The 1,051,436-nt window shown below is 36.7% G+C and overlaps 2 protein-coding genes across 3 annotated transcripts; both read left to right on the top strand.

Annotated features, from left to right (window-relative positions):
* The first annotated feature begins 31,155 nt into the window (after positions 1 to 31,155).
* On the top strand, positions 31,156 to 84,886 carry wapl (WAPL cohesin release factor). Its single transcript, XM_002937557.5, has 19 exons — positions 31,156 to 31,465; positions 40,942 to 41,465; positions 45,852 to 46,859; positions 51,102 to 51,211; positions 52,284 to 52,379; positions 53,272 to 53,421; positions 57,627 to 57,763; positions 58,218 to 58,329; positions 60,209 to 60,433; positions 61,207 to 61,318; positions 62,838 to 62,935; positions 63,707 to 63,783; positions 64,117 to 64,292; positions 67,497 to 67,612; positions 69,224 to 69,382; positions 73,912 to 74,119; positions 75,714 to 75,802; positions 75,982 to 76,077; positions 76,504 to 84,886. Exons 2-19 carry the CDS (start codon positions 40,964 to 40,966, stop codon positions 76,567 to 76,569), a joined length of 3,537 nt encoding a protein of 1,178 aa, XP_002937603.2. The 5' UTR covers positions 31,156 to 31,465; positions 40,942 to 40,963; the 3' UTR covers positions 76,570 to 84,886.
* Positions 84,887 to 201,587: 116,701 nt separating this feature from the next.
* On the top strand, positions 201,588 to 684,424 carry grid1 (glutamate receptor, ionotropic, delta 1). 2 transcript variants are annotated; one of them, NM_001103000.1, is given in 16 exon segments: positions 201,588 to 201,871; positions 204,802 to 204,957; positions 402,321 to 402,605; positions 487,923 to 488,128; positions 587,709 to 587,762; positions 598,782 to 598,955; positions 606,722 to 606,883; positions 610,224 to 610,343; positions 637,558 to 637,659; positions 638,343 to 638,540; positions 641,460 to 641,784; positions 643,174 to 643,312; positions 655,294 to 655,489; positions 666,558 to 666,724; positions 670,137 to 670,377; positions 683,795 to 684,424. In NM_001103000.1, coding segments are annotated over 16 exon segments (3,030 nt in total). In that variant the 5' UTR covers positions 201,588 to 201,792; the 3' UTR covers positions 684,221 to 684,424.
* Positions 684,425 to 1,051,436: the final 367,012 nt, after the last annotated feature.

Raw genomic sequence — 1,051,436 nt, 5'->3', positions numbered from 1 at the left:
ACACAGTGTCAGTCTTCTTTTGTCTACAATAATGTACAGAGAGAGAAAAAAAACTCATGCAGGCAAGGTTATAGGTAATCAATGTACAAAAAGACGTATTCTTCTGCCTACTCAATAAATAACTGATGGTTCTCCACGCATATTCTTGCCTTACTGAGTCACCTACAATGATTTTGAGATCAAGGTTTTTCTATAGGCTGTTATTTTCACCTAGACAAGAAACTACTGTGTCGCTGTAAAAAAGAGCTGGAATGTTCTATACAATAATTACATGAGCAGAGGCATTAGTCATGTATTATACATCTGTGACATAACAACGATAGTTTCCATTTTTAATTGACATTGGTTTATATATGTATAGCACAGATCTCGCTTTTTCCATTTTCTCTTCATTAAATCAAATGGGATATCAACAAATCCAAACAGGGAAATTCTGGGCAGGACACATGGTGCACCATGGGGATTCAAACAAATTAGCCTATATACCCTTGTATATTAAACAATGAAGCGCAACAATTTCTAAAATAATTTGTTTACATGACATAAAAACTTACTACAGGTATGGGACCTGTTATCCAGAATGACCCAGAAGACCTTGGATCTTTCAGATAATAGGTCTTTCTGTAATTTGGGTCTTCGTACTAAAAAAATATTTAAAGATTAAATAAACCCAATAGGATTGTTTTGCCTCCAATAAGGATTAATTGTATCTTAGTTGGGATCAAGTTCAAACTATTAAATCCCATAAATCAGAGTTTCTGGAGAAGGAGTTTCCGGATACTTGCACTACCAACATTAATATATGAAGTTTCGAGGACTTCTCTTGGTTTTAATTTTCTTGATTCTTATTTTTTTGATGTAGTAAATGGATCTCCAAAAGGAACAGATCAATCAAAAGTCAAATGTACTGGTATGGGATCCCTTATCTGGAAACCTATTATCCAAAAACAACAAATTATGAGAACATTTAAGCACATAAGCATGGTTAAATGTTTTTTGTATGGAGATCCAAATTAGGGAAACATTTCATATATGGAAAACCCCAGGTCCCAAGCATTCCAATAACAGATGCTATATCTGTATAATCTTTTGGTGGCAAAAAAAAGAAAGTAATAGACAAAGGAGCTGGATGTCCTAAACCTAGGGTTAAGAAAAAATCATGGAGGTGCTAAAATTGCTGCTGGTACATTGTTGGGGGAGAACGCATATCTATTTCTTCTTTTACTGAGATGAGTAATTATAGTCATTAAACTGTCATGTGGATCTCAGTAGATTAAATAAATGTAGAATAAATGTTGCCTTATATTTCCCTTAAAAGGTTAAAGGAGAGGGAAAGGCTAATAAAGAGTTAATCTCAAGCTGCAGGCATACCTTCAGTTCTCTTAATAGTGCCCTTAAGTCTCCCCATATTTCTCCTGTTCAGATGATCAGAAGCCAAACAGGAAGAAAAAACGCTGAGCTGTGTAAAGAAAGTTCCCATAATGCCTCACTCCTGAGACAGAGACCGAGTGTACATGCTCAGTTTGTAAGAATATGGGGGAGATTTATTAAGACATGAACGCTCGGAGCTTTCATTCAAACGATCCGAGCATAGTTTCGCCGATTTTTTCGCACTTGCGCAACTCTTTCGTACGCTTGCGCGAAAAAATCGGAAAGGTTTTCCTGCTGTATACAATCGTTCGGTATGAAAATTTCATGACTTTCGGATCGCCAATACGATATTATCGTGACTAATACGATTTTTTCGTAAGCATTTTCGTGATATTGGGATCTTCAGAAATTTTCATATCCAATCCGTATTTGTCCCATTCGGGATTCGAACTTGCGTTTTCATGAATGTGCCCCTATGAGTCAGCTTCCTGCTGATTGGCTCAGATCCACATTCCTAAGGGGGGGAGTGAGTTCTTAGCATTCTTGAGAGAGGGGGGAGCAGGAGAGAGGAAAGAGCAAAGAGCTGCGTGTCTCTGGCACAGGAATTACAGACACAAGAAATCTTTTGACAGAGAAATCAGTGCAGCGTTTCTGTGAGTGCTTATGGCTGTATTTACATAGACCTTTCTGATAAAACTTACTTAGTTTTAACTTTCCTTCTCCTTTAACAATTGTTTCATACCACCACTCTATTGGTAAGTCCCTTTTATATGGCCCATTGAAAACTGCAAAATGCATTGTACTGTATCTACAGTTTAACAGCATATATTGTGCACACGTGACAGCATATCTTAAAGTGGTTTAGAGGCTCACTGGAGTTGATATGGGTCACCCAACTAAATAACTTCTTTGACATGAAACAATTGTGAGCAAATCTTGACAGTGAGGCAAAGGAGACTTAACGTCTACCCTTTATTCTTTGGAGTGATCTAGAAACCACTGATTTGGGTTTTGTTTTTTGTTTTTTTAAATGTATATTTCTTTAGATCACACACAATCAATTGTGTGAAATCCTACTTTTCAGTGACAGCATTTGCAAAGTATAAGAAAATACCCAAACATGATGTTCAGCTATCTTGCAACTGAAAAGGTGTACAGAGTGCATTACCCCTAGGTGTGGGCTATTTGATGCTCACACATACCAGTTTACTGAACCCTGGGGTAAAACACAGCTTGTGCCCCAGACTTAAAGGTAAAGTTTAGCCAGACCACTAGAACCCCCTAAGGTAAGTTGGCATTGAACATGGCAGTGTTGTTAAATCATAGTTCACCTATTGCCATTATGAGTTATTAGTTTAACGTATTGTCAAGTTAGATAAGTAAAACTCTTACTTGTGACTGAAGAATTGCTGGGAAGTTACAATTAGTTGTTGAGGTGCAAAGTGAAAAAACAGACACAAATCTTCATAAAACAATAAAAGGCACTAAATGTTCCCCTGAGTGTAACCCATAGCAACCAATTACATGGTTGCTTTTCAACATTAGACCAGTAAATGCTACCTGCTGATTGACTGCTATAGAGAATACACAGTGTCAGGCAGCGGCATAACTACAAAGGAAGCAAACCCCTTGGCTGCAGTGGGCACATGTTCTGCTCCATTTGTAGGGGCCATGTGATGCACGTGAAATCACTGGTCACTCACAATTTTTCTGCACGCCACAGGTAAACCGTGTCACAAGTAAAGGTCCCCATACACCTTAAGATCTGCTTGCTTGGCTTGGCCAAGCGAGTGGATCTTCTCCCAATATCCCCCACCTACGGATGGGCGATATCGGGAGAATCCAGGGTAATTTGATCGTTTGGCTCTGGAGCCAAACGATCAAATTATAACGACGGGTATAGGCAAAGTCAGTCTGGAGACCGCATCAACAAGCCAATGCGGTCCCCGATCCGACTAGATTTTTAAACCTGCCCAATCGAGATCTGGACGATTTCAGGCCAGATATCGGATGGGCAGTTCCGTCAGTAGTGCCCATACACGGGCCGATTAGCTGCCGAATCGGTCTAAGGTACCGATATCGGCAGATAGAATCGGCCCGTGTATGGGGACCTTAACCCACAATTTACTCTTGGAGGCCTAGAAAAAAGTTTGCAGCGGACCTAGGCCCCCTCAGGTACGCTACCGATAGCAGGAGTTAAGTTCAAGGCTTCCTTGTATTTTTCAGCAGTGCTCCCTGCCCTTTTACATTACATTTTTAATCCAGATGTAGAGCATAGCTAATGCATCTATGGTAAATAGGCAAATAAACCCTAGATTCTCTTAAGGCATAACAATTCAAATGTGCAATACAGCTACAGTATATTACATAAAGTATGTATACACTTATTGGCTTTTTCATTTGTCTTTGGAATAATTTTTCTCTCCAAAAATGAGCCTTTTAGAACAACAACTTTGGATAGTTTCCCTTTTACACTCAATACTATTCTGTTATACTGTAATTGTTATATACTGAAAGCCATTGTAGAGGTAGGCTGCAGATGGCAGTAGTGCTTCATAAGATACTTAAGGGTTACTCTTTCCATCTCGCTAGATGACTGGCCCTTACATCTGTCTCAGTAGCAGGGGGTTTATACTAATGGTCTCTGTAACTTGCAGCTGATGAAGGAACTAAGATTCTAGACACGTTTTAATAATTAAAGGTTAATCAATGAAAGGTAATGCTGAACACATATAGTTTCTGTTTGCATATTGCCTACGCAAATAAAACCAGAGAAGAAAAGAGCTTAGATTATATCAGCATTCCATGGCTCAAAAATAAAAGGAAGCCACTGTAACTGAAGGTCTCATCAGAACAGCATACCAATTGCTAAAATCTGAAGAAATAAGAGTAATGAAAATTAATGATGTAAAATAGGTTCCAAGAAGAAAATAATTTTAGTACAATTAATACTGCAAATCGGCCCGCAGTAATATATATGATAAATCCTGAGATAGCTTCATGCACATAGAGGAAATCAAGATAGGGACACTGGAGCTGCAGTTTTTGCAGTACTGGTGAACTGAATTCTGAATATGTTTTGAAAGAATGCTGGTGTACCAAATAGAGGCAGCCTCAATCCACATGTCATAGATTACCATCTTAATCCTTTGTTCACATTCCAATAAAACCAATGGTATTTGTGAATGATATGTTCAGAGGCTTATTGGTGTGAATAGTCATAGTCTCCTTGGATGACATCTTGGTTTATATCGAATTTCTCTGACCATCGTGTCTGTAAAGCACTTTGTGGACTAAAGGTCCCTATACACCATAAGATCCGCTTGCTTGGCGATGTCGGCAAGTGAGCGGATCTTCTCCCAATATCCCCCACCTACGGGTGGGCGATATCGGAAGAAACAATCGAATTATAATGACGGGCATAGGTAAAGTCGGTCCGGGGACCGCATCAATGAGCCGATGCGGTCCCCGATCCGACTAGATTCTCTAACCTGCCCGATCGAGATGTGGCCAATTTCAGGTGTGTGTTATATAATTTCAAAAGAAAGTTTTGAGATGGTCCCTCTGCTATCCAAAATTCTCTGCTATCCAAAACCAATTCCTCCCCACGAATACAAAGGCTATCCAGACATTCACTGACTTTTTTTTTACTAATTACTATAAACAATGTGTCAAGGGGTTTCTACTACAAACTTTGGAAGCCTTTAAATCTTAAAGTAGATCTTCACCCCTGCATCCTGATTTTACTCAGTATTACATCACTAAGGCTGATGCTTTGGATATTGGTGCAAGGCTCTATCCAAGAATCTGGTGGAAAAGCACACCCTTGTATCTTCATCAGAATTATTATACTGGCAACCGGCAATAGAGACCATCAAGCTATCTCTTGAAAATGTTGTCATTCTGGAAGGGGTACATTTACCCTTTACCATATTAGAGTTCCATCTTTTAAACTGGGTCCTAAATGTATTGGTCACTGAGGAGAGGGGGTATTGTTACAAGTACCAGGACCTCCAGAGCTGACCCACATCTTGGTGCCAAACTGAAAATGAAAAAAGATGAAAGAACCAAGTTCAATGTCCAATTGTTGGTCTTAGTTCTTTCTGTTTCAGAGTGTGCTTATATTGTTAATGTTGCTAATTATCCTAAAAACCGCTAAAATTCACCAAACAAAAAGTTGCAACTTTTCCAAGATTTACTATGCCACCAAGCTGCAACAATTCTTCAAAGAATTTTTGTACTCTTACAAATGAAAAAAACTCTAAAAATTAAATAAAGACTGTTACAATTTGCCTAGGACAGCTCACACTGACTTCTACTGGACATCAACAGCTTTTAGATGGGCTCCGGTGGCTCAGACCCAATCACCACAAGGTGCTCTCCCTCCCCCAACACGCTGAAGGTAAGTTTAATTTATGCGCACTCAGGAGAGGGTGTCAGATGGGTGGTGGGGGCCCCTGTGGGGGGTGAAGGCTGCGAAGGGGGCCCATTGGGGGGGGTGTAGGGGCCCCTGAGGCAGTAGCCCCAGTGGACCCTGCACCCCACTATTCCAACCCTGGCCATGTCTCTTGTGTCTGAAATCTCTGCATGGCATCTTTTTTTTCCTTCGGTATCAACTGTTCCCAATAATAGTTAGAACTGAAAACCAGATTCTGAGAAAGTTAATATAGACTCCCTGTACAAATCACACCAATCAGATTCTGTTTACCAACTCTGTCAGCTGCAATTAACCCAAAGTCACCAGTGGTACAAACACCATATACCAAACTTCCTTAGGACAGGCGTTTTTCCCCTATTAGTCCCTTATGACCTTTTAGGATGTATTCAGTACATACTTTACCTGTATATTAGAAACAATAAAATTCCCTTTATAATAGTGTTCTGAGCTAATTGTTTTTGGAATAAGCACACCACATTATAGGCAAGGTGTAAAAGGTGTATATATGGTGTAAGTGTATGTGTTCTCTAATTTAAACATTTAATTAACATGTTTAAAGGTGCACTCACAAAGGGACACTGCACTCACAAAAATGTTTTCATATTGGTGGTTGCGAATGGATTATCTTTTTTTTAATAGTTTTTCACTAATAATTATTAGTCTGCATCAGAAGATTACTTGTTCAGAATATAACTTCTTGTCCTGAAATGTTAATTTTTTTTCTCTCTTTTGCTGTATTTTTGGCTATTATTGCTAATGTGAACATCTCTCCCCTCCCACGCATCCTTCTGTATTCCCTCCCCTTTTTGCTTGAAAATAAAATTAAAGAATTTACAAAAAAATATTTAAGTCAATGACATCTTTGCCAACATATATATGATGCAATATGCGTAGCTCTAGAAACCTACCAGTGCCTAATAAAAGCAATTCAAATTATAACATAATCGGACAAATATTATATAAGCCATGAAACAGTTTGCTTATAAAAATCTATCTATATGACACAGATACATAATGTACATGAACCTCTTCAGTGCACAAAAGAAAATCAATGTGGAGCTGCCATGGAACAGATTCTAGAACTAGGTCTGTTTACAGCTAAGTATCTTTGTGCTTGGTGTTGTGCTATTTATATTTAATACAACCAAATCAATCAGTTGCATGTGTAATGACCTCTCAGATTGTACAGTAAATGTCCTTTTTTACATAGTCATTTTTCATTGATCCTATGGAACATGTATTCAATATAAAGATTACAGAAAATAAATTAAAGTTCTAAAGTTCATCATGTTCAGCACATAAAGTTGCCCTTCCAACAGTTAAATAAAATATTTGTGGGGAAAATAACAAATCTGGATCAGGTCAGGTAACAGGTAGTATTTACCTGCCAGCTGTTTGAAAGCAAATATCTGATGGGGTAGACCTTCTGAAAATTTTAGAAATTTTAACAATTTATTTTCTGAGTTGGAATGATTATATTCAGGGTAGAAAATATTTGTCAGAATAATTAATAACAGTTTGCAATTTGTATGCGGAGGGGTTCAGCGCTCCTGCTAAGCATTAATATCGTGCTGAACAGAATGGTGTTTCAATGCTCAGGTCAAAAATTTTCTCACAATCTAAATCATTCATCTCCTTCAAAAAATGTGTCAATTTGTTATATAAATTTCTGACTTTCAGAAAATTTTCCTTATGGTCAATGAAAATGTTTTATAACTATAATAAAATATATAACTGCTGGGGCCAAAGGATAGTGTGCAACAAGGTTTAAGAACTTAAACCTGTCATTAACACAAGGACTTACGTCACAACCATGATTCACTATGTGGACTGTGTCTGTTCAATTATGTTTTGCAACAATCTAACACAAATGTAAGGTTTTCATATGGGTGCAAGTTTTTACCTGTATTAGCACATCCATCAGGTCACACATTGTAAGGATGCTGGACTTCTAGGAAACATGCTGCATTAAAACTATGGGAAAACTTGCTAACTTTTGCACTGTGCATTTTGTCTGCTCTTAGTGTTTGAGGCCACACAGCTTCATTTGTATATGGATAATTTTTAACAGAGTAAATTTAAACCTGTTAATTCTTCAGCTGATTAGGAGCTATGGCTAGAGATCATGACTTTATGATATTAGATTAAAATAAGGAGGATGAGTTAGAGATCCTAGTTTGATTCCCCGTGGCAACTCCTTGTTGCCTTATATATATCACTTAGTCTTCTGGTTTTCTGGCACACTTAGTGGGCCTATCATGGCTGCCTTCATTACTGTAAAGTGCTATGAATCCAATGGGAGAAAAGCATTATATAAATAATCCCATTTTACAGACATGGCTTCCTCTCAAGGCACCTGCAATAGATAAAAAGGGCCTCTTGGCTGCCTTCACATTTCAAACTGAATTAATAAATGGTTAATTGAATGTACCACTTTGGTAATATTACAGTTATCTTTTACATGCTTAGCAATTTTAGTGTACATTTTCACAATGATGCCATTCCTTAAGTCTAAGTGAATCTATAAAAGAGAATACATTGCTAGTTACTCTTTTTAACTGACCTAAACCTGAATGTGCTTATAGATCAAAGTGGTGTGTTCATTTATTTGGAGCCGCAAAATTTACAAATAATTATGATTGTTGTAAACATCGATTTATACACAGCCACAACTCAAATGATTAGATGTAATTAATTTTCAATCAGAACTACTGAACTCACCTCAAGCCTAGTATCTTTTCTGCCACTCTGCTGCCATAATTGCAAATATAGCCTTTAGGGAAAAAAGCACATTTTCCCTCTATAAAATGCTTTACATTATTGCTATATGATACGCATATTCTTTAATTTTCCCTCTGAGAAGGCTTTATTTACTTCAGATTTCTGCACTTTAGGTTGCATGCTCCATCGGATGGTGAAATAAAATCTATATTTAAGATGATAGTTGAACATACAAAATCTATAAACTGCTTCTATCAACATGAATATTTTAGGTAGTAATGTGAGTCTCTTTGGGTACTTTAGGATCCAGTGCATGGAAGCAATGGGACAATGGAAACAATATGTGCTGTTAAAATATAGAGATGTAGATAGATGGTACCCTTGTTTCAGATACTTCTACTTCCTTACTAAATGATTTAAGATTATATGATCTTTTGTAATGCACCTCTTTGCTGGGCTGCAGCACATATATCTACCTCTACCTGGATGTCTATAGATTATAATTAACAAATATTCTATCTCCAACTGCTTAAAAAACTTCCAGTTTAAACTTAAAATTGGACCATTTTGGATAGAAATGTGTAATATCTCTAGTTGGGCAGAGATTCCGGCCAGGATACCAGGTACTGGCATTACCCGATGGCAGATATATTCATATGTTATCCCTGACTTGCGAAGAGATATAGTTGAAAGGTAATTCTCTAGCTCTGATGGCAATGGCTTTGAAATTAGGGTGGCTGGCTGTTGCACATCACTGGGTATTTGGAATCTCTGTTATATAGGATAATAACCCCTATATGTAATAATGTATGTAATAAAATAAGGGCAAGTTTGCAAGTAACCAATAGCAACCAATAAGATGTTTGCTTTTAAACAGGTGACCAGTAAATTAAGCCTTTTGATTGGTTGCTATGGGTTACTGCTCCTGGGCAAACATAGTGCCTTTTATTACATAACCCCCTAATGTAATAAAAGGTACAAAAGTTATAAAAGTTTGCCCAGGAGCAGTAACTTATAGCAACCAATCAGTAGGTAGTATTTATTGGTCACTTTTTATTACATATGGGAGTGAGAAGAGAGAAAGTTAGGAGAAAAAAATTAAAGCTGGAGCTGAGTTTGTATGGGAACAAGCAAAGCCATCTTTTCACTGGCTGCTAGACTGGAGTTCACTGGCTGCTAGACTGGAGTTCACTGGCTGCTAGACTGGAGGGCGTGTTTAGAACAACTGAGCATGCCCACAAGCCATCAGCCAAAGCAAATTCCTGAGGGATGGGGCTGAGTGGGTTACAGGAGGAGAAGGAGATCTAAGAGATTTAGGGGATGCTGCAGCCTTACTATTAACCTCTGGACAACCAGAGTGGCAGGTATTGAAAGATTTCAAAGAGGATGTTCACTAATTAAATTTTTGTGTGTGGGGTTTACATATGCTTTAAGCCACCCACATAAATCCACACCAGGAGTCAAAATGCAAAATGCATGTTTCACCCTGTAACCTTAAGTTACAGAGATCCAAATTATGGAAACATCCCTTATCTGGAAAACCCATTCTGGATAAGAGGTCCTATACCTGTAATAGTATGTGTTCTTTAGCATCTTAGGGCAGTGGCACACAGAGAGATTAGTTGCCTCCTGTTAAATCTTGGTTACCACGAGTTACTAATCTCCTGGAAATGCCTTCCCACTGACAATAAAATGAATTTCTGAAAATGGCAAACACGGCGCTTCATTTTCCTAAGGTGCCAGAAGTTTCCTAAAACCTGGCCAAAATTTCACTTATCACTATTACTAAGGCCTGGTCTTTTCGCACAAATCCCTCCACATTATTCAGAGTGCTGCAGCACGATCAATTTTGATTACATGGTTCCCCATGCAGTGCGGAACGCAGCTTGCAAGCAATGCTACTAAAAACAATTGTCATAGTTGATCATTTTGTCCATTATTTTTGTCTTACAGAGCCCTATATTACTTTTCAAGTCTTATTCTGATTCTATTACCATCTCTCTTTTCTAGTGGATACAACTGAAAGTCTTTTCCCTCTTTCTGCTTGTGTCTCTCCCTTTCTAAAATCTGAAACCACAGGTATTGAGACATTTTTCTTAGTCTCTGTGTATTCAGAATTTTGCTACTTTTTGCCACAGTGAGCTAATTTCTCAGTTGATACTGCATATTTGGCATTATTAAACTTTTTATAGTTGACTTCACTTAAGAAAGTAGAAAATGAAGCGAATAATTCTCCTTCATGTTAGACACATTTAATTTAAATAAAGGCTTTCTTTGTCAGCTACACAAAGCAGTCACCTTTATCTGTGCACATGTAGAACAATCTGTTAAAAACCTGTTAAAAAATATAGTTCTATTAATCAAGCAAATAGGCAGATCAACCAATATTTACTTTGTACAATATCTAATGCCAAATTTCACTTTGTTTTTCTCATAATTTTAACCTGCCAAGAGCAATCCACTGCTTTCTGTAATTTCTCAGTTTCCATGGAAATAAAAAATCAGATTAAAAATGTTCGTGAGCTCTTAAAGGCCAATACAATGTGCAGTGTACAAATAATGATAAACTTAAACATTTTATTTTTAAAGTAATTATGCCTGAATTTCTGAACTAAGACAGTTTTCAAAATGTTTCCTTTGACACTGAATGAAAAAATATTTATCCGCAAGTGAACCATATATGATGTCATTCAAGGCTGCCATGCAACCAAATGTAATACCAAGCTGCTAATAGTCCAAATATCAGCATCTAATAGCCCCTGCAAAATCCATGTAAACTGGAATTCTTACAATAATTAAATATTGAACATTACGAACATTAGTTTGTTGCCTACATTGTAACAGTTAAATAATTGCAATAACAAAGAAGCAGCTATCACATCACATGGTTGGTTTATGTACACAAAAGTTGCTTTAACAAGTAAAATGTAATAAAATGTTTGAGAAAGTCCTGGATAAAAACATCCATCTTCTGCAAACATGATCCTATAAGCTCAGCAAGTTTTACCTACCCTCTCCATCTGCCAACAGCACCACTCCTCATATTTCAGGTGAGAATGAGCCAAAGGACCCAGGCTCAAGTCACAACTAAATTTGGGTGGGTGATGCAGTAATTTACAGTTCAATGGACTCAAGCATATTTACAATATTTATTAGCCTGCACCTACCACGGGGGAAACATTTTTACTATGAAATAAAGAAATAATAATACTTCAAAGACCTTCAAAGTCTTCTCCTACTAAAACACTAAAGTTTTGGACAAAAATGATACAGTACAAGGGAGTGCAAGGTATTGCAATAAGCTGCATTATCAGGAGAAAAAAACAGTATGCAACAAAAATGTAACAAAAGTTAAAGAGAATGTCTATGTTTTCTGTTGCTTTAAAATGGAAAAAGTCATAGACGGTTTATTACTAAATTATTATTGTTTCTTTTTCTCAGTGCTTTAAGTTACCACCCATTATTACATTTCTCAAGTAAAATCTGTTGGTTCAGTGAAAGCAAATCATCATTATTAAAGCCATGGAAGAATATCTCTCACTGGGGCACTGCCTAAACCATGGCTGCTGATAAACAGCTACTTGTAGCCAGATTTAGAGAATGGGATAAGTGAAAAAGGAACAGAATTAGCAGTTGTACCTGTTAATTGTTCTGGACTGACTATTGAGAGATAAGAAAACTTGACTAGAAATTACTTGTAACCTTCATCATTTGCACAGTCTTCAATCATTTGCACAGTGGCTTAAAAGCAATGTGGTAGAATCTTTAGGTTGTTGTCTCTTGACTAAGATTTTTATTAAGTGCAGCAAAGTGGAGCACAGAGACATGTGCCATTCCATTCATTCCGCAAGTAAATGCAGACTGTGCATGTTTTTGCACCTTGCACCCTGTCTTCCAGTTAGTAAATGACCGCTCAGGTCTGTAACCACAATATGTCAGGGCTTGCTCTCTTGTTTTTATAAGTGTAAAATGCTTCACTTTTAAGTTCAATGCAACTAGGAGCTATAATTTTTACTTTCTCATACTATGGTATGCATAGTGCATTTTTACATTATTTTGTAGCATTAGTTTCAAGGAAATTGCCTCAATATTTCAGTATTTTAACTGTCAAGGAAAAGCAATACCCTATTTTTTGCTAATTGGCTACCTGTATTATAAAGTCAGAAAAGGTCAGTGAATGGGCTGTTACTGGGACTTCACATTCTGTATTAGGTTAGAAAAAACACTCTAGGGTGTCTGTTAGACCTTATTGGAGGGCATTTGAGGTATTTTGATCTCCCTGCAATCCTCGCAGGGAGAACAGTGGGCTCAAAATGCCTGAAATCACAGACAGGCCCTTCTCATTCTATTATTATCATGCTTTATTTATACAGTGCTGACAGATTAATGCATGTCTCCTAAAAATATTTAGGAGATGACTGTAACTGTAACATGTTCCATTGTCTTAATTTGCAATGCTGTTTTGGACTGTTTTTATTGGAGAAGCAATTTCAGGGACATAACAGATTTTTTGGTTCACAGTTTTAATATGTAACTGGAGGCTGTAGCCCTGAATTTTGGCACTGGGTGAAGTTACAGTCCATATTCTTGATCTGTTCTCTAAGAGCTGTAGCTACACAGCACTAAAGATAAAGCATGCTGTAAATGAAGGTACTTTTTTCCATCTTAAACTGCTGCAATTAGAAGCTAGGGAGGCAAATTCACAGTTCAGCTGAAGAATTTCTGACTGCATATTCACTAGGGAAAAAACATAACCATTTGAATATTGAAATGCATCAATTTACATCATGTTTATACTGCTAAAAATATTTTCTACTGGCAAATCTAAAAAATATATAGTGATGGAATTAAAGTGATACTAAAACAGTTGAAAAGCAATAGGAACATGCCAGTGAAAGAAAGACCAGGATCCATACAGGATCCAGCCCGGTGGTACTTTCAGTCACAATCAGGAACAATTTGCTGCTTTCGTTGGTCGCATTGAGGTGAAGGAGTTGTAATTCTCCCAAAAGTACAATAGTAAACAGCATGCCAGTCTACTAAAGGACTGCACCAGCTCTAACCCAGCATGGGTGACAACCAGCTTTCTACTTCAAGGCACCAAGCTATGTTGGATAGGAAAAGTTGTTAAGTAGCTTTGTATTAGTTTTGAATAGAATCAGTTAACATGTGCTTACACAGTGAAAATAGCTTCTTGCAGCCCCAGGTGCACGCTGTACCCACTGCCCGGACAGATAAATTCAAAAATGAAGAAAACAGCAGCACTCCGGTTGTTTTGAAAAATGTGAATCTTTACTAAGTGCCAAAGGCAACGTTTCGGGCTTCACTCCAGCCCTTTATCAAGCGTGGCTTGGAGTGAAGCCCGAAACGTTGCCTTTGGCACTTAGTAAAGATTCACATTTTTCAAAACAACCGGAGTGCTGCTGTTTTCTTCATTTTTGTATTAGTTTTGTGCACTCTTTCCAAGTAATACTAACACATTCTAATTGATTTTCATATAAATGCTGTCAGTGCTACTTGATAGGCCAGCAACAGAAAAATCAATAACATTTTGGCATAGCTTTTCTCATGGAACCGAATCTTGCCCAAAATTCTCATAGACTGTATCAGTATTCCATAGCAACCACTGACAATGAATGTCTGTTCTAGTTGCTGTTAAGCTAATGCACATATCTTATCTTGCACTAGAGGCAACAGGTACAAATTTACATCTCTTTTTGTAAATAAACCTTATTGACTGCAAAGATCTAGTTTTAAAGGAGCCACTTATCAATAATGTTTTACAGGCAATAGGCATACTGACAAATAGTGCTCTTCTGGTATCCACCAAACCTATATTTACCCATCAGAATGCCAGATTTAAAGGTCTATTTATCTTGCTGTGTAAAAAACGGTGAAAAATACACCACACATCACCAGGCATCACTGTGTAAAAAAATGGTGTACTAATCAACCTGTGCTATGCTTTTCAACGTACATCTGTGTACATCTGTGTTAAAATCTGGTGTAAACGGAAACAGCAGTTTGAAAATGGTATAGAAAATAGACGTCATTTATCCATTGCGTTTTTTCTGCATTTCTTTTTTTTTTTTCAAGAACTTACTTGGTGCTTGAATTCGTTCCCATTCACTTTAATGGATTACGCTAGGTCTGATGTAGTGTAAAATAAATAAAATAACAGGGTCAAATTCGGCATTTGGACAGCGTAAAATAAAACACACACACTGATAAATTCACCATTTATTTTAAGTCCACTTCATCCTAACCGTTCTTGTTTTGCTGATTGCTCTCGAAATTCTACTAGTGATGAGCGAATTTTTTGGTCAGGCATGAATTTGCTGCAAATTTCCACATTTCTCTGCTGGCAAGTTTTTCCGTGAGACTGCTGCAAAAATTAACCACAACAATAATTCGCAGAGTAAGGGAAGAGTAGCTGCATGTCGCAAATTTTTTCATGAAACGAAACAGGACAGATTCGCTAGTCACTAATTTCTACTCTCAGATGTCATGCTGCAATACCTTGTACTAATGATATCTAACAAGACAGGTTTACAAGTTTAGATTTATTTCTCTAAATGATAAGACTATTTCTGTGCTATTGTACCAGTATTCCCAAATCTGTAGTTGTTCACAATGATATAGAAGAAAAATGTGCTTAGTTAGGTTTATTTTTGGTTTTAAGACAATGTAATGTGTATAGTCTGAGGCAGCTTTTCATTTTTACTATACTCTACAAATAATGCAATGCCCTTGTGCTCATGTCACAAAAGCAGGCCCAATATGAAAAAACTTTCAATACACTTACATTCAAATGTTAAATTGTACAATATTGCACGATTTAACATTTTGAATGTATTAAAAATAATTTATTGGATAATAAATAATAATAACACGTTTGATGTAAATCTTTTTCTAGACTACACAGTATTTAATGAATGCACAAACACTGATTGTTATGCTTGATAAAGGTCCTAATAAGCAATGAAACATTGGACATCCGCCATTTATAATTAATAAAGCTTGAGTTTTTTAACACATGAGTGTGCTGGTCCCATTGAAAGCTGTTAAAACTGCTACTGACCATGCACTTACTTAAAGTGCGACTTAAAGCTAAAGAAGAGTGAGGGCGCTCTTGTATATATTTATTATTATTATAAATATAGCACTTTTGTTTACTGTATCGCTTTACGGAGGGATGCAAATACAGGACCAAACGGTTAAGATATTTATACAGACAGAACAACCCACAGTTATAACTGGATATTGCTATGAGAAAAAAGGGGGAGTTCCCTGCTTGCGACAGAAGAGGAAGAGAGGCATACATGTGTATATGTATATATACTTTATTCTTGCTTTCCAGTGGGGACCTGTGATGCAGGGGATCCAAAGCAAGCTTGTTTTCTTGCCCACCTTAAAATAGAAGGAAAGGTAAAAACTAAGTAAGCTTTATCAGAAAGATTTATGTAAATACAACCACAAGCACTCACAGAAACGCTGCACTGGGTCCTTTATCAAAAGTAACACAGGATTTATTTTTTGGGAACATGTTCTTCAGTATCAGACTTCCTCTCTTTTAGGGCTTATTTGTCACGATCAGTATCCCAAAACCCAGAACAGACTCCAAGGACCCGGTCTCGGCTCACGCTTCTGCCTATAACCGCCGCCTTTCACGTCGGGAGGAGCCCTTTACTACTCGGATGCCGCCAGGACTTGTTGTGAGAGACCCGAGGAGAGAGTTCTGAGCAGGCACGGGAACTAATTGTATGACAGGAAGGTGGGGGAACACAAGCGTAGTCAGGACGGGCCGGGGTCAGCAACAATCGGGCAAAGCGGTACAAAGTCAGGATCCAGTAGAATAGTCGGTCAGGCAAAGGTCGGTCCAGGCAGCAGGCAAGAATAATCAGGAACAGGCAAGGTCAATACAGGCAGCAAACAAGAGAAGGTCGGGTACAGGCTAAGGTCAAACACAGCAGGAACACCAGAGAAACACACCCAGGAACTTACAGGAAGCAGAACCTACGTTAGGCAATGATTTCAAGCTAGAAGCACCTTAAATATTTGAATTTGGCGCCATCGTGACGTCATATGCGCGCGCCGAGCGTAGACGTGCGTGCGCATGCGTAGAGGCGCCGGACGCGAGCGCGCATGCGCACAAGGCAGAAGCCTTAAAGGGCCGCACGTCGCGCGCGCCCGCGCCTAGGGAGAATCGGCGGGCGTCCCCGCAACGGAGGAGGCGGCGGGCGTCCCCGCCGCCCCACTAGACCACCAGGTACCCTTACATTACCCCCCCCTCCAGAGGGGGCCACCGGACCCCTTGGTTTATTTGGAAACCTAGCATGGAATTGCCGTACCAGACAATCTGCCCGAACGTCAGAAGCTGGAACCCAAGACCTCTCTTCGGGACCATAACCTTTCCAATGCACCAAGTATTGTAGCTTACCCCTAGAGAGGCGAGAGTCAACTATCCTTTGAATCACATATTCGGATTGTCCTTCAATAGAAACAGGAGGAGGAGGAGATCTCTGCCGAACCACTCTAGCGGGTTTCAACAAAGAAACATGAAAAGAATTAGTAATCTTGAGTTCGGGAGGAAGTTTTAGTCGGACCGTGTTAGGGTTTATAATTTCAGAAATCACATAAGGACCAATAAACTTGGGCGCAAACTTGGAAGAGGGAACCTTCAGAGGAACATTCTTGGAAGAAAGCCAAACCCTTTCACCAACCTGATAAGTGGGTGATGTTTTGTGACGCTTATCAAAGGCTTTCTTCTGAACAGCTACTGCAGAAGACAATGCACTATGAACCTTTTGCCAAATGTTAGAGAAATTATCAACTATAGAATTGACTGCAGGTACCTCCGAAGGAACAGTGGAAAATGAAAAAACTCTGGGATGAATGCCAAAAACAACAAAAAACGGTGACTCCCCAGTGGATGCGTGAGTGGAATTATTGAAAGCAAACTCAGCCCACGGAAGAAAATCAGCCCAAAGGGATTGATTACTGGCAACATAGCATCTAAGGTACTGTTCCAAAGACTGGTTTGTCCTCTCCGTCTGCCCATTGGTCTGAGGATGATATGCTGAGGAGAAGGACAACTCAGTACCCATCAATAAACAGAAAGCCCGCCAAAACCTAGAAACGAACTGGACTCCCCTGTCGGAGACTATATTCAGCGGAGCCCCATGGAGTCTAAAAATATTCACCATGAAATGTTCTGCTAGGGATTTCGCGGAAGGGAGGGCGGGAAGGGGGATAAAATGGGACATCTTACTAAAGCGGTCCACAACCACCCATATAACAGTATACCCTTTGGAAGGAGGTAAATCTACAATGAAATCCATGGAGATGTGAGTCCATGGCCTTTCAGGAATCGGAAGGGACTGTAGTAGACCCTGAGGCAAGGACCTGGACGGCTTGGAACGTTGACAAGTTGAACACGAGTCAACATAATTATTAACATCTTGTCTTAATGTTGGCCACCAAAGGGTACGAGACATGAGAGAACAGGTCTTACTGCGACCAGGGTGCCCAGCTACCTTAGCATCATGAGCCTCTAAAAAAACTGCCTCACGGAGGTTTTCTGGAACAAACAATTTCCCTGGGGGCACATTGGGAGGAGAGTCAACCTGAGCTTCCGTCAGGGAAGTAAGCAGATCTGGATTCAGAGCAGCTATAATCAACTCCTTAGGGACAATAGGGTCAGGTGGAGATCTCTCCAGAGGGTTGGGGTCAAAACTCCTAGACAGGGCATCTGCTTTGACGTTCTTTTCACCAGGTCTATAAGTTATAATGAAATTAAAACGGGAAAAGAATAATGCCCATCTGGCCTGTCTAGGATTCAAACGCTTAGCAGATTCAATGTACAAGAGATTTTTATGATCAGTGATTACTGTTACTACATGTTTGGCACCTTCTAAGAGGTGTCTCCATTCAGTAAATGCCAATTTTATGGCCAGTAACTCCCTATTACCAATATCGTAATTTATCTCCGTAGGAGAAAACTTCTTAGAAAAGAAACCACAAGGGTGAATCTTATTCGTTACAGGATGCCGTTGAGACAGGACTGCCCCTGCTCCAATTTCAGAAGCATCTACCTCCAGTAGGAAAGGTAGAGCCGAGTCAGGGTGCAGGAGTACATGAGCGGAAACAAAAGCCTCCTTTAATAGTTTAAAGGCTGTTAAGGCCTCTATTGGCCAAATGCTTGGATCAGCACCCTTCTTAGTGAGAGCGGTAATTGGAGCCACTAATGTAGAAAAGTTCTTAATAAATTGTCTGTAATAGTTGGCGAAACCCAGAAATCTCTGTATCGCCCGTAGAGACAAAGGTTGTACCCAATTTACAATGGCCTGAACCTTGACTGGATCCATTTCTAGACCTTTATGGGAAATAATATAGCCCAGGAAGTGAACTGAAGAAACTTCGAAGATACACTTCTCAATTTTTGCATACAAGTGATGCTGCCTTAATCTAGATAAGACCTCCTGAACATGGGCACGATGATCAGAGAGACTATTAGAATAAATCAAAATATCGTCTAAGTACACCACTACAGAGCGACCTAGAAGATCACGGAATATGTAATTCACTAATTCTTGAAAAACCGCAGGGGCGTTACATAACCCAAAGGGCATTACCAGATATTCATAATGCCCATCGCGGGTGTTAAAGGCAGTTTTCCATTCATCCCCCTCCCGAATTCGTATTAGATTGTAAGCGCCTCTAAGATCGAGCTTAGAAAAAATGGTGGCACCCTTGACTCTATCAAAGAGTTCGGAAATCAAGGGAAGAGGATAACGGTTCTTAACCGTGATTTTGTTTAAACCCCTGTAGTCAATACATGGTCTGAGACCCCCATCTTTCTTTTCTACAAAAAAGAACCCTGCTCCTGCTGGGGAGCAAGAGGGCCTTATAAACCCCCTCTCCAAATTCTCTTTTATATACTCTTCCATAGCCTGGGTCTCGGGTAGTGATAAGGGGTAAATTCTACCCTTAGGAGGAGAGGAACCAGAGATTAAATCAATGGCACAGTCATAAGGCCTGTGTGGGGGAAGAGTTTCGGCAGCTTTTTTAGAAAAGACGTCTGCAAAAGGGAAGTAAGGAGCAGGTAGCCCCTGTAAAGAGGTTGCGGCCAGAGCCTGGACGGGTTTCATACATAAGGTCTGACAATCTGTTCCCCATTGGAGTATACTACTAGTTAACTAGTTAACTAGTTAACCAATCAATCTGACCTTATGGACATGGAACAACTTACGGACTTAGAGGAAATAAGCCCACGACCCAGAGATGTACCATCAATGGCAACTAGCTTGATGGGAGGGAATAAAGGAAGTGTGGTTATTCCGTGCCTGCAAGCAAAATTAGAATCTAGGAAATTCCCTTCTGCCCCAGAATCAATGAATGCCAAGCTTTCCACACTACTCGTCTCCCATCCCAAAAGGACCGGAACCATGACTTTGGATAAACTAGGTTGGGGAGTCGAAACGACATTGCCCAAGCAGAACTCCCCAGATCTGCTTAGGCTCTGTCGTTTCCCGGCCTTTTGGGACAAGTACTACGAAAATGACCTTTATCCCCACAGTACAAACACAACCCATTAGCCCGTCTGCGATCCTTTTCCTCAGAGGATAAACGGGTAGAACCCAGCTGCATAGGTTCTTCTGAGGGCTTAGAGAAGGCAACCTCAGGTCTAGGTATAAACTCTGTATGAGAGGGTTGTGGAGAAGCTACGGAAACTTTTTCCTGACGTCTCTCCCTGTGCCTCCTATCAATTTGAATAGCCAGATACATTAGGGAATCTAGGGAGGATGAGGCGGGAAAATTGATCAGGCTGTCTTTCACAGCGTCAGATAGCCCGATTCTAAACTGACTACGTAAGGCAATGTCATTCCACCCCGTTTCTACTGCCCAACGGCGGAATTCAGTACAGTAATCCTCAACCCGTCGTTTACCCTGCCTAAGGTTACGAATAGCGGAATCAGCAGAGGCAGAACGATCAGGATCATCATAGATTATCGCCATGGCTTTAAAAAAGGAATCGAGGGATGTACGGGCAGGATCGGAGGGTGGTAAGGAAAACGCCCATAATTGAGGATCCCCAAGCAGTAGGGTCATAACAAAATTAACCTTCAGCTCCTCCGTGGGAAAAGAACGAGGGAGGAAGCTAAGGTACAACTTACATGCTTCCTGGAAAGCAAAAAATTTACTACGCTCCCCAGAAAACTTTTCAGGGAACGGGACCTTAGGCTCAAATACATACGTTGCTGAAGCTGTGTGTGGTGAACCGCCTCCTGGGAGAGAAGCGGGAGTAGGAGCGGCAGGCTGTTGCTGGAGCGCATCCAACCTTTCAGATAGTCTCTGGAGCCACTGGATAATCTGGTCCTGCTGGGCTTCTTGTTCCCTAAGACGCTGGAGGAGATTTGCTCGAATCACTTCAGGGGATGGAGGTGACGCAGCAGCCCCTTCAGGGTCCATGTTTAAGGGCCCAACGTAATGTCACAATCAGTATCCCAAAACCCAGAACAGACTCCAAGGACCCGGTCTCGGCTCACGCTTCTGCCTATAACCGCCGCCTTTCACGTCGGGAGGAGCCCTTCGCTACTCGGATGCCGCCAGGAGAGACCCGAGGAGAGAGTTCTGAGCAGGCACGGGAACTAATTGTATGACAGGAAGGTGGGGGAACACAAGCGTAGTCAGGACGGGCCGGGGTCAGCAACAATCGGGCAAAGCGGTACAAAGTCAGGATCCAGTAGAATAGTCGGTCAGGCAAAGGTCGGTCCAGGCAGCAGGCAAGAATAATCAGGAACAGGCAAGGTCAATACAGGCAGCAAACAAGAGAAGGTCGGGTACAGGCTAAGGTCAAACACAGCAGGAACACCAGAGAAACACACCCAGGAACTTACAGGAAGCAGAACCTACGTTGGGCAATGATTTCAAGCTAGAAGCACCTTAAATATTTGAATTTGGCGCCATCGTGACGTCATATGCGCGCGCCGAGCGTAGACGCGCGTGCGCATGCGTAGAGGCGCCGGACGCGAGCGCGCATGCGCACAAGGCAGAAGCCTTAAAGGCCCGCACGTCGCGCGCGCCCGCGCCTAGGGAGAATCGGCGGGCGTCCCCGCAACGGAGGAGGCGGCGGGCGTCCCCGCCGCCCCACTAGACCACCAGGTACCCTTACATTATTCAGGTTTGGGGCATGAGTCTGCTCAGTTCTCTCCCCTCTCCCCCTCCCTTCTCCTGCTCCCCCTTCCCAAAAGAATGCATAAGAACTCACTTCCCCCACCCTTAGGAATGTGTGATCTGAGCTTCCAAGGGCTATAACTGCAACAGGAAGCTACCAAGACTAAGCTAAAATGGCAGCTGCTATTGGAGGGAGCTTCTAGGGCTTTTTACTCAGGTATAGTAAAGCCTTCGCTGAATAAATATAGCGTTCTAGGTGGCACTAATGTGGCTAAGCTATTGGCAGTAAAATGCCAAAATGACTTTCCTTCTTTAATACCAATCCTGGCTCTAGTTTTGCCTGATTCCTCAGTGGCTCAGTATATGATGATTAAGTTAATATGATGCATCCTAAATTACAAGTTAACTATTGTACTTTATAACCATGTGATATTAATTTTAAACAAGCATATATATTTAATTTATGACTGTAGGATTTTAATTTAAAAAATCATAGAAGAGTTGCTTTCTTGTTAATCCAGTACACCACAAGGTGTCACTGTGGTCTATACAGTGGAAAACCTTACTTCACCTAAAATTTCTCATTTTTGTTTACTTTAAACAACACCATTTCTCAACGGGAAACAACGTGCATAATCATAGCCAAATTGTTTCATTTAAAATAATGTACTCAGCTGTGAATCAGAAATCGCAAACCTCTAGTAAAATGCGATATTACACTTGATGGCTGCACAGCAAAACCGCTTAAGGAAAAGAAAGAAAATTAAACTTAAGGATCTGGTTTTGTATAAAACAGGGAAAGAAATCAGACAAAGAAACAAAGACTTGGGAGGGGGGATAAAACTGAATTGCAGTAAACAGTATACTGTTGTTTCTCTATGCACAGTGAATACTAACAGCTCTTCATAATGTTCCCTAATTAAAAAAAACTTTAAATGAAGGCGCCTTTTTTACAATACTGCACATGCAGCCATCAGGATTCTTTTTTGTGCATCTTGTCTCCTTGTTTTGTTTGTCTATGCTATTATCTTACTTTGGTTTTGTTCTGCCACCTATAATATAACATGTCAGTCCTGATTTGAATTTGCATTACTTAACTAGATATCTTTCACTAGATATCTGCTCCGCTGTTACTTCATTCTTGGCATCTAGTTCCCTCACCTGCCAGATATAGAGTGTATACAGAGGCTCACAGTCAAGAAATATCTGACACTGAGGGCCTTCTGTCACAATTACATAATAGGTGTCATATAGACCTGTGAGAATTGCCCTGGAATGGAAGGTGCACTGGCTGGCCAGCCCAACCCTGTGCTTATTTTGGTAGAACAGCCATTGGAATTTAGCCTGCCTTGATGTCACAAGTTACAGCAGTGTCAGGCTAGGTTGCTGAGGGCTCACTATTTTGTCTGAGATAAAGGGTGAAATCATCAAAACATTTTTGCTTCCAATATCCGCTCATTCCACTTTCTGCATTGTCTGCTCTCACTTTCGGTCATCTGTATCTATACAACTTCCTACTTCATACTTTCGCTCTCAGTCCTCTAGTTTTTACAGAGGTTGTGATATTCCAGTCTTCCCTTGTGTTTTCTCTGTTCCCTTCATATCCTAACTACATTTTTCATTTTAGATCCTATACAACCCCCATAATGCTGACCAAACCATGCCAGATTCCCTGACAGCCAACCAACTGGCCATTACTATGGTAAAGTACAGGAAAGTTTGACTTAGGATGACCCTGTATGCAATTTTGTATATTGTAAGATTGTACAGCGCTGCGTACCCTTGTGGCGCTTTATAAATAAAGTTATACATACATACATACCCAATACACCAGCCAAATTTGGTCAGTCCGCTTTCACTTTTTTTTTTGTACAAAATATATACCAGTATATTTGTTAGTACTTGTATATGGCCAGTATTATTCCTCACATGTTAATGATCCTGCACACCCCTGGTCCATAAACAGATTTCTGGTATGTGATTTTGTACATAAATTTTATTTTATAACAAAAGACATAGAAAATATTATTGTGTGCAGTGGGTTGTGCCAAGAGCTACCCCATAAAGCAAATTAAATTGTTTTTATTTTATTTATGACTTTGCTCTTTTTTGTATATACAATTTATGCTAACAGAAACCTCAATACAGTCACACATGGAAATTATGAAAAAAGTTAAAAGATATACATAGTTACAAAGGGATGAAAAAAGACCAGAGTCCACCAAGTTAACCCAGCCCACACAAACCTATACTGACCTATCTATACATAAACCATTTATACCCGATATTATCCAAGGCTATTATTGCAAGCCCCTCTTAAAGGCAGCAACAGAATCTGCCATTACAACATCACTAGGAAGGGCATTCCACAACCTCAATGCCCTCAGTGTGAAAACCACCTACGCTGCTTCAAATGAAAGTTCCGTACATATAATCTAAAGGGGTGGCCTCTGGTGTGCTGATACTTTTTATGGGACGATAATCCACTCTAATGTACCTGTACAGAGTAATCATGTCCCCTCACAAGCACCTTTTTTCCAGAGAAAACAACCCGAACCTTGACAGTCCAACCTCAGTTTAAATCTTCCACTTCTTTACCAGTTTAGTTGCACATCTCTGCACTCTCTCCAGCTCATTAATATCCTTCTTAAGGACTGGAGCTCAAAACTGCTCTGCATACTCAAGGTGAGGCCATACCCCAGACAGCACTTTATTTGCTTTAGTAGCCATTGAATGACATTGCCTGGAATTAGATAACTTGTTATCTACAAAAAATATTCTCAATTAAGGATCCCCAAAACACTGAATTTCGTGTGAGACTTGAATTTATATTATTTTTACCAAAGTGCATAAATTTGCACTTTTCAACATTGAACCTCATTTTCCATTTTGCTGCCCAGTTTTCCAATTTTGTCAAATAGAAACAGTACTTTCTATGCCCACCTCCAGGTCATTAATAAACAAGTTAAAAAGCAAAGGACCAAGGACTGACCCCTGTGGTACTCCAATAACAAAACTGGTCCAATTAGACAATGTTCCATTTACTACCACTCTTTGTAATCTATCCTTCAGCCAGTTCTCTATTCAATTATAAATATTATGTTCCAGGCCAATATTTCTAAATTTTCTCATCAACTTTCTGTGCGGCACTGTAGCAAATGCTTTAGCAAAGTCCAAGTAGATGACATCCACTGCCATTCCAGCATCAAGGTTCCTGCTCACTTCCTCATAAAAGGCAATTAAATTAGTCTGGCATACTGAAATGTCTTTAAATACAATCTGTAGACTCTACTAAAAAAAGCAAACAGCATTCTATTACTTTAGGTAACTAAAATATGAACAGGACAGACTTAGTAGATGTACTCAAATAAGGACTGTGGAGTGAGCTAATGGAGTAGAAGGCAGTGACAAAGAGCCCTTGCATAAAAAGGATTATCGATGCATAAGAATGATAATATCCTTCTATAAATAGCAAGGGAGCAACTAACCCCAGTCTTCCTTTCTAAACAGTAAGTTGCTTATAAAAATATTGCAGCCAATTAACTGATTTCAACAGGGAACAATGCAAGAGGGAATAATGAAAATGTGCCAAAATGGAGGCACCCTCTGAATAGACCATCAACAGTAACTTTAGTTTAGTTATTTCACAGTATAGACAAATCTCATTTATTTAATTTTTCTGTAAGGTACATTCTCATTTAGTGGAGAAAGGGATAGGATGCAGATATGTAGCCATTTGATAGTACTGAACTATTCAAGTTAATGAATTTCTACCATGATGTATTTCAGCAAAGTTAAATGAGTCTGAAGACATTCCATGTAAGAATAATGAAAGTGAGCCCAAAGATGACACTAGAATAAATTCATTTTTCTGCAATTTTATATAGAAATATCTCTTCCTATGACACCGCAATTAAAAAAAAGCAGAAAGTAGAAAAATGCTGAAATTGATTTATGTTTAACCGCATAGTACTAATGAACTTCTTGATTGATATTTTTTTATTTGCCTCTAATATGCATACGCATTGAAATATAAATGCTTATTTGCTTTTTACAGTTTACAGGAACAACCATCAGCAAATGTAGTGAACACTGTTGCAAACAAGAATGAAAATCATTAACTTTTACAAAGGGAATAATGCTTGATGATTGCTTAAAAAATATATATATAAATATATAACAGTGCACCAGTGTTTGTTTCACATTGTCTTTGAGAAAGGCTGTGGATGCAGCCGAAACGTTAGATGTTGATTTGAATAAACACCTCTACATTTTCTGTAAGACCTGTGAGTGCGGACTCTCTCTACAGCTACTATAAATATATAATACAGTATATATATATATATATATGATTCAGCATTTTTGTATAAGTCAATTGTTTTAATTATTTTATTCTCTGTCTGTGTAATCAAGGGATTTTTAAGTGAGTGCTACACCGGTAACTGGAAGATGAGTCAGAATCATAACCAACACCATGAAGACAAAGAAACACATCAACAAACTATGTAAAAAGGTGATTGAAGAATTGAAGAAGTCAGGAGAGGGAGGTCTCTGTGTGGGGTTGCCACCTTCTGGCAGTGCGTAGTCTGGCCAGGGGGGTGATCGGTGATGTCGGGGGGGAGGTGATGACACCACAAGGCAGAACATGTGATGTTGTGGGTGGAGCTTGTGATGTCTGAGTTCTTACGAGTGCTCTTAGAGGTGACTATACACATTCAGTTTTTATTTGTTGTGCAGCACACGTTCAAATTTCGATCGTAATTTTACATGCAACAATCTAAAATCATATTTAAATTGCAGGATTTAAGTGGGAAAAATAACAAATTGGATGATGTTCTGGCCATTAATTGACAGACAACAATCATATGAAAGTTATGCCCCAGAAATAGTAGTGACATATGGAAACTTTTACTCCAGAAATTACATTCTTGTTTACACATATAGTATGTGGTTATACAGAGGATTGAACGATGGATCATGTGCTCAATGCTTCGTCAGTTTCTAATTTGTAAAGCAGACTTTGTTTTTCATTTTAACATGAGTCCAGTATACATGAGTCCAGTATATACTTGCAATAGTATTGGCAACAGCACATCAAGAAAAGAAGAGAAAGCATTCTTGTTGGAGTAAGCAATGGCTTATAAAGTGTGAAACTTCGTCTCATATGGGACTTTTGAGGGAGTTACAAGCTCATAACCCTGATGATTTTAAAAGTTGTCTAAGGATGTTTGAATCATGCTTCAGGTCCCTACTTTAAATGGTAATATTATTATTTGATATAAGCATTAAGGTTTACATATTTAATCACATCAACATACTGTACATGCAGAAGTTGAGGCATCAGTATTTAAATATAGAGTGCAATCAACACTACGTGGAGCTGAGAATGGAGGGATACAATCCTATGGGGAACAAGTTTAGCTACTGCACCTCCAGCTATGTCTTGTTACTGATATATTATTATTATTATTATTATTAACATTTATTTATAAAGGGACAACATATTTCACAGCGCTGTACAATAAGTGGGTTTCATACATTGGACATACAGAGTAACATATAAAGCAATCAATAACCGATACAAGAGGTGAAGAGAGCCCTGCCCAAAAGAGCTTACAATCTACAAGGAGAAAGGGTTGAGACACAAGGTGTGGGAATGGGCATGACCAGAGTTTGTGAGAGGTGTGGCACAGGGTATTGCTTTTAGCAGCACACTGAGGTTATGTTAAACTAGATTAGGGTAAGCTTCTCTAAATAAATGCTTTTTAGAGATCTCTTGAAGGCAGAGAGTTTGGGAGAAAACTTTTTTGTATTGAGCGCTCGTAAACTGCGGGCAAAACTTTCAGACTTTGCATGATTTTGGAAGCCTCCCATAGGACTCAATGGCACTCTGCAGCTCCAACCTGGCCCAAGAAAAGTCACGATACTGAAGCTTGAATGAATCCGAAACTTTCGTACTCGGCACGAAGGCTATGAAAAAGTCCCGACAATTCGCGCAAGTCGTAATGGCTACGAAAAAGTCGCGACAATTTACGAAAAAAATCGCAAAATACCAATCATTACGAAAAAAATGCATTCGGACGCCTTCGGACCGTTTGTGGATTAGTAAATCAGCCCCTTAGTGTGGCTTCAAAGGAAAAAAAGTTGGCTGAGCTTTGTTTGGAACACTGCCCGTGACCCTTCAGTGTTAATGAATGATTTTTCATACTACAAAACCCTGCATTTTCAGTATGAAAAAATACTGATTACAAAACCGCACTTACCTGTATTCAAGTGTGTATATTTAAACATACAGGTGAGCAGAAGCTAAAAAAACTCTCTGCGACCACTTCCATACAATCACATGATAGTATTTCATTTACATTTGATGTCACATGGTTTTTGGTGCCAGTTTACTATCATCCTTATAGAGCAAGATAGAAGGGGGGCTACTACAATGACCGATGGTCTACAATGGTGCAGGTTATGGAGAAACATGACTATGACTGCAGAATAGCTGTATACCTTAATGCTAATAGCGAAAAAGGTGACATCCTAACTAAGGTTGTTAAAGGTCTCCACAGAAAATTTGGGGTGCTATGATCAAAAACTGAAAAAGTGCTGGTCAGACCAAGAACTGAGGGAGGAAGACCGATTAAGTAATATTCACCAGACTATAAAGAAAAGTAATATCCAATCATTCCACATTCTCACTGGGTTTGCTGTCATTGTCTTTATTTATCTTTACTTAGAACAAAACAAAAAGCAAGAATTCTTTCTATAAAAAGAAAATGAGTATAACCAACCAACCAGACTTTAAGGAGAACTATACCCCTGGGCTATAAAAGCTTTCTTAACTAGCACTGCCTTGACCCCCCTCACCTCTCCCTCATAAGCAGCTGCGATAATATCATTTGAAGAGCAAATAAAAAAAAATGTAAAAAAGAAATTAAAAAAGAAAAAGAATAATGCTTATATAGTTATGTAAATAAAACATTTTTGTCATTTGGTAAAGATCATAATAATCCAAAATAGTTTTCTTGTAAATGTAAACATTTTTGTGCATTTGCAATCAATAAGGACAGAAAATATCAAAATCTGAGAGCTACAATCTGAGAAATAAAAACATTTTTACTTTTGCTCTAAAAAATTGCCATGTTTTTCTTCCAAGTTTATTTACTATATTATCCTATACTAGACTATAATTAGACTCTGTCTAATTTGTGATATATTCCATATTTTCACATTTATAACATATAGCATGAGGAGGTTGTCAAAAATATAAGCATCTATATAGATGCCGCATTATTAAGTATCCTGTATAGATGATTTTTAAATGCCATAACTTCATTCCATTTTAAACTGTTGATATAGTATAAAAGTTTGTAGCCCCGAACAGCCAAACATACAGAAAGTCCCTTTGTGTGTGAATTTTGTTTAAATGTCAGGTCGACCATATGTCATGGGTCACCCACGGATATTGTCAGACAAACATGCAAAGATATTGTCATCCGACAGAAATTTTCTAACCTGTCTGATCGACTGATGGTACGAAAACTATTAGGATGATAATTCAGTGCCCACACATGGTCTGATCATTTTGTTGTGAGTATGGCCATCTTACGTTTTACTTTTTCACATTTTATCTATTGAGGCAGTACCCGGGCTTTTGCTTTTTAAATTTGGAGCGCATCCCTATACAGGTAGGGAATACGTTGTCCAGAAATCTGTTATCCAGAAAGCTCTGAATTCCGGAAGGCCCTCTCACATAGATTCCATTTTAAGAGAAAATGTTATTATTTTTAAAAATGATTTTCTCTGTAATTATAAAACATTAGCTAACAAAGATATAATTAATCTTTATTGGAGGCAAAACAATCTACAGGGTTTATTTAAAGGAGAAGGAAACTCAAAACCTATTAAGCACACTATTAAATAGTACTACTATTGCTGTGTAAAAACGCTATATTTCTGGCTTGCCTAGAGAAAGATTTACAGAGATACTACATACTTGTTTCAGTGAACGGCACCGCCATCTTGTCCAGCATGTCTGTATGGGCTGAAAAGCACAAGCCAGCCCCCCCTCCGCTCCCCGCTCCTGCCACAAAGCCTCCGCCGATCCCCGCTCCTGCCACAAACCCCCCCAAGCTCCCCGCTCCTGCCACAAACCCCCCCCGCTCCTGCCACAAACTCTCCGCCGAGTGATGCATTATGGGAATCTTTGCTACACTGTTCAGCGGTTTTTTTTCCTGTTTGGCTTCTGATCTTCTGAACAGGTGAAGTATGGAGAGACTTAAGGGCACTATTGAGACAACTGAAGGTATGCCTGCAGCTTGCTTCCGTTTATGCGACAAAAAGTCACAATTTTAAGGATTTGAATTTGGTTTGGGCAGGGGCATGAATCCTGCTGAAAAAGGCAGAATCTTGAACCAAATCCTGGATTCGGTGCATCCCTAATTTCTAGAAAAGATGCACAATTTTGTGGATTTTCAATCTCCTTTAATTTCCTGGTTTTATAAAGTCAGAGGGTGATAAAGGCATGACAAGTTGCTATATTTTTATGCTTGGGGAGCAGGGCCGTAACTAATCGTAGACAGAGGAGGTATGTGCATAGGATGAAACAGAGAGGGGCATTGGGCACATTTCTCTTTAGCCTGCATTATTCTAGTTTGCCAATCCAGTGCAGGGGCTTACATTGAACATCCCTTTTGAATTTAAACCACATAGGCATGGTGATCTTTTTTTGCACCCATGTGTTTGTAGCTTAAACATCAGACAGGACCTAACTATTCCAATTTAGGACTCAATGCATGTGTAAGTGTTCAAAGGGACCTTACCCACAGTTTTCCTGCAATTCTCTGAGGAACTTTGATTCTCAATCCAATATACTGCCAGATCCAATAGCCATATACTGCCAGAACTGTGTATGATTTTATTTTACTTGATTATTCCTAATGTTTTCTTGGGGTGATATAATGATTGATCCACACCCATGATTGTTTATCCTTATAATTACTTCTTTACGCACAGCCCATTTTTTTTATAGCCTGCCTTATATTCAAGTTCACCTGGTAGTTCTATCACAAATTTCCTGCTTGAGAGGACCCGACAACGAAATCTCTGCCCCGGCATCACTAGTACGTAAAATCGTCTCAGCCTCATGCTATATTTTAAATATAGTGACAAAATGTATGCACACTGTGCCTGTCATAAAGTTTAACATATCTTAATTATTTAATATTGTACAGTAGGTGGTAATGGATCAGCAGTTTTCAGCTTTAAGACCATCCTTATAGGACTAGCTAACAGAATATGCAATATTAAAATGAAAATAGATTTAGGCAGCAAACCTGAACTATCACGGTTTGACTACCCAAGACTACAATTCCCGCAATGCTACGCGACTTCCGGGTTCTAAACCACTCCCACTACCCTCGCTCGTCACAAACGACAGCCCACTCCCAGTCACACATGCGCAAATTCTTTTCCATACGGAGGGTTCAGTAAGCCTTTCTGCTATTGGTTAACTGGGTGGTGTGTAAGCGTAGTGACGGAAGGGGGGCAAATGGCGGAGGGATGTTCCCCGGCCCTGTTTAAATAATAACAGCCGGAGGCCGCCCGGGGGATTTGCGGATACCTTTCGTTTTCGTCCAGAAAGCTGTTTGAGCCAGAGGCCCCGGGGAGAAGAGCGAGAGAAAGCTATTTGGTTTTACTGGAACGTCAGCCGCTGAGGAGGGAAAAGTAGAGGCCGTGCTTTGGGAAGTCGAGGGATAAGACCGTGTGAGTTTCATTAGGGTTGGGGACGTACAATGTTTTGAGCAGGGCGGCTCGCTGCAGCGCTGTAGCTGCAGACATTATCTAAACATCTGTGCAGCTTTGGGCTCACTTGCGGCCTGTCTTGCTCGTCTCAGCCCTGTTGAGTTTGTGGGAAGTTTGGCTCAGTGGAACTAGGCCTACTCAGTAGGGAAAAGAAACTCAACTGCGGTGTTGGTGCAAATTAGGCTTCGCAGATCAAACTCGCACGGCAGTGTTCTGGATTTGCGTCTTGCTATGCATTTGTGGTCACCATGTTTGAGGCTGATGGCTTTACTGTGTTTCGAGTGGCTGTCAACTTGTATTCACGTTTAGAAACAGATCGTACATAACATATCCTGCTCTCTCTTGTGAACATATCATTTTTCTGTGATGGTGATTTAAGAGATGAACTTTCCATTTTGAGCAGTGCTGCTAAACTTTATTTTTTACCCCCGAGAGTCTTAATGTCATCTCTGTTGTTTCAGCAAGTATATATTGTCACATTAATATTGCCTAGCACTCTGTCTCTGTACTTAGCTGGCCTTTCACCTATGCTGATAGGGAGGGCTTCTTTCAGTTGACAGTTTATAATCACATTTAGCTAAAATTGGGAGAATTGATTATATTTAGTGATAGATGTTTCCAATATAGATGCAGGTTGATGTTTTGTTTTCAAATGTTTATGGTTATGTATTTTAAATATAAGGCTAGATCATCTTTAAATAAATAAACTTTTAGTAGATGTAGATAGTTATTCTGATGCAGCTTGCATTTCTTGTTTTTTATGTTTTATGAATTAGATTTTCTTTTCAGCAACTATCAAGAAATTGAAGTAGCTATCTGGTTGCTAGTGTCCCATTTGCCATAGGAACTAGGCAGAGGTTTTAATGAGAGACTGAGGGATGAATAGGATAAGACGTTAATAGAAAGTAATAAAATAATTAGCAATAAACCTTGGAGCAATTGATTTTGGTTGCAGGGACCAGTGACCCTGTCTGAAAGCTAGAAAGAGGCAGGCAAATCATTCAAAATCTAAATTAATGAAGACCAATTGGGAAGTTGGCAAGAACAGGACATACTAAACGCTTAAAAAGTTACTTGAAAGAGGGAGGACCCCATAACAAATTGTTAAGGACTCTGGTACACGGGGAGATAAGTCGCCCTCGGCAAAACTCCCTGGTCGCGGGCGACTAATCTCCCCGAGTTGCCTTCCCCCTGCCATCCCACCGGCGAACATGTAAGTCGCCGGCGGGATTGCAGACGCGGTGGGGCGATTTCAGGAAATCGCCGAAAAAGACTCGCGAGTGACACATTCTTTTTTGTAACTTTTAAACTAATATTTTTAAGAAGACATTAATTTTGAATTCTTAAGATTTGTTTCTTGCATAAAACTTATTCTTGCTGTTAATGGTAAATAATTATCCTTTGTGAAAGTGCTAGGTTTACACAGTTAAATGATTGCCAAAATGTGAACACTTACTGTTTATTATGGCCTCCACTATTCGGACATTAAAATAAATGGCACATTTTCTGTTAAAAAAGATCTCTTCGTTAAGGGATCAATGTTTACAATTGCATGGACACCTGTTTGAGGTTACATTTATTTGGGTTAACGCCAATTTGAACTGGAAGGAAGTGAAGAGAGGCGTTTGCTGCTTCTTCACATGAGCTTATACACTATGTCTTGGCCAACATGGGGTTCATTTGTGGATGACATTTCAGATCTTTTAATTTATTTTTGCATATATAGCCAGCTTAGACCTAATGCTCCAGGGGTGTTTTGGTCTTGCTTGTGCCTAGGGAAACAATACCGGCTGTCGAGACAACTATTTCACTTTTCATTGCTTCTATCTTCAGGGTAACTGGGTAAATATGCTTTTTAAAGCAGATGTGGAGCAGAGCTGTCCAGCTTTGAGGCCCATGGGTCATATGTTGACACAAAAGATTTTTTTTGGCCGGCAGACTAAAGGCTCCATCAACTTAACTGAGAAATAATTGCCACTGGTCTAAAGTTTGGCCAACTTTTTTGACCCATCAACACACTATCTAATCAGTTGGTCTGTGTATCTCTGCATTATTTTTTGTTCAGGCCAATGTTCCAAGCTATTGTATATGACAGGAAGAAAGGAGTAGAGACTTCTCTCACTTCTTCAAATTATGTGTCAAAACCGACTGCAATCTGATGGAATCACAGGATATTTGTTGAAACTGGCCCCCAATGTGATTTGCAGAGAATTGAGCTGTATGGTTAAAATAGGTTACACCTCTCAAACAAATCTGGTCATTTATAGCCATCTTCAAAAAACCTTTTGACGAAGTTGAGGATAACATAATGCAAATGCATTAATGGGGAAAAGGTACAAAAATAGTTTCCAAGCTTTTGGATTTTCCTGGGCCCAAATTTGACTGTTTTCAGGGAGAGGAAGCTATATCAAACCAACCTAATGCTAAAAAGAAAAGGTCTTCACAATCAAAGGAGGCTTGTGAGAGTGCACCACTCTACGCAAGTTCTCTGCATCACAGGCCTGTATTGGAGAGTGGAAAGTAAATTTTAGGTTTGCCAAAACATTACGGATTTTGTGGTCAGATAAGACTAAGGCAGAAGTTTTTGTGCCAAAGTTCAAAGCGTGGTAACATACATCTAACCAGACCCTTTGTATACTGTACCTATATCTGCTCTTTGTCAGCAGGAACTGCGCATGTTGTCAAATTAGAACAATGGCTGAGGCAAGTACAGGGAAGAAACTGGAAGAGAACATGTTTGCTAAAAAAAGAAGCTAGGGCTTTAAGTGTAGAAAGAGTTATTAAGCAATATTAGACAGTTGGTCGAGACTATGAACAAAATATCTCTAGCCTTACTTAAAGGAATAGGAAAGGCAAAGTCACTTGGGGGTGCCAAAATGTTAGGCACCCCCAAGTGACTTGAATCGCTTACCTTTTACCCCGGACTGGTGCCCCTGTTAGGAGAAAACAGCACCAGCCCGGGGTACCTGAAGCGCTTCCTCCTTCCTGTATTGCTCTCGCGCGCATGCGCAGTAGAGTGAAAAGCCGAACTTTAACAGAGAAGTCGTCTCTTCACTCTACTGCGCATGCCCCTATTGTGTTAGTCTTAGCGAAACGAAGGAGGAAGCGCATCGCTCCAGGTACTCCGGGCTGGTGCTGTTTTCTCCTAACAGGGGCACTAGCCCGGGGTACAAGGTAAGCGATTAGAGCCTAATCTGTAGTTCCTTCTCCTTTACTACCAGAAAAAAAAAATACTGGATACTGAAGATTGTAGGAATAGAGGCAGGATCAATGGAAGATCTTTGTTCCTTGAAGAAGCGTGTTTATTGTGCCATTTTATTCATGACCCCTTTGTCAAGTGAGACCAAACATTTTTGCAAGGCACTGCAAAAGACAAGTATTAAATATATTTTCATAAACCAAAGGTAATGAAATACAAGATAATCAACTTAGCTAAAAAAGAAACTCAAGTCTCTCAGTTATCTGTTCCAAAAACAATTATGAAAATGTGTTCCTTGGTTGACCTGAAATCATTATTATTCCGCAGTTTTTTTCCTTTAAAGGAGACATATTGAATAAATGGGAAAAACGCTAATTTGTAGGCAATTATGAATAATATACGGTGCTGGTTACACTTTGTGCTAAAAATTAATCCTCTCTGTAAAAATGGCCCCTTTATTGGAGCTCCCTATAGATCGTATCACTTTTCCGTCTAGTGTGAAATGAAGAGTGGGCGTGTCCTAACGGTCCCTGCCAGAAGCACAGTAGGAGGGGGAGAGCCAATCACAGCCCTGCACTCACACAAGCAAAGAGAGGCTTTACTTCCCTATCAGGTCAGCCTAGCTAGCAGGAAGTGGAACAGGTGGGTGGGGCTAGTGGGGTTTTTGTGGAATTTTTCAATAAATCAGTCAGAAACACAACTTTTTAAAACACAATCCTTCTATATCTAGAGGAGTATAATTCACTGGTACATTCATAATTTTTATAGGATATGTCTCCTTTAAATATTTGTATTAGCTGTTTGTGTGGAGATTGCAGCTGCATATCTCTAATATTGCAACAACCAATCTCACTGAGATATCTAAGATATTTAAGCAGATATGAACACACTGTTGTAAGTAATTTCTATCTTTTATAAAATAAAATTATTTAGAAACATAGATGTAAGTGCTACTCTTGTGTCTGGTACTGTTTGACTTCCATACAGTTAGTTAGATTGCTCTGCAGATCTATTGTTATATGGCTTACAATTGTGGCTTACATCCTGTTATGATGAAAATCCAGTCCACCAGGCTGCAGTGAAAAATATTGGCATGTGACTGAATAGATATGTAAGGGTATTTATTGATTGGATCACCTTTTTTGATATTACACATTTTTTAAAACGTGTGTGTGCATATATGTATTTGCACAGCAGTACAAATAATAGTGTCTCCCAGATATAACTGTAGTTTTCCTAACCTCCTCAGAGCTCTCTCCTAGACACTGGACTACCACAAGCTTAACACAGTGTTGAGGTGGCCATACACAGTCGGGTTTAACTGCCGATTTGGGTCCTTTGACTCCTTACATTTTAATACTTTAGACTTATCACTACTAGAAAATGCAGGCGGGGAAAGGCGATCATCAGCGCACACATACTCTAGTCGATGGGCATATTTCTCACATGGTGAAATGGTGAATATGTCACTATAAATACAATTAAAAGTGAAGAAATTTCACTCTCTGATTAATACGGCCCATAATGAAACTTAAAGGAGAAGGAAAGGCTAAGTCACTTGGGGGTGCCAAAATGTTAGGCACCCCCAAGTTACTTATTGCTTACCTTGTACCCCGAGGTCGTGCCCCTGTTCGGAGAAAACCGCCCCAGTCCGGGGTACCTGCAGCAAGCGCTTCCTCCTTCCGTGTTCGTTCTGCCGGCAAAATCCCTGGGCCGATGCATACGCAGTATAGTGAAAAGCCGACTTTTTTTTGTTAAAAAACAAGGGAGAGGAAGCGCTCGCTGCAGGTACCCCAGGCAGGTGGGGTTTTCTCCTAAAGGGTTACCTAACAAGGTAAGCGATTAAAGTCACTTGGGGGTGCCTAACATTTTGGCATCTCCAAGTGACTTAGCCTTTCCTTCTCCTTTAAAATAAAAGAACCAAGTAAAGGACATGTTAACCCCAAGAATAATTTTTTGCCTAATAAAGAACACGGAATTCTAAGCAATTTTGCAATATACATTCTTTACATATTTGTAATTTTTTAGTTATTTGTATATATAATTAATTACTTTTATATATAACTGCTATTAAAAGCAGTGTCTGCTGTCCTTTTTATTCTCTGCCCTGGTGGCTTGAAACAATGTAACAAACGCCAGAAGATTTTACAGACCTGACTTGCTGCAGGAGCCTGGCTCTTGCAGCGTTGTTTAAAAAATAACAATCAGGAGTTCAGCAAATGCTGCTTCCATAGCAATTACATTTAAAAATAACTTTTAAAGCATTAATAATTTTTAATAAATTGATATTGGAAAGTTGCTTAGAATTAACTTTTCTATTATTAGGCAGAAAATTATTTTTAGCGTTGACATGTCCTTTAAAGAATCTTAGCAAACTGATATACCATTAAATACTTTTTAATATTTTTTTTTAATCATAAAATCCCTTTGTTTGCAAGAGAAAAGTCTTAAAGGAGACATGCAACTAAAACCCCTCTAATCTTGTAGGCAATAATGAATACATGGTGTTGGTTTTACTTTGTACCAAAAATTATTATTTTTTAAAAAAAGACCACTTTATTGAAGCGCCCTAAAGATCCTTCCTGGTCCCTGTCCATGTTTCAAATAAGGTGTGGCCATGTCCTAACAGAAGCACAGTAGGAGGGTAACAGCCAATCACAGCCCTGAAGTCACACAGGCTTAAGTTGCCTATCAGGTAAACTTAGCCTACAGTATAGTGTGTCGCTGGCACCCCTGTTTAGCCTGGGAAAGTAGGCCGTAGTAAGTGGGAAAAGATGGAAGGGGCGAATAGGATTTTGGAAGAAAATTTCAATAAATGAACATTCTTAATTTTCTCCTTTAAAGGACAAGCATATCTTCACATTTTAAAGCATAGTCTTATTTAGTACTGGAAGAAAACTAGCTGGAAAAGACCGAAAATAATTTTTGGAGTTTTAAAATATAAGGGCAAGGTCACACAGAGCGCAGAGCCACTTCTCTCAGCACTGCATTTTTCCGTCAGGCTGAGAGAAGCAGATCCGCTTCCCCCACTACAGTATCCACTTAAGTGCAGATACACGCAGTGAAGTAGAAGCTGGCCCTTAAGCTGTAGTTTTCAGTGCAGACACACAGCAGCGTAGGTAAGTGGATCCCCTTCTCTCAGCCTGACTAAAAAACGCAGGGCTTAGAGAATCAGGTCTACATTCCATGTGACCGTGCCCTAAGGTTTCCAGATCATTTTCTTTAAAACAAGCACATATAAAATATTCATGTTGCATGGGTGGAATAGGCTGCATTACACATAGCTGCAAATGCATCGACAATGCACCTAGAAAGCTCGGGCATGACCCAACCCCTTCCAAATGGTGTACCAAATCTCTACTGTCAAATCCAGCATTGATGAGTCCTTCTTCCACTTTTACTGGATATCAAAAAAGCAATGGAAAGGAAAAAAAAGCTTGAGGATCCTTTTCTCAAAAGAACTTGCGCAGTTTTTTATGGGCCAAGTAAACCTTTTTTTACTAATGCCTATGTATTTGCCTAAGGGAAATAAGCTTAGTGGTTATTTACTTTCCCTTTGATCCATTTTACCACAAGCATCTATAAAAGCACTAGCCAGGAGTTAGCATTGTCTGCTGGTCACAGGTGGGTTGCAGCCAAAAAAATTTCCTACAACCATGTTTCTGATAAATGCATACAGCCTTAGGGCTCTGGTACACGGGGAGATTAGTCGCCCGCGACAAATCTCCCCGATATGACATCCCACCGGGATGGCATACGCGGCGGCGCGATTTGCGGAAATCGCAGAAGTTGCCTCGAGAGGCAACTTCTGAGGTTGCGCCGGTGGGACATTTTCGTGTACCAGAGTCCTTACTGGAAAGCTGGGAACAAGCTTATTACCCATGACAGGTTTTTTATCATGTTTATAACTCTGTTACAAAGATCCAGCGGTGCATGGTTTGAGAGGCAGTACTGCATTGTGTGATGTTACTTGGTAAACAGCACATTTTACAGCAGGGATAACTCCATCCAGTTTGTCATAGACTGTACAGAGAAAGACCGTAATTCTGCAACAGCACAGATAAAACCCTGTACAATACACAGCATAGCAAAAATATGTGAAGGCCTAGTGGGCCATGAGAGATGAAGGAAGAAACTAATACAGAGATAATATGCGGTTGATCAATCCTTCTAATGTATAGGTAGTTTATGTCCTGAAAATGACAAAAATAACTAGTGTGTGGGATTGTGCAGTGATTCATTACAGGCAGTAATAGAGAAGGCTGTACCTTATGAAATTTACATATGATTATTGCAGAAGTGCCACAATAGAGTACTATGCAGATTATTGCAAAGAGATTAGAGAAAGAGCCTAAAATGCAGTACTTATTCACTGTTGTCAAACTGATGGTCCTCCAAGAGATTTGTCAAATGTTAAACTGCACTGGAGTAAGTCAGACCTAAGGGCAGAGTGAGGCTCTGTCCACTAGCATAACATAATAAGCAACTAATTGCTGTTCACTGCTGAAACTGTAAAGTCTCTTAACCCACACCAAAAATTACATATATATTGTGACTTTGCACAATATGGGCTGCAGAGGTTTGTCTAATAGTAAAATTGATCATTTTTTTTCCACTCAACCAAGTAATGCAGAGAAGAGCTGCCTAGAGTATAAAGAGTATGGGTCCATACCTGGTGTGTGTGGCTCCTCTGTGTGTGTGTGTATGGGGGCATGAGGGTGTCAAGGAGCCTAAAATTGAGAGAATAAGAAAACGTTGCCTCTCTAGGTAACTTCGGCACCGCGTATGCCATCCCACCGGCGATTTACATTCTAGCCGGTGGGATGGCATTTTGGGGAGATTAGTCGCCCGCGGCAAGGGAGATTTTGTTGTGGGCGACTAATCTGCCCATCTGTCACGGCCCTAACAGAGCAAGAGATGAGCTGATTTCTAATGGTAAACAGTGAGTAAAGGTGGCCACAGTGGAGCAAATCTTCCCCCCGAATGCAGTTGTTGCATTACAATGAAGGAGATACGAGAAGCCGGAGTGAGGGCCACATCGTTCAGCTGATGCAGTTCTCAATCCTACAGAAAAAAAATCAAGCCTTCCCAATCGTCCAATTTTTGGCCAGATTTCAGTCGGAGGTTATCTGAAAGCAGTTCTAATGTGTGGCGCTGGCACCTTCTGAAAGCTCAAACTGCCACAATGCACCAATATCACAACCAACAACATTTGTCGGTTCAATAATATAATTTTAAATGGTAGAGGGAATTATTTGCTATGTAAACAGTGTAATTTAGAAATTAAAAAGTGTACTATAAAAATCATGACAGTATCCCTTTAATATCCCAGGATCTGCTTTGAAGGAAAAGGCAACTAGTTACATTGATGGGGAAATTTGATTTTAACTTGGCAGTGCCACACGGTGGCAGGTCCATCCTGATAGTGATAAAAACAAATATATAACTAAGCTTTATGAAAAAATGAAAAAACTTGTATCAAAATAAAGTGAAAAAATAGTGTGGGCTAGCAATTCATGTATACAACTGTTGCTTATACAAGTGTCGGATCCATTATCCAGATACATAACCAGAAATAACCAGTGTGCTGCTGTCTTCATTATTTCGTATTACTTTACCCAGGCTGGTCGGTTCAGCGTTCACCTGGGGCTACACGGAGCTGGTTTTCAATTGTGTAGCACACCCTAACTGATTATTCAGATACCCGTTATCCAGAAAGCTCCGAATTATGATACAGGTATAGGGTCCCTTATCCGGAAACCTTTGTAATAATAAAACAGTACATTGTACTTGGTCCCAAATTAGATATATTAACCCTTATTGGAGGCCGAACAAGCCTATTGGGTTTATTTAGTATTTAAGTGATTTTTAGAAGACTTAAATTGTGGAGATCCAAATTACAGAAAGATCCCATATCCGGAAAACCCCATGTCCTGAGCATTCTGGATAACAGGTCCCATACATGTACAGCCATCTTCCATAGACTCCATTTTAATCAAATTCATTTTTGTTTAATGATCCCAACTAAGACATAAATCATTGCTTAGTGGAGGTAAAACAATCATATATTCTTAAATTATTTTTTTAGTAGACTTAAGGTATGGAGATCCAAATCATAGAAAAAACATCCCTTATCTGGAACACCACAGGTCTAGAATATTCCGAATTACAGGTCTCTAACTTTATTTTGCATTTTGTTTTTTTTCTGTTTAATAAAAATTAACTTTCTCTTTTGCAGAGAATATGAAACAGGCTTCAAAATGACATCAAGATTTGGGAAAACATATAGCCGCAAAGCTGGAAATAGCAACTCCAAGTTTGATGAAGTATTTTCTAATAAACGAACCACTCTTAGTACAAAATGGGGAGAGACCACCTTTATGGCAAAGCTTGGGCAGAAGAGACCAAACCATAAGCAGGATGTTAAAGATACTCCTAAGAAACCCAAAGTTGATGATGATCTCACAGAAGATCCATTTGGATTTGATAGTGATGAGGATTCAATCCCAGTATCATCAAAAAATGTCCCACAGCCCAAGAACAGCATTCAACAGCCTTTGGAGCATCTTGCAAGTTCAGACAACTTTACATCCATAATAGAAGAAAATAATAAAGCTAATCAGCCAATCACTGCAGAAACCACAGTGTCATGCAAATTCATTTCTTTTGATAGTGCATTGCATGGACTCAGAGAAAAGAATACAAATAAAATAGAGGATGGGAAGAGAAAACACAGTTCTCCTAAGAAAAAAAACATTACAGGTAATTCTAAGGATTTTGCTGGGATGACCTTAATCTTTCAAGTGTAATGGTATTGGTTTATTAGAAGTGCAAATTTTAAAGTAAACACAAATGTAAGAAATCCATTTCAGCCTGCAATTCACACTGATAATATATAGCTTGTATTTAAGATTTTATATGTTAAGTAAGAACTGTGCCTTAGTTTTAGCATAAAGATTTTCTTGGGAAAGTAACAAAAGGGCTATAAGCAGTCTCCCTGCGAACACAAAATGTGTTTTGTGTTTATCAGTTTGAATTTTCATAGTTAGTAAATAAAATTAAGTTTAAGTGATTTGGATGATTTCTTGAACAAGCATAATATCCAAGGCTATTGCGATACTAAAATTCTACAATGATGTTGGTATATATAGTTTATGTATGTGAGTGTATAGATAGGTCAGTATTGGGTCTATGTGTGTTCGTGTGCTAGGGTTTGCTTGAAAGGGTTGAACTTGATGGACTTTTGGCTTTTTTTTTTTACTTTAACCCAACTTAACTATGTAAATATGAAAGAAAACTAAATCAAAGAAAAATTGTACATGGAAATTTCTGCTAGTCATTTTGGTTCAGTTTATCTATATAGGTATACCACTTAAATGGTAGTAAAATGTAGAAAATTATTTTCAGTGACAATTTGCAATTAGTCTTTTTCTGTGGTTTTTTAATTATGTATGAGAAGAATGCATCATTGCATAGGAAAATCATTTTGCCAATGTGTCGTAAGAAGCATTCAACCTTAGTAAAAATATTTAAAGGCTACATTTTCCTACATTGTATATAAGTTGGGCACATGTACCCCACCCAAATGACATCATTTATACTGCATATATCCCCTCCATTTGCCAGCACCATCGCATTTTACTACAACAAATTACAGGTTTCACTCAGCAGCCATTTTCTTCAGTGACTTTTTTTTTTTTTAATTTTTATTAGGTTTTATATTCAATCCAACATTGCACTGAATATGACAATAAGTAACTTTTCAAAGAAAATAACATTCGTAATAGGCATAGTGAGGTAGATTTGAGAAGCTTTTTGTAGCTCCTACCGCCTTTTACATAAAAATGCAGAAAGGAAAGAAAAAACAAAAGAGAAAACATAGGAAAGCTGTCCGTTGTCAGGGCTGCTTATAATTGTTGGATTGGGTAATTATGTCGGGGGATGATGGGAAGAGGGGGTTCTAGACGGAAGATTGTCTGATAGGAGAGAGAAAGAAAAACATCAAAAAACACAATTTGTATTATATTCAAAACCTATCTAACATTTGTTCCAACGTTAAATAGTTCCTTAGCCCTTAGGATTGTTTTACGGACGCGGTCCGGCAGAGTCAACCCTCGTAACAGCATTAGATAAATTTGTTTTCCATACATCCAAGTATGCTTGCCATAGTCGCCATGTGGCCCTGTGGTTTTGTGTGGCCTTGTATGAATCTGTATGTAAGTCCTCAAATTTGCTCTTCAGTGACGTTCAGTGAAGTTTATGCAATGAAGAAAGCAGTATTACAAAGGCAGAACTTAATTTAAAAAAAAAAAGTCCTGCTTGGACTGAGCACTGTATTGTTAAGGACAGAAGGTTAGGTGAGAACAGCTCAGTATCTATGTAAACCCACAGTGCCATCTCTTCATTGGCTGCTAGACTTGAGGGTGTGTTTGGAAACCTGAGATGAGAAGAACTGAGCATGATCAGTAAGCCAAGAGCTAAAGTCAATTCCTAAAGGAGGGGGCGAGTAAGTTACAGGAGGAGAAGGAATCCCAAGTGATTAAAGGGATGATGTAGCCTTACTAATGACCTTCAAGCAAACGGAGTGGCTGGTATTTATAGATTTCTAAGAGGCTGTATACTGACTACATTTTTGTGTGGGGGGTTTACATGTACTTTAAGGAGTCTCAACATCAATCTAGCATTTTTTTTTTCTTGTTCTTTATTCTACTTCCCTCTCTGAATCTTTTCAGTAGTCAAAGTGTTAATTTATATGTGTTATAAGTGTTTGGATACTTAGATTACTATATAAAAAGACTAGTTGGTGAGTGATTATTTATAGAGTTTTTGGTCAGTTCAGATTTGCATTTCACACAAAAAAATGTAAGATTGGAGTTATTTTTAAAGAAAATTATAAACCAGCATTTATAAGGACTATTATACAATTGCAATGATTAACAGAAGATTTTATGATTTTTATGTAAAACTTGGCATGCTATTATATGAAAAAAACGTTGATGCTAGTCTCTCACAGTCTGTATACAGGCATTGTACTACTGATATAGCGTATCTACAAAACATTTTGTACACTGTATCTTTATTATCTCCAAAATCCCAACAGTACAGAAAAATGTTATAGTAAAAAAGCCATGACTTTTTACACTCTAAAGTGTAAGGCAGTGACAGTGACACAAGGAGAGTTTAATTGCCCATGGTTAAATCTCCTTCTGTGACTAATCTCCCTGATATTCCTTTCCACCAGCAATAAACTGAATTGCTAGTGGAAAGGCCTATGTGTTTTCTGAAGTCGCCCGAAGTTTCCTGCTTTTTTTTTTTCTTTAAGCAAGAAAACATTCATTAGAAAACCATTTGTCACTATCATTGCTCTAATTGTAAGCTGGTAGCTTTTAGCTCAAATGAGTTTAATTTAATTCTAAGCAGCTTTTCATTATACATAAATTAAAAATGTGATGTAATTCCAATTTAGTTAATCCATTGCCTTCTGCTACATTGTTTCATGAGTCAGAACTGGCAGTTTTGAGAATATACACAGGCCAGTAGATATTGCTTTAACATTGCATTTATATTTATAAATAAACAATCACTGAAAAAAATGTTTTACTTGTATATTAGAACATTGCTGAAAGGGGCGGTATATACCCTTTTTAGCATGAGCTCAGTAAATCAGGCTTGTACCAAACATACTTTTTTTTTCTTAATATTTTAATTTGGAGATATGTTTTTATTATTACTTGCATTATATAGGAAAATTAAAACTTTCACTATCTTCATGCAGTATTAAATCTTCAGGATAAAATTTTTCAGAATTATATATCTGTTGGTTCCCACAATGTTACAGGTTTTGGGCTGTCTATACATACAAAGTGACATTTGTAAAAAAAAATTAAAATGCATCATTCGTATTTTATAATCTCCTTAAGCCACATAGTTTAGGTAATTATATGCAGCATCAAATATTTCTGTGGGCATGCATAATGTATAATGATTTGTCTTCTGTTGTAGCACATATAGAAGGTAAGATGCAGCAAAGTGCCAGTTTTGAGTCAGTTATGTTAAAGGAGAAGGAAAGGCTAAGTCATTTGGGGGTGCCAAAATGTTAGGCACCCCCAAGTGACTTAATCGCTTACCTTGTACCCCGGGCTGGTGCCCCTGTACGGAGAGAACAGCACCAGCCCGGGGTAGCAGCGAGCACTTCCCTCTTCCTGCTTCATTTTGCGGGACCCCACGACCGGCGCATGCGCATTAGAGTGAAAAGCTGTCTTTGTTGTTAAATTTCGGCTTTTCACTCTACTGCGCATGCGCAAGCGTACGAAACAGGAGGAAGGAAACGCTCACAGCTACACCGGGCTGGCGCTGTTCTCTCCTAACAGGGGCACCAGCCCGGGGTACAAGGTATTGTGCTTTCACACATATAAAAAGATGTTTCTCTATATTTTGCGAATACATGTATATTTACAATGCTTAAGTTGCCCTGAAAAACACAGTATATATATTTCAATTTAAAATTAGTTTTTTTTTTGTTTGTTTGTTTTTTTACCCGCTGTCCTATAATAAAGTAAGTGAGGAAACTGTTAGGGCAGTGGCAGAAGGGGAGATTTTTTGCCCCGTGACAAATCTTTGTTGTCGCGGACGACTAATCTCCCCGCAATTGCCATCCCACCAGCAAGAATGTAAATCGCCAGTGGGATGGCATACACGTTGCTACGATTTCCTGAAGTTGCCTTGAGAGGAAACTTCGGACGACTTCGGGAAATCGTAGCGACACGTATGCCATCCCACCAGCGATTTACATTCTTGCTGGTGGGATGCCATTGTGGGAAGATTAGTCGCCCGCAGCAACGAAGATTTGTTAAGATTAAGGGTGCCCTCAGACATTCAATAACAGAAATCAGTAATTATGTAGTTAGACTTGTTAGAAATGAAACTGGCCATACTTGGTGAGATCCACTCATCTTGCAGAGTCGCCAAACAAGTGGATCTCTGCCCTATTTGGACATTCACATGCTAGGCCAGTGCATATTTGCTGGACAGGAACTGCATCAGTGTGCCCAATGTGATTTCAGTCAGCTTACAGTCAGGCTTCAAAAACTGAATATAACCTGTCCATTACAGCTCACTTTTAATATGTAAATTTGTTCTTTTAACTAGGAAATGTGCAGAATTTTGCTGAAGACAGTTACAGTTTTCCAAAGAGATCCAATAATGGTGACAAGAAACCTGTAGAAGAAACATTTACAGACACTTTGTGGGACTTGGGAAATGAATCGGGATCAAATTCGCCATCAAAATCCGAACAGATAAAAGAGACCTCAACAGCGATACTTTACGAGTGGGAAGAACTAAATCAAGAAAATACAGACATTTCTGAGCTAGAATTGAATTCTGATGTAAATAGTCTTTTAGAAACCAAGGATGATGATAGTCCCAGCAATAAGGAAATAAATGATAACGTAGAGGAACATATAAGTGGAGAGACAGTTCAAAGTGGACTTAAGCTTAGTAATTGCAGGACATACTGTCGGTCTAACAAGGCAAAGCAGTCACAGGGGTCATCCAATTTTGATAAGCTTTTAGATGGCACAAGCCAACCAGCAACAAAATCCAGTTATGCATCAGAAAAAGAAAGGTCACACCCTGTGGATAAAAGTTTTAGCACTGGGTCTAGATCTACAGTTCGGACTAGAGACTATACTGTTCTTCACCCATCTTGTTTATCTGTTTGTAATGTTACCATACAAGATAGCATGGAGCGTGGCGTAGATGAGTTTACTGCCACACCAACCACAGATCTAGGAGAAGCAGGGCGCCTCCGAAAGAAAGCAGATCTGGCAACAACAAAAACAACAACAAGATTCCGTCCTGGAAATCCTAAATCAAAAAAAGATGCCAAATTGGAGTTTTTTGGCTTTGATGACCAAGATGAAGGAGGCTCTGAGGAAGGTGGCTCAAAATCTTTGGGGCAGTCAAACTATAGAATCAAATATTTTGGCTTTGATGACTTAAGTGAAAGTGAAGAGGAAGATGATGATTGCTGGCATCAAAAGGAAAAAAAAGTTAAAAATAAAACAAAAAGTGCAGTGGTCCCATCAGCAACTAATTCTCCCAGCTCAGGTGTCACTGAAAACTTAAAGGACAATCAGTCCAGTAATATTTCAGGTAAGCATCTGTTATATAGATAATTTTTTTTTAAGAATCAGCCATTTTGATGTTTTAGTTGGTTTTCCTAAGGGCTTAAAATGTTCTAAACATGAATTACAAATTTATAATGGGTTTTGAGTTCTTTGTATATATAACTGCTATTAAAAACATTGTTTGTCAGTCCTTTTCTATTCTCTGCCCTGGTGGCTCTGACTCCAGAGTTAGTATCCCTTTAAAAACACCTGGCCTAGTTAACATGTGATGTGCTCATTAAACTGGCAGGATGTACAAGCACCTCTGAAATATCAGGTAGACTGTTTGGCTCTGTCAATTCAACTAGTAGGAACGGTAAGACATTTCCAGGGTAATGTACTTATTTTTTTTTTTTTTTTTTTTTTTTGCAAGTAGACATAAATACAAAACATAAAAAGAAACATAGTAAACTAGACATAATGAACCTGAGTTCTGCTGGTTTCGGTTGTCTTAAAGCGGTAATAATTACTGTCCTTGTTATGTATGTCCTCATTCTCCTTGTATGAGTGAGCAAAGTTCCCATTTAGACCAGACTTTTAGGTATTCCGGGGTCTTGTTGTGAAGGTGGGCAATCCTAGACTCAAACAATCCAAAAGGTTGGCGAGTTTCTGTTGTGATCTAGTGAGTCTGGTTATGGGTTGCCCAGTAAAAATGGGACTATGTTTTGGATTGTTTGGTGCATATTACCTTAAAGGGGAGGTTCACCTTTGTTAACTTTTAGTACATTATAGAATGTCCTTTTGCTAGCAACTTTGCAATAGGTCTTCATTTTTTATAGTTTTTGAATAATTTGCCTTCCTCTTCTATATCTTTTTTTGAATTGTATTTTCCTCCATTCCTTATCTTTCTGTTTTGTCCCTCTCATATTCATAGTTCAGTCTTATTTAGGGCTCTGGTACACGGGGAGATTAGTCGCCCGCGGCAAAACTCCCTGCTCGCGGGCGACTAATCTCCCCGTGTACCAGAGCCCTTAAACCACTGCCTGTTTGCTAAGGTAAACAAGACCTTAGCAACCAGAAAGCTGCTGAAAAAAAGCTGAAAAAACATACAAAATTAAAATAGACAAGAGGTTCTCTGCAATCACCCATGATCAATATATAAGGACATTAAGACATAAACAAATTTTTGTTTGCCTGTTATTGTGTTACTACTTAATGCCAAAGTCTGCTGTCTTTAGTAAACAATAGCAGCCAGTCAGCAGCTGGCATTTACTTGACCAATGTGGCTGCCATAATAAAAGCAAACATCTTATTCTCTTGGTATGATTGACTGTACCTGCACACAAAATTGCCTCTAAAACTACAATACCGCCTTAGTGAGTAAACATATGACTGTTTTTCAGTATGTGTAGTTGTTAATTTTAATATGTATAGTTCACCAAAATAGAACAAAATATCCATAACTACTTGCATTTACAATGCATTTAGGTTTTCTTACAGTTTAGTGTAGTGCATCAGTACAGACACCACAAGACGTACTGCTATATACAGTTTGCCATGGCTGGTGATTTATACAGGTATTGTATCTAATATCCAGAATGTTTGTGACGTTGGTTTTTCCATTATTAGGATCACCATACATTAAGTCTACTGCAAATCATGAAATAAACTTAAACTAAATAGATTTTTTGCCGCCAGTATACATTGGATCAATAAATAAGGCTGAACATGTTTTTGCAGATTGTTTTAATTATTATGTAAGCTATTTTATTTCTTGCACAAAACAGGACACATGGTTACATTATACTTCTTAGGGCTCTGGCACACGGGGAGATTAGTCGCCCGCGACAAATCTCCCTGTTCGTAGGCGACTAATCTCCCCGAAATTCCATCCCACTGGCGAAAATGTAAATCGCCGGTGGGATGGCATACGCGGCGGCGCGATTTCAGTGAGGCAACTTCCGCGATTTAACTGAAATCGTGCCGCCGCGTATGCCATCCCACCGGCGATTTATATTTTTGCCGGTGGGATGGCATTTCGGGGAGATTAGTCGCGGGCGACTAATCTCCCCGTGTGCCAGAGCCCTTAGGAGAAGAGTAAAAAATTAGCAGTCCACGGAAAAGCCATTAAAAACAAAACCCTCCCCAGCTTGTTATGCTTTTAGATAAGAAACTGCTCATTGTACAGAGGCTTCTCACTGATTGCTGATTTGTTTTAACTCCCATTGTCGTAAAGTAGAATTTTAGAGTTTGCCCTGTTTAGATCAGGACAAGCCATAGACATTGAACACTTTAACATTAATGTTAAAATAGGGGGTATACTGAAACAGATCAGTGGTACTAAGTGTTTTGGGAAAACTTTCTGTTAAGTAGCTAGTCTTTTAAAATAATAAAACTTGACACAATATGTCTACCTTAAAGGAACAGTAACACCAAAAAATGAAAGTGTATAAAAGTAACTAAAATTTAATGTGCTGCTGCCCTGCACTGGTAAAAGTTGTGTGTTTACTTCAGAAAGTCTACTATAATTTATATAAATAAGCTGCTGTGTAGCCATGGAGGCAGCCATTCAAAGGAGAAAAGGCACAGGCACATAGCAGATAACAGATAAAACACTATTGTATTCTACAGAACTTATCTGTTATCTGCTATGTAACCTGTGCCTTTTTTCCAGATTGAATGGCTGCCCCCATGGCTACACAGCAGCTTATTATATCAATTATAGTAGTGTTACTGTAGCAAACACACCAATTTTACCAGTGCAGGGCAACAGTGCATTATATTTTTATTACTTTAAAGCTCTTTCATTTTTTAGTATTACTGTTCCTTTAAAGCATCATTCATTTTTTTCAATCCTTAAATTGTCTCTCTTAAATTTTTTTTCTATATCTGCTAAAAATTAGAAATACTACAAACTGAATGTATGATGTCCTTTTAGTAGTGTTTTTCTTTCCTTTCAATGTCATAGTGGGTTTATTAAACATTCGAATCACTGTGTAGGTTGGCAGGGATCTTCCTTTATCACCAGCCAGAGCCTTCTAGACTAGAGTATTACCTTTCTACAAGAGAACATTGTTATGTAGTGTAATGGCCCAAGGGACTTGGTTAGTCAAAAGTGAATACTGATGTAATCTTCCAGACATAGAATTAGCATTTGTAAAACACAAATATGTTTTGACAGCTATGCAGTACAAAAGTGTTTGATAAAAAAAACATACAAATGCTGATTGATTCCGATCAATAGGCTCAATAGGGCATACTATCTTAGAGAAGAGGGCTTTGAGTATTGCACTTAGCAGGAGTCTGTGGCATATATTTTAGTCTACCAATATTAGGTTAGATAAGGTAAAGAGAGGTTAGGGCTCTGGCACAAGGGGAGATTAGTTGCCCGCGACAAATCTCCCTGTTCGCGGGCGACTAATCTCCCCGAGTTGCCATCCCATCCCACCGGCGACTTACATGGCACACGCGGCAACGCGATTTCGGCAAGTCGCCGAAAATGCCTCGTGAGACAACGTCGCCGATTTGCCGAAATCGCCTGCGCAGCGTGTGCCATCCCACCGGCGACTTACATTGTCGCCGGTGGGATGGCAATTCGGGGAGATTAGTTGCCCGCGAACAGGGAGATTTGTCGCCGGTGACTAATCTCCCCGTGTGCCAGAGCCCTTAAAGAAGCTTATTGAAAGAAATGTGCTTTGAGTGTAAAGGCAGAGAGATTAGGAGAAAGTCAGATGGATCCTAAAAGAATTGCTGAGCAGGGAAGAAGTTCTAATGAGTTAATGAGTGAGATGTTTTATAAGTAGATTGCTTGAATAGAGCCATGAGTCCAGTTTGGGGTAGCAATAGTTTTTTTTTTTGTTTTTGTTTTTTTTTAAAGAAAATAGCCCCCTACAGCTTTAGGCTGCTGCACCAGCATGCAGTTCTATTAGCCCACACCTCTGGTGGTGGGAGCAATTTCATGGTGGCAGGTGCCCTATAAGAGAAGTTCAGGGATGTGATGCACAATTGTAAGTGGCTTCGAATGTCAGGGCCAGTAATTTGAATTTTATAGTAAAATGTAGCTACTGTAGAACTGGCACAGTGTTCATGGCAGAGGAAGAGCAGTTGGTAAGGTATATGAGCCTGGCACCTGCAATTGTTATGGAATAGAGCGACAAAAGACTGTTGGTGAAGGCAATAGTGTATAGAAGGCAACTGTGTATAGTGGCACTAAATTAGCTTTACAAAATATTAGCCTGTATATCTGTTACAAATGCTTGATTATGAATTCTGTGTTGTGTACATATAGAGTTTTCAGAAGATCAGCATGCTGTGCCTGAAGTCTTCAGAAAGCCTCCAAGTAAACAAACGGATAAAAGCAAAGATGGTGCACGAAAGATTTTCAGTGGACCTAAAAGGGTATGTTTTTTTTTTTTTTTTAATAAAATGTATCAGTTTCCTTAAACTTGTATTTAACATTAAAATAATATTATCAAAATATAAAGCATTTACTTGTACTTGGAACACACAACTCATCTTTTAAACAGTGTAGTTTTTGGTGAAATAGTTTTACTTACCTATGACTGAATAAATGCTTGCTTAGTTGAATGTAGAATTTCAGAATATAGAAAATAATGATAATGGTATTGTAGTGATAAGCCATTCATGTATAAAATAATAGGCAAATTGAACGCTACTGGTTAGTGCTAGTTAAGGCTGAATATTCTTTATGTACTGCAGGTGTATTCATACAGTGCTTTGAATGTAACTGAAATAAGCAGTCTTTTAACATCACACACACTGGGGTCAAATTCAAGTAAAGCTCGCCTGTTTGTTGTGCAAGAGTATTCAGAGGAAACCCAAAAAGTTTCTGGTACAGTGTACTCTCCCATCTCCCATCCAGTGTTCATTACCTTATTAAATTGTGCTGGGATTCAGGGGCTTCACATGTGGTTCGAACATTGTTTTTTAAGTTGGTCATAATGCAGTACCATAACTTTTTATTGAACAAGCTATACCTTTCATTGGATTGCCCATTCAAGTATCTGTCTTTCCATTTATTTCTTTTAAATTCCTTTGTGTATGTACAAAGCAGCTGCTCAGATGAATGGTCTAGCCAAGAAACTTAATACTACATAGTTAAAACCTTTTTTGTATTTGTATATATATATACATACAGAAAAAAATGCAGTGCAAGAAGCAAACACTTGGGGTCTGCAAGCTGAGGAGAGTCATAAGGCACCCAGGCTATCTCTTAGGCATCACTGATCTAATTCTTCTAGAAACTTTCCTAAACATGCAATTACCATTATTAAGACAAATTTATAAAGCACACATTTCACAATGCTGTAGAATACATGGCAGAATAAGTACAAATAGTGACCAGTAGAAGTGGTAATATATATATATATATATATATATATATATATATATATATATATATATATATATATATATATATATATTTATTTATTTTTATCTTCTTTCCCAGTCTCCAACAAAAGCCGTGTATAATGCAAGACACTGGAATCAACCAGAGTCAGAGGAGCTTCCAGCTGTTCCAGCTTTCAAAACTCAGACTGCACCTGTAAGTCAACTTTTATAACTTATGTTAATTGCTTTGTACCTATGTACCTAAATATTCTGGAAACTTTTTTTTTGTATTAATGACTGTTTCCTACTAATGTACTGCAGCTGTGGATAGTATAGTGGATGTCCTACCTTAAGGCTAATGCCACACCATGCATATGCGTGTATTTTTGGCAAGCATTTTTTGGCTTGTTGAAAATATACGCCATACGCATGGTGTGGCATTACTTTTCACTTTGAAACTTTTTGCGTAAATCATTTGATTTTTATGAAAAAAATCTTGAATGAGTGGACAGGATATCCCTGTCTCATTGTAAGCTTTTGGGGGTAATGCTTATTTGCTGTTCTCTGCAAAAATTAGGAGGGGCTGATTTGGAAGTGGTTCTGTATATATGTTTTGACAGTTTTGAATGCAAAAGAATAACTATTAAAGCACCTCCTTAAAATAGTCCAATTTAAATGTCAAAAAAGCTGAATTTACAGTGGAATGCTAATATTTTGGGCATTTTTCTGGTTAATTTAGTCACTAAAATTATATCTCAGGTTGGCACTTATGTGGAAGCACCACCTCCATCTTTTACTCACCAAACTTACACTTGCAGTGGCAGTACTGTGCAGTGGCCTCATTTTTTGATTTTGGTGTACCTGTGTGCACAGCGAGAACTTCCTTATTGAATTTACAGGGAGGTTCCTAATATATTTAAAGTGGACAGAAAATTCAGCTATGTTGTCCTAATAAGCTTGTATTTTTGTTTTCTTTAGAAAGGTGTTGATGGAAACCTTTTTAGCAGCATGATACGTGATTGTATGTCTGTAGTCCTCTGTACATTTTGTTCTTGGGCTTTATTATGCAATTTACAGTGATGTTTGCCCTATTTATCTGTTTTTAGGCAAAGCCATCAGATGCACCATGCGCAAAAGATGACGGGGTATTTAAGGCTCCAGCACCTCCTCCTAAAGTGATAAAAACTGTTACAATTCCCACACAACCATATCAGGATATTGTGACAGCACTAAAATGCAGAAAGGAGCACAAGGAAGTGAGTGCTTGTATTTTTTTCTCCCATTTTCTTTTCAAATGTTTTTAGAGTAGTTTGTACATTGCTTAATTTGTTTTGACCTTTTAGGCCTACGACATAGACTGTGTCTTTGCCAATACGAAAAGCATTAATGGTTAGAATGCCCCTTTTTGCCTTTCACCGCTTTCCATAAATTTTCCTCTCTCATTACTAGGCCTGATGTAGGCAAGGCATTTCCCAAGCACCTCTAAGGGGAACCATTTCTTTTAACCATGTCTAAAATTTAATGTGGCCCTTCAAGTAATTTTATGGCCTACTTTATGCCCAAGATCTCCACCTAGGCAAAAATAAAATATTTTGTCAGTGTTATTATAATCCATCCATGCAAAATAGCTGACAGTTATCCCATTGCATTGAAAAACCTTGGACAGTACTGCCTTAATGGAGTGACATAACATTAACATTAGATCTGACATACCATCGTTGTATACATTTATTTGTGTTACACTTCTCATGCCAGTGCAGCAGTGCTCTAGTATTGCATGGGTTAAACTACTTTCTTTTAGCTGGAGAGACACTTAAGGTGGCAATACACGCTAAGAATCTTCTCCCGATAACCCCGCCTAAGGTCGGGTGATATCTGGCTAATTCGGTCTTTTGGCCCTGGGCCAAACTATCAAATTAGAATGGCAGGTATAGGCACCGTTGGTTCAGGACCCGCATCAACTAGCCGATGTGGTACCTGATCCAACGGAAAAATCATCTGCCCTATAGAGATCTGACTGATTTCAGGCCTTCTGCACTCACCATTCTAGGGTGATTTTCTTTGGGACATAAATCAGACACGCCCTCATGTGTGATAACATTCTGATATAATTCTGAAACACAGTATGCCCATATTATTCCAATGATATGTTGGTATCATATGCCAGTAACTGGGTAGCTGCTGAACAAAAAGTGAAATAATTCAAAAAACACAAAAGTAATCAGATTCTCGGAATCATTGTCTGCATCATAATAAATGTTAATATAAAAGCAAACTACACTTGTAAAGGGCATGTAAAGCCTACATTTACAATGTGTATAAGATGGGCACATCTCCCTCACCCAAATGTACTGCATATATCCCCTCCATTTTCCAGCGCCATCACACCCAGTGGCTATTTTTCCTCTGAAGCACCATAAGTGCATTACATCTGCACAAAAGCACAGGTGCACTATAAAGTACACGCAGTGAAGAATGCGTGCTTCTGCAGGCAAAACTTACTGTGATCCTGCTTGGATTGAAATGGTTAAGCTGATTTCAGGAGAGGAGGTTAGGAGAAAAAATAGGTGCAGACAGCTAGAACAGAGTTTCTATGGAAACCAGCAATGCGAAGAGCAGAGCTGAGCACGCTTAGTAGCCAACAGCCAAAGTAAATTCCTGAGAGAGCGCTGAGTAGGTTAGAGGAGGACAAGGAAGAAAGGGTAAGTAATTAAGGGGATGATGCATCCTCACTATTAACCTTTGAACAACTGGAGCAACAGATTTTTAAAGATTTCAGGGAGGTTTACATGTCCTAAAAGAAAACCGTACCCCTGAACATTGGGGGCAGTCCGCTCTTTGGTGTGCTCAGAAACTAAAGGCACACATACATGCTGGTCTATATGAGCCAATGAATGGACAGAGCTCTGTCATCTACTCTCACACATTATTTCCTGTCAGGTGATCTCTGAAGGACCTACACTAAATAGTGGCTCAAGGGAAAAGATGTACCGTATATACTCGAGTATAAGCCTCGAGTATAACCCTCTGCTTATACTCGAGACCCTCCTGACCCCCTGCTGGTGATTCCCGCTGCCCCCGCCAACACGACAGCCTACCCTCAACCAACTCTAAAGCCCCACACGCACACACACTGCACGGACAAAAACTCCTGCAAAACTAAGTCGCAGTTTTACATACCGGCACTTGCGACTTAAAGTTCCCTCAGTCCCGCTCTCTGCTTATGCCAGCTTCCCAGAACCGCCATCCTCCTAACTGTGCACTCCTCTGCTCTGCTGTGCGCGCTTCTGTTCTGCTGGGCGCCGCAGTCGCACCAGTGACGTCACGCACCCCCTTCAGTTACCTATACCTTCTAAGATGAGGCCATGAGTAACTGAAGGGGGCGCATGACGTCACTGGTGCGACTGCGGCGCCCAGCAGAACAGAAGCGCGCACAGCAGAAGAGCACACAGTTAGGAGGATGACGGTTCTGGGAAGCTGGTTTTGGCTACACTGCCTGACCACCTTGGAATGTATGGAAAGTTGGCTTTACAACAGATAATAATGTGATCCCGTTGATAGAGGTTTTATCTGTCATGATGGAAATTTTTCATCGGTTTGTAATGGAACTGCCCATAACTGGTAGATCCTCAATAAGAAAAAGGGGACTAGGAAGGCCTTTACTGCAAGAAGAAGGTATGTAGCAAGTCAATGTGAGGAACCAAGGCAGAATTTATTGAGAGCTTCTCACAGTTGTAGCAGATACTGGTTTCTGGCTCCCCTATATCTCGGTCATGATCAGCATGCAGTGCATAAGCCTCTGAGCTGTCACTATGGCTCCACTAGGTTCCCAATAGTCTAATCCTAAACACTCTAGTTCCCTGGCACTCAACTGCCTTGGGTCTCTTCTCCAAATAATCCCTCTTCGATGGGACAAACTGTCCTTATACCCTGGCTATCTTGCACTCCTAGAGAGACATAACATAAATCTCCTAACCCACTTCCTAGAACTAACATGGTACTGCCTGCCACCTGGTCTGGCTCTGTGGTCGTTTTGCTTGACGTTCCTAGGCCAAACAGGAAGTCTCTAGCTACTGAACTTTCTTATATACATGTAAGTTCCTGTAGAGGAATTCCCCCACAGGCCAACTTGTTACACTCTTGTCTAACTATTGCCTATTATACACTCTTGCATCTCTATTTAAGTGTGGACTTACTCGGGTATATAGGCAGGAGCAATAGGTTAATGTCAGTATGCTTTCTGCTGAGAATGGGGTGATCTGTGTCAGTTATCTATTATCAGTTCTCAAGCAATATCGTGTAACAAGATTATCCTGCTGTGCTTCGTGTGCTGGCTCGCTCGCACCAGCCCTACTGGTGACACCCTAGGCTTATACTCGAGTCAATAGGTTTTTCCAGTTTTCTTAGGTAAAATTAGGTACCTCGGCTTATATTCGGATCGGCTTATACTCGAGTATATATGGTAAATGGAAAATATTTTCTGATATACATGATTTGTTGATTAAGTATTCATTCCGTATAACTTCAGTACAGCGAGTGGGAAGGAGATTCACAGACCAAAAATGTTTGTCCTTTTAAAAAGATAGAAAACCTCACAGGAATGAAATGTAAGTGGCCAACCTAAGAATATTTACTCAGGTGTAAGAAAGGAAATGGGAAGGAAGTATCATTTAAAGGAGAAGGAAAGCTAAAAACTAAGCTTTATCAGAAAGGTCTATGTAAATACAGCCATAAGCACTCGCAGAAATGCTGCACTGAATTCTCTGCAAGAGAAACAGGATTTGTTGTCTTTGTTTTCCTGTACCGGAGACACGCAGCTCTCTCCTCTCTCCTGCTCCCGCCCCTCCCTCAAAAATGCTAAGAACCCCCCCCCCCCTTAGGAATATGTGATCTGAGCCAATCAGCAGGAAGCTTCCTCATAGTCTTACAAACTGCACATACACACCGGTCTTGGTGCAGTGCAGTGTGTGAGGAATTATGGGAACTTTCTTTACAGAGCTCAGCGTTTTTTTTCCTTTGAGACTTCTGATCAACTGAACGGGAGAAATATGGGGGGGACTTAAGGGCACTATTGAGACAACTGAAGGTATGCCTGCAGCTTGAGATATTAACTCTTTGTTAGCCTTTCCTTCTCCTTTAAATAACAGTAAAAAACAAAACTGGAATAGATTGCTTCTATTTCAAAGACTAAAGCTGGTCATACATATACTCATTTTGATTACAGTGGGTAAAAGTGCAAGTCCATTAAAAGAATAATAACAATACACTGCAGAGCTCCTTTTTCATATTTATCTAATGGGTATATGGCCATGTGAATAAAATTTTAGGTTTGTGCATCTTCTGCTAAGGTGCAACTGATTTGGCCTGTTATCTGCATGTGGTAACTTGCCCCTAAAAAGAAAGGTCTATTTTATGTATACTTTGTTTAATCTGCTGGTAACATACCTTTATTTTGTTCTAGTTATATACTGTAGTTCAGCATGTAAAGCACTTCAACGATGTTGTAGAATTTGGAGAGAATCAAGAATTCACTGATGATATTGAATATCTGCTAAGTGGGCTTAAAAGCAGTCAGCCCATAAACACACGTTGCCTTAGGTAAGAGATATATGCCTTCCTAGGCAGTGCCAACAGTCTCTGCATATATCTGCATGCATGCTTTTGGTTTTATGCCTTAAACAGATTCACTGACCTAACTGTGACAGAGGTAGTAAACTAGTCTTGTCACTGTCTTCCCCTTATTAATGTTGCAAATTATCACAAGTGGCTGATTCGGAGTTGCATATGTGATATGCTGACCACTGGCCTTTTTAAGCTGATTTCTTTGGAGGATTGGGATGACTGCTTGTACGGCTGGAATTTTTAATAAGTTATTACAAATCTATTTTAAAGAAGACTACAATTTAACTATATTTCTTATCCTGAAATCATGTCATAGGACATTTTTTTATTTTGCATCTTGATTTTTAAGAAATTATATATTTTTTTGTATAGTTCTCTCTGTTAAGATTTGTAAATTTTGTAAACTGATATATGCGTCTCCTCGTTACAGTGTAATAAGCCTGGCGACAAAATGTGCCATGCCAAGTTTCCGAATGCATCTGAGAGCGCATGGAATGGTAGCCATGGTCTTCAAAACACTGGATGATAGTCAGCAACACCAGGTATTTTCAAACCGTCAACTCAAGACTTGCTTTCATTGCACCATTAGGACTATTATAATAAAGATCATTATAATAAAAAATAACAATAATAGCCTCAGAATTTTTTAGGTCGCTGGTAACAGTAAAGCAGAAACAAATTAAAAAAAAGTGTGTGTGTATAATATATATAATTTTTTTTTTTAAGGATAAGTAAGCCTTTATCATAAAAGCCCCTCATGTCGATTCTGTGTCACAAGCAGCTAATTTCTTAGCTACTTCCTAGTCTAAAATGAAGCTCCACCGCTTTTTCTTTGCTGAGTTCTCCTTTTGATAGACATGAATGGTACTGTACTGCATGATTAGTAATGAATGTCAGTAGCACTTTGATGTGATACATCTGCTGCTAAATCATCACATCATTAGGGACAGGGATTCTGTCATGATTTTTATGGTGTCATTTTTATTTCTAAATTATGCTGTTTACATAGTAAATTATTCACTCTAACATTTTAAAATGGTAATTCTTGAACCAACAAATATATATATATTTTTTTAGTTTGTAATATTGGTGTGTAGACAGCCATCTCAGTGCATTGTGCCTGAGCTTTTAAAAAGAGCCAGCACTACACATTAGAACTGCTTTCAGATAACCTATTGTTTTTCCTGCCTCCATGTAACTGGAGGAGTCTTAGGGCTCTGGCACACAGGGAGATTAGTCGCCTGTGACAAATCTCCCTGTTCGCGGGCGACTAATCTCCCCGAAATGCCATTCCATCAGCGAAAATGTAAATCGCCGGTGGGATGGCATACGCGGTGGCGCGATTCCAGTGAAATCGCAGAAGTTTCCTCTCGAGGCAACTTCCGCGATGTCACTGAAATCGCGCCGCCGCGTATGCCATCTCACCGGCGATTTACATTTTCGCCGATAGGATGGCATTTCGGGGAGATTAGTCGCCCGCTAACAGGGAGATTTGTCACGGGCGACTAATCTCCCCATGTGCCAGAGCCCTTAAAGAAACAGTAACATCAAAAACTTAAATTGTTTTAAAGTAATTAAAATATAATGTGCTATTGCTCTGCAAAAAAACTGGTGTTTTTGCTTCAGAAAAGCTACTATATAAATAAGCTGCTGTGTAGCCATGGGGGCAGCCATTCAAGCTGGAAAAAAGGAGAAAAGGCACAGGTTACATAGCAGAAAACTAGTAGATAAGCCCCATATAATGGGGGTTTGTCTGTTATCTGCTATGTAACCTGTGCCTTTTCTCCTTTGAATGGCTGCCCCGATGGCTACACAGCAGCTTACTTATATAAACTATAGTAGTCTTTCTGAGGCAAACACACCAGTTGTACCAGTGCAGGGCAACAGTACATTATATTGTAATTACTTTTATACACTTTCATTTTTTGGTGTTACTGTTCCTTTAAGTGGGGCTTGGATTTCTTACTATTGAGTGCTATTCTGCTATCTACTGGGAGCTGCTATCTTGCTGCCTTCCCATTGTTCTGCTGATCGGCTATAACTGAAGTTTATCAGAGCTCAGGTCACATGGCTGTGGCACCCTGGGAAATGAAGAACATGGTTAACCCCATGTGAAATTTTTTGATTTTTGAAAAACAGATTTCAATGCAGGATTCTGCTCAAGAAGCTCTATTAAATGCATTTTGAAAAAAAAAACTTGTTTTGCCATGACAGTATGCCATACCCTATATTTTTTTAAAGTTGAGTGGTGCTAAGAGTTCAACAGGGCAGAACATAATCTGTCTGTTATTCATTGGCAGCTAAGCTTGACAAGGATATTTTTTCCTGAATTATCTTATTAGTTCAAAATAAGTAATGGTACATTGTTTTCATGAGCATTTATCTGTTTGTTTATATCTGGTTTTGTTTTTTCATTATTAGAATCTAGCACTTTGCACTGCTGCACTGATGTATATACTGAGCAGGGATCGCTTAAACATGGACCTAGATAGGGCGAGCTTGGATCTTATGATCCGACTTTTAGAAATGGAACAAGACCCCTCAGCCAGACAAATGAATGAGAAAGAAATGAACAAAATCAAAGAGAAGATACGCAAACTGTGTGAAACTGTCCACAACAAACATTTAGATTTGGAAAACATTACGGTACGTCCCTATCAGGGTTGTTCATTCCTTTGTAACAATTTTAAAGTAACTTATATGGCTTCTCAACAGGTTTTATGTGGCATTTAGATTTTTTATTTTTCATGATTCCTTTTTTTTTTATTTTATAGCAAATCGCAACTTTCCATAGGAAAGACCGTTTTTCTTACATGTATGGCCACATTCAGTTAAAGCTAAAGACACAAGTTACAAAATAGTCTCCCGCTTGTTGCTAGCCAAAATGCATTCCTTATAGCATAATTTGGAATGGGAAAACATTAAAGCTATGGTATTGGCAGTTAAAGGAACAGTAGCACCAAAAAATGAAAGTGTATAAAAGTAACTACGATATAATGTACTGTTGCCCTGCACTGGTGCAGCTGGTGTGTTTTGCCACTGAAAGACTACTATAGTTTATACAACCAAAGCTGCTGTGTAGCTATTCAAAGGAGCAGATAACAGTTAAAACCCAGTTATTCTACAGAGATTATCTGATATCTGCTGTGTTACCTGTGCCTTTTTTCTCATTTTTCCATCTTAAATTGCTGCCCCATAGCTACACAGCACATTATTTATATAAACTGTTGTAGTGTTTCTGTAGCAAATACACCGGTTATACCAATGCAGGGCAACAGTACATTATATTTTAATTACTTTAAAAACACTTAAATTTGTTCTATTGCAGACAAGCAGTTATTAATCCGGAAAACATTCCTACATGTGGTTGGTGTGTTTTTCTATTTATCTGTTCATTTGGCTTTTTGTCCTCAACACAGACTGGACACTTGGCAATGGAAACATTACTATCTCTTACGTCAAAACGAGCAGGAGACTGGTTTAAAGAGGAGTTAAGACTTCTAGGTGGTCTTGATCATATTGTGGATAAAGGTATGTTCTGTTGCTTTAATTATACATACAGTCCTACACCTTTAGCACTTCTGTTACACTATCCTAACTTATTTTACAGCGCTGCAGAATATGTTGGTGCTTTATAAATAAATGTTGATAATAATAATAGGAGGATAATTATGATTATAGCAATTAAATGTACACATAACTTTTTATAATATTTTATAATAAAATTGGCAATTGCCACAATTACTATTTTTTGTGTTTCTGTGTTTTAAAGTCTGTGAAATAAAATTTAACTGCCATAGCATTTGCAAATGTCTTGTATTTTAAACACACATATACCTGTATTAGATATTTCCTACTTTTTCACTTACAGTATTAACAAAATTTAGCAAGGGGTGCTCAAAGTTTAGCAGTCCTTTTCCTGGTGTACAGGCTTATTTGGTGAGGCCCAGTTGGCAGCTAAACTTGGCCCATATATGGCCACCTTTAGGTCTGATGTAATAGAGCTTATGTTGCAAGGGATGTTTTAATCACTACTACTTGATTTTTGTTATGAATTCACCATATCCACTATTTTGGGATTCAGCCCTACCCAGAATCCTTCACAAAAGATTTAGACATATGCAAATGGAGCTAAGGGGGGGGGGGGTTGACGGAAGAATTTTCATATATAATATATCACGGCTACAGTTCATTTCTTTGCATTTACCTATACTACCTTCCCCTTGCTGCAACTTAAAGATAATGAGCTCTGTACAAGTGAGCAGGTTTTTTTTTTCCCTTGCTGCAACTTGAGGAGTTGCTCATTATACAGGGATTTATTTGGGGACTGGAAATTTTATAAACTACAGTGTGTTTTGGTGTGTAAGGGATTACAAGGGCTTGTTATAAAACTGTTCTATCATGCAACATTGTTTAGTTGTTTTAAAGTTGAACTCTGGCTTCCGAATCAAGATTTGTTAAACAGCCCCACACAAAACCCTAATATACATATCGCTGTAATCTGTTCCTTCAAAAAGTATGAATAAAGACCTTTTTTTTGCAGCTGGATTTCAGCATATAAATATGATATGTTTCTGCATTATTTAAAATCCTGGCAGGGGAGAAGGGACTAAAACATTGATGTTTTCACAGACAGCATGCATGTTGTGTCTCAGTGAAGTTTCCCTTTAACAGAAACGTATAGGGTACATTATAACTGTACAATTTCAGTGTTATAATACGAACATTTTTAACTTTAATATTGGTGTTTTTTTTTTAAGATATCAGCAGTTCTGACTGTGCTAAGTTTATGGAATGTACTCTGAGTGACCTCTACTGTTCAGCCTAGGCAACAGCTGGTCAGAACAGCAAAATATAATTTTCCCTCTGCAGGATATGCCCGTTCAGTTTTATTTGATTAAGCCTAGAGAGCACTAGACCCAATCCTGAAGTATTAAAAAAGGCTTGCTGCAGCATGCTCTGACTCTAAGCAATTTTATATTTTTATTATGTGCCCTTTATGTCCCGTATTTGTTTTCCTTGTGTTTAACAATTTTTTCCCCCCTCATAGTTAAAGAATGTGCTAATCACCTTGACCGTGATGAAAGTGAAGAAAAATTAGTTGCTTCTTTGTGGGGAGCAGAACGATGTTTACGGGTCTTAGAGAGCGTGAGTGTCCTAAGTTTGCTTATTTCTTCAGCATAAAGCTGTAATAACATGATTAAACAAATTACATTTTATCTTAAATGGATTCTAGTTTGTAGAACCATTGCCATCCTTTCAGCTTAAAGTTACATGGAGATTTGTACCTTCCGAGTACAGTTAGTTACATATTTCTTTTAATGCCTGCAGGGGGACATGTTTGTGTACTATCTTTGTCATCTTCCTTATATATTTATATAGTTTAAACCCAAGCCATATAAATATTCATATTTGTTAGCATATTCTGTAGCTAAAAATTTCTGCCAAAAACCTTTGAAAGTGGAATTGTTACAAAGGCTTCAGATGTCAACGAGACTAGTCTACTCACTTTTCAGTACATTTCCTCATTTTTATCTAAGTGTGACTTCATGGATGCAGAAAACTGCAGAGGAGGGCTATCTGGTACATTTACCTACGGGTTACTGCTAAGGCAAGCCCATGCCCCTTTGGCAAAAAAACAACTTTTAGGGATATTTCAGTTTGGCATTTTCACCTCTGTGATGGGTTCAGCAAGGACCACAGTTTTCAACTCATTCGACTATCTACCAACACTTTTAACTGAAATTAGTAAAACAAAAAAATGTTTGCTGATGCCTGGGAATGCCACAATTAATTGAAGGCATTATGAGCACACTCTTTCTCTCTGTGAAGTGTTTTAGTCAAAATACCATGTAAAGCACTTAAATTCAGGTCCTACTCTTATGGCTAAGAATCTGGTCTGTTTATATTTTTTTCCAGGTAACTGTGCATAACCCAGAGAATCAGAGTTATTTAATAGCTTACAAAGATTCACAACTCATTGTGTCTTCAGCAAAGTAAGTTCATTTTACTTCTTGTGAATTCCTGAACTTCATCATAGTAAAATTGTTTTCCCCATGTTTAGAATCAGTAGAGGAGTCCTCTGATCTTGTCAAACACTTGTGTGTAATAAACAAGCTGGGAATATTGCTCATTAATTAGCATTTTTTTCCAGCTGTAGTGCAGGCTCTTTTAGCTAGTACCTCTGGTGGGGAAAACAAGTTTGCAATGATAGGTGCTTTAATGTCTTTATTTTCAATTTAGTTTTACGTTGCTTCTTAAAACAATATTTCTGATTGCTTTATAAAACTTAAGCTCAAATTACATTCATTGTTTTGATCACCACTCAGAGCACTGCGTCACTGTGAGGAGTTGATTCAGCGTTACAACCGAGCTGAAGACAGCATCTGCATTCCCTACAGCAAATCTCTCCCTCACCATAATGTGTCTAGTCATGTAGGCAAAGCTGTGGAGGACTGCATGAGGTCAATTATTGGAGTCTTGCTTAATTTAACTAATGATAATGGTATGTGCCTTTTAAATTTTACATATTTATTTTTGAATTTTGGAATAGATATTTCACTGCACATGTTATGGCAATTCCGCCAATTTATTTTATTTAATTACATGTAAACAGAAACATTTTCTTGCTTTGTGGCATGGCATTTTAGATATACACTTTACACTCAGGATCAGAGCCACTGTCCTAAAAGTCAAAGCAGGATTAGTTTACTGTTTCCTCCAAACTATGCATTAGCAACAATAGACAGATTAGTTCAATTTATAAACTATATGTAACATAGTAAGTTAGGTTGAAAAAAGAATTACATCCAGCACGTTCAACCTTAATGCCTTTGTATAACCTGCCTAACTGCTAGTTGATCCAGAAGATGGCAAGGAAGCCCTTCTGAAGCCTCTCTAATATGCCTATATGTGAAATCTAAACATTAAATAGAACACTATTTAGAAATATATTAAGAATTAAATAATACAGGGTGGGCCATTTATATGGATACACCTTAATAAAATGGGAATGATTGGTGATATTAACTTCCTGTTTGTGGCACATTAGTATATGCGAGGGGGGAAACTTTTCAAGATGGGTGGTGACCATGGTGGCCATTTTGAAGTTGGCCATTTTGGATCCAACTTTTGTTTTTTCAATAGGAAGAGGGTCATGTGACACATCAAACTGATTGGAAATTTCACAAGAAAAACAATGGTGTGCTTGTTTTTAATGTAACTTTATTATTTCATGAGTTATTTACACGTTTCTGACCACTTATAACATGTGTTCAATGTGCTACCCATTGTGTTGGATTGTCAATGCAACCCTCTTCTCCCACTCCCATCTCCCATGCTACATTTAGCAAACTGCTTGCTAAGTTTCGTGAAACTGGTTCAGTGTTGGATTTGCAAAAATGTGGACACATGAAAACTGTCACTAATGAAGAAACATCAGTGGCTGTCCTAGCTTCATTCAGCAAGAGTGGCATTAGTCGAACATCCCTTTGGCGGATGTAAGCTACTCACAAATGGCACCCTTACAAACACCAGCTACTGCAGCATCTCAACGAGGATGACCCAGATCGGCGCACTGAATTTGCAGAATGGGCAAAACAAAAATTGGAACAGGACCCTCAGTTTACGCAGAAGATTTTGTTCAGTGATGAGGCAAACTTTTATGTGAATGGTGAAGTTAACAAACAAAACCACCGCTATTGGTCTGACACTAACCCACATTGGATAGATCCCTCCAAGACTGTTGGAAGAAAAAAATTGATTGTATGGTGTGGTATATGGGGTACAAAGATAGTGGGGCCATTCTTCATCAATGGAAACCTGAAGGCCACTGGATATGCGAAATTGCTACATGATGATGTGTTTCCCTCTTTATGCACTGAAGCTGGCACGTTCCCTGTGTTTTTTCAGCAAGATGGTGCACCATCACATTATGGGTGTCAGGTCAGAGCATTCCTAGATGAACAGTTTCCTGGAAAGTAGATTGGTCGTCGTGGGCCAGTTGAATGGCCCCCAAGGTCTCCCGATCTGACCCCCTTAGACTTTTATCTTTGGGGTCATCTGAAGGCAATTGTCTATGCTGTGAAGATACGAGATGTGCAGCACCTGAAACTATGGATACTAGAAGCCTGTGCTAGCATTTCTCCTGCGGTGTTGCTATCAGTGTGTGAAGTGGGAGAAGAGGGTTGCATTGACAATCCAACACAATGGGCAGCACATTGAACACATTTTATAAGTGGTCAGAAACTTGTAAATAACTCATGAAAGAATAAAGTTACGTTAAAAACAAGCACACCATTGTTTTTCTTGTGAAATTTCCAATCAGTTTGATGTGTCACATGACCCTCTTCCTATTGAAAAAACAAAAGTTGGATCCAAAATGGCCAACTTCAAAATGGCCAACTTCAAAATGGCCACCACAGTCACCACCCATCTTGAAAAGTTCCCCCCCTCACATATACTAATGTGCCACGAACAGGAAGTTAATATCACCAACCATTCCCATTTTATTAAGGTGTATCCATATAAATGGCCCACCCTGTATAATAAGAGGGTCAGTATGTTGTATTATCTTTTGAAATGGGTAGTTTATTTTAAAGTTAACTTTTGTAAAATATCCTGTTCATAGCGACTTTAATAGATCTTCATTAATAATAGGTTTTTGAAATATTTGTCTCTCGCCACTTTTTTGATTTATGCCGGCAGCCAAAACCATTATTGTTTTGTAAGGCAAAAATGTTGCTGCTGCTTTTACTTTATTATGTATCTTTCTGTTCATGTGCTTATTTGTTCATTATGTCAGGCTCTCATTTGAACCACTCATTCAAAGTACAGTGAACTTAGTACCTACTAAATAGTTGCTAAAATTCCAAATTGAAAAGTGGCTTAACAAAAATCTGCATGATTCAAAAGCCATAAAAAATTAAGACCACTTAGACTAGTATCCAAGGCCAGTTCACAGAGCCTTAGGTTAGTGATTATATTCAATTGGGGTGCCAAAATCACTGGTAACCCCCAGTGAATATCACTTTACTTGTCCTACCCTTTTAACATCAATCTACTGGTGTATATTGGGTTGTTCAGGTGGTTAGTTTGAGGAAGACTGCAAAAGTACTGTCAAAGATGTTCTGTTGAAAGTAAGCTGCTGCATGCATCTTGGAATATTTCTTATGACTTTCTGTCGTGGCTCTGCTAGTACACTATAAAGCCTACTGGAATAGTTTCACAGGAATAATAATTTAATATACCTAATAGGATTGTTAGTGCAGATTAGTTATCATCAAGCATCAGCTACTGTTTTATTAGAGAAAATAATTTTAAAGAAGTAGTACTTTATTCCATAAATTTCACCAATGTTACGACTCCTGCTTTGGGCCTTTTTCGGCAGGAGACAAAACATTGGTAACATTTATGGAATAAAGAACTTTCGTTGTATGTATTACACATGTTTTTGTTCTGGGCACCCATTTTTAAGCGAGTGCAGCTTTCATATTATATATTTACAAATATGGTGCAAAAATATCCCATTAATAAAGTATATATACTTTACTAATGGGATATTTTTGCACCATATTTGCCCCACCACTAAATTTAAAATAAAATATACGTACAGAATAGATATACTTTAGTTCCACAGTGCACCATGATGAGTTAGTGTTCCCAGATTTATTAAATGCAAAAACATAAATTCTTCCTTTTTTATCATCAGAATGGGGCAGCACAAAAACTGGTGAACAAGACAATCTGATAAGCACTGCACTAAACTGTGTTCTTCAGGTTCCAAAGTTTCTACCTCAAGAACAGCGATTTGATATTCGTGTTTTGGTAAGTTCTTAAGATAGTAATAAAAAACACTGAGGCATAGACATTGACACTTGGCAATGTTAAATTGTTAAAATATCTGCACAGTGTTTATGCAAAAGCATTGGCAAAGTATGACCTGGTCCTTTAAGGCCTATGGGCCACAGGTTGTGGTTTTTTTTGTTTTTTTATTGCGGAGCTTAAATGCCCGATATCAACCAAGATTGAAACATGAAAAGTTTGTCATCCTGTTTTCTGCATGTAGGGTAGTGAAAGCTAACAACCGAGTAGTTGTTTGACTTACGGGACTTGGACAAACGAGGATGCATGAGTTAATGAAGCTTTTCCAGCAGAATCCTTCGTTAAAATCAATTTTTCAAAAACGCAAACAGATTTTTTTATATTTAATTTTCACATGGGGCTATCCATATTCTATATATTTCTTAGGGTGCTACAGTCATGTGACTCATGTGACTTGTGCTCTGATAAACTTTGGTCACACTTAACTGCAGCACTGGAATTTGGTATAATATCACCTCCCCTCCCTCTTCCCCCCCAGCAGCCGGTCAGCAGAACAATGGGAAGGGAGCATGATAGCAGCTCCCGATATATATGAGAATAGCACTTAATAGTAAGAAATCCAAGTCCAGCTCATTCAGTTACATGGAGTAGGGGAAACATTAGTGGCTCCTTCTGAGAGCTTAGACTCGGACACAATGTATTGAGATGGCTGCCTACACACCAGTATTACAACCGAAACAATACATTTGTCAGTTCAGTAATACAATTTTAAATGGTAGAGTGAATTATTTGCTATGTAAACCGTGTAGTGTAAAAATAAAACGTACATTATAATCCCTTTAAACTGTTAAAGGAGAACAAAATCCGTTTTGGCATTTTACTGCCAATAGATTAGCCATATTAGTGCCACCTAGAACACTATATTTATTCTGCAGAACGCATTACCATACCTAAAGAGCCCTAGAAAGCTCCCTCTGTTTGTTTAAGGTAGCAGCTGCCATTTTAGCTTAGTCTCCATAGTATCCTGCTGCTGATAGCATAGATCAAGCATTCTGATGGGAGGGGAAGTGCATCCTTATTGGAGGGGGAGCAGGAGAGAGGAGAGAGCTGGCATACGCAGGCCCCTGGAAAGAAGGATTATTCTGAGAGAGGAAGTCTGATACCGAAGTACAGGTGTACTCAAAAAAAAAAAAAAAAAAGACAAGAAATCCTGTGTTTCTTTTAATAGAGGACTCTGTGCAGCTTTTCTGTGAGTGCTTATGGCTGTATTTACATAGACTTTTCTGATAAAGCTTACTCAATTTTTTAGCTTTTGTTCTACTTTAACCCTCCACTGCCTTGGTCTGTTTCTAAAGCATAAATGTCCATTACCATTATGTCTTACTGTATGCCTCAGGTTTGCAGATAGCAATATGAGCTGGCTTAGTAAAATTTCAAAATATTGCATATAAAGTAAAATGTAATTATTTTGTGTGTAAAAAAAAAATATGTACAGCTTTTTTTGCTTTTACCTTCTCATTTACTCTTATTATAACTTTGCTTTGTTAGAGGTGTATTTTGGCAGTAGATCTCTATGGTTTATACCTGTTAATTTCTTATTTTTTTAATTATCAGGGCTTAGGTCTGCTGATTAATCTAGTAGAGTACAGTGCTCGTAATAGGCACTGTCTTGTCAACATGCAAACAACTCCGTCTTATGATTCCTTTTGTGGAGAAGGGGAGGAGCCTGTAAGAATTCCAGGGCAAGTTGATGCTGTCCAAGCCATGGTGCTGGTAAGCAAGTTTTGATAGATATGTATAATGTTCCTTTCATTTAACATTTGCTCTGTGGTCCATTGATATTTTCTTTTACCATACAGTTGCAGTATCTTGCCTCTTCTTTATACACTAATTGTCAGTATCATCTCCCCATAGCCTTCTTTTTGTCATTCAGGCACTGGTTTTAACTAGTTTCCATGGTAATGGCCTTTTAATCACCCTTATGCTTTCTTTATTTCCTTTGCATAATGGAAATAAAGGGGCAGTCCACCTTTAACTTTTAGTATGATATAAATTTACCTGGCCTTATTAACTATAATTACTTTTTTTTATAACTTTTTAAATTATTTGCCATCCTATTGTCTCTCTAGCTCACACAAAATATGCTACATAATTGGCATGCTGTCAAGGTAGCAAATATGTTATTGGCTGACAGTGATTCTGACACCAGAAAACTATTCTTCAAAATAATAATGTACATTAAAAGTTACCTATAGGTGATGTTGACCATTATTCACTGATAGGGCTGCTTTTCTAAGTAATTGTTACCTGAAGTTCCTAAACTTTTCTATTCACCAACCTCAACACTCCTTGAATAGGAAACATGTCTAGGGGTTCTTGGATATCAGTCACTGCCTTGTAGGGTACTACACATAGGGGGCAGCATTTTTAGGGAGGGGCAGCTGAATTATGCAGCATTTTATAATGGGGCTGTATCTAAAGGAATTGGTGGGACAGTTGTCATTTTTCAGTGCTTTGCTAAAGAATTCACCCCCTTGGCATTTTTCATGTTTTGTTACATTCCGACCTGTAATTTAAATGTTTCTTAATCTTATTTTATGTGATGGATCTGCAAAAAAAAGTTGGTGAAGTGAAATGAGAAAAACATATAAACATAAAAAAGAACTTAAAAAAAAATAAATAAATAAAGAACTGAAAATTGTCATGTGCATATGTATTCACCCCCTTTGCCATGAAGCCCCTAAAAAGTCCTGGTGCAACCAATTACCTTCACATAATTAGTAAAATGAAGTCCACCTGTGCGCAGTCTAAGTGTCACATGATCTGTTGGTTTAAACTCGCTATTTCTGAAATGCTCCAGAGGCTTCAACACCACTAAGCAAGAGGCACATATGACAAAGAGCAAGGAGCTCTCCAAAGAAGTCAGGGACAAAGTTGTTGTGATTACAAGTCAGGGTTGGGTTATACAGTGGCTTGCAAAAGTATTCGGCCCCCTTGAACTTTTCCACATTTTGTCACATTACAGCCACAAAGATGAATCAGTTTTATTGGAATTCCACGTGAAAGACCAATACAAAGTGGTGTACACGTGAGAAGGGGAACGAAAATCATCCATGATTCCAAACATTTTTTACAAATAACTGCAAAGTTGGGGTGTGCGTAATTATTCAGCCCCCTTTGGTCTGAGTTCAGTCAGTTGCCCATAGACATTGCCATTGCTAATGACTAAATAGAGTGCACCTGTGTGTAATCTAATGTCAGTACAAATACAGCTGCTCTGTGACGGCCTCAGAGGTTTTCTAAGAGAATATTGGGAGCAACAACACCATGAAGTCCAAAGAACACACCAGACAGGTCAGGGATAAAGTTATTGAGAAATTTAAAGCAGGCTTAGGCTACAAAAAGATTTCCAAAGCCTTGAACATCCCACGGAGCACTGTTCAAGCGATCATTCAGAAATGGAAGTATGGCACAACTGTAAACCTACCAAGACAAGGCCGTCCACCTAAACCCACAGGCCAAACAAGGAGAGCGCTGATCAGAAATGCAGCCAAGAGGCCCGCTGCACATCACTCTGAACACACCATCCCCACTGTCAAATATGGTGGTGGCAGCATCATGCTCTGGGGGTGCTTCTCTTCAGCAGGGACAGGGAAGCTGGTCAGAGTTGATGGGAAGATGGATGGAGCCAAATACAGGGCAATCTTGGAAGGAAACCTCTTGGAGTCTGCAAAAGACTTGAGACTGGGGCGGAGGTTCACCTTCCAGCAGGACAGCAACCCTAAACATAAAGCCAGGGCAACAATGGAATGGTTTAAAACAAAACATATCCATGTGTTAGTATGGCCCAGTCAAAGTCCAGATCTAAATCCAATCGAGAATCTGTGGCAAGATCTAAAAACTGCTGTTCACAAACTCTGTCCATCTAATCTGACTGAGCTGGAGCTGTTTTGCAAAGAAGAATGGGCAAGGATTTCAGTCTCTAGATGTGCAAAGCTGGTAGAGACATACCCTAAAAGCCTGGCAGCTGTAATTGCAGCAAAAGGTGGTTCTACAAAGTGTTGACTCAGGGGGCTGAATAATTACGCACAACCCACTTTGCAGTTATTTATTTGTAAAAAAATTTTGGAATCTTGTATGATTTTCGTTCCACTTCTCACGTGTACACCACTTTGTATTGGTCTTTCACGTGGAATTCCAATAAAATTGATTCATGTTTGTGGCTGTAATGTGACAAAATGTGGAAAAGTTCAAGGGGGCCGAATACTTTTGCAAGCCACTGTATATAAAAAAAAAAATATCCAAATCTTTGTGGATCCCCCGGAGCACCACCAAATCAATCATCTTCAAATGGAAAGAACATGGTATCACAACAAACCTGCCAAGAGAGGGCCGCCCACCAAAACTCACAGAGGGCATTAATCAGAGAAGCAGCACAGAGACCAAAGGGTAACCCTGAAGGAGTTGCAGAGTTCCAAAGCAGAGACTGGAGTATCTGTCCATAGGACCACAATAAGCAATACACTCAATTGAGCTAGGCTTTATGGAAGAGTGGCCAGAAAAAAGCCATTACTTAACATTAAAAATAAGAAGGCACGTCTTGAGTTTGCCAAAAGGCATGTGGGCCGCTCCCCAAATTGCAAGATGTGCCAAGCTCCATACAGACTTACTTCATTTATTTAGAGTAACCTTGCTGCTTGAAAAGTATTTGTTGGTATGCTGAAGAATTCATTAATATGCTGAAGTAGGCATAGATGCTGGTACACAGCTGGCTAGAGAATGCATTTGTACTTATAACCTAGTGTGCCTTTTAGTTCCCAAGCTAACCTCATTTGTGTTTATCAGCAATTTTATCTTCTGCGCCTGGAACCTTAACCTTTGTATTTGCTGTCTAACCACTTTCTTAAAGGGGAACACCACTCAAACACAATTTAAACTTGAACTTAGAAAATATAACATTACAAACAACTTAGAAATATAAATCAGTTAAAAAATATGCAGTTTTTTCGTATTTTTTAATGTAATAATATGGTTTGGAACAGTTAAGCCCTAGTCCCTTGTTCTCCTGCTGATCTGGCTGACTATGTTGACCCTCAAAAAAATTAAAATGTAGTATTCATACTGAAGGAACAAATTACAGTGATTAGGGGTTTCTGTGTTGTGTGGGGGTCTCTAGCAAATTCTAGTTTGGAAGCTGAAGTTTCCCTTTAAGAGTTATTTTCAAAATAGTCGTATGATGAATGATTATTTCCATTTGCCTTTGTCTCTCAGGAATTCTTTTGCCAATTCCATAAAGGAAAGATATCCCTTTGATTTATGTTGCGTTAAAGGAACAGTTACATCTAGAAAAAGAAATTGTTTTCATGGAATGGCAATATAATGTACTGTTGCCCAGCATTGGAATAACTGGTGCCTTTGCTTCAGAAACACTACTGTTGTTTATATAAACCAGCTACCCTGTAGCCGTTCAAGCACAGGATAAACAAATAAGATGTGCAGATTCCCATTGTATTCTATAGACTTTATCTGTTATCTGCGTGTAACCTGTGCCTTTTCTCCTTTTTCAAGCTGCAATGCCCCCATTGCTACACAGCAGCTTTATTTATATAAACTAAAGTAAAGTTTCTGAAGCAAAGGCAGCGGTTTTACCAGTGCAAGGCAACAGTAGATTTTATTTTAATTACTTTAGAATACTTTCATTTTTTTGGTGTTACTCTTCCTTTAACCTATATTGTTTGCTTGGGTAGAAGAACTCATAAACCTTTTAACTGACTTTTTTTTTTATTAAAGTATTGACAGTTGCACTCTTAAATAATCACTTACAGATCAGGACATTCTTTTTTTTTTGAGGTATGCTAATCTTAACCGAAAAATGCAGTAAAGCAATGTCAAATGCTCTTCAGTTTGAAATATAAACTGCAATTTATTTGTTTTTAGCCAGGCAGTTATTAGAAAATGTGGGACCACGTTATTTTATAATTACATGTTAATCAGGCGCATGTAATTAAAATTGCATTAGTAAGTCTTTTTGGGGGGTCACCATGTAGTTTTTAAGCTTATGTTATAAAACCTTGGCTATTTAAATCAGGTTATAATTGTATTTATTCATAGTGAAGGAACAAATTATAGTGATGGGTATATTAAGGGTTTTTGTGTTCTGTGTGGTGGTCACAACCCAGAAACCCCTGTAGTTTCTAAGCTTTAAAAATATAAGCTTGGATGGTGACCCCCAGAAAAATCGTTCTAATGCGATTTTTACAGGTAAGCTTGTTTTTTCACTGTGCTGCTATCTGCCGTTTTAGCTTTTCTTGGAGCGTGAGCGGGCAGCCCAATTAGCAGAAAGTCAGACAGATGAGTTGATCAAAGAAGTTCCAACAGCACAACATGACAAGAGTGGAGAATGGCAGGAAACTGGAGGGGAGATCCAGTGGGTTTCTGCAGAGAAGAGCCCAAATTCAGAAGAACCAGAAAAGAAAGAAGAGGAGGATGAGGAACTTGATCTTAATAAAGGTAGTGTATTTTTTTTTCTTCTTAAAGGGATGTAATAAATAGGACTTGTGTCAAAATACATTCTCCCATTTTAATTTTGAAATTTATATTTTCCTATTTTTTTGCTGTTATAAAGCACTTATTTAAATTTTTTTTACATTAAAGAAAGTTTCACTTATCTTACCCTCTCAAAATATTCAGTGCTCCTCCCTATATCTACCTTTGAACAAACAAACCTTTTCCTTATCTAAGAAGCAGCCTTTGAGTAGCTGATTATAAGTGGCTTTTTAGTGGACAGGTAACATTTTATTAGCTTCTTTAAAGGAACAGTAACGCCAAAAAATGAAAGTAATTAGAATATAATGTACTGCTGCCCTGCACTGGTACAACTGGGGTGTTATCCCCAGAAACTTATATAAATAAAGTTGCTCTGTAGCAATGGGGGCAGCCATTCAAAGGAGAAAAGGCACAGGCACATAGCAGATAACAGATAAAACACTATTGTATTCTCGAAAGGTTAACTTATCTGCTATGTAACCTGTGCCTTTTCTCCATTTTTCCAGCTTGAATGGCTGCCCCCATGGCCACAAACCAGCTTATTTATATAAACTATATTAGCGTTACTGTAGCAAAAACACAACTTTTAGCAGTGCAGGGCAACAGTACATTATATTTTAATTGATTTAAAAAAACTTTCATTTTTGGTGTTACTGTTCCTTTAAAGTTTATTAGGATCAGGAAGTGAAACTGGATTCATATTCTTGTTTAGTGCCAGTAATAACAAATAGATATTTCTTAATTATATAATAGGTGACAAGTATATGAAGCACAAGCCCTGTTCATTGAGCTGATGAAGGGGTGTATACATTTTTTCAATATTTGTTACATTACCAAAGGAAACAGGAGTGACAAAGATGAACTTACCTTACAAAACATGCAGCTTACTGTGATGGACTTCACCTCATGAAAACACAAAACTCTTGATAAGAAACGTGCCAGTTCCTTATTGAGATTATTCCCATTCTTTTCAAGCTGCAAGACGTTTTGACCTCTATAATCGTTCTACTGTATGCCACTTTTAACTGGTTAGCATTACATGGTTACATTTTAATGGCAATCACTGGTGCCCATGAAATTAATGGAGGGTGTTTTTTTTTTTAATTTATGTTGCCGGGAGGTGACAACTCCAAGTGTCAACCCCTGCTGTACTGCCATAAAATAATTTGGAACTCCTGAAACAAACAGAGGTGGGAATTCACAAATCAATAGTTGCTATTAGTAATTGATAGCCCCTAGCAACCACTCAGGATTTTGCTTTTATAAGCCTTGCTGCAGTTGAATGGCCACCTAATAACTTTTTGCTTTGTGATTTCCTCCCCACAATGTTTACAAGCGGAGGGCTAATATGCACTAAACTTTAATGCATTGAAATATAGTTGTTTGGAATTGCTAACATAGTTAGAAGAAATAATGTTTATTATAGAAGTTTTTCAGACACAAAACATGCATTTGTAAATGTATATAGTTGAATTCTTAATAATAAATTCTATATTCTATAATAATAATATCTGGTGGTTATTAGTAATTTTGCATTTTTTGCCCTCTTTATTTGCAGCTCTTCAGCATGCAGGGAAGCACATGGAAGATTGTATTGTCGCTTCTTATACGGCTTTACTTCTGGGATGTCTTTGTCAGGAGAGCCCGGTTAGTGCTCATAGGTTACAAAGGCTTTTTGCCAGGGCTGGCATTATTTGCACAATAGCCAACCACATCGGTCAGTTTTATGTTCAAATAAACAGAAGCCTGTAAAATGTTCAGCTTCTTTGCCATGGGTAACCAATTCTATGCCAGTCTTAATACTATGTCTTAAATCTGTCTTTCAGATCAATGTGACTACTGTACGGGATAATTTACCTGATGGAGACTTTTCAATAATGACAGAAATGCTAAAGAAGTTTCTTAGTTTTATGAATCTTACAGTAAGTAGAAGGCATGGGCAAATCTCGGTGAAGAATACTGTATGTGGGTCTCTCTGTTTATGAATATTGTTTGTGGCCTTTGGAGTGTTCTTTGAACTCCATGCACATTTGGCAGACTTAAACTCTTAGATTTCCAGGGAAAGGTTCCTTTATTCAGTATATTGTTACATATACTTTGTAATGTTATATTTATTGTATCATTATTATAGCTATTTTAATAATCCTAACCATAAATTTATATCTGCTACATAAACCAGTCAGTTGTTTTTATGTAAAATGATGTGCATGATAACACTGTTGTACCTTATACCCAAATATTTGTTTAGCTGTAGGGGGAAATGCAAGTAGCTTTCTTGGGCAAATAATACCAATAACATTGTATATGTCTGTTAACCGTTATCTTTTTTTTTTTTTTGTCTCTATTAGTGTGCTGTTGGAACAACGGGGCAGAAGTCTATCTCTAGAGTTATTGAGTATTTGGAGCACTGCTAAGTGTCGTAACTTCCAACTGCAAGCCCATGTTTATGCTGGATTTATCCCTCTAAAAAGGAAGAAGTCATGAAACAAGTCCCTAAAGATGCACTGATATTATTAATCTGTGCTACTTTATCTTAAAGACTGACATGACTCCACACCTATTTCTCATACTGACCTGCTGACTGCTGTAACTCTCAGAATGAAGAACAGAGGTGCTGCAGAGAGTTCATTAGAAATCAGGCAGTTTGTGCATTGCAGTATTTGGTTTGTTTTGAGTACAGTAACAGGGTTCATTATTTCTTTGGGAAGGGTTGAGTCAGGGCCAGTTAAGAAAAATAGAAAAATGCCGATTAAAAAAAAAAAATGCTGCTGATAGTGCAACTGCTGATTACTGTTGAAATACTGCATTCTATTACCAGCCAGGTACAAAAGCCACTCAGCTGGTATGAGTCCAAATAGTTGTGTCGCATAGTACTGGACAGCTACCTGCTTTTGTTTTTGGTCTTAATTTCTGTCTTTGGAGTAGCTTTCATTAAGGAATTCTTCCAAAATCCTGTAAAAACAAACACAATGTTTAGGTTTGTTTGCTTTAAGATATTAGGCTGTTTTTTACTAGTAGCTTCCAATCATAACTAAACTTGCTGTTTTCCTCTTTTATGTCTATTCTGTACATGCATTATTTTTCTATAATTTAAGATTTTTTTTGTGTTGATGGCTCTAACTGATGTAATTATGTTGTTAATCTTTCTGCACCGTGCTGAATAACCTTAAATGGCCAGAAATACCATCTTCCAAGTATAAAATCATTAGGACATGTCTGTTTACAACAAAAGCTCAATTGTAAATTACCTACCCAGTTAGTTAATAAGGATCTATTTTTATATTTTTCAGTAGTCCATCTCAGGTGTCATCTTGGACTTCCTTAAATAAGTAGGGAGATGCCAATACTATAATCAGACTTTTTAAGTCAGTTTTCCTCTTGTGTGGGATTGGCACTATTTGCAGTACTTCTCTTTCAAGCAGCAAAAATATTGTGTGTTTGTCCCTGGCAGAACTGGAAAATTGTTGCAGTACAAAGCAGATCTGATAAAGTAGGGGATGGCTGGTTAGTGCTTAAAAAATTGCAGTTTTTAAATTACAGTGAGGTCCAGATTTGGGACTGTCTACGTGATGAACTTCAATGTTAAACATTTAGAGTTGGTTTTTCCTCCACCTCACTGTCTAGGGTCTATTTTAAGAGAAACCAGTATTTTAATAGACATTTGGGACTAATACCCAAATTTGAAAGAATATTTTAGCAAAAGCTTAAGGTTATTTTTTTCTCTTTATATTTCTTCCTTTGTGCACCAGAAACATGACAGTTAGCGTGTGGCTATTTAAAGTTAAAGCAAAGTAATTTAAAAGCCATATAAAGGCAGGAGAAACAGTTTGATTCTCTGCTTAAATTAAGAGGTTTTAGTGGGTAAATAAAGTCCAAGTACCCCTTTCATATAGGCTTTATCGTGTAAAAATAGTTCAGATGTTCTTAGCAATATTTATATGAAAATTGTTAATAAAGGATATACACTTTTAAGAATCATTTTTAGACCAACTAACCTTGTTTTTGCACTCGGACCCATAATTGTAATCGTTACAATTTTGGCGCATAGGAGACGTTTATGAGGGTTGTGTACATTCTTCACTGGGTGAATATGAGAAAGTACAATTAATTTTTTCCAAAGAGTGGCTATATCTGTATGTCACAAACTTATTTTGTACATAACTTTGTTGAACATTAAATTTAGCATTTTGTTTATCCTTGATCAGGATTTTTAATTGGATTCAATTATAAGGCTGGTAGGTAGTTAATACATTTTCCGTTACCAGTGACTGAACCATCAGGTTGACCATTTAAAGTTAAAACAATTGAGACCAATGGTACCTCTTTAAAACCTTATGCTGGTGTTGCGATAATTTAAACATTTAGTTTTAAAGACACAATTTAAGGCACAGCTGTTTTACTTATTTTATGTAGTCCTACGGATTTTTCAAGTAGAATTGATATGCCTGTAGTATTTCTAACATTTTGTCATTAGTCAATACCGAAGGCAGTACATCCCAGTGTACAATATTCTTCTGTAATCACAGGCCATTAAAGCTGAAGGTATTGCACCTATCTTAAACAAGGAAAAACTAAATAAAAATGCTTTCCTTTTTGTAGTTAACAATTTCCTTATTATTTTAAGGGTGTGGGTTGCATTGTATTTTGCCTCTTGGATTATAAATATGCTGTTACTGGCTATATAGTTGGATCATCCCACATGCAACAAGAGAACTCTTTAATGCTTAAGGGTATTCTTTATGCTAAAATTGTAGGTTTTCTTGTTGGGAACGTAATTGTTTTTCAGTCCTGACTTGTTAACAAACACAGTCTATTTATTGGCTCACTAAGATGCAAAACCCTTAAAATAAACTTTGCCTTTAAGAAAACTTTTAGTATGGCTTAGACCTATCTTAAGCTTCTTTTTAATTAATCTTCATTTTTGCATATTATTAGCCTTATTCAAGTCTGCAACTGAAAATGGCGTTGGGGGTCATTGATCTTAATTATCAAAGTATAGGCCAATAGTAAGGCTTCAGTATTATCTTTATTCATATTTTATTATTTATTTTGGCCTACTACTATTCATATTCCATTATGACTTCCTCCCTGCTGCTTGTTTACTGGGGTAAATGAATGCTTACAATCATATAACACTTAAAGGCGATTGCATGTACTGCTTGTAAACCGAAAAAGAAGCATATTTGCAATATACTTCAACTAGAAATTTTGTACCGTTACATTAAAATAACAGATTCTGTGCAGCTGAATTTACTGTTCGTATCCTCTCCCTCCTGAAGCTGTTCACGGCCGCCGGCCTGAAACGAACAGTGCTGTTCTGCATTCCGAAGGGCAGGGAAGCACAGCAGGGTTGTTTCATTAGTTTATTTATCGTTGAGGCTAATCTCAGTGAGAAACAACCCTGCTGTGCTTCCCTGCCCGCAGAGCAACGCTGTTCGTTTCTGGCCGGCCGTGAACAACTTCAGAAGTAAGAGAAGATGAATAGGGAATTCAGCTGCACAGAATTGGTTATTTTAAAGCAACTGAACAGAATTTCTAATTGAAGTACTTTGCAAATATGCTTCTTTTTAGGTATACAAGCAGTATATGCAATATTGTTTTTTTTGCCATCCCCATTAAAGTTACAAGCCCAACAACTTTGCAATAAATACATACTTTAAAAAAAAAAAAAAAAAAAAAAAGACCTAATGAGAATTTTCTTAAAATACCACTGTCTACATAAAACTAAAAGTTAATTTAAAGGTGAATTACTCTTTCAATGCAACCTAAAACTATTGCCTAGGTACCTAAACAATTGATTTTTATTATACTGCATCTTGTTAGATACTGTTTAAGCCTAGACTAAAAGGAAGCATGTCATGTGCCATCTACATGTTGCAAAAAGTATAAATGCTTGCCAGCATTAAGATTCTTGTTATCAGTGCAATAGTTTGTATCCCAACACACTTTTTTTATTGCTTTCTTAAAGGTGGTTGTCAATATCCCTTTTTAATTATAGCCAGGTGCACTTTCCACGATGTCAGCTATGTTGCATGGGTTCTCTGTGTACATGCCCTCCAGCCCTTTTGACTAAATCAAGCTGGGTAACTTTGCCGCAATACAGTGTAACGTAGCTAATTACTTACCGGCTCCAACAATTAGACAGGGACATTCTAGGCAATACTTTTGGCCATTCAGAAGAATCTAAAATTGTAAGGCTTAATGTGGACTAATAGTGACAGTTTTGTCATTTGTTTTTCTCTTTCAAGTATAAATATCCATTATCCTGTTTCTTTAATATTTTCTTTTTGTACTTGTAATTTAATACTAAACCCAAATATTTAAAGTGCATGATCAAATCTACCCAGCTAATAGCAGTTCAACCTTAGAGAATTTTTATTTATCTAATATTTAGCATTTCCCAAAATCATTCTGTGATTGTTAGTGTACAATTATCCTCTTGACAGGGGCCACTTTCAAAAGTTATTGGTGGCATGGAGAAAACCAAAGGGACTGAAAATATGCATTCTACACCTACTTAAATTCAAGTAATGGGTGACAAGTTCCCACATTTTTGGATTTGGTGAAGTGCAAAATCCACCACAAAGATTTTGACAAAAAAACATATCTTGGTTCTAATGTAGTAATTTTAGCATGTTTTTCTATATGATCCAAAGTTAATTTTTAATCAGAAATATGAATTTCCTTTATTCAGTGCTTTAGTATTCAAGGGTTTGACCAAAATGCTTAACAAAAATATTCAGAAATGAGCCAAGCACCAAAAATAAATTTATATGAAATAAATTGCTTTCATCCTGGGGTTCTCAGTTATGACTTTATGTACTCTTTTTAATTGGTTAGTACTAAAGTATACTCAAACTGAATCCTGGTTTCAGAGCAGCCCTCTTAGAATTAAAAAAGACAAAAAACCCTTGCCATACACCCTGCTACACTGTTATTGTGTGCATATATTTTGCTAAATCTACAGGCAAGGGTTAATTTTGGCAGGAAACATTCCTTCTCTGCAAATCTGCATTTATACCTATGATTGGGGAGTCATATTGCATGGCTTATTGGCCCTAAATCCTCCACAGACAGTACCTTGTCCATCCTTAGCATTTCATACTTCTACAAAACTTTCCTTGAAACAGACTGATGCAGTGTGGCAGCTCTAACACATATGTATAAATACAAGGATGCAGATAGCTGGTATTCAGTGCACGCTATTAGTTTTGCCCTTGTGCTTCACTGAGGGAAGGTAATTGGTAATAAAACTTGTGTGTAGATATATATTAGCAAGTTTTTATTTTTAATAAACAAACCAGGGCAGTACAGTAGTGCCCTTTTAAGAAAACTTTGAGTTGCCAATTCATACACTCTTTGCTAAAGTGGTGGCCAACTTGCTCTTGCATGTCCTCTACAATTCCCTTTCCTATTGTTAACTGGTGGCGAAATGCTCTTATAACTGCTGGGCTGAGTGGAAAATCCAGGTGGTCAAGGGCCCTAGGCAAACTGTACAGGCAGTTTCCATCTGTTCTGCAGGGAACCCTGTGTGATCCAATAGTTTGTTCAAGGGCAAAGGTAAAAAAAAAAAGATAAAATCAACTTTATTTGGCCTGCCAACTTTATTATGGCCAATCCTATAAAATAAAAGTATATCATTTTTTTTATTTATTTGGTTTGCCCCAATAGTGATTCATAAGTGCAACTGGGGTATCAAAACCATATTTTCCTGAAATATTAGGTGACATAATAAAGTACATATGTAAAACATGTAGTGAACAAAGAAGGTTCTGATACTAAAGCAGTTCTCAGTTTTCTGAATTGCTTTGATAATTAAAAGAATAGTGAGGCTGTTGAGGACCAATATGTATAAATACTCCTATTTAGATTTGAAATGCTAGTTGTCAATGTAAGGTGTTCCTCTGCAACTGCAGCTTTATTTCACTATAGGATTCCAAAATTTTACTCAAAATATTTGTTTCATAGACAATGGTAAATTCTGTACGTAAGATATCAATTTTTTTTTTATTATTCTTCTGCAACCTAGGCAAACAGGAAGAGAATTCAACCCCCCGCACTTTTTAGGACAGTGGGTGGAGATATGATTAAAATTTCTGTAATTGGCACCCTGAGTAGCTGGAAACTTACTGCACTGGTGTTAAGCAGTTCTTCATATGCATTACACCAGTTTCAACGCTTGGTTCTTAGTGATGCCTTCTGGCATGTAATTTTCCCATTTTGGCTGTAAAATTATAGTAGCGTTTGTTATTCTAAGATTAGTTTTTCTGGGAGAAAAAAAACAAGCTTCCCTTAATTCTAAATTTCAGTTTAAAATATCTTGATACTAATTGTGATGTAACTAAACAAAATCTGACCACATAGAGGTTAACCAGGTCTCACTGTTTGGTCACTTTGACCATATTTGTACATCGCCAATCTGGATTTGAGGTGAAAAGGCCAAAAATATGCATTTCTTAAGGGAATTTTTATCGTAGGGTGAAAAGGCAAAACAGTTTGTCAAGATGCATGGCTGTATTCAACCCTTTTGTTAAATTTGTGGTGAACTGTCTACCCCTTTATAAACATGCGTCCAACTGGCTAGACTCTTGCTTAATGAAGCTGTTCTTTTACGTGGTATTATGGTCCATTTACCCCACAGACTAACAGTAATATCATGCTGACCATATGTGTGGCAAAATTGATCAGTAAATGGTAAATTAGTTACAGCGAAATCAACCTCCATTAGATTTTAATCTATATATTTAATATTAACAGGGGTCTATTCATGAAAATATTTAGTGGCTAATTTCTATAGATATTTAAAGATCCATATCTATTTTCTTATCAGATACTTATGGCCCCAGGGGTGTTTTTACTTACCTCTTTTGATGGCCGCAAAACTTCCTTACCCACCTGTCACCACTTCCTATAGACGTATATGGGAAACACTGCCTGTGGCAAACCTTACAGACCCCCTCCGCTCAGAATTGCTGACGCGTCTTTCCATATGGTAGTTGTTGGGTCTAATATAGACAGCATTTCCTGCACATCTATAGGGAGACAAGTGGATAAAGGTGTTTTGAGCCCAACCATTTAAAGTCTGAGCACAGTGACGGTCAATGTGGCCCATGTGTCATCACTATAATATACCCCAGTGTCAGTGATTTGAGTTCTAGCAAACACCAATATGATACATGTTCTTTTGCTGTGAACATCAGTAAAAGCACCTTCACATCTTTTATCCTACTGACTTGTATCTTTCCCTGTTATTTTGCCATCTTTTTTCTATGATTTTGTTGATATTTGTATTTTTGGGTAACTCTTTAAAGGGGATGTTCACCTTTATATTATCTCTTGCTATTTTTTAAACTTTTAAGCATATTCTCAGTTGGTCTATTTTGTATGGTTTTTGAACTGTTGGCATTCCTATACTATCTGTTTTCAGCCTGTAATTGAAAACCTGGTATATTCAGGGTTACTGACCCCCAGCAACCAAAAAAAAAAAAAGCCAAATCAACTTTGAGGGTACATGTTATATTGTCATTCTTTATATTTAATTGTTCCTTTTCTTACTCGAATTGTTACCCAGTTAAAACTACTTCTGGATTACTGTGCTCTTTAAAGCACTGGGAAACAATGGGGCTATCAATATACTAGTCTATTTAAGGGTAATGGCACATATGGTGTTTTCCCTGCCAGTGTAAAAATGCTAACTTGGGAAACCCTAATCTGCCCCATTGTGCATAAGCATTGACAGGCATAGCATCCACCTGGCAGTGCAAACATGAGGTGGATTAGAAAGTGAAAATGCGAAACTGCTGATGCCATACCTGTCAGTGCTTCTGCAAAATGGCGAGAAACGTGTTTTTCTCTGCTTGCATTTATTACACAGGTGGAGTAAAGGCTTTATGTGCCATTGCCCTAAACACTCACAATCAGGTGGCAATTGATATTAATGCTGTTATTGACTGCAAATAATGAGAATAACAAATTTCAAAAATACGAACAATTACAATTTGTCTTAGAATTCTTCTATTCATGAAGTAAAAGTTGAACAACCCCTTTATTGGAGAACTAAAGTAGAACCACTGGGAGGGTGCCAACTTGTTATGCAACCGCCAGTGATACTTGCCATATACTTCCTACCCCCAAGTGCACATGCATGGTATTTGCCAGAGTCGCAGCAACAGGTTTTACACTGTTAGGAATTAATAGCGTATGGTAAATTGAATGTTTTCAAATTTGACTAAAGTACTGCAAATTGGGACCTTTTGTAGTTTGTGTGCTTGTTGGTACCTAGTAACCTTAACTGTCTTTTTTTTGGTTGCTGCCGCCTGCATTCTGCTTTTCAGTTCAGGATCTGTAGGTTGCTTCTTTAGCACCTCTGATGCAGTCTTTACAGAATGATTCTTTCAGTCATTTTATCTGTAGCACATTCATCTGTTGAAATCCTTTATCAACAACTTTGCTTTAAGGGTACTTGAAGCCTACTTGCAAGTTAACTAAGAAAACAAAAACTTTTTTCCATTGTAAATATTTCTGTAAATACAAGCAATTGGAAATTAGAATGGTATAGTACTTTTCTGAATCCAATCCTATTTTTATTTTATACAGTATTTCTCAGCTGTGATCTTTGGAGCAAAAGCCAACGGCAGGAAAAAAAAAATCAAGTTTGTACCAGTTTCATGAAATATGTCTGGGTTTTTTTTGTAAATAATTTTAACTCAAATAAAATTGCTACTTTCAGTAGTCTATTTGTCTTTATTTTCATGTTCATGTGGCCTTGTTTATACTACTATTGTACTAATATATACTACTGCTCAAATTCAGAATGGAATAATTTCTCCCCAGCAAATCCAGTTTGTAACTAACATTTTACTATTCTGGTTATGCATGGCCGTAAGTGAGAGACTTGGAGTACTTTATTCATGTTCTTCTGTGTATGTCTATTTTATAAATTTGCAGGATGCAATCTAAATCCTGCATAAATGCTTAGTTTATGCCCTGGCTACCCATTACAGTTATAGATGTAAATGTCATAAAATATGCTAGCAGTAGCTAGAGGCTTATATTGAGTAATCCTATACCTTTTTAAAGCAATCTGAGAAACTGCTAATGCACTGAACCTTTACGGACATTTCATAACAATGTAATTTTAATTAATTGATATTACGATATAGGGCCTCTGCTATTACTTCCCACAAGCCTGCCTGCAGTAGCTTACAGAAAGTTGTGTCAGACTCAGGTGCTACTTTCTTAAATGGCTTGAATGTCTAACTAAATGGCCATGGGGTAAATATCTTCCGAGATATAATGGGCTGCCTAATAGATTTTTAACAACTGGATTCAATATATTCAGTCTCTAATTAGTATACCCATAACTGGACTGTGCCATAAGTGGAATTAAAATAACAATAAAATAATAATAATGTGTTTTAGAACAGGCTTTTTTATGGTGGATATATATCCAACCACAACCTTTCACTATCCCTGCAGTTTCTATTGAGGATCAGGTTGCCTGTTTTCCATAGCCTTGATAATGTTATAACTTAATAAGAACCAAAAAAGAGTGTGTCTTAGTCATAAGTATTAGTCATATTTATAATTTTAAAGGCATGATTTTTAGGTTCCTGTCTTAAAAAGGAGGATTTCTCTAATATATCTAGATCAGGTATGGGGTCCATTATCCAGAAAGCCTGTCTCCCATAGACTCTATTTTAATTAAATAATTCAGATTATTAAAACATATTTCCTTTTTCTATGTAATAATAAAGCAGGACCATGTATTTGACCCCAATTAAGATATAATTAATCCTTATTGGATGCAAAGATGTCCTGTTGGGTTTAATTAGTGTTTTATTGTTTTTATGCTAGACATAAGGAATGGAGACCCAAATCATGGAAAGACCCCTTATCCAGAATACCCTTGGTCCCAAGCATTCTGGATAATGCATACTATACCTGTATAAGTAAATCTACAGCAACTTAATGCAAAGAAAAAAGTGTTTATTGAAAAAAATCCAACGTTTCGAGCACAGTCTGTGCTTTTTTCCTCAGGGACAGACAAAAAAAAATCTATTCCTGTTAAATACCCCTGTTCTTCATACTTGTGACTGCTGCATGCTCAATTCTTTAGATGGCTGTCGGCTGTGATACATGGAATCTATGTCCCCTCCAATATCTTGAAGGGCAGAAGCAGCGTGCAGGGTTGGCATGTGATCCGCCACAGAAATCCTTACAAAACAAAAGTATATAGTATAGTAGTAGTAGTAGTAGTAGTACAGAACTCAGTCCTTAATCTCAAACATTTTAGGGATTAAGATGCCAAAAGAAAATTAAAAAAAATGAACTTTTTACAATGCAAGTAAAAGCCTTTTAAAAATAGAAAGCATTCATATGCCCCGTGCTGCACTCACAGCACTGCCTTAAACCAAAAATAAATAAAATGCCCTGACCTTTAATTATGACATTATACTTAAAGTTTCTGTGGCCAATTATACATCCAGAGCCACTGGTTTAATAGCACAGATATCACCTTAAAATTCAGAGTTATATATGCAGACAGCCTGTTTCAACCTTGTTACGTCTTATTAGTGCAAGGGGGAGAAGGTGGGTACAAGGTGCCACAATTAAACCAACTCCACCTGTTCTCTGTAACACAACAGTGGAAACAAAAGCAAAACTATTCAAAGTAAATATAAACACTAGCCTTGAAGTATCTTACATATTCCATTCATAGTTTTTAAATAATTTGCCTTTTTCTTTAGACTCTTCTAGCTTTCTAATGGGGGTCACTGACACCAGCAGCCAGAAGACTATTGCTCTGTAAGGCTACAGTTATATTATAACTTTTTAGAAGTCATCTTTCTATTCAGGCCCTCTCCTATTCATTTCCCAGTCTTTCATTTAAACCACTCCCTGGTTGCTAGGGTAATTTTACATCACTGCTAGTGCTTCTGTAATTGAAATAAATGCAGAGTAATCTATCTCCTCAGATCCATTATTTCACACTCTCTTGGCCTTGTTTCACCCAATCCTCAGACTATTTTGCCCTAGGCAGCACCTTTCCTTGTCCCTCACAGGCATATAAGACTGAAAAAGTTTTTGGGGGTACATTTTTTGAAATTGTTGTGAAGGCAAAAAAAAGTATCCTTTTTTTTAAACTTCCTCCATCACTTCGCTTATTACCGGGATGATACTGTGAAATGTTGAAAAACCACAATAAATGAAAGCATCTTGGGTATATCATTTGAGTCCCATCCATTTTGAATTACACTAGTGCAGTTGTCCATAGCACCCACTTGAATCCCATCCATCATGGATTACCCAAGTGCAGTTGTCATCAAGCAATCAGGTCTTTGCTTTTGGTTTTCAACTTGTAGTAGACTAATTGGTTTCTACTGTCAACGTCACTTGTGCACTTGATGCACCAATGATTGTAATTCAAACCTTGAGTTTTAACCCTGCTAAGTAATTGAGTACTTGTGACTGACACACAAACACAATAAAGCGTTCAGGTATAGACTCTCAATTTCTCTCAACATTCATCAAGTGAATGTTGATGTGTTTGAACCCACTAAATGCTAATGTGCATACAATATATATTTCTCTGTTAGATAGGCTTGCTCAGTTCACCAGGTTGAGGCTGACTTTAGTTAATATTCCCCCGTGTCTGTATTTAGCAGAAAACATAACCCCAACCTTACACAAGCACAAATAGAATTATACAAGGGATTAACATGTTTTATTATATAGCAATACTGGGCACGTAATACCAATGTGGGCTCAATGGGTATTCCAGTTGTTCTTTTTCTGGAAAGCAAAGAGATGGCATTCTGTGGGGACCAAATGGAACTTATCTTACAGAGAAATGATCATAGATCATTGGCATCAATGATCCTTCTGTGAACCTTGTACTTTAAATGCACAACCTGCCACAACAGACAATATGCAAACCTACAGATATCTACAGCGTCTACAAATATGATCCTTTGTCAGATTTGCAGCTGGCACCGTATACATGATGAGAAAGTCCAATATAAGACATCAGGGCTGAGCTCAGGATAGGCTTATGGTTAAAGCTGTAATAATAGTCAAATGTTACGGGTCTAACAGGTATAGAAACTGCAATGGAGTATTCCCAATCTTTAATGTGGTGCACAAGACACAAAGCAGAGTCTGTACAATTTTTGGACCATGTGTGGGCTCAGAATTATCGTTATGAGTCATTTAGCTGATCGGAAGAGTTAGAAAATCAGACGATATTCATGGGTGACCTACAATGTATTTCCAGTATTTTCATATTATTGTTGTCGGACACTTATCCAACGGCCAAAACATTGTCAGATTTGTTATTTTTAGAACTTTATCCAACAATTTCAGTCAGAGTGTTCGTTTTAGATCATTATATTCAAATACACAATCAATACCTGAACATTTATCGTACAACAATGAAAATCTGCATGTGCATGGCCAGTTTGAGATCTATAAAGATATCTTAGTCTTCATCCATAAAGAAAATGAGATTCGGACATGTTGGAAAAAAACTTTTGAAGCCATTTATTGAAAGAGATGTGCCAAATCCAGGATCCCGTATTTGGCCAGGATTTGTCCAAACCGATTTAGAAGAGTTACATTTTTTGCAGCACATGCATATGCTAATTCGGATTGGATTCATTATTCGGGCGAATCCCATGAGATGGATTCAGGTGTTCGGTGCATCCCTACTTAAGTCTAAGAAAAGCAAACCTAGATCCGCCTTAGTTGAGCTAATGTAGATATGCATGTTGACTGACTTGTGGTAGCACCAAATGTTTTATGTAATTCTTAACTGACATAACTTTATTCAAAAGTATAATTTTTACAAAGACGTGATGATCTTTCACTGTATTTGTTTAACAATAAGCCGAGTATTGCTTCAAAAGTGCTTCAATGGATGCTTTAGAAAACATGCCCTAAAGATTTCGAGCTTCAGTGATCAAATGTATCACCATGCACACTGACAAAACTATGAAGCATCATAATCTGGATATCTTTTCCACAAACTTACTTTTCAGACTGATTGAATTTAAATGTCACTGTCATATGCTTCTAATGCTTTTCTTTTAAGTACTTCAGGAAACAACATGATTGTGTCGGTCATAAGACTTTTGGCTCTCCGATTACTTATCTAATTGCACTAAAGATTATTGGATTAATGTCTGTATAATTCCTGTTGTCAGCCATCATGAAGGCACTGAAGGGGATCAAATCCATGTTGAATGAACTTATTTAATAGACTTTCTTTTCTTTCTACATTCTCTACGCTTTACTCTTTGCTCCTTTTTTATTTTGCTACTTTATTAATCTTTTTGATTATCCTTTTCTCCACATGTTCCTTCATTATCAGTTGCACATTTGGATGCATTTCTTGGTCAGGTTGCCAAAAATAACAGCACAAAAGAACATATTTTTCTGCTTCAACAAACTAGCATGCCATAAAAAGCAGGCTACATAAAAGATACATGGAGGAAGGCAGACAGAGAGGGAGACAGATCCAAGCTGAAATGGAAACCAACTCATTAACTCTTTTGAATGAATCAAGTATACTTCCACCAAGCCAAGGAGACAACTGGATATGCATTCAAATTAGAGAGAAGAATCCTATTTTTTCATCTGTAAATGCAAAGATTTCAGAATATAAGAAATACGAACAGTCAAAGAAGGATATACCATACATAAGGCCAACTAGTTTCACAAAGGACTGCCGGAATGGGTTATTTGTCAATCCTTTAGATCTTGGCTACATTACACAAACTAAGCAACCCATGGGTTTGCAGTTAGTGACTCCTTGCAGGATTTCTCATCTTTCGCTTTCTCACAGAAAAAGTCATGATATTATAGGATATTCCCAAAACATTTGTGCATTACGACGGAGCAAGAAAAGTTGTCGACTGGCAGCTAATGCTAGAGAGAGGAAAAGGATGCTATCTCTCAACCTAGCATTTGATCGACTCAGGAGTGTCATCCCAACTACACAGAATAAAAAAAAACTGTCTAAATCTGAGACTTTGCAGATGGCAAAGATCTACATTTTAATGCTCAGCACAGAGCTTCAGAAAGGAACCAACAGCAGCCTAAAATGGGACCCAAACATGGCATGTTGTGCCACAAAACTCACAAACCCCTGAAATCATGAAGAAAGTATATTCTTGTGGGGAAAACATGGCACTATGCTCCTATAGCTATGTGCCTCAACTTGCCTCTACCATGTTCTTTGTACTTAAATGGCATAAGTTGTTTGTTGTCAGGTTGTGAAAGTAGTCTCAGCTGCCATCAGCAAGTCTCTTCCTTGGGTTCAGCATGAAGGTGCAGTGACCAGAATTTGGAAGGGAAAGACAAACATTCTCTACATAATATTAATATGTATTGGTTATCCACCTTTCTATATATGTTCTATTTTCCATGGGTAGTTACTTAATAAGAATTTTTGTTTTGTAAAATGTAAAATGAGGGAATTGGATTCTGCATTATTTTTTGGTGGGACCACAAAAACAACGTAAAATCAGGGGATGTAAAAGTGAGGTTTTACTGTACGTATAATTACAGTAATATATGTTAAAGTGACACATGGTAAACTTTTTGTGTATTATACCATTTCACAACAACTGTTTCGGTATACATTTCTGTTTTCCACAGTGTCTAAAAATTATACAGTATCCGTTTTGCCATTGTGCTTAGGAGTAGATATTATTTTAATATTAAGATGAATGTAACATTTATCACAGCAATGCTATTGAGAAATATACACATATATATATATATATATATTTGTAGTTAAATATTTAAATGTAAACTGTTTTACTATGAATGCTACTTCAAAGAAAGTACAGGTATTGGGCCTGTTATCTTGAATGCTTGGGACCTGGGGTTTCTTGGATAAGGGATCTTTCTGTAATTTGGGTCTCCATACCTTAAGCCTGCTAAAAATCATTTAAGCATTAAATTTGATTGTTTTGTCTCCATTAAGGATTATTTTGCCACCAGTAATGATTACTTTTTTTTTTTTTATCTTAGTTGGGATCAAGTACCAGGTACTGTTTTATTATTACAGGGAAAAAGGATATCATTTTTAACACTTTCAACTATTGGTTATAATGGAGATTATGGCAGATAGCTTTCCAGTAATTCTGAGCTTTCTGGATAAGGGGTTTCCGGATAATGGATCTCATACCTGTATTTAAAATAAAAAACGCAGATTGCTCTGTTGTATTCTGTATTAGTTCTGTTTAGAAGGAGAAAGAATTGAATGTTTGTGCTTGGCTGGTGAGAGCAAGCTATATAAATATTTTATTGCAAATACTGCTAAAGGTTGTTGAAGGGGGTCTGGGAAATCTGGGGGCATATATAAATAAAAAAAAGAGTTCACCACAGTAGTACACCTTATGGAAACCTTATGGAAAGTGTATACTTATTTAAGGCTAATGCCAGACGAGGCATAGGGCGGATATTTTCGGCAAGCGGAAAAGTGCTTGCTGAAAATTCCGCCTTACGCCTCCTACATGTGCCTGCACCCGAATGAATGAGATACGCTCGGGTGCAGGCACATGTAGCTGATATACACATGAAAACGCGAGATAATGCAGTCTCACATTTTTATGCGTATATCGGCTACATGTGCCTGCACCCAAGCGTATCTCATTCATTCTGGTGCAGGCACATGTAGGAGGCGTAGGGCGGAATTTTCAGCAAGCGATTTTCCGATTGCCGAAAATATCCGCCCTACGCCTCGTCTGGCATCAGCCTAAAGGGAATCTATTACCCAGTCCTTTTCAAATTAAATATGAAACCCAAAATCTTTTTGTTTATTAAAACATCCATAACTGTTATAAACTCATTTACAATTGTTAACTGTCAATCATACTTTGCCTTCCCCACCTCTAAAAGAAATAATTATAATAAAAATTAACAGCATCTGTGTAGGCACAGGCCAAGTTCTCTTTTACAGCCAGTGAGTTCAAAGGAACAGTTTTGCTAAGGGTCATTATCCATAGTTTGTATATTAGAAGATTTCCCATTTCACATATGACATTTGTGTAGGGATTGTGGCATGCTGACTTCCTGCACCCGTACTTTTTTGGGGGAAATTAGCTATGGCAGGCAGAGGATCTGGAGCATAGAGACAGGGACACCACTTCTTCAGGCAAAAACAAGGTTTATTAAGGACAAATTCTTCCCAACATAAAGCTCACAGAAACACAGTTCATCAACAGTTTGGCAAACTCTCTGTGACTCTCACCTTTCGGGGTAACTTCCACACTCTGGAACTTTTTTGGGGTCTCTCACATTCACGGTGACTCTCACACCGGTGAACATTTGGGCTTCACCTTAAGCCTTGCTGACTCTTCTCAGCTATCACACACCTGGTCACAGCACCCTCTGCTCCTGACAGTGGCAGGAGGCACCCCCAGCCCCTCGGGAGTTCCAAACACAGGCAGCCAGCCTTCCTGCCCTGTGCCCTACTCCGAGAGTGGACACTTTCCTGAGTGACTCCTTCACACTGAGCAGCCCCCCAGGTGTGGGAGCACACACCTTTTTACCTGTCCAGGCAGCTCCTTTCTCAGCTGCCTCTTAATTAGCCAACTGGGAGGAATTATTAACCCTGTCTGCACAAGGAATCCCCCTGCAGTCTACATCACACACCTCAAATGTATACTTTCTCTTGCACTTTTAGGAAAGACTGCTGTGTTTCCTAACCACACTGTCACAGGATGTATAGGGAACAATTATTTTTTTAGAAACATTTTCATTTTTGTCACCCCTTGAATTATCCTCAAAGAGTCAAACAAAAACAAGAGTGCACACACAGCAAACCCAAACCTTTTTTAAAATGGCACCAAACAAGCACATTGTGGCAACAAGTGCCAGCAGCCCCAGTGTAGAAAATACTGAAATCAGTCATGATTGTAGCTAAACATTTTGAAAGAATAAAATGAATGACCCAGATGTATGACATTTCAAAGGGTCTAGCATTTATATTTATATATATATATATATATATATATATATATATATATATACAGTGGTGTGAAAAACTATTTGCCCCCTTCCTGATTTCTTATTCTTTTGCATGTTTGTCACACAAAATGTTTCTGATCATCAAACACATTTAACTATTAGTCAAAGATAACACAAGTAAACACAAAATGCAGTTTTTAAATGAGGGTTTTTATTATTTAGGGAGAAAAAAAATCCAAACCTACATGGCCCTGTGTGAAAAAGTAATTGCCCCCTGAACCTAATAACTGGTTGGGCCACCCTTAGCAGCAATAACTGCAATCAAGCATTTGCGATAACTTGCAACGAGTCTTTTACAGCGCTCTGGAGGAATTTTGGCCCACTCATCTTTGCAGAATTGTTGTAATTCAGATTTATTTGAGGGTTTTCTAGCATGAACCGCCTTTTTAAGGTCATGCCACAACATCTCAATAGGATTCAGGTCAGGACTGTGACTAGGCCACTCCAAAGTCTTCATTTTGTTTTTCTTCAGCCATTCAGAGGTGGATTTGCTGGTGTGTTTTGGGTCATTGTCCTGCTGCAGCACCCAAGATCGCTTCAGCTTGAGTTGACGAACAGATGGCCGGACATTCTCCTTCAGGATTTTTTGGTAGACAGTAGAATTCATGGTTCCATCTATCACAGCAAGCCTTCCAGGTCCTGAAGCAGCAAAACAACCCCAGACCATCACACTACCACCACCATATTTTACTGTTGGTATGATGTTCTTTTTCTGAAATGCTGTGTTACTTTTACGCCAGATGTAACAGGACATGCACCTTCCAAAAAGTTCAACTTTTGTCTCGTCGGTCCACAAGGTATTTTCTCAAAAGTCTTGGCAATCATTGAGATGTTTTTTAGCAAAATTGAGACAAGCCTTAATGTTCTTTTTGCTTAAAAGTGGTTTGCGCCTTGGAAATCTGCCATGCAGGCTGTTTTTGCCCAGTCTCTTTCTTATGGTGGAGTCGTGAATACTGACCTTAATTGAGGCAAGTGAGGCCTGCAGTTCTTTAGATGTTGTCCTGGGGTCTTTTGTGGCCTCTCGGATGAGTTGTCTCTGCGCTCTTGGGGTAATTTTGGTCGGCCGGCCACTCCTGGGAAGGTTCACCACTGTTCCATGTTTTTGCCATTTGTGGATAATGGCTCTCACTGTGGTTCGCTGGAGTCCCAAAGCTTTAGAAATGGCTTTATAACCTTTACCAGACTGATAGATCTCAATTACTTTTGTTCTCATTTGTTCCTGAATTTCTTTGGATCTTGGCATGATGTCTAGCTTTTGAGGTGCTTTTGGTCTACTTCTCTGTGTCAGGTAGCTCCTATTTAAGTGATTTCTTGATTGAAACAGGTGTGGCAGTAATCAGGCCTGGGGGTGACTACAGAAATTGATATTGAAATTGAAAATTGAAATTGATAAACCACAGTTAAGTTATTTTTTAACAAGGGGGGCAATAACTTTTTCACACAGGGCCATGTAGATTTGGAGTTTTTTTTCTCCCTTAATAACGTAAACCTTCATTTTAAAACTGCATTTTGTGTTCAATTATGTTATCTTTGACTAATAGTTAATGGTTTTTGATGAGCAGAAACATTTAAGTGTGACAAACATGCAAAAGAATAAGAAATCAGGAAGGGGGCAAATAGTTTTTCACACCACTGTATATATATATATATATATATATATATATATATATATATATATATATATATATATAATATAAGAGTGAAATGAAATACAAAGTAAAACCTAAACAATATAACAGCACACACTGTGCAAACAAATATATTATAGACTAGACCTATGTGGTATAGTGTTTAAAGGATAAGTAGTGAAATCCCCTTTGGCCCTCACTGAAGTCAGAGCAACATCTATATAAATATATTTTAAAAAATGCCTAGTGTGGCATAACCCCTATGTAACAATGCTTATATTTTATTTCCTCTGCATGTGTAAAGCATTAGTAATAAGTGGAGGCCTATTTATCAAAATTTGTATTTGTGCAATTTTATAAAATCCATATGTAACCTTATTTATAAAAATTGTAAAAACTTTAAAATGTTGAATTTGTAATTTACTCATCATTTTTAATGAGTCAACAAGATAAAAAAACCTTCAAATTGAATAGTTTTGCCTAGTACAGCTCCCATTGACTTTTTTCATGACCTTGCAGGCTTTCAGATACTATAGTTTTGCATTCAAGTTTCTCACAATTTTATTTAATAAATATTGAAAATAAGTATATCTTATGCTTTTATACAAATACATGATTTTTAGCAAACAAAAAAACTTGAATCATGGAAACTAAAATACAAATGTCGATAACCCCCTTAGTTTTTGTTGATGTTTTTTTTCCCTCAAAACAGCATTCCTGATATATCTATATAAAAAAGTACAACTCTTGAAAAATGTAAGGGAATGGTTATTTGTTAATGCTATGACTATGACTTTTCACTAGCTTAACATCTGCAGCCTTCAAATTAATCTTGTTAGACTCACTCCAGGAGTAAAAGAAACAGACAACAAGCATCCGCTGTGATGATTGGATTCAATCGTGAAAGAAGCTGCATCCTAGCTGGGTAGGGCTCTGAAGTGGAAAATAGCTGGAGAGGGGGTGGTTGATGATTTTGATGGTGGTCTTGACAGGTTGGCATGCTTTACATAACCAGTCAGCCAAAGATGGAGAACTCTGTAGATCAAACAGGGACAATCAATAAGCACATAGAGATCCCTGTTGAGATCAGGGATTGAAGTGGAACAAAGTGGCGCCAGGCAGCATCGAAATCATTTCATGTGTGCCTAGACTTGTTATTTTACTGACCAGAAACATGCAATGTATATGAATTACTTTGTATGACAGGCTTATAAGGTTTGCCCATTGTTTATATTTCTCTTAAAGTATATCTGTTGATATTGTTTATACATCAGACAGGACATGAAAGGAACTTCTGGCCCTGTAAGGGTTCTTATACGTTATCTCCTGTCTCCTGATGTATTGTACTAGGTTCTGTGCTGATGATTTTAGTAAGTAGAGAAGGAAAGGCTAATACATTTAATTGTAAGGTAATTTGCACATAAAATCTGCTTGTGGCCCTCTTCTATGTCTGTCCGCCTTCTGGCAAACCCAGTATGGTTCTGACTTCTGCCCGAGAACAAACCTGGATCTCATCAAAGGTGGAACCAAACCATCATTTTTGTGCTCTGTTATACAGACTTTCAGATGCTTTTCCTAATAGTTTATCTGGTCTACAGCATTGGGAATGTACACTGCTCAAAAAAATAGAGGGAACACAAAAATAAGACATCCTAGATCTGAATGAATGAAATATTCTTATTAAATACTTCTTTACATAGTTGAATGTGCTGACAACAAAATCACACAAAAATTATCAATGGAAATCAAATTTATTAATCCATGGAGGTCTGGATTTGGAGTCACACTCAAAATTAAAGTGGAAAAAAACACTACAGGCTGATCCAACTTTGATGTAATGTCCTTAAAACAAGTCAAAATGAGGCGCAGTAGTGTGTGGCCTCCACATGCCAGTCACTGTCAGTCACTGAGACACAGTCACGGCTCAGAACAGGCTCCAAGGGTCCGGTCACGGCTCACGCTTCTGCCCCTAACAGCCGCCTTTCACGTTGGGAGGAGCCCTTCGCTACTTGGATTCCGCCAGATCTTATAGTGAGAGACCCAAGGAGAGAGTTCTGAGCAGGCACGGGAACCACAACCGTGGGGCTGGAAGAAGGGGAACGAGTAATTGTTGTCAGAGGTCAGGCCGAAATCAGCAGCGTTCGGACAGTGCAGTACCAAAACGGAGTCCAAAAGAGTAGTCAGAGGTCAGGCCGAGGTCAACAACAATCAGACAGCACGGTACCAAACAGAATCCAGAAGAGTAGTCAATTTCAGGCAAAGGTCGGTTCAGGCAGCAGTACAGGATAGGTCAAGAACAGGCAAGGGTCAAAACAGATCAGAATCATATGAATAACGCACCCAGGAACTAACAGGAGGTAGACCTACATTGGGCAATGAATATCCTACAGAATATGCTTTAAATATTAAAATTTCGCGCCAGAATGACGTCGCACGCAGCGCAGGACGATGATCGCGAGTGCGCATGCGCGTACAACTAGGGAGAAGAACGCGCATGCGCGCGCGTCAAAAGGACGGGGAACGCCTGCATGCGCGCATGGAGGAGGCAGCTGGCAGACACCCAGTGACTGACTCAAAGCTGTAAGATTGGCATCAGTTTCAATTTTCCCATAAAAGTCAATGGATAAAATTTGATTGGCTGTTGTTGGCCCCTCCCACTTTACAAATTTTTTTTTTTAAAAACTTGAATGCGTAGTCACCCAGTGACTGACTGTGCAAAGTTTGGAAACTCTGGCATCAAACCAATAAAATTCAATAGATGAAATCTGATTGGCTGTTGATGGCTCCGCCCACTTTTTCAAAACTAAAATTGTAGTCCCCTAGCGACCAACTGTGGAAAGTTTGGGGACCATGGTGTTATTACTGTGAGAATGGCAGCAGGTTGAATTTCCGCCAAGTCAATAGGTAAAATCTGATTGGCTGTTCACAGCTCTGCCCACTTTTGGACATCCAACAATCATCGTATTTTCATTCAGGCTGACCTCATGACTATGTAAATCAAGTTTGGGGAGTGCAGCCACAAGGCTGATTGGCAACAGTTTCAATTTCCTCATTAAAGTCAATGTGTAAAATTTGATTGGCTGTTGTTGGCCCCTCCCACTTTGGGTCATCCAACAAATGTTGCTGTTTCATTTGGGGTGACCCCATTATTATGTTGTTCAAGTTTGGGCGGTGTAGCTTCAAAGCTGTAAGAGTGGCAGCAGTTTGAATATCTTCCCTGTCAAAGTCAATGGGAAAATTGGGGTGTTCAGAGCGGCGCCACAAAAAAACGGGGGGCGGGGTCGCTTAGAAAAGCACAAGCAACCTGCAAAGAAGTGTGGAGAGATTGGGTGTTGTACCCCTAAAACTGTAGGAGGAGTAGCGTTTAGAAAATGGGGGGTGCTAAGAATTATAATAATAAAAAGCGGAAGAATGAGCTGAAGTCGAAGAACAGTATGTTGGGGTTTTCAGCCCTACATAATTATGATAATATCTTCATATTTGAGCCTTATATCAAGAAGAGCAAGAAAAGAAAAATTCCAGTGCTCAAATCAATCAAATCCATGGAAATAGATTTTCTAAAATTACGGTAATTTGCATTCCAAATTTCAATAATCTACACAGGCACTGTACAAATAACTAATTTGGATGAATGCTAGGATCCCAGCTGTAATTAACAGAGCAATGATAACAATCAAAAAGGCAATTTCAAAATCCATGCAGTTAAAGGGAGGTTTTGTAGTTTGGCACAGAGTCTTGGAGGGAGAACTTAATTGCTTTAGACATAATAGAATCCACCTAACAGATGTGGGAAATTATGCATTTCATTTTGAAATTAAAGAAGATGTTGGAATTGCCTTGTTAATGCAGAGGATCGCATATTTTTAAGATTTATAATTTCCATGCAAATTGCTGGTCCCTGGCAATGATGACAAATTTTGATCCTTAAAATTCATTGGTCCTCAAAATGATTGATTACATGTTTAACTTCTACAGATCATAAGTCACAGTTTCTAACATCTGCAGCTCTTGGAGCCAAAGGTTCCACTACTACATCAAACCCCCTGCCCCTAATGGTCAAAGGGACAAGTGGGCCATGGGGTGCGAGGGACCCACGGCAACAGACACCATTCTGTTGTCTCTATTACCTTATCCCTTTATGCACCTCCCTTACCACCCTGGCCCACAAGACAGCCCTCCTTCACATGCCTCCTGCAGCCCTGCAGCCCTTCAGCCCTGCTGCCTGCCTGCCTGCCCACAGGTGTCACATGCACACTTTTTGCACTTGCACTTTGCCAGTCCTCCTCTACAGCAGGGATCCCCAACCTGTGACTCAGGGGCAACATGTTGCTCCCAAACCCCTTGGATGTTGCTCTCAGTGCCACCAAACCAGGTAGCTATTTTTGAATTTCTGACTTGGGGGCAAGTTTTGGTGAAATGAAAACAAGATTTACTACAAAGTAGAGCTTCTTTAAACTGATAGTGAGCATAGAGGCTGCCTAATAGCCAATCTTAGCCCTTATTTGGCACCTCCATGAACTTTTATGATGCTTGTGTTGTTCTCCAAGTCTTCTTACATTTGACTGTGGCTCACGAGTAAAATAAGGTTGGGGACCCCTGATGTACAGTAACAAACCCTTGACCTATGCACTTGTTCCCTACCTTTTTGTCACATCTTCCTAAGATATTGTAAATTCTTCTGGATAGGGGCCTCATCCCAACTGTGTATTGCAACACAAGCATAGATTTTTTTATTCTCTAACTGTACCTGTTTTGTTTATGCCTTACTATGTACTGTACATTTCTGGTAAGCTTTAAAGGCACCTATGATCCAAAAATTGCTTTTCCTGCCAGTCGGTGTGAGCTAATAAAGCCTGCACTCCAGTTGGGGCGGGTATGTCGCATCCACTGCTCCTACATCACATGCATAGACAAGGGGGAGCCTCACTCATTATGCACATGCGCTCTAAATAACATGGCCGTATGCACCAGGAGCTCCCTCTTGGGGTGGGTGGCCTAGCAAAAAACAAAAAAAAACTGTTGTTACCCCCAACCAGAGTGCAGGGTCTATTAGCCAAAACCTCAGGTGGGGGAAGCAATTTCACTGTGATAGGTGCACTTTTACCTTGCCATTTTAACCACACATAAACAGGCAGTCTGGTGTTTAAATAGGTGAAGTATATGATATGCTTTTTTTATGCACGGTATAAAAAAGGTATATTTTGTCTCTACATGCCACATTGTTGTGTAACCCTATTTATATTGGAAATTAAACCGTTCGTAAATCCCTGGGATTATATTTAGGATGTATTTTCTTGGTGGGGGTAGATGGGATAAGCATTGATGTGATTTTCAGAAATTTCACAAAAACAGCTACCCAGTTTGCATTTTCAGAATGCATACTTTGCAAAAATACATAGTTTTCATGGTTAAATGTACTTTTTGATGATATTACTGTTGTGTTTTTGTAATGCCGAGAAACGGACACACAAGTAGCTGCTGGAGTAATTGCTGTAATGCTTAACAGGAAGGAAGATAAAGTAGCAGAGAAAACAGAACAGCAGATTCAGCATAAAGCTTCATACAGCAGGCTCTAGTATACTAGTATACACAGTGATGGAATTGGGGAGGGATGCTATTTCTCCACTTTTTTTGTAAAATAATTTAGAATCCTGGAACTTCTTTATTGTAAAACCCTAGCTTTCTTTTGTTACGTTGCTCTTCTGCATGCTTTGGAGAGCGCTGAAAAGCATAATGAATGCGCAGAGGGACTGGGGAGCTAGCAGTATGCAAAACTAGAAAGGGAAGTTTGAGAAAAAACTTCATGTTGGGTTTTTCTAACCTTGAACCACAGTTATATAGTAAAAACCACTGTGCAAAGTTTGGGGACCCTGGTTTTAATAGTGTCTGAATGGCAGCAACTTTAATTTCCCCACCGAAAGTCAACGAGTGACATCTTATGGCGGTTGGTGGCTCCACCCCCCTTTTCTAACCTGGAACTGCAGTTACCCAGTGACTAACTCTGCAAAGTTTAGGGACCCTAGGATTAATAGTTAAAGAACAGCAGCAGTTTAAATTTAAACCAATAAAAGTCAATAGGTGAATTGTGATTGGTGGTTGGTGGGTGTGCCCACTTTTTCTAACCTTGAGTCGAAGTCACCCAGTGACAGTGGGCACTCTGGCATAAATAGTGTCAGAAGGGCAGCATTTTAAATTTAAACCAATAAAATTAAATGGATGAAATCTGATTGGCTGTTAGTGGCCCAACCCACTTTTCCTATTTTTGAACTGCAGTCCCCCAGTGACCAACTTTGCAAGTTTTGGTGATAAAAATTGTGAGACTGACAGCATTTTACACTTCACCATTGAAAGTAAATACGTGAAATGTTATTGGCTGTTGGTGGCTCCACCCACTTTTTTCTAACTTGGAATGGCAAATACCCAGTGACTAACTCTGGAAACTTTAACAACCCTGGAATTAATATTTAAATAATGGCATCAGTTTAAATATAAACCAATGAAATCTAATGGATGGAAATGGATTTGCTGTTGTTGGCTCCTCCCACTTGTTCTAACTCTGAATACGTAGTCATCCAGTGACTGACTGTGCAAAGTTTGGGAACCCTGACATAAATAGTGTGAGAAAAGCAGAATTTTAAATTTAAACCAAAAAAATCAATAGGTGAAGTCTGATTGGCTGTCGGTGGCTCCACCCACTTTTAAAAACCTAAAAATGCAGTTCCCTAGTGACCCTGGTGTTAATACTGTGAGAATGGCAGCAGGTTGAATTTCCCCATTGAAAATCAATAGTTAAAATCTGATTGGCTGTTGGTGGCTCCACCCACTTTTTCTAACTGCAGTTACCAGGTGACTAGCTCTGCAAAGTTTGGAGACCTTAGTATTAATATTTAAAGAATGGCAGCAGTTTAAATTTAAACAAAGTCTATAGGTGGAACATAGTCACCCAGTGACAAACTGTGCAAAGTTTGGGGACTCTGACATTAAACATGTGAGAATGGCAGCAGTTAAAATTTCCCCACTGAAAACAATGAAAGAAATGCGATTGGATTTTGACGGCCCCGCACACTTTTTCTAACCTTGAGTATGAAGTCACCCAGTGACTGACTGTGCAAAGTTTGCGAACCTTGGCATCAAACCAATAAAATTCAATAGGTGAAATCTGATTGGCTGTTTTTCAAAGCTAAAACTGCAGTCCTCTAGTGACCAACTGTGAAAAGTTTGGGGACCCTGGTGTTAATACTGTGAGAATGGCAGCAGGTTGAATTTCCTCATTTAAAGTCAATAGTTAAAATCTGATTGGCTGTTGATGGCTCCACCCACTTATAAAAATACAAAAAACCTTAAATGTGTAGTCACCCAGTGTCTGACTTTGCAAAGTTTGGGAACCCTGGCAACAAACCAATAAAAATCAATAGGTGAAATCTGATTGGTTATTGGTGGCTCCACCCATCACTTTTCAAAACTAAAACTGCAGTCCCCTAGTGACCAACTGTGAAAAGTTTGAGGACCCTGGTGTTAATTCTGTGAAAATGGCAGCAGATTGAATTTCCCCATTTAAAGTCAATAAGTAAACTCTGATTGGCTGCTGGTGGCTCTGCCCACTTTTTCTTACCTTGAACCACAGTTACCTGGTACCTAACCCTGCAAAGTTTGGGGACCCTGGTGTTATTACTGTGAGAATGGCAGCAGGTTGGATTTCCACCAAGTCAATAGGTAAAATCTGATCCGCCCACTTTTGGGCATCCAACAATCATCATATTTTCATTCAGTCTGCGTGAAATTTGATTGGCTGTTGTTGGCCCCTCCCACTTTGGGGTCATCCAACAAATGTCGCTGTTTCGTTCGGGGTGACCCCATGATTATGTTGTTCAAGTTTGGGGGGTGTAGCTTCAAAGCTGTAATTGTGGCAGCAGTTTGAAAATCTTCACTGTCAAAGTCAATGGAAAAATTGGGGTGTTCAGAGCGGCGCCACAAAAAGACGGGGGAGCGGGACCGCTTAGAAAAGCACAAGCAACCTGCTCCGCTATAGGGCGAAGAAGTGTGGCTAGTTTGGGTGTTGTACCCCTAAAACTGTAGGAGGAGTAGCGTTTAGAAAATGGGGGGCGCTAAGAATAATAAGAAGCAGAAGAAGAAGCGGAATAATAAGCTAAATTCGAAGAACAGTTTTTTGGGGTTTTCAACCCAACGTAATAACCTCCACACGTGAGAGGGTTAACTTACCCGATCCCTTTCCCATGCGTAGCAGTGTATAGTGAAGGGTCTCCCTGTGCTTCTTGCTCACCCCTCCTCTTCCGTCTGGCTTCTCCCTGCTGCACTCCCTCTCCTCCACTTCTGTGACTGAATCTGCAGTGCTGTAATTTTCTAACTTTCTATAGCTTCAAAGTGTAAGTCCTGGTACAGCCACACCGGAATTGGATAGGCTGGAGAGTGACCTTTGAACCTCCCTCCAGTCTATCTAAGGCTAATACCAGACGAGACGTAGGGCGGATATTTTCGGCAAGCGTAAAAAAAAGCGCTTGACGAAAATTCCGCCCTACGCCTCCTACTTGTGGCTGCACCCGAATGAATAGAATACACTCTGGTGCAGGCACATGTAGCGGAAATACGCATAAACATGCAAGGCTTTCAAAATCTCGCGTTTTTATGCATATTTTGGCTACATGTGCCTGCACCCGAGCGTATTCCATTTATTCGGGTGCAGGCACATGTTGGAGGAGTAGGGCGGAATTCTTGGCAAACGCTTTTCCGCTTGCCGAATATATCCGCCCTACGCCCCATCTGGCATTAGCCTTATCCCCATCTGGCTGTACTGTGACTTATACAGGAAAAAAAGAGCGCTAAACTGTTGAAAGTTAGAAAATGGCACCACTGCAGGTTATGCCTGAATTAGAGACTAAATTAGGAAAAGAAAAAAAGGGAGGAAATGAGAATATAACACTGAAAGAAGAATTGGTAAATACAGATAAGAGAAATTGGATAGCAGGATAAAAATGGTGGAGAAGAGTTACAAAGGGAAAAAGTAAAACATTGAGGTTAAAAAGCACAAGAAATGGGAACATATAGAAGATAAAGGGGGGAGAGATTGTTGGAAGGGAAATAGAGAAGAGATTGAGAAGGGTTATAAAGATGAGGAAGCTGGAGACATTAGAGAGGTATATAGTCAACGAGAGAGAAGAAGAAAATTGGAGAAACGTTAAGAGAAAACGAATGTAGAAAACACTAAAAGGTGAAAAGGAGAAAGGTGGGTTGGGTAGAAGATTGAGGAATGGTTAGGAGATACATTTAAAATAATGGGGTGGTAATATAGAATATTCTGGGACCGTGCTAGGCAGGCAGTGTGCTTTGTTTGTGGAAGCTGAATTGGCAGCTGAGAAAATTCAAATGCACTATTTTCATTTAAGGGTTCCTCAGGCCTCGTAATCTTTGCATACTGGGCATCAAACTGTTTTGAAGATTGAAATAACAAAATGGAAATAGCAAAATTACTTTTTTAAAGTGGGCAGTGGATAAGGCTTATTATAAAAAAAGGCTTTTTTTGGCACAAAGAGTGCTGCCTACAAAACCCCTACACTTTTTACGCCCCAATTCAAGCACCTTTGTATACATATTGGAACCTGTTAAGAAGCATTTATATTTAGAATGTTTTTTATTGGAACCTAATGATATGTGCCAGATGCAGCAAACTGCAAATTAGACTTTCCAGATATTTTTGTAAAATAACAATAACTTAAGCAGTTTGCATTTAAAAAACATATACAGTATACCCATGTATGCATGCCCTTGGTTTGCATGTGAGTACAGAGCCTCATATTAACCAGAGGGTGAAGTTTAGGGCAAAGGCACGCATAGGGGATTGTCCGATTTCCTTCACCTGCGTTTTGTACACAGGCAGAGGAAAGCGGACCTGCCGTTGCATCAGCCCTAGTGCAGGCACACGCAGCAGATTTCGGCTCCAAAATGCATAATTGTGCGTTTCTGTGTAGAAATCCCCTCTGTGTGCTTGCATCCAAGCCAACACCATGGCTCCGGGGCAGGCACAGGAAGGGGCTGAGGCCAATGTAGGGGCTAATTCTCATTCTGAGCTTATCCATAGGCTGAGAATTAGCTTTATCTGGCATTAGCCTTAAGCTCGCCATACACGCTCCGATAATATCGTACAAAGCCTTGTTTTGTACGATATTCGGTGCGTGTATGGCAACTCGGCAAGGCAACCGATATCGCAGAAGTCCGCCCTATCAGACGACTCGCCGATCAGGCGGGTTAGAAGATTTTGATCAGGCGCCATTGAAAGTGCCGAGCAAAATCTATGTTCAGGGCTGAATCGGTAGAAATCCTATTGTTTCTACCTCCATATCTGACGATTCAGCCCTCAACATCAATGGAGGGTTTTGCACGAAAGATCAAAAATCGCCACGCATGGCCAGCTTTAGGGGGTATAGTTTCCCTTTACCTCTATTATGTTGGATTGCATTGTATTGCATATTTCTAAAAGAACGCCTCCATGTTGCCATTATGGTGGTGACGCACAAATGAATGTGTCACAAAAACATAGCTTGAGTGTAACGAGAAACATTTTTTGCATTTTGTTTTTTTACATTTTCTCTTTACTGTAAATCTCCTCCACGCAGCTCACTATTTATTTACTTGCCTGTCATGTGGCCTGTGATAGATTTATCTTGCAAGTGCCTGTGTGTTTGCTTCTTGTAGCCATAGAAACATAGTTCAGATGTGGCCATGTCTTCCCAATACTTCCCTAGACACTTATAAAAAGGCAATCTGCAGTGTAGCCATAAAAACTACTGCCACTCTGTACTCTGCCTTTTTGATAAGTATTCAGAGGCTCATTTATGAAACAGCATTTCAGACTCCGAACAAAGCAAGGTGCAAGCGAAAATGAATCCCAAGAGAGTAAGCCTCAGAATGGATTTCCAAATCACATACAGCATGAAATAATAAATAAAATCTGTGGAGCATACCTTGTTTAAATATGCATATGGTGCCATTATACCAAGTGAATTTATAATACGTAATTTTTTGTATCTTTTTGGCCCAAAATAGTGTTTAAGCTTCTCAGGAAGCAGAGCACAGTTACAATATAACCCTCTCTCCCATCCATTAGTGTGTGGAGGAAGGGAGCAGTGTTGTTGAACAATATCTCCCTTGCTGCAATTAGAGTAACGGACCCCAGAGGTTCTTAACCATAAACACAGGTTAACACACAGGGGTAGTAGTCAGGCAGTACAATGTTGGCATATAGGTATATGGGTTGCAGCAATAATCGTTCACAAACAGAACACACTGACGCCGCTTGGAGTCAGACTTTGCAGCTTCCCAGTTCATCTATCTGAGATACCCTTTAGTGGTCCACATCCCCTCTAGCACAAACCATCAGGAGACACTTCTCTGACACTGAGTCTCTTTTCAAAATGATCTTTTTACTTTGAGTAATTCATTTTTCCCTTTGGGAACCCCAGTCAGAGTGTCATTTTCCTCCCAACCACCCCAATCAGGATCTGCCATGATGATAAGTACAGTGCTGCAAATGTTCATACAGAAACAAATAACACATCGCAAATAAACTTGCAATGTTTTCAACAAATTGCAAAATGTAAAGCTATAAATTTTGCTTCTATGTTTTGTCTTTTTGTCCTAGAGAAAGTAGGAGATAATGTGCTGCAACTACAAATTTTAAGTTAGTTTATGGGGTAACAATGGTTTTCGACACAGAAATGCTGATAGTGTATGCTTTTGTAATAAAACTGTAATGCATTATTTACGTTAAGGGGCCTCTAGAAACCATATCTGTAGGTTTGGTACTCTAGTTTTATGTGGTGTTTATATTCAGGAGATGTTATTTATAGCTATTAAGAAAATATTATCTTTGTGCCCAAGGGCTATTAGGACAAAGATAAAAAAAAATGCAGCAACCTCTGAATCAGTCTCTGAAAATGTAAAAAAATAAAAAAAAAACACCTAATGAAACATTTGTAGTTTGGCTTACAAAGGCAAATATACATTTTGAATTCAAAATCTGAAGAACATATTTTGTGAGGTTACATTAATATTTGAGATGCTGATGATAGAGATTGATGGGGGGGGGGGGGTACAAATGTACAAATGTCAAAAACCAAAATACTAATCTACAGTTTATATTTTGCAGTCTCTAAAAGCTACACCACAAATGTCAGTTTTCCATTTACTCAAGAAAGATATGAAATTCATATTTAGAACATTCTGTTTAGTCACCAATATTTACTATGAGAAAAGTTTATGTCATGTGCTAGTTCTCTATTGAATTTTGTTAAAATTCACAAGTTTAGTAGAGATTTACAGTTGCCTAGGTTTGTGTGCAAAGGCATATTTAACCATATAGATTCCAGTGGCTGTCACTTTCCAATCGTATGTGCCAATGTCGACTGACCATACAGTTAGAGGAATGTGTAGTAATAATGGATCACTGTGTTTAGTTTGCCATAAAAATCATATGGTTTGGGATCTGTAAGGCCTGCACTTAGTCCCCTGAGCCCCGGTTATAAATAGAGAAAGGATACTGGGAAACTGGGATTAACAGTGCAGTGCCTCCACCTAGTGGACACTGAGGAGCACACCTCAGGGGAAATTCCACTAGGAAACAATTACACACACTTAGGGGCATATTTATTATGAGGTATAAAAAACGGCGAGAAAATTCGCCACACATTGCCAGCGTAAAATTGGAGTAATTTTTTACATGTTTTTTCTTCCACCGGAACTCATGGAAAATAACGGCGTAATATCCGGCGTTCAGACGGTGAACTTTTCCATTTATTTTACACAGCTTTTTACTCCGTTTTTTCAGCGAATTAGTTTTACACAGCATAATAAATACGCCCCTAAGTAGCAAGGATAACTTTTTATAACAGTGGAAATAAAGTAAAGAACAACTATATGGATAACTGATAATCCTGCCCTGGGGAACCTTTGCAGTTTATCCATTCCTGGCACAGTCCCACACTTTGATCTGGATAGGCAAGAGTTTCTCCAAGAGCTCTTAAGTCCCTCCCAGGTAGAGCTACCTGCCCCAGAGTACCTTCCCTTATGGAAAGGCAGCTGCTCCCACATAGCAAGCAATCAAGCAATACCTGTCCTCACCAGGGGACACATACGGAGACTGACACGGAGGAATTAGTAATCACCAGCAGCCAGCAGACTTCAATGTTTTTAGTTTGAACACAACAGTAAGTGACTGGCTACTCACTCCGGATCTCTTTTTTAATTTCTGGCAAAGCAACAGGGGCTCCCTTTAGAAACTGCTGGACCCGCTCCTGATTTTGGGCTCTAAACTTTGGCACATCTCCTCTCTCCCAACTGTGCACTGGGGCATCCAGCCATTCAGGTTTCTCCCCAGTCTGTAGCCGGGCTGGATGATGTCACAGACAGAAAAACAGGGGAAAGAGTTCTCTATTATGTAACCATTGTTTGCTATATCATTTTAAGATCCATGATAGTTAGAAATTAATGTAAAGTACTGTATGACTTGCTGACGTTATCATTTATCTATCCATCATCTATCTATCTATATTATAATTGTGATGAAAGTCTCATCTCTCTGTTTTCCCTTAAACTACTAAAAACAAACAACAAACAAACAACTTCCAGTGTTTGGCCCCAGATAGGTATTAAACTCTTACAAGATGTCCCTTAATTGATTGCTTAACTTTAGATTTACACCGATAACCAGCTTTGTGAACCATTTACACCTTCATTAGAAAATGTTGTATTATGTAAGAAATATTATTAAGCAATATCATGTGCATTTGTACAACTCTATTGTTGATGAACTCCCTGACAATAGATGTTCAATCAATGCATGAAAATGATAGGCACATACTGCTCTGCTGGGTGAGAATATTAAGCCTTTGGCCAGAACTAATTCCATTTTTGTTTTTGAGTTAAAGTAAAGGAGGTGGCTCGTAAGGCTTTTATTCCCCTGAATAAAGAAAAAAACTAGTTTATTAAAGTTCCAAAAGTAAGGGGAACTTGGTTACAGTCACAGTAAATATGTATCATGTCTTCCTGTATAATTGCTCATAGCCATGCCCTCCAAGGTGTTCATGATGCTTACAGAAAAGCTTTAATGTAGTCATTAACTTTTAAAGGGGGTCTGAAGTCTAATTTTTAAATTCTGAATATAGATTCACAAGCCAGCGGCTGCATTACTTGAATGGGCATGGTAGTAAATATGACTACAAATACTATGTTATGGATACATCGTCTCTCTAAACACTGGCACTTATGTATTAATAAATGGCAGTAAATTACGCTTCATGTTTGACCAAGGCAATAGAACTCCCCTTGTGGCTAAATTCATTTTATAGCAGAAACACAGTAGTACTGAACGTTATCTTCAGCTTCATTGCTATTGATTCAGCATACAATAAAGGAACACAGGATTAACAACTGATTTTTCATCTTATTATATAATAAAGAGATTTGAGAGCACAGTGAAACATGAAACTGACAGCATTTGAATTCTAATGTAAGATATTGCCTCCAATTTGCATGTAATGTAACCTTTAAGGTTACATAGTTACATAGGGTTGAAAAAAGACCAGAGTCCATCAATTCAACCCATCCAAGCAAACCCAGCACCCACAACCCACACCTACCAATCTATACACTCACATACATAAACTATAAATGCAACCACTAATACTAACTGTAGACATTAGTATCATAATAGCCTTGGATATAATGCTTGTTCAAAAACGAATCCAGGCCCCTCCTAAAGGCATTAACAGAATTTGCCATTACCACATCTCTAGGAAGGGCATTCCACAGCCTCACTGCCCTCACCGTGAAAAAACGTGGTTAATTTGACTTGTATAACTAGCAGAACAGAACTGAACATAGACATTGAAACCAATGGGGCCAGGGGGGCTCTCTTTGCCAAGTTGCTGTGGCCAAAAAGTTTAGCGGTTCACAACGCATGCAGCAAATCTTCCCTTCCCTGACCCCCCCAGCCAAAAACATCTTGTGCTGCTCCTGGAACTGAACATATGTGCCTGTTATATATGTTATCGACCTTATCTATTGACACCCCTTTTAGGCTGTAATAAGACAAGACCAGCTAGAAAGTCTATAGAGCATGGGGTACACTGGACTGGCCTTTGGCTACGTGGAAAGATCAAGGGGGATGTAGTGCAACAACAACTCTCTTAGGCTGTGTGCAAAGTAAATGAATAAGTTGATGCCAAAAGGTTCTTGCAGCAAAGCAGAACTGAACTTGTTTATTGCCCAAGGCAATGAGCCACAGGGTTATGCAATACTCATAAATGCAGATGTAGCAATGGATTGGCAGGTTCAATGCAGAGCAAGTAGAAAGGTATAGCATCCACCAGTTTATCCCCACTCAACAGAGCGTGGGCAGGGTAAAGACAGCTAAACAGCATGGCACCAGCATGGATAGTAATTCTTTTATACTTAGGGTTTCTACCTAAATGGTTCGGATCCCCTACATGGATCAGGGAAAACAAGCTACACCTGATACCCTTGTCAGAACTGCGGTCCCTTCACTAAGGCAGCAGAGCCTATATACTCCCCTCTATCTCTCCTCGTTGGAGCCATAAAGCTGCTCTTTCTAACTAAAGCTGACTATCTCACTTTCCTAGAAAGTGCTATAACAAATATTATCCTGCACTTACTAATCCTAGTTCACAGGTCCCTGCTCCCCAACTTCAGAGTTAGATGGCTTCTCTAGGGCAGATGGCTTTACTGGGGCCTTGTAGATCCCAGGCTTAGTGGAACTTCCACCTGAGTCAACAGACACAGGCCAAAGAGGAAGAGCTACCTCTTTTCTAAACACTATGTTAGAGTGTGAAAGAGAGTGGTCTACATATGAGCCAATAATATAGAACATTTCCTTTAGTAAAATAGTTACATAGGTCTTAGCCCAGTAACAAGGAATAAGGAAATTGTAGGGTTTAAAGTCATAGAGCAAATTAACCCTATGGGTCCTTACACAAACCTTTTATCAACCAATATATTTCCAATGTGATAGCTCATGCAATTGACCCTGTCATCTCCAGTTTACATCCTAAATATACAGGATTATGGTTCCTCCTGCTGTGTACTGTTGGTGAAGATTGCATTTTCTGAATAACTGGATTAACTGGCTATATTAATTATCAGTGCTATAGTTTATTGTTATATCATCTCCACCCTGCGTGTCTTGCTTGCCTTTAAAGAGATACTGTCTTGATTTTTATGGTGTACTTTTTATTTTGAAAGTACACTGTTTACATAGCAAATAACTCACTCTATCATTTAAAATTTTACTTTGAACTAACAGATGTATTTTTTTTAGTTGTAATATTGGTGTGTAGGCAGCCATTTCAGTGCATTGTACCTGAGTCTGAGCTTTCAGAAAGAGCCAGCGCTACACATTAGAACTGCTTTCAGGCAACCTATTGTTTATCCTACTCCCATGTAACTGGAGGAGTCCCAAGACAGACTTCTTACCATTGAGTGCTATTCTGATACCTACTGGGAGATTCTATCTTGCTACCTTCCCATTGTTCTATTGATCAGCTGCTGGGAGAGGGTGATATCGCTCCAACTTGCAGCTCAGCAGTACCCTGGGAAATGAAGAATATGGCTAGCCCCATGTGAAATTTCAAAATTAAATATAAAAAAAATCTGTTTGCATTTTTGAAAAATGGATTTCAATGCAGGATTCTGCTGGAGAAGCTCTATTAACTGATATGTTTTGAAAAAAAACATTTTCCCATTACAGTATTCCTTAATCTTGTTATTTTTGTTTTGTGATTTAATTATACTTCACTTTGCACCTGAAACCAGGGAGTGTCCCTAAAATCTTGTGTTTCTGCATTGAATTTGTGGCAAATTTCCGCATTTTGCCATTGGCCAATTGTTTCGCGAAACGGATGGAAAAATTAGCAGCGCGTACAAAAATTGTCACCCGCGTCAATAGTTGCGCGTCAAAAAAGAATAGCCGCGGGCGACGCAAGAATAGCCGCGCGTCGAAAGAATAGCCGCAGGTGATGAAAGAATAGTTGTGGGCGACAAAATAATAGCCGCAGCGTCAATTTTTTTTGACGCGAGACATTTTCGCTGTTTCACTAATTTTTCGCAGTTTTGCAAATCTTCCAAAAGATTTTTATGGCGAAGTGAAATGGGACAGATTCGCTCATCACTACTGTCGATATAAAAAGTATGCATAAAGCCCTCATTTGTACCCATTTCTGTCTGTATTATAGTCATTTGCTCAAGTGGGCTTGTCTGTTTGGTATCGCATATGAGCTAAGATACTTAAGTGTGCAAAGAATTTTGGATTTTTAACCTCAAACATGACAGACCCTCTGTCCCACAATGTAAACATATATTAAGGGGACCTGTCACCCTAAGAAATTATTCCAAATTGTTTTCTATCACGTTAGCTGAGTAACATAAACTTAACACTATCTAAATTACTTACATTTAGTTTCCTTCAGTCATGGAATTCACAATCTCATCAAGCAGGCACATTCCATTTTGTGGGCACAGTTATTAAATCAACCTTTGTATCACACCCAAAATCTTTCACCAGAATGGGGGACCTAAGGGCCATGCACTAGCTACACAATTATAGACAATGAAAAAAAATGTGAGAAGTGCTGAATGGAAAGTGAAAGAAACCACCTGCCCCCCCACTATGCCTGAGGTAAAATATAAAATATGACAGCTGAGATTTTTACATACAACTTTAGCAGGTATGGATGTTATAATAAAAAAAACAACAATTTGATTTTAAAAAACACATTATATTAACACACATCACCTTAAAGGAACAGTAACACCAAAAAAATAAAGTGTATAAAAGTAACTAAAATATAATGTGCTGCTGCCCTGCACTGGTAAAAGTTGTGTGTTTACTTCAGAAAGTCTACTATAATTTATATAAATAAGCTGCTATGTAGCCATGGAGGCAGCCATTCAAAGGAGAACAGGCACATAGCAGATAACAGATAAAACACTATTGTATTCTACAGAACTTATCTGTTATCTGCTATGTAACCTGTGCCTTTTCTCCTTTTTTCCAGCTTGAATGGCTGCCCCCGTGACTACACAGCACCTTATTATATACATTATAGTAGTGTTACTGTAGCAAACACACCAGTTTTACCAGTGCATTATATTTTTATTACTTGAAAGCTCTTTCATTTTTTGGTGTTACTGTTCCTTTAAGATAACAATGCCTTTTTTGATAACTGTAAGTACACATACGTGACTTCTCTTACAGTCCCACTGGTTTAATAAAGCAATATCCTTGTTGCTAACTTTACATCATTAAAGCCTACTCCTGAAGTACTGCCAAGGTACAATGCACTCTTACAGGGTGGCTTCTAATAGGTGTGGACCAGCAGTGACATACTGTCAGAGTACTAGGGAAAGATAGCGACAGTAAGGCTTATATTGCTGTTGACCAAATCATGGACCTTTATTAGTTGTTGAAGCAGGCCCGGATTGGTGGAAAGGCACAAATTTGGGGGCAGCATGCCAGCCCGCCACACGAAAGTGTTAAACTTTTTCTCCCATACGGAGCAATAGGGACCTCTTCCCCCCGATCATGCGCGGATGGGGGGGGGGGGGACAGACAGGGGGCGGCCTTGGGGTGCCTTGGTAAATGCCGAGCGAGCATAATTGTGTACTGTAAAACAAAGTTGTTTCTAGTACAACAATGGAGATATCTGCATAAATGCACCAATCTTCTACATAAATATGTATAACTGCTGGAAATACCCTCACCTTGGAATTCTGCACTGTAGCTACAGTTTTCCTTAGTCATTTTGAGGGCCACCCCCAAATGCCTTCCCAGCTCATCTATGGAGATAACTCATTTAATCCTTCTTGTGTCATCCAAGCCGATTAAACTCTCTGTCAATTCACTTAAAATTAAAATAGGAACAAGAGGCGGACATGGATTCATAGTCGACCATCTGGCATCGCTCCTGCATTTTAACAGCTTACTATACTAAGATATACGAATGTGCTCTAAACCTTTAATCCCACCATATTCGTGTCAGATATGAAGAAAAGTGTTTTCCTTTTGCTGACAGAATCAAAATAACTTTTCCTGTGTGTTTTACTTAGGGTGCAGGGGAATCTAATTGTGAGTCAGACTGACGTAAATGAGGATGGGATTATTTTTGTAAAAGCCTGCACTGTATAACTTATGATGTCTTTATTGAATTTGGTACTAGCTTTAATTTTAGTATAAACTACAAGCAGTTTCCGGCAGGAAACTTTATAGCTGCTTAGCTGCTAAAATAAGATGAGTCTATTTTGTGTTTTGCTTCCCTCACATTCTAATCTTTTAATGGCCATTCTAAAAGCTAATTAAAACATAAAAAACAACATGTTTATATATCCATTATAAGTTGGTATGGGAAATGATTGGACCTAGTATTACACATTATGTTTGCTTCCTGGGGCAAATCTTCTGGGTAACATTCAGTCTGAAGGACTGTTTTTGTTTGTTTAGGATATTTGTCTGGATAGGGTAGCACAGATTTTCAGTGGGTGACAATTCTTCCTGTGTTTCATCACCCTTAAAGCATAGGACCCCTGCAGAGACCACCTTTCCAAGTGCACCATCCAGACTCCCCACACCCAGCCCCTACTTTTATATTTGATTGAAAAATGCAGAGCTGCGCAGCGTGGTTGGTGGCCATGTCGCTTGCAGTCCCTGGTGCTGATTACCCTGCAGGGGTGCAGCCAGACTTTGCAGCTACCAACCTGCTGTTCATCTCTACCTTTTCCTATTAGGTACGGGGGGGGGGGCAGGGCTGTCCTGTGTAGTCTAAAGCTGGCTATACACGCACTGACAATATAATACGATATTTGGTGCGTGTATGGCTAGTCGGCGAGTCGACCGGTATCGCAGGAGGCTGCTGATATCGGTCGACTCGCTGATCGGCCAGGTCAAAAGATTTTGAACGGGCGCCATAGAAGGCACCTGAGCAAAATCTGCCATCAGGGCTGAATCGGCAGAAGGAGGTAGAAATCCTATTGTTTCTACCTCCTTATCTGCCGTTTCAGCCCTGAAGATTAGTGGTGGGTCTGACGATCTTTCGTGGACGATCGCCACGTGTGTGGCCACCTTAAGGGTGGTAGCCTAATTGTGAGTGATTTGCATCCAAAAGCAAAGTCTTTTGATGCACCGGATGCAATTGCGTCTGGTGCATCTCCCCCTTTTGGTTTGCACACTGCACTTTGCCCACTCTGCTTATTAACGGTCCCTCTGGTGTCACATTCTGCATGCAAACATAACAAGTGTCTAATGGGCTGATGAATTAGGTTGATGCAATGTAGGCATGTATGCCCAAAACCAATATGCATATGATATACTGTATATGACATATATCTTATCTAGTAAGCAAAGCCCAAGAACAATCAAAAGTCACTGACACAATCAGCTAAAATACCAACATTCATTTTATATGTTGAATAATTTAATACTCATTCAGAGCACTTTCATTTCGTATGGTTTGCTTATTACCCTGAATATTCTATTCTGCAAGGTCATCACCCTTTTTATCATGCTTTAAACAGGATATTTTCTGAGTATGAATGTGTTGTTTTAAAGGGCAACCCAATGTATTTACTTAGCAAAGCGATAGCTTCCTGTGGTTAGCATTATAAAATGATGCAGCACGAGGAAATGGCAAAATAAAGCAAGCATTATCTGGTCTGATAAAATTTGACATTCTAGTGACAAAGAGTTATGCAGATAAATTGATGTTGACCCCGTCTCAGTACGGTGATCTATCCTTCTTTTCTGAAAATAGGCGAATATAATTTCTCTTTCAAGAAAGATTTATGGTGATGAGTACCAAAAAGCTGAGTGAATGTGCACTGGCTCAACTTTATTTATTCCCTCATCATTTTCAATCTTTAAGATGCTTCATTCTGGTAAAAGAACCGGTTTCTCAGGTAACAGTTGACAGCAAATGTTTTCTATTGCTCATTCTCTCCTGTTTGTAGGGAATGTAGAAAGCCTCCTGAAGCCTCTATCCTTCTGAAACCCATTTTCCATAAAGGTCTATTTAATAGGGATGCACTTTTTTGGATTCGGCCGAACCCTTTGTAAATGAATTGACCGAATATGAAACAAAATCCGAACCTTATTTAGCATATGCTAATTAGGTTTTGGAAGGGTTAAACTTATGTGTTTAAATGCCACAAAGTCATGTGATTTTTAGTATTCGGATTCGGTTTGGCCAGGAGCATGAATTCGACTGAATCCTGCCGAAAAAGGCAGAATCTTGGCCGAATCCCAAACCAAATCCTGGATTTGGTGCATCCCTACTATTTAAGCAAGTATTTATTTGTACTTAGGAGTAACAAAGCTAGCATAAATCCATGTTGGTGGCAAAACAACTATTTTTTCAATATTTACATTTACAAGACCCTTTATCTGTAGAAACTCTCCCCTTAAATTTTTGGTGCCTCAAAATGGAAAATGTACTGTATGGTCTGTGGCAAAAAGGCTATATTTGCCACAGACTGCAGATTCTACTTTGTTTAGCAACCAGGTTCAGAAGCTTCTTTGCTAGTGTTTAAAGCCAGCAAGCCATTCCCTTTAGTTTAGATGCCCTTAGGCATCAAGCAGAGCAGGAGTTATAGGTGGTGATGGAGTGTCTGCTGTTGCCACTTCACCTCCAGCCCGCAGTCCCCTAGTTTTTTGCTGCTCAGTGGAAGCTATTGAATGTACGGTAGATTGTGCCTGTATAACCTTCAAGTGAGGATCAGGCATTTCAACCACATTTAATGATTACATTTTTTTTTAAAAATGTCAAATTTTATGGGGATACCTACCATATGATCATACAATGTGAAACAAACATGATGGCGGAAGTAAGGATTTAGGGCACTTTCAGGGGAAACTTTCAATGTACCTGCTGTGAGACCAGGAATACTTTATGATTATGATACTCTGACATATCATAATGACTATAACAGCTGCTTTATAATTGAGCCTAGGGTGCTCTGTCAGAGGGACATCATTGATAAAATGTACAGTAATTTATGTAAAGGACACCCATTCTGTCCCTCTGCAATCAACAATGTGCTGTGGGTCAATGTTCACTTGCGTCAAGAGGTACATTTGTGCAATTTATCAGAACAGACAGGGGGGTACAATGGTGCTTCATGCAAATATGCATGTGAAGTGTGAAAAGCATATTCAGGCGCAAGAACCTTTAATGGGTGAGGCCAATATATGCAGTGATTGTACCCACTGATTGCAGTTTTGGCTGTAGTTGCAAATGAGCCCTATTGTTTTATTAACCAAGTGGATAGAAAATGATCTTATATTATCTTCCCAGTGCAGCACAAAAAAGAGAAAAAATGAATGATTTGCAGAAGATAGCTATAGCATAAAGTGATTTTAAGCATCATTAGGCAAATATAACAAAGCAAACCTAGCATACCAAGGCTTTTTCTCTAAGTGCATTACTGCAGCAATAATGCCAGATACAGGGTGCTATTGTTTCACTCTTTATTATCTTCTGTCAAGACTAAAGACATTAGTTACAAAAATGGTTACACAATGATTGCAGTGTTTCATGTATGTAAGGTAGTGCATTACATTCTGAGAAAAACACCACCTTTCTTTTTAGTTTTCTATAAGATATTTTGTGTTTGAAAAGAAGATATCCAGACCCACAGCAAAAAGAAGGGATAGGGAAATCGGGTAATTTCTCCTTATAAGCAGGATTGGACTGGATCACCAGGGTACTGGCAGAAAACATGGTGGGCCCTGGTTGGAGCTGAATTGCTGTTGGCCAGTAATCAGTGGAAGAAAAATGCTGATAACATTTACAAATAACAATCTGAAATGAATGTATATTTCATGCATTCATTCATGTATATTTATATATGTATGTAAATGTATGAAAATGAATACAAATCTTTAATTTTTTTTTCTACTAGCATTTTGCTTGCTGTGGGTGCTGTTCTATATTTAGGACAGGCAAGACAATTACATGTGGAAAACGTGTTGCTAAATGTGTGCAGAATTCTCTTTTCATTGATATATCTACAGAATAAAGCTATAGGGGTGTTTGGGTTATTCTCTGAGGCTTGCTAGTTAAACTATTTTGTTTACCTACTATAGGCCTCCTTTTACAAGAAGCTATTAGGGAACAGGAACATGACCCAGTGGCCCAAATGGTTTCACCATAACATAATGATTGTTGCAGCATCCAGGCATTTAGCTCTTGCAAACACCTTTTCCAAACTGTGTAGCCCCCACCCCTGTTTCCCCAATAGCACACTAAAACATGACAAGATGGACTTGATAGGCCCCTCTCATTTATTTAATATATTTTGATTAGCAAACAGCAATAAAATAGACTTTCCAAAGGAATGTTTGTCCCTCATCAAAACCAAATATACCACACTGCTATAACTGTAAACCTTTTGGCCACCTGCAATGGCAGCCACCCCTACTTATCTTTCTGCAAGGGTGGGCACATGATAGCAGGTTAGCCTGTATCTCTGCGAGAGGGACCCCATGCCCAACAAGCCACCAATCCATCCTTAGTTCTCCCCAAGAATGTTCCATCACCCGACAAGCATTCTGTTCTGCTGCTGCGACAACTACAACAACTGTAGCCTCATCAATCTTATAAGAAAGTAAACTGAACAAACAAAATAAATGGAAGGTAGGATGGGAATCTGTGATTCCCATAAACACTTGTTTATAAAACAAAAAAGGTAGTTGGGGTATCAGCCAGTCTCCTGCCTTGACCCACCCATCTAACACTTAACCTACTGGCAAAACATAACCTATTTCTACCCTTTTATACACAAACACAAACACATTTTCTTAGATTTTCTTGCTCAACTTTCTTTTTTTTATATTTAGACCCTCCTCGCCTGCATAAATATGGAACTTCTGAAAAACGTTATCTAAAAAGGACAACATATAAAAGTCTTTATTTAATGTAATAAGTATTTATTATTAACTTTAATACTGTTTTATATGTCTATTTTTTATCTTACTTTTTTTTATTTTACTAGTTTTTTGTATTTAGTTCTGTATTCCCTTGTACATGATTTTTGGATATCAAAAATATAACGCAGGTGTAATGTGTGAATAAAGCTGTATTTTATGTCTGGTAGGCAGGTGTAAAGTGCAAGGCTCCCCTGTGGTGCTCCATGCTTCACCTTGTGTCCCACACACATCAATGCACATTGAAGTTAGATGCAAGAAATTCCAGGCATAGCCATTTACTGAGTTCATTCATATTGTCAAGGGAAACAGGTCCCTTCAGTCATTAAAACATTAACCTAATAGAGAGGGTCATAAAAGATTTCAACATACTGTACAGCTGTACTTCTTTTCAAGTACATTAAATATAAATGAGACTTTTTTTTACAATAACAAGATCCTTACTAGTGAAAGATAAACACAACTGGAGGGAGTATCCAGTTAACTGATGCCACTGTAATATTGTTTTAAAAGGCATGTGTTACAACTACAAATTGACATACTTTGAGGGCCGATAACCGTGTATCCATTCTTCTTACTGTGCCAGGATGGAAACCTCTACTTACACATGACATAGAGATTTTCTGTGTTTACTCTATTTGTTATTTTATTTCATAACTGTTTTTTATAGTGACTTTTTTGTCCAAAAATTTACAAAAAGAAGGTGAATTCTACCTCCACCTGACAATTTAGCCCTAAACCCCTCAATGGGGCACCTAAGCGATATCGGTTGTCTTTTTGATCCACCATACACACACCAAATATTGTACAAAACTGGGCTTTGTAGTGTAAGAAATCGTTTATCTTAGGTGCCATTATTTGTGTTATATATATGTGTTTGTGTCTCTATACATATTTTTTGTGTTATACACTGTGTATGGGGGAGTTCTACTGACTACTATAAACCAGTTATTCAAGTTACACCCGAACCATATCAAAGGGTTTTTCTGTGGATGGTGGTGGGACAGTACGTCTGCGAGAAGCCATAAAACTCAACAGTTGCTGAACAATGGGCAAGGTGTGGTTTTTATCAACCCCATCTGATCAGTTGGTATGCGGAGGGCAGTGGCTGAAAGGTGTATAAATGTGGGCTGGACAGTGGTCAAGGGAAGAACCTGCGGGAGAAGAACCTGGGAGGAGCACCTGGGGAGAGCATCAGAAGTGACTGGGCAGGATGTGAGGGCTACAGACCAGAGAAAGCCATGCCATGATCATCTAGTTAGAGAAGAGGAACCAGACCACCGTGTTCTGTATTTGCCGGTAGCTATGATGATGCAGACTTTGTGATTAATCTGTATATGTAAATAATGTAAATATATTATTTTGTGTTAACTAATCCTTTAATTGTAACAATCCATTGATTTGCTATTCAATAGATTCATTTTAATATACACTTATTGGTGTGGGTTATTTGTCGGCTTCTCAAAAGAACCGGAACCCTAGTAAGAGGGGTTATTATAGTATTATATTATTATATATAGTCAAAAATCTTACCAATAATAATATTGGTATATGTATGATCTCTGTTAATTAGGATAATTAGGAGATCTCTGTCTTCCGTCTGCCAGCAAGATACCTTTTGAATATGTTGAACTTCTATCGTTAACCCTTACATGGCCTGTGTCTTTACACTGGACTTTACTTTATCCCCAACTGACTTGTTTCTTTGGGGTCTCTTAAAATAGTGGAGATTAAATTATGGATAAAGGTTAAATACCTAGATTTGTTTTAGTCCCAAGTGTAAATCAATCAAGATGTAAATCAATGTAGATGTTTTGGGTATGCAATACAACTTGTTAAAATTCCTTTGTACTGTGTATGGATTATTTTAAATACTTACCTTTCTGTCTCTTTAAGTTTAATATGAGCATTTATTCAGTTGAAAGCAAAGGAATATATTAGAGATAATGGATTCTGTATGTACACAGCATTGTACTTGCTGCAATTATATGGAGCGATAGATACAGTTTTCCTAGCCTCATGGGTAATATTTATTAATACAGTAAAATTGATTGCAAAAATAATTAAGACTTTAATATTTGTATTAACATAAGTTGAATGAGGCAGTATTGCCCCAGTAGAGCCAACCATAAATAACTACTGACACGTAGCAATGCAAGGTGTTAGTAGTTAATCAGGCATGCATATGGCCACTGGTCTCATACTAAGGGCTGTCCCAGTTGGTTAGTTCTAGAATTAAATATAATGTGGAAGCAATTATTTTTCCAGCCTGCTTGTTTGTGTATTCTCTGTGCTTTTATTGCCTCACAGCTAAACTTTGCTTCTTTGATCACAAGTGGATCATCAATGAAACATTAGCATGCATAGCAGAAGAAAAGAGAGAGGAATATATTCATCAGCCAATAATTCTGTGGCATTCTATAATTAATTGCTATTGATTGATGTGTTATATACCTTTTCTGTCCTTAGATTTTTTTGTAAATTTCTTATTTGAATTTTCAATGAATTTGGGAGGGGTTAACAGAAAGCAAGGGTCGGGGAGGTTGGGGGGAAATAGCAATTGTTGAACACAAAATTTTGTAAAAGTACATTTCATTAGCATTTTGAATTGAATAGCACCGTACATAAAGAGGTATTGTGGGGGAGGAGAGTAACTTGGAGGCCAGTAGGGAAAGGGGTAATAGAGATTTGCATGGGTTTACACAATGTTTGGCCATATAAATAACTTACTTTGATTGCCTTATGCTGGAATTTTGTATATGGTACTCAAAGCGAGATTTTTGTTGTAGGTTATCAATGGATCTTATATAAATCTAAATTTCTGAAATGAGTCTTGTCTCAGTGTTCTAATTTCTTCAAATGTCTTATTATCCCTTTCTCTTCTTTTATATATAAAACAAAATGTAAAATGAAAATGTAAAACATATACAAGATATATATGGGTTGAGAATTGGTTGAACACAAATGAATGCTTTTCCAGTTTATTATTAGTCCAGAAACTGTAGTTGCATCAATGTTTTCTGAAAATGGTCCCCATGAGAGAGATCTTGGTGGGGCCCTTAATTTATCTTGTTTAGCTAAAGACTCTGGTGGTGTCCCGCAGACAACAACGCACTGTTATCAGGGTTTGCAAAAAAACAAGTTGCACTGTTAAAAAGCAAAATAGTAGTGAACTGCCACTGTTGGTTTCCGGATCCCTAAATCAACCCTGATCCTGGTCTTCTGAGGTTATAGCAGGCTGCTTAAAATGTACAGGACTTACAGTAATGTACAATTGTTAATATTTGAGGTTTGTCAGACGGAAATGTGATTGATTTTTGTACGTTAGGTAAAAACAAAATGTTTCTGTTTTAGGAAACCATTTATACAAAGAGTCAGATTTGCTTTTTAGAAATATATGTGGGTTGCTATGGTATTCTGCCATAAACCTTTTATATTATTTAATTGGTTTATTTGGCAATTCAGTGTATTTATGAATTTGCACAGATATCCTGTCAGCTTTTGCACCCATTGTCTGCCATAACTGGAGCATATATACTGTGTGACTATATACCTGGTTTAAGATCAAATGGAGAACCAAGCAAACTTTGATGGGATTTTACCAAATTAATCAAATTATCCTTTCAGTTTGATCCCTGGATCAGTTTGATCAGTAAGTAAAACTCTCTACCATTCATTGCCCATAGCTTTCAGAGATTTAGTACCTTAGAACCCTAAAATGATTGGTCTGAGGTATAGGGGGGCATTTACTAACTTTGGCTAAAACTTGATTTTTTTGTGTAAAAACCACAAGGAACTAAACTACCTCAATTGCTTGCCAGTTGGTAATTTCCTTATAGAGAAAGACAACATTGCTATAGCTGTGGAACACTCGGTTTTCTATTGCCTGATGTGTTCTTTAAGGCAGGCATTTGGGAGGTCAATAGTGACGTTAACATGGGAATACTTGCTTTACCCACAGTGTTATGTGCTTAATCTCGTTACCTGACAGATTCCAATGCAAAGAATCACAGTCTTGGTCTGGTTTTCAGATTAAAGCATTATGGGAAACTGTGATGGGACGAGTCAGCGCTATTTTGGCAAGGATGCCAGTACTGCATAAAAATAGACATGATTTCAGATAAATCAAGAGCACTTCAGAAGGTAATGTAGCTAGTGCTTTCATATAAAACTGCATGCTTAGTGGGCTTTTAAATAACCCCAGCAGGATTATTTGGCTCCCTAAATATTCATTATTGTTGGGATCAAGTACAAGGTACTATTTCATTATTACAGAGAAAAGGGAAATATGTTTTAAAATTATGAATTGACATTTGATTAAAATGAAGTGTATGGGGGATGACTTAGCTGTAATTTGGAGCTTTCTGGATAATGGGTTTCCAGATAACAAATCCCATACCTGCCATACCTAACTACAGTTTGACTAGATGACCAACTTTTCCTTACTAACTCATGCAATCCTTATTGTAACTAATGGACAGATCTGGTTGCTCTTGAGTTTAACTCCACTGGAATTCAGGTCATGGGTTTAGTGCTTGTTGTACTTTAACATTTGCCACTCTTGTAAACATTTCTTCCTCTGGCAACCAAGAATTTCAGTTTTTTTAAGTAATATATTTCAAAGAATACAACTGAATAGAAGAAAAATAATTTTTAAGTCACATGTGACAAGCCACCATTGTCAGATATTCTATTTCAACTGAAACATCCTTATGAAACATCTTCTTCCCATCAATACACAACGTTTTGCATTCCCCCAGATAATGATAATGTACAGCGAACAGTATATATCTGTATTCCACTAGAGGCCAGTACGATGCCATACATGAAGACACGGCTGACTAAACTTCCTGCAAAGAGATTTTATTGAATACAGCATTAAACCAGTCTGTCATTCATTCATTGTTCTTCAGCTTCAAAGAACAGGGAGAGTTATTTTTTTCAGTTTTTTATTTAACCCCTTTATATCTACAAGTTTCTACAGTGTAAGCTCATTATTTATCCTGTCCTCTCACCCTATTGTGATTTAATGTAGTAATACAGAAAAAAATATGTCATTCGCAATGTTTTAACTAGTTATGGTTTCAAGGCATTAAAGTGGACCTGTCAGCCAGGCATAAAAAACTGTATAATAAAAGCCCATTTCAAATTAAAAAGGAAACCCAAACTCATTTTTTATTAACACATCCAAATCCATTATAAAAGCATTTAAAAATCCCAGATGACAATCATATATTGCCTGCCCCTCCACTTTCAATTCAGAACTTCATAGATGTTGCTGCTCTCCTCACATTCCCCCTCTCTCCTCACCATGTAATTTTGTAACCAGTGCATGGACATGGGCATCAGATCCCCCCATACTGCCACAGAAATAAGATTTTAGCAGGATGCAAAGTTTGCCTTAATAACACTGTCCACAAAGTGGTGCCGGCCTGCTTGCTGCAACTGTGAATTCCAAGACTGAAGAAAATAAGATTAAAATAATTTATACAGTGTAAGCAAGTTTATTTTGCTTGACAAACACAATAGAAAACAATCTGGAATTATTTAAAGGTGACAGGTCCCCTTTAAATTCTCTCTCTCTATAACTTACTATGTGTATTACAAACCAGTGTGTCTGCAATTGTCTTTGCTCCTCTAGTGAGTATATGTTGCAGCATACAGCCGGTAAAAAACCTGAACTTTTACACTTGTTAAATACCAGTTGTCTGTTGGGCCATTAATGCAGTATCTGCAAGCAAATAGCATTTTGAAGCAGCCAATCAGCAATATAATTGACTGCTTTAATGTTAGAAAGCAATTATCAGATTGGTTGTATGAGTTACTGTGCTGTAAATTTGCACCATGGTTTTAAATAAGCCAGAAGTTCTCTCAGAGTTTTACTGGCTGCAGTCTACCATACTATAATTAATGAACTTATGCAGAAGGTAAGTGAAATAGAACCAGTATTATGTTTCTAGTACAGAGTGCTTCTGGCTGTAGCTATTCTGTAACTGTGCTGGATGATTTGCAGAATGCATCTATTTAAAAATATACCATTCTTACTTTAGCTAACCTCCAATCAAGCTTTTATTAGTCACTTTGACTGCATTATGCTCGCTGCCATTCTCTTAGCTCAGGTCAAATTAGACTTCATATGCCCAATACATCATGACTGCATCCAGGGCTTCAACCCACTGGCCCACACATAATTTTTCCCTTACAGCAGTTCCTAGGTGGGCCTGCTACTTGCCCGCTTTGATTTACTTTAGGGTCTCTTGTTCAGTTGCTGCAGCTTTCTGCCCACTGGCACTTGGGTTCTTTCTTTTGAAATAATGTATCTGCTTATGATTTTCAAATAAACAAAAAATGTAATGTGCTGTAGTCTTCATTTTGACATTTCTGCTTTTTTCTTTGAATTTGCACTAATAACAGGAGTTCTTTTTATGCACCAGTGGCAAAATCATTTGGAAAAAAATTATTTACGTGACTATTTTTGTCCTTCAGTATCACATTAAAGGAGGGGTTACCACCCCCTCTTCCAGTACTCTTATACAGAGATCAGTAGCTGTTTTGCAAGCAAGAAATTGAACTGCTGAGTCTCAAGTACTAAGTCATATGCCCTGCCTTTCTTGCTCATTGCATAGTATTAATCATATTGCAAGATTAAAAAATATTATATGCTATGTGATGAGTTTGGAAGAGATGGGGTATGCAGAGTAATAGATGCTTGAAATTCCTGTGCTGTCTTTAACTCAAATTAGCAATTTTTAAAAACTTGCCCTAGTACTTAGTTAGTTATTCGGCCAATAAGGACAGAAATGGGTGTACAAAAAAGTTACTATTTATTACACTTGTTATATCAAGGGGCTGATTTACTAAGACACAATTTCGAATCCGAATTGGAAAAATTCCGATTGGAAACAAACATTTTGCGACTTTTTCGTATTTTTTGCGACTTTTTCGTATTTTTTGAGATTTTTTCGGCGTCTTTACGATTTTTGCGAAAAAACGCGAGTTTTTCGTAGCCATTACGAAAGTTGCGCAAAGTCACGATTTTTTCGTAGCGTTAACACTTGCGCGCAAAGTCGCGCCTTTTTCGTAGCGTTAAAACTTAAAAGGCGCGACGTTTCGCGCAAGTTTTAACGCTACGAAAAAATCGCGACTTTGCAGATCAGACTTGTGTGCCACAAACAAAACCAAGAGCAAAGTGACGTTTGTTTGATCACCTGCTTATTGTGTCAATGTGTGACTTCAATTAAAGGGGACTCGTATCTGTATTTATAAAACTGAACTGTAATATTTATATCTCAGTTTATGCACATTCATTTTGGCAAAATCACATTTTAAAAAAAAAAATCAAAAATCATCTGTAGCAATCTCCAGTTTACCCTCCTGGTTTAAAAATAGACATCTAGATCAATACTATATGCACTGGTGTAACTATAGAGCAAGCAGACCCAGCAGTTGCAGGGGACTCAGGGGTTAGGGGGGCTGCTTTCTCTATAGTTATAAAGAACCCCCCCTCCCCAGCTGCTCTCCTACCTGTGGGTGGCCGAGAAGTGGTTGGACAGGAGACCAGGTAGGATTCATTGTGTGCCAGGACCCTTTGAAGGTTTTTTTCGTGGGGGGGGCACCACCATTTAGTTATGCCACTTGACTACACATTAAAATCAGTAACCTCTCACATGCTAAACAGGCATCCAACCCATTCTTGAATCGAGTGGTGTGTTTATAGCTTGTGCTTCCCTAATGGAAAATGTGCTCTGTAGCTTTTCCCCACCCCTTGTAGCTTTACAGGCATCTCCCTTTCTATCCCTCTCTGAATCATCAACCTTGCAAGATTAATGAAAAAATATTATTTCACCTATTAAAAAGACTTCCACAACTTAACGAAGTTAAGTTGCGCAAAGTCACGAAAAAATCGCGACTTTGCGCAACTTTCGTAATGGCTACGAAAAACTCGCGTTTTTTCGCAAAAATCGTAAAGACGCCGAAAAAATCGCAAAAATACGAAAAAATCTATTTTTGTGTATCATAAAGATGTGGATTTAAGAAAAAGCTTTTATACCGTGATGCTTTTTTGTCAAATATAGCAAGTGTAAATTATGAAACAGAAACACTTCCTTATATCATTACAAGTATATAACATATACTATAGTTTTCATTATATTTGAACTGTAGGCTTTATCCGGTACAATCTTTGTGTGATCAGGTTCCAAAACTCCCAGTCGTTTTTTGTATCCATATAATTATCAGTAGTATGTATAGTATTCCATGTATACATTTGTTTTTTGCTTTGAATTCCATTTTGACAAGACTATTGACTAGACTGGTGCTTCGATTTTCTGTGCATGGTCAAAAGTCATTTCCTGTATGTGAAGTGGAAAAAAATCTTTGACCTATGTCATTAAGTCAAAGCAAGTCATCTAGAAATGAAATGTGCACAATTTAGTATGTGGGAGCTTTTTTTAAGACGGAAGTCCACATTATAAAGAGATAGAGTCAATGTCATGATTTCACGCCTTTCTTTTATTTAGTTACAGCCAGAGACTGAATATAAATACCCTTTCATATATAAAGATGTAAGTATGTGGTTCTTCTTGAGGAACTGATCAAGCAATTATCTTAGAGCATTATGTGCTTTGTGAACATAGGAATAAACACAAAACCGGATAAAGCTTTGAATTGCAAGGCAATTCTGGAGCTCTCAGTTCAATTTTCCTTCTCTGACAGCAATTGTACAGATGATCACCCTTATTTTGTGGAGAGGAAAAATAGTTCTAAAGAATACTTGTAAGATATGTCCATGTTTCCCCGGAATTGCGACTCATGCATGTAATTTTTCAAATTAATGACAAGACGTGGACAGAGTGTATATGTTTGGAACAAAAACATCTTGTTTAAAAGCACTGTGTTAGGACAGCTCACAGAATGGAGAGATTAAATCTCTAGCTGAGTCTTTATGGAGCTTGATTGATGAGGAATCTATGTGGTAGTTTCCATTGTTTATTAAATGCTGCTTGGCCAGAGGCACAAATACTTTCAGAATGCAAAATTAAAATCTATTTTTTTTTATTTAAGCTGATTACATTTTGATCCTTTGGTGTCACTGAAAGGTGACATTGCCTACTGGATATGGTCTTTATACATGGAATGAAGGCCTTTATCAAGCGTAATTCAGGGTTTTTTCAGTACATAAATGACAGATGTAGAAGGGGCAGGGTGGGTGAGAAATTTTACATTTCATCAATGTTGAATCCCATATGTATAATTCAATATCCTGTAGCAAGCATGCTTTCCTATTATAATTGAATTAAAAGCATGCGTCCTGGGGTACACCTGGAGAACACCACATATTCACACCTAGAAATGTCAGAGTCACAGATCTCCAGTTCTGAGCTCCGGAATGTATAAGAGCTGCCATTTTAACACCCATCTTGAACACTGGTAAACTAAAAAGCTGACATAATAAATGGAATAGCCTCAGATTTTATCATTAGCAAACCTAAGCATGCCAACATTCTAAAATAGATTTTTTTTAAACATAAATTGATTAAATTTACTGACAACAAAGTCATGGGCAACCTCAACTTTTATTGCAACTCACTGTAATTCAGCATCACAAAGGGCACATTTTTCAGGAAAATGCAAGTTGTATATAGCACTACAGTTAATACATACACAAGAGGTAGTTGCTCAAAAGGTAGTCTGCTCCTGCAAGGTGACTGGGGGCTGCTGGGAGAATGGAGTATTATGGTTTGGGTATAGAGGGAGTAATCTAGAGATACCTGTTATGTAATAAGGGGAGTGTTCAGAATGCATGCTGTTTGCAGAGATTACATTTCTGTTACTGTGTTAAAGGAAAACTACACCTTCACAATGAATTCTTACCCAACAGATATCATATTAATATTATATTAAGTGGCCTATTAAGGAATCTTACCAAAATGGATTATATATATCAGTAAATATTACCCTTTTGCACCATTCCCTTAAGTCACCATTTAGTGATGGGTTATGTGCTCCCTCAAAGATCACATGATCAAAAATAAAGCAGCTCTAACTGTAACAGAATGAAGTGTGGGTGTAATATACAGAACATTGTCCATAACTTGGCTGATGTGACCTAAAATGTGTGTGTCTTTGGTTTGTTTGTGTGCAACGTGAATAGTATGATCTATGTTTAGGATTACCCATTGTCACATACAACTAAACAAACCAAGTATATTTTTATAAAAATGGTTTATTTAGATGAAGCAGGGTTTTACATAGAAACCGTTTTATGTTACATATATATATATATATATAGCAAACCCAGGGTGGCACTCTGCTTCAGCTCTTAGCTCGGGTGCAAGGTAAATGATTTAAATATCCAAAAAAGACCAGCAACACCGAGCTATATTCCAAAAACAGTCAATTGTGTATTAAAAACGCATGAACAGCCAACGTATATATATATGTATATATATTTATTATATATATATATTTATTTTTTTTATAGAGACCTAAATTGTCCATAATTGTCCTAATAGTCCGTATAGTTTTCCTTTAATAATGCATTGGGTATTAAAAGATTTATGACATTTTAATGTTATTTATAGTAATGTTATTGCTACTAATCTTTCAAATATCCTTGTGGTCCTGGTGATTTCATGCTACTTTCTACTATGTTGGGGAGGTTCAGTGGGATAAAGGCGGTTCAGCAGAAGGGCACATGTGTCCTGGGCTTTGGTCATTTAACCTATTTAATTCTAGCATGTTCTGGTTACCAGGGTCGGACTGGGCCGCCGGGACACCGGGAAAAATCCCGGTGGGCCCCGGCCCTAGTGGGCCCCAGCGGCCCAGTCCGACCTTTGCCGGCGCTCCCCGCTACTGACTGTTCCTCCCCGACGTGTTCAATTTATACGCGCTCGGGGAGGACATCAGGCGGGGGCCCTTCGGGGGGGTTAGGGGGGCCCCTGGGGGGGTTAGGGGACGCGGCTGGGGCACCTGCAGGGCCCCTGGGGCGGGAGCCCCGGTGGGCCCTGCACCCCCCAGTCCGACCCTGCTGGTTACAAATACTAAAGGAACAATGTAGTAATATGGCTAGATGTTATCTTAATATCCCATAGGAACCAGACTATTTGCTATCACCTCTGCGTTACATAGTTACACAGTAGATGAGAGTGAACAAAAAAATAGATCATCAGATTGATCAAAACTGATTACTGTTTGGTTTTTATATCCTACTCTACTGTCATTACCTACTTTGCTCATACTTAGGTACAAGGCACGCAACACAGTAAAGAAAACAAAAGATATTTATAGCAGAAACATACATGATCAAAAGCAATGAGTCAAATTTATATTGCATAGAAGCCACAATTTAAACGCAGATAATCTGAAGCTACAGTACATCTTTTCTAGCAATGATGTGTACATCACCATGGATACAGAACACTAGATGTCAGAGAAAAAAAAAATGAAAGACAGTAATGACTGAGGGACCCAGTCATCTAGGAACTAGCCTAGAAGTTTTGGCCTATGAAAAGGTCATTTCTCCAGACACAGAGTAGTAAAGGAGGGGTTGTGAGATCTTCTATGCCCCTTTAACAAAATTAGGTTCAGATGTGCTCATTCAACAGCAAATTTATAATCCAGCCAGTCAGGAATTCTTTCAGCTGCTTAAAATAAACTCTGCCCTCAAAGGGGACTTGTCACCCACACATAAAAAGCTGTATAATAAAAGTCAGAGGTGGGACAGGCAATTACTTTCAGTTTCCATTCTATACTTACTAGATGTCACTACTTTCCTCATATTCCCCCTCCTGCCCCAATTTAGGCATAGAGGCAGAGCAGACAATTACAATTACTTTCAATTTCAACACTAACTTTTCCTCTCCCATCTCACCATCTAATTGCTAATTCCCTTTCTAGCAACATACACAAGATCTTGTGGTTATACAAAGCTTGCCTCAGTAACAGTGCCCACAAAATGGTGCCTGCCTGCTTGCTGTGATTGTGTCATTCCAAGACTTAAAGAAACAAGATTTATATTATTTATATCCTGTAAGTGAATTTATTGTGCTTGAGAAGCACAACAGAAAAGAATTTGGAATTATTTCTTAGGGTGACAGGTTCCCTTTAAATTACATTGTTCACAAAATGGCACAAGCCTGCTTGCTGTGACTGTGATTGACCATGACCTAAGATTATTTAATATGTATGATAAACCTATTAGGTGGGAAACTTTCAGTGTCATTCAAAATAACAACCATTCCTTTTTGTATTATTCCCAGAACTGTTTTGTCACCTTCTAACTTTGCTAATCGGTTTTCTATTATATGAGACTGTAATATCAGTGATGGCAAAATGTGATTGGCTAAAGAAATCTGTTGAAAAGCATCAGTGCTGATGCTTTTTAACATTATTAGATAGGGCAGAGAGTGATTTCATATGTTGTGCTGTGCACCAAAACATGTGGTGGGCAGTTTTGCTTGATGACATCCTAGTCTTTTCCAAATCGGTGGCAGAGCATCGAGTCCATATGGAAAAGATATTCTCTCGGCTAGCAGAGAAAAGGTAATTGTCCTTCTGGGGTAAGATGTCTTTACTGGGGTCTTGTTGATCCCAGGCTCAGTGGAACATCCACCTGTGTAAGGCAGAGATAATATTAATGTAATTACCTTTTCTTTGAAATTGTACAAAAAATACCATTTTCATTATTCCTTGAGAAAAATAGGGCAAACAGAGTGAAATACCTGGTTCTTGAAAGTCAGTAAATCTGTTTTTTAGTGCATAGCAAACTCAGCGCTCCATTTCTGTCTAATGATTATAAAATAAACAGAAAATTATTAAAATTAGAATCACATCTTTTTAGAATAGGTTCCTCATTGTGCTCATGTTCTGTGGTCTATATAGGTGTGTGCACTGCCCTTTTAATAGGTTCCATTGCTAAAAGGCAGTTATCTCCAAAATAAAAAAACACCTGACTAGAGCATTCACATTTCTGTAAAAATAGAAAGTATGAGCTGTTTTCCATCAGGAAGTGCGCATTATTTTATCCAGATGTAAGAAATACCAATCGATGCAGAGGGCGCAGAAATTATACTCACATCCCCAAAGCAACAGTATTGATTCCTTTAGTGTTCACTGTTCCATGTGCTTTCATGCAATGCAAAAGAGCATGTATTTTAGCAAATGTGCTTCATTTAAATGACTTAGTATCCTAGGTAATGAGCAGCTATTTTTGGAATACTGGCTTATGTATTTATTTGCAGTTCAGGTTATTACCTAAGTACATTTAATATGCTGATAGAGAACATCAGACTTATCCATGCAGCTATTACATATGCTGCAGAGAAATGTTAAGATACAACGTATAACATCCTTACTGAGTGCATATATTAATGTTCCACTTTGCCTTTCAAAGAAGAAACTCGGAGACATATTACCATATAAACAGCTGCGCATTCTTCTTGTACCCCAGTTCTGAAGCTGTTCCAGCTGCATTGGCATTGTAACTCTGGTACTTAGAAACTTCCTTTAGCATTTGCTGATGGAAGTGTGTTTAGCAATTCAGTAGTCTGATCAGCACGATTTTTATCAGGATGTAAAACTACTTAGCAGAAGGTGAGCTCTTATGTGACAGTTTAAATGCTACAGATGTACATGAATTGCTTAAGTAGCTAGGAGAAAATCAAAGCTGTCATTGCAGATGAGACGAGTTGCAGTAATAACTGTGGAAGGAAATTTGCCGTTTCAAACCCCACCATTAAAAACTGGCACAGTGTTTCTAGTCTGTTGCATACCAGTACAAGGGGAAAATATATATATATATAACTTTGAGATAGAATGATGGCAGCTGAAGACTCTACTAGAGAAACAGAATATCATGTTTTGTTTTTTTCTGATCTTGATTAAGTCAGGAGCAGTTACTTTGCTACCTGCATATAGCTTGCTATGGGATGCTGCACCTGGGCAAACTAATGGGGGAATCCAATAAAAGTCAGTAGCAGAAAAAATATTCGCAGTGCAAAAATGTATGTCTGTGTGCAAACAAATATGCCTTTGAACAAATTTTATATCGCTTTTGCGATCTATAGAAAAAAAATCTAGGTTGTGTGAAAGCAATCTTTTTATAGTGTTCTCACGATAAAAACCATAACTTTGTCTTTTTAAAACTCTAATAAGGCATCACTGTGAGCGTGCAGTTGAGTTTTTGGCTCAAATATATGAAAGGAAATTGAATCATTATAAAGAAATATGTTAATTAAATTAATAAAGGGTTTGGCAGCTTTTTGATATGGAGATTTGAAGTTTGGTTGTTTAATAACCACGTGATGGAAGAGGTATAAAAAGAAGTCTTAGTGCCCCTTGCAATTAGATTTTAATTATATATACAGAAATGGTACTTTAGAGTTAGAACAGAACAGGTGCAAAATATACTTGTGGAAGTTGTATTGGCATATAAAAATAAAGGTGTTCACCTGTACTGCAGGGTTTTTAATACAGGGATTGACTTAACTGACTTGTTTGAGCAATTAATGTAACAGTGTAAAACCCTTTTCAACATGAGCTCAATGAATATGGTTTATGCTAAACATACTTTCAGCCAATTGTTTTAATTAAGAAATATCTATGGTTTCTGTTATTTCTGGCACTAAACAAGAATATGAAGCCAGTTTCACTTTAGTACTTCCTTCCTAATCTCTGTTCAGTCAAAACTTTCAAATGATTGCTTTATAATGGAAAAAATAAAAGCAAAATATATAAAATACTTTTACTGAACAGAGCATATTCAAAAATTGAAATTAAAGGCAGTCTCTAATTTCTATCCTTTCCACTTAGAAGCACTCTATATAAACAAACCCCTACCTTCATTAAAGTGAAGACTTTGTTAGGCTTTGAGATAAGGAGCAACTGATTATACAGAAGGCTTCTCAGCAGTGTTAATTCCGTTTTAAATCAGGTGCTGCAACCTATCAATGAAGCGGAACCCTGGAGTTAGCTCCACGTACTGACCTGGCAGTAGCTCCAGGGTTCCCTCAGAGCCCTGTATCAATAAGTGCAGCACACTAGCACAGAAAGAATATGGTGCACATGTCACTTTCATGCCAAACACCTGAAATGACCCCAGGCAGACACAGAAAGTATTTGGTACAACTGCTCCCAATCTGCAACAAAGCACATGCGCAGTAACATTCATTTTGGTAAATCAGACACAACAGTGGTAAATGCAGTGCAATTGTATCAAGAAAATTGCTGGCACTGTGCTCGAAATTGCACTTTGCACACTGTGTCTATAGGTAAGGCAATACGCCCTATACTGTCCAACTCCTTATATTACTTTAAATTAGCAGGAACAAATATTGAACCCATTAGAGCATCTTGTTTCTTTAAGTACCTCCTTAAGAAGATTTAAGACATAACATTGTGAAGCTGCTCTTATCTTTAGAGCTTCGAAGCCGAAGATTAAATTGCCCTTATGTGGCACAAAGTGCTTGTTTTGTACATCCATTCAGCAGATGTGGTATCGTCTGGACTGAGCATGAGGAACACCAGAAAAATAAATGTTCCTCTCCAGAAAACAGACAGCACAAAGAATGTAATGTTTATAGAACAATAGAAGCAGGCTGAGAGAGAGACAAAGAGATTATTTAATGAGGTCCTGTGCTCAAAAGCCAAATGACAGATATTCATGCCTTCCCAAAGCTCTTGTAGCATAAGCATGTTTCTTGCAGCTTCTCTGCACGGACACTGTATCTAAAAAGATAAAAATGAAGCATGGGGGAAGAAAGAGACAGTTTTCCTATCACTACTTTGCTATTTTGGTACGTTTGCATTTGTTTGCTCTACTGTATTCGATAAAACAACAGACAAAAGCAAATAATATTTTTTTATCAGGAAAAATGTTATAATCTTCTTGAAACTGGTTTAATGGGACAAACTAAAAATGTCATAACAGCTACGTTTCCTGCTGTGGATGAAAGCGAAAGTCTGTCTTATGTCTGTTGTATGAGGAATGTACAATGCTCTGTAATAACACACAACCACATTTCTCGTACCTGTGTAGGAAGGTTACATGCAGGTCTAAATGCTGGAAAGGAAAAAAAATAGGATACCATCATCCCATGATCCCAAATAGAAGCAAATCAGGTCTTCTACTTTCAATCCCATGTGGCATCAGCTACACAGGGTTAAAGACTGATGCCCCTATGCTACCACCAGCCTTCTACTTTGCCTGCTCCTGGAACCATTGTGTTGGCCCAGGTACAGGCACATGTGGTGATTATTATCGGCAAAAAAAGTGCAAGAGTTTGCATTTCAAAGTCCATATCTACCACGTGTAGCTGCACCCAGGCTGACACGGTGGTTCCCAGGGATGGCAAAGAAAGAGACTGATGCCAGTGTAGGGACTGATTCTTTGCCTGCGTATTTCTGCTGGCTGAAAATCAGCCATGTGTGGCAGCAGCCTGATACTGAAGCACAAGAATTAACCTGTTTGGTAGATGTACACATCTTGGGGTCATTTATTGTTTTAGTCTACAATCAATGTAGAGTTCAGTGCTCAGTGAAATGTGCCGTCTCCAGCACAGGGGAATTGGGCTACTCCACAATAATTACTGTATATCTGCATTTTTCCCATTCCTCTATTGATAACAGTAATTTAAAAAGTGATATTCCATGAAACACAGAACATTGCAATTTTGAAAAAAACTTAAAAAAACATACTACATTTAAAGGGATCTGTTATCCAGAAACCTGGTATTCAGAAAGATCTGAATTACAGGAAGGCTATCTCCCATAGATTCCATTTTAATCAAATAATTCCAATTTTTATATATGATTTCCTTTTTCTCTGTATTTGAGAAATGAATATAATGAATTCTCACTGGAGACAAAATCCTATTGGATTTGTTTAACCTCTAAATGATTTTTTTGTAGATTTAGTATGAAGATCCCTTATTCAGAAACCCCAGGTCCCGAGAATTCTGGATAACAAGTCTTATACCTGTACAATCAAACACATATGATTATTTCCTGGCCTGGAAAGAGATCTACTGTCTAGTTTCAGAAAAAAACGGAGTATCATTATCTATAGTATCTTAGGGGATAAGTCTAAAACAACTGATCTTTCCGAGTAAACTTAAAAACATTTCATCTGTTGCGGCTTTTATAGAAGAGGTTTGAATTAGTGGTAAAATGTTTTCAAACTTTCCACTCTAGTTCAGTTGTTTTAGATTTATCACTGTTATAGATTAGGGCTCATTTGCCCCACACTGTGTGTATAGCAATTTGACCACTGCGTGGGGTGTTGTGCGAATAGTTGCAGTTCTCTGTGGGAAGGGGGAGGCGCCTAGGTGTTCCAATGGCAGACAGTAAGGACAAGGTGGAGCCTGCCTTACACCCTAGGCAGGTGCCTCTTCTGCCTACCCCTAGTTCCGGCCCTGCCAGAGCTACAAGTTTCCCCTGCTTGTGGTGGTGGCTCGAAGGTTTCCCTGTGCATCAATAGGTGCAACTTAGCAGAATTTGGAACAGGAGGCAGGAAGCTGCTCAGAGTGCAACTATACAAAGAGCGCATGTTGATGCAAGTACCTTCATTACATGGAACTTTTCATGCTACAGACTGCAGCCAATTTTGCAGACCTTCAACTAATGAAATTAGGGCAGAGTGACACATGACCAAGGAGGTATGGGAGTGTCAGTACTGGCCAATGGGAAGCTTGCACGGGAAAAATTGAAGCTAAAGGCTACTGAGCAGGTAAAGGAGGAGGCATTTTGAAGTAGCGCAGACACAGGAAAGAACCTCCCACCCACCCTTAATTAGGGAACTATTATGTCACAGCATATTTGCAGATTTATTTAGTCATTCATCTTTGGCAGTAAGGCATGATATTTTGGAAGCTATTTCACAACTATGAGACATATTTTGGATAGACAACCGGCAGTTGAGGAACTTTAATTGATGTAAAGGTGATTACTTACCTGATGCAATGGGATTCCTGTTTTGGAGAACTGTTGTCCCTGTGATGTTAATGATTTATTGGATTTATACAGGATCCACTGCGTGCACACCGTTTCAGTTGCGGCTGGTGCAGGGTACTGGTTCTGTAGAGGTAACATTGGAAAATTTGTATTACATGTTTATACGAAACTTCATGTGTTGGTTATTAATGTTACAATGTTATATGCTAATATGCTGGGATTAAATGGAAATGATATGTTTAATAAATGCTGTGGCCAGTTCAATCCCATGCCTTGTGTTGGTGTGTTATTTTATTAACTATAATGAGTCAGGCCATTCCTTGGTCATGTAAATGACCCCTTACTTTCCAACTGATTAATTATACAGGCTTTATGTATTAATAGGAGTAAAATACAGCTTTAGGCACTTTGTGGCTTTTAGTACATAAACCCCTTATTGCCTTTTATACTCTCTTCTGGGTAAGTCTCCAGTATCTGAGTTTTTAATCTTTTATGGTTAATATATGAAATAGGCAGATGGAAGTTAATAGTTACAGTGAAGACCAGCACTATAAGGTAAAGTGGAACACATTTATTAGATATGTGCTTAAAATGGCTTAGTGTTGAATACCTGGACTGCACACTTGAATGTGTATTATTGTTAAGAGACAACTTTCAAATCAGATAAAATGTTCATGTAATGACTGGCTCAGCGTGAGATATAGCTGCCAGCGGAATGAATCTGGCTACAATTTAGCATAGTGCTTGCTGTAGATACTTCTTCAGATAATAGGTTTCATACAATAATGGCAGTTCCTCATGTTCAAAAACTCCCTGAATTATATGCGTAAACTAAGAAAAGACTGTCTTATTAAATTTAGGTTTTGGGGAGTTGTCAAGTATTCCTGCAAAATTAGCTTTGATGATAAATAAACTGTTTTAGTTTGGTTTGCATCTGTACAACAAAGGCCAAATTTGGATTTTTTTTTAAAGAAAGAAATATAGAATATAATGCTATTATTAAGAAAGACTATAATGCTGTGGCTGTTAACTGCACCTGAGTATGGTGGATCCATCAGTGCTAGTATGGGTCAACGAGGAAATAAAAAAATAAAAATGCTCATTTCATGGGTGCAAGTGCAAGGGAAGTAAAATTGACCCTAATACTCATTTAAAAAACACTTGCACCCTGGATCTGGAAATTTGCCCTGAAGGGCAGGAGGTTAGTACAGGGCCTACCCCTGCTGAACCTTGTTGATACAACACTACAGAATGCAGGCAATGCTATAACTGGGGAGGAATGCAGACCACAGATACAGTATAACAGTTTGTTGGATTGTAACATGGTGGATTGCATCCATTATTTGCACTTTGCATGCTGCTGCATTTTTCACTTGACTTCAATGAGTTGTGCCAGGTTTAGAATGGAGGGACAGCATGGTGTAATTTCAGGCATTAGTTTGTTGTAAAAAAAATACACACCTTTAGGAATACAACTGTTACTGTAAGTAGTATATAATTATGATGCATAAAATGAATTCTTGTATAAGGACTACAATGTAGATGTAATTACACCAATTTTTTTGGGACTACGTCTTTTATAAATATGCCCCCATCATACACAGTAAAAACACTAATATTACAAAAGATCATTTGTAACTTTTTATCTCACAAGAACAGAAAGGCAGAAATCTCAGCATTTATCTTTAAGAGGGGGATTATTGAATAGCTGCAAACATTATTTCTATATTGAGCTAACACTTATAAATATAGTTGAAACCCTACAAGGCCAAAAGGTTGGACCTTACAAATGAACGACTTAAATATCTCAGCACATCTCTATTAAGGTAGCAAAGCTATATTCCAAGAGGTGAGAACAGGCTGCACTTACGAATGCTAACACCAAATTAGCAATATGAATTTCAGCAGTTGTGAGAATGAATGTATTCATTTTTTTTTTCGTTTTCATATAGTGCCAACATATTCAGAAGAGTTTTACAGAGATTATATATCATTCACATCAGTCCCTAATCCAGTGGAGTTTACAGCCCAAGTTCCTCTGATATTTACACAGAGCTACTCAATTTAATAAGGAGCCAATTATCCTGCCCGTATGTTTTTGGAGTGTGGGACGAAACAGGAGAACCCAGTTGAAACCCATGCAAACAGAGAGAACATACAAATATCCTAGCAGATAATGTCCTGGCTGGAATCTAATCCAGGACCCCAGCAGACATATGTTGACATTAACCTTTCAGATCAAATCTTGAAATTATTTTGTACTTGACAAAATACTTCCAATATTGACAAAAAAAGTAAAAAAAAAAAAAAGTTAGTGAATGGCCTATTTGTAAAGAACACATTTGCAGTAATTTGCAGATCTGGCTACATCTTGTTTGGGCTACAAAAACAGACATACTTTTTTTGCAAAATTGATTGGGTGAAGTCACCTAAAATACCTCAGAAATCAAACTTTTTGTTAAACAGGAGATGCTCTTTCTCCATATCTGTTTCAAATATAAAGATTCTTTCTAAACAAGATATTGAGCAAGGCCAAGTCTCACCGTGTCTCATTTATGTGTCAGGATTAAAAACCTTGTTAAAGAGGATTTATTATGGATCGGTTGGCAAGATATCCTTGAGGAGAATAAATCTTCTTCAGACATTCTCGAATGTGGGACCTTAGGGAGGCTAAATGAAGAAAGCTGAAGGGATACCCAGGTAAACAGCTACGTCTTGCAATGGATTTATTACAGAGACTAAAAATAAATTAAAAGGGATTAATTTCTTCTTTCAAGAAATATTCAAATTTATTCTGGGGAATACGCACCCTTCCCTGCTCTGTATATTTACCAGACAATGCTCTCTGATCTGCCAGCCTACTAGCATTAACAAAATAAAAGTAGCACGTTCACCACAATCAGAATATCCAAGGCTATTGTGATACTAATATCTACAGTTAGTATTAGTGGTTATATATATAGTTTATGTATGTGAGTGTATAGATTGGTAGGTGTGGGTTGTGTGTGCTGGGTTTACTTGGATGGGTTGAACTTGGTCTTTTTTCAACCCTATGTAACTATGTAACTATTGAACAAATACAAAACTGCATCTTTAAGCTAGTAAAGATATTCTATATTACAGGTATGGTATCTGTTATCCAGTAACCTGTTATACAGAAAGCTCTGAATTATGGGAAGGCCATCTCTCATACACTCCATTTTCATCAAATAATTCATATTTTTAAAAATGATTGTCTTTTTCTCTGTAATTATACAGGGAATACAGTTAAGATATAATTAAGCCAAATACAGTAGAAGGCAAAATAATCCTATTGGGTTTATTTAATGTTTAAATGATTTTTTATAGACTTAAAGCATGGAGATCCAAATTACTGAAAGATGCCTTACCAGGAAAACCCCAGATCCCAAGCATTCTGGATAACAGGTCCCGGACTTGTACTTGGCCAGTATTTGTGGTTGAGTATTTGTGTGATGACAATACTACTATTAATCTATAGTGATTTTCTGGTTTCCCTGATTCTTTTTCTAGACACTTTAGTGGCTGATTCTGTATTGCCTATAGATAGCCAGTATATTCTATCTAGCACATGCATTCTCATGTTCTAGGCACAATACAGCGAAGGACATTTCTGCTGCACTCTGTCTTTTGTAGTTCATCCAATCTTTGGTACAAAGATCTTAAATGCTAAAACATTTGTAGCTAGTGGCTAGTAATGAGCGGGCGTGTCAAAAAAATGAAGCGCGGCAAAAAAATTGTCACATGCGTCTCAATAATTTTTTGCCGTTTCACTAATTTTTTTAACGATTTGTGAATTTTTCGCTGAAGAGAAACAGGACAGATTCGCACATTGCTATTTATAGCCATTGCAAGCAGTGTTAGCGATTAAATGGTACCACTGAAAAAAAGCCTGATTATCCCTTTAGTAACTAAGGAAAGAAAGGCAGCCACACATGGAAACCTGATATAAGAAGGTGAATTACCACGACCACAAAAAAATGTGGTAGTGGGAAGACACCTTATCTTTATTTATCCACCTTCAGAGTTTGTAGCTTTAGTCATGCTTCATAGAAAAGTTTCATTTGATTGCTCAAAGGATCATTAAAAACAAAACAAAAAAAGCAATTAAGTATGGCTCATTGGCTTGTTTCCACAAAAATCTATGCAAAAATGAGGCTTTGAAACACATAATCCAAGAGATTTGGCAACAATCTCTCTCCATGTGCTAAAGGTCATGTTTAGAGGAGATTGACACAATATATCATGCATATAAATTACCTTCCTTGAATTTTCGGCCATGGGACTCTGTACACTACCTATTTGTGTCTTTTTCGCAGCTTGTGCCCACTATATAAAGAGTGGCAGCCCATGGAGATGGTAAAAAAAAATGCCTGTTGCGTACAGTGTGAAATGGGAAAAGGATGCAGTAATCTGTTTTTATTTTTATTTGCTTTATCAAGGTATATACAACAGGAGAGTGTTTTTACGCTAAATCTTTACTTTATAAACCTGCTTTAAAAACCTATGCTGTCAAGCAAATTTTTATATTTTATAATTTGAAGGAGAGATATTTTAGATTTTTTTGGTTTTATAAACATTCTAATGCATTTAAATGTATTTCATAGAAAATGATACCTATGGATTTGCATTACTCCTTTTTTATGTTCTGAAAATAATGTCCTTTTTGCACAGTCTTAATGAAAAAGAATATTTATGCATACTTGTCTTTGCCAAATGTGTGGCCTTAAAGGATAAGTAAGCCCTTTATTTTAAAATCGACTAAAATTACTCTGTACAGCCCACAGAATAACATACCTTTTTCCCTGCATCCAGATTTATTTTGTTTCTCTATTACAAGAAGCTGAACTGCGGCTCTTTTACTGACTTCCTTGTCTAGTGTGAGGCCCCACCCCCCCTTAGCTTTCTGAGCACTCTTTCTCTCTCTGACTATAAAGACCTCTCTACTAGATATGCTTACTACCTCTGCTCTAATTAAAATCAATCAGGCATGCACTGTATGCACAAATGGACTGGCTGTAATAGAGAAACAAAATAAATTTGGATGCAGGGAGAAAGGTATGCTATTCTGGGCACTGTACCAAGTAATTTTATTAAGTTTATAAGTTTACTAATTATATCCGCAGTTATGTACTCCCTTTCAGAGAGCCAATTATATCTACCTCTAAGTTTATAATGATCAATAGATATTATATACCATATGTTAAACAGAGTATTTCAGCTTCATTCTAGATTAAAGGATGGATATTCTTATCCAAAAATATTACAATTATTTACCAATAGTAGCATAAACGTGAATTATCACAACCCTAAAAGGTTTGGAATATATAATTCTCTTTGTTCATAGCAAATGTTTATAGGTAGAAGTCTTACAAAATGGGCAATTACTATATTTGCTTGGTTGGTTAAACAGAATTACATTAATTAATCTTAGCATTTGCCTGCAGTAAACTCTATGTTGCTAAAGGTCACTATATTATATGTGGCTTTATGCACCTGAAAACATGTACAGTGCCTTTTTAATCCATTTTCAAGCAGGCGTGTGATAGATCTTATCATATGATCTTTATTTCAAACAGGCCTCATAAATCATAAAAAAGTAGACAGTTTTGCCTGCTTGCCTAGCTGGATCTAACTATACCAGATGGGGCCACACTTGATTTTATTGCCACCTGTTTTGCCCTCCATCTTAAAGTGGAGTTTTGGTCATGCTACTTGTTGCCATCAAGCATTACCACTTGATCAGAAGGCCCTTATAGAGAAACAAGGTACCCCATGTTTGTGATTGTTGCTCAAAACCTTTCAGGCCCCATTTTTGAGCATTTAGGGTAATTTTCAGTGCTTCCCATGACATGTATATGGGAAGCCACCCACTGCAGGCAGGTATAGTTAGATTGCCACCATGAGTGTGTCATAGCCATAACAAAGCATAGCATGAAATGAACATTAGTGTCATAATAACCCACTGAACTTAAAAGGAAACCCTAGGACCCCTCCAGAGGCTTCTCTTCCAAATTGCAAGAGTGGGGACTACTGATGAACGAATTTCCGCATTTCACCATTAACAAATTCTTTCTTGAAACTTCCGTAAAAATTCCAGCGCAGAAAAATTTGTTGCATGTCAACAAAAGTCGTGCGTCAAATGTGTTTCGCAAAATTGCTTGCTTGCTTATGGCGAAACGGGACAGATTCGCTCATCATTAGTGCAGACACCAATACTTTTTCTGTTACCTACAAAAGGAAACTAGCGCACTGTGGAGGTAGCTATCTTGTGCCACTTGATGTCCTCATTGCAGTATTTTTTATGCCAGGAGCATGCATAGTTGCACTTAATACAGACGCAATACAGACCTGGCTTTAGCTGTGCACACACCTGGTTGCCAGTTGCAGAAACAAGGACATCCGGCATGAGACCTGTTACAGCCAACAGGGCAGTATAGTATGTCCCCAGTGGTGTTGTTTGGGAAAGGGAAAGAGCTTTTTGAAGGCACTAGGGTTTAAAGGAACAGTAACACCAAAAAATGAAAGTGTATAAAAATAATTACTATATTATGTACTATTGCCCTGCACTGGTAAAAGTTGCGTGTTTGCTCAATAAACACTACTACAGTTTATATAAATACCCTGCTGTGTAGCCATGGGGGCAGCCATTTAAATTGAAAAAAGGAGAATAGGCACAGGTTACTAAGCAGATAACAGATAAGTAGCATAGATTCCCATTGTATTCTACACAGTTATCTGTTATCTTCTTATGTAACCTGTGCCTTTTCTCCTTTTTTCAATTTAAATGGCTGCCCCCATGGCTACACAGCAGCTATTTCTATTAACTACTGTTGTCTTTCTGAAGCAAACACACAACTTTTACCAGTGCAGGGCAACAGTACATTATATTTTAATTATTTTAAAACATTTTTATTTTTTAGTGTTACTGTTCCTTTAAGCAAGGCTTAGTTCTCCTTTCATTATATCCTTGAGTCCTTGAAAGCTTTCACAGAGAACTTTGTTATCAATCAAAGATTAAAGTATATATCCCACATTTTCACTATTTGCATGATTTTTATTACACAGATATCATTAATAAGCTGTTCAAGGATGTCCTTTCTTTATGTACCATTCATGTAACAACTATATTATAGGCAACACAATAGATTAATCCTCACTTATTTGTGTGGCACTAAGAAAGATTGACATTGTGGTGTGATTATTAAAAAACAATTACTGTGCTTCATTTAAAAAAAATGCCCCAAAGATCCATTATGTAAATGGCTGTCTTTTTGAATGCCTTGTTGTTCTCTGACAGAACCATGACCCAAAGGCTGAGCAAAAGTTCAGTCACTTTAGTGCAAACTATGACCGCCTTAGGATAGTTGGTGGCATTTTATCGAGCCCCTCTGGACACTTGCATTTTCTAGGAGACACTCCATGCAGAAATGTAATTCCTGGAAGAATAACCTTTTTTTTGAAACTGCTTAGTCTGAAACAATCCTTTCCTTCTGTTTATCTGCATTAATGCTGGGTTAATAAAAAAAAAAAAAGCTAGAACTTTAATAACCGCTTTCTCTTTGTGATGTGCACATTTCTATTACTTTAGACGGCAAGCAAAGAAATGTCTTTCTAGTACTGTACTTATAATTTGCCCTTCACAGTGTGACTTTTGCAGTTGCAGTAAATGAGTCACAGCACAATGCGTGGTCTGGGTTTTGACAAAATAAAACTGCTTCACAAGAATGCACAAGTGCTGTAACATTGAAACTTTATATCTACTTTTATTTGGTGTCATCTTCACAGATATATTCCTTTGTCTGTCCTCTGTCTTTTCTTGATATTGAGATGTTATGTTGCTTTTTTTAACTCAAATATTGTTGTTAAATATTTTTTAAACAAATTATTGGTTTAGCATTCTTGGGGTTGTGGTAAGGTCATTAAATCCCAACACAATATGCCTTTACATCGTAATTTACAATTTACATTGTAAACATCCTTTGTTTCTGTATGACAACATAGGATAGGATAGGCTGGCAAGGTCCTATATATTTAATAAATCTGAATAAATGGTGTGGCTATTTAACCCCGTTTCTGGCTCCTGGTATTTTTCTTATGATATGTAACAATGAGGTTAATTGGGACAGCTCAAAGTTTCAAGTTTATTGTCATATAGAAATAACAATGAAGCATAATTAAATTTTTTTGACCCCTGTTCCTCCCAACTTTACATAGACATATTACATATTAAATATAATAAAAGTGAGCAATAAAGGTACAAGTATTTACAAAATACTTGAAGTGAAGAGTCAGTTGAGGAGTCCCCTTGTCATCGTGTTCTGTTTTGCTGTAGCCAGGCAGGACTCAGGCCCTAAAAGGTTACATTACATGTGCCCCAACCAACAAATACCTGAAACATACCAATGAGGTATATTACCCAAATCTAGTCATAATGAACAGGCAATTTTCTACATGGTTTGACTTTTGAGTCATGTCAATAGGGAACTGGACATCAACAGTTTGATCAAAGCTTATAGTCAGTGGTACAGGGAGTTTTTAAAAAAATGCATGGTTATTAAGTAAAGCTCTGTTTATTTATATAGGAGCAGTGCACAGCCAAACATTCTGTGGCTTATCTGTACAACTTTCTGTTCAACTGTTCCTTTCTATTCCATTGTTTAACAGTTAATGCAACACACTGTCAGTACTGCATGGGAAAGCTGAGGCTTGCTGCTGATACGCTATCCTTCACTTGATACTAGAATATGAACTTCAAGATTTTGTTCTATTTAATACATGCAGATAGATTTTCTTAATCTTGAGTGGGTAGTTCAGTGAAACTGTTATCAACCATAACGCACTAGACTACTTCATAAGGACATGTTGTTGTGCATCAGAATCCATTAATAGATCCTGTATTAAGAAGGGCATTCAAAAGTGCTGCTAAAAACAACAGTATTTCCTGAATTATTCATTGTCATTAGTTGGTAATAGTATGGTAAGAGAACAGCTTTGAACTTGATACACTGACTGTTATAATAACTGCTTTACCAACATTTACATACTGCTTAGTCCTTCTTTATATCCTATTTTATCAAAGATATGCAGAGAGGATAGATATTTGCATATATTTCTAAATCTGTTTGCTAGGTTTTCCCATGTTGTGATTATTTTCTGTCCTGAGCAGAATAAAGCATCTGTATTTATTCACATTTTAACGACAGGTTCCTGCGCTCCCTAACGAATTTGTTTATGAAGTGAATGACATTTCCAATTTGCCACTGTTCAGAGGTTGTTTTGATGGCATTATAAGGGGTGGTTTACCTTGAAGGTAACATTTAGTATGTTATAGAATGGCCTATTCCTTGCAACTTTGCAATTGGTATTCATTATTTTTTTAATAGTTTTTGCATTATTTATCTTCTGCCTCTTTCCAGCTTTCAAATGGGGGCCACTAACCCTTGCAGCCAAAACATGAACGCTCCATGAGGCTTTCTTCCTATTTACTCCCTCACCAGTTCATATTTGTCTCTTTTTTAAATACTGCATAGTTGCTAGGGTAGCTAAGATCCTAGCAACCAGATGGCTGCTGAAATACCAAGCTGGCGAGCTGCTGAACAGAAAACGAAATAACTGGAAAAGCCCAAAAACCAAAAATGATGGGTTATTGCAAATCGTTTCAGAATATTAATGTCTACATTATACTAAAAATTAATTCAAAAGTAAGCAACCCCTTTAGTCTACTACTCCTGGAGGTGACAGGATTTCAGAATTGTCCAAGGGGGTGTCAGGCATATTTTCCAATAGGATGCACCTATGCCAACCTGTACCCAGAGCACAGGGTATGCTCCATGAGGCTTTCTTCCTATTTACTCCCTCACCAGTTCATATTGGTCTCTTTTTTAAATACTGCATAGTTTCTAGGGTAGCTAAGACCCTAGCAACCAGATGGCTGTTGAAATACCAAGCTGGCGAGCTGCTGAACAGAAAACGAAATAACTGGAAAAGCACAAAAACCAAAAATGATGGGTTATTGCAAATCGTTTCAGAATATTAATGACTACATTATACTAAAAGTTAATTCAAAAGTAAGCAACCCCTTTAGTCTACTACTCCTGGAGGTGACAGGATTTCAAAATTGTCCAAGGGGGTGTCAGGCATATTATCCAATAGGATGCACATATGCCAACCTGTACCCAGAGCACAGGGTATGATCGGTACCAACAGGATTCAGGCAAATCGTCCTTCAGATTGCCTTAAGGAGCTGCTCTGGGATGCTGTGATCCATTTCATAAGCATAACGCAAGCCTTAGACAACATGGTGTCTGGTGTCACAGGTGCCAGCAGTGGGCAGAAAATCATCCAATATTGCCCCAATACTAGCCTTAAATGCTGGCGTCCATTTAAGAAGCATAATCCAAGCTTCATACTCTAGTCAAGCACACAGAGCCAGGGCACTCAAAAATAAAACACATTTTGGTATAAAAAACAATCTGTGACTTGGTGCTTAAGTATTTTTATAAATACATAGCAAGGTTTCATTAGGTAGCACGTACATTTAAATAATACATTACCAGAACAGATAGAATAGACAATACAATAATGGAGCATGAATAAATAAAATACAATAACATTAAAGCTTAAATGCTCAGTGTTAAGGGATTAAAATGCCTGCAAAGTTTACAATCTAATTACAAGAATTTTAATAGAAGTTTCTTTTTAGACAAATGCTGAGCAGCAAATTGACCCATCATTTGGTTTAGTAGTTAATCTTTTGAGTGTCTCCCAGCGCAAGCGATAATAATGCATCCTTCATATGGGTGTTTAGGGCAGAGGAAGAGGCTGCACCATAACTGAAGTGAATGAGGTGAAGGTTTAGCAGCCAAAGTATCAACAAAGCTTGTTGCTGTGCTGTTGAATGACAATGTTACTGAATGGCAGGTCACAGCCAATTAAATTTAATAAGAGACTAGTATAACTTCAGCTTGCAAATCACAACTCAAACAGCCTTATTTTCAAAAATTAATTAAGACAGAGAAGACAGAGTTAGTATATGAAATGCCTGTATAGGTCCACAATGCAGCAAACTGATGCTACTGGAAACCTTCTATAATCTCACGCATGCTGATACTGTTAGCTTAAGAAATTACAGAGCACTGCTGTATGAATCTTATCTATTGACTGAAACACATAAATCAGCGTTCTAGTCTGAACAATTAAAAAAAAATTGAACATTCTACTTAATTTTGGTAGACTGTATATATCATTATTGACATAGAGCAATGTCAGATGCTAATAACAGACTTTGAAACCTCACAACAATGTAATTCTACCCAGGAATCAATATATTTTCAGTTGCTGCCCATCACATAATTCAGATGTTACCCTGAAAATGAAGTGTTGACAAAAATGCCGGTAGTAACATATGAGCATTCATGCAGAGTAATGTCAGGTTTGCTCTTATATTAACTGAGTGGATTACAGGTGATGCACATCTAATTACAGAGCTGTGCTATCCACATAAATATAGATTTCTGATATGGTCTTACAGAATTTTAAGATGAACTGAGATTGTCACATATCTCCAGCTTGTGGCCAGTAGGTGGCACTGTCAGCTAAAGAATTCTGTAACGATGACCGCCTTCTCGTCATTTAGCCAATTTATAATGAATCATTATTATTCATCACATCTCTAATTTATTTTGGATACTCAGAGCAAAGATAACCGGTAACAAAAACAAATAGAAAAGTATATGGAAAGCGTAGTTTGTCAAGGGAAAAGATTATAAAGCACATGCACAGTATGCATGTAGCTAGAAATGGAAGGTGTCTGGCTATATTTCTGTAAGACAGAGATAATGTAATGAAAAATACCTTATGTGCAAGACCGCTAATCTAGTGATTTTTTTTTTTGGCCTAAATGTGTTACTGAACGGTTAGGGCCATGGCATGCTAGGTGTATTGGTTGCTGCAGGCTCTCCCACTTGACTGCAAAAGGATTGCTCTATATAATGAACGGCAAGTGTGCTAAAGCCCATAAGAAACACAGAAATCATGGACTAGTATCTGTTTCTTGTGACTACCCATTAATAAAGAATAAAGGCAGCATAGACCATAAGTACAAAGCCTTTTAATAAGTTCGTTTTTTATTGGTCTTAATTTTTTTATAGTTATTGAATCATTTGTCTGATTTCCTTGTCTCTTTCAGGCTTTCAAATGGGGATTAAAGACCCAGGCAGCCAATAAACAATTTTATTGCTATTGTTACTTTTTATTATGTATCTTTCTATTCAGGTCCTCTCCTACTCATCCTATAGCCAAATCAATTTAATCCTCCCCTATTATTAAATTATAATGTAATCCTATCCAACTAAATTAGTCTGGCAAGATCTGTTATGGATAAAACCATGCTGGCACAAACTTATAGAATTGTGATTTTAAATACCCTATCCCTTATAACCCCTTCCTACCACTGATGTCAGACTAACAGGCCTATACTTTCCAGTCTGAGAATGGGAAAATAAAGTGAAGAAGTTTAGCAATTTACAGCTCTAAGCTTGTTTAATACCCTGGGATGAATCCCATCCGGTCCTGGACCTTTGTTTAACTTTACATTTTCAAGTCTCTCTTGAATTTCCTCCTGAGTGACCCATGCATCCATAGTTATATTACTAGAATTAGGTCTATTAAAATTCTTGATTAAATGAAAAATAAGAGTTCAAAATATCTGCCTTTCCCCTGTTCTCATCTACCAACTTACCCCCCTGTGATAATAAGGGTCCCTATGTGTATAGTTGCATAGCTTAATTGGTCACAAATGCCCCAGAAATGTTGTTGCCATGATCCTATGAGTCATTATGAACGTATTAAACAGTTCCTCTCAAATTTTGAGTTTTGACCTTTCAATTCAATTCAAGCGTAAGAATCTTTACTGAGTTTCAAACATGCAAGTACAATTTTAAAAATAGTGTTTTTCTTTTCTTGCCGTTAGATCACATTTTCAAGAATTGTTTCAAAATACTTTTTAGGTTTTTTTAGAGTGTCTTTTTAAGACTTAACCTTAGAGAGTTATTAAAAGCTGAGCTGAGATGAATCATTTTAGACATTTTTTTTTCTTTTATATTACATTTGCAGGAGCAGGAACCAGCAGTGCGACCCCTGTTCCCAGGTTGGCGAGGGTTGGAGGCAGGAGCAGGAACCAGCGGCGGGACCCCCGTTACCAGGTTGGTGGCGGGAGCAGGCACCAGCAGCGGGACCCCCATTCCCAGGTTGGTGGCGGGAGCAGGAACCAGTAGCGGGACCCCCATTCCCAGGTTGGTGGCGGGAGCAGGAACCAGTAGCGGGACCCCCATTCCCAGGTTGGTGGCGGGAGCAGGAACCAGCAGCGGGCCCCCCATTCCCAGGTTGGTGGCGGGAGCAGGAACCAGTAGCGGGACCCCCATTCCCAGGTTGGTGGCGGGAGCAGGGACCAGCAGCGGGACCCCCATTCCCAGGAGAGAAACGGACTAGGGGTAGGGGATGGGTTTTGCACAGAGCAGCTGGCTTCTTTCAGCGAAGAGAACCAGCCACTTTGTGTGTCCTAAAATCCTTGTATTGCACCCGACTCAAGTATAAGCCGAGGGCTTTTTCAGCACATTTTGGGTGCTGAAAAACTCGACCCGTTGGATTTTTTTTCCAGTTTGCAAAAAATCAGAATCCGACAATCAGCCAAGTCAATGGCAGATCTTGCTTGACTTTCCTGAAAGATCCCTCTTTTGCCTCGAAACTTTTATGCAACAATTCTAAAAATTTGAGTTTTCGGGCCAGTTATGGCCAATTAGTTTTAGTAGATCTGCCCCTAAATGATCAAAGAGAAGACAAAGTTTGTTGTAATTTATAGGGAGGCAAAATGTTTTATACCAGAAAATGGAATCACCTTGAGAACATTTAGCTCGTTTTTATTTTATTTTGACAAAGAATCAGAATTCTGATTAGAATGTACTGAGCTTAGAGTTGTTGAGGGCAACTGAAAAATGATATTATCAATAATTTCATGCAGTTATGAGACCTGTTAATGCTTAGGGCCTAGGGTTTTGCAGATTAGGGAACTTTCTGTAGTTTGGATCACTATACCTGACGTCTACTAAAATATAATTTAAACATTAAATAAACCCAATAGGATTTTTGAAAATTCTTAGTTGGAATTAAGTACTAGATATTGACTTATTACAGAGAAAAGGAAATCATTTTTAAAATGCTGATTTATATGATTAAAATTGAGTCAACGGACGATGGCCTTTCTGTAATTCAAAGCTTTCTGGAAAACGGGTTTCCAGATAACTGATCCTACACCTGTAGTTTAAATACATTTTCACAGAAATTCCATGCAAATGCTTTATCGTGTTTTTAAATAGTTCAGTATCGTTTATAAACAGGATTTTTTGAGCTCTTACCATTTGGGACCACTCCCAGGAATACATCAGTCACACAGCCTTCCATTGCTGGTGGAAAAGAATGTTCCCTTAGAAATCATATTTCGCTGTTTGAATTTACAGTCAAGACGTCCCAGGCCGCTGAGGTAGCATAAGAAGGTTTAATTTTTCGCTTATGCCATGATGGAACTCCTCCTTACTGGATTCTGTTTTCCATTTCTTATCATTTTAAAATAAGGTTTCCTTATCAAATTTCTTTGTTTTCTTTTTGCAAGGAAACTATTCTATTGCATGTGGGCCTTTTGCCAATCAATCATCTCATGTTTGCCTCCACACTTGAATAAAGAAAATGAACATTAATAAATGAGCCTTCTGTTGTGTTTTGTACTTTTAACATACATTTCGAGTTGTAATTAATGTTAACTTTTCTTCTGTGTAATTGTTCTGACTGCATACTAATCATACCATCTGGAGTATTATATAATGTAACAAATGGGGCAAAGGAGTAATTGGGATATTTGCAGTAAGCTGCTGAGAATCAGTGAGCTCCTAGCAGTAGCCTCCTGCCATTTTAATTTAGAATAAATTGTTGGTAATTTGTATTCACTAGATATGAAGTGATATATATTCCATATATAGTAATGGCATGATTTACCTCTCTTTTTTTGAGGGGAATACAGAAAATTATAATTCAGAGTGTTATGTTTCAAAAACAACAGTACATACAGTTTTGTAAAGAACCATAAGGAAATGAATCTATGGTGGTTATATACTGAATAATGTACCCCTATTGTAAAATATAAGGATATTATAGAGGAGTCGCATGACCACATAAAGGCACAAGGCTGAAGGCCAAGTGCTTTTTTACAGGTCATGGAACTCCAAGGTGAATTTTACTATCCACATATTCTACAACAGGGCATACATTTATTATAATACACATATAATACATATAATAGTGTTTAGCGAGTTGTGACAGAATTCACATCTCTAAGCACCATTTATAACAGATGACATCACTAAGCACTGTTTTCTAAGTATCTAATTGACAGGATATTTATGGCTCTTGTGTATTATATATTGATTTCACAGCTATATTGATGACAAATCATCTGACTCTTGACCAGTTTACAGATTATAAGTGGCAATTTGGTATGAATGTCTGGAAATTTTTTATAAAACAAAGTGCCAAAAACTGTAGGAAGTGGTCCAAGCATTGAAAATATATATTAAAATATAGTAAAATGTATTAAAATGTCGCTTTATGGCAGTCCTATGGCAATCAACCTGACAAAAGTAGTCTGGAATATAAGAAATAGTGAACTGCCTATTACCAAGGGGTGGATGCCATTTTGGCCATCCATATAAGCAATATTAAACCTGGTTAGTTATTTCTATAACCTCCCTGGACAGCTGCCTTTAATGTAAATGCTGTTATCACAGATTAACAGTACACATTACTTGAGTGGTTGCATGTTAATGGTAGGCTGTTGCTTTGAAATGCCTTATTTTAAAAGTAAAAACATAAAAGTGCCATTAAAACTACATCCCGCAGTTTTAGTCGTCAATATTTCATTTGTATACTTATCATAATAGGACTTTGTTAATTCTTCCTTCTCCTCAATAGATCTCTTTAGGCTTTCTGGCTGCTATGGCTACATTTACATAATGACTGTTATTTACAGCAGGCCTTGTATCAGATCCTACTGAGTATTTTTTTCGTTCCAGTTGCTGTATAAATATGACTGGAGCACATTACACTTCTCTATCTAGCGACGGAGAAAATGAAAGAAGCAGAGAGAAGTGAGGTTAACGATGAGCTGTTTTTCGATCACTGAAGGTTTATCATATGAGCGTTAACTTTGCAGATCAGAACAATTTCTTGTTTCCTAAAATATCTGCTGCAAGAAATATATATCGGCATTGTCTTTAACAGCAAGATCTGCAGCACAGCCAAACTTCAAGAGAACCTCATGCTTCCCGATGTAACAAAAATACTGTTGATATGCAGTTTTAGAAACGTGAATAATACATTTTTGCATTAAAGGAGAATGTATTAGTAGAGTCTATGCAATCTGAACTGTTATATATATACTGTAATATATATATATTAGGCTGTTCATGCATTTTTAATACACAATTGATTGTTTTTGGAATATAACTCGGTGTTGCTGGTGTTTTTTGGATATTTTAATCATTTACCTTGCACCCGAGCTAAGAGCTGAAGCGCTGAGTGCTGAGTGCTGAGCTGAGTGCCACCCTAGGTTCGCTGTAATATATATATATATATACACACACAGTATATACTGTATGTATATATGTTGTATATATATATATTATTAGGCCCCCCCAGCTACGCTTCTTACTTGCTATAGAAAAAATAAAGATAGCTGTGCGTTCCAAAATTGAACGTACAACCATATTTATTTTTTCATGATAAGTAAGCAGTGGCAGGGGGCAGAGTGAGGGGAGGCAGTGGGCCCTGAGTACCCCATTCTGACATGCCAATAAGAGGTTTTTTTTCATTTTTTGAATAAAAATCTTTAATGTAATTGTCCTGTTTAATTGTGAGCCAATGAAGAATTGAAGGGAAAAAAGAAACACACTGGTGATAAGACGGTGATAAAATAGCTCAGAACATAACAAAGATGTACCAATCTTAGGCAGTGCAAATAAAGAGTATACATTCCTTTTTGAAAATAATTACTTTCATTTAACAGAATTCTTGGACTAAGCCCATACACAAGGTAAAGATGAGGTTATCTGACTGACACTAGGTCAGCTGTTGTCCGATTTGGCTATTAACTTTTATCAAGGCAGCACTGATCTACTCATTTAGCTCATCCCCTAAAATAATGGATCTGAATAGAAATGGTAGGGAGTAGTGATGAGCTGAAACCACAAACAAAATCCATTGAAGTCACTGAGCTTGCAGAATTACAGTGCAGGTAAGGCTTTTTGTTGGGCTCTGGATGTGCTGGGTTTTGTAAAGTTTTCCTTTAGCCAGACTGACACTTATGCAGACAGCAATGTAATACCTCTTGTGCATCAGTTGTGATACAGGGATCTGTCAACTAATGCAGCGATGTCAGACATACCAGTCTTGACACAGGGATATCAAATGTGTCAGTCTTTTTTGCACAGCAGCCTGGGTAAACAGACTACATTTTTTCCCAGAAAAAAAAAGACCGCATGGTGAAATTCTAGTAGATTTGCAGAAAAATAATCACTGTACTGGGCCAAAAAGTTTGCTTTTGCATATATATCCCTAGTTTAGAACTAAGGACCTTGTGTTTACTGGTAGCTGCTCCTTAACGTTAAGCCATAGAAAGCATTGTGGGTTTGAACTGGCAGTTAATGACTTTCCCCCTGATTCTGCTTGGCTGATGCTATAAACTGTTGGAATCCAACTGCAGGTAATTGTGCCATTGTGGTACATTGTCCATTATGTGCTGGAACATTAAGCTTTCTGCTGTGACTCCTGTTCCTAGTTCTTGAGTTCCTAGTTCCTGAGGACCTGCATTCCTGTTTCTTTAAATCCTGTAAGATTGTTCCTGCCCTATCGTTGCCCCCCCCCCCCCTATATTCTGACTCCCTGGTTTTGACCCTTGTTATCCAGATTTCCACTTGTCTGCCCCTTACCCTGACCTTCTGCCTATTTTGCGGACTATGTTTGCCTGCTGCCTGCTCCTTTTACTTTCTTGCTGGCTTCTTGTTTTTCAGGTTTATTAAATCTCTTGTTTAAATAAGCAGTTTATGTCAAACCTTAGTAACACACTTAAAGCAAAAGTGACAACCTCAGTCTGGAAGCAATAATCTTTTTTTTGTTTAAATCTTAGTAAGTTTGGAAGGGGTTACACAGCACGGTCTCCAATTGGCTACTTTAGCTAGCACCCCTGACAGACTGTGACCTGGAGGGAGCTGTCCAAACTGAGGCCAATAGATGCACCAACATTTGAACAATAAGGCTACTATTAGCAATACATTCAGCCTATAAACAACTTTCATTGAGAATCTTGTGCTTTCTGTTCCTGATAACTGAAGTCACAAATTGGCTTTTTTTTTCTTTAAAAAAAAGTGTTTTTATCTCGTTCACTACTTATGTCATTACTGGCCAGAAGCTGTACAATATTTTTTTTGTGTTAAAAAGCGTAGCCCATTTCAGTGATTATACGGTTTGTCTTCACCCGGATCAAAACCTTTTGGCTCTATGCACATCATTTTTTACATGAAAAAGACATTAACAAAGTAATGAAAAAGGCTTTGTTTTTAAAAAATTTAGAGTGTTATTAACGATATCAGTTCTGAAGTTAGATCTCATTTTAGACCCAAGCCATTAAACTAAACGTATAATTATCCAAGCACTTATTTAAGAAAGAACTTTTATTTCAAATTATGCATAATTGATCTTATAATATGTTTTTGCTGTCAGTCTTGTCTAATGCAAAAGGTGGGCTGGATAATTATAAAAATGTGTTTGAGCAGAAAAAAAAACATAAAAGGCAATTAAAAAAGGGAATGTACTAATAGTGGTTTTACTTATTACTGGAAAAGTATGTGAATTTAATTTGACAGCACAAAAATGCATAAAATGTATTTACTGTTAATAAAGAATTTCCTATTAAGCAATATGTATTAGCATTCTGTCAGTCTGTATACAAACATATGTACATTGTAGGCATTACAGTTATAGCCATGAAAGGGCATCGGAAGTAAAATACTCATTCACCAAGAAAAACGTACAACACTTTTTTTCATATTTCATAGAATGCTGTTTTCATGAGACTAACAATAATCATTTTTCTTCAAAACCAGAATTTACCCAAGAGTGACTAGGCTTTCCTGCTGATTGAATGTAATTCATTTAGCACTTGTAGGCTAGGAAATACTTCACCAAAGTCAATATATTTTTTTTTGAGCTGTGATTCTTTAGCCTAATAGAAATGCTAGGGCATGAAATGGATTCCTTCTTTTTTGTCTCAAACAAATCGGATAAGTATGTTGGTTGCAACAGGAGTAGGTTGTTAAGTGGAAGATTCATGAGTCTAATGCTGTAGAGCACCTGTGTAATTTTTAGCTACTGCCAATTGTGCCATGCTGGCAGAGTCTTGGCTGTGCAAATGAATACACTTTTTAGAATAAAAGAATAAAAAAAAAATGTAAGTAATTTTATGAAAAGAAAAAAAACGTGGAACTTCTTTTGCAGCTAATTGCAAATTTGGTATTACGTATAATTTACCTTTATATGTGGTCTTTGTATATTAATACTATTTAGAATATATATACAGTATCCATACAGTATACAGTATATATACTGTATATATACTGTATACATGTATACATGTAATGTATATATACACAAAAAAGTTGCGGTCATGGCAGAATAGGCGCGGTCACGTCAAAAAAGGGCGCAGTCGTGTAAAAATGGGCACGGGCTACAAAAATTTGCGAGACAAGCACATTCTCGATTTTCGTTTTGCAAATTTTGTTTTGCGGGACAGATTCGCTCATCACTATTAGCTAGAGGGGGAGTTACAGGGGGGCTTTGTTTGGTAGTAAATCTTGTTTTTATTCAACCAAAACTTGCCACAAAGCCAGGAATTCAGCGAAACAATTTTCCAATGCCGAAATGTGGAAATACACCGCAAATCCACGCCTGCTGAAAAAATTCGCTCATCGCTAACTGGGAGCAATATCCAAAAGGTAGGTGACAACATGCTCAGAAGCAACTGGTTGGGGATCACTGCTCTATGCTATTCAGGCAAGCTAGAGGTTGTGCCTTTCTCTGCATTAAAGCCAACCTATCGCAATCGGTGTCCATGGTTCAACCAATTATTCCCAGCTGCTTTGTATTAATTATCAGCTTCAGCTCATTCTTTTGACACCTCACAGCAAAGGTTGCCTATATGTACCCTGTCATTGCATTTGCCAGTTCGTAGGTCTACTTCACTTCTGGTCTCTGTGCCTGTGGTAGGCACTCCAGGTCATGGTGTTGACCTTTGCCTGTCTGAACCTTTCTGTCTTTAACCTTTGCCTGGACTTTAACTCCCCATGCTTTACCTTGGACTTTACCTTCTCAGTATGCCTGCTAATCTGCCGGTTAACTCTGCAGTACCAGCACCTACCTTCTTCCTTGCCTTCCTTGTTTTGTTAGGATAAGGATAAGAGAGAGGATGTTTATATGCCTCCCCCTAATGCAGACTGTGCTCTATTCAATAAGTGTTCAATGAATGCAGAGAGTCTACAGCAAGTTACAGTGAATGTTCCCTTTAATCAATCAATTAATCAGTATCTGTGTTGTTTTACTTAACATGAAAGTCTGTGACAATCAGACTTGTCAATAAGGTTGTAGTATTTATTGCAAAAATGTAAAGAGATAGTGGGAGCTTCCATAAATGTAATTAATAATTAAGAACTAGTAGTCATGTCAATAAATTGTACAGGCACATCAGAGCCTTTAGGCTGGGAAGATTTTATGAGAATAGTGTGAGGATGGAACTGCAGAATAATACAATGCCCAGTCTCAAAACAGGCTATACATTTGTACAGGTACAGGTACATTTGTGCTAATTATGCTCCAAATGATTTCACAAACCTGCCGTGTAAATGGGACACCCAATCAAGCAATAGAACAACCCCACAAAAGAAGACTTGGTTGGCATTAAATTGCATTTTATATCATACATGCTTTTCACATACCAGTTACAAGAATGACTTGCCTATTGATTTGGAACATTGGAAGTTGTAAATGTAAAAAGTCAACTTAAAGAGCTAATATTTGCATTTCACAAATTTTGTGTTAAAAAATATGCATTTGCAATCTTCAGTGTAATAAGTCTATAAGACCTGTTTAAACATAGGCATTTGCACTACAATTACATTGCTCACTGGAGCAAATTATACATTTTGCAATCTTGTTCTTTCTATTGGTGCATTAGACATTCTTGGTCTCACCAAAGCCATATTATAAATGATAAATTACGGTATATAATAATTTCATATAATATTTAATTATTACATATAATATTTCCCTTTGCCCATATTTGTTTGGTTAATTACTTACATTTACCATATTGCTTTCAAATGTCCCGATTGAGGGCATTAATTTTAGTAGATTCATATGCACACTTCCAGTCAGGTTAATTAGCAATTAAGGATTAAGTTAACAAGCTGAAAATCTTGCCTGGTTGCAATTTTGCGGGCTGAACATCAGTTTGATATTTCAATGGAAATATCTTTTATAATAAAATATAGTTAATACAATTATCTACTATAAACAATGTATATTAGGACTAGTTGAGCTGGATAGTTAATAATTTATTTTTTTAACATTTTATACCAGAAATTAGAAAAATAAAAATGAAATTGAAAGGTAAGCCATTTGTATTACTACTTATTATTTATTTTGTTACTATAGATACAGAGATATAAATTCACAGCAAACTTTTTGCATACATACAGTATTTATTATTATATATACTGTATATTGTTCTTACAATCCACATACAGTGCTTACCTTGACCCCATTACATCATTTAGCTCAAACTGATTTGCTTTATGTAAACATAATTTATGTATGCGAGTGTATAGATAGGTCAGTATGGGTCTGTATGTGAGTGTATAGATAGGTCAGTATGGGTCTGTATGTGAGTGTATAGATAGGTCAGTATGGGTCTGTATGTGAGTGGATAGATAGGTCAGTATGGGTCTGTATGTGAGTGTATAGATAGGTCAGTATGGGTCTGTATGTGAGTGGATAGATAGGTCAGTATGGGTCTGTATGTGAGTGTATAGATAGGTCAGTATGGGTCTGTATGTGAGTGTATAGATAGGTCAGTATGGGTCTGTATGTGAGTGTATAGATAGGTCAGTATGGGTCTGTATGTGAGTGTATAGATAGGTCAGTATGGGTCTGTATGTGAGTGTATAGATAGGTCAGTATGGGTCTGTATGTGAGTGTATAGATAGGTCAGTATGGGTCTGTATGTGAGTGTATAGATAGGTCAGTATGGGTCTGTATGTGAGTGTATAGATAGGTCAGTATGGGTCTGTATGTGAGTGGATAGATAGGTCAGTATGGGTCTGTATGTGAGTGTATAGATAGGTCAGTATGGGTCTGTATGTGAGTGTATAGATAGGTCAGTATGGGTCTGTATGTGAGTGGATAGATAGGTCAGTATGGGTCTGTATGTGAGTGGATAGATAGGTCAGTGTGGGTCTGTATGTGAGTGGATAGATAGGTCAGTATGGGTCTGTATGTGAGTGTATAGATAGGTCAGTGTGGGTCTGTATGTGAGTGTATAGATAGGTCAGTATGGGTCTGTATGTGAGTGTATAGATAGGTCAGTATGGGTCTGTATGTGAGTGTATAGATAGGTCAGTATGGGTCTGTATGTGAGTGTATAGATAGGTCAGTATGGGTCTGTATGTGAGTGGATAGATAGGTCAGTGTGGGTCTGTATGTGAGTGGATAGATAGGTCAGTGTGGGTCTGTATGTGAGTGTATAGATAGGTCAGTATGGGTCTGTATGTGAGTGTATAGATAGGTCAGTGTGGGTCTGTATGTGAGTGGATAGATAGGTCAGTGTGGGTCTGTATGTGAGTGGATAGATAGGTCAGTATGAGTCTGTATGTGAGTGGATAGATAGGTCAGTATGGGTCTGTATGTGAGTGTATAGATAGGTCAGTGTGGGTCTGTATGTGAGTGGATAGATAGGTCAGTATGGGTCTGTATGTGAGTGGATAGATAGGTCAGTATGGGTCTGTATGTGAGTGTATAGATAGGTCAGTATGGGTCTGTATGTGAGTGGATAGATAGATCAGTATGGGTCTGTATGTGAGTATATAGATAGGTCAGTATGGGTCTGTATGTGAGTGGATAGATAGGTCAGTATGGGTCTGTATGTGAGTGGATAGATAGGTCAGTATGGGTCTGTATGTGAGTGTATAGATAGGTCAGTATGGGTCTGTATGTGAGTGTATAGATAGGTCAGTATGGGTCTGTATGTGAGTGTATAGATAGGTCAGTATGGGTCTGTATGTGAGTGTATAGATAGGTCAGTATGGGTTTATGTATGTGAGTATATAGATAGGTCAGTATGGGTCTGTATGTGAGTGTATAGATAGGTCAGTATGGGTCTGTATGTGAGTGTATAGATAGGTCAGTATGGGTTTATGTATGTGAGTATATAGATAGGTCAGTATGGGTCTGTATGTGAGTGTATAGATAGGTCAGTATGGGTCTGTATGTGAGTGGATAGATAGGTCAGTATGGGTCTGTATGTGAGTGGATAGATAGGTCAGTATGGGTCTGTATGTGAGTGTATAGATAGGTCAGCATGGGTCTGTATGTGAGTGGATAGATAGGTCAGTATGGGTCTGTATGTGAGTGTATAGATAGGTCAGTGTGGGTCTGTATGTGAGTGGATAGATAGGTCAGTATGGGTCTGTATGTGAGTGTATAGATAGGTCAGTATGGGTCTGTATGTGAGTGTATAGATAGGTCAGTATGGGTCTGTATGTGAGTGTATAGATAGGTCAGTATGGGTTTGTGTGTGTGTGCTGGGGCTAAAGCTAGTGTGCCCCAACATATGCAATAAATAAATTGTTTATTCATTTTCTCTAATTTCAGTATTGCTCTTAATTGAAGAGTTGTTGTAAAACCAGAATAATATACACATGTTGTGGGATTTACTCCACCCATGTATATCCCAAAAATGTGGTAAATCCTACATACAACAACGGTGACCTTATTGGCATTCTTTTTTTTTTTTTTCTATTAATTGGACCAAAGATGGAAACCCATGGGGAAGTATATACTGCAGTATAGACAATTAGGGGCACATAAATTTAATTAAATTCAAATTAAAGTCGATCATTGCTATATTTATAAAATGTCCCGATAATGCTTGAATCGTTTGTATAAAAATTTCAAGTTTACATTCGAAAATCCCTAATTTTTTTAATTGAAAGTACGCGAAAAATTTGAGTTTAAATGGATGTTTGTTTTCATGAACCCTATTTAATTTTCCCAAACAGGAATTGCTCCAAAAGCCATTTTAGGAGCATTGGCACTCATTCTTGGAAAACAATAATGTGTTTAAGTTTCACTTGAAAACATGTGAAATAGAAAACAATGAGGGGATTAACTTCTCCTTGAAGCTGAGTGAAACTGAAAACAATGAGGGGATTAACTTCTCATTGAACGTTCAAGGACAGGATATCACTGACTATTCTATTCCTCTGCTATTCTAAGCCTCCATAGGACTCAATTGTACTTGACAGGTCAAACTTTTGCTTAGTAAATGTGCCCCATAATTTGTAGAACTAAGCTATGTTTAAGTGAAAAGCAACAAGGCTTTACATTTTGTTCTGTAATTACTGTGAGCCAAAACATTCAGATTAATCTGCAGTTGGTTTAAACAAAAGCATTGTTTTCTTTTGAATCTTCCCTGTACCTTGCTATATGATAAACTAATAGGAAACTCAATGTTCTTTTTCTACTTTTAGTATAGTTACAATAAACACCATTAAAGAGGAAGTGGACTCTTTCTGGTGTAAATTTAAAACTCTGCCATCAGGTGTCAAATGTCATGAGTTCAATCAATATCGTGGCTCTTTCAAACAATATTGTGCAATGCTAATGGCTTAGTATACCTTTAAAGAATCATCCCTTTCAGTGAAGCACAATGACTTGTATTGTCTCCTTGGTTACACCTTGATGTTAGCCATGGTTGAGTACCATTTATTGAGGACATTTTCTTGTGGGATGTGTCTTAAGATTGATTTCTGAAATGGAGTACTTTCTCCTGGGACAATCACTAAAGAATGCTAAGTAAGGAGATACACAAAGAAATCTTTAGAACATTTATTTTTTACATTTGAACTGCTAAGAAAAACTTTAGTTTCTAACAAAGCACATATATGGATATAAAGCTGTTAAATGAAATTCTGCAGAGTTATGGATTTTTATTATTTGAGCAGTATATATAATGCGGCTAATAAGACAACATGGTTAATTTGAGAATGCAAATTCATCTCTTTTTAATAGGTCTACAATTAATAACAACACAATGAACCTAAAGGAAGCAAAGCTGCAAATGAGTGTAAACTAATAACATATCATAGGATATGATTGAAGCTTGAGGTTTTCAGCATAATGGATCTTGTTGTAATTTGAATAATGTCTGCTAAACCCAAAAGGGTTGTTTTGCCCCCAATATGAAGTACAATGTATTGTTTTATTATTTCATGTTTTATGAAATTGATCTACTTTTTTTTGCCTCCAATAAGGATTAATTATATTTTACTTAGGGTAAAGTAAAAGGTGGTGCTTTATTATTACAGACAAAAAGGAAATCAAATTTAAAAATGTACATTTTATTTCTTAAAATTGCCTTCTTATAATTTTGAACTTGGGATAAGGGATCTGATACCTGTGTTACATTGATTTATAGCTTATGATTTGCTTACATTTTCAGATTTATAAACCTGACTATATTCTGATACATATTTATATAACAGTATTACTGAATTTTAGCAAAGCATGACATATTGTATATATCATTTTCTGTGTTTTGGCGAAACAGTGAATGACTGGCATATATTTCAATCCAGTAATACAACCTTTTAGGTTTTAGGTCCTCAGCATATACAAAAAACTTGCGGGTTCTGACACTTGGTAGTGACCCACAAAGGAGTTTTTCAATCATCTAGTAGTGCCATTCATACTGTGAGACAGACAATGATGAACATTATCATTAGTAGCACAGTGGGTAGAAGCTACATAGATAAAGAGGTAGGAGAGTGCTTGAGATTTCTATAAAGGATATATAATGAGTAGCATTTATTGCTCTAGCTGAGTCCAATGATTCTTTGTAAACTTATTTAAGAAAAAAATTCTTACCCCCCTCATTCCACACTTTTTTCTAAACCATAGGGAGTGTTTTCATGTCATTTAAGAATAATACATTGTGCTGATCACTGGCTTGAATTGACTGTGAAATGGCTTATCGATTCGCTTCTTAGAAAATATGGTTCCAGATTTACATTTAGGTGATTGTATCTACTTAGTACTTCTTAGAAAATATGGCTCCAGAATCAGACTCAGCTGTCTCTTAGATCCTAACAATGACCCTTAAACCTTGATCCTTTTGTTCTCAGTACAATAGGGATGAGAGGTGGGTAAAAATTCCAGACTGTCTCACAATAAAATGAAGCAATAAAATTGGATACCAATGGAATAGTGGTGAATTACCTTTAGAATATGATTGTGAGCCATAACAGAGGTGAAATGGAGCTATATGCCTAGCTGTATACAATACATTTTATTTAACAACATGTATGTTAAACTAGGACTTATGATGTAGCAGGAGATGAATTTGTGGGTATTGAAGCGAGAAACCTCATCAGGCAAAAGTAGAAGCCACTGATATGTCAGTATAACTAAAGACAGTGGGGCCATACATACAAATAGATCACTACAACAATACTTTAAAGGTGCTGCCATCAGAATACAAACTATCATATAAAGCAGTTTCATTATAGCAAACATGTCTTATTGAGTCCCTTTTTCTTCTGTCCAGGGGAAGTCAGGGTACTTGTGTCTATTTTTGTACTTTCTGGCCATAAAACAGCAGACTTGTGTTGGTTTACAACAGGGGTTTATTCAGGATGACAGTAAATTTCTGACAAGACAAAGAGCACAATCAATTTCAATTTATCTTAAAGCTTTATTTACATTTGCTACACTGCCCGGGGAGGTCCTCATCTGATTTAGACATGAGGCCCATGGCAAATGGGGTATTTGCTGCAATCAGGTGGACAATAATGGCTGTCAACACACTTCTGTCTGCCTGTCACCACTTCCACTTTGGTGTTTTTGAGCACCGGTCTGCATTTCATTCTCTGTAGTCTTCCTGTACATGCAAAAGGAAGCTTACGCAGGCTGTGATGACAGTGTGCTGCAATAATATTACTAGTGTAGTATATTAGAAAGTCTGTCATTTTAACAATAAGTCAAGTATCAAAAATTCATTTAATCCATTTATTGCACTGAAATATTGAATTATATTTCTGCTTGGTTGCTAAGGTTTGCTTTAGCAAAATGACTCCAGTTTTTATTAAATAAGACCCAACATTTGGGAAGGTGATAAAGGGCACTATACCTTCTATACCCTTCTTATTTTTTCTTTTTTAGTAACTTTTTAATGGTTTTCCTTAATGTATGTGAGGGGGATGTACTGACTTGAAGTTACATTACCTTGTACAAAATTGTCCCTGGAACAAGGCAGTTCGCTGGCCACTCTACAATCAGATACATATACAGATATGGGACCTGTTATCAACAATGCTCAGGACCTGGGGTTTTTGGAATAAGGATCTTTCCGTAATTTGGGTCTCCATACCTTAAGTCTACTAAACACTCATGTAAACATTAATTAATGCCAATAGGATTGTTTTGCCTCCAGTAAGGACTAATTATTAGTGATGATCAAATTTTTTCACCAGGCATGCAGCGTATTTTTGCATTTTGCCTTTGGCAAATTGTTTTGTGAAACTTCTGTGAAAATTTGCAGAAAAAAAAAAAATCCACCGTTATGCAAATTTTCCGCCAAGGTGAAAAGTGACAGATTCGTTCATTACTATTAATTATATCTTAGCTGGGATCAGTTACAACGTACTGTCTTATTATTACAGAGAAAAAGGAAATCATTTATAAGTATTTGGTTTAAATGGAGTCTGTGGGAGATGGCCTTCCCATAATTCGGAGCTTCTGGATAACTGGTTTCCAGATAACAGATCCCATACCTGTACTGAACAATAAGAATACTACTAGCTGCCCAGATATACACAGCTGCAGTACAAATGTGTTTCAAATTCTATTTAATGCTCACGGACCTTCACACAGCACAGATGGTACAAGCATTTTGCAGTGATCATGGAATGCTTAAAGACCGATGTACTAATATTGGGTCTTCAGAATAAAGTAATGGGGATCCAGCATATTTACTTAAAGTCTTTCACAGCTAAAAGGTTTAAATTTACAGGTTGTTTCAGTTTTTGCAGTCCAATCTGCCAATGATTGTAGGTAAATCAAAACAAAAATGGAGTACTGATGCAACCTCTTAACATTTGCAAAAGCCAGTGTGCAGTCTCAAGTGACATAGACCAGCTCTGGCTATTTTTATTCCTGCTTCTCTCTTTTACACACACACCTGTGCAGAAAAAGCAGTGTATCATATCACCATTGCCCTAAGGAGATGAATCCCTCAAATCCAAGCTGTAAACCCTTGGTGAGCTGGGTTAAATATGCATCTATACAACTAGTAATTTCAAGCTGTATGTGGCAGAACAGCTGCAGAATACAAATGACTAGTAATGTGGCATTTAAAGAGGGTTTTAAAGAAGCACAAAGAAAAGCCAAATGTTAAAGCAAGGAAGAAATTACAGATACAGATATAGCATCCGTTATCTGGAAACTCCTTATCCAGAAAGCTCCAAAGGACATCTCCCATAGACTCAATTTTAATCGAATAATTAAAAATATAATCTCTACAATTATCTCTAATAATAAAACAGTACCTTGTACTTGATCCCAACTAAGATAAAATGAATCCTTAGGGCTCTGGTACACGGGGAGATTTATCACCTGCGACAAATCTCCCGTGTTGTGGCCGACTAATCTACCATGTCGCGGGCGACTAATCTCCCTGAAATGCCATCCCACCTGCGAGAATGTAAATCGCCGTTGGGATGGCATACGCAGTGCTGTGATTTCCCCTCTCAAGGAGTTTAGTCGCCCGCGACACGGGAGATTTGTCGCGGGCGACTAATCTCCCCGTGTACTAGAGCCCTTATTGGTAGCAAAACCATTCTATTGGGTTTATTTAATGTTTAATTATTTCATGATTTTTTAGTAGACGAAGGGGGTTATTTACTAACCGTTGTGTTTTTTTTTCTGATTCGGATTTTTAGTGCTAAAAGTTGTGGGGGGAAAAAGTTGCGACTAGTAATGAGTGGGTTTTTTTCCGCCAGTCATGAATTTGCAGCAAATTTCCACATTTCTCCATTGGCAAAGTGTTTCGCAAAACTTTCGCAGAAAAATTTGCCATGCGATAAAAAAAAAGACGCGGACGACAAAAAAGTCACACGACGAATGCGTTTAGGATTTTTCAGGACAGATTCATTCATCGCTAGTTTTGCAACTTCTTTGAGATTTACTATGCGTCCGAACAGCTAAAAATGGAAGGTTCAAACATTTGTGGGAATGAGTTTAGTTGTAAAGTAAAAATAAATATATGAGATGTTCCAGTTTTAGTAAATCTGCCTCCAAACAATTTATGGCATCTCTCTGTAAAAGTTTTGATCGAATGTAGGGATTGTTCTTATTCTCTGTGTGGAGCATTCAACTACTGGCCCCTATTATATATTTTGCAGCTCTATATGGTGCTTTATAAATCTGCCATAACACAAGACAAGACTTCACCTTTACAGCATCTTTTAGTATTCAATAGAATGGTCATTTCTTAACAAATTTCCACATGGTGTAATTTTCTATTTTGTATAGTTTTTTATGTATTTACCTTTTCCAGCTTTGAAATGGGAGGAGGGGGCACTACAGCTAGGCAAGGCAACTGCTATATGTAATGATAATAATTAATAAAACTGTTTGTTGCATTTAGTTATTAGTCTCGTTTGCAGAAGTGTCTGAGATACACCTATGCAGATGGATTTAATTAAAGAACTACACACATTCACAAGCATTTTAAGGCATATACACAAACAGATGTGATCTGCATGAGTGTATTTGTGTGTGTGTGTGTGTGTATGTTGGTAAAACAGAGAAGGTGGAACACAATTAAATTTCCATATATTGATTTGCATCTGCTAGATTTCAGCAACCTTTTAATGGAAAGCATAATGATGATTAGATTTCCATTACTGAATCACCTTGGATAGGGAATGTTCAAGAAATATTGCTATCTTGAATACTGTATTCCCAAAAGGCTTTCTTAAACTGATCATGTAACACAAAGCTAATCTACAGTTGTTCAGAAGTCACAGGGCTAAACTTGTTTTGCATTTCAAGGACAAATAATGCTGTTTGACTCCATACTATTCTTTTTATGTGTTTGGCACAAACAGACCATTTGCAATTCTGCCCCTCAAAACGGCTCTATATTATGTTGCAATAGTATTAGTAACCAGCAGTAAATAAAAATTAGTAAAGTACAAGTCTTGTAACCTATAGCAACCAACAGATGTGTTACCGTTATCTGCTGTTTAGCTGGCATGGGTAATCAGCCCTGATGCAAAGTTGGCAGCTTTTATTGCCACAATAGTTTCCCCACTCTATGAAGTAACTGATTATAGATGATGACACTGGTGGTTTCCACCCCAGATTAATATTTACAGTGAAATAATTTATCAATTTAGATGCAATGTAGAAATAGAAAGAAAATAAAATAAAAACACCACTTTTGCCCCCAACTGGGTTGTGCAGTAGATGCATCAGAATAGTCTGTACTACCCACGATAGGTACTGAGTATATAGCACAAAAGAAGCTCAGGTACTTTGTATGTCATTATTTAAACCATTTTCTAGTTTAACTATAACCTCAATATACACTTTGCAACTAGGGAAATTCTTGAAAAATAATCAAAACGTTAAGCCTCTGATTTATTTCTGAGATTACTGTCAAAATGTAGAAAACACAGAAAGGTCATTTGTGATTAAGTATGTTCTACTGTTTTATTTTCATCTTGAAAATATCAAGTTATCTGCCCATTTATCTCTTCAGCTGTTTATTATATTCAGCAGGTATATGTTTTATTGGACATAGAAGGTCGCAAGGCTTTAAAAATGTTCTCGACTATAGCTTTGGTAAAAAATAGCAGTTAGGTATGTAAATTTTCCATCATGATTTAACCATGAATTATTCATTCATTTGGCATGAATAACATTAAGTATAATACAGAGGAGTGCTGTTGAATGCCCTATTAGTTCACTACTCTGTTCTTGGCTTCATGAACTAATGGATATCTCAGATGCAAAATGGCTCTGATTGTGAAGATGCAGATTACAACATTGCTGTAAGGATATATCCCCGTATTCCCTGTGGTTCAATTCTACTTAACATAAAGAAAAGCCCATATTTTACTCTCATTGGTTATTTTTGTATGTCTGTGCTTTAAAAGGTGGGTGTGGACCTGGGAATAATTTGTTTTAATGTAAAAGTTGCATTGTTTTGAACCCCCATGTTCCTTTTCTTTTTCATTCAGGCATGCTTTAAGTCCTGTAATAACAACCTGCCATTAAGGTACTGATTACAGTACTCTATTTTTCCTAGCAGTCCTCTGCCTTACTTTATAGCATTATTACACAACCTACATCATACAGAAATTTAACATTCTTTGAGGTTGCTATACTGTTTTATTTTCAAGGTTATATAAAGGTTTAATGGCTGTATTGCATGTGCTGTTACTAAAGTTGACTACAAATATGTTTCCAGCATGCCAAACCTTGCAAAACTTAATAACTTACAAACTTTTGGCCTATTAAAAAGTAGCTGTTACTATTTTTAAGGTGTGACATTGACCCATGCCTGTTGGTCTATGTAAGTTCAGACATTTCTTAGGATTTTAGATTTAAAGTGGTGGGTTGGAAACCAGAGTAACTCTTATATAGAAGGGGTTTATTTGGTAAATTCTGAAGATGTTTTTAAGTTCAGTACTTCTGTTGTATGTGTTGGCAACTGTTACAAAAAGGCAATTGAGGTTGGCCAAGAGTCTATGCTTAGTGGGATTAAACAGAAGGCCTCCATGTCATCCTCAGCAATTCTTTAAATTGGCAATTGAAGCAAAGATACAATCCACATGGTTCAGTTCCTTTGAGTTTTTAACAGCCCATTGAAATCAATTCTGTGGGCAGCAAAGACATAAAGCATTGTTGCAACACTTTTGTGTATGTCCCTAGTTAAGTTCTTAGACTGTAAGCTCTACGGGGCAGGGACCTCCTTCCTACTGTGTCTCATACCACATGGCACCTATTCCCTGTGCATTTATATATATGTATTGTATTTATTTATTATAACACTTGTTCTCCCTGTGTGTAATTTTGTATTTTGTAAGATTGTACAGCGCTGCGTACCCTTGTGGCGCTTTATAAATAAAGTTATACATACATACATACATACATACAAGTTAAGTCCTGGTCATGTTTCCTAAACTACAAAGTAAAGGTGGCCATACACGGACCGATTTTTTACTTACAAACGACCGATTCCCGAACGATCCGATGCTATCGTTAAGTTATCGTATAGTTGGTGGTGTACGAACGATCGTCGTCCCACTAAACGAGCCGACATTATCGTCCCCAAAATCGATCGGCCAGGTTTAAAAATTTTGGTCGTTTAACGATAAAATCTGCCAGTTGGTGTGAGTGTCAGACATTTGTCTTTCAACGATTGTTCTCTGCGCATGTCACGATTGCCAGCAGCGGAAGTCAACGACATTCGATCGTACGTAGATGTACGATCGTACGTATTTTACGATAATGATGCGACGAAATCTTTCCCGAATTATCGTTGCTCGTGGATGGCATATCGTATGGGAACTCGATCGCCATACGATCGTTTGTCGATATAATCGTTCATCGCACAACGAGCGAAATCGCCTCGTGTATGGCCACCTTTAGATTGCAATCCAATTAGGTAAGGGATTAAATGTTGTTTTTTCTTTAACTAAGCATTTTCAGCGCTTCAATGTGGCTTTTGAGTAAGTCCAATGTGCCCCATGCTCTAACCTATCACTAGCTGGACTTACATACCACAACATGATGATGGCTACAAGAGCATGCACATGAGCACCAAGGAAAAGAAAAGAATCCCCACTAGCGCAACCAAAAAAAGAAGAAAGCAGACCAGACTGGGTAAGATTCTTACACTTTTAAAACAATCCTTTCATACCAGAAACACAAAATCTATGTGATACACAGCAAACAAGCAAATAATGTTAGCACCACTGCTTGGTTTTAAAACAAACCTTTTTACCTCCCCCTTTTAATACAAGACATATTAAATCCAGATCCTGTCTAGCTATGTTGTATTTGCTTGTATTCTGCATAGTACACTGATTTTTCTATAACCATGCCTGACACATCTAAACTGATAATTGGCCATTTAGAAACCATTTCTGTCTGCAACATTATGTGCTGTTCACTGAGTAGCTATGCAACATTTTAACTGCCGCCAATGTAAAATATTAAATACAAAATTGCACCTTGTATGGACTAGGGTCTACTAGTATTGCACAACAGATAAGTAAATTGTGTACAGACATTGGTTGTCAATGGTGCATTCTTTAATTGCACTAGTAAAATACTGCATGGTCTTATGCTGGGGACATTTTTTTAAATTATACAGCAAAAGATGAAAAGTTTTAAATGTCAGATCAGATTTTAATTCTTTGGTCAAGGTCAGTTGGTACAGATAGGGACCTATTTATCATACTGTGTAAAACAAAATTCACCAAACAAATATTATAAAAAAAATATAAATGTTAACCAAACCCCAGATTTTACGCCATTATTTCTGACGGAAGTCATACACAGTGAAGCCTGTTGTCCCTATTTTTTACACAGTATAATAAATCTGCCCCATAATGTGAAAAATCAATTTCATAAGATCTAGAGCAGCAAATACATATCCACCCTAAATACTACTCTAACTTTTAGGTTTACAAGAAAGGAGGTTCTGTTTGAATATTCAGAAAGAGTTTTTTTTACAGTTAGCTGCGATGTTCTGGAATTCTGTCCCTGAAGTCATATTGGCTGATACCTTAGATAGCTTCAAGAAGGGGTTGGATGACTTTTTAGCAAGAGAGGGAATATAGGGTTATGGAAGGTAGCACATACTGTCAATTGATCCAGGGACTGGTCCGATTGCCATATTGGAGTTGGAGGCTTCAGAAGAGATTTTTTTTGTCTTCCTCTGGCTCAATTAGCAGTTAGGCAGGTTATATATAGACATAAAAGGTTGAGTTTGAGGGACTTGAGTCTTTTTTTCAACCTAACTTAGTAAGTTACTACTGCACGTGCAATAAATTATTTAGTTGTCCACATCTTCTAAAGTATAGCGGTGAATATATTTTGGAGAGGCTGTGGAATTGTACTGGTTAAGAGCTATCTATGAAGTATTTTTGTAGCACTGCAGATGGCTGTGCATCTTCTGGCACCCAATAATATTGGGGCTATATCTTGCCATTGTTTTAGGGTGGTAGATTCCCATTTGATCATGCTGGAATATTCTAGGCCTGGAGGGTTTAGCAACATTCTGAGGGTATTCCTTTTATTTCCCATCCAGTAGTGCAAAGGTATCCCATCTGAGTCTGTTGGACATAGTTTTATTGTGTAAACTTATTAAGGTTTATGTGAAAGTCTCAAATAGGTATATCTGTTGCTGTGAGTTGAAATTTCTTTTATGAACATTAATTAAAGGGGAACAATCATGCAACTGAAATCTACAGTCTGAAAATCTCATATAGAATGAGGCATTTTCCTAAATATGTTGCTTTATTTTATTTTTTTGCCACCATTTGAGTGATATTATATTAGTTTTGCTGCTTCCAATCCCCTCCTACCATGCTTCTGCAGCTTGCTAAATTCTACTTCAAGATGTAACTTCAAGATGCAAGAGACTTTTGCCTGAGCCAATAGAGGAACTGCTTTAAAGGACCAATCACTGTTCTTCTAACTTGGTCCTGACATCATAGCCCAGCACTACATGTCTATAGCTATCCATGCCTCTTTACATTGTTCGTCATCCGTGCTCAATCGCGTGTGGTTGTAAGTACATGCATTACCACAAGTGCACGCACGTGGAAATCCCAATTGTCTCCCTGGTTTTAGTTACTGGCTGCATGTAAGGAGATAAAATAAAGAATTTATTTTATTAATATAAATAGTTAGCTATGTGCAAGGACAGCCAGAAGGTGACACTAACTCCACCTGCAAAGCCTATATACATGCATTAGCTGTGTCACTTTTGGCCTTATACTGTAAGTAAAAATAGAGAGATAGAAGGCAGTAATTAGCTCTTGTCAGGAATGTGAGCTAGACAGGTTAGCTAGTATAGACAGCTTGGCTCCCCACGAGAAGTTAATATTTGTGTTAAACCACCAGAGGTAATTGTACATCAGAAAGTAATTGTGAGTGGGCAGGATTAGGGTAGTGGCCTTGGAGGAGAGCTGTACAGAGACAGCTGCGTGATATCTATTATGTATTGCTTGTAAAATCTTTGCAGCAATGTTAAGTTTCTTGCCTGCCAAAATCAAAGAATTGATCTAAGCTTGAAAAAAAATGTATTTAATTAACAATCTACTGACAATACTGTATTTTTTCATATCAAATAAATGTTGTACTTATCACACTTTATACTGATCAAAGAAACCTCCATTTGCAGCAATTCCAAATTTGCAAACCTTCTGCATTTTAGCTCAGTTTTTTTCCCTACTGTAAATTGCAGGCCATATCTTCCCAGAGGTGGATCTTTACTTAGGGACATTTTTCTGGTCTTACTATAAAACCTTCCCTACAACAGTTCTGTGGCTTCCTATATTTTCCTCAATTAGAAATATGCTTTGGATCATTGCCCTTTTGCATGATAAAAGTTGCACCAGCAAAGCACTGACCACAGGACATGGCATGATGTTGTCCAATCTTTTGGATGCAAGTGTATGCTGTAAAAATTATATATGTATTTAATTTTTCCTTTTTACCTAGTGCTGCTTGGGAGCATTAATTGAGTAGGAGAGCAGGGGCCTTTTTGCTAATCACAAAGATATATCTTTGTCTAATAAGAATTATAAAGGCCTATCCTCTTTCTGAAACAGTCATTTGAAGGACTTATTGTAAAACAACATTGATTGTGGTTTGTGAAAAAATCCTAACAGGTATTTAGTAATTTGTAAATGAGCATTTGGATGTTAGCCATTAGGATTTAAGGATTTAGGACTGTTTAGGATTTTCTAATAGGATTCACTAATCAATAATCACTTTTGTAGAGAAACTTGTACTTATGTAGCCAATTCAATATGCATGAAATCATTATTGGAGGTCCCATCCCTTCATTGGGATTAGCTTTGTTTTCATTTAATATATTGTATGCACAGTACTTTTCTACTCTGTGAGGCATTCTCCACATTTTCTTGTTTTGCCCATAGTTCTATTTTCAAAGCTCCTCTTATCTCCTCTCAAAATACTGGAAAGTTAGCAATCTAGCCTTAGGGGCTGATTCATCAAAGTATGAGTTTGAATCCCGAAATGGGAAAAATTTGGATTAAATAAAATAATTTCTGATGATCGCAAATATCACAAAAATGCTTACGAAAAAATCATATTAGTCACTATAATGTCGTATTGGCAATCCGAAAGTCACAGAATTTTCGTATCCGAACAATCGCGGGAAAACCTTTCTGACTTTGATCCTTCTGTGCATGATTTTGGAAGCCTCCCATAGGACTCAATGGGACTCTGCAGCTCCAACCTGGCCCAAGGAAAGTAATGATACCGAAGCTTGAATGAATCCGAAACTTCCGTACTCGGTGCGCCAACACGATTTTGTTGCAAAGTATGAAAAAGTTGCGCAAATATACGGAAAAGTCGCAGAAAATACTCACAGTATGAACATGTTGTACTTTAATAAATCAGTCCCTTAGAATTAAACTGCAGGGACCAGCTGGTTGGAACAATCCATTAGGCTAGTGGTCCATCCCTGGTGGGCCACTGGTGGGAAAACATTTTGGGGAGATTTGTCACCCGCAGTAGCCCTGATTTTACCTTAACTGTGTTAATCTACAGAATTGTATATATAACATTTGTTTTTACCCCTCTATAAGATGTAACACAACTCCATTGTTTCCCAATAGTGATAAGCAAATATGTCCCATTTCACTTTGCCATAAAATTCTCAAAATGACAAAAAAATTCGCAAAACGGAGGAATCGATGAAACGCATTTGACGTATGACTTTTTTGTCACCTGCATATATTTTTGTCGCCTGTGTCTTATTTTTGTTGCCTCCGCCAATTATGACGTAACCATGGCCATTTTTGACGCGACCGTGCCAGCAAATTATTCCACGCCAAATTTTCACTGAAGTTTCGCAAAACAATTTGTCAATGCCGAAATCCAGAAATTCGCTTCAAATCCATGCCTGGCAAAATAATTTGCTCATCACTATTTCCCAAGTCTGAGAGAAATTATGCCAGCACAGATATTTTGCCTCAGCTATGCACAACTGTGCAAAAAATATTTACGTCTGGATGTAATTCTGCCCCTAGACCTTAACATCGGCATTTGTATTTACACCTCTTTTTGGGTATTTTACCAAGTGTACTGGGCCTTAACCTATACTTCATACTCTTGGCAGTCAACTAAACACATTGTGGATCATAAAACTCAGCATATATGAAGGGGTGCAGTGAAACGCAATAGAATGTCACCACATAGGAACACAGGTAAGAAGTGAGTAAGAGGGTGACTCCTGAAAAATGTGTGTTTTACTGTAAAGTTAGTGTCCAGAGGGCAGGATTTATTTTTATAACTTATATTGTTTGCTGAATTGCTGTTTGTCAATAAGCTGCCACAAACTGAAAAAAGTTCTCTGTTGTGGTTCCCACAAGTTTATACAATCTATGTTTGCAGTCTGCCCTTCTGGTTTTTGGAATTGTTGCAGTGTTTTAAAGTGCATAATACTATTTCTGCAACATTACTAATAGTATAGGCATGAATTCATGGTGACATTCTCTGCAACAACAAAAATCGGAGCAAAAACGCCCATTGGGGCCGACTCACTAAAGGTAGAAAAAACGAGTGTTATTTTTAGCATGCACTAAAAATATTATCACTTCTTATACACCATCGATTCACAAAAAAGGACAGCAATTTTATTATCGTTATTTATCTTGTGATGACATATTTTTTATGCGTTATTTCGTAGCACACGATATTAGCACACGCTATTATGCACATATCCAAGGCAACCAGAAAATGTGGGCTGTGACACTCCACCATATACCCCTCCAACTTTCTGAAAACTTCCTGTCCCAAAAAAATTAAGGAAGCACAGAAGTTTGACAGTGCCAGGAACAGCATGGCTTCTGTGTGTTAGTGGCCGCAGATAAGGCTCCAGTAACTCATACAGGCCATACATTGCTGCTCTATTTAACCTGTAGCGCCTCACTATTTCCTCCTCTGATAATCCTTCTAGAGTTGATCTTTCCCTGAAAACTGGAGGATGCATCACTCTAGGACAATCACATACTTGATCCTCTTCTTCACAATCCAACAAAAATCTGACTGCAAACTCCATGTTGCCTTCACAAACGCTCACAAACTGCAATGTTTTTTGTGAGTAACACCTACTCCAAGTAAGTGTTAATATTAGCACTGATTATCACCATATTTCATGCTTTTAATGCTTCAAATATGTCTTTATGTGAATTATGTGTTAGTATTATTCTATTAGATTATTATCGCAATGCGATGGACCTAACGCTTTGCAATAATTGAGCTTTTTGCGCATGTGATATGAGTAGGAACACATGCGAAATTACTTCAATGAATCGTTCCTTAATTAACGAACACCTTTTAACGCATAAAACTATGCATTAAGTGTTAATGACATTTGTGGCCCCATTGAATGTTCTTGGAGTGAGAAAGATGTTGTAATGAGTGTAATTTTCAGCAGTTTCGTGAATTTTCCTGTGTAACGGGACAGATTCAATGATCACTACTGGGTAGGCTACTAAGAAGTAGTTCCTGGGTCTCAAATATTTTGCACCATACTTTACTTTAATAGGGGTAATTCACTAATGCACTTGTAAGTGTGGGTGCTTTAAAATTAACTCAATGCAGAATGCATATTAATGCAATTCATTAAGGTACTTAAGTCAATATAAGCTTTTTCCTACATATTGTATTTTAAAAATTTTTATAGCTGCGGTGTGTCACTTCTGGAGCATGAATGCAAAGCAGTGTTTAGATCTAATTCATTTAAGGCAAGTCTGGTGTTCCTGTTGAGGCAAACCATTGTGGGTACCCTGGAGCTAACCGCCAGGTCTAGGGTGGCTGAAATTATGCAAAGTGAAAACCTAGCCTCAGATGGCAGTTTGCAAAAGGCAGGTAACATTCAGAGCCAAATTTGTTAAAACTGTAATTCTCCCCTAGCAATGCCACTCCCTCTTGCCAAGGTCCATTGCAAGAGAGCCAAGTGCTTGGGTTTTATCGGGAATACTGCCTCAATAGAAAGAGAGCCAGAATCGGCCTTCTGTAGGCAGCAGAATTCCAAGATAAATTGCATTTGGTTTAATTTTTTTTTATTTGTGGTTTTCATAAAATTGGGGCCTCACAGTTAATCTGTGTTTTGGTTACCTAGATCAGTGACCCCTAAACAACCACACAGCAAAAGTTCCACCTGTTTCCACCTGGAAGTCACTTCTTTTTGTGAGCTGTATACATATTTACACATTTTACTTAAAGGGACACTGACACCTGCCTTATGTCAATTCTTATTAGGAGCTGCTATATTGCCAGTTGCTAAAATAAAGCATGCTGGGAATTATTCATGCAACTTCAGAGAAGGTGCACAAGGGATTATACCAGTTAGACAAAAGGGGAGGACCAAAGCTTTATAGTAGTGCTTTATTTTACAGGATTGTAATTGGTTAGCCAATATTCTTGATAAGTGGTAAGAAGGCTGAGTAGTAAGGAAATTGTAATCATCATAGAACAAACACTAAGCTAAATCACGGTAATGCTTTCTTCTATATCTTGCAATGAGCTAAACTGTGTTTTCCTATCCCTCTCACCACGTTATCCTGAATCCAGTGGTGCATCCCATAAATACAGGAAAGAAAACCATGCATGTAAGATAAGCTATTAAGATATATTCAAACACTATCTTTATATTTAAACATTATGATACAATAGTCAAATGTTTGTAAAAATCTTTAACCTCCACTTCACAAACAATTCAGAAACAAACTAACAAATTTTCTAAATAACCTAAAGAATTCTTAGATTATTATTACTCTACAAACAATATGTTTCAAAACGTGAATAATTATAGGTAATTAATTATACTAAATTATGAAACACATGCATCCTCACTAGGCTACAATAGGCACAGCCCATTAACAATAGTGAGAGCACAAACTCTGAACTTAGGGGCTGATTTACTAAGACACGAATTCGAATCCGAATTGGAAAAATTCCGATTGGAAAACGAACATTTTGCGACTTTTTCGTATTTTTTGCGATTTTTTTCGTCGCCATTACGACTTTTCGTAAATTGACGCAACTTTTTCGTAACCATTACGACTTGCGCGAAAAGTTGCAACTTTTTCGTAGCCGTTACGATATGTTCGTATCTTGTCGCAACTTTTTCGTATTGAGCGCTCGTAAACTGCGGGCAAAACTTTCAGACTTTGCATGATTTTGGAAGCCTCCCATAGGACTCAATGGCACTCTGCAGCTCCAACCTGGCCCAAGAAAAGTCACCATACTGAAGCTTGAATTAATCCGAATCTTTCGTACTCGGCGCGAAAGCTGCGAAAAAGTCGCAACTTTTCGCGCAAGTCGTAACGCTATGAAAAAGTCGAAACATTTTGTGAAACAGTCGTAACGGCTACGAAAAAGTCGCGACAATTTTCCGAAAAATCGCAAAATACCGATCATTACGAAAAAAAACGCATTCGGACGCATAAATGTGCCCCTAAGTGTCAGTCACTTAGCATATGCAAATCAGCATGTCCAGGAAAGTGTTTGTGTACAGTTTGTCCTCTGCCCATGTCTACAGGGCTGTGCATATATCCATGTGCAACTAGCCTCCGATAATTTGCTATTTGTAGACAAACGGGTTTTATTTTTTGAAATGCAAATTTCTACTAAGGATCCTGAAGGTAATATTTTGCCATGTCTGTTTGAAAATATCTGTTGTTTTGATATTTCTCACAATTGATGGTACTGATATTTTAAAACCTTATGGTTTGGCAGGCTTTTCTGCTACAAAAGGCTTATCTAAAGCTTAATGTATATATGTTGCGTTCCTTTTTTAATTGGTTAATTGTCTCTTTTATACAGGATCTATTTTTTCTAAACTCCGTAACTTAATGATTTATTAAATACAAACACATCTCCTGTATTGGTCTTTTCCTTACTTTACTAAATGGCATCTAACCAAAGTGTTCTCCAAGTGCCTATATAATGTTTGAATGATAATCCATAATACCATGCAGCTGCAGCAGCTGGTGCCCAAACTACAATTCCCAGAATGCCTTTGATTAGCGGTTTGGAAAGTGTCAGCGTGTCAGATAGGAGTTCCATAGGCAGGTGTCAGTATTCCGTTTTTAAGCAGCACTACTACTTACAGAATTATAGAAACTGTGGATTGCTTGCTGGGTTTTACAAAGCCAATTAATTCCCTACATATAACCCTCAATTAGTAATCTAGTAATTGTATACAGGCTTTTGATGTATTCCCATTAAGTAAATTAGTACTAAAACCTCATGACAGACCATGCTTAGATATGGAATCTATGGCCCATTATCTGTTGAACCTAATGTTACATTTTCTTTTCTACTGTGCTTGGCTGCAGAATCTCAGAGTACAGTTTCAGGGTTCAACAACCATGCACGATTGAAGTGTATCAGTGTATGAGACAAGCAGTAAACTTAAGAACTTATTCTTTGGCAGCAGACACATAATTACGATTTGATCATGTTCTGAACAGAGTGTGTAGCTTAGGAACAAGTCTTAAAGCCTCAGTTACTCAGGATTAACCCATGGAAGTTCATCTTTAAAGGGGCAGTATACCCTCCCCTTTTTTAACATTAATTTAATGAACTCATCTCTAACATTTGTGAGGATGAGCATTTAGGGACCAGTGATCACAACATGGTCTCCTTTGATATAATGCTGCAGATACAGCTCTATAAGGGATTAACTAAAACGCTTAATTGTAGACATGCAGACTTTGCCAGTATAAGGGCATCTCTGCAATGTGTCAACTGGGAAAGGCTTTTCATGGGGTTAGACACAGAAGGAAAATGGAACATCTTTAAAACATTGCTTTGCAGGTATACACAACAGTATATTCCCTTGTAAGCAAGGAGAGGTATTGGAAAGTAAAACCTTTATGACTGAATAAAAGTGTTAGTGTCGAGGTTGGTAAGAAAAAACGTGCCTTTAAAGCATTCACATTAGCTGGGACAGCAGAAACTTTCATCAGGTACAAGGAAGCAAATAAAGCATGCAAAAAAGCTATCAGGCAAGCTAAAATAGAGATGGAAAGGGATATTGCAGCTAGGAGTAAAAAGAATCTAAAATTATTTTTTAATTATGTGAATAGTAAAAAAATGAAGCAAGAAGGGGTGGGAACTTTATTATCATGGGGGGGTAAGTTGGTTGATGAGAACAGGGAAAAGGCAGACATTTTGAACTCTTATTTTTCATCTGTCTATACATCTGAGGAGCCAGCTAATGAAGGCTTCCCTTTTAATATACCCAGTGCTAGTAATTTAGCTACTGACGCATGGGTCACTCAGGAGGCTCACTCAAGAGACTTGAACAGTTTACAATACTATAAGTTTGTACCAGCATGGTTTTATGTGTAACAGATCTTGCCAGACTAATTTAGTCGCCTTTTATGAGGAGGTGAGCAGGAACCTCGATGCTGGAATGGCAGTGGATGTCATCTACTTGGACTTTGCTAAAGCGTTTGATACAGTACCTCACAGAAGGTTAATAATCAAATTAAAGAATATTGGCCTAGAACATAATATTTGTAATTGGATAGAGAACTGGCTGAAGGATAGATTACAAAGAGTGGTGGTAAATGGAACATTTTCTAATTGGACCAGTGTGGTTAGTGGAGTACCGCAGGGGTCAGTCCTTGGTCCCTTGCTTTTTAACTTATTTTATTAATGACCTGGAGGTGGGCATAGACAGTACTGTTTCTATTTTTTGCTGACAACACTAAATTGTGCAAAACTATAAGTTCCATGCAGGATGCTGCTGCTTTGCAGAGTGATTTGACAAAATTGGAAAACTGGGCAGCAAACTGTAGGTGTAGGTGAATGCCCTTCCTAGTGATGTTGTAATGGCAGATTATGTTAATGCCTTTAAGAGGGGCCTGGATGAGTTCTTGAACAAGCATAGTATCCAAGGCTATTGTGATACTAATATCTACAGTTAGTATTAATGTTTGTATATATAATTTGTGCAAGTGAGTGTATAGATTGGTAAGTATAGGTTTACTTGGGGTTGAACTTGATGGACTGTGGTCATTTTTTCAACCCTATGTAGCTATGTAACTATGAACAGGGCTTTTGTTGAACATACTTTTTGCCCTTTGTATTAATTAAGGGATAGGCATGTTTTTTGTTTTCCTGCACTAAACTGGTATGCTTGCCTCTGTCAATTAACTTTTTATGAAGACAATGACATTCTTAGACAATGAAATAGCTCTCCATTTTGAAAATTCAGCAGCTATCTGGTTTCTAGGTTTGATTTACCCCATTAACTAGTCAGTGGTTTGAATGAGACAGTGAAATATAAATAGGAGTCTAATTAGAAAGATAAGTAATAAAAAGTAACAAGAATATGGGTGTAAGAATACTGACTGTTGTTGCTCCAATTCTGCACGTTGTTGTCACAGTCTCACTGGTTTGTCATTGTGCGCGTGTACATGTTTAGTTGACCGATCCTGGCGCACAACGTTCCATCACATTGCATTGCATCATTTGTGGAGCCAAATTTGACACTATTTAAGGAATTTTAACATTCTGTTCTGTGTCTGGTTATCTGGGATTGGTTCACTTGACCTTCTGCCTGCCTTCTGACTACAAGTCTTTGCTGCCTGATTCCTGACTACTGAATGTACACTGCCTGCTTCTGACCCAAATCTGTTGGACTTCATTTTCTGCCTCCTCATGTGGGATTGTGTTGTGTGATCTAGTCGTCACCTTCAGCTTGATGGACTCCTTCTCCGCTGGAATTCCGGTAAGCCTGACAAGTTTAACTTGCCGATCAGTAGTTTTTAGGCTACAAGTGCTAGTGACACCTATTTTAAAGCTGGAAAGAGGTAAGAGAAGTCAAATAATTCAAATTTAGAAAGTAAAAAAAAGCAAACCTTTGAAAAGAACTGCAAAACTGAGAAAAATTTGTAAACCGGCAAAAATGAAGTGCAGCAAGAAAAGAAAAAATGTTGCATGTCAAAAAAATTGTGTGCCAATGGTGAAACGCAGAGATTCACTGCCAATCCATTCCTGCTGAAATACCACTATATACAGTTCTAAATTCTAAACAATGTTCCAATATATGTTCATTAAATATAATCAAAGGTTTTAATGTTATTTATAAATGTAATAGAAATAAAAAGCAGTGTTAGTTTATTACTTTCTGTTCTATGCTTCTTTGACTCTTTGTCAGGTCGCCCCAAGGTCTTTTAATCAGCTTTTATCAGCTGGCTTGCAACATTGTTTTAGGAATTAGAGCCTGGGGAATGTAAGAAATAGAGAGAGATGAGAGAGGGAGAGATAGATGAGAGAGGGAGAGATAGATGAGAAAGAGAGAGAGATAAATGAGAGATAGATGATAGAGAGATAAAAAGTGATAAATCCCAAAGGAAGTTACGTCAGCTTTACAACAATGTATTAAAAATAATTACAACTCAACAATCTGACCTGATCAGTGCAAACAATGCTGCTGATAAAAATGATTTCCTGTAATGTTTTATAGTACACCTAGGTGGTTTTAACTTATAGCTAAAAGTACTTCAATAGTGTTTCATGTAAGGGATCAGAATCATTATCCAAAAGGCTCATTGATTTAGGCAGCATCCTCCTCTCTGACACCTCTAAGGTCTCCAATTTCATTCCCAATACAGAGCCTGCTTTCTTAATTAACTTATGTCTATTTACATTAGCTGCCTTCAAACTACTACCGTAGTACACTACACCATAAAAAATAACACTATCCACCACCAAATGATAAAACATCAGGACATTGTGTTACAAACATTAAAGGATCTCAATCTTTTCAGAATAGCCAGTTTATACCTTTTAAATAAAACATCTAAGTATTTCAGTTCAATCCATCAATTTGTTAGTAAACACACCCAGATATTAATATTCCTCAGCAATATCCACTTTGGTCCCTCTGATACAGACCAGTTCTAAACCTGTTCACATCTTTCTAAAATGGTAACTTCTTCGTTTTAGCCACATTCAGTTAATGTAAATCATTTTTCTCACAACACTCTACAAAACTATCTCTCACTCTCCTATATTCTACGTGCTGTCCCCTTCTGATACCAGCCGCATTCATTATCTGAGAACTTTTGTAGATGGTACAGTTGTGGGCAGTATCTAAAATCAGAGGTAAAAAGTGGAGACATAACATTCCCCTGTGGTATTCCAATATTGCAGGCTGCAGTATCCAACACAACACCCTGCAGTCCAAGCAAGTAACAAAGTGTCAACTTGCATACATAAAAGTTTTGGCCAAGAAAATTAGGGTGTAAAAAAAAACAATAGTTTCCTCCACTCCAATTATGAGCTGATAAGCAAATGATAAGGAATAAATGAATGACTCAACTACCGGCCAAAGTTGATTGAAAACCAATTGTTCCAATGCTTTCATAATATGTGAAGTCAATACTATAGGTCTGCAATCATTAAGGTTAGTAGGGTGGTTAGTCTTTGGAAAAGGAACAAGACACAATGGGCCTGATTCACTAAAGTGCGATAAAAATTATCGCACCCTTTTTTGCGTTAAAAAAACGCAAAATAATTTGCGCGCGATTCACCATAGTATTATCGCGTGCGAAAAATCGCCATTTTCGCATGGGTTATTTCTCGCACTAGTTTTACCGCATGCGTTAATTTCCGCGCTGAAAAGAATACGATCGCATGATTCACTATAACTTTTGCGCGCTAAATATCGCATCCGGCTATGCGAAAATTAACACCTACTACAGGCAGGCGAAAAATTATACAAAAGTACAGTAAATGATTTTTTGCAATAAAATATGGACTTACAGTGTTACTTATTCAAGTATGTGTTTCCCCTAGAGTGTCGCAGCCGCCAGTTTGCAGCGAAATGTTCATTTTTAATACAGTAATTTTCTGCAAGTATTGGCGTGTATGGCTAACATGGCGTGCATTCATTTGTGCGACTATTTATATTTGGCTATAAGTGATGAAATGTTTCGCCAGGCATGGATTCGCAGCAAATTTTTGGACGTGCGTTGAATTTTTTCGCGGCGGATTTTTTCATGCGTTTCGCAAAACAATCCGCCAATGGCAAAACGCATGAAAAAATTCGCCACGCAACATTCACGGGCAACAATTTTTTTGCCCGCACAACATTTTTGCCATTTCGTGGATCTTTCGAAAGATTTGCTAATTTTTCACTAAAGATAACCAGAACACATTTGCTCATCACTAGTGGCTACTATTTATAAGCATCTACTATTTATATGATACCATTTATATGCTACCATTTATATGTGGCTAATATTTATATACACCATTTATATGCGGCAACAATTTTTATACACTATTTCTAAGCTACCATTCATATGTAATTTAGCACATGTACCAGCAAATACCGCATTGAAATAGTCTTCGCAAGTTAAATAATGCATGCAATATCGCGCGTAAAAAAGCGCAAGTATGCTTATAGTGAATCGTGCGAAAAATCGCCAAAATTAAGCCGCGGTAAAAATTTTAGCGCACGTTTTATCGCTCTTTAGTGAATCAGGCCCAATGTTTTCCAGAGCACAGGTACAATCATAGTAATCAGACTTAAGTTAAAAATAAAGTTAAAAAACTTACTCAGTTAAATAGCACAATCCTTAAAGGACAAGGAAAGGTTAATATAAATTAAAAGTAAGACTAACGGCATTCTTTTTAAGTACTTACTGCATATCTAAATTCCCAGATCCCTGCTTGCTTCTCTGAGATATGGTGCTGGCAGCCTACAGCAGTGTGAAGCCTACAGTAACATCACTGAAATCTCTCTCCCCTTCCTGTAGGCTGCCAGCGGCAGCCATCAGTAGAAATGCACATGTGCGTTACTTGATCCTGTCTCCTGTTCTGAGCTACACATGCCCACCAGCCAATCAGAAGCGGATCTGCCAGAGGGGGGGAGGGGGCAGAGGGAATGAAACACAGGTGCAGTATGAAGCAAGGAAGGAAAGGAAGGCAGAATACCTTTTTAAAGATGGCTGCCTGTTCAAGAAAACAGATAGAAAATGTGAGTAAGTGTGACTGAGTAAATATTTGATTAGGTGAGCCAAAAGTGTGGCGTTTTTACTAAACAATAGGAGGACTATTGGGCAGTATGCTTTTTAAATTTTGACTTGCATTCTCCTTTAAACATCCTAGAACTTATAAGGTCCCATAGACTTGCCTGGGCAAATGCTAGGGAATTCCCTCCAAACATTCTCTCTTCTTATAATTTAAATTGTATCCCCAGAAGAACTGTCCATTCCCAATAGGGGAAAGTTCCGAGATGAAAGATAATTGGTGAAGGACATAGTAAATACATAACAGGAGTTGGTTACAACAACAAGATGTTGATAAAAATGTGATAAAAACTAATTTAACACATTTACCTTATCAAGACTACCCTCCAGCATCTGACCAATTTTGTGGCCAGTAATGGTACTCATACCTCTTCAAACTTCCTTTATGTTCTTATGCAAGTTTCAACTCAAGATTTTTCCTATGAATCTCCTTCCCTTCCTTAATCTTTACTGTCATTTTTTTTCTGCACATTTCTCTTCTATTCCATATCACCACTCCTAAAGGCCACCTTTTTCCTATTCATTAACACCTTAATATCCTTGGTAACCCAAGGGGGACTCTGGGGCGTATTTATTATGCTGTGTAAAACGAATTCACCAAAAAAATGGAGTAAGAAGCTGTGTAAAATAAATGGAAAAGATCGCCGTCTGAACGCTGGATATTACGCCGTTATTTTCCATAAGTTCTGGTGGAAGAAAAAACGTGTAAAAAATTGCGCCCTTTTATGCCGATCTTACACCGGTTTTATGCTGTTTTTACGCCGTTTTTACACGGTAAAGCCTGGCAATGTGTGACGAATTTTCTCGCCGTTTTTTACACAGCATCATAAATATGCCCCTTTTCTCAGGAGATATTTGGTAGCTATTCATTGGTTATAGGCATTACAGACAGATTTTATGATTAAGCTACAGACTCCTGTCATGTCTGTGTTCAGTGAGCTACCATACTTGCTAGATCTGGCCCTATTCTGATGTATATTTTTGATCTGCCAACATATATCTTACTGTATTTGGTTAAAGCACTTATTTTTTTATCAGAATGCATATTAGTATTATGAATATGTAGTAATTATTCACACATCACTTTTAAATTATTAACCAGTAATCCTGCTTTAATCGCTGTTCATATTGTAGTTATGTGGGAATATCTGGAAGTTACGCATAAACATGGGGAGTCCTAGTCTAGGTGTGAAAAGCTTTTGTCATGTATTTTATAAGTTAATAATTGAAGTATATCATCATTCTACAACTGGATCAATCAATGCACTGCCATTCTGACACATCCTTCTGTGCAAATGAACTGGTTCCATGAGAATAAGCTTTGAATCATTTACTACTGGTGCCTCTTGAGGACTGGCTTTGTAAGTCAGTGACAGCAGCAGCCTTCAGAAACCAAACAGTGCATGTTTTTACAGTTACAGTTTACAGTATTCTCACAAGGGTGCAGGGGAAATCATTAGCACAAATGTAGAATAAAAGTAATGAATAAACAGAGGAATTCTTGTGGCATTGTATTGGAAACTTAACCATGCTGTAAGGCAATAGAATTGACTTTAAAACTTCAGAGATGTTCAAACTGTTGCAAATACTCCATTTATTCATATATATATACAAATACTGTAATATGTTGTAAAGCCCCTCAATACTGGGAAATGCATTGTTCAAAAGTTCACTTATAAAGTGCTCCAGGGGACTGGTGCGTGCTCTGACCTCTCGGCGCACTAGTCCCCTGCCTTCCTTGCACATGGGTACTTTGGCGCTAATCCTTGAAAGGCACAAGTCTGGAGGGCAGATTTGAAATTTAAGGCCCAGTATTTCCCAAGCTGGTTTTGTATATACAGTTCCTGCCCTTGTTATAGTTCTGATCCTCTGGTTTTTGACTCTCTGTCTGACTTCTGACCTTGAAAGCACTCAGCCTGATGTGACTTCTTGCCTGTCTTTGACTACAATTTTGTTTAACCATTGCCTGTACCACGATTTTGTGCGCTGCAGTGTTCAGGTTCTCCTTGTCGACCCTCAGCAGAAAGTTCTTGTGCCCCCAAAGGGCATCGGTGAAGACCGGTTCTGGCAGGGCTCTCCTGCTTACTAAAAGGGGTATGATCTCCCAAGAAGCCTCAGGGTTCCTGCCTCACATATTAGCATATATTATACATGTGATAAATGTATCTGTGCAGTTTTTTCTAACAAAAAAAAATGTACTATATTTCCTGGGAAAGTGTACCTTCGAACAATCTGTGCTTTAAATACTGAGGTAATTATTTGATGAAAAGGATGGAGGATCCCTCTGAATGTCAAATTGTTAGAGTTTGGTGATGTGTGGGCATTTGGAGCATGGTTTGCAGGACTATGGAGGCTATAGAGACTATGGAGGCTTATAGCACTCAAATTACAAGCTTTTAGCCAGTGTATATGGTAAATACATGTATGTATGTACAGTGAAGCGTGAAAAAGTTGCATTATCTACAATGGGAAATCAGCCTTTGGCACTGTTTAACCTGAGGAATGTGTAGAACATCAAAACAAAAAAAAAGTGCAGCATGTATTCTATTAATTTCAACTGTAGAACTTCTTTGAATGAAATATACACATTAAAACATAACACACATACCCATACAGAGTTATCTATACACGTGTATGTCATATATATATGACAATACATAGACTAAATTTAATGTAGACCTAAAGATTCCAATTGCCTTGGATATTAAGTCATCCAAGCCACTCTCAGAGGCATTAATAGAATCTGCCTTTACAATATCACCCGGCAAGGGATTCTAACCCTCCCAGCCCTCACCTTGAAGACCACCTTTTTTGCTTTTCATCAATATTCAGTTCCTCAATTCTAAAGGGTTGCCTCTGGTTCTTTGATCTTTTCTATAGGAAAAAAAGATCACTAGCTATCAGTCCATAATGTTCTCTAATGTACGTAGAGTAATCATGTCCCCTTGCAAGCTCCTTTTCTCCAGTCTTCCCTTATAGTTTGAGTGTTTTATCCCTTTTCACTAATTTAGTTGTATATGTCTGCACTTTTTCAGCTCATTAATATCCTTCTTGAAGACTCGGGCACAAAATTGCCTTGCATACTCAAGGTGAGGCCTTACCAGGGATTTATAAAGAGGCAAAACTATGTTTTCGTCCCTTGAGTAATAAAGTAAGTTAGTACTTACAATGCCAACCTCAAGGTCATTTATGAACAAAATGAAAAGCAAAGAACTAATGACAGACCTTGTGGTACTCCACTAACAACACTGATCTAATTAGAAAATGTTTCTTTTACCACCACTCGTTGTAATTAATCCTTCAGCCATTTCTCTATACAAACACAAATATTATGCCCCAGGTCAATTTTCCCATAATTTATTCAGTAAAATTCTGTGTGGTACTGTATAAAATGCCATAGCAAAATCTAAGTAGATCACATCCTCTGCCACCCCAGTGTTTAGGCTTCTGCTCACCTTGCACACCTTGTAAAGTCAATTAAATTTGTCTGCCAAGATCTATAACGCATAAAGCAATGGATGTGCTGGTTGCACAATGTACACAGCTGTGAAATTCAAATATTGTATCCTTTATTACCCTTCCTAATAGCACTACATTAACAATTTGTCTCTCTGTGCAATGCCAGACATCAAAGAATCCTGGCAATTAAATATGGAGGTTTGGCAATAGCTGAGCTTAGCTCTAGTAGCTTTGTATAATTACCATCCAGTTATGAATCTTTGTTGCATGCTCTATTCTCTTTTGAATTTCCTGCAGAAAACTGTATAGGCTCTTAAGAAACCACATAAGTCACCAAAAATTCATGGACGGGCACATCAAAAAAGGCCATGGTCATGTAAAAAAAAAGTGTAGTTGCATCAAAAAAGTCCCACAGTAACCATATTTCACAATTTTTTCTCTACTTTGCAAATTTTTCCACAGTTTAGTGAATTTTTTGGTGAATCAAAGCAGGACAGATTCGCTCTCACTACTGATGGGTATCTAAGGGTTACTGCAGGAGCACTATGGTTTGGAACAGTTACCTATGCCTAGCTCCCATACTCCTGCTGATTTGGCTGACTACTTTGAGCCAAACACAAGAAGAAGTAACAGTAAGCTACTGTCCTCAGCCTCCAAACCCCACAATTAACTGCACGCATCATGTCAATAAGGAAAGTAACGTAACAGGGCAATGCATTGTGGGTTATGTAGTTCCTGCATGCTGTCTGTAAGCTGTTACAATTTGTAACATCAATGTTTGAGTCCCTCCTCCTCTGCCAGGATTTCAAATAATGTAGAAAGAAAAGAACTGTTTTACAGTTGGATTTCAGTATGTAAAAATGGTATTTATACATACTTTTTGAAAGAACAGATTACAGTGATAGATATTTTAGGGATTTCTGTGTTATGTGGGACTCATTCACACATTTTGGTTTAGAAGTTCCCTTTTAACTATTTAATTTCAGTCACAGTAAAACAAGGAATATGAGCAACTTTGTGTGTTGACAAAATGTTTATTGAGACAATGTGTATGTTGGTGTATTCACACAGATTTTCAAATGAGCATGGGGCTTTATGCAGCTACACTCAGCTTTAAAGGCTTAAAAGATTGACAGGGATAGTAAGCTGTTGTAATTATACATTTTTAACATATATTTATAATCACTGATGCATATTCAACCCAGCATGTTAAAATGCAAAGCCATATTTGCACAGTAACATTGCAATGCAACTCCACTCTTCTGCAAATCTGGCATTACCTGCCGTACTGTAACCTTCAAGGTATTATACATTATGAGAAGCCAGGAAGAGAGCTTTACAGCTGATCAGCAAACTCAGTTCAGACATTTTTACAGCATGAAATATTTACAAGATTCAGTAACCCCTCTTCTTTGATTACTGGGGAGTTATATGCATGGAACCAAAGAATGCAGATATAGGTTGTGGGCAAATGGTTTATCTTAAAGAGATACATTCTTTTTCTTGCCCGATTTGCTTTTCCGAAGCACAAATTGCCTGCTCTAATTTTACTAACAAGAGATATCATAGCGAAGAGCTAATTATGAAACAGTGATTATGGTTTTTGATGTTCATGAAGCAAGGACCTTATCTCACTCACGTGTATTGCTGAAAATATTGAAGCCAGGTTGCTCTTTTTGTTTGAATATACACAAGAAATTAGTTCATTACAAAATGCAAAATAGATCTGGAATATCAAGCAAAACAAACATCCATTTGACATTAATTTAAACCAATACATATCATGCAGATAAAGCACTCTATAAACCAATAATCTCGTCAAGCAGTTTAATGAGTCCCAGATTTCAAACAACACAGCTCTGTGCTCCCTAGATATGTGTAGCAGTTTTTAATTGAGATTCAGTGTTGGGCAATTTGGGATTCCTCGAAGATCTGCATATTTAAAGGCTTCTCACGTCCGAATGCTTGTGCAGCCACTGATTCGTTTGTTTTAATGAAAGAATTAGTCTTCACAGCCACGGCAGGTTCCTAAGGAAGTGTGCGTTTGATTTCAGTGTAGCTATGCACTTGTGAAATGCGCTGTCACCAGATGAAAGCAGAGCAGCTTGGCATTTAAGGAAATTAACCAAATGATAAAGGGTGTTGCAAACACAAGAATGTCTTTTTACATCTGCAACCTTAAGTAGTGCTTTCTTCTATGCACAAACTCTGGGATGGTGTCCAAGGTCTCCCAGGTGCAAACTGTAAGATTGTACCAAAAATCTTTGTTTCCAAATTCTAGTGTTGTTTTCAAAACAATCCTAATGTGAACCTAACTGTCCACAGTGACAGGTGCAACGTCTGCAAGACAGATCTCTGGTACCTCAAACGTTGCTACCTCTGAATCCTGCACAACAGTGGGGTTCTGATCCACCTAACAAATCCATATGGTCAAATAAACTGTCTTCAGCGTCCTTGCTTATCAGTGCTATTCACCCCAGGATAGGGCTAAAGGCTATAGGATTCATAGAACATTCCAAAGTTTTAAACAGTATTTTCTGCTAATAATGTCCACTCTGAAAGAGCAATGCAGCTGCAGCCTGTGAATCTTGAAAGTTGTGCCTTCCAGAATAAAGTAACTCCTCTCCTCCTGAGTTGCCAGTGGAGAGCGGTGCAGAGCAAGAGCTATGCCTCTCTGGTTTGGTGTGTTCTAATGAAGGGCTTTGTACACATCACACGCAATGGTTTAACATCACTCCCTTAGTGCTTAGTCAAATCTCCCCTTGTAATCCATATAATAAATCCAGATTCTGCTTATCTTCTTTCTCCATTCATTCAGATGCCAAGTTGTGTTCCTTTATCAGCCTTGCCCTATTTGAATTGAGAGCTGGTAGTTGCCTAGACCAGTTTGCATTCCAAGTCTGTCCTCCCTTACTGGTCACCCCTATCTAGACTATGTGTGGAGAATCCCTGGAAGCCTTCTTCCACATCTTCACAAAGCTTTTTGTTAGGGACTACTGTGAAACTGAGCTTCTCTGTTTCCCATTAGAGCTCATCTCTCAATCTCTCAGTGTTTTCCCCAAGACTATATTGAGTGGTGAGTCTCTGCAATCACGTGGTAGAAGAGAAGGGAGGGAGGGGGGGGTCCTCTGCAGTTTGCTGTTTGTTGGGTTTCAGACACACACAGAGTGTTAGATAGCTGAAAGTCTATGCTTTTCACTGGCTAAGATACTCTAATACATACTGCAAAATACAGGATTTATCTTGTGTTCATCTTGTTATTTCATCTCTATTGTTTGCTATCACTGGAGAGATTTTTCATCTTCTGTACCTCTGTACCACTAACAAATCCGAGCTGATGTGCTGTCTGCAAGGCTGGAAATGGAAATGTTGATGCTCTGTCTTTTCCCCTGGATATTTCAGTGCCTTTCAGTGCGAGCGGACTCCATCATTCACATTGGTAAGAAAGGACCGGGTGAATGGAATAATAATGCTCACTAAGGGAACAGGGGTAGGATATTGAGCTCCTTATAAAAACTACATGGAGGTGGCAGATGCTTGAACTCCTGCTAGGATACAATGTAGCCATTTACTGTAGCAGTGTGTGATGTTAAGTTAATTGTATGGGGCAAGAAGAGAATATTTTACTGGTAGTTACACTGATACACAAGGTCAGTCTGAAATTCATTTTTTAATGTGCACTGCTGTTGAGATTAGGATAAACTTGTATGTCAATAGTTAAATATGATACAATTTCTTGTTAGTATAAAATATCGAATACAGAACTGGAACTGTATGCTGTGGTCTAGGCAATAGGGAAATTTGGGAAAGACAAGGCAGGGAGCAGTGAGTGGCTATAAAAACTTTTTTAGTGTCTTATTAGTATGCTTTAGTGGCAAGAAAGGATAGGCTGGTTGTACTTAGGAACATGCTGTTCCGCCATAAAAATGTCACCTGAAATAACGATATATTGCAGTACTCTCTGTAACTGTTGCTTCACAGGTAGTACAATGAAATCTGTAGGACAGAAACAAAGCTAGGTGCCAACCCAGCTCTGGTTCAAATTTTGTTCATGGGGCCCCTCTCTTTTAATCTACCTTCCTAAAGCCCCCCTCAAGTTATACATAGGAGCAGCTCTTTAGCCTGAGCAACTCTCTGCCTCCCTTTCTCTGTTTCCATCCATATTTAACCAACAAGTGCTTCTTCCATTCACATTGAGCCTCTTTCTCTCTTAGTATTGCCTTGAGATGTGACTGGGCAGCAGCACCAGGTTTATAAGAACAATCTGAACGTAAGTCCAAGGGTCACCAATATGTATGGTTTTCTATCACTTTTGGCCCCCAAAAGAAGTACAAGGTTATATAATGAAAGACCATACTGCATCCTGCTTGTGGGGCAGAGATACACTTGGTGGCAATCCATCACTGCTTGTCGGGCAGATATGTTGTAGACAGGGGTCACAGTGCTGTGGCAGTGCTTGTTTCTAGGATAAAAAGCAACAAATGCCACAGAAATATAACCTATTTCTGTAAAAGCATAGGCCTTCTGCTGTAAGTCCCACAGTGTGGCACAGTGACCCCACTATGGCATGGAGCGTTAAGTGCAGCTTATTACAGCACAACAGCTGAACACATTGTAGTCCAATGCCCTGCAACCTGAATATATACCTATATATATATACTGTATATATTGGTATAGTAATGCCCAGTATATAATGATACAATAATTCTACTATGTAATGTCAGTGATCCGCAGTTTAAGATAGCACTGTAATTCCATTGAATAATAGCACAATGGTCTCCCCAACTTTAAATTGTATACTGATTCCCAATATGCATGCAACTTTAAAAAAATTCTCACTGCTTCTCAACATTTATTAATGCCACAGCTTTGGTTTTAAAAACTGTTATTTTATGTTCCGTCATCAGATGTCCTCAGTGAGCTGAGTTCCTACACATTCTCTAGCTTATCTCTCCTGTGCTCAAAAATGCTGCAAACCATTTTTTGTAACCCAGTCTTGTTAATAATCAAACAACTGCAATCAGAGGATGTTAGAATATGGTATCACAGCTATTACGTTTGGACTAGATTAAATATATAGACTGGCTGAAATATATTTTAATATATTTTACAAGGTATTTAATACTGCTTAGACTACAAACACACGAGTGCTTACTAAAGCTTTTAATATACGTTAAAATTGCGCAGCATTCATGCGTGCCTTGGCTAAGTGTCAGTAGGAGACTTATTTTAAATAAGGAGTACAGAGTTTAAACACATTATAAATACTCTACCTGCATCAGATAAACATTAACATTGTAATGTTTAAGAGACTTTGGCAGAGCATTTTGACTTTTAATAAACAGGCCCCCTGATGTGCAACCATACAATGTATGTTTGAATACAGCATATATTAAATTTATTGTGCTCATGTGTCTGTATTTCAGAGGCTGTATCGCTCACAGCGTTGTTAAAGTCTCTACTTATGGTAGAGGGCAAAACACTGCCACCCATCTTGGTCTACTTCCCCTCTGCTTGAGCAGAGTGTATTATGGGTTTCCCACCACCGGTAACAGGATAGTGGTATTGCTGTTTCAGTCACCGTAATATGGTGATCAAGGTTCCATTGTTGTATTAGCCTTTAATCTCCAATCACAACCTTAACAGAGCTTCTCCTTATTGAGAAAACCCTGGTATCCTGATATTCATTGTTGAATGTAACTGATTAATATAGCTTAGAAGGCATTATTCCCACTATATGCCAGTTCACTGATGTCTATCGGAAACATTTTGTTTATAGAGATATCACAGCAACCGAAGTGGCTGCTTCCAAAAAGTTGCATTCAGGACAAATTCTATGTGGGCAGCTGTGCTCTCCTGTGTGTTGCTTGTTGCATTACTGCTAGTGCAAGCTGTGTATAAGCATAGAGCAATACAGTGGGTACAGACAGACTGAAACAGAGAGCACAGACAGGCACACAGGCGGCAGAACATCTCTATCCCCTTGTTATTTAAAGAATCTATTAGCTGCTGGTCTCCCATTTACAATGTATAATTCCTTTCAGAGAAACTTCTGCCCTATATAATTAACAGCCTCCCAGGATTCTCCTGCTGATCTGTGGCAATAAATTTGCCTCATTCATTTCCCTTACCCCATCACAGATTCCTAACCTAACTCTTTCCTATTTTTCTCACTGCTGGGAATACATAAAACACAAGCAGAACCTAGAGAAGGTAGAGAAGAGTTACTGCTCTGGAAAAGGACAAAGGGCCCACTAAGGTCAGGGCAGGGTCATACTGGGGGGTGAAGGGCCCACTGGTGCTCCTGTCCCAGGGGCCCTGCAGGTGTCCCCTAAGCCCCCCAGGGGCCCCCCTAACCCCCTTTGCAGTCCCCCCCACCCAACGTCCTACCCCAAGCGTGTAAATGTAACGCGTCAGGGGAGGAGCGGTCAGGCAGGTGGAGCGCTGCAAGAGTCGGGTCTGGGCCGCCGGGATCCACTGGGATTTTTCCCGGTGTCCTGGCGGCCCAGTCCAACCCTGGGTCAGAGCCTGCCAGGAAAAAGGCCCGGTTCCCTGGCAGTGCAGTCTGACACTGGCTTTGGTCATGAACATATATGAACATACACAAATACATTGTTAACCCTTGCTGTCAGTATTTCTTGCTAAAAAGTACTAAACAGAAGAAAATGAAGATGTAACTAATAAATCTTTAGTTTTATCTAAAGGTTATATCATTCTGTTCTGGTAGGGAGGTACACTGGGTTTAATGAGTCTCCAAACCTTGTACAAACCTAGAAATTTAAAGTGATCCTTTAACAATAAAGATGCTTACATTTAAACCTAAGCACAAGACATATACAATTCATTTTTAACAATTCACTAGTGATGAGTGAATTTTTTCGGCAGGCATAGATTCGCAGAGAATTTCGCTGATTTTTCACCGTTTCGCGAATCTTGCTGTCGTTTCACAAATGTTTCGACGAAGCATAATGGACAGATTCGCTCATCACTACAATTCACAATTGGTTCTTACTGTAAGATTTCATTTTACTTCCTTCCCTTTAGAGCGTATCGCAGAGCAGTCTATAACTACATAAACTTGCTAATTCTCTCTATACATTATATCTACACATCTCATGTTACATTGTATTTTACAGGCTTACAGTTCTTATTAGTCCCACAGGTTTGAAATGAGGTCAAGTTTCTGCACAGGCCAATCAAGTTCCTCCACTTACCTAAACAAACCCATTCTGTATGGAAATCCCTTTGTTCCCAGGGTTATTATTGTACAGAAATACTTATGGGCCGTCCCCAAACTGCTTTCACAAAGTAGAAGTGTGGTATAGGTATGGGATCCCTTATCCGGAAACCCATTATCCAGAAAGTTCCGAATTACGGAAATCCCATCTCCCATAGACTCCATTAAAAGCAAATAATTCTAATTTTTAAAAATAATTTCCTTTTTCTCTGTAATAATAAAACTGTACCTTGTACCCAACTAAGATATAATTAATCCTTATTGGAGGTAAAACAATCCTATTGGGTTTATTTAATATTTAAATGATATTTAGCAGACTTAAGTTATGGAGATCCAAATTACGGTCCCGAGCATTCTGGATAATAGGTCCCATACCTGTATTGTCAAGAATGTCATTGCATGCAGTAGTCCATGTAAAACAGCCCCTGACTATTATTCCTAACCACACCTTACCTTTGTCATTTTGCATTCAGACAGGTAGTGTTCTCCTGGCATCTGCCAAAGCCACATTTCTGTCAGACTGCCAGATGGTGAAATTCCATTTATCACTCCAGAGGAGCATTTCCACTGCTTCAGACAGTGACCTTTGTAGCACTGCAGATAATTCTTGGCATTGCTTATAGTGATGTTAAGTTTTGTTTGCCTCTAATCACCAATAAAACCCCCATGCTCCCTTTAAATAGTTCTTGTGCAGATGTTGTTTCCAGAAACAGTTTGGAGCTCAGCAGCGAGTGTTACAACTGAGAATATGTCCAGATACTTTTAGCTGAAAATGTGTCCAGATGCTTTTGGTTGAACATAATACAGTTGTGTTTAAACGTTTGGCCACCCCTGGTACAAATACACATTTTATTGAAAATAAGTTAGCACAACTTCTGTTTGGGAATCCTGTCAGTCAGTACTTTGTAACAACACTGATGTTAGCAATCATAGCCTCCAAATATTTATTTTAGCCAAATAACTTCCATTAATTGAATTAATTCATTTTTCCCTCTAATGCCTCTAATGTTTAAGTCTGAGGACTGTAAAGGCCATACAAAAACCTTAAACTTCAATTTCTTAAAGTAGTATTAATATCAATTCTCTAATAATCCACAGGTAATGTACTGGCTGTGGGAATTAAATGTATTATTTAGTAGACTGCATGGTGATACAAATGACAGAAAGACCTCTTATACAGAAAACCCTAGGCCCCAAGCATTCTGGATTACAGAATGTTCTATACCAGTATAGGATGTCATAATTGATTTTATCTTAGGTAGTATAAATCATTTTGCTTGAAAAATATACCTACTGGATTTTTTAATGTGGGACCCAGTTGGACCCAAGCATTGCGGATAATGTGTCACATGTTTCAGAATCCTTCTCAGATCTCTCAGTAGAAAACTCTTCCCTTATGGGGAAGTTGAATTGGGGTACTGACATCTTCCTAGCAGTATTAACCCTTTCTTCTGCTTAGATTTTCTTTTTTTTATCAAAGCATTTCCTCTCACTGAATTTTGTCCAAAATTGAGCAGCTCTAAATTCTATCATTTAATCAATTCACAGACAAATCTTCCCATTGCATTAATTTCAACATGATGCAAGTGAGTGCAGTAACATCCTTAACTGCTTGGGAAAATAACACTACCAGTGTTAAATCTGTCACTCGTATAAAGCTCTTTCCTCTGCGCCATCAGGTAAATTAGAGAAGCTATTTCTCCTAATTTAAAAACAATGATTATTTGTAATACCCATTAGAAGTCATTGTTGTCAGGGGATGCTGGAAGTGGTACTGTTGCTATGAAGCTTTGGGACTGGTTTAATCTAAGACTGTGAATCTGTATCCCTTTAACTGTCCTCAACATACAATGAACTTTACAGAGTGGCAGCAATATAGAGTCTATGTTTTTGTATTGTATTGAAATCAAATCAAATCAAATCACTTTTATTGTCACATCATATTACTGGTACACTGGTACAGTACATGTGAGTGAAATTCTTGTGTGCAAGCTTCACATGCAGCAGTAAAGTACAAAATATAGAATAAATATGCACGAGTAGGCATGTATAAGAATATAAGAATGAGTGCACATCAATAGTGTCGTAGTGTTGCTGAAGTGTCTATGAAATGTTAGTGGTCAGTGTTCAGCAGTCTGATGGCCTGATGGAAAAAGCGGTCCCTCAGCCTGCTGGTTCGGGACCGGATGCTACTTTATCTCCTGCCTGACGGAAGTAGTTTGAACAGTCCGTGGCTAGGGTGACTGGAGTCTTTGATGATCCTCTCCGCTTTCCTCAGGCACCGCTTCCTATAGATGTCCTGGAGGGAGGGAAGCTCACCTCCAATTATCTTTTCAGACCACCACACCACTCTCTGCAGAGCTTTGCGGTTGTAGGCAGTGCTGTTGCCAGTGATGCATCCAGGGAGGACACTCTCAATGGCACAGCGGTAGAAGGTCCTGAGGATGCAGGGGCTCATGCAGAATCTCTTTAGCCTCCTGAGAAAGAAGAGGTGCTGTTGCGCTTTCTTCACTGTTTTGTCCATGTTAACTGACCATGTGAGATCCTCCGCTAAATGCACATCCATGAAACGGAAGCTACTCACTCTTTCCACAGCAGTTCCACTGATGGTGATGGGGGAATGTACTCCTCCACACCTCCGGCAATGTCCACTATCATCTCTTTGGTCTTTGTAACATTGAGGGTGAGATGGTTCTCCTGGCACCAATGTGACAGGGCACTGACCTCCTCCCTATATGCAGTCCCATCACCATTGGTGATAAGACCCACCACTGTTGTGTCGTCCGCAAACTTCACAATGATGTTGGAGCTGCTAGTGGCCGTGCAGTCGTAGGTGTAGAGTGAGTACAGGAGAGTGCTCAGTACACACCCCTGTGGAGCACCAGTGGTCATAATGATGAAGGATGAAGTGGTGCTGACCATCTGGTGTCTGTCTGACAGAAGGTTAAGGATCCAGCTACAGAGAGAGCTGCTCAATCCTAGATCCTGTAGTTTCCTGTCCAGCTTCGAGGGAACGATGGTGTTGAATGCTGAGCTGTAATCTACAAACAGCATTCTCACATACGTGTCTCTCTTCTCCAGGTGCAAGAGAGCAGTGTGTAATGTCAGGGCTATGGCATTTTATTATCCACGCCACGGGTGGGTGATATCGAGCTAATTTGGTTGTTTGGCCACGGGGCCAAACGATCGAATTAGAACCATGGGAATAGGCTTCTGTCGGTTTGAGATCAGGCAGATCTCAGTTGAACAGGTTTGAAATTTAATCGGATTGGGGACCGCATCGGCTCGTCGTTAGTGCCCATATACTGGCCGATAAGCTGCCGTATCAGTCTAAGGGCCCAATATTGGCAGCTAGAATCAGCCCATGTATGACCACCTTTAGGTGTATGGTGCCTCTGTTAGGATGCTTTTCATAAGATAAGGAAACACCTTATGTCATTAGCAAAATGGAACAGTAATACAAAAATATTTAAATACCTTATAAGTAACAAAACATCTCTAATATTAGGTCTAGCCTTTCCCCCTTGCCTTTTTTAAATGCTTCATGTAGAATTTTAGTGACAAACTGCTCCATAGCAGCACGGCGAAAAGGCGACGGGTGCTTTAATTCCTGGGTACACTTACCCGGAAGTTGTCTTCGTGTCAGAGGACCTTCGGCACTTAAGCTTTTTATCAGCTTATGTAGTTTAAATTTATGATCGCAACATTACCCCCCAAACTGTCTGAAGAAACAGAAACATAAATTTAAACTGCATAAGCTGATAAAAAGTTTAAGTGCCGAAGGCCCTCCCACACGAAGACAACTTCCGGGTCAGTGCACACAGGAATTCAAGCACCCGTCGCCTTTTCGCCGTGCTGCTATGGAGCAGTTCGTCACTAAAATTCTACATGAAGCATTTAAAAAAGGCAAGGGGGAAAGGCTAGACCTAATATTAGAGATGTTTTGTTACTTATAAGGTATTTAAATATTTTTGTGTTACTGTTTCTTTAAAGAAATATTAAATAAAGTACAACCAAATGAACTGACAACTAGGAATTGTATCTAAACACTACTTGCAGCTCAGTAACCTCTGAATATATACAGGTGTCACTGTCAGGAAACAGTATATGTATATAGTTACATAAGTAGCAGGTTATTAATCTCAGGCCTTCCATCCAGATTATATCCCTGATGTGTCTTGTTTAGGTTTGGAAAAATATTTGAAAAGATTTTCAGCCAGACACAATCAGTCTTAACATTACGTTAGATCAGTACTGCCCAAACTCTGCCATAATGTTGGCCAAGACATGCTTAAAGACCAAAATATTATATAATAATGATGCCATTTATAAAAATGTATCTTGCGTTTGAGTTGGCCATCTGTTAATAATTATTCACAGTATGTTTAATTATATTTAGAGACATTGGGGCTCATTTATAAACACTGGGCCAATTTGCACATGGGCAGTAACCCATAGCAACCAATCACTGGTTGGCTTTTTTCAAGTCAGCTGGAGGATGACAATTAAAACAAAAATGTGATCATGTGCAAATTGGCCCAGTATTTATAAATGAGCCATAAGGTAAGTAAAACTGGGTGCATCTGTATAATGGTGATTTAATCTCCACTATAAAAGTAAAGTGACCTTTAACAAATAACAGCACACTGGTCACAATCATACCACCATTACAGCACAGTAACTTAAAGCTTAGGTATGTGGTAGAGTGTGCCATTCTAAAACAATTTGCAAATGGTCTTTTTGTTTAATTACAGTATATGTGGTTATAAATTATGTAGCTTTTTATTCAGCAATTCTTCAGTTTAGAATTTTAGCAGCTATATGGTTGCTAGGGTGCAAATTACTCTAACAACCAGGCAGTGGTTTGAATAAGAAACTGCAATATGAATAGGAATGGTTTTGAATAGAAAGATTAGTAATAAAAAGTAACAAAACAATTGTAGCCTTAAAGAGCAGTAGTTTTCTGGCTGCTGGGGTCAGTGACCCCTATTTGAAAGCTGGAAAGAGTCAGAGGAAAGGAAATCATTCAAAAATGATAAAACATAAAAAAAGATCAATTATAAAGTTGCTAAGAACTGGCCATGCTATAACATATTATAACAAATTATAAAATGACATAGGGACCCCAACTATATAAACAGTAATAATCCCAGGAACATTTAGGGGCATATATATTATTCTGTAAAAAACGAATTTGCAGGAAAAAAGGCATAAAAAGCTGTGAAAAAGAAACGTAGAAAATTGCAGCTGAATGCCAGATTTTACACCTTTATTTTACATCAATTCTGGCAAAAGAAAAAAACCATGTAAATAATGAAGTTGATTTTTACATGGTGAAGCCTAGTGATGTGTGGCGAATTTTCTCGCCGTTTTTTACACAGCATAATAAATATGCCTCCTTACCCCTCTCTCTCTTTATCCCACTCAAAATGTGAGTTTAAAGCTCAATACGTAAAAACTCACCCATGCTCTATTCATTCCAATGGGATTTTTAGAAGTGAATTTATCAATGGGTGAACGTTACAAATCACCAATTGATAAATAGACTTCTTAAAATTCCTTAGGATTGAATAGAATGTGGGTGAGTTTTTACTTATAAAGCTCTTAACTCACATTTTGACAAATCTGCCCCTAACAGTATGTTTCTGCCACAAGCAGTGTTAATGGCTCTAGCAGTATGCCTTCCTGTCCTCTTGTGTAGGACAAAGTGCAGAAGGGCCATGCATTTTGCTTAAATAGCAAACTGAAAGAGCAATACAGCTGTAGCCTGTGAATCTGAAAACTGCTTCTTTCGAGAATAAAATAATTCCATTCACCCTTTTTTCTCCAGTGATGACAGCAGAGCTCGACCTAAGCCTGCATGTTCTGGTGAGACTTAATGAAAGATATTACTTGCAATGGTTGCCATTAACCTTCCTGCCTGTGCGCTTTAATCAAATATCTCCTTGTAATACATACATTAAATCCCACATATACTCTCTTTTTATCCCCTTTTAATTTATATCCTCATCTGCCAAGTTGTGGCATTTCACATAGACTTTCCCTGTTTGGATTAAGAGATAATGGTTTCCTACTTGCAGTTTCAAATACTTCCTCCTATCGCCTTACTTCTGTTAGTTTATGTGTGGAAAACCCCTGGTAGTCTTCCTCCTCATCACCACAAACCATTTTGTTAGAGGCTCATGTGAAACTGAGCTTCTCTGTTTCTCATCTGAGCTCATCTCTCCATCTCTCAGTGTTTTCCCCAAGACTATATTGAGTGGTGAGTCTCTGCAATCACGTGGTAGGAGAGGATGAGGGAGGGGGGGATCCTCCGCAGTTTGCTGTTTGTTGGGTCTGAGACACACACAGTGTTGGAGAGAGCTGCAAGTCTATGCTTTTCCCTGGCTATAATAATTTAATACATTCTGCAACATACAGGATTTACCTTGTGTTCCACTTATTATTTTATCTCTATTGTTTGCTATCACTGGAGAGATTTTTCATCTTTTATACCTCTGTGCTACTAACAAATCCGAGCTGATGTGCTGTCTGCAAGGCTGGAAATGGAAATGTTGATGCTCTGTCTATTCCCCTGGATATTTCAGTGCCTTTCAGTGCGAGCGGACTCCATCATTCACATTGGTAAGAAAGGACCGGGTGAATGGAATAATACTGTTCATAAAAGGAAAGGGAGCAGAGTACCTAGCTTCTAAAAAAACTACATGGAGGTGGCAAAGGGTTGAACTCCTGCTAAGATACAATGTAGCCATTTACTGTGGCAGTGTGTGATGTAAAGTTGTAAGGCAACGAGAGAAAATTCTATTGCTAATTGTATTGATGCAGAAGGACAGTCTGAAATCCATGGACATTCATGGTTGCTAGTTTTGTGTGGGGTTATTGTAAACTTATTGGTGGGGTTATTGTAAACTTGTTTGCTTGTAACAAGGGACCCACAAAACAACAGTGTGGATGGTGCTGGACAGCATCAAAAAGCATGAATTAGTTTAGTAGTAGTAAATCGACTTGACATGTGCCCTCATTATTGGTGAGAAGTCTCATTTAAATGGCTGTCTTATAACAGGGCTGGAACTCAGCTCTCTGCTGTGTTTTGGATATTATTGAGAAAGACAAGGCATAGAGCAGTGAGTGGACCTAAAACTTTTCATTACTTATATAGTATGTTTTAGCAGCATGGAAATGACAGGCTTCCCCTGGTTAGTAACTTGCTGTTTTGTATAAAACTGTATACATTGCATGAGGGTATCTTGTATCACTGTTGCTTACTGGGTAATACAGGTCTATTGAGGACAGGGGAGTAGCTACAGGGCCATGGGTTCTGGTTCATATTTTGGGCCTTGACCTCCCTCCTTCATTGTGCACCTGTATCAGTCTTCCCCCACTTTACATATGCTTCCTTGCCCCCAGCTGTCTGTCTCCCTCCCTTACTTCTATCAATATCTCACCAGAAAATGCTTCTTCATCTCATATTAAGCAGCTCGCACTTTTATCTCTCTACAGCACCCTACCATGATTGAGCAGGGCCAGAAGATTCATTAGGCCCTGCTACACCTCCTTCTATGTTTAGATAGTGTGCAGGAGGGCCATGCATATTGCTTGAAAAATATTTATTGTTGCTGGGGACACTTACAGTCAAACAAGTAGCAAGTGCCTCTAACAGCATGCCTTTCAAGCACTGCAGTTTTTCCTACTGTTGACATTTTTGACAATTTTGTTGGTTCAAAGTACAGAAGGGCAATACATATGATTTAAAAGTCATTGCTGTCTGTGTCACTGAAACTTTGCACACAAGCAGAAAACAATGCCAAAGCCATGTATGTCATGTTAAAGGTATGGCCCTCTTTGTCCCACTTTGTCTGCTGTAATTCAAGGGCTCAGTCCAGGTTTGATTGGCTTGGAGAGTAAAGGTAACACGGGTCCCCTGATGGGAGATAAAGCAGATGGAAGATCTAATCTGGGAGGGAGGGGTTGAGAGACAGAGCGAGATAAGCAGCCACAGATAAAAAGCATGTATCTATGGAAAGGGATGAAAAGGATGATGCATTTGTGATTCTGCGTCCGGAGAATCCGCTCTGAGAGACAGGGATGAGCTATGCTTTAGGCTGAGAGTATGATACTAGACATTGCTTATGGCTTCATCTATATGAGTAGGTGTAGTGAGCAAGCCCAGGCAGACAGCATTGCGGATCTATTAAAATTAGACAGGGACAACTTTGTCCGCTGTGCTCCATAAGCATGATCACTTAAAGCAGTAAATTGGGATGTTGCTCCATGTGGCTATAGTTGTCTTCTGTCCTATGCTACTTTTGCTATAATACAATTCTGCCTAATGTACAAACCTGTAATATCCTCAGTGTTTGTAGCAAGCTTTCTCACGTCACAAGGGTATAGGGAAGGATAGAATCTGCTAATATAATGATAACTTGAATCTGTTCATAGCCATTTTATTAACATTGTTTAATGAGGTAGGTTGGGTCTTCTTAAGATTTAATTAACGTGCTATATCCCTGAGTAACAGAGAATCACTGGGATGAGAGGCAAATAAATAGAGAATATATAAAGGGAACTTTATATTAATGAGCACTGTCTGCATATGAGTTTACAAGGGGACTGAATCAGAGAAACGCTCCCTTTTTTCTAGCCTTAATGTATGATTTACTGATGGAGAGTGAAGACGCAGTGCTAAATAAATGGCAGATCTGAGGCCACACTCCAATAAAGTGACTGTTCCCAAGGGAGGTATTATACAGCCATTAATAAAGTAAGCTGCCTCCACAGTACTTTTAATGAAATACATATCTGAAGTCTCCCAAGTTGATTGCATAGATATCTAGGTGCTTAAGCAGAGAACCTGGTACAACTGTTTTTTTTTTTTTTTAATTAATGTTGTCCTTATTTACAGTAGAAATAAAAAAGATCAATAGTGCATATACATTGTGGTTATTCTAAATTGTAATGTCCATTACTGTTATATTTAAATCAATTTATAATGGCTACCATGTCTTTCCACTAAATGAAAAGGGTTTAACCGACCAGATAGTGGTTTCCTTTCTTGAAATCTTAACTCTGGTGGCTTGAAATGTTGTAGTAGCAGAACCGGATTATCTCAAAAGTGGAACTGGAAAACCAAAACTGAAACTCCAGAAATGATATACAAATGTGTAATGCAGTGGAACCTTGTGCAGTGTGAATGGTCGCTGTCCATGGTAGCCATCACAGCTATCACAATAGAAAGGGCAGGATTATTAAGAATTGCAGGAGACATGAATACATTGCAGGAAACATCCATTAACCATATAAGTACTAAGAAGGAACATTAACTACATAAATGCATTAGGGCAATGCTATGGGAGAAATGTCATCAATCAACCATCTAAACATAGTATTTTTGGACTACAAAAGAGAGAATAAATTCAGTACATCAGAAGAGAGCGTTTCACTCATCATAATACAGAATGGCAGAAGCATAGATATGGTGGCATCAGAAGTGGCAGAGGCCACACAAGTACAAAGCCAATGCTATTGTTTTACTGTAAAAAAATGTGTCTCAACAGGTGCAATATTTGAAGAAAATGCTGTCAAGGACGATGAAGTTTTCCAGCTGGCAGTGTCAGATTTAAGCCTGAATGACGACATATTACAGAGTGAAAAGATTACCTACTCCATCAAGTTTATAGAAGCCAATAACCCCTTCCAAGCAGTTCAAGAAGGTAGGACAGGTCTGAGCAACCTGTGGCACCAAGTGCACAACTCACAGAATGTCTGTCATTGATGCTTGAGATTAAGCCTTGACCTCTGATCTACCCTCACTCCCACTGCTGGTCTATTTCAGTGCAGTCACATTGCAAGTTATTGAAAGTCTCAGATTCTTTACATTGTTTAAAAATAGTTTTTCATTCAATTTTTTTCTTATTGATTTGACCTATGAGAGGTCACTTGCAAATAAATCACTAGCATGTTTTATATGGTGCCAGCATGTAAAATTCTAGACACACTGTGCCACAGTAAAATCTGTCTGTTGCAGGATAAGGAGTTTCATTGCATTGTATATCTGTTTAATGGCTGCGAACAGAAGTATATTGACAAGTGTAGATGATGCTTTTATGTGGGTTCGGTTAGTTCATCTAAGGAGGTCAGCACAGCTGCAAATTTGCAGCATAGAGACAGAGAGGAAATCCCAAATAAGGAAAGAACTGGAGTGTGCAATACAGAGACGGCATTGTATAGCTCTTTCATTTGGCTGACAGCTTGAGGTTGAAAGGCTTTTGTTCTGCCAAAGGTAGGCGCTGTGTTACAAGAAAAGACACAGCTCTGTCTAAAAAGATGACCCTGCACTCCCCACTGAAACTTGTTTCTTTTCTCTCCAACCAATAGTTTGCCTTTTTTTTAATTTATCACTTGAAGGAAAGGGTTAAAGAGTTTTGACAGCAGAGAGACGTACGCCTTTCCTAGTTTCAGTGCAGTATAACTTAATGAATTACACAAAAAAAGCCTATAAAATCGATTATACCTTTTTGTGCCTCGTTATTGGAGACTTGTGCAATGAGCAAACAGAGAATGATAAATCATGGAGAGATCCTTCATTGTTTCAGAGTGGAGAAGAAAAGGCAGGAAATGCTTGCCAAGCTGTTTCTGTTCAAAAGGTAGAAAAGAGTGGTTCAAGGTCGTCTATTCAAGTACTGCATTTAGCCTAATCCTGCCAATTGTCTGGCATCCCTGGACTAAAATATTTCTCCATTGTCTCAGTTTCTCCTGGTTCATATTACATAACATAAGAAATTGGAAAGGGTGAATGAACTTTAAATCAAAGGTAGACAGGAATTTGTTTCTTTAAGAGCAAATTACAATATTGAATATCTACAGTAAACTTTGTTTCCAAAAGCTAATGATAATAAATTTGAATATGGCTTTATATTACTTTCATAGTATGAAGTGTTAAACCTTCATCATACACCTATCTCACATGACCTGCAATCAATAGCAATGGGTATTTATAACCTGCGTATAAATAAGGAGCTATTACTCAGTTTTAATGAATGATAGCTTAGCATGCTGTGTGCTGATTTGTGCATTATACATGTGAGCTGAAACTGCCATATTACTTGGCTTTGCAGTGGATATTTTTATAGAATTATACAAAATATTCTCTTATAAACATATAGAAGAGCTGCTGCAAGCAATATGGCGATTGAGTTTGGTTTTCTTTACATGAATCCCACTCACATGGGTGTATGTGGTACTTGCTCTTTCCTTATATTTATTACCATGGAATTTTCAGACACAAAATTGCACTTAAACTTGATGCTTCTCAGAGTGACAGCGCCTATTTTCTCTTACAGCAATTGGTTTGATGGTACCTTTTACAGTGAGCAGTGTCATAGGCAGAGGGTTAAGCTAAGACAGACCCCCTTTGCAAGGAGAGGATTACTAACCCATGATATCTGATAGTGAGTGCTTTCATTCAGGAAAACCAAGGAGGAGGAGGATGCTATTTTCATTGATTGGACACTATGTCCTGTCAGCACTAAGGTACTTTTGGAGTTCGTGAGACAGATGGGCATCATTTCTGCTGATTTTGCAGTGCACTAGAAAACAGCAGACAATACCATAGATAAGATTAAGGCAGAAATGTGGATTCTTACGAAAGCAAAGGATAATGACTCATGCCTACAACCATAAAATTGTACTTTCATTCAGCCCTTAAAACCATTATGTAACCACATAAAGTGATTTAATGTGTGTCATGCAAGAGTCCAGCATCCAGAACAGGGACCCTTTTAGGGAAATACAGCTGACATACTTTACCTGAACTGTATACCACTGCCCTTGCCTAATGAGGCCTGGCCTGCAGCTCCCTCATAGTGAATAGCTGTACCCAGTGTATAGAACTGCTTGCATTCTGATGTGCTGTATATTGATTGCTTACGTCTTTAATTTATAGTTCTCCAGCCTTTCTGCTTTAACTGTGATGTCCAACCTATGGGCTTCCAGCAGTTGCTGAACTACAAATCATTTTCTGAGGAATGGGTATTGTGTTTTAGCAGCAGAAGTATGCCTGCAGCTTGGGCATACTAATGTTATGGCCATTACTTTTCCTCCAGGAACTGAAAGGCAAATGATACACACAAATGCACTCTATCTGCATATTCAAGTTTTCCAGGAATTTTTTTTTTTTCTGCTTTTATCCAGCAATGTGCCGTATTCGATTTTTATTCTTTAGACAGATTTTCTTCAGTTTTTGGTGGAAAAAAATAGGTAGTTGTAGAGGGGTTGTTAGTACCAGAAACATCATACTCTTCCAGCCGGAAGCTAATATCTGCTTCCATGTGTCCCAGATTTGCACTGGAGACAGCCAAATCTGTAGCCTAACACTTCACAAGATAATCCTTTGAAAATCTGACAGAATTCTACATGAGGATAAAAAGCAGATTTGACAGTGTTTTTTTCTATTGTACATATTGTTGTCATTTTAATTGGAAAGAGCTGGCCAATTTCCTCAGTTAAAAGGTCAGCAGTTTTTAAACACACCTAGCTTGAATATTTAAGTGCACATAAAGGTAACAGAATGTAACACAGGCTTCAACATGTGTTTTTAAGCAATATTTCATTTGTAATTAAGGGAGGATTCACAAAGTTTATGGACTGATCAATTTGGAATAATCCATAACAATGTAAGCATGTCACTTGCACAAAATTTGATTTTTATCTAGAAAGTAGTTTATTTGCACTGAGAGCTATTTGTGCTACTGATCCTGCCCCGTCCAAGTACAGGAGGAGAGTGAGTGAGTGGGGGTAAGGGTGGCATGTCCAGGTGCCCAACTGGCCATAGGCTTTCCTCTACAAATGCAATAACTGTGTCATACACACACACACATACACATGAGATCATTTCCTCCATGATGCCCTTTTTTGAATCCCAAAGTTTCACAGAATACAAAGTGCATCTTTGACGTGTCGGTAATAACATTTTAGAAATAGAAATGAATGGCTGCAGTTTTGGGAGGAGCAGAGTTGCTTACATGGTGTCATAAACATAATGAAGATGAAGTAAATATCTCCTTCAAATCCTGCCTTTCAACAGCATGAATAATTATTGTCAGACAGGATGCACATAGTATAACATCTTTGACATTGTATATTAAATTAGCCCCACGCCAGATTTTGTCCATATTTAGAATCTACAAGTAAATTGCTAAGAAGTTTTTCATATTTAAGCACATAGCAACTGGAATTCACAAAACTATAATATAAGGTCATTGATTTTAATAAAGAAGACCTCCTTTTGCCACCATCAAGCAAATACTCTATTTTTCTTTTATATAAAAGATATATGTCCAAAATCCATTTTTTTTTCTGTAAAACCAAGAAATAGCAAATGCAATACAAGCTTTTGAGCTTTTGAATTGAGGTAGGAATAAAAACGATATAATTGGTAGAAAGGCCACTAAAGGTTATTATTGATGTCCTGGTGAATTCTGGAGACCTGGTCATGTAATTATTGCAAAAAAAGTTGACTTATATGACTGACCTTTAAAATATATAAATTATGCTCAGAAAACATTTAATTTGTCTTTAAAGTTAGACTTTCATTCAGTTATTTCAGTTACTTTCATTCAGTTTTTTGGTCTAACATTAAAACAAGGACCTTAATAGCCATCTGAAGTTAAAAGATGTTGGGGTGTGGAGTTCAGAAACACCTGCATATCTGTATAAATGTGATCTTTCTTGTGTAGAACTCCTTAGCCATGTCAGATAGGGAAGTCTACTGGAAAATTGGATAAAGAGATTTTTTTAACTGTATTCTTGTAATATAAACCAATGATGGCAGAGAAGCATGTAGAAGGGATGGGTGTTCATTTCATTTATACATGGTCAGTGGCTTATGGTGGCATAAAGGGTAAATCTGACTCTATGCTTTTTACTCAAAGAATAATCCATAGTAGAGTAGTCTTGACTTAAGGTGGTGTTGTTTGATTTATATATTAGCTTTGTGTAGTGTTTATGCCTCAGACAACAAATATTCATTGTAAGCTTTAGGCTGCAAGAATTCCTTCCGCCAGAAGAATTCTGTTTACAGTGTTACATATAATTAAAAGCAATCTATAATAATTCACAGGTGCTTGTAACTGACTGATGCTATTTTATTTATGTTCTGTGCTGGGTAAATCTCTTCAGATGCCCTACTTTTTGTGCTTTAGCATGTAAATAAAATCATACCAAAGTTTAATTGCCTGGATATAAATGAATATGTGTGGAATAGTGCAGGGAATCTAAAAATGTTGACGCCTATCACTGCTATCAAATGTTGTTTGTTTCTACCAGCCAGGTGGCACATTAGAGCCTTATAGCCAGCACAATAAATTAGGTGCTTCTGTTTCATGTATCACCTTTCTGCATTTCTGAAAATGGTACTAGATCAAATTGTGGCATTTCTCCTTCATGCCATGGAATTTTAGGCTGAACCACCTTGATAAATAATCTTGAAAATATTTTAACAGAACTTGATTCTCACTGCTTTAGAAGATTTCAGTGCATGCAATAATCTTTTTATGTTGGTACATTTTTATGTTGGCAAGTAATTCTGACCCTTAGTACCCACAAAACAATCACTGCTACATGTAATATTCCATCTGTAATTACCTTTTTGCATTGCCACAAGGTACAATAATAAAGTGTAATGCCTTAAGACGCTCTGCCCAGTAAACACTGTATTCTTTTTGCATTGTGGACAGATTGTGTTCTACTTAATATCAATATATATCAAAGTGTATAGATGTGATTTTTATGCAGTCAGTATGGCTCTGAATATGGAGTGGGATTTAGTTGTTTAAATGAGGAATGGATTAACTGTGGCTATCCAGCTGTTGCTGTGCTTCATCTCCCTGCATGGCATAGAAAAACATTTCATATACTTCAAACTTCAATAAAGATGGCAATATTGTTCAGTGGATAAACTAGAACTATAAGCGGGGGGGGGGGGGGTGATGAAAAAAATACTTCTATTAGTTATGAAAATTCCTAACTGACACAGAAGCTACAGAAAAGCTTGTTTTTGCCCACTTAATATACATGTGTCAAAAAAGATGATGCTCTTTGAGTGGAAATATGTAGTAGGAAAGATGTTTTATGAGTCCAATACATTGCATCAATATTGAATTCATAATCCACAAACCCATTATCCACAAACCCGTTTTAATTATTTTTATCAGACTACACATCACAGGCATAGGCGAATAAAAAAAAAAATAGCGCACTTATCAAACTGTTTCAGTGATCGCAAACCTCTGTATAAAAACTTTAATGCAGGTCTGAAGTGGAATAAAATGAAACATGCACCTTGATAAATTCACTATTTATTTCACAGAACAATAATATATTCACAGTATAATAAATAGGCCCCATAATGTATAATTTTTTCTATTGCTTTCTCTATGAAAGGGTTTGAGATCAATCAATTGGTTCCATTCTACAGAGCATTAGAAGCATGGCCAGTGTATGGGTTGATTCTAACTACAGCTTTAAGATTTTATTTTTATTAGAGATAATTGTTCTACAGACATTCTTACGGGTACATTTAAAGGCAACTGGTAGATACCAATAGTGTCATCAAAAATTTACATTCTGAATAGGAAAAGCAGCATGCCTGAAAGGGTGTTGTTTTGTTTTTATTTACCTCTTGTGCTTTTAAACACGTCTACTGTACAGCACTGCGTACATAAGTAGTGCTTTCTATACATACATACATACATACTTCCTTCTCAATATTGCTCACATTTGACATATACAAAAACAGGGACATGTTGTCACCTTTCAAACAAATGCTATATAAGTTCGGTGGTGTGTATGCTGCGTGCTGTACAAAATAGGAAAGGATTATCTTAATGACTACTTATTCTGATATGTTAACTAACATTGATTTCTAAGTTGTAAAGGGTTTAAGAGGTTGTAATCTTTTTATACTAGCTCATAATAAATCCCTAGTAAAGATGTTTAATGCATGCATAATAGATATAATAGGTGAATAAACACGCTGAGAATGAAAAATGTAAATTAAGTTAATATGAACCCATTGGCTCTAGGATATAATTACATCTTAAATGCCCATAGAAGTGTGTGACACTTGACATGACTGTAATAAACTTCTGTTAAGTGTGTTCTACCTAAAATATTGCATATATATTCTGTTGACTGATTAGTTATTAGGAAAAATGTAATAGTTTGTAAAAGAGCAACAAGTTCAGCAAAAAGAATATATTTTGAGCCAAAATTGAAAAGTAACACTTTTTTTATTTTATTTTACCATATTTACATAAAATATCAATTACCTTGTCAGCATTTTGTTAACTAGAATTTTGCTGCCAGTCAGTCTGGTATACGGTACATATGGTTATGTGTACAAGTATAAGTATATATATGTACCATTCACACCATCAACATATTGTTCTCAAAACCTCCCTTGTCCTTGTCAAGTAGAGTGTCATTGGCTCCCAGTTTAATGACTACATTTGAGCAAAACCTTGATTTAGTGTGAATCTCAGGGATATATGTGTGATTTTCATTATATAATGAAGTATGAGATTTGGATTGATGTGAACTTAGCTATGAAATGAATCTCACCAATATGTACACCTTGTCTAAAACCTCATTTACCTTTCCCACCCATGCTGCTGCACAGATTCAAACGATCTGAAATTTTTGACTGGCTTTCAGTGTTCCCAAAACCATGCCTGCAAGCTAACAAACCAACAGCATTTTGACAGCAGCAATTGTTTCATAGCACATTTAACTGAAATGGGTTAGAGTTGGGCTGAAAAAGAGCGTGCAGTCATGCATTCTATTAGTTGACATTATCTTAGCTGTAGTAAATATAGCATGCTTGCAGTAGTTATGAGCGCGACAAGCTCTTTATCTCACTTTTCAGATACTTGATCATAGTTATTATTGATTACTACAAGAACGTGTTGCTCTAGGAAAACCTTTAGACAGTGTCAGGAAGAAGGTCATGCAGTGTGTTTACTAATTTATTGATTTTCTTTCATTGTTTAGGTTTGCAGTAATTTATAGTAAATTGGAAGTTTAAACTAAGGTGTTAACACTGCTTTAGGATGGCTGTTAAATAGTTGCCATGTATTTATATGTCTGGCAAAAAAGTTATTATATATATATATATATAGCCTTCTTCTTTTATTTTAGAACATGTAGCTGTTTGCTCACAGTTAATTTCTGATTGCCCATTGGTTGCTAACGGTATTTGTACTGATACTTAAATCCTCAGTGGTAAGGCATCATCCTCTCACATGCAGACAAGCACAATCTCTAAATGTCATAAAGGGAAGTTGGTGTTTTTTTTTCAATTGACAAGCCACATTGGACAGTATAGAGTTTTAGAGATCAGGTTCGCTTCAATATTATGTGGCTGTAGGAGCTGATAGGATCTGTAAGCTTTTCATGGAGAATCACTAGAATTCCTTGAGTGGCTTCTTCCTTTATCTAAGAAAGTGCTGGAAGTATTACCTTGTCCTCTCAACTAAAATAATTGACATCACTAAAATCCTAGTAGCATATAATTCTCAAATGGTGGTGAATGTTCATAGAAAACTACCAACAAAAGTGTATTTAAAAAACACTGGCATATATTATGTGACATTGCTTCTCATATGCTTCTGTATACACTGGAATATTTTACATTCAACATACAGGTTAATTCTTTTACATTAATATGCAGTAACTGATTGCTGGATCTGGGAAATATATGCATATTTTAAAGAAGCCTATACTCAAGGATAGAAGAATTGTTGAATAAAACATATCCTTAAAGTGACAAAGATGTAAAACATTGGTCTTCTGAGAAAGGGCATGACTTAGCATTCACATGCATGCAAGTATACACAGGAAAGCTTATTACTTTTTCATACAAACGATAACATACTTCATTAAAACTTAAGGTGTTATGTAATAACAGGGGCAGATGTCCATTAAACCGTAGCAGACAACCAGAGCATAATATATACTGTTTACTTGGAAGTAAATTCGAGTTAGTTGCTATGGGTTCTCGGACCCTGAAAAAATTTACTAAATAAATACTTTAGTAGATTACTTAGAATTTAAGATCTTCATGACAGGGACCTATTTTTTTATTGTGCCTTTTACCACATGCCACTTAATCTTTGTTTATGTATACTTATGTTTACGTTTTATATATTGCTCAGCCACCCTGTATGTTCTACTGTGCAAATATATCATTTTTCTATCAATGACTACCTAAAGCTGACTACAGTTTCCCTTATGGGCAATGACACACCAGGAGATTGTCACCTGTGTTAAAAATTTGCTACCGTGGGCAACAAATCTCCCCAGAAATGCCTTACCTTTCACTAACACTGTAAGTACACTGCAAGAACATTTTATTACTCGCAGCGATTCGGCTTAATAATGGGAAAATGCAACAACGGGCATTTCCCTGTTATTAATCTGAATCGCCACAAGTAATATCATTTACTTACAACAATTACAGTGTTAGCAAAGGGCAAGGCATATTTTGGGGAGACTTTTCGCCTGTGGTAGCGAATTATTAACGTGGGTGGCAAAGCCCTCCATATCTCATTGCCCTAAATGTTGAGTTGTTAAGGGATGAAGCTAGTTATTCAAGATTCCTCAGATTCATATGGACTTGTAAGCATTTTCTTAGATGCTGGAGTTAACAGCATTCCCTTTAAACATACATAAAAAGAGCCATTTTCAAACAAAGGTCCTGTCCCTTTGCCCCATCTATTGCTCATTCATCTGGATCTTCCGCTTTGCCATCTAAGAAGTGGTATAACATGATTTAGCTCAAGATATTGATGTGTGAGTTAAAGGCTTCTAGAAGGAGAGGCAGCTGGGCATGTAAAAGGATTAAGTTCTATAATGGTTTTGATATGTTTTGTTAATAGTGATATTAATGTAAACGTGGGCATTAACATGGACATGCAGCATGTCCCTTGCCCTCAAGGGAATGTTTTTTTCAATGCCTCACCATACTAATGGGCTTATTTTCGAGTTTCTCTCAAGCTTTTAAATGGTGAATTTTTACATTTGAATTTTCTGGGGGTTTGCACTTTATAGATACCAGTTTTCGAAACATAATTCAATTTTTTTAGTTAAAAAAAACTCAAATCGTGGAAAAAAAACAAACACAAACATTGATAAATTTCCCACTAATCTTATTATTTCCCCTTGGAAACAAATGCTTCAACAAACGTTTTAATGTGTCCCCAATGGTGTGGTGCTTTATAAAGAAGCCACTATCTTGAAGGGGTTAAATGTTAGCTACATTTCAACTATTTTATGGTGCTTGACACCTAGTATCCATTTACTGAGTTCCGACATCACGGATTTATCGAAAACTTGTTTGTAGTTTAGAAACTATCCTTAAACATGGAACACTCGCAGTAGAAGTTTGTTCTCAAAACATTTGCTTACTGGCTGTGTACAGCATGACTCCGGTAGTCAAGGGATCACCTGTAAGTGCAGATTTTCTCACTAGCTTACTGTTGTTAAAAGCTTTTACCCAGTGGGGTAAGATCGCTAACAATATACCTCCCTGTGCCTTGTTAAATGAAACCAGGAGTTATGTGGGATTGGCAGTGAGAGACAAACAGCATGGCTGGAAATTCTATGTTTCAATCTCCTCTACTTTTAAACATATGTTGTAAAAAACCCCTATCAGTCAATAACAATGGAATGGGTTTTCTACATTACAAGTATCCAGTATTCTTTACACTCGTATAGAAAAGTATTAAGCTGCATTTATATAAATAGGCGAGTACAGCATATAACCGTTTTTACTGTTACCTAAACACTAATCAAACACATGAGGCAATGTGCCAAAAATTTTCACCAAAGACTGGAAGTGATGTCATATGTGAGTGCACACCTCTGGAAGTGACATCACATGCAAGTCAAAAAATTGCTAACCACACATGTGCAGTTGCCTAAGATGACATCACTGTGCACACATGCCCAGAATTTGTGCAGAACTTTGGGAGTTTAGAAAAATCATGAGAATGCTATGGGGTAACAGGAGACCGGGGGAGGTGCCAAAACTGGGCAACTCTCGAATATATAGGGGGGTTGACAACTCTGGTACCATGTCTTAATAGCAAAATATTCTCACTTCTATCATTTGAAAATGTTTTAGTCTATGCATGCAGCAGATTGCAGCTGAGCAGTTAGAATGAGAAGCCTAAAACCGAAATCAAATCAAAAACCGAATCAGAGAAAAACTTAATAAAAAACTGCTTACATTATTCCCAGGACAACTCCCATTCTGTATAAATTTGCAGAAGAATTAGATGAATTTAAAAATTCAAATGTTGATAAACCACCCCCTGTATTGTTTACAGTTTTACATAAGCCCAACTTAAAACATTCATGTCAAAAAAGGGGGTACAAGTATGGGACCCATTATCCAGAATGCTTGGGACCTGGGGTTTTCTGGATAAGGGGTCTTTCCGTAATTCAGATCTCCTACATTAAGGGGCTGATTTACTAACCCACGAATCCGACCCGAATTGGAAAAGTTCCGACTTGAAAACGAATATTTTGCGACTTTTTCGTATGTTTTGCGATTTTTTCGGATTCTGTACGAATTTTTCGGATCCAATACGATTTTTGCGTAAAAACGCGAGTTTTTCGTATCCATTACGAAAGTTGCGTAAAAAGTTGCGCATTTTGCGTAGCGTTAAAACTTACACGAAAAGTTGCGCATTTTTCGCGTAAGTTTTAACGCTACGCAAATTGCGCAACTTTTTACGCAACTTTCGTAATGGATAGGAAAACTCGCGTTTTTACGCAAAAATCGTATTGGATCCGAAAAATTCGTAAAGAATCCGAAAAAATCGCAAAACATACGAAAAAATCGCAAAGTACCGATCATTACGAAAAAAACGCAATCGGACTCCATTCGACCCGTTCGTGGGTAAGTAAATCAGCCCCTAAGTCTACAAAAAAAAAAAATTTAAACAGTAATTAAACTCAATAGAATTGTTTTGGCTCCAATAAGGATTCATTATATCTTAGTTTGGATCAAGTACAAGGTACTGTTTTATTATTATTATTATTATTATAGAGAAAAAGGGAACCATTTTAAAAAATGTGAATTATTTGATTAAAATGGAGTCTATGGAAGATGGCCTTTCTGTAATTCAGAAATTTCTGGATAATGGGTTTCCGGATAAGGGGTCCGATACCAGTACTGCATCTTTTCCATTTAACAATCCACCACAGTTTGGGTACATATTTATATCAATGACAGTTCCCCCTTAAACTTCAAGTAGATTTCAAGAATTACTTTTCAGTCCTATATAGGCCATTATAAGGATCTCTTTAAATGCTCTGAACACCAAGATTGTAGTCTTTTTTCTAGTTTGCCTTCTCCAATGAACATTGGTTTTTTAAGCAAACAGTAGGGGGCACAAATTAGCAAACAATGAAAAGCTGAAATTGTGTTGTTTCTGCTCACACATATCTTTTTAAATGATTTCAATGGACAGTTTAATAAACTAAAAAAGAAAGTCTTAAAAAAGCAGCTTGTTTCAATCTTTTTCTACTTATTCATAACCTAGCCATCGATATCAGAGAAAAATTCTGGCATCAACTTGAATAGTGTCAGTAGCCCCTATGTTATAGCTTAAAGGTTAAATTCAAACACTGCATGCTTAAAAGAATGGTTACCATAACTACAGACTAAGTGGATGCAGGGACCAATCCAACAGAGTTCTTGGCTGTGTGAATTCCAGCTAGTTGTGATGGCGGTGAGATATTGCGTTCTCTTCTATTTGTATCACTGCATCTATATACGCCTACATGCTGTTTCTTTTCTGGGCAAGATATTTATATAAATGTATAATGTATAGCACACAAAAATGAATAAATATAAAAGGAATGTTACTTCATGACTGAAATGAAAGCATATCAACTTTTGTTCTTTTAGAATATAAAACTTAATACAATCCGAGCTTTACATATCCAGTCTGCTGCACCTGACTTAAAACCCACTATGTTTTACTGGTGTTTCTGTGTAAGAATATTAATATGGTCTGCAGAGAAGAATCTGACATTTCTTATATGCTAAGAAGGAGGAATGTATTACACTGTGTAGTAACACATGCATTTGCCCCCTCTGGCATCAGAGAATAGGATTCCCTACACTTGTTATATCAAGTTTCTCAACCCTTATTAATTTAGCACTTCCGTCAGTTTCCAGCTATGACGAGTCCCCCCAAGACATTGATTTCATGATGGAAATTTTTCAGTTCAGCCGGGAGAACCATGAAATAAACTCTTTCCTGTTTTATTTAGAAAATAAGAGAACAAATACATCCAGTGTAATGGCAATGCCAGTATTACACTTTAAAGACTGGATTCTCAAAAAATATTATAATTATTCTATTTCTACAAAGCACCAATATATAATGAAGTGTTTTACAGAGAATATATAACGATCCATCAGTGCCTGCCCTAGTAGAGCTTACAATCTAATATCCCTACCCCAGGCACCACAGGTATCCTGATTGGAAACAAATCCAGGACCAGAGTGGTGCAAAGCAGCATTGCTACTTACAATGGAAATATCCTGCCCGATGCTTTTTGTGTGGGGATATGCTAAAACTTATGGAACTAGATAGATTATAAAACATTAAATAATAGAGTAAGATGCCATCTAGTACTTTAACGCTAAGGTCCTGAATATACAATCATACACTACACAACTAGTCATGACCAACCATTGGTCGCACGTCCACTGACGTTCAGGGTTGAATTGTCAGATATGGAGGTAGAAAAAATAGAAATTCTACCTCTACCTGGCGATTCAGCCCTGAACTCTTAAACTCCTAAAATCTTTTAAACTGGCAGATTGACGAGTCAACCGATATCTGCAGCCTTCTGAGATATCGGTCTCCTCTGTGAGCCACCAAACATGCACCGAATATCGTACAAAACAAGGTTTCGTACAATAATATTGGTGTGTGTATGGCCAGTTTTAGCCATAAAACATTGTTCATTACGAAATCAGTTCATTAAACATACTATACCAAACAACATAAGGGTGCATCCCAGTGCCACATGGTCCCCATGCTCCACCCCTTACGCGTTTGTGCTTCATCAGAGGAGGTAGCATGGGGACCATGGGGCACTGGGATGCACATTTATGTCATTTGGTATAGTATGTTTAATTTCTGATTTTGTAATTAACTATAACCATTAAATGTTTACACAACAAGTTAGCAGTGAAATGTGCAGTGTATAACAAGATAGATTAGATAGAATTCAGAGGGTTGCCCCTTTACTTGGAAATGTAATAATACATGTACCCTGCTTTTAAGAATACTGTCCAGGACTATTACACTTAATTCATCTTCTTTTCCATAAAAAGCCTGACAGAGCTGTGTGTGATGAATTTAATATGAAAATGTTGAAACCATAAAAATGTGAATTAGCTGTGGGACATAGCACATACTGTGAGTGTGCATTATTTATGATGTATTCTCTTCAGTGCTATAATTTTCTTGTTAAAAAAATAGGCAAACTGTCTCTTCTATATACTTTCTTTGTTTTCTGATGCATGAAAAGGGTATTTGATTGTAGAATATAACCAAGAAAATGTGTAGAAATGTGTTTCTTTTTTAAGAAATGTGCATGTTTAGTGATTTAATATATAATATGTAAATTAAATGAAATTAATTTTCCTCAGAATTGTATGTTTTTCTTTGTTTACTATATAATGGGATTCATTAAATGGCCACTTGCTCAATTTTAAATTTGATACTTTTGTATACCACCTTATATGTATTTTTTTCAGTAGAACAAAGTGAGCCTGGTGACAATCAAATGCTGCTTTCAAAGCAGCAAATAGCAGAACCATTAACTGAAGACTATCTGTGTTTAACTGAATAATCAATATTATATTCTATAATGCATCCTTAATAAATTGTTGTCATCATTATCATCATTGTTAATCATATATCAATTTGAACCTTCATTATACGTTTATCATCAATTAGACTTGAGGTCATAATTGTTCTGTGTTATAATTAGTAAGACTACTTCTACTGTTATTGTTTCCAAATATTTTGAATCTACTAATGTAATTATGTGTCTGTGTTATGAGATGCAACTGCTCTGTATACATTTGCTTTGTTAAACATGAGCCCCCACAGTAGGGCTATGCTTTTTTTCATGTAGTTGTGCATTGTATGTGTATTTATTTTATTGTTGTATTATTTATTGTCATTATACTACATGTTATACTTATATTATATATTAGGTTATATTATGCACATTTATTATTAATTTTATTATTATTATTAGTAGTAGTAGTGCAGGTATGGGATCCCTTATCCGCAAACCCATTATCCAGAAAGCCTGTCTCCTATAGACTCCCATAGACTCCATTTTGATCAACCAATTCAGATTTTTAATATTGTTTTCCTTTTTCTATGTAATAATAAAACAGTACCTTGTACTTGATCTCAACTAAGATATAATTAATCCTTATTGGGGGCAAAACAAACCTATTGGGTTTATTCAATATTTCAATGATTTTTAGTAGACTTGGGTATGGAGATCCAAATTACAGAAAGACCCCTTATCCGGAATACCCTTGCATTCTGGATAATGGGTCCTATACCTGTAGTAGTAGCAGTATTATTTATTATTAGTAGTAGTAGCTGCAATATTTTAAAATGCATTTTTACAGGTATGGGTCCTGTTATTCAGAGATCTGGTGTTTTTCTGATAAAGGATCTTTCCGTAATTTAGATCTCCATAACTAAAGTCTACTAAAAAATAATTAAAACAACAATTAAACCCAATGGGATTGTTCTGAATCCAATAAGGATTAATTATATCTTAGTTGGCATAAAGTACAAGGTTCTGTTTTATTATTACAGAGAAAAAGGAAATCATTTGAAAAAAAAAATATTTTTAAATTGAAATGGAGTCTATGGAAGATGGCCTTCCAGTAATTCAGAACTTTCTGGATAATGGGTTTCTGAACAACAGATCCCAAACCTGTATTTATTTGAAATATTTGTATTGTACTGTATTTATTGTATCGGTTATGTTTTTGTAACATCCATAATAAGGAGCAGGGTGAAAGAAGTTTGTTTTTTAAAGAATACATTAAAAAAAATTAAAATCATATCAAAGTAACCAGTCTGTTAACATATCCATACTAGTTCACACACAACAAATATACCGAGTTTAGTTTAGCCAAAAAGATAAAAGGGGTTATTTACAATGGGGAAAGCAGGTTGCAAAGTGCAAAAAATAAAATAAACAAAGCAGGTTCAGTCCACCATGTTTTTGCACATTGCACCCTGTTTTCCACACCAAAATGAATCCCCACAAGTCTCTGTTCTCTGAAATGGGGTAGCCACCCATAGGGATATCCAGGAAATCATGCAGGCAGGCAAGGCAGGGCTGCCTTGCACCTGCCAACCCTGCACCTGATTTTTTTTATATGTTGCAAGGTATAGAGTACAGCCAGACCGTTAATTAGCACTAAGGGACATGCTCTTGCCATTCTGTCAAGGACTTTTGTAAATGAACCACAAAAAATCTGTAGATAACAGTATCTTTTATAACAGTTCAGTTCTGTTTCAGTTTCTATAGAAATAAATAAGCCAATAAGGGTAAGGTGAGGTGTTCTGCCACCTGTATATGGCCTTTGGCACACAATAATTTACAGATACAAGTATAGGACCTGTTATCCAGAATGCTCGGGAGCAAGGGTATTCTGAAAAAGGGGTCTTTCTGTAATTTGAATCTCCATACCTTAAGTCTACTAAAAAATAAAAAAAAGAGTAATTAAACCCTATAGGTTTGTTTTGCATCCAATAAGGATTATTTATATCTTAGTTGGGATCAATTACAAGGTACTGTTTTATTACTACAGAGAAAAAAGAAATCAGTTTTAAATTTCTTAATTATTTGATTAAAATGGAGTCTATAGGAAACGGGCATAAGAGATCCCATACCTGTACAATGTTATTATTTTTACTTCTTTTACTTATATAACATCAGCAGTGTTATACATAAGGCTCCATAACAAATGCTATACCAAAACATATATGACAAACTAATACAGTACATAACAAGAGCCCTTCTTTCAGGGTCTGACAATCTGTAGGCATAAATAGACACCAACTATTAAATTATTGTATAGGGAATAGTTACAGTATGAGCAAATCTGTCCTGTTTCCGTTTGCCAAACTTTTAAAAGGTTTGCGAAATGGCAAAATAATTTGCAAAACGGCGAAAATGATACATGTCCATTTTCTTTGATATGCGTCATTTTTGTCACATGGCAAATTTTTCCACAGAATTTTTGCTTCCATTTCGCAAATAAATCCGCCAGTGGCGAAACATGAACATTCGCTGCGATTCCATACCTGCCAAATAATTTCACTCATCACTAATAGGGAAGCATATGTTGGAGAAATACCAGGTTGGCTATTCAGTTCATGGCTCTTAATAAGACACAGGTAGTATTTTATGGATTTATAGCGTACAAAAGCTATTCATTTCCATGCAATACAAAACACATTAGATATTATTATATATTAGCAGAATAACATTTTTAATGTAGAAGCAACATCTGAGTGTCACGGTCGGCACCCAATATCAGAACAAGTGCCAAGCACCATGGTCTCGGCTCGTGCTTCACCAGTAGCGTGACCGCCTTTGGCTTTGGGAGGAGCCCTCAGCTACTCGGATGCCACCTGGACTTATACGAGGGGTGCAGAGCAGGAGTTCTGGCTAGCAATGGGGCACGACGGTAGAAAGTCTTAAGGCCAATGGTCACGGTACAGATAGGAGTAGGCAAATACGTGGTCAGACAGGCTGGGTCGAGGCGGGCAGATAACTAGGATCGTCAGGCAGGCAATGGGTCAAACCGGATAATCAAACAGAAGGATGAGGTGGAAACAGTAGTCAGGGACAGGCACGGATCAGGATACAGAAATCAGAGTCGTCAAAGCCAGGCAGGGTCAAAACAGGAGCAACAGGACGCATAAAGCACAAAACAGGCACCAGGAGTAAAAACCTATCACGGGCAATGAGTCAGATGCAAAGGGCCTTTTAAATAGTTTAAATTTCGCGCCTTTGCGCGCTGACGCCTTTAAAAATGCGGAAGTGCGCGCACGCGCGCACTAAGAGGAGACCGGCGCATTGGACGGACGGCGCGGCGGGCGTCCCCGCTGATGGCGGCGCGGCGGGCGTCCCCGCCGAGCCGGTAAGGCCCTTACACTGAGACATTATTTATACTTTGCCTTATGGAAGCTTCATGCGATTTTTGGATTGTTTTATTCAAAATCAAGCACACTTTACTCTGCGCTGCAGTACAGCCATGCAAAAACCACTTGTAACCTTTTATCTTTATTGATCCCAGCTGAGTCATACCTGAAAAAGTACTCTATGATTAGGAATTAGTATTTCAGTATCAACCCATTATGAATTAGTGTTTCATTATCAATCCATTAGATAACTAAAAAAAACCAGGTCATGACTAATTAGGACATGGGTGGAACGAAAGAGGCTGCAGTCTGTTCTTACTTTTGTCAGTTTTACATTGGAAGAAAGATGTAGATAAGGAGACTAATTATCCATGTACAGGGATCTGTTAACAACCTTTTATTGGACTGATGTAGAATAAATACGACAATGTCATGTGGTGAACAAGCTTCCAACACTACTGTTCTGTCTTCATCAGATGTAATATGAAGCTTATTTTACATAGCATTTTTATTGTATGCAGCAGGGCTGCATCTTTTTCATTTCATTTAAATTCTAAATACATATTATTCTAAATACTAAAAATTAGGACGAAGGAGGCATGTAGCTCTTTAATATAACAGTTTAGAGCTTCATTTAATATCAACATTCTAAATACTTGGATTAAAAATGCAAATCAGTGTAAATGGTTTAACCATTTGCTGTATTTAGCATAGAAAGGTGTTTTTAATTAATCTTAACTTTGTACAAAAGATCTGAAAGCATTCTAAATATGCTGTTAGTTAGTATGTAGACATTCCCACTGAACAAATCACAAACCATTGCTGATTAGACAAATAAGAAAACTGGAGTGGCCAGTGACCCAAATTCATCATAAGGGATCATTGACCATTCCAGAAATTTATGGAATTGTAGCAATCAAGGGCCCATAATTTGATTGTCTAAATACTGTATCTGCGTGCTTGGTTTATTCTTACATATTAAGAACTATAATGTGTGGGGTAGCCAAAGGGCGTTGCTTTCAAATAAATAGACACAAGCATTTTGCAACTGCATTGGCAAAAACTTTTTGGATTACATTCAGTAGATATATTTTTCTCCTAATGGTCCTTTCTTGCTTGACACTGAATACTGCTCCATTGAGTAAACCTGTATGATTTTAAAGAAATACTGTCATGTATATTGTCATGTGTTTTTTTTTCCAAAACAAATCAATTAATAGAGCTTCTCTAACAGAATCCTGCATTGAAACCCATTTTTTAAAAGCACATATATTATATTAGCCTCAGCACTGAGATGGCTGCCTGCACACCAATATTACAACTAAAAAAAAACACATACAAATTTTAAATGGTAGAGTGAATGATTTGCTATGTAAACAGAGTAATTTAGAAATAATAAGTACACCATAAAAATCATGATAGAATCCCTTTAATTTCAAACAGAAAAGACTTGCCACAAGGATTCAATTGAAATAGACATAAAAAGACTATTCCATGCTGAAGTAATGGTTTATTCAAGCTTTCTACCATCTCCTGAGTTAAAAGGGCACACTTTAATAGAGTTTTGTATAATACTACTACCACTTGCTTAAAATACACAGGGGTTCTGTTCAAAATAAACAGTTCCAATATGCTTTGCCAAACATATGGAGCAAATTAAAGCGGATGCAATCCTGATTTACATAAAGGCTATAATTTTCCTATATTTTATAATGTTGCATTGGTGATTTTTTCGCAAAATATTTAGCATGAAAGTTAATTTCAGTGATGGAATATGTATCAGTGCATCAAAATTAGACATTGGATTTTATAATGAGAGCATATACATCATATATCCTATCTGACCAGGTCATTTGCTCAAAGCAGTTTTATGCTTAGTGTTTGGCATTGGAAACAATGCAATGAATAAAATTTAAATTTATCACAGCAATTCAAACACTATGCAAGCTAGCCATAACAGATTTTTGTAATCATATTGTATTTTATAGTTATTTTTCTGCTGTTCTGTATTTCTTCTGCATCGATGCAAGGGACAAATACATTGCATATAACCTAACAGTCTGTGACAAGTGCATGTGCAAACATAAAAAATAGATGCCTAATAAGAACTGCTTAGTCTTTCAGGCCAGTGCATTTTTCAATTTCCAGGGAATTCTTCTGATCCAATTAGGTCTTTAGTTCTCATCTATAGGAATAGTTATGCAATGCGACAGATTGCTACAATTTAGAGACAGAATGTCACCAGTCACCTTGGGAAGTGTTGCAGTTTTCACAGTTCCTGAGCATTCTGAATAAGAGACAAAGTTCTGTTGTTTTTTGCCTGTTTTTTCCTCTGCCGTTACCCAGCTCAGGAATTTAAAACATGATTTGTAACATTCAATTCAATAATTGCAAAGCACCCAACAGATGCTGTGTAAATATCAGCACCAGAATAAAGTCTTTCTTCATTATTATCCTTGACATAGAGCGACACATCACCATTTAATTTGCTGCTGCTGCTGGATGTTTAAGCAAAAGATTACCAGTTGAAAATTGGCAAAGGCTGCCGCTGCATGCTGACGAGGGCTAATCTACAATCTACAGTACTTTAAAGCTGTAACTCAATTCGTCTTAAAACCAGAAATGAAACTGAAATTATTTTGTTATAAGGTAAGGGATAAAGGAAAGCCCTGGGGCTATAAGCGCAGGGGCTGCATGACAAGGGATCTGAATAACCAGCAGCCAGATTACACTGGTTTATGTTTAGAGATTGGCAGAACTAGGTTCAACTGTGATTAGGTGAGAAGGAAAGAGTTAAGGCAGGAGAAAGCCGGCCTGGGGGGCGGAGAAAATGAGAGGGATGTGATGTCAGAAAAAGAGGGCACTCACTTCCATATCTTCTGAGTAGGTAGAAACATCCCACCTACCCTCCCCTTTTTTCATATTTTGCAAAATGTCAGGAATTTCTCTTCTTTTTGTTTACATAATATCTATTAATAACTGAATGTGGATGTTTATCTGAATGCATTGTTATATTGTGCTTTCTGTATCTTGATACGGTATAAACTTAAGAGTCAGCATTGTATTTAATTTATGTTAACTACGATTGCTTGATCCAGGGAATGTTTCGGATCGCCAAGGGGGTCAGGAAGGAATTTTTTCCCTCTTGAAGCATAATTGGCACTAGCTTCGGGTTGGGTTTTTTTTGGGTTTTTTTTTACACACGCTACTACTGCTTATGCTAGGTGACAGCCTGCTTGGATTTCCTATCATCGAGACACTGCCAATCCAGGACCGGCAGCAGGGCTGCTGAACTTCTTTCATGGTTGGTAACGCAGCTCCTGCTGGTAGCAGAGTTTGGGGCCATCCTCTCTGTAGGTAGAGGCAGCCTAATACTCATTCAAGTCTTCAGCAAGGAACGGCAGAGCATAGTAGCGACCTCTTATGGAATTATGGCTTTAGAATATTGCCTTGGGTTAGGCTGGCAAGGTCCTATTTATTTGATAAAATGTGAATAAATGCTGTGGCCATTTTCTCCACCTCTGTCTCCTGGTGTTTCATTAAGATATGTAACAAGGGGGTTCAGTGGGGTACCTCAAGGCTCAATTGAGGAGTCCCCTTGTCATGACTAATTCCTATGTTATGCAGCATTTCGATCACAGCTATACAAATACAATACCATTAGCTTCATCAGTATTAAGTGTAAGGTCTTTCCTGCAGCGTGAAGTCACTGCTTGTCTGTTCTCCCTAGGGCTGCTATAAAAAAAAACCTCTAAAGAGTCTATAAGGGGGAAAGACTGAGAGGATGAGGAGTTAGGTTTGATCTAAAGGAGAGGCTTGTGTCTACTGTTGGCATAATATCAAACATTACTATTTTATTCACTTGCCACTAGAGTTACAAAACCTTACCCAGCAGTAAAAGTCTCACCTTTACTTTCACGAGAGACCTTGGCACTCGACTCGGTTGTGCTACTCTAACTTCAGTGGGGATCTGATATAAACTAAGATACAAGGTAAAATTGCATGGCTATAAACATTTCAATAATCCCTTCTTTCCAATAACAAAATTGCTTTTGGAATATATCTGCAGTTTTATCAGACTAATTTCAAACAGTAATTCTTGCCAAGCATTATGGCTTGTGCCAAGGAGCATTGTTTATGGCAAGGTGAACACATTCATGCTTTGTTATCTCTATAATAACGCCTCCCAATACGGCTGCCTGTAATATTCCAACACTGCTTATCCCTTCTTTGTACTGGCTATAAATCTCCTATAAAAATACTCTAGCTGGCGAATTGCTCAAATAATCAGGAAACTATCCCATTCACTTGAGTCACTGAAACATTTTCTATATACCGTATTTGTGCGACTGTCATAACTTGTATATCTTTTTCCACCACATCAGTTGTTTTGAATAATGCAGCAATATTGCCTTAAGCAAGCAACTCAGACTGTTTATTGATAGCAAACAGAGTTGGGCTGGCACAGAGCATCTTGTGATATTGACTGCTTACGGCTTCTATTAAATATATATACTACATAGATAAAAAGGCAATACTATGTGACCTTTCAAACATTCTGCGGCAGATGCTATTAAATAAAGTAATCAAGATTCTTAATATGTCTGAGTGACAGAAGAGTTGAGTTGGGAACTGTTAAAACTTGCAGTATCTTTTAGAAAACACTCTTTTTCTACCAAAAAACCCAAAGCATAGATTTCCCAACCTGCTGCTTTTCTCCCACCAGATCTCATTACCTGCTGTAAGTACTAAGGATTCTGAGTTACTTGTTTCTTGGCAAACCATCTAATTAGTGATGGAATACAGCAGTGCACATGGCCTTCAGCCATTAAACTAACATTTTCTTCATAGGTATACATCTATTCAATGTATATTTGTGTCTGTTTGTCTGTCTACACATTCAGATATGCTGGGCAATACAGTTTAACTACAAAAGCATCTCTCCCTCCATTTCAAAAGGTCAGTAACACAAGGAAAGGAAATTACTCAAAATGTATTTTCTCATAAAGGCCACGGAAACATAAGTTTCTGGGCATCCCTTGTCATGCAACCCCTGCACCAGGGCTTTCCTTTCTTCAAGAAGATGACCCCAGGGCTTCCTTGCACTGGTGTCACCTTGTGCAAAATTGCATGCAATTCACCAAAGCAAACTGAACTAGCACATTGGATCTGGGTGCAAGGTATAAGATGTACGTGTACAAGTACCTTTATATATATCCTTTAAGCATGAAAGATTTTGAGCACACTCTGTGGTCATAATTGAGTCTTGTAGTATTAACTTTGTCTTTACCTTATACTGTATATCACTTCTAGAAATAATTATATATTTAATTACATTAATACTTCCCCTGCCATTCCAAACAATAGACCACATAAAAATCCCTTAAATATTCATAACTGTAAGAGTACCTGGTAGTCTAGTGGGGCAGCAGTGGGGATGCCGCAGCCTCCTTGTGCCCAACAAACTCGTGCACGCTTCTCCCTCTCTACAGCGCACCGATGCACCTGTAAATAATATGCAGGCGCAGAAATTCAAATATTTATGCAACAAAAATTTTTTTTTTGAAAGATAAGTAGTAGAAACTAACAACCATAATAATAATAATACAAACATAATAATACAAACATAGCCTTACAGAGCATTTGTTTTTGGCTGCTAGGGTCAGTGACCCCCCCATTTCAAAGCTGGAAAGTGGGAGAAGAGAAAGACAAACAATTCAAAAACTATATCAAATAAATAATGAAAATCAATTGTAAAGTTGCTAGGAATAGGGCATTCTACAACATACTAAACTTTATGTAAAGGTGAACCACCTAATTTATTAGTGTCTGCTGTATGGGAAAAATTCTTACAGCAAATGTATATCCCTGGAAATGTTTTTACAGGTATAGGTTATTAGATATGCTCGGGACCTGGGGTTTTCCGGATAAGGGGTCAAGTACAATGCACTGTTTTATTATTACAAAGAAAAAGGAAAACCTCTTTAAAAATTAGAAAAATGGCATTTCCGTAATTCGGAACTTCCTGGATAACGGGGTTCCGTATAACAGTCTCATAACCGTGTAAGGAATGCCACAAGAAAATCATCAGACAAGATGTACTGTGTATATTTACAATATGACTTTGAAAAATATGTTCCCTATCAAAGCACATTTGTTCATGTGTTTAAAGGTTACTTTAAAGTTATGACTGTTACTTTAAAGTTATCCCTGTCATTCTGCATTAAAACAGTGGTTGGAGTCCTATACATTAATGATGAAAAAGCATGTTCTTTTATAAGTGATGGCATTTACAGGTGCTAAAATAATTTTCAGGCACCACTAGGCTTTAGAATATATGAGCTAAAATGGCACAAAAAGCACAGAAATGCTTAAATGCAAGTGGCTATACTGTGAAAAGCACATCTGTACATTGTCATGCATAGCAAATGTAAAAGGTTTTTCCTTGCCCTATTCACTTCAGCCTATGTCATGGTCACTAGGAAGTGAGCTGTAACAATAAAGCCTCATTAAAATAGAAATGATTTGCTATCATTCTTTACACACACAGCATTACTCGCAAATCTAAAGAAAAATGCCTTGGTTCTTGTTTGTCTCCGTGGCTAACGAAGCATCTAGTTTGTGTTAATAGTATAGATGGAGCTATTTTAGACTAGTCTATCCATCTTGCTGGATCTCATGCAAGACATAGAACAATGGCTGAAGTGTGGATCTCGGACCTTAATTGAATCAGTGGCATAATTAAAACAATGCAGTTCAAGCACACCCTTTAATTATTTCAGTACCATGAAATGCTCATACATTATGTTCTACCTGTAGGCTAGCTGATTAACACAATGCTTGCCCAGAGGCTGAGTTTACTTATCCAACCATTAATACACTACTTAGTCACAAAATACCTCTAGCCAGCCTTAAGTCATTTTTTGTAAGCATTTTATAACCTTAAAGGAACAGTAACACCAAAAAATGAAAGTGTATAAAAATAATTAATATATTATATACTATTGCCCTGCACTGTTAAAAGTTGTGTGTTTTCTTCATAAACATTACTGCAGTTTATATAAATACCCTGCTGTGTAGCCATGGGGGCAGCCATTTAAATTGAAAAAAGGAGAAAAGGCACAGGTTACTAAGCAGATAACAGATAAGTAGCAGATTCCCATTGTATTCTACACAGTTTATCTGGTATCTTCTTATGTAACCTGTGCCTTTTCTCCTTTTTTCAATTTAAATGGCTGCCCCCATGGCTACACAGCAGCTATTTCTATTAACTATAGTAGTCTTTCTGAAGCAAACGCGCAACTTTTACCAGTGCAGGGCAACAGTACATTATATTTTAATTATTTTAAAACATTTTTATTTTTTAGTGTTACTGTTCCTTTAAGATATCACTTTGTCAGCTGTTGTTCAGAAAAGACACTGACAAGTTCCTGTTATGTGTATGACTACCTTTCTATTAGAGTTGTCTCACCGACTGCAATTTAAAGTTGAAAAACGCAATGGCAGCCACTGCTATTTTATTTTGGTTGCTGGCTTACATCCCAAAGAAGTGCACTAGTGCACTAAATAAGATTATGCCAGCTTTTTAAATTATAGAGACCCATAGGTTAAGTTTCAGTCTTGGTATAGTGCTTACTTTAGTTGTTGAATTGTTTTCCTTGTATTCTATATGATTTTGACACAGAAAGTTCTCCAAATATGAGTTCCTGTAATGACTGTAATCCCACCCTGTTATAGTTATGACCCCCACCCTTAAACAATACCCCCAAACAATGTAGGTCTTTATAAAATATATTGCATAATCAAGCTCATATGTAAAACCCTGCTTCGTCTAAATAAACCATTTTCATAAAAGGACAGCCTCCTGGGATCATAGGATTCACAGTGCACACAAACAAGCCAAGGCACACTAACATGCTAGGTCACACCAGCCAATTAATGGACAAAGTTTTGCCTTTTGCTTCCACACTTCTTCCTGTTACAGAGCTGCATTATTTCCAGTCAGGTGATCTCTGAGAGAGCTCACAGCCCATCACTAAATGGTACATCAAGGGAAAGGATGTAAAAGGGCAATATTTACTTATATATATATATATACATATATAGTCCAGTTTGGCGGGATTATTCAATAGGTCACTTAACATAATATAAACTATATGTTGGGTTTGTATTCATTCTGGGGGTATAGTTTTCCTTTAAATAAAGCAATCAGTATGGTGAGTGTGATATGGACTTAATTGTAAAATAAATACATTTAAAGCCTTGTTAAGGTTGGTTTGAGGTCATGCATTATTGTACAGAACATTCCTTATTTATATGATTGCATGAATGCGTGTAAGAGGGTTCTGCACCATGTTCTGACTAAGACATAGACCCTTTTGCCAGCCACTGAACAGGATTTATTACAACTGGTACAGGTATGCGACCTGATGCTTTGGACCTGAGCCTTTCCGGATAAGAGATCTATCTTTAAATTTTTTTTATTACAGAAAAAAAGGAAAATGTAAATTATTTGATTAAAATGGAGTTTCTAGTAGATGGTCTTCCTGTAGTTCTAAGCTTTCTGGGTAATGGATCCCATACTCGTATACAGTAGAGTTGGTAATAATGCCACTGAAGGAAGTTTATGAATAGGAATATGGCAACATGCAATTATTTAAAAAAGTGAATGTACTTTCTGTGTATACAAGGATACCTTATCCTTTATAGCCTATTTAATAGGAAATAAAAGGAATGTGCAGAAATAGCCTACTCACAATTTAATTTACTATCTGAATACATATACTCTACTGATCGTGCCAAGAAGGAACTTGCCAAAAATTTTTTTTTCATATTTTCATTGATTTTCCCACCTGTTGGTAACAATTAAGCATTTTTATATGCAATATATGCTGTGAGGTAAAATACATTTACTATATTGAATCCCTTAAAGGTTTTATCTAGTGAGAGTCTTATGTTTAGGCTTTCCTTGTGGTTATATGCAGCAAGCATGAAGGAAATATTCAGCTATAATGGGAAAAATATGCTGAAATGTAACGCAGCTGAACTGTGACATTGCCTATAGTAACTGAATGATTGAAAGAATTTTGTCATCCATCCGTTCTGTTCCGAGTTTATTTCTAGGCTTTACCATTTATTCAATGTATGCTTGGATATGGTGGCTTATGCTTCTTCTTTCTTCTTCTCACATTCTACAATGGGTCTATATAAAATCTAATTAATCCAGTGTGTCAGTCATATATAAATGATCCCGCAACAGCAAATAATAATTCAAGTATTTTATTCTCAGGACAGGCTACAGCAATTACAGCAGTTCTCACAGGGTATACACAAGTTGTATACAAATGGAAAATTCTGTTCTACTGACAGAAAACGCCAAATAATGTATATGACCTCGAGAGGTTTATTATATGCTTGAAATAGAAAAAGTAACAACAACAACAACAATTTTCCAGAAAGTGGGCATACTTAAAGTGGACCTGTCATCCAGACATAAAAAGCTGTGTAATAAAAGCCCTTTTCAAATTAAACATGAAACCCAAAATCATTTTTTTATTACCACATCCATACCCATTATAAAAGCATTTGAAAATCCCAGCTGTCAGTCATATATTGCCTGCCCCGCCTCTATGCCTTAGGCATAGGGGTGGGGCAGGCAGTTACTTTCACTTTCAATTCAGAACTTCTTAGATGTTGCTGCACTGCTCACATTCCCCCTCCCTCCTCACCATGCAATTTTGTAACCAGTGCATGGACATGGGCATTAGGTTCCCCCATAATGGCACAGAAACAAGATATTGGCAGAATGCAATGCCTGCTTTGACAACAGTGTCCACAAAATGGCCCCTGTCTGCTTGCTGCAATTGTGAATTCCAAGGCTGAAGAAACTAAGATTAAAATAATTTATATAGTGTAAGTAAAGTTTATTTTGCTTGACAACAACAATAGAAAACAATTTGGAATTATTTCTTAAGGTGACAGGTCCGCTTTAAAAAAAATGTGTGTGTATATATATATATATATATGTGTGTGTGTTAATTTACTCTCAACCTTTGGTTACAATACAGTTATAGTTCAATGTAAACAGAAACACAAAACTATAAATTAGAGGTACATGAAAATGTATTATATTTCTAGAAATTCAGCATTTATTTTTACATTCAGCCATTTACCATAAGAAAGCACCAGTTCTTTCCTTGCTATACATGTTTAGCATTTCTGCAAGTCAGCTCATTTATAAAGCACAAGCAAATTTCTTAATAAAAAAAAAAAAAATATACAAGATGAGCATTGGTTGAAATGATCAGTTGGGTTACACTCATAACTGTATTTATTTTATATCCCTTAACTCTTTAGATTTGTGCAGTTACTGGTGCGCTTATAATCAGCATTACATTAGTGCTTCTCTATGTTAGTACCGTATCTTTTGTGATAACAATACAAAGTTTAATATAGTGGAGCATATACTCATCTTTATGGTTTATATGCGTGAGTAAAAAATTCACAAATTTCCCAAAGCAGCCTCATTTCCATTCGTATTGTCAATTGACTGCTTTGGTTATAATCAGGCTAGCCTGGCAAATGTCCTCCATGTTGAAGCATTGCCTGTATCCAGAGGGCTCTACATGGATAAGGAAGTGAGCTTGTTATTGGTGGTATCATTGTTTGGGGTGGAAGGGAAGGGCCCTTCAGCAAATTTTGCACAAGCATATTTTACAGCCGGCATCTGTGTCTCTTGCTTTATACAGAGTTTGGGCACACTTCCAGGGTCTTCACTTAACATTTATTTATCTAAACACGTTGCGTCATACTTTTTTATCTTAGAACATATCTTAACACCAATAGATTCTTTAAAAGTCATGTTTTGTGGTCCCCTATTAACTTTTTCCCTATTGATTTGCTTGCATTAGAGGAAATAGTGCACCCAATGTGTTCTTAACATTTAAACATAACATTTAAGTTCTTGCTGACCATATAATACCCAGAACCATTCAATATACGGTCTGAGCTTCATTACAAATGACACTTTTCTCAGTCATTTTCTTTACTTATAGTCTTATATGAATCATGTCAAAGAAGGTCTTCTTGATTTTTGAAAATATACTAATAATTGTATATTGTGCTATTTAGGTACATGCTACTTGTTGAGTAGTTTTTTCTTTTAATTCCCAAAACAATTTATCTTTGTGTTGCAGCCATGCTGCTCATCAGCATGTCCCTCAATACTGTTTCCCAAAAGACTGCTAATTAAGGATTTGCTTTTCTTAACGCTCAAATGGTTATGAGTTTGGAAACTGAACAAATTTCAACCAGCCATTTAAAATCTACCACTTGTGGATTTACAGTGCATACTCCATCTTCAGTGGAAATATGGGCCAACAAAGCATTTTTATGGATAAGTCACTGCCAATAAAGTCAGAATATATCCTAAATTATGATATATCGTAATATAAGAGATTATCAGCATAGCGGCTACTCCATGATATGAATATAAACACTTATGTAATAAATACTATGTGAGAAATTATGTTCCAGTATACAAACTGGGGACTATTCTATTTAAAGAAATGCCCTTGTCTGACAGTTTTCTTATATGTTGCTCAAGGCAGGATACAAGTTTCAGTGTCAATGGTTTCAACTCAGGACATTTTATAAGTATGCATTATCCAAAGGTAAGCAAATTTTCAGAAAAAAAATATTTTGAAACACAGTATAAAGAGAATGGACAGACCCAGAGTATCCCTTGGCAATATTGCTATACTGAATATGCATTATATGTTTACAATAGCCAGTAGAAGTGCTAGAGGCAATAGTAGGAAATCAAATAAGAGAGACATAAGGGAGTCTAGTGGATAAAATACAGAAACACAATATACATAGATAAAAAGGAACTGTTTTAGAAACTCGGACTGCTAATTCTCACTTTCATTTTATACTCAGTAGATATTCTAGTTATATAATAGATCTCCCCTATGATATTTGGGACTACCAATGCCCTGGATGCACCCCATCCATAAGATTTTATGTTCCTAAACCACCCAGAGCTGCCTACTGATTTTTATATGCTATTTATAACTGGCCTGAAACATTTGGTGATAAGAGTCAGTCAGCTCAGTGCATAGCTTGTAGAGCTCTGTGATACATCATCACTTCGTAATCTAACACCTGTTCAGTAAATCATCCCTTTTCAATAATGTCCCTAAATCTTTCACCTTCTAGTTTTATAGGATACCATCTGCTCTCAATTTGTAATGAAAAATGCATCCTTCTTAAATTTAGCAATATCAAGCATACAGCATTCCACCACTCCACTACCAATTGTGTAGCTCTGCTCTAATAAAGAGCATTCCACCTCTTCACTACTGATTGTGTAGCTCTGCTTAAATAAAGATCATTCCCCCTCTTCACTATCGACTGTCTAGCTCTGCTCTAAAATGAGCATTCCATCTCTTCACTATCGACTGTCTAGCTCTGCTCTAAAATGAGCATTCCATCTCTTCACGACTAATTGTGAAGCACCCTCCAAAAACTGTTGCTGGCTGTATCTGAAAGAAACTGATACATAACCAAGGTGCACCTCCAATTAAAAGCAGGTGGTAGAAAGACAGGATGACATTTAACCTTTAATTGATTGTTTGTACTGCAGTTTAGGAAAAATCTAGTAACATGAATATACCAAAACCAAAGGTCCCCAACCTTTTTTACTTGTGAGCAACATTTAAATATAAAAAAATGTGTTGGGGAGCAACACAAGCATGAAAAATGTTCCTAGGGGGTGCCCAAAAAGGGCTGTGATTGGTTATTTGGTAAGCAATGTGAGCTGGCAGACGGGAGGCTCTGTTTGGCAGTACACATGGTTTTATGCCACCAAAATGTGCCTCCAAACCAGAAATTCAAAAATAAGCACCTGCTTTGAGGACACTGGGATCAACATCCAAGGGAATGGTGAGCAACATGTTGGTGGTGATCACTGCTAAAACAATACTCTGAAAGGAGGATGTTTAACACATATGTCTGCAAAACTGTAAACACAAGTACATATTGGCATGGGTAATATATATCTTTTTAAATAACTTTATCAGTCAATCACATGACCGAAGTATGCCAGATGAAGCATCATGCAAAAGCAAGTGCCAACCATGACTTATGGCAATGGACACAGCTATCTGATTATTTTTAGTGATGAGCAAATCTGTCCCGTTTCGCTTTGCCATAAAATTTGTGAAATGGCGAAAAAAAAAATTGTCGCACCCATTTCGGCGCAACCACGCCCATTCCGTGCCCAATTCCATGCGACAAATTTTTCACAGCAGTTTTGCGAAACAATTCGCCAATGGTGAAATGCGGAAATTCGCTGCGAATCCATGCCCAACACGATCATCACTAATTATTTTGTTTGTAAGCCACATCGTTAAATCAAGCAGATTAATACTAACCTGTTTTATTAACCACCCAATCACAGTCTGCTAGATCGGACATCTGTTGTAGCCCTAGCTACTAAATGGGATTATTTTGTTGCAGGTGGGGTAGGGACTACAGTATTTTCTGGGGATTCATAAAAAGGTGATGTACCGTGTTAGCCAGTAGAGATGTAGCGAACTGTTCGCCGGAGAACTAATTCGCACGAAAATCGGGTGTTCGCAAATTCGCAAGTTCGCGAACTTTTAGCGATGTTCGCAATTTTGGGTTCGCCTTAGCTGGAGCCAAATTTTGACCTCTCACCCCAGAGCCAGCAGATACATGGCAGCCAATCAGGCAGCTCTCCCTCCTGGACCACCCCCAGACCACTCCCTTCCATATATAAACCGAAGCCCAGCAGCCATTTTACATTCTGCCTGTGTGTGCTTGATGAGTTAGCATAGGGAGAGAGCTGTGCAGGGGTTTGAGGGACAGTTTAGGTAGCTTTGCTGACTAGTAATCTACTTTCTACTGCTCTGTATGTAGCTGCTGTGGGCAGCTGTCCTGCTGATCTCATCTGCTGTAACCCAATAGTCCTTGTAAGGACTGCTTTTATTTTCTGATTACTGTTACTCTTCTTTTCATTGTGTACTGCAGCTCCGTCTGTGTGTGTTGGAGAAAGGCGTGCTGCTCATAGTAGTTTTATATTTGGTCACAAAACAGTAGATTTGGCGCATCCCTAGTATAAAATATATGCAAATTTAACTAGGGAAATGTAATATCAGTCAAACTTTTAATTGTGAAGTAGTGTCCATCACATTTTGTACCAAAGTAGATCATTTAAGAGAAACTTTCCATTCAAAAGATGTTTTCTTTTTACATCATCATTTAAGATTTAATTTAAGGAGAGAAAACGTTACTCCTAAAATTTTCTAGGGATGCACAGAACCCCAATCCATGTTAAGAGATTTGGCTGAATACCGAACCGAATCCTAATTATAGGCTAATTAGGATTCAGATTCGGTTCAGCCAAGACCGTGGATTTGACCGAACCCTGCCGAAAAAAGCCGAATCCTGGCCGAATACCGAACTGAATCCTGGATTTGGTGTATCCCTAATTTTTTTTAACTAATTAGGAGTAAAGCTTTTGAATTAGTTAGGAGTAAAGTTTTCTCTCCTCAAGTGAATCTGGCCCTATAGGCGATACTCCCTGTTTTGTTTGTTTTCTTGTTGATTTATTCAGCCACCAGCCTGTTAGAAATATTACATCTAAATGCATATAGGTATACATTATTTAATTCCTTCTGTTGTCAGTCTGTGCAAATTATTGACTCTGCATTTAGTTATTTTGATTTTATTTTTGATTCAGAATAACTATCTTAAAAGTGAATTAAACACTAGACTAATGCTAGTATTAGTACTATTCCTTATTTTTAGGTCATTTGTATTCATTTAAAAAACTTTTTACACATCTAAACTAAATTTAGAATACATATTCCAATAGGAAACAGACGTGAGATAATGCCAAAGGCTGATTTGCAAAAGTTCTCTCTGCCAGCCAAAATGTACAGTAACATAACAAAGCAACATACAGAGACAAAAGGCATCCATAGATTTGGACTGTGGAGTAGAAAGATGTGTGTGTGTGGGGGGGGGGATTTGTGTTTGTGTTTTCAGCATTAATGTATTCACTTGAGAATACAATATGTTACTAATATGACTGAGCAGGTAGCTCTTTAGAGAGTCTTAGAGGCTGTGAATAGCTGTGGGGTATTTATCCACCTCATTAAACTTAAGAGCTTATCAGCATTTTTTTTACTTCTAAAGTTTAACATCAAACTGCTTGGGCAAAGAGGGGATTGAGGTCTGACTGGTACCTGATATGGTGGATGCATTTAATATGCCAGTTAATGATAGCGAACCCCATGGCATGCATTTTTAATATGTGCTTGAGATAAGCTTGCTAAATATAGAGTGCATACTCTAATGTATTTTCATCTCTTTATATAGCAGGGTAAATTCTTTATTTGTTAGTGATATGTAGTACTCTTTACATTGATGATTATGCAGGCTAGCAGAGCTGGGCCAAGCTGGCTGGGTGCCCTAGGTAACCTGGGGGGCCATCCAGTGCCGCTTCAGTGCATGCTCAACCCACCCCCCTGCAGCATCACCGCATGTGGACAAGCTCTTTTAGTACATGCTCAGTGACACTGGCCCTGCTTGCAAGACAAAAGCCAAGTAGAAATATTGATTGTGTGTTACTGGCACTATGAGGATATTAATGTAAAAAAATTATTTTGCTGTGCATATATTCATTTATCTGGGTGTGAAAAATTGCAATTCTGCAGACATGAATACAACAGTATCATGTACTGGAAAAAATACAATAGCACTATAGTTTGCTGCCATAAATATGGGAAGCACTACAGCTGCCCCCTGTTTATATAAATACTGTACATGCATATAAGGCATGAACTATCATTGTAAGCCACATTGCGAAATAAAGTAAATATACATATACTTCTAATAAATTACTATCTACTTAAGAGCAAATAAAAGGATTGTAAGAATGTGTAGGAACACATTCCCCATAAAACACACACTCCAGTTGCTTATAATTAGCTGATAGAAACTGCCTCGCATCTTTGTTTCCATTCAATAATGAAACCTAAAATGGCTTATTGCAGCATGTTTTATGCAAGCTATACATTGATATTTCAATAACATTGTTACTTGCTATAATGCTTTGGGGATTTTTTTATTCTACAGATAACAGCTGGAGTTCAGTATATTGCATTTTTATGTTTATTAAGATCTTTACATATTAATTCTAGTGCTCAGTACTGCTCAGTTCAAGTGTTAAACAGGCTGTAATTGGAATTGTTAGTATACTTTATTTTAAAAAAATATTGTTTAATAATACAGGTATGGGGCACATTATCCAGAATACTCGGGACCTGGGGTTTTCCGGATAAGGGATCTGTCCATATTTGGATCTAAACTAAAAGATTATTTAAACATTAATTAAAATAGGATTGTTTTGCTTCCAATAAGGATTAATTATATCTTAGTTTGGATCAAGTACAGGGTACTGTTTTATTATTACAGAGATAAAGGAAATCATTTTTATAATCATTCTTATTGCTATAATTATTGTTATATAAAAAATCTCAGTTGACCCCAACCCTGTTGGGCCCTTCCACCTGCCTGTAAACCAGTTGCCCTCAGCCACCACCGTTACCCGCTGAGAAAGCATGGGCACCTTTTAACAGGAAAGTAAGTAGCACAGTGGAGTTTCTAATTCATCCAGGTCATGATATACAGTACCCAACATGAAAGCATATGAAAGTATATGGTCTATGTTGTCCAGTGTAGTGAAGAGTACTAAGACTTATACATTGGGGAGACAAAACAACCTCTCTGTAAGCAAATGGCCCAACATAAAAGGGTTATTTCTCAGAACAAGACTCAGCAGTTTATCTACATCTTAAGGAAAAGGGATGCTTCTTTGAAGACAGTAACATGCTTATTTGGGACCAAGAAGGTAGGTTAGAAAGAGGCCATTTATGCCAGACTAGAAAAACCATCCGTGACAGACTGCTTGTCGGCAACATACTATGCCACTTTGACATCCTTACTCCAGCAGTTGTACAACAATTCACATTTGCAATCATGTACTTTGAAAGATTAACACCTGCCTAAATGAGAATCATGGTACCATTGTGACTCATTATATCTTAGTTGGGATCAAGTACAAGGTACTGTTTTATTACTACAGAGAAAAAGAAAATCATTTTTTAAAATTAGAATTATATTCTTATAGTGGAGTCTATGGGAGATGGCCTTTCCGTAATTCGGAATTTTCTGGATAACGGGGTTTCTGGATACCAGTGCTACCCTCAAGGCTTTAAATGCCAGAGAATTTCCTACCACTCATTTGAACTGAAGAAGCCACTCAGATGGTGAAACATTTTCAGAACTCAGATAAGTCCAGTGGTTTTAGACTCAATCCTACTACATAAATACTTCAACTAGTTTATTGGACTGTCAACCTATAACGTCAGTCTATACCGTCAGCCTACAGGTTTGCAATTTTAAAACATAATTCTCTACATTAGATGAAAGGGTAATAACCATTTACCCTACTTAATTTATCACTTTAAAACTTCAATTAAGAACACTTTTCTATATTTACCAGCTCAAATTTGTTTAGTGGAAGGTTAAAGGAACAGTAACATTAAAAAATTCAAGTGTATAAAAGAAATTCCAATATAATGTACTGTTGCCCTGCATTGCTACAACTGGTGTGTTTGCCTAAGAAACACTACTATAGTTTATATAAACAAAGCTGCTGTGTAGCCATGGGGGCAGCCATTCCAAGGAGAAAAGGCACAGGTTACATAGCAGATAACAGATTAAACACTATTGTATTATACAGAACTTATCTGTTATCTGCTATGTAACCTGTGCCTTTTCTCCTTTTTTCTAGCTTGAATTGCTGCCCCCGTGGCTACACAGCAGGGTATTTAAATAAGCTATAGTAGTGTTTCTGTAGCAAACACACCAGTTTTACCAGTGCAGGGCAACAGTATATTATATTTCATTTACTTTATAAAGTTTTCATTTTTTGGTGTTACTGTTCCTTTAACTAGACCTTGACAAAGCATTAGATTAAAAATTACAGATAAAACCTTAATTCCTGAATTTTTTGCCTTTCTTCCTAATCTCCACTTGTTTTTTTAATTCTCAGAGCATGTTGATCACGTGTAATACCTTAGGCACCAAGGATGTAGGGATGTCCAAGATTACAAAACATTAGAGCTTTTTCAGGTTTAGTTGCCTATCAATACAGTAGCTATCCTTTAATCTCAGTATAATCCTTCCCTTTAAAATGGTCCTAGACATGCTATAATCTAGGGGATCACTGAGATCCATACTACCATTCAAGAATGAAAAATGAAAAATACTGTAGAAATGATTGAACAATCTGATGAGCTAATCCTGCCGAGTTAAGTGTGCAGATGATAACACAGATGTAACAGATATTAAATTACTTGTCTGTTATACCTGATTGTATTAGAGCAGTTCATTTACATTACATCAGCTGCTTGTCACAAGTCACTAGTCAGTTTTAGACATGATAACCTATTCAAGTTCAGCTTAGCACTTCACATAATTAAAAAATAAAAGTGAAAATGAATAATGAATATTTTAAGTTGATTACCCACAGGCTTATGCAAATAAAATATGATCAATCGAGACGGATACATTTTAAAACTGCCATGACTGAAACTAAATTAAAGGCTACAGATCACAGTCTCTGGGAGGAATAGGTTTTTTAATGCTTGTGAGAATATATATATATATTTTTAATTGTGAATATTCCTGTAATAATCTCTAATAGCTTTGTAGTATTTTGGCAATATGGTATATATATCAGAACTACACAGAGATTTTTGTCAAAGGAAATTTTGTGTATTAAAATACTCTTACATGGGTAGTGTCTACTCAAACAAATCTAAAAAAATGTCTTTGTTATCACTGGTAAAGCAATGTCCCTCTAAAAATGGACTTCAAAGTCATTGGGGGTCATTTATCAACACTGGGCAAATTTGCCCTGTGACAGTAACCCATAGAAACTACTCAAATTGTTGCATTCATTGTTCTACCTGCAGCTGGCCAAAGAATGCCAGTCTGATTGGTTGCTATGGGTTACTGCCCACAGGCAAATTTGCCCAGTGTTGGTAAATCCAATTCCAATTGACTATAATACTGGTCATATAAAGGTTAAATCCTTTGCTCTCAACTAGTTGTACAGCTGGGAGAATAAAGTAGTGGTTTTCAAAAGAGGCGGGGGGGGGGGGGTAACATGACCACACCATTACTTCAGGATTGGCCAGTGATCTACTGCTAAAATAAAGCACTGGCAGGCTAGATTTCTTTGTTTTGACAGACCTGTATATAGAATGCCAGTCAGAACTGTCTTCTGAAAGGTTTCCCCACATCAGCAATTTAGCCAGAAATTCTGCCAATACTGCTATGTGCATGGCCACCTTAGCAAAGATTGAAACACATGATTATTATGTTGACATTACAAAAGCCAAATGGCTATAAGGTATACAAGGGGATTTTCTTAGCACACCCTTCAGTCATTCAAATTCTAGAACTCATTGTAGGCAACAGAACAGGGATGCTGCCGGGGAGGCTGACTGCAATATGTACAGCTTAGGTTGATTTTTTAAAATCAGACTACTTCTTCCCATTTGGCCCTCAGGAGTCACTGCTTATCTGTAAATGCACATGTCATTGTCAAATTTAGTGCCTGTAGTAGTTAACTGTGGCAGGTTGAGCAAAGGTCAATGCATAACATGAGGGTGCTGGGTTAAAGGCATCTTGAGAACATAGGGAGTGCCTTGTCACAACACAAAGAAAAAGCTATAAAAGTATAACAGGAAGACAAAATGAAAATAATAACACTATGGGGCAGACTTATTAAAATGTGAGATTAGAGCTCACCACAGATAAATTTGATATTTGCTTCTAAAAATCCCATAGGAATCCATAGGAATAATTAGAAAGTGGGTGAATTTTTCTGCGGTGAGCTCTAATCTCACATTTTGATAATGTAAATCTACCTCTAAAACATCAACTGATTCAGAAAGGAGTAAAAGTATAATTTAACCAGCTGGTGTTATGTGCCAAATAAGTCTTACCTAGCAGAGGATCACTCACACATACAATGAACAAATTTACCAATGTTTTGCAATCACTATGTAATTCTACAACCTTATTGCAAATTAAATGTAGGTAACAATAGTGCAATTGATAAAACACGTTTTAAGCAGAAATCAAGTACAGGTATAGGACCCATTATCCAGAATACTCGGGACCAAGGGTATTCCGGATAAGGGGTTTTTACGTAATTTGGATCTCCATACGTTAAGTCTATTAAAAAATCAATAAAACATTGATTAAACCCAATAGGATTGTTTTGCATCCAATAAGGATTAATTATATCTTAGTTTGGATCAATTACAAGGTTCTGTTTTATTATTACAGAGAAAAAGGAAATCAGTTTTAAAATTTTTAATTATTTGATTAAAATGGAGTCTATGGGAGATGGGCTTTCCATAATTCTGAGCTTTCTGAATAACGGGTTTCCAGATAAGGGATCCCATATACCTGTACAATCTTATAAAAAGTGAAAAAAAAATTTCCACGTGGTCATGGATGCTATAGATATGGTAGTCTTTCATCAGAGACCTTCCTGCCAGTGCAGACATTTTGTGATGTATCTCTTCGGGTGCCTGTTAGTATTGTTATACTTACATTATTTTGACTATTATTTTTTTGCATAAAGATTGTATATCATCTTGATAGGTCTCATTAACACTCCACACATTCAGGCAATTTTAGTTAGGTTCTTGCAGTCAGTTTGACACGTCAGATGAAAGTTTTCTTCATTAATTTGAAATTTCTGAAAATGTGTCAGTTTTTGGCTCTGTTAAGTTGCAATAAATAGGCTGTTCTATCTTTATGTCTTCTTGATGTCTCTTTCTGTCATCACTATTTGAGCTCCCCTGCTGTTTGTGGATGTTAATACTATTTCTCTGTGTGTTAGTAGTTGGAGCATTTGCCAGTTTAAACTGTGATTTAGCAGACTTAGCAGGATTGTTTATGAATTTCATTAAGGGGCATCAAGCTTTAGAAAAATGAAGTTCAATAACAGTTGAAGGGTCACATTTTGGACGTGTTTATTAATCTCTTTGGGCATCATCTTTTAGCATTGCCATTGCCGCCATAAATCAATTTCTGGTTTCAAAGGTATTGTCCCTTGGAGCCACCCCAGGGTACCAGTTTTTATGTCACAGGGTCTCCTCTCTCACACACATCCACCTCACCCAGAGCATCCAAATGCTGTGCTAAATTTAATAGGCCAACACAAGTCAAAGTAATAAACCATATCATATACAGTTGAGCTCCAAACATCTCCGGACACGACATGCTGCTAAAACCAGGTCTTTATTGTTCCATCTAAAAACTAGACGCCTGACATGTTTCGTGCGCGAACGCACTTACTCATAGGCAAGTAATAAACCATGTTGTTTTGTCTTTACCAGACTGTTAATCTTTACAAACAAGACAAATTAAACATTCATTTCATTTACAAATAAACTCATAAACAGAAAAGGCAATGAACAATCTATGTAATGAGTAAGGGTAGAATGAAAATAAATACTTACATTTTTTCCAGGTGTAAATAAGATATCTCTTCCTTTTTCCTTTCATTTTCTGCCACTCTGGCAATTCTCTCATATTGCTGATAAGCCATAAGATTTATGATGTATATGAATTGTGGATGACATTTGAAAGTGCAGCAGTGTCCTTACTGCAGGCCGTCATTGCACCAAAATGATGGTGTTTCAGTACTATGCACTGTGTAATTGGTTTCGCTTTTATTGTAAATTGTTTTAAATTGGTATATCACCTTCATTCATAGAAACAAATCACAGGTCTTCCTGTAAAAAAAAAAAAAAAAGCAGATTATTCCAAACCTGCCATATGCCTCATAGTAGAGCAATGCAAATGGCTAAATGATGGGTTTGAGCTAATCTTACTTTGATGGGTGCTGTTACTTGGGCATGCGAAGCCAAGATATAGAGCAGTGATAAAGGCAGAAAAAAGTACATTAAGAGATTAAGGCATAGCAAGTCAGATGAGGACCTCATTTATGTATGTGAAATAAGATGCCTTCTTTAACTTTACACCACGCCATATATGTATCATACTCCGTGCTTATTCATTTGTGTGCCTTTGTGTTTGTGTGCCTATGTCTCTGTTTTGTACTTTTGTAACTTTTATGACATGGATGGATGGGTGAATAGTATAGTGATAGTATATTTAATTTTATGCTGGTATGGGATCCCTTATCTGGAAACCCATTTTCCAGAAAGCTCCAAATTATGGGAAGGCCATCTCCTATAGACACCATTATAATAAAATGACTCTAATTTAAAAAACGATTCCTTTTTTCTCTGTAATAGTCAAACAGGACATGTTACAAAGCTGCATGAATCCATATTTGAGGCAAAACAATTCTGTTTGGTTTATTTAATGTTTAAATCGTTTTTTAGCAGAATAGAGGTATAGTGACCCAAATTATGGAAAGATTCCTTATCAGGAAATCATCAAGCATTCTTGATCCTATATCTCTATTATATTTAAATCTGGAAACAAGAGCAATCTTATTTTCTCATGGTTTAATTGTTCCATTCAAAAAGCTCATTCACAGCTGCAACATCATTTATAGCAAACCAATTATTCATGTAAACATTAGCCTTGATGGTGTTGCTTCTCACAATGGCTTGATATAAAAACTTGTGTCAATGAAGTCTATGAACTGAGTGTTGTTAGCCAAGCTTCATGGGGGATATTTGGCAGACTTAAATGTGAGTTTTGCTGTTTTTTGTATTGCTAATATTTTCTTGCTATTGGAAATTATTTTACCATATTGTGTGGTTTCTATATGGGATCCTGAACATGAATTTTGGCCAGTCTAGTGTGACAAACTATAGCAGCTAAAAAGAAAAATGACAAATAGAGCCAAGTGATAACCCCTTTCAGCATCTGATCAGTTGGTTATCTTCTAAATCAGGAGATGTGTCCCATGCTTAAGGCATACCACTGTAAGGGTTTAAGAAACAACCCACCCCCAACTCACACTCGGAATACAAAAGCATTGTATTTCAGTATGAGTTTAAATTATAGCAAATCTTAATAAGACCTGTTTATTAAATCTACAGTATGTGCAAAATGCTGCATTGTACATGATTGCTACATTGTTACCGGCACTGTTTGCCTCTGTTCAGAATGCAACTCTATATACGCTATAATATGATGCTGAATATCCTTAGCGGTGATGTCATCTACATGGCACAATTCCAAGACTGTCATGAAGGTTGTAATTCTACAAAATGAAAGCTAAACTGGAAATGCAGCTATTTAGTCATTATAGCATAGATACATAATAGCTTTTAGCCTTGCAGAATAACAGCAGACAACAGAATAATGGTGTGATTTTCTTATCACCCATAGATGATGATTCTGAATGTGAATACAGAGTATTGCCATCACACATTAATTCAAGAGATTCCCAAAAGAAAATAAATGAACTAGTGAACCCCCATCTAAAGAAGTGAGCAGTGGATACAGTCTACAGCTTCTTGCAATTATTCTTTATTATTGTGCTACTTATTAAATATTCATTGACAAGTTTGGATGAAGTATAGGGGCCTTACCTGTATTATTCATGAGTGTGCACGTTCAAGCACTTTCTAAACAAAAAAATAAGTATGAAATAAGAATTTGAAAAAAGAGCAATAAGTGCTTCATATTAATATTTATTTTTAAAACTAACATATAAGCTAATGAAACATCTCAGTTTGCCTTTTTTGTGCAAGAAATGAAATAGGATTAACAATCCCTATTTATGTAAATGTTTATGGATGCTATTCCCCTAAATGCTAGGCAAAAGCCTTTGTATCTAAGTTATCCTCTTGACATATCTTTGGTATTGGTGTAATATACTGTAGTAATTGGAAAGGGGTAGTTTTTCCTCTTTGGCCTCCATCTCTTAATCCAGGTAGATGTGTCTGGGGATCCTGGTGTCAACAAGACCTAGTAAAGAGTTCTACCCTAGAGGGACAACTCTTTTAGTGAAAGTTAAGGGTACAGGAACCCAGTGAATGAGGTTTAGTCATTTATTACTGGCCTAAACTGAAGGGCCCACAGTTCTGAATAGGGACTCAGGCTTAGCATATTACTCCCTGAACCATTTCTACTTCAGGGATCTGGACCATTAGCTGGTAGCCTTAAAGGGATGTTCTCACAGTTGCTTCTGGGCTCTCTCAAGGACATTATCGTCCAGACCAACAGTTACCTGCTTAGCATCTTCACAGTGGTGTCACATTGCTCAGCTCTATCTGTTACTGTATGTGATGATATATAACTACCTCAGTCAATACTGTCAGTAAAAACATAAAAAAATAACGTAAATGGAAAGACTATATGTTGTATAATTGTGCAGAGTTTTTTTGTTTCTAACACAACATAAGAAAATAAATCAACTTTTTGCTATTTATCACCAACAAATAATTGAGTAGGATTTATTGAAAGGAAAAGGAAAATCAGTGCTACTAAATGTAAATATGTTTCTCAAACATTTAGCTATTCAGCATTTTTATATGTATTTCTTGTTTGGCTCTCCCCATGAGGATGGCCTTTAATAAATGGGAATCACCATTAAACAGGATGAACAGTGGTCCCAAAAGTGTGGGTCATTTTACGAACCTCAGACAAGGTAAGAGTTTAGGTATAGCCTAAAGTCAAATTATTAAAAGTAGATTTTGTCTTGTTAAATAAAGTTTCATTAGAAATGGCATGAGAATAATTCTCTAATTTTTTTTTTGGTAGCTTAGGGTTTAGTTACCTTTCCACCTTGATTTATTGGGATGTATGCCCCTCCCCCCACCTAGTGGTAGCTCTATGGTGCAGGACAACAATACCGGCTCATCTGGTAGGATCCAAAAATACATTTTGTTGCCAAGTGTCCCGTAGGCTTTTCGCTTTCTTGTAAGGGAGGAATCGTTTTTTTGAAAATGTGATGGCTTCATACGTGCCCAAGTGCTAATAATCAGCTAGACACGTCATTAGTTCTAAGATGATCATAACAGCAAATGTTAAAAAGAATTCAAAAAGCTTTTAGGACATTAGGAGGGGGATAGCCAACCATAGCCCTGAAGTGACACATGCAAAGACAGGCTTCAGTTCCCTATCAAGTCAGCCTAAATGCTGATTGGTTCCTATCCTACAGTGTAGTGTGCTGAGTGCCACAGGCCCTTGCACAGCCTGGGAAGGAAGGCAGCAGGAAGTAGCACAGATGGGTGGGACTAGTTGGGTTTTTGGAGAAATTTTTAATAAACCAGCCAAGACACTACTTTTTAAAGCACATTCTTTCTATGTTTAGATTAGCAAAACTCATTAGAACAATATTGTTTTTCACAAAATGTCCTCTTTAAATATGTCCTAAATACAAAGCGATGTTTACACTGGATTACTGTGATACAAAAGTTTTACATGTAGAAGTATTTTAGGAAAACCATGACCTGCATGCACACAAACACCCACCAGTATAGGATAATCTACTGATACTGCCATTTTTTACCTTAATCCCTTCCTAGAGCCAAGCTACTAGACAAATCCTGACATGCAGCACACCATGCAGTGTAGTTTCCAGGAATAAACACTTGTTCATTCTTGGAAAAGCCTTATTTCTTTATATATAATCTATAAATGTTTCTTTTCTAAAGACAGAATAGTTTTAATTGTAAAACAGTAACCCTATTGCACTGTGATTAATAGATGTACTGTCACCTGGTACTTGGCAAAAGGACAACAAGATGCACATTGTTGCTAATATAAGCAGTTTTGCTGCTTTTTATACTTTTCTACCAGTGAAGACATTCTGCTTACACATACGCAGTCTGATATCTCTGCATCTTCATAGCCACTCTGTAGCAGCTCTATTAAACTCTTAACCATCCATAAACATCTGCTTGTGGATGTTGCTGCATTATTAAGTGTGTTAGTCATCCTTTAACCATATTAAATATTAATCTGCCCCTAGTGCCTGGAAATCACTATGTTTGTGTCTTGCATCAGTTTAACCATACCCAGTACCCAGTAGTGGATTTGTGTGTACTTAGTACAGCATTGTGTTGTTATTGCCCAGACAAAGGGGCTTTAAATAAGGATTATTTTCAGTTCCACAAGGTTACTGTTTAGGCATAGATCTTGGGGCTTCTGAGATGAACAAAAGAACTGTGACAGAGAACACACCAAGAGCTTCCAGGGAAACTCACAAATATAAAGGTCCAGACTGATACATGGCACTAATAATCTTTCGCAAACTGAGGATATGCTGGCATAGATTTTGCTGAGTGACCAAATAAATTCTGGTTACTTTATTACTTACTTTATTTGTATAAAATTACTACAAGTATACACTATTAAGCACATGATCCCTCAAAAGGCAAATGTAGGGTGCCATAGGGGGTCACTGCAGGGCACACACAGACCAACAATTAAGCTCTGAAATAACCACACAGGCCTGTTCATTGGTAGCTTAAGCGCTTTGATCTGCTCCGTGTGATGTCTTTTTTTTTTCTTTTATGAGACATTAATAGGTGACAAATTAGGTATATTCAACCATAAATCTTTAACACATCAGGTCAGGTAGTATGTGTTCACTAATGTACATGCTATATATTATAAGGGATTTTACATGAATAGACCACTACAGTTGACAAAAAGTAAGCAATCTATTTTTAGAGGACTATATAAGAAGATCAATGTGTATTTTTATCAAATCATAGCAAAAAAAACATATCTGTACATCCTACTTGCTGTATGTGATGACTGACCAAGGCTGAGGCTGAAAGCTTTAAAAATCTGTCATGATTTTTATGGTGTACTTTTTATTTGTAAATTACACTGCAAATAATTCACTCTGCCATTTGGAATTGTATTCTTGAACCAACAAATGTATTTTTTTTTTAGTTTTAATATTGTGGTGTGGGCAGCCATCTCATTTCCTTGTGCCTGAGTCTAGAACTGCTTTCAGATAAATTATTGTTTATTCTACTCCCACGTAACTGGAGGAGTCCCAAGGCACGCTTGGATTTCTTACTATTGAGTGCTATTCTGAAATCTACTGGGATCTGCTATCTTGCTCCCTTCCCATTGTTCTGCTGATTGGCTGCTGGGGGGGAGAGGGAGGGGGGTGATATCACTCCAACATGCAGCTCAGCAGTAAAGTGTGGCTGAAGTTTACCAGAGTACAGGTCACATGGCTGTGGCACCCTGGTAAATAAAGAATATGGCTAGCCCCAAGTGAAATTTTGAAATTAAATATATAAAAAAAAAAACTGTTTGCATTTTTGGAAAATGGATTTCAATGCAGGATTATGCTGAAGAAGCTCTGTTAACTGATGCAACATGTTTTCCCATGACAATATTCCTTTAAATATTGTTTGGCATTTCTAAATTATGAGCAGATGGCCAAATAGCTGGCTTTAAACTTCTGAAATAATTTACACAGTGGAATGTAGATACCGAGGGTTCATAAATATTGAAACACTGCATTTACAACTCTGATAGGAGGTAGTTTACCTTCATCTGTTAAAGGAAAACTATACCCCCAGAATGAATTATTAACCATCATATATATATCTGTTTATCTGTATATCAGGTTTATATCATATAGTGACCTATTAAAGAAACTTACCAAACTTGAATATATATCAGTAAATCTTGCCCTTTTAAATCTTTTTACCTTGAACCACCATTTTGTGATGGTCTTTGTGCTCTCCGAGATCACCTGACAGGAAACAATGCAGCTCTAACTGTAACAGGAAGAAGTGTGGGAGTAAAATACAAAACTCTGTCTTTTAATTGGCTGATTTGATCTAATATGTATGTGTACCCTTAGTTTGTTTGTGGGCACTGTGAATCCTATGACCCCAAGGGGTGCATACTATTACAAAATTATATTTTTTTGGAAATGGATTATTTAGATAAAGCAGAGTTTTACATATGAGCTGTGCAATATAATTTTAGAGACCTACATTGTTTGGAAGTATAGTTTGTATACTATACTTCTATATAGTCTATATAGTATAGACTGTATACTAGATGTTCCTGAGAAACAGCAATGAAATTAAACATGATTGGTGTGTTAAAATAAACTTCTATTTACATCACTTATGTTATAAAGGTGGTAGCAGGCTTTACTCTCTGCTATTTGATCATATGGATTTTGCCTTTTGGGAATGGAAATCAAACAAACATTTTGGCAAATTTGATACAGTTAAGGAATATTCTAGTAATATTTTGCAAAGAACTGTTTTTAGGGCTAAAACATAGGTTTTTATCATGTTCTTTGGTTAAAATGTAATCAAGTAACAAAAAGGTTAAGTATTGGGTAGGTTACATTATCGTTCATTATCACCTACAGAAATAGTGATCAAAAGATACTGTAAATGGCTTCATATTTTCTCTTTTTAGGTTGTGCTACTGGGTACATAAAGTTAGGTTGGAATAATTCTGAAACAGAAAAGTGCCTTCAAAGCAAATATCCTGTAATATGAATTTGATTTTACTGTAGGTTATTATTCAGCTGACTCCCTCTGCACTTCAGCATACTGCTAAAACAATTTTATGTGACACTTGTGAGATCACTTATGTATTCTGCTGTTTTTATTCTACAACCTCCAGCTTCCTCCAATGTCCAAAGAGTGATTGTGTGTATGGGAAAAGAGGATGGGTGTTATTGATTTTTTTAAATTAAATTTGCTTTTCAAAAATGATTTTCAAGATACTGGCCTGGAAGAAAAAATGTATATATGTTATATGTGTGTTTTGAAAACAATGCAGTTGTAAAAAAAAAAAGGGGTCTCAAAATTGTGTATTATGGGCCAAAAGAAAAAGACCAGTACGTCAAACAAGTAAATTGTCTTACAGAGACCACATCATTAATGTGAATAAGTTCTATATTTCACCCTTTTTTTAAGTGCATGTCTTGCATTGGATCTATTTTAAATATCTATACAAATGTAATTTGCAAATGTTGTATAGCACTATGGTCTAAAATATCAAACTTTTTAAGTAATTAGTCTTTGAGACCTGGTTTTGTTACTTGATGTACAGATATGGTACCTGTTAGCTAGAATGCTCAGGACCTGGGGTTTTCCAGGTAAAGGGTCTTTTTGTAATTTGAATTGCCTTAAGTACCTTAAGTTTACTAAGAAATCATTTAAACCATAATTAAACCCCAAAGGATTGTTTTGCCTCCAATAAGGATTCATTATATCTTTAGTTGAGCTCAAGTACAAAGTACTGTTTTATTATTACAGAGAAAAAGGCAATATTTTTTTAAATTTTTTGCTTATAATGGAGTCTATGGGAGATGGCCTTCCCATAATTTGGAACTGCAACTGGGGGACCAAAGGAGTCATCCCTAATTAATAACGTATGCAGTACAATGTATATATGTTCCTACATACATACAAGTATATATTTTATAGGCACAGATTTTCCTTTCCAAAAAAAGACACGTTGAATATGCTGTTTTTCAGTATTACTGCAGTGTGCCATTTCGTGATGCCTCTTGGCTGGATTGTGTCAGATTCTATCTACTGCACTGCTAATATTAGATAAAATATACTGTCTGAATCAATCAGACACCTCTACAACTCTGTAAGTTATGATTAGATAATGCAAGCTTGTTTAATGCTGCCATACTTGATGGATTGTACCTGTGTATTTGTACAGTGTATAAAATGTATTTTAGCACAAAACTTGTTGTTAGGATGAGTTGCCAAAGCATGCAAACTAATATAATCATGGCATTTATGTAATGCTTACCACCAAAATAAAAATGATTAAAAAAAAAAACACTTTAAGACTAATAACAAGACTTTTTATCTTTTAGATAACATGATGCATAATTTAGATGTAAAGTGATTTATAGGATTTGCCAGCAGAAGTGTTATGTTGCATGCTGAGCATATTTGTTTAGAGACCCAACACATTGCACAGAGGTAGACTTCAGATTCATAAACACAAATAACTTACAACTGTCAAATTAAAAAATAGTCTGCTGGGATCTCAATTGGAGATAATGCAAATGCTAGATATGAAGTAAAATGCACTGTTTATTCTCCTTTGCTTGAAGCTCTAGACAGTTTTTAAAGGCTATCTTCATTGTATTTATAGGCATGGGATCCATTATTAGGAAGCCCATTATCTAGAAAGCTTTAAAATACAGGAAGGTCATCTCCTGTAGACTCCATTTTTAGAAGTGAATTTACATTTTTAAAAACTGATTTCCTTTTTCTCTGTAATTATAAAACAGTACCTTGTACTTGATCCCAAGATATAACTAATCCTTATTAAAACAAAGCTACTGGGTTTATTTAATAGTTTTTAGTAGACGTAATAAAGTATGGTGATCCAAGTTCTGAAAATAACCCTTTTCCATAAAGCCCCAGGCCCTGTACATAGCACATCAGTGACACCTTATCATTGCCAGTGAATAAAGAGTATACCTAAAATGAAAATAGAATCCTGACATCTTGGCAAATTTTAGAGCTTGAAATCAATACTTGGACACTATCCCTGGAGTTTTTCATTTTTGTCTAAATCTGTCTCTTTCACTGCCTGCTTTCCTTATAAAGAATCTGTGCTGGTAGCCTGCAAACTCTTCTACTTGAAGCACCCCCTACATGAAGCACCCCAGGCTAGCCAATACCCATATTAGATTGTAAGCTCTATGGTGCAGGGACTTCTTCCTCCTGTGTCTCTTAGGTTATGTGTACACTGAGCCTTGGCTCCACTGCTCTCGGTCTGCGTTTTTTCTGCAGGCTGAGAGACTGTTCCCTTCTACAGTTCCCTGTATCTGCACTGAAAAGTACAGCTTTCACTTTAGTGCTGTACTTTCAAATATTTTTAATGGAAATAACTTTTGCATAGTTCTCTAATTCCACCATGATTTCTAGGTCATACTAGAGAGAATGAGCTTTGTTTGACATTTGGAATTGGCAGGGTAGGAATGGTAAGATTTTTGGGGGTGGCAGAACACAGACATAAACTATATTTAGTCACTGAGTGGAAGATACTGTAATAAAATCTTGTGACAACCCTTTCTCATAACCCCTGTAGCAAAATTTAAAGAAAGGAGTTAGATATATCACCTCTATTTCTCAATATTTTGAATAGCTGTGTAAAGGTGTAAGTGTTTATTTGTGTATTTGTAAATATGAGCAAGTTTAGCTCATTAATTAGCTCATTGAGTTTTGAATAATAGCTGTGTATGTCTGTCATGTCTAATATTCAGAGCTTTCTCTGTGTGGTATTGCTAATGGAATGCATTCTCTGTGGGTCTATTTCATTGCTATAAACATGCTTTATTTATAGTTTATAACAGTGTATTTAATAACCTCATGTAAAATTAAAATTACAACTGCCTCAAATATGTAAGTTGTTTTAACTGTATTTCGGTTGGCATATTGCTGTCAGACTAAGGAAATAAGGCTCACGGACACTTACAGTATGACACCATCTGTGCAGCATTCCTTCATCAGGCTGGTGCAGAGTCATATATTTGTGCTAACAATCAGCTTACTATTTAATTTAATAACTACGCTAGGATTCTAAACATATCCCTCCCTTAATACATTTTCAGCACTACAGTGACATTTAGGCGAACAGCAGATAAAGTGTTCATGTGAATAAAAACAAAAGAGGACACATGGATTGTGCTGGATTTGAACTACACTACCTTGTATTGCATACAAATGTGTAGAATAGTGCACAAGTGGATGTTAATCCATAACATATTGGACAGTTCTTAAAAGGACAAAGGTAGACGAGACAATTTTATAAATACAGATATGGGATCTGTTGTTCAGAAAGCTCCAAATTTTGCCTGTTTGGCAGCCTATTTGGCAGCTTATTTGCTCATGTATGGGGCCTTCAGATGGACCTGCTGAAAATCATCCAGATGCCGATTGGGCAAGTTTAAAAATCTTGTCTGGACACAGACTACATCAACATGTTGATGCAGTCCTTGCCCCGACGACCTGCATACTGTCATTTTGAAAGAAGCAAACTGAATTGCTATTGTGCATGCAAGGGGCATTTCTTTTTATTGTAGCACTATGCTATTTCTTCTCAGGGCCCACCTCCTGGGGGGTGAAGGTGACCAGTGTCACCAGCTAATAAATGGGCCCCTTTTGGGGGGAGGGCTCTTTAACAGTAATATGAAGCACCATAATTACTAGTAGCAGCCCTGACCTGAGTACCAGAAGTAACACTCTGAAAATGTGTAGCTGCATCTGATTTGCTACCGCATGTTATGGGACAAAATTCATTATGGGTAAAAAATATGAAGATTTGAATCCAATATTATGCTTAGCGCATTGCACTTGTGGTTGTAAATTACCCTTTAAAAGTAGCAGAATCATGTCAGCATAATTCATACAAGATGGTCTAATGTTATGTATCCCTTATCCCTCCAGGTAACATTAAGTGGAGTAATTCCCATTTGCCAAAAACTGATAAACATAAGTATAGACTTTTAGGTTCTCTGTCAGTGTGTATGCTGTCAACCATTTTAGAACATAAATGATGATATTCTTGCAGTGTCTCTCTCCAGTAACTGTAGTTTTCCAGTGAATGATATAATTAATCACTGCCTTGTTTCTCTTCTTCCACCTCATCATAGGACACATTATAGTGTATTATTGCAGAACCATAAAATTAATCATAGAGGATTATAATTAGTTATGCACAAACCATGAATGTTTGTTTCATATACTTTTTTGCAACCAGATATCTTTTCACATAAATACTGAGTCTATAACTCATTTTTATAGTATACCATAGATGCACTGGTAATAATCATGTGTCAAGTCTGAAAAAATGTTTGGAACCTAACCCTACTGTGCATGCACACTATCCCAGACCACAAAGGAAAAAGGAAAAACCCATAGGTGTGGTGCAGCACTTTTAAGACTATATCCAAGGAGGAGGACTAAAATGGGGTTCAGAAGTCTTTTCCTTGTCCTAGGACAAGTTTATAAAATAGGCAATTATGTAGCTATGGGGGAGCCAACAATTTTCCGACAGCGCTGTAAATGCCACAACTGAATAGCACATATCAGTTAAACTCTTAAATACTTTTAATATGCACATGAAGATAAATAGGGATCAAATGACTCACTTCACTCCTGTGGGATGGAAAACTTTAACTACAAATAATGATATAATAATTATTGGCCCTTTAAAACACTGGACTTCTATTTATAAAGTGAAAATATATTTCACAATGCTGTACAATAGAAGGTTGCATGTCTTCTGTTAGCCAGAATCACATTATGCAGAATTATGCAGATTAAGCTTAATCCATACTGGTGTCAAAACAATCCTATTTGATATACAGTATTTAATGTTTAAATGATTTTAGGCAGACTTAAGATATGGTGATCCAAATTACAGAAATTCCCCTCATCTGGAATACCACGGGTATCAAGTATTCTGGATTGGGGCTCTTGGTGTTCCTTTTTGTCTTTATTTTATACAAATTCTGGATAACAGGTCCCATACAGGTCCCCTGTAATCCTGGTGAAAGGATGTGAATAACATAACGATAAATACGTGAATTAAAATGGATACAAAATTACGGAACAGATTTTTTTGTTCTGCAGCTTCTAACACTAGGGATACTGCTAACTAGAAGTGTAGGCGGGGAAAGAATTAAGCCAGACTAAGCAGTAGAGGCATGTGGCTAGGGTGCAAAGGTAGAGGGGTGCTGGGTACATAGCTCTTCTGTCGCCAAACTATGAAAAAATCCCTTATCTGTAAAAAGCCGGGGTCCCAAGAATTCAGGATAATAGATTCCATACCTAAACTGAACCATATATGAGTTAAAGAAGATCATAATATCTAGAGCTTATAATCTAAAAAGAAAAGGGGTATGAGAGAAGGTGTGGGGCTAAACAAGATCAGAAGTCAGCAACAAAAACACACACAAGGATTATGATTTTTTACTTTACGTCTCCTTTAAAGTTTGAAAGATTTTTAGAAAGTCTAATGGAATGTAAAAATGTACAAAGGAATACCTGTTAGATACTGAGGAACAGATCACTTTTAGAATGTGATTAATGAATAATAAGAATTTAATTAATGAATAACTAGCAAAACAGTAAGTTCAGATTATATAAGGTGACTATAATATATTTGTCTGTGCAAAAAGTCTCTAACTTTTTTAAGGGATATCACTGTACATCATATACTTCTTTATATGATTGATGAGTTCATATTGATTGTAGATGAGCTGCATCGTGTGCTAATTTTCCTTACAAAGTAACCTTCCATTAATTAACTAGGAGAATAAATTACAGACCTGTACCAGTTGATCTAACTTCAAATCACTCACTCACTTGGGTGGTAATTAGGTGCAGAAGAAGTGGCTTTTGGATATTAGGATGCAGGTCTAACTCATAGCCCCTGGGCCTTGACTGCTGTGTGATGTCTGTACCTTAATGTAAGATATTGAGCTGACTATAATTATAGTCAAATTAAGCAGTTCTTTCCCTTGTGGTTCAGTTTCAATAAGAAATACAAGCTTTTTATGTGTGGTTGAATTGAAGACTGATGTTTTCCCTTGAATGCACCTTGCAGCTCAGGATTTCAAGATATCTCTTCTTAAGCACAGATAAGCCAAACAATAAACAGTTTGCTTAAACCTAGGCCTGACAGGTGCCTTTAATAACAAAACTGGAAATCAATGTTCTTAAAACACGCTATACATCAGGGATACCAAAAATGTATTGCAGTGGCTGTTGTAGCTATTTAATTACAACTCCTAGTCAGCATTGACAATTAATGGTACATTTAATCTTCACAATGATAGATATACTGTATATAGTATAATCTTCTACATATTAAAATAACTCTTAATAAATGTAAGGGGCCACATTCACCACTTTACACTGAAAATTCAACAAACGTAGTGTTTGTAGTTTCCTAATGAAGATGTTTAAAATCCATTTAATTCATACATTTTATTCTGTAAGTAATAGAGTGCAGATTATTGCTTGGCAACAATAGATTATTAATATAGCTATTAATGAAACATCTTTGGAATATTATCTTTTTTATGTGCTTTTCTGTAGCAGGTACTTTTACATTTACATTTTTTGTTTAACAAAACTTTTTTTTATTTTTTTTAGTGCGAACTGCAGAGTTCCTTTATTTACTTCTATCTTGTAGCACTCTACCAATAAGGCAATAACTGTTTTAAGGACTGTAAAATGTAGCTTCAGTGTATTCACCTGGGAAATAATGTGCTGCATAGCAATTAAATGTTCTGAGTATGTGTTCTTAAAAACAATTGGAGAAATAAAAAAAAAGATAAAATGCTATGAAGATATTCCAGTGGGTTTAAAAGAAACTTGTTGGAGCTGCATATATACAATTATATGTATCTTATTTGTATTGTATTTAAAAAATGAATGATACACACCTAATGCATACTGTCTTTTTTGGAATGAATACATGAAGGCAAATCATTTTGTAAATATGCCATATGCTTGGGTCGCACTACATATTAACATGACTGTATTTGATGTAGTTTGTGCTACTAAGAAACAAGCTAATGTATATTTGCAGATTTAATGAGAGATGGAGTGTGTTGGCAGGTAACACCTATAGTGTCATTGATTATGTTAGAGGACCCCTCAATTTTATTTTATTACTCAAACTTAAATATTTTTATTGGAGATTCTACACCCTTGGGGCATGACAAAGGGACTCCTCAATTAATAAAACTTAAAATGCATTATCATAAAAAAAAAAACCCAACAAAAAAAAAAAAAACCCAACAAAAAGGCCAGTGCCAATAATGCCTCAAGAGGGAAAAAAATTATTCCTGACCCCCATGGCGATTAGAAACATTCCATGGATCAAGCAATCGTAGTTAACATGGATTAATACAATGCTGACTCTCAAGTTTATACCATATAAAGATACAGAAACCACAATATAACAGTGCATACAGGAACATATTTACATTGGTATTAATAGATAATATGAGAACATAAAGAAAACTCTTGACATTTTTGCAAAATATGTGAACAGGGAGAAGGTTTGTGGGGCCTTTCTACTTGCTCAGAAGATAAGGAACTGACTGCTTCTTTTTCTGACATCACATCCCTCTCTTTCTCCACCCCCAGCCCAGCTTTCTCCTGCCTTAACTCTTTCCTTCTCACATAATCACAGCTACATCAGATTCTGTCAATCTCTAAACATAAACCAGTGTAATCTGGCTGCTGGACATTTGGATTACTTGTCATGCAGCCCCTACACATAGTTCCAGGGCTTTCCTTTCCTCAGTAGAGCTATACCTTCAGCATTAAAATATCCAGTTAAGAACTGCTACACCCATTTGGATACATACAAATATGTATTTTAAAAATGAAAAATAAATTTGAAAAACACATTCCTGGAGCTTAGAAGGATTTGGAAGTATTTTGTTTCTATGACTTTTCAGGAGAAGCTTTAGTTTTATCTGTTTATTAAAAATGCTGTTAAGTTATTTTAAGTGATGGCTTTAGGAACCTAGATGCTAGCCTTGCTCCTCTGCATTTCTTGTAATTCATAATCATGACAAGTACAACCTCCTTTACTGCCAAGGGAGGCCTGGGTTGTATATGTTATTACTTTGAGAGGTCATAAACTCGTTGTTTGATTCTCTCTTGTTAGCATAAGATCCCAAGAGAAAACTCCTATGTGTATATATGCATTGTATTATTCTAGGAAAATGTTTATATGATGTAGAATAAACTAAAATGAAAAAAGAAACATGTTTGGGGTTTGACAAAATAATTAAGCACAGAATTTATATATTTTTTTTTTTGTGAATGAACATGATATTCTTAGTACTCAATGTTTCCTTTTACATAGCTGTTTTGATCACATGATCGACATGTTTATAAAAAGAACAGCATATTGGGCTGATGCACTTACATATTATGACAGCAACACTGGCGGAAAGTGACAGAAGCAGGCAAGTCAAATCACTGTCACATGTGTTTCAACAAATATTGGCATGTGAACTTATTTTGAAATATTTGTTCATACATTGGCAAAGTATTACATCAAGTATAAATGTGCATTCAAATACAAGAAGAACTGTAATTAAAGGAAAAATATACTTCCTTTTTTGACATGAGCTCATTCAGTTGGGCTGATGTAGAAAAGGTACATAATCACTATCTGAAAAATAAATATAAACAATTTATTTTACCTAATTCCATGGACTTGGACCAGTACCCCACCTCCTCTTAGGCTTGCAAAGTAACACAACCCCACACCTACCTTGTTCCAGTGTCAGACTGGGACCCCAGGGGCCCACCAGAAAACCTTAGACGCTAGGCCCGCTTTCCAAACTATTTTTCCTCCTTTTCTCACTCAACCTCTTTATTCTCCTAGTCTCTTTTATTTACATGCTAGCATCTATTCTTCCATCTATTTTTCCTTTTTCTTCCCATTCAAAAATAGGAAATGACTATGAAACAGGCCAAATTGTCAGGAGCAAGAGGGCCCACTTACACCTGGGCCCACCGGGAGTTTTCCTGGTATTCTGATGGGCCAGTCTGACACTACCTTGTTCCATTGTGAAATGATGGGTTCTGGGAGTTTAAGTTCCTCAACTTTTAATAGCGGGTAGTGCACAAATTAGCTGGAAAGTCCCAGAATCCATCAATTGTGACGATGACGCTATGAGTGGTCCCAGGCTATCATGGTTTCCTGTGGAATCAGGTATGTCTGTATTGAAATAATATATATATATACTGTGTATAAATATATGTGTGTGTGTATATATATATATATATATATATATATATAAAATCAAAGAATGAACCAGCACTCCAATATTGTACTCCAATGTGCTTTTGACATTAAGTCAAAAGCACAATAAAGTCAAAAGCACAATAAAGTCAAAAGCACATTGTTGCATAATATTGGAGTGCTGGTTCATTCTTTGATTACATATAAACCAGTTGACCGTGCACCCAAGGAGTTAAGCAAGTCAGAGTGCGGACTCTTTTTTTCACTATGGTATATATATATCATAGTAATGGAAGGGCACTCTCCTAAAAACAAAAAATTGCCTGGGTGCCCAGGGTGGATATGGAAATATAAACAACGAAAGGATACAGGACTCCCAGGGTTTAGAAGAAAAATAAAAATCCTTTATTTAGTGCAAACAAAAATCGACATTTCGGTCACAACTCCTAGACCTTTCCAGGAGAAGAAATGTTGATTTTTGTTTGCACTAAATAAAGAATTTTTTATTTTTCTTCTAAGCCCTGCGAGTGCTGTGTCCTTTCGATGTTTATATATACAGTATAGTCACCTATCATCCAGTAGGTAGCGCTTACATACTGATTAACTGTCTGACAAATGATTGTTTGCTAGGCTACTAAACTTTTTGAGTTTTTTATTATATCCCCCATTACTGTTCAATTGACAGAGACAAGTAAACAACAGGGTTCATTTACGTTTGTGGAGGTAGTGTGCAAACTCCAACAAATGGGTGCAATCCACCATTATTTTCCACACTCTTTTCCTTGCTTCTTGGATTGCCGCGGGTCTGTGTTGTCTTTTTGAAACACAGAGCACCACTGCCTCCTTTTGGCAATGATGTATTTATAAGGGGAGGTAGAAGGAAGGCACATAGGTACTTTCCTACCTGAGAGACGGGGATTTATATGAAACATTAGTGGAAACAGATCTCACAGTCCTCTAATGTTATGAGATGATTTGGCTAAATCATTGGTAGAGCATTTTTCATGTGGCCAAATACTAATATTGTGGACCGGTGGAATTTGTAGAAAATATCTCACAAGAAAGTAAGCTATTTAAACCACACAAATGTATTTCCCATGTTTCACACCTTATTTTCTTCAGAATACCTAGAGGGATACAGCAAACTTTGGTGCACAACACTTGAAAAACAAAGTTTACAGGGCTGCATTACCCTTGAGAGGAAGACAAAACAGCCTGAAAATATACAATAATGGCATCCAAACAGGAAAAGATGAAAAACTAAAAATGAGTCACTGAACATAAAGGCAGGAGAAGTATAACATATTTCTAAATTCTATGACAAATCATCCTGTCAACAAACTAAAATAACTTGGCCCTCCAAAGGGGCAAGTATCCATGGAGACAGAATATCACATTATGAGGAGATACTTCATTTCTTCCGACCTTCTATTCATATGTCACCAAAGCAATAGGACCACATTTTTCTTAATAGGTAAATGCTGAAGTGGTAAATGAGATAGCAAAGCAAGGTAAAAAAAAAACACACAAAGAAGACAAAGAGAAAATAGTTTTCCTTCTGGCCTGCTGCAAAATACAGAATGTATCTGTTCAGTGTTGTGTTATTATATACAGTATATATATATATATATATATATATATATATATATATATATATATATTGTAAACTAGCGGGATCCAGGACAGACACTTTCTTGGCTTTAAGGCAGTTTATTTACACAGTGTGTACCTTCACACATTAGATTAGTTCCCTCACTAACCTGGGTCCCTTGTGGACTACCAGTGGGAAAACACAAATGTTGGGGTCACCCCTGTACTCACAACACTGGGGGGGATTAGCTCAGCCTCCTGGTTTTTCTTTTAGCTCCTTAGATCCTCAGTCTCTTGGCAGCTTTCTCAAGTCTGGGCTCTCTCTGCTTCTGGCAGTGGCAGGCAGAACCCCCAGCCCCTCTGGGAGTTCCAACAGAGGTATCCTTCCTGCTCTGTGCCCTGCTCTGAGAGACCCTCTCACACCTGCCTATACAATTATATACCTTTCCACAGGACAGCCTTCCTGTGAAAAGTAAGCTCCAATAGCTGAGCTGGACTACTGGAATGGATCGCCTGATCCGCTTGTTCTATCCAGAACCCTATAGCTTCCAGGGCCATTCTACCACAATATATATATATATATATATATATATATATATATATATATATATATACTTATATAATACTGTCACCGCACTCATCCATAATGTGAACCCCGGTGCTCCGCAACTTCAGGACGCCGCTACGTCCCTCCACCATACAAAATTTGAAAAAGATGCAGCACACGGGTTACTTGCAAAAAAAAGTGTATTAAAAAGAATCACATCACATATGCGACGTTTCGGACAAAATACATGCCCTTTATCAAGCCTGTAATAACGTGATCCATCCAGTGAATCACATTTAAAGGGATATACAGGAAATGACATCATACATTGAGCGTTACCATAGCGATACATTTCAAGTCATAGCAAATATTTTACATATGCAGCATATTATCAGTCAAGTAGCAGCATTACATAGAGGAAAACTGTATAATTGCATACAGATATTTACAAAAAAAGAAACAAATCATAATCCCTATTCAATCCAGTCGGAGAAAGCGATTGTAATTTATTAATCCACCACACCTCCCTTTGTTTCAGCTTAAGTTCCCTATCCCCTCCTCTTTTTAGAGGCGGTATAGATTCCAATACCATGAACCTGAGCTGTTCTGCAGTGTGGCCTTTTTCACAAAAATGCTTAGACACCGGTAATGTAGTATTTCCAAGATTAATAGCTGATCTATGTTGTGATATACGGGATTTTACCATCTGTGTGGTCTCACCCACATAGATGAGACCACACGGACAGATCAACACATAAATTGCATATTTGGTGACACATGTAAAGTGTCCCCGTAATTGTATCCTTTGGCCTGTTTTTGGATGCACAAACTGGCTCCCTTTTGAAACATATGAACATTGCGTACAATTTAGGCATGGATACATGCCCTTAGTTTTTGCTCCTAAAAAGGTATAACCTAGTTTGTTTTTTGTTCTCAGTGTAGTAGAAGTAACCGAAGCACCAATAGTTCTCCCTCTGCGATATGAAATCATAGGAGGTGCCTCAAATTCTTGTATCAACGGATAAGCCCTTCTAAGGATATACCAATGTTTACGCAACGTTTGAGCAACAATTTCACTATAGTCTGAATACTGTGTAACAAAAGGTATACGCCCACCTCCCTGTTTTCTCCTTCCAGTAGAATGCTGTACTCTATATTGTGCCTTGTTAATCACCTTCTCAGGATATCCCCTATCTCGGAATTTCTGACACATCCTATTCTCCTGTATTTCTCTTTCTCCTGTCTCACTTACCAATCTCTTGACTCTAGAAAGTTGACTCACAGGAATTGAGCTTTTTGTATGTGGTGGATGTTGACTTTTACAATGTAAAATCTGGTTTCGATCTGTTGGTTTGGTAAAAAGAGAGGTGCACAAACGGCCTTCAATATTTCTATATATTCGGACATCCACAAAGTGAATTTGTTGGAGATCATGAGTAAGTGTCAAAGTGATAGAGGGATGTATATCATTCAGTTTACTGTGGAACCGTTTCAGGGAGCCAACGTCACCCCGCCATAGTACAAACACATCATCGATGTATCGCCACCAAGCCAAGCAATGCTCTGTGAAGTCTACATCGTGATAAATGTACTGATCTTCTAATTTGGCCATGAAGGCATTAGCATATGACGGAGCGACGTTGGATCCCATCGCGGTTCCACGCAACTGTAGATAAAACTGATCCTTAAAAGTGAAATAGTTACATCTCAGTATAATCTCCAAAGCTTGGATAAAAAAGGAAATCTGCCCATTGGAATAATGTGCCAGTTTCCTAAGTATCCATTCACATGCCTGAATTCCATCTTGGTGTGGGATAGAGGTATACAAACTAGCCACATCTAGTGTGGCCAGAATTATATTCCCCCCTCCCAGACCCTCCTGTGAATCCAGGCGTTGTAAATATGAAGGAACCATTTGTATCAAAGGACTTAAGACCTTGTCCAACATAGTAGCTAAAGGGCAGAATACTGAGTCTACTCCTGAGACTATGGGACGTCCCGGTGGTCGAATTAGATCTTTATGTATTTTAGGCAAAGTATATAACATTGGTGTTCGTGGATTCTTAACTGTCAAAAATTCACACAGTTTCTCAGTAATAATACCATCATTGTACATCTCATTAAGTAAGCATCTAATCTTTCGCATAATTCCCAAGATGGGATCCCCCATCAATGGTTTATATACCTCCTGATCAGAAAGTTGACTCTCAATTTCTTCTACATAATAGGATGTGTCCATAATAACAATTGATCCGCCTTTATCAGAGGGCTTAATTGTAATATCAGTTCTCTGAGATAAAGACTTAAGGGCTTCCCTCTGCGCCAATGACAAATTATGTGTTGCTCTAAGAGAATCCTTCTCCCTCTGACATATGCCCTTAATGTCAGTACGAATATTGTTAATGTATGTTTCTACTGCAGCATAGGTAGTAGGTGGCGTGAAAGAACTTTTGTGATATAGGTTTTAACATCTAATATATCATCCCCCTCTACCATCACATTATTATCATATGGGCGTTGATTAAAGTGTACCTTAAGTCTAAGCAAACGAAAAAAACGATATAAATCGATATCAAGTTGAAAGGTATCCAAAGTCTGTCCCGGACAAAAATTCAAACCCAAGGACAACACTGACTTCTCCGTATCAGTCAAGGATTTAGATGATATATTGTAAATTACTTGTTTATTGTCCTTTTCTGGCATCCCCTCAGTGGTCGCCTGGAAGTGCCGCCTGAATCGGGAGCCTCCTCTACGTATTGGCTTCCCCTTGTTCCTTCTGTATCTCTGGCCAAAAAATCAGGTGTATTAGTAGCATCCCGGTTAACATCAATCTTTCTGCCCGTCTGGTTAACACGTTTACCTTCATGTTGAGTATATGGCTGTCTGTCCCTTTTACCACTCATCCAGGGATAAGTAAAACCTTTTTGATAATCTGCAGCATCTCTATCAAATTTTGAACGTTTTTGGCGCTCTCCTTCCTTCCGATAACGCTCAATTTTAGTGTTAAGCTATTCCTGCACTTGGGATAATTCGTCAGCCATGCTGCAGTGTTGCAGTTCAGCCTCAGCTTTAGTAATATCTTGCTGAACTTGCTGCAACTCCCTGTCAATAAATTCCAAAGTAAGCATCATGATGTCCATAGAACATCTATCTATCACTTGTTTAAACTGCGCACAATAAATGTCATTATTAGCAAAAAGCGTAGGACGTAAACTCGTGTCCCCGTGGTATCCAGGCACGTCTATGATATTCTGCCAAGGTAACACCATGGAGCTCCAGGTCCACCGCCCTTTTGCGCAGAGTTTCCAGTTTCCAATTGGTATTCGTAACCGTCGGGACATGTAAGAACTCCGCCGCTTCTGAGAAATGTGAAAGAATACACGTCATTTCCGCTTCCGTATACCCTCCGGCTCCATGATGCGTTCCAGCGTGGTTGTCCATGGCGTCCAGAACAACAATAAGCGCCCAAATAAAGCGGAGGTGCAGGTGTACAACGGTTAATATAAACTTATATAATACTGTCACCGCACTCATCCATAATGTGAACCCCGGTGCTCCGCAACTTCAGGACGCCGCTACGTCCCTCCACCATACAAAATTTGAAAAAGATGCAGCACATGGGTTACTTGCAAAAAGTATGTATATATATACATAAACACATGGAAAGTGGTAAGAAGAGGATAGAAGAAACAATTATCAGATCGTACTTACCTTTTTATTACAGAATAGCTTGCAATTTGTGTCCTGTTTAAAATTATTTATAAGCGCAATCATCCTAAATTATAAGACAAAAGTGATGGTACCTAGTTAACATAATAGGCTCTGAACTAAAACGCTTAATAGATTAATGAACTGCACATAATGAGGTGGGTGGAGAATGGGAGAAGACAGCAGGAATAACTATGATATTTGGATAGCTCTTTTGACTTTGAAATAGATGTTGAAATGTCAGATTAAGAATTAAAAACATTAAGATATTTCCTGGGAATAAACAGGAGTTAACTTTCGATGAGGAAGTTAATTTACTAGCTCAAGCGCAATGTATGGACACAAAATTGAGAGTTCATTAATAATATTAGTATTTGAACCCACACACACTCTTGAGTTCAGCCTGCAAGCAATTGTGGCGATAGACACTTCAGAACCCCTGACCTACTGGCAGTCTGGACTTGGTGGTATTTTCAGGATTTTCATACATCAAACACAATTGACTTGAGCCAAGAAAACCAGACAGTAGTTCTGTTGCTATTGGTGGCACATGCTGAAAGTGATGACATCTTCATTCTGAAAACGTGTTTCAAAAATTGCATGCTAATCATTCAAAGCAGGCACTAATTTGTTTCCATATGTGCATATTAAGCACAAACTGTGGCTGACTACTCAGTGGATTACCACAATTATGCTTGAATTTTAGGTAAAAAGCTGCATCTTGGGGAAAAAAGCAGGGGGACTTTCATCTGAATTTTGCATTTGTGATATGTGATTACAGTTTCTAAATTCATTTAATTACTAGACATTACAGGTTATATGGAGTATAAGTTTTTTATTTAACCTTCTTGTGCCCTATTGTCCAAATTCTTTCTATGCTCGATTTGAAATATGTATCTTTTGCTGTTGCTTTCTCCAATGCTGCATAATAATGCGTCTATGACCTGTCATTGTGGGAAGAGTTGTTTGTTTCAATCACTTTGCAATGAGGATTCTATCAAAATAAAGATATAAGTGACATTGAAATTTGGAAACTTGTTTGGTTACTCTAGGAACATACTTTATGTTATAAGGCAAGTGAATAAAAAGTCTCTAAAATTCTGGAAACTTCTGAGATCCTCTACGCATTTCACGAGATATGCCATGCTTCCTCAGAAGGTATAAAATCTCCTATACCACATGGCTATAAAAATGCATTTATGTCTCCTCCTTTCAATGATTCAAAGTATCAGACTAATTCCGCATTGGTGCCCCAACTGAATCATCACTGTAGCCTCTCCTGTCCAATAACTTGTTCCTGTGTGTCAAGCCTCACTTTCTCCTATCCAATATCACTTGTTCCTACTGTTCCATGCTATTGCATTTCTGGTGAATAACAGGTGCAGGAGGAACACTTTGCATTACAAATGTTTGGTATTAAAATTGTCTGGCAAGAAACATGACTAGCCAGGCAGATAAAATATGCTACTGGTAGACACTTTCTATTGTTCAGTGTTATGCATCATTTGTTCTGCACCAAGTTTTAATCTATAATAAGCATTGACCCTGTACCTGCCATATGACAGGTCAGCAGCAACTCATGTCTTTTTTTTGGAATCAACTCCAAAAACCTCAGTCAGTACAATAATTTTGATATAATCTAAATTACATTTAACTAGTGAATGCAAGTGCAAGACTGGAAACAGTTCACATGCAGTACCAAAAAAATTAAACATGATGATTTTGATTGCTCTAGTTTACCTAATAGTAAAACTTCCCCAGATGGTGTTAAGTTGCACAGTGGATGCACTGGAGTGTGTATGGAGTATGAAGGAGTATTGATCTTGCTATTAGTCCTGTGACCATAAACCTTGGTTTTCTTTTAAAGTTGTCTAGAGTGCAAGGCTCAGAGCATGAGGAATCTGCTCTGTTTTGAGAGTAAGGAGGCAAAGAAATACACTACAAGGAAAGTATGTGTAGGAGTTTACCAAAAATGGGCCCTTAGGACAGGAACCCCTAAGACAGGCCACAGGGTGGTGATAGTTAACAGGGACACTGGGATGACTGGGTTCTAAATAGTTAACAGGGTGTATACCTGTAGTTCGGGTTATGGCCACAGGGTGGTGCATAGGCCCATATAAGGGAAGCAGCCATGTGCTGTGAGTCAGACATTTTGGGGACTGCTCCTGTAAGGAGTACCCCAGTCACAGTTAAGATAGTAGTTCTGTAAGAGATCATTCTAGGAGTGATTTGTAGGTCACCAAGCTAGAATGGGCGGATATTGCCCCTTCAGGAGTGGTAGTGAGGTTAAGACCTCCCAGCATTACATCTGCTGGAGTGCAGGGCCACAAGTGGCTAGGTAGGTAGTCCAGGAGGCCGGATCTGAGGGGGCTTAGGCGTGAGTACCGGAGTGGATTGCCTGTGGTGAGGCTGCCTAGCGTGAGTACTGGGGAGGGCTCCAAGAGGGGGTCCCTCCTGGCGCGAGTACCGGGGAGATCACCTAGAAGGGAACACTTGGCGGGAGTACCGTGAGTTGCCCAACAGGAAAAGGTTCTCAATGAGTAGTAAGGAGATAAAGCCCTGCATGCTGTATGATATGATATGTGCCACTCCTGGAGAGGTCCTGCCTGAATAAAGCACTTATCTGATTCATCATATAAACTGTGTAACTGGATCTTTCCTGCACCAAGGATCACCTACCTGACGGTAAGCAACTACCCCAGGGAGGGGCAAGGTACCGGGGGCTGTGTGTGGATCCCAAGCAGAGGTACCACTGAAACGTTAAGTTCCCAGGGGGTGGATTATAGTTCCACAAGATCATCCCTGGGTGGAGGCACGCCTTTAAGGGGAGAAATCCCTGTAAACCCCCATAGTAAGCGGGGGCTCAGGACTCCTGTAGCGCCAAAGTAAAGTAATCAGCAGGTAGCAGCACAGAATAACTAAAAGTGGGCTACATATGAGACAGATTTCTCAAATTTTTCTGCATTACATATTCTTTAAAGTACAAATAAAATATTATTCTGATAAAGGTATGTCTTTAATGACATTTTGATTTAACATATATGGGACAATTGGCATATTTAAAAAAAAAAAGTCTAGCTGATTTTTTAAGTAATATAAAGGGTGTAGACACACAGAGCTACTAGTAGCAGCTACTTGTGACGGCTACTAAGGGCTCTGGCACACGGGGGAGATTAGTCACCCGCGACAAAACTCCCTGTTCGCGGGCGACTAATCTCCCCGAGTTGCCATGACCCGCCATCCCGCCGGCGAACATGTAATCTCCCCCGTGTGCCAGAGCCCTTAATAGACAATGTTGATCGTTTACTGATAATCATGTCTATGTGTGTTTTAGCAGGGGCAAATCTCAGTATTGTCTATGGCAGGGTATTTTTTTGGTATTTAGTAGCCTTGACAAGTAGCTGCTGCTAAGTATCCCCTTGTGTCTTTACCCTTAAAACAACATAAGAACTTGAGACATTATGTAAAGTCAAAACAAGTGTGAACTGCACAATTTTCTCCTGACAATTCAGCATGTCTGCTGCAGTTTAGATCTGTTAGACTTAAAAAGCCATAGATGGCAGGTAGAAAGCAGCAGCATATCAAAGATGCATCTACAGAAGGAGATTGGCATGTTTTTAAGTTTTATGTGTGCACCACAAGCCCAATACACAAGAGGTTACAGCAGCCCTAAAATTAGGGTTTATTACAGACATGGTATGTGGAGCTTCCCACAATATCATATCATATATATGTTTTATATAATTTCATATCAAAGCTTTTAGTTACATTGCAATGTCACCTTCTGTTTAGCAGCCTTAGTAGTACTATATTAGTGCATGGCTATTAATTAGTGACGTTGTTAATAGGTTTCTTCATATCACTGTCCTGTAATTGATTTAAAAGCAGCAAAGTGAAATAAGGATTTGGGTGTATTATCTCATACTCGTAATGAGTGAACAAAGAGCATGCCAATATTCTGCTGTTCATTTAATTCATTTCATGAGCTTGGCACTAGACCACACACAAACCTCTGAGAGAGATAGCTGATCATAGAAAAGCTAATTCACATGCCTTTATTTTCTTTCTTGAATGAAAGAAAAAAAGAAAAAAAGCACCACCACATCTTTTCAATTGGACAAAGAGGGATTATCCACTCTAAATCAGGATTAACTACTGTGCACAGTTTTGATTTGTTTCTTAACCACTTCTGGGCACAGGGATGTTTTCCACTAAAGGGATAATGGCCATACATTATATTCTTTACAATCTGATCCCATGAATAGGGGGCCATCAATGTAAAGTTTAAAGACCATTTCTGATATACTATTTTAATTTACATTTGAACTACTTTTATACCAATATGAAAGCACATATGATTTAGATGCAACCTGGTAGTAAGGAACTTGGTAAAATTTGTATGGCTATTGGTATACCATGTAAAGATATTTATATTATATTAAACGCCAAACTGGTGGTAACGTGAGAAACACATAGGGGTATATTTATCATGCTGTGTAAAAAGTTGAGTAAAACATTACGCTGTTGAAATCTAATTGCTGATTGGTTGCCCTGGGCAACATCACCAGTAATGCTTCACTCCACTTGTTACACAGCTTGATAAATATACCCCATAATGTGCCAAAAAAAATGTTGCGCAAAAAAAAAAAATTGTTGAGTGTGGCAATATGCGCTACAATTCTTTTAATGAGAGAGACAAATCTTTTTGGTACGAGACAATCTTTTTGGTACAAGACAATTCTTTGCGACACGAGAAACAATACTTTTTGACACGTGGCAATACATTTAATGCTCGCGACAATAAATTTAACACACGGGACAATACGTTTGATACTCGTGACAATTTTTGGACACACGCTGAAGTTTTCCATGGCCAATGTTGTCGCTCGCTTTGTAAAAAAATCCACCAATGACGAAATGTGGAAATTTGTGCGAATCCTTGCCTGGCGATTTTTTTCGCCCATCAATAATTATAGCTTCATCTCATTCATTGAGCACAACTCAAAGGTAATTTTTAAAGTAATCTGTCCCTTTAGATACAAAGTACATGTATAACCAAGAATGAAACGAGAACTAAGAACAAACTTTAAAAATCAAGATTGATTGGTTAGGGCTTCATATTAGAGTCTCTGTGTGTTTTTGTGGCAACTTGTTTTCACGTAAAATACCTTGGGATCTGTAGGTTTTTTGTTGCCTAAACTTTCATCCTATTGTTCATGGCAAAAATTTATGAAATTATACACCTTTAACAAAAATGCATAATTTTGCTGCAAATACATTTCTGGAAAAATAATTCGCTTATCACTATTATTGAATAAAAATTGTTCAAATCCTCTACACATACAGTACAATCAATATTGGAGAGTCAGGATTCAGCTGTGTACTGAGCAGCACTGATCATCCCACCATAGTTAAATTTGATGTTCAGTTCAGGGGTGCTTCTACCATGAGGCAAGTTGAGAAACTCACCTCAGACGGCAGCACCGCTAAAGTTACCAGGGGTGGCAAAAAGCAGCTCCTGGTAACTTTAAGAGCAGAATTTCCATTTTTAAAAAAGGTGGGCCGGAGGGGCTCGGGCTGCTCAGGGTCCAAAAATGCCCCTGGTTCAGCTGCTCACAGCAGTTAACCATGTTTTGGCACAGATTTGAAATCTTGGGCAAATGTTTCCGACAATTAAAAAAGTTTTAGGAAATGTAAAAAATATCAAACTGCTGTGAATCCTTACAGGGAAGATGGCTGAAACATTTGCTGATGTGTTATTGTACCTCATAATAAATAGAGGGTAATCCCATTTGGGTTGCCCTGTATTTCCACATATTGAATGCCAAGGACAGCTGAAAATCACTTTTCTCAAAAGTGAAGAATAAGTGCATGTAAAGACCAAGTTCTGTCCCACCCACCTATCCTTGTTACTTTTGGTATTATCTCATTGTTTTTTATTATTTGGGGGGCCATTTAATAACTGTTTTTTTTTATTTTTTCCCCATTTGAATTTTTAGCACTAAAAGTCGTGGAACAAAAAGTTTAGACTTTTTTCAAGATTTACTATGCGTCCAAATAGCTAAAAATAACAATCTGACAACTTGCCTGATAAAACCTGCTGAAATCATGTGGAAGTCTTTACCCTTAAAACAACAAATTCAAGACTTATTCCATAATAAAGACAACATTGTTAAGGTATCTTTCTTGTTTTAAAAACAGACACCCATGTTATAGTTTTCTTTTCCTTTAGACATTATGAGTAAGTTGCACAGTTTGTTTATGATTAACAATCAGATTCTGTCTGATTCTTCAGTCAGTCATTCAGTTTGCTCCATAAGATTCAATATATTCCCAACAGGATCATCTGTCTGCTTGAGCAGTGGCCCTATATAGAATATGCCTTCATCTGGAAATGAACTCAAGTGAATTAGATCTGAACTAGTGAAACAGAATGCAGACATTTTTATAATCCTGTCAAGCCTCATAACAGTAGCATGACTTCAATATTGGAAAATGTAAGCCAATTCTTAGACAGTAATGTACATTTCTAATGCTGAATGGGCATTTAAGTTACAAATTAAAAAAATCTTCCCAGCATAATGTTTAATAGCTCCAAGTGTTCTGAAGCATGCATACATATAGGGATATAGGGATAGGGATGTTTCACTGAAAACATCCCTATTGATTTAATACTGGATGCTCTGATGATCTTAACAGAACATTGACTAAGAATGCAACTAGAGATTTGATAAGTGATAAGTGACCCAAGAGAATGTACATTGTATTCCTAGCCAAGAAAACACACAAAGCTTCTATGAACCTAAAGCATCAAGCTTATGGTTGAATAAGAACAAAAGAACAAAAGGGAATACAGGTAATATTGGAACAATACTTTTTATAGTTTAGAGCATTTCAGGAAAAACTTTGCATTAAAAAAATATAAATCATTTCATTATCTCAAAGTAGTTATAAACCTAATGTGATGTAAATAATGGAATGTAGAATGGCAGAAAGCAGAAAAATGAAGAAGCTGTTTATTCTGACTGCTAACTCCTAATCTGTGGATTGAGCCAATACAAAAATATTAAAAGAGAGTCTATGAGAGATGGCCTTCCTGTAATTCAGAGCTTTCTGGATAGCGGGATTCTGGATAACGGATCCCATACCTGTATTGCAAAACTGAAAGAAGGTTAACGTAAGAAAAGGAGCAAAGATTGCAACGGGTCCAGTTACCCATAGCAAGCAGTCAGTAGGTAGTATGTACTTCAGTACCTGTTCAAAAGCATACAGACTTTTCTTACCTCAGCCTTTGAAGGCCCAGATTTATAAGGCCAGCGCCCCTAGGTCAGACAGCCTTATCACTGCTCCTGCGTCCCCGCTTCCCCCTCATTTTTTCCCCGTGTACAGGTTTCTAGTTGTCGGGTTCTTCTACCCCAGATAACAGATTTCAAACCTTCTATATATACATATATAATGTGATTATTAATTTAAAAGAAATAATATAGCTTGGAACGTACTGTACAAATGCAATCCCAGTTGGTTATATATAACTTTAAGTGAATAATATTTCTCAATAATATGTCTCATCAGGTTTAAGAGTCCTATCAGGTAATATGCTGACAAAATAAGCATTACCCAGCTTTTCATTTAATTGCAAAAGTCTGTAACTGACAGGGATTAAAACACTTGAAATTCTAAAAACTTCTTCAAATAGAAATTAGTGTAAAAATATTTTTGTAGTCTTAACAGCTCTGAAAAGTATCAGGTGTCATTTTATGTTTTTAAAGCAGTTATCAGTTTTAGCTTCTTTCTCCTCAGGACACAGCCAGGTGGCCTTTAACTCGCAAAGATGTTAATATAGATGATTATATGTTCAGAAATGTCTGTGCTCTTATTTAATCCAACAATCCAGATTTCAAAGACAATAACTAAGAATTCAAATGGGGATCCATTATCTGGAAACCCTGTTATCCAGAAAGCTCCAAATTACGGAAAGCCTATATCCCATAGACTCCATTTTAATCAAATAATTCAGATTTTTAAAATTGATTTCCTTTTTCTCTGTAAAAATAAAACAGTACCTTGTATTTGATCCCAGCTAAGATATAATTAATCCTTATTGGAGGTAGAACAATCCTATTGGGTTTAATTAATGTTTTATTGTTTTTTTAGTAGACTATGGGGCTGATTCATCAAAGTACGAGTTTGAATCCTGAAATGGGTAAAATTCGGATTGGATATGATAATTTCTGATGATCGCAAATATCATGAAAATGCTTACAAAAAAATCGTATTAGTCAAGATAATATTGTATTGGCGATTTGAAATTCACTAAATTTTCGTATCCAAACGATCGTAAACGGCAGGGAAACCTTTCTGACTTTGATCCTTCTGTGCTGTGCATGATTTTGGTGCTCAGTGCTCAGTACTTTAGTAAATCTGTCCCATAAGGTATGAAGATCCAAATTACGGAAAGACCCCTTAACCCGGAATACTCTCGGCCCAGAGCATTCTGGATAATGGGTCCCATAAATGTATATATATATACATAATGAACAAAACATGAATCGCATCACTCAGGACTTATAACAAAGTTTGTTGTTTATTCCGTGTTGTTCTACACGGAATAAACAACAAACTTTGTTATAAGTCCTGAGTGATGCGATTCATGTTTTGTTCATTATCTACTCTGAAGCGGACTGCACCCAGGCACCTGAGATTTACCTGTATCGTGAGTGCTGTTTATTATGAACTTTTATGTATATATATATATATATATATACACATATATATAAATATATTATATAAAAATATATATACATGTGCTCATATATATATATATATACATCCTTGAGAAAGGTCCTAATAAGGACCGAAACGTTGGTTTTAACAATATATCTACAATAAAAATTTTTTGGATGAAACATTGAAGGGTGTGCTGGCCACAGATGATTATTTTCTATACAGACATAATTTTGGCTAGCACCCCGCAGAATATTGAGCCTTGGAGTGCGGACACCATTTGGATTGATATATATATATATATATATATATACACACACAGGAACAAACGGAGCACACCCTATTAAAGTTCAAATGCCCAGGGTGCTAGCAAAAAAATATACAGCATATATACAGCATATATATATAGCAAGACAGTGAGCCGCACACACCAGGACTTTGCAGAAAAATAACAAGTTTATTTTAAGAAAAAATATCCAACGTTTCGAGCACTAACTGTGCTCTTCCTCAGGGAAAAAAACGAGGAAGAGCACAGTTAGTGCTCAAAATGTTGGATATTTTTTCTTAAAATAAACTTGTTATTTTTCTGCAAAGTCCTGGTGTGTGCGGCTCACTGTCTTGATATATATATATATATATATATATATATATATGATTTATTAGATTTGTATAAATACGTTTGTCTATAATATACACAGAATTAATATTTAAGTAATGACAGAACAAAACGGTCTTGGTTATTATCAAGTTTGCTGGAGGACTTTTCAAAGACATTGGCACAATTTCATTTTCTTTTTGGACTAGGAGAATTGTAATTAACCTTTCTAGCTCTGTATTTACAGTATAAGTGTTGGTGAAGCCATCTCCCTGTAATACTTACAGATTACTATTAGTAAAGTGCTTTAATGGAAGCAGCTTAATTTTAAAAAATTAATGCAGAAAGAATCTAGCTTAAATTTTGACTATGATTTCACCTTCCCCAAACAACATTCTATTGTATGTTAAAAACATTAAGTAAATAAATGATAAAAAACCCAATTTATATCGGCATGTTTCAAGAAGGCTGAATAATACGCTCACTGTAAGGTGATATCTTTGTATATCACTTTTCGATTTTAGCGCTTCCCAGGATAACAAGGTTGAACTACATCTTAAAAGCCACCTGTGAATGTCACTTGCTGCCATAACAACAAGTTCTGCACTGCATACATGTGGGGTGAAGTAGTTTATTTTGTACTTTGCACTGTAGATGACAATATTTTTAAAATAGCAATTAAATAAGGCTTAGTATCTCCAAAGTGCAGATCCAGCTACATAGCAAATCAGATATGCAAAATAGGTTAAGGTTAATATAAACATTTCTAACTTTAGAGTAACAAATTTGGGAAGATAGGCCATTCTGAGCAGAAGACAAGAAACATTAAAAGAAAAAAAAAAAAAACAGTGGGAAAGAAGAGAATCCTATAACATGCATTTTCAGCTTTTTCACAGATTGCTAGATGGGCGTGCCAAAGCTTGATGGGTTGTCACTAATCCATTTATCCTTCAAGCTCATGTTAATGCATAGAGATAGATTTTTAATTGCAGCATTAAAGTGCTATGTTGAGTGATGTTTATTAATAGAAGTTGCAAGGTTTGTCAAGGATAACACTTAATTTTCCATGGCAGCAATTGAGAAACTCTTCTTTTTAGTACAAAATAGACCTAAAACAGTTATATTTTTGTTAAATATACTTTAGTATAATTATAGCAGTGTGTGGTCGGAAAATGTTGTCTCCTTTAGATGTGTTTTCTTAAAATGATCTTTAATATTTAGCTTCTAATACATATTGTCATTGGTTCTGATTATTTTACAAATATAGAAGAGCTAACAACAATCCAGATAACTGAGCCAAACTAACCTTATCATATGGGTAATAGAACATCATCACAGGCCTAAATGTACAAACTTTGCTTTGTGCCTTTATTACATCTTAATGCCTAATAATAAAGAAAAATTTCTGATCGGAATAAACTCTAAAACTTAAGTCAAATGGTTGTTTATTTATTTAAAAAACTTGAACATACAAAAACTTGCAAACCCTCATTATTTTCAATGGTTCTATAAACTCTAAAAAAATTCCAAGGGGCAGATTTATTAAAATGTGAGTTTAGAGCCTAAAATTCACCCACGTTCTATTCATTCCTATGGAATTTTTAGAAGCATATTTATCAAATGATGAGTTCTAACTTTCACTCATTGATAAATATGGTTTTAAAAATGCCAAAGGAATGAATAGAATGTGGGTGAGGAGCTTTTATAGATTAAGCTCCAAACTCACAAACTCTGCCCTTAAAAGTTTGAAAATAACTAATTGAAAAAACCTCTTACACCTTGCTAGGATAACTCCTATTGGCTTCTACATGAACTCAAATTACTAAACTATCCTAAACAAAATAGTACAGAGGTGGCTGAATAAATGCCTTGGAATAAACTGGGAGCTCTCAAGAAACTACCAACATCTGTCCCTGGCAGCTGATTATAGCTTCAAGAGTCACTGTACTCTAGCTTCTAGGAAGATGCTAGTGACCCATCTTGCTTGAGTTTATTTTTAACAGCTTGCAGGGCACATTTTTTATTATCACCTCCTTGTATGTTATAATTCTTTTTAAGAAGCCAGTAGGGTTTATCCTAAAGACCCATCACATTTGTGTTGTTGTTTCTGGGTCTATGGCTAGCTGATTTTTTCCTGTAATGGGAGAACATGATTTGCTCATAACCTGTAAGGACATATACCATGAAACTATGCTAGCATAGGCATTAGACCTAAAAGCTTGCAGTATAGCAGTCCAGTGCAAGATACAAAAAACATCTTTATCAAATAATAATAAGAATCAGAAAATAGCTAGGTGGTGCTGCAGTTTGTATACAAAGTATATTGTGGGTATACATTGCATGGTAACCTTAAATATTAATATTACAAGATACTTCACTAAGCAAACTCCTTTTGGGGGTCAGGGGTGCAATTTGTTCTCTTTGATCTAATATGTTGTTAAACTTGTGAGTTGTAGCATTAGTGATAGAATACTTGGTTGGGGCAATTTCACTGGCATACAGTTAGCCTTTACAGTGATGAGAAAAGAACTCCAACTCATTTCAAGTACAAACAGCTTTCTTGCTCTGAATAGCCAATTTTGTTATAATAATAAAATAAAATGAATATCAGTTATACTGCTATATACAAAAGAGGGACATCTAGGGTCCTACTAACACCTTACTGTCCATGTCCCTCCACTGGTTTATCCCAGTAATTCACAAAAAATATGCTTTCTGTTGCTTTTGTATTTTGTAATGTGGCAGATATTCAGGCAATGTCCAGCTGGATGGTGCAGAGCAAGGGCACACATGAAGAATGCACTTGATAGATGTTGTACAACTACAACTCTCTACTGCCATAGGTAGTAGTGATAATAATAGGATGCCAGAGGTTCTTTGCAAATAACTGGAACTGATTTATTTTTCAAGACAATGCAAATTGTGCAGGATAAATACTCACAGCAGAAGAGGTAGTACAGCAGAACATCAGGTGTATTCAAAATAAATGCAGAGTGTTGTAGCACCACTGTGGAGACTGATGTTGGAAAGTAGACTGAAGTCCCAAGGGTGTCCACCCTAAATGGCCTGGATCCCTACAACCAACTTGAATCAGTGAGCAGAGCTATACCTGAATTCCCTGTCCCTATTGCGGTCCCTTCACTAAGGCAGCAGAGCCTTGGGAGAACTAAACCAACTAATTCCTACTAGATGGAGCACACAACTTCTCTTTCTAAATAAGCCTGAACTAACTCATACTCCTAGAACTTCCTCTTACAAATGTATAACTTGCAAACTGACCTACTCTCATTGACAGGGTCCCTGCTCCCCAACTTATAACTAGAGCTATGACTTTCCAGCAGGGCTCAAGGCTTCTAGGCCTAGTTGTCCAGGCTTCCTGCAACACAACCTTCTGCTGTTGAATACCTAGTCCTTCAGATGTTCTTTATCTGAAGGCAAAAGCAGTTATAAATAGGACCTTAGTGTTATAATGTATACCACTATAATGTACTATTTATTATATATCACAGTGTTCCAATAGCATTGAAAGAAAGTAAAAAGGCTTGTGATCTTGAATTAATCTTGTTAATTTACATTTGAAGATCACAGGCCTTTTTATTTTCTTTCAATGCTACTGGAACACTGTGATATATAATAAATAGTTAGTATATATTTTTTCTTGGCTAGCAAGCTTGGAAAACATTCTGTATTATCATTTGATTGTTTGCTGGTCTAGTGCAGTTAGAATAATGAAACATTGTTAGGGTTTGACTCAAAAAGCCCGGAAAGAGATTTGCAGAGCAACACCACTATTGTAAGATGTTTATTTTCTAGATTTCCATTTCTGCTTTTTTACATCTTGTTCTGATAGTGCTCTTCTAAATACATACAGAACAATATACAAGATCTTTCCAGTGGGAGTGGACAGAGCCAGTTGATGCCTGGCACCAGTGGAACAGAAGGATTAAGTGACTTACTGAAGGACACAAAGAGCTCACATACATGTTAAGAGTGATATCAGTGTCTTCATAGATTTACACAAAGCCAATGCATCTTCAATATGTTTTTTCCTCAGCCAATTAAGAAAGTTGATAAAGACTATTTCTTAAATTATTGTCTTCATTAAATAAACAAGAAAAGGGTTGAGGTTGCCAACATATAATACCAATACTTATTTAATTGGTCACAGGTTGAGGTATCAGTTAAATGTACCAATATTTGTGGTCTACAGAAAGAATTATAAAATCATATTTAGAATAAACATGCTACTGAGATGTCTGACAATACTAGTATATGCATTTATGGCTTATATATCTCTTTCGCATTCTTGCTGCATAATAACTACTTTCATAACATAAACAATATATACATATTTACTTAGATCTTAAAGAAAGGCACAAAGAAATGTTTCTTCATATATTTGATTCTCAAGTGTTAGATTTGTATTATCATGTTTGGTTCTAGAGCCAGAGGTCAGGACATGTGTTTGATGAGTTTGATGAGTTGATGATATAATATATGCACACAGCTTGGTTTAATCTTTTCTATTAAAGGGAATTGTAACAGTGCATATACTGCAATGTTAAAGTAGTCTTTAAGGGATTTTAATAAACCACACTTAATTATAATTAGCCAATTCACATTATGCATGTATGCTAAAACCAACTTTCTCAAAAGAATTCAGTATCTGTGTCACTTCATGCATACTAAAAATCCTTTCATTCAACTGAATAAACTATGTAAATCATACAAGCTACATGGTCATAAGATTGTGAGATAAAACAAACATCTTGTATACATTTGCAAGAGACTTGTACTACACAAGGGGAATATAATAATTTGGAGTACACAACTTATATTTTTTTATATAAAATAGTTTTAAAATCAATTACCTGGCATTTAGATCTAAAATGGGACAAAGGTGTTAGTACAGGTATGGGACCTGTTATCCAGAATGCTCCGGATAAGGGATCTTTCCATAATTTTGATCTCCATAACTTAAATCTGCTAAAAATCATTTAAATATTGAATAAACCCAATAGGCTTGTTTTGCCTCCTATAAGGATTAATTATATCTTAGTTGGGATCAAGTAAAAGGTTCTATTTTATAATTACAGAGAAGAGGGAAATCATTTTATAAAATTAAAATTATTTAGTTATAAGGGAGTCTATGGGAGATGGCCTTTCCGTAATTCTGAACTTTTTGGATAACGGGTTTCCGGAAAAGGGATCCCAAACCTGTAGTGAGTTTCAGCAAATAACTTTTTGAACAGTTGTGAAGGTGGTTGATGTTGCTTCAAGAAAGCACTGCTTAAAGCAGGGTTGGGCAAACTATGGCCTGCGGGTCATGTCCGGCCCGTTGGTCTTTTTAATCCGGCCAGCAGAGGATTGGTGTGTCTCACTTTGTCCTGACTCCACAAGTCTCATGACATTAGACTTGACGTCAAGACTGCATTTAAGCGTTGGCTCAGCCCGTCTGTCAAATTTTAAAAGTCAATGTGGCCCCTGAGCCTAAAACCCTGGCTTAAAGGTTAAAACTATGGTGACTACACAGTGTCAGGAACTACATTTTGTTGTTAAAAAGGTCTAATTTGACCTTGGCTACACAAGGAACTCTACATGAGCTGAGGCTGCGATACTGAGCTCAAGGCGATTGAAGAATATTTGCAAGGAACTAGCATTGTATATTCTGTTCTAGAATTAGAAGCTGATACACTAACCAGTAAAATATCTCCAACATGACTGTTGGTTAGGTGACCTTGTTAATAATCATTTAGAATATAAGTTCTAGTGTATTTATGTTCCTTTGGAGAAAGCAATATTCTTAAATTGGCAAATTGGTTCTATAAAAAGAATTTATGTCTTTAAAAATAACCTCCCAACCCACAAGTATTACCGCCTATATAAAATATAAAACCTACATATTAAAACAACATAAACTCAAAAAAAAATGGAGAACAATGAAGTGATGTCACTTTTATAATAAACACATAAATTAAGTTAGCTTGGCCTGATGCCATATTCATAAACATGACATATCACAACTCTTATTAACAGCATCTGTTGACAAATATTTATGCAGTGTAGTTTTAAATGCTGTGTATCATATTTATTAATATGGCTTTAGGATATACATACAGTATATATCCCCACTTTATTGCTCTCATTTGTCCAGATTCCTGTGGTTTTACCATCATTATATAATGCTGTGTTTATGGAAGTAATTCATTCAGGTTGGAAGGCTATTTGTGCAATAATAATTAATGATTTTGTTAGATATATGCTCCAAATGTAACTGAGAGTATATGTGGAGTATAATGTATGCTTAATTATTGTGTTCTGTTATCGCAAGTTTTGCTTTACCTGCATGGCTCTGTTCATTTTTTGCAGTAGGAACCAAATGATATGTATATTTAACATGGTAAAAAATAGCCCAAATTATATTCATGTAGCAAATAATATTGTTACTATTATCCCAGTGTGGGCTATTTAGTAGCTGTGTCTTCTAATGTAGGCTTGTGTAAATCCCTGCAGGGCCATACAAAGAGATACCATATTAATTTTGCCAGTAGGAAGAAAAAAGTACTGGAATCCATCACTTTACAATGAAACAAGGTGAGGGAGGGGTTACATTACAGTGAGACTGCAGAAAGGATGGATGACTGGCAAATATCTTTCCTATCTGTTTCGGCAAATAGTTACAGAATGCATTAAAAGTCAATAGGCATTTTTTTGCCACAACTTTCTTCATACCGTGTGACTTTTTTGTGACCATGGAAATCTATGGGTGTTTTTTGCTCATTACTACTGGAAAATACACAGACAGATAGACAGTTAGGAACTGGGAAATACATAGACACAATATCATGATTTTTTTTTAAATCTGTGGAATCAGGTATATCCTTGTAAACTTAAAATACATTATAAATATGTTCATTTCTGACAGTTTATGCACCTTTTCAGTGCAACTGAATGAGCTCATGTGAAAATGGGGGTATTTTTCATTTCAAGAAAATGACATAGTAGCGCAAGTCTTCAAAATTAAGAAATTGACAGCAAAATTTATACTAAACAACTTGATAGAAAGCTTGCTATTGGCCTTTCAGAAAAATCACTTGAAAAATCCTAAACACAGTTCGTGTAAATTTCCTAACGTAGGCATTCCTACTACAATTACTATGTAATATATCCCTATACATGCTATAATCATGCTGATGTTTGCTGTATCACTTATATAATTCTTTAATTGCTTTTAAGATTATACTTTTAAAATGATTTAGTTTCCCATGGCTTTAGTTTACACATCAAAAAATAGAAAACATTTTTTTAAAGGACCAAAGAAAATATACAGCTTATCTCGACTCCATGAGCATTAAATGGCACAGGTCCCACTGGGATAAGTGTGCTGTGTTCAGAAAGCTGTTACGTACTCAAGCAAAAGGATTTAGAGGTAAATTATAAGGTGGAGCATTATACAGAACCAAATGAGCTTTCAACAGATGTTTTCCCACTGTAATAGCAGGACTAAAAATGTGTGTGCCCAAAATTTTATTTTATCTGTAGGGCCAGAGTGGCATGCCCATCATCATGATTTTTTTCCTACACTATTTTATTCCTTCTAGTTATTAATCATGTCTTAGGTATGCAAAGTGCAGGAGACTTATTTGTAGTGCATACTAATTAATTTACATTTCTTAAGCTACACCTCAATACAAAGGAGGTAGTTTCTTCAATACATACGGTGATGCACCTTTATAATGATCAAATGAATTGGCTAAACCAATTCCTTGTGCCCCTTGCCTGCATCTTCTATTCACTTCCTTAAGAGAAGTCAGAAATAACAGTATGGTGCACAACATCTTTCAAAAAAACACACCACTGCTCTTAAAGTGGACCTGTCACCCAGACATGAAAATCTGTATAATAAAAGTCCTGTGCAAATTAAACATGAAACCCAAATTCATTTTTATATTAACACATCCAAACCCATTATAAAGACATTTAAAAATCACAGCTGTCAATCATATATTGCTTGCCCCGCCTCTATGCCTTAGGCATAGAGGCGGGGCAGACAATAACTTTAGCTTTCCATTCAGCACTTCCTAGATGTCACTGCACATCTCACTTTCCCCTCCCTCCTCATCATCTAATTGTGTAGCCAGTGCATGGACCTGGGCATCTGTTCCCCCATTCTGGCACATAAACAAGATTTTGGCATGATACAAAGCTTGCCTTAATAACAGTGTCCACAAAATGGTGCCTGCCTGCTTGCTTTGATTGAGTAATTCCAAGACGGAAGGAAACAAGGTTTATATTATTTTATAGAGTAAGTAAAGTTTATTTTGCTCAACTAACAATATAGAAAATAATTTGGACTTATTTCTTAGGGTGACAGGTCCGCTTTAAGGTGAAATCCTTTAACCAGCATAATAGATCTGGTGATTACATATAGTGAGAATGCTTTTGACAGCCTTCATACAAAGTGGCTAGTGGAGGAATTGATACCTGAAATGAGCAACCATCCTGGAATATTTATCTGGCAGTATGGATTACTTGGAGATTGCAATTGCTTTTCATTAATGCCATCCAGCTTTATTTGTCCCCTTCTTTTTATGTATCTTATAAAATATATATATAAAATTCTATACATCATATATTATGTTTTAGTAATCATACTTTCAATATATCTTGTACACTAAAAAAGTGAAGCTGTTGCTTGGAAACAAATGTAAAAAAAGGTTTAAGAAATACCATCTAGCTGGATCACTAGGGTTGCTTTAGCAATAAGAGATTATGTCCTGTCTTAGTAAGGAATTATTCAGATGCCTAACAAATACAGGAATTAAAATTGCAAGACCAGTTGTGTTTATATGTTTCATGTATATGTTATGAACACGTTTGAATGCTTGCACACTTTCCACACAAGTATGGTTATCAGTAGTGATGAGCAAATTTTTCGCCAACCATAGATTTGTAGCGAATTTCTGCATTTTGCGGAGCTTTCGAATCTTCCATGAAAATTGACAGTGGAAAAAATCATCACGTGGAATTTTTTTTGTTGTGCGCCAAAAAGGGTGTGGTTGCGGCAAATTGGGTGCGGTAGCATAAAAAAGGGCGCGGTCTCGTCAAAATTGGGTGCGGTTGCTTGCAAACAAATGTAAAAAAAGGTTTAAGAAATACCATCTAGCCTCCCACATGTATTTAGTTAGGCACTTACACGCTCTATTCCAAAGAAAGTGTTTCAGTATCCAAAACCTAGCTAGAGATAGTGCTACTAAGGTTTCCTAGCTGACTTGCATGGTAGCTGGATCACTAGGGTTGTTTTAGCAATAAGAGATTATTATTATTAAAAAATACAGGAATTAAAATTGCAAGACCAGTTATGTTTTTATGTTTCATGTATATGTTATGAACACGTTTAAATGCTTGAGCGACTAATTTTTTTCTGTGCGCCAAAAAGGGTGTGGTTGCGGCAAATTGGGTGCGGTAGGATGAAAAAAGGCGCGGTCTCGTCAAAATTGGACGCGGTTGCGTAAAAAAGGTCACTCATGGGTGACAAAAAAAAGACACAGGTGACCAAAAAAGGTGCGGGCATCAAAAAAAATCGTGACAAATGCATTTTGCGAATTTTATGGCGAAATGGGACAGATTCAATCATCACTAGTTATCAGATTATGTACAAAATTGGGGGCAATTTAAGGAAGTCTAGCTAGAAGGACTACACTGTTTGCACCTAATTTAAAGGAGAAGGAAAGGCTAGTAAAGAGTTAATCTCAAGCTGCAGGCATACCTTCAGTTGTCTCAATAGTGCCCTTAAGTCTCCCCATATTTCACCTGTTCAGAGGATCAGAAGCCAAACAGGAAAAAAAAACGCTGAGCTGGGCAGAGAAGATTCCCTTAATGCAACACTCCTGCACAGACACTGCGACCAGATCCTTAGCTTGCACATGTGCACACAACAGGAGCGCCTGGTTGTCATGGCAACGCAGCCGTCAGGAGAGCAAGGAACGGTGAGCGTGCGCGGGGGGGGGGGGTGCTGCTGGGATCCCTGCTTATGTAATGTGCTCTTTAACCCCTTCCTGTGCCACTTGCAGACAGCAGATGTGGGGATCAGAGCGGGGGGGGAGGGGGTTGTGTGAGCCGGCAGCTGAGGCGATCGGAGGGGGGGGTCGGGGGGGTTTGTGAGCCGACTGGCTTGTGCTTTTCAGCCCATACAAACTTGCTGGACAAGATGGCGGTGCCATTTACTGAAACAAGTATGTACTTTCTAGTATGTGTATCTCTGTAAATCATTAGGCAAGACAGAAATATAGCATTTTTTACACAGCAATAGTAGTACTATTTAATAGTGTGCTTAATAGGTTTTGACTTTCCTTCTCCTTTAAATGCATTGTTTGTATGTGATACATGCGGCCCAGAGGTGTCCTTGTTGTTTCACATGATCTGTTAAGTTTAAGTTTAAAATTACACATTTAAGCAGCTCAACCTTCAAAGCACACAGCAGATATATGGCGATTAACATGTTAACAGTACAGGTATGGGACCTGTTATTCAGAATGCTCAGGACCCAGGGATCTTTCCCTAATTTGGATCTTGATAACTTAAGTCTGCTAAAAATCATTTAAATATTGAATAAACCCAATAGGAGTGTTTTGGCTCCAATAAGGATTAATTATATCTTAGTTGGGATCAAGTACAAGGTACTGTTTTATATTTACAATGAAAAAGGAAATCATTTTTAAAGATTAGAAATATTTGCTTAGAATGGAGTCTATGGGAGTTGGCCATTCCTTAATTCTGAACTTTCTAGATAATGGGTTTCTGGATAAGGGATCCCATACCTGTATAACATATATCCCTATGTAGGTATATATTTATGTGAATGAACATATGAGTATTTGATTTGAAGCTTACGTGTTTGCTTTTAGTCTGTAAATATCTTATGTTATGAATATGTTTTCCTTATTGGTGTTTATTATTACTTGCTCTTAAAGAACAAGCATTTGATTTTTTTATTGTTGAGATTTTAATAACATATATATATATATATATATATATATATATGTATAATTACATATATTGGGTTGAAATACATTTATTATTTGGAATCATATGGCAGTGTAAATCTATGCAATGGTAACTGTGCCTCTATTCTGGTAAATGTTTGTACATGTAAGTTGTTTGCTATTTGTATTTGTATCCCTTACTCTGTAAATCAGCAATGTTTACAAACAAGAGCTGCATGTAACCTTATATTAATTGTTGCAATGTACAAGCAATATACATGTCTCTCTAGTACCTCTTTAGATTATTATAGCATTCCCCTTGCCACACTTCTGCACACCATTTTTGCTCTTCTCCTTCACTGAACTAATTCTATTACCCTTCAATCCACATTGACTGCAACATTATAATTAACCCACTCACATAACTAAACCATTTTGTACATTCAATGCAATTAATATTGGAAAATCAATTAACTCTTGGATTCTCACATTACATAAATTCCATGTTCCACATTCACCCAACTTTACAATGAATTCTCTCCCCCAGTAAAAAGCTATTGAGTACTTGTGAGGGTAAAACACTATGTAGACAGATCTTGAAACATAATTAGGTCGATATAGGCAACGCAATGTTTATTTTTTTATGTTTCACTATATTAGACCATAGACCATAGACATTTTATTACATTAGCCCACAATCAACCATATATCTCTTCCTCTATACAAACAAGTTTCAAACCAGCATTCTACTGCTGTCTGTTCCATCACTTTCATTATCTCTTGTTATGTCTGTACCTGAAATGAATGATGTTTAAAACTTGCGCTGTGTAAAAACATGCAAAATCATTATAATGCGATTTGGTTTTCGGAACTAAACTATCCCTCAAAAGTATATACAGAGCAGTTATCTGGAAGCCAATTATCCAGAAAGCTCTGAATTATGGGAAGGCAATGTCTTATAGATGAGGTAAGATACAGATAATCCTTTTTGAAGGCAAAGCAATTCTATTGGCTTTAATTATTTATTTAGGGTACAGAGATTCAAATTATGGAAAGACTTCTATCCAGAAACCCCAGGTTCCAAACATTCTGGATAACAGGTCCCATACCTGTATTTCTTTCTTTACCTGCCACATTATATCAAACTTTATTCCTACATCCCTGACTCTGGCAGCCTAATGGTTAATAGTTTAAACTATTACTTTCAATAAAAGTAGGTTCCATGTGCTGGTAGTATTTAGGACCTAATGTTGATGGATCTCTTTGATCTCTATGAGTATCTCGATGAAACTGTCATTTTCACCTCTGAAATCACCATTTTGGTTTCCTTTTTCTTCTTTTGCCGTGATGCACAGCCTCATTCTCTCTCAGTTTAGAAAGTGGAGCTTTTGGAGGACCATGAGGACAGAAATGAATGTCAGAATTGTTCCAAATTGCATCCTTTAAATCAATAAACCCTTTTACCTTAGTCTGGAGGTAGAACAATTTGCCTTTTCTGCCTTAGGCTTGAAAGCTGAAAAGGCAGCAGGTTACATAAGTTGAATGTAAGGTGAACTTTTAAAATACTTATAAAATGCACTCGTCCAAATTAGCTTGTAATTATAACTAGATGGATTTAAGATTGTGTAGCAGGATCATATTCAATTTTGTTTAGGGATGCTGGGCAAAAGGTTATTTTATGTAGACACTTTTTGGTACTTAACCCATCACCCAGCATGTATTTAGCTGTTCCTCATCCTCATCTTCACTCATCCTACTGCTCCTGCAAGTGCCTCTTTGCATTTTGTAATGCGCTTTCCTTTGTCACGTATCTACTGTACAAGCGTTTTTACATTTATACCTTTTTTTAAATGTCTTTTAAAAGCATTCATAAAAAATTTCCTGCTGCTGAATGAACATAAAGCCTGCTTGTAAAATGCTTGTGGGTGCATTTTAAACAAGTGAAAGCTAAGGTATACCATAGTACTCTATATACAAATTGAAAAACATTCTATAGATAAGAAAGGACAACCAATAAGTTCACATATGGCTTCACATTTTTGTTAAGTGACAATTATTACATTGGTTTTGTAGATTTTAACTGAAGGCATTTTGGGCTATGATACACATATGGGGAATACAGCTATAGGTAAAGTTTCTTCTCCCTCATCTGATCAAAACAGCACACACAACACACTATTCCACTGAATTAGAAAAGGTTCTGGCAGTGTATTCCAGAAGTCAAACTAAAATGTGCTTCAGTCAACATGCAGTGTTATATTGGGTATACTGTGGCTTATGTGAGGGATGAGCACATTTTTTACCTGAACCAGTTTGACAGCGAAATTCTGGTTTTTGCAAGCTGTGAAATTTTGGTGAATCTACAGTACAATTTTGCCATCCACTTTGTTCGGCTGGAAAAAAAAAGTTGTTTTTTTGCTCAAAGAAAAAAACATGAGAAAGAACACAAGAAAATGCACCCATTGACTCCAATGCATTTGGCACAAGAAAAAACAATGACTTCAATGGCATTTGCCAAAATTTTGGCAAAGCTATGTGAATTTTTCTGCCCTTTCTGAAATCTTTTTGCCAAACGAAAATGAGCAGTTTTGCTCATCAAGTGATCCCAGGGTCCCAATTTATAAATATCTAAGTTTTTTTCACAATTCGAGAAATCGCAGTGAAAAAACATGAATGCAACTACACTCAGGAATATTCTTAAGAACCACAATTAGGTATTACTTAAAGAAAAAAATCCTTGAAAAGACGCCAGAAAAAACTCGGCAAGTAAAAGCTAGTGAGGATCAATAGAAGTCAATGAGAATTGTCTCTAACAACTTTATTTATTTTATAAACTAGTGATAACTAGTGATGGGAGAATTTTTTAGACCGGCATGGATTCACATTAGAATTCTGCATTTTGAGAAACTATGGCAAAATTTTGCTAAGAAAACCACTTATTGACTCCAATGCATTTTGGTGCAAGACAAAAGTCCATTGACTTCAATATGTTTTGCGAAAGTTCACTGTTTTGGAACAGTTCATTCATCGCTAATGTTAACAGTTAAAGGGAACTGTTCCAAAAATCAGTGACAACATTTAAATAAAGCTAAGGTACCATCCTCCTTCCTGCCATGCTTTTATGCTTATAATAAAAAAATTCAGTGAAAATATACACTTCATACAGTTTTTATCTACCGTATATTAATAGCCTTTAAGAAAAAGCACACTTCTCCTTACATTGTTCTAACTTTACAACTTTAATTAACATCTCCTCTGAGATTTTCCTATAAAATAGGTGTTTGCTTTCTAAATGCCAAGCAAATTAGTACTAAGCAGCAATAAACAACTCCGAGTCACTAAAAAATAATTGACCTCCCTCTTGCCTTATAAAAATAAACTGCAATTGCTAATATGAATAACAGTAGTGAGGGGAGGAAGGGTTGGAAATGAATGTAAATTACTGTAATATGATTCAGGATGTAAAACTCATTATCAACGGCCCAAAGGAGAATTATACACCTTTATATAATATTAACTGTGTTGAGGAACACAATTCAGTTATGGAAGTGGCTCAAGTGCTAAGCTGAAAGCCAGCGGGAAGGGGGGGCTGCAGAGACTAAACCCATGATATGGGCTCCCATGTATAGTAGGTTATAGAAATAACACTATTCAATACAGACATTAAGTTAGAGAGCCCTATAGGTAAGCGACTATATATTAAAAATGAAATATTGGCAGGAACATTCAACCATGATAGATTATTCAATTATAATTCCATAGAGTGAATATTGTGAATATCATACATATAGACAAATTAATGCAAGATTCGAACCGTAGTTACAATAGTGAATCAGCTGTACTTACATACCATAAATAAACTAATTTGGATCTTAATAATGTAGTGACCTTTGGATCTCCTCATATGCTTAGTAGACATCTGGTTGAATTAAACAAAGGGGGCTCTACCCTTTCACTAGGGTAATGTATCCAGTTTGTTTCTTGATAGGCAGATCCCTATTGATTTCCAGTGCACATAGAACATGGGGTGAGAGACAGTGAATTGACTTTTTCACTGCTTGTGCTGCTATGCAGGCAGAGAAAATGCTGAGTGTGCTACTGACCTTGATTTTCTTCATATCATTTGTCATTTAAAATATATATTCATATATTTAATTGTTCTGTTACCTTTTGTTTATACAATCAATACGTGGTAAGAAATGTGCATGACTTACTACTAAATTGGAAAAATGCAAAAGATAAAACAATAAATCAAGTTTACTATTTAATGGTGGATTATAAATTTACTAATTTATCCCCAAATTATTGATTTTATTTCCTATGGGTTAATCTTAATTTTAAGTACATTCCACATTGCTAGAAAAAAAAATGTCTTATTCTACATAATAGAAAGCTTGTAGAAATTGGTCAGTTTAATGTAGATGTCTTGGGAATTGCAGAAATGAACATACTTTATCTGCAATCTCCAATGAGCGTTTAAATATCAATACATAACACTTTGAAGGAACTGGCCTTTGGAGCATTTTTTTGAAAAAATGAAGTCATTTTGTAGAGAATTTATTTCCCAAGCAGCTTTCTCCTAATGCTAAAATGCTTGTGAAACTAGTTAAAAGAGCTAGCAGCTAATCACATAGGGATAATGTTCTGGGAATAGTGGTAAAAATAGAATGCAACATTTTATTTCTCAGGAGGAGGAGGAGGAACTGTGACCAGGCAGAAGTACTAACTCGCTGAAAGATTTCCTCACCCACTCCTAGCTGCCTAATAATACTGATAAAAGATCTAATAATACCATGGCATAAAATGGATATAAATGACTCTTTCTCTGGGTAATCAATGTATCTTGTGTCACAATCCTCATTGTAGTTTGATTACTGTTTAACAGGGAGATGAACCTTCCTGGAACACGACTGGTTAAAAATAATTCACTTTTCTGGGATAGAATTTTATATAGACTATTTGCATTGTACTGTCCATCATCTGAAGAACATAAATACACAGTATAATGCAAAAGTAGTGGCATTGTGGGATAACGTTGTATGGCATTGGTTAATATCTCAAAGTAACTATCTGGTTCTCTGCACAACTATTGAAAGGTAAGAACTATCTACTGTACATACTGTAGAATAAAATGCACTTCAATGGAAAATCGAGTGTATTGAATAAGGATAAACATTTCTGTCTCATCGGAGATCCTTTCAAGCAAAAGGTCTCTGCTGAGGCAGAAATGTCATTAGTTCCTCGATTCAATTGATCTTTTCTGTGGTGCACATTTGTTTATTTCACCAGGTATATTTATTATAATAATGTTTTCTTTAAACATGGTAATTTTAGGAGCTCTTCTATCTATCTATCTTGAGAATGGTGGTCTGGTACACATGCTCTGGTCCTGTCCAATTGTTATACTATACTGGAAATGATTCTAAAATAAATTAACACTATTCTTCCAAAATGTCCAAAATTAACCCCTCACTGCTCAAATTTCCTCCAGTCTTAGATCTATGTCACCCAATCTACCTAAATGGGAACACTTAATATAATATACTTGTTGTCTAGAGAAACAAATGTATACTCACAGAGCATATATACAATCATACCATATGGTATGGGATCCATAATTCAGGGTATACCCTAAAGGGCAGATTTATCAAAACACGAGTTTAGGACTTAATACATAAAACTCACTTAGGTTCTATTCGCTTCTTTGGGATTTTTAGAGGCATAGTTATGAAATAGTGAGTTCTAATGTTCACCTAGGAACTTTACTATATGAATGAATAGCATGTGGGTGAGTTTTAGGGGGTGATTTATGAACTGTTGAGTTCGGTTTTCTTCTCCATTTAAGCTTTTTTTGGTGCTTAAAAACTTGAATTCGCGTTATAGTCAGAAAACTCAAATGTCTGATATTTATTAAGTGCAAAAAAACCAAAAACTCAAATGTAAAAATTTGCCATCTAAAAGCTTGCAAGTTTTTGTAGAAGTCAATGGGAGTTGTCCTAAACAAAGTCAAGCCATATGGTCAATTCGAGTTAACAAGTTTGTTTCGAGTTTAAATAAGTGAGTATTCGCTATGCAAGTTTAATAGATTTAGAAAGACAAACTCGAATTCACAAATTCGAAAATTGATAAATAACGACTAAACTCACTTTTTGATCAATCTGCCCATAAAAATAGCCATGACATATCTGCTTACACTTTTGTGTAGTAGGATGGAATAATCCATACATGTTGGATGATCATAATTTATATGCACACTTTATTTTAATCTGTACTAGCACCATCAGGTTATCTCTATTTAAGTCAATATGAAGGTTTTGGGCACTTCTAAGGAAACTTAACTACTCAAGTGCAGAATCTACCCAATGTACTATTCATAAGGGATAAGTCACACTGTTAAGGAAATCAGTTTTGGTTCCTTTCCTCATTCCAAGGTAACATACTTTGAATATGTTTAATAGCATATATACAAGTCAACTTTAAATTCCAATTTTGGTATAGATGCACTTCTGTGAGATAAACCTTTGCACTCTCTCTGTTGCTTTATATAAATCTTTTTTTATCTTAATTTTTATAATCACAGGTACATTATCTTATGTAATGCACTTACATTATGCTTTTTAACTATAAATATCTTACTGTATATATAGAGGTTTTCATATAGAGAGAGATATAAATTGTGTATGTAATTATCCTCTCTAAGATTCCTCTATAGAGGAATCTAAGATGTATCTGCTACAATTTTATCTCAGCTACTATTCAGTGTGATGTATATCACGTCTACAGATTATTGCTTTGTTCATGCTTAATTCTGAACTCACCTTGGTAATATTTCAGAGCTATTATTATTCATAGGACAATTATGTCAATATTGTGGCAGAAATCCTGGAAAGCATTATGTTTTAATAGCTTTTTGCTTTTCTGCTATGTGCTAATGACTGTCAGCCTTAATATTGTCCCCTGCAGGATTTGTTTTCAATGTTCTTATTTGCTCATTTGTTAGCAAGATAAAGTTGATTCTGGATGTGTCTAAAAGAACCATTAGATGCTGCTTTCTGGATTGGTAAGGATGTATTGTAGAGTATATTTATTAACAAAACACTATTTGTACTATTTTGCACTGTACTCACACAAACACCATGTTCAGACATAACACACATGTACAGACATATGCAAAAAATAATTTCAGCCATATACACAATGGGGTTTTTTCTGAGTTAAAGGAGAAGGAAAAGTAAAAACTAAGTAAGCTTTATCAGAAAGGTCTATGTAAATACAGCCATAAGCAATCACAGAAATCCTCTATCAAAAGTAACACAGGATTTCTTGTCTCCTTTTTTGGAAACATGTTCTTCAGTATTAGACTTCCTGTCTTTCCTTCAGGTTTGGGGCTTGAGTCTACTCGCTTCTCTCCTCTCTCCCTCTCCCCCTCCCTTTTCCTGCTCCCCCCTTCCATAAGAATGCATAAGAACTCACTCCCCCTCTCCCTTAGGAATGTGTGATCTGAGCTTTCAACAACTATAACTGCAGCAGGAAGCTACCAAGACCAAACTAAAATGGCAGCTGCTATCAGAGGGAGCTTCTAGGGCTTTTTACTCAGGTACAGTAATGCATTCTGCAGAATAAATATAGCGTTCTAGGTGGCACTATTGTGGCGAATCTATTGGCAGTAAAATGCCAAAATGACTTTCATCTTCTTTAAGTCAAAACAAAATAGAGATGACAATTTTTGCATCAAAATCCCTGAACATATGATCTAATATCAGAATCCCCGTTCTCTGTTCTACTATACTTCAAATCTGTTTAACTTCTCTACAATGTAATATAGCCATTAACAAAGTAGGGGAATACATAAGTGCTCTTTTTATGTATTTGGTCCCCTCTTTTAAAATTTCTGTTTATCGAAAGTTGTTTCCTAGATGTGGAGACATCCCTATCATAAGCTATTTTAAATTGAATTAAAATCATAACCTCTGGTCTTTTTCCTACACCATAATCACCCGTTATGTGCCCCATTATATATATATATATATATAGATATACAAAACACTGAATGGAGAGCACACTCAGGCCCGGATTTTGGGAGAGGCCCCCAAGGCCCGGGCCTAGGGCGGCAAGATGTTAGGGGCGGCAAACAGACGCCCCTAACATCAACTGGGTGCTCTGCCTGTTCTTTATTTGTGGTGGGCGGCAGGCAGCGGCGCATAAAATAGTTAAATAACATCTTGCCTGGCCGCCCCAACTCCGAAAACTGCTGTGCGCATCTACTTCCTGGTATGTGACGTCATCACGCCATGCACACGCGTCATTATGTCACTCTGTATATTTTAGCCTGGTTATCTGATTATTGTTGAATCAGTAAGGTGTGTGTTTGATGCATGACTCCACATAAAAAGACTGTAAAAAGACAAAGGTACATATACATTGCTATGGTTCAATAGGTCTAAATTTATACTGGTGATATGTTCAGTAAAAGAAGATCTACCCAAATGGTGTTCTGCTTTTCACCATTAAATCAACAGTAAAATATAAGGCTTTAGCTTATATGTGCCAAATGGTTTCCTTCTCTCCATGTTTTCATACATTGTCCACTTAAAAGGGGGCTAGTTCAGTAGAGGCAATAACTGCACTAACAGCAATACCTACAGTGGTTCTACTGTACCTGCTTTCACTTTTGCCATTTTTGTTTATGAATAATATATATTATAATAAAGGCAATGTCTGATGTGTGATGGCACTGTCTACTCATACATAAATGCAGGATGGGAAACTATGTTCATATAGTTTATCTATGTAAGGGGGAAAAAATTCTCTATCAAACGCTAAATCAGCATAAAATGTAAAGCTTCAAGCACTAGATTGATTTTAACCTTAGTGTCCCTTACCTTATTAAAGTTCATTTTTGTAAGGTTGCATATAAATTTGTAGTCAGTCTAAGCACCAAAAGACACAGGGACTGCAATGCCTCGCCTTTCCTTTCTCTCTGATTCTGTTACAATGCATTAAGGTAATTGCAGAGTTGAACAGTCAATGAGAAGCAAGTGAAACACTTAAATCAAAGCATTAACTTGCAACCTCTGCTTGTGCATTTATAACAGTATCAAAGGAAAACAAAAAATAATAATGATTAACTTTTAAAAAATAGTGGACCTCTATCAAGAAACTGGTGCAAAATAAATGTGATGTTAAATAAATGGCATATTTGTAAAGCTGTCTATTTCTATTTATGTGGGATTTTTTGACGTTCATTGTAATCCCTGAAATTATCCAGCACTAGTCTCAGTACACCACTGTCTCCAAAGTATTATCATTAAACCCACTATCTTTCTATAAAAGAATACATCTTTTCAGTAAAGAAGCTCTTATCATTAATGGGTCGACAAGTTCAAAAGTTCAAATAGTTGAAATTTTACCTAGGACAGCTCCCTACATTACCTTGCAAGTTTTACATTCCAGTTTTTTGGCTTTTATTTTCACTTAATAAATAACACAAATTCACGTTTTTTTAACTGTTATTTAAATTGATAATTTTTAGACAAAAAACTTAACTTATAGCATAAAAAATAGTGTAAAATGGTTTACCAAACAGTGCTGGAAATTGTCAGCACAAGGGGTTACTGTTTTTTTACACAAGAATGTTAATCTGACAAATGTGCCAGATATTACACCATTGATCCTCAACCAGTGGCTTGGGAGCAACAATATTGCTCACTAACCCCTTTGAAGTTGCTTCCGATGGCCTCAAAGCAGATGCTTATTTAGTAATTCCTGCCTCCCTAACTCCTTTTACATTTGTGGCTCACAGACAAACAAAATTTTGGGGACCCCTGTATTACACCATGGATCTGCCATTCAGATAGCAATGTTTGGTGTATTTGCTTTGATACATAGACCCCTAAATCCAGAGAACAACAACTGTTTTTGAGATTAGTAAATCAAAATTGTGGAAACTTAACAAAATAAGAAAGTTCTGTATAAATAATGAAAAAATAGCGTTAAACCTTGTGGCAATACATTTCGTAAAAAGACGTGAACAGTGTACAGATTCTATAAAAAGCAGGGACTTCAAATATAAGAGTACATCACTTCAACATGTTACTGAGTAGGGGAAGGGTTGACTCATAAGGTGCCAGAATGGTCCATTCAAAGCAGAGGCACATCATCATTGTTTTCTCACTAGCAGAGAAATCCTCTGTTATGTAAAGCAATTTATATAAACTTTTTGGCAGTTCATTTTTTTTTACCTAAGCCAAAAAGGGGGTATTTTTCCCTTTAAGGCCCAACTATATATAACAAAATATGGCTCAGATTGCTTGCACTGTACTGAGTGACACAGTGAAGTCTAAAATGTGTAATGAACTGCGAATTAGCACCAATGTCTCAGCAATAGTGATGAGCAAATCTGTCCCCAAAATTCCCGAAACAGCAAAAAATTTGCGTCTATTTTTTGTCACCCGCACTTGTTGATGTGACCGCACCTATTTTGCCGCAACCGTGTCCAATTTGATGTGCAACAAAAAAATTTCCATGTGAAAATTTTTACACCGCGAGTTTTCACTGAACTTTCGCAAAACAATTCGCCAATAGCGAAATGCGGAAATTCAATGCAAATCCATGCCTGCCAAAAAAATTCACTCATCACTACTCAGCAGCAAACACCTTGCTCTCTTTTCCTTCTCCCCCAACCTTTAGCCTTTCCCTAGTCCTTTACTATAGATGCCAAGGAGTGCATCTACTGGCCAAATAGTAACTTCAATAATTATGGAATACTAAGTTTTTGTAATGTTTATTACTATAATAAAGAAAAATAATTCTAAGCTATATCCTTTATATCCTATTAAAAAAAAGGCTTCAACAGGCTTCACTATTTATACTAACTCCAGAAGAAGTGGATTTAGGGATTTATCGAAACACTAACACAGTCCTTATAACCTTATACTGATTATGCAGGTTCAAAGAGTGAGGACATATCACAGAACGCTTAGAAATGGCATATTGTGTCATTTAACAAAAATGCTAACATAAAATATGACCTTCTTGTAATTGCATCTTAGTGAATAAAATTATTTTAGGGAAGTTATGAGTCTTTTTAAAAGTAGTTACATATTGGCAGAGATACATAATAAAACTAAAATGGCTTTTAGTAGGGATCGAAGTCCTGCTGAATGATGAAATTCATGCCATTGTGAGGCACCAACAAATTGTCAAAATGGAACCACAAGTCATTTTACATTTACAGCACTTTTTTGCATCAAATATTTACTTATTTTACAAAGATTCTAAAGCCATATGTTAAACACATGCAGTTTCAAATATACATGTTAATATTCTTGTAATGGCACTGACATATTTTTAGCGCTGACCAAGAGTGTCATTTGTCAGTTTTTTATTTTTCAATTTACTTGGTGCGCTGAAAATAACTTGCTCCTTAATACCAGTGAAACTAAGGAGCTCCTTGTGGACTTTAGGAAGAAGAAGGGAGATATACATGAACCCATTTATATTAATGGCATGGCTGTTGAACGTGTGCCCAGTTTTAAGTTTCTGGGATTAACATCTCTGAGAACCTGTCATGGACGAATAACACCTCCTGCCTTGTTAAGAAGGCCCACCAGCGACTCTTCTTTTTGAGAAAATTGAAGAAGAATCATCTGTCTGTTGACATTCTGCGATTGAGAGCATCCTAACCAACTGTATTACAGTTTGGTATGGGAATTGCTCTGTTTCCGATTGTTAGGCATTGCAGAGGGTGGTGAAATCTTCTCAACGCAGAAAAAAATCCTATACTGTGTATCAGATAACTATTAATTATCACTGCTCACTACAAAAGATATGAATATGTAAGATGTTTCTGAAAGTAATATGGAAATCCCCCATAATAACATTGTCTGACAATTATTTTACTTTTACAGCTCTCACATTGAAGACCCATTTATGTTGCAGACAGTCAAACGTCTTGCCTTTAAAGTTATGGGTGACCCTCATGTTCTTTTCATATTTAAATGAGTGAAAAGATCCCCAGAGATTCCATTGCATTAACCTTGAACATATTTCATGATACTACCTTATCATCTTCCAAGCACTTCCTCTACAGCAAGAACAAACGCAGTAGGAATGCTTTTATGTGTAATAAAATTATTACAATTCCTATACAAACAAAAATGTTGAGGGAGCTAGAAATGTAAAAAGATATTTACATATTCAGATTGTATGGAAAAGTATTGCTTTTAGTAGTTATACGATGGTATCTAATTACTTTATTTGCCAGGGGGAGGGCGAGTTAAGTTAGGAAAGGTCAGGCCTAGCAGTGTTGCTATAAAGATGCAAGCGGGTTCATAAAATGATCCCTACAGCTGCAAACATGATACTTAAATCCTTAGCACTGAGTGAGTTATTTTGTAATAATATGTCTCTTAATTACTGCCGCTGTTCTGTCCAACAAATGTGTAACTGTTAGGGACTCGCAATTTGCTAATGACTTTACAGATGACAGCACTTTTGTGATTTTACACTTTAACATTTTTTGATGGAAATCTAAGATCGACACAAAGCAAAAGCTTTATTTTAGCTACAGAATTGAATATGTTGCAACCAAAATTCAAGTTTATTTGCAGTAAAATCACATAGTCCAAAAGATAATAGGATGTTCACTTCAACAGGTACTGGGCGAGAGAAAGACATTAAAATAAATATTTGCTCTGAAATATTTTTTGTTAGTCATTAACTGAATAGTTCAAGGTTAACTCTGCAGCACAGGAAAATTACTCGCTGTATTAGACATGACAAATGCAGTTATATAACCAGTGTCTGTCTGTTCATGGTTTGATTAGTAAGCAATAATGTCCCCATTCTTTTGATGCCATGTTTCTAAGCAACTATGACTATTTTCAGAATAGATGTGTACTCATTTATAATGTATTCAATGGCTGCCTTAAAACAGTAGAATTAAAAGTGAGTCCTCCAAAAAGACAAATATTTAAGAGGATTAGGGATTTTAGCAATTTACAGTATCAGGAAATACATAAAATGCAGTGACTAGTTTAACTGATGCACTTCAGCAAAAGACCAAAAAAGCAATTCACACAAAGCTCTGTTTTTATCCATTTTTTACCAATAGCTTTTTGATCTAATCATGTTCTGTGTTTCCAGTGAACATGTTGCAAAACATAGGTTAAATAAAAACCTGGAAACGATGTATTTTGCATGGTGGTACTTCTGCCGGTACTATAGATTCCATGGCGAGTTACAAATAAAGATGCAGGGTCAGTTGGCAGGATACATTTTCTACACACAAATATTAATGACATTTGAAGTTAAGCTTTCTACTGATAGACAAAGAACTAGTTATGAGCAAGTCTGTCTGGTTTTGCTTTGCTGAAAAATTGGCAAAATGGTAAAAAATTCATGAAATGCGGCTACTTGATTTGTTTGACGCGGCGTGACTTTTTTTTGAAGTGAGAGTGATATATGTGATGTTGCTTGCAACTTTTTCTTCACTTGCTAAATTTTTGCAGCAGTTTCATAAAACAAATTTGCCAATGGTGAAATGTGGAATTTCGCAGAAAATCCATGCCTTGTGAAAAAATGTGCTTATCACTACTAAAACTATTATCTCATTCTAGATATTGGGCACTCAGTCATTGCTTCTAGACAGTTCTTTGGTGGGATTAAAAAAAAAAAGCATAACACATTAACTGGCTACCATTCTTGATTTGGTTCTTCACCAAAACCCACTGCTCTTGGCAGCACATCCCCTGACTTCCTGGGATATAGAGATGGATCAAACATTTGTGGAATCACACATCTCAAACATGGCACAATATGTCATATCCTTCATTCTATTAAAATAAAAGTTTGATCTGCTTTAAAGAAGTGACATGGTGGGACATTATCTCAAGTACATGTAAGGGCATTATGTTCAGTGCATTGTGATAAATGTCAATTTTTTGTCATTCCTTGGCAGATGACAGGGAAATAGTTAGAAATGTTTTGATATATTCTAAATTATATTTTGAAACATTGTCAATTTAAAGCTAGCAATGGAGTACCTACCTTTTTTATATTTATTTATTTAGGAATGCAGATGAGCTGTTGCTATAGAAGGAGTGATAAATTAAGTTTAGTGCAATTCTACACAAGCCAATTTGTCTGCATTGTCACTGTCACTGATATTTTCCTACTGTTACAATAACAACTGCTCAGTTGGGCACATCTGGTTGGAACTTACTAACATATCAACTGCCTTTATGTACAATGGATTTTGATAATAGCTCCTTGTGTTTTGTCATTGAAGCTTCCCCATTGGTATTTTATGAGATTTTGTGTAATTTCTAGCCCCTTAAAAGGGAATTATTGCAGAAATGAAAATGTAATAAGCTTTATCATAATAAAAAAAGGAAATTTCTAAATATAATCAATTAAAATATATGTACAGTTTATGAAATAATCAATTTACCCTTCACTATCTCCCTCCCAACAATCTGTACCTCTTCATTCACTCTCCATGCAGGCTCTTGTTTCTGTCTTGTTTCTCTACAACCAGCATTTGTGCCAGAGTCAGTTATTTTGTTAGCTTTTGTTTGTGCTGGAGTCAGTTATTTGAGTTAGCTTTAAAGGAACAGTAACACCAAAAAATGAAAGTGTATAAGAGTAACTAAAATATAATGTGCTGCTGCCCTGCACTGGTAAAAGTTGTGTGTTTACTTCAGAAAGTCTACTATCATTTATATAAATAAGCTGCTATGTAGCCATGGAGGCAGCCATTCAAAGGAGAAAAGGCACAGGCACATAGCAGATAACAGATAAGTTCTGTAGAATACAATAGTGTTTTATCTGTTATCTGCTATGTAACCTGTGCCTTTTCTCCTTTTTTCCAGCTTGAATGGCTGCCTCCGTGGCTACACAGCAGCTTATTATATAAATTATAGTAGTGTTACTGTAGCAAACACACCAGTTTTACCAGTGCAGGGCAACAGTGCATTATATTTTTATTACTTTAAAGCTCTTTCATTTTTTGGTGTTACTGTTCCTTTAATACATCTGCTAGAAAAGGAATCCCTCCGCCTGTCAATCAAAATCTTTCTTCTGCATGAAGAGACACATATTGCTGAGAAGTGAGATAGTAAAGACTAACTTGAATATTTTCAGTACAGAATTTTTCAAGGATTACATTTAGAAAGTTTTGTATTTCCATGAGATAACTCTAAGATTACATTTTCATTTTTGAAAATGTACCATCATGTGCATATGTGATTTTTAAAGCTGGAATTGCAAAATGCATGGAGTCTGGCCCAAAATCATCAGTGGATTACTGTGTTTTGTTTTTATTTTCCTTTGCTTTACTTAATGGTTAAACAAAATCAGAGTGTTTTAATTACCATGGTCCTCTCAAGCAGAAAGCGAGCATGCAAAACCTTTCTTGGCAGCATTCACTTCCCACTTTGCTGATTGGGAAACACGATGCCTAGTACGGCACACTGTAGTATTATTAAACAAGTTTCATTAAAGATTATTGGCTTAATGATCATTAATGGTATCAGTAGTGCACCATTGCAGTAAACGTTTCCCATTTGATGGACTAATATTCAGCTGACAGTTAGTACAGATATTTTTATCACAGTTTGACCAAAAAGAACTGTGGTGATTGAAGCAGATTCTGTGTCATTAACCTAAGGGTTTTAAAGGGTATAGGGCCTGATTCACTAAAGTGCGATTAAAATTATCGCACGCTTTTTTGCGGTAAAAAAGACGCGATAATTTGCGTGCGATTCACCATAGTATTATCGCGTGCGATAAATCGCCATTTTTGCATGCAGTATTTCTTGCGCTAGTTTTACCGCATGCGTTAATTTCCGCTCTGAAAAGTATACGATCGCATGATTCACTATAACTTTTGCACGCTAAATATCGCATTCGGCTATGCGAAAATTAACACCTACTACAGGCAGGCGAAAAATTATAGAAAAGTACAGTAAATGAGTTTTTTGCAATAAAATATAGACTTACAGTGTTATTTATTGAAGTCTGTGTTTCCCCTAGAGTGACGCAGCCGCCAGTTTGCAGCGAAATGTTCATTTTTAATACAGTAATTTTCCGCAAGTATTGGCGTGTATGGCTAACATGGCGTGCGTTCATTTGAGCGATTATTTATATTTGGCTACAAGTGATGAAATGTTTCGCCAGGCATGGATTCGCTGCGAATTTTTGGACGTGCATTGAATTTTTTTGCGGCGGATCTTTTCATGCGTTTCGCAAAACAATCCGCCAATGGCAAAACGCATGAAAAAATTTGCCACACAAAAATTTACTGCACATCCAAAAATTTATACAAGCGTCAAAAAATAATAGTCACGGGCAACAATTTTTTTGCCTGCACAACATTTTTGCCGTTTCGTGGATCTTTCGAAAGACTTGCTAATTTTTCACTAAAGATAACCAGAACACATTTGCTCATCACTAGTGGCTACTATTTATAAGCATCTACTATTTATATGATACCATTTATATGCTACCATTTATATGTGGCTAATATTTATATACACCATTTATATGCGGCGACAATTTTTATACACTATTTCTATGCTACCATTCATATGCGGTGACTATTGACGTGCGTAATTTAGCGCATGTACTGGCAAATACCGCATTGAAATAGTCTTCGCGAGTTAAATAACGCATGCAATTTCGCGAAAAATCGCCAAAATTAAGAAGCGGTAAAAGTTATAGCGCACACTAAAAATAGCGCACATTTTATCGCACTTTAGTGAATCAGGCCCGTAGTCTTGTAAATAATGGATTCAGATAGGATCTGTAATATCTTTGACTGATTGGTCTGTTATAAAGATCAACAGGATCTTAGCCATAAATACAGGCAAGAGGCACAGGAAATAGATATACTCCATTCAAGCAAAGAAAGCAACTCTTCAAATGTAATACTCATTAGGTTCTACTTTACTAAACATGATACTGTTTCAGCAGGAATTCATATGTAGTGATTGCCGATATAATTCGGCAGGCATGGATTTGTGGCAAATTTCTGTTTTTTCACCATTCGCAGTGCATCAAAAAATTGTCGCCCACGTCAAAAAATGTCACCCCCATTAAAAAATTGTCACCTGCAGCAAAAAAAATTATCCCACACAGCAAAAAAAAAAGTCATGCGTGTCAAAAAAGTGTTGCAACATTTTCTGTGTTTCACGATTTTTTCACCATTTCACGCATCTTTTTTGCAAAATAAATTTTGTGAATTTGTGAATTTATTGGCCAAGCAAAATGGGACAGATTCACTCATAACTATTCATATGTTATAATAACATTATATTGTTTCTTTAATATTTTACTAGCTCCAAGAGTTCTAGTACTTTGTTTAGCTTTAAAAAGTGTGTCCAACTCTTTATAATACCAGAATGAGCCTGCTTCAAAAAGCAGAATGCCTTGTTACTTGGTATTGTGCAAACCTAAATTTGTTAAAATATACTTGGTAGTACTTGGTACAGCGCCTATGTGATGGGGTTAGTACCATGTTTTCCTACCATGTAAAAAGGTTGGAAACATCTAAGTGATTAAGGGGATGCTGCAGTCTTACTATTAACATGACTATGAAGATTTTCATTCATCCAGGTCATGGTATATCTAGTATAAATAAATCTAAAGCAACTAGACTTTTTAAGTAATCATTGAAGACGTTTCACTACTCATCCGAGCAGCTTCTTCAGTTCAACTGACTGGAATCCTCAGCATATATACTCTTCCACTAATCCAATCACGATGGCACTTTGTAACTCTTCAGAAAGGTGACATCTAAAACTCACAGAGGTGTGAATGCTGTGGAGTTACTTTAAAAGGATACCAAAGTATCATGCAACTCATTGAAACAGGTGTTACTTGCTAGAGTTGCATGAATGGATGTGTGAAGAGTTCTAAAACTGCGGGGGTACAGTTGTTAGAACAGCATTGTATGTAGCAGACAGATGGTGTTGAAGGCCCCCGCCTCTGTTTAGGGATGGTTTTTCCACTTTAACATGAATGGCCTCTTTTACACCTCTTTCAAACCAGCGGTCTTCTTTGTCCAAAATTTGGACGTTGCTATTTTCAAAGGAGTGTCCCTTGTCTTTTTGGTGTAGAAATACATCAGAGTCCTGGCCTGTAGTGTTCGCCCTCCTATGCTGAGCCATTCGCCTGGAGAGCAGTTGCTTTGTCTCCCCAATATAAAGGTCTGTGTACTCCTCACTACACTGGACTGCGTATACAACATTGCTTTGTTTTTCCTTTGGTGTTGGATCCTTTGGGTGTACATTTTTTGTCTCATTGTGTTGCTAGGTTTGAAAAACAAGTCTAGTTGCTTTAGATTTATTTATACTAGACTTTCTAGTAACCTTTATCCAACCGGAGTGACAGATATTTAAATATTTCAAATAGGCTGTTCTCGTTACATTTTTGTCCTTTAAGCAGTACTCTGTCCACTACTCACTATAATATATAATATTATTAAAATAAACCTTAACCAACAATATAAATAAACAGCAGCACAGAATATCAATACTTCATATTTAATTAATTTTGCCTTTCAAGTTAATTTTTATTTTCACCAAATACAAAAAGATGAATTATGATCTAGAATTCTTTCTCAAAAGGAAAATCATAATCCACACAGTCTTTACCATATTGTGCTCTTCCAGATACTATTAACCATACAATACAAATAAAATACCCCTAAATTCTAATAGCCATATTTTTAAAAATGAATATTTATAAGCATATAAGTGGAAAGCAACAAGCATATGCTCCAACCAGCAGATTTATCAAAAAAGTGCTTTCGCAGTCTTTAGGACTTATTTACTACAATACTGCAAAATCAGTTGTGCATGTCTCAACTGGCACAAAATCCCCTATAGGGGCAAAAATGCAAAGAGAGCCCTGTAGTTATGTCACAGTGATGTGCACCCCATACAACCTGGACCCTACATCATATTCACCAAAGATAGAGTCTATAAGATTAGATTTGAATGTATAGGATTAATCAACCCTAGAACTCCTCCTTGGTCCATCTACAGCAAGTGGGAGGCAATTTACCTGCTTGTACTTTCTCCCTCAAAGCCATTAGTTGGTGGCATTCTAGGTAGAAGTAGCACTTAGCTATAATGCATGGTACATTATAGAAATGTTCAAAATGAGCACCAGTATCTCCATAATAATTTTGAAATCTCTGTAATCTTGCTTTTCTTGTAGGATCTTAAAAATGATCTAGCTAGTTGACTGCTAATTCTATAACCCTCTCTTGGTGAATTCATTTGTATTGGACTAATACATTGTACATCTTAGTATTACCTAATTATATGACGATGCATCAGCAGCTATTTTTCTATCCTAGTAAACGGCACAAGGCATTGTACAATATATTATTACTATTATAGTTTATTGGCTACAAAAACTTTTTTTTAGCTGGTAACACATTGAGACTAAAAATATTCCACCTCGGGTACTTTCTGCACAGAAAGCTATGCTTCTAAGAGTTAATTGTAAGAAAATGTGTGTCTATATATACACAAGCATTAGTAGACTAACATTGCTTGAGTTAAATAGGAAAATGTGTCATGTAATTTATGAATCTTTCATTAGGACCTGTGCATAATCATTTTCACAGACAAAAATTCATATTAGATGTTTCACAATATGTTCACCAACTCAACTAAATAAATGCTAAGGTGTTAGTAACATTTTCGTTTTGCTGCTTTTCCTTTCTTTGTTCTGTGCAAGCATAAAAAGAAATCTGCAGTGTGTAGTCATGGCGTTTACCTTGCCTAGTATGCGTAATGGCAATTAGAGATAATAGTTGAAAACATGAAAGAACAATAATGTAGGGTAATTGGGGTTTGACCTGCTTTATTATATTGAAAAATAAAGGAAGCATTTTTTTTTCTAAAAGCTTTGAGTATTGTAAATATGATTAAAGTAGCACTGTGATTTGTGCTTACTCCAACATTTTAATGGAAGTTCAGAAGGAGAACATATCTTTAATAGAAAGGAGTGAATCTGAATATGAAATGATGATAGTGGCCAACTCATATATAAGTATACAGCACAATTTACTGACAAAGGGTTTATTTTTTAGATAAAGTACATTTTTATGATTAAAAGCTATTGTAATGAATAATAACATTATAATAATTGGAAATTTTCTACATCCTATGTTGGACTCATAACCATACAGCACCCTGTGATGGTAGAATATTTTTATTGTTGGGCTAAAATTGTTTTGTGGATGCATTTAAAATTAGTGTCTATAATATAACTGGAAAACTAGAATTATCACATTTTTGATGTGGGTTATAACAAATGATAATAAAGTGGAAGACTGGATCATTTCCAAGCTCATTGGTATTACAGCACTATATCAAAACACTATATCAAAATACTATATATACAACATATTTATATATCTGTACAGGGATCCACTAGGCTCATATTATTCCATTGTAGCCTCTTTTAAGTTTCATGTATTACACTGTTGCACTAGTGAGAGCATCCTATTGGTGTTCCAAGGAAGTGGTGCTCACTGAAGCTACCTATAATCCGAATTTTAAAGTAGACCAATGTCCCTAGAATTGTTAGAAGTGAGTTTTTGTAGCTGGTGGTTATTCAATGTGAAAATGTTTGATTTAGCAACCCTAAACCCCCTTAAAGTAGTTAAGTAAGTAGTGGAGTAAAAGCCCTTGGGACTTATAAAATACATACCAAAAATAGATCTTACACAGGTCGCAACACACATACTTACATATAGTTTAATATTATGTTAAAGGACATAGCTAGCAATAAACAATGTACAAAAGAAGTGCACATGTAAAGAAACACAAATTATAACATATATATCATTTGAAAAGTCACAGAATTCTTTATTAATTATCCATGTTAGGTAGTTAAAAGAGAAATCATCGCTAATAGTGTATCTGGAGTGTTCAAATGCCTATCCAATAATGGAATCTGAAGTCATTAGAGTTTCTGTTTGTATTGAACTGGTCAGTCACTTTGAAATATATATTGAGAAAAATATTTGACATCAATAAAGACTTAAGAGCTTAGCTGATCCAATCAAATTCCATTGCAACAGTATCATATGAAGGGCAGCGATCTTGCTGACCTCAGTGCAGACTTGTACAGCTTCATTTGTTATTGGCCTCTAGCAACAATGTCTGTTCCATGCCTTTGGACTTTTCAGAACATCAGGGGAATAATTTGGTAGTTGTGGAGGTTGTGTTATTATTCCAAGGTAGTGGTAAGGAAAATTAAATGGAGCTTAGTGCTATAAAATGTATCTCTTTAATTTAGGCTAGTGATATATGTAGTGTGTTTAACAACCATGATAACATGGACACAGCTGATCACACTGCTATTCCTTTATTAGAATAGTTGCCATTAAATAAAAATTGCATATTGTATATTACCACAGCTTTATTCAGAGGCAAAATTACATTCTCCATTCAAGTGCCTTACTTCATAATACAAGATATGATAAAACCAGCCCTTTTTTCTTTGGTCTGGAATGGCAAGTACCTCTAGGGACTTTTTCGTTTAGTGTATAATGGTATAAGTAGTTTGCATGAGTCTTTGACCCAAAAATATTTTCCATAGTTAAAGAAATTAATTTTAAGCAACTTTACAATTTAAATCAATTGCAAATGTTCAATGATTTCAAAGATTACAAATGTAAATGTAATTAAATGCAGTATGTCTCTGTTTACATTCCCTGCACGTCTGGCTTTGTCCTAACAGACAGAATTCATCTGTCGGTGCAGATAATGACCGAATTGTTGTCTTTTTGCTACATTTCTGATACTGTCACACCATACCCCTTTGACACTCTTTTTGTGATAAAGGATTATCATACAGACAGGAGGCCTTTTGGGAAGGAACAAAGCAGAATTGCAGCTACCAAAGCTAGGAAAATCATTCAATTAAATATAATTATACATTTGTCATCTAATATTTCCATTAGCTAAATAGAAGAATAGAAGTGAAAGATAAAAAATATGGACGGAAGGCCCTTAAAAATTGAAAACATTGTAGTAATAGTTCCACTATTTCTGTACTTAGGCTTTTGCTGCACAGAGAGATGTCTCTTTTATGATTTTGACAAAACATATCAACAAACACTGAAAACGAGCCTTTGAAAAGGAATCTTTCCTAGAGAAGAGAAAAGAGCCAACTGGGAGCACAGTGCAGCATTTACAGGGGAATTTGTTTACTGTATATCGGCATTCCTCCGAATCCAAATATACAGCACTTTAACTAAAAATTGGAGCTTCTTGCAAGACTAAGGCATTTTCTATTTTTTGTAATAACAACAGCACTTGTTAGTTATCAATGCTGTCTATAGGAATAACTCTAAAGTCATGGCAGTTCCTGCTTATATTTCTAAGTGCGTATAAAATATGAATGGTAGGAATACAATACATTGCTGAGCCATCTGCAAGCCTCCTATAATATCATAAGAGGGTACAGTTCCCTATATACATTTTAAACTGCCAAAATTCAATCTAGTAAATCCATTTAGCAAAATATGCAAAAGCTGAAGTGCTACTTTGCCTTTGCCTCTTCATCAAGCTACATTAGGATTCATGTTCATGAGCATTTTGTTGCCTAAATGTATTCTTTACTCAGATAAGGAAAATTAATTAGAAATCTCATTCATATAAGCACCTATTCAGTTCAACACTATAAGCATTATATGCAAATTCTCATTTTACATCAGTAAATACACAGTGGAGGAGTGGAGCTAAAATATGTTTCAATTTCTGGGGTTATAAAACAAAACATTTTTCTTTATTATTCCACAGTTGACTGGAATGAAACAATTTTTCTAAGTGACTTCCTGAAAATGCACCTCTTTCATAAGCCATTTTTCTCCTAATCTTGTTATTGTATCACTGTAAATTGAATGCTGATTAAACTACACATACAAAAATAAATTGCTTGCAAGCTTGAGTGACCCGTGATATAAAACGGTAGAGTATATATTTTTTTCTCTGCCTTGGAAATATTTATGATAAACTATTTAATAAGAAAAATAAAATGGGGCATTTTTGTCTCACATCAGTAAATAGGGATGTCAAACTTTTGACCCTCTAGTTGGGAACTATGTGTCCATACAAGGGATGCTGGGAGATGTAGTTTAAAATAGCCATACAGACATAAGTTTGACCTCATTCTCATTGTTACATATGTTATTATGAACAGCTGTCAATAAACTATTCAGAATCTAATAGTGCTCGGGGGTAGGAATATTTGCTTATATTGCAACATTACCCTGTGGTACTATATTTACTTTATTTACAGTGAGATCATAGAATGTTTCTTTTATTCATAATGGCATTTACTGTATCATTAGCATTATTACATCATTATAATTCTTCACGAATATAATCCATGTGTTCAGAAACTAAAAAAATATAAAATTAAGCTTGTTTTCAGTGTTTTAAAAAGTGATGCTGAATATCACACAGTAGCCTGGAGAATTGAATTCACAGTGCATCACATAGAACATAGGTCTTCACTTTTACTCAAAGCTTCCAAATGTTATAATTGTAATTGGAGGAGAAGAAATAGCTGTGGCTGAAAAAGGTACACCTCTAGCAGTGCAGAAGTTATGCTTTCATTTGATAACTGTACAGCAGACACACAATAGGTCATAGCCATTCAAGCAGTTTACAGCCTGGGGTTTGAAAAACAGAAAACTAGTTGCCAAGCCAAACTGAAATAAATTCTATTGGTCTGCTTTAATTACGTTTTTTAAAATTGATTTTTGCCTAAAGGATCCTAACATGCTACCCTAGAAAGGTTAATTTGATAACACAGAGAATAAGTGTGTAATAAAGCAAACCATTCTTCAAATGCAAAATTTCAGCCATGTTAAAGCGGACCTGTCACCCTAAGAAATAAGTCCAAATTATTTTCTATATTGTTAGTTGAGCAAAATAAACTTTACTTACTCTATATAAATAATATAAATCTTGTTTCCTTCCGTCTTGGAATTACTCAATCAAAGCAAGCAGGCAGGCGCCATTTTGTGGGCACTGTTATTAAGGCAAGCTTTGTATCATGTCAAAATCTTGTTTATGTGATAGAATGGGGGGCCTGATGCCCCGGCCCATGCACTGGCTACACAGTTAGATAAGGAGGAGGGAGGGGAGAAGTGAGATGTGCAGTGACATCTAGGAAGTGCTGAATGGAAAGCTAAAGTTACTGTCTGCCCCACCTCTATGCCTAAGGCATAGAGGCGGGGCAAGCAATATATGATTGACAGCTGTGATTTTTAAATGCCTTTATAATGGGTTTGGATGTGTTAATATAAAAATGAATTTGGGTTTCATGTTTAATTTGAACAGGACTTTTATTATACAGATTTTCATGTCTGGGTGACAGGTCCACTTTAAATGAAAGCATGTCAATTTTAACACAGAAAATGTAACGGTTCAGACCTGGGATACATGTACATTTTCAGGTAAATGCAAATTGATGTTTGCTAAACAAATATTGGCATATTAGTGAATAAAACACATACAGTATTTTACAATAAATAAAAGATACACATATTTTGGATGATATAAAATTAGCGATGAGCGAATTTTTTCACCAGGCATGGATTCACAGCGAATTTCCAAATTTCGCATTAGCGCATTGTTTCACAACAAGTCAGAAAAAATTTGCAGAGAAAAGAAAAGTGGCGGTCGCATCAAAATGGCCACAGTCGTGTAGAAACTGGCGCGGTTGTGAGCATCAGCCCGTCAATTCATTTTTCGCCGTTTTGTTTTTTTTGTGTCTTCTTATACCTTGCTTCTAAGATAAAAAAGCACAAAATGTAGAAATATCAGAACATCTCAAATACAGAAATCTCTATATACCATTTGTGTATGCACAGTTCTTTTTTGTCTGATATATTACAATTTATAACATTTGCTTATTTATCAAAGTTTGAGCTTGGGAATTTTATGGTTTTGAAGCAACTCTTACCAAACTCAAATGTGTGATTAAAAGGGTGGGTCACCTTTAAGTTAACTTGAGTAGTATTTTATAGAATGGCCAATTCTAATAAACTTTTCAACTGGTCTTCATTATTTATTGTTTGTATTGTAACCAGATAACTGCTGACATTTCTGGGGAGATGCTGAGAAAAATTTTAAATAATTAAAAATCTACAAATAATAAAAAATGAAGACCAATTGCATATTGTTAAAGGTGAACAACCTCTTTCATTATTAAAAAACTTGAATCTCGAGAACTCTATCAATTAAAAATGTGAAAAAAAACTTGAGCACAGCACAATCTCATTCTATGACATTTGCTAGGACAACCCCCATTGATGTTTTTTTTTTCTAAATAAAAAAACATGAACCATGAAAACAATAAATTCCAATGCTAATAAATTTGCCCCTTAGTCTTCTCAAGGAATGCTTCCTTATCTGCCTATGCTGAAAGCCATGCATACTGGATAATAATATTGTGTTGTTTTTTAAAAATACATTGCCAGTGCCATTGGTGTTTGTATTGGTTGGATAAATGACAGTACAACCCCATTCTTTTCATTGGTCAACTGAATTCTTAACGGTGGCAATGTTCTTTGTTTTAGTAATAACATACCCAATGTCTCTTCCTGTCCTACCTCAATCTGTTAAAGGAACAGTAACACCAAAAAATGAAAGAGCTTTAAAGTAATAAAACTATAATGCACTGTTGCCCTGCACTGGTAAAACTGGTGTGTTTGCTACAGTAACACTACTATAATTTATATAATAAGCTGCTGTGTACCCACGGGGGCAGCCATTCAAGCTGGAAAAAAGGAGAAAAGGCACAGGTTACATAGCAGATAACTGTAGTTCTGTAGAATACAATAGTGTTTAATCTGTTATCTGCTATGTGCCTTTTCTCCTTTGAATGGCTGCCTCCATGGCTACATAGCAGCTTATTTATATAAATTATAGTAGACTTTCTGAAGTAAACACACAACTTTTACCAGTGCAGGGCAGCAGCACATTACATTTTAGTTACTTTTATACACTTTCATTTTTTGGTGTTACTGTTCCTTTAACACTGATTAGAATTCCAGATAAAGTGACTATTATCTTGCCCTGCACGATCTGTTATAAAACTTTGGTTACTCTATTATAAAACATGCAGATTACAGGAAGTGTAATAAAAAGATCACTCCCCGTGACAGATGAAAATATATACAATGAAAATGGATTAAAAAAAATTAACAAGGCTGTATATTAGCTTTCAAGTAAACATATATTGAGCGTACTGTGATAAAAAGGTAACGGAATGTCTTACAAGTGGATTTTCAATTCCCATATTACAGTAAATTAAATCCTTCTCATGTGATGACAGAAATGTGCTGCCTATTAATGAAACTGAGATCACGGAATATGCCTTCTCTGATTACCTATAAAGTACATTAATCACTCAGTACTATAACTGCTTGGTGTTCATTTGTATATAGTGTCTGACACAAGCAAATAATAAACATTATTTTAGCTTTGTAGGTAAACTGGTGTTCTTCACTGACAAAAAACAAGAGAATATCATATCTTTATGTCCACACCGTGGCAGTGATTGGATGTGCTCATCCTATGGCAATATTGGAGCACCCATTTATTAATACAAATATGCATAAAATGGATATTTTGTCCAGAATGCTGTGCTATCATACTGCAAGTAACATATTTTCTTGTAACCTTATTAGATGAAAACACTGTAGCTCCTGTGAGGAACACACTATACCTGTATTTCATTTTTCTGTATACAGGAAGCAGGTTGTATATACAGAAGGCCAGGCAAGCCTACCAATTTACAATACTGCTAATACTTTATATTAAGGCAGCCAATTGCTTGAGTCATATTTTACACGGTGCCATGGCATTAAGGTATTGAGGTAAGTATGTATTTTCAGATATAGAAAAGTTTTATATGGCATTTGTCAGAGAGGTCAGTCACATACAACTGAAAATGCATAGACCTCAGCATCCAAACCTTCAAAACACTTGTAATTAGTGATGAGCGAATCTGTCCCATTTCGCTTCGCCATTAAATTTGCGAAATGGCAAACTTTGCGAATTTGCGAAATGCATTTGTTGAGCAATTTTTTTTTTCACCCGCGTCTATTTTTTTTTGTCGCCTGCATTTTTGTCGCGACTGCACCTTTTTTTACGCCTCCGCCCCCAATTTGCAGTGATCATTACCTTGTGTGACGCAATCGTGCCCAATTTGACGCAAACGCGCCCTTTTTTTTTCACACGACCGTGCCCAATTTGACGTGCAACAAAAATAAATTCCGCGTGACAAATTTTTCCACTGCGAGTTTTCACGGAAGTTTTGTGAAACAATTCACCAATGGCGAAATTCGGAAATTCGCTGCGAATCCATGCCTGGCAAAAAAATTAGCTCATCACAACTTGTAATCTAAATTTTATAACTATAGTTTTTTTCTTGCACATTCTAATAATATTCATATATAACTGCAATAGAAATATATATATATATATATATATACTGTATGTACTGTTTCATAAATAAAAATTATTTTTTGTTTTACTTCTATATGCAGTTGGTGCTTTTTGTAGTTTTCTATTAATTTAATGTGATGTGCACCCAGGCATTTTTCCTGAATGTGAGTGCAGCTATCTAACCATATCTCTCTCTTTTTCCTGTATTTGTACACCACAGTATTATTTCCATGAACTGTTTATGGAAACTGTCTTGTTGCAGCTTGTTTTAGAACCCTGGACTAGCTTTGACAATAACTTAAATTATATTATTACTTTAAAAAAATGGAAAAGCTGTAATTCACATAAGTCACGTAATCTTTACTGTTAACAACATGGGATGTCTTTATAAAGCCGGCGTGCATAATTTAAGCCTTAAAAATATTTTTGCTTTCTGCTTTACCATCATGATAAATAATTCCAGAGGTTTATAAATATGAAGTGTTTTGCTGTGTACAATGCACCAATAAAACTGTATTTTGCCGTATTTATGTAGCATATTTTTACATTTCTCACTGCAAATACAATTTGGGGTGGGATCATTTTTTTAGGTAACCTCTAAAGTACATGTCAACCTTTTCCATCTTTACAGGAAATGTCCTGTGCAGTAATTTAACGCTCATAATTGTCAGATGTATTTAGTTTACAAAAATTTCATGTGAGCATCAAGCACTGCTTGAAGACTGGAAGACAATACAACTTTAAATTCATTTATTATAGATTATAATCTTTGTCATTTCTCAAGTAGCTGGGAACCTTCAAATACACCACTTAAAAGAAAAACTGCTCACGGGTGTACTAGTACTCCTCTATTAATCAAGATTTGCTTTAATGCGAACACAGGAAAAGCAAGAGAACGGTCAAGCGAAAAGGCAAACATTTTAGATCTGTTAAGGAAAAGAAAGCATTGACAGTTTTCCAAATGTGCAAACAAGCATAATTTATGTGAAGGTCTGGCCTAGATTCAACACAATGCTCTTTAGACAGTAAATGCCATTTGCTTTTTTTCCTTCCTGCATGCAGGCTAAAAGTGTGAGCAGCAGGCACGCCACTGATATTAGTCAACAGCAGTCAACATTGGACTTGTTTTCTCATATCAACAAGGACGCTAACCTTCTCGCTTTGTACAAGACAATGTGATTTTCAAGCTGTGCTCCTTGGCCTGAAACCATTTCAAGAACAATGTGAAAGTTTTGATCAAGAAAAACAGTTACTTTTTTATTTCTAACAACGAAACAATGCTGCAAAGTATTTTACCAATGGAGGTTTTCTTTATAAAAAAATATTTATGATTGAAATAACATACTATATATATATATATATAGTATGTTATTTCATGTATGGGACCTGTAATACAGAATGCTTGGGACCTTGGGTTTTCCAGATAAGGGATCTTTTCATAATTTGGATCTCCATAACTTGTCTGCTAAAAATCATTTAAATATTGAACAAACCCAAAAGGCTTGTTTTGTCTCTAATAAGGATTAATTAGATCTAAGTTGGGATTAAGTACAAGGTACTGTTTTATAATTACAGTGAAAAAAGGAAATAATTTTTAAAATTTAGAATTATTTGCTTATAATGGAGTCTATGGGAGATGGCCTTTCCGTAATTTGGACTTTTCTGGATAACGGGTTTCCAGATAAGGGATTCCATAGCTGTACCTTGTAATTGATCCTACTTAAGATATAATTAATCAATATTGGTGGCAACATAATCCTATTAGGTTTATTTAATGTTTAAATTATTTTTTGTAGACTTAAGGTATGGTGACCTTAATTACGGAAAGACCCCTTATTCGGAAAACCCCATGTCCTGAGCATTCTAGATAGCAGGTTCCATACCTGTATAATATTGTGTAGTAAAGCACTGTATCTTTTGTTGGTCAAATTGATGGCAAAAACACAAACTGCATAACCCCACTTACAAAGCTGCATAACCTTAATGTTAGAAGATCGAGCATGTAACGGTATCTGCACCCACTGTGTCCTAATGACTACAAAGCACTAGCTGTAATTAGTCTAATTGAAAGCCATAATGCAAATACTATCTTGAACTGTGGGCATCTACTGTGAATTGAAGCTTTGTTCTACGCCTGACTGCTACTGTAAGCATTGTATTACGTTGCTTTAATTTTGTGTGATTTCTAGGTTCACATGACAGTCAGTAACTAATACATTTCTCAGTCCAAATGACCTTTTGCAGAGTATAAAGCAATATATTTTTCACTCTGCCTGCCCTTTGGGAAGCAGTTGTAGAATAAGCTACGTGCAGTTGTCGATGATTAGCCTGCAGTATATTTAACCTCATCACAGGGCCCTTGCAGGTTGCAGCTCCAGGGGTTAACTCCAGTGCTGCTGGACATGGTTTGCAAATCATTCCACCGTCTTTCATTTTGCAGAAGAAACCAGCATTGATTAAAAGTCACTGTACCATCCACTTAATACTTTCAATCATCCTGTCTTGTGTTTCTTATATCCTGGGAGACTTGCAATTTAATTTGTATTTCTTCACAGGAGACGTGTCCATTAAAGTGGTGGCCTTTTCCTTGACAATTGCCAATTTCTTTCTGATTCTTGTAATTGGGTACCTGGAAATAGTCCTAAGCCCTTTCTCTTCTGGATATTTAGAATTTGTCACTCTTCCAAGTATCATGTCCTCCTTGAGCCTGGTGTCATAGGTCCTTGTATTCTGCCTTTCTAAAAGAGGTTTGAATAAAGATCTATACCAGCTATACCAGCTAAACCTTGTTTTATAAAATGTTCAACAAAACTCAGGAGAAACTTGTCATTTTATGAAAATCTCTGTTGGAAACTATACTGACATGTATAAAAGGGTTACCGACTGCATAAAGACTTTTTCTTCTCTTTCTCTCTCTCTGCTTAGGATAGAGATGTATTAAGACATAACACAACAAAAAGAATAGAAAAGAAATTGATTTTCCCAGCTTGCTGCAGAACATATATATATATATCTGTGCATGGGGCTTCTCATGACACTGACTATTGACTGAATATGTGTTGTGATAAGGAAGTCACAAGTGTAATCTCCTCTGAGGAATCGCCTGATCAAAATAATTAACTTCAGTGTAAAGAACTAAGCAGTATGTTGGTACAATATAAGTATTCTCTGTCTCTCTCTCTAATATGAGAGATTTTGTCAAGAGTCTGAACACTGCTGCAAGGGATGGCATATTAATGAAGTAACTGGCTGTTCTGATGAGTCTAGCAACCCTCTGTTTATATGTACAAGGGAAAATATGCACATAAATAAGTCTCCCTTGGCAATTTGTAAGATGCTTATAAATGGATTTACTATGAAAATTCTTATAGACGAAAACAGAATATTTTGGAAATAAACTCATTCTCATTTTATAAACTCCTAAAATACAGAAGTAGTAGAAAATGAAACCAGCCAGGTTCATTAATTGACCAGTAAAACTTATGACAAATGGCTATTTGCACATCATGTGTGCAAACAACTAAGCATTTCAATGTTGTAGCATATCAAATTGCACATAAGGAAAGACACATTCATGTTACAGGCTCCAAAAAAACATGCAACAAGGTTAAAATATTTATTACATGAATATAAAATAATCGTAACATATTCATTGAGTCCCAAAATATATCTGACAAAATGCTTTGTACTAGATGCACCCTTAATAATATAAGTATAGCCATGGTACATCTGACTTCCAAAAAGCACCAGATTTATTTGTTTATTTACTAAAGAACTTATATCTAACCTTATTGGGTCTTTCTATGGGAACTAACAACATAAAATCAGTTTTTAAATGCATTTTATAATAATAATAATGCTACACCTGCAAAAGTCTAGCATTCATTTGACAATGTTTCAGTGAAGCCAATATCACAAGATGCACAAGGGATTTATAGGGAAAGAAGTAATACAAATCAATACTTTACATACATAGGAAAGTCTTTTATTTACTGCATCACCAATAATCATCTGCTTTATGGTCATTAAATGATAAAGAGTCCTCATGCCTTTACTCTTCCCACAATGCCCTTTACATGCCTCTGATTGGATTAGCAAGCTTTCCATAGACTGAACCTAGATAATTTAAAAGTGATTTGCTATTCTTGCCCTCAATGGAAATACTTTTGTTGAGTTTCTGAATGATAATGCAAAGGACTTAGAGAAGTTGAGTGGCAACTTTCTGTATTTGTGATTTGGTTACAGCTTAGAGATCCATGCCTCATTACCTCTTTTCTAGCAGACGCACATTCTTTCATTTTCCTCTAAATAATGCCCTGGTGAATAAAACTCAGTAAAAGCACTTTAGTGTTGTATTCTTCAAGCACGATCTCTATTATAGAAATGATACTTCTGCTTTCTCATTGTAGAGAAATGGGCACTGCTTTTAAAATGAAGAAAGACGAAGCATGTATAGAATGGGAAGAAAATGTCTGAAGCTGAGATGATAGATAGAAAGCTAATCTTGATCATTTAATTCCCAATCAGTAAACCAGAAAATCATGGTCTGAAATCTGGCAAACGAATTTCATGGGGCATAATACATAATAGTGCAGAGTAACTAGTATAACCTAATTATAACAAATAATGCGTTGCTGATGTGTCTGGAATACTGTACAATAAACTGTACTGGAGGTCATACATTTAGAAGGACACATCTTAAATTCTGATAAAGTACAACAAAAATGTTAAAATGGGGGTTTCTTTGTTATGTATTTCAGTTGGAATTAATTCCTTTGCATATCACTGGAACAAGAGCTTTAACAGTTACCTTTGTTATATAGTACTATTGTACTTTTTTTTACATTAGTGCAGAATTGTCATGGTGGCTTAAGTTATATGACTAACGTAGCTATGGCATGAAATTCCCTTCTGTCTTTGTAAGGGATGCACCGAACCCTTGAACCACCCTGATGGATTCTGCCGAATCCTGGACCAAATCCGAATCCTAGTTAGCATATGCTAATTAGGATTGGGAAGGGTTAAAAGTTGCCGTGGGCGCAGCGCACAATGTAAAAATCCCCCCCTAAAATTTACGAGAGACGGCTATACATGTTTATTCTTTCTGAAATCATCCATATTGAATGTTATAGCCAGTGAGTCATACCTGGCCCTCTTGAGGAATGTTCCATATATTTAGCACATAGCCACAGCAATCAACATCATGTGCAGCCAAAATGATGCCTCACTATATCAAAGTGATCATTAGCCGGTACTTATTCTTGTTGCATGAATAGTGTCATACAGGTTTCACATTTCTACTGCTAACCTTGACAATCTTAGAAGCCTTTTATTATCAGAGCTGGAAGAGGCACAAATATGTAGGCAGAAACTGAATCACTTCCTGAAATTTCGCACAGAGTAGGATACTTCTAAATGTGAGAACAGGAAAAAGAATATTATCCCAATGTATAAAAATTAACTAGAGATGCAGCATAAAAAAAGATTCATTTTGGACTTGGGAACTTTTGAATTGAAGCTAAATAAATGTATAAAGATACAATGCATTCAAATGTACTTTTGGTTACTTATGTTTAGTACAAAAGGATACACATTCAGCATGCACTCTGCATGAGATAAGAACACAGATATAAATCTAAGGTCATGCGTTAGGGGGCATTTTTATGTGTAGTAGAGTGACTTCACAGTGATGTGTATGACTTCTGAAAAATACAAAATTATTAGATTGTGTCCATGTAAACTTGATTCCCTCCACTTTTTTCAATACAATATTTTATACAGTATATACAGGTATAGGACCCGTTATCCATAATGCTTGGGACCAAGGGTATTCCGGATAAGGGGCTATCCGTAATTTGGAACTCCATACCTTAAGTCTACTAAAAAATCAATAAAACATTAATTAAACCCAATAAGATTGTTTTGCATCCAATAAGGATTAATTATATCTTAGTTGGGATCAATTACAAGCTACTTTTTTATTTCTACAGAGAAAAAGGAAATCAGTTTTAAAATTCTGAATTATTTGATTAAAATGGAGTCTATGCGAGACAGGCTTTCCATAATTCGGAGCTTTCTGGATAACAGGTTTCCAGAAAAGGGATTCCATACCTGACCAAGGGTATTCCGGATAAGGGGCTATCTGTAATTTGGAACTCCATACCTTAAGTCTACTAAAAAATCAATAAAACATTAATTAAACCCAATAGGATTGTTTTGCATCCAATAAGGATTATTTATATCTTAGTTGGGATCAATTACAAGGTACTTTTTTATTTCTACAGAGAAAAAGGAAATCAGTTTTAAAATTCTGAATTATTTGATTAAAATGGAGTCTATGCGAGACAGGCTTTCCGTAATTCGGAAGTTTCTGGATAACAGGTTTCCAGAAAAGGGATTCCATACCTGTACTACATTAAATTTATAAGGATTTGTTTATAGATGTATATGCTTAAGAATATATGCGACTTTCTTCATTATATTATATCCTTTTTGGAAAACACAGTAATTTAGGAGACATGTTAGTATTAGTGGTTGTATAGTTTATGTATGTGAGTGTATAGATTGGTAGGTGTGGGTTGTGTGTGCTGGGCTTACTTGGAAGGGTTGAACTTGGTCTTTTTTCAACCCTATGTAACTATGTAACTAATCTAAATTTGTGATATCTGATAGAACAGACTCATATTCAATACAACAGTATTATAATTTATGCAGAAGGACTAACTAAATACATTTTCTGAAACTCACTTATTATACAACCTATTTTAATACATGGTTTGCAATTGTAGATATTGGCCTTTATTCTCAAATGTAAATAACAGTATATTAGATGTGATAAAAAGTTCTGGGATCATGTATATCTCTTCTATGAAGGAACACATCATTGTTTTGAATTGTGCAACAAAATAAAAAACACTCCACAACTGCCAACCAACTTGTAGGTTAATGCCTTAAGCATTAAATTGTTGCGTTACTTCCCTGGTTCTACATTTCACCACAGGGGCTGGGAAATTATCCATTGCACAGCAAATTGACTGTGGCAAACATCAAAGAGATTACTCCAAATAAAGCGTATTTCCATTCCCCAAGGCCTGTAACAATAAGTTGTCCTACCAAATAAAAGAAGCAATAAACATGGAAACAGATAAGATGCAAGAAGGCACATAGCTTTTTAAGCTTTGTAGGGAATGCAAACAGCCAGTAAAAAGTGAAAGAATAATGTAATTTCAATTGAATTCATATTTTAATCTACCACTGTTTCAATTCTCTTCTGAAAAAGCAGGCTTCCTGTTTAAACAACCTCTGCTGCACCAAGAAAAACTAGTATTACTAAATAAGGAAGCATTAGCTGGAAAGTTGGGTTTCCAAGCTAGCTAGTATGTTGTTGTAAGAAAAATTCACCTTTAAGGTAACTTTTAGGGGGGAATGTAATTAATGTCAGTAATGGAAAAAATATTCACAAAGATATATGCCTCTGTGCTAACAAATTTGCCTTTGTGCAAATTTTATATGGGCTTTGCAAATGCTGTTTAGTGACCACTTCTGGCAGTGGAAAGAAGTTTGTAAATTTTGTTTCATAGTAAGCGGTGTATGTAATAAAGCTTCAATAAAAAAGTTGTTAAGTTTGCTCCAAAAGGTTACGCTACCTTCTAGCATGCCTTAAAAGTGCAATTAAAATTTAACAGTCTAATGAACAATATTACATTGTGAAATGCAAATTTTTATTCTTATTTGTGTGCATTTTTCCTTTTATGACTTTTACTACATTACCCCATCAGTGCTGATTCTGGGGCTGCTATTGCCCCTTCTCTCCCACTCCACACTTAGAACTTTAGAGTCAGAGTGCGTGCAGAGGGGACCATATTGTGCCCTTTCTGCACTAGCAGAGACGAATTTACTTTTTAAAAATGAAAATTCCACTATTAAAGTTACCAGAGGCAGCTTTTTGTCATCCCTGGTAACTGGCCGCTCACTGCCACCTGAGGCAAGGTTCTCACCTTGCCTTAAGGCAGGAGCGGCCCTGTCCCCCATTAGTGTGTTATAGAATGGCCATTTCTAAGCAACTTTTTAATGTGTCTTCAAATTAGTGGATAGCTCCTCTCCACACTTAGTTTTTTGTGTCAAGGGGCCCGCATCGCTATTGTGATCTAGAGGAGCCAAAATTTTGATTTAGAATTATGAATTTTCTAGTCTTTAAAGGGGACCTGTCACCCTAAGAAATAATCCCAAATGTATTTTTATCATGTTGGTTGAGAAAAATAAACTTCACTTTCACTATATAAGCTGTATAAATATTGTTTCCTTCAGTTTTGGAACTGCTCAATCACAGCAAGCAGGCAGGTGTCATTTTTGTGGACACTATTAGTAAAGCAAACTTTCCATCATGCCAATCTTTTTTATTTGATAAAATGGAGGACCAGGTGCGCATGACCATGCACTGGCTACACAGTTAGATGGTGAGGAGGGAGGGGAAAAGTGAGAAGTGCAGTGACATCTAGGAAGTGTTGAATGGAAAGTTAAAGTTATTTTCTGCCCAGCCTCTATGCCTAAGGCATAGAGGTGGGGCAGGCAATATATGATTGACAGCTGGGATTTTTAAATGCCTTTATAATGGGCATGGATGTGTTAATAAAAAATCAATTTGGGGTTCAACTTCAGGGGAACTGCTGTCTGAGGTGAGTTTCTCAGCTTGCGTCATTGCAGCGGCACTCCTGACACCCCCTTTAAGTGTTTGAATGTTCTGGTGTCTCTAATACAATGCAATGCCTGTATCTCCAACTTTTTTCTTTATGCTTAATAATGATGACCAGATTTTGAAAAATCAGTATAAAAAATTAGAGAATGCAGAGGAAGTCTGTAATCATTCTACCCATATATAGTGAGAAGGAAGTCTTTTTTTGTGGCAAATTTTTGCGAATGTTTCACTAAAAAAGAACACCAAAGGCGAAATGCAGAATTTCGACACAAAGCCATGTCTGGTGAAAAATTTCGCTCATCACTACCCATCTGTGCTCACTAATAATATTCTTTCTCTTACACAATAAATTTCATGATTCCTACTGAGTAAGATATGAAGTCCCTGTGATCAGTTCTAGAAGCATAGGGTGCCAATGATTTCTTGTAATTTATCTGCTTACCTTTTATGGTTGAGATTAATAAGGGGTTTTTGAGATTATGAAATTAAGATAGAATAGCAGAATATATAAGCATGGATATTACTACTTTGATATTAGTATTTTTAAAACATAAATACAAAGTGTTCCTGTTATGTACATCTTCTTATTTTCATGCAATTAGTTCTATTTAAGAAAATGGTATTTTTTTACTTGCCCTTCTTGAACTGGCATGCTTTCACCGTGTAATAAGGGTTCCTCTACCCCCAGGGTTCAAACAAAAATTGTTAAGAAAGACATGGCTCTGTAATTATACTCCGCAGGACTGAGCAGTGGAAGAGAAAGTTCATTTTAATCAATTCAAAGGAGCAGCAAAGAGTCACTTGAAATCACTGTGTAATTGTTGTATACGTGCTTAGCAACTGTTTAACAAATGGTGTTCTCATTTTTAGCACATGACATTTTCTGTTTCTGGGTGAGATGATTTTGAATTAAGTCCTACAACTATTTTTCAAAAGAGCTTGTTTTTACATCCACTATTGTTAACGGCATAAGTGGTCAAAGATGTTAAGTGTGCTCAGTCGAGAAATCCAGTCATCTATGGACACTATGTCAGAACTGACTGTAGGTCAGTACAGGATACTGAATACAAAAAACAAACCTTCAACAAGAGATGCAAAAGTCTTTTCATTTAGAGCGATGGTTGTGAAATTTTTTGCCAGGCATGGATTCGTGACAAATTGACACTTTTCGCCATTGATGGATTTTTTCCATGGAATTTTTAACTATTGTAACTCTGTCTGTGTGAAGTACTTCAAAGGAAGTACTTGGTGCCATGGCCCTAAACTGTTATTTACAGCCAGGCTGTTTGCCCTTGAGTTCAATGCCAACACCATTTTAGCAACTGGAAAACATGAGTAATTTGGGCAATCTATGTCATAAAGGCTCTTGCAAAAAATGCTCTACTAACTATTCCTCTTTAAGTCAGGGCAGTCTACTCCTTTGCCAGTTCAAAAATATATTGCCCATAATTGGATCTTAACTGCTTAATTTACCCAGCAAACACAACTGTGTGGAAGAAACTCCCTTAATAGATCTTTTCTTCATACCCTCGCAATTTATTTATTTTAATAAATGTTTCCATTGTCATGTTTTTTCTAAATAGCTTAGATTCAAAGATTGTAGCAATATTAAAGTAAATTAAAATTATTTTGACTTCTTTCTATTTTATTGTGCTGGTAAAACGAAAACAGGAAACCTATGGACCTTATAGGAATATGTTATTTAAGGTCTGTGTGGCTGATATCAGACTGATAAGGAGCAATGCAGGAGTGCTGCTGCAATAAGACAAGCTGAAAACTCGCCTCAGGCAGCAGAGCTCCTGAAGTTACCATGGGAAGGCAAATAGCCATTCCTGGTAACTTAAAGAGCTGAAATTCTAATTTCAAAATGTTGGATCCTCTAGTCATGATAGTGCTATTGTGGTCTCCACACTAGTGATGTGCCCCCGGGGAGGGGCGAGGGGTCGGTATCCCGTAGGCCAACTTTGGGTGGAACAAGAGGCCGAACGCCCCTAAAACCATGCCATGTAGGGAGAGTCTATATTCTATGCAAAGTGCACAAATTACTGCCACCCCAGCCATAAGCCTATAAACTGCAAAGCAGATAGTGGTGCCAGTATCATTGGGAAAGGACTTTATTCTGAGGACTGCTTGTTTAATTCTGATGCTATAATCCCACAATAAACAGATTTATTACAATGCAGATTTACATTAGCTCTGAAAATCTATGTATCTTTATTTTTGAGACCGGATAATTATACCATCATTTGTAATGCTGTGTAACTATGTTACATAGTTTTTTTGTTTCCATAACAACAGTGGGTCATTTTCAAACATTGCTTTTGCAAATATCTTTGTGGCCTTTCACAGCTAAGCATTTACAGAAAACTCATTTTGTATTTTAACATGTTATGGCATTTTCCTCTTACAGAAGTTCCTATTCATCACTGAAACATCTGCACACAGCCTTAGGTCCTTTCTGTAAATAAATTACAAAATGTTACAACTTATGGTTGAAACATGCATGCCTTTAGATAGATTACTCCCAAATGTTACTGCTCACTGAGTACTCTAACAAACTTAACATGAAGTCTAAAAAAAGTATTTTGTTTATTTTTGCTTTTAACTAAAGTGTCCTTACATACCGCAATATTATGTACGAAATTCAGTTAAGGAATGGAAACTCTGGTACTGAAACAAATGCAACCTAGGTGGGAAAAGGACTATGAAAGCAATATAGCTGGTTAAAAAGAAAAAAGAAAACCTAAAAGATTTGCCTGATGTACACCTTCATATTTACAGTATATCAAGCACTTTTAATTTATATAGATTAATGTTTTTATGCTAGATTCATACCAAATTCACATGCTTCATGTTTAGTCACCAAAAAATATGTTGTTGTCAAACTATACTAGTTTCTATTCTTAATAGTATTTAATTCCAATAACTCTGCTGGCTTGGCTGCTAAGTACATTATCATTACATATATTTTCAGGTTTTGAGATAACTTTGCCTGGATGGTTCATTCGTAGTGCTGTCCTTGGCTGTCTGGTACCTCTGAGACCTATGGGATCTCAGTGGGTCCAGACACACAGATATGATTCAGAATATAGGTAAATGGGCATTTTGGATACCAGGTGGTCACATAGTCCCATTTTGGGGCAACTAAAGGAGCTTCAGCACCATCTGTGGGTCAAAGGACCTAGGACCTTGTAGCTGCATTGTTGTCTGTGACAAAGATCTGGTTAGTCTAGGCCTCTGTATTATTAGCCTGGAATTATCAGTATTTTTATCATTACATTACCCTTTTTACTTTTTGCTCACTTATTGCACCTGTGGTTTAGTGTGCCTAGGATGGGGGGGGGGGGCAAGCTACAGGGTCTGTTTTCTCTATAGAAATTCCCCTTCCCACCCACTCTTACCTACATTGGCACAAGGGGATGGGGATTAGGGGATGCGATTGGGCAGGATAGAGGTCTGAGTAGGAGATTATGACCATGTCGGACCCCTACCAATATTTTTGGCAAGGGAGGTGTGTATTTGTTACATTACTGTATACTAGTATCCATTCAAGAAAATGTAAATGCATTCATACAGCATATAGATTTGATGTGTATCTCATATTAGGGATATATATGGGATGGGTACAGATTCATAGTGACTTAGGTCAATTGAAACCTGATTTTCTGTAAAAGCAATGTATAAAAATGCCTGCATGGAATGGCCTAAATAGTACTTAATACAGTTTATATATGTGAGTGTATAAACATGTGCCTAGGCTAAACTTGGACATTTGACTTTATCAACCAAAATTAACTATGCAACTAATGTATGTACATTTTTAGTTATCAAAGTTCATTAACAAGACACCAATCTGGACTATGCTGAAATTCCTTCACTAAATTCTCAAGCTTGGAGTCTGAAGTTGTGTAATAACCTGTGCAGACCTGTATTAAGCCTATTTCTTAAATATAACTAATCCATTGACATGTAATACATTATGCACAGCTTTATCGACTCCAGCAGCATATCGGTTCTGATCTCTAAGCCTTATGCAAAAATACTAGCATTTCACTAAAAGGGTTATGTTAAAATATATCATGCTACACAAGTCGTACAGTTTAAAAAAGAGGTAAAGTGCAAATAGCTAGTGCAAACATAATCCTGCTTTCCTTTTACAGACCTGGCACAATCTTTCAGTATAGTTTTGAATGCAATTCCTTTGGACTGGTTTGGTAATTGTGCAGTAGTTGAGGAAATAGGTGAAATCACTTTAAAAAGACAAAGGCATAATTTGGTGGATCTCAGCAGAAACAGAAAATTGACCATCTATCGTATTGCTTGCAGAAATTTACCTCCACTGAAAGCATTGCTTCCAAACATAAAAATAAAATCTCTTTTAGATTTTGAATCCTATTTCACTGTGTATTAAGAAGTGTTGGGGAAGTAAAGATTTTTCAGATACCCGGATTATTATTAATAACATGTATATAGAAAGCCTCAACATATTCCGCATCACTGTACAATAAGTGGGTTTATACACTCGACATACAGAATTATACACAAAGCAACTGATAACTGATACAAGAGGTGAAAAGTGCCCTGCCCAAAAGAGCTTACAATCTATAGGGGGTTGAGACACAAGGTATGGTAATGAGCAAGATCAGAGTTTAGCAATGTAAGAAGGACAGTATTGCTTTTAGCATCACACTGAGGTTGTGCTAAACTTAATAAGGGTACGCTTCTCTAAATAAATGTGTTTTTAGAGATCTTTTGCAGGCAGAAAAATTGAGAGAAAGTCAGACAGATTGTGGGAGCTGTGGGAGATTGTGAGGGTCATAAGTTTGAATTTTATTCTGGATTGTAGCAGAAGCCAGTGCAAGGATTGGAGAGGTGACAGTCTCTGGAGATAAAGTCAAATGAATAGAGAAATACGTAGTTGGCATGATATGATGAGAGAGTGAATAAGAATTTTGGCAGCATCTTGGGTGATAAATAATTGATGAAAGAGACATAATTTGATAACTGACTGGATATGAGGAGTGAAGGACAGGGCAGGTTTGAGGATAACCTTAAGGCATTGGGCCTGGGAAGATGGGGTAACAGTAGACTGTGATAGATGCCTCAGGGACATTATGGGTGTTGGATGGGAGAGAGAGAAATAATTCTGTCTTTATTCTGTCTCTATTCTTAATTCTGTTTCATTTAAGGTAACATTGGGACTGGCAGGAAGAGTTAGGAGTTTTGGGTTGATAGGAGCAGAAAGATAGAGCTGTGTATTGTCAGCATAGAGGTGGTATTGGAAATCATATGAATTAATTAGATTGCCAAGAGAAGAAGTGTAGAGAGAAAATAATAAGGGGCAGAGGACAGAGCCCAACAGAAAGGGAGAATATGATGCTCTATTGTAAAAAACAATGAAGGAGCAATCTGAGAGATAAGATGAAAACCAGCACAGGGCAGTGTCATGAAGGCCAAAAGAGTGGAGGGACTGAAGAAGAAGAGGGTGCTAAGAGATTAAGTAGTATTAGTAGTGAGTAGTTAGTAGTGAATGGTTTTTGCTTTTAGGCGATAAGAGGTCATTAGTTAGCCGGGTTAGAGTAGTTACTGTGAGTATTAATGTCTAAAACCAGATTGTAGAGGATCCAGCAGGTTATTGTTGGAGAGGAATAGTGGCAGTCAGTTGTAAACTAGGTGGTCAAGTAGTTTAGAGATGAAAAAGAGCAGATCAGATTTGTAGCTGCAGAATACCTGTATTATTATATTACTATTTAAATTACTATTTAATGGCTTGGATATTATTTTAAAAGATATAAAAAAAAGTCTTCTATAAATAACAAATATGCAATCATATTCTACATGATGTTGCTGTGTAAACATCATGTAGAATACGTAACATTCCATGTTAAAGCAATTATAATGGTTTGATTTCTACATTTAATTTTTACAATCTTTGTACATTTTTACAAACAATACCTATTTCCAATCTGACCATCAATAATAGTAAGACCAGTTAGATTAATATTTATAAACAAAAAGGCAATACTCCAATAATTCAATTGTATATATACATTGCATATACATACTGTAATCACTGTTTTAATGCCCGTGGTCTAGATGCAATATGTACAGTTTTAGCTGGAAGGTACATCTACAGTCAGAGCATAAAATAGGGGAGACAACCTAGGAACAACATCCCTCGCAACTCTAACACTTTGCTGTCTCTTTTGTCACTTTATCATTTATCAGGAAATATGCTTCTCCAATGTTAGAACCACAATTCATTTTCTAGGTGGTATAAGAGGTTGCTTCACTGAGCACTTTTGCATTTTACATTCTTTTGGGGGGGGGGGATGTAATAAAAGCGAGGTCAGAGGTCGTCGGCTTGCCAGGTTTTAAAGTGGATGGGTTGCTATGGGAGCTGGTGGGTGGTTTGTTTGAGGCTGGCCTAGGGGCACCCATTTTAGAAATCTGGCCCTGCATGTATGCCTCTGCATGAACAAATTTGCCTTTGTCCGATTTTCATATAATTTTTGTGAAGGTGAAAACTGTTTAGTGACCACTTCTGGCAGTGGAAGAAAGTTTGCGCTAGTGTACAGTGTTTGTATTAAAACTTCTTAATGAAATGGTTATGTTTGCTCTAAAATATTATGCAAAATTCAAGCATTTAAGCAGTTTAGCAGTAAAATTTGCAATGCAATATCAGTCTAATGAATAGTATTACATTGCAAAATGTGAAATGTTATTCTTATTTGTGCAAATTTTTTTCTGTTTACAACTTTTTTACATTCCCTCATTGGCCTTCAAAAAGCTGTTGAGCTGAAGCCTGTGTAGTATAAAACTGTGTAAAACTATGCTAGTATATCAGGAACTTAAAATTGAAAATAAACATAAATCATAAAAGTGCTTTAACCGTTTTACTGCAAACGACATTTGGGATACGTCGTGGCAGAAAAGGGTTTAACTGCCAGCGACGTGTCTCATACATCTTCAGCAGATAAAGGATTCTCTCTGCAGTGGCAGCATGTGTTCCTGCTTCCTCCTTCCCCCCCAGCGCCGGCCCACTGACTTCCTGGTACTGGACTGCAGCATGGAGGACAGAGCAGCGATTTAATCTTCAGGACAGGTAAGGCTGATTTTTTTTGCACTTACACACTTACACACACACTTACATACATTTATACACACTTACATACATTTATACACACTTACAGCACACAATTTAGCAGGTTTAATTTTTTTTTTTTTTTTTCATTTTACCACTTTGTTTTTGTTTCTTTTCCATAAAAACTGTTTATTTTGACAACGTGACTATTGGATCAGATATTCTGACCACTAATTACACTGTTGTGTGAGTTATTTTGTTGTTTCACTAATTTGCACAATTTTTGTGGTTTTATCGCATTTTTATTCCTGTATAAGTGTTCCTAATCTGTTTTTAGCATAGCTTTGCCATGTGTAACTTTGGTGTACAAAAATAACTTTACCTATTTTGAATTAATCAGAATGTGTACTTTCCAAAAATATATGGTTTTCTGGGGGTTTCTGTGCAAAAGCTGAGTTGGCAGGCGCGAAATCCTTATGCAATATTTTCATTTTGGGTTCAGTACATACCACAGACTTTGGTATATCTATGAATATTGGGCATCAAACTGTTCAGTAGACCTTAGGTGTTCCTATTTGGGGTGATTTGCCTTTGTATGCAAGAAATTGTGTGAGATAAATGCGGCAAACTGCAACATTTTTAGGCGATTTTTTGAAACGTCATAAAAATCTGCAAACTTCGGAAAGCTTTACGGCTTGGTACTTTGGAGCAAAAAGAAATGTTTGCCCATTATAGATTTGGGGGAATGTGTACTTTCCAAAAATATATGACTGTCTGGGGTGAGTGTACTTTTTTGTAGCTTTATCCCACATAAAAGATGTAAATGGATCTGAAATAACAGAAAAGATAGATCATATGGGGGGTATGTTCACATTGGGCCCCTACATGCAACATACTTAGGTAAAACTATACATATTGGGCATCAAACTGTTCAGTGGACCTCTGGCATTCAAATTAAGGGTGTTTTATCTTGGTACCTAATGATACGTAGGAGATAAGATGCCGCAAAGTGGAAGCTTTGAGGGGATTTTTGGAAATGTTATTAAAATTGCCAAATTTAGGAATGCTTTACAGCTTGGTACTTTGGAATAAAAAGACACGTGTACCCATTTTAGATTCGGGGGAATGTGTACTTTTCAAAAATATATGACTTTCTCGGGTGAGTGTACTTTTTACTAGCTTTATTCCACATAAAATGATGTAAATGTGTTGATTTTGCTGGAGCTGAAATAACAGAAATGATCATATGTGGGTATGTTCACATTGGGGCCCCTACATGCCACATACTTAGGTAAACCTATACATATTGGGCATCAAACTATTCAGTGGACCCCTGGAGTTTATATTTTGGGTGTTTGATTTGGTTACTTTATGACCTGTAGGAGATATGGTACTATAGACTGGAAGCTTTGAAGCAATTTTTTAAAAATTTCACAAATTTTGATAAAAACCAATAAATTTAGGGAAGCATTGCGACTTGATAGTTTGGAGTAGACAGACAGTTGTGCCTATTCTGGATTCCCCAGAATCTGTTCTTTCCAAAAATGTACAATTTTCTGGGATAAACCTTCTGTTAGTGGAATTTTCATCCTTGAAATCTAAAGTATGCTGCTTTCTGAAGCAGTGCTTTGGAAATTTGCTGGGAGTTTTTGACCTATACAAGTGAGAAATCTCCATAAAACTATATATATATTTGGTATTGGCACATTCAGGAGACATGGGACTTTCCAAATCAGTTGTATATTCGTGCATAAAATAATTTTTATTTCTAGTATGTGTGTTTATATTATGGAAAAGTTTTTTTTTTTCCCCCATTTTTAGACATTTAGAAGCCTATATCTTGTTACAGAATTGGAATTCTGCCATATTTTGAAAGCTTAGGTTGTCCTGAAAAAAACAATATATTGTTTTCCTGGGTAAACTAAAAGTACCCCTGAGGAAAGGCCCCTAAAGTGAAACATTGCAAAATGTTCAAAAACTGTCTGGCAAGACATGTTCCGCTTTGACCAAAAAGGCTGGCAGTAAAAAGGTTAAGAAGCATCCAGACTAAGTTTACATTAATTCATTTTTGGGTCCTGTTTAAGCCACACTGCTCTCCTGCTTGGTTACATGATTGCTCCTTTGCTGTCTCAATTCACTTCTTGTTGACATGGTAAGGCCCCCTTTTTCTCTACATTGCATTTCAACTCACTTATTAAAACTCTGCATTGAAATGATCTTAAACTATACACCACTGGAGTTAATTTTACTTGCCCCTTCTCATGGTGCTCTTAGTTATTGTACATAATGAATACGGAGTATTTGCATAAATACATTTTATATTTAATACTTTAAGTCAGAACAAAGTAAAAAAGCTACTGTTGTTCATAAGACACATGAAATTGTCATTTTGACAATTAAACACATAAAGCCTATATTTATCAAATATTTATTTAGCTGTAAATAAAAGGTTTTTAAACACTTCTTTATTCTAAGGACCTGCTCTATTAATGGTGATTGTGTTTTTATTGATACATTTTGCAAGGGCTTATTTACAAATACAAGTGTAAGTGTGCAATTTCTGATGCAATTTGCATGTGTTTTCTTCACTATTCCAGTATAGTTGTGACTGGAAGTGAATCTGTATTTGCTGCAATTGTGTCTAATGAGATAAAACCCATTCAACTGAGAGTGCACCTTTTGATAAATCATATGCAATGGTGCTGAAAACTTTGGGGATTGTATAATTTCTGGTGGTCAGTGTGAAAATCATGTCTGTGTGTGATTCTTTAGGTGTGAGTCTGCTGCACCTCTTGACGCAGGCCAATAACATGCAAATCATCCCAACAGATTAGATAGTCACAATGGCAATTGTGGGGAGTATGTTTAGGTGCAAGTAACTTTATTAAATATCATCAATTTGTGTGTGATCTCATCTGCTACTGCAATTTAAAATGAGCCCTATAGTCTATGCTGAAAAAACAACTTTATTTTGCTGCCTTTGTCTTGTTATATTATACATACATGATTTATATCGGCCTTTTGTAGCATGATTTATTTAATAGATTTACACAAAGCGGACAATACAGCAGTAGATTTTTCAAACATTTTCCTTTCAAATTTGAATCATAGCTCTGGTTACAGATAACTGCACTGAGAGTTAATTTCCCCAAAATCAGAAAAATAGCTTTGCTGCCTTAAATTATATTTAAAACAACATCAACTAAAATGATCTCTCTAGCAAGTAGTGGAGTCTTTGTCCTGTTGGGTGCCCCTAAACAACTGACATAAATATATTTCTGCAGCTGTTTTATATGTTTCCAGGTAAAGAAGCAAAACTGCTTTATAAACTACTTAATAAGGAAGATATTCTCACAGTTTGGCCTAGTTCTGCCCCTCTCCGAATGTATACATTAAGGGGCCCATTCATGAAATCACGATTTTTTGGTGGTTAAAATCACGATTGTAGAAAATTCGGAATAGCCATGATAATTTCTGATGTTTGAAAATGTGACAAAAATTATTTTATCGGCCTTACGAAAATATTGTGGTTGAGTTCCAAAAGTCAAGAAATTTTCATTCATTAACATTCATAAACGGCACAAAAACCTTTCTGGCTTTGAAACTTCAATGTATGATTTTGGAAGCCCTCCATAGGACTCAATGGCACTCTACAGATCCAACCTGGCCAAAAGATAGTCACAATACCATAGCTTGAAGGAATTCCGAAATGGTCATCATAGTCTTTGTGAAAAATACGACTTTTTTTGTGGAAGTTAACGAAAACCACGAAAAAGTCTTGGAATTTTAACGAAATTATCGTGAACATTACGAAAAGTTCTATAACTTAAAATACGTTTTTAAAAAAAAAAATAAAAAAAAATCGAGGTTTAATGAATGGGCCCCTAAATGTGCCAGTTAGGAACATATTAATATCAGAGAGAGAAGGGTTACATTTGGATTTTGTTACAAAGGATTCAAATGCAATACAACTTTTTAGTGCTGAACAGCATTAGAAAATTTGGCTTTACATATTTGTCCTGCAACATCTTGCCTTGAAACTGCATGCAACAACATGATATTTTATGGGATACTGCAAAATTTGGTCTTTTGTGCTGTAATGTAAAATCTGATCAATAAAAGTCAATGGATTCTTGTTTTCATGCAGCTGATACAAATGGAATGGAAATGCAGCATTCTGTGTTCCTTCCACAAGTTGCGCCATGTAGGATTGTAATCTTTTGTGTAGTTTCCAAATCAGATTTTAATATCAGTAACATTATTTATAAACCTGTGTAACTACATCCTGCTTCTTGTTTTCCTGCACCTATATTTATCAGTCGTATTTTGGCGATAAACAAAAGTCTGCCTGACATTATCTAGACATCTTTCACGTAGTTTGCATATTAGATTTTGATATCACTTTCATTGTTTTACAATGTGCACCTACATCTGACTTGTAGGATAGGATGCAATCTTTTGATGTGAAGGTATCTAACAAAAGTTCCTGTGCAGTTCAGCTTTAATACTTCCGCTTGATGAAACATTGCAGACCATAGAAGCTCTTGCCTTGTTTTATATCTGACCTTATCCATATAACATGCCTGGCCTACAGTTTTTGACAACAAAATGTATGTCTTAAGAATAAACCCCTTTATGAACACAGGAAATGTTATTATAACTTTCGTAAGACATAATTATTATTATAATTATATGTAATTAACTTTTGGTCCATAATTATTAATACTGAGTGGGTAGGGTGAATACAAGTAGTTTATTACATCAGAGATCTTGATAATAGGTGGGAAGTTGCATTAACAATCTTTTACAGAAATTGAAACAATATAAAATATCTTATGCAAGCTAAACTGTTTCATTAACAATGACCAGGGAGGGAGGACTTCAATATATCCTTCATTTGTATTTTGTAGTTAGAAAGTTGCAATTGTTACTAGCTGGTATCATTTCTTTAGAGTAGCATAATGTTTTAACTTGAGTGTCCTGTATACTCTTGGAGTCTGGTCACTTTTGTTTTCTATGGAAGAAGTCCTTGCCCATTAGTATATATTGTGTTGTAGAGCAAATACTGGTTAATATATCTAAAATTCCCCTGAGGCTTTAAAGATACGTGCAAATTAAAATGGATTTTATTCTATTTAGGTTCTTCTCGTAAGCTGTTTTAGATCTATTTTTTGTTCTCAAAGATCTTGAAGAAGAAAGATTACAATTCTGCCAACCAGTGGTTTATGCATGCTTTATGCTTTACTTGAGTATGGAATTCCTCATGTTTTCATTGTAATGTAAAGTGAACATTATTAAAATACAGTAATTTAAATCTAAAGACTGTTTAGAATACAGTGTAAGGTAGGAACCAAGATTTAGAACTCTAACCATTAAGATTGTCACCTTCATCCCTCTAGCAAGACAAGATTCAATTAGATTTCAGTGATCTTGCTTGCATACACTGTTGGGCACAAGCCCCTTGGTAGTATAACCTGCATCTACCCACCTACAGCATTTGGTGCTTATGGTAGAGATCAAAAGCATGTAAATCATTCAAAACATGGAGAGAAACATCACTGGCAGCAATAAATGCCACCATGGCAACCAAGCAGGCAATTGCATTTTACTCATCAAAAGAAATATTATAAATACTTTTAGTACTTTAAATAAATGTATTCATTTCTATTTTCATAAGCTGCAGTTCTAGTATATAGCTGGTGTTTTACTTTGCATTAGGATAGGCCACTGGTATGTTTGTGGCCCCCTATGAGCATTTAAAACCTCACTGAGTAATGGCTCATTTTGGGTATTAAAAATAGACGTGCAATATGGGGAGCAAGCTGTACAATCTGGCATAACTTAATGTGCATGAAGCATATTAAACGTATTCTGCAAAACATCTTTAATAAATGAAAGAAAAACCTAAAAATCATTAAAACACCTTTTTTACTATGGTAATTTTAAGTACTCTTATGCCACATGGAATACAGCACCTCCTGTCCAGTGCTGCTTTGAAATGGTGGGACCCTGAGCTCATTTTCAGCAAGGGCACTATTTGCAAGGAGTTTGCATGTTTTCCCTGTGCCTGGGTTTTCTCCAAGTGTGAATGTGATGAGGACCTTAGGGACCTTAGTTTGTAAGCTCCACTGTAGCAGGGGCTGATGTGAATAATGCAGAAATGTGGGCACTATGTGGGCACGATATAAATATTTGAAAACAAAGAACTCATTTTTGTAGTTCAACCAAAATAAATGGTCATTTATGGACAGTGTGTGTGTAAAGAGGAATTTTCAGATCCAAATAGACATTGCATTTTTCCACAGCATAATTGTACTGGGAATCAAAACAAACACAACTCTTGTTGGTAATTTTAACCGACCAGAACCTTATTATACAACAAGACCCTGAGACAAGGTTCTCAGTATATCAAATTATTTCTTTATTAATCAAGCAAACACAGTCTTGTGGAAGCTTTCAGCAACACAGAACAGCAACTGAAATGTGTCACTAACAGCTTCCAATGAGACCCTGAAAGTCTTAGCCTTTTATAGAGGATGATATACCTTATCTAAAAAGTATATGATACCCCTTTTACAACTGTCTGTGTGCTCTGTGGTTACAGCTGTACAAATAGCAAAGTGCATGTAGGGTCTTAACTAGTCAGCACTATCATGTCTGACCCTTGTGATTTTATAAGATGGTATATTTTACTTTTATATTCTTTCTTATACCTTGCATGCAACTTTAAATGGCATTGTTTTGCAATTCTTTTGCTGCATCTATTGACACAACCCACGGTGGAAAATCTGGAATTACCATCATTTTAAAGGTAGGCCCCCCCTAAGTCACTATTTGCACTTGCCAACTAATTAGTAGAATAGGCATGATGGGTGCAGTTGCTTAATTCAACTATAAGTGCTATGAGAGTGTTTGGAAGTTGGTCAATGAATGGCATCAGTAACTGACTGCACTTGAATTTGCTGATGACCCGTATGATCTGCTTCATCAGTTCTTTAGGTCCTTGTGCACTGTGAACATTTAGTGCCCTGCTGCTCCCATCAAAACATGGTACATAAAATAATTTTTCCAGGAAGATTACTTTATGAAATAAAATAGAATCAAGAAAAAAATGTCTGCACGGGGTGGCTGTGGGCCAAGGCTTATGTAGCACAGGGTTGGGAAACAGCTTAGCAACCACACGCTATTAAAAGTAAAAATGTTTATTGCAAAGTCAAGTAAATACTAATATTTGATATATTTATATGGTTAATTCAATTTAGCTAAATGAAAAGCTCATTTTTACAGTCTTTGCAATATAGATGCAAAATGTCCAGTTGGGCTGCAGTGATAAAATTAAATATACTCCTTTGTGCCAAAACAACTGCCTATTAAAGTATAAAATATGGACCTATTCTAATTGAAGAGGTGATCCTGTTTATCTCGAGGCAAAACATCTGGAAAATGACCCTTCACATAAAAGAAATTAAGTTTTGTCTTATGCATGGCTGGGATATGATGGTTTCAAGGTAACAAGCTGATCATTACCATCTCAATGGAAAAAAAGGGGCCGTGTCTAAGAAGAAAATATGCAAAGCAATCACCTAGAAAGACATGCATGGAAGGCTAAAAAGGAATTGAATGAATAAGCACAGTATATTTGAAAAATTAAATATGAAAGATATCAATTAAAACAGTGTGACCGCATGTTTCTTGATTGAAAACTTCTTAGTACTGAGGATGCAATAAAAATGTAAATAAAACACATAAACTGTAAGTAGATGCTTGAATACCTTATAAGAGCAAGTGGCCCTATCTAGTATAGTTTGCTCTTGTGAAAAAGCAGAGAAAAGTAGATTAGGCTCAGCATATGAGTGGCTGTTCTTTATAGTGTGTACTGCTAATGCAGTTAACATAGCAGAACTTATTTCCAACTAAATTGTCCTCTTAAAACACTGCATGCTTTTACATAAACTCTGCAAAAGAGGGAAAATTTGAACATTGATGAACATTCCAGGGTTGATTTATAAATGCAGTCACATTTACAATTGCACAAAATTGATATAATATAAAAATACGTTGCACTTACTGATATCATCAATTAAACATTCTTGCATCTAAACAAATTCCTTACACTTGTCTTCTCTAATGAATTTGCCTATTAAGGGCAAAAATCTCTGCCACCCTGAACATGGCGGTAATTCCTAGTGTCTATTTCATATAGATGCGTCCATGCTATTGCATGTATTTTATCATATTGGGCAAAGTTGCGGTGAGCGCAAAGCTGTGTGTTACCAGATAAATGATTGTTCTTAAGGCTCCCATACACAAGCCGATAGAAGCTGCCGGTATCGGTCCATTGGACCGACTCGGCAGCTTATCTGCCCGTGTAGGGGCAGAAACGAGCGGGCTGGCCGACCGATATCTGGCCTGGAAATGACCAGATATCGATCGGCCAGGTTAGAAAATCCAGTCGGAACCGACTGCCCCATTGTCGCCTACATAATCCGGTCGTTTGGCCCCAGCGAGCGGATCTTACCATGTATGGGGACCTTAAGTCTTGGCCATAGAATCCCCATGTGAACTCTTAGGACTACATTCGTCAAATCATGAGTTTGAATCCCGAATGGGAAAAATTCGGATTGGATACAATAATTTCTGAAGATCGCAAAAATCACGAAAATGCTTACAAAAAAATCGTATTAGTCACGATAATATCGTATTGGTGATCCGAAATTTTTGGACCGAATGATTGTAAACAGCAGGAAAACCTTTCTGACTTTGATCCTTCTGTGCATGATTTTGGAAGCCTCCCATAGGAATCAGCGGCACTCTGTAGCTCCAACCTGGCCCAAGGAAAGTCACGATAACGAAGCTTGAATGAATCCGAAACTTTCGTACTCGGTGCGACAATACACAAATTTTGTCGCAAGGTATGAAATTGTCGCGCAAAATACGCTCAGAGCGTTCGTGCCTTAATAAATGTCCCCCTTAGTGAAAGGGCCGATTTTTCAAAATGGGAGATTAGAGCTCACCACAAAAAATTCACTTACTTTTTATTCATTCATATGCTATTTTTTAATCAATTGGTGGGCGTTTTTAAAATATGCTTTTACGAAAGTCAGCAATTTTTTCTAAGCTCACATTTTGATAAATTTGCTCTTAAATGTCTTAGTTTCTTCATCATCCTTTTTTTTTATTTAAGGTTTGTTGCCCTAGTTTCTTTATCCTATTTTTATTTATGGGTTGCAGACCAAGTGTTGATGTGCAATGAATACTCTTTACCCTGGTGTAGAGCACTTTGCTCCAGTCAGGAATCTGTAGGACAGGGATAACTGCAGAAAAATCACATTACAAATAAAAATATTTGCCTGTTGGGTATCTCTTGCCCTTAAAAGAAAAACTGACTTGGGGATAGTAGTAAAAAATGACAACAGACAATAGAGACTGTAATAAAAGTCAGTTCAGAAAGAGACAATATTTTCTTTTAAATCCTTTTCTGTACAGTACAAATTTCCCACTTGCAATGACTTGCACATGTCTCTTTTGTTTCTTTTTTAAATCAATTCTCTTGCAAAACAGTCAGTTCTATTTGAAATGAATGGAGTGAGTAACTGTTGGGTTCTATGCTTTTATAGCAGTGCATTATATTTCATCTAACTAATTATACACAACAAGAATCATGACTGTATACCATTTAACTATAACCATAACTACACAAAGAAAAAACAACATTAAAAGTTATAAATACAAATGTTCAGTTGCCTTAAGGTCCTGCTACACGGAAAACGGATTTGAATAGATGCTGCATATATTTAGACTGAATATTCAGATGTAATTTACTTTCCATGATGTATGAATAATTCACTTCACTATTAGTTGTATTAAGTTAAAATAGAACATTCCTTAAAGCTCTTAAAATGTTATTGAGCTGTGTATAGATTGCCCCAGTTAGCAGACCCTAAAGTAGTGTTGCTTATGGAATAAGGTTTGGGGACAGATTATGCTTGAGACTAGGGATGTAGCGAACCTAAAAAAAAAAGTTTGCAAACGCGTTCGCGAACTTACGCCAAAAAGCGCGAATATTCGCGAACTTTGCGAACCCCATAGACTTCAATGGGAAGGCGAACTTTAAAACCTAGAAAAGCCATTTCTGGCCAGAAAACTGATTTTAAATTTGTTTAAAGGGTGCCACGACCTGGACAGGGGCATGCAGGAGGGGGATCAAGGGCAAAAATTTCTCTAAAAAATACTTTGTTGAAAAAGCGTTGCGTAAAAACGGGCAGCCCTAGCGGAAATACGCGGCGTTTTTTGCTATTTCGCGCTATTGGCACCATGGAAACGGGATTTGCTTACACCAGTACTAGGCTGAAAAACGCCATGTGTGGTTGTGCGGCGTTTTTCCAGGCTGAGAAAAACGCAACGAAAAAACGCAGCGAAAAAAAACGCGGCGAACCCAAATTGCGAACATACGCGGAAAGTTCGTGAACTTGCGCATTCGCGAACACCCGATGTTCGCGCGAATTAGTTCGCCTGTGAACAGTTCGCTACTTGAGACTGGGCTTAATGGTACAAGGCTGATGGGGATCACATATCCCTTTGGCCGAGTAATTTGGGTTTTAATACCAGGAATGATTTGTAAGGATATTATGGCACTTGAGGTTTTTTTTTTTTAAAATGTGTATGCATGTTTAAATAAGGTATGCAAGGTTTTAAATGTGTATAGTAAGAATTAGGCTTTATTCACAACAGGCAATGATCAGGATAGTCAAGAACAGATTTAGTAGCTGGATAGAAGGAAATACAGCAAGTGATTGCACACCTAGGAGCTTAGAGAACTAAAATCTTCTGGGGCTCATTTGTAAACTTTACGCATAAACTTGCATGTTTATAAAGCAGGACAGGATTGGTGTATTTAACATGCAAGCATAAATGCAAATTTATACAAAGAGTTTTTTAATTTGCTAAACATTTTTTGCAAATTTCTATGTGCAAAATTACCAGCGGTGCTATATTAAAACACAACAACTACACACGGTGGCCATGTTCATGCAAAAATCCATATATTCTGCAAGTCATTTGGGAATATTTCTGAGCACTGCACATCTCACAGTATGTCGTAAAATAAAGAAAGGGGGGCACAGAAGTGCAATATTTAAGCGTTTAGGGGTATGCATGTGCAAAACAACCATACGTGAATAAATATGGGTTTATGCAAAGTTTATTAATGACCCCTACTACTGGGTACAAAACCTAGCTCTTTTTTTTTTTTTTTTTTTTTAATTTCAAGCTGAAGAGTGATAACTTGTGACATCAACATCACGTTATGCAATGAAGGGGGGATAAAAAGTTAGTACATTGGTATTACTTTGTTATATTCTTAGTTAAAATATAAAAAACAAATACTGTATTGATCCTATTATGTTATTTTTAACTCTCGCCACAGTTGACTAAGGTGTTTCAGACTTCTCACTTCCAAAATTAACAACCCCCAGGGCAGTAATATCAAAAATCTTTCAGTGGTTATTCTTAAGGTTTCAAACTGGAGCTTATATCTTATTCATAGTTCAATAACAAGAATACCACATTCAACTTGTTGTTTCCCTTCTAATTTCCTGGTTATAAAATCTCCATGTTACACCCACACATCACTAATTCCCTTTGGCACAATAGTAATAAGTCAGAAGCATAAATTCTAATGATCTAGTCTTAGATTTTGATTGCCTTGGAGATATATGTTATTGCTTTACATATTTCTGTTATGTATTGCTTTGTTTTCATTCACATAGTATTAAAATGCATTATTATATCAACAAATAATATGTGTGATTCATACATACAGTATATCTGTATATCTTTGAAAAATGCAGTAGCTGGTCATGTGACATAAAACTGCTTAGCAACTAACAATTGTGCAGCTAAGCCCTATGTTTGGTTCTGCAGTAAAATGCTTTTATCAATGGCTGGGCTAAAGGTTGACTTCAAATAATCAGAATGTGCTGCAACTGAAATGTACAAAGGACAATGTTTATAGATCATGCGAAGCAAATCTGAAAAAGAGACTATATTCAAGCAATAAAAGAACTGTGTGTTCTTTAAGTGGGGATCTCCAAGTGGAGTTAAAACATCAGTGTTTGAGGCAAGGATTTAAACAGTGCAAAGTGTTATAACGTATTCTAGTTTTGACTTGGATAATGAGTGCTAGCAAGTTTGACTCAAGTTCAGTCAATGCACAGTTTGTTGTATCTATGCATATTTAAAAGAGACGTGGTTACCCCTGTGGTGGATATGAGCAAAAATTGCAACATTAAGGTCATTTGACAATCTTGAAATAAATCTCTTGCACAATAAGCAACTCCTAGCTGGGGCAGATAGTTTGGGGAAAGCTACTGTAGATAATAAAGCCATAAAAGGTGGTTTCTGTTTAGACTGATCATACACTATCTCATCTGTTATTTTGGCAATGTCACCAAATGAGGTGATCTGGCCCTAATTTGTCCAGCCATATGCTAAGGACAAACAAATTTAATTGCCCTTTATTGTCAACCTAGTGGCTTAAAGGTTGGAGTTGGGACCAAGGAGGAACTAGTGTACAGACTAGGCAGAAAATAAGCCAGTTTGTGGTAATTAGGGGGTTAAGAGAGTTTGTGGTAATTTTCAGGCAAAAGATCAGGACAGAAGGCTGTCTGGTCAGAAGTCAAATCAGGAAGGTCAAGAGTAAGAATTCAGTCAGGAATAAGAGCACACCAAGAACCACACAGGAGTTGAACCTACAGTCGGGCATTCCGGGGTCGTCAGCATGGCTTTATTTTAAATGACATCTTTTACCTGTGGGCTAATGTCACTCTGCTGGTGCCACAACCCACATTTTTTATTTGGCCCCAGAGAACAGAGGCGCAGGAACCACACACAAAGTTACTGATTAAATTAAGGAATATTGAACTGATACTGCCTGAATGATAGAATACATTAGTTAATTGTTTCAGTGTGAATCTTGAGCTAAGTACTGCCTATATTTGCTGATACCTGTACTAAATTTTGCAGAACTGTAAGTTCCATGCAGGAAGTTGCCACTTTACAAAGAGATATGACTAAATAAAAGAGTTGGGCAGCAACTTGGCAAATGTGCTTCAGTGATAAATGCAAGGTTATGAATTTCAGTAGAAATAACATAAATGCTGGTTATACACTAAATGGTAGTGTGCTGGGGGCCTTATTAGTTAAGAAGAATTTGGGGATGTGGATAAGCTCTAGGCAGTGCCAATTTGTGGCAATTAAAAACTGTCTTACATAAAAAAGACATTAAAACAAGGGATGAAAGCATCATTTTCATCTTTACAGAAAGATGAATATTAATGCATTGGAAAGGTTGCATACCCATACAACTTAACTGGTAAAAAGAATAGTATTATGAGGAAAGACTATCAAGGTTATAATATGCAGGTGGGTCATTTTTTTCCAGACAGAAAATGAGAACCAGACACCACACCTTTAATGTAGCAAATATGGTTCTTCATGGTGAGGTCAGTGAGGTCATAGAATATCCTGCCAGGTGATGCTGCGAAGGCAAATTCTATTGATTCTTTTAAGAGAGGCTTGGATGATTTTTTGGATAAGCATAATACCCAAGGCTACAGTGATCTCAAGATCTACAGTTACTTTAGTATAATTACGTAAAACATGATCACTATAACCTTGAATGTTATGCTTGTCCAAGAATTTATCTGAGTCACTAATATTTCTATATATGAGATCATGTTGATAGCTTTGTATAGGTAAGTGTATATATCTCTATGCCTTGGGGGTCATTTGGAGTGCTTGAACTTTGTGGAAATTTGTCTTTTTTGAAACTAAACTATGTAACTTAACTAACTACAGTATGTAATTTATAACTATCATGGAAAAATAAAAATCACAAAATATGAGTGATTGGTATTATAAAAGATCATATTGGTAAATCTTCTGTATAGAATAGAATCTTCTCGATAGAGAGGCTTCATTTATGTGTTCATTTTTTTTTTTACAATATATATGTAAGTATATTTGAAATCTGCTATATTGCTTGGCCAAGGAATTTCTCCAGAGACTATAATAGCAATACTACAGCTTCCAACCTTTTAATGTCATTTGGGAATGCTTCTACCAAGGCCAATTATTACTTTAATTATGCAAGAAATAAATACAAATTTATGCAAATGTATATTTGCAGTGGAGCTAGAGTGTTCTGTATTAAAATAAAGGTATCTCATCTGACTTACTGTCTATTGAAGGCTTGCATTTTAAGGGGAAATAAATGTTATTAGGTAAATTCTACTTTAAAAAAATATACTACATAGTGATGAGCAAATTTTTTTTACCAGGCATGGATTCATGGCGAATTTCCTCTTTTCGCCATTAGCAGATTGTTTTGGAAAATGGGTGCAAAAATTTACCAAAAAAAAAAAAGTTGTGCGTGTCAAAAAAATGGCGTATTTCAACAAAATTTGTAATTTTTTGCCATTTCACATACATTTTTTTTTAAGTTTCACAAATTTTTCGGAAAAGTGAAATGGGGCAGATTCGCTCATCACTAATACTAAAACTATAACTTTCATAGCAAAGTCTAAACTTGTAGTACATAAAATTGGACATTTTTGGCAGTAAGATATAATTAAAACTACATTTATGGAATATAAAAGTGAATGTGTTAGAGTAAAATGCATGCATTGATTTTTGGGATTAAAAAGAGTCTTATCTTAAAGGAGAAGGAAAGGCTAAGTAACTTGGGGGGGGGGGTGCCAAATGTTAGCCCCGAGTAGCTACAGCGTATCCTCTTCCTTTTTTTGTCCTCGCACTGTTTGCGCATGCGCAGTAACTAACTAACAGGAGAACCAGCCAGGGTATAAGGTAAGCGAGTATAATCACTGGGGGTGCCTATCATTTTGTCACCCCCCAGTGATTTTACCTTTCCTTCTCAATTAAAATGCATGTAAAACTGGGCATTATGATAGATTTTCCCATTTGTTAATGTCTAAGCAGAAAATAAACTGGGACTATAAGGTTTCTCATGTTAAAAAACATTTCACATTATACTTCCAAATTACTTATTGACTTAGGAATAAGGACATTCCATGGGTTCTCAACTAAAGAATTAGCCCCACAAATACATCAGGAGCAACATCCCCCTGAACTGACTGATACTAAATTATGGGTTAATGCTGCATCGTGGGTAAAAATCATGGCAATCTAATCTGAAATTGCACTTTGCGCACTGCATTTGTGGTCATAAATAGGGATGAGTGATTTTTTTCACCAGGCATGGATTCACAGTGAATTTCTGCATTTCGTCATTGGAGAATTGTTCCGCCAAACTTCTGTGAAAATTTGCCATGCCTAAAAAAATTTAATGGCGCGTCAAAAAAGGACGGGCAACAAAAAAACGTGGGCATCCAAAAAAGACGTGGGTGACAAAAAATGTTTTCGCCGTCGCAGATTCGCTCATCACAAGTCATAAATGACCCCTTCTGTCTCCACATACCTATTTCCCCAAAATGTCTGTTAGTGTAACTAGTGTTTTAAGATTCCAAATGGTAGTTCTGTTTGCCTTATTCATTAATAACTGCATTAACAGAAAGAAGAAATAGTGCTGGCATAAAATGGAACACCTACATATTAGCTAATTTTCATCACATGTCTAAATTACAATATAAGGTCTGGCAATCATGACAGTTTCCCATCAAACCTGCTGATTTACCAGTTTACATCTGTTTCCATATATAAAGATATGCCTTAAAAGTCAACATATGTGCATAGTTATTAAAGGGTGATTTGCATTGTCAAGAATGGGAACATTTTAGAATTATCATGTAACATTGTAAATGTTAAAGCACAGCCAGACAGAAAGACATAACACACATCTATTATGTGTTATAAAAAGGAAAAACAATCCAGAAATACATTATATTGGTCTTCAAATATTATACCTAAAACATGTATTTTAAACTTGGGATCACGATGGATCAATATTGTGCATGTCAGAAAAAGAATAGCAGACAACTCAACGTATAATTTAACAGCATGTAAACTAAAAACAGCAGATTCCTTTAGCTTGTATGCTGGCTCTATTCAGTCAATGTAACTTCTACTATTTCTGCGTGAATACCTCTAGCAAATCCAATTGCTGTGTCACCATGACTATGATAGAAATCTAAAAAAACTACCAAACAGCATGTAACTGTAAATTTGTTCCAATTACATACCCAAGAAATAGTTTATAAAGTGCAATGACATGCATTATTAACACTTCCCTCCGAATGTCTACATTCTTGCATTTAAATTTTAGAGATAGTATACTAAACTTCTCAGTTTACTTGCTAATCATGTATTAAAATGTCAATAATATAAGAATCTTAAGTTTAATAGCTAGAAAAGATTGTCTAAATAAACAACTACTGTACTACTGACTACTGTATTTAGTACCTATATAAATCTACATGAATTACAGAACAAAACTGGACTGAGATTCAGGTATTAGTTAGGAAGGCCATAGTTTTTGCTCTATACAAGTGTCAGTAAGCTTCCATCTCAGTCACAAGTAGCCAAATAGTTAGTCAAATGTCTGTAACATTTTTCAAGATGGCACCAGTAAGTGAATTAGTATTTGGTCTTGTAAAATGTTGCTAATTTTAATTGATTATTCAGGGTTTTGGTAGGGATGTTGCAGCGTGTATTTAAGGTCACGAAATTTACTCCATTATACCTCCATATTCTGCAATTACTTGGTTTATAATAACTATAATACCAAAGATGAATAAATCAAATGAGTTATTATGTTATCACTTTTTTTTCATAGTAAAACAATGAAATAGATTAAGGAACTGACTATAGTTATGAAGAAAAGCTATCAGTATTGAATTTTTGTAATAATTTAGAAATCTTTCATCAAAACAAATGTCATGAGCCATCAACATTTTAAAAGAAAAATATATTACACTTGGGGGCACATATACTAAAATTATTTTTTTTCTGGCCTTGAAAGTCATATAAACTCGGCATGGTATAAATTAGAAATAAACTCACTCATTGCTGTATTTTTAAAATGTCATGCGAAAATTCCGAATTCTTTGAGTTGAAAACATTGTTAAAACTTGAATTTGAGTTTAAACGGGCATTCTTTTCCACGAATCCTCTTTATTTTTGCAAAACAGGAATTCCTCCAGCTGCCATTTTAGGAGCATTGGCACTCTTGAAAACAATGATGGGTTTAAGTTTTACTTGAAACTGGGTGAAACTGAAAACAATGATGGGATTAACTTCCCCTTGAAAAGTGTAAAATAGAAAATAATGAGGGGATTCAGTTCTCCCTGAAGCTGGGTGAAACTGAAAATGTTGAGGTGGATAACTTGTCCTTGAAAATGGCTGTCACTGACTTTTCTATTTCTCTACTATTCTAAGCTTCCATAGGACTCAATGGTACATGACAGATCAAACCTGTCAATTTTTTTTACAAAGACGTTAACTAAACTTTAATAAATCACAAATTATGTGAGTTATTTTCAAAAAAACTGAAATTTTTCGGGGAACAATAACGAAAAAATCGAGTTCTGGCAAAAACCCATTTATAAATCGTGAAATTATCTAGAAGTAAGAAAAAATCCGACTTTATGTCAAAATTGCTCACTAAATATGTAAGAAAAAGTTATTTATTGAAGCTTTTTGTAATAGGCCCATAACATTCCCAAGCAGTGTGAATGGCCCCCACAGCTCAGTAAGGCTCCAATGTTATTGTAATTGTTAACTATTATTACTTATCTTTCTATTCAGACCCACCCACATATATATCTCTCTCTCTCTCTCTTTCTCTCTTCATATTTGATGGTGAAATCTGGTTTAGCAATCAGATATTGAAATTTTGACAATATTATTGCTAAACCTTTCTGTATCACTTTTCTTTTTCAAGTGAGACCTTAACAATGACTACTGTATTTAGAACACAGGATATCAAATTGCTATATTTAGTAGAATATAGGAATTTTGAAGTACTCACCAAATTATGGCTATCATCATCATACTGTTTAATTATGATGCTTAACAGCACAAATATATTTTTAAAAAATATGATAGGGACCTTAAACTAATCATTACTATTTCTCTATTTCTGCATTTGAATGGACAAAAGAGCATAAAAAAAATCTCTCAACACTTTTGCCTTGTCTTTGCCCCTAAGCCAGCTTATGGCTTTAATTATTCATTTTCAAGAGTTTTTTTCTAATTCGACAAAAATTATAAGGCTTGCTTATTTATTAATATGGAACACTTACTCAAATAAAAAAATAAATATCTCAAATTTGTGAGTTTTCAAATGTGAAATAAATTGAAAATATGGCTTGACTTTGCCTAGGACAACTCCCACTGGCTTCTATAAAAACTCGCAAACTTTTAGATATCAAAGTTTTACATTCAAGTTTTAGATTTTTGTACTTAATAAATATCAGACATTCAAGTTTTTGAACCATAATTCGAATTTTGTGAGTTTTAGTGCAAAAAAACTCGAATTAAAAAAAAAATCAAATTCGAACATTGATAAATCCCCCCCTTAGGGGCACATTTACTAAGACACGAATCTGAACCGAATTGGAAAAATTCCGATTTGAAAACGAACATTTTGCGACTTTTTCGTATTTTTTGCGATTTTTTCGGCGTCTTTACGACTTTTTCGTTACCAATACGATTTGCGCGAAAAAACGCAAGTTTTTCGTAGCCATTCTGAAAGTTGCGCAAAATCTGCCGATTTTTTCGTAGCGTTAAAACTTGCGCGAAAAGTTGTGCCTTTTTCGTAGCGTTAAAACTTAAAAGGTGCGACGTTTCGCGCAAGTTTTAACGCTACGAAAAAAGCGCAACTTTTTGCGCAAGTTTTAACGCTACGGAAAATCGCCAGATTTTGCGCAACTTTCGGAATGGCTACAAAAAACGTGCATTTTTTCGCACAAATCGTATTAGTAACGGAAAAGTCGCGACATTTTTCAGAAAAAATCGCAAAATACCAATCATTACGAAAAAAACGCAATCGGACGCATTCGGCCCGTTCGTGGCTTAGTAAATGTGCCCCTTAGTGTCAGTGGTAACCGTATGCCTCTTGAATAGATTTAACCACCCCAGCAAAAAAAGTATTGCAAATACAGTAACATGACAAAAGCACTGATGCCTATAGGCAGCACTTAAGCTTTCCAGATTCTCTGCTGGCCCTGCAATTGGAGCTTACTACTAAATGGAGTTTGTTAAATTATAAAGGGCATCTTCAAAGAATAATTTGCCATTGTGGCCCTTATCTAATAAATCTAGATAAGGATATATTACAGATAAAGAAATACCTTAGCAATAACCAAGTAGAAAATATTGTTTTGAATAAGAGACATACAGCTTTGGTCTTATTTTTACTATGTTTAAATATTTATGAAACCTTTGTTGTGCAGATGGGAGTGATCTATTATGAATTAAGAGACTCAAGATATACAGTTGCACTGAAATGCAAAAAGTAAAAGTTCAATTTGCTTTTTGTTAATCAAAAGTGCACTGTAATGCATTATGACAATTAATTGGTTAGAATTTTAACCTACAAAGAATGCTCTTTTCCATTAGAAGCACTATTTTAAGAACCGACCTCTATATAAATTACAAGGTTTAAAAGAAAAAGTAAAATTCCATTAATATGTATGTTTTACAACCTTACCAAGCACTTGTTTGCCAATTTTCTTTTTTTCAATTCTTAACCATCTACAAGAATGACACAGAGTTTTCTCATTTTAATGCATCAAAACCTTCAACAAGTCAGAGCTCTGTAGAAAATCATAGTCAGTTTTAACATATATATTTAAATGTATTGCTTTTTTGTCATCTAACTCACAGCAAAAGACACAGGGCATCTAAGGTAAAGGAGAAACAAAAATGTACAGTAAGAAAAAATGAATTGTTAGCTTCTAAAGTGCATAAATATGTGGAACCATAGTCAGGGCTCAAAAACAACTAATGTTAAGTATGATATTTAGTGAAAGGACTGCTGTGCGTTTTTTAGTTTACCCTTTGTATATGATATACATGAGAAGCATGTATGATTTTTTTTGTTTTGTTTGTTTCCCCTAGTCTCAGATTGTAATTGTCACTGTTATAAAAATTATAAAAAAAATCAACTGTTGTGGAAGTACTCTATACATTTGCCCGTGTCAAAATGGGCACGGTTGGGGCAAAAAAAAGATGTTCGCAACAAAAAAAAGACACGTGAAACAAAAATTCATGCAACAAACGCGTTTCACAGATTTTTCGTTATTTCGCGAATGTTACTGTCGTTTTGCAAATTTTTCGGCGAAACAGGACAGATTCACTCATCACTACTGATCAGTCAAAAATAGTGAAATTTAATAAAGTTAGGCTGCATCAGTAATAGTTTTATTTATGTTTGCCTAGAGTTTTCAAGATAGATATTCCCTTGTTATTATCACAATTTACATGGAAACGCAACCAGTTTAAACAGTATGAAACACAACAACAAATCTTTTTCAAATTAAAAGAAAGTTCTAAATATTTGCGTACAGTAACACCATATAATGCACAGAACACAAAAGTACTGTTCTACTAAACTCTTTCAATTGTCTGTCTTTCTATAATTCTATGTATTTCTATTATGTCCAAAGACACTCTATGTCAAAAGGTTTTGTCTAACCTACATAAAATAAGGTTACCAGATTTTAGAAATTGGAATTAAGTAAAGAGAGCACAGCATGGATTTATATTATTATTCTGTGAGAGGTCCAGTGCCCAAGAAGAGAATTCTGTCTTGAACAGCTGCTCTGTATCGTTTAATAAAGTTCAATCAAATTGGTAAATTATGGTGGCATTTTATAGGTGGATTTGGAAACTGATTTTTAGATTAAACCCCACAAAGTCCCACAATTACAGCAGAAATGTTGGTTCTGACTTTTATGCACTAATGTAATCAATTTTGCATCTTTTGAAATGGTTCTATGTTGTGCTAAATTTTGTGCTGCTGTTACTTTGTGCACCCAGGCATTTGCAATATTTTGAAAGTTAGATGTAGACCCATTATTTATTCTTCTTGTCTCAATTGTTTAGTGCAAATATTTTTAACGTCACTTACAATATAACCAGAAAAAGACACCTGCAGTCTAGACAACTAGAAATAAATGTTGCACTTAAAGGGAATTACACATAGTGAAGCCATTAGCCATTTTAGAATAAGTAACAAGTTTTATAAATCACAGACTCAGGCTTTAAACATGATGACCTTTAATGAGAAAATAAACAGAGTACTCTCTTTTCTTTTCAGATCCATGCTGATTATAAAGAAAGATGTTTGCATGTACAATGCACAATAAACAGCATATGTAATTGTCTACCAGTGGCAGGGAACCATAAGTACTTCATGACGTTGTCTAAGAAGCACTCAAATGTGTTATATGTTAAAGTGCATTACAATATGTGTATGAACTTATAGCATTTTAATATATAGCAGAAGGCATATTCTAAATCCAACAAGCTACAATTACAGTGCCATTTTCTAAACTTCTGATTCTGATTTTTTTTGCGGGAAAAAAAAGTGGCAACTATTTCAAGATTTACTATGCATCCAAATGCCTAAAAATCTGAATCCAACAATTCACCAGCTAAAACTTGAGATCATGTAGAAGTCCATGGCAGATGTCTCTTCCCTTTCCTAAAAGTTCCTTTTTTTGCCTTGATTTTTGGCGCCGGTTTTTGTGCGACAATTCTAAAAATGAGAGTTTACTAGGCGACAATTTGAAAAAAACACAGTTTCTTAAATGTCAGACATATTTCAGATGTAACTTTAGATTTAAAAAAATCAATAATTCAGTTCAATACAACAAAAGCCATTTAGGCCAAAAACATGTTTTTTGTTCCTTTCTTTTACCACCTGCCTGGAGCTTCTTAAAATGCTCCATATAAGCTACTGACACTATACCAAGCATTTTTGCTTCTGCCAAAGAGTAGCACTGATCAAAGATGGATATGCGCAGCATAGCCTTTATTTTGTCCAGGCAATTTTACCAACACTGTGTAGTATTATGCATTCAGGAATTTATTCACAACTGGATATCAATGTGATATGCACATACTGTATCACACATTTTCATGACCTCACACTTGGTGATGGAGGTCATCTGGCAATCTGGGTTTTTTTGTTTTTAATAATCTAGTGTGATTGCTTCAGGGAGCCACAGACACTGTGTAAAAGTGACTACATTAGCTGAGTGAAGCAATGCTTTACTTAATATTTAAATATGCAAAGATACTATGTATAAAATCAAATAGAATTTTTAACTTCTTCAATGCTGGCTTTGGCAGATCCAGAGATATCCCTGAGTTATGCATAATGTGATATGCTTGAGCAACACTCATTTTAGCAAGCAAGTTCAACAGTCTGATAAGTAAGGCAGGCTAAAATGACTCTGAAATTACTTTTATCCAAGATTTCTTTGTTTCTTTTCTTATGACCAAACATCCGGCAGATATATCTTTTGTATTTGAAGCTTTACATAGTTTCATGTTTTTTCCTCAGAAGATTCAAATTTAAATGCAATTTCCTTCTCATTTACTTTTTTAATGCAAATTTGTACTGCTCATAAGATTTTTAAGTATAACACTTCTCTTTCATCTCATGCGTTATCTATGATTTTTTCCAACCCCTATTTATTCTCTGTTTATTTCCTGTATCGAATTTAGTTCTGCTAGTTATATCCAGGCAGCTCCTTGTAACCAATGTAAGGCTAGCAATGGATTCTGCATCTGGTGCCTTTGCTATTTCCTGGCCAGCTGGCATAGGCTACCTAGACATGCTTTGAATAACCCTGTCCTCCAGAGATTCAATGTGCTTGGTACATCTGCAAAGTCAGTAAACAAAGAGTTCAGTGTAACTTGTCTATTTGATGGTATTCCTTTGACCTATTCAATTAAGTCTCCAGTATTTTCACACATTAATTTATTTTCTTTGTTTTACCTTCGTAATATGTATATGTATGTGTAGATAGGTGTGTTAATGTGTTCACTGGCAAGGCTGTATTGTATGTAGTTTTGCCAGCGAACACATTAACACACCTATCTACACATGCATATACATATTGCGCTGTGTTATTGCTTCTTTTATGAATGCAAACTGAACTGCTACAGACTTAAAAATTGTGCAAATCACACAGCCTAATACTTACATTTGTGTAATCATGTACCTATTGTATGTTGAAGCATTGCTATGATTTGACCAATTAATTGCTATTCTAAAGTTAGGGAACATTATAACATACAGTCCTTCCATGTAGTAAACCAAGGGTAAAAATGGATATGTACTCCAGAATCATTAATACACATTAATATAGACACACAAATACGTATTACATATGTACATATAGAAACATAAATATTTCAATTACTATTTGTGCATTTACCTCATTCTTTATACAGGTATGGGACCTGTTATCCAGAATGCTTGGGACCTGGGGTTTTCATTTAAGCATTAAATAAACCCAATAGGATTGTTTGGCTTCCAGTACGGAATAATTATATCTTAGTTGGGATCAAGTACAAGGTACTGTTTTATTATTACAGAGAAAAGGGAAATCATTTTCAAAAATTAGAATTATTTGCTTATAATAGAGTCTATGGGAGACAGGCTATCTGTAATTTGGAACTTTCTGGATAATGGGTTTCTGGATAACGTATCCCATACCTGTATCCCCTTTGAACGTCTTTAAATAAGTTATTTTTGTGTTAATTTGTTTACTAACAGATATTCTAAATATTTTTAAATTGCTGTCACGTGCCCTCTACTTAAAGTAGGTATTTGACAGGAAAATGTATCTTCCCACAGATACAGTACATGTCTCATGCTATTAAAGATAATAAACCAACAACAAAGATTCTAATATCTGAAATAAAACCTGGGATGTTTGTCATCTGGGGAATGTAGATGGCATTTTATGGCATTTTATATACTGCATATATATATATATATATATATATATATATACAGTATGAGAGACAGAGTTTCAATTGTTCAGTACTTTAATCAGACTGAAATTTGTCATTGTTAGAGACACTGACAAAGGTATTCTAGAATATTTTGTTTCTAAAAGGCTGTAACCATAAGTGTCTAACTGTAAGAAAAGAACAGAACAAAACAAAAAAAACAAATGGTACATTGTTGAAACAAGGACACTGCAGATGGTTTGCTATATTACTAACTTTGCATGTGTTTTTACCATTGAAATTACCATGAAGGGTGGAACAAACATATTGATGAGCTCTGCACAATACAGCTCTATATTAAGCAATCCATCTTGTACTGTACCAATGCTTCTCAAGTGGAAGTTTGTATGTTCGATTTTTTTTTAGAATAAGATGTATGTGTAAAGATTATTTAGAGTTGAAGAAATATTGAAGACCTTGTGCTTTTGCTGTTTTCCCTGTTTCTATTTTGTCTCATTGGCACCTGTTATAGTTCAGTTGCATGCAATTCTCTTATTAAGGGCATATACTGTATAATCCTTCCACTTCCTCTAGCCCAGTGCTGAGTCATTGAGCTTTTTGCTGTGACCAAGCTTTCTGTTCTTGACTATCCTAAGACCCTATAGGGTTGATTCACTAAAGGTCGATATTTCGAGCGCTATTTATAGCATGCGTTAAAAATGTTATCTCATCTCATCTTAACGCACGATTCACTAAAAGTATATTTGCGTTAATTTAGACGCGATGCTGCTTGCATTATTTTAGTTGTGCGTTATTTGTTTCGTGCGGTATTCGCCGCAACGCGCGCCAATGCAGTGCGCTACTTGTCGCGCGCGCTAATTAACGCACATGCGCTACTTATCGTGCGCATGCCATATTAGCCATACACACCATTATGTTCGTAAAAGTACTTTTTTTTTTAAATGACCATTTCCCTGCAAACTGGCGGCTGCATCACTCTAGGGCCAACACAGACTTGAATAAATCACACTGCAAAGTCCATATTGTGTTGCCAAAACCTCATGAACTGTACTTTTCTATAACTACTGCCTGCCCCAAGTAGGTGTTCATTTTCGCATAGTGTAATGCTAAGTGTTTGTGAATCATGTGTTAGTATTACTTCTGCGCGCTAATTAATGCAATGCGGTAAAATTAACGCATGCAGTTGCGTGCTAATTAACACACGTGATAATACTTTAGCGAATTGCCCGTTTTTTTCATGTCAATTTTAATGCAAAAAAGCATGCAATATGTGTTATCGCACTTTAGTGAATCAACCCTTATATATCTGTAGCCACTTGTTTTCCAATATTTTGATGACCAGGTTTTGACAGACTTTGCCTGTTTTGGGAGTTTATTTGTTTTCTTTGCCTGACTCCTGTCCCGACCATTTCCTTATAATACAGACTTCCTTTTTGCTACTTCTTGTGCTTTAGATTAGCATTGTCACTGCTTTTTTTATTATTTCATCATAATGTTTTCAACTTCTCATTGCCTCTACTATTAAAACCATTGCTAAGTTCACTCAAGGTTACATTAAACAAAAGCTCCTTTCAACCAGTTCAGCCAGCATAAAGTACTTAGGACTGGTGATGGACAAAATAATTCGCCATGCATGCATTTGCTGCAAATTTCCGCGATGTGCCATTCATGTATTTTTCACGAACTGGGCGACAAAATTGTCGCTGCGTCAAAAAAATGTCTCCCACATTTGTTGCACGTGTAAAAAAAAAAGTCGCACTCAACAATAATTGACACATGCCTTAAAAGAAAATGGCATGCGTAACAATTTTTTTTAACGCGCACCATTTTCAGAGATTCGCTCCTTTTTCGCCATTTTGCAAATATTTTAAAAAGGGACAGATTCGCTCATCACTACTTAGGACCTCAGTAAAGGCCATATTACTGAAATTTATGATACAATCTAATCAGACCGAAGAAGTGTGCATAATGCCATTTGAGTATGCATTGAAAGAATGCCTGGTATTTACAATCAGCTATTATTTAGATAGAAAATTTATGCAACATTTTCTAAAATAGAAAAAAGATATATTCTGCACTTAAATAACTAAAGCATTTTGTTACAGCATAACTATATTGATTTAACTTTATCCCCAACTGTACTTCTACAACCATGGTTACATTTGGTAAGGTGAAAATGATTCTTTCTTAGTTTAGAAGAAGACCGTGGATGCTGGTCAAATAGAACATCACTGTTAGCATTGAAAGTAATGTCACTAGTAATGGGTCACTGAGATGCAGTAACAAAAGCTTAAATAACTGTTTGACTTGCAGCTTGATTGCACACAGCATAAGAGCTTTTCTCATCTTTTGACATTTACTGTAGTCTGAATATTTCATGTACTATTCTCAGGAATTTTGTCTCTGTGACAAAAATCATTCCGCATGCAACTTATTCATCACTGTTAGTGGACTGGGACATTGATGCCAAATTACATTTTTTGAGAGAGAGTACCGTTTTGTGGCTTGAATGCTCAGCGGTGCACTTCTTGTCTCATATAGAGGTGCTGACATCTTTGAAATCTTCCAGAAATAGAAGTATTAGTATCTAAAGGAGTTAATATTCTTCCTTATGAAAACAATTGCAATGTATGAAAATGGTGGGGGAAAGTAATGTGAATACCAACTTTGTAAAATAAATGATGTTTCCTTTGCTTTCAAAACCTTTTCTAGCCTAATGGGGAGCCTAATTAGAGTCAATGAAAAAATGTTCAAGCAATGAAGCACTTCCATGCTGTTCAGTATTATGGAAACAACTCCATTAGTCCTCATGGCAGCAGTCTAAGTTCCAGAACGCAGTAGTGGCTTTGTGTTAATCTTTCTTCAACCTCCAGGCTCGTTTTTTTTCTTTTTTAAGCCACATGTTAAACAGCCTCTTTGTAAGTGTGTAATGAATGCTTCTTAATATTTAAAATGTTTTCCATGCAATGAGCTTTGGGCATATGTAACAAGACGACACTATAACACTCTATCATAGATAAATGTGTGGAATTCAGTTAACAGTTTTCCAATGTGCTCAGTACAATTTATGAATAATACGACTATAGTTTTTTCCTCTTCTTCACTTAATTAATTGCACTGTGATGGCAGGATGTTAATTACCAGCAAATGGTGCAGAAGGGAGTGGCTCGTGCAGATGTCTGTTTTTTCCCCAAGAGCAGTAATTAGAAGTCATGTTTAGTAGATAAAGAACAAATTATTAATCTTGTTTCCAAAGCAAGCCTCATTTAATGTATTTTATGTAACGATCCAAAAATATATATCTGCATGTATATATTTTAAGACTGATGGAAGGCAAAGCCTTTATTCACAATTATATGCTCAATTATAAAGTCTGTACAGCGCAAAATTTTTAAAAATGGCATAATCGCAAATTGAGAATATTTATGCACACACTCTGAATCTTAATTGTGCCATAACTTTGGTGGCATAAAAAATATTTATGCAAATGGTTTTGCAAATTGTGAATTTTTATTTGCAAAGTGAAAATTGGTGCTATGTTCACGCATAACAAACAGGCACAGTGGCCATGCTCACGTAAACCTCAACCTCGTTTGTGAGCCATTTGCAAATTTTTTTACAAAATGTGCGTTTCTCAAATAAAGGAAAGAGGAGCAAAGCAGTGCAAAATGTAACCGTTTAGTGGAAACATGCGCAAAACAACCGTATGAAAATAAAATATGCGCTACACACACTTTATAAATGACCCCATTATGTCATGAATCGTTGTCTAAAAGTTGCACAGTAAGGGGAAAAGCACAGCAAACTATTGAATTTGCTTCATGACACCCTTTTGGGAATTTGAATCCCCTTTTGCTCACTGTCACTTTTGACAAGCTAAAATCAGAATGACCAGAAGGCTATATTTTTACTACTTTTCACTACCCACCAAAAGTATATTTGACAGCGCAGGATATTTTTAGGGTATATGAGGTGCTGATCTAAAGCATTGCAGCTATTGCAGCTACTTCCATTGTCAGTTGTCTCTTATGCTTACAGAATCTCTTCATCAGTTTCTCTTGATGCAGGGGTGGTGGTGGGAAAGCATTCGAAAGAGATTAGTCTGGAGCATAAATGTCAAACACAAGGCCCGGGGGCCAAATCCGGCCCACCTGGCTTTTTTATGTGCCCCTTGCTGAGTGTGGCTGACCATACAGCCTGATCAATTTCCATTTTCCTCACATAGTAACTAAGAATAAGGGGTATATTTATCATGCAGTGTAAAAAGTGGAGTGAAGCATTACCAGTAATGTTGCCCAAGGCAACCAATCAGTAATCAGATTTCAACAGTAGCAAAGCATCTATTGGCTGCTATGAGCAACATCACCGGTAATGTTTTACTCCACTTTTTACACATTGTGATAAATATACCCCTTAGTATCTTACTAAGTATATTAATAAAAAATTTGGCCCACGACTTAGCCTGTGTTTTAGATTTGGGCCCCCTTATGTGATTGAGTTTGACACCCCTGGTCTAGAGCAGGGTGACTAGGGGACTAGTCTCTTCATGTGTCAGTGGCCTTAGGCAAATTAGGTACCTATGTAAATGGTACATGCACATTTTATCCTGCACCTTACATATCTTTTGCAAATTCAGGCACAATAACCATGTTTTTTCCCCCGAATTCCAGCATTATTGTTGTTGCAGTTGTTGTTGCGCAACTATACAGAAGTGCAAAGAGTATCTTTTTTTTTTAATTTTTAAATTTTTATTGGGTTTTCTTACAATCCAACAATTGCATTAGTATTATAGCAAAACAGAATTTGCAAAAATTAAACAATCGTATTATACATTGTTACAATTGTTTTCACAGTGCTCCATATCTGACGTAGCATTAAACATACCATTATAGAGAGAAATAATGTAGTAAGTATAGAGAACTGTCCGTTGTCAGAGTGCTTTCAGTTATTGGATTGTGTTTCTATAATCGGGGGGGGGGGGGGGGAAGAGAAGAGAAGGAATCCAGGTGGAGGGGTTGTCTGGAATTAGGTAGCGACATGGTGGTCAATGACCCACAATTTATTATAGTTACTGTATGAGAAAAGCTCAGTTGTCTATGTGTCAACATGGTTATTCTTTTGGCCTTCTAAACTTGTGATCAAAACATGGTTCGGCAAAGTCCACACCCCCACAGTTATTAACCAACATAATCAGCATGGTCAAGCAAAAAGTATCTTTAATGGAAGGGGTTTATTGAGCAACTCACTGCAGGGAACAGTGCAGGAGCACAACTGTATTGTAGATATAATAAGCCCTTATACATCTGTTTGCTGTGATATAAAAGTTTGCAGTATGCAAGAAAGGAGCAACTATATACATTCATAAAATGACAATGCCAGCTAACAGAAATTAACTTTTTTTTTAAGCATAAGCTTTTGTTACATTGTCAGTCTCTGTTCTCATAAAGAGCAAATTTGCATCGTAAAATCAGTTGTACCCAGGCAACAGCAATAAAAGATATCACAAAAACTGCAGACATTGCAGTATCATGTATGTATGTAGTGCAAGAATCATTACCCAGTTCCATGCTGGGGATAATGTGGTTTCCTGTAGTATATGGAGTACATGTTGAACCAATTGCCATCTTTGCTATAATCAAGCCCTTTAAAAATCAGCTTCTCTTTTGTTGTCTACAGTCAATTCTTTAACTTTTCATCATGCCCTATTTTAATTCTCCATTTTAGTTATGATGTACATTGTTGTTCACTTAAACATATTTATTATTTCTGGCAAAAGGATCAAAATGACTTGGAGTGTTGCCTTTTTAACATATGAGTTTCATGTTTATGGCACATGGGCTAGTTTGGATCAGTTTCTGTAGCAAAGATACAAAATTGTTTCTGATCACTTCCTACCTGCAAGAGTAGGTATCATTATGACTAGTATTTGGCCCAACTTTGTGGCCTTTTAAGTCACATATTAATATATGTTAATATATATAGCAATATGATACAAAATTATGGCCAGACAATTTAAAGCGAGAGATTCACGTTCTAACTGGGAAATAAACAAAATCTGGGTCATGGGTTGCATGTCTATATTTTTTCATCAGAAATTATATGTCTTTGGCAATGATTCAGTTGGGAAACTGTTATCTGGCTATTTTGGCTAGAGATGTAGCGAACTGTTCGCTGGCGAACTAATTCGCGTGAACATCGGGTGTTCGCGAGTTCGCGAACTTTTCGCGGATGTTCGCAATTTGGGTTTGCGTGGCGTTTTTCCGCTGCGTTTTTTTCTCTGCCTAAAAACGCCGCACAAGCCACACATGGCGTTTTTCAGCAAATCCCGTTTCCATGGTGCTAATAGCGCAAAATAGCAAAAAAAAACTTTTGCCCTTGATCCCCCTCCTGCATGCCACTGTCCAGGTCGTGGCACCCTTTAAACAACTTTAAAATCAGTTTTCTGGCCACAAATGGCTTTTCTAGGTTTTAAAGTTCGCCTTCCCATTGAAGTCTATGGGGTTCGCAAAGTTCGCGAATATTCACACTTTTTGGCGTAAGTTCGCAAACTTTTTTGTGAGGTTCGCTACATCCCTAATTTTGCCTATTTTGTCTCAACAACTTTTCCTGATGTGCATTAATTTTTTTATTTAATTTATGATTTACCTTGATAGCAGATATAGATAATATACATAATAAATGAAAAGTGCCTAAAATGTAGTAAAGTTTCAGTGGTTTTTATGTTTTATATAGATTTTCCATGACATTTGCATTTGATTTTTGTAATCTTTCTTTGTCCCTTGGCAGAAGAATGTGTTTCTGGTTTTAAGTGTAGTGTTCTATTTTTAAACCATACATTTATGAAAGAGTCACTGGTACTAAAGGTCGGAAACCAGCCTTGTGTACCACATACACTGATTTTTAAAGTGCTAATTAATAATTCACTGCCATTTAGATAGCAGTTATACCTTGAATTTAATTTCATTTGCCACTAGAAGTTTATTCACAACTAGATTTATCACTAAGGTGCAAATCATGCTACAGTAATTAGCAAAGTGAATGCCTGACCTTTCTGGGATATTGGTGACCCTTATTATCTACCTGTCACCCAGGATTTGTCAAGCAATAGAAACTCCTTTAATAAGTAAAGATAGAACGAACACACTGTTTTGAATGCAAAACACATACTTGCCATTGTTGTTATCAGCATTAATTTATGGATCATATGTGTTTTTTTATTGCTGCTAATTGTAAGATACTTTTGTTACTATTTGAAATTAGAGCAGCAAATGCACCTGTAGAGAAGTACTGGTTATTACTTTTAAAACAGAATAACAAAAATGTTATGGGGGGGGGGGAGTGGAAAGAAAATGGCTGAGCACCTTCACAGTTGTCTTCTGTAGAAACAAAGCCTTGACTTATGCATTTGTTCCCCACCCCTTTTTGTTCCTATCTGTCGTCTCTTTCTAGTTGAATGTAAGCTCATCGGGGCAGGGACCTCATCCCAACTGTGTATTACCAAGCACTTAATCATATATGTATTTTAACTGTCTAGTTTACATTCAATTCACCTGTAATTAGTAGTAATGAGCAAATCTGTCCCGTTTTGCTTCACTGAAAATTAAAAATTTCCAAAATGCCAAAAAATTTGTGAAACGCAACTTTTTTTATGCAACAGCAAATTTTATTGATGTGGGCGTGACCTTTTTTGATGTGACCACACCTTTTTTTTATGCGGCCATGGCAAAATGCAGAATTTTACTGCAAATCCTTGCCCATTTAATATTATCAGCATTTAGCTGTCCTGACCGCTCATGGACAAAATGCCACTGTATGCCACAACACTAATGGAAACCTTAGAACAGGTAGTTGTTGAAAATGCTCTAATGGGTATTTTTGGTAGAAAAACTTCCTGTACTTGCTGTTCTCTTTCAACTAAAATAAATCCCTTCATTTGAGAAAAGTACAGTAGTTCCTCTCCTTTAAGAGGGTTTGAAATCTCAATGGGCTTCACAACTCATTCTACCTCCCCCAAAAACTACCCAGTCACTCACAATCCACTTAGAAAATACTCCCTAAAGAATCTACTGCCTTTCATAACCCTCGTCTCAGAAAGAGGATGTAAGCTTTCTGGGTTGTAGGTGGGATGGACAGTATGGACAGGAAACACACATATTGAAAGGGGTTAGGTTCAACAGACAGAATGGCACCAGTGCCTCTAAGGGCTATAACAAGATTACTATCCAAATAACAGAATAATTTTACCCTGTATATCCTGTAACACATGGCACTAAATCACCCACTGTAAATTATGTTATAAGTACAAAATAAATGATGATAGCATAAAAGCCAATGACTCTGAGGGTATTGACACCCCAAATACATGAAACACAGTGAGAGGCAGCCCTAAATACTGTTCATTATATACAGTGAGAGGCATGACTAAATGCCCTTGGAAGACAGGAAACTCATAAGGCTATTTCTTCTTATTATTTTGAAATATGTAAAATAAACTAGACTTTATTTTAAACAATTAGCTGCTTGAAGTTCTCTACTTATTTGGGTCTGGACTAGAGCTTATGCTGAAGGTCTGGGGCATGTGAACCTTTTGTAAGCTTATACTCTCTCCTTGTTATACCAGACTACTTTTTGATATGTCTCTGCACTCTCTCTAGCTCATTAATATCCTTATGCTTATAAAGAAGCAAAATTATGTTTTGTTTCTCCAATTAATACCCTTTTTATGCAAGAAAGTACTTTATTCACTTTAGTAGATTATGACTGACACTGCCTAAAGTTGCATAGCTTGTTATCCACAAAATTCTCCACTTCCTTCTCAATTAAGGTGATTTGTGATATAGTTAGCCCTGTAGTGGTACTAGATGTAAAAAGGAGACATGAAAATATGGTCTGTAAGGCCTTCACTCTTCATGAAATTTTTGGTTCAGTTTCTTCACACATGATAGATAAGAGGTCAGATAAAGAAACATTTCATAGACAGTCACTGGGGCTACAAAATATTTAAATGCATGGACTTGTTAATAATGGACTCTAAATATATGCACTTTTTCTTAGGAATTGATGTTAAATTAATGTCAGTTATTTATCATAAATATCCATATAGTGTTTCAAGGGTTATTGTACAAATAGATTCTTAATATTTTGCACTTTTTTACTAGAATTGCTGTTAAATCGGTGTTGTTGAACTCACACTATATCTACACTGTTTATTACAGCAACACTGTATTCCAATGGGCATTGTAATAATGGATTTTAAATATGATGTACTTTTCCAAAGGTATCGCAGTTAATTTGGTGTTGTTGATCTACAAACCACTAATACCATATAAATATTGTTTATTATAAAGGTAAGTAGCTGTGCAGTATTTCAGTGGACATTGAAATAATGAGATCTAAGTACGATGCATGTTGTCATTGGAGCTGCGGTTAAATTGTTGTTGTTGGACTACAAATCTCTAATACTATAACTAAAGGTTGGCTATAAACAGCTGCACAGGATTCCAACTGATATTGCACCAATGAACTTTATATATGATGCATTTTTTCATTGGAATTGCTGCTATAATGATATTTTTGGACTACAGGCTACCTTGATTATTTTAGTATTAACACATGTACAGCATTCCTATGGACTGAGTAATATTGGATTTTATGTTTGATGTATGTTGTATTAAAATCAGTGGGGAAAAGGATGCTGTTGAATTACAAACTAAATCTAAATAGTTTGAGACCTTATTAAAGATACTCAGTAATTAATTGCTGCACACCTGACGAAGGGGCATGTCCTGAAACATTTGTTTCCTTTTTGGACTAATAATCCACAGGGGAACATCTCCAAGCAAGTGCTTCTTTGTGCTGCTTCTGAATGGACATTGGGGAGGGTGCTGTTCTTACCCAGTACTACAGCACCGGCTAGCCGTGACAGGGTGTGCCTGCGGTCATTTCATATTGAGAAATATTTAAACCAAAGACACAATTAATTAGTAGAAGTAGAGAAGACAAGTAATATTTTATATGGTAATTATACTGTAATTTCCCAGTGTGGTTTGTCTGCTGCTGACTGTATTGCCTAGAAATCACCCTTTTTGCACATATGAGGAAAATTAATTTGCCAACAATGTGCAAGTCCATTCGTCATGTCAAACAAAAGAAATACAGAAATGGCATCCAATAAATTTTAAAAATGAATCTATGCTTTTAATACTTTGCTATTTGTCTTCTAATACCAGAGTGAATGCTAAATTCTAATATGGAAGACAGAGAGAATAGACCATAGGTGGTAGGGCAAGCTAGAAGATGGTCGTATATTGCTATTTGACTGGATTTTATTTATTGCTTTATAGTTTCATAAGAATGCACACAATAAACTGCATCTGTTAAAACAGGTCAACTATGTAACTAATAGCTTGTTCATTAATAATAATCTATGAAACAGACTGTAGCATATGTAGAACAGTAGCTGTGAATAATCTCAAGGGAATGTGTATTTCTGCCATAATCCTTTTATGAGACAGAGCAAATATGATGCTTATCACCTGTGAAAGAAGAGGAGGGTCTGTGAGTGAGTTGTCTTTTCAAGAAGTAGGAAGTGAAGGACAAGGTCAGAAGGTACACTGTTCATTGGACATTATTTACCAGATTTAATTCAATAAATTATACTTATTTCCTAATCCAGTTCCAGTTTTTTTCATAGAGCCAGACCCAATTCAGTAAGAAAAATATATTTATCCCATTAAAAAGTTTTTCTTCTCAAATTGAACTGTGTCCATTAGTTTTCATATGATAAACCATAAAATAATGTTTTCTTGTGGAGTTGAATCTGGCCCTATGTGAGATAACGTTCAGAATCACAATATCTAGATGTTCTATTTACGCTTTACTATTTAATGTACCTTGGCCTCCCAGATTGACCGTCCACCACATGCTCCATATTTTGTCTAATTTTTTGCGGGTTCCCCTGGCCATAAACGTAAGAATAATGAGGGGTAGGGTTTAAAAACATTATCCAGTTCTGTTCTTTTAGGGACCTGGCTCACATCTACTGCATGTCATTGCAAAAGTGTTCTTTGCATAGAATAATAATGTCCTGTTTTAAGTGAAGCCTAGACACATTTAAACTTTTTTATATTTTATGACAGAGTTGATAAGAAAAAATATTATTGATTGTTGTAAATACAACCCTGCATTATGTATTAAACTAAATTCAAACAAAAACTCCTTCTGCTAATCGGTCACGTAATAGACTCACATAGGGGCACATTTACTAATTCACGAACGTCCGAAAAGCATCCGAATGCATTTTTTTCATAATGATCAGTATTTTGCGATTTTTTTTGTAAATTGCCGCGACTTTTTCATAGCCGTTACGACTTTTTCGTAAATTGTCGCAAGTTTTTCGTACCATTACGACTTGCGCGAATTGTCGCAACTTTTTCGTAGCCTACGAAAAAGTCACGCCGAGTACGAAAGTTTCGGATTCATTCAAGCTTCTGTATCGTGACTTTCCTTGGGCCAGGTTGGAGCTGCAGAGTGCCATTGAGCCCTATGAGAGGCTTCCAAAATCATGCAAAATCTGAAAGTTTTGCCGGCCGTTTACGAGCGCTCAATACGAAAAAGTCGCGACAATATACGAGCAAGTCGTAACGGCTACTAAAAAGTCACGACAATTTACGAAAAAGTCGTAACCGCTACTAAAAAGTCGCAACAATTTACGAAAAAGTCGTAACGGCGACAGAAAAAACGCAAAACTACGAAAAAGTCGCAAAATGGTCGTCCGAATTCAATCTGAATTATTCCCATTCGGATTCGTGGATTAGTAAATCAGCCCCATAGTATTATCTTTGTGACATGATTCGGGACATAGACATTCCAAAAGGAAACAGGCAAAATTATCAGCAAAAGAATGAAGAGATTACAGTTTAAAGCATCGTTAGACACTAGGGGGCACATGTACTAATCCACGAATCCGAATCACGAATGGGAAAAAATCGTATTGGAAACGAAAATTTTGGAAGATCGCAAATATCACGAAAATGCTTACAAAAAAATCGTATTAGTCACGATAATATCGTATTGGCGATCCGAAAGTCACGAAATTTTCGTACCGAACAATTGTAAACAGCGGTAAAACCTTTCCGATTTTTTCGTGCAAACGTCCGAAAAAGTCATGCGCTGTACGAAAAAGTCGTGCGCCGTACGGAAAAGTCGTGCGGACGCCCGAAAAATTTGGCAAAAATACGCTCGGAGCGTTCGCATGAACGCTCGAGCGTTCGTGCCTTTGTAAATGTGCCCCTAGGGCTCATTTACAACACATGTAATAGGGTGCAAAGTGTGAAAAACCAGCACAAAATACTGTATTCATGAGAAATGAGCACATCAAAGCCCTATATAATAACCCCTAATGTCATTTAGACAGCCAACTTCCAATTGCAGTTGGTAAATAATTGGCTGCTTTGTTTTGGATTTAGCTAACCCTTAGTGAAGTTTAACCATGTAACTAGCCACTTATATGCCCTCTGCTGATGTTCCATGTAAATTGTAAGCATGTATTTTCAGCTCCCGTATTTAAACTACCTTATTTAAACTACCTTTAGACCTTTGTTTAATGAAACCTGTGAACAGATTTAGTAATACCAAAAGACAAGAAAAAAATAGCAAAAAGCCTACACCTATCAACCCCATTAATGTTTTCACCTTTCAGAAAGAGGGGCATTTTTCCTCATTCAGGATAACATATTGCAGGGAAAAGACACACTGCTTTTGCTAAGACAGATTTGGTAGATATTACAATATCTGACTGAAGCACTATCCATCTTCTTGACTGATCCTGTATGCTGCAGCACCAGTAACATCTGTGTGGACATCATTACACAAATCTTCCTTTCTGTCGGGTTGTAGAGCATGATATTTATTTTGTTCAGATTCATTTGAATTCCAGAGATTTAACTTTCATAAGCTGTAAAGCGTGTAGGTCAGCCATATTCATTCAAACATGTTTATTTGTGAATCTGGAATACTGCAATGCACATTTTTGTTTGCATTTTTTTATTACAGCTTTTGCACTAGGAACACATTGTGAGATAATATCCAACCATGAAATTGAGTGAGTGTTTGTTATAAAATGCTGCTTTGCTAAATCCAGCAATGGCAATAAATTCAAGTTACTAGCACTAAAGAATTAATGCCTTTGTGTGTATTGTTTCAGGCTATAATGTGCAGTTATCTTTATTTACTATAGTCAAAACTCAACATTTTGTGAGATTAACTCGTCTCACATTTGCATCTGAATATTTGGAAATGCAAATATTACAAAAAATATAAACACAAACTACAGAAAGTATAAAATGCTAAATATTCCAAAATGATATGCTCTGCTCCACTGGACTAGACATGGCCAGAAAACAGGCTTAAAAGTTTACTCCTACAGTGAACAGCACTCTAGTGCTTGCCACTACCATGATTAGGGTGACATCCTGGCAACCTTGAATGCCTTTTATCAGCTTGTCAGCCTTGCTCCTGTTTAAAGTTTCAAAGTACAGTTGTAGGTGCAAGGTACAGGTACTCAGTGAATGTCTGTAGCATGCTGCTTACCCTGCCTGAATTAGAAGCAGTGACCTACAGTTTGCTATGCAGTCTGCAATACCATTACTCTATTAAGGAGACAGCTAGGCTCCTCTTTTAATATTGTGTTATTCTTTAGTTTCCAAGTAGCCATTATCGTTCAAGCTTTTGTTAATCCCCATCTCTGAGTGCGCTCACTGCCTGTTGTGTCAGTCAAGTTACAGTATCTTGTTCCTGGGTGCTCTGAATCCTGATTCCTGCTCCCCTGGTACTGCTTCTTGTGTTGACTCCTTTTTTTTTTTTTTACCACAGCTTGTTCCTTTTTAGAAGTGTTCTGAACTGGCCATGTCTGACGATGTTTGGTTCTGTCCTGATTGCTTCATGGTGTTTATGTTTGACTCCATCGCTTGCCTCTGTAGGAGTCTCTGCATTCTTCTGCAGTGAGGACCAAAGTGTCTTTGGAATGCAGTGATCCCCTTTACTTTTGGCTTATGTGACAATGGCGCCATGCATCAATCTGAAAATAACAACATACCCCTCTGTTTACTATGATATCCTATTTTGTTTCTGGATAAATATGCTATGTAGTCATGCTGTTATATTATTTTAAAGGCACGGAACTTATCTATCTAATTTTGTTGGTTTGTCTGGGCACATATTACCAAAGTTCATCTGCCCCCTAATGAATACATGTACAGGTATGGGATCCATTATCCAGAAACCAGGATCCAGAAAGCTCCAAATTACAGAAAGCCTGTCTCCCATAGACTCCATTTTAATCAAATAATTCAGATTCTTAAAACTGATTTACTTTTTCTCTGTAAAAATAAAACAGTACCTTGTATTTGAACCCAACTTAGATATATCTAGTATAAATAAATTTAAAGCAACTGGACTTGTTTGGTAATCATTGAAGACGTTTTACTACTCATCCGAGCAGCTTCTTCAGTTCAGTTGAACTGAAGAAGCTGCTCGGATGAGTAGTGAAACGTCTTCAATGATTACCAAACAAGTCCAGTTGCTTTAAATTTATTTATACTAGATATACCATGACCTGGATGAATGAATATCTTCATAGACAACTTAGATATAATTAATCCTTATTTGAAGCAAAACAATCCTATTGGGTTTAATTAATGTTTTATTGTTTTTTTTAGTAGACTTAAGATATGGAGATCGAAATTATGGAAAGACCCCTTATCCAGAATACCCTTGGTCCCGAGCATTCTGGATAATTGGTCCTATACCTGTATAAGATTTACTTTCTTGTTCTGCTCAAAAAAGTGTATAGCCATACCCCCAAATGTACAGTATTAAAAGGTACTAAGTTTGCCTAGGAGCAGTAATCAAAAAATAATTGAAACATTTAAACTCAGTCAGGATTAATTATATCTGAGATTGGATCAAGTCCATGGTACTGTACTGTAATATTACAAAGAAAAAGGAAATCAGTTTTTAAAATGTTATGGAAATGTACCTTTTATTACATAAACCTATTTAAAGTCTATTTTAGACAAAATATATACAGTAAATGGAGTCATATTGGTTGAGCAAAAAGTACTTTGTGTCATTTAAACAACTCAAAAACCCCTGCCAAGCAACACCAAACTGTGCTCTAGACAGGATTTTCTTTCTTCTTGGATAAGCTATGTTACCAGCAAAATTGTGAATGTTCCAACAGCAGCAACACTGTCAAAATCTGTGTGGGCTGTGAATTTAAAAATGGGAATATGTTCACTGAATAGTTCACTTTGGTATTAAATACACATATGGGGAGATCCAAAATATACTGTTCTCTGATAATATTAATACAACACTTTTTAGCTGTGCATATGCATGCCTCCCACTGTCAAGTTTATGTAATTAAACATCTCCGCCTTTGTTTTAGATTTTAGGTGAGGTATGCAAATAGAAAAACCCACACTGTTTCGTATATGTATGAAAAGATTGTGCATGAGAATTCCAAAAATGTAAACTGTACAGGAGCTTTGCTCTTTTGGGGTTAATTTTACAAGTATGTGAGGAAGGTCTTTATAACCAATGAGCCATAACACAGTATATTTATTAGGCTGGGGGTATGATTTTCTAGTAAATTTTAGTAGCAAGCAATTAGCACACTATGTTAGTTCCATTTTAAGACATATATTAATAATAGCTAGTGCTACCAACTATCATACCTAGCGTATTACATAGATAATCTGTGTGTTGCCAAGCCACAGATAGGCTGGTATACTGCAGGTCTTAATATTATTGTTTCTCCAGGTTGCACAAATCCAGTAGGTCTGCAGGTTCCATACATGGCTAAAGAACCTTGATGAGAGCTTTGGGAGAAATGGTGGTGTCTGGGCCATTAGTGGAATATGGTTCCTTTCTCTTAGGGTGGACTAAAGTTCCAATAATAGGTTGAAAAGTGAGGAAAAAGCTACAGTTGAGTAGAAAAAAGTTGCGGGCGTGTCAAATAAGTTGCGGTTGCACAAAGTTCTTTGCATGGTAACTGCATTTCATGTTTTGAGGCATTTTTTGCTTTTCTACAAAATTTTCAGCAAAGCAGAACATGACAGATTTACTCATCACTAGGTTGAACCCCTTATGCCAGGTGGTTCCTGTACCACTGGCTCCTAAGACGACCCACACCTCTCCCGGAGCATACTCCCGAACTCATCCTTGTATTTCATACCCATACACACAGGAAAAGGATACTGTTTAATTAGTGATGATTGAGTTTTTTCACCAGGCATGGATTAGCCGTGAATTTCTACATTTCGCCATTGGTGAATTGTTTTGTGAAACCTCCGCAAAATTTTGTTGCATTCATGTCAAAAAAAGGTGCCGTCACATCAAAAAAGGTTGTGGCTGATTAAAAAAGGTTGTGAAAGCTTCAAAAAAGTTGCGAGGTACCCACATTTTGTGAATTTTTCACTGTTTTACAAATTTGTGTCACATTTCTGGAATCTTTCAGTGAAGTGAAACGGGACAGATTTGCTTATTACTATATTTAATCCCTTTGTCTAACCATTCTGGACTGTAGGGGGCTGATTTACTAACCCACGAATCCGACCCGAATTGGAAAAGTTCCGACTTGAAAACGAATATTTTGCGACTTTTTCGTATGTTTTGCGATTTTTTCGGATTCTGTACGAATTTTTCGGATCCAATACGATTTTTGCGTAAAAACGCGAGTTTTTCGTATCCATTACGAAAGTTGCGTAAAAAGTTGCGCATTTTGCGTAGCGTTAAAACTTACGCGAAAAGTTGCGCATTTTTCGCGTAAGTTTTAACGCTACGCAAAATGCGCAACTTTTTACGCAACTTTCGTAATGGATAGGAAAACTCGCGTTTTTACGCAAAAATCGTATTGGATCCGAAAAATTCGTAAAGAATCCGAAAAAATCGCAAAACATACGAAAAAATCGCAAAGTACCGATCATTACGAAAAAAACGCAATCGGACTCCATTCGACCCGTTCGTGGGTAAGTAAATCAGCCCCTAGGTGTAGAGAAGTAAAAAAGATATGGCAGAGAATACCATCAGCAGGGAATAGTGCACCCATGCTGAAAGACTTTTCAACAGCCAGAATGGCACAAGTGCTTCTAAGGGTTGTAGTATACTTATCTACAAATCACAGAATAATGTAATCCTTTTAACCTTGTAAGACATAGCATTCATTCACCCACAAAAAATAAAGTCATATTGTTAATTTGAATTTCATAAATCTTTACTGTCACGTGCACTCACTGTAACAAATAAAGCCTATTGAACATTTAGGACACTCCAGCCAATCCACTCACTCGATGTGCTTACAACTTTTGGTTGAGGAAGGGAGAATTTCCAAATTTAGTGGTTCATGATCAAATCAAGCTGCACATCCAAAATTAAAATAAAAAATATAACTCTATACAGGATCATGTTACACTACATGACTGCAAGATACCCTGTATTAAGTCATGCTTTATGATTGGGACAAGCACTTTTTAATGTTGTCCACCTCCACACCATACATTTTATTTCCATTTTTCTATATGTTTTTATGTTATACATCTGTATTGTAAATAGTGATGAGTGAAATAGATTTGCTTTGAAATTCTGCACTTTGCCATTGGCAATTTTTTTTTTTGCGAAATGGCCACAAAATATTGCTGCAAAAAAAATTAGCAGACTGAGGAAAAAACACGGTTCATCAAAAATTGTGGTCACATAAAAAAAAGCCACGTTTCACAAATTTTTCAGCAGTTTCACAATTTTTTTTTGCCAAAGTGAAATGGGACATATTTGCTCATCACTAACTGTAAATATTAGTGAGATTAGTTAATTGTTTAACTGTTAATTGATGTTATTTTATTTTCTGTAACTTTAGTAAACTCAGATATGAACTCTACTTGTGACTTTGCTCTTGCCATATGAAAGGTTATTTATATGGCAAGACCAAATCACAAGCATTGTTATAAACTCACATTTTGATAAAGTTTACTGTGTTAAGCAATACACACTGAATCAGGGGTAGAAAACTGTGAAGGCATCTTACAGGGTAAATATCAAGCATACAAACATACTGTATATAAACATATAAGAATACATGGTAGTCAAATATATGTACGTTAAATATTAGATGCAGAAAAACTTTTTGTTTTGCACATTTGTCTGATTTTAAAAGATATCACAAAGTATTTATTGTTATACTGTGTGCATTTCTATGCATTTCAATTACTGGTCATCATACTTTTTGATATTATGTTCACAGAGTCTTTATAATGCATCCTTCATCTTGCCAAAGGTGTGCAATTACTGAAACCTTGATAATTATTTACACTGTAGATTTTGTAAATGAATACATAAACCCCAAGGGGCCAAGGTAATTATATGAATCCAGCAATGGATAATCAACGTTTTTGATAAATAGTATTACCTTTAGCCTAACAATTGGGCTCAGTTGCTCTCAGGAGTACTTAGTCTAACTCTAGGCATAATGCCAGCTGTGGTTCTTCTTTGTAGGCATGATTTTTCTTTTCCTAGATCTCCTGTAGGGGACTCGGTTTTTGTTCAAAATCTGTCTCAAGAATAAGTATATCTGGACACAGAGGAAAAGAAAATTGTAATTATGACTTTAAGTTAAGGTTTTTAGCCCATTTCTGAATTCCAGGAAGGCTGTCTCCCATAGACACTCTTATAAGTAAAAAAAAAACCTCTAATTTTTACAAGTGATTTCCTTTTTCTCTGTAATAATAAAACAATACCTTGTACTTGATCCCAGCTAAGATATAATTAATCCTTATTGGAATCATTACAATCAAATTTGGTTAAATTAATATTTAAATTATTTTTTTAGTAGACCTAAGGTATGGAGATCCAAATTATGGAGACCCCAGGTCCTGGGAATTTTGGATAACAGGTTCTATACTTGTATTATTCACTAAGCAAATATAATTAACAAAAATGCATAGAATAACATACATTTTGTTCATTCTGGTCTCCCATATGTACCTGAAGGGAAATATGTGCAACAACAGTATGACATGAGACTACATGATATGTTACATTGTATTTAGTAGATAATGAATATTGAAGCAAACCATTTCTTTTGAAGCAAATACTAGAATGTCCAGTATACCATAATGTGGTTAGAACATATGCCTTATTTTGGAAGTGCTGACAATATAGTGCAGAGGTAACAATAGTCAGTGCTTCCACTTGTAAGTTATCTCAGCAGCAAATAGACCTTGACTTGAGACCAGTAACATTAAAAATGTGTATGGCAGGGATCCCCAACCTTTTATACCCATGAGCCACATTCAAATGGAAAATGTGTTGGGGAGCAACACAAGCATGGAAAAAGTTCCTGGGGGTGAAAATAAGAGCTATAATTGGCTATTTGGTAGCCCCTATGTGGGCTGGCAGCCTACAGGAGGCTCTGTTTGGATTTACACTGGGTTTTTATGCAACCAAAACTTGGTCCAAGCCAGAAATTCAAAAATAAGCACCTACTTTGAGGCCCCTGGGAGCAACATCCAAGGGTTTGGGGAGCAACGTGTTGCTTACGAGCCACTGGTTGGGGATCACTGGTGTATGGCATGTAGATTTAGTTGTTAACCTTCCATTATATTGAGAATATTTTATAATTATTTTCATCTTGTTGGTATTTAGACAGCTGCCTATAACCTTTACTAAATTTTTGAAAATAAAAATCGTAAAACTTGTGACAAATAGGGATGAACGAACAAAACTTTTTTTTTTTTACGTGACCTGTTTTTTTTTAATGCGTCCGTGACTTTTTTGACGTGAGTGTCTTTTTATGTGACCACAACTTTTCTATATCAAATTTCCCATACAATTACATGTTTTTTATAATCTGCCCCCATTCAGTTCCAGACAGGGTCCATATTACCTTCTGTCTTGATCCTTAGTAAGTTAGTTGCCATTCATTATCCTTATGTTTAACTCGGTGAAATATGGTGGTGTTCTATAAATATATATAATAGTACAAATTCTGCTGATATTTGCTGTGCAAACTGCAATGTAATGCTTACAGCAACAATAGAGGTAATCTGCATTGCAAATTATGGCAACATTATTTGTAAACAAATGTATATTCTTCACGTTTTTATGTAATGATAGGGTAACTAGCACACTGTTACAAGCAATTTACAGCAGAACCCCAATTTTACATGTTTCAGGGGTCCAGAAAAAAATCAGGGAAAGGTAAAACCAGGGAATTGTAATTATGCATAATATGCTGGTATGCAGGATTAGATAAAAGTGGTGTAAAATGCAGAAAAACTTAAATCGGGGAATGCAAAATTGAAGATTCACTGTATTTTGTTTAACAAGTATCATCTCTTGGCTGAAATCTGAAACATGTTCTATGCAGCCAATTCATGCAGCCAGTTGAAGGTCCCCACAACTCTTAAAAGTATCACCTTAAAGTAATCACAGTTCAAGTTCACCTTTACTGTTTTCCTACCATTTATATTTCATCTTCTGAAGTTAAAGAGTTTGAAAAAAAGATTAAACTGGATGCTTACATGCAGTTATTAAATTGTGACACTTTCATAGTAAATATTATCAGTGTGCAGTAACTACCTCATGACACCAATATATCACCTACTGCATCTGAAACAGATGCCATCAAAGCATCTTAAGTTTATCTTAAGCATTTTGGCAAGTGGAAAATTACTTTTTTTCCCACATGAAAATGTGACAATTGCAGCTGCTGAAATGAATTCAAAATGCAACTTTGCACACTTGAGGTTAATCCATTTATGATTTTTCATATAAGTGCACAAATTTGGAAAAGTAGTAACGTAGAATAGTAGCTATAATGCATGGATATTTATTTTATAAATGTGCCCCTAAGAAAATGATTAATACATTTAATGGCATGCTTCCCTAGTAGCCTTAATATATAATGATTAAAAATACATCTACATCACTTATACATAAAACTAGGTCCCAAGCATTCTCTGAACAATTTCTATGTTTTTTATACAGCATCTTTAAAAAGTTAATAAATGAAATTAATAATCAGCAAGCAAGCCTGTTACAGCAAGGTGATTTAGAGGGGCTGTGTTCTGTTTCTGCAGCTGTCTCTAAGTTTCTCAGGAGATGAGCAAAGCCCAAAACTTGTTCAGATGCTTAATGGATGGGAGTTAATTTCCATCTGTTATGTGTATGGTAAGCAAAGATGTCCCATCTGAAAACCTAAAGGCTCTTGCTCCCACAATAGTTACTGATAGAAAAATGTTCAATACATTTCTAAAACAGAAGAAAGATGTCCAATATAACACCTTTGGAAATGTAAAGTATGTTGAACATTTTTTTTATTTTTCTCACTGGATTAATTTCAGCTGAATTCCACCTTTTAAACTTGTTTTATTCTTCTTCTCTGGAATTGCTGTGTGTTTTCTCTCAGGTCCTTGTGGAACACCTCCCAGCCCTGAATTTAAGAATAAATCTGCCTAATATAAGTAAGTTAATCACTGAATGATTGATTGCCATGCCATTATTTTACCCAAGTTTAAGACAGACATTCTTAAATACTGGCCTGTTAAGTGTCCCCTGAGGTCTTGTCTGAGAAACACTTTTTAATACCAGGGAAAGTAAAACATTTCTTGTTCATTTTTAGTAAAAGTTATGTGAAGGATTGGTATACTGTAGGATCTGTTATCCAGAAGGCTCCAAATTACTGGAAGGCCATCTCCCATAGACTCCATTAAAACCAAATACTTTTAAATTTTACAAATGATTTCCCTTTTCTCTGATATAAATAATAATTATATCAATGATATAAATAATAATCCATATTGGAGGCAAAACAATCCTATTGGGTGTATTTAATGATGAAATTATTTTTTAATAGACTTAAAGCATGACAATCCAAATTATGAAAAGACCCCTTATCTGAAAAACTCCGGATCCCGAGCATAAGGGCTGTGGCACACGCTGAGATTATTCATCCGCGACAAACCTCCCTTGTCGCGGGCGACTAATCTCCCTGATATGACATCCCATTGACGAGAATATAAATCGCCGGTGGGATGGCTACTAAAATAGACAATGCTGATTATTTACTGATAATTGTTTCTGCGTGTTTTTTAGCAAAGGCAATTCTCAGTATTGTCTAATGCAGGGTATTTTCTGGAGTCTATTAAAGCTGTGAAAAAGTAGCTGCTACTAGTAGCTCAGTATGTCTTCACCATAATGGATAACAGGTAAAATACAGAATCTTTGTTCTACAATTGTATTTGCATTAATTTTATTATATTATTAATATAAAAAATAACATGTAATTAAAGGAAAACTAAAGTTTAACTAAAGAAATAGGCTAGAAATATTGTACACATGTACAGTGTTTTGGGCTTTTGTACCATCCCAAGGCAACCGCAGCCCTTTAGCAGTGAAAATCTGTGCCTCCAAAGATACCCCCAGTAACTCCCCATCACAATATACTGTATATATAGAATCAAATGTAACAGAATAAGGCTGATCAGTAATTTATTCCGATTCACATAACATGGCAGCTCTGAAACCAGTGCAATTAGCATGGGAATGTAAATTTTTTGGACAGTTGGCAGATGGGGGCAAATGGGACAAATTCACTCATCACTAATACTGATGTTCATACTGGTCTTCTTTGCAAAATCAACACTGCACCCTCATCCATGGAGTTTTCTGGAAAAGGGATTTTTCTGTAATTTGGATCACCCGACTGTAAACATTTAATAAAACTAATAGGATTGTTTTGCCACCAATATGGATTCATGTAGATCAGTTACGATCAGGTACAAATTTCTTTTTTATTTCAAAGTAGAATTATCTGCTTATAATGGAGGTGGCCTTCCTGTAATTCAGATGCTTTCTGGATAATGGGTTTCTGGAAAATGGTTCATATACTTGGATTCAGTTTTATTTTGCAACGACAAACCAACACACTGATAAGTGGAAATTGCATACAATTTTGCTAGGGCATAAATAAAAAAATAAACATGTTACTAAATCTTCCAAACTTTAAAGGAGAAGGAAAGGCTAGTAATGAGTTAATCTCAAGCTGCAGGCATACCTTCAGTTGTCTCAATAGTGCCCTTAAGTCTCCCCATATTTCTCCTGTTCAGATGATCAGAAGCCAAACAGGAAGAAAAAACACTGAGCTGTGTAAAGAAAGTTCCCATAATACCTCACTCCTGCACCGAGACCGAGACCAAGTGTACATGCTCAGTTTGTAAGACTATGGGGCACATTTACTAAGACACGAATCTGAACCGAATTGGAAAAATTCCGACTTGAAAACGAACATTTTGCGACTTTTTCGTATTTTTTGTGATTTTTTCGGCGTCTTTGCGACTTTTTGTAAATTGTCGCGACTTTTTCGTTACCAATACGATTTGCGCGAAAAAACACGAGTTTTTCGTAGCCATTCCAAAAGTTGCGCAAAATCGCCCGATTTTTTCGTAGCGTTAAAACTTGCGCGAAAAGTTACTTAAAAGGTGCGACGTTTCGCGCAAGTTTTAATGCTACGAAAAATCGCCAGATTTTGCGCAACTTTCGGAATGGCTACGAAAAACTCACATTTTTTCGCACAAATCGTATTAGTAACGAAAAAGTCGCGACATTTTTCCAAAAAAATCGCAACATACCGATCATTACGAAAAAAACGCAATCAGACGCATTCGGCCCGTTCGTGGCTTAGTAAATGTGCCCCTATGAGTCAGCTTCCTGCTGATTGGCTCAGATCCACATTCCTAAGGGGGGGAGTGAGTTCTTAGCATTCTTGAGGGAGGGGGGAGCAGGAGAGGGGAGAAAGCAGAGAGCTGCGTGTTTCTGGCACATGAATTACAGACACAACAAATCTTTTGACAGAGAAGTGCAGCGTTTCTGTGAGTGCTTATGGCTGTATTTACATAGACCTTTCTGATAAAGCTTACTTAGTTTTTACCTTTCTTTCTCCTTTAAGGAATATATTGGCAAGTTAGATATAAGATCTCTATTATTTAGCCTTTACAATGATAACACATGTACAATACATGTAATCAACATGAAATATAACTCTATTTTATACATTTTTAACCATTTATAAACATCTGGCATATTACACATAAGCACCATCCCCTTGCAAGTACAAAAGAGCCTTTTCTGCCTTTTGCAGGCAATAAAGATTTTCAGAAAGGACAAAGTGACCTACCATTTACAACATGGAGAAACTAGAGCATTTATCACATTAAAAATATCCCTTAAAGGAAGAAAAAAAATGTTCTCCAATAACAAACTGCTTAAAAAATATTCCCAGTCTTACAGCAACATATATTTGATTCCTTTCAGACACATCATTATGTCAGGCATGTACTTCTAACTTCCTCCTAAGAGAACCAAGACAAAGTATTATGGTTTGTTATCCAACTAGATGGTATACAGTGTGTACTATTTCTAATATACTTTTCTGACTATAAGGAACAGTTGCAGCAGAGTAGAATGAGGTAGGGCAATGAATATGCTATTGCAGGGCTGAAAACTCCTAAAGGAATACAATACCTGCACAATTAATACTTAACCATTAGATAGTTTATATCATATTACTTGGCCTGTTAAAAAATCTTACCCAACTGGAATATATATCAGTAAATATTGCCCTCGTACATCTTTTCCCTTGAGTCACAATTTTGTGTTGGGTTGTGTGCTCCCTTAGAGATCACCTGACCAGAAATAATGCAGCTCTAACTGGAACAGGAAGTAGTGTGGGAATAAAAGACAGAGGACATTAATTGGCTTATGTGACCTTGTTTGTTTGTGTGCATCATGAATCTTATGATCTCAAGGGGCGACCCTTAGTACTTAAAATGGCAATTTTCAATTTTTTTCTCATGATACAGGTATGGGATCCCTTATCCGGAAACCTGTTAAACAGAAAGCTCCGAATTACAGAAAGCCTGTCTCCCATAGACTCCATTTTAATCAATAATTCAGAATTTTAAAACTGATTTCCTTTTTCTCTTTAGTAATAAAACAGTACCTTGTAATTGATCACAACTAAGGTATAAGTAATCCTTATTGGATGCAAAACAGTTGATTGATTTTTTAGAAGACTTAAGGTATGGAGATCCAAATAACAGAAAGACCCCTTATCCGGAATACCCTTGGTCCCGAGCATTCTGGATAACGGGTCCTATACCTGTACATACTACTAAAAAAGTATATCTTTATGAAAATAATTTATTTAGATAAAACAGGATTTTACACATGTGCTGTTTTATGTAATATATTTTTATAAAGCTGTACAGGGGTATAGTTTTCCTTTAACTGCAATGTAATTTTGCCTTCCCATTAAATCCAATGATTTTGTTGAAATTTTACAGTTTTATTTATTTTTCAGTTAAGGAAAATGAATTTGCAGTATAAACAATGAATGAGATTTATAAACCAGTTGCATGTGGAATCAGCTTCTCACAAGCAATATTAACAAATTGATCATCCATTCATCTAGTTCAGATAATTCCACCCAAACAGATGACCATTAGTTGACATATACGGTTGGAACTTCAAACAAGCAATGGTAGCAAATTTTCATGCAATTACAGCATAGCTTACTCATAAATAAGGAGCCATTGATCTCTGTAGGCAAATCTATGGGGGTTATGAGCTAACACAGATGGGTGTGAGCCAGTTAATTGTGCCTCAGGTGGATGGGTTGCATCGCCAGAAGATTAGTGTGTGGGGCCTTAAAATAGTCCCCTAGGCAGAAAACACCTTTTAATTATATGTGCCTTGTAGTAGTTATAATACAAAGGATAGATAATCAACAAAAATATAGTTCAAATGGTAAATGTGTGTATCATTTGCAAAGCAGAAACATTTTTTATACTGGTATTTTCTACCATTAGCGCTCCATAGCAAGTTCTTCAAATAGAGCAGGTTGCACATAGCTAAAAATTAGTATTGCCTAGGAAATAATATAAGGGATGTAGTATTCCCTGCTGTGCCTAATAATGGTATTGCAAGTCACCTAGGAGATGTGAGGCTATAGAAGTAAAGATATCATCAAGATAATACACTTATTTTGCCTAGTGGGTGATTCTTTATATTTTACAGTACTTAGAAAACATTCAATAGGCAGCAAAGCTTAACTTTTTTTTATTAGATTTTATTGTATCTGGAGATGATGTGAAAATATTATGTAATTTACAAAGGGGTCGATCATTTAGCATTCAATATTGTTAAGGAGGAAAAATACTTATAATATATATTTTATGAAGCATTGTCAGTGAATGAAGCTTCAGAATTATAGTCAGGTTTATTAATTGCTAAAGACTTACTGCCACAGCATGTGTAAACTGCTACGGAAATGTCAGACCCCTGTTAGAGCCTCTGATTTAATTGGTAAGGTCTGGAAAACACAATGGTAAACTCAGTTGGAAATTTTTAATCTGTGCTTGTAAAACACAATGGTCAAAATGGCAAAGATTCCATATGGAAACACATAGTATACCATAGCACACTGTGTCTTAAATTGTAAGGTTAAGCTCACTTGAGGCTTGCAAGTGAGACCTAAGAAAATTCCTTGCTTTTATTAATGATATATTCATTGGGTTAAGATTGGGGGCTAATTATGATAAGACAGGGAAACCTAATGAAACAGGCTTCCTGCCTTATTAGTATGTAAGTGTACGTTTCCTTTTCCTTAAGTATTTATTAAACATATTCATATAGGCTATTGTGCCTAGAGGGATGTATTTATCTGCATATTTGTGTTAATTCTAATGAGTGGGAACAACAATGATTTCTCTGACATGTATACCTCATTCGCAGGTTCAGGAATAATCTCTTGTGGCCAAATTATCATGAAAAATTGGAAAATGTTTGCTTGGTTTGGAATACTGATCATACTTAAATGCATTATGTCTCAGACATTATGAGATTTGTCTTATTCATTAAAAAAATTTAAGCAAAACATGTTGCCAAGCAACTTGCTATCCCACATTGAATTAGCCTGAACCAAGAGAGCTAAACCTATGACTCCGGCAGTCAGGCAACATAGAGTTAAAGGATCTGCTGCAGGCAGGTACAGTATTATATACAGTACATTACACAATTGTATGTAAAGAGAGTGAGGAACATTGTTTTAGTTGCAGATAGAGAAAAAATAAAAACTTACAGCTGTAATTGCTTAATTATTTTATATTTTATTATAATCTTCTGTGTTATTTACTTATAAAATAATTAAGCAATTACAGCTGTAATTGCTTAATTATTTTATATTTTATTATAATCTTCTGTGTTATTTACTCATATGTTCTAGGCATTCATACTACTTTCACATAGGGAGAGATTGAGTCTGCATTCATATCAGACAGATATTATGAAGTAAATTCTATAATGGGTGATAAGAGATATTTTCACAAAGGCCAATTATGCAGTTTAATTATTGTCTGGGAATTATTTAGGGTCCAAATGCTATTTTGCTCTTCCATGTTGGACAAGGAGTTATTCTCAATCACACTCATGACTAAAAAAACACCTGTCTTGGACCTCTTAGATATTTTTTAAAGGTCTCTGTCTATGGTCAAGTGACACTATCTCTTTTCTTTAGCTGACATTTTGTCTTTGGATAAGGAGCATCATAAGCTCTTCTCCATTTAACAGATCATCATCTATTTCCAGACCTAATTTCTAATTAACCATCCAAATTACAGTTCTGATTTACTCACCACCCTACTGCTTACATTGCTTACTGTAACTACAGTTTGTGTGTTCTCTGGCACAACTGTTTTCCTCTATTGAACTGATTTATTAATGCTTAAATCTCCTGGCTTGAGCCATTGGTTACTGTAACCGTTCAAGAGTTCCTGAACTCTTGCATGGTTTCTGTATCTGATTACCTTGGTTTGCTGCCAATCTGTGTGTTTTTGAAAATAAGAAGCTCAGCAGGTGCCTCGTGAGGAAACTTCAGGTGAAAAAATTAAAACTGGCAATTTACATTATTGCAGATGGGAAAGCCTTTTCAGAAGATTCGTCTTCATAGTAGAGCAGATTTATCGCAGGTGTGACTAATCTCAACATGTGATATAGCCTTTAGGGCTTTAGCCCTTCCTTCTGGGGCATTGGTTAAACATCCCCATTGTTTCTTATTATGTTACCAATAGCCTTTAAATAAAAATAAAAGTTGTCAAGTATTTTATTGCACAAGTACTGCACAGCAAATGCATTTTCTTTAAGTTTCACATGCTATTATATTGGCCAACACCTTTGAATTGAACCTTTTTCACTGACAATTGCTTTCTCTGCTCAAGTTCCTTTTGCTATATTCTTTTTTGCCTTTATTATCATCTGTTTGTTTGTTCCATTCCATTACACCTTAACCTCTTAACTTTGTGCCAGTGTCTAGAGCATCTAATGCAACAACCTAAATGAGATGGAGAAATGCTGCTAAGTGAAATCATTTGCTTTATCTGTAAATAATCCAAACTGCCCAGACATTTCAGGGACTGAATAAAATGTTTAGACAGAATGATACGTGGGTGGATTTCACATTGTCTGGCAGAAAGTTTTTGTTCTCTCCCCTGCTGACGGAATGACTACGTATAGACTTTGAACAAATAGGCCGCCATCTATTTCGGTAACATCAAAAGGTTTTCTTCTCTGTTACAGGATCTGAAGTATTATTATCCAACATGTTTATCAAATGTTTTACAGACCTTCATCATTCACGTCAGTCTCAGTGATGCTTACTATCTAAGGTCACTAAATATACTATATATCACTATACAGCATTCAGTTTTATGAGGAGCTTTGTACCCGGCCTATATGCTTTTTTGGGAGAAAACACAAGAAGACACAGGTAGAACATGCAAACCACATGCAGGTATTGCTCTCTACAAACTTAGGACCCCTAAACAAATAGAGCTAAAGCTGCATTCTGCTACTCCATGATCCATTTTGTCTTCTTACTATTAATTTTGTAATAATTATGTGATCTTCTGTTTTAAACATAGGCCTGTGTAGGGTTAAAACTATAAAATAACTAATTTGGAAAATAAAACACACACAAAAAATTAGTCACCAGTAAAGTAGCTGCACCCTACACCTACTTAAGTGGATTTGTCATTTCTATCTTGTGGGGTGCTATAACTGTTGACTAGGGATGTAGCGAACCCGCGCAAAAATGTTCGCGAACCCGTTCGCGGACTTTCGCCAAAACTCGCGAATATTCGGGAACTTTGCGAACCCCATAGACTTCAATGGGAAGGCGAACTTTAAAACCTAGAAAAGCCATTTCTGGCCAGAAAAATGATTTTAAAGTTGTTTAAAGGGTGCCACGATCTGGACAGTGGCATGCAGGAGGGGGATCAAGGGCAAAAACTTCTCAGAAAAACGCCAAAAAATAACGCAAAAAAAAAAAACGCAAAAAAATAACGCCAAAAAAAAAAACGCAAGCTATTCCTATGTATATGCATAGGCGATAAAACGCGGCGGAAAAACGCGGCAGGAAAACCAAGGCGAAAAAACGCGGCGCCAAAAAAAAATGCGGCGAACCCAAAGTGGCGAACATCGGCAAAAGTCCGCGAATTTTCGCGAACGCGAACACCCGATGTTCGCGCGAATTAGTTCGCCGGCGAACAGTTCGCTACATCTCTACTGTTGACTCCAGCACCTTGCACAATTGTGTGCTGTGCACCAAAATTACCTTGTTTGTTTCTGGGAATTGGCTAGCATTTGCCAAGTGGGCAGGGCATCACTTCCAGCATGCCAATAAAGTAATTTGCAAGTCATGGTGCAAGTCGTTAGAATGTATCTACACAACCCTGGGACCCTGACAATACCATCACTTCAAGGCAGAAGGGGAACAAGTGTATAAATTAGGGGTGTGTTGCTGCAGAGAAAGACAATGCACAACTTGACCAGGAACCAGGAGGAAGACTTTAGTAATAAAGGAAAGGAGAGAGGTTTAGATAGAGGTAAGATGATGCGGGCAACAATAGTAAGGAAGGACTGCAGTGGGTCAATACCTGCACTTGCAGGCTGGGCTGGTGCATTGTCATGTCCTGCTAGTATGTATATGTGCGAGAAGCATGTATGGGTGCAAGTATGTTTTAATAATTGCGTTAATGAGCATGCAATTTTGAGGCTATTTTAGCAACCACGCTTATGTTTGTGATTGTTATTGAGCCTTTTTATCTTTTACATTAAAAACAGGTAATATCTGGAAAATGATTCATGATAATTTAGGAACATCCATGGATATGTAAAAAAAAAACAAACAAAAAACTCCTATTCATAAAATGCAGAATTTATGATCAGGGCCGGATTTCATAAGACTGCACCCCAAGGCCACCTCTTTTTCCCTTTACATAGCCTCAAATGTTTAGTAGTAGTGTCAGAAAAGTTGCTGCTTCATGGAGCCTGTACAAAAGGCAAGGGTGAAATAGAAGGATTATTTTTTTTGTTCTTATTATTTTTTTTATTTCTGGTGGAAAACAGCAGGGTAATTGGCCAACTGGCCAGGGCTGTGACCTAATATCATAAAAGACATGGGCAGTAAAAAAGTTGGGAGTAAAGAGCTGAAAAAAGAATTGGAAATAGAACTGTACAAAGAAGTATCACAACTCTGTTTACCATGTGAATTTTACAGAGAAAGATTTAATAATCTTGATTTAAGGGGGGCAATTTATTTAGTTTCGAATTCAAGTACTTTTTTTCCCTCAATCAGCATATGAAAAATTTAGTCACGTTAATTCAAAGGAAAAAACTCATTTAAGGCTGATGCCACACATAGCATATATAGATTGTAAGCTCTACGGGGCAGGGACCTCCATCCTCTTGTGTCTTTGACTCTTAACTTATTGCAACTGTATTTATCTTGTATCTATCTGTATTTATTGTTGTACTTTGTATTTATCTATTATTATCTTAATAATCCCCTGTTTGTATTAATGTATTCTTCTGTACAGCGCTGCGTACATAAGTACATAAATAAAGATATACATACATACATACATAGCGTATGACACTTATTTTCGGCCATACGCCTGCTGTGGCATCAGCCTTAGAGGAAAAACGCATGTCCATTTAAGAGGAAATGATTTCTAATATGATTATGAAAGCTGATTCACAGACATGTTTTGTTGGTCCAGACAACTTAAGTCTTTATGTATACAAGAAGGATATAATGAAAGATTACTCATTATTACAAGTTAAGGTTTCTCTTTTAACATGGCAACACAATTTTGTTCTCTAACTGGAAATTCTAAACAGAAAATAATTTTAGCAATTCTTGTTATAGACATGATAGATATGTCTATGTCTATCAAATCTTTTTCTTGGTAGAACATATCTAATTTATTACAGATGACAGGAACTATGAGTTGCATGAGAAACTCAAACCCAGCAATTATGTTTAACTAGACACATCTCTTGGCAACTGATTAGCAGCATGCATATTATACAATAGGTTCTTCAGCACAAACACATGCATTTCTTATCCATCAAGTGGATGAAGTCATTAAACTCAGCGTAGATTATCTTTCTATATATCTGCAAGCTGAAAAGAGAAAAAAACCCAAGATGAAAGCGTAAAGTTAAAGTGTGACTTGCTTGCAGTATATGGCCTACATTTTGACAGAGAAGCTAAGATAGTCGTAAGGCTCATATACTGTATTAACAAAGGCAGTAGTGCTGTTGCCAATAGAAGCCAATCACTAATTAGTCTAATACTATTTAGTAAATAGAGGAAAGATAGGTAATAAAGTGCTCCAGTGCAGTTCCCCATAGTAACTAATCAGATATTTACTCTCATTTTCTACTTGGCAGAAGACTGATCAAAACCAATTACTAATAGTTGCTAAGAGTAATTACCCAGTGCAGTTAACCACCTATTTTGGTAACTGAGCCCTACTGCATTTCCAGCAATAGAATAGTGCAAGTTAATGTGGTTCTGTTGAGTTCTATGGCAAATCCTCTTCTAACATGCCTAAACAGGCATCATATTGTGTTGTTGTACAGAGGAGAAAAGTATTTATATATTTCCCCTTTTAAAGAGAAAATAAATAGAAGATATAAAATATTTATAAATAAGGTAGCATTTTTTGTTTTTTTTTTGCCACTTTTTTTTGCCACTCTGCAGATGTTACTCAAAGTCTATTTCTCTTTGTAAGTAAGATGAAATTTACATTTCTAACCAATGTTCTTTCTGTTTTAATCCGGGATTACAGAAATCCACTTATGCCCATTCCATGCAGACCAACTGAGATTTCTCATAAACAGTACCGCAGAAATGTTAAAAACACCCTTTTTAAGTATTAATGGGCACAAATGCTACAGACACATGTTAAAACTACTCTACATATATGAAAAGGCTCTATAATCATAATAATAGTTTCCTTGTCTTTGATGGTGTAAAACAGGATGATAATGAAAAGAAGCCTGCATGTACAAAAGATATATACACTGTATATGTTGCAACAAATCCTTTCATTTTGTGCCATAGCATTAGCATTATTATATCAGATTCAGCAGCTATATATATATATATACAGTGCACACTCTATTTAGGATTACAGAGAAAAGTAATTGGAATACAGTGTACATTTATATGAAACTGTGCAATCAGAAAGTACATTCTATATAATTAGTTTTAACATCTCCACAGGGAGTATCTGCTCTCAGGTTATTATGATTAAGGCATGTGTTTCTTATGTCAAAATCTTGTTTTTTTGCTGCTCCAAAAATAACACAGTTTAATTTTTTGTGCATGGTTAATAATACAGTGCTTTAAAATAAATGCCTTGATTGCAGTGAGAGGTCAAATAAATGTGAACAATTCTTTCTAAGGGGCAGATTTACTAAAACTTCAACTTTTCTCATTTTTTTCATTTTGAAGAAATCAAGCAAACACATTTCCATGAATGTCTGGCATTTACTAAAAAATCTAAACAGAAAAAGTATGTTAAGGAAAAAGTCACAGAAATGTTCAACTTTTTCGAATTGCTGCACTGAAATCTCTACTTTTTCCAACTGTTGCACAAAAAACGTTGTTTACGCAGAGCTTGTTATCGCCACTGAAAGTAACTTATGAATATTATAGAGGAAGCAATTGTAAATACAAAACAATTGTTTGCTTATGCTTTATTATAGTATATAATAAAATACAGGTAAGGGAACCCATTATCCAGAAAGCTCCAAAGCAATATACGCATGAAAACGCGAGACTTTGCATTCTCTCGCGTTTTCATGTGTATATCAGCTACATGTGCCTGCACCCGAGCGTAATTCATTCATTTGGGTGCAGGCACAAGTAGCAGGCGTAGGGCTGTATTTTCGCCAAGCGTTTTTCCGCTTGCCGAAAATATCAGCCCTATACCACATCTGGCATCAGCCTTAGGAGAGCCATGATTTGTAATCCCATGTCTTTTATGTGCTGCTCACCTGCAGCCTAATCAGGCTGCTCCCTACAGCTGAACAGCTGCAAACACTAAATGGAGTATGGAATGGAAGGCCCATGCTATTCTCCTTCATCCACTCCAGGAACTCATTCCTCTGGCAAAAGAACACAGCTTCATATCCTGCACCACCAGGAAGTTCCCCTGGAGCTTATTGTGTATCACCTTCAACACTGATAAAAATACACCTAACAATTATCTTGTCTATTGCATCTCTTAACTGTATATATATATGTTATTTATTTATACAAAAACACATTAGCTATAAGGCCAGAAAAATTTAATAGCATTTTTGACACATCTCTTTCTTCTGAAATAAAAATCCAGCACAGAGCACTGTACTCACTGCCCAGCTCTTTCCAATTTCTTGTACCCCGTAACTCTCCTTAACTTGCACATTGGAGGGAGCTCAAGCTAGGTGCTTTCCATCTCTGCCAACTGAAGGAAGTGCTGCATACAGAGCGAGGTGCAACTCAAGTAAGTGCAAAGTGCACATTCAGATGCTGCCCAGAAAGCTTTTTTTATTTTTATAATTCAACCATCATTAGCATGTGCTTGCACGTTTCATTGTATTAGAACTAACAACTAAATCTAGATAGCACCAGTTTCGGAAAGCTTGGCATCAAAATGACACCTGCACACCTTTAAGTACAAGTTTGTTGCATTATTTTGATGCTATTTTGAGATGGTGGCAGCCACAGGGTTTCCCAGCGTCAAGTGCTGCACTTGTATGGGATTCATTCAGCTGTCAAGCCGAGCTGGTCAGACGAGAATGTCACCCGCAAGCACCTCGCACTAGGCTGGAGGCTTAACCTGGAGATGAGACATGAAGCACAGCAGTGGAGAGAGGCTGGAAGGCCGAGAGACGAAGTACCGTGGAGTAGGCAAAAGAGTAGTCAGACGGGTCCGGGTAGAGGCAGGCAGCAAGGTTCACAGGTCGAAGAAACTGGCAAGGGTCAATAAACAGGTTTCCAAATGGTACTAACACTAGGTAGCTGGTAAAGATAACCGAGCACTGATGGTTAGCTATTTTGGCCTTTTAAAGGCCTTCCGTGTAAGGACGCCGGCGCAGCGTGCGTCAATACGCGTGCGTAGGTTGCGGCGCCGATGCGCACTGGTACGCACGCACAGACGAGACAGACAACTCTGGTTTGCAACCAAAACGATCAGGCTCCTGCCTGTGCTTTATTTTCCACAGTAAAGCAGTACATATCACAACTTGGTATTTTGCAAGTAAACAGTTCAAGAAAACATAAGTCTCACCAGACTGTCGTTTCAACACACGGGATACCCAAATCCTCACTGCCAATGCCCGGCAGTCCTTTTCTGGAGTCCCAGAATCAGGGGACTTTGTCGTCAGTCCAGCCTGCCCCTCTCAGTCTCTCTCAGAAACGGAACTATCTGGTCGCGACTCCCACTGCTCCCTCACAGTGGCAGGTGGCACCCCCAGCTCCTCTAGGGGTTCCCAACACAGGCAGCGCTCCTGCACTGTGCCCTGCTCTGAGAGTGACCTTCAATTAGACCAGGCTCAACCTCCAAGTCTCTCAGAAAACTGACGCCTTGCTGCACACCCAGGCTCACCTTAAATGCTTCAGCTGTTGCCTAATTGGCTTCAGCATTCCCTAATTGGCTCCAGCATTCTCTAACCATACTGCAGGGCACTAGCCTCTCCTGCCCTGGAGATTTAAAGGAGCCAGTACCTCAGCCTGGGTGCTATATACCTGCCATCCAACCGACAAGTCTCACTGAGACAAGCCTTTTTGTCACATACCTTCCCCCTGTGTTCGAGCCCGTGGGTTCGGACACTGATTCCCTGGTGGAAACACACCAAATAACGATATTTCCCATTGCCTCTCTCACAATGGATAGATAGGGGATGGGTGGAAGTGAAAGAAAAATGGAGGAATTTAATATCACTTAGCAATGTGTTTTAGCTTGCAGCTAATTTAACTGCATTAAAAACTATGTCACACTATAAATGTAGTGTTCACTTTTTAATTTGAGAACTGCACATTTTATTAATTGTTCTAAAAGAAACAAATTACTATTTGTTAGTATATTAAGTTTCAAAGCCCTTGATGCACACCATATGCTGAAATACAACTTCATACGAAACATGCTGTAACTTTGTTATATACAAAATACCATTGCGACATCCAGACGGTTACAACATTAATGTTTTGATCCTTTGCTGAAAATGAATGTGCTGCAAAAAGCCCTGTAGCCATTATGATTGCATGCACTCCATTATTTATTCATAAGCGGCATATTTGGATTCCAATTGTATCATTTTCTATTCAATAATTGGCAACAGGAGATTAGGTGTTTGGCATGTCTTCTATATCATGATCTCTGGCCTGCTGTTTTCTCTCATTTTGAGGGACATCTTCTCTTGTCTTTAAGATTGATCTCTCCCTATGACCAGATGGGGAGTTGGTACTTGGCTTTGTGTCTTAAGGCGTCTTGCTGCTAAGTGTCCTGTCTACCTTTTCTGCAAACACATTTGTCTTCTATGTATGCACAGTACCCATGTAACAGAAACAAAGAAATTGGCTTAGGAATTGTTGAATTTTATGTGCTATACTGATTGAATGTTACTCTTAATGCATACAGCTTGTGTTGTATATACATAGAAGTTTTTATAATTCTATTTATTTTTACAATATAAGTAAATAAAAATAAAAATCATTCGTCACAACAGAAGTATTGCCTTTAAGTTTTATTTCCCGTGATAGGTGCAGTTAAACTGCTAGATGAAAAAGTAAGTATGTATGTCAAGTGCGGTGCTGTATACTAAGCTATTGTGCCTATTAATGTTAGTAAGGCAAAAAGAGCAAATATAGTGTGCCAAGACTCTAGGAAGCCCTGTTCCTTACACCTACCATTGACCATTGTAATGTACAGGGCTATTTATTTTGGCTCGGTGTAATACATTTATTTACTCTGAAAATCATGCATAATTAAGGGATATCTATATATACAGTTATGTAATGCAAATTGTATTGTATGTGCATTTGAATGCAATTTAGTTGCTAATTCTTTTCTTGCCACAATTTTCTTAAAAAGCTGTAAAATCTCAAACATTCTAATTCATTAAAAACAAATACATTGATAAAGTTTTTAGAAAATCTTCCCATTGACTTCTATACAACCGTGCCAGATTTTACTTGTCAGGTTTTTTTCTGGCAACTTTTTTTTCAGCTTTGTTTTCTTTATTAAATCCTGACTATTTCAGGTTTCAGAAAATACCCATGTTTTTTTTCGCCCCTGTTTTTCTTAAATTAAGAAAAAAATCCTACTCTGCTTAATCCAACTTTGCTAAAACTTAAAAAAGCTTACAGTAAAAATTGGAGTAACTTTTTCAAAAGGTGCAATTAAAGGGTAAGTATACACCCTTGTTCAACATGAGTAGTGATGAGTGAAATTTTTCAGCAGGTATGGATTCACAGTGAAATCTGCATTTGGCCATTGGTGAATTTTTTTGTGAAACTGCCGCAAAAATGTGTGAGTAAGGAAAAAGTTGCGGTCTTGTGCAAAAAAATTTCGCACATGTGCATCAAAATCTCACGGTAGCTGCATTTCACAAATTTTTTGCCGTTTTCTGGAGTTTTAAAAATATTTTGGCGAAGCGAAACAGGACAGATTCGCTCATCACTAAACATGAGCTAAATGAAAAGGGCTTGTGCTGAATATACTCTTTGCCAATTGTTTTCATTACAAAAAAAAATCTATGGCTTAGGCAAACAACAAAACTGAAGTTACTCCATCTTTGGTCTTTGCCAAGTAGAAAATTAGATAAAGCCATCACCATTGTAGCAAGTGTTTTATTAACAGGAGTCCATTATGCAGAGAGGTTGTCCCTGTACTGGAAATCTATTTATTTAACTCACAAGGCAAATAAACTTACTTACACTTAATAAATTGTTTACTTTTTGTTTTCCTTAGTCTTGAAATTCACAATTATAGCAAGTAGGCAGGCACCATTTTGTGGGCACTGTTTCTAAGACAAGTTTTATATCATCCCAAAACCAAATGTGCCAGAATGGGGAACCTAATGGTCATGCCCGTGCACAGGATACACAGTTACAGACTGTGAGGAGGGAAGGGAACTATAATGGCTGTGGCAGACGGGGAGACTAGTCCCCCGTAACAAATCTCCCTTGTCGCTGGTGACTAATCTCCCCGAAATACCATCCCACCGGCGAGAATGTAAATCGCCAGTGGGATGGCATACGCAGTGCCGCGATTTCCCCCGAAATCATGGAAGTTTCCTCTCAAGTCAACTAGTCACCCCGTGTGCCACAGCCCCAAGGTGTGCAGTGACATATAGGAAATGCTGGATTGAAATGAAAAGTAATTGACTGCCTCACCTCTTGGCCTTAGGCATAGAGGCCAAGCAGAAAATATATGATTTACAGTTTAAATTTTTTTGAATTAATGCATTTATAACAGGTACAGATGTATTTATAAAAAAATTTGGGTTTTAAGTATAATTTGCAAAGGACTTTTATAAAACAGAGTTTTATGTGTGTACATCAGGTCCTCATTCTTTGTTACATATCCTTCCACTAAACGGGGTTAAGTGGAAGGATATGTAATAGAAAAATGTAATAGCTTTAGTAATAGAAACCACAAAAACCCATCTGGTAGTGAGCTAGGAATAATTAAAATGGTCTGATATAACAAAAACGTATTACATTGTTACTTTAACAGTTATTTTTTTTATTTTATTCCCCACTGGTGTTTCAACTAGAAAATTACTGACCTTGTAGGCTTCTGTCAATAGTTTATAGGGAACTTTATTGACAAACCATGATCTGGTTTTCTTTTTATATAAAAAAATAAATCCTTGTGTTTAATAATATTGCTTTACCACGATAAATATATATGGTGGTGACACCAACTAACAGTAATATTAATAACATGATAAATCAAATAATATGCTCATTCATTTCAGTGCCTGGATCTTTCCTGATAAATACTATTACAAATATAATTTCTTTTTTTTATTTAGGACTCTTCAAGGTATTACAGAGATCCATAAAATACTTAAGCATTGATTGTAATGTTCTTAGAAAATGTAAAGTGCCTAGTTAAATAAAGAAAGGCCCCTTAATTAATGGTTATCTGCAAACGCAAGATTGCCACTTGAGATCCCAAGTGTGGTTTGAGTCACAGGTTGCCCACTGCTGTACATTAAACATTCATATTTTTACCTATTTTAACTAATATTTCTTATTAATATTGAAATTTGAGTTGCACTTATGAAAAATCAAACATTCTAGTTATGGAGACCATAGGGTTGATTCACTAAAGTGCGATAACACTTATCGCATGTTTTTTTGCGTTAAAATAGGCGCAAAAAACCCCGCACGATTCGCTAAAGTATTAACGCATGCGTTAAGTTGCATATTGCGTGCGTTAATTAGCACACAACCACATGCATTAATTTTATCGTATTGCATTAATTAGTACGCAGAAATAATACTAACGCATGATTCATAAACACTTAGACGCGCAAAATATCGCATTTGTCTATGCGAAAATTAACACCTACTTGGAGCAGGCGGTAATTATAGAAAAGTACAGTTCATGAGCTTTTGGCAACACAATATGGACTTTGCAGTGGGATTTATTTAAGTATATGTTGGCCCTAGAGTGATGCAGCCTCCAGTTTGCAGGGAAATGGTCATTTTAAAAAAAAGTAGTTTTACGAACGTAATGGCGTGTATGGCTAATATGGCGTGAGCACGATAAGTAGCACACGTGCGTTAATTTGCGTGCACGACACGGCATCGCGTCTATCTTTTTAGTGAATCGTGTGTTGACGCGAAAAATAAGACGTGATAAAATTTTTAACGCATGCTAAAAAATAGCACTCGTTTTAAAGCACCTTAGTGAATTATCCCTCATATCTGTTATCTGTTATGTCACCTGTGGTTTTCCCCTTTTTTCCAGCTTGAATGACTATACAGAAGCTTATTTATATTATAATATAGTCTTTCTGAAGCAACTAGTGCTGAGCGAATCTGTCCTATTTTGAAACTGCAAAAATGTTGCACACCAAAAAAAAATTGTGCAAGTGTCATTTTTTTGACTCGTGTGACAATTTTTTTTTTTTACTTGTGCGGCAATTTTTTTTTTGACGTGGGCAACAACTTTTTGTTGCATGACAAAGTTTTACTTGCCAAATTTTGTCGCCCGGTTTAGCAAAATAATCCGTTGATGGTGAAACTCGGAAATTCCATGCCTGCCAAATTATTTCCTCCATCACTAGAATCAACTTTTACCAGTGCAAGGCATCAATACATTGTATTTTAATTACTTTAAAACACTTTCATTTTTTGATGTTCCTTCAAGTTGTAATATAAATGCTCGGTTAACTAAATAAACCTAATTTACAGATTTCTCTAAATCGTTTTTTCTCTGTGGTTCAGAACAATGTATTGCAAGCATATGTAGTAGTCCTTAACTGTGTATGTGTTCCACCACCTTAACCAGAAATGTGATCACTAACATTACTGAGCAGACAGACTCATTCTCCATATAATGATTGTAATTGACTGATTTACACTCCGAACACTCAAAATGTGTTTATTTCTGCCATTATCTTGCAAACTCACTAAAAAAAAGTATTTATATCTAAGTTTTAAAGTATGAGGTCTGTTTTACTTCAATTTCTTCTAAATACAGTTAAGAAAGCAGCTTTGCTGAATGATTCCTCCCCCATGCTACACTTTTTAATGTCTTTAACAGCTTTTCATAATGTGAGACAGAATGGAACACATTATTCATTTGTTTAGGACTGTTTTAATTGTCAGTGATTGGATTTTAACTGTGATATAATTGGATTTTAATTATGTTATTTATAACAATATGTATCCTGCATTAAGATGAAATCTGCTTTTTTTTATCCTGAATAAATTCTCCTAGAGGCATTAGATATTATTCAACATAAACACGGAATTGCAACTGGGAATAATGTTATTTATATTGGTCTACATATCCCAAAGGCCTCTAATGGCAATTTGAATTTAGTCCACTACATGTATAATTAATTTTCTTATGTCATATGGATCATCACCTACAATTCTGGGACTCTCTATCATTTTTATAAATAATATGATAGGGTTGTTTTCATGAAAGCTTTAAGCATTAGACACTATTAACTAATAGGCAAAGCAAGTATAATCATAACACGCATGTGTAGGTTATTAATTTTACATCAAAAACATTCAACATAATTATAATTTCTAATTGAAATGCTTCATCAATACTGGATTAAATAGAAAGTGACTGTGTACAAATATTTTTTATGTTTATTTAACATTTTCCTAATAATTGTTTTTGTATATTATTTGTTCATATATTATCAGCTCATAGTGGATTTTTTCATTATGGGGCCGATTTATCAACATTTAAATTCAAATCTTTTCTGCAATTCAAAAATTTTTGTGCAGAACCTCCAAATGTCAATTATAGTTTCCAAACCTCTAATGCTCGATTTTTATTAAGTCCAAAAATTTTGAATCAGCATTTCAAAGCTTGCAAGTTTATATAGAAGTCGTGGGATTGGGGGATCCATAGTTACATATTCATGACAGATTCTTTTTTTATTTGGGAGCCTGAAGACTGGGTAACCCGGAGTGTAACCATATACCACAGAACTGGTGTCAGAGGCCATGATGATTAGTGAAAGGAACTTTAATGAACGTAGTGAAGTAGGTAATAGTGCACACAATGGATATACACACACTTGAACAGTTGAAACAGCAGGCAGAGACAAAATCCAATTCAGGCCAAAGGTCAGGGCTAGCAGCAAACAGCGAAGTCGAGGACAGGTCAAGTTCAGAAACGAGCACCAGAGAACAGGAAGGACAAGGGCAGGAACAAGACTCAGAATCTGGAGCTTGGAACCAGAAGGGGGTAACGAGAATAAACACGGGAACAAGGAACACAGCGGCAGGGTCACAGGAAACAGCTTAAAGGAACAGTAACACCAAAAAATTCAAGTGTATGAAAGAAATTCCAATATAATGTACTGCTGCCCTGCACTGATACAACTGGTGTGTTTGCCTCAGAAACACTACTATGGTTTATATAAAGAATGCAGCTATGTAGCCATAGGGGCAGCTATTCAAAGGAGAAAAGGCACAGGCACTTAGCAGATAACAGATAAAACACTATTGTATTCTACAGAGCTTATCAGTTATCTGCTATGTAACCTGTGCCTTTTCTCCTTTTTTCCATCTTGAATGGCTGCCTCCGGGGCTACACAGCAGCTTATTATATATAAACTATAGTAGAGTTACTGTAGCAAACACACAACTTTTACCAGTGCAGGGCAACTGTACATTATATTTCATTTACTTTAAAACTCTTTAATTTTTTGGTGTTACTGTTCCTTTAATGACCAAGCAAGGGGCAATGTTCAGGGACAGGCTCATAAAGGGTCATGATTAGAAGATGGGAAACACATGAGGATAAAAAGGTGGGCGGAGGAAAGGGAGCAGACAGAAAAGTAGAAGACAGACAAGAGAATCAGACAGAATCGGCCCAAAACGCCTCCAGTGGCTCAGGAGGTAAATGCATGTTTTCAGGAACACATCAAGCCGTGTTCGAAACCCCACTGATCCTGAAAAAATGTTATCCTTTCAGCTGGGAAAGGAAGAGTAAGCTGCAGATAAGAGTCATTACAACTCACATTATTCTTGTATGCAAAACTCATGCATAATCCTAATTATAATCCAGATATGGCATATATTATTCCAATATCTGTTTACATAAAAGGTATTATAGTTATGGGACATGTTATCTAGAATACTCAGGACCTGTGATTTTTGAGATAAAGAGTTCTTTTGTAATCTGGATCACCATACCTTAAGTCTACTAAAAAACAAATCATTTAAAAATTAAATGTATTTTATTGAGTAAAATATAGTGGTTCTGCCTCAAATAAAGATTCATTATATTGTAGGATCAAGTACAAGGTACTGTTTTATTATTACAGAGACAAGGGAAACTATTTTTAAAATTTTAAATTATTTTATTAAAGTAGAGTCTATGGGAATTGGCCTTCTTGTAATTTTGAGCTTTCTGGACACTAGGGGGCCCATTTACTTACTCACGAACCGGCCGAACGTGTCCGATTGCGTTTTTTTCGTAATGATCGGTATTTGGCGATTTTTTCGGAAAATTATCGCGCCTTTTTCGTAGCCATTTTGAAAGTTGCGCAAAATGTTGCGATTTCTTCGTAGCGTTCGGATTCATTCAAGCTTCAGTATGGTGACTTTTCTTGGGCCAGGTTGGAGCTGCAGGGTGCCATTGAGTCCTATGGGAGGCTTCCAAAATCATGCTAAGTCTGAAAGTTTCGCCCGCCGCTTACGAGCGCTCAATACGAAAAAGTCGCAACAAGATACGAGCGAATCGTAATGGCTACGAAAAACTCGCGTTTTTTCGCGAAAATCGTATTGGTAACGAAAAAGTTGCGTCAATTTCCGAAAAGTCGTAAAGGCGCCGAAAAAATCGCAAAAAATACGAAAAAGTCGCAAAATGTTCGTTTTCCAATCAGAATTTTTCCAATTCGGATTCGAATTCGTGTCTTAGTAAATCAGCCCCTAGGTTTCTGAATAATGGGTCCCATACCTGTATCATTTTTCATAGAGTCCTGTTTAAACAAACCATAATTTTTGACTGAATTAATTTTTTCAAATAACTAGACAGCGCATTGTACTTGATGTTGTATTTGCATAAATCCATATTGATGGTAGTTAAGGCTAGAAGCTCCATATGATAGAAATCCACAGGCTTCAAAGCTGGATTATTCTATCTGTACATTCTGTGTATGGGAAGCAGCATATATTATATAATAGCATATATGTTTCTAGATGCAATTTAAAATTCCAGTGTTAAATATTTCTATTTCATTGTAACAATTCTAATTCATTTTAAGTAATCCTGTTATTATTTATACAGAGTTTTTTTCAATTATACAATTTAAAGCCATTATGACATTGTTTCTTAGTCTTTAATCTCAGTTACTCTGATAATCATGTAGTGATACAAAAATATTCCCCAGAAACCATATAGTAAGATATTATTAAAACATTAAATTTGTCTGACGCCATTGATTTTTATTATGTATGCCTTCCGGATCACACACTAGGGGGCACATTTACTAATCCGCGACTTTTTCGTAGCCGTTACGACTGTTTCGCAAAATGTCGCAACTTTTTCGTAGCGTTACAACTTGCGCGAATTGTCGCAACTTTTTCGTAGCCTTTGCGCCGAGTACGAAAGTTTCGGATTCATTCAAGCTTCAGTATCGTGGCTTTTCTTGGGCCAGGTTGGAGCTGCAGAGTGCCATTGAGTCCTATGGGAGGCTTCCAAAATCATGCTAAGTCTGAAAGTTTTGCCTGCAGTTTACGAGCGCTCAATACGAAAAAGTCGCGACAAGATACATGCAAATCGTAACGGCCACGAAAAAGTCACGACAATTCGCGCAAGTTGCGTCAATTTACGAAAAAGTCGTAGCGGCGACGAAAAAAATCGCAAAAATACGAAAAAGTCGCAAAATGTTCATTTTCCAATCGGAATTTTTCCCATTCGTATTCGTGGGTTAGTAAATCAGCCCCTAGGTGAATTTGGCCAAATTTTAGATCAATTTCATAAAGGTAGCAATGCCTGGGGATCTTATAGACTGTCAGATTGAACTTTGGTAAACCAAACTCTTGAACTGCTGTCCCTTTATGTCCAGTGCTTTTGTGGTGATGTGCACAAGGTAATTTTCCTGTGCTATATGCCTTTAATGTTCTATTAGATTTGTATCAAATGTTATAAAACTAGCATCAGAATTGGTAAATCCTTGTTGTTTTTGTGCACTTGGATAGCTTTTGTGATAATTATTTAAATTGCTTTTTGGTGTCTCCGTTGTATGATTTAATAGGTCAGTATGAACATGCATATAATCGTGTTGACATAAAGTTGCTTTGTTACTTTGTCCTTGTAATAATAGAATAATTCTTATTAAAATTAAATGTAATTCTGAAATGCAGGAACAATGTTATCTCCAGTCTCATAGGTGAATCCCCATCTTGTCACAAAAGTTATAGGTGTCTTTCAACAGCATAAGCAGGATATTTAGCCAGTCATGAATTCAAGTGGTAGGGCTTTCTATTTGGCAGACTTCTTTTCTTAGTTGACATGTACTGTGATTCTTAGATCTATTGTATGTGCAAATTAAGTATAGATTGTGCACTTGCCATTTATACATACATCATTCTCTATATGCCAAGTCAAAATCTATCATGCTGAGTCATTATTGTCTACACATCTCCTGTGACATATCTCATCTCATTACTGGACCTTGGAACATCTTCCCCAAGTCTATTTGTTGTTGAAAATAGCACGAGCAGTCACTGAGCCCACGCTAATCTGTTAGTCATTGCAATGACCTGCTTGGCTCACCACTAAATAAATTACATTGCTGATAAGGTTACTAAAAGACATAAGAAATCAGACTTCATCTTCAACCTTTGTTAGATCCCTATTCTAGGAATCAAGAAACAGACAAACATAAATGTTGCTCTTTTTTATCACTAGTGATGAGCATTTTTTTTTCTCCAGGCATCGATTTGCTGTGAAATTCTGCATTTTGCCATTGGTAATTTTTTTAGTGAAACTGACAAAAAAATGTGGGTTTTTGGGTTATTTTCTGCCGAACTGAAATAGTAAAATTCCAATTTATTAATATAGGACAGTAACAGACAGAAATGGATATTGGGGAAGCTATATTTCAAAATTACATATGATGTTGGCAGGTAACTGTCAAGTCGGTAACTGTGTGTAGCTTTTTTTTTTTTTTTATTTGGTTGTTTTGATACTTTCACTACAGAAAAGTTTGTCTGCAGTGCAGTTACTGAGGAATACTGAGTGCAGAGAATCTTGAGCCGATGATTACAACTGTTTGAAAAGTTTCAATACATTTTTGGTGGTTTCTTACCCAGAAATAATTCAGCAAGCAATGACATGGCAAGGTTCAAAGGCCTTTTAATTGCAGGGACTGCCATACACGAAGCAATAAAACTATTGGCAGCTGAAAAAAAGGTTTTACTAAAGTATTTGAAAAGCATCACAAAATCAAATCATATTGGACAGATTCATTACAAGGTATTGAAAATTATTGTTTCAGTATCTGTGCTATGTGCACTAGGTGCTAGCTATACTATGCCTGTAGGGAAATGTTGTAGTTCATACTGTGCTGTCATGAAATGCTTAGGGTCACACAATGCCTGTTGGGAAATGCTGGCGGCCATACTGTGCCCTTCACGAAATGCTGGTGGGGGTGGGCACACTGTGCCTATCACGAATAGCTTCGGACCAGAATGGGCCTGCCATATAATGCATAGAGCCACACTGTACCTATTGTGAAATGCTGGGGAAGGCTGGGGGGCCATGCTGTGCATGTCTCGCAATGCTTAGGGCCACTCTCTGTCTGTTGCAAAATGCCAAACAAGCAAAATCCATGGTTGCCAATTTGTTTGTTATCCAGAGGTGTACAAAGAGGGTAAAATGTTGTAGTGATCATGATGTAGACTTCGAATAAAAATAAATTATTATTATAATAGTTTAAGGCAGTGGTCCCCAACCAGTGGCTCGTGAGCAATATTATTGCTCTCCAACCCCTTGGGTGTTGCTCCCAGTGGCCACAAAGCAGGTGCTTATTTTTAAAGCTCTGGTAAGGAGGTAAGTTTCGGTTGCATAAAAACCCAGTGTAATGCCAAACAGAGCCTTCTGTAGGATGCAAATCCACATAAATAGGCAATTACATCTTTTATTGGCACCCCCAGAAACTTTTTTCATGCTTGTGTTGCTCTCCAACATGTTTTTCATTTGAATGTGTGTGTATATATCTATATATCCTTTACTGCACAAGCTAATTGAGGCTGCTGGAACATGGGACAAGTTTTCACAGTTAGCTGGCAAAGAAATGCCTGAAGCTACACTAAATTACTAGGAGGCAGTATAGGTATTTTTGACTGTATACCCTTTAAGGTTTTTTTTCAAAATAATATTGGTTATGTAATTAAAGGTGCAAAGTTTGCTATAGATTTTATTTCCTATAGCAACCAGTCAGCAGAAAGCATTTACTGGCCACCTGTTTACAAACAAACATCTTATTGGTTTCTATGGATTACCTCATATTGTCAAACTCTGAACCATTTATTATATAAAAGAGAAAGTATTTTTGAGGGGTAGCTTTATCATATATCTCTTTCAAGAAAATAAAAAATAAAACATTGCTAGCTTTTTTTAAGAAAAAAACTTGAACTGAATAGTTGAATTTACATTTTTTTCATTCATTTTCAATGAGGATGGAAAATATCCATTGCTCAAGTCTGTAAGAAGCATATTAATTTATAATAGGAATGTTTTGTTTTTCTTTTTTCCCAGTAAATTCTTAAAATAAATAAAGTTTTTAAAAGAAAAAAAAAATTCAGTCATGTTGTCCATTATTATATTGCCAGTTGAATACGGGCTATTTAGATTTAAGTGGCTTCCTTAGCTTACATAAACTATATGTACACAGAGTTCATTAGTGTTTTAGAAGCTGATATGTAAGAATGTTTGATTAATCCAAAATAAAAAATATATATACAGGTACAGGACCCGTTATCCAGATCCAATTTGGATCTCCATACCTTAAGGGGCACATTTACTAACCCACGAACGGGTCGAAATGAGTCCGATTGCGTTTTTTTCGTAAAGTCGGTATTTTGCGATTTTTTCGTATTTTTTGCGATTTTTTCGGCGTCTTTACGAATTTTTCGTTACCAATACGATTTTTGCGTAAATACGCGAGTTTTTCGTAGCCATTACGAAAGTTGCGTAAAATCTTGCGATTTTTCGTAGCGTTAAAACTTAAAAGATGCGAAGTTTCGCGTAAGTTTTAACGCTACGAAAAAAGCGCAACTTTTTGCGCAAGTTTTAACGCTATGGAAAAATCGCAAGATTTTACGCAACTTTCGTAAAGGCTACGAAAAACTCGCGTTTTTACGCAAAAATCGTATTGGTAACGAAAAATTCGTAAAGACGCCGAAAAAATCGCAAAACATACGAAAAAGTCGCAAAATGTTCGTTTTCAAGTCGGAACTTTTCCAATTTGGGTCGGATTCATGGGTTAGTAAATCAGCCCCTAAGTCTACTAAAAAATCAATCAAACATTAATAAACCCCAATAGGATTGTTTTGCATCCAATAATGATTATTTATATCTTAGTTGGGATCAACTAAGAGAGGGGTATCCCATGTTGTGGGGAACTTTTTTAGGTGAAACATATTTATTTAATGCATCAGATACAAATATTCCACTTTTTTTTTTACACTGGAAAAATAATCCATGCAGCACAAATGTTTCAGTTTAGCTTGCTTATTCATATATCTTAAAGAATAATGTGGAGATTAAAAGGCCACAGGAGCAATTTATATGATAATGTAAATGGCAGTAGTATATAGAGCTGTATATATGGTGTGTATATAGTATATTTATAAAATAAAAAAATTGTAAAAATTTGAGGTTTTTTTTAAAAAGCAGGCATTCAAATTTGGTGAGTTTTCAAGTTTATATTATTATTTTAATCACTAGTGATGATATAGTTTTCAATATCACAGTATGGGGCACAAATAACATAGAACATTCTCCACATTCAACTTTGTCTTAGCATTTATTTTCTGCATTTATGACAGTAATTATGTGTAGAAACAAATATGCTTAGACCAGGACAAAGGCAGCAAACAAAAGAGAACATTAAAAAAAAATAAAAATCAATATTTTTAAAGCAGCAACATAAATATTAGACTATTTTTTTTTCTCTGTTTATGTGTTTAAGGATGATGTAGTAACAATAAGTAGTGTATTGCATATTTAAATATAGAGTTTATATATAGAGTTTAAGTATAGAGTTTAAATATATCATTGTTGTAAGTCATATGTTAAAATATATTTTCTTAAATTAAGGTTTGTAGCAATTTTATATATTAATAAATATATATATTGTGTTTTTTAGCTTGTGACCTGATGACCCAGGGGATCTTAGCCTTAGTAACATCTACTGGTTGTGCCTCAGCAAATGCTCTTCAGTCGCTGACAGACGCCATGCATATACCACACATATTTGTACAACGCAACTCTGGGGGATCTCCGCGTACAGTCTGTCAGTTTAACCCTAGCCCAGAAGGAGAAGAGTACACATTGGCTGCTAGGCCGCCTGTTCGTCTCAATGACGTCATGCTGAAACTTGTTACTGAACTTCGATGGCAAAAGTTTATTGTTTTTTATGACAGCGACTATGGTAAGTCATTGTTTTGCTAACTTATTTTGTTTTATCATTTGTATATCGTACAAATTCTATGTTTGTAGAAGCATAAAAAGAGCAAAGTCCTATAAACCTTGGAATACTGTATCAAATCAAATAAGGTTTAGCATAAAAATTTGAAAAAGAAGTGAAAAGTTGTAAAGACAGAAGCAGCAATATTTCTGAATTCTGGAACTCTGAGTATGTTCATAAACAATGGTTTAAACCCACACACAAGCAATTAGCATGAGATTCTATACAGAAAACCAGTTGTGTCATGATTTCCAGTGCTTTAAAAACCAGAATCTGAGGCAAGAACAGCAACAAATAGAGTGTGTTTTTATATATCTAGCAAAACAAACTAAGACATACATGGAAGAAGATCATACTCATTTTTAAAAGTGATGTATGTGTTTGTTGAAACAAATGCAGACACTGTTCCATTCCCTATTACTTTTCCTCCCTTTTAATGCTAGAGATAAATTGACTGTCCTCAGCCACAAAACAATGCTTCAGTTTCTGAGCTGGCACAATAAGTGAGATGTCCCAAATCCTAGCCTTAAACCCTAAAGACCCCAGCATGATGGATGATCTCATTATCAGAATGCATTATAGCTTTCAGATGGAAACCTTGTGAAACAATGTCTATATGACTGAAAGCACTTACTTTGTACTGTGCACTGTGGGTGGAGGTCTTACCAGATATGTCTAAGATAAATTGCTTTAAATACTCAAGAAGGAGTTACCTGGATGACCAAACAGCAAACTAAAGTTGCCTTTCTCGTAACTTTATATTCAAGGTGGGAGTTCTCTGCATGGCATGATTACTATTGTAGGAAGAAACTAGTTTTGAGGCTCCAAAACTGGAAGCCTGATATTTCAATGTTTTTCTGCTGATAAAGTTTGGGTAAGAAGAAATAATCTGTACATTTTTTTTCTTTTCTATGATTTTTTCTACAGCTGTAGTATAATAATAGGGGGCAAATAAATACACCTAATGATAGACTATAAAGACCTAAATAGCAAGTTGTATAAAAGTGGATCTTTATTAATGCATTAGATCTATGTTAGTGCAGACTAGCTGAACTGTATATAGAAAACACACAATGTTATTGGCCATTTAAATACAAATTACATTTTAGTATATTTTGCCCTGTATATAAATTATATATATATATATATATATATATAATTTTTATTCATTCACATTTTCTGCAAGATAGTTAGAGGTTGAGGAAGGATTCTTTCTTACCAAATAATGTAAACATATTGTGAAAAAAATTCTATAATCAAATAATATGCATGTAACTTATGTTCCTCCAGTTATTTGCCTCCTACTTCTGAGCCCTCTGCGAAGTCAAGATATCCTGACATACCAGGATCTCTGTAACTCTGTTCCAAAAGTGACAGTAATTAAAATCCAACAGCAAATTATTTTTTTCTATTCTGGCTCAGTCTATGTGTATCCCTTGTGAAGAAGCAGTGGTTTATTTTCAGAATGTCAGTAAAAAAGCCTTCCAGCCTTAATAAACACAGATGCTGTTTGGCTATAAACTTGAAATATTTATACAAATGTGTTTATATAAACAGCTTTTTTTTTTTTACTTTCTACTTTTCTGATGAAGGTTATCTGTCCATATCCCAGCATAGCAGCTACCCTAACTGTGCTTTAGAACTAAGCGGATGAGCATTAGCTTATAGTTAATTCCTAAAGGATAGAAATTTTAAGAACAAGACTTGCCTTCCTTCCCAGAATTCATACTGTTTTGTAAATCACCCTCTCACAGGTGCAGTTTGTGCACAGTGTGTTAGACTAAGGGGCATATTTATTATAGTGTGTAAGGCAACATCACATAGCATACACACTATAATAAATATGTCCTTTAGTGGTATTTCTGGCCCTGAAGCATGTCTGCCTTTGTACCTTGTATTCTTACTTTAAAAATCTTAATTTGCAAATTTCTAGTGATGATCAAATCTGTCCCGTTTCGCTTCGCCAATAAATTTGCGAATATTTCAAATGATTTGCGAAACGGCGAAAATGTATTTTGTATATATGCATCTATTTAAATATATATATATATATATACAGAAAAAGACAGAGCACACCCTAATAATAGTCAACTGCCCTGGGTGCTTGCAAAAAACATGTATATAGCAAGACAGTGAGCCGCATACACAGGGACTTAGTTAGAAAGCAAAAAAAATTTATTAATAGAAAAAATCCGATTTTTTCTATTAATAAATTTTTTTTGCTTTCTAACTAAGTCCCTGTGTGTGCGGCTCACTGTCTTGCTATATATATATATATATATATATATATTTGTGTTTATTTTAATTGTGTTCATTTTCAATGAAATTATCATAATCTTCTAAAACTGACAGACAGGAAGTGAAATGTTTGTTTTAGAGAAAGCAGTAAAAATTCTAATTTTGGCTCCTGCGAAAGTAGCAGATTTAGATCCTGTCATTTGCAATAGACTTCATGTTAAGTGAAACTGATTGCATTAAGTCGTTTCTGTTCGCACTATACAAAATGTATCCATTTATACAATGTGCTTTATTTATATTTCAGCTTCTTCAATAATATAATAGTTATATATTGTTTTAGAATATCACACCCAAACTGTACAGAATGTGTTTTGTCACATTTCATCAAATGTTCAGATCGTTGACTCTTTAAACTGGTTTTGACATGGAATAGCATTTCATGAAGCGAGGAATTGTTAACTGCAAATGGCACAAGACTGACTCAAACTGAGAGATATTTGACTATTGTCAGAATTGTGGATATCAAAGCTAGACATTCTTTAGATAACAGATAACATATAAACCTCTGATGGCAAAGGTGGCAATTATATGTAATCAAACTTCCAAGTGCAGATACAGGGATGACTTATATTTTAATGATCATCTTTTCTACTATATAATGTAGCAGCATGATGTAAAAACTGAGTTTAAGCTGTTTTCTGTGGGGAAAAAATGCTATTGCTATTATTTGAAAACTTCTTAATAATACATCTTACTGTTTCACTGACACTAAGGGGCACATTTACTAAGCAATTATGCGATAAAGTCAGATTTTTTCTTACTTCTAGATAATTTCAAGATTTACAAGTGGGTTTTCACCAGAACTCAATTTTTGCGTTATTATTTCCAGAAAAATTCGAGGTTTTAGAAAATAACTCCCATAATTTGTAATTTATCAATGTTTAGTTAACTTTTTTTTAGTAAAATAAAAATTCGACAGGTTTGAGTCCTAAGGAGGCTTAGAATAGTCGAGGAATAAAATAGTCAGTGACAGCCTGTCCTTGACACATTTTCAAGGACAAGTTAATCCCCACATTGTTTCAGTTTCGCCCAGTTCAAGTGGAACTTAATTCCCTTGTTGTTTTCAGTTTCACCCACTTGAAACTGAAACGTGAAACTTAAACACACAAATGATTGTCCGCTTAAACAAAGTTTTGACAATGCTCAACTCAAAAAATTCAGGATTTTGGAATGTAAACTCGAAATTTTCATTTAAACGATTCAAGCATTATTGTGACATTTTATGAATAAAGCAATGATCAAATTTATACCATGTCGAGTTTAGTTTTATAATTTATAACAGACAGACAAACAGATTTATATAGGTGACTTTTTTTTCTTATTCTAAATTGCCATCATAATACCTTGTGCATCCTCTATATTAGTTTAGTTATATTTAAAACTTGCAGAAAAAGTTAAAATCGCTTTATAGGCTGTTTTATATGTCTGCAAAGAGCTAGAAAAAAATAAATACCACAAGAGGGCTGAAGAAATACAGAGTCAGGGGCCTTGTATGCTCTCCAAATGAATTTTCATGCCACACTGAACTGAACAATTCTTTAAAGAGCTACTGACACCTGAAATTAAACATAAATATATCACAACATTGTCTTTGCATTATAATTTTGCCAAGTATTTGTCCAGTGCTTTTACATTACCTTCCAGAGTCCCCATATAGGGGGCTGCCATATTTGTGCTGCAGTAGTCCATTATTATTATTAAAAGCTGTAACTGACAGGCTTAAAAGGGGTAGTCAGGTTGGCAAAGCAGTCAAGTTTAGGAACCTAAAGTAACAATAACTTACAAAAGCAAACTTACAAACTGATCAACATGACCTATAGGTAACTTTTTATGTACATTAATATTTTGAAAAGTAGTTTTTTCATGTCAATATCACTTTAGTGTCTAGTTAATTGCTCAACTCATGTTTACTGTCAAGTACCTCAAGTAGAACTCAAACCCAAATGCAAAAAACGGTAAGAAAATCAATAAGCTGGCCCAGTGATACAAAGGAAATTACTAAAAATAAAAAATAAAGATTAAACCCATAAATACAAATCAAACAAGTACTTAAATGCCCATTGACGTGGGTGTGCATACCCCAGGTCCTTCACCATATAAAGCAGCAGCCAGCTTGCAATAATAGATCAAAGTGTTGAAAGTGTTGAAATACAACTCACCATCACCGGAATTTGGTCCGGGTGCCCAAAGCCCCGAACCCGTAGCCCAAGGGAACAAACTCAAATTTTCCAATAGAACAGCTTCAAAAGCACCATGGACAGCCAAAGTGTATCATAAAAGCACAATCTTTATTCACATCTTCTTAAAACCCAGGATGCCTGAAGCGTTTCATGCACATGCGCACTTAATCAAAGGCATCCCTGTCTTTTTTTTATATTCCACAAGTAGGATCATAAGTTAGGTATTTGCTTAAGACTGGTCTCATATGTTGTATCTTCCTATGTTAGCACAATGGTAAGGTGCTGACCTTCATGAAGTCATTTTCATTAAAGATATCAAATATATCTAAGATCTAAAAGAAGACAACAATGACAAAATCAAAATAAGGATCCACTAGTGCTATATAATAAAATATAAATTCAATAAGGCTCATTTACACAGGGTGCTGTCAGTTCCTTTGGATGCACACTCTTGATCACTGGTCCTGTAGATAGATAGTGACTTCACTACTATTAGGGAAAATGAATCAAGGACATTTACAAAAATGTAATCAAAAGTCATCCCAGCTACCATATTAAAAATGTTTTTGCAGTGTATTTAGGAAGAGTCAGTTAAAATATAGCCTTGTATGCATAATGTCTGCATGAGCATCAAAGTGACGTCAGTCATACTGCAGCTTTGTAGGTAAGCTGTTTTAATGAAGCTTGATCATAAGAATTCCTGGTCCAGATGATATCCAACTCTTTTGAGATTTGTGTTTTGCTGCAAGATACAGTGATTTCATGAACCTAGTTATTGTAACCAAACAAAAGATCTGAGACTTGAATGGAATTTCAAAGAGGATTATTTGAATGGATTAACACATTTTCCTTGCAGCTGCATTGATAGAGCTGGATTATGAGCAGAACATCTTTATCTTGGTGATTCGGAGAACAGAGAAGAAAACCTGGCAGCATTCTCATTAAAGGCTGCAGAAAGAATTATTTCCGAACACTAATTTGTGATATACTGTTCTAATATAATTCATGGCCCAGTACATAATTAAGTTTGCCATCAGCTTTCAAAATGCCCCTGTAACTCTTTATTGCAAAGTTATCAACTGGTCAGCATGTGAATACTGATGATCCCTTCCTGTTTGTTAAATTATAATTCTTTTATATCTTTGTTACTCTTTTGCACCTATTTCACCAATCCTTTACATTTAATTAACCCAGATTAAAGTTGCAACTCACTCATGCTCCTCTATCCTGCAGGACATATTCTTCATTCCTAACCTTTTTGAAAAACCCATTATTGCTATTACAAGATTCAAAGAAGTATATGCCTACTGGATTTTTAATCACCCCCTTGTATGTATGCATACATTTATTTATATATTACTTTGCAGGACAGCACTCCTTTGGTTTATTAAAACCATTTATTATTTCACAGCAGTTTAACAAATTAACAGATGTAAAAATGCTATGCTTCCATAAAATAATAAAGGCTTTCAATGAAACAAACTAATACTGTCCTACAAAGTATTATATTCTGTGGGGGAAGAAATGGACAATCTATTCTATCTATTATCAATCTATTCTAGACAGAATATAGGTGCAATTGTTGTGTTTTTATGTGAAGTTTGAACTTATGTTTGTGGTTGTTTCTCTTAAGAAAAGATGCTTGCAAGGGGACATGCATACTTTTTAGGGCTCTGGCACATGGGGAGATTAGTCGCCCGCGACAAAACTCCCTGTTCGCGGGCGACTAATCTCCCCGAGTTGCCTTCACCTGCCATCCCACCGGCGAAAATGTAAGTCACCGGTGGGATGGCACACGCGGTGGTGAGCTTTCGCGCAAATTGGCGAAGTTGCCTCGCGAGGCTTTTTCGGTGATTTGCGCGAAACCACGCCCTTAAAAGTTTAGCAGAGGACACCGAACACTGATATACTTTTCAGGACAAGAGGCCACCCTTTAAGACAGGAGGAACAACGCTATATAAATACCAGGAAAAAAATAATCTTTGTTAATCCTATTAGACCATATATATCAGATAAGTTTGTGATTCAAAAATTCTTTTTCCACCAATTTTGGCTTTAGAGACAGGCTCGAGTAAATTAAACAGTGTTTTAGTATGTGTATTATGGGTGCTATTACAGTATATGCTTACATATAATAGCACACAAACAGGCATATGAGATTACAGACAAAAATCTGTAATTCATGTGTCCTGAGGACACTTCTTTCATCTTCAGGTCTGGATTGGGAATCAGTATAGGCCGTGGCATTTTCAGTACACAGAAGCCCAAACAGCCCCAGCAGCCCGCTAAATAGTAATTTTTTATAGCAAAACCTTACAGCAGCCCCACTGGCATTTGCCAGAACCCACAGATTTCCAGTGCAGGTTAGTTTTACCAGTAGAATAAGCAAAACAAGTATATATTTCTTTTTAAAAGGTTCAGTTGATATACCAGTACAAGGTAAGCTTTTATAAGATTTGATTTTTCTTTTTGTTTCTTCAGTTCAACTTGAAATATATAACAGTAAGGACGTACTGTAAGCAGTTTGCTTACATCAATGTTAAATATATAAAAACTAGCTCTGTTTACATGGACTTTCTTTTTAAAAAAAACCCGAGAAACATATGCATGGTTGGTGCATTTTTCAGTTTTATATATATATATATATATATATATATACACAGGGTTGGAATGACAGCACACGCAGGATGTTTTTCAAGAAGAATCACAGAGGTTTAGATAAATAAATGTGAGGCTTTATTCAGTCCGACGTTTCAGTTCCTATCTGGAACTTTCATCAGGGACAGTAACATCACAGTGCAGTACAAACGTTTTTAAGCACAAAAGGGCGCCAAGCCTGTTGCTAGGCAACCATAAACAAACAAAAAAAAAAAACAAAAAAAACAAAAAAAACAAAAAAAAAAAAAAAAAAAAAAAAACTTTTTTTATTTTTTTTACAAAACAAAATGAAAACAACAAAAGACAGTGGAAAACCATTGCCAAAATTGCATATAGGTGTAGACATATAAGGATAATAAGTCCAGAGCTATTGGGTACAAGAAAAGAAGACCTCAGGGAGTGACAACATCAGGCCATTTTGTCTCTTTTAAAAGTTGCAAGAGCATGAAAAGCCCCACCCCCTCTTGCCTCCACTAGTGCTGGGAAGGAGCCACCTGTACAAAAAACCAACCCCACGGTACGGAACCTTGAGCACACTCGCAAACTAGTACCGTCGCCGTTGCTAGGCAACCAACCCCTGGTCGTGAGCGGGCATCGAAAGGCACATGCAAAATTGGCCAAACTTATGCACCCAAAAGGGCAGGGCCATATTACATATTAGGGACAAGCAAATAGACAGCAGACACTTAGGTCACCGCATAGGTGAACCTGGTATCGCTGTGATTGTCCACAAACATAAGGGAGCGCGCCGGACTCGGGGTACCGCCAGGGCTGCGCATTGTGCCTATGAATAGTGCCCATGAGACACAGAGTACCTTCTGTATAGCTCACATAAGGGGATAGCAACAGCAGTCACTGGGTGCCAAAAGCCCTCCGCAGGGCATATACTCGTACCTGGGGAAGGGGGGAACCAACGCCTACAGGCCCCCCAATGTACAGCGCACCAACACCAAACACGGGGAGTAGGTGTACCCCACGCGGGGCAATATACATTGGTTCAGGGAAGGGGCATGGGTACGCCTGCTACCCACATATAGCACCATTATAGGGAGAGTCGCCATAACCACAGTTACCACAAGAGGTCATATGCATACCGAACGTAGTACCCTAGCCCAACAGGAGAGGTTGCAACTATGTTGCTAAGGAAGTGGTGCATAGTTACAGAACCATGTACCTGGTGGAAATGTTACCAAAAAACAAATGGTGAAAAACATAGGTAAGAAGAAGTGTATTGCAGAGCTATATTAACGGACACGTTTCAGAGTCCATTCTGAGGAAAGGAACAATACAAAATATTAGATAAAACAACCTAAGGGCAAGATTTCATTGAGACCACGTGGAGCGACACAGTCCAGTTTGTGTATCCAGCGAGATTCCCTTCTGAGTAAGGCCAAGTCCCGGTTGCCCCCTCTTGTTAGGGGAGGTTGGTGATCGATGGCCATACATTTAAATGTGGGCAAGGGGTGTCGCATGTTAACAAAGTGTCTAGCGACCGGCTGGATGGACTCACCCTCTTTCAACGCTCTGCTAATAGCAGAGCGGTGGTTCCCAATGCGTTCTCTCAAAGTAGTCACCGTTTTACCCACGTAGTATAAACCACACGGGCAGGTGATAATATATACTACAAAGGTGGAGAGACAGCCAAGTCTATGGAGGATTTTGTACCTTTTGCCCGTATGTGGGTGTGGAAAGTCCGGGCCACATAGTAGGCACCTGCAAGTGACGCAGTCCGGGCACTTATAGCACCCGAGTTTCTTATATGAAGAAAGCCAGTCTTTCTGTTTACCATCATAGTTTTTAAAGTCAGTTGTGACTAGCAGGTCTCTTAGGCTGTTACCTCTTTTGTAGCCAATAACAGGCTTGCTGACATGATAGAGAGATAGTGATTCATCCTGATTGACCATAGGCCAATTTTTGGTGATGCTTTCTGAGAGAGCACGGGAAGTGGATGAGAAGGTGGTTGTGAAAATTAGTGGTGCTGGTTGTGCGTCCCGTGTGCAGTCTTTGTTAAGCAAAGTGTCTTGGGTATGGGTGAGAGCCCTTTGAAGTTGTGTGAGTAGTAGTTGTTCCTTATAGCCACGTTCCAGAAATCTGTCAAACATGTCTTGGAGTTGTATTCTGGCTGTGTCAGGTGAACTGTTGTTCCTGATGACCCTAAGGAATTGGGAATACGGGATGCCCTTGATTGTAGCAGGAGGGTGGTAGCTAGAGGCGTGCAGGATGGAGTTCCGATCTGTTGGTTTGCGGAAGAGTCTGGTCCCCACTCCACCATCTGTTTTAAAAATATTGAGATCTAAGAAGTCAATATTGTCTCTGTGGTGATTAAGAGTCAGTTTGATGGGACAATCGAGATTGTTGAGATATTGGTGGAAGGAGAGCAGAGATTCCTCACCTTCAGTCCAGATTAGGAACAGGTCATCGATGTACCGAAAATATACAGAGATGGACTTATGGAGTAATGGGAGTAGATGTGTTGATTCGAAGTCAGCCATGTAAAGGTTAGCGTAGGATGGTGCCAGGGCACTGCCCATGGCGGTGCCCGACAATTGCAGGAAAAAATCTTTCTCAAAACGAAAAAAATTCCTAGTCAATGTGAGTTCTAATAAATGCAGAAGGAACTCAGTGGGTACATTCTTGCCCTCACTAGTGGCCAATGCCCTCCTTACTGAGGAAATACCCTGGTCGTGTGGGATCACCGTGTACAGACTAGTAACATCCATGGTAACCAAAATATGACTGTCCGAGATGTCGCCCAATTCTTTTAGCTTTCTAATAACATGTGTGGAGTCCTGAGTATACGAAGTCATGGTTTTAACCAGAGGTTGGAGGAATGAGTCAATATATGTTGAGATTGGCTGGTAGAGAGAGCCAACCGCAGAGATGATCGGTCTGCCAGGTGGTGCTGATAAGGATTTATGAATTTTTGGTAATGTATATATGATGGGTGTACGGGGGAATTCAGTAAGTAAAAAGTTGTATGTGTCCTGGGTAATCCAGCCAGCGTTCAGAGCCTGGAAAAGGTAATGGTCCAGCTCATTTTTAAATTTAATAGTAGGATCACCATTTAGTGCCCTGTACGTGTTCAGGTCAGAGAGTTGTCTCCGTATCTCTTCCCTGTAGTATGCATAGTCTAGTAGTACTATGGACCCACCCTTATCAGCTGGCCTGATGACCAGGTTCCGGTCATTCTGGAGAGAACGGATTGCTTGTCGTTCAGCAGGGGATAAGTTGGGGTGCATGCTACTGGTTTTACCCGTCTGTTTGGCTTCAAGAGAGAGTACTTTGCCAAAAGTACGCACTGTGGGTGGTGTGTTTGGGGGTTCAAACTGGCTTTTACCCTTGAATTGGGGTTGCACTGTAGGGGAGGAGTTTCTGAAATGCTCTTTAAGTTTTAATTTTCTCTGAAATTTGTATATATCAACCAGTGTGTTAAAAGTATCTGGTTGAGAGCTGGGTACAAAGGAAAGCCCTCTAGAAAGCAAGGAAATCTCACCCTCAGTCATAATATGTTGACTTAGGTTGAAGATAATATTTTCTTTGGTCTTGGGGGTTTGCTTTTTATGTTTCCACCCCCCTCGTCTGGTGTACCGTCGCTTTCTTTGTCCCTTCTGGACCGGGTAGTCACCCCTAAAAAAGGTTTGGTAGCAGAACAACTGTCAGAGTCAGTGGACTGATCTGAGCTGTCCAGTGTCAGAAGAGGCTTAGGTAACCTTTTCTTTCTCAATGGTCTGAAATTACGGTTATCTGTCTTGATACCAAGTAACCACCCGTAAACCCGTTTATTTTTGTAATCGTCAGATACCTTCCTGAGCTTGTTTTGTTTGAAATTAGTAAGGTCACGTTTGTATTTGTCAATGTTACTTTGTAGTTTGTTAAGCCAGTCAGAGGTACTATCAGTTTTAAGTGAGTCAAGATATTGTGTTTCAAGTAATTTAAGGTCACCCCTGACAGTAGCAAGATCTTTCCCCACCTGTTCCACTACCAGTAAAAGTAAGTCAAACGAGCAGTGATTCAGAATACCACACCACTTACTACAAAAATCTGGGTTGTTGCGACCAATAGTAGGGATATTGCTTATTCTAAAGCCCCTTGGAATCAGTTTTTGTCTATGATAGTTGGAAAGATAAATGCCATGAAGTTGTAGGTCAAGTTCCCGTTTCCTTAGATGCAAAATATCGTGATAAATGTCAATGGAAGATTTACTCACAGAGATGTCCAGTGGAGTTTCTGTAAATAGAATTCTGTCCGCATCCGCTGTGTTAAAGGTGAAATCCTGACAGGTATCAACTGTATAAGTGAATTGTGAACCACCTTCATCCATTCTAAGTTTAGCAAACAAAGGTGCAATCTCTTGCTGGGTTAGAAGTGTTGTTGTGAATAGCCTCTGTCCGATCTCACGGCAGGAAATATGGCATCATGGAGTCATCACATCGAAAGGCATACAAAATGGCTGGGTGCTGCTTTAATGTTACATATAGAAACGAGTTGCTGGAAAGCTGCACACCATAAGAGCAAGATAATACCTGGGTGCCAGTGCTGAAAGCGTAGATACACAGGGTTGGAATGACAGCACACGCAGGATGTTTTTCAAGAAGAATCACAGAGGTTTAGATAAATAAATGTGAGGCTTTATTCAGTCCGACGTTTCAGTTCCTATCTGGAACTTTCATCAGGGACAGTAACATCACAGTGCAGTACAAACGTTTTTAAGCACAAAAGGGCAAAGTACTCTCTCTTGAAGCCAAACAGACGGGTAAAACCAGTAGCATGCACCCCAACTTATCCCCTGCTGAACGACAAGCAATCCGTTCTCTCCAGAATGACCGGAACCTGGTCATCAGGCCAGCTGATAAGGGTGGGTCCATAGTACTACTAGACTATGCATACTACAGGGAAGAGATACGGAGACAACTCTCTGACCTGAACACGTACAGGGCACTAAATGGTGATCCTACTATTAAATTTAAAAATGAGCTGGACCATTACCTTTTCCAGGCTCTGAACGCTGGCTGGATTACCCAGGACACATACAACTTTTTACTTACTGAATTCCCCCGTACACCCATCATATATACATTACCAAAAATTCATAAATCCTTATCAGCACCACCTGGCAGACCGATCATCTCTGCGGTTGGCTCTCTCTACCAGCCAATCTCAACATATATTGACTCATTCCTCCAACCTCTGGTTAAAACCATGACTTCGTATACTCAGGACTCCACACATGTTATTAGAAAGCTAAAAGAATTGGGCGACATCTCGGACAGTCATATTTTGGTTACCATGGATGTTACTAGTCTGTACACGGTGATCCCACACGACCAGGGTATTTCCTCAGTAAGGAGGGCATTGGCCACTAGTGAGGGCAAGAATGTACCCACTGAGTTCCTTCTGCATTTATTAGAACTCACATTGACTAGGAATTTTTTTCGTTTTGAGAAAGATTTTTTCCTGCAATTGTCGGGCACCGCCATGGGCAGTGCCCTGGCACCATCCTACGCTAACCTTTACATGGCTGACTTCGAATCAACACATCTACTCCCATTACTCCATAAGTCCATCTCTGTATATTTTCGGTACATCGATGACCTGTTCCTAATCTGGACTGAAGGTGAGGAATCTCTGCTCTCCTTCCACCAATATCTCAACAATCTCGATTGTCCCATCAAACTGACTCTTAATCACCACAGAGACAATATTGACTTCTTAGATCTCAATATTTTTAAAACAGATGGTGGAGTGGGGACCAGACTCTTCCGCAAACCAACAGATCGGAACTCCATCCTGCACGCCTCTAGCTACCACCCTCCTGCTACAATCAAGGGCATCCCGTATTCCCAATTCCTTAGGGTCATCAGGAACAACAGTTCACCTGACACAGCCAGAATACAACTCCAAGACATGTTTGACAGATTTCTGGAACGTGGCTATAAGGAACAACTACTACTCACACAACTTCAAAGGGCTCTCACCCATACCCAAGACACTTTGCTTAACAAAGACTGCACACGGGACGCACAACCAGCACCACTAATTTTCACAACCACCTTCTCATCCACTTCCCGTGCTCTCTCAGAAAGCATCACCAAAAATTGGCCTATGGTCAATCAGGATGAATCACTATCTCTCTATCATGTCAGCAAGCCTGTTATTGGCTACAAAAGAGGTAACAGCCTAAGAGACCTGCTAGTCACAACTGACTTTAAAAACTATGATGGTAAACAGAAAGACTGGCTTTCTTCATATAAGAAACTCGGGTGCTATAAGTGCCCGGACTGCGTCACTTGCAGGTGCCTACTATGTGGCCCGGACTTTCCACACCCACATACGGGCAAAAGGTACAAAATCCTCCATAGACTTGGCTGTCTCTCCACCTTTGTAGTATATATTATCACCTGCCCGTGTGGTTTATACTACGTGGGTAAAACGGTGACTACTTTGAGAGAACGCATTGGGAACCACCGCTCTGCTATTAGCAGAGCGTTGAAAGAGGGTGAGTCCATCCAGCCGGTCGCTAGACACTTTGTTAACATGCGACACCCCTTGCCCACATTTAAATGTATGGCCATCGATCACCAACCTCCCCTAACAAGAGGGGGCAACCGGGACTTGGCCTTACTCAGAAGGGAATCTCGCTGGATACACAAACTGGACTGTGTCGCTCCACGTGGTCTCAATGAAATCTTGCCCTTAGGTTGTTTTATCTAATATTTTGTATTGTTCCTTTCCTCAGAATGGACTCTGAAACGTGTCCGTTAATATAGCTCTGCAATACACTTCTTCTTACCTATGTTTTTCACCATTTGTTTTTTGGTAACATTTCCACCAGGTACATGGTTCTGTAACTATGCACCACTTCCTTAGCAACATAGTTGCAACCTCTCCTGTTGGGCTAGGGTACTACGTTCGGTATGCATATGACCTCTTGTGGTAACTGTGGTTATGGCGACTCTCCCTATAATGGTGCTATATGTGGGTAGCAGGCGTACCCATGCCCCTTCCCTGAACCAATGTATATTGCCCCGCGTGGGGTACACCTACTCCCCGTGTTTGGTGTTGGTGCGCTGTACATTGGGGGGCCTGTAGGCGTTGGTTCCCCCCTTCCCCAGGTACGAGTATATGCCCTGCGGAGGGCTTTTGGCACCCAGTGACTGCTGTTGCTATCCCCTTATGTGAGCTATACAGAAGGTACTCTGTGTCTCATGGGCACTATTCATAGGCACAATGCGCAGCCCTGGCGGTACCCCGAGTCCGGCACGCTCCCTTATGTTTGTGGACAATCACAGCGATACCAGGTTCACCTATGCGGTGACCTAAGTGTCTGCTGTCTATTTGCTTGTCCCTAATATGTAATATGGCCCTGCCCTTTTGGGTGCATAAGTTTGGCCAATTTTGCATGTGCCTTTCGATGCCCGCTCACGACCAGGGGTTGGTTGCCTAGCAACGGCGACGGTACTAGTTTGCGAGTGTGCTCAAGGTTCCGTACCGTGGGGTTGGTTTTTTGTACAGGTGGCTCCTTCCCAGCACTAGTGGAGGCAAGAGGGGGTGGGGCTTTTCATGCTCTTGCAACTTTTAAAAGAGACAAAATGGCCTGATGTTGTCACTCCCTGAGGTCTTCTTTTCTTGTACCCAATAGCTCTGGACTTATTATCCTTATATGTCTACACCTATATGCAATTTTGGCAATGGTTTTCCACTGTCTTTTGTTGTTTTCATTTTGTTTTGTAAAAAAAATAAAAAAAGTTTTTTTTTTTTTTTTTTTTTTTTTTTTTGTTTGTTTATGGTTGCCTAGCAACAGGCTTGGCGCCCTTTTGTGCTTAAAAACGTTTGTACTGCACTGTGATGTTACTGTCCCTGATGAAAGTTCCAGATAGGAACTGAAACGTCGGACTGAATAAAGCCTCACATTTATTTATCTAAACCTCTGTGATTCTTCTTGAAAAACATCCTGCGTGTGCTGTCATTCCAACCCTGTGTATCTACGCTTTCAGCACTGGCACCCAGGTATTATCTTGCTCTTATGGTGTGCAGCTTTCCAGCAACTCGTTTCTATATATATATATATATATATATATATATATGTGTGTGTGTATATACAGTACAGGTATGGGACCCATTATCCAGAATGCTCGGGACCAAGGGTATTCCGGATAAGGGGTCTTTCCGTAATTTGGATCTCAGTACCTTAAGTCTACTAAAAAATCTATAAAACATTAATTAAACCAAATAGGATTGTTTTGCATCCAATAAGGATTAATTATATCTTAGTTGGGATCAATTAAAAGCTTCTGTTTTATTTCTACATAGAAAAAGGAAATCAGTTTTAAAATTTTGAATTATTTGATTAAAATGGAGTCTATGGGAGACGGGCATTCCGTAATTCGGAGCTTTCTGGATAACGGGTTTCCGGATAAGGGGTCCGATACCTGTATATGTATATATATATATATCTCATAATTTTCACAAATTACTTTAATCGCTGTAGGCTTCCAGGGCCTGAATGAAAAGAAATATCATGTAATTATTACATCCATTATGGTGCTGCAGCTTTAGTTTTCCTTAGTTCAATGGAGATCTTTAAAAAATAAACTCTTGATTATTAATTTTGACCTCAATAAATATCAACCAAGCTATGATGCAGAAGACTTTAAAAAAAATTCATTATGAGGGAAATGCCACCTGATCGACTGCTGTGCTGTAAGAATTATATTATTTTGAAAAAGTTATGCATGCATTTTATATATATATACTGTATGTATATATATATATATATATATATATATATATATATATGTATATTTCTCCAGTGGCCAATTCTTTTGTGAATCTGCAGCAAAAATTTGGTTCAACGAAAAATCATCGAGTGAGGAAAAATTGTCTTGTCAAAAAAGGTTGTGCAAAAAAAGTTGTGTTTTGTCAAAAAAAGTGATGTGGTAGCCGAATTTCACAAATTTGTTGCAGTTTTGCAAATTTTTCAGCAGATTTGCTCATCACTAGAATTAATAAATAAATGAGTAATGCGTACAGATCCACCTGTGCTGCAAGGTTGTGCAAGGTGTGTCGTTATTTCTTGATACTGTAACCCTTTCTTGGCACACTCTGCAGAATTGGTGTTACACTCACTTCTTTGGGCTGCATTACTTGCTTAGTGCAGGAGAATTTGCAATAGTGAAAGGTACTGGGAACTGGGATTTATAGTGCAGTGCCTCTACCTAGTGGACACTGAGGAGCACACCTCTAGGAAAATAATCACACACAGATTTGCAGCAAAGATAAACTTTATATAACAGTTGAAATAAAGCAATAACTGTAGAATGCCAATAATAAACCCTGCTATAGGAAACTCGTGATTTTAGCCAATTTCTGGCTCAGTCTCTCTTAGGACACAGTCCCACACTCCCCTCCTGGAGGAAATACCCTTGTTCAGTTCAGTCCCTTCCCCAGAGCTCTTTTAGTTTCCCCAGGTAGCGCTTCCTGCCCCAAAATACCTCTCCCTTTGCATAAGTAGTTGCTCCAACATAGCAGAGAGTACAAATGATGGGAAATAACTCGGTGTCTCTCTCTCTCTCTCTCAAGTGCTGGCAAAACAACAGGGGCTCCCTTTATAAACTTCTGGACCCACCCTCCCCTGATTTTTGGCTCCAAACCCAGACACCTGCTCTCCCAACACTGCACTGAGGCATCCAGCCAATCGGGTGGCTCTGCAGCCTTTAACTGGGCTGGATGATGTCACAGACAGAGAAACAGGAGAAAGAGTTCTCTGATCCCCTACAAAACCTTAGAGATATGCATGTTCCCCATATTTACTCGTACATGTACTAGTTTCTTAAAGAGCCTTAAACTGGCCATACACGAACCGATGATATCTTCCTACGGTATTCAGTGCGTGTATGGCAGCTTGACGAGGCAACCGATATCGCAAAAGGCTGCAGATAATGGTCGACTCGTCTGGGTTAAAAGATTTTGACCGTGGGTTATTAAAGGTACTCAAGCAAAATCTATGTTCAGGGCTGAATCGGCAGAAGGAGGTCGAATTTCTATTGTTTCTACCTCCATATCTGATGTGTCACCCCTGAGCGTCAGTGGAGGGTGGGAAGGATCTTTTACATAAAATCTTTATTAGAGAAATGCCAACTTGAAATTTATGCTAGCTGGTTGCTCTCGAGGATTACATGTAGATTTTATTTAGTCAGTAAAACCAATTCAAACAGATTGCAATAAATATGCTAATTTGTTGTAGGCATGAGCAAAGAGAAAGAAAAATAGCAAGTAGCTGCTGAAAAAAAGCTATAAAGGTGCAAATTTTAATAACGTATTTCAAGTAAATTATATTTTCAATAAAATAACAGCTTATGAGTAAAGTATTGGGAAAGTAGTTACACAATATGTGCATTTCAATAAAAACAAACTAAATGAAAAACAATAAAGCAATGAGAATGGATATGACTAATTTAACACAACAAAGAACAATATGAGATGTTTCTACTTACTTCTAAAACCTTTTCTTTCCAACTGACTATGGGACTGAAAAACGTATGTGTAAAAAAAACAACCAGTGGGAGTAGTTAACAGCAAACAAAAAATCAAAAGCTTATTAACACTGTAATGGGGTTAAAGGAGGAGGAAAGGTAAAAACTAAGTAAGCTTTATCAGAAAGATCTATGTAAATACAGCCATAAGCAATCACAGAAATGATGCAATGAGTCCTCTATCAAAAGAAACACAGGATTTCTTGTCTCCTTTTTTTGTAAACATGTTCTTTGGATATCTGACTACCTCTCTCAGAAAAATCTTTCATTCCAGGGGCCAGTGTCTATGTAGTTCTCTCCCCTCTCCTGCTCCCTCCTTCCACAAGAATGCTAAGAACTCCCTCCCCCTCCCTTAGGAATGTGTAATCTGAGCTTTAACAGCTAGAGATATAGAGCAGGAAGCTATGAAGACCAAGCTAAAATGGCAGCTGCAATCTTAAACAAATAGAGAAAGCTTCTAGGGCTCTTTACTCAGGTATGGTAATGCTTTCTGCAAAATAAATGTAGTGTTCTAATGTGGCAAATCTATTGTCAGTAAAATGCCAAAATGACTTTCCTTCTCCTTTAAATACCATCCCTTAAAATTATAATGAAAAACTGCCTAGGGAAATTATTAACAATAAAAAAATAAGGAATAACAGGACCATTCAAGAGGACACTGCCCAGTATAAGTATTTTATTTCAAGTAAACATTTTCCAGGTTGCCCTCAAAATTCCCCAAAACAGTTTGACCACTGCAGCAAATTTTGGCAAAACAGCAGAGTAGTAGTAGTGTAGTAGTTGACATAGAAGCAATCCTTGGCAGATCATTTGATATAATGACATTGGCAATTTGTATCAGAGAAGAATTGGGAAACCATGGAAAACATAAAATATGATCAAAAATTTTGAAATGTACATAATAGATTCAGAATGGCAGCCAACTTTTTAGAACATGTGAACCCCTAAGCACATGAGCATGTGCTTAGCCTGGTTCATTACAAAGGGCTTTGTTTTTAAAGGGATACTGCTTGATTATTATGGTATATGTTTTATTTCCAAATTACACTGTTTACATAGCAAATAATTCACTCTACCATTTAAAATTTTATTCTGGAACCAACAAATGTATTTTTTTAGTTGTAATATTGGTGTGTAGGCAGCCATTTCAGTGCATTGTGCCTGATTCTGAGCTTTCAGAAGGAGCCAGCGTACACATTAGAACTGCTTTCAGGTAACCTATTGTTTCTCCTATCATAAGCTGGACTTAGATTTCTTACTATTGCCACATGGCTGTGGCACCCTGGGAAATTAAGAATATGGCTAGCCCCATGTGAAATTTCAAAATTAAATATTAAAAAAATCTGTTTGTGTTTTTGAAAAACGAATTTGAATGCAGATTCTGCTGGAGAAGCTCTATTAACAGATGCATCTGTCACAGAGTTTACATCACTTACAGCCCATAAAATCTAAATTTTATAAGAAAGTGACTAAGAATAAGGCTAAATAATACAGAGCAAAATCTACAATTCAGTTCAGAATAGACTTTACAGCAGGTCTGATTTCTTGGAGAAAGTTGGAGTGTTTATTACAACATTAAAAAACAATAATTGGGGAAAGGCTAGCTATTTTCAGAAAACACTCAAGGGGAACTGTGCTCCAGTAGACACTTCATGAAGCATGTGCTTATATTCTAAAGACAACAGAACTTGTTATGAGTCAGGGCTATAGGAAGCATCTCTTTACTTGAGTGGTGCAAGTTCATGCCTAAGCACATGAAAAGTTAAATAGTGCTCAACATTTTTAAAGTATTATGTGTTATCATAACTGCATAATAATACTGTATGTGAAAACTGATAGCAAAGACATATGTATTGCTAGATCTTTAGTAGCAGAACATTTTATGGGTTACAGTCACTACCTGGAAAAGTGACACAAAACTACTAGGATTAAAACAAACTGTGGCATAAGCCTAAACACCTATAATTCACTAAAACTAAAGGTAAAGGTAAGATTGTCTTGAGAACAAAAATGTTAAGTTTTGTTAAACAGCTTGTTCAAAAAAGGATTCTGGTTTGTCTATTTGATATTATGAAAAGTCAGCAAAAAACTTGGACATAAAACAAGGCTCAAACAGATATTGTAGGTATTGATTTAAACTTCAGTTCAAGGGAGGGTTTCATGATGTTTCCAGAAAGATATCCAAATTTACATATGCTTTAGTTTGGTTTTAGTTTAGGTTTGTCCTAATTATCACCATGTGCATACAGCGTAAAGTTTCAAGGTCAGGTGCATCTTCCACAAGAATTTAGGACAACTCATTAAATAATATGAGTGATAAAGGAGATATTTTAAATTGAAAAAGATCTGGTGATTCGTTTAAGAAGTCTGGTGCAAAAATTTAAAAACGTATGAGATAATTACCAAATGTCAAATGCATCCTAATCTACGTGTCTCCAAACAAGCTCATTAACCAATAGCAGGAAGGCCCAGCCAACAGAAATGTTAACATTGAACAAGATTCAGTTCAGTTAGAAAAACTTATCTCATCATTTATCACATGAAAATTCATGGATGTGATTCAATTGGAGAAACAACTTTTCTCCCAATTTAATTCCAGTTTTTTCCTACAGAATAGAGTTTTCATGTGATAACTAGTAAGAAACGTTTTCCTCAATTGCATCTCAAAATGGATTCCGTGATAAACCTTTTTTTTTTCACTGAATTGAATCTGGCCCTTTGTTACTGTCCAGTGCTGGACGTTTTTAAATTAGATAAGGTTTCATTCTGCCTTGCTATGGTGTCATTGCACAACACTGCCCTCATTCAGTTATCTCACACTATTTTCTATCATGTTTAAGTCCCTTACATAGCATACATGTAAACATACTCATTTGTCGTCTTTCAGTTAGAAACAATTGATCTTGCTTTGTTATTTATAAATCTAAACTTTTACTCTCCTTCTGTTTAGAAAAATCTGTACACATTAGACAAAAACAAACCATATGGTAGAAAAGAAAATTTATGCTGTTTATTTCGATGATTAAGTAAGTTACACATGTTTTTGTAAAGATAATCAGCAAGCTTGTTTGAAGTTTCTACTAATAAATCTGGATAGCACTGCCAATGAATACCAGTAGCAGGCATTTTGCACCTGTTCTAACACAATGCTAATTCCTTTTCATACATTTTAATACATTTTAATGCTGCATCCCATGCACATTAAGATGTATACTTTAAATGCATGAAGCTAGTATGCTAGTATTTCATTATATTGTCACAGAATAAATGCCTTTTAAGTATCTTCATTCTTATTTCGAAGATGTTAATTTAATTTTGCTGGTTTTTTTTTGGAACATTTGATGCAAAAAAGTCTGAGTATTATCTCTGCCATACAGGTGGGCAAAGCCAGAGAATGAAGGAATATGACTAACTGTAGATTTCCAGTTCTGCAACTATTTTTTGTCAGAATGAAAGTTAGTGTATTGCTAAACGAAAAAGATATGGACTTCCTTGCCCATATAGAGTGATAATGCTAAATTATAGTTTCCTAGACTATACTAGACTATTCTATCCCAGAATTCCGCCTCCATTATCACTTACAATTTGATAGCATTTGCCTTTACTTTAAAATGATAGGACAGATATATAGGGAAATAAATGGTCGAAGTGCTCCTAAAAAAAAAAAAAAATTGAATTTTTTTTTCTGCTTTGCAAATTGTAATAATTTTAGTATGAAGCAACTGATCTACCTGTTACACATTTTGATAGAGTAGTAATGCAATATGTTGTTATTACTCATATATAACTGATACCTCTTTTATCACCATCTCATGGTTGTTAGAACACCACCATGACTTCATCAGCTTCATTATACTTGGGTTCATTTGATCATTATTAGAAATGCTGATTCCAAACAATACACAAGTATTTCTGCCATGCCAAGCTGCCATTTGTTACAATGTTCCAGAGATCCTATGTAGTTTTCAAGCATGCATGTGCAGTAGAGTCAAATTTGTTTTCAAACTTTCAAGTTCAAGTCCAATCCTGGGCCACAATTGGTCACACAAGGGGGACTTTGTAGACCTCAGAAAGGGTAAAAAACAAGTAAATATGGATGTTACTTCACAAGGTAATCTTTGGTTTACTCCTTACTGTTGTTACCATGATGATTTGTGTATAGATGTCCAGTGTGGGATCACTCCCCAACTTTTACAATAGGTTTGTGAATTGCCCAGCTGCTAAAGTATCACCTCTATATAATAACGTTTATCAAGGGTAACAAGATCTTTCATTTTATCAGCTATAGACTATCGGTGTCGGTCAGTTTGTTTAATGCAACACCTTCATGGTCAGATTATAAGTATAGCTCCTGTTTCAATATATCAATAATTTGTTTGAATCTATCTATCTATCTATCTATCTATCTATCTATCTATCTATCTATCTATCTATCTATCTATCTATCTATCTATCTATCTATCTATATCTATCATCTATCTATCTAATCTATCAATCATTAACACACACATTTATATATATAGGTTATATATAAGGTTGTACATGCAATTATAATACACAAGAGATTTTTTGAAACACAAAGACCCTTGGTGCTGGCTGTTTTATTTTGATATATATATATATATAGAGAGAGAGAGAGAGAGACGCACACACAAAGACTTAACGATAAAGTGAAAAAATTTTATTCAAAAAAATCCAACGTTTCGAGTACTAACTGTACTCTTCCTCAGGGACAAACCACATATATATATATATACATATATATATAAAATTTATTATATACCAGCAAAAGTAAAGACAACTCCTGTCATAACTGATTCATTCAACAAATGTTCAGCAGCCAAAATCTTTTTTGCCATTTGGCCTATATCTCAAATTACAAACTTTTAATAAACTGTATCTGGATACATATGTGTGTACATATTTATCACACCATGTAATTTAAAAATGTACAGATAGATCATATGTATCCATGTATAATGTAGTGTTATATTTGCATTCCATATAGACCATAAAGCCTTTTCTAACTTGACTGTACCGTTTCCGGGGTTGTCAGGGGTTTCAGGGACACTAGCTACTTATCTGTCAAATTATCATATACAATTTGAGCAGGAATACAAATTGCTCTGCTGAAATAATCTTTTTGAAGTATAAAAAGAGTGAATAAAATACTACCAAATGAGTTGGCATTTTATTAAGCTGATTAGGTTATCCCCTACAATTTCTTTTTTGACCTAAAGGTAATACCAGTACTGGAAATGAGTCTATTAAATTGTAGTACAAGTATGTTATTCATGTTTTACATTGCATAAAAGATCAGTTCATCTTTTCCACTCTTCTGATATGAAGTACTGATTTGTATTTTTACTATTTTGGCCCTGTCAGTGTGTGTAAATCTAAAATAATAATAATGAAAAATTATAAAAAAAACTTTTGAGAATGGAAAAAGTGAAACATTTCTGATCTCAAAGGTCAGAAATATCAACAATATTTAATGGATTTTAATCCGTCTTATTATATAATGCCCTCCCCAATTATTCAAAAGGAATAATTGATATCATAAGAAAAGTTTTTTGTATTATTAAAAGCTACTGATACTAGGTATGCAATAATTATTTTAGTACTTTAATGAAAGCTAAATTAATATATAGTAACTATACCACTGTTGCATTTACATCTAGGTATGGAAACTAATATGTGCACCTCACATTGTACTTAATAAATGTACATTTTAAAAGTAACAATTATAGAGACTTCTGAGTAAAAAAAAAGTATACCCAGAAGCCCAGCTTCAACTGATTGGAATAGTGAGCAAATCTTTTTTTTATCGTTGTGATATTTTGCCCATTGGAGGACCCTGTTTCTCCGGATTCTGTTGATGAGATAAACGTCAACAGTGGCAGTATGGCCACTAACGCTCACATGAAGAAATAAATATATGCAGCCAGGAAAAATGTTATAATAATACATGCCTATTTAACCAGAACAACTAATAAGCATTCACAACAAAGCTCTTATTCTGCCATTGAGCTTGGGTCTCTGACCTAGAGTTTTCAGCCCCCTTGGGTGGATTAGCCCTAAGGTTTGGAGCTTCTAATCTAGAGATAGAAAGAAATATATAAGGGCTTACATGCCAGCATATGTTTTGTAAATAGTACAAAATACTTGTATAAGTATATAATATATATATATATATAATAGAAAACCCTGCGTGAGTTAAGGTACTTGTCGGGGTTCGGGAAAAAAAGAGCCTTGTTAGTTGAGGTATTTTCCCCGAACGGCTTTCTAAAGTAAAATAAAGTTCAGCAGCTTTTAGATGTCGGGCGCATCTTTTTTTTTTGCACCCAATTTGACACGTCTGTGACTTTAATTATGAGCAACTAATTTTCCCACAGCAAATTTTTGCGTAAATTTCGCAAAACAATTTGCTAATGGAGAGATGCGAATCCAAAACAATTTGCTCATCACTAATTATGACATTTACTCCAAGATACATTGCATTTTTCAAACTGCATAATGAATGTGAATCTGGGTGTAGAAAACTGTAAACCGTAAAGGGGGAATGCATTCTTATGGGAGGGGGGAGCAGGAGAGGGGAGGGGAAGAGGGAGAGAAGAAAGAACTGAGCAGACTCGTGCCCCAAACCTAAAGGAGCCCTAAAAGAAAGTAAGTTTGGTACTGAAGAACATGTTCACAAAGAAAAAAACAAAAAAATCCTGTGTTTCTTTTGATAGAGGACTCAGTGCAGCATTACCATAAGTGCTTATGGCTGTATTTACTTTCTCTACTAAAAAATTATTTAAACAGTAAATAAACCTAATAGGATTGTTTTGTCTCCAATAAGGGTTAATTATATCTTAGTTGGGATCAAGTACAAGGTACTGTTTTATTTTTACAAAAAAAGGAAATCATTTAAAATATACATTATTTGATTAAAATAGAGTCTATGGGAGATGGCCTTTCTGTAATGTGGAGCTTTCTGCATGGGTTTCCAGATAACGGATCACATAGCAGTACACATGCACAAGGATAGTAGCTAATGGCTGCTCAGCACTGAACACCTGTTGTATTTTATGTACTTACAAGAGAAAAACTCCTTAATTAGATGGAATACTTTGATGCAATGTTCTGTGTTAAATGGGATAAGTGCATTAAATGAGTTAAGTTATGCTGTGTTTAACACACAAGCCAAAGTGACTCCATCTGTACATTTGTGGTGCTGTCAGCTTTAATACAATACATAACAATGTTACTTTAATCAATTTCTCATCAGCAGTCAGTAACATATTTAAACAATAATCACAAACCACAATGTCTTTGAAACCATCCCTTATAGGGGCTCCACACCCCTACACAGCAATCCTTTACCCTTTTTTCAGGGGTACATATCATGCAGCTAGGGTTGACACCAAACATAACAAACATGGAGAGGTCCTGGAAAATCTGCTGTGCACATTTTGTGTGTGACTTTTTTTTTTTTTTTGCATGGTTTAGAAAAATAAAAGGTAAAAGTTTTGAAAGTAACCAGTTCAATTCTGTCCCCATAATCCTTGATCTCTTCAAATCTAACAAAGCTCCCAAATTGTATATTCTGTAGTCATTTACTTTGGGGAATCTGCCAGTTGCTTTGTAAAATAGCTTTATTATACCCCTTATAATGGAAATGCATCAACCAAGCATGTAGGTATACTTCAAAGGATATTATACTGTAGAATTATGTATTTCGAAAGCAATTTTTGAGAATACCTCTTTGTATTATAGGTGCTGCATTCAATATAAATGGTTAGTAAACTAAAACAATCATTTTATAGACATGTTAAATTGTATTTGCAAAGATGAAGATTGGTTCAGAAATGTTAAAGGGATACTGCCATCAAATAATTACCCTCTTTTATAAAAAGACCATTATTTTTTACACATACTATACAGGTTTCTTGTTAATTAGGTTGATGGCATATGGAAACGTATTTTTGACTGGTATTTAATTTAAATGAATGCATATATTTGCAAATTGCCCTCAGCAGTGACAGGAGGTTTCAATTAAAGCCAAAGACAGGCAGCTTGGGTGCTTTAAAAATATATTGTAATAATTAATAATTAAAATATTCCCTGTGTGCCTTAGAGTTTCACAATTGATGTACTGTTTCATTTATACATATGATGCACCTGTTTACTTTGCCTCAACAAGCCTGCTTATCATTGGGCTTTTAAATGTTTATGAGCCTATCTATGATTTTATAAGAGATTGTATATTATTTCTACTTTGTCTCGTGTAAGAGTGACTGTTATCCTGGTAGAATATCAAAATAAAGCAAGGCATATCTGTTGCTTGGCAGAAAGGAAACAGAAAAAGTCAGATAAGTACCAGGAATACATGTTTTAATTATACCATTACAAACTACCCAATTAATTAAAAATTCTCAACAATTCATCATCACCAAAAGATGGTGTGGGCAAATTGCCATAAAAAATCCACAGTGACTGCAAGCACCTACAGTAGGTGCCATAGTCTTTGCAGTACATCACCTATTCCATATTAATTCCCATTAAATATCCTGGGACATGTAGGGGCTAGTGACCTACTGTTCAGTCCACCATGGCTGGTAGACTGAATGGTTACTGTAGATTTCTAGTAAGGATGAGCAATTATTTTTTAATTGGTATGAATTCGGTATTTGGTTAGGTTTCACAGGGAAAAAATGCCCCAAGAGAAAATGCCCATTGACTTGTGGCACTTGTGAGAAAAAAACCTGCTATTAACATCAATGCATTTGGCGTGAGAAAAATATCCATTAATTCCAATGCATTTGGTGCAAGAAAAAACTGCCATTGACTTTAATACATTTGGCAGAAACTACAGACTATAGACTTATATCGTGCATTTTGCTTCACCGGTAAATTTTTTATTTTATGCTGGGAAAAACGTGAGAAAAAATACCAAGAAAAAAGTGCATCCAATGCATTTTGCACTAGAAGAAAGAACCATTGTTTAGATCAGTGGTCCCCAACCTTTTTTGGTAAGTAAGACAATTTTTCCAAGGACCGGGGAGGGGGGGGGGGGTGGCGCTACTAGTGCATAGTATATAATTGAATTATTACATGTATAATGTAAATGTAGTTATTACATTGTGTGTTATGCACTTTATTATTAGTATTATTATTACATACAGCTTAATAAAGTACTTTGGTCCTTGTCGTGATCAGTAGAAATCTTCCTGGGCTTCGCATAGCTGTTGTCATGGCTGTGTAACACATCAGGGTGTTGGGATCACAGGTAATTGGGACCAGAGGTGGCCCAGTTCAGCACAGCCCACGACCCGGCACCGGTCCCCGGACCGGTAGTTGGTGACCCCTGGTTTAGATGCATTCGGCATGATAAAAAATGCTGTTAAAAAAGAACTCCAGTTAAATTCCACAGTTTCGTACAATTTTTGAAGATGCGAAATGGGGCAGTTTCGCATGTCACTAATTACTAGACATAGTTCAAACTTTGTTCAATTTTATCACGTGAATAAAATGAAAATGCAATTCTATACATATTTTTTATCACTAGGGATGAGCGAATTTGTCCCACTTCGCTCTGGGTAAAATTTGCAAAATAACAGGAACATTTTCAAACCAGCAAAAAATCCACGAAACGCGTTTTTTGATGCATGCATCCTTTTTTGCCACAACTGTGCCCATTATGATACAACCGCACCTATTTTGACATGACTGCGCCCAATTTGGCGTGACCGCAACTTTTTTTGATGCATGACAAATTTTTGCGGAAATTCGTTGCGAATCCATGAATGGTGTAAAAATTCACTCATCACTATATTTTTTGTATGTATGGTTTTATTTGTTTATGCATGCATTATATATATAGAGGAAAAGTCTACATATTTTAGTCTGCATTTTTAAAGACATTGAAAAGTTGTTTTAATCTTAACATTGAAATGATTGGTCATCAGTGAATGGTTATTTGCAAAAGTTTGACCTCCATTAATGTACTGTGAAAATTAGTCCTCGTCAACCATTTCACCTTTGATGACAAGCACAGATGGGAGCGGAATTTTACTAGAATCTTGTTGAATGAATAAACACTCATTAAGTCTTTTATTTGCCAAAGCAAAATCTTATTAAAAAATGACACATGGGAACAAGATTGTACGCTGACTACTGTTTCATAGAACAGTTTCATTAAAAACTTTTCCCAATAAATATTGAGTAGGCAAATTGTACAATCTGTAGCTAAGATTGTTTTTTAATCTCTACTTTTTCAAATAGCTGTACTATTCAAGCATAGGAAAATACAAAAAACAGTTGATGAAAGAATTGCTTAAATGTCCACCTATATTCTTACTTTTATCAGTGTTATGATAATTCCAAGCCACTTTCCGATGTGAATGTAAATTAAAATTTTTGGTGCTTTAAAAGTTATTGTAAAAAATAAAGTTAAACGTAACTGCTATAGAAAGCAACCTTTGCTGAACTCCTGGTTGTTAATTTTTAAACAATATTGCAAAGGTCAGTCTCCGCCAGCAAGTCAGGTCTGTAAAATCTGCTGCCTTGTGTTACATTGTTTGAAATGCCAGAGCCACCAGGGCAGAAAATAGAAAAGGACTGGCAAACAATACTTCTAATAGCAAATTTGTAATGAATGTATATTGCAAAGTTGTTCAGAATTATGTTTTCTTTTATAATTTGGGTTGACTTGTCCTTTAAGGTGCTGTATACCCCTTTCATGAACATATGTTACTTGTACATGTAACACTAATCAAGTATTGACCAGGGTTTTGCATTGGATTCCCAACAAATATTCTCTGATGGCAACATGCAGAATTTTGATGCCAAAATCTTTTGAACCTTTTCAATGTTTTTATGTCCTTTCATAAAATTATTCGGCTACAGAAAACACAAATTCAGGGATAAGTAAGTTGTGTCAAGAAAGGTGGAACACAAAAATATGGAAATCACAAAAATCCAAATGTTAATAAATCCCCCCTTCGTGTATAACTCCGTATACATTTTGGCAGTGATTTCAATGCTGTATAAGCCATTTAAAAGGTCTGATGTGCAGAAAAATAATAATTAAAAATGAATTCAGAATTCTATTGAGCTTGCACCTGTGGTCCCCAGAGTTGTTTTAATTACAATTCCTGACTGCACAGTTGATCAAATATCTTAATTTGTTTTTATTGTTCTTTATTTCTCTAATGACTAATAATATTGTTTTATGATTTTCTATAACCAAGTTATTGGATAGCATAGTAAAAGAGTTTACATATAGACCAATGATACATCACTTTGCACTAAATTCTGTTATATGTGTTTATAAGAAGGCAACATTTCCCTTTATGTGTGCAATTTAAAGAGCTTGCTCCATAACACAACAATTTTTACAAATGATTTTCAGGAAAGAATGTTTGGTTTATGTTTTTTCATCTACGGAATCAAGCACCTTCATTTGCATATGTTGTTTTTATTAAAGTACTGTAGCTAAACATGCTTCAGTTTTCTTTAATTGCAGTTATTTTGTGTATTTATTATCTCATAATTCCACCAAGCTATTTAATTAAAGTGGATTAATCAGTAAAACACAAACATGCTTCCAACCAGCTTCATGAGAAAAGTTAAAAAAAAACCAAAGTCTAAAACTGAACTTACTGATAGCTTACTGAACATGAAGCTATTTGGTGGGCATTGTGCCATTATTCTCTGCTTCCATGGACAAACATACATCTTTTGTATCCCAAATTAACCAATATTAACTAATTACTTTGGAAAGATCAATAGGATTAAGACATTCTGAAAATGAAGTAATATTACATATCTGCTTACACAGACATACAAACATATTTTGACATGCCTCTCACATTCTAATGCCAGTATCAACTATATAAACAGTCTTAGGGGCACATTTACTAATCCACAAACGTCCGAAAGCATCCGAATGCATCTTTTTCGTAATGATCAGTATTTTTGCGACTTTTTCGTCGCGTCGTGATTTTTTCGTATTTTGTGCGACTTTTTCGTCGCCGTTTCGGCTTTATCGTATATTTTCCTCGACTTTTTCATCGCCGTCGCGAAAAATTCGGATTGGTTTACAATTGCTCAATACGAAAAATTGCGACAATGCCGAAAAAAATTGCGCAAAATACGATAAATTCGTGACGCCGATGAAAAAGTCGCGGAAAAACCGCGACAGCGACAAAAAAAAATCGCAAAAATTTCGTTTCCAATCCAGTTTTTTCCCATTCGGGATTCGGATTCGAGGATTAGTAAATGTGCCCCTTAGGTTAGCCTTATTATTATCACTTCTCTCTTTCTACTTTTCCCAAAAATTACGCCATTTATTTGCAGTCAGACGTAGCAAAGTTATATTCTTCCAACATTTTACATTTTTCCCGGAATTTACTTTGATTTTTAGCAAAACATAAAAGCAGGGTTCTAATATATATATATTGTGTATATATTTATATTCCACAAAGAAGAGTAAGACAACTATACTTTAAGCTGGGTGTAAATAAGCAAAGCCCCTTGTGGCAGGCATGTATAAGAAAAAAAACCAAAATGCTTTGCTCCTCGCTACTTAGGGAAAAGAAAAACCTGATTCGCACAAATTGGGCTATTTGGATGAAGAACCCACACAACAGTTTAGGAACACCCACGTAATTTTGGGATTGAATAATCGAACTTGAAGGCTTGAATTTTATTGTATAATGTGTCAATAATACTGATGGGACATAGGGGCAGATTTACTAAAACTGCATAATTTCTTTTTTTTTTTATTTAAAAATTTGCATAATAGCTGACATTCACTAAAAAAATTCTGGAATGAAAGTCTGTGCAAGAAGAAGTAGCAGCAACTCTGACTTTTTCAAATTGTCAAAATGTCCAAATTGTTGCACCAAAATCTCAACTTCATTGAATTGTTGTACAAAAATACAGCAGCAAAAATTGAAAACCTCTAACATTTTGGACAAAAGAAGGAATTTCAAGCAAAGGGAAGGGACCTCTGTCAATGACTTCTACATGATCTAGGCAGGTTTTAGCTGACAAATTGTCGAAATTGGATTTCTAGCGATTTTGACACATAGTAAATCTCAGTCCAAATGGTTAGTAAATGGGACCCTTAAGGGTTGATTCACTAAAGTGCGATAAAATGAGTGCTATTTATAGCATGCGTTAAAAATTTTATTGCGTCTAATTTTTCGCTTCTTAACGCACGATTCACTAAAAGTATATTTGCGTATATTTTTCTATAATTACCACCTGCCCCAAGTAGGTGTTAATTTTCGCACAGACTAATGCGGTATTTAGCGCGTCTAAGCGTTATCTAAGTATTATTTCTGTGTGAGAATTAATGCAATGCGGTAAAATTCATGCATGCGGTTGCACGCTATTTAACGCGCACGCGATAATACTTTAGCGAATCGCGCGTTTTTTTCTCGTCAAGTTAAACGCAAAAAAGCATGCGATATGCGTTATTGCACTTTAGTGAATCAACCCTTATGTGTGTTATATCGTAAGACGTTAGGACCTTAGTGTGGCCTGGTAGCCTGGAACACTAAGGGGCCCATTTACTTACTCACGAACGGGCCGAATGCGTCCGATTGCGTTTTTTTCGTAATGATTGGTATTTTGCGATTTTTTCGGAAAATGATCGCGACTTTTTCGTTACCAATACGATTTTTGCGGAAAAACGCGAGTTTTTCGTAGCCATTCCGAAAGTTGCGATTTTTTCGTAGCGTTAAAACTTGCGCAAAAAGTTGCGATTTTTTCGTAGTGTTAAGTTTTAACGCTACGAAAAAAGCGCAACTTTTCGCGCAAGTTTTAACGCTATGAAAAAATCGCAACTTTCGGAATGGCTACGAAAAACTCGCGTTTTTTCGCGCAAATCGAATTGGTAACGAAAAAGTCGCGATAATTTCCGAAAAGTCGTAAAGGCGCCGAAAAAATCGCAAAATGTTCATTTTCCAATCGGAATTTTTCCAATTCGGTCGGAATTCGTGTCTTAGTAAATCAGCCCCTAAGTAGGGTCTCTTTCATATGTACATTTCTGATTTATGTCCCAGATTGCTTTCATGCCTGTCATTCAGAGATTCAAGAGTGGTAGAACTATAGAGAGACTGAATTTTCTGTCTGTTCACTGCAGCCACCATGTGACTTTCTCTCTTGTCTGCCTGTTAGAAAAGTTGTAACTAGTAATGAGCACATTTTTGTGGATTACCTGCAAAATTTTGCCATTGGAGCTTTTTTTTTTTTTGCTTCACAAATTTTTCAGCGAAGCAAAATGGGACAAATTCGCACATCACTTGTTGTAACATTTTAGCCCAGGTTCCTTGTTTTTTGTATTGGGGCAAACAGTGCTTGGGGCGCCAGTACCTGCTGCCTCTCATTGTATACAACATGCTTGAGATGTTACTAACTACATTCGGGAGCCCCTGTGACATGAAATGTTGCCTTACTTTTTGTATATACTGTATCTGGGGACTAGAGCTGCTGTGTCATAAAATTCTAGGGTTGCTGTGTTATTAAATGCTGCCATGACCTTGTTTTGCAGTAGATGGGGCTTATTGTTTGGGTCAGTGCACACCACCTTGTTTGCCCTAATTCAATGGCCATGCATAGTATGAACCCTTTCTAGTTCAACAAAGGATTGTTGTGATAAATGCAGTATATAAACAGAATGCTAGGATGTTTATTTTTCTTAGGAAATCTTATAAGATAGAACTAGGAAACATAAAGGCATATTTAGTTAAATTAAGCTAAATTCCCCATATAAACTCACACCAAGTTCACTAGTATAAATTTTGCATTAAAAAATATGTGGGATTTATTTATTTAACCTTTTTTACATTTTTGCACCTAGTCAGGTTATTTTTGCACAATTTTGTGTACTCTATTTTAACTTTCTCGCCCTTTGATAAATAATGCTTTCCTTGACCTATTAATCATAAAGGAAGTCTTACATACAGAAAATAACTATAATACTTGAAACCTGCTTACCATCTTAATAATGTGGGCCTATGCCAGTGCTTTGTGGTTTGTTCACAAAAGGCTTTGAAGAATTAATTAGATGGAACATGAACATAAACAGATCCTTTACAGCAGCACAACCATTTAAAAAGATATATCGAAAAAGTAATAAAGAGAGACCATTGAACCAAACAACCTGTTCCCTGTCACAGTTAATAGGTGTTTTGTAATTTAAGATAGCTTAAAGACAGACAAAACATACTATTGGTCAAAAGAAAAAAAACTTATAATGGGTTCAGGTAGGGATTAGGGCATAGTTTTTTCCTAGGTTGAAGGTATTGCAGTTTTTTTTTAAATAAAGTTTACTATGTGGGAAAAAAACAGATAAAAATGTCAAATAAAATAACAGGCTTTGACCCCAAATGCAACAGTTGAATCTATTATGCATTTTGCCAAATGTAGATTTACAACTGTGCAACTGTTTGCAATGAAAACAAATAGAAGAAAAAAAGGGATATCATTAATATTTGTAAAATATAATTACTCTTTAACTATATATACAGTATACAACACTAGTGCAAAGTTTTAAACGAATAAAACAAATCTATGGTGAATCATAAATATGTGTTGATTATTATAACTTTTCAAAAACAAATTTCTTATTGGCTTCAGCTGACTGACATGTTTTTTTAGGGAAGATACAAAACAGTTATATAGGTATGGGATTTATTATCCAGAATGCTTGGGGCATTTTTCTTTTCTAGATAAGAGATCTTTCTTTATGTGAAGCACAATGCTTTAAAGGAACAGTAACACCAAAAGAAGAAAATGTAAGTAATTAAAATATAATGTACTATTGCCCTGCACTCGTACAACTGGTACCTTACTGCTTCTTAAACCTTAGAGTAAAGACACACGGAGCTACTTAGTAGCAGCTACTTGTCACAGCTACTAAACAGCAGAAAATAACCTGCAATCAACAATACTGAGTATTGCCTCTGCTAAAACACCAGTTTGAGGCATAAATATAATAAAATTGTTGCCATACTTACCATAATTTTCTTTTTCTGGCCATCACCCGTAGTAGCATCTAAGCGATACTTACAGAAGGAAGTTCTGCCCATCCCTCAGATAAAGTTCTGCTCCACCCCTCAAATGTGTCTACGTAAAAAGCTTCTGCAACATAGATCACAACAGTTAGTAGGGTACTACGGGTGATGGCCAGGAAAAGAAAATTATGGCAACAATTTTCTTATTTCCTGGCCATCCCCCTTGTAGCATCTAAACATTTGGGTTTGTACCCGAGCAATAATAAGGGAGGGTATCACAAAATAACACTAAACAGAACTTTAATAAACTAGCTGTTTGCGGCTTGCAGGACCTTGAGGCCAAAACTAGCATCTTGATAAGCTGCAATGTGCATTTTATAATAAAAGGTATTGTGAAAGACCAGGTTGCCGCCTTACAAATCGAATCCGGAGCTGCTTGCGCCTCTGCTACCCAGGAAGCCTCTCGTTCCTCTCGTTGAATGCGCCTTAATCGACTTAGGAAGAGGCTGCTCCTGTTCCACTATGAAGAGCTTACGGGTTTTCCTGATCACTCGTGTTCTGTCTGTGTACACCTGCAAACATTTCTTGACATCAAGCTGCTTCCAGCTCCATTCACTGTTAGAGGGAATATCTGGCTGAGCTGCTGGAAGCACAATTGGTTCATTTTGATGAAACGTAGAAACTACTTTTGGAAGGAAATCTGGTAACATCCGCAGGACCTTCTCTGGAAAGAAGCCAGTATAAGGGGCATCAAAAGACAGAGCTCCTAACTTGCTGACTCTCCTAGCTGATGTAAGCCGATGGAATAAAATTGCGGGACCTTCCGGTTTCTTGAGGTGGCCATAAGATCTATCTTGTGAACTCCCCAAATCCAAGTTATCCTGCTCCAGCTCCCATTCTGTATAATCCAGGGGTCTCTGAGACAGGAAATCGGCTGTAACATTTTCTTTTCCTGGTATATGGTAAGGTCTGCCAGATGTGCTTCTGCAAATTCCATAACTGGCTCTACTTCGCAGAGAAGACTAGCACTTCTGGTCCCCCCTTGCTTTCTTATGTAGGCCACAGAAGAAATGCTGTCGGATCTAATTTTGACATAAGATGAGTCTATAACATCCGATAAAGCCCTTAAGGCTTCGAAGACTGCCCTTATCTCCAAGACATTTGAGGGTATATCCCTTGGAGAAAAATCCCAACAACCTTGTACTGAGAACCCTGAACAGTGAGCTCCCCATCCTAAGGCTGATGCATCCGTATGAATTTCTTCCCAGTGTAGCTCTACTACTTTTTTGAGAGTCCAGACCCCTGCTCTTGTCCCAATGACATAGAAAATGATGTTGGGCAGGTCTCATCCTCCTTCTGGCCCATTTGACCAGACCTATGCAAGAGGTCATCAGACCCAACAACCTCATCATGACCCTCGCTGTCACCTCCTTCTGGTGAGACACCCGGAACACCGACCTCCTGGATATTTAGTACTCTGTCTTGAGTCAAGGAGATCTTGTTGTTCCTGATATCTATCCAAGCTCCCAGGTAGGCCAGGGCTTGTGTTGGATTGAGCTAGCTCTTGGAATAATGTATTATCCAACCTACTTGTGGCAAGCTTGGTTAAGGCTAAATTCCGATTGCGCACAGCTCTGGGTCTGAGAATGTGCTACTATAAGTAAATCGTCTAGATAGTGGTATATCTCCAGCCCCTCCTGCCTCAGCCATGCTATTACTACAACCAGAACCTTGGAGAATGTTCTTGGAGAGGCTGAAGGGGAGGCATGTAAACTGAAGGTGCTGATCTCTCCAAGCAAACCTTAGAAACCGCTGATGTTCTGGAGCTACCGGGACATACAGGTATGCGTCCTTCAGGTCGACTGTGACTAACTAGTCCCCACAATTGATTACTGATTTGATGGTGCTCAGTGATTCCATCTTGAAAGGTTGAACTCTTATATGCTTGTTTAAGCATCTCAGATCCTGAATGGGACATAACTCCCCTGAACTTTTGGTGACTAAGAATAACAGAGAATAAAAGCCTTGATATCTCTGCTGCCTTGGCACATGCATGATTGCCCTCTTCACTAGGAGCTGCTGGACATACTCATCCAGAGCTTGTTGACCCTCCAGGGACTGAGGAACTGCTGTTTGCACAAATACATGATGGAGGGGCTTTGTAAAAAAACTCTATCCTGTAGCCCCTGGCAATAACATCCAAAACCCAAGCATCTTGCGTTTACCTTCCCAGGCCTCTTGAAATTGAAAAAGCCTTGCTCCCACTTTAAGAACCTGGACAGGCTGCATCTCATGCTGACTTATGCTGGGACTTGGGAGATCTGCTTCCCTTAATCTTCCGGCCTCTAAACAGACTTGACTGGCCCGATCTCCAATTTGAGTAATGAAAGTTGTCCTTCCTTTGTCCAGACGATCTACTTTTTTCTGTTTGTCTGCTGAAGAATTTCTCCAATTGAGACCTCCTATATGTTTCCTTAAAACGTTTATTCTGAGGCAAAAAGGAAGTTTTACCCCTTGTGGATTTGGAGATGATATCATCTAACCCTTTACCAAACAGCCTGCCACCTTCATACGGCAGTTTGCATAAAGTATTCTTTGACGAAGTATCAGCGCACCAATTTTTAAGCCATAATGCACGCCTGGTAGAAATCGACAGGGCTGTGGAGCAAGCGACCAATTTATTAGCATCCACTGCTGCCTCCAAGGAGAATCCAGCTGCAAGCTTAAGGTCATATAGTGTGTCCCTCAATGTCTGGCATGAAGCATGCAAATCTAAGGCCTGTTCCATATTCTCTATCCAGATTGACATTGCTTTGGATACAGATTCCAAAGCCACTGAAGGCCTGTACAAAGCCCCAGACGCCAAAAATAAGAGGTAGAAGCTTGCTTAATGCCCTCTGTGACTGCCTCCTTAATCCACAGGAGGACCTCTTTAGATGTAGTCTCTCCCTTAGTCGAGTCCCCAGCCTCAGATGCAATGGAAGGAGCTTTACTGGCTTTGACTTCAGGACAAGGAGAGTCAGGCTTAAAAAACTGTCCTTGCAAAATTTTTATCTTGAATAGCCTGCTCAAAGCAGGTCAGACAGGCTCTTAATGAACTGGATTCAGAATCCTCCATACTTTGAGACATTCTAAATGGGAAGCACAAAGGCAAGTAAATATCACCACACACCCTTCTGTCTCTCGCTCTCCCTCTCTCTTTTCATTATTTACCTGAGGAAGCGGCTTACAACACTCCGGCACAAGCGGAACACGGCTCCTGCAACTTAACGTGGCACTGCTAAAACCACAGACACCTCCTCAAAGCATAGGGAGTGATGTTACACTATGCCCCGCAAAATCAAGCTTGTCCTAGGAACATGCAAAGGGGCAGAAAAAACTGCTAACTGTTCCTGGGCACATCAGCTCTTACCTTCCCTGCTGCACAAGGGACCTGCGCCGAGACACTCCTCTGGAGGCTGAGCAGCGCAGCATCGAGCGTGGAGAGAGAGAAAGAGACGAACCCAGAAATCCAATCGCTGACAGAAAGAAAAAAAACACAGGTTAGGGGGTGGAGCAGACCTTTATCTGAGGGATGGGCAGAACTTCCTTCTGTAAGTATCGCTGAGAGGAATGCTACCCAAGTGTTTAGATGCTACAAGGGGGATGGCCAGGAAAAATGAGTTTCAGTCAGTCTCCTCAATCTACTACTGTGTCGGCGTTCTGCTCTGCCCAATGCGTCACTGTGTCACTGCATAACTTTATTTCTTTCGCATTTTTGCAGCTTTAACTCTGAGTAGGGATCTGCTATGTAATGTTGCAACATTTAAAGAAAAATGGATAAAGGCTGGGCATGTTACTGTCCAGTCTGCTATAATGGAAAGCATACCTGTCTGTGCGCTGGGCAGAGCAGAACGCCGACACAGTAGTAGACGGAGGAGACAGACTGCACCATCACCGCGTTACGCACCGACATGCTGGGGAAGAGCAGAACACGGACATTCATTGAATCCTGCATCTATTTATTAATGGTAGTGTACAATAGTTTAACTAACTATATCTTGTACTGAATTTTTCCTTAGCCGTCTCTTGGACCCCTCACTATGAATCATGGGACTATGATTCAATGTGAGAGGTGTGGCACCTGTTGATATTTTTTTTTCCCCCAAACTATAGACCGGCCCCCCAACAGTCTGAGAGACCATGTTTAAAAAGTTTGAGGACCCCTGCTTTAAAGGGGCAATATACCCCCTGTTTTAACATGAGTTGAATTATTAGAGCTTATGCTAAAATGTATCTTTTTGTTATTCCTTTCACAAAAAAATAAACTTATAAAAAATAAACTTATGCCCAAAGTCACAGGCAGCCCACGGGAAAAGCCTCTGTATAAAGAGCTGCTCTTCAGGGTTTGTTTATACTGAACTCATTTATATCTATTTAAACAAATAATCCTGGTTACTTAAAGAGAGAGTTGGGGTTCTGTGAAAAATTCCATTTGTGCCATATACTAGAAAGATACCAGAAAATATGGATTTTATTAAGTATAAAAAACCTGCAGAATTTCTTTTCAGGACCTAAGTCCTGTTTATTGTGCTTATGTATATATGGGAGTATTCTTTCCCTTTAAAGCAGCTAAAACTGTTTAAAGATAATGGATTCGGTACCATTAGTAATTGAATCATCAGAAATTTATGGTTTTGATAAATGACAATATTTTTTTTTTCACAGAAGAATAGCGGACATAAGCTGGAGTTACAACATCTGCAATTAAAACAAATAGCCAGTAAAGTGTTGAGGATTTGTGCCTTTCATAACTACAATTTTCTTTCTACAAATATGAACTGAACGTATTGCTTATTATATTAGGATCATTCTAAAAATGGAAATAAGAATGGCAACCATATTTGCTCTTGTATATGTAGCTTGTTTTTGTTACAGCTCCCATCATATTTATATGGTATATATTTAAGCTTGAAGCAGTGATTCTGACAGCAAACAATGTCTTTATGATTCATAGTACTCATAAACTTCATGGTACTATACCTGAGTGTGTGAGCTGCAAATGTCACATCCTCTGTGTCCTTCTGTACTGACAACTACAAACCATAAGACCACAAAACAACTGAGATCATTTGTAGCTAATTCATACATATTCCACTGGTGAATTACAGTTGTCATCTAGAATGAAACAAAGTATATGTTTAGGAAGCACACAATTAGCATTGTTTGTCCATGCAAACATATAATTACAAGTTCCCAAAATAAGCAGTATACTGTAGATTCATATTTACAGAAAATATCATTAAAGCTATTGTTTCAAAAGTGTTTCTAAATATACTGCTCTATTATTATCATTATAACATGTATAGCTGTAGTGCAATTCAGGAATGTCTTAGCAGCAAACAATATTATAGAGTTAAGAGACTAGAGATCTTGTGCTACAAATGATTTTTATTGTACATGGGACATAAAAAGGACAATATAATCAACATCAAAAGTCTTTTGCAATGGTGGACTTAATCCCTTAAATACCAAAGAAGAATACGCCGCTATGTTAAAGTGAGAAGCAATATAAAAATGCCTTTAGTAACAAAGCAACAACAGCCAATGATTATTTCTGCTTTATTATAAAGCTGTTATACAGCAAGGATACCATGCATACAGCATGTTAATATTTCCACTGTGGTAGTAGATAGTAAATTGACCTTTGCCATACTAAACACCTGGAGTAAAGCTAATCCACTGCTCTACTGTCAGTGTGTCAGTTCAAGAACTACATCAAGAAACTTTTCCTGATAGTGAGAATTGTGTTAATAAATAAAAAAATTCTATATAACTCCCTGAATCTGCTCCATCATTTTCTTTTCTTCTAATTCTTCCCATACCCTAAAATACATTTTAAAATACTTTACATGTGGCTTATTAATGGGAAATTTGATTATATTATATAAATTTGAATATTTGTGTTAAAAAGTCATCCCAAGATTTTCTAATTTTACAAGGTTAAATGCGTGTTTCCGAAAGGGCTGCAGATTTTTATTTCTACATTGTAGTGGGATATTGGCTTAACAAATGCAGACTGTAGCTGAGAGGTACATTGTGTGCAGATTTTCACGGCTCACTAAATCCATGTAACTTGCAGCATAAATTACCACCTACTCACCTCTGGATAAGCTGCACTCTTAAACTTGAAGCTGCCTGTTTTGTATGGCGGTAAGAAAATACTTCATGCAGCATGGCTGTTATTATAGGAGTAAACGACCCTGGATTGTAACTAACAGCAATCCAAGGAAACGCAGTTAATCCATTGAATAGGTGTTCATTTCCTCTGTAGAGGTCAAGATCTAATTTTATAATAAAATCCTTCCTTATCTTCCATCTGTCTTGCCATCTCTATGAGTTTGATTAGCATAAAGAAAATGGAAATGCTCTCTAACAATAAAACTGATGCTTGTGAATTACATCCAGTTTTTACAGCTCTGCTTTTTTTCCATTCAGTTAAGTGATAAGCAGATATAGAACACTGGACATGTTACAGCACGTCAATAGGCATTCATCTTTATGCTTTTGTCAGAGTAACAAAGACTTGGATAGGTACATATTTCTTATCATTAAAGGACATTTATTAGAACAAATCCTTCAGGTTTGTTAACTGTTATAGCTGTGAACCATCCCTCAATCTGTAAGCGAAATACTGTAACTTATTTTTAGTATATATATTCTGCAAGAGCATGTCTCTTTCTGCAACCACTCTGTGGTTCTATTAGCCCACACCTATGGCAGGAGAAGCACATTTTTTGACAAAGGTTTCCTTTAATGCACAAACCCACAAATTCTCAGCGGAAAAAAATTGCTGCACATCAAGAGAATTGTCGGGCGTCAAAAACAATGGTCGTGCATGTCAAAAGAATTGTCTCGGGTCAAAACAATCGCTTCGCGTCAAAACATTTGTTTTGTGCGTCATTTTTTTTTTTTATACGCGGGTGGCATTTTTGCCGTTTTGCAAATTTTTCACCGTCTTGCTAATCTTTTGAAAGATTCGCAAATTTTTCGGCAGAGCAAAATGGGACAGATTTGCTCATCACTATCTATGAGCAACATCACCGGTAATGTTTCACTCGACTATTTACACAGCATGATAAATATACCCCTTAGTGCCTTTTATTACATCACCCCTAAACAGTCACACTAATATATTTATTATGCTGTGTAAAAAGTGGAGTGAAGAATTACAGTGATGTTGCCCAGATCAACCAATTAGCAATTAGATTTCAACAGTTAGAAAACCAAAGCAAAGCATCTGAATGGCTGCTATGAGCAACATCACCACTTTTTACACAGCATAATATATATAGGCCTTAATGCCTTTAAATTTTGACATGGGTAAGCGCTGAGGTCTCTTATCTTTCTGTATGTCATTCTAACAGCCACATAACATTTGAGCAAATGTTGGATCACATATTTCATGATTTATTATTATGAGCACCAAGAAGCTGCATATACACAAGCTTTTTCAAGACCTATTCATGTACATTCATACATTTTCAATGAACAAAAGTCTTTTTGCTTAAGTTAGAGACCACTCTCTTTAAAAGAAAAAGCTAATTGTGAATTATATTCGATATAGAGTTCAACATTTTCTAGCAGAAGAGGACTCCTGCAAAAATCTAATTATTTCTCTGAAAGAGATGTAATATAACACAGAAACCTGCTATAGAATGTATTATCTGCTAATGAGGTATGAAACTATTACCTAAAAAGCTTTATGTAAAAGTAATTACTACTTGAATTGTTTTATTCTTCATATTAAAGAATCAAAGGAAATATAGTTCTGAGGATATCTTTATTACAGATACACAGATATTTTTATTTATATAGACTTTATCTTTACATTTTCCAATTTATAAGAAAAAAAAAGTTTATTTGTAAAAATTATATTATCTAGGCAATTATAATACTGAACATTGCTGATAGATTATAAAAAGTGTGTGTCAGTGTGGGTGTATGCAGAATGTGTAATAATAACTATGTGTAAAGGTGCACAAGTATACTTACATAGTTTGGGTTGAAACAGACCAAAGGCTATTACATTAAACCCCTCCAAATGCCCCCCAGTGCACATATACAAAAATACTTATACAGACCTGTGTATAGAGACCTATCTCACATTTATAAAACCATATACACACACACATCTATATATATATATAGACAACGAAGAAGCCGCTCTCACAGGACTTAGATGCAAACAAAAAAATTTATTAAAATGGTGAACTGACGTTTCAGCTGAAAACCTCAGCCTTTCTCAAAGTTACAAAACAAAGTGAGGGAAAGCCATAAATATGCAACTGGTGGGAAATTCAAACAAAGAAGTGTGGATATGAAGTAACACATACAAAAACCAAAACACCACCCCCCCTGGCAATGACATGATAAGTTTCAAAGCACAATGTACCACCCCACACAAACCCTAACAATCCCGTGTCTTGTCAGTTTTTACTTTTACTCTATCACTCTGAATAGTCAGAATGCTTTATTTACTGATGACCCCAGGAGATGCAAACTAAGAAGAATATTGTATTCATTGTAGAAGGCCTTAATACAAAAGACACAACTGACTGATATCTGAAGCACCTTTATTTTACAGAAAATAACATTTACAAGAATCAAACTGGATTATGAGTCAGTTGTAGTGATGTGCTTTGCTGAAAAATTCTCCAAACAGTGAAAATTCTCAAAAAGTCAATAAATGTTTCTTTGTACTGACTTTTTCCAAACGGGCCAACTTTTTTTTTTTTTTTTTTGCAATATTGTTGGAGTCTACAGGCAGTATTTTCATGGCAAAACCTGGCAAAAAATGTAGTGGGCCACAAATAAGGTGTAAACCAATACAAACAGAAACACGTTTTTAGGGGTTTTAGGGGTTGACCATCGCATGGTTGGGTGAAAATCATGTATTTGGACCTTAATAGAGTAGAGAGAGGGGCAATAAACTGATTGCAACATTTTGAATTCTCTGTAGCTTGTATACCAATGTTTACTGGACTACAATGCCAACTGCCACATGACATCTAAAATAGTACTGTCTAAAAGTAAGCCTGAATTTGTATAGGAAAACCGCTGGGGTAAGGATGTCTAAGGGGCTGATTTACTTACCCACGAACGGGTCGAATGGAGTCCGATTGCGTTTTTTTCGTAATGATCGGTACTTTGCGATTTTTTCGGATTCTTTACGAATTTTTCGGATCCAATACGATTTTTGCGTAAAAACGCGAGTTTTCCTATCCTTTACGAAAGTTGCGTAAAAAGTTGCGCATTTTGCGTAGCGTTAAAACTTACGCGAAAAGTTGCGCATTTTTCGTAGCGTTAAAACTTAACGCTATGAAAAATGCGCAACTTTTCGCGTAAGTTTTAACGCTACGCAAAATGCGCAACTTTTTACGCAACTTTCGTAATGGATACGAAAAACTCGCGTTTTTACGCAAAAATCGTATTGGAAACGAAAAATTCGTACAGAATCCGAAAAAATCGCAAAACATACGAAAAAGTCGCAAAATGTTCGTTTTCAAGTCGGAACTTTTCCAATTCGGGTCGGATTCGTGGGTTAGTAAATCAGCCCCTAAGAGTCTATGAGCATTTTTTCATATCCAAACCTTGGGAAAAATGTCATCCATCACTAGCAGGTACTTGGGAGTAAAAAATATATTTTTTACACTTTTTTGGTTCATCACTTTTGAGATTTTGATGTGCCTGCTCAATATTTTGTGACATGGTTAATCCACTCACTATGGAAGTGGACTGCAGACATTTACCACCAGTTGTACTTTGTTCAGCCATCTTTTTTATCTGTTTTTTTTGACTGAATTCCCCTTGTGACATAAGTACAGATGTTTAGGAAATTAGAAATTTAACATCAAGCAGATAAATTACAAATGCCCCAATCCAATGCATACTATTCTGCACAAATATAGTAAAGATATAGCTTCATCTTTATAGCTAAAGAAAATCTATCAAGAGAGCTAGACTCAGTTATAAAATGCAAGTGTTTTAATGAATCATTGCAGTTAGCTACTTTGTAAAGGCTTGGTGGATTGATTTAAACTGATTAGCATTACAGTCCACATTGATTTACAGCCATTTACAGTGTTTTGCATAACTCCCAGACTAATTGTGATGGCTTATATTTAGCCTAATCGATATATGATTTGAAACATTTTCTTAGCACAAACAACAACCAAGTTGCACAATTTATATAACATATATGTGTCATTTAAAAATGTCATGTTGCCTTTATATTTTAAATAATGTTTTCATCTGTACAGCACAAATGCTGTACAGAAATGGTTCTTAAATAAACACAGTTGAAATGAACCATGCCAAGACAAGCATTGCAGACAGTCTCACTAGCTAGACATTACTGTGATGTGGAATCATTAATGCTCAGCAATCAGTTTTCCACTAGAGACTCATAGGGTATTTATATAGATCTGAAATAAATAATCACATATATGTCTTTTTGCTGATGATGGCTGAAAATGATGCAATTGAAACTTAAAATTTTTAGAGCATTTTGTTCCACTTTGCAGTGCATGCATTTTTCGTGGCAGCCACAGTTACCCTGGAATTATGGAGAAAATGCTGCATTGTACATTAAGACAAGGGGACTTGCACACTGTATACTGCAACTGTATATTACCCTTATTTTCAATATTTTTTTCTAGATTTCTCACAAATAAATGTGTTGAATTCTTTTAAATAATACATTTAATCAACGGAAATAATTAAATAACTCCCTCCCCAATAAATTAGTACCTGCTTTTCTTTCCACAAAGCTAAACCTCAATCATTTGCTAGTGTACAATTTGTTTCATATGCTGACATTTACCTTTAATTCTTTTTCTTATATATTCACCTACTCACCTTCAAGCTAAGGAAATATAACAGAAGAAACAACGTGAAATTAAATGCCTTATGTTGTGTTACACCTTAATGTACTGAATATACTGACTTGTTGGCTTTTTGTTTCACTGGACACATATCACTACATATCACCACCATATCCCTTCTGATTTATATTTATTTTTCCTGTCTGTATCAATTGGACTCAGTAAGAGGTGTCAATAAATGCAGAATACAGAAAATATTATGATATATGACTGCTGTTTCCAACCCTCCTCATTTACCTAAAGAAATATAAAAGTAAATAAATGTAAAGAAATATATGGGTCCACCCATAAAATCATTTCAAAACTAGTCCTATTGTTTTGTGTCTTTTTGCAGCTCATTACCCAATACCATGATGTGCTTTATGCTCATGGGACAGTGATTCAGTGATCTGCTTAATAAATGTGGTTAAACTGGCTTGCAAAGCATTCCTCCTTGTGATAAATTACTCACAACCTGACTTCCTTCCTATTAACAATGACTATTTTCAGGCTTTTCTAATATGATGATAACAGACTGTAAAGCCAGCTATTAATTTTTTCCAGACATACCAGATCAGGGACTTGACAGTGCATCGAAAACCCGTAATGTGATAGGCAATATCTTACAGCTTAATGGTTATTCACAACTTGGCTAATCAAGCATACATTAAAACACCATTGACTGCTCCTTCTCTATATCTTAATGGATAAAGAGGAGACATTGATTGTTACAGAATGCTCAGAATGCCCTTACAGCATCCCACATCATTTTTCTTCTCTGATATTGTCTAGGGCTGCATTTTTAAAGACAAATAGTGTTAAAAAATCGTTTTTGCAAGGAAATACTAGACCAAATAAACAAGAAAAATTATTTATTGCCTAATATACTGTTATACTAGATGTAATTCCTTAAGAAATATCTAGAACCTAAAATGTTTTGGCAGAAATGTGCCTAGTACTTCTGCATACCTGTGCTGGAATAGTTTTTTTATTTAATATGTTAAGTTTAAGTAAAGTTTAGACAAGACATCATGGGAAATGGCATTTTAAACAGTTTAAAATTGTCAAACTAAGTCAATAATATGTTTAACTTCACTGTAATGCATTTCCATTAGAGTGCTGTGCATTCAAAAATCTACTTTAATGAGATAAATAAGTTAGAATACTTTACACATATTTTCCATGTAATGTTGTTCCATCCATATCTGCAAAAATGTTTATTTTATTCTGCATTATTGGTTTAGCAACTGTGCAGAGTAGTGGGACAGGTTGGGAATATAAGAAAGGAAAGTGAAGAGGGGGCCAGAGAGAGTGTGCAGAGAAAAGCCTGAATTTTTCAAGTTCTGCAACACCCTGTCCAAGGTCATCACATACCACACTCATAATAATATCTTAATAATAAAAAATAATAATAATTTGTCATCCTAGACTGCTTTTAAAAATGACATGGTTTTAATAATTTTACCTGTAAAATATATCAATGCCTTTTCACTTGGGTCACAAGAAGCAATTTTCACTATTTTCTACATAAAGCCAAAACCTGAAGCCTCTTTGCTAATTATTTGTAAAATGAAAATTAACCCATTAGATAAATTTTACTCATAAAGAAGACATGCATGGTCAGGTTTTTTCGGTGCAGGCATAAGTCTGACAAATTCAAGTTTTGCTTTTTATATTTATTATTGGATGTCTCTTTCTCTCTGGATTGAAGGCTGAAACGTTGCCTTTGGCACTTGAGTAAAGTTATAACTTTTTCAAATCAAGCCGGTGTGCTGCTGTTTTCATAATTTTTTTCTCGTTTTCTCTCTCTTCCCCTTCACAAAACCTGTGATAGACCCTATGTTAACATGTTTGTAAAGCATTATCATGTTAAAAACTCCCCATCTACAGAACAATTGAACCTCACATTGACAGTTTTTTCCTTAAAACATAATTATTTAATTCCTTTTACCTGTGTATTTATAGATTTATAGATCTCTTCACTTTTTCCAGTTCATCAGTATAACTGGATTGGTGCCCAAAATCTTACTATAATCAAGGAAAGCCCTCTGGCTAAATGCCAGTTGGCATAGTGACAAGGAATTGCCCTTAAATAGCCATAGCTATAATTTTGCATCTGAATTTAAAATTTTTGGACAATGTGTTTAATGTATTTAAAATAAATTATAGATTGTTAAAATCAGTGCCATTTGTAGTAAATTATTCTGCTCTCATGGTAACTTCAGGTAACTTTTATGAAAAGTAGAATGTTGTAACGGGGATAGTATACCCTAGCCCATGTCAACATATAGCAATGCAGAATTTTTAGCAATGTGTTTAGACTTGTATAGCAACAAAATAAAAATAAACCATAAAGTTTTTGTTTTCTATTTGCTAAACTGAAGTTTGGTTTCTTATGAAATCATAACAAGCTGTATTCTCATATTCGGACAATATGCTATGATTTGTGCCAATTTATATAGAATTGGTATGAAGCCTGCTGAGTGGATATTTATACACAGCCCCTTAGGTATGGGTTGAATGAAGTGGTGACAAAAATAACAAGCTATGCACAGCAAAACCTTTACAAAACCTTGTTACCAAACATGCTTTGTTCCATTAGCAAAGTAAGTAAAACTGTTGATGGTTATCCTTAAAATATTTAGGATATGCATGTAAAATAATAAGAAATCTTTACAAATCAAAATGAAATTTAAAGCTCATACTTGGATGTTGTTCATCATCACATCTTCACTGGGTTTCAGAACGTATTAGCTTTTATACTGATTTGTAGGGTTTGGTAACAATTAGAAATGGCATTGAATTTATGACAAAGACAGTGCGTGATAGTAAACTACATTCCTGAGCGTGTGGCTTGTTGTTTTACATGAGCCCTATAGTCCTAAAGTCCTATATATTTTTGCTTCACCTATCTTGACATGGCATTCCTCTCACTTTGTGAGTTCTGCAATAGAATACAGATTAATTTTGAAGAGGGAAGTATGAAATCGTAGCCAGGATGCCAACATTCTGCTATACAAAATTAAATCAGTCCTTCATTGCTCTTTTTAAAGAGTCTCTCTTGTATGTGGTGTAACTCTACCTGTATTTGCCTAATCTGCAACTATATCAATGGGGCTCAGACTTACTAAAAAGGAAGGTCCTTGGCTGTGTGAGGAAGGGTAGGCAAGTGTGGGAGTTAGATGGGGGCAGCAAAGGGTTAATAGCAAGGCAACAGGAATAGGAAGTTAATTTTGTTCATAAAAGCTGTGGCCTGTTTTATCCCAACCTGATTGTCCTCATTGTCTTTGGGGGGTTGGTGTAAAAATGGATGGGGATGCACAGTCAAAAAACATGGGGAGAAGAAAGTACAAACAATGCTTAGAACTAGTGATGAGCAAATCTGTCCCGTTTCACTTTGCCGAAAAATTCACAAAACGTCAGTAACATTTGCAAAAAGGTGAAAAATCCATGATTTGTTGTTGCATGCATGTCTTTTTTTTGTCACGTGTATCTATTTTTTGTTGCACGTGTCTTTTTTTTTATGTGGCCGTGCCTAATTTGACGTGACCGCATTTTTTTTTGTGCCAATTTTTTGCTGAACTTTCACGATATAATTTGCCAATGCAAAATGCGGAAATTGGCTGTGAATCCATGCCTGACGAAAAAAAAACTGAATGAACTAATTTGCACGAATGTCTGACAATTATCAGTAAAAAAAAGTCAAATTTTTCGACTTATCGCACATAAACCTATACTTTTTCAAATACTTACATAAAAAAAACAGTGTCAAGAATCTGAAAACTTTTGAAGCAGGGAAGGGGCATCTTCCATTGACTTTTACATGATCTCAACAAGTTTTAGCTGGCAAATTGTCAGATTTGGATTTTTAGCCGTTTTGTTGCACAGTAAATCTTGAAAAATTTGGGACTTTTTTCTGCGACTTTTAGCAGATCACGTAACTTCTAGGCCAACCCTTCCTCTTCCAGAGTAGATTATAATGGATTAGCTTGTTGGTATGCTCAATAGTGAAATGCAGTGACTGTAGTGCATTAGAAAGAAACTCTGGTCTGTATTTTGAGTAAATAATGTCATTGCTCCTAATGCCCCTTTAATCAAAGCTACTTTAGTACTCTGGAATGAATACCTTTGATCCTTTACCTTCAGATGATCTAGTATTTTTTAAATTGCCTAAGAGCTGTTTGAGAGCCACAAGTTACTGTTAAATAGCATTCATTATTTTGTTTTTTATTGGTGTAAGCACATGTAAACACAAATACTGACTGCAACATTAGCTTCCTGCAAGCAAGTAAATCTCTGTGATTAGTGAGCAGGGAACTGAAGGAGTTTTGGTTTTGGGGCATTGTACAATACTCCTGATCACCAATATCTAAGATCAATCTAGGGATCAGAATGCATATATTCTCCTACTCTTAACAAAAATGTGTACCCCCAAATTGATAATGTTACTATCTGTTGTTACTACTGTTTTTGTATTCAATTTCTGTTTGAATTATAAAGCCATAGCTCTAACATCTGCTCTTTGATAATGCTTTATTTTCTACACACTAAATACTGTATCTAAATTAAGCAATTCTATAGGAGACCATACATGGAGATCATCAATAAATAAAAGATGAAATAAAGAATTTAAAAAGAAATCAAAAAGATGTCCACAAAATATATACAAATATCGATTGTACTGTAATACTTAATAAGATGATCCAAACAGTACAATGTCCTCTCTCTCAGTTTCTTGTTCACCCAGCAATCCATTTCCTGAAACGAAGTGAACCATTTACTTGACTGTGAACTATTAAGCTCATGGATAAACAATTATGATACTGTGACAGGAATCATTTAATGCAGGCCTTTATTACTGCAGGTTAACTGAAAAGCATTATCCTTTCTAATTGTTGTTCTAAGCAGATACTGGCAATTATCATTGTGCTTTAAAATATCCTTCTAAACAAATATAGAAATGAATTCACACTGAAATTCAGCCTCATTATTAGCACAAGTGTACAAGGACTAGATGTATGGAAAATGTAGTCTATGAAGGGATTGCTTGGTATCTTCTATAGCCCTCATGACCTTTGACAATAAAACAAATGGAATTATTTATCAAAGTCTTATGGAAGTAGCAGAAAGAAGAGCTAAAAGAGGAAGCATGCGATACGGGTGCGTTGTAGAGATTAAGTAACTGCATTTTATTTACAAATCATAAAGAACCCATTTCAAGATCTATGCTCTTTTAACATAGCTCTGTTGAATATATCCTGATTAAAATAATATCTTTTCTTGTCATTTAGCTGCAGTACCATGTATTTGCACTCCAACCCTCTCTATAATTTATTGGAAGCATTTAAAGATTTGCTATACACATTTTAATCAGCTTTAAGTTATTGTACTACATGATTGGGCAAATTGCAATAAATCAACTCATTTATTGCTTAGGTCGACAACCTTTGAGAGTCAAGGGGTTTAAAACATCCTTGCACTGTAGTGTTCTTTTCTTGAATCATTTTATCTGATTTGGCATAATAATGTAATTTATCCTGATGAAATCTGGACAGAGGAAGCTATAAGGAAACCTAACAATGCATTGACTGTATTTTACATGGCCTGATAGTTTTAGATTATCAATAATGTTTTGTATTGTTGTTTTCATTTTTGGGTTTTCTTTTTTTCATACGTTAAAGTTGCCAATATTGTAGTAAATAATTTTTATTAGACAATGGAATAAATTTGTACCATTTAAAAAAATTATCTATTTGAATTTGTTATTAAGTAGTCTTTTACTAGGAAATGAGAAAAAAAATAAATGAGACATCTTTCAAAACATAAATGACATTACCCTACACTGCAAAAACAAGTTTATTATTTATTTATGTACAGATAACCCACAAGCTGCTTTATTGCCATTGATAATTCCTTGCAAATTCACCTTCATAAATAAATCCTCCTAATTTATCATAAGTTAAAATACTTACACTGCTGCTCCTGTAGAAATATGACCAACATCCCTTTAAAGGTGATGTCAAACTGGGCACTTCATTTCTCTGCATGAAATCTCCTCTCCTGTGGATGATGAAGCTCCTGACAATACCTGCTCCTTCACTTTACATGCAGCATCCCTAGGTAATCGTTCAAAAATTTGAAAAGTCTGCTTATACATTTTTGGGCAATTACCAGGAATCTATGTGTGGGGATTGAAAGGGAGGTGAAGTGGCAGGTATGGTTGAGCACTTCATCGACCTTGGGAGACGAGATTTCTCGCCAGGCAATGAAACTCTGTGTGACATTGCCCTCCTTAGTTCATTCACTTTAATGCACTATTCCCAGCACAAACTCATGACAAGGGGACTAACTGACCCTTTGCTTTTAACCATTCCTCTGAATTCCATTGTAACATACCTTAATAAAACAACAGGAGCAGGAATGGTAAAAATATCCACAGCATTTATTCAAATTTTATCAAATAAAAAGTACCTTGCCAGCCTCACCTCAAGGCAATAGTCAAAGGCAGAATTCCATAAGAGATCCCTATTATGCTTGGACATTCCTCACTGAAAAGTATTAGGCTGCCTCTACCTACAGAAAGGATGGCCCCAAACTCTGCTACCAGCAGGAGCTGCATCTCCCACCTTGAAAGAAGATCAGCAGCCCTGCTGCCGGTCCTGAATCTGCATTGTTTTGATTATAGGAAATCCAAGCAGGCTGTCACCTAGCACAAGCAGTAGCAGTGTCTGTATCTATCAACCTCCTTTCTCCCTCTTCTAAAATTGCTGTGACAAATAAAACATTTTTCTTTAAAAAGAATAAAGTTTCTATTTATTTTTCCTATATCAAATAAGTATACATTAATTGTATACAAATTATCTTATGGGTGACAATATTTACACTTTGGGTATATTGTTTGAAATTGTCTAAAAATTTTGAATTTCCTATTGATTTCAAGATGGAACAGTTCAGTGACTCCCGGGGGAGTCCATCTCCTTGGGTTAATTGCTGTATGTATGAGACAAATAAAACTTTAAATATATTATCATATATCCACTGTTTTGATCCTGAGGAAGGCAAAAAACCCAGCCTGAAGGCTGTGCCAGTTATGCCTTAAGAGGAAAAAAATTCTTACCTAACTACAATGGCGATCAGAAACATTCCCTGGATCAAGGATTTGGCATTCATTTAATATGAATGATACCATGCAGACTCTCACATTTATACTGTATAACGTTACCGAAACCACAATATAACAGTGCATACAAGAAAACATCAACATTCGGTTATTAATAAATAATATGAGAACATAAAGAAGAAAGAAAATATGCAAAAAAAAAGGGGGAGGGTGAATGTAATGTTTCTACCTGCTCAGAAGATAAGAATATGAACTGCTTCTCCCATGATATCACATCCCTCTCCTTTTTCACCCCAAGCCCAGCTTTTTCCCACCCACCCCTTGACTCATTGCTTCTCACCCAATCTCAACTACAGCTCCAGGGCTTTTCTTGCTCATCTGTCAGTACCAGACCTGATCTATTTTACTTTTTATAGTTACATCTACAACTATATAACATCTGTATCTGTACATATTCAATCAAAAATGAATCCATATTTTGCAATTAGTTTCCCATAAAAATGAATATACCTCGTACATAATTAAAATGTAAATGGGATCACTCTCTGCTTGCTGCAAACAACCTAAGTCAGAAATGAATATCCTAAGTTCAGTGAACATTTTGGCTTCAAAGGCAAATTCTAATAAGACACAGACTTTGTGAAAATAAATAGAAAGTGTTTATACATTGGAAGGGGGGTTATGGTCCTGAGAAAAAAACATCTATAATATATTAAAAATATGTTACATTATCTTTGGAATAAGGTCTCTGTGCTTACTGCGGGGACCTAGAATATTCTATCAAACAACAAGGTGCAAAAAATCAATCAAAAAATATTAATTAAGTATGCAGATAGCTCTGGATGCTAAGCCTCAGGATTAAATGTTAGCATTTAAATCTTGCACTTTATTTGTACTAGTGTATTCTAAAATAGTGAAAAGCCTCTTAGGATAAGTGGCCTATGGATATCAAGTTTCTGGATAGCAGATATAATATAATGATATGATATAATTCATATTTTTAATATTCAAATAATTCATATTTTATAAACTAATTTCTTTTTCCTTGTAGTAACAAAATAGTACCTTTTACTTATTATTTCAAGATATAATTATTCCTTATTGGAAGAAGAACAATCCTATTGGGTTTATTTAATGTTAAATTATTTTATTATTTTTACTATTCTGGAACAAGTCCCAAGTCTGTTATTTACAAACAAATTGATACATCAATTAATGAGGGCCCTGCAAGCCTTACAAGGACTTACATGCTATAGGGTGGAAAGATTTGTGTATCATCAGTGCTGAAAGCCAAAGAACGTGATGAGTTAACCTGAAAATGTATAGAGTATAGTAAGAACAGTTGTAGTCAAAGGTCAAAGCCTTGAGGGAACATAGAGTTTTTTCAGGAAAAAGACAGAGAAAGTGTTTGCAGAGGTATGACTAGATCCAGGAGTGTTCAGTACTTTGTATGCCAAGGGAGAGAAGAATGTTTTAAAGGAGCTGGTGATCCACTTTGTCAAAAGCAGAAGGTTGTAACTCTAGACAGAACTGGCCTTGTCGATCCCAGGCTCCCTGGAGCACATTTTGTTTGACACACAACATTTTCACCATTTCGTGAATCTTTTGAAAGTTTGGCAAATTTTTCGGCTAAGCGAAACGGGACAGATTCGCTCATCACTATGTATTTATATAGCACTACATATGTACATAGTGCTTTATGAGGCATAAGTAGCGATGAGCAAATCTGTGCAATTTCACTAAAAAATTTGTTCCTCACTAGCCATCACACAAACAGGAGTAGAGTTAACATAAATGATACCAATTACAATAATTAATAATTAATAAAGTGCCAGGGTGTTTATGCACAGCTAGAATGAGGTGCATGTGCTGAAAGTGCTTACAATCTATACGTAAGAGGAGACAGGCACAAGGGCAGAAGTAAAAAAAATAGAAAATAAAAGGTAGCAGGTGCTAGCTACTGTAGGAGTGTGGAGAAGTCAGGAGGTGTTGTTGCAAAGTAAAATAATGAAATGCTTCCTACAAAAAGTTATTCTTAATGAGTCTTAAAGGAACAGTAACACCAAAAAATGAAAGTGTATAAAAGTAACTAAAATATAATGTGCTGCTGCCCTGCACTGGTAAAAGTTGTGTGTTTACTTCAGAAAGTCTACTATAATTTATATAAATAAGCTGCTATGTAGCCATGGAGGCAGCCATTCAAAGGAGAAAAGGCACAGGCACATAGCAGATAAAAGATAAAACACCATTGTATTCTACAGAACTTATCTGTTATCTGCTATATAACCTGTGCCTTTTCTCCTTTTTTCCAGCTTGAATGGCTGCCCCCATGGCCACACAGCAGCTTATTATATAAATTATAGTAGTGTTACTGTAGCAAACCCACCAGTTTTACCAGTGCAGGGCAACAGTGCATTATATTTTTATTACTTGAAAGCTCTTTCATTTTTTGGTGTTACTGTTCCTTTAAGAAGAGTTAGGGGCTGATTTATAAACGTTCAAATAAAAAAAACTAAAAAAAAACAGAAAACTTCTCCATCTAAACGTTTGTGACTTTATGTAGAAATCATTGGGAGTTGTCATACGCAAAATGTAAGCAATTTTTATTTATTTATTTTTGTAGACCCATTGAAAATTATGTGTAGAATAAAACTGGATGCATTAAAGTTTTTTTTTCAACTGTTTTATTGGTAAAGGTAGTACAGGTATTGGATCCCTTATCCGGAAACCCATTATCCAGAAAGCTCCGAATTACGGAAAGCCCGTCTCCCATAGACTCCATTTTAATCAAATAATTCAGAATTTTAAAACGGATTTCCTTTTTCTCTGTAGAAATAAAACGGTGCCTTGTAATTGATCCCAACTAAGATATAAATAATCCTTATTGGATGCAAAACAATCCTTTTGGGTTTAATTCATGTTTTATTGATTTTTTAGTAGACTTAAGGTATGGAGATCCAAATTACGGAAAGACCCCTTATCCGAAATACCCTTGGTCCCGAGCATTCTGGATAACGGGTCCTATACCTGTACTATTATGGGATCCAATATTGGATAATTTTTCTGTGTTTGGAGTTGTGACTTATTTCAGACACATTCAGACATTTCTCATCACTTCTCACACATTATATAAAGTGAAGAAATAATACTAGGGCTTGGATGATACCATCAATTCTCAAATTATGCTGATTTATTTATGCAAAACATTGATGAAAAACAAAATGCAACTTCTTATTCTGCATTAGTAAGACAACAAGCTACTGTTGGCTAAAATAGGCACAAAATTAGGGCAATTATGGGATCAAAGATAACATTTTTTGAAGGAGTTAATCTGGTCAGTTTTCACCCCTCTCCCTCTCTCATTCACATCAGAAAATATTTCATAAAAAAAAAATTAGGGCAATTATGGGATCAAAGATAACATTTTTTGAAGGAGTTAATCTGGTCAGTTTTCACCCCTCTCCCTCTCTCATTCACATCAGAAAATATTTCATAAAAAAAAAATTAGGGCAATTATGGGATCAAAGATAACATTTTTTGAAGGAGTTAATCTGGTTAGTTTTCACCCCTCTCCCTCTCTCATTCACATCAGAAAATATTTCATAAAAAAAAAAATTAGGGCAATTATGGGATCAAAGATAACATTTTTTGAAGGAGTTAATCTGGTCAGTTTTCACCCCTCTCCCTCTCTCATTCACATCAGAAAATATTTAATAAAAATAGCGTTCATCCGAATTTCTAGTCCTTTTCTTCCTGTGCCTATTGTGTTCATCATAATAAGGTCTTTATATAGTGATGAAAATTACAATTCCTTCTTAAAAGTCTGCTTTTCTATCTTTCATGAGCTGCCTTGAGCTGCTATATAATTGGAGAAGCCTAATATATTCACAATGAAACAGCCATTTTCATATTGTGCTGCTGAGCATCATTAAAAGAAGCCTGATTTAGGTGTTGGTGTTCTTTCCTGTTATTATTGTCTTCTATTTATATAGAACCAACACATTTATCTAGCGCTTTATAGAGAGATATATCATTATTTAAATCAGTTATTGCACCAGTGGACCCTCTCACATTCACACAACACGTTAGCTAATTTACATGCTTGTAATTAGTGTAGGAGAAAACCAGAGCGCCTGAAAATGGGTTGAACCTAAAAACGTTTTACATATATGGGCCAAGCCAGAACTGAACTGGGGGCTACCTTATTTTTATCATTAGTGTTATTCCAAAATCTGTTCGACATTTGTGGAGGTGCAAATGCATGTAGAAGTCAAGGGGAATTTAGTTTGGTAAAGTTTTTTTTTATATTTTAAAATGGATATGCAAACATTTTCATTTTAAAAATTGGCCTCCAAGTCTTCTAAAAACATTTACTAAGCCCAATAGGATTATTCCACCAATATAGTGTAACCTTTTCTTGGAATTTCACATTACTCTGTTTAGGGAAACATGACCTAGAAGATCATCTAGAAAACCCCCAGTCCAAAACATTCTGTATTAATTCCATATATAATTTTAAGCTACTGGGAAAGAAAGATATGTTTTGACCAAGTTTGTTACAACCAAGTCCCTTTCTTAAAGGGGGTCAAAAATGTAAAGATCCGCTAGTCGCCAAATGAGTGGATCTTTCCCCAGTACATTGAGGTGAGCAATATTTGGCTGATCTGATCTTTTGGCCCTCAGGCCGCCAATGCAGGCCCTTGGGGAGACGGCCATATAAACCAGCCAAACGGTCCTCACCCCAAAGGGAAAATCAAACCTGTCCAATGGATACCTGGCCAATTTTTGACCAGCTATAGGTCAGACTGGCCCCATACACAGGTCCCAGTCTGAAATAACGTCGGCAGATTTTATCAGCTTGTGCATGCTCAATTTTTCATAGAGCAGTATAGAGAGAGTCAGTTTTAGGGAGTTACTTTTTTTTGTCATTCAAAAGTGCTTTTTTCAGATATATATGGATCTATTTGCAAATGTGAACCTGTATACAAAACATTTTATGGCCTACTGTATACACGCAAACTGTATACCTTCACTAGTTTTATAAGCTTGTTAATTGAATTGTTCAGTTATGTGCATAAAATCCAAGTTTAAATTAAAGTTTGCAAGTACTATTTTGCTGTTTAAAGCCAAAGTTAGATTAACGGTGCACAGCCTTCTGCTTGCCAAAAGATTTTGTATCTGTCACTAACTCCATTTAAAAACCAAGTGTTTTCCTATAGCAATGCCAATTTATTAAAGGCAAACCAGAAATGCATTAAGATTCTCACCATTCAAGATAATAACTTCCTTTCATAAAACAGTCATTTATGGAAAGATATTACAACCTTGAAAGCTCTTTCTTAAAGCTAGTACTGTTTAAGTGAAAGTAACTACTCCCCTAAAAAGTTCTTTAATTTTTTGCACAGTAAATTGTTGATCTTTCTCTCTCTTCAGTATAATGGATTGATTGAATGGATACTTAAAATAAAAAAAGTGTTTACCTGAAAAAATACTGTATAAAAGTCTCTAAAGTTGTCATTTAACTCTGTATGCTTTTATCTATGATTCCATGAACCATAATTTATGTAAGTGTACACTCTGGGGCATATTTATTATAGTGTGTAAGCCAACATTGGTGATGTTGCCAATATCAACCAATCATATCTTTGCTTTTGTATTCTAATTTGTAGGAGATTGTGTAAATCTAATTTCTCATTGGTTGCTATGGGCAACATTACCAGTGATGTTGGCTTACACACTATAATAAATATGCCCCTCTGGGACACAACCAGTGTTGGCTCATTAACATTTAAGCACTTCTACTTGAAAATGCATGTGGCCAATTAAACAATGTGGCTAAAACAGATTAGTAAAGTGACATTTTAGCTGAGTCAAAGTAAAACAAAGCACTAAATGTGTTATATATATATATATATATATATATATATATATATATATATATATATATATATATATTATATTATATTTATACAGGAAATCCATTATGTAGAGTCAATTTAAGGAAACAATTTTTTTCTACATTAAATTATAACATTACTCTTGCATTTGACCTTAATTAAAAATCATTTAAACATTAAATAAACCAAATAGGATATGGATTCATGAATCCATATCCTATTTGGTTTATTTAATGTTTAAATGATTTTTTAGCAGACTTACAATTATGGTTAGCCAAATTACATAAATATATCTTATTCCTCATTTGAAACATTCCAAATTATAGATCCCAAACTAATGCATGAAAGTTAAATGTCTGATGTAACACAACAAAAAAGGACATATGTATTACATGTCAACCTTAGGAATGTGAGTTCCTAACTCACATTTTCTTTTATTGATTCCCTGTATGGTGATCAACATGTAATATATATGCTCCATAGTATAAGTAAAATAAAAAAAAGATTATAATTATGTAACAAGAAAGGGAAGTTTGAGAACAAACTTCATGTTGGGTTGAAAAAACTTCATGTTGGGTTGAAAAACGTGAAGTCAGTGAATGAAATCTGATCTGTTGTTGGCTCTGTCTACTTTTTCTAACCTTGGACCACAGTTATATAGTGAAAACCATTGTGCAAAGTTTGGGGACCCTGGATTTAATAGTGTCTGATTGGCACCACTTTTTCTAACCTGGAACTGCAGTTACCCAGTGACTAACTCTGCAAAATTTAGGGACCCTAGGATTAATAGTTAAAGAACAGAAGCAGTTTTAAACCCCTAAAGGTCAATAGGTAAATTGTAATTGGTGGTTGGTGGGTGTGCCTACTTTTCCTACTTATGGGCACCCTGGCATAAATAGAAAATGACAGCATTTTAAATTTAAACCAATAAAATTCAATGAATGAAATATGACTGGCTGTTAGTGGCCCAACCCGCTTTTCCTATTTTTGAACTGAAGTCCCCCAGTGACCAAGTTTGCAAAGTTTGGGAAATTGTGAGACTTACAGCATTTTACACTTCACCATTGAAAGTAAATAGATGAAATGTGATTGGCTGTTGGTGGCCCCACCCTCTATTTTCTAACTTTGAACAATATAATACTTATATAATGGCATCAGTTTAAATATAAACCAATTAAATTTAATGGGTGGAAATGGATTGGCTGTTGGTGGTTTTTGCCCATTTGTTTTAACACTGAATACGTAATCAGCTAGTGGCTGACTGTGCAAAGTTTGGGAACCCTGACATAAATTGTAGAGAAATGATAGCGAAAGGCAGTATTTTAAATTTAAACCAAAAAAATTCAATAAAGTAGTCTAATTGGCTATGGTGGCTCCACCCACTTTTTAAAACCTAAAAATGCTGTCCCCTAGTGACCCTGGTGTTAATACGATGAGAATGGCAGCAGGTTGAATTTCCCCATTGAAAATCAATAGTTATAATCTGATTGGCTGTTGGCGGCCCCACCCACTTTTTCTAAACTTGAACCACAGATACCCGGTGCCAAACCCTAAAAAGTTTGGGGCCCCTGGTGTTAATATTGTCAGAATGGCAGCAGGTTGAATTTCCCCATTAAAAGTCAATACGTAAAATCTGATTGGCTGTTCACAGCTCCGCCCACTTTTGGGCATTAATCATCATATTTTCCTTCAGGATGACCCCATGACTATGTGATTCAAGTCTGGGGAGTGTAGCCTCAAAGCTGTAAGGTTGGCAGCAGTTTCAATTTCCCCATAAAAGACAATGGGTGAAATTTAATTGGCTGTTGTTGGCCCCTCCCACTTTGGGGTCATCCAACAAATGTCACTGTTTCATTCATTATGTTATTTAAGTTTGGGGGGTGTAGCTTCAAAGCTGTAAGTGTGGCAGCAGTTTGAACATCTTCCCTGTCAAAGTCAATGGAAAAATTTGGTATGTTCAGAGGGGTGCCACAAAAAGACGGGGGGCTGGATCGCTTAGAAAAGCACAAGCAACCTGCTCCACTATAGGGCGAAGAAGTGTGGAGTTTTTTGGTTTTGGGTGTTGTACCCCTAAAACTGTAGGAGGAGTAGCGTTTAGAAAATGGGGGGCGCTAAGAATAAGAAGTGGAAGAAGAAAAAGCAGAAGTATGCAGGTTTTTTAACCAAACATAATTACTTTACAATATCCTTTAAATCCTAATCTAACAAAACCAAACTTATTGATTCAAATATTGTGTTTTGTGCTTCAACCCAAGTACAAAATTTACAAAAAGACCAGGAACTTCTTTTGGAAAATACACTAGCATTTTTTTGAACTGGGTGCTATCCAAGCTTAACAATACACAAAATCAAAAATATAAATGCACCTGTTTTCTTTTTAATGATGCTAATTAAAAGTTACGTTTTTTTTCTTACTAAAAATACCTGGTGTGCATTTATATTTTTGATTTTGTGTGTGTATATATATATATATATACAGAAACAAAAGGAGCACACCCTTCAGGCAATCAAATGCCCTAGGTGCTGGTAAAAAAAATTCAATAAACAAACAGGGTACCGCACACATAAGGACTTGATGAAAAAACAAAAAAGGTTTATTGGAAAAGATCCGACGTTTCGAGCACCAACTGTGCTCTTCCTCAGGGACAAACCAAAAGACAAAGTGCATACAAACCCCTTAAATACCCTAGTACAAAAAACGGCGCCAAAATGTACAGGCCGTAACCATGGTAACCCCTGTACACAAGTAGCATGTAACAATAAACAACGTGAAAGACACAAGTGAAAGATCAAATAAGCATATTGACATGTATAGCTAGTTACTGGTTTCACCAGTACACAGCTGGTGCTCGAAACGTCGGATCTTTTCCAATAAACCTTTTTTGTTTTTTCATAAAGTCCCTATGTGTGCGGTACCCTGTTTGTTTATATATACATATATATAAATATATATATATATATATATAGACATGTATTGTGATAAATTTCAAACCGTGTTCTCTAGACGGAAGGTCCTTGATGGACTGGTATAAATTAGGACCAGATTTAGCACATTTTGGCTCATGGATAAAATGTTTTTTTTTTAGAGTTCTAAGTTGTAAAATGCTTTTTAGAAAAAAACAATGGGGGAAGGAAATGATTTGGTAAATGAGCCAAATATTTAAAATGTTTTTGATCTAAATAAATGATGTGCAGAAATTCAGAATGTTTGGAAACATTTTCAGAATTTTAAGGAAAGTTTCAAAATTTCAGAAAAAGTTTTCAGGAAGTTTTCACTAATGTGAATACAAATGCAATCAATAGGAACGATGCTACGTTTTCTAAGAAAAACATCCCACCTTTGATAAATATGCCCCACATTGGAAGATTGTGGAATAGCCCATAGAGCATTTGAGTCATATTATAGGAAACTTCCATGTGAGACCCAATCCTGGTTTCCCCGTGTTTTAAATGGATTTAATCTTAATTAAGAGACATTTAATAATTATTCTTCTGTTTTGAGGTTATTTTATTTTATTAAAATAGAGCACTTCAGATCTATGTACTATATTTTTGTGAGGTTGGTAAAATTGCTTTGACTGTGGAAATATGATTTCTGCTCCTTGTGGAGTGATTTACATTTTTGTCCTTTCCTTGGGACTTCTGGGAGGTTTATTAATCTTGGAGTGGACATTCAGGCTTCCAAAGTTTATTAATGTAGCTGAACTCTCTACAAACCTGTAATTCTTATTTAGATATCTGTGATTTCTTGTAGTCGGAACAAAACACTGTATGAGTCATATTGATCTGCTGGGATTTTCAAGAAGATGCATCTAGCCATGCTTGCATGCAAACGGTTGACACTTTTTTAAATGTCTGATTTATTGGGATCAACATGTCTCACTTCAGGCAACTTCAATCTGTCTTTAATGTCATTATATATTTAATATTTATGGTAATAAATACAAATAATGGTTGGTTGCTTTGTATGGAAAGACATATAGACATAATTATATATACAGGTAAAGAGAAAAAAGGAAAATCCTATTACACTTACACTTTATTACACTTTCAAAGAGCAGGCATAAGCAAATATTTATAGAAAATAATGGATATATATATATATATATGCGTGTGTGATTTTTGTTGTGCTAAATAACATGGCGGCTTTATAGCATTAATACTTTGGCCTCACAGGAATAATGATAGCACCTTTGATAATGGTTGGCACCTTTGATAATGGTTAGATATGTTTGCCTTGATACAGTACCTTCACACATTACATTGACATATATATGACCATTTGCACATTTCTGCATCCATTTATCAAGATGTGAATGCAATAATCTAATCTTAAAAATGACACTATATAAGGAAAAGAAAAAGAGAGAAATAAAATCACACTGAAGAATTGGAACTGAAATTCTAATCATTTATCAACAGAACATTACAGCTTCGCATTCTTCTCTACAGGAGTCTGATGAATATATCAGCTTTTTTTAACATCCTTTTTAGAATGATATTGAAATTTCTTTAAAGTAATAAAAATCTGTTAAAATAGAAAAAAATGGGAAAAGATTCCTCCAAATAGAAACATAGCCAGTGTTGTTAGTTGTTATAATTAATGTTAGCAACTGTTACTGTTATTGTTTGACAGTATTAAAAATATTACCACTATTTTGTCTTGGCCAGATATTGGGCCAGCATGGCAGACCAAGCAGAATTTAAATATAGAGCTGCAGACAGCTTGGTTCTTTAACAGATTCTATAATCTAAATTAGGTTATATAATTAGTGATGAGCAAATCTGTTTTGCTTTAACAGAAAAATTCACAAAATGCAGCTACCATATGACTTTTTTTGATGCATTCAACTTTTTTGGTGCTACCGTGCCTTATTTGACGTGACTGCTACTTATTTTGTATGACTTTTTGCGTCAGTTTTACAAAAAAAAAAATCACCAATGGCAAATGCGTAATTTTTGCAGCGAATCCATGGCTGGCAAAGAAAAAAAACTGTAACTTCAGCACACACAGACCCATACCAAGTCAATATGGGTCTATATGTGCACTGAGGTTCGCTTGGAAGGGTTGTACTTGTCTGTACCTGTCTGTACACTCACATACATAAACTATATATACCTACTTCAATTATAGTTGTAGATTTTAGTATCACAATTGCTTTGGATATTATGCTTGTTTAGGAAATCATCCAAACTACTCTTAAAGGCATTCCACAACCTCACTGCCCTCACGGTAAAAAAACACCTCTGCCACTTCAAATGAAAGTTTCTTTCCTCTAATCTAAAGGGGTGGCCTCTGGTGCACTGAACAACCCCCATCTGTCTAAAATCCTCTCTAATGTACTTGTGCAGAGTAATTACGTACTCTCACAATCCCCTTGTTTCCAGAGAAAACTCGAACCTTGACAGTCTAACCATTACATTTTCACATCTTTACATTTTCCATCCCCTTTAGCAGTTTATACTTCTTCCTTTTTATACATATAAATATTGTGTGACTACCTGGATATTATGGACTTAGTTTGGCAGGTGTGTTTATTTTTAGTGTTTGACTAGTAGACAATTTTACAGTTGGGCCTGACCATTACACCCATCACTTTTTTCTTCTTAATATTGCCAATAAACATCCCTTTCTTTCTAAATCAACTACTAAAATATTTATCCATGCCCTTGTCTCCCTGTCTGCCCAGTCTCCCTGTCTCCCACCTCTCTCCCCTGCAATCAATTTTAATCTCTGCCACTAGAATCCTTCTGCTCTCTCCTAAGAAGGAACCTGCTCAACTCCTGGTAAAATCTTTATCATGGCTGCTGGTTAAGCTAAGGATAGCATACACAATCCTTCTACTAGCATTCAAAGCCCTTCACTTCTTTGCTCCTCACTACATTTCTTCACTTGTCTTTCTGTACATTCTTGGCCTTTGTCACATTTGAAAATGTAATTTTAGTTGTGTATTGTACTCTGATGATCAACCTTTTTTCTCGAGACATAGCCTGATCCCACAAGCTTCCACTGATATCAAAAATATTACATCACTGTTGCTTTACTGAATGCTAATTGACTTCTATAGAAAGAATAAACCTGTTGCATCTTTTATTACATTACCCTTGATGACAAGTTAATAGTTAAGTTCCATTCCTCTACTAATTGAAGGAAAACAGCTAAGTTTTATAATTATAAAAAAATGGACTTAGTACCATGATATTCTGCTATCAATGCCTAAATTTCTACTGAGCGTAATGTGCACTGCCTGAAGCCACTTTATCATTATGATGGATAATGATACTTTTAATGGTGATTTATTGTTGGTAGTGAGAAAGACTATGGATGATAGATTATCACTGTAAGGAAATCTAAGTCTGTGATATTATAAAAATGAATGCATGAGTCTTATTATTGATATATTTATTTTTGTTAGTTAAAGTTCTGTTTTGGAACATTATAAATAATTTTAAATCATTTATGGTGTTTTATTCATTTGTTTTTCACAAAAAAAGGTTTAATAGCATGTTGTATTCTTGATTCAATACCAAAAATACCTAGTAACATAGGAAATGGAAAAATTAAACTGTCTTTAGAATTTTACATTAATTTGTTTGAGGTGTCAGAGGGGTGTGCTCTATGTCTTCTCCTCAGTTATTATTATTATTATTATTATTATTATTATTGATGCTTTAATACTTCATCAGCAAACACAAATGTTATTATCTATGACCATTCATGGAAGGTTCTTTGAATGCTAACTTTTCTTTATTTAAAATTATAAAACTCTGTGGTGAAGTTTAATCATATGATAAGGCATATATTATTTGTTAATCCTATCATATGGTAATGCGTAGGGTTGTACTGTAGATTTTATAATGAAAAGAATAAACAATGCACATTTTAAAACATAAAAAAAATAAATCAGAGTTTTAAAAAGTGATAATGAAAAAAAGGGTACATAAAGGAAATTTCAGTAGATGATCTCTTCTTATAACGCATCAAGCAAGTGGTGTTGCATCCAGTGCCAGGCCAGGCCAGCTGGGTGCCCCAGGCAACCGAGCCGGCTTGGCTGACCTCACCCACTCCCATGGGTGTGCACACATGCACAAGCGAGCGCACTTATGCACGCCCGGGAGGGGGGTGGCTGCAGGGGCCGCTGGATGAGGGTGTGTGGTGGGGATAAAGGGCATGGAAATAGGGGTGAGTGAAAGAAGAGGTACCTTCTGGGTGCCCACTGTTGCACTCTAGGCAGGTGCCTCTTCTGCCTACCCCTAGTTCTGGCCCTGGTTGCATTTGTATTTAACATCTGCCTAGATAACAGATAATCAAACTCCTATAAGCATTTAAAGGACCATGGGTCATATCTGACACTTGTTTATAACTACTTATTAAGTGATAAGTAAAACCATATTATTATATAAAGCTTATATTTTATCTCTAGACAGAGTGTCCCATGTGGACCCTTTCGTAGTTACATAGTTACATAGTTACATAGTTACATAGGGTTGAAAAAAGACCAGAGTCCATCAATTTCAACCCATCCTAGTAAACCCAGCACACACAACCCACACCCACCAATCCATACACCCGACATACACAAACCACACATAGAACCACCAACACTAAGGGGCTGATTTACTAACCCACGAATCCGACCCGAATTGGAAAAGTTCCGACTTGAAAACGAACATTTTGCGACTTTTTCGTATGTTTTGCGATTTTTTTGAATTCTGTACGAATTTTTCGTTACCAATACGATTTTTGCGTAAAAACGCGAGTTTTTCGTATCCATTACGAAAGTTGCGTAAAAAGTTGCGCATTTTTCGTAGCGTTAAAACTTACGCGAAAAGTTGCGCATTTTTCGTAGCGTTAAAACTTAACGCTACGAAAAATGCACAACTTTTCGCGTAAGTTTTAACGCTACGAAAAATGCGCAACTTTTTACGCAACTTTCGTAATGGATAGGAAAACTCGCGTTTTTACGCGAAAATCGTATTGGTAACGAAAAATTCGTAAAGAATCCGAAAAAATCGCAAAACATACGAAAAAATCGCAAAATACCGATCTTTACGAAAAAAACGCAATCGGACTCCATTCGACCCGTTCGTGGGTAAGTAAATCAGCCCCTAACTGTAGATATTAGTATCAATAAAATACATTTGTAAAAAATCACCATTAAGAAACATTTTCTTACTTATTTATAGCAATGAATTGCAGGCTAAACATACCATCTTCACCAAACTACACATAGAGCCACATTTATCATAATGTAAGTTTAGAGCTTAATAGCTGAAAACTCACCCATGATCTATTGATTCCTATGGGATTTTATTCTCCACTGGATATAGATAGATGATAGTATATTATATAGATAAAATAAATGAAATAGCATGTATTTAATCAAACATTTATAAAATTTTAGTGTATGTCATTATTTCTTTGTTTTCAAAATTTAGCCTAAAAAACAGTGATTGAGAATAGGGTACTGTATCACTTTTTAATATTTCTGAGCAATTTTCTAAACAAAGTTCTGTTTGGATTAAAAAAGGGTCAAGTGTTATACACAAAGGGGCAACACTGCATGTTATACATATACAGGTATGGAAAACTGTTATCCAAAAAGCTCTAAATTACAGGAGGTCAATTCCCCATTTTAAGCAAATAAATCTAATTTTTAAAAATGATTTCCTTTTTTCCTGTAATAAGAAACAGAGCCTTTTACATGAGGCCACCAGTCAAAAGAGATTCAGTCCTTCTTAGAATGATGCTAAAAGCAGTGCAGCACTGTACCAGTATTCAATAAAAATTGTGTTCTATTCTTGAAAAATGAAGGAAATGAAAATCAATTTTACAATCTGTGTTTTAGAACTTCCCATAAAGGTTTATTGATATTTAGATCTGGTATTTGAGAAGACTACAGTATGAATCCACTCTTGAATTTGATTAGCAATGTGTAATCTTGAAACAGATTTTGCAAATCCACCTGCAAACATAAAATGTGTCAATCACTGGACGGCGTTCCTGATCTTTAATACTGAAGATTACATTTTTATTTTTAAATATTTTATTCTTTTAATTCTTTTGTTTACCAACATGTTGATTCAAATCTAGGAAATGCTTGATGCATCTGTTCAGCTGAATTTAAAAAAGTGAATCAATTCTAAAGCAGTGCATCCTGTAACAAACAGTAATAATTTTGGCATCAAGGTCGATAAGGGAATACTAATAAACATATGCAGGTCAACATTTCAATTGTGCATATTGCTTCTGTCTAGACAGAATTCCAGCTGTTACAGTGATCAGTTACCAGGGCTTTTGTATAATGCGACATAACTTCATTAAATCATAGTCACAAAAGCGCATATTCCTCTGTACAAATAAAAGTATGCATCAATTTTCAAAGATCTATAAGAAATATTGTGGACTGAAAAATATTCAATGAACCAGACAATCATGGGATTTCTTTGCAACTGATTAGCATAACTGCTGAACTAAATCATTGATATGTTTTGTAAATATAGACAAGGATATGCATTTTAAAAACTTTGCTTTGAATTTAGAAAAGAAATTAACAGCAGGATTTTTGAAAACTTCCAAAGCAGCATTTAAACATTTATTAGAAAAAAATAGTTAAACCTTGCGACTTTTTTTGATGTGCCCAATTTTTTTTAATGCAATATCATTTTGACATGCTCACAACTTTTTTGATGCGACAGTGTCTTTTGTTGATGCAACCACAACTTTTCTCTCACTCTGCAAATTTTTTCTGCAGCAAATTTTTGCGCCCATTTCGTGACAAAAAGACAAATGGTGAAATGCAGAATTTTGCTGCGAATCCATGCCTGCCAAAACATTTTGCTCATCACTACTGTTGGTATTAATATTATTTTAAACCCCTGGCATTAATCCCATCTTTCAAAACTTGAGGTGTATTAATCAAACTTTTTCCAGAATTCTCCTCTATGGAGGGAAGTAACCCCAGAAATGGATTGCACATTAAGACAGTTTCATTAAACAGTTTCACATTATGTACAAATGCTTCCAAACACTCTATCTGCATTTCTGGAAGCCCAATGACCCGAGTGAAGCAAAAGGGAAGAAGGGCATGACTAAGCTAGGAGGCAGACCCCCCCCCTTTTTTCTCCCCCCCTTCCCTTTCCGGATATCCCAGTGTTACAGGCCAGGGCAAGGAAATAAGAAGGTCCCTCCCCGGATGTTAGCTCACCAGATCTTTTTGGGGGGCAAGAGGAGCAGGAGCTGACAGCATCCCGCCCTCCCTCCCCAATGGGTTAGTGTCAGTAGTCGCAGTGTGGGGGGTGGGGTCGACGTTGAGCCCCAGAGGATATTAAAAAGGTGCAGTGAGCGGGTAACCGGGTAGGCCTGGGGTCACCAGGGAGGTGGATAATCCCAGAATGGGACTTGGGTAGTAGGCAGGACACAGGCTCCGGGCCTGGGCTCAGGGTCAGACCTCTTTGGAGGATATAAGTACTGCTGTTTAATGTTTGAATTTACAAACGGTTTAATACTAGTTATGGTTGTTGATATATAGAATTGCTGATTTATATTAAATGATTTGCAATAAACAACTGCGGCCTTCTCTCCCCAATTAAGTGTCCGTTGTTTTATTGGGAGCAAGGGGGTAAAAGAGTGGGGGGCAACAGGCTCGACGCTGCATTAGTCATGGCTGTGCAGACTTCCATGATCCAGGTTTGGTTGTTCTTGAAGAGAATTAATTCTTAACAACCAGAGAACCAACAGGAGAATGTTAAAGTATTAGCAATATTGATGCTTATCCACCTAACACTTTGCATACTGAAACTCAAAAGGAAATATATATATGTTAGAAGAGGAAAATCCATATATCAATGCAAACATGATTATTTATTGGCTTTTCCCTTCAGATACCTCTAAGTTTAGATTCTGTGGCAAATAAATGCTGGGCAGTAAGCTATGTTAGATCTAATATATATGCATAAATTGAGTTACAGACAGAGGCATGCGTATGGGGGGTCTATGCAGAAAAGATACATGCATGGTATCGGCTAAATAGGATTAAAGCATCTACCGTAGGCAGGAATTAGAGAGAGAGTTTGGCATGTATAGCTTACATCAAATTGAGTTGTTTGTTTTCTCCACTGATGCTTTTCCTAGAAGCAGAATGGCACCAATAGAAATAAAGGGACTATAAATAAATAAAATATAAATCTTTTTTCCACATGCTAGGGCTATAGATCACTAAGGGGCACAATATTGCCTTTTGTTACAAAGCAATTGCTTCTGGGGAATAGCTGTGCTCTGCACCATGCACCATTGAGGTAAGGAGTGGCAAGACAAAAAGGTTTGAGAGTGGAGATGGTAGTAGTGAATTAAGGTGATGGAAATAGAACCATTCTGGAAGGAACAAAGGAGACAACCAGGAACACAGTATGGAGATGCAGAAATGTGAATGACTTTGAAGGTTATCAGATGGATTTTATTAGTTATACTTTGCGTAACAGGTAGTGATGAGCGAATCTGTTCCGATTTGCTTCGCCGAAAAATTTGCGAATCTTTCAAAAGATACTCGAAACGGCGAAAATGTCGTGCGTGACTATTCTTTTGTCGTCTGCTTCTATTGTTTTGTCGCCCGCGGCTATTATTTTGTTGCATGGCTATTATTTTGTCGTCCACAGCAATAATTTTGTCGCACGGCTATTATTTTGTCGCCCGCAGCTATTATTTTGTTGCACGGCAATTATTTTGTCGCCCGTGGCTATTATTTTGTCGCACGACTATTCTTTTGTTGCCCGCAGCTATTATTTGACCCCCGCGACTATTCTTTTTTGACGCTGACGACAAGTTTTGGATGTGTGGCGAATTTTTCCGTGGCAAATTTTTTCATCCATTTCGCGAAACAATCCGCCAATGGCGAAACACGGAAATTCGCCACGAATCCATGCCTGGCGAAACATTTCACCCATCACTAGTAACAGGAAGCCTTAATAAGGATGGACCTGCAGCTACTGCCTTAAATACAATTCTTCCCATGTTTGTGAGGGGTGAGAGGAACGTAGTTATATTCTTTCCCACCTCATGATGTTGCAGTCTGCACTTTTTTTTAAAGGTACAGACTACATGCAAACCAGGAAAAAAATTCTTACTGAATAAGCACTAGGGTTTTCTTCCTCTGGTCTGTTGTAAATTACACCTATTGTATGATTTTTTTTTTTACCGACAACATGCAAATTTAAGTATCAGATGGTATTCATATTTTTTCACCCTTCCTATTCTATTGTACCTCCAATACCAACTGAAATTTCTTCCCAGTCCCTTTGTGGCTACTGAGATTTCAGTTTGACATTGACACCTGACTTCGAAAGCTCTAACACAGCCTTGTTGTCTGTTAGATTTGTGGACATTTTTCCTTTGGGCTTTGCACTTAAGATTTACAGGATTCTTTTTTTCAGAATTTACAGCAGCAGGAAAAAAAAGTGTGTAGTTAGGCTCCTGTTATGCAAATCTTTAGTATTGCATGAGCATCAGTATTGATGCATTGTAAAGTAATTATAATATAGCTATGTTTTTGAATCATTATATCTGGTTAGCAAGTAGCTGCTATAATCAGCCATCATGTAGTAACCTAGACATTGAGGTGAAATAAAAACATTATCAACCTTGATGAGCTTTCACAAAATGCTGCCAGTTTAACATGACTCCACAATAAACAGATCTCTCACTTCCCTCCAGAAGTCAACATTTTGAGTGAAAAAAGTCCAAGTAATGTTTTTAATATCCATTTATAGGGCACCCAGAACTGTAAATTTGCAATTATGGGGTTATGAAAATGTTGGTACAGGTATGGGATCCATTATTCTAAAAACACATGACCCACGCATCAACCTACACTCGCTCACACCTCACTCACCAATAAAAACTATGTGACAATATCATTGTTGGAAATGATAATGGCCACAGCTTTATTTAATAATACAAACAGTGAAAAATAATTGAATACAATACAAAATGGTAAACATGTAAAATCATAACAATACATCAATATATAACCATAAGTGCAAAACATTACCATGTCCAAAACACTGACCCCGAGCCCCTTGCCAGTCTGCCCTTCCACAACCAAGCCGTGCTATCCTCCAACCGCCCAATCCCTAGCTTGGAGGATACCTGCTGCCTATCAAGGACCTATCTGGTACGCCCCCGAAACATTGCCTTGAATAAACACGCAGGGATTATACCCCGATTGCACTTTACTTGTTGTGCCGACTGAAATAATTTCTACTGGACTTTGCTGAGAGTGCCGACTCTCTGGGCTGTGCACCAAGTAGCTAACCTGTTGGAGGAGGTAAGGGTGTGCTGGTGTAACTATTTTTCTATTGTACCCCTTTTCTACTTAGCCATGTCCACCAATGGTCACCCACCTTAGGGTATAAACCATCCACTATACCTGATCTGGCATACCAGAACAAGCTTGGTGGGGACCTTTCCTCTGCTGCTTCCACACAAAATGGTGGATAGTCAGCCCTCACTACCACTCCTATACACCCTTCTCTGCCCCACCTTTTTACACTCCCCTTTTATTTAAATCTACCCTAACTCCCGCTCGTGATGCTGGGCTGGGTCATGAAGCCCCTCCTCCGACCCTGCTACTCCAGGGCTAACATTATCCAGAAAGCTCAGAAATATGGAAAGCCATCTCCCATAGATTCCATTTTAATCAAATAATTCAATTTTTTAGACATTCATTTTCTTTTTCTCTGTGTAAGGCAACTCGACCAAGCAGTGCAGTCTCTGGGGGTTTAGGTAGATTGCAGGGATCAGATTGGTCTCAGAAAACAACAGTTCACACCCAGCACATAGGTTTAAGCTGACCGCAATCAGCTTTATTCACATATAACCGGCACACAGGAGTATATCAGAAAACAAAACATAAAAATAAATCCTAGCCTGTCCGGCTCTAACTAAACATAAAGCATCTCCCTCTCTATGCAATAGAGAGGATCTAGCATCCAACTCTACAAAACAAAAGTAGTTGGGTTACTCACTGTGTCCGGCTCTCTCCATACTGCATGCAGGCAGTTCCCCAGGAAAGGAGAGAGTGAGTAACTCTGCAGACAACATGTTTAAAGGGGTTTCCCCTGAAGCCTAACAAGGCCACTAATTAGCCAGGCTTCACCAAAACCTGGATAGCCTGGTGAATGGAAGTCCCACCCGCTCACTTCCATTCACTCCAGGGCCCTTTTTACCGGCTTTTCCAAACGCCGAATGCAGTGAAAGAACACTCTTTCACTGCTGACATTCTTTCCCTGGAGCTTAGTATATATAAGAGAGAAATCTGGGAGAAATATAAACACCTTCCACCTCTAATCCAGCATTTCTCTCACACACCCTCCCCCTCTGTTTCGACGTAGGGGTCGGAACATAACTAGCCTCAAAACAGTGTACCCGGGATAAGGCATCTGCATTTCCCAGCTGGGACCCCGGTCTATGCTCCACTGTGAACTTGTAGTTCTGAAGGGCCAGGAACCATCTTGTCACCCTTCTATTCTTTTCACGATTTTCACACATCCATTTAAGGGGGGCGTGGTCAGTAACTAATGTAAACTGGCGGCCTAACAGATAGTATCTAAGCTCCTCCAGCGCCCATTTCACTGCTAAGCATTCCTTCTCTACTGTAGCATAGTTTCTCTCATGGATGTTCAGCTTTTTACTCAGGAAAACTATAGGATGCTCTGCACCCTCTCTGATTTGGGACAGTACTGCTCCGACTCCCACATCGGATGCGTCAGTCTGCACAATAAATTTCTTTGTGAAGTCTGGGGTTATCAGTACTGGTTGGCTGCATAAGGCTTTTTTTAGGGTCTGAAAGGCCTGTTCTGCCTCAGAGTTCCACTTGATCATTATGGACTTGGTCCCTTTTGTAAGGTCAGTCAGAGGGACAGCTATAGTGGCAAAGTTAGCTATGAACCTTCTGTAGTAACCAGTGATTCCCAAAAAAGCTCTAACCTGTTTTTTTGTAACTGGTCTAGGCCAGTCTTGAATTGCCTGCACCTTGTTAAGCTGAGGCTTAACTAGCCCTCTACCAATGTTATACCCCAAATACTTGGCTTCTTCCAGGCCTATGCTACATTTTTTTGGGTTAGCTGTCAAACCGGCCATTCGTATGGAATCAAGCACGGCCTGTACCCTGGGTAGATGGGATTGCCAATCCGAGCTATGGATAACTACGTCATCAAGGTACGCTGCTGCGTACTGCCTATGGGGCCTTAAGATTTGGTCCATGGTACGTTGGAAGGTTGCTGGGGCTCCATGTAACCCAAATGGCAACACTAAATACTGGAACAGACCTTCAGGAGTGCTAAAAGCAGTTTTCTCTTTGGCTCGGTCCGTCAGGGGAATCTGCCAATAGCCCTTGGTCAAATCTAAGGTTGTCAGGTATCTAGCCGTCCCTAGTCTCTCAATTAATTCGTCCACACGAGGCATAGGGTAGGCATCAAATTTGGAGACAGTATTTAATTTTCTAAAGTCATTGCAGAAGCGCCAGCTCCCATCCGGTTTTGGTATTAAGACAATGGGACTGGACCAATCGCTATGTGACTCCTCAATGACTCCCAACTCTAACATCTTTTTAACTTCCTGAGATATGGCTTCTCGTCTAGCTTCAGGCACCCTATAAGGTTTTACGTTAACCCTTACCCCAGGTTCAGTTATGATGTCATGCTTTACCAAAGAGGTTCGTCCAGGTTTCTCAGAAAAAACATCCCTATTTTTGATAACAAAGGTCTGTACCTCTTTCCTCTGAGTGTCTGACAAGGAGTCTGCCACCTTAACCTCTGGCACTAGGGGTTCTGCCCTTAGAGATATAGTAGGCTTGGTGAACAATGACATCCTTTCTTTCCAGGGTTTTATAAGATTGACGTGGTAAACCTGCTCAGGTTTCCTTTTACCTGGTTGGCGAACCTTATAATTTACTTCACCAATCTTTTCAAGAATCTCAAAGGGCCCTTGCCACTTTGCCAAAAATTTGCTTTCTACGGTGGGTATTAGCACTAGTACACGATCCCCAGGGGAAAAATTGCGTACTCTGGCACCCCTATTATACACCCTCTGTTGGGCTTCTTGTGCCTGCACCATGTGCTCTCTTACTATGGGCATCACCGCGGTTATTCTGTCCTGCATTTGGTCTATATGCTCAATGACACTTTTAAAGGGGGTGGGTTGTCCCTCCCAAGTCTCCTTTGCTATGTCCAACAAGCCCCTTGGGTGCCTACCATATAGCAACTCAAACGGTGAGTACCCCGTAGATGATTGAGGGACCTCCCTTATAGCAAACATCAAATAGGGTAACAAGTAATCCCAATTTTTCCCATCCTTGTCTACCACCTTCTTAAGCATACTTTTGAGCGTTTTATTAAACCTTTCCACTAACCCATCAGTCTGGGGGTGGTATACAGAAGTGCGAAGTTGGACCACTTTAAACAACCTGCACAGCTCCTTCATGACCCGGGACATAAACGGGGTGCCTTGGTCAGTGAGTATTTCCTTTGGGATTCTTACCCTGCTAAAGACATGTACCAATTCTCTAGCAATGGATTTAGAGGAGGTATTACGTAGAGGAATGGCCTCGGGGTATCGGGTAGCATAATCCATGATTACCAATATATGTTGGTGTCCCCGTGCAGATTTTACTATTGGGCCCACCAAATCCATGGCTATCCTCTCAAATGGTGTCTCTATCACAGGGAGAGGGACCAAAGGGCTACGAAAATGTGGCCTAGGAGCCGAATACTGGCAGTCTGGACAGGAACTACAGTATTGCTCAACTTCACCATGTAGCCCTGGCCAGAAAAACCGTTGCAAAATTCGCTCCTTTGTCTTCTCTACCCCTAAATGTCCGCCCATCACATGTTTATGTGCGAGGTCAAGTACCATACGCCGGTATGGTTTTGGGACAACTAGCTGCTCCACCCGGTCATTTCCCTTTTCTACTACCTGATATAGCAGGTCATTTTGGAGGGCTAAGTAGGGACAAGAGGGTCTAGAGTCAGAGTCTACAGGTTTCCCATCTATCATTTTTACATTGGCCCTTGCTCTAGACAGTGTGGGATCCTTTAACTGCTCTGAAGCAAAATTATCCCTCCTAATCTCCAAGTCAGGCATGTCATTGTCTTCCTCAACTGGGTCTACATGGACTTCCCCACCTGGTATAGTCTGGTCAACCTGGGGTTCCATGTCTACCTCATCAGATTCCCCTGCTAATACAGAAAAGGGAAAATCTATAGTAGCCCCACCTTCCGGTACAACCTCAGACACTTTACTACCGGAATCAGGGTGGCTTCCCTTTAAGTAGGACTGGTCCATAACCTTGTCAGTTTCCCACAATTTCCAGAAATGTGGGAAGTTTCTCCCCAAAATTACATCATGTGGTAAAGTGGGAACCAACCCTACAGGGTACCTTAATGTCCCGTAGGCAGTTTTGATTTCCACTTCAGCCATAGAATACTCGCGAGTATCCCCATGTATACATGTAACCCCTACAGTATCAGGCCCATATTGAGGGGTTTCAACCAACACAGATTTCATCAGGGTAACCTGGCTACCAGAATCTAATAATGCATTCACTGGCTTTCCTTCCACAATAACATCACACAGGTATTTATCTTTCCCTGTCTTTGGAAGGGCAGTACACACAATCTGAGCATACATCGACGTACGTCTCTTTGTTAAGGCAGTATCACACTGCATAGGTTCATCCGTTAGGCTGCAGTCTGCAGCAAAGTGTCCCAGCATATGGCACCGGAAACACCGCACCAATTCTTTATTTGGTCCTCTGCGAGGAGGGGTCCCTCCTGACACATTTTGGTAGTCTCTGGGTCTAGCGCCTGTAGATTGTCCACGTTGGAGCATGCTCTTATCAGTCACAGGTTCCTTTTTCCATGCAGGAAGTTTTCCCTTGGGAGCCAAGGTGCGCTCCACTTGTTGAAAACTGAGTAGCTCCTCAGCAGAAATGTACCGTTCTACCATTTCCACAAGCTGGTCTGCAGTTGTTGGGTCTGCATGGCTTACCCATTTGCGCAAAGGTGAAGGCAGAGACCTAAGGAACCGGTCCATCACTATCCGCTCCACGATCTGTGGCCCTGTTAGGGTCTCCGGCTGCAGCCACTTTTTAGTTAGATGAATTAGGTCATGCATCTGGGAGCGTGGAGGCTTTTCTGCCATAAACATCCACTGATGAACACGCTGGGCACGGACCGAGAGGGTGACCCCCAGCCGGGCCAAAATCTCAGCTTTTAGTTTGTCATAATCTTTAGCGGCAATGTGATCCAGATCAAAATAGGCTTTTTGTGGTTCCCCAGAGAGAAAGGGCGCCACCAGGCCTGCCCACTGCTCTTTAGGCCAGTCCTCTCGCTCTGCTATCCTCTCAAATGTGGAAAGGTAAGCTTCAACGTCATCACTTGTTGTCAGCTTTTGCAGATAGTAGCTAGCCCGTATAGCAGTTGGTTTAGCGGTTTCTGTAGGAGGTGCTGCGACACTCCTTGCAGCTAGCTGCTGCACTACCTCTTTGAGGAGCTCTCGGTCTTGTCGCTGTTCCTCTCGGGATGCGATCAGCTGTTGCTGCTGGACTCTGGTGGCCTCTTGCTGAGCAGCCGTAGCCTGTATCAAGGCCTTGATAACGTCATCCATCATGATGTGCAGCAAAACACTTTACAATGCAAAGCTGAAATTGGGTTTCTGGCCCTTTAAATCTCCAAAAAAAAAAAAAAAAACCAAACCAAAAAAAAAAAATTTTTTTTTTTTTTTATTGCCAAAGCATCCTCCACCATATGTAAGGCAACTCAACCAAGCAGTGCAGTCTCTGGGGGTTTAGGTAGATTGCAGGGATCAGATTGGTCTCAGAAAACAACAGTTCACACCCAGCACATAGGTTTAAGCTGACCGCAATCAGCTTTATTCACATATAACCGGCACACAGGAGTATATCAGAAAACAAAACATAAAAATAAATCCTAGCCTGTCCGGCTCTAACTAAACATAAAGCATCTCCCTCTCTATGCAATAGAGAGGATCTAGCATCCAACTCTACAAAACAAAAGTAGTTGGGTTACTCACTGTGTCCGGCTCTCTCCATACTGCATGCAGGCAGTTCCCCAGGAAAGGAGAGAGTGAGTAACTCTGCAGACAACATGTTTAAAGGGGTTTCCCCTGAAGCCTAACAAGGCCACTAATTAGCCAGGCTTCACCAAAACCTGGATAGCCTGGTGAATGGAAGTCCCACCCGCTCACTTCCATTCACTCCAGGGCCCTTTTTACCGGCTTTTCCAAACGCCGAATGCAGTGAAAGAACACTCTTTCACTGCTGACATTCTTTCCCTGGAGCTTAGTATATATAAGAGAGAAATCTGGGAGAAATATAAACACCTTCCACCTCTAATCCAGCATTTCTCTCACATCTGTTATAATAAAACAGAACCTTTTTACAGTACTTAATCCCAACTAAGCTGCATGCTTCCATGTTGGTGGCAAAACAATCCTATTGGGTTTACATGATTGTCAGTAAACCGAAGTTAAGGTAATCTAATTTACAGAAAGTCCCCTTGTCTGGAAAATACCACACCAGTATGTGTATAGTTTACTATAGAAAGAAAATATATTTTACATCTACTAAACTGTATGGGACCTATTATCAGGGAATCCATTATTCAGAAAGCTGAAATACTGTGATTACCTATAGAGTTCTAGGTATTTTCATTTAAAAAAGTATCTTATACAGGTAAGGTACCTTCTATCCAGACTGTTACTGTGGAATTCCATTCTTTAGATCTGCTAAAAAATATTTAAACATTAAATAAACCCAGTAATATTGTTTTCTTCCAATAAGGACTGGTGGTACTGTTGTATTATTATTACAGAGAAAAAGCAAATCATTTTTAAATATGTGAATTATTTGATTAAACTGGTGTCTATGGGAGATGGCCTTCAAGTCAATCAGAACTTTCTGGATAATGGGCTTTAGACATGAGGGTTGATTCACTAAGGTGCGTTAAAACGAGCGCTATTTATAGCATGCGTTAAAATTTTTATTGCATCTTATTTTTCACGTCTTAACGCACGATACACTAAAAGGATACTTAAGTTAATTTAGACGCGATGCTGCTTGCGTTATTTAAGTCGCAAAAACTATTTTTGTGTGGTATTTGACGCAACATGTGCTAATTAACACAGTGCGCACAAACTGTCGCCGTGTGCGAAAATCCGCATGCCATATTAGCCATACACGCCATTACTTTCGGAAAACTACTGTTCTAAAAATGACCAAGATATGTGACTTAACGCATTCCATAATACTTTAGCAAATCGTGCTTTTTTCGCATCTATTTAATGCAAAAAAGCATGCGATAACGCTTATCGCACTTTAGTGAATCAACCCTATGGTCTCCAAATTTTGGAAAATATCTGTATTCATAAAAAGGCAAAAACATTCTGGATAATATATCCTATGCCTAAGAGATGTTTCTGTTGGCTACATGAAAACATAAAATCCACAGTAGAGAAAATTTGTTGTCAATATAGCCTGTATACTTGATTATGTTTTTATAGAAAAGTGACATAGATGTCACTGTCCCAGAGCAATGTGAATATTTGAAAAAGCCGCAAACACACTATTGCTATGCATATTATTCACATTGCTGATTCGACTTCAGTCATTGGAGGGGGGCTGTACTACCAGTGCAGTGAAGTGTGGATTGTGTGGGTTGTGCAGCTATAATTTGTATTAGAGAACTGTCCCAGAGCATCCATCATTCAAGGTTCACATAGCCCTTTGCACCTGGATACTTTGGCCTCATCTACACTGTGAATTACCACACCACAACATTGTGGTTCAAAAAGCTAAGTATTTGATATTTAAATCTATTTTTTTCCTGTTTCCCTAGCTTTCCCTTGCCTTTTTTAACCAATTCCTTTTCCATTTGATTGTCAGAGCCCTACACAGCAGCTTTTTCATTTAATTTTTGTACTCTTTCTACCCCTATTTCAATGTTTATCATTTATCTTTTCTATTATTTTTAACCTTATTACCAATTCACTATTTTTTTTTGCTTTTACAAGCCACTTCTGTTTATTTTTATTTCCCCTGTTTAGACCTGTTGTCTCTGTAGCACTCCAGAGGGCTTACACAATTATAACTATACTGTTTTAATAATGGGTAGCATTTCATTAGCTGATCTTGAAGTTGGAGGTGCAAGTTACAGTTTCAACAGCAAGCCTTCTATAGTATCAAGTGTTCAGGGGATAACAACAAAAGGTTAAATGATGTATCAAAATAAATAACCACATTTGATGTGATCATATCCACTAGATCCAATTTGTGCCTTGTAACTGTGTTAACCAATCTTTCTATTGACCTGCATATAAATTTGTATCTTGCAAGTATTTTGTGTTACAGTTTGATTTCCATTATAACATGTTAAACCATGACAAGAGGTATTGGCAAATTATCCTTTGTTTTTTGTTTTGTTTTCTGCTTCTTTGATTTTCTTCAAAGCCACAGCTTATACAACTAGCCATAAAGTCATCATTTTATTTCAATGTTTCACATCAGTGATTGGAACTAGGATTACATCTCATATTTCACAGAGTTAGTAATTAAAAACAACAACATACACTATGGGACATCTGGCTTAGAAATTAAAAATACAATTGCATATTTCTAATGCTCTTCAAAATGAATATATTATAGTTTCATGCTGTATCCAAAAATAAAAGATACACATAAGAAGTTTTGGGCACAGTGTGAAAATGTGGTATAAAAACAAAATAATAATTTACTGACTGACCATAGCCAAATGTCAAGGGCTAGCACCTGAGCTGGAGGCTGAATCTGTCCCATTTTGGTTTGCCGAAAATGCGAAACGGCACAAATGTGTAGTGTGTTTTTTTCGTGGCGACTTTTTTTTGGCAGCAAAACCTGGCAAAAAAAAAAATCACTCTTCACTAGAGAGAGCTTCTATTTTAGCTTGCCCTATATATATATATATATATATATATATATATATATATATATGTATATATATATATATATATATGTATATATATATATATATATATATATATATATAAATATAAAAATTCGTATGTGTGTGTGTGTTACCAAAGTCAAATTGGGGTTTTTAAAGTAACCACTCATTACATGCTTCTAATAACTTATGTGCAGGAAAAGATGTGCAGGAAAGATTTCTGCTCAATTGCAACTCTTCAGAGTCCCCGCCCCAAAATTCTGTATAAACAACACTTCGATTGCAACATAGAGACACATTTGTAATTATAAACTTAACTAAAATAATTTTTAATGCAACAAATCAAAGTTAAGATGACAAAGATTATTTCTGCATGCACTAGTTTGCTGATCTTTGCAAGTGCACCCACTCTACACTACACACTACCCACTGATCCTGAGGACAGATTATTGCCCAATAATGACAGCTTCAGGAGTAAATGCGAGTGTAGAGAAGTGGACCGTACACCAGGTCTGACTTTGCCCTTAGCCTTCTGAGGTGCATTGTCATCACTAAGGGTGAAGACACACAGAGCTATTAGTAGCAGCTACTTGTCACGGCTACTAAAATAGACAATGCTGATCATTTACTGAAAATTATCTCTACGAGTGGTTTGCCAGAGCCAATTCTCAGTCTATGGCAGGGTATTTTTCGTTTAATAGCTGTCAAAAAGTAGCTGCTACTAGTTGCTCAGTGTGTCTTCACCCTTAAGGCGGCCATACACACACCGATATTATCGTACGAAACCTTGTTTCGTACGATAATCGGTGCGTGTATGGTATGTCAGCGAGCCGACCGATATCGCAGGAAGCTGCTGAAATCGGTTGGCTCGCCGATCGGCCAGGTTAGAATATTTTGATCGGGCGCCATAGAAGGCGCCTGACCAAAATTCTCCCTTCAGAGCTGAATCGGCAGAAGGAGGTAGAAATCCTATTGTTTCTACCTCCTTACCTGCCGATTCAGCCCTGAATGGTGTGTGGCGGATCTGACGATGTTTCGTGCGACCGATGGTCGTACGAAACATCATCAGATCGCCACGTGTATGGCCAGCTTAAGGGGTATATTTATCATGTGTAAAAAGTGGAGGGGAGCATTACCAGTAATGTTGCCCAGGTTCAAAGCAAAGCATCTGATTGGCTGCTATAAGCAACATCACCGGTAATGTTTTATCTACTTTTTATACATCATGATAAATATACCCCTAAGTTTCATCCTTTGCCAGATCTCTCTACCTGCTGCATAATGATGCAATGTTGCAATTTCACCAAATGCCTGTTTCAAGGCAAAAGAGTGCCAAAGAAATTTAATTACCAAACAGATGTTATGAGGTAGAGGGATAAAACTTCCTTTGTTAGATTTTTACAGTTTTATGCCCCTGAAATGTTAGATTCTGTTTGTCACACTTGCCATTGGTGCATAATGAGGGTATGTCACCTTGAAACTAATAAGAAGCAATTTCATTCAACATTTTATTATCTGCATTTGTATTGGGTTATGTTGATTTCATATACAGTATGAGCTGATTGTGTAAGATGGAACACAAAAATAGGGCCTATTTATCAATCTGTGTAAAAGTTTTTATAAAACTGGCATCAAACAGCATCCACAGCAAGCTATGTATTAATGCTTTTGCATCATTTTATGCTGTTCATTTCAGCTGTTAAATATACCATAATGCATTACAAAGTCCAAAATTATATATTTATGAATGTACATATTTTATTATACCCAACCCCTATGCCAAAATGTACACAATATTTTTCACCCTCTCAGACCTGGTATTTTGTGATAAGTACAGAAAGAGAAGAAATTCCAGCATAAATAAATCATTTAAAGGGGAACAATCTAGAAATAAAAATCCACAGTCTGAAAATCTTTTATAGAATAAGGCATTTTTCTAAATATGCTGCTTTATCTTTTGCACCATTTTAGTGATATTATATTAGTTTTGCTGCTTCCACTCCCCTACTTTCCTACCTTTGGCAAACTTCTGGCAGCTTGCCTAATTCCTCGTTGCCGACTTCAAGATGTGAGAGACTTATGCCTGAGCCAGCAGAGGAACCACTTTAAAGGACCAATCACTGACCCATTTTTACTTGGTTCTTCCTTGTTCCTGCCATTAAAGCCCAGAGCCACATGTCTATAGTTACCTGTGCCTCTTTACATTGTGCAGAGATCTGAACTTGGCTTGTCGTGCAATAAAAACAGAAGAGACTCCTAACAGTCCTTTCTACATCATAATGTTAAACATTTTTACTCTAGAATATATTTGAGAGGTCAGACAAGGCTATGTCCTGATATGTGCTCTATATATATATAATATCTTTTTTATCCTTGATAAAGGTCCTAATGAGGACCGAAACGTTGGTTTTTAAACAAAAAAAATTTTTTTGAATTTTAAGGGTGTGCCGGCCATGGATTATTTCATGCTAAATACTCAGATTTTGGCTGTGCACCCCACAGAATACTAAAGCCTTGGAGTGCAGACACCATCAGGACTGATATATATATACGCCACTTTGAATTCAGCTTTATAGATAAGCTTTGCAATCTCAATGAATTAATTATATCATAATATGAATTTATTGTTAATAACATGAATGTTCACAATTCTATATTCAAATTGCTTGCGAATTACAATCCTCAAACAAACAGGAGAACATGTATTTAGCGCTTGCACAATCAAAACATTACATTATACACAGAGCAAACATGATTATAAATGATAGAATAAGGCATTTTTCTAAATATGCTGCTTTATCTTTTGCATCATTTTAGTGTTATTATTTTTTTTTATATTATTTTTTTTCCCCCTAATGTAAAGTCAGTTACATTCTCTGCTACTTTTTTTTTTTTGCATTATAAAATTTTTATTGAGAGTGACTTGGCCAATTGCTAAAGCACTTTGTAAAATGTTTTAATAAAGTGTTTGCCTCATCTGAGGCGATATGAACCATTATATCCCAAAGGGACATGTCTAGAGTTTATATGCTACAAAAATTGTAGCTAGTTGATAAAGTCAACAAAAATGGTTTAAAATAATGACAAATTGTATTATATTGGCAGTAAATTGCAGAATATCTATTTTTCTCTGGTAAAATACAGGAGAAAGGTTGGGATATGTTTTCATGTTAGAAAAACTGCCATTTTGTGTGTTTGTTAATAAACTGATGTATCTGGTGGTGAAATTATCATTTACATCTTTTATGATGTATTCAAGAAAAAAAAACCCTTATGAATGAATCAGCAGTGTCTTCACTGTTTCAAACAATCCAAATGAAAGAATATATGCTGTGAGAGCATGGAATTTTTGCAACAAATGAAAAAAAATGCTTTTATCTAAAAAGTATTATAGTTTCAGTTGACACAATATCAGACACCCTGAATCTCCATGCAATAACTGAGTTTTATCTCTTTGTTCATTATGTGCTGTCACCAAGGAAACACTCCTCATCCTGGAGGGATGATATTATTGGAAACACTGGGGGACTATTTTAGCATAAAGGGGTAACAATACAGGAAGAGTATCTTCTTTTTTCTTTTTTAATTATTGCATTCTCTGCTGTATAATGACAATTGCTGTAAATGTATGTAATCTCTGCAACAAACATGATCTTAGCTTACATAATATGGTCAATTAAAAATGACATTATGTACCCATATTTAAAATGTTTTTGTTCAGGATCCCCTACTTAGAATAGACTATAATAGTAAATGAATCATGAATTTAAAAGAAAAAAAGCTTTTAAATCATATCATTGCTACTAGGATGCCCATTTAAAAAGAATGACATCAGTGGTTGCATAAAAAGCATTTCTTGAGTGCATACTTTCTCAAAAAAGTGCATTAGGCAGTTTGCACTGTACTCTGAAAGTATTAGCTTTTGTAAAGAGCAATCACCTCACGTTGTACTACATCAGTTTTGTACTTTGCAATTTTTTTTACAGGTTATAATTATATTTTCTTGTCAGCCAAAAAGTAATGAGCCATTAATGGTGTACTTTTTTGTAATTATTGCATTAGTAAAAATCACAGAACATATAACTATCTAAAAGCATTACGTGTGTCACCATAATCTTAAGGACTATCCAATCCTGAATAATAGCAATCATCTACATAATTTGTTTTATTATCCTTAACGACCTTCCGGTTCTTCTTCTCATCCCAGTGGGTTCATCATTATATTCAGATAACATTTGATTTAATGAACAGTTTTTGGGACTTTTCTATTTTGATATAAATTATAAATATATGTAAGATAGCTTGTCGAGCATGAAAAGGTAGATTAGATGATACTGTTAATGCTCCTCTACTTCATTTAAAATCACTGTAGCGTGCTACAGAACACCTTCAGCAATATCCACTTTGTGTCACAAAGGTTTAGATTTATCTAGCAAATATATTAAGATGACAGCATATTTCCAAAAAAGATAGGAGCCAGAGCAAGCAATATGGCAAGTTACATCATGTGTATAGATTAAATTAAATGTACACCTAGGACATGTTCTGATATACAGCAAACTATTAAATTATTTAATTATAATATTTAATATATACTATTCTCTTGCAACCTTAATCAAATCCATATATGTACTAGTAAAATAGTTTGAAACAATTTTAAGGACATGAACAATATATAGATATCAGTTGGTTCATCAGTTCTGAAACATAATCCTGTGATGTTTGCCAGTACACGGAACTGAAAAGATAAGAAAGTGAAAGGCAGCCATACTGTGTATATACTATTGTTTGCTATCCATCTATTTGGCCAGTGGGCCAAATAGTCGCAAAGTATATGGATTTGGACCCCTGCACTTTGCAACACCATTTTCTAATGACATTTGATTACCACCATTGTGAAAATGTGCTAGCAGAATATAGTGATATATAACAGAATAATTTCTTGATTTCCATTACAATACTACATTTTTTATGCAGTGCCGTTCTTCTTATGTAGAACTGTACTGGAAAACTTCCAAGAATTAAGATTGTGCTAATGCAGATGATATTTCTCCAATACAAATATTTGCAAGTACAAATCCCAAAATATTTGTGCTCCAATACACCTGCAGTATAAATCATTTTTTAATACTCGTCTAGCATAATATCATATAGTAGTACCACTGGCAATATTTACATGTTAATGATATCATAATATGAATTTATTGTTAATAACATGAATGTTCACAATTCTATATTCAAATTGCTTGCGAATTACAATCCTCAAACAAACAGGAGAACATGTATTTAGCGCTTGCACAATCAAAGCATTACATTATACACAGAGCAAACATGAAATATCACAATGGCAGCTAACAAAGCCAACTCAAAATAAAGCACTGTATATAAATCTTTCAAATGAAAATGCTATTTCAACCTGAAGCAATAAGAAAACAAATGATCAGATGAAAAATAGCAGTTTCAATTGTAACCATTTGTTGGCACACTCCTTTAAAATAGGATCCCACTAACTTGCACTTATTACCTGTGGCAATCCAGTTAACTTGGTCTCTTTGTTTAATATCTGGAAGATAAAGGGAACAACACAGAAAGGTGTATTTTGGATCACTCTATAAAATAAATGTTATTGTTTGCAAGTCTTATATGATTTAACAATATTAAGCTCATTATATCTTTCTGGTTTCAGATATACGTGGGCTACAGGGTTTTTTGGATCAGGCATCAAGGTTGGGACTTGACGTTTCCTTGCAAAAAGTGGACAGAAATATCAGCAGAGTTTTTGCCACCCTTTTCACTTCCATGAAGACAGAGGAACTTAATCGATATCGAGACACATTAAGGAGGGCCATTTTACTTCTAAGTCCAAGAGGTGCTCAGAGCTTCATTAGTGAGGTCAGTAATTTCATTCTTAAAGTTTCGTGTACATTATTTTTTATCTACTAGTTATACATTTGTGCAAAACATGTTCCAAAACAAATAAGGTAAAGTAGGGAAAACTTAATTTATTTTTTTTTTAAAATTATTGCCAGCGTATACATTTTATTTGCCTAGAAATGTTCCCATATTTGTAATTTTTTTGTGTTTTGGCCAAATGAAAAGATGAGAAACACTTTTTACTGAGGGGTAAATTTATCAAAGGTGAAATTGTTTTTGCTAGTATTAGCGTGCATTGCTAATGCTTTCTGAAAATTTATAAATCTTTTTCCAAAATTATAAAAACTTTTTACAACAGTTTAAAAAGGAAAAAAAACCTTTTCCACTGAATAAAGCTTTCTGTGCTAAATGACCTCAAGTACACAGAAGGTCTGTCATGTTGCCAGGGATAATATCATAATGTCTTTTCTATAAAAAGCTTCAGAAGAGTTTTACTACATCGATGCAGCAGATTGGAAACACCAGCAGCTTTATCCAGAAATGTATTAGGTTTTAAGGTCAAAAAACAAACATACAAGTCTGATATAACACAAAATACAATGACATTATTAGTAGTTAAGGTGTTTATTTAAAGTAATACAATGAAAAGGAATATTCTACATTAACAGTCCATAATGTAACTATAGAGAAAACAGATCCAGTGGCCACATGAAGGGTAGGTTCTGCTTCCTTTATATAGGGGACCTACAAGAAAGGAAGAAGTTGTGACCTTTAATTCACGTGGAATTGTGGGTGACTGCTATGTTCAATGTAGGGCTCCTCAGATCAAGGGTGATCTGTACCTAATAACTGGATTGACCAGGCAATAAGTACTGTACATTGCATTAGTGTAATCATGAGCACTTGAAGAGGTACAGTAAATGTATTCTTGTGTGCAACCACTTCCTTTACAGATAAATTGCACTCATTTGCATGAGTTTTATTAACAGGCACAAATCATTGTGCCTCTAGTAGCTATTGCAAGACAATACACTTGAAGCAATTATGGGTATTTAATTTGTGCAATATTTATCAGTTTGCACTTTTTTAGTAAAAATGCAATTATTTTAGCTGTACAGTGAACCAGGTACAAAAATTGTTTAATATAATAATTTACTGTGGTTAATGGCCATGCTGACTTTCTGTTTGGTCAGAAAAAGGGCTTCCCTGTTCTGCATTAGAGATTTCACTCCTATTTAATTTAGACTTTAGTATTTGGTGTTCTTTGTATAAAGCAATTGCATTTATGATATTTCTGCTTAGCATTTTCCATTTGAACTATGATTTATCCAGCTTATAATGGTTGCATGTTTAACTAAAAGAATGTCTTAGTGAATGACCTTGCTAAATGTCTTGAATCTCCTCCTTTTAACTGTGATTTTGAAACAGCTGTAACATTTTCCTGCATAAATAGAGTTTAATGACTCTGCACTATAGATATCTGTGTTACACTGGAAAATGGTATAATTAGATTTAAACTGCAGATGTAGATTAAGAATCCATTTTATGCTCAATAATACTTTTTAGGTAAAGTGACAAACATACAATAGTCTTTTCAAGATACTCAATAAAGACTACCTATGAAATTTCATATATGTAGTTATACATATTTTATGCCAAGCCATTGCATTTTTGACATTTTACTGTAACACAGGGTTTAAGCATTTGCATCATAACCACTTAGCCAAATAAGAGTTAAATATGCTTGTAGAATGCAAATAGTGATATTCCAAGACAATTTGCTATTGGTTTTAATCTTTTTAGCTTTTTGGCTTTAGAATTATTAAGCTTTCTCTTCAGCCTTTCTCCATTGTAGAATGAAACTAGCCCTTTTTTAACATGCATTAAAGGAAAAGGAAAGGTAAAAACTAAGTACACTTTATTGGAAAGGTCTATGTAAATACAGCCATAAGCACTCAAAGAAAAGCTGCACTGAGTCCTCTATCAAAATGATTACACAGGATTTCCCAACTTGTTTTGTGTAAACATGTTCTACAGTATCAGACTTCCTCCCTACATTAAGAATTCATAAGAATTCACTCCCCCTCCCATTAGTATGTGTGACCAAGCTAAATGGGCAGCTTCTATCTTAAAAAAAAACAGAGGGAGTTTCTAAGGCCGTTTACTCAGGTATGGTAACACTTTCTGTAAAATAAGTATAACATTCTAGGTGGCACTAATGTGGCTAATCTATTGGCAGTAAAATGCCAAAATGCCTTTCCTTCTTCTTTAATGTTGTAACTGTTGCATCACTTTTAAATCTTGTCATTTCACATAAGAAGTGTCGAGATGACATCCACATATCCCCCCCCCCCCTTTAGCTTATAACTATTACTTGGCTTCCTCCCCCTTCAAGTCCCAGGAGACAGAAAACAAATCCAGATTTGAAATTAAAAAGGCCAACCACAACTTTTATTAACATATAACATAACAATGTATATAAAATACAACCATAACTTTTAAACGTTTACTTTTAAATAATCATCACTCACTTTCCAGGGCTTCCTGACATAACAGCCACCCAACCTCTAGGGAGTCAGATGGGCAAATGAAACCAGGCAACCAGTTATCACCACCTGGCGGGACCCATGCCCACAGTAACATTTTTCTCCAAACCTGTTTGCTACTTAGTCGTAATAATCACAGGCCAGAAAACACCAAATGACAAAGCATTCCCCCACTAGCTGTTACAGAATAAGTACCCCCTCATCACCTATCTGACCAACACTGAGCCATTGCTTTGGGTTCCTTGTTCCTTGACTACATTTTTCGCACAAAACCATTCCATTATTGCTTTTCGTCATTGATAAAGCATCTTGCTGGCAATATGTATTTCATGTTTTTCAAGCATTTCATGTTTTGGTTACTGTACTACCTCAGCCAGAGACTGCATTTAATGTTATCTAACATGGCATTAGTGTATTTGTTGTTGATATAATGAGTTAAAGTAGCTTTGGACATGTTGGTTTTTTGCAACCCTAGGTTTTATGCACAATTTTTTCTCCATTCATGTTTGATACACATCACAGATAATATTCTGAATATAACAAACTCTATGGGGCAGATTTAGCTTAATATATACCAATCCCCCCATGTTTTATTCATTCCTATCGAATTTTTAGAAGCATATTTATCAAATGGCGAGTTCTAACTTTTATACATTGATAAGTATATTTCTAAAAACCCCATAGGAATAAATAGAACATTGGTAAGTTTTTATGTATTAAGCTCTAAACTCACATTTTGCTAAATTTGCCCCTATGTGTTCTCCCATATGCTTACATGTTATGGTGCCTTGAACTCATATAACATCACAGCTTGACATGCAGATACATTTGCACCGAAGCCTATATGGAAGATTTAGGAAACATACATACAGTATAAATGAAAAGTATATGTCTAGAGCTGTTCCAGCACCTTAATTTGAAGAAGGATTTGATCTAAAACCAAGGGGAAACTATTTTCCACTGAGCTTGTCTCATTGTATTGGGCTCATGCACAAATTCAGTACTAGAGCAGTGTGCTATCAGTTATTGCATCAAGTTCTCTTTGACCTTATTGACCTTTTTTGCATTGTGCAGAGCATTTCAAAGCCAAGCAACTTCCTCAACATGTATGTATGTATAACTTTATTTATAAAGCGCTACTTATGTACTCAGCGCTGTACAGTAGAATACATTAATATAAACAGGGGTATTAAAATAGATAAATACAAAGTATTACAATAAACACAAATAAATACAAGATACAGTTGCAATAAGTTAAGTGTCAAAGACACAAGAGGATGGAGGTCCCTGCCCCGTAGAGCTTACAATGAATGCAAGAATGTGCCACCCACTGTACTAATGCATAAATCAATTATCGTTACAATACAAATAAAAAATGAATTGAGTGCTGTGTTTACAGTACTGATGTTTTTTTTTTTTTTATTTTAGTCATAACTGTGACATTTCTGGGCCCTGGGAGTTTGTGGGCATTGGGTTAAACTTACACACACAATTCCTTTAGGGAATGAGGTTCTTTATTGTTGCATGGCAGTTTAAATGTTTCTCTTTTTTTAAAAAATGTTTTTATGGTAGCAAGCAATGGTCAGCTTGTGGAGAATGCCAGGGTTGGTTACCGCTATTGCCAGTCACTGGCGCATGGGGGGGGGGGACTTAGCTGCAGTGGTTGAACGTTTTTAAAAAGTCTAAAGACCCCTTTTGTAAGCCTGAAAGTCATGAAATGCAGAAGAGGTTTTAATTCTTTCTGCAATTTGCAAAGGCAACTTATAGAGTGGATCAAATATGTGGCATTGTGAGGCATCACAGGGCCAATCTTACCCTGAATTGTGATGGTGCCAATAATGTTGGGCCAACATTTGGTAAGTATGCCCAGTTTAGTCTACTTGTAGGATCCAGGCAGTGCATAGCTCTTACAAGAGGAATTGGAACTAAGTATGTGTATTTGGAAGGGCTAACCTTACAGAGGGTCCTGACTTTGTTTACCTTTACAGCAGGGGTTAATTATCTGGAAAGGAAGGGTGAATGCAGAGTGCCAAATGTTAGCAATTACATACCATCTGTTGTGACAGTTAAAGAGGTGACAGTGAGGTATATTTAAGCACTGATATAACAGATGTTTTCCTGCAGATTAAAAAAAAATTGTTTTGTCACAATAACATATTTTAAATGATCATTTATTTGTTTGGCAGGTATGCCATTATAAATCAAAGGTATTTACTTTTAAAGGAGATCTAAAGCTTAACAAAGATGTAGGGCAAAAATACTGCACATTATGTTTTGAGATTCTGTATCAGCTCAAGGTAACCTCAGCCCTTTAGCAGTGATGAACAACAGTCAAGATGACAACCCCCTGTGCACAACTTTGAAGGCCTGAATCATTCCTGTTATCGATTCTGAAACTGTAGGATGGTGCAGTATATTCAGTAAAAAAAATATAGCATTTCTACACTTACATTTATTTTAGGATTCAGTTCTCCTTTAAACCTAGATTAGAAAATACATTTTAAAAAGGTTTTCAATTGTAAATTAACCTCATAAATAGACAGATCAAACTTAAAATTACATAAATTTGATTTATAATATTGCAAACGATCACAATCCTGTTAAATTATGCAATATGCTTTATTTATTTGTTGTAAATGTATGTATGTATGTATGTATGAGGTTGTAAAATCCTACTGAGCAATATCACACCTACTGTAAGGTTGTAGACACAGTCCTTTCCCTACAATGGGCCCCTATTTGATTAAATCCATTGGTCTAGGAGTTAAAAAATGGAATCAGACTTATTTGGTCTACAACCTGTTTACAACCTGGGTTAAGAGGATTTTATTAAATATTTATTTTAACATGTTAGCTACTGAAGTAAAAACTAGTTTCCTGGGAAAAAAAAACTCAGTTTCCTGGGAAGCCCAAAACATGCAGAGACTATGGCAGATAGCTGGAAAAGCTCCCTTTGACCCTTCCCTAGCTCTTCTAGATCTTGTGAGTAGGTACAGAATTGTAAAATGATGTAAGGTTGTTTTTCTTATGTTTATATTAGAAAACATGTAATGTAGCCATCCTGTGCTCCAACAGTTTACTCCAATCCATTAACTGTGAAATGTGAGAGACCACAACAAAGCCCACAAATTATTTGTCCATTTTTTGGTGTAATTGGTGTAGTAAAATAGAGCAGGAACACAGTGATACAGGATCCCATCTACCTGCACAGGGAAATATGGGTTTCTTTAACCTTCTATTCTTTATATTTACCCCTGGGATGAATATATTCAACTGTATATGGTGAAATAGTTCCTGAGAAAACATGAGTAAATTGTATCAGTGTATCAATTCCGTAGTGATTACTGAATTATAAATATGTCATTAGTCACTTGTTCTAATAAGCTAGAAATAGTAATACATAAAGCCACTCAGTTTAGGTTTGCATTAAAATCTTCAGCTTCTTTAGTCTTCTTCAAGACAAGGAGAAAAAAATAATGCACTATTGAAAAAAGCTGAGCATAAAGGTTAATGAAATTTTTTCTAATGACAATTCCATTGATTTTGTCCAATGAAGTGAATTTTTAGTGCTTTGCATGACAAAGCTGATTACATACAAAAAAAGTAATTTAAAAATAAACTTTTATCATATCATTGCCACCTTTTTCATAATTCCATAAATCCAATAATTCCCCACCCCTGCCCAGTGATCCGCAATTTTATGACAGATGTTAATTTAAGATTTTCTTCATTTGTTGCCTTAAATAAGACACTTCTTCAATTATGCTATTGTTACTTACTTACAGTGTTCCCCCAGGTATTTGCTATTTAAAGTCAATGCAGCCCTGCATTTTTGCATGAGGCTGTGAAAAGCAGATTCACGTGCCTCTGAGGAAGTGGCTAAGGGCCACGAAACGTGTCAAGCCGAGCAGTGTATGTTGTGGGGTTGAGCCTATTATGTTTCTTTGATGCTTTTAGTATAATAATAAAGACTTTGGTATTTTTAAATCGACTGGCTGTTGCTCCATGCTTGGGACTAGTATTGTGAGAGGCCCATCCGGGGTTGTTCATGTGTAGCATGCAAGCGCCTATGCTGCGCCATTTACCTGCACTTAAAAGTACAGCTTCAGTGAAAGACATCAGTGGAGTGTAGATCGGCCTGAAAAACGCAGAAGCAGCCGTTTTCGGGCGCCACAAATGCTCCGCTTTGTTTGCCTGCACTGAGGCTGAAGTGGAACCACTTCTCTTAGCCTGACGGAAAAATACAGAGCTTCAAATGGTATTTTCTTCTGTTGTAGGCATAAAAGGCAGTTCATGTTTTTTTTCCATACCTAGAAATTGCAACATACCAAACACAATATGCTTTCAAAATTGAGGTACAGTACATTGAGCCTACAATAAACAAAGTTAACATTTAAGGTGTTATGCAATAAAACCAGCAAAGCTAGCACCAAGTCTGGTAACTAGTGATGAGCAAATTCTTTCACCAGGCATAACTAATACTACTGTTATTAATAATATTACTATTCATTGCTTTAACTAAATATGTTAAAAAATATCAAACAAATCATTGTACCACATCTGAAGCATCAAAGATTGCTTATTTCAGGTCTTGACTGAGGTCTATTATGAATCTGATATTCTCACAAATATTTGCACATAAATTAAGGAATTTAGTAACATGTACATAAATTGCATTGATTCATATATATACTACTACACGATCTTGTTGGATTGCTGTCAGGAACTCCCTGGTATAGAACCAGGGACCTAAGTTACTTGGGCCACTGTTGCTCCCAGTTGAGCCATAGGAGTCACTGTAATTGCAGCCTGCCAGGTTATCATAATTACTCTTCCCCCGTTTTGTATTTCCTTGCTTATACCCATGTTCCAGCTACAGTCAAACACCCAATTAAGGGGAAATTTAAGTCTGACTCATGCAACATCCTGTGCTGGATCATTGCTCCGTTCTGTCTTGTTCATCCTGTCCCTGCCTCCTGTCCTGCATTCCTGTTCCTGAGATCCCTGTCCCAGTTTCCTGCCCTGTAAGTCCTGTTTCTGCTCTGCCCTTGTTCCCTCTGATATGACTTCCTGGTTTTGACCTTGGCTGTTATTTAACTCTGCACGCTTTTTGCCTGTCCTGACCTTTGGACTGTTTTATGGACTTCAATTGTTTGCTGCCTGCCCAGATTTGTGCATGGATTTGGAATTATTTTTTTTTTCCTGTTCCTGTATTTTTAGTTCTTGTAATTGAATATGTTTCTACCTACTCAGCACATTGGTTCCTGTCTGATAATTCAGTGTGCAATTCTAAGAAATGCACATTACATGTAGATTGAAGATCACCACTCAGATCACCACTCATTAAATTAAGAATATAGCTAATATAATTGTAATGTTTGAGGAAATGAGAATAAGGATGAAACTCACAGGATCATGCAAAGTACATTGAAGACTGGCTAAAGTCTTACTAAAGACACAGAACATAGAAAATAGGGATTCTGATTTGTAATTTCAGTATTTTACTAATTGGAATTATATCATTTTTGTATCATTATATGTATCTCAAATGGGTTAACATCTTCCATAGCAATGCATTATTTCTGACTCTTGGTAAAGACAGGGAAAGCTGCAGAAGTCTGACATTTATTGTAGTAAGAACATTTTGTCAAGTAGAAATATTCAAACTGATTAAAATATGACGTTCTAAAAAAAAAGAAACCAGTAGTGACTAATACAGAAAAAAGAACATAAGAAAAACATAAGCAGAAACAAATTGCATAAGCAAAACATCTATGTAAGATCACAAAGATTTGCTGCAGAGAAACCTGCAGTTCAAGGGTGCTTTAAGGCTGTGATTAGTCCCTGGCTGCAACAGGTAAAAGATATGATCAATTTTACTAATCCCGGTCCTGCACCCATAATCAATTCAATTTCCTGCATACCCCATTCCTGGCACAGTCAAGGCTCCTATGCCTCATAGTGCGAGAGCCCCCATATATGCTGCAGGTTTGATATATACATCCTGGTCGGGCTTAATAATGCACAAGTAAGTGGGTGAGGGGATGCCTATGTGCCGCCCCACTTCTGCCCTTCACCAATACTGTGCTAACACAGTCAGCAATGCATTTGTGGGACGAGAGGCAGGTTTCATAGCAGAGAGATCAGCTGCATTGCAAGAAGAGCAGAATTTCATGTGCAAAAGTGTCTACTGCAGCCTTTTGTTCAGTTTGTACACTGTGTTCTGTAAGGTAACTGACCCGTAAAGTTTTTAAGGCCAACTAGATCAATTTAATAGAAGTTCTATTGGATTAGTCAAGCAATACCACTTCTAGAGAGGATTTAGCTGTTAATACAGTATATGAAGTCTTCCTCTCTCATTGTTTCTGTAGTGATAACGTGCTCTCCATTTTATGTTATTATTCTTGTAATGGCTCACAATTATCCACAGTTGTTATCATGAGATAGGTATGTAATTAAAAAATAATCTCTGATCCAAAGCAAAAAATACAAAAGCTGGGAACTGATCTTTCCTGCCATCATAGTGTAAATGGGATGCAATTTCATTTCTTTGAATATTTAACTTAGCTGGATAGGGGAATAATGAACAGGTTACTGTATTTGTGCATGTGTATTTTTCTCTGAGTCTTTTTAACTGTTTCAGCAAGTGAACGAGGGAAACAAACTAATATTTGCCTTAGCTCTAACTCTCCGTTAGCTAATGTAAACATCAGAGGGAGAAGTAGTAATCCCCGCTGCATGCTGGCTAATGCGCGTAGCTTGTCGGATAAATTAGGGGAGCTGCAAGCTATTGAATGTATTGAAAATTATGATTTAATTGGTATCACTGAGACCTGGTGGGATGAAAAATGTGATTGGGCCGTGAATTTAAATGGTTACACACTTTTTAGGAGGGACAGAGGGATTAAAAAGGGTGGAGGGGTTTGTCTTAATGTAAAGTCAGATTTAAAGCCATGTAATAAAGACATTACCAATGAAAACGTCAAATCCCTTTGGGTAGAAATTTCAGTAGGGCTGTAGGTTACAAAGAAAATGATCATTGGTGTATGCTATAAACCACCCCGTATAGATGAGGGGGATGAGACCCAGCTACTGCTGCAAATGGAGGAGGCTTCACAACTGGGTCAAGTTGTTATTATGGGGGGACTTTAATTATCCAGACATTGACTGAACTAATGGGGTGGCTAAGTCAGAAAAAGCTAGTAGGTTTGTAAATATGCTAAATGACAACTTTTTATTTGAGGCGGTTCAAGAACCTACTAGGAATGACTCTAATTTGGATCTGGTAATATCTAATAACACTGAACTCATCTCTAACATTTGTGTGGGTGAGCATTTGGGGAACAGTTATCACAACATGGTCTGCTTTGAGATAATGCTGCAGAGACAGCTCTATAAGGGAGTAACTAAAACGCTCAATTTTAGACGTGCAGACTTTGCCAGTATAAGGGCATCTCTGCAATGTGTCAACTGGTAAAGGCTTTTCATAGGGTTAGACACAGAAGGAAAATGGAACATCTTTAAAACATTGCTTTGTAGGTATACACAACAGTATATTCCCCTTGTAAGCAAGGAGAGGCATCGCAAAGCAAAACCTTTATGGCATCGCAAAGCAAAACTCCCTGTTCGCGGGTGACTAATCTCCCCGAGTTGCCTTCCCCTGCCATCCCACCGGCGAACATGTAAGTCGCCAGCGGGATGGCAGATATTGCAGCTAGAAGTAAAAAGAATCCAAAATTATTTTTTAATTATGTGAATAGTAAAAAAATGAAGCAAGAAGGGGTGGGAACCTCATTATCAAGGGGGGTAAGTTAAATGAGCTTAGTGCTGTGATTGCCAAGCCTCTTCACTTAAATTTTCAGGATTCGTTGAGGTCTGGCATGGTGCCGAGAGACTGCCGAATTGCTAATGTGGTGCCGTTATTTAAAAAGGGATCCCATTCTCAGCCTGAAAACTATAGGCCTGTTAGTCTGACATCAGTAGTAGGAAAGCTTTTGGAAGGGGTAATAAAGGATAGGGTACTTGAATGCATTGCAGTTCACAATACTATTAGTTTGTACCAGCATGGTTTTATGCTTAACAGATCATGCCAGACTAATTTAGTCGCCTTTTATGAGGAGGTGAGCAGGAACCTCGATGCTGGAATGGCAGTTGATGTCATCTACTTAGACTTTGCTAAAGCGTTTGATACAGTACCTCACAGAAGGTAAATGATCAAATTGAGGAATATTGGCCTTGAACATAATATTTGTAATTGGATAGAGAACTGGCTGAAGGATAGATTACAAAGAATGGTGGTAAATGGAACATTTTCTAATTGGACCAGTGTGGTTAGTGGAGTACCGCAGGGGTCAGTCCTTGGTCCTTTGCTTTTTAACTTGTTTATTAATGACCTGGAGGTGGGCATAGAAAGTACTGTTTCTATTTTTGCTGACAACACTAAATTGTGCAAAACTATAAGTTCCATGCAGGATGCTGCCGCTTTGCAGAGCGATTTGACAAAATTGGAAAACTGGGCAGCAAACTGGAAAATGAGGTTCAATGTGGATAAGTGCAAAGTTATGCACTTTGGTAGAAATAATATAAACATGAGCTATCTACTGAATGGTAGTTTGTTGGGGGTATCCTTAATGAAGAAGGATCTAGGGGTTTTTGTAGATAACAAGTTGTCTAATTCCAGGCAGTGTCATTCTGTGGCTACTAAAGCAAATAAAGTGCTGTCTTGTATACAAAAGGGCATTGACTCAAGGGATGAAAACATAATTTTGCCTCTTTATAGGTCCCTGGTAAGGCCTCACCTTGAGTATGCAGTGCAGTTTTGGGCTCCAGTCCTTAAGAAGGATATTAATGAGCTGGAGAGAGTGCAGAGATGTGCAACTAAAACTGGTAAAGGGGATGGAAGATTTAAGCTATGAGTTTAGACTGTCATGGTTGGGGTTGTTTTCTCTGGAAAAGAGGAACTTGTGATTACTCTGTACAAGTACATTAGAGGGAATTATAGGCAGATAGAACGATCAATGCACCAGAGGCCACCCCTTTAGATTAGAGGAACGGAGCTTCCATTTGAAGCAGTGTAGGTGGTTTTTCACGGTGAGGGCAGTGAGGTTGGGGAATGCCCTTTCTAATGATGTGGTAATGGCAGATTCTGTTAATGCCTTCAAGAGGGGCCTGGATGAGTTCTTGAACAAGCATAGTATCCAAGGCTATTGTTATTCTAAAGTTTATGTATGTGAGTGTATAAATTGGTAAATATAGGTTGTGTGCTGGGTTTACTTGGAAGGGTTAAACTTGATGGACTCTGGTCTTTTTTCAACCCTATGTAACTATGTAAGTCTGTCACATTGTTAATTATATTTCTGCGTTGTTCCTTCTCCATTTGCTAACATTCTTTTTGGGCATTGGCACACAGGTATTTTTAAGAGGGCGGGGTTTCAAATGTCCTTACCAGCTGCCAGATACTTAGTTAAAAACAGGAATTGCTGACTTCTCCATGCTGATTTTCACAAAGCAACTAGCATACAGGCATAATGGCTTTTGTTTTCCCTGTGATATTCACTCAATAAAAGATCAGCCATTTCGGTTTGCCAGCATTTGAAGCAGCTGCTGGAAGGAAAATATGTTTTGATTGCAGCCAGTTAAAGAGACTACAGTGATTCAAATACTTCATGTCTCTCTGTCTTTAGCAAAATGGCAGCAAAGTCATTGACACTGCTTTGTACAACCCAAAAACCTATGTCTGTGAAAGTACTTCATTAACGCCTTATCTGGATGATTATGCCATACCATCTATGCTAATATGGTAAGATTATTTCACATATTATGATGTAAATATTATCTGATAGGTAAGTATTTTTTAAATAAAAAGTATTCTTTTTATTTACTGAAGATATCATTTTTCTTTATCGTACTGAGCCCCCTGGCAAACTAGGAGTTGGCAAGGAGCTGTGAAAGTGATGGCTAGATACCGTGCTGAGCCTGCTCCTCTTGAATACATTGCTGTCATAGTGCAAAATGAGGGCAGGTGGTAATGAGCAAAAAAAACATGCCAGTTTATGTGCAAGTTTGAACCTTGCCCTGGACTTTACAAATAAAAATGGCCATACACTTCAATGAAATGATCTTCCCTGCGAGCTAAATTGTCAGATGTGGAGGTAGAAACAATAGGGATTCTACCTTCACCTGACGATTCAGCCCTAAATGCAGATTTATCTTGGGCACCTTCTTTTGTCCCACCCGATTGACGAGATGACTGATATCTGACTCTCCTGCAATATCGGTTGTCTCATCGAACCGCCATATATACACCAAATATCGCAATATTCGTGTATGGCCCCCTTAAGGCCCATAATCCATAAGTAACCTGATGCCTTATTGCTATGTAAACATCATACATTACCACATAAAGTTACACAATTTTATATCTTGTACCTTATTAATCCCTTCTTCTAGCTATCATCTTTGCTTGTCTGTATGTCTATCGTTACGTACATATGTGTTCTGTGCTGCAAAATATGTTTACATTTTATGAATAAGGTTTTAATAATAACAATGATTAAAATAACTTGAAAAGGCTGTTTTAATTATTGCCTGAAGCAGTTGCAACAATGCCACATTACAAAGGACTTTGGCAGAGACTTTTATGTACAGATTTTTATTTATGAGATGTTTTAAAATTATGCAAATTATTAAAAAACAAGAACAAACAAATGAGAAAAAAGACTATTGGAGTCTATTGCAGAGTTGCTTAATGAGATATTTAACTTTCATGAGGGCTTTATTGGCATTTGCTTTTATACGTTCTGATCGATATTCTACAAAAGTATTATTTTTAAAGTCAACATTTTGCTGTGTTTTAATAAGGAATGTAACTTTTCTTCATTCCCTTATCAATGTATAGTAACATAGACTGGTTATGACTGATGGCCTCTGTGTGTGTGTTGGACTACATAAAAAAGAGAGAATTACTGTTTAATGGTGTACAAAGGTAAAAAGGTGTAATTTACTATTTCTCCAGTTACAAGTACAAAAACATGAGCTCTAAGGGGTACAAAATTAAGGTCGGTAAATTGTAAGGACAAAAAAGTAATTTTTGATTTTGCTCTGCTCTTTTGTAATAACTGTAAATATAATGGCTTTAAAATCAGGGGCTGCTATTTCGTGGAAAGAGATGGTAGAGGTCATAGTGGCTGATTCATCATATTGTAACACTGTTTCAAATCCATAAGAATTTAATTGAAATGAGCAATAGACCAAACATGCGATTTCAACAATGTATATATTCTGTCTTTGGAAGTAAATTAGTTTGTCCCTGAGTTCACAGAGGTTTTATTTCTGTTTGCATCGTAAGATAAACTAATTTACCTCCATTCATTTCATTAATAGGCATCTGCTTCTACGCACATTGTACTGTTTATCAGCATTGTGCTTACCCAGGTTACAAACAAAGCCTTGCTAAAAGTGTTTAATACAATATATGATTGGATTTTACTCACCATAGCAATCACGTTGTAAATGAATAATTCTTGGATTATATGCAGCACTAAGTACCCACAGATGGTTTGGTGTTTCGCATTTTTAGAACCATTGGCCTCAACATTATGCCTGAATCCTAAGCTTAAATCTTAAATGATTTTTAAACAGTTATTAGAAAGTGGACTGGTGAATGAAGTGGCAGTACTACTTGACAGGAGGTTTATACTAGCAATCTTAGAAAATGGCATTTGGAAATTACAAAAACACAACTAAAGTGTTTTGTAAAAATATAATTAAAAGAATACTGTCATGGGAAAACATGTTTTTTTTCAAAAACCATCAGTTAATAGAGCTTCTCCAGCAGAATCCTGCATTGAAATCCATTTTTCAATAACACAAACAGATTTTTTTATATTTAATTTTAAAATTTCATGTGGGGCTAGCCATATTCTTCATTTCATATATTATGTGACCTGTACTCTGATAAACTTCAGTTACACTTTACTGCTGCAAATTGGAGTGGTGTCACCCCCTCCCAGCAGCCAATCAGCAGAACAATGGGTAGCAAGATAGCAGCTCCCAGTAGATGTCAGAATAGCACACAATAGTAATCCAAGTCCGGCTTGGGACTCCTCCAGTTACATGTGAGTAGGAGAAACAATAGCTTATCTGAAAGCAGTCCAATGTGTAGCGCTGGCTCTTTCTGACAGCTCATACTCAGGCACAATGCACTGACATGGCTGACTACACACCAATATTACAACTAACAAAAATTTGAAAATGGTAGAGGGAATTATTTGCAAAGAGTACAATTTAGAAATAAAAAGTATACCATAAAAATCATGACAGTATCACTTTAAATACTATTAATGAGTAGCCTCCCATCGCATGCTGAACACTAAAAGATGTTTTCAGCATGCTGAAGAGTAGTCTGTTGGTCAAATGTTATTTATAGATCAAATACAGAAAACATTTGCACATGAGAATTACCAGTGGATTGATAGTTTTGAAAGAATTGTATCCTTCCTAAATTAAATCTTTAAAGGGGGTAAAATATTTAGTAGTGGAAATGTTCATTGGCATATTGATATAGGACAGATACATTTACAGTCTAATTCCCTTGTCATATATGCACACAAGAGTCAATTTAAGCAGAAATCAGAAAGCCCTCTAGTTTTTAAGCACAGGTCTTTTAACAGTGGTACACTCTACATCCTGTTGCAGATTTCTATCTGGTGTAGGGTGTAAAAGGCCTAGGAACAAGAGTTTAGTGTATAGAGCTGTAATTTCCTTACCTAGCAATTCTGCACTTGCACCTATCCATTAGTAAATGAGCCCTCTAATAGGTCTTAGGCAAAAATCAATGCATTATTGACTTTCTGATTGTGTAGACATTTGCACTAAAATTTATTAAATGTAAAGATATTTGAAGATTATATTAGTAGTAGTAACACATTTATAAAGTACCAGCATTTTTAGCAGCAATGTACAGTAAATGTGTGTAGACATTGAACATGGCGATTACATATAAAAATAGACAACAGTGCCTTTTCCAAAAGATCTTACAATCTTAAAGGAAATTATCTTAGGGCTCATTTATGTCCACAAATACAGTTGTGGTCCCTGCAATTTCCTGCAATCAGTCATGCATAAAACCACAATTAAGAGTACAGGCACTTGTGTCATAATGCATTCCTTGCTCTTCTATATTGTTTCTGCTGGGCCTCTCAATCCATCCTGCCTTCCATTCTGAATTAGTCTTTACTGTGCCTATTGACCCAGGGAAACCCTAGAACTACCGACACCTTCAGCTCCAGGGTGTCCTTTGTGCCCAGCACAGTGGATGATATTGCAAAAGGCACAGCACAACTGCCCCAATAGTTTTTTCCCCTTACACACTTTGCAACCCCCTTGCAAATTCTGGGGAACAAATGTTGCATTGTGGGAGAAAATATGCAATTGCTCTTTGCTCACTATTCTTGCAGCCCTATTCTATTTTATAAAGCATGTACCTGATTTTTTTTTAAGCTCTCATATACTGTACAGTATATAGCTCTGTAATCCCAAATGATTAGTGATATGGTAGCTGCACCTCAGTAATATGTCAGTAACTGTAATTTCCATTTAACAAAATGTTAGTACTAAAACTAAGGCAAAAGTCTACCCTTTTAAGCTGTACTATCAAGCAGACAACTTTGACCTTTTATTACTAGTGACACCTGTGTTAAAAAGGGTATAAAGTATAAAATTATTCTAGTTTCTCTCACACATGCTGTAATGCAGAACAGCCATTAAAACTTTTGTTTGTGTTAAATTATTATTGAGATTACCAGAGCATAACACGGTGTTGGGCACTCAATGTCTGGTAAATATTTATATTTCTGTATTACACTGTTTATAGTTGTTTTGTTTAGTTGTATTTTTTCCTTTGTAATTATTTCTGCATCTCTATATATATATAATAACTAATGTTATTATATGCATGTATTTCTTGCTTGCCATGTAGGCTACCTGGAAAAATTAGTCAATGTTCAACAAATGCAGGGACACATATTATATGTTAACTGTTTCTAAGAATGCATTTTATTGGGAGGAGAAACACCCTATGCTGTTCTACTGTGCTATGTATATTATCTTTAGACTACAGTCAAATTTGTTTCTTCATCTCTCTGTTTAATATTTATATGAAACTCAAATACAACCTTGCTGCTTCCATCTTGACCAACTGCATTGATTTCACAAAGGCTCATTGTCTGACCTGTTATTTACCCACAAAAGCAATCCCAAAATACATGCACATATGGCCAGGAAATCATTTGTAACTTAGTTCTCATCAGTGAAAGCATCAGTTTGTGATTCATTTATGAGCTTTTTATCAGCCAAATAACATTGGCATGGATACATTTCTAGCTTTAACACAAATATACTGTAATGTACAGTCAGAAGTAACCTATTAACAATCTTCTTCAATAGACCTTGGATTTGTCCAAGCCATTAACTTGCTCTACCTAATGCAAGGATTGTATATATAATTAAAGAAATAACAATTACATATGATATTACATTATACAATTGCATAACTATCCATAGAGACATTGTAAATAAATCTCATATTATCAAACCTAATACCAGTGTAAAAATAAACAATATCTCATTTTGCTGAATATACAATGAGTATGCAGTAAGTTAATCTGCTTCAGGGGGTCATTACAAGACATACTACTCTGAGAAAATGATTAACTGTAGTACTTAAATCTTGGCCATATGGAAGAATAACATTGGTAACAATGACCGCCATATAAATTCATTGCCTATGCATTCAATCTGGTCTTAGGTAATGCATTTTTCTGTCAGTGGGTATACAGCAGTCTAAAGGCACAGAGCAATTTGGCAACATACAGGATGCTGGAAGGAAAATATTTTTTTTAATGTTAAAGCTATTTACTTATTGAAATTTAAGTACTGTATAAATCTTTTTCTGTAGTTTTATTTGGTTTTATGTACACTGTTTTGTTATTGGAGCACAGTATGTTGATGTTTATGTAGTAGCAGCCAATCTGATATGCTGACTTTACAATTCTCTAAAATAATGTTCCTTTCAGACACTTTGAAAAAAATAGTTTATAGTTTCTGAGCCAGCAAATGCCTGGAACTTGAGCACACAGAAAATATTTTAGAGGTCCTAACATCTGTGAATATGGGTCATATAGAGGATAAACAATAACTCAAAAAATTATGTATCAAATTCTGCATTTTAGCTTAGAAAGTACATCTTTACAAACGCATGCCAATCCAAGGATATCCAATCCAATCCCTTCTCTCCTGAAATATAGTATCCTCATATTTTTTTTGCATTTATTTTTTTATTCAGAAATACATGAAATGCAGTAGTATAAAATATTATACTCTATTATACTCTCATCAATAGCAATTTACATACTCTTAGGGGCACATTCATGAAAATGCTAGTTCGAATCCCGAATGGGAAAAATTCGGATTGGATACGATAATTTCTTAAGATCGCAAATATCACAAATATGCTTACGAAAAAATCATATTAGTCACAATAATATCGTATTGGCGATCCGAAAGTCACAAAATTTTTGTATCCGAACGATCGTAAAATGCAGGAAAACCTTTCCGACTTTGATCCTTCTGTGCATGATTTTGGAAGCCTCCCATAGGAATCAATGGCACTGTGCAGCTCCAACCTGGCCCAAGGAAAGTCACCATACCAAAGCTTGAATGAATCCGAAACTTTCGTACTCGGCGCGACAATACGATTTTGTCGCACAAATTTTGTCGCAAAGTACGAAAAATACACGAAAAATACGAAAAAGTCGCGCAGGTACAAAAAAGTCGCTGAAAATATGCAGATCAACCATTCGGAGCGTTCGTGGATTAGTAAAGTGCCCCCTATTTTTCGCAACGATAAGTCTCATTTACTAATCCACGAACACTCAGAGCGTTCGATCGGCGTATTTTCTGCAACTTTTTTGTACCTGCACAACTTCTGCTGATTTTCAGTTAATGTGGGCTAGGTGGAGGGTGGCTAATTTTTCAATACTATAAAACAATAATGCATCATAAAATGGGGAGAAACATTGACAATTATAAAAACTTGCTGCAACTGTGACTTATTTGACTGTGACTTTTTTTGATGCAATCACAACTTTTTCCTCACTCGGCTAATTTTTGTTGCAGTTTTGTAGAAAAAAATTTGCCAATGGTGAAATGTAGAATTTATCAGCGCCTGGTCAAAAATTAGAGGCCAGTTTGTACAGTGTAAAAATACAGTATGGATACCAACTCTGGAATAAGAGGAGTGTGTTGAATGACATGTAAATGCAAGCCAAGACCACAGGAGGCATAGCAGCTTTTAGTTGTCAAGATGTGTCTCTGTTAGGAGAATTATATGCTGCTCAGCTTGTCAAATGAAAGCAAAAACAAGTCCTCCATGTACAGTTTCCCAGTCCTCTAAAATCCCAAGGTAGGCGTATAATTACAGTCATTGATTTAGTCCCATCCAACTTGTCCAGCCCCAGCATGGACATGTTCCTAAGATATCGAACTGAAATTGTAAGTGAAGAAAAAAAATGTGGTCATTACTGACCTCAATTTGCACCTGAGGGAAGTAATTTTGGTTATGCTCACTCTGATGGTCTGTGGGTAAGTAGGGTGAATTAAGTACAGTACGTATTTTAGCCATGTGTGTACCTCTTCTAGATTACTGAAAAAGTGAACTTGATTATCCATGGCTATGCATAGTAGCAGGGAATACCATGGCATAAGTTAAGTTGCCTTTTCCAGAGTGCTTTTTTGGCTGACCTAACTTTTACATGTTGTTTACTCACCTCTAGTGAAAAGTTATATAAAGAGACCCTTTGGTTTTGGAAATATAGATTTCCTGCTTTCTGAGCTGTGCCTATCTCTGTAGTTCAGGTGACGGGCCACAATGGACCTGGGGAGCCACTGAGGAGGGTTCCAGCCTGGTACACAATTGATGCTCACTACTGCAATGGATGGTGAAGAGGATTCACTGCCAAATTCATTAATAAGCCAGTGTTCAAATAAACAGCACCCTCAATAGTAGAAATTTGATGTGCGATATTTTTTTGCATATCATGTTTGAGTACCCAGTTGATCTAGTTTCTGAAGAACCATGTTATAATTCCTAGCTAGTATCTGGACTATGTTAGTTAAGGTTGGTTCAGGAGTTCAGGCACAAGGGCATTGGACTTGAGGGTGCTATAGCATTGTCAGTCTTGGAGATTTGTGGAAGAGACACAGGTGCAGGGTTGCAAGCAATGATGTGCCTAGCAAACTTAATTATCTGTTGTACAGCTTCTCCAGCCAGTGCTGAGACAGATCTCACAATGCTGCCATCTTGGGAATGTGAGCACTCTAGGTCTGGGGGGCTTAGTTTAGTCTGGTTGCCCTTATTCTTGTACATCCCCAGAGAGGAAATTGTTAACATTGCTGGGAGAAGGCCCAAGTGATCTTTTAATAAGAAGCTTATTAACCAATAGTATTTTTCCAGGTGTCTGGTGTGAAACTGTGTGCTATCTGGTGCCCCCCCATGCCCTCACTTTTAGTTCAGATTTACAGATGTATGAAAAAGTTACAGTCAAATCAAGTAACAATTGGTCATAAATCAAGCACTGTAATAAAGGCCCATAAAATGCTCACGTTTGACAATTTTCCTAAGAATTAGGAAATGCGTGACTGAAAACATAAGCAAGCTCACTAATCAAGCTTTCTTTGTAAATTTTAGTACTATTTACACACCTCATGGGCACATGTTTTATTTGTAGCTATTTTAAAGGTTTTTACAACATTCTGTGGACTTGTGCTTGGAAAGCATTATAGGTTTTTAAAATACAAAATGATATGCTTGTCTGTGGGTTGTCACAGATTATCAAGCAGAAAATGAGGCCTGTCATATAAGATGATGCTACAGGGCTGATTATATAATTCTGATGCTAATTGGACTTGTTTCTGAGATGCCATGTAATGTGAATCTGGATTATTTACTAGCCAGCCTTATATTGTGACATTTATATTCTATCCCCATATGTAATAAAAGGCAGAACTTTTGCACAGGAGCCATAACCCACAGAAAATAAAATTCTTGCTTTTAAAAAGGTGACAAGTAAATGCTACCTGCTGCTACAGGTAATAAGAAGTGTAGGAAACTTTGCCCCTAATATTACATAAACTGATAAATATACAGTATTTTGTGCATCAGTCCCTAAACTCAGTAACTGCATGTGCAGTAATGCAGCAGATCAGATGATGGGGAGCTACTGGGGCATCTTTGGAAGCACAGATCCCTGCTAAAGGGTTGTGGGTGCCTTGGGCTGGTAAGAAGACAAAACATAATGCACAACATTTCTAGCCTACTTCTTTAGTTCTCCTAAATATATTTTTGAGATTATGGTAATTTTAATACAATGATTATTCAAAATGAATCAGAAAAAATATTAAGCTGTATATTTATCTGATTATCTCTGTGGTTTCTTAAAATATGTACAAAAATCCACAAAATCTCCAGATGACCCTGTCAAGGGACCTTATTATACTCTTTCCCTAATCCGATTTCCTTGTTTTCTAACAAATCTTAAGCTTTTCTATATACATTTTAACATTCTACAGTTTGCTTTCTTGCAATCTGCCCAGAACAGTATGAGTTTTGCTGAAAGATATGTGCAGACGATAAACACAGACAACCACCAACTGCTACTCTGCACAGATTATGGTTTTTTTGACCAGTTTTTAGATGTGCTTCCTTCTTTGGCAGCATATAGGATTATAACTGGCTGCTGCATGCTGAGATGTGTATAAACAAAGGTGAAATTATAGAATACAAATCTGACCTAAAGCTTCAGTGATACCTAGAATTAAGGTAGATTTCAAGCTGCAACCCTTGGACCTGCTGGTCAGTGAATGAAACCTATGCATTTTGTATGTACTCTTGTGGTTTTATTTTAAGCCTGTAGTTATTTATTAATGTATCTAGACCTCAAACATCATTTCCAGCAGAAAACAGCAGAGACACTGTACAGAAATCATTTAGTTCTGTGAGTAATTTAGTAGTTTGAAAAAAAGTGCCTTTTCACTGAATATTTACTACATATAAAATTATTATGAACTAAATGGCCTGATCTACAAACTATTTTGTCAGCATTTATAAATCTAAATGATATTTAAATACTTTTACTTGTTTAAACGAAATCATCAAACAAGTAAGATACACTTAAAAATATATTATCTTGACTAACTTACTGATAGTTCAGTAGAAACCTCCCCTAAATTTTGATGCCTGAGAAACAAAAATTAAGTGTTTTGAGAATAGATAATTCAAGGTGGGGATGAGTATTGACTCCCAACCCCTACCCCTTAGCAGTGTTCACTTTCGTAATTGGATTTCTACGTAAAAGGAAAAAATCATTGAGGTTGAGGAGACTGCCTCATACAGATAAAAGTAAACAAAAGGAATTCTGGGAATGAATTCCAAACTCCTAAAAAAAAATCCCATTTACATGGGTTTATCCTATAGGCTACAGCTTACCCACTGGGTTTTAAATCAGAAGCCAGGATAATAGCTGATCAGATTCCCAACCACAGACTACATGGTTTTGCATGTATAGTAAACGGGAATTTTTTTTTAGGAGTTTGGAATTCATTTCCAGAATTCCTTTTGTTTACTTTTATCTGTATGAGGCAGTCTCCTCAACCTTAATGATTTGTTTGTGAAACCACACAGTGACTCTACCTAACCTGATCAGAAAGCCCTGCACTGATGAGCCTCAAGAAAGGTGAAACTGATCTATAGTTGGGAATCTGATCAGTTATTGTAGTATCTGTTCTTATCAGTTTCAGATCAGATAATTGCTACTTGTGACGAAGCGGAGAGCTTGATGAAGCTGTGTTCCCATTAGGGAAGAGCTGCCGGCCTTTTTGTCGGGGGCTTTGCACATGCTTATTATGCCTAATAATGCTTCACCTCCTGTGGGAGGTTTTTTATTTTTTGAAACTGCCCAGCTGCCAGCTGGAGCCTGAAGAAGGCAATTAATGGCATTGCACCCGTACACTTCTGCACCCTTTTTGTGTTGGATTTGTGCACCCTGGATAGGTGTCATAGTCCTCTGGGCTTGACCCTAGGCCAAGACTTGGTGGTCCCCAAGGTGGGTCTGCCCGCACATGCTGTTCACTGGCGAAAACCTTGGGCACATGGACATCGGAGCACCTGCCTAAGGACTCAAAAGGGATGATACAATATCATCTGATCAGTTATTATCCTGGCTTCTGCTTTAAAACCCAGTGGGTGAGCTCTAGCCTATAGGATAAACCCTTATAAATGGGATTTTTTTAGGAGTTTGGAATTCATTCCCAGAATTCCTTTTGTTTATGTAAAAGGGAAAATGACTTCTAAGATGTTTGATGACCAGCCAGTTCTGGCCACAATGTATGACTAAAGATAGATAACAGACAAGCTCACATTTCTGGTCTGTATTAGCATATGACTAGAGGTGTAACTGTCTTGATCTGGTTCATTAAGCATCAGTAATTGCAATATGGTGTTGCTATCTTTTTCACAAGTGTACTGAAGTGATATATGCTCAATTGAAAGCTGTTCCAGTGCTAAGGTGTAATACTGCCCCCACCTTAAAAAAAAAAAACAACTTAGTGGTAATGATGGTAACTGACATTTACTAACCCGCATTAATTAGCTTTATTAATTAACACAAGGAAAATGTGCACCTGGGCATCAACCAAGCAGTAATTAGCTGCAGAAATACCAAAGAAAGCAAATATGTGTTTGTTTGCAATATGATACTGCAATAGTGCAAATGCGATAATTATTAGGCCCCTTATTGGGTTAATTCATAAACGGCTCAAAAATATTTTAACAGTGAGTGTTAAAGTTTGTAAGAATCATAATATTCTTTTTAATGCTTGCGCTTTATCCTAAATATCTAATTGCAGAATGCATTAAAACTTTAAAATGATCATGTATTTGTTAGATTGCAGACACAATCAATTTATTATGTGCATATAATTGCTTTTTCTTTTTGGAATCTTTACTCACCCCCCACACTATTTTTTCCAGTTACTCTTCCATATACAAAACTCCCTTATTGATATTTTCAGTGACTAAGGTGCAATCCCTTTGTGCAATAAACGGAATGCTTTGGCTTTAGAGCCTAAAGTTATAACTCTATAAAATATGATCAATAAAAAGTTATAAAATGAACTGTCTAAGATTTTGGTTCTCCTTGCAGGAATATCTGTTACTTTTGAAAGGCTGCTATGAATCAGTGTATAATAATTTAAGGGCGTATTTATTCCCATTTATTCAGCATCTTTCAGATTTATGGGTGCAGTGCCTGCGAAGATGCCAATACATTAACAACTTGAATACAGTGACCTCAGTCAAAACTCTTTTATTATAGAATTGCTCTGACTTCATTCCTTTTTCTTTCTTTTTATTATTTTGAGACAAAACAATTCAGCCCTTCTATTTATTTTGGCACATGCTTCTACCTTATTTTAAGTTGGTTTCTAAAATACTTGTCTACATTTATTTATGACTTATGTATTGCATCAACTTTTACTTACAAATTCTTAGTAATGCTAACATTTAGAATATAAGTAAATCAAGGAAAAGCAGATACAAAAAGATGAATGATAGATGAAATAGATTATTCTAAATGCTATATTTTCAGCCATTTATATAAAGGCTACTCTAGCTTTTCTGGGGTTTTTGTAATATTAATTTATTTAACATTAGGTTATTATTGACCAAGCTTTCTTGCTGAGTCAGTCATAAAGAAAACCCCATGTGAGATTACTAATTATGTGGGGGGGGGTTTGTGCCGAAAAAAGCAGGTGACACTTGCAATCTCTCCAACCCATGCCCTGCAGTTCAAAAGTAAAACAAGGCATGCTCACTTTTAATGTATCTGATTTCTGAAAGGTGTAAATAGAAAAAATGTGTTAATTAGCTCAAGAAAAAACATGTCCACCTTGTATCATTTCTGATTGTTGAGGTAGTTGTTAGTTAGGCATTGGTGACTAAGCATTAATAAAGTATTAAATGCTAAGTTATATAGTTTTTCATTTCAAACAAATTTCATTCTTACATTAAATGGTGTATCACAGTGGGAAAGAATCACAGAGAAGACTTTACAACAACTGCAGAATGTTGACAAATGATGTGTTTTAAAACCATTGTGTAGTTTTTAGTCTCTTATTACCTGTGTTAATTTTTAAGCAGCAAGGATATTTGCAAAGCATGTAAACAGCATTGCATACAGTAAGTCTCACAGTAATGTGGCAGCTCACGTAAGATAATGCTTCTTTATAAGATACACGTTAATTGCAATTTTAAATTTTGGATTAAATATTATGGGTATTTCTCTTTCTGTTAATTAAACTAACTGTCGATGGCTAAATGTATAAGAAGATTATATACCAGTAGTGATGAGCAAATCTGTCCCGTTTCGCTTCACCGGAAAATTCACGAAACACGGTTGTCCTGCGCCCATTTTGACACAACTGTACCCAATTTGATGACCGAAATTTTTAACCATTTTTGCATGACCTGTCTCTGTTGATCATAAATGCATTATATATTGTAATGACAGTCAGGAAAATGTTAATTTATAACATATCAGATTGCTAGGGGTCTCTTTGAATCCCTTTGAATTTTCAAGTGTAATTGTTAGTAAATATACTAGGATCTTATTTTTTTTTATAATAGTCAGAAATACAGGTATAGGACCTGTTATCCAGAATGCTCGGAACCTAGGGAATTAAGGATAAGGTGTCTTTCTGTACTTTGGATCTCAATAAAATATTTATTGAGGATTGTTTTGCATACTATAAGTATTAATTATATCTAAGCTGGGATTAATTACAAGGTACTGTTTTATTATAACAGGGAAAAAGAAAACCAAGTCTAAAAATCTGAATTATTTGATTAAAATGGAGTCTATGGGAGACAGCCTTTCTGTAATTTGGAGCTTTCTGGATAACGGGTTTCTGGGTAACAAATCCCATATCTGTACCATTAATGTGGAATTTCACAAAATATATAAAATAATTCACTAAGACAGTTCTTTTATCCATAGTGCATTGTGGGAAAAAATGGCAATTGCACTCGAAATTGCACTTGAAATTGCACTTTGCTCAGTGCATGTATGTGTGTATTTACGTTATTCTGTCTCAGCAATATTTTATTGAATTAAATATTGTAAAACTACCAGGAATGTAGTTGATAACTTTAAGCAAATGAGAATTTTAAAATAATGCAACATTTGTAATGTGAATCTGAATGAATTACTAATCAGCCATTTGCTGTTACATTTATATTCTTTATATGCAGTATATATTCGAGTCAGACCTTAAGCTCAGTAACTGACAGCAGCACAGAGCATGTACAGGGAATCAGCAGAAAAGAAGAGAGGGAGCTACTGGGCATCTTTGAAGGCACATATTTTCCCTGCTAAAGGGCTGTGGCTGCCTTGTACATACAAATTCTGCCCTACTTCTTTAGTTTTCCTTAAAGCTTTCTGGATATGCAGTTGGATTTAATTTGTGGTAGAACTGTAGAAAGTGCAATCTGAAACTAATAGTCTGAAAAAGAGACGACCAAATTTTTTCGCCAGGCCCAATTGGCGAATTGTTTATCAAAACCACGAAAATTCACAGCAGAAAAATTCATTGCATGTCAAATTGGGTGTGGGTGCGTAAAAATAAGACACAGGCAACAAATGCGTTTCGCAAATTTGATGGCAAAACGGGACAGTTTCGCTCATCTCTAGTCAGAAAGAAGGAAAGGACAGCTAGTGAGGTTAAAAGGGAAACAGGAATCACAGAATATGAGATCAAGAATAACTCGCAGTTTGAGTAGGGGAGTCAGTCCACTGAGTAAGGTCATATGTAGTTGTTAATGAGATGAACTTAAAGAAGCACCATTTTCTGTGGGAATGTTGAAGTGGCCTAGAATGAGAGCTAATATATAATAGGACAGTAAAAGTGAGAGGGGCAAGAATCAAAATGATCTAGAAAGATAGTATAGTCATAAGTGTGCCAATCTATATCTGCAGTAGATAAATAGATTGAGGAATATAATTATATGCTGTGCTGGTATGGTTAGAATTTAAAACTTGCCACAGTCTGTGCAAATTACATGAGAATCTTTTATAGGTGAGATCATCAGATGAAGCAGTGTGAGTAGCAGTCAGTCATGTTTCTATTAGGAAAAAGAAAAAAAAATACAACATACCTACTTAACATTCACTAACAGCCCTGGGGGTGGTTATTCACCTAGAGCAGTGGTTCTCAACCTTTCTAATGCCGCGACCCTTTAATACAGTTCCTCATGTTGTGGTGACCCCCAACCATAGAGGAGCGGTGTCTCAGTTCCTAAGACCATCGGAAATATGTGTTTTCCGATGGTCTTAGGCTACCCCTGTGAAAGGGTTGTTTTGACGACGGGGTCCCGACCCACAGGTTGAGAACCGCTGACCTAGAAGGAACCTGAAGGTACATGAAGAATGATACACATTCTGAAGTATGGATTACAATTTTATTCTGTGAATAATAAATATATTTCATACTTCCTATGTTCATAAATTTTTTAAAGTATTGTTGAAAAAATAATCCATTGTTCCATTTGAACTTTGCTATGGAAATATTGTTAGATCTTTTTCAGTGTACCATGTGCTGTTGCTGATTAGGACAAATTTATTACCATTAGTAGTGATCAATTATTTTAAATAATCTAAAAACATCCGGAATCATGTTTTGTTAACTCTGTTTCAGTGATAGAAAGCTTTATTCATCCTGTTAAAATATTTAGTGTAGACAATGCCATTAATTCCAATTGCCATGGGAAACTAAGCACTTACTGGTAAATGTGTGCAATTGTGTATGGGGTCCAAACAAATTATCCTGATGCCATGGAGATAGACAAATGTTTAATTCTTTTGGATAACTCAGCCAGGCAAGGCATATCGACAAATTGCAGGTGAAATGTTGTGTTCCTGACATCAACTTACAATACAGCCGAATGCTAATTGTCAATTCCACTTTACATTAAAGCACAGAAGTACATTTCTACCTAAGGGAAAATATTTTTTATTTTATTTTCGCATTTTGTATTTATACTTTTGACAAAAGCAATAGGTGAGAATCACTAGATCTTAGAGTAATGTCTATTAGAACTTCATCACAGTGCAGTATCTTTACAACATTTGAAAACCATCCTTTTCCCTTAAACAGAGGTGATGAACATTTCTATCCCAGACTAATTTTTGCTGCAATTCGCTCCACCAAATTAAACAGAGGGGAATGTAATTGGAAAGTCTTGTGTTGACTTTCACAGCCTTAAGAGAAACAGATGGTCATTTCAGCAGTCTGGAATTTCAGTGTTGCCTTTCATTCTGATATCATTGCTAGCCAATTATAATCACAAAACACACATATATAAGGAGGATTTGATTATGAAGATTTTCATTCATCCAGGTCATGGTATACAGTATCTAGTATAAATAAATCTAAAGCAACTGGACTTGTTAAGTACATCCTTCAAATAATGAAAAAATGTAAAGAAAAACACTATCACAAATGTAAATCCCTGTGTTTCCACTATGCAAAATTGCACTGCTGATAGTATTAATGGTACAATTTTAGGCATGCATGGTATTTGGGGGTAAAAAGATGGCAGACTGAATCTCAGGACTTTTTGAACACTCCAGGTATGGTTTTCTGTTGCCAAATATTTAGTTTTAATTACTATTACTACTGGACAGCATGGTAACGATGAGGCGCCATGTCCCCCCCACAAAAAATCATTTAGGGGGCCTATAGCAAAGTTTCAGGGCTAGAGAAGAAGCCACCCCCACAGTCCTTGCCCCTTTTTCCCTGGGCCCCTATGACCACAGGGTCTGCTTCCTCTATAGTTATGCCAGATAGAAGGCATGGGGTTTTATGGTAAATAAATAGAAGACTGAAGCTTTGCAGCTTCTGAACAGGTCTACTTTACATGTATTATTTATAGTCTCTTAACCTCTAGGTTCATGTTTTGTCATACTCTTTGGAATGTTCAGGTAGGATGGGGCCTGTTGTGCGTGAAAGAAACACAATTTAAATTTGAGAATTAGTATATGAATCTCACTTTTGCCAGTTTGACTGCAATTATTTAAGATGTAAATGTAAGACTTCCTACAAAGTTACTTTTGGAATTACCAGGGCTTACCAAAATATTTATATGTCTTGTGTAACCTATTTCCAGTCAGTGCAAGTTCAAAGACAGGGGAAACAATATAATTGTTTATACTTGGTGGTCAGATTTAGTTGCAGTATATGAAAATCATACATTTTGCCTTGATTGTTGTTTCAGTGTGGTGCCAGTTGTTGTTATGCTCTGATTGGAGTTTGGTTAACAGAGTGTTTTAAAATGCAGTCCTGGAACATTGTAAAATAAGGCTGTCAAGTCTTAAAAACAAAGGGAAATTAATGGCATGTTGTCCACTTCTTGCTTGTTACATCCTTCTGTAAATCTATGTTCTGTAAATGAAACGCCACAAGCCTGACTATTATGTAACGGAAGACAAACTAGAGATAGACTTATTTAGTTAATTTGTTACTTTCATTCCAATGTGTGATAGGAAAATACAACAGTAAGTTTAGGAAAAGACAACAATAAGTTTGCCTCAAAACAAATTTTATTCTATTCTGTTTTCTCATAAAACCATGGTAAAACAAAGGTTGCTAACACTGCAATATTTCAACATTTCAACCTTTTTGTGTTTCCTTATTGTTAAATAGTCCTAAAGAAAAAACGTCTTAAAATGCAGCAAACAACATCTTTAAAGGAAAACTATGACATCAGTGGAAATGAGGGTCATGAAAAGGGTCTGTTGTTCATCACCACTGCAACCTCCAACCATTTCTGTTCTCCTTGATCATCTCCCTGTCATTTGTACTTTGACCTTTTATAAGAAGTCCTTTTGCAAAACTATTGAAGGCATTTTTCAGCATGCAGTTATAGAAGTCAAGTGAAGCTAGATGTGAAATTTCTGAAGCAGGTTTTGCTAATTCCTTCCTTTCCCAGAGTGTAATTATTATGGAAAACATACACTAGTATAAACTTATTTAAGTTACTATATAAAATAATATGTGTAATTTTTGCATGGATTTATTAATATTTTAATGAATCAGATGCATCCGATCATTAGTCAGATGCATTCTTGTCTATTTGATTTATTTTTGTGTTATAAAGACAATAATTCTATAAATTCAATAATTTATTAATGATTGATCTAAGAAAAACATTCTTCTGTTTTGCGGTATAAAGATGTTTATTTTTGGAAATGTATACGTTTTACAATGTTTATGTTTTAATCAAACATTTTAGTATATAAAAAAATAGAAAAAAGGGGGGAGGAAAAGAGGAGACTGTGAAAGTGACAAAATTTAGCAAATGGGCTGTTTAGACAGAATCTCATAAGTGACAAGGGGGATTCTATAGTTTCAACTAGCAAATAAAGTCTTGTCACAGATTTAGAGATGTTTTCTGGATGCTTTCTAAATGAATTTGGTTTAGAACTATATTCTGTCATGGGAAAACATGTTTTTTACTTTTTTTTACAAAACACATCAGTTAATAGAGCTTCTCCAACAGAATCCTGCATTAAAATCTGTTTTTTAAAAAAAGCAAACAGATTTTTGTGTATTTCATTTTGAAATTTGACATGGGGCTATATTCTTAGGGGCACATTTACTAACCCACGAACGGGCCGAATGCGTCCGATTGCGGTTTTTTCGTAATGATCGGTAATTTTGAGATTTTTTCGGCGTCTTTACGGTTTTTGCGTAAAAATGCGAGTTTTTTGGCGTCTTTACGATTTTTGCGTAAAAACGCGAGTTTTCGCGTCATTACGAAAGTTGCGCAAAGTCGAGATTTTTTCGTAGCGTTAAAACTTGCGCGAAACATCGCGCCTTTTAAGTTTTAATGCTACGAAAAAGGCGCGACTTTGCGCGCAAGTGTTAACGCTACGAAAAAATCGCGACTTTGCGCAACTTTCGTAAAGACGCCGAAAAACTCGTGTTTTTACGCAAAAATCGTAAAGACGGCGAAAAACTCGCGTTTTTACGCAAAAATCGTAAAGACGCCGAAAAAAACGCAAAAAATACGAAAAAGTCGCAAAATGTTCGTTTCCAATCGGAATTTTTCCAATTCGGATTCGAAATCGTGTCTTAGTAAATCAGCCCCATAGTGTCCCAAGTGCCCTTAATCATGTGACTTTTGATAAACTTCATTCACACTTTACTGCTGCACTGCAAGTTGGAGCGATATCACCCTCTCCCTTACCCCCCCCCCCCCCAGTAGCAGATCAGCAAAAGAATGGGAAGGTAGCAAGAAAACAGCTCCCTGACACCTGCAAAGTCTGGCTTGTAACTCCTTCAGTGGGAGAAACAATCGCTTATCTGAAAGCCGTTCTATTGTGTAGTGCTGGCTCATTCTGAAAGCTCAGAATCAGGTAAAATGCACTGAGATGGCTGCCTACACATGGTACAATGCATTATTTGCAATGTGAACAGTGTGAAATACTAATAACAACTCTACTATAAAAATTATGACAGAATCCCTTTTTAAGAAGGGGTACTTCATTATTCTAAAAGTTTATGATGCAAGAAATGACCTTTGAAAACATGCCATGCTATATTTTTTTTTCTTTGTGGTTAATATATTTAATTTATTTGTTATTTAACCAGTCTAACAGAATTTTCTCTGGCTATAAACAAAAGTTCACAATGCAGTACACAGCAATTTAGTACAAACAGTTTTGTTGAGTTGCTTACTGTAGGAATTCATTTTAAGTTGAGGGAGCACATTATTGAACTATTAATATAGGAACAAATACAACTTATTTTTAAATTATTAAGGATCTTCTAAAGTGATGAGCAAATTTTTTCACCAGGTATGGATTTGCAGTGAATTTCCACATTTCACCATTGGCAACATTTCTGAGCACGTAGATTAAGCTTACCTTCAGCACATTGAGGGAAGGAGACCAGCAGCTTCAGGGAGAACCAGGCAGGGATCGGGTCTGGGCTGGGGCCCACTGGCTTTTTTCCCAGTGCCCCATCAGCCCAGTCCAACCCTGGTGTTTATTAAATGTCACATTATGGTTCTTGATGCTCAATTTGTTATTGTTGTGAAAATTCATCTCATCCAGAGGGATTTGTGACATTCATATACATTTGCAAACCTTTCTGAAATGTATAGATATAATTTGGATCTGTTTAAATGTTCAGTGGTTGCACCTCATCTAAAGTGGTTTTTAATTTCTACTACAGATGGAGCCACTTGAATTTGTAAATTAAATGTGTCATAGCTTGAGATAAACTGAAGAAACTGTGTTATCCTAAGTCATGTAAATGCACATAAGGAAACTCCTTAATTAGATGGGACTCAGTGATGCAAATTCCTGTGTTAAAAAGGATAAGTGAATTAAATGAGTTTAGTTATTCTGTATTAAAAACATGAACCAAAGTGGCTTCATCTGTATAGTTGACTTGCTCCCCTTTATTCTTATCAACGCCTAATAAAGGTGGGTTAAAAAAAGGCATCTAAAATTAAGTTTATACTTAAAACTAGCTGTAGCTTTGTGGTTATTTTAACCCTATATATATTACCACCCTTACTCTGAAGAATGTTTTGAATTGCTTTAGGTGAAAACTCTTCTAAAACAAAAATCTAAAGGGGCTTCCTCTTTGTTCTTTTCTACTTAAAAAATTTCCCATATGTCTTTAATAACATGTATTTATACATAAAGTTATGTGTGTATATATATATATATATATATATATATAATGTAAGCCAACATCACCGATGATGTTGCTCATAACAACCAGTAGGGAATTCGATTTTAATGGTCATCAAAAGCAAAAGTCTGATTGGTTGCTATGGGCAACATAACTGGTGATGTTGGCTTACACACTATAATAAATATGCCCCTTAGTATGATGTCCTTTATAGGATTTAAGCTGAAACCTCACCCCTTTCAGCATACTAAGCCCTCCTTCTCCTATAAATAGGGAGCTGGTCAAAGAGCTGTCTACTGCACATACCCGAATCATTTTCTGTAAAGCAGGGGACAGCAAGAATGAGTGGTAGACAGCTCTTTGACTGACTTCCTATTCAAAGAAGAAGAAAAGCTCAGTATACTGAGTGGAACTTCATGCTATGTTTAATGTTTTCATCTCTCAAGCCAATACACTTTTTAAAATAAGAGTGTTTTATTAGCTTTTGCAGACACTGGCTAATACTAGAGTTGCAAATCCTGTTATCCACAATGCTCAAAATCCTTCATGGCCACAAAACAATTACTCTTAGTTACAACTACAATTCAAGTTATAGCAACATTGGTCCTCATAATTGTATTATTTGGTGTACATTTTTAGCATTTTCAATTATTTCTTGTCTTGTTGCATTTTTGCATGCTTGATTGACCTCCTTGTACTTAATACAACTTTTTAAATACCCAGTTAGGTTGTACCTTAAAGGGATTTTGTTACGATTTTATGGTGTACTTTTTATTTTTAAATAACACTGTTTAGATCATTTTTGTGTTAATATTGGTGTGTAGGCAGCCATCTTAATTGTGCCTGATCCTGCGCTTTCAGAAAAAGCCAGCACTACATGTTATACCTGCTTTACAAACAGCTATTCAAACAAGGTATTGTTTCTCCAGACTTGGATTTTTTTTCTTACTATTGAGTTGTAGTGCACTTTTGGGTGTTAGCTTAAGCTGCTTGAGAGCGTGTGTAAGCAAGCTGTGTACTGCGGCTATCAGTGGGCCTCTGTCCCCAAACACTGTGAAATCACTCCCAGGACTCTTGCCACCCGTTTACCTTTTCCTTTCCTCTCCAGTTGGAAAACTTCCACACGTGGTAGTCCAGCTCCTTGAATGAATAGCCAGCACCACTTTGATGCAAACAAATTAAACTGATTTATTAACTTCCAGCAAGTAGCAGTAATGGCATATTATGAATTCACAGAAAATGCCAGATCCAGTATAATCTACACAGCTTCCTTGGAGGTTACACACACCTTCCCGGTGTCCCTGTCCAAAGAATTAGTGCACCCTCGGTGAGGTCTTGCTCCCTGGCAAATCTCTGGCCCCTGAGTTTACACACTTGTGTCGCTATTCTGGCGACCTTGACCACCAAGGGTGCTACCCCTCTAATCTCCTCATTGGGGCTATCAACTGCCCAACTACCTTCCTTGAACCTATCTTTCGCTCCTAGAGCAACTCCTTTTAAGCTACTCTCTCTATCTTAAACTAACTAGCACCCTGACTTGTGATCCTCTCCAAGAGAGGTGAGGTCACAGGCAAAAAACTTCTAACACATCCCCTTTTATACTGGAGAACACTCCCATGTAGTGGGCATTCCTTAACTGCAGGGGAAGCTCTCTTTTAACCTGGGAAGTCTAACTTCCATAAGTACACGATTAGGACCACTCTTAGGTGTCCAAACTAAGGGAAACTTGCCTGAACAAAACCATGGGTTGTTACAGAGTGCTATTCTGATATCTACCACTTTTAGCAATACTGGTGTGAGGTAGCTGCTCTCTTTGTTTCTAACCCATTGTTCTGCTAATCAGCTCCTGAGGGGGAAAAGTGAAAGGGTTGATATCACTCCAACTTGCAGTGCAGCAGTAAAATGTGAAGTTTATCAAAGCACAAGTCACATGACTGTGGCACCCTGGGAAATAAAGAATGTGGATAGTTCCATGTGAAATTTGAAAATTAAATATTAAAAAACCTATGAGTGCTTTTAAAAAACAGATTTCAATGCAGGATTCTGCTGGACAAGATCTATTAACTGTTGTATTATGAAAAAGACATGTTTTCCCATGACAGTATTCCTTTAAATGCATTTTTTCTTAGCAAAATCAGTGCAAGTCATTCTTTTAATAAAGGATTTTCTTACTTTGTCATAATATTCAGATGTGAACATTTGTTAAGTAACATTTTAAAATGCCTTCTGTTTAACCCCAGTTAATATTCAGCAGAGATGCCTATATCATAATGAAGCTTGCACATCTGAAATGTAGGTTCCTTGTCACTTCTTAAATAGCTTTCTCTGCAACATAATCTCAATGGAGATCAGTGGTATAATCACTATTCCCCATGCTCACCTACACTAGTGCTAGAGATGAACTCCATATTATTCCATATTATTAGTGATTACATGATCTTCCTGAACATGTGCACCAACTTGATTGCTTCATTATTCCAGTTGATGTATGCATAACTTGAATGACATATTATTACCACAAATAAAGCCTTTTTCATCTGGATTAGTAGCTTCATTCTCCTTACTTATACTATGTATATGTATAGAATTTGCCAATGATTATTTGCACAGTAAATACAAAGCATGTTCTCTAAAATTCCCTAGAACCATTATGTTTTATATAAAAGCAAATACCTTCACATTTTTACTTATTCTATCCCTCCTAGAGTAAATCAGTCACAGCGTCATACTGGGGTATGCAAGGTCCACTATGGCTGCTACCCCAGGGACACCCACACCCACTCAGAGGCTTTCCATTTTTGACCAGAAGTGTGTATATATAAATATTTTTAGTGACTATTGTCTTATTTCATAGATAAATAAAAAAGATAATTGGTTAGGAGCTCTGGTCTTTAAAGACCTTATTATCTCAGGCTCATCTCTGCTGTGTTTTTTTCCTTTAGCCTACATATGTACATGGGCCTACTGGGCAGACATGTAAAAATGTTTGACACTTATCTCTTAACAAACACTGTACATTTGCTTTAAATGTTGTGTTTAATTAAACTCCTAATTAGCACAATGTTCTTTTCATGAAAAATTGCTAAATATGTCATGTTCATTGCCACTGACTTACATTCATTTGTGTTTGTTAATGTGACTCCAGGGAGAATTATAAAATTCATTTCTAAGGTTATTCGCTTTATTAATTGCTTGAACAGAACAATTGTTATCCTAAAGTGGATATGTAACAAAAATAATTATGGAAAAAGTATGTTTGTTTTGCAAATCCTGTGAGCCATTACTTGCATATTTCCCTTGGTTCGATATTTAATTCACTTTAAGTTTTCTTAGGGTTTATTGAAGATTTGAAGACAACTTTTTATGAAAAATAGTGCATTTTATTTTTCATCTGGAAACGTTAATGCCATTATTGTCCCCAAAGCTATACAAAACCATCAATTGAATCACACTGACTCTCACAGTCCAGTCAACACAGCAAAAGCAAGGTTTATTTGCTTTACTATGGCGCTAGTCCAACAAAATAGAATGATTTAGTTTTGCTTTGTGAAAAAAAAGGTTTGTTACCAAGCTTAGTAAGTAACAGAGTCTATAGAAACAGAAAAAGCGTACACATGGGGCAACACCGATAGCTAATGAAAATAAAACTGAGTATTCAGAAGGTCTGTTAAAGATGATAGGGCACTTCTAGAAGCTGTAAAATGAGAAGGGAAAAATTCCCCACACTAAACCTGAGAAAAGTGTCAGTTAGGGAGTAGATGTGTCAGTTTTGCTTCCAGCTACCAATCTCCCCCACACGGGTATATACAAGATGTAAATTGAAAGTGTGTTCATCAATGCACATGCAGATGCTCATATTATTTGGTTGTTGGACATATCAGAATGTTAAAATAATAGAATGAAATAGGTTATAGTGTAAATCCATTTATTTAGAACAAACAAATACATGGAATTACACTATATCCTATTTTCTTTTGTTATTTTTACAATGTGTAGGCTGTGTTTCAGAAAGCTGCCTGGGCAACACACATTTATTGTTTCGGTCTTTTCTAATGTAAGAATACATTTCATAATAATAATTCTGTTCTAGAGTGATGGCTGTATAATCACTGATACTTAGGGGCAGATTTAGCAAAGTGAGAAATCAGATCTTACCACAGCAAACTTTGATGGGATTTTTAGAGGCATATTTATCAGTTGGTACACTTTAAAGTTCACCATTTGATAAATATTCCTCTAAAATCCAACAGAAATGAATAAAGAGCATTGCAATTTCATTGTAGAGACCTCTAATTCACACAATAAATCTGCCCCTTATTGGCATAAATAAGGCCCCCGCAAACCCCTCATTTGTAATGGGGGCCTGAGTCCAGAAGGGCACCCGACACTGGGGTTTAAAGGGTGCCACTTCCTTCCACCTGTCAGCTGCCATTGCTTTCACAACCCATGCTGGATATAGAAGAGAAATATATCAAAGATGACTATGCATAGAGGCAGTGGAAGACAAACAGTAAAAGGATCAAAGAAATGTTTGTGGGATGCTGTGGTATTCATTTATGAGGTCATCCTACTAGCACGTCTGAGGTTAATGGAGTAAATTAGCCATTTCTGCAGTTATTACTGGCATATCTGAGGTTAATGGAGTACCCATTGGCCATTTCTACAATGATCTTACAGTTATGAAGTGCAGGTGATACAGTATATGGTGAAATGCTTAGGGCCACAATATGTCATGAAATGGTGGAGGCCACTGTGTCTGTCTTCTGTTGCACTTTGTACTTCGGATGCTGCTGTTCCAAACATGGAAAAGGGTGTGTTTTGTTTTTTAAATGGACATTGTATATGGGGGCTTGTGAACAAAGTGGGTGTGGCAAATTATTGAGCACTTCAAATTATTAAAATTCTGTTTTTTATGTGTTGGGAGATATGCATCTGCCACCCAACGTATGCTTCATTAGCCAATGCTGGATTTACAATGTTGGCATTCAAAGGCCACCCCCCTACAAATTTGGGCCTGTCGTTAGCCCTCTGAGGGAAAGAACCCTCCATATTTTTCTTCAGCCCCCCAGCCATAGATATGGCACTGCTGATATTGTATAATAATTCTTCATGCACTGTATGTAGGTTATGCTATGTGTAGAATTCTTTAATTAAATACCGTTATTGAACTTTTGAATAAGCAAGTAACAGTTTAATGTTATTACAAATGTTATTAAAATGTTATTTACACTTTTGTTATTTACTTCTTATCTTCCTACTTTTTTAAATTTATCAACTGGCGAGTAGTGCTGGGCAAGTTTTCCCTTTGAGCACAATTTTAAAAGCCATTTGACGACATAGAAATAATAGTGTAAACACATAAATGGGAATAGTAGGATGGTAATAATCATTTCATTCTAATTTATTCATTTTAAAGTCACGTTTATGTGCCAGCTCAGGACTAATGTGAGTCATTCACTGCAACAGACAAGAATCAACAGGGATATAAAACTGTTAGTATACATTTGAATTATCCAAGAAAGGGAAATAACTTCAGACATAAGAGCTTTCTCATTGTATTTGCCAAAGGGATGAGCAACTGAAGACAGAGAGAGAATTTTAATGCCTGTAATCGAGATTTTCAAGACTCCTATTGCTTGTTCTTCATTCATACTAATACATGTTGAAAAAAAAAAAAAGCAGCAAAACACGTGACTTTTCTTCACGAATGCTAGCTAATACAAGAAAAAAATGCAACAGAATATTACTGCACGCATTTTGAAAAAAGCACAGTGAGGAGAATCACTTTGTTCCATTCATAGTTGAATTCATTTCCAATGAGGTTACAAAACACAATTTTTTTAATAAACTGAGAAAATAAATAATGTTGTTAGAAAAAACTTTTATTGAAAATCGCCAGCTTTTACTTGCCAAGTTTTTTCTGGTGACTTATGCAGATTTTTTTCTTTAATAAATGGGAAGGCATTTTGGGAAGATTTTTGGGGAGATTGTGCATGGCATGTGTGCGATATCACTTCTGCTCAACTGCCACAAGCACTTTCTGGTAAATGCACCCTGGTTTGCTGCATTAGCTGAAAATTTTTGTAGCAGCATGTGTGGAATGTTAGCAGCTATTGCATTAATGATAACAACTGATTTTTATGAAACTTGGGGATTACTCAGAGTTAAAGACAAGAAGCAGAAGAAAGGTATCAACTAATGTAGAAAATGTTAAATGTTTACAGAGTCACTGACCCCCCCCCCCCCCCCCCCCACAGAGCTGCTCTAGGGAGGCATAAAAAGGTGATAAATTAAACTTCAATATTAGAAAAAGATAAAAGAAAAAAAAAAAGAACAAAAAAATAGAAAGCAACTGGAATAAGTCTTTATTTCTGCTATAGTAGTATAGTAATAAAAACAACTAAACTGAAAAAAGTGTTTTATGGTGATATGTCTATGAAGATTTTCATTCATCCAGGTCATGGTATATCTAGTATAAATAAATCTAAAGCAACTGGACTTGTTAAGAAATCATTGAAGATGTTTCATTACTCATCCGAGCAGCTTCATCAGTTCAACTGACTGGTATGGGAAGTCCTCAGCATATATACTCTTCCACTAATCCAATCACAATGGCACTATGTAACTCTTCAGAAAGGTGACATCTGAAACTCACAGAGGTGTGAATGCTGTGGAGTTACTTTGAAAGGATTACCAAAGTATCATGCAACTCTTCAAACAGGTGTTACTTGTTAGAGTTGCATGAATGGATGTGTGAAGAGTTCTGAAACTGCCGGGGTACAGATGTTAGAACAGCATTGTATGTAGCAGACAGATGGTGTCGAAGGGGTGAACAACCCCTTTAAATAATAGTAGTAAATGTTGTAACTTAGCTTGATTATTGCAATGACTGGAGCTTTACAACCAAATGACCTCAAATCATATTCCATTAGTGATATTTATTGGCGTTTCGGTCTGTAAGACTATGAACTCTTAAATTGCTGCCAGTTTAGTATTCTAGTCCAGTGCTGCACTAGGCACCGAACCAATAAGCGCCCATTGGCACAAGGTAGTGGTGGGGCAGAAATTTACTTTCGCTTTCCATTCAGCACTTTGTAGATGTCACTGCCCTCCTCTCTTTCTTCCTCCCATCTAACCATCTTATTGCATTGCCAGTGCATGGGCATCAGGTCCAGCATTCTAGCACATAAGCAAGATTTTGGCATGATACAAAACTTTCCTTACAAACAAAAGGACACCTGACTGCTTGTTGTAATTGTGTACTTCCAAGACTGAAGGAAACAAGATTTAAATAATTTGTATAGTGTAAGTGAAGTATATTATGCTTGACTAACCCAATAGAAAATAATCTGGAATTATTTCTTAGGGTGACAGGTCCCCTTTAATGTATTATTTTCTGATTACATGTGGGCATGCTTGAATCTCTGTGAGCATGCTTGTGGTCTGAGCTCGCATTCTGTTTTTGCAAGTTCAAATGTTCAGGCTGAAAAAATATTGTCAATTTGCCTTCTGGTCGATTTGCTTTTCTCATTGTTTGAAATTTGCCCTTTCTCCCATTTATTCTCATTTATTTTCATTGATTGTGGGTCTCAATTTAGCAAACTCAATGCAATGTGACCAGAGGAAAACTTCTGGGAATTGTTCAGTGATTGATTTGCTCAGCTCTGCTGTTCTTTCTTTCCTGCATTAGGATATGGCTATTTAGAGATTTGTAGTTGTTCACATATCTAGATAAATATAGTTGATTTCAAGTTGTAGAAAGAATCACAGAGAGTACGGTGTGTAGCAGCTAAATTACTCTAGCTGCTACAGAATAGGGATATTCAATCTCTATCTAAAGTACACATTTCTATTTCATTGCTTGTTGACGTTGCTATTTCATAGCTATTATTACTTTCTTTCATATACCAAGAATATAGCTTTTTGTCTGTAGTTTTTGTTTTTTGTATCATTCTCTACATTCAAATGGAATTTGTAATAGTAATTGAACAGTTCCGCTTTTTTTTTTTTAATGACACAAATTACATATAGGCTATCAACTATTTATAGTCAAAGGCAGAGACTCCAATTGAAGCAGAACTGTGACCCCTAAGACTTTCTAAATACTCAGCTGATGGACAGATGCAGATAATTGTAGGTCCGCAACAAATAAAATACACTCTGCAAAATGCAAGTATTAAATTTGCCTTCTTAAATATTTTATGGTGCATACTTGATGGCATTCAGGCAGGTACTCTCTGCAGCATTAAATCAAGAGTGTAAGAAACTTTGTACAAAATATAGAGCCATGATATTAGTTGTCGTTTCTAGCCTTCTGGTGTACAATGCACCTGGTTTTTGCCCTTTGTACATTGACTTTCCCTGCCCATTTCAGAACACAGAGACCTACAGCTACTATGTTCAGCAGAGCTCTCTTTGGAGTTCTTAGTGCACTGCTGCTTGGGGGACATGTAAATTACCCATATTATCTCCATAAGGTATTTCAACTGACAGAATGATTCATGTAAAGACATAAGGGGTCATTTACTTCTGCTAAGGGGAATGACTGGGTTTTGCACATTGCCTTGGAAGTCATGAATGAACCCTACAAAATTCACACCACACAGGGAAAATGTATTGAAAAGACTGTGAAAAAAGTGCAACTAACAGGGTCACAGTTTTCCCGAGTTTAAGGTGCATGTAAAACGTCTGCTATGCAGTACTGGTGTCATGAGTTCAATCCCGGCCAGAACACTATGTGCAATGAGTTTGCATGTTCTCCCTGTGTCTGCGTGGGTTTCCTCCAGGTACTCCGGTTTCCTCCTGCACTTCAAAAACATTCAGCAGGTTAATTGGCTTTTAACAAAACTAACAATATTGAGTAAATGTAATAGGGACCTTAGATTGTAAGCTTCTCTGGGGCAGGGACTGATGCGAATGATGTAATCTCTGTAAAGCACTGCTGAAATGTGTTGGCACTATGTAAATAACAGGAAATAATAATAATGTGTTGACTTTAAGAACGTATAATATTATATAAATATAGTGTACCAGTTCAGCACATGATATGATTAGGTAGTGCTATATACCCAAAACCTAAGACAATTTAGTAGTGTACTTCCCACAGTTCTTTAAAGTAATATTTTAGGGCATGTACGCCAACAAGGGCATGTACACTGTCCCTTAAAAGGGAGTGAGAATCATCATGTAGCATTTTTTTGCTGATTTAGCCTAATTGCTGTACCACCATTTATATATTTGGAACAAATATTATGGGAATACAATGTATAAGAAGGAGGTCATCCACAAATGAGGCTATTTTATGACCATGGTGAATATTAAGGGTATGTATAATTGTGTTTAGTAAGGGATCTACTTTCTGCACAAACAGTGTAGGTCCAATGCCACTTCTAATTACTATACAGTATGTATTGTCAAAGGCCATTTAATTGTATCTGTTCTCTAGGATAATTTTCTAGGGCTGATACCTAAATATCTTAAACATGTAAACAAATAGGACCATCTAAATAAATAGGGCCATATAGGGCCATCTAAACCTGGCAAAGACCTTTTCAGAACCCATGAAGAATAGTGTTGTAAGTTGTTTTTTTCCTGAAACAAGGCAGTAATTAGCCTGTTACTAATATGTTGTACTTCCTAATTATGGACAAATTCTACCTGTTTAGCGTAAATAACACTTGCTATGAGCTTTATATCAATTTATAATAAAAATAAGTCTGTAAATACCATAAAGTGTATTTTGGGGCTTTAGAATCAAGCATATATGTCCTGCTATCCAATAAATATTACATTTTTATTCAAGGTATTTGGAGCTTTGCCAAATAATAACTGGAAATGTTTTAACATAATATGGAGAACCTATTTGGGCTTTGCTTGTAAGAATAGAGTTATGGTCACATGTACAACACAGTGTGCAAAGTGAAATTTTGGATGAAAATCCCCATGTTTTACCTCTAATACAATAAGCATGCACTTCTTTGGGTACCAGTCTGCTGCCCTACTGACACAGTACCTGCTGCTGCCACTTTTCAATTTTGTGACTGTAGGTGAACTCCAGGTGTTTAGTATGCCTCTGGCTCTAGATAATTGGCACAGTTCATCATGATAAAGTTACTGCATATACAGGATTCTAATGATATTAATGTTTTCCCTTTTAAGGCTGCATAATATATTAAAAGGCCTCCGTTTTAATAGACCCGATTCTAGTAATATAACTTTGGATGCATGGGTCACTCAGGTGGAAATTCAACATAGACTTGGACCAGGACTAGATGGTATTCATCCCAGGGTATTAAAAGAGATTAGCTCTGTGATTGTCAAACCACTTCACTTAATTTTTCATTGAGGTCTGGCATGGTGCAGAGGGACTGGCGAATTGCTAATGTGGTTCCATTATTCAAAAATGGATCTTATTCTCAAGCTGAAAGCTATGGACCTGTTAGTCTGACATTAGTTGTAGGAAAGCTTGGATAGAGACGATACTTGAATACATTGCAAATAACAATTACTCAGAAGACTAATGTTTAGAGGGGATACTTTACATCCTGTATCTAGATTAACTTATAGTGCTTTCATATGTATTTAAGGAAGCCAACATTATTTTATTGGATATGGTTTAATTCCCATTATGGATCACCTCAGTTCTGAAAAAAAAAAAATTTAATTAAAGGGAATAATTTTTTAATAAGTGGCCAAGAAAAGCAGTAACGACAATATGGCATGGTTTACTTGGTGTAACAGCAGTAACGATAATCTACACATTGATTATCTTGTATAATAGCAGCAAATAAATGGAAAAGCATTTTCTTTATGCAGAGGTATATTTGGTGGAGCAACAACATGCAGCACAAACAGGCAAATGTAACGATGTATCTTATTTATTTTAGAGGAAAATTATTCAAAACATTTAATACATTTATATAACAAATTGAGTCCATTTTTATAGGGGTTGGGGGCCAATTTCATCAGGTTTTCTCTTTAGTAATAATGATTACTGACATCACTACTGGAATTTTGGAAGCACACAGCCTGCTAGCAAAGATATATATAGAATTGATTTCCTTGATTTGGCAATAGACATTTTCTTCTTCACATTTTTACATAGAACACTTCCTCCTGGGTGACTGAGTTGCCTGCACATCCCCAACCTTAGCATCTGTTGAGCTAACTTTTTTTCAATAAAAAATAATATATGTTTATGATTTGACCTTTTTAAGAACTTGCAATGTGACACATCAATTAATCCAATATAGCCCTTAATCTACCCTTATGCAATATAGTTAATGCTGGTTGCATTTCTCATCAAATGAGCTCTTACAGGGCACTCAGGAAACTTTGTGTTCCTTCAGACAGCTGGTATTGTATCATTGATTAAAATAGGAATCTTCAATTTGTGCATTAAGAGCAGCAAGCTGTTCAGTGTCATAAATAGCTGGCTTAGACTTACTCTTCATTTTCTTGCTTCACATGACCAGTGTACCAAACTTAAATCACACAAGAGCATATTAAAATGCAAGCACATGGGTTAATAAATGATTAGTGAGGCAAATGCCAAGGCTATTCTTTTTTTCAGTTCTGTTGAGACTTGACTGATTAGTAGTGAAAAGTGAAATGTTTCCCCAGGCGTGGATTCGAGACAAATTCCCACGTTTTGCCATTGACGAATTGTTTCACAAAATAGGCGTAAAAATTACTTGCGGAAAAATTCGCTGCATGACAAAAAAAAATGTGCACGCCAAAAAAGTGTCATTTTAAGCATTTTGAGAATTTTCTGCTGTTTCTAGAATTTTTGTTGAAGCAGAATGGGCCAGATTCGCTTATCACTCCTGATTTGCACTTAAATATATGGACCATAAGAGAATAAACCTAATAAAACACAAAACTGGTAGGATTAAGGATTGTAAACAGTTTGTAGTTATGCTGGTTGTAAGGAATTTTGATGGGTGGTGGGTCCTTAAGATGTGGAATGGTTGAAAATATCAGCAAGGTGCATGGAGACAGCAGTGGGGATACATATATAGTAGCAGGAGCTGAAGTAGAAGCAGGACAGAATCAGGATTAGAGCAGGAACAGAGGGACAAGTGCTAGGGACAAATGAAGTCATGTTGGAGATGGGTTTATATAGGGCACAGCTGACCAATAAGACTACCAAGGTAGATGAAAAAATGATAATTAGAGTGAATGAGAGTTTAGAACTTATTGGCTGCTCTTCTGGCTCTGTGGTTAATGCAAAGCAGCCAGTAAACAGGTTCCCAGTTCAAAGCCTGACACTGTGTATTATTTAACACCATTGAATAAACATACATAAAAGCTTGAGAAATCATAAATGTGCGCTGTAATCTTTTCACTGAATGCAATTTTTAAAAGTCCTGTGCGGTATCAAACTTTGTCTTTAGCCATATCTATGGATCTATCTATCTTCATTGACCCCTTTAGATAAATCATTTGAAGATATAGCAGTAGCCACAGTTAACTTAAAATGCTGCTCACACTTCACTGACACATTCAACAGCCTTCGAGCAATCTACTCTGGCACAGACAACCACAAATAGTATCACAGCAAAGAGCAGCTATTGACCTCTGGGACATGCACCAAGTTGCAGACTGATTACAAAAACAACCACACAGTGCGTGTTTTTACATCCTACTTTCCTGCAAACTGCCCAAAAGAATGACATTCTGACAGTGCAACAAATTATTTTGTCAAACTCCATTTTCTTACAATATTCAGCTGTTTGTGTAGTTTTAGAAAGATATTGGCAAGACGTTTTCAGCCTCTTCCCATGGCAGAGATTAGATACATTACACATCAAAGTAAATTGCTGGTGTGTGTAAAAGATTGTAAGGCTCATTTACAAATAAATTGTGCACTATACTGCAAAGTACAAGGTGAAGAGATACAAGGAAGCCCTGGAATGAATGCCTGTTAGTAAGAATGTCTATGGTTTACCTTTACATAATGTCCCAACACAGCTGACACTCAGTAGATGCTAAGGGGCACATAAGCAATTTTGAGAAAAAATCAATTTCTTTTTTACTTCTGGATATTTTCGAGATTTACGAATGGTTTTCTGCCAGTACTCAATTTTTCTGATAGTGTTTCTCAAAAATTCTAGTTTCTGAGTTTTTTTTAAAAATAACTCCCATTATTTGTAATTTATTAATGTCTAGTAAACTTTTTTTTGTAAAAAAAAAAATTGTCATGTTTGATCTGTCGAGTACCATTGAGTCCTAAAGAGGCCTAGAATAGTAGAGAAATAGAACAGTCCTTAACACATTTTCAAAGAGAAGTTAATACCCTCATTGTTTTCTGTTTCACCCAGTTTTAAAGAGATATTAATCCCACTATTGTTTTCTATTTCATTGGAATTTATCCAATCATTGTTTTATTATTATGGGAGAAGTTATGAGAAGTTTGGGAAAAATAAAGAGGATTCATGGACACAAATGTCCTTTTCGGCTCAAAAGATTAATAATTTTCTCTTAATGTAAACTTGAAATTTTTGTAAGAATGATTCAGGTATTACCGTGACATTTTAAAAATACAACAATGATCAAGTTTAATTTGAATTTATACCATGTCGAGTTTATATGATTTTCAAAGCCAGAAAAAAAAACAAATTTTAGTTAATCAGCCCCTGAGTGTATGTGTACTGGTAAATCCTACACAATTTGCAATACATTATTTTTTGCTCATCCACTATTAGATTGGCAAAACATTACACCCATATTTTTCACTAGTTATAAGCAAATCTGCTACTTTTATGCTACCTTTTTCCCTCACTCTGCAAATGTTTGCTGTGACACATTTTTGCAGCAGTTTCACAATAAAATTAGCCAATGGCAATATACGTAATTTTGCAGCAAAATCCATGCCTGGCAAAAAAAATGTGTTCATCACTCTTTTCCCATTTTCACAGTACACTGGATTAGTAAATGACTATTTGTATAATATTTGAAATATGCCACTTTTTAACTATGATCATTGTAACTAAAAACTGTTAGCTGTTTGTGAGTTCCAAGTGTTTGACTTCATACTGATAGTTTAGTCCCACCGAGCATAGTAATCGTAAATAGCAGCCAAACATCATTCTTTAACTATTTAGCATCTTAATGTATATTTAATGTTGTAACTAATTACTGAAAGTGAGCACTCCAATTACTTTATTCTCTGGGTGCATGTCTTGTGGACACAATCCACCAATACACAACTTAATTTAATGTCAATCCTTTGAATATATATATATATCTGTATATTTCCTTTTACACTAACATATATAACATTGGAACACACAATGGCACATTTTAGTTTCTAAAATATCCTTAATTTATATTAAGAATTTGTTTCATAAATTCTTTATTAGTGATGAGTCTGTCTCGTTTCGCTTTGCAGAAAAATTGATGCACACATAATTTTATTCTGTGCGTGACCATTTTTTTGATGCGGGTGACAATTTTTTGTTCGTGACAAATTTTATTTTGCCTGGCGAATTGTTTCTCCCGTCAATATTCTTTATTAGTGATGAACAAATTTTTTCACCAGACATAGATTCACTGCAAAGTTCCACATTTTGCTATTCATGATTTTTTTTAGCAAAACAGCCACAAAAATTTGCTGTGACTAAAGTGAGAAAAACTTAGTTGCAGATGCATAAAAAAAAAAGTTGCGTGCATTACAATTACAATTTTTTCTGCGAAGCTCATAGCTATTCTTTATAGACTAATAGACTGGGGACAGTTATTTCTTATTACATCTGTATTACTGTATGTTGTGATAGCTGTGAACACTCCTACAAACTTCAGCTGGTTTTGCAGGAGACCAATTTGATCATTTAGTTGAATCCAACATCCACACTGATGGATGTACTTATGAACACAGGTGCAACTTGCACAAAATGCACTTGCCACAGCAGTCCATTATCACATGTAGTGGGAATGGATTTAAAAGATTTGTTCCAGCATGGAAAATAAATTGCAAAATGTGAAGGAATTTTAAAAATGTAGTCCATTCCATCATAGTTGAAGTCTACATAGAAGGACTTCTTTATGTGTTTTAGAATAGAAAATAAATTGTAAAATCTAAAAAGATTATGAAGCTTTACTTAGCCGTAACCATCATTACCTAACCATAAGAAATCAGCTGCTGATTGTAGGTTATTCCTCAATTAAACACAAAAATATTTAGTGGTAAAAAGATATGATTTGATTTTTGCAAAATAAAGGGGCAGTATACCCTCACCTACCCTTTCTATACCCTAACCTATTTCTATCAGAATTGTTTTTACTACAGGTAAGTACTTATGCTATGAATTTAAAGTATCTTTCTACACAGCCCATGAGTACACCTTAGTAGTTATTTTTGCTATGAAAGTGGAAAGAAAATAAATATACATACACTCTTAATATTCCCATAAGACAAATCCATTGGCATGTTTGTTAACCATATTATTGCAGGTGAGCAGAATGATTTTGACACCTCTGTCCAGTCAAAGTATATACACATGTTAAAAAAGTGAAAAAAAAATAATTTCCAATATACCCACACAATTACAGTAATTTGGCAGCTTTCCTAGTTGCTGATTTTTCCCATATAATTACATTGTCTGCATCATACTAATCATTAATATAAAGGTGAACTAACCCTTTAAGCTAATTTGAAGAATGGCATGTTTTAACTTAAAAATGATACCTGTTTCTTCTATTTATACAATGTACTGAATTTGCTGCTGCTCATGTCATTACCTCCTTCCAGTAAACATTGTTCACATTTATTTTAATCTAGCAAATGAAATGGGCTCCAGGGACAATGTTGTGCTCTGTGACCAGATATTGCAACTCTGCCACATAATGATTTATGTATTTGGCCAGAAATACTTGTTCACCTGGCAGCCGTTCAAGGCTTCTGCAAGAAGCATGCATAGTCTTTTTCGGATATTTGTCAGCATTGGAATAATGAAGCGAGAGTGCATGTAGGCAAAGGCGTGTAAATACAATTCACATGCAAGTCTTTCACTTTTTGATGGCTACCGTATATACTCGAGTATAAGCCGAGTTTTTTAGCACTGAAAACATGCTGAAAAAGGAACCCTCGGCTTATAATCGAGTAATCCGGCATTCGTCTCGCAACCCCCCCCACCCCCCGTGCACGAGCACATACGTCTAGCATCCCCCCCGTGCATATACACGGACACATATGTGCACGTACGGGAATTCACACATGCGGTGTGGTGGATGCCGGATTCGCTGCATGATGTGTGTGCGCCGGATGCGCTGCTGCTATTGACTCGGGGCCTCCTTCTACTCGGGTAATTACGACCGCGCTGTCGTGGATTCCGGATGCGCTGCCGGATGTGCGGTGCCGATGCGCTGCTGCTACTGCTAGTGCGCACGTACGGGAACTGATTCGCTGCCTGATGTCAGTGTGCGGGTGCCAGATGTGCTGCTGCTATTGCCTGGCTTGGGGGCTCTGTCTAACTAACTGACATGGCCCCCGCCCTGTTGCTGGGTCATAAGTGAATGGGGTGAGTAGTTGATGGCCACCTTAACACAGGGCTTTAGTTATAGCCAAATTTCTTTGTTTATCATTTAATGTGCATAAAAAATCAGAGATGATTCGTTGCTTCTGTCCTACAGACTGCCTTGCTGCCATAAACATTAAACAAATCCCTGGATAATGGATAATGAAACAAAACCCATCCCATACCTCTGGTAAAAGGATTACATTGCAAGGAAACACAAACCTTCACACAGCCACAATCTCATGTTCATATTGTCACAAGCGAGTACTGCGTATGGCTTATGTCACAAAACCGTATTTGCGAGGGAAATTTACTTATTGTCTGGTCAATGCAGGGCCACCCTTTGCCAGAGCATGTTGCACCCTGATGTTTGTTGCTGGTGTATAAGGGTATATATACGGTATCCTTCAGTTTATTCTTATCAGTTCTCAAGCAATATCGTGTTACCAGTGACTTTTGAGTATATGGTAACAACTGGGTCATCTCCATTTAAGTGTGGACTTTGTTAAAACTCGGGTATATAGGCAGCAGCAATAGGTTAATGTCAATATGCTTTCTGCTGAGAATGGGGGGATCTATGTCAGTTCTATCATCAGTTCTCAAGCAATATCGTGTAACAAGATTATCCTGCTGTACTTCTTGTGCTTCGTGTGCTGGCTTGCTCGCACCAGCCCTACTGGTGACACCCTAGGCTTATACTCGAGTCAATAGTTTTTTCCAGTTTTCTTAGGTAAAATGAGGTACCTCGGCTTATATTCGGATCGGCTTATACTCGAGTATATACGGTACTTTAAAAATCATAGTGCATGTCTAATCATGTCCAATCATTCAAGGGTCTGCTGCTATTGCCACTAATGCATTTTATTTATCATATTTGCATTGTCTATTTTTTTTGCTTCAGATTATAACTAACAATTTCAAGTAAATGAATGAGTTTAAAATATATTTATTTGGAGGGCAAACAAAGCTAAACTTATTACAAACGATGTTTCATGAGTTAAACCGAGGGATCAGAAAGGAAAAATCAAACACTTCTTTCTTTAGCAATCATATTTACAAGCAGCTATAAAACTAATGAATATCTTATCAATGTATTTTGGAGAGTTGCTTAGAATTACATTTTTATTTACTATGCAAAAAAGCAGTTTTTGGGTGGAGGGCCTCATGACCAGGGGCGCTTCTGCCATTAGGCGAGTTGAGCGTCCTCAGAAGGTAAGCGCGGGGGGGGGGGGCGACATCCAGGAGCCGCCTCAGGCGGCGATATGTCCAGAATCGCCACTGCTCATAACATTAATTAAACTGTACACCTATCAAAATTATTATAGTAAAGCTACAGTATTTCATAAACAGGTAGAGGATCCATTATCTGGAAACCCATTATTCAAATTAATTCAAATTTTAAAAATGATTTTGTCATTAAGCAGTATCAATGTTCTTTATCCTAACAAAACAAAACAAATGTATTTGGTTTTAATAATAAATAAAAATGTGTTTTTTTTATACACTTAAGGCAGGGATCCCCAAAACTTTCTTACTCATGAGCCACAGTAAAAAAGACTTGGAGAGCAACACAAGCTCATAAACTCATAAAAACTCATAAAAGTTCAAGAAGGTGTAAAATAATTGCTAAGTTTGGCTATTAGGCAGCCTCTATGCACACTATCTTACTAGCTTACAGGAGGCTTTATTTGGTAGTAAATCTTGTCACCCACCGACATCCCACCAGCTAGAATGTAAATCGCCGGTGGAATGGCATACACAGTGTTGTCACTTGCCGAAGTCGCCCAAAGTTTCCTCTCAAGGCAACTTCGCCGACTTCAGCAAATCATGGCTCCGTGTATGCCATCCCACCGGCGATTTTCATTCTAGCTGGTGGGATGGCATTGCGGGGAGATTAGTCGGCCAAGACAACAAAGATTTGCCATGCGTTGACAAATCTCCCCGTGTGTCATTGCCCTAAAGTGTGACTGAAGTTTATCAGAGCAGAGGTCACATGGCAGCGGCACCCTGGGAAATGAAGAATATGGCTAGCTGCATGTAAAATTTCAAAATCAAAAAAATCCAAAAAAATTCAAAAAAATCTGTTTGCGTTTTTGAAAAACAGATTGTAATGCAGGATTTTACTGGAGAAGCTCTATTAACTGATGCATTGAAAAAAAAACTTGCTTTCCAATGACATTATTCCATTAAGTGGTGCAACAGCTGTGTTGAAATATAGGTTGCAACTTGGTTACAAAATGACAACTGTATTAGAAACAATAGTTTTTAACTGATGAATACACATGCAGGCCTTTTTAGGGTCTTTTGACTTCCCTGAGCTAGCTTTCTCAAATAAGTAAAAGTTCAGCAGCTTTTAGATGCGAGCGATCATAAATTTGCCCCTTAGCAATTTTCCACAAAAAGGCAGAATATTACAAAATACAGCAATACCATGCTTCCATCCAAATTAATTAAACCTCAACTTTTGCAGGAATTTTGTACATGTTCATAAAACAGAAAAAAGTTTGAAAGTAACAAGAAATAAGTCACAGGAAAAGTCTTTGCTAATTTTAGAAAAGTATTTCTGACTCTCCGAGCAATGAAATTGGCTATATCTTGGCAAGTATTTTTTAACTAAACACTTAAATTGTGCAGTTTCCTATGCACAGTATGAGACACAAAAGACCAAAATTGCATAATGAAAATGAATAACATTTTTAATTATGTGGCAAGTTTAAGTATATTTTTGTTGCATTTAAACAACAATACAGATTATTTTTGTTAAATAATCCAATCAAAATGTGCACTGTCCCAGAAATAAATGACAAAGAAAGAAAATTTCCTGTTCATCAAGAGAACTCATCAAATATCATTTGTCCTTGCTTAAAATATGCAATACCATGGAATGTCCTAAATTGAACTTAATAACAAAATACTGTTGCATTACCAGCAATAGCAACAAACCTTTCAAAACTCTATAAAAAACCTTTCAAAAATGCATTGTAGCATTTTTACCATATTTCAGTGAAAATGTAACCCCTTTTTTGGCTAGAATAGACTTTGTTACAAAATTCGTTAGAGCATGGCGTACATTGGACACTCCCTTTCACAGGATGGTCCTTTGCAATGAGGTGTATTGAATGTATGAATGGTGGTGTTGATCTACACCACTCACTGTCAGATGTAAAGAAAATCACAATAAGGATGCCAGAAGCTCTTTGTAACAAAACTAAACAACTATTTAATTTGTCCATGACAAATGGTCCACAGAGATATGCAGTTTGATACTCCAAAAGCAGAGGTAGATCAATAGATTGGCAGTAGTGATGAGCAAATCTATCCTGTTTTGCTTCGCTGAAAAAATAGTGAATCTTGCAAAAGATTCCCTGCCTGGTGAATTATTTTGCCCATCACTAATTGGCAGATTTTAATGCAGAGGAAGCAGAACACTGATGCACCAATGTGAAGAGTAGAATGGGCAGTAAAAGAATGTCCTTAGGTTTCCACCTCAAGTGGTCCGGATCCCATACAGCAGACCTGGATCAGAAGAATAAATCTACTACCATTCACTGCAGAGCCTGTTAGAATACTCCATGATGCTATGTCTCCTGGTTGGAGCAATCTGCTCTTGCTGGCTATAACTAAACTCTCTCTCTTTCGTTCCAAGAGCATGCTATTACAGAACTGACCTGATTTAAATAAATCCTCATTCACTGGGTCCCTGCTTCCTGACTTCTCCAGTGGTGATAGATTCCTCTTCAGCCAAACACTTCTGGGTCATGTGGATCCCAGGCTTCTTGGAGCACATTAACACCAATAAAAGGGCATCTGCCTAGCAACAGGGTTATGGTTTACAGTCTTAGGGTAATATTAACCCAATGGGCCCCTACAAAAAATATATTTAATGATCCATATAATGCACAGATTATGGTTTTTCAAACAATGTTATATAATAATATAATGATATAAATAGAGTGCTGGCTATGTCAAATGATATCTCTGTATATAATAAATTTATTAGATATCTTAAAAGACCAACATATTATACCATGTGAATGCATCTTAGAAAATCCAATTACTGGATGTGAAATCTCTTGCCTAAAGAAAGCACTGTAGGTCAACTAAGTATTTTTACTCTTTCCCAAATGAAAACTGTAAGTAGAGCTAATAATGTATTTGTATTGTCTTTCTGGAAAGTGTTTCACTATTTAAATCCCTGATTCATAGTCCCTCTTATAATTTACATATTACTAATGCACATAAAAATAGTACAGCTTGATATTTAGGTTTGAAAACTTAGCACCCACAGGAATACTACTTTGAATGAGCATTTCAAAGCTGCACTTCAGCATTACTCATGCTGTTTTACCTTCCCATTAATTATTGTCCTCTTTATTGCATTAATTATTGGCCTCTCCATAGATTTTTAGATGCATCTATGACCTGAGGTTTTTTTGTCTAGTTAAAACAAGAAATTAGTTGCTTCCAGAGAAAACAGAGAAATAAATTAATAGTAGAATATCAACCATGGACCTTGAACTTTACTTGACACATATCATAAACGACAAATTGCAATTTATTATAGTTTAAAAAAAAAAAATCTGTACAGATTTTGATTTGCAATGATCATAGCTTTATCATCAGCAGTTTGATAACTTTTAAATAAAATGCTATCTACAGTGCACTATTTAAATGTATTTACATTTTCATCCAATAACCTTAACTAGCCAGAAAAAAATTAAATGGCCCTATTTAAAAGTAAAGCAAAGTGGCATGGTTAATTAGAGACTGTAATTGCAACTGTACCACACTGTATGTTCATTGGACATAAAGGTGCCAATCTAAAATAAAAATAGTATTAGTCATGAAGACAATAAAGAGCAAATTTTTTTTTTCCACAGCTACAAGGAATACATTGAACCAAATACATCTTTGTAGTATACAGCAGATATATACAATGGCGTTTCTTTCTGAATAAATAGTGGTCTATTCCACACATTGAAAATAGTCTGCATAGACGTTCTTGCATAACACAGATGTGTAGTTGTACCAACATTATACCTGAGCATCTATACAGGTGTTTATGCCAGATGTAGTGATGATTTCTAGCTAAATAGGCCAACCACTGTTCACTTGCCTGAAACTGCTGCTGCACTAACATTCTGATGAATTGATCCGATGTTAACTACTTTGAATGTATCATGCTCCATTGGACTAGGTAAAAAGGTAAAAATACTTTTAAAAGGACTTTTTTTTTATATATCACAGGGAAAAAACATCTAAGGATTCCTTTCTTTAATATAGCAGTAATATATAATTTGAGAAAATTAGTGTTTCACCTAGGCAATATTTATTACACAGTCGCTATTTGACAATACATATTTATTTTAGCTTGATATGATTTGAAATGAGAAACCCTGGTTAACCATTAAATTGGACAGTCAGTCCTAAGCTAACAAGTATTTTACTTTTCTATTCAAAAAGAGTAATTGCATCATTTTTCAGAAACTGCTGCAATGCTGCTGTATAGGGTCTGTGCCATTAATCATATCATTGAAGAATAAGTGACTATAACCATATGTTTTAATCATGGATGCCCTGCAGTTACTTTACTTTGCATAAAAGCCAGTATTCCATATTTTTGTTTGGGTAGTACAAGACCTTTTTGCCCAAGATATTTACCTTGATCTAGGGCAATGATAAAATTTTCTCTAGGATTCCCACACCCAATGAATTTGAGGGGCCAATGGGATACCCACAGCTAACATTCTTCTAGTTTATATATGTGTATATATATATGTATATATATATAATTGTTATATACTTTACTGTATCGCTCTTTTTAAACAGCTTCAAATTTACCTCCAGTCTTTAAATGCTTTTATCTCAGGCAGCTCAGCCTTTCTGAGGCACGAGACCCCCAGACACTCAAACAGCAAAAAAGAAAACAAGTGGAGAGCGCCTTTAATATGATTTATAAAAACTTTTAAAAAGTCTTTTCAATAAAACACTGTTCAGCGTAGTTCTATGAAAACATATCAGGCAAGTAGCCTTTTCCCAGTGTGCAGGTAACAGTCTGTCAAATAAGGTTACATAGCATTTGGACATTAATTAGCACACTTATCAGTGTTCCTCTTGAGTCCTGCTATTGTAGCCAATATGTGAGACCTTTTCCTCCACCGAGCACCAGTATTTTTGAACTTTTACAGTCCTCCTGGTCTTTTTGGCTGAAGGAATTTCAGTTTTCTTTTTATCCTAAGCAAACAGTGAAGGAAGGTGGGTCAGCTTGTTCCTGCTCCTTGGGAAAACCTGTGTAGCAGCTCCCTACGTGTTTCAGGTTGTGTGACCTGTCATCAGGGGATGCTGCTCTCTGAATTCCCCTTCGTTTAAAAGGCAAGCTGGCACAAGTTAACTCCAATGACAATATCCACACAGCCCATATCCAATTGGACAAACAGATAGATTACATCAACTGTTACATTACCTTCCCTAACCCCTGTTTTATCATTTAATCCATTAGGTATTATTGGGTTCAAAATTTAGTGTTAAATCCTGCCTCTAGATCGTGCTAGAGTGCAAAGAGTCGCTAGAAAAAGAAATCCCCATAGATATTTCCATTAACCATGCGCCTGGTGACAGGAACTGCATCTGTACATGCATTATCAATGTCCCACATTTTTCATGACTTTGCATTTGACCATAAAATGTAAACCGTATATACGGAAAAAGATTTTCAATATGAGATAAAGTATTGTCTTTTAACTAGTCTTCTAACTAGAAATTATTGAGTTTACTATCTATTGGTTACAATTTCAATTCACATGTTGTAAATCTTTAAAAATCAGTTGTGTTACACTGTCAAAACAGGGCCAGAAGTTAAGAAGAACAGATTTTTCACTCTTAATGAAATTTAACACATTAAAGGGATATTGTTTTCACATGATTACCCCTTTTTCTAAATATTTTTGAGTAGTAAAAATGAATGATTTGTTCCTGAATTAAGAATATTTTCCAGGGTTATTTGGAGAACAAAATAACAAGAGCTTTTTCATGTGAGTGCCCCAATAAAATTCTGCACAGTCATGGAAGGTTTCTGACACAGGAAACAATAGAATTTATTTGCCAATTATGGAGAACATGCTCCAGTGAAAAACCCAGTTGGGAGAAGAGAGATGAATGGGCAAAATCATAAACAAAATTATTGATTGTCAAGAAAAGTCTTTTGAATGTAATCCAGTTCAGACTGCTGAGAATGTCCAGGAAATTGCCACAAAATCAAATCGCAAATCTCATTCTCTTTTTTTTTTTTTTACACAAGCTCAGTAAAATTTTAATTGTTTAATTGTCTCTGGAAATGCTTATGAACCATCCCTTAATGCAAATTACATGCAGATGGTTTTTAAACAATTCCTTGTATCCTGTAAAATATACAAGTAGTGATGAGTGAATTTTTTTGTACCAGGCATGGATTTGCAGCAAATTTCTGCATTTCAGCATTGGTGAAACAACTTTTACAAAGACTTATGGGAATTTCATTTAAGAAAAAAGGCACCAAAATAGGTGCTGTCACATCAAAAAAGAAGGGGTCATGTATAAAAAGGCAGCAGGTGTCAAAAAAGTTGCTTGCCACTAGTGATGAGCGAATCTGTTCCGTTTCGCTTCGCCGAAAAATTCGCAAATCTTTCAAAAGATCCGCGAAACGGCGAAAAATTCGAGAAACAACGAAAATGTTGCGCGACAAAAAAAATTTGTCGTCCGCGCCTATTATTTTGTCGCGCGGCAATTGTTCCATCGCCCACGGCTATTATTTTGTCACGCGGCTATTGTTTCGTCGCCCGCAGCTATTATTTTGTCGCGCGGCTATTGTTTCGTCGCCCGTGCGGATTATTTTGTCGCACAGCTATTGTTTCGTCGCCCGGGGCTATTATTTTGTCGCCCCCAGCTATTGTTTCGTCGCCCGGGGCTATTATTTCGTCGCGCGGCTATTGTTTCGTCGCCCGCGGCTATTATTTTAGCGCGCGGCTATTATTTCATCGCGTGCGGCTATTATTTTGTCGCACGGCTATTATTTTGTCGCCCGCGGCTATTATTTCGTTGCGCGGCTATTCTTTTGACGCCCGCGACTATTCTTTTTTGACGCCGGCGACAATTTTTGGACGTGCGACGAATTTTTCCGCGGCAAATTTTTTCATCCGTTTCGCGAAACAATCCGCCAATGTCGAAACACGGAAATTCGCCGTGAATCCATGCCTGGCAAAATATTTCGCCCATCACTACTCGCCACCCAAGTTTCACAAATTGTTTGACGTTATTACCTGATAATAAGCTAGCAATCCTTTTTTTAGACTCCATGCAGACCGTCCTGTAATCCTCCAACTGCTTGTGTTCACCAAATAAATTAGCAGTGTTGTCCACAGTGGTTCTGCAAAGTAAGCAAGTGTGCCTGAATCCAAAACAATAGCATGAGAGAGATCAAACTTTATGCAAAATATCACACTGACTCAGATATTAAGTTAATTAATTTTAGCCTTAGGAACAATAGCTTTTCAAAGGCAAATAACTGGTGCATGAAATAATGGGATATTCAATCAAAGCTACTATGTTTGGTCCTGATCAAATCTAAATCAAGTTATTTTGGTATTTTATACTATCTGTTCTGCAATAGAGGCCGTTCTCCTCTCTGAAACGTCTTAAACATTTATATTATATTTGCTAATGTGTTTTGTTTCTATCTTGCAGAGTTTAAAATTCTTAGCATGTGTTCTGTTTCAGTAATTTCTGTGTGATAGTATATTCTTCTAAATTCTAAATATTTTCTAAAATATTGTTCTTGCGTAGTTTGAAATCTTGTGTAGGGATCCCAAGATTTGTGCCCCTTAGTTTGGGTTCCCCTTTAGACAGGCACCAGAGGGTGGCCTTATGGGTTATGGACACCTAAAGGTGGTCCTAGCTGTTTATGTGTGAAAATTGAGTTTCCCTGCAGTTCTAACAGCAACCACTAGGTGGTGTGCTGAAGTATAAAATGGCATGGCACACATGTTGTGTAAGGTTTTAGTCCTGGGACCCAACCTCTTGGTAAGAGGCTAGCTACAGACTCTAGTTCTAGAGTTCAGATAGTTCTGTTATAGTCACTCTAGGGGGCACATTTACTAATCCACGAATCCGAATCACGAATGGGAAAAAATCGTATTGGAAACGAAAATTTTGGAAGATCGCAAATATCACGAAAATGCTTACGAAAAAATCGTATTAGTCACGATAATATCGTATTGGCGATCCGAAAGTCACGAAATTTTCGTACCGAACAATTGTAAACAGCGGTAAACCTTTCCGTTTTTTTCGTGCAAACGTCCAAAAAAGTCGTGCGCTGTACGAAAAAGTCGTGCGCCGTACGAAAAAGTCGTGCGGACGCCCGAAAAAATCGGCAAAAATACGCTCGGAGCGTTCGCATGAACGCTCGAGCGTTCGTGCCTTTGTAAATGTGCCCCTAAGAGTAAAAGGATAGACAGAGTATCTAGAAAGGGCAGTCTGATGCCCCAACAGGAGATTAATGAGGTTAAGACCTCCCGGCATTACTGGCTGGAGTTCAGGTACACTACGTGGCCAGCTCAGGTGGTAGCTAGGGACCACAGAAAGGAGATTGCCTAAGCAAAGGGTATTCTTGGCGTGAGTACCGGGGAGAGTCCTGAGGGAGTGTCTCTTAGTGGGAGTACCGGGGAGAGCCAAAAGAGAGGGTCTCTTGGTGTGAGTACCAGGGAGAACTCTAAGAAAGGATCTCTTGACGGGAGTACCGGGGAATAGGCCTAAGCGAAAGGGTCTCCTAGGGAAGTAAGGAGAAAGTACCTGAACCTGCATGGGAGGCGGTGTTACAGTTCTACCTGTCTCTACCCTGGGTGGAGGCACTCTAGCACATAGTATACCTGCTCCCCCAATAGCAAGCGGGGGCACAGGGCTCCGGTAGCGCCACACGCAAGTGAATGCAGGCTAGATCTCATGCAGTAGCAAAAGTGGGCTACATTTGGAAGAAGAAGTAAGGATTTCTAGGCTTTAATATGATATCCTAGTTGCTTACAATAGATAAATTGTAGGTACGAAGCTCAAATTTAGGGTAGTGGGCAGTGAGACATTCTGAGTAATTTAGGGTATTGGTATCCCTATAACATGGTAAGTAGTATTTCAGAACTTAGATGCTAGGGAGAACTCTGTATTATTAGACCCCAAGAGAAACCATAATTATCTTAAGAATATTATATATTTATTTCCACACAACCCTGCAAGAGACCTTTCAATTAAAGAAACACATTTTCTTGTTTTGGGTATTTATTGTACCACTTCATTATGATATAGACTACTGCATATCTCTGGGAAACATAGCGATAATGACAATAAAATGTATTTCTTACCACACAACTCTGCAGGAGACAATTACATTTAACATTTCTTATAATTCTTACTTTTTTTTACAATTTACCATGTTATATCAACATATGATATTGCTTGTATATCTTGAATATAATGAAAAATGACCAGTTAAACAGTTAAAGGATAAACAAAGGAAAAAATCTACCATTTTATTTTAATGTGCATATATTTACCTTATTTTGTTCGCCTAAGCTGCTATATTTATATGTATAAAATCATACACTGCTCAGTCCACTGTAGTGTATACTTTTGTGGCTATGATTTTAGATATCAGTAACTTTACTTTCCCGGGCTGTTTAATTGTGTGAGGATCAATCTTCTCCTTCTTTATTAAGAAACCTAGCATTTCCTAGGAAATATGATGCTAGGTTCCCCATTGGTGGAAAAGCGATAGAGGTTCAGTGATGACATGCATGTCTGAAGAAAAAAAGAGAGACCATATCTGGTCATATCTTCTGCTCATGTTTGTGCCCAGAGCAGAGGATATGGAACATGGAGAGGAGATAAGGAGACACTACAGGTGTCTAAGCAATAGATGTTACAGTATGAATAACTGCATAAATAAAACATTTATCATTGTGATAAATCAACAGATAGATAGATAGATACAAATAATTGGATGTATTGTGTCATTTGTCCACCTGTGTATATAGAACATGTAAATAGTCACTCTCATTAGCATGCCAGCTGGACAGGAAACTGATTTAGAATGCAAGTGAAGGACTAGAACCATAGACTGGCATCCTACAGTAGACACATGTGAAATTATACCCTTCTAAAGGGTATCCTGTTGTCTTTGCCTGGTATCATTGTATCAAAAGTGCCACCTGTTGTGAATCCCTGCAACAGAACCCATGGCCTGTTTTCTAGAATAAACACAGTCATATCCTAAAGTGGACACCTGACAGGAAGAGAATTGACAGAAGATTATTAGATTGTAACTTTTTGAACAGCCCAATAATTATCTAGCAAAATATTATTTTATGAGGGATAGTGAGCTTTTCAACCAATCCAAATCCTTTCCATTTTAGGGAATTCATCCGAACTGCATTTTAGAGCACGTCAGTTTCATTTTGGGGGTGCACCAGTAACTATGCTGATGTAAACTGTGTACTTCTAAATATTGTCTGAATAAGTTGTGCTTCTGTCAGTGTATGTTTTGTTGTAAAGTATACTGACATGACAATATATTCCTTATAAGGAAATGTGATTATTGTTCACAATTGACTGTTGATGTCCCTAATACATTTTTGTTTTTTGTGGTAAAACATCCACTGTACGATTGAATCCTCTATATAAAAAGGGATATATGTATATTCTGCATAGATGTGTATGCCATATTAGCATCCAAAGGTGTGCATAATTATACATATAAACAAAGTGGCGACCACAAAGTGACACAAACTGATGGTCTCTATCAAACAACAGCTAGATCTTTAGATACAGGTAAAGTAATAAGGGGAGTTAGCTTGAGACAGCCGCTTAGCAGCAACAGAGTTTCAGTGATCTAATTTATGTATTTGTTTTTTCTTCTCTTATTATGGTACCTGTGGGTACCATTGTGGGTGTTAGGATAAATAAAAATATGAACATTGTTAAAGTATATATGAAGAAACTCTAAGAACTGGTCAACTAAATGGGGAGGATATACATAAAGTAAGTGTTGTTTACTTCTAACCATAAAGAAGTAATATATTGGGTTTTGTTTTCATTTATTCTAATGGTATTTGTGCCATTCATTTGAAAGATATATTGGTGTCAAAGAGGAGTTAACACTGGTATTGCTAGTTGTTGCAGGATAATTCTATATTTTACTTCCATTGTGTTTCCATATTCCTGCTTAGCATTCTGTGAAAGAAAGTTATACTTTCAAGAGAAGTGTTGGTTATTATTAGTTTTTGTTCAATTTTATTTTATTTTGAAAAGGATTTAAAGAATAGTCTTTCAGTTTATTGTACTGTAATATTGTTGATACTGGTGCAATTGTTGTCTTAGATTACATTTTAAAAATAGATCTGTCAAAGAACACTGCAATTTTTTTTTGTTCATTTTAATTTATTGTAATGTTAAGTTCCCTTCCATATCTTGTGTGTCATTATGGCAGCAAAATACAACATAGAAAGCTTTGTCACAACTTATCTTATCAAACAGAAAATTCCCCAGTTTGTATCTGATATAAAATCTAATGATACTCCTTGACTTTACCTTAAGCAGTTATTTTTGATGCAGAAGCAAAAGCTTCTAAAAAATGTAAGGGCTTAGCAATGGCAGGTCTGTATGCAGCCTGCATGGCAATGAACACAAACAATGAAAAATTAAATGAATACCTACAAGAATCACAAGAAAAACTTAAAGATACTCAGAAAGAGTCAGATAAACTTGAAAAGCAAGTTAAAACTCTCACAAATCTTAATGAGGTTATACAAGCCTCTCAGGGGAGAATGTTTAAAATTCTAATCTAGCCCATAGACAAGCATTATTATGTAAGAAAAAAAATGTTCAATGTGGGAACTGAGAGTGAAGTAGGGCAAGGTAGATCATGCCATATGTAGGAAAAAATAAACTCAACTGCGGCAAAAATATCTGAGGTCACATTGCCATCACTAATAGGTTTGGATGGACTGCATCTGCTCCTCCCAATTCTCCAGTACCTGTAGCTATGGATGAAATAGTCAGTTCCCAGAATCCCAGAGATTGCAAAGAGAGATGGTAGAATGGTAGAGATTTATTAAATGCTAACATACTCTAGAAGAAACTCCTGACTCTATTAGGACACAGTTATTCTCTTTTACTGGAGGGAATATCCCATTTTTGGGAATTGATAGGGAGGAAAAAGCTATCGATTCTCAATATTGTAACCTTTAAAAACATGAATGTTACTGATATCAGTAAAATGAAAAATTGTTAGCATATTACATCACATGCTGCAAGTGTAAAACATTGGTGTGAATTATTGGGAGTACATAATCCTAATGACCAGGTAAAGGTTTTACAATTTACAATTGATATTCATACATGGGGCGCATTACCAGACAACATTAAACAAGGCAGAAGAAACTATGAGGAAACCAACTTGTACAAGAAAATGAGGAGAATCCACTAGTCTATGCTAAAAAGACTGTGGATTATGCTATTATATATTACATAATTATGACAACATCAATGGGTTAATACAGTGGTTATTTCAAACTATCCAGGCTTATAAACAACACAAGATAAAGAAAAAATCAGAGAAACAATATTTTAAACATATTGCTGCAGTACAGTGCTCACCTACTACAAAAGAAGGTCTTTACCCCCCAGGGGTAACAAAGCAAAAGGATTGTATCCAACATCTTTTTACCAAAACAGCAGCTCCATTTTATTGAGATAGACATGAAACCCAAAATGTGTAGTCACAAACATTGTACCCATATGACCAATTGTGTCATTCCTTGGAATCACCATTATACATAGAGAGATGGTATGGACTAATTACTTGCAAAATCCAGTGGCATTGTAAGTTTTTTTTTTTATTGTTTGGAGAGCTCTTTTTGAGAAATTCGAGTTGATTAATACCTTTCCTTGTCCTTTAAAGGAAACATTTAGAAGGTATTTGTTAGTACATCTGGATCAAGCTTGTACCTATTATTACATTGTCACCAATAAGTTACACATTCATACTGAATGCACTATAGGAAAATAAAAGACAATCAATGCTTATAATTAGATCTATATATGAGGGTGTTAGTACCAACATGTGCTGTTTGAGGATAAAGCATGGTAGATCTTCTTTAATAGAGATGTAGCGAACTGTTCGCCGGCGAACTAATTCGCGCTAACATCAGGTGTTCGCGGACTTTTGCCGATGTTCGCCACTTTGGGTTTGCCGCGTTTTTTTTTGGCGCCACGTTTTTTTGCCTTGGTTTTCCCGCCGCGTTTTTCCGCCGCGTTTTATCGCCTATGCATATACATAGGAATAGCTTGAGTTTTTTTTTTTTGTTATTTTTTTGCGTTATTTTTTGGCGGTTTTTTTTTGGCAGTTTTTTTACAAAGTATTTTTCAGAGAAATTTTTGCTTGATCCCCCTCCTGCATGCCACTGTCCAGGTCGTGGCACCCTTTAAACAACTTTAAAATCAGTTTTCTGCCCAGAAATGGCTTTTCTAGGTTTTAAAAGTTCGCCTTCCCATTGAAGTCTATGGGGTTCGCAAAGTTCGCGAATATTCGCGAGTTTTGGCGAAAGTCCGCGAACGGGTTCGCGAACATTTTCGGCGATGTTCGCTACATCTCTATTCTTTAAGTGCTGAAGATGTGTATATACACCATACTCTATATTAATATAATAGTTATACAGGTATAGGCTCTTATCTATGGAATGCTTGGGATCTTTCTGTTATTTAGATGTTAGATGTTTTTAAACATTAAATAAAATAAATAACATTGTTTTCCCACCAATATGTATTCAGGCAGCTTAGTTACCATTAAGTATGATATACTGTTATAGTATTACAAAGAAAAAGGAAATAATAAAAAAAAACAACCATTTGCTTAAAATGGACAGCAGATAGATGTCTGAGAGATGGCCTTTGCTTTGAGTCTGAGCCATTTGGATAATGGATTTCTAGATAACGGATCCCACATGTATAATACCAATATACCAATACCAAAACTGGGAGTCTGCTAAATACATGACACCTCATTTGTACTTTATTCAGATTTTCTCACACTCTGCTGTACAAAATAGGAATAAATACAGCAATTTTTGTGTAATTTAGAGCAACATCTGCTTTATCCGCTTTACACAGCACAAAAAACACAAAGCTGTCCATTCTTGCCTTCATTGAATCCCTCCATGCACTTATTATTCTTTTCCTTTTCAGAACCAATAAATTATCACATTCCCTTCTGTACATTTCAAAAAAGGCCTTTTTTGTTCACTCAGCTTACTAAATATGAATTTAATGAAAAACTTTTATGAAGCTGTTCTCGTTCAGGAAAAGACTTACAAAAACATTTCTTTCTGCACAATTTATTAATATTCGAGTATTGAAATCAGTTGTTCTGGTAGAGTGATTCATCTAGGCTAAAGGGGACTTGATACATGATCCGAATGTCAATAATGTAGCAGCAGTATTGATGAATGCTGAAGGGAGATGGGAAGCTTTTCTACTGCAAAACTTCATTGTTGGACAAATAAAAAAAGAGAAAACAATTCCTGCAGATTTCTGTTAATTATATGAAAGTCTGCACTCTACAGGGCTCATTTAACAAACCTAGGAACAGCTCTAAGTTAAAAAAAATAGGCCATTTAAATGCCATACACACAGTACTTGCCCCAATTTGCCGTTTGTACCCACATACATAAAGGACAAGGTCACAGATGCATGTTTGCAAGCAAATAATGTCCATATTACAGGTATGGGACCTGTTATTCAGAATGCTCAGGACAGGTACTGTTTTATTATTACAGAGAAAAAGGATATCATTTTTTAAATTAGAATTATTTGCTTATGGAGTCTATGGGGCAGATTTATCAATACACGAGTTCGAATCCCGAATGGGAAAAACTTGGAAACCTCTAAAGAAACCTCTTAAGATCGCAAACATCACGAAAATGCCCACGAAAAAATCGTACCAGTTACGACAATATCGCATTGGGGATCCGAAAGTGCCGAAACTTTCACACCGAACAACTGCAAACAGCGGCAGAGCCTCTCCAAATCCTTCGTGAAAGCATCGTGAGGGCGTCCGAAAATGTCGTGCGGGTCGTTCGGAAAAGTTGCGCGGGCCCGAAAAAATCGGTGAAGATGCGCTCGGAGCGTTCGGATGAACGCTCCCAGCGTTCTTGTATTGATAAATCTGCCCCTATGGGAGATGGCCTTTCCATAATTTGGAACTTTTTGGATAGTGGGTTTACAGATAAGGGATCCTGTACCTGTACCTTTCTTGACCTGGTGTTGATAATGTCATCCTCCCATATACTGTTTTTTGCTATAGAATCGGCAATCCAAAGCAATTTTCCTATACATTAATTTCAATTTAACATTTTTTAAAAAGTTATTTATATTAGTACATGCTAATCCCTAATTATATTTTTATTTATTGTAAAATAAATGCTTGGGGTTTAGATACACTTGAAGTAGAAGTCTCCCTTTCCATACTGCACCTATAAATGCTCATTGTAAGGCATACAAGTAAATGCCCATGTCCTGCATAAGTGTCTTCCCTTGAGTATGTGTTGCAACTTGCATCCAAATACTCCCAGTTAATTAACAGGTACAAATATTTGTGCAACCTGAATTTGAAGTAGAAATTTGCTCTAGTTAGTCAAAGTATTTTAGCAATTCTAGTAAGAAATGCTGCATTTTAGATAAAAGGCATGCTGAATTGCACAGATTTTTTGCATTTTGAAAACAATTTTTTAGGCCTTTTGACAAAGCTCCCAGCTAATAAAGTATTATTATTATTATTATTATTATTATTATGCATCTGGCTCTCAAATTAAAGTCCATCACATTAATTTTGCAGTTGTTTTTTGCCTTCCACAAGATCTTCTTGGTCCTATAAGGCTAATGCCACACGAGCGTATTTTCTAAAAAAAACACTTGCCAAGAATATGCCTCACTACTGTAAATTCAGTCTACCTTGTGCCTGCACCCATATGAATGGATTATGCTCGGGTGCAGGCACATATAGCCAATATCCGTAAAAAAACGCGAGACTTCATATTTTCGGCGGACATGTGCTTGCACCCGAGCGTATTTCGTTCATTCGGGGACAGGCACAGGTAGGGGCATTTTTGAGTCCATGGACCGTATCCTCAGCTTGCCGAAAATATGCTCCATGCTCTACATGTGGCATTAGCCTAACCTTCTCCATGGTACCCAGGTGTAAGCTGCAAGGTTTGAGCCCCTACCGTTAAAATATAGATGGTGTATCTAATACATACATTTTTTAGTCATCCTTTCATATCCCTAAATTTGTTTTAGGTTATTCTCCCTAAAATAAGTGGCAACATGCTTTGTTTTTATTCATCCAGGTCATTACTTATCTAATTGTGGTAAGTAGTGATGAGTGAATCTGTCCCATTTCCCTGAGACAAAAAATTTGAAAAACAGCAAGCAATTCATGAAATGTGGCTACCGCACAACTTTTTTAATGTGCTTGACTTAAATGAGTGACGTTTTTCTGTGTTTTTTCTGCAAAAAATCCCCCTCTATCTATCTATAGAGTCCTTTAAGGTATTGAATAATCTTGTTCACTCACAAGTTCTTTTTCTCTAGAGAAAACCCCAATGAACACTTTTCGACTTTTTCGTATTATTTGCGATTTTTTCGTCGCAGTTACAACTTTTTCGTAAATTGTCGCGACTTTTTCGTAGCCGTTACGAATTGCGTGAAAAGTCGCGACTTTTTCGTAGCCGTTACGATTTGCTCGTATATTGTCGCAACTTTTTCGTATTGAGCGCTCGTAAACGGCGGGCAAAACTTTCAGACTTGATTTTGGAAGCCTCCCATAGGACTCAATGGCACTCTGCAGCTCCAACCTGGCCCAAGAAAAGTCACGATACTGAAGCTTGAATGAATCCGAAACTTTCGTACTCGGCGCGAAGGCTACGAAAAAGTTGCGACAATACGCGCAAGTCGTAACACTACGAAAAAATCGCAAAATACCGATCATTACGAAAAAAACGCATTCGGACGCTTTTCAGATGTTCGTGGATTAGTCAATGTGCCCCCATAGGTACCATTCAAAATTAGTGCTTTTTTTAAATTTATGGTAGCATTATTACAACAACTAAACTCATCTACACAGCCATCTTGTATTCGTTTTTATTGTATATCATGTTTTTTTCTTTTGCATTTATTTTGTATTTAAAAATGTTATACTAAGCAAATAGGGGATGTACCATTACAGGGCATATGAATGCACCTTGTAGGACACTTCAGGGAAAATGTCACGCCGAGTACGAAAGTTTTGGATTCATTCAAGCTTCAGTATCGTGACTTTCCTTGGGCCAGGTTGGAGCTGCAGAGTGCCATTGAGTCTTATGGGAGGCTTCCAAAATCATGCAAAGTCGGAAAGGTTTGCCCGCCGTTTACGAGCGCTCAATATGAAAAAGTTGCAACAATTCACGAAAAAGTCGTACTGCCGACAAAAAAGTCGCAACAATTCGCGAAAAGGTTGCGACGGCGACGGAAAAATCGCAAAAAAAAATGAAAAAGTTGCAAAATGTTTGTTTCCAATTTTTTCCCATTCGGGATTCGAATTCGTGGATTAGTAAATGTGCCCCTAAGGGACAAAATGAATGATGTTAGAATTTAGCACAGAAAAAACTCACTCACCTTCTATTCATTCCTGTGGGATTTTTAGGGTTACAGTGATGATCTCTAACATTCAAACATTGATAAATACGCTACCAAAAATCCAACAGGAATGATTAGAAAGTGGGTGTGTTTTTCTGTGATAAACTCTAACCTCACATTTTGATAACTCTGCCCCTAAGAGACAAGAGAGAACTATGCAATTTGGTGTACTCTATGCATATGGGAGTGCCATTAATGATACCAATTAGCACTGTTGGAGGTTAAGAAAACAATAGAATGCAAGTCACGTAAAATGTGTTGAATTGTAACTTGTCCGGTATATTTTTGTTTCAGAAAACATTGCTCAACTGGTGATCAGTTTTTTGACACACACAACATTTTTTTGATGCAATTAGAAAAAAAACGCTGGAATGGCAATTTTTTTGCCACACGTAATTTTTTTATGTGTGTATCAATTATTTTTTTTTTTATGCAAGCGACAATTTTTTGATGCATGGTGATATTTCCGGCAGCTAATTTTTTGCCCACTTCGCGAAACAATCCGCCAATGCCGAAACGCGGAAATTTGCCAAGAATCCATGCAAGTAGTAATATTTTGTCCATCAATAAACCAGTCCAATAACAGAGCAACTGTTCATCAAAACTTTACATAAAAATTTGCTATGAATATAGTAAAATGACTTGAAATAAAATAAATGACTAAACACATAACCATATAATTAATAATGAAACTGAGCATATGCAGTTAATAACAATTTCACATGTTAATCAACTTTTGGCCAGCCTAAAGTAATTGCTGCTTAGACAGGACTAAAACCATAGGCTAAGACATTAATACCATAATAGAAGCTTAGGAGCAAAGAGAAAATGGAAGGTAAAAAATAAACTCTTAACTCATGATATTTCTATTGGGTAAATCCATAGTTTAAATTAAAAAAAAATGTATACGGATCCTTTAGGAAGGCTTAAATATATAACCTTATCATTTAAACAAAACATGTTTTGTAGCAAACTATGATTTCAAATTAATTTAGAAGCATTTTTTACAACACCCACAAGAGAGTGAATCCACACAAATGATTCTGCTGCACTTCAATTATTTTCTTTTTCAATGAATAAATATGCTAAAATGACACTATTGTAGGCGAGATGTTCTCAACGTAATTGAAAATTACTAATAAAAGAAAAAAGGGTTTTTTTTTTAGCACAGTTTTGAGACTAGGAAATAGTGAACTGGAAAATGCTGCTTAAAAGTCTCACAATTTCCTCGGAATATAAAATAAAATATTTTGACTAGATGTTTTTCTCTGTAGCTATATTGTAAGGAGCTGTGGAATATGTTGACTCTTTATAGATATAGGTATGGCTCCTGTTATGCAGAATGCTCCAGACCTGTGAGTTTTCATATAAGAAGTCTTTCCATAATATGGATCACCATATTTTAAGGGGCAGATTTATGTGAGTGTGAAATAAGAGCTCACTTCAGAAGGACTCACCCAGTTTCTATTTATTCCTATGGGATTTTTTAAAAGTGAAGTAATAAAATGGTGTCTAACTTTCACCTATTGATAAATACGCTTCTAAAAATTCAATAGGTATAAATAAAAAGTGTAGTGAGCTATTATTTCACACTCACATATATCTGCCCTTTAGTCTACTAAAAAACAATTTAAACATGAATTAAACTCAATAAGATTGGTTTGCCTCTAATAAATATTAATTATATCTTAGCTGAGTTCAATTACAAGGTACTGTTTTATAAAAAAAAACCTTTCTGGATAACAGGTTTTTGGATAACGGATTCCATGCCTATAGCAATTGGTTGTTGATAATTAAGGTTACTAAGGTATACCTCCTACTTTGCAGTGCAATTAAAGGGCCCTGTTCAGGGTACAGCATAAACTGTTTAAACTCTTAATAGTTTTTAAAACAACTGTTGCTGTCTAAAAGGTTTGCTTCATACCTAAATCAAATATATTTAACATCCAGTTTAAATGATGTAACAGTATATTGCTCACTGGCAAAATCAGCATTAGTTGCTCACTCATATGCAGAGGCTAATGTCCCAAATTATATCCCCTCATTAACTCCATGCAACTCTTCCAACAGTTCTGTTGGCTTCTAATGGACCACATAGCTTGTGGCTATATCGCATGGCCTGTGTATAATAATCATTGCTGAAAATAGCATAAACAAGGAAGTATTAAACAGGTATACTATTTGCTTAGCCTCTTGCTGTTCATTTCTCTGCCTAGTTGAAGCTGAATTGATAAAATATTAATGACAGAGGTACAGATCAGTCATACTACCGATTAAATAGGCTTTATATTAGATCCTGAATTTTTATTTGTATTTGTTACAGCTGCCATTTCTTATTTGTCAACAACTTTGCTTTATTGAATTCTACTCTTCAGTGATGTACTAGAAAAGATTTTATACAAGTCAAGAAAATCTTACTTCTGCAGTACTCACAAAGATTTCTTTTAGCAAAGATTCCACATTTTTAAGTTAATGTGCATTTCAGTTAAACTTAATTAGCAATCCAGTGTTAATATTTGTTTGCTCCACTACACATAATTCACATTTTTAAAAATGATTTCCTTTTTCTCTGTAATAATAAAACAGAACCTTGTACTTGATCCCAACTAAGATATAATTCATCCTTTTAGGAGCCAAAACAATCCTATTGGGTTTAATTACAGTTTAAATAATTTTTTAGTAGACTTAAGGTACGAGATCCAAATTGTGGAAAGACCCCTTATCCGGAAAAACCCCAGTTCCTGAGCATTCTGGATAACAGGTCCCATACCTGTAAATATTATGGATGCTTTATAGAAGGTCCATTTTCAAAACAAAGCAACTACCTATACAAGATGTAAATGAAGAAAATGGAATAAAATTAGTAGGAATAAGCTTATTTTCATTTACAGCGTTACAATGTTTCCTACCCAGATTTTACATTTTACAAGACATAAACTTTTGCTGAACTTTGAAGCTACTAAAAATTCAAATATTTCCTCTTCCATTGGGACTCTTGGATTTTAAATCGAGCATAAGAGAAATATCTAGATTATCTGAGAAACAAACTTTGAGATAAATGGCACATAAACCAATAAATGGAGAGTCTCAATTGATTTATGCATCATTTATCTTTCCATATAGTCTACTGAAAATGCAATTATGTCCTTAAAATACCACAGACTACCAAGAAAACCCCATGCACAGTATTAACGCAGTTAAAGTCAACTATGTGAAATGAAATTAAACTGAAAAATCCACTACAGTTCTGCTGAGCAGTGCTAAGCACTACTACTCCTTGGGGCAAAATGCTATTTTACTACTTAAAGGACAAATAAAGAGGTATAGAAATATTGTTTTTTATGTTTTAGGCTTCTGTACCAGCTCAATAGCGCTTTAGCAATAAAGATCTGTGCCTCTGAAGATGCACCCGGTAGCCCCCATCTTCTTTTCTGCTGATTCACTGCACATACTCTGTGCTTCTGGCAGTTACTGAGCTTAGGGACCTACTCACTTTATACTGTGTATATAGTACAGGTATAGGACCCATTATCCAGAATACTCGGGACCAAGGGTATTCCGGATAAGGGATCTTTCTGTAATTTGGATCTCCATACCTTAAGTCTGCTAATAAATCAATAAAACATTAATTAACCCCAATAGGATTGTTTTGCATCCAATAAGGATTATTTATATCTTAGTTGGGATCAATTACAAGGTTCTGTTTTATTATTACAGAGAAAAAGGAAATCAGTTTAAAAATTCGGAATTATTTTATTAAAATGGAGTCTATGGGAGACAGGCTTTCCGTAATTCGGAGCTTTCTGGATAACGGGTTTCCGGATAAGGGGGCCGATACCTGTATATACATGTTGCAATGTAAGGCTTATTAGCAAATAATACAGATTATCAGTACAGGGCAGACGCAATTAGCATTAGAATGGGATATTCAGCCCTGCAGAATCAGCATTTCTGGCATGATAATTTGCAACAACCCTTTTCAACAGCTGCCCAGAGCACACTGAGCTTGTGAGTGTCACTGACACTTCTAATAAAATCCAAGATGGGGAGCTTCTATAACAACTTTGTCAATCTGGATCATTACTACTCTAGAGATGTTGAACCTTTAGGCTGGTTCAAAGAGTTCAGTATTTGAAATATGGTTTTCATATGTCAGAACCTGCTTGGATTTCGTCTCTCAACTGTGCGCTGGACTGCTGGTGTACTTCCCAATGGAGCCACTGGAGGCTCTTTTTGCTGGTCCTCTTTGGTTTCTTCTATGTACTTGTGAATTCCTGCCATCTGCTCCCTTTTTCCACCTAGTTATTCCCGTGTGTGGTTCATTAATCTATTAAGATCCTTTATAAGCCTTCCCCTGACCTTTCCTCATTGCTTCATCATTAAGATGTTTAGCTGGGATCTTGCCAACCTGTGAATCTAGTGATTTCCTTGTCCCTGTTACCCTATCTGATTCCTTGCGTTTGAGTCTCTGCCTGGATCCTGTGCTCTGGTACGCTCCCTTGCCCTGTTCTAGTGGATTCTGACTCCTGGCCTGTTCATCAACTTTGCTTATCTGCTGCCTACCCCGACTACTGGCCCGATCACTGGACTCCATCTATGCCTACCGGTTTCTACTATTTTTGCCTGTGTATTGACTGTGTGCACAGCAAGCTGTTTGATCACAACCCTGCCTATTAAAGTTCTCACTCCTCATTAATTATGGCTTCTGACCTCTGTATATGGTTACACCCCGTGTTAGACAGCCTTAAGGCTCTCAATTGCCTGCCTCTCCGAAGTGTCTCTCCATGTGAGATGTGACATTATAGTCATATTTATTTTTAGTTTAGTTCTCCTTTAAAGCAGTTAAACATATTCTACTGAATTAACATAGGTATCAGATTTAACAAAATTTAGACTGTTATATGTTTTGTCATTCTGGATTCTCCAATTTGATCTATAATAAATTGGCCCCTAACCATAACGCATAAAGATAATGATGATTTAGGGAGGCTTATCAACTACTATATATTAATTTATATAATTATACATTCTCCAGAGGAAACTCCTTCAAGAATCCCTAAAGCATCTTCAAACAAAAAATTAACCCTTCCCCTGTAGCTACTGTATATAATTGTAAGAAATGCCTCTTTAATGCAATTTAAGAGCTCTCTGATGCATTTAATACTACTAGAATATGATCACAGTAAGGACAATTTTCTTTGTGTAATGAGCTAATTTATTAGAAAACTAAATACAGATGGTAGACTGATATAGTGTAAATATACACTACAGGTGAAAACAGACACTTGCAAAGAATAGGTAGAAATACACCAGTGTAGTACGGTATATAGCAATCTAAAGGTGTGTTTATACTGTAGATAATTTGGGGGTATAAAGTGATAGCTCTAGATGTCTGCATATATAATTATATTTTAAATATACTAGCAATGTTTTCTTTTATGTTATGATATCATATTATAAGAACATACATACATACATAATAATTCTTGCTTGAATGCAAGTTCAGAACAATTGCATTCTGCCCCTCAACAGACCAACAACAGCAACCTTGTTCAAAATCCAACCCTTATTGAAGAGAGCGATTTCATAAAGAGAGAAAAAAATCCAAGGCAACACACAACAAAAGAGTGTGACGCAGAGACAAGAACTATTTACATCTGTAAACTATACATCTTTCTAATTCTGTATTGAAATATAATGTTTATTAGAGTCAAGATACTTGTCACTTTTGCATGAAAGATATTCTGGTCCATTTAAGTTTGAAGGTATTAAAGGTTTCCTTTATACATCACAAGGAAATAGATAGTACAAATGATGCTTAGTGTCAATTCTCTCCGTTTGCCCTCTTCTGTGTAGATCTGCAGTGGTAAAATGGCCCCAATTCACTGGTCAAACTTCCCATAGCAAAACATAGGAAATGCCTGTGGTAGACACAGCATTCAGATGGGCACAGCACAGATCTTCACTGTAAAACCAGCAGCGCACTCCCTTACCTTCTAACATGTTGGTCCACAGTTTTATGCGTGTGCACACTGCAAGGTGCATTACATCACAATGTATGTGGCATGATGTTGGTGCTTTTCCCTGTGCTGTGCTGTCAATCAGGCCCGGATTTGTGGAGAGGCCACAAAGGCCCGGGTCTAGGGCGGCAGAAATTTGGGGGCGGCATGCCGCCCCGCCGCAACAAAATTTTTTAATTTTGCCCCCATACGGAGCAACGGGGACCTTTCCCCACTGCTCCGTATGGGAGTTGAACTGTTTGCGCATGCGCACTCACTGCTGCGCGGGAGGGGGGCGGGTTCTTCGCGCGTTCGTGCATGCGCACTCAGGGAAGTAGGGGGGGGCGGCCTAGGGGCGCATGGAACACAAATCCGGCGCTGCTGTCAATCCTTGGAGCCTTTCCTCATTTAAACTGCAAGTTCATCTGTGTGTCCAAGCTGGCTTCTGTATTACCAGATCACACCTAAGTCTTGTTCCTTTGTTTTAATATGGTTTTGACTTTGCTCGAGTAAAATTATTGCTGCCTACCCTGACCTATTTAACAGATACTGTAATGTTTGCATGTTTAAATTACAGTGTACCTTTAAGATAGAGAGGCAGGCTGGGAAGGTGGGCAGTAACCAGGAAGTGAAGGATATAGAATGAGGAAGGAGCAGAGAAAGGATGGAACTGTACAGTGAATAAAGTTGGATCTCCACTGCAGGCTAAACGTGTATTCCTTATTATATGCATACACAGAGAGACTCAGATATAACAGATACCTGTCTGTACTCATAGCCCTGTCCCAACTCCAAAGTGTGTAGGTTTCTTGCCGTTGTCCGCATCAGAAAATTCCAGGACCCCAAAAAGGTGTTGGTGAAGAGTAGTGCTGCAAGAGCTTTGCCCTGTTTCACGGGGGAGTTAAGTTTCATTAGATGTCACCTTGGGGTTTACTAAAAGAGCATTACACATTTTATGTGTTGTTAATATTTGTATATTCTAAAATAATTTTTTTTATTCTTCTCAGCTTTAGTTTGGTTTTTACTAGCTTGCCTGGTTTATTTTTTCATGGATTTCCTTGATAAAGGTTTGGCTGGTGCAATAAAATGTATAACTTGCATGTAATGTATTATGAGCCCACAGAAGACAGTAAATGAACAGTTACAAGTAGCAGATACCATAATTTCTATTCCTCCTTAAGAGTTAGGCCAATATAAATTAACAGTATGTGGCAATATTTATGGGAAATTTTTCACCATTTTCACTACTGATTAAAACTAGTTTTAAAACTATTTACAATTAAATGCAAACTAGTTTGTTTTAATTGTTTTATGTTCCCAGATGCCCCCCTTAATCCCCAGATTTATAGAAACAAATATTCCTGTGATCTTTATGTTTCTTACTCGTTCTCATCAGACTCCATCTCTCTGATAAAGCTTTATAATGAAAGGATACAATGCACATGAGTAATTTAATGTATTAGAAATAAATAAAATAGTTTAAAAAGTCATTGGTCTGAAAACCCCAGAATGCTTATGAAACCTGAATAATGCTAAAGTGCAAAATCTATTTTATCACAATCAGTAGTGTATTGCATAAGTGTGTGTGCACTCAGCAGTTATATGTATTGCAGTAAATGGGCCTATCACTCTTGCTGTCTTTAACTTAAATAAATTAAAATAAAATTAGAATTCATTAGAATTCAATTTCCAATTGGTTCATTTACAATGCTTTTAATTTTATAGTGCATTTTGTTTAATGCTTGTTATTCTCAACGGAAGAAAGTATAAATACAATTCCACTGATTAGCTGCTGCTCTTTACAAGTTAAATACCCATTTATCTCACCACTCTTTTATCTCTTAGGAAGCGTTATGTTAAGCATTGGTTCAATAAATGTCACTAGGGGTAGATGGTTTACAAGCTTTTTGACAAAAATCATTTGGTCGTTTTGACGTAAAAGAATGTAAATAACACCCAGAGGTGAACCTCTCACGGGTTTCAAAAGCCATTCTGTGTCTGAAATATGTTGCAGTAAAGCTGCAAAAACAGTTCATGGGCAATGAAAATCAACTGAGGAGATATTCTTCTCTCTTTAGTGTCTAAAAGGAACTTATAATGTGAATAAATGGTTAGAAAATGGTTTAGCTCTATTCTGTCATGTTCTTCACTCCTTATATTTAATCAATAATGAAATCATGTAACTTTCACCTAAGAAATATTTCCAGAACATGATATTTTTTCACACTGTATTCCACCAAAGTTCTGATTCATTCTCTTATATCACATATTGACCACTCTAACACTCTATTAATTGGCTTTCCTTTCCAGAGACTGTCACTTCTTCAGTCAATGATAATGCGTTTGCCCTGCTCATACAGTTCAATAGCTGCTCTTTTACTACCATGGCACTCTGCTAGTCTTTACAGTGGGTTCCACAACCTTTCAGAACAAAATACAACTGATGACATATCGAATTCAAAGCAGTTTACAAATCTGCTTCACTCTTTATCTCCAAGTGCTCCCCAAACAACTTGTTACACTCTTCTAGGGACCTACTGCTCAATAAATCACTCACCGAGCCAGTTTCAGTTGCATAAGAAAAACTCAAGTCTATGGGGAAATTTGAAAGTGAATTTAAGTGAATGAATTTTCTCATCTATTTGTATCTGGCCCATTATTTCTTTACATGCATTCACTCATGACTTCACTAGAGAAGCGTCTATTCTCCGGAATTCCCATCCATATTCTATCCTACTTTCTATAAATTGTTGCATCAAATTTGTATACACCCAACAACTGTACAGTTCTGAAGAATGTGTTGGTGCTTTAGAAATGTGTTGATATTTAGCAGAAAAGAGAAAGTTGGCTGCATATTTTTATTATTATTAATATGCCTGATAAAACTGCTTGCAAGCTTTTTATTTCCAAACGTTATTTCCAAAGCAGTCTGAATTACAAGAAAACCAATGAAACATGCTTAGGGACCTATTTTGGGTAATTTGAGAGCTTATATTCCTACGTCTTAACTTCTTTCCTCTGATGTCGGCACAAGAAAAGATGTTTTCTGTGTGATTCATTATGCTTAGACATAATTTTCTTTGATGCGTAAACCACATAGGTTTTCCAGCCCTGAAAGTGACTTTTTAAAAATACATCAATTACTAGCAAAAAAAAAACAAAACAAAACTGCATGACTTTGTTTAATTTAGTTTTAATAGAATGTTGGAAACAACGTTCCATTTCGATAAAGGGTTTTTGCCATCTCAGTACAGGTGAAGACGGGAGGATAAATCAACCCGAACATAACTTTTTGTAATAGTGTGATTTTTGTTCTAATGAGAACATATTAAGCCTCATGTACTAATTGTAGGGCAGGGTGCAAATAGCACAAAACATGGTGCCAAAACGAGTAATTTGCACCTGCCTGTGTTTACGTCGTATATGTGCAGGTCCAGAATGGAATAAGACCTGTCTCTCTCTCCTGCTCCTCTCCCAAGAACACTGTTTGCATTAAAATGAATTGTATTCATAAAAGATTGGCTGAATACCTGCTAGCTTGCTCATCATTTAAAAAAATGGTGTAACAATAGGGGCTGTGGTAAGGAAAGGGAACCCAATAAGGATTCAAAAAGATAAATTGTTTTTGTACAGAGTTTTATTTTCCCAACAGTCTTGGCGAGACATTTACAAGTGGGGGTTCTAAATCACACTGACAACTAGCTGTTGGGTTCAGATTTATGTCCCTGCAATGAAAGATTATGCACAAATGTTGATTGTAAAGATGTATTAGATAAAAATATAAACAAGAGAGTATATTACATTGACAGTCTTCACCCGTATTTAAGTATTTTCTTGTAACAACCATGATAGCAATGAGAAATATATAGAGAAACTGCATATGCAATAAAACAGATTAAATAAAAATATTTTCAAGATTGTACACACATAAAATAACTGTATATTGCTTTTATTATATCTTTTGGTATTTTGTACACACAAAAAAGCAGATAGCTTTCCAAAATAACAGTTAAGAGACCATATACTGTACATCATTGTATTATTGTATTAGTTAGCAAAATAAATGCAAAGAATTATTAGGTTGCTTAATATATATTTTATAGCAGGGTTGTTTTTAAATAATAACTAATTGGGAAAACATGCTAACCCTCATATGTAATAAAAGGCACAAAGTTTGCCCAGGAGCAGTAATCCATTGTAACCAATAGGATGCTTACATTTAATCAGATGACCAGTAAATTCAACCTGCTATAGGTGATAAGAAGTGTAGCTCTTGATATTACATAATCCCCTAAGTGTTTTAAATTGACTGCACATTTAGACATTTTTAGGCCAATCTGTACTTACATTTCAAAAATTGTCAGATCACCCCCATCAGAAGTTAGTCTAGAAACACTGCTGACTATTTTTAGTCTGTTCTAATGACAAGTTCCTTTACATTTGCAATAATGTAGTGTGATATCAATCCAAAAAAAATTAAAAGGGTCAACCTACATTTAACCCCTCTTCCCTATTCCCTAATCCCTATTTACCTTTGAACAAACTCTATCCTTCTCTAAGCAGCAGCCTTTGAGCATTTGATTATCAGGGGGTTTTCAGTGGACTGGTATTTAGTTTTTTCAGCTCCTCTTAAGTTCTTCAGAATCAAAAAGTGACAGGAAGTGCTAAAATTAAACTGCCTTTATATTCTTATGTAATGCCACCAGAAACAACAGAGACCATATTCTTAATTAAAACAATAGGCAAAAAGTATGTTCAGCATTAGCCCATTTCATTGAGCTCATGTTGAAAAGGGGTGTATACTGTCCCTTTAACAGCAACCCTATCTATACCTGGTCAGTGTCGGACTGGGATGCTAGGGGCCAACCAGAAAACTTCAAACCATGGGCCCATTCTCTAAATTATTTTTCTTCCTCTTCTCATTTAACCTCTTTGTTAAATGCTGATTGCGCAGATTTTTTGAATTTTGAAAACTCTATTTTTTAGGCCTTTTGACACAGTTCTCTAATAAAGTATTATTATTATGTATCTGGCTCTCAAATTAAAGTCCATCACATTAATTTTGCAGTTGTTTTTTGCCTTCCACAAGATATTCTTGGTGCTATAAGGCTAATGCCACACGGGCGTTCCTGGATGTATATATTCAAAGTCTCTGGCTCTACAGGATAAGCTTGCTGGTCCTAAAATCTATACTGATAGCCATGTTTATTTGCACCATTCTGCAGTTCACTTATTGCTCCTATTACTGTGACTCAAGACTAGTGATAAGTAGTGGCATAGATTCACAGCGAATTGTCAAAAAATTGTCACCCTCGTCAAAAGAGTTGCCGTGCGTCAAAAAGAATTGTCTTGCTCAGCAAAAGAATTGTGTTGCTCGTCAAAAGAATTGTTGTGCATCAATCGTATTGTCTTGCGTCAAAAAGAATTGTCTCTCATGAAAAGAATTGTTGCTTGCATCAAAAAGAATTCTCTCATCAAAAGAATTGTTTCACAGCAAAAAGAATTGTCTTTCCCCAAAAGAATTTTCGAGAACTACAAAATTTTTTGGACGCACAACATTTTCCCCGTTTTACGAATCTTTTGAACAATTTGCAAATTTTTCAGCGAAGCGAAACAGGACAGATTCACTCATCAGTCCATTTCACTTCGCCGGAAAATTTGGAAATCTTTCAAAAGACAATTTTTTTTGATGCGGGCGACAATTTTTTGTTCATGCCACAAGCAAAAATTTTGTCCATCACTACTCAAGACACAACATGCAGCATGCAGAGAAAAAAGGGAACCCTGCACTTTTCAACATAGTTAGGTAACTAATCATGGGATTTTTAGATAAATATGCTTCTAAATACCCAATATGAATAAATAGGGTATTTATGTTTTAAGCTATAAAATTACATTTTAATGAATCTGCCCCTTGGTATTGGTGGTGAACAGTTATAGTGCAGTACAAATATTTTACAGTATTTAATAAGTAACTTATGGAAATGTTATTAGCTATAGTTAAAATATACAGAAGCTATATTTTTTTATCATTGTAGTTTGTTTTATTTGACAAATTAGTCTAATTGCTTATTTTCAAAGATGCAATTATTTTTTCTTTCCTTCCTATTATTTTTGGTCTTTTTGCCACAGACATTGTTAATTGTTTTGTTTCTGATACACTTCATTTATATAAAAGATTTTTTTTTTTTACCACTGACCTAGTGACTCTTTTTGCCTATAATTAGGAAGATTACGCAATTAAATGTATTGGTACCATAAATTACTGATGTTATACAGAATATGACTAATGACTTTAAAGAAAAAAAAAGAAAGTATATGCATTCAGTGTAAAACAAATCTATAAAAAAAGATTGTGGTAAAATAACCGTGTGAAGATAACATTCATGACCTATGTTTCTTTGATGTTAGTCCCATCATGCATAACTTGTGTCCTGAATTTTAGCCCTGTGAGGTACAGTGTGCAGATATGCATTGGATGTAAGTTCTTCTTGAATAAGAACTTTGTGGCTCAATTTTTTTTACTTCTAAATTTTTTACTCCTTAGTAAAAAATTGTGCATAAGTGCATAAGGAGCATTAATGTATGACTGGATGTGTTTTGCTTACATTGCATGACAGGATTCAAATGCGGAACCCTTCTGACTTTATAAGATCAGTTCCTTCTTGTTTTTAATGTCCAAGCTGGCTTTTGTTTACAGATCCTGCCTAAGCCTTCTGATTGTTTGGTTGTTTTGGTAGTTTTTGACTCCTGCCTGGTTTTGAATATGTTTCTTGCTGCCTGCCTTGACCTTTTCTAGTTTATTATTTTGTCTTATCCTTGTCCATATCTTGCCTTGTACCTCCATACCTCCCATTTAAGCAATAATAGCAGTTTTCCTACTTGAGCTACATTATCCAATTTTATCCTGTGAGGCTTCCCAGTGATTCCATATTTTTATTTTTAAAATGATTAGTGTTTGGTCAGGTTCAAATTGTCAGATAAAAAAAGATAGCTTTGATTTCCCTTTCAGATAATACATAAAGGGTACAAATCCCCTTTACATCAAAGGAATGTGTTAGAACATTCAGTACAGGAATATTTCTACAGGAACATTTCTCTATATGACTACATTTTGCAATGGCAGTTCAGGGCATTTAGTACACCCAAACCCTGTGGTATAAAACGTGTCAAGAATGTGGAGAATGTACATGTTGAATCCTTCTCTTACGCCCATTTACTGAATTAATCTCTGGAGTGTCCAGGTACCTGGTCTGTGTCGAAAGTTCTGGGGCATTAAAAGGGTGTCAGTAAAGAAGAGTACCAGCAGAGGCTATCTTGTTAACAAAAGCATTTCAGCAGCCTCACAAGGTCTTTCTACAACTGGTTGTTAAACAATACTTCTCATAAAAGTATGAGATCACATTAAAAATATTGCAGGAGCTGATTTGTAACCTGTACACTATTTTAATTCTACACAGCCAGCCTCTGTCAAATACTTATGTCAGTGGTTTAAATTGAAGTCGCCATGCCCTATTTGAAAAGCTTTTGCATGACTTCATCTTCCAACCTTTTGGGAGATTATGTGATCAACGCCATGCCCTATTTGAAAAGCTTTTATATGACCTCATCTTTCAACCTTTTGGGAGATTATGTGATCAATGCATGTGTGTAGAAGTTAAACATCAGTAACCACACTTGACTCTGTATATCCCTCCGCCTACAGTAATACCTATTTACAATGTCATACTATCTTTCTGTTATGTGTAGAGAATAAAAGTATAAACTTATACAGTATCAACCTAGCAGTTTTATTTACCTACTTAAACAAATACATTTAAAACTTCAGCTCTAGACCAGAAACAAAATCACACTAAATCCCATTTAGGCAATAGTAGCAGTTTTCCTACTTGAGCCATATTATCCGATATGATCCTGTGAGACCCCAGACTCAAGATCTTTTTTAAAAAATGTTTGGTCAGGTTCAAAGCATCAGATAAAGAAAGCTAGCTTTGATTTCATTTCAGATAATAAGTAAAATGTTCCAATCCCCTTCCCATCAAAGGAATGTGTTATAGAGCATTCTGTACAGGCAGATAATTAACCATGGAATATTTCTAATTTAAACATTTCTCTACGTGGTTAAATTTTCAACACATTTAGTACTCCCAAACCCTGTTGTATAAAACTTGCCAAGAATGTTGTGAATATACATGTTGAATCCTTCTTTTACAGCCGTTTGGATCCCTTGTGAGTTTTCCCTAGTGCTTTGCTCTCCTGTAAGGCACCTTTAGGCACTTTCAGTGGCATAAAATCTCTTTATAAATATCATGTCAATTTCAGTCTAACGACACAGGATTACTTTCATCTGTTCTGCTTAAAATACAAAAGAGACCTGACACTGAACATTTTAAAATGGTGTTCAGTTCTTTAGTCTGATGCTTAGTTATTAAAAGTACAGGTATAGGACCTATTATCCAGAATGCTCGGGACCAAGGGTATTCCGGATAAGGGGTCTTTCCGTAATTTGGATCTCCATACCTTAAGTCTACTAAAAAATTAATAAAACATTAATTAAACCCAATAGGATTGTTTTGCATCCAATAAGGATTATTTATATCTTAGTTGGGATCAATTACAAGGTGCTGTTTTATTTCTACATAAAAAAAGGAAATCAGTTTTAAAATTCTGAATTAGTTGCTTATAATGGAGTCTATGGGAGACGGGCTTTCCGTAATTCGGAGCTTTCTGGATAACGGGTTTCCGGATAAGGGGTCCGATACCTGTATTGGAATTAACATCGTCAAATTTTTAAAAAAAAGTAGGTTATAGTAGTGGGACAGTAGATAACCTTGTATGTCAGCATTTCTATTTACTAAGAATAATTTTTAGCTTGATTTATTATGACATTTGCATTAATTACAGAGCTATATTCTTCCGACCCTCTAAATTAACTTCAACATTGTTGCCTATATATGGAAGAATATCAAAGTGTAAACTTTGTTCTGACCTTTTTTATATTTAGTGGTGTTACATTTTAACCTGAAAAGTATGCATCAAGTGTGGTTTCTTTTAGGATTGCTGGGGCTGAAAGGCTTAAGCAATCATAAGTCTGCCCCTTAGACATTTTTTTGCACATAATAAACATATAACATTTCATCAATTGAACATTTCAGCATACATGTATTAAAATGCAATACATATAAACCAGAATTTTTTCCTGAAACAACCACTAAAGACCAAAGATTTTAACCAGTTATCCATCTACTCTAAACAAAGAAGTGTGGCCTCAGATGGAACAGATAAAACTGGGCTTTGTTCTACACCTTTATCATTTCAAATTAAGTCCATTTGGCATTTACTTTTAGGTTTGGTGAGGTTTGGTGCCGCTCACATGCTGTAGTTGATTACAACAAGTTGATTAACAAGTGTTGGGTTGGGGTTTGTGCCCAGCCCATTAGACATAAGACAAATGATGGCAGAAAGTGTATAAACAAAACAACATGCTATATAAGCAGGGATATCATTTCAAAAATCACTTTATTTTTTTCCTGACACCTTAATAGTAGCAATGAGTAGTGATGAGCGAATCTGTTCCGTTTCACTTCGCCGAAAAATTCGCGAATCTTTAAAAAGATCTGCGAAACGGCGAAAAATTCGCGAAACATCGAAAATGTCGTGCGACAAAAAAAATTTGTCGCCCGGGGCTATTATTTTGTCGCGCGGCTATTGTTTCGTCGCCCGCAGCTATTATTTTGTCGCACGGCTATTGTTTCGTCGCCCGCGGCTATTATTTTGTCGCGCGGCTATTGTTTCGTCGCCCGCGGCTATTATTTTGTCGCGCGGCTATTGTTTCGTTGCACGCGGCTATTATTTCGTCGCGCTGCTATTGTTTCGTCGCCCGCGGCTATTACTTTGTCGCGCGGCTATTGTTTGTCGCCCGCGGCTATTATTTCGTCGCGCGGCTATTGTTTCGTCGCACGCGGCTATTATTTTGTCGCGCAGCTATTATTTCGTCGCGCGGCTATTCTTTTGACGCGCGCCTATTCTTTTGACGCCCGCGACAATTCTTTTTTGACGCTGGCGACAATTTTTGGACGTGTGGCGAATTTTTCCGCGGCAAATTTTTTCATCCGTTTCGCGAAACAATCCGCCAATGGCGAAACGCGGAAATTCGCCGTGAATCCATGCCTGGCAAAACATTTCGCCCATCACTAGCAATGAGCGAATCTGTCCCGTTTCGCTTCGTCGAAAATTCGTGAAACGGTGAAAATTTTTGAAACGCATGCCTATTTTGTCACATCCGTGCCCATTTTTACAGAACCATGCCTATTTTGAGGGCGTCTGTGACTTTGTTTGATGCACTTTTCGCACTAAATTTTTTGCTGAAGTTTCACGAAACAATTAGCTAATGGCAATATGCGGAAATTTGATGCAAAACCATTCCTGGTGAAAAAATTCGCTCATCACTACTTAACAGTCGTTCGGAACTGCAGTTCCAGGCAATTCTTATTGTTATACCTGCCAGTACTGTGTATTTTGATCTTTATCTATCATTACATGATATTTTTCTTCCTGCAACTGAATTCCTAGTAATATTGGGAAGGGGTAAAAAAAGAGACACACTTTTACCATGTCCTATGGAAATAAGTGAATTGCTGAAACAATTGAGGTGCATCATTCATCACCCACCATGTATGGAAGGTCTTACATTCAGTATCTAGTGATCCATAAATTACGGGTAATTAATCGCCATTTATATATCAAAACCAATGAAACATGAAGAGTTTAACTGTTAATCTGTTATGCAAATGGACCCTATTGTCCTGATGAAACTTGAAATCCTGTCCCCAAGACTACAAAGTAGCTTTCTTATAATCAGTATATTCTGAACAAACCCTTTATTTAAAATTATATTTGGTGTCACTAGTCCTTTAAATTCCTCAGTGCAGCAATTCTGTAACAAATAAATTTACTTTCAATTCTTTTCCATAATCCATGGAACTGTCACTCTTCTAAAGATTTAGATTATATTTCTCAATTAGAATGGAATGTTTGTGTAGTTTTCAAAGAGTATCCCCTGCAATATATATGAGATAAATCTTGTATTACATTGGAAAGAACTGAAAAGCTGATGTTAGCTTAAGAATTTCCATTAATATCCTTGAGCTAATGCCTCTGCCTTAATCCAACCCTTTCTTGCTCACTTTTTACAGAGCAGCATTCAGATTAAATAAAAATCCAGGGAGATTAGAGCAAATCCCATCAGATCTTTCCTGAATATTTCATGAGTTAGGGCATGAAATCTAAACCAGTTTACTAAATCTTCCAACTTAAAAACATTTATTTCAGCATTGTTTACATTCACTTTGTCTTTTAATTCAACAGTACTATAACTTTATGTAATTTGCCCAATGTTGAGAATTCTTCATGGAAAAAAAGCAAAAAAAACACAAAGAGGTTGATTTATGTTTTCAGCTCGGGCAATCTTAAAGGAAAACCTGCACGAGTTAAAGGGGTTGTTCAACTATTATGGTGAAGACACATAGAGCTACTTGTCACGGCTACTTAAATAGACAATGCTGATCATTTACTGATAATTGTCTCTATGTGTGTTTTAGCAGAGGCAATTCAAGTATTGTCTATAGCAGGGTATTTTCTGGAGATTAATAGCTGAGAAAAAGTAGCCACAACTAGTAGCTCTGTGTGTCTTCACTCTTAGAATGATGTTGAGAATGCTATTCTGATACAATTTGCAATCGGTCTTAATGTTTTATTATTATTTTTTTTTTTTTTAATATTTTGTTTTTGTTCAGCAGCTCTCCAGTTTGCAATTTCAGCAGCTATCTGGTTGCTATGGTCCAATGAATAGTATGAATAGAGGAGGGCCTAAATAAAAGATAAGTTACAAAGTTCAGGGTCAGTGACCCCCATTTGAGAGCTGGAAAAAGTCAGAAGAAGGCGGCACATAATTTAAAAAAAGTAATTTAAAATAAGTTAAAAAGTTGCTAAGAATAGGTCATTCAATAGCATACTAGAGCATACTGAAGGTGAACCACCCCTTTAAAGATCTCACATGGGGTTTCAGGGAAAAGAAACTTGTTGGTTTAGATATTTGGCCCATTTGTGGAAAAACTAATGAGGGTTTTTCCCCCTGAAACCATGTGTAAGTTTCTTAACTTAAGCGGAGCTTACATATGGTTTCAGGGGGAAAAAAACCTTTTTGATTGCTCAAGCATAAATCTGCCTCTAAGCTTAAAGGTGAAGTCCACCGAAAGGAAAGAAAATATTAAAACACTTTCCAATATATATTAATTGTACTTTTTTCATTGAAAAAAGTCAATTGAAATTAAAATTGAAAATGGTTTGTTATTGCCAGCTCAGTATGCTAATTACCTTAAGGGGCATCCAGTATTTCTCTCTTCTGCACTCTTTCTTCTGCCAAGTTTGGGGCTCATTTGTAAACACTGGGCAAATTTACAGCTGGGCAGTTCCCCATAGCAACTGATCACTGGTTAGATATTTCCATCCAGCTGCAGGTTAAGCACTGAAAGCAATCATCTGATTGGTTCCCATGAGTAACTGCCCAGGAGCAAATGTGCCCAGTGTTTTTAAATGACACCAATGTCACCAATCTTTGTATTAAAATGAGTATTTGTTCCTGCTTCAAAAACTGCTTAGAGCTCCTTTTACTGTTGTTATATAGCATATCCAGCCCATCTACATGCAACCAGTAGATCCTGACATTAAGATAGACTGTAGTGATGAGTGAATTTTTCACCAGGCATTGATTCACAGCAAATTTCTGCAATTCGTCATTAGGGAATTGTTTGGCAAAACCTCGCGAAAATTTGGAGCGGAAAAATTAATCTCGCATCAAAAAAAGTCTTGGTTGCGTCAAATTGGGAAAAATAGTTGCACGCAAAGAAATAAAGACGTGTCGACGGAAAACTTGCGGAATATTTATCATGCTATGTAAAAAGTGGAGTAAAGCATTAGCGGTGATGTTGCCCAGGGCAACCAATCAGCAATTAGATTTCAACAGTTAGAAAACCAAACCAAAGCATCTGATTGGCTGCTATTAGCAACATCACCAGTGATGTTTCACTCCACTTTTTACATGTATGATAAATATATCCCTTATAGTGTGGAGAGATGGAAATCAGGAAGGCCGGTTAGTAGCAAGTTGCAATAGTCTAGGCAGGATGCAAGAAGAGTATGGATAAATGTCTTAGCTGTTGCTTGTGAAAAAAAGAGACAGGTTTTAGCAATATTTCATAGAAAGAAGCTACAGATTCTGATTTGGTGTAAATATGATCAGAGAAGGAGAGAAAAGAGGAGTTGAAGACTTCCCCAGACATGCTAAGTTCTCAGGGTTAATGAACATGCCATCAGTAGAAATATTGCAGGGTCTATTATCCAGGTATTCTGAATATGAGTTTATTCTGCTATGTCAAGTGCCATGCCTTAAACTAGTAAAACTATTTAAATGTTGCAAAAGCAGCATGGGGATTTATGATAGGTAATGCAGAGGGGTTACAATTTGCTGTTTAGTTTTTTTGTTTTTTTTCTATTTTTGCTGATGACACTAAATTGTGCAAAACTATAAGTTCCATGCAGGATGCTGCCGCTTTGCAGAGCGATTTGACAAAATTGGAAAACTGGGCAGCAAACTGGAAAATGAGGTTCAATGTTGACAAGTGCAAAGTTATGCACTTTGGTAGGAATAATATAAACGCAAACTATCTACTGAATGGTAGTGTGTTGGGGGTATCCTTAATGGAGAAGGATCTAGGGGTTTTTGTAGATCACAAGTTGTCTAATTCCAGGCAGTGTCATTCTGTGGCTACTACAGCAAATAAAGTGCTGTCTTGTATAAAAAAGGGCATTGACTCAAGGGATGAGAACATATTTTTGCCGCTTTATAGGTCCCTGGTAAGGCCTCACCTTGAGTATGCAGTGCAGTTTTGGGCTCCAGTCCTTAAGAAGGATATTAATTAGCTGGAGAGAGTGCAGAGACTCGCAACTAAACTGGTAAAGGGGATGGAAGATTTAAGCTATGAGGTTAGACTGTCGAGGTTGGGGTTGTTTTCTCTGGAAAAGAGGCGCTTGCGAGGGGACATGATTACTCTGTACAAGTACATTAGAGGGGATTATAGGCAGTTGGGGGATGTTCTTTTTTCCCATAAAAACAATCAGCGCACCAGAGGTCACCCCTATAGATTAGAGGAACAGAGCTTCCATTTGAAGCAGCGTAGGTGGTTTTTCACGGTGAGGGCAGTGAGGCTGTGGAATGCCCTTCCTAGTGATGTGGTAATGGCAGACTCTGTTAATGCCTTTAAGAGGGGCCTGGATGAGTTTTTGAACAAGCAGAATATCCAAGGCTATTGTGATACTAATATCTACAGTTAGTATTACTGGTTGTATATATATAGTTTATGTATGTGAGTGTATAGATTGGTTAGTATAGGTTGTGTGCTGGGTTTACTCAGATGGGTTGAACTTGATGGACAATGGTCTTTTTTCAACCCTATGTAACTATGTAACTATGTAACTATGTAAGGTAAAATTTGTATTGTTTTTCCAACAACAAAAGCAAAAATAAAATAGGAAAGAAAAGTAAATAAAAAACAAATAAACACATTAATGTTGCTATACATTAGGTTACAATGAAACAGTGGTTGTGCGTTCTGGTTTAAGGATTAAGGGGCAGATTATTTGTCTAAAGGGTGAGCTAGTAGGTTGGCAATGGGCTCCATTGGCGTTACTGAGCCTCAGGATCCGTGTTGCACCAAACACCCCATACTTTCTCGAATTTGTCCGCTGCTCCTCTTGTTTCGTATGTGAGCTTGATGAGCGGGAGGGCGTTGTCTATTAGTTGTCTCCAAAAGTTCACTGTGGGTAGGTTGTTGCCCATCCAATGCATAATCACTGTCTTTTTAGCATAAAACATCAGAGTGCGAAATCTAATTCTAGCTGCATTAGTGAAGAGGATATCATCAATGACCCCTAGTAAACAGACCACTGGGTTCACTATTTGGGGGGTGCCTATTTCCTGGGCCATGGTGCCTATTACCTCCCTCCAAAATCTGTTTATGGGGGGGGGCACGACCAGATCATATGTATGAAGTTGGCCCCGGAGGTGTTGCAACGGGGGCAGAGATCATCCTGCCTTTTACCCATTCTCAATAGCTTCAGGGGGGTTATGTAAATTTGATGGAGGGATTTATATTGGATGAGCCTATCCTTTATTGAGATTAGATATTCATAGGCTGTATCTGTGGCTTCCTCCCATTGGTCCTCCTGTAAGTCAGGAATTGCTTGCACCCAAAGTTGGTGGGCGTGGGCAAATGGTGCTGGCCGACTTTCCATTATGTTTTTGTATAAGTTGGATAGGAGCTTTTTGAGTGAGGGGGAGTATAAAGTATCCTCAAGAGAGGTGGTTTGCTGTTTAGTTTTTAATTCCTGTAGGAGAGTGAATTAGGCTGATATTAAGAAAAGTTAAGCCAAGGTTTAGAATAGAACCAAAGTTACTTTAAAATATCCTTCAAGCCTTTAGATGCTTTAATTTGATCAGTGAGAAACTAGGCATTTTTCTATAGCTGTGCTTTCTTTTTTGTGGTTGTAAGACTAACAGTTAGTTGCTTCTGCGAGAAATTTGTGAAAAGGCGGAAAATGCCCAAAACGAATGTGATATGCAACTGTTCTGACGCGCATAACTTTTGTTGACATTACTACGCCCATTTTGACATGCCTGAGCCCAGTTTGATATGACCACACCCTTTTTATGCGACTACAACATTTTTTGTTAATGTGTGACAAATTTTTTTGAGGAAAATGTTCTCTGATGTTTTTCAAAACAATTCGCCAATGGCGAAATGTGGAAATTGGCTGCGAAACGATGCCTGCCGAAAAAAATTTGCTCATCACCAGTAACAGTGTCATGAGTTGGGTATTAGGATTAGATGAAAACATACAGATCACTTTTGCACAAGGATTGTGAATCCAAAAATTTTATTCGGATGCATACCAGAGAAGATTATTTTAGTGATTATTGGTGAAAACACAAAAGAGGAAAACAGCAGATGAGTATAAAGAAGAACCAGGCAACAACAGATTAAAGTCAGTTAAAATGAGAATGAATAAATTTGGACACACATTTCTACATTTTTCTAAGGAATTGCATGATGACAAATTCATGGTATTCAAAGATCTGTATTGCAACTTACAGAAAGAAGGAATCTCAGTTTAAAAATAAATAAATAATTGAGACATTTGCAAAATAGTAATTTAGTCAAATTTAGTCAAGTGGCATTTGATTTTTCTCTTCTAGATAACATTTACAGTGAATTAATGTCAGGTAATTTCTTTATGTCAAAATGAAAAGCAATTTAATAAAACTAGTTCATGAGTATCCATTAATATTTTTTTTATTTGCAACTTAGAGCAAACATTTAAAAAATATATTTTAGTTTGTATACATTCATTCAATTACATGTTTGGGTCCTTGGTCACATCTTAAACATCATACAGTAATTGCTCAATTGAAGTTTGTTTAATGTGCATTAAATTGCCAGAGGCTTGCATGTGCAATGCACTGATACCCAACTGACAATTAACATTTAATAGCCCTGCTGATACTTTATTGGCTTACCTGACCTATGAATTAAAGATTAATTGTGAAGCAACAAAGCATCCAGAAGCCTTTACCACAATATTAATATATCATGTGTGGGTATGCAGAATTCCCTACACCATACCTTAAGCTCACCCATCATCTTTCTCTGGGTTTCTGTCCTCTCGTGTACCCCATATATTGGGAAACCATACCAATGAATAGTGCAGATCTCTGGAAAAAGGTTACATAAAACAGACCATAGGTAAAACATTGTTTCATATAAACAGAGTCTTTTAATATAAATATACTCTTTTAGTATTATATACAGTACTACTATCCTACATGGCTAGTGTGAGGCACTGTGCTTGCAAACCAACTGTTCACATACATGCTAGGCTACATCAGCCAAAAATGGACAGGGCTCTCTTTTTCTCTTATCCTCTGACATTTTTCAGTAGTTTCCTGCTCAAGCTTAGTCTTCTATCAGTGTATGTATGTATATAAAAATATATACATACATACACTGACAATAGACTAAGGGGCACATTTACAAAAGCACGAACGCTCGAGCGTTCATGCGAACGCTCCGAGCGTATTTTCGCCGATTGTTTCGGGCGTCTGCACGACTTTTTCGTACGGCGCACGACTTATTCGGACGTTTGCACGAAAAAATCGGAAAGGTTTTACCGCTGTTTACAATTGTTCGGTACGAAAATTTCGGGACTTTCAGATCGCCAATACGATATTATTGTGACTAATACGATTTTTCCGTAAGCATTTTCGTGATATATGCAATCTTCCAAAATTTTCGTTTCCAATACGATTTTTTCCCATTCGTGATTCGGATTCGAGGATTAGAAAATGTGCCCCCAAGTATACATATATATATATACACCACTCACTATAGTCTTTTGTCCCATACAGCACAACGTTTCGGTGTACTCAGACCCCTTTCTCAAGCCGACAAACACAATGTAATTTTCTATTTTGTAAGATGCCACATTCTTAATTACATATTAAATTATATATATATAAAAGAACAAAGAGGAGCCCCAGAAAGAATTAATGAATATAAAAAGGCTTCCCTTTCCTTTCTCCATTTTAAATTCTTTGTTATCACATGCTCTTTGTCCAATAGATTGAATTGATTAGTTTCTATTGTTCAAAGTTTAATTTTATTTGGTGCCATTTGGAATGAATGGGATATAAAGCCTGATAGTGCTATCCTCATTTGTGTTTTGTGAAACAGAATGATGTTACTTTGAATGCTCAGCAAACTGAGCATTTTTTTTTTTTTTTTTTTAAATCATCATCCTTGATTTCTTTGTAATCCACCTTAAGTCTCTCTAGGGCATGCTCATGCAATGAAGCTGTTTCAAAACCATAGTTTTGGTTGTTTCTATGACCTTAAGGTGAGATTGTTTCAGGAAATTAACTTGAACTTGACTTCCTCAGAGTTTCTAGTTATCTAGCAAGATTGTTTTCTCCTGAGAATAAAATACTCTAGTTTATTAAGTTTCTTTTTTTATAAAAATGCTACATTTTGACAAAACAACTTAGAGAAATATAGAAATGAAATGTGCAGAAAAACACTGCAGAGGAAGAGGATTTCTGAACGGTATGTCAGAAGGGGTTGTTTTATCAGAACATCTTACTGACTGGGGCACATACACAAACCTTCAACTTAAAAATATGAGATGTTAATGAATAGAACATTAAATATAAAAAAAGCTTTATTTTTACATGTGATGTGTGACCAAAGATTTTTTGAAATGGCCACTGTGATTTAATTTAGGTTACATTATCCTTAAATCTGATGCTTAAATCTGATGATAAGGATATTAACATTTTACTCTTGAAAACTCATTATATCATTGAGACCTCTTTCCAATACTGGCATAGAAACAATCTCTTATATGAAATAGGATTTCACTGCTACATGGTACTTCTGATCAAGCTGTCCAGAAACAATGTAGGGTATGTTGCTGCAAGATGCTAGAGATAGAAATTCTAATTATAGTGTGTACTTTTACCCATTATTTTCATTTTTGAAAAACGTGAAAATTTTTTGTTTCATGTTTCCGTGTCATGCCCAATATATAGTACCTATTTAACCTTTAAACAGATTCCTATATTGTTTTAGTATTTTATTTTAAAAATCAAAATTAGTGATGAGCCATATTAATGGTGGTAGCGCAGCAAAAACCTGCCATACTCTGCCTTTCATGCCCTACCTGTGTGTGCCATACTCTGCCTGGCCTATGCTGCCTGTGTGCCATACTCTGCCTGCCCTATGCTGCCTGTGTGCTATACTCTGCCTTCCCAACCCTGCCTATGTGTGCCATACTCTGCTTGCCCTACCCTGCCTGTGTGTACTATACTCCATCTGCCCTACCCTGCCTGTGTGTGCCATACTCTGCCTGTCCTATGCTGCCTGTGTGTATGGCAGGGCCAGAACTAGGGGTAGGCAGCTGCCTAGGGCACAACGATTGGGGGGCGCCAGACAGGAACCTCTCCTGCCTACCCCTAGTTCCTTTGTCATTGCCCCCGCCGCTTGTGATTACACGGTGGGGGCAATGAATTATCACGTCACACTTCCCCCCCCCCCCGAATGCCTATGCGTGCCAAAAAGCAAGGGGGAGGGGGAAGGTGCAGGGGCGAGGTGGACGACCGGGTTGCCTAGGGCGCCCAGTCGGCTTGGCCCGCCCCTGGTGTATGGCACACACAGGCAGCATAGGGCAGGCAGAGTATGGCATACACAGGCAGCATACAGTGACACAATGCTGGCACTGCTCCTACAGTTTGCACAATAACTATACAGTATATTAAAAAAAAACTTTTTAATTGCAGTACCAGCATATGTTCGTTTTTTAGTGTGCAGGGTTTATTTGTGGTTTTCTACTGCTGTCTGAGGTGTGAACAGGTAAACAATGTGGGTGATTACAGTCTGAGTCTAAGGTGTGAACAATGCAGAGGGTGAACAATGTAGCTGCTCGGATGAGTAGTGAAACATCTTCAATGATTACTTAACAAGTCCAGTTGCTTTAAATTTATTTATACTAGATAGAAATTAAAAGGTGTGAACAGTACAGGGGATTACATTTTTAAACAATACAGGGGGTTTTACAGCCTGAATCTGAGGTGTGAACCATGCAGGGGGCCAGTACTAATACCATTTAAACCTTACACAAAGGTAAGCTATCAAAACAGCCAGACAGGTGGTGGGCCGCACAGAGGGGGGTCGCGGCCCACCAGTTGGACAGCACTGCACTAGAGCATGGAAGTACTAACACTGTATCTACTTGTGTTCAATGTTTATTTATGTCATATAGTACTGCATATCCAATTGAACATGAAAGTCCCTTTTTTATTATGATACTCCCACATGTCATTCAATGTCAAGCTTCATAACCTGTAAACCGTAACCTTCTATGACTTAATGCTTTAGTTATTAGCAATGACCCTTAATCACAGCCAGCACCAAAGGGATTTTATATTTGCCAAATCTAATTTCATCTGTAAAGCAGATATTATGGCAAAGGGCCTTCCCCATATTTCCTCATTATAAAGAAAAAACACTGAATACATGATAACAGTTATCTTTGATGTGTGATGAAAAGAAATACTGTATTATATGAAGACTGATGATCACACAACATCTCCCCATCTGCCTATAATAACTAATTTCTCCTTAAGGAGCTGACAATTTCAGTATGTTTTAGTCATCTGTCCCTTTGAAAAGGCAAAATCATAAATCTCAAGCCACGAAACATCCCCATATACTGCATGGCTGAACAAAGTCAATCCAAGCTGTAACTGGAAGTCGATATTTTTCACAAATGCACATAAAGAGGTTTGATTAACTCTTTTTTCCAGTGAATAGCGAATCTGTCCTATTTCCCCCCAAAAATTGCAAAACTGCTGAAAAATACACAAAAAGGCAAAAAAATGCAGCTGCCACATGACTTCTTTTGATGCAAAACGTTTTTTTTGATGCACAGGACTTTATTGACGTGACCAAGATTTTTGATGCAACCGCAACTTTTTTTCATGTGACCGCTAATTTTTGCAGCAGAAACACAAAAATTGCTGATGGTGAAACCATGACTGGTGAAAAAATTTGCCTTTCTCTACTTTTTTCTTAATATACTTTTGAATACAAAGTGTTAGAGTAGTAAGAGCATTAAACATACTTTTCCACACATTTTGCATGAAACAGTATTTTTTCAGCAAAAGCCCTGCACTAAGCAATCCAATAGTTGTGATATACAGAACTACAGAAGTACACTGGAGGGTTGATTCTTGGTTATGACTTTCCGGGAATAATGCTCATTTGAGGAGATGTATGGAGCCTCTTTAGCCTGTGTAACATGCTATTAGCATATGCTGTAGGGCAATCAGTGCATTGGTTGCTAGATGGCAGGGGTCTGTAATAGAACACATGTGTACTCTTACTCATGTTCACTATCCTGTCTTAAAACTGTTTGGCAAGTTTAGTTATTCTATACACATATACACAATGTGTATACAGAAACTTATCTTGCTGTTTATGACATTAATACTCTGTTGAAGTTAATTGGAAGAAAAATTGGAATTGAATTAGAAGAAAATCTAAAGAAAAAGAGAATCATTTCCATACGTTTTACGTGATAAACCATGAGATAACTTTTTCTCACTGAATTAAATCCAACTCAATCTGCCGAATAGTTGAGAGAGGAAACTGTGAATGAATTTGGGGAAAGCTGTATCAGTTTACCATGGATTTGAAACAGAACTGTAATTAAATTTATAAGTATATGATGTTATTTTAAGCCTTATCTGATCCAAAACTATAAACAGTACGGCACTAACTACATTACACCTCATTTTTATTGGAATGATCTTAAATTACTTAATAAAATACTGGCGAAAAAACCAATATAGAAGACGGTAGAGAGATGAAGAAACCTACATTTCAGTAACTAGGGAAGACAGCTTCTACTTACTTGCAGAGAGGGATTATTCCTACCAACAATTATTTTCCATACTGGATTTAGTATTTACCAAGTGCTAGTGCTTCATACAAAATACCATCCATTAACATTTCCCCTGAGCACTGAATGAATGAATAATTGTATTTAAATAATATATATTCAAAATGGGTTTATTGATAAATGTACTTATTTCACTCATGTAAGTCCATTCTTTGCTCTATTCTTTCTCATAATCATAGAGAAAATTGATTTTTTGGAAAATTCATCAGATATTGGGCCCTTGGCATGACAACAGTGATCTGAAACACTTTAATAATCAGATATGGGTCATGATAGGTATGAAAATATCACAAAAATGTTTCAGAAAAAATTGGAATAGTCACGATAATATCGTATCGGTGATCCGAAAGTCACAAAATATTCATATTGAATGATCGTAAACGGCGGGAAAACCTTTCTGACTTTTCTGACCTTTCTGATCCTTCTGTGCATGATTTTGGAAGCCTCCCATAGGGCTCAATGGCACTCTGCAGCTCCAACCTGGCCCAAGCAAAGTCTCCCATAGGGCTCAATGGCACTCTGCAGCTCCAACCCGGCCCAAGGAAAGTCTCCCATAGGGCTCAATGGCACTCTGCAGCTCCAACCCGGCCCAAGGAAAGTCTCCCATAGGGCTCAATGGCATTCTGCAGCTCCAACCTGGCCCAAGGAAAGTCTCCCATAGGGCTCAATGGCACTCTGCAGCTCCAACCCGGCCCAAGGAAAGTCTCCCATAGGGCTCAATGGCACTCTGCAGCTCCAACCCGGCCCAAGGAAAGTCTCCCATAGGGCTCAATGGCACTCTGCAGCTCCAACCCAGCCCAAGGAAAGTCTCCCATAGGGCTCAATGGCACTCTGCAGCTCCAACCCGGCCCAAGGAAAGTCTCCCATAGGGCTCAATGGCACTCTGCAGCTCCAACCTGGCCCAAGGAAAGTCTCCCATAGGACTCAATGGCACTCTGCAGCTCCAACCTGGCCCAAGGAAAGTCACGATACCGAAGCTTGAATGAATCCGAAAAAACTTTCGTACTCGGCGTGACAATACGATTTTGTTGCACAAATTTTGTTGCGAAGTATGAAAAAGTCGTACAAAGGTACGAAAATGTTGCAGAAAATACGCACAGTACGACCAAATGCAAATTTTTGTATTTCGTACCTGTCGTACATTAATAAATGTGCCCCATAGTAGAAATTTTCTACTGAGGCACTTGTATTAAAGGGATACCCTTAATGTACTATAACCCTTTATTGGCATACTCCTGTAGAATAGGATCACACTCACGTATATGTAACTTATTATGTAATTTACTGGCATGTACCTGTTGGCAATCCAGCAGCCATGATCTCTTTGCTTGTGGAAGATACTGGAAAACTAGGATTAACAGCACAGTGCTTCCACCTAGTGGGCACTGAGGAATGCAACAAAACACTGATATTTGCAGCAATAATTAACGTTACATAGCAATAAAGTAATGCAGCAGGCATCTAATACAAAAAACACTCCTCCACTGAAAAACACATGGGGGTCTGTCTGACTCACTAGTAGATATGACAGTCCTTTCATTATGACAGTGCCACAATCAACAACGGATGGGATTATTAAATGCATAGTTCAGTTCAAGGCTATATGTCCCTTCCCAGAGAGCTTGTTAGCCTGGTAGCACTGTACCTCTTCTCAGATATAGGGGCTGCTCCCACATAGAAGGCACACACACAACACCTGTCCTCGCCAGCACAGACACTCTCCCGATCCCCTCCTGGACATCTTACAGCTTAATGGAGAACGGGTTGGATTCTCTGCACAGCTGAAGCTTTAGGCATTTCCTTCTGGCTAAGCTTCACACAGATTGAGGCAGAATTCCTGGACAGTATCTCTTACTCTGACTGGATGCTGCAGCAGGGACACCTCTATAATCCCTGCTGCCCACACTGTAGATTTGGCTCCAAACCCAGGCTCTTTTTGGGTCCTCCTTCAATTCCAAATGTTCTCTGGGGCTTCCAGCCCAGGGTCGGACTGGGCCGCCGGGACACTGGGAAAAATCTCTGTGGGCCCCGGCAGCCCAGACCTGACCCTTGCCAGTACTCCCCCTGCCCGACTGTTCCTCCCCTGATGCGTTAAATTTATGCACGCTCGGGGAGAACATCGTGTGGGGGACCCTGTGGGGGGTTAGGGGACACGGCCGGCGAGGGCACCTGCTAGGGCCCCTGGGGTGGGAGCCCCGGTGGGCCCTGCACCCCCTGTCCGACCCTATCCCAGCCATTTGGATCACTTCCTTGTCTGTAACTGGGCTGGATGATGTTACAGGCAGAACAAGGGAAAGGGTTCTCTGATCCCCTAAAGTACATATATTTGGCCTCTATGCTAATGAACAATCTACAAATATAATACAGTCTGGCTCTAGACTTTTTTCTCTGATTAAAACATTTGGACAGGTAATGTAAGTCCATCAGGGAAAAGAGACGCAGTCAAAATGTCTCTATTTTCTTGTTTCACGGTCCAGTACTAATCAATGGCATTGATCTGCAGCATTTTTTTTTTTACAGAATTCTCTGTGTCTGCTTGTGATGCAATTGCATAGGCTGCATACACCAAAACATTAACAGAACTGCAAGTGCGCTTCATCACAAATTAGGCACATTTGCATCAATATTTACAAAGTCTGTCTGGTATCATTTTTAGGCACAGTTGCATCAATATTTACTAAGTTTGTCTGGTGTTGTTTTTGGTGTGTGACATGTGAGAGGGGGGTATTCCAACTATTTTGTACCTAAAGTTTTATATTGTTTGCTGTTTTACAAAGTGAATAAAACAATAATAGGCACACATATATATATATATATATCGAGCCAAGGGTGGCACACCGCTTCAATCCTGGTCCCGGGTGCACGGTAAAAAAGTTTGAATATTGAAAAAAAGACCAGCAACACCGGATCTATTGCAAACAATTAATTATATATTGAAAAATACATGAACAACAATATATATATATATATATATAGTGAATGTTACACAGTCATTATCTATATGTACAACTAAAGATAAAGTGCTTTAATATAAACAATGAAAGGACAACCAATACATTATTCACTTGATATTCCACCTATCAGATGACAGAACAAGTAAATCATAATAAATGGTTTAAGTAACACTTCATTAAAGACTATGCACCAGTGACACTATAATTATTGCCAGGTCCTCAATTTCCTTGGGAAATCTTGTTTTTTCTAATAGCCTAGAAATGTAGATAAATGTAGCAAATTAAAAATGTCTTTTTGGCTGATTTGGCAGAAAAATAGTTTTAACCAATCTATATTGTCATAATACAGAACTGTACATTTATATAAGAAAGTTCACTTTAGTTTCAGAACCATTCCTAGCAAGTTTAACATTTTTATGTAATATAAATACAGTACATGTAATTCTTCTGGTAGGACTTCTAGCAGCTCATGCATATGTATTATTATTATATCAAGATAAAACATGTCTGAACAGTAGCGCTAATAGTAATCATGCAGCAATAAAAATCAAGCTTCAAAGGAAGGGTGCTTACATGCAGATGCACAAAAAATAAAGCATAGAAGACAATAGAAATTCATACAATGTCTGGTCATATTGTTTTTATTTTGTATTTTTTTTTTATTTGAAATACCAATGGCAATTTTTACAATAATTTTAGCTTTAAAGAACAAGTTAAATACAGGTCCTTATTTATCAGTGGTGGCAAAATGCTAAGCACAAAAAGTTACAATTTTTCCCCCAGAATTCCAGCATAATTGTGCCCACCATTAGTGAATGTTTTCGCCAGGCATGGATTCACTATCAGAGAGAAGAGAATCAAGTGTAGAGAATCAAGTATATACAGGTATTGGGCCTGTTATCCAGAATGCTTTTCTGTTATATGGATCTCCATATTTTACAACTTTTTTGACACACGCTTTTTCGATGCAACCAAGCCTTTTTTTTACACAGCCACAGCTTTTTCCACACTCTGCAAATTTTTGCAGCAGTTTCACAAAACGATTGCCAATGGCAAATTGCAGAGTTTCGCAGCAAATCCATACCTGGCAAAAAACTTTACTTAACACTAGCTGAAATTTCCAATTGGAGAGTTAAACAAGAAGCCAAATCACTAAGAAACACAAATAATAAAGAATGAAGACTAAATGCAAATTGTGTCAGAATATCGCCTTTTTAACCACAAAGAGCAAAAGGAAAAAAAATGCACAATTATATATTTATAAAAAAATATATATGTATTACATAAGGCATATATCTATATTAAAAGAATACAATATAAGATCTAAATAATGTATTTAGATTGTTTGGCTATGACTGATTTGTCTCAATTATTTTTTTCCCTTTCCTTAGGCTGTGGAGACCAATCTTGCTTCCAAAGACAGTCACTGGGTCTATGTGAATGAGGTATGAAGTACAAACAAACAGCAATATGCATATGTGGACAATATTATTAAGGCATAATCTGAATCAGATTGATACTGTAAAGGGCCAATATTGAGCAGTGACATTACAGGGCTTCAAGAAATGTCATAGATGTGTTACAGATAGAGGCATATTTAACAAAAAAATCTAGTTTGTGAATGTTACCTTGATCAATTAAAAACTTGAAAAAACTTGAACGCAGCAACATTGCATTCTACTTATAATTGTCAATGAGTCCAGTCTAGCAAAAAAAACAAAAATAAAATAAATTAAACTGAAATTGGAATTTTAAAAAAAAAAATAAATAAATAATACAATAAAAATTGCTTACATTTTGCCCAGGACAACTACCATTGACTTTTATGTGAACTCACCAGCTTTTAAATGCAGAATTTTTGAACTTGAGGTTTTTGCACTTAATAAATATTGAACATTGAAGCTGTGAAAACTCTAATTGAATTTGTGAGTTTTAGTGCAAACTGCAGTAAAACTTGATTTTGAACATGAATGCATTTCCCCCTTAGCCTATATTATATATTGGTTGGTTACAAAGGATTTGTTTCTTTGACTCTAGGATCCAGAAGGCACATTAGCTGACATATACATTGTTTTACTATAACTGTGTTTGGTTTTTCCATTTAGACCCTTTGCTGTTTATCTTTTGTTCTGTCACCCCAACAACTTTTGCCTTGTTGTTAGTGTCCCTGATAGCATATAAAAAACAAGGTGGGTAGCTACAAAACAACCAAATAAAGCTAAGTGTCCTACCTGCATTATATTAAAATACACTTTTAAAGTGAGCCAGTAGCCATCCATTCCCACCTCCTTTCTTACTGTGTGATATTTAATTACCTTGGCTCTGTATTGCCAAGTTCGATTACTATGCTAATGTGCTCATTCTTAAAATGTTATTCTATATGTAGAATATCATTGTGCATGTACTGGTTAATTATTTTCTCCTGACCACTGAACCTCTAATATATAATTCCAGCTTCCTTTTTAACTTTACTCCACAAAGATTTCTTCCTAATAATTTCAGCAATTTGGTACACCATTTACAAGTTATAAATAATACATTGTGTATAGAAAAGACCTGAGGATATTCAAAGCTATGAAAAGGAAAAACTTGTATTTTATTGTTACTTTGGTGTATACCATCTCAGACTTACAATTACCAAAAGATATGTAATTATAGTATTTCATACATTTCTGTCTTAAAATAAATCTTTATAATATTAGATTGAAAATGATTTGCTGTATGATATTTCACTCTAGTAATTTGCATTTGGTGTACAGTGTACTAATACATCCATCCACCCTCATTTTCTTTCCTTCAGTCTTGACTTTTAAGAGGCCTGTGTTAAAAAACTGTGCCCAATTACCATCTGGTTACCAGACATTGCCTTGAATAAAATCATATTTACTATATCGAACTGTGTATTGATTTAGGGTAAGGAAAATGTTGCGTAAAATTGGCATTAGTCCATCAAAGTTGTTTTTATACCAGAGTTTACAAGGCCCCTATGTTAAAGCAGAATTAGAAAAAGTAAAAAAAAAATTGTTGTACCATCAGTTGATAGTGATATACTACACTATAAAATTAATTTGAACCAGACATTTGCATTAATAAGAAATATACAAGCATAAATCTTTTTTGGACATTTTAATATGGTGTAGATTAATATGGAGTAGATCCATAGTACTAAATACACTTTTTGTATGTTATTCAGTTATAGAAACTATTGATTTTATCATACTAATGTTGTAGTTTGTTTGCAAGTTCTTTAGAACAATTGCCTTCAGTACCTTACCTCCCTTCCTCCAAACACCCAGTCTCTTCTTTGCTCCTTCTGCCCTGTGATTGAAGAGGAAATTGTAAAACTTTTGGATTCCTCTCACCTTACTACCTGCCCACTTGATCCCATTCCTTCCAAACTTCTCAGCAATGCTAATCCCCATTTAATCAAAGCCTTAACTCATCTATTTTATCTCTCCCTCCCGAATAAAACTTTGTACTTTCCACCTCCATTCTGAAAAAAACCCTCTTTTGATCCCTCCAATCTTGGGAATCTTTGACCTATGTTTTTTCTCCCTGTCATTTCTAAACTAATTTTTCTCACAATAACCAACTAGATCCCATACAATTTGGTTTTATACATCAACATAGAAACTGCTCCACGCCGACTAAGGAATGATAAAAAGTCAAAAAACACTTCTATCTACTTCTTGATGTTTCAACTGCTTTTTACACTGAGAATCACCCTCTCCTCCTCCAGTCCCTCCCTTTTCTTGAATCGTTCTTTCAGTGTTTTATACAATGGAACATCATCTTCTCTGTTAGTACTTTGGGTTCCGCAAGGTTCTGTCCTGGGCCTCCTATTATTTTATCTCTATACGTTTCCCTTGGCAAACTAATCATATACCATAGTTAACAATTTCACTATCTCCCCATCTCCCCAAACCTGGTGCCTTGATATTATCCTTAAATCTGCCCTGTCCTTTACTTCACATATCCAGTCACTTATCAAATCGTGTCACTTTTACCTATGAAATATTTACAAAATATGATCAATTATCCCCAAAGATGCTTCCAAAATTATTATCATATCATGCCTGGACTACTGTAACTATCTATTAATTGGCCTTCCTCTGCAGAAATCGCCAGCTCTCCAGTCCATAATGAATACTACTGCCAGGCTCATACACCTAAGCAACTGCCCCTTCTCTGCCATGCCACTCTGCCAAGAGCCCTCTTTACCTCTTGTATTGGTTACTGGTTGCTTTGTATGTTCATTTGTATGTAATTCTATATGTATAAACCCTCTTATTGTACAGTGTTGCAGAATATATTGGCACCAAAACAGGACAGATTTGCTCATCACTACTGGAGGGCCCTAAATTGTTATTTTGACCTGATCTAACAGTTTTGACTCTCTGTTCCGTCCTGACTATACTGATTGCTGACTGCCACAACCTGTTGCCTTAATGTGACTAGATATTTGTTTAACCCCTTGGATACCACATTTTGGACATTCTGAACTCAGCTTCCTCCAAGTGTGATTTATTTTATTATCAAAACTGACACCCACCATAGGGAGTGTCAAGTGGAGAAAGAGCATGGCAAGAGGTTCCAACCTATCCTGGCTCTACGATTTCAAAGACCTCTGCTCTAGAGCTCCACTCTTCAGTCCTATTCCACTACCTCTGAGGAACCTCTTCAAGTCAAAACAGTGATCTGCTGCTTATACTGTGGTGGCAAGGCTCATTTTGCCAATAACTACTTTCTGAAGCAGATAAATGCCAATGCCTAGGTAAGATTGGGGAGTCTTATCTGGGCAACATCAAACATTTTCCTCAAAAGAATTCCCACAGATTTAATTTTGTCATCACTTATTATCCAGGCACCAAGAACAAAAAGGTGGATGTTTTCTCCAGAAACTTTGTTCCAGAGGACCACCACATTGAGGACAGTAATCCAGTTATTCCACAGATTCAGTCTGCTCAACCTTCTGCAACTGTTCTAAACAAGCCAGGCAGGCAGGTGTAAAAAACCCATGGATTTGTTAAATTGTCTTGTGTGGTGGCCATCTATGCAAAAAGACATCAACGACTGTGTTCTTGTTCCGTCTTTGCTTCTTCTATGCCCAGTTTCACTCTTCCATGTGGGTTACTGCAGTTTCTTCCTGTTCCCTCTCATCCATGGACTCACTTTGCACTGGATTCTATTGTTGAATTAGCACCTTCCAAGGGCAACACATTCATATGGTTGGTAATGGAACTGCTGAACAAGACTGTATGTATCTCTTTAATAGGATGATTAGACTGATCTTCTCCCGTTCACTCATAACAATTAGTGATGAGTGAATCTGTCCCGCGATTGGTTTTTTTTGTCACCCACGCTTTACTGATGTGACTGCGCCCAATTTGCCGCGACCACACCCCAAAAAAATTGCACATCACTAATAACAATACTTTGCATACCTCTACTGGTAGATAACCTTTCCAGTATGTTTATGGTCAACAAGCTTTTCCCCAGGATTTCCTCCTTTCTGATGTTCCAGCAGCCAATGATCATGTGGCCCAGCTGTCTGCAATTTGAAGTTCCACTAAATCAAATTTGGAGAAGAGTTTGTTAGAACTAAGCCTATAAGAAGTCTTCTTCACAGTGCTCTGTTGAGGACAACGATTGGCTTTCCACCAAAATATGGATATAAATAGTGATGAGCGAATCTGTCCCGTTTCGCTTTGCCTTAAAATTCGCCAAACGACAAGAAGATTCACGAAAACGCATTTGCTGCACGATTTTTTTTTTGCCGCCCGTGTTTTTTGATGCGACTGCAACCGTGCCCTTTTTGACGTGCGACACTGAAGAGCAGTATTTTTTAACTTTTGCAGTCCTCCTGGTCTTTTTGGCTTAAGGAATTTCAGTTTTCTTTTGTATCCTCAGCATACAGTGAAGGAAGGTTGTTCCTGCTCCTTGGGAAAACCTGTACAGCAACTTCCTACGTGTTTCAGGTCATGTGACCCGTCATCAGGGGATCTGTGTTTTACAAACACACAGATTGCTATAAAAACACATAGAAGCAAAAATTGTATTTGGTCTTTTTTGCCCATACAGGTATAGGACCCATTATCCAGAATGCTCAGGACCAAGGGTATTCTGGATAAGGGGTCTTTCCATAATTTGGATCTCAATACCTTAAGTGTACTAAAAAATCAATAAAACATTAATTAAACCCAATAGAATTGTTTTGCATCCAATAAGGATTTTTTTTACAGTATATCTTAGTTGTGATCAATTACAAGGTACTGTTTTATTTCTACATAGAAAAAGGAAATCAGTTTTAAAATTCTGAATTATTTGATTAAAATGGAGTCTATGGGAGATGGGCTTTCCATAATTCGGAGCTTTTTGGATAACGGGTTTCTGGATAAGGGGTCCAATACTTGATACTTGTATTTGAATTTACAACTGGTTATCTGATAAAAATAAATTAAAAAAAATACATAAATAATCTCTTTTGAGCCATCAATATGTGCAATCTATGTACCAACAAATCATTTTCTATTTTTCACATGCTATATTAACTTTTTCTTGTGTGACAGGAGATGAGTTTTATAAGTATTGTAATGCCTTTAATGTGTATGATCATTTAGCACCATTACATCTTTTTGCAGTGGTTTGTATAAAACAGTTCTTACTTTTACACCTCAGCTACAAGGAGCCTTTTTGGCTGTTTTAATTTAGTTCCTGCCAGAAAAAGTAAGTGCTTCAGTAGAAAAAAAAATGATGGGAGCAGAGGTGTGACAGCAGTACTACAGTTGGAGAAAGAAATTCTGTTAACACCTTATGATCCTTTATAACACCTTGATATAAATTTCTTTCATTTTTTTTGGAGCTTTCATAAATCCACGAGACACTCAAACTTGTGGACCAGTCCAAACGAATCACATTAAGAAGTGTACAGTTAAACTAAATAAAAAAAAAGATAAAAACTGATTTAGTTATTCATACAGCATGTGTATTCCATAAATGCGTTGAATTAAAGAAGATGGGGTAGCAACATTAGCAATTAGTGATGAGCAAAATTTTTTGCCACTACAAAATTTCACATTTAGCCATTGGCTGATTTTTCAGGAAATGGGCACAAAACCACAAAAATCCCTCCAAATGAAGAAAAAGTTGCGTTTGTGTCAAAAAAGTTGTTTTGTTGGCCGTTTTGAAAATATTTTGCCTTTTCACAATTTTTACCGCAGTTTTGCAAGTTCTTCAGGGAAGCGAAGCGGGACAGATTTGCTTGTCACTATTAGCAATGTAATTTATAGCACAACCATGAGACCTCTTTAAATAAAAATCATGTATGGAAAGGTTAAAATCCATAAAAGGTAAAGGATGCACAGCTTTTCTGGGGTGTATAATTTGCCAGGTTATCTATGCAACCATGTGAACTTTAGGTTCATTTAATAAATGTTTATCTGGTAGGACCTTACTATTTTTGTTTGTATGTATGTATGTATATCTTTATTTATTTATAAAGCGCTACTTATGTACGCAGCACTGTACAGTAGAATACATTAATACAAACAGGGGGTTATTAAGATAGATAAATACAAAGTATGCAACTTGTTTTTACTGACCCACAGTGACTGCAGGAAAGTGAACAGGTAATATGTTTTACTGATTTCTTTGAGGCAAGACCTTAGGGACCTTTGAAGAAGAGATGAGGCTTATTTAAAAAAACTGTTGTAAGCTACCCAAATGTACCATGGCATGTCTGGTAAAAAACACAACACCAAATACTGTACAATTTATGCACTGCCCTCAACAGTGATGCTAAAAAAAGATGCTGCTCATCACATGATCAATTAAACCCAGTGGGGTGCACATTGTTGTGGCTTGTATCATATACTACGCATATTACCCACTCCACTATATAGATAGTTTTGCACACATTAAAGGGAAAATGTCTGCATTTAGTAAAAAATACACACTTAGCTACGTCTTGTACAGGTATTGGATCCCTTATCCGGAAACCTGTTATCCAGATTATGGAAATACCATCTCCCATAGACTCCATTATAAGGAACTAATTCTAATTTTTAACAATGATTTCCTTTTTCTCTGTAATAATAAACAGTAGCTTGTACTTGATGCCAACAAAGATATAATGAATCCTTATTGGAGGCAAAACAAGCCTGAGTTTATTAATTATTTAAATGATTTTTAGCAGGCTTAAATAGTGGAGATCCAAATTACAGAAAGATCCCTTATCTGGAAAACCCCAGGTCCCGAGCATTCTGGATAACAGGTCCCATACCTGTACAAAGCACATCAGCTAATACACATACAAATGTGCCCTGCAAATTTGCAAAGACAGCAAAAAGGTGATTTGAAGACAATGGGTATTTTTTTTTTATTTGCAGCAACTCTTTTTTATGCTGTCTTTTTTCACTGTGACTTTTTCCTCACAAAATACATTGGGGTGTATGGGCAGTTTGTCAAAGTCAAAATGCATAATACTGCAGAAAAGCCACCCCTGTGGAAACATCTCGCCCGTTACTAGGCATGACCTCTTCCAAAGAAGCCATTAAGCTCAACAATGATGCTAAACACTGATGAATAAGCTACAGGTTTTCCATTGTTGGAAACATGGACTGCACTATATTATAAACTCAACTCCAGTTTACTTACAGAAACTCTAGAGAAAGAGCACGGAAAATACCCTGCACTTAAAAGAAACATATGTTAAGTATAGGACTCCCCAAAATCTTGCATTCCCTGACAATCCCCAGCTTGCACTTTCTGCGTGATATGCAAAATCGCCGAAGTTGCCTCGCGGGGCATTTTCGGCGATTAGCCAAAATCGCCTGCGCAGCGTGTGCCATCCCACTAGCGACTTACATTTGCGCCGGTGGGATGGTAGTTCGGGGAGATTAGTCGCCCGTGACAAGTGAGATTTGTCATGGGCGACTAATCTCCCCGTGTGCCAGAGCCCTAAGAGCATTCCATGGAACACTCATCCCTTGCCTCTTATCTATGCAATGCTTTCAAATGCAGGCTGCACTGCATACAGAGTAAGGTGCAAATCTTTGTTGCACAGCGCTGAGGACAATGTGTAAAGTGCAGATGTTTTTTGCACTTTGCAGCATGCCCTGTAATTTTTAAAGAATTTCATACTTGTAATTTATTTTGTGCATATGCTGGGGCTAAATGGTTTTTATTTCTTAAATTGTTGGCACTAAACACCTCCAGAAGTTATAATCTATACATTTTTATCAGTTAAGAGAGGGGGGGAAGAAGGAAAGAGAGTTTCCTATGTTGAATACTATAATTTACAAGGTTGTGTACAAGTGATGCTCTTACATTTGTTTTCACTATGTTCAACATCTGCAAAAATGGTGTTTATGTATTCTCTGATGAAACTGTTTGAAAAGGTGTTAGTTTGGGGAGAAATCATCCAAAATAATGTTTTCTTCACACATCCAAACACTGCTAGACTGCACAGACTTTATTCCCTAAAAAATAAAATGGTATTAGGTAATTCTTAGTTTTTCTGTTTTATGCCAAAAACAATAGTTATCTGTTTTCAATGTAAAACACCTTGCAAAAGTATTTCTACTCTTGAAAAATTCTCACATTTTACTTAGTAACAAATCTTACATAAACATTTTTTTATTTTGAAAAAAAAATGATCATATGATATTTTCATAAGTATTTTGTCTTTTGGAGTAAGCTTTGCACACTGTTCATGGGAGATTCCGGACCATTATTTATGACAGTTTTGTGCCAGGATGTTCAGATTTGTCAGATGCACCTCATTTTTAAAATAGTGCCACATAATCTAATTTGGATTAAAATCAGAGCTTACTTGTAGGGATGAGCAAAATATTTTGTCAGGTTTTGTAACAAAAAAATTGCCATAGACTCCAATGGCTGCAAAGAAAAGTCATGCTGTATTGAAAGAGACGCCATAAAAACAATTAACAAATCTTTCAGTGAAGCAAAACAGGACAGGTTTACTACATAATAGCCATTGCTCAAAACCCATTTATAAACACATCTGGAGTTTTCCAAAAGGCATAAGAGTGACAATGAGGCAGTCTTGTGTTCACTGAGACAAAGGGGCCGATTCATTAAAGTCCGAATTACGAGTATGATTTGTAAATATCCGCATTAAAGGGGATTTATAACATAAATTTTTACAATGCACTAAACCATGTAAAATACCCCTGCTGTGACAAATAAAACTTAAAATACATTATCATATATCCACTCTTTTGATTCAGAGGAAGGCAAAAAACCCAGCCTCAAGCCAATGTCAATAATGCCTCAAGAGGGAAAAAAGTCCTTCCTGACCAAAATGGCGATAGGAAACATTCCCTGGATCAAGCATTTGGAAATAACATGAATTAATACAATGCTGACTCACATTTATAGGGTATAAAAATGCAGAAACCACAATATAACGGTGCATACAGGAAAACATGGTGCATACAGGAAAACATCCCCATTCAGTTGTTAATAGATAATAGAGACGAAAACAAACTATTCAAAAAAGGGGAATGGTGGGCGGGAAATTTTTTCCTGCTCAGAATAAAAGTAAGTGAAGTTTTTCTTCCCCTGCATCACATCCCTCCTCTTTCTCCGCCCCCAGCTTTCTCCTGCCTTAACTCTTCCCTTTTCACGTAACCACAGATACATCTACTTCTGCCAATCTCTAAACATAAACCAGTGTAATCTGGCTGCTGGTCATTCGGATCCCTTTTCATGCAGCCCCTATGCTTATAGCTCCAGGGCTTTTCTGGAACAAAACAAGGAAGCTTTCAACAGAATACATTTATGTCTAATATCTGAATTGCACAATAACCTCCATTATGTTTGAACTTTAAAACAAGTAATAGCTTGGTGATGATTTGATATATTTTCCTAAATGGAAATTTTGAAAACCAATGCCAAACATAAAATGTGAGCCTCCTTCACTTGTTCATAGTATCATACAAGTTCTTTCATATCCTAATGAAATAATTTTTTTTCAGTCTAACATTTCACAATATTCCCTTTAATCATGTCCTCCTTTGATTAATTTTGCTAAGGATACATAATATCCACTCATTTGCAAGTCTATTGCCTACTTCTAAATGTTCTTGGCTTTTCTTTAGCACGCGCTCTTTCTATGAATGATTTGTATGAGCCAGCTGTAATCACAATAGGTCAGGTATTACATACTGTGAGAGAAATGTCTTACTTATAAATGGAATAGAAGTGCAAATACAGTATATTTGAACACAAAACTGAAAATCTAGCATTTACTGTATTTGATTTATATATATAAATTAGCAAAATGAGGGGCAGCAAAAACAAATTGATGCACACAGCAAAAAAAAAAGGACACGCGCAACAAATATTTTTGATGCACGTCTTTTTTTTGTCACAAAGCAAATTTTGCACCCATTTCACAAAAACATTTGCCATTGACGAAACACGGAACTTCTTCTCGAATTCATGCCTGGTGAAAAATTTCACTCATTGTTAAATATTACATTTATTTTGATATATGTTGAACCACATCATCTCAAAATACATTTTTGGTAAAAGTAAGATTTTATTGTTTTTTTAAAGCAAAATTATTGACAAGTGATACACAAAGTAAGGAATATTTCCATTAAAAATTATTACTTTTAATAATTATTTGTAAAAATGTGAATTTTTGATGTTCATTAAGGAAAAAAAAATTAAGAAAAACGTGAATGTAAAACATCAGCACCTAGAAGCTTGCGGTCTCTTATAGAAGTCAACATTTGAATTTCAAATTCGAATTAGGATTTCTAAAATGTCAACGTTCAATAGTTATTAAGAGCAAAAGACTTAAACTTAAAACTTCCACATCTAAAAGCTTGCAAGTTCACAAAGAAGTCAATGAGAGTTGTCCTAGCATGTATCCTAAATGTATCCTTTTTTCTGATATTCAAAATTTTGCTAATTTTTCAAGAGTTTGTTGAGCCATTGAAAATGATGAGTAGAATGCAAATTCACTGCATTTGTGTTTTTCCCTGGTTTAATTTAATCAAGTTTTTTATATTTGAGTTTTTCATTAAATAAGCCTAACTTTTTTTTTTAGTAAGTTAAAGAGATTATTTGAATGCGTTTATTAAACAGTTGAGTTACAATAGCTTTGCTTCTCTCCTTAGAGGGATAACTAGTACATCTCCATTTTCTTTATAACATACAGTACTTTTGTTTATAGAGCCAGTATCTGATTTCACCTTCTTGGTGCCTAAATGTCTTTATATATTTCAGTCCATATTGGCTTGGGATATTTATAAATTGCTGCCTTTTTGTTTTATATTTATTTTTTATTTATGAAACATTTGTCCTGTTCTTAAGTCCCACTGGTGTGTGTTAGGAATGTAATTGTCTATAAAAACTGTCCAAATTGTGAAATAGTATTGTTGATCCTATAAGGCTCCATTTAAGTAAAAAAAAATCTGACTTTTTAATAGGAAATCAATGATGCAGAAATCGTGGAGCTTGTACACAGTGCACTTGGAAGAATTACAGTTATAAGACAGATTTTCCCTTCATTAAAAGACAACAATATCAGATGTGTGAGGAATAACCATAGGATTGCTTCACTCCCCTGTGATCCACAAGAGGGATATCTACAAATGTTACAGGTTAGTAGCGTGAAAGACCTTTCAGCTGGATGTTTGTGAAGAGACAAGGGAATGGATCACTGAGCACTAGCGCATTATTTATGTTATGACGATAACTACAGGTAAATGGCAGTATAGCCCATTTATTGCTGCCACAGATGTTAGTCAATTGTTAAAATAGCATTTCATTTGGGGGATACCTTTATTTTGTCATGGATAAATAGTGAGATTCAAAGCAAAACGCAGTAATAGGAATATTTCTAGACATTTTTGCTCCATCCTATCTCCTGCTTACCTGCCTAGTATCTTAGATCATGGCTGAGGTTGGGAATAACAAGAGTGCTTCTGAGCTTTGGGTTTTTTGTGTCTCTTAAGGCAACATTTTATCAAACCTTGTGGCAGAAAACCCCGTACAGTAAATTATTATCAAAGAAGAAATGTAAAAATAAGCTGGCAAGTCTAAAATGTACAGATATAGGGGCCGATTTACTAAAGGTCAATAAAATGAGAGCTATTTATAGCATGCGTTAAAAATTTTTATTGCTTCTTATTTTTTGTGACTTCTCGCTCGACGCTTGATTCACTAAAAGGACAGGCGTCATAACTAAGACGCAATGTTCTTTGCATTATTTAACTCACAATTACCATTTTCCTGAAAACTGGAGGATGCATCGCTCTAGGGCCAACAAATACTTGAAAAAATCCCACTGCAAAGTCCATATTGTGTTGCCAAAAGCTCACGAACCACAATTTTCGTGAACTACTGCCTGCCCAAGTAGGTGTTAATATTCGCACAGACTAATGTGATATTTAGCGCATTTAATGCTTCATATGTGTTTGTGAATCATGCGTTACTATTATTTCTATTCACTAATTAACGCAATGCATGGTAAATAACGCAACAATGCGATATGTGTCTTAATGCATGCGAAATTACTTTGATGAATCGGGACTTAATTATAAGCGTTATGGACCTTTAGTGAATCGGCCCCATAGTTTGGCTTTGCATAATATTTCCATTGGTGTATGTTTCTTTAATACTTCAACTCTCACTCTCTACTCTATTTAGATGGGATAGGTATTGGTCTGTAGCTGGTTAACAGCTTTCGGCAGCATGGTACAAATTAGTTTAATACATTGCCAACAAATCTCATTTTTTAAAATCAAGACAAATAATCTCAATTTCTTCATGATTCTCAGTTTTAATGCTTACATGTAGTTTTCTTTTATAGGCTGTTAAACCTGCAGTATATGTGCTAGATATTCAGCTTTGCAACTACAGTGTTAAATGTACAAGAAACCCATTTTTCCACAGTTCGTCCATCTAATGAACACAAATGGCTGATTAGATCATAATGCTGGTTAGACTTTTTTTAGCAGCTTTTTATTTTGGTAAAAAATGTACTTTTATATGTCTTACTGAGATGAATATAAAAATGTATAATTTATCTTTAAGACATTCTTGAAAGAAATCCAGATTCTTTTGTTTCTACCTAGTGAATTGTAAGGAAGAACAATATAACTATGCTGAGTTTTAGAATTCCCTTTGTTCTAATCCTCACTGAATCAAATTAGAGCTTTGGAATATATTGCACCTCATTGCAATATGTGCATACAAATCATTTAGCAGGCAATTAAAAACACAGAACTTTTCTGTGGGGGGATTAGTAATTTCTTCTTGTCCATCAAGGACAGAACTTGCTTAATTTATATTCTTAACTCTTAAGACTTTGCCTACACTAAACAAACAGTATGTAATTAGCAAAAGCTTAACTTGAAATCAATTAGTGTAATCGCATCTATATCTTCTCTAGGGCAGATAAACATGTAAGCAAATATGTAGTACCTGAATGTTGCTGAATGTTGATGTTGTTTAACAACTATTAAATTGGAGTTCTGCCCTTGAAGCTATACATCAGATCATATATTACTATGAATATTATTAATTAATATTAAAACACATGATATAATTCCACCCAGAATGTTCAAGGGAAATTAAGGATAATGTATTTTTAAGCAACATTTTTCTATCGATGGTGCCATAGCAATTTGTTTTTAAGTATAAGAACAAATGGGAGATGGCACACGGCTTGAATTTCTATGGTAAATGAAATATAATCAATATAATATAATGTATCATTGATGTGTTTTGTGTGTTATATCAGCAAATATGACTTAACATCTCACTAGAAATACAGGTTTTAATATGTATAGTATAGCTATAGTGCTCTGCTGACATGCTTCTCTTAAAGGGCTGTCCTACTAAAAGTTAACATAGGTAATGATACCTATTCCAGTTGTAAGGTGTGACTTCTGGGTAGTATTAACGTAATTTTTTTTTATAATGCATATAGTCTTTAACTTATTAGAATATGTATTTTGTAATGCTGATTTAGCACTAGATATGTCTATTTTTTAATATTTGAACAATAAAAGATAAAATAAAATAATACTCATGATAGCCTGATTTTTGATAAAGTCATGCAATATACACTATACATTTATTTTAAAAAAAATAGGGTAAAATTGTAACAGAATTAACAATAAACTAGGCCCTGAGGTATTCTGTTCTATACTTTATTGACTATGACTGTCTGCAATATATTGTACTTTTAATCACCTTATCAATCCTACAGTCCAGCTCTAATTAATGCAATAATAGAATATATTTCTTTCTTTTAATTAATGGATAGTGATGAGCAAATTTTTTCGGCAGACATGGATTCACAGCAAATTTCCGCATTTCTGCAGAAAAATTTGTTGCGCAGCAAAAAAATTGTGGTCGCGTAAAAAAAGGGCGTGGGCAACAAAACAAGATGCAGGCGACAATAAAAATTGTGAGACAAACACATTTCGCAAACGGGACAGATTCGCTCATCACTATTAATGGACTACCCTGTACTTCATTCATGTCTTAATTAAAGACACACTATAGACATTATATATGTTCAAATCACTCACCATGCCACTGCCACTTATGTCAATAGTGGGACATGTTAGGCAAGTTGCACCATGTGATACTATACTCAAAATTTGCTCCATTTGTTTATACCGATCAATAATTTGTAAAAAAAAAAAAAAAAAAACAAACACAAAAAAACAACCAAAAAAAATAATGTTTTTTTAAAATGTGAATTTTGCTTGTATGATTTTATTACTTATTATTAAACATCGGTCAAACAATGGCATGTTCTTTTACCTATTGATATAGTATATTGTCATCTCTGCTTTAAAGTATAGCTTGTACAAGTGAAAGTGCTTTTATGTTTGCCCTGAGTTTAACTGTTCTCGACTTGGCATTGAATTATTCCAGTAATTACATCAGTGGCTGCAGAATCTGATTATATTTCAGTAATCAAAGTCCTGATGTTAATAATCTCAGTAAAACAAAAATATCAAGAGACAGTTGATTTTTGATTCCAGCAATGAATAAAAGATAGAACAAAGCAGTTTCATCAATGTATTCATTGCCAAAGATTAATATTGACCGCTGCTTAGCTTTCCCTTGCATATTATGCATTAATTGGCAGCGATACTAGCCTTTGAATAAGCCTTTCCAAGAAAAGTCATACCTCTTGTTTTAGCAATTAAATGAGCTCTACAAATTTAGCTCTTTGGGAAAAACAAGGATAAGAAAGGAAAGCAATGGAGCTACAAGCGCAGAAGCTGCATGACAAGGGATCCGAATGACCAGCAGCCAGATTACACTGGTGAAAGCTGGGGGGCGGGAAGCTGGGGGGCGGGAAGCAAGAGAGGGATGTGATGTCAGGAAAAGAAGCACTCACTTCCTTATCTTCTGAGCAGGTAGAAACATCCCACCCTCCCCCTTTTTGCATATTTTAGAAAAATGTCAGGATTTTTCTTCTTTTTGTTCTCATATTATCTATTAATAACTGAATGTGGATGTTTTCCTAAATGCATTGTTATATTGTGCTTTCTGTATCTCTATACAGTATAACCTTGATTGTATAATTGTTAACTATGATTGCTTGATCCAGGGAATGTTTCAGACAGCCATGGGGGTCAGGAAGGATTTTTTTTCAATCTTGAGGTATAATTGGTACTGGCTTCAGGTTAGGTTTTTTTGCTTTCCTCTGGATTAAAACAGTGGATATCTGATAATGTATTTTAAGTGTTATTTGTCACAGCAGGGGTAAGGCCCTTGCCAGAGAAAGGAGGTTCTCTCCTGTGACTGCACAGTGGATTGATAGATAAAGACGCTACTACTGCTTGTGCTAGGTTACAGCCTGCTTGGATTTCCTATCATCGCTGAACTTCTCTCATTGTTGGTGATGCAGCTCCTGCTGGTAGCAGAGTTTGGGGCCATCCTCTCTGTAGAGAGGCAGCCTAATACTCATTCAAGTCTTCAGCAAGGAACAGCAGAGCATAGTAGCAACCTCTTATGGAATTCTGGCTTTAGAATATTGCTTTAGGTTAGGCTGGCATGGTCCTATTTATTTGATAAAATGTGAATAAATGCTGTGGCCATTTTCTCCACCTCTGTCTCCTGGTGTTTCATTAAGGTATGCTACAAGGGGGTTCAGTGAAATTATTTACTGTTTTCAACTGGTTCACTGGAGACCATCTGCTTTTGCACTATTAACATAGAGCCATTGCTGATTGTTTAAGATAACTTAAATAAAAGGTTGTACAGATGAAACGTGATTTGGTGAGATACTTGTCACAGGAGGTAGATCTTTGCTTTAGGTGCATTAACCATGATTGCTGTATATGCGCATATTTAGTTAAAATCTGTTATTATGATTGCTCTATCTTTCTAGCTTTAACAGTACATTTTATATTATATCAAATGGAATTATATGGTGCATCTCCACTGATCTTTTAAATGAATCAGAAAATTGCTGGGTATTATGTCTGTAGGATGATAAACATATGTTTTGCAGAAACAATGTATAATTTAAAACAGTTGGTTTCAGTGACAGCTATAAAGCAAATGGTTTTTATTTTAGTGTTGTGTTTGAACTGCATACCTATATTAATTCAAACTTAGAAAAGAGAATGTCTCAGATTCCACTTGCAATGTTTGTATGAATAGAAAGTTTGTGTGTTATTCCTACTTGCATGTACATTATTAAATGCAAAAGTCATTATCCAAACATAATTTTTGTAAAGGAGAACAAAAACCTGACAAAGAATAAAAATAAAATTGACACACCTTATGCATAACACTCACCTTATTAGTCCAAGCTCATGGATACACAATAATTGTGAAGATTCGTGCCTAATAGATTGGCCCCTTAACTCCTCACTGCTCTTAGTGATTGCTGTGCACAGTATTCTCGCACGTGTTCAGTGTCTCTAAATTTCCTACTAACAAGGGAATGTATAAAAATACCTGGCTGAGCAGAAAGGTCAGTTTTATATGTCAAACAATAAATAACACAAATTAATAGCTTTCAAACCATTGAAACACTGAATCAATCTATTTGATTTCATGTTGCATACGTTCACATATATGTACATTTGTTCTGATCTGGCTCACATTAATTATACAGTGTGCCTTAAATACATGAAGTGGCAGTTAAGGGTAATGGCACACAGGGCAATTTCAAGACCATTTTTTACCTCTATAGGAGGGACACAAAACCCTAAAAATCACCATGATTCTCTTTAAATGTCTACCATAGTTTGTATGTTTAAAGTGGCCATACAATGATGGACTGATACTCTCCTCTAAAGACTTACCATACGAATAGTCGTAAGCATATATTTAAAATTTGCAATCTGAACTGCTGGAAATGAAGAGGAGCTGCCATTCCTTTTCACTTCCTTAACTTACAGTTTACCATGACCTTGCTGACTTGGTGCTTCAGCTGATAACATTTTTAAACAGAAGGAAAGATTATAAAAGGAAAAGGAAAGATTGATTCTTCTTTTTGCAAACAAATGTCCTGTTTTACAAAAAAAACAACTTTTTACACAGCATGATAAATATACTCTTAAATGTTTCAACTCCAGAATAGGAGAACTATTTGCCTTGAACATAATTTTGTGGCCTTTTTGCAAAAAAATTTGCTAATGGCAAAATGCGGAATTTTACTATGACTCCATGCCTGGCGAAAAAATTTGCTCATCGAAAAATTTGTTGTGCATCAAAAAAGTTGCGGGCGACAAACACATTTCACGAATTTTGCTGTTGTTTCGCAAATTTTTCGCCAAAGTGAAACAGGACAGATTCACTATACATGAATAGTGTTACACAGCTTTGACATTTTTTTTAGGTTATTTCAATATTTACTTATGGGCCTTTTAAGTGAATTAACTGATGTTTTAGTGTGAAAACCTAATGGGGGAGGGTTATTACTTTAGGAGGCAAACACAGATGACAGTTTTATATAACTTTGTAGTAGATTTTATGCTGACTTTTCACATTTTGAATTCTTTAAATTATTTTTTTATTATTATTATTTTTTATTCTTGTTCCTTCTTTTTGTTCTGTTGTTTATTTTTCTCCTTAAATAACTAGTAATTTATGTAGATCATAATCATTTAGAAATTCATAAATAGGATTGCTCTGTTCTTTTAACAATATGTCTCCCAACCTAGAGTAATGCAACTTAGTAATTCATGTAGACTTCTCTCCCTTAATTATATAGGAATGCATTAAGTAGAGTGTTTTGTACATACATTATTATGTCTCCTAACCATGTGGCATCCAATTTTTTGAAGGGGGTAAATAGTTATAGATAATAGTCCTGGGATATGGAGGGTTAATAGGTGGAAGTAGAGAGGTGAGACAGCTTTAAAGGGATGGGAGAGGCCCCATGGGAACAGATCTTAAGGAAGTGCAGTTCATAGCTAGAGGAGGTGCGTAATATTAGATGCTATTAGCTTGACCGCATTTGAAGGAGCGCACAGAATCAATTCATCCACGCACAGCAGAAGTTCCCGGCCGGGACACTATTGTTATTTGTTACACTCTGCCCCCTGGGGCCCTAACATCCTCTGGATACCCGCTATCGGCTTTTATTTTGTGTAAGAAGGGAGATTGGTTAGCTTCTTATTAACCCCCAGTAAATATAGATTGATATGTGGATAATATAAGTATTGGTGAACTCACCTTTACAGTATATTATACAGTCTTATTCCAAAAGGCTCTAATCGTGATTTAGAATTCAGAATTGATACTAAATAATGGGATGTGCAGGGTTTTAATTTATGTCATGTATATTTTTTATTAAGGATTGATTTTAACCCCTAAAGGGGCCTTATCTCTCTTTTAAGGTATATTCTGTGCTCTTAATGTATATACACTTTTTGATTTTTTTTTTTAGTATATATTTTTTTATATTTTATTTTTTGTGGAGTAATCATATTAAATTAGGCTAATGCCAGACGAGGCGTAGGGCGGATATTTTCAGCAAGCAGAAAAGCACTCGGGGGCAGGCACATGTAGCTGAAATACACATAAAAACGCGAAACTTTGTATTCTCTTGCGTTTTTATGCGTATTTCGGCTACATGTGCCTGCACCCAAGCGTATCTCATTCATTCGGGTGCAGGCACATATAGCAGGTGTAGGGCGGTATTTTCAGCAAACACTTTTCCGCTTGCCGAAAATATCCGCCCTACACCTCGTCTGGCATTAGCCGTAATTGTTTTGAAGTGTAGGTAATTGTAATAAAAACTCTCCAGGTTTTTTTAATCACATTTTGTGGTCTTTGACTTTGGTTGAGAGTGCCAACTCTAACATTTTTAATTCATCATTTTGGTTTTAGAAGCACTTCCTTAAATACATGAAGCATTTGTATTTTTTATTTTTTGCAGGTTTCCAATCTGTATCTGTATGACAGTGTGCTTATGTTGGCGAATGCTTTCCACAGAAAATTGGAAGACAGAAAATGGCATAGTATGGCAAGTCTAAACTGTATGAGGAAATCGACAAAGCCATGGAATGGTGGCAGATCCATGCTGGATACTATAAAAAAGGTACATTTAAGTAACACACTGAGCTCATAAACAGGGGTATTTGCAAAAACCACCACTGGGAAAATATTTTCCTCAAATAATGGATTGATCTCCAATGAGACATGCTAGCTTTTTTGCAAACTTTTAAAAACAAATTGTATCATCTATTTTTTTAATCAAATAGATGATAGAACCTGTACAACCTACCTGTACAACCTACTATATATACTATGTTTATTTCCCCTTAAACTGTAGTATTGACAGCACTATGTGTTTCAATAATAGTTATTTAGGATCTGGGTTTCCTGTAAGACGTTTTTTAATGTAATTTAAACAAATACAGTTATAGAAGAACTTACAAAATAAACAAAAAATGCGAACTGTTATATGATGTATTGCAATGCAACAACAGAGAAATCAATGTTTTCATGCTAATGCCCTAGACTCATATTTGAAATCAACTTGTTGTGACAGTTGCTAATCTGTTTTCCAATAATTATCAAAATGTATGCATGTATAGATATTATGTTGTGGAAGTTTGCCATTTCATCAACAGTAATTCTTTGTAAACATATCATTCCCTCAGATTTCTAGGCTGATTTCTATAGAAATATGCATTCGCCAGCATTGTGCTTTCTCTGTACTAAAGGAAAATGTAGGTGTTTAACCTGGATCTTTGTGAAAAGAACAGATACTTTTTAATTAACAGATTATACATACTTTGGTACCTGTGTATAAAGCTGCCTATTAAAGCTGATTATTACAGTTTTCATAAATTGCCCCTCTGTTGCATATATTTATTTCTGATGCTGTTTCAAAACAACATCTGAGTTGACTTATAAAGAATAGCACTATTTATTCGGCCAAAATAGTGCTGAAATTGCTTCAGAAGCTCAGTCCTTGCAAAATGCCATTATTTCCTAAGGGAGGATGAAGGATTTCTGTTTGTCAGAAGAAGTCATCAATATTTTACTACAAGGCAATAATCTAGTCAAGGCCAATGAAATGCAATTGAAATAAAGAGTTTTCAATGACATTTACTGCTTTGATGACATTTTCACTACAACTTTGAGAACTACTTTTCTTCCTTCGAACTTGAGTGAAAAGTTTCTTTATACATAGTCTATAATGTGCTACTAAATAGTAATTAGTAACAATTACTACTACTAGTCATGATTACTTTGCCATATTTTAAATGACACCCTTACAGTTGTTAAAGAACAGTAGTTTTTGTTAAAGTTTTGTGAATTGATATAATCAGAACAATCAAAATTTGAATTTATGAATTATTTAATTTTTATTTCAATTTGATTAAACGTTACCAAACTTGATTGATTTAAACCATAAAAAACTTGAAAGCAGCAAATTTGCATTATACTTTTTATCATACATTTTCAGTGGGTCTACAAACTCTCCAAAAATGTAAAACATTTGAAAAACTTGCTTACATTTTGGTAGAACAACTCCTATTGGCTTCTACATTGCAAGTGTAGTTAGATGCTGTAGTTTTCCATTATTGTTTTGTGCACTTAATAAACATGGCAGCGAATTTTAGTATTTTTTTTCCCTCTGAATTAACTGGAAGAGACATAACTTGACAAAATGGTAAAGTACTTGGCTGCATCTGTTTGTAGCATGATGAGACAACACTAATTAATATCTGTAAATAATAATAATTAATAGGAAAAGTAGAATATTTGTTTCTCCAGTCTTAAAAATAATCTATAATATGGATCACTGTACCTAATAGACTTTGGTAAATGATACAATAATATATATATATATATATATATATATATATATAGGTAACGGACCCCTTATCCAGAAATCCATTATCCAGAATTATTGAAAGGCCATCTCCCATAAGGGTTGATTCACTAAGGTGCGTTAAAACCAGCGCTATTTATAGCATGCGTTAAAAATTTTATTGCATCTTATTTTTCGCGACAACGCACGATTCACTAAAAGGATACTTGCGTTAATTTAGGCGCGATGCTGTTTGTGTTATTTACGTTGCAAAGACTATCTTCATTAGGTATTTGATGCTAATTAACGCAGTGCACACAAATTCTCGCCGCGTGCAAAAAAACGCATGCCATATTAGCCATACATGCCATTACTTTCGGAAAACTACTGTTCTGAAAATGACCATTTCCCTGCAAACTGGAGGCTGCATCACTCTGGGGCCAACACAGACTTGAATAAATCCCACTGCAAAGTCCATTTTGTGTTGCCAAAAGCTCATGAACTGTACTTTTCTATAATTACCGCCTGCCCCAAGTAGGTGTTAATTTTTGCCTAATGCAATATTTAGCGCATCTATGTGTTTGTGAATCACGCGTTAGTATTATTTCAGAGTGAGAATTAACGCAATGCATTAAAATTAACGCCTTGCGATCATGTGTTATTTAGCGCATGCGATATGCGACTTAACGCATGCGACAATACTTGCGAATCCCGTGGGGGTTTTTTGCGTTAATTTTAACTCAAAAAAGCATGTGATAAGTGTTATCGCACTTTAGTGAATCAACCCTATAGACTCCATTTTAATCAAATAATTCACATTTTTAAAAATAATTTCCTTTTTCTCTGTAATAATAAAACAGTACCTTGTACTTGATCCCAACTAAGATAAAATTAATCCTTATTGGAGGCAAAACAATCCTATTGGGGTTAGTTACTGTTTGAATAATTTTTTTAGCAGAGTTTAGGTAGGAGATCCAAATTATGGAACAGCCCAGGTCCCGAGCATTCTGAATAATGGGTCCCATACCCGTATATATGTATATATATATATATATATATATATATATATATATATGTGTGTGTTTGTGTATATGTCTATATGTGTATATATACATATATAAGTGAAAAATGTCAGAGGCATTGCAGTGAGGATCGAGGCTAAAAAGATACTATTACAGGCAAATGTAGGGAGCAGGTATTTTCTTTACATTCCTATGACTAGTTTAATTAATTTCAGTGGGACACAGATTTTTTTTCTGCTGTTTTCCAGTAGAATCACCAGATTCCTGGTGCCATGCTCTCTTTAAATTGAATATGACTTCTCTAGTGTCCACAGTATTACTACTGCAATTTATTTCTTTTCCTTTCTTCTTTTTTTTGGGGGGGGATGCAGTACTTGTAAATGGTGCCAAGTCATCTATCAAGAATCAAAATGTAAATTATACAAATCCAAAAGCATATATCTGTATATATTTAGTCTAATAGTGCTATAGTATATTGCTAAATCACAGGTCTGGGAGCATTGTCAATGCTATTTAAATTTATATAAAAGTTACAGTGTTGGTAATTAATAAGGAGCCATTTTTTTTATTCTTTCAAAATCTTATTTATTCAGGGTCGTATTACAGGATTAACTGGAATTATGGAGTTTAAGGAAGCGGGAGCCAACCCTCATGTCCAATTTGAAATTCTTGGAACGAGTTACAGTGAAACATTTGGCAAAGACGTGCGAAGGGTAAATATGATCATTTCACTGATTAAATAATTTTAGTTTATTGTAATATGAAGTATTCTATCTATCTATCTAATCTGTCTGCCTATATATCTAACCTGTTACTTCATACCTCAGATCCCACTCCATTTTAGAAGTATGAAGTATGTCAAGAATATGTATAAATATGTGTCAGTCATTAATAACTGTGCCTACGAGCATATTAAATACTATATGCATATAGGCATCATGTGATAAATATTTATATAACCTGCTGTTTTGAGTTGTTTTGAAAAGGCATTAAAAAGAATCAACATTATTGTTTGCTGTGTATATATATATATACTGTATATATATATATATATATATATATATATACTGTATATATATATATATATATATATATATATATATATATATATATATATATATATATATATATACATAAATATATATACACAGACCTCAGTAACCTAGTAAACTAGGTTGGTATTCTAAATGTTAATTGTATAGTCTTTTTGTTTGTTATATGTGTTGCTATGTAATCTAACAATTTTCAGATTTTTTATTAGTTGCACAGACCATTAAAACAGCTTTCATTGATAAAGGTTTAAATAAATTAGCCTACACTGCAAACTGCCTGAATTTGTTTTTAGTTTAAAGTCGATTTTTTTTTAATGCAAACATGCTCATAAGTAACTTTGAATATGCAATAATGTAACATTTGATTGTGTGTATATGTGTGTGACACTTACACATAAGGAAACACAAACATCAAGAATTTTCCCAATTTAGTAAAATCTAGAATGATATCGATAATCGATAATTTCCACGACTTTTTCGTAATTTGTGCAACAAAATCATATTTGTCACAACGAGTACGTAAGTTTCGGAATTCATTCAAGCTTCTGTATCGTGACTTTCCTTTGGCCAGGTTGGAGCTAGAGAGTGCCATTGAGTCCTTTGGTAGGCTCCCAAAATCATGCACTGAAGGTTCAAAGTCAGGAAGGTTTTTGCGGCATTTACGATAATTTGGATACAAAAATTCCATAACTTTCAGATCGTTCCACAATTTTTTTAAACAAGCATGCAAAATTAATGCACATCAGATCAAATTGTACTTGTAATTCGGACTTTAATGAATCAGCCCCATAGTGTAGTAGTGGTAAATAAATATGTAAGTCAGTATAGATCTCTAACCTTTATCTAGAAAAATGAGTGATCTGCAGTGATAAATTGTTACCACCTTACTAAACATCTGCTTTCAAGTAGAGCAGAATAAATAACTCCATTATAATTTGCCCAAACTCACTGAAATTGAATAGTAGGTTGTTTACCTATTTACCCAGGCATAGTAAACAGAAGCCCTTGATCTTTTATTCTCAAGAAAATGTTAAAATGATACAAGTAAAAACAATAAATCACCATAATTTTGTAGATGATTTCATAGTTTGCTCTTTGCCTCACTTGTTTGATAATAGAAGGCTACTGATTTAGTATACAAAAGAAAGCCTGTTAGAAAACTTCTATATCAAATAACAAAAACAATATAGTGTTTAACACAAATTGTCACAAAGTACGAAAAAGTCGTGGAAATTATCGAAAAAGTAGTGGAAAATACTCACAGTTCTAAAAGGTAGAAAAAATACAATCTGTAACCAATCGTACATTGAAAAATGGGCCCCTATATATAAATGCCCCTTTCCACTTCCGAATGCTAATTGACCACCAGGGACCTAAGCATCTGTTTATTTTTTTAACCCCTATCTCACCGAATAGGGTGATATGACAGATACAACCCATGAGCACAATGTATTTACTTTGTGCAGAAGAATTCAATTAAAATGTTTTTTTCTGCCTAAACTATAATCTTGAGAAGCATTCAACTCTTATTCTTGGCTGCACTATGTTCTACAAATGAGCCCTAATTTGTTTTTGAACTGAAGCTCAAAAGTATTTTTATATTTATATAAGCCCCACAATCTGTGCAGTTTCTTTAGCAACACGGGCTTGCACAGTTTGCATGCCATAAATGTAAAATCCACACCAAAGCAGTCATTATGCTGCATCCATTTAAAACTAAAAGCCAAAATGTCAGATCAGTAAATAAGTAATTATAATTATCTGAATCCTGCATGAAAAGCAGTTTTTATTAAAGAGAGAATTGTATGTCAGCCTTGTACATTTGAAGTAGTGGAATTAATATAAAAGTGCAGAATCAAATGCAGTAGGGTAGGACGATAATTAGTTAGGTTAATGGATGACAAATAAAGTTTAATTAAACTAATGCTGTATAACACATTGTGATCTAAACATTACAAAATGTGAAGAGGTGGAAAAATAATTGACCAGAATTATCAGCTAAATACAAATGAGCTAAAGATTAATTCTGTCTTGAGTTATTTTAAAATGATACACCTTGGTTTAGTGTCATAAAATAAGTTAATTATCACAGCTATGGATATTGTGTTGCATATATTTATTAACAACACTCCTCAGGATTTATATTACAGTTTCAGAAAAGTAAAAATGCATTTTATAAGACATTTAAATGTGGTACAAGGATATGGAAATGAGTCATCCCAACCAATCCCTAATATAGAATTTTCCCTTCCAGTAATAGCTGTAGATTTTTTTATTATTATTTTTAAACCAAATTATGGCAGGCTTCAGTTGTTGTCTCTAACAATCTAACAGTGTTTTGAAGTTGTAATGATTTCTGTTGTTGCTGACTGATGAGCTTTCCACCAATCAAAAGCTTGCAAGTAGTTAAATAGACATGAGCTAATTTTGTTGGCCTTATGTAAAGGTGCATATAAACTATCTGAGCTTCCAGGTAAATATAAATGTATTTTGTTTTACACAAACATACCTAAAACTGAAATAAACCATAATAACTCCAGCTCCTTGCTTGCTGTTTCCCAAGATTCTTCGAAAATGTATCAAAACGTTGTTTCATTAAAGTCTCTCTGCTTACAAAAGTTGGTGGTACACAGATTCTCTAAAAAACAGAGGGACTTCAAGTCCCAGAATCCATCAGTTCACATTGGGACAAAATAAGGGTGGAGTTGCATTACAGTGACACTGTGAGGGTCATTGTCAAACACACAGGTGTGGGGAACTGTCAAACACACAGACAGCAAATACACTGACAGACTTTTATGGGTTTCTTTCAATCTGTGGAATCAGGTACAGTATGTCCCTGTAAAAGTATATAAACACATTTATATTTATATCTGGCAGTTAACATATGCTTATGTCCCTTTCCTACATAATCCTAGCAGAATGAGCTAATGTCAAAACTGGGGTGTGGGTGGTGTGGTATATTTTCCCTTAAAGCATTCTACACAGACAAATGTCTTTATGTATTTGCCATTTATTTTGATAGCTAAGTTGCTTTGGGTTGATCAACAAAATTGCTTAAGAATCCAGACCCCCGCGTAGCTGGTTCACCCTTAAAGGTAATACATTGAACTTGTAGGTCAGTCTAAATTTTCCTATCAGCCAATTAATTTGTGATTCAATACAGGGGCACACAGGGACTGTTAACATATGTAGGTAATTTATAAAACATAATTTTGCCTCTTTATAGGTCTCTGGTAAGGCCTCACCTTACTTGAACAAGCATAGTATCCAAGGCTATTGTGATACTAATAGCCACAGTTAGTATTGCTGTTGGTATATACAGTATGGTTTATGTATGTGAGTGTATAGATAGGTCAGTATGGGTCTGTATGTGAGTGTATAGATAGGTCAGTATGGGTCTGTATGTGAGTGTATAGATAGGTCAGTATGGGTCTGTATGTGAGTGTATAGATAGGTCAGTATGGGTCTGTATGTGAGTGTATAGATAGGTCAGTATGGGTCTGTATGTGAGTGTATAGATAGGTCAGTATGGGTCTGTATGTGAGTGTATAGATAGGTCAGTATGGGTTTATGTATGTGAGTGGATAGATAGGTCAGTATGGGTCTGTATGTGAGTGGATAGATAGGTCAGTATGGGTCTGTATGTGAGTGTATAGATAGGTCAGTGTGGGTCTGTATGTGAGTGGATAGATAGGTCAGTATGGGTCTGTATGTGAGTGTATAGATAGGTCAGTATGGGTTTGTGTATGTGACTGTATAGATAGGTCAGTATAGGTTTGTGTGTGCTTGGTTCACTTGGAGGGGTTGAATGTGATGGACTCTGGTCTTTTTTTTTAACCCTATGTAACAATTTATGCTTTAGAAACTTTAAAGATGAATACGTAGATTTAAATTGATGAAAAAAAAAATGATGACGCAATAATAACAAAACATGAATGTAGTACAATAAAGGAGGTAACGTTTTAGTGAGCTCATTCTTTCCTAGGACCCTAAAAATCAGTACTGTTAGTATGACAGTATGAGGGGTCCACATTTTCACCTGCATGGCACCTAAATAGAAAAAATATTGGCTATGGGTAGAAATATTATAGAAAAGATCATTTAAAAAATGTAAAGATTGTTGCATGGATGCACAGTTGGTTGGGAAAGAAGACCATTGAGATTAAAAGAATATCATTTTTTTTTTTTATTGAAAAAGGGTAGGGGGTATTGTAGAAATGGTCATAACATCACCTTGGTGCCCATTTGCACTTGTTAAGTATTACATTCTGAGATTGTATTGTGAAATAAAATGCATCATAATAGTATGAGAACACACACTGCTGTGCAAATAATTACTGTATATACTCGAGTATAAGCCTAGTTTTTCAGCACCTAAAATGTGCTCAAAAAGTCACCCTCGGCTTATACTCGAGTCGGGTGCCATGGGTCCCTCCAAAGTAGCACCCTCTGTCCTTTGTGTGCAAATTAGGCCACCCGCAACCAGACCCTTCAGTGCCTTGGCCTGCTCCCAAATTCATCTTCATCTACCATCCTCACCTGTCCCATTCTGCACTAGACTTTTCACTTTATATACTATATAAACTATATATAGTTTGAAGGATTTTAACTATTTGTGTTTTAGCTTGGTTGCTGAGTACTCTTAAGGTATCATTGTTGATAAAACAATTGTTTTTGTTGACCCTCCACTTACAGAGCTAGTTTACAGTTTTTATTTGAAATAAATATTTAAAAACATATAACTCACTGATGCCTCATTTAATATAATTTTATTGGTATTTATTTTGATGAAACTTAGCAGTAGCTGCTGCATTTCCCACCCTAGGCTTATACTAGAGTCAATAAGTTTTTCCAGTTTTCTTAGGTAAAATTAGGTACCTCGGCTTATATTCGGATCGGCTTATACTCGAGTATATACGGTATTCCACTAATTTTGTAGAATATACTATATAGATTTGTTCTGCATATTTGCCAAGGTTTTATTTTATATAACTTTATCATTTAGGGTTGGTAATAGCTTTGGTTTACTTTTACTGTAATGTGTACTTTTATTTAAAATATGAATGATTTATAACCTGAAAATGCAATGAAAACAGAAGAACTTTTCATAAACTGTCTGTAACTAGATTTGTCTTTCACATGCAGTATTTCCCTAATGGAAATAGAAAAAGTAGTATCATAAATATTTGAATTTCACATTACTGCTTTATTTCTTACATTATTAGGACTTTTTATATTTTAGTTGAAACACATTATCATTAAGTCTGAAATGATGTTATCATGTTTTACTATTTGCTTTATCCTAACAGCATACATCATGTAGTTAGAGTGAGTGCTTTGCAAAATCATGTACTGTCAAGGACAATAACAAGGTGCAGTGGGAATATTAATTCTACTTTTTTTTAGCATAATGGGGAAAAGGTGCGTTAGCATTATATTTTGTTGTGCTGCACTCAGGATGTTGGTTTATCAAGATGTGTAACATAAATCTTAATAACTGAGACTGATTTCAATAGTCTTTGTGGAATGCATTCTTTTTGCTTTTTTTAGTTAACACTAAAAAGCATTGTTGTACAATTCAAAAAGAATTTTTTCCTTAAACAGTCGCAAAAATTTGTGGCTGTGTCAAAAATGGTGCAGTCACATCAAGGTGTGTGGTCATGTTAAAAAAGGCGCGGTCGCATAAAAAAAGGTGCGCTCGCATCTAAAAAAGTTGTGTGTGCCAAAATAGTTGGGCGGTAGCCACATTTCATGACTTTTTTTTGCCATTTCTCACATTTTTGCAAAGTTTTTGTTGAAGCGAAATTGGACAGATTTTCTCATCACTAACACTAGTATAATATGAAGATTAAATTAATGAAATGTAATTTTGCTTCTGATGTTGAGTCATAGTAACATAGTTTGTGGTCATGTCATGTGATTCATATGAACACCTGTTTGCCTCCCCTGAAATTCCCCTTCAGACTGCATAGCATCAAGTCTAAAAGGGGCCTGATGTATATATGCATATTGGGAGGTCTGGTGTGGGCATGGTTCTGTAAAAGCCTTTGCCTGAATCTGTTGTTTTCCACTGTTCCTTCTATATTTTAGCTGTCTGAGGTTGTGTTTGCAACTATTTAGGTGTGAAAACACACTTTGTATATCCACATTCAGTTTAGAGTCACAAGTGCACACACTACTTATATAATAAAGGAAGGACCTGACTAATTTCTATACAGGTGCAACAGTATAGAATGTATAGTATATATTACTGTACTTTACAGGGCTTGAGTTTCTTTCAAGGGCTAAAATAGATAACAGTGTGTTCTGGAAATTATGATGAAGTTTGATCCTCTGTGCAATGATCCTCTTAAAATTAGCCTTATATAGAGCTTTGATAATTAAATTATTGCTAGCATTACAGTGGCACATCTCACTGCCCATTTCACCAAATTAACAGTACAAATATGTTCTTACAAGAAAGTACTGGTATAAGGATGGGGTGTCAATCTTTGATGACTCGTTAGCAGTTATGAATAGCTGGGAAAGTGTGCATTGAAGCATAAGCTACTGAATGTTACTGTGTTTAAAAGATGGTACTTTTTACTCAAAAATGTAGTGAGCGAATGCTCAAAGGCCCTGCTCTCTAATAGATTTTTACTCTTCATATTCAATGCCACTTCTTCCCTATCTTGCCTTTCCATTTTCATGTATCTATCTTCTACCTTTCCTGGTTTGTAGCAGTTTCCATCATCTTTCCTGGTAATATATCTATCACTGTAATTGTTCATACGCCCGCGCAACTTTTTTGTACGCTTGCGTGAAAAATTCGTAAAGGTTCTGCCACTGTTTACAATCGTTCGGTACAAAAATTTTGTGATTTTCGGATCCCCAGTACGATATTATCGTGACTAATACGATTTTTTCGTAAGCATTTTCATGATATATGCAATCCGAATTTTTCCCATTCGGGATTCGAACTCATGTTTTAATGAATCGGCCCCTATGTGTGCAGGGGGTTGTGAGGTTTGATGGATGCAGGCTGAGGATAGGCAACTACTGTTACATTTTTTTTTTTTGAGTGTCAAAGTAGTCAGTAGCCAGATCAGCATGCAAACAGGGGGGCAGGCCTAAGTATCTGTTTTATTATTACATTAAAAATCATAAAAAGGTTGCATATTTGTTAAATTGATGTTTATAGCAAATTTGCTTAAAATTATGTTTTCTTTTAAAAATGCTTAAGTTTTGTTTGGGTGGAGGTCCCCTTTAACAGTCAGTAAAGGTAATTGAGCCTGAAGATCAAAAAAATGATCAAGTGAAAAAAAGCAAAAGTTGCAAGAACTGAGATAGCTAAAGATCCCTTGTGTGTATTCTTGCATTGTTTGCCCTGAACTACAAAACCCACATTGTTTGCCAGATAATGTAACTAATTTGTGAAGTGATGGTCAAATGCCTGTTTAATGTGCAAATGGAACAGTTACATCCACATAGCCCTAAAATGATGAGGTTCAGGTGGCACTTTTTATACACATGTGGATAAAGACAGTCAGCCAAACATACAGATGGACAGTTCTAAAAGAAGCTGTCTCTAGAAGACCATCAAATGCACTAACTATGAGTGTCTAAAGTGTTTCTCTGCCCAAGATAATGATTCTAATTTGTCCCCAAAGTATAGTTTCAGAAACACTGTACTGCATGCCAGCATTTTCACAGCTCATATCTGAAAATCACTTCAGAGTGTAATGGGCATTGAATGTTTGCCACTGTCTCACATTAGCCGTGAACATAGACCATATATCTGTATTTTTAAACTTTTACATAAACCACTTGCTATTAAAGCTAGTTGGCACTTCAAAAAGTATTTTGAGCTCTAAATGGCTAAGAACAAAAGACAAGGTATAAACAGTAACAAGGTTGCAAGCAGTATGAAGTCTTGGAAATTGGAATGTTTTTTGTGTTTATGCGTGAATAATATACAGTTTAGACTTTGAAGCATGTTTTTTATATTTAGAGCAAATATGTAACTAAGATTCAATACTCATGAGGAAATCATATAGGGTTAAATGTTCTATATACACATAGATGGACTGTGTAGGGGGTTATGGTCTTATTTAATTTCACAGTTTCATTAATTTTTTGTTAATGTTATACATATTATTTTATTGATGGATTATATGTTACAAAGTATGATCCTAGACTCATATTCCACAAAGAACAGACAATTATCAACTAAAAACTTTTCAATTATGGTTAGGTTACCTCACTATGGCTTATGGAAGGGGGTTTTAAATAGCTAAATTCTGTGCACAAGCTGTTTTGCACATGGCTGCTAAACAGGTTGGGGGACAAGCATACCATGCTGTGGCCCATAACATTGTTTTGTAAACCCAAGAAATTCCAAAAAAGACATGACAACATTTGGATGAAAATTGGGCCACAGCTTTATTGATAAATTTATTAACACTTAATATGATAACATTATGCCAACAGCTGCATTGCAGCTGGCACGATATTCCCCAATCACCAGGAGTCTCCTGCTGTAGCAGGTTCAAAGCCGTGGGCTGCTGAACGTGCTCAGCTTAACTCACCAAGTTTTCCACATTCCATCAGGCCGTGCGTAAGACCCCCGCTACTAAGATAAAGCTGTGACAAAAAAATATGAAAAAACATTAAACATATCAATGACAGTTAAACAACAAGATGAGGGTGGGAGGGAGGGAAAGTTGCTCTCTGTGTGTTCCACACCAAGTGCTGTGGCACTTCCTGGAAGAGGGGCTATTTAACCCCTTTGTACCCACACACCTGCAAAAATTAGCCACAGGTGGGCTAAATGGGATGGGATAATGAGACACCTGATTCAAATTGGTATTGTCTGTCCCCCAGCAGCCATGCCTCCACTCACTTATACAGTTCGTGGAGCTATCTTTCTGATTAAGGGTAGATTGTTCCCTGACAAACACTCTTTTTTATGTTTTTTTGGTTCCTTTTTCTCAATCTTGTGGCAAATTTGATGACAGTAATATCAGGCATCCATGGAAGCAACTCACAACTGGATAATTAGGAAATTACCTTGTTATGTTTCTACTATATGGGGGGCAGCATATTTAGCTGTATTTTTTATTTTTCTATTTCTTTTTTTTCTATATTTGTTTTCAATATTTTTTCTATATTCTAGTTTTCTATTTTATTTTTTTTTTCTATTATCTTTCCCATGTATTTTTTAGTTTTCTATTCAGTCTTTTGGAGAATATGTATCTATTGTATATGTATCTATTCAGGTTATAGGTGCCCTGTGGGTTGAAAGGGAGTTAGTAAAGCAGTCTGAAGCTCAACTGAGGATGGTGTTTTTCAGGATAAATTATGTCTGACTCAAGGTACTGAAAAATCCCTAAAGGGGCCTTATATGTTGTGGGTAGAATCACATAGTAAGTAATGTTTGTAACTAACAGCTGTGTGTTATATTTTATGTTTTGGATAAAGGTATTTGTGTGGCATCTGTACCACAAAGGTCCAGAAATAAAATGTACAGGAGACAAAATTAATGTGTGTCTGACTGTGAGTAGCATCAATTGGAACTGCCATGATTACTCTGAAAATTGAATGTTCAACGTTAGCAAGAGCTAACCCAAAAGCCAAAGACAATGGGGCAGATTTATCAATCCGCGAACGGTCCGATCGTTCATTCGTGTTTTCTGCGACTTTTTCGTACCATGCATATTTTCGCTGATTTTTTAGTTATTTAACGTGACTTTTTCGTACAGTGCGTAAAAAAACGTGACAAAATCGTATTGTCGGAACGAGTACGAAAGTTTCGGATTCATTCAAGCTTCGGTAACGTGACTTTCCTTGGGCCAGGTTGGAGCTGCAGAGTGCCATTGAGCCCTATGGGAGACTTGCCTTGGGCCAGGTTGGAGCTGCAGAGTGCCATTGAGCCCTATGGGAGACATTCCTTGGGCCGGGTTGGAGCTGCAGAGTGCCATTGAGCCCTATAGGAGACTTTCCTTGGGCCAGGTTGGAGCTGCAGAGTGCCATTGAGCCCTATGGGAGACTTTCCTTGGGCCAGGTTGGAGCTGCAGAGTGCCATTGATTCCTATGGGAGGCTTCCAAAGTCGTGCACAGAAGGATCAAAGTCGGAAAGGTTTTCCTGCATTTTACGATCATTCGGATACGAAAATTTCGTGACTTTCGGATCCCCAATACGATATTATCGTAACTAATATGATTTTTTCGTAAGCATATTTGTGATATTTGCGATCCTCAGAAATTATCGTATCCAATCCGAATTTTTCCCATTTGGGATTCGAACTCGCATTTTAATGAATCGGCCCCAATGTCTGTGCCGCGTAGTACCCTGCCTTCCAGGTCATATATAAACCTACAGTCTGAATAATCAATAATAACTGGGGATACATTTGTTAACTGTTTTTAAGCAAAGTTGCTTAAAGCATCAGGGAAGAATAAGAAAAGATATACTGTAGAGCTCTGGTGGACAACTTTGAGGGCTTGAATTTTTTTGTCATATGTGTATTGTACTTGAGGAGTGAAGCTACCCCATGTAACACCATTCATCCTTCTATATGTGATAGTTACTATAGATTGTAAGCTCCACTGGGGCAGTGAATAATATATAATATCTGTACAATGCTTTAGTGCTATATAAACACCAGGAGATTAATAAATCAAAATAAAGTAATGTACCTTGGAAGGAGCAATCATGGAGGAATAGTTATGAGCAAAGTTTTTTGACAGGCACGGATTTGCAGCAAACTTCCGTGTCTCGCCATTGGCAGATTTTTCTCGAAACGGGCACAAAAATTTGTTGTGACACACAGGTGTGTGTCAAAAAAATTACGTGCGTCAATAACTTTTGCAGAGCGCGACATGTGACATGCCTATTTTAAGTGTAGACTACATGTGCCCCTATCCTTAAACTCTCTCTTTCAATACCTTTCTCTGTTCTATACATTTATTTGATGAGCAACTTAGTCAGGGCTGAGTATAGCGTTTTGATTCCTTTCTCAGAGTCTGTTTTATTTGTCCAAAAATAATTGTACTCATTCTTTTTTTTTTTTTAAGATTTGGAGCCCCAAACCTGTCACATGGTTGAAGTCATGTTACGTATACAGAATAGTGAGATACGTTAAAATATTGCATGTGATTGATGAATGGAATAGTTTACTTTTCTTAAACGAAATAATTGAAGTGCATTAGATTCAAGGGAAGCCATAAAAAGGTATCTGGGTGACAGATATATTGGAAATAATAGACATTATGGGGGGCATTTATTAAATTTGGATTTTGTGGTTTTATAGTTTTTGAAATCACAGCTAAACTTATTTCCGTGAATGTCAATCATTTATCAAAAGATCCAAATTATAAAAAGCACAAATAATCACAGAAAAATGCAACAATCTCGACTTTTCTGATTTGTTGCACGAAAACAGCAACTTTTTCATATATTGTTGTACACAAGCCAGCACCAAAAAAACCCCACAAAAAACTCTAAAATTATGAAGCAAAGAAATATCTTCCAGTTGTAAAAGGGACATCTGCCGTTAACTTCTACATGATCTTGACAGGCTGGAAAATTTAGGAATTTAGCAACTTGAAGTCATTCTTTTTACTAAAACTGCAAACCAAAATGTCAGGTATGTAAATATATGAATGTACAATATCCGTTTCAGTTTTAAGACATTTTGGGTGAAAGTGCCATCTTGTTGACTTTAGGTTTTTCTAAAATGGTTAAGTTGCCAGCTTTATGCATTTACTTTTATTGCCTTACATTAGTGCTATAATATAGTATTTTGTACCATTTTTGCTTGTTTTATTCCAGGACTTTTCAATACCACTGACCTACTTATTTTAAAATTGCAGGGATTTCATGTTAGAAAAGGACATATGATATGTTATGCGGCATACTGGGTTTACAGTTTGCAGTAGATGCTGTAATCTTTTTGTGTAATATATTTGGATGTGCTGGGACAGAAATACTTAAACACCAGGAAGTAATACTATGGAGCCCAGGGTGGTAAATTGAAATATATATATTGTAATAAAAATACTTTTTATAGAAGAGATTCCAGCAGAAACTGATAAAGATTTAGACAAATTTGCTGGTAATATTAAAGATACTGAGTGTGAAATTTGTCATCAGCATTTTGTATTTTAATATAGACTTTTTTTTAACAAATTTAATTTTAGCAGTATTTAAAATGTTAAAATATACCTTGTAAGCAGAACCCCTGCAGTCAATCAGAGTTTGAACTAACAAACAGAAGTGTTATATTAAATGACTAACAGTAACTATGGATGAAAGGATATTCTTCATTTTGTGCAGTTTCAGTTGGCAGTGGTAGTATAAGGTTCATACACCACTACATTAACTCTGTAAAACTATCAACCTGTAGTCTGAAAAATATTATATTCAAGCCCCATTACATGAACAATGACAATACTGTCCGCAAAGAGGACATTTATTGCTTTTTAGATTTTATTTTTCATAAAGTTTTACTACAACAGGAATTTTAGCTTTAGTGTTTAGTGTAATGTTGAATTAAGATTATGGTTGGGATATGTGAGAAAAATAAAAGAGAATTAACTATGTTAATACTCTGCACTATGACTTTGTGCTGGCAATACTTTCCATTAGTTTCACTAGTCATAAACCCATGTTTCTAATTGTATGGAAGTTGCACTAATGCAAATCATCATTTTAAGAATTGCTGCAATTTTCTATGACCTTCCATGCTGCACAACTATTTTATTGTCCCTTTCTAGAATATTTTTGCTTGGCTTGTTTTGATAAAACCATATATCTTCTTCAGTTTTCAGATTTACTTTGAACATTCTTCACTGCAACATAGAAATAAAATATTATGAACTTGTTTATTTAGAGCTCAAGGGGTGGGAACTTTATTATCACGGGGGGGTAAGTTGGTTGATGAGAACGGGGAAAAAGCTGAAATTTTGAACTCTTATTTTTCATCTGTCTATACATCTGAGGAGCCAGATAATGAAGGCTTCCCTTGTAATATGCCCAGTTCTAGTAATTTAGCTACTGGCGCATGGGTCACTCGGGAGGAAATTCAAAAGAGACTTGAACATGTAAAGGTAAACAAAGGTCCAGGGCCGGATGGGATTCATCCCAGGGTATTAAATGAGCTGAGCGCTGTGATTGCCAAACCTCTTCACTTAATTTTTCAGGATTCATTGAGGTCTGGCATGGTGCCAAGAGACTGGCGGATTGCTAATGTGGTGCCGTTATTTAAAAAGGGATCCCGTTCTCAGCCTGAAAACTATAGGCCTGTTAGTCTGACATCAGTAGTAGGAAAACTTTTGGAAGGGGTAATAAGGGATAGGGTACTTGAATACATTGCAGTTCACAATACTATTAGTTTGTGCCAGCATGGTTTTATGCGTAACAGATCTTGCCAGACTAATTTAGTCGCCTTTTATGAGGAGGTGAGCAGGAACCTTGATGCTGGAATGGCAGTTGATGTCATCTACTTGGACTTTGCTAAAGCGTTTGATACAGTACCTCACAGAAGGTTAATGATCAAATTAAGGAATATTGGCCTAGAACATAATATTTGTAATTGGATAGAGAACTGGCTGAAGGATAGAGTACAAAGAGTGGTTGTAAATGGAACATTTTCTAATTGGACCAGTGTGGTTAGTGGAGTACCGCAGGGGTCAGTCCTTGGGCCTTTGCTTTTTAACTTGTTTATTAATGACCTGGAGGTGGGCATAGACAGTACTGTTTCTATTTTTGCTGATGACACTAAATTGTGCAAAACTATAAGTTCCATGCAGGATGCTGCCGCTTTGCAGAGCGATTTGACAAAATTAGATAACTGGGCAGCAAACTGGAAAATGAGGTTCAATGTTGATAAGTGCAAAGTTATGCACTTTGGTAGAAATAATATAAACGCAAACTATCTACTGAATGGTAGTGTGTTGGGGGTTTCCTTAATGGAGAAGGATCTAGGGGTTTTTGTTGATAACAAGTTGTCTAATGCCAGGCAGTGTCATTCTGTGGCTACTAAAGCAAATAAAGTGCTGTCTTGTATAAAAAAGGGCATTGACTCAAGGGATGAGAACATAATTTTGCCCCTTTATAGGTCCCTGGTAAGGCCTCACCTTGAGTATGCAGTGCAGTTTTGGGCTCCATTCCTTAAGAAGGATATTAATGAGCTGGAGAAAGTGCAGAGACGTGCAACTAAACTGGTTAAGGGGATGGAAGATTTAAACTATGAGGTGAGACTGTCGAGGTTGGGGTTGTTTTCTCTGGAAAAGAGGCGCTTGCGAGGGGACATGATTACTCTGTACAAGTACATTAGAGGGGATTATAGGCAGTTGGGGGATGTTCTTTTTTCCCATAAAAACAATCAGCGCACCAGAGGTCACCCCTATAGATTAGAGGAACAGAGCTTCCATTTGAAGCAGCGTAGGTGGTTTTTCACGGTGAGGGCAGTGAGGTTATGGAATGCCCTTCCTAGTGATGTGGTAATGGCAGATTCTGTTAATGCCTTTAAGAGGGGCCTGGATGAGTTCTTGATCAATCAGAATATCCAAGGCTATTGTGATACTAATATCTACAGTTAGTACTAGTGGTTGTATATATAGTGTATGTATGTGAGTGTATAGATTGGTAGGTGTGGGTTAAGTGTGCTGGGTTTACTTGGATGGGTTGAACTTGATGGACACTGGTCTTTTTTCAACCCTATGTAACTATGTAACTATGTAACTATGTGATCCACTTTATATCAAAACCATCAATGCTATAGGCACAGAACAGTAAGTGGATATGTAGATGTTATTGACTGAACACACTAGTATTATAATATGCCAGTATCTGCATAAAACTGCATAAAACTAGGAGATCATAACTGAAGGTTTAAGTAATTGAAAATTATTTCAGTCATTTTGTGATGACTAAAGACAGCATAACATTTATATATCCACAACATGTATATATATATATATATATATAAAACTTACAAGGCCTAGGTACCCATTCAGTTGAAAATCTGTCTAGAATAGGTGGACAGGGTTAAACACAGAAGAAAAATGGGGTGTCTTGAAAATTCTGCTAAACATATATATCCTTGAAAGCAAGAAAAGGTATTGCAAAGCAAAACCTTTATGGTTTTATAGAAGCATTAGTGTTGAAGATGGTAATAAAAAATGTGCATTTAAATCATTTAAGTTAGCCAGGGCAGCTGAAACTTTTATTAAGTGCATACTTGCTATCAGACAAGCTAAACAGAGAATGAAGAGAGCATTGCAGTGAGGAGTAAATGTAATTCAAAATTATGTTTTTAATATGTAAATAGTAAAAAAATGGAATTAAAGCTCACCGCTAGTGATGAGCAAATTTGTCCCATTTCACTTTGCCATAAAACTGTGGTGAGTTCTGATTTTAATAGTCTCACCCTTAGTATAAGAGAGAAAGGTCAATTGGTTGATAAGACCAGGGGAAAAGTAAAGATTTTTAATCGTGTAGAAATAAATATTTATTTCACTTATTATCCAATTGTCTGGAATATGTTTATTAAAATAGTAAAGCTCAGATTCTTACAAGTTCTTAAGAGAATTTTATTAGCATTTCTTCAACATGACTTTTACTCATATTTTAAAGTACCATATATACTTGAGTATAAGCCGATCCGAATATAAGCCGAGGTACCTAATTTTACCTAAGAAAACTGGAAAAACTTATTGACTAGAGTGGTAAATGCATTAATTGAGGCATCAGTGGGGTATATGTTTTTCAATATTTATTTCAAAGAAAAACAGTAAACTAGCTCTGTAAGCGGAGAAGAGGGTCAACAAAAACAATATGAGTACTACCCCACGCTCATTGCACATTGGCAAACTGGCAGCAGATCCGGTCCCGGAGGAGATGTAAGGGGAAATAAGTATTGCTAGTGGGAGCCTAGGCCAGGATACTGGAGGGTCTGGTTGCAGGTGGCCTAATTTGCACACAAAGGAGAGAGGGTGCTAGTCTAGAGGGACCCATGGCCCCCGACTCGAGTATAAGCCGAGGGTGACTTTTTCAGCACATTTTGGGTGTTGAAAAACTACGCTTATACTCGAGTATATACAGTACACTAAAAGGTATAAAACAGAAGATGCATCCACATGGCAATAAATAAAGCACATATAAATATATGTGCTTTATTTATTGCCATGTGGATGCAATTTATCTATTTAGTCTATTTCTATGTTTAAATTAAATCTACTCATATTTTTTTACTAAAATAATGGATATAATGTCACGACCCTAGAAATAATAAAAAAGAAAAAAAATAATAATGAAAGAATGGTTAAACTGCAGTTATGCATATGTCTATCTATGTTTTGTATTTAAAACTGAATATAGGTAACTAATTCTTACTTATGATGATAATTTAGAATGATTTCATTAGTGATCTGCTGTAACAAAATAAGAATATATTAAAATGAGCACTGAGGATTAGGTTATTACAAACTGCATTCCTTGAAATCTCATTTACTCCCAGGAAATGTGAATTCTGTGAAAAGCTCCTGGGATTCATTCTTTGTAAACAATACACTGTCACTGATAATGCTATAACATAATTAATCTAAATTTTATTATAATGCACATTTAGTATATAATGCTCAGAGCATGTTGAACATATTTTCCCAGAACAGTTATACCTGTTTCTCAGTTAATTAACCCATGATGAATCGCAAATCACATATAAACAGAACTCTTTCTGAAATTGGTTGTTACAGTTGAACCAAAATATGTTAAAGTTCAGGCCAGCTTTGGTTTAGTGAGGCATGGCCTTCATCAGGGTACATGCAAAAAAGATGTGAGCAAAGTCATATAGTCTTCATGAAGGCAATATATACCCTCTAGTCCATTCTGAACAAGTGCTCCTAAACTGCAGCATTGCATCTCAGCGTTGCTTGGTCTTAGGTGCACAAGCATCAGGGAGTGTCATCTCCAGTGGAGATGTCATTTGCTTAGTTACACGCACTGTATTTCCAAATTTACATACATTCAGGAGGATATCCAATTTATTTGGCAAGGCAGGTAGAGTTACACAAGATCATACTTGTCTTATCACAGCAATCAACAAAAGGAAAACATATATACAGTACTAAATTATATACAAATTGTAAAAAAATCCTAAGCCGCAGCAGCATCAAGGTCAAATCTGAGACCACACATATAATCCTAGCCAGGTTCCTATGCAAATAAGTCCATCTTTACATTTTATATAAACATCTCGCAAAATACAATAATCCTGAGTGCCGGGTACAGGTACAGGCTGCTTCCATGGCCTAATCATCCACAGATTAAAGTTTGCATATGACATATTGACTACCAAAACCAAAAAATAAAATAGAAGGGGAAAGGCAAGTGTCGAAAAATCAATGCATAGGGTCATCAAGGGCATGTAATTGCTGCATGTACATGGTGAAATTCCTAGGGATGCTGGCCTCCATCCAGCAATTGCCTTAAAGTCTACAATCAAAAGACAATAATCTTAGGTCCAGAAAACATGAGGCTGACCATTCTCTCCACCTCTTTACACCAAAGTGTTATGATCATTTCCGCAACTGATGGTTGAGATCTGTTTTATACCCTTAAGTTTAACAGATGAGACATTATGGGGCAGATTTATTAAAGTACGATTGCTCCAAATTCGACTTTTTCGTACTGAGCGTATTTTCTGCAACTTTTTCGTGCCTTTGTGTATGACTTTTTCATACTTTGCGACAAAATTTGTGTGACAAAATCGTATCATTGCGTAGAGTATGTAAGTTTCGGATTCATCCAAGCTTCGGTATTGTGACGTTCCTTGGGCCAGGTTGGAGCTGCAGAGTGCCATTGAGTCCTATGGGAGACTTCCAAAATCATGCACAGAAGGATCAAAGTCAGAAAGGTTTTCCCGCCGTTTACGATCGTTTGGATACGAAAATTTTGTGACTTCCGGATCGCCAATATGATTATCGTGACTAATACGATTTTTTCATAAGCATTTTTGTGGTATTTGTGATCATCAGAAATTATCGTACCCAATCCGAAGTTTACTCATTTCAGGATTCGAACTCGTACTTTGATGAATCTGCCCCTAAGTCTTTGCTCTTTACAGTTTTGCACAATTTTTGTGGTCTTTGTTTTTGCCTTGATAACACTCCTATGCTTTATAAACCTGTATTTGAGTTTCTGAACAGTTTTACCTATATAATATCAGCCACATGGATACTTAATAACATAAATTACAAAAGTGCTCTGGTAGGTGATTCTTTGATTAATAGTGAACTTTCTCAAAGTATGTGGATGTGTAATAAAGCTCCCTTCCTCTATGCTATTACACACACTGCAATTAAAGAGCAAACTGGTTTTGGTTCTCCCCGAAAAATGTTATCTGCCCATACCAGACTGTTTCTAAGGTTATCCCCTCTCCTATAAGCAAACTTTGGAGAAGCATTACAATGGGTCCTCAAGATGGCATCATCCTGTAGGAAATGCCAATGTTTTAAAATGACATGTTTAATATACCTGCTAGCAGTAGTAAATTTAGATTTGAATACCAGCTTTATCTTCCTTTATTTGGGGTCTTAGTAGTGTAGGTTCTCACCTTTTGTTTTGCTTCTTCCACCAGTCATTTTTAATAGCCTCTATCGGCACTGACTCATTTCATGAAGTCCTTGTTCAAGATTCTCTTTGTCATAGGTAATCCTTTGTAGTTGAGACAAAGGCAAGGCTTTTAAAAATTCTGGTGAATGAAAGCGCTCAGCACAGTGTTGTAATCAGTGCTTTTCCTATATATTTTAGTTGACAAATTACCTTTGTCTCTACTGTTAAGAGAGTCCACAAATTTACAAAAGGTCCTTCCTGCCATGTAAGAAATGTATCATCAATGTACAAGTAGTATAGTTTAATGTAAGGCACAAATTCAGACTGGTATATATACCAGGACTCATAATCAGCTATAAATAGGTTAACATGTGGGAGCAACATTGCTCCCCATTACTGTCGCTTGTTTTTGTCTGTAAAAATGTGCCCTCAAATTATCAATACAGTGTCTGAAAACTGTTCGGTTAACACTTGGGGCCTATTTACTAAGGTTATCTGAGAAAAGTCTTTTTTTTTTTTTTTTTCAAGATTTACGTATGTGTTTTTTTGGCAGTAAACTATTGTTTTGTTTTTTTTGTATCAATTTGAGAATTATATTTTGATATTATATATTTAATATTAAATTTGAGATTATATTTTTTCAAAAATAGCACTCCCTATCAAAAATAGCACTCCCTATCTCAGAGCTGCTGTAATTCTTCCTCCCAGTAATCAAAATACTCCATAATCTCTATCTCCCCACCCTTGTCTGCAGGTTTAATTATGTGATTAGGATTCTGTCTCAGTTCTTAAGTAGCCTTTTTATCAAGGGCAGAGATGTTATTATTATATTTATGTTTGCCCTTAATATAGCCACACATGTCTCTCTGGATGTTATTGATGAAAGTACTAACAGATTTATTCACAATAGGAGGCATATATGTAGACATGAGCTTCAACTGATTGGCCATTGTTGCTCTGTAATGTTCCTAGTCCCCTCCTGGTCCCCGACCTCGGCCTTCTTTAAAAACAATATGATTTAATGAGTGTGAAAACTTAAAAGATCAATTTCAAATTGAAAGGATTCTAAGGGGACAGTAGATACAGAAAGACCCCACCTAAAACTTTGCAATGTATTTCAGTAAGAGGAGCTTGTAAGAGATAAAAGATCACTTGTCCATTGTCTGACTTCTAGTTAACACTTGGGGATTGGGTTATTTTCTTTGTCTTTTTGAGTCTTCCTCTCCTGCTTTTTTGGGGGGTTTTGATAAAAAGGGGGATTAGAGGGTTGTGAGTTACTAGAATCCTCAGGGTCCTCTGACCCTTCTGTGTTTGTTTTATTGTAAGCTGATTGTCGTGAACCCTATATCTATAAGGAGCTGGTCTCTGTGGTCTATATGAAAGTCACCTTAAAGCCACACAGAAGGGTTGATTCACTAAAGGTCGATAAGTTTTATCCCACGGTTTTCTTTGCGTTAAAATTAACGCAAAAAAACACTCAATTCGCTAAAGTATTATCTCGTGCGTTAAGGCGCATATCGCATGTGTTAAATTTCACGCTACCGCATTCGTTAATTTTAACATATTGCGTTAATTAGCGCGCAGAAATAATACTAACACATGTTTCACAAACACTTAGATGCGCTAAATATCGCATTTGTCTGTGCGAAAAATAACACCTACTTGGGGCAGGCGGTAATTATAGAAAAGTACAGTTCATGAGCTTTTGGCAACACAATATGGACTTTGCAGTGGGATTTATTCAAGTCTGTGTTGGCCCTAGAGTGATGTAGCCTCCAGTTTGCAGGGAAATAGTCATTTTCAGAACAGTAGTTTTCCGAAAGTAATGGCGTGTATGGCTAATATGGCGTGCGTTTTTTCGCACGCAGCGACTATTTGTACGTTCTGCGTTCATTAGCGAGCGTTCCATCAAATACTGCATCAAAATAGTCTTCACGACTTAAATAATGCAAACAGCATCGCGTATAAATTAACGCAAGTATCCTTTTAGTGAATTGTGCATTAAGACGCGAAAAATTAGACGCAATAAAATTTTTAACGCGTGCTATAAATAGCGCTCGAAATATCGACCTTTAGTGAATCAACCCTAGAGTCTGTTTTATAATCCTGAACATTACTTAGGATGTTCTTCTTCTTTAAAGGCCAGTAATTTCACCTTGAACATATCCAATTTGGTAGGTAGCTTAGAAGAAAAGCACCCTTTTCCTCCTGGGAGCAAATCTTGTCTAGTTCTAGTTTTTTTTTTTTTTCAAAATCTCAATTTTAATTTTAGACAGTTGTGTGCTAGTTTGTTTCATACCTAGGATCATTAAACCCTATGAAGCTTTACAGTACAGCACACCACTTACTGCAAAAAAACATGAATCATCCCTGCCAATAGTGGGTAGATTGGCAGTGCAAAACTCTAGGAATCAATTTCTGATTATAGTATTCACTAAGGGTGAGTCCATGTGAATGCGATTCAATTTCCTTCCTTTTAAAACATTGAAGCTCTTTTTGGAAATCCTGCTTCCCTGATGAAGGCCCCTAGTTGTAAGGGCCAAAAAGTGTTGGGCTTGTTTTATGGGTTTTAAATACATTTTCTCAAGGCGTGCCCTGTTGACTGCATTTACTAATTATTAGTATGGAGACATTCAGGTAGCCCCCCACCCTTGCATATTGTGACCCTTGCTTATTTTTCCTAAAATCTATGTGTCATTAGTTTAGTGAGGCAACAGAAATACATGCCAGTGCCACTGTAATTGTTTCCAGGTTGAGCTTTTTTCCAGACCATGGCTTTATACATTGTACTCTAGTCTTATTATCTTGAATCAATCCATCATTTTGTCTAGAAGCTGAGATTTTCAGTTAACTCTGTCTGACAGGGGTGGCTCATGACTTGTGTCAGGTAGAAAGGTACATTTGTATATGATGTGACTGAAAAGACAATGTCAATTTTACAGGAGTCAAACAGGAGTTTTTTTTACCATGTTCAGAGATGTTCTTCCTTATTCTGAGAAGTTTTACTATGCATTTTGAAATGTCTGAAAGAAGGGAACCTGTTGATTTTATATTTTATTTTATATTTTATAGAATGTAAAAGAGAAACCAATAAATGGTACCTCCTTGTTACATAACACTGGAATTACACAATCGCTAACCATTGTTATTATGTTTGATCACTTCAAAAACTTAATTGTGTGCAGTATGTTAGATCATTAGAGGCGCAATAGCACTAGTGTTTAAAAGAGGGTGTTAAAAAATAAAACATGAAAATAGACTAAAAAATTGCAAAATAAGAATAAAATTGAACAGTACTTTCATCAGGGACGAAAGTCCAAGTAAAGGACTGAAACGTCGGACCAATAAAGACTCACCATTTGCATTTGATATGTGACTTTTTTCATCTTTATTTTTGCCTTCTGTGTGAAAATCCTTTAAGTGCTGTCATTCCTTACAACTATATATATATGTACAAACATACAAAAAGAAAAAGGGATTGATCAATGCACATTCCCTGGTCCCCTGTTTCATAAGTAAATTGTCTGTTAGTTTCATGCTAGTGCATATATTGACAAAAAACAGGGGTTTTTAGTTACAAAATTATGATCATAAGATTGGTAAGCCACCATACCACGTCAAGGTAAACCCCATATGGTGGTCCCATCTATTTACCTCTGGTCATATTTTTCAAAGGCTGGCACTCCCATGCACTATTGCCATTCTTGAACTGGGGCTGGTTTGAGTCAGAGGGCTTAGTCACTCCCATGCCTTTTGCTTATATAGAGAGAGATTGCCTGGTTCTACAGGCTTAATCCTCCCCCGCTTGCGGCTTGTAGAGGAGAAGACTGCCCATTAACCAACACCCATTCTTTTTAAAGGCATAAGACCACCATTAAAGGAACGGGTGTGGGGGTGCTGAACCCACATGGAAGTTTGGCCATTCTTCCTGCAGAATTAAATCTGCTAAAATACATAAATACACAAAAAGAGGTTGTGGGAGCACTCCAAGGCTAAATAAAGTATACAAATACAGTGGAAGTGCAACTGATCTGGCCAAATTAACTGCAAACATACAAAAAGAAAAAGGGGTTGATCAATGCACATTCCCTGGTCCCGTTTCATAAGTAAATTGTCTGTTAGTTTCATGCTAGTGCATATATTGACAAAATACAAGGGTTTTTAGTTACAAAATTATGATCATAAGATTGGTAAGCCACCATACCATGTCAAGGTAAACCCCGTATGGTGGTCCTATCTATTTACCTCTGGTCATATTTTTCAAAGGCTGGCACTCCCGTGCACTATTGCCATTCTTGACCTGGGGCTGGTTTGAGTTATTTAGCCTTGGAGTGCTCCCACAACCTCTTTTTGTGTTTTTATATATATATATATATATATATATATATGTAGCCCACTTTTGCAGATTCTGTGGCACTACCTGCTGATTTGTCTGGTTTGGTGCTACAGGAGTCCTGAGCCCCCGCTTACTATGGGGGTTTACAGGGATTTCTCCCATTAAAGGCGTGCCTCCACCCAGGGATGATCTTGTGGAACTTCAACCCACACCCTGGGAACTTGATAGGTTACTGTACCCCTCAATGGGACCCACTTACTCCTTGCTGATATACCCCACCCTGGGGTAATTCCTTACCAGCTTGGTAGTGGTCCTCTGGACTTGAAGGATATTCAGGCACAGTGGTATATGTGAAACAGATGCAATGGTTTATTTAGAGCAGAAACCTCTCCAGGAGTGGCATATACAATTCATACACAGCAGGGCAATACTCCTCACTTCTCATTGAGAACCTTTTCCTGTTGGGTAACTTACGGTACTCTCGCCACGTGCTCCCCTCTAGGTCATCTCCCTGGTACTCTCGCCAGGAGACACTCCCTCTTGGAGTTCTCCCTGGTACTCACACTAGGCAGCCTCACCACAGGGACCCACACCGGTACTCACGCCTAAGCACCCTCAGATCCGGACTCCTGGACTAGAGGTGACCTGATCCACCTACCTAGCCACTTGTGGCCCTGCACTCCAGCAGATGTAATGCTGGGGGATCTTAACCCCACTACCACTCCTGGAGGGGCAATATCTGCCCATTCTACCTTGGTGTCCTACATAGCACTCCTGGAGTGATCTATTACAGAACTTCTATCTCTAAACTGCCTCAGGGGTGCACCACTACTGGAGCAGTCCCTGGACTAAAATGTCTGACCCCCAGCACATGGCTGCATCCCCTTATATAACCTGCACACCACCTTGTGGCTGCAACCCGAACTGCAGGGATACTCCCTGTTAACTATTTAGAACCCAGACATCCCAGTGTCCCATTAACTAGCACCACCCTGTGGCCTGACCTAGGGGTGTCTATCCTAAGGGCCCATTTTTGGTAAACCCCTACATATATATGTATATATATAAAAACAAAATGAAATACTGGCACTCACGTATAATCCACGGCTTGGCCTGGGTGCAATCCTCAAAATTAGAATGAACACGAATTGGGAAAAGAAGCCGCACTCACAGGACTTAAGTACAAAAATAAAAAACTTTTAATGATAAATCAGTGAACTGACGTTTCGGCTGAACACCTCAGCCTTTCTCAACTTTGAGAAAGGCTGAGGTGTTCAGCCGAAACGTCAGTTCACTGATTTATCATTAAAAGTTTTTTATTTTTGTACTTAAGTCCTGTGAGTGCGGCTTCTTTTCCCAATTTATGTATATATATATATATAGATATATTCAGAAATAGAACAAAGCTTAAAAGTTTATTTGATGCATCAATGTTTTTTTTTTGTCGTTTTTTGTTGTTCTTCATGGTTGCTTTACAGCTGTTCATACAGAGCTAGATCTGTTTTATTCATAAAAACCCTTTTAAATCCAAGATTTAGAAATGCAATGCCAATAAGCATCTAAAATACTTCAGAAAAAGCTGCTGCAAATAATTTTTCAAGGTCAATAGTTTATGAAGCGCATTCCAGAAAAAGTGGATCAAACACAAGTATGATTTTCAAGACAGATTAATAAGACATAAATCTCACTCATCAACTTCATAGTGCTAGAATACACACAAAGAAATAGAAAAAAAAACCTTCTGTTTGTGTTTTATCAGACTTTAGCAGTATATTTTGTTTAGCAGTGCTTGAAATGATTTTTCTTCAGTACCAGCCCACAGCAGATCAACTGTGTCAAAAATGATTGCTGGCTTTAAAAATACATACAAGCTAGTGTATCTCAGAACAATTTTCTAGCACTTACTTGACATAGATATTAAGAAATATAAGGATCTGTGACTAAAGTCTTTGGGGCAATGGGTACATGAAAAGTGCTATTAATTGCTTGGGTGACAAAATAACCAGAATTATAACATGTGCCATTAGCAGTATTTTCAGTAATTTTGTTGGTATTATTTTCTGCTATCTGGTCTATGCTTATCATTTGCCTTTACATCTGACTAATTTGAGAAATATATTTCTCTGCAAAAAATTTAGTTTGTATGTTATAGTTCAGCATAATGGTGATGCTGTGGTAATGTTAGGATAATCTGAAAATAGTTCTCTTAGATGGTCAGGGAAAACAAATTAAAAAGGCTGACTATAAGTATTAGAAATTGGCACCAAGCCTGGAGAAGAGATACTATGTAGCAATGTAGTCACTAGCATAATGCAGACTGAGTTCGACAGACCTGGGTAGGAAGGGCAAAAACGTACTAAATTGCAGTAATACCATGACCACCCTTAAGTACAGGAATGCTCTTCCTTGTTCCTTCCATGCTTTACCAACAGAACCCGTTCTCAGGCAATTAGTTGATAAGACAGGTACTATAAAAAAGCCTCTTCCAGCTGCTGATTGGAAGAGGCCAGAAGGTAAGTTAACCTCTGCCTTTAGTAGAAATGCTGACAGGTTAGCACTGCTGTCCCGGGGTTCTAAGATCAAATGCAGATAGGTGTTTAGATATTGTCCCCCTGTTTGTAAGGATTTCCTTTACATTTCAAAAACATACAGGCATGTTAGCTGACTCGGTCCACTAAGGCTGGTACTAATTTTAATGATGTATATGTTTGCAATATGTAAAGTATATCTAGTATAAATAAGTCTAAAGCAACTGGATTTGTTAAGTAATCATTGAAGACAATGATTACTTAACAAGTCCAGTTGCTTTAGACTTATTTATACTAGATATACCATGACCTGGATGAATGAAAATCTTCATAGACAATATGTAAAGTATGAAAATAAAATTGTCTTGATATCTAAGGTTTTTTTTCGGTTTACTTGAGCAACCTATAATAAAGGATTTTCTGGTGTATGGCAATTTGTTTTGGCTATTAATGAGCTGAAATAAAACTAGACTATGTTATTGCACCAGAGGTCTAATATAATCTAAACTCTTACAGCTGAAATGTGCTTAATGCAGGAAATGTCTATGCTAGCTACAGTAGTTTAATGCTATCTTTCGTTACATGAGAAATTGCTGCCTCTGCTATAATCATAATAATTTTCTGTCTGTAAACCTTAAGGCCCATTTAGATTTATGTTGATAATTACCTTGTGTTTTTAATATAAATATACATTGCTTTCATCTTGAAATACTGAAAAAAAAGTTCTTGTGAGGTTTGCCATATTGAATAATAAGTAAAAAACACTAAAGACTCTTAGAAGAAGGTATAAATTATGGCAACAGCCAGAATTCTGGGATAAAGCTCTGCATTGTGAAGAAAAACATGGCGATTGTCTTTGGACATGCAGTGAACACAATCCCCTTGCATTGAATAAACAACCTCTTCCATGGGAAATGACAATATTGTATTTTGGAGCTTTTTGGATAAAAGGTTATTTAGATAATAGATCTCATACATATACAATGATACCATAGCCTTTATTTCTGTAAAGCATCAGATTGAAAACATTTGTTTGCTGGATAAAATTGCATTTATATAACAAATAATACTAAAATGTGACTTTCTTGTGCACATGTTTAACAAATGAGTGCATTTTCTAATAAATCTCAAGCAGCAAAACAGGCCTTTCTATAAACGAATGCTAATTGATTGAACGCATGGTGCATTGCAGAAAGAGTTACACATACCATCTGGGCATACTAAAGATCTACATACATACCTTATTTGTGCAAATGATGTGCATCTGTAGTTAATTTGACTGTAATAGAATATATTTAACTGACACGTCTACCAAAACTATAGTTCTGTTTCATTGTCTATGATGTTACTTTGTTTTACTCCATTTCCTAAAATTAATTCCAGGAATCATTTTTTCATCATTTGTTTCAGTTGGCAACCTGGGACTCCATGAAAGGATTTAATGGAAGTCTGCAAGAAAAGCCTTTAAATAATGACCTGCAGGGATTAACTCTGAAAGTGGTGACTGTTTTGGTATGCAACAATATATATATTTTTCATTTTAATCTTTTTCTGTTTTTTCAAAACTTTGGTCTTTAATAAGGAATGGTGTTTTTGGTTCAAAATAAGGATATTCCTCTTTATTCTCAATCTAAATGGCTCAAAAATAATTAAAGTCCCATAGAACTAGTTAGATAGTTACATAAATAATTTGGGTTAAACCTCTCCACATACACATACTTGTACAAATCTATCGAAACACTTACATATAGATATATATACTGTATACACATGCCTATACTAAACTAACTGTAGCTGTCAAGTTCAGTGTAGCCTTGGATATTATTCTTGTCCAAAAAATCACCCAGTCTTTTAAAACCATTAACAGAATCAGATCATCTCCAGGCAGAGTATATAGAACAATTTTTCAGTTCCTCAAGTCTAAAGAGGTGGATACAAAGATTTTGAATCCTTTTCGGAACAAGTAGTAATGCATTAAATATTATTCTTAAATATGGTGGTTGTATAGTAAGATGAGCAAAGCCTTCACTGTGAATGTAATTCAAATGTTGATTTTATGGGTCTAGATTAAGCATACAGCTAGTTGATACAGTATAAGGTACTGGACTGTAGAAAACCTTTGCTATCAAACTGCACAACACAGAATTGTAATTATCTAGATTATATCGGGATAATTGTTTTCCTTTTTTTTTTAGGAAGAACCTTTTGTTATGGTTGCAGAAAATATTCTTGGTCAACCCAAAAGATACAAAGGGTTTTCCATAGAGATATTGGATGAGCTTTCTAATAGACTGGGATTCAAATATGAAATTTACCAAGCACCCGATGGCAAATATGGGCATCAGCTTTCCAATGGCTCTTGGAATGGTATGATAGGAGAGCTTATTAACAAGGTAAGTAATATCAAAATATTTGTGATATTTATTACAATGCATTAACACTTAAAATATTATATTACACAGTTATAATAAAGAATATAAGCATAACAATGTTTCTATTAGAATTCTCGTCACAGTTTTTGTAAAGTTATCTATGGAGTATTATGTACTTTGGTAGAAATGTTGTGTTTAAAAAAAAAAAGTTCAAAATACTCTTGAGAAGATATGTTTACTTTATAGCACGGTTTGGAGACTTGAGGCTGTGCCTTTTTTGCCACGACCGTGCCTTTTTTTACATGACCATGCCTTTTTGATGCAACTGCTCTTTTTTTAACATGACTGTGCATTTTTGGGGGTGAAATTTTAAGGAAGTTTTGCAAAACAATCTGCCAATGGAGAAATGCAGAATTTCGCTACAAATCCATGCCTGTTAAAAAAAAATCAGCTCATCTCTATTCACAAGTAATAGTGGGTACCTGCTAAATAGTATCCACACAACTTGCATGTGATGCATCTATATGGGCACACATTAGTGAAAAAATTTGTCAGAAAATCTTGCGAAAAGCGGGTACCGCATCCTTTTTTTTTTTTTTTAAATTCCTGTTCAACAGAAAGCGCTATATAAATGTTTACTAAGGGGATCTAAATTGCATTAACTTGCACTTGCATTTAAGACTGTAATAAATTACATCTTCTGCCCTTGTTTATAAAATTGTGAAAGAGGGGAGGTGTTATGTTTGGGGACCTAAGCAGCACGTTTACTTTTTATACTGCTATGTGGAACAAGCAAGAAAAGTCCCTTAAAAATATAATTGAAAAAAAGCTTGTACGCAGTACAGTTGCTAAACAGTACCTTCTAATACTTCCACAACTTTAAGCTGTGTAATTTAACTTAATGTGTCATGTAGAAACATTCCAAAGGAGTATTGGCATTAAAGTACTGCTCACTTGGTATTGCATAGTAGTAAATAACTTATTATATGATTGTCTTTACAATACAATACAAAACAATGTGTGCACTTATGTAGTTTCTGTATGGCACTAATATATACATTCTTATATTATCAAGTATATAGGCATCAGGAGTTTTTTTAACATTGTGCACACTTAATTCTGTTTTTGGATGGAGCTAGACTTTTTGTACTTTATTTTTTATTGAAGCCTTTTTATTATAGACTACTTGTTTGACATCATTAAATATGTGATATGGTTTATGGTTTATTATCATTAATATGAATAAAAGAACTATGAGAAATTATACTTATGTCTGATTTAGGGGAAAATATCAGTCCAGCGCAAGATAATTTTTTAGGTTTTCTGTATTGTATATGTTTATTCAATTGCTGTATTGTACTTTATGACTGTTAAAATACTTCTGCTGTTCCTTAGTTTGCATTGTAAACGCCTAAATATCTTGTTCTAGTCATAAATTATGTAAAGAAAATGCATACTGTTTATGTACTGGATTATATGATAATGTTCCTGTTCATTTCTGTAAAAGCTATAGTACTAATGGTACATCCTATCACAAATTATTTGATATACAGGTATAGGACCCATTATCCAGAATGCTCGGGACCAAGGGTATTCCGGATAAGGGGTCTTTCCGTAATTTGGATCTCCATACCTTAAGTCTACTTAAAGATCAATAAAACATGAAATAAACCCAATAGGATTGTTTTGCATCCAATAAGGATTATTTATATCTTATTTGGGAAAAATTACAAGGTGCTGTTTTATTTCTACAGAGAAAAAGGAAATCAGTTTTAAAATTCTGTATTATTTGATTAAAATGGAGTCTATGGGAGACAGGCTTTCCGTAATTCGGAGCTTTCTGGATAACGGGTTTCCGGATAAGGGATCCTATACCTGTATAAACATTTCAGATAAATTAAGCCCCTGTTAAAAAAAAAAGTCAGTTACATACTTTAAGACATATACAATAATATGATAACGTTTAAAATAATCATTAGTTATTCAAAAAAAAATTTTATTCAAAGGTTTGAATGCAATAACAAAAAAATAATTCCTTAAAATGAAGAAAGAGTTCTTAATGCACAACTATGTGCTTTTAAAAAAAATTGGAAGAAAATTACAATAAGCCAGTTAAGACAAAGATCAATTCAGTTGACATTTTAAAACTGTTCCACTAATACCATCTTTTATTTTTCATTTAAATAAATCCTTAAGTACATACGTAAATGTCAATTGATATACTAACATGCTGACACTCTACTGTTAACAATATTCCAACTCACTATTGCCATTACAGGTGAAAGAATATATTTGATAAGTGCTGAAAGTCTAATGAACCAAAAAGCTTTATGCCATTTAAATCAGTTTATGGATCATTTGGGCAGTTATATGCTGACTTGTATACATTTATTCTATGTTACCCAAGCAAATTTTATCAGTTGACATTGGTTTAAACAGGACAAGATGATTATTAAGGTATATGCAGTATCTGAAGTACTGTATGTTTACATCATATCTGTAGTGATGTGCACATCTGTTTCGCTTCGATTAGGCAAAAAATTTACAATATGCAGTTACGGCACAACTTTTTTTTTACGTGCATGACTTTTCTGATGCAACCCCAACTTTTTCTTACTGCAAATTTTCACAGTGGTTCCAAGAAAAAAATTGCCTATGGTGAAATGCGAAACTTCACAGCGAATCCACAGCTGGCGAAATTCACTCATCACTACATCTGCTTTTGAAAGACACCCATCCATTGAAATATGTTTTTCCTGCTGAATATACTGTATACTACCATGGCAGATTAAGATCAGCAGGCACACATTCTCTCTCCAGTTATTCTCTTTTTTTTTGCTGCAAAATGTGTTGTAGTGTTGAATATGCTGTTGTATGGTTTAGATAAGACATTGAAAATGAACTCATCTTGATATCAACCAATTTCTCATTTTTCTGTAGAGGGCAGACATTGCAATATCCGCAATAACTATAACACCAGAGCGGGAAAATGTTGTGGACTTCACCAAGCGTTACTTGGATTATTCAGTAGGAATTCTTATAAAAAAGCCAGAAGAAAGAATAAACATCTTCTCCCTCTTTGCTCCTTTTGACTTTGCTGTGTGGGCCTGCATTGCTGCTGTTATTCCTGTGGTTGGGGTCCTAATATTTGTCTTGAATCGTATTCAGGCAGTAAGAGCACAGAATTCTTCTCAAACAAGTCAGTCAACATCTTCAACTCTGCACAGTGCCATTTGGATTGTATACGGTGCTTTTGTCCAACAAGGTACTTTATCTTACTAATATTTATTAAATCTATACTGGCAAAAGATTTTAAAGTAGCTGATTTTTTAAATAATTGTATCACACAATTTTCAACTGAACTATATATGAAGTATATTGCTGAATATTAGTGCTTATCCAAACAAAAAGACTATAACATGCAATTTGGGCTATTCTGACTGCATTATATGTCTCTTCAAGGAGACAGCTTTATCAAATTTATGAACAATGAAATGTGTGCTTATTTAAGAAAATTGTCAAAAATTTGAAAACTCAATCATTAAAAAAAAAACCAATTCATAAACAGTGAGAATCACATTATATTATTCATTTTCAGTGAATACCTCTGAATACCCTGTTGTCCAAGATACTACTGTATATACTGTACCATATAAAACAAAAGATCAGATTGAGCACTCACAATGGGCATATATGCTACTTAGTCTGTATTTTACCAAGCTGAAATCTGTGGAAACTGCAATAAAACATGGACTCAATTAGGCAGATTTGTCTACAAACATCAAATTGAAAAATAGTTTCAAATTTGAAATTGCATCTCCCAGTTACTTCTATACAAAGCCTCCAGCTTCTGGATTCCAAGTTTTTGAGTTCACATAAATTTATGATATTAGTTGCTGTAACATTTAAATGTTGATAAATCTGCCTGTGCTAGAACAGAATACAGTTGCATGTCAACACTGATCAGAATATTTGGTTGATAATTACAAAAACAATGCATATGATTTATTTAGGAAATAATTTGTGCAACTTTCTTGCAAGTATCTTAACTTGTACATTTTAGAGGCCCTTTACATTACCCAGCTATGAAAGAGCAAGAGTGCACCTTAAGAAGTACTGGGGTAAGCTGCAATCTGCTAATCATGCCTTGGATCGTGGGGGGGGGGGGGGGGTAAGGCAGGTGGTAAGCACAGGGTCCTGTTGCAGGCTTCTTTTCCATACTTTCCATAACTTGTGTTTCTGATTGACATCCAAGTTGGGCAGGTGGGGTATTCCTAAGTGCCTCCTCCCACTCCTCCCAACCAATACAGCTCTGGTAACACGATCAGTGCTGTATTTTGTGAGCCACATGGGCAAGGGTGCTTGCAGCAATTGACAATGCAGAATCCAAAGTGCTAAAAATGGCAGATTGTAGCTTCTTTTTTAACTCTGCACACTGTATTTGGCACTATAAATTGCAATGTTATTTTTCAGTTATAAACACCATAAAAAGTGCTATCTTTCCCTTCAAAATAAGGTTCATACAGACTTATTCAGAATTATTTGAGCCTTTGTTCACACCATGCTATCCAACTATGACTGTTCAAGTTCAAAGGAATTGCAGTACAGAAAATAGAGGTTATGTTGATGCTCTAAAACCATAATATATCCCTAGGTGGAGAGTCTGCTGCTAACTCTGTAGCAATGCGAATTGTGATGGGGAGTTGGTGGCTTTTCACCCTTATTGTCTGTTCCTCCTATACGGCAAACCTGGCAGCCTTCTTGACTGTATCAAGAATGGACAATCCAATAAGGTAATATTTTTAACTTCTTTCTTATTTCTTTTTTCCTTGGACTTAACACAATATATGTACATTTTCCAGTATACAATGAAGAAGACTCTAATATTGGGAGTTTTACCAAATAAACGTCATCAATGTTTTGTACGAATAGTAAACATTATTTTGTGCCTGTACACATTTTTATGAATTGTTTTTATTGCCACATATTAAAATATGTATCAGTCTAATCATGTGCCTTATACAATATTTTGATTTTATATGCACAGGCATATCAGGTTGTAAAGATACTTGTTGACAACAACATTGTTTACTGATGAGGATTTTAAAATTGTGAAAGAGAAATGGCATATGCAGGTCATTACGAAGTATGAATTATTCTAAAATCTGAACATTTTGACTACAATCTCTTTTTTATAGAAATGTAAAGTGTATTACAATTCCAGAGATATGATAAAAGTCATCCAGAGATAATACAAGTATATATTTGTTTTTAAAATAATTTCAATTTTTTTAAACAAAAAGCATATTGCAAATACAGGGGAAGAGTTTGTACTTTGCTCATAAGTGTTGGCAACATTTTTGAAACATATCATGCCTTGGTTTATATTTGTTACCTGTCTTTACATCTTTGATATGCAAGTATATTTTCATTTATATTTACATATTAAACCACATTTAACAATTGATCAGATAACAGTTATGTGTAATGTGCTGAATGCTGAACCTACTGTATGGACAATCAAAAGCACTTAAATGTATTTTGCTGTACTTTTTACAACCTTTAATCAACTTGTTTGATACTAATCTACAGCAGTATTGTCTTGAGACACAGAAGTCAGCCCTTAAACCCATAGATGTCAAACTCGCTGTCACTTTGGATTTTGTTAACAACAAATCTCAGTGTTCTGCAGGTCACACACAGTATTTATCATCTTTATTTTAACCCATTCAAGACTTCTAGTTGTATCCATTTTTTAATCTGTTTCTGTATATGTGCATATTTATGGAACTGATTGCAGTTTATAGTATCTATAGTGAATTCTGACATCACCATCTTAGCAAATTGATTTAAATACTAGTTTTAGATAATACTTTGCATTGTCATTTTCTGAAGAATGGTAACCTTTATTTTGTGTTAGATGATATAACATCAGCAACATGGGTATAAAGCACTCAAGCAATTGGAATCCAAGCAACACTATGAATCTGTAAGAAAGCCATCCATCTGTGATTGGAGATGTGAGAGCCTAGAGTATAAAAGAATTATATCTCCCACAGAGCTGACTTATGCACAGATTTTACACCTTTACAGGGGAAAATCTAAAGCTAAAGCACAAAAAATTCCTCACCAAGTTGGAAAAATATATGCCAGATAAAACTATTCATTTCCAGTGCCTAACTGAATATTATGAATATTAAAAGTATGAGTAAAAGTATTTTTTAGCCTTTCTGGTTTCAGTTACTAAATGATAAAATTGCTATTTATGTTTTCTATAAATTTCTTATCAAATAAAATACAGTTTTCAATAAATAGTGTATTAACAAAATAAATTTTATTTATTCTTACACATACTGCAGATATTTCTAAAGTCTTCATTCCCTAGCAAAAACTGAGTGGAATCTTTAAACATTTTGCAGAACTGCTTGCCTCATATTGTTTTTCTGGCACTGTTGCCAAATTCTGTTCAGAGCAAAAATGTGATTGTGACTATTTCGAAATTCAGCTTTTCAGATCTGTCCCATTTTGCTTTACCCAAAAATTTGCAAATTGCATTAAAGTCAATGGGCATTTATCACTGCACTTTTTTCCAAGCTTTATGACTTTTTTTTTTGCAATAGATTGGAGTACATTGGTGGGGAAACCTGGTGTAAAATGTTGGCCATCACTATTAGTTTGTTTAATCAAATGGATCAACAAGTCTATTGCTGTGCACTCTTTGGCCTTTTTAGCCAAGTATGCCATAAAGTGGACCACAGTGATCATTAGCAGAAACACACTTTTTGATTAGATTAATAATTTCTGTATATTGCATTAACCACAGAGTTGATGTGAAATGCGTCTATTATACAGCCTATTATTGGCATAACATTTGTTCCTTGATAATATAAAATAAGCTAACATAAAATATAGTTAATATAAAGTGCCTTAGAAGATAGATAGATAGATAGATAGATAGATTATATTTTTCTGTAAAATACCATTAGAAACAGTATCAATATACTGTTCTTGATATTTATCTGCTTTATTTGCCAATATATATCTTACAAACCAAATAAATTATAAGGTATGCCTTTATTTTCACGTACCAATTAGCATCCATAAATTCACACTAAGATTTAATATGACTAACCTATTTTCAGATTGAAGACTTAGCAGAATTTAGCCATATCCTATTTCATCTGGATTACTGAAGCACAAAAAAAGTTAAGTGTTTATATCTCTGTTCATTTAGGTGTGACACAGAACCCATAAGACATAAAACATTAAGTGACAAAACTATTTGCCAGCAAAACAGCAGTCATCAATATTAAAAATTAAATAGAAAATGGCATAAGATTAAAACACAATAAATATGTCTTTCTTTTCCTTTGCAAGAATGTGCACTAGAGTTCCTTTTAGGGACTTTGTTAGTAAATCTTTTCTAGAAATGAAAAGAAAGAAAATATGTTTTTGAACAATAAAATCCAAAACAATGATACAACTTTAACCTTTTAAATGCCACAGAATGTAGAATCCATGTTCTGTGGAAGTGATGTTACCTGCACTCCCTAGTGCCCGCTCACTCATAGCACCTCCAGATTGATCTGCCTGCCTGCTGCCCCCAGGTTTATGTTACACACACAAAGAAACATACACTTATAACACTAATACACAATTACATTTACACCTACACACACTTAAATTTTGGGGCATTGGGGGACTTTTACACATTCACAACACTCACAAATACTTAGGGGGAGGTTTACTAATCCACGAATCCGAATCCCAAAAGGGAAAAAATCGGATTGGAAACGAAAATTTTGCGACTTTTTCGGCGTCACAATTTTTTCGTATTTGTCGTGACTTTTTCGTATTTTGCATGACTATTTTGTCGCCGTTGCGATTTTTTCTTATTGAGTGATTGTAAACGGCGAAAAAACCAATCCGATTTTTTCGCGACGGCAACGAAAAAGTCGCGGAAAATATACGAAAAAGTCACGTCGATGATGTATAAGTCACGGAACATATGAAAAAGTCGCGACGGCGACAAAAAAGTCTCAAAAATATCGACCATTGCGAAAAAAACGCATTCGGACACCTTCGGACCGTTCGTGGATTAATAAATCTGCCCCTATGACACACATGCAATTTGCCACACACATATACACACACACAATTTCTTGGCTTTTTTATTGCATCATGGTTTTTTTGTGCCTAAAATGAATGTTTTATTGCCATTAGCAATAGCATATTTGCTAACCACACTGTTACAGGATAACCCTTTTGAAATAAAAAATAACAAAAGTGGTATCAAGGTGGTACCTTTATTGGCTAACTTAAATAACCATAGCAAGCTTTCAGAACATTTTAGTTCCCTTTTCAAGCTAATAAAAAAAGGAACTAAAATGTTCTGAAAATTGCAAGGGTTATCTTAGTTAGCCAATACAGGTATCACCTTTATACCACTTTTGTTATTTTTTTTATTTCGAAAGGGTTACCCTGTAACATTTTGACTGGCTAACACGGTACATTACCTTTTCCTGCATCTAACCACACTGTGCAGTATCTTTTGTGTGTTATTTTGTTAATTATATTGCATTTTTGTTTATAATTTTTGGTACATTTTTTTTATAATTTTGGTGCATTTTTTAGTTAATTTATTGCATTTTTAGTCATTTTAATGCATTTTCAGTTTTGCATAGGTGTTGTTGACTTGTTTCTTTCTGTAAACATATTTGCCAATGCTAAAATATTCCACTTGTGACTGCTGATTACACTAGGCAAAAAAAGCATAGATTTTTAGCAGTTTTATTGGATTTTAGTCATTTTATTACATTCCGCATTTTTTTTGTTACTTGTTTTTGCCCATGGAAAGTTTGTCCACTATATACTGTATCTATTTAGGTGCCTCTGCATACCACATAGTTTGGTAAATCTATGCATATTGGGCATCTAACTCGTTCAGTAGACCCCTGGCATATTTAGGATGTTTTAAGCTGGTGCATTATGAAATGTTTAGCATAAAATGCAAGATTTGGGACAATTTTAAGAAAATTCATAAAAAAGAGAGTATGACTATGAAGATTTTCATTCATCCAGATCATGGTATATCTAGTATAAATAAATATCAGTAGCATTTTCTTGGCGTTGAATTTTTACTTGCCTATGTGATAGGGACCTTTTCAGGTTTCCTAGGAAGGATGTGTTCACTACAGTTTAGTTTGCTTTAAATAACATTAAATATCTTTAAACATCAGGAAAGTCAACCAGTACATCTATGGCATAAAGATATACGCAGACTGCATAAACTGTCACCAGTGGTAGTTATTGTTTCCTTGCAATGAACTGAATTATGCTATATTAGATTGTATTGCAACCAGCCACATTTAATCTCAGATAAGTGAAACTGCTGAACTGAATGTTTTCTTGCCCCTGGCCAAATAAGTATTGCAGCAGTGTATTTTATGATGCCAGGGTTACAAGATCATTTTCTGTGTTAATTAAGCAGAACACATAAAACGAGACAAATCAAAAGGGTTTTGGTTGTTCCAATGCAAATTAAATAAATTTTTCTTAGATAACTTATGAATATTTTATTAATAATAGTTCAAAGTTAATTTATACTTATATGAATGTGTATCAGGAAGGCACCACTTCAGACACCTGTAATGTTGGGTACAGCTATAAGGAGTTATATCCTTAGATGCATATGTATCAAATAGTTCTAACTTTCACTCTTGATAAATACGCTTCTTAAAATCCCATAGCAATGAATAGAACGTAGGTAAGTTTTTCTGTATTAAACTCTAAACTCACATTTTAATAAATCTGCCCCTTAATGTCTCCCTGACATTACCAACAGATGGATAATCACAATTGCACCTCAAAGCAGCCTAGCACCCAGAAAAACTTACTGTCACCATGCAAAATTGTTTGGCAAACCACCACCAACTTTTACAAATTAACCACCCATTTTTTATGGCAGAAAAAGGGTTTGTTTTCTCTAATTAACCAAGCACTGTAGCAGTAAGAGTTTAACACCTGCTTTCTGTCTGGAGCTAAATGGTTAATTAGGATTTAAACAGACAAACTCTCAGGGATAGGATATTTTAGAGCATGAACAAAACAAACATATTAAAAAAAAAATTCCAAAAAAAAAAACCACCCAGAAACCTATTCAGATTTTTCTTTGTGTCCTCTGAGAAACAGTGAAAACTGGACGTGCAACCAACAGAACACAATCCCCAAGTATCTGCTGAATACCTTAGATTTGACTTGTATTTTCTTTTCATTCTTAGACATTACTTATAAATACCTCAACATAGATTACATAGAAAAGACCCAACCCCTGTCATATTTCCCTAGTACTGAAATTACTTAGAAATACCTTAAAACAGATCACATTGAAAATACCCCCTGTTATATTCATCCCATATGGTACAACATAGTTGGGGACATAGTTATCTATTCTAACCTTAAAGGACATGTCAACCCAAAAAATACTTTTTTGCCTAGCAAAAGAATACATAATTCTAAGCAAGCTTCCAATATGAATTTATTACAAAGTTGTATTGCTTATTTGAAAATTGAATTGCTATTGAAAGCAGCATTTGCTTAACTCCTAGTTATGACTTTTTAAACAATGTTGCAAAGGTCAGTCTCCTCCAGCAAAGCCAGGTCATTAAATCAGCTGGCTTGTGTTATATTGTTTTAAAAGTCAAAACCACCAGGGCGAAGAATAAAAAAGGACAAACAAACACTGTTTTTAATAGCAAATAACTTCAAAACCATTATCATTTGTAATGAATGTATATTGCACAGTTGATTGAATTTGCTTTCATTTTATTAGGCAACATTTTATTTTTGGGGTTGACATGCCCTTTAACAATGTCGTTAAATTACCTCCTCTTCTTATTTTTTAGTTTTTGTATATATTACCTGTCTTATGATGCATCTACACATGATATATTGCATTCACATTATATCCCATACACATTGTATGGTGTGTGGCAAGTAGCAAGATATATATATATATATTTGTTAATTTTATTAATGTATTTGTTATTTTATTATTACTGATATCCCTGCATATTTTGCATTGCTTCAATTGGAAAAAGCCATTAACTTCCCTTACCCACATTGTATTGTGATCTTTGTGTTTTAACTGATTTGGGGCTATTTTCCCCAGCAATGGATTTTGTCTTGTGGCTAACTGCTGCTGGTTTTAATTTGAAGGATTTTAGGATGGGATCAGCCTGTAGGATATTACAATTCCTTTTTTATACTTTTACTTACTTGTTAAAATTGCAAACCTTAACCTGAAATACATCTTACTTCCTCAGCTATATTATTTAGGTCCTTTTATTTCTTTAATTTTTTTTTACCTTTTTTTTATCTTTTCTTGTCATTCTTTTTCCTTCTTTTCTTCATCTCATTTTTGTAATGCTGCCTCAAGATCATGTATTTTATAGCCCCTTTCTTGTAGCTTCTCACGTTTCTGTTCGGCAACGTTTTTATACACCTCATAATTTTAACAGTTTCTATAAATACTTACCATCTGGGCATATGGTATTGCTTTTACTGCGTGCTCTGGATCAAATGAGCCCCTTCTTCAAAATGAATTTCTGAAGCTTCCCTGCTTTACAGTTTAGAATCTATCTGACTTCCCTTAATATAAAAAATAAGATCAAAAAATTAAACTAACTGAAAAATATACTCCATAGTAAAGAGTATCTCAAGATTGGTTTTGAGATATCATTTTTGTATTCTTTTGTATATTTTATGTATTTTTGCACTATTATACATTGCTGCAAGTAGGTGGACAAGTTGTGAAGGGTTGAGGAAAGGTAGCAGTATCTGGCCTGAGATGTAATGCCCTGTGTTTTTTATATTCCCATGACATGAAACCAGGGACATATGTGAGACTGCCTACTACTTTTATTAAAAGAAAAGGTAAGATAAGATAAGCAGCTGAGAAGTGAATGACAGTGAGACAATATTTATAATGCTAAATACAGTGAGTGTATGACACAAAGTATTTATTTTATCTGGCGTATCTGTATTAAATCTTTGTTATTTTTGATTAACAAAATAACATATCAAACACATTAGTGTTGTTGATAATAAACAATATTTTGGACATTCCATGACATAGTTACATACTGTAGTTACATAGGGTTGAAAAAAGACCAGAGTCCTTTAAGTTTAACCCTTCCAAGTAAACCCTGCACACACAAACTTATACTGACCTACCTATACACTTGCATACATAAACTATATATACTAACATCAATACTAGCTGTAGAAGTTAGTATCACAAAAGCCTTGTATATTATGCTTGCTGAAGAACTCATCCAGGCCCCTCTTAAAGGCATTAACAGAATCTGCCATCACAACATCACTAGAAAGAGCATTCCACAACCTCCCTGTTCTCATCGTGAAAAACCACCTGGTTTGTCCTCTGTTCCTCTAATCTAAAGGGATGACCTCTGGTGCGCTGATTGTTTTTATGGGAAAAAGTAACATCCCCTATCTGCCTATAATCCCCTCTATTGTAGCTGTACAGAGAAATCATGTCCCCTTGCAAGCACCTTTTTTTCCAGAGAAAACAACCCCAACCTTGACAGTCTAACCTCGTTTAAATCTTCCATCCCCTTTACCAGTTTAGTTGCACTCTCTCCAGCTCATTTATATCCTTTTTAAGGACTGGAGCCCAAAACTTATAGAGACCTATAAAGAAGCAAAATTATGTTTTTATCCATTGGGTCAATGCCCTTTTTTATACAAGACTTTATTTGCTTTAGTAGCCACAGAATGACACTGCCTGGAATTAGATAACTTGTTCTCTATAAAGATCCTTCTCCATTAAGGATACCCCCAACAAACTACCATTCAGTAGATAGCTTGCGTTTATATTATTTCTACCAAAGTGCATAACTTTACTCTTGTCCACATTGAACCTCATTTTCCAATTTGCTGTCCAGTTTTCCAGTTTGATTATTATAGTAAATATATTTTGAGACATTCAGGGGGAATTTTAACACACACACTTTACTGTAGCTTTTTTCAGTGAAGTTACTGGCATGCATTTTTCTCTGACCTTGCAGTAAAGCTCTTCGCAGAAGAGCTTATTAGGATTGAGATCTGGCAGTTGTTCTTTCTAAGTCATTAGACACTATTCTGGCTTACCTTTTCTTCTCCAAATATATTTTGCATAGCTTAGAGGTATGTTTTGTATTGTTGTCCTGCTATATAATATTTGCACCAATCAAACACCACCCACAAGAGATGGCATGATGCTGTAACATAACACATTTTGTAGATTCCAAACTTTTGAACACTAATGTACCTCTCATGAATTTTTACTCTAGATGGACACACACTCCCTAGTGTATCTCTCATGAATATCACTTTAGCTGGATGCACACACAAAGAAAACCCACAAAATGACACCCGAATGTAATAAAAATATTTTAAAATGGCAATATTAAGGGATTATAGTATCCATTAGGCAACTGGGAAAGCACATCCCAGCATAACAGAGTCACCAGTGTGGGCAATTTGCATTATTTTATCAGTAAGAAAACTGTTCCATAATTCTTGCAAAATGTTTTGGAAAATATATCATATAATTATAAGGAATATAAGCTATGCAGATTTCTTATTTTCCTGGGACTGATATGAGTTAATTCGGATCAGCCTTTTTGTTTTCACTCTACTTTTAACTAAACCAAACCCATCTTATAAGAATAGTACACCAACTGTGGCCGTCTCTTACCCAACAGTACCAAGCAGACTCCCATGGAAGCCCTCTATGCTCTGTCTTTCACACACAAATAAACATACACAGACACACAATCTTTGTCTTTATTAAATACATTTTAATGTTCATATTTCAATAGCATTTTTTCTACACATTTGACACTGGCAAGCTTAAATATTGTTAAATTAGAGGAGTAGGGACACTAAATGAGTGTTATTCACTGAAGGATTTATTCCCAGAATGTCTGTGCTCTGTGTCACCTCCTTAATGATGCAAAGTGTCGGGAAAGTGCTTTACCTAACACAAAGTAAACACATATCAGCATGAATAATTAAAGCACTTGTTATTTTTATTACTCAGTAGGTGAAAGCAGGCATCACTCACCAGATGTGTTTGATCCAGACGATATGATTTCCATGGCAACTTTATGAGAAGTTTGATTTAGGTAGAGTGATTTAAACCTGCTGCTGGGACCAGCTTGTTATTAAATACCATCTGCAGGTTTTACCTTGATTATTAAAGCATACATTGATTGTCTTACAATGGCTAACATATTAACCTGTATTGATACTTACAGTGCCAAGTTAAGCTTAATTAATGTACTGTATATGGTAATGTGTTAGGGATGAGATTTTTTTTTCCCTTTGTAGTATTGATTAAAGATTGTAGACATTGTAGAACATATTCTTTTTATACCAGTATGATCATGGAATCTTAAAGCTATAATCTTAGTAATATTATACAAATATAATAAAAATAATAATTTCAACCTTTCTTAAAATGTTAATTACAAAGTGCAGGTATGGGATTTGGTATCCTTAAATCTTTTATCCAGGAAGTTCCAAATTTCAGGAAGGCCATCTCCCATAGAGTCAATTTTAAAGGGAGTCACCGTGACACTGATAACACTGATACAACTGGGGGTTGTATATCATCATTTACATTTTTTAACATTCACATTTCTTGCACTAATGATCATGAGTTTGAATTATGGTTTCAAAATGCTGAATTTTTGCTATTTATTAACAGAAAAAAAAACTCTAATGCAAAACATTGCCATCCGAAAGCTTGTGAGGTCATACAGAAGTAAATAGGAGCTATCCTAGGAACATTTTAACTATTTATTTTTTTGTGGTTTGCAACTCATTAAAAATTATGCAAACATTTTTTCAATTCAAGGTATTCCAAATTAATTGCTTGTCGAGATCATAAAAATGTCAGTGACAGATGTCCCTTCCCTTTCATTGAAGATCTTTCTTTGCTTCTAAACTTATTTTATGGCGAAGTGAAACAGGACAGATTCGCTCATCACTAATTTTTAACAATGGTTTTTGTGCAAACTTTTTCCCACACATGCTTTTTCAGTTCAGATTTTTGATAAATATTAGACATCTGCAGTAAGTAATTTATTCAAATGTTTAAAATTAAAAAAAAAATAAAAATGTAAGTTTTAATAAATCTGGTTCTAGGCGTTTTTTGAAAACCATAAATAAACTGATTTCCACTAAAACCACACATGTCTTGCAATAATGCTATAAATATCTTAAACAATTTATTGTAGCATACAGTTTAATGAATGTTAGCACCGCCTTCTTCAGTGATAACTGAAAAATTGCAGAAATTAGGGTTTTTAAATAATTTTCCTGTTTGCTAGTGATGAACTACAGTGATGAACGAATCTGTCCCATTTCACTTTGCTGTAAAATTTGTGAGACAACAAGAAAATGACTTTTTTGATGCAATTTTGCCGTGCTCAATTTGACTTTTTTTTGACATGCAACTAATTTTTCTGTGGAAGTCTCACAAAACAATTCGCCAGTTGTGAAATGCTGAAATTCGTTGCAAATCCATGCCTGGCAGAAAAAAACCCCACTCATAATTGCATAAATTCTAATGCAATTTTGTTTTTTTTATTATTAATAATATTACAAATGTTTGATGTAATTATCTATGCAGACATTGATGCCATGTACATTGTTACATCTATCTATCTATCATCTATCTATATATATTTTACTTGTTTAAGCTTTTAATGTTTAGAATCTAATACTTTGGCAACTTTCTTAAACATCTGTTCTTAAACATCTTTCTTAAACATCTGTTCAAAATGGTAATCACATAGGTTACTCACCACTAGTTTATTTAGGAATACAGTTGACAATGGGAGATTTTGTTTACAATTATAGTGTTTTAAAATGAATCTGCTACTATTTTTACATTTTTAACAATATGTTATGCAAATGAGTTCCTATGTCTAGTTTTATTTGTCTTTTGGTTTACACACCTGATGGATCCACAGCTATAATATACACTGTTATAAACTCATTATACTAACTAAGCTAAATTGTTTCCTATTTTACTTTATCTTCCTTTAATTGTAATAAAGCTGTAATTCTACATGGGTTACTCACTTTTGTAAGGGCTATACAACTGCAGGGAAATAAAAGTACAGTCTTCAGTTCTTGTCAGCCATTTTGCTCATTTTTTCTTCATGTCTGTGTTTTTCACTGCATTTTTCCCAAATCATGAAAAAATGGCAAACTTTGATTATAATAAATTGGCCCTAAGCTTTTAATTATGTACTGTTCTTCCAGTAGATTGTAGAGCAACTAAATGCATTTTTTACCTGTACCTGTTACCTCTTGCCCCAAAATAGCCTTTATTTCTAGAATTAATTAATCATTGTTTTATACAGGTATGGGATCTGTTATTGAAAACCTGTTATCCAGAAAGCTCCAAATTATGGGAAGGTCATCTACCACAGACTCCATTTTATTCAAATAATTTGTTAAAATTTTTATGTTAACGCATATTTTTTCATGTTTTCTATATAACAAAACAGTACCTTGTACTTGATCCCACCTAAAATATAATGTATCCACATTGAAGCCCTATTGGGTTTATTTAATGTTTACATTCTTTTTTAACAGTATGATGATCCTGTTATTAGTATATTAATTAATGATGTATAAAATCAAAAATAATAATGATGTATTAAATCAAAATAATAATGAAATAATTTTCTTGTAGGACTTTTCAAGACTTGGCCAAACAAGTGGACCTCCCTTATGGTACTGTTAAGGATTCATCAGTGTATGAATATTTTAAATCAAAAGGAACAAACACTTTGGTGCAAGACCGAACCTTTGCTGAATTATGGAGAACAATTGGCAAAAACAATGGAAGTGACAACTGTGTATCAAGCCCATCAGAGGGTATTAGAAAGGTTAGTGTTTTTTAATGAGCTTGTTGTAACTTACATTTTTTTACCATACCATTTACCATAGCATCTAGGTCCCAACTCAAACTGCCACATCAAAAAATTCTCTAACTTAACGCAAACCAGGTTTCCAGCATTTCATAATCAAAGTTTGTTATGTTTCTGGTTTCACAATAATTCTGCACTTATGGGTCTTAAACATATAGATCAAGAATATTTCTTTAATCATTTTTTATTTAATTGTTTTTTTTTTCTTGCACTATAAAAAGCAACTTTCTTGTGTAGAAATGTCTGCAAGACATTTTGAATAAACTGTTCTTTATTAAATTGTTATCATGCTGCTTATTGTGTTCATTGCTATACACAAAAGTACTGTATTTTGTTACAGATAGTTACTGCCTTGGGAAGTAGCTTTTTGGCCAGAGTTGTCAAGTAGAGAAATATTCACTAATTTTTTAAAATAAATTTTTTAACTCAATTTCAGAATTAAATCATAATTTATATTTATATCATAAAGTTCATTTGCAACCTTGTTTCTTAAGAGGTAATATTTTCATGAAGATAATTAAATCTAAATAACTTAATTTTTGGAACAAAACACATTTTTTTCAACTTGACTTGTCTGAGATAGCTTAAATGTTGAAAATACACTTTCCACTGACCAGGTTTTACCAATTTTTTTTCATTTGAATTTTTGAGATCTTTTTTATTGCTAAATATTGAAAATTCGAGTTTGAAAACCTGAACATAAAAAAGAAACAAGTTTTTTTGCTGCTATGTTCTGGAAGAACATAACTCTTTAATAGTGATAAGCGAATCACACACCCATTTTGATGCAACCAAACCCAATTTGCCATGATCGCCCCCATTTTGACGCACCCACATCCACTTTACCATGACCACGCCTATTTTGACATGACCATGCCCAATTTGATGTGGCCCCAACTTTTTTGATGCAACCACAAATTTTCCTCACCTGTTTCACAAAAAAAATTGCCGATGTGGAGTTTCACTGCGAATCCATTCCTGCTGAAAAATTTGCTTATCACTACTCTATAATTATAATAAATCTAACACTAAATACAGTTTGCAAAATAGTTATAGATGAACCAACTGATTGTATCTGTTTGAAGATTTGAACTGCTGTAAAGTATCTTAACATATTTATTAAATAATTTTTTTAAAGTGCAAATAATAATTATTTTCCAATAATCTCTATATTTACTTTGATAAATAATCATATAGTATTAGATTTAATACTTTTTAACTGTGTTAAAAAGAACACTTATGGACAAGATCCTGTTTGAGATTAAATTTAAATTAGAAAAAAATATCTCACTGTACTAAGTGAAAACTCTATTGAAGTCTATGTGAAAAAACTGAATTAGGAGAATAAGCCAATGAGTTTTCATGTGATAAACAATGCAATAACTTTTTCTCACTGAATTGAATCTGGCCCAATATATAAAACGTATTTACTATATATACAATATTTTGAAATATACCTGTACACTAAATATAATATGTGCCAGACAGATATATTATATGGTAACTAGACTTACTTTGCCTACTAGAAAATTGAGCTAGATGGTAATTTGGAAAATGTTCTAAAAGGTAATGTTTAGACATAAACATGGAGGACTACTGGATTTTTGTAAAGTAAGTATGTGATTAGTGTTATTGGAAAAAATGAACCAAACTTGGAGTGCAGTATTTGAAAAAAAAAAAAAAAAAGGCACAGGTAACATTTTAAATATTTTAAAAAACAAGAATTTAATTTCAGTGCAATCTTCTCAAAGCTTTTATTTTGTTCTTATTGAATTATTACAATTATCTTGTCTTGATATGTCAACAGATAAAAGGATGCAGTTTGCTAAACATAGGATTTATTAGAACATTATGACATGAGAATGTGCTTTCTGGCAGTACATTTCAAGGTTAGAATTTTAAAAATAGAGAAAAAGTTATTCAACTTAAAAGACAGAGATAATCATAATGATGTCTGCAATGCAAGGGGAGGTAGTTATTTGTTTGATGTTAATATCATTGGAACAAAAAACAAGAATTGTCAGGTGAAGATTCATATTAATCAATAAAAACATCATTGTGTCCCATTCATTAGGATAAGCAGATTGTTTTGAAATGGTATAAAAAGATTGCATTCTTACTAATTGTATTAGGTTTTCAAATAAAACCGTTTTAAACCTGTTTTCCAAATAAATGTATTATAAAACCATACATCTGGACTAAAGCCTTCCATTAATTGTAAATGCTCTCTAGTCCATAATATCATGATACATTTGAGAAATAGTGGTGCTTTTTGCTAAGTGCTGCAAAAACTTCGAACATGCTTTCTAGCAATCATATTTCAGAAAAAAAAAACATTAAACATATTTAATTCATGTATATTTGAAACATTACATTTTTATTCATTATAAAAAAATATATTTTGGGTGTAATGTCTGTCTAAGAAAGTAATCTGAAAGAGCATTTACCAATGGCAAGGTAGTGTGGAAGGTGCAAAAAAAAAAGGCATACGCCACTTTTTTTGCACTTTCACTCTGTCTTCCTAGATGGATGCTATAGTTCTCTGTGGTCCTTTTCAGAACTGATGCCACCCCCATGAATATAAAATTGCTTGTGTTCACCAGCACTGTTTTCCTGAGGGGAAAAGGTGTGTGCTTTTACACCACTTAATATGAAATACTCATATTTGCACAAACAGAACCTTTATATTATGATTACCAACATCAAACAGCAGAACAATTCTTTCTTTGAACTTGGCTCAATTTGGCAGCAGCAACACAGTATTATGTTGGATGGACTCTTTCATTTTAACACGCTTCCATCACTAGTCCTACTACTGCCAAAACACCCTAAGCTTTACCCTTAGGGGCACATTTACTAACCCACGAATCCAAATCCGAATTGGAAAAATACCGATTGGAAAACGAACATTTTGCGACTTTTTCGCGATTTTTTTGGCGCCTTTCCGACTTTTCGTAAATTGTCGCGACTTTTTCACGCGAAGGCTACGAAAAAGCTGCGACTTTTCGCGCAAGTAGTAACGCTACGAAAAAATCGACAGATTTTGCGCAACATTCGGAATGGCAACGAAAAAGTCGCGAAAAATCGCCAAATACCGATCATTACGAAAAAAAATGCAATCGGACGCATTCGGCCAGTTCGTGCCCCTTCGTTTACTTTTAACAAATGAAATGCACAACGAAGTTAAGACAATGAATCAAATGATTCAGTAAAACATACAAACTCAACAGTGTAGTGCCCCTTTTAACAAAGCAGGATAATGCAACGGATAGCTTAGTCTAGTGTCTTTTCAGTGCATCCCTTACTAGTGCACTTAGATTAAATTGCATAAGGTAAAGACAGTTTAAGTTAGTAAACAGAGGCTTTGTATAAACACACCTTAATCCAAAGACCTAGTTCTAAAATGCAGTGTAACTGAGGGCCAGTCTCCAGAAAAAATTGGTATTTAGTATGCAGTTGCCCTATTATGGAACCTTTTTGTTTTAAGCACAGTGAAAAATGCTGATCATGTACTTGGCTGCAATGTGCAATATTTTGTATGGATATGATAAATGAATAAAATATTCACTATGTATAGTAATGAGCGAATTTGAAATTCTAGAAGCGCCAAAAAATATGCAAATTACGGGTACCGCTCGACTTTTTTGATGTGACAACACCTTTTTTAATGAGACTGCGCCTTTTTTGATGTGACCAAATCCTTGATGTAGCCGCAAATTTTACATAACGAAATTTGCAGAAGTTTTTTAAAACAATCCACCAATGGTGAAATGCAGAATTTCTCTGCAAATCCATGCCTGGAAAAAAAAATTGCACTTCACTAATTATGTAAAATCTGTCTTGGTGCATTATAATCTCTTGTGAAAGTTCACTTAATACATCATTTTATAATGTCTTCAGTAGAATGATGCAGCTTATATGATGCAGCAAGTATATCATTTTATGATGTTCTCCACAAGGTGAATATAACAAAACTCAATGTACTGTGCCTATAACTCTTCAGACAGGATTTCTTTTCTTGGAAGCTATCACAAGCCTATAACTTTCTTGGATATCCATTGCTGCATTCAAGCCTGTTATTTTATTTGACATCAACTGAACTCTACTGACACGTATTCATTAAAAGCTTTCTATATTATTTTTAATCTGAAATGAATTAATAGTCTTGTATACAACAATATATACATCTTTTGAATCAAGTAATTTAAAAAAAAAAAACCAAAACATTTTTTATATATATGAGCTTATACATTGTTTTCAAATGTTTTAAAATAAGGCTTATTTTAGAAGTTATATCCTTTGATTTTAACATATCTAGAGTTACAAAATAAAATACAGTACTTCTACATATGCTTATTGTATATCAAATTACAACAATCTAAGAACCAGCTTTTGTAAATAACAGAGAATAACACCAAGGGGCACATTTACTAACCCACGAACGGGCCGAATGCGTCCGATTGCGTCCGATGATCGGTAATTTTGCGATTTTTTTTCGTATTTTTTGCGATTTTTTTCGGCGTCTTTACGATTTTTGCAAAAAAACGCGAGTTTTTTGTAGCCATTACGAAAGTTGAGCAAAGTCGTGATTTTTTCGTAGCGTTAAAACTTGCGCGAAACGTCGCACCTTTTAAGTTTTAACGCTACGAAAAAGGCGCGACTTTGCGCGCAAGTGTTAACGCTACGAAAAAATCGCGACTTTGCGCAACTTTTGTAATGGCTACGAAAAACTCGTGTTTTTTCGCAAAAATCGTAAAGACGCCGAAAAAACCGCAAAAAATACGAAAAAATCGCAAAATTACCGAAAACGTCGCAAAATGTTCGTTTCCAATCGGAATTTTTCCAATTCGGATTCGAAATCGTGTCTTAGTAAATCAGCCCCCAAGACTTCCTTATACATATTTTAGTAACAGAAAAGCAAAAAAAATAAATAAAAATAATAAAGACAAACTGGAGATAATGGCATTGAATCATCCTATTTGGGCTTTTGGCACACTTCTTTGCTAACTGAATAGAGATGTAGCGAACTGTTCGCCGGAGAACTAATTCGCACGAAAATCGGGTGTTCGCAAGTTCGCAAGTTCGCGAACTTTTAGCAAAGTTCGCAATTTTGGGTTCGCCTTAGCTGGAGCCAAATTTTGACCTCTCACCCCAGAGCCAGCAGATACATGGCAGCCAATCAGGCAGCTCTCCCTCCTGGACCACCCCCGGACCACTCCCTTCCATATATAAACCGAAGCCCAGCAGCCATTTTACATTCTGCCTGTGTGTGCTTGATGAGTTAGCATAGGGAGAGAGCTGTGCAGGGGTTTGAGGGACAGTTTAGGTAGCTTTGCTGACTAGTAATCTACTTTCTACTGCTCTGTATGTAGCTGCTGTGGGCAGCTGTCCTGCTGATCATCTTTTGTAACCCAATAGTCCTTGTAAGGACTGCTTTTATTTTCTGATTACTGTTACTCTTCTTTTCATTGTGTACTGCAGCTCCGTCTGTGTGTGTTTGCTACTGTAATTTATAGAGCCCAGTGCTATTAGTCTAGGTGTGTTGGGGACTGGTGTGCTGCTCCTAGTAGTTCACCCCCAGCACCAACCAGAAATTTAAGTTACTGTTCTTTAATGTGTCCAGTGCTGTTTGTTGTCGCTGAGCGATGTTTTTCCACCAGCAATAATATATTCCGTATCCACTACTGCGACGTTTTGTCTTTGGGTGTGAAACGGCTGTAACCTTTACACGACTTGATTGGCATGTAGACGCCGGACATTTTAAAGCAGTTTATTACACAAGTTTAGAAATGTAGTGTGATTTCTGCCCTTTACAGCACAAAACGTAACGCTGTGTCAACAACGTATTTTTCAGAGACATTTTTGCCCTTGATCCCCCTCCTGCATGCCACTGTCCAGGTCGTGGCACCCTTTAAACAACTTTAAAATCTTTTTTAAACTTTTTTTGTGAGGTTCGCTACATCTCTATAACTGAACTGCAAGATCATCATTCTGCTAAGCGCAAAAGTTTACATTTTTCTTTTGTTTTTTACAAAAGAAAAAAATGTAAAATTTCAATTTGTATGCCTGTTGCAGTTGTGAAAAGTTGCTAGTAGCAAAACAATTACTCTCCTAGACAGAAAGAGTTACTTAATAGACAATCAATTCCCCTTCACCACAGTTACAAATTTTGGATTAGGTATATTTTGCCTCTACATTCTTAAACTAGTTTGTTGTTTTTGGAACTCTGAAAGTCAAAGAATTTTAATGCTGGCAAATTTTTTGCCCTTCTGTTTTTTATTTCATACCTAAACAAGGTTACACACTCATTACACAATACCATAGCACTGAAAATCAACTAATCACCATGTTGCAATATTCATAATTCTTTTGATGCAGGAGTATTGTACAGAGCTTCAATATTTAAGAAACTTACACCTAATCCTCATCGGTAGTGAGGAGTGAAATTTTTCATCAGGCATGGATTTGCAGTGAATTTCCACATTTTGCCATTGGCAGATTGTTTCACGCACGTCATAAAAAAATTATGTGCAATCAAATTTTATGCCCATGTACATACCATTATTGTGTATGCAAAAAAGACTTCTCCAGTGTTTATGAGCCATGCTTGTGCAATAAATGTTGCTGGCATGATGAATATTGGAAGTATTGCATTAACCCAATAAAGTCTTTATTAATTTTGTGAGAATTCAGAGTGCATACATTTGTCCACAGTTGGTAATAAATTATGAGGTGGCTACCCTTATCTGGTGATTAGTGATGAGCGAATATGTCCCATTTCACTGAAAAATTTGCGTAACATTGAAAAGATTCACAGAGTGGTAAAAGATTCACAAAACGCGGAAATTGGTGCACGTCAAAAAAGAATTGTTGCGCTCCTCAAAAAAAAGTTGCACACAAAAAAAATGTTGCACATGTCATCAAACAAAATGACATGCTTAAAAAAAATTGATGTTCGTCAATCTCAGAGTTTTGCGAATTTTTCGCCACTTTGCAAATCTTTTTAATGGTACACAAATAAAATACACCTCATCACCATAATTGGCGTTTCCCAATTATATCTTGGCTTTTTTCACATGTAGAATCAATGTCATTTATTTTATGTCGACTTTTACACGTTATGGCAAAGCCATCCTAAATTATCTCCATGCAGTCTGTTTTGCCAGGAAAAAAAAACAGCAGCAGATGTCATTAATCCACCCTTTGCCTTCCACATGTGCTACTTCCTTGACCTCTGGAGAGACAGCTGGATTCACTACCGTGCATTATTAATGGAAAATAAAAGTGTTTGGAATTTCTAGCCTGAGAATATGTGGCATAGTTGAAGGAGCTTCTATAACAGTGTAGGGCAATGTATATGCTATGGCAGAGCTAAAAATGCCTGATATGGAATAGTTTTGCAATTTCCCCCAAATTTCACAAACTTATTCAGAGCAAAACACTTCATGTAAAAGCATCACATATCAGTCAATTCAGAAAAATGGCACATTGTTTATTTAATATATTTAGTAAGCTGTTAGATGTTCACAGTTGCACAGTTTGCACCTTGTCAGGCGCAGCCACAGGTGGGTGGCTGGCAGGTAGGAGCTTATATGCCGTGTAATATGGGTACAGGGGGTACTGCGCTTGTGGATAGCCAGGAAACAAGTTATGTTGCTGAAACATGATTTAATAATGAAAATGGAGTAATAAGAAATATGAAAGTCCTTACAACAGGCCAGTGGTTAGAGGCAGGCAGAAGACAAAACAAATCCGTAAAACAGGCAGAGGGTCAGGACTGGCAGCAAACAAGGAGGGTCCGGAATAACAGGCAGTGGTCAGGGGCAGGCTGAAGGCAGGGAGAGTCCAATAATCAGGCCGAGGTCAAAACCGGGAGATCAAACAGAGGTCAGGAACAGGAGTCGTAGAACAGGGTAAGGTAACGGAATCAGGCAGGTATGGAGGCAGGAGTCAGGTAGGAACAGGGACTAGAACAAGCAGGTAAGGTCGCTGGAACGTAAAGGCTCAATGATCAAGCAACCAGGGGTTGCTTGTGACAGGCTTATAAAGCCCGTTAATTGACTGATTGGAACCACCTGGGCTAATTAAGGGAGGAGAAGGAGAACATAAACACAGAAGCAAAGAAGAGGGGTTAACAGAATGTTCCGGGCTGGATGCCCAAGGTCTCCAGTGGCTCTGTGAGGTAATGCAGAACCTGCCTAACATAGAATCCAGAGTTCTGGTACAAGCAGGTCCTGACACACCTTCATTCGTAAATGCACTATTAAGATGTACCTAACCATACTGGATTTAAGTAAATCCTTAACTCGGCATGGAACCATGCATTTATACCTGGAGATTCACTTTTGTTACTCATACTATTGTGAAACCTTAAAACTTTTGTTTGGGACTGTCACCCATTCATAGAAAGCTGTATACTAAAAGTAATTTTCAATGTAATCATGCTACTCAAATTCCATATGCATTATAAAGGCATTTAGAAATCCCAGCTGTCAATCATATATTTACTGCCCTGCCCCTATGACTTAGAGCTGGGGGCAGAGACTTACTTTCTCTTTCCATAGAGCATTCGCATCCACCCTCCCTACTCATCAACTAATTGTGTAGCCAGTGCATTGTCATGTGTAGCAGGTCCCCCATTTTGGCACATACGATTTTGGCATGATTCCAAGCTTGCCTTAGTAGTGTTCACAAAATGGTAACTGTCTGCTTGCTGGGATTGTGAATTCCAAGACTGAAGGACATAAATAATTTATATAGTATAAGTTTATTTTGCTTAACAAACACAATACAAAACAATTTGGAATTATTTCCTAGGGTGACAGGTCCCCTTCAAAGATGTTTTTATATTGTGACTCTTTTAATCAATAACAGAAGCACTAAGCAAAAATACTATTTCCCAGTAGTGTTGACCTTTTGTGCATGTAAATGTAAAGCTATTAAAAGCAAGAAGATGAATTGTATTGATATTAAAATCAACGAGGCACTATTTTTGCAACTTTTTAAAGTTCCTTTGTTTCAAAATTTGTGACTTTGACAGCATTAAAAAGGACTTTCTCAAGCAATTTTTAATGAGTGCAAAAACTGATAATATTCAGCTATAGACTTATGTTGAATTACAATTACATGTTTTAACCTTGGTCTATTTAGTAGCATTCAGAATTGTTTTAACTGGAGAAAATGTAGCCTGTACGAATACATAAAAGTAATATAAGACTTTTGTAAACCAGACCAATTTTCTCTGCACTATATAGTACATATATACCATTCAATTATGGGAATGCCATAAATCTCAAAAGCTTTTCCTTAAGACTAATAACTATTATTAATAATTATTAATATTCTGTATTTATTAATTTTAGGCACAAAAATGCAGACTCTAACCATTAGTCACCTGCAACAGGACCATTCAACGAAAACATGATCCAATTAAATGCCATATAAGTTAGTTAATACTTAAATTATACTTAATATATTACATTATTATGTACTTATATTAGGTTATACTTACTTTAGTAATTTTATTTTGTACTTAGGTTATACTTAAAGGGGTGGTTTACCTTTAGGTTAACTTTTAGTATGTAAAAGAAAGGCCAATTCTAAGCATGGGTTCAATTGATCAATTGGTATTATTTATAGTTTTTGAATTATTTGACTTCTTCTTCTGACCCCATCAGTCAGAAAACTATTGCTTTGTAAAACTACAGTTTATACTTATATTGGTAGTTTAGTTATTCTATTTCTGTGCACCACATGAGTTCATATTAGCTTTGCCTATGCAACTTTGGTGTGGAAGAGTGATGTTAAAGTGGTGAATTAAAATTAAAATTAAATTGCATTAAAGGAACAGTAACACTAAAAAATGAAAGAGCTTTAAAGTAATAAAAATATAATGCACTGTTGCCCTGCGCTGGTAAAACTGGTGTGTTTGCTACAGTAACACTACTATAATTTATATAATAAGCTGCTGTGTAGCCACGGGAGCAGCCATAGCAGATAACAGATAAGCTCTGTAGAATACAATAGTGTTTTATCTGTTATCTGCTATGTGCCTGTGCCTTTTCTCCTTTGAATGGCTGCCTCCATGGCTACATAGCAGCTTATTTATATAAATTATAGTAGACTTTCTGAAGTAAACACACAACTTTTTAATTGCTATTGGAAACATTTAGGCTTTCTTTGTATAACACCTTCTGAGTAGGTCATGATTATGCTAAAATTATTGGGAAAACACACTGCATTGTGTGTAAAAAGCATGGTAAAATTGCACTTTGAGTATTGTACAATATGCTTGTTTTGGCTTGGAAATGAGCAATGTAGTGATATAGATCTTCTAATTTCAGACCATGCACAGTACGTAAATAAAAGAGCATATTATGATAATTAGTGACTCCATGACCAACACAAAAAATACAGGGAAAAGTGGACAGCCCTGTCTAGTGTCACTAATTAGAAGGCATGTTGGCATATCATTTCTTCACACATGCAAGCAATGATAGAGATATAGAGAATATTAACCAATTTGACAAATTTGCCCCAGTCCAAATCTGTACTAATTGTTATATCATATTTTTTAATTATAAAGAATAAGTGTAATGCTGTATTTTTTTAATTTGCTTATGATGGATTATGTGGAAAACATACACAAGCTCTGTAAATAAAAGTTGATTTGCATTAAATTATTAGTTTGTTACTTTTACTTGTGTTTAGAATAATTGTTCCTTTTTTACTTATGTTTAGAATAAGTAGTTATGTGCTAAACAAAAACTTGGTATAAAGCCAATATAACTATTAAAGGTTTTTATGGCATATGATCTTTAGGATTTTGATATAAACATTATTTTCAAATGTTTTCATTTATGTTTTGCCAAAGAATGTGTAGGTGTGTGAAAACAAAGTAGTACATGTTTTTTGAACATTTATAATTTCTTAATGTTAGTCATTGTTTTTTAAGTAATTTCTGTGTGCGAAAAGTATATTGCACAGCGGAAGTTCATTATGTTCATAATTCTTTGCTTTCTTACAGGCAAAACGGGGAAACTATGCTTTCTTGTGGGATGTAACAGTAGTGGAATATGCAGCTCTCACAGATGATGAATGTTCAGTGGCTGTTACTGGGAATACTATTAGTAGTAAAGGCTATGGTATAGCTCTTCAACATGGCAGCCCTTATAGAGACATTTTTTCACAAAGGTAAGAAAAAAGTTTGCAAGGTTAGGGTTCTGCTTATTTTAATAAATGCAACATTCATAACTAAATTGAAGTTAATAGTGAGCTTAGAAACATACAATTTGCACTATTTTCTCAGCCAGTGACTAGAGATGCATATACTGAATTCTAAATTGACCGCTACTGTTTTTTTATATGACAGTTTATGACATATGTGCAAGTGCACTTTTACAGTTTATGGAACTTCCATTTTTTTAAAGAGCTGTAAGTTTTTTCCTTATATATTTTTAAAAATCCAATTCATTCTAGTTTAAAAGCTTAATTCCTCTTGCTTGCCAAAGGATGATATTTCCTTGGTAGGGGTTTTAGATTCTGTAAACTCTTGTCTGTATTTTTCTAATCAAACTCAGCAGTTTGCTTCCAGGTGGAAGATTAAGCTAAGAGAACTGAAAGCGGTTGTTAATGTTAGTTTTTGATTCACTTTATTGAATATGGATTTTAAAACACATGGAAGATGATTGTGGGCTCTCTACTTCCTTTGTCCTCTCTTCAGAACTGGAATTGATGGGAGGACAAAGTAATGGAGGTTGGAGTAAATCAAACCCCTTTTGCCCTTTGGTCAGTGATAAATACCTGTAGATGTAACCAAACTACAGATTCTTTTATCTGGCAAGCCTTGGGGTCCTGGATTCTGTACAGGAAGTTCAATGCATGCTATACTAATGATAATAATGATAAGCAGAGTTTTTTTTTAAAGTAGTTATTCATCCCAAAGTTTAAAATTACAAAACTAAATTCCAAGTGTTTTTACTCTTTCAACATAAAAAGCTATGTAACCTTTATCATTTTTTTTTATACATAACAAGCTAAGACATACTGCATATAAGTTAAAGTTTGCTATGCAATTGTTGCATATTTTAATCATATTATTTCCCTTTGTTTTTGCCTTAGTTTATTTTATGCCTTAAACTAAAATTACATTTACAGTTACTGTATATAAAATGCTGACTAATAACTGTCTACATTCTTAAGCATTCATCTAAAATTTAAAATGTGTTAGACGATTTAGAAGAATGATGCTTTGGTCTCGGGGGGACCTTTGGTTCTTATAATGCCTCAACCTAACTTACTGTAATAACTGAATGTGACCAACTATTTTAAAGAAGGGTATTTTTCAACTGAATATTAGATTAATAAGAAACTTGTTACTGTTTATTTAACCATAACATTTTGTTGAAATCTATTGTATTCTGTTGTATTGTAATGAATTGTGTAGCCTGTGTGGTTTTATATAAAAACTAAATTTTATAAATGTTATAAAGTTGATTTGCTTTCAGTCCTAACAGTAATGAGCAGGGTACTGATGTGCAGAACATGCCAACCAACTTTAGTGAAATAACTAGTAGATGATAAAACATTCCATCAGTAGTGATGAGCGAAATTTTTCCGCAGGCATGGATTTGTGGCGAATTTCCACATTTCGCCATTGGCAGATTGTTTCATGAAACGAGTGCAAAAAACTGAACAGAAAAATTTGCTGCATTACAAAAAAAGTTGCACATCAAAAAAAAATTTGCCGCTTGCATTTTTTTGGTGCACACGTGCAAGTGTTTTTTGCCATTTTGTTAATCTTTTCAAAGTGAAGCGAAATGGGACAGATTTGCTCATCACTATCCATCAGACACTAACGTTTTTAATCCTTTATGCATCATGCCAATTAAACCTTAAAAGCAAATGATTCTATCAGAATAAAATTAATCACATGCACATTATGCTACAGTGGTTTCCCCAATAATTCTGTTTATTGCAAGTCCTTATCATTTACAATCAACCAGCACCAGATTAATATGTTTACTTACATAGAGTGATCAGTATACTGATTTTATGTTCATATTGTACATTGTCAAGCCAGTATCTTGTCACTTAACATCTGGAGGCAATGTTATCTCAATTTAGAAATATATTAAAGATGAATTACTAAATTTACAGACAAAGTGAAAGAAAACAAGACAGCAAAACACTAAGGGGGAGATTCACTAAGACCCGAATGCTCGGAGCATTCATACAAACGCTCCGAGCGAATTCTCGCGTGACTTTTTCGTGCGACCGCACAATTTTTTGGTGTGCCCGTGCGAAAAATTTGGAAAGGCTCTGCCGCTGTTTACAATGGTCAGTGCAAAAATTTCGTGACTTTCGGATCGCCAATACAATATTATCGTGTGTAATACGATTTTTTCGGAAGCATTTTTGGGATATTTGCGATCTTCAGAAATTTTAGTTTCCAATCCAAATTTTTCCCATTCGTGATTTAATTCGTGGATTAGTAAATTTCACATGGTCAGTACTACAGAGGCAGCCACGGTTATCTTTGATTCTGACTTGTAATGATGAGATACTTCCATTTTAACCTACAGTATAAGCTCAACAATCTAATGCTAAACTCTGTGGTTGGTCTATTGATCCTGAAGTAATACTTAGGGGCTGATTTACTTACCCACGAACGGGTCGAATGGAGTCCGATTGCGTTTTTTTCGTAATGATCGGTATTTTGCGATTTTTTCGGATTCTTTACGAATTTTTCGTTACCAATACGATTTTTGCGTAAAAACGCGAGTTTTCCTATCCATTACGAAAGTTGCGTAAAAAGTTGCGCATTTTTCGTAGCGTTAAAACTTACGCGAAAAGTTGCGCATTTTTCGCGTAAGTTTTAACGCTACGAAAAATGCGCAACTTTTTACGCAACTTTCGTAATGGATACGAAAAACTCGCGTTTTTACGCAAAAATCGTATTGGTAACGAAAAATTCGTACAGAATCCGAAAAAATCCCAAAATATACGAAAAAATCGCAAAATGTTCGTTTTCAAGTCGGAACTTTTCCAATTCGGGTCGGATTCGTGGGTTAGTAAATCAGCCCCTTAGATTAGGTCGTTCATGATAACACAAATTTGATAACTGACAATGCAATGTACAGTTAGAATAAAATATAAGTATGGCTATATCAATATGTACTCTAGAATAGTAAGACATGATTTTTTTGCAATCTCTGAACCTATATTATCGAAAATGGCAATTCTGAATAAATTTTTTTCTAAAATAGCAAACTAGTATTAAACTATGGAACATTATTTACACATTTTACTTATATGAAGAATTGTGCTAATATATAGTAATTCAACTTTCAAGGTTTAAATGACATCATCATCATACTAATTTATAAACGAAATTGCAGTTGCCTGTAGCAACCATTCAGTAATTAATAACAATATCTTAGAAAGTAAAGTGAAACCCTAATAGTTTTCTGCTATAACTGCAACTGCACATTTTTAGTTTAGCATTTCTGTTAGTAAATCAGCCCTGCATAGACTGGATCAATCCTTGTTTTAAATCTTTGTAATGTGTGTATTTTGTGTAAAAAATGTATTTCTTTATTTGAAGGATCCTTGAATTCCAGGACAGTGGTCGTCTAGATGTCTTAAAAGAAAAGTGGTGGCCACGGACAGGAAGATGTGATCTAAATAGCCACAATAATGCACAAAATGATGGCAAGGCTTTGAAACTACACAGTTTTGCTGGAGTATTCTGCATCCTGGCAATAGGCCTGCTGCTTGCTTGTCTTGTTGCGGCATTGGAATTATGGTGGAACAGCAATCGGTGTCGGCAGGATTCGCCAAAAGAGGTCCATAACTACTATTCTTATTATATAAAAGGTACCTTAGGGACATGCATCATTGGCGACAGTAACCCAGTCAATAGATTTAGTTATGCAATGACAACCTACAGCACAATTTATCCTCACAGTAATATGTATGTAGGCACCAATAATGCATATCCCTACTATCAATCAATAAGGACAAACTCTTCAGTGGTTCCAGCATCTGAAATCTATAAGGAGATTTATGCTACCGTCACATCTTTACTATGATAAAACTGTTTCTATAAAGCTGTGTACATATTTATGGAGTAAAAAAAGTTGTCCTTTTTTAGAAAGCTCCCATGTAGTCCCTATGCATAAATTAAAGGTTTCCATAGCAGCTGAAGAAATCTTTATGCACCCCCTATTACAAATTATTAATTTGCGTATTAAGGTCTGTAATTTACTTTACACCAGACTAACATTAAAGTTTTTCTGGTTTGAAAAGTGTTCTACTGATTTACACTGTGTACCATGGCATTAAAACTGAAATGTAAATTTTATTCTACACAGCTTTTACACAGTTTTATAAATATACCCCTTAACCTTTACTGCTTTGTTGCAGTCAATTTTTCAAATGAATACTAATAAGAAATTATGAATTGAGAAATATATAGTTACCCAAGCTGGTCTAGTTGTTATTTTATATTATGCATATTCATTTGCACAGTATCTAATGTCATTAAAGCTAACAACAACAATTGCTTAAAAAGAATGCAGCCACTTACAAGTCTCTTGTTTAAATATATACAGTAATTGAGACTCCAGAGGTTTAAGTATTATAAAAGTGAAAAAATACACAAAAAAACAAATTGTAAGCATAGGGATACAATGCTGAATGTTGTCATGCATAAAGCAAACATCCATTTCCATCAATTGAACTTCTTAACAAGCTAACCTTTTTAGAAAAAATTTATTTTGTTCAGCAGATGTTTCTAAACAAAACACTAATATTCAGCTGAAGAAAGTATTTTAGGAACATATTCTTGTACATGTTAAATGCTATGGTAGAAGCAGTCTTTTCAAGAAGAGTCTTTTCGTGTTAAGCTAAATATTCCCTTTGTAAACACAAGATTATATATATAATCGTATATAGTATATATATATATATATATATATTATATATATATAGATATAGATACAGGTTGTCAGCAAGCTGCACACCATGAGAAGAGATGATACCCAGGTGCCAGTGCAGTAAGTGTAGATATACAGAGTTGGAAATGACAGCACACATGGGTTTTTCACAAAGGAGTCTTGTAGTTTTAAAGATGTAAGGCTTTATTCAGTCCGACGTTTCAGCTCCTAACTGGAGCTTTCATCATATACTGTATATATATATATATATATATATATATATACACACACAATTTTTTGTGGTAACATAGGTTATTTATATAAAGGTGTGATACAGGTCATAGATCCAATTACAGTTAAGTGGTTCAAAAATGAATGACATGGTTTAATGGTAAACCTAGAGTACAAATGTGCAGTTAGCTGTAATCATATTGCTGTTAATAGTTTTGTTGCTATGAAAGATAAAAGTACATTAGGTTTTCAAGTAATAAGAAAACCTGCCCTTCGTAAATCTAATGATATATTTAATTGAGTGGTTCCAGGCCCTGTTTCTTTTATTGTTTAAGTAATAAAAGAAAAAAAAGAAGGGTAGCACCTTTTGAGTGTCAAATTTTGGTTTTACGTTGATTGAAAACTATGATTACACCCTTCTAGGGTTCACTGACAGCACTAAGTACAAAAATTTGTTCAGAATTTCACTAGAGAAACTTCATTCAGTAACTGCTTGAGTCAGCCTGTGCTTGTCTATACTTCAATCTTGCAATAATATGCAAGTTGTGTCTGCATTGCATAACAGGGCGCAAGAAGTAAGTCACAGAGTGCCCTGGCACAAGGGAACTTAATGTTATGCCTGTTTATTAGTGATGAGCGAATTTTTTTTGGCAGGCATGGATTCGCAGTTATCCGCATTTCGCCATTGCCTAATTTTTTCATGAAGAGTTTGTGGTGACATCAAAAAATGTTGCGGTCACATCAAAAAAAGTTGTGCGCATCAAAAAAGACACGTTTCATGAATTTTCAGTGAACCAAAGTGGGGTAGATTCACTCTTCACTACTATTTCTGTCTATTTAAGCGGTTGGTAATTTCAGGGATGTCTTTGCATATTACAACTATTGATGCTTCTACTTACACTAGGTAAATTGTTTACAGACTTTTATAGATCCCACACACAATTGGGTTTGAAAAAAATTTAAGAACACTAGACCTGTCAACTAGACCCATCAAATGATCATTTGAAATTCAGACTTGACAATATTAAAAAAATAGACAGAATACCAAAATTATACATTCAATAATTATTTTGGTGAAAATCTTATGTATGTAATAGTATGGCATCCAGAATGCTCGTGACATGGGGTTTTCCTGATATGGGGTCTTTCTGTAATTTGGATCACCATACCTTATGTCTACTAAAAAATAATTTAAACATGAAATAAACCCAATAGGATTGTTTGGCCTCCAAAAAGGATTCATTGTATCTTAGCTGGTATAAAGTACAAGGTACAGTTTTATTACTACAGAGAACAAAGAAATAGTTTTTAAAAATGTAAATTATTTGCTTTTAATGGAGTCTGTGCGAAACAGCGTTTCTGTAATTTGGAGCTTTCTGGATAAAGGGATTCCAGATAACTAATGGAAATTAATGGAAATGTGTTTGGGTTAGATTACACTTGCAGCATCCCATAACTTTTTATAGCCCTCAGAGATTGCACAGACTGAACTTCCATATACAAACTTAAAGAGACATTATATGTGAGTAATCAAATCAACTGATTTAGCAAGTCTAAGTTAGATTAAAGTCTATGATGAAAAATGGACTAAAGGATGGCAAAAATACAATGTACAAATATAAGTCTCTGTTTAAATTTTATTTTTTTTTTTAAAGTTTGTAAAAATTAAGAACTTCAAAGAACTTCTGAATATGGTTAAACATGTTTCCTCAACAGGAAACAGAATTTAAAATATACCTAACATATATGTTATTTTTTGCCCAAGGACCTGTATTTGCATTTATCAGTGTTAAACCTAATTTGCCAGTTTGCCAATTTATTTGTGAAGTGGAAACATCATACAAAGAGCCTAGAGTGTTGCATAATGTAGTGTCAGCAGCAAAAACAGACATAGTACTTACAATTAGAGCTTTATGGTAATATATGTACAAATTAATAAGCAAATGGCCAATGACAGATGGACTTCTGGTCCAACTAAAAATGTTCCAGTTATCAACACTCTTTCAATATATATACAAGTTTGTTTGTTTGTGGGCCCCCCAGTTTACAGGAGTAAAATGAGGGCTAAAGGCATAAGAGTCTAGCAGGATGTAAGTATGTATTTTCATATTTATATAGCACCAACTTATGTATGCAGCACCGTACAACAGAACAATATATTAATATAACAAATTGCTCAATATTATAATAATAAAAAACAAAAAAATACAAAGTACGGTTAAATTAAAGATTAAGTGCTGAGTGTTAAAGAGACAAGAAGAAGAAGGTCCCATAGATCAGAGACTGTAATTTAATAGGACATGGCAAGATAGGCAAGAGAGTTAATAGTAAAATACTGTATTATGTATACTTAGGGGCAGATTTATTAATGTAGGATTGGTCCGAATCTGACTTTTTCGTAATGAGCGTATTTTCCAAGACATTTTCATACCGACTTTTTCGTACTTTGCGACAAAATTTGTGCAACAAAATTGTATTGTCGTGCTGAGTACAAAAGTTTTGGATTCATTAAAGCTTCAGTATCGTGACTTTCCTTGGGCCAGGTTGGAGCTGCAGAGTGCCATTGAGTACTATGGGAGGCTTACAAAATCATGCACTGAAGGTTCAAAGTCAGAAAGGTTTTCCCGCTGTTTACGATAGTTGGGATACGAAAATTTTGTGACTTTCGGATCGCCAATACAATATTATCGTGACTAATATGATTTTTTCGTAAACTTTTTCGTGATATTTGAAATTATCAATTATCAATATATCGTAACCAATCCGAATTTTTCCCTTTTCGGTACTTTAATGAATCTGCCCCTAAATAATAAATAGACAGTGGCTGGAGAAAGTATTGAAATCATCATAGTAATAAAAATTCTTTAGAAAATTAAATTTTTCCAAATTATTTAAAGAAGATAAAACATATTTGCCTTTGTTGCCCTTTTAACTCAGAATTGCCCCTTAAAACAGATAGTAGGGAATGTGTTTTTGGAGGAGAACCGCTCAGTTTAGTCTTAATATACATAGTTAAGGACCCATATGCCTGTACCTCCAGAATTTCATAAAAATACAGGTATAGGACCCGTTATCTGAATTATTTGATTAAAATGGAGTCTATGGGTGATGGCCTTTCCATAATTTGGAGATTTCTGGATAACGGGTTTCCAGATAATAGATCTTATACCTGTACAACATTATTAAACCAAGAACAGCTTGTGCAGTAATCCCAGTAAAACCATGCAGTAATCATTCTTTTACTATACTTTAAGAATAAAAGCACTATGGAGGTACTGGTGTGCACATCAGTAATTTCTGATAATGTTTTATTCAGTTACTGAATATATTTTATCTGAGGCTTTTAAAGAGCACCTGGGTAATTAGTTTATGCTAAGTAAAACATGCATAAAAACATAAATTACAATGTTTGCTGCCCAGTATTTATGCCCACCACTTTCTTTTATGTGACCCTCCCCATGGGCATCTTATGTGTTACCCCATTACTTTTGCTCCTCCAGTAATTAGTACAGAAATTTTGCCCATGCCATGTAAGGGGTAAACTTGGAAAGTCCATTGGATCCAAATACAGTACATGCCACTTACTTGCATGATATTTATTAGGTACTACTAGAAAGGGGGCCTTTTGATGCAAGGATGAGATACAAAAGTAGCTCTGCACTTATAGCCCAGGATAAGTGTTAAACAAAGAGAACCCTTGCTCAAAAGACTGATGTCTTCTGCTTGTGCAAGATGTGCAAAGTCAGCACATAGTGCAATTGCAATAAAAAAAGGTTTGGGTGCAAGCACTATGTAAATGTTTAATGGGCAAGTCATAAATAACCCCTTAAATTATTAGTGGCTCTCATTTTTTATGCTGTCAATGACACTTATTTAAAATTAATAGCTCCACTGACCCTATAATGTTCTATGACTATGGGGTTATAATTGGCAAAAGCTTATACAAATTGCACTAGAACAATAAAATTACACTAGAACATCTGGATGCCAGCTTTCTTTCCAGCTGGCACATGTAGTAGCCATTACAACTCACAGTCATCTTTAATGATTACTGACTATATATTTTGCTCTCATATGTTCAGCTGGACAATGAATAACAAATGGTGCTTATGATTTAGCAAAGTCAGCATGGAACTATTTGAAGAGTTTTCTATTCTGTAATTCCAGGGAAATTTACTAGTCTATTATAATATGACATGCTTATCTGTTAATGTAAAACTGAAGATTCTCAGCATTTTAGAATGTATGTCATTGTAGGGTTGTAGAACTATGAATTAGCATTTTTCATCTGCAGCCACCTTTTCTGCGATCATATCATCCTAAGATATAATTTATTCACAGGATCCAGCTACATAGCATATGAGCCACAAAATAGTCCATGAAAAATAAAATAGATTTTTTTATGTTCCATAACATGATTTGATGGCAATAAATTATGGTTTTATTTTCTGAAATCCTAGACTATGACACTATGGGGCCGATTTACTAATCCACTAACGGATCGAAAGCGTCCGAATGCGTTTTTTTTTCGTAATGATCGGTATTTTGCAATTTTTTCGTCGCCGTCGCGACTTTTTCATAGCCATTACGACTTGTCGTAACAATTCACGAAAAAGTCGTGATGGTGAGGAAAAATCACAAAAATACGAAAAAGTCGCAAAATGTTCATTTCCAATCCGATTTTTTCTCATTCAGGATTCGGATTCGTGGATTAGTAAATCAGCCCCTATGGGTTGTTAAAATATTCTACATTTTCCACCTTTAATATTTAGAGATGTAGCGAACTGTTCGCCGGCGAACTAATTCGCGCGAACATCAGGTGTCCGCAAGTCCGCGAATTCGCGAACTTTTCGTGATGTTCGCAATTTGGGTTCGCCGGCACCGAAAAAATCGCAAAACTTACGATAACGTTACGAATGCTCCGAAAAAGTCGCAAAACTTACGATAACGTTACGAATGCTCCGAAAAAGTCGCAAAACTTACGATAACGTTACGAATGCTCCGAAAAAGTCGCAAAACTTACGATAACGTTACGAATGCTCCGAAAAAGTCGCAAAACTTACGATAACGGTACGACTGCTCCGAAAAAGTCGCAAAACTTACGATAACTTTACGAAAGCGCCGGAAATTACGAAAAAATCGCAAAATTACCGATCATTTCGAAAAACGGCGTGTGTCAATTTTTCAGAGATGTTTTTGCCCTTGATCCCCCTCCTGCATGCCACTGTCCAGGTCGTGGCACCCTTTAAACAACTTTAAAATCAGTTTTCTGGCCAGAAATGGCTTTTCTAGGTTTTAAAGTTCGCTTTCCCATTGAAGTCTATGGGGTTCGCAAAGTTCGCGAATATTCGCAATTTTCGGCGGAAGTTCGCGAACAGGTTCGCGAACTTTTTTTTTGAGGTTCGCTACATCCCTATTAATATTTATATTTGACCATAAAGTCCTTGTTACATATAAAGTAGAGGTAGAATTTTATGGGTTTTTTTTCTTAAAGCTGAGAAATGTCAAGAATAAGCCTTTTTATCAATATTAATTATATCTGTCTGTTGATCTGTCCTACCAGTATAATTGCCATTGACTATTCTTGCACCCAAAGTCATTGGCATTATATGGTTTAATGAACAAGGATTACACAAGAAAGCAATATTAAAGGAATACTGTCATGGGAAAACAGTGAGCTTCTCCAGCAGAATCCTGCATTAATCTGTTTTTCAAAAATACAAACAAATTTTTTATATTTAATTTTGAAATTTCACATCGGGCTAGCCATGTTCTTCATTTCCCAGGGTGCCATAGCCACAGCACAGTGACCTGTGCCCTGATAAACTTCAGTCACACTTTACTGCTGAGCTGCATGTTGGAGTGATATCACCCCCCCTCCCAGCAGCCGATCAGCAGAACAGTGGGATGGTAGCAAGATAGCAGCTCCCAGTAGATATCAGAATAGCAATAAGCAATAAGAAGTCCGGCTTGCAATTCCAGTTACATGGGAGAAGGGAAACAATAACTTATCTGAAAGTAGTTCTAATGTGTAGTGCTAGCTTTTTCTGAAAGCTCAGACTCAGGCACAATGCACTGAGGTGGCTGCCTACAAACCAATATTATAACTAAAAAAATGCACTTGTTTGCTATGTAAACAGTGTAATTTAGAAATAAAAGGTATACCATAAAAGCCTACATGGGTAGGCTTATTTACCCATCTATGCAACCTAAATGAGAGCCTCTTTTACTTACAGTATGTCGTGGTTTTATCATTTATAAACTGGGGTAACAAGAAAATGCCATTGGACGAGGACAATATTGTGCAGTGTGTGCAAATGTTCAAGCTATTTAGTCCACCAATGGTCAGGTGTTAATTTGTGGCTTTCCTTGCAACTCCAGTTACATGGGAGAAGGAGAAATAATAGCTTATCTGAAAGCAGTTCTAATGTGTAGTGCTAGCTTTTATTTTAGCTTTTATTTAAGCTAGCTAATATTTAAGTAAGAATGACAACATTTTCAATTATAGCTAAACAAGAAAAATATTAAAATGTTGTAGAAGCCTTGACATTTAGCCCAAAACTCCATACTTCTTACTTGGGAGGTTGCAGAAGCAGTATGTATACTTGTTTAAAGCAATAAGTGATCAAACCTCCTCAGATGAAGCCTTTCATAAAATATGATATTTTTTTACCAATTGATTTAACATGGCCCAGTCAGTGAACTGAAACTGCAAAGAATGATAGACCCTCTGGAAGCAATCCTATTGACTGTACTTTGCATTCATTGATTGTCCTTTGCTCTCTATTTTAATTTAACGTAATGTATATTTCAGAAAGTTTTTTCTTTTTGTTAAAAGTAAAAAAGTAGAAAAGCTGAGCATTAATTATGCTGCCATGAACATACTCTAAAAGAGCATAACACTGTAAAAAGCATTTTGCTAAAACCTTTCTGTGTTAAATAAGCTTGAAAATTGTTTGCATGGCAACTGATTTCTGGTCTATTTCCAAAATAGCACCCTGAGAGAGCACGGATGACAGATCATGAATTAAATTAACCAATTTGTTTTCCCTTAAAGTCTTATTATTTTAACCACAGAAAGGACTAGGATCTATTCGTAGAGACTAGCATGTGCTACTGATTCTAAGAGAAATGTTTAGCTATATGGCTGTTATTGAAGTTTACTTTGTGGATTTTTAGGATCATCCAGATAATGATTATTTACAAGATGATAAAGGGATCAATGTACTGGATAAGTGTGACTTATTTGGGTAGCCATTTGTAAATATTTTAGGAATGTGGTGGAGAAACTTTAAGTTTTATTGGTGATTCTGTGTGGTGAAGTGTGAAATCACTCCCTGGCTTTAAAGAAATCCTGCACTATACAAATGAGTTTTAACTTTGCTCTCTCAATGGTCTGTAGCTGGCATCTGATCAGTACTTACTCCTTCCTGTGTTTCAAGCACATGTGGGGTGAGAATAACTTACAGGTAGTGATGGGCGAAATAGTTTGCCAGTCATGGATTCATGGCGAAGCTCAATGTTTCGCCATTGGCGGATTTTTTTATGAAACAAACAACAAAATTAGCCACGGAAAAATTTGCTGCCCGTCAAAAAATTGTCATCCACGTCAAAAAATGTGTCGTGTGTCTAAAAACAAGTTGCGCATGTCAAAAGAAATGATGTGCACAACAATTTTGCTGTTTCCCGAATTTTTCATTGTTTCATGAATCTCTTAAAAGTTTCGCAAATTAATAGTTCATTATTAATACTATTAATAAAAATGGGATATATGGTTCTTTGATAATATGCCAAGCCAATTACTTATTTTCTCAGTACAGAAAGTTGAATTTCAGTACATAATGGGTCAGATTTAATTCCATGACAAAACTATTTTATGGTTTATAACGTGAAAACTCATGGATAAGATGCAATTCAATTCCAAAAAAACTTATCTCACTGTTTATCATGTGAAAACTCTATTGATGTCTATGGGAAAAAACTGGAACTGAATTAGGAGAAATGTTTTTTTCTCCTCAAACTGAATCGCAGTTGATTTGATTTGTTGGGTTCCAGAATTTAGATTGCAGGACTATTTCCTAATGTGATAAATGATTATAATTAAAAAAAAACAACTCCATGCATCATGAAAAGAGTGTTTTATTAACAAAATAACCTATACATCTAAAATAGCTGTGCTGGATAGTATAACTACTATACAGAACAGGGGTATATGTTGATTAGTCAACATAATTGTCCAATGAGAAGCACAATTAGAAGCAATCACTCAAACTAAGTTCCAAGAGTTTCATTTGTTCTCTGGTAAGACAGACTGCATATCAAATATGTGACTGAAATAATAACTTCCTCCTAATAACTCTATGCATTAATGTAGGGAGAGGAAGCAGCTGAGCAGCACTTATTACACAAGTGTCAGTTCAGACTTGAGTGTTTGTGTCTCGCTCTGACTGTAGTTGTAGAAGTTGTGGAAGCACAATTTGTTAAGTACTCACCTGGTTACCTGGTCTTGTTTGATTACAAAGAGAGCAATTTGTTGTCACAAACAATACATTATTTAATAGTATTAATAGGCTAATTTTATTGGTGTACCACATAAATCCCACATGAATAGTGATGAATTTTTTCAGCAGTTATTGTCAATTTAGCAAAACTGTGTAAAAAAATTGCTACGACAAAAAATTCAGCAAGAAAAAAAGTCCCTTGACTTTAAAGGAGAAGGAAAGTCTTTTTGGCATTTTACTGCAAATAGATTACCCACATTAGTAGAAGCTAGAATATTTATTCTACAGAAAGCATTATCATACTTGAGAAAGCAGTCCTCCATTTCTTTAAGATTTTAACTTTGTCTCAGTAGCTTCCGTGCTGCAGATCCCACATTCTTATGGGGGGGAAGGGAATTCTTATGAATTCTTTTGGAAGGGGGGAGCAGCTTTTCTGAGTGCTTATGGCTGTATTTGATAAAGCTTTCTTAGTTTTTACCTTTCCTTCTCCTTTAATGTCTTCTGAGTGAGAAAAAAAAGTTGCACGCATGAGATAAACATAAGAAAAACATTTTGTGTGTAAAAAAAATTGTCACCTATTCAATGCATTTTGCAAATTTTTCAGCAGTTTCATGCATTTTTTTGGCAAAGCAAATTGTGACAAATTAGCTCACTACACATGAAGTCTGGAGTACCAAGACCTTTCAGGATTTACTTGCATAATCAACTAAACAATTTAAAAAAATCCTGTTGTTATTGTTGGTGTAATAAGTTGTTAGTGAATGTAACATTATAAGCAACCACCTGTAATCAATGGCATATAGCAGTGCTGTCCAACTGGCGGCCCCCCTCTGTGTGGCCCCCCACCTGTCTGGCTGCTTTGATGGCTTACCTTTGTGTAAGCTTTAAATGGTATCAGTACTGTGATTAACTGCCCCCCCCCTGCATGGTTCTCACCTCAGATTCAGGCTGTAATCAGGCTGTATTGTTTAAATATGTAATCCCCTGTACTGTTCACACCTTTTAATCTCTGCATTGTTCTACCCCCTGCAGTGTTCACACCTCAGGCTCAGGCTGTAATCACACCCATTGTTCCCCTGTTCACACCTCAGGAGCAGTAGAAACCCACAAATAATCCCTGCATACTACAAAAAGAACATATACTGAGGTGGTACTGCAATTAAAAAGTTTTTTAATATATAGTTATTGTGCAGACTGTAGGAGCAGTGCCAGCATTGTGTCACTGTAGGCTGCCTGTGTGTGAGCATAGGGCAAGCAGAGTATGGCACACAGGCAGGGTAGGGAAGGCAGAGTATGGCACACACAGGCAGAGTAGGGCAGGCAGAGTATGGCACACACAGGCAGAGTAGGGCAGGCAGAGTATGGCACACACAGGCAGAGTAGGGCAGGCAGAGTATGGCACACACAGGCAGGGTAGGGAAGGCAGAGTATGGCACACACAGGCAGAGTAGGGCAGGCAGAGTATGGCACACACAGGCCAAGAATGGCACACACAGTGAAAGTATGGCACACGCAGGCAGGGTAGGGAAGGCAGAGTATGGCACACACAAAGGCAGGGTAGGGCAGGCAGAGTATGGCACACAGGCAGGGTAGGGCAGGCAGAGTATGGCAGGTTTTTGCTGTACTACAACCATTAATATGGGTATGGTCATGTGATAACATGGGTGTGGTTTCAAGTGGATGCGGTTTCAAAAAGGGGAGTGGTCAAAACTGGCTTCCATTATCGGCCCTCCACCACGTAGGTCGGAAAAATTCCGGCCCTCGGTACAACAGAAGTTGGACAGCACTGGCATATAGTGATAAGCAGGCAGATTAAAGAGCTTTTAGAGTAGGATCCTATCATGTTTATTATACCACACTAATTTAAAGTTGCATACTGTTGTCCAACAAGACACAGATATCTGACCCACCTATAGGTTAAAGTGACCTTCTTTCAACAAAACTATAGTTGTTTTTTACCATAGTCTTGTTACTATGTAAGGCTCCCATTTTCTATTGAATGCAGTTGTTTAATTATTTAAATTTTTAATTATTTAAATTTTTTAATTGCTTTTAACCTTTTCTTTTTTGTTACCCATTTTCTTTTGGTAAAAATAAAAGTTAAGATTTATTTGAGTGTATCATTTTCATCTCTGCATAATTTATTGTTATTTAGGGACTAATCTGAGCCCTGATATACATGATCTCTGCGCCAACCGTGGGCACGAGTCTTCTGGATTGTATAACATATTGAATTTATACAATTTTGCAGCAGCCAAAATGTTAACCATATAAAAGTATATGCTTGATTTACATTGTGGGCATTCTTCCATATACTTGGTTAAACCTATATACATTGGGGATCAAACTGTTCAGTAGACCCAGTAGATCCACTAGCGTATAAATAACCAAGTTCCAAAATTGTTCTTACTAATGGCTGGAGTGAAAGGTTGACTGCACTATTAAAGAGAGGACAAAAAAATGAAATAGATCTGATATTTGGTTTATTTAATTGTTATTTATAATGTATAATACCACCAATTTGTTAAAAATTAAATGTGTTATTGTCTTTATGTGTAGTTTATGCCCTTAAGAAAGTGTTTTGATTAGACTATAAAACCTGCACACCAACAAGCTGCAAAAGTAATTTAATGCTTCTCAAATGAATTACTTAAAAGTTGAACAAGGAGATCCACATACTGTGTCGGAGTCTGGTTTCACTAAATGTTGTACATTTTGGTCTGTCACTATCCTATAGATTTGTTGGTACAAGTCAGGGGCGCTACTGCCATTAGGCGAGTTGAGAAACTCGCCTCAGGCGGCAGAAGCGCCCCAGTTACCAATGGCGGCAAAAAGCCGCTCCTGGTAACTTTAAGAGCCAAATTTCCGGTTTTTAAACCAGAAATTCGACTCTTCTAGTGCAGAGAGCGCAATTGCACTAGCGATCTCACCGCCCTGGACCCGCTCCTGCGCTCAGAAGGTAAGCGCTGGGGAGCGGGGGGGGGGTGGAATCCAGGAGCCGCCTCAGGCGGCGATATGCCCAGAATCGCCCCTGGTACAAGTACTACAATCAGACACTTGTATACCCAAGTAATTATAGTTCTGATGACCAGAACAAGTAGACTGTCTGATAACTATGCACTGTGCGGTAGGTCCATGATTTGGCCAAGTGTGTGACTTGATTATTTGTGGGGGGGTTTTTCTTTTTGGCATAAGCTTTATTAGGTATGGAGCTAGCATTTTTTTGCCCCCATTTAAATTATGGTTATAAAATAAAATAGTATGAACTGAAATTTTGACTTGTACTGATATTGTAAAACAAAGATGGCATTGATTGCCCCACCCCACTTTTGCTCATATTGTCCACAACTGACATTTATGTTTCAGTATATAATGTAATGAATATTTTATATTACATGATTATAGGAGTTGCCAGCATCTAAATTTGCTTTATTTGTGAAAATGTCAAATGGATTTTATTGCTCTAAAATATACAGATTTGATATATTTACTAATCCAATAATATCATATAAAACACACTATTAAAAAAATTAATAAGACTTTTTATATGTTATCATTTCTGGTTTGATCTTGACTGTATTCTATATCTACAGGATAAAGAAGTCAACTTAGAGCAAGTACACAGACGTTTGAACAGCTTAATTGATGAAGACATGGCTCATAAGCAAATATCAACAGCATCGATTGAAATATCTGCATTAGAGATTGGGGGAATGCCAAGTCAAACCTTGGAACCTCTACGGGAATACCAGAGTACTCAACTTTCAGTCACTACATTTTTACCTGAGCAAACAGGTCACAGTGGTGGAAGGACACTTACATCTATACCAAGTAGTAACTTACCCTTGCCCCTTAGCAGCTCAGCTACGATGCCCTCAATGCAATGTAAACACAGATCACCAAATGGAGGACTATTTCGTCAAAGCCCTGTGAAAACACCAATGCCACTCTCATTTCAGTCCATGCCAGGGGGGCCCATTCCAGAAGCCATTGAGACTTCTCATGGAACATCTATATAATTCAAAAAAATTACCTGCAAAGATTTTTAATACAAAAAAACTCTTACATTTTTCCTGTACATATCTGTAAATAACAAAAATGAAGTGGGTTAAAAAGTGTATTTTGAATATTCCCTTTTTTGAAGTCAGTAAAACAAAGAAAAAAATGTATGAATGGCTTTGTAAATTTTGTTCTTTATGAATAAAATAGCAAATTACTTGTGATCCTTCTGAAGTGCCAAAGAAGACCCATGACTTGGACTGAGGGCAGTCAGTCCTTCAACACCTACCATATTCAAGTTGGGTTCATTTATTGCTTAGACTATCATATTTACTGATGATATGTTATTCACCATGCAGCACTTCATTTGAATTTAGGCAAAAGAAATATCAGTTACCAGCATTAAAAAAATCAGAAAAAGTGCTTGGGTTGATACAACATTTTTAGGTTAAAGCACTGCATTAGGTTAAAGCATTAAATTGCATTTTATGTGTATTGTGCTGTGTGGCCTTTTGATTTGACCTTTAAAATTGGCAGGATATATGATATCTGTAACGTAAGGTTAGAGGTGACCAGAGAAAGCTGTTGCACAAACCATGTAATCATCCTTTTGCAGCAAGTACAGCGAAATGTTGCCAATGATTTAGAAATGGTAAAAAAAAGTTACTAGGCGAGAAAACAAATTCTGAGTTACTGTATCTTTATAGGTTTTTTATATGTTTTGCTTTTTTATTATACAAGCAAAATTATAAACTTATTGGTTTGCTTTCATCTAATTAATTCATCTAATTGAGTACGGTATCTACGCATCCAGAATTAGTTTTTAAATGTTTTTATCTCAATTGAGGAAAAAAAGACAAACATCAGTGTGATGATCAGACATAGAAATATTTGCTTTATGTTATTTTCTATTTTTGAAGATGTTTTGCTGATTAACCTGTCTGAAAGATATGATATTCATGTTTTTTGCCAGAAAGAGAAACATGCAAATCTACTGTTTACTTTTGTATCCAGTCCAACTCATAGGGATGGCTATCTGTTTTATGTAGCACAAAATATAAAGCTGCCCTAAGATCCATCTGCACTGCAGCAGTAGTTAAGTGTTCTCAGTTTGCCAATCTTAAATTAAAATAATTGTTATTTTCCGACATGATGCCAGATAAAAATGTATAAAGAATTAAATACTTTTTCACATTTCAAATAAATAATGCAATGCATTTTAAATTATGATTTCAGTTAATTATTTTCAATAAAAATTGTAGTTTTAATTGAAATATTACAATTTAATGTTTATAGTCTACCTACCCATTTTTTACAACCATTTAACATATTTAGAACAAGAGTTTATGAAGTTATACAGATACATTTGAAACTGCCTTTGTATACTAAGGTCTTCTTGTAAAAAGATTTTATAGATATTGTAGTATTTCACAGTTCTATGTTTAGTTTTGTATGTAAAATGTCATCAAAACAAAAGGGACATATACTGAAAGATTTACCTCAAATTATTTATGCATCTGTTTTGTATGTATACAGATGCAGCCATATATATATATATATATATATATATATAGTATGTTGCAAGAAGACAGGCACTCACGTATAAGTAGGTCCAAGGGAGCCTGGGTGCAGTCCCAAAATAATAGATGGAGTAGCTGTAGAGAGAGTCCGCACTCACAGGTCTTACAGAAAATGTAGAGGTGTTTATTCAAATCAACATCTAACGTTTCGGCTGCATCCACAGCCTTTCTATAGTGTATAAATATACACAAATACACAATAAATAACCCACTTTTGCCAATAAGAATAGAGTAAGTTCATTGTAAATAGCTGCCACGATAATATAACATCTATTCTATTTAGAGATCCTCTTTATGACATTTCCAGTATTGAAAGCAAGTCCCTATTTTTAATATATCATTGTGTATATTTGTATAGTAAATCACAATATTTTTTTCACTAAAATATAGGGCTATAAAAATGCTTGCTGCTTTATAAATAATGATAATTCAAGCTAGACTTTGCTTTTACTGGCTATGCTACCTACACCTATTTTAAAAATAAAAGTAATTAGACCTTTCTTACTCAAAGCTTAACCTTCCGGTAAGCAACTGTTCCATTTTTCTTTCTATAAGACATTAAAAATTACTGTTATTTTATAGTTAATACAAAAAAATATGTGTTTTTTTTTCATTTGTTCCAGGCTGCTAGATGTTCACAACTGGATAACTAAAAATAAAAATAGAAAAAAAAATAAACACTCTGATTTTTTTTAGTTAAGTATAAGTTCACAAAACCTCTACAATAGCTTGAACTGTTTTGGCACTTTGCAGCACAGACTATTTGCCTTTTGGCTTGAAAAACCTGTACCAGATTTTAATTATCATGCTCATAGCAATGTTGCTAATCTCAAATTCAACAATCGTATTTTCATTGGCTTAAAGATTTCTATTATGTATTGTACTTTTCAGCTAGGAAAAAAAATAGGTCTCAAATGCCCAGTAGTGGCTTTCTCTAGTATAGAGGTATAAAAACATTTTTATATGTTCAAATGCATTTTAAGCATTGCTAACCTATAGCAATCCCCAAACAGGTGTTTCTAAAAAAAAAAATGTCAATTAAAACATAACAAATAAAATTGTGTAAACATGTAAAGAATTTTTTGAATGTACTTTTGAATACATTATTTTTGGAAGGATATATATCACATTCACTATGAAATAATTCTATTTTAACCATAAGTAAAGTGTATAATAACAAGATGAAAAGCACAAATTAAAATGGATCTGTAGGTGACTACAAATATAAAAGTGAGGTTTTTTTTTATCATGTATTTTATTAAAATCATTGGTATGATTCCAACAAAATCATAGGTAGATTTCAATTATTATATATATATATATATATATATATATATATATATATACACAGTCCAAAACGCTTTCAGCACACCATACTTATAATACACATTACCTGGGTGCTACCTCTATGTATCTGATTATCCAAAAAATAAAAAAATATAAGGTGCACTCCAGGAACTTTTAAAGATAAAACATTATTTTTATTGTATCATGCTAATAAAACGGCCAACGTTTCGGTCTCCGGAATATATATAGACAACAACATATATATATATATATATATATATATATATATATACTGTAAATATATATGAAATTAAAAAAAAATTTCCTCAAATACAAGCTGACGTCAAACTGATAGAGCATGTTATATCTGTTTACAGTATTTTTCAGAAGTACTAAAAGATCATCTTTGTTTAAATCTAGGTTACTAGAGATAATTATGCTATGTAACTTATAATGAGCAAAATGTGTGATAAACCATACCAAACAGATAACAGATGTGCTCAGTAGTAATAACTAAACAAGACTGATCAAATGTAACTGAAAACTGTTTGCATGGGGTTGCAACAATTATTCAAAATGATACCCATGTTAGTAAATTTAGACATCAATCAGTCAGTCAATCTGAATATTTTCTATTTAGATTAATATGTTTAAAAGAATAGTGACTGTTTCATACAGAACTTGCCTCCAAGACCACCCTTTATTCCCTTCACAAGCTTATATATTTGTTTACCAGCCAGCACACACCTTTATCACCTAATTAAATGAAGTATATTTATATAAATCAACAAAAGTTGAAATAATTTGGAAGGCATGGATCCGCTTCAAATTTCCACATTTCGCATTGGCGGATTATTAGGCAAAATGGGCAACAGAATTCGCTGCGGGGACGAGAGGACGCAGGTGCTGGTAGGGGGAGAGGTGAGCAGGGAGGGGAGCGGTGAGGAACGGTGTCGGCTGACAGGTGTTGAGGCGGAGAGGCAAGCGAGGAGAGGAGCAGGGACGAGTGGGTGCAGGGAGGGGAGGGGAGAGGAGCGGTGAGGAACGGTGACGGCTGACAGGTGCTGGGGGTAAGAGGCAAGCGGGGAGGCTAGTGGAGCACCATCTTATAAGTGTTTAAAACATGGCGGCGCAGACAAGGAGAAATATCGTTTACTTCGGGAGGACCGTACTGGTCAAAGGAGCATTTTTAGAAGAAATGATTTCAGTGTTCAGGTCCATGCAGGGGCCCTCTATTACATACTAAAAGATGAGTAAAACCCTTTCCTTCTCCTTTAAAAGGTCTTTAATATGTTTAATAAATGTACTTTGGGTTACAAAAAATACAGATTGTATGCAGAGGCCCATTGTTTCTGTATACGTAGTGTACAACACTGCATAAAGTTAATGTGTAATGTCATATAAAGTAAATATAACACGACACACATATAATCAAGTAAATATAACAGAATTTCTGTATATAACAATGATTTCATTTGTTAGGATCTTACAATATGCTAAAAGCAAAAGTAAGAGTTCAAGTTAAATGTAAACTGAAATATTTAACTAAAATAATAATACCTAAGGACTGCATAACTGCTAGAATTTTAATCCCAGATAATGACAATTTTTTAGTGAAGAAATATTGAAATATTTTGAACAAAGACTAAAATTGTATAACCAGAGCAGTGGCTCTGGTGGTCTAGTCTAAAGGTGAGTTGTATGGAATGTAAGGGAAATGCACAGTTGTTAAGATATTCCTGAAATAGAGTTGGTGTGAGATCTATATCACAGTTTGTTGGAAATATGGATAAATAGTGGAAATAACAATGTATATGTGTATATTTATCCTGGACCTAATAAAATGATGGACCATATAGTGGGTCTTGAGCAAAAAACCTAAAAACAAATATGTGTAGTATTGAGCTAAAATATGTTGAAGATTACCAGTGGAAACTTGAGGTACATTATGAATGACCTTTCTTAAGCTTTCACCCTAAAGAGATAATCCATACCAAAATATAAGAGACATAGATCCCAAAAATTTGTATTTGTTAAGGAAAAGTGTAACTTATTGCAAGGTTCAAAAATATCCTTACATATTTTGTATTCAAATGCTTTTATTCATAGGCTTTACACCTTGTTTTTGTAAAAGAAACCATTTTTTTTTTTACAAACACTTGTTTATGTGATATATGAGTGTGTGTTTTTAGGAGTGGTTTAAACCAAGATCCCAAAAAATTCCTGTTATAAAAGCTAGTTATGTCTGAGTTGGTAGGCTATTCTTGCTAAAGTAGGCACAAAGTCCATTATCTTATTTTAGTGTATTTCTAACAGTTAGGAAAGGACTTGAAATTAAACAGTTTTGTTTACTGAAACATATTATAATACCAAAAATTATTTGGTAAATACAATTACAAAGCAATCATGTCATATTGACTATATAAAGAAAAATAGTACCTATTGTACAAAACAACCCATTTATTTTAAACTATGCTGTGTTCCTCTGCAAAATGTTCCATCCTTTATAACAACTAATGTCTGCAGTCTAAAGATGAATACAAAAATGAATGTGTGTACGTTTGTGTTAAGAATACAATACAACTAAGAAGTCTTGTAATACAAGTATAATTTTATATACAACAATGCAATATATTTTCCTATTATACGTTTATAAACTTTCATAATCACAAGCCTTAGATATATCAAAGTGTGAAATTAGGGCTTACTACAGAAAAAAAACTCACCTACTTTCTATTCATTACTATTTATGAAATGGTGAACTTTAAATTTCACCATTGATAAATACATTTCTTAAAATCCCAGTTTTTCTGTAGTAAGATTATGTCACACTTGGAAAAATAGATGCTTTCAGAAATTAAGGGGCAGATTTATCAATCAGGAAGCTATGGCAACATGAGTTAGATTTATCAATGATAAACTTTTAGCCAACTGGCCTACAAAGTCTGATCAATTAGGTAGGCAATTTTGACTAAATGAATCAATATTGATATTTAACATTTCTCCATTCTATTCAGGCATTTGATATCTTTTGCCTCCAAAGGAATAGATATTTGATATCTTATGCATCCAAAGGAATAGCTAGTGAAAGATGTTAAAACCCATAGAAGACTTTTGACAATGTATTTTTTCCAATTAAAGGACAAGGATAACTTTTGAATCACATTTTAGCAAATGCTGGGGGAATCAAAACCAACATCTGTTGTACTAGTTCATTATTTTTTTTAAATTTTAATAAATATATGAAATTTTATTACTGTAGAGATATGTCTTAAATCCCATTAAAAGTTTTTTCCACTTCACTTATAATGACCACCATCTTGTCAAGGAAATTAATAGGCCATTCGCCTAACTCTTGGCTTCACAAGGCTGGACGTAGAGCACTGTACATAATCCAAACTGACACAGGATAGGAACTGATATCACAGAGTACAGGATATAGATTTCTGCATAAATACAAATAGTACAATAGTACATTACTGTGTGACCTTCCTTGTTCTTAAATTTAATAATTATCATTACTGACCAAATTAAAGAATGGGTGTTGATTGATCTAAATTAGATTGATTCTGAATTATTTTATTATTTTCAATAGTAAATCTGCAAATTGTTATGGATTGTTTAGAATTACTCTCTATAATGATCTTTACTGAATCTGGCACTACAGAGCTGATGTGTCTACCATTTTTTAAAGTGGTAACAGCATCTGTTCATATTTCATCTAAATCATTTTCAATTCTTCCTACAATTTTCTTTGTAATGTGGAAACAAAGTTACTTGTTACATTTAACATACACATTCTCAATTGGACACTGTCAAGATGTGCAGCACTGAACTCTAATGCTCTAAATTTGACTGCTCAAAGCAGTTGATTAAGTTTTGTCTCAAACATTTATCTGCTTTGATAAATATGTTAGTACTTTAAACACTTTCCTGACTAGTATATTGGGTTTCAAATGTGATATGTTTCATCTGTAACATATCATCTGCTTTATTAAAGGCATACAACAAATCTCGGAAATAAAGCATGATAGGTCTCCTCATCTTTTGTTATACTGTTGTCATGTAAATATTGCTAGGTTTTTAAGTATTAACATCTCACAAAACCAACTTTTGAAACTATTGAAATCTTCTAAAAAATATTTCAGGAATAATCTGTAAAATAAGAAGCTCAAAAATGCTTCTACAATAAAAAATAATTAAGTAGATAGATTATCATTACACTAATTTTAAATCACTTAACTAAACTGCTAACCTTAACAACGGCATAATCCTATGATTCATTTTCTTATGTCCACCTTCAAGCAATTAGATGAAAATGTATTTAATGCTTTCCATGTTCTCAATCTTGTATGAATAGAAATTTAAGTTCCCTGTAATCTGTTAAATTTGCAGCACTGGCTTGAGTGCCGTTCGATGTAACGAACATCTAGGGTTAATCTAATTTTGCAAATATTGCACATGTAAGTAAAAATAATATTATCAATTATTAATTTAATTATTAGAACAGCAATTATTTGTTCTTGTAAATATTGTGGATATAGATTGTTATAGATTGTTAGATATAACTATATATTATTAAGGTATGTATTTTTGTACCTATCTCAAATGTGCATAAGGTTTATTTACGTGTGTTATAAATAAGAAACAAGCATTCACCACAAAAAAGCTTGAATGAAATTAATAATTAAATATGTTAATCAAGCATACAAGCATACGCTTCATAAGTAAGCTTAGCGTGGCATATTTATGTATTATGCATTTTTAATAAAACAAAGAAGATTTCTAAGAAAGAAGGTCAAAATTGAAATTTAGGAAGTTTTTCTATGTTGGACTGCCTCTCTCTTAAGCCATATTTCCTGCTGTATGAAGTCAGATCACCCACTCCATCTTCTGAAACATCACGGTACTGTGGACTCCAAATGAAGACATACATCAAATATTGTTTATTTGTACTATATTCATGATGAATAACATCACTTTCATATCAAACATATAACAGCCATATATATATATAGTGTATAAATATACACAAATACACAATAAATAACCCACTTTTGCCAATAAGAATAGAGAGTAAGTTCATTGTAAATAGCTGGCATGATAATATAACATCTATTCTATTTACAAATCCTCTTTATGACATTTCCAGTATTGAAAGCAGGTCCCTATTTTTATTTGTATAGTAAATCACAATATTTTTTTACTAAAATATAGGGCTATAAAAATGCCATATTCTATAGGTTCAATAAATGGTGATTTTAATAGCAAAACAGTTATAATTACTGCTTTTTATGGCAAAGGTATTGAAAATGATAACTTCAGCCAAGAGAGGAGTTTATTTGCATGTTTCTAAACCCCCAAAAAGAAAATAACTTTCTGTTGAGTTAAAGTTTTGGCTTGTTTTCTTTGGATCAATAATGTAGTACAGGTATGGGATCCCTTGTTCAGGAACCCATTATCGAGAAATCTCCAGTCCATTTTAATGAAATAATTTACATGTTTTTTTTTTTTTTTATAAAATCCTTTTCTCTATAATAATAATAAAAATTAAAAGTAATAATAAAACATTACCTAATACTTGATTCTAAGAAATAATTTTTAGATTACTTAAGTTATGGAAATCCAAATTATGGACCCTTTATTCCAAAAAAACCCCCACAAGTGCCAATCATTCTGGATAGCAGGCCCCAGCAATGGGGAAATATTTTAATTCTTCAGAATGTTTGTACATAATGAAAGTGGGTGTGTCTTAATAACATATTACATTTGCTAATATTCTTAATTGAATCTTCCAATACTCTGCAATTTTGATTATCATCCATTTATTATAGATAAATAGTGCTGATAGCATACTAATTGTTTATATTTGTGATATTCATGTCAGTTTCATAATAGCAATTGCACAAATGCAGTTTCAGGTACTATTTTCATTATAAGAACCTGCCACTTTACAAAGCAAATTGTTTTGCTGTGTCTGTAGATGATATTCTACCTTACCTTGTACAATCAATCAGTATGGCAAGTCTTAAATGTGTTAATAATTCAAAATATGAAACCAAGTAGTGCCCTTTGTTTTATTGAAAACATATTATTTAAAAATTCTTTATTGGGCCTGTCTTCAATTATTATGACCAGTTAGCAGTTTCTGAAAGCATTAATGTTTTCTTCTTTTTTACATTTATGAGAAGTTTATGACTTTTTAACAAAGTTAAATACATTTAAATAATGTGACTTGGTTATTAAAGCATTTCCTTACTTCTCCATCTATAATTTGGTATAAACCATTCTAGAGGTTTATATAGGCTAAAACTGTGCAAAAATACAAATTTGTATTAAAAAAATATGAACACACAGAAAAATTATCTATGCCTTTAGTAAACAGATCACATAAAGGAAAAAAAAGTATAATAAATAAAAGCATTCTGTGAAAGAATGACTCTCCTAAATGTCCTTCTGTCTGGAAGACACTTTATGATGTCCTTCTTCAATTTCTATTTTGCAATGATTATTAACATAATGAACTTTCTGCATTTATAGAGACTTTGAGAAAATTAAGGTTCTATAACTGAAAGACAAACAGATGTCATAACTGTACAGCCATGTGAAACTTCTAAAAAAAATAGAGCAAGAATTGACCTGCTACTTCCAACTTACCTTTAATGCCTTTTGTGTTCAGAATTCTATATTACTTAATTTGCATTAGTGATGAGTAAAATATTTTGTGAGTGTTCGGTGCAAAACAATGGCAATAGATAATGGTTGCAAAAAAACAAACAAACAAACAAAAAAAACATGTGGTATCCACATTGGTGGGCCCCAGTGCCCTTGTCCAACACTGAGAGTTAGTATAAATGAAATACATATTTCATTCATATCTGTGTGATCTTCATCAGGGCTACGAATATCATTTACTGTATGTATAGAAATATTAACTTAAATATATAGGTATGTCACCTATATACCTATAATGAATTCTGTAAAAGAAAAGGTGAAGTAGAGTGTCTCCTCTGTTTGTATCTGTTGCTTGTTTCCATCTTCATTTTTTCTTTGTGATTTCCTTCTGTTCCTTTAAACCATTTTGTCCTAAGTAGCTAAGGCATAACTGCACAAGGAGGATATTAGATTTGCATTTTTTTTACATTTATCAATCAATCTATATTTTTGTGTATGTCGCAATTGTGAATTGAGTAGTAGAAATTACAGTTATTCTATTTTTATAGTCTTTTATTCATCCCCTAATGCTTTTTTTTAGGGGGATACTTTTTACAGTGTTACTTGGAAAATTTATTCAAAATTGTAATTTTGGGGCTGTACATTTGCAATTTTTTTTTCAATACACTTCAAACAACACAGTTACGGTCCAACATATATGTGACATTTTACACCGATGGGTACAACAACCTTGCAATTATTCCCATAAAAGGTATAAACATCTCTTTGTAGACATATCTCTAGTGATGAGAGAATCTGTCCCATTTCACTTCACCAAAAAATTGGTGAAACTGTGAAAAAATTTGTGAAATGTGAAAAATGACACACATCAAAAAAACATTTTCACGTGGGTCATTTTTTTAAAATGTACGGCAAATGGCTAAATGTGGAAATTCACAGCAAATCCATGCCTGGTGAAAAATTTCGCTCATTGCTGAATATTTCTTCTTGGAAACTTACAAAACACTTGTTATTTGATATTACCTAAGTTTAAGGTTTCCTAAATGAGGAACCAGAGTTTCAGCTTACCAGTACTCAATATGTGAAGGGGGGCTATCTGCCAAAAAAATTGCCTAGCCCTATCTCTTCCAGCTATATGTGTTACATGATCTTTTGACATTTCTCTTATGGTGTTTATTAATCTCTTACTGCAAATCCAAGATATCCCATTTTACCCCACCCTGCCTTAGGGCATCTTTATTATGAACACTAATTGGGGGGCTTTTGATCTAGTACTGGGGCGGTGTTCCACCACAGATCGCAGCCCATCTTCAGGTGAGGGTTTTTAAATTTTTACCATCAATACCTCACAACACAGTCTTGTTTGTGTAATACTTCATTAGATGATGGAAAACATGACAATACACAAAGAATCCATCCATGAAAACCAAATTGCTTCTTTAGTTACACATAAATGTTGAAAGGTATTTAAAACATTACACTGAGTAAAATTGGTTAAAAGTTGGCAAAATGGGTTAGAAACAAAGAAGACAGGATATGTGTTACCGAAGGTAGCCTCGCTATGTGATTCCATCATGCAGTTTCCAAGTGATAGCCAGCCACCTAACTCCTGGATTGTACAGGTGGATACTGTATGAGTGGACATGCATAGCCAACTTTCTTTGTTCAGTTCCTTCAGACTGACATTGGGAACAATTGGAATTGTAGGCAAAGTAGAGAACCATCCTGTGAGCCTGTGCTGAAAATCACAGGATGGTCTTTCTAAAGCAAGTCCTGATCTGGGGTGCATGCCCAGATAATCAGACACTATGGGACAAACTGGCTGACCAAATCTGGGCATGTATGACTATCTTAATTGGCAGTATCAGCTAACCCACATGTTATATATAAGGCAGGAAGAGGTTTAGTCCATAAGAGAGGGTTAGCCAGTGGCGTAGTGTGGGCTTTCGTCGCCTGGGGCCGACCGGAAATTTGCCGCCCCTCTATTGTAATAATAATCAGATCATCTGATTATTATTACACTATCATCAACCATCACTTGAGACATATACAATAGGGAAACACTACTCAATGAGAACACTCACCTGTTTTAGCCCGGATTCTCACTTTTAATACACTTTGAAAATTCACTTAGGTAGGTTTTATCGTCACTAGATACTGTCGTAGATTGACTCTACAATGCGCTGTAAAAACGTTCACCTGCCACCCTTTCCACACCCGCGCGGTCTGCTTGGCTTGAATCAGCGCGGGCGCGATTTGCAGTTTCAAATATACCAATATGTTTTTTTAAATTTAAATATCATGGTGATTGCCGCCGCCCCTTTTGATACGCCGCCCGGGGCCATGGCCCCCTCGGCACCCCCCTCGCTACGCCACTGGGGTTAGCAGGAGCTAGGTGTTGTAAGAGCCCTAAGAACTATGCATAGTCTTTATAAAGATGTACATTGCTCTCTGTGTTAGTTTCCTACCATTCAAGTTAGGTATAAGGTACATTAATTTTTTCTAAGATTTCTTGAAGCACATCATTCTATTGCATATATATATATATATATAATGTGCTTCAGACTATGCAGGCAATCACGTCTATGCTGACAACTTTTCCTGGGTGCAGTCTCAAGTTAAGTAAATATTCACCAGAAGAACCCACACGCCTCAAGGCTTAATCCAAATAAAAAACTTTTTATTATCGGAGACTAACACATTTCAGTTCATATTCATTTATGTATACAGTGATGCTGCCCAAGATACTCCTATGGGTTGCATTTATTTTGATAATGTATGTTTTCTGTTGTGATATCACCTCCCTGCTCTCATTGACCTTTCCCACCATATTGAGTTTATCTAGCCACACTGTGTTTGTTAACTTTGATAAAGGCCTGTGTGAGGGCCGAAATGTTAGTCTCCCATAATAAACAGTTTTTTTATTTGGATTAAGCCCTGTGACATGATGATTCTTCTGGAGAATATATATGTATAGTATGAAAACAATCAAGGATTTTAGGCCAGATATCGATCAGGTAGGCCCGTCAGGGGTGCCCATACACAGGTGGAAAAGCTGCTGAATCGTTCTGAAGGACCCAAATCAGCAGCTGAAATCTGCCTGTGTATGGGCACCTTAACTTTCATATTGCTACTTCAGATCCCCCAAACTTCATGTCTGATCAATAATAAATCTGTCCCTAAAAGACACATTTAACACAATTAGACAACAAGCATTACTACCATCAGTAAAAAAATACCATTCTGTTCAGATTTAATACATTTTTTTTAAGTGCTGGAATGGCTTGTTCCAGTGTTAAAAATAAATGTTCCTTATTAAATTCCCATTAACTTGCATTGCCTTAATTTTAATGCAAAGATCATACATTTTTATGGCGTTATTCATTTTCTGACTGCCTTGACACCACATAGAACAAAATGAGCTTCTTCTCAAAGCTGTCAAACACATTTTGACAAATTATCCCATTAATCCTTTTTGATAAATGTGTTAGGAAAGTGTTAATAATTCGAATAAAATCCTAACTGTAGGGAATACTTTAGGATTCTCCAGATAACATTTTCATCATCTTCCCGTAATGCAGTGCTTTAAAAAAAAATAAATAGCACAGAACCAAAATCTTATTTTAAGAATGATTAGTAAAATAAGAGAAAATGTTAAAGATTAGAATATGTTTGTAAAGCACTGTAAATCTCTGTGATTAAAAAAATAGTATAGCATTGCCTATCAGGCATGCTTATGTGTTAGGAAACCAGCAATAATTTTGAATCCTAACTGAAGGGAATATTGAAGGATTTTAATAATCTGACCATAACATTGAGGTTTGAAGCAAATAAATAGGACAGCAAAAAAATTTATCATTTAGTAAATAAGAAAACAAGTTAAATGTTCAAATAATTTAGCAAATCACTGTAAATCTGTAATAATTCAGTGCAGCACTACCTGTCAGGCCTGATCATATTAAAGCAAATGGTTAGAACCTTGTTACCGTATGTCATGTTACGTTTATGATTCAGAAATATAGAGAACGGTAATGCTATATAAATGTGTTTTTATTGCAAATAAAAATTTAATTAAATTTTTATCAGTCTATTGAAACAACACTTTGGGATGTACCTCCTGATAATCATCCTCAAGCAAAAAAAAAACAAGTCTGATGAGTTTGCAAAAGTGCACGAAGAAGCATTTATTTTTGACAGTAACAGAACAAATGTACAGCATTTCTGCTAGCTTAAACATAATATTAAGTAATGTATTGTTAGATATTTTTCTGTTCCTGTAGATTAATAGAATATATTCATATATAGATGTAAATTATGATATTGCCCAAATTATGCTGAGCAGAGATATGTCCCTTTGTCATAGAGAAGAATAAATATGGCACAGGGAAGGTGTCAATAGAGATAAGTATATACTGTAGCACAAGCTTTTTTAATTATATAGCTTACTAAGGTACTATATGGCAGTTATTTGGTGGGGTATTTTTTATTGTTGATTTACTACTAGACATGGGTAAAAAAAAAAACCTATTGTCATTCTTTTCATACATGCAGGATTAGCAAAAATAAATGTATATATAAAAGCTAATGCCACTGTAAAAGACCCATTTAATAGTATTTTTATTTCAAAAACATTTTCCCTGTAATTTTGTGTTCAAACTTTTACACACTGGTAAATATACTTTTAAAAATCCTTTAAGTATAGATGAAGAATGGTATTGGTCTGCACGTTAATCAAGCTGAGATTGCACAAATCCTCATCTTATATTGAGGCCTCCATCTTAGTTTACATTGAGGCCTCAACCATGAGGCTGTAACTTCATCTGAGTGGCTGTGGTGGAATTGCTTGATAAAGCCTCAGAAGATTCAGCTGAGGTATTGTCATATGTTGCAGATAACTTTGGTTCTGGATCTAACTGTGAGATACTTGATTAAGAAGGGTAACAAAGGGTCCTCATTCTGGCTTTGGTGGGTTTTTTTTGCTGAAATACAGACAAGATCTTTTCAAATTAGGATTGGACATGTGACTGAAGCCAGTCCAGTCCAAGCCAGTCTTCTTGCTATTATGTTCTGGTGATTTACATTGAATCTTAGCTTCTGTATATACTATAGTGGCATTAATAATAATATTAGAATCAGGATGGTTGGAATAAGCTGGACAATTTCAGAATCTGAGACTCTCTTGGTTGCTTGGTTAGCCTATATGGGGAGGGTGAATGGTAGTGTTGAGTGAAGCGAATTTCCGCATTTTTCCACTGGCAAATTGTTTTGTGAAACTTCCGAGAAAATTCGCCACCGGAAAATTTGTTGCTCGCCAAAAAAGTTGCAGTCTTGTCAAAATAGGCACTAATATTTTCATGGTGGATAATTATCATGATCATAAAATGAGGGGCTACATTAGATGGCATTCTGCTGTACATTGTTTGCTTTTCGCTTAAATATTGTCCACAATAACTGGAAAGACCAGTTTAGGTTTATAGTTCTGAATAAGGCCAATCTCTATAGGTTATATATGTCAGCTTCAGTGATACAGTAGAGACATTGTAGTGTGCGTGACTTCTGATACTTATTTATTTCATTTTACCGCAATCTCCTTCCCAGGAAGGGTCACTACAGAATTTGGGTTTTTTTGCCTGAGGGGAAAATATCTTTATACTGTATGGAAGAGATGGAACTATTTATATGTATATTGTTAATTGCACAATATTAAAGTTTTCATCAACAGAAAGAATTGAAAAAGTTTTCCACCTATTAAAATCTTACATAATTATCCTGAACAGGTTGTCAGTTTATGTAAGCTGGATGTTAAAAATACTTAAATTGCTCTCTTTTAGATCCAAAAATTGCAATGCAAATGAAGAACAGTATGATATTATTTTAAGAAATATTTCTCACTGTCACATTATTAAAATGTATCTTTAAGCCAAAAGAAGAATGTGAAAACATATAGCCTGCAGTTTATATAGAAAATAAAGACACCTTTTCACCAGTAACAAAAGATAACTTTATCGAATGGGAAAAAGAGAAAATAATTCCTCAGCGTAATCTTAGAAAACCTTAGCAAATATGTATTAAAAGGAAACAATCCTTGAGAATCATCATATTTTTCATTTTTTTTCATTATCGTCTCTCAGCCTGTGGCCCATGCTACCATTTCATTGGTAATTCATACACAGAAAATATTGGTTTACCATCTTTCATTTCTGTAAGTACACATATCTTTGATAAATTTTGTATCTTTCTACCATCTATATAAGTTGGGCACTTCTCCCTCACCCACACTGCATCATTTGTACTGCATATATCCCCTCCATTCAGTGGCACCATTACAGTTTCCTAAAACAAATAGCATTTTCCCTCTGACATAATCAGTGACATTGCAAGTTCATACAATGAAGAATGCAGGCTTACACAAGAAGAACTGCACTGTAATGATTAAGCTATGCTCAGGGCAGGCGGTTAGAAGAAAAAAAAAAACATGTTTCTTCAGCAAAGTGCACAGCTAGAGCAGAGTTTCTATGGAAACCAGCATTTCCTCCTTTTCTTCGCTGGCTAGACTGGAGGGTCTGTTTGGTAACCTGAGTTGAGAAGAGCACTGAGCATGCTCAGCTAGCCAATGCCAAAGCAAATTCCTAAAGTAGGGTCTGAGTGAGCTATAGGAGGAGAAGGAATCTTAAGTGATTAAAGGGATGCTGCAGTCTTACTATTAACCTTTTAACAACCGCTGTGGCAAGTATTAAAATATTAAGTACGAACAACCGACAGTGCGCCATGTGCTGTTGAATTCAAAAGTTTAGTTCAATAATAGAAGAAGGACTTATCTGTATCTTTGGGAGCTTTGTGGTTTGACAAATACTGCATCTTCCTTCCTTACTTAATAGCAAAGTTATTGTGGTTTCCAGCAAGTCAATGGAAGGTTGTTTTAGGCATATTGATTCTGTATGTAAAAATGATAACACTGTTACACCATATTTCTCTCCCATAATTGTGTTGGCATCTAGCCACTACTCAGTCTCAGACAGAGAAATGCAAGCCTACCAGTTCAGTTTTTTTTTTTTTTTAATAAAACAGAAAAGTACAAAATGTCTGAAATGGATTGCTATGGGCCCCTGATGGATCTTTGTGTTAGTTACGTCAGGGTTTGAATCTATATCTGTAGAGTTATATCAGCTTCTTTTTAGACATGATTTTTAGTTTCAGTTTAGAGGTGATTTTCAGTACTGAGGGCTTTTCAGGTAGAAGGACCAAAGATGATAAGTCAGTCACCAAGTGCTACAGTTGCCTACTGACCAAATGTAAAAAAAAATAATATATAATAAATAATAATAAATAAAACATATTTTAAAGGAGTACTCAGAGAAAATCTTAACTGAGTCCTCTATCAAAACAAACACAGGATTTCTTGTCTCCTTTTTTGTAAACATGTTATTCAATATCAGACTTCCTCTCTCCGAAAAATCCTTTATTCCTGGGGCCAGAGTCTGCCAGCTCTCTCCCTTTTCCTGCTTTCTTCTCCGACAAGAATGCATAAGAACACCAACAGCTAGAGCTGCAGTAGGCAGCTGTTATAGTAAACAAATGGAGGGAGCTTCTAGGGCTCCTTACTCAGGTATGGTAAAGCTTTCTGAAAGAGAAAAAGAATTTAACAGTGCAGATATAGTTATATTAAAACAATATTTACACATAAGAACAATGTGTGAGGTCTTCAGCGCACAACCTAATAGGCAAAATGCATCACCCCTGTTATGGGTGCTTATATGCACACAGACATCAAGGTAGCCAGGGGGAACACTGAATACAGCAAACATATTGCAAACTTTACCTTTGTTTAAAGGGCCATACTCTATAAATAAAGCTAATTTAAATCATAGGGTAACAGAAAATTGAGTTTCTTTACAATTAAAACAGAAAAACTGCTACTAATCCTACTGATCAGTGGATAGATAATGACCATCCTCCATGCCTATCCCTTGTCATAAATTCCTTTAACATATATGTCTCTCTGGTGTTATGTAGTGGTTTATACATTTGAAGAAGTGATCTAATCTTCAGTATTGTACAGTATATAACATTTGATCATTAAGTACTTGTAAGCCTTATGGATTGCATATTTATGCTCAATTTTAAAAAATTAAAAAGACCATTGCTGTTGTTATCTGCTTTGAACTTAGGTATTGAATGCAAGAGATTTTGCAAAGGACCCACCCAATAACAATTTTGTTGTGATTGCGTTATTTTAGACTATATACAAATATTTGTATTTTTATGGGGAGACATGCTTGTAATAATCTCAGATACTTTTAAGTTTATTCACTACACCAGGCTTTGATATTCAATAACCTAAAAAGCTAATTTATTTTAGCAATATAAAGAAAGCATTGTGTTTGCATTTTGTTACCTGTTAAATTACTTGCTTCCCCCTAGAGCTTGTAGAAAGAAAGTTCATAGACAAGGCCTTACACAAGTCCTAAAGAAAATGAAAAACACCATTTCTGCAAACAGCTAAAAAATACTGACATTGATAAAGCCTTAACAAAAGACTGGGGATATTAAAGAAAAGTGCATTTGGGATAAACAATTAAAAGGCTCTAGATAGAATTGAACTGAGGTGACTGTTAAATCACACTGGACCTTCAATTTTAGTCCATTGACAATTATTATTGAAAAAAATGTGCTGTAATCAGTTGCACAAACCTTTAAGAATCCTTTGTCACCAGCCTACCCCACAGATCTGGTCACCCTAGAGAGATTATTTAAAAGTGTCCTTTTCTTAAAATTGTTTTTGTATGAAAGAAAATATCATTTAAATCAACTTTCCAATGTACAGTAATAATAAATATTTTATTGAGTATAAAAATTTGTAAAATTATTTGCAACTGAAAGCAATATCTGTCTGATTGTTTACACAGGGTTGGACTGGCCCACCGGGACACTGGAAAAATCCCCATCGGGCCCAGTCCTGGTGGGCCCTGGCCCCTCTTCTACTGCAAATAATACCACCCATAACCTGACCCTACATTTCACCCTCTCCTAATCACAAGCATGCAGTTTCTCCGCAAATATTTACTTATCTATCCTCTGAGTCTGCAGCCAGTGTATGTGCAAATACAGCAATGACATCACTCGCACTGGTGTCTTTCACGTGGGAGACAGCAACTCTGTTGCATAAGGGAAGGGAGTGGCTGCTTGCTGATCATGACTTACTTGTATAACTGTACATGATAGTTTGAGCTGCTGCATTCTGAGCTAAAACCTGGTGGATCTTCTAGACCAGTCTGGAAGGCAAAGTGAATCTTCTCACTGCTGAATTGGTGATCAGATCAAACTTGGGGGGGCTTAACTACTCTATAAACCACAGACAGCTGTATAATCCTGAGTGCCCACCATTAACGCCTGTACCAACTTCTTTAATTTAACTTTACTTTGCAACCCTTAAAGAGATACTGACACTAGAAATTAACCCTTTTTTACATCTATCATAACATTGTCTTTGCATGCTATTTATAAATTTGCCATAAATGTACTAGCCTGATGCTTTTACATTACCTATCTGATCCCCATGTTCCTGTATGAGGGGGCAGCCATATTTGTGCAACAGGAGCCCGTTAGCATTAGAAGCTATAACTGACAGGCTGAGAAGGGACAGTCAGGTTGGCAAAACAGTCAGGTTTAGGAAATTCAAGTAACAATTACTTACAGAAGCAGCACTATCGGTAAAAAAACAATCAACATGACCTATAGGTCACTTTTAATGTACTTTCATATTTTGGAGAGTAGTTTTTTAGTGTCTGTATCACTTTAAGGATTCTTAATGTCTGTTTGCCCTTTTAGTTTGCTGCTATATTTTTTTTTTAATCTTGCTGTCTGAACTGTCCCCTCCTCTCTGTGCTCTCCCCAGTGTCCCCACAGTTAATCATTCCTCCTAGGTTTTGACTGGCACTTCATCATCTCCAGTTACTACATCTTCCACCCTCCCTTATCCCTTTCTGCACTAGACATTGTACCTTATAATCTGCTCCAGCCCTCCATCTCTCCGTTTCTCTACCTCAGTAACATTTTACTTGGGTGGAGTGCCTACAATGAATGAATAAAAAATTGATTAAATACATTAAATTAATTATTCCTTGATTAATGGAACATATCAAATTAATTTTAATCAATGAATGAATTACAAGTTGATTAAATGAAATGCAATTCGTAAAGCTAAGTACTGGTATATATAAAATTATAAAATGTGTGTGCTGATGACCAAAAAGTTCACTGCTCAACATGCATGGCTTTCTGTACAAACAGGTGAAGCATGTTTACTAAAGTTAATAAACTGCATGTCAATGAAAGCGTCAAGGAGGCATCAGTAACTTCTTATATGACAGCAGAAAGAAAAAGAGACATTGAAACACTAATCAATGTAAATTTAGTTTAAAAAAAAAGGAAATAAGCATAATTGTTTGGTCATGTCTTACTAAATAGTGACTAAACCATGGGAACTTCTTAGAGTTGGTTATGCTTCTTAGTAAATATGACAGTGTTCTAGAAAACCCTATCAAAGAGTTAGTGGCATTAAGTGAGACAAAAAAGGCGACATCCAGAGAGCAAAGGGGGAGGTGACCTACAGTAGTTACATATTTAAGTAAAACTGATTAAAATTGATTATTCAAATGGCAATGATGGTTAGGCAAGAATTAGCCAGGAAGGTAAAGACGCAATAACATTTAGGGGGATATTTATTATACTGTGTAGAAAGTGGAGAAAAACATTACCGGTGATGTTGCTCATAATCAGATGCTTTACTTCATTTTTTTTTTGTGTGTGGAGATGGACAGCACTCTAGAGCAGTGTTTTTCAACCTTTTTTGGGCAAAGGCACACTTGTTTCATGAAAAAAATCACGAGGCACACCACCATTAGAAAATGTTAAAAAATTTAACTCTGTGCCTATATTGACTATATATAAAGTAATTCTCTTGAATAGGAATCAAATAAACACAAAGAAAGTATTTTCCGGGACATTTTCTCCACAAACCCACCCCCCCACTGATTTTTTTTTTATACACACAAAAATTTTATATTATATATATATTATTATTAATTGTTTTCTTACATGTCAGGCTGCGGCATCCAGGGGTGTCCCGGGATTGTCCTCCGGTGGGGAGTAGGGCGGCTGTGCATGGGCCTGGCCCCTGGTGGATCTGGTCTGTCGGGGCAGGGCCTGGGCAGTTGCTCCCCCCAGTCGGGTTGTGCCAGGGCAGGATAGTGCTGCCTCTCCTCTCTGGTTGCTCCGCCCTCCTGGATCCGATGCCGGATGACGTCACAGGCAGTGACGATTTCCGGGCATCATGGAGCCAGGAAGTGGAAGGTGTCCCAGAGGGGACCGGGGGAGTCTTGTCTTCACCTACGGCACACGCGGAACAGCGGTTGAAAAACGCTGCTCTAGAGTGATGGAACAATGTAGCAACATTCTCAGATATTTGAGAAACATAGATGTACTTATTGCTCTCATAAACGTTAAGAGCACAACAGGTGAAGCACTTTATTTATCTCTAAAAAAAAGCAGCTAGTAAAGGTATCTTTGAGTGTAAATGACTGCTATTTTGGTGCTGCAAACATGAGTGGGTACTACAATGGGTTCAGGCCCAAATTAGAAATGTGAGCTGGTGTTTATAACTGGTGTTATGCTCATTTACTCAATCTGGTAATTATGGTTATAACCCAGCGTGTAATACCTGTAAATCTTTGGCCTTTTAGAGAAGACTGCTTGTTTTTTTCTCGAATTCCAACAAGAGGCTGTCTGTGTGGACAGATCAAGTCTCTTCCCTGTGTCAAGGGCAGAAAAACTTTCAAGCAAAAAAAAAAAAAAAAAAAAATTGGTGACACCTGTAAGCCGAGAGCACTCGGTACAATTTTGGGCTCATGCTCTGACCAGTCAAAAGAGTTGTACAGTACATTGTTTTACTGTCTTAAGCACATTTCTTTGTCCACCCAGTTTGACAGCAAAGTGGTCAGTGAGGCTAAATATTTAATTTATGGTTGGACAAAATATGAAACATTGCTTGTTTCAATTTTTTTTGGCAAATCTTAGAAATTGTCACACCCATATCTGATTATCTAATTGCCACACCCATTTCAAATTATCTAGTGGGCTGGACATTCTGCAAGCTTGGAGAATGTTTGAAATGGCTAAAAGCCAATTTCAGAAACTGAAACCATAATTTCCAAAGGTATTAACTCTACTAAATGCTTTTACTGAAAAGATAGAAAGTTCCCATGAAGAATGTCCATCAGTGCTGAGGTTGAAGTGAGCCAGAATCCAAAGGCAAGAGAAAAAAAGTATTCATAGAGCTAGAGATGAGCCTCCTCATGTGTCTATTCTATTTTTATATTTTATATAAATAAAAATGTTCACTTTGGTATGCATTTCCTTTATTTTCCCTTGTTGTCTTTTGTGAGTAAATGGGGGCCCTTGAGATCATGTTTTCTGGTGGGCCCCAGGTGCCCCAGTCCAACACTGTGTACATTTCATGAAACGTGTAAATGAAACATGAATGCTCTCATATTTTAATGCATAATACTTATGTATGCCAATGGCAGCTAAGCCAACCTCCATAATATAATGCTGGAAGTAGTGATGAGCGAATCTGTCCCGTTTTGCTTCACTGTAAAATTTGCGAAATGACAAAAAAAATTGTGAATCAGCGAACAATCCATGAAATGCATTTGTTGCACAACTTTTTTGTTGCCCGCTCCTATTTTGATGCGACCATGCCCAATTTGACACGACCCCACCCAATTTGATGCAACAGCAACTTTTTTTGACACAAATTTTTTGCCAAATTTTTGCAGAAGTTTCACAAAACAATATGCTAATAGCAAAATGTAAAAATTCTCTGCAAATTGAAGCCTGGTGAAAAAATTCCTTCATCACTAGCTGGGAGAAGTAAGGTCCTTGAATGTAGAACTTTAGCATCTAAAAGTTTGTGAGTTTATGTAGTCAATGGGAGCTGTACTACGCAAAAGCAAGCCATTTTTTTCAATTTGAGATCTTGCAATTTTTTGAGTTTCTCAACTCACAAATTTGAGGTATTCAACTTATTTTATTCAATCAAGTTTTTTTTTATATTCAGATTTTTTAATGAATAAGCAAACCTTTGATTTTTATAAAAATGCAAGTTTATTTGAAGTAGAAAAACATGCAGATTCACAAATTCAAACGTTAACAAATAAACCCATTAGTGAATGATGGTACCCTTATCCGGAAACCCATTATCCAGAAAGTTCTGAAGTACAGAAAGGCTATCTCCCATAGACTCCATTACAAGTAAATTGTTCTAATTTTTAAAAATGATTTCCTTTTTCTCTGTAATAATAAAACAGTACCTTGTACTTGATGCCAACTAAGACATCATTAATCCTTATTGGAGGCAAAACAAGCCTATTTGGTCTATTTAATATTTAAATTATTTTTTGCAGACTTAAGTTATGGAGATCCAAATTATGGAAAGATCCCTTACCCAGAAAACCCCAGGTCCCGAGCATTCTGGATAACAGGTCCCATACCTGTATAGATCTACAGATTTGCTTTGTATGTTGTACATCTTTTGACAAAGTGGCTTTCCTATCAAGGCAATGTGGGGGAAAGGGCCTAGCTTGCAAAATCAGACAGATATAGAAAATACTTTTCAACTTTCACAAATGAATACATTAAACACCTCTTCTACTTCATGGACCTATATTTTTTGCATGTTTTTTTGAATAGGTATGTTTTTTTACTACTGAGTTTGAATTTAATATTACATTACCTTACAAATATTCATTCTTACCAGGCAAAAGAGATATGTCTAATATTTTATAGAACATCTATATTTTAGTGACTGAGAAATTTGGGATCCCTCTTTCTAAATCCCTTAAACACAAAACGTTCATTTTTTAGGAATTGAAATTGATAGCAGTAGAATGCAATTTAAACAGCCTGTGGAGAAAATTAGCAAGCTGAGGCAATTAGTGAGATCAGTCAGGCTAGATATGATGTTAACTCTAAAGCAGCTGCAATCTCTAATCGGGCATTCAAATTTTGCCACTAGATTTACCCCATGGGTCTTCAACAAGAGCTTAATAGCAATAACTGCAGGTACTAAGAATCCCAAATGGCAATTAGAATCACAAGCGAAGTAAGAGAGGATCTGCTGATTTGGAACCAATTTCTAGAAATATTTATTAGTAAAATATGTATTAAGAATTAAGTTTTAGACAGGATGGTATTAGAATTTTCAGCAGATGCTTTTTTCAGTAGGCTTTGAAGCATATAGTGCAGAACAGTGGTGCATAGGAAGATGGCCTAGGTCACAAGCTGGGTTTGACTTCAAATCTAGTTCTAGTGGAAATAAACCTTGGACTCACGGTGCTGGAATTCTGAGAAGCTAGCTGTCTGATGCACTTTGCACTTTTGTAAAGTTGCATCCTTCCTATCTTCATGATCAGATGGTTGCTTCAGGGTTTGCTTAGCACCCTATGTCAATCCCTAAAGTACAGTTGCACAGAAAGCATAGGTCACACACGTCAATCGCAAACCAAACTTTGGAAATGAGTGCAACAAAGCACACAGGCAGTTCCATTCATGTTGTCAAATTAGATGCGACTGCAGTATGCAGGAATTCTGGGGGAAAAAGCTGCATTATGGGATAAAAATATGACAATTGTGCACAAAATGCCATTTTGCTCTCTGTGTCCTTTTGTGTTATAGGCACCTTTACTTTAAGCTGGTGGGTTAAGTCCTCAGTTATCTGACTTTATGAATGATATTCTTTATGTGGGAATAAAAATTTCATAGAAATATTTTTTTTTTTTTAAATGGAGGGCAGCCAAAGCTGTTGGTTGAGACCAGCTTTTGGTGGTTTCATTTTCTGAAATTAATCAATAGGCTTCTGGCAGGCTTAAGGCAGGAGCAGCGGTTTCTGTCAGCCTGAATCAACTGTGTAATTAAATTTTTACAGTATATAACATGTTCAACAATTACTGATTGTTGTAATTTTAACAAATTCACAGGTTCATATATATTGCTAAATGGAAGATGCTGCCTTTTTCCCTTTAGCTCCATATTGTCTCATTGGGGGGGGGGGTCATTTATAAAATTTGCGCAAGCAGAATTATTTGCACAGTTAATATATTTGCCCTGTCTGTGTTTATATTTATAAAGCTGACAAGACTGGTGGATTTAATGTGCAATTTGGCACTATATTTGCGCATAATAAATGCACACAGAGGGCATGTTCATGCAAATCGTAATCTCATTGCTAATTTTTGTGCACAATTCGCATTTCACGGAGATGCGCCAAAAGAGGAAATATGGGCACAGAAGTGCAAAATGTAACAGTTATGGGGACAACATGCGCAAACAACCATTTGCAAAAAAAATATGTGCTGCGCGAACTTTGCAAATGACCCCCACAGTAATCTATTAGGTTTTGTAGCCTGGCACACTTATCCCATGATTTGGGATAAGTGTGCCAGGACTTTATGTAACAAATTCTGTTCTATTAAATATGTGAAGGCATGTAAGATGGTACTTCCAGAATTTTATTTTAAGACACACTATCACTGAAGGAGTTTAATGAGAAACTAGTGACCCATAAGTTTTAATTTGGATGGTTTTATAGTAATATTCCGTCTATAATTTGTCTTGATAATGTGTCTTGATAATTGATAATGTATTATTCATTCATAGCTGTATACAAGTAATTTACCATAAAAGGACAGTGGAAAATGGGGGTGACATACCATGATTATGTGGTCCGAAACGTGTTGGGAGTCGCCACACCATTTGAGAAATCTGCCACAGTCTGCCAGACCGAGGACACCACAGAAATTCGAATGCAGTGACATATGTTCATAAATACAGATAGACACACATATGAAACAAATCAGGAGAAATAGGGGACACTTGCTATGGATGCTAAAAACAATCTACTGCTTGTATTTACACTCATGGGAACAAGTGAGAGCTGACAGGAAAACAGGCAGAGAATGTTATTAGCTTGTTGCACTCTTTATACTATCACTTGCTATTATATTTTATATAAAGACATTTTATACTGTTTTATTATTATCTGCATTAATGGCACTAGTCATCTTTTTCTTTTATATTGCCAATACAGCAATAACATGGCCTTTGCTCACAACACATATGTAAATAAACAATAAATTAAAAAACACACAAACTGTACTTTCCTACCTGTTTGGTGGGTGGCAGCTGCTTATTTAATTAACATGTAATTTCCATTTCAATAATAATGTGTACAGTAAAATTGCACAAAAGGCAAAATAAAGTCTACAAAATACTATAATCCATACTGTTCTATTGATATGATAGCTGTGTACTTGTTTAACATGCTTCTGTGGATCTGAGCACTTTACAGCCTAACTAGAAAATCAGTTTTTCAGTTATTCCATTTCCAGGAAATGCCGCAGTCTGTTACCCTGCTCTGTTCAGATTTGATAAATCCTCCTCATTTGAGACGTAACATTCTGGAAAATATAGGATGCACATTATGTGTTAAGTCTGATATTCATCACAACAAGATTATTTAATTTCCAGTAAGAATTTAAACTATCTGTAACAGTAGGACTAAACCCACCCTTTTGCAATAAAGTAACAATAAAACAACTCTCATTAGCATTTTCCTTCTGCAAGAATTAATTCCGAATATATCTCATTCCACTCTAGTCTACGGTAGACATCACTTTAAATGAGGTGTATCAATTGATTCTAGCTTAGCCGGGATGCAGGCATGGTAATTTGTGCTACAGCTCACATTTATATAACACCTTTAGTGGGTCAGTTAATTCACCAGCTTGTTAATGTGTAGTGCTTGGACAGTTTGTAAAATGGTACCCTCATTTTACTGTGGAAATAATTTTATATTCGGAGGAAATCATTGAACAACCACATGAATTAGCAAGTAATGCATGAATAATAAATGCAGTCCATGGATTTTATCTACTTGCTAAACATCTGTATTCTAAAGTAATAACAACTGCAAAGCAAGGATCCAACAAAACATACATTAGGCTGAAAATAAGCTTAATGTAATAATTGAATTTAAAGTGGCTCTTACAATCTGGTAAACATTTCTGTATCACTGACTGATTGATGGGGATTATGAGATTTGTAGTTTTAGGGAAATAATAGGGAGGGGAAGGTCTTGGACCCTAGGAATTTAGCAAATTAAGTACAGAGCCATCTTACCTTAAGGAATAGCAAGGGAACAAGCAGAATTGTGATGGTGCTGGGATGGCACTGAGCATCCCAAGAATAAATCAGCTTCCCAGTGGAGAGTTGGGTTAGTAGAGTCTGGTCTTGTGGGCGAGGGAGTCATGGAGACTGGAAAGGCTGGGTGGTACAATAAAGTTACGAATTATGCTGTGTAAAACAAAATTGGCTTGAAAAAAATTGTATAAAAAGCTTTGTGAAATAAATGGTGAATTTCACCGTCCAGTAGAGTAGAGGTCTGGTCTTGTGGGCAAGGGAGTCATGGAGGCTGGAAAGGCTGGGTGGTACAATAAAGTTATTGGTGGGATGGTGATATTTCAACAGAGGAGGAAAGAGGATGAGGCCCCTGCCAGCAACTGCCAGCCTCATAAGAAGAAGGTTGTCCCTAGACCACAATAGGCACAGCAACATCAGAAGTTGAGGGATGTGACTAAAGGGGATTCCCATGGCCTAGCAAGTGCATATAATTGGCAAAAGAGGAGGAGGTTTTTCGATTACTAGAGAAAATATTGAGGACACTATATCTAGCAGGTCAATTGGCAAGAGGATTAGAAGGACTAGTGTGCCTGAACAGGCCTGTGCATGCTATTTCTTCATGCCATGAAACTGCTCTCAGGGATGGTACAGTGAGTAGAGAACTGTGGCAGGTTGAGGCATAACTGTAGGACACCTGCTAGAAGGATGATGACCATGGCAGAGACAAGAAGTGGGCATTCCAACTTTAGGTGAATCAATGATATAGAGCATGAGAGCAGCAAGTGGGCCAGGAGATAAGTGCACCAGTGGTACTGTGGTTCCCAGGGGTTGTTACAATGATTACATGAGATTTTGGGGGAATTTGTAGAGATTTTCTCCCATCCTCCATTTGACATTCCCCTTTGGTTGTGGTTGACAATTGCCCAAAATGTATCTCCCTTTCAGAGAGGTGTTGGTGGGCCCAGCATGAGCCCCATTAGCTGTCAACCCAACCAGGCTACTGTTGGCAATTCAATTAGGGCAAGAAAGTGAATAAATAAGGTGTTACAAGTGAGGGGTAGCTCACTTTTCATCTATATGTTTCAAGATAAAAAATAGGCTGAACCTCAAAAAGGGGAAGACTTTGGTAAACTGGAATTAGTGTGGTAAAATGCTCATGGAATGGTCTCAACATAGAGTTTGGGGTGGTGGGATCTATGGGATTTTAAAATCTGTAGCTGAAAATACACATGCCAGAAAATTCACAAGGAAGTTGAATAGGGCTGGATGACAAAGCCTTTTGCAGCCCCTCTATGGGAGGACCTGAGGTTGGCTTCACAGGGAATGCCTCCCAAAAAGGAGTCTTAATTCATCATTTATTCTTCCCTAAATGCCAATTTGTGAATGATAACATTGATTCAATACTTTGTTCATTTTTGTAAACATTTTTTAACCAGGTATCGCCATTAGTCAGAAAGATAGGTTAGACATAGCGTTAGTGTTCCATTTGTATCCATTCCATCTATATTCCCTGTACTATTTATTTGTTCGGGGGCTCACAGTCCTTCCCACTGCAGATAAAAAAAAAACTGATTTATATTTCAATTAGCACTCACACTCACGCTCATCCAGTTAAATAGTAGGTTCGGGTGCTTATGCCCCGAACCTTTCACTTATCACTTTTTTCTCTCTTTGTTCTGGGGAATTTATGCTCATATGTAAGTTCAAAATGCAGGATGTTCACTCACCGCTTCCTTTTGGTGGCCCGGGTGCCATGCCCCAGACCTGCAGCATTGGGAGATTCAACTTCAATAGCCAGCACAAAACAGCATGCACTCGTCAGACTCCAGGACAGCTTTATTAAGGATAAAAACCTAACATGTTTCATGTGACTGCACACGTATTCATAGGTGTGGTAACATTCCATCTAGATTGCCATCATCTTTATCTTTATTTCTGTAGACTTGTATCTGCCTATGGGCTGCTGCATATCAATATTCAGTACATTCTTAGAATAGGTGGTGAGATGTTGTGTGAACTCTTAGGGATCTACGAATTATGCTGTGTAAAACAAAATTTGCTGGAAAAAATGGTATAAAAAGCTTTGTGAAATAAATGGTGAATTTCACCGTTAAAACACCATATTTTATGCCGTTATTTTACATAAGCTCTGGCAGAAACAAATAGTAAAAAGGCACTGGAACTCAGAGCCACAAGTGGCACAAGCCCTTAGAAATTTTTATTACATTGCACCTCCGCAATAAAGATTTCTAATTTCTGGATCCCTCCAGCATTGTGCACCGAGTTTCTCAAATTTTTTGGAGAGCTAGGGTGTGCGAGGAAGGTCTCCTGTTTTTCTAGAAGAAGAAGACGAAACATAATGTCAAGATACAGTAAACTGTTTACTTCATTAATTAATGTATAACAATAAGACTGTGTGTTCTATCATCAGGGAAACTACACAATAATTAATGTACTGAAGAAGTCTAGGAGGTAATTATAACAGTATAAATCAAGATAGACAACTTTTGTAAATTAAATAGAGAATGTGACATAAACCGAACTGCTCAACGCTTCACTATTTTCTCTTCTCCCCTTTTCTTTATATTAAACTCCTAAATTCATTAGCCTTTTTATGTCTTTTTTATTGAAATATGTGACAGAAGAGTAGAAACAATTGTTTATAGACCAAATGGAATTAAACCATATCAAATACACTTTTTATGCATAAAGCACATCTGAGACAGAATGGGTTATATTAAGCTATTAACACACGAGATTAGTCCCCCTATGATTAATCTCCTTTAGCATGGGCTACTAATCTCATAATTATTTCCCCCGATGATAATTTAAAATGCTGTTGGGAAAACATATGCGTCACTTCCACTTTCTGAAGTAATCGAAAGTTTCCTTGACTTCAGAAAGCCAAAGCTATGCATATGCTTTCCTGCCAGCAACTTACTTTATTGCCAGTAGGAAAGCTTTTAGAGGATATTTGTCACCTGCACTTGATAAAATTAATTGTGGGGTGACTAATCTCCTTGTATGTATGTATGTATGTATGTATATTTTTATTTATAAAGCGCTACTTATGTACGCAGCGCTGTACAGTAGAATACATTAATACAAACAGGGGGTTAATAAGATAATAGATAAATACAAATTATAGCAATAAATACAAATAAATACAAGATACAGTAACAGTTGCAATAAGTTAAGAGTCAAAGACACAAGAGGATGGAGGTCCCTGCCCCGTAGAGCTTACAATCTATATGGGAGGGGTAACTTACAGACACAAAAAGGCAAATATAAGTACTGTAGGTCACAGTGGGTGACATTACAATATAAGTGCCAGTTCCCAGATCAGGTGCTGGGTGAGTGCTCCAAAAGGTAGTCTTTTAGTTTGGTTTTAAAAAGACTGAGGGAGGATTCTCTCCGGAGGAAATCAGGGAGGGCATTCCAGATGTAAGGGGCAGCAAGGCAGAAAGGTTTAAGGTGGGAAACAGCAGTTGTAGTGGGGGGCGCAGCCAAGCGATTGCTCTGCGAGGAGTCGGACAGGGACGTACGGAGACACAAGGGAAGAGATGTAGTGAGGAGCAGAGGAATGGAGGGCTTTGAAGGTTAAGAGAAGAAGTTTGTAAGATATTCTTTGTTTAATAGGAAGCCATTAGGCCTTTAGCAGGGGAGGGGCCTGAACTCTCCTGGATGAGAGGAGGAGAATTCTGGCAGCAGTATTTAATATAGACTGTTGGGGGGAAAGATGGGAGTTAGGGAGGCCGGTTAATAGCAGGTTGCAGTAGTCCAGTCGGGATAGGATGAGGGCATGCATGAGCAGCCTAGCTGTTGCAGTAGAGAGAAAGGGATGGATTTTGGGAATATTGCGTAAGAAAAAGTGACAGGTTTTGACAGTGGAGTTAATGTGGTCAGAAAAGGAGAGACTGGAGTCAAAGATCACCCCCAAACAGCGTGCCGAATTGACAGGGTTGATGAGGGTGCCTTCAATAGAGATAGAAAAGGGGGGGGGGGGTAGGACCAGGCTTAGGCGGAAAGATCATTAGTTCAGTTTTTGTTAGGTTCAATTTGAGATGGCGTTGGTTCATCCAATTAGAGATAGCCAGGAGGCAGTTAGAGATTTGAGTCTCAGTTTCAACTGTTAACGAAGGGGTCGACAGATAAATTTGGATATCATCAGCATACAGATGGTATTTGAAGCCAAATGAACGGATAAGATCTCCCAAGGACAGCGTGTAAAGGGAGAACAACAACGGCCCAAGTACAGAGCCTTGGGGTACCCCCACATTAAGAGGAACTGGAGATGAGGTTTTGTTAGCATAGGAGACAGTGAAAGAGCGGTTAGAGAGGTAGGAAGAGATCCAGGATGCAGCCTGACTGCAGAATGCAGAATTTTCATCAGGAGGGAGTGGTCAACCGTATCAAACGCAGCCGAAAGATCTAGGAGGATTAGTATAGAGAAGTGACCTTTGGTTTTGGCAACCTGAAGATCGTTTGTAACTCTGCACAGGGCTGTCTCAGTAGAGTGCGCAGGCCGAAAACCAGATTGCAGCGGGTCTAATAAATTATGGGCGTTAAGAAAGTTAGTGATACGGGAGAAGACAATACGCTCTAAGATTTTGGAGGCGAGTGGTAGGAGCGAGATAGGGCGGTAGTTAGAGAGACAGGACTGGTCCAGAGTGACCTTTTTTAGGATAGGCTTGACACAGGCCTGTTTGAAGGAAGAGGGGACCCTTCCAGAGGTCAGAGAAGAGTTGAAGATGTGAGTAAGAGCCGGAGTGAGTTCAGCAGCACAGTGTTTGAGTAGAGAAGAAGGCATAGGGTCAAGAGAGCAAGTGGTGAGCGGAGAAGACAAAAGAAGCCAGGAGACTTCGGAGACGGTTATGGGACCAAAAGGGTTAAGACATGCAGAGGGGGGCTGAGGAAGGAGGAGCTGGTTTGTATTAGTAGAGGGGGGAATCTGATTGCGGATGGACTCCACTTTGTTCATGAAGAAATCAGCAAAGTCCTGGGGAGAGTGCATAAAGTGAGGTAATGTGGTCTGTGAGGGACGCAGATGGGTATTAAATATGGAAAACAGGCGTCGCGGGTTGGATTTATTGTTATTTATAAGTGTGTTGTAATATTCCTGTTTAGCCTTCGACAGGGCAGAATTGAGGCAGGCCAATAGGAATTTATAATGGATAAAGTCTGCTTGCGTACGGGATTTCCTCCACATACGTTCCGCAGACTTCGCACAGGAGCGTAGGAATTTGGTGCTCACATTCAGCCAGGGGTGTGGGTTTTGAACCTGAGTACGCTTAGGCTGAAGGGGTGCAAATAAGTCAATTGTGGAGGCTAGAATGCTGTTGTACTCGCTAACCAGGGTATCAGGGTCAGACATCTCGTCAAAGGAGGAGAGACTGGACCTGAAGGAGCGAGCTAAGGCCGGGAGATCTACATCACGTGTGTTTCTAATTAATACAGCGGGGGAAGGAGCAGGTTGGGAGGGAGAGTGAGTGATGGAGAATGTAACCAGGTGATGGTCAGAGAAGGGGACACTGTTAAAATCAGAAAGGGACAGGTTTTTAGTAAAAACTAAGTCCAGAAAGTGGCCATCCTTATGAGTAGGAGTGTTTGTCCACTGCTGGAGCTCAAAAGAGGAGGTTAGGCGTAGAAAACGTGAGGGCCAGGGTTGCGAGGGATCATCAGAGAGGGAGTTGAAATCCCCAAGGATGATTGCAGGGCCATCAGTAGAGAGAAAAAAGAGAGCCAGGTTTCAAAATCAGAGAGGAAGGTAGCTGGGGAGGAGGCAGACGGGGGTCTGTAAATGACAGCCACCCGTACAGAGAGGGGATGGAAGATTTGAAGTGCATGCACCTCAAATGAGTTAAAAGAAAATGCCGGGGGAATAGGAATAGGTGCGAACCGGCAACGGGAGGAGAGGAGAATTCCAACTCCACCATCGCGTCCAGTGGCCCGGGGGGTGTGTGAGAAAGACAGACCGCCATGAGAGAGCGCAGCTTCAGTGGCGGTGTCATTCTGCAACAGCCAGGTTTCAGTTAGTGCAAGGAGATGAAATGATTTAGAGCAGAACAGATCATGGATTAGTGTAGCTTTGTTAGTCAAGGAACTGATATTAAGAAGGGCAGGAGGAGGGAAGAGTGGGAACCTGAAAAAGATTAGAAACAGTAGAGCAACGAAAGACTTTAAGCAGGGGGGCAGAAGGACGAGGACGGATAAAGAAGGTATGGAGCAGGGCCCGGGGTTTGGCGAGACATCCCCTGCAGCCAGCAATAGTAGGAAAAAAAGTGAAGAGATGTGAGCAGAGGATTTAAAATGAGTGCGCCTCCGTGTATGGACAGTGACCGGGGGACAGAGGTATTGTAAGTAGTTATAAAGGGTGAAGCAGCTGGAGTATGTAGATGGGAGCAGGGAGGAGGATATGTGGATGGAGTATGGACAGACAACAGGTGAGTTAAAGGAAGAGACTACCTTAGGGAGCACCATGCATACAATTAGAAGGAGTGAAGTGCATTTTGCCATTATCAGGTGAGTTGTAGTCTTGTAGCTTGTGAGAATGGCAGTAGAGATGGATCCTCAGTGCATTAGTGAATTGATCTGCATTTTACACAGTTCTTTCATTTCAAGTAGCAGTCTGTATTGGCTCTCCTTGTAGTTCTCCTTTCATTAACTCCTTGTTAAACTCGTTCAGATCACTTGTAAACGAATCACTTTGGAACAAATCACCCTTGCAAATGCTCAACCCCAGCAAATGCTCTCCCCTAAAAAAGTCTTAATAAATAGGGAGAGGCAAAAGCTGGGCAGCTCTGTACACAGGTCTGGGGAATCACAACTGATTGTAATTGATCAAGCAAAAGGCTAATCATTCAGCTGTGTCAGAGGGGGGGAGTATAGCAAGAGTGAAGATGAACCCTGAGATAAAGTGACTTACAGAGTTTGTTTACAGAGGAGTTTTATGGGGGGGTCAAAAAATGTACAAAACTACAGAAAGAGCTAATAGTCTATAGATTTTGCCTAGTGCCAAAAATGAAAATTACCAATAAAAACTGTACAAATGCAGACAAGGCCACAGAAGAGATGGAATGAAGTGCAGATATAGCAGATTTACCAATAAAAACTGTACAAATGCAGACAACAGGGCCACAGAAGAGGTGGAATGAAGTGCAGATATAGCAGATTTACCAATAAAAACTGTACAAATGCAGACAACAGGGCCACAGAAGAGATGGAATGAAGTGCAGATATAGCAGATTTACCAATAAAAACTGTACAAATGTGTGTCAGTGCCAAACATTCACACCTTTTACAAATGCCTTTGAAGATAAAATCTATAATAAACCATGTATTATAGTATTATATACATCTTAGATTCACCCTTATACCTATGTTTAATATATAGTCTTGTCAAGAATCGGCACTTACCAGTATTGGGGCAACGGCTGGGTGCTGACAAAAATAATGCATCAAACTCAACAGTAGAAAGCACTCACAGCTATAGCATCAATCAAGTCAGTGATTTATTTCAGCATACCATCTACGCGTTTCGATCACCACAGGATCGTCATCAGGATCATCCTGATGACGATCCTGTGGTGATTGAAACGCGTAGATGGTATGCTGAAATAAATCACTGACTTGATTGATGCGGGGTCTACGGGGGAGTGTCACAGCCCACATTCTCGCGGTGCCTTGGCCAGGTCCTGGATGCCATACGCTCTGTGTCTGCCAATTACATTTCATTTCCCACTAATAGAAATGAGTGGAACACCATCAAAAGGCAGTTCGATGGTGTGAGTGGCATCCCCAATGTGTTGCCATAGGTGCCATAGATTGCACCCATGTAGCTTTAAATCCCCCCCCCCCAATACAGGAAGCATGTATTCAGGAAAGGGAAAAGTTATCATTCCCTGAATATACAAGTGGATTGTGACGCTACTATGAATATCAGGAGCATCGTGTCTGGCTTTCCAGGCTCCTCACATGATGCTTACATCCTAAGGCAGTCCAGGCTTTATGATGGTTTTCAAACCGGACAAATGCCTCACGCGTGGCTTTTAGGTAAGTATTTGTTTCATGTCTAGCACAACTTGCCCACATTTGCTTTCTGTCTCCCACTGTCAAACCAGGGCCTGCCTGCCATGAGCATGGTTTGCAATTGCAAAAGGGCCCTCTTTTGACAGAGGGAGACTGGAAGCAGCTTATTTGTTTTCAGCATCCTATTCCATCTTATTTTATTTCAGGAGATGCTGGCTACCCTTGCTCTAGGTGGCTGATCACCCCTATTCACAGACCGCATATAGGGGCTGAATGTGCTTTTAACGAAGCACATGTCAGAGCACGGTCTGTGATCGAGAGAACTTTTGGGGTTCTTAAAAGCCGCTTTCGCTGCCTGGACAAGTCGGAGGCAGCCTCATGTACAGCCCCACTAAAGTTGCACAGATAGTTGTAACGTGTGCTGTACTGCACAATCTGGCTAACCGGCATGGCTTACCTGTCTATGGACCTGGATGACCCAATTCATCCCATACATCCTGTCCAATGTGCGGATGACAGATGGAATCAAATCTGGGCAGAAATTGTTAACAATTTATTTTCCTGTAAGTACCTACAATCTTTAATCCCATAAAAAAGAAACACAAAACAACTTCTCAAACAAAAAAGTTTTTATTTACAGTGAAAATAGTTACACACTCTCCATTGCTCTCCATTGCTTGCCTCGCCTTGCCTTGCTTTGCCAATTGCGCAACTACACCTTCCGCACTCTCTTCTACACTCACAGCGGAACTGCACAAAATGCCATTAGTCATGTGGTACACGACACGTTATGCTTGCGTGCAGAATATCGCATGTTGATATCGCATGCCTAATATATTGCGCACTGTCGAAAATATTGCATGCTGCGGAAAATAAAGCGTGAAAACGCTCATCGTGAGATAAATAGCGCAAAGAACATCGCTTCTTAATTATGACAAGTGTCCTTTTAGTAAATCGAGTGTTAAGTCGCAAAAAATAAGAAGTGATAACATGCTATAAATAGCGCTTGTTTTATCGACCTTTAGTGAATCGGCCCCTAAATATATTGTATTGGCACATTCAGGAGACATGAGACTTTCCAAATCAGTTGTATTTTGACACATAAAATAATTTATGTTTCTGGAATATGTGTTTTTTTTATTTTTTTTATTTTTTTTTAGACATATAGAAGCCTTAGAATCCTGTACCAGAAGTGGAAATTCTAGCATATTTTGAAAGTTTAGATTGTCCTGAAAAAAAAAATATATGTATAATTTTCCTTGGTAAACAAAAAGTCCCCCCAAGAAAAGGCCCTTAAAGTGAAAGAGCGCAAAATGTTCTAAAACTGTCTGGCAATAAAAGTTCTACAAGTGGCCAAATTGGCTGGCAGTGAAAGGGTTAAAATATTTACATGCAGATATCATGACATCATGGTCACGAGTGTGGTCTATGTCAGATCAGGTAACACCAAAGCAACCCCTATACAGCATCCTCCTCTTTTTAATATATTGTGGTTGGCAACCTCATCTTCACCTGCCACCCTGCTCATTCCGTTTCTTTTTGACAGCAATGATTGCTTATCTCTGACAGCAATGATAGATGCTTTACATGGAGGCATCCTGTTCTACTCTGCAAATTGATTGCACAATGACAATTAAATATGAGCTGGTGTGATGTCCATGACAATACTATGCAATTAGTCAATAAATTAGAACAGTTCTGCTATTTGTAAAGCTTCTGCCATTGCTGTCAGAGAACCTAAGGGGGTTAGATGGAAGAGCAGAAAGTAATCTAGAAAGAAGAAACTATGAAAAAGCAAGAGTAGAAAAGAGTTGGGGAAAGAATTAGAAAAGGCATAAAAAGAGGAGAAGAGGATTAAATAAATAAATAAGAGGGAGACAAGAGGTGTATAGGGAAAGGAAAAGGTTGAAATAGTAAAGAAAAGGACAGAATAAAAGTTATGTGGGGAATGTCTAGGGAAATGTTAAGAAAATGCAAGTATGGAAATATGATGGAAGATTACAAAAAAGTTGAGAAAGAAAGAAAGTTGAGTTGGTTGAGAAGAAAGGAGAGAAAGAAATGGCAAAAGAAGAATATAATACTATAATAAAATACTGAGTAATAAGCAGACCAATGAAGAAGAAAACAGAAAAGTATCAACAGATCATAGGTCCATCAATATAAGATTCCCAATTTTGCTAGTCAGTAGTGGCTATTGCTTAAACCGATCATGGATGCCCTTGAATTACAGACACATCTAGGGTGGAGTAATACCAAGGTTACCTTGCATCAATGCATGCACTAGTGCACAATTAATCAGAACAGGCTAGATAGGCACATTGATGCCCCTACAGGTACACAGAAAACAAGGATCATGTTTGGGTGCAAGTACAGTACCTTTGATAAATGGTGCTTAAAAGCATTAATTTGGGGCCATAGTTTATTGCACTAAACAGGGCAAAAACTGCAATAAAAAGTCTACTTCTGGTTCCTAAGACCCCCATAAAAAAATAAATAAATCAGCAGTTCACTGAGAAACCCTCTGTATAATGAGCTGCTTCCTATAAAAAAGCCTAAAAAAATATTGTGCTATTCCCCAATAATGGGCTTTTTAATCTGCTCCTTTTTACCCTGTGCTAGATCATTGAACTATTAGCAATGAACAAGCCTCAAGTGTTCTTGATTTACATTCCTGTCCAAGTACTCTTGGCCTGTAAGTTTAGTCCTGCTCTCCCCTTGTAAGTCCGATCCTGCTCTCCCCTTGTTCCCAATATTCCAGGGGGCTCAAACTCAATTTACCTGGGGGCCGCAGGAGGCAAAGTCAGGATGAGGCTGGGCCGCATAAGGGATTTCACAAAAAATTGGCTTTCAAGGGATAATGCAAGGCACGGCGGGCGGGAGCTGCTGATTGCGGAAATGACGTTATGCCATCATAAGGAGCTAATTGTGCACACAGAACGTCTTCCCATAATAACTGTTATGATGGCATAACGTCATTTCCGCAATCAGCAGCTCCCGCCCGCCGTGCCTTGCATTATCCCTTGAATCGCAATAAAAATCGCAATCCATTCATTGCTTTTGAGAAGGCGTTGGTGCGGGCCACAAAATATTGTACCGAGGGCCGGAAATGGCCCGCGGGCCGCGAGTTTGAGACCCCTGCAATATTCTCACTGTCTGGTTTGACCCCTTGTTTGTTATCTCTTTTATCTGCTATCTGCCACTATCATCTGCCTGTCTCACTGACTTGTTTGCCTGCCATTTCCCCAGACTATACTTGATCTGGCATTATTTTTATTTTTAATTCTTTAACTTTAACTCTTCTCAGGTCATATAATGTACTATAGTCCTGCACTGGTAAAAGAGGTGTGTTTTCTTCAGAAAAACTGTCATAGTTTATATAAATAAGCTGCTGTGTAGCCATGGTGATAGTTATTCAGCTTGGAAAGGGAGAAAGGGCACAGGTCATGGTATTCTACAGATATGGTCTGTAAAATACTTTGAGCAATAGGTTTAGATTGCTATGTAAGAACATAACACATTGGGGCCGATTCACTAAAGGTCGATAACACTTATCGCATGCTTTTTAGCATTAAAAAGCATACGATAATTAAGTCCCAATTCATCAAAGTCATTTTGCATGCGTTAAGACGCATAAATAGTGCTCGTTTTATCGACCTTTAGTGAATCAACCCCATTGTATTCTACAAAGCTTCTCTGTTATCTGTTGTTTAACATTTGCCATTTAGCTGCCCCATGGCTACAGAGTTGCTTATTTATATAAACTATAGTAGTGTTTCTGAAGCAAACACATCAGTTTTATCAGTGTAGGGCCACAGTACATTATATTTTAATTACTTTAAATTATTTTCATTTTTTAATGTTACTGTTCATTAAGTTGCCTCCAGTGCCAAAGCTTTTGATGTGGCTGCTGAAGGCTTCACAGCACGTAGGCTCCTTTCATAGTTACATAGTTACATAGGGTTGAAAAAAGACCAGAGTCCATCAAGTTCAACCCATCCAAGTAAACCCAGCACACACAACCCACGCCTACCAATCTATACACTCACATACATAAACTATATATCCAACCACTAATACTAACTGTAGATATTAGTATCACAATAGCCTTGGATATTCTGATTGTTCAAGAACTCATCCAGGCCCCTCTTAAAGGCATTAACAGAATCTGCCATTACAACATCACTAGGAAGGGCATTCCACAGCCTCACTGCCCTCACCGTGAAAAACCACCTACGCTGCCTCAAATGGAAGCTCCGTTCCTCTAATCTAAAGGGGTGACCTCTGGTGCGTTGATCATTTTTATGGGAAAAAAGAACATCCCCCATCTGCCTATAATCCCCTCTAATGTACTTGTACAGAGTAATCATGTCCCCTCGCAAGTGCCTCTTTTCCAGAGAAAACAACCCCAACCTCGACAGTCTAACCTCATAGTTTAAATCTTCCATCCCCTTTACCAGTTTAGTTGCACGTCTCTGCACTCTCTCCAGCTCATTAATATCCTTCTTAAGGACTGGAGCCCAAAACTGCACTGCATACTCAAGGTGTGGCCTTACCAGGGACCTATACAGAGGTAAAATTATGTTTTCATCCCTTGTGTCAATGCCCTTTTTTATACAAGACAGCACTTTATTTGCTTTAGTAGCCACAGAATGACACTGGCTGGAATTAGACAACTTGTTATCTACAACTTTCAACCAATTCAGATAGCCTTTGTGACATGCTGAAGGTCAACAAAGGCTGCAGTTGGGATTGTTGGGGTTTGGTTATCCAGAGGGCTTCTCAGTGGATTAGGGAATGGTTTTGATTGAACTCCCAAGAAAAAAAAATAGAATGTGACTTTCAAATTCAGATTTTGTCTAGCTTAATATAATTAATATATATTTCCTACTTAAAACAATGAGCAAAAAGTATGTTTAGAAAAAGCCCATTAATTGAACCAACTTTTTTTTAAAAATGGGGTTATATTGCCCCTTCAAAATGTAAAAATACACAGCCAGACATTTATCATACATTGGATGAACACAATTAAATCAAAGTCTTTTTTTTTTTTCAGAAAATTTGCAAAAATTTCAAAAGAGACTCAGCAATAAAGAATTTACAATAAAACTATTGCATTCTATTCTAAAACCACATAACACATTGACATAGAAAATAGATTTATGCAAAGAAGTTTATATTTGATGTAAGCTTACAGAATGTAAAAGTGTCCATGGTGGGCTGTGAATAAAGCCATCAGCAAACTCTGGTTGATAGAATAAACAAACACAGAGATTCCATAATCACTATAATAGATTTCAAACTTTCATAGAGAAGATATGTTTACCTTATTCCTGGTGTTGTATTAGCATGCCATCAATAAGTAAATATATTTACTAGGTGGTAAAGTACATTTTATATATAAAATATATTTTATAAAATACAAAGACCTATGATTTATTAAGCATGTGAAAAAATTGTGATGTATTCTATGATTTTTTCATATATGTTTTAATAAAAATCAAAGTCATCATTAGTGATGAGTGAATTTTTTTGCCATTCATGGATTTGCAGCGAATTTCCACATTTCGCCACTGGCAAATTGTTTTGCAAAACAGGGAAAATTTGCCATGGAAAAATTTGCCTTGCATCAAAAAAAGTTTTGGCTGTGTCAAATTGGGCATTGTTGCATCAAAATAGGTGGGGAAGCATCAAATAAAGATAGGGGGTGACACAAAAATTGCACGACAAATGCGTTTCGCTGATTTTTTGCCGTTTTGCAAATTTCGCACATCATTAGTCATCATTATTACTCCTTGAAAAAAAGGCACACGGTCTTTGACTCTTAAAATGTGATAAACAGAGAAACAGAATTATTTAAAGTGATATTACCTGTGCTTCACTCATATTATAAACACTGTATACACTATGTCCAACATTCAAAGTAAGCCTTTTCTATTATAGCTCTTTTAGTCTTCTTGTGCTTCCTTATAAACAAAGCTTTTTCTAGTTGTTAGAAATTATGCCTCTGCAAGCTCCACAAATAAACATGAAGTGAATATTAAGTGCAATTTTCATTTATCTACACATAACTTTTACAGAAATATTTGTATGTTTACAGAAATAAATGAACCAGTTTTTATAAATCACTGTAATTCAGCATTGATCACTAAATCACTGCTTGTGCATTCCAACAGAAAATGTCAGGTCATTTAGAGTATAATTTGCCAGTCTGGTCCTGATTCATATTTTTGCCATATTAGCTGATAAATCTCAAGTAGTAGCTTAAACTAGTCCCTGTCTAATTTGTAAAGAAAAAATTGTATTACAATTTCCTCTTGGATAAAGTGTCTATTCCATTACATTATATCATCCCCTGTATACAGGTATATACTGTAGTTTACCATTTGCCAAACTGTGTCAACAAATTCCATCTATTTTGAATATTTTTAGTTTTCTATGAAAATTTTTAGTTTTCAATTTTGCTAATCAATTTTGCACCATTGAATATATACATTTTCTAACAAGAAAGTGCAAATGGAACTAAACACAATCATATTCCACACTCTGATAAGACTTATTCATAGGCATTTGAGTTAAAACTTTTAGTTGAATAAGAATAAGTTAATAACATTACTTTTACTTTTCTTGAAAACGGACTATGAAGATTTTCATTCATCCAGGTCATGTTATATCTAGTATAAGTAAATCTAAAGCAACTGGACTTTCTAAGTAATCATTGAAGACGTTTCACTACTCATCTGAGCAGCTTCTCTAACTTTGAAAGTATCATGCAACTCATAGAGACAGGTGTACTTGGGAGAGTTGCATGAAGGGATGTGTGAAGAATTCTGAAACCACAGAGGTAAAGATGTTAGAAAAGCATTGTATGTAGAAGACAGATGGTGTTGAAGGCCCCCACCCCTGTTTCTTATGCTATAGGAACATATTCAATTCTGTTAGATTGCATTCATTGTCTTATTTACCTGCAGAAACACTGTACATGCATTATCTTTATTAGCACTCTGTTTTATTCTGTAAAAACAAAATCAGTTGTGACTTAAGGTAAGTTAAATGAATAACCTTACTGTATTTGTTATCCAATAATTATTATTATAGCACCAATATATTCCACACCACTTCACAGACAACATTAAGCAATGTGCATTAGGACATGCCCAAGTAAAGATTTCATAATTGTCTTCCCAACATACCCACACCAAAAATTGATTTTATTAAAGTTCCAACTAACCTTATACCCCTGGTATAAGGGAACATGTCCTAACTTATGAAGAGCATACAGGTGGAAAATATATCAGTTTTATGTGGTTCATGTGTCAGGGTTTCTAATTTACTTACATACAGATGCAAAACACTACATCATAATACATTCTCATGACTTGAAGATTCATACAAAAAGATTGTTATACTTTAGCTAATGGCACAGTGATAAAAAAGCTAAAGCCTGTAATCAATAATGACCAAAGCAAGCTATAATAATATTTTTGATAAACTATTTTGTTTCCCAACAGCACTTTTGTAGTGTATAGTCATCCCTGTCTTGAGTAAAAAAAAAAAGAGAAGCACTTGGGGTTGTACAACCTGTCTCATTTCTGTTGCTCACTTCAGATTTATCTTGTAATTATAAGGATTAGATTGCAGTTGGTGTTCTCCTGGAAATATCTAAATGGGTTAAATAGACATAAAAAAAACAGTGTGTTTGGAGTTACTAAGATTAACATTGCTTTAATCTAGAGATTGCCATGGCTTGTATATTTCTTTGTATTTAGCTTTCTTGCAAAACTAGGAATCAGTTGGTGCACAATTATTTTGCGTAACAAAATAATTAACCTCCAGACTGATAATTTATTTATATGGAAAAGTGGGAGAGACAAATCAAATAATAGTAACTCAAAAGAAGCCCAGACCTTCAAACTACACAATATTGCTTAACTGTCAATGCAGAATGAAATGTATAAAATAAGTAATCAATTTAATATTATTCCTCTACCCTTCTTATATTAAAATAACAGATGGGGAGAATCAATTAAGTGCAATGTTTAAAAGGATAAAAAATATTATAACAATTAATACACTGTGTTACGACTGCAGAAAAGGAGATATTGTGTATAACCCATGGAAGGTTATATATTCTTCTCTGTGTTTTAGGCTGCAAATCACATTGACACCATTCTTATTTGTTCTTAACATATTTTTTAGATTCGGTAGTTATGAGTAGGTTTTCTTTTGTCAAACTGAGCTATTTGTTTCAGTTTTCTTAAGATATTGCATTACCGCTGCTTTGTTTTATTTTGTCCTTTCTGTTGGTATTTGTTGCTTGTTGATGTATTCTTTCCGGGGTAACCAGACTGCTAAATAGTCGTAATTTTTATCCTTTATAGATACTGTTAGTTCTTCCAACAAGCACAGTTCAATGATTATTGTTTGCATCTCAAGCACATACTGGGGCCGATTTACTAAAGGGTGCATTCGTTAAAAATATTATCACTTCTTATATTTGGAGAATTAACGATCGATTCACAAAAAAGACACTTGTCTGAGTTAAGAAGCAATGTTATTGTTGTAATTTATGTTGTGACATATTGTTAAGTGATATTTTAAACCATGCAATATATTTATGCGTTATTTTGTAGCATGCAATATTAGTGTACGCTATTACGCACGGAGCCGTTACTTTCTAAAAAACTACCATTCTGAAAATTACCATTTCCCTGAAAACTGGAGGATGCATCACTCTAGGACAATCACATACTTGAAAAATCTTACTGCAAACTCTATCTTGTCACCACAGACAATCACCAGCTACAATTTTGTTTAGTAACGCCTACTCCTGGGAAGAATTAAGTTTCACAGTAATTATACCCATGTTTTATGCTTTTAACACTTACAATATGTCTGTGAATTATGCATTAGTATTATTTCTATTAGACAATAATTGCAATGCAATAATAATAACGCCTTGCGATAATTGTGATTTTTGCGCATGCGGTATGAGTACTGAGGCATGTATAATTACATTGATGAATCGGTACTTAATTATCGAACACTTTTTAATGCATTAAAAACTATGCCTTATGCGTTAATGACCTTTAGTGAATCGGCCCACTGTTTGGTAATAGTCCCGTTTTAGTTTCTTTCCCTGCATCCAGGGTAGTAGGGTAGACTTTTGCATCCAAGGCAGAGATTCCAGGAACCCTCCCGTCCATGCATTTTCAATATGTCTCCATTGAACCAAAGATTTGCAGTTATTGTATTTTAAGATCTTAGACAATACACTAGCTTGATAATATAGCTCACAATCTGGCATACTAAGTCCCCCTAGTAGCTTTGGTTTGTGTAGGGTAGCTGCAGGGTTCACCATATCTGCATCTTCAGGCTACAGTAAGCATGTATTAGATCCTGTGAAGAGCAAAAGTATTTTGGCCTTTATTGTCAGCAGTCTGGGAAATTACCTGCAGCATCCTAAATTGTGTATGTAAAGCATCAGGTGTGATTAATTTTTTACATCCATTTATATGTCTTGTTTGAGGATGTACATAACCTTAGTGATAGATGATTGTTAAACTTCTTAAACAGTGAGGTATAACACTCTTAGCTACTATGAAAGCTAAACTCTATAACATCAATCAAAAATCAATTGCTTAAACTAGATGTAACACCTGAAAAGTATTTCTTAATAAATCTAAGATAATTAAAGGAATCCAAAATCCTCCACAGACAAAAGCCCCTATCCACTGCCCTCCATTAGCCTCCCCTCCAAGCTCCCTCCAAGCATAGTCTTTTACTTGGAGCATCCCTGTTTGTAAACCTGGCATAGAGGCAGAGTAGCACAGTGGAGTTTGCAGGCGCCAACTTCTTTGCCTTTGGATCCTATTTTTATAGTTTGTGATGGAGCTGTCTGGTGCATACCCAGTTGGAGCTAGTCGTTCCAAAGAAGCACACCAATAGGGTCAATGGAGATCAGTAGATGGGGAGCTTTAGTGTGTGGAGGGGGTTAGTTTAAGCAATTCAACTTAATTAACGAACACACAAATTAATTACTAAAATAATTTCATATAAAATAATTAAATAAATCTTTAATCCGTAATTTGTCACTCTTTTGTTGTTCTACATACAGACACATAAATAAGCAGTACTTACTGTATAGGATAGAAGTAGCAGTAGGAAACAATCACTGGAAAGTGCCTCTGGTTTTTTCTTTCTGAGAATAGAATATTTGGACCGTAGGCTTCTGCCACATGGATTCTTGGCCTGTGGGTAAATGCTTCAAAAAGCTTATTTATGTGTCTGCACCTAAAGCCATTGTGTCGACCTGGGCCAGGCATATTTCCAAAATCCACTCAGTATGCCCCCGCCCTTAAATTTAAGGTAAATAAACTTCTGAAAAAGGAAATGATCCACAACAATATTTTATTTTATTTCAGTTAATTTACTGTATCTTTAAGTGTCCTTTTTGATAGAATTATTTTTCCCCCTGTCCCCATACACACATAAAAGAAAAATATAATCAATCATTTTATAAAATAAGATGTTTGCAATATTTTTGTATTTGTGGTGGCTTTCATGTAGACCTTCCAGGAAAAGTGGATTATTTGTTAAAATATAGTAGTTTGTGTGGTTACTGCAACAGAATAGTAAGCAATCATTGTAATCACTTATACCAAGAGATTGGAAGTGTAAAATAATTTGCTGTGGAGTATAAGTTCAGTAGAGCAATGCTAGCTCTGAGCCTAAATCTGTAAGAGTTTCACCTAATTTATTTTCAACAAAAGAAGAATCTAGAGATTTGAAGTAGCAAAGATAATACACCGCATTTAGATTGCTGGTTTATATTATCTATTGGCTGTGGTAATGAATGTGACAAGAGTATGAACAAACAATATATATTACATAACATCACACAACAATATTTGTCTCACCTATTATGCTACACTCCACTATACCATTGCTAATTTCTCTTGTGTGAATATTGACAGACCAGTGGAATAAGAACAACAACATCAGATGTTGTCACTCTAGCTAATATACCTCAAAATGGCTGATTTAGTACAGATAATGTATATTTTTTTCCCTCAAATATTCAAATTCTTTTCAAATGTTATATACATATTTTTGATCACCATACACTAAAATATAAAGTGTGAATTTTTTTTTCTTGTTTTAAGTTTTTTTGCACTAAAAAACTTGAATTTGAGGTATTCCAGTTTTCTTATATGCAAGAGTTGACCACATTTAATAAATAGTCAAGCATTTGAAATATGAGTTTAATGGATTTAGAAAAACAAAATCAAATTCACAAAGGCAAAAACTGATAAATAAGCCCATTATTGTTTGTTAGAAATACTGACTGTATAAAACAGTGTTACAATAACCTTAGTAATGTTAATATAAAAGTGGTGTGGATTAGGGATGAGTGAAACTGCCCCAATTTGCTTAGCTGGAAAAATAATGAAACCATGGAAAAATTTGCAAAGATGTGAAATGTTTTTTTCTTGCACCAAATGCATTGGAGTCGAGTGTTTTTTTTTCTTTTCATTTTTAAATGGCCTTTTTTTTTTTTTACATTTGTTAAAAAAAAATGCATGGCTAACTTTTAGCAGATATTTATAACTTTTAGCAGATAAAAGTTTTGCCACAAATCTATTGTATATGATTATATCTCCATTTTTGGATTTCACCAAATATCAACTTCCAACAATGAACTGCCTGAATCGATGGAAACTCAGTCAACAATGTTAAATAATAGGTTCATAAAAATGTATTACATAATCCATATCGCAATAAGGGAAATTCATATTGAAATCATAGCTGCTCTTTAAGGACTCAATAGTAGTGTGTATGATGTTTTTGGTGTTTTCAACCAGCAAGTCATTCTACACACCAGGAAAATGACATTAGTAGTTCATATTACCATGATACCATATACCATACAGAGAGTCAAAAATAACATTTATCCAAGTATATTTCTTTATTTAGTTTTTATGTCCATGCTACTGTGATAAAGTAAAACCTGAAATGAGACTTTTCAAGTGTTAGGGTATCATTGGAAAAAAAAAGCTTAGACTGCTTATTTGGGTAGCTGGAGGTGAAGGACAGGAATAGGGATGTAGCGAACCCGCGCAAAAATGTTCGCGAACCTGTTCGCGGACTTTCGCCAAAACTCGCGAATATTCGCGAACTTTGCGAACCCCATAGACTTCAGTGGGAAGGCGAACTTTAAAACCTAGAAAAGCCATTTCTGGCCAGAAAACTGATTTTAAAGTTGCTTAAAGGGTGCCACCACCTGGACAGTGGCATGCAGGAGGGGGATCAAGGGCAAAAACTTCTCTGAAAAATACTTGTAAAAAAAACGCCAAAAAAAAAGCGCCAAAAAAACGCCAAAAAATAACGCAAAAAAAAAAAAACCGCCAAAAAATAACCCCCCCCAAAAAAACCGCAAGCTATTCCTATGTATATGCATAAGCGATAAAACGAAGCGAAAAAACGCGGCGGAAAAACCAAGGCGAAAAAACACGGCGCCAAAAAAAAACCGCGGTGAACCCAAAGTGGCGAACATCGGCAAAAGTCCGCGAATTTGCGCGAACGCGAACACCCGATGTTCGCGCGAATTAGTTCGCCGGCGAACAGTTCGCTACATCTCTAGACAGGAATAAGCACTGGCACTCAAAGCAGATACGGGTATGGGATCCCTTATCCGGAAACTTGTTATCCAGACAGCTCCGAATTACGGAATGCTGGTCTCCCATAGACTCCATTTTAATCAAATAATTAAGAATTTTAAAACTGATTTCCTTTTTCTCTGTAATAATAAAACAGTACCTTGTAATTGAACCCAACTAAGATATAATTAATCATTATTGAAGGCAAAACAATACCATGGGGTTTAATTAATATTTTATTGATTCTTTAGTAGACTTAAGGTATGGAGATCCAAATTACGGAAAGACCCCTTAAACGGAATACCCTTGGTCCTGAGCATTCTGGATAATGGGTCCTATACCTGTACAAGAAGGGCAAGCCCTTGCAAATTTATTGCGGACGTGGCTTGCCCTGTTTGTATCTGCTTTGAGTGCCAGTGCTTATTCCTGTCCATGATCGGATACCGATCCCTCCAGCATCTGTGCACCAAGCTCTTCTCTAGTAAGGTCTTCCCTTTAGCTGGAGCAGAAGTCACATTGCCATAAGTTGCTCTTTCTCAAAAAGCACAAGTTGTCTTGTGGATGTATATGACCAACGAAGGACAGCATTATGGCACAATAACAAGTAGAGATGCATCGCAACATGTCTGGCTCAGTTGCAGGTCTGTATGTACAGAGATCTGTTACAGAAGTGTGTTTTGCTCTATGCATTGTAGGTATGCATATTGTGGGGATTTAGTTAAATGGCAAAAGTGGCAATACCTTTTTTATAAGAAGAGACAGCAACCTGGTCTGCATCTGTGTTTTATTGAAAGGCCATACCACGTATGCAGGCAAATAATTTTAAAGTAAATTTCACTTCAGTTTGTTTTTTGTCATTTTCTCTTTAGTTCTGTAAGGCTTCCCTCTTGCTCTCAGGACAGATAACTTAATCACTATCAATAACTACTTTTTCAGCCCCATTAAACCCAGTCTCTGTTATTCTCCACATCTGTTTTGCCTCATAGAGTAGTCTAGGGGAGACATACCTTCCCTTAAGGGTAGAGTTCATTGAAATTTGTTTTGTTTTGTTTTTTTACACTTTTTAAAAAGCATTTCTGTAAATTTATAGCATGACAAATTTTACAGCTGTCACTTTTTTCTTCATAACAATGGACTTTATGTCAGATATTATTATGGTCTCTGTGGCAATATGGCAAACCATGACAAATGACACAATAATCTCCATGCCTCTTTTTATGATCTTTTGTGACCACTGTTTTAGGTAATTATTACGACAACTATTACATTCATCAAAATGAAACATTTTCCATGGCAACTGTCATCATGCAGCAATGTTCTATTTGGCAAGTCTTCCATTGTCTCCATAGCAACTATATTGAAGATAACTGTTACAATAAATCAATGACAACACTCCTTTAAAATAAATTTATACTGACTTCTCAACAATTAAGCCCCTTTTTCTAATCCTCTAGCAATTCCTACACATCTATACTGGTTTATTAATTGGGACAACATATTTTTTGCCAGTATCTAGATAAATATGGACCTCTGCCACCTAGAACATCAAAGGTTAATGTTTCAAACTTCTTTCCAGTTCAAATTGTCAGCTCTTGTAAGCAGGGTCATTGTTTGTATTGTTTGTAAATGCTCTGTAAGTATACTAATGGAAACTATAAAAATAATAATTATCATATTTATGGCAATAGTTACTGTTTTCTTAGAAACTGTAACCATTTCCTTAAGATATTAGGATATCAAATTATATATATCTGAGATAACAGTTGCCCTTTGAAATAGCAAAACAGGGGAGCACTTACCAGATGGGTTGAACTGCAGCTAGGTACTCCGTGCTGCAACGTCTCAAAATCGCCCCCGATCCAGGCAAAACTCAGTGAAATATAGATAAATTGTGGACGGAGCACAGGAACAGCCTTCCATAAAATATCACTTTCATTCAAACGATTAAAACCATCACGGAGACAGGCACCCACAGCTTGACGCGTTTCATGGCTTCTCGCCACTTCATCAGAAGCTACACAGGTGCCATGACACAATTGCATTTAAATACATACCCCAGCCCAAACCCTCTACATAAGTTAACCCTATATATACCCCAACTGATCCCTTTAAGAACAGAAGTTAGAAAACATTGAAAAATATGTATTATTCAATGTACATCCATTATCTCAAGAAGCAAAATATTTCCGACCAAAAAGATATAATGGGGATAGACATTGTTCTGTACGGTTTATTGTGACAGGTACCACCAGTTTAGCTTCATGTTTGAGATTGTTTTGCAATTATTTAGTATTATATGCGGATTATTACTGAGTTTGGGCTTCTTGAGATAATGGATGTACATTGAATAATACGTATTTTTCAATGTTTTCTAACTTCTGTTCTTAAAGGGATCGGTTGGGGTATATATAGGGCTAACTTATGTAGAGGGTTTGGGCTGGGGTGTGTATTTAAATGCAATTGTGTCATGGCACCTGTGTAGCTTCTGATGAAGTGGCGAGAAGCCATGAAACGCGTCAAGCTGTGGGTGCCTATCTCCGTGATGGTTTTAATCGTTTGAATAAAAGTGATATTTTATGGAAGGATGTTCCTGTGCTCTGTCCACAATTTATCAACAGCTGCCCTTTGAATCATTAACATTATAATAATGACAGAAATTACCATGGCAAATGTCACCACTGTTCTGTCACAATATTCTCTATGTATGGCAATATTCTCCATGGCAACTGTCACTATGATCAGTCTTGCTCTTTATGGTAACTGTCCTAAGGTCTCCATGCAACTATAAATTCATGACACTTGCACACCAGGTCTTTATGGCAACAATTATCATGTCAATTCACTGTATACCTTTTGTACTATGACTTACAACTGCCAGCATGGGGAATACTTCCCTGTATGTGTGTTACCTCCCTCACCTGTCATCAGCACTTCTGGCAACCGATCAGGCTTTCTCACCGTCCCCATGTGCGTGTGCAGACATCTTCAGCATGTACTGTTACCAGTGCCGGGCCAATTCAGCTAGGTACCCTAGGCAACCAGACCTGCCTTCTCGTATGCATGCACATACGAACAAGTGCATGGGGGTGGGTGAGGAGGCCAGTTGGGTTGCCTAGGGTGTCTGACCATCTTGCCCCGGAACTAGTATCAGTACATGCTCAAGATGTCTTATAAATAATTCCATCAAAAATGTAGACAGCTGCTTAAGTGACTTTGTAATTTTCTATAAATGTTTCACTATCAAAGTACACTGCTTTATCATAACTCTGAAAATTATAAGAGAATATAAGAGAATACTGTTTATACCTAAATATGATATCCTTTAATTATATCATCCATTAACCAGTGACCATTTTTTTTATTATCTCCTAAGGAAAGGTGCCGTTTTTATCAACTTAATTGTGCAAAAGCAATCATGGCCAATACACCTACGGGCTGATTTACCAAAGCACGGATTCGAATCCCGAATGGCAAAAATTCAGATTGGAAACGAAAATGTTGCTACTTTTTTGTCGCCTTCGCAACTTTTTCGTATTTTTCGCGACTTTTTCGGTGCCGTCACAACTTTATCGTATTTTGCGCGAATATTTAGTCGCAGTCGCGGCTTTATCGTATGGAACGATCGTAAATGGCAGGAAAACCTTTCTGACTTTGCATGATTTTGTAAGCCTCACAGAGGAATAAATGGCACTCTGCAGCTCCAACTTGGCCCAAGTCACGATACTGAAGCTTGAATTAATCCAAAACTTTCGTACTCGGTGCAACAATACGATTTTTTCATGACGGCGACAAAAAAGTTGAGAAAAATATACGAAAAAGTCGTGACGGCATCGAAAAAGTCGCAAAAATACCGATCATTACGGAAAAAACGCATTCAGACACATTCGGACCACTCATGGATTAGTAAATGTGCCCCCTAATATGTTGACTCAATAAATTTAACAAAGGAAGATCAAAGCAGACAGTGTAAAACACCATCATTTCAGTAATTACATGTTGTCATTCCAGAGGCAATAAAAAAATCAATTCAATGCTAACAAGGCACCAGCTTCCTATAAAACCATACTATCATACTAAGATCAGTATTAGGGAATGTGTGCATAATACTGAAAGGAGGAGTTACATTCACATCATGTTACCCTTATTTTTTTTCACAGAGCAACCATAATAAGTGTGTTTTATGTGTTTAAGGATAGTTAAAGAGTACTGCAAATCTCAGAGCAATTAACCAGAAAGACTCTTGGCACTCAGTAATACAGTACATCAAGTAAATCTTAGCAAATAGCTATGCCATTTAAGATGGAACTACAGCTGTAAGTAAGCAATTATGTTTGTGTTTTCCAGGTGTCATTTATTGTTATTGTTTCAGTATATTGAAAATTCAGATACATTACTAGTCATCAAATCTCGAAACCTATTATTCAGAAAGCTCTGAATTACAGGACACCTTCTCCCTTACAATATTAAATTTTAAGCAAAGTATTTCAATAGTTTTAAATTATTTCCATTTTCCTTTTATTATTTAATAATAAAACATTGAAATTTTTACTGCTAAAAAAAGTTGCTGTAGTTTAGAAAAAGTCATCACGAAAAAAATGCCAAATAACTTCAAAGCGTTTCATTGGTAAGGGGAGTTTGATTGTGTTGTAGTTTGTTTTTATGTTTATTTAGTCATTTTAATAAAAAAATATAGTTACCTGAGAAAGCACAACAGCACAGATGAATATAAAAGCACTGGAGATGCTCCATTAAATAGTGAAGGGTATGGTGACTGATAAAATACATAAATACATACATTATTGAGCAGTTTGTAGTTAAATATTACATTATTTAGCAGAGTGACACATTGCTGACTACAAGTAAAATGTATTTGTGTTTGAGTTGCAATTTTGGTGCATTTCAGCGGTGAATCTCAACAAAGAGATTTATTATTTTTTATCATTTAAAACAGGGGTATCAAGCTAAAATCTAAAACACAGGCTAAGACGCTGGCCAAATTTTTCAATTAAAGGAGAAGGAAAGGTAAAAACTAAGTTAGCTTTATCAGAAAGGTCTATGTAAATACAGTCATTAGCACTTCAGTGAGTCCTCTATCAAAAGAAACACAGGATTGTAAACAAGATGTTCCAGTGCCTGACTTCCTCTCTCAGAAACATCCTTAATTCCCGGGCCAGAATCTGTCAGTTCTCTCCTCTTTCGCCTCTCCTGCTCCCTCTCCCCTCTCCTGCTCCCCCCTCCCACCAGAATGCTTAGAACTCCCTCCCCCCTCCCCCCTTAGGAATGTGTGATCTCAGATATAATGGCTAGAGACTGCAGGCAGAAAGCTACCTAAAATGGCAGCTGCTATCTTAAGAAAAAGAAGAAAGCTTCTAAAGCTGTTTACTCAGGTATGTTAATGGTTTCTGCAAAATAAATATGTTGTTCTGGTGGCACTAGTGTGGCAAATCTATTGGTAGTAAAATGCTAAAATAACTTTCCTTCTCCTTTAAGATACTGTACAGTCAGGCACAGTCACAGTGCAGTCAGGCGATTGGTGTTGCATGGTCAGACACAGTCCCCAGGGGCCACATAAAAGGCTACTAAGGAAAAAAAAAAGCTTATTATACATAGAACTTATCTGTGCACTACTGCTTTCAAAAAGTGGCTTTGGAGAGCCAATGACTTATTCTAGTAAAGTGCATTTTATTTTCACTCTTTGCTCCGTAGAGTACAAGCTATTATTATATATTAAAATATATATATTGTGTATTAATTAAAACATTAGGTAAAATGTCACTCTAGCAGAAGCCCTATTCATTAAGCCCAAATTGAAAAAGATGTTATATCACACCATTAAAGCTATGTGTAATCCAGGTTTGTTTCTTTTGCGGTTTAATAAAAAAAAAATCCTAAAATTGCTTTTAATGCTAAAGCATGGCAGCTGCTAGTTACCCTTCAGTTCTGTCTTTTTTACTTAAATGGACTTCTATTAAGAAACTTATTATGTTTATAACAAGGTTCACTTTCCACAGCCACTGTGCTAAGTTGTGCTTCACTGTATGTAACAAAGCAATAAAGCAAGCATTTGGTCTGTCAAAATTCTTATCTTTCATCTGCTGTGACTTTCTGCCTATGCTGTTAACAAATGGGAATAAAACAGATGAAATATTGCACCCTGGCTATTCAGCCAATTTAGGTTGGGTTTCTATAAAAAGTGTATTCTAGAAAGATTGGAAAGAGTTGGAAGAAAACAATTTAATTGTGCAGAATATTTGTGTCACGCACGGTATCCCAAAACTCAGAACAAAAGCCAAGGTCCCGGTCTGAGCTCACTTTTCTGCCTATAACAGCCACCTTTCACTTTGGGAGGAGCCCTCCGCTACTCGGGTGCCGCCAGGACTTATTGTGAGAGGACCAGGGCAAATGTTCTGAGCAGGCAAGGGAACCTAGCGTATTGCAGAATTTGGGATTAAGAGACAAAGTGATCAGGCCGAGGTCAAACCAAACGGGCAGCGAAGTACAAAGTCAGATTACGGAATCATAGTCAAAAAACAGGCAAAGGGTCAATACAGGCGGCAATCAGCAAAGTCAGGATCAGGCAAGGGTCAAAACACGAATCAGAGACAAGTAGCAGTGAAAACAAGAACCTGGAGGCGAAACCGAAGTTGGGCACTGAAAATACCTAGAGGGACCTTTAAATATTTGAATTTGGCGCCAGCGCGATGACGGCATGCGTGCGCCGGACTTTAAAACGACGCGCATGGAGAGGCGGCCGTCCCCGCCTGGAGAGCGGCGGGCGTCCCCGCCGCTTAGGTAATATTACAATTTGGGCATCTCTGGCTTCCACAGAAATATTTTATCCCAAAATCGTGAACAGAAGACAGTTTATATATCTAGTACAGTTTATATATTTACTAAAAATGTATTTACGTCATGTTAGCTACACTACACTACAGTGTACATAAACACTTTTTGTATTAAATCTACAAATGGTTTCAGATTTGCTTGTCAGATATCACTCATGAACTTAACATAAATAATGTCTCACAACACAATTAAAGGCCCATTTTACATTTGGTTTCCATATTTGCTTAATATCTGCCGAACAGAAATATGAAAGTGACCCTAACACCTGAAATAAGTATATGCTATTATGTACTATTTAAAAGGGCACACAAACTTCTATATGTAATGTTTACCATTACCCTTGTTATTGTTCCTAAGAGCAGTTTTCATCATTATTGATGAATGAATCTGTCCCGATTCGCTGTCGGAAAACTCGCGAAACAACGAAAAACAGCGAAAAACAGCAAAACGCGCTTGCCGCACAGCTTTTTTGTTGTGCGTGTCTTTTTTTGTAGCGCACGTCTTTTTCCGATGCTATTGCGCCTATTTTGCAGTGACTCCACCGATTTTGACGTGACCGTGCCAAATTTGCTGCAATCGTGACTTTTTTGACGCACAACAAATTTTTCTGCAGCTAGTTTCACGAAACAATTTGTCAATGGTGAAATGCAGAAATTCGCTGCAAATCCATGCCTGCCAAGAAAATGTATTCATCCCTAATCATCATCATAATGGACAAAGTTCTGCTTGTTTGCCAACCTTTCTAAATGTGTGGATCTTTAAATGTATCTCCAGGTTTAGTTTCTCCTTTCTCACAGTTGTTCAGGCCAGATATTTTTCAGAACAGGTCTTTTTTTAATTTTTCATTAATTATTCACTGTAGTGAAAGTAAATGTCTCTCTAGAAGGCAAAGAAACAACAGATGGAAAAGTCAGGGGGTGGATGAATGGAAATCTGTTGGTTGTTGGTTGTTTGTTTTCTGGTTAAACAAACTGCATTGGGAAGTTCTAGCAGGTTTGCCGCAGGCACAATCATGAATTTTGCAGCAAAATTGTACTACCTAAAAAACTTTGCTCATCCCTACCCATCAGTATAGCTATTCTCATTAATGTGCAGTTTGCCAGGAAACTGACATTAAATAATAGATTTTTAATCCCAAGAAAATAATAAAAAAAATCCAAAAAGTAAAAACTTGCCCCTACTTCATGTTAAAATTATGATTTTCATTTCTGGTTACAAAGTTTTCCTTTTACAACAATGGAAATTTGGAAAGTACATGATGTAGTACCAATTAATTATACAATGATGTACATTTCAGACTAAACTGTTATTAACCCTATAAATGCAGTAGATTGCACTTATAGATAAATACCCTTGTCATATATTCTACATTTCAATGTTTCTGTTTTTCCATGTTGCTAGGCAACAGAATGCAGTGTGTGACTGCCTCAGTAAACATCGCCTGTGCTATAAGGGTTAATATAAAATATGAGTTCCAAAGGCCTTCAGTATTGCAAACACTATGAAAATGTTGAGCTACAGCACTTCTGGAATTACAATGTATTATTTTAGCTTTTCATATAATGACGAATTACTGAATATTCATACTTTTTTAATATATGAGATTACAGTTGCTGTAATATATTATGGTTGTAGAAATATCTCTAAAATACATTGTACTTTCTGTTTCTGGAGCAAAAGTCAGTTTTCCCAAAAAGATTGGGCCAGTCAAGGATTTGCTAGCTTCTAAAACTCCACTGTAATTTGAAAAGCATAGCTCCTGTATATAAGAGTTAATTAACAGTTACCGTTTAAATCTTCTGGAGGCACCAAAGGTAATTCTATATCTGAAAGTGAGCCAGGGAGTAATAAAAAAAAAACACAACTGTTAACTGTGTTTACTGTGGATGCTAGTTTGGGGCAACTGATAATAATGGGGGATTTTAATTATCCTGATATTGACTGGATCAATAATAATGCCAGGACAGTAAATGGATAGGTTTATAAACTTGTTGCATGACAACTTTATGTCACAGGTTGTTGAGGAGCCAACCAGAAACCATGCTGTACTGGATCTATTGATATCCAATAACCAGAACATATAGCAAATGTGCTAAAGTGGTTAAACCCCTGGCTAATAGTGACCATAATGTTATTCCATTTGATGTTTGGTGCAGAAAACAAATATACACTGGGGCAACAAAGACCCTGAATTTTAGAAAAGCAAATTTTAGCTCCTTAAAGGAAAATGCAAGTCAAAATGTAAAAAGCATACTGCCAAATAGTCCTCCTATTGTTTAGTAAAATGCCACACTTTGGCTCACCTAATCAAATATTTACTCAGTCACACTTACTTCACATTTTCTAGAACAGGCAGCCATTTCTAAAAAGGTATTCTCCCTTCCTTTCCCTCCTTGCTTCATACTGCACATGTGTTTCATTCCCTCCCCCCCTCCTCTCTGCCAGATCCGCTTCTGATTGGCTGGTGGGTATGTGTAGCTCAGAACAGGAGACAGGATCAAGTTACACACATGCTCAGAGAATAGGATATAGTGCTGGCAGCCTACAGGAAGGACAGAAAAATGTCAGTGATGTCACTGTAGTCTTCACACTGCTGTAGGCTGCCAGCACCATATCTCAGAGAAGCATGCAGGAATCTGGGAATTTAGATATGCAGTAAGTACTTAAAAAGAATGCCTTTAGACTTACTTTTAATTTATATTAACCTTTCATTGTCCTTTAAGGGCAGTGCTTCAGAGCATAGATTGGGGCATTATGTTTTCTTCTAAAAACACAGAGCAGAAATGGTTGCCACATCCATTTATTCAATTAATAAGTTAATATGTGGCTTAATTCAAGGGTAACGAAGTTAATAGTGTAAAAAAGGTAAGCATTTAAGAAATATAAGTCAGAGGGAACAGAAACTGCATTTGAAGGATATAAGCACTATAACAAGTGTTGTAAAACAGCAATCTGGAAGGCAAAGATAGAAAATGAGGAGCGCATTGCGGCAGAGGCTAAAACTAACCCCAAAAAAGATTTTTTTAGTATAATAATAGTAAAAAGATGCAGGTTGAAAATGAGTCCCCACTGATTTATAGTAACAATGTGCTACATACATTGCACATACAGAGTTACATATAAAACAATCAATAACTGATACAAGAGCTGAAGAGAGCCCTGCCCAAAAAGCTTGCAATCTACAAAGAGAAAGGGTTGAGACACAAGGTGTTGGGGTGGGCAAGTGGATTGAAGGAAAGCTAATGTAATTCCTATATTTTAAATGGTGGGCAAATTTTTTGAAGGCTTGTTAAGGGATCACATACAAAATTATGTTCTGGAGAATGGCATTATGAGCAGCAATCAGCATGGCTGTCAGGAACTATGGGTAATCAAACCCTGGACTTGGTGCTAGACTGCAAGTGCACTTGCTTACTGAGCCACAGGAGGCTCTCGCATGGAGTCAGTTGCCCTTATCTGTATCCAGCATCTTTGCCAATTTCCCTTCATACTCCACCCATCTTGTTTATTCCAGGTGTTGCTGCTTTAGTAATCAGCAGCCTTAAGGTTGAACTTGATGGACATATGTCTTTTTTTCAACCTAACTTACTATGTTACACTGGGTTGTAAGCAGTATCAAGTTTTATAATTAAGTCCATATCTATCCAACAGATCATGGAAAATTGCAGACCATTAGTCTCAGTTAATTTTTCAATACAACTATGAACTAAAGAGGCCATTAGAGCAGCCACCAACCCTTGGGGGGCAGATTTATTATTAGTTGTATTTTCAGTTCCTGCATATCAATGTAAACAAACTCAAGAGTGAACTTGTGTTTTATTGCACAGAATGCATTTTTTTCTCAACAATATTTTTAATCTACAATTGAGTTTGAAAATTTTGTCACCAGGCGAGCTTTTAATTTAAGAAAAACAAACATGGATTAAAAGGAAATGTCATGGTGGAAATAAGAAAGCAATCAATGCATGAAAACTGAGGTGAGATAAAGATCACTATAGCTTTTTCTTATATTAATATGCATGAATCTGAAGGTTGACAAATAATAAATCTACTCCTTAGATAATCTTAGAATATAGAGAGCAATCAATATCATAGAAATTTTAAATATGTCATTTTATTAAAATGTGAAGATTAGTAAAAGAATTCTACACATCTTTCAGCACATTTAACAGATAAAATGTGATTGATGCATTAGTTTAGCAGTATTTCCTAGTGCATATTCATATTTAAACTTCCATCAAATTATTTCTTTGATACAATGGAAAATGGATATAGGCTTAAAAGCTCTCCATACTCCATTTTTAAAGGAGAAGGAAAGGTATTTTGGCATTTTATTGGCCACATATTATTTACAATAGTGCAAGCTAGAACACTATATTTATTCTACAGAATGCTTTACCATGCTATTGAAGCTCCCTCTGTTTGTTTAAGATAGTAGCTTCCATTTTAGCTTGATCTCGGTAACTTCCATGCTGCAGCTCTGGCTGCTGGTAGCTCAGATTACAGCAGAAAGGGGAGGGAGAGATAGCAAAGATGGGAGGGAGAGAGAGGGGCAAACTGAGCAGACTGAGCAGGAAGTTTGGCACAGTAGATCATGCATACAGATTAAAAGTAAAAAAATGTGGTGTTTCTCAGAGCAGCAGTTCTGTAAGCGTTTATGGCTGTATTTATGTAGACCTTTCTGATAAAGCTTACTTTACCTTTCTTCCTCCTTTAACAATATGATCTAAATATGCTTGTGTCATGGACAACTTCATGTGGGCAGCACCAGCTCTAAATATATATAATATGTATATATATTTATATTGTATTCCTACATGTATAAATCAGCAGAGTATTTAAGAATTGAAAGTGTAGTACAAAGTAAATTACCAGTAATATTTTGGGTAGGGGTCTGTTACATCCCCGGTTTTTGCAATTTATAGATCAATTTATGAATAAACAATATATTCTATATATTGTTACATATATCCAAACAATTTAAATCTGGTTTATATTAGGGATGCACCGAATCCAGGATTTGGGTTAGGGTATTCGGGACAGATTTGGCCTTTTTCTGCAGGATTTCGATTCAGCTGAATCTATAATTCTCGCCAGACCAAATCCGAAATCTAAAAATCACCTCACTTTTTGTCACATAAACATGGAAGTTGAAAAACTTTCAGCACGCAGCAACATTTAACCCTTCCAAAACCTAATTAGCATATGCTAATTGGGATTCAGTTTAGTCTTCTGCCGAATACGTTACAAAGGATTCAGGGGTTCAGCAGAATCCAAAAAAGTGGATTCTGTACATCTCTAGTTTAAATGTTGATTCGGAATGGGTAAATTTTTTTTGTGCATAATATGGGCTGGCAGTAAAATTTCAGTTTTGCAAGTGGTAAATATATTCACTAGAAATTTGGCGTATGTTTTATTTAGCTGAGAAAAAAAAAACTGCATTTATGGTTTTGCAAATTTGAAATGAACCTGTTGGGAAATAGTTGCCAAATATATTTTGAACTGAGGAACATAATAATAAACCATGTAATGTCAAACGCTAACAAATCTTTGAAAAAAACACAAGCTTTGATGCATTTTTATGATTTTAAAAATGACCTTAGCAATCACTGTAAATCTACAAAAAAAAGCTTTTAGTATGTATTCAGTCCTTTTTAGAGGTATGATAAAAAGTTAATCTAAATAGGTACCTAGAAGTTATAACCAACTAATAACCTACAACAGCAGATAGGAAAACAAAACAGTCTTGTGTTATAGGTAATGTGCAAGATGCAAAAAAGCTAAAAATGTAAATAGGCAGCTTGGCAGTAAGAAAAGGTTTTAAATCATATTTCTTCTTATAGCAAAGCCAAGGTATTGTTTTAGTTTGCACAAAATCTGCCAAAACAAGCATGCAAAGCTTTTGATACATCACTTATTTGCTTTGCTCAGATTACAATTTTTCAATATGTTATAGAATTTGTATTTTTTTTTTTTTTTAAATAAGACAAAAGGCAGAGAAAAGCATTTCTGGAAGTTATTTGGCCTTGAGTAGGTGTAAATTCATAATCCCTCTGAAACAATTGTTGTGTTCTCTGCTATTATTTACATTGTTTTTCGAGTGAGGCTTGTATCGATTAGACTTTCCAATGCGTTGGTATGAATATTCAAAAGCTTATCTTTTATACCTTGCTTTTGAAATGTTAATCTAATTCAGATGGCAAATGTGTTCTTTGCAAAGAGAAATTACTTCAAATTAATGATGTCCTCTTAGACAGTAAAGTGGTCTTGTACATATTAGAAAACTTAGAAACTGGGAACAATTCTGTTTGTTCTGCCTTTGAATTTGTTACTGTTAGCTTAGAAAAAGGTCAAATCATTTTACAGAAAATACCCTTTGTAAGAGTAATACAAAACAAGGCTAGTTTAATTGGCTGTGACAAAATATTGCTTACTTTCTCTACCTTATTTTATATCTACACGTTTGAAATTACTTTTTTCAGTTCAATCAATCTCATACTTTTCAGTTTTTCCTGAGTTTGCAGAGTTTTCTAGTTTGATGCGTGATGCATTTTACAGTTTGTTTTTCCCTGCTTCTTATAACTATTTTTTCATTTATTTATCTATATTTTATTTGTGACAAAGCACAGAAATATATTATTAATTGTCCCAAATGAATTATAGATTAAAGGACAATGAAAGGTTAATATAAAATAAAAGTAATTCTAAAGGCATTATTTTTAAGTACTTACTGCATATCTAAATTCCCAGATCCCTGCTTGCTTCTCTGAGATATGGTGCTGGCAGCCTACAGCAGTGTGAAGACTACAGTGACATCACTGAAATCTCTCCCCCCCTTCCTGTAGGCTGCCTTCCTATTCTCTGAGCATGTGTGTAACTTGATCCTGTCTCCTGTTCTGAGCTACACATGCCCACCAGCCAATCAGAAGTGGATCTGGCAGGGGGGGGGGGAGGGAATGAAACACATGTGCAGTATGAAGCCAGGAGGGAAAGGAAGGGAGAATACCTTTTTAGAGATGGCTGCCTGTTCTAGAAAATGTGAAGTAAATGTGGCTGAGTAAATATTTGATTAGGTGAGCCTAAAGTGTGGCATTTTTACTAAACAATAGGAGGACTATTGGGCAGTATGCTTTTTAAATTTTGACTTGCATTCTCCTTTAAGCAACGTTTTGCTACTTTATTGACAAATTGATTATTTTACACATATAGTGGGTGGGGGGGGTACGGGTCACCAGAACTCACACATAGGGGCACATTTACTTTTCCACGAATCCTCAAAGCGCTTGTTCGATCGGTCCAGTCGTACATATGTTCTGCGACTTTTTCATACCTTGCGCGACTTTTTCGTACCTTGCATGACTTTTTCTGCGCTTGCGCGACTTTTTCGTATTTTTAGCGCAAAAAAAATCGGATCAGCTTTGCCGCTGTTTACAATCGTTCGGTATGAAAATTTTGTGACTTTCCGATCACCAATACGATATTATCGTGACTAATACGATTTTTTCGTAAGCATTTTCGTGATTTTTGCGATCTTAAGAAATTTTCGTTTCCAATCCGAATTTTTCCCATTCGGGATTCAACCTCTTGTTTTGATAAATCTGCCCCATAGACTCCCATTATGATGGGAAAAATTCTAAACTACAGAAATAGAGATACTATCTACAAGCAAACACGGCTTTAAGGATCCTGGATGATGCAAACCTCATGTTTTATCTGGACTATATAATTGAAGTCCAGAAACAGAGTGGAACATTTGTGGAGATCCACAAGAAACTTTATAAAAAGGGGACCTCCTACTACCCTCCTAGCTTATGGAGGGTAATAACACTTACTTCTTCTTAACACCTCAAGATTGTCTAGAGAGACATTAAAGGATACAGCCTCACCACAGTGGATATTTACCCCAGGTTGGATGATTCTTACTGTGTGAGGACTCCCATACATATTTTTGCCCTGAATCTGCACCCAAACTGATACCTCACAGCTCCTAAACTGAACAATCAGTAGAGGGCCTGACAAACTGAGGTAACACAGTCTGTAACAGCATGGACACAGGTGGGGGATCATGTGGCAACACTTAACCTATCTTTTGGTCAAAGTTCCAAGGGTGGTCAGCTTGGGATGGGTTTACAGGTTTTGTTTGTTCCCCCCTCCTCTCTCCATGTTGTACTTCCTCTTCTCCTAGAAGCAGTGAACCTTCAATAATACACGTATTCCCTATGCCTAGAGATGGCGACAGTAACCATGGAACATTAGGGATTTAAACAACAAAATAAAGTGGGCCCTGTTTTTCACCTAGCTTATACTAGGGTCCCCAGCAATTGTATTCCTCCAAGAAATACATCTTACTGGGCATGGCTAAGAGTATTAAAACTAGCTAAGATTAAACCTCCTATTTTGTTTCCCAAATGACCCTTGATCAAAAATGCCAACCTGTAGCATTTCTTCACCTTGGAAGCTATGTGGTACAGGGCACCTAAAGCAATTAAATACTATGAAAAATGTAGTGGAGGGCTCACATTTTATAGATATGGTACTGCTCCAGGACAAAATAAACACACCAATCTTGCCTATGTACAGTTATTTACAGTTACACCATATATTTGTGGCCCAGTTTTATGCAACAGAAATGCCCATAATACTGTAGATTCAATTTTACTCAGACAGCTTGGGAAAGAGGACTCCCTTAAAATAGTTTCATTCCTATATACGAACTGTCCATCAATTATATATCGATATGTCCATCAATTCAGTCCTATTTTTTTCAACCTCCATTAGGTGGCTGAGAGATATTCCAAACTTGAGTGAAAAACAATAGGAAGAGGCAACCAACAATTGTTATCAATTGTTAATCTGCTGTAGGGATTGATTGATCCAACACAAATTTATTTTGAGAACCTACAGGTTGCACTGTATGGGCAAGATTCACACCCCCACATGTAAAAGGTATGGGGAAAGAGATGGCTCATTCTGGCCCATGGTATGGACATGCCCAATTATATACTGATACTGGAGACAATTGCTAGATATATGATGGTTTCACTATCCCTATCCCTGTTATATTTACAGAATAACTGTTAAAAAAATGCTGTTACAATCTGCTGTCTACACAACATTAAGGGGGACATTTACCAACCTGCAAATTTTTCAGGTCTGGGTTTTTGAAGTGAAAAAAAAAAAAGTTGTGACTTTTTCATGATTTATTATGCATTTTTTTCCATGACCATTCTGTATTCAAAAACTATCCTTGACTCTTGTAAGTCAATGGCAGTGCCTTCCAGGAAAATGTTTCTTTCCTTCGAACTTGTCAAATTTTTTGGATTATTGATGCCGTTTTTTCTGCGTCATTTTTGAAAAGTTTTGGCAACAAGTCACAAGTTGAATATTTTGCGACTTTTTCCTGCACATGCTTTTTCGCTTTGGATTTTTTAATACTTGTCTAATATTCAAGGGAACGAGTTTATTTATGGTTTCCAAAAAATAAAATGAGATAAATTCGAGTTTCCGTAAATCTGCCCCTTAAAGTAAATGCTGCAATAAATAGCTCCTTTTAATTACGGAACTACCTCTTATCCAGAATACCCCAGGTCCTGAGCATTCTGGATAATGGGTCACATTATAACACAGCAAAGAAAAACGAAAAAAGAAGAAATAGTGTGCTTCATCACCCACTAACCAATTCAAACCTTAGCATACACATGGTGTTTACCACCTAAATGATCAAAATCACAGACAAAAGAATTGTTTTGTGCTTATGCCCACTCTTAAAATTTACCTTTTATTTCATATATTTAAAATTAAGTCAATAAATACGTTCAAAAACCACTAGTCCAACATGGATCATAGTGGGAAGGAGTTCATTACCGAAAAATAGTATGTACACAAGGGAATAGTCATCAAGGGTAATAGATAGCGTATAGTTATTAAGGCACAATTCGTTCCTACATAGGTACCCTGGTTCCCTTTAAGAAAGGTGGAAAGCAGAGAAAAGTGGGGGAAGGAGAGAGGTTCGATCAAGAGGGACAGACAGACAGAGCACGCTGCTATATTTTTAGGGGTACCACACTATACCCTCATTACCAAAATGGACGCGATCCGTGTAAGTACTCTGTCACTGTATATAGTTCCTATATTGGGTTGTGCTGCATACTACATGGAGGATATGGTAATATATCCGGATTCGTTATTTACAAAGGTGCCTACTTTCAATAAATCAATATGTCACCTTTGACCGCCTGCCCCGTAGCGCTTATTGCCTCTAATATGCGTTATGTACGGTCCCAGCTAACTTTCAGCGACCGTACTGCAGGGTCCATAGCCACACCTACCCACTTCCTGCTGCAGTATGTGCAGTAACCAAGCGTTCCCTTTCATTACGTTCCCAATATAGGAACTATATACAGTGACAGAGTACTTACACGGATCGCGTCCATTTTGGTAATGATTGTATAGTGTGGTACCCCTAAAAATATAGCAGCGTGCTCTGTCTGTCTGTCCCTCTTGATCGAACCTCTCTCCTTCCCCCACTTTTCTCTGCTTTCCACCTTTCTTAAAGGGAACCAGGGTACCTATGTAGGAACGAATTGTGCCTTAATAACTATACGCTATCTATTACCCTTGATGACTATTCCCTTGTGTACATACTATTTTTCGGTAATGAACTCCTTCCCACTATGATCCATGTTGGACTAGTGGTTTTTGAACGTATTTATTGACTTAATTTTAAATATATGAAATAAAAGGTAAATTTTAAGAGTGGGCATAAGCACAAAACAATTCTTTTGTCTGTGATTTTAATGGGTCACATACCTGTACAGCAAAGCTAGTGAGCACATGCCAGTTTGCTTGGAAACCTGCACTACTACTACTACTGTACTACACAATACCTTTCTTTTTATTTACACTAATTTGTACAGTCAGCAAGTGATCTGAGTGACACATTATGGCAGTAGTTATGTAGTGGGTAAGTAGGTACAGTTACAACAGTTTTAGTTTATTGTTTTAGTCACTGTGCACCTCTGTGGGCACATGCAAAAATGTAAACACTCCATTGGCAATATATATATATATATATATCTCACCGAAAGTACTGCGCACTCCATTAATGTCCACTTCAATTTATTGCATTATAAAAATACATCACATCGACGTTTCGGTCCTGATCTGGGACCTTAATCAAGATGTTCCACATGATAAAAATGTAAATGATAAAAAATTATTTCCTTTTATTGTGTGTAACATCTTGATTAAGCTCCCAGACCAGGACCGAAACGTTGATGTGGTGTATTTTTATAATGCAATAAATTGAAGTGGACATTAATGGAGTGCGCAGTACTTTCGGTGAGAGATATCTAATACAACTATATGCAGCACCCAACCATGCGAGTAAGAGTTTTTATGTTTAAAGGGAGTGCGGACAATTTGATATACTATATATATATATATATATATATATATATATATATATATACATATATATATATATATATATGTATATATATACATACAACTGGATTTTGAAAATTCTGTATTTCATGGAAAGCAATTGCTCTATATTTAGACTACTGTAAACTGATTTACTTTTACTAATATGTGTAATGCATTTGTAAGATATTACTTAATTTCCATAGTCACAAATGTCCATATGCCTTACATATGCGACATATATGTATGTATGAATAATCATTTCAAAAAGCATTCAGAGAGTGTTTAAGACTAAGAAGGAAAATTATTTCCCAAGCTGTAGCAAATTGCAGGAGCTGTATAACCTAAATGTTTCTCCAAATAAAAAATACATTGATATAAAACATATGGTAATTTGCTGTGAATAAGTGTGTTATATGGGGGCACCAGACTCAGAGAAATTAACATGAATACATAAGGTTACATCGTGTTATTAATAAAGACATAAAGGTCCAATTTGGAAAAAAAACATTAAAATTAAGTAACCAAAATGGGGATATTGTTTTCATAGGTTTGGAGGTTATATAAGGTTACACAGTTGAATAATTGTGTTAATGATAAATAGTGATGAGCGAATCCATCCCGTTTCACTGAAAATTTGTGAACAGATTTGTGAAATGGTAAAGAATTAGCGATATAGCGAAAATGATGAGAGTAAAAAAATATCACAAGCAACAATTTATTTTGATGCGTGGAATTTTTTTGATGTGAGAAAAAATTTTTATGACTCATCATTTATTTGGCATGCACAATACATTTTTTTAATGTTTGCGACAATTTTTGGCAAAACACGGAAATTTGCCTGGTGAAAAATTTTGTTCACCACTAATAATAAAGACATAAATTAAAAAAATAAATAAAGTAACTGAAATGGGTGTTAAAGGATATAAGGAGGGGGCACTGCACCATGATTTTGCAGTAATACACACACATGGGCCTCTAGCTGTTCTCCTATATGGAAACTTTGCACATTAAATAGCTATTCAGTCCATAACATGTAAAGCTATTTATTTCGTAATAATCCATTCCTCTAAAATAGAATGTGGACAAACAGATAAATAAATAACATACAACTGAAAATGTCATATTGTGGTTTTTATCAGCCCTTACAGAATCATGCCCTGTGACCTTAAATGAAAGCTAAAATAATTTTCTTCCTCTGACAACTAGACAGTAGTAGAATTAATCACTTCCAGTCCTACACTATACAGCTGAACAGCTTCCAACTCTCCATAAACAAAAGTTCCTTCAGATAAAATCTCACATCGAGTGCTTAACAGACAATACATAACATATCAGTTTGGCAAAGGAAACTGCTGAAACCCACACAAAATATATTTACACAAAAATTCAATCCTCTTACAAGAAATGCAATAAAACCAGATGCAAAAGGGACAAACTAAACATGACTGTACTAAATAAAATAAAGAGGACTACAATGTTTTGATATCTGATTTCCAATTTCTCATTTTTTTTTTAAATATGTAAGCAAAAGGAAGATTTCTCTGCAAAATTATTTGGCACCCTTTATTGGGCTAACATTTTTAAAAACCACATACTGTAATAACTTTTTTTTTAATATATTTCAATTCAGAGAATTCATAATGCAGCTACAATCATTAGTAAGCAAGGTTATGAAAGGCCCTACTTGCCAAGGTAGAAATTCACATATAATAAAATAGAAATTCAGCTTTTTAGGGTAAATAATGGAGACAAAATTATGAGGAACAGAAAACACTGCCCTCAAGCACAAATAATATATATTTTCTTTTATGTAAATAATTTTTATTGCTTTTTTAAACATTAAAAAATGCTGTTACATACAATTTTAAGACCTTAAAGGAACATTTCAGGAACATTGGTGAAGATAAATTGCAGCTAAACAAAAGAAATGCAATTACTAACCAGTAATGGGATCACATTTGTGGTACATTTTACATTTCGTCTTGATTAACTATATTTGTACATGGTATCACGTTATCATGATTAGATACATATTTAAGTAAATGCGCTACCATAGTTGCTTAACCATGCCTGCCAATGTTTATAGAAGTTTTCCGGGGTTAGTAGAGTAGAGGCCCTCCATTGTTGCTTGAGATTTAATTATTTCTATTACCTCTTGGAGTGCTGGAGGTTAAGGAGCCTTCTAGTTCTTGGCAATTTAGTATCTAGCTGTCATTATATGCAATATAATCAATAATTTTAGAAAATCTGGCCATTTCATAGCTGTGAATCACTGTTCCCATGTGTACTTCATTGACAAGTCTTTCTCCCATTTAAGTAGTTTCTCATAGCCATTTGAGTCATTCAATAGTTTATAACATAATGAAATACCCTTTAGCTTTATATTGCTAGAGCTAAGGTACTGTTGGAAGGGGGTTGCATTGTTTGCAGGTACAAGCATGAGTGGGTATACTATGTGTCTAATTTGTAGGTATAAGAAAAAATTTTGTTTAGGAATTTGGTATTTATTTACAATTTGTTGAAAAGACCATAGTGCAGTGTTATCAAGAATATTGCTTACTTATTGATTCCTTACTTATTGATTCCTTTAGCTATCCAACCTGTGAGTTCAGGGACTTGAATGACTTGGAATGATTGTTTTAATGTCAGATCTCATCTATTCTATGATTCCACCACTGCTCTTGAGACATAACCTCCCTCCATACATGAAACATGTAGGTCGTTGTGGCTAGTGCCCTTATTTTTAAGTTTGGTTGGATAGTTTATGTCCATAATATATATTTAGTTGTATTGCCTTGTAGGGAGGCATTTTCAATATCCAGCCAAAGTTTTTGTGTGTCATTTTTCCAACAAGTTCTACATTGATCTAAAACAGCAGCTTTTGTGTAAGCATCAATGTTGGGGACCCACATGCCTCCATTTTCCATAGGTTTATACAGATATTCCCTCCGCATCCCAGGATGTTTACCGCCCCATATAAGGTCTTGTAGGGTTCCCTGAATTTTTTTGATGATTGATGATCATTAGATATCCTTAATGGAATTGTTTTCATTATATACATCACTTTAGGCAGAAAGATCATCTTATCTAGGTTTATTCTTGCTATCCATGAAAGCTCTGTCTGGCTATAAAGTTCAATTTCTGCTTTAAGGGAGGAAAGTAGACCATTATAATTTACTTGGGATATTTGTGCTAGAGGGTATGTAAGTTGAATTCCCAGATATAGGATTGAACTTTTACACCATTTGTAAGGGAATTAGACTTGTATAGATTTAACAGGTTCCTCTTGAAGACCCATGTTTAGTATCATGCATTTCCCTTCATTGATTTTGTAATGAGACCTGAGAAAAGGATGCAAGAGTGGCTTGTATAGCAAGTAGTGAGTTTTCAGGGTTAGTAATAGCTAGAAGGACATTGTCCGCATATAGGCTGATGTTATGGGTGCAAGTCCCCACCTGTATCCCAGATATATTGTTGTTAATTCTTATTACTACAGTTAATGGTTCCATAACTAGGGCAAAGATTAAAGGTGATAACGGGCATCCTTGTCTTGTTCCATTAGAAATTAGATAGAGTCTGACGCTAACACTTTGGTTGTTGGGTTAGTGTATAGTGACATAATAGCATTTATGATGAGACCTTGGAAACCAAAGGTTTTTAATAAACTCTGTAAATATCCCCAGTGGACCCAATCAAATGCTTTCTCTGTGTCTAATGCCATTAAGGTTGAAGGAGTTGATCGAGATTCCACTAGTTATTAAATTAATAATTCTCCTTGTTGCGTCTGGTGCTTGTCTCCCCTTCACAAATCCTACTTGGTCACTTTGGACCAAGTGTGGATTAATGTTAATTAACCTGGCAAAGATTTTTGCGAATAGTTTGCTGTCCCTGGAAATGATTTTTGGCTTATTGCAAAATTAAAAGCATTAGTTAAAAAGGGCATTAAAGTTAATTGAAATGTTTTATAGTACTCATTTATCAGTCCATCAGGGCCTGTGGAATTTATGTGCGTTTGGATTTTTTAGATTGTACAGGTCATGATAGTAGTCTCAAATATATCAGCTATAATTTGGGGTTTGTATTCTTTTTGATTTTTAGAAATGAAAATAAATGGGATTCTTTGTTTGGCTTGTTTAATTTTGATTCTGTTGGCCAATATTGCTGATTTTTTAGTTGTTTTTGTGTAGCAAGTTCATTGATTTCTTGTTGCAAAAGTTTAATTTGTTTACTGATATTTGGGCTAGCTGTTCTAGTTTATATAGTTGGTTAAGTCGGTTAATTTGATGCTGCGTCCTTTCCCGTTTGAGCCTAGCTCCTAGTTGAATCACTATGCCTCTTAAAAAGGCTTTATGCACTAGCCAGATTGTTAAGCTAGAAGTTTCTGTGTTGTCATTATTAAGAAATACTTGTCTAGATTTTTTCTGGAATTCCTTCACAAATTGGTTGTTTTACCAAAACCCATTTAATTTCCAAGCGGGTGAATTCTTAAAGTTAAATTGCTCCTGAATAGTGGCTGTTACTGGTGTGTGGTCTGACCACGTAATATGGCCTATGCTAGTATGTTGGATATTTTGCAGTAGCCATTTATCCGTTAGGATGAGGTCTATGCGAGAATACATCATGTGAACTGCTGAAAAAAAGGTGAAATCATTCTTGCCTTGGTGTTGACATCTCCACACATCAAACAAGTCCTCTCTCCTTAAGAGTGGGGCTAAGTTTGAATTTTTACATTTTTTAGTAGCAGAGCAATCTTCTGTGGGGTTTACTTTTTTTGTTAAAGTCCCCACATATTACCAGTGAACCAACCAATATAATAAATCTACCCTCATTATCGCAAGCTTTTCTTGTTTGAAAGTCACCGTGTCTTTAACAGCAATCATAAACCCGCATTTCTTTGCCTCTAAAGAAGCAAAGAGTACTGTTGGAAATTTGGCATGGGAACATCTATGAGGCTTGTTTTTGTGTATGTGTGTTTCTTGAATGCAAGCTATATCAGCTTGAGATTTAATTAATTCAGACCACATCATGGAGCTCTTGAATGGGCTATTCAAGCCCTTGACATTGAGCAAGAGAATTTTAAATACTATGATCTGGTCTAGGTGGATGATGTGAACCAAACAAGCCTGGTAGATTTCCCTTTCTGCCGTTAATACAAAATATACCATGTACTAAGTAAACATTTTTAAGATGAAAAATAACGGTAACTGTCATTGCCGCATACCCGTAGAAATCTGTGATCCCATTTGTAAGACAAACTTTAGCCATATGTAAATATAAATGAACTTTCAACTGGAGAAACAGTGAGAATGGAGAAATGGAGAAAAGGTAATGTATATACATTTGCAATTAAGGTAAAAGAGGAAAAAGACAAAATTAATGGTTTGAAAAAGTTAAAAATTAAAAGGTAAGCTCTAGATTTTAAGAGCGTAATTGGATTGCTACAGTTTATATTATCCAATTAAGCCGGTAAGTGGGGGGAGTGGCATAAAATATCAGGAAAATAGAGTTTGCACTCTCAAAGTATTAGTGATGGAAACTGAATGTAATTTCAGTGGTTAATGTTTGAGCTCGTCATCTGCTTCATGTAGGCCCTTGACTTTGGCTCCTTTGATGTGTCACCTTCTAGCCACTGTCCACCAGTCTTCTTTGTTTCGCTGGTGTAGCACAGGGGGATTCATTAGCATCAATTAGGTTCCAGGAGTGTAGTAAAGATAGTGCATCATCCACAGTTGAGGCCGCATGCTGTATGCCATTTTTTGCTATGATCAGCTTAACAGGATATCCCCATTTATATGGGGTGTTAGGGCTGCTGTAATTCCAGCAAATTCTCTCCTTTTAGCAAGTGTTGCAGCAGATAGGTCAGAGAATATTAAGATGCTTTTGTAGGGATCCAGTAGTTGAGAGTTAACTTTAGAGAACTGCATAAGTCCTTCTTTTATGTGGAAGAATGTATTCTCACTATACCATCTCTTGGTAAAGATGCCAGGATGCCTTTTGGCTGTGAATTCTGTCCAGTATTAGATCCTGTTCTGACAGATTAGGCAAACATGTTTTAATGAATATTTGGAAATATGAGCATAGATGGTCTGGGAGCACCTCTTCAGACATATCTCTTAACTGTAAGTTATTACGGCGTGATCTGTCCTCAAGATCTGCCATTTTTTCTCTTAAGATAGCTACCTCCTCCTCTAGTACCTCATTAGCGTCTATTAAGTCATTAGGTGATTTGGCATATTCCCCCAACTTATTTTCAATATGGTGCTCGCCTATTTGTAGAATTTCCCACTGAAACTCAGTCATCATTTGTTTTAGTTCTCCATCATGGCACCTTTCAGCGCGTTTAGGTTTCTCATTTTATTCTTTCTAAATGGGGCTTCTGGCATTAGTGGGTCTACCGGTCCTTGGGATTAATTGTATAGCAGAGTAGCCTAAGGGGACATACCTTTGGAGCGCGAGAGATCATGTGCGATTGTGGTGCCATTTTTGTTTTGTTGCAACCTACTCTCCGCTGCTGGAAAAAACTCGCTGGGCTTCCTTTTTTTCCTTGTTTTCCCCATCTGCTTACTTTTGTTTGCTGGTCACAGTACTGCAGGAGGTTATATTCTGAGTTTCCACCTCTTTGTAAAATAGCCCCAGTCTTCACAAATTCCCTTTTAGAGGCCCAGAATTTGCTGTTGCGGTTGTAGCTGGGAGCCTACTAACTTCAAAACAGCAAGACAGCAAGGAGCAAAGCAGATTAGAGATGTAGCGAACTGTTCGCTGGAGAACTAATTCGCATGAAAATCGGGTGTTCGCAAGTTCGCGAACTTTTAGCGATGTTCGCAATTTTGGGTTCGCCTTAGCTGGAGCCAAATTTTGACCTCTCACCCCAGAGCCAGCAGATACATGGCAGCCAATCAGGCAGCTCTCCCTCCTGGACCACCCCCGGACCATACCCTTCGATATATAAACCGAAGCCCAGCAGCCATTTTACATTCTGTCTGTGTGTGCTTGATGAGTTAGCATAGGGAGAGAGCTGTGCAGAGATTTGAGGGACAGTTTAGGTAGCTTTGCTGACTAGTAATCTACTTTCTACTGCTCTGTATGTAGCTGCTGTGGGCAGCTGTCCTGCTGATCTCATCTACTGTAACCCAATAGTCCTTGTAAGGACTGTTTTTATTTTCTGATTACTGTTACTCTTCTTTTCATTGTGTACTGCAGCTCCATCTGTGTGTGTTGGAGACAGGCGTGCTGCTCATAGTAGTGCACTAAGCACCAACCACACATTCACATAATTTTTTTTATTTGTGTTTTTTTACTTTGCTACTGTAATTTATAGAGCCCAGTGCTATTAGTCTAGCTGTGTTGGGGACTGGTGTGCTGCTCCTAGTAGTTCACCCCCAGCACCAACCAGAGATCACTTTTTTTTTATTATTATTATTTTTTTTTTTTTTTAATTTAAGTTACTGTTCTTTAACATGTCCAGTGCTGTTTGCTGTTATTCATAGTAGTGCACCAAACACGTAACACATAGTAGTGACATTGCATTGCAATTAAATCACCTGAGCAATGTTTTTTTTTCACCAGCAATAATATATTCCGTATCCACTACTGCGGCGTTTTGTCTTTGTGTGTGAACCGGCTGTAACCTTTACACCACTTGATTGGCATGTAGACGCCGGACGTTTTAAAGCAGTTTATTACACAAGTTTATAAATGTAGTGTGATTTCTGCCCTTTACAGCACAAAACACAACGCTGTGTCAACAACGTATTTTTCAGATAAATTTTTGCCCTTGATCCCCCTCCTGCATGCCACTGTCCAGGTCGTGGCACCCTTTAAAAAAACTTTCAAATCAGTTTTCTGGCCAGAAATGGCTTTTCTAGTTTTTAAAGTTCGCCTTTCCATTGATGTCTATGGGGTTCGCAAAGTTCGCAAAAGTTCACACTTTTTGGCGGAAGTTCGCGAACGGGTTTGCAACCTTTTTTTGTGAGGTTCGCTACATCTCTAAAGCAGATAGCAAAAATGGCAGTCACAAATACAGGCCAGAGTAAAAATAGCATAGTCACACAACAAAAGCCTTGAGCAGGATCTGCACAACCGGAAGTCCGTTTGGGCAATGTATAAATGACATCAAAGGGCTGTAAATAATAAAACCAAGGATGACAATTTTTGCTTTAGATATTACTGTGAATGTCCTGATGGGCGAATGGCCATGAGGACCATAGCACAACTACCAGCTGGTGTGCCTAGAGACAAGAAAATGCATCGGATTGAGGCTTGTCTCACAGAACCCTTTCAGTCCTGTAACAAAGCACTGTTCTAGCTCCATCTCGGTTGTATCCATAATACATTCAAAAAAGTTTACTCCTTCAGCAGTGGTGGTGGATATTCAAGAGTTGAATATTCACAAATCAAACGTTAAAATAATTTGTCCTATGGTCCTATGTTTTTGTTTTAAGGTGTATTAATTTACCTTGTACCCAAAAAAGTATGTGGTTCAGTTTGTGGCATCTGAGTGCTAGAATTGACTTGTGCTTGGAGAAGGAACATTGGGAATATTATTTCCAGAGTTAGACAGGGGACTACATGTTTCTTGAAGAATTGTAGTAACAAGTATAAACTGTTATTCATGACTCTGTTCCAGTAAAATTGTAAAAATTTAAATGGAAGTAAAATTTCTTGCCACAGTGCAGTGACTGTAAACTTTTTCAGAAGTATTTTTCATATTAAATTCCAGTATCTTTTACCTCTGATGATCTTTAGAGTCTACCTACTGTATAAGGAGAAGAATGCAAGCATGTTATTGATACAGATGGTTAATTAAAATAGATCACATTTACCAGGAAGAATGATTTTGGAGACTCACTCAGAGTTCATAAATATTAGCATTACAGTTCCTAGCACCTATCAATAATTTGCCTGGAGCAGACTTTGCAATCCATTACTTTTAAATTAAAGTTCAGTGCTCATATTCTGTTCTGTTATTACAATGTAATATTGTAATTTAGCCATTTTGCTCTCTTTACACTTTATTTTAGATTAATGGTAAATAAGATTTATTTTCTCATGTTTTTCTAAGACACATATTATGATAAACTGTTATGGCCATCTTTGTTAGAAAATACTAAGCTAAATGGATTAATCTTAAGGACTAAGGGGCTGATTCACTAAAGGTCGATAATGCTTATCGCATGTTTTTTTGTGTTAAAAAGCATGCGATAAATAAGTACCGATTCATCAACGTTATTTCGCATACGTTAACACTCATAACACATTGCGGTAATGTGCTTTTTAATGCATGCAATATTTTTTACGCATTGTGGTAATTATCAAATGGAAAGAATACTAACGCATAATTCACAAAATCATATAAAGCGTTAAGCGCACTAAATATCGTGATAATCTGTGCAAATATTAACAACTAATTGGGGGAGGCAGTACTTAAAGCACATTGCGATTTTTGAGCATTTGTGAAGACAAGATGAAGTTTGCGCTGGGATTTTTGATGGATTTGGAAGAGGATCAGCAAGTATGTGAACGTCCTAGAGTGATGTGTCCTAGAGTTTTCAGGGAAAGGCCCACTCTAGAGGGCTTAACAGAGGAGGAAATAGTGAAGCCCTACAGGCTAGAGCAGCAATATACAGCCTGTATGAGTACTGGAGCTTTACCTGCAGCCATTAACACACAGAAGCCATGCTGTTCATGCGCCCTGAATTTTTTGGCCACAGAAAGTTTTCAGAAGGTTGGAGGGGTCTACGGGGGAGTGTCACAGCCCACTTTCTCATGGTGCCTTACCCAGGTCCTGGTGCTATAGATTGCACCCACGTGGCTTTAAATACCCCCCAAGACAGGGAGCATATATTCAGGAACCACAAAAGCTACCATTCCCTGAATATCCAAGTGATGTGTGATGTACGCATGAACATCAGGAGCATTGTGTCCAGCTTCCCAGGCTCCTCACATGATGCTTACATCTTAAGGCAGTCCGGACTTTATGATGATTTTCAAACCAGACAAATGCCTCACAAGTGGCTTAGTATTTGTGTCATGTCTAGCAAAACTTGCCCACATTTGCTTTCTGTCTCCCACTGTCAAACCAGGGAATGCCATAAGCATGGTTTGCAATTGCAAAAGGGCCCTCTTTTGACAGTGGGAGACTGGAAGCAGCTTATTTTTTTTCAGCATCTTATTCCATCTTATTTTATTTCAGGAGATGCTGGCTACCCTTGCTCTTGGTGGCTGATGACCCCTATTCACAGGCCACGTAGACGGGCTGAATGTGCTTTTTAATGAAGCACATGTCAGAGCGCGGTCTGTGATCGAGAGGACATTTGGGGTTCTGGCTAACCGGCATGGCTTACCTGTCTTTGTGGCTGAGGACCTGGATGACCCCATTCATCCCACAGATGTCCAAGGTGTGGATGACAGAGGGAATCAAGTCCGTGCAGAAATTTTTACCAATTATTTTTCCTGTAAGTACCTACAAGCTCTAATCACCTTAAAAACAAACACAAAACAACTTCTTCAACAAAACTGTTCAACTTCAACAAAAAAATAAATGCTCCTTTCTTTTATTTCTCACAGCAGTAATGAGTGGCAACTAAGGCTCATGTCGCTTTGAGCAGGTGTTTCCCCCCCCCCAACACAAATATAAAAAAAAATGTTTCTTTACAAAGCACTCTATAAGCACATAGGACTAATGTGTATTAATATTATTGCTTAATACAAAATTTGCCCCAGAAAATTCAAAAAATCAAAGATGACTTAAAAGTTGCAAGAAAACATGCATATTTATTTATTTATTTATTTATTTTGCTGAACTATCAGCACTATCTTTAGTAGTAGAGCGTGTTGGCATTACTCTACTCTACTTATCAAGTTTGTGTTCATTTCCTTTTGTGCATGTGTCATGCTCTCAGAGAACAGGGAATTTTGTTTTTCCAACAACGCAAGTTTTTGTTGCTGGACCTTCAAGTGTTCCTGATGCAGGTTTAACATAGCTGCCTCATATGAGGCTTGTCGTGCCTGACTGTCATTCTAAGCTTTGGTGACAACACACAGTGTGCATGTACAGGGTGCATTTTTTTCATTAACGACTTGTTATGTCGGATCAGTGACTTGTGGAAGCAACGAGATGCTGTGGGTTTGGACTTATGTGTCACTTGTGGTTGTTGGGGAATTTCTGTGGGCTCATCCTCAGAAAACGGTGCTACATCACTCAAACATTCCCCAGACTGTCTGGCACTATCATCCCCACTAAATATTGTTTTTTCCATTGCAGGATCCTCTCGGTGCGATGAGTGGAGCTGAGTTGAGCTGTGCCCAGCAAAGCGTCTTTGTCCAGCTTTTTGAAAAAAAAAATAATTTAAATATTTTGAATTATGTTCATGATGCCAGGAAAACTTAATGGACAATAATGTTTAGCATTTGTTTTACAACATTACAAAGTTTATTTGGCAAAAAGTATTTGTGGAAATTGATTCATTCCAAATGAGCAAAAAAGGTAAAATGTTTTGCCATACAAGTGCAAGGGCAAAAGCAAGTTGAAAAGATTGACTATCCAAAGGTTCAAGATGAACTGACTGCACCTAACCCAGCAAGACAAACTTGTACAATAACACACCTATCTTATTACCAAAACACTGCACTTCTGTAATTGAAACACCTGCAATATACTCGGACACAATTCACTTTCATGCCATTGCACAAGCCTAACACGAAACACATGTCCTACAAAATTAGGAAACAATATTACCTGGAATGGGAGCAAGTGAGGATTGTCTGCCTTTGCTTCTGCCAGGTGGTGTTAAGGATGAATCTGTCTTACAAAACATTGTATTCCATTAATATTAAGTTTCTCTGCAAGAGAAAATACACTTGGATTAATGTAATTACACCTACCTTTGGCGACATTCCTGTCCGAATCATACTGTATATCCCGGCGACACCAGTAACGCTGTCTCTGTGGATAAACGGCAGAAGCTGCTCCTCATAGGTGGTGTAGCCAACCTTTTTTGAAGGACCTCCTCCAGTTCTAGACCTAAATAAAATATATGAATGCTTTTATTGTGTTGCCTACAATAAGCAAGCCCATAACAACGCAGTCACTTTTTGTTACTTATTGTTGCCCCAATCAATTCCCTTTTCTTTCAAGTGTAACAATAGTAAGGCATGCTCTGACACAAACCCTACTAAAATACTGCAAGTTGCTACTAAGTGGCTTCGCTAACTTCGCTAACTCTCAGGGCTCTCCATTATATTCTGTTTTAAACAATACTTCCACAATAATCCTGCTTCATAAAGGAGAGTACAGGGCATTAACTATTTTGGGAAATATTATTTTAATTACCCCCCTATTTACCTTTTTAATTTGTTGTTGTACTCCACAGCTTTTGGTACATAAGTAGCGCAAATAATGATAGGTGTGCGTTTGTACGTATGTATGTACATATACATACATACATACATACATACATACACAACATACAAGAAAAGATAGGCGGAAAGAAGCCAAAAAAGGAAAGAAAGACAGTAAGCCAAAAGGAAAAGCAGATGAGCAAGTGTTAAATAGAAAGACGAATGTAAGATATTTACTTATATCTGGAATGTTCTGCAAGTTTTTCCTTCAGGATCTTTTTGATATCCTGATATCTTTTTTTACAATGTTGGACACTCCTCAGACAGACCCTGGCACTGTTCACATGGTCAGCTATGTTGTTCCATGCCCTGTTAACAGCTGTAGCTGTTTTTGCTGCATATAAACTGGGCAGCAAACTGGAAAATGAGGTTCAATGTTGATAAGTGCAAAGTTATGCATTTTGGTAGAAACGCAAACTATCTACTGAATGGTAGTGTGTTGGGGGTATCCTTAATGGAGAAGGATCTAGGGGTTTTTGTAGATAACAAGTTGTCTAATTCCAGGCAGTGTCATTCTGTGGCTACTACAGCAAATAAAGTGCTGTCTTGTATAAAAAAGGGCATTGACTCAAGAGATGAAAACATAATTTTGCCCCTTTATAGGTCCCTGGTAAGGCCTCACCTTGAGTATGCAGTGCAGTTTTGGGCTCCAGTCCTTAAGAAGGATATTAATGAGCTGGAGAGAGTGTAGTGATGTGCAACTAAACTGGTTAAGGGGATGGAAAATTTAAACTATGAGGTTAGACTGTGGAGGTTGGGGTTGTTTTCTCTGGAAAAGAGGCGCTTGCGAGGGGACATGATTACTCTGTACAAGTACATTAGAGGGGATTATAGGCAGATGGGGGATGTTCTTTTTTCCCATAAAAACAATCAGCGCACCAGAGGTCACCCCTATAGATTAGAGGAACAGAGCTTCCATTTGAAGCAGCGTAGGTGGTTTTTCACGGGGAGGGCAGTGAGGTTGTGGAATGCCCTTCCTAGAGATGTGGTAATGGCAGATTCTGTTAATGCCTTTAAGAGGGGCCTGGATGAGTTCTTGAACAATCAGAATATCCAAGGCTATTGTGATACTAATATCTACAGTTAGTATTAGTGGTTGTATGTATGGTTTATGTATGTGAGTATATAGATTGGTAGGCGTGGGTTGTGTGTGCTGGGTTTACTTGGATGGGTTGAACTTGATGGACTCTGGTCTTTTTTCAACCCTATGTAACTATGTAACTATTCGGTCATATACTGGCACAAGCTTTTCAATTAGAGCCTCATTCTCAAATTCTGAACATTTAAGATTTCTGAGCCTGCTCTCCTTCTTTTTTTTCTTGGTTGATTTAGGTGCCACATCTGGGCTGCTAATATGGCCAGGCTGCTAAGAAGAAAAAAAAGTATTTACTTAAGGGAGATGCCTTATAGTAAGATCTCTTTTGTAGTATCTTATCAAATCTTGAAAGATTGTGAGCTTCATGAGAGCATGTTTCTCTTCTTCCCACTGATGAACGAGGGCATGCAGTTCCCAGGGATTCAAGGGAGTGCTCTTTTTAAACCCGTCTTGACCAGGAATTAAGTACAGGGCTCCACAAATGTAAGTAATTAAGTTTAAAGGTGGCCATACACGCACCGATATTATCGTACGAAACCTCGTTTCGTACGATAATCGGTGCGTGTATGGCATGTCGGCGAGTCGACCGATATCGCAGGAAGCTGCCGATATCGGACGACTCGCCGATCGGACAAGTTTGAAAATTTTGATCGGGCGCCATAGAAGGCGCCTGACCAAAATTCTCCCTTCAGAGCTGAATCGGCAGAAGGAGGTAGAAATCCTATTGTTTCTACCTCCTTACCTGCCGATTCAGCCCTGAATGGTGTGTGGCGGATCTTACGATGTTTCGTGCGACCGATGGTCGTACGAAACATCGTCGGATCGCCACGTGTATGGCCACCTTAAGACTTATTACAGTCTGCAATAAATAGCACTGCAAACAGTTGTGCCTGGCAGAGCTTGGTTCTTGGAAGGTGGGGAAAAATGTTATCTTTTGGACTTTGCACCATCCTGTCATTAAGGTTAGTTAATAGAACGTATTGTTCGGACTGCTTTTGACTTTAAATGCACACCAAAAATCACTGCTTTATTACTACAAATAAAATTGAAATCTGTCAAAAATGAAGAATTGTTTGATTATTATGACAAAAAACATCGTTCTGAATAATTGGTTTACAGACAATATATTACAGTAACGTTTACCACTTTCAGTTATCTTGTCCTAGATTTTCCTTAAAATTTATGCTCTTCTCAGAATTTTACACCAACCAAATCCACGCCAATGTGTTTAATCTCTTCCTGGTATAAAAACTCAATGTGAGAAAAAATCAATGTGAGAAAAAAAGTCACACCTTTTATTTTAGTAAATTTTATACTTAAATAGTATAACTACTATCCAATGAGTGTATTGTGTAAACACAATAATTAAATGTCCTGATTACTTCCCAAAAGAGTAAGCCACCTTCCTCCACCTAATCCCATACAACAAAATGATTTAATACTGTATGTATCTTCACAGAGTTGGCACTACTCTTCTCTGAATTTTGTTATGGGACACTATAATAATCACTTATAGATTTGGATATGTTTTTCTGTTGCTCTTTATTTTTATAGCACAGATAGACACATAGACATATTACACAGATTGTGTGGCACTCACATCAGCCCCTGCCCCAGTGGAGCCTACAATATTATTTCCCTTGTGCTCTCAGCACTTGCACCAGGGTCACTTTCATCAAAAAAGATAATTAATGTGCCTATGTTTTTAGACTGAGGGTAAAACCCAAAGTTCCCCTGAGATCTTTATGAAAACACAGGGATCACATAAAATCACTGTGCAGAAAGTGCCCTGGAAAAAAAATTAGGACCATACTTTTTGATGTTTCTTGCTGAGCAATATAGAAACACTTTTTTGAAAGGTCATCTCTTGTTTCAAAAGCATAGCATTATTTTTCTTGATAATGTGTTTTTATTATATGCTAATGAGCAGATGGATAAAATTCTCTGTGCCGATTAACCTCAATAATATCAATTATAAAGCAGAATTATTCATACAGTGAACACATTTGCCCCACCAGTGTTTATATTTATAAAGCTAGACAAGATTGAGGCATAGGGGCTGATTTACTAACCCACGAATCCGACCCGAATTGGAAAAGTTCCGACTTGAAAACGAACATTTTGCGACTTTTTCGTATGTTTTGCGATTTTTTCGGCGTCTTTACGAATTTTTCGTTACCAATACGATTTTTGCGTAAAAACGCGAGTATTTCGTAGCCTTTACGAAAGTTGCGTAAAATCTTGCGATTTTTCTGTAGCGTTAAAACTTACGCGAAAAGTTGCGCCTTTTTCGTAGCGTTAAAACTTAAAAGGTGCGAAGTTTCACGTAAGTTTTAACGCTACGAAAAAAGCGCAACTTTTTGCGCAAGTTTTAACGCTACGAAAAATCGCAAGATTTTACGCAACTTTCGTAATGGCTACGAAAAACTCGCGTTTTTACGCAAAAATCGTATTGGTAACGAAAAATTCGTAAAGACGCCGAAAAAATCGCAAAATACCGATCTTTACGAAAAAAACGCAATCGGACTCATTTCGACCCGTTCGTGGGTTAGTAAATCAGCCCCATAGTGTGCAAACATAATTGCAATTTTTTATTTGCAGTGCAACTGTGCTTAAGAGTTTCTAAATATAGCATAATCGCAAATTGCGAACATTTATGTGCACGCCCTGCTTTCAAATTATGCCACAAAAAACAGATTTAAACAGATTTCACAAACTGCTAATTTAGTTTCAGAGTGAAAATTGGTGCTATATTCACATACAACAAACACTCACAGTGGCCATGCTCATGCAAACCTCAGTCTCATCTGCAAGCCATTTGCAAATTTTTATGCGTAATGCGTATTTCACAGTGATTCACAAAAAAATTAAAGACGGGCACAGCAGTGCAAAACTTAACCATTTAGGGGAAGACATGCGCAAAACAACCATATGCTGTGTGCTGCACAGACTTTATAAATAACCCCCAGTAATCCCAGTAAGTTTTACTGACCATTTATTTATATATTATACAAAAACTAAAGTGGTGGGGCATATTTATAAAGGTGTGCAAAAAATGTTGTGCCCCATGCCAGTATCCATTTTTTATGGCTTCAGAATTATTAGCATTTCTGGCAGTAACAGGAATAGAATGTAATTAAAAACAAACAAGAAATACAAAATGAATATTAATAACAAAAAGTTTATTTTAAGGTGAAGTACCCCTCTTTCCTACAGTTACAAAGCTATGTGCTACATGTGTAGGTGCATGTAAAATCTAGTGTTAGAAAAGGTGTTCCCTTCAAAAATGTTCTATAAAATGTTTTAAAGTTGCAGTGCTTTTTACTCAAGAATTTCATCCATCTGAACTTTTCGCTTTTACTTGGGGTGTCAAATTAAGGTTCTGTAAAATAGTTGTTTGCATTTCTGAGTTAAATCAATATACACATATCTTTACAAATTACAATACACCACTTTTAATGTTGTAATTGTTTCTTCACATTGATTCCAAGAATAGTTAATAAACATTGAAGGAGAACAGAACAGCCTTATAAATGCCTTAGTTATTACACTACTTTTTACTTCTTCTCAGCTCATACGTGAATTAATACAAAACATGATTTTGAATTGTTCCTCTAAACACAAATAATAAAATCATTGCTTATTGGTTAAGCACTACTCTATTCCTTTGATCAGGGTATTGTAGAAAGTAAGCACCGTGCTGGGCTCTGGCTACTATTCTCAACCAATGAAACCAACCTTGTGGAGCTGACTGTATTTAATTTTTACATACATTTACGTTTAAGCCAACTAAATAGAGACCTGGTTTATTAGCAATAAGGCATAGGGTTTAGGACAGTTTACATACAGGTTACATTCATAGATGACCAATATAGGAAAATAAAGAGGGCCCTACTCATTAGAACTTACATTATAAATGTAAAAGGTGCTATTTGACCATTTCTATTTGACTTTTAAGAAAGGGCACATATATAAAACATGCATTCATTGCCCCACGGGACAAATATCACATTCCCTATTGATTGATTGAAGTGTCTGCTTATTTTTGTCCCATTTCCACAAAACAAAATTAACTGCAGTAATATTATAGTTAAAATGATATATAACTGTATAGTGTACTCCATGCAAACACCATATTCATGTTTGTATGTGCTTTTCAGTTTGTTTACAACAACATTTGCATAATTAGAGTAACTTTCACAATATTTCTTTGGTATCTGGAGATGCAAATGTTGTTTGCTTTCTATAAAGAAAATTCCTTTGTCATATTTGGTGGATTGATTTGAGGTCCCTGTGTGTTTCAAAATAACAAAACCTTCAAAACAATTTTATCACTCTTAGTTTACTCAAGAAACGTTTCTTTGTTCTGTGCCCAACGGGTGTGTGTTTGTTTCATGGTATGCTGGAAATATTTGCCAGCTGTTAGGGAATATTCTGAATAGCTAATTTTACAAAAATATCTGATTACATAAAATGAAATCTCTGTTTATCCATTATACAAATAAATAATACTGTAATCTATATATATATAGTTTAAAAAACATCAAAAGAGGAAGTCTTTTAGTCTCAATCAAATATTACAAATTTGCAACACAAAATGTAATCAGCTACATATGCAACCAACAAGTCTTCACATTTCTCCTCACTATGTCCAGACACCATTTTTTTCGATTTTTACATCCTGTCTCTAGATGGTGCTAGAGTGCAAAGATTTGCCAGAACAACTCAATAGAAAATGCCACATATACCATGTGCCACTTGGTGTCATCTGTCTGCGCAGCAGACTTGTGGCAAAAGAATCACATGCTAATGTAATTTAAGAAAGTAACACAATCCCAATTTTAAAAATGTTAGCAGCAACTTGCATCAGATTTGCTATTGCACACACAACAACCACCCCTCATGAATACAGGTCTACTGAACACAGTGTCGTATTCACTGCAAAAGGGAAGGTCTTTGGATGCTGTAGGGCAGGGTGCAAAGAGTGAAAAACATGGCTGCTTGTACCTCTTTCTTTTGTACTGCACATGACTCTGCTGTTCCTAAATGATTCCTAACTCTTTTGTCTCTTATTACTGACTTTAGTGTAAAAATGAAAGTTTACTTTTTGTCTAGCAACAAATTATAACTAATGTTATATGTTTTAAGAAAATGTATTCAGCTTAAACACCTAAGAAACAAAAGCCCTGAAACAATGAGTCAAGGCGGGAGAAAGCTGGGCTTGAGGTAGAGAAGAATAAGGATGTGATGTCACGAGAGAAGCAGTTCCATTCCTATCTTTTGAGCAGGTAGAAACATCCCACCCACTCCCCTCTTTTTTGTATATTTTGTGAAATTTTAGGAGTTTTTCTTCTTAATGTTCTCATATTATCTATTAATAACCGAATGTGGATGTTTTCCTGTACGCACTGTTATATTTTAGTTTCGGTAATGTTATACAGTATAAATGTGAGAGCCTGCATGGTATCATTCATGTTAAATTAATGTCAAGTCAGGAAGGAATTTTTTCCCTCTTGTGGCATAATTGGCACAGGCTGGGTTTTTTGCCTTCCTCTCGATCATACAGTGGATATATGATAACGTATTGTAAGTTGTATTTGTCATAGCAGTGGTAGGACTCTTGCCATAGTACTGCACAGGAAATTTTAGAAGAGGGTGAAAGGAGGTTCTCTGATTGACTGCATGGTGGGTTGATTGATACAGATGCTACTACTGCTTGTGCTAGATGATAGCCTGCTTGGATTTTAAGATCTGGCAGCAGGGCTGCTGAACTTCTCTCATGGTGTGATATGCAGCTCCTGCTGGTAGCAGAGTTTGAGGCCATCCTCTCTTTAGGTAGAGACAAATACTCAGTGATGGATATTATGATATAATGCTGTGGCCATTTTACCCATTTCTGGTTCCTGGTGTTTCATTACGGTATGTAACAATGGGGTTTAGAGGGATGGTTGAAAGCAAAGGGTCAATTGAGGAGTCCACTTGTCATGTAAATTCATATGCCAAATATGTATGCGTATAAGTATATGTATGTTTATTTTAATGTAAACAGCTGTAATAATTAAATGTTTGTTTTTAGTTGCTTTATTTTATTGACTCTCCAGAAGGTCTATTTATTTAATCTTGTTTAAACTTTGCAGAAAAAAATGATTATTTATGGAAGGTAGCAGACTGTTACTGCCAATTTCTGGGGGTTAACTGTTGCTTTAATCATAACACAGATCCTCATAATCCAGAATATTGAAAATGTGTGATTAATCTTGTGGAGCATAAGTGTATGGATTAATAAAACTGCATGTTCATTATAGTTAAAACAATCTAAGGAGTTTAAGGTCTTATAATATTAATACCAACTGTGAAGTGTAGAAATAGCAGGCAATTAGAGGCATAAGATTTGTTTTAATTTGGACATAGGTTAATACTGTGGATCTGTATTTATATTACCCTGATTTGTTCATATCAGACATTATTCTTTAGACATTATTGACTGTACAGTTTTAATTTTACTGGAGCTGATTTTACACATTTTAGTTAAAAATCACAAAAGTCACAAACTAGTGTACCTAATTGAAATTAGTTTCTTGATAAAACAGGATATCTATTTTAGCTTTACATGTGTGGATGAGGGCACTTTTTGTACGGAGAGTTTAACCCTCCTGTATTTCAGATTTACAAGCAAGTGAAGGTACTGTAACAAAAGTTAAAAAACTGTCACTATGGCTTACTTATTAAACAATATAAACAATTTCTTTAAAACATTAACATAAACTATACAATACATATCTTTACTTTTAATAGGATGAATCAACTAGCAATGAATTAAAAACAACTAAAATTTGTGTGGTATTTAAGATAGATTACTACTGAATGGCATTTTAAAGTATAGGAGATGATTGCTTGGCATGTATTTCTGGAGAATGTATTATTTATGAATGATTATTACTCTTAGAGGGGCATAAGACAAGTTGTAAATTGTTCTCTGTGGCTTTATGTAATTATACTGTGTATCATTCCTTTTTTATAATTTGTGTGGTTAGGATGATGAGAAACTACTGGTAGGTTGTGATTTGTCCAAGGGTTTTGGTGCTATGTCCCATTGTGCCAGACCTTTTAGGGATTCCATTTCTTTGTACCACTAGTTTGACTGGGTAGCCCCAATGGTAAGGGATGTTATGTTGCCAATAAATGCGTTTGTTTTGATTAGCATAACTTGAGATAAATCTGTGTAGATTTCAATTGTTGATATTGAATGGGCTTTCATTTTGGCAAAAAGCACAAATTTTCTCTGTTATGTAGAATACAAATTCAAGTGCATCTGTCATGGTTATGGCACATTCAGATGGCATGGCTATAAAGGGTCACTTGTTCAGTCTCCCACACACCTTGTACACAGGTTAGACTAGCGTCACCTAAGGAATATTGGCCTGGAACATAATATTTGTAGTTCAACAGAGAACTGAATGAAGGATAGATTACAAAGATTAGTGATAAATGGAACATTTTCTAATTGGGCCAGTGTTGTTTTTAACTTGTTTATTAATGGCCTGGAGGTGGGCTGGGAAAGTACCATTTCTATTTTTGCTGATGATACTAAATTGTTCAAAATTATAATTTCGATGCTGGATGCCTCGACTTTGCAGATCAATTTGACAAAAATTAAAAACTGGGCAGCAAAATGGAAAATGAGGTTCAATGTTGAAAAGTGTCTAATTCCAGGCAGTGTCATTCTGTGGCTACTAAAGAAAATAAAGTGCTGTCTTGCATAAAAAAGGGCATTGACACAAACAATGAATATATATTCATTCAAAATCTAAGTTCGAAGATGCTTTCTTTATTACCTGTAAACAAGTTGGTATCTGTTGGCTTTTCCTAGTCTAGATAATGCAAATTTACTAGCTGTTTTAATGTGGAATGCAATCGTTTCAAGTGGTTTGTTCTTTAAGGCCAGATAAATGTTTAATATTAAGGCTTCTTGAAGGTTCTGCCATACTTTCTGGGTGACATCAGAAAGCAACAACATTTTTGAAACTCTGCCTTTAACTATTAAAGTCACAAAACATGGAGAAAACATATCAATATCCCTATGGATTCTCGTTGCCCCTCTCCACTGGCTTCAGTTAGAATACTGGAATCTTGAAAATTCAACTCAACACCTGAAAAAAAAAGTCTACGGAACTTAAAGACTTATACATAAAAGATAATCTGAAATCGATTGAAATTTTAAAGGAAAAACTTTCTCTGAAAACTCTGAATTTCACAAATATTTAAAACTAAGGGACTTTTTGAAATCACACAGAAAAGACTGCGCCCTCTTACTGTTTGAGATTTTCACTTCTTCTAAATCTGATACTAAGAAAGGCCTTACCACGTATTATTCCAACTCAGTTTATCAGAAGTCCTGCAATGGAGATATGGGAACAAATTCTAGAGAAAAAAACTCTCTAATGAAGATTAGTTACATGCTATCTCCAGGACACAAAAACTAGTACAAAATATGTTACACATCAAGGAAACTTTTACAAACTTTAATATGATTGGTACTTAATACCATTATAGCTATCTCAAATGTTTTCAGATGTATTGCCACTATGTTGAGGAGAATGGGGAAAGAAGGAGATATGATACACACATGGTGGTCCTGTGACAAAATAAAACCTTACTGGTCTACCATAATAAAACCTCTTATGTTATCTTTTGACCAGCAGTCTATATTGAATGAGGATGGGGTTAGCATACTGTTTTCCATTATTTCCCACATTTTCTGTGAACTGGAGGTCATTATTTCTATTGTCTAATGAATTATATAATGTCTGTTTAATGTCTGGTGCCCCCAGACCTGCCATTGTTTTACTCCTTTGAAGAATATTCATAGAAACCCTAGGTTTTCTGTTTCATATGAAATGTGAAAAAATAGACTGAACTTTTTTTTAAAAAGTTGTCGGTATGGCAATAGGTAAACAACGGAGTAAATATAAAAGTTTTGGGTGTGAAAACATTTTATTTCTTCCTTTATATTTTGTATATTTTATATTTAAACTGATACAATATCGTAGGATCTTTTATAAGTTTTATCCCAATAAATTTAATGTAGTCAATACACCATTCAAATTTCAATCATTCTTTAATATGGTAGGAGAGATACTGATATTTAAGGCTTGGGTTTTATTTTCTTTTATTTTGTAGTATGAAATTTCCCCAAAATCTTTTATTAGTTCCATTAGTTTAGAAAGAGAGTTTACAGGATTGCATAACATTATCACAATATCGTCTGCAAATAAACCAATGCAATGGTCTCTAGATCCAATTTATACTGTACCTAGTTTGTGATACTGCTGATCAAGTATGGGTTCTGGGATGATAAATGTGTTTAAACTTATGTTTTATAGTGTGACTGCCACCTTACCTATGATGGGTTCTGATGTGAACTCTAGGTAACCCCTTGTGGGATTTCACTCACCCTTTATATCTTTATACCCTACATAGCTGACCATTCCAGACCTTTGGTACTTGGCCTGTTTTATTAACTCCTAAAGCCTAGTATCATGAAGGCTTCCTTTACCACTTTTTACGGTGCAGTTTTTGGTTAGGATACATTGTGCATTCGATCAATTCTGGTTTCAGCTGGCGTTTGCCTGGTAATTTTGTTTCAAAGAGATCTAGAAGGTATCACTATAAATGTTGTAGGTGGACCGATTCAGCAATCCCTCTAAACTGCAAATTATTCATGTGTGATCTGGGACCTTAGCTGTAAGAAGTTCTAACTTTGTATTATATTTTATTGGAAGAGTCATTGTGTGCCTCTGTAAATTCAGAAATTAATTTTCTTCTCTAAATGTGCAGTGCAGTCCCAATGTCATGTATTTCTTTACTACAAATTGCTGACATTTGTTGTATGCCACCTTGGAGTGTGTGTTTTATCTCCAGGAGCACCTTGCACAGTTGTGGGTGGTGCTGTTTTGTTTGGCTCCTCCAATGTTGTTGTATACTTTAGTATCTCGCCACTGTTCTGCAAATTCAAGATAATGACGACTGCTTTATCTGCGGGTGGTGTCAAAGGTGTCCACTCTTTTCTTTCTCCTTTGACCCATTTAGTGGTAGATGTAGTCCTCTCTTTGGCCCACACTGTGGGCTGTTCTATTTGAACTCCTGCAATGCTTTTGTGTCCTTAGTGAACAGAGCATATGAATTATTCTGCAATTTTAGAACACTGGCACACTCTGCCCCCAATATATTTTTTTTATACAATTCACTTAACATTATGTACTTATTGATTTTGTACATGCCACATAGGCCAGACACTGTTTTTTGTAAGATTTATAAGCGCATTTCTATAACAGGATTTTTGTCTCATTACTGTAGCTTAATGCTTGTCTTGCCAAGTTATAGAACAGTTTGGATCTTCCCTGTACGTGCTATGAACTATACCCATGACTTTAGTAGTGTGTCCCTTTTATATACAATTAAATGGGGTCAATGAAAATGGAAACTATACTTAAAAAGCTTTTGGGAGTCTTTGCACATAATACATTTTGCAACAGTATGCAGTTTTAATGTCTGATAAAACTAATAAAGTGCATTAAAGTTAACAAAAACATTGACTCAAAGATAAAATAATAACCTTGGCTTTATTTACTTAGTAAGACCTCACTTACAGATGAGTATACAGATTCATTTTAGATGCCAGGTCACAAAGCTGAAACATCTGCAATTAAACTGATGAAAGGAATGGAATTATTAAATTATGAGGAAAGAATGATGGATTTGTTTTCTCTAGAGAATGGGTGCTTGCAGATTGATATGAAGACTAATTTCTTAGCCTCAAGTGCAATCACGTTACAGTGGATGCAGCTGTTTATGTGTATCGATGCTATTCATAAAATACTTGACTTGCACCCAAACTCACTCCTCACACTTCCATGAACTTATGAAGTGTCTTGTTACCATTTAGTCAGTTGTGATTAATTGCATGCAATTATGCCTAATGATGCAGGAGAACCCTGGAGATACCACCACCATACTGGAGCTAATTCCAGTGTTCCCAATACAGACTGTGTCAATATGCACAGCAAACTTGCTCATAAAGAATCGCACACAAACATCAGTTCAGTCTGGGATTTGGCCAGATTGTACTTTTTTCAGGATTCAAATTTGCCTATGTTTGGCCAAAATGAATTGTAATTATACATAACTTTTTAAATTATCAGTTGACCAAGTAAAGGGGGGTTTGCTGTATTTTTCCAGCACATTTGCTATTTTATATACAGGTATGGGATCCCATTATCCAGAAAATTCCGAATTAGGCCATCTCCTATAGACTCCATTATAAGCAAATAATTAAAATTTTTATGATTTCCTTTTTCTCTGTAATAATAATAATAAAACAGTGCCTTGTACTTGATCCCAACTAATAGTTACTAATAATTAATCCTTATTGGAGGCAAAACAAGCCTATTGGGTTTGAAATTATTTTTAGCAGACTTAAGTTATGTATGTATGTATATCTTTATTTATAAAGCGCTACTTATGTACGCAGCGCTGTACAGTAGAATACATTAATACAAACAGGGTGTTAATAAGATAATAGATAAATACAAAGTATAATAATAAATACAGATAAATACAGCAGCAATAAGTTAAGAGTCGAGGACACAAGAGGAAGGAGGTCCCTGCCCCGTATAGCTTACAATCTATATGGGAGGGGTAACTAACAGACACAAATAGGCAAATATAAGTGCTGTAGGTCACAGTGGGTGACACTACAATATAAGTGCCAGTTCCCAGATTAGGTGCTGGGCGAGTGCTCCAAAAGGTAGTCTTTAACCTTAGTTTTAAAATGACTGGGGGAGGATACTCTCTGGAGGAAATCAGGGAGGGCATTCCAAATGTAGGGGGCAGCCAGGCAGAAAGGTTTAAGGTGGGAAACCGCAGTAGTAGTGGGGGGCGCAACCAAACGATTGCTCTGCGAGGAATGAAGGAGTCGGCCGGGAACATACGGAGACACAAGGGACGAGATGTAGTGAGGAGCAGAGGAATGGAGGGCTTTGAAGGTTATGGAGATCCAAATTACGGAAAGATCCCTTATCCAGAAAACCCCAGGTCCCGAGCATTCTTTATAACAGGTTCCATACCTGTATATACAGTAAATTAGTGTTTGATTCAGTTTGGTGAAGTCTGTATTAGGCCAAATCCTAAATTGAGGATTTGTGTGTCCCTAATATCATGTAGCATTTTTTATATTTATTTGTAAATAATGCTGGAAAAAACTGAAAGATGATCAGATATAGATTGGTAGATAGAAAAATAGATGATGATGATAATGATAGATAGACAGAGAGATGGAAAAATATTTAAAATAAGCACATAAATATGTAAACTTTAGTTAATAAAAGGTTAAGTTTTACAACAATGGAGATACTTACAGTAAATGACACATCACTCATTATGTAAAGCATGCTTTCTAAACACTTCTAGACAGTTCATTTGCATAAAAATTAAAAAGAAAGTATAAATATAATAGGTGAAGATCATTAATCATAGCTTTCTGACCTATTCATTATTTTTATGCATAACTGATTTACATAATAATGCAGTATTTATAACATGAGGAAATGGGTGTGTATAATAGCCTCTTGTCCTTCATAATTAGATTATTCCTGTCACCTTTATTAGCGCATTTTTTAAAATTACCTTAGCAAGAATTTTTATCTGTTCAGCTTTGGAGCTTTGGCAATTCCAGCCCTCCATGCAGACTAATTAAATATGACAATCTTATACAAGAATCATCGATCATCAAGGCTTTAATGTACATTGCTACAGGACAGATTTTTTAAAACAGTCAAGAGCTAAACTTAAAGCAACCAACTGCAACTTTCGTTGTGAATGCTGGAGTAGCTGAAGCTGCAGGCGTGGCCGTCAACTTTTTGCATTGTTCCTATAACTAACAGGCTGTGTTTAACATTTCATGATTTAGAAGATTTAATTTAGATACACTCCCCCTTTGGTCGTTTTTAGTGCAGGTTGGTTGAGAAGATCTTCTGTCAGAAAGCACATTCCCTGTTGTTAGAGCTTATTTTAACTTACATCGCAGCATGAAGACATTTCTTAGTGATATAAAGAGTGGAAAATGTCACCGCATTAAGTAATTTCCCTACACATTTGCATTTTAAATGAGCAGATTGAAGCAGATAATGTAATTCTCGTCAGTGACAACCTAGAAATGTAGCAGCCCTTTGTACTTAAATGCAATCTATATTTCCTATTAAATAAATAGTCATGCAATTGCAATCACTTAACAATGTAAAATATAGCTGTGCGAACTAAAATTAAAAAAATAAAAGGCTGTAGTAGATTTTATTGAAAACATTAAGAGCTTTCTTTCTTAAGTATTTTCTCCCTGTTTAGTGTATTTCCCCTAATGACATTCACAAAGCATTTATTTGCATATAAGTCAACACGAAAGTGCAGGGAAATGTTATGAAAAAAAATCACATCCTAATATATTTAGTAAATAATAAATTTAGCTTCTAAATAATTTAAATTGCACACTGCCCAGCTGCAAGATATTGTTTGCCTGCCTCAGCTAGTAGAGACTCTTGCAAATAGAGATGTAGCGAACTGTTCGCCGGCGAAAAAATTCGCGCGAACATCGGGTGTTCGCAAACGCGTGCGTTCGCGAACTTTCAGCGTATGTTCGCAGTTTGGGCTCGCGCGGCGTTTTCCGCCGCGTTTTTTATCGTCGCAAAAGTATTGTACAATACGCCGCACAAGTCACACATGGCGTTTTTCCGCAAATCCCGTTTTCATGGTGTTTAGCGCGACATAGCAAAAAAGCCACGTATTTTCGCTAGAATAGCTTGCGTTTTTTGCGCAACTCTGTGCCAACAAAGTATTTTTCAGAGAAGTTTTTGCCCTTGATCCCCCTCCTGCATGCTACTGTCCAGGTCGTGGCACCCTTTAAACAACTTTAAAATTATTTTTCTGGCCAGAAATGACTTTTCTAGTTTTTAATTCTAGTTTAATTTTCTATGGGGTTCGCAAAGTTTGCGAATATTCGCGGGTTTTGGCGTAAGTTCGCGAACATGTTCGTGAACTTTTTTTTTTAGGTTCGCTACATCCCTACTTGCAAAGGCTGAACAAACAAACTATTTTTTATAACTGTCTACAAAACCTTCTAAAATTATGACTGCTGATCCCTTACCAATTCGCCATAAGGGAACTATATGGGGGGGAATTCACAAAAGTGGTGATATTCTGACAAAATAAAAGTAGAGATAGATTTGTCGGATTTCCACCTAATTCACAAACATCTATCTCCACTTTTGTGAATTTGTCTTTTAAACACACAGTTTTCAGATTTTGTCGTTTTCCCAACATTTTTTTTATGAATTTGCCTTTAGCTGTTAGTAAATCTGTCGGTGCCATCAAACTCAGTCCCACATATACACGAGCCTTGGGATACAAATTTTACCAGCAGGATTTTGCATTTTATATGCCATTTGTCATTTCACTTTGGGGCATTTCCTGAGGGGTAACTTTAGTTTGCCCAGGGAAACTATACATAATTTTTTCAGGACAATCTGGGCTTTATACTATTTTCTATATTTCTGTGTAATGCCACTTCTGTAACAAGATTTAAGGGTCTAAATACCTTCTTCTCTATCCCTTACTCATTACTGGAAAGCAGCAATCCGGCCCACACACCAACATGCCCGGTGAATAGAGGTTCAACAGGACTAGGGCCCACCGGGTTTTTATCCAGCGCCCTGTTGGGGCCAGTCCAACCCTGTACCCCAACATCCCAGTTTGGGTGCCAGTGTGTATGTGCCACCAAGATGGCTACTGGGAACAGGTGGGGGCCAATGCTGTTAAGCAGCTCTGTAGTTCTGGACATGCTATGGGGGCACAGATAAGTTGGGGCAAATGTCAGTGAAGTGATTAAAGAGGGGGCACTGCTGCTAAAACTAAAAATTTGCCTGGGAGGCTTTACTTTTCCTTTTAATAAAAATGTTTACAATATATTCACACAAAATGTTATTATTGCCTCATTGATTAAGCTAAAACTAGCATAGCAATGCAAATGTGAGGTAAAAACTAAATTGAACTTTAAACTTTTTTAAATCAGTGTTTTACTTGTTTATAAAATGTTAATGAGGCTTTTTGCACCTTTTGTTCTAGCGTTAGACAGAAACTTGTCCCCTAACAATAGTCTGCTAATCCCCATTAATATGTTAATGATCCCTCAATAGGGCCCCTACCTTAGGTGTGAAATGGAGACTGGGGAAAACAAAACAGCAGAGCTTAGAATTGGTCTGACAGTTACACTGAGCTTTACTCCATTTTGAAAATGTTGGGGAAAAATGTAGTTAAAACGTTGTATAAATGTCGTTTAAACGACAAATTCACAAAAGTGTCTGTAAACTGTCTTTCTTTCACCAAAAACAGAAAAGGGGTGGTTGAGTTGGAATTTAGGCTGATTTCTGTTTGTGAATCTGGAGAAAGTGTTTTCCACCAGTTTTTCCACCACTTTTACTCCATAAAAGGGCTACCTCCACTTTTGTGAATTTTTATGTTTTTATATTTTTTTATATTTATGCAGTTATATTAGTTGTGAGTAATAGTGATGAGCAAATTTTTTTTGCCAGGCATGGATTTGCAGCAAATTTCTGCATTTCGCCATTGGTGAACAAAAATTCTAGGTTGTGTGAAAATAGACACGGTCGCATCAAAAATGGTGCTTTCTTGTAAAAAAAAAAGGGCGCTGTTGAGTAAAAAAGGTGCAATTGTGTCAAAAAAGTTGCACAGCAACTACCCCTATTATCCAGCCACCAGTTCTTCCACTGCCGCTGTTCTCTGTGTGTCATAGCACAAGTAGATATAACACATTTAGCGATGAGTCAGTTAAGGATAATTAAGGTGGAGCGCAAGGTTCGGATTAACACAGCAAAATCGCCGATTTCAAACACATTAACGATTCAAAGTTTTTACTCGTAGTCCCTGCTTATCTCAGCGTGAGTTGAACTAATTACAATGGATCTCATTAATGCATTTAGCCTCCCTGAATTGTGCCAATCTGCAACCGGCTTCAACCCGATCTGGAGGGCTAGCATCCGCAATTTGTATAGAAATTTAACATTCAGTTTTGCAGAATTCCTCCACAAATTATCATTATGATTACCCTTGCCGAGACCCAAACATCATGTGCCTACTACCTTGTATGTTATACTTCGGCACAGGATGCAGAGTCAATTACTTGCACATAACTCTTAACAGCGATCCCAAGCTACTATCAAATAGCCCTTGCAAAAATCTATAATCCTTGTGCCTACTGTTTTACAGATTCTACCTCGGCACAGAAAATTCAACAACAATTACTCGCACGTCAGTTAACTGTAAATTGCAATTAGCAGTACTTGGTTTTCTTCCCTAATAATGAGATTACCTCAAACTTCCACAACAGTTGATTACAACAATTAAGTTCAGTCAGCGAAATCCTTGTGCCTACTACCAAATCATCGTTACCTCGGCACAAGGATTATTCAATATAGGGTATGAAACACCGACGCGCATTTCTCTAAAAAGCTTTATCAAGGCGAATCTTTTCCGCTTACGTAGGGGTCCTTTTTAAACCCTTTTTAACCAATCAAATTATCATTAATAACTCCACCCATTTATCAACAGGATGTAGTTTATTTCTATTATGATCCCTCCTCTATTGTCCATTGGTATGGATTGAAAAGGTATATGATAACCATATTCGAAATGTATTCTTATTTTTTGAAACAACATAAAGAATTACGCTAATTCTCAATTTGACAATACAAATTACGCTACTTCAATCCAAGATTAGAAGTAAATGGGTTAGCAAAAGATACAGTAAGTGAAGATCCATCAGAGCAAATAAAAAGGTAAAGAAGAGTAAGAAAGAGTCAAAACAATCTTTAATAGTCATATCCGAAATTTGAAGCAAGGCGAAAAATTACATTGTCTCAATTTAGCAATAAAGTTGCATTACTTTGCCAAAATTAGCAATTCATAGTTTGGCGCGAGATATATCTAAAAATGAGGACCCATCAGGACAGTAAGTAATTAAGGAATGTGGTATGCTTATAGTGCATTGGCAACGCGATTCCAAGTATACAAACTAAATGATGAAAACATGTGGATCCTAATGTGAAAAGATTTACGTATCGCTGTAAATAAATCTAATTAAAAGTGTATTACTTTTAATTAGACTGAGTTCCATATATATAAATTATATGAGACTTCAAGTGACTCCATAATTATCTTAGACACGTGCTAAAGTTAATGTTTTCATTCAAACTTAAAGGTGAGAGAGAATTAAGCAAAAAAATCCACCGACTTTCTCTCTTCAATAGGTATTCTGTGATATTGCCTCCTTTTATTCCCAACAATACATGCTCAATTCCCCAGTACTTCAACTGATCACAGCAGGCATTGTGATGATTAAGAAAATGGTTTGCTACGGTACTGAGAACTTTATTATTCTTAGAGTCCTCTTTTTCATTGTTTATGGTACTAGTGTGTTTCTGTATTCGTTTGTTAAGGGGTTGAGTTGTCATACCAACATATTTTTTATTGCAGGGACACTCCAAACAATAAATCCTGTTAGTCGTTTTGCAGTTTAATCACTGATGTAGTGTACATTGCCAAAACGATCTACAAATTTCTTTTGAGTTTTAACCATATTGCACGAGACACAGTTTCCACATTTGAAAGTTCCTTTTGCTGAAGGTTGTCTCTTTTTATTTATAAAGTGGCTTCTCGTTAAATGATCTTTTAAATTTTAACATCTCTTATAGCAGAATGACACTTTAGTTGGTAATATCTGTTTTAAATCTGGGTCTTGTCGAACTATCGACCTGAATTCTTGGACAATTTTTGGGATTTCTTGGGAATGGGGTCCAAAAGTAGTAATAAATCTTATCTGTTGATCCTCCATATTTCTATTGTGACTTGTTCTCAATAATTGGTCGCGATTTGTAGTGGATGCTCTATGATATGCTTGTTTCAGTATTTTATTAGGGTAGCCTCTGATTTTTAATCGTAAAAATTCCTCAATGGGTAATGTCCTTTTTACTGTATTTTTGTATTTTTGTGGAAGCTTTTATAATGCAATACTGTGTACATAGCAGTTTCCTTACGATATAGATCTGTAGTCAAATTAGACTGCTTGTCTATGGCTACCATAAGATCCAAAAAAGGAACTGCCGTTTGTGATGCTGTTTTAGTTAATTTAATATTTAGATTGTTGTTGTTCAGGATATCACAAAAATCTTCCAATAAGTTTAACGGGCCTTCCCATAAAAAAAGGATATCATCGATATAGCAAATCCACAGAGGAATGTAATTCACATAGAAGCTTAGGTCGTCACAAAACACAAAATCCTGCTCCCACTTACCCAAAAATATATTGGCATAAGTGGGGGCACAGGCCATACCCATTGCTGTACCCTGTGTTTGTAAACAGAAGCTGTTGTTAAAGACGAAGTAATTATGATGTAAAATGAAACTCAGTAGCTTTAACAAAAAATGTTCCAGATCTTGATCTATTGTATGATCAGTTTCTAGGAAATATTTGACAGCCCCTATGCCATCTTTATGTCTGATTGATGTATACAGTGCTTCAACATCCAGTGTCACCAACCATGTATCTTTAATTACATGGATCCCTTTTAATTTAGCCAAAACGTCGGTAGTGTCCTTGACATAAGAGGGTAGGGAAGTGACATATTTACTTAAATGTTGGTCCACATATTTACTGGCATTCTCTGTTAGGTTGCCATTCCCTGAGACAATGGGTCGAGCTGGAGGTTAAGAACAGTTCTGGTGAATTTTAGGTAGTAAATAAAATGTAGCTGTTCTGGGATGTTCAACCAAAAGAAAAGCTTTTCAGCAAATCTTTGGAGGCAGTGATTATACTGGCACAGCTAGGGTAAATACGCTGAGTATCCATGTTCTAAAGTACTTATAAATATATATAGATATATTATAGATATATTATATCTAGGTTTTGTTTTGGTAAAAAAGGGTGTGGTACATAGGGGTGTGGTCTTAAAATGGGGCCACCAATTGGATCTTTGCCCAGGGTCCAAAAATTCCTTAAAACGGCCCTAATTGTGCCTGTAGTAGAGTAACTGACAATATACTATATATAGATTAGTATTTAGTTAAATTGGATACAGACAATTATAGCAGGATGTTGATTACATATTTTCCTATTTAAATAATATTTGCATTATTAAATGTTTGCATTATTACATTGTGTGCACATTTTTTTCTGGTTGCAGAACACCTATATTGATGAGAAGTTTAGACCTTAGAGCTTACTAAAATTTGTTGGTGAGCAAAATATAGTATATGACTTCTGTGTGATTTATATTGAATATCAGCAATGTAACTGGAAATGGAGAAATGAACCTTGGCAGGGAACAGTCTAATTGGTCACAGAGCAATATAGCTTATGCTGAGTAGTATTTTAAATCCCAAAGCCATGTAGAAGAATTCTGTAAAACTTAAACAGCTGTTGAGCAGCTGAATTCTGAGCATAATAGCTGGATAGGTACCAATGTAATTGTAAAATAAAAATATAAATGACTAAAGATTAATGTAATGGGCTGTTGAGCAAAGTATCTATTCAAAGAGCAATGTTGATGAATTTGAAGTTATGTCATTTAAAGCATTATAAGTCGCTAAATATCAATATAACTTGCAAAGCATTTTAATTTAACTGGCCCCAAAAGAATTTTAAAAATAGTATCCAAAGTAAATAGAGAACAATGTACATTTGTAAAGCATTTACAGTATTTGTGTAGCCAGCAGTGACAAATTCAGATGTTTAGACTGAAAGTCAGCGCTGACCCAGGCTCTTTTCTTTCTTGGTGCATGTTCTTCTGTATTCACTTAACAGGACCAATAGTCATCGAATTATGAACAGTACACCAAATTCACTCTTCTTAGAAATTCCTTTATTCACATATTTGGCACAGACCAGGATAGCAACATTTCAGATCTACATTAAGCTTGACAAAGGGTCTGTAGGGAACCCAAAGAATTGGACCCCTTCAGGATTAGTTCCCCTTTAGACAGGCACCATGAGGGTGGCCTTATGAGATTTGGACACCTAAAGGTGGTCCTAGCTGTTTATGTGTGAAAAGGGAGTTTCCCTGCAAGTTAACAGCAACCACTAGATGTTGCTGTGCTAAAAGTATAAAAGGGAATGACTCCCATGTTCAGCAGGTCTTTCTGCCTAGGACCCCCTCTGTAAGGAGGTCAACAACAGGCTAGTGTTCTAGTACAGGAGGTACTGTAACAGGTCACTCTAAGAGTGACAGGCAGGCTAGAGAGAACGGGCAACGATAGCCCCAACAGGAGAGAGAGGGGTTAAGACCCCCCAGCACTCATGGCTGGAGCTCAGGGCCTGTAGTGTGCAGTAAGAGGAGCCAAGTCAGAACCTGGGAGTGTTCCCAGTTAAGGGGCCCTATGCGTGGACCAGGGTGAGTTCCTAGGTGGAAGCATCCGGCGGGAGTACCGGGGGTAACCCAAAGAGAGAGTGTGTGACTTGAGCCGTCTGTGTGACATCCTCTGAAGTGTTCTGCCTGCATCAATAAATAAGTTCATCTGGTTCACCATTTTAACCGGTGTCTTGGCTGTTCATATACTGAGGAGCCTCAACTGCCTGGTAAGCAGCTACCCCAAGGGAGAGGGGCAAGGTACCGGGAGTTGCTGGGAGTCCGGGTCCAAGGAGGACCCCATTGAGTTTTCCCAGGAAGGAGACATATAGTTCTACCTATACCTACCCTGGGTGGAGGCACGCCATTTATATCATACCTGTCCCCCATAAAGAAGCGGGGGCTCAGGGCTCCTGTAGCGCCACACGCAGGGAGTTGCGTGTTAAAAAGTACAACAGTAGCCAAAATAGGGTTACAGGTCAATGTAGACCTGAAACGTTGCTATCCTGGCCTGTGCCAATTATGTGAATAAAGGCATTTTAAGAAATTCAGATGGTAACACACAAGAAAACCTGAAGAAGTCAGTCTATGTAACCACAGAATAATGTCACTTATTATGCTTGTCCATTATGGTAAAGCTTTTGGCCAAATAAATCTTACCAAATTTCCTGTTATTCCAGACCCTCTGAGGTTGCCTCCAGCTTGCAGCAGACGAGAAAGAAACATTCCTGCAAAATAGACAAGTATTAATATCAGCTGCCTTGTGTTTTCATTGCATTCATTTCAGGACAAACAGCTCCTGTGCCTTATCTGCCTCTGCCTGTGACATTATCCAGCCTGGTTACAAACAGGGAAGTGATCTGATTGGCTGGTGGGACCCTGCAGTTTTCTTGGAACCTAAAGCACACACGGAAGTAACATACAGATTGGCAGAGATACAGGTTTGGTGCAGGTCCTACAATGACTACATTTTGGGAGTTAGGTTTGGGTGGCAGTTAATGGTTTGCAGGTTTAGTTTTTCCTGCCCTGCATATTTCTAGTTTCCAAATTACAGTGTGACCCGGGAGAGGCTTTACAGGTTCCCATGCAGAAACTCCCAGCTAGAAAGACACGGTCCAGTAATACAGAGGAGAGTGCATCAACCTGTAGAGAGCTTGGCTTGGAGAAAAGGCCTGGAACACTATCTGTACAGAGAGATGTCATCCTGTCCCCTGCCAAGCTGCCTGTGAGCCCCAGAGTGCCAACCTTATGAGTCCCAGGTGAGTCATCCACAAAACAGAAAATATTGGAAAGGTACAAGTGTGTGGCCAGGTCATGTGTGTGAGCATGCTATGTTGTCCAAGGAGAGGTGTTTTAGGGAAGGTAGCATTACCTTGGATATTCTTGGGAAAGTGACATATTGCAAGGGACTGAACTGTGCAATTATATATCCCATCTGGAGTAAAGTGCGAAACTGTGACATTTAAGGGACTGTGCTGGTGAGTCAGACAGAGTATATTATCTGCTAGTGATACAGATAGGACCCCAAGTGTTTTGCTTTGAAAGATTATTTATTTGTGTAACCCTGTGTTGGCTAGTATTTTGCCAGCTAGAGGGTATGAGCACAGGCACACGTGACTCTAACACACACACACGATAGGCCTTCGCAAAGGAAAAGAAATGAACTCATGAGATGTTGCAGAACTGCAACTCCCCACTGCCACAGGTGTAAATGCTGAAATTAGGATGCCAAAGGTTCTTCCCAATTAACTAGAACTCATTGATGCAATACAAAGCATATGCAGGGTGGATACTCACAGCAATGAGGAATAGTTTTAAAATATCAGGTGCAGTTGAAATGATAGCAGAGTGTTGTAGCACCACTGTGGAGAGTGATGTGGGATAGCAGACTGAAGTCCCAAGGGTGTCCATCTCAAATGGCCCGGATCCCTACAGCCAACGGTTTTTCAGAGATAAGGACTAACCTGACACCTGTGTCTTAAGTGCGGCCCCTACAATCAGGCAGCAGAGCCTTGGGTATACTAAACTGACTAAATTCTCCTTTGTTGGAGCACAAAGCAGCTCTTGCTAAATAATCCTGAGCTGCCTCTTACAGAGGTCTAACATACACACTGATTAGCCCTCATTCACGTGGTCCCTGTGCCCCGACTTAGATCACTAGTAGGATGGCTTCCTCTAGGACAGGTCTTAAGGCTTTTGGGCCTAGTTGGTCCAGGCTTCCTGGAACACCACCTTCTGCATGTTTCCCAACTGCCAACGTTTTGTTGCCTGCCTTAGGTGAAGTTAATCACGTACGTCAAAACATCCCATCTGTTATTTTCCCTTAGATTTTGATGCATTGTTCTACTTCTCTATAAAGCTTATATTTGTTTACTGCAAAATTCTGTGTATTTCGATTAATCTAATAGTGGAGGCACTGTGGTAAATCTCAGTTTCCCAAGTATCTTTCACATTTAAAGAGGCCCCGGTCTGCCAGATAACTGCAGATGAAAGTGATTCTGTTCTAAAGGAGTGTGCCAAGAAAAGGTTACAATTATAAACCATATTATTGGTCAGTTGTGAACAATCTGTTTGGGCTACACCTTCATCATAGTGTTTCCACTACACTACATACTAATGAAAACAGTTTATTCATATTTGCACAGTTACCGAAATGTTTCCATTTTAATTGATCCACATTCTCAGCTCTCAATTATGTAGTACTGATACATATAAAAAAAAATGTTTGGTAAGGAATTAGTGTTTGCAACTGAAGCAATTCATTCTTAATTTTTATATTTCTTGCCATTTCATTTCTGCCATCTTATAACACTTGTAATATTTATACTTATATCCTAAATTATGTTTCCTACACCTTTGACTTTGACATTTTAAGTATCTGCTTCTTTCTTTCCATTTTTTACTTATTAATGCATTAATTGAACTGAAATGGCTTAATATAATTATAAAGGACAATCATTTTTATTTTGTATTGATGTCAGGAAGTAACTCTAATAACTTAATATCACTCTAAAGGACAACAGTCCACAAAATTGTATAACTAAAATCTAATTATATAAAGATCACTATTAATATGCATGGATTATTTATAGTATAACTGGCCACAGAGAAGCTCAACTTGCTGTTAAGCAGGATAACTGTCTATATACAAATGCTACTGATACTGAGCATACTAAGTCATTTGACAAGTAGGTTTGTAAATGTGCTAAATGATGACTTTTTGTTTCAGTTAGTTCAAGAACCTACCAGAAATGATTTTCTTTTGGACCTGGTAATAACTAACAAAAATAGTGTAAGGACATCTTTGCCATATATTAACTGTAAAAGGATTTACACAGGGTGTAACACAGAAGGAAAATGTTGCACAATAAATATATTTCAGTATATTCCCCTTGTAAGCAAGGAAGGACATTGCAAAGTAAAACCTTTATGGTTTTTTAAAAGTGTTAGGTGATGAGGTTGGTAAGAAAAAATATGCTTTCATTGAGATGTGGCATGGTACTGACGAACTGCTAACAATTAGTGGTAACACTGTTTAAAAAGGCATCCCGCTCTTAACCAGAAAACTATAGGCCTGTTAGTCTGACATCAGTGGTAGAAAAGCTTTTGGAAGGGGTAATAAGGGATAAGATACTTTACTACATTGCAAATCACAATGCTATGAGTTTGTGCCAGCATGATTTTATGCGTAACTAGCGATGAGAATTTTTTCGCCAGGCATAAATGCGCAGCGAATTTCTGCATTTTGCCATTGGCAAATTGTTTCGCAAAACTTCGAAGAAAATTAGCCTCCAAAAAATTTGGTGCACGCCAAAAAAAGTTGAGCTCTCATCAAAATAGGCGCGGTTGCTGCAAAATGGCCATGGGTGTGTCAAAAAGGGTGCGGGTGAGGAAAAAAGGCGCGGTCGGGACTCATCACTATGCATAGCACATTTTCATGAGAAGGTGAGCAGTAACCTTAACTCTTGGATGGCAGTAAATGTGATCTACTAAAGCATTTAATACAGTTCCACACAAAAGGTTAATGGTAAATTAAGCAATATTGGCTTGGAAAACATAATATTTTCATTTGGCTAGAGAAGTGGCTAGGGGATTGATTAGTGGTAAATACAACTTTATTTAACTAGACCAGTGTTGTTAGTGGAGTAATGCAGTGATCTGTTCTTGGTTCTTTTCTTTTTATCTTGTTTAATAATGACGTGGAGGTGGGAATAGAAAGTACTGTTTCTCTTTTTGCTAGTGATACTAAATTGTGCAAAACTATGCAGGATGCGATTTGTCAAAATTGGAAAAATGGGCAGCAAAACTTGAAAATAAGGTTAAATGATGATGCCATGCACTTAAGTAGAGATAATATATATATATATATATATATATATATATATATATAGAGTTCCAGTGTAGGAAGCACACCACATACAAGGTTACAACTGCCCGGGTGCTTATGCAAAAAATACAAATAAAGGAGCAATAGAGGCCAGCACTCACGGGACTATGTGAAATAACCAAAATAAATGATCTACAAAAAAGTATCACTGCATGGTTTTTATTTATAAATAAAAACCATGCAGTGATACTTTTTTGTAGATCATTTATTTTGGTTATTTCACAAAGTCCCGTGAGTGCTGGCCTCTATTGCTCCTTTATATATATATATATATATATATTCAAAAATATATATATATATATATATATATATATATATATATATATATATATATATATATATATATATATATATATATATATATATATATGCAAGCTATACACTAAATGGTAGTGTGTTGGGGTATCCTTATAAGAGAGGGATCTGGGGATTTTTGTAGATAACAAGTTGTCTAATTCCAGGCAGTGTCATTCCATGGCTACTAAAGCGAATTAAGTGCTGTCTTAAAAAAGAGCATTAACTCTCTGTATAGGTCCCTAGTAAGGCCTCACCTTTAGTATGCAGTGCAGTTTTGGGCTCCAGTTCTTAAGAAGGCTATAAATGTGCTGGAGAGAGTGCAGAGACATGCAACTAGGGGATGGAAGATTTAGGGGCAGATTTACTAAACTGGGATTTTTCTAGCCTTGAAACTCATATAAACTCAGCTTGGTATTTTTTCAAACAAAACATGATCATTCTTGCATTTATTAAAGGAGTGTGCCAGCAATATCGTTTGTCAGTCGTGAACAGTCTGTTTGGGCTGGTCCTTCTTTACAGTGTCTCCTGCCAGGTGAAGTTATGATGGCAGGTTCTATTTATGCCTTTAAGAGTGGAACAAATATAATATTAAAAGCTATTGTTATACTAACATTAGTATAGATATTTGTATAGATAGGTAAGTATGAGGTTATGTGTGTGTGTGTATGTACACAGGAATTGAACTTGATGGACTTTGGTCATTTTTCAACTGAACTTCACTATGTAACTATGTTGTAGAGAAACAGTGAGCAACTATTGATGAGAAAATTGCAAATGCATGCTGAGTAGTTTATCTGGCTATGGAGCGACACATCTTGTCAGTAATTACTGTAACCAGCAAAGGAATAGTGTAACTGGTCGTTGAGAAATATAAATGGGCAGATACGAGTAGTGATGAAAACTTTTTTTTGCCAGGCATGGCAGAAACACAATTTTGTGTGCAGTATAAAGTGCTTAATTGCCATAGAACAATATTATAAAGTCGAGCATTTTTTCCACAATTACATTTTTTTCTTTGCTGGCATATTTAAGAATAAAAATGTGTGGGCTAATTGGTATGCTTTATCACAGGAAAAATTACATAGCTCTATTCATTTTCTACGAGGGTGTAAAACCTGTATTGAAAAATTAAACATCAGTTTGCTTAAAAGCTTTAGATGCCCCCTCCCCCCACTGACTTCAGTATATTCTGTATATTTTTAAAATAAATTTCAAAGATTTGAGTTTTAAAAACAATATTCAAAATAGAATGTTTTTTCAAGTTCTTTGCACTTATGAATCAATAAATCTTGAACATGTAGGTTTTGAAAACTCTTTGAATTCGAATTCAAAGAGTTTTTACGAATGTTAAATTCGAATTACTAACATTTATAAATCACAGTTCTCTATTCAGGGAGGACAACAATTTGTGTCTGTGGCAGGTCCAACTGGAGTGTGGTATGGTATTGGCAAGATTGGTTTTGGCAAACATCCCACTTTGTGCTTTTACCTTGCAACACCCCCATGCTATTGTAAACTAGATAAAAATTGGTGTCTTGGCTGAAAAAATTAACATTAAAACAATCCTTAGATATTTTCCCAGTGGGTGAATAAACTCGCTTAATAGAAAAGATAAATACATAACTGAAAAACATTAAAGCAAATTAATTTCTAGTTGTGGCTCTATGTAATTAAGTTTACAGGAAAACTTACATCAAAATCACATTATTTGTCAGTTTCAAAGATAATACTGTTCCTTAAAATAATAATAAAAACAAAAACCCCTGCCGTGTTACCCAAACTGAACAAAACGAGCAGCGTACTGCCATTAACAGAATACAAATGCATCTGAAATCTCAGTTCAAACAGGTTTTGTGGATTATTACTTTGTATTTTTAAGGGATAGCAAGCTGTTTTATTTAAGGGATTTAGAAAAAGAAAATTCTTCAAGGGCTTTATAATTTTCTGTTACTGTCACTGAGACCTAGATGCGATCCAGATTTTTTTTGCTAATGTTTATTTTCAAAACCTCCCAAGACAAATATTCATTATTAAGTAAGTTAACAAGATCTCTGGTTTATTTTTGTGCCCCCACTACCTTTTACCTTTGTTGATGTTTTTCCTATACATTCATCTTTGAAAATTAATAGTGGGTATTTATAGACTGTTAGAATTCATTTTAGCAACTAGTATAAAATATTATTGATCAAGCGTTTTTTAAATGTTTTGAGATTTCTATGTATTCATAGCGCCAATGATTATATATTACCACTTCAGCTACTAAAGATTATTTAAACACAGTATTCACTGCATAATTACCAAATAGCGATTACAGGTATCGGACCCCTTATCCGGAAATCCATTATCCAGAAAGCTCCGAATTACGGAATGCCCGTCTCCCATACACTCCATTTTAATCAAATAATTCAGAATTTTAAAACTGATTTCCTTTTTCTATGTAGAAATAAAACAAAACCTTGTAATTGATTCCAACTAAGATATATTTAATCCTTATTGGATGCAAAACAATCCTATTGGGTTTAATTCATGTTTTATTGATTTTTTAGTAGACTTAAGGTATTGAGATCCAAATTACGGAAAGACCCCTTATCCGGAATACCCTTGGTCCCGCGCATTCTGGATAATGGGTCCTATATCTGTACTGTGAACTGATAGCTTAAAATCTATTCCCTAATGAGCAAGTTTATGCACAGAATTATTAAACACAGGGATATACATACAGTACCTTTTATTTTGCATTAACAAACATTCATCCTAAAGGGATTTAAACATTGTTTGCCCAACCACAATAAATTAGTTGCTGGACTACAAATCCCAGAATATTTTTAAATAATAAACACATTTCAAAGCATTCTGAGAGCTGTAGTCCGGCAATATCAGGATTGTTAAAGCAATATGTCTCAATACATTTTTTTTGTCTGACTATGGACTCAAAAAACCATTAGAAATCAAATGAATCCTTAAACAAGAATCTCAGGTTAGTGTGAATGTGGCTCCATGTTTTTTTGTTTCTGCAACTTGAGTTGAAATGCAGAACAATGAAACAGAAGTACAGCTTCCCTTCATATGTTTTATTACAGTATAATATGATAAAAACTACATAGCAATTAGTGATGAGCAAATTTTTTCGCCAGGCATGGATCCGTATCAAAATTCCACATACAAATTTTTGCGTAAAGATAGATGTGGCCGTGTAAATACGGGTGTGGTCACGTTAAAATAGGCGCAGTGTGGTTTCGCTAATTTTTTGGTGTCCTGTTTTGCTTCATTAATAACAATATCTGTAAGACAGCAGTAAGATGACTGCTGATAGTAGGAGGCACATTGGGGAATTATGTTGTATATGTAATTAATTTTTGGCCCAGCAGCATTCTTACATATTTCATATTTACATAATTAAATTTCACAATTTTTTTTGTCAGTAAAGACCGCTTTATGGATGTTATGTCCGCATTGGAAAATGTAAAAAGTATTAATGGTGTTGCTGAAAATAGAGAAACATTTTTGTACATTATCATTTAAAGTGTAATAGCATGATATTGCTAAAATACATTACCCAGCATTTATTATATCTTGATAATAATATATTATTAAAATGCTGGAATTTGTAGTTTACTGACAATTTGGTAAAGTGTGGTTGAGCAAACAATACTTTGATTCCTAATAATATATTAAAAAATGACCTTGTGGCCAGATTATCTAAACTCCCCCTTTTTTGTGTAATTTGTACGTCAGTGATTGCAACTGCACTGGTAACAGAAGTTCATTATGCAGCAATAATATATGAGCTCTGATAATCTAATTATTACTATGACAAAACAAATATCCCTGTGGCTGGTGCCCCTGTTCAGCGAGAAAAGCACCAGCCCGGGGTAGCTGTAGCGCTTCCTCCCTCCGCCTTCACGAGCGCATGCATGTGCAGTAGAGTGAAGAGCTGAACTTTAACAGAGAAGTCGGCTTTTCACTCTACTGCGCATGCGCCTATCGTGTAGTTGCAGCGAAACTAAGCCGGAAGGAGGAAGCGCATCTCTCCAGGTACCACGGGCTGGTGCTGTTTTCTCCTAACAGGGGCACCGGCCCGGGGTACAAGGTAAGTGATTAAAGTCACTTGGGGTGCCTAACATTTTAGCACCCCCAAGTGACTTAGTCTTTCCTTGCCCTTTAAGCAAGTGCAGTTTGTAAATTGGCATGAATTCTGCAGATGGGTGACATGTGATGTGTTTTCACTCTATACTTGCATTCTACAAAAAAACCCCATCAAAGATTTTCTGATCCAATCTTAATAGTCACATTGAGACAAAATTCAGTATCCACTTTCTAAAAAAATATCTTTGAGAAACACATTAGGTCCATCAGATTGCTATAAATCAAAGATAAAAAAAATGGAGACACAGTGATTTCAACGGACATTCAAAAGTCACATTAAAAAGTGCAAAATGTTGTACCCTAGGACTCTCACTTCCACATTTTCATATGCCTCTCCAAACTGTTTGCAAACTGCAAAGCAATATATGCTGATTATGTGCTTATTTATAATCCCAAGATGTTCTAAATAGGGAAAATAAATTGGACAGTAGGAAGAAGGGTTTCAGAATGTATATACAATATAACAAAAAAAAGTAAACAGACCACAGCACACCAAGACACTTTTCTCATGTGCATAGTGGAAACCATATAAACATACAATTTATGGGAGTAGAACATATCAGCTAAAAATGAATAGGTAATATTTTATTTTGTGTGTGCATGGTGGTTGCATATAGTTTTTATATGTAGTACAAATGTAACAAATTCAATGCTTTAGATTATTGAAAGTATCTTTTTTAACTAAGTAGTTCTTTAGCACCTGTTTTTAGAATAAGAGATTCTAGCATATGGAACATTTACCAAAAATTAAATGAGGTTGTAATATAATTTTCAATCATTCTCTTCCTTAATATACTTTACCTTTTTATTCTGTGCGTGTTTAATCATCAAGTAACTAACTAATAGGGATTTGCATATATCCAAAATTCCTGCCATACTCAAATTGATCCATGATACCCAGTCATTTCACGGGTTATTTTTTGTGCAATAGTGCATTATAAATATGGGCCATCAATACATAATGCAGATTAAGAAATACACTAATTGGCTTATAACTAATAGTGCCAACAAGGCTACATGGAAATAGTTATTGCACAGTGAGAAAGGATATGATTGCAGCTTCTACCTGGACTACTCTTAGGGGGAGATATATTTAGACACAAATGCTCTGCGCGTATTTTCATCGATTTTTTTGCGCTTGCGCAACTTTTTCGTACACCTGCGCAACTTTTTCATATGCTTGCACGAAAAATTCGGAAATGTTCTGCCGCTGTTTACAATCGTTCGGTATGAAAATTTTGTGACTTTTGGATTGCCAATACAATATTATCTTGACTAATGTGATTTTTTCGTAAGCATTTTGTTCTTTTTTCTTCGCCGCTGTGACTTTTTCGTAAATTGTCGCGACTTTTTCGTAGCCGTTACGACTTGCATGAAAAATCGTACTGTCACGCCGAGTATGAAAGTTTCGGATTCATTCAAGCTTCAGTATCGTGACTTTTCTTGGGCCAGGTTGGAGCTGCAGAGTGCCATTGAGCCTATGGGAGGCTTCCAAAGTCATGCGGAAAAAAAATCAAGTCGGAAAGGTTTGCCCACCGTTTACGAGCGCTCAATACAAAAAAGTCGCAACAATTCGCGCAAGTCGTAACGACTACGAAAAAGTTGGGACAATTTGCACAAGTCGTAATGGCTACGAAAAAGTTGTGACAATTCACGAAAAAGTCGCGACGGCGACGAAAAAAATCGGAAAAAATACAAAAAAGTTGCAAAATGTTCATTTCCAATATGATTTTTTCCCATTCGGGATTCGGATTCGTGGATTAGTAAATCAGCCCCTTAGTGTTGATCGTACCTCTTAAAGAAGTGGGTTTAAATATCTGCAATGTAATTTGTTGAGGTTGAGTTTTGTTGTGTGCCACAGTTGCACCTTTCAATGGACACTCATGGCAATGTTTGCATACTCCATACCCACATGTAGGGATGTAGCGAACATCGCCAAAAATGTTCGCGGACCCGTTCGCGGACTTTCGGCAAAACTCGCGAATATTCGCAAACTTTGCGAACCCCATAGACTTCAATGGGAAGGCGAACTTTAAAACCTTTTTTTTGTAAAAAAAACGCCAAAAAAAAAAACGCCAAAAAAAACGCCAAAAAACAATGAAAGAAAAAAAAAAAAAACGCCAAAAAATAATGCCAAAACCCCCCCCCCAAAAAAACGTGGCGAACCCAAAATGGCGAACATCGCCAAAAGTTCGCGAATTTGCGGACTTGCGAACACCCAATGTTTGCGCGAATTAGTTCGCCGGCGAACAGTTCGCTACATCTCTACCCACATGTATATAATATTATGCATAAAGAATTCTATTGCTTCATTATACATTTACACAGGGAGTTTTACCTGCATTTTGCTTGCTTTAAAGGTTAAGATTCCCAAATGGTTGTGCTTATTGCCCACCACTGGGATCACCTGACTGCAGATAAGAAGGATGGAAGCTACAACAATATAGACATATAGAGGACCTCTTGTTTCTGCGTATATATATATATATACAGTATATATATATATATATATATATATAGCAAAAAAAGGGAAAGTTGTGCTCAACCACTAAATTTTAAACCATTAGGCGGGGGTGCAATGAGGTTGTGACCACGAAATACATAGAAACAACAACAAGAGATCCTCTGCACTCACCCATTATCAATATATAGAACATTAAGACATTCGGTGCATTTAAGCTACTAAGAAATGCCCTTCCCTTTAAGCAAAACAGGGATTGTTTGTCCATATATTGCAATATACTTCAAGCTGGCCAACTGCGTCAAAGTCATCCCTTTTGACCAGTTCCTACACTGACTTATGCGATTCATTAAGAATTCTACTGCTTCAATATACATTTAGCCAAGGGACTAAGTTTTACCTGCAACTTACTTGCTTTCAAGGTTAAAACCCCCATATGGTTGCCCTTTTATTGGCTCCACTGGGATCACCTGACTGCAGCTGGAGGGGTGGGAGCTACAACAAGGAGCTGGCCACTGCTCCTGTATAAGCTATAGCAAAAAAAGGGAAAGTTTTGCTCAACCACTAAATTTTAAACCATTAGGCGGGGGTGCAATGAGGTTGTGACCACGAAATACATAGAAACAACAACAAGAGATCCTCTACACTCACCCATTATCAATATCATTATCAATAAGCTACTAAGGAACTGGTCAAAAGGGATGACTTTGACGCAGTTGGCCAGCTTGAAGTATATTGCAATATATGGACAAACAATCCCTGTTTTGCTTAAAGGGAAGGGCATTTCTTAGTAGCTTAAATGCACCGAATGTCTTAATGTTCTATATATTGATAATGGGTGAGTGCAGAGGATCTCTTGTTGTTGTTTCTATGTATTTCGTGGTCACAACCTCATTGCACCCCCGCCTAATGGTTTAAAATTTAGTGGTTGCGCACAACTTTCCCTTTTTTTGCTATAGCTTATACAGGAGCAGTGGCCAGCTCCTTGTTGTAGCTCCCACCCCTCCCAGCTGCAGTCAGGTGATCCCAGTGGAGCCAATAAAAGGGCAACCATATGGGGGTTTTAACCTTGAAAGCAAGTAAGTTGCAGGTAAAACTTAGTCCCTTGGCTAAATGTATATTGAAGCAGTAGAATTCTTAATGAATCGCATAAGTCAGTGTAGGAACTGGTCAAAAGGGATGACTTTGACGCAGTTGGCCAGCTTGAAGTATATTGCAATATATGGACAAACAATCCCTGTTTTGCTTAAAGGGAAGGGCATTTCTTAGTAGCTTAAATGCACCGAATGTCTTAATGTTCTATATATTGATAATGGGTGAGTGCAGAGGATCTCTTGTTGTTGTTTCTATATATATATATATATATTTATTTATTTTGTTTACATTACATGTTTTTTCAAGGGAAAGGCACTGCACAGAATGTCCTACAGAAAGTCCTATATTGATAATGGGTGAGTGCAGAGGACCTCCTTTTTCTGTTTATATTAAATTTGTGGTCACTGGCTCATTGCACCCCAGCTTGAGGGTTTAAAGTTTAGTAGTAAGCACTCCTTCCCCTTTTTTTAAGGCACAACCTTAAAAGTGTAGTCCCTGAGGAAAAGAACTGTTTTTTTCTGTATATTAAAGGACATGTAAAGCCTACATTTGCCTACAATATATATTAGTTGGGCACATCTCCCCCACCCAAATGGTATTATTTATACTTCATATATCCCCTCCATTTGCCAGCATCATCACATTTTCCTAAAGCAAATAGCAGCTTTCACCCGGTGGCCATTTTAACTCTGATACATAATCAGATACATTTAAATCTGCAAACAGCATAGACACACACACCCTTATTCAGCATACATTTCATCAAGAATACAGGCTCACACAGGCACAACTGTCTCTGATAAAAGTTCTGCTTTGTTTGAGCACTGTAATGGTAAAGCTGAGCTCAGGAGAAAAAAACTGAAGCAGGCAGCTAGAGCTGAGTTTCTATGGGAACCAGCAATGCCTTCTCTTTACTGACTGCTAGACTGGGGGGCGTGTTTAGTAATCTGAGCTTGGAACGACTGAGCATGCCCACAAGCCAATGGACAAAGCAAATTCCTGAGGGAGGGGGCCGAGTGGGTTACAGGAGGAGAAGCAAATCCAAGTGATTAAGGGGATGCTGCAGCCTTAGTATTAACCTCTGGACAACCAGTGTGGCAGGTATTGAAAGATTTCAAAGAGGATGTTCACTGGTTACATTTTTGTCAGTGGGGTTTACATGTCCTTTAAGTCCCAACTTGTGCGGTACTCTGAATCTACCCATTGGAGTTTGTTGACTTTGAAGTGCTCAAACTGCATCTAGTAGTTTGTGAGTAATCCTACTAAAATAGGATATAAGCCCACTAACCATTAGAAACATTGTTTTGCTATATTTCATTCATGTTATAAAGGCATAGATTGTTGCTGAAAAAAAGACTGCACAAATAATTATTTAGTGAACCTTCAGTTCAGTAGAATTAACAAAGAATGGAGCTAGGTTTGCTCAGAGCAGGCAGGATCCACAGCTGAGAATCCTTATGAAGTATGTAAGCTGCTGCCCCTAGGTAAAATTTTCATCAAAACTTCAGTTCCCGAAGTTGCTACGCTATGGCTCCTATTGTGATTTAACTTTTGAGAATATGTTGGACTGTGATGGGAGTTGTAATGTAAACCGTGGCTGAATAATGCATGTTAAAGAAGAGTTATTTCAACTGCTAAAGTTAATTTTAATATTGAACTGATAGTCTTGTTGCAAGCTCTTTTATATTTTCTAAAAAATGAAAAGTATTACTATTATGCCATAAAATGCTTTTTTATTATCCCCATTTGCTTTTTATGCCCTTTAAATTGGTTTTTGCTATTCTCTTACTTACAAAATCCTGCTTTAATAATAATACATATTTTAAACTATTCTTAGTTTTTTTTATTCTTTTCATATCTTCGATTGCATTAATTAAAGGTTTGAAAAAGTTAGTGTTTAAGCAAATGGGTTTCAATTTTGACACTGCTCCATTATAAAGAGTCAGCCATAACCTATGCTGCTTTTTTTAAACTACAATGCACTATTCATCTGTAAGACTCTTTTAACATATTCAAATTTTAAATAGTTTATTTCCTGATTATAATTTGGCGATAAAAACTGAAAGCCTCTAGAACTAAGCACTAGTTTTACCATATATACTCGAGTATAAGCCGATCCGAATATAAGCTGAGGTATCTAATTTTACCTAAGAAAACTGGAAAAACGTATTGACTCAAGTATAAGCCTAGGGTGGGAAATGCAGCTCCTACTGCTAAGTTTTTTTAGCTGTCAGGCAAGTTTGGGAAGGCTAAGGAAGCTGCCATAAAAAATACCTGATGCCCACCACAGTCTGCTTCCCATTGACTTCAGAGCTGTGCAACTTGACTTTAGAGCTGTGTAACTAAAACTCCTTGTTAGATTTCTGCCGTGTGCAGTCCCAACTTAGAAAGGCACACATGCGAGCGAGCGCACACTCGCATGTGTGAACTTAGGAAAGGCACAACTTAGAAAAAGCACAACTCTGAAAAGGCACAACTTGGAAAAGGCACAACTTAGAAAGGCACAACTTAGAAAGGCACAACTTAGAAAGGCACAACTTGTAAAAGGCACAACTCTGAAAAGGCACAACTTGGAAAAGGCACAACTTAGAAAGGCACAACTTAGAAAGGCACAAATTGTAAAAGGCACAACTTGTAAAAGGCACAACTTAGAAAGACACAACTTGTAAAAGGCACAACTTGTAAAAAGGCACAACTTAGAAAGGCCACAACCTGTGGTGGGCATCAGGCATCTGGTCGGCGCAAGGCACTTACAGTACATCACGTACAGACACATGTAATCCAGTACCTGCAGGCAGGACCGAGAACCGGAACATTCAGACTGTGCTCCCGCTCGTGTCAGCACTCGTATCCACCCTCACCCGGCGCTCTTGCACCACCCCCCTTCCGTGTACTTGCGCACCGAACCGTAACAGTCAGACTGTAATCCAGTACCTGCAGGCAGGACCGGCTCTCGCACCAGCCCCCTCCCGTGTACTTGCACATACTTATGAGCACACGCCGACAGGGGGACATGGTGGCGGTGCGAGTGCACAAACGTATGCCACCTGCAGTACCGTATACTGTATATGCGAGTATAAGCCAAGACTGCATTTTTGAGCACATTTTTGGTGCTGAAAAACTCGGCTTATAATCGAGTACGGTATATACGGTATTTCAAAATTAACCACACATTGATATTATTCAAAAAGTAAAGTGAAACTCCCATTTTACATTTTTCAGGGGACCAGGAAAAAATAGTTTAAAACCTGGGAAATGTAAAATCAGGGAAATGTGTTGAAGCAACTCAAAGGATATAAGCACATGACAGGTGCAGCGTCGAGTCTGCAACCCTTACCCCTCCCCCCCATCTTAACCCCCCTCCCCCTAAGCTTTTCCCCGAACAACACACTCGGACACTGTAGCTGGGAAGAGAAGGCCGCAGTTATTTATTTATTAACAATAACTTAACATCAGTTAAGATTTGTAACATTAACTTGTACACAACTGTTTGTATAACAAACATTTTAACCAACAATTTTCATTAACAACAATCCTTACTCGCCTCCAAGGGGCTGGCCCTGCGCCCGAATGTCACGCCTGGTTCCTGCCCAGGCCCGGATTTGTGGAGAGGCCACAAAGGCCCGGGCCTAGGGCGGCAGAAACCTGGGGGCGGCATGCCGCCCAGCCGCACAATAATCTCAAAATTTCTGCTCCCATACGGAGCAATGGGGACTTCTTCCCACTGCTCCGTATGCACTTTGGCCCACGGCGCATGCGCGCTTTGCTTGCCCCCACTGTTTGCGCATGCGTGCACCACCCCCCGCGCCTGCGCACTACCGCTGGTCAGGCACGACGCACGCATGCGCACTGTGGGGGGGGGAAGCGTGGGACCGGGGCCGGCCTGGGGGCGGCGAGTTTTGAAATCCGGCCCTGTTCCTGCCTCCTTTTCGCCCGACCTAAAGCGAGGCTAACTGCCGCTCAGGACCCCAGGCCAACCGGGCTACACTCTCCTTGCTTGAGAAGTACCCCCCTTAAAACTTCCCCCTGGGGGCACAGAGTAAGGTACCCTCCGCTAACTGCGACGACAACAACCCCCTTTTTATTGGGAGGGAGGGTGGGACGTTGCGAGCTGTTGATCCTCCTGCTGCCTGGACCGAATGAAAAGGTAGGCTGTCTTGCTCGCTTCTCCCCTTCCCAAGCCCAGGAAAATCCAGTGCTCTCAATGGCCAAATCAAACAAAACCCATAAAGAGGAGGGGGGGGGAAGGGGGGACAGGCTGCCCTCCTAGCCCCGTCATGCCCTGCTTCCCTATACTGCGTTCCGGTTCATTGGGCCCCAAGAGTCTGTTTTATTTGAAATACAATATTTACAGTGTTAAAGAGGTGGTTCACATTTACGTTAATGTATAGGCTGTTATAGAATCTCCTATGGTGGATCATACATTTACACTTGGGAATCTTTGGCATTACATTAAGTCTGTTAATGTAATGTTAATTTCAGGATTCCATTGTCAGGTTGAGTTCCTGGGATGTAACTTAATTTATCAAATCACTGTTTGAAAAATGTTTGCCTCATCTAGCACCCAATTTGCCGCAATGTATTGGCAGTTTGGGTACAAGTTGGGTCAGACCCAGTTAGCTGGTGCCTACCATGAACAAAATGGAAGACAAACAAACAAAAAAAATTGCACCATAACTGTAAATGAGATTTACAGTTGTTACATCACAGTTACAGAACTCTTGCTAGAGAGCCAAACTAGTCTCTGCATCACAAAAAAATTATATACTGTATATAATGAGCAAGTTATGGAAATTAAGAGAATTTCAGAATTACATATTGCAGGTACTGTCTTTAGTATATTAGTTTGCAAACATTTATACAGTTATTAGTGTCAGTTAGCTATAAATGCTTTAGTTTGTGGATGTATTTGCTAATTTTACATCAGTATTTGAATGTAAGGTTTATCTTTGTTGTATACACCCTTTTATTGTACAGCAATGCAGCACTTTATACATATGTGTTAAGAATACTAGCACTCTAACTGTTTTAGGCAAACTTAGAAATAGAAATGCAGATCGGGTTCTATTGCTGTGAACAGATAATGATTAATAATACTCTGTGGATTATGATATGAGACAGTGACACTGAAGGAAAGCCTGAGTTTGATTAGTATGTCATCTATTTCTGTATTTGTAGCTTAATCTGCATGTGGTTTAGGCTCACAAAATTACAATATAAGCTCTTCATTCTTTATAGCAGTTAAAAAATGTACTGCTATGCATAAAACTTATAGCACAATACAAGAATACAAATGTAATATTATTATATAGTAGCTTAAATTAATATAGCTTAATTTCATTTTGTGTTTGTATATATATATATATATATATATATATATAAACTGTGTGTGTGTATACACAAATACACACATATCGAAGCACAGGAAACTATTCAGGTGTGGGAGGTTTTATGGGTAATCAGAGGTAAACAAATAGGTTTGAATGTGAAGGAACTTGACTGACAATTGAGTCAAATCCAGATAGCAATGTTCCAAAATTTAGTGGAAACTCCTCTTAAAAAAATAAGGTGAGGCTGTTTTAACAACAAAAGGATGGACAACTTCATATTAATACCCTTGCTTTGGGAAGGAGATATTGGATAGGCAGGGGTCTGAATACTTTTGCTATATAGTATATCTTTAAAAAGTTTAATGCAGTATAGCACAAGGGAATAAATGACAAACCACAATAAAATGAATGTTATAATTACTTATGTGTACCTTATCTCCATATGGAAAATATCACACTGGTAAAATAATTATGTACAGACACTTTTGATGTAATAAAAATGTATTGCATGGGCTCATAAAATCCAATTTTCTTTATATTGTTCACATTCTGGTCAAGAACACAGTTAGAAAATTTAATTTGCAGTTCATTCTACAACATTTCAGAATATATATTTTGAATTGATTCAGCCTGAATTAAGGTGTGGAACAATCAGTTTTATATAGGGTAAAAAGAGGGGATCAGTTCGCATTAGAGTGAAATAGTTTTCATTATTCCCAAATTAAGATTCTACTAAAAAAAACAACTGACTAGTGAAGAAAAATCTTCAACTAGATTCCGTTCAAACTCAGTACGGTATAAGGAATGCTGTTTTGCTAAAGGAAAGCCCTGGAGCTATATACAGAGGGGCTGCATGACAATGGATCCGAATGACAAGCAGCCAGATAACACTGGTTTATGTTTAAAGATTGGCAGAATCTGATGTAGCTGTGATTGGGTGAGAAGCAAGTCAAACAGAGAAAGGTGGGCTGTTTGGTTTCGGTAACATTTTACAGTATAAATATGTCATCATGGTATCATTCATGTTAAATGAATGTCACATCCTTGATCCAGGGAATGTTTCCGATTGCTATTGTGGTCAGGAAGGAATTTTTTCCATCTTCAGACATACAATTGGCACTAGCTTCAAGCTGGGGTTTTTGCCTTCATCTGGATCAAAACAGTGGATAAATGATAATGTATTTTAAGTTTTGTTTGTAACAGCAGCGGTAGGACCTCGCACAGGAAATTTTAGAAAAGGGAGAAAGGTGGTTTTCTCCTTTGACTGCACGGTGGGTTGATTGGTACAGACACTACTGCTGCTTGTGCTAGGTGACAGACTGCTTGGATTTCCTATCATCGAGACACTGCAGATTCAGGACCAGCAGCAGGGCTGCTGAACTTTTCTCATGGTTGGTGATGCAGCTCCTGCTGGTAGCAGAGTTTGGGGCCATCCCCTCTGTAGGCAGAGGCAGCCTAATACTCAGTGGTGGATATAATGACATAGTGCTGATCTCAAGTCTTCAGTGGGGACTGGGGAACGGCTCCTGGTGTTTTAGAGGGATGGTTGACATCGAAGGGTCAATTGAGGAGTCCCTTTGTCAAAGTTTTACCAACTCAAGCAATGTGAAATTGGGGAAGAGCTCCAAAATAAAACATACATCTCCACAATCGTTTTGCTATTTAAATCATAATTGTATGACAGTTGTTGGTCTTAACTATAGGTATTACTAGTGCTTCCAAGGCATGTCTACAACTTCATTGACTTTTTTTTTTTGGACCTTTCTTAACTAACTGCTTTTCTCTTGTTTCATTTTTTTATCAGGGTGTTTACTTTGACTCTCTAGATATCTGGCATACATGTGCAAAAACCTGTTGATAACCTTATGTAGCTTTCTAAGCACACTGAAGGATTTCACTGAAAAATTATAATTTATAGAAGAAACACATGTGGTTGATTTATCTAGTAAATGCAGTTGAACCTAAAGCAATGAAAAATAGATTTGTGGTGAATTTCGCCATTGGTGGATTTTTTTTTTGCGAAACAGGCACAAAAATTCAGTGGAAAAAATTAGTTGCATGCCAACAAAAAGGTTGCATGCGTAATTTTTTGATGCTTGTAACAAATTTTGTTTAACAGACTTTTCACGTTTCGCTAATATTTTCAACGTTTCGACAATTTTCAGTGAAGCAGAACAGGGCACATCCGTTCATCACTATCCACGAACCATGGATTATATAAAAAGCATGAAAGTTATAGTTATAGGGTATTGGAAAACATATTTGGTTCCCATAGTGCTTCATTCTTCTCTCTAGTTTTTATTAATTACTGTTCTGTAGTTACAGTTTTTCATGAAAAGTGCTCTGTGCCAACTCAACTAGGAAATAAAAATGCCAACATTATTTTTTATTGTAGGAACAATAAAAAAGAGGCAAGGATAATAATAGGCAAATTCTTGAAGCTGTCACACTAACATACTGGTTTAATTAATGATATGGGGTTCTGGGAAAAAATAAACAGCTGCATCTTATGAAAATGATGATCTGCATTAACTAAGTCCCAGACTACAATTATTACATTTTTACTGTGGTAAGATTACAGAAATGCCAACTAAGTACATGTTGCAATGTGTTTTTCATGTTGGAATTTTTTCATGTTGGATTTTTCTCTGTAAGAACGCTTTCACTATGTCATAACAAGGAGGATTTGAGAGCTGACAAATAGTTTGCACACAGTAAAGGATTATATTCATGAAAATAAAGAAAAAAGATAAAATGATAGATCATATGCATATGAATTTCTTTGTTGATGAAAAAAATAAAGGGTGTTAAATGGGTGTATTTTCTTTCTGTGTTTTTAAGTGTATATTTTCACATTAATATAGCTGCCAGAAAATCATAGTCACGTAGTCAATATGTTATACTAAATGAATTTTTTTTTTTAAGAATAGCGCAAGCCCATATTGTAGAATTTTTGTCAAATATAGGTGACATCACAGGGTCATGTAATCATGACTTAAATCAAAGAAAAACCCATGCAAAGTAATATTATAATTCCTATATGAACTAAACTACAGGGAAATTGTGCAAAGGACCCAGTTCTGGGCCTAGCTGGCTGGGCGCTCTAAGCAACCATGCATACGCAGTGACGGTGCTGTGGGGAGCTCACACATGATGATTTTGTGCCAGGGGACAGAGACCAGTAAGCCGAATGGGAGGGCGAGGGCTCTGTATAAGGAGTAGGCAGACTGAAGAGATACATGCCTAGGACCCCCAGTGTTGCACCCTAAGCACGTGCCTCTTCTGTCTACCCCTAGTTTTGGCCTTGAAAGGACCTAATTTAACCTGAACAAATGTCTTGGAGGTATGATGTAACAAAATAAGCAAAGTTTGCCCAGTGTAGTAACCCAAAACAACAAATAGATTTAACAGCTTTTTAAGAACTGACCAATAATTGCTACTTTATTGGTATGCCAGCTACTTGTCTTGTAGCAGATATTGCAACTCCTATTACAGTAATCTCCCACCAAATGAATCATTAGACTTATCACAATTATGTTTTGGAATTGCATCGTCTGAGGTCTAAAAGAAGAAAGAGGAAACCTGTTTGCAGAGTTTAAGGTTACATGTCAAAGCATGGATTTGTGACAAACTTCCACATTTCGCCATTGGTTGATTTTTCCGTTAAACACGCGCAAACATTAGATGTGAAAAAAAATTGCCAAATGAGTAAAAGGTTGTGTTACATCAAAAAAGTTGTGGTTGCATCAAAAAAGTAGCGGTCATATCAAAATATTTGCGGTTACGTCAAAAAGTCACGGTTGTATAAAAAAAAGTTGCACGTGTCGAAAAAGTCGCACAGTAACCGTGTTTTAAAATATTTTCCCTGTTTCGGTAATTCTTTTTGCAGTTTCACAAATTTTTCGGTGAAGCCAAATGGGACAGAATCGCTCATCACTAGTTGCCATGTATCCTACTAATCAGTCATCTAAATAAATTTTTGCACAGTGGTGAGCTGCTCTACCTCTGTAGGAACCCTCTTTGGAACAGGTGCCAAGTAGTGTATAGACCCAGCCTGCCATGGGTCTAGTACATATAAAGTCCATGAAACTGCTGCACACTGGAAGCTTTGTCTATTGCCTCAAAGTGGCTTTATTGGCTCAATTAAAGTAGACTTCAAAATTCTACTGCTTCATTACACATTTTAACAACAGCAATTTTTACTGACAACTTGCTTTACAAGGTTAAAATCTCCATATTGCTGCCCCCCTTTTTTGGACACCACTGGGATCAATTGACTGTAATTGCACTTTGTTTATATGTTAGCCAATGGGTTGAATCACTTTTTTTTATCATAATTATTTTTATTGTTACTATAATTTGAAAAACTGACTTTTAAACATCCATTATTTTACTTACATACTATTAAATATGTAAGCAAACTCTTGGTAGCCATTGTTACCACTCATCATTCCCTACAAATGTATGGCCATTTTATGTCTTACAAGTGACATAAAAGACTTATTCATTCTTTGGTTAGTGTTCCAAACATAAAAATGATCTATATTTCCAATCATAATGATATGTAGTATGCATGTGTTGTTTTTCTATCCACAAAAATATATCTATTAGCAATTATGGCAAATCTCATTTATTTGTGTATAGGGTATAACATGCCCACTTTCTAAAAGCTCTCCAATAGTGTTAACTCGGGTCATATCCAAAAACAACTATTTTTGCAGTCGGGGGCTTCTTTCAAGTCAGTATAGGAAATTGCAAAAATGTTTGTAAATTAATTGCTTAAATTAGTTGAATAAACAATATGAGATTTGGAATATTGTTAGATCTCTCGACCAGGCAGTATGATCATTATTTCTTAAAGCCCTTGCTTGTGAAAATGTAATTCAAAGAAATTCAAAACAGTTCCTTTCATGAAAATCCTTCTGAAATTGAAATTACTAAAACAGTTTATTTAAGAATATCTGAATATCAAGCAAGAGCATCAAGTAATTCCATCAAATATGCTTTATAAGCCAGATTTTTAAAAATCAAACAGGACAATCACTTTTATATGCAACAGATTTAATTATGAATGATTAGCCTAAATTCTTGACTTCAATCATACTAATTATTGTCATTAATAGCATTCATCATATTTCTACTTATTTCACATAACAAATAACATCATTATTTTCAGGTTAAAAAAATGTACATATGTACATTTACTTACCAGGCTATACCAAGGCCTACATTTATTAAATCTCTAAAGATCAGCCCATTTGCAATGGTCCAGTTGAACTTAAGGTAGTATAACATCCTGCCTGGAATAGAACCAATAACCTGCTGGTTTCTATACAGTCGTTTATACCTCTGCACTACAGAAGCAGACTAGGTAACTTGCCTGTCTCTGTGGGAGTCACACAATATTCTTATGCAGTAAGTCCTGGCAGCATCCAAGTAGTTGTGGACTAGGTTATGGGCAGAAAATCACATCTAGACAGGAATCCATTTATTCCACTTGACTTTGGGTTTGCCATATGTGACAGGCAGGTGTCTGTCTAAAAAAATACTATAGAAATACTATAGAAAATGAATGCTATAAATACTATAGAAATGAAAGATTATAATGCCTGTAAAATTATTAAGCAAAGTCAAGTGTGCTTTAATGAACAGGATTATATTATATGTCTTCCTTGGGCCTCCAAGGTGGTGTTATACTGTAAAATGTGGGTATTAATGATACAAATTATATTATGCATATATTTTAAATGATGTTTATGATCAATGAAATACAATTTTGGTGAAAAATCTATATTTTAGGTGTGCAGCAGGAGGTATTGTTTTTATATTGTTTTGCATGTTGGTTCTTATGCCTGTTCTATATTGTGCTTTTACATCTTCTTGGCTTGTATGTCTGCATTTTCCCTCTTTCTCCCTAGGCATCAACTCTAGTTTTCTTGCTGCACAGTTCATGTACATTTGTTATATATTCTATATATTTTATTCCATCCTTTGCAAACCAGCACAATGTTATAGAAATCTATCAGGGGCATTTACTAACTCGTGACTTTTTCGGGTTGGGTTTTTTAACACAGAAAAAGTTGTGGGAAAAAAGTTGCAACTTTTTAAAGATTTGTTATGCATATTTTCAATGACTATTCCAAATCCGACAATTCGACAGCTAAAACTTGTCGAGATCATGTAGAAGTCAATGGCAGATGCCCCTCCCCTTCCCTGGAGGATCCTTTTTTGTTTTGAAAGTTTCAAGGATTTTGGATTTTTGACACTGGCTTTTGTGCGACAATTTGAAAAAGTTACGGTTATCGAGCGACAAGTTAAAAAGTTGTGAGCTGTGTTGTGGTTTTTGCCAACTTTTTGGCAACCTTTTTCCTTCATATGCTTTCTCAATTAAATTTTTTTTATAAATATCTGCCATTTGTGGATATGAGTTTATTCATAGTTTTAAAAAAATACGATTAATTCGAGTAAATCTGCCCCATGGAGTCTTTCAAACCTGTGTTTATTTCAGGTATATTTTGTCTAAAAAATAAATACATTCACTTATTTTAAGCCATTGTGAAAAGTAATTTCAATGAGTTCAGGTCTTGTAATGCATTTCAAATAAAGTATATGTCTCCTACTATATATTTGCTGTTGACATTAATGATTATGGATAACCTTTAGTAAATAAAGGCAATTTTAAAACAGTGCAGAAATCAGGCATTTTGCATTAGTCTAACTCCACTTTACATATCAAAACTAGCTAGTAATTGGATTTTATAATATACTGCAAGTCAGTGACATTGCACATATATTTTGAATTGCCCTTGTATATATGAATTATTTTACGTTCACATCACTAGTCATTCCCAAATATACTGCTATATCATTCTTTATTTCCCTTCTCTATTTCTATTCATTTTTTTAGGTTTCTGTATTTGTCTTTTCAGGTGAAAAGAATGAACAATAGAAGAGAGAGTCATACCAATCCCTCAAATTTGGGTCTAGTCATTTTTGACAGAAGCCTTTAAAGAAGTGACATTTACCCCCTACTACCTACATGTTCTATAAATACACATAAGAACCAAGTAGATCCACTGTGCCATACTGCTTCCCATCTGTACCCTCAGTGCTCCAGTGTGCCATACTGCCTCCCATCTGTACCCTCAGTACTCCAGTGTGCCATACTGCCTCCCATCTGTACCCTCAGTACTCCAGTGTGCCATACTGCTTCCCATCTGTACCCTCAGTGATCCACTGTGCCATGCTGCCTCCCATCTGTACCCTCAGAGCTCCAGTGTGACATACTGCTTCCCATCAGCTACACCTAAGATTTTCAAAAACTGGCAGAAAACATTCAGTGTCAGATTTCACACTGATATTTTGATATTATATAACATTTTAATATAGTGTATATTATTATTATTATTAAAAATTGTGTTTGCGCTACTGTTCACGTATTGTGTTGCTCATGAACAAGTTTTGCAGCTGAATGTTGCTCACGGGGTAAAAAAGGTTGGGGATCCCTGTTATAGACCCAGCCTGCCATGGGTCTAGTACATATAGAGTCCATGAAACTGCTGCACACTGGAAACTTTGTCTATTGCCTCAAAGTGGCTTTATTGGCTCAATTAAAGTAGACTTCAAAATTCTACTGCTTCATTACACATTTTAACAACAGCAATTTTTACTGACAACTTGCTTTCCAAGGTTAAAATCTCCATCTTGCTGCCTACTTTTTTGGACACCACTGGGATCAATTGACTGTAATTGCACTTTGTTTATATGTTAGCCTATGGGTTGAATCACTTTTTTTATCACAATTATTTTTACTGTTACTATAATTTGAAAAACTGACTTTTAAACATCCATTATTTTACTTACATACTATTAAATATGTAAGCAAACTCTTATAAATACACATAAGAACCAAGTAGATCACTTTTCAAAGATCAACATATTTCAGTCAATTAAACACTCTACCCAGACCATATTTTATCCTTCAATTTGGGATATTAAATGTCTGCCGACAGACATCAAGCAAATTTATCTGGTAATTAGACTGCATTTTACAAAACTGAGTGTAATTATGTTTTTCTTACACTTAAAATTTGTCTGTACATTTAATAAACCCATTTTAAAAGTGGTGTAATGTACTTTGATTTATACCGGATTTCAATTCTATGCTCAGGGCTTGATAAACATGAATGGGGTTACAGTTTTGATGTGGTGTATTCACCACTAGTGATGAGTGAATCTGTTCTGTTTCACTTTACCAAAACATTTTCAAAAGATTCGCGAAACAGCAAAAATGTAGCAAAACAGCAAACATGTTGCTGCGACAAAAAAAATTGTTGTGCTCATAATTTTTTTGCCACGAGCGAAGATTTTTTTTTGCTGCGTGTAATTTTTTTACCGTGCGTGGGTGTAAATTTTTGGTCGCACAGAAAATTTTGTCACACGTTTCGCGAAACTATATCCCAATGGTGAAATTCGCCACAAATCCATGCCTGCTGAATTATTTTTCCACTATTCACCACATTATTTATACAGCTTGATAAATATTCCCCTACATATTTAGGAGCATTTACTTAGGCTCCAGACAGAAATGCAAGAGCTGTCTGGCTGCATTCTGCACCACACAGTCAATAAAAAGATCCAGAGCAAGGGGCAGAGAGCAGCTTGGGGGGGGGGGGGGTGCCTGGCAGTAAGTACAGGGCCATGCTGCAGCCTGCAGACAATTTAATAAGGAATTATTAAATGAAATAGATGTTCCAAATAGTACATGAATTATCTCCTACCTAGAGAGCGCTGAAATAAATAATGAAAGCGCAGAGGGACTGTGGAGCCAGCTGTGGCCCAGTTCCGTGCTTGTTAGGGGTTAACTTACCAGTGCAGTCAGGAAAGGGCAGCCCCCCCTTGCTCGCTCCTCCTCCCTCCCCCTCTGTGCCTGCATTCCCACGCTGCTGCCACTCTGCTTCCTGGATTCCACCGAGCAGCATCCCCCTCCCACCCTCCCTGTTTAAGCACACTCTGTTTATAAAAATTTAAGTTTGGCCATTTAAGTTCTGATGTTGTCTTATGGCTTCTACATGCCCACTGCGTTCGCAGTGGTCGGCATTCGTTAACAAAATGGTTTATTGTTTGGAAAAGTTTGAATATACATGGCAAGGACTAATTTTGGACGTTGTATTTGATAATAAAGCTGTGGCCGAACTCCACCCACATAATGGTGTCATTGCGTCTTTTGTCAGCTAGGTGCAACGGGGCAAGAGTGATAATGGGAGGGAACAAGTCTCCACAGTCTAGTTCTGCTAGATAGCAATTTATTTGCTAAGTTGTTAACGTTGCTGAATAATGCTAGATGTGTATCAAGGGAAAAGAATTTGGGGAGAAAGAGGGAAAGAAATGTGGGGTGTTTTTTGTATTTGAATGCAGTCACTAAACTAGCTATCTGGTACACAAATGATTTGCACTTATGTACAATCACTATTCAGTACTACCTCTTGTGTAACAAAGCAGGAAAAAAAAGGTTTCTGACCTATGCATTCATCTGAGTCATGGCTTAAAAGCAACTGTATTCTGATGACACACACATCACCAACTTCTCATAAAATTAAAAAAGTTTTATTGATGCACACTTTATTTCATCTGAAATGAATTGTCCAGTGGTGGTGCTGATTTACAACAAATCCGTTTAATCAATACTATTATTAGGGATGTTATTATCAGAATATAAATTGTACAGAATCATGTTTGTAAAGTTGAAATTTCTATAGAAGAGGTAGAGATTAAGGGGCAGGTTTATTAATCTTCTAAGTTTTGTGGTTTTAGATGTTTCAAATTGGCTTTCTCTATGTGCATTGTAACTGTAGTGGGTAAGTATACACACATACACTATATTTTTTGGGGGCCTATAATATTCACACTTGTTTTCCAAGTGATGTTGCTGTATGAGCTTTGTTACATTTTAGTGACAAAGTTCAAAGATTATCCCACTATTGTGCATTGATATATTTTTTGTTTTTCAAAAATATTCAAAAACATTATCAAATAATCACTGGTTTATTAAAGCCTCTTATGTTTCACTTTTACTGGGAATGTATTCCATTTTTTACAAAAAAGTTTCAGCTGAGCCGATGTAAATAACGCAATTAACACTATAGAAACTAAAATATATATGTTATTTTTTGAGACATTCATGGTTCCTCACTGTGAGAAGGAACCATATATAGTAAGAAGAGATCTGCCTCTGACTTGGTGGAAAATGTTAGGCTAATAGGCTGCCAAAGCCTTAAGCACACCAAAAGCCAAAGCACACCTCCCTTATCGATGTGTCACACTTTAATTATCTTGGTTTGTTTAGGTAATCCCTCATGCCTTATTTACAAAGCTCATGCCCTGGAGGTTTGACAAGAGAAGTCTAATACAGAGAACCATGTGTACACAATTTGACAGAGGACTCAGAGCATCATTACTTTAAGGGGTCAATTCACTAAGGTATGATTCCGAATCATGAAATCCGATCATTTTTGATGATCGCAAATGTCACGAAAATTTCGTATTTAAGACCTGAAAGTTTTTGTATTGAAACGATCATTTGCGAATGGTTATCCGATCGTCACAAAATTTTCGTATCCGAACGATCGTTGGGAAAACCTTTCTGAACCTTCAGTGCATGATTTTGGAAGCCTCCCACAGGACTCAATGGCACTCTGCAGCTCCAACCTGGCCCAAGGAAAGTCACGATACCGAAGCTTGAATGAATCCAAAACTTTTGTACTCGTTGCGACAAATACAATTTTGTCGCTCAAATTTTTGCAAAGTACAAAAACATTGTGCAAATTAACGAAAAAATTAAAGAAAATACGCACAATTCTAAAACTTAGAAAAAATTATGAATTTTTAGCATTTGGACTCAATCGTACTTTAATGAATAGGCCCCTAAGTGTTTATTGGTGTATTTACAAAGACCTTTCTGGTAAAGCTCACTTTGCTTTTACCTTTTCTTCTCTTTTAAGTCGGTGTTGAAGTGCAAGGTGAAGATAAAGTTACCATAACGATACCGTGGGTGGTGTAGAGGTCATCTGGGAAGTAAAAGAAATTTAAATGCAGAAACCTTCCCTGAATGATGAAACAAGGTAAAGATTTTGGCAGTCTAGGCAAAGAGATATAAATGTGGTACATATGAGTAAGAGACAGGCAATCTCTTCCCATGGTTTCCAAAGTGAGGAATCTTCTATTTCTTTATATAAAATAAATATATATTTATGTATTGCAGTATTTAGGCCATATGTATATTTTTCTGCATAAGCCCTAACTGTGCCCTAACTGTGTATATATCCAAGTATATAGAAGACTCCCATTATTTTAATAACCTAAAACCTTTGAAGTTTTTTCACCTGGGGGATTTTGTTTTCAAGTGAAATGAACATTGATTCAAAATTTCCCAAAGTGACCTTTGATGATATTAAAATTAATTCATTTCTGTTGACTTTATACTAATAATCAGTTATTACTACTTCTTTCATATCAACATATGAAATATGTTCAGTCATATGTTTTCAATGTAGATCTATTCAAATATTATAAAATAATATTTAGAAATATAAAATAACAATGTTCTCTCTATAGTAGTGTCATAAAACAAAGCAAGTATATTCTTTATGTTGAACACAATGGCATGGGTCAGCTCCAGTTCAGTGAAATGTATATGAATCAAAACTACTTGAGATTCTTTCTTATATTTATTTCAGCATTAAAACAAGCTATTGTTAGATTCATGTTTATTATCTGTATGGAAATTTTTCAGTAAAATGTTAGTATGTTTTATTGAATGCAGCATTTTATCAGAATTGCTGTACATGAAGCTTATTCTATGAAACAAAATGCTAACTTTTTTGTTGTAGACACAAAATATATGAGTTATGTGTTCATTTATAGTCCTGAGCTAGATATCTATTTTTTTTTTCATATTTAGGGATGCTTCAGAAAACCTATTGCCTGGTATTAATAGCTCAGTGTATAAATACTGCTTTCATCTTGCATACACTTTTTAAATGTCACCTCTGCCATTACTTTCACTTTCACCTTTCCTATAGCACCCTTAAAGGGGACCTGCCAACCTTTTGTCAAGCAAATAAACTTAACTTACACTAAAAAATATATTGTAATCTATTTTCTTCAGCCTTGGAATTATACAACAACAGCAAGCAGGCAAGGGCCATTGTGTGAACACTTTTATTAAATCAAGCTTTGCATCCTGCCATAATCTTGTTTCTGTGCCAGTATGGGGGGATCTGATACCCATGCCCATACCCATTACAAAATGAGAAGGTGAGGAGGGAGGGGGAATGTTAGGAGAGCAGCAACACCTTAGAAGTTCTTAATTGAAGTAAAAGTAACTGTCTTCCCCACCTCTGTGCCTAAAGCATAGAGGTGGGACAGGCAATATATGACGGAACAGGCAATATATGATTGACAGCTGGAATTTTTAAATGCTTTTATAATGGGTATTGATGTGTCAATAAAAAAATGAATTTGGGTTTCATGTTAAGTTTGAGAAGAGCTTTTATTATACAGTTTTTTATGTCTGGGTGACAGGTCCACTTTAAACTTTAACTTCATACATTATAGACTTTAAATACAGATTTTCCGAAATTTAGCAGTTTATCAAAAGTGCACTGCAGACTATAGTAATTAGGCCCATGCTGCTTGCTCACTGTCCTTTTTGTCTTTTCTTCTGCTTGTATGCTGCTGTCACTGGGCATTTGCAGAGGTGAGTGCACATCTTAATAGTGATGGGCGAAATGTTTCGGCAGGGATGGATTTGCGGCGAATTTTCGCGTTTCACCATTGCGGATTGTTTTTCTTGAAACAGATGAAAAAATTTGCCGCACATCCAAAAATTGTTGCAAGAATAGTCGCGCATCCAAAAAGAATAGTCGCAGGCTTCAAAAGAATAGTTGCACGTCCAAATTGTTGCAAGAATAGTCGCAAGAATAGTCGCGGGCAGCAATTTTTTTCCGTGTGACATTTTCGCCGTTTCGCTAATTTTTCGCAGTTTCGCAAATCTTTTGCAAATTTATTGGCTAAGCGAAATGGGACAGATTCGCTCATCACTACATCTTAACACTCCTCCACATTATCCCACTTATGCACACTGTTCCATAGGACTAAGCTCCAGTATGAATAGAGCTACACCTCCACTGTGATGCTAAGCCTTCTTCATGTTTTGCTTTTCTGATGCTATCTGTCTCACTCTGACTGCACAATTTTACCCACTTTGGTCTGTAAAATGCTCATCTGATATTCATGAAACTCACTTTCCCTGCTCTCTGTGAAAAGTACCTTTTTGTTCAAATGACAAAGAGATTCCCAGATCTCCCTCTCATAACTATGCACAAAATGGGCAAGCAGGAGCATTTATGATGCTTGCATGTGAGCCAACATGACAACATTTTTCAGGTGATAGGTGCCCTTTAGAGCAGTGATCCCCAACCAGTGGCTCGTGCTCACCAACCCCTTGGATGTTGCTTCCAGTGCCACCAAAGCAGATAGTTATTTTTGAATTACTGACTTGGTGGCAAGTTTTGGTTGAATAAAACAAGATTTTCTACCAAATAAAGCCTCCTGTAAGCTGATAGTGTGCATAGAGGCTACCTAATAGCCCTTATTTGGAACCTCCATAATCTTTTATGATTCTTGTGTTTCTCTCCAAATCTTTTTACATTTGACTGTTGCTCACGAGTAAGAAAGGTTGGGTACCCCTAGCGTAGAGGCCCCCTGCTTTAGAGCAAGAGTTTTCTGTGCAAGGAATACGCTATGAAAACAGTTTCTGCCTATTTTAGTTTAATTAATTAATCTTAATCTTTTCCCTCCTACCTTGTAGCAGCATGAGCAAATCTGCCCAATTTCACATTGTTACAAAATGTGCAAAACTGGAAAAATGAAAACATTTGCAAAATTCATTGTCTAGAGGCATTTTTTTGCTGTATTTTTTCATAGAAAATGCTTTAAAATCAATGGGTGTTTTACAGGCTTTTTCATGCAAAATGAATGGGCATTTGTTGTTATATTTTTTCCCCCACAGGTTTTTATTTACTGAATGGTGGAATTTCACCACAAATCCATGTTTGTCAAAAAAGTTGCTCAACTTTCTGCATTCATTCTCATTTTAGGAACAACTCTTTCATGTATTAATATGTCTAAATGAATTAGTACAATTTGTATAATGTGCCAAAATAGCTTCCAAGCTATATTACTCACAAGATTCAGTGGCAATTTATTGAAAATGTATATATACTGTAATCCTTATATGCTCTTAGGCTACATAAATAGATAGTCACCCCATGTGCATATTCAAAACCTGCTGTAGTAGTCATTATTTGTGCTTTTTAATAATGCAACTGGAAGCAAAGGTTAAAGGCAGACAAACCAACCTCTTTAATGATTTTCTATAAAAAGAAATACAACTATTCCTGCCAGTGCCTTAATCAGCTCCTGATGGGCACAATTTTAAGCAGCAAAGACCAGAAATATCCATTAAAAAATTACTCAAATATCCAGTATCCAATACAGTTGCATTAATGGCTTGTGTTATCAAGTGTTATCAAGTGTATGTTGGTATCTAGTCTGTTTTGCAATGATGTATATTTGTAGCCCTAAAATAATGTAAATGGACAAATAATAGCATGCACACTATTACAATACGTTTTATCAGCTCTAGTACAGAGTAGACAGATGGATCTTTTGTTGGTTTTAATAAACTGTGCCCAGTGCCTCAAGCTATTCTAAATAGCTTCTTTCTACCACTGTATGCATCATGATGGGAAGGACTATAAAAGCATGTTTAACAGAGGGATAATTTTTTTTTTTTTTTTTTTTAAATAGTCTTTGTATACCAAATATAATTCATCTTTTGGTTATACTCTCTATGCTTACTACCAATTAATGTTTTTCATGTACTTTGAAAATATGTATAAGATAGGGATATGACATCTTGTTTTCTTTATAACTCCCTATGGGCACAGCTGTCAACCAATCCCATGTCATAAGGGAGATAATGACCCTGTCCTGATTTTTATAGGCCTAAATTCCTCTTCACACTAAAATGATAACATGAAATAAGGTCTCACAAAGGCCTATAGTCGGTCTATATCTCCCTCATGACATAGGTCTGGTTACAGCTCTTCATGAGCAGATTTGCCAAAGCCAAAGAATTTAGTGCTCACCACTGTAAAATTCCCCAACTCTCTATTCATTCCTATAGGATTTTTAGAGGTGCATTTGTAAAACAGTGAGTTCAAACTTTCAAGTTTCAACCATTGATAAATACAACTCTAAAAATCTCATAGGGATGAACAAAGTGTGGGTAAAATTTTACTGTGCCTCTAAATTCACACTTTGATAAATCTGCATGAACCTCTTAATTAATTTAGAAATGGTTATTGGGGTACCAACTCATGATGATCTGATGATACTTATGGAATACACAGGCTGCAAGATGGATGCATGACAGCACCCAGATCCTTGATCCATGCTTCCAGCATGTGTATTTAATATGTGTCCTCTTTAAAGGGGTGAGATGGTAACCCTATTTACTGGCAAGTTATTGGGTTGAAACTGTTTCAAGAAACATTTTTTTTTCTATTTTCATGGATGCAGCGCGTTGCCCAAATATTTTGTTTATTTCCATAATGCTACTGCTTCATATACCATTAATTCTTTGTTGGCTGGGGGGAAGCATGATTGCTGTGAAAATCATAAAAGGAAAGCATATCATGCCCAGAATCCTCGATAAAGCAGGACAGACTGTAAAAAAGGGTTACTGGTCAGGTATGGGTGTTTTAGATGTAGCTTAAATGAAGTGTAGTCTGGCAGTAAGTTCTCTCCACTCTAGGAGCAAAGGGGGGGAGCCAAAAACTGTTCAGGAGGAGAACTGAGAAGTACCAACAACAGTGTGTTAAAAGTCTTGTTAGATAAACATTGACTTACACTTACAAGGCCTTGTAAATTGATTATGGTTTCAGTGTTATTAATATTTGTCGTGCCCTAATCATATCATATCATATTTAATTAGGCTACTTTCTGTGGCTTTAAGTTATTTATTTTACCTTGTGGTAAGTGTTGCTTAACCTCGTCCCTGCTCATGTCTATAGCTCTTGCCTGTATTGCAATAGTTAAAGGAGTTGTTCACCTTTGAGTTAACTTTTAGTATGATGTAGAGAGTAATTTTCTGAGACAATCGGTCTTCATTTTTTATTATTCGTATTTTTTAATTCAAAATTCAAAAAAAAAAAGTTCAGCAGCTCTCCCTCCAGCTTGAAGTTTCAGCAGTTGTTTGGTTTCTAGGATCGAAAATTACCATAGCAACCATGGTGTGGTTGGAATGAAAGACTGATATATGAATAGGAATAGACCTGAATGAAAAGATAAGTAATATAAAGTAAAAAATAACAATTAAACTGTAGCCTCACAGAGCAACAGTTTTTTCACTGTGGGGGGTCACTGACCCCTGTTAGAAACCTAGAAAATGAAGGAAAATAATTAAAAATATATAAAAAAAATGAAAATAATGAAGACTTGAAATTGAAAAGTTGCTTAGAACTGGCCATTCTATAACATACTAAAAGTTAACTTAAAGGTGAACCACCCCTTCAAATCTGGACCATGTTTGAAAAGCTACTCCAAGTTGAAGTTGAATGGTATAGCTATTCTGTCCACTGTTTCCCAACCTTTGGGCCAAAATTATGGATAAGATTCTATCTGAGAGCAATTCAGTTCAGAAAAAAAACTTATGGTTTTAAAAAAGTTTTTTTCTCCTCAAACTGAGTCTTGGTCATAGGTTTTTACTTAATAAATAGTGATGAGCGAATCTGTTCCGTTTCGCTTCGCCGAAAAATTCGCGAATCTTTGAAAAGATCCGCGAAACGGCGAAAAATTCGCGAAACGGCGAAAATGTCGTGCGACAAAAAAAATTGTCGCCCGCGGCTATTATTTTGTCGCGCGGCTCTTGTTTCGTCGCCCGCGGCTCTTGTTTCGTCGCGCGGCTCTTGTTTCGTCGCCCGCGGCTCTTGTTTCGTCGCCCGCGGCTATTATTTTGTCGCACGGCTATTGTTTCGTCGCGCGCAGCTCTTGTTTCGTCGCGCGGCTCTTGTTTCGTCGCGCGCTATTGTTTCGTCGCCCGCGGCTATTATTTTGTCGCCCGCGACTATTCTTTTTTGACGCCGACAATTTTTGGACGTGCGGCGAATTTTTCCGCGGCGAAATTTTTCATCCATTTCGCGAAACAATCCGCCAATGGCGAAACGCGGAAATTCGCCGCGAATCCATGCCTTGCGAAACTTTTCACCCATCACTATTAATAAACCATGAGATAACTATTTTTGGTCCTTTGTGTTTGGATGTATCAAGGTCTCATTGTGAATATGTATTTTAGTAAGTAAATAATTTAGGTAGAGATGACCCCTTGATCTGTAGTGTGTAACCAATAATTTCAATAAAAACACTTTAAAATGGAAATATTTGACCTAGACGAGGTTCCAAAAAGTGATGTGTAAAAAAAGTGGTGGTAATTCTTCTATTTTCGTGATAATACTGTACATAAGTGCTATAAATGGACTCCCGGGTAATGAAGAACATTACGTTTAGTTGGGGTACAGCTGGAATACTGTTGTAGCCAATTTAAGGGATGTAAAGGATGATAAAGGTATTTTCTTATTTATTATGTATTTGCCTCTGAGAGAGGTTGTGATATTGCATATGTACTGCTAGTGTGTCATGTCCATAGAGGTAATTTACTACATACTGTACAGAGCAGGGTGCAAAATGCAAAAAATGGGCTTAAACTTGTTTTTCTACTCTTCTCCCTGCCCTGCACATAAATGAATTGCCACAAGCTCTACGCTCTCTCTTCTGATAGGCGGGAGGGCATGTACTGTAGTTATTCCCCTGCCCGTCTCGTAATTATCATATAATCCCCTAGTGTCCTTGTACAGAATAATCATGTCATCTCACAAGTGCATTTTTTTCCCATAGAGAACAACCCCAACCTGTTAAATGTCCCAGTACTCATTTACTAAAACAGCCCTACATCTAGGGAAAGATTTATTAAGACACAAACTCTCGGAGCGTTCATTCAAACGCTCCGAGCGTATTTTCGCCGTTTTTTTCACGCTTGCAGGACTTTTTTGTATGCCAGCGCAACTTTTTCGTATGCTTGCGAGACTTTTTGGTACGCTTGCGCGAAAATTTGGAAAGGTTCTGCCGCTGTTTACAATCATTTCGGTATGAAAATTTTGTGACTTTCGGATCGCCAATACGATATTATCGTGACTAATAAGATTTTTTTTTAAGCATTTTTGTGATATTTGCGATCTTCAGAAATTATTGTATCCAAATCCGAATTTTTCCCATTCGGGATTCGAACTTGTGTTTTAATGAATCACCCCCTAGTATCACAGCAAGAAGTTCTTAAAAGAAACTCTATTAAATATGCATATAATGGAACCTGTCATTTATAAAATAATTTAGCTTTTTTTCTGGTTTTACAAACTAGTATCAAATTGTGAGAAAAAAATGTCCACTAGATTACTCATTTTGTATTATGCAGCATACACTGCAAGGCTAGTGAATAAAAATTGTTCTCCTGAATGCACAAGTCTGGTAAGGAGATAACAAAAGCAAGAACAAAAACACTAAATCAGCAATTTCTAAAAACTGTCTCGATTTTCCTATTCGGCTAAAGAAAAGAAAGGAATATGTTCACATCGTGACTGCTTCTTCTATGGTTATGCAGAACTTTCTTTCAAATTTACTGGTAGACAGCTTTTCAGTTTTGTTTGCATTCATACCATTGGAACATTTTATTGCAAGACAGATTCAATGAATAGTTGATGAGGACAGATTTTGAAAGCAAAGACGACACTGACACTACTTATTTAAACAATTTTAAAAGGAAATGTACTTATAAGAATACATTCTATCATTTAAGAATTATCTTGGGCTAGCCTAGGCAATATTGTTCTAGTCAACTGAAGTGATTTCTCTATACTTTCAAAAATGTGATGGTGAGTCTCATAGTTTAATATCAATCATCATCTATCTTTTATATATCTTTTTTATTCTCCTCTACAGGGAGATATAATCACCATTAATAGGCCACATTTAGTTTCAGGGGAAAATGTTTTTGCCATGAAACCTTAATAAAAGTGTAACAGTAAATCTGGAAACTAAATTAGGAGATATGTTTTATTTACATAAAATTAAAGCTGTGAATCAAATGTGAAATCTGGTGACACCCATGCCAATATGTGCACTTGTTCCCACTCCACCCATAACTGCAACCACAGGGGGGTAATAGCCAAGAATTATTTTCCTCTTAGTATCGTTTCATTCAGGTTGCAAAATAATTCACATTTAGGCATGCAGACCTTTATTTCCCAATGGAGCCTGTATTCCAGCATGATTGGGAATTCTGCCATGAATATAGCTGTATAAGCATCCGAAAAGGCAAAACAGACAGCATTGCTGGAACTGGACTAAAGTGGTGGGAATTCAGTAAGTTCCAGTGAAGCAGTGCTAGTGAAGTGGTTAGAACCTTTGGGGATTCATAAGGTTTATTTGATAGCTGGCACTAAAAACAGACACAGTGGCCTTAGAATATGGCTGATCCATAGCTCTCTGCAAAGGACTGTAACTCTAATTAAAATCAAGATCATTACATGTTGTGCAGTAAATATAGAAACACTGCTTTAGTGTTTCCACACTAAGAACTAAAAAACTAAATTAAAAAAAAACCAAGAACATATTACAACATAAGCAATATGTGTGTTGTGTAGTTTTTCAAACAAGGTAAACCAAGAATTTAATCGATATGACATTAATGTGTTCTACTTCCTGTGAAAATGCAAGAGGAGGGACAATTCCACTGTCAAGTCAAGTAATGCCTTTAAAACAGAACCTAAAGACATCTGAAGTGCAGATTGTGTTTTAATATGTTACTACATCAGTGTTTAAATCTTATTATATATTAATAAAAGTCAATTTTTAGTTTAGCATTTATTGTATTGCATTATTGTATGAATTTATTTGCATGCAGCAAATGAACATGCATGAACACTTTTAACCCTTTCACTGCCAGCCATTTTGGTCAAAGAACTTGTATTGCCAGACAGTTTTTGAACATTTTGCACTGTTGCACTTTAAGGGCCTTTCCTCGGGAGGACTTTTAGTTTACCCCAGAAAACAAACAGAAAACTGTTTTTTTAGGACAACCTAAGCTTTCAAAATATGGTGGAATTTTTGTGTTTAATTCCAATTCTGTAACAAGATATAAGGGTTGATTCACTAAAGTGTGATAACGCTTATCACATGCTTTTTTGCGTTAAAATTGACGCAAAAAAACCTTTGCGTTTCGCTAAAGTATTATTGCATGCATTAAGTCGCATATCGCGTGCGTTAAATAGCGCGCAACCAATGCGTTAATTTTAACGCATTGCATTAATTAGCGCGCAGAAATAATGCGTTGATTCACAAACAATAAGACGCGCTAAATATCGCATTAGTCTATGAGAAAATTAACACCTATTTGGGGCAGGTGGTATGTACAGTTCATGAGCTTTTGGCAACGCAATATGGACTTTGCAGTGTGATTTATTCAAGTATGTGTTGACCCTAGAGTGATGCAGCCTCCAGTTTGCAGGGAAATGGTCATTTTCAAAAAAAGTAGTTTTACGAACGTAATGGTGTGTATGGCTAATATGGCGTGCGCGCGATAAGTAGCGCACGTGCGTTAATTAGTGCACGTTGCGTCGAACACCGTAAGAAAATAGTTTTCACTACTTAAATAACGTAAACAGCATCGCGTCTAGATTAACGCACGATTCACTAAAAGTATATTTGCGTTAATCTAGACGCGACGCGAAAAATAAGATGCAATAACATTTTTAACGCATGCTATAAATAGCGCTAGTTATAACGCAAACTATAAAGTTGCAATGCCAAGTTATTGGTTTTTATCAACATTTGTGAAATTTTTAAAAAAATTGCTTCAAAGCTTCCAGTCTATAGTATCTTATCTCCTACAGGTCATAAAGTAACCAAATAAAACACCCTAAATATGAACGCCAGGGGTCCACTGAACAGTTTGATGCCCAATATGTATAGGTTTACCTAAGTATCTGGCATGTAGGGGCCCCAATGTGAACATACCTCCATATGATCTATAATTTCAGCTCCTGCAAAATCAACACATTTACATCATTATATGTGGTATAAAGCTAGTAAAAAGTACTCACCCCAGAAAATCATATATTTTTGGAAAGTACACATCCTCTCCAAAGTACCAAGCTGCAAGGCTTTCCTAAAGCTGGCAATTTTGATGAAATTTCCAAAAATCCCTTCAAAGCCTCCAGTTTCCAGTACCTTATCTCCCACATAGCATTAGGTATCAAGATAAAACACCCTAAATTTGAACTCCAGGGGTCCACTGAACAGTTTGATGCCCAATATGTATAGGTTTGCCCAAGTATGTGGCATGTAGGGGCCCCAATGTGAACTATCATTTCTATCATTTCAGCTCCTGCAAAATCAACACATTTACATCCTTTATGTGGTATAATGCTACAAAAAGGTACACTCACCCCCATATATTTTTGCAAAGTACACATTTCCCCAAATCTAAAATGGGCACCCATGTCACTTCACAGTACCAAGCCGCAAAGGTTTCCTAAATTTGACATTTTATGACATTTCCAAATATCAACTAAAAGCTTCCATTTTGCAGCATCTTATCTCCAACATAGCATTAGTCACCAATTTGAACACCAGGGGTCCACTGAACAGTTTTATACCAAATATGTGTAGGTTTACCTAAATATGTGGCATGTAGGGGCCCCAATGGGAACATACCCCCATATGATCTGTCATTTCAGCTCCTGCAAAATCAACACATTTACATCATTATATGTGGGATAACGCTACAAAAAAGTACACTCACCCCAGAAAGCCATATATTTTTGCAAAGTACACATCCCCCCGAATCTATAATGGGTACACATTTCTTTTTACTGTAAAGTACCAAGTGTTGCAATTTTCCACATTTATCTCACATAATTTCTTGCATACAAAGGCAAATCACCCCAAATAGAAACACCTAAGGTCTACTGAACTGTTTGATACTCAATATGCATAGATATACCAAAATAAGAGTTATCATACTTACTAAACCCTACATATAATGAATAAACTCCATAACATTTCATATAACGATACAGTGGATTACATACAAACATACATTCATTACATTTAAGTATCACTAATTATATTCATATATGCACAGGTGTGCGTAGTAATCATCTTTAAAAAGTGTCAAATGTAGTGATGAGCAAATCTGTCGCGAAACGCATTTGTCGCACAGTTTTTTTGCGTCTTTTTTAGTTGCCTGAGTCTTTTTTTTACACGACCGCGCCCAATATCAACACCTTTTTTTTTATGCGACCGTGACCAATTTTGATGCGCCTGTGCCCAATTTGCTGCGCGACAAAAAAAATCTGCACGCAGAATTGCAATGGCGAAATGTGGAAATTCGCTGCCAATCCATGCCTGGCGAAAAAATTTGCTCATCACTAGTCAAATGCTAAGGTAAAAAAAAGCTAATTTCCTGAGGATAAGTTAAGTAAAACTATTCAACTTTGCACAGTAACAATAAGTGAACAATAACATGTCAAGTACCAGATAAAGCAATCAATAAGAAATAATATTAGAATTTAAACAATTACAAAAAGAACTCAAGTTAAAATCTGTTGTTTTTAAATGAATGGTCATATTGTGACAATGACAGATAAATAGAATATGCAAATGTTTCCAGAGAATAGCAAAGCTAAATGTATGTTTTTAAGCTGTCAGGCAAATACTTACCCTATTCAACTTTACATGTCCTAAAAACGAATATGTATTATTTCAAAATGGCAAACACAATACATGTTTTAAATATTTAAAAATGAGGTTTCATTTTGATGAGCAGTCTGACACATTTTTAAAAATGTTTTAACTTGCTGAAAGATTTTTGTAGGCATAGAAATCAGTATAAATGCATCTTAAGTATCTGAGCATCTAGGGCAGTGCTGTCCAACTGTAATCCCCTGTACTAAAGGCTGTAACTCCTGTATTGTTTAAACTTGTAATCCCCTGCATTGTTCACACCTCAGGCTTAGACTGTAAGCACCCACATTGTTCATCTGTTCACACCTCAGACTGTAGGAGCAGTGCAACAATTTTGCGCTGTATGTACAACCTGGCACACACAGGCAGTATAGGCAGGCAGAGTATGGCCCACACAAGCAGCATAGGGCAGGCAGAGTATGGCACACAGGCAGCATAGGTCAGGCAGAGTATGACCCACACAGGCAGCAAAGGGCAGAAAGAGTATGGCACACACAGGCAGCATAGGGCAGGCAGAGTATGGCACACAGGCAGCTTAGGTCAGGCAGAGTATGGCCCACACAGACAGATTAGGTCAGGCAGAGTATGGCCCACACAGACAGAATAGGGCAGGCAGAGTATGGCACTCACAGGCAGCATAGGGCAGGCAGAGTATGGAACACTTTTACAAATATAAATAAGTGCAATTTTCAGTGTATGCTTCTCACTTCAGATACCTCGTGTCCCAGGTCAAATTGCTCAGGAGGAAGCCGAAAGTGGTGAAACGTTTTTAGCGGTGACGGACGGAGGACGTGGAGAGGAGCACTATACAGGGCAGGACTGCTGAACCCAAGAATGACACTGCAGGTCACGAACAGGGGGAAAAAAAGGAGCAGCCACCTGATCCATACCAGTGACTCTTGAAACGCGCACCCTATACTCTGTTTTAAGTGCACAAAGGGAAAGGGAAACAGAAAAGTCATGGAATTAACCTAAAGTTGCTAAAGTTGGAAATTTACCTATGTGAAGTTGTTCCTAATACTGCTTGAAATTCAGAGGTGGAAAAGCAGAGATTCGTGAGCAACAAGCAAACCAATTGGATGCAATACAAACCCCAAGGGGGGTCTATAAGTAGACTGGCAATCGGAAAGAGATATCAGAACTGGCCACAAAAGGGTGATATAAGTAAAAGTTATCACTGGTGTTAAAAAGCACATGGGAGTGCACATTGTGAAGTAATAACAGTATTACTGTAGGCCCTACCCTGCCTGTGTGTGCCATACCATTTGGGTATTTGCTGCACTACAACCATTAATGTGGGTATGGTCTTAAAAGCTCTTGTAATAACATGGGTGTGGTTTGAAGTGGGTGTAGATTAAAAAAGAGGTCAGAGGCAGTCAACACTGGCTTCCATTATCAGCCCTCCACCATGTAGGCAAGAAAAATTCCAGCACTCGGTAACACAGAAGTTGGACAGCACTGATCTAAGGGAATAGCTTTAAATTTAAAAATGAAAGAGAATGCAACTTTCCAATGCAGGTTGGATAAAACATATTAATGAATTTAAAATTTAATTGCTGAGGGAAAAAAAAAAACAGCCATTGACTTTAATGTATTTGGAGTAAAGAAAAAGCTGCTCATGTTAGAAAAAATTGTTGCATGGTAGAAGTGAGAAAAAAGGCCCATTGACTTTAAAAAACTTGGAGTAAGAAAAAAGGTGCGCACATAAGAAAAAATTACTGTATGTGCATAAACAAAATATTGTCTATTGACTTAAATGCATTTCAGAATTTTTTTCTCAGTTTTCAGTAGTTTAGTGAAATTTTTAGCAGGGCAAAATGGGACAAATTTTCTCATCACTATAACCATTTAAATTTGAATAAATCAGTATTGAAAAGTTGCTTAGACTTGACTTTCATGTTATCTTATATTTAGTTTTATTTTAAATCATTATGTTATATCATTTGTTTATTTCCCATCATTTGTATGGATTTTGCCTGTCTCACATGTATTAAATTACAACATCAAAACATCACAGTAAATAAGGTATCTGTTTTTGTTGCCTACCCATAAATATCTGAGCATTAACCATTAAATAAGGATAAAAACATGTGTAAAATAATAATAATAATTTAATAATATGTTGGAATTGAAAAGGAAAATCTGGCTTCATTGCTAAAGTGGTGCTTTGTGAGTTTTCTAGAAAATCTCTCATGACTTGGGGGCTCATGTACTAACCAACGATTTTTCATTTTAAAGTTGATTCTAATTTCTTTCAAAAAGTCACAGAGAAAAAATGTGGTAACTTTTCCCATATTTACTATGCGTCTAAATGGCTAAAAACCCAAATTCGACAATTCGCTAAATTAAACTTGGCTAGTTGATGTAGAAGCCAATGGCAAACGTCCCTTTCCTTTCCTTGAAGGTTTTTTTGTCTCTAAATTTTGCAGGGTTTTGTCCGAAAAACAGGCTGTGTCAATTCAATAAAATCATGGTTTTTCTGGCAACAATTAGAAAAAGTCATGTTTTTTTACTACTTTTTTTTACAATTTATCAGTTTTAGTGAACATGTCCCAGGCTCTGTGTCCATTTGCATTTAAAAATTTTGAATTGAAGTTATGGTCCAAAAACTCGAATATCTGTGTATTAATTAAGTGCAAAAACTCAAATGTATAAATTTTTTTTTGTATATTCTTTATTTATCATTTTAACATGGGATAGGTGAGGGTACAGAAAGGAATGGGGGTGGGGGGTGGGAATAAACAAGCATGTTTTACAATCAGATTTATAGTTCACAGCTAACAACAAGTTCTTACTATACCGTTCAATAACACTTTTTTTCCCATAATGCATGTCTACTCGTCTTGTGTCCTTATTATCATATCCCAATTATTATTTAAGCATAAGGATGGGAGTTGAGGTATCCCTGCTTAGGGTTACGTTTGGGGTGGTTGTTAATGTGTCTTCCCTTCTTTATCCAGATTGTTCAGGCTATCTATACATGGATTCCAAATCCTACGGTAAGTATGACTATTATTGTGTATCAAGAATGAAATTTCCTCCAGTTTCCTAATATCTTCCACTTTTGATAACCATTCCTTATAGGTGGGTGATTTTGATGTTTTCCATTTTTGTGGAATCAGCGATTTTGCTGCTTGCAGGAGGTGTAAGGTAAGTGTATCTATTATTGTGGTATCTTTTTCTGGAATAATGTATAGCATAATGGTTGGGGCATCTTCTATTTTGATGTTACGCTGAGTTACTAGGTTTAATGTCTCTAGTACTTTGTTCCAGTATTCTTGTAGTTCTGGACAACTCAGCCATATGTGGGTATGTCTGCCTATGGAGCTGTTGCACCTCCAGCATAGAGGAGAACTATTAGGGTAGAATTTATGCAACTTGGCTGGGGTGCGGTGCCATCTGGTTATCAGTTTGTAGATTGCTTCATTGGTTCTAGCAAAAATTTGGTTCCATAGAGCTGGAGATATTGTTATGTTGAGCTCTTTTTCCCATGATATGCAATAAGTTTTTTGGGGCTGAAGAGAGCCTTCTGTCAATATTTGGTATGCTTTAGATAGTGGTTTGATCAGTGTCGTGTTTGAGTCTATGGATTCCAATATTTTTTCCCACGGTGTTAAGGTTCTATTCCATTGTTTATCTTTGTGTGATTGTATATATGTGTGCAATTGATTGTAACTCCAGTTATCTCTGGGGTGATTGCCCCATTTTCTCTGGATTTCTGCTAGTGTTATTAACTTGTTCCTTTTTACAAAATCGCTGATTCTCGTATTCCTATCCCCTTGATGGTTCCATCTATTAAAAGATCCCGGTTCCATACTCAGTTTAAAATCTATATTGTACATTAGGGGTTGTAGCACATGGGGTTGAGTTGAGAGAGAATATATATCTTTGTTTTTTTGCCATACCCTTAGAGTTGCCTCTATTAGTGGGTGGTCACCTGTGAGTTGTGATAATTTTGTTTTGGTGCTCCATAGGAGATTTTCTAGAGGACAAGGTGTGAACGACTGTTCTAGGTTACACCAGTCTTTGTTTTTTATTTTATTTTTCCAGTCCAGGGTACGTACTAAGTGGGAGGCTATATAGTATTTATACACGTTAGGTAGGGCGAGGCCCCCTTTCTCTTTGGGTTGAGTGAGGATACTGTACTTTAGTCTGGAATTAGTGCCGCCCCATATAAACCTCGTGATCATGGATTTTATATTAGAGAAGTATGTCATGGGGACATGGATTGGTAACACCTGCAATAGATACAATATTTTTGGGATGTACATCATTTTTATAGCCTGTATTCTCCCAAACCAGGAAAGCTGCAGTCTGTTCCAGTTTTTCAGCATATTTTGTAGGGTTGTTAATAATGGGATGTAGTTGTCTTGATAGCAATTCTTTAGGTTGGCTGTTATTATGATACCCAGATATTTTATGCCTTTGTTCGCCCATTGAAAGGAGAAACTATGTTTTAATGATGCGGTAATTTTATCTGGGATATTTATATTCAGAATTTCTGATTTGGAGTAGTTTACTTTAAAATTAGATAGTTCTCCATAAGTTTTGAGGAGGGCAACTATGTTGGGTAGGGAGATAACAGGCTTTGTTATAGAGATTAATAAATCATCTGCGAATGCAGCACACTTACAGTGGTGTGAAAAACTATTTGCCCCCTTCCTGATTTCTTATTCTTTTGCATGTTTGTCACACAAAATGTTTCTGATCATCAAACACATTTAACTATTAGTCAAAGATAACACAAGTAAACACAAAATGCAGTTTTTAAATGAGGGTTTTTATTATTTAGGGAGAAAAAAAAAATCCAAACCTACATGGCCCTGTGTGAAAAAGTAATTGCCCCCTGAACCTAATAACTGGTTGGGCCACCCTTAGCAGCAATAACTGCAATCAAGCGTTTGCGATAACTTGCAACGAGTCTTTTACAGCGCTCTGGAGGAATTTTGGCCCACTCATCTTTGCAGAATTGTTGTAATTCAGCTTTATTTGAGGGTTTTCTAGCATGAACCGCCTTTTTAAGGTCATGCCACAACATCTCAATAGGATTCAGGTCAGGACTTTGACTAGGCCACTCCAAAGTCTTCATTTTGTTTTTCTTCAGCCATTCAGAGGTGGATTTGCTGGTGTGTTTTGGGTCATTGTCCTGCTGCAGCACCCAAGATCGCTTCAGCTTGAGTTGACGAACAGATGGCCGGACATTCTCCTTCAGGATTTTTTGGTAGACAGTAGAATTCATGGTTCCATCTATCACAGCAAGCCTTCCAGGTCCTGAAGCAGCAAAACAACCCCAGACCATCACACTACCACCACCATATTTTACTGTTGGTATGATGTTCTTTTTCTGAAATGCTGTGTTACTTTTACGCCAGATGTAACGGGACACGCACCTTCCAAAAAGTTCAACTTTTGTCTCGTCGGTCCACAAGGTATTTTCCCAAAAGTCTTGGCAATCATTGAGATGTTTTCTAGCAAAATTGAGACGAGCCTTAATGTTCTTTTTGCTTAAAAGTGGTTTGCGCCTTGGAAATCTGCCATGCAGGCCGTTTTTGCCCAGTCTCTTTCTTATGGTGGAGTCGTGAACACTGACCTTAATTGAGGCAAGTGAGGCCTGCAGTTCTTTAGATGTTGTCCTGGGGTCTTTTGTGGCCTCTCGGATGAGTTGTCTCTGCGCTTTTGGGGTAATTTTGGTCGGCCGGCCACTCCTGGGAAGGTTCACCAATGTTCCATGTTTTTGCCATTTGTGGATAATGGCTCTCACTGTGGTTCGCTGGAGTCCCAAAGCTTTAGAAATGGCTTTATAACCTTTACCAGACTGATAGATCTCAATTACTTTTGTTCTCATTTGTTCCTCAATTTCTTTGGATCTTGGCATGATGTCTAGCTTTTGAGGTGCTTTTGGTCTACTTCTCTGTGTCAGGTAGCTCCTATTTAAGTGATTTCTTGATTGAAACAGGTGTGGCAGTAATCAGGCCTGGGGGTGACTACACAAATTGAACTCAGGTGTGATAAACCACAGTTAAGTTATTTTTTAACAAGGGGGGCAATCACTTTTTCACACAGGGCCATGTAGATTTGGAGTTTTTTTTCTCCCTTAATAACGTAAACCTTCATTTAAAAACTGCATTTTGTGTTCAATTATGTTATCTTTGACTAATAGTTAACGGTTTTTGATGATCAGAAACATTTTGTGTGACAAACATGCAAAAGAATAAGAAATCAGGAAGGGGGCAAATAGTTTTTCACACCACTGTATACTCTTTTCCCTTGATTGCAAGACCTGAGATATTCTGGTTATTTCTTATATGATTAAGTAAAGTTTCCATAACTAATATAAACAGTGTTGGTGATAGGGGGCATCCCTGCCTGGTGCCATTAAATATCTGGACTTTAGGGGACAGTGTTCCGTTTACCCTAATCCAAGCTGTTGGGTTGTGATAAAGTGCTAATATCCTTTGTCTGGTTATCTGGCCTATCCCAAAACCAGCTAGTGTTCTTTCAAGATAAACCCATGAGACCCCGTCAAAGGCTTTTTCAGCGTCTGTAGTTAGAATAAGGGATGGGATTTTCCTAGTTTTGGCATAATGTATAAGTGAGATTACTTTAGCAGTGTTGTCTCTTCCTTCTCTTCCAGGTACAAAGCCTGATTGATCCAAGTGTATCAGTAGAGGTAAGTGATGTTTTATCCTATTACCAATTATTTTAGCATATATCTTCATGTCTATGTTTATTAGGGATATAGGTCTGTAGCTGGTGCATTGTTGGGGGTCTTTTCCTGGTTTGGGGATAATAGTTATGTGGGCTTCCTGTGCTTGCGGATAGAAACCATTATTTGGTGTTATGGAGTTAAAGTAGTCTAACAGTAGGGGAGCCAGTTCTTTTTTAAAGCTCTTATAATAAGGTGCTGTGTACCCGTCAGGTCCTGGGCTCTTCCCTATAGGGAGATTTTCTATGGATTTCTCTATTTCATCTAAATTGAAGGGGGCGTCTATAAGCTGGCTGTCTGTTGGGGATAGTGGTTGTAATTTTGCGTTGTTAATGAACTCGTCTATTTTTTTGTCTATGTTCTGTTCTGTTGGGTTTGTTGTTTGGATTTTGTAAAGCTTCTGGTAATAATTTTTGAATGCTAATGCTATACCTTTAGTATCATATATGTTAGTGTTGCCTTCTCCTTTAATGGAGTTAATTTGGGATTGAGGTTGTATTTTTTTAATTATATTCGCAAAGTGTTTGTTACACTTATCTCCTAATTCATAAAACTTTTGTTTACATCTTGTGTAGGCTTGATAGGTTTTTTGATCTAAGATAGCTTTTAATTGGAGTCTCTTACTTTCTAATTTCAAGAGATTATTTTGGGAGAGAGTTGCTTTATGAGATTGTTCTAACATAGAAATGTCTTTTAAAATATTATTCATTATGTTGGGTTGAAAACCCCAACATACTGTTCTTCGACTTTAGCTTATTCTTCCACTTCTTCTTCTTCTTCTTCTTCTTCTTATTCTTAGCGCCCCCCATTTTCTAAACGCTACTCCTCCTACAGTTTTAGGGGTACAGCACCCAAACTCCCCACACTTCTTCGCCCTATAGCGGAGCAGGTTGCTTGTGCTTTTCTAAGCGATCCGGCCCCCGTCTTTTTGTGGCGCCGCTCCGAACCCCCCAATTTTCCCATTGACTTTGACAGGGAAGATTTTCAAACTGCTGCCACTCTTACAGCTTTGAAGCTACACCCCCCAAACTTGAATAAAATAATCATGGGGTCATCCCGAATGAAGCAGCAACATTTGTTGGATGACCCCCAAAGTGGGAGGGGCCAACAACAGCCAATCAAATTTTAATCATTGACTTTAATGGGGAAATTGAAACTGCTGCCAATCTTACAGCTTTGAGGCTTCACTCCCCAAACTTGAATCACACAGTCATGGGCTCAGCCTGAATGAAAATAGGATGATTATTGGATGCCCAAAAGTGGGCGGAGCTGTGAACCACCAATCAGATTTTACCTATTGATTTGGCGGAAATTCAACCTGCTGCCAGTCTCACAGTATTAACACCAGGGTCCCCAAACTTTTTACACTTGGTCACTAGGGAACTGCAGTTTAAGTTTTGAAAAGTGGGCGGAGCCAGCAACAGCCAATCAAATTTCACCTATTGATTTTTATTGGTTTGATGCCAGATTTTCCAAACTTTGCACGGTCAGTCACTGGGTGACTATGCATTCAGGTTTTTGTTTTTGTTTTTAAAAACCCACAAAGTGGGAGGGGCCAACAGCAGCCAATCATATTGTACCCATTGACTTTAATGGGGAAATTGAAACTGCTGCCAACCTTACAGCTTTGAGGCTTCACTCCCCAAACTTGAATCACATAGTCATGGGCTCAGCCTGAATGAAAATAGGATGATTGTTGGATGCCCAAAAGTGGGCAGAGATGTGAACAGCCAATCAGATTTTACCAATTGACTTGGCAGAAATCCAACCTGCTGCCAGTCTCACAGTAATAACACCGGGGTCCCCAAACTTTGCAGAGTTAGGCACCAGGTAACTGTGGTTCAAGGTAAGAAAAAGTGGGCGGAGCCACCAACAGCCAATCAGAGTTTACCTATTGACTTTCAAAGGGGAAATTCAATCTGCTGCCATTCTCACAGAATTAACACCAGGGTCCCCAAACTTTTCACAGTTGGTCACTAGGGGACTGCAATTTTAGTTTTGAAAAGTGGGCAGAGCCACCAACAACCAATCAGATTTCACCTATTGATTTTTATTGGTTTGTTGCCAGGCTTCCCAAACTTTGCATAGTCAGACACTGGGTGACTACGCATTTAACATTTTTTAATTTTTTTTGTAAGTGGGCGGAGCCACCAACAGCCAATCATATTTCTTTCATTGTTTTCAGTGGGAAAATTTTAACTGCTGCCATTCTCGCATATTTAATATCAGGGTCCCCAAACTTTGCACAGTTTGTCACTAGGTGACTATGTTCCAAGTTTAGAAAAGTGGGTGGGGCCAACAACAACCAATTAGATTTCACCTATTGATTTTTATTGGTTTGATCTCAGATTTTCCAAACTTTGCACAGTCAGTCACTGAGTGACTACGCATTCAAGGTAAGAAAAAGTGGGTGGAGCCACCAACAGCCAATCAGAGTTTACCTATTGACTTTCAATGGGGAAATTCAACCTGCTGCCATTCTCACAGAATTAACACCAGGGTCCCCAAACTTTTCACAATTGGTCACTAGGGGACTGCAATTTTATCTTTGAAAAGTGGGCGGAGCCACCAACAGCCAATCAAATTTCACCTTTTAATTTTTATTGGTTTGATGCCAGATTTTCCAAACTTTGCACAGTCAGTAACTGGGTGACTACGCATTCAAGGTAAGAAAAAGTGGGCGGAGCCACCAACAGCCAATCAGAGTTTACCTATTAACTTTCAATGGGGAAATCCAACCTGCTGCCATTCTCACAGAATTAACACCAGGGTCCCCAAACTTTTCACAGTTGGTCAGTAGGGGACTGCAATTTTAGTTTTGAAAAGTGGGCGGAGCCACCAACAGCCAATCAGAGTTTACCTATTGACTTTCAATGGGGAAATCCAACATGCTGCCATTCTCACAGTACTAACACCAGGGTCCCCAAACTTTTCACAGTTGGTCACTAGGGGACTGCAATTTTAGTTTTGAAAAGTGGGCGGAGCCACCAATAACCAATCAGATTTCACCTATCAATTTTTATTGGTTTGTTGCCAGGCTTCCCAAACTTTGCATAGTCAGACACTGGGTGACTACGCATTTAAGTTTTTTTTTATTTTTGTAAGTGGGTGGAGCCACCAACAGCCAATCAGATTTTACCTATTGACTCTAAATGGGGAAATTCAACCTGCTGCCATTCTGACAGTATTAACACCAGGGTCCCCAAACTTTTCACAGTTGGTCACTAGAGGATTACAGTTTTAGTTTTGAAAAAGTGGGCGGGGCCACCAACAGCCAATCAGATTTCACCTATTGAATTTTATTGGTTTGATGCCAGAGTTCGCAAACTTTGCTCAGTCAGTCACTCGGTGACTTTGTACTCAAGGTTAGAAAAAGTGGGTGGGGCCACCAAAAGCCAATCACATTTCTTTCATTGTTTTCAGTGGGAAAATTTTAACTGCTGCCATTCTCGCATGTTTAATGTCAGGGTCCCCAAACTTTGCACAGTTTGTCACTAGGTGACTATGTTCCAAGTTTAGAAAAGTGGGTGGGGCCAACAACAACCAATTAGATTTCACCTATAGACTTCATATGTTTAAATTTAAACTGCGGCTATTCCTTACATATTAATACTAAGGTCTCCAAACTTTGCAGAGCTAGTCACCTGGTAACTGCAGTTCAGAGTTAGAAAAAGTGGGTGGAGCCAACAACAGCCAATCAGATTTTACCTATTGATTTTCAATGGGAAATTCAACCTGCTGCCAATCTCACAGTATTAACACCAGGGTCACTAGGGAACTGCATTTTTAGGTGGAGCCACCAACAGCCAATCAGACTTCACCTATTGAATTTTTTTGGTTTATATTTAAAATGTTGCTTTGCTCACACTATTTATGTCAGGGTTCCCAAACAAGTGGGAGGAGCCACCAACAGCCAATCCATTTCCACCCATTAGATTTCCTTGGTTTATATTTAAACTGATGCCATTATTTAAATATTAATTCCAGAGTTGTTAAAGTTTCCAGAGTTAGTCACTGGGTATTTGCCATTCAAAGTTAGAAAAAAGTGGGCGGAGCCACCAACAGCCAATAACATTTCACCGATTTACTTTCAATGGTGAAGTGTAAAATGCTGTCAGCTTCACAATGAATGCCTGAGTCCCCAAAATTTGCAAAGTTGGTCACTGGGGGACTGCAGTTCAAAATAGGAAAAGTAGGTTGGGCCACTAACAGCCAATCAGATTTCATCCATTGAATTTTATTGGTTTAAATTTAAAATGCTGTCATTCTCACACTATTTATGCCAGGGTGCCCACTGTTTGTCACTGGGTGACTTCGACTCAAGGTTAGAAAAAGTGGGTGGAACCACCAATCACAATTCACCTATTGACTTTTATTGGTGTAATTGCTGCCGTTCTTTAACTATTAATCCTAGGGTCCCTAAACTTCGCAGAGTTAGTCACTGGGTAACTGCAGTTCCAGGTTAGAAAAAGGGGGTGGAGCCACCAACCGCCAATCAGATGTCATTGACTTTCAGTGGGGAAATTTAAGTTGCTGCCATGCAGACACTATTAAAACCAAGGCCCCCAAACTTTGCACAGTGGTTTTTACTGTATAACTGTGGTCCAAGGTCAGAGAAAGTGGGCGGAGCCCATTCAGGGACTTCATGTTTTTCAACCCAACATGAAGTTTGTTCTCAAACTTCCCTTTCTAGTTTCTTTTTCTCTTTCCTTTTTCAGGTTACTGCCTAATGAAATGAGCTGGCCTCTCACAACACATTTAAGGGTCTCCCATACTGTGCCTGGGGAAATTTCAGCGGAAGAGTTTTCTTGTATTGTTTGGTTGATGCATGTTTTTATCTGTTCTCTCAGCTTCTCCTTATGTAATAGGTATTCGTTAATCCGCCAAGTAAATTCTGGTTTGGTTGTTTTTGGAATAAAAAAAATTGCTGATATTGGGGAATGGTCTGATAGTGTACCCATGCCTATTTTTGTATGTACAAATAAATGCAACCAATACTGTGAAGCTAGTAGGTAGTCTATTCTTGAATAAACAGAGTGTGTTTTGGAAAAATGAGTGAAATCTCTTCCTTTGGGGTTTTGCGCTCTCCACAGGTCAATTATTTGTAATTCTGAAAACATTTTATTGACTTCTTTTAAACCTTTATATGAAATGTTACTTTTACCTGAGGAGGAATCAGTTAAAGGGTTCAGAGCTAGATTTAGATCTCCTCCTAGTATGAGTAAACCTTCCTTGAAATTCCCTAGGGTTTTCACAAATTGTCTTAAAAAATTAATCTGCCCGTGGTTAGGTACATAGACATTTGCTAGAGTACATATTAATTCTCCCAAATAACATTTGAGAAGTATAAACCTTCCTTCTTTATCTGTAAGTGTCGCTATATGCTTAAAGGAGAGATCCTTATGTACCATAGTAATAACACCAGTAGCTTTTTTCTCAGGATTATTACTCATATAGATGTGTGGGTATTGTTTTAAGTTGATCACAGGGGTATTATTCACTTTAAAGTGAGATTCCTGGAGCATTACAATTTTGTACCCGGCTTTTTTACATTCTTTAAAGACTTGTGCTCTTTTAACCGGTTCATTTAAACCGTTAACATTATAGGACACCACTTTGCACTCTAATGCATCTGCATTGGTTGTGTCTGTCATTGTATCGTTAAAGTAATATTACCGTTTACATGCCGCCTATACTTGTTGGTAGCTTGATAAGTTGTATGGGGGGGTATAGGGGGATAAGGAGGGGGAGAAACATTAACTTGTGAGAACATATAAACAGGTGTGGTTTGCACCATATGCCGCAGTAGACTTACTAGGGCAATGCCCTTTGGCTGGTGTTTTTTGGCAGCGGCCTGAGTACTGTGTACTCTTATCATGGGGGGTACGTGGTTGGGTGGAGAGATGGAGAGTTGTGGTTATTGTTTTATATTTTGCAAGCATGTTCCCGATCCCTCTATCTCTTTTAGAGTAGAGATGGGGGGGGGGGGGTTAAATTGCTTAATGCTTGTGACCTGTATTTAAGGTATAGGGTAACTCCATAGAGGCTGAACTTGGTTACCTTTATTACCTAGATGGTTATTATCTAGCATAAAACAGTTTTAAGTAAATTGCACTTAATAACATATATAGGTATGCAAACATTTTTTTTTTTTTAACCATTTTACATCAAGGGAAAAACTTTTGCTAAGTACTTGTCTTTGTTGCATATTTATCTCTATTACTTTACCCAAGTGTCTCTATTATTCTTAGATATGGAGGGGAGCAACTTTACTTTGTTGATTCCCTTCCTATCTTATATCACCATTTATATTGTAAGTCTATAAAACAGTTACCATCCTTGTTAATTGGGGTTCTGTCTCATCCTGTTTCTTGGGGTTCTCGGAGTGTGAGGGGTGCGCTTGGGGGTTGCTTGGGTCCATTCTCCTTGTAGGTCGAAGGATAAGTTTGGAATGTTCCCATGTTCAGGTAGCCATCCTGGGAGTTCCATCTCTTCCAGATGTAGTTTTTTAATGAAGTTGCCAGTGTCCATAGGTGTGCGAGTAATTGCTTGAGTCCCGTCTTTAGTAGCGGTAAGAGAGAAAGGGTATCCCCACCTATAGGGGATGTTGTTTTCGCGCAGTGTGTCTGTAAGTGGCTTTAGGAATTTCCTCTTAGTGAGAGTCGTTTTAGAAATGTCCTGGAACAGTTTTACTGTGTTTTCATCATAGGAGAGATTCCTAATATCTTTTGCTTTCTGTAGGATTCTTCTTTCAGAGTGAAGTTATGTAGGCAGCAGAGGATGTCCCTTGGGGCATTGAGGGGTGCAGCTTTTGGTTTCTGTACCCTATGTGCTCGCTCGATTTTAATTTCAGAGTCAGGGTCCCTTTTGAGGATGTTGTTGAAAATTTGCAATAAGACTGTGCGGATTTCCTCATTTTGGACCATTTCTGGTATTCCCCTTACTCTGATGTTGTTTCTCCTACTCCGGTTTTCTTGATCTTCAATCTGCCTCTGAAGTTCAAGTATTGTGCGATCTTTTTGCTGAGTGTGGGTGTATATTGCTTTTTGGTTTGCTGATAGCTTGCTCTGGTTTACCTCTATATCATCAGCACGTGTAGATAGGGATATCATGTCCCTCTTAATATCCAGAATCTCCTCTTTTAGTGTAGCAGTTACCTCTTGCAGCATTTCTTTTATATCTGCCTTTGAGGGTAAGTTAGCAAGGTATGCAGGGAGATCAGGTATTCCTTCTGAGTCGCTATCTTGTTCAGACTGTTCCCTGTTGGTTTCAGTCTCTTCCTCTATAATCTCGTGTGCGGGCGCCATTTTGGATCCGGAGCGGTCAGGCTTTTTTTTTAAAAAACAGTGGCGTTAGCTTAGTTTGCGCCATTTGTTGCTTTTTCCCTGAACCTTTCTCCTTCTCTGGTCTCACTCTCTGAGGTTTGCCCATCTCAATCGGTGCAGATTCTGCCAGGATCGGGTGATTGCTCGCAGAGCTGTGTGCTCACGCTGCCATTCAGCTCCAAGGCAAGCCACGCCCCCCAAATGTATAAATTTACTTCTGTCTTTACCCCCCTTTTCCAGCTGCCACTTAGGGCACGCTAAGCATCCTTGCTATGACAGGGTGTATACACCCCAACTGCTAACACTTATCCTTCCACCAAATCCTTGATGAGTCTGCTGTCTAGGTAAAATGGCTGACCTCCCTCCTCCCCTGTTAATAACCTCTCTTACCCCTCCTGCAACTGACAGACCTACATGAACAACATTAAACATAATCCCATCCCCTAGTCATGTCCATATTACTCCACCTGTCAGGCTCGTTTCCCAGGGGCCCCTGGATACACATGGAGGCATAGAGAGTTAAAGCTGCATTCATTGTATTTATGGTGGTTCGATACCTTTAATCTTCTTCTTAATATTGTTAAATACGATTGCTTGATAAAGCAACTTTGCCCATACCTGATTGATTAAAATGCCTCTATTACTTCAGAATACACAAAGTCCATGTGAAACTGTTTCAAACTGAAATAGCCACAAAGCCAAAGGTATATCTGTTCCCATGTTTGACATTGCAATAAATATTAGTTTATCTCAAGTCAACTAGGTTGACATTGCTGTGACAGAAGTAGATTATTCCAAGTGAAAAATGTGTTTAGACAAAATGCTAGAGGTGATTTTTACTGCAGGCTATGACTCATGCGGGATCAGTTCAGCAAATGAACCTTTAAAAGTCTAAATGTCTAGACAACGTATGGTGTGCCTTTGTGTGCCTATTTTATTACATATCCAGAAAATGTACTTGGTGAACATCTGTTGGCTGTTGATAGAATAAAGCCAATCTTAGCAAAACGCCCATGGGTATGATATTTTTTTTTATCAAAGACAACACTAAGTAGGTATTGTATACCCTCCAGCAAATGTGCTTGCAAGTTTTAACTAGCCTCCTGTCTGACATCCGTCAAGTTGCCACACTCTTCATTCTGTCATTTCATGTGGGGACATGCAATACTATCTGACACAAAGTGACGCCTCGTGTGCTGCACAACTTTTTATTGACAAATGAAAAATATGATGTGACAAATTTTAAAGAAAGGATACTCTTAAAAGACAGCTGCATTCTGGAACACTAACATTCTGCATTAAGTTTGGATTGGGAATTTGATGGACAAATTGTTGTTTTAAAGCACTATGTCTGTCGGCATTGCACCAAGGAAATCTCTATGCAGAGTTTGTAAATATAACTCATCTTACTTTGCACTGTCTTTTCTTTGAAATATGAATTTCTTTTAACATTAGAAAATGCTGCATTTTTCTTTTGTCCTTATGAAATACAGTGAATTATCATCTTTCTTCTATACTGTACTATAAATAAGAACAGAATAACCCCCCATATGTTATAAAAGGCACTAAGTTTGCCCAGGAACAGTAACCCACAGCAACCAAGATGTTTGGTACCCAATAAATGCTATCTGCTGCTGATTGGTTGCTATGGGTTACTGTACCTGTCCAAACTTAGTGTCTTTTATTACATAACCCCTATAGGATCTTAAATATTAGTATATGCTTTGCTGATACTAATACAGGTATGGGATCCATTATCCGGAAACGAGTTATCCAGAAAGTTCCAAATTACGGAAAGGCCATCTCCCATAGACTCCATTATAAGCAAATAATTCTAATTTTTAAAAATGATTTCCTTTTTTTCTGTAATAATTAAACAGTACCTTGTACTTGATCCCAACTAAGATATAATGAATCCTTATTGGAGGTAAAACAAGCCTATTGGGTTTATTCAATATTTGAATTATTTTTAGCAGACTTAAGTTATGGAGATCCAAATTACAGAAAGATCCCTTATCCGGAAAACCCCAGGTCCCGAACCTTCTGGATAACAGGTCCCATACCTGTACCTCTTAATTTGTTTATGAAGGACATTTTTCTTATATTATAATTTATAATTAATTTCTCTTAATTTTGGAAAATAATTTTAAAATAGGTAGGCAACAGTGCTTGGATGCAAAGGAGCTTACAATTGTGAACCTTAGCAGTGTACTATATAATAAGCACTTGTGCATGACATTGCACACTACCCTCTTTGGGAAGTAGAGGAGCGTTGTAGTTATAAATAATATATATATAAGTCCAAAGCAACAGGCACTCTCCTCTAATACAGTGTAAGATGGCCTGGGTGCAGTATTATAAAAGTATTACAGCATGCAAAAAGTAAATGCCGCACTCACAGGGCTTAGTGATGAAAAAATATTTTTTTTTCATCACTAAGCCCTGTGAGTGCGGCATTTTCTTTTTGCATGCTATATATATAAAAGGGACCGAAACGTTGGTTATACATGCAATACACTTGAGATTGTTTTGAACTATAAGACCATTGGTGCTGGCTGTGTTATATATATTTGTTTATAACTACAATCCTCCTCTACTCCCCAAGGAGGTGTTGAATCATTTTACATATCTGCATATAAATCCTAATGGACTGTTACTTTTAATGTGATATATTAGTTAGTTATATATAATAATTAACATAAATATTACAATCTAAGGCTTGTAAATTAGTGATGAGCAAATCTGACCTGTTTTGCTTCAATTAAAAATTTGTAACTAATTATTGAAACCCGAAAAATGCGCGTGCCTTTTTTTGCCACACCAAAATTTTTGCTGCACCAAAATTTTTGCTAATTTTTCCACACCAAATTTTTGCTCCCATTAAAAAAAAAAAAACATCTGCCTATGCCAATACGTGGAAATTTGTGTGCGTCATTTTTTGGTGCACGTGCCTTTTTTTTTTCAGCACGGCAAATTTTACTGCGGCAAAATTTTTCCGTCTGTTTTGCAAAAAAATCCGCCAATGCCAAAATGTGGAAATTCTCTGAGGATCCGTGTCTGGTGAAACATTTTGCTCATCACTACTGTTAATCTAGCCTATTCACACACACAGTAGGGCCAGTCTTATTAGGAGTCAACCTGCCTGTGGTCTAAGGAAACAGGAAAGGCATGATCTTTGGACATGACTAAAATATGCCATATATCTGGCAGTTTGTAGATGATTTTGGAAAAAGCTAATGCAAATACAGCAGAACTGTGGTGGTACCATACATGATTTCATAAATGTTCTCCATTACAGTGGTGCATTTTCCCAGATTTTTTCCCATCGAGGTAACAATTTACATTTTTTTCTACTGAAATATGTATGGATATGGACTGTCTAGTTCTATCATAAAAATTAACCTGAGGAAAAGATTTTAAATTTAACCCATTTGGAGGAACTCAGATGCAGATAACAGCATCTTGAAAATTCATGAATACATCCCCAACCATTTGTCATTAAATCTCACAATATATGATTTATCAGAAGTGTGCATTAAAGATTTCCTGATATATAGCAAAAAAAAAGAAAAGTTTTGTAAAGGTGTTGAGACCTTTAAATTATGTTTAATGTATAAAAACATATTCTAAATAGCCCTGTAAAGAAACAAGGATAATATACCGAAAGCTTATGTCTCTGTGGGAAATGCAAAGGAAAAGGTTAGTAAGGACATAGGAAATAAATAATATTTAACAATTGGATTTTACACAAGATGATGGAAACGAGGTAACTTAATTTAGAGTGCAGAATGTAACAGTAGCAAACCGCTGTTATATTATCACATTTCTCTCTCTGAAAATCATAAATAGAAAGGTAAGGAGGACAGGGACTTGGGAATAATCTTACTCATTAATGGTATCTCCAGCAGATACCATGCTGTAGAAATGGATCGTGAAGATTAAAATACTTTATCTACACTCAAGCAGCAAAAGAAAAAAAATCATTCTCTTCTCCGCATAAGGCCTTTTTGTCAATTTTATTACACAACATAACCTTTCTACTCACAGACCTCAAGAAGAAATTGAACAAATGACCTAAATTTCCACAATTCAGCAAATTTCACTAAGAACAAATTGCTTTGAGCCCCAAGGTTTCTTTTAGCAACAAAAAAAGTAAGCTGTAAATGGGACATTTGAACCTAAAATAAACATGCACCCTTATACACTTGGATAAAGGTCTTTGCTGTTGCACTCTACTGAAAGGACAATATGCTGTACACCTATGCTTACATTAAAGTTAGAAGAGCTTGTGTTGGAAATCCATTCTGCCTATTTCTTTTTAATTTGTAATATTTATAGTTTTTATTTTTATCTAAAGAGTGTGGAGTCAAACAGTGAGGCACAAAGTACTTTCTGTTTGCAGTTGAACCCACTTCTTTGGTGGGCAGAGCAATGTTTTCTTAATATTTGAAAATTATTTTTATATTGAGAGCCATGAAGGTGTTACAGTCTGTCCCTGAAGTGGATGTAGCGCCTCTCCCCTGGTAGCAGATCAGAAACCCCAGGCATGGTCCTCTCAGTTTGGTGGCTGCAGGCTCAATGACAAAAAATGGCCCCAAGTCGCACATGTCACAAGATTACAAAATCGCCACAAAATGTCCGCAAGTCGCGAGATTACATAATTGCGACAAAAAAAATCGCCAAAATATACATAGTAATGTATTTTGTGCAACAAAATATTCACCGCTACAGTACTGTATATTTTGGCGACAACATATTCACCGCTATAATACTGAATATTAGTAGCGAAATTCCATACATGCCAAGACTTTAGTAAAATTGAGTAAAAAGACACATACTTGAATAAATAACACTGTAAGTCCATATTTTATTGCAAAAAAACTCATTTACTGTACTTTTCTATAATTTTTTGCCTGCCTGTAGTAGGTGTCAATTTTGAGTACAATTGAGTAAAAAGACACAGACTTGAATAAATAACACTGTAAGTCCATATTTTATTGGCAAAAACTCATTTACTGTACTTTTCTATAATTTTTCGCCTGCCTGTAGTAGGAGTTAATTTTCGCATATCCGAATGCGATATTTAGCGTGCCAAAGTTATAGTGAATCATGCGATCGTATTCTTTTCAGCGTGGAAATTAACGCATGCGCTAAAACTAGCGCGAAAAATACCGCATCTGAAAATGGCGACTTGGTTTACAGTTTATCCCTTTAAGTGCCACAGATTGTAGAATCTAAGATCTGCAGATAAAGGGAATGAAGTGCCACAGATGGTAGATTCTATGATCTGGAGGACTTCTAGGTTGGGGAGCGGAGGAGCGGCTTTTAATGCAGCTCCTTCACTCCCTTCTCATTCACCAACCCATAGGCAACAAGAGGAGGGGTACATTCACACCACTCACACAGACATGCATTTTTTCATGTGTACATACACTCTTATACACTTAATCAATTTTGTGGCCTTTCTTTTTTTTTTATCGAATTGCGGGTTTTTCTTTGCCTGAAAAAATGTTTTATTGCCATTAAGAATAGAGATGTAGCGAACTGTTCGCCGGAGAACTAATTCGCACGAAAATCGGGTGTTCGCAAGTTCGCAAGTTCGCGAACTTTTAGCAAAGTTCGCAATTTTGGGTTCGCCTTAGCTGGAGCCAAATTCTGACCTCTCACCCCAGAGCCAGCAGATACATGGCAGCCAATAAGGCAGCTCTCCCTCCTGGACCACCCCCGGACCACTCCCTTCCATATAAAAACTGAAGCCCAGCAGCCATTTTACATTCTGCCTGTGTGTGCTTGATGAGTTAGCATAGGGAGAGAGCTGTGCAGGGGTTTGAGGGGCAGTTTAGGTAGCTTTGCTGACTAGTAATCTACTTTCTACTGCTCTGTATGTAGCTGCTGTGGGCAGCTGTCCTGCTGATCTCATCTACTGTAACCCAATAGTCCTTTTAAGGACTGCTTTTATTTTCTGATTACTGATACTCTAGTGTTCTTTTCATTGTGTACTGCAGCTCCATCTGTGTGTGTTGGAGACAGGTGTGCTGCTCATAGTAGTGCACTAAGCACCAACCACACATTCACATCATTTTTTTTTATTTGTGTTTTTTTACTTTGCTACTGTAATTTATAGAGCCCAGTGCTATTAGTCTAGCTGTGTTGGGGACTGGTGTGCTGCTCCCAGTAGTTCACCCCCAGCACCAACCAGAGATCACTTTTTTTTTATTATTAATTTTTTTTTTTTTTAAATTTAAGTTACTGTTCTTTAACGTGTCCAGTGCTGTTTGCTGTTATTCATAGTAGTGCACCAAACACGTTACACATAGTAGTGACATTGCATTGCAATAAAATCACCTGAGCGATGTTTTTCCACCAGCAATAATATATTCCGTATCCATTACTGCAGCGTTTTGTCTTTGCGTGTGAACCGGCTGTAACCTTTACACGACTTGATTGGCATGTAGACGCCGGACGTTTTAAAGCAGTTTATTACACAAGTTTAGAAATGTAGTGTGATTTCTGCCCTTTACAGCACAAAACGCAACGCTGTGTCAACAACGTATTTTTCAGAGACATTTTTGCCCTTGATCCCGCTCCTGCATGCCACTGTCCAGGTCGTGGCACCCTTTAAACAACTTAAAAATCAGTTTTCTGGCCAGAAATGGCTTTTCTAGGTTTTAAAGTTCGCCTTCCCATTGAAGTCTATGGGGTTCGCAAAGTTCACAAAAGTTCGCACTTTTTGGCGGAAGTTCGCGAACGGGTTCGCGAACTTTTTTTGTGAGGTTCGCTACATCTCTAATTAAGAATAGCATATATGCCATTCGCAATGCCTTTTGAGGTCGATTCACTAAAGGGCGATAAAACGAGCACTATTAATAGCATGCATTAAAAAGTTTATCACTTCTTATTTTTTGTGACTTAACGCTCGATTCACTAAAAGTACACGTGTCATAATTAAGAAGCGATATTCTTTGCATTATTTAACTCGCGACAAGCGTTTTTGTGTGGTATTTTATGCAGTGCTCGGTATTTCCCTCCGCGTGCGATATATTATGCATGCGATATTAACACGCGAAATTCTGCACACAAGCGTAACGTGTCATGTACCACATAATTGATGCAATTTTGTGCAGTTCCACTGAGAGTGTAGAGATGGAGAGTTTGTGCTAGTGTATGACCCGAATCATCGGCAAATATGCAGCAAAAGCTGTTAAAAACAGGGCATGGAATGACATAGCTGACCATGTGAACAGTGTCGGGGTCTGTCTGAGGAGTGTCCAACATTGTAAAAAAAGATATCAGGATGTCAAAAGGGCTCTGAAGAAAAAACTTGCTGAAGACTCCAGATATAGGTAAATATCTTACATTGATATTTCTATTTAACAGTTGCTCATCTGCTTTTCTCCTTAATCTACTTTTCCTTTTGGCTTACTGCCTTTCTTTCCTTTTTTAGCTTCTTTCCTGCTTTCTTTACTTGTATGTAATGTATGTATGTATGTACAGTATGTTCATACGCACACCTATCATTATGTGTGCTACTTATGTCCTAAAAGCTGTGGAGTACAACAACAAATAAGACAGTAAATAGAGGGGGTCATTAAAATAATATTTTCCAAAATAGTTAATGCCCTGTACTCTACTTTATGAAGGAGGATTATTGTGGAAACATTGTTCAATACAGATTATAAGGGAGAGCCGTGGGAGCTAGTAAGGCCACTTAGTAGCAACTTGCAGCATTTTAGTAGGGTGTCAGAGCATGCCTTAGTATTGTTACACTTGCAAGAAAGGGGATTGATTGGGGCAACAATGAGTTTAAAAAAAAAAAGTGACTGCGTTGTTATGGCTTGCTTATTGTAGGCAACACAATAAAAGCATTCCTATATTTTATTTAGGTCTGGAACTAGAGGTGGTCCTTAAAGGGGATCTGTCACCCTAAGAAATAATTCCAAATGGGTTTCTATTGTGTTTGTCAAGTAAAATAAACTTCACTTACACTATAAAAATGGTTTTAATCTTATTTTCTTTAGCCTTGGAATTCACAATTGCAGCTATTGAAGACAGTCGCCATTTTGTGGACACTGTTATTAAGGCAAGCTTTGTATCTTGCCAAAATCTTGTTTCTGTGCCAGTATGGGGGGACCTGATGCTCATGCCTGTGCAATGGTTACAAAATTAGAAGGTGGGGAGGGAGATTGAATGTGAGGAGTGCAGCAACATCTAAGAAGTTCTGAATTGAAAAAGAAAGTAACTGTCTGGCCCACCTCTATGCCTTAGGCATAGAGGTGGGGCAGGCAATATATGATTGACAACTGGGATTTTTAAATGCTTTTATAATGGGTATGGATGTGTTAATAAAAAAATGAGTTTGGGTTTTATGTTTAATATGAAAAGGACTTTTATTTCACAGCTTTTTATGCCTGGGTGACAGGTCCACTTTAAAAAAAGGTGTACTATACCACCTATGAGGAGCAACTTCTGTCATTTATCCACGGAGACAGTGTCAGTGGTGTCGCCGAGATATATGATTCGGACAGGAATGTCGGCAAAGGTTGGTGTAATGACATTAATACAAGTGTATTTTCTCTTGCAGAGAAGCTTAAAGAGGTACTGACACCTGAAATTAAACCCTTTTTTACAACACTGTCTTTGCATGCTCTTTATAAATTTGACATAAAAGTATTTGTTCAATGCTTTTACATTATCTGATCCCCCATGTTCCTCTATGAGGGGGCTGCCATATTTGTGCAGCAGTAGGCCATTAGCATTAGAAGCTATTGCTGACAGGTTGAGAAGGGACAGTCAGGTTGGCAGAACAGTCAGGTTTAGGAGCTTCAATAACAATTATTTACAAAAGCAGCCCTATCAGCAAAAAATGATCACCATGCCCTATAGGCAACTTTTTATGTACATTTATATTTTGAAGAGTAGATTTTGTGTCAGTATCACTTTAATATTAATGGAATACAATGTTTTGTAAAACAGATTCATCCTTACCACCACCTGGCAGAAGCAAAGGCAGACAATCCTCAGTTGCTCCCATTCCAGGTAATATTGTTTCCTAATTTTGGAGGACGTGTTTTGTGTTAGGCTTGTGCAATGGCATGAGAGTGAATTGTGTCCCTGTATATTGCAGGTGTTTCAATTACAGAAATGCAGTGTATTGGTAATAAGATATGTGTGTTATTGGACAAGTGTGTCTTGCTGGGTTAGGTGCAGTCAGTTCATCTTGTACTTTTGGACAGTCAGTCTTTTCAACTTGTTTTTGCCCTTGCACTCTGTATGGCAAAACATTTTACCTGTTTTGCTCATTTGGAATGAATCAATTTCCACAAATACTTTTTGCCAAATAAACTTTGTAATGTTGTAAAACAAATGCTAAACATTATTGTCCATGAAGTTTTCCTGGCATTATGAACATAATTCAAAACATTTTTTTTTTCGAAAAGGTGGACAAAGATGCTCTGCTGGACACAGTTCAACTCAGTTCCACTCGCCGCACAGAGACGATCCTGAAATGGAAGAGACAAGATTTAGTGGGGATGATAGTGCCAAGCAGTCTGGGGAATGTTTCCATGATATAGCACTGTTTTCCAAGGATGAGCCCTCAGAAACTCCCCAGTGACACATAAGTCAAACCCCACAACATCTCAGGTTCCCCCTCAAAAAGTGGAAAGTCAAAACATAAAAATTCATATGCACTATTTTTATTTAGCGAGCCTCTGTACTCCACATAAATTGATAATTCTTTTCATGTTAGGCATCAAACTGTTTAGCCACATGTAGGGACCCATAGGGTTAAGCTCCCTATGGTGTTATCCCTTATCTATATCTTATCTGTGTTGTAATAGGGCAGAGCCCTCTACACTCAGATTTCAGTTATTAGGCTACCCCCTATAGGTTTAGCCCAGGTTGACCACTCCCCTTGTGCAGACTATATAGTGTCTTGCACAAGGAAGTGTCTTCCTCTTTGGCTGTTGGTGTCTAAAGGCTCCTGTCACTGAGCCTGAGGCATTGGCCCCAGTAAGGAGAACTGCTTAATTGTAAGTTGGGGACAGGGCCCCGTGAATGAGAACTAGCCAGCGCAGACAGTTTTAATTATAGCACCCTCTAGGAGAGGTGATTGTAGTCAGCCTATTTAGCAAGGGCAGTTAATAGCCCCAACCAGGAGTTGTAACAAAGGGTTTAGTCCACCCCGGCTCTGTAGTCGTTCTTTAGGGACCGGTTTTATTAGACGCCAGGTACCAGTGTTAGGAGCTCTCCCCTGGACCACAGTCGGCCGGAACACTCCCTTCTGAAAGGTCTATATCTCAGGTGTCAACTAATCCTCTGTGCATCCTCCAAGTGGGTTATTCTGTGCCTAAGTGTCACCTTTGTATCTTCCACGGTGATCACATGTTCTATACTGCTGTGTCTGTGAGTATAACCCTGCTGCACTATTAAGCTGTGCCTTTGTCCAATAAATTGTACTATAGTTCATGAGCAAGAACCTTTCTGGCGTCCATTATTCCATCCGCACCACACAAGCTCTACCTAGTTGTAGTTCAACTACACCCTCAGCTCCATTGATACCTCCCATATAGCGGAGGCCCACTCCTGTGTATTAAGGTCGCATGTAACACATGCTCTATACCTATCACTAGCCTGGGTTTTGCCATATCATAGCCAAATAAGTGTTTCACACACAAAGACATATTTGATGGGGGGTAATAATGTTGTATTGTTTGGTGATATACATAAGAGTAAAAGACCATTGCGTTAGTGATAAGTGAATCTGTCCCATTTCACAAAACACATCTTTTGTATGCGTGCATCCATTTTGATGCGCCTGTTCCCAATTTGACGTGACCGCACAATTTGACATGACATGCCGCACAATTTGACATGCCCTTGATGCACAACTTATTTTTGCTGCCATTTCATGAAAAAATCCGTAAATGGCAAAATGCGAAAATTTGCAGCGAATCGATGCTTGGCAAAAAATTTTGCTCTCAACGTTGCTTGTCTATATGTGGACTGCTTTGATTTTTTTGCCAGGGCTGCTTTTTACTCCCAGTCTGGCCCTGCATACTATGGTTTTTTATTTTTCTACAAATTATTGTAAAAGCTATGATCTACTACACAGGTTTAGCAGTGACTGAAAATGCAGGAATAGGCAATGCCTGCGATTTTTGATCCCCACTACTCATAACATGCAACAACTGCTTTATTGTTGCTAGTCACTTTTAAATAACGACCCCCAAAACCATGTCAAGCCTTCATTCCAACTGTGATCTCATGAGTGGGGCTCATTTATAAACATTGGGCAAATGTACACATGGGCAGTAACCCATGCAACCAATCAGTGATTAGCTTTTGTCAGCCAGCTGCAAGTTGAACAATGAAAACAAACATCTGATTGGTTGCCATGGGTTACTCCTCAGGTGCAAATTTGCCCTGTGTTTATAAATAAGCCTGTTAGAAGTGCTGTTGCCCTGCAAGATTATTTAAATAAAAAGAAAGTAAAGAAGTCAAAACTAAATAAACTGCCAACTAGGTCTGCACAGTTATTGGTACCCTCATTCATTCAGATTAAATAAACTCAAATGATTGTATGTATTCTCTATTCATTAGAGAAATTAGAGATATTATTGAAATGCCACAGCTAAAAAGGCTTTCTTCTTGCTCTCACTATGTTAATAAAAAACCACAGAAGACTTTTAGATACACATTATCAATATCCCTAATAAAATGTCTGCCCAAAGTAATACATGCTTAAACTCCTACCCTTTTTAATAAAAAATATATTAAAATCATAATTTTAATCTTAATTAAATATTTTTATGGAAGATACATTATTAATTATTAAACTTCCAAGGAGAAATGTAATTTTAAAAATGTACATAAACAAGAACAAAATTCACATTTTGCAGTGTAATATTCCTTATTAGACTGTTATTACACTGCAAATGTTGCCGTTTTTTTAGCACATCTATTAGATTTGCTTAAAAGCAGTGTTTATTTATTTATTTGGTGCACAAATAACTTTTGTGGTAAGAAATTTATATTATATACACTGTGTCATATTTACAGTGGTTGACGGGGTCACTAAACATATTCTTGGGTTCACATAAATTACATTATATTTGAGAAAAGAAAAAATGGTTCACACAAAAGAATTGTTAGCATTGGTCATATTTTTCTATTAACTGCCTTTATTACATTCTTTCAATTTTTTTTTTTTAACAAGATCATATCACTTGGCAAGATCACATGACTTATCAATGAATGATTAGCAAATTTTGAGCTTATTTGGGGGGATTTTGGCTATTCGTAGGCAATCATTTCACAGTTATTCATACTAAACTAAGATTGTGACAAATCATTTGGTCTTGCCTAGATGGGACATTTTTATACTATAACATTAGACTCTATGGGCCTGATTCACTAAAGGGCGATAAAACGTGCGCTATTTTTATTGTGCGCTAAATTTTTTACCGCGGCTTAATTTTGGCGATTTTTCGCACGATTCACTATAAGCATACTTGCGCTTTTTTACGCGCGATATTGCATGCGTTATTTAACTCGCGAAAGACTATTTCAATGCAGTATTTGCCGGTACATGCGCTAAATTACGCGAATAATCACCGCATATGAATGGTAGCATAGAAATAGTGTATAAAAATTGTCGCCGCATATAAATGGTGTATATAAATATTAGCCACATATAAATGGTAGCATATAAATGGTATCATATAAATAGTAGATGCTTATAAATAGTAGCCACTAGTGATGAGCAAATGTGTTCTGGTTATCTTTAGTGAAAAATTAGCAAATCTTTCGAAAGATCCACAAAACGGCAAAAATGTTGTGCGGGCCCGTGACTATTATTTTTTGACACTTGTGTCGATTTTTGGATGTTCGGTGAATTTTTGCGTGGCAAATTTTTTCATGCGTTTTGCCATAGGCGGATTGTTTTGAGAAATGCATGAAAAAATCCGCCGTGAAAAAAATTCAACGCACGTCCAAAAATTCGCTGCAAATCCATGCCTGGCGAAACATTTCATCACTTGTAGCCAAATAGAAATAGTCGCGCAAATGAACGCACGCCATGTTAGCCATACACGCCAATACTTGCAGAATTAACTGTATTAAAAATGAACATTTCGCTGCAAACTGGTGGCTGCGTCACTCTAGGGGAAACACATACTTGAATAAATAACACTGTAAGTCCATATTTTATTGCAAAAAATCATTTACTGTACTTTTGTATAATTTTTCGCCTGCCTGTAGTGGGTGTTAATTTTCGCATAGCCGAATGCGATATTTAGCGCGCAAAAGTTATAGTGAATCATGCGATCGTATTCTTTTCAGCGCGGAAATTAACGCAAAACGGTAAAACTAGTGCGAGAAATAATCCATGCGAAAATGGCGATTTTTCGCATGCGATAATACTATGGTGAATCGTGCGTTTTTTAACGCTAAAAAGCGTGCGATAATTTTTATCGCCCTTTAGTGAATCAGGCCCTATAGGTGGAGCAGGGTGTAATGATGAATACTGAGCACATTCGGCACTTGATTAGAAGTCTAATTCAGTGCATAGAGTGTGATGGTTTCCTATTGTTTTAGATACATCCGCTCTGTCTATATATTAATGTGATCCTCTAAATTTGATATATGATATAAATAATGTTTATTATACAATATTATACAATTTTTTTATGGATACAGTTGGGATCAATGCAGGAAATGTAATAAATGTTTTAAGAAAAATGTACTGGGTTTTCATCAGGAAGCTCCAGTTTGATCTTTAAATAAGCTGCCGCTAAAAGTCTTGCAGAAAATAACGGCTACTACAATTTGTCTATATTTAAAGTTAAAAGGAAACAATAAGCGTGTAGACTGCCTTGATTTACAAAAATGAAAGAACAAAAAATATATAAAGGAATAATAAATAAAGATTTTCTCACATCTCAAACCTCAGTCCAGGTCACAGGCAATGGCCAATCCAATAACGAATAGGGTGAGAGAAATAAAAAAAAAGTCAAAACATAAAAAAAAATCATACCAGCAGCAAAATAAAATTAAAAAAATGAAAATTTTATTATGACATATTAAACCTAGTGCGTTTTGTGCCTAAAGGGCACTTACTCATAGGCTAAAGGTCACATCCCTTCTACAAAGTGTTTATAGGGTACAGATAAAATACAACAACCAATACAATTAAATCTAAGAAAAACAAAGTGAACAAATGTGCTGACTCTTACAATATAGAGAAAAAAAATAAATAAATATATATATATATATATCTGTTCCATTGACGGCACTCAGCAATCACAGGCCACACGCCGGGTGCTCACCAAAAATATTCATGTAGCGACAGTAGAAAGCACTCACAGCTCAATCTGTTCAAAAATATCAAAAAGTTTTTATTGCTCCACACTCACATCGACGCGTTTCGATCCACACGGGACCGTCGTCAGGATGATACCCAGAAGTGACCACGGTGTTTAAATAGTGTATACAACCAATCACTCCACACACCCAATTAAGCATGATAATATATCTAAATTCATACCTTCCCATTTAAAGGGGAACCAACAGTGCTGATTTATATACATGTCTATCATACCATGAATTTCTATGCTTCTATTCTACTTGAATTGACACTTACATGCAATTATTTTAGGTTCGAACAGACATTTTATTTGCAGAAAACCGGAACGGCGATGGGTTCCAATGTGGCCCCCTCATATGCGAATTTATTTATGGGTTCATATGAACGGATTTTCATTTACCCTAAATATCAAAATAGACTTATGTTATATTGTAGATTTATCGATGATATTTTGATCATCTGGCGAGGGGACCACATTGGAATACAAACACTGGTGACAGAATTAAATGCTCAACCTACACCTGTGAGATTCACTTTAAATTGGCATGTAGATACCATTGACTTTTTGGATGTAAGGTTATTTCGTTCAGAGCAGGGGGTAGGTACTACACTGTACCGCAAGGATACAGATCGTAACACGATATTGCATTCCCAGAGTTTTCATCCTCCCTCAATTAAGAAATCCATTCCATATACTCAGTTTTTGAGAGTGTTTAGAATTAATTCTGATGTGCAGCAGCAGAAGTACAGGCAGTGGAAATTCTAGAGCGCTTCTTAGAACAGGGATATTCCTTGGACTCATTGAATCTGGCATTGGATAAGGCCCATAAGACATCTGAACAGGAACAAAGAGTGAAAGGTACAGATCAAAACTCCTCACAGAGAATGGTATTTGTTACAAATTTTACACCAGTAGGTGATCAAGTGAATCGTATAATGAAAAAGCATTGGCCTATTTTGCAACTTGATTCGGGGTTGCCCTTCCTAAATGTTCCACCACCTAGATGTGCTTACCGCCGAGGTCGATCATTACATGACATGTTGATGGTCACGGATTTTCCAAAACGAAGTGTAAAGACGTGGTTGAATACACAAAAGAATGGATGTTATTGGTGTGGTGACTGTAAAACCTGTGGATGTTTACTCACTGGTGATTCTTTTTCACATCCACACCATGGAAAACGGTTCCAAATACGATACAGATTGACTTGCTTGTCTGATCATGTTATTTACTGTATCACTTGTCCATGTGGACTTTACTACATTGGGAAATGCATTACCCCATTTAGGTTGCGGATGAATAACCATAGATCAACTATACGGTTGGCACTCACCACCGGTAAAGCTGACACTCCTTTAGCGAGACATTTTATGCTGATGAAACATCCACTTCCTACACTTCCTACACTTCCGACTTTAATAGATCATGTACCAATAATCGAGCCAATAATCGAGCCAAAATTGTTGCAAAAAGAGGCAAGATGGATATATATGTTGGACACTATAGCTCCTCGGGGGCTGAATGAGATGCAATCATTATCATGTTTTTTGTGAGGCGTATCGGGTTCCTTATGATTTCTCTTAGACTATGAGAAAGCTCAGTATGAGCATTTTATTGTAAGAGACTTGATCAGATATTTCTGGTCATTAGGTATTTTTGACCTTCAGAGACTGCCATAATTATCAGGACTTTTTCTAATAGAGACTTGTGAATGACAAAATGCTGAGGTGGGACCTTGAATATTATGGGTGACCCAATAATGACGACGGTCCCGTGTGGATCGAAACGTGTCGATGTGAGTGTGGAGCAATAAAAACTTTTTGATATTTTTGAACAGATTGAGCCGTGAGTGCTTTCTACTGTCGCTACATATATATATATATATATATTATATAAAAAAACTATCTAAAAGCTACAAGTATTCAAGTATTACGATGAACCCCTACAAAGAGGAAGTATATGTAGAATCCAGCATGTTGATATCAATATCTCTTTAGTAGGACTGAGGCACTATATTGTAATTATTTCAAACAGGACCAAAAAAAGGGCCTGTTTAGGCGATGGGCCAGAAAAGAAAAAAATAAATAAAAAGTCTTTTTATACACAAAAATGCAAAACAAAACAAAGGGAACAGAGTTATGATTGCCCAAAGAAACAGGTAATGTCATAATCACTATTGAGAACCAGTGGTTTCCTAGTCTGCAAATAAAAGATCCACTTGGTCTCTAATTGTAACAATTTGGGTACTAGATAACCACCTCTGTTTCCTTTTTTATTTCATCTATTTGTAACTTTAAATATAATAACGAATAGGGTGAGACCCTATTCGTTATTATATTTAAAGTTACTTAATTGTGACAATGACATAATATGAGCAGATAGAGCAGATGCCTTTTCTCTTTTATTCTTTAATTATGTGCTCCTCCATGCAAACATAATTTCACTATGATGTCAGTATAACTTTAAATGTGTGCATTTTCTCTAGAAAGATCAAAGGTGTGTTCAGGGAACACATTTCCACCTCAATAAAGGGGAAGCACTTGACTAAGGTTCTCGACTTGACATTGCTATGTGTTTGTTTCCCCAGGCTGGGCTGTGTTGAACTGTTTATACATCAGAAAACATTTGATCTTTTATTTGATAAACACTTCGTGAAGGGGGGCCTTATCAGTGGAATCTGCCTCTGTCATCCATTTATCTAAGAAAAGGCTGTTTCATGCTCAGAGAAAGCAGTCATCACAAGAAATCAGCATCTTTTTCAACTCATCTGTGTGATATCACTTGATTTGGCTTCTACAAGGTGGTAAACCTAAACTGTAAACTTTCTTTTACAAATGTCATTCTTTTTTTGCTTGGTTTATGTGAACCCAGCATACAAATTCAGTTCTCTTTCTGTTGTTAAATAAATATATATTACTGTATATTGCTTAAGTACATGAGACTTAATTCACTTGCACATAGAAAGATAATATAAAATAAAAGCCTTGAAAATGAATTGCTTACTTCCATTACGTATTTATAAAGTTTCTTCATATAAGTAAAGGATCTATTATCTGGAATGCTTGGGACCTGGGGTTATCCTGATATGGGATCTTTCCGTGATTTTAATACACCCAATAGGATTTTGTCTAAACCCACAAGGTGGAAACAAAATGCTGTCCAACAGTATATGCAAGCCTTTGCGTTTTTTTATCTGAAGTACCAACACTTTAATTCACAGAACAATTTGGAATATGTAAAGTAGAAGATACACTACACCGTTATACACTGCTTATTTACAATTTACAAGATAGCATCAAAACTCTCTCAAGGTGATGTGAATTAGCAATGTTGCCGTAATTACATTACGCAATGATGCTGGACTACTTTAAGTAAAAATTCAACTTAATGAATATGCCAGAGCTGAAAAAAGTCACCTTTCCTATAGAATTACCCTTACAAAAAATAAGCACGCCTTACACCTCTATGAAATTCAACCTTCTGAAATACTTACCTATCTAAAAACTATATATTTTCTACCTACCATCCAACCATCCAATACTTCACATTCCAACAGGAATAAATCAGGCTTAATATCAAGGAACGTTTGGACTAGGTCCGGTTTATGTTCTGCCCTATCAATGAGTAGGCCATTGCTATTGCTAGTATACACACAAACATCTAATTTACCCACGCAAGTTTGAGACTACTAATTGCATGCATTTAAAATACAGTAACACCATATTTTATAAAAAGGCTGCTATGTTGCCATGGAGGTTGTCATTTAACCTGAAAAAAGAGAAAGGGCACAGGTTATACAGTATATAAGCATAGCATATACAATCTGTGGAATACAGGGGGTTAAAATCCTGTATAAGAACTAAACCCATTGATACCTACAGAGTTTATCTGTAATCTGCAATGTAACCTGTGCCATTAAGCCTTATTTCAACTTGAATGGCTGCCTCCATGTGGAAGAAAAAGTGCATAAAAAAATTATGCCATTTTTACGCTGCATAATAAATCTAAACCAAGTGTTAGCAATAATATAGCAAATTCTAGTTCTTCAACAGATATAGCAAGATAGAGGATCCCTGTATTTTTCTTTTGTCAAAAAGGCACCTAACTTTTTTTGATATACAGGAATAGGATCCCTTATCGGAGACCCGTAATCCAGGCAGTTCCGAATTACAGGAAGGCCATTTGAATTCACACTAAAAATGGTTTCTAGTGATAAGCAAGTCTGTCCCATTTTACTTCACTGAAAAATTCTCGAAACTTTGAAAAAATTAGCAAAATATGACTTTTTAATGCGCGCAACTTCGGCTTTGATGCATGGGAGGTTTTTTTATGCACGCAATTTTTTTGACGCATGCAACATTTTTTTATGTGACCACAACAGTTGTGCTGCGAATCCATGCCTGCCGAGAAAATGTGCTCATCACTAATGGTTTCCTTTTTCTCTATAATAATAAAACAGTTCTTTGTACTTGATCCCTTGATATAATTAATCCTGTTTGAAGGCAAAACAATCCAGTCGGGTTTAATTCATGTTTAGTAGACTTAAGGTATGAAGATTCAAATTATGAAAAGATCCCTTATGCAGAAAGCCCTGAGCATTCTGGATACCAGGTCCCATACCTGTACTGAAGTAACAGTTGTTGATAATGAAAAATAAACACACACCAAGTAAAAGTAAAAACACACATCTACCAAAATTATTTGGCCTAATTTTTTTCACAGTTGTGCAATAGTGTGCTTTAGTTATTAACTTTTTTTTACATGCTGGAATTTCTGTATAGACTTTTTACTTTGCAAACTTTAAGGACATGTCAACCCAAAATAAAATTTTCCCTAATAAAAGAAAACATAATTTCAAGCAACTTTGCAATATACATTCATTACAAATGTGTAACAGCTTTTAAGTTATTTGTATATATAACTGATATTAAAGTGTTTGTCTGCTTTTTTCCATTATATGCCCTGGTGGCTCTGGCATTTGAAACAATGTAATACAAGGCAGCAGAATGACAGACCTGTCTTGCTGGAGGAGACTGACCTTTGTAATATTGTTTAAAAAGTCATAACCAGGAGTTGAGCAAATGCTGCTTTTGATAGCAATTACATTTACAAATAACTTTAAAGCACTTCAACTTTTTAATAAATTCATATTGGAAAGTTGCTTAGAATTAACTTTTTTTTTATTAGGCAAAAAAAAATATTTTGGGGTTGGGCACATCTCACCCACGTAAATGACATAATTTGTGCTGCACATATTCTCTCTATTTGCCAATACCATCACATTTTTCTAAGACAAATAGCAGCTTGCCCCCGGCAGTCATTTTCCCTCTGAAATCAACAGTGACATTTACATCTGCAAACAGCATGTGGGCTGTAAAGTTTATTCAATGAAGAATGCTGGCTTACACAGACAGAACTTACTTTTTTGTTTGAGCACTATATCGGTTAAACTGAGATCAGCAGAGGAGGTTAGGATTAAAAATAGGAACAGACAGCTAAAGCTGAGTTTCTAATAGCACCAACATTCTTCTCTAACAGGAGCACCAGCCCGGGGTAGCTGCGAGCCAGTAATCCTCGTCCTTCTCTCTTCTATCTTTGGGATCCCGGGGACCACGCCTGCACAGCAGAGTGAAAAAGTTGGCGATTTTCAGCTGATGGCCAACCCAATAGGAATGAGAAGAGACAGCCATACAACATTGTACAACGTTCCTTCTATTGGGATTCTGCACTTTGCACATTGTGTTCTGCTATTGCAGAAAGGTTGCAAAGCTCAGCTCAGCATCTGTAGGCATTCATGAAGCACGCATTTAAATTATGTAATCACATTCTATATTTAATAAATGTAATTACTGTTTAAAAAATGCAAAAATTCCTTTCCACCTGAGCTGCAAATTCTTCTTTCCTTAGTTGTAGCTGTTTTGGTTTTCTTCGTAATAGCACAGAGCTGCTAACATTGCATGAACGCACAAGTGTACATGCTTTTTGAAGCAACTGCAGATTTATTGAATTTCTCTGGTGTGCTTTACTTCTACTAAAACTCCCTATGTGATTTAAATCATCTGGATATATTGCTGACCTGTGGATCTGGGAAACTGGGGACTTGTAAATCTTCATTAAGTAATGTCTTTTGGTTTTACTTCTATATATCAAAAAATATAACTGCTGCAATACACATTGCATTATTAAGGTGGAAATAGAGGAAGCTGGTAACACTACATGTTTTGTTTTAATAAAGAAAAAACATGATACTCTGCAACTCTCTAATGAGGATGAAACTATGCCTTTGTATTTTTTTATCCTGCTATGGGTAATCTAAAGGTAAGCATTGACATGTATAAAGAAAACTCTAAAGGTCCCCATACACAAGGCGATTTCACTTGTTGTGCGACGAACAATTATATCGACAAACGATAGTATGGCGATCGGGTTTCCATACAATATGCCATCCACGGACAATGATAATTTGCAAAAGATTTCATTGTATCATTATCGTAAAATACGTACGATCGTACATCTACGTACGTTCCAATGTCGTGGTGGAAGCGGTATTTATTTATTTATGTTCGTTGACTTCCGCTGCTGGCAATCATGACATTCGCAGAAAACACTCGTTCGAAGACAAATGTCTGACACTCACACCAACTGGCAGATTTTATCGTTAAATGACTAAAATTTTTAAACCTGACCGATCGATTTTGGGGACGATAATGCCGGGTCGATTAGTAGGCCGACGATCATTCGCACACCATCAACTATACGATAACTTAACAATAGTATTGGATCGTTCGGGAATCAGTCGTTTGACAGTAAAAAATCGGCCCGTGTATGGGGGCCTTAATATGGGTCTTTTCTTACTTACAACTCTAAAATCTTACTTTTCTACACTTCCAAAGTGGTTTGCTGCTAAAATTATATAATCCAACCATTTTTTGCCCCCCGTCCCCCCTGTTGATATGATTCTCATGAGTGTCAATGTCTATTCCTACATTTAAAGGAAAAGCAAAAAATATGATATCTCTAAATTTACTCTATGCAGCCCACACATTTTCCCTGTACTCATTTGAATGCAGATTCTGTATCAGAAGCAGCTCAACTTCTGCTTTCTCTGCTTATTTCTTGTCTAACGTAAAGCTTCACCCTCTTTTGTTTGCTGAGTTCTCCTTCTTTCTTTGTTTAATGTGCATGCTTGCTGCCTCTGCTCCAATGGAAATCAACGAGGCATCTATTCGACCATCTTCAGTCAGAGGTGCAATGCAATGTAAAGGGGTTGCAACATGATGTAGGGATGGGCAAGATCTGGAGTGGGCAAGGGGAGAGATGTGGCATTAAGCATTATGTTTAGCAGCATATGGCACACAATAAAGCTATGCTAAGTTAGATATGGGTAAGCTTTTCTAAATAAATATTTTTTACAAGATCTTTTAAAGGTAGAAATATTGGTATAAAATTGGAAAAAAATCTGGAAAATAATTCCAGATAAGGTCAGTCCTTGCAAAGTCTTGAATACGAGTATGTCAGGAGGTACTATGAGAGGTATTGAAAAGTAGATCAGTAGTGGAATGTGGAATGGCAGAGGAAGAGTAGTTGCTGAGCCTGACACAGAGTTACAGCAGTTAATGCAAAATAGAATGAATCAAAATTTTGCTTGCATCCTGAGTGATTAATGATCATATTTTGGAAATATTTTCTCAAGTGACATGACATGATTTAGTAAATGACTAGCTATAAGGAGTAGACAACAGGGCAGAATCAAGGCTAACCCCAAGGCACTGGGACTGGGAAGACGGGGTCATAATGCCATTGTTAACAGTGACATTTCTGAAATGTTATGGGCATTGGATGGGGGAAATAGTTTATTTTATTGTAGCACTGGGACATCCAAGTAGAAATAGCTGACAGTCAAAAAAGACCTGAGTTAAGAGTTCTGGGTTGAGATTAGGAGAGGAGAGATACATTTAAAGGCCACATGTAAACCCCACACACAAAAAAAGTGAACAGCCTTTATGAAATCTTTCAATACCTGCCACTCTGGTTGTCCAGAGGTTAATAGTAAGGCTGCAGCATCCCCTTAATCACTTAGATTTCCTTCTCCTCCTGTAACCCACTCGGACCCCTCCCTCAGGAATTTGCTTTGACGTCTGGCTTGTGGGCATGCTCATTTGTTCTAAGCTCAGATTACTAAACACACCCTACAGTCTAGCAGCCAGTGAAGAGATGGCATTGCTGGTTCCCATAGAAACTCAGCTCTAGCTGTCTGCTTCAATTTTTTTCTCCTAACTTTCTCTGCTGAGCTCGGCTCAAACAAAGCAGAACTTTTAGCAGACAGTTCTGCCTGTGTGAGCCTGCATTCTTTATGAAATGTATGCTGAATAAGGGTCTGTGTGTGTGTATGCTGTTTGCAGATTTAAATGTATCTGATTAAGTATCAGAGAAAAAATGGCCACCGGGTGAAAGCTGCTATTTGCTTTGGGAAAATGTGATGGCGCTAGCAAACAGAGGGGATATATGCAGTACAAATGATACCATTTGGATGAGGGAGACATGCCCAACTGATATACACTGTAGGCAAATATAGATATTACATGTCCTTTAAGTCACAAACTACAGAAAAGAGGAGAGCACTCCTTAGGCAGTATGACTGCTGTGATTAAACTTTATTGTCTACTACTTTAAATAACTTCTTTATAACTGATCTGTTATTGTTAAAATTTCCATAAAAAGCCAATTTGTTCTTGTTAAAGTATCTGTAAAAGTGATACAATTGTGTCCAATATGCTAGGAAAAAATGAATTGCCACAAACTGAATACCATCAATGGGGACACTAGTAATGCACATTAAGAGTGCCTGCTAAAGGCTTAAATTACAGTAGAACTAATTGTAAGAATGACTGAAAAAAGCTGTACACCAGCGCTTACCAACATACTGTTCTTCGACTTAGCTTATTCTTCCGCTTTTTCTTCTTCTTCTTATTCTTAGCGCCCCCCTTTTTCTAAATGCTACTCCTCCTACAGTTTAAGGGGTACAACACCCAAACTCCCCACACTTAATCTTTTAATCCTTAATTATTTAAGAGCAGCAATTACACCCAAGGCATATTTTGGTTTGCCCCTGAAATTTTGTTGTTTAGGCCTTGTGTCTGAGGGAAAGATAACAAATGATGTTATCATATGGCCTCATTTATAACAAAACAAACATGGGTGCATGAACAAATGGCCAAACTGTCTGTCTCATTGGATTAACAGCTAGTACTTATTAATAACTTTTCCATTTTGCCACTGTGTTGAATGAATGTGGATACTAAGGGAATTCTACAGGTAACTGTTTCTCAATTTTTTAGCCAATAGTAGCCTAATAGAAATTGAGAAACAGTTACCTGTAGGATTCCCTTAGTATCCACATATAATCAACACAGTGGCAAAATGTTGGAGGTGTTTGACCTCTTTTATTGCTGCATTTATTAATCCTGGTCTTTATCTTCTTTTTAAGAATCACTTAGTGAGGAAAGTAAGGCTGATGCCCCATAGGGGCAGGTGACTAATTTTCCTGAAATGCCTTTTTACTTTGCGTGACTTCGAAAAACGAAGCAACACATATGCCTTTCTATCAGTGATTTAGTGGAATCAGTTTTCATCAGTGTTGCTAGTGGAAAGGCATTTTGTGCCAATTAGTTGCCCATGGTAGCCAAGATAAACTGTGATTGACTAATCTCCCTGTGGGCCATTGCCCTAATGGTCTTCTTATATTTCTCTGACCTTGACAAAATTCTTTTTTTTCTCACAAATTGCCCTTTAGGAAATGTTTTACCTTAGGGCTGTGAAAGCTTTTAGCAACCAACAGTTTATTATAGCCACAGAGTTCCTGTAGAGGTCACTGTGTAAATTACCATCAGTTAAACTAATCTTAACCTTAAGAGAGTTAAGTTCAGCTTTGTCAACTTTTGTTCAGTATTGTCAACATAATGAAACCATAATGGAAACCATATGAGCTAATTAGTTTGCCAAGGGAAAATAAAAATGGTACTAGGACAGAGCTTGAGGAACACCAACAGAGAAGATAATCCTCCATAATTGGAGAGATTGAATGAGCAATTTGTGAGGTAGAATAAAAACTAGGAAAGGGCAGTATTATGAAAGCCAAGAGAACAGAGGAGAGGGTGATCACCATTGTTAAAGGCATCTGAGAGATCCAGGAGTATCAGTAGTGAGAAGTGGTTTTGGCTTATAACTGATAACAGGTCATTAGTTAGCTGGATGAGAGCAGTTTCTGTGTAGTGTTGGGGTCTAATGCCAGATTGTAGGGGTTCAAACAGGTCATGGTCTGAAGAAATAATATTAGTTGGTTGAAAATTTAGGGATAATGCAAAGTATTAGGGATAATGGGAAACAGAAAGACAGGATGGACGTTACCAAGCTTAGATGGTAAAAGGCTTTTTTCAAGTGCATGTTTTAGTTGGGAGGGAAATTTAGAAGGAATTGGATTGAGTGGGCAGGTAGTAAGTTGTGAGGAAACCAAATGTATTCAGACGTCCTCTTCAGTCACAGGGGAGAAGGCTCAAAGACACAAAGGCTGGGTAGTGTGGAGTGAGGTAGGTGAGTGGATGGGATGATTTTGTCATGCAATGTCATTTCAGATGGTGTCAGTTTAGCTTCTGAAGTGCTCAGCAATATGTTGAGTAGTGACTGATAGTCATGGTGGGTGCAGTGAAGGGGAGAGCAGTGAATTAAAGTTAGAAAAAAGTTGTGCAGGATTTTTTGGAGAGTAGATTAATGAGTGCAATAAAGAAGACACAAGATTTACGACAGTGGTGCTCAAGAGTGCATGACCATTTCTGCGGAGTTTTTGTATGAGCTTAATGCCAAGATTGGAGATTTTTTGGGTCTAATGCATTTTGTCCTGGCAAGATCAAGCTCATTAAGTGCATTGATGAGTGTGTAATAGTAGACAGAGGTAGCCAGAGGACAGGAGCTGACGAGATATTACAGTAAAGAGCTACAAAATAAGAAGAGAGATGTGACATATCTAGTGCTTGCAGGTCACAATAAGTGCATGTTTGAGAAAATGTAGAATGTATTGAAGTTGTCCAAAAGAACTTTACTTTCATTTTTTAAATGTAATAAACTGACCAAAGCACATTGCTACTAGCTATGGGTAATTGTACTGGTACAATTTAGAACCTATGTTAATACATGATCCCCCATGTTTTTGTTTGTGTTGTGTAACATGCTGTCTGCCTGTGCGCTGATTTTTGGGGGAAATTAGTTATGGTCATTCGGTCACAGCTCCCTCTGCTCCTTGCAATGGCAAGAAGAACCCCCTGAAAAATCTAGACATACATTTTTACAGTTTTATATAGCAGATATAACTCCCTTTTAAATAATTATTCCTAGGAATAAAACAAGCACACTATACAGTCCCATGAGTTGGTACATTAAATAGAATTGCATTTCACAAAATAATATAAAAAAAAAACCTTAAATATGTAATCCTTATACAGGTATGGGACCTGTTATCCAGAATGCTTGGATAAGGGATCTTTCCGTAATTTGGATTTCCGAACATTAAGCCTACAAAAAAATCATGTAAACATTAAATAAAGCCAATAGTATTTTTTTGCCTCCAATAATGATTAATTACAATATATCTTAGTTGGGATCAAGTACTAGGCACAGAGAAAAGGAAATCATTTTTTTAAATGTAAATTATTTGATTAAAATGAAATTTATGGGAGATGGTCTTTCCATTATTCAGAACTTTGGATAATGGGTATCAGGATAATGGATCGCATAACAAAACATTAATTATGCACCATGACAAATTTCATTATGCTCACAAGCATTTTTTACAGTGCAGCAAACTATTCATTTTTTTTAGGTTCACATTCTTTCTTGGTCATGAATAGCTCAGGATGCCAACACATACATACTCAAATCAATAGAAAAACTTCATGACCAGTAAAGATTTGTTGTGGTAGCCTGATACTTGTGTTTGAAGAATGGCTGCAAATCGATCCACTAGCAGCTTCTGATGTAAGCTGTGCTTGGTGGAAGACATTTATCAGACCCTAATAATAAAAAAGATATCTTACCTTCAGAAAAAGTAACTTACAGTTAACTTTAAAACATGTCACTTGGCATTAATCTATTGCTTACTGCAGTCATCTTTCCTACTTTACTTTTTCATTTTCTTGAAAAACACTATGGTTCTGTTAGACTCTACAATGAACACAAGGCTTAGCTTAAATTATCCAACAGTTATCACCCTCACAGGCTTATGGGTGAAATATTGGGGACAAAATACTCGGAAAACATCAGTGATGAGCAACATGTAAACATGTAGTTGAAAAATTATTCAAATGTATAGGGTTGATTCTAGATGCATTAAATAAGCATCAGCACCATTTTACACAGCATGAATGAAAGTGAAGTTTCCAAATCAAAATGTTAACAGTCTGTCATAAAAATATTTACCAGAACACACTGTATATTTCTTTAGCATGATACTTAATTACCTGAGAGTGAATTTTGCAAAAATGGAGATAAATTACCACCTAGAGGTTTTAAAAATGTTTTAACATTTTTGTAAACATTCTTTTAGGAAGCAGACCACCAACTGAAAAAGTATTGTTTAATAGATCTTATTCCAGGATTTTCTATTGCCTATAAACTAATAATGTAATATTTTTAAAAATATGTACATTATATTACTGTTATTTTTGCATTCTGTTCTCCAAATTACAAGACTTATCTTTGCCCAACCACTTGTTTTTAGTAAATGTCTTGAGGTGGCAAACCTTTAGGGTCAAGAAACACAAAGCAACCAGTAGCAGCTACTTTTTCATGGCTACTAAATGCCAGAAAATGCCCTGCCATAGACTATGCTGAGAATTGCCCCTGCTAAAACAAGTGTAGAGACAGTTATGAGTAAATGACCAGCATTGTCTGTTTTAGTAGCCACGACAAGTAGCTGCTACTAGTAGCTCTATGTGTCTTCACCCTTACAGTACTTGGCGAATTGGCCTGCGTCCTGAACAGACACATACCAAGCTGCGGCTCCTCTTCTTCTACTTTTTCTATCATGACAGACAGTGCTCAATCTACCAAGATCACATGATTATCTGAATGCCCCAACCGACCCTACATGCCCAGATTGTTGGGTAGTATGGATGAAATTAGCCAAACTGCCATAGGCCAGGTTTCTAAACTATTATTTCTCCTATCCTCCCACAACCTCTTTATTATCCAAGTCTCTTTTCTCTATCCTTCCATCTCCTTTTTCCATACAGAAATGGGGAATGACCATGCAATAGTCCATATAGTTAGAAGCAAGAGGGCCCACTGACACCTGGGCCCACCGGGAGTTGTCCTGGAATCCTGGTGGGCCAGTCCAACACTTTTGCCAGGTTTTTCTGTACGAATGTGCATGATTTGAAGTTTACCATAAAATATTTTTTCATACTTTAGCAATTGAACTCTTTGTGGTATTATTTTGCTACAGTTTTTATTTACTTTACTTCCTGCTATACTAAGCTTTTTGTTAAATCCCTGGTCAGTTCCTTATATTCTTTTAACAATTTTTGTATTACTTTTTTCTAATTTTGATGCTTAATTCATATATATTTTATCTAATATTAACTTTCAAAGTAGTCAGTAGAAGTACTACTCCAATGATAAATGGGTATTTGGGCAGCAGACAAGGCAGAAAAAAGAATCCACAAGGACATACATTTTTTAAAGTCAAGCAAGTATTAGTTTGTTCTCTTTCAGTCTAGCTGACTTACATTATATGCTTATTGCATATGTAAAATTTTGATAAAGGGTTGATGTAAATCTACTTTTTTCTCTTCCCAAACTGAATTTAACACCTCTTCTTATCCTTTTTTTTATAAAGTAAAAGGCTTCTTTAAATTAACCTCTTATTTATTAACTACACTAATAAAAAAGTGAAGAAACCAGAGAGAATATTGGAGCCAGAACATAGAGACAACATAGATGCCAGACCCACAAGAAGCTTGAAAATTAAAATAGGGATTAATTATAAATTAGACATATCCAGCTGTGATTCGATACACCAGGGTCACACTCCCTTACTATTTACAGGAGATTTTGCTTACCATTTGAATAAATTCTACTTCTTCAAAACTCAGGTAACATGTCTTATTAATTTATTAAATATTGGCTATAGGACATACCACACAAAAAGTGCTTCTTCTGTCTATTTTTGTAGATATAAATTATTGACATCACATCCTTATAAAAACTTTTAACATATTTTATGTATTGCAATTTCTGCCTTCTATTTGTTATTGTGCATGTTATTATTACTATAGCTGTATAGTGTGTAGAGTGTGAATAATGTATAATCATATATTTTGATCAAACTTTCTCTTTTATTCTTGAATCCTCATAGCCAGGAATATTATTTACATATGGAGATGAGAATAAATACAAATATATACATAAATATAACCTTTCATAACACAAGTAGTGGATCTGAATTATTTATTAAGAGATTTGGATGAATCTTTCAGTTTTTCTTATTTAACAGTTGAAGCACCTTGAATCCTCTATACAAATTAGCACATTTAGATTCTGGAATATACACAAGGATTTGGAGTATAAACAGACACAATTGTATGCCTTGTACAAGCATATTAACATAGACAGCTGTCACTTTTTTTGTACAAAAATAAACAAATTAGTTTGTTCAGTGGATGCTTAATTTCAAGATGCATCCTGAAGGCAGCTGTATGTGCTAACAGATCTAGGTTTACATTACAGTTTGTGTGTTGGTTTCTTTTGGAGAACAATGACCAATGCTTTGTATACAGCATTATAATTAATAAAGGCAGCATTCACAATATGGAAATAAAATCAAGTACACATGTGCCATATAAAAGAGATTGCTTATAAGGCTTCTATACCAATCATAAGAATGATTTTTATTTTACAGATTGCTTGTTGTGAAAATGTAAAATGAAAGTAAATGGGTGTTTTCTTACAACTTTTTGCGCAGCAACTTTTTCAGTGCAAAAATGTTCATGGGGAAATTTTGTATTTCTCAGAAATAAAATCCATTCAAAATGTGAATGGCAGAGGTCGTCTAAGCAGTCCTGTGAGCTGAATTGTGTTCATTTTGACACACTGGCTGCATCAGACCCAACACTAACTATAGAGTGCAGCAACACTGGAATTCTGGAAAAAAATGCTGGTAAGAAAAAAACATGATGGTTGCCTTCAAAAGTGCACCTTGCACACTGCATTTGTGTACAAAGCACACATGCTGAAAATCCAACATGGCATTCTAGTCCAAACTGCAAAGCTTTACTAATTGTGGAGGTTTTGATACTTGGACTTTAGGTAAAAAGATAAAACATCCAACCTATCACTGCCACCAGCCTTGATGTTTAGTTTCCAAATATTATCTATCTATATGGCATGTGAATAAACCAAAGTAAAAATAGTGCGTATGACATTTTTGAAGCTCCTGTAAACAAAGCACACTGTCTGCAATGTTCAGGTCTCAGGATAAATTGCAGAGATGCCTAAGGGTCATTTGTGTGCAAGTACAATTCACTTCAATAGTGAAAAACATTTCATAAACTCTTGCAGAGTGTAACTGTTATGTGTTTAGCAGGCAAAGGGTTAAAACATCAATTTTTAATTAAAAAAATGCATATGAGTATCAGGTTTACAATATTACCTTTCTGTTTATCATGGAATACTAAAGGAAAGAAAACAGAAGAAAGTGACGGAGAACAATATTGTGAAATGCAGATTCTGAAGAGGTGGACTTAAAACTCATGCCGTTATCTTGCAAATCTGCTAATCATTGCCAGTTTTAACAAGTGAGTCAAGTTAATTTCCAAACAATGAAACCATTAGGCTATCTCATTGAACGGTCCTTGAGTTTTTGTCGATGGCCGTTAATACCAATTTTAATGGTTGTGCAGGGGAAACGTGCCTTTTTAGAAAGACATCCTGCTGATACATTCGCAGCATAGAAAGCAGTTGCTGACAACAGTTTCCTATGTGAATGTAAAGTAAAAAAAAGACAAGAAAAACCAATATGTCTTAACTAAAAGGAACATAAACATCACACGCCATTAATTGTCTATGCAGGGACATAAAATTTTATAGGCTGCAAATAACTGTTTTGTTGCAATGAGATTATATACTTAAATTTTATATATAAAAAAATCATAAACTCAGAGATTTTATAAGCCAACAATATTGTGGCAAGTTTTTAGGTACAGTTACAAGATGTTTGCAATAGTCACTCACTTTTAATTACTGCAAACTATTCCTTCTACATCTCACAAAATTATTTTCTCTAATTAATCCAGGTGGTTGACTGTCTCATGGCATCTAAACACCATAAGTAAGAAAGAAAGCCATTTTGTTGCAGCAAAAGCAAATGTAAGCTGAGAAGCTGATGAATGCTGCTGGCAGTTCTCATCAGAGACATTCCTTTGCTGCTAATACATTTCTAGACAACAAATGTCACTGGTAGGCCAACATTAGTACCAGGTATTCCATCAGCCTTTCTAGGATTTAAATAATTTCTATTGATGGGTGAATCTGTCCCATCTTGGTTCATTGAAAAACTGCACAACTGCTAGTAAAATTCTTTTACCACGCGATTTTTGTTGACCTACATGACTTTTTTTTGATGTGACCACAAATTATTTGACATTACTATGATTTTCTTTTTGATTCATATTTTAATTTTTCCTCACTCTGTGAATTTTGGTCATGCCAAATTTTTGTGGCAGTTTTTTAAAAAATTTGCCAATGGAGAAATGCAGAATTTCACAGAGAATCCTTGCCTGGTAAAACAATTTGCTCATCACTAATATATACTAAATTATAGATCGGTTTAAGGTTGTTCAAATAGATCAGTTTAAGGCTGTTCAAAGAGTTTCACATATCTGCATAATTATATGTATTTATCTGAGCAGACATAACTGCAGTGTTCTCAAGAAGTTATATAATTAATTTAAAAAAATATACACATTTTACTAGGCTGAAAAAAGCAACAACAATAAAAGTAAAATGTTTTGATTTCCTTAGTTTAATCAAGACAAACATAAAAGCTGATTGTATCAGAATCTATATCTTATTATATCTGTCACGGGAAAACGTTCTGTTCTTTTTCCAAAGGGCATCAGTAAATAGAGTTTCTCCAGCAGAATCCTGAATTGAAATTAAAATTGCTTTTTCAAAATTTTTTATATTTAATTTTGAAATTTCATATGGGGCTAGCCATATTCTTCATTTCCCAGGGTGTCACAGCCATGTGACTTGTGCTTTGATAAACTTCAGTCACTCTTTACTACTGCCCTGCAAGTTGTAATAATATCCCCTTCCATTTCACCCCCAGCAGCTGATCAGTAGAACAATGGGAAGGTAGCAAGATAGCAGCTCCCTGACATCTGTGATACATATCACAATAGCACTCAATAGTAAAAAATCCAAATAAGACTTGGGACTCCTCCAGGTACTTGGGATTAGGAGAAACAAAAGGTTAAGGGCTCTGGCACACGGGGGAGATTAGTCGCCCGCGATTAACTCCCTGTTCGCGGGCGACTAATCTCCCCCGTGTGCCAGAGCCCTAAGGGGTTCTAATATGTAGTGCTGGCTCTTTCTGAAAGCTCAGAAAAATACACCATAAAAACCATGACAGAATCCCTAAATTGCCCTTCCATACCAATACTTGATTATTACTACAGAAATCCAATTTTAATGGTACTATAATATGATCCAATCACTTTTGGAATTTGCTGATTGTGTCAACATTATATCAAATATGAAATATTAAGGTTCCATTTTAAATGCAAGTAGTGATGGGCGAAATGTTTCGGCAAGCATGGATTCGCACGAATTTCTGCGTTTCGCCATTGGCGGATTGTTTCGCGAAACGGATGAAAAAATTTGCAGTGGAAAAATTTGCCACACATCCAAAAATTGACAAAAGAATAGTGCACGACAAAAGAATAGCCATGCGGCAAAAGAATAGTCGCGGGCTGCAATTTTTTTTGCCGTGCGACATTTTCGCCATTTCGCAAATTTTCTGCCGTTTTGCGAATCTTTTAAAAGATTTGCAAATTTTTCGGTGAAGCAAAACGGGACAGATTCGCTCATCACTAAATGCAAGTACAATGTGCAAAATGCAAACTAAAAGTTCCAGTATATTACTGGGCACCCAACCATACTTGTTTGGGCTTTCAAAAAACATAACCAGAAAATGCACATATATTCCTCTACCACAAGAGACATTAGCATCTAGGTGCTTAACGGAATGCGTAAATGAAGTGGTGCAAATTATACAGGTATAAAAATGTGTTATGTCCATAAAACATGTTTGGATTTTTTTATGCCATATTGATACAAATACATAAAACATGGGTGGTGCCCCTAACACCATGTTTTATCTTTCAGTGCCTTGAGTACTAAAAATTGTTTGATTAAGGTAAGGGTTTGGATTGTGAATACAGACATTTACATAAGGAAAAGGATTTGCTTATAAAAATTGTGGGGTCAAATATTTTATTATGCAGAGTAGAGGACATTTTCAAACAGAGCCTGTTTTCTCTTGGACTATACTCTCATATTTTAATAACTGATTTTGGATATGAAGATAAACCATAAACAGTGGCAGGCATTTCTGCCTAGTAAACAGGTATAAATCTTTAAAGAAATCTTTTTTGCAAGTTATTATCACACAGCCAGAAAATTCATACAGGATTTCATTTTAGGCAGCTTGTGAAACATCCCCATAAAAATGTCTGGCAAAGCTTATCATAAAAAGCATGATCTAGAGAAGCACAGATTTAATGAAATTTATAAAATACATTTAAAAAAGCAGAGCTCATGAAAGTCAGTGTAGAGAACAATTTTGAGCACTTAAAACAAAATTAGATTCAAGCATTTAATTGGCAGGCTAGATATACCAGTTGGCTCATTTTTGCAGTAAACCTCTATAATTGTCATGGTAGTTTATCTACCCACCCAACAAAGGCTAGGCTGTTGCAAAGCATTGCTATTTCAGTGATAATGACTTGAAAAAATATACTGTGTTATTACTTACAGGTTTATATTGATCAATTGCAAGAATATATAATAAATGTAATTATTAAACTGCACCTTGCATTTGCCCTGTTGGTATTAATGAATTATCTGCAAATTAGTTTTGAAAAAACACATACAGTAAGTGGGTAACTTATCAAGGGTTGAGTTTGATTTTTTTCTTTTTTTTGTAACTAATATTTTTATTGAATAAAGAATTTAAGGGATACAGAAAGGAAGAGGGATGGGGGGTTAGAAAAAAAATTTTCATTACTTGGTTTCAATAATAGAAAACAGTGCAGTCGTATGATTTAAGTACTAGCATATAAACATTTGTTCTTATACAGTTCTAAGTACATAGTGCCAGTGAGATGATAAAGCAGTTAGGGGTACAGTAACTTGGGTGATGTTTGATCTTGTGATTGACCAACAATATTTCAGCTTTGTCTATGTTGACGGAGTTTTGATTTTTTTCTTAATTCGAAAAAACTTCGAGTTATGGTTCAAACCTCAAAAGTCTGGAATTAATTAAGTGCAAAAAAACCTGAAAACATGAATGTAAACATTTTCCATGTAAAAGCTTGGGAGTTTCTATCGAAGTCAATGGGAGTTGTCATAGGCAAAGTCAAGCCATATTCTTAAACCTGAATTTTTAAAGTTTTTACTGCTTGTAAACTCGAAAAATTGGAGATATTCACGTTTTTTATTCAAACAAGTGAGTATATTTGATTTAGAAAAGCAAACTTGAATTCACAAACTTGAAAATTAATAAGTAAGCCCATAAGTCATTAGGCTGGATAAACTACTGTTTCATTGTGGCAGACAAACATATGAAGCCTCAGTGAAATGTAAAGGTTAAGCTTGCTTTGTTTTTGGAAGTTTAGTTTAACATTAAGATGTGCTATGATTCCATAGATCAGTGCTGTCCAACTTCTGTGGTGTCAAGGGCCGGAATTTCTGTGACTGCTCATTTGAGGAAATTATTAAGCAGCTTAAAAATCATTTTGCAGCTACCATATCTGAGACTGTTTAGAGGTTCCACTTTAACTAATGGAACCTCTAATGATTCTACAGAGTCTGCTCCAAGGAGGACATCATGAAAATATGGCACCACCCCTGGCAGGCTGGAAAGAAGGTCATCCATCAATTTCTGGAACACGCCTGGTGCAATGCAAACGCCAAACTGCAATCCTTGCTAAGGGACTGTCTGGTGTGTGGGGTTAGGGATGCAGCACTGCAAAGAAGGCTGCTAGCAAAGCACAACCTAACCTTTGCTTTGGCCCAGGAGGAAGCACTTGCTTATGAGGCTGCTTCTGTGCATTCCAAGGAAATACAGTCCTCACCCAGTTCAGTTATTGCACCAGGGCTGCATCAAGTGTATAACAAGCCTGATGTTAAACAACAGCGTGCATTAGCACAAGCATCAGACCCGGCAAAAGTAATGTGCCATAGTTGTGGGGGAGGTCACCTGCGTGACAACTGTCGTTTCCAAAATGCTGTGTGTCACAAATGCAAGCGCCATGGCCACATACAGAGAGTCTGCCACCAAGCTGATAATCTACAGAAACCCAAACAAGCCAGAGCAAATCTGTCTAGGAATGCAACCCATATAGTGAAAATCCAAAATGACACCACTGAGAAGGAGGCAGAAACAGGTATCTATGTCTCTGAAATTATAAATAGTGTTGAAAATCAGCCAATGTGCAAAAAGAAATACACTGATGTAATACTACAAGGATCTAAGTGTAGAATGAAGGTAGATACAGGCTGTGACTATTCCTTAATTTCAGAGGAAACCTTCCATGCATTATGGCCCACTAATTGCCCACCTATTTTACCATGTGACGTTAGACTTGTTGATTACAATAAAAAGCCTGTGGATGTTGTGGGCACGTGTTTTGTTAAAATCCACTAAGAAAAGGACAGAGGAAAACTATGCCTCATCGTTACCAAAGGACAAAGAGCAAGTTTACTAGGAGTAGAGTAGTTTGAGCCCCTGGGCATTCAGTTAACCGGAGTAAATTACGCAACAGCAGACTCTTTGCAAGTGGTCATCAGAGACTTTAGCAGTGTATATAAGGAAGGCCTGGGTAAATTTAAGGGCTCACCAATATCATTCCTGCTGGATCCCAAAGTTGTCCCAATTAGGGATGTAGCGAACCTCAAAAAAAAATTGTGAATATTCGCGAACTTTGCGAACCCCATAGACTTCAATGGGAAGGCGAACTTTAAAACCTAGAAAAGCCATTTCTGGCCAGAAAACTGATTTTAAAGTTGTTTAAAGGGTGCCACGACCTGGACAGTGGCATGCAGGAGGGGGATCAAGCAAAAATTTCTCTGAAAAATTGACCCACGCTGTTTTTCGAAATGATCGGTAATTTTGCGACTTTTTCGTAATTTCCGGAGCTTTCGTAAAGTTATTGTAAGTTTTGCGACTTTTTCGGAGCATTCGTAACGTTATCGTAAGATTTGCAACTTTTTCGGAGCATTCGTAACGTTATCGTAAGTTTTGCGACTTTTTCGGAGCATTCGTAACGTTATCGTAAGTTTTGCGACTTTTTCGGAGCATTCGTAACGTTATCGTAAGTTTTGCGACTTTTTCGGAGCATTCGTAACGTTATCGTAAGTTTTGCGATTTTTTCGGTGCCGGTGAACCCAAATTGCGAACATCACGAAAAGTTCGCGAATTAGCGGACTTGCGAACACCCGATGTTCGCGCGAATTAGTTCGCCGGCAAACAGTTCGCTACATCTCTAGTCCCAATACGCATGAAGCCACGGCCTGTACCATTTGCTCTCCGTTCAAAATAGATGCCGAAATAGATCGCTTAGTGCAACAAGGAGCACTAATTCCAGTAACCCACACAACCTGGGCCACCCCAATAGTGCCTGTACTGAATCCTGTACTCAGCACTTTGGCTAAGGGGAAGTTATTTGCCAAACTTGATTTAGCGCAAGCATACCAGCAATTGCCAGTGGATGATGCAGCTGCTGATGCACAAACAATTATCACACACAAACACACAGCGGGGACAGTTGTACTGGGCCTGGGCAATTTTTACTTTTAAAGGGGGCCCGGCGGTGCTACAGTTTTCTTAGTCGCTCGGGCCCCATTTAATAAAATCCGGGCCCTGTCATTGGTCATCTGGATGGTTGCGCCCCATGTGTACATGTGACATCAGTACGCACGGGGCGCAACCTTATAAAAGGGCCTGTATCCATTCGCGTGGAGACATAAGTGCAGAGGCATCGCCTGTGAAGGATCCAAAGATGCCGCTGAAGATGCCGCTGAAGATGCCAGAGGAGCCACCGGAGAAGCCGAAGAGGAGAAGTAAAACTGGTGCAGGTCGCCAATGTGTTGGGGGGGCTGCGGGGCACACTGACCACCAATGTATTAGGGGGCACTGCTGCTGGGCACCAATGTATATGGGGCACTGCTGCTGGGCACCAATGTATATGGGGCACTGCTGCTGGGCACCAATGTATATGGAGGCACTGCTGCTGGGCACCAATGTATTGGGGGGCACTGCTGCTGGGCACCAGTGTATAAGGGGGGCACTGCTGCTGGGCACCAATGTATTAGGGGGCACTGCTGCTGGGCACCAATGTATTAGGGGGCACTGCTGCTGGGCATCAATGTATTAGGGGCACTGCTGCTGGGCACCAATATATTAGGGGGGCACTGCTGCTGGGCACCAATGTATTAGGGGGGAACTGCTGCTGGGCACCAATGTATATGGGGGCACTGCTGCTGGGAACCAATGTATTAGGGGGGCACTGCTGCTGGGCACCAATGTATTAGGGGGCACTGCTGCTGGGCAACAATGTATTAGGGAGGCACTGCTGCTGGGCACCAATGTATTAGGGGGGCCCTGGCTACCAATGTTTGTGTGTCCTTTGTACTGATGGGAGGGGTCACTGGGGGAGGGTCCATTGGGGGCAGGGTGTGGGAGGAAGAGGGCCCAGAACATTTTGTTGTGAGGGGCCCCGTGATTTCTGATGGCGGCCCTGCACACAAAGCAGCATTTAAAGCTACTAGATTGCAGTTTGGCGTTTGCATTGCACCAGGCGTGTTCCAGAAATTGATGGATGACCTCCTTTCCAGCCTGCCAGGGGTGGTGCCATATTTTCATGATGTCCTCCTTGGAGCAGACTCTGTAGAACCATTAACTGAAAGGGTAAGAGCAGTATTAAAGTAATTTTCAGATGCTGGATTATAACTTAAAGAAAGAGAAATGTTTTTGGGGTACCAAGCGTTGAGTTCCTTGGATACAAAATTGATGCACATGGAACACATCCAACAGATACAAAAGTGAAAGCCATTCATGAAGCTCCAGTTCCCAAAAACAAACAGGAGCTGCAAGCATTTCTTGGCCTATTAAAGTTCTACCATTCCTTCTTGAAAGACAAAGCTACTGTGGTTGAGCCACTGCACAGACTACTGGATAAAAATACTACCTGGAAGTGGTCAGCCCTGCATGAGCAGGCATTCAGTGATGCCAAGAGACTTTTATCATCAGACAGTGTGTTAGTACATTATGATTTGAATAAACCTCTTACCCTTACATGTGATGCTTCTCCCTATGGAATAAGAGTGGTTTTAAGTCATATTGTAAGTGGTGGTCGTGAGGCTCCCATTGCATTCTATTCATGGACCATGAGTACCACAGAAAGGAATTATGCTCAGATTGATAAGGAAGCTCTAGCCATTGTGGCAGGTGTAAAAAAATTCCACAAGTACTTGTATGGCAGAAGTTTTGCTATTATTACTGACCATATGCCGTTGTTGGGGCTTTTAAAAAATAATGGGCCTACTGCACAGATAATTTCTCCACGCATGCTAAGATGGTGTTTATTGCTGAATGCTTATGACTATAAGTTGCAGTACTGCCCACACAAGTAATGCAGATGCATTAAGCCATTTGCCTTTAAACACACCTGATTTTTAAGTACCGGCCTTGTCCGAGGTCCTCATGCTAGAGTCCTTACCTAGTCCCCCTCTACAGGCATCAGATATTGCTCGCATGACAGCTACCGACCCAGTATTGTCACCAGTGTTGAACTGGGTATGGAGGGGGTGGCCAAAAAATAGTTTAAACGAAGAGTTTACACCTTTTGAGAAATGCCAGCATGAACTCTCTGCATACAAAGTCTGGCTTTTTTTGGGAAATACAGTGGCAAACCCATGTTCTTAAAGCACTGCATGAGAATCACCCAGGCATTGTAAATATGAAAGCCCTTGCAAGAAGTTATGTCTGGTGGCCTAAAATAGATGAATGCATTGAAAAATGTGTAAAAAGTTGTGTTCCTTGCCAATCCACACACCATGCCCCTGCTAAGGCCGGGGTACACCCATTGGAGGTGACTCTGAGCCCATGGTCTCAACTACATATAGATTTTGAAGGGGCATTTCAAGGTCAAATATTCATCCTTGCGGTGGATTCCTTTTCCAAATGGTTGGAAGTTGTTCCAGTTGCATCTGCAATCACTTATTCAGTCATTCAAGTGTTGCAGAAGTTGTTTGCCACACATGGACTCCCAGATAATGGAGCACAGTTTATATCTGCAGACTTTATGGTAAGTAATAAGTCATTTTATCCGTCATGTTACAACAGCACCATTCCATCCATCTTCAAATGGGCAAGCTGAGTGAATGGTCCAGACTACAAAGGATGCATTAAAAAGGATAATTGAGTGTAACTGGAATTATAGACTGGCAAATTTTCTGTTGCAGCAGCATATAACTCCTTCCACTTGCACTGGCTGCAGTCCTGCAGAACTTTTGGTGAACCAACATTATAAAACCTGGTTGGACAGACTGCATCCCGACTTAGCTTCGGATTTACAAAATAAACAGGAAGATCAATTCCATAAGAATGCACAGACCTCCACAGTGAGGATGTTAGAAGCAGGTAATACAGTGTATGCCAGAAATTATGCACTGGGACCAAAATGGATACCAGCAGTCATTGTTGAAGGCACGGGCCCTGTCTCATACAAGGTTAAGACTGTGGATGGCCGTGTTATTCGAAGACATGCTGTTTAGCTGCGGAGCAGACTGGGTCTATCCTTTCCTTTCTCCCTACTTGTTGGCAGTTCAGCCATGTTTTGTTTTAGGTAAAGCTTGTTCCACTACCATGCTGCTGTGAACTTCTTTTGTAATATGGAGTCCAGAATATAACACTGGCTACGAGGATTGGGATCCTGTCTATCCTTTCCTTCCTTCCTACTTGTTGGCAGTTCAGCTATGTTTTGTTTTGTAAAGCTTGTTCCACTACCAGCTGCTGTGAACCTCTTTTATAATACGGAGTCCAGAATATAACACCTGATACCTAGTACATTCAAGCAGAAGGTCATTTCCTTTTTTAAGCAAATAATTCTATTTATTTTGGCCATCAGCAAACATATCCCCCTGTTCTATACCTCAAATAACAAGTCTATTACATTTTGTTCTGCATGTTCTGCATCAGTTATGTAGTGGCAAGCTGTGCACATTTTAGTCTAGTACCACAAAGATCCACATATCTTAATTATGTTCTCATGTCTATTATTCTTTTTTAAATAATTTGCATTAAGAAGACTATACTATGTGGTATTAAAATATGAATGATGGAAGCTGACAGAATTCCTAGCTTTAGTTGATGTTCATCTTAAAACCTGTATAGTTCACAATTTTTAAGATTCCTATAATTTCTCCTTTTTTAAAAAAATAAACTTGAATTAGAAGCGCCCTACTCACATTTAAAGAGATTTCATTTGTCACAGAGTTTTATGGCATTTTAAATGAACAATATGGAAGCTTGTATGCCTTGTGAAATGTCATTGAGCTTCAGAATTAATTTGTATAGTTTAAATAAGCATTGCTTTTTTAGTGTGTCTTATGTTCGGTCTATTAAGCACAGACCTATGCATTTTACTTAGTAGTTCAGTAGTTAAAGATGTTTTCAAAGAAGTATTTAATTGGCACATTTATTTAATATTTGACAGAAAGCAAATGTGAATTATGCCTTAAATGAAACAAAACAAAACAATTAAAAAACAGCAATTAAAACAAACCTTCATTTTTAAATGACATATTCATTCTGTTTGGTTTCTACTAGATACCAGAAATAATTTTCTTTACTTCAGTATGTTTTATTTTCTCACATCTGTAGGCAGGCAGATACTGCAGTTGAGGTCCCACAAATTTCCCCACGTGCGGTTGTGCAATTTCATAAAAGGTACTTGCATCAAAGGGTGCTCCTTGCACTTTTGCTGTATATTGCTGTATATTTGCTCTTGGGGGCTACTCAGTCCTTCTTGTCTATCGTTCTGAATTAAGTGCAGTTGCCCCTATTAGTGCAGGGGAAGCCTGGAATTACTGCCAACCCAGAACCAGGTGGTAACTCCAAGGTTCCCACTGTGCTAGATTTACTAGAAGATTTACTTCAATCACACTTCTTCCCCTAACAAAAATCTTAAACATGATTCTTGTGCTCTTAAACACCCTTGGTTTAGTTTATATAGGGGAAATCCAATGCAAACATATTTTTTTTATTCTTTATGTTTTTGTAATTATCTTTCTTCTTCTGATGCTTTTAGATTTTAAATGGGGGTCACTGGCCCCAGCAGCAACAAATACTATATGCTCTGTGAGGCTATAATTTATAAATACTGTTACTTTTTATTACTTATCTTTCTATCTGCTATTCATGTTTTAATCTCTCATTCAGACCACTGTGGTTGCTAGGGTAATTTGTATTATAGAACTGCAAAACAAAAAGACAAATTAATTTAAAAAATAATAAAAAAGACCAATTGCATTCTATATAATACTAAGGGGCACATTTACTAACCCACGAACGGGCCGAATGCGTCCGATTGCGTTTTTTTCATAATGATCGGTAATTTTGCGATTTTTTCGGCGTCTTTACGATTTTTGCGTAAAAACGCAAGTTTTTTGGCGTCTTTACGATTTTTGCGTAAAAACGCAAGTTTTTCGGCGTCTTTACGAAAGTTGCGCAAAGTCGCGATTTTTTCGTAGTGCTAAAACTTGCGCGAAACGTCGCGCCTTTTAAGTTTTAACGCTACGAAAAAGGCGCGACTTTGCGCGCAAGTGTTAACGCTACGAAAAAATCGCGACTTTGCGCAACTTTCGTAAAGACACCGAAAAACTCGCGTTTTTACGCAAAAATCGTAAAGACGCCGAAAAAATCGAGTTTTTACGCAAAAATCGTAAAGACGCCGAAAAAATCGCAAAAAATACGAAAAAGTCGCAAAATGTTCATTTACAATCGGATTTTTTCCAATTCGGATTCGAATTCGTGTCTTAGTAAATCAGCCCCTAAAAGTTAATTAAGAGGTAAACCACCTTTTTAAATAGTAACCACTAATGTGTGTTGTGTAAAATGCTAATATAAAGGGGCCTACATATTTCTTACATATATTCTTTATTGTACCATAGTTGCTGCTTGAGTGCAAATGTGCTGTAATTTTGTTTAAATAAAACTGCAGTTTTAGCTAGGAGGTCTGACAAATATGTAACTCACAGCTTCTTAGAAATGTAGTTCCATGTCTTGCATGGACCTTGTAAGATAGTAAATCTATTACTGTTGCCATCTTTTTTGTGCCATTTATGTTGCTTTTTACAGGTAAAAGAGCAGAAACTCCCAAGGGAATTGTTACAGAATACTGAGGGGCAGATTATCTGAGTATTGAATTGAAGAATCCAGCAGTTTGATAAATTTCCTGAGCTATTAACACTTGACAATAGGGTGAATTTTCCTTACAGTGAGGAAACATTTAACTAATTGACACACTTACCAAAACATTTACTACTTTGATTAATGTGTCAGTTTGTCAGAATGTGTTTGCTTTAAGCTGTAAACTCCATTTTGTGATATTCGAGGGGGTAGATTTATTATCAAATGACAATCGGGTGAAGCAGAAGGAAAAAAAAACAATTAATGCTAAGACAGCTTCTTAGATACTGTAGACAGTGGGAGGAATCTGATTGGTTGAAGTAGACTACAATAATACTTAGAAGTTATGTATTTTTAGTAATGGAGCAACAATATCTAAAGTATTTAAGGCAGAGATATCCTTTAACAACAGCAAGAAAGGAAAAGTGGTGTAAATATATTTGTTTAGAAGATATAATTGTATGTATAGAAAATGTCTTATTTTACCATAGAATGTTTAAAATCAACTTATAGGGGCTGATTTACTAACCCACGAATCCGACCCGAATTGGAAAAGTTCCGACTTGAAAACGAACATTTTGCGACTTTTTCGTATGTTTTGCGATTTTTTCGGCGTCTTTACGAATTTTTCATTACCAATACGATTTTTGCGTAAAAACGCGAGTTTTTCGTAGCCTTTACGAAAGTTGCGTAAAATCTTGCGGTTTTTCCGTAGCGTTAAAACTTACGCGAAAAGTTGCGCCTTTTTCGTAGCGTTAAAACTTAAAAGGTGCAAAGTTTCGCGTAAGTTTTAACGCTACGAAAAAAGCGCAACTTTTTGCGCAAGTTTTAACGCTACGAAAAATCGCAAGATTTTACGCAACTTTCGTAATGGCTACGAAAAACTCGTGTTTTTACGCAAAAATCGTATTGGTAATGAAAAATTCGTAAAGACGCCGAAAAAATCGCAAAAAATACGAAAAAATCGCAAAATACCGATCTTTACGAAAAAACCGCAATCGGACTCATTTCGACCCGTTCGTGGGTTAGTAAATCAGCCCCATAATGTAAGGTATTCATTAAAGGTATTCATATTTTTTAGAATATTTTACACATTTTTAACACTTTCAGCACATTCAGAAGCTATTAAACCAGACAACAGAGAAATGTGCTACTTTAATTTCTAATTTTTACCTTGCGGTCACCTGTTAAATACTGAAAATCTAGATGCGTGCATTCTCTTATGTACATAATTTTTGGAATCAATATATTACTTTTAACACCTTTTGTGGCTTTTTTATTACACAGTTAACTTTATAGAAAGTAATTAAATTTTCTTCATTCTACACCAGCTGGTATTTACTTTATACTCCATCAGGCATCAACAGAGCATGGGTCTTCAAGACAGAAATATTACATTGGCAAGCATAAATATTTCATTTTTCACACCACAAATGCGTTGATGATTTATTAATTAGCCTAAAGGCATGCTGCTTTTGCAAGCTGAGGATCAAAATATAATAATTCAACACCGATGACTGAAAACATGTACAGTTCATTTGCCCGCTAGAAAGGCTTGACCAGAAGCATGATGTAAGTTAACTGAACACGTTGGTTGGGCCTGCCCCAAGGTAATTGGGATATGTGGAATTTCTGTGTTTGGGCAGGATCAGTATATCTTAACTATAATTAAGTTTGTGTTTATTACATTAAAAGTCATATAATGGAAAAAAAAGGAAATGCTTTTATATGAACATGTTATTATATACAAAACAGCTTTGCTTAATTTATTGTTTCTCATTAGCATGTTTTCTATGAAAGCAGTAAATCAATTCTCTAAAGATAAATATCTAAACAATGCATGTTGTTTAGCAAATGCAACTGGGGAACCCAAAGCAACTATTGGCTGTCGATACCTTAAATAGATATTCACTTCTTGATACCATTTCATTTCAGAAAAAACACAATGTCATATAATTTTTTAGCACTTTATCCTTTTTACAGTTTAAAGGAGAAGATTGAGGAACACTTTTATTGGTAGCGTTTCCTTAATGTTATGTTTAAAGAACATTTATTATTCTTTTTTGGTTGATTATCTGCATATGTATTCTTATATAAAACCATATATCCAGACATACAAAATAAGTCAGACAGGACATTCCTTATCATATGGTAAAGAATTATTGGTATCAATAAAAATTATTTTATTCAAGCCTAACATGGTAGCATCTTATTCAGTGTATCTTTCTATGTAAAAAAATATACCATAATGTCTGTCTATAGTGTCCTTCAATGTTTTTGAATGAGAAAAGGACATGTTCATAAATTGTGACAGGTGAAATTTTTTGCCAGGTATGGATTTGCAGTGAATTGCTGTGTTACACTATTGGCGAATGTTTTTGTGAAACAGGTGCAAAAATTGCTCCTGCATAAAAAAAAAATTGGGCACAGCATAATTAAATGGTATCAAGAAGTGAATATCCATTTTTTTTGACACGCGCTTCATTTTTTTTAATGTGTATCATTTTTGGTGTTTCTCAAATTTTTTGCCTTTGAAAAAAATGGTGAATTTCTTGGAAAAACTAAACAGGACAGATTCGCTCTTCACTCTTCACAAAGACAAACCCAAGTTTATTTCTCTTTTTGTAGTTCAACTGTTCTTTTTACTATTCTAGTTTAGTTGCTCAATAATATCTTCTCTAATGAAATGGGCTAGAAAAATTGTGTATTATTGTATGCCTTTTTATTCAAGATAGTACATTACAGTAGAATCCCTTTTTACATTTTTCAGGAGACCAGAAACATGGTGTAAAATCTGGGAAAATGTAAAATAATGGAAGTGCACTATGCATTATATGTTGGTGGGAGAACAAAAATGATGTAATATGTAGAAAACTTTAAATCAGGGTATGTAAAATGAGGAATCATGTTATTAACTTTAGTAAAACAGACTGAAACTGTCTAGAATTACAAAGTCTGTTATCCACAATACCACAATACACCACAAATTCTTCTTTATTTAGGAGATACAACACCACCACCAAACAGTTACATCTAGGGGCTGATGGTGGTGTAATTTCAGTTTTTACCATGGTATTTCGGCACTAAAAGCCACAAACCTGCATTAGAGTTTCTGAAATGGGAATGTTTGTGATTTATTAACTTGAAAAACTCAAATGTCAAAATTCAGCATCCTAAAGCTGGCAAGTTCATGTAGAAGTTGTCCTAGCAAAATGTAAGCAAAATATTTAGAATTTTTTTTTTGATAGACTGATTAAAAATAACCAGTTAAATGGAATTTTGCAGAGTTTGAGTTATTTTTTCACATTTTTAATAAATAAGCACACAATAAATGTTAAATATGCCTCCTAGTGTATAGCTAGTATTTATGTTTTATTTGCTTTTGCATTTATTGATCATTCTTTCAATCTATTCTAATTTATATGCGATGTGGAATCATCCTGCAGCCTATTGTTTTAGACAATTTAGTGCCTATAGTAAAAACACATTACTTAAAACAAATTATGAGCACATTTTTAAAAAAAAAAACTGACCCAGGACAGACACTGAGTAACTCTACTAATACTTGGCCAAGCTGCAATTTTTTTTCTGTAAGCAAAATAAGTAAAACTGATCAGAGTTTTGCTCTTTCTATTATAAATAAATAAACTTTCACTTGGTTTGTGTATGTATATTTTTATGGAGATGCACTATTTAATGTAATAGATATGTATTTATGTATGTATGTATCAATAAGGGGTAATGTATCTTTGGAAGGTAAAACTACTACTAAGAAAATTAAAAAAAAAATCTCTATAACCACAGTATATTGCACAGTATATTGTATATGTGGGTATTATTCAACACATTTTCTAGCTGGGTTTCACACTGGACTTTGGTAAAAATTGGAAACCACAATATAGTGTATGACAATTGACATACATAGACACAAAGAGGTATATTACAGTAAGAGTTGATAAACATGCCTCTGGTAGCCTGTTGTGAGCTTTAATTTCACTGTTTCTGCATCTTGAGTCAGTGCAATTTTTGGAGATAAACACACACAGTGCAAATTGTAATATTTTTTTTAACCATAGTGATGGCATAGGAAGCTGAAGTTCTACTGTACAAAAGCCCTTTTGATATCTAGAGATGTAGCGAACCTCACAAAAAAAGTTCGCGAACCCGTTCGCGAACTTCCGCCAAAAAGTGCGAACTTTTGCGAACTTTGCGAACCCCATAGACTTCAATGGGAAGGCGAACTTTAAAACCTAGAAAAGCCATTTCTGGCCAGAAAACTGATTTTAAAGTCATTTAAAGGGTGCCACGACCTGGACAGTGGCATGCAGGAGGGGGATCAAGGGCAAAAATTTATCTGAAAAATACGTTGTTGACACAGCGTTGCGTTTTGTGCTGTAAAGGGCAGAAATCACACTACATTTCTAAACTTGTGTAATAAACTGCTTTAAAACGTCCGGCGTCTACATGCCAATCAAGTCGTGTAAAGGTTACAGCCGGTTCACACGCAAAGACAAAACGCAGCAGTACTGGATACGGAATATATTATTGCTGGTGGAAAAACATCGCTCAGGTGATTTTATTACAATGCAATGTCACTACTATGTGTAACGTATTGGGTTACAGCAGATGAGATCAGCAGGAGAGCTGTCCCCAGCAGCTACATACAGAGCAGTAGAAAGTAGATTACTAGTCAGAAAAGCTACCTAAACTGTCCCTCAAACCCCTGCACAGCTCTCTCCCTATGCTAACTCATCAAGCACACACAGGCAGAATGTAAAATGGCTGCTGGGCTTCGGTTTATATATGGAAGGGAGTGGTCCAGGGGTGGTCCAGGAGGGAGAGCTGCCTGATTGGCTGCCATGTATCTGCTGGCTCTGGGGTGAGAGGTCAAAATTTGGCTCCAGCTAAGGCGAACCCAAAATTGCGAACTTGCAAACTTGCGAACACCCGATTTTCGTGCGAATTAGTTCTCCGGCGAACAGTTCGCTACATCTCTATTGATATCATTTGCAATTGAATTCAGGACAAACAGAGCGAAGAAAGCACAAGCAAAGTTTATTACCTGTGATCATTTGAGGAACATCACACAATCTGATTTTAATTATTTAATAATAAAGTCAGATGATTGACTAAAATGACTAGTCCTTTTTTTTCTTTGTATGGGCAGCTGGATTTAGTTTTGTTTTTCTTTGTCAAAATACTCTAATTCATTAAGCAATCTAATTATAGTGTTCCTGTATAAAGCATGTCTTAATACTGCAAATAGCAAGCTGAGTTTGCTTATTATATGCACATTATTATCTGCAGACACAATTACTGTATATACCCGTTAGGGTGAAAAATATAAGTAAGTTTGTATCTGTCCAACCAATACCCACAAATGAAAGATTTATTGGCAACAAATGTTCTGTTTTATGTGAGAAAGGTTTTTATTTGATAGTTCTGTAGAGAGCCATGAGTTACATTTAACTCCAATATATGTTTCTCCTAAGTGCTGAAACCATTGCCTTCTACAGATTTTTTCATTTATCTGCTATGAAATAGTACTGTATGTTGTATTGCCCTATTTCAACTTGAATGGTTGTTCCCATGGCTACACAACAGCTCTTTATTAAATATATTTGAATCTCTAAATAAAACATGCAGTTTAACGTTCAGGTGTGACCTTTTCTGCACTTGCATACTGTATTGCATATAGCCAACTGGAGGAATTTACTCCAGCAACCTCTACACAAACCATGGGCACAGGTTAGAATAATTATTCTAATGATAATATCACAAGAACAAAAAAATAAAAATCACTCACAGGACTTCACTGCACAAACGTTTTTACTTTTCTCTGTTTCAGTCCCCCTAACTGGACCTTTATCAGGAATATATTATGCATATTACATGCAGGGTTTCAGGATCCATCTCACAGATAGCCAGTTGGAAGCCTACATTACAGTAATGGCTGTGAATTCAACAACTGCTGTGTTTTCAAACACAAAATTACTTTTTTTATAATAATGAGTACAATATTTAGTAGTAACAGTTCTTATAACACAAATTACTGACCTGAAAAGACTGAGCTTCATGAAAGACAACTGAATTTGAGATTATTTTTTTGAGGACAAAGAAAAGTCTCCAGTTAAAAGGCAAGTCATTCTGCACTCACTGCCCATCCCTGCACTCAAAATGATAAAATGCATCTTGAGTGGCCTGAAGAGCTTCAGTATTACGCTTCCTCTGAATGGAACATGCATTACAGATTCCTTACTCATAATGGGCATGCAATACAAGTTATATTTAAACTGCTGAGGTGATCAGAATATAAAGTAAATTGCACAGATTAATCATTTGAAAACTATTATCTATTTTTTTATCTTTTATATAGTTTCAAAATAGCATATTATTATTTATTCAATCATTCTAAAGAATAATCATAAATTAATAATGTATAAAAGTGTTTTAAGTATATTTACAAATGGTGAAAAATTGTGTAACTGGTGTGTTTATAAAGCTCTGTTTCTGTTAAAGGACATGTAAAGCCTGCATTTGCCTACAATGTATATCAGTTAGGAATATCTCCCCCACCCAAATGGCATTATTTGTACTGCATATATCCCCTCCATTTGCCAGTCACATTTTTCCAAAGCAAATGGCAGCTTTCACCTGGTGGCCATTTTTCCTCAGATACATTTAAATCTGCAAGCAGCATACACACACATACACAGACCCTTATTCAGCATACATTTCATCAAGAATACAGGCTCACACAGGCAGAACTGTCTCTGATAAAAGTTTTGCTTTGTTTGAGCTGAGCTCAGGAGAGGAGGTTAGGAGAAAAAAAAGTGAAGCAGACAGCTAGAGCTGAGTTTCTATGGGAACCAGCAATGCCATCTCTTCACTGGCTGTTAGACTAGAGGGCGTGTTTAGTAATCTGAGCTTAGAATAACATGTCTGACAAGCCAGAGAGCAAAGTAAATTCCTAAATTCCTCAGGGGGGGAGTGGGTTACAGGAGGAGAAGGAAATCTAACTGATTAAGGAGATGTTGCAGCCTTACTAGTAACCTCTGGACAACCAGTGTGGCAGGTATTGAAAGATTTCAAAGAGGCTGTTCACTGATTACATTTTTGTGTGTGGGGTTTACACGTCCTTTAAACCTTCATTGTGTCTGAATTTTGCATAATTTATATACTGTACCAATATCAATATCAGGGCTGAATATGACATGTAAAAAGAGATTATTGGCCAAGGCAGACAAGTTTAAGACCTCTATAAATGTATTTGTTTATGCAGGAACTAAATACAAAATGTTTTTTTTTTCTTTATAGTTTTGGCAAATAATAAAATGTTTCTAATGCATTACTGTTAATTGTCTGCCTACTCACTTTAATTTCTCCATATTCACTATTAAGCATGCATAGATGCTAACCATACCAATTGTCAGAGGATTTATATGCAAATATAGACCTGCTCTGATGCTTAGACTCCAGTGGGCCCAGGGCAAAGATCTTTTTGGTGGGCCTTAACAACTGAACTTAGAAATTTGTAATAGGACTATCCTCAAACAGGAGAACTTGAATATAGTAAGGCAAGAAATAAAGAAATTGTCTGTAGTTATTGAAGTAGACAAGAGTTCCAGGCAAGGACCTGGACCAACAGAAGTAGGAACAGATAAACCATAATCACAATTTGTCAGGAGTGAAGTGATAAAAACCCCTTTGCATCAAGATAAGGCTTTTAATTGAATGGGTATTTAGTTATGTGTCCATGAACTACCTTTCCCATAAGTCCTTGTAAAAATTGCTTAACAAAGTCCATAAACAACATGATGCAAAGGGTAATATATGTGTTTAAATGCAATAGATGGTAATAATGGCTTGTGACAGATAACACCAGATAAAATCATCTGTCACACTTGCATAAGGAATGGCATCTAGCACAAGACAGATTCAGTGCATGTCCCTTTAGTAAACTTAGGAGCTCATTTGCAGTGTTAATGGTCAATTAGCTATAGAACTTTATGAACTTTAGAAAACAAACACCTCAATACAAAATCATTTTATGTTGATCATTTTATGTTACAGCTAATCCTGTTTTGAATGTACAGTGAATGATATTGACTGTTAAAGAATATTTTAAGGAACCTTTTTGCATATTGGTCTCATTTGAACTAAGATTTCCCTGAACAAGATGCAGCTAGTAAGATCACATATCAGCATTTGAGTTTGTTTCATCACATGGCATATTCACAGTGGGATGCTTAGTAGTTTATATTTCCAAGTACCTACAGGGACTCACATGCTTAATAGGCAGAATTAATCACTTGGATTGCCTGTTAATGTAGTTTGCTCCTATTCTAGAATCTTAAATGAAGGAAAGCACTGAAAGTATTAGAATAGTTGCTTTCAAGACAAATTCATCTATCAAAAAGAACAGTTAGTTTTAAAAACTTCACCGGTAGAATAAAAAGATGACTGTTACAGTTTTTTTTTTACAAAAGTTAATTATATCATTGCTAGCAGAAATAAAATGGCTACCTAGTCATTTAATTTTGGGAAATTTAGCATAAATTCACAAGCCATGTTGGCATGGTTTAAATTAAATGCCAGATTTCAATTTATATTAATGCGCAAAGGTAAAAATGCAAAAGACTTGCATTATATTCACTATATATTATTGGGCTAATTCAGTATATATATGCAAAGAGGTAGATTATCAATATTCTGATGTTAGCGATTTTAGAGTCTTTTAAACCACAAATATATCAAAAGGGTTGAGGAGACTGCCTTATACGTATGCGAATTAACACAAGACATTTGGGGAACTAATCCCAAAAAGCTCCATTTACATGAGTTTATCCTATAGGCTAAAGTTCACCAACTGGTTTTTTAAAACAGAAGCCAGGATAATAGCTGATCAGATTCCAAACTAAAGACCGGTTTCACCCTAATTTGATCAGAGAACCCTGCACTACACTGATGAGCCCCAAGAAGGGCAAAACCGGTCTGTATAGGATGGCATTAGTTTGAGTCATTTTTAATGTACTTTTTTCTGTTTTTATAAAGGAGCTCTTAAATCTACAGGGCTTTTGCTTCATAAGGAAAATGAATGTCAGTGATATATATTTCACCTTTTTTTCATGGCAACAGAGAATTAGTTGGTCAAAAGGCAGCGATGTTTCTAAATTCACAAAGGTAGAAAAAAATTTAACTGTATATCTAGCTCTGTGCTGCAATGGTATCTTGCAGTCTGTGCCCAGGCTGAGATATGTACCTGACTCTGAGCTGCAATGGTATCTTCCAGTCTGTGACCAGGCTGAGATATGTAACTGTCTCTGCGCTGCAATGGTATCTTCCAGTCTGTGCCCAGGCTGAGCTATGTACATAGCTCTGGGCTGCAATGGTATCATCCAGTCTGTGCCCAGGCTGAGATATGTACCTGAGTCTAGGTTGCAATGGTATCTTCCAGCCTTTGCCCAGGCTAAGATATGTAACTGTCGCTAGGCTGCAATGGTATCTTCCAACCTTTGCCCGGGCTGAGATGTGTACCTGTCTCTGGGCTGCAATGGTATCTTCCAGTCTGTGACCAAGCTGAGATAGGTAACTGTCTCTGCGCTGCAATGGTATCTTCCAGTCTGTGCCCAGGCTGAACTATGTACATAGCTCTGGGCTGAAATGGTATAATCCAGTCTGTGCCCAGGCTGAGATATGTACCTGGGTCTAGGCTGCAATGGTATCTTCCAGCCTTTGCCCAGGCTGAGATATGTAACTGTCGCTAGGCTGCAATGGTATCTTCCAACCTTTGCCCAGGCTGAGATGTGTACCTGTCTCTGGGCTGCAATGGTATCTTCCAGTCTGTGACCAAGCTGAGATAGGTAACTGTTTCTGCGCTGCTATGGTATCTTCCAGTCTGTGCCCAGACTGAGCTATGTACATAGCTCTGGGCTGCAATGGTATCATCCAGTCTGTGCCCAGGCTGAGATATGAACCTGGGTCTGGGCTGCAGTGGTATCTTCCAACCTGTGCCCAGGCTGAGATATGTAACTGTCTCTAGGCTGCAATGGTATCTTCCAGCCTTTGCCCAGGCTGAGATGTGTACCTGTCTCTGGGCTGCGATGGTATCTTCCAGCTTGCGCCCAGGTTGAGATATGTACCTAGCTCTGTGCTGCAATGGTATCTTCCAGCCTGCGCCCAGGTTGAGATATATACCTAGCTCTGTGCAGCAATGGTATCTTGCAGCCTGTGCCAAGGCTGAGATATGTACCTGGCTCTGGGCAGCAATGGTATCTTCCAGTCTGTGAGCAGGCTGAGACATGTTACTGTCTCTGCCCTGCAATGGTATTTTCCAGTCTGTGCCCAGGCTAAGCTATGTACATAGCTCTGGGCTGCAATGGAATCATCCAGTCTGTGCCCAGGCTGAGATATGTACCTGGGTCTGGGCTGCAGTGGTATCTTCCAACCTGTGCCCAGGCTGAGATATGTAACTGTCTCTAGGCTGCAATTGTGTCTTCCAGCCATTGCCCAGGCAGAGATATATAACTGTCTCTAGGCTGCAATGGTATCTTCCAGCCTTTACCCAGGCTGAGATATGTAACTGTCTCTAGGCTGCAATGGTATCTTCCAGCCGGCGCCCAGGTTGAGATATATACCTAGCTCTGTGCTGCAATGGTATCTCGCAGCCTGTGCACAGGTTGAGATATGTACCTTGCTCTGGGCTGCAATGGTATCTTCCAGTCTGTGACCAGGCTGAGATAGGTAACTGTCTCTGCGCTGCAATGGTATCTTCCAGTCTGTGACCAGGCTGAGATAGGTAACTGTCTCTGCGCTGCAATGGTATCTTCCTGTCTGTACCCAGCCTGAGCTATGTACATAGCTCTGGGCTGCAATGGTATCTTCCAGTCTGTGCCCAGGCTGAAATATGTAACTGTCTCTAGGCTGCAATGGTATCTTCCAGCCTGTGCCCAGGCTGAGATGTGTACCTGTCTCTGGGCTGCAATGGTATCTTCCAGCCTGCGCCAAGGTTGAGATATATACCTAGCTCTGTCCTGCAATGGTATCCTGCAGCCTGTGCCCAGGCTAAGATATTTAACTGTCTCTGCGCTGCAATGGTATCTTCCAGTCTGTGCCAAGGCTGAGTTATGTACATAGCTCTGGGCTGCAGTGTTATCTTCCAACCTATGCCCAGGCTGGATATGTAACTGTCTCTAGAGGCTGCAATGGTATATTCCAGCCTTTGCCCAGGTTAAGATGTGTACCTGTCTCTGGGCTGCAATTGTATCTTGCAGCCTGTGCCCAGGCTAAGATATGTACCTGGCTCTGGGCTGCAATGGTATCTTCCAGTCTGTGACCAGGCTGAGATATGTAACTGTCTCTGCGCTGCAATGGTATCTTCCAATCTCTGCCCAGGCTGATCTATGTACATAGCTCTGGGCTGCAACGGTATCATCCAATCTGTGCCAAGGCTGAGATATGTAGCTGGGTCTGGGTGCAGTGGTATCTTCCAACCTGTGCCAAGGTTGAGATATGTACCTGTCTCTAGGCTGCAATGGTATCTTCCAGCCTTTGCCCAGGCTGAGAAATGTAACTGTCTCTGGGCTGAGATATATACCTAGCTTTGTGCTGCAATGGTATCTTGCAGCCTTTGCCCAGGCTGAGATATGTAACTGTCTCTAGGCTGCAATGGTATCTTCCAGCCTTTGCCCAGGCTGAGATATGTACCTGTCTCTAGGCTGCAATGGTATCTTCCAGCCTTTGCCCAGGCTGAGATATGTACCTGTCTCTAGGCTGCAATGGTATCTTCCAGCCTTCGCCCAGGATGAGATGTGTACCTGTCTCTTGGCTGCAATTGTATCTTCCAGCCTGCACCCAGGTTAAGATATATACCTAGCTCTGTGCTGCAATGGAATCTTCCAGTCTGTGCCGAGGCTGAGCTATGTACATAGCTCTGGGCTGCAATTGTATCATCCAATCTGTGCCCAGGCTGAGATATGTACCTGGGTCTGGGCTGCAATGGTATCTTCCAGCCTTTGCCCAGGCTGAGATATGTAACTGTCTCTAGGCTGCAATGGTATCTTCCAGCCTTTGCCCAGGCTGAGATGTGTTCCTGTGTCTGCACTGCAATGGTATCTTCCAGCCTGCGCCCAGGTTAAGTTATATACCTAGCTCTGTGCTGCAATGGTATCATCCAGCCTGTGCCAAGGCTGAGCTATGTACTTGGCTCTGGACTGCAATGGTATCCCCAGTCTGTGACCAGGCTTAGATATGTACCTGTCTCTGCGCTGCAATGGTATCTTCCAAGTCTGTGCCCAGGCTGAGCTATGTACATAGCTCTGGGCTGCAATGGTATCATCCAGTCTGTGCCCAGGCTGAGATATGTACCTGGGTCTGGGCTTCAGTGGTATCTTCCAACCTTTGCCCAGACTTAGATATGTAACTGTCTCTAGGCTGCAATGGTATCTTCCAGCCTTTTCCCAGGCTGAGATGTGTACCTGTCTCTGGGCTGCAATGGTATCTTCCAGCCTGCTCCCAGGTTGATATATATACCTAGTTCTGTGCTGCAATGGTATCATCCAGCCTGTGCCAAGGCTGAGATATGTACTTGGCTCTGGACTGCAATGGTATCTCCCAGTCTGTGACCAGGCTTAGATATGTACCTGTCTCTGCGCTGCAATGGTATCTTCCAAGTCTGTGCCCAGGCTGAGCTATGTACATAGCTCTGGGCTGCAATGGTATCATCCAGTCTGTGCCCAGGCTGAGATATGTACCTGGGTCTTGACTGCAGTGGTATCTTCCAACCTGTGCCCAGGCTGAGATATGTAACTGTCTCTAGGCTGCAATGGTATCTTCCAGCCTTTGCCCAGGCTGAGATGTGTAACTGTCTCTAGGCTGCAATGGTATCTTCCAGCCTTTGCCCATGCTGAGAAGTGTACCTGCCTCTGGGCTGCAATGGTATCTTCCAGCCTGCACCCAGGTTGAGACCTATACCTAGGTCTGTTCTGCAATAGTATCTTGCAGCCTGTGCCAAGGCTGAGATATGTACCTGGCTGTGGGCTGGAATGGTACCTTCCAGTCTGTGACCAGGCTGAGATATGTAAATGTCTCTGCGCTGCAATGGTATCTTCCAGTCTGTGTCCAGGATGAGATATGTACCTTGGTCTTGGCTGCAGTGGTATCTTCCAACCTGTGCCCAGGCTGAGATATGTAACTGTCTCTAGGCTGCAATGGTATCTTCCAGCCTGCACCCAGGTTGAGATATACTGTATACCTAGCTCTGTGCTTCAATGGTATCTTGTAGCCTGTGCCCAGGCTGAGATATGTACCTTGCTCTTGGCTGCAATGGTATCTTCCAGTCCGTACCCAGGCGTAGCTATGTACATACTGTAGCTCTGGGCTGCAATGGTATCATCCAGTCTGTGCCCAGGCTGAGATATGTACCTGGGTCTAGGCTGCAGTGGTATCTACCACCCTGTGCCCAGGCTGAGATATGTAACTGTCTCTAGGCTGCAATGGTATCTTCCAGCCTTTGCCCAGGCTGAGATATGTAACTTTCTCTAGGCTGCAATGGTATCTTCCAGCCTTTGCTCAGGCTTAGATGTGTACCGGTCTCTTGGCTGCAATGGTATCTTCCAGCCTGCGCCCAGGTTGAGATACATACCTAGCTGCAATGGTATCTTGCAGCCTGTGCCCAGACTGAGATATGTACTTGGCTCTGGGCTGCAATGGTATCTTCCAGTCTTTGACCAGGCTGAGATATGTAACTTTCTCTGCGCTGCAATGGTATCTTTCAGTCTGTTCCCATGCTGAGCTATGTACATAGCTCTGGGCCGCAATGGTATCATCCAGTCTGTGCCCAGGCTGAGATATGTACCTGAGTCTAGGCTGCAGTGGTATCTTCCAGCCTGCACCCAGGTTGAGATATACAGTATGTAGCGCCATGCTTGCCTTTGTTTTGTGTCTCTTTGACATTTAACCCCTGTCATCATCGTTCATATATTTCCATGTATATTTTGTAATAAGTGGCACTACTTTATTAGATTAAGAGCTAAATAGCACCAGTAAAGAACATCATAGGAACTAATCAGTAGCTAACTGGGATCACTCTATTGATCTGTAGTTGCAACTGATTTTGATAAGATATATTTGCATCTGGATCAGAAAATGCACAGCACTGTCTCTCAGCACCTCTGGTATCTACAAGGTTAGAGTAACAGTATGAGACACGTTGTCACTCAGTAAATTGAACCTGCATTTAATCAACTGATTTCTTTATCTTTATATGGCACTTTTAATACTAAAGGGAAAAAAGACAAGCTGTACTTTTGACTGTTATTAGTAAAATTGAAATTTGTTTATAGAGCAATGGATCATACACATGTAAGCTACAGGGAAGCACTCCCAGAACTGAGCATTGCATGCAAATTCAAGCTGTATGCACCTTCAGCTTCTGATTAGATCATGTAATGCTGGTTAAAATCAAGTGTATTATCTGTTCTTATATGGGAGAGACACAGTTGCACTTGATCCTCTGGCAAAGAGCCGAGCTACTTTTGAAACTCAAGTTGTTTGTGTCCAGGGCACACAAACCTGATGTACCTTATGACTTCACATAAAGTAGGAAGCATGGGTTGCTATGATGGCACAGCATATACTCATTTCATTTGCTACACTGCTTTTAAGCCCCTGATATTCTTACTGAAGCAAATCAATTTTAACTGACATGTGCAGCATCAAGAGGCAGGGAATAAGCAAAAACCTACCTTACTAAAAATTCCAATCATTCCCCTTCTAATGCACACAAAAAAAACAGTAAACACATTTGTTGGGATTGAAAGGCAATAGTTAACCATTGTATAGCATATCATAAAAACTTAAACACAAATATAAAACTTCAGATATAAAAACAGAAATCTGTATAAAAACAGACATCTTACATACAGTATATGTCCAACATACCCAACATAATCATTGGACATAAGCCCCCCAAATGGCAAGCATTTCACTGCCAGCTGTGACAAATAAACCACCAGAATGCACTATAGCACAAGCACCAACAGTAGTGTCAACTATAGCTGTGGGTGGAGAGAGAGAGGACCTAGCAGGGAGTGAGAGGAGGCAGCAAGGAGCAGGAAGATGGAGCAAGGAGCTGGGAGAGAGTGGATGGAGCAGGAAGCGGGGGAGCTGGGATAGAAAGAGAGAGAGAGGATGGAGTCGGGAGTGTGATGATGTAGCAGGAAGCGGTGGAGCAGGGGAGCTGGGAGAGAGAGAGCAGAGCAGGGAGTGGGAAGATGCAACGGGGAGCTGGGAGAGAGAGGATGGAGTGGGAAGTGGAAGGATGCAGCAGGGAGCAGGGGAGCTGGGAGAGAGGACAGAGTGGGGAGTGGGAGGATGCAGCGGGGAGCGAGGGAGCTGGGGGAGAGAGAGAGAGGATGGAGCAGGGTGCATGAGGATGCAGTGGGAAGCTGGGAGAGAGAGGATGGAGTGGGAAGTGGGAGGATGCAGCGGGGAGTGGGGGAGCTGGGAGAGAGGACAGAGCAGGGAGTAGGAGAATACAGCAGGGAGTAGAGATGTAGCGAACTGTTCGCCGGCGAACTAATTCGCGCGAACATCGGGTGTTCGCGTTCGCGCAAATTCGCGGACTTTTGCCGATGTTCGCTACTTTGGGTTTGCCGCGTTTTTTTTTGGCGCCGCGTTTTTTCGCCTTGGTTTTTCCGCCGCGTTTTTCCGCCGCGTTTTATTGCCTATGCATATACATAGGAATAGCTTGTGTTTTTTTTTTTTGGCGTTATTTTGTGGCGTTTTTTTTTTTTGGCGTTTTTTTTGGCGTTATTTTTTTGGCGGTTTTTTTTGCGGTTTTTTTACAAAGTATTTTTCAGAGAAATTTTTGCTTGATCCCCCTCCTGCATGCCACTGTCCAGGTCGTGGCACCCTTTATACAACTTTAAAATCAGTTTTCTGGCCAGAAATGGCTTTTCTAGGTTTTAAAGTTCGCCTTCCCATTGAAGTCTATGGGGTTCGCAAAGTTCGCAAATATTCGCGAGTTTTGGCAAAAGTCCGCGAACGTGTTTCGGCGATGTTCCCTACATCTCTAGCAGGGAGCAGGGAAGTTGGGAGAGAGAGAGAGGAAGCAGTGGGTAGCGTGATAATGCAGTGGGGAGCAGGTGAGCTGGGAGAGAGAGAGGATGGAGCAGGGAGTGGGGGAGCTGGGAGAGAGGACAGAGTGGGAGGATGCAGAGGGGAGCGGAGGATCTGGGAGAGAGAGAAGACAGAGCGTGGAGCAGGAAGATAAAGCGGGGAGCGGGGGAGCTGGGAGATAGAGAAAGAATGCAGCGGGGAGCGGGAGGATGCAGCAGGGAGCGGGGGAGCTGGGGAGATAGGGGAGAGAGAGAGAGAGGATGGAGCAGGGAGTGGGAGGATGCAGCGGGGAGCTGGGAGAGAGAGAATGGAGCTGGAACGGGAGGATGCATCGGGGAGCGGGGGAGCTGAGAGAGATAGTGGAGACGGAGCAGGGAGTTGAAGGATGCAGCAGGGAAGTTGGGAGAGAGGACGGACCGGGGAGAGGGAGGATGCATTGGGGAGCAGGGGGAGCTGGGTGAGAGAGAGAGAACGCAGCTGGGAGCGGGGAGCTGGGAGAAAGGACGGAGTAGGGAGCGGGAGGATGCAGAGGTGTGCGGGGGGGAGCTGGTAGAGAGAGGACGGAGTGGGAGGATGCAGTGGGGAGCTGGGAGAGAGAGAGAGGATGGAGCGGGAGGATGCAGCGGGGAGCAGGAGGACACATCGGGAAGCGGGAGGACGCATCAAGTTGCAGGGGAACTTGGAGAGTGAGGACAGAGCAGGGAGTGGGAGGATTCAGCGTAAAGCAGGGGAACTGGGAGAGATTGAAAGGATGGAGCAGGGAGAGGGAGGATGCAGCGGGGAGCAGGGGAGCTGGAAGAGAGAGAGAGGATGGAGCGGGGAGCAGGAGGATGCAGCGGGGAGCTGGGAGAGGAAGAGGACAGAGCAGGTAGCCGCAGGAAGCAGTGGGGGGCTGGGAGAGAGTGGATGGGGCGGGGAGCAGGAGGATGCATCGGGGGTGTATGAGACCTTCATAAAAACAGTGTATGAGATCTCCCAACAGAGTGTATAGGGAGAATAACTAGCAATGAGATTTTATTACTGTAAGAGACAGGGGTATATTGGTTAGAAGGGTCTCGAAGAGCCAGGATACAGTTTGATTACAGATACAAAGTAGTTAGAAAGTACTTAGCAAAAGTAAGGAGTCAAACTGCTAGGCTATGATAACTTCACAAGCATAGTGAGGCCTGGGTGTCTATTTAAACACATTGTACATGGCCATCAAGGTGCAAGTACAAACAGTGTGAGTGTCATAATGCCAGCATACAAGAATGCTGAAAATTACACAAGCATCATTCTGGAGGCCAGGGTGCATATATTGTGCTGCCTCTTTCTTACAGAAAGAGACAGATTTTTTGGCAAAGTCTAAATCCAGGATGTGCCTATCCTATGGATCAAATGAGAGCTAAATTATCGTCAACCAAAGGATGTACTGTAGGGTTGTTAGTGCAGAATAAGAAAGCAACCCACTGTTAAAGAGACAGGGTTGAAGAACTAAATGGCAGTCACTTCAGAAGATTTATGAGACAGCTAGAGGGATATGAAAATTTAGGCTGAAAGTGTACAGAGAGGAGGACTCTTACTCCCCCCACTGCTTTGAGCGGTCTGCAGGATGTGTAAGAGAAAGACAGACCACCATAAGAAACTGCAGACTCAGTGACAGTATGATTTTGGGAAAGCCAGAACATTTTTGTGGAATAATTTGTGGAAGGGTTTCTGCTATTAATGAACTAATTAACACTACTTTTGCATTGCTGTTGTCTCATAGAATAACCCGCCGCTTGAATAAGTATTTCCCCATCTATGTAGAGGACACAATCACAGCAGCAGACGTCCTTCATGGAGAGATTTTCTGTACCCTGGTGAGCAACCGGCATTGCAAACAGAGTTTGGGACCAGGAAGTCAAAAAAGGTTCTTCTCAATGTACCCGGCCATATTTAATGCAAGGAGAGAAACTTGTCTCGCTGTTATTTCATATTATGTATGTAAAAATCTGCAACTGATTCTGGATATAAGATTTCTGCTTAATCTAATGGCAAGGGAAAGAAGAAATAACATTGCATAAAATTTGCTAGTTTGGACAAGCCACTGACAAGCATATCTTAGCCCAGTGGGCTACATTTGACTTATGCTTGATTTACAAAATAAATCCAACACATTACATTACATTTTGTGGGTTCAACAGTGTTATTATTAGTTCAAAACAAATGCAAAAGAGCAAAAAATATTAATATATTTTGAGCTCTCCTCAAAGGTATAGGACCCAGGAAGGCCAAAACATTGACCTATTTTCTATGCTTTTGGGCTAATAAAAATACTTTAGCTGCTGAATTTTATTTTGTATGCTATTCTGATCCAGTACCCACTGTTGTAAAATATGAAAAATATAATTATTATTTAGTGTATATTCAAAGCTCATTAGTAATAGAGTATGGAAGGGGTTTAACTAATTAAAATACATTATTTGGATTTCATACTTTAAGTTTTAATTTAAATTTAGTTTTTCTCCTTGATTATTAAAGGAATCAAATGTTCCAGCATCTCACCTGGGAACCAACAGGGAACGTAATGCTCTTTAAAAATGCTTGTTAATATTTGATAAACAATGGGTACATTTGTCATCAGCGTATTTAACATGTCTTTGCAGACCACTTCTTTATTTAATATTTGGCTTCCAGTAAAAAACATTCAATCCAAAAAGCTTTAATGTACCGATGTAAGCATTATGAGTTTAATTTGGTTGTGAATTTTAGTTTGGATACATTATAGCACACTCTAGTGCTTCTCTATTACACTATAGAACAGTAATCCCCAACCAGTGGATTGGGAGCAACATGTTGCTTACCAGTCACTTGGATGTTGCTCCCACTGGCATCAATGCAGTGCTTATTTTTTAATTCCTGGCTTGGAGGCAAGTTTTGTTGGCATAAGTGTTGCTCCACTTTTTCCATTTGAATGTGACTCAGGGGTATAAAAGGTTGGGATCCCTGCTATGGAATGTAGCAATAGAAAAATGATTTTCATTTGGTTTATGACTGTGTTGTTGTTCCTACCTAATCATTACCAGGATTTTTTTTTTTTTTTTAAATATCTAGTTTGTTGAATTTGTGGAGTTACTTCACAGGTAATAACTGGGGGTGGTAAGACTAAAAGAACCTCAAGGTTTGCACTTAGAGCACAGGCCCCAAATCTTCAGCTATAATTGTTCTTGTGTCATAGTTTTAAATATAAATGCCTCATATATAAATGGTAATATTTGTATCCATAAGTTGCTGCAAGGCACAAGTGCTTGCTATGTGAGCACTAAGGGGTGCACCCTTGTGACCCTAAATGCTCTAGCACTTGTGCCCTGGAGTAATGTAAATTACCCCTAATAAGTGGAAAATGCTTTCTACATGAGCTTTAAGGGGTGCACCCTTGTGCCCCTAAGTGCTCTAGCACTTTCGCCCTAGGGTAATGTAAATAACCTCTAATGACATTTAAGAGCAGAAACGTCTACTTGCCCTAGTTGCAAAGCCACAGAGTCAAATGTTCTGCATATGTTATGGGACTGCCCTGAACAGCCATTGGCTGTTGTTGGCCCCTCCCACTTTGGATCATCCAACAAATTCCGCTGTTTTATTCGAGGTGACCCCATGATTATGTTATTAATGTTTGGGGGGGTGTAGCTTCAGAACTTTGAGTGGCAGCAGTTTGAAAATCTTCTCTTTCAAAGTTAATGGGAAAATTGGGGTGTTCAGAGCGGCGCCACAAAAAAAAAATGCACAAGCAACCTGCTCCACTATAGAACGAAGAAGTGCGAGAGTTTGAGTGTTGAACCCCTAAAATTGTAGGAGGAGTAGCGTTTACAAAATGGGGGGCGCTAAGATGAAGAAAAAGCAGAAGAATAAGCTGAAGTCAAAGAACAGTATGTTGGGTTTTTCAACCCAACATAATGAACAGGATCTCACATATTGCATGCACCCACTTTCCAACGATTCACTATGCAAGAATCCGCATTACTTCCTAGCTTGCCTTGTATAGCCATTTTTTACTGCCCTTACTTTTTTTACTTGTATTAAGTCTAAGAATAGCCATGTTTAAGTCTTTCTGAAGATTTCTGCACTAGGTTAGGACTGTGCTTTACTTCTCAACCAGCAAAGCAGCTCTTTTGTACAGAGTACTGCAGTGCACAAATTGGCCAATCAGGTAGCAATGCTAGGGCTGAATGAGCAGCAGCAAAATCAATTCTCTATAAAACCTGAAGTGCCTCCCTGATTAGCGGGTGATTTGGTATAGCAGTGATACTGATTAGGGAACCATCTGCCAGATTACAAGGGATTCCCAGGGCCTTATTAGCCAGACAGAGACTGCCTATGGAGAATAATTGGCATGGCAAAAAAGGGGGAAGTTGTGCTCAACCACTAAATTTAATAATTTAAATAAACCATTAGGCGGGGGTGCAATGAGCTTGTCACCACAAAATACATATACACAACAGCAAGAGATCCTCTGCACTCACTCATTATCAATATACTGTATATAGGACATTAAGACATTCTGTGCATTAAGCTACCAAGAAATGCCCTCCTTTTTAAGCTTGCCAACTACGTCAAAGTCATCCCTTTTGACCAGTTCCTACACTGATGTATGTGATTCATTAAGAATTCTACTGCTTCAATATACATTTAGCAAAAATATGGGGATTTTAACCTTGAATTCAAGAAAGTTGCAGGTAAAACTTAGTCCCTTTGCTAAATGTATATCGAAGCAGTTGAATTCTTAATGAATCGCATAAGTGTAGGACTGACTTTGACGTAGTTAGCCAGCTTGAAGTATATTGCAATATATGGACAAACAATCCCTATTTTGCTGAAAGGGAAGGACATTTCTTGGTAGCTTAATGCACAGAGGGCCAGATTCACTAAAGTCCGAAATAAGGAGTGCTATTTATAGCATGCGTTAAAAATCTTATCACTTCTTATTTTTCGCTCGATTCACTAAAAGGACACTTGTCATAATTAAGAAGCGATGTTCTTGGTGTTATTTATCTTGCGACGACATATTTTCAAGCAATGTGCTGCGTAATATGTTGTGCACTGCGTAATATATTGCTTGAAAATATGTCGTCACAAGATAAATAACGCCAAGAACATCGCTTCTTAATTATGACAAGTGTCCTTTCAGTGAATCGAGCGAAAAATAAGAAGTGATAAGATTTTTAACGCATGCTATAAATAGCACTCCTTATTTCGGAGTGAATCAGGCCCAGAATGTCTTAATGTCCTATATATACAGTATATTGATAATGGGTGAGTGCAGAGGATCTCTTGTTGTTGTTTAGACAAATTGGCATGGGAACAGTGGCTCCAAAATGAGATTGATAAGCTGTGCTTGTGGAGGGATGGTACAGAGTTTATGCACTATAATTTTTAATTCATTTAATCACTTTTCTGCGGTGCTTTCATTGTACTATTGTGTTTTTTGTTTTTTTTTGCTTTGGATCAAAATGCTATTGGCCACTATGGACTGAGTACACTGGGTGGGGGCCCTATGTGCCATTTGGCTCCTTCCCTCCCAAATCCTGGACCTGCACTGAGGGCACAAGAGAGAACCTTTGGATTCAAGACTGGTGCCCTTTCCCTTATGTGCCTTTAGGCTGTAGGAATTGGGACAAAGGAGCCCGGGTATTGTATTTTTGCCAACCGTTTGATACTTCCTTTTTAACAAGAACCATTAGGCACTGCTTTGCACTTTTTAAAGTACAATCCTGAAGTATCTTTTCATATGACTGGGGGTGTAATCACAACCCCCCCCCCCCCCATCCCACTGGTGAAGAAAATAATCCCCTAACCCTCTATCCAAAAAGGCTTGCAGCTTTTTAGGACTTGCCTTCACAACAAAGAATATTTCCTCCATGTCTGTGCCCTGCCCTTCTGATTGAACTACAGGTTTTGCCATACATTTGCCATACATTATTTTATTTATTTATTTATCTTTACTTTTGTTTTGCCACTTTCACTTCTATTTGTATACTTTTTCTTTTGGTGCCACAGACTCCTTTCCCCTAACTCTGGCATTACCATAATTGCATTTAATGTAGTACCCTTATGTTTCAAAGTCTGCCCTTTCCCTTTTGGCCTCATGGTTCAAAGGTTAGAGACAAAGAATTCCCCTACACTTGCGGTAGGGGTATGAAGACCAAAGTGGCCCATCCTAGCCTTTTGCAAAAAGAGGGCCCAAAGACCCTTGCCCCTTCAGACCTTTTAGCTGAGGGAGTCAGGGTTTGAGGGAGTAACCCCAAGAAGTTTGCAGAAAATGGATGCACAGTATGCAAAGTTACACATATTAACAAACAAATCCAGTCACCCAACATTTTTTCAAAAAACACAATTGTTTATAAAAAAATATAATTACAAAATAATAATTACATGGAAATTGTAAATATTGCCATAAATTGGCTAGATATGTTTCCTCTATAAGGAGGTAATGGAGGTAATGGCCTCTTTGAACTTAAAAGGAATACTAAAAAGGCAGAAGATGCAATTAACTACAATGTTTTATGTACTACAAACTCTTAAGCTTTCAGTGGCATTTAATTACAGACCATTAGGGGCCTCAAAATAAAAATAATGTTACTTACATATTAATTATGTCTATTCACTGTATCGATGTGTGACAATGAATGAAAATGGGCTCAATTTGAACAAAAGATAGTACAAGGAAAAATCCAATGCAAGAACACAGTTGCTAGCCTCCTCACCTTTGACAAAGGATACATGTACTGTAAATCTGTGTTGTTAAAATATTGTTAGCTGAGTATATATATTCATTTACTTTCCATGTATCTGCCATATAATCGGTCAATGCACCAAGGGTATTGTTATGATATAAATCCTATATTATTATTGCAGGTGTCATACATATAACCCTGTGTGTATAACCATTTTAAATGAATATATATATACAGGTATTGGACCTGTTATCCAGGGACCTGGGGGTTTCCGGGATCTCCATACCTTAAGTCTGCTAAAAAATAATTTAAACATGAATTAAACCCAATAAGATTGGTTTGCCTTCAATAAATTACTGTTTTATTATCACAGAGAAAAAGGAAATCATTTTTAAAAATTATTATCATTTGCTTATAATGGAGTCAATGGGAGATGGCCTTTCTGTCATTCAGAACTTTCTAGATAATGGGTTTCCAGATAATGGATCCCAAAGGCTGCCCCATTCTCCGCCAACCCCCCCCCCCCCCCTCCAGGATCATGTCTATGCACATCCTTTTTTGCTCACATACGTGCCCCGTCCCCAGTGCTCCATATGTTAGCAAATTTCACTTTCGGCCTGGCGGCTTGCCATCCCTAAATTTATGCCACCCTAGATGCGAGCCTTTGTGGCCACAAATATGGGTCTGTCTGGAAGTACATGCTCAAGATAACTCATACATTACAGTTCTTTTTAGAAACTGGGGATAAATAATTTCAGATCTAATGACATATAGAATTGTGTTTATAACACCCTTTGGCATTGTAATTCTGAATTAACATGTAGTTATTTGTATTGATCCCACAATTTTGAATGCCTGAAGGTGGGGTAGGGTGAAGGAAAGTCTTGCATACGAGTCACTTTATTAATCAAGGAGTACAGAATTCGATAGCAACTATTGATTATATTATATTTGACTTATATTTTGAATTTGAAAACTGGGCTGTCTGGGTCAACACTGAATAGGTGCCGACCCTATGTAGCTCTCACAGACATCCCTCTTGAGGATAGTCTCAAAGCTGTAGTTTCACTCTACAGTAGCTAAAAACCAAATAAATAAATACATAAATAAAATAAACATAGCATTTTATACCCCTCTATATACTTTGTACATATAAAATGTACAATAGCGCTTTTTAATGCATAAATAAAGCTGCAACTATGAAAGAGTTCAAATCAGGCATTTCTTTACAAAGAATAAAGTTTTTAACACACACCTAGGTACTGGTACCTGGGGAAAGCTAGGTGGAGCAAGACACAGCAGCACTGGCAGGGCACCCACATTGGCCAGGTTGTAAGATGGAAAGGGAACAGTCAGGCTGGGAAATAAACGGAGCTGAAGTAAACAGGACAAAGGGATGTTCACAGCTAGGGAGGGGTGGTGGCTCATTGGAAAAGTCAAGAAGTTGGGGGTGGTTAGCTGCTGGTGGTAACTTCCTTGTGGTATATTGGGGCCCTGGTGTAGCAATAACAGGTTTTCAAAGTGGTGGAGTCAAGCATGGTAAGGACCTTTTCTGGGTCAAAGCACTTGTGGCCAGCGAATGGTGCTCCCTGTGGTGTGATGGGGGCAACAATACTTCAGGATTTATTGTGGATTATCACTTCCATGTGCCTCTTGCCATTGTGATTATGTATGTTTTTTGATTAGACAGGTACACAATTGTTTTTTTTTTAAAGGTGTTTATTTTCCTTTTAATAATAAACAATATAACACATACACAACATTAACTACAGTGGAGTGCAGCTAATAACATTTTGCAGTCTAGTTACAGGGTACAATACCAATCTATTGTTGTAGCATTTTGTTGCTTCAATCATTATATAGCAGTATTCAGTTAGCATAGCTTTCTATTGGTCTGGGTTTGGTTGCCTTTCCTATATGGCATTTGCCATTTGGGCTTGTTAGTCTTACTTTTAGGGCTCATTTGTTAGGGAGTGCTTCCGGTAGATTTAGCGTAGGGTTAGCATCTAACCAGGGGGTCCATATTCTGTCAAATTTTAGTGGGGTGCCTCTTGCGACATATGTTAATTTTATAAGTGGTACAGTTTTGTTGACCATTGCTACCCATTCTGTTATTGTGGTGTGATAGGGCTCATCCATTTTATGACAAGTACTTTTTTTGCATAGAATAATGTTGCCCTCATTAGGTTTCTAGAGTGGTTTAGTGGAACCAGTTTGTCTACTAGGCCTAGAAGGCATACTTCTGGGGTCTTGACTCTGGGTAGGGCCAGTTGTTCATCTAGGTATTGCATGACTCCAGACCAATAGTTAGCTATGGGTGTACAATCCCATACTATATGGATAAATCCTGCATTGGCATTGTGGCATTTAGGGCATTCTGCATTTGGTGATCTACCCATGACTTTGAGTCTAGTTGGGGTGATGTATACTTGATGGTAAAATTTCAATTGTATGACTCCATCCCTAGGGACTATAAGGAAGTCGTATATGTGGTCTGTTGCTTCTTCCTATTATTCATCATTTAGTTGCGGAAGTATTTTATCCCATTTCATTTTGGCTTTATCAAATGGGGAGGGTGTTACTCTCAGTATAGTCTTATATAATTGGGAGAGCAGTTTCTTCCCTCCAGGGTCCCATAGTCTGATTTCCCATGGAGTTGAGCTTGTGTCAATTGTTAGTGAGCCAAATTGTGCTCTGAATGTGTGCCGTAATTGGAGGTATCTAAAAAATTGCAGGTTTGGCTTTTCCAATTTTTCTTTGAGTGTATTAAATTATTGCAAATTTACCATCAATTACCACGTCCGAGAGCCATTTCACCCCGTTGTTCACTTGGTTAAAGAACTTATTTGCAATATGTACCGGGGAGTTGTGTAGTGGGTATATGAATTTAGGGAGGTATACCATTTTAAACAAATTGATTCTCCCCCAGACTGTTAGTGGTAGTTTTACACAGTGTGTGACATCTTTTTTGAACTTTGCCAGAATTGGTTCTAGATTTGTATCATAGTATTTGGACAAGCCTCTGGTAATCTCAATACCTAGGTATCTGAACTGCTGGAAAAATATTTACACCAGCACACCCTTACCTCCTCCAGAGAATTACTACTTGGTGCACAGCCTAGAGAGTCGGCACTCTCCACACAGTCCGGTCAAAATATTTCAGCCAGCATAACAAGTAAAGTGCAAGCAGGGCTTAGCCCTTGTGTGTTTATTCAAAATGCAACGTTTCGGGGGCGTACCCCTTCGAAGTTCTGGCCCTAATAGTGCAAAAAGGTAGCATTTTTGCCTGTTTATTTTAAGACTGTATGGTTGCTGTATATATCTAGGGTTTTGAGAACTTGTGTGAGTGAGTTGATATGGTCTGCCAGAAACAAGATTAGGTCATCCGCATATAGAGCTATTTTTTCTTCTATTTGACCCACTTGTAGACCTTTTATTTCTGGGTCCATGTGGACCGCAATGGCCAACGGTTCAATGACCAACGCAAAGAGTAGGGGGGACATCGGGCATCCCTGTCTGGTTCCATTGTGTAGTTCTATTTTGTCTGATAGTATAGTGTTTACTCGGATCCGAGCATTGGGCTTTTTGTATAATAATTGGGTCCATGTAACAAAGTTAGGGCCGAACCCAAACTTCTCCAGCACTGCCCAGAGGAAGTCCCAGTTGACTGTGTTGACGGCTTTGGTTATATCGAGGGATGCCAGAAGTCCCCCCCCCCCCTGCATCAGCTTTGCATTCTGTACATGGGTGAATACCCGCCTTAGGTTTTTGGACGTTGTTTTGTGTGGCATGAGTCCATTTTGGTCAGTGTGTATCGTGGCATGAGTCCATTTTGGTCAGTGTGTATCAGTACCAAAATGACTTTGAGGAGTCTGTTGGCTAATACTCCTGATATGTTTGTTCTTTCAGTTTCATCTCCTCCTTATGGGTTTCCCTAGTTCCCTTTATAGCACTTATAAGAGACCCGCGTGCTACTGCTTTCGAGGCATCCCACACTATGTTGCTGCATAGTCGGCCATGCATTGTTCTGCTACTGTGTCATTTTTTAGCCATAGAGGTGATAGTCTCCATAATCTATGTTGGGCATTAGGGCCCCATGAGATTTTTATTATTAAGGGAGAGTGATCAGAGTGTATTCTTGGCAGAATTTGGATATCCTGGAGAAGTTGTGCAAAATTTAGTGTTCCAAAGGTTAGATCTATTCCTGATAGTGTGTTGTGGGATGCCGAGTGACATGTGAACTGTTGGTCAGCCGGGTGTTTGTTGCGCCATAGGTCATTGAGTGCTAAGGCTGTCATCCACCCTTTAGGTGTGTTGATGCCGAGTCTATTCCTGTCAGCCTATCTATTGTGGGGTTTACTGTACAGTTGAAGTCACCTATGAAGCTAAGGGGGTCTGTGGGCAGAGTCATTACCGTTTGTGTGATTTGTTCCAGTAGGGTGATAGAGAACGGGGTAGGAATATACACATTTACTAGGGTAAGTGGTTGGTTTTGTATCTTGCAGTGTAGGATGATGTACCTCCCATAAAAGTTTGATTGTATGGATAACAGCTAAAATGGTACGCCCTTTCTTATTAAAATAGATACTCCCCTGGAATATGTTGAGTAGGGGGCATGATAGGCGTGCCCCACCCAGTGCCTTTTGAGTGCTAACAGCTTTTGCCCCGTTAAGTGTGTTTCCTGCGGTGTTTCCTCCGGTAGATTTAGTGTAGGGTTAGCATCTAACCAGGGTGTCCATATTCTGTCAAATTTTAGTGGGATGCCTCTTGCGACATATGTAATTTTTATAAGTGGTACAGTTTTGTTGACCATTGCTACCCATTCTGTTATTGTGGGTGTGATAGGGCTCATCCATTTTATGACAAGTACTTTTTTTGCATAGAATAATGTTGCCCTCATTAGGTTTCTAGAGTGGTTTAGTGGAACCAGTTCGTCTACTAGGCCTAGAAGGCATACTTCTGGGGTCTTAACTCTGGGTAGGGCCAATTGTGTGCCATTACTGTGTGCAGTAATGTAATGTCGGGTCTTAGCTTATAAATGTGGTTGAGTATTAGTGCCCTCTTAAACTTCGAGTTCAAGTCTCTTGTGTTCCATGATAGGATTGTTAACGCTGTCATTTTTGGGAACCGTTTGTTCTGTACACACTATGTTTTTTAGTTATCAAAGGAAATTGTTAACTTGGCCATGGAGGTTAAAATGGGAAAATTTTAATTGAGTGGTTGGTAATCTGGGGGACGGGTGCAATTGGACCCTGTCACTGCAGTGTATAAAGCATAAGGGCATACAAACAGCATAATTAAGACTTTTAATCTAATTATTCTGTGCCAAATAACTCATCATGGTAACAGCTTCACCAAATCAATACAGTTTGCCTATTTATTTACGGCATAATGTTTTCGGGAACTTGAATTGGACAGAAAAACTTGCATCGTGTTGAAAGTTATAAAATATATTTAAGCTCAGAAAAGGTGAATTATGTTCAGCTCTGAAACATTTCTTTTTTGCTTTAATGCAGTTTGCAAGTTTGATGAAATGGATGATGCAGCATTATTATGGGCAGTGTTGGACAGCTTATATTGACAGTTAAATACCTACTGCTGCCAGATATGTGCCAGTCACTGCAGTGCTAAGATATTCACACTGTCACCCACTGAGTACATTTATTGTGTCTACTGCCATTCAAATGAATGTTGTAGCTATTCAGATGCATTATTGTAAAATATAGTGACATATAATAATACACTACAGATAATTAAGTCTATATTGTCTTTGTAACTCGGTATCTCAGTAGTGACTGTCAAAAATACATTTATATGTCTAATATCTTGACTGTTGGGACATACCCCAAAATTACTATATAGTAAAGAAAATAGAGAAAACTTTATTTTACTATGTATGTCATTTAAGTGCATTTTTCTTTATTAGTGCTATAGTACAGAACACAAAGTAAAGACAAAATATTGTACCTCAGAAGTGAGAAGTAATCTTTAAGCACAATGTTACATGGCATTGTTTTAAAGTCTCTTGAAGCTTCGCTGATATAATAGTATAGGTACAGGCAGAGAAAATTACATTTTTGTTGCATTCCAGAATTACTCTTCTGGAGTAAATTACTTTGCACAGTCCCAAAATACACCTATTTTGCAGCAGACCCTGGACTTATTTAGTGGCCAATATTTCTTTTATTTAATTCCAGTATTAATACACTGATCACACACTCATGCACACTGATTTATTTAACAAAGGTTCATTTATGCCCACCATAAAAACAGTAATTTGAAAATGTGCAGACCTGGTTGCAAGGGATTAGGAGAATGATAAAATGACATTTTTCCACAACCACAGAACAAAATTAAAGATACAAACTTGCTTTTTGAGTCATCTTGCAGATACTGAGGTTTAAGCTATTTTATATCAATACAGACTTAGGGGCACATTTATTAAAGTAGTACAGGTCCAATTACAAAAAAAGCATATTTTTTCTAAAGTTTACAACTTTTGTGTATTTTCTGTGATATTTCCATTAATTTGCGCAACTTTTTTGCAATTTGTGCGACAAAAGTATTTGTCGCAATGAGTACAAAAGTTTCAGATTCATTCAAGCTTCAGTATCATGACTTTCCTTGGGCCAGGTTGGAGCTGCCATTGGGAGGCTTCCAAAATCATGCATTGTGTCAATGTCAGAAAGGTTTTCCCGTCATTATGATCATTCGGATACGAAAATTTTGTGACTATAGGATTGGCTTTCACAAACAATCATTTCAATATGAAAATTTCAGAACTTTTGGATCGTAAGTAAGAAATCTTTGTATCCAAAAGAACTGAATTTTCGTGACTTTTGCAATCATCAGAAATTATCGGATTTCATGATTTGGATTCATACTTTAATGAATGTGCCCCATAGTGTTAAAATAAAGTACTCTATTTTCATCCTATCATAAATAATGTATCCAAACATCACCAGTGAACAGTATGAAATTGGTATTAAATAGAGGTACATAATGTTGATAAATGTTGACTACTAAATAATAAAGGTGCCACTGCTGTTAAAATGATTATGTTGTGTAGATAATAATTATAAAGCACTGGGACCTGATGCATCTATACAGTAAATGTGTTCATTTTGTAGATCTGCAAAGGTATAGCGTAAAGAAAGTATTATTGTTTGCATGCATGTTATATTTTTATGTAGCACTGCTTTTGCACACATCCCTGTACAGCAAAACAATAAATTAATAACAACAGGGGTCAATACAATAACAAATACCAATAAATACAGTTGTACTCAAGATTAAAAGGTAAGTGTAAAAAAGACAAGAGTATGGAGGTCCTTGCCCTTTAGAGCTTACAATCTACGAAGGTGAAATCCAAATAGAGGAGTCTACCAGGGACATATTGAGACACAAAAGAAGAGATGTTGTGAGGTATAAAAGAATGAAGGTATTTAAATGTTATGAAAAGGAGTTAATAAGACATATTTTGCTTTATGGAAAGTCAAGATAAAACTTTTAATGGTGGAGGGGCCTGTTCTCTCTTGGATACAAGGAGGAGAATTTTAGCAGTAGAATTTTAGAAAGGGTGAGAGGAGAAGAATTCTAGCAGTAGAATTTTGGAAAAGTTGCCCTGTGGAAAAAGATTAGATTTTGGGAGGCCAGTATGTAGCGAGTTGCAATAGTTTAGAGGGATAGGATAAGGGCATGGATGAGCGATTTATCTGTAGCATGAGAAAGAAATGGGTGGAATATGACAATGTTGTGTAGGAAGAAGTGATAGGTTCCTACTGTAGTCTTAATATGGTCAGAGGCGAAGTGGGGGGAGGGACAGGTATAATGCTCATTCCATCAATAGAAATAGGAAAGGGGAGTGGCGAAATGACCAGGTTAGGTGGAAAAATCATCAGTTCAGTTTTTGTTTAACATACATGCAGAATTTTGTGGTTACAAAATAAAAGTGCCCTAAAATTACTTCTATAAAATTTCACACAGGGCACTGCCATATGTAATCATTGTAGGCATTTAGCTTTGAAATTATTTGGTCTCCTGGGTGGGTAATGAAATGTGCATTCATTTGAATCACTGGCAACTGATGGTGCACTCAGAAAATATTTTAATACTAGGAAGAAATTGTGCAAAGTGCAGAAAATAGGAGCAATGCATCTTTTTGTTCACACTGTCTTTCTTGATTAAAGAATTCTTTCGGCTACACCCATAAAAACAATGCTGCCTGTGTACAGCAGAAATGTATTCATGAGGGCAGGTTGGGGGGCAACACGTAAACCTGCCATATGCCTAGTGGAAAGACAGGACTGGCCCACACCCCTACCCAGCCAGACCAGAGTAAGAAGAATAATCAGCACTGTGTGCCCTTAGTGCACTTACTCTTGTTTCCCTAGTTTCTTCTAAACTATCTATTTTTTAAAGTTCAACAGCATGATTTTTTAGCAGACCTGTTTCTGTAGAGTTTGCTACTTGAAACTTAGAGCTAAAAAAAAGAAATTATTTTCATTTTATGTTACTGGCCCTTTATGTAGATTAGACGGTTATTGCGAAAGGGACCATTTCATCAGACAGTGATAAAAACAGCAAATGTAATGCTTTTTAAATTATGTAACTACAATTTTAACAGATGCTTTGCCTGCAACTCAGGATAATGTTTTTTTCAGAAAAGCAACTTTTATAATATACTCTGATATGTACAATTATTACTGTGGAATGTTCTACCCTAAATATATGGGGAATTTCTTGTTGGGGGGTGTGTCGAATCATGGAGTGGTGAAGATGCAATTCTTGCAAGTTCCAACTAAAGCAACACTATCAAAATATGATAGTGTGGACTCAGGTACCCTGTAGTCTAAATAGATGCCACTTACTTGGTATACTTGGTCTGTGCAGCTGCTTTTTTCCAGGACCCTTAACCCTTTAAGTGCCATGGGACGTAGATTCTACGTCCAAGGCACTAAAGGACCAAAGTGCCATGGGACGTAGAATCTACGTCCAATGGCACTGTCGGGTTTACAAGCGCTGCGCTCGCTTTTAAAGCAGCGCAGCGCTTGTAAACCCCTCAGATCCCCCTAGGCAACGAGCAGAGAAACACATACTCACCGATCCGGTCCCCCAGCGCCGGCGATCGGGTCCTCCAGCCAATGACAGCAGTGGGCACGCGTTGATGACGTGTCCACTGCTGTCCCTTTAAATATCGCCGCCTACTGTCGGCTCCCTCACTCCTGCTGCGCACGTTGGACCGGATGGAGCTCCCCTGCTGCCTTCCTGCTGGATTTATCGCCCCTGATCGCCTCTGATCGCCTGCCTGCCTTGGGTAAGCTGAACTACAACTCTCTACCACTGTTTATTTTGCTTATTTCTATCTCAACTGTCTAAAAAAAATTTTTTTTTTTTCCATTTTTTCTTCTATCTTTGTCATTATTACACTTTTGTACACATACACACTTATTTACAACTTTCCCAAGCACACACAGACACTTACACACACACTTACACTTACACTTTTTTTTTTTTTTTTCTTTCTTTTCTTTTCTTTCTTTCTTTGCTTTCTTTGGCAGTCTTTTAGTATTTTAGTGTTTTTTTGGCATTTTCATAATTGATTTCTGTTTTTGAATTATTCTATTGCACTGTAACTTTTTTATTGCTATTGGGTGCTGAATTTGCAGTGACGTTGGTGGATCCAGGGCTCTGACCACCGATTTCATTGCAATTATTGTTCTTCTGTTGGTTTAGGTGGTTTTATTGGATTTTACTGATTTTATGGTGTTTTATCTTTGCATTGTTCTTTGTGTGTTTAGTGCCCCCAAAAAGGTTGCTTTTGCAGTGACATTGGTGGATCCAGGGCTCTTACCGATTTCATTGCAACTATTGTTCTTTGATTGCTTTTAGTGGTTTTATTCCATTTTAACTTCATTTGATTTCAGTTGTTCTAGAAAGGTCCAGAGGTGCTAAGATTGTTCTGGTAGTTTCTATTGCCAAGGGTTAGGCTGATGCCACACATGGCGTAGGGCTGATTTTTTCAGCAAGTGGAAAAACGCTTGCCGAAAATTCAGCCCTACGCCTGCTACTTGTGCCTGCACCCGAATGAATGGGATACGCTCGGGTGCAGACACATGTAGCTGATATACGCATGAAAACGCGAGACTTTGCATTCTCACGCGTTTTCATGTGTATATCGGCTACATGTGCCTGCACCCGAGCGTATCCCATTCATTCGGGTGCAGGCAAAAAAAAAGGGGTGCATAGAGTGCAGCCCCAATATTATGCATTTTCAGGTTTGGTGGCCATGTACTTATGTGCAACCAGACATAGGTATCGTTTTATTCAGGGGAACTTGCAGATTGATGGTTAGTAAGTTTTTGGTAGTTGCCATGGAGATTTTGGGGAGAAATCTAGGTTTTTTTATCTGGTTTTTCCTTGATTTCTGACCAAAATCTAGGGTTGTATCTGGTTTTTCCTTGATTTCTGACCAAAGCGCTGACTTCTGCAAGGGACTGCGGCCACAATTTTCCATGTAGAAAGAGGAGAGTGGCGTCTCTGAATAGCTGAAGGTGTGCACTTTTCAGAAATATATAGTTTGCGGGGGTTATTTCACAGGTATGGGGGTGTTTAGACTAAATAACTGTAGGTAGAGCACATAGAGCACAGCCCCCCCTTATGCATTGCCCCTGTTTGGGGGCATTTGGTGGCCACGTCTTTATGTGTACCCATACATATGGGGTATCGTTTTATTCAGGGGAACTTGCAGATTGAGGTTTAGTAAGTTTTTGGTAGTTGCCATGGAGATTTTGGGGAGAAATCTAGGTTTTTATCTGGTTTTTCCTTGATTTCTGACCAAAATCTATGGTTGTATCTGGTTTTTCCTTGATTTATGACCAAAGCGCTGACTTCTGCAAGGGACTGGGGCCACAATTTTTCATGTAGAAAGAGGAGAGTGGCGTCTCTGAATAGCTGAAGGTGTGCACTTTTCAGAAATATATAGTTTGCGGGGGTTATTTCACAGGTATGCGGATGGTTAGTAAGTTTTTGGTAGTTGCCATGGATATTTTGGGGAGAAATCTAGGTTTGTATCTAGTTTTTCCTTGATTTCTGACCAAAGTGCTGACTTCTGCAAGGGACTGCGGCCACAATTGTCCATGTAGAAAGAGAAGAGTGGTGTCTCTGAATAGCTGAAGGTGTGCACTTTTCGGAAATATATAGATTGTGGGGGTTATCTCACAGGTAGGGGGGGTTATCAATGAAAAACTGCAGGTAGTACACATAGAGCGCAGCCCCCAAAATTTCAACTAAAATTGCCCTTATGCATTGCCCCTGTTTTGGGGCATTTGGTGGCCACGTCTTTATGTGCACCCATACATATGGGGTATCGTTTTATTCAGGGGAACTTGCAGATTGAGGTTTAGTAAGTTTTTGGTAGTTGCCATGGAGATTTTGGGGAGAAATCTAGGTTTTTATCTGGTTTTTCCTTGATTTCTGACCAAAATCTAGGTTTGTATCTAGTTTTTCCTTGATTTCTGACCAAAGCGCTGACTTCTGCAAGGGACTGCGGCCACAATTGTCCATGTAGAAAGAGAAGAGTGGTGTCTCTGAATAGCTGAAGGTGTGCACTTTTCGGAAATATATAGATTGTGGGGGTTATCTCACAGGTAGGGGGGGTTATCAATGAAAAACTGCAGGTAGTGCACATAGAGCGCAGCCCCCAAAATTTCAACTGAAATTTCCCTTATGCATTGCCCCTGTTTTGGGGCATTTGGTGGCCACGTCTTTATGTGCACCCATACATATGGGGTATCGTTTTATTCAGGGGAACTTGCAGATTGAGGTTTAGTAAGTTTTTGGTAGTTGCCATGGAGATTTTGGGGAGAAATCTAGGTTTTTATCTGTTTTTTCCTTGATTTCTGACCAAAGCGCTGACTTCTGCAAGGGACTGCGGCCACAATTTTCCATGTAGAAAGAGAAGAATGGTGTCTCTGAATAGCTGAAGGTGTGCACTTTTCGGAAATATATAGATTGTGGGGGTTATCTCACAGGTAGGGGGGGTTATCAATGAAAAACTGCAGGTAGTGCACATAGAGCGCAGCCCCCAAAATTTCAACTGAAATTGCCCTTATGCATTGCCCCTGTTTTGGGGCATTTGGTGGCCAAGTCTTTATGTGCACCCATACATATGGGGTATCGTTTTATTCAGGGGAACTTGCAGATTGAGGTTTAGTAAGTTTTTGGTAGTTGCCATGGAGATTTTGGGGAGAAATCTAGGTTTTTTTCTGGTTTTTCCTTGATTTCTGACCAAAATCTAGGGTTGTATCTCGTTTTTCCTTGATTTCTGACCAAAGCGCTGACTTCTGCAAGGGACTGCGGCCACAATTTTCCATGTAGAAAGAGAAGAATGGTGTCTCTGAATAGCTGAAGGTGTGCACTTTTCGTAAATATATAGATTGTGGGGGTTATCTCACAGGTAGGGGGGGTTATCACTGAAAAACTGCAGGTAGTGCACATAGAGCGCAGCCCCCAAAATTTCAACTGAAATTGCCCTTATGCATTGCCCCTGTTTTGGGGCATTTGGTGGCCACGTCTTTATGTGCACCCATACATATGGGGTATCGTTTTATTCAGGGGAACTTGCAGATTGATGTTTAGTAAGTTTTTGGTAGTTGCCATGGAGATTTTGGGGAGAAATCTAGGTTTTTTATCTGGTTTTTCCTTGATTTCTGACCAAAGCGCTTACTTCTGCAAGGGACTGCGGCCACAATTTTCCATGTAGAAAGAGAAGAGTGGTGTCTCTGAATAGCTGAAGGTGTGCACTTTTCAGAAATATATAGATTGTGGGGGTTATTTCACAGGTAGGGGGGGTTAACACTGAAAAACTGCAGGAAGTGCACATAGAGCGCAGCCCCCACATTTTTAGCTGTAATTGCCCTTGTGCATTGCCCCTGCTTTGGAGTGTTTGGTGCCCATGTCTTTATGTGCACCCATACATATGGGGCATCATTTTATTCAGGAGAAGTTTGTCTTTCAAATATGCCTTTGTTAGAAAATTTTTATGAGATTTTTTTTTGTCAAATCCACATTTGATCATGCGTCCAAGTTTACGTTTTAGAAAAAAAAAAAATGTCATAAAAAGTTCCAAATTTCACAATGCACTGACAAAAGGTATTTGGCTTTTGAGTGAAAACTACATTGCACCTAGAAACCTGAAGGTCTGTAGTTTCTAAAGATACCAAACATGAGGGGATATTTTAGATTTACATATAAGTTATGCTGCATTAACTGTTACAAGCGCTTTTCTGCTTTGTTCTGGTGTGATATTGTACTAAGTATTGCTTTAGTTTGGGGGTTACTTCTGGACAGGAACTGTGGGGTACCACCACATATTTGGTATCGTTGGAATTGGGAGTATCAGGGCTTTTACAAACAATAAAAAAAGTGAGTAAAATTAACTTTTCTAATGAAAAAAACCTCAAAATATACAGAAATTTTTCATAATTTTATTTTTTTTTACATATTTCACCCAAAATACACATCATATCTCCAGAAAAGTTATAAAATTTGGTATGTATGTCGAAGCCCAATTAGTGACGAAAAAAACGATATATAATTTCCCTAGTTTCGTGGAGGTTTTCCTACCAAAAAACATTGTTAAAGTGAATGAGTACAAAATGCTTAAAAAACGTCTGGCACTGGGGGGAACCGAAATGACGAATTCGGCTGGCACTTAAAGGGTTAAGTCTTTGCTTTGCTTAGCTGCAGCCTAGAAGCATCAGAAGCCTGAGATGGTCTGAAGACAAAGATAAGACAGTTTTAGAAGAGTGGATTGTGCCTCCATGCTCCATGTAACCACTGCATTCTGTGGCTTTCCTGTATATATGATACCTTATACATAAGACCTTATTACCTTTATATATCGAGAACAGTTTATATTCTGAAGCATATCCACATAATCCATTATCTGATCTGTTTGACCTTTTAGCATTAGTGATTAGCGAATCTGTCCATTTCCCTTGACCCATAGTTCGATTTTCCAACTGGTTACACCTATGTGTGTTTGTTTTCATTTGCATTACCCCCCCCCCCTTTTTTTTGTTTACTGTATGCTTCCAGGGCTCCAATAAAAACCAATCCTACATATACAAGAGATCTGAATGGATGGCTATTTCTCAGGTTTACCAACAATGGAGCCTTAAAGGGGAGCTGTCACTCTAACATATAATTTTAAATCCTTTTGTAGCATTAGTTGAGCAAAATAAACTTTACTTACACAATAAAAATGATTTACAGTTTGTTTCTTCCATCTTGGAATTCCCAATCACAGCAGGCAGGTGCCATTTTGAGAACACTTATTAAGTAGTGATGGGCAAAATAATTCGGGAGGTATCGATTCGCTGTGAATTTCAGCGTTTCGCCATTGCGGATTGTTTTGTGAAGTGGGCGACAAAATTCGTCGCGAGGTCAAAAAAATTGTTGTGCGTATAAAAAAGTTTAAGAAATTTAAAAATTTGCTGCACGGCAAAATATTTTCCCCGTTTTGTGCATTTTTCACCATTTCGTTAATCTTTTGCAAGATTTGCAAATTTTCTGGTGAAGCGAAACGGGACAGATTCATTCATCACTGTTATTAAGGCAAGTGTATGCATCAGAATGGGGAATTCGATGCTCATGCCCACGCACAGGTTACACAATTATAGACTGTGAAGAGGTAGGGGGAATGTGAGCAGTGCAGTTACATCTAGAAAGCGCTAAATGAAAAGTGAAAGTAATTGACTGGCCTGCCTCTATGCCTTAGCCAAACTGCAAAATGCGGTAAAATCACCAATGGCAATATGCAGAATATCGCAGCGAATTGACACCTGCCGAAAAAAATTAGTTCAGCACAATAGTTTTGTGTGGTACTGTATCAAATGCTTAAGTGTAGGTCACATCCACTGCCAAATGCAATTAAATTAGTTTGACAAGATCTGTTATAACAAGGCATTTTGGTTCCCACCATTTTTCGAATTTCTTATGTCTATAAGTTACAAAAATGTAATCTAAAGAGAAATTTAATCACCGGGTATTGGGTGTTGTAAGACTTCATGTTAATATACTCTAGAAATAAAATTATTCTGCCCATCAGTAAAACATTGCAAAAAACTGTCAATCATTTACAAGTTGTTAAAAAAATAAATAACAAAAGATACTTTTTCTATAGTCACTAGAGCTTGACACCCTATGTGTAAAATCAGAAGATGACCTTCACTCCAGTCCTTTTCTCTGAAGAGTTCTTAATAAAGGCTTCTTTCCACCTCAGCTGATAAGTTTCTCACAGTTGATGAATGTTTTACACAGTGAAAGGTTATATATTTGTTCATCTTCAACTGTGCTTCATTTATCAAGTGGAGATGGAACCAGGCACGAGTAATGTAATTGCAAGACCTTCCTATATGCTCATGAATGTTCACAACTTTAAACATACCATAATGATAGATAGATAAATAGATAGATAGATAGATAAATAGATACAAATACATTAGAGGGGATTATAGGCAGATAAGGGGTGTTCTTTATTCCCATAAAAACGATCAACACATCAGAGGTCACCCCTTTAGATTAGAGGAACGGAACTTTCATTTGCAGCAACATAGGTGGTTTTTCACGGTGAGGGCAGTGAGGTTGTGGAATGCCCTTCCAAGTGATGTTGTAATGGCAGATTCTGTTAATGCCTTTAAGAGGGGCCTGGATGAGTTCTTGAACAAGAATAATATCCAAGGCAATTGTGATACTAATATCTACAGTTAGTATTAGTGGTTGTATATATAGTTTATGTATGTGAGTGTATAGATTGGTATGTATAAGTTTGTGTGTGCTGGGTTTACTTGGAAGAATTAAACTTGATAGACTCTTTTTTCAACCCTATGCTTAACCTACTGGACTTTAGTGCTGTCAGCAGTATGAAAGGGTCCTCTTTAACTTTTGTTTTGGTTGCACAGGTATGGGATCCCTTATCCGGAAACCCATTATCTAGAAAGCTCTGAATTATGGAAAGCCCGTCTCCCATAGACTCCATTTTAATCAAATAATTCAGAATTTTAAAATTGATTTCCTTTTTCTCTGTAGTAATAAAATAGTAGCTTGTAATTGATCCCAACTTAGATATAATTAATCCTTATTGGATGCAAAACAAACCTATTAGGTTTAATTAATGTTTTATAGATTTTTTAGTAGACTTAAGGTATGGAGATCCAAATTACAGAAAGACCCCTTATTCGGAATACCTTTGGTCCCAAGCATTCTGGATAACAGGTCCTATACCTGTGTTTGAAATGTAATTTATATATTTAGTGTATAGATTAATTTATTGTAAAGCACCGTGGAATATTTTGGCACTCTATAAATATGTTTTTCAAATGAATAACAATCATATTTATATGTAGAGGTAAATTTAGACTATCACAATTAATCAGAAAATAGTATCTGTGATTGTGCCAAATCATAAGCCATGCATTATGCCAATAAACAGTAGCAGCAGATCGTGTTGAGACTGGCAAATCAATTGCTGCAGAGCTGATAAGGTGCTATTTCAGAAAGTTTCTGGAGTGAGCAGAGAGAAATATGATTGTACAGTGAACTTAAAAAAAAACCAAAAACACAATTTAGTCAGTTTAAGAGGGGGCAATTATTTTAAAGGGGATATGTAGTCCTGCTTGTAGTACAGTATGTTCTATCTTGGAACAGCCTGTAAGCACACACATAGCACACACTATCTGCCCAAGTTTCAGTGTGTTTACACAATTTTGTATCTTGAAGTCAATCATCTATGAGAGGTGAATCAGAGACTCCTGCTGCTTTTGTCTCAAAGTCTCCATCTGGTAGAATAGTTTCTATCCAAGGCATTAAAAAGCAAAAAACAATATACTCAGTGTACTCAGATGGTATGGCCCCACCACCTGCCCTCACATAAGAGGTTTGCCTCTGGGAAAAAAAACATTCTGGACAAAGTGTCTGTCCAGCTTGAATCAGAATCATTTTATTCCACTCTTCTGCACCTGAGTGAGGGACCTTTTGGTCTCTGTTATCTGTTCTGAATACCTTGCCATGACAACAAATTGTGTCCATTTGCTGCTTCTTTCTGTTTACAAATAACAGTGCTGTCTGAATACACATTATTGGATGGAACTGTTACCCAAATCATGTAGAAAGAAGGCTTCATGTAAGTTCATCAAACTGTGTCCAGTATGCCAGAAAAACTAATAGGACTATTATAGGTGAGAAATGATAAAATATAATTGTAAAAATTATAAACATAATATGATTTTCTGAATCTTTTCCACTGCATAAAATCAGTACCTGCTAAAATTCCATGGTTTGCAATAATAGTTTTAGCTTATGCAGCTCTAGAGAGGTTCATTTACATTACCACAGCTGGGCTCTATCCCAAGTCAGAAATATTCTTCAAGACACTGTCATGTAAATGCAACTAATTGCCCTTCACAGCATCTGAAACGAGTAGTAAAATATAAGCTAATAGTAGAATTCACACTCATTATATGGAGCACATCAGAAACTGAAATAAAGTAACAGAATGATTAAATCTCAAGCATTATCTTGGCATAAGTTACTGTAAAGAGGTTTTCGTCCTTAAAATCAGTCAGTGGCGCACAAAACTTTTCAAAAACTTGCTAATGAACAGAAATTGATGCTAAGAGCCTAAAGACCAAGGAGTGTCTGGATGTCTCGATGTCTAGTTGTCAGAGAATATTTCTAATACAACCGAATATAGTCGCTTGCTTTTCATATATATCTACTTATCTTTATAGGATAATAGGTCCCATACATGTATAAGATACCCATAAGATTTTAGACAAATTACTATCTTTTTTATTGCATGGACATACTTGCTCTGTGGTTTGTAGAGATTGTTGATCATTTACATCAGTCATACATTTTATGGAGCAGACAAACTCCTCACGGCCCTCTTAGAAAAAATAATACCAATCACCATCATAATAAAAAAGCTTTTATAGATTCAGTCGAATAATAATCACAGTTTTGCAAAATATTCCCTAAAGCTATATTTCTTAGCAATCGCCGTAAATGTTTACCTCTTTTTATGTACTTTTTTAATGAATACAGCTGAAAAACTAGTGGTAAACAAAAGGAGCAGGTCTAACAAGTTAAGATATAGTATAAAGCTTAATTAAAACTAAAGGTAATAACATTGGCCCTGTAATAAAAAAAACTCAAGACTATGAGGAGGAAGGCATAAATTATTTATTATGATATAGAAGTCTAAAGAAAACACTAAAAAAGTGAGAAAAAGGCTGCAAAATCTCCTATTTATTTCAATGCATTTGGAGTGAGAAAAAAACTTGAGAAAAAATGACCATGACTTTAATGCATTTTGAGTGAGAAAAAAACTTGATAATAAATCATCCACTGACCAGTGCATTTGGAGTGAGAAAAAAAATGCCCGTTGATTTTGATGCATTTGGAAGACAAAAAGTTGCTAGTTTAAAAAAATGCCCATTGACTGTTTTTGCCAGAATCCAAATAGGTTTGTAAAAACTGAGTTACCATATCTATTACAACAACATGATCATTGTAAAAAAAAAAAAAAACAACAAGTGGAGAGTATCAATAGTATGGATTATAAAAACATTTAAAAAAAACTTTATAATCCATACTATAGGCACTGGCAACTTTTGTTTGCTGTTTTAGCATCTGGGGGGCTTGTACCTCAGAAGGGCTGAGCTGCTTGATATAGTTTTTATATAATATAATTTAAAAATGTATCATTGGTGGGATTTGAATATAAAGACAGCGCTGGGAATAGTACAGATTTGCAAATATGATCATTGTGTTTAACTTTCTTCTGACAGTGGTGTTCTCAAAGTATTTAATTAGATGCTAACATTTAAAAGCCTGATATGATGCAGGGTAATTACCTCCTTATAAATCTAAAAACAGGAGGTTATATCATTATAGCCTCCATTTAAACTATGGGGGCTTAGTCATGTTGTATTATGATGAAATAATGGAACCTTAGCTGAGCATATGTGTGTCAAGTCCTATAGAAGTCATGAAAAACTGCAGGTTGATCCCTAACTAGCATTCTATTTTTTTCCTGTTACAGACAGAAAGATTAGTAAGATTAGTTAAACATTGCATCTTTGATTTGATAAGGTTTCCTAATTGTTGTTGATAGTATATTTTATTGTTTCTCTGATCTGTATCACTTTTGTTTCTGCTAAGATGAAGTTTTCCAGAACAGTTTATAGAAATATTCTAAATACAAAACAATGGTGGAAATTAAAGCTGATTTCTTATTACAGTCAATGCAAATAAAACTATATTACTCAGATATCTTTTGACATAAGAGATAATCCAATTAAGCATATTTGTGAGCAAGCAATCCTCTTTCTTTTTCTGTCTTCACACCGCTTGCACATGCGCAGTACAATAAATAGCCAAATTTAAAAATTGTGAATAAAGAAAACAGGACCAAGAGGATTGCTAGCTGGCAGGTATCCTGGGACGATGCTCCTGTTAGGAGAAATCTGTACCTGTCAGCTAGCGATCCTCTTACTGTTCTTCCTATTTTCAGGTAACTGATTGCAATCACTGGAGCGTGCATTACTTTTGTGCCCCCCGCCCATGATTGTACCTTTCCTTCTCCTTTAATTGCCTTCTATAAGGAGGTGCACAGAAACCTAAACACTGGGCTGTCAGTGGATGTGATACAGTACAGTATTTGATACAATACAGTAGGATACTAATTAAATTAAAAAAAAATTGGATTGGGATATTTGTACTTGGATAGAAAACTGTCTAAATGAACTCTCTATTGAAAGCAGTATTTTCTGAACTCTTGGTTGTAATTTTTTAAACAATATTGCAAAGTCCAGGCTCCACCAGCATAACAGGTCTGTCAGTCTGCTGGACAGACAAACACTGCTTTTAAAGGAACAGTAACACTAAAAAATAAAAATGTTTTAAAATAATTAAAATATAATGTACTGTTGCCCTGCACTGGTAAAAGTTGCACGTTTGCTTCAGAAAGACTACTATAGTTAATAGAAATAGCTGCTGTGTAGCCATGGGGGCAGCCATTTAAATTGAAAAAAGGAGAAAAGGCACAGGTTACATAAGAAGATACCAGATAAACTGTGTAGAATACAATGGGAATCTGCTACTTATCTGTTATCTGCTTAGTAACCTGTGCCTTTTCTCCTTTTTTCAATTTAAATGGCTGCCCCCATGGCTACACAGCAGGGTATTTATATAAACTGCAGTAATGTTTATGAAGAAAACACACAACTTTTAACAGTGCAGGGCAATAGTATATAATATATTAATTATTTTTATACACTTTCATTTTTTGGTGTTACTGTTCCTTTAATAGCAATTATATATACACATAACTCAAAAAACATTACAAATATGTAATGAATGTATATTGCAAAGTTGCTTAGAACTTTGTTTTCTTTTATCAGACAAAATAATATTTTGGGTTGTCTTGTCCTTTAAAAGAATAGGCAAAAAGTGTATTCAGCACAATCCCTATTCATGTTGAAAAGCAGTGTATATTGTCCATTTTAGATTTACAGCTAGTTTAGTATAGGTATTTTTATATATAATTTATATAGGTAAGAGTATAGATAAGTACAACTGCGTTTATATATGCAGTGGGATTTATTTGGAAGGGTTAAACTGGATGGAATTTTGTCTATTCAACCCAAATTAACTACTTAACTATGCATTATTATATAACTAATACTATTTGACATTTATATTTGTAAATTATGTTTAGGATAGCATAGGTTCTTAAATGTCAAAATTATCAAAATGAATACTGAATATATGACATGTCATTAGATATTAATGGGCAAGGAATGGCAAATCACAATTAAGGGTCTATTAATGCTGTCTAACAGTGCTCCTGTTTCCCTCAACTTCTTAGCCAGTCATAGTTTTTACAAAACTGCTTAGTAAAACTCTCGCAAAAAAAACAGTGCAACTCTCTATTAACAAGACCAAACGCATGTGTAGTCTTCCTACTCTGCCCATGTGCAGATTGTAAGGCTGCACGTTATCTGTGCATGCGTCCAGGCAGGCGCCGCACCAGCGCTCAGGTAACGCGTGCAAAGTCGCGCGCACGGTTAAAAGGTGCACGCGTAAAGCCGCGCGCCCAGTGAAAAGGTGCACGCGTAAAGTCGCGTGCTCAATGAAAGGGCACGCGCGTAAAGTCGCGCGCAACGAAAAGGTGCGCGCGCACGTCCGCACGCTGCGGCGTGCGTCTTGACGCCACACGCTATTGCGGCCTGTAAATAGCTGCCATTCACAAGCCATCCTTGCTTGGTTATCAAGTTTTACACTGTGCCTGGCGTTTTCCCTATTCTGATCCTGCTATTGTGACTTCTGCCTGGAAACCATTGTGAACCTGTTCTGCGTGCCCTGACCCGGACCTGCCTGACTATTCTTCTGCCTTATCCCCTTGTTTCTACGTATTGGCTCTCCGGCCTCTCTCCACTGCCGTGCTTCCTGTCCTCATCCTCAGGCAAGCCTCCGGTTAGTGTGAGACGTTTGTGGGCTTGCTGGCTACGACTGATCCGGCGTCTAGAGTTCCTCCTTCCCGGCCTGACACAGATAAACCTCCTCATGTGTGTGCTTTCCCTGTTGCGAGCCAGATCACTTGCATGCATTATACCAGCCATGCCCACCCTCTCTAAAACGGGAACCGTTTGCAACTGCTTTTAGCGCTTGCTATGGCAACCCATGTGCCAACCTCAAAGATAGACACCAATCGGCAACAAAATAGTATTCATTCATTCTCAGCGCTGATCTGTGTCTGTTCTTCTATTACTTTGCCTGCCTTGCCATTCGGAAATGTTGTGTGTGTGCACTTCTTATAATTTGTTTATATTGATGATGTCAACAGAAGAAAGATGGCAGCGACAAAAGTAGACACCGAAGAAGATTCTTGAGGCAATCAGCTCCCTTCATATGAGGTTTTTCTTTATATAAACCTAGAGATTCAGGAGAGGAAGGGATAGCAAATCATATAATGGGTTATAGATTTTTATTTTGCATTGTATCTATCTTGAGACTCTAGGGGGCTGATTTACTAACCCACGAATCCGACCCGAATTGGAAAAGTTCCGACTTAAAAACGAACATTTTGTGACTTTTTCGTATGTTTTGCGATTTTTTCGGATTCTTTACGAATTTTTCGTTACCAATACGATTTTTGCATAAAAACGCGAGTTTTTCGTATCCATTACGAAAGTTGCGTAAAATCTGGCGATTTTTCGTAGCGTTAAAACTTGCGCAAAAAGTTGCGCTTTTTTCGTAGCGTTAAAACTTACGCGAAACTTTGCACCTTTTAAGTTTTAACGCTACGAAAAATGCGCAACTTTTCGCGTTAGTTTTAACGCTACGAGAAATGCACAACTTTTTACGAAACTTTCGTAATGGATACGAAAAACTCGCGTTTTTACGCAAAAATCGTATTGGTAACGAAAAATTCGTAAAGAATCCGAAAAAATCGCAAAACATACGAAAAAATCGCAAAATACCGATCATTACGAAAAAAACGCAATCGGACTCATTTCGACCCGTTCGTGGGTAAGTAAATCAGCCCCTAGAAGTACAGGTGGGACCAGTCAGATAGTCAGTAACCTACTTGTTACGATTTTTTGACACAATAGGCTTCTACAGAAAGATTAAAAGTAAACTTGCACAAAACAAACTATATTTTTATGTTGGGTTTAAAAACATACTGTTCTTAGACTTCAGCTTATTCTTCTGCTTTTTCTTATTATTATTCTTAGCACCCCTCATTTTCTAAACACTACTCCTCTTACAGTTTTAGGGGTACAGCACCCAAACTCTCCACACTTCCACCGCTCCGAACACCCCAATTTTTCCATTGACTTTGACAGGGAAGATTTTCAAACTGCTGTCAAACTTACAGCATTGAAGCTACATTCCCCAAACTTGAATAACATAATCATGGGGTCACCCCGAATGAAGCAGCGACATTTGTTGGATGACCCAAAGTGGGAGGGGCCATCAACAGCCAATCAAATTTCACCCATTGACTTTTATAGGGAGATTGAAACTGCTGCCAATCTTACAGCTTTGAGGCTACACTCCCCAAACTTGAATCACATAGTCATGGGCTCAGCCTGAATGAAAATATGATGATTGTTGGATGCTCAAAAGTGGGAGGAGCTGTGAACAGCCAATCAGATTTTACCTATTGACTTGGCAGAAATTCAACCTGTTGCCATTCTCACAGTAATAACACCAATAATTGCAAAGTTGGCTACTGGGGGACTGCAGTCCAAAAATTGGAAAAGTGGGTTGGGCCACTAAAAGCCAATCAGATTTCATCCATTGAATTTTATTGGTTTAAATTTAAAATGCTGCCATTCTCACACTATTTATGCCAGGGTGCCCACTGTTTGTCACTTCAACTCAAGGTTAGAAAAAGTGGGCACACCCACCAACCACCAAGTACAATTTACCCATTGACTTGTATTGGTTTAAATTTAAACTGCTGCCGTTCTTTAACTATTAATCCTAGGGTCCCTAAACTTTGCAGTTAGTCACTGGGTAACTGAAGTGCTAGGTTAGAAAAAGTGGGTGGGATGTCACTCGTTGACTTTCAATGGGTAAATTTAAATGGCTGCCATTCAGACACTATAAAAATCAGGGTCTGTGTACTTTGCACAGTGATTTTTACTATATAACTGTGGTCCAAGGTTAGAAAAAGTGGACAGAGTCAGAGACAGAGATCAGATTTCATTCAGTGACTTCACATTTTTTCCACACAACATGATGTTTGTTCTCAAACTTCCCTTTCTAGTTACACTTGTTAACTTTATCACCTTTTCAGTGCCATCTTTAGTACCTACAAAGATTCTCAGAGACATCATATTAGATTTTCACACATGGGGACATTTTTTACACATTTTCACACACACTTAAAATGTCAGAATTCACCATGAGCATTAATTTCAGAATGTACAACTAAACAAAAAACAAGAACAAAAAAATGAAAAGAGAGACACAAGAGAAATTGAATGCCTAAAAAGAAAATATGTACAGTAATATTTTTTTGTTTGTTTTTTTCACAGGATATCCATTATGCACCCCTTTTTATAGGAAACAGGATATTATTTAGTAATAGAATCAATGCAACATTATGATGTGCTTATTGGTTCTCAGCTTCAGAAATGGTGAAATGCAGTTACTGTTAGTGATGAGTGAATCTGTCCCATTTTGATTTGCTGAAAAATGTGCAAAACAACATGAAAATGAGCAAAGCGGCAAAAATCTCTTTTTTGGTCTCCCATGTCTTTTTTTAACTGGATCGCACCTATTTTGCCATGACCGCACCTATCTTTTTTTTGACACTCGACAAATTTTTCTGCTGCAAATTTTTGCTGAAGTTTCTCAAAACAATTTGCCAGTGGCGAAATGCAAAGATTCGCTGCGAATCCATGCCTGGCGAAAAAATTAGCTTATCACTAGTTACTGGCCTTTTTACCAACCAGGTAGCAATAAGTTATATGATCATCATCATCATCATTTATTTATAAAGTGCCAGCAAAGTACACATAGCTTTATATTAATTTAAAATGAACAGGTAGCTAACAATAATTTAACATGCAAGGGTTTACTGAGTAAGAACAGGATCTGAGAGTCATCTTCATAGTTATTATATACAAATGTTAACTTTTACCATTTTGCCTGTGTTCAGGTGTAGCCATTTAAAACATGTCCCTTAGGTCAGTCTTTTTAGTATTGATGCACTTGCAGAGGCAACAGAGCAAACAGAGGCATCCCGAGGAGAAATACATTGGATGACCTTTATTAAACCCATTACAATCACAGATGCCTACTGTGTTTCATCCACAAGGAACTAAATCATAAATTATTGATTGCTTGGTAGCTTTTAAATACTGGTTCCATTGACCATTGATTTTTTTTACATGAGTGATATTTTAGTTATCCGGATTATTTGGAATTGGCTACTGTTTACTTTATGTGCCCACTCGGTAAGAGTATTATGCTACAGCATTACCCAACAGTGAGAGAAAACAGGAGCAATCTATTGTATGTTTCATTCAGAAAGGTGCTGCAAACAAACAACCAACACAATATTAAAACAGTGGAACACCTGTAATATTTGGCCCCCAATCATGGTTGTTTTAATGGTCTTTTAATGTAACGTACAAAAGTAAATTGTTGCATTTATTAAGAACCTTACAGCAGCTAGCACTTATAAACAAAATCATCAGATGAATAGAGCTTTTCTAGCAAGACTAGCATTCTACTATAAATAATTGGTAAACCCTTGTTTATAGATTAGTTAAGCAGTAGTTCCCTCTCCTACTTGAATACAAAGGAACCAAAACTTGTTAAAGTGATACTGACACCAAAATAATTCTTTTCAAAAAATGAATCTACCTCCAAACATACCTATAAGTCATGTGGACTGTTTTTTCAAGAAAGCGCTTATTCTCTAAACAAAAACTTCAGAAGATCCTGGACCCGACTGTTTGCCAACCCGACTGTATCTGCTCAGCCTGCCAGTCGAAACAGGAGCAGGCTGACGTCACAACCTGAGGAGATCCTCCCCTTTCCTTTTCCCTTACTTTGAGCAGTGTAATAAATCATGTGACCCTAACATGTGATCTTGTAATTTCTTCTCCGGGTCTTAAGAGTAATACAGCCGCCAGTACCACCAGCGTAGTAGTAATATAGTAATATTATATTGTTATAGTGTGGCTTTGGGGGGTATTACTGTAGTTGTATTATACCAGTACCACACGGCGTCTGAGCGCCAACATGCGCGCGATGACGTCATGGCGCATGAAGGCAGAAGGGCAGCACAGGTCCGGCGTCGCTGGTCCTTTGCAATTGGACAGACATTTCCTTTGATCTTGGAGCGATTAAAAGAGGCGCTAAGATGGCTACCCCGTGGGACAGTTCTTCCGAACAACATAGCAGATTTTTAAAAAGAAGGTATATTAGGGGGCACATTTACTAATGCACGAACTGGCCGAATGCGTCCGAATGCGTTTTTTTCGTAATGATCGGTATTTTGTGATTTTTCAGAAAATTAACGCGACTTTTTCGTAGCGTTACGACTTGCGCAAAAAATCGCGACTTTTTCGCAGCTTTCGCACCGAGTACGAAAGATTCGGATTCATTCAAGCTTCAGTATGGTGACTTTTCTTGGGCCAGGTTGGAGCTGCAGAGTGCCATTGAGTCCTATGGGAGGCTTCCAAAATCATGCTAAGTCTGAAAGTTTTGCAGTTTACGAGCGCTCAATACGAAAAAGATACGAGCATATTGTAACGGCTATGAAAAAGTCTCGACTTTTCATGCAAGTCGTAATGGTTACGAAAAATTCGCAACAATTTACGAAAAGTCATAACGGCGACGAAAAAATCGCAAAAAATACGAAAAAGTCGCAAAATTTTCGTTTTCCAATCGGAATTTTTCCAATTCGGATTCGAATTTGTGTCTTAGTAAATCAGCCCCTAGGTGTCAGTGTCGCTTTAACAAGTACTTACTCTTTACATTCATGAAAAGGAAAAGATCAATATGGAAAATTATATTATTATAATTGTTAGGGTTCCTGACCGCAGACTGTAAATGTAGTAATCCGTGGGAGCCCTCCAGGACACAACCATAATGGAAGTTCAAACTTGTTCAGTTTATTCTTACGTGATCATAGCTTTTATAACTCTTGTGTACGTGCAGATACAAAGGAATAATTATAAAAAATAGAGTAGAACCTCATAAGCTTCAAGGATGGCCTTCAAGGATGGCTAATGCGGGACAGGAATTTTAAGGAGGACACAATTTACTAATCCACGAATCTGAATCACGAATGGGAAAAAATCGTATTGGAAACGAAAATTTCGTAAGATCGCAAATATCACGAAAATGCTTACGAAAAAATCGTATTAGTCACAATAATATCGTATTGGCGATCCGAAAGTCACGAAATTTTCGTACCGAACAATTGTAAACAGCGGTAAAACCTTTCTGATTTTTTCGTGCAAACGTCCGAAAAAGTCGTGCGCCGTATGAAAAAGTTGTGCGCCGTAAAAATCCTGAAAAAATCGGCAAAAATACGCTCGGAGCATTCGTGCTTTTGTAAATGTGCCCCAAGGAGTAGAAGAGGTGTTAGGGCACAGATAAGATAGATTAAGTTGTTTTTCAAAATGTGTATTTCGTAAGGTGCAAGCCGTGCAAGGGTACTATTTGGGAAAAACAACTATTATGGGATGTTCAAGCCTTGCTGTTTCAAAATGGAGATACATTTCTAAAATGGAGTATGATATGCTAAGCATCAAAGTGTACCAAAGTTATCAAAATACATGCATATATGAAAATATGATTATATCGGTATGAGAACATAGGATATTATATCAAACCTCACAATAATCAAATGTTAATATGAGGTATTTTAAGGTTTTGGTTTGAAAAGATGATGGAGGGTCTGAATAGAAGGATAATGTGGAATGAAAAATGAAATTTCATAATGTTGTAGAAAACAGTTTTTTTTTTGTTACTTAAAATCAGAGATTAGTAATTTGTTTGATATTCTCCTTTACTATGGTAAAACTATATTATTTACCCTTATATAAATATGCATATTACTTTATTTAGTGCTGTTTGCTGTAATTCCAGCAGAATCAGGTTTTTAGTTGAGAGAGAAAGAGAGAAGGAATGAGAGAGAGCCTACATTTATTCCCATAAATCAATGAGTATCTTTTGTAATGTCCAGTTTTTGTCTTTGAATAATGTTTTATTCATATATGAATACAGTATGCACAAAATGCATCAGCTCAGCTCACATGCTGAGTTCATTATCATGATGCAGAACATTTATTCGTGTCTGCTCAATGGCAAACTGAGTTATAGGTGAAACAATCTTAGCTCTTAAATTCTAATTTTTAGAACATTCATTTTTAATTTGCTAAACAATACACCTTTGATCTCAATACTATCAACCAAACCTCATAATTTATTTTCCAATATATTTAGAGAAAGAAGTAAAAATAATGAAGAAAAGAAAAATGGATAGACAAAAGGAAATTATTTTTTTTTTGAGATCCAAACTCTACATTCTCTAACTGGTCTTAATACAAATTCCACTTCAACTAGTGAGAAACTTGAATTTGTCAGGAATGAGAATTGTGTGATAAAAAGAATTGAAAGATTACCTGCAGTGACTACAGCTTTGTGGAAAAGTAATTTGCATTCCTTGTGCTCAGAGTACAGAAACCTCTGCATGAAACTACTAAGCACTTTCTCAGCATGGTTCAGTGACATTACTGTCATCTAGAGCTTCTTTCATTCATTAACTCTTCTGAAACGGAATCCAACCTCATTCTTAACTTGTATCTTCCTATACCTAGAATTTAGCAAACTGGGTATGGATTTCTTATTCTACTGGTTCACACCACGCAATGGGCTCATGCCTAGGGGCAGATATGATTCACTTTGATGAATACATCCCTAAAAATGCCTTAGGAATGTATAGAGAGTAGAGAAATTTTACTGTGGCAAGCTTTAATTTCACACTATGATAAATCTGCCCCATAGTGTACAGTTTGGCTATATAGTTCAATTGTCGCAGCTCAAGAACCAAACTAAAAGGACTATATAGAAGTATTAGCTCTTGCAGTAAATGAGTGAGAAGTAAGGCTTAAGTACTTGAATAACAGGCATAAGAAGGAGTGCAAAAAGTGCATCTCTACATAAATGATAGGGCATTTTCCCCTAAGTGTAAAGTAGTGTATAAGTACAGGTATGGATCTGATATCCGGAAACCTGTTATGCAGAATGTCATAATTTATGGAAGGCCAGCTCCCGTAGACTCCATTTTAATCAAATAATCAAGATGTTTTAAAATAATTTCCTTTTCTTTTTAATAATAAAACAGTACCTTGTATGTGATTCTAACTAAGATATAGTTCATCCATATAAGAGACAAAACAATTCTATTGGGTTTATTTAATGTTTAAATTATTTTTTAGTAGATTTGAGGTTTAGAGATACAAATTACAAAAAGATCTCTTGTCTGGAAAAACCCAGGTCCTGAGCATTCTGGATAACAGGTCCCATACCTGTACAATATCAGGATGGAGCGGAAAGAGAGACAAGACATTGCAGTGGATGATGTGTAGACAGTAGCTCTGAGATGACTAGAGAAGATGCTTAGGAATTACAGTATAGGGACATAAGTCAAGAAATATATTGGTTATTTTTCATATGAATTAAGGCCTAATTACTTTTGCTTTAATGTCATACATTATTACTACAGTTATGGGATCCCTTATCCTAAAGCCTATTATCGAGAAAGCAGTACCTTGTACTTAAACCCAACTAAGATATAAGTAATCCTTATGAGAGGCAAAGCAATCCTACTGGGTTTATTTAATGTTTATATAAATTTTTTAGTAGACTTAGGGGAAATTTATCAATCCACGAACTCTCCGAATGCGTTTTTCGTAATGATCGTTATTTTTGTGACAATTCCGTCATCGTAGCGACTTTTTTGTATGCTGCGCAAATTTTTCGCCGCCGTTGCGACTTTTCTGTACTTTGCGATAACATTTTGCGACACATTCGTATTGTTGCACTTCATTATCGTGACTTTCCATGGGCCAGGTTGGAGCTGCAGAGTGCCATTTATTCCTATGGGAAGCTTCCAAAATTGCAGAAAGTGAACATGCACAGAAGGATCAAAGTCGGAAAGGTTTTCCCGCCGTTTGTGATCGTTCAATGTGAAAAAGTCATGACGGTGACAAAAAATTTGCACAAGATATGGAAAAGTCATGTCGGCAACAAAAAAGTTGCGGTCTTCCGAAATTATCGTATCCAATCTGAATTTTTCCCATTTGGGATTTGAACTCGTGTTTTAATGAATTGGCCCCTTAAAGTATGGTGATCCAAATTACAGAAAAAACCTAATCTGGAAAATCACAAATTTCTGGATAACAGGTCCCATACCTGCACTACTACTTTACAGTAGATTATACAGTATGTCTTGTAATACATGGATGATATTCAGAATTCGCTAACAGTAGGGGTGCATTATTCCTTACATACTATGTAGTTGACCTTACTTCTTCATATAAAACCACCCTATCCAAGTTTCAGTAGAAACTCTTTTATTATTTTGTGTGCTTTTTTTAAAAAAAATATTTGGCAGCTCAGACATGCCAATATGTAATAAGTGCATCCTCAAAGTTTTAGGAAGGGGAAAAGATGGAGAATGCATTTGTGAGATGGCTGCTCCTTACTTATTCCAGCCATTCCACAGTCAATTCCAGCTGACTTACTATGGGTTCAAAATGACTGGCCACTAGTGATTTTTTTTTGCCAGGCATGGATTCGCAGCGAATTTCCACATTTCGGCATTGTGGAATTGTTTTGCAAAATGTCTGAGGAAATTTGCTGCGTCAAAATGTGGGCGGTTGCGTCAAATTGGGCACAGTCACGTCAAACTGGTTGCACAACACCCGCGTTTCATGAATACTTCACCGTTTCAAGAATTTTTCAGTAGTTTCACAAATTTTTTGATGAAGCGAAATGGGACAGATATTTCCAGTGCATAATATATGATTTACTTAATTTTTTAAAAGTATTACACTTCCCTTTTTGATGACATGCACAAGCTATTTTAATATTTTTAACATATTTCCACTTCTAAAATCCAAAAAATAGTGTCTATTGTGCATAAAGCAAAGGCAAACAGAGATGGAAAATCTTCTGGTTATAGTTAGATTATTTGCGGCTCCTCTCTATTTCCTTTAATTCTCAAAAGTAAAGTCTGATTTTGAAAAGCTTACCAGGCACTTGAAAAGCTTAAGCTAATACTAAGGTACATCAACATATTTCAATGGATGAATCAGATATTTTTTCACTTTCTGCCATTTCCTGTTCTTAGCTGTCCCTTCATCCATATAAAATCAGATTAGTTTTATTAAGTCATCTTTTCATCCTTTCTAAAAGTATGCTACATTCTTTGACATGGCAATGATCAAATCATTAATGTACCATTTACTTTGTGGGTTTTTTTTTTTTTTTTCAAACATACCTTACAAGTGTGACCTTTTTAATATTCAGCATTTGGATTGGATAGCTATTCTATCATTCTCGCATTTCTATTAATAAAACAAAAAAGAGAATGCTTGAATTGAATTTGAAGTTTATTGAAACAATACATTATCCAAGGAGCCAGTGTGGTGAAAATAATAGCAAAGTATGTCCAGGTGGCAATTCATCCTTAACCACAGGGAACTCTTTTGTGTGCCCAGTTTTAATCATGCTGTAGGCACAAAGATCTGGAAATATGCCAAATGTATTATTAAATTAAACATTTATGCAAGCATTTTAAGAATACCAGTCATTGATTCAACCTTTTCTTAGAATTTTAAGGCCCAGTGTTGCCTAGGAAATTTGATGTTTCAAATGGTAGTTGTTTTTTTTTTAAAAAAAGAAAGTACTCTGCATTGTAAAACATTGTGCTGTGGGTAGTTCTCCTATATGGGATGCTACAATGTCATTGGTCAGATAGGTAGCCAGCATTACCAAACTTAGTACCTACAGTATAAAAGCTATTACATTGTTGAGAAGGTAGGCCTGTGAACTTATGGTACGCAGATGGCAGATTCATTTATTGGTACCTTGTTCTTTGCCACAATGCTCTATTGCTACTTTCCTTTGCCATAATGCTTCATTCTGATACTATATAATGGTCACATGTGCAAGCCTGTAATTTGGGGTTAAACAGATGACAAAATGAAGCTATGTACCAAATTATTTCTGCTGAAGAAAAGCTAACTCTTGCTTTGCTGTATCAATAGTATTTTAGCCAGTATCTGCTCTTTTAAGTTTTACTAAGTTATATGTAAGTTCTCTTATGTTTACTGTACCTCCTCTGAAATTCTTTGTCCTTGATAAGCCTTAAAGGAGATGTCAACCCTACTTTTAATTTCACTTCTAATGGATAGGGCGCCTTACCCCCACTTCAACCGCATAAGTGCCGCTCCCTCAGTCTCCTCCTACAGCCTGCACCACCGCATTCTTTTCTACTCCGTTTTGCCTGTCACCCGGCAGCCATTTTGCCGGGTCACGTCATTGAGAGCGCGCGCCTGACCTCTTCAAGGATTTTTTTTTTTAGTTCTGCTTTTTTAAACAAAGCTGTACAGACAGCTTTTTCCTTAAAATGAAACTGTTAGGGCGTTAAACAACAATAAAATTAAACAGGGATGAAGTGTACATTGCTTAAGTATTTCAGCAAACACTGTTTAAGCTTGCAAGACTCACTTCAGTGGTGAAAAGGTTAAACTTTCCTGCCTGCAGTCAGAAGTACGTGTTCCAGAGAGGGAGCAGAGAGTTCTTGTTTACAAAGGCAGAGTTAGTATAGCAACTGCCTATGCATCGGCTCATTGGAGGATTGACTGTGGGCGTGGTTAAAGAGTTCTGCTGTGTAGAGAAGAGATTCATCTCAAGTGAGCATGCTCATTAAAACGGCTTGGAACTGGGCATGTGCACCATGCCAGGCAGACAAGGAGATTCTGAAGGGAGGGGGGAGAGGGAGTTATCCAGCTCTGCAGTGAGAGAAACTCCAAGGGATCACTGCAGCTTCAGCGTTTGCTTCTGAGGGACAGGCGTGGCAGGTATTTAAACAGTGCTGTGAGGCTTTTCTCTGCTAAAATTTTTGGCTGAGGGGGTTGACATGTCTTTTAACCCTTTAATGACAATTCTGTTTCTTATTTTATTGATGCCCCACTTGTCTCTACTTGATAACTGCTTTGACATAGGTTCTTTAAATTCTCCCTTTCCAACTTCACTACCTCCCCTTTCATATCTCTGATCACAACCTAATCACCTTCTAATTCCCACTAGCAAAAATGTAACTCCACTCTGTATAGTGGTAATCTAGATATATCACATTTCTTCTGTTCTTTTCAATAATAATCAAAGGTAAACTGACAAGTAGCCAATATAATTACCTATTTATAAAAGAACACTTTTCATTCTTAGCTTGTAATAATCAACCAATAATAGATGTTACAAGAAGGTCTGAAAACTAAATATCATATGGAAATCAGTCCTCTAAAAAAGGATAATTACTGTAGAACAATGTATTTTTTTCAAGCTATAGCTATCTCTTCCAAGTGCTGGGAATCTGTTGTCAAGTGGTGGTCGGAAAATCAGACATGTGCAGTTTGACCCCTAGCATGTATTAGTAGTAATTATTTCTCAGCATCATGTACAGTATACCTAATGTGCCTCCCAATTTTAGAGGGATGAAATATCAACCCCATGGCTATAATGTATTACATGTCCTGCTTTTCTTCTATTTAACAGAAAAGCATAAATTCTCTTGTCATGGAGGATGTTTTTCACCTTTCTTTTGTCGTGTAAGCCAGTCACCCTTCACATAATCATATCAAATTTGAAATAGGCAAATATCCTAATTTACAGCTGCAGAAGATAAGGCGCTATAATAAACATGTCATTTTCTTCCTTTACAACTACCATTTCATTAGCACATCTATAATCAAGTGCACCTTGCACACTAATCTTTCAATTAGTAGATTAACTGAGGATTGCTTGTATATTTCCACTCCCTGCAGCTGCACAGATTTTTTGCTGAAGCAGTAAATGGTAAATGATAGGGAATACATCACTTTTATCTAACAAGGCTATGCTTTCTTCTGAGATGAGGATTTTTATTTCTTAAAAAACACAGCAGAGTACAAGCAAGTAAAGAATTCTTACTGGATTCCAATAAAAGTAGGTCTAGTCTCTGGTCAGAGTTCAAGGCTCTATTAACTTGGCATTTTGCTTGTTTAATAGATAAACAGTAAAAAAATTATACATGGCAGTGAGTATGGATTTAGTTTCTAGCCATGATTCCTATTGTGAGATCAATGCACATAGTTATTTTTAATCTACAAAAAAACAGATTAGCTGCTATAAATAATTGTCACCTCTATTGACAGATATTGGTATTTGAATGACTGATGTTTAAATAAAATAAAAATGTGTGAAAGAAAGCCAGGAGACCATATAAAAACAGATGCAAGAAATAAACACTTATGTATTATTGGTTGAGGATGACCCCAATGATTCTAGTCGCTCTTCTTCTAGTCCAGGCCCTCCTGGCCTGGGGAACTTTATACTGCATCCACCATCTTTTCCCAAATTGCTCTGCACTGCATACAGTTTCCCCAGGGTGGCCAGGGGATACCAGGCCTGAAAAAGGCGGTGATGTGTTGATTTGCATTTGGTACCTCAGACCATTATATTTTTGTAAGAACAGAAGTGAAAGCCTAGAGTAAGAAGGGTTGTCTAAAAACTTGACCACCCACTTTTTTTTTAGGTTTCCCTCTACTTATCCATACATGCAACTAATGGATGACAAATATAAATTTAAATAAAAGTTGCATGATATTCCAGTATGCTCACATTTATATTGTGACACATTTTAAACCTAGTTTAACAATACACAATTCTTAAGTTTGCCCACATCTTGTAACCCATAGAAACCAATAAGATGTTTGTTGACCACGTGACCAGTAAATGCTACCTTCTAGTTGCAATGGGTTTCCACAGATAATTTCCATAAAATGGGGATAGTTTTTACACGCAATGATATAGAATCAAAAATAAGCCATTGCTTGCATCAGCAGGTGGAGTACATATGATTCAAATATTTTTTTTTTTATTATTTTACTACTAGGTGTATAAAGTTCATGAAGCTCAGAAAACACATCTGATAAACACAGAACTGAAAACTGATTTGGCACATTGTAAAACATTTAAGTCGATGTAAGGAACAGGCAAAAATAATGCACATTTACTCATAATAGCCACACTGATTTTCATTAAAATCTAACTTTTCGTGCTTTTGCATGCTAAGGCATTAGTAACAGCTAATCATTTTGTGCAAGCACAACAAAATGAATAATAAAGGCTTTAATGCCAATTAAATTGTTCTTTTGCTAGACTGATCAGCAGAGAAAATGTGACATTAATCTAACACATTTGAGCAGCTTACCTACATACATTTCTTAAGCTCAGTAATATGTCCAAGAACATATTGGACAGAACAACATGGGTAAAGGAGAGCTAGCTGAGATGCTACCACCTGGTGTGCAAGAACTGATAATTATGCTTGTCACTGTTCATATGGGCAAAATTTAGCTAAAGAAATGCCCACAGGCCATTCAGGGTAAATTCAACCCAATATGTTTTGTAACAAGTGAAGAAAATGCCATATGCAATCTAGCCCTTGTAGACTTCAGCTATGCATGGGATGTATCCAAGCTTAACTTATAAGGAGGGTAATATAAGTAAACGTTATCAAAAGAATTTCTTAAACAGTTGAGACAACTCATAGAACATTGAACTAAGTCCAGAACACAATGATTCTGCTCCTTATTTTAACCTGGCTCATATTTCTTTTTTAACCCATATAGACTGAAGTTTGGTTTCAAACTTCCCTTTCAAGTCTCTTATGCTCTCTGAACCAACCAAATATCACTACCCAAACAAGCTAATTGCATCTCTACATAGGGACCATTTTTTCTGTGTAGTGAAGACAACTCACAGTACAAAAGAAGACTGTAATGGTTTGTGCTAAATTCTAGAATTCTTTTGATCCACTCCACTTTTAAACTATTTATATAATGATGGAGTTGGTACTTACACCAGAATTCTCTGGGGTGCGAGAGATCTCAGATGCACTTATCCTTCTATCTTTTATGAGATTTTTGATTGGCATTTTGTAAGTTTGTTTGAATACCTACCCCAATGGGTAGCTATTAATGTCAGGTACGTCAGGATTAATATAACACGAGTGGTGTGATTGTGGGGTATAATTTTACATTAAAAGGCATGTTCTTCTCAAGGGTCAAAATGACAAATGAAATGTGGTAGGTATTGCATCTGAGAAGAATCATAGAAATCACACTGATTTATTTGCAGAAGTTTTGTGTTTATGCAGAGAGTATCAGATCCACTCTGATTTGTTTAAGGTATACTATTTTAGCCATAACGAAAAATACTGAAGGTTAAAGTTTTTTTGCGTTTCCAGTCCTGTATATGTATATCCCACTGGAATAAATAACGTTGAGACAATCTCTGCTCTCAACCTATTATCATTTATACCTTACAGATTCATTTTAAAAATGTACTTTTAATACCTATAATAATACTGATTTTTCTAAACACACATTTCAGGAATCAGTTCTTTTTACTGCCGTATTGTTTTCAGTGCCATAGTAGTATGTTTTTTTTTTTTTTTTTTTTTTTTTAAACCTTTCTAGTTCAATAATTTTCACTGACATGCTCTACCCTCCACACATTCCATTTACAACTGCTTCACACCTTATTCATTTCTTAGGGATATGGCACAGAGGGCAATTTGTCTCTCAAGCAATTTTCAGGTCAGCAGATGGGCAACAAAGTTCTTGAAATTTCTCCTTATTCACTTGAGCGGCAATCACCTGGACCCTGCAGTAGTAAACATTTTTTCTTCATTTTTGCCCTTTAGCAATTTTTTCTGGTTTTGCACATTTTTTGATTCACTCATTACTAAACATGACACATTTTATCCCAAAAAATGTTTTGTCTAGGATTTATATAAGTAGGAAATTAACAGATGACAAGTAAGGTGAATTAAGTAACAGTAAATTAATACATGGTTATACTCCCTATGCTATACACAGCACATAAATGTGGTCATTAGTAATGAGCAAATTTTGTCAGCAGGCATGGATTTGAAGCAAATTTCCGCATTTCGCCATAGCCGAATTGTTTCGAGAAACTTCAAAACGGGCACAAAAAAACCTTCAAAATTGGGTGCGGGCGTGTCAATAAAGCACGCGGTGACAAAAAATAGATGCGGGCGACAAAAAAAATAGCCGTGGGCAACAAAAAAAATCTGGCGACAAATGCGTTTCGCGAATTTTACGCCGTTTCTCAAATTTTCTTGCAGTTTTGCAAACAGATTCACTCATCACTAGTGGTCATACTGGACACAGGCCATGCACAGACATGTATATGAGGCCTGCTGGACTGAAATCTTGTGGTCATAGGTATGTGTAGTGGCAATTTAGTGTTTATGTTGCTACATCAGCAAATCTTTATATGTATGGCTAGTTTAAGTTCATAATGGAACTTAGAAAAAGACAGTACAGTGGCATATTGTTTCAAAGCTTCCCAGTAGTGAAATCTTTTCTGTCCAGAAACTCATTATCCAGAAAGTTCCGAATTACGTTAAGGTCATTTCCCATAGACTCCATTTTAATCAAATAATTCACATTTTTAAAAATGGTTTCCTTTTTCTATCTAATAATAAAACAGTACCTTGTACTTGAACCCAACTAAAATATAATGGGCCTGATTCACTAAAGTTTATCGCACGCTTTTTTGCGGTAAAAAAGACGCGGCAATTAGTGCGCGATTCACTACAGCATTACCGCATGCGATAAGTCGCATTTTCGCATGCGGTATTTCTCGCGCTAGTTTTACCGCATACGTTCATTTCCGTGCTGAAAAGAATATGATCGCATGATTCACTATAACTTTTGCGCGCTAAATATCGCATTCGGCTATGCGAAAATTAACACCTACTACAGGCAGGCGAAAAATTATACGAAAGTACAGTAAATGATTTTTTGCAATAAAATATGGACTTACAGTGTTATTTATTCAAGTATGTGTTTCCCCTAGAGTGACGCAGCCGGCAGTTTGCAGGGAAATGGTCATTTTTAATACAGTAATTTTCTGCAAGTATTGGCGTGTATGGCTAACATGGCACGCGTTCATTTGCGCGACTATTTATATTTGGCTACAAGTGATGAAATATTTCGCCAGGCATGGATTCGCAGCGAATTTTTGGACGTGCGTTGAATTTTTTTGTGGCGGATTTTTTCATGCGTTTCGCAAAACAATCCGCCAATGGCGAAACGCCTGAAAAAATTTGCCACGCAAAAATTCACCGCACATACAAAAATTTATACAAGCGTCAAAAAATAATAGTCACAGCAACAATTTTTTTGCCCGCACAACATTTTTGCCGTTTCGTGGATCTTTCGAAAGATTTGCTAATTTTCACTAAAGATAACCAGAACACATTTGCTCATCACTAGTGGCTACTATTTATAAGCATCTACTATTTATATGATACCATTTATATGCTACCATTTATATGTGGCTAATATTTATATACACCATTTATATGCGGCGACAATTTTTATACACTATTTCTAAGCTACCATTCATATGCGGTGACTATTCGCGGGCGTAATTTAGCACATGTACCAGCAAATACCGCATTGAAATAGTCTTCGCGAGTTAAATAACGCATGCAATATCGTGCGTAAAAAAGCGCGAGTATGCTTATAGTGAATCGTGCGAAAAATCGCCAAAATTAAGACGCGGTAAAAATTTTAATGCACGCTATAAATAGCGCACGTTAAATCGCACTTTAGTGAATCAGGCCCAAAGTATCCTTATTGGAACCAAAACAATCCTGTTGGATTTAATTACTGTTTAAATATTTTTTCAGCAGACTTAAGGAGATCCAAATTATGGAAAGACCCCTTATCTGGAAAACCCCAGGGCCCGAGCATTTGGGATAACAGGTCCCTAATCCTATATATACATTTACTTACTAGATAAGCTAACATAATTACACCGTTTCTCAAGAATAATGTTTCCTGCAATAATTTAATTTACAGTACAGTTTATAGATATGATACAACAATATGCTATAAGGTATAAATGAATTATAAAGGAATTCCTGAAAATGTGAATGTGAAAATGTGGCACAATTTACTTTTAATTATCATTAACGATTTTTTCTCTAAAAACATTTAACAAATCATGCTTCTGTTTCCAAAATATGCCCACATCACGGTTATTTTGCCAACATTCCCAAGGCACTGATGTCTTATCTATATATCACAAATATGAAGTACCAGTAGCTGTATTAAAAGTCAAAACTAACCAGAGTTAGTCATGGGAAAACATGTTTTTTTTTTCAAAATTCTTCAGCTTCTCTAGCAGAATCCTTCATTGAAATCTATTTTTTAAAAGCAAAGATTTTTTTATATTTAATTGTGAAAATTCACAGGGGGCTAGCCTTTATGTCCCAGAGTGCCACAGCAATGTGACCTGTGCTCTGATAAACTTCTTTCACACTTTACTGCTGCGCTGCAAGTTAAAGTGATATCACCCCCTAGTAGTAATGAATAGTAAGACTTAGGGGCTGATTTACTAAGACACGATTTCGAATCCGAATTGGAAAAATTCCGATTGTAAACGAACATTTTGCGACTTTTTCGTATTTTTTGCGATTTTTTCGGCGGCTTTACGATTTTTGCGTAAAAACGCGAGTTTTTCGGCGTCTTTACGAAAGTTGCGCAAAGTCGCGATTTTTCCGTAGCGTTAACACTTGCGTGCAAAGTCGCGCCTTTTTCGTAGCGTTAAAACTTAAAAGGCGCGACGTTTCGCGCAAGTTTTAACGCTACGAAAAAAACGCGACTTTGCGCAACTTTCGTAATGACGTCGAAAAACTCGAGTTTTTACGCAAAAAACGTAAAGACGCCGAAAAACTCGCGTTTTTACGCAAAAATCGGAAAGACGCCGAAAAAAATCGCAGAATTACCGATCATTACGAAAAAAACGCAATCGGACGCATTCGGCCCGTTCGTGGGTTAGTAAATGTGCCCCTTAGATTTATGACTCCCAGTTACGTGGGAGTAGGAGAAACAATAGGTTACCTGAAAGCAGTTCTAATGATCTAAATCTAGATTGATCCAATACATGAAGGAGTAGCTGAACTGGAAGTAAAATGGATTCAGTAAGATATCTGGCACATATGATCTTGTCAGCTTGGCAAGTCAGCTGTAAGGGCTGAAATACTATGTACACCTTTTTGTTAGTTGAGCAAAATAAATAGCACTTGCATTGCAAATTTATTGCACTTACTTTTTAAATATGAAAAAATCAATGTACTCTATATTTTATTTCATTATAAAACACTAATGAGTTATTTGTTTGGTTTGATACCCATTTCTTCCATCTGCCTACTATCAAAAAAATTTGTTTAAGTAAAAATAATGGGCCCACTTTTTTAAACACATTTTGAACTTGTGGTATATTTGCTCATTTGAGTAGGAAATAGAGCTTCCCTAGTTACAGTTTGGATGCATAGGATAAAAAAGGTAAGGAAGCCTAAGGGGCTGATTTACTAAGACACGAATTCGAATCCGAATTGGAAAAATTCCGATTGGAAAACGAACATTTTGCGACTTTTTCGTATTTTTTGCGATTTTTTCGGCGCCTTTACGACTTTTCGGAAATTATCGCGACTTTTTCGTTACCAATACGATTTGCGCGAAAAAACGCAAGTTTTTCGTATCCATTCCGAAAGTTGCGCAAAATCTGCCGATTTTTCCGTAGCGTTAAAACTTGCGCCTTTTTCGTAGCGTTAAAACTTAAAAGGCGCGAAGTTTCGCGCAAGTTTTAACTCTACGAAAAAATTGCGACTTTTCGCGCAAGTTTTAACGCTACGAAAAAATCGCCAGATTTTGTGCAACTTTCGGAATGGATACGAAAAACTCGCGTTTTTTCGCAAAAATTGTATTGGTAACGAAAAAGTCGCGATAATTTCCGAAAAAATCGCAAAATACCGATCATTACGAAAAAAACGCAATCGGACGCATTCGGCCCGTTCGTGGGTTAGTAAATGTGCCCCTAAATGTTTATTGCTTCATTTCCTTAAAATTTCAATAAGTTATGAGAAAATCGTGATGCCTACTTTTGTTAGCAATGTAATGTGATACATTGACAATGTAAGTTTGAAAAACTAATTCAATTTATAAAAAAATAAATGGTAAGGAAGCCACCAGTATTGATGTTAAAATAATTTTTTTCTGTATTTTCCATCCACTTTTAAACTTTATATGTTTTGTTGCTTCTCTGTTTTCTTGCGGTAGATTTTCTACCACAAGGAAATGCATGAGTTAATGTCTTTTCTTTGAGTTTGTACTACGGCACAAGTAAGTGCTGAGTGCAGGTGAAAGTGGGTTTCCGGGTTTAAAAAAAGTTATATTTTATGTTAATGATTTTTATAACATTCCTTCATTAATGTACACATCTTGGGAGAGCCTGTACTAGTCATCACACATTTCAATTGTTGTTGAACCATACAAAATAGCTGAGCAGGTCTGCTGTTTGCCACAAAATCACTCAAAGTTTTCCTGCTATTATGGTCTGCTATTGGTTGTACTGTAGATACACATAACTGTGTGCTTAATTCATAATATGAAGTGTTGTTGACTCTGTAAACCCCACAGTGTCAATCAAAGTGCTAAGTGCAGTGTTTTCCTTTCTAGTACAGTTGTTATCATAATAATTCATATTTATAGAATTTTCAGTAGAAAGATTTTCTCTTTTGCCTTACATATCAATATCTGAAATAAATGCATGATTATATATTTTGAACAGCTATCTTTACTGTAGTTATTAACTCTGTCTAGTTTAACATTTTACAGTTTCCGCCTACATTCCGCTTTATTACATGCACCAATGTAGAACAAAGTCAATTTGCTGAATAATTTGACATTTATATCACCATTTGAGGAATGATTATTATTTTATAGAAGATTTAATACACTTAAGTTTTCAATTATGCATTTAATAAAAAAATATATTCTCTTTAAATATCCAAATTTAAGTGCAATTTTAAATGCTCCGGATTGATAGGCATAAAGTTTCAGGAAAATAATAAAAAGTTAAACCAATAAATTACCAACAGTCCATAAATGATCAATCATAAAGACAGGTGCAAATGGAGGAAATGAGAGAGTATAAATCTTATAATTGTATAAGATTCTGGGACAGATTCTGCAAAAAAGCTGGTGTAGAGGATAATGGCTGATGATGACCCTGTTTGGTTGTTCAGCTTTTCCTCTACCTCTACCAGATTCAGAAGGACTTACAGCAACTGTTGGAATAAGAAGGGCCAAGAGGTAGGCTAGGACAGTAAATTGTAAGACAAAATATAACTGATTTTAAGTATACAGAAACTATCTACTTAGCTGTCAATTCTGTCAGCTGGGGCAGGGCTGCTATCAGAGGGGCAGATGTCCTTGGTCAGGTGGGTGTTAAGGTCTTAGAGGGGCCCAGCCATGCTGCTCTTACTTGTTTAGACTGGCCCCCAGTCAGTAAGTTGGAAGGGCAGGAGCTCAGGTGCTTATTTCTTCTTTCACCTACACAGCTTTCTGTAAGCTCATTTGTCAGTGAAAGTTAGGTTAGATAATGCCGCATGGGGATTGGATGGGGTAGAGGGGAAGTTCAAACTTCAAACATCTCTGTACGGGTTTAACAGGACTTAAAATTCAGTGACAAACCAGCAATACAGAAAGCTGTGTAGGGGGAAAAACATGCAGGCATTCGAGTTCCTGCCCTTCCTTCTCAATTCTGCAGCTCATTGACAGCAGGGGTGGGGGGCTGATAATTGTTTCCCCACCAGGGGGGTAGGCTATTAGAGGCCACACTCTAGTAATGGGAAACAAATGTTTTTCATTTTTTTCTCTACATATGCCCCTCACCAGTGCTAAGCCACTTGTAACGGGAGGGAGCTTTCGATGTGGGTGCATAATAAGCGAGTGACACAACTTGCTTATTATGTGCATGCGTGTGGCATAAGTTTGGGAGGTGCATCTACCACTACTATGTCAGGTGCATGTGCATAATAAGCAAATTGCTCATTATGCTCATGTGCACTATACAACATGACCCTGGGATTTCTGATGACAGACCCGAGTGTGGAAGCATGTGTTTTTACCAGCTGAGGAATTCTTTGCCCTCTCTTTCTCCTTATCCAATGCCACATTGCTCAGCCTCCAGAAGAGTGTCTTAGTGTCGGTCCCTTTTGGGCAAGGATTGTGAACTGTGACAGTTCCCCTGTTGTACCGGGTAAGTCTTTGTATTTCGCAAGTCCCTTCCTTGCCTGGTTGGATAGTGAATTTTGCTACTTAGTGAATTACTTCCTAAGGCTGGCTCAGGCAGTGACAAGTTTTCAGAGACTACCATATCATAAGGTAGTCTTACCCTGTTTTTTTCTTTACAGTATGTCTCAATCCCCAGAAGAATCTAATCCTCTCACACCTCATAGGTCTTTTCTCGACCTGTTATGAGCTGGCTCTTAATTCTCCAGACTAGAAGTAATAAGAATTGTTCTAAAGATAATTTATCATGGATTAAGCAAGCAGTGGCTAAAGGTGTTAAACAAGCTATTGTAACTTAAATGAACAGACCTTCCTTATATTAAAAAATAAGGAAGAAGAAGAAGAGGAAGAATTAAAAAAAATTAGTAATGAGCAAGTTTTTTTGTCAGATATAGATGTGCAGCCAGATTTCATAATAAAAAAAGCCCATACACTACAATGTATTGTGCTGTTGCAGAAAAAAATCACCAAGAAAAAAAAGTCGCTATAAAATGTGAAAAAACACCAATAGGCTCCAATGTATTTTGCGTGGAAAAAGCAGCTGTGAAAAAAAAATCCATTAACTTTACTAATACATTTGTCAAATGACATTATAACATTTTTTTTTTTGTAAATTTACTCTATTTTTAGCCTCAAGGTCTTCCAGCCCACCTCCTCAATTCAATTTGTGTGCAGCATAATTCTGAGTCTTTGAGCTATTACACAGGTACTAACCCAGAGGTTTTTGAGATCCTACAGAGGGGATGGCCAGAAAAGGAGAAAATTGTCTCATACTTTTGTATGAAATGAAGGACCACTCTGTACGTATGAATAAATATGTGGTTCCCATATCCTCCTTGCAAAAGTACAGTATATGCTTAAAAGAATCAGGAAACACTTTTAGGCAAAGGAATCAACACAATCCCTCTAAAATGATCTAAAATAACCTTAATTAAAACATTCACATTCACTAAATGGTCTCTGGAAGCAATATCAACACAAGGACTATTTGTAGGGATCATAGAATGTTTAACTGGTGAGGCAAACAAACCTAACATCACAGACTCGAAAATGTATAATTCTAATTCTGAATATTGTTACAAATCTTAAAGCTACTTGAATATATTTTGCAAAATACTAGATTGCCTGTTATTTATTAATAATTGTATACACGCCCTCTATTCTTTAATAATCCTTAAATTGACATGACTGAATTCATCCTTCGATGACTGCCTGTTTTAATTTTCACTGTTACAACTGATACTGAATGAAGTGAAGCTTGAATGAATAGCACAAAAACAGTCAATGTGCAATATAACACTCGATTGTATTCAGTTAATAACTGTAGTGAAGTGGCAAATGATATATCTAATAATTGCCATAACAATACTTTACAAATACAGAACTGGAAAAAATAAAATCAATATGGAGCAGTCCAGTTATTTACTGCAATTTCTATTGCAATTTTCTTGGACAGAACATTTACAATAGTTTGATTGGCCTGCTCACGAAGAAAAACATCATTGTCTTCCCACAACATTGTTCAGGGAATTCAGAGACCTCCTTTTGGATTAAAATTCTTAGAAATGATACTTTTCTATTATTGTAGAAGAAGGTCAAGATTAAAAGGAAATAAATATAAAAAAACAACAACAAAAAAATGTAACTGAAAATGACATATTGTGCTACAATGGTTCAGTCAGTAGTTTGCTCCCATTCCTTTTTGCTTTTATTATGTTAAAATAATAGTCTCTTTGCACTCTTTGCAGTACTGAATATTTTGGTCTGTATGGAATAACAAATTAAATAGTAATAGTAAGTAATATTCTTGGCAGAATCTATAAAATAACAATTTATTTTTCTTTTCTTCCAGTCAATAGTAATTTTTTTTCTTCCATGGAGAATTTGTAATCATATAAATAATTCTATTGGACAATCTTATTCACTGGATGGGTAATTAATCTGTCTGTTTTTTAATGAAAATATAAGATAAATCTCCATAGTGAGAAGGAATAGCCAAATTGATGTGAAACCAAGGAGGAATTCCCTAGCACAGAACTCTCAGAAAGTGAATCTCAGAAATTCTTCACAGCAGTTTAAGGATTGTGGAAGAAAACATGCCATTTGTTCAGTAAATATGTGCAACCATTGAAACCAGATAACAACAAAAACAAAGGGGCCCATTCATGAAACCACAAAGTAAAAGCACAACTGAAAAACATTTGGAGTAACTGCAATAATTTCTGATGTGCGAAAATTGTTTTCTTGGTTGTACGAAAATATCATGGTTGCGATCCGAAAGTCACGAAATTTTCAGATCTGAACAATCGTAAACGGTGCAAAAACCTTTCTGGCTTTGAAACTTCAATGCATGATTTTTGAAGCCTTCCATAGGACTCAATGGCACTCTGCAGCTCCAACCTGGCCAATACATACACACATACACATCACAATACCAAAGCTTGAATGAATTCCGAAATGGTCGCAGAAAAATACGACTTTTCATGGAATTTAACCAAAACCACAAAAAAGTTGTGCAATTTTAAAAAGTCAAAAATGTAGGGATTTTCAACATGAATATTATATACATAAACCTTCTGTCTAGTACTCTCTTCTTTTGGAGACAGACTTCATAGGGCAATTAGCTAAGTAGAGTCTACCACCCACCTGCAGAAAGTGGCCGCATAACCAGCAGCTAAGAAAGTGACCAGCACTAGCTGTTGTGACTTAGTTGCAACCCAATCAGGATAATAAAAAATATGGTTTGCAAGAATCAATTTGTATCTCCCAATAAAGGGCTTGCCTTATTAAAGGAATGCAACTGCACTTGAGAATTAATTGCACCTTGCAAGCATCAGTAAGAAACATCTTCAGTGACAGGAACTTTAAATGTTGCCCTAAACTGAGAATGAGCTGTGAGAGGATGATCCTGAGACAAACAGTCTTGCAGCTATTGAACCTTTGAATGCAGAGCTTAAATAGCTTGGGCCATAGAAGTTATCATCTCAGACATATTCCCTGGTGGAATCATTGTTTTGATCAGATCAGTGTTTCTAGGACTGTGGGGTTATCACAAATGTAAGGATTCCAATGGCCAGTGCAAACAGTGGAGAAATGACTAAAAAAACCCTTTAAGGAAAAATAGGATTATTACTACTTTAGTTGAAAAAGGTAGAGCATCCAGTCTAAAGAAAAAAACTTTAGACTGTCTTTTTTTAAGAAAAATGTAGGCTGGCACTTCAAGCAACCTTACTGCAAAAAATAGTAGTGGGCAGAAAAAAGGCAAGAACAGAACATTTCTGAGTAGATAATCACAGCAGGAGTGATCCAGCTGTCAGACTAACTAGACCCTGCTTATGTTTGGATATAAACATTCAAATCTGCTGAGACAATGGGTAAACACAAGCACCATGAAAATGTTGTATAAAATGATTTAGAGAAGTACAGATGAGTCAGGGTCTTAAAAGCATCCCACCAAAATAGATATTCCAACCTTTGAATAAGCAAGATTACAGATTAATAAACATATCACTCCCGTGTCAAAATAATGAGAAAGGCTATCAGTAGTCCACTGTCTTATGAGTTTATGTCAAGAAATGTTGGAGCCAATTATATACGATAGATAGCCTGTTAATAAAACAGTTCAAATACTTTTAACAACAAATGCTATACAATGTATTTATCAGTTTAGGCACGATTGGTTACATCCTAACACTCAAGGTGACTAACAGAAATTTGTGAAAAAAGCCCAACAGAGGCTTTCCATAATCAGTTTGGAACTTGTCATATCCAGATCATTGTGATAGGTTCTTAATATGCAGACATCAGGTTGCCCAGTCTCTGTGTATTTGTTTAAATTTGTAAATGTCCTCCACATCTGAGACCCACTCATGGAATGGGGGTGAAGTTGTAGATTTCCATTTGCAGGGGATAAGGGTGGGGCTCATTTATCAACATTGAGCAAATTTGCCTATGGCAACCAATCTAATTGTTGCATTCTACATGCAGCTGGCTGAAAAAAGCCAATCAATGATTGGTTGCTATGGGTTACTGCCCATGGGCAAATTTGCCTAGGGGTTTTTTATAAGAAGATGTAGAAAGAGTGTTATGCTGCAGGGTCCTTTTCAGAGTCTAATTGCACTTACAATTGCTATTACAGATATCCAAAATCTCAGTAAATGTTTTGTTTATGGCTCTCTCCAATGTTTTAATGTGCGGTAGATGTGGCAATGAAGTTGCTGCTTGTAACAGGAGTATGTGGTATATTAAGATGATATTATGTAGAGGAGGTTGTGGTTAATGAAAAAAATTTTCAAAGCCTGTATACAGCTTGCCGTCTGTGATGTGTTTGAGAACAGGGTGTATGAAACTAGCAATCTGTTGGAACTGTACTAGTCCCAAGCATGGAGCAACAGCCAGTTGATTTAAAATACAAAAGTCTTTATTAATGTAGTAAAAAAACATAATGGGCTCAACCCGCTTGACGTGTTTCGTGGCCCTTTGACACTTCCTCAGAAGCTTAGTTAAGATAGTTAATTTGCATGACTTTGCCTTGTTGTTGGTTGGAGAGCTAACCTTTTTTGGAGATCAGTGGGGAAATCAGATTTATCTATTATAGATACAAGTAGAGACCTTTCAGACATTAAAGCAGTATTTGCTATGATAGGCTATGTTGTATAGTAAGCACTGTTATTTTTTCTATTCCATTTTTTTCCTCATTGCTTTGTTACAAATATATATGCATTTTCTATTAATATAAATCTGAAATGCTTCTGAAGTGACCAGGTAATACTGACCAACAGATCCCTGCTTTCAGTGATATATTTCCACTGGTAAAGGATACTGGATGTGTATTTAATCTCCTGTTTGTAGACTGATCTCTGCTCTAATAGCTTCTTTCTATTGGATGTGATAAGATATTTGTATATTAGCATCTTGTTTCCAGGATTCACCACATCTGCATTCACAAGAGGAAGCTTTTCAGGTGTCAGGCACATGTGCTTATCCCAGAGTTTCCAGGGGCCCCAAGGACAGAGCAAGGGACGGGTCAAGGGGATGGGACTATGACAAGGCTAGGAACAGCCTGGAAGGTGTTTCCAGTTAGTGGAAATATAAAAAAAGTGGTCTGGAACCCAAGGGGTGGAGGTAGACAGGATAGGTTACTATAAAAAATGCAGAGACAGGAAGTAAGGTGCCATTTTATCTAAACAGCTCCCACCCAAACTCTCTTTTGGGGTTTAGTCTGGAAAGGGAAAGCCACGGGACAGGAGAAAAAAGGGGTCAGCCGTAGCCAAAAGGGGTTTGTCTTGGGTCAGAGGAAAACAAAAGGATCATGGCAGAAGGTAGGCCTGAGCCTAGGGACTGTGGCCATAAGCTGTCGAAAAGTGGGGATTTGATGTTAGGAAAATGGGATGGCTAGCCTCAGTGATTAGAGTGTGAGTTGGTATGGATCCCATAAATGCAGCCTTCAGCGGCTTCCTTGTAAATTGCAAACAGTAATACTAGATTATTGACTCATAATCAACATCATTGTAAAAGGGCCGGTTACTGATAAGATGTACTTATTAACAGAATAAAAAAAGGTTTCTTTGTAATATTGTGGCAATGACTCTATTTAAACACCCCAACATCAACAAAAGGTACTGTATATATATATATATATATATATATATATATATATATATATATATATATATACAGTATATATATAAAATTAAAGAATGTCGGCACTCACAGGATTTCCACGATAATACTCACAGGCAATAAGTCATGTTTAGGATGCAATCATGACTTATTGCCTGTGAGTATTATCGTGGAAATCCTGTGAGTGCCGACATTCTTTAATTTTATTCTGTGCTTGCTGCTCTGGCACCCAGGTATCGCATTATATATACTGTATATATATATATTTAGTTGTATACTTGGAACCTATCATAGTTGCACATCCTGGCAGTATGGCATGGCAGATATCATTTATCACATATCATTTCTAAGCTACCGAACAAGCAAGAAAGAAACAACATTGTTTTGTACGGTGTCTTTGAAATATGGCAATACTAACTTTACAACCAGTCTACCCTCCCAGTAAACCACATCCAATTAATTAAAAATCAGATTCTGCATTATTAATGAGTAATTAAAGAAAGATTAAACATCTATTAACCTGAGGTTCTGTCATGGATATTTAGCTGTCAGAAGATTCAGGGACTGACTATTCTGATGAATTCAGGCTCATGGGAAGCTGTCAGAATGATGAAATAAGCAGAAAGCAGGCTAATAGATGTATCTGTTTATACCTGGCAGATTATAATGGGATATGGAGTCATCCTGCTGATCTGTAGATATCTGCAGAAACTTACATTATAAAGAATGACATTGAGACAAACAAGTGGAATTCTGAGCTACAAAAATCAAAACGCACGGGAGACAGAAATGTTATTAAAAGTGAGATGTAACAGGAAATATAGACTCAGAAAAGGGAACTAAAGACAATTCTGCCATTGCTATATGTTAAGCTTCATTTTAGATACACTTTACTAATTTCGGGTTAATATGGTGGCTAACTGCAGGACATTATTTACAGTGACATTGTAGACTGCACTGGTTTTTGGGCAATGATCGCATGGCAATAATATGATATTTGGTGCATGACTGTTGTGTTGTTTGCCTGTACTGTTGTGACTTTGTGCTTTAATTAGCTTTCATTTACCCTGCACATAGTCTACAATTAGCACAACAAAAATTCGCCGAGCACTGGTGAAGGTAAGGGTAGCAGTGCTTCATGTATACATGTAATTAGTCCCCCAGCACTCCAGAACTTGCTTACCCATTGTTAATAAGACTTTAGGGGTCATTTATCACCAGTGACAAAAGTGCAATTTCAGGAGCAGTGTCTATGATTTATACATTTCATACAAGTCAACAGCATTTACATATTTTACCCAATCTCTCTATATGTTTCTGTTATATACTGTATGGACCACATGTGAATCCAGAACTTAAAATCAGAAACAAGCGGGAGGCAAAACCAGGGAGTCAACATATGGGACTGGACCAGTGAAACCGAAACCAGGAAACAACAGTAATAGGAATCAAAGTACCTATGAACAAGCAAGCTTGACCTTTAATAGGCAGTGAGTAATTCAGAGCTGATAGACAGGCTGATGGTTAACTCTTAAGTACCTATGGCCAGACAGCTGAACAAGCCATACCTACCTAAAATCTCAAAGATACCAAAAACAGTAAACCTTAGCTGTGTGTGATAGGGGTTAAAATTGCTAAATGCTGAATTTACACAATTTTGTTTTCAATCATGAAGGCCTGTGTATGTGTTACTTCAATTATTATGATTATCTTCACTATTCTGTCTCTGTCCAAGTTGCTCTGGCCTTGTTAATCTCAGCTAATTTTCAAGGCTAAGAAATCATAATAAAGCTTCAGTAGGCACATTAATAGTTTCTGTATTTCTACTAATAATTGCAAGGCATATGTGCCCACCCATGATACGTAAGCATAATGGGATGTGTTTTTCTATCTACTATATAAGTAATATCAAAACAAAATAAAGTTGAACTTGTTTGCAATACACATACTGGTTGTATCGTTTGTACAAGTTCCCTGATCAGCGCACCTGCAGAGATATATAAGATGTTTCGTCAACACACAATAAAAATGAATTGGTTCATGTGATATAGACAGAGTTAAAGAGATTAACCCTTACAGTGTGTTTATATAGACCAGGGTTATAACAGATTGCATAGAACCTGCAGATCAGGGCTTCAAATTCAGGCAGGATGTTACAGATTCTAAAACAAGACAAAAGTATCAAAGTAAGAAAGACATCTTAGGACTTAGCCCTTATGCTCAGGCCAGAATATTATATGTGTACATTCACAAGGTACTTTTTGGTTGCCTTTCTGGCCCAGTGGCAAGAGAAAGACAGTCGGAAGCTGGGAGGTCCCCAGTTCCAATACCAGCAGAACAAAAGAAAAATATTTTTTTACACATGAAACAATGGCAAATAGTAAAGTAGTTAAATTCATTTTAATTATTTAAAATATCAAAACCACAAACACTATTGATTATAAATAAAGGAAAAAACCATACAAACAAACAAGTTATTGTACCAGTGCTTATCAGGTTATAGTTGCATGGAAACTTGGCAGACAGCTTTTCTAAATATGATTGTGGTGTTTATTGTCTTAAAGAAAAAAGGATTGTGGTGTATATATTGTCTCAAAGAAAAAAGATCTGTAACAAAAATAAATAAGGCAGCTCAGATGACTATATTTAAAGAGAAGACTACTCACACATAGACCCAGGCATTTGGCATGGGCAATAAGGCATATGAAAAATTGCGTACAAAAGCAAACCTAAAAAATACTAATAAGAAACAAAAAAAGCACAAGAAATGAAAGAGAAAAACAAAACATCAGCAGATTAAAATAAATGTTAACGGGAAAATATTCTCAGTGCATACCTTTGCATGCAAAATATTTCTTTACACAAATTTAGTATACCCTATAATATAGTTGTATTAGTGCTGTGTGTACTGAGCAAATTTTTTAGCTAGGCATGGATTTGCAGCGAATTTCCGCATTTCGCCATTGGTGAATTGTTTCACGTAACTTCAGTGAAAATTCACCGCAGAAAAATTTGTTGCGCTTCAAAATAAGTTGTTCCGTGAATTTCACAGTGAAGCGGGACAGATTTGCTCATCACTAATGCCAAAAGATGGGGGCCTCAACCACCTACACCACAATCAAAATGGCAATACAAAACTAACAAAGATTATTAGCTTTAAGTGTTGCATCACATTAGTTACACGTTAATCATTTGATAATTTTATATTAGATGTTTAACTTATTTACATCAACATTATTAAAACATTTAATAAAGTGGGTGATCAGCCTACTACTCACAATTCATTAAAACACCTCTAAGTATAAAAAATATAAAACAAAAATCCTAAAAACATCAGATCATGTTACTCCTAAAAAACACAGCAGTTCATGTGTAATCTCAATTCAATTTTAAAAACACAGTTTATTTGAACAGTGCATAGTGGAGTGGGGAGACCTAAAGGAGATTAACCCTGTACAAAATGAAACAGCTTTGACCTCAAACGCTCTATTTTTCATATAGAGGATATGTTACCATTAGGGATGTAGCGAACATCGCCAAAAATGTTCGCGGACCCGTTCGCGGACTTTGCGAACCCCATAGACTTCAATGGGAAGGCGAACTTTAAAACCTAGAAAAGCCATTTCTGGCCAGAAAACTGATTTTAAAGTTGTTTAAAGGGTGCCACGACCTGGACAGTGGCATGCAGGAGGGGGATCAAGCAAAAATTTCTCTGAAAAATACTTTGTGAAAAATAACGCCAAAAAACCGCCAAAAAATAACGAAAGAAAAAAAAACGCAAAAAAATAACGCAAAAAAAAACCGCAAAAAAAAAAAACCGCGGCGAACCCAAAATGGCGAACATCGCCAAAAGTTCGCGAATTTGCGGACTTGCGAACACCCGATGTTCGCGCGAATTAGTTCACCGGCGAACAGTTCGCTACATCTCTAGTTACCATATGTTAGAGCTGTTACCAGATTGTGATCTAATATTCCAATAGCAGTATTCCACAATTCTCCACTGAGTCTAATAAAGTCTAACAACTAAGGAATTTTTGTTATTACACCATCAACTATTAAGTCTTTGCTTTTACTTTTTTCAAGCTAAATTTAGTATATCTTATGCAAACCCAGAAACCCAGTGGTTTAGTAACCACTTCTGCCAGTGGAAGAAAGATTGCAAATTGTATAGTTTGTACCAGTACGTAGTGTAGGTAATAAAACTTCTTACTGACAAATGTATTTTTGCTCCACCTTCTAGCATGCCTCAAAATAAGTTACAGGTATGTGCAATTGAAATTTGCAATGCAATAACTGTAAGGAAGATTATTACATTGCAAAATCCAATTTTTTTATTTATATTTGATAAATTTCCCCAATGTATGATAAATGTAAAGGCAAGCTTAACGCAGGATTTCCTTTAATCCAAAACATAACCAGAGGAGGGTTGCGGTTAGGTACTGGCTTCTAAGTGTCTGACACCTTTGCCTTTTTTTTGTTATTTTGCTTATACAGGTATAGGACCCATTATCCAGAATGCTCGGGACCAAGGGTATTCCGGATAAGGGGTCTTTCCGTAATTTGGATCTCAGTACCTTAAGTCTACTAAAAAATCAATAAAACATTAATTAAACCAAATAGGATTGTTTTGCATCCAATAAGGATTAATTATATCTTAGTTGGGATCAATTAAAAGCTTCTGTTTTATTTCTACATAGAAAAAGGAAATCAGTTTTAAAATTTTGAATTATTTGATTAAAATGGAGTCTATGGGAGACGGGCATTCCGTAATTCGGAGCTTTCTGGATAACGGGTTTCCGGATAAGGGGTCCGATACCTGTAGTTAATAAAAATAGAGACTACCAGGTACAGGAAGTTTGCATACAGGATTGACTGTCAGGGCAGCCATTCCTGTATTCCAGGTACACAGGCAACTTTTCCAAGCAACTATCGCCTGATAAGCATTTGATTTCTCTATAAATCAGTAGGGGTGGCTGGGTACTATTGCATCTTTCCCTAACGTCTCTGTTACTGCATATGCTATTTATAATTTAATCAAACTGACTTTGGAACAAAGTTTTCAGTCTAGTAATATAGAAGTGTATCCTTTTTTTCCAATACTTAGTTCATTGCAGCACTAGTTCTTCACTCTGATCTTAATTCACTTGTAATCTTTTGATCTTCCTGGAAGGCAAAATTTTCAAAACTGCGAGATAAGTTTAAGCCAAAAAAATAACATGACAATTATTTTTGATCAAAACATTATCACTGCAGTAGTGTTTATCTTCTTTTTGCTATACTCAAGCTTTGTATACTTACTGTGATAGCAATTATCTGATAAAATGTGTCTAAGTAATAATAGAGGTATTTCTACTTCATATTTCATATTTCTGAAAACAGACCCATTTTTCACAAATTTGACTCATTGGACACCCTTATACATTCTAGATTAAATATTGCATACGGAAGGCATCATTCAATCTGTCATTCAGATCACTTCTTGATGGCGTGGACCATTGGAACATAAGCAACAACTTAAAATTCTAACACAGCAAACAAAATGTTAATAAAAAAATCACAAAAACACCAGTTGCAAAAATATATGGAATTAAGTGACCTTTTAATTACCTCTTTCATATTTTGAGGTAGGTAAAAGGAAATTCTGTACTCAGGTATGCTACTAAACTGTATCTGATCAATGTTTAAAATAATTTGTCCACAGAGTTTGGTTTTACTACCTACTGGGCCAGTGTGCCATGTGGGGGATTACACTGCATAGTTTATGATATCAGGCATTCTTAATTAACTTGGTGTCATGTGATTTACAGGAAAAGCACAGGCACAGAAAGCACTGTGACATATACATAATGTAATTTTTTTGCTGGCTAACTGTGTTGGATATGTGAGGTACACAAAGAAAGTGGGAGGGTGGAAAATGAGGTTGTTATTATATAACTATTAAAGTGTTTTTTTGGGGGAAGCTACTTCTGAAAGAGGAAGAGGAGATACATTTGCCATTATGGCAGTGCTTAGGATAGGGACATCAGATTTTCTTATAGGACTGAAGAGTCAGTGCTTTGTGGGACATATGCTGGCATTGTAATACAGTGCAATGATTCACAGAGTGCAGACTTACTCCCTAGTAAGCACTAAGCTCATTGCAATTTTGTGAGTCATGATGTTAAGCAGCTTCTAAGTGCATAGTCAAGACTTTCTTAAGCTACTTGGCTATGTACAAACAGATGCAGCATGTAACAGGCACCTCAAGTAAAAACTCTTTCTCAGTTAGCACTCTTTCTCTTTCTTAGTTAGTCTTTTTAGTATATTTATACTGAATACAATTAATAAGCTGACTAAAGTCAGCAACTGGTTCTCACTGTGTTAAAGTACCAGCACATGTCCCACAGATCACTGACTCCTCAGTCCTGACTATCAGAAAATGTGCTGTCCCTTTCCTAAGCACTGCTATAATGGCAAATGTATTTCCTCTTTCAGAAATAGCTTCCCCCTAAAACTTCATTAGTTACATTGCAACAACTTCATCCTGTGCAGCGTGAAGCTGTTAGGCTGCCCTCTAACCCCATCCAATCCTTGCTGACATACAGAGACAATAAAGACAACCAGGTTATTATATAACAGGCCACAGCTTTATTAACAATATTGCTATTAAACATTACATTTTAATAAATAGCAAGTTTGCATAACAATAATATAACATATATAAACTCTTTACATCCCCACATGGAATGCTTGCCCAACAAAAACCACCACAACTGGGATATCTGCTATGCCAGCCATCTCTTGCAAGAGTGATAGGTAGATGTGAGCAGCCTGGCACACTTGTGTGTAAAACTGGGGCATAGGCTCCACCTCTGGCAAGCACTCCTCTGCAGCTGTGACAAATATCTTACTTTTTGTTGAAATCCCCCAAAGCTGCCACTTATCCAGACAAATTAGGGTGGGCAGAATGTTGCTTTCCTTCTGCTCCTCACTGGAAAAGGCAAGTATATCCTCTTTCTTAATTCACTATATCCCTCATTGCCCTCCTCCTAATTCGTCACTTCCTCTTCTGCTACCATTAACCCCCTCACTGCCCTTACCTGTTTCCCATTTCTGCCTAACTTTTCTTACACAGTCAGGACCCTTCTTTTAGTAAGTCTTAGCCCCATTCTCCATCTCACTCTCTTTGCACACCTTGCATGTCCCACAGTCGTCACAAAAAAATTGCACATAGACAATTGTATAACTAAATTGAATGTAAATCTTACATCCCTTTAAAACCACTTGAAAGTGTTTCCTTCTTCTAGTAATCAGCTGTTATAATTTACCAGTCAGCTGTTTTAAAAAATGGTTAAAAAACACTTGTAAAATAGGTGCCAGAAACTAGTTGCTACAGCAGCTTCCATCAAAGGTTGGATATTTACATTAGAAATCAGTTCACAATAAAACATTTTAAATATATGAAATGCATAACTACGGTAATGTGTGATCATTATATGCTAATATACTCCATTAATTTTGTAAATATTTTAATCATTAATCTAACTTGCTAGAGCAAATATACAGTATTTCATTATTGTAATGTAACTATTTGATAGACTTACAGGTTTGTTCTTTTTGTGTTTGTATGTAAGATAATTACAGATATAATGTTCATTTTATTCAGTTAAGAGTGCTTGGTTCAGCATTGTAGAGGACAGATAAGAGAACAAGAGACTCTTTAGGTGCATTATCTTCTTGTACTTCAGAGCATTTCAATCAATAGCTGACCTAATAATAAAGCATATATTTTCCATGAAGAGAAGTTCCAAGTTAAGACAATAACAATGCACAAGATAGAAACCAGAGCAGTACACACTGGACAGTTTTGGGTTTCTTAAATCATGTATTATTTTGTTTAGATCAATCTGGATATATATATATATATATATATATATATATATATATATAATGTATATGTATATGGACCTGTACGAGATGGTCTGTTTGGGGTCAGAATGGGTGGGTATGTACAAATGTGTGCTTATTTACTATATAGTTTAGAATTTAGTAAGAATGTTTCATTGTGTAAATATTGGAGGAAAACAATGACTTTGAAGTCAATACAATACAATAAATACAATAAAACATTATATATTCCAGGATCAGGGGTGAAAAAACTTTAAGCAATAGCTGAAATAATGCAATAAGGAAAAAATATTGTCTGCAGCTGAAGATGAAAACTTCATATATAGTGCATTGCGTACCCCCATTCAGCGGTTTATAAGGATATTAGAATCATGGAAATGCTGTGGGGGAACTCTGTCATGTCATCTCACAACTTGCTGTATTATTGCTTGCTTAAAAAAGCATACCAACTATTTCCCAAGGATTTTAGAAGGGTTTTCATTTGTTGTTTGTTTTCAACTGCATTCTCCCCCATAGGATATTAAAGAATCTAGTTTATACATATAAATGGAAAAAAAGAATTGTCATGCTGAATATCAAGAACAGTCTGGTACATTAAATGGCATAATGAGGAGAATAACATGATTATTGTATACGTTAAACTGTTTGAACTATGCATTCCTTTTTGCCCCATTTAATAATGTCATGTAACATGATGGTACTTTTATTTCAACCTCACTGAGACCAAAAAAAAAATTGTGCTTTATGAAAGAAAAGGTAATTTGGAACAAAACAGTAATTTTACCTCATTTTTGGTGTTTTAAATTCAACAACACTATAAGCACTATCCCTGTCCTTTTTAATTTTCTGAGCCTCCAGTTCTGATCATTAAACAATGAAGAGGAAGCCAGGTGGCTAATCACCTCTAAAGAAATATAGTCTTGGCTGGAATAGAGCTGGCTAATAAAACATTGTTTCAAGAATCAATCAAGACAGCAATAATGACTGGGAAATAGTGATGAACGAATCTGTTCAATTTTGCGTTGCTGAAAAATTCTCGAATCACTCAAAAGATTCACAAAACAGCAAAAATATCATGCGCGTGTCAATTTTTTAACGCAGGTGACAATTTTTTTGTCACGCAGCTAATTTTTATGCGCCAAATTTTGTTGCCCATTTCACAAAATAATCCTTCAATGGTGAAACGCAGAAATATGCCGCAAATCCATGTCTGCTTGGATTTATTTCGCTCCTCGCTACTGGGGAAGACAGACACAGTTTTTAATAGCAATTACATTCGTGATGGAGGTGTGGCACTGCCTTTTTTCAATGAGGAAAAAAAAAAGTGGTTTTATAATGGGGTGTCTCACAAATTGTAAACTAAAAAATGTTAATGAACACATATTGGAAACTTGCTCAGAATTATGTTTTTTTTCACTGCAAACAAAAGTTTAAAAAAAATCAGTCGGGGATTTATTAGGGTAAGAATGTAATGATTCCCGTATTAACTCATTATTCATCCCGCCAAATGGGAAAACACTACTGTATGTAGGACAATAAGTTAGACTAATACAAATGTTTGCAAGAGTTTACAGGTCTAGCATCCCCAGGTTTTCCTCAGTTCATCCCAAAGCAGATGTTTTAGAAAAGGTAAATTAAGGCCATGCATCACAGTCCTGTGGTATGATGTAAATGAGGGAAATGTCTTGGATCAAACTTTTCTTAAAATCCATGAAATTATGAAATAAATGGACTCATAGAAATACTACTATATATAATAATAATGATACTAACAATACTTGATTATTTCAAATCATAGTTTTCTATATGAGAAGAAAAGCTCATATTTAGTGAAAATTTCTGCGTTTCGTCATTGTCGGATTGTTTTGTGAAATGGACGACAAAATTTGCTGTGAAAAAATTTGTCGCACGACAATCAATTGTCACCCGCGGCAAAAAAAAAATTACGCACAGCAAAAAAATTGTCACACACATCATTCTTGTTTGATACGTGCATCAGAAACATAACACGTACAACAATTTATTTTTGACGCACGAGTTTCACAAGTCTTTCGCAAGATTCCCACATTCCCAGCGAAATGTGACAGATTCGGCCATCACTACTCATATTTGGTACAATATTTTTTTCCGTCAGATTTGTTGCTAGTATTTGATGCAACCAACATACAATGGCAAGCAAAACTTACATCTTAAAATCTGAAAACAGATATTAAAAGATCAGTTGGAGGAGCATCTAAAAATAAATGAAAGCACAAGGATCTGGCAACTGGAAAAGCGCAGATACGAGGAGGTTTATCCATGCATGCGTAACTAGACTAGACTGTTCAGTGCACATGCGTTTGGTGTTGGTCTTGCTTATAGAGCACTGCATTGCTGTTTTTTCTTTCTTTACTAAATTGTTTTGTCAGCATTACTGACTGGAATCTAATGAAGAGCTAAGAAGTTGAAGGAAACATGAGCACTGTTACTCCGTATTAAGGTACGCCTTTCCTTGTCCTTTAATTATAGATTAACTCTACAATAATTTGATTTGTATCCTAAGGGGCACATTTACTTACCCACGAACGTGCCGAATGCATCCGATTGCGTTTTTTTCATAATGATCGGTATTTTGCGATTTTTTCGGAAAATTGACGCGACTTTTCGTTACCCATACGATTTGCGCGAAAAAACGCAGAGTTTTTCGTAGCCATTCCGAAAGTTGCGCAAAATCTGGCGATTTTTTCGTAGCGTTAAAACTTGGGCGAAAAGTCGCGATTTTTCGTAGCGTTAAAACTTGCGCGAAACGTCGCGCCTTCTAAGTTAACGCTACGAAAAAGGCGCGACTTTTCGCGCAAGTTTTAACGTTACGAAAAAGGCGCGACTTTTCGCGCAAGTTTTAACGCTACGAACTTTCGGAATGGCTACGAAAAACTGGTAACGAAAAAGTCGCAACAATTTCAGAAAAGTCGTAAAGGCGCCGAAAAAATCGCCAAAAATACGAAAAAGTCGCAAAATGTTCGTTTTCCAATCAGAATTTTTCCAATTTGGATTCGGATTCGTGGGTTAGTAAATGTGCCCCTAAATGTAGAACATAAATTGTCAGCCAGCTAAGGTATAATACTTGAACCTTATAGTATTGTTCTTGCGCCTGTGAGTAACAGAGTTGTACAGATTATTAATTTACTTGATGTAAATTAAGTGAAAGTTTTAAATGAATAGAATTTGAATTTATAGATGCTTTGTATGGGATATGTATTACTACAACAGGTCAGCGAGGGGTTTTCGAATTGCAAATGGGTTTCATTTGCATTCTATCCATGTAAAACATGACATTTTCACATGCTGCTTCTGTATACATATATCTGTTGCATAAGGGATAACCTTGACTTTCTGGCATTGTGTAAAATCTTATTCTCATCTCTATCTGTCAAAAGAGAAATCTTTATTTTCGATCTATGTTAAATTTATGTGACACTTGTCATAACATGAGACTGAAAAAAAAAAGTCTTGTAATCTTATAAAGACTATAGTGTTCTACTGACAATTGTGCATTGTGTATGCAGTGCTTTTGCGTAACTAGTGATATAAAATTTTTGTAGATTTTTTCCTAGAAGGAAAAACCCATATGTAAGTTATAGTTATAACTGATAGTCAAATATTATAACTTGTTCAACAATTAAGCCTATTAATCAATAACATTGTATGGGCCATTATTATATGATAAGTATACATATTACCTATACAGGTTATGGATATCTGTGGAAAAAAGGCTTTACCCCTCATATAAAAACATTTACAATCTCTATTGTATTTACAATCTTAGTTGTAGAGCTAGCTTTTTAAGTCAACCTTCCACTACAACATTGTCCCCCCTACCTATACAATGAGCACAGGGGTGATTAAATGAGCCCTGTGGTGTGATCACCTGTAGGGGCCCCAGACAACATCAAACAATATAAGCCACATTTTGCATGTTGTCTGTACTTCTGGAACACCCAGCAATATTGCTACCATCTTGCTTAATGGTGTTCTCTCCTTTCCATCCAGACCCTACTGTAGGATCTCCATGCCTGCCTGTCTTTATAGTATCTCCAACACACAGATAGACAGAAGATTGTTCTCAGCTCACTCTAGGAGTGAAAGACAGGTAGGAGAGTTATCAAGGACAGCCCATGTCCCAACAAGGAGTGAGTATTTGGGGAAGAGCCCCCAGTCACAGAACTAGAGTGTGTAGACAGGTTAGTGAGAAAAGCACGTCCCATTTTGCCATTTAATTATGTAGCCAGTGCATGGGCATGTGCATCAGGTCCCTCATTCCGGTACATAAACAAGATTTTGGCATTAAACAAAATGGCTTCTACCTACTTGATGTGATTGTGTAATGCCAAGACTGAAAGAAACAAAATTTATATTATTTATATTGACAAGCACAATAAAAAAAATGGAAGCATTTCTTAGGGTGACAGGTCCACTTTAAGAAGTTTACCGTGTCAGTATTGTATTGGTACACACCACAATTCCCTTCTTCATGTTAATCTATATTAGAAAATAAACTGTGCTTTATCTAATGATGGGTCTTATCTTTCAGCTCCCACTCCGTAGTCAGTAATAGGCCCTCTGTTGTAAATGACATCTAAATTACCATATTGCAATATTGGTTTCTGGTGGTTTACCAAGTGTAACAGAGCTTAACTTGCTAAATTAAAGAAACATGAATTATGAAATGTATTTTATTCTCATACTGATTCTTTGTTTACAGATTCCCTGCAGCAGCATCTTTATACAAACTTACAAAGACATGTAACAGCTTTTTCAAATTTTACTTATTTGTCATCTGTTGCTTGAGACCCCCAGATTCATTCCCATTGGTAGAGTGTATTCCACAGCAGCATCAATGTGGGAACTAGGCTGGGCTATTAATAGAATAAGCTTTTACCACCTTGTGGATATTTTTCTAGGCCTCATCTAGAAAATGAGTATCCCCTCTCAGCTACTTACCAAAGTGACTGTGCGAATAGTGGATATGACTTTAAATCTAGAAGTAGTTGCTCAAAACTGGCCACTTGACAAACAGTAGGGCCACTTCTTTAATCTTTCAAAACAATCTGTTAAAGGAGAACTAAAACCTAACAAAGAGGGCAGAAATGCTGCATATTATGTTTTAGGCTTTTGCGCCAGCTAAAGGCAACCAGGGCCCTTTAAAAGTGACAATCTGTGCCTCTAAAGATACCAACATAAGCTCCCCATATTTTCTGCTGATTTAGTCAGTTACCTGAGTTTAGGGACTGTGGTATTTTGTATTTTAACATTTTTATATAATATTAATGTTATAATACAAAGCAAATTAGTTACAGGGTTGATCATCCCTGTAGCATCAGCTTCTATGACAGGCAAACTTTTTCTCTGCTTGATAATTTGCGACAACCATAAGCTTTGATTCTCACCAGCTGCTCAGAGCACAGAACCCAAGATGAGGATCTCCCTTTGAAGGCCTGTTGCCTGTTGCCTGATGCTGAACCTTTAGGGTGGTATATAAAATATAATTTTTTTTAGCCATATTCAATTTTAGAATTTAGTTCTCCTTTTAAATAAAAGGAGCCCACAATGTTATAGTAGTATTTAACCACAGATGACGCCTCCAGAAATATGTTTTTAATATTGCACAATTGCTGCACAAGAATGTTAACATTATTTTATTGTTTTACTTTAACTGCCTGTCAGCTAAAGATTATAAATACTATCATGTGTTGAGTATGCATATTGTAAATATATAAGCACAAACAATAAAAAGCTTCATCAAGTGTGTAGAAATGGAGGTGTGGAAACTTGCTTTACTTTATATTTAGCATGGATCAGTTAGTAGTATATTTTCTATTATTTCACCATTTCTTGTAATTGATCTGTATTATGGTATTAAAAATGCTGTGTGTTCGAATTTTAATTGGTTGGTGAGTCATTGTCAACAGACATCAGAAAATAATCATGTTTGTTCCACTGTGAGTGTCTGAATGTCACCTATTCATGAATAAGCCAAGCTGAATAGAACTCATTCCTTTAATTGTGTGGACTTCTTTCAAGTAACCTTTTCAAATGATTTACTTGATGCAAAGGTAGCAGGAAAAGAAAGTGCTTTTACTTGTTTATGTTCAGTATTTTTAGTATATATTTAATCCTAAATACACAGAATATAGAACAAGTGATTTCCAGATTTTAAGTTTTATAACTTTTGCAATTTTTAACTAGAAATTAACATCAATACACATTGAACCTGTAGATATGCTATAGAATTTAATGACAAGTAATGACAATATTTCAAAATGCATTATACATGAAAATGGACATCTATAATTTTGGTTTCAAATCTTACTCAGAAAAACTGGAGTAATTCTCTAGAAACTATGCTTCTAAAAATTACCAAAGTTATCAAACAGACACCATAGGTGTTTCTTGATAAAAACAACAGGCAAAAGGTATCATAAATACAAACATTTTTCATTGAAGAAGTTGGTATAAAGACCCTTTACCTGTACCTGGCCACATAAACTATGATCTTGTCAGTAAATAATTCCTTCCCAGCCATCTTGGCACTATTTGTTCCAAATTTGTTTGTTTAAACTACCCAAGGTTTTCTTCTTGCTACTGGGTTAGTGGTGTCTAAATTGGCTTTTAGAATGGGGTGGGATATTCGGGGGGGCAGGTATTAATGCCTTCATGTGGGCCTTGTGGATTTAAAACAAAGGAGGGATCTAGATCTTTTACCTAGATTGTCCAATGAAGGTAGGTGGGTGTCTGTTTAGAGTCTAGTGTAGACAGTTTCCAGTAGAGAATATATTTGATAATGACTCCATGAGTAGCATTAACTGGTTCATGTACTGTAGCCAATGTAATTTTATAGGCTAAAGAAGCTGGTCAGCCTTATGTTTTAATGAGGACGCATAAAGGAATCAAGATATTATTATTAGTTATAGATCCACCAGAAAGTCCACCAAAAAGTTACTCTAAGAATATAAATATATATATATATATATATATATATATTTTTTTTTTTTAAATGTTCATTGATTGCTGCATTATGCCGTATTAATCTCATGCCCGCTTTTGATTCTGGAAGGGCAAAACACTTCTCCTTACATGTTTATTTTAACAGTTCAGTCCCTTGCCTGCTAACCTCAACAATTTCTACCAACTCTGAACAGAAGGAATGATCTACTCCAGCAGTTGGACCGGGGGTTAAAAGGTAAATCTTGCAAGATAGTAGTGATGAGCAAAATTTTTCAGCAGGCATAGATTCACTGCTAATTGCCTTGTTTCGGCATTGGTGGATTGTTTTGTGAAACAGGTGCAATAATTCAGCACATAAAAAAACTGATGAGAATTTTTTTGATGTGCGTCATTTTTTGCGTTTTAAAACGTTTTGAGATTTTTTTAACTAAAGCAAAATGGGACAGATTCGCTCATCATTAAAGATAAGCAGTGCTAGCACAAATCATTTGCACAGGGAATGCAAGCAGGCAGACAAGGGATACGCATTCAAATAATCAAATAGGAAGAAAGAGTTAAAAGAACCATAAAAAAGAGCCGCACAGTACATTACTAGTTGTAGAGGAGACATGCATATAAGTAATAGAGAACTCTGTGATAAACAAGGTAAAACAGAAGGCTGTAAACTCTAACCCTGCATCATTACGTAGGGGCATCAGTATAAGCCAATTATACCATGTATCTGTTCTACCAGGATCTTCTTGTCTGTCAGACCATGTGAACTCTGGCACCATCTTCAGCTAAAAGCAATCTATGTCTGATACACATAGGCAAATTTTAATGAAGAATTCAATTTTGCTTTAGAAGCGACACAATATACATATTTGGTACTGAGAATTTTGGGAGACATGGGGCATTCTAAATCAATTGTATTTTTACAAATATAATAAAAGTAGATTTGCACAATGTGTTCTTTCCTTTCTGAATGGCCTGTGTTAGGTAAAGCTCTGTCTAAGAGGGATGGTCAGGGGTAAGCAAATAAGTATTCCCTCTCCAACCCCCTAGCCATTCCCTAACTTGTGTGTAATTTGGGGAGCGGCAGGAGAAGCAGAGCCCAGCTTACCCTGGGGTGCAAAGATTTTTTCGCCGCCGTTACGACTTTATCGTAAATTGTCGCAACGTTTTCGGAACTGTTACGACTTGCGCGAAAAGTCGCGACTTTTTCGTAGCCGTTACGATTACGACTTTTTCGTATTGAGTGCTTGTAAACTGCGGGCAAAACTTTCAGACTTTGCATGATTTTGCAAGCCTCCCATAGGACTCAATGGCACTCTGCAGCTCCAACCTGACCCAAGAAAAGTCACGATACTGAAGCTTGAATGAATCCGAAACTTTCGTACTCGGCGTGAAGGCTACGAAAAAGTTGCGACATTTCGCGCAAGTCATAACGCTACGAAAAAGTCACGACATTTTGCGAAACAGTCGTGACGGCTACGAAAAAGTTGCGGCAATTTACAAAAAAATCGCAAAATACCGATCATTACGAAAAAAACGCATTCGGACGCCTTCGGACCATTCGTGGATTAGTAAATCAGCCCCTCAGAGTCAGAGCTGAAATAAACTTGATTGAACAGTAGATGGAGTACTACATGTATTTAATAAAGACCTCACTTCATCACATGATTTTGACAACATCTTCTTAAAGCAACTAATTGTTCTTGATTATTTACTGGATCTTCACTTTGAGCACAAGATTAATGGAGGGACTGAGAACAATGCTTTAGGCAGGGGCTGATCACATCCTGAGCACACAGTATTCCTAGATGTAATTTTTTTTCCCCAAGGATATTTCTTAATTCATCTAAAAAAGAGTATATGAGGCATAAATACATAAAACAAATTCTTGTACTGTGCTCTGCTGCCTGTAGAACGTGAAGAAAAATCTGGATATTCAACATTTTTGGTTTAAAATACTATAGTAAGTCACAGATTTTACTGTTGTACTTCAGCATCAGGAATCCAAAAACAGGTCAAACATTTCCTCAAGTTCAGTGAGATTTTAGTACGACTCCTCTGAGATCAATGATGAGAAAATAATTGCTGAAATTAGTTGAACTGCAACGTAAATGCAGTGAACTGCAACTCCATGTGAATAATGCAGCCATTATCACTAGTGTGAACAGCCCAAATGAGAATAATGAAACCTTATTCACATAATTTGTAGCCAGTACTAAATCCCAGCGACAATCATCTAACAGGTTGGTATAGATTATAGCAGAAATAATATATGTTCTAAAGTTTGATACTGGCTTGAAAAACAAATTCTATAGAAAGCACACATGTTTATATTTTTAGATAATCCATATGCATTGAAATGGTCAGTTGTATGCCTATTTTTGTAACCAATTATATTTCATTGTATATAAACTCCCACCAATCTCTGAGTAAATATTTTTTGCCTCTGGCTTATATCTAAAATTTCTAACTGGGTGCTTTAAATCACCCTCATGGATATTGAGCAAGCAAAGTGTCAGCAAGCAGTTGTATGTTTTATACTCACGAGTATTATCTTTTATTCTTTTCAGTTGGAGTTTTTATTTGCTAGAGAGCAGAAATGATTTCCTAAACCAGGAATTGTTACCATAAATAGGTCACTACATTGCTAGTAGGTGAAAATGACACATTTCTAGAAAACAACACTGATCCCAAATGAGTTTTCAGAATGTCATTCAGTCTTAAATTCCATTGCTGAGGCACAAAAGCATTTTTAGCCATCCAGCTTGAAAATGTATTTGAAGCACACAGCTGCTAGTTGTAAAGGTCCACACTAACAATTTCTACAGTAAGTTACTTTATTAGTCCTAAAAAGACTTTTAAATATGGCATAATCTCAACTTGCTAAAATGTCTGTGTACATATGCGTTTCTTTGGTGGCAGAGAAAAAAATGTAAACGGTTTTTGCAAACTAGGCTATATAGACACAAATTTCTATATATTCGCTATAAACATTATAAACACCAATCGCATTTGGGAGCCAAATATTTGTGCACAACATGCAGCTCACAGGAATTCACGAAAAAAGGAAAAATGGACACAGCAACGAAATAATTGTGTTTAGAGGGAAACTGTTTGCAAACAGTGACATGATGCACTACGTTTATAAATGTTACCGGAATATGTAAGGTGATCAGCCTATATTGTGCCTCATGAAGCAGTGATTAATGTAGAAATAAGAAAATGAAGAAAACAGCAGCACTCCGGTTGTTTTGAAAAACAACCGGAGTGCTGCTGTTTTCTTCATATTTGTATTTATCTGCCCGGGCAGTGGGTACAGCGTGCACCTGGGGCTGCAAGAAGCTATTTTCACTGTGTAAGCACATGTTAACTGATTCTAATGTAGAAATAAGCTAATCATAATCATTTTGGTTAATAATAGAAATTGTTTTAAACAATTTGAAGGACATTTTGGGACAAATAAATCACTTTTATACCCATGTCAACAATTACTTTTTGGTTGCTGTTGTTTTTATTTATGTCCATACAAATTTTGAATGTAAACTAAGATTGTTTGCCCCATCCATCTTAATTCAAACATGCAACCATTAATGGGCAGACATATATCTAAGGGCCTTAGATATGGTTAAACTGGATGGATGGGATTCTGGGGGTAATCTCAGTGGACCCTGGTCAGGCTGGACCTTTCTTCCTTTCTGCAGAAATGACTGCTATGTTAAATCTGTTAAATCTTTATGAAAGAAAGTTAGAAATTCCCACGGAGTGCTTTCTATGTGGCTTTCACATTTTCTGGAAAACAAATCATGCAAGATGCCTTAAGGGAAGCAATATCATAAAAGAAAACCATATGGGAAAGGTAGGAAAGAGTTAATTTAGGAGTCTGTGATGTGACCAGGGAAAAGAAAAATGCCAATGTACTGGCAAAGATAAGCAGAAAAGAGACAGCTATTTATATAGGGCACCTGGCAGGGTAAGTGCCTCAGGAAGAATTAGCACAGTATAAACGGGAGAGCGAGAGCTCATGCCTTATGCAGGACACAAACAAAACAGCTTGTACTAGCAAATGGAGCCCAAAGCAACAAACAGAATACAGGAAAACACAGCTGTGCAGATAGCATTAGTCCTGGATCCTTATTGTTCCTGGTCTCTGCCTTTCTTCCCTGGCATCTTGTGCATTTAAATCCATTCTACAGCTATTCAAGTACTTAAAACATGCATTTCATTTTCAAAAATATTCAATAAATTTAGAACTAAACATGTTTTTATCATCATTATTCTTTTTATTGTGTTGGAGCTACCACATGAATTGATGTGTGTATTATTTGTAATACAAATATATTGTATTATAACATTTATATATTTTCTTATATTGTTATCTGAACTCCATTGCTATCTATAGATATCATAGTAATATCAAAATATAATTTTGTTGAAATTCTGATAAAGATGGGTATTCTAAGGAAAAATTGTAGTTGGACTCTATTTTTTATTTTCGTCTATTTGAAATTAAATTATTTAATATTTGTTCTGTTCTCTCTACATTTTGCAGTTTAGGTATCTGGTCTCAAGGGTCCTACTTAAGGTGGCTATACATTTTAGTGGTACTCATGGGTACTCATGGGTACTCGTGAGCTCAACAAACTATGCAAATGGAGGTAAAGTTTCAAAGGCTTATTTGCAACTAAAATTCAGTCTCTAGAGACACAACATAAGCTCTCCAAACTTGCTCATATATTAGATACCTTAACACAAGCCAGAAAGGAACTACGTGACACTTACTCCTCATATCTGAGGAAAGCAATTGAGTTTAACAAAAAACTTTTTTTCGAACATGGCAACAAATGCGGCCGCCTTTTAGCCGCAGCTTTAAAGAAAAAAGAATCAAGAAACCACATAACAAAAATAAGATCTGCAGAAGGCCCCACAGTTGCAACCTCCTCAGAAATAGCGGAAGTTTTCCGCCAATTTTATACTAAACTATACCAGCTAGATGACCCTAACCATCAACAGAAACAATACCTCTGCCATACGTACCTCCAAGAATCCAAAATTCCTACAATATCAAAGGATGCTTCAACTATTTTAGATGCCCCCCTGACCAAAGAGGAGTTCTTATGCACCATTAAATTGACCAAATCGGGAAAGGCACCGGGTCCAGATGGGTTTTCAATTTCATACTATAAAGAATTAGGAGACCACATTATCCCACATATATAATATACCCCCGGAGGCACTAGAAGCCCATATTGTACTCATACACAAGAAAGGAAAGGACCCTCTCGATCCAGGGGGCTATAGACCAATTTCCTTATTGAACACAGACACAAAACTATATGCTAAAGTCATAGCCACCAGGCTCAACCAAATCTTAGCAGACCTGATATCCCCAGAACAAGTCGGATTTCTCCCGGGCCGAGAGGCACGAGATAACACCAACAGACTATTTAGCATAATGCACCACTGTAAAAGACAGTCCATCCCTGCAATGCTTCTCTCCACTGACGCGGAGAAAGCCTTCGACAGGGTGGACTGGACTTTCCTGAAAAGCTCACTAGCTGCCATCAATCTTGGCCCCAGAATGCAAGCATGGATCTCCACACTATACACATCCCCGACTGCAAAACTACGCATTAATGGAGAACTCTCCCTACCATTTCACATCCGCAATGGGACCCGCCAAGGCTGCCCACTTTCCCCACTTTTATTCATCCTATCCTTAGAGAGCTTCTTAAGCAGAATCAGAAATAACCCAGACATTAGCGGCATCAAAATAGGAAATAGAGAACATAAAATCGCTGCCTATGCCGACGACCTACTCTTTTTCCTCAGGAACCCACAAATTACACTACCTAATTTACTAAACGAGCTCAAAAACTTTGCTCTATTAAGCAACTTTAAGATTAACTTAACGAAGTCAGTAGCCCAAAACCTATCTATCCCTCCTGCAGAATTCACAGAGGTAATGCACAATTTTCCGATTAAAATGTCCCACTCCTACTTCACATACCTAGGAATTAAGATCTACTCAGATCTAAAACTCACAATACGGAGACTTTCTTAACACCATTAAAACAGACCTTCACAATTGGTCTAAACCAACCCTATCATGGATAGGTCGCATTAACTCCCTCAAGATGAACGTTCTACCCAGATTTCTCTATATCTCCCAAGCTATCCCATATCCCCCACCAAAAAATACACTCCGCACATTAAACACCTTAACTAAATCATTTGTGTGGGACAACAAAAACCCCAGACTGGCTAGAAATACACTGTGCACTCTAAAACCTGACGGGGGTCTCAGCCTTCCTGACTGGGAAGGATACCACAAGGCGACTGTTATAAACAGATGCTTAGACTGGTCCTTCCACAGAACTTCAAAGTTATAGATCAGAGTAGAGCAGGAATCCTCCACCACTCCATTATGGGCAGCTATTTGGCTACCCCACTCCGAAAGAATATATAGAGATAAAACAGATACCAAACTGAGATATACCCTAGACACCTGGGACTCCCTAACCAAGTCAGGAAAATGGAGCAATTCCCCCACACCTCTTCTCCCTGTTTTCGGCAACCCGGCCTTCACTCCAGGACTAGATTTAGATAACTATAAGAAATGGAAGCTAGAACTGCACTCTGGAACTAGCTTTTTCTACAAACGAAACCAACTCAAAACCCTAGAAGACCTATTAGGCGACACCACCCCCACTGACCTAGATAGGTTCAAATATCGCCAAATCAGACACTTCATACAATCAAACTTTCCACCACACAAACAGAAGCCAGAACCAACAGAAATAGAATGAATCTGGTCCAAAGATAAAGCCCCCAAAAGGGCCATCTCACTTCTATACAAACAGATTCTGAACCTCAGACCACACCCGGCAGACCACTTTAGAACAAAGTGGGAGAAAGACCTCAACATCAATATAGACGAAACCCAATGGGCCAAAATGATTCGCCTAATGCACACCTCCTCCTAATGCACAAAAATACAAGAACTCAACTACAAAATACTAACCAAATGGTACAGATATCCCACAAAATTAAATAAAATCTATAGTGCAGTCTCCCCAAATTGCTGGAGATGCGGTAAACACCGAGGTACTCTCACGCATATATTCTGGAGCTGCCCAGCACTGGCCTCTTTTTGGTCTACAATACGAGATACCATCAAATCTCTTACAGACATAGAGATCCTAGATACCGCCTCAACAATTCTGCTACACGATACCCTCTCCCCAACTAAAATATATAGAAATTCCCTAGTCCCAATACTGGTTCCCTCCTTTATACCCCCCTGTTATAATGTTTGATTTATTCTGCCGGATGATCCACCACCATATGGCTAATAATCAGTCCATGTAACGTAAGGACTCCCCACGGTTCCACCAGTTGGACCCCGTTAATCGACTGTATAGGAGACCAGCGATTGTACTTTTGACTTCTCTGTAAAGATGAACAATACTTGATATGCCTTTCTTTCTCCTTACCATGCTTGTATATAGCCATATGTTTAGATGGATCTATATTTGTACTTGGATTAAAATTCAATAAAAATATAATTTAAAAAAAAAAAAATAAAGCCTTATTTGCAAGGGGTAGGATAACTGCCTTGTATCCACAGACACTCATTCTTTGGGCTTCTGGTATTAGTGAAATCAAGTCCAGAGGTTGTCTGCACATTATTCATGGCCAGGTTGTACTATGCACAGGCAGGGCCGCGGACAGGGGGGACAATGTCCTGAGTCTGGTCAGTTTTGGTTCTTAAGGGGGAGTGCGGCCATGCCTCTTTTTACAACTCTGATTAACAAGAGCCCCCTGCTGTCAGCACCAGAGCAGCATGTAAAGTTGGGAGCTACTCCCACACTGCCTGTCCCATCCCCAAGTGACCCAACTTGCCCCCAGCCATGATTGGCACAGCCCGTACCCAACCCAATTGGCCCAGTCCAATCTGGGTGGGAGAGTAAAGATATTGGGAGATACAGAAATGGAGAGAAACATATGTAGAGAGCACTAAAAAAGTGAGGAAGGTGGGCAGTTCATTGGAGGTGAGAGTGTAGGTGAAATATGGACAATGAAAGAGAGAAGAAAAATAGGATTAAAACATAGGAGCTGAAATGCTAGAAGAAAAGTCAAATGGAAAGTGAAAGAAAATAGGGCAGAAAAACATCAGAAAATAGAAAAGCAAGAATAACAAAAGAGAAAGTGGGCAAAATTTTGAACTTGCATATTTGTTTACCTATATCTGAGCCCTAGGTTGCTTTGTACATAGCAACGCAGCAGTGTCACGGTAGTAAAAGTGTAAATTTTTTATCATCTGACAACATCAGTCTTTGGGGCAGATTTATCAAAACACAAGTTCGAATCCCGAATGGGAAAATTTGGATTGGAAACGAAAATGTCTGAAGATCGCAAATATCACGAAAATGCTTACGAAAAAATCGTATTAGTCACGATAATATCGTATTGGCGATCTGAAAGTCATGAAATTTTCGTACCGAATTGTAAACAACAGCAAAACCGATCCGATTTTTTTTTGCGTTAACAATACGAACAAAGCCACGCAAGCATCGAAAAAGTCGTGGAAAATACGATTGGACCGATCAAACGAACGCTCGGAACATTCGTGGATAAGTAAATGTGCCCCTATGTGGCAGGAGGAAGAGCCTTTCAGTAAGAGCAGTTTGAGTTTCTTGCATTGGCAGAAAAGGAAATTTGTTGCCAGTAGGACATTTGCACTGTGGGGGGACAGATCTCCTAAAATACTTCTCCCTTCACTAACATTCAGATTGCAGCATATAAAACACATAGCTTGTGGCAATCCAGCATAATTGCTGAAAAATGTAGAAGAATGGAGAGGTATTTTGATGAGATTTGTCACCCATGGTAGTGAAGAGTTTCCGCAGGTGAAGAGTCTCCTCTTGTGCCTCTTGAACACTGTTCTTGTCATGTCTCCTTTTTGTTGGTTACACAGTGGCAGTGCTTCACTAGCTCTAAGTGCTGATCACACAAATCCTTAGGCAGCCAACAGCTGGACCTCAGTGAAACCATCAATGCTGCTTTGAGTTCTGGTCGGCAGGGTAGCACCATACCAAGTTGCTTCATGCCTTTGCTGGAAAACAAACCTGCAAGCTCCTTTCCTGATGTCAAGAACTTGTAGCAGCACTGATGGTTTTGAAATAATGCAGCCTGCACCCACTAAAGATTTGTGCGATCAGTATTTAGAGTTAATCATGTGAAGAGGAGAATTGCAGACAAGGGGTTGCATTTTTTAGAGACGCTATGGATTTTTAATGAATGTACACTGGAAATAGGTTTCTTTTTTAATGGAGAACTTGGGACCTTTTTGGCCAACAATATGTGTTTTCTTGTATAATTTTGTTGTATGGGGCCCCATGATTTTTGATGGCAGCCCTGTGCACAGGACAGATGCCTGACAGCACCATGGGCACAAAATGGGAGGAGGGTGGCAAGGTATAGTCAAGGCAAACAAATATGTTCCTTGTGTTTTTTGCATGTTGTATCTGATCTTCAGTTGTAAGTTAGTCATAAAGGTAAGTACTTTACTGAAGAGGATTATTTTAACTACAGAACTAGTAAAATGCAATTTCTAACATGCAAATAAAATTCAGTAGATTGACTTCTGCTGTCAACTTGAAAGGGGATCTAAAGGCAAAAATATTTTTTCATGTTATTCAGAATTTGTTTTAATTTTTGTGCTATGATGATTCAAATTTTTTTATACATGTGGTTCTTGATCTAGTCACTGCTTATTCACCATTATGAATGCATTCAAACGAATTAATCACAATTCCGTCTGTCTCCATGTTATGAAACTACAATCTTGCTCTAAGGCTTTGGCCCTTTGCTTATGTGCACTGCAATGTATTACTTCTCTATCCACCTTGTAATGTGCACAAGTTCTAAATAGTGCTCTATTTGTTCTTTCTTTTAGGGTTAGGATGAAACATTTTGCACTATGTTTGCTCTTCTCTCTCCTAACACTTCCCTGAATCAAGTTGAAGCAAAAAACAAGCACATGTTTTACCCTGCTGTTACCAATTGTACCATAACTATAATGTGTAAACACAAACATCTACTTGACTAAGGCTAAACATAATATACTGAATATGAGTTCTGAAGTTTTATTGGTTTTCACTATTTTAAAAGTCTCTTAATTACAATTTTATCACACCGTCATTACAAAAGTGCAACATCCAAGATTTCTTTATCATAGAAGTGCAAGTCCTCCAAAGTAGAGTTTCCCAAGCAAACTGAGCATTGAAGTTTATGTTGTAATGGCTTTTAATACATCAGTAGACAGCTGGCTTTATTCCAGTTCTGCACAAAAGAAGTGATTTGACATTTTAAAACAGCGTGGTTCAGCAGTTCTTGGGGCACTTTGTTATTAAAAAAAAAATAATGATGAGATCTTATGTACTTTCGTAAGAAGTGAATTTTGAAATTATTTAAAAAAAACAACAGGAAAAAGTAAGGGGCCGTGCAAAAAAGTTAATATTAAAAGCACTGCATTCAATATTATATTAACTAGCTTAAATATGTACAGGTATGGGACCTGTTATCCAGAATCCTGATAAAGGGAGATAGACAGATAGATCTGAATTCTGCTAAAGTCAAACCCAGAGAACATAAATTGAAAAAACATGCTGCTTTCAGTTGTAGGTACAATTACTAATAACATTAAAACCATGTTAGCAGGATTCCGCTTTTGACGGATAATAAGGCCTGCCTAAATAAGCCCTTCACGTTGGCCAATTGCTGTTGCCTTAATCACTTATGGATAACAATGTTTTCATATTAATTTATAATTTAATTAGCGTTAGCTCAGACCACAGTTGTTATGAAGAATTAAGATATTGGAATCTAGTGGAGGATGTGTGAAGTGTTTTCTTATTCATTGTTTATCATAGATTAACTTTAACATGTAACTGAAAACAATAGGCTGAACACATTTGTGACACAAGCCCTATTTCTTAGAGTCATGATGAACAAAGGTGCAGACAGAAGTTTGTACATGTAATAAAAAAAAAATAATTATAGATGTCATAATTAAGTCTAATGTACTTGGATCAGATTGTTATAATATATAAACTGCAATGCAGGAAATGTTTAGTGCAGCTTTGCTTATTTTTCTGCTAATGCAGTTTTACTGGAGAAAAAAACTTTTACTGGTTCAGAAATAAATATATTCCTTTTTGTGAGTTTGTGCCTAAAAGTTTCATGTTAACTATTTTCCTTGCTCAGCACTAGATTTTTTTTTTTCAAAATGTGAAAACTAAAAGCACTTCAAAAACATTAAAGTTAAAAGTCTCTTAGCCACTTCAAGAGACTTCCTGTATGCTTGTTCTAAAATAACTTTCTAATCAAAAGTACCAAATTGTTGGATTGTCTGAGTGCTCACTATTTCTGTTGGCCAGCATAGAATAAGATAGGATTTTGCATAAAGAATTGTGCATTATTCAAGTTCCAATAAAATTATTATTGTAATTATGTGTATTATGTTACACATATTCTTTTAATTAAACATTGTTTTACAACAATGTTTTTTTTACCATGGATTTTCATAAAAAATCACATTAATACAGCTATTAGTTGAATATAATAACCGTTTTCTTTATGTAAGGGATTTTTTTTAACTTCAATTTCAATTGTATGTGGTCTTTCTTTCTTTCTTTTTTCCAAATAACTGACAAAGCATTAGTTTGAAGCATGGTCAAATATTTATTTTAGAAAGTCTCTGCACTAAGCTTTTTGATTACTTACAGCCCCTAAACCATTATAGCTACTAAGTTAATATTTAATTGTCTATTGGTTTGTTAGAAGAGATATCAAAAGTTGGAAATGTGTTTGAACATTCTAATGGAAATAAGATTGAAGTGTTTAGAAGCACAGTAGTAAGGGAACATTTTCTGATCAAATATTTTTATTCAAAATAATTAGTGGATACAAATGAAGTAGTTGGAAAAATGACTGCAACATAAAATATATTGAAGTAACACAATAACAATTAGAAAAAAAAGTAATGAAAAACAATTGATTACTTTACTTTAACAGTCATCTTCCAACTTTTGTCGCGTAAGGAGATGGCCACTTCCTTGCCCTTGTCCCACCCTTACTTGTATGTCAAGCCTGCAATTGCTGCCAAAACACTAAGACACTAGTTCCTCAAAATCCTCTTTTCTAGGTGAAAAATCCTAGGATGTATTTTAGTGTACAATGTAAACATATGGTAGTAGTGCTGGCAAATTATTTTCAGCTACTGAACCAATAATCATCAGATTTATCAACATTGTCTTATTATGAGCTTAATCCTGACTTTTCAGATGGAAGCTGTAACATACTGGTTGGATTTGAGCCAGGAACTCATTGCTTTCTATGCAGGTTTCTTAACGCTCACTTATTTGAGCAGACTGCTGGGTTCCTTGTTCAATTCAATAATATTTTTAGTTTTCCAAGCAGGAATGATAGCTATAATTGGTCTCTATTTACCCACACCTGTTCCAAATATCCAATTATTTAGTCTATAAATCCCTACCTCTCAGTTCCTTCCACATGCATTATAGGTCTATCTATCACAGTTGGGTGCTCTTTCTGTTCTGTCTATTTGGTTGTATTTGGTATCCTGACTAAGACTAAACTCTGCCTGGAGTAACCCCTTTTTCCTGCTTGACTTCTCCTTTGGATCCTGATTTTGGACTGTGCTGCTGTTCTGGTTTTGACCCAGCCTGTCTGATTCTGATTCTTGTAAGCTGCCTCAGTCCTCATCTTACGATCTGGTTCCTTTGCATGCTTAGAACCTCGCTTTAAGACCTGGCAGCACCAGAGTGGCAGAGGGCTCCACGCAAAGCCAAAGTCTTCAGAAGTGTGAGCTGCTACCGAGACTTTGGCAAATGTTCCCAATGTGCCAATTTGAGTTAGCAAGTGAGTACCATGGCTCAGATAATAACTACTTTGCATGCAAACATGCAGCAAATGCAGGGGCTATTGCACCAGGGGAGCCTTCCTGCATTTTCTGTTGCTTCTGCACAGGCTTCCACTCAAGGTATTAAAATGCCTCTTCCTGAAAAATTTAGTGAGGGAAAGGAAACATTTCAGGGGCTTTATTAACCAGTGCAAGCTCTATTTTTAAATCCAGCATACTTAATTTTCTAATGATGTCTTTAATTATATTATATTATATTATATTACCCTTTTGCAAGGGAAAACTCTTGCTTGGGCTTCACCTATTATTGAAAACAATAACCCTTTACTTTCTGATTTTAAAAAGTTTCTGGCCACTATGGCTATGGTGTTTGTGACCATAATCGTACTGCCATGGCTGAAGCTGCCCTGTCATATTTGTCTTAAGGGTAGTGGCTGCTCAGGTCAGAGAATCTGAATGACTTTATTAAATTATGTGTAGATATTCTCTGCAAGAGAAACTGAGAACCAATATCTTTGCTAAACCGGTGGCTGGTCCTTCCCTTTCTTATCTTGCCCTTAGCACCTATTCTTCTCCTAAATAACCCATGCAATTAGGGTTTGTTAGGGGTCCTCTTTCTTGAATGGAAAAACTCACAAGGCAGAATAATCTTTGAATGTACCATGAGGGTAATGGCCACTATGTGTTTAACTGCCCAGTAAAGGAAATGCCCAGTTTAAATGGAAAAGAGAAGTCAAGCAGGCAATGGGGGTCACTCCAGGCAGAGTTCAGTCGAGGCCCCGATATAGACAGAGGTAAGGACCAAATAGACAGAACAGAAAGCACACCCATGAATGATGCTAGATAGACTTGTAATGGGGGGCATGGAAGGAACTGAAAGGTAGGGATTTATAGACTGGTAAATTGGAACAGGTGTGGGTAAATAAAGACTGTAGCCATCATTCCTGCCTGGAAAAGTAAGGATATTATTGAAGTGAACCAGGCACACAACAGTTTGCTCATATAGGCAAGAGTAAGCAATGGGTTCCTGGTTTAAATCCAGATAGGATGTTCCAGGAGCCTCCAGATTGGTATATAAGAGTTTGTTTTTTCATAGATATGAAAAAGAAGCTTTTGTGAAGCATTATAATGATTTTAATCTCTAATTGCAGCTATATAAGATTTGGTCTAAAGTTTATCTAAATAATGTTATATAATTTATTGTCTTATTATTGGGTTGTAATCCATGGTTTCATCAGAGACTTGAATTAGTACATATTAGATGATGCTGATATTCTTTAAAATTAAATGTGATATAATGAACATATTATCTGAAAATATTTTTGGGATTGTGGAGATAGTTGAATACTTTTGTGGCTTTACATTATTCGCTTCACAATTTTTAAAATTGATTTTGATAACTATCAATTTTGTGTGTGTCGGTGTTGAGGTGTATGTACAGTTGCAAGGAAAAGTTTGTGAACCTTCTGGAATTAATAGGATTTCCGCCTGTATCACTCATATAAATGCTGTTTGATCATGAAGTCACATTAATAAAATTGGATGTATTTAACTTTGTAGACTATTCATTTTATATATACCTTAACAAGCTTTTTAACTGTTATTTTTTTTACTTCATTGCATTTTATACTAGTGTAAACATAAATGTTATTGAAGTTTTAATGGATGTTGAATTGAATACCAACATTCTAATTACACTATAAATATCAAAATATGTAATTGGAAGGGTATTATTTAGTAAAATAATTACTGTTTACCTTAAACTATGTGTTAATTTAAAAAAGAAAAACAGCATAAAGGTTGAAAGTGCATTAATGAAACAGATCTAAAATGAAAGCATTCTCACATTTTATGTTAGTATTTTTCCATCTGTTCATCCTCTGCTGATATTAAGTCAGGTTTCCATGGAAATGTTCAGATAACTGATTGATAAGTCAATGTTCAGTGTTTTTTTTCACAAGCTATGACATCTTCTGCTTTTTAATGCAATTAATAAAAATGCTGCATAAAATATTCTGCACATCCTACACAGGCATAAAAAGACTACATTTTTTTTATGCACCAATTAAACTTGCAGCGTATGTCTTTTTTTCCTTTTTTATTTTTACATATTATTGCTAACCTGTACAAATTTCATAGAATATGGTAAGAGACATGACAAACACAGTTATTATACGTATGGGATCTTTTGTTCGGAAACTTATTATCAAAAAGCTCCAAATTACAGGAAGGCCATCTCCTATAGACTTAATTATGAAATAATTCAACATTTTAAAATTGATTTTTTTTCTCTATAATAATAAAACGGTACCTTGCACTTGATCCCAACTAAGATATAATAATATATTAATAACCAAGATATAATAATAATCCTTATTGTAGGCAAATCAATCCTATTGGGTTTATAATATATTTAAATAATTTTTTAATTAACATAAATTAAAAAATAAATTATAGTGATCCAAATTACAGAAAGATCCTTAATCTAGAAAACCCCAGGTCCTGAGCATTCTGGATAACAACTCCCATTCCTGTATTTGCAATTAATTTAGGCATCTGAGTTGTTGCAATAAGATTTAACTTACATATGAATCAGTATTGATGACATAGAAACTGATTTAACAAATACAACCATTAGAACCTCATTATGGCAATTAGTGCTTAGATGTTTACTTCTGTATTTAATATCTAGCCAGGGTCTATTTTCATTGTGTACTGTGTTCTGTAAGCCCAATTTTTATGTAGAATATTCAGCTTCTTATAATTCCATTACTTCCAAAGATAAAAGTTAATACAAATGTGTGTAAAAAAAACTGTGTGTAAAATACATTTATTGCTGCAAACTAAATTATTTGTGAAGGTGCTGCAAAATCTAATGGTGATGCTGTTTTTTTTCTCCTATGTAATGGAAATGTTATGGATGGTATTCATTACATTGCTTGTGTCATCTTTCTTTTTACCCTTTGAAATGAAATCTTGGGATTTGGAAACTATGCTCATAAAAGAAAAAGCCTAGAGACAAAAGCACATGGCAGCATCACAAGAGATTTGAAAGTCCAGTAATCACATTACACTGAAAAAGTTGAGCAAGTTATCAAAGGTAAGATGGATTGAATGAAAACAGAAGAAAAATAACTAAGAAAATGACTAAAGGGTATATAGATAGATAGATAGATAGATAGATACATAATAGTCCATAGGGTGCACACCATTTGCAGCAACAAAACCTGGGTGCTACTACCAAAAAAAAATACACTGGAACAAGGACAACACTCCTAGGATTTAAAGAACTGTAAACAAAATGTAAATGCAAAAATAGAAAGGTTTATTACGCGACGTTTCGGTTTCTATATTTTTATATGAATGTGACCTAAAACATCATCTGATTTTCAAGTCCTAAAAGTAAATGAAGAAACGAAGTTGAACAAAAAAAGCAAAAATTATTATATTTGGTCATGTATTTATTAAAAGAAAATAATCCAATAACATCTCTGCGTGTGGCAAAAATAAGTGAATCCTTAGAATTATCATATAATTTGAATTGAAATCACAGTCAATGGGTAATTGGGTATGAGGAAGAGGCCCTGTTTAATTTAACATTCTTGCCGGTGGGATGGCATTGCGGGGAGATTAGTGGCAACAAAGATTTGTTGCGGGGCAACCAATCTCCCCATCTGTCACTGCCCTAATAGTTACAAAGGAACTCATGGTAAATTCTAAGCAACTGAAGGCCAGTCTCACATAGTTACATAGTTACATAGTTACATAGGGTTGAAAAAAGACCATTGTCCATCAAGTTCAACCCATCCGAGTAAACCCAGCACACAACCTATACTAACCAATCTATACACTCACATACATAAACTATATATATACAACCAGTAATACTAACTGTAGATATTAGTATCACAATAGCCTTGGATATTCTGCTTGTTCAAAAACTCATCCAGGCCCCTCTTAAAGGCATTAACAGAGTCTGCCATTACCACATCACTAGGAAGGGCATTCCACAGCCTCACTGCCCTCACCGTGAAAAACCACCTACGCTGCTTCAAATGGAAGCTCTGTTCCTCTAATCTATAGGGGTGACCTCTGGTGCGCTGATTGTTTTTATGGGAAAAAAGAACATCCCCCAACTGCCTATAATCCCCTCTAATGTACTTGTACAGAGTAATCATGTCCCCTCGCAAGCGCCTCTTTTCCAGAGAAAACAACCCCAACCTCGACAGTCTAACCTCATAGCTTAAATCTTCCATCCCCTTTACCAGTTTAGTTGCACGTCTCTGCACTCTCTCCAGCTCATTAATATCCTTCTTAAGGACTGGAGCCCAAAACTGCACTGCATACTCAAGGTGAGGCCTTACCAGGGACCTATAAAGCGGCAAAAATATGTTCTCATCCCTTGAGTCAATGCCCTTTTTTATACAAGACAGCACTTTATTTGCTGTAGTAGCCACAGAATGACACTGCCTGGAATTAGACAACTTGTGATCTACAAAAACCCCTAGATCCTTCTCCATTAAGGATGCCCCCAACACACTACCATTCAGTAGATAGTTTGCGTTTATATTATTCCTACCAAAGTGCATAACTTTGCACTTGTCAACATTGAACCTCATTTTCCAGTTTGCTGCCCAGTTTTCCAATTTTGTCAAATCGCTCTGCAAAGCGGCAGCATCCTGCATGGAACTTATAGTTTTGCACAATTTAGTGTCATCAGCAAAAATAGAAACAGTACTGTCTATGCCCACCTCCAGGTCATTAATAAACACGTTAAAAAGCAAAGGACCAAGGACTGACCCCTGCGGTACTCCACTAACCACACTGGCCCAATTAGAAAATGTTCCATTTACCACCACTCTTTGTACTCTATCCTTCAGCCAGTTTTCTATCCAATTACAAATATTATGTTCTAGGCCAATATTCCTCAATTTGATCATTAACCTTCTGTGCGGTACTGTATCAAACGCTTTAGCAAAATCTAAGTAGATGACATCAACTGCCATTCCAGCATCAAGGTTCCTGCTCACCTCCTCATAAAAGGCAACTAAATTAGTCTGGCAAGATCTGTTACGCATAAAACCATGCTGGCACAAACTAATAGTATTGTGAACTGCAATGTATTCAACTATCCTATCCCTTATTACCCCTTCCAGAAGCTTTCCTACTACTGATGTCAGACTAACAGGCCTATAGTTTTCAGGCTGAGAACGAGATCCCTTTTTAAATAACGGCACCACATTAGCAATCCGCCAGTCTCTCGGCACCATGCCAAACCTCAACGAATCCTGAAAAATTATGTGAAGAGGCTTGGCAATCACAGCGCTCAGCTCATTTAATACCCTGGGATGAATCCCATCCGGTCCTGGACCTTTGTTTACCTTTACATGTTCAAGTCTCTTTTGAATTTCCTCCTGAGTGACCCATGCGCCAGTAGCTAAATTACTAGCACTGGGTATATTAAAAGGGAAGCCTTCATTATCTGGCTCCTCAGATGTATAGACAGATGAAAAATAAGAGTTCAAAATTTCAGCTTTTTCCCCGTTCTCATCAACCAACGTACCTCCCCGTGATAATAAAGTTCCCACCCCTTCTTGCTTCATTTTTTTACTATTCACATACACACATTGGCAGATATTAATGTTCATGAGTCCACCATCAGGAGAATACTGGACAGCAATGGTTTGTAAGGCAGGGTAACAAGGAAAAAGCTCTGCTCTCCCCCAGAATTATTGTTGACTGTATACAGTTTGGTAAAAATCACTTGGACAAACCAAGAGGAATACTGAATGTTTTGTGGACGGATGGAGCTAAACAAAACTTTTTGGCGGAAATGAGGAGCGTTACATTTGGAGAATGAAAAACACTGCATTCCAGCATAAGAACCTTTTCCCATCTGTGGGAGTATTCTGATTTGGGCCTGGATGGCCTGCCATCATTGAAGAAACAATGGATTCTGAATAATACCAGAGAATTCTAAAGGAAAATGTCAAGACATTGTGCACTGAATCTCAAGAGATAGTGGGTCATGCAGCAAAACAACAATCCTAAACACACAAGCTGTTTTACCAAAGAATGGTTAAAGAAGAATAAAGTGAATGCTCTGGAATGGCCAAGTCAAAGTCCTAACCTTAATCCAATTCATATGTTGTGGAAAGACCTAAAGTAAGCTGTTCATGTGCAGAAACCCACCAACATTCAAGACCTGAAGCTATTCTGTATGGAGGAATGGGCTAAAATGCAGGACTAATCAACAGTTACTGCAAATGTTTAGTTGCAGTTATTTGCTACACAAGCGTGTCACACCAAATACTAAGAGCCCCATTCACTAACTTTTGCCACACATAGATATGTATTGGATCATTTTTTTTTTCAATCAATACATATTTAAATATAATACTTGTTTCACAAGGTTTTCTACATCTACTTTTAGGACTTATATGAAAGTTTTTTCCTAGGCATAAATGTTTTTTTTACCTATCACCTATAATCCTTGCACTTCTGTATAGCTGTGTTTGGCACCACACCTGTCTTCCTGTCTTCCATACTGAATCAATCGCTGCTGCACCTATCAACGTAGGGCAATCCTGGAGCTACTGCCACCTCTGGGCCAAGCGGTAGCTTCAGGTTTCTCTCAGTCTCAACACCCTGCCTTAATTGGCACAGTTTAGTTGTACCAAAAGAATAGGGTGCACAAATCACTTACATGGTAAACATGAGAAATTATATTAAGTGAACTAATTGGTGAATATTGCCCCAGCTGTGCAAGACGCAGTGCAAATGCATCAAATGCATCACCCCCTTGTGACTGCAATGATGCTGGGTTTCTTGGTTAAAAGAAATGCTGCATTGTGGTAGGACCTGCTAGTAAATATCCACCCCTCATTTGACATTTAAGACTGGAATTGTTATGAAATACCAACCCCTCATTTGACACAAAGGACAGGGATCATAGGGGATCTCTAAAGAGTTTTTTTTTAAAGGGGGGGGGCAATTTTAAAGATAAAGATATATATATTTTTTTTTTTTTAGCCCAGAGTGAAAGCTGATGCATATAACATTCATCATTGCCTACAAGATAAAGGTAATGTTTCACTTTTCATATGCTTTATGTCTCATTTAATGCCTTGCCTTACCTTGCAGATCTCAGTAAATGAGAAATGAGCACTGCGGACAGTCTAACAAATGAGTTCTGGCTAGGACTCTACCAAATTATTTATCACAGAGGTTTATCAGATATGCAATCTGTTTCTTTTCGGATATAACAATTGAAAGATCTTCCCAGGTAGCAGATATCTCCATGTATCTAGCCTGTGAGTATGTGCATTATGCCAGAGTGGACATCTGTTGTTTTTAATGTGAATTTTTCCTGTATGTTTAGTTTAGGCTTTTCCAACTTTATTTCCAATTTTTTATAACATAGAGTTTAATCTATTGCATTTATATAAGTTAGGAGAAGTTTTACTCTCAGCAGGTGCTTGAAATGTCTCATCTTCACTTTCAGCTACCATGGCAACTGAACCAAACAGCTGTGAGAAATACATACTGGTGAGAGCTCAGTACATAAGTGTACAAGACGAGAAAAGACAAGAAAACTAACTAAAACATACTGAGAGATTTCAGCTTTGGTGTAAAGAATTAAAGATCATCTAAAGTCCAAAACTAAAACATTTTTAGCTTGTGAAAAATAGATTTTGATAATAAAAACCACCCAAAATTTACCCTGCAATTTGGACACTAATACTAGGGAAGAAAAGCACAAAAATGTTGCAAAATGCAGCATCCTTACCCAAATACATGAGGAATCAGATCCCAGGCAGAAGTTTAAAAGCACTAAGAGTCTCCAAAGAGCAGCCCTTAGTACTTCTGTCTAGATTAAAGTGTAGTGTAGTGAAGTGTTGATGGGTGAAAGCCATCCCTGTCCATAAGGACAGGGCTTTTTTTGGCGCTGTCTGGCATGTCTCCTTTACCCACCCGATTCTAGCCCATAAGCATCCCTGAGATATCACTTGCAATGCCTCCCTACAGCCCCCCTCCATCACTTACCTTTCTTGCACCGAAGGGGGTCCAGAGTGGTACATAACCAGTGCAATTGCACTTTCTTATACTGATGAGCGAATCCGTTTCTGAAAAATTTGCAGAACTCCTAAATGTGTGGTTTTTGTATCCAATCTTTTTGGCTTCCCGCCAACGTTTTTTTTACCTAATGCCAGTTTATAAAAAAAGAAAAGCTGCAGGTTGTTGCAGCCTGTGAAAATTTGAAAACTCACAAATTTGAATTTTGATACATTTTTGATAAATAGCCCTTTAACGGTTTACTGAAAGGTAAATTACCCCTTTAAGATCACATGTAGGATCAAAATTCAGGGGTAAACTAAAAACTGAAAGGGCTTAATATACATTTAAATAAATAACATATTTCCCTGCACTTACAACGTGTTTATTGTTTTCAATATGATGTAATTTTAACTGGTATATTTCTTTTTCATTAGTGTACCACATTTACTGTATGCTGGTCAAAAGAAAATCATTAATAAGCAAAATTAAGGCTGAAGATGAGCTATTTATATCCAATTAATTAAAAATATCTTACATTAAATAGATATTTATAGCATGATCACAAATCATTGGATATATATATCCAATAAAAAAATAATTAGATAAATTAAAAAATCCACTAAAGTTCATTTTAGATTTTTTTCTAAGAAAAAAATAAAGTACAGTGGAGGAAATAATTATTTGACCCCTCACTGATTTTGTAAGTTTGTCCAATGACAAAGTTATTTTTTCGATTATCCTTTTGATGTGCTATCTGCCACTGTTAAAATAAACCTACCATTGAAATGATACTGTTCTGAGACTTTTCATTTCTTTGTCATTGGACAAACTTACAAAATCAGTGAGGGGTCAAATAATTATTTCCTCAACTGTATGTGTCCTGTCTCTGACAATAATTCTAAGGCTGGTAATTAAGGTTGGTAATTTATAAGATTTTAACCTTAGCTAGAATACCAGCACAGTGTATTAAATGTTGACTGGTCATTGCCTGCATATTTTGCATGCCCACACAACTGTTTTGCTCAGTATTCCATTAGGTAAAAAATTTAAAAGAGATTATTTATGATTACTGTGGTTTAGTTTTCTATTCTTTTACATGCAGGCACTGAGAGAGAATTTCAGTGCAAAACTGCACGAGTATGCAGTTCCGTGCCGAAATCTGCTCCATCTGCCTGCACCAGGGCTGATGAAATAGTTCTGGATGCAGGTAATGCAGGCACATTAATAAGCTTTTTGAAGCAGAGAGGCAGATAAATACAGGCCGAGAATTTGCCCATGTGGCAGGAATCTTACAGTGTTTTTTTGTGCATTTTTTAGCTGGTGGAATTCTGGTAAGGGTTAACAAGTGGTTTTTGATCACATCTAGTACATTTGTAAGCACTAGAAACAGATTTTTTTAATATTTAATTTTGAAATTTCACATGGGCCTAGCCATATTCATTTCCCAGGGTGCCACAGCCATGTGACCTGTGCTCTGATAAACTTCAGTCACACTTTACTGCTGCAAATTGGAGTGGTGTCACCCCCCTCCCAGCAGCCGATCAGCAGAACAATGGGAAGGTTGCAAGATAGCAGCTCTCAGTAGATATCAGAATAGCACTCAATAGTTAGAAATCGGGACTCCTCCAGTTACATGAGAGTAGGAGAAACAATAGCTTACCTGAAAGCAGTTCATTCTGAAAGTTCAAAATGTAATTTTGACACCAATATTACAACTTTAAAAAAATGTGTTGGTTCAAGAATAACATTTGAAATGGTAGAGTGGATTATTTGCTATGTAAACAAAAGTACACTATAAAAATCATGACAGTATCCCTTTAAATTTGTCATGAGTATGACATAATACCCTGTTAGAATTGTTAAAAAATATTTTAGACCTTTTATTTGCTCAAAACTGGTCCCAAATTCTTTGTTAAGCTTATTGTAAATTGGTGGATGATTGTACTAGGCATCAAATCTCATTTAGTAGAAAAAAGTGCTCATACCTAGCACTAGCATAGCTAACGCAGTGACAGTATAGCAGTGGGACTTTCAAGTTAATAGTTTTATAGATGTGTAAAATCTTTGTGGTGTTTGCATAATGAGTAACTTAAAACAGTGTCAGGGTGTTATCTGTTAGTAAATTTCTAGGTTAATTTTAAGGCTGTGTTATCCATCTATGGAGGAATGACTCCATAGAAAATAATTGAAAGGCTTTGGGCTATATGGAAATGAATAACATTTACCAAAACCAATCATTCACTGATGTTTACCAGGAAACATACTTCCTATAAATGATAAATTAAATGTTAGCAATTTAGTATGGCTAATCAGAAATGCAAGAAGATGGCTTGGGTTGTACAGTATTCTATCTCTGTCTGTAAATCAATATGTTCAGCTTGTTTGTTTAGTTTTACCATTTTGAGATGGTGTTATACTATCTGCTAATGATTAATATTGATTTTTATAGTTAGATAAGAATCGAAGGTTGTCATTCAAAGGGTATGAATATAAATCACACATACATGTGTTGAAATCAGTTTAAGAAAAGTACATTATGGGCTTTGACCTAAATTTAGAAGATAAGCCATGTTTCTTTCATTTGAAAATCAGATTGTCAGGAACCACTAGGAATCAAACCCTGGTCTGCATGTTAAACTATGCCTGCAATTATCTTCTCAGCCACTGGGGCCTTATAGAACTTATATGAGTTAGTTATTCTGATTGGCATATATAACTTCTCCCTGGTGCTCTCTTCCTTCTCTCATCTCGCTAATGTCACATGTTTTCAATTGATTCAATTTAGGGGCTTTATACACCTGCTTCAAGCAACACCCAGTTCCTTAATCACTGAAGCCTTACAGCCTGATCCAGCCTGTGCCAGCCTGTGCTATCCTTAGTCCGGTCATTTCTTTGCCTGGTTCTTGTCCATTTCCTGCCCACTCCTTGCCCATGTTCCTGCCTGGTTCTCTGTTCCATACCTTGTTCCTCTGCTCCAGTTCCCCTTGCCTGAATTCTGTTGGATCTTCTGGTATTTGACCTTGGCCTGTTTACTGGACTACCCTTATTCTTCAGCCTGCATCTGATCTTGGCCTGTTTACCAGACACTCCATGCTTGCTGCCATTCCAGACCCTCTGCTTGTTATACAAGTTATGATTGTTTTCTGCCTGCTGCTGGCCCAGTGTAAGACTTACAGTACATATTTTTATATCTTGCTCTTAATCTGTTAAATTGCTTTCATCTTAATTAATAAATCATCCTTCTCTGAATTACAATGTTTCTGTCTATCAACAAGTCAAGTACCCATGTTATACAGCACATAGGCGCCTACCTGCCATCCACTCACTTATGGCTCAACCTGATACAGGTATTCTTAATAATATGAAATACTATGATTGGTAGTAAAGTATTTAGATGTAGTAAGATGAAGTGGTAGTGGAATAATATTTTTTATAAATATAACACTTGCAAAGTTCAATACTGAGGTACAAAACATATGTTTTGTTTTTGTCTGCAATGTACCTTCTTTTTATGGGGGAATTTTTCAATGTACAAATTCATGTTTTGTGCAAAATCAATTTATCGCTTTAAATTAAATATTTATCGCAAAAATGCAAAAAAAATCAAAGTAAAATATGTCAAAAATTCATCATGTAGAAGTCAATTGGGAGAATGTAATGTAATACCATTAGTGATGAGCGAATCTGTTCCATTCCGCCTCTCCATAAAATTTGCGAAACGGCCATAAAATTTGTGAAACGGCGAAAAATTTGCGAAAAATGTGCACTTTTCTGACGTGACCACTCCCAATTTGACGTGCCACGTCCGATTTGATGCGATCGCGCCATTTTTACTGTGACTGCAACCTTTTTTACACGGACGCGCCCTTTTTGACGCGTCCGTGCCCAATTTGACACGCAACAAAAAAAAATCTGCACAACAAATTTTTCCGCGGCTAATTTTCACTGAAGTATCACAAAACAATTTGCCAATGGCGAAATGCAGAAATTCACTGCGAATCCATGCCTGGCGAAAAAATTCGCTCATCACTAATTACTATTTTAAATGGAAAGAATTGCGGACAAATACAAAAATTCACATTTCACACTGTAATGTTTCCATTAGACTGTTTTTGCATTGCAAATTTGAATTGTATGTTGCAAATATTCAAGACATGCTTGAAGATGGGGTCATTGTTAGTGCAAAGATAACTTTTTATTAAGAAGTTTTATTACATATACTACACACTGGCGCAAGCTTAAAAAAAAAAAACTAGAAGAAAAAATATCTTAAATCTAAAATTCCCATATTTAAAAAATTGATATATAAGCCTTCCTGTGTCCACTGTTGTCAACCCAAATATTTGGCCTCTGGTATGTGAAGCAAATATTTGTTTTTGGCAGTGTACATCAATGATGTAGGTAACTTGAACCCCCAGTGTAATCAGTGGAACATGACACCTCTTGGTGCCTCTTTTTATGTCTTTATAAAAGCATTATTCTTTCTATACTTGGAGCATTTACATGAGAAGGTTGAGTGCACTTTAAACTGATAATCAAATAGAAGTAAAAATGAATGGGTCCTGTGACACTTTGCCTTCCTGTTCTTCTACTTATCCAGTAGTAAAATCCTTTCATGTTCTACATTGAGGACTTCTGTTAAGGTAAAAACATTTTGATTATTTTGTTAGTAAAACTAGATATTAAGAAACATATGGCAAAATAACTTGCACAGATGAGTCTAGCAGGTGGGGGAGTTAGTTTCTCCTCTAATGTCAGCCACCCACACACTGGGGTGTGCAGCAGTTTTTCATTTTTTATTCTAAAGAGTGTTGACTTGTCAAGATAGAAAATTGGGCTTACTGATATTTCTGCTGCTTATCTGTTATCTGCTTAGTAACCTGTGCCTTTTCTCCTTTTTTCAATTTAAATGGCTGCCCCCATGGCTACACAGCCAGGGTATTTATATAAACTGTAGTAGTGTTTATGAAGCAAACACACACTTTTACCAGTGCAGGGCAATAGTACCTAATATATTAATTATTTTTATACACTTTCATTTTTTGGTGTTACTGTTCCTTTAATGCATATGTTCTACATATTTACATTAAATATCCATTTTCAATAATACTGGTAGGATGTTTTGTTGCTAACACTGTAGATGATTAAGCATGAAACAACCCCAAATCTTCCTGTGCCCTTTAAAGGCAAAATCACTATTTTCATCCCCTGATTCAGTACCCCCTCCCCCCTTTTTTAACGATTACTCTATTAGCATAAATAGACAGCTTAGAGTTGCAATGTCTATTACCACAAAATCCCCAAATCCTTCTGCTGATACCTTGGTTAAATGCAATATTAAGTGAAAAATTATTAAACAATTTCTGTGCAGCCAAAACATTATGAATTTTCACAAGTGGTGAGCAAATCTGTCACATTTCACTTTGCCGAAAAATTTGCGAAGCTGCTAAAAAGTTGTGAAACTTTTAAACCAACCACAAGACATTTCTTTAACATGACCGCAACTTTTTTTTGTCAGTGGCGAATATTGTTGAAATTCGCAGTGAGTCCATGTCTGGTGAAAAAATTTTACTTGTTACGGAAAAAAAGCATGACTAAATAAATGTGATTGCACTTTTTCATTGCAGGTTTTAATTTCATTTCAGTTCTGATTTTGTTAAAAAGCTATGCTTTTTTCTCATGTCCTTGCAACCCTAACTTTAAGTATAGTTTTTCTTTAACTTTCCCATTTCATTGCACATTGTTATATTATTTCCAGCTTATTTCTAAAGCTTATAGCTTGTTTCTAAACAATGGTGTTCAAAACTACTCTGCATACTCAAGGTGAGGCCTTACAAGAGAGCCATAAGGAGGCCAAATTTTGCTTTCATCCCTCGAGTCAATGTTTTTTTTTCTCCTGCATTGGATTTTGAATGGCATCACTTACAGCACATGGAGTTGATGACATTTGCAATTGATTTACTTGGCACACATCAGTTGCCAGTACCTATACATCTCTCTATGGGAAACTCTCAATTGCCACAAGAACCAAGCTACTGTTAATTCAACGGTTTTCTTGTGTCAATGCATGCACTTACCTGTAATTTATCAGACAATGCTAGTCACCTGTTACAAAGAAGCATGAATGAATGGATCTTTCTGAATAGATTCCATGTGTGCTGAATTTTGAATCCATTTTAGCAGTTTGCACCTGTGCCTTAATTTGTAAATGGGCCTTTTATTGTAAACTGAGATAGTTAAATAGGTTTTACTAACAGGGGCCCTTCATAAACTATAAAACATATGAAAGAGGTAATATAAACAGAACATAAACAATACAAATGTGCAAGAACTCCCTTGTTTTTAATTTTTATATTTATATCCACATAGCTAGTTTTGTTTTCCATAATGCAAAAAAAGGGAAACTTTTTAAGAACAGACTTGAGAGTAATGGTAACAGGTGCAAAGCTAAATTGATAAATTACAGGAAAAGATAATTGAAAAATCACATAAAATGGATTCTGGAAGTCTACAGTTATATGAATTAAAACAAATGTGCCAATTATTCAATGTACCAATTCTGAATATCACAACATCCTCAAAAGTCACCGTATATAACTTAACTTTAATATTGCATTATAAATGTGGGTTTAGGTACGTAACTAAGTGCTGGACAAAAAATATCACTAAATTTGTCTTATCTACTTGAATAAATGAACAAGGATGGAAAAAAAATAATTTAGCAAGGTTAAGCTCCATATCTTTGAGTTAAGCTCCATATCTTTGAAGTTAGCTCTGTTAGCTCCATATTATTCACATCTTGGTCAATCCCTCCCTGGAGCCTGTTGCAATTCCAAGCCCAGATATATGGAAAACTACATAGACCTAGGAAAAATGCATGTGTAGTAAATTAAATAAGTGCACCAATCTAATGCAGTTATTCCTCTATTAGTTTTGATTAGTCATCTTCAAGATGTAATGTAATGGCAAAAATGTATAGCAAACATCTGAATAATGCAAAAATATGTAATTTGCAACCTTTTTGCTAAATGTTTATACTTTTTTAAGGCTCTAGTTTAGAGTCAAGTGTTAAGCCCCTATGCATCATAATAGTATACACTCTCCACTGCTGCTTGATTTTGCCACCTACATGTTGGGCCAAATGGTGCTGATCTGATTGGCCCTAGTGACAATGAGTGGTTCATCCGTTGTAGCCTACAAAAACACATTAGTTAAAGCCTGCATCAATGTGAGGAAGCAGTCCTCATCTGAATTTTTTTCATTGATATATTGCCAATTTTTGGCCAGCTGTCAGGCAGGCCCATTTCTGGCCTCCTTAAGTTTACCAGTGAACCAGTCTTACAGTAAGCATAGCTCCAAAATCAATTCCTAATATTTAAAAAATTAATCTACTAAGTTAAAATGTAACTTTTTTAATATGACTATCTTATAAGCAGCTTATGTGGGTATACAATACATGTTGAAATAATCCTTAGTTAGATTCCATGTATTTGTATGTTCTTTGCACAATGTGAATTGTTTGACATTGTGGTAATAGCAACTATCATTTAATTGAATCAGTCAGTGTCTGCTTACCTTTCACCAGTGATAACATCTATAAATAACTCAAACAATCAGGACACAATGTCCAAATAAAAAAAGTCAAAGCCATATCTAATACATGTTCTCTGGCATCTCACTGTTGGGAAAAGACAAATGGTCAAAGCGTTATAAAAAATAAATATATTGCATGAAATGTTAAGACATCAAATATATGGAAATGAAAGATTATTTTAAAAATACATATATGTATGTATAAATGTATGTATGTATGTATGTATATATGTATGTATGAATCTATCTATCTATCTATCTATCTACCTATCTATATATACACACATACATCTAAAATATATTCTGTAGCTAAAAAGAAATTATTTTGACCCCAGTTGCCCTGGGGAGAACTCAAAAGTCACTGAGAATCACTAAAATGTCTGATTATCACTGTGATTATTAAAAACTCCACCTTTTGGGGGTTTCTTTCTTTTATATAATTTTACTATAGCCCTATATCGCCCTAAGATGCTTCATAATTTTACTATAGCCTTATATGGCTTTAAGATGCTAATAATAGTTTCATACAAAAGCCTTTTTGTCTTGGAATTATCAAGTGCCAGAGTGGATGCTTAGTTTTCTACCTGATGAGCAATACAGCACAATTCTGTAGGGAATTTTCGCCATAGGCCCCCTCCAGTATCAAGTAGCATTCTCCATCTCTCCCCCTACCCTGGTGTCAACCTAGACTTTGTTTGACACAGTTTACAGTGGTTAACAGTGAGATCTGTGAAGTTGTGACCCAATAGAGACACAAATGGCTCAGATCAACCTAGACTTTGCTTGAGACAGTTTACAGTAGTTTACAGTGAGAGTTGTGAAGTGGTTGAATGCTTTTCCTGAATTACTTGTACTTACAGATACATTAGGTAGCTTCAAGAAGGTGTTGGATGGTTTTTTAGTAAGTGAGAAGATGCAGGGTTGCTGAAAATAGTGCCCAGTACAAAGTTTATTTAGGTACCGGTCTTATTAAAAAACTACTACTATAGGACCCATTATCCAGAATGCTCGGGACCAAGGGTATTCCAGATAAGGGGTCTTTCCGTAATTTGGATCTCTGTGCCTTAAGTCTACTAAAAAATCAATAAAACATGAATTAAACCCAATAGGATTGTTTTGCATCCAGTAAGGATTAATTATATCTTAGTTGGAATCAATTACAAGGTTCTGTTTTATTTCTACATAGAAAAAGGAAATCAGTTTTAAAATTCTGAATTATTTGATTAAAATGGAGTCTATGGGAGACGGGCATTCCGTAATTCGGAGCTTTCTGGATAACGGGTTTCCGAATAAGGGGTCCGATACCTGTACTATATTGTAAACAGATTTAAATACACATGTTTCTCTCTTTTGGATGTGTGCGCAACACTGTATGCTCTACTCCCTCAGGAAACTCGAAAAGTGACATTGGAAATCTAGCAAGTATTCACAGGCTACACTGCCTAGAGTAAACTGCCGTAGGAGCTGATAATATACGGCTAACCTTGCTGTCCTTTTCACACTTTGACCCCAGCTGAATCTCAGTAAGTGTTATTGTTTAGAATTAGAGGTCCAAACCTACAGAATAGGTAGTTTAGAGTTGACTCCATAGTCCTTAAAGTAAACTGCCTTTGGAACCTTCATGCTGGTCTGCAACCAGCCAGGATAGGCTGTCTATAAATATATGCAGTACTATTTAAAATATTTCACATTAGGGTACTTCATAATTTTAGCATTCAGTTGTTAATTTTCATATGTAGTATGCTATTGAATGCTACTAAATTCCTTGAAGGTAACAGTAGCTCCATGGTTCCCGGATTGGCCTGCATTCATTTGTGGCTTGCAGCTAAAAAAATCGTTTGCAGGTGTCATTTAGATGACGAGCACTGAAAATGATGATATCCCAGCTATGAAAATTTTTGATGCTATTCGCTACAAAGTGCAATCTACAATTACAACGGAATTATAGGTAAAATACTGAATTGTCAGTAAAAAATATAATATTTGGGTCTTTGCAATTGTGGTAAGTTAATGATTCATGTGCTTTAGAGTATCATTTTCAGATTTTAATACACAAGTTTAATCTTTTTTTCCTTCCAAAAAGCCCCAGGTGTTTTGCTATGGGATCCACATTGACCACCCCAAGTGAAGCCTTTCCTTGTCCTTTAAACAAAATATAAAGCCACAAATGCTTGTTATTTCTTCTAGCTAACCATTTGCCTATCATATTTTCTAAATCTGAGTTCAAATATTTTACTGTAGATGATGTTGAAATATGTTTAGATTGCTTTTATTAAATTGTCAAAATCTGTAGGAGTTTCTGATAAAGGCACAGTAGTAGTCAAATGTTCACAAAAGGCATAATTGTTTCTCTTTTAAATAAAAATCAGAACTTTTTCCTGTAACTGGAATACTTGATTAGTTCTTCATACACCTTAGAGTTATTCAGGTACCTGAACACTGTATGCACTTTGTAAAGTATGCAACATCTTGATTGGAACAGGCATGTGTAATAATTTGTTATTTAAATTACCCCAAAGGGGGTATAAATGCCCTTCACAACTCGTCCTGAGCATGGTGAAAGCTAAGCATGAGTCTCATTTTCTCATTCTTTGAAAATGACTTTTTCATCTTAACTAAATTACAGATTAGGTATGTCGCTGATTTTCTTTGTGTATCACACTTGGTGAAGGCAAGTTATACAGAAGGCTTTGTAGTTGTCCTGACATGCTTGTTATATTTTTTATATAATACCCGCTATATAATCATATTCTTTTGTTTTTACTCCAGCTGTTCATCTTTTAGATGCTTTCAGTTACATAAAGCTGTACTTAGTTTTTTTTACCCAACATCTTTCAGCATTATTTTTTTTTCGTTTCGGCCGTGTCCACAGCCTTTTTCAAAGTGTGTCAGTCAGTTTGATGTTTGAACAATAAATGAACTTTTTTCTTCACCTGCCCTGTGAGTGCGGTATTCATGTTGCTGTAAATATATATATATATATATATATATATATATATATATTATATAGTATATATAAATTTGCACTCTACTTAGACTACTTCTACTTGAAACTAGAGATGTAGCGAACTGTTCGCCGGAGAACTAATTCGCACGAAAATCGGGTGTTCGCAAGTTCGCGAACTTTTAGCGAAGTTCGCAATTTTGGGTTCGCCTTAGCTGGAGGCAAATTTTGACCTCTCACCCCAGAGCCAGCAGATACATGGCAGCCAATCAGGCAGCTCTCCCTCCTGGACCACCCCCGGACCACTCCCTTCCATATATAAACCGAAGCCCAGCAGCCATTTTACATTCTGCCTGTGTGTGCTTGATGAGTTAGCATAGGGAGAGAGCTGTGCAGGGGTTTGAGGGACAGTTTAGGTAGCTTTGCTGACTAGTAATCTACTTTCTACTGCTCTGTATGTAGCTGCTGTGGGCAGCTGTCCTGCTGATCTCATCTGCTGTAACCCAATAGTCCTTGTAAGGACTGCTTTTATTTTTTGATTACTGTTACTCTTCTTTTCATTGTGTACTGCAGCTCCGTCTGTGTGTGTTGGAGACAGGTGTGCTGCTCATAGTAGTGCACTAAGCACCAACCACACATTCACATCATTTTTTTTATTTGTGTTTTTTTACTTTGCTACTGTAATTTATAGAGCCCAGTGCTATTAGTCTAGCTGTGTTGGGGACTGGTGTGCTGCTCCTAGTAGCACCAACCAGAGATCACTTTTTTTTTATTATTAATTTTTTTTTTTTTAATTTAAGTTACTGTTCTTTAACGTGTCCAGTGCTGTTTGCTGTTATTCATAGTAGTGCACCAAACACGTGACACATAGTAGTGACATTGCATTGCAATAAAATCACCTGAGCGATGTTTTTCCACCAGCAATAATATATTCCGTATCCACTACTGCGGCGTTTTGTCTTTGCGTGTGAACCGGCTGTAACCTTTACACGACTTGATTGGCATGTAGACGCCGGACGTTTTAAAGCAGTTTATTACACAAGTTTAGAAATGTAGTGTGATTTCTGCCCTTTACAGCACAAAACGCAACGCTGTGTCAACAACGTATTTTTCAGAGAAATTTTTGCCCTTGATCCCCCTCCTGCATGCCACTGTCCAGGTTGTGGCACCCTTTAAACAACTTTAAAATCAGTTTTCTGGCCAGAAATGGCTTTTCTAGGTTTTAAAGTTCGCCTTCCCATTGAAGTCTATGGGGTTCGCAAAGTTCGCAAAAGTTCGCACTTTTTGGCAGAAGTTCGCGAACGGGTTCGCGAACTTTTTTTGTGAGGTTCGCTACATCTCTACTTGAAACAATTGGAAACAACTTCTAGCATGTATTCACTGGTCCTCAAATACTGTACCTCATGGGGTTATATAAAATATCATGACCCATAAAAATTTCCTGATTTCCTGATACATTACTTTCTTCTGCTCATTTAAGTCTACAGTAATAGAACAAAATTAAAGATAAACAAGATCTAGATTTTTCTTTAGGTATTAACCCCTCTTTCTACAATAAAGACTAATCTCTACAGAACTGGTGATCTGATTGACTACGTACAAATCTGTCAGTTTTGACACCTTATATCTCTGCCTCAAAATGTACTATGTCTAGTATCAGCACCAGCAACGACATCTATATATGAATAAAGGAGCTAGGGCCCCACCAAAACCCCGCCCTAACATGGATTAACATGTTCCAGACAAAAGGAGCAAATATACAAAATATTAGTGGTTATATATTATACCCCAGACAGGTTTCTTTCAAATCAAAAACATTTTTTTCAAATCAGTCAGCTAAATGCTGAAGAAACTGTGGGAATCTAGGTACGTTACACCATATTCTATGATTGTCCCATCTGAATTGAGGTTCTAAATTTATAAAATGCTTAATGGCCTACTATATCCCTAAAAACAATTCCTCTCTTCTTCTAGGGATACCACTTAAATTAGTGATCCCCAACCAGTGGCTCGTGAGCAACATGGTGCTCACCAACCCCTAGGAATTCTTGACTTTGAGGCAAGTTTTGAAGGCATAAAGACCATGTGTACTAACAAACAAAACCTCCTGTAGGCTGCCATATGTAGACCAAATAGCCAATCACAGCTCTTTCTTGGCACCCCGGGAACTTTTTTTTTCCACTTGTGTTGCTCCCCAACTCTTTTTACATTTGAATGTGGCTCTCGGGTAAAAATGGTTAGGGACCCCGGACTTAAATGATAAATGGGATAGAGCCCTACCAATGCCCCTAGCAAACATGTATTAACATGCACCAGACAAAAGGCACATATTTACAAAATATCAATGTATTATATGTATTATACTATATACCTGGATACACAAAATAGTGTTGTGGGAGCACTCCAAGGCTAAGTAAAGTTTATAAGAACAATGGAAGTACAACTGATCTGGCCAAATTAGCTACAAGCATACAAAAAAGATGGGGATTGCTCAATTCACATTACCTGGTTCCCTGTTTCACTAGTAATTTAGTATATATGCAAGTGCATGTATTTACAAAACAGGAGTTATTAGTAGTGATGAGCAAATTGTTTCACCATAGCAAAATTCCACATTTCACCATTGCCAAATTATTTCACAAAACTAAAAATTTGCCACAACAAAAATTTCACAGAAGGAGAAAAAGTTGCAGTATGCAGGAGTTTGTAAAATAGGATTATAAAAAAGATGAATTTATTTTAAATAAAAATATAGATTACTAATGTTAAGTGTGTTTGACAGGAATTCAGTAACCCTCAGGTGCATTTATTTGCACTAGTTTAGAACAAGAAGTTCACTTTTTATTTTATTTTTTTAATGTCACACATCAAAGGGTTGAATCATTGCAAAACATTTTCTTAATGCTGTTTTAAAACAGATAAGTTACTGTAATCTTTATTTTGATTCAATAGCTGCCTGGACTGATCCCTTTCCACTGGGACCCCTGCACTACAGGCAATATGTCCTGGGAAAGATACCTACAATCTGCCACTCCTACATTATGTTGGAGCTCATAACTGCTCTTTCTAACTCAACCCTAACTGCCTTTCACTCCTAGAGTGTACTATAAAGGGAGCTACACCTGCCACTATAAAATGCCTCATTCACAGGCCCTGACTTTAACTAAAGAAAAAGTGCCACTCCTTTCCTAGCACTATATCAGAGTGAGGCAGAAAGCGGTCACCTTGCCTTCAAGCAAATAGCTTACATAACGTTAATTAACATTACTTTACATTACATACATTAACTTACTTAGATACATTACCTTCTGCCCAGCAACTGGAAAGGGAACTGAACCTGTAGGGATTTAAAGCCATAGGGGCTAATAACCCTATGGGTCCCTACATTACTGTACAAGATCACATGAGAGACTGACCAAGGTTGCAACTTGGGCCAGTGAAATGAGAGGATGCAGTTTTCAACTGATCTCATTTATTGTGTTCTGCCAAAATGATAGCAAAATGAACAGTACCTTGACTTGATCCCAACTAAAATATAATAATTCTTATTGTTTTTTTGTTTTTTTTTTATTTTTAAATGGGATGGAAATCCAAATTATAGAAAGTACCCTTACCTGGAAAACCACAGGTCCTGAGCATTCTGGATAACAGTTCCCATACCTGTATTTATATTTTATGTTGAAATAAATGTTATTGCACTTAATTACTGAAAATAACCCATTTTAGAAGGCAAAAGGTAGGAGATGACCACCGAGTGAATGGCATGGCAGAGAAAGAGCAGTTGCTGAGACAGGCAGCTGCATCTGGAGTGATGACAGTGTCTGCAGGGGAATGAAAATCAACATAGTGTTGTAGTACTCAACATGACATGCTGTGAGAGAGATTAAGAATTTTGGTGGCATCTTGTGTGAAAAATGTTCATATCATGGATTTCCCTGAAGCCTTACTCCAGTTGACTATGTTAAGACCAATATTAATGAAAACTTAACTAGGCACATCCTTATAAAATCCCTAAGCCACCTTAACTGGTGGTTTGCTTCCATGCTGCAAAAATGTTTAAATGTACCAAGATCAAACATCCTAAAATAAAATCTCATGGGTCTAATAAACATTTTAATGGTACATTTCTTACCTTCTTGGCAGTTAGGACCTTGTAATGCTAGCATGTCAGATATATTCTTACATCACAGAAAGTAGTAATATTATTGCATCATTAAAATTTGCAAAATGTTGCAATAACTATCTCGAGTGTTCATTTGCCTCTACAATGTGTTAATAAGCATGATCTAGAGTCAATGTATAGTAGAAAGGAAAAAGAAACATGAAGTGTGTGAACACTATGGGGCACATTTACTTACTCACAAACAGGCCGAATGTGTCCGATTGCGTTTTTTTCATAATGATCGGTATTTGACGATTTTTCGGAAAATTATCGCGACTTTTTCGTTGCCATTCCGAATGTTGCGCAAAATCTGCCGATATTTCGTAGCGTTAAAACTTGCGCGAAAAGTCGCGCCTTTTTCGTAGCCATGGTAGCCAGGGTGCCATTGAGTCCTATGGGAGGCTTCCAAAATCATGCTAAGTCTGAAAGTTTCGCCCGCCACTTACGAGCGCTCAATACGAAAAAGTCGCGACAAGATACGAGCAAATCGTAATGGCTACGAAAAACTCACGTTTTTTCGCGCAAATCGTATTGGTAACGAAAAAGTCGCGACAATTTCCGAAAAGTCGTAAAGGCGCCGAAAAAAAACGCAAAAAATACGAAAAAAGTCGCAAAATGTTCGTTTTCCAATCGGAATTTTTCCAATTCGGATTCGAATTCGTGTCTTAGTAAATCAGCCCCTATATGTAATGTCATAAACTACAATGAAATATTATTGCTTATTGAACTTATACCTCCCATTAGTTGCAAATAGCTGTTACCTCATATTATGACTTTATCATTTTGCTAGGTTTGCAAAGTGTGTCTGATTTATACAGTAAACAGAGCAAGTTGTAATGGAATAGAAGTAAATTTAATAATAAAATTGCAGCTTACTTGAATTAGATTTTTGTCTATTCTTCAATTTATAGAGATAAACTGGTAATAGTGGATCCAGGCTAGGCTGTTTTTCTGTAAAGCTGATCTGTGGGTTATTATACTTGAAATGCTAATTGGCTTCTCTGATGACATATTTATAGCTTTTCTCCTGATAACCCTCATATTATAAATTTGGCTCACTGACAACTTTAAAGGAAACCCAGACATTGATTTTGTTGCCATTCACATATTACCTTTATCTAAATCTGGACGAAATGAATCCCTGTTTTAATTAGGCTGATTGATTTATGGCAAACTATTAAAAACATAATTCTGAATCATCAGGGAAGCATTTTTGTTAACCAATTTTGTAATGCCAGTGCAAGGCTGCCTGCACCGGGGGAGAAGTAATTTTAGAGTGATAGGTGCCATTTAAGAATTCTACTGCTTCAATATACATTTTTTCACAGGGATTAAGTTTGACCTACATATTGCTTGCTTTCATGCTTAAAACTCCCAAATAGTTACCTTTTTTATTGCCCACCACTGGGGTCACCTGACTGTAGCTGGGCCATATATAGGACACCAAAATGAAAAATATACAGGTATTATAATATATGGACAAACAAACCCTGTCTTGTTAAAAGGGGAGAGTATTTTTACAAGCTTAATGCACAAAATGTTTTGGTGTCCTCTATATGTTGAAAATGGGTGAGTGCTGAGGAGCTCTTGCCTTTGTATGAATTTCATGGTCATGGCATTATTTCACCCCCACCTAATGGTTTTACAATTAGTAGTAAGCTCGGCTTTCCCTTTTTTGCTTGAGTTATTTTTACAGGGACAATGGCCAGCTCTTTGTTGTTGCTCCCACCCTATCCAGTTACAGTCAGGTGATCCAGTGGTGGCTAAAAAAAAGGGCAACCACTTGGGAGTTTTAACTCTAAAAGCAAGCAAGCTGCAGGTAAAACTTAGTTCCTGTGAAAAATGTATAATGAAGCAGAATAATTCTCTATAAATCTGATAAAAGTGACCGTAGGTCTGGCCAGAGAAAGGATGAATTTGACAAAAATGTTCAGAATATATTGCAATATATGGACAAATGATCCCTGTTTTGTTTAAAGGGGAGGACATTGCTTGGTAGCTTAATGCACAGAGTGTCTGAATGTCCTATATATATTGATAATGGCTGAGGGCAGAAGGAGGGCCGAAATGTTGGGCAAGTACTTGTGATGGAATCAAATTCATACTTTTTATACAAAAAAAAAAGTGCTGGTCCAATTACAATTTATATTGATATACTGCCCACATGAAAAGTCCCAGGGTGCAAGCACTCAATCCAAAAACAACATAAGGTGCATTATTAAAAGTTTAGAGATTAATACATAAAAACTCACTCACATTCTGCTCATACCTGTGGGATTTTTAGAAGCATATTTATCAATGGGTGAAAGTTAAAGTTCACCTATTGATAAATATGCATCTTAAAATCCCATAGGAATGAATAGAACTTGCGTAAGTTTTTATGTGTGAAGCTCTAAATTCACTTTGATTTTGATAAGACTGTTCCTAAATATATATTATAGTAAATTGGAATTAAAAAATAATCTAATTTACCCTTTTACTATACTATAATAAGCAATTTCATCTGAAGTACATTTATATATTTTAGAGCACCATAACACAGCTAAAAGACAATGGATATTTGACAAGCTGAAGATAATTGGAGAGGCTAATAGTAGATAAGCAACTTTAAACAACTGTCTCCAATTAAAAAGGCTTTGGCATATGCTTATTAAAGTTTCCTGACAATGCTAATAAATGGACAGATTCAAAAAGTAGTATAGCTAGTACATTTAGTCCTGCTCTGCACATTTGAAATAAAAGGACAGTGGGTCAAAGTAAACTGTATCTGTTCTGTGTTTTATACTTAAAAATTGTGCAAAGTATAATGTCTCTTATGAAAATTTTTGGTACTTTATCAAACTTTAAAGTTAACTATACTAAATCAGAGATTTTGAATATTAACATTACAAAAACGGCAGTTTCAAATTTAAAACTGAACTTCCCATTTAAATGGGCAGATCCATGCATAAAATACCTAGGGGTCAGAATACAATCTAAGATTGATAAAGCATATCAAGATAACTATCTTCCATTAATAGCATCATTACAAAAGACTATACGTAATTGGGAAAAACTACAACTTACTTGGTTTGGAAGAATACAAGCGGTTAAGATGATGCTCATGCCTAGAATATTATACCTACTTCAAGTCTTACCAATCAATCTCCCCCACTCCTTTTTTACCTCAGTAAAATTCCTCCTTACAAGATTTATCTGGAATGGGAAAAACCCCAGATTGAAATATAATCAACTTATTTTACCAAAAGAAAAAGGAGGTAGAGGCTTACCTGACGCATACCTTTATTATGTATCCGTACATCTAACTCGAATCCTTAATTGGGTCCTTGAAAAACATAGAAAAGATTGGTGTATATTAGAACAATTATTTTCGCCGATTCCCTTAGAAAATACCCTGTGGATTGAAAATGGGACCATCTTAGGAGAATTAAAACGACATCCGTTGATACAAGCCACTTTAAAAATATGGCAAAGAAATAAAGATACTTATATACTTACCAAATCCCCTTTTGTATTACAACCTCTTATACTGAACCCAAATTTCACCCCAGGACTAGAAAAGGGATCTTTTGATAGATGGGCAGTTTGGGATAATAGACAGACTAGGATAAGCGATTTCCTCAAAGAGAATAGGATGGTGCCGATGGCGGAGATACAAAAAAGATGGGGTCCACACCCAAGAGACAATTGGAATTATAACCAACTCCATCACTATCTACAAATTAATAAATCCAAACAGTGGAATAGACCTCTAACTACTTGGGAACAATTACTAGCCGAACCAAAAATATTGGATAAACCTCTATCCAAATTATACAGATTCCTTTTAAACTCCATATCCCCACCGCCAAGACCATTCTGTCACTCTTGGGAAAAAGAACTCAATATCAACCTACCTGATAAAGCTTGGTCTAGAATATTTAGCACTATGAATAAATCCTCTAGGGCATCTAGAACAAATGAAGCCATATACAAATTAATTACCAGATGGCATTACACACCAGCAAAATTAAAGAGAATGTACCCTAATACCTCAGATACCTGCTGGAGATGTAATAGCCACATTGGCACACATACACATATTTGGTTAAAATGTCCGGTGCTACAACAGTTTTGGTCAGACATATTACACACTATAAATAAAGTTACAGATTTTAACTTTACCATAGAAGAACCGGCCCCAATACTACTGAATATATATCCAGGCAAAAATGTTCTAGTATCAGATCCACTTACCCTTCACCTATTGCAATCAGCCAAATCCCTAATCCCAAGAAAGTGGAAATCCACAGAGGCACCCACCTTTACCGAATGGCTAAATAACACAAATGACATTAGACAAATGGAGGAAATAACATGTATGATACATAATAAAAGTGCACACTACTGGAAAATTTGGACACCGTGGTTAAATTTTTTAGATTCCTTATAATGGTTAATCTTGGTCATTCAGATTAGCTCCTGACATTACAGAAAATTGCATATAGAACTCTTACTGTATAAATGAAAATGTAGATATGACTTGTTGAATGCTATTGCTAAAAACTCAATTGTTAGAAACGAAAAAGATGTACTATAACATTGTTCCCCTCCCCATACCCTCCCCTTTTCCTTCTGTACCCTTTCCCGTATACAAAACTGGAAAATAAAGAATTGAAAAAAAAAAAAAAAAAAAAATTGTGCAAAGTAAAAGAAATGCACATGGAATGTGTATATGCCAGTATTCCTGGAAATCAATATTTATTACTAATATATCACATGTTTACATATTGTATATAAGTCTGCCTGTTGCTAAGAAGTTTTCAAAATATGAATTTGTTTGTTATCCTTTAGTAACACATGGTTGGTAATATAGCTCTTTTTTTCCTTTCACTATTCCTGTATGTGTTCAGAATTCTGAGGCTCATCTAACAGTTACTATGTATCGTCAATTCCCAAAATAATTGTAAATTAAAAAAAAAAAAACCTCAATCGACTTCATGGACATATTTAGGGGCTGATTTAAGAATAATTTATTAACAGGTTCGACCATATTGATATCTTTAAAACTAAAAACTGTGAAAAAAAAATGCTGATTAAATGAATATACAATCTAGTAAAAGAGCTCACTTGAACACTAGCTAGATGGTTATTAACTTACCCCCTAAGAGTAGATTTGGCCATTTCATGATGTCTTTTGAAATCGATCATCTATAAAAATGAAAAAATGAACATCCTTTGGCCAATAGGAAAAAATGATGGTATTTTAGGAAAAGTAGGAAAATATAATGAATTTCCTTGAGAAAAACTTGCTTGACTTTTGATAAATCTGCCCCTCAGTTTAATTTGCTCTGACATTCTCAAGTAGTTGTACAATATAAGTTACAAATAATAATAAAATAATAGTCTGCCATCCTTGCTTCTATAAAATATAGAGAAGGTGATGTGCTTTATTGCCTCATTTAGTAGATTATAAAACCTGATCTTTCAGGACTGCTATACCATTCCAGATTCAGGGAACTATGTAGTCCCAAAAACTTTATAACCTACTAAATTAGCCAATAAAATGTATCACCTATTCTTTATTTTTGGTTTTTTATCAATGCTAACTTGGTACAGCATTATTCACTATGCCACTATGCCTGTTTCTGTCAGCCTATATGCTTTGAATATTCACATAACTGTGACCAAGCCCCTTGGAAATGTTATGCCCCTATTGTCATCTACCTACTTCTGTTGACCTCCACAGCTTTTCTTCTATGGCTGTTGCAGCCATCACTCTGGGCTTTGGAGTAAGGCAAAGACCCAGTTGATTGTAGCGCTGTTTGAATGGTATGTCCATGTCCGAAGCTTTTTTGAATGCAGTATTAATTGATGCCTTTCTCAGACAACTTAAAGCAATTCTAAACACTAAATTAGAGTAGGAACTTACAGCGCATTCCTGTATCAGTTTACTTTCATCATGCTGATTCCATCATGCTGATAGTTTGTTCTGTTGTTATTGCTTGATTTATAAAATTTAAACCCAGTCTTTATTCCCATAACAATTTCCCTGCCTCCCAACCTTGTCAGCATATATCTATATTAAAAGTTTGAAATATGTAAATGAAAACCATCTTAAATGTTCTTCTGTTTTGTTCAGCAACGTGCCTACATGAGTACTTTATGCACTTCTGTTGTTTAATTCATCAGTTCTTTGGAATAACCTATTAGTCTGTGGAGCAAATCATTTCAATGCACAGGATAAAGTACTTACAGATGACTACATTGAGCCTGTATAAAATCTGGCATTTTTCCAATAAAAGTGTGTTTAAAATTCTAAGGGGGTTATATAATAAAAGGCTCTAAGTTTGCTTAGGAGAAGTAACACATAGCAAACAATCAGCAGGCAGCAATTACTTGTCACCTGTTTAAATGCAAACATCTTATTGGTTGCTATTGGTTACTGGTCCTGGGCAAACTTGGTGCCTTTTATTGCATATGAGGGTACATTTTCTTTTATCATTTCTGTCCCCAGGCTACAGGCTGCACTATTCCAGGATCATGTATGCACATCAAGTTTTTCCACAGAACTGTGGAAAGCATACAGCTGTGCTAAAGCAGCAGAGTGCAGATTATTTTCTTACATGCACAATCAAAGGATAAAAAAAGGTTGTCTACAGTTAGAGCCATTAATGTTTTATAAAGCCTCTTGCATCTCCCTTGAACTGACAAGATTTAAAAAAAAAAGATACATTCATTTAAATTCAGAGAACAGTATCTCATCTCGACTTTGTATTAATCGCCATACCAGTACTTTTCATTACTGCAAAAGGACTCTACTAGAATTATTATTTTTATAAATACATTTTGTGATATGAAAACATTTTAGGCAGAATTAAATCTCTCTACAACTTGGTTTGCTGCTGTTCCAGCAATTTTACAGAATTGTAAGTATGTAATCTGTTTCCCTGTTTTATGCTTTTTGCTGTCATTATGTGGAAGTATAGTGGTAATCTTTGACCTGAGGGGATAAAACAAGAAATTTGCCCATCCTCCTTAGCCCGTCAACAAAACAGGAAAGTCAAATTACAGCAGTCATAAAGTAGTGGATTATTTCCTACCCATATCACATTATTGTCATCCCAATTTATTCACTCTGAAACACATTACCAAAGAAAAACATGGGCCCAAAACATTGAGGCATGAAGAATAATTTAGGTGAAACACTGAGTTTATATTTATTTGCTTTCCTGGATATGGCACGCTCATCTTGTTTTGTGATCTAAGTGGAAAAGTTCTAATTTGACCTCCATACTCCATACTTAACACATAATTTCAGAAGTAACAATGTACTGATCCTGTATAGCTACTAATGACAAAGTTCCTTTTCCTTTACACACAACCTGTTCGCCACCCATTGTGCAAAGCAGATAGATTTCATGTCCAAGAATCTATGACTTCTCAAGGTGACAGAAGGGTTAAATGACTATGTGGGTGAGATTTACCAAAACTAGAATTTTCTGTCCTTGAAACTCGTATAAACTCGACTTGGTATTTTTTCGAATAAAGCACGGTCATTCTTGCATTTATGAAATGTCATGATAATATAAGCAGGTTCAAACAAAAATATCGAGTTTATTGTCCAAAAATCACGATTTTTTGGGGGGCCGAAATTCGTGAAATTGAAATGGTTATTAATTTCCATGAATCCTCTTTATTTTTTCTAGTTGCATAGTCCTGCCTTACACATTACTAACCATTATCTGAGCCTTTTCAGCATCGATTACAGTTGTCTGATTTCTTCTGTATTGTCATTCCTTTATCAGGGCTCCTACTTCTTTCTTAAAGTTTTCTCATCCTACTCAGTACACATATCAGTAGAAAGGCAGTGGCAACTTCACATTCAAAGCCCCAGAACACAAGGCGGTACTTATGCAGTGTCAACCTTACGTTTAAAGTGTCCAGAACACATGGCATATGTTTAATGCCACAGAAAAGTTTTGATATGTAATTAGATTTCAGGTTGGCTTGGTGAAAAAGCCAAGACAATACTGCGCCATGCAGGACCTCCTGCACACTAGCAGTTTTAGTTCAGTCAGGATGGAGCAATGTCTTTTACAAATTCTCTCTCACTTTTCTCTGAACCCACCAGTAAATTAGACAATATTTTTGGTTTAGTCTTATATTTTAACCTGGAATTATATTATCATTTTGATTTATTATAATAGATTTATTATAATAAATAATTTCCTGTGTAACAATTAGCACAATCTTTAGCTCTACTAATAAAATAACATTTTATTCTTTATTTGCAAGATTTTCTCCTATTGATGGATAGATACATTAAAATAAAAGGATTACCAACAACTGACTGTCACTTTCCAAAATGTTTACAACAATTCAGTATGCAGATGCAGTCACCAGCTGTTGAATATACTTCAATGTTTTCTATCCTGAATATTGATAAATTGCATATTTGCATAGTGTTCTCTTATCCCCACAGTCATCTACACAATCATGTTCTCTTCTATGTCTATAATAAAACAGTGAAATTGCATTTCATATGATCATTCAGTCAAAACTATGCTGCAAATATCTTGGGCTGTAGTGCACTGCATTTCCAGCCATTATGGAAGGGTTAGTAAACAGGTCCTTATTTCTTTTTGTTTATACATCATTTTCATGTGAAGCTCTTCATTATGGGATTTAAGCTGTCATCTAGTTTTAGCTTTAACATTAGTAACTAGGCTTTATTTTCAATATTTAAAAAAACGAGGGGATGTTTCTTGACCAGCATGTTGGCAGCTATGTGATCCAAGCCCCCCTGGTTTGCCTGCTAGATTTAACATTTGAAGGTAATTACTGCAGCAGCTTACAAAATTCCTTTGACTCAAACAGTGATGGGCAAAACAATGCAAGGTGGCTATAGAAATTCTAAATTGACTTCCATTACAGATGGCTCCACTGCTACAATGCACAGATCAACCCAGTGAGTATTTTTCTGCTTAAATCCGCACTGTAAGATATCCTAGCAGTGCTCTGCTGAGAAACATACTGAACAGCTTGCCAAAGATATTTGAAAGGGGTACCTTCTCACAAAAAAATGATGGGTGGACTTGTTCAGATTAACAATAATGATGAGCGTATCTGTCCCGTTTTGCTTCGCCATTAAATTTGTGAAACGGCGAAAAATTTGCGAAACGCGTTTGTCACGTGTTTTTTTTGTTGCTTAATTTTTATTTTTGGTGCCCACTTCTTTTTTGGTCACCTGCGTCTTTTTTTTTGGCGCCTGCATCATTTTTTTACATGGCCGCACACAATTTGACGCGACTGCACCCTTTTTTTTACATGACCGCACCCTTTTTTGACACAACCGTGCCCTTTTTTGATGCGACTGCATCCTTTTTTGATGCGACCGCGCCCAATTTGACGCACAACAAAAATTTGTACGTTCAGCGAATTTTTTCGCTGCAAATTTTCACGGAAGTTTTGCGAAACAATTCTCCAATGCCGAATTGCGGAAATTCACTGCGAATCCATACTAGACAAAAAAAATTGCTCATCACTACTTAACAATTTATTAGTAAATTAAATGTTTTCATCAACCTTATAGGTGCACCTTGCACCCATTTTTGTACAGAATTGATGTTTTTTGCCTCTATAACAAACCACTTTTCAGCATTTTGCACAGCTTTATTAACTGACTGTTTTATTTCTTTTCTATGTATCTTAAATGTTGACAAGTTAGTTTAAGATTGCAATTCTTTCAACGTAATTATACCAAAACAGTTTCTTCATTAAAGGTTGTTCTTATTTTTAACATGTAAAATGTATTTCTAATTGTTCTGAACCATTTAGTATTCAACATTTATTTGTCTTAGGCTGCTGCAATAAATGTATTAGAAAAATTAATCACTGATAGAGTTTCTAACTGCCATGTATGCAATTAAAGTTAAATGTATGCTGAAAGAAATTTGATTAAGGACAAGTTAGTGAATTAATTTGTTAGTGCTCTTGAAGTTAAGCTATGACATTCAAACAAACAATATCCTGATATGATTTAATCAGTTTAATTGTTGGATCCTTGATTGTATCAACATAAATGTTGCAAAGCTAAAAATCATGCTTGAGTTTTTTGAGACATTAACGTTATCATCTATAAATAGACATTGTATATATGTGACAGACATATAAATTAAAATTTCCAAATACTAAATGCAAATAAAATTAACTAAAAAATATTTTTTTTTTAGAATGATATCTCATTCTGTTTGTCTGAACTAATTAGACACAATTCTGTAAATTGTGTAACTTTTGTAAATGGGGCACAGAAGTACTTTCTTTTCCCTTATTCTGTTGTCTTTAAAGGACATGTCAACCTTTTGCAAAACATGTAATCAGTGAACAGCATCTTTCAAATCTTTACATACCTGTGACTGGTTGTTCAGAGGTTAACAGTAAGGCTTCAGCATCCTCCATTTTTTTTTACATTTGAATGTGGCTCACGGGTCAAAAAGGTTAGGGGCCCTTGCTATAGACACACTAAAGGAGTATCATTTTAGTTTTATTTTTAAGTTTTCTATATCATAACACTAAGGTACTACTCTGCGTGGTATGTTTAAGGGTAAATAAGTAAAATTGCCCCTCACCCCATATAAATGGGGTTTTAACATTTGTGTTATTTAGTAAGTCTCATGATCTCATGATTTTACTCTAAAAGTTCCAATTTTGTTTTACTGCACATGCTTACCCATGGCAGCTGGAGGCACTCCATGTACCCTGGGGTTGTGATTTTTCCTGCAAAAAGGAGTGCGAGTCCAGTGCCTGAAATTAGCAATTATAATCACTTTGGGGTGCCTAACAAAATGAGCTGTGCAATAACATACATGATCTTCCCATACAAAAGAATAACATTCAACTGCTAACAGCAGTCTAACAAATTTTGTCTTACACAAGTATCAAACTTGATAAATGCGTTAATTCAATAAAATATTCCAGCCCCTAATTATTAATCTCTAATTTTGTACAAAATCTATTATCAGGAACATTTCAACATTTGTTGGGGGGGATGGGAAAATAATGGGGAATGTAATGCTTTAAAGTTATCAAAATGCATTTATACAGTCCTTACTGTCTGTTTATTACAGAGAAAGTGCAAACCAATGAAAAATAAATCATAGTATTGTGAGGTTTGACATAATATCTTATATTCTTATATTGATATAATAATGTATTCCTATATTCACATACTTCTATATTCCTTGAAGCTTAGCATATCATACTCCATTTTAGAAAGGCATCTCTATTTTGTGAATGCAAACAGCAAGGCTTGAACATCCCACAATAGTTAGTTTTTTCCTAAATAGTGCCCTTGCTCGGGTTGCACATTACGAAATAAATGGTTTGAAAAATAACTTAATTTTATCTGTTTACGGATGGATCCGTTACTTTTTGTATACTCCTTACATTCCTGTCCTGCAACGACCATCCTTGAAGCTGAGGAGGGCTTGTTCTATTTTTATAAAAAATCATTTATATCTGCACGTACACAAAAAGTATAAAAGCTATGAGTACGTAACAATAAATTGAACAAGTTTGAACTTCCATCGTGGTTGTGTCCTTCTTTGTCCTGGCAGGAGAGCTCCCACAGGTCCCTACACTTAGGGGCTGATTTACTTACCCACGAACGGGTCGAATGGAGTCCGATTGCGTTTTTTTCGTAATGATCGGTACTTTGCGATTTTTTCGTATGTTTTGCGATTTTTTCGGATTCTTTACGAATTTTTCGTTACCAATACGATTTTTGCGTAAAAACGCGAGTTTTCCTATCCATTACGAAAGTTGCGTAAAAAGTTGCGCATTTTTCGTAGCGTTAAGTTTTAACGCTACGAAAAATGCGCAACTTTTCGCGTAAGTTTTTACGCGAAAATCGTATTGGTAACGAAAAATTCGTACAAAATCCGAAAAAATCGCAAAACATACGAAAAAATCGCAAAATGTTCGTTTTCAAGTCAGAACTTTTCCAATTCGGGTCGGATTCGTGGGTTAGTAAATCAGCCCCTTACAGTCGATGGTCAGGAACCCTAACAAGTATATTTATACAGGGCAATATCTGAAAATGCATTTCTGTATTCCAGAACTTTCTTGACAAACAGTTTTCAGGATGATCTTATGTCAGCACTCACTGCTTTTCCCAGTGTTTTTGGAGTTTCAGCATCTTTTGTTAATAAAATAAATGTAATTAGTCAAAAATATTATAAGAATAGCGCAATGACACAATTCTCCCATCCCCTAATTTTCTGTACTGCTAACCAGCAGCAATTTTAGAAAAAATACTTAATGCTTGTTTTTAGATATTTGAATTAGTCACTGAATGCATATTTTAGTTTAAAACTAATGGAAAATGAGAACAGTTTTTTCTAGGTAACTGATTACTTCATTGGATTCCTATAAAATGTTCTGTTTGCCTAAGGGTGTTACAAAATATGCAAAATTCTATGTAGGAACGCAAAATGAGATGCATAGGATCTGACAACTTTTATAAAGAAGAGGTATTAGAAGAAAAATAGGTCATGACTTAGTAGCCAATAGGATACTATTATGAAGAGAATAAGCAAAACATTACATATTTGCTTCTTGATTGTGGGCATCATTTGGAATTGTGAAATAAACAGTAAATGCATTTATATTTGGGAGTTTTAGAGAATATGGTGAGCGTTAACAATGCAGTGGTTTAATACAATTTTACTTACATACCCATTGTTTAGTGCAGTTGCTGGCATCTTCTCATTAGCATTATGTAAAATGCAAGATTAAAGTTGAAGGGATTTTTGTTTTGCAAAAAAATACGCCAATGGTGAATTGCTGATATTCACCGCAAATCCATGCCTAGCAGAAAATGTGCTCTGCTGTTCTGTAGTAATGAGCAAAATTTTTCGCCAGGCATGTATTTGCCTTGTGGCAAAAAAAAAAAAAAATTGCCTCAAAACTTCCACTTTCAAGCATCTCCCACATTACATTAGGTACCAAGAAAAAATATCCTACATATGAAAGCCAAGGGTCCACTGAACAGTTGTGTGCCCATTGTGCATAGGATCAGGAAAGTATCTGGCATTTAGAGACCCAAAAACAAAGTTAGTGTGACATTTTACATGTTTCACAAATTTTTTGCTGTTTTGTGAATTTTTCCAAAGCTTCACAATTTTTTTGGTGAAGCAAAATGGGACAGATTTGCTCATCACTAATGTTTGGTGCTTATGAGTAGAAAGAATTAGTTACCCATTTTCGATTCAGCAGAATCTGTTCTTTTCAAAAATATATGGTTTCCTGGGGTAAATCCAATATTCCTGTTTTTTTGGCTTTGGAGTTTAAAGTATATTCTGCAGCGCTTTGAAAATTCAGTAATTTACTGCTGGGAGTTTGTAATCGCATAAAACAATGCATATATTGGGTATTGTTATGTACAAGAGACACAAGGCTTTACGAATTATTTGACTTTTTGTCTATTAAATCAAATATTGTTTTCTGGTATATATCTCTATATCATGAAACATAGCCATTTTTCCTTTTTTCACATTTAGAGCTCTAAATCTAAATCTGGAAATAAACAAAAACTCACAAAAACCTAGACAGATTTAGAAATGTCAGGTTCTCCTGAAAAAAAACAAAAAAACCCCCAATATATAGTTTTTCTACATAAACTAACTCCCCCCCCCCCCCCCCCAGTAAATGCTAGTAAAATAAGAGAGCACAAAATGTTCCAGAAATGTCTGGCACTGAGCGTAAAGGTGACCTTACACATAAAAATTATGATTTTTCCTGCAACCAGTTCAGGGTAAATTGTCAGATATGGAGGTAGAAACAATACAAATTCTACACCATCTTATAAATCGACCTTAAACGCAGCTTTTGTCATGCCCAATTGGCAAGATAACGTATATCCAAGGCTTTTGCTGTATCAGTCATCTCCTCGATCCACCATACACGCACCAAATATTGTACGAAACCTTGTTTGGTATGATAATATTGTTGCGTGTATGACCAGCTTAACTGAATTGTGAAATTCTGCTGGCACTTAAGGGTTAAGACGCTATGCTGTTTAGTTTTTACATATCTGCTTTTTTTTCTATTCCAGATTTTTTCATTTCGATAATGTAATCAAGAAGCACACTTTACATATTTCTCAATCAACAAACGTACATTCTCTTGGACAGGGGTACCCAACCGTTCTTACTCGTGAGACACAGTCAAATGTAAAAAGACTTGGGGAGCAACTAAAGCATCATACATCTTGTTTTTATGCAATTAAAACTTGCATTTGCATTTTGGAATTCAAAAATAACTACCTAGTTTGGGGACACTTAGAGCAACATCCAAGGGGTTGGTGAGCAACTGGTTGGGGATCACTGCTCTAGGATTTCCAGGTAAGTGCTAGGTTCTTTCCTATTACCTTAACAGTTAACATTTGAAATTAACAAACATATCTGCTTTTCATTAACTTCACTTAGGTTTTTGCAAATGGAACATTGTTCTTATAACAAAAATATTTACACTGTTTCATCAGTTGATCTCTAACATGAACTTTTGTTCTTACAATAAGATTAACATGCCTCACATGTCATTGTTGTAGACAAATGCTTTAGCTCTGTAAAGTGAATGTTAAGCGTGTAACAATCAATTATTGCAAAATTGGTCCCTGATATTGGTACTGTACTTTTTTGGTACTTTTCAGTTTGTGACCTTAACATATGCATTGACAGTCTGCATTAGGGAATAATGAATTGTTATGCATTAGTAGGCAATCAAGTAGATACTGCTGTAACATATTATGGGTTAGATATTCATCATGACACTGATGGAAAATGAATATTATCATTATCTTTTCATTTGTCATGCATAAAAATGCTAGACACTATGTTAATGATATGGATTTTCTAAACAGAGGGAAAATCCAATGAGTGTTTAAAGATGCATCAGATTGCCAGCAATATTAGTGATCTATAACCACAATTTTGAGTGTAAAGTACTAGTGGTGCATAAGGTTAAAAGCCTGCCCATGATTATGTCAAATATGAGTATTTACAAAATAGCAGCTGCCTTCAAAGGTGCTAAGGCGAATGGCGTATGCAAAATTAGACAAGAGGTTTGATTTCATGTTTAACGAAAGGACATTTCTTACAATCTTGGATATTGTACTATTAAATTGTAAACCTCAACCATAGGAAAAAAATGCATGCAATAAACACGTAGATATTCTGCTTGGCATGTGTACATTATAGTAGGCTTTTGATAAACAGAAGGGAGTATTTTTAGGAGCCAATTAACCTGCCTGTAGTGTGGGAGAACACCAGAGTATCCGGAGGAATTCCATGTAGACGCAGGGAGAACATACAAGCTCCTTGTATATAATGCCCTGGCTGGAACTCAGGACCCCAGCGCTTCAAGGCAGATATGCTAACCACTGTGCTGCCTTTAAAATGCATTTTAGCATAAATAGATTTTTGTGTATTTCATTTTCAAATTTGACATGGGGGCTAGACATATTCTTAGTGTCCCAGTGTAAGGCTTTGCTGGGGTTTAAACCTAGGATCTCCAGGCTGCTGGCTGCTCTCCCTTCTCCTTACCTGCTAGGCCAAAGCAAAAGAGAGCATCCATGGATGCCAAATATTATCAATTTTGTGTGGTACCCTTTAGTAGTTTACGAGTTCTAACTGGCGGTTCACCAGCTTTTTCCATTTGTGTAATGAAAAGGCAGAAGAGTTTATCTACAGTATTTCAACAGATTTTGAAACATAAAAGAAAAGCAATCTCATAGGGTCTGTTATATTGTCCAGTAGGCAGAACTTTATATTAATGACCCACTGAAGTGCTAGTTCATCTGCTGAGTTGTTGGGATACAAAATAAAAGATTATCTTCTCACTAGACTCTATATTTTCAATTAGAGAACAGTATTTTGACTGATATTTGACACTTTATATGATTTCAGTACAGAAAACAATTCAACTAATCTGATATTGTGTGTAGTTTGTTTATGCTTGAGGCTACCATAGACCTCTAATGCACCTCAGAAAAGCAAACGGTCACATATATAAAACATCAAACTGTGGTAGAGTGTTTAAGGAATTGACACATTTATTAATGCAGACCAATTTTTCACAATGTGCTGCACTGCTTTGTGCTTATGTGCTATGGGCTGTTAAAACTCAGATTTTGCACTGTGCTCTAACACTACACAGAATAATAAATCTCAGATAATTAATTTAATTAAACCACAACCACTCCTGTGTTATAGGTCTAATATTGTGTTTATTTATGGTCCCATGTATCTTTAAATCTTCATTTGTAAGATACATGGGGGCCGATTCACTAAAGTGCGATAACGCTTATTGCATGCTTTTTTGCATTAAAGAGCACGCGATAAATAAGTACCGATTCATCAAAGTCATTTCGCATGCGTTAAAATGCATATCGCATGCACAAAAAATGTATCGCATGCGTTATTTACCTCTCATTGCGTTAATTCTCGCATAGAAATAATAAAACGCATGATTCACAAACACATATGAAGCGTTAAATGCGCTAAATATCGCATTAGTCTGTGCGAAAATTAACACCTACTTGGGGCAGGCGGTACTTAAAGTAAATTGTAGTCTGTGAGCTTTTGGCAACACAATATGGACTTTGCAGTGGGATTTTTTCAAGTATGTGTTGGCCCTAGAGTGATGCAGCCTCCAGTTTGCAGGGAAATGGTATTTTTCAGAAAAGTCGTTTTCCGAAAGTAATGGTTATGTGCATTAAATCGTGCGCTAATAGCAAGCAATGAAATATATTGCGCGCAGCGGGAAATAAGGCACACGGCGGGAATTAACGTAAGAAAAACGCTCACCACGAGTTAAATAACACAAATAACATTACGTCTAAATTTTGACGCGTGTCCTTTTAGTGAATCGTGCGTTAAGTCGCAAAAAATAAGAAGCAATAACATTTTTAACACATGCTATAAATATCACTCGTTTTAACACACCTTAGTGAATCAATCCCAGTATGTTTTATTGATCCCAACATGGAAAGTGTAATTAAATTAAGATATTGTGTTATTAATAACAATGGAATTGTATGCAATAGAAATGGACATACACTAAAAGTTAAAAATGGACTGGTCATAATGATATTTTACTAAATGGTTTTAAAATCAGTATTCTTTTGCTTTGGTCCCAGTAAGATAATACTTTACATTATAAATTTATATTCACCATCCAAGCTCTTATTCTTTTCCATGGTCTATCATATTGTTTATTTATTGTTACAACTACAGGTGTTGTTAAAGAGAGAATCCCACTGACAAATCAAGCTGTATCTACAGGACGCATGCAGGATAAGTACAGAGTGAATTTTTAATCCTACTTCTTTTTAGGTTTGAAACACAAAGGATCAAACAGCCAGAATTCTGTAATTCTACAGTGCTCTTCTAGTGGTCTTGCTTTGAAGCTTACATTAACACACTATTCTGTCTCTCTGTTCCTTTTTATATACAGATTAGCTATAATGTGAATGCTAATGTGTATATTCATTCTGCTTGGTTTTTTTTTAATATTTATACAAGCAAATGTTAATAAACACAGTTGTATTGTATTGTAATTCAGATTTTTGAGTAAATGAATTGTACTGTAGATCTGACATTGTGCCAAGTATATTATATCTTTGAATCAAAATGGTCAATATATATAATGATCTAACCACTATTAACTACAGACACTTTATATCCACACTGAGACTGAAAAATAAATACAGTAACCTGCATTATTAACATATTTTTAAAAAATATTTTTGGTGTGTGTTCTTTTAACTCTTTTAGGGTGAAGACACATCGAGCTACTAGTAGCAGCTACTTGTCATGGCTGCAGAAATAGACAATGCTGATCATTTACTGATAATTTTCTCTGTGTGTTTTAGCAGACGCAATTCTCAGTATTGTCTATGGCAGGGTATTTTCTGGCGTTTAGTAGCCTTGACAAGTAGCTGCTACTAAGTAGCTCCATGTGTCTTCACCCTTAACTAGATAGATAGATAGATCTACAGTAGATAGATCTCTCTCTCTGAAAGCAAAGGCAGGTATGGGATCTGTTATCCAGAAACCCATTTTCCAGAAAGGTTCAAACTATATAAAGGCCCATATACATTCACTTTTTTAAAAATGATTTCCTTTTTCTCTCTAATAATAAAACCGTACCCTATTTCTGATCCCAGCTACGATATAAGAAATCATAATTAGAGGCAAAAAATCCCTTTGGATTTATTTAATGTTTGAATGCATGTTTAAAATAAAGTTTAAATTATAGAGATCCAAATCACAGAAGGTCCCCCTTTCCAGAAAACTCCAGGCAACAAATCTTCCCGAAAATGCTTCTATGCTAACACTTGTGGCAATATAGGGAAAAACACGGATTTCCCTGTGAAAAAGCCAAAGTGCTGTGAGTAATGGAATTTACTTGTGGAAACCACAATGTAAGGGAAGGGCAATGCATATGTAAAAATTCACTATTGTGGGTGACAAATCTCCCTGTGTGTCATTGCTCTAAGTCCTACACATTTAACTCTTTTATTGTGACTATAAAACAGAATATAAATATATAGTAGTTTTACCATTTTAGCTGTTAAGCCATCAGATCAGTCCACTTAATAAGCATGACTGCATGATAATCATGATCGCTTAGTGCAACAAAAAATGCTGCTGTGATGCTGAAATTGATCAGCCTTGCAAAGTACAGGGGTTTTGTAATTAAATGGCACTATGCCCAGAGCAGTAACCCATAGCAACCAGCCAACAGGAAGTATTAACTGGTCACCTGTTCAAATGCAAACTTCTTTTTGGTTGCTATGGGTTACTGCTCCCGGGCAAACTTAGTGCTCTGTATTACATATAGAGGTACATATTACTATTGGATTATTAATCCATTGGTGTCACTACACTTATGGTAACTGAAACAACACCAGAGTAGGGGTCTGCACAGTAATGGTTTTATGTTGATGGATTACATATTTATATGTGTAATGTAAGAATGTTGCAGGAAATCTTTTTACTGAGATTATCATTAAGGTTAAGATGATGATATTGCCGCTAGCTGGAAGAAGGAGAAATGCTTTTATAACAGGAACAAAATGTAAAATGCTTTATTTACTCTATTAAGCACAAAATTGTTGCTCCCTCAAACCAAGGGAATCATAAACTCTTCTCATTCTCATTTACACTTTCTTCATTTCATAAATTCTTTGTTTACATATGGGATTAAAAACTGATCTAAATATACACAGAGGGAAATGAAATGAGTGGATATCACACTGGCAAACATAAAATAGAGGGAATGAAAAATGTTAAATTAATTTTCCAATTGGAAGAAGTAACATAACACTTCTTACCGTAAACTGTCAAGATTTAGACAAGCATTTACTGTTGATCAACTATTATAGCTGTACAATTATACAGAACTAAAGAATAATTTGTGTGTTTATTGTGTACTTAAAATATTTTCTATGGTAACTGGTACATTTATTTTTATCCTCTATTACAAGAATATTTGATAGCAATAAAAACGCCAAAGGAGGAATAGGCTACAGGAGTATAAAGAATGCTTATTCCTCGTATGTTAGGTTGGTGACAAAATTACATCTTAGCAGCATGAAGCATAACAAGATATTTTTCCCTTCTAAGATTTGTTTTCTTAAGGAAACTTCAAAGAAGGATCTGTAAAGTAGTGGAGCGAACCTTTGAGTTTTTGTGACATGTTATCTTTGCTCAGCAGATATACCCTCTAGAAAACCTGTCTAGTCTATGTTTTTACCTGCAGGTTATATTCCTTAATTCACTTCTCACAAGATGACATGTTTTTTTCTAAAACTTTGAGAATAATTGTAAACAACCACCCATGTCTGTAAAATCATTCATTTGCTTTTGGGATTTTGCCGATAATGACATGTGTATTTGTCCTTTTTTTCTATGAACCTGTTCCTCCAAAGAAAAAGAATGAGATATTAAAAACTATTACTGTAAACTGCATGCTTTTTTTACAGGTAACAATATTGTAAGATAAGAACAGTATTATTAAAATTAATATGGTCACATTCACTTTACAATGTTTAAAATCAACATGCTAATCTGTTTATTATTGTGTCTGTTATTGCTATGTTAATAAGTGCAATAAGTGGAGAGGAGGTCTGTCTTACCCAGAATGTTCTTTGAAAAAGCAAAAATGTGGACTATAACAGAGGCTGTGTTCACTAAGGCTGAACAGGTGCTGTAATAAAGTCATTAACTGGGATAAAGGGGTGGGGCTGGGAATTACCTCTCTGTCCAGTAAGTAGAAATAGAATAGGCATGCATGCAGATTTTTGGAAAAGCAGAGAAAACCAACTAAAGGATGTAAGTGAAATGTTTATAATTTTCCAGGATTGCTTTGTGCTAATAGAGGCACAATCAAATATCAGGTTTCCTATACATGCAGACAGCCAGTGATCCTGTTTTGTTTCCAGAAAAATACATTTAAATTTGTTTGTTGCATATATTCTGTGCAACTGAAACATATTCTGTATTCAGAGAGAAAATTTAACCAATTAACTTGCTGAAAAGGAAAAGGCATGCTTATCTGAATAATGACAACAAGGAATTATTGCTCTCAATTTGAGATCTGGGATCCATGTAATGACTTTAAGCCATAAACACCTTTTTTTGATAAAGCCAAGTAAGCAACGTCTTTCAGAGGTTTTGACAATAAGGGTTCTTACTCACAGGCATTTTGCCTTGCATTTCCCATGCGGTGGAATACACCTGCTTTCCACCACAGAGAAGCACAGGATAAAACACATGGTAGAACGCAACATGCAGGGCAAAACGCCCGTGAATAAGAGCCCTAAGTCAGTCTCCCTCATTTAAGAACATAGCTGCTAATGTTACTTGTTAGCTTAGCAACCAGTTAGCATTTATCAGTCTAATAATTGCAGAAATGATACCAAATAAAAGTAAAGGTCTAATTAGTTCCTACATTTCTACCCATTAGCCATTCTATATTCTGTGATTCACATGGAACTGAAAGACTAAAGGTGTGATAAAAAGTTAAAATAATGTATAAATAGGAGACAGGAGATGTGCTATGACATTTATGTTTATCCTCATGGCTTTTAATCATAAAGACATATGATGTATGGTGTTGTGTTAACCTTGAAGTTACTGCCTGGTCAGGAGCGTTTCTCTGCTTCAACAGGTGCAGCAGCGCTGAATTCAGAATGGAAGGCAGGAAGGACTGGGTGGCATGAGACCACTATACAGTGTACCTTTAGTGAAAGTGCTTTTATGTGCAACTCACTGCTGGAAAAAGGGTAAGTTGGCCACTGTGCTTGTGGTCGTAAATGAGCCATAGTTGTGAGCTCTGAAACTTACAAAAGCTACAAAGCTACTAACCAGTGATGAGGGAATCTGTTCCATTTCGCTTCGCCATAAAATAAGCGAAGCGGCAAGAAAATTCGTGAAACGGCGAAAAATTTGCGAAACACATTTGTCGCACACATTTTTTTTGTCACCCGCGTCTTGTCGCCCGCGGCTATTTTTTTATGTCGCCCACTTTTTCCACTCGCCAAATTTTACCGCAGAGAATTTTCACAGAAGTTCTGCGAAAAAAATTCACCAATGGCGAAATGCGAAAATTCAGTGCGAGTCCACGTGTGGTCAAAAAATTCGCTCATCACTTCTACTAACACCTTGATTCCATTTGTTTTTATTATATGCATTGCTTAATAATTAATGTATCCTGTTCTTTTGTATCCAGTTCTTTTGAGTAGTGACACACTTTTTACTACTTAACGGGACCAGAGTTTTAATCCTAAGGAACACAAATAATTCTTCACCCTGAGAGAGTCTAGGCTGTAGAGTGCCCTTCTAGGTGATGCTGCGATGGCAGATTCCAGTAAAGCCTTTACAAGTGGATAGGATGTCTTTTTTGACAGGCAGAATATCTAGTTATACAATACGTTTTGTCTATGTTTTATCTATGTAAACTGTATGTATTTGTGTACATATATTCTTGTGTGCATATAGTTATTGGGGTGCATAGCAAGTTGTTTCCCCTAATGTAAATGACACATTGGATGTTTTGTCACCCACAATAACCTTTACTATCACAGGCAGGGATGTATTTACAGTTTGAGCTGCACCATAGAAAATATTTATAATAATTAACCACTCCCCATATTACAGATACATCATCTTTAAATATATAAATGAACGCAGTGGCAATTTTATAAATAATCCCCCCCCCCCAGAACTCATAGCAGAATGGCATAGTGGCAATTCCATGTACAATACCCCCAGAAATCATAGCAGGATGGCACAGTGCCAATTCCACCCCACTTCCTACCATAAACTGCAATTTGATGCAGTTATGTCAGCTTTTCCCTCTAAAAATAAAATATATGGTTTGGCAGCTTAGCTTCGGTGCATCATCAGTGGTTCTGTGGGTGTCTTTGAATTCTTCTGTCATCGTTGATCACTTCCATCTCCTGGCTTAGACCAGTGCTGCATGCCTGTGTACATCTCTCTCTTTTACAAGACAGGAGAAGGAAGCAATCAGCGAAGAATAAAAAGAAGAATTTAAAGCTTCCCACTGAACCACTGATGCTATGACCTTCTGTTTTCTATTAGGTATTCCAGCACTGAAAAGATAAAACAAAAACTGGGGAATAGAATTTTGGGATCTGACGTTTATTCTTGCACAAACCACCCCTTGGATGTTGTTACCCTAGGCACAGCCCCTCAAGTTCCCTCAAGTGCCTGACAATAGATACGGCCCTGACCACGGGTGACAAGACGTCCCCTGTTTCCTTCCCACTGGCTAACATTCACACAGTTAGCAATGTAACTATGTACGTAAAGGTATTAACCAGACATTGTCTGCCTTTCTCTCTCTCATGTTGCAGCATTCACTGCTGACTTACAGTACATCCATTCAATCACCACCCAGAGTCCTTATCACCTTTCTCTATGTCCAAACCTTTTATCTGTCTTGTCACTCAGAGATGTTCTTACTTTGCTTTCTAATGGATTGGTCATTTATCTTTACTTGATAAGACAACAGAGTATTTTAGTATCAGTACAGGTTATCTGTATAGGTACAAATCCTGTTTCATGGTTATCAACCTAGGTATTCAAGGAGCTAAAGTAAAATGTAGAGAACTAAATATAAAAAATTAGGACATTTTTATTTTTCTTTAAGGTAGAAAATTTTCTCTAGAGCCATACATGTTTTTTTCCAAACTTTAACAATTCACTTGAAAAGTATTGTGTAAGTGCACTCTAAAATACAGACCATGCAGGTCTTGCTTCTGCAGGACTCATATGGGCTTATTTGCAAAGTGCAAAAATATGGATGCACAGAAAGGTAGAACTTTTTCCACATTTTTATATGCCTGAAATAAAAATTTCAAGTTACAAAAAAAACCCCAGAAAAATGCACATCTCCTTGTATGGGATTTAACATTTTGAACATCTCAACTGGAAATCCAACAGGAAACCAGTGGGATTGCTCCTGAAAAGTTTATAAAAGAAAATATCATAGCCCCATTTATAAACCACTAAGGTGGACCCAATTTCCATGTTTTCCCTGGTCCCCTGTTTCATAAATTAATTTAGTATCTATGCTAGTACATGTGTTTTAAAAAAAACACGTTTTTTTAGTTACAAAATTATAATCATAAAATTGACAAGCCACCATACCAAACCCCAAAATTACCTCCAGTCATATATTTCAAAGGCTTGCACCTCCCTTTATGGTAGCATTTCTTTGAATAAGTGTCTCCTAACACTTGCATTGCATAGCATTGGTTCCAGTCACAGGGCTTAGTCCATCCCCATGCAATTAGCTTTTATAGGAGAGAGATTGCCAAGACCATGGCAATGGTTCTACAAGATTATTCCTCCCCTGCTTACAGCTTGTAAAGAAGAAGACTGCCCATGGACCAACACCCATTTTTTAAAGGCATACAACCACCATTAAAGGGATGAGCATGGGGGTGCTACAACTACATGGAAGTTTGGCCATTCTTTCTGCAGAGTAACTCTGTTAAAGTACATAAATACACAAAAAGGTGGGTTGTGGGTGCACTCCAAGTAAAATGTACAAGTACGCTGGAAGTGCAACCAATCTGTTAAAATTAGCTACAAGCATACAACAGAGATGGAGGGATTAATCAAGGCACATTGCCTGGTCCCCTGTTTCATAAATTAATTTAGTATCTATGTTAGTGCATGTGTTACAAAATTATGATCATAAAATTAGTAAGCCACCATACGACATCAAGGTAAACCCCCAAGCAGCAGATGCGATCGCATTACGTCTGCTACTTGGTCTTCACTTTCTCCTTCCTGTTTCCCCCTCCAAGCACCGCCCATGGATGAAGACTGCAGCAGGAGGACCAGGAATGCGATCCCTGCTTCAGGACAGGTAAGGTGGGTTTTTTTGCACTTATACACACTCACACTCACTTACAGAACACAATTTAGCAGTTTTTTTGGTGTTTTTTGTTTTTTTTTTCATTTTGCACACTTATATACACACTTACACACTGTCACACAACTTTTACACATATACACACATGTATACACAAACACTTTTTTTTATTTTTAATTTTTTTTACCACTTTGTTTTTAGTTTCTTTTCCCTAAAAACTGTATATTTTGACAGCGTGACTATTGGATCAGATATTCTGACCACTAATTACACTGTTGTGCGACTTATTTTGTCGTTTCACTGATTTGCACAATTTTTGTGGTTTTATTGTTTTCCCTGTATTAGTATTCCTGATCTATTTTTAGCATAGCTTTGCCATGTGTAACTTTGGTGTACAAAAATAACTTTACCTATTTTGAATTCATCAGAATGTGTACTTTCCAAAAATATATGGTTTTCTGGGGGTCTCTGTATAGTTAGGGGGTGTTACGGCACATAATACGCTGTCAGGGGGCTCTGTGCAAAAGCTGAGTGGCAGGCGAGAAATCCATATGCGCTATTTTTATTTTGGGGTCAGTACATACCACAGACTTTGGTATATCTATGCATATTGGGCATCAAACTGTTCAGTAGACCTTAGGTGTTTCTATTTGAGGTGATTTGCCTCTGTATGCAAGAAATTGTGTGAGATAAATGCGGCAAGTTGCAGCATTTTTCTGAAATGTCATAGAAATCAGCAAACAGGAAAGCTTTACGACTTGGTACTTTGGAGTAAAAAGAAATGTGTACCCATTATAGATTTAGGGGAATGTGTACTTTCCAAAAATATATGGCTTTCTGGGGTGAGTGTACTTTTTTTGTACCATTATCCCACATAAAGGATGTAAATGTGTTGATTTTGCAGGAGCTGAAATGACAGATCATATGGGGGTATGTTCCCATTGGGGCCCCTACATGCCACATATTTGGGTAAACCTATACATATTGGGTATCAAACTGTTCAGTGGACCCCTGGTGTTCAAATTTAGGGTGTTTTATATTGGTACCTAATGCTATGTGGGAGATAAGATACTGCAAAGTGGAAGCTTTAAGGGGATTTTTGGAAATCAAAATTGCTACATTTAGAAAAGCTGTGCGGGTTGGTACGTTGGAGTAGAAAGACATGGGTACCCATTTTAGATTTGGAAGAATGTGTACTTTCCAAAAATATATGGATTTCTGGGGTGAGCATACGTTATACTAGCTTTATTCCACATAGAATGATGTAAATGTGTTGATTTGGCAGGAGCTGAAATGACAGAAATGACAGATCATATGGGGGTATGTTCACATTGGGGCCCCTACATGCCACATACTTAGGTAAACCTATACATATTGGGCATCAAACTGCTCAGTGGACCCCTGGCGTTCATATTTAGGGTGTTTTATTTGGTCACTTTATGACCTGTAGGAGATAAAGTACTATAGACTGGAAGCTTTGAAGTGATTTTTTAAAAAATTTCACACATTTTGATAAAAACCAATAACTTTAGGAAAGTATTGTAACTTGATAGTTTGGAGTAGACAGACAGTTGTGCCTATTCTGTATTCCCCAGAATCTGTTCTTTCCAGAAATGTGTAATTTTCTGGGATAAACCTTCTGCTAGTGGAATTTTTGGCCTTGAAATCTAAAGTATGCAGTTTTTTTGGAGCAGTGCTTTGGAAATTTGGTAGTGTACTGCTGGGAGTTTTTGACCTATACAAGTGAGAAATCTTCATAAAACTATATATAGTTGGTATTGGCACATTAAGGAGACATGGGACTTTCCAAATCAGCTGTATTTTTGTGCATAAAAAATTTTTTGTTTCTAGTATGTGTGTTTATATTATGGAAAATTTGTTTTTTTTTTTTTAAATTTATATTATTTTTTATAATTTTATATATATTTAGAAGCCTATATCTTGTTACAGAATTGGAATTACACCAAAATTCTACCATATTTTAATAGCTTAGGTTGTCCTGAAAAAAACAATATATTGTTTTCCTGGGTAAACTAAAAGTCCCCCCAAGGAAAGGCCCCTAAAGTGAAACAGTGCAAAATGTTCAAAAACTGTCCGGCAGTAGAAGTTCCGCTTTGACCAAAACGGCTGGCAGTGAAAGGGTTAATTGGTTTATTTGTGTAGACGTTTCTATTAAAGCTTACTTGATTTGAACCTTTACTTCTTCTTTAAGGGCAAGGACATTTTGTCACTTGCAAAAAATCTTGGCTACTACTAGTGACAAAACGTCCCTTTTTATTTCCCATTTACTAAAATAAGTAAATAGTAGAGATATATATATGGCACAGCTAATTTCTGTAGTAGCCGGAAGTTTTCTCGAGAGGCAACTTCAGCCTACTTCTCAAGGTGGACGCACCACGTATGTTTTCCCACCCGCAATTTACATTATAGTCATTGCCCTAAGTCTGGTTCGAGATGTAGTGAGCAGCTATACATCAGACACAAGTGCAGAGTGCTGAGTGAATGAGCATTAGTTTCCACATGAAACATTTTTTTAAATAGTTTTCATTTTCTTTCAACAATATTTGAAATATGGAAAAGAATGACAATTTACAATATACTGTTCCAGCAGTTTATAATTAGGCACCAAGTGTTCCCATTTACTTTTCATCTTTGTATATTGTAAAAGGCTACATAGAAGCATCAATTTTATTTTCCATTTTGTTTGGTGATAGTACTATGATTATGGCTTTTATTCCTGAAAAACTTTTTTTTTTTTTTAAACAGTACTACATTTATTTTATTTATTTATATATTTATTTATTTTATGTACTGAGTTTAGCCTGTTTTAGAACTGTTTGACTAATGCTAATATAGTCTGACAGTGCAGGGGGAGTCTTTATATCCCTCGAAAATGGTAAAATAATAGGTATTACATCAATTGTAAAGTATATTAACCTCCCTTAAAAGAAAAATGTATGCATTGGGGATCTTACAAGGACAACCAATGATAATGCATTTGGGGCTATGATGTTGCTACTTGCTAAATATATTTTAATAGAAACTGTAAAATAAAAACAGAACCTTTGTCTACATTTTGTTTCACTAACCTCTTCTGATGCAAGTATGAAGAAATGATATTCTTGATAATATTCTATTATGATTTCTTTTTGAGGTGATATTAAAAATTATTATTGCTTCATAAACACATCTGTCCAATTATTGCATGTATATTTTGGTAAAATGTATCATGCATGAATTATTGAGGCTCATTCATTAACACTTTGCAGCACTGCAAGGGTGGCAAAGGTTAAACTTTTGCCCAACACATGCATATATTTAATAATGTGGTGCACAAACAGACCTTTGCATCACGCAAAACCGTTCATTTGCTGTCCCAAGAGTTGTAATAAATTATACACATAAATAGCTCAAAGCTAAGTATACATTTATTTGTGCATGTTTGAATGCAATTTCCAACTCTACATACATACATTTGAAAAATAGTGTCAGTTTTGGATGCTCAGAGCTCCAAGTGCTGACTCAAAAATGATACAATATGCTACTTTAGTTATAATATTCTCAGAATCAGAATCAAAAGTCATTGGCCTTTAATGAAATTAAGGGATTTTGCCCAGCAGGGCCAAATAGCAGCACTTTATCAACTAATGTATCAATTGGGAAAAGATTACAGAGTTGATGACCTTGCTCCCAGAGCTGCTTTAGAAGGACAATAGAAGGTGAAAAATTACACTTTTGTCTTCTAAATTTAAAAATGCAACACAGAAAAAATTAACATTAATATTCTAAAGTCTAAGGGGCACATTTACAAAAGAACCAACGCTCGTATTTTTGCTTAATTTTTCGGGTGTCTGCACGACTTTTTCGTACGCTTGCGCGAAAAAAATCGGAAAGGTTTTACCGCTGTTTACAATGGTTTGGTACGAAAATTTTGTGACTTTCGGATTGCCAATACGATATTATCGTGACTAATACAAATTTTTCGTAAGCATTTTCGGGATATTAGCGATCTTCAGAAATTTCCGTTTCCAATCCGAATTTTTCCCATTCGGGATTCAAATTTGTGGATTAGTAAATCTGCCCCTTAATGTCAGGTGAAAAGCACTATTCCGAATTTCTTACCATCTCTCCCGAATCTTTATTCCAATGACAAATTTAATAAATACAACAAATTGCAAAAAATGAAGGGCTAGCATGAACTGTAAAACATTGTAATACTTTTGTGAACATATAATTCACAATATTAATTAACATTTGTACACCTATTATATTATACACATTTCCTGCATTTCGCAAATTTTTCACAGTTGCTAATTTTTCAGCAAAGAAATCGGGATAGATTCGCTCATCACTAGTCATGTTTCATTTATTATTTTACAATAAACGTTACTTTACAACAAATTGTTCAGCACATGTACCTAATAGTTAGTATTTAAAGATTTAAATACTAGTAATTATCAGTAGTGATGAGCGAATCTGTCTCGTTTCGCCTCGTTGACGCGACTGCGCCCTATTTGACGCGCAACAATTTTTTTTTACGGCCTGCAAATTTTTCCGCTGCAAATTTTCACATAAGTTTCATGAAACAATTCGCCAGTGCCGAAATGCGGAAATTCTCTGCAAATACATAAACGCATGTGTTGCGCAATTTTTTTTCCCGTCCACGTCTTTTTTGTCACCCGCACTTTTTTGCCGCGACCACACCCTTTTTTGACGTGACCGCATCCAATTTGACGCGCAAATAATTTTTTATACATGCAACAAATTTTTGTGCTGCAAATTTTCCCAGAAATTCCGCAAAACAATTCGCCAATGCCGAAATGCAGAAATTCGCTGCAAATCCATGCCTGCCGAAAAAAATCGCTCATCACTACCCATATACATGTAGCTTCTTGTTATTAGAAGTATGGGACCTGTTATCCAGAATGCTCAGGAACTGGGGTTTTCCAGATAAGTGGTCTGTCCATAATTTGAATCTCCATACTTACTTTAAGGGGTAGATTTGTCAACATTTTTTTTTTTTGTGGTTTTGGAGATTTTTTAAACCATGACTAAACTCATTTCCACAAAAACCAAGAAAGTCTAGTCATTTATTAAAAGATCTGAATCCAAACAAAAAAAAGAAATATCTTCCAGCCATAAAATGGACACCTGCCATTGACTTCTACATGACTTTGACAACTTTTACGTAGCATATTTTTTCTTTTGAATTTGTTGCATAATAAACAGTGAAAAACACATTTTTTCCCTGTGACAAAATTGGATTTTTGCTCAAAAGGAGTACAAATCATGAAAAAAATTAACATTAGTAAATGCCCCCCCAATCTACTAAAAAATAATTAATACATTAATTAAACCCAATAGGATTCTCTTGCTTCCAATAAGGATTGTAGCTCTTAGATTGTTAGCTCTATGGGGCAGGGACCTCCTCCCTACTGTGTCTCATACCACTTAATCTCTCTGTATTAATATTTATTTATTCTTGACACTTGTCCTCCCTGTGTGTAATTGTATATATTGTAAGATTGTACAGCGCTGTGTACCCTTGTAGCTCTATATAAATAAAGTTATACAAACATACATAACTGTAACATACATGTAAACATACTGTACATACCTACAATTCTTAGTTGGGATCAAGTACAAGGTACTGTTTTATTATTACAGAGAAAAGGGAAACCATTTTTGCAAAAGTAAATAATGGAGTCTATGGAGCCGATTCACTAAAGGCAGAAAAAACGAGTGATATTTATAGCATGTGTTAAAAATATTATCACTTCTTATATTTGGAGAATTAACGATCAATTCACAAAAAGGACACTTGTCTGAATTAAGAATTGATTTTATTGTCATTACATATCTGGCGGTGGCATATTTTTAAGCGTTATTTTAAAGCACGCAATATATTTATGCATTATTTCATAGCACGCGATATTAGTGCACGCTATTGCGCACGTAACCAAGGCACCGTGAAAATGTGTGCTGTGACACTCCACCATATATCCCTACAACTTTCTGAAAACTTCCCTTTCCAAAAAAAAATGAAGGGAGCACAGGAGTCTGACTATGCCAGGAACAGCATGGGGGGTTATTTTAATTGGGGTTATTGCGCATGCGATATAAGTAGCAACGTATGCGAAATTACTTTGATGAATCAATACTTAATTAACGAAAACTTTTTAATGCATAAAACTATGCCTTATGCATGAATGCCCTTTAGTGAATCGGTCCCTGTGGGAGATGGTCTAATTCAGAAAACGGATCCTATACCTGTATATAATTACCAGACTGTTCTCTTACTATCTTACAAATATCATTTTTATTATTCTGCATATATTCCAAACTAAAGTTTTAAGAAGCCTCAATAGATGGTGCTGGGAAATATATTACACAGTAACTGAATGGTAGAGAATATGAAATCACCAGTCTGCCTAGTGAATGATTAAAACTTATGCATGTTTAAAATGCCATTTTCCCCTGGGCAATGTGTATGATTTTAGCCAATACCATTTACAATGAAAAATGAAAACACTTTATTTTAATTTCATTGCTTGTATTTTTAATAAGGGGTTCAATCAACTTGTATTCATACATCTTGAATTATTGTATTGTGTATGATTAGACCTCAGGGCTAAGCTAAGAAACTGCTGAAAAAGGAGACTTGTCAAAGAAAAGCTTCCACCAACTGTTCAGCTATTACTTATCCACAGCAGCAATTACCTGCACTAAAACATTTTTATTAAAACTCCACGTGTTTTGTTGTCAAAACCCAGAGTAAATGTGGGGTTTAGTGTCCTGTAGTTGAGTGAAAAATTATTGCATGTTTAAGACAATGTACCAGATGCAAGTTTGGTATCTTTATAAGATTCCTAACACCTCATATGAAGTTTCCCATGAACTGTTCTGTATATCAACACTGAGGTATGGGAAACAGAATAGTATTTCTTAAAGCTATGCATGACATTGAGAAGAATCTACATGAAAGCAGGTTTGCTGTAGACCTAATGCAGATTATGCATCACTGGGCACGTCATTCCCACTTTTCGATATAACCACAGGTTTATAGTGTCTTTATACGTGGAGAGATACGGCTACGGAGACGTGCTTTAGAAAGGGAGTGCAATGCCCCTGAAACATTGCTCTTTTTCAGCTGTGAACAGCGACTCCATTTTAATTACTCAAAGCAATTCTATTTAAAGTCCAAAGAGAAAAGGTCAACATTATGTATTATATATACTTGATGAAGGTTTCCATCCCTGTAAATAGTAGAGAAAATGCAATAATAAATCCTCATACAAGATACACAAGTTCATTTGCTTACCGCACAGATATCCAAAATAATTCTATATTAATTTATAAAAACAAATATGTTATAATAATTATTAAGACCATTAGGGGGGAGGGAATTCAATCTCTTGATCGCTGTTAACATAACTTGAGGAAACGCATTTTTATGTGTACAGTAAGAGAATGCTATAACTTTTTTAAATACAATACATATTTAAATACAATATATTTACAATATTTTTTTGCATATACTGTGTGGGCTCTCCATTTTGAAGTATATGTATTTATATAAAAATAGATGATGTCTCATTAAAAAGGTATCTTTTATTAATCATAGTTAAAAGGAAATGGCCAATGTTTTGATCCACATCTAGTACCTTAACATCACCTCCTGAGCGTCCGATTGTGTCTGGACAGGACTTATTATTACAACCTATTGGTAAATATCTGAATGTTATTTTACAACCAGTGGTTCAGGAGACACCCGCATATTTAAAGGTTACTCCATATTTGTTGCAGTCTATTGATACATTGTTCTTACCAGAAGGTGAACCTATAGTGCTCGTCAGTTTGGATGTTGTAAGCTTATACATTATAATATCTCACAGCAAGGGGATATAGTTAAACAATCTTTGGAGGACTCTGATGTATATTGTTGTGCCCCAATCCCTTTTGTGTTGGATTTATTGTATTTGACTTTGTGGATTCGCTACTAGCGTTAAAATCACCCCCCAAACTACCTCTTGCAGTTCCAACTCACTTTCAGAGAAATTGTGCAAAAGTGCAGGAGTGTATATAGTTGGTTGGGGAGGATCTTAGGTAAAGGTTACAGTCTGCAGATCCTTCTTATCAGTCTTCATTTCTGCAGTGCCTTCAGTTTGTAATATCTCCCCAGCTCTAAACACACCTGTGCCTTGATTGGTTAATTTCACTGTCTGTCAAACTGCACTTTGATTGGAGAAGCCACAATGAGAAAGATCTAATCAGAATGCAGCTGATTACAACAGAACCGGAGCTTGCAGGAGTGCAAGAAGATTTACATGATGTAAGGTTCTAGAGTAGTGCAACAAAACAGAGTGAGTTCTTGATTTTTAAGGAGCCATGTGGAGAGTAGTGATGGGCAAATTTTTATGGCGGCCATGGATTTGCAGCAAATTTCGCCCTTGGCGAATTGTTTTACGAAACTTCCACAAAAATTTGCAGCGTAAAAAGGGCATGGTCATGTGCTGGAAAAAGGGCATGGTCATGACAAAATGGGCGTGTCAAAAAATGATGCACGCGTCAAAAAAAGTCACGCAACACACGCGTTTTGTAAATATTTCTGCCATTTTGCAAATTTTTCAGTGCATTTTTAGGACAGGCATCAGATTAGGCCTAATCGCGTTGGGATGCTTTTTGCAAATACTTCTGCTGTTTTCGCAAATTATTTAGTGCATTTTTAGCACAGGCATCAGATTAGACAATACATTGCATCACAAACCAACTGATAAAAATGTATTATTACATTATCATAGCTACTATCGATGGTTTACTACATTGCCCATTTCACAGTTCTGCAGGGCATTTAAGAAAATTACTGACCTTATGGTCACACAAAAACAAATAGCAGAAACATGGTCCCGCTTCAAGGACAGGGCATTGTCAATAGCATATGAGCATAATTGTGGAAGCATGGAAGCCAATTGGGAAAAATGCTGAGATCAAAAGCTATCTGTAGTAGTGTAAATAAACATTGGAATATTATCAGATCTGATGATGTCAAATTTACATGATCTTCTGGTTAAAAATGACTCAACTGAATGTTATCAATAGGTGACCAGATCATGGTTAAGTAATGAGAAGCCAGGGTGCTACCGCTGCCCTTATTGCAAATTGTGCAGATTTATGTCCCCAGATGCTAGTTTTTTACACCCACATACGGGTAAAAGATTTTTTTTTATTAAGCATCATTTTACTTCTTCTATGACCCATGTGATTTATTTAGTGACATGCCCATGTAGCCTTTCATATGTGGGAAAAACAAATTTGACACATTGGATCAGAATCATCGTTAAGCTATTAGTACTGCATTTAGGGATGGAAAAACATCCAAACCGGTTGCTAAGCATTTTTTGGAGTTGGGGCGCAGAATAACTACTTTTAAATATATTCAATTGATCATATGCCCCTGCTGAAATGTGGGGGCGATCCTGCTAAGTTATTGCTTCTGGATTAAGAAACTACATTAGCTCCTTATGGTTTAAATTAACATTGTCCTTTCTTGGGCCTGATTCACTAAAGGGCGATAAAACGTGCGCTATTTTTATTGTGCGCTAAAATTTTTACCGCGTCTTAATTTTTTTACGAGCGATATTGCATGCGTTATTTAACTCGCGAAGACTATTTCAATGCGGTATTTGCTGGTACATGCGCTAAATTACGCCCGCGAATAGTCGCCGCATATGAATGGTAGCTTAGAAATAGTGTATAAAAATTGTCGCCGCATATAAATGGTGTATATAAATATTAGCCACATATAAATGGTAGCATATAAATGGTATCATATAAATAGTAGATGCTTATAAATAGTAGCCACTAGTGATGAGCAAATGTGTTCTGGTTATCTTTAGTGAAAAATTAGCAAATCTTTCGAAAGATCCACAAAACAGCAAAAATGTTGTGCGGGCAAAAAAATTGTTGCTGTGACTATTATTTTTTTACGCTTGTATCAATTTTTGTATGTGTGGTGAATTTTTGCATGGCTAATTTTTTCATGCGTTTTGCCATTGGCGGATTGTTTTGCGAAACGCATGAAAAAATCCGCCGCGAAAAAATTCAACGCACGTCCAAAAATTTGCTGCGAATCCATGCCTGGCGAAGCATTTCATCACTAGTAGCCAAATATAAATAGTCACGCAAATGAACGCACGCCATGTTAGCCATACACGCCAATACTTGCAGAAAATTACTGTATTAAAAATGAACATTTCGCTGCAAACTGGCGGCTGCGTCACTCTAGGGGAAACACTTGAATAAATAACACTGTAAGTCCATATTTTATTGCAAAAAATCATTTACTGTACTTTTGTATAATTTTCGCCTGCCTGTAGTAGGTGTTAATTTTCGCATAGCCGAATGCGATATTTAGCGCGCAAAAGTTATAGTGAATCATGCGATCGTATTCTTTTCAGCGCAGAAATTAACGCATGCGGTAAAACTAGTGCGATAAATAACCCATGCGAAAATGGCGATTTTTTGCACGCGCGCAAATTATTTTGCGTTTCTTAACGCAAAAAAGCGTGCGATAATTTTTATCGCCCTTTAGTGAATCAGGCCCCTTATGTTTTATAAATCAGATATAAATTATAATGTAATTAGGGATGGATGTTTGCTACAATGTATTTTGCTTGTCTCCTCTTAGAAGTCTATATGTATATTGCACCTGAGTTAGGATCCCTTTTCCCTTGATGGGTGGGATTTCTGATGCCGCAAGCTGGGTGGATGTTGCACATTGATTGGTGAGTGATTGTTCTCATGTGTATATATTTCTTGTTTTTAATGGGAAATGGTGTCTTGAGAAAGATCCTTGATGTGGATCTAAATGTCCAGTTTTCCTTTTAGCTATGATTAATAAAAGATATGCTTTTAATGAGAGATACTCTCCTGGTGTGCATCTATTTTTGTATAATTTTGTATTATTAACCCAGATAGCACCTGGTTAATTACTTATCATTAATGTTATCATTGTTTCTATTTCTAGTGTGCTGGAATCTTTGGACATTTGGTGATACAAAAAGAAGGATTTTTTTTTTAAGCTGCCATAGACATTGGCACTTTTTGATCAATTTGATAAATTATATTTAAAAAAAAAGATTTTTCTCTCTTAAACTTGGATACATATAAAATAATTTAAATGGAATACAATCAGATCTACTTGCTATGTAAATAAAATAAACAAGCTGGAAATGTTGCTGTGGTTATTTTATAAGCATATTTTTCAAGCTGCAAGCATGTCAGTTCAAAATCCTAATATTATAAATAATGAAAAAAACATTAATAGTATTCTTTCCTTTGAAACAAAAAGATAAATGTCCATTGAATATTACAAAGATAACAATAAAATTCATATAACAGATAGTGTAACTCACAGTGATGTTTTAATAAAAGCAATATTTTCACAATATACAAAATGTCTTGTGTTACAAGCAAATGTCTGGCAGGGCCATCAATCTCTTCATTGAGGAAATGCGAAGTACAATAGAATGTTGTCATTTAGATGTGAAAGCTTGTTAAATTAAAAACCAAGACCAAAGACATGTACGTGGCTGCTATTAAACTATACACATATTTTATGTATTTAAAGTTAATATGTAAAATGTATTTTCTAGTCAACATGTTGGTCTCCAGTGAGACATTTTTCAAAAACAAATACACAGTGAGCTACCCAGGGAATAAATACTCTCCAACATAATGTACTGTAGAATTGTGAAACTAAAATTAGTACTTTTGTGATTTACATTATTTTATATTTTTATTTTCAAGATATTAGCAGTCAAACATCACTAATATCATGAATGAGCAGCACGGTGGCCACCTGCTGTTTTATCAGGGGCTATTTCTTCAGAAACAGATAGCAGCCAACGTTTCTCTTGCACAAAGCATCTTTTGAACAGCTGAAGGAAGAACATCTACTGAACATTCTTTCCTCTAAACTTAGGCTGATGCCACACGTGACGTTTTTACACTGCGTATTTTCTCAGTCTAAAAACGCCACACAAGCCACAGCCCCTGACTATGGCGTTTTTCAGCCTAGTACTGGTGATGTAGCAAATCCCGTTTCCCATGGTGCTAATAGTGTAAAATAGTAAAAAACGCCGCGTATTTCAGCTAGGTCTGGCAGCTGCCTTTGTGTATACATTCTAGCGTATTTACGCATTGTGTGGTTTCCTTTGAGTCTTTTCAAGTTATTTCTATGGATGATGATATCGTGCGTTTTTCAGCCGCCGAGAGAATTAGAAAATACGCAGCGTAAAAACGCCACGTGTGGCATCAGCCTTATATACCATCAATAATGTGCTTTGTAGCAAATATGATGGATTTGTGTCAGACGCATAGCCTCATATATATATATATATATATATATATATATATATATACATATATACACCTCCCTGGTCTGGGTTTATGTATTTGTTAACATTTCTCAGTTTCACAACAACTCTAATGTAGATAGCTTATTGGAGAATGACTTCCATTCTTTTGTTTTACCTTCTGAGAACTCTTCTATTTTGTGTGCATTTGCAGTTCTCTCTTGCAGGTATATCCCTCTTGTGACTAATATTTAATACTTTATGCAGTTTTTGCTTGACATTGATTCTCGTTGCTTAGACTTTGTCTGCAGGTTATCTTAGATCTTTACCCATCAGAGATTCCACTGAACTATTAACTTTTATTTATACATAGCGTTTTTCCTGCCAAATTGCACAACCTTACCTGCCTAGGGAAAATGTCATGTGCCATTTACTTGCCCATTTCTCCTCTATAACTCCACAGTATGGAAGCTCTGTTAATTAAAATTCATAATACTCTCCTCATTTTAACATCCTGTATGCCCTCTGTAGAAAATATCACTTGCCACTAAAAATATATTTTATTCTCCACTTATTACTCTTTAACTAAGATACTTAATTGTCAAGACCTACCTTTATCATCGGAAAAAAACCCCCAATTGTTTGTGGCTTTGTTATTTCTGTGTTCCATTGAATGCAATGACTTCATCTCTGGCCACCTTGTGCAGTGTATTTTCATGTTACCACACACCCTATTTAGGCACAAAATAACACAGCTTTTCAGAGTCTGTCCCCTAATGTGGGAGGAGCTCAACAACAACTTTTTTGTTGACAAAATGCTGTGTTGACAATTAGATTTCAATGTTCCATAGGTTTGTACCAAACAAAATAAAAATGTATCTCGATTTTTAAAGGTGCTGAGCATCAGTTTGCCATCTGTTCAACTGATAATCACAGGTTGGCCATCTAACTGAGTAATTTTATAGTATTGGAGAACTATTCCACAGCCCATTGAGGCAAAGTACGAAATATATACCTAGGGGATTTCAGAGGTGTTGAGCTTTACTTTGCCATCTGTTTAACTGAAAATTACAGGCTTACCCATCTGACTGGCAACTCAATAGTATCTAAGAAGTATTCCGCGGTCTATTGAAGCAAAGTACAAAACATATACCTAAGGGAATTTAAAGGTGCTGAACAGTAATCCTCTATCAGTTTACCCCCAAATTACAAGCATTTTTATGAGATTCTGCTATTCTATAATATCTAAGAACTGTCTGAGAACATACTATATATACCAAGGGGGATTGTTAGATTGTAAAGAATTGTAAGTCGTGTTCTCTGATCCTGTTTTTATTCTGTAACCCTTGATTGTTAAATTATGTTTGTTATAAATGTAGGGCTACATAACTTGCTGGCCTAATATAAATAAATAATGAGGTTTATAAGGTATTTTAAAGGATGCTGAGCTCAAAGGGGAGCTCCACCCAAGCACAACTTAAGCTTTTTGAAAATGCAAACTTTGCATTATACATCAATTACAAAACTGCAGGCTTATCAGGATTTTCAATGTAATAATATGGTTTGGAACAGTTATCTAAGCCTGGCCCCCTGTTCCTCTGCTGATCTGGCTGACTACTTTGAGACCCAAATAAAATGTAACAGTAGTTGACTGCCTCAGCCTGCTTTTAGCCTATATCCTCCAAATCCAGTTGCTACACTTTGTAACATTGATGTTTTAGTCCCTCCTCCCTTGCCAGGATTTTAAATGATGCAGAAAGAAAATAACTGTTTTTCAGCTTAATTTCAGCTTATAAAAATGGTATACCTTTTGAAAGAATAGATTACAGTGATAGGTATATTAGGGGTTTCTGTGTTATGCGGGGCTCTTTAACAAATTTTGGTTTGAAAGCCAGAGTTCCCCTTTAATTACAAGGTCCATGTGCCTACAAAGTGTGTAAGGAGTTGAATGCTGAACCTTGTTGCATTTCTAAAGGCCAGCCTACCAGTCTGGCCAATCACATTGCGATATTCTATAGCACTGAAGAAGTGCTGAAGAAGTAATATATTAATTACTATTGCCCTGCACTGGTAAAAGTTGTTTGTTTGCTTCAGAAACACTACTATAGTCTATATAAACAAGCTGCTGTGTAGCTATGGCATTAGCCACTCAAATTGAAAAAAGGAGAAAAGGCCCAAGTTACGTAGCAGATAACAGATAAGGTGTATTGTATTGTACATAGCTTATCTGTTTATAAAACCTGGGCCTTTTCTCCAGCTTGAATGGCTGTTTATTTTTTCGAATGTGCCCGTACTGACACAGATTTAGGAAACATGGCAATTGTGTCAGAAATTTGTGTTTTACACACTGTAGTGCAGAGTGCAGTTCCAATTTGCATGGATGTGCTTCTGCATTATAATTTTTCCATCTGTTCCCTCCATTATTGCCTTAAAACAGTCAAAGAAAAATAGGTAATTAGACCCCTAAGAGCCACACAAGTCCATCTTGTTTTCTTCTAGTTTTTCAATGTTTGGATCTGTTAAAGTATATACCAGTTGAATCTGATGACCCCCACACACTGTACTGCTTTAGCTGTATGGACGTTTGATTGATTGAAATGAAGGAGAGAGGCACTGCATCAAAGCCACAGATTTACATATATTTAATAACAATTCCCTTTTTTGCGGCACATGAATTGTTAATAAAAAGCCTTGCATGCAAATTAATTTCCTTTGGGTTTTTTCAACATTTTTTACAACCAGAAACTAAAATGGATTTAACTGGGAATTGGCAAAAACCTCAGCTTTGATCTATTTAGATTGGAAAACCTCTCCCCACATGTTTGCTGAATCTTTCACCTGCCCTAACAGATATTGTTATAGGGTTTTTTTCAGCTATGCCTTTCTCACCAATCTTCCAGCTTTGTGAAACATTTAGATTGTCCCATGGATGGTCTTGTCCATATTAGCTTTCAATCTCTTTAGCTCCTTCTGAGTTACTTCCAGGTTATAGGACTATCTATGTCCTATGCACTAATCCATGTTCTATTATGGTTCATTACTGACCATTTACTTAAACTTACATATGAAGCAGCAGAGTACTGCAAATATTTATTTAGATAACTTGCTGACTTTAAAGGAAAAGTAACACCAAAATTTAATGGGGGTAAATGTCCCCCAATTATTGTAGGTGTTTCAATATATTTTGTTAATTATGAGTGTATTGATTGTCTGTTTAGGCATGTGTGTTTGTGTGTGTATATACTGTATATATATGTGTGTGTGTATATATACATATATATATTTGGGTTATTTGGAGGGATTCAAATTGATTGACTTTTGTCTTTTTTACTAGGGAATGCAGAATTCGGTATTCGGCCTTTTTCGTCAGGATTCGGATTCGGCTGTATCCACTGGTCTGGCCTAACCGAATTCAAAAAATCACATGACTATTTGTCAAGTAAACACGGAAGTTGATTTTTTTTTTTCCGTTCGATGCGTGGGCAGCGACATTTAACCCTTCAAAAACCTAATTAGCAAATGTTAATTAAGGTTCAGATTCGGTTTGTTATCTGGCTGAATCCTTTACGAAGGATTCAGGGGTTCAGCAGAATCCAAAAAAGTAGATTCAGGGCATCCCTATTTCTTAAACCAAAAATAACTATGTAACTGAACTATGGACATTGGGCTTTTTACTGGGTTAACCACACCACCACCAAGTGCTAAACATTAGACTTTGTCCTGCCTTGTCTACCTATGAGTCTGATTGCCCGCCTATAAAGATTATTCTTGTTTGCTTAAAACCTGCCTGCATGCCTGTTTCCCCTACTCACAACACTGTGGCCAGTGGCCTTGAGACACTGTAGTGCCACTTATCATGGCAAATATGTCTCAGCCTAATTACTTTAAAATATGTTTTACGCCTTCACATCACGTTTTGTACTGTATGAGGGAAGCAAACTGCCCACTTAAAGCACAGCAAAAGGCAGCCTAAAATAAATGGTACTGCGCTCATGTGATGTTGAAATAACATCACAAATTTCTGTGGTTATAAACTGAAGTCAGGGAAATTGTCAATGCCCCATACAGAGTTTTTTGTGGATATTTTGTATTTTTAACAAAACAACTTTTTTTCTATGTATTAAAAAGAATTAGGACGCCCCAGCTATGGACATCCCAGTGTGTGTGTCTTAGAGACTGCTCAGGCCTTTTATAATTTCCCATTCCCATATTTTTTTTTTAAATAAAAATCAGCAAATCAAAAGTTTGCTTATTTTATAATATTATATGCTTTTATAATTCATATTGAGATTGCATCAATTATAATTCATAGGATGTGATTTCAAGTTTTCTTGTGTGTGAATATAAAAGTACAATGTAAATTTTTTTGGATGCTTTTCATCTGGCAGAGTGATTTCTCCATTCAGACAAAACTAAGAAATATTTAGAGCTTGCAGGGATTTTGGCTTCCTTTTCCAGTAACAAGGGAAGAACAGATTGGCAAGAAAAAGCAGAAATCTGACAGAATGTCAGATCCACAGTTGGATCCTTTAGGCAGGCTGACTTCATTACTTCTTATGTTTTCAGAATAAGAGGGGAATATATATATATATCCCCTTTTCATTTATATACATTTTTTCCAACAGTTTAAGTGTATGTGATTCCAAATTCAAAAATGATATATATCATTATATAATGTTACCATCTCATTGATTAAATTTTCTTTGGTTTCTAAAGGTTACAATTCCACACATGCCTTGTGCTACACTGACATCTGGTGGACCTTAACCTTTGCCATTCTAATGATAATAAGAAAGATAAACTGTACATATAATCCCATTCTATAGTATGTTTCTTGAACTTGAAAAAATGAAATGTAGTTTCTATTGTCTGAGCAAGCTTTATGTCCTGTTGTTTACTGTAAAATTTCTGATTGGCACTAATTGTAAATATTCTAATAAAATAGCAATGTAAACAAAGAAATATATATACAAAATTGTATACAGATAATATATTGTTGCATGTCAGCAGACAGAAGAAGTAGTTTCATTTGCTTTTTTATTTTGTTCAATAGAACATTGCAATGTACAAATCTCGGTATGTATTACCACCTTTGGAATTCAACTGAATTGAATCATGTGACTTTCTGGGCAAACAAAAGTGATGATAAAAATGTAGATTATAGTTGAATTATAAAATGCAAATTAAGATCCATATTCTGGTAAATCATTTGTATTCGGTTTTCGCCAAAATGCCAAAATTATAGATTTGATGCATGCTGAAAAAATATATAATTTGTTTGCCACCAACGATTTGGAAAGAATGCAGTGTGAAAAACATTAACAAAAATTCCTGTAATTGGTAGTTGTTTTGCACTTGCACACTGCATTGTGCTCTCTGAATTGCCACAGGTCCCTGCTGTTTCCCCCATGAATATAGTAACACACTTCCTAGGTTTAAGTGTGTTTTAGTATACTTGTATAATTATCTGTTAAAGTTGCAATGCTAATACTACCACAAGTGGATTTCATGCAGTTTCATGGACTCAGATTGGATATTCTAGATAATCCACATGCACTGAATGCCATTTTACACCTACTATTGTGAGTAGCCACTTGGCAATCTAACTATTGTATTTATTAAAGAGACAGTATTACATGATATATATATTGTTTCCTTTAATGGTCATGTGGATAGGATCATACCAGGAGCACCCAGGAACAGGATATTTGATGGGTAATACTGATAAGACAGTAACATTATGAATATCCACTACCTAAGATAACAATACTATCAATAAGTCACATTACACAAAAGTATCTATTAATATCTAATAATAGTGTGATTTTAACACCCCAGCATTGGTACGGTGGCGGTAAAATTGTCAGAATACCATCACTTACTACAATTAGAAGAGAATTTTCTAATTTTAGTACTTCTTCCAGGTTTTATATGATTTTGTGATTTGTGAGACTGTAGAGATCAATTAAAGAAGCTGCATCACCAAACAATTTTGTTATGGCGCAGGACATTTAACTTACGTCTTCTGACTGTATTAGTTAGTGCTGTATTGGTAAGGTGTCTTTCATCCTGCCCCCTAACATGCACATCAGCCATACACGTTATGTAGTGGCAGAGGGCCTGTGGAATTTTATTCTCATGTTCAGTACAGAAAGCAGCACTAAGGGTGCTCTCTTCTGTCCATTGCTGCTCTAGCACTTGGACCCTGAGCATTCTAAGGCAGAAACAAAAGCATTACAATACTGTATCTTATCAACTCATTTTGAACCAAATATCAGGTGTCTGCAGCAGCTATAAAGAAAAGAACTCCTTTTTGCTTTTAGTTACCTACTAGATCAGTTGAATACTAAAGTGGCATCAGCAGTCATACTTCAATGCATGCTATTTTGTGCCAAGTTTTCAGAACTGCATTCTATTTTGTTTTACAAGTTCTAACATTGCAATGCAACATCTGACAAAAGTGGTTGACAATACACAGAATTTAGAATGAGGTGCTTACCAGGATAGTAATACCTGGGGCTGTTGAGCCCCAGTAAGTTGCTTGGGGAGGTTGTAGGGCATAGTGGGTGATTGGAGTGTTTTAGAAACAATTCTCTTCTAAACTGACAGGTAATCTAAGCTCTGCATTTTGACAAAATGTTAACTATTCCAATAAAAAGTATTATGATGATATTGTTAATAAATTCAATGATAAATTATTTTATCAATACGTTGCTGATAATATTGCCTATATAATTAAAAACATCACCAATTAAATTGTTCTTATTGTATCTTCACCATGCATCACAGATAACTGCAACAGAATCGTTTGTTATGATTACTATATTACAATGTTCGTTTAGAAAATTAAAAAAAGAAAACATGTTACAACTAATAATTGCTGAAAGCTGTGTTCAAATGTAAATAAATTAATCAGTTATATTAAAGACCACAATAGGAAGTTGTCTGGAAGACAGATTACATGAGAATGGATGGAGGAGATGGATTGAAATTTCATATATATTAGGGCAGACCAGAAGTCATATATAAAAAATATTATACAGGTATGGGATCCGTTATCTGGAAACCAATTATCCATAAAATTCCAAATTACAGAAAGTCCATCTCTTATACACTCCGTTAAAAAAAATAATTCAAATTTTTTAAAATGATTTCCTTTTTCCTCTGTAATAATAAAACAGTACCTTGTACTTGATCCCAATTAAGATATAATTAATCCTTATTTGAGGCAAAAAAAATCCTATTGGGTTTAAATGATGTTTAAATGATTTTTTAGTAGACTTAAGGTATGGAGATCCAAATTATAGAAAGATTCCTTGTCTGGAAAGCCCCAAGTTTAATGAAAGCAAGTTTATAAATGTACAGGTTGTTAAGGAGCCAACCAGAAACTAGGGGGCACATTTACTATTCCACGAACGTCCGAAAAGCGTCCGAATACGTTTTTTTCGTAATGATCGGTATTTTGCGTTTTTTTTGTAGCGTTAAGACTTGCGCGACTTGTCGCAACTTTTTCGTAGCCGTCGCGCCAAGTATGAAAGTTTCGGATTCATTCAAGCTTCAGTATCGTGACTTTCCTTGGGCCAGGTTGGAGCTGCAGAGTGCCATTGAGTCTGAAAGGTTTGCCCGTCGTTTACAAGCGCTCAATACGAAAAAGTCGCGACAATATACAAGCAAATCATAACGGCTACGAAAAAGTTGCGACAATTCGTGCAAGTCGTAACGGCTACGAAAAAGTCGCAACAATTTACAAAAAAAGTCGTAACGGCTTGAGTGTAGCGAGGAGTGCACCGACCTTTACATTGGTGAGACAAAGCAACTGCTCTCCAAGCGAATGGCTCAGCATAGGAGGGCGAACACTACAGGCCAGGCTGTATTTCTACACCTAAAAGACAAGGAACACTCCTTTGAAAACAGCAACGTCCAAATTTTGGACAAAGAAGACCGCTGGTTTGAAAGAGGTGTAAAAGAGGCCATTCATGTCAAAGTGGAGAAACCATCCCTTAACAGAGGCGGGGGACTTCGACACCATCTGTCTGCTACATACAATGCTGTTCTAACATCTGTACCCCGGCAGTTTCAGAACTCTTCACACATCCATTCATGCAACTCCAAAAAGTAACACCTGTTTGAAGAGTTGCATGATACTTTGGTAATCCTTTCAAAGTAACTCCACAGCATTCACACCTCTGTGAGTTTCAGATGTCACCTTTCTGAAGAGTTACATAGTGCCATTGTGATTGGATTAGTGGAAGAGTATACATGCTGAGGACTTCCCATACCAGTCAGTTGAACTGAAGAAGCTGCTCGGATGAGTAGTGAAACGTCTTCAGTGATTACTAAACAAGTCCAGTTGCTTTAAATTTATTTATACTAGATAATGACTTTAATGGTTTAAGAGAATGTTTGCAGTTTTGCAAATTTTTTGGCTAAGCTCATCACTACTCCTCCTAAAAAAACAAAAAAAAATGGTTCTAGTGCAGTGTTTTTTTTTCCTTTGCAAAAATCCAAGCTTTTTTCAATAAAACACATGATAAAATTCAGATTTGTGAAAATGTTCACCACTGGCAAGAAAGCAAATTCCCCATTGAAACTGTACCAGGCAAAAAGTTTGCTCATCCTTAGCTGCTACACCTCATAAGAACAGTACCTGCCAGCACTTTTGTTTTTATAGAAAAGGGGCAAATACATATTTTGAAGAAATCCCTTTACACTTCTTTTACAATTCTCAAAATTATTTATTAAAATTCCATATGCAGTACAGGAATATACAGTTATTCAGAAAACCATTATCCAGAAAGTTCCAAATTACAGAAAAGCCATCTCATAGACAATGTAAAGGATTGTCCAGTTTGTCCAATTTGGACTTGTTTCTAAGCTTTCCCATAACTGCAGTGTCTCAGGCTGGTTGTGATGAGTTAGTTTGTGAGTACTGAGAGGCTAGGGATATATATATCATGTTGTGTAAAAAGTGTAGTGAAGCATTACCGGTGATGTTGCCCAGGGCAACCAATCAACAATTACATTTCAACAGTTCGAAAATCAAAGCAAAGCATCTGATTGGCTGCTATAAACAACATCACCTGTGATGTTTTACTCCACCTTTTAAACAGCATAATAAATATAACCCTAAGAATCCTGTCAGGATAGTTAGAAGGTGCGGAGCTGCATTGATTACATCCACTCAGAGCACCATACCCTTTATTTGTTTAGTACAATTTATTGAAAAATACTTATTTGAACATTTGTATAAAGCATGGACACATTAATTGAGATTTAGATTTTTCCACCATTGAAGTTACAAAATTAGCACTTGCTGTTGGTGCTGCTTACTGTTTATTAAAGCCTTACAAGACAGGCTCATTAATAAAAAAACCTTAGTTGAGGTTGTGATCACCAACCACAGTGAAGTGATAATATATATATCTATGTATCAACACAGGAAAGAGATTGACATTTATCATATTGAGTTAGCTGGGTTAACAGTAACAGGGAGAATAGCATAAATGCAAAATAAGACTAAATAATTAGAAATGTGGTCTATTTAAACTTGCCATATCGACTGTTAAAAGCATATAATAGGTATGGGCCTGTTATCCAAAATGCTCAAAACCTGGGTTTTTCTGGATAAGGGATCTTTCTGTTATAAAGATCACCACACTTTAAGTCTACTAATAAATAATTTAAACCTTAAATAAACCCAATAGGATTTTTTTGCCAGAAATATGGATTTACGCAGCTAAATTAGAATGAAATAAGAAAATAATTTTTAAAAATGTATCACAAAATATAGTCTATAGGAGATTTGCTTCTGATAATTCAGTTTTCTAGATAATGGTTTTCCAGATAAGGGATCCCATATAGTGATGAGCGAATCTGTCCTGTTTCGCTTTGCCAATAAATTTGCGAATCTTTCAAAAGATTCGCGAAATGGCAAAAATGGCGCGTGAAAAAAAAATTGTTGTCCGCGACTATTCTTGAGACAATTTTGGCCATGCGACTATTCTTGCAACAATTTTTGGATGCGCGACCAGTCTTGCAACAATTTTGGGTGCGCGCCTATTCTTTTGATGCCCGTCACTATTCTTGCAACTATTCTTGCAGCAATTTTGGCCATGTGACTATTCTTGCATCAAATTTTGGATGCGCGACTATTTCATTTCATGAAACAATCCACCAATGGCGAAATGTGGAAATTCGCCGCTAATCCATGCCTGGCAAAATATTTCACCCATCACTAATCCCATACCTCTACAATAAATGGATCTTGCTGTTTTCTCCTAAGCTCTCTTCCAAGTCTTGCCCTTATCATTATTCAAGACTGATCACTTTTTCCCTTCCCTTTTTCAATTGTTTTTCTTCTTCACTTTCAATTCATGTTAAACCTTATTATACTTATCATTCAGAAAGCTGTGAATTACGCGAAGGCCTTCTCCCACAGACTCTTTTTTTAATTATATGATTAAAATGTTTGAAAATGTTTTCTTTTTCTCTGTGATAATAATACAGTACCTTGTACTTGATTCCAACTAAGATAAAATCAATTACAGGAGGTAAAACAATACTATAGGGTTTATTTCAAACTTATATGCTTTTTTTAGCAGGTTTAGGGCTGTGGCAGACGGGGAGATTAGTCGCCCCACGACAAATCTTCATTGCCGTGGGTGACTAATCTCCATGCAATGCCATCTTACTGGCAAAAATGTAAATAGGATGGCATACGCATCGCTACCATTTCCCAAACTTGCCCGAAGTTTCCTCTCAAGATCAAATTTACAGAAAGATCCATTATCAAGAAAACCCCAGGTCACATTGCAGATAACAGGTCCCATAACTGAATTATAATTATATTGTGGTCTACAAGATACTATATTTTTGATATGGTTTGGGAATTGGCGCAAATTTATCAAAAATCAAATGCTTTTTTCTAAGTTGAGAAATAAACACAGCAAGAACACGACACCATAAACATATGTGCAAATATTTTCTGAAAACTCTAATTCTCTGTACATAATTACATTTTTGTTAAAAGTACATTTTTACATTAAAGGAAGTATAATGAGCAACAAGGGCAACACACTTTTCGAAAAGCTTTCACAATCACAAATTGCCCTTCATAAGACATCTATTTTTTTTGTAAAAATTTAACAGGCAATTATGTTAAAATAATTAATCTAATTTAAAAGTCTAAATTTATGAATAGTTATGGCACAGGTACAAGAAAAACACACAAATAATATAAGTGAGTAATTATTATAACTATAATTATTATATAAAGAATGAGACTTTGACAAGTCAGTTTGTTGTAATATGTTGTACAACCAGAATACCTATTAGCCAGAAAGCTTGGAATTATGGGAAGACCATCTCCCACAGAGTCCATTTCAAGCAAATAATTCTAATTTTTACAAATGGTTTCCTTTTTTTCTGTAATAAAGCAGTACCTTGTACGTGATAACTAAGATATAATGAATCCATATTGGTAGTAAAACGATCCCATTAGGTTTATTTAATGTTTAAATGAGTTAGTAGACTCCATGTTATTGAGATACAAATTCTGGAAAGACCACTTATCTAGAAGATAATTTTTTCATCAGCCAAAAGTGAAACGTGGACGTTTGCCACAAATCCATGCCTGGATAAAAACTTTGTTTTGGTGGTGCAGCAGAGGAACTGTGGAACAGGATTGGTTGGGAAAGATCTAAAGGTTTTACTTTGCCTTTTATTGTTGTAAATCTTTTGAGTGTCTGCACTCCAACGCTGATCAATTCCACACAGCTGGGTGCTCAGTCAGGTAAATTATATTAAAAATGTTTCCTGACTGGCACACCCTAATTAAAATTCAACCTCTTTATTGTGAGCAAATATTTATATATCCTTGAGAAAGGTCCTATTGAGGACCAAA

This window comes from Xenopus tropicalis, chromosome 7 (assembly GCF_000004195.4).
Source record: "Xenopus tropicalis strain Nigerian chromosome 7, UCB_Xtro_10.0, whole genome shotgun sequence".
Lineage (NCBI taxonomy): Eukaryota > Metazoa > Chordata > Amphibia > Anura > Pipidae > Xenopus > Xenopus tropicalis.
This window is presented reverse-complemented; position numbering and strand designations above follow the sequence as displayed.

Coding starts and splice junctions, on each gene's coding strand:
- wapl (XM_002937557.5), top strand. CDS start 40,964: ATGACATCAAGATTTGGGAAAACATATAGCCGCAAAGCTGGAAATAGC. Junction 57,764..58,217: donor ATAAACACACGTTGCCTTAG/GTAAGAGATATA, acceptor TCCTCGTTACAG/TGTAATAAGCCTGGCGACAA. Junction 75,803..75,981: donor GTCTTTGTCAGGAGAGCCCG/GTTAGTGCTCAT, acceptor TCTGTCTTTCAG/ATCAATGTGACTACTGTACG.
- grid1 (XM_031904765.1), top strand. CDS start 201,793: ATGGAAATGTTGATGCTCTGTCTATTCCCCTGGATATTTCAGTGCCTT. Junction 204,958..402,320: donor CTTCCAAGCAGTTCAAGAAG/GTAGGACAGGTC, acceptor TGTGTTTTTTAG/CTTGTGACCTGATGACCCAG. Junction 402,606..487,922: donor TTTTTATGACAGCGACTATG/GTAAGTCATTGT, acceptor TTCTGGTTTCAG/ATATACGTGGGCTACAGGGT.